The following is a 1,153,433-nucleotide window of genomic DNA, read 5'->3' as shown; positions in this document are numbered from 1 at the left end:
GTAACGCACGGCCCCACCGAGCTGCCATCGTAGAGGCGTACCTTAAAACAGAAGATATCACGCGAACGGAGTGGCCTGCCTGTTCTCCAGACCTAAACCCCATCGAGCACGTCTGGGATGCTCTCGGTCGACGTTTCGCTGCAGGTCTTCAAACCCCTATGATACTTCAGGAGCTCCAACAGACACTGGTGCAAGAATGTGAGGCTATACCCCAAATCCAGAGTATGCCAACCCGTTATGCGGCCTGTGTACGTGTGCATGGTGATCATATTCCATATTGATGTCGGGGTACGTGCGCAGGAAACAGTTTTCTCAAATTATCACCAACACTGTGGACTTACAGATATGTGTCGTGTGTGTTCCCTATGCGCCTATGCTATTAGCGCCAGTTTTGTGTAATGCCACGTTGTGTGGCACCACATTGTGCAATTAACCTTAATTTATGAGCATGAGTGTAAGTAGACGTATTATTTCGAGGAGGGGGATAGGAGTATAGTGGTTGTTGAAATATTGGAAACTCAGAAATACAAGATAAGGTGATAGCGTTTTATGGATGATTTGTTGTATGTTAACAAGTAGCAGTCCTTTTTTTCTTGTCAGTAGTGTGTACAATAATTTTATTTCTGAGCCAGAGTGTATCAGCTTTTCTAATTTTCCTCTATAGCGTATTCTCTTAAGCAGATCAGTGGCAATTAACATTATGCGCTAAAATATCAAACTTCGGAGAAAAGGTACAGTAAAATTTATTCAGTGAACAACATTTGAATATGGTGTTATTCTTCATAAATTCTTGAAAACAAACTTATTCCTGGATGTGAAACCAGAGGAAGAGTCAGCGTGCAGAGTAGTTACTGTGAACCGTTCACTACTTCCTTATGCGACTGTCACTACCGTCACTTATTTACCAGCAGATTTTCCTAGAATGATTTTGGTTGACCACTGTTTTTATGTCGAATTACCTTGTTTCAAATTTCGTGCAGCTCTGAGTTTTTGATGCCATGCTGCAATTACATCTCTTCCGTGCAACAAAATTTTTCTTCCATCTTTTCTCGTAACTCACTGCTTTTTAAAATTCGGAATATTCGTACAGTGAATGAATTTGTGCCTACTGCTAAGTGAGTCTGATGCCTTCGTCTGTACCTCTTCATACATTTGAAAAGGCTTGTGATCGTCTAAACTAGTAATATGAAGAAGAGTACAGTATATCTGCGAAATGGAGAGTTTAATCTCAGTAGGCATCTCATCTAAAAGACTACAATCAGTTTGGCCCTAGAACAAATAAAGGCTGCAGACAAGCAGATCTGTCATTGAGCTCGATAGCGGAGACAAGGCTAGAAAATCAAGAGACCTTCATACTATTTGGCGACTTAGGTAAAGCTTTTTACAATGTAAAATGTGGCCATATGTTTGAAATTATCAGAAAAATAGGTATAAGCTATACTAAAAGACAGATAATATACAATATGTACAAGAAAAAGGTCCCGAGTTCGAGTCCTGGTCCAGCACACAGTTTTAATTTGCCAGGAAGTTTCATATCAGCGCACACTGCAGAGTGAAAATTTCATTCTGGAATATGTAAAAGAACCAATATGAAAGTATATGAATGGAAGACCAAGAGAAAAATGTTCGCATTAAAAGCTGGGTAGCAGTCTCTCTGCTCTACTGTTCAGCCTGTATATCGAAAAAGCAAAGAAAGGATTAACAGAACGTTTCAGAAGCGGAATTAAAGTTCAAAATTGCTACCGAACTATCAGTTTAATAAGTCACAGCTGCAAAATAATAACGCGAATTCTGTACAGACGAATGGAAAAACTAGTAGAAGCCGACCTCGGGGAAGATCAGTTTGGATTCCGTAGAAATATTGGAACACGTAAGGCAATACTGACCTTATGGTATATCTTAGAAGAAAGATTAAGGAAGGGCAAACCTACGTTCCTAGCTTTTGTAGACTTAGAGAAAGCTTTTGACAATGTTGACTGGAATACTCTCTTTCAAATTCTAAAGGTGGCAGGGGTAAAATACAGGGTGCGAAAGGCTATTTACAATTTGTACAGAAACCAGATTGCAGTTATAAGAGTCGACGGGCATGAAAGGGAAGCAGTGGTTGGGAAGGGAGTGAGACAGGGTTGTAGCCTCTCCCCGATGTTATTCAATCTGTATATTGAGCAAGCAGTGAAGGAAACAAAAGAAAAATTCGGAGTAGGTATTAAAATCCATGGAGAAGAAATAAAAACTTTGAGGTTCGCCGATGACATTGTAATTCTGTCAGAGACAGCAAAGGACTTGGAAAAGCAGCTGAACGGAATGGACAGTGTCTTGAAAGGAGGATATAAGATGAACATCAACAAAAAATAAAATGTAGACTGGCATTGGCAAGGAACGCGTTTCTGAAGAAGAGAAATTTGTTAACATCGAGTATAGATTTAAGTGTCAAGAAGTCGTTTCTGGAAGTATTTGTATGGAGTGTAGCCATGTATGGAAGTGAAACATGGACGATAAATAGTTTAGACAAGAAGAGAATAGAAGCTTTCGAAATGTGGTGCTACAGAAGAATGCAGAAGATTAGATGGGTAGATCACATAACTAATGAGGAGGTGTTGAATAGGATTGGGGAGAAGAGAAGTTTGTGGCACAACTTGACTAGAAGAAGGGATCAGTTGGTAGGACATGTTTTGAGGCATCAAGGGATCACAAATTTAGCATTGGAGGGCAGCGTGGAGGGTAAAAATCATAGAGAGAGACCAAGAGATGAATACACTAAGCAGATTCAGAAAGATGTAGACTGCAGTAAGTACTGGGAGATGAAGAATCTTGCACAGGATAGAGTAGCATGGAGAGCTGCATCAAACCAGTCTCAGGACTGAAGACCACAACAACAACAACAGTTTATGTTCAGACATTCTACACTCTGAGAAGCACATCTGCAGAAACTAGTACGGTTTTAGGAAACAGCGGTCATGCGATACACTGCTGGCCCTCTTTGTGCATGATATACAACAGGCTCCATATGCTGGCTCCCAGGTTGATGCCACAATTCTCGACTTTCGAAGGGCGTTCGACTCAGTTCCGCACTGTCGCTTGCTCCAAAAAGTGTGGACTTACGGTCTATTCGATGACACATGCGGTTGGATAGAAAGTTTTCTAACAGACAGCGAGCAGTATGTTGTCTTGAACGGTGCGACTTTAACAGAAACAAGCGCAACTTCAGGTATGGGCCAAGGCAGCGTAATAGGTGCTTTTTACGATTTACATAAACGATCTGGTAGATGGTAATGACAGCGGCATTAGACTGCTTGCCGATGATTCGGTAGTCTACAGGAAAGTAGTATCACACGGAAGTTCTGAACAAATCAATGAGGATTTGCAGAAAATAAATGCGTGGTATAATGACAGGCAGTTATCTCTCAGTACTAGTAAGTGTAACCTACTGCGTGTAACAAGGCGAAAATCCCCATTAATGTACGAGTACAAAATAAATGCCTGGCTTTTGGAAGCGGTAACATCTGTCAAGTATCTTGGGTGTGACTATTCGAAATGATCTCAAATGCAATGATCAGATTACACAAGTAACGGGTAAGGTGAACTCTAGATTGCTGTTATTGGTATAATCCTGAAGCGATGCAGTCCTTCAACAAAGTAAATAGCTTACAATACGTTAGTTCGTCCAGTCTTGGAGTATTGTGCGTCTGTGTGGGACCCTGACCAGTTGGGTCTGATTCAAGAGATTGCGAAGGTCCAAAGAAGAGCGGCAAGATTCGTGACTAGTACATTTAGCCATCGCGAGAGCGTTACAAATCTCATAGAAAGTCTGAACTGGGACACGCTTGCAGATATACGGCGCTCTAAGCGGAAGGGACTGCTCACTAAATTCCGAAATCCGATCTTCACCGAGGATGTAGAGCATATGTTATTACGACCAACTTTCAAATCGCGCAATGATCACCATTCAAAGATAAGGGAAATTAAAGCTCGTACTGAGGCGTTCAAACAGTCGTTTTCCCCTAGCGCGATCCGCGAGTGAAACAGAGGGGGGCAAATATGACTTTGGCGCAAATTGTGCCCTGCGCCACACACCGCTTGGTGGCTAGCGGAATATGTAAATGTAGATGTAGAAATAACAACAGGAGTCTCGCCTCGAGATTCACGTTTGATAAATGTGTAAACATAGAGAATAATTCCCCTCTGCCTGTTTCTGGAGTATTTCATGTTTATTGTCGATACGTCATTCATTTATTTGCAGGGCGCAGTTGTATGCCGACTGACACAAATTCGAAGCTATGTCCCAATCACAGAATGTCACTAACACTTCACATGCAAAGAACTGAGAGAATGGAATTTCTATCAGCGAATGAGATGGAACCTTTCCAAGGAAGTCTACTCGCACAGGACGATCTGTGTTCACTTTCCTACCTAGGTATCGACATTTAAGTTTCTTGTCGTTTTCCTAAATCTGTTCTTTTGGAAACGACAAGAGCTCTTTCCTTCGCTATAGTTGCCCCATCTCAGATTGCGCTGTCTCTAATGACCTCGTTGTCGACGTGGCGTCTAAGCCTGCTGCTCCTCCTCCTCCTGTAGTTGCATAGTCACTGAATTACGGTCTTGGTGCGAGCCATTATCACCGCCCAGTGGTGGTCACAGCAAAGGGCCTGGAAAGAGATAAAAACTCTTTGGCTTCTCGTGTCTGGTGGAGATAGATGGACAGAACAGTTCGAAACTTCAAAGCCTCCTGACATGACGCGTACAGAAGTTACAATCTTGTGAGTTGTCAGGCCGCGTCATATTTCCTCTAAAATAATCGACGTTTCGAGTCCTCTGCTGCAATCTTCTTCAGGATGTTTCGGTGTACACTATTGCTAGAACACTATCAGAGACCAGTGTAGCGTTCCATTATAAAGGGGAGTTTTCCAGCGTTTGTTCTGGGAAAGCAGTTAAAATTCTTGTGGCTACCATTGGTGAGCCATCGTCATAGGCTAATATTCCCGTGCTGATGCAGACAAAGGGGTGTTATTGGCTAAATTCTTGTGGATACTATTGGTGGACCATCGTCATTGGATAAAAAGGCGCTATTCCACACTAAATCTGGAGAAGGGTTATTGGTCGAAATTCCTCCTACTGCTATTGCTTGGTCATCATCATTGGCTATATGCGAAACGGACAGAGCAAGAGAGGGGGAATGTTTACCCATAATATTATTGTCTGCCGAGGTGACTTGCAGGTTGTTGTTTATGTCGCTCGCACACCGCGGCCGCATATTCATTTCCTTAATAGCAGAAAGCCAAGATGCCGGAAGCCTATAGCCGTCCTCTCTATTGAAATTAGACGCATTCTTGGAAATTTCAAACGCTTCTCGGACCTTTCTTCTATAAATATCGATTTCCCTAGCCAGCACATGCACGCTATTAAAATAGATATCAGAGCCACAGTGTTCCGCTAATGTCGATTTTAGACTTTGTCTTAGCCGCGTCTGCCGTTCGTGTTCCTTAATGCAGTACATATGTCGCCGCTAACTGGAACATTTGACTGTTCTCTGGTTGCACCGGCAGGTCCCAACACGTATGGTGCCGAGTCCTCGGGCGTCAAATCCTCGGCCTTGGCTGATATCACGAAGACACTTCCGCGGACCCAACCTGTCTTGCAGTTTGCACCAACAGGTCGCAGTGAGCATGGTATTGCTGTGCTGAGTCATCAGTTCTCCAATTCTACAGCAGCTGCACATGGTGTGGCAGTATACACTTGCAATTACAATTCGCGACAGTTGCAGACTGCTAATGGTCGTATAACAATCCTGGGTATGTATGTGCGTGTGTGTGTTTGTGTTTGTGTGTGTGTGTGTGGGGGGGGGGTGTATAAGAGTGGAGAATGGAGATATGTCCAAAATTCTTTCCAAAAGCCATGCCTCAAATGGTTCAGCTGAAATCATGCCAGGACCAGCTGCGCACAAATACAGCATGCAAGAGGCTAGATTAGCATTATTCGATGAGAGCCTTGTTGCTGCAATGCAGCAACATATGAGCTAAGAGAAGTAGGATAGTTTTACACTGACATTGGTGATGAATGAATGCACTTTCATTGTAATGGTGATTTCAAACAATGACATGAAATGGATGATCCATACACAGCACTCTTCCTTGGTTCTCCAAATGTTTGTTTCCTTTTCATGTAAGGGGCATTCAATGTAAGTAAGACACCATCATCAGTATCACCAAATAGTGTATTTTTTGTCTTTGCAGCATGTAATTCACAAATTATTATGCATCTATAGTAAAATACTATAAATACCTTTTTTAGTAAGAAAGCTCATAGCACCTCCTATGAACTTTATAATTTTTTATATATACTGTTGGTGTGTGTGTTTTGGACAATGCTGTTAGTGAATGAATCATATAGAGCAACATTCAGATTATGAGGGACTGACTTTATTTGGAATAGGGGACATTCCGCTGGTTATTTGGAAGATTTATTTTGTGTAGAGAGGAGAAGGAATATAGGTAAGATATATTGGAGGAACAATGAGGATCCTATTTTGAACTACACTCCTGGAAATGGAAAAAAAGAACACATTGACACCGGTGTGTCAGACCCACCATACTTGCTCCGGACACTGCGAGAGGGCTGTACAAGCAATGATCACACGCACGGCACAGCGGACACACCAGGAACCGCGGTGTTGGCCGTCGAATGGCGCTAGCTGCGCAGCATTTGTGCACCGCCACCGTCAGTGTCAGCCAGTTTGCCGTGGCATACGGAGCTCCATCGCAGTCTTTAACACTGGTAGCATGCCGCGACAGCGTGGACGTGAACCGTATGTGCAGTTGACGGACTTTGAGCGAGGGCGTATAGTGGGCATGCGGGAGGCCGGGTGGACGTACCGCCGAATTGCTCAACACGTGGGGCGTGAGGTCTCCACAGTACATCGATGTTGTCGCCAGTGGTCGGCGGAAGGTGCACGTGCCCGTCGACCTGGGACCGGACCGCAGCGACGCACGGATGCACGCCAAGACCGTAGGATCCTACGCAGTGCCGTAGGGGACCGCACCGCCACTTCCCAGCAAATTAGGGGCACTGTTGCTCCAGGGGTATCGGCGAGGACCATTCGCAACCGTCTCCATGAAGCTGGGCTACGGTCCCGCACACCGTTAGGCCGTCTTCCGCTCACGCCCCAACATCGTGCAGCCCGCCTCCAGTGGTGTCGCGACAGGCGTGAATGGAGGGACGAATGGAGACGTGTCGTCTTCAGTGATGAGAGTCGCTTCTGCCTTGGTGCCAATGATGGTCGTATGCGTGTTTGGCGCCGTGCAGGTGAGCGCCACAATCAGGACTGCATACGACCGAGGCACACAGGGCCAACACCCGGCATCATGGTGTGGGGAGCGATCTCCTACACTGGCCGTACACCACTGGTGATCGTCGAGGGGACACTGAATAGTGCACGGTACATCCAAACCGTCATCGAACCCATCGTTCTACCATTCCTAGACCGGCAAGGGAACTTGCTGTTCAAACAGGACAATGCACGTCCGCATGTATCCCGTGCCACCCAACGTGCTCTAGAAGGTGTAAGTCAACTACCCTGGCCAGCAAGATCTCCGGATCTGTCCCCCATTGAGCATGTTTGGGACTGGATGAAGCGTCGTCTCACGCGGTCTGCACGTCCAGCACGAACGCTGGACCAACTGAGGCGCCAGGTGGAAATGGCATGGCAAGCCGTTCCACAGGACTACATCCAGCATCTCTACGATCGTCTCCATGGGAGAATAGCAGCCTGCATTGCTGCGAAAGGTGGATATACACTGTACTAGTGCCGACATTGTGCATGCTCTGTTGCCTGTGTCTATGTGCCTGTGGTTCTGTCAGTGTGATCATGTGATGTATCTGACCCCAGGAATGTGTCAATAAAGTTTCCCCTTCCTGGGACAATGAATTCACGGTGTTCTTATTTCAATTTCCAGGAGTGTATCAACCGTAACTGAAAAATAAAAATTTCGTTGGTGGTTTTTGTCGTGTGCTCGAATTAACGTAATTGTTACATCATGCTACTATATTGCTTTTTGAAAGTCAGATTCTTCATAAGCATTCCTAATAAAATATTGTACATGTCTGTCAAATTACGTCACTTTTCATGTAATTTTCGTAAACCTAGTTGTCCTATTCTAACAAATTTTGATGCTTTCTGTCACTCAGTGTCTTCAGAATTTGTCTTACAAAAGTGTCTCGATTTTAGCATGTGGTACAGTTACATCAGCTGTTTCCTGCGGCTGTAGACCACAGGGGTATCACAGCCATAGAGAAGCATGTTGCTCAATTTCTGTTCACACATGAATGTTGCTCCGTCAGTTGCCTGTTTAATCGTTATCGGCCAGGCATGCTATACTTGACAAGTGTATTATTTTAGGTATGACAAAGCCAGATGGCTGTTTTTACGATTGTCAATTTTAATTATGACTAAGCCTATTGTCTGCACATCATGATCAGCATGTAAAATGTAAGTTCTGATTTATTTTAATAATTAATGACTTTTGGACTTTTTGAAATGTGTCAGCGCCCATGTTGGCATTTGTCCAGAGTTTCGCACGTGGCCTTTCAGTTTGAATTTATGATAACGAGTGGACTTACTCCATATTGTAATGGCCTCCACTTATGTATGTTGTGTTTCTATAAAGTCCTAATTTTTTAAATGTGCATTTATCTGTATATACCTATTTCTAGGTAATAAGACTTCTGAAGAAGACCCACTAAATTGGATGAAACCTAGGTCAGTAGCTTTTGACTACTACCTTCCGTAACTGGTCGCTATTTTTACTCCATATGTTACTGGTTTCACATTTTTGTAATGTCCAAAATTGTTTCTTACTCTCACAACTCGAAAAAGAGACTTCCAAACTAAGAGCTAAACTGTTTCTTTTGAAAACTTTTCAGAAACTATATGTTTCCACTACACAAATTACAGGACACAGTTTCATTAAACATTGTTTTCTTTACACTTAAACCTAATATTAAGCTCGTTTCACTATGCAGTTCATTACTGTTCACAAGCTTCTTCTTGCAGGCACTTGGTGGTGAAGAACTTCGTCCAATGTTGCTTGTCCTAACCTCATTCTCTGGATGTAAGCTTCCAACAGACCATGTTCTGCGGAATCTATTCATCTAACTTCTTCTCTGATTAAATATACCCTTAGCTACCTTCATATTAAAGAGATAAATATAACTTAACGAGCAATAATTTCAAATAAACACAACAAAAGATTTAATGCGCTCTGTGAAATGTGGATAATACGATGCATTGTGCTACAAACAGGACGTAATATCATTGCAATCAATGTAACCAAAATATGCAGCATGACGTGTTACTATAAATCAACATAAATCGCCGCCTTAGGGAACAAACAGTTCCTGACATCTTTTGTTATAATTGAACAAGTGTTCATGGAACCTGTATGAAATTACTTTTGCAGTAAATTATTTAAAAATAAATTAAAAATACTTACAGATATACAATATCAGCGAAACATATATCACAAAAAAACTCGAATCATCAATTTTCTATAAAAAATAAACATCGACATCTTATACGCACACCACCTTTTGTGCTCCCCTTAAGAGAAAACTCGCGTTCAACGAATAGGAATTCCAAATACATTATATATATTTTATAATCAAACGTTGGCTTTGATCTTTTATAGAGAAATATTGAGTTTTCAGTGCAACTATCTGCTGGTGACAGGAGACACTGGGATGGGAAACTGGACTTGACTTTATTTCGCGTTTTCAGGGCTTGTGGGATATCATTAAGCGTAAAATTCATTTTCACCAAACATGAATTCCTGTTTAGTTTTGTATATTTTATAAGCAAGTGTTGGTTTTTAATTACCTGTAAAGAAATATACTGTCTGCTCGTTCCAACATTCTATGGCGATGACATACAGCATCAAACCAAACTTATCAATGTGACTGGCGAGCCAGTCCTTAAACGAATTTCCGGAAGTCAGCAATGCGAAGGAGGGCTTCTGTAAAGTTTGGAAGGTAGGAGACGAGGTACTAGTAGAAGTAAAGCTGTGAGTACCGGGCGTGAGTCGTGCTTCGGTACCTCAGTTGGTAGAGCACTTGCCCGCGAAAGGCAAAGGTCCCGAGTTCGAGTCTCGGTCGGGCACACAGTTTTAATCTGCCAGGAAGTTTCATATCAGCGCACACTCCGCTGCAGAGTGAAAATCTCATTCTGGAAACATCACCCAGGCTGTGGCTAAGCCATGTCTCCGCAATATCCTTTCTTTCAGGAGTGCTAGTTCTGCAAGGTTCGCAGGAGAGCTTCTGTAAAGTTTGGAAGGTAGGAGACGAGGTACTGGCAGAAGTAAAGCTGTGAGTACCGGGCGTGAGTCGTGCTTCGGTAGCTCAGTTGGTAGAGCACTTGCCCGCGAAAGGCAAAGGTCCCGAGTTCGAGTCTCGGTCGGGCACACAGTTTTAATCTGCCAGGAAGTTTCATATCAGCGCACACTCCGCTGCAGAGTGAAAATCTCATTCTGGAAACATCTCCCAGGCTGTGGCTAAGCCATGTCTCCGCAATATCCTTTCTTTCAGGAGTGCTAGTTCTGCAAGGTTTGCAGGAGAGCTTCTGTAAAGTTTGGGAGGTAGGAGACGAGGTACTGGCAGAAGTAAAGCTGTGAGTACCGGGCGTGAGTCGTGCTTCGGTACCTCAGTTGGTAGAGCACTTGCCCGCGAAAGGCAAAGGTCCCGAGTTCGAGTCTCGGTCGGGCACACAGTTTTAATCTGCCAGGAAGTTTCATTAAACAATGTAAACTGGTTTCACAAGCTGTGACATGGTCGCGAATAAAACAGTGACCCGAATACAGAACAAATTTCCGTTACTTTAAGTCTATGGTCAAAAATGTTGTCATCAGATTACCGGTTTCGGTCTATAATGACCATCTTCAGATCTGTTTTAAAAAACATGTGCTCATGTACTGCAGCCACAGTGGCATCGTTAAATATTAAACAAAAAATTAGCGCCACCATCGTGAAATATGTATAAATAACAGCAGATGCAAAAGTCATCTTGTCAGCAGCACTCATGTGGCTACAGTACATTAGGACATCTTTTTATAATCTGATGACAAGACATTTGTGATCATAGACGTAAAGTAAAGAAAATTTAATGTAAATTGGTGCAAGATATTTGAAATTCTCAGAAAAATAGGTGTAGGCAATAGTAAAAGATCGGCAATATACAATATCTACAAGACCCAAGAAGGAGAAATATGAATGCAAGACCAAGAACGAGGGGCTCGGATTAAAAAGTGTGTAAGACAGAGATAAAGGATATCGGCCCTATCGTTATATGTATACATCGAAGGTGCGTTGTCAGATATGAAAGAAAGATTCAAGAGAGGGAATAAAATTATGGGTGAAAGGATAAAAACGACAATTTTCGCTGATGACACTGCTATCCTGAATGAAATTTTCTCTCTGCAGTGGAGTGTGCACCGATGCGATACTTTCTGACACGTAAAAACTGTGTGCCAGACTGAGACGCGAACTTGCAAACTTTGCCTTTTGCAGCCAAGTGCTCTACCGACTGAACTATCCAAGCACGACTCACTACCCGTCCTCAGGGTGCGGCGGCGCAGTTCTTTCCGTCCTTTTACGAGGAAGCTGCACCTACCTGTGATCACTGTCTCAGCAGATCATCAGTAGGAAAGCCGAGTGAAACCTACTGTACTTCGACGTGAACCAGGCTGCAATTTAAGTCACTAATCTACGTTTCGGGAGAAAGTTTTCACACAAATGAAAGGTTGGAAATTTTGTCCTCAATTAATATATTCTGAAACTTTGGTGAACAAATATTACTGCCAAGCCCGTGCTAGTCTTAACACAGTCATTCACAATCCCTTTCACTCACGTTAGCAAGTTTATGGTGTTGCATTTCCCGAAAACGTAATAGCTACAAAAATACTGATTGTTTTTGATTGAGAATGCTCGCCAAATATTAAGTCTGTCGGTACCAAATGCAGTCACAGTTTTTTAGCCAGCGACCAGCTCAATACGACACGCGGAATATATGTCTTTTCTCGTCACAAAATTCACTTAAAAATTCCGAAATTTCTACACACACATCGGAATAATTATGCCGTCACTTTCCAACACTTTCGATGTATGAAACACTGCTAGATCCGGCAACTTATCATTTCCATCGGAACTACTACTACACACGTCCGAACTGTTTCATGGCTACGTTGCGACTCCTCCCTAGAATACTATAAGTCTTCTCTACCAGCAGAGAAAGGCGCGCAAAGAATATTGCTTTGCCATCGGTCAGTTTACTCAACAGCCAATAGCGAAACAACACTCTACCGCGTCAGTCCGCGCTTTTCATCCATAACCAATCGCTAAATAGTAAACCTAACGACTGCACTTTTTACCGACGTAATTATCTAATATGCTGAAGTTTTGCTTATGCATAAAGTTATTTACTATTGTTATTTATACCTGAATCAACTTTCCCTTTACCATGAACTTACTTTACAAATCTATTCTACAAAATTCCCCTTTGTCCATGTCCATACTTCTTCGAAATGTTCCCACACTAAATCCTACTACATAACTCGTTAAACAATTATCTTTATATTAACCTTAAACCACACTCACGCATCATTCATACTGCTAAAACACATTTATAACATTTTACATACACAAAAAGACATAATAACACTTTATGAAAATACTACAATAGTTTATGAAAAACATTCTATTACTTTAGTGCACTCTAGTGGGCACAATCGAAACTAAAATCATAGTCCCCCTATCCAATATTGTCCTCTATCGGCTGATACATAAACTACATGCGAGTCCAGTCTCGCGTCACCATCTGTCACTATCCAGCTCTGAGACACATCTCCCACTAAAATCATAGTCCCCATATCCAATATTGTCCTCTATCGGCTGATACATAAACTACATGCGAGTCCAGTCTCGCGTCACCATCTGTCACTATCCAGCTCTGAGACACATCTCCCACTTAACCGCCTCCAAGGCAGGATCGTCATACGGCGCTACGCCTCAAGGGCTTTATTTCCATCAGTACCTCGTCTCCTACCTTCCAAACTTCACAGGGGATCTCCTGCGAGACTTGCAAGGCTAGGACTCCTGAAAGAAAGGATCCTTTCCTTCCGGAGAGATAGTCTTGCAAATTTCGAAGGAGGGCTTCTGTAAAGTCTGGAAGGCAGGGAAAAAATTACTGGCGGAAGTAAAGCTGTGAGAACGTCTCGTCAGTCGTTCTTGGGTAACTCAGTCGTTAGGGCACTTGCCGGCAAAAGACAAAGGCCCTGAGTTAGAGTCACTGCTACCCTCTGTTAAAGTGAAAAATTACGAGACCCACTGAAAGGAATGAAAAGACTAATAACCACATAATACAGATTGGGGGTAAATGAAAGAAAGACGAAAGCAATGAGTAGTAATAGAAATCAGTCCGCCCGGCTAGCCGCGCGGCCTAACGCGCTGCTTCCCGAGCGGGAAGGCATGCCAGTCCCCGGTACGAATCTGCCCGGCGGATTAGTGTTGAGGTCGAGTGTGCCGGCCAGTCTGTGGATGCTTTATAAGGCGGTTTTTCATCTACCTCGGTGAATGAGGGCTGGTTCCCTTTTTTCCACCTCAGTTACACTGTGCTGGCGATTGCTGCGCAAACACCGTTTCCACGCACACACACCGCCACCCAAATATTTGGGGCTACACTCGTCTGGTATGAGACGTTTCTGGGGGGGGGGGGGGGGGGGAGGAAGGGGTCCACTGGGGCCCAACCGCACAATGACCCTGGGTTCGGTGTGGGGCGGGGGCGGTGGTGGTCTGGGTGGTCTGCTGTGGACTGTTGTGGGGTTGTGAACCACAGAGGGCTCTGGCAGGACGAAGCCGTCGTTTCTAGGTCCCCGTTTTAATACAATACAATACAGTACAACACAAATCAGTTTACCGATGAACTTAACATTAACATTTCGTGACCGTGAAGCATGTGAATCTTGCTACCTTGAAAACAAAATAACACATTACCATCGAAGTGAGTAGGACATAAAAAGCAGGGAGCACACGCAAAGAGGTCATTCCTGGCCAAAAGGCGGGTACTAGTATCAAACATAGGCCTTAATTTGAGTACGAAATTTCTGAGAACGTACGTTTGCAGCCGAGCATTGTATGGTAGTGAAATATGAACACCGAGCGAGGTGGCGCAGTGGTTAGCACACTGGACTCGCATTCGGGAGGACGACGGTTCAATCCCGCGTCTGGCCATCCTGATTTAGGTTTTCCGTGATTTCCCTAAATCGCTCCAGGCAAATGCCGGGATGGTTCCTCTGAAAGGGCACGGCCGACTTCCTTCCCTAATCCGATGAGACCGATGACCTCGCTGTTTGGTCTCTTCCCCCAAAAACCAACCAACCAATTATGAACACTAGAAAATCATAAAAGAAGAGAATCGCAACGTTTGAAATTTGGTGCTGTACGAAGAAAATTAGGTGGACTGAAAAGATTAGGAATTGAGGAGGTTCTCTGCAGAATCGGCGAGGGAGAAACTGGAGGAGAAAGCTGACACGAAGAAGGTACAAGATAATATGGTATTTGTTAAAACATAAGGCAATAACTTCCATGGTGCTAGAGACAGCTGTGTATGATATAAACTGTGGGGAAAAACAGAGATTAGAATATATCTAACAGACAATTTAGGATGTTGTGTATAAGTGCTGCTCTAAAAATAAAAAGACTGACTGACACAGGATATGATATCGTTGCAGTCCGTCTAAAACCAGTTAGAAGAATGATGACTCAAAAATAGTCTATCTTTAAAGACGTTCGACGCTTTCAATCTAAAAACATACGTCTTGAAAACATTTCTACACTAGAGTTATTTGCTTTCTCCTCAAAATATTCTGAGTTTCTTCCTCATTTCAGTGTGTACGATATTCTCTCTCACTCCTATAATTACTAATCTCTACGTATCCTTATTCCATCAACCAAATAATCTCTGGGAGATTACAGTTACTATCCCGCACAGCAAAACGCTGGTGAAATGACGAGGAATATTAATCTGTAGATGACAGTTACATTCGAAACACGGCACCAGAAACTTATTCACTATTTTTTTTTCTTTATGTTGAGAATATAATTAGATAAAAACATGAAATACTTAAAATGAGGGATGAGGAAAGAAGGCTGTGGCAGACACATCCAGGAGAAGGGACAGATTAGTGTGATAGCTATGAAAATTAAAGGAATACCGCTTTTTTAAAGCTTTATTAAGTTCACACGACCAATTTCGGCCTTTATATTACGCCATTATCAAGAGCGTCTCATAGTTGTGCTACAGAGATGAAACGTCGAGTGATCACTTGACGTTGCTTCTCTACGTTTACAGATACACTTGATAATGGCGTAATATAAGGGCTGGAAACAGTCGTGTGACCCTAACAATGTTCTAAAAAGGCATCTGGAGCGGTTTTCCATTAATTGAACAACAGCTGTAGAATCAGCATCATTCACACATTGAGAAACTGACATCTAGAAATAGTTAGCTTTGCTCTGGTAGCAGCAGTAGAGTGCAAAAACAGTGGCCACAGACAAATAGACAAAGCATATTATAAAGTATATTTCTATATATTTCTTGCGTGCAGTCTAGTTTTTGGCTTTCAGGCCATTATCGAGAACAGTCATCTTAGGCCATTAACGTATTTTGCTATGTACTGTGCAGGATGGCATATTATTTCACACTGTTATCAAGTACAATGTTCTTGGACCATTAACATCATTTTATAGAGTACTGTGCAAGATGACAAGCACACATATCAGCACATTTGCTTAACATGATACATGTTAATATTCAGGAAAAACAGGACATATACATTAGTATGTTCTGCAGAAATGATTAGTACTTCAGTCACCGCGGTTGAGCATGTGTCCTGTTGCCTGGTAGGCACACTTTCCGCCAGGGGCCCCGATAACTTGTTCCATTGGTGATGGCAGCAACGCGTATAAGGCGCGAATGGCATCCTGTGATATACCCATCCATGTTGCATTCAACTGGTTCCGAAGTTCATACGTGGTGGGGTAAAAGCGCTGCATCCGTATTTTCACCGTATCCCACACATTTTCGGTTGGCGACAAGTCTGATCATCTGGAGGGTCAGGGCAAAAGGCTGACATCCTGTGCCACCAGAAGGCAAGTGTTCGTACAGCAACAAGTGATCGTACATTGTCTTGCTGAAAAATGGCATCTGGGGTGTTGCGCAGAAAGGATATGGCTATGGGTTGCAGTTGTGCTATGGAGAAGGAACTTCGAATGATCACTTGCGTTGCTTCTCTACATTTGCAGATACTCTTGATAAAGTCCGAAAACAAACGTGTGAAGTAAGTCACACGGGTCACAGTGTCCTGGACACGAACCAACTGTGATTTGTGGTTGTACGCAGTAGCACCCCACATCACAGGATCTTGAGTTGGAGTTGTATGTCTTGTGAAAATGTAGTCACTGTGATGCCGCCCACCCTATCAGCGGCGAACCAAAATGCTGCCACCATTTTCAAACAAACAGAACCTGGTTCAAATGGCTCTGAGCACTATGCGACTTAACTTCTGAGGTCATCAGTCAACAGAACCTGGATTCGTCCGAAAACACTATCTGATGCCATTCATGTCCCCAATGATGTCGTTCCATACACCATTGTCGTCTTGCATGTTTCTGGACATTCGTCAAAGGTAGGCAGAGAAGTGGAAGACGCGCACCTAACCCATGCTGTAATACTGTCACACCTGATGTGTACACTGTGTTACACTGTTTCAGTGCTGCGCTAGAGCAGAGAAGGACGCAGATCTGTCCCAATGTGCCATTGGGATAAGGCGTCGATCTTCTCTGGGAATGGCCTGTGTGACACACCTCATTTTGTTCTATGGCCTTCCGTGAACCTTCCTGCACAAACCCGCTGCACTGCCGAAACACCTCCTCCCAGACGAACAGCAATTTACCGGATGGATGTACCATATTCCAATAATGAGATCTCCAATCGCACTCATCTGACGGTACGGTTCGCGCATACGTCTGCGAGTCATCTTTCACGTCTGCTCTAGTGTCACTGATCCATTATCTTCGGTTTATAGCGACAAGAACCGCAGGACCATTTTACCAGTAGGTTGTGTTGTGCAGCAATATCGATGATGACATTGAAGTCGAGGGTCGACATGGTTCAAACGCTAATCATTTCTGCAGAACATACTAAAGTGCCTGTTCTATGAGTATGAATGTCCTATCTCTATTCGTTCAAGGCGTTTTATCAGAACATGGATGTAAATGCTACAACATTTACGACTTGAAGGAATGTAGCAGATTATCGTACAAGCACATCATATCTAGGAAAGTCAGGCCCAAGTAGGTAAACACAAGAAAACACGTGCCTTTAAGACTTAACTATGAAAGTCATGCTTCACAGTACGCAACAAAATACGTTAAAGGTGTAAGATTAATGTATTCGATTCTGACGTGAAAGCCGAAACCTAGATTGTACGTAAGAAATATACAGAAACATATAGTTAAACGGCGGTGTATTGTTTCAAAAAATTATGACTGTCGCTCAGCACCATTGAAAATTTTTTATAGATTATAAAACACGATGGGTATAGTATTTAACTACAGATGGAAAAAATTAGCACAAAGTAGAGAATTTTGAGAACAGCATCAAACCTGTCGGAAGACTGATGTGAAATAAACGTGAAACATTGAGTGCTGTATGTAAAAGCCATACTTACAGAAATATGTTTGCGCCGTAAACTTTATTAACAGTGAAAAACTATCGCATGTTATTGGAAAGTTCCGATGCAAACGGCATGCACTGGTATCTCGAAAATGAAACATACAAATTCACACAGATTTCAACAAAAACTAATTAGCGTATTTAACATCTGTGGCGTGGATTGCATTAAAATAAAGTAAAACTTAACGAGCTAATTTTGCTATCAAAGTATATTTAGTAAATGATAACGAGTTTTCAGGAACGTATTCTGGTTGCGGTTGCACTCTAATTGGCCTATCCGACACGAGCGCCAGATAGTGTCATTTTAGTAATGACTTTCGTGTGTTGCAAACAGTATTTGTTTTCAGTTTTCGCAGTGATCTGTTTCAAACAACAACTTGAAATTTGTAGCCGTAGCACTGCAGATATGAAAATTTTTATATCAAATATATTAAAGAATATTTTTCCTATAGTAAATGAGGGAATTTCTCAACTGCATTAAACTACTTGTTGTACTAGAATAGAAGCAGCTACGTGTGTTGAAAGCATTTTATCTGTTTTAATCTTGACCAGATTCGAGCATTTCCTGCTCCTCTTCAGAGATTTACATTCAGTACCGATGTTTTTACGGAAGGTGCACGCTTTGATTACAGTACTTGTGAAAATCGCCTGTATAGGTTTTTCAACTGAACTAATCTCACGTCACGCTTGATATTAGTCGTAAAGTAAACTCCCAAATGTCAGTAAGCACTATTTATAAAGAATGCCAAGCGCCCTGTTCATGCGTTAGAAATATGCATTTTGTGAATGCGTACGCATTAAAACGTTAGGATAACAATATTTTGGCTGCAGCGAGCGGAGAAATTTAATTAACTTGACTGTTTTTCCTGCAAATTAGTCTTTATGCTGCAACACAACCTTGTTGATAAATCATAAACACCATGCCAGTATTGTACTGCGTCACATTCCTTTTGATAAAGGTGCCAGTTTGTTGCGTGGCCCCCGAGAGAACCTTAGGATCCACGTTGCCCCATCATTAATAGAGTTTGGTCAAAGCATAATATATCCGTATCAAAGACAGCTAGAATGTTACAAGTGAGAGGTAGGTGAATCTGTGATCATACAAAGTAAATTTTTAGGGGGCAGTATGTAACGCCTCCTATTTCCATCTATTGCAATGCAATTTTTTTTCCTTATTTTGTTACCTGAATATATAACATTTCTGTGTCTTTGTATATTGTAATTGTTTTGCTATTTCTATATATATGCATTTATGTCGATGTATAATTGGTTTGTTTTGTGAATATTATTTGTATTTATACGCTGGGTCTGGCCTAGGGAAAACTATGCTATCGAACGAATACATCAATAGGTCGTGTGGAAAACCAGAGTGTTTAGGATCTTTGGTAGTGTTAACTCTGTCGCCTGGAGCGCGGGCAGAGGAGAGAGTCTAGCTGGTGTAGGGCAGTGGAGCAGGTGAGGTGTGTGACGCTCCCGCGAGTTGCCGCGCTTTCGGGGTTTGGCAGCATGTAATTGCGCTCGACTTGCTATGTAAGTTTCTGACATGGTGTCGCGGACGGGAAGCGTTAGCTGGCGCACATCAAGAGCCCGTTTCGGCTGGAGACCGTGTCGAGAAGAAGGTGCGCCAACATCCAGCTTCTGCAACAGCGACGGCCGACAATGAGTGACTGTCGCCACCTCCTCGATCGACGACTTCAAACTTTCAATCAACCAGCAAGGAAGACTGGAAGCACGTAAAGATTTAGAACTGCATGGCAGACCTCAGCTTTTCAAACTGTTCAAATCACAAAATTACAGCAACGTAGCATGAACCTTTGTTGCTCATTGTCCCAATTGCATTACCAAGCAGGGTCCCTTCCTTTTCCGGAATGAACCCGAGTGTCGTTGAAATTCAAACGCCAGCATTAAAGTAATATCATTCGATTTCACTGCTTTAATTTCAAAGTTCAGTTAAGGTATTCATAGCTGGCTACAATATTTAAATTACACAAGCACAAATTAAGAGTGCGAGTTTTGTTAGCATATTTTAGCCTACCTGTGACTGCAGCTCAGCTTGGTACGTACTAAATTTTACTATTGTTAATTGTCCAGAATCATTTAATTCAAGTTCAAAGTTAAATATCTTATTTCTAAATTGCGTAGATTCAAGTAGCTTTTGAAATGATTGTTGAGGTAGCCCAAGACTAACATTATTTTACTGAATTTCGTAGTGCTTCAGAAACAAAGCTCACTATTAATTTCAGTCACTAAATTAACTTTCAGTTTTCCGGTTTTATTAAATCTTTTGCTAAATTAAGTCAGAGTGTAGCGAAATTTATTACTTCTAACAAACAATCAGTTTTCACACAACACGTGTCAACCTTCAGTTGCCACGCTTTTAGTACTAATTATATGTGCAATAACCTTTCTTTTTCAGTTATTATAGTAGTTGTCCATAAGACTGGCGACCGTAATTTTCCCCAAATCTCAAATATCTAATTAACACCAATTAATTGTTAACGTAACGACCGCACATTTACTTTCTTTATTAACTTTACCCCTTTTCAAAATTAATTTCCACCAATTTCATTTGCATTTTTCCTTTCATTTAGATGTAACCCTTTCCTCCCTCTTTACCGACAGATTAACTTCGGTGACGATTGCTTTTCCCAAATTTCCGTTAGGTACACGCGGTTTAATTTTTCACTGTCATTAAGGTCGATAAGTGAGGAGGAGGTTACAAGTAGAGACTATAATAAATTAAGAAGGGAAATCGGGGCATATGAGAAGGAGGGGATATTTACAAAGTGACTTGGATGGGTTTATTAGCAGTATCTGCAGTTAGAAGTGCTGAATAATGGAACTGATTGCGATTATTAAAAAAAAATGGTTCAAATGGCTCTGAGCACTATGCGACTCGACTTCTGAGGTCATCAGTCGCCTAGAACTTAGAACTAATTAAACCTAACTAACCTAAGGACTTCACACACATCCATGCCCGAGGCAGGATTCGAACCTGCGACCCTAGCGGTCACGCGGTTCCAGACTGAAGCGCCTTTAACCGCACGGCCACACCGGCCGGCACGACTATTCATACTAAGCTTCGTCACGTAGACATATGTTTATTACTTTACAAATGATGGAGCACAGCAATCAATAGTCCTTTTTTGCAGTTTATATTTGGCAAATCTAGATTTCGGCTAGTGCCTAGCCATTGTCAGTGCACTATTTCAGAGTATCAATGCATGTCAGTTCCCTGTTGTTCTGGCGCCTGTCGCTGCTCTGATATTATGGAATAGTGCATTGATAATGGCTAGGAACTAGCCGAAATCTGGAGTTGCTAAATATAACCTGCAAAACACGGACGACTGATTGTTGTGTTCTATCATTTGTAAAACACATCACAGTCGCTGAGTGCATCCACTTTACTAATGGAAAGCCACTTGATATATTTACTAATTTCCACTATTTCAAGGTAATACGTCTTGCTCCCTTTGTGGATGTTATATATGAATTCATGTTGCACCTTGTAATTGTGGCATTCTTTAAGCAAGCAGTCTGGAAAGGCAGAGTCTTCGTTTCTAAATCTCTAATATCTGTGATGTTTATTCTGCCGAGCGGATATTGCCCTGCCAGACCGATCTATACAGAATTTATAAGTGATTTTGAATGTTCCGCCGAAGCTGATGTGCCGGCCGCTGTGGCCGAGTGGTTCTAGGCGCTTCAGTCTGGAACCGCGCGACCGCTACGGTCGCAGGTTCGAACCCTGCCTCGGGCATGGCTGTGTGTGATGTCCTTAGACTAGTTAGGTTTAAGTAGTTCTAACTTCTAGGGGACTGATGACCTCAGATGTTAAGTCCCATAGTGCTCAGAGCGATTTGAACCATTTTTCAAGCTGGTGTACTGTCTTTACCACTCATAAAAAAAGGACCAGTAGTGTTGCGCACATAAAAATGTGTAAAAGTGCCTAGATTTAAGCTTTCTGACCACATAAAGAGAGGTTGTAGAACATCACCAGTGTCGCCCTTTTTTCAAATCATAAAGCATAAAATATTCTACTATGAATCAACGGAACAGTCATTTAAATGCGGAGAAAGGGATATTGAGGTTTAACGTACCACAAGGCCAAGGTGGTCAGAGACATTAACAATGTCTGACATTAGACATTAGACATCAATATCTGATTACAAAGTTAACAAACAATATCAGATTACTAGGTTAACATCTGAAGCCCATCTGCTGGTTTAGATACCTGGTGGTAACAATATGAACTGAACAGAAAGCTGAGTCCATGTTATGGAACACTGAACACTCAACACTACTGGAATGACTTTGGAGAAGTGTGGTGCATCTGCAAAGCAACTACAAGACACTGGTATGACCAAGTCTAAAAGGCTGGTGCCTTATTTGCAGTACTTACCAAGTGGTAAGACGATACTATTGCCTCAAAGCAGTGTCAAATTGATTTAGAGATGTAGGCTCGAGATTTACTGAGAGCCAGTTCTTCTGCTTCCATCGTATTTCTCGTGTACGTACCGTAAGAAAGAGGGATAAGGTGTGTATGGAAAGACATGCGAACTGTCATTTTTCTATTGCTCCATTCATGAAGGCTTTAGGTAAAATCGTGGCTACCGTTGGCAAAAGGAGCCATCATTCAGCGCAGAGGCTAACGAAGAATATATGTGATACAGGAAACAAGGGCGTGTATCTTAGGGCACCAACCAACAGGCCCTAGACGAAGGGCTCGGTGAAACTATTGAACATCATTTGTTACCAAGTACTCTTTAAAACCATTTATGAAACAACTATACTAGGTTCAACTAAAAAGACATTAAAGATTAAACTTGATTATTCACACTTTAAAGAAAGGCATTAAGTGTGAAACACGAGAAGCGAAACAAATTAGATAGTCTTTCAAGTTTGTTCACAATAATTAGAATTTATCTAAACATTAAATATTAATAATTTACACTGAAAGTTATGCCGATGCGCAAAATGAGCTGGAAACTACAATAAAGTAACTAAGCAGTCCAACTTCAGGTCACGGAACAAATCCACAAACGAAACAACAGATCCCACATATAGACATCAGAATCCAGCCCCTTGGAGAAAACAAGCTGAGAGACGATAGGTAGAGCACTACAACATACAGAGAAAAGCTCTCTTAAACAGTGAACAGTTTAAATAAAACGAAAGCCTTTGCCCTGGCTCTACAAGAAATCCAATAACTAATATTAAGTTAAGCGCCACTGAATGTTATCTCGCTTCATGATGACAGTTAAAGTTAACAGGTTCGACCGAAGTACACACTTGAAGCTAGAATTGCTACCAGTGAAGGATAAAAATTACTAATATCTTAAATGTAGAACCAGTATTACCACAATCTTAATAAATGCAGAAGCAGCATGCAAACTAGAATCCACAACCAAACATACACCAATAGCCTGTTTTTAGCTTAATGATCAAATCAGTTGTCCTCACGGAATTGCTTTATCGAAGTTTACATACAATTTCACAGACGCAAGCGTCATACAAAAAATTCCTTTTATTTTTGTTAATGGTTGTTGAGGTAGAGGAAAGAGAAAACTTCTTGGCTACAGGAAACAAGCTAGTGCCACTAAATGAAGTGGATTTCTTTTCTAAAGACCAACATCGTGAGAAGATGTGACTTATAACTATGTTCAGGCCTCTATGCCTTAAAATTAAATCATCAAAACAACAGTGTACACTTTACTTAAATCTAGGAGCCCAAATTTTTCAAAAAAAAAAAATTTACTCTAGACATAAAACAATTTCCCCATGGGAGAGAGATGAACACCTGTCGCAAACCATCAATTTAAAGGAAAGTAGGAGAGTGCAGCACTACAAAATATTGAAAAACCAAACCGAAGGCCAGCGCCAGTCCGCTTCAGGTACAACCAACAGTAGAAATTGGAGACAAGTCGCTGGGGAACATTCGAATAACACTCAGCATAAACTTAAGGAAGCCAATCAGGACTCTTTCCTCGACCAAGGAATCAGAAGAAGGTGTTGACACGGTGGACAACAAAATCGTATGATGAAGGTGTTCCAGTTGTCTAGTGTATAACGGGACACGATGGTGGACTTCGCCAAATCGCGCCAAATTCTCTGGGAGATACCCACGTACTGCGCAGACTGTTACAGCCAGGGCAGCAGGCCTGTTCTGTATTGTTCGATGGCTCTGTCGCTCAGTTCGGTAGGTGAGTCCACCGAGTGATATTTTTACCAAAACCGAGCCTCCTTGCAATTCCGTAAGCCATTCGGTGGCGAGTCGGTACAGCTACCGAGGAGCAGAGGTGGTTCTGTGAGGCGTTGCCATCTCTCCTCGCGCCAGCCGATCAAAGACAAGTGACCACAGCTGCGCACATAGACTCACCTGACGACTGCACGCCTGGCACGATACAACGCAGTGAGCACAGTACCCCACAGCAAAAGCAGCCAAGCGACACAGTTACCACAAACGCTCTTACTATTATTGTTCTCGAAAACTGTGTTTACAGTGAATAGTTCAAAAATGGTTCAAATGGCTCTAGGCACTATGAGACTTAACATCTGATATCATCAGTCCCCTAGATGTAGAACTATTTAAACCTAAATAACTTAAGGACATCACACACATCCATGCCCGAGGCAGGATTCCAACCTGCGGCCGTAGCAGTATCGCGGCTCCGGACTGAAGTGCCTAGAACCACTCGGCCACAGCGGCCAGCATAGTGAATACTGCTGATCATATAAGATATCAGTGGAGGCGATGGAAGAAAATGAGAAAGTTACAGCCTTCACAAACCAGTGACACTGAAATGACTTCACGCTTAGTCACTGTGTATCTGTTGTTTATGTGTGCTAAATCTGAAGCAAAATCAGTAACCAGGAAGCAGAAAGACAACTATTGACCACTTTCGACCAGTATGTCTCGGAAATGGTGGCGCAAGCAGCTAATACCTGAATGGGTCATACTAAACCTGTTATCCTGCTCTCGAACATTTCAAATAGGTTCCTCTCGTTCCACAGATTATGTTGCCAAATCACGTTGCGCTGCATTTCAGTGAGCTGTCTTTGTCGCTTTTCCCTTCTTCTTAACAATACCACGTGCACGGTGTGTACTTCCATGATTCTTGGCTGAAATCCGTAAAAATGTTTACAATTTTCTGACCTCTGAGAATGTGTGTTTCCATGCAAGCATAATAACATTTTTGAACTCACTTTCCACTCGAATGTGTGCCATTATTCTTCAGTATATACCAATCACTAAATCCAAACCTAAAAATCATTCAATATTTCTAAAATAACAAATTATCTCCGCAGGTGAAGCACATAGAACCGAATGAACGACCTTACCAACACCTCACTACCTGTCAGGACAGTACACGAATAATTGGCAGATGGACCGATCGTTAACAGCCTCAGGAGGTGAACCGAAAATGACATCACTACCGAAGCTAACCTACGAAAACGAGTGATAGGAACGATGCAGACTAAGGCTACACGACCAAGCTGGCCCAGCACGGCACGTCAACAGCCGCACAGCCCTGTGCTGTGCAGAATTCTCACCTCGATTATATTGCAGGTGATTCAATATTTCAGCTTCAACCAGCGCTTGTGAGCACACACAACTTACGTCAACAGCCTCAACGAAATGTCACTCGTCACATCAACATACGTAGACCAACGGGATCAATTTTATGCTTGTCTAGTTTTGAACTTTATCGTTTTATGTAAAGATAAGCCGCCTAACTTTTCGTCTAAAATAACAATATGTTCGTTAATGATGTTTAAAATTTCTCTTCACGTAGGAAGAATAATGACGATGGCCTAAGAAGATTTAATTATTTTATTCAGCGTGTGGCTACATCACAAAATACATTTATAAATTGGTTCAAATGGCTCTGAGCACTATGGGACTCAACTGCTTTGGTCATCAGTCCCCTAGAACTTAGAACTACTTAAACCTAACTAACCTAAGGACATCACACACATCCATGCCCGAGGCAGGATTCGAACCTGCGACCGTAGCAGTTGCACGGTTCCGGACTGCGCAAAATACATTTATAATTGTCTCTAATTACAAAGTAATATCCAAGCCATGAATGATCCCCCCATTACCGCCAGGACCTCTTGGATTGCCGGAAAAAGCTCTCAGAAGACATTCTTGAATTACATGCCGAACAGTCTGCCTTTTAGTGCCACAGTCGCAACATGGAGAAGTTATTTTTTTTACACTTGTACTGAGAGTCGGCACACCTCCAGTGTTAGTTCCCCTGCGGCTAAGAAGCGACCAGATTTTGCGTGGCAATTCAAAGCCAAGTGCTAGGTCGATATACACGGCATCTTTAGTTGTTTCGTAGTAGCACTAATCTGCCATGTGTGTCCCCATCAGTCATTCGTATTCAGCCGTTGTCTGCCAACATTCTTGCGGTTTCCAGGGGTGCATGGGTGCATGACGAGAGCGAAGTGTTTTCACAACTTCATTGAACACCGAGATATCAACCTGAATTATTTAAAGTGAGAGGATGGTATTTTTTGAACCGTATAATAATTCTATACAACATAAATTCAGTGGTATAACTCTCTTGTAAGTTATCGAACAACTTCTTTTTTTTATTTTTTTTACTTACGATTTTTGAGCGGCATTAGTTGTCTGCACCGATGTTTTACTAATGTCCACATAATGCATGTACTTACCTTTGATCTCCAGGTCTTTTTCGTCCCACCATCCGAATTAATATTCATCTGTTTACATACTTCTTGGGTACCACACTCTTTTCAAAAAATGGCTCAAATGGCTCTGAGCACTATGGGACTTAACTTCTGAGGTCATCAGTCCCCTAGAACTTAGAACTACTTAAACCTAACTAACCTAAGAACATCACACACATCCATGCCCGAGGCAGGATTCGAACCTGCGACCGTAGCGGTCGCGCACCACACTCTTTTCCCACAATAAAAACACCCACTACATTACAAATTTAGCAATTGTGAAAAGTTTTTACTAATATGATTTGATGTCATTATACTTGATTCAGTTAATTCATTGTGACTTATTTCCTATCATTTTAGTGATTTTCATTGAACTGACACATAATGTATTGAAATGGATATGGAGCAAGGCACAGTGTGTAGACGGCATTGCTCCAAATTATTAGGATATCTCGAATACAAAATATATGAGACAGGGGAAATATCCTCAGACTTCAGAAAGAATATAATAACCTCACTTCCAAAGAAGACAGATGCTGACAGGTATGAATATAACCGAACCGTCGTTTTAATAAACCGTGATTTTAAAATACGACGAGGAAGCTTTTCACTATGTTGACTGACATAGTCTCTTTGAAAGAAGCTAACAGAGTGAAAGGTTATCTACAACTTGTGCAGAAACCAGACAGTAATTATTCACCAAACTCACAAAATTCATGGGATAGCGACATGCACATTAAGAGATGGCGCTAGTATCGCTTACACAAGTTATACAAGAGCAGTGCATTGGCGGAGCTGTTGTTTGTGCTCAGACTACTCAGGTGATTCGTGTGAAAAGGATCCGTCTTGCATATGGGCGAATGACGGGAATTAGAACGCGGAATGGTAGTTGGATCTAGACGCACGGGGCATTCCATTTTTCTTTTTTTAGTCATCCGTCTTCTGACTGGTTTGATGCGGCCCGCCACCAATTCATCTCCTGTGTCAACATTTTCCTCACAGCGTAGTATTTGCAACCTACGTCCTCAATTATTTGCTGGATGCATTGCAATCTCTGTCATCCTCTACAGTTTTTGCCCTCTACAGCTCCCTCTAGTACCATGGAAGTCACTTCCTCATGGCTTAACATATGTCCTATCATCCTGACCGTTCTCCTTGTCAGTGTTTTCAACATATTCCTTTTCTCTACGATATTGCGCAGAACCTCCTCATCCTCATGGTATCAATCCACCTAATTTTCAACATTCGTCTGTAACATCTTATCACAAATGCTTCTATATTCTTATCTTCCAGTTTTCCCACAGTCCATGTCTCAGTACCATACAATGCTATGTTCCAAAAGTACGTTTTCAGAAATTTCTTCCTCAAATTGATTGAGTTCAGTACTCTGAGATCCACAGTGTCAAGAGTCAAATTTCAGGGATTACATCTCACCACGGAACGCAATGGCCGACGGCCTTCTCTGAACGACCGAGAGTAGTGGCATTTCCACACAGTTGTCACCGCTAACATACAATCAAATTGCGTAACATAGATGTGAGTCGTACGACGAACGTAACCGTTAAAACAGTGGACCAAATTTGGCTTTAATGGTCTATGGCAGCAGATGAAGGAACCGAGTGCCTTTGCTAACAGCACTGCATTGCCTCTCTTAGCAAAGTGACCATATTTGGTCGACCCTAGACAACTGAAAAACTGTGGCAGGTCAGATGAGTCCCGATTTCGGTTGCTAAGAGCTGATCGTAGCGTCTGAGTGAAGCACAGAACCCACGAATGCATGTACCCAAGTTGTTAACAAGGCACTGTGCAAGCTGGTGGTGGCTCTATAATGGTGGTGCTGGAACGGAAATGGTCCTACTGAACCGATCATTGATTGGAAATGATTGCCTCCTGCTATCTGGGCACCATTTTCTGCCATTCATGGGTTTCGTGTTCGCAAACAAAAATGTAATTTTTATGGATGACAATGCACAGTGTCGTCAGACCACAATGGTTCGTGACTTGCCTGAAGAATATTCTGGACAATTCGAGTGTGTGACTTGGCCCGACAAGAATCGCATCGAACATTCATGGGACAAAATCGAGGGGTCAGTTCGTGCACAAAATCCTGCACTGGTAACACTTTCGCTATTATAGACGGCTATAGAGGCAGCATGGCTAAAAATTTCTACAGGCGCCTTCCAACGATTTGTAGAGCCCATGCCACGTCGAATTGCTACTCTACGCCACGCAAAAGGAGGTCAGACATGATATTATGAGGTATCCCACAAGTTTCTGTTGGGAGATTGTGCTATATTACCATAGTCACTGGCAAAGACCCTCGATGATTTAACAGGCCTCCAAATTCTATCAACTCCTCGACTGCTAATTTTTCCATTTTTCATAAGTGTTTTACTTTCTCCCGTAATATTGTTAAATGGCGGCTTCGTTATACTTATGGTCAGAAAGTATCCAATCATCATCTTACAAAAGCTTCGAAATGGCGACCAACAAACATTTAGATAGGTCCATGTCGTCTGTCCCAAAGTTATCTATACCGACGGGCACTGCCGTCTCAAAGTCTATCTTCGGAGCGTGAACAACTCTCCTGTATGAAAAACACCGAGCCTTATCCAATTCATCACCGTTAGTAGTGGCCTTGCAAGTAACCTGATTGGTTCTACTTTCTCGAGAGACGAGTCTTCCGGCAGCGTGGTACTGACGGGAGTTTTCCTGCGATAAAACAATGTCCAAGGTCAATTATAGCGTGATTTTGATATAGGAAATCTAACCCTAACGTTGCACAGCAGCCATTGCCCGTAAGGGCCAAACTTCCGTACGTTCCTGGAAATGTTTTGCACCTACGTCAAAATTCAGTACCACCGATCCTAGCGAAAGCACATGACCACCTATTCATCAGAACTTAATTGCATCTTCGGTATTAAGTCCAACCTTGCCACAGACACGTTGACATGTTTCCAATAAATCCTATGGTTTCTTCAATCCACTAAGCCAACTAAGCGAAATTTACGATGAGCTCGACTACCGTTTTTGGTTATTATTCTTATAGCTCTTTTCTGAAGTTTGAAAACGGTGTTCATATTCTGTGCACTTGTACCCCAAAAAAGAATAACGTAGCTAAGAATTGCGTGTACATATGAATAATATGTAACTAAATGACACTCCGTGTTACACACTGATGATGGGATTCTAAAGGCATAACATACTGATGATATTCTGTTTGCAACTACCTTTGTGTTTTTACAACAGTTCAACTGAGAATCAATATTCATTTCATTCCCAGAAATTTTGCATTTGTTAAACAGTCTATAGAGGTGCCATCTGCATTCAGTTTAACTTTGTCATTTTCCCTCTTCAAACTGAGATTCATGGTATTACTTTTCTTTATGTTCAATGTCACTTTATTGCTTATTGACTAATCGTAAACCCCCTTGAGTGTTTCATTTGTTTTCTCTGCAAGGAATTCTCTTGTTTACTCAGTGACTATAATATTGCTGAATATCACGAATAGTACTGTTCCTAATATGCTACCTTTCGGAACCCTTATATTAAGGTATTTTGGTTCTGATAAGTGTTTTAGTAAATTTTTAGATCTATTTGAAGTATGTATTATCGCTGAGCTTTGTACGCCATCTGCTATGTATGATCGAAACCAGTCTTTAGCTACCCCTCTTATTCCCAATGCTTCCAATTTATTTAATACAATCTGGCGGTCGACTGTATAAAAGGCCTTACAAAGAACCAAAAATATGCCTGTGACACACTCATCTATGCCAAGAGCATCAATATGGCTGACTCTGTATTTCTACCACTTCGGAAACCAAACAGTGATTCATTAATATTCCTTTCATAATTTGTTCTATTACTTTTGAGAACGGTGACAGCAAGGAAATGGGCAGGTAATTTTCTATATCTTCTGCATTACTTTTTTCAAGCAAAGATACAACTCTTGACTTTGAACTTCTCTGGAAATGTCCCTCATGTAAAGGTTTCATTTATTATATTTGCTAAGGGCCCTCATATAATCTCTATGCATTGTTTCAGTACGCACATTGGTACTTCATCTAAGCCTACTGACTTTTATTTTTTAGTTTTTGAACGGTTTTATTGACTTCATTCTCTGTGGTTGGAAGTAACACCATTATATTTAGTGCAACATTATTTACAGGTGTTATATTTGTTTTCGTGAATTTTTCCAGTAATCTCTCTGCAATACTTGAAAAATGCTCATTTATACAGTCTGATAAGTGTTGTGGAACATTAATGACATCATCCCCCTCCCTCAGCAATATGTTATTCTTCATTTGTTTGCCTCTTTCCGTTTCTTTTTTTATAACATCCCAGACTGCTTTGATTTTATTCTCTGCACTGTATATTATTTTGTCATTAAATGACTTTTTTGCTGCAGTCAGCACCTTCCTATAAATCTTTTTGTATTCATGACAGAAATTTAAGAATTCTGGATCATTGCGACTATTTTTCATGGAACTGAGGTATTTAAGTGTTTGGGAGGACTTCTTAATGCCTGCTGTTATCCATCTGTTTTTGTGAGATGTCGTTACAGACATGCATACTTTTGGAAATGCATTTTCAAAGTTCAAATTAAATAATGTGGAGAATTTAGAGAATTTCATATTGAGATTGGTTTTCTTACACACTTCATTCCAGCTTTGTTTTGCTAATTCTTTTAAAAAATCTTTTATTGTGATTTCTGATAGTTGTCGTTAGTAGGCTTGTAGTTTAGGAAATGATTCGATGCCTGATTTTACTGTTGTTATTTGACAGAGATGGTCTGACAGTCCAAGATCTTTTACAGATACTTCACATTTTTCCCTGTCCATATTTGTGGTCACATGGTCAATTACTGATGCAGTCATTGTAGTAACACTTGTGCACTATTAACCAACAGCGATATGCCAGAACTTTTAAGGGTATTTATGAGGGTGCTGCTGGATTTATTTATGATATTAATGTTGATGTCAATGTCCCCACACAGAATTATGTTGACTTTTGTACTTGAGACTTTATCTAGAACTTCAGTTAATTTATTGAAAAAATGTCCACACTACCACTGGGAGATCTGTTAATTTCTTGGTGATATCAAGCCCTGCTAATTTAGTAGCTAATATTTCAAATTGCTGGTCTTCACCTACCATATTGAGGACATCTCTTGATTTGAACTGTGTTCCTTTTCTGATATAAATGTATGATCCTCCACCCACTGAAGCAGTTGTCCATTAAGAGTTTGCCCTTTTATATAATGTTAATACTACATGTGGGATTTGTGTGTCTCTACCTCAGTGCTCAGTAACACAAAGTACCGTGTAGTTCAAAGATTGGAGCTCAACTTCCAATAGTTGTATTTTATTTTTTATTGAATGAATGTTTTGATGGAGGATTGTTAAGTCTGTGAAATGCCCCATGTTTCTCTTTCCAATGGTTTGATTTTCTTTGTGACATCTGGTACGTGTGATATTTGTAGTGTTAAAATATGTCTTGTGAGTGATTGTTTCAGTATTTTTTAAACTGCTGGAGATACTCTTTTGGAAGGGGATTTTGTTTTATCCTAAAGAAGACTTAATTTTCCTACCCATAAACATGTGTGGCCTGAGATCCACCCACTATACTTCCCAGTTCTGTTTAGGCATAGGCCATGCCTAGTGAAACGCCATCCGTTGACTGCCCTGAGAGCCATCCCTAACCCCACATTTATTTGCCTCACAGCACCATCAAGGTGTGGTCGATCATGACTCCAGAACAGCTCAAAAAAGAGTACATTGGTGCCATGAGTCAGGGAAGCCATCTTGTCCAGGTCACCACCTATGTCATATGCCCCATCCCTGTCCAAACTGTTTCCCACCCCACCCACTATCACTACATGTTCCTCTTTTGTAAAGTCCTTAAATAAAGACCTTATGTAGTCTGTCACATGACTTAGCCCTATATTTGACTTGAAGATACTGGTGGCCTGGTAGGCTGCCCTAAACTTTCCTGTAACTGGGGGCCTACACCTCAACCATGGCTACTACCTAACAGCAGCACTTTTTTCTTCCTAACACTCTGTACATTCCTATGCTCCTTGGCCTCAGTTGAAGTGTGCTGCACATTTCCTGCTCCTCGTTCTACCTGATTTTCTTCTCCACTTAACTCTGGCAGTGGTAGATATCTGTTTCTGGTGTTGACGATAGGCCGGCCGAAGTGGCCGTGCGGTTAAAGGCGCTGCAGTCTGGAACCGCAAGACCGCTACGGTCGCAGGTTCGAACCCTGCCTCGGGCATGGATGTTTGTGATGTCCTTAGGTTAGTTAGGTTTAACTAGTTCTAAGTTCTAGGGGACTAATGACCTCAGCAGTTGAGTCCCATAGTGCTCAGAGCCATTTGAACCATTTTTTTGTTGATGATAAAACTATCAGATCTCGTTCTCTTTCTTCCTATCCTACTACCAGCTGCCAGTTTGCAGCTACCCTCCTACCCTCTATCTCCCTTGATCCTTATCAGTTCCTTCCTCGCTTCCCTCAACTGTGCCTGAAGGGCACAGATCTTCCTTTCCTGTTCCCCAATAAAAATGCTCCTACTGCATACTCTGCAGTTCCAGGAGAGAGCCTCTTCCGTTTTCCCAACATTCTCCCCACTGCATCCTCCTCCAATGACAATATTTCCTACAAGATTGGCAACCAATCCCTCTACTCACTACCCTATAACAGCTCCCACATTTCTCACTCATGGTCAGTTTACAAGAATAATTAAATTTAAAGTACGTTTTAAATTTGTCAAGAACGTAAGACTGGCTGTATGTGAACACAATATCTATGTAAATAGGTAACGTTTGACGCCAAGTATTTAAATAGCTGTCGTTTGACGCCAAAGGAAAAAATTCATCTTGTGTTGTGGACTTGGGACATCTCTTGTCTATCTCCTCTAACGCTATGTGTTTCACTTACTATAGAGGGACCTTATTAGTGTTACCACTTATCATCATCCATCAAGCTATACGTATTCACATTAAGCTTCCTAATTTTGTCCACGAAACTCTTGACAGACTCCCTCCGTCTTCTTGATGCGCTGTTCAACTGCTCCCTGTAATACCTACAACTATTCTTCCTCATATAAAGCTGCAAAAAGTTCTTCAGAACTTCAAACCTCTGAGCTTTTCTTAACTTCCCGTGATACCTCACATGGCATATCCCATTAAGTGTAACTTGGACATAGGAAATAATTTGCCTTCCGACCAACAACCCAGCTTACTGGCTCCCAACACATTGTCTATAAACGCAATTACATCCTGTCCAGCTCTGTCCAGAAATGAGATCCCAAGGTAGCGGTACTGGCATGTGGGATTGGTACTAACATAGGTGGTGACTATATCCTCCCTTAATGCATCTACCTGTTCCTGTAAATCATTTTAGCCATTTGTTTGAGCAAAGCCTACACTGCCTCCTGATTTTCTCATTGTAAAGCATGGTTCTACAACAAAAGGAAAAAAAAATATTACAGGAGAAATGCCACAGGGAGAAGTATAACACTAATATCAACATCACATTCGTGACAACAAACACACCTAATCCTTGCGCCTGACTGCTAGCCAAGAACATTTGGCACTATCTCCTGTCCGTCTGTCCCACTGCTCTTTCTTCATCCCTTTCTTACCACTGTCTCCTTCTCTACCACTACCATTGACTCTCTCCCCCACTGCCATTGTCTTTGCCACCATTACTTTCTTTCTCTCTTGCAGTCTGCTATACTTCTCTTCAACCACAGTGTCATCTTAAAATATATATTTTGGGACGGTTTGATTTAGGTGTTGGCCCTAGACTGGGAAATTTTAACACTTGGGTATAGGGGATGTGGAAAACTGGGCTAATTTTTTGTGTTAAAGTTTTCCGAACTGTGGGGTCCAGTCCCTCAGAGTCTATGTGTGGCCTCCACTCATACCTGTTTCTCGATTGTCTCCTCTCTCTCTTTTGCTCCTGCCCCTACTATCTCCATACATCTCTTCTCCTGTTTTAATGCCTGTGTCACTCACTGAGCATCGCTATCTCCTCTATCTTTCACTCCCACTGCTGTTGTCTTACTCCATCTCTCTTTCACTACCTTTTTCTCTCTTTCACTATCACTGTCTCCTCTCTCTCTCTCTTTTACTCGCACTGTCTTCTCTTTCTTCTAGAGTTACTGACTTTCCGCTGCTGTCTTTTAACACAAAAAGCGCGAATTTGTTCACATGCCATAATTTTTGGTGCGGAAGGTGGAATGAAAATGGAAACAGGTGGTTCCCTACTTTCCAGACAGAGCCTTTAAACAGGAGTGTATACGTCTTCTATGTTCTCTGACAGCAGCATTTTTCAGCTGGTTCCCCTCTTTTCCCTCTTATAGCGTGGTGTGCTGCTTATATAAAACGAATATTGTATGTCAATAAAGTTTTGACTATTTATTTACATACTTCGACACTTTTACATAGTTTGACACAAGTATGCACAATATAAGGTTAACACAATATTGTCTTCCATCCAACACAAGTTCACTATACACTACTCTACATAATTATACAAAACATTTTAGGCTATACCTATCGTATACCGAAAAACGCGGTGTTTGATCTGCAGCTACAAAGAATTTCTTACGACAAAATAATTTTCTCAAGGTTCTTACGCCGCCAGGTGGCACCATCGTATAATTTCCGGGTCAAGGCAGTCTCTAGAGCCGGGAAGTGCCCGTTATACAGACACAGCGGGTCATAAACTTTTATTGATGAAAGATGGCAACTAAAATCATGGTTTGGTGACCTCGGAACCCTTTCTATGACCCTAGAACCCTTCCCACGAGTTCAGTGCTTCAGTTAAAGTGCATTTTTGCATCATGTCTGGTATACGTGCATATTTTACTTGCATAAGTCCGGTAAATTCGAACGTCTCAATCCCGGTAACGGGTGCTGATATCGACAACAGTTTCAACTTTCCCCAAGAACATCATCTTAAAACACATGGTAAAAATTTCGACAATTTCCCATGGACAGAAATTACCGAAGAGGCCATCCCCAAATTTGGTATTCTTAGCACCTAAAAATCATGAGTTTTCATCTTGATAACGGATGAAGATTTTCGAAAACGGGAAAAATTATGTTTTAAACAAAAGTGAATCTTTGTGTTATTCTTATTCTGATCAGCACACCCGTTGGAGAAAAGGTGAAGCTCATTCACATCTTCTGTTATATATTTCTGGATATAACGCTACAAAAGTGTACAAACTTCATTTCAACTTTCTTGGCTCCATGTTCATATTGCCTGTAACAGCGCGTGTGCTTACTTTTCACATTATGTATGTTACAAACATTGAGCTGAAATTTTGTTCAAGGAAAAGTTATCCTAAACAGGAATATTTGGTAACTGTAAATTTTGTATGTAGTCAAACTTTTGCACTCACACATTATTTTCATTTTCACTGCATACAGAAACTTCATTAAATTTACTGTGAAATTTATTGGACTTTCTGCAATAAAACATTGACCATACCGTTACAGTTTGTCAGTCTTAACAAGAAGAAACACACGTGAAAGCAGCAGCAGGCCACCAATGTCCCTTTCTTTCAATTAAACACAATTCCATATAGACATTGCAAACGAGGGCACGAGTCAATGAAATGGCTCTCAGCACTATGGGAATTAACTTCTTTTGTCATCAGTCCCCTACAACTTAGAACTACTTAAACCTAACTAACCTAAGGACATCACACACATCCATGCCCCAGGCAGGATTCGAACCTTCGACCGCAGCGGTCGCGCTGTCCCAGACTGTAGCGCCTAGAACCGCATGGCCAATGCGGCCGGCAAGAGTCAATGACTCATGTCCTTTCCATAAGGAGTGAAGGTTTCGAACTACGATTGTGGCGCCATTTGACGGTCAACTACAGTCCTTCTTTAAGGAATTAATCTCGCTACGCTTCATCACCTCGTTCCAAGACGTAACTCATTTTTGTAAAAAAGTAGACTCATGCCCTTTCTTCAATGATGAATTCAATTGGGGATTCAAATGAATGGCCTTACGAAATAAAGTCGCTATTAAATGCACGATTTCTCTTTTAGGCTAAAGGATTTAAAAATTTTCTATGGCACAAGAAGAATCAATAGCGCCTCGCGTTTTAGTTTTATATAATTTTTTGATTGTCTTTATTTAGATAATAAACTATTTTCTTCTGGAAAAATAAAAACTAAGTATATCTTCATTATTAAGTTATCAGATTATGTTACTTTTTGGTTCATAATTAGCGAACTGATTATGTTTTTCACCTTCACCTTCAATTTTAATTATTTTCCGCTATTGGCATATTTCGGCTATTATATCGTTTTCAAGCTGCTCCTGTTCGTATAGTGTAACCCACAGCACGCTAACTTGTGAATCAGGGAGGTGAGCTAGACCAGCACAGAATTCGTGCGGTGACCTTGACAGTGGGCTGGTACACTAGCCGCCTGGGTGTAGCTTTTAGATGGGGTTTCCTCATCCTCGTTTAGCGAAATACTGGGCTAGTCTCCGTCTTCCGCCTCAGAGTATAAGATACGAAGAAGTTAAAATACACACACACACAGAACAAAGTTTACAATAATCTTAGGTAGTCGGTCCTTTAGTTAACTTGACTGCTGTAGCGTCAGGAAGAGCAATTTGGCCACGAAGTTAAATATAACAAAATTTGCCAAATCCTGAAAAGTGTTCCCTGTATTAAAAGGGATATAAAAGGGAAAAGTCGGTGAAGATTGGAGCAGTTGACGTACTCGAAGGTGACATAGCAGCCGGAGATGTTTGATAGTAAAAAAAAAAAAAAAATAATAGTTATTGTTGAAGTGAAAAATGGTATCACTTCAAATTCTTATAGAATACGAGTGTTAACTACTGTTATACTTATATCTGTCATTCCCAGTAGAGTCAAGAACGATCCTTCTGCAGATGCTGGGCAGTTTTTTTTTTTTTTTTTTTTTTTAATGGACTGCCAATAAATCACTTGTACAGATTTACTGGAATATTTCTCAATTCTGTGAAAATTTAAATCAGGTTTAGCTGCCAGAGAATATCAGGCTGAAATGTCGTTAATTCCTCTTCTGTATGATGTTAACTGGATTTAGCCTTTTTAGTCTTAATCAGAACAAAAATACATCGGGTTACACCAAGAGAAAGTGATTGCCCAAACCCTAACCAACAACATACTGTAAAACAAACTGCCAGTACCAGGAATTGTAGGACTAACTGTGGTATGTGACACAGTAGCAACGCAGACCTACCTGTTGGTGCTGCATCATCGAATTCCATCCACATGTCCATCTGTTAAACTTACCTGCCCTTGCAGGTAGTGCACTTCCTAGTAGCTGCACTCCAACATACGAACTTTAATGATGAATTACTCCAAGATAATCGCACTCTGAACAGCCAACAAATCTGGTAAAATGTTAATATACCGTTGAGACCCATTGTCCTCCAGTTTGGTAGGTGCGTATTCATTATATCAGTTGCGCACAGTCAAAAGTTCGTTTACCAGAATTCATGGGGCTCAAGCGACCGTAACTGCTTCTGATCAACACGGCACCAAAGGCCTAAGGAAAACGGTTATACGTATATGAATTTACGATTCTAGGCTGCCCCAACACTGCTGTATTGTGCGCCATAAGATCTATGGTTCAAATGGCTCTGAGCACTATGGGACTTAATATCTGTGGTCATCAGTCCCCTAGAACTTAGAACTACTTAAACCTAACTAACCTAAGGACATCATACACATCCATGCCCAAGACAGGATTCGAACCTGCGACCGTAGCGATCACGCGGTTCCAGACTGAAGCGCCTAGAACCGCACGGCCACACCGGCCGGCTAAGATCTATGCTTTCTTCCTCTCGGGTCTTAAGTTTCTCGAGCTAGGATAGGTTTGGAATTGCTGAAAATTCATGACACGATATTCTATAAACCTGCCATCGCGACCAAGTGATTATCAGCAATGGTATACTCATAGAACTATGATAGTAAGTAGCCAGATAGGCTGCATCGTCCCACTTACAGACCAGAGTCAGAGTTACGGCATACCGCATGGCATAAGGTTTGTTCATTATCTGTTATCGTCGTAGTCTGTGTAGGTCATCACTATTCAAAATGTGCTCTATCAACACCAGTCAAAATCACTGCCTACGTAAGTGTATTTGATTATATGCCGATAATTCGATATGAGCAAAGAAAGCTTACTGTGTCATAGAGGTGGAGCTTCCATTCGTCGCATTTCCAACCTCTTCCAACACCCACGACGTTCTCTCTCATTGCCCCCTTGCTAAACTTTCAGGTCTGCCGTGACGCAGACAATCCACTTTAGGAATATTCATCCTTTCCGTAGTCTAATGGCGTAACGCGACGATTTCAGAGAGACTTTCAGAATGATGTGTGAAACAATTTCTTCTATCACGTATATCTGAGAATACGTAGTCATATGACGGGCTATTTTTTCCTTCCCATTCCGTACCCCTTGGGCTGTTCCACTGTCTTAGCTGAGGAGGTGTCCATCACTGCAAACTATGCCATATCACTTTTGGTACTGCTTGTATTCTTACACCAGCCATCCAGACTCCCCCACGCAAAATTCTGAACTTTAACATCTTAGTTACGTAATCTACTGCTGTTTGTTGTTATGAGCCAATTACAGTACAGGACACTGTGTCACCGTGCATGAAAAACGAAAGAATTTTATTCATGTTTCTCAAATGGTCTTACAACTTCTCATTTCATTACATTCATTGGCTTCGTCAACAAACATATCGATCGGATATAAGGAGGCAGGAGATGCATCTCAAACGTGATTCCGACCGCTAGCGTCATATGACGTCACTCGGTGACGTGAACAATTATAATCTGGCCAACTCACATAACTTTTCTATGAATGTGTCGTTTCGAGTCTCTTCTGGAAGGTTAGACGCCATTCAGTATTACCTATACTAGCATAACGCCGTGCCAGAGCCAACCTGATGATAATGATAACGGAGACAGCTGCCGAAACCTTAAAGATTTCATCGGAAATGACGTGCTTGAAAACCAAGAAGATTTTATTGACAGAGACACCTGGACCTATGACTATACTACCCATCAATTTGTCACTACCATGTTCGTTCTATAAAACAGGAAATATATGTGTATATATTACAACAACATATTACAATCTTTCCTTTTTTTAGTAAAATTATTTAGTATTTACGGCAAATATAACAGTCTGACCAAAAAGTGTGTTATTTGTGATGAAGAAAAGACTCATGTACATGAAACACACAGTCATAACGCATAAAGTCTGGAGTAATCAGTTTAGTAACTAAGTTACGTTTGTAAAGCAGTCTTTAGTCTGACATACTACACTTGTCATTCTTATTTTTACCCTTCCTCGTCCTAGCACAGTAGGATTAAGACGTCTATGTTAATGTAAGTATTAACAGTAGTAAGCACTACATTTATTTCACACAGTGTAATCGTTTGTTATTAACAGCTAACAAACGGCTTGTACAAAGTTTGCTTAGCAGCCATTACGGCTACCTCACTGAGAACGTTAGGAATTGTAATAATTGTTCAGGACGTCCTTGCTATTTAATTTAGGAACTCCGATTTGCGAGTGAGAACAACATTGGCGCACTTAATATATTAGCAGCTGAAACGGTCGCGAAAATAACGTGTAATACTTCGTGCAAACTGAAGACCTATTCATCGCAGATTTAACTCTCCAATAGATTTAAAATATAAAACGTGTGAAGCTTAAACGTTTCGTTTTTCTAGTGCTACGAAAATAGGCTGCTTCGATGAAGTGGTGAATTAAATATCTCTCAAAAAGGCCTCATTTTTCGAAGATTTTGTCAAAAGGAAACGTTGCAAAACATGATCCCTGGAGATTAAACAATAAGCAAAAACTTATGCCGGAGCTACACTGATCCCTTCACAAAACTTTTTCGCTTACATCAAACTCAATGTATCTTCTGTATCGTGTTGCCCTGTAGGCGATGTATACGGTGTGGAGGTTTACTAAAAAAAGCAACTGTCAACAACACATTTCTACTAAGGTGCTCTTGATAGAAATGCTGTCAATAAAATCTCTTTACAAATTCAAAAACTGCATTACACTGACATGTGAACAGGTATATGACATCTATTACAAAATGAGGTATTGTAAGATCGCTACTGTTTTAGGATATTGGACTAACAATTCAATGCTAATAGTTTCTTTCAGCCCTGACTTAGTGACACCGTACGTTCTCATAAACATAGTTCAATAAACAATTTCGTGACGGTATCTGACCTTGAAAATTACTAAGAAATTAGTAGCTCGCTGTTACAATAATTCGTGCATTTAAAAAAGCCAAGCATAGCTTGTTTAATTAAACATCAACCTGTGTACAAATGACTCATAACATCCTGTAAAAGCTATAGCTATAATAGTGACCAATGTATAACTGAACACTGTGAAATTGGGATCTTGAACCCTGCTTGAAATCACAGTGAGGACCTCCTCACTACGGATTAATTGGAATGAAAGTAAATCTAATCTAAACAGTACTCACATACGGAAATGACTAACTGCTGATTATATTTTTCCAAGTTGTCTGAATGATGTCGTAGTTCAAAAGAACTAAATATAGATGAAACAATTAAAGGAGACTGAACTCATCAATACAATGTGTTGTGTAAGTTATCTCGTGAAACATGGACAGGAACAACGTAGAAAATCCATCACAGCAATTCAGAAATCAACAACTGACGACGAAACTTACCTTCACTACCGAAAATTTGCGTACGTAGGAATTTCCTAGTATTAATGGCGTATAACTATGTGAAATATGTGAAATCCTCCGAATTATTTCATGATTTGCAATATTTGGAATCATTAATGGACAAAAAGGGATACTTTTCAAAATGTGTACACAAGATGGCTTCAGACAAAAGCCGGCCTAGAAAGACGCCTAAATATTCAGTAACTGACTTAGAAAGTTGAAATGAGCAACAACAAATGCAATTAAATGATTTATATTGACTTCAGTTTAACTAAACAAAGGCGACAAGCCACTTGGATTTCAAAATACTTGAACATAAATCGCGAATTTCAGTAATCACACAGATTCAGATTTATATGCACGACTTCCAGCAAAGTACACAATGATTCAAATTTGAAGATTGAGTGACGAAACTTAATGTATAATTTATAAATAATAGAGCGCAGCAAAAAGTCGTCATTTTTGGAGGTTTTATTTGGCAAATCCAGCTTTCGGCTAGTGCCTAGCCATTAACAGTGCACTATTTTCTAATCTCGATACATGTCAGTTTCCGATTGTTCGGGCGTCAGTCACAGTTCTTTGAAAACCTACAAAAAATGAACGGCTGATTGCTGCGCTCTATTATTTGTTAAATAATATCATAGTCGCTGAGTGCACCAACTTTCCTAGTCGAAGATAATCTGATTAAATGTATAATGCTCCAAGCGGAATGATCCTGTTATAAGCTTCAAGGTAACGAGTTGCAAAAAGACTGAACTTTCGGAACACCTCGCACATAAATATTGGCTCGCCAACGCAATTCGTAACAAGTTTGCCGCTCAGAATTAGTAAAAAATAAATCATGCGATACGCGATCCACATGAATAAACCGACTGCAACACCTTGCCTAATGCACTCAGAAACTGATATTAGCCTTGCCAGCTGCGTTTATTTATTCTATGCTGCCTTACGCGTTTAGGCCTTACGCCATTCTCAAAGATTCTAGAAGAGAAACTCATTAAAGGATATAATTGAGAAACCTTTGGTACAATTACATGAAACGTACTTCGTAAAAACAGAGGAATTAAGCACACAAAAAAAATGGTTCAAATGGCTCTGAGCACTATGGGACTTAACATCAGCGGTCATCAGTCCCCTAGAACTTAGAGCTACTTAAACCTAACTAACCTAAAGGACATCACACACATCCATGCCCGAGGCAGGATTCGAACCTCCGACCGTAGCGGTCACGCGGTTCCAGACTGGAGCGCCTAGAACCGCACGGCCACACCGGCCGGCAATTAAGCACACAGTGACGAAGAAATGATAGATATGAGGCGCTGAAGGACGACTTACAACAATGCGTATATGAATATCACACGCCACCGAGCTGAAAGCAGTATGGCAGCGACGTAGATTTTTGATCGCTATTGATAAGGCGTCCACGTCGGTAGATAACCAGCGGCGTTCTGCAACTCATCTTTGGAGTACACAAAGTACCTCAGAGGACAGTAGAACGTGATACTATTGGCTGCTTAAGTAAACATTTTAACATTATATTATGTTAAATTTTGACTACGTAACATATAAATTTTTACTTATAAGGAAATCCTTGAGTGCGAGGCAGCACCTTCAGTCTTTAGTAAGGCTCATTTGAAAGTGCTTTTAACAATTACAACAGGAAAAATATTTGGTGCTAATGGCTCACCATGTTTATCAGGAAAGCGACAGAAAATCAGTGTCCGGAAGATGCAAATATCAACCTTCTATGGGATGTATATACACACATCAAAAAATGTTTTGCATCACCTCAGTTCCGAGAGTTCCGGAACCTGTACAGAAAATTGGAATATAGATCAACGTACACATCATTTGCGCCCTTTTTATTGCTCACAAAAACCACACATTGCATGTTGTACCACCATACAGCGAGACTTTCAGAGGTCATGGTCCAGATTGCTGTATACACTGGTTCCTCTAATACCCAGTAGCACGTTCTATTGCATCGATGCATGCCTGTATTTGTCGTGGCATACTAACCACAAGTTCATCAAGGCACTGTTGGTCCAGACTGTCCCACTCCTCAACGGCGATTCGGCGAATATCCCTCAGAGTGGTTGGTGACTCACGTCGTCCATAAACAGCCCTTTTCCAGCGATCCCAGGCATGTTAGATAGGGTTCACTTCTGGAGAACATGTTGGCCACTCTAGTCCAGAGATGTCATTATCCAGAAGGAAGTCATTCACTAGATGTGCACGATGCGGCGCAAATTGTCGTCCATGAAGACGAATGCATCGCCAATATGGTTGCACTATCGGTCGGAGGATGGCATTCCCGTATCGTACAGCCGTTACAGCGCCTTCCATGACCACCAGCGGCGTACGTCGGCCCCACATAATGCCACCCCAAAACAGCAGGGAACCTCCACTTTATTGAACTCGTTGGACAGTGCATCTAAGGCGTTCAGCCAGACCAGGATGCCTCCAAACACGTCTCCGACGATTGTCTGTTTGAAGGCATAAGCGACACTCATCGGTGAAGAGAACTTGATGCCAGTCCTGAACGGTCCATTCGAAATGTTGTAGGGCCCACCTGTACCGCGCTACATGGTGTCGTGGTTGCAAACACAGACCTCGCCATGGACATCGGTAGCGAAGTTACTCATCATGCAGCCTATTGCGCACAGTTTGAGTCGTAACACGACGTCCTGAGGCTGCACGAAAAGCATTATTCAACATGGTGGCGTTGCTGTCAGGGTTTCTCCGAGCCATAATCCGTAGGTAGCGCTCATCCACTGCAATAGTAGCCCTTGGGCGGCCTGAGCGAGGCATGTCATTGACAGTTCTATCTCTCTGTATCTCCTCCATGTCCGAACAACATCGCTTTGGTTCACTCTGAGACGCCTGGACACTTCCCTCGTTGAGAGCCCTTCCTGGCACAAAGTGACAATGCGGACGCGATCGAACGGCGGTATTGACTGTCTAGGCATGGTTGAACTGCAGACAACACGAGCCATGTACCTCCTTCCTGGTGGAATGAATGGAACTGATCGACTGTCAGACCGCCTCCGTCTAATAGACGCTGCTCATGCATGGTTGTTTACACCTTTGGACGGGCTTAGTGACATCTCTGAACAGCCAAAGGGACTGTGTCTGTGATGCAATATAGACAGTGAACGTCTATCATCAGGAGTTCTGGGAACCGGGGTGGTGTAAAACTTTTTTTGACGTATGTATTACACTTCACTAAACGGACATTGAAGAAATGTTCAACATGCACCATGCACACCGAATGAAAAATTGCCCACTACGGTGATTACGAAGTTCACACCATCAAGATCGAAGGCGAACTCCTAGCGAGTTAGAAACCGTGCTGGATGTTCATCTAGGTGACCAATTTTAAAAAATACACATAGAATCAAACTGGAGTAACGGGGTGATGATAACTGATGGAATGTGATGGTATACAATCGAATCAAGAAACAACAAATAACTGGGGACTGAATTTGTCCAGTGGTTCCATGCAGTATGAATTGCCAAGTCAAACACTTTTGAGTAGCGACAGTTTGCTCTAAAGGAGTATTATTTTTATAAGCAGACCATGAATCAAGCAAAGACTAAGTTGTTTTGACCAGCTTTTGGCCAAAAGAAGTGCTCTTTTCGTATTTGTAGTTCTCTTACTCCAAATTTCCCATTCTTGCTTGCTTTGACGTAAATAATCCCTGCGGCTGTTACAAGATCACGCACACTAAATAGGAATTGTACCTGGAAGAGCATCTCCAACTTCTTACAGGACAATAAATAACTGACAAGCCCATTTACCACCCAGATTAACAGTCCGCATAGATACGTTAAGGCACTGATGTTAGCTTATCTTGATACAACTGTCTTGATACCTCTATTTTTCAGGGTTCCTTCCATATACATTTCCTCTTCAGATCCCGATTGGTTGAATTTGAAAACAAATTCCTTACTGAATGATAAGGTAAGATTGTTTACCTCATTTACAAATTTTGGGCTGACTCCGTAGTTTGCTGTGCATCGTCAAGGTAACGCTTTGTTAGAAATTTTGTTATCTTACGTCATCCAATTCTGCAGCACTGTTTGAAGTTATGCAATCATCAGCTGCTTGCTCACTGGGATCTATGTCACGATTTTTTGGTGTGCTTAAGGTTGTAGTCCACTATCGTGCACATCCCGTAAATTGTATTGAGCAGCCTTAAAATGCGCAAACACCGGTTTTTGTGACAAGTGCGCCTTTTCCTCCCTTGACCGTCCGTAATTTTTCTTATGCAATACGGTCTAACTGCTACAGGTTTGTCCGAAATCTCTTCGTAATTATTTTATTATGCTGTGAATGATCTTCCCTATAGGCAATTCTTGGACTACGATTGTCCTTTACTACGGGATTTGTGGCTCTCTGTCCCACAAGGATGATCTTCGTGGATCGATACCTGTTCAGTAGCAGTTTCACCTGTTAATCGCGTATCGTCTTCATTGTACTCCTCATGTACATTGTCCGCACAGTCTAGCGTATACGACAACACACATTCCACTGACTCGTCTTGTAGGAACGCTACTATTTCATTTGCAACTTATTTCTCAACCTGCAAAATTCCTTCTGTTCCTTTCTGACGACATGGCAACTTCGGCAACTGTTATTATAGATATAATGCAACGTTCGTTCTGTTTAACGTTGCCATTTCTGTACTTTGTATCAACTCGACTAGCACTGTAGCACTATTGTGAGTTACTCGTCAACTAAACAGTTAATTAAGGTCCGTAGCCTCATGCTGTGCTCACCATTGGATACCTCCAGTTCAGCCCCCTGTTTCCATTAGCTGCCAACATTGTGTTTCCATGGACACAGTATGTGGGGTGTCGAATGCCGTAAATATCATTGGCCTTTTGCAATCCCGCATTCAAGTTCCTTGTTAGAAACAATTTACGATGACACCCAGCATAGTATTAAGGTTTATATCCACCCTGTATGACACATATCGCATACGTCGCATCCCAGTGGCTAAAAATGACGTACAGTGACAGGCAAGGGCAGGGCTTCTGCTGCGTGACACCGCCATATAGTCAGCAAAAATTAGTTCAGGAAGAACGAGTCAAGTCGACTCAGCAGTCGTCAACGTTATCAAGCGATTCCGAGTCATAATGCTCGCGCGACCTTATCACACTACCTCCACATCCGGCTGCAACGAACCATCGTCCCCGGAGGCAAGTAAAGCTAGTGCCGCTACGGGGGCAATTGTACGTAGGCAACCCGCGTAGCGCGCGCTGCCACATAACGCTCCGTGTTGCGTCACGCGATAGAGCTGCGATTCATAAAATCACACGAAAGTCCCGATGTGCAGCTTGTCAACGTCGGCGGCTGCCCTGTCCTCTGGAGCCCGACAGAGCGCTATCTCGACATCACTCTGGATCCTCAACTTACCTGGCGCCAGCACGTCCAGGAAATGAAATCCAATCTCGAAAATCCTCTAAGCATGCTCTGTCCGCTACTTAACCCGACTTCCACGCGTCCTCCACGTTTCGGTGTCACTCTGTAGAAGACGCTGCTCCACCCTGTCATTGAGTATGCCGCCGTCTCTGGGGAAAGGCAGTTGAAGAACATATTGTAACGACCATTCCTGTTCTGGGTCGCTACGCATCTGATGGGTGAGAGGCAGGTCTACGCCGGGACGCAGAGTCAAATAGTGCTGGTAGTGACAGGAATTTATTCAAACAGCCTTATACTGACCGTCCACACGGCCGCATTGTGCGCTTGCAGACGCAGCTGATCACGGATTACGCTGACGTCACAGTTCGCTGGTGACGTCTGTTGTCCTCAGTTGCAGGCGGCAGCTACTGCGATGCTGAACAGCCTATCAAGAGGCGACGCCGTTCGTGCCCCAGCTTTGAAAAACGAGCGTGGTGCACCCACATTCTCCGGAGGCTTACCGGCTAAGCACCCCTACGCTTACTTGTGGTCCCAAAGTCGTGACCTTAGGTGCAGTAGCCGACACCAATGTCAGTTGCCTAGTAGCAATGCCACAGTCACCCTATGGGGGATCAACGACAACGATTGCCAATGATGTACAGGTTGCTAGGAGGTCGCGAGGGGGCTTTATCCCAGCCTGATCGTAAATAACTTGCAGTTCACGGGCTGAAGTCCCTCAGAGGACAAACGCTGGCTATACTCCATCCCAATATCGGTGATGTTTCATAAGTCTCGCGGCCGCTATGCTACAGGTAGGGTCGCCTCGCCGGAATTCGATGAGTCAGTCATCATGCAGGTAGCCAGCCCATATTCATCAAGGGTGGGCCGCAGTTTCTCTGAAACTCAAAAGCGTGTCATTCTATCCAGTTCACGACGCAGGAGAATGGTGACTGAACTTAATGCTTTGAGCCTCTAAGCTTAATTATTTATAAGCATATAGCTGCTTGTGACGTAGATATACTGGATAGGGATGTGTAACTTTGTTTCCTGTTACTTGTACGGTCATCTTTTCCTAGCTCGGTGTGCCCTGAACACGGATTACTGGGCCCAGTTAAATTTGCAAAATGTGAATTTCTGGTTATCCACGTGCCCGAGTTCAAAAATATTACTTCACTCTTGGTCACTCCATGTTAGATGTATCATGTGTTCGACAGCTGGCCCGTGTCACACTCCACCATCTGCGTGGATTGCTTCATCTACATCTACACATCTACGTGATTACTCTGCTGTTCACAATTAAGTGCCTGGCAGGGGGTTCAATGAACCACCTTCAAGCTGTCTCTCTACCGTTCCACTCTCGAACGGCGCGCTGGAAAAACGATCACTTTAATTTTTCTGTGCGAGCCCTAATTTCTCTTACTTTATCGTGATGATCATTCCTCCATATGTAGGTGGGTGCCAATAGAATGTTTTCGCAATGGGAGGAGAAAACTGATGATTGAAATTTCCTGAGAAGATCCCGTCGTAACGAAAAACGCCTTTGTTTTAGTGATTGCCACTCCAATTCACGTATCATATCTGTGGCACTATCTCCCCTGCTTCGCGATAATACGAAACAAGCTGCCCTTCTTTGTACTTTTTCCATGTCATCCGTCAGTCCCATCTGATGCGGATCCCACACCGCACAGCAGTACTCCAGAATAGGGCGGACAAGAGTGGTGTAAGAAGTCTCTTTAGTAGACCTGTTGCACCGTCTAAGTTTTCTGCCAATAAATCGTAATCTTTGGTTGGCTCTACCCACAACGTTATCTATGTGATCGTTCCAATTTACGGTATTTGTAATTGTAATCCCTAAGTATTTAGCTGAATTTACAGCCTTCATATTTGTGCGACTTATCGCGTAATCGAAATTCAGGGGATTTCTTTTAGTACGTATATGAATAACTTCACGCTTTTCTTTATTCAGGGCCAATTGCCACTTTCCGCACCATACAGATACCTTATCTAAATCATTTTGCAATTCATTTTGGTCATCTGATGACTTTACAAGTCGGTAAATCACAGCAACATCTGCAAACTCTCTAAGACGGCTACTGAGATTGTCTCCTATGTCGTTAATGTAGATCAGTAACAATAGAGGGCCTATAACACTTCCTTGGGGAAAGTCGGATATTATTTCTGTTTTACGCGATGACTTTCCATCTGTTACTATGAACTATGACCTTTCTGACAGGAAAACACGAAACCAAAAGCACAATTGAGGCGATATTCCATAGGCACGCAGTTTGGTTAGAAGACGCTTGTGAGGAACGGTGTCGAAAGCGTTCTGGAAATCTAAAAACATGGAATCAATTTGACATCCCTTGTCGGTAGCAGTCATTACTTCATAAGTATAAAGAACTAGTTGTGTTTGGCAAGAACGATATTTTCTGAATCCATGATGACTACGTGCCAATAAATAGTTTTCTTCGAGGTACTTCATAATGTTCGAATACAGTATATGTTCCAAAACCTTACTGCAAATCGACGTTCCTGATATGGGCCTGTAATTCAACGGATTACTCCTACTTCCCTTTTTTTGGGCGAGCTGTTGTTCATAATTGCTAAATATGGAGCTATTGTATCAGCATACTCTGAGAGGAACCTGACTGGTATAAAATCTGGACCGGAAGCCTTGCATTGATTAAGTGATTTAAGCTGCTTTGCGACACAGAGGATATCTATTTCTGTGTTTCTCATCTTGGGCATTGTTCTTGATTGGAATTCAGGAATATTTACTTCGTCTTCTTTGGTGAAGGAGTTTCGGAAAATCGAGTTTAATAACTCTGCTTTAGTGGCATTGTCATCAGTGACTTTGTAAGTAGGCTGTTTAGGTTTTCTTATTGGCAACGTTACATAGCGCTCTGTATGAAAATCACTGGCTGTGCTGTGTGCAGTCTGTGGCTAGTTTGCATTGTTGTCTGCCATTGTAGTGTTGGGCAGCGGCAGCTGGCTGTTGACAGTGCGTAGCGTTGCGCAGTTGGAGGTGAACCGCCAGCAGTGGTGGATGTGGGGAGAGAAATGGCGGAGTTTTGATATTTGTAAGAATGGATGTTATGAACTCTTACATATATTATGACTTTTTATGACTATTAAGGTAAATACATTGTTTGTTCTCTATCAAAATCTTTCATTTGCTAACTATGCCTATCAGTAGTTAGTGCCTTCAGTAGTTTGAATCTTTTATTTAGCTGGCAGTAGTGGCGCTCGCTGTATTGCAGTAGTTCGAGTAACGAAGATTTTTGGTGAGGTAAGTGATTTGTGAAAGGTATAGGTTAATGTTAGTCAGGGCCATTCTTTTGTAGGAATTTTTGAAAGTCAGATTGCGTTGGGCTAAAAATATTGTGTGTCAGTTTAAGCACAGTCATGTAAAATTGTTCAAAGGGGACGTTTCGTAACTTCACCGTTGTTATCGCGCAGTGAAGGTATTGATTGCGTCTTGCCACTGTTGTGTCTTATGTATGACCAGAATCTCTTTGGTTTTCTGCCAGATTTCGAGACAGAGTTTCGTTGTGCAAATTATTGAAAGCACCTCGCATTGAAGTACACACTATATTTCGAACTTCTGCAAAACTTTACCAGTCTTGAGGATTTTGCGTTCTTTTAAATTTGTCATGCTTTTTTCGCTGCTTCTGCAACAGCAATCTGACCCGTTTTGTGTACCATGGGGCATCAGTACCATCAGTTATTAATTTATGTCGTGTATATCACTCAATTGTTGGGAGGAGTACAGACGGTCTCTTAAAAAGGCGTTCAGAGCATTTTTATCAGCTTTTTTTAAATAGATGATCTTTGAGTTTCTTTTTGATGGTTGTAGGGGTTACGAAATTCAGCCTAGCAGCTGCTGCCTTGTGGTCGCTAATCCCTGTATTCGTCACGATATTCATTATTAGTCCAAGATTATTTGTTGCTAAGAAGTCAAGTATGCTTTCGCAACCATTTACGCTTCGAGTGGACTCAAGGACTAATTGTTCAGAATAATTTTCTGCGAAAGCATTCAGTACAATTTCGGATGACGTTTCATGCCTGCCGCCGGCTTTAAACGTATAATACGAGGGGCGTTCAGAAAGTAAGCTCCGATCGGTCGCGAAATGGAAACGACTATGAAAATCCGATAAAGCTTTGCACAGATGTGTTGGGTAGTGTCTCTAGTATTTCTGTGCGAGCCCTAATTTCTCTTACTTTATCGTGATGATCATTCCTCCATATGTCATTCCTCCATATGTCATTCCTCCATATATGTTAGCATCACGTCGGTCTTCTCATTTCTGAGCTCGCAGTGAGTGCGTAAAGATGTCTAGAAAATAGTGTCTGCCGCCAAGTACGAGGGCCTGGTGAGAAATTTCGCCTGAAGCTATGCAGCTAACATTACATAACTGTCGTGCTGTTTCTTCTTCAAGACAATTCTCAGCCGCATTCTGCAGGGGCAATGAAGATGCTCCTGCATCGTTTTCAAATGGAAATGTTAGATTACCCACAATACAGTCCGCAATTGTCTCCCCCTGAGTTTCATCTCTGGTCACATGAACCGCTGTCTTTGAAGACAACATTTTGACACAGACAACGAGGTGTAGGCCAGCGTGGAGAATTGGCGGAAAGCACTGGCGGCTGCCTTCTATGATGAGGCTATTGAAAAGTTGGTACAACGCTATGACAAAAGTCTAAGTCAGAACGGCGACTACGTAGAGAAGTAGCTGAAAGGTGTAGCTAATTGTTACAAGTAAAACATTTCTGATGTTCACTGTGGTTTCAATTTGGCAATCAATCGGAGCTTACTTTCTGAACAGGCCTCGTATTTCCAGCATATCGAGGGTAGATTAAAGTCACTACCGACTATAATTGTATTAGTCGGGTACCTATTTGAAATAAGACTCAAGTTTCCTTTGAACTGTTCAGCAAATATATCTTCTGAGTTGGAGTATCGGTGAAACGTCCCAATTAATAGATAAGTCCGATTGTCAAGTATAACCTCTACCTATACTATTTCGCAGGAACTGTCTACTTCAATTTGACTACAAGGCCAACTAATTCTGACAGCAATAAATACTCCACCACCAATTGTATTTAATCTATCCTTTCAGAATTCTGTTAGACCGTTAGAAAAAATTTCTGCTGAGCTTATTTCCGGCTTTAGCCAGCTTTCTGTAACTATAACTACTTGAGCTTTAGTGCTTTCTATTAGGGCTTCCAGCTCTGGTTCTTTCTCAACACAGCTACGACAATTTACAGCTACAATACCCGATCGTTTCTACAACTAACTTACTGTGTTTTACCTGCCCTCTTTTAGACGGACGCACTTTCTGTGGTTCCCTGCGGCCCTCGTCGTAATGTCACCAATACCGCCCAGTCGACACGGGTGGCTGGTAACCGAAGGTCTTGCTCCGTGTTATCGTCTCCCGATGTCGTCACCAGGTACAACATCGTAAAACGTATTTGTAACATACTGCTAATTACATTACGTGTTTCCCTCTATTCTGCTGTACTCTGAATTAATTAGTATGGACCGAAGCTGATACCCATCGGTTCGAAACGAGTCATCACTTATTAATAAAAGCGTGTTTTTAAGCGATCAAGACTGTTTTATGTAATATTTTAATTTGTGTGGAGTCTGTTTCACACTATCGCAGTCATGAAAAAGGTGCCTGAAACACGCAAATCTCATGTTATTAAGACTAAAGATAAACACTGAGACAATACTATGGATCTGATGAGGATGTTTCGTCAATTTCCTTTGTTATATGCACACATTTCAAATTTGTAAAGAGAGTTTATTGATACCCTGTACTATAAAACAAAGCTTACTTTACTGATAGTTGACTTAAGTTTCAGTACCAGCATCTAGCCGTTGTTTTCTGCTCCAGATATTTTCTCTGCAGTCGCGAATTAACGGAAACAGAGGTCTGCTCAAACGTATGACCGCGGTGAGGGGCGGTGATCGCAGCACAAACTGAGTTCCCAGTGTTGAAGCGGATTAGCGTGTTCTACCTCGCCGGTCATAAATCACAAACCGCTCTGCGTCACGTTTATTTACAAGATTTTAACTGCGGACTGCGAGTTCAATTTATGTACGTATTTTTTTTTCTTTTTTCGCGATTCCCATGCGAGCAGTGGAAATAACGCATACGAGAATATTTTTTTGTGCTATATCCAAAATATTGCTGCCCCAACGTATCTGACGTGATATCTCACCACAAGCTATAGTTATTAGTACGTGTTGTCTTCTCTCACACAGATGACTCTGACCGACGTTTCGTCCAGGACACGAGAAGCCCAATGTCATGCACTGCTACTTGGATATGGTGTGAACAACTTGCAATAAAAACCTGCTCCTGTTGCTTGCTGTGTCACATTTGGATCAGATCTTTGACGAAATCTTTTACAATAAAATTCATTCATCTTCTTCACTGGCCGGCCGGTGTGACCGGGCGGTTCTAGGCGCTTTAGTCTGGAACCGCGTGACCGCTACGGTCGCAGGTTCGAGTCCTCCCTCGGGCATGGATGTGTGTGATGTCCTTAGGTTAGTTAAATTTAAGTGGTTCTAAGTTCTAGGGGACTGTTGACCACAGAAGTTAAGTCCCATAGTGCTCAGAGCCATTTGAACCATCTTCTTCACTGCAGCGATGTTGCTAGCATGTAAGTACAAGTCCAACTGGTGACCCATGCTGGGAGTCGCACCAAAACGACTGCCTTTTAGGAGTATTAAACCCCCGTGCAGGAACGTCTGAAAGACTCGTGTAGCCGGGAAGTGATGTCAGAATTTGTAAGTGCCCAAGGCCACCCCATGATAGAGCATCGAAGTCTGTTGGTGTATCAACACAGACTGCCATCGTGTCTACAAGAAATCATGTACCACTTGCAGCTATGTACCACAGTGCAGTAACAGTGCTCATAAAAAGAAACTAACCGACAGGGAGCCAACCCAAATGTCAGATCTTGCGAGTGACGAGGTCCGTCTCACCTATCTTCCGAGTGAACATCGAAAAGGGAATTAGATGCAATGGACATTTGAAATCACGTGCCTCACAATAGCATTTGCCCACAGCTCCATTAAAACTGTACGCCTTCAACAGGCCAAACAACACAGTAGCTGCCTGTAAACGTTTAGTGTGGTCTGAGAAGTCGCAATTTTGGCTCTTTTGATAAAAATGTCTTGGATTAGTTGTAACAGTAGGTGAAACGAACCAGTCTACGTCATTGCGATTTTGTAGCTCTGTAGGGCCGAATCACTAACGAGTAGCTACTTCTTTATACGGCATATCTGAAGACACTTATTGACACTCTTCCTCACTGAACTAAGACCGTTATCTCGGCCATAATCAGTTGCAACGTCTGAATAACGTAAAAGTGTGGCTGGCTGTAACAACCTAACAGGTCGCGTGAGAGCTGCAGGTAGACGTGTCCACATCAGTCCCATGCCGCCAAATTTCTGTTTGCTCACCTGGCTCTTGTACAGTGTGTCATTCTCATAGAAGATCTCACATGGTTGTAGTTCTGTTGATGATTTATCTCTGTGAATATGCTACAAGAATGTGTAGATCTACTTCCCAGTGACGACTACAGTACCGCTCATTAATTTCAACAAACCACAAGTGTTATCTCATATTTCTTCTTCTTTCGTTTCACCCTCTTTGGGGTACGCTGGATCAATCATTTCTTTGTGCGTTGTTCTTTTCTTAGGGCCAAGTATTTCTTCATTCTTTCTGATCTTCTCCTCTCTTCTTCCGAGATGAAGGATTTGGACTTTTGTGTGGATTTGTCTTGGAACCTTATGTTTTCATCCTTAGTAATTAATTTAGCAGTTCGATCAATAAGTGAATTTTCTTAAATATTTAATTTCACTAGGTCTTTCTCAGTTTCTTTAAACCAGTTGGGCTTCGTTTTTCGGTTACGGAAGAAGTCAAAGATTTGTTTAGTTAATCTGTTGGAATTCATTCTGAGAAGATGACCATAAAAATTTATTCTCCTTTTTCGCATAGAATCTGAAAGTTTTTCAATTTTCTTGTAGAGAGTTTCATTTTTGATGTATATAATCTTATTGTCTTGAAATTTTGGCCCAATGATTTTTCTTAAAATTTTTCTTTCCTTTACCTCAAGTTTCTCCATTTGGCCTTTGAAATTCATGTTAAGAGTTTCTGCTGCATACAGTGCTTCTGGCTTAATCACTGTCTTGTAATATGTAATTTTGGACCCCCAGGAAAGGGATTTTTTGTTGTACGTATTTTTTGTTAGTTGGAAGGCCAATTCAAGTTTATTTTTTCTGGATTCCATTGCTTTGCTTTCCCCAGCATTCCAAGTAATCCATTCTCCGAGATATTTGAATTCTTTTACTATTTCAATCTTCTGTTCTTGAACTTTGAGGTATTTACATGAGTGCTTGATGTTTGTCAATATCTTAGTTTTTCCAGAGGAGATGTGAAGACCAATTTTAGCTGCTTGTTTCTTTAGTTCAAGGATTTGCTCCCGTGCTTCTTCCATGGTTTCAGCAAACAAGGCCATATCATCTGCAAAAGCAATGCAATCTACTTTAAGGTTCTTCTTTTTGCAACCCAGTCTTATACCACTCTTAATATTTGTGTTCCATTCTCTGACTACTTTCTCAAGCGCACAATTGAACAGCAACGGTGAGAGCCCATCGCCCTGTCGCACTCCCTTTTTTATTTCAAAGGGTTCCGATAGTTCGCCCATAAATTTAACTTTCGAAAATGTATTTGTAAGGGTCGCTTTTATAATATTAGTTGTTTTCTTATCCAAACCCATTTCTTCCAGGACTGATAACAGAGATTCTCTATGAATCGAATCATATGCTTTTTTGAAATCAATGAAGGAGATTACGTATGTCTTTGCCCTTGATTTTTGGTATGCCATAATGTTTTTGAGGTTTAATATTTGTTCCGAACATGATCTACCCTTTCTAAAACCTCCCTGGTATTCCCCGATTTGCGGATCCAATTGCGGCTCTGCCCTGTTCAAACATAAACAAAATTTTATTTCTCCAAAAATATAATTATTTTCACTTAAACATACGTTATGCAAACGGAAAAATTTTATTTTACTTTAATCGAAGTATTCCCCCTTGGATTTAATAATTGCCTCGTAAACTCGAGGCATGCTGTCGATAGTTTTTTGTAAGTATTGCGAGTCTATATGGTACCAAACTTCCTCAAAAGCATTCGAGAGACGTTCCTTGCTTGTGATATGAACTTCCTGGAAACGTCTGTCGACTTCTTCCCAAACTATTTTAGTAGTATTACATCAGGGCTTTGAGATGGCCCCAAAGTATCTTTCAGTAGCGTCTGTTTTTTTCTTTAATGCATAGTACATCTTACACAACATCGACCGGTGATTTGTGTCATTATATTTTTGTAATGTGAACCCCTTTCCCTATTAAGTGCAATCCACATGGTATCGTATAAAGTGAAGTATGCGGAGGTAGTCCTTCTATTCCATAAACGATTCTATTTTCACAGCGTCACGAACTCTATCTCCTGAAAAATACTCCCAAACCATAACAGAACCTACACTTTGTTAAACTTTAGGTAGGATTCATTTCCTAGCCACCCTTTTTCCTTCAGGTCGATGAACAAATGTCCTCCTTCTGGTACGAAAAATCACCAATTTCGATTCATCTATGAATATTTTTCTCTTGCACTATTGATGCGTCTACTTACTAAGTTTTCTAGCCGAATCGAGCCTATTTTTTTATTTACCGGCTACAGAATTAATTTCATCGCTGCCACTTGTCCTTTCAAGCCAGCACCAATGACTCTCCCTTTTACTGGTGCAACAGACATGTCTTTCAAGTTCGTTTCTACCAATTCTGAGTGAATTTATGCAGCAGTTTTGAAACTATTTTGCTAACTAGTAATTCCGATGACTGTGTCATTACTTTTAGATGATATACGAGGTCTTCCTGGCTGTGGTAGGTCGTTATTGCGACCTGTTGTCTTCTGGCGGCAAATGGTGTATTGCACCTCCGCTCTCCAGTAGACACGCCACAACGTTTCGCAATTTGGATCAAGGATAAACCTGCTTCACTGAGTGGTACAATTGTAGCACGTTAGTCCACGTATATCTCCACTCTTGGATCCATAATAACTTTGTGCAAACTGTCAACTGTCGCTAAGGAAATGAAGTGCAGTAACCATATAGTATGTGCACTGACGGATAAACATAGCAACACCAAAATATAACTAATGTAAAGAAATTTCTAGAACACATGTGTCTGGGTAACACATTTAGGTGATTATAACTGCAAGATCACACGTTAATGTGAGCGCGAGATAAGCCTTTGCAAATATGAAATGCTGGAACGTTAATAACCGGTGTAACGGCCAGAATGTTGAGCGCAAGCATGCCAACGTGCACGCATCGTGTTGCACAGGTGCCGGATGTCAGTCTGTAGGGTGGAGTTCCATGCCTGTTACACCTGGTCGTCCGATGATGTCCCATATGTGCCCCATTGGAGACAGTTCTGGTGATCGAGCAGGCCAAACGACAACACTCCGTAAAGCATGTTGGATTACAGCGGTATGTGGGTGAGCGTTATGCTGTTGGAAGACACTCCCTGGAATAGTATTCAGGAATGGCAGCACAAGAGGTCGAATCACCAGACTGACGTACAATTTTGCAGTCAGGATGCGTGGGATAATCAAGAGAGTGCTATTCCCGCCGTACGAAATCGAGCCCCAAAGGTACAAAGTGGTCAGCAAGCAGACAGGTTGGTTGCAGGCACTCAGCTGACGTCCTTCCGATCAACACAGGTCTGTCACTGGCAGCGAGTAAAACATCTGTCATCAGAAAATCCAATAGACCTTGACACTGTCCGCAATCAGCTCTCACTTGACATCACTGAAGTCGCAAACGGTGGTGGTTTGGAGTCAGTGGACTGCACTCTACAGGGTTTCTGGCTCGGAGCTGACCTCGGAGTAACCGACTTACAACAGTTCGTTGTGTCATTTTGGTGCCAACTGCTGCTCATATTGCTGCTACAGATGCAACACGTTGCGACAGAGCCATGCGCTGAACACGATGGTCTTCCCTCTCAGTAGTGCCATGTGGCCGTCTGGAGCCCGGACTTACTGCCACCGTATATTCTCGTCACCACTGCTGCCAGTAATCATGTGCAGTGGCTACATTCCTGCCTAGTCTTTCTACACAATCTCAGAAGGAAAATCCAGCTTCTCGTACCCGCGTTACACCGCGTCGTTCAAACTCAGTGGGCTGTTGATGATGACCTCATTGTCCTCTTAAGGGGCTCCGGAACGCCCTATACTTGCAATATTAAAATAACGCTTATAAATTACATCTTTCCTCACACAGTATTTGAGGTAGGAAGTTGAACTTTTTACAGATTATTTATTGGAATATGGGCTACAACTTAACACAGGGATTTTACTAAATTTTAGTTCAGTTATTAAAGATGATTTTTTTTCAATTGTAACGAAAATTTACAACATTTTTTTGCAATTTTTTATTTATATATTCAAAAATATACAGTTTTTTGGAAAAAGGCTGTGTTAAATTATGCAGAAGGTACTGTGTAACATTTACTGAAAGTTTGAAACAAATATGTTTGGAAGACCCTTAGAAAACATGTAATTAGTATGGGAATCGAGCGACAAAGATTGGATTAACTTTTTAGTGCATTCCAGGTCCATAGGATGGATTATCTTCATCCTCTGCAAACTCCTCCTCCAGCTTCCTCTTGTTCCTCCTCCTGTTTACTCTTGCTTGTATTTCTAGACTCTTTACAGCCCTGTCTGCAGCCCGAAGGCGTTCCTTGTCTAAAGCAAGCATCGCTCGTACCATGTTAGAACCTATCTTCATTCCCATATTTCTAAATACCTTGCACCTTGCAATGTTGCCATCATTGAAAGTCGCAACAGCATCATACACACCAAAGTGAAGTGTTTCTATTCCAACAAATACAGTCTTGGGGATTCTCGACCATATAACACTATTTACACTTTCATTGGGGTTTTGAGTTTTTCCGTGAATACACTTTTTCAACAGTTCAGGTGCTGCTAAGTCTCTGAACATAGGTTTTATCACCTCCATTATTGCATGAGGCAGACTATGCTTATGAGTGTACACTTCACCAGTTAGCAACACTTTGTTATATTTACACCAACTGTCTTCTTCTTTGGGACACAAGCTATGTTGGGGATTTTCATCGTCTTTATTGTTTACAGTAATAACACATACCTTTGGCTTTCCAACATTTCTCCTTTTCTTAAAAGCCTTCAGAGGATTTCTAATAACTTTACTTTTACTCATTATTATACTTCAACAAAACAGAGACTCAAGAAACAGAATTTATTACGAATATTTTCGAGATAACGACAGAGTAAATAAACATGAAACAATCGACAATCACACCAGCGATATATATTGAACCATCACAGGTTAGCCACAACACATACTTTATCTCACATCACTAAAATGTACCTGATGAACACGGACGTTAATAATAACACCATTTGACAGCAGTTTAACAGCGCCACAGTGGGTCACGTCGATGTAGAACACATTTCAAAAAAAATTTAAAAATAGTTGTAGTCTTCGGAATTGAATAAATTATATATCTATTAAAAGGTAATAGTCTGCAGATTCAGAAAACGCAAAAAAGTAAAAATTGAACTTTTCATGATTTTGAGCCTTTCCGGAGCCCCTTAAGGCATTCTTGATTAACATTAATTCACCACGTCCAGTCTCAAAGAAAAATAACGCTCACAAACGTTACAGCGTGTATTTAAGGCAAACTTGTTTTCAATCCTCAAAATGGAGATACTTGTGCCCCTCTTAGGCGACTGGCTCGAAATCTGATCAGACATCATCTTTCAGATGTAGAAGCATGCCTACCAACCTTCATTTATGTCGCGCAACTTCTTCTTGGTGTTGTATTTATTTTTCGTCAGTGTATACGAATTCTTGTAGAACTGATAACCCAAATTTTTTTAGATGTTCAGATTTACAAAAACAGTGGTAAAGAAGGAAAGTAAACACAGAAGTTGAGGATTATAGAGTGAAGCAGAACCAAATGAAAATATAAGGAAAGAGCCATGAAGCGTAATGTCAGTCCAAAATCCAGACTTGTTACAAGGTTAGGAACATCAAGTGTACTTACCGAAACTCGAAAGAATCGTTTTTCAAGCAGAAAACTTTCGCCTATGTCGCACAACTCCTTCTTAGTGTCCTAATTTTTTTTCCGACAGTGTATTATACCACTGCTTGAAGCACACTACGGATATCATTTGCATCTACATCTACAACTGCATGGATACTCTGCAAATCACATTTAAGCGCCTGGCGCAGGGTTCATCGAACCACCTTCACAATTCTCTACTATTCCAATCTCGTATAGCGCGCGGAAAGCACGAACACCTATATTTTTCCGTACGAGCTCTGATTTCACTTATTTTATCGCTTATTTTATCGTGGTGATCGTTTCTCCCTATGTAGATCGGTGACAACAAAATATTTTCGCATTCGGAAGAAAGGTGATGGTTGCAATTTCGTGAAAAGGTTCCGTCGCAACGAAAAACTCCTTTCTTTTAATGATTTCCAACGCAAACCCTGTATCATTTCTGTGACACTCACCCCACACCGCGCAGCAGTATTCTAAAAGAGGACGGACAAGCGTAGTGTACGCAATTTCCTTAGTATAGCTGTTACGTTTTATAAGTGTCCTGGCAATAAAACGTAGTCTTTGGTTAGCCTTCCCCACAACATTTTCTATGTGTTACTTACAATTTGAGTTGTTTTCAATTGTAATACCTAGGTATTTAGTTGAATTTACGGCTTTTAGATTAGACTGATTTATTGTGTAGCCGAAGTTTAACGGATTCCTTTTAACACTCATGTGGATGACCGCACACTTTTCGTTATTTAAGGTCAACTGCCAATTTTCGCACCATTGAGATATCTTTTCTAAATCGTTTTTTATTTGTTTTGATCTTCTGATAACTTTATTAGTCGATAAACGATAACGTCCTTTTGCAAACAACCTCAGACGGCTGCTCAGATTGTATCCCAAATCGTTTATATAGATAAGGCAAAGAAAAGGGCCTACAACACTACCTCGGGGAACGCCATAAATCACTTCCGTTTTACTCGGTGACCTTCCGTCAATTACTACGAACTGTGACCTCTCTGACAGGAAATCACAAATCCAGTCACATAACTGAGACGGTAATCATAAGCACGCAATTTCACTACGAGCCTCTTGTGTGGTACAGTGTCAAAGGCCTTCCGGAAACCCAGAAATACTTAATCAATCTGAAATCCCTTATCAATAGCACTCAACACTTCATGTGAATAAAGAGCTAGTTGTGTTTCACAAGAACTATGTTTTCTAAGGCCATTTTGACTGTGTGTCAATAGACAGTTTTCTTCGAGGTAATTCACAATGTTCGAACACAATATATGTTCCAAAATCCTGCTGCATATCGACGTTAACGCTATGGGCCTGTAATTAAGTGGATTAATCCTACTACCTTTCTTGAATATTGGTGTAACCTGTGCAACTTTCCAGTCTTTGGGTACGGATCTTTCGTCGAGCGAACGGCTGTATATGATTGTTAAGTATGGAGCTAATGCATCAGCATACTCCGAAAGGAACCTAATTGGTACACAGTTTGGACCGAAAGACTTGCTTATATTAAGTCATTTAAGTTGCCTCACTACTCCGAGGTTATTTACTTCTACATTACTCATGTTGGCAGCTGTTCTCCACTCGAATTCTGGAATATTTACTTCGTCTTCTTTTGTGACGGCATTTCGAAAGGCTGTCTTTAGTAACTCTGCTTTGGCAGCACTGTCTTCATTAGTATCTCCATTGCTATCACGCAGAGAAGGCATTGATTGTTTCTTGCCAATAACATACTTCACATACGACCAGAATCTCTTTGAATTTTCTGCCAGGTTTCGAGACAAAGTTTGGTTGTGGGAACTGTTATAAGCATCTCGCATTGAATTCCGCGCTAAATTTTGAGCTTCTGTAAAAGATCACCAATCTTGGGTATTTTGCGCCTGTTGAAAAACAACACTACAGAGAGCAAACAACAGGACAGTATGGAATGGGCATTCATCCGTAACTCAGGTAAATAAACAGACCAGTTCAGGGAACTATTTTGTATGTATACAATACTTCCAGATATTACTACAAGTAAATTAAAACAAACGCATAAACCTGACATATCTGCTAATGTTGTACCACTTGTTTGCTTCTTCAAACGTAGTCATGGCAATGTATGGTATGCACAGTGTATTAGATGGCAGTTGTTTGGCTTATTGAAAGTAACTTTTAAGAGACGATAGGTATCAGTCGATTTAGAAGATGGATCAAATGGCTCTGAGCACTATGGGACTTAACATCTGAGGTCGTCAGTCCCCTAGAACTCCTTAAAACTAACTAACCTAAGGACATCACACACATCCATGCCAGAGGCAGGATTCGAACCTGTGTCCGTAGCACTCGCCCGGTGCCGGACTGGAGCGCCTAAAAACACTCGACCATAGCGGCCGGCAGAAGGGATAGTGGACTCAGTATAAGAAATAGAATGTAAAAGAGCTTTGGAGGACTTAACATCAAATAAGACGGAAGGGATAGATAACATTCCATCAGAATTTCTAAAATCATTGGTGTGTAGATTACATGAGTCTGGCGACATACGATCAGACTTTGGGAAAATATCATCCACATAATTGCGAAGATAGCAAGAGCTGACAAGTGCGAGAATTATCGAATGATCAGCCGAACAATTCATGCCTCCAAGTTGCTGACAAGAATAATACACAGAAGAATGGAAAAGAAAATTGAGGATGTGCTAGATGGAGATCAGTTTGGCTGCAGAAAAGGTAAAGGCACGAGAGAGGCAATTCTCTCGTAGCAGTTGATAATGGAAGCAAGGCTAAAGAAAAATCAAAATACGTTAGTAGGATTTGTCGACCTGTAAAAAACGTTCGACAATGTAAAATGTTGCAAGACGTTCGAAATTGTGAGAAAAATAGGGGTAAGCTATAGGAAGTGACAGCTGACATAGAATATGTACAAGAGCCAAGAAGGAATACTTTTGTGGACGACCAAGAACGAAGTGCTCGGATTAAAAACGGTATAAGACAGGGAGGTAGGCTTTCGCCCCTACTGTTCAATCTGTACATCAAAGAAGCAAGAAGTAAATAAAAGAAAGACTCAGGAGTGGAATTAAAATTCAAAGTAAAAGGATATCAATCATACGATTCGCTGATTGCATTGCTATCCTGAGTGAAAGTGAAGAAGAATTACATGCTCTGCTGAGTGGAATGAACAATCTAACGATTAGAGAATATGAATTGAAATTTGAAGAAAGAGGAATGTAATGAGTAGTAGCAGAAATGGGAACTTAACATCAGGATTGAAAGTCATGAAGCAGATGAATAGGCCTTAATTTGAGGAAGAAATTTTTGAGAATGTGCGTCTGGAGCACTGCATTGTGTGGTAGTGAAACGTCGACATTGGGAAAACCGGAACAGAAGAGAATCGAAGCATTTGAGGTGTGGTACTACAAACGGATGTTGAAAATTAGGTAGACCGATAAAGTAAGGAATGAGGAGGTTCTGCGCAGAATAGGAGAGGAAAGGAATATGTGCAAAACACTGATATGGAGAAGGGACAGTATGATAGGACATTTGTTAAGACATGAGGGAATGTCTTATGGTACTAGAGGGGACTGTAGAGGGCAAGAACTGTAGAGGAAGGCAGAGATTGGAATACACCCAGCAAATAATTGAGGACGCAGGTTGCAACTGTTACTCTGAGATGAAGAGGTTGACAGAGGAGAGGAATTCGTGGCGCACCGCATCAAACCAGTCTGGAAGCAGATGACCCCAAAAAATGCATTTATTCCACTTATTTATCTTTGACGCAAGACTCAACGCAATCACTGATACAATCACAATTCTATCCTCCCACACACTTGCAGTTTCTTGACAGTGAACTATTGTACGATGACACATGCACTATTGCACACTGAAACACACTGAGGTGACAAAAGTCAGGAAACAGCGATATACATATATACAGATGGCTTTAGTGTCGCCTATACAAGGCAGTTCATTGGCGGAGCTGTCACTTGTGCTCAGGTGGTTCATGTGAAAAGATGTCCGACGTGATTATGGCCGCACGGCTTGGATTAACACACTTCGAACGCGGAATGGCGTTTGGAGCTAGATGCATGAGACACTCTATTTCGGAAATCGTTAGGGAATTCAATGTTCCGAGATCTACAATGTCGAGAAAGTGCCGAGAATACCAGATTTCAGACATTACCTCTCACCACGAGCAACGTAGTGGCTGACGGCCTTCTCTTAAAGACCGAGAGCAGTGGCGTTTGGGTAGAGTTGTTAATGCTAACAACAAGCAACACTGCGTGAAATAAATGTAGAAATCAATGTGGCACGTACGACGAACGCATGCGTTAGGAGAGAGCGGCGAAATTTGTCGTTAATCGTCTGTGACAGCAGATGACCGACGTGAGTGCCTTTGTTAACAGCAGGATATCGACTGCAGCGCCTCTCCTCGGTTTGTAACGCCGGAAATGCATATCCTCCTATTTCCATCTATTGTACTATTTTTTTTCCTTGTTTTGTTACCTCAAGATATGACATTTCTGTGTCTTTATATATTGTAATTGTTTTACTATTTGTATATATATATATATATATATATATATATATATATATATATATATATATATATATATATATCGATTTATAATTGGTTTATTTTGTGAATATTATTTGTATTTATACGCTGGGTCTGGCCTAGGGAAAACTATACTATCGAACGAATACATCGATAGGTCGTGTGGAGAACCTAAGTGTTTATGATCTTTGGTAGTGTTAACTCTGTCGCGTGGAGCGCGGGCCGAGCAAGAGAGTCTGGCTGGGGTAGTGCGGTTGAGCAGATGTGTGACGCTCCCGCGAGTTGCCGCGCTTTCGGGGTTTGGCAGCATGTAATTGCGCTCGACTTGCGATGATAGTTTCTGACATGGTGTCGCGGACGGGAAGCATTAGCTGGCTCACATCAAGACCCCGTTTCGTCTGGTGACAGTGTCGAGAAGAAGGCGCGCCAGCATCCAGCTTCTGCAACAGCGACGGCCGACAATGAGTGACTGTCGCCACCTCCTCGATCGACGACTTCAAACCTTCAGTCAACCAACAAGGAAGACTAAAAGCACGTAAAGTTTCAGAACTGTATGGCAGACCTCAGCTTTTCAAACTGTTCCATTTGCCTCGCAAAATTACAGCAACTTAGCATGAACCTTTGTTGCTCATTGTCCCAATTGCATTACCAAGCAGGGTCCCTTCCTTTTCCGAAATGAACCCGAGTGTCGTTGAAATTCAGACGCCAGCATTAAAGTACAATCATTCCATTTCACTGCTTTAATTTCAAAGTTCAGTTTAAGTATTCATAGCTGGCTACAATATTTAGATTACACAAGCACAAATTAAGAGTGCGAGTTTTGTTACCGTATTTTAGCTTACCTGTGACTGCAGCTCAGCTTGGTACGTACTAAATTTTACTATTGTTAATTGTTCAGAATCATTTAATTCAAGTTCAAAGCTAAATCTCTTATTTCTAAATTGCGTAGATTCAAGTAGCTTTTGAAATGATTGTTGAAGTAGTCCAAGACTAACCGTATTTTACTGAATTTCGATGTGCTTAAGAAAGAAAGCTTTTTATTAATTTCAGTCACTAAATTAACTTTCAATTTTCCGGTTTTATTAATTCTTTTGCTAAATTAAGTCAGAGTGCAGCGAAATTTATTACTCTGACAAACTTTCAGTTTTCACACTACACGTGTCAACCTTCAGTTGCCACGCTTCTAGTGCTAATTATATGTGTACTTACCTTTCTTTTTCAGTTACTATAGTAATTGTCCTTAGGACTGCCCACCGTAATTTCCCCCAAATCTCAAATATCTAATTACCGCTAGTTAATTGATAACGTAACGGCCGCACATTTACTTTCTTTATTAACTTTACCCCTTTTCAAAATTAATTTCCACCAGTTTCATTTGCATTTTTCCTTTCATTTAGATGTAACCCTTTCCTCCCTCTTTACCGACAGATTAACTTCGGTGACGATTGCTTTTCCCAAATTTCCATTAGGTACACGCGGTTTAATTTTTTACTGTCATTAAGGTCGATAAGGGAGGGGGAGGTTACAGGTTAGTGCCCATATCGGTCGGACCCTAGATAACTGGAAAACTATTGGATGGTAAGGCGAATCCCGATTTCAGTTGGTAACAGCTGATGGTAAGGTTCGAGTGTAGCGCGTACCCCACGAAGCCATGGACCCAGGATGTCAACAATGCGTTCCGCAAGCTGGTGGTGGCTCCACAGCTGTGTGGGCTGTTTTTACATGGAACGTACTGAGCCCTCGGTTATGTTCGGCTATTTGGAGACAAATTGCAGCCATTAATGGACTTCATGTCCCCAAACAACGATTCAATTTTTGTTGATGACTGTGCCTTGTCACCGGGCCACAATTGTTCACGATTCGTTAGTTCCGGAGAATGGTTTTGCCACCCACTTCGCCCGACATGAATTTCATCGAACATTTATGGAACACTATCGAGAAGTCAGTTTCTGCACAAAATCCTGCATCGGCAACACTTCCGCAATTATGGACTGGTATAGAGGCAGCACGGCTTAATATTTCTGCATGGGACTTCCAAAGACTTGTTGAGATGACAAACTGCCTATTGGCTTCTGTCTCGGGTTCTTCGGCCGACGTTCATCTAATGATTTTTCTGACGTTTCGCCAGCACGAGTGGCTGGCATTGTCAAAGCTTCATCCTCCATTGCCGGTGGTGAACTGGAGCCGAGCTAGCGGCCGCAGACTATATGTACCTGGCGCGCCAATGTCCGAGGGCTTCTCCGCGGTCATTTCCGGTGCGGTTCTCCTCTTGCTACCTGCGACGGTCGTTCGCTGCAGTACGGGAAGCCAGGATCCGTTTACCTTAAGGCTTTCCTCTCTCTTGTTGAAACTGTTCTCGTGTTTTTGTATTTCTACAGCTTCTCTAAACGAGCGCGTGTGATAGTGCTTCTCTACAGCCAGAACTTCCGTGTCGGCGAATTTTATTACGTGGTCGATCTCATTCAGTGCATGCTCTGCCACGGCCGATTTCTCCAACTGCCCCAACCTGCAATGTCGCTTATGCTCTTTGATCCTGGTGTTAATGGATCGTCCAGTCATTCCGACATAAACTTTTCCGCATGTGCATGGTATACGGTATATTCCCGACATTGCAAGTGGGTCTCTTTTCTCCTTCGCCGATCTAAGACACTCTTTGATCTTCCTTGTTGGTTTGAAAATCGTCTTTACGCCATGTTTGCGCAATATACGGCCGATTCTGTCCGTCACTCTGGGAATGTATGGCAGAAAGGCCGTACCCGACATTTTCTGGTTCCTTACTTCGCCGAGTGTTTGGCTCTGTTACACTTCTAATGTAATTTGTGGAGTACCCATTGCTCCTCAGAACAGTTTCCAGGTGTTGCATTTCTCGTTTGAGGTGTTGCGGCTCACATATTCGTCCCGCTCTCGTTACGATCGTACTAATCATGCCTCTTTTCTGGCTCGGGTGGTGGTTTGACAGTTTGTGCAGGTATCGGTCCGTGTGTGTCGGTTTTCGATACACGCTGTGTCCCAGGTTTTCGCCGTCCCTTGTGACCAGCACATCTAGAAATGGCAGTTTCTTGTCTTTTTCTACTTCCATGGTAAATGTTATGTTGGCATGGAGGCTGTTCAAGTGCCTTAGGAACTCACCGAGCTGTTCTTCACCATGGCTCCACACCACGAAAGTATCATCGACGTACCTGTACCACACCTTAGATTTGCAAGTCGCCGAGTCCAGTGCCTGTGCTTCGAATTGTTCCATGAAGAAGTTGGCCACCACTGGCGACGCCTTCCAGCTGTTCGTAGAGTTCACCATTCCACGTGAAATAGCTCGTGGTGAGACATGCATGGAAGAGCTTTTTGATGTCTTGTTGAGTTCATGCCACGTCGAGTTGCTACACTACTTTGGGCAAAATGAGGACCGATACGAAATTAGGAGGTATCCCATGACTTATGTCAACTCAGAGTTTCAGACCATGCAACCATCCAACAACGCGAAATTGAAAACAGCCTTCAAGTGAACACATGGCGTAGCAAGTCATTACAACGCAGTTCTGAGTCTGATTGTGATTAAAAACTTGAGACCAAATTGCGTAAGTCGTGCGTTCCGTATAGAGTACATTCTGTGTAAAAGTCTGACGAAGTGTTCTAAATGTTTGTGTAGCGTATATTTGGGACGGATCATGGGTACCATCTGGGCGTTCACCTAGTGGAATGTGGGGAATCGACCAAAAACTACACCCAGGCTCAGCGGCACACCGATAGGCCGTCGTTAATCCGCCGGAGGATTCGATTTGGGACCGTTAGACCTCCCCCTCTCAGAAGCGGTCGCGCTAACACGCATAGCTACCTGGATGTATCACGACGCAAAAGGGTATACTGTAGTGGTATTTAAGCCATATTCTGAAATATTACAATCGGCACCAAGCCAAGTAGCCATAAAACCCAATTCCTCAAATAACAGAATTCCCTTTCATAAAACTGAATGCTTTACGTATTAAACATTTGACTTTAAGGATAGAAACAATAGAAAACAGGAAAGGTTTGAAATTATACTTAAAATTTGTTGGATATATCGCTAGGTGCTCCCATCATGAAACACTGGACGAATATAGTCTGGGTAACTTTCACTCCATTTTAAGCAAACACAATTTTTCGTGCATTTAAATGTTTATAACGTCATATTTCATTAACTACGTGTCGTACAATGATATAATTTTGATGGAACATTCAGCGGTATTTGTGTTTCGAAAACAATCGGTAGTAAAGAAGTAAAAAATTGAATGAAACGTCATGCCTGATGCTGAAGGGTTACTGCATGAAGCGAAAATGTAGTAAGCGGTAAATTTTTTTCCTTTCATCATTTTGTGTAGCGTGTCAGCGAGAAAAAGTTCCTTAAATGATTGAAATTTTGTGTATAGTTTGTTGGAAGTCACTAACAGCTCTCATTCTCAAATACTGGATGAATGAAGTCCGTCTATTTTCCCACTGTGAGCTACACTGCCTAAAGACAAAGTTTCTAACTGTAAAACTTGTCTTATTGTGTTAAACTTTTAAAATAAGATTGTACATCTTAATGAACAGACTATGATGCCATTTTAAATTTTTGTATTCGGCCAATAATTACTCGAAATATTGAGAATCAAACTTTTGTTGGCCCTGGAATCCGTTAGATAGGCAAACTGTAAACCAATATGTTTCAAATCGCCGGGTTCGAAAACATGATTTTTACGAGCTCGTATCTCGGGTGCCATTGGAGATAGAAGCAGGGTCAAGTTTCCGATAGCCATTAGGCTAGGGACCATTTTTTATATCCATCAGAAGGATTGTATTACTGTAACTATTCTAGTACAGGGTCAAAGTCTGAACACTACACGCTTCCTCCATCTTCGGCAAATGGAGAAGATCGGTTGTTCTTCTTGCATCAGATGCGGTCTGCTGAATGCCTCAAGAGGCTTATGGAAGCACCGTGTAGTTCATGGGCGATTCCTGAGAAAACCAAAAAAATTTTCAAATGTGTGTGAATTCCTAAGGGACCAAACTGCTGAGGTCCTAGCTCCCTAGACTTACACACTACTTAAACTAACTTATGCTAAGAACAACACACACACCGATCCCCAAGGCAGACTCGAACCTCCGACGGGAGGGGCTGTGCAATCCGTGGCATGGCGCCTCAAACAGAGCGGCCATTCCGCGGAGCCCTGAGGAAACCCTAAAAATCCTTTCCAAATCAAAGCAAATTGCTCACATTTTAACGTCATATTCTCAAGACATTTATCTATAAATGCCATCTTCCCGTTTTCAGAAATAGGGGGACATTCAGTAAGTAATGAAACATATTTCTTTCTGGAAGCAGATTGGTTTTATTCAGGATTCCAAGACACCATATTATTTCCCACTCTTTTGGCTGCTAAACCCCGTTTTTCAACATAATCTCCGTGAAATGCATCAGGCTTTCGCCACCTAATTGGATGGCCTGTGTGCCCATAAGGTACGACTGTACTGGTCGACGTCGGAGCCAGCCAACGTCTTTCTGCATCAATAAGCTCCCCATAATTCACGTACTACCTTCCGCGAAGTGCATCCTTCATCGGACCAGACAGATTGAAGTCCGAAAGTGCGAGATCCACGCTGTAGGATGGATGAGGAAGAACAGTCCGATGAAGTTTTGTGAGCTCTTCTCGGGTCGGCAGACTTGTGTGGGATCTTACATTGTCATGGAGAAGGAGAAGTTCGTTTGCATTTTTGTGGCCACGTTCCAACACCGTCACAGCTGTGTGCAGCAGGGCAGCACGCGGGAGATCGGACAGTTTAGTCCTGTCGCGATGATAACAGATGCGTCGCCCAACGACCCACCGTGCTTTTGATCACTGCCAGGTCTCCGTGGACATTCTGCAGGCGCCTATGAATAATTGTGATGCTCTGACTCCCCTCCAAAAGGGCCTCAGTAACAGCACTATGCTTCGGAAACAACTCCGTTGCAGACGTCATTTGTTAGGCTACGCCTCTACATCTACATAGACGTTTATACTCCGCAAGCCACCCAACAGTGTGTGGCGGAGGGCACTTTACGTGCCACTGTCATTACCTCCATTTCCTGTTCCAGTCGTGTATGGTTCGCGAGAAGAACGATTGCCGGAAAGCCTCCGTGCGCGCTCCAATCTCTCTAATTTTACATTCGTGATCTCCTCGGGAGGTATAAGTAGGGGGAAGCAATATATTCGATACCTCATCCGGAAATGCACCCTCTCGAAACCTGGACAGCAAGCTACACCACGATGCAGAGCTCCTCTCTTGCAGAGTCTGCCCGCGAAAGGCAAAGGTCCCGAGTTCGAGTCTCGGTCGGGCACACAGTTTTAATCTGCCAGGAAGTTTCATATCAGCGCACACTCCGCTGCAGAGTGAAAATCTCATTCTGGAAACATCCCCCAGGCTGTGGCTAAGCCATGTCTCCGCAATATCCTTTCTTTCAGGAGTGCTAGTTCTGAAAGGTTCGCAGGGGAGCTTCTGTAAAGTTTGGAAGGTAGGAGACGAGGTACTGGCAGAAGTAAAGCTGTGAGTACCGGGCGTGAGTCGTGCTTCGGTAGCTCAGTTGGTAGAGCACTTGCCCGCGAAAGGCAAAGGTCCCGAGTTCGAGTCTCGGTCGGGCACACAGTTTTAATCTGCCAGGAAGTTTCATATCAGCGCACACTCCGCTGCAGAGTGAAAATCTCATTCTGGAAACATCCCCCAGGCTGTGGCTAAGCCATGTCTCCGCAATATCCTTTCTTTCAGGAGTGCTAGTTCTGAAAGGTTCGCAGGAGAGCTTCTGTAAAGTTTGGAAGGTAGGAGACGAGGTACTGGCAGAAGTAAAGCTGTGAGTACCGGGCGTGAGTCGTGCTTCGGTAGCTCAGTTGGTAGAGCACTTGCCCGCGAAAGGCAAAGGTCCCGAGTTCGAGTCTCGGTCGGGCACACAGTTTTAATCTGCCAGGAAGTTTCATATCAGCGCACACTCCGCTGCAGAGTGAAAATCTCATTCTGCCACTTGAGTTTGCTAAACATCTCCGTAACGCTATCACGCTTACCAAATAACCCTGTGACAAACGCGCCGACCTTCTTTTGATCTTCTCTATCCCCTCTGTCAACCCGACCTGGTACGGATCCCACACTGATGAGCAATACTCAAGCATTGGTCGAACGAGTGTTTTGTAAGCCACCTCCTTTGTTGACGGACTACATTTTCTAAGGACTCCCCCAATGAATCTCAACCTGGCACCCGCCTTACCAACAATTAATTTTATATGATCATTCCACCTCAAATCGTTCCGTACTCATACTCCCAGATATTTTACAGAAGTAACTGCTACCAGTGTTTCTTCCGCTATCATATAATCATACAATATAGGATCCTTCTTTCTATGTATTCGCAATACATTACATTTGTTTATGTTAAGGGTCAGTTGCCACTCTCTGCACCAAGTGCCTATCCGCTGCAGATCTTTCTGCATTTCGCCGTCACACAGCGGAACTTCTTGAAACTACAGGAACCGAAGACGGAGAATTCCACGATGTACCACAAAAATTCCCCACTCTTTCAACCTAAACTGGCCAAGAAAATTTTGTTGCATTAGTCACTGGATGCCCCTCGTATTTACCCGTTATCGAGACACCCCAGAAACATGGTTTTTGGATATTAAAACCGAGCCGCGGATTCAGATACGACAACTGGCGATACCTTTTTACGATATATTCCTAAAATACCGACCCAGAACGTCCTTGAAAATCTTCTTTATGTCTTACTTCGTTTCCGAAATATAGAGGTTCACAGTTACCCTACTTGAACACCCCAAATACGAACGTATATCTAGTGTGAGGCGAAAATGATTTAGGTAAATCACGGGATATCTAAATCTGAATGGCTGGACGTGGATTTGAACCGTCGTCAAATGGTTCAAATGGCTCTGAGCACTATGGGACTCAACATCTTAGGTCATAAGTCCCCTAGAACTTAGAACTACTTAAACCTAACTAACCTAAGGACATCACACACACCCATGCCCGAGGCAGGATTCGAACCTGCGACCGTAGCAGTCCCGCGGTTCCGGACTGCAGCGCCAGAACCGCTAGACCACCGCGGCCGAACCGTCGTCCTCCCGAATGCGAGTCCAGTTTCGTAATCACAGTGCCACTCGCTGTAGCACGAATAAATATGCCGTCAAGTGCGTCCGTTATTATCAGAAGGTTTCGCAGAAGCTCCATGTTGTATTAATTATGCACATGCAAAACTTTTATTCTCGTATAAAAGAGCCAAAGGTGTAAATTTAGTTTTGCGGTATTTGAATTTCACATAAGTAAACTCACAGTTTTTTTTTTTTTTTTTACCCCCATAAAGTTCTTTTCATATGAATGATATGCCTTGCTGTAGCGTCGAATAGAAGGGAACCAGTAGCAAAATTTTCCTATCACAGCAAAGAAAAACAAATATGCTCCCGTTTTATTTGAAGACTCTGAATGAAAAGTAGACTATTAGCTGCTTCATTCTACATTCCTCGGTGCTTTTAAACATTTTTCCAAAATTTTTGGCATGCAAACATATTTGCGCTTTTTTACGCTGAGAGAGAAAGAGACAGTGGCAGTGGGAAAGAGGAGGAGAAGTAATAAACAGTGGAAGGTAGTAGACTGTGGTTGTGACAGAGGAAGAGCGAAAGAGACTCTGCCAGTGTGGGAGAAAGAGATGGACACAGTGAAGTTGAACATAGTTGACAGTGATAAGACAGTGCTAGCAAAAGAATGAAGGTGATAATTTCAGGAAGGGAGGAACAAAGAGAGAGAGAAACTGGAAGTGGGTGAGAGCCATTGCTAAGGAGAGACAAATTATATCATAACGACATCGAAGAAGAGAGAGGCAGTGACAGTGAGAAGAGGCAGCGAAGGTAGGAAGGAACGCATGAGATAGTAGTAGTAAGAGAGAGCAAGAAGGGGATAGTGACAATGAGAGAATGCAGTAGTGGTAGAGCAGAACGAAGGAAACTGTGGCTATAAGACAGGAGACAGTGACAGAGAGCCACAAAGAGATAATGACAATGAGTTGAGCTAATTGAGTGAGGAAAGGCAACTGCGAGTGGATAGGTACGAGCGAATGACAGTGATGGACTATTTGGGGTTAGCGAGTTACAGTTAGAGGAGCTTGCAGGAGTGAGAGATGAATTGCATGTTAAAAAGAACGCAAATATGTTCGCAATACACAATTTTTGGGAAGTTTTTTAAAGGTGCTGAGGAAAGTAAAATGAGGCAGCTGGTACCTCACTTTTAAGTCAGAGTCTTTTAATTAAGCAGGGGCATATTCGCTTTCTTTGTTCTCTAATAGGAGCATTTTTCAGCTGTTAAATATTAACATGAGTTACTCGGCATCTGCGTGAAGTATCCCGAGAGCGACTAATTTTTTGCCTAGGCAGCTTACTCTATGCGGTGCACCAACTGAGATTTTATCTTAGTACATGACAATCAAAAGCACGCACGCTGAACGTGGAACTTACACGACAGTTGTTTAATTATTCGACTGTAATTGTGCAGTATCTGCCAATACATGGTTACTGTTTGAATACGATCATATGACTCTTCCGGAGAACAGACGAAAGAGCAACACAGAAAGATTACAAAGGAAGTTGTGGCGCTCATTCCGAAAAGCGGGTGATTAATCTCTGTAGGGAGGGTATCGTCGCAGATAGGGCGTTCCCAGAAATCTGGGATTAAGCGTTCGGAGCCAATGCGCCGGGTGGAACTCCCTCCCTCCCCCCCCCCCCACTACCACTCCACCCCCCCACGACTAAATGGAACGCTGGCGCTCAGGGATGCGCGGGCCGCTGTTGCAATAAATCTGCCGTTTATCGAGGGAAGATGAAAAAAAAATTCAGCCATAGCATAATATTATCATTACTGCAAGCGGGCGGTACATTTTGAAACAGAGATATCGCGCGACAGATATCGGGCGGTCGGGTGCCACCACACGCACACACACACACACACACACTTCGTTGTGTTGGCACTGTACTCGGGATGAAATCGTGACAAAAAAGGACTCGTTTGGCGCAGGTGTCTGCCGTGTAGCGAACGGGTGTTCGAAGACAAAATGTCTGACGGGACATTTGTGGGTAGAAACAAATGAACGAGCCAACTGGATCTATGATACCTCAAAGTTTTTGAAATTATTCAATGATTTGGAAATTTATTCCTGTGGAGGCGAAACAGCGGTTACAGTCAGATGAAGCGTTACAGGTAGATGCCAAATAGATTTCCGGAAAGCATTCCACACTGTACCCCATTCCAGGCTGTAAACAAAGGTATGAGCATATGGAATGAGTTCACAGATATGTGAGTGGATCGAAGACGTCTTAAATAATAGAACCCAGTATATTGTTATCGACGTAAGTGTTCATCAGAGATAAGGGGATCACCAGGAGTACCCCAGGGAAGTGTGATAGGACTACAGTTGTTCTCTGTATACATAAATGACTTGTCTGACAGGGTGGGCACCAATCTGCAGTTGTTTGCTGATGATGCCGTGGTGTACGGTAAGGTATCGAAGTTGACTGACTGTAGGAAGATACGACTTAGACAAAATTTCCTGCTGGTATGATGAATGGCAGCTAGCCCTAAATCTGAAAAAAATGTAAGCCGGCCGCGGTGGCCGAGCGATTCTATGAGGTTCAGTCTGGAACCGCGCGACTGCTACGGTCGCAGGTTCGAATCCTGCCTCAGGCATGGATGTGTGTGATGTCCATAGGTTAGTTAGGTTTAAGTAGTTCTACGTTCTAGGGGACTGATGACCTCAGATGTTAAGTCGCGTAGTGCTCAGAGCCATTTCAACCATTTTTGGAAAACAATGTAAGTTAATGCGGATGAGTAAGAAGATCAAACCTGTAATGTTCGGATACAGTACTATCAGTGTCCTGCTTGACACAGTCAAGTCGTTTAAATAACTGGGCATAACGTTTCAAAGCCATATGAGATGGAACGAGCATGTGAGAATTATGGTAGGGAAGGCAAATGGTCGACTTTAGTTTATTGGAAGAATATTAGCAAAGAGTGGTTCACCTGTAAAGGAGACCGCATATAGGACGCTGGTGCGACACTTTCTTGAGCACTACTCAGGTGTTTGGGTTCCGTACCAGGTCGGACTGAAGGAAGACATCAAAGCAATTCAGAGGCGGGCTGCTAGATTTGCTGCTGGTAGGTTCAAACAACCGTAAGTGTTACGGAGGTGCTTCGGAAATTCAAATGGGAATTCCTAATGGGAAGGCGATGTTCTTTTCGGGAAACCGCCATTCGAAGCTGACTGCCGAACGATTCTACTGCCGCCAGCATACTTTGGGCGTAAAGACCACGAGCATAAAATACGAGAAATTAGGGCTCATCCGGAGGCATAAAGACAGTCGCTTCTCCATCGGTTTATTTGAGAATGGAACAGCAAAGGAAATGACAAGTAGTGATACAGGGTATTCTCCGCCACGCACCGTACGGTAGCTTGCGGCGTATCTACGTAGATGTAAACTACACGTACGCAGTATGCGGTGGTGCTTGGCTCTGTGATATCCCGTTCGCGCCCTTTACTGTCGAATAGTATGTCATCGTCATATTTCGACTGGCAAGGGCAGACAAGATGGCAGTGAAAAGTTTCTGATCGATAGGCTGTACATGAATGTTTGGATTAAATACCAACTTCCTTTGGTTCACGAAGTCATTAAACAGGGAGCACAAGCCCAGGTTGGGGAAAAATCGGTCCTGTTCTTTTCAAAGGAAGCATTCCGTCATATGCCTTAAGCTATTTAGGAACCCTGACTGAAAGCTAAATCTAGATGCCAAACGAGAAACGGAAGTTTTGTATTTGCTTAAATTTGGTACAGGAATCATATGTTTGTGGGATCCATTCTCGTGACGGCTGGTTAGTGTTTTTCGGCGCTGTTATATTATTATTTCATTAAGTTCCATACAAACTGCATCGCTGAAATTCTCTTCGACAACATTTTCTAATGTCACAGAAAAAAGTTCTTTGCCTGACAAAAATTCTGAAACAACCAGAAGCTGAGGAGGAAGCGCAACTATACAAGTGAGGGGATATTTGACGCTATTTTAGTGTTTGCAAAATTACTCTCCATCAATCCATGTGATCCAACAGTCACATTCAACAACAAAAAATCCTAATAGTTCTGCTTGTTTCATTTCGATCTTCTACATGGTCCACGTTTCATCCCCGTTGAATGCTGTCTTCGAAATATCGCTCTTCATCGGTTCATCCACATCTGGATTCGAATCTTAGCACACCATTTTCCAAGCAGTCCGAAGCCTGTGTTCTGGCTGGGTCGAGCATAAATTCCAAAACTTAAAGCTGTTCCACAATTTTTTTCCCATTTGCCTCTTGGTGTGGATCTCAGTAGTGACACCACTGTGGGAAGCTGGATTCCAAATGGCAGGTGCTAGAAAGATCTTAATATATGTAAGGGACGGGATTTTGTCCTAGTATGGCCTGCCTGTGTAGGACTTCTGACATAAGAAGTTCCGTTGTGCTCCGTTAGATTGCAGGCTGCAGTACGTGACGCTGTATAGCCAAAAAAATTATTCTCATAACCTCACAATCCCCATCCGTAAATAGGTACTCTGTTCAGGTGGGCACTGCCCTACCAGACAGGTGGTCTCCCGCATAAACCTGTCCGGCGCGATCCGTAATCATTGAACTTACATCAGTCCATTACTTCAAACGTACTTTTCCTGTGAAAAGCAACTTTTTTTATTGATGGAATGCAATGAACACTATTCATTGAAAAAAAGCGTGATACTACAATTGTGGAAGAGTTGCTTATAGAGATTCTATTTTCCCTTGTATGACAGATGCAATCCCCACCTTTTTCCCTAGAGGAGAAATGGAGGAAATTTTTCTAAAGATCCTTTAAGGAAAAAAAGAGACTAATGGCCAAGAGGAGATATAGAAACAGAATACACTCCTGGAAATGGAAAGAAGAACACATTGACACCGGTGTGTCAGACCCACCATACTTGCTCCGGACACTGCGAGAGGGCTGAACAAGCAATGATCACACGCACGGCACAGCGGACACGCCAGGAACCGCGGTGTTGGCCGTCGAATGGCGCTAGCTGCGCAGCATTTGTGCACCGCCGCCGTCAGTGTCAGCCAGTTTGCCGTGGCATACGGAGCTCCATCGCAGTCTTTAACACTGGTAGCATGCCGCGACAGCGTGGACGTGAACCGTATGTGCAGTTGACGGACTTTGAGCGAGGGCGTATAGTGGGCATGCGGGAGGCCGGGTCGACGTACCGCCGAATTGCTCAACACGTGGGGCGTGAGGTCTCCACAGTACATCGATGTTGTCGCCAGTGGTCGGCGGAAGGTGCACGTGCCCGTCGACCTGGGACCGGACCGCAGCGACGCACGGATGCACGCCAACACCGTAGGATCCTACGCAGTGCCGTAGGGGACCGCACCGCCACTTCCCAGCAAATTACGGACACTGTTGCTCCTGGGGTATCGGCGAGGACCATTCGCAACCGTCTCCATGAAGCTGGGCTACGGTCCCGCACACCGTTAGGCCGTCTTCCGCTCACGCCCCAACATCGTGCAGCCCGCCTCCAGTGGTGTCGCGACAGGCGTGAATGGAGGGACGAATGGAGACGTGTCGTCTTCAGCGATGAGAGTCGCTTCTGCCTTGGTGCCAATGATGGTCGTATGCGTGTTTGGCGCCGTGCAGGTGAGCGCCACAATCAGGACTGCATACGACCGAGGCACACAGGGCCAACACCCGGCATCATGGTGTGGGGAGCGATCTCCTACACTGGCCGTACACCACTGGTGATCGTCGAGGGGACACTGAATAGTGCACGGTACATCCAAACCGTCATCGAACCCATCGTTCTACAATTCCTAGACCGGCAAGGGAACTTGCTGTTCCAACAGGACAATGCACGTCCGCATGTATCCCGTGCCACCCAACGTGCTCTAGAAGGTGTAAGTCAACTACCCTGGCCAGCAAGATCTCCGGATCTGTCCCCCTTTGTGCATGTTTGGGACTGGATGAAGCGTCGTCTCACGCGGTCTGCACGTCCAGCACGAACGCTGGTCCAACTGAGGCGCCAGGTGGAAATGGCATGGCAAGCCGTTCCACAGGACTACATCCAGCATCTCTACGATCGTCTCCATGGGAGAATAGCAGCCTGCATTGCTGCGAAAGGTGGATATACACTGTACTAGTGCCGACATTGTGCATGCTCTGTTGCCTGTGTCTATGTGCCTGTGGTTCTGTCAGTGTGATCATGTGAAGTATCTGACCCCAGGAATGTGTCAATAAAGTTTCCCCTTCCTGGGACAATGAATTCACGGTGTTCTTATTTCAATTTCCAGGAGTGTAGGTGTAAACAGGGTTACAGACAAGGGGTTAAGACGCTTCACGTGGACTGCTGAAACATAAGCAATTGAAAACACATTCCTTCATTACTCACGACAACATTTAGATACCCTCTGGCGCACATTACTAACCTTTTCTCAGTCCCAGCTGCTTCCACCTAATGGATGAAAAACCTACAACAAATTCCATTAACAGCCTTCCTCACATCAAATCTCATAGAGTTGGCGAACCAATTCACTTTAAATGTGAATTATATCAAGGGTAAATACCAGTAGATCCGACTCGCACAAGTCATTCTTCTTGTCGTTGTTGCACCAATCTTCAATTATAAATTTGTTCAACAATTTCTCATATCTCACTGTCATCAGTACCAAGAGGATAATAGAGACTTATTTGCAAAGTATTACGCGTTAATGATTTGTGAGACAATATTTGTTGAAATCTCAGGTTTTTCGCATTTAATTCAGTTTCCTGTGAGGACTTTTTGACCCGGAATAGCACTATTGATATTGAGACAGATTTTTTTCAAAATATCAGCAACTAGTAGTCTTAATGTAAACAAAAATGAAGTCACGCCATAAATGAAAATTTGTAAGTTACGCATTATACAAAACGTGCACACGTGGCATTCTGTGACCAAAGGGTTAATATATGTAAGTCCATATTTATTCAAGATGATTGCGGAACCTCAGCCATTCAGTATAAAACTTCAAATCTAAATATCTTCCGCCGTCTAAATTTCCGGTTTTATATTATTCGTGCAACCAGTTTCAGCGTTACGTTACACCATCTGCAGATCCCCAGAGAGACGAGCAGGAAAAATTCCACCTTTTTTACGGTCTAAATAGGTGTCAGCAAACAGTTGCTGGTTTTCTTACATTACTTCTTAACACAGCAGTCAGTTCAATTATCACCAGCACGGTGCGCTGTGCTAGCTCACGTCAGCAGGCTTTGGTCCATGTCGTGTGGTGGCGGAAGCATCCTGATACGAACCCCGGACCTCCATCTGACTGGCGGCGTCTAGCACTGGCTCCGTGGCTGTAAGGGCCTCAGTTTCGTCCTCGGCCCTTCACTGCTGCTGCTGGATCCCCTAGGCAGGCGGTCCTGCCAGCGTGACGGTTGAAAGAAGGCAGCTCAAGGTAGAGACCTCCACTATAGCAGATGACACACCAATTCTATGGCTGTCTGTGTTTATTGTTATTTCATCATCCCTCACGTGGAAGCGGTGGGGGAAGGTGGCTGGCGATACAACAACCTGCTCTTCAACCGGTAGACATTAGTCTCTAACTTAGACCCTAAAACAAAAAACAAGGGGACATATTTGTTGTTGTTGTGGTCTTCAGTCCTGAGACTGGTTTGATGCAGCTCTCCATGCTGCACTATCCTGTGCAAGCTTCTTCATCTCCCAGTACATACTGCAACCTACATCCTTCTGAATCTGACGTATCTACCATGAATTTAAAAATATTGTCAAAGGCCGCCGGCCGCGGTGGTCTAGCGGTTCTAGGCGCTCAGTCCGGAACCGCGCGACTGCTACGGTCGCAGGTTCGAATCCTGCCTCGGGTATGGATGTGTGTGATGTCCTTAGGTTAGTTAGGTTTAAGTAGTTCTAAGTTCTAGTGGACTGATGACCACAGATGTTCAGTCCCATAGTGCTCAGAGCCATTTGAACCATTTTTTTTTTTTTTTTGTCAAAGGCCGTGTTTACGGGAGAATGTAAACAAATAATGCTGGCTTCCTGAACTGTTTGAAAACCGTGATAAAAATGTGGACAGAAAGCACAGTTGAACACGCTTTAAGAACGTTAAACACTTGAAAAAACTTGAAAAACACCGAACACGACAGAAGAGACACTGACCGTCAAATATGGAAAGGAACCTACCCTGGGGTCGGAGATTGTTTAGGAAATCAAGCGTGTGTATGGAGGGAGATAGGAGAATGGTGGGTCATGACGACTGAGGGATGGTAAAAGGTGACGACGAGATGGGGATGGCTGTGGGAGACAAGGAGAATTGGGTAGCTTGTATTTGGATCTACAGGGTGTTGCAAAAAGGTATGGCCAAACTTTCAGAAAACATTCCGCACACACAAATAGAGAAAAGATGTTATGTGGACATGTGTCCGGAAACGTTTAATTTCCATGTTAGAGCTCATTTTAGTTACAGATGAGGCTTCAATCCAACGTGATCAAATTGTAAATTTTCACAATCAACATGTGTGGACTGACGAGAATCCTCACGCAATTGTGCAATCACGTCATCAACACAGATTTTCTGTGAACATTTGGGCAGGCATTGTTGATGATGTCTTGATTGGGACCCATGTTGTTCCACGTACGCTCAATGGAGCACGTTATCATGATTTCATACGAGATACTCTACCTGTGTTGCTAGAACATGTGCCTTTACAAGTACGACACAACATGTGGTTCATGCACGATGGCGCTCCAGCACATTTCAGTCGAAGTGTTCGTACGCTTTTCAACAACAGATTCGGTGACCGATGGATTGGTAGAGGCGGACCAATTCCATGGCCTCCACGCTCTCCTGACCTCAACCCTCTTGACTTCCATTTATGGGGGCATTTGAAAGCTCTTGTCTACGCAACCCCGGTACCAAGTGTAAGACTATTCGTGCTCGTATTGTGGACGGCTGTGATACAATACACCATTCTCCAGGGCTGCATCAGCGCATCAGGGATTCCATGCGACGGAGGGTGGATGCATGTATTCTCGCTAACGGAGGACATTTTGAACATTTCCTGTAACAAATTGTTTGAAGTCACGCTCGTACGTTCTGTTACTGTGTGTTTCCATTCCATGATTAATGTGATTTGAAGAGAAGAAATAAAATGAGCTCTAAAATGGAAAGTAAGCGTTTCCGGACACATGTCCACATAACATATTTTCTTTCTTTGTGTGTGAGGGATGTTTCCTGAAAGTTTGGCCGTACCTGTTTGTAACACCCTGTATAACTCTGAGAGGAGAAGGGAGTGGGGGTGGCGAAGCGAAGGGGAACAGGTGGGGGTGTGGTATGGAGAGAAGATAATGGGTGAGCCCTTGAGGGGATGGATAGGATAGGGTGGATTCAGAGTTGCCAGAATTGGTATATATTGGGGCAGAGTTGGTGGTCCAGGTCAAAGTTGAAATTTCTTTGGGAAAGGATGTGGAGAGTGTGCAGGCGGATTGTTGATGGGATGTGTGGGTAGAGGCACGGCAGCACGCTGGGGTTGAAATGGAGAGGCGACAGAATAGAATTGATGGAGTCGAGTTTACATATGGTGTATGCTATATGGAGGCATGCAGTGTGAATAAGGGGAGAAGGGAATTTGATGAGATGGTAAAGGATCCTTGTGGGTGGAAGATAGGCGGACGTGGAAACTGAGGCGGAAAGCATGGCATTCGAGGACCAGGAGGGATTTATTGAACTTGGGAGGGGTGCATACCCATACAACATTTGCATAGCAAAGCACAGGGCAGATCAGGGATTTGTACATGTGAAGGATAGTGGAGTCCCCATGTTCAGCCAGTTAGTAGTTTTAGTCTATTTTTGGCGTTATTTTGGATGGTTAGTAGGTGAAGTTTCCACGTTAGTTACTGGTCGAAGGTTAACCAAGTTATTTTAGTGCGTTAAATAGCTGAATGGGACAGTCGGAAACGGTGGGATAGAAGCTGTGGAGACAGAAGGTGTGGGTGTTGCATCCTGAAATTATTGCCCGGGTTTTGGAGGTGTTAATCTTGAGGAACCAAACAGGACGTAAACTGAAGTGGATTCAGAGAGATCATTGGGATTTCTGGAGCGCAGGATAGAGGTCACTGAGCAACTACTAAATCGAAACTAAAATGAAACTGACCACAACATTACACTTACGTAGGTGGCATTATTTATTTCAAATATAGCGTGAGTTCATATACTTAAATGATTATATAAGTGTTGAATTGAGTTTTCTTCTTTTGTTTATTTATTGTGTTTGATGTTTCACATGACGAAGGCTTTGTGTTGGAATCTATGTTGCGACACAGCGTTGGATATGACACCAGTGCTTACTTGAACTACAAAGTAGGATCAAAGTACACTACTGGCCATTAAAATTACTACACCACGAAGATGACGTGCTACAGACGCGAAATTTAACCGACAGGAAGAAGATGCTATGATATGCAAATGATTAGCTTTTCAGAGCATTCACACAATGTTGGCGCCGGTGGTAACAACTACAACGTGCTGATATGAGGAAAGTTTCCAACCGATTTCTCATACACGAACAGCAGTTGACCGGCGTTGCCTGGTGAAACGTTGTTGTGACGCTTCGTGTAAGGAGGAGAAATGCGTACCATCACGTTTCCGGCTTTGATAAAGGTGCGATCGTAGCCTATCGCGATTGCGGTTTATCGTATCGCGACATTGCTGCTCGCCTTGGTCGAGATCCAATGACTGTTAGCAGAATATGGAATCGGTGGGTTCAGGAGAGTAATACGGAACGCCGTGGTGGATCCCAAAAGCCTCGTATCACGAGCAGTCGAGATGACAAACATCTTATCCGCATGGCTGTAACGGATCGTGCACGCACGTCTCGATCCCTGAGTCAACAGATGGGGACGTTTGCAAGACAACAATCTGCACGAACAGTTCGACGACGTTTGCAACAGCATGGACTATCAGCTTGGAGACCATGGCTGCGGTTACCCTTGACGCTGCGATGGTGTACTCAACGACGAACCTGGGTGCACGAATGGCAAAACGTTATTTTTTCGGATGAATCCAGGTTCTGTGAACAGCATCATGATGGTCGCATCTGTGTTTGGCGACATCGCGGTGAACACACATTGGAAGCGTGTATTCGTCATCCCCATACTGGCGTATCACCCGGCGTGATGGTATGGAGTGCCATTGGTTACACGTCTCGGTCACCTCTTGTTCGCATTGACGGCACTTTGAACAGTGGACGTTACATTTGAGATGTGTTACGACCCGTGGCTCTACCCTTCATTCGATCCCTGCGAAACCCTACATTTCAGCAGGATAATGTACGACCGCATGTTGCAGGTCCTGTAGGGCCTTTCTGGATACAGAAAATGTTACTGCTGCCCTGGCCAGCACATTCTCCAGATCTCTCACCAATTTAAAACGTCTGGTGAATGGTGGCCAAGCAACTGGCTCGTCGCAATACGCTAGTCACTACTCTTGATGAAGTGTGGTATCGTGTTGAAGCTGCATGGGGAGCTGTACCTGTACACGCCATCCAAGCCCTGTTTGACTCAATGCCCAGGCGTATCAAGGCCGTTATTACGGTCAGAGTTGGTTGTTCTGGGTACTGATTTCTCAGTATCCGTGCACCCAAATTGCGTGAAAATGCAATCACATGTCAGTTCTAGTATAATATATTTGTCCAATGAATACCCGTTTATCATCTGCATTTCTTCTTAGTGTAGCAATTTTAATGGCCAGTAGTGTAGTTGCAATTTATGTTGCACACCAAGGTCTAGAGCTCCTTAGTGATCTAAAAAATTTTAGTTTCTAAACAAAGCAATAAAAAGATATGGCCATTTACGTCGCTTTCTTTGATACTCTCAGATTCAGCCTACAGGGTACTTCCCATTGACCTAAGGCCATGAACTTCGGCTAGAACCCGGGTTCACAGTACAAGTAAGGGAAAAATCCAGAGATTACTAATTTGTAATTATTATTATTACACACGTTACAGGCCTTTTATCAGACACGTGGAACATTAATGACAACTTGTTCTTCCTGTTGTTCCAGTACGCTTTCCGTCGTTCACTAAAGGTTCTCTTCCTTTCTTCCGTCCACTTTGGCCTTTGGCCTTCAGGTGCTGTTTTCTCTCATATCTCTTCCCACTTGTACAGCTTGTGTCTATAGACACCTTTGTCCATGAAATCCGCTGAATCCATCTGACGTCTTTCCAGATCAATTTTGACTTGTGTCATCCAGGGTGTAGTGGTCTTGAGTCTCTGGATGTGCCTGAGGATTCTGTTGGTGAGTCTGGTCTGTGAGAGTCTGCTTGTGTGTCCACAAAATTTTAGTCGACTCTTTCTAATGTCCGCTGCGATGTTGGAGAACTTCTCTGTGGTATCCCTGGAGTGAAGCCTATATCCGTCGTCGTCCGTGAGTTTTGGCCCAATAATGTTCGTAATTACACTCCTGGAAATGGAAAAAGGAACACATTGACACCGGTGTGTCAGACCCACCATACTTGCTCCGGACACTGCGAGAGGGCTGTACAAGCAATGATCACACGCACGGCACAGCGGACACACCAGGAACCGCGGTGTTGGCCGTCGAATGGCGCTAGCTGCGCAGCATTTGTGCACCGCCGCCGTCAGTGTCAGCCAGTTTGCCGTGGCATACGGAGCTCCATCGCAGTCTTTAACACTGGTAGCATGCCGCGACAGCGTGGACGTGAACCGTATGTGCAGTTGACGGACTTTGAGCGAGGGCGTATAGTGGGCATGCGGGAGGCCGGGTCGACGTACCGCCGAATTGCTCAACACGTGGGGCGTGAGGTCTCCACAGTACATCGATGTTGTCGCCAGTGGTCGGCGGAAGGTGCACGTGCCCGTCGACCTGGGACCGGACCGCAGCGACGCACGGAAGCACGCCAAGACCGTAGGATCCTACGCAGTGCCGTAGGGGACCGCACCGCCACTTCCCAGCAAATTAGGGACACTGTTGCTCCTGGGGTATCCGCGAGGACCATTCGCAACCGTCTCCATGAAGCTGGGCTACGGTCCCGCACACCGTTAGGCCGTCTTCCGCTCACGCCCCAACATCGTGCAGCCCGCCTCCAGTGGTGTCGCGACAGGCGTGAATGGAGGGACGAATGGAGACGTGTCGTCTTCAGCGATGAGAGTCGCTTCTGCCTTGGTGCCAGTGATGGTCGTATGCGTGTTTGGCGCCGTGCAGGTGAGCGCCACAATCAGGACTGCATACGACCGAGGCACACAGGGCCAACACCCGGCATCATGGTGTGGGGAGCGATCTCCTACACTGGCCGTACACCACTGGTGATCGTCGAGGGGACACTGAATAGTGCACGATACATCCAAACCGTCATCGAACCCATCGTTCTACCATTCCTAGACCGGCAAGGGAACTTGCTGTTCCAACAGGACACTGCACGTCCGCATGCATCCCGTGCCACCCAACGTGCTCTAGAAGGTGTAAGTCAACTACCCTGGCCAGCAAGATCTCCGGATCTGTCCCCCATTGAGCATGTTTGGGACTGGATGAAGCGTCGTCTCACGCGGTCTGCACGTCCAGCACGAACGCTGGTACAACTGAGGCGCCAGGTGGAAATGGCATGGAAAGCCGTTCCACAGGACTACATCCAGCATCTCTACGATCGTCTCCATGCGAGAATAGCAGCCTGCATTGCTGCGAAAGGTGGATATACACTGTACTAGTGCCGACATTGTGCATGCTCTGTTGCCTGTGTCTATGTGCCTGTGGTTCTGTCAGTGTGATCATGTGATGTATCTGACCCCAGGAATGTGTCAAAAAAGTTTCCCCTTCCTGGGACAATGAATTCACGGTGTTCTTATTTCAATTTCCAGGAGTGTATTTTTCTTTCCTGTGTGAGAATGCTCTCAAGGTCGGCCTTTGTGTGTAACATCAGCGCCTCAGTGGCGTATAGCACCACAGGTTTGATTACAGTGTTGTAGTGACGAATTTTGGTGCAGGTGGACAGACATTTCTTGTTGTAAATACCCTGCGATTTGTGTAAGGCTCTCTTCATTTTCAATAACCTAGTGTTGTGGGCAATTTTCTCCTTTCCTGTCTGTTCGAGCACTTCACCTAGGTACTTAAAGTATGTGACCCTGTTGATCTTGCCATACTTTGCGTTCAAATTTGGAATGTTTAATTTCGTGCAGAAGAACTCAATTTTCTGAAAGGAAATCTGTAGCCCTACTTTTTCTGCGCACTCTTTGAGTACTTCTATCTGTCTGACTGTTGTAGTTTCCTTATCTGTGAGTAGTGCCAGATCGTCTGCGAAAGCTAGACAGCCGACCTCCAGCTTGTCCTTGGTTAGTCCAAGTCGCACTAGCTTCCAATGACCTTGTATTTGCAGCTCTTTCTCCCATTCATCGATGACCTTATCCAGCACTAGGCTGAAGAGGAGCGGTGAGAGTCCGTCACCTTGGCGAACGCCTGTCTTGATCTCAAACGTTCGGAGATTTCCCCCTTGAACTTCACCTTAGATGTCGCGTCTGCCCGTGTCCGTTTGATCAGTGGCAGTCTCTCGCCGTCCAAACCTTGTTCATGTATAATGTTGAACAACGACTGGCGGTCGTTGGAATCATATGCCTTCTCGAAGTCAACGAAGGTGCATGTGAGTGGACTGTTCCTGAGGGCTTTGATTTTCAGGATAGTCTTCAGATTGGAAAATTTATTCTGCGCACGAGCGACCAGGGCGGAAGCCCTCCTGGTACTCACCGATCTTATGTTCCTGTTGGTTCCGTGTTCTTTGGAGTGGGCACGCTGAGAGTACTTTGTATGTGAGTTGTATTAGTGAGACGCCCATGTAATTGTTCACATCTGTGGGAGTCACCCTTTTTATGCAGAGAGTGGATCAGTGCGCATTTCCAGTCGTCTGGCAACTTTTCTGACGTCCATATGTATGTGATGATCTGTGTGACTTCTCTGAGTGAGTTTGGTCAGAAGGTTATCGGTAGTTCGGCCACTATGCCGTCTTCACCAGATGTCCTGTGGTTTTTGAGGCTGAGGATATGCCTGTGGACTTCCTCTCGTGTCGGGGGTAGTGCGTCTGTGTGTCTGTCTGTAGGGTCTTCGTCTGGGAATCTCTCTGTGGGTTCTGGGCAATAGAGAAGTTCTGAGAAGTACCCTGCCATCACCTTACAGTTCTCCTTATCCGCCAGTGCCAATTTTCCGTCACTATTTCTAAAGCAGAGGTTTGGTGGTGTGTATCCTCGGATGGGCCCTGCTAACGTCCTGTAGAAGTCCCTTGTATTGTAGTTGCGGAAGTTGTCCTCTATAGAGTCTAACTGTCCCTTTAGGTATTTCCTCTTGGACCGTCTAATAATTTTTGTTGTTGTCTTTCGTGTTTCGTTGAACACCTGTAAATTTTCTGGGGACTTGTTACTGTTGTATTTCTGGTATGCCAATTTCCTGGTGTCGAGTGCATTCTCACAATCAATGTCCCACCACGGGTGCTTGGTATTTTTCTTCAGACGAATGGGGGTTTGTGCTTTTTCTGCGATTTTTTTGCGGTAATTTTGCCGGTCATTTGTATGTTATTCTTCCCAAGCCCCTTTCACTCCAGAATCAGCGATCCTTTTTGTGTCAAATTTCAGTAGAGGAGTTTTCTTACAGAAAATTCTCTTGGGGGTGAACTTGACTTTGATGCGTGTTAGCTAATGGTCAGAAACAACGTTGGCTCCCCTGCGTACCTGTATGTCATGGGTCGTTTTCTGTGCTGGGTATAAGATATCCACATGGTCAGTTTGGAACTGCTGGACTGGTGAACGCCAGGTTTTCTGTTTTCTGGGGTGTTTTCTGAGGGATGTTACATGAGCTTGAGGTTGTGCTGCTGGCAAAGTTCTATGAGTCGTGTGCCATTTTTGTTGGTGAATGTATGTGCGGGACACGACCGCTACGGTCGCAGGTTCGAATCCTGCCTCGGGCATGGATGTGTGTGATGTCTTTAGGTTAGTTAGGTTTAAGTAGTTCTAAGTTCTAGGAGACTAATGACCTCAGATGTTAAGTCCCATAGTACTCAGAACCATTTGAACCATTTTTATGTGCGGGACAATTTCCAACTGTTTTCCTGTACATTTTTTCTCTGCTGATCTGTGCACTGAAATCGCCCATAAGAAGTTTGATGTCATACTTGGGGACTTTGGATAATACTTTCTCAGGGGTTGACCAGAATTTATCTGCGGACTGTGGGCCTCTCTTGTTGCTCTGGTTAGTTGGGGCGTGTGCATTGATCAGTGTGTATTTTTTGTTGGCGCACTGAATGTGCATGGTCATCAGTCGGTTGTTTACTGGTGTGACTTCTCTGATGGATTCGAGTATTATGGACCACGAAGGCCATGTCCAACAGTGGAGCGCCTCTGGTAACTCGCCTATCGGTTTGGCTCTTAAAGATGCGGTACTTTACAGGCTGTATGAGAGTGTTGATGTTGAGGGTGCCTATGTATGTTGATGTCTTGTGTGGGAGTTTGCCAGAGAAATCGGACTTACTCTGTGGTCGTGGAAGTCCGAGTCCCCCAGAATCCGAGTGCCCAGTTGCCGCCTGTCGACGGGTGGATTGGTTACCACCTGGGAATTGCTGTTATTACTTACACGAGTCATAATTGCTTGTAAGAATCGGTATCCAATAGTCACCCACTGGCTTTGTTAGAATGAGGGACTGTCAGTTCCTGAAGCATGTATTGCAGCCGTACTCACTGAGTGAACAGACGCTGACCAGTCGCCGGAGGCTACCACTGCAGACGCGACTTGGATTTGATATACTCCATTAGTCCGGAGTACTGGGCTGCCTCTTCCGCCACCTACGGCGATTTAAAGTCCATCTTCTCCACTATATATGCCGTTGAGGTCTTCATCGTAAACCTGGCAAGGGGCCCTATAACAGGGTATTACCACCCGGAACCAGATGAACCCTGGTTTTTTAACGAGGTTGATACTGCTCCCGCTCGTTTTTCCTCATCACTTGTGAGATGAGACCCCGGGCCTGTGACCGGCAATGGCGGAGTTAATTTGTAATTGTATTACGAAGGAAAAAATTCTTTTATCCTGCTGCTTGTCTGTCTATCTCTTGTGAACGGGTCGACATATCAAGCTGAAATTATGTCACATTCTATGCTTCCTTTGCCAGACTTCGTCATAGATCCTGTCATTCTTTGTTCCCATGCCGCACTATGTTTTGAAACCTGGAGATGTCGTACCGACACTTCTAAAGTTGTGATTTTGATCCGACGTGCAGAGCAGACGGTCTGCCAGTACGTAATGCAGATCCAGATGGGGATCTATTGCGTATGTTCGCCATAATCCAAGAGATGCTGCGACGGATGGATCTTGTAAAAGGTATTAGTTAAATGACCCAGGCGCAGCCAACGGCCATTGCAGAATATTCCAGGTACTGTTGATTCCTGTTGAGATATCGCCACAACTTCTAACCAACGTTGCTATAGAATGCAGATACACCGCGATATACCTCATCAATGGCAAAGATTATATTTCTCGTTTGATTGTTGCAGGAGATTTCAGCATAGATTTTAAAACCAAAAACTAAAATGCACTTTTACTAAATTTCACCTCCAAAGGCATTTTACCATTAATAAACCAAAACAGTATAAGAGCTAACACAATTATCGGCAGCGCTTTTTCCAACATTGATATGCATTGCTGTACTACTCATCCTTTTTTTCAGTCACCGATTACAAATTTGGTTCAAATTTAATACTACATTTTAATTTAATTTTTGATTTACATATGGACTACTAAATCCGTGTTTGACCCGAATCTCAACTGATTACGAGTGAAGATAACGCCAAAGACTCTCCAGACTTAGAAAACCCTTAATCTCGCCTTAAAAATGCTAATGTTTTTCTGCGAAATATTTATTACTGAAATATCTACTTCTAGTTTCCACAGAAATTTAAGTCCCTGCATTAAATTTCGAAATTCCCTGCTGTTCGAAGTGAAGTAGCGGACTTTAGTACCTATTAACAAATTTCTGTAGTAATTACTTTACTTCAATTACTATAATTTAAAAACTTAAATGGTGCCTGAGGGTACAGGATTGCAAAAAATTACAGTTATTGATCTTTAAACTTTGATTCAGGCAGCAGATCATCGCAGATATTACTCAGTACTGAATTTTAAATCATTTCAAATAATTTGTGTTGCTAATTAGCATAACATATTAATGTGACTCCAGAAATAAAAAAAGTAAATGAAAAATTACAATAACAAATGTGAAATAACACTAAAAATTTAAACTTAAAATTGAAACATTCTCGAATGTTCTGGATTTCCTAGGACCGACATCTCACCATTACCTACATCGATGTTGTTGTTGTTGTTGTTTTTGTTGTGGTCTTCAGTCCTGAGACTGGTTTGATGCAGTTCTCCATGCTACTCTATCCTGTTCAAGATTCTTCGTCTCCCAGTACTTACTGCAACCTACATCCTTCTGAATCTGCTTAGTGTATTCATCTCGTGGTCTCCCTCTACGATTTTTAACCTCCACGCTGCCCTCCAATGCTAAATTTGTGATCCCCTGATGCCTCAGAACATGTCCTACCAACCGGTCCCTTCTTCTTGTCAAGTTGTGCCACAAACTCCTCGTCTCCCCAATTCTATTCAATACCTCCTCATTAGTTATGTGATCTACCCATCTAATCTTCAGCATTATTCTGTAGCACCACATTTCTAAAGCTTCTATTCTCTCGATAACAGCGCAAAATCACCGAGATTCTCTATTCCCAGGAAGGTTGAACTGTCTATATACATAATTAAGTTTGTACAGAACCCTCAGATTGCGAGTCCAACTCGAACTTAATTTTTTTACACCAGCTTCGTGTTCTTGTTTGGATTCGTTGTCATCCAACCAACAGCTGCTCAAAACGTGCACCATACCACGGGCAAAGTGTAGTGGCAGCAGTATTATTCTTTGGGGGACACTCGTCTGGCTTCCAGGGCTTATGATGGTAAGCAAATACTCCATGTCAGTTGTGAACATTACTGCGGATCACCTGCATCCCTTCATGCTCGATATTTTCCCTGATGCCAATAGCATCTACCAGCAGCATACCTATGCACGTCGCAGGGCCAAAATCGTGTTACAGTGTTTGAGGAACTAGGTACTGACCTCACGTTGATATCTTGGCCATCAGATTTGCCTGACCGAAATCCTATGGAAGATGTCTGTGACACTACAGGGGGCCAGTTCCGCGCATAAAAACCACCGGCCACTAACTTATGGAAAATGTGTGATCTATGAGTTTAAATCTGGGGTCATATACCTTGTGAAACCTACCAGAGACTTTTCGAATCCATTTCATGCAGAATCGCTGCCGTACTGCTTCCCAGATATGGATCAACTTGCCATTATCCAAGTGGTGATAAAGTTTTGTCTCAGCGGTGTACATACTACGCAAGCCGCTATGGAGACTGATTCAGCTGCCCCTAACGACATCTTTTATGCAACCCGCAATGTTATCCCTGGCCTTCAAAAGCCGCGAGCGAGATTTCCCAATTCTCTCTCTCACTGAATGCAAATTAATAATCCTACAGAAAAAAATTTGTACTGGGATACGTTTCCGCTGGAGGATACAGTTTACGAGTTACTCTAGAAAAACGTACAAAAGTGATCTTCAAACGCACCTCCACCTCCACACTCATCTCTCATCATTCAGGATTTATAATATGTCTATCGTGTCATACACCCCTACCACTGTTCGAAAATTTTCGAATACAAGAACTATTTCCGATGTTCGACCCTTTCTTGGTCTCTGTCCTCTGGGCTGTTACGCCACCAGCATAGTCGCTATTTCGCTAACATTATTAATTTAAACGTACCCGTGAGAATAATGAAAGTAAAACGACGTTTGTAAACTTTACGCAGAAACTAATTACGTTGCCAATTCGATCCAGACTTAACCCTTACAAGCACAGTAGTTTCGTACACAGATGGCCTGCCAAACGCAAAGACGTAATTGTTTATTTTTTGCTGTTTAAGTTCACAAAGATTTTACGTAGAATTTACACAAACGTTAACGGTGTAATAAGGTCAGTCAATGTACACCAAAAAAAAGCGTATGTGGAAAATAACTCTTGCAGTCGGAAATTTTTGTATGGAGGTAGGAGGGAGTGCCATGCAAAACATATTACGAATCCTGACCGGTGGTGACAGTGTGAAAGTTGGTAAGGTCTGGTATTGGTAAGCAGGGTACATGGGCTACTGGAGTGGAATGCTGACCACATTTCAGAATACAAAATTTATTTTCACCTCATTTATTATAAGGGAGCACTAGTAACAACACAATTATTAATTAGTTTTTCCAAATGGCGGTGATCTACACCAATTATTCAATTGTATACAAGCAATGAGAATGATTCAAAACAGTTTAAAATAAAAACAGCGTTACGGCCCCAGCTTTAAATTAATAAAGAAATTAGTTTACACAAATATAGCGTTAACGTAACTACAGATCTGAGCTCATTAGTCAGTTATCAGGCTTTGTGAATATGAAATACAACAATCTGTAAAAGCTATTAGGTTTCAAAAAATACTCAAATCGTAAGATCTCATAAATACGTGAATTAACTGTTATGGAAAAAACTCGGCAATATGATGTGATACCGTGAAAGATCTACACAGCAATCAGCACATTCTCGACGTTTGGCGTTCACATCGGCCGCGCGTCTGAATTCCGTGCTCGAGAGTTCAAGTGACAACAACAGGCGGGAGGAACTGCGCACACCAAAAACGGCTTCTAGTACACACAAACCCAGTGTTAATACACAGTTCACTAAAATACTAAAACCAGTTGCCAAGCACTGGGTGGCGCCAAATGCAGTAAGAGTTGTTAAATGTTACAGTGTGACAACTGCAGTTACTATTAAAGCAATATACAATCTCCAATGACGTGAAATTTATAAACCGCAACGAGTTCGATGTGATCATGAGCAGACAATCAGCACACAACCTTAAATATCAAAGTACCATTTGACGGAACAAAATAGTTACTATTATATTTGCCAACCAAATGGAAGTTGACAATTCCAATTTAAATTGACAGTTTTATACAGAGAATAAATTTTGATTCATAAAATTGACCATTTAAGATATTAACATTAATAATAAAAAAGGAACTGCTGAATATTGGCCACATTTGTAATGCAACAGAACCAGGGCACCGCGCAGTTACGTGGACTTGCAATACGAAGAATCCCGGACCCACGTCCAAGTGGATTAAGGAATGACTAGCGAAAACCAAAGTGGCTACACGGGGCAAAGACATCCAAAAGCTCCACCACAAAATGGCTCACCATTTAAATTTAGTCCAGGAGATCGACGTTAACGTGCACGCCAGGGTAAACTCCCGCGCTCTTCTCGGGATTCGAGATACACACGACTGTTAAATAGAGCCTATGTTGACTGGTGACTGATTTCGCACTCCAGTTCCGCTCGCCACGAGAGCGAAACGCCGGAATGTCAACACCGCGCGTCCTCGCTGTACACCAAGAGCCGAATGACTAATCGCGTTGCTCCGTGCGCTGTCTTCCCTCTGTCACTGCCGCCAACCGACTCCCCACCACTGCCCCGACCCAGTCTCCCCCTCGCGAGCCGCGGCACTCCTAAATAGAGGACGCTACCCAACCTGGAAGCCGCAAAGTGCGTAACTTTGGCAGAAAAACTATCCTGCCAAGAGCATCGCAGGAAGTCACGGTTCAGAAGTGGGTGATTGCGTTTGAAGGTCACTTTTCTACGTTTTTCTTGAATAACTTGAAAACTAAGGCCTCTACAGGGTGAAAAGTATTTAAACCGACAAACTGTGGGAGGTTGTGGGGGACATCAAAACAAATACTTTTCCCTAATGTCATTTTTTCCTATGAGGATTATTTAAACCGTTGGAGGCCGTATTACGATCTTCAGTAGTTAGATGCAGTATTACGCTCTTCAGTTGCAGGCAACTGCTGTCCACCAGTGTAGTAGTGCATTGTCACTGTTTACTAATAGAACGATACACCTGGAGTGAGTACACTGATATCGTTGGTTCGTACTACGTAGCGCACCACAACGGACGAGCTGCACAACGGGTTTATCAACAACAACATCCTATGCCGTATCCCGCATCATACGACCTTTGATGCTGTGTACCAACGTCGTCGTGAGACCGGGCCATTTAGCAGACTACCTGGACAGGGACGCCGTCACACGGTAAGAACGTTGCAATTTGAGGAATCTGTCTTGCAGCAGATGGAGCGGGATCCTTCAATCAGCACTCGTGCAATTGCACGTAACGTGGGGACGAATCAGACGAATGTAAGAACAGTCCTTGGAGAGCAATTGTTACGTCTATTTCACTTACAGCGTGTCCACGACCTGGAACCAGTTGATTATCCACCCAGAGCACAGTTTTCGCAGTGGTACCTGGAACAGTGTGAAATGCGTCCTACATTTCCATCCTCTTGTGTTGTTTACCGATGAAGCAACGTTCGGGCGTGATGGAGTCTTCAACATGCACAATTCGCATGTTTGGAGTGAGGATAACCCACATGCCACAGTTATTAGCGCTCATCAAGTGCGGTTCTTCGTTAATGTGTGGGTCGGTGTTGTTGGAGACTGTTTAATTGGGCCGTATCTGCTACGTAGTTGTTATCTCTTGGTCATAAAAAAACGGAAAAGTGTTTGCTGGTTTAATTAATTTGCCGCCAGAGAAATCTTCCTCTACCGCTTTAAATACTCCTCATAGGAAAAAATGACATCAGGGAAAAATATTTGTTTTTATGTCCCCTACAACCTCCCAGGGTTTGTCGGTTTAAATACTTTTCACCCTGTAGAAATAATGTACCTCAGCACGAAATTAAACTACATTAAATATCCTACGAAGAGCTCCTGTTCATTTTCACTGTAGGCCTGTTTCCGCGTAGTGAGAGAGAGAATATGATTATCTAGCGCGTTGTTTTTGAAGGCCAGACTTAAGATTGCAGGTTGCATAAAACGACATCGGTAGGGGCAGGTGAATCACCTCGCATACCGTGCATGGAGGAAATATATTCTGTTTACAAACCTCCTACTGATTTTATTTTCTATTCCACTCGTGTATTAAGAGAGGAGTAATGAAGCTACTTAAATCACTTAATAAAAGCAAGTCTTCTGGTCCAGACTGTTTACCAGTTAGGTTCCTTTCGGACTATGCTGATGCATTAGCTCCATACTTAACAATCATGTACAACCGTTCGCTCGACGAAAGATCCGTACCCAAAGACTGGAAAGTTGCACAGGTCACACCAATATTCAAGAAAGGTAGTAGGAGTAATCCACTAAATCAGAAGCCTATATCGTTAACGTCGATATTCAGCAGAATTTTGGAACATATATTGTGTTCAGACACTAGGAACTACCTCAAAGAAAACTGTCTATTGATACACAGTCAACATGGGTTTAGAAAATATCATTCCTGTGAAACACAACTAGCTCTTTATCCATATGAAGTGTTGAGTGCTATGGACAAGAGTATTCAGATCGATTCCGTATTTCTGGACTTCCGGAAAACTTTTGACACTGTAGCACAAGGGCGGCTGGTAGTGAAATTGCGTGATTATGGAATATCGCCTCAGTTATGTTACTGGATTTGTGATTTCCTGTCAGAGAGGTCACAGTTCGTAGTAATTGACGGAAAGTCATCGAGTAAAACAGAGGTGACTTCTGGCGTTCCCAAAGGTACTGTTATAGGTTCTTTGCTCTTCCTTATCTGTATAAACGATTTGGGAGATAATCTGAGCAGCCGTATCAAGTTGTTTGCGGTTTGACACTGTCATTTGCCGAAAACAAAGTCAACAGAAAATCAAAACATATTCCAAAACGATTTAGAAAAGATATCTGAATAGTGCGAAAATTGGCAGTTGACCCTAAATAACGAAAAGTGTGAGGTCATCCACATGAGTGATAAAAGAAAGTCATTTAACTTCGGTTACACGAAAAATCAGTCAAATCTAAAAGCCGTAAATTCAACAAAATACCTAGGAATTACAATTACGAGAAACTTAAATTGGAAGTAACACATAGAAAATGTTGTGGGGAAGGCTAAGCAAAGACTGCGTTTTATTGGCAGGACACTTACAAAATGTAACAGATCAGAGACTGCCTTCACTACGCTTGTCCGTCCTCTTTTAGAATACTGCTGCGCGGTGTGGGTTCCTTACAAGATAGCACTGACGGAGTACATCGAAAAATTTCAAAGAAGGGTAGCACGTTTTGTATTATCGGAAAATATGGGAGAGAGTGTCACAGAAATGATACAGGATTTGGGCTGTACATAATTAAAAGAAAGGCGTTTTTCGTTACGACGGAATCTTCTCACGAAATTCCAGTCACCAACTTTCTCCTCCGAATGCGAAAATATTTTGTTGACACCGACCTACATAGGAAGAAACGATCACCACGATAAAATAAGGGAAGTCAGAACTCGTACGGAATGATGTAGGTGTTCGTTCTTTCCACGCGCTGTACGAGATAAGATTAATAGAGAATTCTGGCGGTGGTTCGATGAACCCCTTTACAGCAAAGAGATGTACGGTCCTCTTCCTCTCACTTTCGATGAACCGAAAAAGTACCCTCTGCCACGCCTCACAGCGATTCCCAGAATTTAGATGGTGATAAACGGGAGGTCAAGGCCTTCATCTGTGGAAATCGAAACAGCGTTTCTCGTCCTTCACGCTGATGGAATGTGAAACTTGCTTGAAATTAATATCCTTTTATCAATATTTCCGACATGTTGTGGAATAAGAAGTCTGGTTGTTTACTGACCTACTTCAGTTTTAAAAAAATCTCGCTGTCTAGAATATCGGCAGATAGACTTTTCAGAGCTGAAACCCCCTGTATCCAGGAAATGGTTTCGGCGGCCGCAGTTAAACGGAACATGTAATGACATTATAACAAATTCTGAGGCACGAGACAGCAAACTGGCGCAAGGTGGGCCGGTTTAAAGCCGTTCACAGTTTTTGTGCAAGGCACAGCGCTGCTACAGTTCCTGCAACGTGTTAGCTATTCACCGAACACGTTAAATTTTATGTTCGTTACTCATTAATAATACTGCGTTCCTCTCTTTCGTTGCTCGCGTTTTAACCTCCACCGACCGCACCTTCACGCCCGAGGACTCTGTTGCGCGTGTTAACGTCGAACTTCTCCGTAGAAAGTTCACAACTCTAATATTATTAAAGCGTAATGAGTATCGCTCCACTGAGCTACAATTAACTCCGTTGCAGGTGTTTTAATCAGAGGTTCGCGGCACCGTTTTGTTACGCAGTGTGCCGCCTTCTTGGTTCGGAAACCTGACTGCACACGCGAACTTTTAACTGCTCAAAAACAAACAAAAGCTTAGTGTGACGTACGGTATTACAATTTGATTGAATTTTCTCAATTTGAGAAGAAAGAAGGAGCGACTTATTTTACGTGCTGAAAACATTCTAAAGCCAAGCTCGCATAAATATTTCTTTATTTAAAACAGTCGCTTTCGATGGACTTCCCTGTCATCTTCAGGTCTTAAAACTCCTTTTGTTATGAAACGTGTTCATTTTAAGTTGGACCTCACGCCAAGTTGTCATGCGCTATTTTTTATCCACATGACAACTAGGCCTGAGGCCCAACATACACTCTGGCCATTAAAATTGCTACACCACGAAGATGACGTGCTACTGACGCGAAATTTAACCGACAGGAAGATGGTTCAAATGGCTCTGAGCACTATGGGACTCAACTGCTGAGGTCATTAGTCCCCTAGAACTTAGAACTAGTTAAACCTAACTAACCTAAGGACATCACAAACATCTATGCCCGAGGCAGGATTCGAACCTGCGACCGTAGCGGTCTTGCGGTTCCAGACTGCAGCGGACAGGAAGATGCGGTGATATGCAAATGATTAGCTTTTCAGAGCATTCACACAAGGTTGGCGCCGGTGGCGACACCTACAACGTAGCTGACATGATGAAAATTTTCCAACCGATTTCTCATACACAAAAATCAGTTGACCGGCCTTGCCTAGTGAAACGTTGTTGTGATGCCTCGTGTAAGGAGGAGAAATGCGTACCATCACGTTTCCGACTGTGATAAAGGTCGGATTTAGCCTATCGCGATTGCGGTTCATCGTATCGCGACATTGCTGCTCGCGTTGGTCGTGATCCAATGACTGTTAGCAAAATATGGAATCGGTGGGTTCAGGAGGGTAATACGGAACGCCGTGCTGGATCCCAACGGCCTCGTATCACTAGCAGTCGAGATGACAGGCATCTTATCCGCATGGCTGTAACGAATCGTGCAGCCACGTCTCGATCCCTGAGTCAATAGATGGGGACGTTTGCAAGACAACAACCATCTGCACGAACAGTTCGACGACGTTTGCAGCAGCATGGACTATCAGCTCAGAGACCATGGCTGTGGTTACCCTAGATGCTGCATCACATACAGGAGCGCCTGCGATGGTGTACTCAACGACGAACCTGGGTGCACGAGTGGCAAAACGTCATTCTTTCGGATGAATCCAGGTTCTGTTTACAGCATTATGATGGTCGCATCCGTATTTGGCGACATCGCGGCAAACGCACATTAGAAGCGTGTATTCGTCATCGACATACTAGCGTATCACTCGGAGTGATCGTTTGGGGTGCCACTGGTTACACGTCTCCGGCACCTCCTGTTCGCATTGACGGCACAGTGGACTTTACATTTCAGATGTGTTACGACCCGTGGCTCTACCCTTCATTCGATCCCTGCGAAACACTACATTTCAGCAGGATAATGCACGTCCGCATGTTGCAGGTCCTGTACGGGCCTTTCTGGATACAGAAAATGTTCGACTGCCGCCCTGACCAGCACATTCTCCAGATCTCTCACCAACAGAAAACGTCTGGTCAATGGAGACCGAGCAACTGGCTCGTCACAATACGCCAGTGACTACCCTTGATGAACTGTAGTAACGTGTTGAAACTGCATGGGCAGCTGTACCTCTACACGCCATCCAAGCTCTGTTTGACTCAATGCCCAGGCGTATAACGGCCTGAGGTGGTTGTTCTGCGTACTGATTTCTCAGGATCTGTGCACCCAAATTGCGTGAAAATGTAATCACATGTCAGTTCTAGTCTAATATATTTGTCCAATGAATGTCCGTTTACCATCTGCATTTCTTCTTGGTGTAGCAATTTTAATGGCCAGTAGTGTAAAATGAACACGTGTCATACCAAAAAGATTTTTTAACACCTGAAGACAACTGCAAAGTCTGTCGAAACTGGTTATTTTAATAAAGAAATATTTATGTGATCTTGGCTTTAGAATTGTTTTAGTACGGTACTGGTAATTGTGAACAGTTCGTGAGCAAGAATTAGAACAGATTGAAGACGAGAGACGTTTTTCAATATATATATATATATATATATATATATATATATATATATATATATATCTGTCCAGGAGCATGCGATGAGGCCACATTCGCCCGTTGCGACCGGAAACTCTGTGCATCGCCTTTATCTGTTGACAGCGGTCAGCATCTGTCTGCTCTAGGGGAACGCTAAGAGTTGAGCAGATCATGTGTCCTACAGTAACGGCATCTGCATTAGACTCAGGTACTCGAGGGAACATGGGGAAACGAAATCCTAAGGAACCACCACTGAAGGCAAGTAATTACATGTAAATTCTTAAAATACAGTAAAAACAGCAAGCGGTCTGTTAATAATGCTATTTATTTGGAACAAAAAGGAGCCGTTACCAGTTGAGAACAGAATGATTCGCCATCGAACGTAAGTTTAAAACTACAGTTTGCACTTCATGTGACTTTTAATGATTTTCTTGAAATGTATTCGCAGTTGCGAATATGGACTAGCATCAGTTGTATAAAGGACTCGAATCCGGATTTCCCACTCATCGCGAGCTGTCGACTTACCATTACTCACGGCCACACCCAAACTTCCATATGTCGTCAGGCATATGTCTACAACCTGCACTCGTACATTCATTATATATATTTAATTACACGGGAGAAATTTTAATTGAAAGTCGTTTCCCGGAGTGGGCGGGTAAATAAGATATTGCAGTGCCTGTATTGTTCAGAAGTACGATGCAATGTTTCGTCGCACATACATGCGAATCCAAAGGAACATTGTATGTTTGTTCCATTCCGCACAGGCACTGTATTATCGTATTTATGCGCCGATACCAGGATGCAGATTAAAACTGAAGAAACTGCAAAAAGGTGGGAATTCTAGGAGATGGGACCTGGATAAACTGACAGAACCAGAGGTTATAGAGAGTTTCAGGGTGAACATTAGGAAACGATTGACAGGAATGGGGGAAGAAATACATTAGAAGAACAGTGGGTATATTTGAGAGATCAAATAGTGAAGGCAGCAAAGGATCAAGTAGGTAAAATGGCGAGGGCTAGTAGAAATCCTTAGGTAACGGATGATATATTGAATTTAATTGATGAAAGGAGAAAATATAAAAATGCAGTAAATGAAGCAGGCAAAAAGGAAAATGAGATCGACAGGAAATGCTAAATGGCTGAGCAGGGATGGCTACAGGACAAATGTAAGGACGTAGAGGCATATCTCACTAGGGGTAAGATAGATACTGTCTACAGGGAAATTAAAGAGACCTTTGGAGAAAAGAGAACCACTTGCATGAATATCAAGGGCTCAGATGGGAACCCAGTTCTAAGCAAAGAAGGCAAAGCAGAAAGGTGGAAGGAGTATATACAGGGTCTATAGAATGGCGATGTACTTGAGGACAATATCATGGAAATGAAAGAGGATGTAGATGAAGATGAAATGGAAGGTATGATACTGCGTGCAGAGTTTGACAGAACACTGAAAGACCTAAGTCGAAACAAGGCCCCGGGAGTAGACAACATTCCATTAGATTGACAGCCTTGGGAGAGGCAGCCTTAACAAAACTCTACCATCTGGTGAGCAAGATGTATGAGACAGGCGAAATACCCTCAGACTTCAAGAAGACTATAATAATTCCAATCCCAAAGAAAGCAGGTGTTGACAGATGTCAAAATTCCCGAACCATCAGGTTAATAAGTCAAGGCTGCAAAATAATAACGCGAATTCTTTACAGACGAATGGAAAAACTGGTAGAAACCAGCCTCGGGAAGATCAGTTTGGATTCCGTAGAAATGTTGAAACAGGGGAGGCAATACTGACCCTACGACTTATCTTAGAAGATGGATTAATTAAAGGTAAACCTACGTTTCTAGCATTTGTAGACTTAGAGAAAGCTTTTGAGAACGTTGACTTGAATACTCTCTTTCAAATTCTGTAGGTGGCAGGGGTAAAATACAGGGAGCGAAAGGCTATTTACAATTTGTGAAGAAACCAGATGGCAGTTATAAGTGTCAAGAGGCATGAAAGGGAAGCAGTGGTTGGAAATGGAGTGAGACAGGGTTGTAGCCTATCTCCGATGTTGTTCAATCTGTATATTGAGCAGGCAGTGAAGGAAACAAAAGAATAATTCGGAGTAGGAATTAAAATCCATGGAGAAGAAATAAAAACTTTGAGGCTCGCCGTTGTAATTCTGTCAGAGACAGCAAAGGACTTGGAAGAGCAGTTGAACGGAATGGACAGTGTCTTTAAAGGAGGATATAAGATGAACATCAACAGAAGCAAAACGATGATAATGGAATGTAGTCGAAATAAGTCGGGTGATGCTGAGGAAATTAGACTAGGAAATGAGACACTGAAGGTGGTAGATGACTTTTGCTATTTGGGGAGAAAAATAACTGATGATGGTCGAAGTAGAGAGGATATAAAATGTAGACTGGCAATGGCAAGGAAGAATTTCTGAAGAAGAGAAATTTGTTAACATCGAGTATAGATTTAAGTGTCAGGAAGCCGTTTCTGAAAGTATTTGTATAGAGTGTAACGATGTATGGAAGTGAAACATGGACGATAAATAGTTTGGAAAAGAAGAGAATAGAAGCTTTCGAAATGTGGTGCTACAGAAGAATGCTGAAGATTAGATGGGTAGATCATACAACTAATGAGGGGGTATTGAATAGAATTGGGGAGAAGAGGAGTTTGTAGCACAACTTGACAAGAAGAAGGGACCGGTTGGTAGGACATGTTCTGAGGCATCGGGGGATCGCAAGTTTAACATTGGAGGGCAGCGTGGAGGGTAAAAATCGTAGAAGGGGACCAAGAGATGAATACACTAAGCAGAATCAGAAGGATGTAGATAGCAGTAGGTACTTGGAGATGAAGAAGTTTGCATAGGATAGAGTAGTATGGAGAGCTGCATCAAACCAGTCTCTGGACTGAATACCACAACAGCAACAACCAGGCAGCAACTTGCCTCTAAAATGTCCTCTCCTGGATAGGAATATACGTAATGACTGTACGAGTGGAAGTTGTAGACACATGATTAACGACACTTGGAAGTTTGGGTCGAGAGCGGATTTTATGTGACCAATAGCTGAATTGCGGCGGACGACACGTTTCGTAGCACTGAATTGAAACTCATATCCTGACCTAACCAAAACCTCGTGATGTCCAATGTATCCAAGAAAATGGCGGTCAACCATCTGCAGCAGAACGAAAATCAGGATCGCGTTGTTTACGGCAATTAAAGCTAACGTCTGCGAGTAAACTCAAGACAGGAAAATGTCAGTTTCAATACTAGAAGCAAATTATAATTTTTCTTTGTCATTGGTTACTTGAAACTGTCCTCAGAACAGCCACACGAGCTGCCGCATTATCAACCGACCAGCAGACCTGGTTGGTACTTGGTTGCAAGTTATAGGTGACACTGGCATATTCCAAACAAGAAGAGAATGATAGGAAGAAAAATCAGAGCAATAACAAAAGTCAACACGACGACGAAAATGACTGCGGCGAACTATCAGAAGTAAAGAAAATACATTGAAGGTAGTCAACTTAAGAAAAATGATAATCAGAGTCTTTTTAATAGATTCTATCCCACGCCTTGTCCACGTTGTATTTATAAGCTAAGCACCGCGCTACATCACAACACTGCGTGAAGTGTCATATTTATGACTCTCGTGACCCAGTCGCAACGATGACTTGCAGAATTCTAAGATTCGTCTTCATGCAATGTCGTGCGAAGCTTTCAAATGTAAGTCGATCTCTGTGAATATAATAACTGTATGTGTGACGGTTAGTAGAAGGAGGACATTAGCGTTTAACGCCCCGTCGACAGCGAGGTCATTAGCGACGGAGCACAAGCTCGGATTAGGGAAGGATTGGGAAGGAAATCGCCGTGCCCTGTCGAAGGATTCATCCCGGCATTTGCGTAAAACGATTTAGGGAAATCACGGAAAAACCTAAATTAGGATTGCCGGAGACGGGTTTGGACCGTCGTCTTCCCGAATGCAGTCCATCGTGCTAGCCACTGCACCACCTCGCTCCGCGTGATGGTAAATCGTATCTTCTGCGGAAGGGCCCAGTAGTTTTGGTAAGTGCTGTGTATGAAACGTCGTCTTTCGTTAACTACGTTGTGTGTATGTATTGTTTTTGGCGTAATTATCATATGTCATTAAGTTCGAAATAACAGTGGCAGATGTAGGATTCGAGATCAAAAAACATCAGGAAAGAGCGCCAGACAAGGAACTGGACGTGAACTCGCCAATTGTCGGGCAGTTCCCAAAACGAACGGTTCGGGTGTGACGTTGAACGGTGTGATTGGAGAAAACTAGTTCCGACGAGTGAAGTGTCAACTTACGAGTAATTTCAATCGGACTGGCGGTATTGAGCAACAAACTGCAAGTTCCGCGACCGTGAGAGTGAATTTCCAATTATTCTGCTTTATCAAAATTCAGGAAATTGGTAAAACTTGTCTGGTATTTGGCGAAATTGGCAGTCAACAGAACAATAAAGAGGCGTAGGATTTTTGGCATAAATAACACAAAACTAATTTAGTTCTTATACTGAGAAGCTGAAAACTTTCTATCTGTCGAGAGTCAATAATTTAAAATTTCTAATATCTGCTTGGCAACTGACAGCATCCATTGTAAAGCTTCGTGCCAAGGAGACTAATAGTTGTAAACAAGCTAGTGTTATTACAAATGTAAGTAACTGTTTTGTTTTAAAATCGCAAAACATTCATTTAAAAACTGGATTACCAGTGGGAGATGAACAACAGCTGATAGATACAACTTAAAAAGGAACAGCTTTTCTATTTTTCTTTTCTTTTCAAAATGATGACTTTCTTTCTAATTCAGTGGGTTAAATTTAGCTGGCGTAATTGTAAGCAACATTAACTGGTATCGCAATACTTCATTGTAAATTCAGTGTACCGCTACATAATAAGTTTCATTTTTGCTGAGGTATATCTCCACTCTTTCCACATCCTGAAGCTTCTCCTTCGTGACAGGATAGATGGGTGGATGGATGGCAAGAACTGAGCACTGTTAGTGTGGAACAGCAGTTAAAGGCCTTTCAGGAATCTGAATGGGAGAAACAGAAATCGCTTACAACAGTATGCCAGAAACTGCGTGAAACGAGTTAAAAAATGATTTAAGAAAGTATCTGTAATGTGAACAAGACACTGTGGAATGCAGTCGCGATCTTCCGGAAGAATTTCGTTGCGAGAAAGGAATACTTGCTGACAAGTAAAAAAGCAAAAATGTGAATTTCAAGAAGTCGACGAGAATTCGTCCGGTCAGTTCAAGAATTCAGGACCGGCACTGAGGATACGAAAACAACCTGCAAAGACAAAAAAAAAAAAAACATACCTAATTAAGTTAATTCGGCTGTTGAAGGCGATTTTGATTTTTGTCAGATTCAAGATGCACTCTTACACCGTGTAAATGAGACTTTAGCGTCTACCTGTCCATTACTGCAAGCTGGCTTTGGGGCTGAATATTTGAATACAAATAACAAAACATTCTTCGAAAATACTTACATTTGCTTTACATACCTTCTTCTGTCGGTGCCTAAAGGATGACTGTTTGTTGTAATTACTGACAAAGCTCTTCAGTGTCCAACATTTATCCATCAGTAAAACACATTTTCTGTTCTTCTTTCATCAACATTTACTTATTGTTAAGAACTCGTCCGCGACAGAACTACGACACAATTACGCCCACTTCTACCGTTTCACGATCATAAAGAATACATTCAGCGTTTCACCTACACGTTCTAGTCTTGATTCTTCCTATGAGCGACAACATTCATCAACAGTTTCACGTTTTATACATTATTATTTCCTCATACAATTTTTTCAAGAGAAAAAATAGAATTCAGAGAGATGCGTCCATGTAAATGTTCACATATTTTCAGATAGGTAATTTAACATAAATTACATAAAAATAGATGTATTTTCTTTGACTTCTGTGGCTCCTGCACCAATGCTCCTCCGAGAAGCGTTTCAAGTCCCGCAAATTTTAACTGTTCTGTTCAACAAATAGTAACCAGCCGTAGCGGATTTCAAAAAGCATAAAAACAAATTTGGCCAAAAAAGTTGTTCCGAAGTACTCGAAAGACTGATAATGGATAGACAGCCTTCTTACAATAAAAAATCCTAAATACGAAAATCCTTACAATATAAAAGGCTAAATACGAAATATCATACAAATGCGACTGTGAAAGAAGATAGTGACTAGTAGAGTCAAACGGCCTCCAAATTTTCGGACAGTGCTATCTTCTCGTACCTTGAAAGAGACATACACTCGGTCCGGCACACAGTTTTTATCTGCCAGGAAATTTCACATACACTATGTGATCAAAAGTTTTCGCGCATCTGGCTGAAAATAACTTAAAAGTTCGTGGCGCCCTCCATCGGTAAAGCAGGCATACGTTCGATCAGGTGCTGGAAGGTTTCTTGGGAAATGGCAGCCCATTCTTCACGGAGTTCTGCACTGAGGAGAGGTATCGATGACGGTCGGTGAGGCCTGGCACGAAGTCGGCGTTCCAAAACAACCCATAGGTGTTCTATAGGATTCAGGCCAGGATTCTGTACAGGGCAGCCCATTACAGGTATGTTATTGTCGTGTAACCACTCCGCCACAGGCCATGTATTAGAAACAGATGCCGGCCAGGGTGACCGAGCGGTTCTAGGCGCTACAGTCTGGAACCGCGCGACCTCTACGGTCGCAGGTTCGAATCCTGCTTCGGTCATGGATGTGTGTGATGTCCTTAGGTTAGTTAGGTTTAAGTAATTCTAAGTTCTAGGGGACTGATGATCTCAGAAGTTAAGTCCCATAGTTCTCAGAACCATTTGAACCATTTTTTATGAACAGGTGCTCGACCGAGTTGAAAGATGCAGTCGCCATCCTCGAATCGCTCTTCAACAGTGGGAAGCAAGAAGGTGCTTAAAATAGCAATGTAGGCCTGAGCTGTGTTAGTGCTACACAAAACAATAAGAGGTGCAAACCCCCTCCATGAAAGAAATGACCAGACCATAACACCACCGCCTACGAATTTTACTGTTGTGTGTGAAATCTTATGGGACTTAACTGCTAAGGTCATCAGTCCCTAAGCTTACACACTACTTAACCCCGTGCGACTGCTACGGTCGCAGGTTCGAATCCTGCCTCGGGCATGGATGTTTGTGATGTCCTTAGGTTAGTTAGGTTTAAGTAGTTCTAAGTTCTAGGGGACTTATGACCACAGCAGTTGAGTCCCATAGTGCTCAGAGCCATTTGAACCATTTGAACTACTTAACCTAAATTATCCTAAGGGCAAACACACACACATCTATGCCGGAGGGAGGATTCGAACCTCCGTCGGGACCAGCCGCACGGTCCATGACTGCAGCTCCTTGGACCGCTTGGCTAATCCCGCACGGCGAATTTTACTTTTTTCACTATAGACGCTGGCAGATGACGTTCACCGGGCATTCACTATGCCCACACCCTGCCATCGTATCGCCACATTGTGTACCGTCATTCACCACTCCACATAACGTTTTTCCACTTGAGACCGAACCGCCGAATCCCTCTGTCAGTAAAACAGGTATATTTTCAACCGACTCGGTTGTTTTGCCCCTTTCACTGACAGAATGACCCGCTTCCTAATTCCATATGTATATCACAAATACATACTTGTAGCTATCACGCTGTGTGTATTAACAGTAATTAGTACGGTCCTAATGGTAAGAGATAGTAGCGAATTCAAGTTGTTAATATTTGAATACAGCATAGGTGCCACACTCTCAGTTCACTTTTACTCCGCTACTACCCTCGCCATTGCGCAACATTAACTATGTGCCGCTTGGACCTTGCTAAGCTATTAAATTCACTTGCGTGTACTTTTCGACCGTTACTCGTCAGTATTTACCTAAAGATTAAAGCACACTTCTAGCCAGACTATGACCCAAAGAGCTGTGATGATTGAATGGTTTCGATCCACAGCCTACAGCGCCCTATAGTTCACACGGTAACACTGCCTACCTGACCCACTTAACTTTGTAGTGAACTTAAGTATCCAATCATCACTGCTAGCAGCAGTGGGTAACCCTTCCAGCACGACGAGAGCAGCAGACTTACCGTTGAATCCTCCTAAAAATACTTATAACTACGGTCGCCAGCTCTAAAGGAGCAAAATAATAAATCAATTTTGTGCTCGTTTCAAAGTGAAATGGCATGAGTTAAACTGAAACTTAATTTTGAATATTTCTATTACTGATCAGTCAAGATGAATCAACAAAGCAAATACTCTTTCAATTTCTACGTGTTGACTTGATAATAACTACCATGGAAATTTATACAGCTTGGCTTAACAAAATTCTATCTTTCAAGTTTATGTAATGATTTTGTATATTACTCTTGGAACAGTTAATATAGAATTGTTTAAGAAGCATTGCTTGAAAAGTTACTCAGAAAATTTAAGTTAACTATAAAATGGCGACTAGCAAATTCTTGTGTGACTGTTGTTCTTTTCAACATTCTTATACACTAAAGTTTTCTACAGTAAAAGAAATTGTCAATGTCGATGGTGGCCTCAGTCTGATTTCACTATACTAGGTTGGGGTTGCTACACTTTACCATGAACAACATGCGTCGTATTTTTACTCATATCTGTATTCTGTCCTCTGTACTTGCATAAAAACGCGACTGGTGTTCTCCTTTTACAGTTCTATAAAGTTAGAATTAAACAATTATAAACCGTCTAGCCTTGGGTAGACACGCAGGTGCTGGTGGTGAGAGGTATGTGGAAAATGCAACTCTTCACGCCTCATACTCTCAATGGCGGCTGGAAGTACGAGCCATTACACTCGTATAAGCCAATGCACGTTCGCCATAAAATTTGGTCGCAGGAACTCTTGCAACCCGCCCCAGTAGCGTAGAGACGAATCTGATAAACATTCGTCGCGTTTTATTCCACAAACGGCGACGATATTCACCTCTTCACTGTTGCACAACCACTTTTGCGTAAGCACACCACTGGTCCGATCACCTCAGCACTACCCAAGTTACTCTCTGTGTTAGTGATGGGGAGCTCGTGAATGAGTCGTTCAAATGAACGCTTCACTCCAGTGAAGTGTGAACTATCCACTCAATTTCAATGAACTGGTACTTCAAACTCTTCACAGATAGCACACTCCACACTTTTTTCTAGTTCACTCACTCTCTCCCCCTCTCCGACTCCATCGGCGCTACATCCTCCCTTCACTTCAGTCCTCCCTCTACTGCCTGTCGACGAATCGCGCGGTGTTTGTGGGGAACGATAGGTTTACAAGGGGTTGGGGAGGTGAGGGGCGAAGAGAATGCAGCGTCAGCTGCTTCCTGCAGTGCTGACATCATTACCCGTGACTATTTGTGCAGTTAAACTTCGCGTCTACGGGTAGCCTGCCGTTGGCAGCGCTTGCAGACAAATGAATATTAAAGATACAAACGAAGAGGCTGGCTGTGTGAGCATGCACAGCCAACATGAAAATAAGAGGTTTCTTAATAACACTGAAAGAGGGATTTTACGTGAAATCGTACCAATGACTACAGGTGACAGTTTACGTTTTGAATCTAGAGGGTTATTATTCTCAACAAAAATAAAATCTACAGGAAAACGTCTGAATAATTACTTAACGTAGGTATATAGACTTTGTGACTCATTCTATTTTGGATTAAGTTTTAAAAGGAACGAACCGCGTGACCGCTAAGGTCGCAGGTTCGAATCCTGCCTCGGGCATGGATGTGTGTGGTGTCCTTAGGTTAGTTAGGTTTAAGTAGTTCTAAGTTCTAGGGGACTGATGACCTCAGATGTTGAGTCCCATAGTGCTCAGAGCCATTTGAACCATTTTTTTTATAAAGGAACATAAAATTGGACTGCATTTCGTTGGTAGCCCAAGTTTTCAGTCCATTAATACAACAAATAATGTTTAATTTGGCAGATAAAGACTTTTTTGGGCGCTTCATGAGAAAATGTCGAGCAAGATTAAATGTAATACCTTCTTTATATGTGACAGGCTCCTCTGTTTATCTTTCCTTTGTCCCCCTCGACCATGCTCTATTTAAGTTAACTCAGACGCTGTAAGAGCGTAAAACGTTGCGTGCACGTTACTGCATAGTTCGGCCATCTGTTGGTAAAATTATGAAGTATTACGAAACTTTATTGTACGAGCGAGACGAAGCGAGCGCAGCTGCGGCTGAGCGGCGAACTGGGCAACTTCGCCAGGCCTCCGTATTCATGAATGAACTACACTCCTGGAAATGGAAAAAAGAACACATTGACACCGGTGTGTCAGACCCACCATACTTGCTCCGGACACTGCGAGAGGGCTGTACAAGCAATGATCACACGCACGGCACAGCGGACACACCAGGAACCGCGGTGTTGGCCGTCGAATGGCGCTAGCTGCGCAGCATTTGTGCACCGCCGCCGTCAGTGTCAGCCAGTTTGCCGTGGCATACGGAGCTCCATCGCAGTCTTTAACACTGGTAGCATGCCGCGACAGCGTGGACGTGAACCGTATGTGCAGCTGACGGACTTTGAGCGAGGGCGTATAGTGGGCATGCGGGAGGCCGGGTGGACGTACGTACCGCCGAATTGCTCAACACGTGGGGCGTGAGGTCTCCACAGTACATCGATGTTGTCGCCAGTGGTCGGCGGAAGGTGCACGTGCCCGTCGACCTGGGACCGGACCGCAGCGACGCACGGATGCACGCCAAGACCGTAGGATCCTACGCAGTGCCGTAGGGGACCGCACCGCCACTTCCCAGCAAATTAGGGACACTGTTGCTCCTGGGGTATCGGCGAGGACCATTCGCAACCGTCTCCATGAAGCTGGGCTACGGTCCCGCACACCGTTAGGCCGTCTTCCGCTCACGCCCCAACATCGTGCAGCCCGCCTCCAGTGGTGTCGCGACAGGCGTGAATGGAGGGACGAATGGAGACGTGTCGTCTTCAGCGATGAGAGTCGCTTCTGCCTTGGTGCCAATGATGGTCGTATGCGTGTTTGGCGCCGTGCAGGTGAGCGCCACAATCAGGACTGCATACGACCGAGGCACACAGGGCCAACACCCGGCATCATGGTGTGGGGAGCGATCTCCTACACTGGCCGTACACCACTGGTGATCGTCGAGGGGACACTGAATAGTGCACGGTACATCCAAACCGTCATCGAACCCATCGTTCTACCATTCCTAGACCGGCAAGGGAACTTGCTGTTCCAACAGGACAATGCACGTCCGCATGTATCCCGTGCCACCCAACGTGCTCTAGAAGGTGTAAGTCAACTACCCTGGCCAGCAAGATCTCCGGATCTGTCCCCCATTGAGCATGTTTGGGACTGGATGAAGCGTCGTCTCACGCGGTCTGCACGTCCAGCACGAACGCTGGTCCAACTGAGGCGCCAGGTGGAAATGGCATGGCAAGCCGTTCCACAGGACTACATCCAGCATCTCTACGATCGTCTCCATGGGAGAATAGCAGCCTGCATTGCTGCGAAAGGTGGATATACCCTGCACTAGTGCCGACATTGTGCATGCTCTGTTGCCTGTGTCTATGTGCCTGTGGTTCTGTCAGTGTGATCATGTGATGTATCTGACCCCAGGAATGTATCAATAAAGTTTCCTCTTCCTGGGACAATGAATTCACGGTGTTCTTATTTCAATTTCCAGGAGTGTACTTCATTTGAACGCTTCACGGCAAAGAGTGAAATGAATGAAGTAGTTCACGGGAATGAACGAGCTCGACCCATCTCTACTCTGTGTTCAGTCTGTGCTTCCAGCTACCACGAGCGATGCTCGTCTCCCCAAGAGTGGGGGGTTCCCCTTCCACAAATTTATCAAAATCATTTAGTTTTTAAGTAAATTATATCTATTACCCTGGAGTTAATACCAGTTGTAATGACTCACGAACTAGCGCTTAACAACATTAAATTATACAGTAATAACTTACAATTAAAAACAAAAGGAATACATTTAGCCGGCCGAGGTGGCCGAGCGTTTCTAGGCGCTACAGTCTGGAACCGCGCGACCGCTACTGTCGCAGGTTCGAATCCTGCCTCCGGCATGGATGTGTGTGATGTCCTTAGGTTAGTTAGGTTTAAGTAGTTCTAAGTTCTAGGGGACTGATGACCTCAGAAGTTAAGTCTCATAGTGCTCAGAGCCATTTGAACCATTTTTGAATACATTAAATCTGAGAGCTTAGTGCGCTGGCTGACAGATATCGTGGCGATGCCTTTTCGCGCGTTCTCGCTGGCCTCAGCTCGCACTAATTCCAGGTTTCGCCAAGAGATGGCATCAGGTTGCGCGCCCTGGCCATCTCACGCCAGCGCGCTCGCTTTCGACGTGCGGGACTCCAAATTACTGGCAGCCTGCGATCATTTCCGTTCCGTTACACACTGTTCAATCGTCCAATGTTCACGCTCCTTACACCAAGCGAGGCGTCGTTTGGCGTTTACCAGCGTGATGTGTGGCTTATGAGCAGCTCTCGACCATGAAATCCAAGTTTCCTCGCCCCCCGCCTAACTGTCATAGTATTTGCAGTGGATCCCGATGCATTTGGAATTCCTGTGTGGTGGTCTGGATAGATGTCTGCTTATTACACATTACGACCCTCTTCAACTGTCGGCGGTCTCCGACAGTCAGTAGACGTGGTCAGCCTGTACGCTTTTGTGCTGTACGTGTTCCTTCACGTTTCCACTTCACTATCACATCGGAAACAGTGGACCTACGGATGTTTAGGAGTGTGGAACTCTCGCGTACAGACGTATGACACAAGTGACACCCAATCACCTGACCTCATTCGAGGTCTGTGAGTTCCGCGGTGTGCCACATTCTACTCTCTCACGATTTTTAATGACTACTGAGGTCGCTTATATGGAGTACATGGCAGTATGTGGCAGCACTGTGCGCCTAATATAAGAAACGTGTGTTTCTGGTGGTGTCAGGATACTTTTGATCACATAGCTTACATACAGAGTTAAGCTCAATATAACATGAATGCATTTTTACATAGCAATTATTGTTATTACAATATTAAAATTACGTAGCTGTTGTGTTATAATTTAATGTTAAATAAACAATTCCCTTGTGAATAAATGATAGCAGCAAAATAACATTTCCAAGTTAACAATGCTTCAGCGCACACTTAGAAATTTCAGATACGCGATACAGATCTGACTTTTGTACCGTTTTTTGCACGAAATTAGCGGATCGGGTTGTATTCTAAAATGAGTCTAACGCAATGTTTCACTTCAGCGTTAAGGAAAACTCCACCATGAAAAAACGCTCCACGAAGACGCAACCGCCGTATTTGAGAAATGGAAAACAGAATTAAATATTTCACCGTTGAGCACGACTGTAGACATCTATCTTCTAACAGTATAGAAATTTCATCACTTCGAGTCTTCCGGGCACGTCCAACCAGTCAGTTTTGCTAAACAGTACTGGAGCGCATTTCCGAAACACTGTGACGATTGAATTTACTGTTGGCTATTTACAAAAACAAATACGTAATTACGCCGAGCTGCAAGAGATACTTGAAGCAATGTTGGTCGACGAACCACTGCGTTGTTAAATCAGCATTTTTAATGGCAGAACTACGAGGTGCATTCAAGTTCTAAGGCCTCCGATTTTTTTTTTCTAATTAACTACTCACCCGAAATCGATGAAACTGGCGTTACTTCTCGATGTAATCGCCCTGCAGACGTACACATTTTTCACAACGCCGACGCCATGATTCCATGGCAGCGGCGAAGGCTTCTATAGGAGTCTGTTTTGACCACTGGAAAATCGCTGAGGCAATAGCAGCACGGCTGGTGAATGTGCGGCCACGGAGAGTGTCTTTCATTGTTGGAAAAAGCCAAAAGTCACTAGGAGCCAGGTCAGGTGAGTAGGGAGCATGAGGGATCACTTCAAAGTTGGTATCACGAAGAAACTGTTGCGTAACGTTAGCTCGATGTGCGGGTGCGTTGTTTTGGTGAAACAGCACACGGCGCAGCCCTTCCCGGACGTTTTTGTTGCGGTGCAGGAAGGAATTTGTTCTTCAAAACATTTTCGTAGGATTCACCTGTTACCGTAGTGCCCTTTGGAACGCAATGGGTAATGATTACGCCCTCGCTGTCCCAGAACATGGACACCATCATTTTTCAGCACTGGCGGTTACCCGAAATTTTTTTGGTGGCGGTGAATCTGTGTGCTTCCATTGAGCTGACTGGCGCTTTGTTTCTGGATTGAAAAATGGCATCCACGTCTCATCCATTGTCACAACCGACGAAAAGAAAGTCCCATTCATGCTGTCGTTGCGCGTCGACATTGATTGGCAACATGCCACACGGGCAGCCATGTGGTCGTCCGTCAGCATTTGTGGCACTCACCTGGATGACACTTTTCGCATTTTCAGGTCGTCATGCAGGATTGTGTGCACAGAACCCACAGAAATGCCAACTCTGGAGGCGATCTGTTCAACAGTCATTCGGCGATCCCCCAAAACAATTCTCTCCACTTTCTCGATCACGTCGTCAGACCGGCTTGTGTGAGCCCGAGGTTGTTTCGGTTTGTTGACACACGATGTTCTGCCTTCATTAAACTGTCGCACCCACGAACGCACTTTCGACACATCCATAACTCAATCATCACGTTTCCTTCAACTGTCGATGAATTTCAATTGGTTTCACACCACGCAAATTCAGAAAACGAATGATTGCACGCTGTTCAAGTAAGGAAAACGTCGCCATTTTAAGTATTTAAAACAGTTCTCATTCTCGCCGCTGGCGGTAAAAGTCCATCTGCCGTATGGTGCTGCCATCTCTGGGACGTATTGACAATGAACGCGGCCTCATTTTAAAACAATGCGCATGTTTCTATCTCTTTCCAGTCCGGAAAAAAAAATCAGAGTCCTTAGAACTTGAATGCACCTCGTATAAAAGTGTAGAGGTGGAAAAGTTAAAAATTTGATAAAAAGCTGCTGTGTCCACAAAGTCTACTTATATGATGCTGCTGAAACGAAGAATTTATGGCAAGTACGATTCCAATATGACTAGAAATCGTTCGAGGCTGTTTGCTATTAGACAGAAATGAATCGTACAATAACGAAATAGGACGACTGAATTCATCAATTTGTTGGTTCCTGTCTAATACTGCTGGTACACCCCTTCGGTGTGAGCATGTCCCCCTAACGAAATGCGGTCAATGTCAGACGTCGATCTTGTTCCCATCTACTTACAGTACGTTGAAGTGCCTTCTGTTTAATGATCTGTGTCCTTGAAAATTTTGGCTGTCGGCCTCACTAGTCTCCTCCTTGTTTCACTGTCGTAGGTCGTCTTTTCTTCCGTCGTTACTAACAGATTCGTTTCAGTCTAACAGCAAATATATCCTCTCTGTGTTATGGCATCGTACTTTGCATATTTCTCCCGCGCTATTGCTGGAAATCTTTAAATGTAAATCTCTGGCAATTTTTCGTTCTTGACAGAATCGTCGAGGCAGCTGTAACAATACGAGTCAAGATAGATGTAACGGAACCTGAATAGCGTATTTGCTTCTATTGGTTACGGTAGAGAGATCGATCTTTCGGTCCTGTCTGTATATTTATATATAATATTGCTTGAATTAAGGCTGAGCGAGTGTAAAGCTATCGTTAAAAACGCACGCCGCGTGATTTGTTCGGTCATAATAATAATAACATGCTTTTGAATACAATTGAAATATAACGGCGATACCTGTTTAGTGTTATTGGAAATAATATGTAGTAAATTAATGAATAAGGTAGCCGAGCCTATAAGAAGAGGTAAAATTGGGCATATTGAGGTGTCTTGCTTTATATCGACGAAGCCGATGATACAGCGTCTTTTTTTCGTTTACTCTTAGAAATAAACAAGTAAAGAAGTGCTAATTGTGCGTAGTGAAAAAATATAGGGGCGAATTTTAAATAACTACGGTATACAACCAGAGTAACAAAAGGACATTTAGTTACACGAAATCGCGGATAGCGAAGTGTGATCATTAAATTGAGTACACCTACATGGCGGTCAATTCTGGGATACGTCTATTCGCATCTCACGAGGGACGCGGTATTGAGACCTTTTTTTTTTCCGCGGAGAGCGGGCTCCAATTTATGAAGAGGAGAAAAACTGTATCATTATCATTGACTGTTGGTGTCGAGCAACCAAAACTGTTCATCAAAGGGTTTCGATGGAACTTGGCAGTTAGGGTTCAGGCACTCGCAATATATCCAGAATGAGATTTCCACTCTGCAGCGGAGTGTGCGCTGATATGAAACTTCCTGGCAGATTAAAACTGTGTGCCCGACCGAGACTCGAACTCGGGACCTTTGCCTTTCGGGGGCAAGTGCTCTACCATCTTTGTTTTTATTTTTATTTTTATTTTTTTTAATCTCATTTTGTTCGCTTTTGTACGTTGCATCTGCTCGGGGCGGACGTCGTAAGACAGCCGTTTAGGTTCTTTGTTGATCGATTAACTCAGTTTTTTTTATTACAGAGGCCTGCTAACCCTCTGACCGAACACGCTGAGCTACTGTGCCGGCATCATCTGCGCTATCGGTAGCTCAGATGGTAGAGCACTTGCCCGCGAAAGGCAAAGGTCCCGAGTTCGAGTCTCAGTTGGGCACACAGTTTTAATCTTCCAGGAAGATACATTGAAAGGTGGCTACACTGAGCCACAGCGCCAGAGATTGCTAGAGAGCATTGTTCCGCCGCCTCCACTGGCAGTGATTATTGAGATGTCGTAGTGGGAGTGCTTGTCGAGGAGTCGTGGTAGTCAGTTCGTGTTCAGATGTGCTAGTAGGGAGTGCTTGTTGAGATGTGATACTGAAAAGTTCTTGTTGAGATGTGGTAATAGCGAGTCGGTGTGGAGATATATTGTAATGATTAGAGTGATTTTGGTCAATATATGAAGGTAACGAAACTTGATTTATTTTTCATTATTTCCATGTTTTAAATAATGCGTCATTACAGGTTCAGTCAACAAAGCATCTGGCTTGTGTTCTTGTATTAGAGTGTAATTCTGGTTTTCTTGAGTAATTATGGTATTTTTATTTTCTTTAATTAATTCAGTATAAATGATATTTAAAATTTCTTGTGTTATTGAAGAAGAACCGTGCCAGATGCGTACGTTGAGTCACACTTCCACACACAGAACAGTTACACTTGTGCTTTGGTTTCGTAGGTTTTTATAGTTGCTGGGGACTTAATTAATTAATTGTGTTAATGAAAATTTCCATTTCATTCTTGTTATTGTTCTATGCAGTCAGATAGCGTAATAATACTAGTCAGGGCCAACCGTTTACGAGACTTCGTGATCGGACAGTACAGCGACTGAAAATTAAAATTATTTGCATTCTATTTCAATTAAGCCCCCATGCACGTGGCGACCGCTGCTTCGGATCGTCCCTTGGAATCTTCTGATTGTATAAATAGTAGACAGTAGCATTGTTGTAGTAATTTGTAGTTTAGTAATTATAGTCTATTTTGCATGTGTAGATTTGGTAATTGTCATTCTTATAATGGTATTTTTTCTCTGAATTTGATTTGTTGTCTTGTATACGCGTTTGACGATTTAGTGCAATTATTTCAATTGTTCGTTAATCGTGTTTGAAGGAAACATTTCGTGTAAATGGTATTGTTGGAGATAAAGTGTCATTGTGTGCAATTTTCATATAGTGACGAGTTTTGTATATTCTGTAAATGATTACGCGATCAATGAAAAAGGCAAAAATGATGAATAGTGAGAATGACGAAATTGTTAACATGGCGAACTCGCCAACAGAGGAAAACAGTGTGATCAATAATGAAGTGGAAAACAATGTAATAAGTCGGGAAAATAGTCCGGAACCATTTCAAAATTATTCTCAATCAGAAAATTCACAGAATACGAGATTAACGATAGAAGATTCTGAAATAGTATCGAACACAGATAGCTTTACAGCCATGCAGAAGGAAGTTAGTTTTGCGGGAAATGTTAGGGGCGAAAAGAATTTCGAACCGGCTATTATGGAGCAGTTGATGGGTGCAATATTAAATCTGGGATCACAAATGGGAACAATGGTAACACAGATGGGAACAATGGAAACACGGTTAGACTCACGAATAGGAACAATGGAAACACGAATGGAAACTTTGGGATCTGAATTAAAAAATGATATGGGAACAATGGAAACACAGTTTAGATCTGAATTAAAAACACAGATGGGGACAATGGAAACACGGTTAGGATCTGAATTAAAAACAGTGGCAACACGTTTAGAAACAGAGATGGAAACAATGGAAACACGGTTAGACTCACGAATAGGGACATGTTTCAAAAATATGAAAGATGAGTTAAAGAAAGAAATCAGAGAAGAAGTACAACCGATTTTGAATTCTCACAATAATAGATTAATTGCAGTAGAGATTAGACAAAGAGAACAAGATACAGAACAGGAAGAAAGAGATCGCGTGATAGTACAAAAATTTTCAGAGTTAAATTTACAACGTGCACATGATAAGGAAGAAATATTTGAGAGAATCGAGGAATCCGTACCAAATGACAGAATAAATAACTTAACGCAACAGTGTGAACAGTTAACTACTAAATGTGACAATACTGAAACCCGAGTCGCGACACTTACGGAAGACGTAAATAAACAGAAAGAGCAATTAGGCGACTTATCGGAGAGAGTTGAGGAGATTTCAGATAAATTGACAAGTCTTAGTTTAAATGGGGACAGAGAATCGGATGATACAGCTCCATTACCATTTGCAGAAACCGAAGAGTACCAGAACATAAATAAGCATGTTGAAAATCAGGGAAAATTTAATGAACGTGTTAAAAGGGAAGTTGAGGCATTACGAAAGCAAGTCAAACAAATTGGAGGGGAAATTGTAGGAAAAGACAGCAAAAGAAATTTGGAATCACAGATAGCAGAGGGGTTTGAAGAAAATAATTTGTTTCATTTACGGGACGCAACAAGAGAGCGCCAGGCGCGCGAACTTGACAATAATCGACATTCAAACTGGGACAGAAGCGGTAGGTCTTTGTCGCCACGAGGCGGAAGCTTTGACTGTAAACACTTCTTGACTGTTCGGAAATTTAAGATCTTTTGCAATTCTAGGAATGACATACGTCCATGTTCATGGTTAGATCAATTTACGTACGCACTTCCGCCAAGTTTGCCACAAAGTCACAAACTGGAAATTATGTGCAGCTATTAAAGTCCTCAGGGGATTCACTACACTAAGTGAATATGTGCCGTAGCGTTCACAGGGCCCCGAGCTGTAGTGGTGCTATTTCTCTTTTAGTTTTCTGCGCCGCTGCCTACTCTTTCACTATTCTTTGCATCTAAAAAAAACAACTCTTCTACTATCCATCTATCTAAACAGTAGGTAAAGATTAACTGGATATGACGATTTTACCCAAAAGTGACTTCGGAAATTACCGTTTGGACTTACTATATTTTCAGCAGCGTTCATTCGTAGTTTAAACGAAATTTTACCTGTTTATCTTCGTGACAATATTACTTCATATGTTGACGATATTCTTATTGCTAAACGTTCTTGGAGTGAGCATAACAAAATTTTGGATTACTTATTACGTATTTTTGCAAGAGTTGGCATTACAGTGAACTTGAAAAAATCTGAATTTGGTCGTTCTCAGGTGAAATTTTTCGGTCACATTATTTCTACAGACGGTATTCTTCTTGATCCAGAAAAATTAGACGCTATTCGTAATTACGCTGTTCCTACCACAAAACGTGATGTTCGTAGTTTCCTTGGTGTCTGTAATTTTCTTAGACGCTTTGTTAGATTGGATGATTTGGCCACACCTCGTTTACACATTTCAGTTATGCGCACTTTGGTCCCAGAAAATGCTTTCATAAATTACGAGAAAATTGCTACTTCAGTAATATGGAAAAACGTATTTGATCTGTTCTTGCCAAATGCAAATTATGTCAAAAGGCTAAGCCTCCAACGATTTCTCACAGAGCACCGTTGTTTCCTATCATTCCAGCGAAATTAAAGGAGATTGCTGCAGTCGATTTGTTCGGTCCAGTGGTTCGTTCTACTAATGGTTTTGCGTACATTTTCGTAGCAGTGGAATTAACATCAAAATATGTGTGTTTTACACCTTTACGCAAAGCAACAGCTCGTTCAGTCTCTAATGCTTTCATCAAACATTTTCTTAAAGAAGTTGGTCATGTTGATAAGGTCATATCAGATAATGGATCACAGTTTCGCTCTAAAATTTGGCTTCGTACTCTACGGCGTAGTAAGATTAAACCAATTTTTATTTCACTTTTTCACCCTCAATCTAATGCTTCAGAGAGATGGATGAAGGAAATCAATAAATTGTGCCGTCTTTATTGTCATCAGAATCACAGAACTTGGGATCAGTATCTTCATATTTTTCAAAACATTCTGAATGAACTTCCTAATGACTCAACTTCTTTACCGCCTCTATTGATATTAAAAAATAAAGTACCAACAAATCGCATTTCTGAAATCGTTCCTTTTCAGCCTTCACGGAAACTGCGGCATTCTGAAGTTGTCAACCTGGCTCTACGAAATATTGCATCTGCGGCTGCTAGAAGAGAGAAATCAGCGAATCGTCCTGGTCGTTTAAAAATCTTGTCAGTTGGTCAAAAGGTATTAATTAAGTCTCACCGTTTGTCTCACAAAGGAAAAGGCTTGTGTCGCAAATTTTTTCTGCTTTATAACGGTCCATATAGAGTTCGCAAAATTATTCATGATAACACTGTTGAAGTAGAAACTCTTAAATCTCGGCGCTCTAAGGGAATACATCATATATCGAACGTAAAAATTTTTGTGGAATGACATACTTTTGAGAAACCAACAGTTATACGTAAACAGGTGGAGAATGCAAGGATACCGCGCCGTGTTCCGGCGGCGGCAGGTACTCAAAGCAACAGTGAAGTCTGCGCGCCGCAAAAGGCAGTCGTTGACCGCAAACAATTACTTCATACGTCACGCGCCTACAGCTGATCGAGCGCACAGTGTGAATGCACTGACAGCCGTAAACAAATACTCAGTCTAATTTCTCCGACTAAATTCAGTATAAAGCTATAGTGACTTGATAAATTATGTTATTAACGTTCAGTATTTTTCAGGATACGGTTGTATAAAATATTTAAGACCTTCAGGTAAATTCTATGTGTGTCCGACGTTAAGAGGACTTGCTATGGAGAAAATTTCAGGAAGAATGTAATTTCAAAAAAAAAAAAAATAAATAAAATAAAAACCAAAAAGGTAACGATTAATTGAGTTTATTTTTCAGGTAACATATTTCCACTTAGGTACGTACTTTAGACGTAATTTGCTGCTCGCGATTACGTGACTCATACTTTGTGCTAAATTTCATGTTCTGTGAATTTACTTGTGAAGCGACGTGCTTGCGCACATTAACTGATTTTGACAATGAGTGATTAATGAACCGGGTTGGTACTTGTGTATATTATGCATCACTTGGCTGCTATGCTTTTTCACTGATGTCATATTTTTTAATTATGTGCCTGCTGTGCTTATTTATTTAAATTATAATTGCCACCTGATCAGTTGTGCTGTTATGTATGTAGGTTATACTTGTGATTTATCTGCTTGCGCCTTCATGTTTACTTATTAAGATTACATATAAACATTTATTTGCTTATGCTGATATGATGCTAATGACTTGTTTATCAAGTAAGATATATGTTTGCTGCTGTGCGTATGGATTGCATATTAACACATTTCCTTTTGTTGTCATAACTACTCTTCAATTTAGAATATAGAAATGCTGATGTACAGTGTACGAACATAGAGTTTAGGTTACACTGTGGTATTAATTATAGATTGTTCGCTTGTCAGAGCCTCGTTATAGGGATTGTGCTGCATCTACTTGTTGACATTCTGTTCTCTACTGGTATATTTACTTGCTATTGGATGTTTTGCTTATGCTCAGTGCCTTATACTTTTAAGATAAGAAAATGAACTGCAGTAATTCGACGAACGACATTAGTACTAGAAACTTCATTGAAGTCACATGAGTTGGAGGTTTTATGGAAGCTGTATAAATTTATGCTAATAGGAAGGAAGCTAACGACATGACATACCAAAACTAGGTTTAGACCATTGACAGTTATTACACTGCATTTTTCGTGAGCAATTGAAATAGGAAGTGACACTTGACACAAAAAATACTCCACATGTTTGCTTCTGCTATGATTCTTGAAGCGGTGTACACACTGTGAAATATCATGATCATTCACACTCCGTAATCGTACTTAATTACTGAGAGTTATTCGAACTAAGTCTGTTAGAGGTCATGTATGCATTTCTTTTATTTAATGATGGACAAGGAACCAAAATGTATCTTATAATTTATCATGAGTAGAAAATTTGGGTCAGATGGATTACACAGAGGTTGTGTGTGGACACTGTGTCTTCGGATTGTATGGGATGATGAATTGAAGTTTGCACTAGAATTTTGTCTGTACTTGTTCGAGGAGACTGACTAGAGGAAAGAGTTGTTATGGAGGTAAAATGATATTGGTGCTAAGGTTTATATGTATCGACGTATTGAAGAGGTATTAGTGAAGTATTGAGATTATGCTGATGATTATTGGAGTTTTGGTGGATAAGAGGTAAAGTAAGTGAGGAGCATATTTTTTTTGTTGGTCCATATGGAACAAGGAGGATGAAGATGGCAGACTAGAACACTCAAGTAGAAGGAAGATTGTCTACACACACACTTTGTCAAATCACAAAGCAGTATATACTTTTTTTTGAGAGAGGAAGCATTTGCATATCTTGGTACACTGACAGTTGTTCAGCAACCGTACATTTTGATCTGGCTTGGCAAACATTGGTCTTGGCATGATGACTATGACGTTGACTTAACTATTATTGACTGTTATACATTGCTGCCACTACTACTTGGTACACATGATGAACATCAAATCTTGGACAGAGTTACATTTACACAGTTAACACTATTCAATTACACAGTAGTACTTAATGTGGATGAAAGATGAGTGAGTGTGTTTTGTGTGTTTTCCTTTCCTAATCCTACCCACCTATCTCCTAAATATTATTTTATTTGTTGGTAGTGGCTTGCACTGACACCCATAAATGTTATAGGTTTACTGGTATTTGTGTATTGTAATAGTTCATAGGAAAATTATCTGATATCATTTGTGTGTTTGTTATGATTTGTATGTTTAGTGTAAAAGCATTGTATGTGTATACAAACTATTGTTCATGCCTGAACTGTCTGATTAGTGATGGTGCTGCACTTTTCAACATGATGTGTGACATTTAGTCATGTTTAATTTCTGCTGATGAACTGTGTGATCAGTGATTGTAAAAATTATGGACTGTTACTTGTACCTTTTCTACATGTTTGGTGACACTAGGACATGTTTAATTTCTGCTTATAAACTCTGATGAACAGTGTGATCAGTGATAGTGAATTTTATGGAACTGCTTCTGCTGAGAAATGTGACTTGTTGCTGTGTGTACCTGCTCAACATTTCTGGGTACCACTGATGGACTGCTTCTACTGAAATGGTGTTACTTGTTGATGTCTGCACCTGCTCAACATTGCTGGGTGCCACTGATGGATTGCTTCTACTGAAAAGATGTCACCTGTTGATGTCTGCACCTGCTCAACATTGCTGGTGCCACTAATGGAACTGCTTATACTGAAATGGTGTTACTTGTTGGTGTCGGCACCTGCTCAACATTGCTGGGTGCCACTGATGGACTGCTTCTACTGAAAAGATGTCACCTGTTGCTGTGTGCATCTGCTCAACATTGCTGGTGCCACTAATGGAACTGCTTATACTGAAATGGTGTTACTTGTTGGTGTCTGCACCTGCTCAACATTGCTGGGTGCCACTGATGGACTGCTTCTACTGAAAAGATGTCACCTGTTGCTGTGTGCACCTGCTCAACATTGCTGGTGCCACTAATGGAACTGCTTATACTGAAATGGTGTTACTTGTTGGTGTCTGCACCTATTCAACATTACTGGGTGCCACTGATGGAGTGTTTCTACTAAAAAAAATGTCATTTGTTGGTTTTGCACCTGTTGACCATTGCTGGGTGCTACTGCTGGAACTGTCAACTGCTTATTCTTGAGCTATGGAAAGCGTTTATGTGAATATTTGTATAAACTGATTTTTTGTGTATTACTGGTTGTGAAAAGTTATGAGACTCTTACCTGCACATATTCGTCATTGCTGACGCTATTGATTGAATTGTTTAACCACATAATACTTGTGTAAACTATTATGTAAAGTCACATGTATGAAATAATTTGTATTGCTTACTGTATTCTATATAATAGGTTATTGAAAGGTCAGTGCAAAGCCAAAATTTTATCTAGTTATATGATATTTACGTATTAATATTATCTTTTATTTTTGTCTGTATTTTTTTGACGAATTTGGTGGTATTTTCACCACCAATGCTGGCAAAAATACCATCAAATTCTAGCCGTGGAGGAAGGGCATATGAAAGGTGGCTACACTGAGCCACAGCGCCAGAGATTGCTAGAGAGCATTGTTCCGCCGCCTCCACTGGCAGTGATTATTGAGATGTCGTAGTGGGAGTGCTTGTCGAGGAGTCGTGGTAGTCAGTTCGTGTTCAGATGTGCTAGTAGGGAGTGCTTGTTGAGATGTGATACTGAAAAGTTCTTGTTGAGATGTGGTAATAGCGAGTCGGTGTGGAGATATATTGTAATGATTAGAGTGATTTTGGTCAATATATGAAGGTAACGAAACTTGATTTATTTTTCATTATTTCCATGTTTTAAATAATGCGTCATTACAGGTTCAGTCAACAAAGCATCTGGCTTGTGTTCTTGTATTAGAGTGTAATTCTGGTTTTCTTGAGTAATTATGGTATTTTTATTTTCTTTAATTAATTCAGGGCAACGGCCTTGCCGCAGTGGATACACCGGTTCCCGTGAGATCACCGAAGTTAAGCGCTGTCGGGCGTGGCCGGCGCTTGGATGGGTCACCATCCCGCCGCCATGTGCTGTTGCCATTTTTCGGGGTGCACTCAGCCTCGTGATGCCAATTGAGGAGCTACTCGACCGATTAGTAGCGGCTTCGGTCAAAGAATACCGTCCTAACGGTCGGGAGTGCGGTGTGCTGACCACACGCCCCTCCTTATCCGCATCCTCCTCGGAAGATGACACGGCGGCCGGACGGTCCCGGAAGGGCCACTTGTGGCCTAAAGACGGAGCTTTAATTAATTCAGTATAAATGATATTTAAAATTTCTTGTGTTATTGAAGAAGAACCGTGCCAGATGCGTACGTTGAGTCACACTTCCACACACAGAACAGTTACACTTGTGCTTTGGTTTCGTAGGTTTTTATAGTTGCTGGGGACTTAATTAATTAATTGTGTTAATGAAAATTTCCATTTCATTCTTGTTATTGTTCTATGCAGTCAGATAGCGTAATAATACTAGTCAGGGCCAACCGTTTACGAGACTTCGTGATCGGACAGTACAGCGACTGAAAATTAAAATTATTTGCATTCTATTTCAATTAAGCCCCCATGCAACATATCAGCGCACAGTCCGCTGCAGAGTGAAAATCTCATCTGGAACCATCCCCCAGGCTGTGGCTAAGCCATGTCTCCGCAATATCCTTTCTTTCAGGAGTGCTAGTTCTGCAAGGTTCGCAGGAGAGCTTCTGTAAAGTTTGGAATGTAGGAGACGAGATACTGGCAGAAGTAAAGCTGTGAGTACCGGGCGTGATTCGTGCTTCGGTAGCTCAGATGGTAGAGCACTTGCCCGCGAAAGGCAAAGGTCCCGAGTTCGAGTCTTGGTCGGGCACACAGTTTTAATCTGCCAGGAAGTTTCACTCCAAATATACTCCACATCAGAGTGTGAATGAGTGGTGAATGCGAAATAAAACTGTGAACAAAGTTACGTTAAATAAAACAGATGAAACAAGACAGTTTGGTCGTGTCTGTTATTATTCCATAACCTGTAACATTTCTTATCGTTGTACGAAGCCTTTATAGACGATCGTTATGACAATTTGCTTCGAAGGGATCTCGTTACGAGTTAAGTTTTGGGGACCTGGTCAAGAGGGGGTAGTTGGTAAATCATAACTGCTGCAGCTATTCTGGAATCAGGTGCTACCGTGACCGTTGTGTGTTGTCAATGACTTTAGGTTACCATATCTCATGCTCTAAGATCGACGCGCCTTTCCACTTGGTATAACGGCGCCTCACGGCAACAACAACGCTGACGACGAAGGAAGATACGGTGGACAGGTTCTGTTGTGCCACTGGGCTTCTGAGAAAAAAATGATGGTTTTTGCGACGCTACAATACACTGACTGCGTTAACAATGTTGTTCAACGCTCCACTGGTGATTCTTCGACAAATATTCTTTGAAAAACGTGTCTTGTATCTCGGAGTAATTATGGTATTTCGGAAGCTTTGCTTCTGTAAACAGCCAATAGTAAAATCAATTTTCAGGCATTCGCTCCGACGTTTTGTAAATACGCTCCGAAATTGCTACGCAAACATGACTGCGTTCCTGGATAGTTATAATTGTTTAAATCTTTTTACACCAGGTAAATATCTACTGTAGTGCTCCACGCTGAGACAATTAATTCTGTTTTCCACTCCTCATACAGAACACTCTCCTGTTAGCGGAATTTTGATCTTTTCGGTTATCTGTTTCTTGACTTCTTCCGCCATTGTGAACTTCACATTCTCTGCAACCGTTTCGTATTGTGTTCCAATCCATTCGTCTAACTTGCTACACTTGCCTTCTATGCTTCCACTTCGTTTATTGCATATGTCCTCTTGCCTTCGTACCTTTCCTTGCTCTCAAATTTTGTGCCTTGTTAGTCTAATCGTAATGACCAGTGGTTGCTGACTTTATGAAACTCGTTTTTCTGCTCGCATATTATTTCTCCCACTGCCTACTGCCTTGAGCGTGCCCTGTGAGGTATTACTTCCAAAGACTGTGACTGTTTTCTGCAGTGGCTTTTCTCAAATCTTGGGAACTTTTCTGAATCATTTTTAATTGCCAATCACACTTATCCTGACATACTTTTCTTTACATGTCTTACTGTCTTCATCAGATTTTATGAATAGCCTCAGTTTGCCTTTCCATGTTAATAGCACTTACTAATTGCTACGCGTTGTTATGTAATTGACCTAATATGTTTATTTCACACAATTAATCAACTACATTCTCTTCCTGCATTTTATGTTACTCGGAACAAAAGTATGTGACGACGTATATTATGTAGTCCAATGTTAGCATATGAAGTCTTTGACAAAAATAATTTTACAGTAACATACAGTTAAAAGTCGTGCAATTACGTGTAAGTCTTTAGTAAACATGATCTTACAATTACATACAATAGCTGGTATTGTAAATACGTAGTAATTTTGACTAAGTAATCTCCTTCTGGATAAAGTTAGCTTCAGGTTTGTACATTACAATCACATGCTTTGTTTAGAAAAATATGGTACATTATTTAATCATTTAGAAACTATGAATTTTAAAAGAAAAATAAATTTTAAAAACGTTACTTAAGTACTGAAAAGTAACGCTGATAATGTTTGTGATACAATAATAGATGACTACTGAGTTATCAAATTATTTGCATATAAAAATCGGGAATCGTTATGGGACCAGACAGGTTTGTCATATGGAGTTTCTTTGACCGTATAAATGGGCAGCTCTGTTATATGGTTTAATGATTATGGCATGCTCTAGAGTAAAATATTCCGGAACTAAAAGAGCCCCCATTCGGATCTCCAGCCAGGGGTTTCTAAAATGAGAATACTCTCCAAAAAAAAAAAAAAAAAGTCTTGTATTAAAAAATCTGGCGTTCTATGGGTCAGTACGAAGAAAATTAGATCGTGCAATCGGATAATAGGATAGAGAATGAGAAAAGAGGAATGGAACTTACGTATAGCGATGGTTAGCAAGGGGTTGTGCGTTGAATCTCAGGATTTCTGGTCAGGGTGGTACAGGGTTATCAACAGAAAGCGAATAGGAGTAAAGCAACAGAAAGTCTAACAACAAGTAAGAGAACTGAAATGTTCTCATTATCTAAAAAGACCCACTACAGTAGCACAAGTAGACATGCCTACTACTCTCACAGATGAAGACGAGTTCAAAAAAATATATGATGAGATGAAACAAATTATTCAGTACTTTAAGAGGGACGAAATTTCAATTGTGGTGTTGGACTGGAAATCTGCTGTAGGAAAAGGAAGAGAAGAAAAGTAATTGACATCATGGACTGGCAGAAAGGAATGAATAGTGAAGCTACCTGGTAGAACCTTCCACAGAGCACAATTTAATGATTATTAACGCAATGAAAAAAGTTTTCTTGCTTAAAAGAGACCTCGACACACCGAAAAGTATCAGATAAAATATATAATGGCAAGACGGAAATTTCGAAACACGATTTTAAAGAGCAAAATAATTCCAGGGGCACATGTGGACTCTGATCATAATTTATTGTTTACGTACTGTAGATTACAATGAGGTGAATAAAAAGTCACGGGATAGCGTATGCATATAAACAGACAGCAGTAGTATCGCTTACACATGTTACAAAAAAGGCAATGCATTTGCGGCACTGTCATTTGTACTCAGGTGATTCACGTGAAAAGATTTACGACGTGATTATGACAGCACCACGTGAATTAATTTTACGTATAATGCAAGGGACATTCCATTTCAGAAAAAGTTAAGCAATTCTGTATTACGAGAGCCACTGTGTCAGCAGTGTACCGAGAATATCACATTTCAGGCATCACCTCTCACCAAGGACAACGCAGTGGTCGACGGCCTTCACTTAACGACCGAGAGCAGCAGCGTTTGCGTAGGGTTGTCAGTCTATTAGCATTGACAACTCTACGCAAACACCGCTAACAGACAAACAACACTGCGTGAAGTAGCCACAGAAATCATTGTGCGACGTACAGTGAACGTATCCAAAAGGACAGTGCTGCGAAATTTGGCGTTAATGGACTATGGCAGCGGACCACCGACGCGAGTGTATTTGCGAAAAAACATGTCACAGCCTGAAGCACTTCTCCTGGACTCATTACTATATCGGTTGGACTCTACACCACTCGAAAACCGTGGCCTGGTGAGATGAGTACAAATGTCATCTGGCAAGAGCTGATGGTAGGGTTCGAGTGTGGCGTAGACTTGTCAACAAAGCACTGTGCAAGTTGGTGGTAGCTCAGTAATGGTGTGAGCTGTGTTAATGGAATGGACTGGTCCTATGACTAGAAATGGTTACATTCGCATGCGTGGAGACCTACTCCTAACATCCTTTCAGAAGCGATGACTCCGTCGTTTATTTTCATTCTTATTTTTCCTTGTTGGTTATTACATGTATCGCACATTACCTGACTTTTCCATTGCCTAAACCTACGCTTATGAGAATTTTGCACAACGCACAAAATTACATGTGGTCGAACCCTCGCTTCATCTACACAACTCCTGTGAAGGTGTCTTCATTGTACCTTAATCATTCCTGAAGCCAAACTGTACATCCAACAGAATCACAGTTTGATTCTCCATTCTTATGTAAATTAATCTTGACAGCAGCATTGATGCATGAGTTGTTAACCTGAGTCTACAGTATAAATCGCCTTTCCTATATTCGACATTTTTTGCATGACTTTTTTTCGAATGTCGTATGCTATACTTCCAGTGTCACAAAGCCTACACATAAGCCTGAGTAATTGCTGGCTGCCACATTCACCAAGACTTCAGAAATTTTCAGGGAATGTTAAATATGCTTTCCTCGTTATTTGATCGCAAATCTTCTACATGTCTGATAAGCTGTGACTGTAGTCCTATGTATCGACTCTATCACGTCATCAGAAAGTTCGTCATCCTATCAGATGTCTTCAATGCATTCTTTTCATATCTCCGTTCTGCCTCCGGTGTTCAACAGTGAAAATCCTCTAGCACTCTTTGTTTTGACTTCTTTCGGTATAACTTCGATCAACACTAACAGAGATGAAATCGACTATGTTTCTTCCCATCCAGGGAAAATCTATCACAATATCGTATCATTACTATGACTACCCAACGCAGACTATAAATTTCTGCAAGTATATTTCATCAGAAATGAAGAAATAGAAACTGATTAACGATGCACAAATGTCAGTGCAACCCGTCGTGGCCAGATATCAGAGAACGACTAAGACACAGGCAAGCCCCCACGCATCGACACGACATAATAGCCCGAGTTTTCCGACAAAACATGTGAGATTTATTGAACTCATCACAAAATACAGCATCTTTGGAATCGTTAGATACTGTATGTACACAATCGAATGGCAACAGGGGGACTGCCTCACTCACACATCTACATCCACATCTAGATCTGCGTGATTACCCTGCTATTAATAATAAATTTCCTGGCAGAGGGTTCAATGGACTACCTTCAAGCTGTCTCTCTACCGTTCCACTCTCGAACGGCGCGCGGGAAAAACGAGCACTTAAATTTTTCTGTGCGAGCCCTGATTTCTCTCGTTTTATGGTGATGATCATTCCTCCCTGTGTAGGTGGGTGCCAACAGAATGTTTTCGCAATAGGAGGAGAAAACTGGTGATTGAAATTTCATGAGATCTCATAAGGCTACACAGATCCAAGCTCTATTTCCCTCTCCACAAGAACAACCAGAACTGTACGAAATAATAGTGAAATCATGATTTAAGTACCATGCGGGGCAATAACCCCAATTCACCAAGTATGAGTGATGGATTATGTACAAAAAAATACCCAAAACCATATTTTGATGACACGCAAGCCAGAGTTGGCTGTCCCAAATACAGAAGACGATCATCAAAAACCAGTGGCTTCACAGCAAAAATACAAATACGAGGGATCGACGAACTGGAAATACACAATCAGTGGGTAGTATTATATAACACACCACTTTTCACATTGTTCCAAGCACACATGAACGTAGAATACTGCAATTCAGTGAAATCCATCAGATATGTCTGTAGGTATTTGAACAAAGGCAGTGACACGGCAGTATTTCAAACATCCGAAGACAGCGAACAACAAAATGTTGTGCCAAATGGAAACATGCATCAACGCGAACAAACTGTGCAACATCTAGCAGTACGTTTGCAGAATGGACAGAGAGCTTGCTTCACCACCTCAAAAATCAATTTCCAATCAAATTAGCTTACAGTTTTACAATTAACAAGCCGCTAGGGCAAACTTTAAAATATTGTGGCATCAACTTCAAATACACGTGCTTCTCCGACGATCAACTATACGTTGCTTGTTCTCGAGTTTGAAATTCGAATTCTTTGTTCATATGTACCCCGGATAACAAGTGGAAATTGTTGTTTATAAACAAGTATTGTTAATAGAATACGTTTTCAATACTTTTTTGTACTTATTATACTTTAACAAGTATCGTAAATAGTTAGAATTTTTTTGCCTCGTATGCTTTTAAGTTTATCCTTTTATACCAACTAACAAATACAATCTTGTATCAACTCCCTGAGCGAAGAAGGGAACTGCAGCTAGTTCAAAGCATATCCCCATTTATCAAAGGAAAATGTTTGGTAAAATTTGCATCGTCACAGTTTGCACTTTTGCATTCCAATAATTAGTAATTTTAAAAAGAGATCCAAAACTTATTTACTATAACAGGCCCTTCAATAAAATAAGAATAAGGAGACAGACTACCGCGAACTGATTTATTGCAGATCTTCGTTTGCACTGCAGCCAGAACAGAGTGAAGTTACCCGTTGCAAGGTAAGGATTCTTGTAAGCTCTAAGTCTAAGTGAACATTTTTCACAGAATATTAGAATCAGTTTCCAGTTAGTGAAATTTTCTACAAATTCAGCAGTTGCGTTTTTGAAACGGCACATTCAGATTACGGCACAGCAAGTCATTTTGAGTTTCCTTGTGAATTATTATCTTACGTAACATAATTTACGGACACGCAGATAGTATCAGATAATTTGAAACCACATTTGTAGAAAAGTAATTTTCTCCAGAAATAAGCACATGTTTGAAAGTAGGGTAGCCACCCATCATATTCAAGATCTGGATCTGTAATGGAAATTTTAGAAGTTGGATAGTTTTCAGATTGTTAGCGAGAAATTCAGTTACACATAGTTTCAGCATACAACTGCCAACTACACAGGTTCTTCCAATTTGGACTAAATCCAAAAACACTGCAGATACGTAATACTTGGAACGGTATATTTTGGCACGTATGATACCGATTGATGCTCAATTTCGTGTCACCTTCAAACCATTAACCGATGTTTATATATCTTCTACGGTGTTTGTACGTCTACTGTCTTTCACTGGAGGCCTTATATTCAACAGTTCGACTGACTCGGGGATACTGGCAATTGTGATCTGCTTCCTCGATTGGATCACCGGATCTCCAGGTTTCGTTCACAAATTGTCAGTATTTTGGGTGGTCCTAATAGTGCGTGGTATCTATCTTTCACGGTCCCTGGTGATATCCTTGCAGCTCTTCTTCAAAAAGGAGGAGAGGACTTAATTATATCCTTGTGTAGAATGTTTGTGGTCAGCCTACTAGCAGGAACCATTGCTAATGCTTAGAGGACAGTGAGTGTAGTTTTCATGCCGAGGACGTGAAGAACTGTTGTACCACTGCTGAGGATATGAGAACTGTCAGTCTGACTTATTTTCTTCCAAAGGCGTTAGAAAAACTGGTTAAGTTGCACGTTAGGTAGAACACGTTAACTATAATTTCTCTACACATAAAACCAACTCACGTACCAACGATGTAAATCGCGTAAAACAGCACTTGACCAACTTTATGGAAGGTGGAAAGGGCTCTAGACTTTCAGGAAATAGCTCTCTGGATCATCCTGGATATCGGTTGGACTTTTAGCAGTAAGACCTTCTAATCCATGATTAGAGTGACAGAAGGGCACGGCCATGTGACAGCCATACGCAGAAGGATTAAGAACAAGCTCAGAAGGAGAATTTATATTTCACTATGGTGAATGACGTCCGCCCCTCGTGGTCTCGCGGTAGCGTTCTCGTTTCCGGAGTACGGGGTCCCGTGTTCGATTCCCGGCGGGGTCAGGGATTTTTCCTGCCTCGAGATGACTGGGTGTTGTTGTGTCGTCTTCATCATCATCATTCATCCCCATTACGGTCGGAGGAAGGCAACGGCAAACCACCTCCATTAGGACCTTGCCTCGTAAGGCGGTGCGGATCTCCCGCATCTTTCCCCTACGCTCTGTAAAGAAGCAGGGGACTTCATTTTTTTAATTTCATGGTGAATGACAAAATAGAGACCAACAGAAAACGGGGTCGCGACAAGGAGAGGTTTTGTCCTCACTACTTCTGAAACTAGTAGTGAATAAACTCACTGAAGAGTTAAATACTAGAGGCCGCATTTGCCAAGGATATGCAGATGATTTAGTCATAGTAACACATGGCAGATTTGCTGTGGTTGTTAGAGCAATGATATAAAATATAAACGTTGTGGAAAACACATTGTGGAAAAGTCGAGCATGAAACAGAATCTAAGGATCAATCCCAAGAAAGCTGTTGTAGTACCATATACGAAGGAGTTAATCCAGCACATATACTGGATTCGGAATCTCAAACTCTTCTACGGAACTCTAGCAGCAGAGGACGAAATGAAGAATATAGTGGTTACAGTGGATGCGAACCTTCACGTAAAGAATATATTTTGCAAGGCAAAGAGAACTCTTAAGAGTAAGAGAAGGGAATGTGGTAGTGACAGTGAACAAGCTGACAGAAACGATCACTAAGGCAATGACAAAATCACAGCAACGTCGCTGGATCCGAAGTGAGGAGTTAGAATACTGAGGTACGATCAATAACCGAAAGCATGTCAAGCTAATGATGTCCAAGCTATGTTTCAAGAGAAGTTCAGTGACCCTTAACAGGAAACAAATTTTGTGTAAGGCTCATGACTGGCCATGGGAACCTTAATAAACACCCATACATGCTGAGTATGATGGGAGGAGCCCCCAAGCGCAGGGTATGTGGTGTGGAGGATGAGCTGTACCACATCTGATCTTCCACTGCCATGCTCTCGAGGGCAAAATACAAGATTATTCGGCTCAGTAGAGCCTGAAGAAATCGAGTCTCGTAAGGAAGAAGTAAGTGGTCTTATACTGTTTCGTAAGGGTAATCAAATCAATGCTGCGGAAGTGACTGTAAAGCTGCGCAACTGAGCATAAAGATGTGGCGAAGGTTCTTGCAAATTCTGTCACCGATTGTACGTACAGTACGTGTTTATGATGGTTACACACTATTTGAAACTTTCGTCATATGATGTAAATATTTTGCCTGTACGTAGTTTGCTTATATTGTTTTGCTTTTACTAATTCACTTACGTATACTAAGTAAACTCAACCAGTACTGCAGCACTATTTTGTTTTTCCTGTAACCTTTTCTTGTTCTTCAACATTTCCAGTGTGATGTACAAAGAGTGTATATTTTCCCATCTACATGTTCAGATAGACCCAGTATCCAGAACACGACTTGCTACGTTGATAGGTACTAGATGTAGTGACTTCGCTCTTTCCTGTACCATAAACGATTGTAAATGGACATTATAATTCAGCGTGAGTGTGATAAGCCTTGTGTAACACTGTCACATTCATTGAACACTTAGAAACCAGGAACTACATTTACCAATGATTAATCAAGAGTTGTTAACACTATAGCTCTGTGCTGATAATTTGTGTGAATAATATTGCTGTGGGAGATAGACATAGAAATGTAAGACTATCAAGTATTTGTCGCTAACATTCTTTTACACGGCGACATATAAAGTCAGAAGTTCAAAGATATTTTATTCATTCATTTAGTAATTTATTAAGTTAAAATACTCGTGAGCCGGTGTCCCCATTCACTTTGCAGACACACAACAGTCTCAGCCCTGACTTTCTCTGCCAGCACGTCAAACACGCTCTCCACCTCCAACACGCTCTACGGCGACGAGGAACTGACGGGATGTCCACTTCGTCCACTGTTCTTCGTCCCACGTGAATATATTGTTTAGCTAGTGAGCTGCTCTCCCCATTCACTTTGCATACACACAACCAATCTTAACGATGACTTTCTCTGTCCATCACCTCCAACATTCTCTCCAACGACGAGGCACTGGCGGGATGTCCCCCTCATGAATACGTTTAGTGGGTAGTGAGGCGGTGTACCAAGAAACAGTGTGGGCGCACATCGGTCTTCGCCCCGACTTTCTCCGCCCAGCACCTACGACATCTTCTATGGCTGCGAGGGGTCGGCAGGATGTTCTCGTCATACTCCGTCACAGGCGGCTCATGGATCTCGGCGGTCGTCACAATCATCCAGCCATCGTTTACCTGCACATAAGAGCAATTCTTCGCGTTAAAATACATCAAACATTCATCATGCAACAGTAGCAAATAAATGCCTACAGTGATTGTGTTGGAGGATGCGTGCTGGCCGCGGTGGCCTAGCGGTTCTAGGCGCTTTAGTCTAGAACCGCGCGACCGCTACGGTCGCAGGTTCGAATCCTGCCTCGTGCATGGACGTGGGTGATGTCCTTCGGTTAGTTAGGTTTAAGTACTTCTAAGTTCTAGGGGACTGACGACCTCCGATGTTAAGTCCCATAGTGCTCAGAGCCTGTAACGCCGGAAATGCATATCCTCGTATTTCCATCTATTGTACTATATTTTTTTTCCTTGTTTTGTTACCTCAAGATATGACATTTCTGTGTCTTTATATATTGTAATTGTTTTACTATATATATATATATATATATATATATATATATATATATATGTGTGTGTGTGTGTGTGTGTGTGTGTGTGTGTGTGTCGATTTATAATTGGTTTATTTTGTGAATATTATTTGTATTTATACGCTGGGTCTGGCCTAGGGAAAACTATGCTATCGAACGAATACGTCGATAGGTCGTGTGAAGAACGAAAGTGTGTAGGATCTTTGGTAGTGTTAACTCTGCCGCGTGGAGCGCGGGCAGCGAGAGAGAGTCTGGTTGGAGTAGTGCGATTGAGCAGGTGTGTTGTGTGACGCTCCCGCAAGTTGCCGGGCTTTCGGGGTTTGGCAGCATGTAATTGCGATCGACTGGCTATGGTAGTTTCTAGCACGGTGTCGCGGACTGGAAGCATTAGCTGGCACACATCAAGAGCCCGTTTCGCCTGGTGACCGTGTCGAGAAGAAGGCGCGCCAGCATCCAGCTTCTGCAACAGCGACGGCCGACAATGAGTGACTGTCGCCACCTCCTCGATCGACGACTTCAAACCTTCAATCAACCAACAAGGAAGACTGGAAGCACGTAAAGTTTCAGAACTGTATGGCAGACCTCAGCTTTTAAAATTGTTGCATCACAAAGTTACAGCAACTTAGCATGAACCTTTGTTGCTCATTATCCCAATTGCATTGCCAAGCAGGGTCCCTTCCTTTTCCGAAATGAACCCGAGTGTCGTTGAAATTCAAACGCCAGCATTAAAATAATATAATTCAATTTCACTGCCTTAATTTCAAAGTTCAGTTAAATTATTCATAGCTGGCTACAATATTTAGATTACACGAGCACAAATTAAGAGTGCGAGTTTTGTTAGCATATTTTAGCTTACCTGTGACTGCAGCTCAGCTTGGTACGTACTAAATTTTACTATTGTTAATTGTTCAGAATCATTTAATTCAAGTTCGAAGTTAAATCTCTTATTTCTAAATTGCGTAGATTCAAGTAGCTTTTGAAATGATTGTTGAGGTAGCCCAAGACTAACTGTAATTTGCTGAATTTCAATATGCTTCAGAAACAAAGTTCACTATTAATTTCAGTCACTAAATTAACTTTCAATTTTCTGGTTTTATTAATTCTTTTGCTAAATTAAGTCAGAGTGTAGCGAAATTTATTACTTCTGACAAACTTTCAGTTTTCACACTGCACGTGTCAACCTTCAGTTGCCACGCTTCTAATGCTAATTATATGTGTAATAACCTTTCTTTTTCAGTTACTATAGTAATTGTCCTTAGGACTGGCGACCGTAATTTCCCCCAAATCTCAAATATCTAATTACCGCTGGTTAATTGTTGACGTAACGGCCGCACATTTACTTTCTTTATTAACTTTACCCCTTTTCAAAATTAATTTCCACCAGTTTCATTTGCATTCTTCCTTTCATTTAGATGTAACCCTTTCCTCCCTCTTTACCGACAAATTAACTTCGGTGACGATTGCTTTTCCCAAATTTCCATTAGGTACACGCGGTTTAAATTTTCACTGTCATTAAGGCCGATAAGTGAGGGGGAGGTTACAAGCCATTTGAACCATTTGGAGGATGCGTACATTTAGAGAGCACAACCTTCTATTTCTGTCTGATACAGAAGGAGAGGGAAGAGGCTTCAAACATAATCTTTAACGGTTGCAAAACCATACTTATATTCTTCGGCATTAATTAATCTTCTGCTGCTTTACAGAGGTCTGAAAAACGTTATGTTGAACGCAATCTAATTCATTCACTGCTGGTGAGTTATTAACGAATTAGTGCCTTCAGCGCAGCCTTACCTTGCCGATGACTTTGCCGCGGGCTGCGTCAACAGCAGCAGGCGGTGGCCGGGTCTTCTCCGCCTGCGCTGCCAGCAGCACCAACTCGTCCACGTCTGAGCGCAGCCGCCAACGAGCGGCGCTCATCCTCTGTGGGAGATTTGTTTCCACCGTCACAATTCATTCATCTGTTTGTAATCGCTTATGTTGTACCGTTTATCTTAAATGTAATATTTTCTGGATGTTTATTCTGTCTGAGGTTTGTTTTCCAGGCAGTGTAAGTTGCACAGTAGCAACGAGAGTTTTACTGATGTAAATAGCAGCTCTGCTCTCGTATATGATTTCACTGAATGGAGCGTAAGAGCCGCACATCGAAGCTATCCTACGCTATTCCCGCAGCGATGGCAACCACGTCAGAATACTTTTGTTGTTCCAGTAATGTGCGTTATGCGTTATACGTTTCGGTGATTACATAGTACAGGCTTTCTCACAGAAACGATGTAGCTGTTATAGGAAATTGAATAAATCGTAATTACATTATTCTTCTTTAGCCAGCCACCGATGACGACGCGTGTCTATTACCGAAATACTCAGAAAACATTCCTGAACAACCTCCGAAGTTTTGCCAGTGTAATTGGCGTTTTCTCCCTGTACACATACTAAACATCCGTGAGACATTTCATTTTCTATACAGATCAGGTACACAGGTTAGAGACATAACGATGTGATAGGTGATAGGGAAGGCCCAACTGGCGCCGACTAATCACACAAACGGGTGGACGATGTCACTTGGTGTTATATGTACGATGCCGCCATTAGACGATGGAGTCCTGAAAGAAGGTTCAGTGGTGTGAATGTCCAGGTACTCCACGTGGCACTAAGGGAGTGGGGGGGGGGGCATAATGTGTAGAGAAAGGTGTTGTCCTACCATTAAAAATTCCCTCACAGTGTTGTGACATTCGTTGAAGACCCTGAGGTGACCTTGAACCGTTTTTCTGATTTGAACATGCTCAGTGCTCGAGATATTCTTGTGTTTTTCAAATCATTTCGAGCAATGGTAGTTACCATACAGCAGCAGAAGATTGGAATCTGGTGTGTTCTGTAAAATAATTGGAAAGAAGGAAGCTCAGGATAAAAGTCCCGTCGCTGTCGCGTTCATTGGAGAGGTTCAGATAAGGAGACGTTGAACAAAGATATCGGCCGTGTCCTTCTCTAAGGAAACATGTGGAATCTGAACGGCATGCGATTCCACTGAGTCAACCACCGCTCCACTTTGTTTTTGTTTTTTGTACGCTATCTCCATAAAGCGACGTGATTAGGAACAGAGGTTTACCAACCCAGAACATCAATGTGACCAACTAAATCCTAGTAATTTGCGAAGTCTGTCGAAGTATCCTGTCATACGTCAGTATGACTCGATATAAATAAACAATAATTATACCAGACTTTAGAGGGAACCTTCCCAAGTGATTAGTCGCTGTATTAGCATGTGTTGTACTTGGTGTAAACTGCCCGGCTGCCGACTCTACTACCATCAGAGACTAGTTTCAGGAGACATTTCCTTACATGCTGTAAATTCTTATGGAGTTGTTGTCGTGAGCTCCAAAACTTTCGAAAGACATTATAAGTCAGATAAACCTAGTAACCCTAAGTTATGTTTGACTATTAATGTTCCATATAACCTTTTTTTAAATAAGTGTAATTCCTTCCTGTATGAAAAATTCTCATTAAACGAAGGTGTAGGAAATCCATCAACTGTTCCTTTGATTAGTACTGCAAATGCGTTTACACGAAGGTACAAAAGATGCTGTCTTTCCACGCAATAGTGTTTATAACTTCGAGTAACTAAGATAGATTTGCTAATTCCAGAAGTGGCGTATGGTTAATTATCTTATTGAGTAGAAAATGGCTGCTCCTAACTCATATTATTGTTTTTTCAGTACATTTCGGAATTCCTCACCTCTGGTTTTCCAACTAAATCGGCGTCTATCAGATCTTCGTAAAACTCACCATCTGACTTCCCGCCAGATCGGAGACAGATCAGCCAAAATGCCTCCGGAACATCTCTGAAGAAAAAATTAAAATCACACATCATATGTTGGGTTAATCCAATAGAATTACAGCGTTTCCATTTTGGACTGTTGGGCAGTCAGAAAGTTTGGAAAGAGAATAACCCGAAGGTCCTACGAAGTACTCTTACTGTAACCCGTTTGCACTATGCAGATGAAATCACTAGAAGAGTCAAAATCCCTGATAAGGTAGCACAATTTATAAGCTCTGAGCAGAGTAACGATTTTAGGTACTGAAGTGATACACACAAAATCAGTGACTAGAATCAGTGGCATAGTAGGGACTCATATTGGCGAGTACAAGATGTGCAAAAACTGTTTCCGGGTAAGTGTTGCGCCACGTACATCACCGTGAAAAGTGAGAGATTCCACTGTGCATTCCTAAACATCGAACAACCAACACACGTGATGTCGTGGAACAAAACGCAGTGTTGTAGGTTATCCGCGGGTATCCTTTTCTTTTACTTTTCCGTTACATTTCTGTTCTTCATGTCAGCTGACACCGCAAGGACAACCTATGGTTCACACCAGTTCGTGTTGCTCGATGTACTGTTGTCCTCCTCACACATTTCCACGTGCTCTTCACCTCACCAGTGTAAACATACTTACACATGGAAATGGCCTACAAGCAGTTTGCTCGTAAACCGCTCCCAAAGAAAGAGAGATACCGGTGGATAAGGTACCAAATGTCCGGCAACCCTGCCCCCCTCTTCTTAATGAATAATGACGTACGCAGTAGCGCATATCCTGTACTAATGACGAGGTCCGCCCCCGGTAGCTGAGTGGTCAGCGCGACGGACTGTCAATCCTAAGGGTCCTCTCCGCTCAGGGACTGGGTTTTGTGTTGTCCTAATCATCATCATTTCATCCCCATCGACACGCAAGTCGCCGAAGTGGCGTCAAATCGAAAGACTTGCACCAGGCGAGAGGTCTACACGACGGGAGGCCCTCGTCACACGACATTGTTATTATTATTATTATTATTATTATACTAACGACGAGAAGGAATAGTCGAGTAAGATAGGAGTGTGATATTTGTGCTTTATACGGCTATAGATTTGTTTAGATTACCGATCATCCACATTAATTGATGTTTGTAGTTGCATTACATACAAGAGAAAAACGGAATTTCGCATTTGAAAAGCAAATGGTGGTCTGCTGCCACACAACTGTGCGTATCTATCGCCGATGAGATGCTGCCCATAGTTCCTCCTTTTGTTGTCGGATGGTTTTTCCCGTGAACGTAAGTCCCAAAAAAGTCTAAAGTTCCACCTGGGATGGAATCAGAACACCTGACGTTTAGTAGCATGTATCTTCCGATTCCTGCATCTACGCTGTGGCCTGATGAAACTAATCTCAAATAAAGGAGCATAGATGGCATGTATGGTCACATTGAAGTGTAACTCAACATGCTGTCCCTGACTCTCCTTCTTTGCGTGTCCCATTTGTAACTAACTGTATGTGTTCGTCGTAGCTCCCATTGAGCTCAAACGGGAATAACACTCAGAATCATAGGAATGCACGCGCAACCGCAACCAAGTATGCGGTGGTGATGTCCCCATAAATCACAACATTCCTTAAAAGTTAAAAATGATGGATAAAAGAAGAAAGTGTCATTTACCGTGAGATATATGAAGGAGTATGCAATAAGTTAGTTGCCAGGTGGAGAGCAGCAAAATACATCTGAAATATATCGCACGTCACTGTTGTGTTCTCATTAAAATGTTTGAAATTGACTGGAAAATTTCACACGCACAACAGTACGAACAACAAAATCATTAATTAAATAATAATCAACTTCTAATAGTTCACGTTTTTAATCGGACAAAGAAGTATGAAATAATTTCATGTACGCCCATACAGATTCCTAACTCTACAGAGATAGTCTTGAAAACGTCAGATTGGGAATTATTAATGTACATAAAAAGTCTTGTAAGTTTAAACCAAAAACTATGGAGCATATGGAATATGTAATAATCAGGAGGTGAACTATTCATGCGTCAATTATATATCCCATGCGCTCCACGTTTTTGATTTTAGATCTGACAAGTATTTTCAGAAATGCTATAAAATCGCAATAACAAGTTTTCAAGACTTGTCTGTATGTGGTTAGGTTTCGATATGGGACTACAAAAAATTATTTAATACTTTTTAGTTCGATTTAAAAAACGTAGTAGGTTAAAAACTGATTTTTATTTAATTATTAGTTTCTGCTTATACTCTAGTCCGCGTTGCATTTTTTACTCGATTTCAAACATTTTGATGAGATGAAAACAATGAGGTATGGTTCAGGATTATTTCCGCTTCTCCTCACTTAAGACAACCACTTCATCGTTTACTCCAGCGTGTATCTCGCGATAAAACCGTAAAGGAAAATAAATGGAAATTTCAGGTTGCACGGGGGCTTATTGGTAATCGTCCTTCCCGTGACCCACTCACGACAGGAACAGGAAAGAAATGAGCGAGATAGCAGTGGTACAGAAAGTACCCTGCGCCAGACACCAGATAAGATAGATCGTTAATACTGCATTGTCATCCACTTCTGACCTACACTGGAAGTTTCAGATCTCTATCTCAGGGCGAAAAGGCACTGGTATACAAAGAACCCTCCGTCACACTCCAGACATTGCATTGTCGCAGTTTTGATATACGATGAAACATTCAAACCTCTACTCGTCGGGAAAGACAGTGTTAATCAAAGTACTGTCACAAGAAAAGAGAATCATTATCGCATTGTCGTCCAGTCATTAGCTATGTTGACAGTTTCAAGTCTCTAGCATATGGCTCAGTTAAATTGTAATCAATTGCAAAATCTATACTGAACAGACATACAGACAAGAAAGCTAGCTAACAAAAACGTGGTGAAAAGTGGCGCTCTTCTAGCGATAAGATGTTACAGGAACGTGTTGTGAAACCACGAAGCCAGCACAACTAAGCACCCAGATATTCAGTAATTTTATGCTCATATATTAAATCATGTGTAAGAGTCTGAAGCAACAAAGCGTGTGACAACTATGTACCGCTGACGTATACGAGACCAGATGTGCGCCTGTGTTCAACGAGGCTCTTATTGGCTAAATAAACAACTTGCAGTGTTAGTGCTCCTGGGAAAAATTGTAAAACCGAATATGAAGATTTCATCCTGGAACAAAATGGGTGTACGTGTATGAAATGGAGAAAGAGTGAGTACCGCGAGACGTGCTCGGATGGCTCATTCGGTAGCAGGAGTGTCCGCGAAAGTTACAGCTGAGAGTATTAGTCGATGTTCGCGGGAAATTGCATTGCAGTCAACATGCTCGTACTCCTGCAGATTGAAATAAACGATAGTGAAACATACTCCACTGCATTTTCCTCTTTAGTTGTCTTTTCTTGTGACTTGAATAAACAAGTGAGTAATTCTTAATGTCTACATTTCTGAAATGATATTCCGTGGTGCACATTTAACAGTAGGGAGAAACCTTACTTCCGCAGTTTTTGAACCCTGCTTATACTCTTCTGCGTGCGAACCATGGATTAAGATCCATAGACCGTATTAAGTACTGGCATTTGTGTCTCTTTCATGTTTTGTTTCCTATTCTCCGCAAATTGCGCTAAAGTTCAGTATCTTCTTACTCATTTCATGGTCGGAATATCATTACTTACTTACCTGCGTATACAGGGGTATAAAGCATTCGTCCCTGTTGATCTTTATGCTGTAGGTGGTACTTTGTTTCGAAGCGCTGACTGGGACATGTAAGTAGACGTTCCAAAGATCTGGAAGCTGGCCACATTCTTGTCCCACTGCTGTGTTGTTCTTATTTATTTAGACAACCAGCTCCGTACTTAATTTATATATTTTCCTCTTTGCAAAGAGCTTCAACAGACATGATAAGATTCTTTGGGAAACCTCTTTTTTCTATAATCTGCCAGAGCATTTTGCCTAAAATCTTTTCATAATTTACATAATTATTTCCCCTCTAAGTTAAATTCTTTCCACTTCTCTACCAGTTGTCTTATATTAAAATACACTGTGATTATAGGATGGGCCTTTAGTGAAACGAGCCGGCCGGTGTGGCCGTGCGGTTCTAGGCGCTTCAGTCTGGAACCGCGTGACCGCTACGGTCGCAGGTTCGAATCCTGCCTCGGGCATGGATGTGTGTGATGTCCTTAGGTTAGTTAGGTTTAAGTAGTTCTAAGTTCGAGGGGACTGATGACCACATATGTTAAGTCCCATAGTGCTCAGAGCCATTTGAACCATTTTTAGTGAAACGAAAGGCGTATGTACCAAATCTCTCCGTTAAATAAAATATTAAACAACTCATACAAACCTGAAGATTCATCAGCAGCTGAGACAAACGGTCGTGGAAGCCTCCATTTATCTAGTTACGTAACACATACACAACACGGTAAACAGCATTTATTTACGCTACACTACAAGTGCATACCTCAAATGTGTGGTTGGAAGGGGATGATGGGGTGAGGGGATGAGTGAAATCATATTAGCCTTGCTGTGAAGTTTGAAATGGTGCAGAGATTTCACGACAAATGCCGATAGTCAGCACCCTTTGCTTTCCGTCGCACTGATAGTGAATTATTACGTCTCTCTGGTTGCGAGACAGGGTGTTTGCAAGGGAGAAGAGCTGCCCCGACAGCCCATCTCCTCCCAGGTGGGTACGCCCATGTTCCAGAACCACAAAAACAAATTGAGTACGTATATGTACAGTTGGTGAATCGAGTATGACATAATAAAGTACCTTTATCATTAACACGCTACGCAGTAGTAATATGATACATACTGAAGAGCCAAAGAAACTGGTACACCTGCCTAATATCGCGTAGGGCCCCCGTCAGCACGCGGAAGTGTCGCAGCACGACGTGGCGTGGACTCGGCTAATGTCTGAAGTAGTTCCTGAGGGAACCGACAAATCCTGCAGGGCTGTCCATAAATCCGGGTACTAGGGGGTGGAGATGTCTTCTGAACAGCACGTTGCAGGGCATCCCAGACATGCTCAATAAAGTTCATGTCTGTGGAGTTTGGTGGCCAGAGAAAGTGTTTAAACTCAGAAGAGAGTTTCTGGAGCCACTCTATAGCAATTCTGGACGTGTGGGGTATCGCATTGTCCAGCTGGAATTGCAAAAGTCCTTCGGAACGCACAATGGACATCAATGGATGCAGGTGATGAGACAGGATGCTTACCTTCCTGTCACCTGCCAGTGCTGTATCTACACATATCAGGGATCCCATATCACTCCAGCTGCACACGCCACACACCATTACAGAGCTTCCACAACTTTGAAGATTCCCCTGCTGACGTGCAGTGTCCATAGATTTTACAAAATAGAATAAACCCATTACAGTAGGTGATTTGTCGAAAGTGTGATCGAAAATTTTGTAAAACTTCTCTTGTAGATGGAACACCAACGAGGATCACTGGAAACGATCGTTCTTTTCGGTACAAATGTAACCGGTAAAATTAAAAAGCCAAATAAGGTTAGATACGACCGATTTAATGCGTGACCCACAGCGTTCAGCAGTATCATTTTGCAGTCAAAATCAACAGCAGAGCATGTTAGTATGGGTGAGAGAAGAGCAAGAGAAGATGCTGACGTCACTTACGGTCCCGTACAGCGTCCCACCCAACGCTGGCTTTGTGCGTTCTTCTGTCAGAAGAATGGCCTCGACAAGCAGTTCAGGTATTCAGTTAATTAGCTTGTCTTGCACGAGAATAAACACTATAGCACCAAGGATTGCTGAAGGAAAATCACGCAAACACAGAGAATATGTTTACTTAACACGATTCGCAATCGCATTGTCGCTGCGCAATTGCCCGATTCATTTCGTGCGGTATTTCATTGTTGAAAAATTCGTCTGGTACATCAGCTAAAGAGCGACGACAGCTTTATCAACCGTAAGTAATATGTGAGTGGTCTCTCACGATAATAATATCTCAGAATAACAGCAAAGCAGAAGTAAAACTTTTATAAATATGGAAATTTGTAACTTTCATCTCTGAACGTAAAATCTCACCCTCAGATTAATATTCACGTTTTATGTAATATGAGGGAATAATGTGCAGTAGCAAATGCCTCGAACTGAATCTAATGTTATGAAACGATACAAGTCGATATATGTGAGAGCTGCTACAGGCAGGTACCTGCAGAATTGTATAAGTTTTCTTTAGAATAAACATTGGACTTACACGTATATTCAGATTTGTTCCATTACTACAACATGTTTGTGTGACCAGAGTGGTGCCTTCGATCGTTTTGAAATAAGCTGTGTGGCGATGATGTTGACTGAGAATGAATATGAGCACATTCGAAACATTCGCATCTTGTGTAGTTCGGTTTAAACTGAACTTTTAGATGGACTAAGTATATTTGCATGAGAAACAGACCAAGAGGTTTCGACATTTATGAGCAGATGCACTGAAGGGATTTGTGGTTCATTGTGGTGTGAAAATGTGTATTTCCAGGTATTGAATAAAATTAAGATGGAGCTCGAAAAGAGCAAGCGTCGAAGGAGACTAACAAATAGGTGGAATGGCTTCCAAGGGCCTCTGTAATTCGCGAAGACCACACGTCTAATACGATGGCTAAGTAATTACAAGAGGTGAAGCTGTACTGTGAGACACCGTCGACCTGCGTATGCGGCAGTAAGTACCAGGTTCCCCAAACGATTCTATATTATTCCTAAATACCATGTACACATACGTTTGAACACTTCGAAAGTGGAACATTTAGTCATGGTACGAAAGTGTTACAGACATGCGACTTGGCACACAGTTCCTAGGTTAGTTCCGTAAGTGACATATGCGAAAAACAGGGACAGGTTGTTACAATTTTATTATTAAAAACGGGAAAATATTTTATCACAACTAAAGAAAAAGTTCCATCACTATTCGTGCACCGAAAAGGTAGTCACAATGAATCAAGAATAGTATTGAACATAACGTCAGAAGAGCTATAAGATTTGAGGAAGCCAAATCGTAAGATTTTAGCAATACAACAGTACCCAAAAACTGTAATTATCCACATTCAGAATCCAAAAATACGTTTCTAGAGGAAAAAACCGATTAACTGAAATCCTTCCCGCCACAACACACCTTATAAGTACTGTAGTAGACACACTTATTAATTGTCTTTCACATCTGCCCATTTCCTTTTGAACCATGGTGGTATCCGCCAGTGTAGGGCCCGTGAAACCGCGTCTGCAGTGCCATCTTCTTCTTGTAACGGCTGACGCCGAATCTCAGCACACAGTAACCCAAGTTCCGTACATCGGTATCTGTACCAAATCCGTAAACATGTCGAGTTCTGTGCCTACGAACTACGATTCGCGGACAGCATCCATTTTCTGTTATAATTTGAAGAAAACTGCTGCAAATCGCTTCGAATGCTTGTCGAAACTTTCTGCGAACATGCTCTCGGGAAAACAAAGTCTTTCGAGTGGTTCAAAAAAATCAAAAGTGGTGATTTTGACGTGAGAACCAACAATCGCGGGAAACCACCGAAATAGTTCGAAGACAAGGAATTGTAGGTTTTATTGGATGAAGATGGTACTGAAATGCAACAGGATCTCGCCGAACAATTGAATGTGACGCAGAAAGCGACTTATGCTCGGTTGAAAGCTATATGAAAGGTACAGAAGGGAGAGAATGGGTTCCGTATGAAACAACCGAAAGAGAACTTGTGAAATGGTGTTCGCTAGATAAAAAAGGAAAGTCGTGTCTTCATCGAACAGTGACAGGTGATGAAAAACGGATATATTTTTGGAATCCTAAGCATCGTAAATCATGGATAAATCCAGGCAATTCATTGTCATCTATTGCAAAACCAAATTGCTTTGGAAAGAAGACAGTGCTCTATGTTTGGTGAGATCATAAGAGTGTCATCTATTATGAGCTCCTAAGATCTGATGAAGCCGTTAACACTGATGGCTACCGACAGCAAATGATCGCACATTACGTGTAAAACGACCGGAATATGGAAAAAGGCAAAACAAAGTCATATTGCTCCATCATAACGCCCCATCACACACAGCTAAACAGGTCAGAGAAACGATCGATGTGTTCACTTGCGAAATACTAGGACATGCAGCTTATTCTCCAGACTAGGTTCCGTCTCCGATTATCATCTGTTTGCATCACTGGAACACGCTCTCGCTGAACAACGCTTCAGGTCGTAAGAAAATGTACGAGAATGGCTCGCCAAAGTCGGCTGTACAACTGGGACGAGTGCTAGGAAGTCTCTCTAGACCTGCCGTGCGGCGGCGCTCGGTCTGCAATCACTGATAGTGGCGACATGCGAGTCCGACGTATACAAGCGGACCGCGGCCGATTTAAAGGCTACCAACTAGCAAGTGTGGTGTCTGGCGGTGACACCACAATAAATGTATAAATAGTAATGGAGATTATTTTGAATACAATACTGCGTATGAGTTTCAAACAACAGACGTGTAATTATTGCAACCATATTCTGGTTTCATACATCTACACCCAGTAGGTAACCACAGCCCTGGTTTAAGAAAATACGCTGAAATAAATTATCCATATAATGTTTTCCACAATTTCCCGGAAACATGAACAATTTCAGAAAAACTTTGTTTTCTTTATCATGGACGAAACGTGCGGAATATAGACTCGTTTTTATGTAAAAATTCCACTGAAGCTAAACGTGACGTGCATGATTCGACAATGAAACCTATTGCTTCATAGAAACGATTTTGTAGCAGTTGCGAATTTTTCATCCCTTCTAGCTCTTGCATTCCTGTCTTCGTTGCTCGTGACTTACCGGCTACCGATGTCCGGCACGTAATTGGTCGTCTTCGCTACCCATCATTCACCACGCAGTTACCAACTTCATACCGCGACGGCAGAGCTAGGCACATCGTGACTGCTCTTTTACCTAACAGTGCGTGGATGGTTTATACCTGCACACACACAGGAAGACGCTTTATATGACATATCGTCAGCAAGTTTATCGATAGCTGCACCATGTGCTACATTTAGAAGCACTTTGTGTATGTAAAACCAAGCATACAAACCTGAAGCTGCTAACATATTAAAGCTGTGAACTGGTGACACATTCGAACCCAAATGAGTACAATTGGTGACCAGGCTCTTATTAGCTAACTAAATGTCTTATTGTATTAGCACCCGTGGAAAAAATGTACAAGATCGACGATGAAGTTTTCATTCAGCAACAATACATGTATGAAAAAGAGAGAGAGCCAAAAAGCAGTCTAATAAAACCGTGGTAAAAAGTGGAGACTTTTCTTGTGGCGCATCAGACATATTGAGAGCTGCTCCTTGTTCCGCTATGCCTTGCCAACTGACCCCTTGTGTCGCGATAACTCAGTAAAATCAGGAGCAACACTGAAGTTGTCCAACGCAGCACTGGACGAAAAATTAGAAATGGTAAAGTTTCATAGACGACAGCTATACTACCCAGAAGATTTACCACCAGCGAAGACATCTCATCGTGAGAACATACTGCGCATGCTTAAGAGATGGAATCCATTACTTTACAATTATAGCACTGACGACCAATTTACGTATTTTATTCACTTAAAAGGTCAGTTAAATCAAACTTCACACGTTTTGGATGCTTCAAGTCTGTTCATATTCATCAGTATTAATCAATTCACAGTTCATTAAAAAGTGATTTAAAGTATCGCTCTGACCAAAACGACGTATTTTTGCCATCGACCAAATATGGGCTTGCTATAAGTCGGCCGGCCGGAGTGGCCAAGCGGTTCTAGGCGCTTCAGTCTGGAACGGCGTGACCGCTACGGTCGCAGGTTCGAATCCTGCCTCGGGCATGGATGTGTGTTATGTCCTCAGGTTAGTTAGGTTTAAGTAGTTCTAAGTTCTAGGGGACTGATGACCTCAGTAGTTAAGTACCACAGTACTCAGAGCCATTTGAACCATTTTTTGCTATATAAGTCGACTTCTTGCTTTCAAACCAAACTTATTACACAATTTTGGAAGCACCTGGCTGTAGCTGCTCTCAGATATAATGACTTCTACAACCACACGATCTCCTTACGTTGCTTAATAGGTAAGTGTTAATACGCAGCGATCTTAAATTGTACTACCATATGAAGTAAATAGTAGGAATCTGAGATCGCAAATTTAAATCCATAAGACGGTCGTTAAGGAAATGTAGTCCACCCACGAAAGAAGTGACTTAAAAAACGCTTTTCGGCCGATTCTTGAATATTGTTCTTCACGATGGGGCCCTTACCAGATAGGAATAAATAAAGAGTGGCACTCTTCTTCAAAAGATCCTTAGGTCGGCGCGAGAGCGTTACGAAGATGCTCAGCAAACTCCAGTGGCAGAGGCTACAAGAGAGGCGTTGTGCATCACAGAGGTTTACTGCTGGAATTCCGAGAGAGTGCTTTCCCGTAAGAGCTGGACAATATACATACTTTCTCCCAAGGACGTCACACAAAAAGGCCACAAAGTTAAAATTCGAGAAATTGGAGCTAATGTGGGATTTAACGATATTCATTCTTCCCACGTGACTTTTTCGAATGGAACGGGGATCACATAATTAATTTGTGGTACCAATATCATCCTCTTCCACACACCACCAGATGGCTGGCGGTGTGTTGATGTAGATCTAGGACACATACAGAAAGTGTTAAATACTAAGTACTTACGCTACAGAATATGTGCATACTTCGTTATGTGGTGGCAATGGAGAGAGAAGGTGGGGAGGGGATAGTGGCTGATGTTATTTTAGCAGTGAATGGTGAAACGACACAGAGACTTCACGACACATACCGACTCTGTGTTCCTGTTTACTTCAGACTTATACTACAGTTCTGCGTCTGCCTCGTTGGTGAGGGAGAATGCAGTTCGTGTAGGTAATTTCTTTCTAGGTAAGAAAGCTGCCCCCCCCTTCTATCCCCTTTGGGTACGCCCATGCCATAGAACCATAAAAAGCAATTTCTGTTGTATATTTACAGCCAGTCAGTCTCATAAGACACACTGTCCAACTAACGAAGGCAAATTACGGGGAAATTCGTTGTACGGAGGAAGGAGTGGTTGCAATAATCAACATGCAAAAAAATCATGAGAGTGGGGGTATGAGGTTGAGTTTAAAAGTCAGTTTTTGAAAATGTTTTCCATAACTAAATTAGACTACATTAAATTTGCTACAAATCGAGTGCTGTTATTTTTTTCTCCAGAGCGCTAATAATTTCCGCGTAACAGCGGGTGGAAAAATTGCAAGTTATTAAAAATACAGTTTTAATGGTATAAAATTTATATTTGTCGTTAAATGAAGTGGATTACTTGCATTTATTGAAATGTGTGTACCGCACCTCAATGCACCAGATCCGTATTATGGAATCCATTGTATTTTTGGGGCGTAACGAGATGGAGTACAGTGAATATGTTGGGACGGTAGGTCGCCAGTCATACATGGTCATATATTTCGTATGTTACTCCTCCATAGGTCTGCAAAATGAATGTTAAGCCGGAGATTCCCTACTCTCTCTCTACTCCATAGCGTCACAGGAGGCGGGTACAGCGTCATTCACAAAGTTATACGGCCTTTCCATGGCACGTACACATACACGGGAGATGTTTATTTCCCAAAAACTACGTTAACATTACATGTATTACAAATATGGGTTACTAATAATACTAACACAAGAAACACGTATGGACAGAACCAACATCAGTCTCTACACACTGTTCTATGCTGCTACAGGGGAAATTGATTCTAGGTCACCTTGTACAGTAGTTGTAACTTTCTTCTGGGAAAGGCAAATTGCCCCACCAGGAGCGCTGCTCGCTTCTCATTTTACAGATTTCACCTACACGTCATTCCATGTCTAGTTCTCATGCGTAGGTAGACGAAATAACTACACTGTGCTAATGCTTATATAGCGGTGTTATTTTCAATTAATTATGTGAGAATTTTTCTTGTAATTTTTAAGTGAGCTGTAACGTGGGATACTACACTTCAGAGAATGTCCTAAGTGTAAATTTCTGCCAATGTGCATTCGACAATGTGAGATTCATTGTCCCCACTATCAATGGCTGGAATAATTTTCAGAGTATCAAGGATATCAAATGGATAAAAAAAAACAAACAAACATCAGCCCTCCCAACATCTGAAGAGACCAAAGGGTTGAAATTTGTTCTCTCTGCTACAGACCTAGGTGTTACGGAAGTTCAGATATTTAAACGTACATTAGTCAAGGCTTTACAACACCTTACTGTAGATAACTTGAATTTTATCAGTCCCATTCCATTAGATAAATCCACATCGACCTTACGAGGCATACTGTGGATTTGTGGTCAGTAGCTCCACACAGGTCAGCCCGCTTTACGAGTACTAGCACTTCTTGAAAGAAAGAGCTTTAAGCAGTCTACCAGTAAGACGATTAGTGACGAGAGAATTTCTGTAACTTTCTGTTCATCCATTAATTCACCATTGACTAAAACTTGGTTACACAGCTTTACAATACACTATCAACGGTAAATAGCTGTAAGGTGCCAAGTTTACCAATCCTGTTCTTTCCCCATCAAGACTACAGTGAATAGGCTACTGACGTCACTGTTACAAATTAAACCCTCCTCAGCCACTATTTATAGGAACGTATTGTACACAAAACCTCTATTAACTTCTGCAAATAGGTGCTCACTTAATAAACGCAAAGTAATCCCACTGCATAAACACGAGCCGAGTGAAGCTATTTTCTGTACCAACATAAGACAACCGGACAATAAATGAGGTTAGTTTGTCTGCAGACTGAATAGCTAGCATCGGTCGTGACAGAAGCAGTCACCTTAGCAAGAAGAGCGTCACAATCTGTTGCACAGGATGACTAAAATCCAGTTATCCCTCTAGCAGTGTGGAACAGTGTGCAGCGATTTACGTAGAATCCCTCCATACTCTGTTATTGTTTTGGTGTTATTAGTAACTCGTATATGTAGTGTCAACACACTTTGTGGAAAATAAACACTGCCTTGGTCTTTCTGAATCGCCCTGTAGTTGCTTCTTGTGAAGTAGGAAAGTAGAGGAAGAGACAGTACGATTTTTGTCTGGTCGCTCTCCAGTTAGCAGACCTCTGAACGGGTAAGTGCTTGACCATATTCAGGCTTCCTGTATTCACTCACGCCTGCACCATTCACCCTCTACCCTCTTCCCCACCCTGCCACAGCACCAGAATCAATTCGTCCCTTAAAACCGTTACAGTGCACCTAGATTTGGTGCGTCCATTTAATAATTGTTAATAATCAACTTCATTTGACAATAAACATTAATTTTGTACCATCAATCATTACTGTCAATAAACTGCAATTTTATCCATCCGCTGTATCACTAGGACTATTTGTCCTAAAGGAACATAAATAGCACATTTTTTTTTACGAAATTTAACGTATATTGATTGCGACATATTTGCCTGAAGCCGCAGACTTAGAGTTATTTCAGAAAAACAAGAAATTAAGCTTCAAACCCCACACACCATTTAGCTGACAACCCAGCCATCTGGAATGTGAATCTTATGTTCGTGCCACTCCCTCCTACCAATGTACAAAAATTTGTAACTATTCAAATTTCTTCCCCAATTCGACTGTTTTGGTCTTCGTTTATTGGTGTAAGAGTGAAATAAAGACCCTTGATATTCTACACAACATGTAGAACGTAAAGTTATACAGTCTGCTAATGGTACCTAGCAGAACAACGTCGGAGCACAGCCAATAAATCAGCATGATAGCGCAAACGAAGACCTCATCAGGATTTTTGAACGCTGAGAACACCACAAGGGACGTCGAAATCCAAAACCGTGTCCGCAATTTATTTTTAATTTTTCTTAGTTTGATTCTTACTCGGATCACTGGAAAGGATCGTTTGTGTTTTCGGTAGAATGTAGCTGGCAAGGCTTAAATAATAAATAAATCTATGTACGTCTGATTTACATGTGAGGCCAGCGTATTCAGCAGTGGTAGCTTACAGAAGACATCAACGGCAAAAGGATGTTAGTGTAGATGAGTGGTCACTTACAGTTCCGTACAGCGTCCCACCCAACGCTGGCTTTGTCTGATCTTCTATCTGAAGACCCTTCTCGACAAGCAGTTCATGTATTCAGTTAATGAGCTTGTCTCGCACAAGTATAAGCACTACAGCACAAAGAATCGCTCAAGAAAAACTATGAAAGCACAGACAATATATTTACGCACCACGATTCGCAGTCTCAATGTTGCCACCCAACTGCCCGCGTCATGATGTACTATGTATCATTGTTGACAAGTTGTGGCCAAAGCTAAAGAGCGACGATCGCTTCTGGACTGTATCACAGCACTTTACCAGTCATATTTATTATTACATATGAGAATGTATAAACTAATAACGTTAACATAATAACCCAATCAACAGAGACCAAAGCTAGTCGAAAATGGGAAATAATTTCTGTAGCCAGAAATCTCTGTTCAGTGGTAGGAAAAAGTACCACGAACAAAATACTAGAAATCCTAACTGGTTAGGGGTGAGTGTGGGGACGGAGGTTGCAAGTCACTTCCGTCGAAGCCTAAAGCGAAAACGAAAATCAATACAGAATTTAGCTACATTAAAATTCCTACAAAGAGGTAATGCTCATTTTTTTCTGTGTGGCCAGATATAACATAGCGGTTTGAAAAAACGGCATTGGTAGCGGCAACTCAATCAACCTATTTATTTGTGTTGCTTTACCGTCTCAGGCTGAAGCAGTTGGTTTCATAGGTATATCAATGCAGGTCTGAAGCATTCCGTGTTTACACGAATCTGGTGCTACATTTTGCCCTCAAAGGTGGTTTCTAGTCATCCCTGTAAGCTAGTGCTTTTCAGCCTCTTTGCCTGCCAGAGGGGTTGGTGGGGCACCCCTCCCCTGCCGCCCACCCCATTCCTAGAGGTTCCTCGTCGCCCTTTGCTCATTCTCCCAGCCTGCCTCTATCCTTTTCATGTTTTTATTCTCTTTATTGTTTTTCTTTCTTAGTTTTAACACCTTGACCGATATTTTAGCAACTTGTCTGCGCTGCCTTTTTTCTGTATTTTGTGTGTGTGTGTGTGTGTGTGTGTGTGTGTGTTAGTTACACTTAGGTTTCCCTGGATTTGTCCCCTCCCCCCCTCCTTCTGACGACCACTCATGATTTGACATTTAACGGATGAAGGGCTGATGACCCTTAAGTTCGATCCCTTTTAACTCCAAACAGACCAACCAATTAAACGAAATCGGACAATTACACCACCAAAGCTCTTAATCATTCAGCTCCTCGACATTATCAGTCTTACTGAAACATTTAATGTCTTTCAACAGTCTGTTAGAAGACACAAACTGGTCTGCTGTGTCGAAAAAGTGATGGTTTATAAAAATATTGCATTTTAATACTTCATTAGTGATTAAATTTATGGGGAATTGTCATAAAGCATCGAAAGTTTGGTTGGCAGAATTGCTTCTGTTGATTTGCAGGTACAGAATTCTAGTCCCCTTCAATGTGGTATGCTCTGCAATGCACACACTTTAGACGTCAAGGTTGGAAACGATTCTGGAGTATTTTGCAATGACTGTCTCCATGATACCTTCTTTTGACTAAAAGAGTGTTCCTTTCAGAGACATTTTCAGCTTAGGAAGTAGCCATAAGCTATTCGTGGCCATGTCTAACAACAGGCAGTTTTACGTAAGGGGAAGAGTGAATCAGATGCTCAGAGTAAACGAATGAGATATCAAGATGATACCAAGTTTTTGCTTCCCACAACATGTGAGGCCAACTGCATCGTGTAACATCATGAAGAGGATGCACCATATTATGGGAGTCGGAAGAAACGATCAACAATACCTTGACATCGCTGCGGGTCTTCCGATTCAACGCGTATCCGCACCTCTTTTTCAAGTTGCAGTACTATTATACAATGGTCTTCCATGATGAATTTCCGCACTTGTTCAATGACATTTTGGCTCGTTTGGGAACTGCCTGACCACGGCTCGCTGTCCATTCATGTGCGGCCACCTTTGAAGCGGTTCTACCACTCTTTTATGCTTCAGTTGCTCATGGCATCGTCCCAAAATGCTTGTTGAATCTTGCGAGTAGTCTTCACTCTAAAAATTTGATGGAATGTGGCTGCCCAGTTTGTTCCGTCATTTACAATTTATTGGAATCTGGCGAGCGCTCACTATACATATTCACTCGCCTACATCTACATCTACATGACTACTCCCCTAATTCACACTTAAGTTCCTGGCAGAGGGTTTATCGAATCATCTTCACACTATTTCTCTACCGTTTCAGGAAATACGAATGCTTAAATATTTCCATGCGAACTCTGAGTACTATTATTTTATAGTGACTATAGTGACTCGATGCCTCCGAACATGTCCTACCAACAGATCCCTTCTTCTAATCAACTTGTGCCACAAATCCCTCTTCTCCCCAATTCTCTTCAGTACCTCATCATTAGTTACGTCATCTGCCCATCTAATCTTAAGCATTCTTCTGTAGCACCACCTTAGAAAGCTACTATTCTCTTCCTGTCTAAACTGTTTATCATCTATGTTTCACTTCCATACATGGTTATACTTCATACAAATACTTTCAGAAATGACTTACTGACACATAAATCTATATCCGATTTAACAAATTTCTCTTATTGCCATTGCCAGTCTATATTTTATATCCTCTCTACTTCGACCACCGTCAGTTATTTTGCTCCCCAAATAGCAAAACTCGTCTACTACTCTAAGTGTCTCAGTTCTTAACCTAATTCCCTCAGCATCGCCAAAATTAATTCGGCTACATTCCATTATCCTCGTTTTGCTTATGTTCATGTTCATCTAATATCCTCCTTTCAAGACACTGTCCTTTCCGTTCAACTGCTCTTTCATGTCCTTTGCTGTCTTCGGCAGAATTACAATGTCATCGGCAAACCTCAAAGTTTTTATTTCTTCTCCATAGATTTAAATTCCTACTCCAATTTTTTCTTCTATTTCCTTTACTGATTGCTCAATATACAGATTGAATAACATCGGGGATAGGCTGCAACTCCGTCTCACTACCTTCCCAACCATTGCTACCCTTTCATACACCTCGACTCTCATAACTGCCATCTGGTTTCTGTACGAATTGTAAATAGTTTTTACCTCTGCCACCTTGAGAATTTGAAAGTTTCGAGTCCTCCCTCGGGCATGGGTGTGTGTGTTTGTCCTTAGGATAATTTAGGTTAAGTAGTGTGTAACCTTAGGGACTGATGACCTTAGCAGTTAAGTCCCATAAGATTTCACACACATTCGTACGCATTCGATAAATAGACATATTTTGTCCAGTTAAAAGTTCTGTTATATCGAACGTCATAACATATGGATGCTTAGAGTCTGTTCACATTCATCAGTAAAAATCAATTCATGGTTCATTAAAAAGTGATGCAAAGTGTGGCTCTGACAAAAGAGACGTATTATAGTCATCCGCCAAAAACGGGTATTGCTGTAAGCAGATTTCTTGCTTTTAAAGCAAACATATTACACAGTTTTGGAGGCACCAGGTTGTAGCTGCTCTCAGATATAACGACTCCCACTAGCACAAGATCACCTTACGTTGCTTAATAGGTAAATGTTTATCTACAGCGGCCTTAAGCGCAACGACGACATGAAACAAACAGTAGCAAACTCAGATGCCAGGCTGAGATTCATAGAACGAACCTTAAGGAAATGTAGCTCACCCACGAAACTAGTTGCTTACAATTCACTTTTCGACCAATTCTCGAATATTTTTCATCTCGCTGGGAATAACAGTATTGTTTCGTCGGCGCGAGGGCGTTACCAAGACGCTCAGCAAACTCCAGTGGCAAACGCTACAAGAGAGGCGCTGTGCATCACAGAGAGGTTTAATACTGGAAGTCCGAGAGGGTGCTAGCCTGGAAGAGTTGGACAATACATATGCTTCCTCCAACGGACATATCAAGAAAAGAGCACAAAGGGAAAATTCGCGAAATTACAGCTAATGCAGAGGTTTATCGATAGTCATTTCTCCCTTGCGCCTTTTTCGAATGGAATATGAAACGCGGAATCAATTTACCGTACCAGAAGAACCATCTTCCACCACCACAAGGTGGCTTGCGGAGTGGTGATGTACATCCAGGAGACATATACGAAATGTTAAATACTAAGTATTGACGCTACATACACTACTGGTCACTAAAATTGCTACACCACGAAGATGACTTGCTACAGACGCGAAATTTAACCGACAGGAAAAAGATGCTGTGATATGTAAATCATTAGCTTTTCAGAGCATTCGCACAACGTTGCCGCCGGTGGCGACACCTACAACGTGCTGACACGAGGAAAGTTTCCAACCGATATCTCATACACAAACACCAGTTGACCGGTGTTGCCTGGTGAAACGTTGTTGTGATGCCTCTTGTAAGGAGTAGAAATGCGTACCATCACGTTTCCGACTTTGATAAAGGTCGGATTGTAGCCTATCGCGATTGCGGTCTATCGTATCGCGACATTGTTGCTCGCTTTGGTCGAGATGCAATGACTGTTAGCAGAAAATGGAATCGGTGGGTTTATGAGGGTAATACGGAACGCCGTGCTGGATCCCAACGGCCTCGTATCACTAGCAGTCGAGGTGACAGGCATCTTATCCGCATGGCTGTAACGGATAGTGCAGCCACGTCTCGATCCTTGAGTCAACAGACAGGGACGTTTCCAAGACAACAACCATCTGTACGAACAGTTCGACGACGTTTCAGCATGGACTATCAGCTAGGAGACCATGGCTGCGGTTACCATTGACGTTGCAGCACAGACAGGAGCGCCTGCGATGGTGCACTCTGTGACGAACCTGGGTGCACGAATGGCAAAACGTCATTTTTTCGGATGAATCCAGGTTCTGTTTACAGCATCATGATGGTCGCATCCGTGTTTGGCGACATCGCGGTGAACGCACATTGGAAGCTTGTATTCGCCATCGCCATACTGGCGTATCACCCGGCGTGATGGTATGGGGTGCCACTGGGTACACGTCTCGGTCACCTCTTGTTCGCATTGACGGCACTTTGAACTGTGGTCGTTACATTTCAGATGTGTTACGACCCGTGGTTCTACCCTTCATTCGATCTCTGCGAAACCCCACATTTCAGCAGGTCAATGCACGACCGCATGTTGCAGGTCCTGTACGGGCCGTTCTGGATACAGAAAATGTTCGACTGCTGCCCTGGCCAGCACATTCTCCAGATCTCTCACCAATTGAAAGCGTCTGATCAATGGTGGCCGAGCAACTGGCTCATCACAATACGCCAGTCACTACTCTTAATGAACTGTGGTATCGTGTTGAAGCTGCATTGGCAACTGTACCTGTACACACCATCCAAGCTCTGTTTGAGTCAATGCCCAGGCGTATCAAGGTCGTTATTACGGCCAGAGGTGTTCGTTCCGGGTACTGATTTCTCGGGATCTATGCACCAAAATTGCGTGAAAATGTAATCACATGACAGATCTAGTATAATATATTTTTCCAATGAATACCCGTTTATAGTCTGCATTTCTTCTTGGTGTAGCAATTTTAATGGCCAGTAGTGTAATTTGTGCATATCTTGATGTGTGGTAGGAATGGAGAGAGAAGGGGTCGGGGAGGGGATGGGCAGCTCATGTTAATGTAGCAGTGAAGGGTGAAACGACAGAGATTTCATGACACATACCGATTCCATGTTCCTATTTATTTCAGACTTACACAGCAGTTTTCCGTGTAACTAGTTGGCGATGGAGAATTCAGTTCGTGAAGATAATTTGTTTCTAGGTAGGAAAGCTGCCTCCTTCCTTTCCCCTTTGGCTACGCCTGTGTCACAGAGGTAGAAAAAGCAATTTGTATTCGTATATTTACAGTCAGTGACTCAAATATTGACACACGGTCCAATCATCGAAGGGAAATTAGGGAAAAATTCGTGTAGTCACAAATTTTTGTACAGAGGTAGGAGTATTTGCATTGAACAAAATGCAGAAAAATCCTGACGGGAGGGTGTGAAGCTGAGTTCAAAGGTCAATTTTTTATATTTCATTTTTTATTTTTGTACCGAAAAGGTTTCTCATCACAAAATTAGACCACACTAAATTTCCTATAAAACGAGTGCTGTTACTTTTTTCTCTAGCGCTAATAGTTTCCATGGGGAAGCGGGTGGAAGTATTGCAAGTATTAAGGAATCAACTCTGTTTTGGGGCTGCAACGAGATGGAGCAGAGCGCCGAGGTTGGAAGTTTGAGAGAAGGTAGGTCGCCAGGCATATACGGTCATATATGTCACTCCTTCACATGTCTGCAAAATTAATGGTAAGCAGGCGATTCCCTACTCTCTCTCTACTCCATAGCATCACAAGAGGCGGGTACACGGTTATTCACAAACTTATACCGACCTTTCCGTAGCACAAACACATACCCGGGAGCCGTTTATTTCCCACAAACTGGTTTAACATTAGATGTACTACAAATATGGGTTACTAATAATGCTAACGCAAAAAACTTACGGAACGATCCCACACCAGTCCCTGCACGCTGTTCTATGCTGCTAGAGGGGAAATTGATTCCAGTAGCTATAGCTTTCTTCTGGGAAAGGCAATTTGTCCCAGCAGGACAGCTGTTCGTTCCTCAGTTTACAGATTCTACCTACCCGGCACTGCTTGTCCACTTCTGTTATGTAATTGGACTGAGCCAGTGTTTATATAGCGGTGTTATTTTCGGTTAATTATGTGAGAACTGATTTGCAGTTTTTAAGTGACTTGAAGCACACTGAAGACCCTGTCCCAAGTGTAACTATCTGTCAGTATGCGTTCGACAATATCAGATCCATTGTCCGCTCTTTCAATGGCTGGGATGCTTTTCAGAGTATAAAGTATATCAAAGACATCTTCAAAACCGTACCTCTCCCAACATCTGAGGGGGCCAAAGGGCTGAAATATCTTCTCTATGCAATAGACCTAGGTGTCACGGAATTTCAGATACTTCAACAAAAATCAGGCAAGGCTTTACAACAGCTTATCCAGATCTCCTGAATTTGATCAGTAACATTCCATTAGATATATTCCAACTCACCTTGCAAGGAATGCTGTGGATTGGTGGTAAGTGGCTCCACTCAGCACAGCCCATTTTAAAAGCGCTGGAAATTCCTGACTGAAATGGATTTAGGCAGTCTACCAAAAACACGACTAGTGAAGAGAGAATTGCAAAAACTTTCTGTTCATCCATTAATTCACCATTGACTACGACTTGGTTACACGGCTTGACAGTACGATGTCAACAACAAAACAACAGCAAGGTGCCAAGTTTACCAATCCTATTCTTTCCCCACCAAGACTAAGTAGGCTACGGACAACCTCACATTGCAAATTAAACACTTCTCATCCACTGTTTATAGGAATATATTTTACACAAAACCTGTGTCAATATCTGCAAATAGGTACTTACTTAATAAACATAAAGTAATTGTAACGAATAAACACAAGTGCAATGAAACTACACTATTGACCATTAAAATTGCTACACCAAGAAGAAATGCAGATGATAAACGGGTATTCATTGGAAAAATATATTATACTAGAACTGTCATGTGATTACATTTTCACGCAATTTTGGTGCATAGATCCTGAGAAATCAGTACCCGGAACGAACACCTCTGGCCGTAATAACGACCTTGATACGCCTGGGCATTGACTCAAACAGAGCTTGGATGGTGTGTACAGGTACAGTTGCCAATGCAGCTTCAACACGATACCACAGTTCATTAAGAGTAGTGACTGGCGTATTGTGATGAGCCAGTTGCTCGGCCACCATTGATCAGACGCTTTCAATTAGTGAGAGATCTGGAGAATGTGCTGGCCAGGGCAGCAGTCGAACATTTTCTGTATCCAGAACGGCCCGTACAGGACCTGCAACATGCGGTCGTGCATTAACCTGCTGAAATGTGGGGTTTCGCAGAGATCGAATGAAGGGTAGAACCACGGGTCGTAACACATCTGAAATGTAACGACCACAGTTCAAAGTGCCGTCAATGCGAACAAGAGGTGACCGAGACGTGTACCCAGTGGCACCCCATACCATCACGCCGGGTGATACGCCAGTATGGCGATGGCGAATACAAGCTTCCAATGTGCGTTCACCGCGATGTCGCCAAACACGGATGCGACCATCATGATGCTGTATACAGAACCTGGATTCATCCGAAAAAATGACGTTTTGCCATTCGTGCACCCAGGTTCGTCACAGAGTGCACCATCGCAGGCGCTCCTGTCTGTGCTGCAGCGTCAAGGGTAACCGCAGCCATGGTCTCCTAGCTGATAGTCCATGCTGTTGCAAACGTCGTCGGACTGTTCGTGCAGATGGTTGTTGTCTTGGAAACGTCCCTGTCTGTTGACTCAAGGATCGAGACGTGGCTGCACTATCCGTTACAGCCATGCGGATAAGATGCCTGTCACCTCGACTGCTAGTGATACGAGGCCGTTGGGATCCAGCACGGCGTTCCGTATTACCCTCATAAACCCACCGATTCCATTTTCTGCTAACAGTCATTGGACCTCGACTAACGCGAGCAACAATGTCGCGATACGATAGACCGCAATCGCGATAAGCTATATTCCGACCTTTATCAAAGTCGGAAACGTGATGGAACGCATTTCTCCTCCTTACACGAAGCATCACAACAACGTTTCGCCAGGCAACGCCGGTCAACTAATGTTTGTGTATGAGAAATCGGTTGGAAACTTTCCTCATGTCAGCACGTTGTAGGTGTCGCCACCGGCGCCACCCTTGTGTGAATGCTCTGAAAAGCTAATCTTACGCATATCACAGCATCTTTTTTCTGTCGATTAAATTTCGCGTCTGTAGCACGTCATCTTCGTGGTGTAGCAATTTTAATCGCCAGTAGTGCATTTTCTGTACCAATATAAGACAGCTGGGCAGTAAATGACGGGGAGATTAGTTTGTCTGCAAACTGAATGGCCGGTAGCGGTCGTGGTACAGGCAGTCGCCTTTGCAAAAAGGGCATTATAAACTGTTGTACAGGATGACTAGAAATCAGTTACCCGTCTAGCCGTGTTGAAGGCTGTGCAGAGATTTACGTAGAGTCCCTCCATAGTGTCAACACACTTTGTGGAATAGCTTTTTTTATGAATAAAGCTTCTGCTACCTGTCACAGTTTTTCTTTATTTACTTTTAGCACGACGCGTTTCGGGAAATGATATCCATTTTCAAGTGCGTTTTTTTGTGTGTATTATTCCATTTCTATTGGTGTTGTCAATGTGTGAGATATCGATAGAAATGGCATAATACACACAAAAAAACGCACTTGAAAATGGGGTTATTTCCCGAAACGCGTCATGCTAAAAGTAAATCAAGAAAAATCGTGACTGGTAGGAGAAGATTTATTCATAAACATTCCTATTGTTTGTCACAGTCGCAAGCTTTCAAAAACCGTTTATAATGGATCAAATAACATTTTGTGGAAAATAAACACTGCTATGGGCCTTCTGAATCCTCGTGTAGTTTCTTCTTCTGAACTACAGGGAGAGTGAGTAGGATTATTGTCTGGTACCTCTTCAGTCTTCAAGACCTACGAAGGGGGAGGTGCTTGATCATATGCAGGTACCCTCTTCCCCCACCCTGTCACATCACCAGAAAACAATTCGTCCCGTAAAACAGTTCTAATGCACTTAGATTTGGTATGTCCCCTTAATTCTTGTTCTTAATCAACTTCATTTAACAATAAATGTTAATTTTATACCACCAATCATTTTTTGCAGTAAACTACAGCCATCTTTGTCTGAATCCGTTCAGTTCCCCCACACCGTCTAGGTGACAACCCAAGGACCTGGATTTTAAATCTTATGTTCGTGGCACTCTCTCTTACTTATGTACAATAATTTACAGCTATAGGAATTTTTCCCCGAGTTTGACCCCTCTGAGCTTCGTTTCTTGGGCTCAGAGCGAAACAAAGAACCTTGATATTCTACACAATACATAGAACTTAAGGTTATACAGTTTTCTAATACCTAGCACAACATAGTCGGAGCACCGCGAATCGATCAGCATGATAATCCAAAGGAAAACCCCACCAGCATTTATTGAACTATAAGAACACACCGTGGTACGCCAAAAACCAAAACCATGTCCACAGTTTCTTAAAAAAAAAAAAAAAAAAAAAAAAGTTTAATACCCATCTCGGATCACTGGCAACGATCGCTTTTCTGTTCGGCAGAATGTAGGTGGTACGACTTTTGGCCTTTGGAAACCGGCTAGTATGATTATCGTCCAGTGGTACACGAAAAGATACGGTTCGGAATACCGCCACCGCCCTCCAGAAGTCCTCGCCAGTAAAAAGGATATACGATGTTTAGTTTGTGGGATGCTCAACTGCGTGGTTACCAGTGCCCAAAAAGGGTATAGATGCTGCGTAGAAGGGCACCGTACAAGAAATATAGTATAGTAAACCTCACACGATTATGCGCTTCATTGCTCTCTGTCACGTAAATATTATTACCATATTTCTTCCAGGATTCTCTAAACCTGTTGGAATGCATCCTGTCAAAAATAAGATTAAGGTTCCTCGGTAGTGTCCTACCGTTAATGCACCAGGTAGACGATCTGTGTCTTTTGCTGACGTACTACGTAACACTGCACGTATGTTGTCGGTAATGCCGCACTTCTCCACAGTTGGCTAAATATTCATGTCTTGTTCTTCTGCTGGAGATGATGGAATCTCAGGGACTCACAGCAATTATTCCATGCTTTAAAAAGTTATTGTCACTGCGATTATCAGCCTTTTCGACAGCTGTCAATAGATAAACGTTGAAACTTCCTGGCAGAATAAAACTTTGTGCCAGGCCGAGACTCGAACTCGGGACCTTTGCCTTTCGCGGGCAAGTGCTCTATCAACTGAGGTACGCAAGCACGACTCACGCCCCGTCCTCACAGCTTTACTTCTGCCAGTACCTCGACTCATACCTCCCAAACTTTACAGAAGCTCTCCTGCGAACCTTGCAGAACTAGCACTCCTGAAAGAAAGAATATTGCGGGGACATGGCTTACCCACAGCTTGGGGGATGTTTCCAGAATGATATTTCCACTCTAGCGGAGTGTGCGCTGATATGAAACTTCCTGGCAGATTAAAACTGTGTGCCCGGCCGAGACTCGAACTCGGGATGTTTCTTATCGCCGTGCAACACTTGTTCTTTGTAATCGCCGCGGGGGGTAACCGTGCGGTCTTAGGCTTCTTGTCGCTGTTCGCGCGGCTCCCCCCGTCGGAGGTTCAAGTACTCCCTCGGGCATGGGTGTTTGTGTTGTCCTTAGCATAAGTTAAAGTTTGATTAAATAGCGCGTAAGCCTAGGAACCGATGACCTCAGCAGTTTGGTCCCTAGAATGAACTTCACTATTCGTTCTTTGTGTATTTCAGTTTTTTACCTCAGTCAAGCATGGAAGCTGGTGGTCGGTTTTGTTGTGGAAACGTTATGAAAATATTCTCCCATTCCCTTTTATCTGTTGCAAATAATCAGAACGTCAAACAAACGGTTCATCATCCGCACGAACAAGTACCTCTTTACCATTTCCCTCGACTGTACTACTAATTAAATGTCATTCACCTTTTATCATAGTACTTGAATGATTTACAGGTACCATGGTCACTTTATCTGGAAAACATTCGTGCCTTTTGCTAATAATAAGTACCAACTTGAATTACCAACGCTGCAGTTTCTCTTGTTGTGTGCGTTCTGACTGTTAGGATGTGGAAGGAAACGGTTAAAATCGGCCGTCTCGTGGATAGTGTGTTCCGAATGAACTGTCTGGAGCCGCAAGCAACGGAAGGGATGTAAAGCCGGAATAAGCTCGTGCCTTTTTGTAAGACTAGAAATACCAAGTCACGGAAGTCACTTCTCACCAGAAAGAGAAAAATTATGAAACATAAACAGAAAAATCATGTTTGAAAGGCAATTTCATTGTTGGTTACGGAATAGGTAAACAAAACATTAACGATATAGAAGTATAGATATTGTAAGAAGGATATACTCCGTGCTGTTAATTTAGTCGGTGTATAATATTGCTGTAGGATATAGACATAAAAATGTAACACTGTCGAATATTTGTCGCTATGCAGTCATATATGTAAAGAGAAAGAGGAACACGCAGTTTTGGTTAAAAAAGTATTTTTATTTCAGTATCTTTTTAGTTGTCGTTAGAGTAAGATTAAAGCATATTTAACATTCTATTACTCGGCGACATATAACGTCAGAAGTTCAATGATTAATTTCTTCATTCATTTAGAAATGTCTTCAGTTTAAATATTTGGGACCCAATGTCCCCATTCACTTTGCAGACACACAAGAGTCTCAGCCCTGGGTTCCCCATCCAGCACGTCCAACACCCTCTCCAACGACGAGGCATCGCTGATACGCCCATTTTACCCACTGTCCACAGTCCCTCACGAATACATTCATTTGGCAGTGAGCCAGTGTCCCTGTCCACATTGCACACACGCACACTTATTGGAGTTGAGTAAGATTAAAGCATATTAACCATTCTTTTACATGGCGACGTATAAAGTCTTAAGTTCGAAGATATTTTATTCATTCATTTTGTAATTCATTCAGTTCAAATATTTGTGAGCCCATGTCCCCATTCAGTATGCAGACACACAACAGTTTTAACCCTCACTTTCTCTGTTTAGCACCTGCAACGCCCTCTCCAGCGACAAGACACTGGCGGTATGCCCACTTCGTCCAATGTTCTTGGTTCCACGTGAACACAATTTTTAGCTAATGAGCTGCTCTCCCCATCCACTTTGCACACACATAACAACCTCAGCCCTCACATTCTCTATCCAGGACCTCCAACACACTTTCTAGCCACAAGGCGCTGGTAGGATGTCCTCGTCTTGAATACACTTAGCGCGTAGCGAAGCGGTGTGCCCGGCCACCGTGTGGGCGCACTGCGGTCTTCGCCCCAACTTTCTCCGCCCAGCGCCTATTACACCCTCCGTGGCGGCGAGGCTGCGGTGGGATGTCCTCGTCATACTCCGTCACAGGCGGCTCATGGATCTCGGCAGTCGTCAGAATCATCCAGCCATCGTTCACCTGCACATGAGAATAATTCCTCACGTTGAAATACTTCAAACTTTAATCATCAATAGCAGCAAAAAATGTCTAGAGGGATTGTGTTGGAGGAAACGTACATTTAGAGATCACAGCTTTCTATTTTGAATGTGACAGAAAGAAAGGGAAGAGGCTTCAAGTATAATCATTAACGGTGCCAAGGGTCAGACTTATTATCTTCCAGCGTTAATTAAACTTGTACTACTCTACAGTGGTCTGAATTGGTTATGTTGGATGTAATCTAAGTCATTCATTACTGGCGAGTTATTATAGAAGTTGTGCCCTCAGTGCCGCCTTACCTTCCCGATGACTTTGCCGCAGTCCCCGTCAACAGCAGCAGGCGGTGGCCGGGTCTTCTCCGCCTGCGCTGCCAGCAGCACCAACTCGTCCACGTCTGAGCGCAGCCGCCAACGCGTGGCGCTCATCCTCTGTGTGAGATATGTTTCTAATGTCACAATTTATTCATTTGTTGGTTTTGGTTTGTTTTCTACCGTTCATCTAAAGTCTAGTATTTTCTGGCTGTTTACTCGCGATATAAAATAAAAATTAGTATAATGTCAGTGTTATCAAAGGCGGCAGTCGTGCAATATTCAGCAAGTGGTCGAAAAGGCCTCAGTTTTGACAGCACACCGTTGCATTGTTTTCAGGCGGTCATAAGGTAACACTATCATTGGCAATTTGCTATATGTCTGGATGGAAAATATGTTGTAGTTAGTATAGTATTCAGACGATATACTGTATAAATTAGTATTTCAAGCCAGAGCCTACGGATTCCTAGCGCTGTCATACGTCACTATTACTCGATCAACTTTCTACAATAATTATACCTGAATTTAGAGGGAACCTTCAAACGCTGTATTAGGATGCGTTGTACTTGCTGTAAACTACACGACTGCCGACTAAATTCTCAAGGAGTTGTTGTCGAGAGCTCCAAAATGTACGTAATCCATTACAAGTCAGATAAACCTAGTGCGCTTAAGCTATTTTTGGTTATATATGTTATATGCAATCTTTTTTAAATAAGAATAATTCCTTCCTGTATGAAGAATTCTCATTTAACCAAAGTGTAAGCAGTCCGTCAACAGTTTAAGTTCAAAGTGCTTTTCCACGCTGTTCTGTTTGTAACCACGAATATCTAAGATAGCTTTGATAATTCCTGAAGTGGATACAGTAAACTGTAGTGTATGCTTAATTATCTTATTAAGCAGGAAATTGCCGTCCCTAACTCATATTGTTGTGTTTTCAGTACACTTCGGAATTCCTCACCTCTGGTTTTCCAACTAAATCTGCGTCTATCAGATCTTCGTAAAAGTCGTCATCTGCCTTCCTGCCAGATCGGAGGCAGAACAGGCCAAAAAGCCTCCGGAACATCTGCGAAGCAAAAATCAAAATCACGCATCAAATGTTGAGCTGAGCTAACACATGAATCTAATACAATTACAGTGTGTCAATTGTGGACTTATGGACACTCAGAAAGTTTGGAATAAGAATAGGGCGAAGGTCCCACGAGAACTTCTTATTGTAAACAGTATGCAGTATGCAGCTGAAACAACAAGAAACGTCAAAATCTCTGATAATGTAGCGTACGTTATAAAATCTGACCAGATAACGGTTTTAGGTAGTAAAATAATACACTCAGAGTTAATGACTAAGGCTAAGTGACACTGTGAGGGCCTATATTGACGAATAGAAGAGGCGCAAAAACTGTTTACGGATAATATTTATACCCCATGCATAACTGTGAAGAGTTGTACACTGTGCATTTCCAAACTTCGCACGAACGATACACGTGATTTCATGGAACAAAATGCAGCGTTAGAGGTTATCCACGTTTATGCTTTTCTTTCTCTTTCCCGTTCTTTATTTGTTCATCACGTCAACTAACATCGAATGGACAACCTATAGTTCAGAGCAGCTCAAGCTGCTCTTTGTATTCGTGCCCTCCCCACATATTCCCACACACTCTTCGCCTTACCAGTTAAAACCAACTGCGACATGGAAATTTCATACCAGCAACAGGTCATAAATTGCTCCGAAAGAAAGAGAGACGTCGGTAGCAAAAATATCAAATGTCTTAACAACCTGCCCCCTCTTATTAATGAATAACGACATATGCCTTGGCGCGTAACTTATAATACGGACGAGAATGAAAAATTTAGCGAGATAGAATTGTGTTATTTGTGCTTTATACGGCTATAGATGTGATTATATTAGCGTTCACCCATGTTTATTGATTTTTGTTGTTACATTAGAGAGACCCCATCAGGAGAAAGATGGAAATTTGCATCTGAAAGGAAACGGTGATTTGCTGCCACAGATTTGTCCCATTTTGCCAACAACGAGTTGGTGTCCACAGTTTCTCTTCGTTTTGTCGGATGCTTCCTTCGTGGGCTTAAGTCCCAATAAACTTTTATTCCTTCACGAATCTACCAAAAAGCACTGATCATTTCCGTTGGAGTTCTATTAGGATACAGAGTAATATCTCATTCCACAATTCTACCAATTGGGAAGGAATGAGAAGAAATGACCTTTAGTAGCACGTATCTTTCGATTATTGCATCTACAGTGTGGCCTGATGAAACTACTCTCAAACGAAGTAGCACAGATACAGCGTCTAGCTCACATTGGCATTGAGGTGTAATCAAAATGCTGCCCTTCAATCTCTTTCTATGCGTGTCCCATTTGTAACTGTGTGCGCACATCGCAGCTCTAATTGTATGATACGTGACTTACAGTTAAGGCTACAAAACGAAAACGCGAGTATCTGCCGATAAAATCTTACAGAAACATGCTCTGAAATCACTAAACCAGCATAAGTAAGCACTCAGATACTCTTCAATTTTATTCTTACATGTTAAGTCATGTGTAGGGGTCTGAAACACCTAAACATGTGACACCTATGTTTCGCCAACATATTCGAGAACAGATGTGTGCCTTTGTGCAACAAGGTTCTTTCTTATTAGCTAAATAAGTAACTTGTAGCGTATTTTGGAAAAAAAATATACCGCCGCCGATGAAGATTTCATTATGAAATGAAATCTGTGTAGCGTAAGAGAGACAGAGACAAATAATGAGAAAGAAACACGAGAGACAGAGACAGACAGACAGAGAGACAGAAACAGAGGAAAGAGAGAGAGACAGAGAGAGAAAGGGTGGGAGGGACGGAGGGGGAGAGAGCACTGGACCGCGAGACGTGCTCGGATGGCTCAACTGGAGGCAGGGGTGCCCCGAAAGTCACATCTGAGAGTATTACTCAATGTCTGGCACACGACTCCAGTTTCACTGGAAATCGGAATACAGTCAACATACTCGTACTACTGCAGATTGAAGTACAAGATACTGAAACAATGTTCCACCATCTTTTCCTGTTCAGCTCCATTTTCTGGTACATAGAGAATAACTAGTAATTCATTCTTCATGCCTACATTTCTGAAACGATATTCCCTGGTGCTCCCTTTAACAAAAGGGGGAACCCTATTTGCTCAGCTTTTACCCTGCTCACATCCTTTTGTGTGAGAACAGTGGATTAAGATCCATAGAGCGCATTAAGTACTGACATAATTTAGTAAACTTCATCTGCGTCTCTTTTATCGTTTGTTTTTGTAACATATTTCAAGCTGTTCTGCAGATTGCGTTAAATTTTGGGATCTTGTTACTCATCTTTACTGTCTAAATCTCATCATTTGATAATACAGGGGTATTCGAAACTTTGTCGTTGCGGAGTTTTATACCGTGGGTGATACTTTGTTTCCGAGCCCTGAATAGGACATCTACAAAGAGGTTAAAATATCTGGAGGTAGGCCACATTCTTGTCTTACTGACTGTGATGTTGCTATTGTTTTAGACAAGCAGTTCCCTACTTGGTTTATAGTTTTTCCTCTTTGCAAACAGCTTCAATAGAGATGATTAAAAGTTTCGGGAAGCCTCTTTTTTCATAATCTGCCAGATCATTTTGTCAGAAGCCTTTTGATAATCTACAAAAGTTATGGTATCTCTATGTTAAATTCTTTCCACTTCTCTACCAGGAAGTGGAAAACGGCTAAGTGGGAATGGCTACAGGACAAACGTAAGGAGGTAGAAGCATGAATCGCTAGAGGTAAGATAGATGACACCAACAGAAAAATTAAAGAGAACTTTGGAGATAGCGAACGACCTGTATGAATATAAAGAGCTCAAATGGTATACAAGTCCTAAGAAAAGAAGGGAAGGCCAGAAAGTTGAAGGACTATATAGATGACCTCCACACGGCTGATGTACTTCAGGGCAATATTATGGAAATGGAAGGAGACGTAGATGAAGATGAGATCGGAGACATGATACTGCGTGAAGAATTTGACAGGGCACTAAGAGACCTAATTAGAAACAAGGCTCTGTGAATACACAACATTCTGTTAGGACTACCGATACCTTTAGGAGAGCCATCCTTGACCAAACTCTTCCATCTGGTGGCCAATAAGTATGAGATCGGCGAAATACCTTCAGAATTCAAGAATAATGTAATAATTCTAATTCCAATAAAAGCAGGTGCTGACAGATGCGACAATAACCGAACATCAGTTTAATAAGTCACGATTGCTAAATACTAACACGAAATACTTACAGACGAACGGAAAAACTGGTAGAAGCCAACAACGGGGAAGCTCTGTTTCGATTCTGTAGAAATGTAGGAACATGCGAGGCAATAACCACTCTACGACTTATCTTAGAAACTAGGTTAAGGAATGGCGAACCCACGTTTCTACCATTTGAAGACCAAGAGAAATCTTTTCTTAATGTTGGTTCAAATATTCTCTTTCAAAGTCTGTAGGTGGCAGGGGAAAAATACAGGGATCGAAAGGCTACTTAATTTTTGCACAGAAACCAGAAGGCAGATATAAGAACGGGAAACAGTGGTTGAGAAGGGAGTCAGAGGGGTTGTAGCCTATAACCGATGTTATTCAATATGTACATTGAACAAGCAGTAAAGCAAACCAAAGAAAAATTTCGAGTAGGATTTAAATTCCAGGGAGATGAAATAAAAACCTTGGGGTTTGCCGATGACATTATAATTCTGTCAGAGACAGCACAAGACATGCAAGAACAATACAACGAAATGGACAGAGTCTTGGAAGGAGGATATAAGATGAAGACCAACAAAAGCAACGAGGATAATGGAATTTGGTCGATTTTAATCAGTTGCTGCTGAGGGAATTAGGTTATCACACTTAATAAAAATTAAACATTTAAAGTAGTGGGTGAGTTTTGCTATTTGGGCAGAAAAATAAATGATCATGGTCGAGGTAGAGAGGATATAAAATGTAGACTGGCAATGGCAAGGTAAGCGTTTCTGAAGAAGGGAAATTTGTTAACATCGAGTATACATTTATGTGCCAGGAAGTGGTTCTGAAAATATTTGTGTGGAATGTAGCAATATATGGATGTGAAACATAGACTATAAACAGTTTAGACAAGAACAGGATAGGAGCTTTGGAAATGTGGTGCTACAGAAGAATGTTGAAGATTAGATGCGTAGATCATGTAACTAACGAGGAGGTACTAAATAGAATTGAGGAGAGGAGGAATATGTGGCAGAGGAAGGGATCGGTTAGTAGGACACATTCTGAGGCATCGAGGGATCGCCAAATTAGTACTAGAGGGAAGCGTGGAGAGTAAAAACCGTAGCGAGAGACCGAGAGATGAATACAGTAAGCAGATTTAGAGATGAAGAGGCTTGCACCGGATACAGTAGCATAGATATCTCCATCAAACCAGTCTTCGGGGTGAAGTCCACAGCTACAGCCAGCTGTCTTATACTAAAATATACTGTCATTACAGAATCGACCTTTAGTGAAGCGAAAAGGCCTGATATCAAAACTCTGTGTTAAATAAAATATTAAACAGCTAAGATCTCCAACACTGCTCCGGACGAAACGTCAGAATCAAAGATGTTCCGCGGACCACGATTGGATTGTACAACCGAGAAGATTCATCGATACCTCGCACAGCCTCCAATTTATATTAAGTATTTAGAATCTTCACCCTGAATCTGTGGTAGGAATGTGGTGATGTGGCGAAGCAGTGTAGAGAACTCATATTAGCTTTGCTGTAATATTTGGAATGACGTATAAATTTCATGACACATACCCCTAGCCAGCACTCAATACATGTTCCGCTTTTCTTCACACTCATACTGAATTTTGACGTGTTTCTGGAGTGGCGAGATGGTATGCTAATATCTTTATAGGGAGGACAGCTACCTCGACCTCCCCTCTTCTCCCATATGGGCACATCCATGATCCAGAACCGTCAACATCAATTTGAGAACGTATATGTATAGCTGGTGAATCAAGTATAACATAACGAAGTACTTTTGTAATATACACGTTATGCGGTATGTAACTGATGCAGTATGCTAATATGAAGCAGAACAACGATGATGCGTAGCCACCAAAACCGCTTCATAATGTAGAGAACCACTTACTGGAATTTATAGAATGCAAAAAAAAGAAAAAAAAAAAGATTTATCAAATCCATGTCCAAAGATTTTGTAATACTACTCTCGCAGACTGAACATCAACTACGATCTTTGGAAAGGATCGTTCTTTTCGGAAAATGTAGCTGGTATGTTTAAAAACCCAAATAACGGTAGATACGACCGATCTGATGCGCGAACCATAGCGTTCAGCAGTAATAGTTTGCAGTCAACATGAGCAGAAAAGCATATTAGTATGGGTGCGAGAAGACCAACAGAAGATGCTGACTAGTCACTTACTGTTCTGTACAGCGTTCCACCCAACGCTGGCTTTGTGCACTCTTGAGTTAGAACAGTGTCTTTGACAAGCAATTCAGGTATTCAGTTACTGAGCTTGTTCACACGAGAATAAACACTATTGCTGTTGTGGTCTTCAGTCCTGAGACTGGTTTGATGCAGCTCTCCATGCTACTCTATTCTGTGCAAGCTTCTTCATCTCCCAGTGCCTTCTGCAACCTGCATCCTTCTGAATCTGCTTAGTGTATTCATCTCTTAGTCTCCCTCTGCGATTTTACCCTCCACGCTGCCCTCCAATACTAAATTGCTGATCCCTTGATGCCTCAGAACATGTCCTACCAACCGATCCCTTCTTCTTGTCAAGTTGTGCCACAAACTCCTCTTCTCCCCAATTCTATTCAAAACCTCCTCATTAGTTATGTGATCTACTCATCTTATCTTCAGCATTCTTCTGTAGCACCACATTTCAAAAGCTTCTATTCTATTCTTGTCCAAACTATTTATCTTCCATGTTTCACTTCCATAGATGGCTACACTCCATACAAATGCATTCAGAAACGACTTCCTGGCACTTAAATCTACACTCTATGTTAACAAATTTCTCTTCTTCAGAAACGCTTTCCTTGCCATTGAAAGTCTACATTTTATATCCTCTCTACTTCGACCATCATCAGTTATTTTGCTCCCCAAATAGCAAAACTCCTTTACTACTTTAAGTGTCTCATTTCCTAATCTAATTCCCTCAGTATCACCCGACTTGATTCGACTAAATTCCATTATCCTCGTTTTGCTTTTGTTGATGTTCATCTTATACCCTCCTTTCAAGATAGTGTCCATTCCGTTCAATTGCTATTCCAAGTACTTTACTGTCTCTGACAGAATTACAATGTCATCGGCGAACCTCAAAGTTTTTATTTCTTCTCCATGGATTTTAATACCTACTCCGAATTTTTCTTTTGTTTCCTTTACTGCTTGCTCAATATGAAGATTGAATAGCATCGGGGAGAGGCTACAACCCTGTCTCACTCCCTTCCCAACCACTGCTTCCCTTTCATGTCCCTCGACGCTTATAACTGCCATCTGGTTTCTGTGCAAATTGTCAATAGCCTTTCGCTCCCTGTATTTTACCCCTGCCACCTTCAGAATTTGAAAGAGAGTATTCCAGTCAACATTGTCAAAAGCTTCCTCTAAGTCTACAAATGCTAGAAACGTAGGTTTGCCTTTCCTTAATCTAGCTTCTAAGATAAGTCGTAGGGTCAGTATTGCCTCACGTGTTCCAACATTTCTACGGAATCCAAACTGATCCTCCCCGAGGTCGGCTTCTACCATTTTTTCCATTCGTCTGTAAAGAATTCGCGTTAGTATTTTGCATCCGTGACTTATTAAACTTATTGTTCGGTAACTTTCACATCTGTCAGCACCTGCTTTCTTTCGGATTGGAATTATTATATTCGTCTTGAAGTCTGAGGGTATTTCGCCTGTCTCATACATCTTGCTCACCAGATGGTAGAGTTTTGTCAGGACTGGCTCTCCCAGAGCCATCAGTAGTTCTAATGGAATGTTGTCTACTCCCGGGGCCTTGTTTCGATTCAGGTCTTTCAGTGCTCTGTCAAACTCTTCACGCAGTATCGTATCTCCCATTTCATCTTCATCTACATCCTCTTTCATTTCCATAATATTGTCCTCAAGTACATCGCCCTTGTATAGATCCTCTATATACTCCTTCCACCTTTCTGCTTTCCCTTCTTTAGTTAGAACTGGGTTTCCATCTGAGCTCTTGATATTCATACAGGTTGTTCTGTTTTCTCCAAAGGTCTCTCTAATTTTCCTGTAGGCAGTATCTATCTTACGCCTAGTGAGATAAGTCTCTATATCCTTACATTTGTCCTCTAGCCATCGCTGCTTAGCCATTTTGCACTTCATGTCGATCTCATTTTTGAGACATTTGTATTCCTTTTTGCCTGCTTCATTTACTGCATTTTTACATTTTCTCCTTTAATCAACTAAATTCAATATTTCAATTCAATATTTCTTCTGTTACCCAAGGGTTTCTACTAGCCCTCGTCTTTTTATCTACTTGATCCGCTGCTGCCTTCACTATTTCATTCCTCAAAGCTACCCATTCTTCTTCTACTGTATTTCATTCCCCCATTCCAGTCAATTGTTCCCTTATGCTCTCCCTGAAACCCTGTACAACCTCTGGTTCTTTCAGTTTATCCATTTCTCATCTCCTTAAATTCCCACCTTTTTGCAGTTTCTTCAGTTTTAATCTACTGATCATAACCAATAGATTGTGGTCAGAGTCCACATCTGCTCTTGGAAATGTCTTACAATTTAAAACCTGGTTCCTAAATCTCTGTCTTACCATTATATAATCTATCTGAAACCTGTCAGTATCTCCAGGCTTCTTTCATGTTTACAACCTTCTTTTATGACTCTTGAACCAAGCGCTAGCTATGATTAAGTTGTACTCTGTGCAAAATTCTACCAGGCGGCTTCCTCTTTCATTTCCTAGCCCCAATCCATATTCACCTACTACGTTTCCTTCTCTCCCTTTTCCTACTACCGAATTCCAGTCACCCATGACTATTAAATTTTCGTCTCCCTTCACTATCTGAATAATTTCTTTTATTTCATGATACATTTCTTCAATTTCTTCGTCATCTGCAGAGCTAGTTGGCATATAAACACTATAGCTCAAAGAATTGCTCAGGAAAGGTCACGCAAACGCAGACATTATGTTTCAGTAACACGATTCACAATCGCAATGTCACTAGAAAACTGCCCCTTAATGTCGTGCGTTATTTCATTGTTGAAAAATGCGCCTGAGACGTTAGCTAAAGAGTGGCGATCGCTTCCGATTGTCCCACAGTGCTTTGTCAGCCATACGTGACTGGTTTGTCACAATCATAACATCCCAGAAAAATTGCAGTACGAAAGTGAAACTTCCATCACTGAACATTAATAAAGAATTTATAATTTCACTCTCAGATTTATTATTCACCTTTTAAGTAAGGTTCAGAAATAGTGTAAAGTAGGAAATGTCTCGAAATGAAGCTAATGTTATGATGTGATACAAGTCTATATATGTGAGAGCAGCTATAGGCAAGTAGCTGTTGCTTAGAAGCGAGTAGTGGACTTACACCCATTCCCATATTTGTTCGATGACTACAACGTGTCTCTTTGGCAAGAATGGTACCTTTGATGGTGATGACTGTTTATGAATACGAACAGATTCGAAACATCCGCAACTTGTGAAGTTCTAATAACACTGAACTTTTAGATGGAATAAGTACGTTTGCACAAGACACTGACCAGAATTTTTGCGACTTATAAAGCACTAAGTGGATGTGTGGTTCGTTGGGGTGTGAAAATGTGTCTTTTCAGATCTGAATAAGATTAAGATGGAGCTCTAACATAGCGAGCGTCGAAAGAGAGCAAGAGACAGACTAAACAATTGTTTCAAAGATCCTTTGTAGTTCGCAAAGATAACACATCCAATGCGATGGCGAATTAATTTCAGGGGGTGAAGCTTTATTGTAAGACACCATCGAACTGCGAATGCGGTAGTAAGTACTAGGTCCCCAAAGCGATTTTGTATCATTAGTAATGACCATGTACACACACGTTTGAACACTTCGAACGTGAAACGTTATGTGATGGTACAACAGTGTTACAGACGAGACTTCGCACACAGTTCGTAGGTCAGTGCTGTAAGTGAAATGGGCGAAACACACGGACAGTGTTTTACAAGTTTATTATTAACAAGGGGAAAATATTCGATCACAATTAATAGAAAAATTTCCATCAATGTTTGTGCACACAATAGTGAGTCATAACGAATAGAGTATTGAATAGAACGTCAGAAGAGCTAGAAGACTTGTGGAAGGCCAATCACAAGACATTAGCCATACAACAGTATCCTAAAGCTGCTGTAATCAACAGTCAAAAACCAAAAATAGGTATATAGGGAAAAGAACCGGAAAAACTGTAAATCCTTGCCGCTGCCAGAGAACTTGCAGTAGACACAGTGATCAATTTTCTTTCTCATCTGCCCATTGCCTTTTGCACTGTAATAAAAAAATGAGCATGAGGAAGACGCATTCAGGTCAGCACAACTCTACTTGAAAATATAAATTATCCATATAATATTATCCACTATTTCCTGGAAACATGAGAAATTCCAGAAAAGCTTTCTTTAATATTTACGCACTTGTGGGACAAAACTTGGTTTTGTGTACAAATTCTACTGAAGTAAAACGTCATGTCCATGAGTAGACACTGAGAGTTATTGGTTTTTAGAAATGATTTAGTAGCAGTTTTATTTGCTCGTAACTAATCGGATAACGGCATCTGGACCATAATTCGTCGTCCTCGCCAACCATCGTCACCACGCAGTTATCAGTAATATGACACTACAGAAGAGACAGGGACACCGCAACTACACTTTCACCTAACAAAAAAATGTTTCAAATGGCTCTGAGCACTATGGGACTCAACTGCTGTGGACATCAGTCCCCTAGAACTTAGAACTACTTAAACCTAACTAACCTAAGGACATCACACACATCCATGCCCGAGGCAGGATTCGAACCTGCGACCGTAGCAGTCGCACGGTTCCGGACTGCGCGCCTAGAACAGCGAGACCACCGCGGCCGGCTTTCACCTAACAAAGGGCCAGTAACTTATACCTGCACACACACGTGGACTTTTAACGTAGGACAGATTCTTGTCAAGTTTATCGATACCTGTCCCAGATGCTAGAGTTATAAGCACTGTGTATACATAAAACCAAGCATACGAAACTGAAAGTGGTAAGATGTTAAAGCTGTGAACTGATGACATTTGACGACAAGGCTCTTATTTGTAAAATAAATGCCGTACCTTATTAGCACCGGCGGGAAAAAAAAAATGTACCAGATCGATGATGAAGTTTTCATTCTACAACAATATGTGTGTACATGTATGCAAAACACAGAGAGAGAGGGAGAGAACGTGATGACTGGGTGTTGTGTGATGACCTTAGGTTAGTTAGGTTTAAGAAGTTCTAAGTTCTAGGGGACTGATGACCATAGATGTTAAGTCCCATAGTGCTCAGAGCCATTTGAACCATTTTTTAGAGGGAGAGAAAGAGAAAGAAAGAGAGAGAGGGAGAGAGACAAAGAGAAAGGGGGGAGGGAGAGAGAGAGATGGAGAGCGAGAATAGCGATACAGCCATCTAATAAAACCACGGTAAAGCGTGGAGGATGCATTATAGATATTCAAAGCGACTCCTTGTTCCGCTATGCCTTGCCGACTGACCCCTTGTGTCGCCACAACCCTGCAAACTCAGGAGAGCAACACTGAAGTTGTAATTCCACAACAGATTACCGCATTTGATCTGTTGTATGCAAGAAAATTGTACTGATTTGCGAAAGGACCTGCAGTGGGTTAATGAATGGACAGGGTATTGCAGTTGACTATGAACACAAATACTGTAACATACTGTATAAGCGTAAAATATGGAAGCTGTTCCTTTACAACTACTGATGATAAATTTACATTTTTTGTCCAGCCCACAAGAAACCTGTTACATCAAGCTTCAGAAGAAATGGATGCTTCGTGTTTGCTCATAGTGATCAGTAACAATTAATTCACTGTTCTTTAGAAAATTATGTAAGAGACGTAGTGTAGTCATTGACCTTACTTACTTACTTACTTACTCACTGGTTGTACCGGACTCGAGAGTCCATTACCGCTGCAACGTATTTTCGCCGTCTGTCCCTGTCTTGGGCTATTTCCTTCCATTCACCTTCAATACCTAGGCTCCTCAAATCAGCCTTCACATTGTCCTCCCATCTACGCCTCGGTCTCCCCACAGGACGTTTTCCTTCTAGGTGCCCTACCAGCACTCTGCGCGCTGCCCTGCCCTCATCCATTCGAGCTACGCGACCAGCCCATCGCAGCCTACGTGATTTAATAATACTGATTATGTCAGGGCTTGAATAGAGTTCGTGAACCTCTTCGTTATGCAGTTTTCGCCACTCTCCGCTAATGTCATCCCTTTTTGCTCCAAACATTTTCCTCAAAATTTTGTTTTCAAATACTCGAAACGGCTTTTCATTTTGCACAGTGAGAGATGATGTATTATTGACCTAACATGGGTATTGCTACAAGTCGACTTTTTCTTTTAAAGTTAACTTATTGCACGGTTTTGGAGGCACCTGTTTGCAGCTGCTCTCAGATATAATGACTTCTACTAGGACATGATCGCCTTACTTTGCTTGATACGTAAATATTAATCTGGAGCGACCTTAATTGGAACGACCACATGAAGCAAATAGGGGAAACTCAGATAACAGACTGAGACTCATAGAACGAATCTTAAGGAAATGTTCCTCACCCACGAAAGAAGTGACATACAAAACCCTTTGCGACCGATTCTTGAATATTGTTCATGATCCTGGGACCCTTGCCAGACAGGAATAACAGAAGAGCGGCGCGTTTCGTCACAGGATCGTTTACCCGACGCGAGAGCGTTACGAAGACGCTCAGAAAACTCCAGCGGCAGACGCTACAAGAGAGGCGTTTTGCATCACACAGAGGTTTAATACTGGAATTCCGATAGAGTACTTTCCCGGAAGAGCTGGACCATATACATACTACCTCACATGGACATCTCACGTTAAGGGAAAATTCGAGAAATTAGAGCCTAATGTAGAGGTTTATCGAGTTATTCTCCCCAAACATATTTCGCGAATGGAAAACGCAATCAGTTTGTGGTACCACAATTACCATCTTCCACACACTATCAGGTGGCCTACGGAATGGTGATGTAGATCTAGGACACATACACGATGTATTATATACTAAGTACTGACGCAGAGAATGGTGAAACGTCACAGAGACTTCACGACACATACCGATTACATGTTCCTATTTACTTCAGACTTATACTACAGTTTTGCATCTGTTTGCTGGCGAGAGAGAAATACATTAGTGAAGATAATTTTTTCTAGGTTGGAAAGCTGCCCCCTCCTTTCCCCGCTGGGTACGCCCATGCCACAGAACAAGCAAAAGCAATTAGCATTCGTACATTTACAGTCAGTGTCTCACATATTGACACACTGTCCACTCAATGAAGGGAAATTATGGCATAAATTAGTGTAGTAGCAAATTTTTGTACGGAGGTAGGAGTGACTGCAATGGACAACATGCAAAAAAAATATCCTGATGAGAGGGGTATAAGATTGTGTTTAAAAGTCATTTTTTTAATTAACATTTTTATATTTTTCTACCAAAAGTGTCTCCCATCACAAAAATAGACTACATTAAATTTCCTATAAAACGTTTGCCGTAATTTTTTTGCCTAGCGCTGATAGTTCCCTTGTGGCAGAGGGTGGAAAAATTGCAAGTTATTAAAATTACATTTTTAATGGTATGATATTAATATTAGTTGATAAATGAAGAGGATTATTAAGATTTATGAAATATGCGTACTACACCTGGGTGCATCTGTGCGGTATTAAGGAATCTGTTGTATTTAGGGTGTGTAACGAGATGGAAGTGTGAGGAAACCTAGTTCGCCAGCCATATATGTCATGTATGTGACTCCTTCATACGTCTGCAAAATGAATAGTAAGCAGGCGATTCCATACTCTCTCTCTTTTTCCATAGCGTCACAATAGGGTAGTACAGGGTCTTTCACGAAGTTATACGGACATTTCCATAGCACGTACTCATACCCGGGCGGTGTTTATTCCCAGAAATTGCGTTAATACTACCTACATTACAAATATGGGTTATTAATAATACTAATGCAAAAAACGCATATGGACAGAACCTACGCCAGTCTCTGCAAACTGTTCTATGCTGCTAGAGGGGAAATTGATTCCAGGTCATACTGAACAGTAGTTGTAGCTTTCTTCTGTGACAAGCAACTTGCCCCACCAGCAAATCTGTTCGCTTCTCAGTTGAGATATTTTACCTACTCGTCATTTCATGCCCAGTTCTGTTATGTAGGTAGACGAAATAATTGAACCGAGCTCATATTATACAGCGGTGTTACTTTCGGTTAATTATGAGAGATAGCTTATTTGCAGTTTTTAAGTGAGCTGTTATGCAGTATATCACAGTGAAGAGCCTGTCCTAAGTGTAACTCACTGTCAATAGGCATTCGACAATCCCAGATTCATTGTTCCCGCTATCAGTAGCCTGGAATTTCATTCAGAGTATCAAGGATATTAAATGGATCATCGAAACCTCAGCTCTCCCCACACCTGAAGAGGCCCAAGGGCTGGAATTTATTCTCTACGCAACACATCCGGGTGTTGCGGAACTTAAGATATTTCAGCGTTAGTCAGGCAAAGATTTAAAACAGTTTACTGTACATCACTTGAATATGGTCAGTCCCATTCCATTAGTCATACCCACATCCACCTTGCAAAGCATACTGCGGATTTGTGGTAAGTGGCTCCACTCAGCGCAGCCCCCTCTACAGGCGCTAGCAATTCCTGAGTGAAAGAGATCTAAGCAGTCTACTAGTAATACAAATAGTGATGACAGAATTGCAATAACTTTCCGTTCATCCATTAATTCATCACTGACTGTAGCTTGTTAACACGGCTTTGCAGTTAACAGCAAACAGCAGCAAGGTGCCAAGTTTACAAATCCTATTCTTTCCGCACCAAGACCATATAGCTTACTGATAACGTTACAGTTACACATTAAACTCTTCTCAGTCACTGTTTATAGGAACGTATTTTACACAAGAACTTTGTAAACATCTGCAAATAGGTGGTCGCTTAATAAACAATAAGCATTTCCACCGTATGAACACGAGCCCAGTGAACTTATTTCGTGTACCAACATAAGAGAACTGGACAGTAAATGACGGGGAGGTTAATTTGTCTGCAAACTGAATAATCAGCAGCACTCGAGGTAGGGGAAGTCGCCTTCGGTAGAAGAGTGTTACAAACTGTTGTAGAGGACGACTAAAAACCAGTTATCCGTTTAGCGGTGTGTACAGCGTGCAGAGATTTACGTAGTCCCCCCATATGATTTTAATGCGCTAGTATTATTAGGAAATCAATCGGTATTCTATGTACTGCCAACGACTTTGTGGAGCTTAGGGGCTTTCCGAATCGCCCTGTAGTTGCTTCTTGTGACTTAGTGGGGTAGAGGGAGACAGAGTAGTTAACACACATACGATGGGGGAAGTGCTTGACCATAAGCAGGTGCCCTGTTTGCCCTGTTTCCACTCATGTGTGTACCATTTACCCTCTGCCCTCTTCCCCCAACCTGTCACAGCAACAGAAAACAATTCATCCCCTAAAACAGTTCTATTGCACTTAGATTTGGTACGTCCATTTAATATATGTTCCTAATCAACTTCATGCAACAAGAAATATTACTTTTATACCATTAATCATTATTTTTAATAAACTACAATCTTTCCATCCGCTGCAACACTAACTATTTGCATAGAGAGAATAAATCTGACACTCTTTGTAGGAAACGTAAAGTATTTCGATTGCGTACGGGTAGAAACCTTTGCCTGAAGCCGCGGATTTCAAGTTATTTACGAAAAACCAAAAATTCAACCAACACCATCTAGCTGGATATTTAATCTTACGTTCGAGCCATTCCCTCTTTCCAATGAAAAAAAAAAATTGGAAATATTCGAATATTTCAGCGATTCGACCTGTTTTGGTCTTGTTGCTTGCGGTAACAAGGAAATAAGGAACCTTGATATTTTACACAACAATTAGAACATAAGGTTGTACAGTTTGCTAATAACTAGCAGAACATAGTCTGAGCACAGCCAATAAATTTGCCTAATAAAGCAAACGAAAAGGTTATAAGAACACCGAAAGGTCCGTGTCCTCAGATTTTGTAAAAATATTTTCTTATTTTACGACGTAAATAATAAATCAATCTAAGTATGTCTGATTGACATGGGAGGCCAACGCACTCAGCAATGGTAGCTTACAGAAGACATCAACAGCAAAAGGATGTTAGTGTAGGTGACTGGTCACTTACGGTTCCGTACAGCGTCCCACCCAACGCTGGCTTTGTGCGACGTTCTATCTGAAGACTCTTCTCGACAAGCAGTTCAGGTATTCAGTTAATGAGCTTGTCTCGCACAAGTATAAGCACTATAGCACAAAGAATCGCTCAAGAAAAATCACGTAAGCACAGAGAATATGTTTACGCAATACGATTCGCAATCGCAATGTTGCCACGCAACTGCCCGCGTCATGATGTACGACACATCATTGTTGACAACTTGGGACTAAAGCTACAAAGCGACGACCGCTTCTGACTGTACCACAGCGCCTTACCAACCATACGTAATACGACCGGCCTGTTACATTTTTCATTGTCCAGAATTCCTGATTACAAAGTACAAGTGCAATTAACAAAGGAACAAATGAACCAGCTTTAATCGATGTTAAAAACTTAGTCTCAGATTTATTATTTTCCTGTTAAGTAATAATGTGTAAAGGAGTTATCCCACTTAGGAACGTCTCGGAATGACGCTAACGTCCTGATATAAGTTCTTATATTCAGTGCATATACGTACAATGCTTAAAGAATTGTGGTTATAAGTCGACCTATCGCCTTTCTTATATATTTTGATTACTACAATAAGTTGTTTTGGCTTGCCTCTCTATTACATTAAATCATTTTGTAATGAGCTATGGAGTGATAGTGATGACACCTTATGAATATGAACAGATCTTAAATATACGTATCTTGTAAACATTAGATAACACGGACCTTTTAGTTCGACTACATATGTTAGTACCAAACGATTTCTCCAAAAGTATTGATATTTGTGGACAGATTCAGTGAATGGATCTGTGGTTCAATGCGTTTTGCAGATACTTCACTGAGATGCCGAAAAAAATCAGGGTAGAACACGGATCATTAGGGAATTAAGAGAGACGAAGGAAACAAGGCGATAATTGGAAGGGGCCTCTTTAGTCCTCAATGCCGACGCTCCTAATACGATGGCGAATTAACTAAGGAGGAATTCACGCAGTAGGTGGAGCTCCAGTTCAAATGAGGTTCAAAATGCGTATGCGATAGTACGAAAGTAATTGCTACGTCCCACAATCGAATTAACCTCTCCAGTAAAGCCCATGTGTACACACATTGATCGCTTACAGTGCCAATCATTGTGTCGTGGCACGAAATTATCGAACGTAACAGCCTGAGTCAACTTCCTGGGTCAGTGCCTTATGTGAAATATGCAGCGAACGGTCATTGACGGGGTGTTTACGCATGGTTTATGAAAATTAGTGGAAATGTGCGTTACATTCCGGCTACCACGCGCGTAACGAGGTGAGACTTCACAAACAAATGAAAGTATACTTTTGAACTTCAGAACACCTATAGAATTTATTGAAGTTTAATCATAAGACATTAGCCGCACAACAGTATCCGAATCACGTAATTGCCAATATTCAGAATCCAGAAGTCTCCGACACAGCCGATATCACGTATCGGTGGCATAGTAGCTCTTAGCTACAGGTAATTTTCTGATAGGTGAACATTTGCTCCAACCAGTCGTTATTCTGTTCCAACCTGAAAGTCTGCAAATTTCTGTCCAATGGAACAACTGCCAGACATCGATTGAGTCCGTTCAAAACTGTTCTGCTTTCCGTCATCAACAGTTTATTGTAAGAGAAATTTAACGGTGGCATATCAAGATATAACGGCAAATCTAAAAAAATATTTAGACCAAACGTTCCAGGTCAGTTATCCACGGTTTTCTGAAAACGTGAAGAATTTTTGAAACATCTATGTTTTCATTATTAATGGACAAAAGTCTGTAACAGAAACACGTTTGTATCTATAACTTTCACTAATAAATAACTTGATGCGTGCGAACAAATGCTGAACAATATTTTATATTGGAAATGATTTAGTTAAAAGAAGAGCAGCTCGTTTGGCATTATCGCATAATAAGGTTATGATACTGGAAGTGAATTGGCACTTATTAAAATAAAGGCGTTTCTCGTTGCGGCAGGATCTCTCATGAAATTTCGATCGTTAACTTTCTCCTCCGATCGATAGATATTTTCTTCGCGCCCACCTGCATGGGGAGGAGTGTCCATCATAAAAAATAAGAGAGATCTGAGACTTCCCGTAAAGATTTAAGTGTTCGCTTCACCCGTGGACTTTTCAACTATGGAATGGTAGAGAAAATTCATGAAGGTGGTTATGTGAATGCTCTGTTACGCACTTAAATGTGAATTGCAGAGTAATAATGTCGATATAGATGTGTTTGCAGTTGAGTGTTTTTTACCGTCTTCAGCAATTATCTGCGAAACGAACTGTTCCGCAGTTTCATCTTTTGTGGGCACATATTTGTAACAGTGGATTAGATAGTAATCTCTTTTTTGATTTTTTCCCCAATTCCATTTTTGTAAACAATACTAAAGTTCATTTTGATGTGGGAGTTGACAGTGATGGAAAAATGTCATGTTGAAAGCTTTAGTAACAATAGGTTAAAAAGAACTCCACGTTTGCAAAGGAAGAGGAATCTCTTTAACGCAGGCAGTACTTTGTGGGTAACTTATTTCCATCCTCTTCCTGCAGAATAACTTGTGTTGTATTCGACCTAGTCGCTGTATCAACATCAACATCAAACTGGGCAGTCTTGTTTCAGGAGCTGTATACAAGAGACAGCAGAAAAATTAAGGCAGGAACTTTGCTGATTTCGAGATCAGTATTGTGAATTTCTATTTTTTTTTTTTTTTTTTTTTGCGTACAAACCAACAGGAAATCATCAGGATTTAAACTGCTTCTGATGAAAAAAGAAAAATAAACGTTTTACCTAGAGCTTTTGGCCCACATCAATAAATGAAACTTATTTGGAGAGAGGTATATGTTGCAACTGAACACCGCCTTTGTCTACGAGCTAGTACGACTTCCGGCTAGTGGCATACGAACAGATACCCTTTGCAATACCACTACCTAATTCCAGAAGTTCTCACCATTCATATCGGTATTGTTCCTGCGTAGAAAGGCATCACCATCATAATCATGATCATCGCCATCTCAAAAAAATGGTTCAAATGGCTCTGAGCACTATGGTACTCAACTTCTGAGGTGATTAGTCCCCTAGAACTTAGAACTAGTTAAAACTAACTAACCTAAGGACACCACACACATCCATGCCCGAGGCAGGATTCGAACCTGCGACCGTAGCGGTCTCGCGGTTCCAGACTGCAGCGCCCAGAACCGCACGGCCACTTCGGCCGGCATCACCATCTCAGCCATATCCCACGTCATGTGGGGTCGCCATTGCTTTGCTGGTTCTTTCTCTTCCATAAATGCCTATCCAGTGCTTCTTCTACGAGCCATCCTTTCTCCCGAAGGTCCCATGCTACCCTGTCTTTCCATTTCAGTTTCGGTCTTCCACTTCTCCTTGATCCTACGATTTCTAGGTCTACCTCTCCTCTCCCCACGTAGTACTCCTCTCTTTCTGCACTTGTCCGTACCATCTTAGCCTTCTTTCTATGATCTCCTTACCTATGAGCCCCAGTTTCACTGTTCCCCTGATGTACTCATTCCTTAGTCTATCCTTTCGTGCAACCTCACTAATCCAACTTAACATTCTGATATCTGCCACTTCCACCATTGAGCTTTTGTAATTGGCCAAGTTTCTTCGCTATGCAGCATCGCAGGAGTCATCACAGACTTGTAAAGCTTTCCTTTCATTCCGCAGCTGACCTTCTTATCACACAGTACTCCTCTCAGTTTCTTCAGTTCGTCAAAAAAAAATGGTTCAAATGGCTCTGAGCACTATGGGACTTAACATCTGAGATCCGGAGTACCTCAGACTTTTTTTTTTGTCATCAATCTTCTCACTGGTTTGATGCGGCCCGCCACGAATTCCTTTCCTGTGCTAACATCTTCATCTCAGAGTAGCACTTGCAACCTACGTCCTCAATTATTTGCTTGACGTATTCCAATCTCTGTCTTCCTCTACAGTTTTTGCCCTCTACAGCTCCCTCTAGTACCATGGAAGTCATTCCCTCATGTCTTAGCAGATGTCCTATCATCCTGTCCCTTCTCCTTATCAGTGTTTTCCACATATTCCTTTCCTCTCCGATTCTGCGTAGAACATCCTCATTCCTTACCTTATCGGTCCACCTAATTTTCAACATTCGTCTATAGCACCACATCTCAAATGCTTCGATTCTCTTCTGTTCCGGTTTTCCCACAGTCCATGTTTCACTACCATACAATGCTGTACTCCAGACGTACATCCTCAGAAATTTCTTCCTCAAATTAAGGCCGGTATTTGATATTAGTAGACTTCTCTTGGCCAGAAATGCCTTTTTTGCCATAGCGAGTCTGCTTTTGATGTCCTCCTTGCTCCGTCCGTCATTGGTTATTTTACTGCCTAGGTAGCAGAATTCCTTAACTTCATTGCCTTCGTGACCATCAATTCTGATGTTAAGTTTCTCGCTGTTCTCATTTCTACTACTTCTCATTACCTTCGTCTTTCTCCGATTTACTCTCAAACCATACTGTGTACTCATTAGACTGTTCATCCCGTTCAGCAGATCATTTAATTCTTCTTCACTTTCACTCAGGATAGCAATGTCATCAGCGAATCGTATCATTGATATCCTTTCACCTTGTATTTTAATTCCACTCCTGAACCTTTCTTTTATTTCCATCATTGCTTCCTCAATGTACAGATTGAAGAGCAGGGGCGAAAGGCTACAGCCTTGTCTTACATCCTTCTTAATACGAGCACTTCGTTCTTGATCGTCCACTCTTATTATTCCCTCTTGGTTGTTGTACATATTGTATATGACCCGTCTCTCCCTATAGCTTACCCCTACTTTTTTCAGAATCTCGAACAGCTTGCACCATTTTATATTGTCGAACGCTTTTTCCAGGTCGACAAATCCTATGAAAGTGTCTTGACTTTTCTTTAGCCTTGCTTCCATTATTAGCCGTAACGTCAGAATTGCCTCTCTCGTCCCTTTACTTTTCCTAAAGCCAAACTGATCGTCACCTAGCGCATTCTCAATTTTCTTTTTCATTCTTCTGTATATTATTCTTGTAAGCAGCTTCGATGCATGAGCTGTTTAGCTGATTGTGTGATAATTCTCGCACTTGTCAGCTCTTGCCGTCTTCGGAATTGTGTGGATGATGCTTTTCCGAAAGTCAGATGGTATATCGCCAGACTCATATATTCTACACACCAACGTGAATAGTCGTTTAGTTACCACTTCCCCCAATGATTTTAGAAATTCTAATGGAATGGTATCTAACCCTTCTGCGTTATTTGACCGTAAGTCCTCCAAAGCTCTTTTAAATTCCGATTCTAATACTGGATCCCCTATCTCTTATAAATCGACTCCTGTTTCTTCTTCTATCACATCAGACAAATCTTCACCCTCATAGAGCCTTTCAATGTATTCTTTCCACCTATCTGCTCTCTCCTCTGCATTTAACAGTGGAATTCCCGTTGCACTCTTAATGTTACCACCGTTGGTTTTAATGTCACCAGAGGTTGTTTTGACTTTCCTGTATGCTGAGTCTGTCCTTCCGACAATCATATCTTTTTCGATGTCTTCACATTTTTCCTGCAGCCATTTCGTCTTAGCTTCCCTGCACTTCTTATTTATTTCATTCCTCAGCGACTTGTATTTCTGTATTCCTGATTTTCCCGGAACATGTTTGTACTTCCTCCTTTCATCAATCAACTGAAGTATTTCTTCTGTTACCCATGGTTTCTTCACAGCTACCTTCTTTGTACCTATGTTTTCCTTCCCAACTTCTGTGATGGCCCTTTTTAGAGATGTCCATTCCTCTTCAACTGTACTGCCTACTGCGCTATTCCTTATTGCTGTATCTATAGCGTTAGAAGACTTCATACTTGGAAATCACCAAGAGACTGTAATGAAGAAGTTTGCAGAAATCAAATTGATTTCATACTTATAAACAAGAGGTACAAAAATTCTATTCATGGTGTGAAAACATATCCGGGAGCTGATATATTTTCTGATCATAACCTTTTAGTAGCAAAGTTCCATGTGAAACTGAAAGCCATACAAAAGAAACAAAAGAAGGACTATATAAATACAACTATTCTAAGAGACCCCTTGACTAAACAAAAGACTTCTGAAGAGATTAATAAGGAATTAGTTAGGATAAAGAATAATCAAACAGAAGATATTGATGGCAAATGGGAACTTATAAAAGACACATTAAATAATGCATGTAAAAACACAATGGTGACCAAACACGACAACATGAAAAAGAAGTGGATGACAGAGAAGATATTACAATTGATGGAACAAAGAAGAATACTTAAAAATAGAGATGAAAGTGAGTATAAAAGATTACATGCAGAAATACGAAAAGAAACACGGCGAGCAAAAGAAGAATGGTACAAGGAACAATGCTCTGAAATTGAGAGTTATGAAACAAGACATGATAGTTTCAACTTACACAAAAAAGTTAAAGATTTAGCTGGACTTAATAAAAAGAAAAGTACAAGTTTATTGTTAGATAAAAATGACAAAATAATTCCTGATGTTAAAGGTAAACTGGACAGGTGGACAGAATATGTCAAAGAACTATTTGAAGACACAAGGAAAGATCAAAAATTTTATGATAACATGATTGGAGAACGAGGACCAAGCATATCGAAAGAAGAAATATTACATGTTATCAACAAATCGAAGACAGGAAAAGCCCCTGGACCGGATAAGATACCAAATGACATCCTGAAACTCATAGGAATAGACCATATAGATATATTTGTACAATTGTTTAATGATATTTATAATTCGGGAATTATTCCTAGGGATTGGTTGACATCTACCTTTGTTACATTACCCAAAAAGGCTAATGCCAAAACTTGTAATGATCACCGTACAATAAGCTTAATGAGTCACACCTTAAAGATATTTCTAAAAGTTATACACCAACGAATATACAAAAAAGTAGAAGAAGGTATAAGTGAAACACAATTCGGTTTTAGAAGTTCCCTCGGTACAAGAGAAACATTGTTTGCTTTTAACATATTAGCGCAACGATGTATGGAGGTTAACCAGCCACTATATGTGTGCTTTCTGGATTATAATAAAGCATTTGACAAAGTTCGTCATGATCATCTCATAGGATTGTTAGAAAAGAAAACACTTGATAAGAAAGACATCCGCATTATATACAACCTCTACTACAATCAAACCGCAACCGTGAAGGTAGAAAATGAATTATCGAATGATATAGAAATAAAGAGGGGTGTGAGACAAGGTTGCGTTCTCTCACCCTTATTGTTTAATATGTATTCAGAAGACATAATCCAGGCAGCTCTATCAAATGAAATAGCTGGCATTAAAGTGAATGGGCTAAACATTAACAATGTTAGGTTTGCTGATGACACTGTACTACTAGCTGGAAACCTCAAAGATCTACAATTACTTCTTGACAAAGTCGCAGAAAAAAGTGAAGAATTTGGCTTGACTCTTAACGTAAGCAAGACTAAGTTCATGGTGATATCTAAAACACACCAACAAGAAAATCTTACAAGCAATAGGGAAAGAGTCGATCAAGTACGTAAATTTAAATATCTCGGAACAATTGTAAATGAGGAGATTGAAAGCTCAGAAGAAATTAAATCGAGAATAGGACAGGCCAGAAGTATCTTTAATAAGATGAAAAATGCATTCTGTTCGAGAGACATTTGTTTAAACACAAAAATGAGGTTGCTAAGATGCTATGTATTCTCAAAATTATTATACGGAATGGAAGCGTGGACATTGAAAAAGAAGGACATGAACAGTTTAGAAGCTTTTGAACTGTGGGCATATAGAAGAATACTTAGAATTAGTTGGGTGTCGAGGATTACTAATCAAGATGTCCTAAGAAGAATGGGAAAGGAAAAAGAATTAATTAAAACTATTAAAGTAAGGAAGCTACAATATTTAGGCCATGTTATTAGGGGAGTAAATTACAAAATATTGCGAATAATACTAGAAGGGAAAATTGTGGGAAGAGAACGAGGGGTAGAAGACGGACATCCTGGATTGACAATTTAAAAAATTGGTACAACTGTTCAACGTCAGAACTCCTTAGATCGGCCAAATCAAGATCAGAAATTGCCATGATGACAGCCAACCTTCTTAGAGGAGACGGCACATGAAGAAGAAGATAGCGTTAGAGAACTTTAAACGTATCTCGTCATTCCTTAGTAATTCCGTATCCCACTTCTTTGCGTATTGATTCTTCCTGACTAATGTCTTGAACTTTAGCCTACTCTTCATCACTACTATATTGTGATCTGAGTCTATATCTGCACCTGGGTACGCCTTACAATCCAGTATCTGATTTCGGAATCTCTGCCTGACCATGATGTAATCTAATTGAAATCTTCCCGTATCTCCCAGCCTTTTCCAAGTATACCTCCTCCTCTTGTGATTCTTAAACAGGGTATTCGCTATTACTAGCTGAAACTTGTTACAGAACTCAATTAGTCTTTCTCCTCTTTCATTCCTTGTCCCAAGCCCATATTCTCCTGTAACCTTTTCTTCTACTCCTTCCCCTACAACTGCATTCCAGTCGCCCATGACTATTAGATTTTCGTCCCCCTTTACATACTGCATTACCCTTTCAATATCCTCATACACTTTCTCTATCTGTTCATCTTCAGCTTGCAACGTCGGCATGTATACCTGAACTATCGTTGTCGGTGTTGGTCTGCTGTCGATTCTGATTAGAACAACCCGGTCACTGAACTGTTCACAGTAACACACCCTCTGCCCTACCTTCCTATTCATAACGAATCCTACACCTGTTATACCATTTTCTGCTGCTGTTGATATTACCCGATACTCTTCTGACCAGAAATCCTTGTCTTCCTTCCACTTCACTTCACTGACCTCTATTATATCTAGGTTGAGCTTTGAATTTCCCTCTTCAGATTTTCTAGTTTCCCTACCACGTTCAAGCTTCTGACATTCCATGCCCCGACTCGTAGAACATTATCCTTTCGTTGATTATTCAATCTTTTTCTCATGGTAACCTCCCCCTTGGCAGTCCCCTCCCGGAGATCCGAATGGGGGACTATTCCGGAATCTTTTGCCAATGGAGAGATCATCATGACACTTCTTCAATTACAGGCCACATGTCCTGTGGATTCACGTTACGTGTCTTTAATGCAGTGGTTTCCATTGCCTTCTTCATCCTCATGTCGTTGATCATTGCTGATTCTTCCGCCTTTAGGGGCAATTTCCCACCCCTAGGACAAGAGAGTGCCCTGAACCTCTATCCGCTCCTCCGCCCTCTTTGACAAGGCCGTTGGCAGAATGAGGCTGACTTCTTATGCCGGAAGTCTTCGGCCGCCAATGCTGATTATTTATCAAAATTTAGGCAGTGGCGGGGATCGAACCCGGGACCGAAGACGTTTTGATTATGAATCAAAGACGCCACCCCTTCTTTTTTTTTATTCATTTAATTTTAATGTCCCAAAAGAAAAATCATATATAAAAAAGAAGGGAAAGAAATATAGGGCTGAAGCGACATCCTCGTCACTTCACTGGGAGTAAATCCTATCCCTCGAAACAACGTAAACCCTGGACTCCCCACCACTTCGGGGGGTTATGAAACATGCTGCCTAGAAAGTTCGCAAAATGCGTTTTATATTTAGAGTGGCGTCGGATGATTTCGTGTTGTTCTAGTAGATAATGCCAATAGTCCATGCCCGATATCAAGGTCCGCGAGAGCACGTAGTGCGATGCGTGTCCTCCAATCCATCGGACTGCCGAAGTTTTTTGTGAGGGGAAAAAGACAGCGTCAGGGAAAAATAAAGCGTCCGTCGTGATCTTTGATTCATCGGTGCGTCGGAGGAGGGCCATAATGCGTTGCGTCAGCCGCCAAACATCCTTTGCCCCACCGCACTGCAGAGAATGTTCGTCGGTGTCCTGCATGCTACATATAAGGCAGAGCGGGGAATCTACCATGCGAATGTCGTACAATCGTTGGCGATTGACTGTCTTGCGGTTGATTAGTGTATACCATGACGATCGCGCTGCTGTGGTGAGGAGAGGTGTATGGACAGCTCGCCAAATCTGTCGCCAGTTTCGTGTTGGGTATTTAAGTTCGACAACATTGCTGCCATGATGACGCCGTAAGTATCGATATATCTCACGGGTAGTGGGGATCCTTGTAGAAGGTATCTGTAACTGCGACGTGAGAAAAAGAGGGCGAGATTGTGCCGACCGCCACCGGTGGTTCAAAGGACGCCGGAAGAAGCACATCCAGGATGGCCGACGTGATGGCGTGTTGCCGTTGGATCCAAGTGCGTAGCGTCGCTCGCAGGTATAGAGCTAGAGCCTTGTTCCGCACATCCGTGAGGTTAAGGCCTCCAGAATGGTGTGGGAGAGTTAAAGTCTCGTATTTGATCTTAAACAACATTCCTTGGCTGACATAGTATCCAAAGGCCGCCATTAATCTGTCGGCAATACCATGTGGCATTGGCAGTACCTGTGCCAGGTGCGGCAGTCGCGAGGCCAGGTGAACATTAGTGTAGTCCACCCTTTGGAGCAGGTCGTGCGTTCGGAGTGAATTGTTGCGTATGTGCAGTCGGACGTTCTGGAGGAGACGTCGATAGCTAGCCGCCGCTGATTGCCGTAGCGATCGGGTGAACAATACACCTAAGCATCGCAAGATGTCCACCGTCGTAAACGGACTGTGCAGAGCGTCCAGCCCTCGACCGATGTGCATGATCTTGGTTTTATTCATGTTGACTCTGCTTCCCGCAGCTACTCCATACGTAGTAAGAAGGGTAACCACCTGACTTACTTCGTTCTCCGACCGGACGAGTATCATCAAGTCGTCGGCATATGCACGACACGTGAAGGAGCTCGCACGGAGTCGGACGCCTGTTAGAGTCCGTCTAAGAGTCTGCATCAATGGTTCGAGCGCTATTGTAAACAGTATCATCGACAAGGGACATCCTTGCCTAACGGAGCTGCAAACAGGAATCGTTCCTACCTCCCTACCATTGACTCTCACCGTCGAAGAAGCGCCGCGAAGGAGGCGCATGAGGACTGTAATAAAATCCTGTGGTATCGCCATGCGTCGCATGGTCGAGTCAAGGAAATCATGGTTGATCCTGTCAAAGGCACGATCAAAATCCACCGATACGAACGCCGCTTGCATGCGACAAGCTTCCGTCAGGGAAATTACGTCACGGTATTCGCCGAGGATAGAATGTATGTTGCTCCGAACCCCTAGACAAGCCTGGTCTGGTGGTATTGTCTTGGATATTACAGTCTCGAGCCTTGCCGCCAACATTCGCGCAAAGATCTTATAGTCAGTATTGAGCATCGTGAGAGGTCTAAATTGATGGACGCTGTCACTCGCTGTCGATTTCGGTATTGGTATGAGCAGTCCCGCCATGAACTGCGACGGAACGTCCGTGTCAGGGCTCAGTAACTCATTATACATCAATACCAACTGGGACATCATTAAATCCGCAAATGCGCGATAAAATTCGAGTGTCAACCCATCTGGCCCAGGGGATTTATGCACCGCTCCCTTCGCGAGTGCGCCCCGGATGTCGTCGTCCGTTAGGGGTTCCAATAGCGCCTCTGCATCCGGACCATCCACCTCCGCTTGCATCTGTCGCAAAATTTCTTCTCCTGTCAGATTGTCCGTCGGCGTCCCAGTGAAAAGGAGGCGGTAATGCTCCAGAAACTCAGCAGCAATGTCCTGTTGTGATGTCAAGGGCCGACCATCGTCATCATGGAGCACTGTGATTAGGGATCGGCGATTACGCGCATGTCCCTTGGGCACATGGTGCATGCCAATACGTTCTCCATTTACGTTGTCCAAGCACCGAGCACGGATCGAAAGTCCCTCCAGTCGACGTCTCGCGATCGATAAAATGCAGGCCTGAATGCGATGGACTTCCGCTTGACGCTCGGGCGATGGGGCCCTGGAGGACAGGTCGCGGAGCACCATGTAGTAATAATCAACTGTATCTCGGAGCCATTTCGCTTTTTCCTTGCCATACGTTATGAGAGCTCTTCGTATCGCCGGTTTTGCACACTGCAGCCACCACGAAAGAACCGTACGGTGCAGCGGCAGACGGCGAGTGCAAGTCTGCCATGTTTCTTCGATCCGCTGGCGACATTCGAGATCCACCAATAAGGATGAATTAAGTTTCCAGGAACTACGACTCCGCCAGACCCGCTGCTGTGGGAGGGTTAACGTGCATAAATATGCAAGGTGATCCGTAAAAGCTGTGGGCCAACGTTCAGCAGCCAACACGTGATCTCTTAATCCGTCAGAAACATAAATCCGATCCAGCCTGCTCGCCGAGTGGCTAGTAAAATATGTGTAACCCTCTCGCTGCCCATGGATCTTTTCCCACGTGTCCATAAGTGCCATGTCCCGGCAGATCGTGTTCAATGCGTGGCAGGAGCTGAAATTAGGAGTTTGATCCTTCGGTGTGAGTACACAGTTAAAATCCCCCCCTACCAAGATGTGGTCATACCTCCCACGGAATAGGGGGGCAATCTCCTCCGAGTAGAATCGTGCACGTGCCTGTCGATTGTCAGATCCGGAGGGTGCATAGATATTGACGATACGAATGCCGTTCACGGTCATAGCCAAACCCCGAGCCGAAGGAAGGTAATCGAGGTCACACATCGGAATCCCTTCCCGGACTAGTATCGCTGTGCCACGTCCTCCATCTGGAGTCGGCGCTAGGTAAGTGTTGTATCCGTGCACGTCGGGAAAAGCAGCATTGCAGGTTTCCTGCATCAGCAGAATATCAACGTCTGTGGCGTAAATCATGTCCCGGAGAAGTTGCATCTTTGCTAGCGAACGTGCGGTGTTAATGTTCACGGTGCCCACCTTATATGCTTGGTTCGTTGTCGTTGTCATGCTCGTGTCATGTCATTGAGAACTCCAAAGGCTGTAGTACACTATTCGTGCTCAGAGGGGTGCCCGCCAACGGGCTGCCCTCCTTTGTTGTCGTTCCGTGATGTGCATCCTGTAGGTGAGTGGTCATCATTTGGGGTGGCAATTCCTGTATGTCTTCGACTGGTTCCGCCCAGTCGCAGTGGTCATCCATCCGAGAAACGTCCTCTGGTGTGTTTCGACGTGGCTGCCGGGACATTGGTGTCCCTGACTCCTTCGTCGGCAGCGCTGTGTCAGTCGGTGTCAATGAAGAGTGACCATCTGAAAGGCAGGACATCCGGTCACCATCTGGCGGAATCCTGTCAGCGTCCTCTAAAGGCACGTGTTCTGTGTCAGACAATTCTTCGGCTAGGATACCTTCCGTGTCCCCTGGGCTAGGGGGGGACTTGTCACCGGAACTATGGCGACGCTTTTTGCGACGCTTCGGCGATCGCTGTTTGCGTGCCCTGCCCTCTGCTGCCTCACTGTGGTCGTCGATCGTTCGTTGGTCCGTTGCCAGCGCCACTGTCTCGACCTCTACTTCCACGCCGCGTGCTACATGTGAGTTTTCTGAATGTTCCTCCCTAGACTGACGTGACGTGGGTGTATGGACATTCTCCGAGTCACTTCCATGCTCCCGTAACTCGGTCTGTTCGTGCATAAACACGTCCTTGTCACGCTCCAAACATGGCAACACCTCCAGGCGGGCCACCGACACGTACGTCATCGGCAGCTGCGTGGGAACTTCTCGCTGTGACGCTTCTCCATGTGGCAGTTGCACGACGCGGCGTTGTATGCACTCCGAGCAGATATGTCCTTCTCCACCACAGCCAGAACAGGTGCGTGGCTGGCCATCGTAGATCACAATAGCTCGACATCCGCCAATGTATAAATAAGACGGGATATGTTTAGTAAGGACGATCCGCACCTGTCGCACGCCGTTTAGCACAGGATAGGTACTAAAACTTGCCCAGCGTTCAGGCGTATGACTAAGTACCGTTCCATATGGTCGCAGCGATGCAGTAACCATCGATTCTGGCACCTCAAACGGCAATTCAAAGATCCGAATGACCCTCACACCCAATCCTGAAGGAGTTACTGTTACATCGCTGATATGGCCATCAGAGTGTCGAAATTTAAATCCTCTTTGAGCAGCGGAGAGAGTTCTTTCACACCCAGCTTCATCGGTCATCTTTACGTACATTGTACTGCTTACAATGGACAGGTGTATTCCAATGATGTCTGCAGCAGGTAAACGAACTTCTTCCCTCAAGAAACGCTCTATTTCGAAAGCTTTGGGGCTGGCAAATTCGTTGTCGAACGTAAATTGGAGCGTAGTCTTTCGAAAATTGTGTGCCATGGCGATCGAGTCAGACAACAACACACGCGAGTACCGGTGGTGTAAACACTTCCTCGTCCACGCGCGCCCGCGGCCGGGACAGCAGGTCCGTGCCGCGCCACCGCCTAAAGCAGACTGCCCCTAGACCCCAGACTTATAACAAGTTAAACCTAACTAACCTAAGGACATCGCGCACATCCATGCCCGGGGCACGATTCGGACCTGCGACCATAGCAGCAGCGCGGTTCCAGACTGAAGCACCTAGAACCGCTCCTCCACAGAGTCCGGCTCAGTTCATCGATTTATTATCTATACTGTGCTGCATTTCGACCTCCAGTTCTCCATCACTTCGCATGTAAGAGTCTAGGTATTTAAAGTTATTGACCAGCGTCAGTTGTTCTCCTTGCAGGTTAATGTATAGAACTTTGGCATCCTTTGTACACTTTTGCCCTGTTTTCACACTGCTAATTCTGATTCCCCTTTCCTCTAGAGCTTTTCTCCACTGTTCAAGTTTGTCTTGAAGTGCTTCCTGAGTGGGTTCACATACTACAACATCATCGGCAAACATCATGCTCCAAGGTGCCTCTTTTTTCACATCTTTGACTAGTATATCCATGACGAGGTCTAAGAAATATGGGCTAAGAGCAGACCCATGATGTAGTTCAACTGTCACTGGCAATGCCTTTGTTGCGCCGGCACTGTTCCTGACTTGTGTCATTGCACCTTCATACGTGTCTTCTACCACCCTGATATATTTTTCTATCAGGCATTTACTTCTCAGGATCTTCATATCTCTTGCCTCGTCACTCTGTCATATGCCTTCTCAAGATCGATAAAGGCCATAAACAGTTCGGCTTGTACTTCTCTGTGCCTCTCCATCAGTTGTCTTAGTGCAAATATTGCGTCCGTTTTTCCTCTTCCCGGTATAAACCCAAACTGTTCTTCACATACTTCGGTTTCTAGGCGCAAAAGAAAGGCAGTGTACAATAAATCCATTTATAGTAAACCGTACACAATTATGCGTTTCATTGTTACCTATCACGTAAATATAATAGGCATATTTCGTCCATGATTCTCTAAGATTTTCAGAAAAATTATGTCAAAAATAAAATGAGGGTTGCTCAGTTGTCGTAACATTAATACGATACGTAGGCGATCTGTCGCTTTTGATGCCGTATCACATAATGCTCCACTGGTGGGTAAATATCCATGGCTAGTTCTTCTGCTAGAGTTGATGGAATCTCAGGGACTCCCAGCAATTATTACTTGCATTGAAAAGTTACTATTAATGCGATTATAAACCTTTACAACAGGTGTCAATGGTGTTGGCAGTTTTTCATCGACGTGCAAAACTCGTTCTTTGTAGTACTTTAGTTACATCTTCTGTTTCGGATTCATGAGGCTGATGAATAACAAAACAGTTCCATTTCTCTACAAGGCTTTGTTGTGTGAAAGTTTCCATTGTAATGAGGTTCGCTGTTCTTCCTTAATTGAATTTTAGTTTTTATCTCAATCAACAATCGAAGGTGGTGGTCCGTTTTGTTGTGGAAACGTTCGATAAATACTCTCCAGTTCCCTTTTATCTGTTGCAAATAAATAGAATGTCAAAGAGATGGTGCATCTTCCGCACAAACAAGTATCTCTTTTCCCTTTTCCTTGTCCGTACTACTAATTAAACGTTGCTTATCTTTTATCATGGTGTTTGAAAGATTTGCAGATGGCACGGTCATTTTTTTCTGGACGACGTTCGTGCCTTTTGCCGTATAATAAGTAACATTTGCATTACCAACGCTGCAGTTTCCCTGACTGTTGGTTCTGGAAGAAACCACTTGAAATGAGCCATTTAGTGCATAGCATGTTTCCAATGACTTGACTGGAACCTTACGCAACTAAAGAAACGTAAAGCCGGAATACGCCTCTGCCTTTTTGTAAGACAAGAAGCACCAAGTCACAGATGACACATCTCACCGGAAAGGGAAAATTTTGAAACATTAATTGACAAATCAAGTATGAAAGAGCAATTCAATAGTTTGAAGCATTTTCGACTGTTTTTCGACCGTGACTGTCTCATGAAATATGTAAAGGATTTATTTTTTTAAATTTCCGCTATCAGTCACAAACTTTGTTAACTATTGTATTACTTATTTATTGAGCGCCAGAAGAACAAAGTGAGTGACCGTTACAAAACATTTTCATGCAGACATCAGTCCAGCTTCCAAAGTGACATCGCCTCTTACTAAGTTTTCTCTCCTTCCACAGGATAACCACAGCATTAATGAAAAGACTATGTAACTTGGGTGTGACCTTATTGTAAAATTGTTTTTGTAATGCTATTTAGCCTGAAGAAGAGCATTCCCTCGAAATATGTCGCTAAATAAATAAGACATCAGTTAACAAAGTTTGTGACTGGTAGTGGCAATTAAAAAAAACCTTTACAAATATCATTGTTGATTACAAAATAGGTAAACGAAACTTCAGCATTACAGAAGTACAGATATTCTAAGATAAACGTAAGAGATAATAACAGTGTAAGTTTAGTATTAGGAGTGTAAGTTCATGCAATAACGCTTGTGACAAATCACATAAGATAGGTCGCATCGAAATCTTTGATGATTTTTCGTTCAGTTGCACATCGCATGCTACTGGAAAAAAAGCGCGCGTGTCGGGCAGTCGTACTGAGTGAAATATCTAAAGAATTTCTATCCTGTTTTATGATCCTGCCTGTGCACTACCTACGGCACACAACATGTTCCTGTGTGGACTGACCCAGTGCACTTCTCGGCAAATCCGCTGGCATCGGGGGCCGACGACACATCTCATCGCCGACGCCGACGCCGGCGCCGACGCCGACGGGTCCAACGTGGGCGACACTATGATGCTGTTGCTGGCCTCACCGATGCAGCTGCCATCGTATTTCTCCACCTGCTGCTGGAAAGAAGTGAGCTATGTAAGTCCCGGTGCTATGCACACACATTTCATATGACAATTGTTCAGAGTGCTACCTCCAATGGACATCTCCCCGATAGGGTTTGTAAGTTAAATGTTGAGACCTTGATTTGTTTTGCAACGCTTTCAATCTCTAGCAATTCGGATTCCAGTTTTGTATCCATGCCTGCACAAGCCCTGGGGCGAAGGGACAACAGGAACGGCAAAAAGTCACTGCGGCTGGTATTGCTGTTACATATAACTCCGGCATGATCCAAGAGATACAATACGAAATCTATCTTACCGTACATATGCGTTGGGTAAAGATGCAACGATTAATGAGTTTCTTATTGAAGAAGCTAAACCAAGAGTTATTGACATATTTATATGCAGAATAAATCCTCAGATTGTGTTTGAGGTTGAGATGGCATCCTCATTTCACCTCATAAAGTCGTTACACTCGCTCCGTTGGGGGAGGAAACGGAAAGTTCTGTTTCAGCCGCTGCATGCAGGATAATGCGCAACGCATTTCTGTAAATGGTAGAAACTGCCTGCGGTTTGAAAAACCGAACCTTAAGACTGAGAGCCGTTGTGCTTCTTGTTACACGGAATTTCGTTCAACAGGGCATGCAGCTGATTGCTTCCCTCAAAATCAGAGGCATAGCTTTCGACAGCAAAAAGCGTGGCAAAGTAATAGCCGGATTGAGAAGTCGCAGGGGGGAAACGGAAATACACAGTGGGGAAACGAGTGTGAGGCAGGTAGTGCCACCCAACCTCGCCCCCTACAAGAACAATGAACCCAGTAAGAAATGGATAAATCTGTGAGATGACAACATATTCTTAGACGCAAGCTCAGAGGAAGGACCATAGAAATGTTAATAGTTACAGTATCTCAGATTATTATTTTATTTTTTTCATAATATGACAGGCGTGCGATCAGGCTGCTGTGTTATAACGTAAGTGGTTCAGATGAGGTGATAACCGCTCCTGCCAGTACCTGTCTGGTAGATTTGTTGATTGATGGGAGAAAGTATGACTTCGACATGGAATTGGTGAGGAGACACAGACCGGATTTTGATGGAATTTTGGGATCGATTATAGGGTGCGAAATGTGCAATTCAGTGAGACATTTCACTATTTTGACAGTAACCGTGTCCCTCAGTTGCGGGGAATCTTTAGTGTAAGGATTCCTTCGCAGGCTCTGATAGACCCATATACTAGCACCCTTGTCAGAGTCACTGGAGGTACTGGAAAAGTTCTCTGTATTTATGACAAAACTTTTATACCACCAAGACCAGATTTTCTGATTGATCCAAGTAGCTGAAACGTCGTTGTCGACCAGATGTAAATTAATGTCAAAAGAAGTTTAAGTGAAACAAAAGCAGTATGAAAGAAGACTCAAGTACTAATACGCGTTATTAAATTTTGGTCAGAGAGGTGTTGAGATCCCACGAGGAACTACGAGTGGAGAGTCAGTGGAGAGGAAGCAGCTGAAGAATTGTTCAGTATGAGTAACATTTTAAGCAGTTATTAAGAATCAGTTTCCAGTGCAAAGATGTCGCACACATACGCCATTATTAATTAATCATTTGCAAGAGAAATTAGTGCATTTACTTAAGTCAGAACAAAAAGATTCGTACCCATTTCTGTAGGAATATGTGTGACTATTCAAGGGACGGCTGTATTTGGTACCAACTGACCTCATAAAGTATGAAATTCCCACTGGAGGCACTAAACCGATCGCTCAGAAATTATGCACACTACCATTTCATCCATATTCCGTTGTTGAGAAATTATTCAGCAACAGCTGGATTGCAGGGATAATTCAGTCTGCCCCTGGTCTTTGTGAATCTTCAAGATCACAAAAAAGTAAGTCAGATAAGAGAAAACCTATTATAAACGTGTTGAAATGACAGCAGTAAGTAAGGCAATGACCATTGACATTTACCCTGTATCGACAGAACACTGAACAAATTGGGAAACTACCTGCACTTTACCAAACTTGGCATGTGCTGTAATTACCAACAAAATGCGACTGCACCACAGGATCGACCAAAGCCCGCTTTTATGGTTCCTTCTGTGCTTTGGACTGTATGTTTTTTTTTCGAATACTTTTCGGTCTAAGGACTGTGCCTGCCACTAATCAGATATTTTCTGACTTATTATTGAGATATTTGAAGTCTACTGTAAGTCTTGCGTATTTAGATGATGCAGTATTTTATTCAAGAACATTTGAGGAACATGTGGAGGATATGTGTTCTCCAGGCACCAGAGTGCTCTTTTTAACCTGAATGTTTAGGCTTCAAAGTGCTTATTTAAGCCTGAAGTTAAAAAACTGCAGATTTTTGTCGTCATTGGTAACTTAATACGTTCCCACTGCAGGGTCTTAGCTTTTTCATACTCTCGGTGTCTGTCAGCCTTCCCACAACACGTCACCTGACGTTTTCCTCATAGTCGAAACTGCACTGCTGATTGGACTGTCCCTGTCAGTATAGATTGACTGTTCTGCATTTAGGCATCCAACTTCAATACCTGACCTGTGGCCCTGGAGAAAATAAACATTAATTGCATTGCTCATGCCATATGTAGTTGGAGGTACTAACCGATCTAAAAACATACTACTCCTATTAGTTATGATTATTAAACTGCAAATGAAATAAATATTGAAATAATATCGTTCAGTACACTGTCCTCAGTTATCAATAAGAATATCTGCACTTATTCCCCTAACATCCCGTATATACATTGTGGTTCAGTTACCCCGACCACCAGTGTCAATTTACGCAACTGCCAGTGTTATACGTGCCCTTAAAAAACTACGGACGAGATTTTCATATTCTGTCGCTCGCTATGCGAAAACAATTAGTCCTATAAAGAAAAAAAAGAACAGAATATTTTTGCGGGACATATTATGTAGTTAAACTTCGTAGTGAGATGCGTTTTCGCTAGTAACCTCCAGATGCCCCCAACCTCCTACACTCGGTCTTCTCTGGTCAGGATTTCTATTAAGCTGTTGATGACATTCCCTCCTACCACTGTACAAAAATTTTTGACTGTAGTAATTATTTTCCACATTCGACATTCTTTAGTCCTGATTGACTGGCCGTATTACGCCTCTAGCTTAATGGAGCACTTGAAACTTGTAAAGCTGACGTTGTTTAAATTTCACATAACATTGTTTTGAATTTTAGCAGCCTGAAGCAAACAATAACTTCGTTGTATCCATCAGGCCAAATTACAAGGAAACTACTATGCCTGAAGTATTAAGTTTGGATCGAACTGTCAACGCAATTAGCTGTAGCAAAACGTTTACAAAGATCGATTTCTTTTATTACTACATTTGAAAACGTATAAATTAATGATATTAACATAGCAATCCAATCAACAGAGGCCAAAACTCGTCGAATGTGGGAAACAATTCGTGTAACTGGAAATATTTGATCAGTAGTAGGAGAGAGTGCCACGAACAAAATACTAGAAACTCCGACTGTTTAAGGGTGAGTGTGGGGATGGAGGCATGTTTGAAGGGTGCCAGTTTATTGTGTTTTTCTTGAATGACGAGAAATCCTAGGCTAAAGTGGAACGAATCCCAACACAAAATTTAACTACATTAAAATTGATACAAATAGTTATTCCTCTTTTTTTCCGTGGGACCAGATATTACTTAGCAGTCTGTAAAAAGCTACATTGTCGGGACAGCTCAATCGCTCTGTATATAGTCCTTGAGATTGTGTATTAGAGTTGCTTTACCTTCACAGATTGAACCAAGATGATTTTATAGGTATATCTGTGAATCTCTTAATTATCCTGGGTTGGTTTGGTAAATCTGGTGTTATGTTTTGGCAGCGAAGGTGATTCCTATTCATGCCTGTAAGGTAGGGCTTTTAGACAGCACTGTTCAGAGTGGGAAAGTTCCATAATCTGTCTGGATAATGTCAGCCAATCAGAAGAGTCATCAGTATAGGGGCTGTAGCCTGAATGACTGAACCAATGATTGGCGACACAGCATATACAGTGTACCAAACTCTGGCCATTTAACGTGCATACTGCAGGTGATAGGGAGAAATTTTGGAAGGCTTCTCCTATGTTTCAGCGAACTGAGAGGAATTCTTGGTTGTCATTGTGGCAATAGCTGTGAATCCTCCCCTGCAAGCTGCGGTTTTCCAGGAATGGAGATGGCGCTGCGAGCTGTGAACGTGCGGTCGCATCGAGAGGAAGAGGCGCCTGGCCACAGCCTGATGCAGATTCCGCTGAGTGGATCGAGTAAGTTTCCCTATGTAGCGCCAGTGCTGCCTTTGCTCTGAGCATCACATACTTTGCGAGGTCAGTTCCGTGTTGATTCTTGAGTGTCTTAGCTACATTTACAGTATTTTCGGGCGAATGAGTGTGGATGCCATTGTGGAATTTGTTTCTTTAGTTCTTTTTGTAGAGACAATTTGTTTCTTATTTCAGTTTCAAATGAGTTAATGATAATAGATTCATTCCGAGAATACATCTATCTAATTGTGATTCAATTTGAAGAAATTGGATTGTTGGAGTTAATGATAATAGATTCATTCCGAGAATACATCTATCTAATTGTGATTCAATTTGAAGAAATTGGATTGTTGTTTAAAAGAATAAGTTTGAATTCGCTTTTCTTTGTTCATGCAACAAATTATGTCAGGTGACACACAAATAAGAAATATGACCGATTTCTTTAACACATCCAAATTGTGTATTAACTGTGGAGTAGTTCCAGTGTAAAGCAAGTGCCCAAACACGGGACGGTGTTTGGTAGTAGCATCAGTTAATTCTACTCGACAAACGATAGGTGAGAACTATTCTCACCTATGCAAGTATTTCACTGTTTTGGAATACAGGGAATTTTGTAGGTTACTATGATTACCTATGTGCCGGGTTAAGGCAATAAAAGACTTACACCAGCTAGCATAACGTTTGTTATACTAGTTCATAGAATTGCAATGGTGTTCTACAGACTAAAGCGATCTGCGAAAATTTCGAAATTACAACAAATCGCGAATTCTTGATACGCAGACAGGAACGTGTAACAGCTTCTCCCTCTCTTCCAAACGCATGTCAGTTTCACATACTCCCTTGTGGCGTCAACTGCCAGTAGCGTCCACGATGAGAGCCTTTGTCGTGTGAATAGCTTCTCGTGACTTGCTTCTAACTGTCACACCTGGTCCCCGAACTACCTCCAAGGTTTGTTGGATATACTCCGTTCTCGCCTTTCCTCTACAGTTTTTAAGCACTACATCTTCATCTAGTTCCATACAGGTAACTTCCTGTATTCTTAACGAATACCATATCTTCTTGCTCTTTCTTCTCATCAATGTTTTCCACGTATTTCTGTCCTCGCAGGTTCTACGGAGGATATCTCCGTCCCTTCAATAGCACCACGTATCAGAGCATTCGAATCTCTACATCTCAGCATTTCCCTTAGTCCTTACTTTCATTCCCTAAATTATGTGACCCAGATGTACATTCCCAGAAGTTTCTTTCTCAAATTAAAGCCAATATTTGATGCTGGTAGACTTCTTTTGGCCAGAAACGTACTCTTTGCCTATGCTAGTCTGCATTTTATATCACCCTTGTTTCGTTTGACAAACGTTATTTTGCTACCAACGTACCAGACTTCATTTTCTTCGTCGATTTTGTGGCCCCCAATTTTAATTTTAAGTTTACCTCTGAACTAAATGAAGCTTGTCCTCGTGACTTTTGTCCTACTACGTTTTACTTTTAATTCATACTCTGATATCAGTTGACTGTTCATTGTGTTCAGCATGTTCCGTTGCTCATTCCTATTTTCACTGAAAATAACTGTGTCATCAGCGAATCGTGTCAACAGTGCCTTCCGCCATGAATTTTAATCACACTTCTGTACCTGTCTTCTGTTGTCATCATTTCTTCTTCGATGTACAGGGAACAGTGGGGAGGAAAGCCTGCATCCTACTCTTACATACTTTTTCAAATAATTGCTTCGTCTTTTATTTTCTTTCTTATTGTTCCTTGTTGATTATTAAATATATTCTATATTACCTAAATTTTCTATAGCTTACTTCTATATTTCCGTGAATTTTTAATATCGCGCATAACTACATGTAGTCGAACACTTCTTTCTTCTAGACAACTCTTATGAAGACGTGTTCCACTTTTAAAGTCTTCCTTCCATTGAAATGAAATAAGCGTCTGGTGTCATTGGCCGGGAGGCCCCTTACGGGACAGGTCCGGCCGCCTTGGTGCATGTCTTACTACATTCGATGCCACATTGGGCGACCTGTGCGCCGGATGGGGATGAAATGATGATGAAGAGAACACAACACCCAGTGCCTGAGCGGAGAAAATTCCCGACCCAGCCGGGAATCGAACCCGAGCCCCTAAGGACGGCAGTCCGTGGCGCTGACCGTTCAGCTATCGGGGCGGACTTCCTTCCATTACTAAGCATTTATTTATTAAACATTTATTTATTTATTTATCTATTTACACAAGTTCCTTAGGACCAAATCTCCAAGGTCATTGAACGTCTCAGTATATGAAATTACAACATAAAAGTAATAACACATAAAAACAAAATATTTTTGAACGCGGAGAAAGTAAGTCCACAAGTTTAAGTAAAGGCAATCAACAATACAATAAGAATCTGCTTAAGTTTGCAAGGAACTCCTCGACAGAATAGAAGGAGTGAGGAAACTCTTCAGTTTCGATTTGAAAGCGCTTGGACTACTGCTAAGATTTTTGAATTCGAGTGGTAGCTGATTGAAAATGGATGCAGCAGTATACTGCGCGCCTTTCTGCACAAGAGTTAAGGAAGTCCGATCTAAATGCAGGTTTGATTCCTGCCGAGTATTACCTGAGTGAATGTTGCTTATTCTTGGGAATAAGCTAATATTGTTAACAAGAAATGACAGTAAGGAATGTATATATGGAGAGGCCAATGTCAAAATACCCAGACTCGTGAACAGGAGATTTTCCAGTTGCAACGAGTCGGCCGTGTCAAGGTCGAGGTGGAACCGCTTCGGGCCAAGATGTTCGTGAACTTAACATCACTTACTGCCCGATCCGCCCGTTTCTGAGCCAAAAATATCCTGCGACAGAATTGCTTCTCTGGTATCTTAACCTTTCCGGAGCCAAACTGTTCATCCAACAGAATCTCAGTTTTCTTCTCCATTCTTCTGTGAATTAATCTTGACAGCAACATAGATGCAGAGGCTGTTAACCTGAGTGTACAGTAGTTAAGGCCCTTCGTATATTCGAGATTGTGTGGATGATTTTTCTGGAATGTCGGTGTGTATAGCTCCAGTGTCGTGATGTCTACACATCAATCTGAGTTATTGCTTGCTTGCCATATTCACCAACTATTTCAGAAATTTCCACGGAATGTTAAATATGCTTTCCGCGTTATTTGATCGCAAGTCTTCTAGATTCCTGAATGAAACGTTCTCGGTTTTCAAGCCGCGTCAATTCGAATAAAATCCTCAAGCTTTTGATGACCATCTCCGCCATCGTCGTCAGGAGTTCACTGACTGCTGGGGCTCGCTCGCTCGCTCGCTGTAAGACACTGGCGAAATATGCCAGGTTTAGAGGCAGTGTAAGAGGCTGAGCTGCTGTTCCTGCGTTGAGGTAGGGTGTTGGCAGTGGGATCTATCTCGACGAGCTGTTCTCAGTGAGCGTCTCGTGCTGTAGAGGCGCTCTTTCTATCTTCATCGGGACTGCGGGAGAGAACCACTCTCGCAGTAGGTCGGGCCAAAGTGTTGTCGGCCTGTGGTGGACCTGTTGGCCCAGAACACCCTGGCGATGTGCCGGAAGCGATCCCGCAGGAAAGGGATGCCTGCTTCCTCATCGAGCAGCCTAGCTGGGTAGCGAGGTGGCTTGTGGAGCGCAAGTCGCAGTGCCCTATTTTGGACTCGTTGAAGCGTCGCAATGTGCGTCGCTGCTGCGTTACCCCACACCACGGCCGCGTATTCCAGGACCGGCCGTACCAAGGACAGGTACATGGAGAGGCCGTGGCTTGGAGGTAAAGTAGACGAGGGGTTTAGAAGTGGTTACAGATGACGAAGTCGTCCCATTGCTCGCCCACTGAGATCGGGAAGTGGGGCAGCCACGTCAGGTGCCTGTCCAGTGTGACCCCGAGGTATTTGCTGGTCTGCAACCATGGGATAGCCCCCCCCCCCCCCCCTTAATCGTGACCGCCGGCAGGTGAGGAGGTAGCCTCTTCCTGCTGAAGACGACAGACAGCCTGGCTCTTCGCAGCAGCCGACCGAGATGGGCGAGCGGTTCTAGGCGCTACTATCTGGAACCGAGCGACCGCTACGGTCGCAGGTTCGAATCCGGCCTCGGGCATGGATGTGTGTGATGTTCTTAGCTTAGTTAGGTTTAAGTAGTTCTAAGTTCTACGGGATTGATGACCTCAGATGTTAAGTCCCATAGGGCTCAGAGCCATTTGAACCATTTTCGCGGAATTGTACTTTAGGCGCCACTTCGTAGGCCAGGTGCCCAGGACGTCACATCCGAGCTGCATGCGGAGGCGCATCTCGGCCGCATTCACGCTGCGGGGAACAACGCAGTGTCGTCAGCATAAAGTGCTAAGTCCACGCGTGCCACCCGCGGGGCGTCGGCGGTGTACAGGGAGTACAGCAGGGGGCCGAGAACCGACCCCTGCGGCACCCACGTCTCGAATTTTCCGTTCGGTGGAAGTGCCTCCATCTGCTCGGACGTGGAACGTGCGACCCGACAGATACGAGCGCTGTAATACCACGTGCGACGTCGGTAGACCGTGTACAAAAAGTTTGTACACGTGGCCGTCGAGCCACACGCAGTCGAAGGCTTTGGAGACGTCGAGAAGCACCGCCCCTAAGTACTCCCGCGTCTCCAGCGTACGCATCGCCTGCTCCACGAGGCACAATTGCTGCTGGGTGGTTGAGTGGCCGCTCTGGAACCCGAACTGTTCCTCGGGGATGAGATGCTGCTCCGTCACGTGGCGCAGCAGCCGCTCCACGTACAACCTCTCATAGACTTTTGAGAGGGATGGGAGCAGGCTGATCGGCCGGTAGTTCGCTGCCGCTCTTGGGAATAGCAACCACTTCCGCGTGTTTCCACGCGGAATGGAAGGTCCCAGAGCGGAGGATGCTGTGGAAGATGTCCGCCAGATACTGGTGTACCTCTGGCGGTAGCAATCTCAACAGGCAGTTGGTGACACCATCCGTGCCACCCGCCTTTTTGGGGTTGAGGCGACGGAGCTGCAGATCCACTTCTTCAGTCGTAATCTCCTCGATCGTGCAGCTAGGAAAACGGGCAGGCGGTCCTCCACTAGGCGGACGTGGTCGGCATCGACCACGCCAGCGGCGGGCTGGAAATTTTCCGTGAGCGTGTCCGCGAGGATGCTGGCTTTCGCATCCGGGTCGCAGACAACGTTCGCACCCACGTGGACGGGCGGGACTCGTTGGTGACGGCGAAGGAAGCGCCTGGTCGTCCGCCAAGCACTGCCATCTGTCGTCGTTAGGGTGGCCACAATGCCCGCCCAGTCAGGATTCCGGTGATCATCTATGGCGGCCTGAATCTCGCGCCGCGCCCTGGAGGCGACGCTTCTTCTCGGGCAGCCGCGTGAGCTGCCACTCCCGAAAGAGGCGATTTTTGTGTGTGATCGCCTCTAAGATGTGTGGCCGTCCCAGTCGCCTTGGAGCGGCGCCTCTCCTGCACCGTATGTGTGCCGCGTGAAGAAGGCCAACGCTTCATCAGCTCCTTACACATCCGTATCTGGCACGCCCTCGAGGCGATCTAAGATCTCGGCACTCATCTATACGGCGGAAGTTGCGGCGGTCGGTCGCCATAGAGGCACCGATGACTTCCATGTCGAAGACATGGCGCATCTAACGCTGGCAGACGTAAAGTGCCCGACACCTTTCAGTACGGCGACGTCGAGCACATCTGGCTGGCCGCGATGGGGGAAGACAGTGTGGTCGTAGGGCCCCAGAACTATCGCGCCATGCCGTTGTGTGGCTCGAAGGAGGCGGCGGCCGCTGGCGTTGGTGATGAGAGAGTTCCCTTGCGTGTGCTTGGCGTTCAAGTCGCCCGCAATGAAGACCTTCCCGCGCAACGCCAGCAGGGCGTCGAAGTCAGCCTCCTGGAGCAGTCCCCTCGGCGGCCTGTAGGCCGCAACGAAGGTGATAACCCCCGCCGTAGAGGTGACAGCCACCCCAGTGGCCTCCACCGCGGCGAGGGGCCGTAGCTAGACTTTGTGATGTTTGAGGGACGCCTTCACATAGATGGCCGTCCCGCCACCGTGGGTCAACCTGTCGGTGCGGTAGCACCGATAGTTGGACGCCGTGACATGAATTCCCGGCTTCAGGAAGGTCGCACACGAGAAAAATGTCAATTGCCTCGTCGCGCAAGAACGTCCTGAATTCCCCTTGCTGGGGGATCAAGCTGCTCGCGTTGAAGGCGCAAACGGTGAGGCCATGGATGTGGCGATTATCCATGGCGGGGTGAGGTAGCAGCGCCGGCCTCGAGTGAGCCGAGGGGGCGGTGGGGGCCGCTGGGGCGGCCTCTGCAACTAGGGCAGCTGGTTGCAGCCGCCCCGTAGAAGACGACTGTCGTAGAACATCGGCAGCTGGTCGGAGTGGCGGCGCAGCACGAGTTGTCGACTGCCGCCGCGGCAGAGTGGCGGCGGCAGTCCGAGTGGCAACGGCAGGGGTGGCCCGGTCCGCGCGCCGGCGACGCCTGCGGGGGGCGCCAACCCGCGCGCCAAGCGTGGGTGCGGTGGTTGCCACCGGCACGGGCGAAGCCGCGGTAGGCTCAGTTGGTTGCTGCCTCTTGCCATCGGCCTGCTTCGATCGCTGGGTGGAGGAGACAGACGGTCCGCACTCGGTGGCGGCAGCAAAGCTGGTGGACGGGTGCACCTTACGAGAAGGAGCAGTCCTGCCCCGTTGCTAGTTTCGTTGTACCGGCTGGGTGGGGCAGCAAAGCTGATAGCTGCAGGCGAACACTGCTTGGTGCTGCTCCGGGAGAGGCCCGCGACCGTCTTCAGAGCCTCTGTGGTGGAGGCGCGGGAGGCACTAGATGCCGTCTTCCGCGGCATCGAGGCGTCAGAGGTCAGGGAGGAATTGTCAGAGTCGTCGTGCGTCACAGCATGGCGCTTTCTGGGCGCCCAGGCATCGTCAGGGTCTGCGTCGCGACACTCTGCCTCAGCAGTCGCCTCAGCAAAATTTGCGTCCGGCAGGTCGATGGCTTCCGTCTCGGTGGCCTCTTCAGCTGACTGCGCCCCCGTCCAGACAACGGGGTTTCCCCTAGCGCAGGACTGGGCATCAACAAGCGCAGCCACGGGCTCTTCTTGTGTCTCTGAGGCCAAAGGGGCAACCGGGGTCACATCGACCTCTTGGGTGGTCGAGTCCCGCGGCGCAGCACCCGCCGAGGCCGCCGCCGCCGGGCCCGCAAGGCTCCTAGTGGCACACCCGACTCTTGTTGCCTCGTGTGCGGTAGTGCAGCAGCCTTCCGAATACTGCAGAAGGCGAGTATGGCCGCCTCATCGTCTTCTCGGCCAGGGTATCAGCCCCGTGCCCGAGCTTGTTTATAATAATGAACGCTCGGTCACGAGAGTGTGAGTCAGAAGTAGAAGAGGCATCCTTGTCATAGTCAGGTGTCGGTAACCGGTTCGTCATAGGTGAGGGGCTGGATGGGGCAGCCAGTGGGATCAGCTCAGTGGCCTGAGCTGGCCCCGACGGACGGCGATCCGCCATACCCTTCGCATGGAAAGACACCTCCCTCATCGACATGTCGAACAGCACTGCGTGCGTGCGTGCGTCGTGCGTATCTGACTCATTGCCGGGGCTGCTAGGTTTCTCGCTTATATAGGCATGATGACATCATCAGCAGCCAATCATATAGAACCAGCATGGCGCGCGCGCGTAAGTCGACCCAGGCAGCTAGCGGAGCTTTTGCCCGTACAGCACCGGTGACGATACATTACTGCAGTTCGTCCATCACATGAATGGTGTCCATCCCAACATTAAATTTACTGTCGAGATGGAGAAGCACGGCTAGCTACCATTCTTGGATGTTTTGACTGAGCGGAAGGCAGGAGGCCAGCTTGGTCATTCAGTGTACCGGAAACTAACACACACTGATCGGTACTTGAATGCCAATAGTTTCCACCACCGTGTACACAAGAAAGCGTTCCTGAACACGTTGGGTCATAGGACCAAGATTATCTCTGACGACGACCACCTACCGTCTGAATTGCAGAATTTAAAACGTGTTTTCGGGGAAAATGGATACAGCAAAAGAGACATCGCAAACGCTTTCAATGGCCGAAGCCGAAAGACACGTGGTGAATCAATAGAAGAGGCCAAACGGACTGCATTGCTACCATACTGTGAAGTAACTAGCAGCAAGTTAGGACGTCTGCTGCAGAAACATGTACTAGGACCATTGTTCTGGCCGCCCCAAGATACGAGATATGTTGCGCCCCGTTAAAGACGACATTTCTCTTCGAGTGTCCAGCGTGTATGATGTACCCTGTGAACGTGACAGCATGTTTATCGGACAAACAATTTGCATGGTCATCGAGAGTTTTACTGAGCATAAGCGCCATATAAACTAAAGGGAGCTTGACAAGTTGGCCATAGCGGAGCATTGCCTAGAAGACGGACATAATATACAGTTCGAAAATACAAAAGTGTTGGCTCATGCATATACATATTGGGACTCCGTTATAAAGGAAGCGGCCGAGATTCGCTTAAACAACAACAATTTAACAGAGACCAGGGGTACACACTCAGCAGGGCATGGGGGCGGGCGCTGGACATCGAAAGAAAGCAAAGACAGATGCGCGACGCGGAAGCGGCAGTTCCAAACGTGGCGCCTGCCGCTGTCGCCACCTGACGTCAACGGTGCTGTAAGGGCAATAGCTGCGCTAGCTGCCCGGGTCGACTTACTAGCGCGCGCCACACTGGGTCCATCTGATTGCCTGCTGATTACGTCATCATGCCTATATAAGCGAGAAATCGTAGCAGCCCCAGCAGTCAGTGAACTCCTGACGACGAAGGCGGAGATGGTCATGGAATGCTCAAGGATTTTATTCGACTTGACGCGGCTTGAAAACCGAGAACGTTTTATCCAAGTATGCCGTCGCGAAAGACTCCGAGGAGACTTCTAGATGTCTGTTAAGCTGTGACTTTAGTCATATGTGTTGACTCTATTAGATGATCAGAAAATTCCTCATCCTATCAAATGTTTTCAATGTATTCATTGGAACTCTCCGTTCTACTCTGATGTTTAACTGTGAAAATCCTCTAGACTTCTTTTGGTGTCACTTCGATCAGCACCTACAGAGATGAAACGAATTACGTTTTTCCCTTCCAAGGACAAATCTAACGCAACATAGGACCATTAGTATCACGACCCAACGAAGACCATAAATTTCTTCAAGTATATTTCATCAGAATTGAAGAAACAGAAACTGATCAACGATGCACAATTACCAGTGCAACTCGTCGTCGCCAGATATCAAAAAACAAGATACGGACAAGCCCCCACACATCGACACGCCATGGAAGCCCGAGTTTTCCGATAAAAACAAATGAAATTAATTGAAGTCATCACACAGCACCGCATCTTTGGAGTCGTTAGATGCTGTGTGTGCAGAATCGAATGGCAGCAGAGGGTACTGACTCAAGCACACAATTTCATAGGGCTACACGAAAGAATTCAACTCACGCATGCATCCAAGTTGAATTTCCCTGACCACAAGAAGGTCTGGTAATGTACGACATAGAAGTGAAAAACATGATTTAAGTACCATACTGGCCGCTTAACCCCAACTTACCATTTATGAGTCGTGGGTTATGTACAAAAAATACCCAAAACCATATTTTGACGACACGCAAACCAGAGTTGGCTATCCCGAAAACAGAAGACGATCACCCAAAAACGGGGGCTTCACAGCAAAAATACGAATACGAGGCAGCGACTAACTGGAAATGTGTGATCAGTGGGTAGCATTACATAACACACTGCTTTCCACAATGTTCCAAGCACACATGAACGTACAACATTTCAATTCAGTGAAACAAATGAAATATGTCTGTAGGTATTTGAACAAAGGCAGTGACATGCAAGTATTCCAAATCACCGAAGACAGCGAACGACAAAATAGAAACGAAGAGATTCTTTTGTGTCAAATGGGAACATACATCAACAGTAACGAAGCAGCGTGACAGATTTTCAGTTTCCTCATACACGAACGCGAACCAACTGTGCAACATCTAGCAGTGCATTTGGAGAACGGACAAGAGTTTACTTCACAAAAGACAACGTCTGAAAAACCAATTTCCAGTCAAATCAACCTACAATTTTACAGTTAAAAGGCGCAAGGACAAACTTTGAAATATTGCGGCATCAACTTCGAAGACTCGTGCCTCTCCGACGATCAGCTACACATAGCTTGCTATGGAGTAGGAAATTCGTATTCTTTGTTCATATATAACCTGTGACATTACAGCCTTTATCACTGCGATTTTTAACATGTAAAAGTTTTTTTTCTGTATTCGCGTCAGTATGTGCGAACTTTTAACATATACCAATGAATGTTGTAACCAGATATCTTTGCCGCGCTCCTGAAAAGCGCAGAATATCACGATAGCTATAAACTGTTATACGCTGCTATCGATCAGTAAGAAAACGATGCACCTATGTTTCAAAATAACAATTGCCAATTTTTACTTCTGCAGGGAGCCGCGCCGCTCTCTAGCTGTTCTTCTGTGAATGTGTTGCGAGTCGGACGCAAAAGTATTGTGCTCCATACTGATATAATAATTTTATTGTAAATTTAAGAGTTTAAGTGATTAAAAATATATGTAGCCACAAACAAGTGAGAATGTGTATCATGAAAATTCGCTCCACCGCCACAATGGGTGGCCATGTTAATGTAAGTTTCCGTTTCATAATATAATACTTGAAGCCTTGAAGTTTATTTAATTTCAAAGAAAATTCTCAACCTTATTTTCATTAATTATACTTGTGATAATCTTTTCTGTTTAAAAGATTTATGCAGCTTATGATCCAGCGTGTGTTCTGTCGGAACAGGAGGCTGTCGTGACGACATCGCTATAGTGTTTATTCCAAGTTCTTTCAGTTCCGTTTATATGTTCGTACAAATCAAATTAGTTGGTCCCTTAGGTTTCTTTTATGTAACTTCTGTCTGTTTTCTCCGCGCGATCTTCCTCCGAAAAAAAAAGTCTGTTCATTTTTTAGTAATTTTCGATATCGCGAATGAGAAAAGACAGCCGCCTCCTGCTCCGAACGGAACACCACGACTGTTCTAACGTCGGAGAGTACCGCACGAATTTTCCGCTAAAAGGTAATAGAATTTCTTAAAGCTGGATCAATTACACATGTTGCTGCTGTTCTCCGACAAATCTGGTGTGATTAATAGTAATTTATTCTGTCACGACAAAAAGAACCAATTTTATTTTTACTAAAGCAACAAAGCTTTCAATTAAATTACGGAAAAGAAAATCATACCAGAAACCCGAATAACAAAATAAAAAATTTTGATAATAAAAAGTATTGTAAATAGTTAGAATATGTTTCCAATAAAAACTTTTTACCTCTTATACTTTAACAAGTGTTATAAATAGAATTTTTGTACCTTGTATGCTTTAAAGTTTATTCTTTTATTCCAACTAACACACAATCTCATAACAACTCCCTGAGCGAGGAAGGGTACTGCAGCTAGTTCGTAATTTTTCACAAACCATACCCCCACTGTTCAAAGAAAATGTTCGGTAAATTCGCATCGTCACAGTTTGCGCTTTTGCGTCACAATAATTTGTGATTTTGAAAAGAGAACCAAAACTTATTTACTAAAATAGGTACTTCAATAAAAAAAGAATAAGGAGATAAACTACCGCGCTCTGATTTATTGATGATCGTCATTTGCAGTGCAGCCAGAGAAGAGTGAAGTTACCTGTTTCCTGGTAAGGACTTCTTCTAAGCCCTAAATGAACATTTTTCAGAGACTATTAGGATCAGTTCCCAATTACTGAAATTCATACAAATTTAGCAGATGCGTATTTAAAGTAGGGCACATTCAAATTACGTAACAATAAATCATTCTGAGTTTTCTTGTGATTCATTATAGAAGATATTATCAGATAAATTGAAAACACATCTCTAGAAACGTAATTTTCTCCATAAATAAGCTCATGTTCGAAAATAGGGTTGCTTCGCATATTGTAGATCGGGATCTGTGATAGCAATTATAGAAGTTGGACAATTTTCAGATTGTTAGCGAGAAATTAAGTTACACATAGTTGCAGCATACAACTGCCAACTACATACGCATCTTTCATTAATACTGAACCCAAATATATCCTCACAGTGCGTGGTAGCTTTCTTTCACGATCCCTGATGATGTCCTTCCAGCTCTACTTCAAAAAGTAGGAAAGGATTCAATCAGATTGCTGCGTAGACTGTTTAGGGTCAGCTTAGCAGCAGGAAATAGCTCTCTGGATCATCCTGGATATCGACTGGACTTTTAGCAATAAGACCTTCGAATCCATGATTAGAGCAGCAGAAGAGCACGACAATGAGACCGCTATACGCAGCAGGATTAAGAACATGCTCGGAAGGAGGAGTCTAGATTTCACTGTGGTGAATGAGAAAATAGCGATCAATAGCAAACTGAGGTGCCCACAAGAAGTGGCTTTGTCCTCACTACTGTTGAAACTAGCAGTGAATAATCTCACTGAAGACTTAATTACCAGAGGCTACATTTGCCAAGGATATGCAGATGATTCAGTCTTAGTAACACTTGGCAGATTTGGTATGGTTGTTAGAACTATGACACAAAATATACACATTGTGGAAAACACATTGTGGGAAACTCGAACAGAAAACCTGTAACGTTCCCTGGCATTTTCACAGTTTATTTGTACCATATACGCCGCTCTGGGCAAGTTGTATATACATCGTAATTATTCAACAAGAATATTACTGAATGTGGTATAAAGTACGTTTGTCATTTTTATTATGTTTTATTGTAATATTTCTCTGTATTTAGGATAGGAATTTTTCTGTATTTATTTTGTGAATGTAAAATGTGTCAGTATTTGCTGTATCAGAGATATCGCATTTTGCCAGAAATCAATTTACAAAGAAATGTTAATAGTCGGGAAATGCTATATAAGGACTAAACATTATGTATTCTCTGGTCTTGTCTGATGAGACGCGATTGAGGTTGGACGCTGTGAAGAAGCTTTTAACGAATGTGTAGAAGTCTTTTGTCTCCGTCTGGACTTAGCCGCCATTAGACGATGTGTTACGAATTAATGTGAGTTGAATTGTTGTTTGAGCTAAATATATCAGTATTTATCAAAGGTGTGAATTATTTATGTAAATTAGCTTGCCCACGTCATCTATAAAATTTCATTAAGAATTTTTCAGCATTTTTAGCGGTGTTGCTGGGCTGTGCCGCGACCAACAATCGCAGATCTGAAGAGGCGGCACATTTAAAAAATTATCAAACCCGTAAATCGGGAACAAATGCATAAAAATCAATAGTGAATTAAGGAATTGTTCTTTATTTTCAGTGATCCTGTGGCTGATAAAATTTGAATTAATTATACGTTTGTGCATTCGTAGGCGGATAGTTAATGTTATTTAACACTGAAATTTAAACAGTATGGTTCTTTAAAATAACTCAAATGCATAGTGAAGTAGGTTTGATCAGTGATAAATGTCGGCTTGGCAATAATTACAACATTTTCTGCTGATAGAGATAATCTTGTGTTCTATGGCTATTGCCGGGATAAAATTCAGTAAAAAATATTTAACAAAAAAACCACTGCATCAGGAAAGTGTATGCCAAGGCCGAATGATCTAAAGGACTCAATTCTCAACTAAATATTATTATCCAGTTAATATGAGTGCACGTAATATTTTTCTTTAAATGTACGTAATTCTTAAGAAAGTAAAATTTTTTATTACCACACGAAAATAGGAGAGTGGTTCTACAACAAAGTTCGCACGAAAGAAAATTAACTTAAAAGCAAAAAAAGAAAATTTATTATTCATTCGTTAACGAAATTTAAAATCAATTCAAAATATTTCGACAGATTTCGTTACAAACCGTATCTAAGGAACAGTCCCGAGAAAATTGTTGTAGTACCATATGCGAGGGAGTGAATCCTGCACATATACTGGAATCTCAAACTCTTCTACGAAACTCTAGCAATAAAGGGAAAGTGAAGAATCTAGCGGTTACACTGGATGCGAACATTCACATAAAGAGTATATGTTCCAAGGCAAAAATCTCTTAAGAGCACGAGAAGGGAAAGCGGTAGTGACAGTGAACAAGCTGACAGACTGGTCCTAACGATCACTAAGCCAATGACAAAATCACAGCTGCGTTTGCTGGATGAGAAAGCAGCACTTATAACAGTGAAGTACGATCAACAACCGAAAGCATGGCAAGCTAATGATGTATAAGCTATGTTGCAAGAGAAATTCAGTAATACTTAACTTAACAGAAACCTTTAGTATAATGGGTGAAGAACATAAGTGCAGAATATGTGGTGTGGAGGATAAGCTGCATCACACCTGATCCTCAGTGCGATGCTCTGGAGTGGAAAATACACTGATTATTCTACTCGGTAGAGACTGAAGAAATCGTGTCTAGTAAAGAATAAGTAAAGGGTATTATACTGCTTCGTAAGGGTAATCAAACCAATGCTGCGGAAGAGACAATAAAGCTGTTCTACTGAGGGTAAAGATTTCTCCAAATTCTGTCACCGATTGTACGTACGTGTTTATGATGGATACACACCATTTGAAACATTCGTCATATGATGGAAATATTTTGCCTGCACGTAGTTTGCTCATTCTGTTTTGTCTTTACTAATTCACTTACATACACTACGTATACTGAACCAGTACTGCAAAACTGTTACGTAAGCATAACACTTTCGTTTGTCTGTAAACACGTTTTTGTGCACTTCAACACTTCTAGTGTCATGTACAGAATGTGTATATTTTCCCATCTACATGTTCAGATAGACCCAGTATACAGACTTCGACTTGCTGCGTTGTTACGTACTATATGTGGTGACTTCGCTCTTTCCCGTGCCATAAACGAATGTAAATGGACATTATAAGTCAGCGTATGATAAGCCTTGCGTAACATTGGCAGTTTCATTGAACGTTGTAAGGGAACCCCATTTGTTGTGCCAAACGTGAATTTCTATACAAATAACAAATGTGATTTTTGAAGCTTTTAGGGACACTATAATATCAAAAGATTACCATTAATAATTTCTATGGAATATTAATTTTATTTACGTGCAAAATCATATCACGGAAATACAGAGGAGGGTAAGTGACTATTCACCATATATCTCATAGGATTTCGCCCCTAGCATGTTTCATTCGATGTTTAGATGTTCGTCCTTTGTCTTGAGTTCTAGCGTATTCCTACAAGTGAATGACACATTTTCGAGCATTGCAGCTTCATAATATAGCATGGCTAATTAATTTCCCGCTGGCTCGGGAATACAAGCGTTTACATAAACGTGCTATTGCCCAGAGCACGAATGGAAAGAAGTCATTAAAGGATTAAGGTGAAGGAGATAACTTCTGTATTTGGTAGCTAGTTGTGAAGCAACTGAATTCTAGATTGTTTGTTATTTTACATGTTGAAGAAGGAGGTACTCCGTGCTGATAATTGAGTTAGCCTGTGTATAATATTGCTGTGGGATATAGACATAAAAATGTAACACTGTCAAATATTTATCGCTATTCAGTCATATATGTAAAGAAAAAGAAGAACATGCATTTTTTTAAAGAAGTAATTTTTATTTCAGTATCTTTTTACTTGTGGTTAGAGTAAGGTTAAAGCATATTTAACATTCTTTTACATGCCGGCTTACAAAGTCGGAAGTTCAGAGACAATTTAGTCATTCATTTAGTAATTTATTCAGTTCAAATATTTGTGAGTCGATATCCCCATTCACTTTGCAGACACACAGCAGTCTCAGCCCTGGGTTCCCCATCCAGCACGTCCAACACTCTCTCCAACAACGAGGCATCGGTAGTATGTCCATTTTATCCACTGTCCACAGTCCCTCACGAATACATTCATTTGGTAGTGATCCAGTGTCCCTATCTCAATGCACACACGCACAGTTATTGGAGTTGAGTAAGATTAAAGCATATTTAACATTCTGTTACTCGTCGACATTTAACATCAGAAGTTCAATGATAATTTATTCGTTCATTTAGTAATGTCTTCAGTTTAAATATTTGTTAACCGATGTCCCCATTCACTTTGCAGACATGCAACAGTCTCAGCCTTGATTTTCTCTGCCAGCACATTCCACACCCTCTAAACCGACGAGGCATCGGTGGTATGTCCATTTTATCCACTGTCCACAGTCCCTCACGAATCCATTCATTTGGCAGAGAGCCAGTGTCCCTGTCCACATTGCACACACGCACACTTATTGGAGTTGAGTAAGATTAAAGCATATTTAGCATTCTTTTACATGGCGAGGTATAAAGTCTAAAGTTCAAAGATATATTATTCATTCATTTTGTAATTTATTCAGTGCAAATATTTGTGAGAACATGTTCCCATTCAGTTTGCAGACACACAACAGTTTTAGCCCTCAAATTCTCTGTTCAGCACCAGCAACGTCCTCTCCGGGGACAAGGCACTGCAAGACGCCCCCTTCGTCCAATGTTCTTGGTTCCACGTCAATAAATTTTTCAGCTAATGAGCTGCTCTCCCCATCCTCTTTGCACACACACAAAAATCTTAGCCATGACTTTCTCTGTCCAGCACCTGCAACACCCTCTCCAATTACGAGGGACTGGCGGGATGTCCTCGTCTTGAATGCACTTAGCGCGTAGCGAGGCGGTGTGCCCGGCCACCGTGGGGGCGCACTACGGTCTTCGCCCCGACTTTCTCCGCCCAGCACCTCCGACACCCTCCATGGCGGCGAGGTTGCGGCGGGATGTCCTCGACATACCCCGTCACAGGCGGCTCATGGATCTCGGCGGTCGTCAGAATCATCCAGCCATCGTTCACCTGCACATAAGAACAATTATCCACATTGAAATACTTAAAACTTTAATCATCTATAGTAGCAAAAAATATCTAGAGGAATTGTGTTGGAGGAAGCGTACATTTAGAGAGCACAGCATTCTATTTTGAATGTGACAGAAAGAAAGGGAAGAGGCTTCAAGTATAATCATTAACGGTGCCAAGGGTCAGACTTCTTATCTTCCAGCGTTAATTAAACTTGTACTAATCTACAGTGGTCTGAATTGGTTATGTTGGATGTAATCTAACTCATTCATTACTGGAGAGTTACTATAGAAGTTGTGTCTTCAGTGCCGCCTTACCTTCCCGATGACTTTGCCGCAGTCTCCGTCAACAGCAGCAGGCGGTGGCCGGGTCTTCTCCGCCTGCGATGCCAGCAGCACCAACTCGTCCACGTCTGAGCGCAGCCGCCAACGCGCGGCGCTCATCCTCTGTGGAAGATTTGTTTCTAATGTCACAATTTATTCATTTGTTGGTTTTGGTTTGTTTTCTACCGTTTACCTAAAGTCTAGTATTTTCTGGCTGCTTACTCGCGACATAATATAAAAATTAGTATAATGTCAGTGTTATCAAAGGCGGTAGTCGTGCAATATTCAGCAAGTGGACGAAAAGGCCTCAGTTTTGACAGGACACCGGTGAATTGTCTTCAGGCGGTCATTAGGTAATACTATCGATGGAAATTTGCCTTACATGTGGCGCCAGAGTCCGGAACAGCGCGACTGCTACGGTCGCAGGCTCGAATCCTGCCTCGCGCATGGATGTGTGTGATGTCCTTAGGTTAGTTAGGTTTAGGTAGTTCTAAGTTCTAGGGGACTGATGACCTCAGATGTTAAGTCCCATAGTGCTCAGAGCCATTTGAACCATTGAACCTTATGTGTGGATGGAAAATACTTCGTAATTAGTATAGCTATTCAGCCGATACACTGTATAAATTAGTTTTTCAAGCCAGATCCTACGGACTCTTAGCGGTCATTCGTCATTATGGCTCTATATAATTTGTACAATAATTATACCACAATTTAGAGGGAACCTTCAAACGTTGTATTAGCATGCGTCGTACTTCCTGTAAACTACACTACTGCCGGCCGACTTTACTGCCATCAGAAACCAGTTTAAGGAGACTTTTCCCTACATGCTGTAAATTCTCAAGGAGTTGTAGTGAGCTCCAAAAGTTTCATAAGACATTACAGGTCAGATAAACCTAGTGAGCTTAAGTTATTTCTGACTATTAATGGTCTATGCAATCTTTTTTAAAATAAGAGTTATTCATTCCTGTATGAAGAATTCTCATTAAACGAATGTGTAGGCAATCCCTCAACAGTTCAAGTTCAAGCTGTTTTTCCACGCTGTACTGTTTATAACTACGAGTAATATAGCTTTGCTAATTCCAGAAGTGGTTACAGTAATCAGTGATGTATGGTTAATTATCTTATCAATCATGAAATGGCTGTCCCTAACTGATATTGTTGTGTTTTCAATACATTTCGGAATTCCTCACCTCTGGTTTTCCAACTAAATCGGCGTCTATCAGATCTCCGTAAAAGTCGTCATCTGCCTTCCTGCCAGATCGGAGGCAGAACACGCCAAAAAGCCTCCGGAACATCTGCAAAGCAAAAATCAAAATCACGCATCGAGTGTTGAGCTGAGCTTACACATTAGTTTAATAGAATTACAGTGTGTCCTTTGTGGACTGCTGGCCAATCAGAAAGTTTGGAATGAGGATAGGGCGAGGGTCCTACGAAGACTTCTTACTGTAAACAGTTTGCAGTATGCAGATGAAACCACTAAAATCATCAATATCTATGATAATTTGGGACAGTGTATAACGATTTTAGTTAGTAAAATGATAGACACAGAATCAGTGAGTAGGCTCTGTGGAACTGGTGGGACTCATGTTGGTGAGCAGAAGAGGCACAAAAACTGGTAGCGGACAAGTGTTATGCCACATACATCACTGTGTGAGGATTCCACTGTGCGATTCCGAACTTCGCACGAACAATTCACGTGATGTCATGGAACAAAATCCAGCGTTATAAGTTATCCACGGTATGCTTTTCTTTATCTTTTGCGTTTCTTCTCTGTTCTTCCCGCCAATTGACACCGCAAGGACAAACTATGCTTCACACTAGTTCGTGCTGCTGGATGTATTCGTGCCCTCCCCGCGTTTTACCACACACACTTCACCCTACCAGTTTAAACGCAGTTGCACATGGAAAGGGCCAATCAGTAATTCGCTCGTAAACCGAGCCCAAAGAAAGAGAGACATTGGTGGCTAAAGTAGCAAATATCCGGCAACCCGCCCACCTCTTCTTAATTAACAACGATGTTCGCCGTGGCGCATATCTTGTCCTAAGGACGAGAAGGAATAGTCCAGAAAGACTGGAGTCTGACATTTGTGCTTTATACGGCTATATGTGGATACAGATTATCGTTCATCCATATTAACTGATGGAATTTCGCACATGAAAAGGTTGAAATGGCTCTGATCACTATGGGACTTAACATCCGAAGTCATCAGTCCCCTAGACTTAGAATTACTTAAACCTAACTAACATAAGGACATCACACACATCCATGCCCAAGGCAGGATTAGAAACCTGCTACCGTAGAAGTCGCGCGGCTCCGGACTGAAGCGGCTAGAACCGCTCGGCCACCTAGGCCGGCCTCTGAAAAGGAAATGGTGATCTGCTGCCACATAGTTGTCCGATTCTACCACCGACGAAAATGTGTCCACAGTTTCTCTTTTTGTTGTCGGATGCTTCTTTCCGTGGAAGTAAATCGCAACAAACTGTAAAAGCTCTACTTGGGACTAAACGAGAAGGACTGACGTTTAGCCGCATGTATTTTTCGATTACGGCATCTATGCTACAGCCTGGTAAATATAGTGTCAAATGAAGTAGCATAGGTTGCACTTATTGACATTGGGGTGTAAATCAACATGCTGTCCTTGACTCCCCTTCTAAGCGTGTCCCAATTGTTACTGTGAGTGTTCGTAGTATTTCCCTAAATCGCAATAAACCTTAAACGTTAAGAATGACCAAGAAGAGAAGAAAATGGTATTTCCCGCGAGAAATATGTAGAAGAATCCAATAAATTAGTAGACTTAGGTGAAGAGAAGCCGAAATAAACCTGAAATATACCACTCATCCCCTCTGCGTTCTCATCAGAATGCTTGAAATCGAGTAAAAAATTTGACACACACTAGAGTAAGAACAACAAAACCATTAATTAAATACAATTTAGTGTATAGTATATCATGTTTTTAATCGGACAAACAAGTATAAAATAAATTCTTGTAGGCCCATACAGATTCCTAACACGATGCAGATAGTCTCGAAAACATCTGATAGTGAATTACTAATGTCTATGAAAATTATTGTAAATTCAAAGAAAACATAGGAGCGCATATGTTAGTTAGGAGGTGAACTATTGCATCAGCTATACGCCGCTTGCTCCCCACGTTTTTGATTTTACATCTTACAAGTATTATCACACATATTGTAAAACCGCAATCACAGATTTTGAAGATATCTGTATGTGGTTAGAAATCGATATGGGGCTCCTAGAAATTATTTAATAATTTTTAGTGCGATTTAAAAACGTAGTAGGTTAAAAATTTACTTTCATTTAGCTTATTATTTTCTGCTTATACTCCATTCTGTGTTGCATTTTTCGCTCTATTTCAAACATTTTGATGAGATGACAACAATGAGGTATATTTCAGATTAATTCCGCGTCTGCTCACCTGAGACAATCAGTTTATCGTTTACTCCAGCGTTTATTTCGCGATAAGATCGTGAAGGAGAAAAAATGAGAGATTTCAGGTCACATGGAGGCTAATTGGCAATCGCCCTTCCTGCGACCCACTCACTACAGAAACTCGAAAGAAATGGGGGAGATAGAAGTGGCACACGAAGTACCCTCCGCCAGACACCAGATAAGGTAGCTCGTTAATATTGCATTGTAATCCACTCCTGACCTATACTGAAAGTTTCAGATCTGTAACTTGTCAGCAGCTGTGACCTACGTAGAAAGTTTCAAAACTCTACTGGTCGGGAGAGACAGTGGTAAAGAAAGTACTCACGACATAAAAGAAAGAGATTTCTTATGCCATTGTCATCCAGTTATGAGCTATGATGATAGTTTCAAGTCTCTAGTACATCGGTAAGTTAATTTAGAATCAATTTCAAAATCTATACTGAACAGACATACAGACAAGTAAACTACCTAACAGCAAAGATGAGAAAAGTGGCTCTTTTGTGGCGATAAGATGTTACAGAAACATTCTGTTATACCACGAAACCAGCACAAGTAATTTTATGCCCATATGTTACATGGTGTGTAAGAGTCTGAAACAGATAAACGTGTGACAACTATGTACCGCTGACATGTTTGAGACTAGATGTGTGCCTGTGTGCAACGAGGCTTTTATTGGCTAAATAAATAACTTGCTGTGTTAGTGTTCCTTGGAAAAAATGTAACACCAGGGAGGACGATTTCAGTTTGAAATGAAATCTGGGTAGTGTATGAGTGAGAAAGAGAGAGAGTTAAAGAAAGAGAAAGAGGCACGAAAGACAGAGACAGACAGAGAGAGAGAGACAAAGAGACACACAGAGAGAGAGAGAGGGATGGATGCTGGGAGGGAGAGAGGGGGAGAGCGAATAGACAGAATAAAGCCTTGAACTGGGTCTCGCGATACGTTCTCGGATGGCTCAACCGGATACAGGAGTGTCCCCGTAAGTTACAGCTGGGAGGATTAGTCAATGTCACACGACTTCAGCTTCTGTGGAAATCAGCATAGTCGTACTATTGCAGACTGAAATAAACGGTATTGAAACGTTCTCCACCGTCTTTTCCTGTTTAGCTCTATTTTCCTGGGCATTTAATCAACTAGCAATTCATTCTTAATGTCTGCTCTTCTGAAACGACATTCCCTGGTGCAACCTTTAACAGTAAGAAAAATTATAAGCCCGCATCTTGTACCTTTCTCATGTCCTTTTGCGTTGTAACACTAGATTAAGAGCTATGGAGTGTAGCAAGTACTGCATGACTTAGTAAAATCTGTGTCTCTCTCATGGTTTTGTTGTTGTAGCATATTTCCAATTGTTCCGCAGATTTCGTTACATTTTAGGAACTTGTTACTAATTTCAGTGTCGAAATCGCAGCATTTGATTATCTGCGTATACAGGAGTGTCTATCTTTATGCCTTAGGTCATTCTATGTTTCCGAACCCTGACTAGGACATCTGTGTATAGGTTCCTAAGATCTGGAGGCAGGCCACATTCTTGTCTCACCGCCAATGTTGTCATTTATTTAGAGAACCAGGTCCCTATTTAGTTTGTAAGTTTTCTTCTTTGCAAAGAGCTTCAAGAGATGTGCTTCGAAGCTTTGGGAAGCCCCTTTTACCACAATCTGCCAGAGCATATTGTCAAATGCTTTTTCATAACTGTAAAAGTTATTTCGCCTCTAATTTAAATTTTTTCCACTTCTCTATCAGTTGCCTCATTCTAAAATATGCTCTCATTACAGGATTGACACTTAGTGAAGCGGAAACGCGTATATATCAAAACTCACTGCTAAATAAAATATTAAACAGCTAAGATATCCAACAGAGCTTTGTGCAAAACGTCACAAACAAAGATTGTTTCGCGGGCCACGATCATACAACCCAGAAGAGTCATCAATAGCTGAGACAAACGGTTGTGTAAGCCTCCAATTTGTAATCAATATTTTGAAGGTTCCATTTATTCCAATTACATAACACATACACAACGTTATAAACAGCATGTATATACGATACACAGCAAGTGAGTGCCTCGAATGGGGTGATGAGGGGTGGGGTGAAGCAACTAATATTAGCTTTGCTGTGAAGTTTAGAATGGAGCAGAGATTTCACGTCACATGCCGCTAGTCAGCAGCCCCCCACCTCCCCCACCCCCGTCTCCAACGGTTTTCTTCGCACTGATACTGAATATTTACGTGTCTCTGGTTGGCAAGACAGGATGCCAATATCTTGCAAGGGAGGAGAGCTTCGTCCCACACCCCTCTTTTCACAGTTGGGTACGTCCATGATCCAGAACCAGTAAAAGCAAATTGTCAGATTGTGTACGTATATGTACAACTGATGAATCAAGTATAACATAATAAAGTACGTTTCTAATATACGCTTTACGCAGTACGTAATACGATATTAAGGCCCAGAACAACGTTGCCGCATAGCCATTAAACCCGCTTTATAGCGGAAACAAAAAATTATCCGAATTTATTGAATACAGAAAACCTATCAGGATACATCGTTTATCGAAACCGTGTCCGGAGTATTTGTAAAAATACTCTTGTAGATTGAACATCAACTAGGATCTTTGGAAAGGATGTTCTCTTCGCCAAAATGTAGCTGGTACATTTAAAAAGCCAAATAAGGGTAGATAAGACCGATTTGATGCGTCAGCCACAGCGTTCAACATAAGTAGTTTGCAGTCGACATCAGCAGCAAAGCATGTTAGTATGGGTGAGAGAAGAGCAAGAGAGGTCGCTGACTGGTCACTTACGGTTCCGTACAGCGTCCCACACTACGCTGGCTTTGTGAGTTCTTCTGTCAGAAGAGTGTCCTTGACAAGCGGTTAAGGTATTCAGTTAATGAGCTTGTCTCACACGAAAATAAACACTATAGCACAAAGAATTGCTCAATGAAATTCACGTAAGCACAGACAATATGTTTGCGCAACACGATTCGCAATCGCAATGTTGCTACGCAACTGCCCAGCCCATGTCGGGCGATACTTCATTGTTGAAAAATTCGCCTGGGACATAAGCTAAAGAGCGACGATCGCTTCCGATAGTGCCATAGCACTTTGTGAAACTATTGTAATATGTGACTGGTCAGTCACTATCTTAAAACCCCAGAATAACATCAGTACAAAAGTAAAACTTCCCTAAACAAGGGGATTTGCAACTTTCATCACTGAACGTTAGTATCGAATTTAATATCTCTCGGATTTATTATTCGAGTTTTAAGTAAGATCAAGGAATAATGTGTAGTAGCAAATGCCTCGAACTAAAGCTAATGTTATCATATTATACGTGAGAGCAGCTATGGGCAGGTACTGCAGAATTGTATAACGAGTTTGAATAACACTGAACTTTAATTTGTACTAACAATGTTTGAATCAGAAATTGACCAAAACGTTTCGAGATACGTGAGCTGGACCACTGAGGAGATCTGTGGTTCGTTTGGATCGGACAACGCCTCTTTTCAGATAGTGGAGAAAATTAAGGTGGAGTTCGAAAAGAGTGAGCGTCGAATGAGACTAATAAAGAGATACAATGGTTTCAAAGAGCCTCTGTACTTCGTGAAGGCAACACGTCGAATATGACGGCAAATTAATTCAAATGGTGGAGCTGTACTAGGTTCCATAATGATTTTATATCATTATTAATGTCCATGTACACATACGTTTCAGCATTTTGAATGTGGGACATTTCGTGATGGTGCGAAAGTGTTCCAGACATGAGACTTCGCACATAGTTCCTAGGTCAGTGCCGTAAGCGAAATATGCGAAAAACAGGGAAAATATACGGTTAGAATTAATGGAAAATATCCAACACTTTTCGTGCACCCTAAAGTGAGTCATCATGAAAAGAGACGGTAGAAGAGCTATAAAATTTGGTGAAACCAAATCGCACATATTAGCAATAAAATAGTATCCGAAAGCTGTAATTATCAACATTCAGAATCCAAAAATAGATATCTAGAGTAAAGAACCAGTAAACTGTAAATCATTCCCGCTGCCACAGAACTTATAAATACTGTCGTAGACACACTGTTTACTTCTCTTTCAAAAAAAGGTTCAAATGGCTCTGACCACTATGGGACTTAACATCTGTGGTCATCAGTCCCCTAGAACTTAGAACTACTTAAACCTAACTAACCTAAGGACATCACATACATCCATGCCCGAGCCAGGATTCGAACCTGCGACCGTAGCGGTCCCGCAGCCAGACTGAAGCGCCTAGAACCGCTCGGCCACACCTAACTCTCTTTCACATCGGTCCATTTTCTTTTGTACTGTAATAAAAACAAACATAAGAATGATACTTCTAGATCAGCACAGCCCTACTTAAAAACCGAGCGAGGTGGCGCAGTGGTTAGACACTGGACTCGCATTCGGGAGGACGACGGTTCAATCCCGCGTCCGGCCATCCTAATTTAGGTTTTCCGTGATTTCCCTAAATCACTCCAGGCAAATGCCGGGATGGTGTCTCTGAAAGGGCACGGCCGACTTCCTTCCCCATCCTTACCTAATCCGATGAGACCGATGACCTCGTAGTCTGGTCTCCTTCCCCAAACAACCCAACCCTACTTAAAAAATATTCTGAAATATATTATTGATATAATATTTTTCGTCCGCAGCTCGTGGTCGTGCGGTAGCGTTCTCGCTTCCCGCGCCCGGGTTCCCGGGTTGAATTCCCGGCGGGGTCAGGGATCTTCTCTGCCTCGTGATGACTGGGTGTTGTGTGCTGTCCTTAGGTTAGTTAGGTTTAAGTAGTTCTAAGTTCTAGGGGACTGATGACCATAGATGTTAAGTCCCATAGTGCTCAGAGCCATTTGAACCATTTTTGAATATTTTTCCCAATTTCCATGAAACACAAAAAATTTCAGAAAAACTTTATTTACCTTAATGTGTACAAAATTTGCGGAATGCGGACTCGTATTTACATAGGAGGGTTGTAACTTAAATAGAGACAACAATTTTTTCACAACCGATACAAAAAAGTTACATGTAACTCTTTTGTATCGGTGCTGAATAAATAGTTGCCACTATTTAAGTTCCAACCCTCGTACAAATTCTTCTGAAGCTAATCGAGATGAGCATGATAGATAACTGAAAGTTATTGCTTCTTAGAAATTATTTGGTAGCAGGTGGGAATTTTTCGTTCTGTAGCTCTTACATTCTTGTTTTCGTTGCCCGTAAGTAGTCGGCTACCGACGTCTGGCCCATGATCGGTCGATCCCCGCCATCCATCACTCACCAAGCAGTTACCAACTTCATAACACAAGGGAAGAGCTTGGCACACTGCAACTGCAGTTTTAAGAAACAATGGGCCGATAATTTATACCAGCGCACACACAAACACCCTCTAGCGGAGGACAGATTCTCTTCAACTTGATCGATATGTGTACCACATGCTAGAGTTAAAAGCACTATGTGTGTGTAAGACCAAGTACACGAGGATTAAGCTGCTAACATGTTGAAGCTGTGAACTGCTGACATAATCTAACCCAGAATTGTACATTAGGTGACAAGGCTCTTATTATCTAAATAAATGTCTTGCTGTATTAGCTCCCAAGGTAAAAATTTACAAGATCGACGATGAATTTTTTATTCTGTAACAGCATGTGTGTTGTCGTTGTTGTGGTCTTCAGCCAGAGACTTGTTTGTTGCTACTCTATCCTGTGCAAGTTTCTTCATCTCCAAGTAACTGCTGCAACCTACATCCTTCTGAATCTGCTTGGTGTATTCTTCTCTTGGTCTCCCTCTACGATTTTTACCCTCCACGCTGCCCTTCATCCGCAGCTCGTAGTCTAATGGCTAGCTTTGCCACCATGGCGTCCTGGGTTCGATTCCAAGCTGTTTTGGGGATTTTCTCTGCCCGTGGACTGGTTTTTTGTGTTGTCCTCATAATTTTATCATCATCCTCATCATTCGTGACAGTGGCTAGATTGGAATGTGAAAAAAATTGGGACTTTGTACGGGCACTGATGACAGCGCAGTTGAGGGCCCCACAAAACAAACATCATCCACGCTGCCCTCCAGTATTAAACTGGTGATCCCTCGATGCCTCCGAACATGTCCTACCAACAGATCCCTTCTTCTAATCAAGTTGTGCCACAAATCCCTCTTCTCCCCAATTCTCTTCAGTACCTCATCATTAGTTACGTCATCTGCCCATCTAATATTAAGCATTCTTCTTTAGCACCACCTTTCGAAAGCTACTATTCTCTTCTTGTCAGTTTCACTTCCATACATGGTTATACTCCATACAAATACTTTCAGAAATGACTTTCTGACACATAAATCTATACCCGATTTAACAAATTTCTCTTCTTGCCATTGCCAGTCTGTATTTTATATCCTCTCTACTTCGACCATCGTCAGTTATTTTGTTCCCCTAATAGCAAAACTCGTCCACTACTTTAAGTGTCTCACTTCCTAATATAATTCCCTCAGCATCACCAGATTCGATTCGGCTACATTCCATTATTCTCGTTTTGCTTTTGTTCATGTTCATTTGATATCCTGCTTTCAAGACACTGTCCATTCCGTTCAACTGCTCTTTCATGTCCTGTGCTGTCTTCGGCAGAATTACAATGTCATCGGCAAACCTCAAAGTTTTTATTTCTTCTCCATGGATTTAAATTCTTACTCCAATTTTTTCTTCTATTTCCTTTACTGATTGCTCAATATACAGATTGAATAACACCGTGGATAGGCTACAACCCCGTCTCACTCCCTTCCCAACCATTGCTACCATTTCACTCACATCGACTCTTATAACTGTCATCTGGTTTCTGTACGAACTGTAAATAGTTTTTACCTCTGCCACCCTGAGAATTTGAAAGAGAGTATTCCAGTCAACATTGTCAAAAGCTTTCTCTAAGTCTACAAATGCTAGAAACGTAGATTTACCTCTTCTTAATCTATCTTCAAACACAATTCAAAGGATCAGTATTGCCTCGCGTGTTACAACAATTCTACAGAATCGAAACTTATCTTCCCCAAGGTCGGCTTCTGCCAGTTTTTCCATTCGTCTGTAAAGAAATAGTATTTTGCAGCCTTGACTTATTAAACTGAAAGTTCGGTAATTTCACAGCTGTCAACACCTGCTTTCTTTGGGAGTGGAATTATTATATTCTTCTTGAAGTGTGAGGGTATTTCACCTGTCTCATATATCCTGCTCACCAGATAGTAAAGTTTGGTCAGGGCTGGCTCTCCCAAAGCTATCAGTAGTTATAATGGAATGTTGTCTACTCCCGGGGCCTTGTTTCGACTCAGGTCTTTCAGTGATCTGTCAAACTCTTCACGCAGTATCATATCTCCCACTTCATCTCCAACTTACGTGTATGTAAAAGACAGAGAGGGGGGGGGGGGGGAAGCGATCTAATAAAAAGTGGAGGCTTTTCTTGTGATGCATTAAATATATTCAGAGCTGCTCTTTTTCCGCTATGTCGTGCCAACTGACAACTTGTGTGGCCACGACTCAGAAATATCAGGAACAACACTGAAGTTGTCCAACGCAGCACTCAACGAAAATTAGAAAAGGGAAAGTTCTATAGGCCACGTCCACACTACGCAGAAGATTCACTAGCAAGAAACACATCTCGTCGTGAAAGACTTCATTGTATGATCAAAATTCTGAATGTTCCCTTTATTGTAATTACATAAATTATCGCAGATGATGCTGTTATCTACAAGAAAATTGCACTGTTTTGCGAAAGGATCTGCAGAGAGTTAATGAATGGTACATGGCCTTGCGGTTGACTATGAACACAAATAAATGTAACACATTGCGCATACGTAAGAGATGGAATCAATTACTTTAGAACTGCACCATGGATGATAAATTGACATATTTTTTCCAGTTAAAAATTCTGTTATATCAAACGTCGTAAGATATGAATGCTTCGGGTCTGTTCATACTCATCAGTAAAAATGAGATCATGGTTCATTAAAAAGTGACACAAAGTGTCGCTCTGACAAAAGGGACGTATTGTAGTCATCCACCAAAAATGGGTATTGCTATAAGCAAATTTCTTGTTCTTAAAGCAAACTTATTACACAATTTTGGAGGCATCAGGTTGTAGCTGCTCTCAGATATAACGACTCCCACTAGCACATTTAAATCTATACTCGATGTTAACAAATTTCTCTTCTTCAGAAACGATTTCCTTGCCATTGCCAGTCTCCATTTTATATCCTCTCTACTTCGACCATCATCAATTATTTTTCTCCCCAAATAGCAAAACTCCTTTACTACTTTAAGTGTCTCATTTCCTAATCTAATTCCAGCAGCATCACCCGATTTAATTCGACTACATTCCATTATCCTCGTTTTGCTTTTGTTGATGTTCTTATATCCTCCTTTCAAGACATTGTCCATTCCGTTCAACTGCTCTTCCAGGTCCTTTGCTGTCTCTGACAGAATTACAGTGTCATCGGCAAACCTCAAAGTCTTTATTTCTTCTCCATGGATTTTAATACCTACTCCGTATTTTTCTTTTGTTTCCTTTACTGCTTGCTCAATATACAGATTGAATAACATCGGGGATAAGCTACAACCCTGTCTCACTCCCTTGCCAACCACTGCTTCCCTTTCATGACCCTCGACTCATATAATGGCGTAATACACACAAAAAAACGCACTTGAAAATGGGGATCAATTCCCGAAACGCTTCGTGCTAAAAGTAAATAAAGAAAAATCGTGACTGGTAGGAGAAGATTTATTCATAAACAAACCTATTGTTTTTACAGTCCCAAGCTTTCAAAAACAGTTTATAATGGATCAAATAACAGTTTGTGGAAAATAAACATTGCTATGGGCCTTCTGAATACTCATGTAGTTGCTTCTTCTGAATTAGCAAAGTACAGGGAGAGTGAGTAGGAATATTGTCTGATACCTCTTCAGTCTGCAAGACCCACGAACGGGGAAATGCTTGACTATATGCAGGCGTCCTGTATTCGGTCACGCGTGTACCATTCACCCTCTCCCCTCTTCCCTCACCCTGTCACATCACCAGAAAACAATTCGTCCCGTAAAGCAGTTGTAATGCACTTAGATTTGGTACGTCCCTTCAATTTTTATTCTTAATCAAATTCATTTAACAATAATTGTTAATTTTATACCACCCATCATTATTTTCAGTCAACTACAGTCATCTTTGTCCGAAGCCTTGGATTTCGAGTTATTTAAGAAAAATAAAAAATTCACCTTCAAATCCACCATACCATCTAACTGATAACCCAACGACCTGGATTTTAAATCTTATGTTCGTGGAACTCTCTCCTACTTATGGGCAATAATTTGCAGCTATACGAATTTTTTCTCCAGTTCGTCCCCTTTGGCTTCGTTGCTTGGGCTACGAACGAAATAAAGAACCTTTATATTCTACACAATATATAGAACTTAAGGTTATACAGTTTTCTAATACCTAGCACAACATCGTCGCAGCACCGCGAATAAATCAGCATGATAATGCAAACGAAAACCCCATCAACATTTATTGAACTATAAGAACACATCGTGGTACATCAAAAACCAAAACCATGTCCACAGTTCTGTAAAAATGTTTATTTTTATTTTGATCCCCAACTCAGATCACTGGAAAGGATCACTTTTCTGTTCGGTAGAATGTAGGTGGTACGCCCTTTGGCCTTTGGAAACCAGCTAGTATGATTATCAGCTAGTGGTACACGAAAAGATACGGTTCGGAATACCGCCACCGCACTCCAGAAGTCCTCGCCAATAAAAAGGATATATGATGTTTAGTTTGTGGGGCGCTCAACTGCGTGGTTACCAGTGCCCAAAAATGGTATAGATGCTGCGTAGATGGGCACCGTACAAGAAATCCAAGTATAGTAAACCTCACACAATCATGCGCTTCATTGCTCTCTGTCACTTAAATATTATCACCATATTTCTTCCAGGATTCTCTAAACCTGTTGGAATGCATCCTGTCAAAAATAAGATTAAGGTTCCTCAGTACTGTTCTACCGTTAATGCACCACGTAGGCGAACTGTGTCTTTTGCTGACGTACCACGTAACACGGCACGTATGTTGTCGGTAATGCCGCACTTCTCCACAGTTGGCTAAATATTCTTGTCTTGTTCTTCTGCTGGAGATGACGGAATCTCCGGGACTCACAGCAATCATTCCATGCTTTGAAAAGTTATTGTCACTGCAATTATCAACCTTTTCAACAGCTGTCAATAGAGGAACGTTTTTTATCACCGTGCAACACTTGTTCTTTGTACCGCCGCGCGGGGTAGCCGTGCGGTGTAGGGCGTCTTTTCGTGGTTCGGGCGGCTCCCCCCGTCGGAGGTTCGAGCCCTCCCAAGGGCATTGGTGTGTGTGTCGTCCTTAGCGTAAGTAAGTTGAAGTTAGATTAAGTAGCTCGTAAGCCTAGGGACCGATGACCTCAGCATTGGTACCACAAATTTCCAATTTTTTTTGTAGTCGATACAGCTACATCGTCTGTTCCTGGTTCATGAAGTTGGTGAATGGTAAAAGAAAGTTCCATGTCTCCGTAATAACCATTTTGTGTGAAAGTTTCCACTAGAATGAACTTCACTGTTCTTTCTTTGTGTATTTCAGTTTTTTATCTCAGTCAACCATGGAAGCTGATGGTCCGTTTTGTTGTGGAAACGTTATGAAAATATTCTCCAATTCCCTTTTATCTGTTGCAAATAATCTGAACGTCAAACTGGAACCCTACGCAACAGAAGGCATGTAAAGCCGGAATAATCTCGTGCCCTTTTGTAAGACTAGAAACACCAAGTCACGGAAGTCACTTCTCACCAGAAAGAGAAAAATTATGAAACGTTAATAGAAAAATCATGTATGAAAGGCAATTTCATTGTTGGTTACGGAACAGATAAACCAAACATCAACGATATAGAAGTATAGAAATTGTAAGATAAATTTAGTAAATCATAATATTCTATGTTCAATAATAGTAGTATAAGTTGATTCATTAACATTTATGACAAATTACATAACATAGTTCGCATCGAAAACTTTGATGTTTTCTAGTTCATTTGCAAATCGTATGTTAATGGAAAAACAGTGTGCATGGTGAGCATTCATACTGACTGGAATATCTAAAGAATTTCCATCTTGTTTTATGATACTGTCTGTGCATACCCACGCCACACGCGAAGGTGCAGTGTCGACTGACCCAGTGCACTCCTCGCCAAATCCGCTCGCAACGGGTGCTGATGACATCTCTCGTCATGGCCGCGCTGTCCGATGGGCGTCCCTGACGATGCCGACGCCGACGGGACCATCGTTGGCGACACCACATGCCGTGCTGCTGATCCCATCGATGCCGCTGCCATCGTATTTCTCCACCCGCTGCTGGAAAGAAGTAAGTTATCTAAATCCGGCTGCTATGCTCACTTACTTCGTGTTTCAATTCTTTAAAGAGCCACCGCCGATGGATGTCTTCCTGATAGGGACTGTATGTTCGTTAAATGTTGAGACCTTGATTTCCTTTGTAACATTGTCGGTCTCTAGCAATTTGGGATCCATTTTGTAACCATCCCTGACACAAGCTCCACATCTGCTTATCTACATCTAAATATATACTCCGCTGGCCACCAAGCGGTGAGTGGCGGAGGGCACAAGTCGCGCCAAAGTCATATTCCCCCCCCCCCCCCCACCGATCCACTCGCAGATCGCGCGAGAGAAAAACGACTGTCTAAATGCCTCAGTACGAGCTCTAATTTCTCTTATCTTTGAATAGTGAGCATTGCGCGATTTGAAAGTTGCTGACAATAATATATGCTCTACATCCTCGGCGAAGATCGGATTTCGGAAATTAGTGAGCAGCCCCTTCCGTTTAGCGCGTCGTCTATCTGCAGCTGTGTCCCACTTCAAACTTTCTATGAGATTTGTAACGCTCTCGCGATGGCTAAATGTACCAGACACGAATCTTGCCGCTCTTCTTTGGGCCTTCTCAATCTCTTGCACCAGACGCAACTGCTAAGGGTCCCATACAGGCGAACAATACTCTAAGACTGGACGAACTAACGTATTGTAAGCAATTTTTTTGAAGGACTGTATCGCTTCAGAATTCTACCAATAAACCGCAATCTAGAGTTCGCCTTGCCCGTTATTTGGGTAATCTGATCATTCCGTTTGAGATCATTTCGAATGGTCACACCCAGGTACTTGACGAATGTAACCGCTTCCAAAGACTGGGCATTTATTTTGTACTCGTATATTAATGGGGATTTTCGACTTGTTATACGCAGTAGGTTACACTTACTAATATTGAGAGATAACTGCCAGTCATTACACCACGCATTTATTTTCTGCAAATCCTCATTGATCTGTTCACAACTTTCGTGTGATACAACTTTCCTTTAGATTACAGCATCATCGGCAAACTGTCTAATAACGCTGTCAATATCACCAACCAGATCTTTTTTGCAAATCGTAAAAAGCAGCGGACCTATTACGCTGAAGTCACCCCATTCAAGATGACATACTGCTCTCTGCCTCTTAGAAAACTTCCTATCCAACCGCATATGTCATCGGATAGACCGTAAGCGCGCACTTTTTGGAGCAAGCGACAGTGAGGAACTGAGTCAAACGCCTATCGAAAGTCGAGAAATACGGCATCAACCTGGGAGCCGGTATCTACAGCCTGTTGTATACCATGCACAAAGAGGGCCAGCTGTGTCTTGCATGACCGCAGTTTCCTAAAAACCATGCTGGTTTCTGTAGATGAGCTTCTCAGAGTCTAGGAAAGCCATTAAGTTTGAACACAAAATATGTTCCATGATTCTACAACCAATCGATGTCAGTGAACTTGGATGGTAATTATGTCCATCCGATTTTCTACCCTTTTTATAGATTGCTATGACCTGGGCTTCTTCCAGTCCCGTGGAACTTGCCGCTGTTCCAATGATCTCCGATAGATGATGGATTAGAATGGTGCTATATTTGTAACATTGTTGTTGTTGTTGTTATTGTTGTCTTCAGTCCTGAGACTGGATTGCTGCAGCTCTCCATGCTACTCTATCCTGTGCAAGCTTCTTCATCTCCCAGTACTTACTGCAACCTACATCCTTCTGATTCTGCTAAGTGTATTCATCTCTTGGTCTCCCTCTACGATTATTACCCTCCACGCTGCCCTCCAATGCTAAATTTGTGATCCCCTGATGCTCAGAACATGTCCTACCAACCGGTCCCTTCTTCTTGTCAAGTTGTGCCACAAACTCCTCTTCTCCCCAATTCTATTCAATACCTCCTCATTAGTTATGTGATCTACCCATCTAATTTTCAGCATTCTTCTGTATCACCACATGTCGAAAGCTTCTATTCTCTTCTTGTCCAAATTATTTATCGTCCATTATTTCACTTCCATACATGGCTACACTCCATACAAATACATTCAGAAACGACTTGCTGGCACTTAAATCTATATTCGATGTTAACAAATTTCTCTTCTTCAGAAACGCTTTCCTTGCCATTTCCAGTCTACATTTTATATCCTCTCTACTTCGACCATCATCAGTTAGAACCTCCAAATAAAATATTACTTTCAAATACGTTAAAAGAACCTCTCATCGACCTTTTGCAGCTGCTTTCATTTCGCATAATTTCTGTTTGACAGCGGGGCAGTGACTACCTATAAAACGACTGTGAATTATTCTCTGCTTTCTCAGCAATTTCCTAATATGTTTGTTGTACCAAGGTGGATACTTTCCCTCCCCTATATTTTTGCTAGGCACATACTTCTCTAGCACGTAGTGGACAATACCTTTAAATTCCGAGCAAATATACTCAACATCTTTGTGTCCCGCGGTGTATGCTTGCAGCTGACTATGAAGATATTCATTAATGACACTTCTATTAGCTTTCCCAAACAAGAAAACTCTACGCTGTTTCTTTGGTTTTTTTTGCAACTGCCACTCACATAAAAGCCATAACGACATTGTTGTTGCCGTGGTCTTCAGTCCAGAGACTGGTTTGATGCATCTCTCCATGCTACTCTACTCTGTGCAAGCTTCATAATCTCCCAGTACCTACTGCAACCTACATCCTTCTGAATTTGCTTAGTGTATTCATCTCTTGGTCTCCCTCTACGATTATTACCCTCCACGCTGCCCTCCAATGCTAAATTGGTGATCCCTTGATGCCTCAGAATATGCCCTACCAACAGATCCCTTCTTCTAGTGAAGTTGTGCCATAAATTACTCTTCTCTCTAATTCTATTTAATACCTCCTCATTCGTTATGTGATCTACTCATCTGATCTTCAGCATTCTTGTGCAGCAACACATTTCGAAAGCTTCTATTCTCTTCTTGTCTGAACTATTTATTGTCCACGTTTCACTTCCATACATGGCTGCACTCTATACAAATACTTTCAGAAACGACTTCCCGACACTTAAACCTATACTCGATGTTAACAAATTTCTTTTCTTCAGAAACGCTTTCCTTGCCATTGCCACTCTCAATTTTATATCCTCTCTACTTCGACCATCATCAGTTATTTGGCTCTGCAAGTAGAAAACCTCAAAATGGTTCAAATGGCTCTGAGCACTATGGGACTTAAACTCTGAGGTCATCAGTCCACTAGAACTTAGAACTACTTAAACCTAACTAACCTAAGGGCATCACACACACCCATGCCCGAGGCAGGATGCGAACTTCCGACCGTAGCGGTCGCGCAGTTCCAGACTGTAGCGCCTAGAACCGCTTGGTTACCCAGGCCGGCAGCAAAACTCATTTACTACTTTAAGGGTCTCATTTCCTAATCTAATTCCCGCAGCATCACCCGACTTAATTCGACTACATTCCATTATACTCGTCTTGCATTTGTTGATGTTCATCTTATATGCTACTTTCAAGACACTGTCCATTCCGTTCCGCTGCTCTTTCAGGTCCTTTGCTGTCTCTGACAGAATTACAATGTCATCGACGAACCACAAAGTTTTTATTTCTTCTCCATGGATTTTAATTCCTACTCAGAATTTTTCTTTTGTTTCCTTTACTGCTTGCTCAATATACAGATTGAATAACATCGGGGAGAGGCTACAAACCTGTCTTACTCCCTTCACAACCACTGCTTCTCTTTCATGCCCCTCGACTCTTGTGATTCCCATCTGGTTTCTGTACAAATTGTAAATAGCATTTCGCTCCCTGTATTGTACCCCTGCCACCTCCAGAATTTGAAAGAGAGTAATCTAGTCAACATTGTCAAAAGATTTCTCTAAGTCTACAAATGCTAGAAACGTAGGTTTGCCTCTCCTTAATCTATCTTCTAACACAATTCAAAGGATCCGCATTGCCTCACGTGTTCCAACATTTCTACGGAATCCTAACTGAACTTCCCCGAGGTCTGCTTCCACCAGTTTTTCCATTCGTCTGTAAAGAATTCGTGTTAATATTTTGCAGCAGTGGCTTACTAGACTGATAGTTCGGTAATTTTCATATCTGTCAACACCTACTTTCTTTGGGTTTGGAATTATTGCATTCTTCTTGAAGTCTGAGGGTATTTCGCTTGTCTCATACATCTTGCTCACTAGATGGTAGTGTTTTGTTAGGCCTGGCTCTCCCAAGGCTATCAGTAGTTCTAATGGAATGTTGTCTGTACCCGGGGCCTTGTTTCGACTTAGGTCTTTCAGTGCTCTGTCAAACTCTTCACGCAGTATCATATCTCCTAGTTCCTCTTCATCTACATTCTCTTCCATGTCTATAATATTGTCCTCAAGAACATTACCCTTGTACAGACCTTCTATATACTCATTCTACCTTTCTGCTTTCCCTTCTTTGCTTAGAACTGGGTTTCCATCTGAGCTCTTGATATTCATGCAAGTGGTTCTCTTTTCTCCAAAGGTCTCTTTGAGTTTACTGTAGGCAGTATCTATCTTACCCCTAGTGATATGCGCCTCTACATCCTTACATTTGTCCTCTAGCCATCCCTGCTTAGCCATTTTGCACTTCCTTTCGATCTCATTTTTGAGACGTTTGTATTCCTTTTTGCCTGCTTAATTTACTGCATTTTTATATTTCCTCCTTTCATCAATTAAATTCAATATTTCTTCTGTTACCCAAGGATTTCTACTAGCCCTTGTGTTTTTACTTACTTGATCCTCTACTGCCTTCACTATTTCATCCCTCAAAGCTAGCCATTCTTCTCCTACTGTATTTCTTTCCCCCATTCCTGACAATTGTTCCCTTATGCTCTCCCTGAAACTCTCTACAACCTCTGGTTTAGTCAGTTTACCCAGGTCCCATCCCCTTAAATTCCCACCTTTTTGCAGTTTCTACAGTTCATAATAAATAGATTGTGGTCAGAGTCCACATCTGCCCCTGGAAATGTCTTACAATTTAAAACCTGGTTCCTAAATCTCTGTCTTACCATTATGTAATCTATCTGATACCTTCTAGTATCTCCAGGATTCTTCTACGTATACAACCTTCTTTCAAGATTCTTGAACCAAGTGTTAGCTATGATTAAGTTATGCTCTGTGCAAAATTCTACCAGACGGCTTCGTCTTCCATTTCTTACCCCCAATCCATATTCACCTACTATGTTTCCTTCTCTCCCTTTTCCTACTCTCGAATTGCAATCACCCATGACTATTAAATTTTCGTCTCCCTTCAGCAGCTGAATAATTTCTTTTATCTCATAATACATTTCATCAATTTCTTCATCATCTGCAGAGCTAGTTGGCATATAAACCTGTACTACTGTAGTAGGCGTGGGCTTCGTGTCTATCTTGGTCACAATAATGCGTCCACTATGCTGTTTGTAGTAGCTTACCCGTACTCCTATTTTTTTTATTCATTATTAAACCTACTGCAGCATTACCCCTATTTGGTTTTGTGTTTATAACCCTGTATTCACCTGACGAAAAGTCTTTTTCCTCCTGGCACCGAACTTCACTAATTCCCACTATATCTAACTTTAACCTATCAATTTCCCTTTTTAAATTTTCTAACCTACCTGCCCGATTAAGGGATCTGATATTCCACGCTCCGATCCGTAGAACGCCAGTTTTCTTCCTCCTGATAACGACGTCCTCTTGAGTAGTCCCCACCCGGAGATCCGAATGGGGGACTATTTTACCTCCGGAATATTTTACCCAAGAGGACGCCATGATCATTTAACGATACGGTAAAGCTGCATGCCCTCGGGAGAAATTACGGCTGTAGTTTCCCCTTGCTTTCAGCTGTTCGTAGTACCAGCACAACAAGGCCGTTTTGGTTAGTGTTACAAGGCCAGATCAGTCAATCATCCAGACTGTTGCCCCTGCAACTACTGAAAAGGCTGCTGCCCCTCTTCAGGAACCATACGTTTGTCTGGCCTCTCAACAGATAGCCCTCCGTTGTGGTTGCACCTACGGTACGGCTTTCTGCATCGCTGAGGCACGCAAGCCTCCTCACCAACGGCAAGGTCCATGGTTCATGGGGGGGGGGGGGGGAGGAGGTGGGGGGGGGGAGGTGTGGATAAGGACATTATGGTCGCTAATACCTTCTTCTAGATTAACTTCCTCAAAAAGATCAGGTTTGTTTGCCGCCAAGATATCTAATATGTTCCCATCTCGAGTTGGTTTTCTGGAGGAATGGTCGGAATGGGCTGCAGGAACGGCAAAAGATTTCTGCTGCAGGTATTTCTGAGACATATAATGCCGCACTGATCCAAGAGGTAGAATATGAACAGCAACTTGCCATATATTGACGTTGGGAAAAGATTCCAGGTTAAACGAGTTTCTTTTTGAAGAATCAATTCCATTACTTATGGAATAAGTCCACAGACTGGGACTGAGGTAAGATGGCATTCTGGACCTCACCACATAAATCAGTTCGATTGGCTCTTCTGCGAGAGGTAGCGGAACGATCTGTTTCAGCCCCTGCATGCAGAATGAGCCTCCCTGCGTTTTTTAAACTATAGAAACTGTCAGCGGTGTGAAAAACCAACCCTTATAACTAGGCGCTGCCGTGCTACTTGTCGTACGGAATGTCGTTCGACAGGGCATGCAGCTGATCTCTCCCCGCAAACTCAGAGGCAGAGATTTCCACGACAGAAAGCATAGCGAAGTAACAGGCAGAATGAGAGGTCGCAATGGGGAAACGAAAATCCACAGTGGGAAAAGCAGTGTGAGGCAGGCCCCTACAAGAACAATGAACCCAGTGAAAAATGCAGAAACCAGTGAGGTGGCAAATATTGCCTTAGAAGCAAGTTCAGAGAAGGGACCATTTAAAAGTTAGTAGACAGATGAGCTCAAATCACTACTTTATTTGTTTCACAAAATGATAATGGCGTGCTCAGCCTGCTGTGTTCTAAAGTAAGTGGTTTAGGTGAGAAGTTAAGCATTCCTGCCAGTACTCGTCTGGTAGTTTTGTAGACCGATGGGAGGAAGTATGATTTCAACATGGAGGTGGTGAGGAGACGCAGACCAGATTTTGGTGTCACCTTGGGAACAACTTCCTAAATCGTTTTCAGGCGGTGACTGGTTATAAGATGCGAACTGTGAAATTCAGTGAGACAACTCATTATTGTGACAGTAAGTGTGTGCCTCAATCGCGTGGAATCTGTGGTGTATGGCCTCCTAAGCAGGCTCTGCTAGACCCATATACATGGGTGTTAAAAACCAATACCCCTGTCAGAATCAGTGGAGGTATAGGTAACGTTCTCTGGATATGTCCGAAAGAACAGATACCATCTTAGTATATATATATATATATAGTTAAGGCTCACCGGCCACTTGACCATCTTCTTCTTCTGTGCGGATGCACAAACAGTGCCCGAAATCTTACGGGAATCGGCAACGCGCCGCGAGTAATGAGTATAATGGGCGGGGGCACTACGAATGTAGTGCGGGACAATACGTTGAGAATGTGGATTTCGCGGGAGGCGTGCCAGAGATAAATCCCTGCAGTCGCGCTATCCTGTGCGTCCTCGGTGGCTCAGATACAGTCTGCCGCCGGCAGTGCTGCGAGGCGGTCACGCGCCAGAGCGTTGCGGGCGAGGCGCGCACGGTGTGTTTGTGTTTACTTCGGCCGCCGTAAGTGCCGTTTTCCTTCTAGACCACCATGGCGCACAACTATCGGAAGAAGACATTACGTTTCAACTTTTGTTCCGACTTCGCCCGACCCAAGGCCCTGGAGGTAGAACGATTTATACGCGATGAAGTTAAAATACCACCAACGGATCTAATTGGTATCCACCTGTCCATAGTTAGCAGTACCGTCTACGTCAAAATGATCAACGATGCGGCGTGCGACAAGGTGCTTCAAGAGGCAAAACGTGGACTGCGCTTCTGTCATTCCGACGGCAACGTCGGACCCGTTACCGTCGATCACGCAGGTCTCGGCACACGGACGATAGGGATCTTCGAACTGCCGTTCGAACTACCTGCAGACGTCGTCATCGAGGCGCTCCGTCCCTATGGTAACGTTCTGGAACATGTTGCCGCACGATGGGTACAATTTCAAACCTATCCCGTTTTAAACGGTGTTAGACAGGTCCGCATCGAGTTGCAGAAACACGTGCCTTCCTATCTACGTATCGGAGGCTGCCGTGCCATTATAATGTACGACGGCCAACCTCGGACCTGTTCCGGTTGCGGGAAAGAAGATCACCTACGGTCTGAATGCATTCAACGACGTGTCGCGCAGCTCCCGTTGTCGGAAGCGTCCGTCACACCCACGATGACCGCCCTACCGGTCACTTACGCAGCGGCTCTTGCCACGTCTACAGTTTCGTCCAGTCCGTCGCCCGGTCCTTCCGATCGGCACGTCCCACCGTCCCAGTCACCAACGGACGGTGCAGACGTCCCACCTGACAACCTTGCCGCCGAACAGGCTCCCGCACCGGACGCTGAGGAGACCAGTACATCTTCACAACGCCTGTTTGACAATTTCATTGTACCCACCGACGCCTTCGAACCAGGTCGACGCTCCTCCTTGCCGTCGTCCGACACTGAGGAACACGTGAGCAAACAACGCTCGCCACGTAGGCGCAAACGCCGTCGCCGTTCACCCACGGGCTCTCAGAGCGTTGCCACCCGCGACGACGAAGAAGACACCCAAGCAGCCGACATTTCCACGCAGAGGTCGGCGGACAACTTTCACGATGAACAAGACGTTTCGCAGGACGGGACCACTATGGAGGTCGCCACGCACAATGTAACGATCGGTGCGCCGGTTGAGACGCCTGTCTCCCCGCCGACAACTCCAGATCTCTCTCACCACGACGCAATTCCCATGGACATTGGACAGACCCACGACACAGGAGCATGGGCCGACGACATTGAGGAAGGTACGCCCCCTCCTCCGGATGAGTTGCCTCCGCCGGACGAGGCTGCCTGTTAACATCAAAAGCGAGGCATTGCAGCTGATGGGACGGGACTTCCTGTCGGTGCCCTCCTCTTACTTCCCTTGGTGATGGTAGATGCGCGTCCACCACCACTGAAACAAACGTACCGGTTTGCCACACTGAACATCAACATGATCGGCACTGCACCCAAGCTGCAACTCCTATGTGACATGCTTCGGGCCTCTGACGTCGACGTCGCCCTTCTTCAGGAAGTACGCGTTGCCACGCTACCACCAGTCTACGGCTACGACTCTTACACGTCCACATGTGATGAATCAGGGCGTGGAGTGGCTTTCTACATACGCGAAGGAATCCCACTCACTGACACGACAATCCTTCCCTGTGGAAGAGGCATGGCTGTTACCATCTTCGACACGCGCGTCGTCAATATCTACGCTCCGTCTGGCTCCACGAACCGTCGGCAGCGGTCCACTTTCTTCGGACATGACGTGGCGCCCCTGTCTTCTGGACGCTATGATCGCCTTATCATGGGAGGCGATTTCAACTGTGTCTTCCATCCGCAGGACCAAGTGCCTGGTTATTCGCCATGCCCGGCGCTGCTCACCTTAATCGAACATTTTCATCTAGTGGACGTTTGGGAGAAAATTCATGGCAATACCCCCGGTTTTACCCATTATACAGCACATTCTGCGAGCAGACTGGACCGGTTTTATGTCTCTGCTCACCTCGGCAATGAATTCGCCCAAGCTGAACGATGGCCCCCTTGCATTTTCGGACCATTGCGCCGTCATTTGCTCCCTGGCTCTGCCACCTCAGTCAGTGTGGCGCAGCAGAGGTTACTGGAAGCTTAATACCTCCCTCCTTAATGATCCACACTGCCGACAATGTATTGCCACTACATGGGCATCTTGCGAAAGACGCCTTCCGCAGTACACATCCACGTTCCACTGGTGGCTCAAATGTGCCAAACCTGCGATCAGAAAGGCCCTCATACAATGTGGCAAGGAAGCAGCAGCATGGCATCGAGACACCACAAATTTTCACTACGCCGTCCTCCGTGAGCTCGATGCGCTCCCTCCATCACCTGACACCCACAGGGAACGACAACGTACTAAAGCTCGTCTCCTCTCTCTTCAACGTGCACGACTGTATGGTGTCGTGGTGCGTTCCCGACGACAAGACCTCCTCCACGACAAAACCACATCCACAATCCATGCCGCATCGACCATAGTCGTCGACGTCGGCTTTTCGTCCTCAACATCACGACCTCCGATGGTGTTCACCACACAACACAGGCGGCAGTCGTGTCTGCCTTTGCTGAACATTATCGCCAATTTTATGATGATGAACCGATGGCGACGCCCATTCCTGATGATCTCCGTCCTTCCCCTGATCGGACCCTCACCGTAGCGGAGTCAACGTCCATGATGTCTGCAATCACCGCAGAAGAGGTGGTCGATGCGATCAACAAAGGGGCCAAGAACAAATCACCCGGACCAGATGGTCTCCCAGTGGAGTTTTACCGGGCGTTCACCACGTTAATGCTTCCTCGCTGGACGGAAATGATTCAGGAACTCTTTACTCCGTCCTTCCCAATTCCACCTGAATTCGTCACTGGCATTCTTCTACCTGTGCCTAAACCGAAGGGAGGGTCTCATGTCTCTGCATATCGTCCCCTTACACTACTGAATGCAGACTATAAAATCTATGCACGCCTCTTAGCAGCGCGCATACGCACCGTCTTACTTACGGTCCTTTCACCTGAGCAGACTGCACGTGGTTGTGGGGCCACCTTACAAACAGCCCTAGGAGAATGCCGTGACCTCATTGCACTGGCGTCGGTTTGTCGCCTTCGTGCAGCACTGGTATCCGTCGATTTCACGAGTGCCTTTGATCGCGTTCGACACCCATTCCTCCTCATGGTGGCGACACGTATGGGGTTCCCATTGCTTTTTGTCGATGCCATTCGCCGGTTACTACTTCCCGCGGTCTCGATGGTACAAGTCAATGGGAGGCTTGTAGGACCGATCCCTATACGCCGCTCTGTGCGTCAAGGATGCCCTATGTCTACTTTACTATATGCCATTGCACTTGAGCCCCTCATCACTGGACTTACCTCTAGACTGCAGGGCCTCACTTTGCGTGACCACACCTTTCACTGTAGGGCTTATGCGGACGATTTCCTCTTTCTCACCTGCTCCTCCACAAAACTCAATGACGCCATCCAATGGGTCCACCATTATGGACGTCTTTCTGGTAGCATTCTTAATGTCCGTAAATCGACTATGATGCACATTGGGCGCGGCCTCCCGCCTATGGTGCCGACCCCACTCCCAGTCAGTGCCACCCTTCGTTACTTGGGTATCGAATTTACGAGTTCCACACACCGCACAGTGGCCCTGGCTTACCGGCGGCTTTTGCAGTCGATTCGGCACCATGTCTGCGGTCAAGTGCACCGTAACTTAAACCAACTCCAACGTGTGCCCTATGTCAACATCTATGTCGCCCCTAAACTGGTACACGTCGCCCAGATCCTCCCAACGCCGTTACTCCTTGGCCGCCGCATCCAATCAGCCTTTGGATATTTCGTGTCAGCAGGGGCACTTTTCAAAGTCCGCTACAACACTCTAACACTGCCTCCTGCAAAAGGTGACCTCGGACTCATCAACGTGGGGGCACGCTCTTCTGCACTCTTTGTCCACACTCTGTTGCGGCACTGGCAGGGGCCGGTCCCGTCCTTAACACGCAGTCGCTTAGATATCCTGCGACCAGCTTCTCTCGATCCACCGATCAATGTGGCACCTATTTCTCCATTATTGTACTACGTCGCCAATTGTTTTATAGAACTCAGCTACATTCGGGCCGATCTTCCAGTCACCCGTCCTCCCCGTACAAAAGATTATAATCGTTTGTTTATGCTGTCCAATCCTTGCGACCCCATGGTGCTACAGCATCCTGACATTAACTGGCGCACGGTTTGGGGGTGTGTGCATGCACCCTTTTTACCGTCGTCTGTGTCTGCACTCTGGTATGTTTTAGTCTATGGAAAATTCCCGACTAATAGTCGACTTTATCGCATAGGACTGGCCACCTCCCCACTCTGCCATGACTGTCAGCTCGAAGACACCGACGAGCACCGTCTTACGTGCCCCCTGAAATAAAACGTATGGCTCCTCATCCAACGAATCGTGGGCTTTTACCTCCGTGCCCCGCCAACGACGGTAACCCCGGATTTCCTGTTGTTGCCCCAGACATTTCACTACCCTCTTGCTAAGCACCATACCCTAATCTGGTTTCGAGGACAGGCTTTAGAATATCTCTTTCAGAGTGGTCCGCATACAGTCCTTGACTTCTGGTACAAAGTTGTGACCGCGCATAGCACCCTCACCCGAAAACCATCTTACCGACAAACTTTTGCCGGTTTTCTCCGCAGCGTCTTCCTTGACCCCCCTGAAAGTTGGGGTGTGCCATGCCTACCTGTCACATGATGCAACACCCTTATCCACGTTCTCATGCATCGACCAAAAACAAACACAATTTTTTTTTAAAAAAAAAAGGAAGAAGACAGAATATGTTATATTTTGTTGTATTTAATGTTTTTCTTTTTTAATATTTTTTTTGTTTAACTAACAGTCATTTGTATATTTTTAAATGGTACCTTGAAGAACTCTTGCATAGTGAATATATATGTACTTTTAGTTTGTTCAATACAAATTTTTAAACAAAAACAAAAACAAAAAAAAGAACAAAAAAAAGGAAAACAGGATATGTTCTATTTTGTTGTATTTAATGTTATTCTAATAATTTGTTTACCTAACACTCATTTGTATATGTTTAAAAAAAAAGGTGTTTGGCTGCTAAAGAAAACATCACGAGTTCAAATATTGTTGGATGCTTATTATTTTCTTTATTAAAAAAAAAAAGTTGGTAGAGCACTTGCCCATGAAAGGCAAAGATCCCGAGTTCGAGAAAAAAAAAAAAAAAAAAAAGATGGATAGAGCGTCTGCCATGTAAGCAGGAGATCCCGGTTTCGAGTCCCGGTCGGGGCACACATTTTCATCTGTCCCTATTGACGTATGTCAAAGCCTGTAAGCAACTAAGGGTGTTCATTTCATTGTAAGTTCTCTGGGTTGATGCCAAAACTTAGATATCACCAAGACCAGAATTTATTAATCCAATTAGCCAGAAATTCGTTCTCGACCAGTTGTAAAACCATGTCAAGAGAAGTATAAGTGAAGCGAAAGCAGTATGGAAGAAGAGTCAAGTACTGGGTGTATGTTGTTAGATTTTGGTCAGAGAGATGTGAAGATCCCATGTGGATCTACGAGTGGTGAGGCCAGTGGAGACGAAATAATTGAAAAAGCGGTTCAATATGAGAAGCAGTTCAAGCAGAGTAGGAAGAAGCAGTTCCCAGTGAGAAAAGATCGTGCAATTACAAGAGAAGTTACTGCTTTTACTTGAATCAGATCGGAATGTCTTGTACCCATTTCTGGAGGAGTAGATGCGACTTTTTAAGGAACGGCTGTATTTAACTGCAACTGATCCCGTACTTTATGAAATCCCTACTATTGACACTGGACTAATCGCTCAGAAACCGTACACACTACGATTTCATCCACAGTCTGTTGTTGAGGAAACTATGCAGCTACAACTGGTTGCAGGAATAATTCAACCTTTCGCCAGTCCCTGCTCATCACCAGTCTTCATGGTCCTAAGGAAGTCAGACAAATGAGAGGAAACCTATTATCTACATGTTAAAACGAGAGCAGTAAATAAGGTAATGACCAATGATACTTACCCTCTACCCTGTATCGACGAAACAGTGGATACATTAGTAAACTACCAGCACTTTACCACCCTTGATGTGTGCTCTAATTACCATAAAATTCCGCTTGCACCACAAGATCGACCGAAGCCATCTTTTGTGGTTCCTTTTGTGCTTACTTCCGGACTGTATGTTTTTCTCCTCGTGTCTTTTGTTCTAAGGAGTGTTCCTGCAGCTTGTAAGAGATTCTCTGATTATAACTGAGAGATTTGAAGCCCTCTGTATGTTTTGTGTTTTTAGATGATGCAGTAATTTTTTGAAGAGTAACTGAAGAACATCTGGACCATATGAGTTGTTCAGGCAGTGTAATGACGATTTAAGCCTGAATGTTCAGGCTGCAGAGTGGATATTTAAGCCTGAATATAAAAAAGTGCAGATGTTATGGTGATTGGTCACTTAATATGTTCCCACTTCACTGTGTTACCTTGTTATTTTTTCTCCCCCTCTGCGTGTTACACTCTTCCCACCAACATGCCACCTGTTGTTTTCCGCACAGTCATAACTGCACCACTAATTGGACTATACCTGTCAGTACAGACTGACTGTTCTGCATCTATGCATTCAACTTCAATACCTGACCAGTTGCCCAGGGAAAATATACTTTAATGGCTTGCTCTTTCCACATGTACTAAGCGATTAAAAACATACTACTTCTAGTGGCTATGATCATTAGGCTGCAAATGAAATTAATACTGAAATAATTTCGTTCAGTACACTGTCGCCATTCACCAATAAAAATATCTGCACCTGTTCCCCTAACATCCTGTATACACAGTTTGATTCAGCTGCTTCCTCCAGTGCCAATTTATACAACCTGCAGTGTTATACCTCACCTCAAAAAACCACAGACGATTTTTTCATAGTCTCTTCCTCTCTCCGTGAAAACTATTAGTCCTACAAAAAATGAACAGGGTGTCTTTTCAGAAAATTTAATGTAGTTAAATTTCGTACTGGGAGGCATTTTAGCTAGTGACCTTCAACGCGCTCCAGCTCCCACACTCAGCCTTCACCAGTCAGGATTCCTGGTGTGTTGTTGATGGCACTCACTCCTACAAATGTACCAAAATTTTCGACTGCAGTAATTACTATCCAGATTCGACGTTCTTTAGTCGTCATTGACTGGCCTTATTACGCCACCAGCATAGTAGAGCACTTACCACTTACCACTTGTAAATTTTAGTCATCAGTTTTTTTTTTTTTTTTTTTTTGCTTTTGACAGCCTAAAACAAACAATAACATTGCTGTATCCGTCAGGCCTACTGGCAACGAAAATACTATGCCTGTATGGGGTTAAGTTTGGATCGCAATATTAACATAATTAATTTTAACAAAATGCTTACAAAGATGGATTTCATTCATTATTGCATATGAGAACGTATAAATTAATAATGTTAACGTCATAGCCACATTAACAGGCACCAAAACTCATTGGAGGTGGAAATAATTTGTGTAGCCAGAAATGCTTGTTCAGTGGTAGGAGAGAGGGCCACGAACAAAATACTAGAAAAACTGACTGGTTAGGGGTGAGTGTGAGGATGGAAGTATGTCTGAAGGTAACTTTTGTATGTTTTTGTTAAATAACTCTAAACATTTAGCCTGAAGCGAATAAGAATCTGAATAAAAAAATTAGCTACACTAAAATTCCTAGGTGTTGCTGATTTTTTTTCTTTCGCTTCAGGTACAACACAGCGTTCTGAAAAAAGCGACATTGGTAGGGGTAGCTCAATAACCTTGTATACAGTCCTTGAGACTGTGTGAGAGTGTTGCTTTACCATCTCAGGCTGAAGCTCGATGATTTCATAGGTATATCAATGAAGGACTGAAGCGTTCTGTGCTTAGGTTAATCTGGAGTTACATTTTGCCCACAAAGGTGGCTTCCATTCATCCGTGTAAGGTAGGATTTTTCGGCCTCATTGACTGCCAGAGGAGTTGGTGCGGCACCCCTTCCTGTGCCATTCCCCCCCCCCCCCCCTCCATCCCAGAGGTCCATTGTCAGCCTTTACTCGTTGGTTCAGCATGGCCTATAGCGTTTCCACATTTTACTCTCTTTATTGTTTTTCATTTCTTAGTTTTAATAACTTGTCTTGACTGATCTTTTAACATAATGTCTATTCTATCTTTTTTCTGGACTTTTATCTAGTTTTTCTTTCATTGTGTTAGTTACACATAGACTTTCAAGGATTTGCTTTTTCTTGTCTTGACGACCGCTCATGGTTAACCACTTAATGGATGAAGGGACTGATGACCTAGCAGTTTGATCCCTTTCACTCCAAACCAACCAACCAACCTGTTTCTGTGTGGACGAATTGATAGTTTATAAAAAAAATATTGCCATTTAATAATTCAATAGTAACTAAATTTACGAGGAGTTCTCACAAAGTATCCAAAATTTTGCTGGCAGAATTACTTTTGTTAATTTGAAAGTACTGAATTCTAGTCCTGTTCATCATTGTGTGCTTTCTGACGATCACACTTTAGATGCCATTGTTGGAAATACACAATTTTAAAACTTCTGTCTCCCCCCCCCCCCCCCCCCAACTCCTACAACCTTCATTGTATTTCTGCTTGATTAGTAACTAAGTATTCTACTGTAATCATTTCACAGCTGCTTTTGTCTGTATTCGACTATCACACATACGTGCAGGATACATTCCTGTATCATTCGCATTGAAATCTTCGGTAATGGAGTGGCTTTTGTTTCTAAAATCCAACACTCACTGTCATGCCTCAAACTGGTAAAACACACTGGTAATTATTTTTCTATTCCCTTAAAAGGTTGTACTAAGTGCATTAGAACCGTGCAGACGTTGTAGAACTGAAACAGTAGCTACCATCGTAGGCGTTAGGCTGCGGTTGTGGTGGAGCAGCGCGGTATGGTTAGAGTAGTGTAGTGCTGCGAGCTGGGCAGCGCTGTTGGAGGCTCCTGTGTTTCTTTAGCTGTAGTGCTTCGAAAATGGCAACAGCAGATGCCTTCACAGTAGTTAATTGTTCTTTTCGTCTTTTATGGAACCAGTGAAACAATTATCATCACATCTAATAAGTTTGGGCGACGTATCTGATGAGGTGGTAGCAGTGTTGCAAACTACAAGTACAGAATACATTTCCTTAATCTCTTCTTTCTTTCATCGTCTTACGCGATAATGAAGCTTAACTATCACAGCCGACAAATACATGAAAATCGGGTTTTATTATATGACATATAAAGTTCTCAAAACTGTCTGCTTTGGAGAGCTTCATTTAGAGTTCGTCCTCTCTGGTAAGTGCCTTCTACGGAAATCTAGGTTTCTAACGTATGTTGCGCATCGACACTCGGGGATCTTTATGGTCAATGTCACCATTGTGGAGAACACGTACATTTCACAATATCTTCAGCAAACTCTGGTGAAGTTTGTACTCGCTTCCAAAATACGCTCCACTTAATACTCATTATTCCTAAAGCACATGAGATTAATCTTCTTGGTTAAAAAGGCGTTTGTCAAAATATTCTCTCGCTGTAGCTGAAGCTCATCGACTGTAAGTGTTGAAAGAAATGCCTCAAAAGTGGAGACGCCTCATCTCCAACCAATAGAAAAGGCGACAAACCTGATGTCTTTGGTAGTGTATTCTCTGACGGTATATTAAGCTCCGCTTCTTGCATAAAGCGAAATACTCTAAGAATGAAATATACTATACTCTCTTTCCATCGCAATTCAACCTACATCGATTATAACGAATTTCCCGGGAGGATTTGAAACTACTTTTACGAATTTTAAAAACATTGTAACAGAATTTTATGAGAGTTTTAGATGAATGTTGTTTCTTTCAAAGTCACCGACTGAATATGGAAAGTTCGGTATGTTATGTAAATCATTTACAGTATGCAGAAAATCATCTTCAGAAGGCACTCATTCACGTGTTGTGGCCGGAGACATCCCACAACACTAGTTTACTCTAAATTGTTACAATGGGTACGAGACCTACTGTGAATGTCAGATCCATATCTCGAAATTTTTTTTTGGTTCTCTAGGAACCTGTAACAATTCATGTTTGACCACCTATCGATGACCCTTAAAAACCTACATTATGCCGTTGAAAAAAAATCTTTAGTTACTTGGATATCGTGTTTGATAAGGAAGTTAACCATAGAGACGGTATGGCAACCTATTCTCCTCTTTGCACAGTATCATGCGACAAAATCTTGTTCCGATATCGCAAATAAGACCCAAGGGTGTTATGAATATTCCAGTCTACCTGTATTGTCTGGGCTCGCAGTAGAATGGAGCGCGCTACATATATCCACTTTCTCGAGAATGGAGTATGCTCTAGGACCTACCACAATTTTCTGGAAAAGTTCAATATGTTAACTGTATTTGGTACGAGGGAGCGTAAGATCTAACGTGCACCGAACGCAGATTCATAGGGGATTCTATTTCTCATTGCAAGGAATTCGATTTTTATGCATTAGGCTGCTTAATTTTGAAATATCGCAACAGTTACTGGGAGAAACGAAACGATAAGAATTTCATCATGAAGGTGACGAATAATACGAGGGCTATTCCGAAAGTAAGGTCCGATAGGTCGCGAAATGGAAACCACGGTAAAAATCAAAAATGTTTTATTTGCAACAGTTAGATACACCTTGCAGCTACTTATCTCCATAGTCGCCGACCCGACTTAGACGTGTATCGTAGCGTTGTACAAACTTTCCCATACCCTCGCTATAGAAGGCAGCCGCCAGTGCTCTCCGCCAATTCTCTACGCTGGCCTACGGCTCGTTGTCTTGTGCCGAAATGTTGTCTTCATAACCAGCGGTTCATGTGACCTGAGCTGAAACTCAGAGGGAGACAATTACGGGCTGTAGTGTGGGTAATCTCACATTTCCATTTGAAAACGATGCAGGAGCATCTTCATTGCCCCTGCAGAATGCGGCTGAGAATTGTCTTGAAGACGAAACAGCACGACAGTTATGTAATGTTAGCTGCATAGCTTCAGGGGAAATTTCTCACCAGGCCCCCGTACTTGGCGGCAGACACTATTTTCTAGACATCTTTACGCACTCACTGCGAGCTCAGAAATGAGAAGAGCGACGTGATGCTAACTGGGTTTATACTAGAGACACTACCCAACACATCTGTGCAAAGCTTTATCGGATTTTCATAGTCGTTTCCATTTCGTGAGCGATCGGACCTTACTTTCGGAATAGCCCTCGTACTATGAGATGCACTGGAAGCAATTTTTTTCCGAGTAATTTCTTTAAAATCGTTTGAGAAGGAATGAAGATGGGCCGCGTTGTGCGTTTGCCGACCAGGCAGTCGAGCGAGCCTGCCTGCTGCTGCGCCGCTTCCTGGCCACCTCCACTGTAGCTGGACACAGAGCTGCACTGCGAGAACCGACCGGGGAAGAGTTTCGCTCAGCTCTGTTGCGCCGCTCCACTATAATCTTCAACTCACAAGTAACACTAACCCATAGCCACTCGACGATTCCGATACACTTGCAATATGTTGTAGTCTACGTCTAAATATGAGATACATACTTTTTATACGTGCTTATACGGCCGTCGAAGTGGTGTAAACCATCCCGAAGAAAACGCTGTTGTTATATTTCTGAGCACGTATCGTCGAAACAGTAGGAGATATAACAAAAATGTTGAAACATAATTTCCATGGTTGCTACTGTACTTCACATCTGCGCAATCACAGCTTTCAAGTTTTTGAAATATGTAGAAATTCTCCCCTCACCTCAAAATTTTTGAAACAGTAAAAAATTTATGTGTAGCAAATCTAATAGTACATTTAGCAACAAATTTAACCATCCATGATAAAACTACATCCCGAAGTCGCAGTAGTTAGATATAAGTTGGAAGTACCCCTATATCCGCTACACGCGCGCTCTGTCCGCCGAATGACGCTTGTCATACGCGGCAATAGTGTTGTTTGCAGATTCACGCTCCAACCACAAAAGATGGGCTGCTGGAGGATTTCTTTGAAACAATGTCTCGCTGTCTGTCGAGTTCGGGAGTAACCGATTAGGAGGTGGCGAGAGGCTGTATCTGTTTTGTTTTTTCATGGTCTTTGTTTAATTTTTTGTTGTTCCTTTTGTTTCGTTTCTTTGGCTGCTTCGTTTTGGAAATTACGTTTGACATCTACTTTGTTATTTTACGGTATTTAGGTTATGTTACATTATCTTTGATAGTCAGTGCTGGGGCCAGAGTGGCCGAGTGGTTCTAGGCGCTACAGTCTGGAACCGCGCGACCGCTACGGTTGCAGGTTCGAATCCTGCCTCGGGCACTAGTTCTAAGTTCTAGGGGACTGATGACCTCAGCAGTTAAGTCCCACAGTGCTCAGAGCCATTTGAACCATTTGATAGTCAGTGCAATAATGAGAAGTTTATTGTGTCCACCCGCACCTAAACGACAAGGACTGTACACGATTTTAAAGTATCCTGTCGGTGAGTAATAGCTGTCTGATCTGATATCCAGATGCCACTTCGGCATTCAGTTTCGATCATATTTCCATGATTTATGTCTTTCAAACGGTTTTTTACTATTAGTGTGCACAATAGATAGCACTGAATGCAAACATGAACTAGAAACTTGGTGTAACAGATAAAGGCTCATAGCGGAAACAGTTATATCTTTCCCTGAAAGTGCAGCATTAGCATGAGGGAATCGATCACCAGGAATGTCGTCGACACCTCCCTAGTATGGTACCAGCTATCGATACCGCCCCCATGGGCGTCAAAATTGCCAAAGAAATTGCAAGTTTCCTTCAGACGCTGATAGTGGTCATATGGGATCCAGTGGATACAGTGGCGCACGCCCACTGAGCCGCAGCTCCAGGAACTCCTACCATGAGCGACTTCTGTTGCCGCAGTTTGGACCGACAGTGGCAGCCACACAGGCGCTCCCGCACTTGGGAGCCTCTTCGCTGTGTTACTCTATGCAGCCGCCACCCAGTCCAGACTCTGACACCATCGTTCCTGCTTGGAACTGAGAGCCTCACCCTCGTTGCCCTTGTATCAGTTGGTCTCTGTTTCTTGCTGCATTATTTGCAATGAGTCTTCGTAAGCTGGGAGAAGTTAAATAAGTCTTCAGTTCACTGTGTTAACTTGTTTGCTGACCACTGTTGCTCCTGTTCAACTTTCCTACGACGACAGTTGCCACACAACTCTGTAACCCACCTCTTCTTACCACTGTGTGCGAAGTGGTGGATGCCCTGGCGCTGGAAGATGAGAGTATCACAGCAGATAGCGAAAAAAGTGAAAATCAGTCATCGATCACATTACATCTTGCCCAGTGAATATGGCAAAGGCCGCCACCCTCTGAGTTTTCGATTGCTCACACTCACTCAAAAACAACGCCAAACCAAAGCACATGCTGAAATGTTGCAGTTGTGTCAGGCCAATCCACGTAGCTTTTTTTAGCAGCCTAATGAGCACGGAAGAGTGCCTGCTGTACTGCTACGACACCGCGACAAAGAAATGGGCAAAACAAACAGCGGAAACACGTGGTTTTACTATTGTCGTAAAGGAACAGACCATCACCAGTCAACTTGATGCTACCGTTCAAAAAATGGTCCAAATGGCTCTGAGCACTATGGGACTTAACATCTATGGTCATCAGTCCCCTAGAACTTAGATCTACTTAAACCTAACTAACCTAAGGACATCACACAACACCCAGTCATCACGAGGCAGAGAAAATCCCTGACCCCGCCGGGAATCGAACCCGGGGATGCTACCGTTGATATTGTATGGCGCTACCATATTATGCTCATAAGGAGGAAAGCATCACAGCAGCATACTACTGAAATCTGTTGCCGATGTTAGGCTATCAAGACGAAACTTCCGGGGAAGCTGTTTACGACGACCCCCAGTTCATTCTGCACAGGACATAGTCCAAAGAAGCACCAAGTGTGACTATCAAATTTTGTCCCATCCTCCGCATTATCATGATGTGCCACCTAATGCGTCCTTCCTTGTATGGGGAAACCGTTGCGTGGCAGTCACTTACAGAATACTGATGTGATTTTCGAGGTGGAAGGCGTCCTGAGCAACCAGAATGGAGGCTTTTACTACCAACGTCTCTGCAAAGCCATCCGTAGTTGGGATAAAATAGGCAGGCTGAAGGACAAATCTGTAGAGTATGGTTAGCACCATCACCGCGTTTCACGGCCGCAGCTTGATTTTCTCACGGTGATATTTACAACTTTTGGCTGTTTAAGTTCCTCTGTGCACTATCTAACCTTATCTTCAAGCCCCCTAAGGGAGCAACATGTGGAGGGCTCCAGTACATACTTAGATTCCTCACTAAATTCTGTTCTTGTAACTTAGGAAATAGTCTCTCCTGGGATAGTTAGCATCTATCCTCAAACGTCTGCGAGGTTTTTCGACAAACGAATCTGATGCCCTTTTTTTATACGTTCAGTACCCTCTGTTAGACCCACATGGTATGGATCTCACACACAGAAATATGGGTCGCATGATTGTTTTGTAAGCAATCCCCTTTGCAGTGTAGTGTCCGACACCCATTTGGCCCAACGATGCTCCCAATCGATATTTTCTCTTAAACTTTTAGACAACTGATGCTTTCTTTTGTTTCCGCATTGGCTTGTTTTCTGAAAGAAGAAAAGAGAATTTTTTTTTTGTCTACGATGATGATGGTAGCAGAAGAATTTGTTCTTATTGTACAGATAAAGTGACCCACACTCGATAAAACTAATGTGTGAAAAATGTTAGCAGTATCCCAACTATAAACGCTGCGAGAGATTTCAAGGAGAATTCACCCAATAAACTCCACAAGCAGTATGCATGAAGTGTAAAACTCATAAAATTACAAACTGTTTGTGCCTAAATATGTATAAATCCATATTTTACTCATCATGTCCAGATTGAATTGTTAGGATACTGTAGTAAAGTAATTGCATTATTGCTGTATCTTACCAACGAATCCAATACTGCCACACGTTTTATCTACGAATGAGCTGTTGTGATCATTCCATTTCACATCCCCACAAATTGAAACTCCCAGGAATATTTATACGAGTTGAATGATTCCAGCACTTCATTACAGATAACTTCCTGCGTCTGATAGTTGTTACATTTTTGATAAATCATTAACGTACAACATGAACAGCATGGATCCCGATACACTTCCCTGGCGCACACCTGATGTTTCTTCTACATCTGTCGATGACTATCCATCGAAGTCTACATGTTGCTTCCTCCCTATCAGAAAACACTCATACTCCATATTATCAAGCATTTGTTAATAAGCGCTGGTGTGATAGTGAGTCAGATCCTTTTCGGAGTCTAGAAATGCTGCATCTACCTGACTGCCTTGATCCATTGTTTTTAAGATGTCATGTGACAAAAGCGCGTTCGCATGACCATTGCTTTCGAAATCCGTGCTGACTGACATACCTCATTTCGTTTAAGCTCGTAACGCATTCTGAAATTCTACAACATATGTTTGTGAATATCGGACATCTGGTGGACCAGCGTGGTTTGTACCTGTAAATGGTGGACATGACAATACATACTGTGAAACACTAGTGCCATTTGCAAATCCTCAAAGAGGTCAGTTTCTGACCTAGCCCTTAGGTGTATTGAGTTGCCAATAGATTTGACATCTTTCGAAAATGGGTGGGCTTCCGAACTATCTGTTTCAAGCAGTTCCGGTGTGAACTTACTAAAGTATTATCATCTCAACAATTACTGGAAGTATGAAGCTCTTGCAACGATAGCAGTATGACTAAGGAACACATTTAGTTACGAGCTGAGATTTTATTAACGTTCTTGTTATATCTGACAGTGAGGCTGTTGGCCAACAGAAAGTCACTGTTACAATATTTTGCGATACTTGATATTGAGGCTTGCCCAAACAGTCGCGCTTGTACCTTTAATAATTCCTATCCCGGTTGATGTGAGTTCCTACTCTACCGAGACAACTACACTACCTCTGTTTCCAGTTAACCTCTTCTTGGGTTGTTTGGGGGAAGAGACCAAACAGCGTGGTCATCGGTCTCATCGGATTAGGGAAGGATGGGGAAGGAAGTCGGCCGTGCCCTTTTCAAAGGAACCATCCCTGCATTTGCCTGGAGCGATTTAGGGAAATCACGGAAAACCTAAATCAGGATGGCCGGACGCGGGATTGAACCGTCGTCCTCCCGAATGCGAGTCCAGTGTGCTAACCACTGCGCCACCTCGCTCGGTCTAGTTAACCTCTTCTTTCGTCTTACATTTACATTTACTCCAAAACTCTCACCGCTGTCACTTTAAGGCTTATCCCGCTTCCTGTGAGTTCCTTTGCTTTTTTTAGGATTGTTTCAAACTCTGGTACTCCGTTGTGTGTGTGTGTGTGTGTGTGTGTGTGTGTGTGTGTGTGTGTGTGTGTGTGTGTGTGTGAGTGTTCCAGCAAATATTCAGTTTCGTTTTGGCAATGGGCAGCTGTAGTCAGCCAAAACAAGTACTGCTCATCAAGTCTTTCATGCGATGCGCAGTGCCGACAGAAAGTGTTGGTTTGTTTCCCGTTAGCAGCAAAATGATTTTTAAAGCAAAACTATGTGTGCTCATTCTATCGAGCGGTCCCAGATTAGTCTATTGCGATATCTGTTTTATCGATATGTATTAATAGCGACAGTAAAAGAGAGAAAATTCATTACTCCAACAACAGTTACCGACCAGCGCTGCTGCATGGAGGTTGCAGTCAGTTCGGGCCAGGGTGGTACTGTGGCTGCTAGAGTACCGGTTATTCTTGATGTTTTACTGTCTCTGTTAATACGCAATGGTAAAACAAATATCGCGCTAGAATAATTTCGGACCGCACAATCCAATGGCCACATAAAATTCCGCTGTAAACATCATTTGCGCGTAACAGGAAACAAACCGACGCTTTCTGTCAGCACTGGGCATCGCATGAGAGACTCGATTAGTGGTATTTGTTCGTGCTGACTCCAGCTACACATTGCAAAAACGAAATTGCAGATATCTCCCGAAACATCTGAGCAAACGTCCCTGACGAACTATAGGAGAGACACCCTGTATATGTGTGTACTCTAGACATTCCGCCACTTGGGTAGTAGCCAGTGATATGTATTCGAGACCTGGAAGACAAGGAAGTCGCGTCTTAAATTCTCACAGAACCTTCGGAATACCTAGTTCAAGAATTCCACACGAATAATAACCAATTATGACGAAAGTTCTGCACGCTCCTAGCTTTGTTGAGGGTTCATGAGAAAAACTGATATTTTCAGCCTTCATTGCCAGTCACCAAAATGAGCCAAATATTACCTCAACGTCCATACAAGAGGTATTACTCAGTTGAAGACAGCACCACACACCTTTCGAGTGAAGTACCTTAAATTCTGCGTGAACCCTGATTCTTCTGCACAGAAGAACCAGTTGGTATGCCCCACTCCAGCCCTGTTACAGGCTCAGGCCATCTGAGGCAAGACCACCCATGAAAGCAGCCATATCTTACACCAGCTCTGCTGCGTTCCTGCACGGAATTTTACACAGAATGGGGAATATAGCAAGATCCGATTCCACTCGTCTGCAAAACACTTTATCCTCTGGGCAGCAACAGTTGTCGAAATACATCTTGATAAATAAAGATCCTCAACACCTGTTAAATGATTCTTTATTACAACGACCAGTTTTACAGTTTATAGCTGCGTCCAAGATAGGTAAGAAAGGGGGTGTTGTGACTGACAATTCGCAGTTTCTCACAGCACAATTTTTATTGATGTAAGTTAACAAGGTTGATGACCGAAAATACAAACGAAAGGTAACAACAACGAAAAGAGTCTCCTAATTGAGGCAAACAAATGTTTACTTCTTATTTTCCACAAAGGTTCATGGTAACACACTCACACACTAGCAACAGTCCAATTCCGAGACAAAGACGTAATCTTCGATGGTAGCTGTACACAAGGTTGGCTTCTGGCGTAAACTGAACTTCGGGCCTGGTTCTAGCCCCTAAATAGCTGCCTCCAGCCAATCAGATTTCGGCGTAGTGATACTTCCTGCAGGCCGTGGCTCGAGCCCTCCCTGCAGGAAGTACTGCTCGGAATGTCTGTTTCCATTATCTTGTGTGTAAATAGCCGGTGTTCACCATGGTGCTTTTGGGTACGCCTCTGGGCACAGACAACCTCGTCCTCTGTAGTGTTATATGGGTTGCCGGCCGTCAGGGGCTACCTTGGCTCCGGTATAACAGGAGGAAATATTACAAACAATATTTTCTGTACCCCGTGTTAAAAAGGAATGTAATAAATAAAGGAAAATAATACTCACAATCAATTCATATGAAATCTAACTAGGATTAAATAGACGACCCAACATTATCAGTATAATCAAATTAAAACATCCGTCGAAGGAAAGGTAGTCACGTAATAAAAACAACAGAACGATGGAGTCGACCAGCCCAAACAGCAAATGATCTTATGGTGAAAACCAAGAGACATGATAGGGTCTACAAATCAAAATCTTAGAATGTGGAACTAAAGAAAAGGAAATTAAAAAGAGTGAAATATAATTAAATAAACTCACTGTCGGGAAGCAACATATACTGAGGTGACAAAGGTCATGATTCAAGATTCAAGATTCTTTATTAGCCATTGATCATGCAAGATGAAATAGGCTTCGTCAGTACATAAAATAATATTAATATTCCAGACACTATATATAAGGCATAGATATAATTAGCATATGAGTAACTTACAAATAACCTAAACCTTAAGCAGGTGACTACAATGCTTAATACATATTCTTGTTTCAGATACATACAAAGGTACCAAAAATGAGTTACATTGTAGTAGCAAACACAGTAGTTACGTAACACATCATAACACTGGCAAATAAAGTAGTTACCTAACACAGTTGAAATACAAAGGTATTAGATATGAAATATTTTGTAACAGTATATATAGTAGTTAATTGAGTTAATTATGCAATTACAGGTTTATCTCTGTGCTACTCAGATCATAATATTCTTGCATAGAATAAAATGGATTGTCAGATAACCAATTGTACAAATTTTGTTTAAGAATTTGGGACAGCGATATGCACATATACAGATGGCGATGTGTCGCGTACACAAGGATACTAGACACACACCTACAAAACACAGGCATAATCGAGAAATAACACACACAAATTCTTCCCGACTAAAGCAAACGAAAGTATAAAAAAACACACACATAGGATTCGCAGCATACGCAGCACATACATAGCTAAACTACCCCCTCAGCACAGAATCTGGAAATAGCCCACAGAAACCCCACGAAAATAAGCTGAACAATAAATACAAGGAACACACAAACAGAATCGCAACATACACTGGACCTACGTAGCTCGAACGAAGACAAATACCAGATACACCCACACAAAACAACAGCATTATCGAAAAAGTAACGCAACAATTCCCTCCAGGATAAACGGAAGGAAAATATTAAAAAGAACACGCAAGTGGAATTGCAGTGAACGCTGGACCTATAGAGCTCAAAGGAAGACAACGACACCAGACACCACCTCAAAAATTACCCACATAACCGAGAAATAGCACATATCTCTAAAATATACCAAACAAAAAATGTTAAAGAGGCACAGCTGAAATATAGGACTTAATCGAAAAATAACACACACAAATTCCTCTAGAATAAATAAAAATAAAATATTTTAAAAAACTGGAATCTCGCTATAAACGAAAATTAACAGGTCAGAAATGAAAAGCAAATAACTAATTAATAAATACAAAGACTCTCTAACATAGCCACCTTCTGATTAATTAATTGAAGTTCATAACACTTAAGGAAATTAACTAACTTAATAACAAGTTGTTGTCAGTTTAAGTAAACTTTACGAGACTAACTACTTAACTTTTATAACAAAAATCTCCACCACATTGCAGAAACTGTAGATTGTGGTGATTAAAACACTTCCAGATAGTCCTAAGAACTCAACATGAGAGGATCTTGTGCTTTAAACAGAAGTCAACTCCATAATATCTTGTTGAATGTTTTCTCAAACAGTTTAGTTACACAGACCTTCTGTTACAGAACAACACAACTTGAACTACTTCTTTTCTTCTCACTTTTTTAATTTAACATGCAGCACTACTTACAAGCTTTCTTGACAGTACATGCTTTTTTGGTCTCCTTGTTTACAAAATAGGTTTGTTGAGTTATAATTAGAAAGTTTCATTACAAAATATTCTGTCAGTACAGTTTTAAAGTAAACAAAAGTTAATTTATAATCAGTATTGTTTCAAGTATGGATTCTAAGGTTTCGAGATGAAAAGAAAGTGATAAAATATGGTTAATAATGCTTGACACAAAATAACAGATTTCTTATTCATTACAGAATAACATTTTGTCCTAACGTAAACTGGAGAACTTTACACACTGTGGAATAAGATGAGAAGCTTCACATTGTGTACAAAAACTTTGTTATGTCAGAATCTCAAATAGGACATTTTTTTCATATCAGAAATTCCTAGAAGGAGTAACATAAAATTAATTACAGGCATTCTGAGTCTGTAAACTTTAATAACATGATTCCCTAAGATTCTACATGTGTTTAATTATATCTGTTGGCATGAAACATTTAGAATTGTTAATTTGGCTTTACATGAAATAATCGAATTTTAGTGTTTAATTTGCTGATTAGTTTCAAACAGCAATTAGATGGTAACAAGCATGACATCTTCATTTAATTTTTCAAAAGTTTCCCATAAGTGTTATCAAATTGCTGATACCAAAATAATTCATTCTGGATGATTAAATTTACCTTGCAGGCAGGTAGGTCATTAGTTATATTACACTGATCAGTCAGAACATTATGACCACTGACCTATTTTTGATATAAACACATCCAGGCAATATCAGCATCACCTGGTGAGGAATGGCTGCTAGTCAGACACATGCACAGTTGATGTAATATCAGTGAGTGTGCTGTCCGTGTGTAAAACGGGGAAGGCATGCGATCTATCTGAGTTTGACCAAGGGTAGATTCTGATGACCCGGAGGTTCGGCATGAGCATTTTGGAAACAGCTCGGCTTGTCAGGTGTACGATGAGTACTGTGGTCAGTGTCTTCAACACATGATGAAACCAAGGTGTAGCCATGTCCAGACGTTGTTGGGTGGGTGACCATCCCTCATTACAGGTGGACATCGGAGGCTGAGCAGACTTGTAAAACATGACAGGCAGCAAACTTTGGCGGAACTATCATCAGAGTACAAGTGTGTCTCAACCCACAGTGCACCAAACACTATTAATGATGAACGTCTACAGCCAAAGGCCTATGCCTGTGCCAATGTTAACACCGTAAGATCAACAACTATGAGTGAAATGGGGACATAACCATCAGCACTAGACGTTGCTGCAGTGGCAGAACATTGTGTGATCTTATGAAGCCCAGTACCTTCTTCATCATGCTGATGGGCAGGTGTGAATCTGTCATCTTTCAGGGGAACAGCCCCTTGACACCCGTAATGCGAAATGGGCACAAGATGGCAGTGGCTCCATTATGTTCTAGAGAACATTGACGTTGGCATCCATGAGTCCAGTGGAGATCATGCAAGTCACCTTGACAGACTAGGAGTATTGTATACTGGCTGTAGGCCATGTACACTCCTTCATGACAATCATATTTCCAAGCAGCAGGAGCATTTTCTAACAAGATAATGCACCATGTCAGAACGCCAGAAGTGTGATGGACTGGTGTGAGGAACACAGTGGCAAGCTCCAATTGATGTGCTGGTCCCCCAGCTCATCAGATCTGAACTCAATTGAACACATCTAGGATCTGATTGAATGTCTTGCCTTGGACTTAATGGCAATTAGTAGATCTGTGTGTGCAGATGTGACGCTAACTCCCTCCAGCATCCTATCAAGACCTCATTGCTTCCATGCTATTATGTGTTGCCATTGTTATCTGTGCCAAAGGTGGACATACCGGCTGTTATGTAGGAGGTCATAATGTTCTTTGAATATTGCATTTAGTCATTAATTGTGGGAGTACAACTCAAATTAAATACTATACATCTTTAAGTAACATCAAATTCATTAATTTGATAGGTTGTTATGTTACATATTCTTTCTATGAAAAATTCATTTGATTTATTCATGCATTACTTGCAAGGTTATTCTTATAAAGTGATGCAGTAATGCTGCAGGGAGTCAGTTTTGAAGTTACTTTTGGAAGTCAAAGAGATCAGTGAAGTCTGTCCATGTTTTGTTTACAAGACAAGTGTGCAGTTCGGATGTCAATTAATGTGAATAAATTTTTTGAAGCATGAAAATTTCATATTCATTCATCAATGGACCAGGCAGAAGAAACTTAAGTTATGTAACATTCTACATGAATCATTACATTTGGTGCAGTTGATCAGGGATCGATGTTTGAAATGTGGAAATATGTTTAACAAATGACTGTTTCAGTTGAACAAATGCCAAACATAAATTGTCTTGACAATTTTGTGTTATGGATGCACAGAATGAATGGATGTTGCCACAGGGAAAGAGTTGGTGTGGATAAAAAAGGACCAAATTCCTGGACAGCGCCGTCAACCATCAGATGAGTAACAGTTTATTTTCTTAATTAGTGTGTTTGTGAAAGTGACAAATATTTGTGTGGGAAGTTTTATATTTTTTAATTTACTATGGCTGATAAAGACTATGTGAAAATGAGTGAGAAAAAAGGATTTAGTAGTGAATCTGTAGAAAACATTTCGGACCTAGGAACAAGTATCAGTGAACTATCCAATAGTAGTCAAAGTGTAGAGTGAAGCTTTTGTGGCGAGGGTTCCAGTAAAAATGTCACGAGTACTCCAATAGCACAGGGAAGAGTAGGCAGAGATGATTTGTTAATATTATTAATGAAGCATATGAAAGAAGTGAAGGAACAGATGGGAAATATTAGGCACGATACTAGTAAGATAAGGGAAATCCAGGATGGTTTGGCAGCACTAAAAATTACTGTTGAGACAGGGCAGGGTGAACTCAATACTCACGTAGGAGCAGGCTAGAAATATTAGAAACTAATTTCACGCAAGGGTTGTCAAAAAACGAGGAGACATTCAGAAAACTACATAAGTATGTAGAAGTAGAAAATTCTAAACTTAAAGTGGAGGTTGTTCACACTAGGAGAATCTTAGAAGAAAAACTTACAAAAGGAACTGTAAGTTAAAATTTACAGACATTTCCAGTCAAATAAGTAATGTAGAACTGAAGTGTGATGAAAAAATAGATATGTGTAAGAATAATGTTGTAGATTTAAGGAAGAAAGTTGTAGAATTAGAAGAGGGTGTATCTCAAAGAAATTTTTTTAGCAATATTAATTTTGTATGGGGTGGCATACCTTTAAAATGCTTTCCAGGAGATGGTAAATTGCATCCTGTTGACTTTTTACAGCATTGTCAAGATAATTTTAGTAATGACATGACAGACAATGTGAAAATTAAATTTGGTAAGAGACTTTTGGATGGAGAAGCAATCTCATGGGCCAATCAGAATGTAAATTGTACCATGTCATGTGATGAATTTGAAAGAAAGTTCTTAAATAAGTTTTGGTCAGAATCTGAGCAAGCTAGGATTAAGAGTGAGTTTCTGAATGGTCGAATGTATAGGAAAGGTGATGGTAGCTTGAAGTATTTTTGTGAAAACCAATTGAGGAAATTAGTACACTTAGAAAAACCTTTCGATGAACTAATACAAATAGATGCCTTAAAAAGGAGATTATCGGAAAGAATACAGTGGGAGTTCATTTTTGGACCAGATAACTCTATAGATCAGTTCTTGAGGTATATAGAAAAGTTAGAGAGAGTTTGAGAGAAATGAGAGATTAAGTAATGGCAGATTTGGCAATCAGTCATCTGGGGCCTGGAATCAAGATAGGAGTGACAATGAAAACCAGACTAATAATATCGGTTAGAATAGAAGTGATAATAGATGGATCAGCCATAGAAATGTGAATGGAAATAGAGGATATGACAACAGGAAGAGACCTTGGGAGAATAATAACAGACAATCGGATAATCACCAATCAAGCCCAGGCAACTTAAACTGATGGATGACTCATTGGGAGCCTGTCAGTTTGGGGTGAGAAATAAGTACCAAAATCAGGCTAAACACCACCAGCCTAGAGACATCGAAAATAATAACATAACACAGAGTAATCAAAGATATTGGAGTGGAAATGACAGAGATAATCTAAGAAGAGCACATCAGATTAGTAAATTACAGTTTGACAGTAAATTCTGGAAAAGTATGAATGAAAGTGTTGAAGATGGAAGTAATAGCATCTGTAAGAATGTTGAAGAAGTTCGGTTAGAGGAGGAAACTATTTCAACTCTATACAACCAGTGTGGCGAAGAAGTTTGCAAAGAAAATGTTGGTTCTGATGGTAATCTTGATGAGTTTGGATTAATTAAATTAATGGAGGAAGAGTCTATCACTGTTAAGCACTTAAGTGATGATACTTGTACTGATGTACTTGTCAAGAATTCTGATGATCATTGTAAGGAAGTTATAGAAGTGCCTAGTATTGGAAGTAATATCATGTGTGACAATATTAATAGTGAAAGTGACAGTAGCAACGATGAGTGGGTAGAAGAATTAGACGGCATGGTGTATATGGAGGTTAAAGAAGATTTAATTAATGGTGAAGAAGATGATGTCAGTAGTATTTGTGAAGAATATGAGAATCAGATTGTACCAATGGAAACTGAGAAGTTATCATCCGATATGGAACATGTGGACAGACATTATCATTTAGATGTGATGCCAGAAATTTTATGGGATACTTACAAGGGTTATAGTGACAGCAACAGAGTAAAAAGGGTCATCAAGATTATTTGTGAAGAATTGCATTCCTACTGGGATGGTACAACCAATCAGCAGGCTTACAGTGAGATCAGTTCCAGGAAAAGTAAATAGTGTGTAAAAGAGGGACATGACACAAAGCCATCATCTGATGTAGCTCTAAGTAAAATTAAGACAAGTAAGAGAAATTGTTCAGGCAAGAATGGTCTAAGTGAAAAAGTTGACATTAACAAGGAAGACAATGAAGAAGAATTCAGTGAAAGAAGTATGCTGAATTAGTGGCCACCAAACTAAAGGAAGCTGGAAGTCTGGCTGAAGAACAGACAGATTAATTAGATAGTTTGATGTGGGAGTACAAAGATATGTTTAGTGAGAAACCTAAAAAAGTGAAAAACTATGAATGTAGACTTAATCTAAGAACCCACAAACCATTCCTTATCAAACCATATGGAGAAAGTGTCAAACATGAAGAAAAATTATGATGATGTAAAAGCCCTCAGGATGACACATCTTTGTATCAAGTGTGTGGCGAGCACTAGGTCTCCGAGCTATGTAGCATTCTATTTTCTTCTTTCCATTTTCGGATGCTACATCTTTCACTCATCTATAGACCTGTAATGAAGTTATCTCTTCCTGAAAATACTATCCATTCTCTGTAGCATAAGTTTTCTGTGTGTAATATGACTATTGAGTAATGTCATTTGAGGAATAATTTGAAAATATAACTGTGTACTAAATTTGACTTTCCTACAATAGCGATTGACCAATTATTGTAGTTATACTCTGTAGAGCATGTATTTGATTTGTGGGTGCTTCTTTCAGAATGACAGGCATGGTCATGATTTTATGAATTTGCTAATGAGATGAACAAATGGACAATGGTAAAGATGTACATGCGTTACTAAATGGACAAGTTGCACTGTGACAAAATACATTTTGTAAGAAGTTTGTTATTACAAGATTGTGTGATGATGATCAGTCTGTGAGTTTTTTTGATATGATAAAGAGTTAAATGAGATCTGGGGGTCAAATATACTTTATAGTGGAATATACTGAAATATTAATCAAAAAGAAAGGACACATATATAACTCATTTTTGGCTCATTGACTTTAATTTGTATATAGCTAAATATTTACAGTTTAGAGATGCTTAATTTTGTGTGATTTTGTTTGTAAATATGCTAATAGTATAGAATAATCCACATCTACATCTACATCCATACTCCACAAGCCACCTGACGGTGTGTGGTGGAGGGTACTTTGAGTACCTCTATTGGTTTTCCCTTCTATTCCAGTCTCGTATTGTTCGTGGAAAGAAAGATTGTCGGTATGCCTCTGTGTGGGCTCTAATCTCTCTGATTTTATCCTCATGGTCTCTTCGCGAGATATACGTAGGAGGGAGCAATATACTGATTGACTCCTCGGTGAAGGTATGTTCTCAAAACTTCAACAAAAGCCCGTACCGAGCTACTGAGCGTTTCTCTTGCAGAGCCTTCCACTGGAGTTTATCTATCATCTCAGTAATGCTTTTACAATTACTAAATGACCCTGTAACGAAGCACGCTGCTCTCCATTGGATCTTCTCTGTCCCTCCTATCAACCCTATCTGATACGGATTCCACACCGGTGAGCAGTATTCAAGCAGTGGGCGAACAAGTGTACTGCAACCTACTTCCTTTGTTTTTGGATTGCATTTCCTTAGGATTCTTCCAATGAATCTCAGTTCGGCATCTGCTTTACCGACAATCAACTTTATATGATCATTCCATTTTAAATCACTCCTAATGCCTACTCCCAGATAATTTATGGAATTAACTGCTTCCAGTTGCTGACCTGCTACATTCTATCTAAATGATGAAGGATCTTTCTTTCTATGTATTCACATCAAATTACACTTGTCTACATTGAGATACAATTGCCATCCCTGCACAATGTGTCAATTCATTGCAGATCTTCCTCCATTTCAGAACAATTTTCCACTGTTACAACCTCTCGATATATTACAGCATCATCCGCAAAAAGCCTCAGTGAACTTCTGATGTTATCCACAAGGTCATTTATGTATATTGTGAATAGCAATGGCCCTATGACACTCCCCTGTGGCACACCTGAAATCACTCTTGAAGACTTCTCTCCATTGAGAATGACATGCTGCGTTCTTTTATCTAGGAACTCTTCAATCCAATCACACAATTGGTCTGATAGTCCATATGCTCTTACTTTGTTCATTAAACGACTGTGAGGAACTGTATCAAATGCCTTGCGGAAGTCAAGAAACACAGCATCTACCTGGGAACCCATGTTTATGGTCCTCTGAGTCTCATGGATGAGTAGCACAAGCTGGGTTTCACATGATCGTCTTTTTCGAAACCCATGCTGATTCGTGCAGAGTTGATTTCTAGTCTCCAGAAAAGTCATTATACTCTAACATAATATGTGTTCAAAAATCCTACAACTGATCGATGTTAGAGATATAGGTCTCTAGTTCTGCACACCTGTTCGACGTCCCTTCTTGAAAACAGGGATGACCTGTGCCCTTTTCCAATCCTTTGGAACACTACGTTATTCTAGAGACCTACGGTACACTGCGGCAAGAAGGGGGGCAATACTTATCCTTCTGATATATTCATACCTGTTGTGACCTTAATTGTAACCTACATGAGTACCTTGAGTAATGAGTTCATCCCTGTTCCTACCTAGACAACTGTATCCAAGATCCTTACCTAACGTGGAAGTGAAAATTTAAAAAACTGTGAAACTAATAGTGGACTGTGCTATTGCAGCATAGAGACTGCCAGAAAAAGAAGAATTGCAGACACAAGATGGACAGTGCAAAAAGAACATGATTGTGAGCTGCCAATTCCTTAAGATGTGTAATGTGAACCACTAACTGGAGTGACAGCAAAGAAAAGAAAACTTTTTTGATTTTTTGGATTGCTTATATGTATGTAGCAGCCATTCATACAAGTAATACTTGTAAGAGTGGCTGAGGGTGGGGTGGGGGTGGGGATGGGGTGGGGGGGACAGGGAGGTGTATAACGGTAGAGTCTCTCCCAGGACTCATATGAAATGTCCAATACCACCTTTTTTTATATGCACCTGGATAGTTATCGGACAATTCAGTGCTTCCTAAGGCCTTGTGTGTGTGTGTGTGTGTGTGTGTGTGTGTGTGTGTGTGTGTGTGTGTGTGTGTGTATATATATATATATATATATATATATATATATATATATATATATATATATATATATCATTCTATCCTATTTGATAAAAAACTCGTTATTCAATGTCAATGCGAAGGTGTGTGGAATGTTCAGGAAGGACATGCAATGTCTTAATTATTGGTGGATTGTTGTCAATGATGAAATTATGTATATATACTAAATTAAGTAACTAATCAAGAAATTTAAGTATTAAGTCCTTAGAAATAAATAGCTAGAGACTGCAGAGATGTTAGCATGAGAAATCAATGCTTCTAATTAACAAAATGGAAATCTAGAAGTCCAGTTACAGAAGACCTCACTATCTTGAGAAACAACTTAAAAGTTATTACCAAGTGATGTATTTTAATTTATTATTTATTTTTATATCTTCCTCTATAATTAATATTCTTTGTAATTACATTTCTAATTACCTCTCCAATTGTTTACATCTCACAGTTCTCCAATTTCCAGATTTTGAGGCCTTATTTGTGCATTCTATGTATTTAATTGGATAAGGCATGAGTTCTGTACTACCATTACAAGTTAGTAACCAAGTCAAACCTGTAATTAATTACATAACTAAAATAATACAAAAGACATTATTGTAATTAAAGTTCAGAATGATTTTCTTATGGAAAACTAAAGATAGTACTATAAAAGATTGTCGTTGAATACTGTATTATCAAAGTTGTACAAAATTAATTATGCTGTATTTTGGAAGTTATTCTTATGATTCTACATAAAGCGATGCAGTGAGGCTGTGGGGAGTCAGTTTTGAAGTTACTTTTGGAAATCAAAGAGATCAGTGAAGTCTGTCCGTGTTTTGTTTACAAGACGAGTGTCCAGTTTGGATGTCAATTAATGTGAATAAATTTTGTGAAGTATGGAAATTTTTCACTCATTCATCTATGGACCAGGCAGAAGAAACTTAAGTTAAGTAACATTCTACATGAATCATTACAGCTGCCATTAAAATTTTGTATGTTTTCACCCTGATGGAACTTGTGCCTATTACCACAATTTCTCCTCCCCTGGTTTCTGCCACTGATGTTCCAATCCTATCCTCCATGTGTTGGACCTCCATAATTATTCTGATTAAAATTTGGTCTCTCATTTCTTTTAAAAGCCCTGTCTAGCTTGTCCACATATTTGAGAAATTGTCCGTTAGACTCATTTATCCCATAGACCAGTCCCTCTGAACTCTTTTTGATGATCTACATTTCAATGCATCAATTGTCTTAATTTGTCAAATAGCTTATTAAAATAATTAAATTTGAAGTTGCTTTTCAAATAAAAATTTCATAGTACCATTGCTTTCTCTACATACTGGACCATTCAGAAACTCATATTTAATTTGCACTTACCCTCCATCAGTCCAAATTTTGTTAAGAAGCTCTTTTTGAAATCATTAAATCTCATTTCGGAACTAGTGTACTGGTTGGCCAATGAAAACATAGGTCATGTCATATGGATAGTTTTTCTTACAGTGTCGGATAAAGTCTGCAGCATGCAGTTTAAACTCCCAATGTACCACCACAGCTACTATTGAAACATTTTTGTATTATCCCCTCCTGAAGCTCTATGAATCTTTTGATAAGTTTCTGCACTTTGTTATCAACAACTTTTTGACGTCATTAACATGATACCAAGCACTGTGGGTTTTGAATCTGCATCAGATGGCATGTACCTTGATTACCATTAGAGGTTTCTGCAGCTGTCATGCAGTAAGCCGTGGCTGCACGCGTTGCTGGCCCGTGTATAGTGTGAGGGTGTCACAGTGGAGCACATGGTACTAGCAGCCAATAGCGACATTACCTATCCTGTATTTAAGTGCCTGCCTCTCATTCATCTAGGCAGTCTGCTATTCACGTGAGTCTATCAACATCTTGCCTACAGACAGCATGTTTATGTTACTTTGTTTCCATGTATGAGTGAATGTTGTGGATTTATTAGATTGTCGCTTGTGACCCTATTGCTTCTTGCGCGTTGTTGTTCATAAGGTCTTACTCAGACGTCCATCGTTGTTCATGTCCATCCTTTGCCATTCATTTGTTTGTTCACCGGCCACTCCCGTGTGGTACCACCACGCTTCATTCTCGACAACCCTGCAACCAGAACGGTAATGGTTACAACAATTAACATGATTACTAATTGCCAAAATTTGCTAGTCGGTGTTAGTTTCAAAATTTTTTACTTTCTCAAAAAAACCATTTCATTTGTACTACTTCTACTCTCAACTGAGAATTTTTGTGTTTAACGGAAGTGATAATATTCTCTAATATTTTTATTATTTTCGAAATCTCAAGTGCCAAATTTGACTCCACATCTGCCAATCTACTGTTTCCACACAAGTGCTAAGCTCTTTCCACCCAGGCTCAACTGTGGAATTCAGCACATGTAATTCCTCTATTATCTCCACGACCTGCATGTGGTTTGATTATCTGATCTTTTAGTTCTGAGTTCTTGTCAATCTGATTTTTATTTATTTATTTATTCCTATATTGATTTTTAGTTCACTATCTGCTGCTTCCAAGTAGTGCGTTATCTGTTGCCCTAATTGGTACTTTCAGCTGTAATTTTTTGTAGTTACATTCCAAATCATTTTCTCCAAACTGTGAAAATGTTTCTGCCTGCTTCTATGTGCAGATAATTTATGGCTGCACTTACTCCTACTAACAGATCACTAGTGTCTACAGATGATAATCCTGCAATGAAATTATGACTGAACCCTGAATCTGCATTTACTGACTGATTTTCCTCACTTCCCTGCTTATTCGTTTTGAATACACACACACAACACTCTTTTCAAATGCAAAATACTGTTTCTGATAATATAACAAATAATATGGTATTTCTCTTTGCATAGTGGCTGAGATCTGGAATCAGGTCCCAACAGCTTTTCTGCAGGATCTTACTTCCACTTTTGCAAATAATATTTTTGACAAGCTGCTTTTCTGTCCACTTCTTATTGTTGTTTACCTTCTGTTGGATGCAGCTGATGGACAGAATCCATCTAGTAGTGCAAAGTTTGGTTGGAAAAATTGTACCTGAATCAGCTACATATTAACAACTTATCCACACACATTTATTGTTTATCCCAGCTATCCTCCACACTTCTAACATAGCAATCTTCTGATAACTTAGTTTACAAAATATATTTATCAAATTACATTTAGAAAGTTTAATTACAAAATATTCTGTCAATACAATTTTGAAGCAAGCAAATGTTCGGTTATAATGAATGTACAATGAAACCTCTTTATAGCGTTCCTCCATATAATGCTTTCCTCTATGTTACATCCATTTTTTTTTTTTTTTCTGTCCCGAATAAAAGTCCATATAAACAGTGTTAAATTTTCCTCTTTACTGCGTTTCCTCTATATTACAATTTCCTCCATGTAACGCTCATATTTTTGGAACCCTGGTCAATTATTTACCTCTTTATAATGTTTCAGTGACTGGATGTAGACGCATCATTTTCCAATCTGTGGATTCACAGTTTGCACCGGCTCGGAAAGGCCACGCTCAGCGTGTTTCATATGTCAGCGGCAGAACCTGGTCACGTGACATGTGACGCACATTCTGCTTGCGATCTTTTTGGTGCCATTTCAGTCAATGCTTTGTATTCGTAGCGTGTTGTGTGAGCTGAGCAGCAAACAGTTCGTGTGTCTTCAATATAACAACTGTCATCAGTGGACATGAGAGTAAAGTGGAAGAACATTTCTCTGGAAGAGAAGGTTTCTGTTATTAAAAAAGTGGAGGCATCTCCTGGTGTGAGTTGTGTGAAGCTAGCGAAGCAATTTGAGCTGGCCCCCTCAACACTATTATGAAAAACAGATCGTCGATAAGCCATCGACTTATGACGAAATGGAGTAAGTTTTATTAACTTCATTTCAGCAATCACTTTCTGCAAACATTCCTATAAATGGAATTATTTTGAAGGAGAAGGTGCTTCAAATATCACTGCAATTAGGAATGGAAAATTTTAAGGCATCCAATGGATGGACTGATAAATTTCAACAGCATCATGGTGTTGTATACAAAGCGGAATATGGAGAAAGTAAAAGTGTGGCCGAACCAACTGTAGCTCAGTAAATGCAGACTCTCTCTAATCTGATACATGGCTACAAACTGTGTGACATTTATAACGCTGATGAAACCAACATGTTTTTCAATTAATGCCGGATAAGACATTTACTTTTCATGGGGAAAATTGCCTTGGTGGTAAGAAGAGAAAGGAATATATTACCATTTTGTTGTGTACAAACGTCGATGGCAGTGAAAAACTGAAACCTTTGGTTATCAGGAAGCCAAAAAATCCAAGTTGTTTCTAAAACATTCTGTGCAAATATACAAACAATGCCAAGGCATGGATGACGAGTGATATATTTTTACATTTTCTCAGAGAATTTGATGCCAAAATGGGGAGTGCCACAAGACAAGTGCTGCTGTTTGTGGATAGATGTGCGGCACATCCACCAGACAAATCCTTTTTGAGAAATGTGAAAGTAATTTTCCTGCCACCCAACTGCACCAGCCATCTGCAATCTTTGGACATGGGACCAATACACGCCCTTAAGGTTAAATATAGACACCCCTTGTAAAAAAAGGCCTTCAATTTGATGGACCAAAGAAAACCGGGAAACCAGCAGAGCACACAACTGAAGCTGAATATTTTACGGGCAATGAATTTAATTATGTATTCGTGGAGGGAAGTCAGTGCTGAAACTATTAAAAACTGTTTCACAAAAGCGGGATTCTGTGAGAATGAGATGGCAGCTGCTGTGGAAGATGTTGCAAGTGATTTACAAGAGTTTCAGGAATTAATAGGCAGTGATTCTGTCACTTTTGAGGACTTTGTGGCTGTGGATGACAACATGGCAACCACAAGAGTACAAAGTATTGAGGAGCTGACTGCAGAGAGAAGCTTGGAGAATAATAGTGGTAGAAAAAGTGACAGTGACAAGGAAGATGACCCTGTGCCCTCATACACTAAGGCAACTGAAGCCTTTGAAACATTCAGGAGGTATATGATGGCCCATAGACTTGAGGACAGAACAGTAGTTCAACTTGTTCATTTGGAGCAAGATATGATTGCCATAGAGTCTACGAGAAATAGAAAACAAACATGCTTGCTAGAATATTTTAAAAAATCATGGGTATGTGATTTTCAGATTGCATAGGTTCCTAGAGTTTTGTGTAAATTTAAGTTCCATTTCATAATTTAATTATTAAAGTAATTTTTTTGTAACTAATTCTTTTCTAATCTGTACCATTTACTGTGATTTTATGTAATATGTTCAGTATATCATAAACAAAATTTGGCTCATATTCTATAACTGGGTCAACTGAAGAATGGGATACCACCTGTCAGCCTTGGACAATGATGTCATATCTTAAGAATCTGTTATAACTTTTTACAGTACAAACTGATCCATTTACTTTCACCCATCCACCTACTGAGCCCCATGTTTTAATTACAAAAAACTAATCATTTGATACACTGATCATTTGCAATGAATATCATATGACAGTGTTGTGAAAATTTAAAGTGTCATCTATGGCACCATTTGTCAAAGCTGATTAGTGGTATCCCGATCTTCAGTAATGCCCTATAATTATTATTTGGATTTGGAAGCCTCCCTCTTTATAGTGTTTTCCTCTATACAGTGTTCAGAATTTGTGGTCTCTTGAAAAACGTTATATAGAGGTTTCACTGTACCGGGTGATCAAAAAGTCAGTATAAATTTGAAAATTTAATAAACCACTGAAAAATGTAGATAGAGAGGTAGAAATTGACACACATGCTTGGAATGACATGGGGTTTTATTAGAACAAAAAACAAAAAAAGTATTGCTAGACAAGTGAAAGATCTCTTGTGCGCGTCATTTGGTGATGACCGTGTGCTCAGCCGCCACTTTCGTCATGCTTGGCCTCCCAGGTCCCCAGACCTCAGTCCATGCGATTATTGGCTTTGGGGTTACCTGAAGTCTTAAGTGTATCATGATTGACCAACATTTCTAGGGATGCTGAAAGGCAACACCCGAAGCCAATGCCTCACCATAACTCCGGACATGCTTTACAGTGCTGTTTACGACATTATTCCTCAACTACAGCTATTGTTGAGGAATGATAGTGGACATATTGAGCATTTCCTGTAAAGAACATCATCTTTGCTTTGTCTTACATTCTTATGCTAATTATTTCTATTCTGATCAGATGAAGCGCAATTTGTCGGGCTTTTTTTGAACATTTGTATTTTTTTGGTTCTAACAAAACCCCATGTCATTCCAAGCATGTGTGTCAATTTGTACCTCTCTATCTACATTATTCCGTGATTTATTCAGTTTTCAAATTTATACTGACTTTTTGATCACCCGGTATTTCAAGTATTGGCTTTTAGGTTTTGAGACAAAAATAAAGTAATGAAATGCAGGTAACAATATTTGACACATAATCACAGATTTCTTCTAAATTACTAAATAACTTTTTGTGCTAACACAAATTGGAGAACCTTAGACAATTTGGAATAATATTACAAGCTTCACATTTTGTAGAAAAACTTTGTTTTGTCAGGTAATTTGTTTATATAGGACATTTTCAGAAAATTTAATAACAAAATTAAATACAGACATTCTGAAACTGGCATTTTTAACAACATGATTCCCTAAGATTCTACATGAGTTTAATTATGGCTGATATTGTGAAACATTTTGAATTGTTAATTCAGCTTTACATGAAGTAATCGAATTTGAGTGATTAATTTGTTAATTAGTTACAAGCAGGACTTTGATGCTAACATTACCATGATGTCTTCACTTTTTTAATTTATTTTTTTTTTTTTTCAAAATTTTTCCTTAACCGATATCAAATTGCTGATCCCAAATAATGCATTACTCATAATTACAGATTCTGGCTAATTACTGTCATCTCACAGGTGGTAAGCTAATTAGTTATACTACATCATATACATAATGTATGCACTATCACCTGATCATAAATCTTGAGCCAAAATTACAAACTGTGTTCTGTGCAATGCGAATTGGATGGTATGCCAGAAAGCTGTCTTATGCAGTACTGAACAGTACATAAAGTGTCACTCATTAAGCCCTATTACAGCTTTATCCCATTCAATTTAACTTTTACTACAAATTACAAAGCAAAAACAAACTTCCACTGCATGAGACACCAGCAATGGCTACACAAACCTCTAAGAACAGTCATTTCATATACACAGCATCTACACGACATCACAGAATTATAAATAACATCACTACTCATTTCACTCAAGATCACTTGAGCTATACACTTACGTTTCTGGCTAACCTCAGCCTCAACAAACTTGTCACATTACAAAAAAGGTGAAATAACTGTAAGAAACAACATGATCTTTGTAATCATTCTCTTAAGTTTCTGACTAAACTTACTCTCAGAAATAGTGCCAGATACAGAAAGAAATAGCCAAATATTTGACAGAAAAGAATAAAAATATAATCACTGGTAGTTTACTTACCAATAATTTAAGCTGTGCTCTTGGGTTCCACCCTAACCACACTGTCATACATCATGGTGTATTTGGAATAAGCAGCATAGTTCACAAATATCATAGATTACACTAAATACCAAGACAACTGAAGAAAAAATTTAATAATTTGCAATTGTATCCTCAGTAATGTAAGCTCATGACATCAAACAGAATGTCTTTGGTCAAAGCAGATGCATGAAATCCATGAAATCAGATCATGTACTTGACCCTAGATGTGACCACTAATGAACTGTCCTCACAAATGAATGGCCACCACAAAATTGTGGCCAATAACAGTGCCAGAACATGCAGCAGAGCATGACTTGCTCAATTCCAATTATCACTTCACATCCTGTATCATCTGGGTCCTTATCCTCAGCAGAAACTTTTCTGAACTTTGTAGATGGGAGTTTTGCTTGCAAAACTTCCTTCATTCCTGTAATCCTCCTGGCCTCAATCTCCAATAAGCCCCTGCATCACACCTGCCTCCAACATGCCCCAGAACTCCAATTTGACCCATCCTGCACCCACATCCTCTTCCCCATAGTCACCTTATCATCTGTTCTGTCCACCCTCCCAGTTCACTCCTCTGCAACATTGTCGACATCTGCTGCATGAACTCATTGGGGATAGTGTCCATCATTTCTCTAATCTCTGTCCCATGCACCACACACCTGCATTCTCTCCCTGTGTGTGTGTGTGTGTGTGTGTGTGTGTGTGTGTGTGTGTGATGGTGTTACTGCAATGAACCTTGTTTCTGTTAAAATACCTTTGCAACAGTGAAATGGTCTATAATATGCAATCAATAAAGATGCAAAACACAAAGCACACTGTAGTCCAACAACTTTAAGATGCAGTACTGTGATGTAGTTGCTGTCAGTCTAGGCATAGCTCAGCATTGTGTTGGTGTGCAGCTCTTCCATTGCTTTCACTGAATCCATACACTAGTTTTCATCAGTAAACTTATCCATAATACTGCTGTGTATCATTGTTAACCCAAAATTAACACTGTTCAGAAACAAAATTCTTGGCAGACCTGAGCTGTTCTGAATGCCAGCTTGAGACTAATAGGTTGAAGAGGACATTAATGTTGTCAAAAGCATTTACCATGTAGGAATGAAAACACAACACACAGTGAGTACCACTGACATCTGCACCATTGTGCTGTATTTTTAGTGTAATACTGATACAAAGCTAACTGGGGCAAGGCATCAAATGCAATGCAATAACTGTAACAAGCTGCCAAAGACCATGGTTCCCTTATACCAAAATACTCAGAAGGTATCCACGGAGGTTTGCAGTTATGTATCATTATTTCTGAATCACAAAATTTATTTACATCATTATATCTATGTAATTAACTATGAAACAGTGAAAATTTTATGAAAATAAATGCCTGTTATGGGTGAAAATGTATAGTAACCCAAGACAAAGAAAATAAAAAGGAATAAAACTTAAGGAAGCTAGGTTTGAATTTAATATCCCTAAATGTTGGAGTCACTATGCATATATGAGTTTAGCTACAAACATAGAAGGATTATTTGCATTTTAACAGACACAAAAAACAGAGAAGTCACCTCTAAGACACTGACTAATGAGGACCACCCTAATGATGTTTCAGAGCAGCTACACAGAGTTCTTCCCAAGAGTTAAGTATTTAAACATTTGACAGTGATAAAGTAGTTCATATACAGATGTTTTCAATTTTCCACACTGAAAAATGCACAGTAAATTTCAATGCACTGAACAAAGGATCATTTGAAACCCTCCATCTCATTATGCTATTGCAGGAGATTTTGAACTGCACTCCATTCACATGATGCAGACAGTTAATATCCTTGAAGAAATGCATGCAGTTCAAATAAGAACTAGTATGTAATCACATTTAGCATTTTTGGAATGTTATTTTTGAATGAACTGTGAGTCTCAAATGACCAAAAGGTTTGTGAACATGACATATATGGAGATTTATAGCTCAGCTGTATTATTAAGTTCAATGCATCAAGTCACGGTGTACAGTACACAATGTTATTTAACAAACCATGCCTGAACAGTCTGACAAAACAAATACTCAAAAAATATACATGAAAATCACATTATGAATGCAGTCTTGTGTAACACCATACATGTCATCTTGTGCCTAAGACTGCAGTACTGTTTGTGGCATTTAAAAATAACGTGCACAGAAAAAGATAAGATTCTGCTGTAACAATACTAGGCACTTACATTAGATCCATACAGATACATACAGAAATACAATACATAACAAAAGTGTTGCATCCATACCACCAAAAAAGGTTGTGTATACATTGGAGTTTTTCAAAATGATACATTGACGTAAAGACCAAGTAACGTATGGCTGTTGATGTTGCTATTAGTGTAGCTTTGCACAGAAGATGAGCACAACAAATGTTTATCTGTCATTCATGAAGCACAAAAATACAATTTATATTGCAGCTGTCATGTTCTGTCTAATAATAATTTCAAAAATCTTGTATTTGTAATGTCCCACCGCAGTAGGTTAATATACAAAACCTGAAAATATATTGGAGTCTTATGTTGAGAAGACAGACTTTTCATCAATGGTGTCCCTGCCAGTCCCTGGAGGCAAATTTGGTGGGGAGTTTCCAATGACAAAATGAGTTTCTTTCATTAGATCCTTATTTTTGAGCAGCCTCCTGGAGTCAGAAGTAAAGAAACAAATGTCATAATATGGGAATTAAGTACAGAATAAATATTTTCCACATCTGATTAGATTAAATTAAACAATGAATAAAATAACTTGACTGACAAATAACTGAAACTGTTTTAAAAAGTTTTATGTTCATAAACACATTAGACCCTATAACTAATTTTTAATGAAAAATTTCACTCACCAGCCACGTTCATCAATCACTGTGTGCACTTTTGGGGTGGGAAAGCCACTAAAGGGAGATGCCACTTGTAAATTGTAAGCACCCATATTCTCAAATACCAGCCAGTCACCAATGCTCAGCTCTGGCAGAAAAATGAAGTTTACTACTTTATCTATGTCTTCACAAGTTGGTCCCCAGATAGAACTGGGGTATACTGCATGCTTTGTTCCCTTTAAAAGAAGTATTAAATTAAATTAAGAGCTGCTTAATGCACATTGTTAAATAACAAGTCATAGTATGGCTGCTTTCAAAGTCAATAATAATACATCTGAAGATATTTAAAAAACAAAATTATATCTAGAAAACTGTATTCTGACAATATTGTCCTTTAACATTAATGGTTTGATTGTATGACAGCTGCATTTATTAAATTAAACTGAAATCCAACTTCGTGATTTGTTAGAAACAAAGGAAGTTTGTCAATGATGATGATGCATGCAGTATTCCATAAAGCAGAACTGCAATAAAATACAGTCATCTCTCCAGATTACAACACTTTGTGAAAAATTATACAAATATGCTATTTTAAGAGACAATATTTAAGAAAGGCTGTTGCTTTTCTATTTTACCATGTTTAAGTAATAGCTCCCTCTCCAATGGAAACCAACTTGTCAAAGGAGTGACCATGCAGGCAGGGAGACTTGCATGTTCGCATGAAGCTGTGGGCTATGCCGGCTGTAGCATAGCTACTGGCAGGGTCTCCCATGCTGGAGAGATGTCAGCAGATGAATCATACATAGTACATCCCAGAACACATCCCCAGGTGCCCATTCAAAAGTGTAATGCAATCCATGCTGAGGGGTGCGTGGCACATGGGAAGATGAATCATGAATGGAGTCATGAAGTCATGAATGGAACCTCAGGGATACTGGTCATCCTCCATTAGCCTTGCACCTTGTGGGTCCCCATGGTGTGGACTTAATATATCCCCAATTCACATGGGGCCAAAATGGAAAACACAGAACAAAACCTGAGCGCTTGATGAGATCTAAAACACCCAAGCATCGGGACTGGAACTGATGGATGCTCTACCACAACAGGATTGGGCACTAGACCAGTTCAAGAAGTGGAAATCGTCACTGAGAAATTGGACAGGGTCAAGATCAAAGTCTTAGTTGCAACTCAGAGAAGAAAACTTCTCAGAGAACAAAAGGGAAAGGAAGGCTTCCGAAACATAAATGGAGTGGATTAAGGGTCTCAAACCTAAAACCTCCAAAAAAAGACTATCTCAGAGTGAAGGGATTAAATGTCTGTTTAATCCCTTCCAAGACAGGGAACAAGGGTTGAGTCTAATACTCCCACTTCTCCGAGCAAATGAATTCAGAAAAAGTAAAGGCAAGAAATAGGAAAATAGACCTATAGCACTGCACTCTCAGTTTTCAGGATGGTGGTTACCCAACAGGGCTAATCGCTGGTCAACATCACCTCACAGCAGGTGGAACTTGTTCAGATGGCTCTCTTTGAGAATGTCAAAGGGAGGGGGAGGGTTGCACATCCAGGTCTCAAATTCAGGATGATGTATCTGGACAAGAGAGCTCAAATTTTTTTGGGTGTTTGTGTGTGTGTGTGGGGGGGGGGGGGGAGGGGACAGGAACAGTGAATTGGCTTAAGGAGATGGTGAACAAAATATCATCGTGGGAGGAGGTGAAGCTGCTGGTCAAGACAGCTCCTGAACTCTTAAAGACCACTAAGATATCAGTTTTGGTACCGAAATTTCTTAAGGATACTTACACAAAGACTATGTTCATGAAAGTATGGGTGCAGGACCAGAAGGTCTCAATAGAGGACTAGAGTGTAACTAACCAAAAGGTTATACTGGATGGCCTAATCCTTGAGGTAAAAGTCAGTGAAGAATACCTGAGGGCCATGAAAGAACAGGACCTGAAACGGTGCTTAGGGCTCTCATAGGTTACAATCAGGAATGGTCATGGCTGCAAGTTGGTGGCTACAAGTGTTGCAGATGGACCTGCAGTGCAACAAGGAGGCCACTGCTGTCCTGAGTTGCCTTCTGGGAGGACAGGTCGTGGACATTACACTTATCTAGGAAAAGTTGATTTATGCTAGAAATCTAAAGAACTACAGAACATGCATTTATGTCAACAATGTAATTTCATTCATGCTGATGGTGGACATTTGTGTCAGGGACTTAGTAACTATAAGGATGCTGCAAAAGGAAGGTATCAAGAGGGAAACTGTACTCGCCTTGGGTTATATTCCTTATGAGGACAGTGTTCCTCCTTCCCAGGAAGTGAGGAGACTGGTAGACAGCTGTTCACAGATAAATGAACAGCTGTTGGTTGGTTGTGGTGCCAATGCACGCAACTTGCTGTGGGAAGTAGTGACAGCAAAAGCAGAATTGAGTATCTTCTCGAATATTTACTCTAGAGTGACCTGGAGACCCTGAACAGAGGTAGCAAACCTTCTTTCAGAAACAGAAGAAGAGATGAAGTAACTGAAATAACTTTTTGAATCATCTTAATAGATAGTTGTATCAAACAGTGTCCTGTGGTGGTGGAGCCATCCTTATCTGACTAGATGTATATCAAGTTCTTGATTGAAATAGGTGCTAAACAGACCATGACCAACAGAAATCAAAGGAAAACAGACTAACACTCGTCCTATCTGAAGTCAGAACTACAATACAGAATCCAATAGCTGCTGAAAAGTGTATGTGAATGTTTAGTGCTTATGGACACTCAGCAGGAGGGTTATCAGCACCCTTACATGCATTAAAAGAAACAAATGAGGAAAAAAATTTTAAAACATGATCATACCCACTAAGACAACAGGAACGAATAAAAGGTGCTATAAAGGAGATTAAAACAAAAGTAAAACAAGAAGGGAGCTAAAAGGAAGGCATAGGAAAATGTCAATGGCTGATCACTTACATAAAATGTGGGCAAGCCAGTCACTCAGCAAACATATTAAACCACCTCTCTAAAATCTTGATAAAAAAAATTTGACAATTCAAAAAACTTTAATACTGTAACCACATTCATTTGATCATCACCTAAAATAGATTGCAGATCTGTCAGAAAATCAGCCAAGGCCCACTGGTCAGAAAATAAAATGCAGTCCAATAAAACACGACACGCAATGATCTATACACCTCAAGCGCCACATACTGGAGGGCCCTCTAGCCAGATCAAGAAGCCATGCACCATATGGCTGTGGCCTATGCAAAGTCAAGTGAAAAACCTCATCCTGTGTACGTGGCTGGAAGGAAATACACCACAGCCACGGTGTGGGCTTTACTACATGGAGCTTATAGTCATCACTTCCAGCAACTCATACTCCCACCAATGCAAGAATCTTGAGCTCAACAGCAAGGTGATAGCATGCAGAGGGATAGCACACTGAAATACCTGAGGATCAAGACATGCCTCCTTGGTTGCTAGATCCGCCCTTTCGTTCCCTGCCCTAGTATATAGCATAAAAACACCTCCTTCCCCAGTTGTTGCTGTTGGAGCAGGGCATCCTGGACAGTCTGGACTACATTATCTGCTGGATACAAAAGTTTCCACACATGGAGGGTACTTAGAGAATGTGAACAGAAAAGAAATTTGGCATTAGAAGATCATCTCATCTGCTCCAGTTCACACAATATCACATATAATTCTGTAATGGCTTAAGGCAGTGGGACCTAGAGGCCACAATCCAAGAAAACAACAGAGCAACCACCACAGTTCCTCTGTTTTGATCCATCAGTAAAAATAACTACATAGTTGTGGTGCTCGGATGAATTGTCAGAAAATATCACATTAAAAACAGAAGCAGAAGTGCAATATCTCCTCTACTGCAATAAATCTAAAATTATGCTGGACCTCAGCAGTAACAAGGGTAGCAGATGATGGTTGTTGTTGTGGTCTTCAGTCCTGTGACTGGTTTGATGCAGCTCTCCATCCTACTCTATCCTGTGCAAGCTTCTTCATCTCCCAGTACCTACTGCAACCTACATCCTTCTGAATCTGCTTAGTGTATTCATCTCTTTGTCTCCCTCTATGATTTTTACCCTCCATGCTGCCCTCCAATACTAAATTGGTGATCCCTTAATGCCTCATAACATGTCCTATCAACCTATCCCTTCTTCTAGTCAAGGTGTGCCACAAATTTCTCTTCTCCCTAATTCTATTCAATACCTCCTCTACCCATCTAATCTTCAGCGTTCTTCTATAGCACCATATTCTCTTCTTGTCCAAACTATTTATCATCCATGTTTCATTTCCATACATGGCCACACTCTATACAAATACTTTCAGAAACGAATTCCTAAAACTTAAATCTATACTTGATGTTAACAAATTTCCCATCTTCAGAAATGCTTTCCTTCCCATATCCAGTCTACATTTTATATCCTCTCTACTTTGACCATCATCAGTTATTTTGCTCCTCAAACAGCAAAACTCATTTACTACTTTAAGTGTCTCATTTCCTAATCTAATACCCTCAGCTTCACCCCTAGTGAGATATGCCTTTACATTCTTACATCTGTCCTTTAGCCATCCCTGCTTAGCCATTTTGCACTTCCTGTCGATCTAATTTTTGAGACATTTGTATTCCTTTTTGTCTGCTTCATTTACAGCATTTTGATATTTTCTCCTTTCATCAATTAAATTCAATATATCTTCTGTTACCCAAGATTTCTACTAGCCCTAATCTTTTTACCTACTTGATCCTCTGCTGCCTTCACTATTTCATCCCTCAAAGCTACCCATTCTTCTTCTATTGTATTTCTTTCCCCCATTGCTGTCAATTGTTCCCTTATGCTCTCCTTGAAACTCTGTACAACCTCTGGTTCTGTCAGTTTATCCAGGTCCCATCTCCTTAAATTCCCACCTTTTTTGCAGTTTCTTCAGTTTTAATCTACAGTTCATACACATTAGATTGTGGTCAGAGTCCACATCTGCCCCTGGAAATGTCTTACAATTTAAAACCTGGTTCCTAAATCTCTGTCTTACCATTATATAATCTATCTGAAACCTTTGAGTATCTCCAGGCCTCTTCCATGTATACAATCTTCTTTTATCATTCTTGAACCAAGTGTTAGCTATGATTAAGTTATGCTCTGTGCAAAATTCTACCAGGCGGCTTCCTCTTTCATTCCTTAACCCCAATCCACATTCACCTATTATGTTTCCTTCTCTTCCTTTTCCTACTACTGAATTCCAGTCACCCATGACTATTAAATTTTCATCTCCCTTCGCTACCTGGATAATTTCTTTTACCTCGTCTCTTTGTCATCTGCAGAGCTAGTTGGAATAGAAACTTGTACTACTGTGGTAGGCATGGGCTTCACGTCTATCTTGGCCACAATAATGCGTTCACTATGCTGATTGTAGTAGTTTACCCACACTCCTATTTTTTATTTGTTATTATACATACTCCTGCATTATCCCGATTTGATTTTGTATTTATAACCCTGTATTTACCTGACCAGAAGTCTCGTTCCTCCTGCCACCAAACTTCACTAATTCCCACTATAACTAACTTTAATCTATCCATTTCCCTTTTTAAATTTTCTAACCTACCTGCCCGATTAAGAGATCTGACATTCCACGCTCCAATCCGTAGCACACCAGTTTTCTTTCTGCTGATAAAGATGTCCTCCTGAGTAGTCCCCAGCCGGAGATCCAGATGATGGACTATTTTACCTCCAGAATATTTTACCCAAGAGGACACCATCATCATTTTACCATACAGTAAAGCTGCATGTCCTCAGGAAAAATTACGACTGTAGTTGCCCCTTGCTTACAGCTGTTCACAGTACCAGCACAGAAAGGCCGTTTTGGTTAGTGTCATAAGGCCAGATCAGTCAATCATACACACTGTTGCCCCTGCAACTACTGAAAAGGATGCTGCCCCTCTTCAGAAAACACATGTTTGTCTGGCCTGTCAACGGATGCCCCTCCATTGTGGCTGCACCTATGGTATGGCTATCTGTATCGTTGAGGCAGTCAAGCCTCCCCACCAACAGCAAGGTCCATGGTTCATGTGAGGGGGGGGGGGGGGAGAAGATGGTTAAAACCATGGATTTGGGGTTGTACTCATTCCACAACAAGTGACTCCAGTACATGCTACATGAGAATCCCAAACAGCATTGTGACTCATGGACAGCTGGAGAAAAGGTGTTCCAGAGGCAGACGAGCTACAGTATGGTATGAAAGTGAAGTCAGTGCTGCGAGGAGATTACACGCTTGACACATGATGAGCAACTGCTGCTGGATGGTGACTGGCAGTTCCCCAGCCTCAGCACAGAGACTGGGTATAGGACTGGTCCCATATGCACCTGTGGCCAGCCGAATCGCCTCAAGGTGGACAGTGTTAATGATCTTCAAATAAGAAGTGCTTGTCAATCCACATACTGTGCACCCACAGTCCAGCTGAGAACACATGAAATGCCTATAAAATTGGAGCAGATATGCCCTGTCCACTCCCAAGACCTGTGAATAAGACACTTTAAGATATTCAGAGCCTTCATGGTTCTGGCTTTCAGGTCTCTCAGGTGTGGCAACAATGACAATTATGAAACAAAAATGAGGCGCAGAAATCTCATTGAGTCTCTAAAATGTAGAATGGTGTCTCTCATAGTAAAGACAGGTAAATTAAAAACACACTGAGAACAATTAAAATTAATACACACATACTTATCTGCAGAAAACTGAAAACCTGTCTTTGCAGTACACTCTAACCTCTGCACTGTAAGTTGCAACTGACAGCTAGCTGTTACAAAACTGGAGGAGGAACACAAAATAGTAAAATTGTCACAAAGAAGGAGCACTGTACAGGACTCCATACTGTCGATGCGATACCGTTCATGGCTATGGCAAAGAGGGTAACACTTAAAACCCTGCCCTGAGTGGCGTAATACTCCTGCTCAAATCAATCTGACAGCGAGTCACCAAGTCAGGTCTTAAAAAGCTGCTGAGACAGGAAAGACTGTATGAAGTTGGGGAGATGGTCATGAAAGCCCCTTTGATGCATAATACATAGTCTCCAAATGGTATCATACGCATTACAGACATTGAAGAATATGCCAACACACTGATGTTTTCATATGAAAGTCTACTGAATCGCTGTCTCTAGTAAAGTAAAATTGTTGACAGTGGACCAAAATCTTTGGAATCCATACCAAGAGTGGCTAAAGACTTGCCTGGTCTCTAACAACCTGACCAGATTATGGTTAACCATTTGCTCCAGGGTCTTTCCTACACAACTCTTTAAGGTGGTACTCTGATAATTACTGGGACATGTGTTGCCTTTACCAGTTTTGAGAAGATGTACCAAAATTGCCTCTCTCCAGGAGATTGGGACGTTACTTGTCTGCCACATGAGATTAAAGCATTCAAGGAGGATTCCTTTCGATGCTGCAGGTAAACGTCTAAGAATGGTGTACTAGATCTGATAGTGACTGGGTGCAGCATCACAAGTCTGTGACAGGGGCCAGGGCTCATTTCAGCTCCCACACGGAGAAATGGTAATCTTCCCTCTCTACAGTCACACGGTAGTGACAAAACACTGGATCCTGGCTTGCAAAATTCTCTGCCAGCACCTGAGAGATGTCTCCGGAAGTTGTTTGGTGACACCCTTGTGCCAGCACTTCTGCTGTTGGTTAAAGATTGTGTTTACCAGAAATCCACCTGATGGCTTCCCGTACTTTCATAGAACAAGTGGAATGGCTGATGGAGTCTAGGGGGGCTTGCCATGACCTGTTCTTGCTATCCTTAATCATGCATTGGGCTTTGGCTCGAGTGACTCAGAAGGTTAGGTGGCTGTATGCTGTATGGCAGCTTTTAAATCATCATCCACCCATTCCTGGATGCAGATGCAATGCTCAAACACAGCTAGCTGGCTGAACAGCATCCAGTTAGCCTTGATGACTTTCCATATTGGTGGCTTCCCTTCAGGTAGTGCTCCATCTAGTACATGAAATCGGAGTGGGAAATGGTTAATGGAATGGAGGTCATCAATGACCTCCCACTGAAAAGAGTCTGCAAAGTCTGGAAAAAAGAAAGAGATGTTGATGGCTGAGAATGAATCAGTGACAGTACAGAAATGACTGTGAGTACCTGTGTTGAGGATACACAGCTCATGGGAGGTCATGAGGCTCTCCAAAGCCTGACTGTGAGGAATAGTAGAGGCCAAACCCCACAAAACATGATGGGCATTGAAGCCTCCAGTAGGAGAAATGGTCACACGAGTTGTTCCAAAAGATCTATGAGAGCCTCAGAGACAATCGCATCTTGTGGAGGGAGGTACAGTGAGCAAACAATGACCCTCTGACACCCATGAATTTCGACAAGAACTGCTTGCAGGTCAGCAGCCAGGGGAGAGCAGAGGAGTGATGTATGTTATTGACTAACACAGCAACATCTCCCTTAAATCTGTTCCCAGTCAGGTGATCCTTGCAGTGAAGGGTACAGCCACGAAGCACAGGGGTGTCAGTGGCTTTGAAATGTGTTTCTTGTAAACACAGACACAGGGGGTGTTCCTGCCCTAGCCGTTTCACTTCCTCCACATGTGTCCTGAACCCATTAATGTTCCATTGTAATATGGGTGCCACCTATTAAGGGGGTCGCACTTTCACCCTACCTTTACACCAAGGAGGGAATCCAGTAATAGGTGGGGACTCAGTCTTGGGGCGAGATGATTGGCTCGGTCTTACATCGAGCTCCATTGGTTCTACCAAAGGGTCAAGAGAGGTCAGATGATAAGATGTAGAATCATTTGACCGTTTACTTCCCGATTCCATCAGTGGTTGTTTTTTGGCCTTTGATTTTTTGCCCTGGCTAGGCTTCAGAGCCAAAACCACAGCAGTGGTAGTGGCACTGCTGGACAGTGGACTGCACTGAACCTATGAAGAAGCAGGGAGCTCCATAATGTGAGAGATAACAGACTTGTCTGATGTTTTGGAAGAAAAAGTAGGCTTTGAAAGAACTGCAGTGGCACAAGTGCACTGGCAAACGCAGGTGCTAGTGCTGGTACTAGCAACCTCCATATGGGTAGCAGCTTCAGTTTCCTGAACTGATTGTTTGAGAACAAACATAAAGGAGGTAGCAAACTTTAGGGGCTGCATGGCTTTATAGATCTTTCTGATGTCTCCATGTGAGATACATTTAGTTCTTTTGATTTCCGATACCTTCCTTTCTTCAAGAAAGAAACTGCAGTCCCTACTTCAGACCGGGTGATGGCCAGAGCCAACCAACACCTTCATGACTGGCATTACCATATTTGCTACATGTGGTAGTTCCCTTACAACCTGAGGTGGTGTGCCCAAAGTGCTGGCATGTAAAACAGCCATCGGGTTAGGAAAATAAGGTCACGCACTGAGGCAGAGGAAACCAGCCTTAACGTGCTCTGAAGTTTTGTATTGCCAAAAGTCAGTATAAATGACTCTGATTTCAAGAGATCACCATCCACCCATTACATTATGTTCTGTAAATCAGTGATGCTTCCTGGGACCACTTGGGACCTCTCAGCTTTCAGTCAACCAGATCCCTGCAAGTCACAACACCTTTGTTATAGTTTAAGATGTTGTGAAGTTCACTTTCTATTGCATACTCCAGGAGGCACTGAGCCTTCTGGGTATTATTCACTTGTTGGGCATTGGATGTTTCTACCAACAGAGTACCATTTCAAAAGCACTTGACAGATTTTAAGCTTCCAGTGATTCTCTCTAACCCTTTTTGTAAGTAAATAGGTGAAACTTTCTCAAAGCTCCCTTCTTTCCGTTTAATTACAAGAAACACATTCTGGCCACCAGCAAACGTTCTGTTACTCATTACTTATAGAGTCTGTGTAAAGCCTAAGTCTGGAGGAGTGGCTACATGAGCACCCTTGCTTGAATGGGTGTTGGTACCTACCAGCGGCCCACCATTTCTGCTGGGAGGAGGAAGAAAATATTTTGAAAGATCTATGCTGGCCCTACAAGTAGCTAGGGAAACAAAAGTCAATCTAGGCAGAGGCCCACATGCCTAGCTAAGCCTTATACAACTGAAGTGCGGCAGGTTTCCCAGAGGTTGTCCGCTAACAACTATTCCACCTCAACAGCCATGCATCTCATCAGCACACAGCACCCTTAAGATCGAGAACTTTTTACAGAGGTTTTAGCATCCTCATGATCTGGGAGGTCAAGCCAAGATCCCCATTCCATGTGACACATAACATTCCACAACCACACTGAACGATGGTCACTGAAGCAGGCCCAGAGCTTATGGCAGTGCTTACCAGTCCCCAGCTCAGGAACCCTGGGATCGCCAAGTCCATTCTCAGCAGATGAATGCTCAACCCCTGAGGGAGCTATTGAGGAAATGGTAGATGAAGTGACATCTGTCATTATGATTTCATACTTAGAAAACTGTCCTGCCACCAAGAAGTACACAAACTGGAATGTACCTTGGTGGGATAAGAACCAGGAACTGCAAAGGAGGCAGGCAAGAAGACTGTTTAATGCTGCAAGAAGGAAAAGACAGTGGGCAAAACATCAGGATGCCCTTGGAAAGTACAACCTTCTGACTAAACAAGCAAAACTATCATCCCGGAAGGTATTCTGTGAGAACATGAAAGGAACAGTAACATGTACCAAACTTCACCAATTCCTCACTAGAATTCCAAATAATTCAAGAGGCACTCTAAGAGCAGAGGGTGATTCAATCCCTGGGAGGTACTGATTTGCAGGGAACCAACAGGAGAACTGCCAATCTGCCAGAGAATGTATTGATTACAAAAAAAATCCAGTAGACATTGGGAATATTTTAACCATAAAAGTCACTAGGACCACAGGGAATCTTTCTGCCTGTACTGCAACAAGCAGGAGAGAGATTAATTAGATTGCTGTGCAGACTATTTAGAGTCAGCATAGCAGTGGGAGTCTTTCCTATTGTTTGGAAGGCAGTGAGGGCTACTTTCATTCTGGATACAGGTAGAAGTAATCATACCAGAGCGAAGGATATGAGAGTGATGAGCCTGGCTTCCTTCCTCCTAAGGACTATACAAAGACTGGTTAACGTGCGAGTTAGGGAAGGTAGGTTAACTCAGGTTCTTCACCATACAAACAACGTGCATATCAACTAGCTAGATCATGTGAAACACCACTCCACTAACAGATGGGATGGTGAAAAAACACTCCACTATCAGAAAATTGCTTTGTCTTCCTGAACATCATAAGGGCTTTTGGCACTATGACCTCCAAAGGTGTAGAAGAACATGTCATTAAGACCACCATATGTAGATGGATTAAGACCTTGCTGAGTAAACAGAAGGTAGAAGCCATCATAGTGAATGATAAAATGGTGGCCAATACAACCAGAGGGAGTCTGCAAGGAGAGTTCTGTCCTCACTACATTGAAACATAGCGATGAACAAACTCATCAAAGACTTAAATACTAGAGGTTACTTTTGACAAGGATACATGGCTGACATAGTCATAGCAATACTTGGCAAACTAGAGACTAAACCATCAAAGTTTTCCACTGGAAGGGAGGAGGGGGTACTCAGTGGCAGATAGCTGAAAATACTACTCAGAGGGTATGTTGGAGAGGTCTGAAGTCCTGCAACAAGGGCTCCATGCAGGATCTGATTGAAGGGCTAGGATTAGCCAGCACAGAACATCAGCAGAGTACTGCTAAAGAGTGGATGTGCACCTCCGGTGCAAGGAGGTGTACTTTTGGATCTATTTCTGCACATGTGACTCTACAGAGAGAAGTAGATCCTTTGTGAGGAGGACCCCTCATGGAGCTTGACCCACTGTCTATAAGTTGCAATGTGATGCTCACCAGCAGCCACAGTAATAGGAGACCAAGCCAAGGAGGTATGCTTGTATGCAATGCCTTACCATTCACCTGGTTGCCTGCCCATCAGGCATACTGCCAATATATGACATACCTCCTCTGCAAGAACAGGAGAGAGATGATAGCCAGCCTTAAAGTCAGGGTCAACCTCCATGGTGTCAGCAGGTCCTCTCGGCATGTGTTGGTCCAGACCACACTGGCCTATTTCCATGCAGGTTGACCAGGGAGTAGGCACTGTACAGTTGCCATATGCTTTTCAGTATTTAGGTGGTGATTGAGTGACACCTTCTGGCTTTGCAGTTGATGACTGGAATAAATAAAGTGGCTGAGCTCACATCGGGATCCAACAGCACATGCCTGTGGCAGACTTGGTGCAGATGTTTGTGGCACTACAAACCATCTGAAAGTTGTACTGCCACCACTGCTCAGCTCAATAGTCATGTAACTACCTGCAGAGTCCAACAGCGATCATTTTGGGGGAATCTCAGGACCCAGATGTCACCATGAAGGGAAAAATGGTGCCAGTGACTCCATGAAGGAGGCTTTGTCAGCTGTCAGGCATGCAAAAGAGAGAGGTATGACTGCAGTGGCCACCCATGGATTCGTTCAGCTCAAATGGCGCCCTCCTGCAGGAATGCTTGATAATAGGTCAGGAAGTTGGAGAGTGTGTCAACCAGTGAGTGTTGATGGTAGATCTTCAGCAGTTGATACTTAAATGTTTGGATGAACCATTCTTCCAGATCATTGGAGACAGAGTAAAACAGCACCATGTGGATGAGAGTGATTCCATTGGAAGCACAGAAGGATGTAAGCTCAGTGGACATAAACTGAGGCCAGTTGTCCATGACAAATGTTTTGGGAAGATCTTCAGTCATGAAGATCAATGTCAAGGCTTGGATCACATGCATGGAGGACACAGAAGACATCTGGTAGATGTAGGGAAAGTCAGATTCAACACCAACCACAATGAAACATTAATGACTCAGGAAAGAGTCTGCAAAATCCAGATGGAGTTGTGATGGTGTCAATGCCTCTGGGCATGGGAAATAGTGACACATAGGCCACTTTCTTTATTTGGCAAGATGTAAAGGCTGCCACCATGGTGGAAATGTTGGCATCAGTCCCTTTCCAACACACATGTTGAGGCACCAGGAATTTAGTTAGCACAAAGGTCCAATGACCATTGTGAAGCATGTGTATGATATGGTGTTGGAATGAGAGCATGGGAATGAGCCTAGCCCAGCCATTTTCATCCTGGAGCAGCAGGAAACCACTGAGGGCAAAGAATTTGGCTTGTTATGCCAATAACTTTGAAAGTCTTGGTTCAGCAAGTTCCAGCAATCTAAAGGCCATCACCACTGGACCAGAATGAGGAAGCTTTCAAACATTCTGGTCTTCTGCTGAATGCCAGTCCACCTGTTTGGCATCAATAGAGAGTGAGGCAATAGCTTCTTCATCACTGGCATCCAAGTGGCAGCGAACTTCCAGATCGAGTCAAAAGAGGAGTCCTGACCCACTGACCATTCTGAAAGTAAGTCAGCATTGGCATGGTGATACACATAGTGGCACTGGATATGGCAGGTCTAACTGGCGAGAAACAAAGCCCACTGTTGAAGGCAGTGAGCAAATATTGTGGGAAAATTTGCATCAGATCAAGATAAGGGCAGCAGTGGTTTGTGTTCTGCCCGTAAAGTAAAATGATGCTCATACACATAGTTGTCGAATTTTTTCAAAGCAAAAATAATGGCCAGAGCCTATTTTTCAATCTGTCCATAACTGGACTGACTCGATTGTCAATACTTTCGAGTGACTGGCCATTACATGCCAACGACAATGTGCTAGAGGATAGTTTCTAATCCATTATCAGATGTGTCTCCTGTAACAACCCAGGGACTGAGGGACCATAAGCCATCAGACAGTTCAGCAGTTTTGTGATTTTGGCAGCATGGGGGATGAACTTATGATACTAATTCTGTTGGTCCAATATAGACTGAAGTTCCACATTCTTCAGAGTTGTAAAATTCTGCATAGCTTTGACATATTTTGGGCAGACTGCCAAACAACAATGACGTCATCCAGGTAATTGGCCACACCCAGCAGTTCCAATATATGATGTTCTAAATACCTCTGAAATATTGCTGGGGCGCTCATAGTCGCAAAGGGCAGTTGATTCTAGTGGAAGATACCAAAGGACATGTTGATTACATGCAAGTCCCATGATGCCGCATCCAATGGAAGCTGTAAATATGTGTCCTTGAGATGAATTTTCATGAAGCTTTTTCCCTCAGCTAGCTGAGCAAGAACCTCGTTCACCTTCAATATAGGGTAAGAATTAACTGTGCATTGGTGGTGTTCTTGAAGTCGCCACATTTGTAGAGGGAGTCATCCAGTTAGTTGACCAGCACAGTGGATGATGTCCACTGACTGCTGGAAACAGCCATCGAATGCCAGCATCTTGCAAATGTTGCACCTCTGCCTGTAACTTATGCCAAAGGGCAAATAGGACACTAAGTACCTTGAAAAAACAGAGCATGACCTTCAGTAGGAGGGTGATGTGGGCTTAAAATTCCATGACACCAGTAGTAAAATGAACAATACTTCGAGTGAAGAATTTTCTGTGCTGGGCTGGATGCTATTGGTTGCATCATGCACATCAAGCACCAAAGCATCAAACAGATAAAGTTCCAATAAGTTCATTGGCCCTGGTGTATCAATGACAAGGAGGTACATCATGCATTTTGTAACACCATGCTGAAGAAGAGCTTTGAAATGTCTTTTGACCGCCACTATGTCATTGCTGCAACTGTTTGAAGTGGAGGAGAGCCCAACTGCCGATAGGTGGTCCATGGAAAGATCAGAGAGGTAGAACCAGTGTCCCCTGGAAATTGGCTAGGTGGCCATCGACAAACACCTGCAAGGTCATTTGTCAATCCCACATGGGGAGTACTGTGTGGATGTGGAGGACCTCTGAGCCTACCATGTCAAGTTCCTCTACTGGAAAGAGATGTGTAAGCAGACCTCTACTTTGTGACCTGTTTCATCACACAAGGCACATTTGGCACAGACAATCTGGCACTGGCACACAGGATACATGAAAATAGTGAATGTGAATGCAAGAGGTCAACTGTTATGGTTGGGGAATGCTGGTTTACCAGGATGGGGAAACTTCTACGAGTGGTGGGGGTTACTGAGGTAGTGGTGGGGGAGATGGGGCAGCGCAAGTCAGTTGGACAGTGTAGATGTGAGATGGATTGTGCAGGGATGCTGATGCATGAAGGGACTGCACAAATGATTGGAAGACAGGAGACCAAAATGAAGGCTCTAAACTTCAGTAAGGATGTCTGAAGCCCCTCATTGGGGCACACACCAAAAACATGTACTGAATGAGTGTTGCAGCATACGATTGTTGACAGTTATTGTTTGTGCATTGAAAATGCCATTCCTCAGAGAGATCTTGCAGCATTGTGACCCACTCTCAACTCCACTGCCCCTGTTGCAATTTGTGACACACTGCCACATCATGCACTGGAAGTCAAAGTACTCCTGCAAGTAACATTTCAGTTCCTCATATGGCAAGGTGACAGTTTGTATTCAGACTTTAATTGTTGAAGATGGCAGTAGACCTCTGGTCTGACATAGACAAGGAGGAGTTCCCAATGATGGGCATTACTGGAGACACCAAAAGCCAGAAAATGCTCCTTAGGTGGGCCACATAGTCTGCCAAAGGTTTCACTTTGCTGTCAAAAGCTGAACATGGTGGAGGAACCATGCAGTGGTCTTTAACCATGGAGGCCATTTGAGAAGAAAATTGTGAACCATCAGCAATGCTGCAGTAATGTCCACCATTGTGTTTACAACCCCTCCATGATGCGCTGCAAATCTTGCAGGAACAGTGACATCTGTTGGATAATGTTGACAGGTTCTGGACCAGATGGTTGACCATGGAGAAGCAAGAATATCTCACGTATCTGTTGACTTGGATGGAGTAGAAAAAAGTCATCTATCCCTGTAAAACAACAAAGTGAATTAAGATGGTAGGACATAGAGACTAATCCAGTGAAGTTTCCCACTGGAAGGGAGAAGAGGGTACTCAGCAGCAGCTTCCCATAGACACTTCTTGGAGGTGATGTTGGTGAGGTCTGAAGTCCCACAGCAGTGACTCCATCCATTCTCTGATGGAAGGGCTAGGATTAGCAGGCACTTGATTTGGCCCATAGCATCAGCAGAGAACTGCCAATGAGTGGAGCTGTGCCATTATAAATAGCAGGTATGTGGAGGTATACTTTTGGATCTATTTCCATGCATGTGACTCAGCGGAGGGAGAGGGATCTCTGGTGGTACTTTCCCCCTATCTATTGGTTGTGATATGATGCTCATCAGTAGCCAAAGTCCTGGGAGGTGACACCTTGGAGGTATGCACATACATGATGCCTCTCTGCTTGCCTTGTTGCTGGTCCATCAGGCTTACTTCTGATATATGATATATGATAGAGGTGACAGTGAAGTCTTTGAGGGTAATACTGGATGCAAAGCTACCTTGGACCTCACGCATAAAGAATACATGTTCCAAGATGAAAGGTACTCCTATGTGTTCTCGAAGGGCCTGTGATAAAAACTGTGTTCTTTGCTCCAGGAGTGTGTACTGGATATATACCACAGTAATAAGATCTGTAATAAGTTATGGGGATACAGTATGGTGAAATAAAGAGCAAGAAAAGGTGACTGCTAAGGAGCTTAACAAGGTGCAGAGAGTGGCCTGCTTAGCCATAGCAGGTGGAATTAGCAGCACTTTCACTATAGGGGAGGAGCCCATGCTGGCTATCCCTCCATTGCACTTTTGGGTACAATGGAGGCAGCGGCAGCATCATAAGATTAAAAACTGGAAACAGCTGGAAGCTTTTAGGAAATCCAGACTCCCACACCAATGTAGTGAATGTGGTAAATATATGAGTGGTCAGGGAAATGCTTGCTATCTATACAATGACTTGCAGCTGCTTCAATACAACTTTCACAGTAATAATTAGAAGCAAGGCACTATGGAATAATGAACTGCAATACTGCTCAGGAGACAGTCTGGTTTGCTGACAGGCTGAAAACAGATGAAGATGCTGGGATGGGCTATATGTGGTCTATCCTAGATTAGAGAGGGCAGCCTTCTGGGAAAGCCAGTCACAGTATTCCAGGCAAAAATATCTGCTGTTAGAGTGTATATGAAAGAAAATCTGCAAAAATGCTACAATAATTGTGGCACCAACATTCATTGAGACAGCCCACCAGCTCTAAAATCTCTATCAGCTCCTGCAACAAGATCAAAGATCATTTCAGAATGCCATGAGGCCCTTGTGAGACTAGGGGAAGGCAACACGGGGGTTCCTGTGGGTTCCTGGTCACTCAGGGATCAGTGGCAATGAACAAGCTGATAAGTTGGCAAGGACTGGAACCTGCCCTAACTATCACTAAGGTGTTGGTACGAACAAAACTGTATTGCCAGAGTAGGAGGCAAAACAGACTATTGGACTAAGATCCAGAAACAGAAACATGGCAAGCTAATGATTCTAGAACCACCTTTCCAGAGAAGTTCAATAATTCTGTGCTCATAGTAGGACTTTATGAATCACCTACACGTGATGGATATTGAGAAAGAAGTCCCTAAATGTAGACCATGTGGTAAGGGGAATGAAACAACACCACATATAATCATCTAATGCAAAGTGTTCAAAGCCAAGAGACACAGAATATTCAGGTTATTATTTCCAGAAGAAATTGTGTCTGATGAAAAAGTTATAATGAAAAAGTAGTACTAGCAAACAATGGAAAATCTAGGATGGAATGTAACAATATAATGAAAAGGATAGTTGCTACTCACCATATAGTGGAGACACTGAGTTGCAAGAAGACAGAAAAGAAAGAATGTCAGATAATAAGGTTCTGGCCAACAAGGCCTTTGACAAAGGTCTTGGTTGCTGAAAGCTAACTTTCTGGCAGTCTTTTTGTTGTGCCTTTCTGCGACTCAGCATCTCTGCCATATGGTGAGCAGCAACTATCCTATTCATTATATAGTAGTAGTAATAAGCCTCTTGTAACTCTTTAATGGTATCAGCTGTTTACTAGATTAACAGAGAGAGAAACCATGCAATAAACTCAGTTTTGATATGGTAAATATTGAGCTAAGACCGCTGTTGTTTTGTCTCCCTGTGTAAATTGATCAATCAAGTAATAGCTTTGAATTTTCAACAGCTTAAAACTATTTTGTATCACTTCCTAAATGATCTGTGTTGCCTAATCATCTCATTCATAAAAATTATCACCTTTTTCTGCAGGATGTTCTAAAATAATCTTCACAAACACAATAATGTATGTTTCACAAATGGGGAGCGGTAGAAAGGCGTGACTTGTGGCACATTGCTCACACACACTTGAAGTCTTAGTGGGTATTTAACAGACTTCAGTGTGTGCACCATATGTAGCACACAGGATACCTGAACAATATTTCAGTTCCTCCTATCTCTGGTCTGGCATGTCCTCATTAATGTATGCAATTGCTGTTCTGATGCGAGCTCACAGTTTCTGCAGGTCCTGCATTGGCATCTCAACGATCCTTCATGAAGCCCCAAAAAATTTAATAGGGTTGGGTCTGGATACCTTGGGGACCATGATGTGGGTCCTCATTTGCCAATCTAGTACATTAGAAATGTGTTGTCCAAAGCCTTGCTAATAAACAAGACCCACTCAGTAGGGGTGCCATCCTGCTGTAGCATGATGTCTAGTTGTAGTTCTTTGACCTGTGGAGATGCAAACTGTTCCAGCATGTTCACATAAAATCCCTATCGACACCTCTGCAAAGAAAAACAGTCCCACCACACAGTCATGAAGCAGACCACAACACATGTCTACTTTTGGAATGTCACACACAATTTCCACACTAAAATGGAAGTTTCCACAGCTCCAAATCCTCACATTGTTTTGGTTTACCTTCCAGGACACACGAAAGCATTACTTTTCTGAGAAAACTTCCGTATTTTCTTCTCCATCTCTTACAAAATTTTTCTTGTCTGTTTCAACCTAAAACTTGTAAGCAAAGTCACTTACACCACTGAACACAAAATTCTTTTTCTAACCACACTTTTGCAGTTGACATTTACCATTTCATACTGTTATGAGATTTTGCTCAGCACATTTGTTCACCAACAGCCAGATATTGCTCAAGTGGCATTTTACTACACATTTCATTGAGTTTATTTGCCAGAGGTCTTATTTGAACAACCTGTTACAGACAGAGTCGTTAGCAGAAAGCAAATATCTGTCATCACTGAAGTGAATCAGCTCTCTCATCTTGAGCATCATGCATGAAATAGTTGATTTTTGAGAATCATATTTACACAATGTTGCATTTCTGGATCAGATAAATGTCTTCACTTGCATGTATAAAACAGAATAGTTTCCAAAATCTGTCTATCAGAATGTATGACATGAAAGCATACCTGTTAAATACAGTGTCAGTTAAGTCTTACATAATACTTGTTTCTGACTTTCGCTCTTTAAAAACAGCTGACGTCAGATAAATATATTCTTGGAAAACAGCTGACGAATACTTGCAGCAGAGATATTTGGTAGAATCCCTGGGAACTTATAGAGGAAAATGGAATGCTGAAGTGCTGCTACATTGTGAATCTTCTGTATGGGATATTTACTGCAAATTCAGGTACATCATGTCCATCTATATCCCACAGGTCTTTGAAATTGAGATAGGAAGTTTAGTAAGTTCCCGTGTATATCAGGAGACAAAAAAGACATTCATCTCCAAACAGGTAGTGGCTTGTGCATCACAGGAGATTCCAACCAATCCATGAATGATGATCATGTGCATGTTAGTGTACTTAGCAACGTCAGCTATCAATTTATCATCAAAATAAAGACAGAAAACTTCCATTGCAGACTTTGGTGGCTTATACAAAATTGTGTTGTGGAATTTGGGTCTTCTCCTATGACCAACTGGTTTTATCTGCCATTCAGTCTGCCCATCTTCACTGACATAGCAATTTTCAACAACAAATGACATTGAAATTTATCAGTTGAAGGGTAAACCACATCTGAATCCACACCATGCTCACTTATTTCAAAGTTGTCACTTCTGAACTTTCTTCAGATAGAGACTGTCATCAGTTCATTGCAGCTTTGATGTAATTCCCTCAATTGTGAGAAATGTTGAGATTTTCTGAAAGGACCTGAGAAACAATGTTGGGACATACTATGTAAAGAAGGACACTCCCTGAAACATGCAACTAGTTAGAAAAGTGATAATAACAAATTTACTTAAGAAATGATGCACATAAAATACTGTGATAGTTATTGCCTGTGAATGCTCACATTGTATCACTTCACTAAAATGCTGAGTAACACAGATTGTCATGTTGGATCAAAACACACAGAATAAGTAGATCTCAGGAGACAGCCATTCAATAGAGGAATTAACATAGGGCAGGCTAACTTTATATAAAAAATCAGCAACAAAATATAAAACTCTTGGATCATACTGACCTGGTGTGAGAAGTTTAGGGGCAAAAATAAATATTCAAGCAGTCATGATGAAATTAATAGTAAAAATAATCATATGTTGTTCATATGAATTTTGTAATATAATAAACTGAATATCTAATGAATATTTTAACAGCTGGATTTCCACTGACAGACTTAAACATGGTTCTCTTAGCCACATCATACAAAAAGAGATAAGATATTAGGAAAGGGTTATATACCCAGCTCATTATTGTCAGTAAGATTTGGAGCTCATGCACAATTTATTATATAAATATTTAATACAGTAAAAAACATTATCAGTAGCAAACAATTTTAATTTTAAAAATATTGTCAACTGAGCAGGCTATGTTGACTTTGACACATCGTATACTACAATCAGGAAATCCAGAGTATTTCCATTTGGAATATTTTGTGACTTGCCTAACATTTTTGACTGTGTGAACCATACAAAAGATAGATCTTATAGAATTGTAGACAAAGCAGGTTCATGGTTTTAATCTTATTGGCATGAAAGAAAGCAATATGTGTTAGTTACACTCAGTCACATACAATAGACACAAAAATTTGAAACATTCAGACATGGTGCACAACATGATTCTTTTGGTATCATCTGTTATTTCCCATATAAGCAAATGATCTTCTATATCCACCATCATTTGTCAAAACTTTTGTAATTTTTGCAGATGATAAAAGAACAGAAAAGATAGCTAGTGAAATATTTGAAAATGTCAACCGATCATTCAAGACAAATTGATTATCTTTAACTTTTGACAAGACTCAGTTCAGCAACTCTCATAGTGTGCCACAAGCTACAGGAATACTCTAAAACATATACAAAAGCAGAATTTGTTAAGTTTTGGGACTATAGATATGTTACGGCATTAATTGGAAAATCGACTGCCTAGAATTAATGAAATATGTTAGTTCAGCTATGGCTATGACAGAACCCTTTCAGTTCATGGTGTAGCTGCCACATCAAATTTTGATAAAATTTCAAACTTTTGGTGATTGCCTTCATCATCACCATCATCATCATCATGGACTAAGGCTGACTGTTGTGAACTGGCGAGTCTCCCATTTTTTATACTGCATTGCCACCCTCTATATCCATAGATTTTGTTTGCACTCTCTATTTTGCATTGGTTTGCAGTGCCATCCCTCACATCAGCCACAGAAGTCTTCCTCTGCACTCTTTCCTTATCAAGTTCATGCTTCCATGCATTTCTCAGTGCATAGCGTGTGTCCCTATTGAAGCTGTTTTCACAAAGTCTAATTTCAATTGCTTCCCTGATCACTGAGTCCCAACAGCTTGATGTGTCAGCAAGTATTCTTGTTTGTTCAAACAAAATCTTGCATATATATACCAGGCTGTGCTCTGCCACTGATTTATCCAAATACCTGTATTTAAGGTAATGGTGATACTCAACACAGTAATCAGCAACAATCTGTACAGACCGGTCCACATAACTTTTACCACACTTGCAAGGAATGTTATAAATTCCTGACACTCTCAGGCACAGTTTACCCATCACTGGTCACATTTCTTTAATTTTTCTGGGGGGATGGAAGATTTTTCTGATTCTTTGTCTGAATAGGAGTCTACCTGTCTTGCTAGTTGTTGCTCTGCAGAATGGAAACCACACTATGTGGAAGTCCTTTTGGCTTCTTTGAATTGTATTGTGTCTTGGTTTCTTCAACTGACTAATAGCATGGTCAGATTATAAATTCCTTCTGAACACTGCCATCATATAATTAATCTTAGAGCTCGTATGGTCCTTGTCTGTATAGTAAGATGTTCAGCATAGCTCTCTTATGAACTGGATGGTGAAAGCTATGCCCACTAAGATACAGATCTGTATGTGTACACAGAATGGCTGAGTCATCCATTTGACTTATTTTTGACCAACAAATCTAAAAAAAGGTAACTTCCTGTCTTTGTCCACCTGTTCTGCAAAACTTGTGTTTGGATGTACACCATACAAATGATCAACAAACTGCTGCAGCACCACAATACCATGTGGCAAGATTAAAAATCTGTCATCAACATATCTGAAGAAGCAGGATAGCTGGAAGAGAGCACTGTTCTTCAAAATGCTCCATGAAAAAATTAGCTATGGCTGGTGAAAGTGGTGAACTAGTGGTTTTTGCAGTAATTTCATAATAATTGTTATCACACAGTAAGTAAGTGATCATCAAAGTGTGAAATAATAATTTCAAAATTTCAGGGGAAAAATGAGTGGCCAACAGTTTTAATGTGTCTTCCACTGGTACATTCAAAATAGAGAGGCCATATCAAGGCTCACCATGACTTCTTTATCACCATTATCATGTGGCATATCATTGCCCAAAATTACTTCTCCTTTGATGGCATCACCTACAAACAAATCCATAGAATCGCAAGGAGCAGCCACATGGCATCCTCCTATGTCAATCCATTCAAGGGACACCTAGAGGAATTGTTGTGAGTCGCCGATCTTTCAAAATCCCATCCTTGTCGCCAATTGTTATAAAGTCAAGTTGACCACATATATTTCCAAACGACACAATACATGTAACCACTGAGCAAGTTGACAAAGCAAGACATGTGAACACGGTAACATTCAAATCAGCACTGAGTCTCAACCTGGCAGCCAGTGGCTGCTTGGCCGCTTAGGTGGCGCGGCTGCTGCATGGCTGGTAGACAGTCCCGCATATAAAGGACGTGCGTAGCTGCATGGCGGCACTTTGAAAGATCGGCGAGTCACAATAGGAATCTTTCCTGACCACCCAGAATCCCAAACCCCTCAACTGGTCCAGATTCATTGATGACATCTTCATGATCTGGACTGATGGCGAGGACACCCTATACACATTCCTCCAGTTCCTCAACACCTTCTCCACCATTCCCTTCACCTGGTCTTCCTCAATCCGACAAGCCATCTTCCTCGATGTTGATCTTTACCTCAAGGATGTCTACATCAGTTCCTCTCTCCACATCAAACCTGCTACCCACCAATGACACCTTCACTTCAAGAGCTGCCATCCATTCCATACCAAAAAGTCCCTTCCATACAGCCTAGCCACTTAAGGTTGTTCCATCTGTAGTGACAAGCAGTCCCTGTCACTACCAAGGGTCTCACTAAGCCCACCAGAGATGAAAGTTGCCCTCTCTACCTTGTCCAGAAACAGATCTCCTCTGGCTTGTCTCTTGGGTTGCCTGCCACTACCCACATCCCCAGTGTCCAGCCACAAAGGAGTATTCCTCTTGTGATTCAGTGTCACCCATGACTGGAGAAAGTGAATCTCATTCTCCACCAGATTTAGACCACATCTCGTCATGCCCTGAAATGAGAAATATCCTCCCCACTATCCTCCCCAACCATCCAACGGTGGTATTCTGCTGCCCACCACTTGTCATGATCTGAAATGAGAAATATCATGCCCACTATCCTCCCCATCCCTCTTACAGTGTTATTCTGCTGCACACCAAATCCATGCAATATCCTTGTTGATGAATACTCCACCTCTGCTCCCAATCCATTGCCTCATCCCTCATGGTTTACATCCCGGTAATAGACCTAGATGCAAGACCGGTCATATACATCTTCTCCCTAGCACACACTACCATCTTTTCACATGCACCTCCTACCCGATCAATGATAGGGCTGCCAGTGAAAGTACGCATGTGATCTACAAACTAAGCTGCAACCATTATGTCACTTACCTTGTGGGTAAGACAATTAACAAGCATCTGTCCACATGAGTGGCCACTGCCAAACTGTGGCCAAGAGACACTGGCCACCCAGATGGTGAAAACATGATGTGTTTCACTTCAGTGACTGTTTCACACCCTGTTCTATCTAGATTCTCTCTACCAACACCATCTTTTCTGAACTGCACAAGTGGGAACCCTTCCTACATAATATCCTTCATTTCCATGACATCCCTGGCACCAGCCTTCAAGTCCCTGTCCTCCACCTGCTCTTTTTCTCTCCTCTTCATGTCACCTCTTCCCTCACCCTTTCCCCCTCCCTCAGTACCACCCTTTCGTCGCAGCCTCCTGACACCGCACCTAGCAGCTCTTCCTGTCCCCACAAAGGCCCAGCATACCCCCACAGGCAGCATTACATCTTCCTGCATTTGTACACTGCTAGCCCTGCTTGCCCCATGCCTCCTCCTGTACTCACCACCCACCCCAGAAGGTGTTCATGTCATATACAGCTGCAGTCCACAGTTGGGCCCCAGAGCCTCAGTGGGCATGTGTGTGTGAGCTGTGCTTGTGTAAATTTGTGTGTATTCTCTATTTCAGAAGAAGACCTTTTTTTCCAAAAGTTTAAATTTTTTTCATTGTGGCTGTTGCAACTCAATGCCATCTTTCTGTGGTGAGTAGCAATCTATCTTTTCATATTGTTGTTTTTCTATCCTGGAGTCTCCATTGTTTTTTTTTATTTTATTTTATTTTATTTTATATGTCTAGTTCCATAGGACCAAATTGAGGAGCAAATCTCTGTGGTCATGGACTGTGTTAGTACGTGAAATTACAACATAAAGGTAATAATAGGTAAAATAAAATGTTTATGAATGCAAAAGAAGACAAGCCATAAGTTTAAGTGAATGCAATCAACAATGTAACATAGGAATAAGCTTAATTTTTTGAGGAACTCCTCAACAGAATAGAAGGTATGATGTATGATGAAACTCTTCAGTTTAGATTTGATAGCACATGGATTACTGCTAAGTGTACTGGAAGCTTTTCTGCACAAGAGTCAAGGAAGTGCGATCTAAATGCAGATTGGATTTCTTCCTAGTATTAACTGAGTGAAAGCTGACATTTCTTGGAAATAAGCTGATATTGTAAACAAGAAACAACAGTAAGGAATATGAGAGGCCAATGTCAGAATACACTGACTAGTGAACAATGATCAACAAGAGGTTCACGAACTTATATCACTTATTGCCCGTTCTGCCCATTTCTGAGCCAAAAATATCCTTTGAGAATAGGAAGGGTTACCCCAAAATACAATACCATATGACATAACTAAATGAAACTAAGCAAAGTAGACTACTTTTCATGTTGAACTATCACTTACTTCAGATACTGTTCAAATGGTAAAAATTGCAGCATTAAGTCTTTGAACAAGATCCTGAATGTGGGCTTTCCACAACAGTTTATTATCTATCTAAACACTTAGAAATCTTAACTGTTCAGTTTCACTAATCATATGGCGATTCTGTGAAATGAAAACGTTGGGTTTTGTTGAATTGTGTGTTAACAACTGTAAAACCTGAGTCTTACTGTGATTTAGCATTAGTTTATTTTGTACAAGCCTTGAACTTATTTCATGAACTGCACTATTTGAAACAGAGCCAATGTTGCACACAGCATCCTTTACTACCAAGCTAATGTCATCAGCAAACAGAAATATTTTAGAATTATCTGTAATACTAGAGGGCATATCATTTACATATAAGGAACAGCAGTGGCTTAAGCATTGATCCCTGGTTAACACTCTATTTGACCGTACTCCATTCAGATTCCACTTCACAGCCATTATCAACACTGTGAATCATGACCTTCTGCTGTCCATTGTTAAAGTAAGAGGTGAACAAATTGTGAGCTACTCCCCATATTCCACAATGGTCCAGTTTCTAAGGAAATATTTTGTGATCAAGACAATCACACATCTAAGTTAAATAAAAAAGATGCCTAGCATTCAAAACCTTTTGTTAATCCATCCAGTACCTCACAGAGAAAATAAAATATAGCATATTCAGTTGTTAAACCACTTGTTAAGCCAAATTGTACATTTGATAGCAAATTAAGTGATATAAAATCATCAATTATTCTGACATACACAGCCTTTTCAATAACATTAGTATACACTTATGGCATAGAAATAGGTCTAAAATTGTCTACATTAACCCATTCTCCCTTCTTATAAAATGGCTTTACTACTGAATACTTTGTTTATGGAACTGACCATTTGTAAAGGAAAAATAGCAAATATAGCTATGTACAGGGCTAACATGTGCAGCACAGTGCTTTAATATTCTGCTAGACACTCCATTATATCCATGAGAGTCCCTAGTCTTCAGTGATTTAATTATTGACTCAGTCTCACCCCTGTCATATCACAGAGAAGTACTTCTGACATCAGTCTCAGAAAGACATTTTCCAAGAGAGTTATATGATTCCCTGTAGAAAATAAGTTTTTGTTTAATTCACCAGCAATGCTCAGAAAATGAGTCTTAAACACTGTACATATATCTGAATTATCAGTAACAGAAATATTTTTATTATGAACTGACTTTTTATTGGCCGGCTGGACTGGCCGTGCAGTTCTAGGCACTACAGTCTGGAGCCGAGCGACCGCTATGGTCGCAGGTTCGAATCCTACCTCGGGAATGGATGTGTGTGATGTCCTTAGGTTAGTTAGGTTTAATTAGTTCTAAGTTCTAGGTGACTGATGACCTCAGAAGTTAAGTCGCATAGTGCTCAGAGCCATTTGATTTGACTTTTTATTATCGAACTTGTGCTGCTGACCAGACACTTCCCACACAACTGACCATATGGTTTTAACTTTATCCTGGGAATAAGCTATTCTACTTGCATACCACATACTCTTTGCCTTCCTAATAATAATTTTAATCACCATATAATACTGTTTGAAATGGGCTACTGTAGCTTGATTGTGACTAAGTCTACATTTTTCTATAATTGGTTCAAATGGCTCTGAGCACTATGGGACTTAACATCTATGGTCATCAGTCCCCTAGAATTAGAACTACTTAAACCTAACTAACCTAAGGACATCACACAACACCCAGTCATCACGAGGCAGAGAAAATCCCTGACCCCGACCGGGAATCGAACCCGGGAACCCGGGTGCGGGAAGCGAGAACGCTACTGCACGACCACGAGCTGCAAACATTTTTCTATAATCACCACTTTGTTTTGCATTATATCCTTACCCCACTAGTCAGCCACGCAGGCCATCTTTTACTGCTAGTACCCTGTTCAGAATGTTCTAATGGAAAGCAACTCTCAAAGAGCATGGGAAATGTGTTAAGGAATGCATTATATTTGTCATCTATGTTTTTGGCACTATAAACATCCTGCCACTCCTGTTCCTTAAGGAGGTTTAAAAAAACTCTCTATGGCCATTGGATTAGTTTTTCTACATAATTTGTAATTATATATAACATTTGTTTGAGTACAAAAACCTTTTAGTGTTAAAATTTTTGCATCATGGTCTGAAAGGCCATTCACTTTTTTACAAACAGAATGCCCATCTAGTAATGAAGAATGAATAAAAATGCTGTATATAGCTGTGCTACTGTTCTTCTGCATCCTGGTTGGAAAAAAACACAGTCTGCATCAGACTATTTGAGTTTAGGAGATCTTCCAACATCATATTTCTTGCACAATCACTTACAAAATTAATATTGTAGTCACCACATATAACTAATTTTTGGTACTTCCTATAAAGTGAATCAAGAACCCTCTCTAGCTTGAGTAGAAATGCTCTGAAGACAGAGTTAGGAGACCCATGAACAATAAAAATTAGAAGTTTAGTTTTGCTGAATTCAACTGCCCCTGCTCAACATTCAAAGACCTGTTCAGTGATATGTCTAAGGACTCAAATGGAATACTGTTTTTTACATACATGGTCACTCCCCCACTCCACATAGAACTCCTTGAGAAACAGCCAGCTAATGTATATCCTGGCAAAGGAAGCCTCTCAATTAAATTATTTAAGTGGTGCTCCAATATACCAATAATGTGTGAGTCAACATCTATAGGAAGTGCACTAACTTTATTTCTACTACCTCTTATATTCTGATGAAATATGCTAATTCCCTGTCTACGTGGATACCTGACATCCTCTAAAGGTGATTCCTTTGTTAAGGGGACTTCTTTTAAGCAGGTATACCTATCAGCTGTCTTCAATCTAAGAAAGGTGCAGCTCTAACACCAACTACTACAGGATTTTTTCCGTGAGTGATCCCACCACCACCCATTACACTGTCACTTATAAGCTTTGCCAGCCTTCCCTTCCCACAGCTGTTCAGGTGCAGGCCATGGTTAGTGAAACTTGATCTATTGTTAGGCTCAACTGGCACCAATGCAATGTGAGCCATGCCGTGTGTCATCAGTGCCTTCTCCAGCCCCATGTTATAAATTTCCAGAAGATTGTGATTAACAATTACTAGGAAGACAATGAAAAGGCTTCACTGAGAGGATTGGTAACCACGTTATTGCTCTAAGAGTGAGGCAGAGAAAACTGAGAGGTTGAAAACAGATCATGAAAATACATTGAAAGTGGTGTGTGTCTAATGTCTATGTGGATGATGAGGGAACAGAACATGGTGCAGGTGCTGTAATGAATGAATATAGGCTTAGGCAGTCACCAGTAATTAGACTGTCTAAACAGTAAACCACTGAACTATTTCATCTGTATCAGAAAAGTGTGCCTGTGTGAACAATGATTAGATATTCAGATTGATGGGTGGATATAGCAGTAAATAAGTGAACAGCAGACATCAGTGGAAATAGCTTACTGAGTTCTTAGTAGCAGACTGGATAGCGGTGCAGTATCACTCAGATGTATACTACCAGTACCCTAACATTGCAAACAATTTTAAATATGGTGAAAACTTCTTTCACAATATTTGCTAATTAAATGAAATTAAATAAGCACAATTTTGTAGTTCCAATTCAGTTCATGTATTTTCTTCGCAGTGGAGAGAGCAGTCTTTTGGTTGCATTACATGTTTTTATATGTTTTGTTGTGGCCAATTTTATAGAACTGATAACTCCCAGTACCTCACGGACACAATAAAAGAACCATGAATCTTCTAGACAGAAACAATCCAAGAGCATAACAAAGCTTTTAACATTGACAACCTTTGTCTCATGGGATTTTTAAGGTGAAATGAGGCTAGTGACCCTATTATAGAATATTGGATGAGAAACAAAGAGGATAATACAATGGTATACTTGGATTAAGAATAGTGGAGCAGATCCTCCCTTACAGGAAGTTTTCAATAAAGTTGCACATCTGTTCCAATCTTCTATGTGCATATAATTTGATGTGATTCTTCAGTTTCTCCCAGCATATTTCTTGCTCAAATTGTCCACGGGTGTACTGCCGGTCCATAGTGTCCAACTGGCACAATATTTCAGTGATCAGACATTTTGTCATCATCAGGTGTGCTGATGAACTGAGCTCCTGAGGGTGGGTGGCCATATTAAATCCCCTCCCCTCATGAGGCATTCTCTCAGCAGTCCGCACCCGTGCATCAGCGGTCAATGAGACGCTGGCATTGGCGTCTGTGGTGGCATTGGTGTAATTGCCTTGTCCACCCTAGTCACCTGTTCGTTGCCTTTGCTGAGCATCGTTTTAATTAGACTCAATGCTGGTTCCAGTGCCATGCTGAGATTGTAACCGCAATCTCGGTTGATGAGTCCGTCCCTGGTATGAATTTTGATAGCCCCTCTTATGATGCTGTCACAGTATTTAGATGTCTGTGTCAAGACCCTGGTATGTTGGTAGTCCATCTCATGATTTTCGGACAAACAGTGCTCTGTGACCACCGACTTGTTGGGGTACCCATGTCGAGTGTGCCTCTGATGTTCTCGACAACGATCTTTGATGGTGCACACTGTCTCTCCTATATAAGTCTTCCCACATTGACATGAAATCTGGTATATGATGGCCTTCTGCAAACCGAGATCATCTTATAATATTTCAGTTATTATAATATTACATATAATATATAATCTTCCTTCTGCTTCGGTCGCCATAGTGAATTTGATGTTCAGATGTATGGAAATCAGGTGTGTTGTTGCTTTCTTTCAACCTTTGAACTGCCTTATCCAGCCAGTTATAGGGAGACCTACAGCTGAAAGACTCAGATATCCTGGTGAGTTTTGACGTTGTTTCATTATTTACCAGGGTACCTCTTTGATAGTCAGTTGAGCTTATTAAAACAGAAATTTGACGAGAAGACGACTGACCTTTTCAAGCACGTTCTGACCTCCACGTATTTTCTCTTTAATGGAGAATACTATGAAGAAACAGAAGGCATTGAAATGGGGAGCCCACTCTCACCTGTGGTCACAAATTCCTATATGGCGTACTTCGAGGAGGAAGCTTTGGCATCATCCAAATGGGAACTTACTTGTTTTCTACATTATGTGGATGACACATTTGTGAGCTGGCCCCACGGAAGGGACAAGTTCCTAGACTTCCTTACACACCTGAACTCCATACAACCAAACATCAAATTCACTGAAGCAGAAGGAAGATTACAATTCCTGGACGTCATGGTCAAAAGAAGAGCAGATGGCACACTGTGAAATGGGGTGTACAGGAAGAAAATGCACACCAACCTGTATTTGCAAGTGGATAGCTGCCACCACCCTGTGCAGAGGAATGGGGTGCTAAAAACACTGGTGCACAGGGTGTGCACCATCTCTGACGCACAGAGTCTGCCTCATGAGCTGGAACACCTGAAAACTGTATTCCAGAAAAATGGTTACTTGGAATGCAGAGCAGATATGCTCTCCACCCCACCTCTACAGTACAGTGTGTGGAGATGGAAAAAGTCACGGAGAAAGAGACAGCCACTGCCTATATACCATACACTGGCGCACTATCGGGGAAAATAGGATGAATATTGAGGGAACAACAAGTAGGAACTGTCTGTTGCCCACCAAATAAAACTAGAGCATTATTGGGAAGTGTAAAAGATGATCTTGGTTTGCAGAAGGCCGGCATATACCAGATTCTGTATCACTGTGGAAAGACTTATATTGGACAGACAGTGCGCACCATCGAAGATCGTTGCCGAGAACATCAGAGGTACACTCGACTTGGGTACCCCAACAAGCCAGCGGTCACAGAGCACTGTTTGCCCAAAAATCATGAAATGGACTACCAACATACCAGGGTCTTGGCACAGACATTTAAATACTGGGACAGCGTCATTAGAGAGGCTATTGAAATTTATACCAGGGATGGACTCATCAACTGAGATTGTGGCTACAACCTCAGCAGGGCATGGGAACCAGCATTAAGTCTAATTAAAAAGATGCTCATCAAAGGAAATGAATGGGTGACTAGGGCAGACTGATGCCATCACAGACGCAATCACCAGTGTCTAACTGACCACTGACGCGCGGGCGCGAACCGTCAAGAGAACGCTTCGTGAGGGGAGGGGATTTAAGATGGCTGCCCACCCTCAGGAGATCAGTCTGTCAGCACACCTGAAGATGGCAACATGTCTGATCGCCGAAATATTGTTCCCATTGGACACTAGGGACCGGCAGTACACTCGTGAACTGTTCATGCATATAATTTGTTTAGGTGGCAGAGCAGAACTCTACTAAAAACGTTTTGGAAGTCAAGCAACACAGCATTAATCTGGGTTCCACTAACTGCAGCCTTCTGGGTTTTCTGAATGAACAAAAGAAGGTTTGTTTCAAATCATCAGTAAATTCAGAATCCATAAGAAGTGTTTGGTATCAAGAAAAGTAATCATATATGAGCACAGAGAGTTTATCATAATATTACCAGATATTGACATCAAAGAGATAGGGTGTAATTTCACGCAACTCTTCTGTGACTCCTCTTAAAGGTTGAAATGATGTGCACCTTTTCCCAATTGCAAGTTCTGTTCTATTGTTTTACCAACCTGTGACAGACTGTTGAGGAAATGAGTTTTCCCACTTATATAATATTAAAACTGATTGATCCACCATCTAGTTGACCTTCCTCAAACTGGCATTGTCAGTTGTTTCCTCAGTTCAGTGTTCTTTTATTTATATATCTGTGAATCTTGTATCCACATAACAGTTGAACATAGGAACTGTGTAGTGATAATCTTCAGTGAAGCAATATCAGATCATAGAATTTAGTATTTCAACCTAATTTTATGGCATTCCATTTCAGTGCCCTCATAATCAGTGCATATCTGCACATATGACTGATTTTATGTAGTATTAAAGTTTCACAATATATTGATAACTTGGCATCAGTGTTGAAAAAAAACCTGAGAGAATTAATATTTGGATGGACTGATCACATTGTTCTATTGTAGGTGAAGGTAGGTCATGTTGATTCATTGACGGTATTTGCAAAATAATAGTAAACTGCAGCTGTACAATGAAATAAGTTTCTTATTAACCACTTGTGAGACATACACCAAAACAGTCTTTCACCATATATAAGTATGTTGGGGTCCATTGCAGATTGTAACAGGATATGTAAAGTATCAGATAGTCAGAGAAAAATGCTTATTACCTGTTGAAAAGACACTCAAATAATTTTCAGAAGTCATTCTTTGCAAAGAACTTAGGAATGTCTTGAGACACACTACGTATTACACCCTTGTAAGGATCTTTAAAATAAGATTAGGCTAATTACAGTCCTATATAATGTATTATACTTTTTATACTCTCTCTATGAATGGAACAGCATGAAAATATAATATACAGGGTGAGTTGCTAACTATTGCCACCAAAATTAGCTCCGAAAATATGATAGGAGCTGAAAAGTTTGTGGGACAAAAGTTCCTTGGGACAACGGGGGCCTTGATATGACGCTGGTTTTTCGTTGCTAGGTTGGGTCACTTAAGAGATATCAAGATCAACTTGTTTTTTTTTTTTTTTTTTTTTTTTTTTTTTTAAACGGGATGCTATAGTTTGGTACTCATTTTCTGACAATGGCTATCAGACGAATCCAATGATGTGTAACAGTAAGGTCTTTGTAGGTCAATGAAGGTAACAAAGGTGGCATGAATGTCCATTTACAGAAGGTGTTCGAAGTGGTGACCCTTGGTATCAATGCAGTGCTGCAATTTTCTTATCATGGATTGATTGGTATTCCTTATCACATTGGCACTTATTGAAGCACATGCTCTGACAATTCTCTCTCGCATATCTTTGGGTGTAGTTGTGACCTCTTTATAAACAATGTCTTTTATGAATCTCCACAAGAAAAAATCCAGAGACATTAAGTCTGAACAAGCCAGCCATGACACATCTCCTTCATGTCCAATCCAATGATTTGGGAACTGTCTCTGCAACTGATTTCTAGCCGTCAGCAAAAAATATGCCGGACACCCATCATGTTGATATCACTTTCTGTTCCTTGTTCCTAAAGGTATTTCTTCCAGTAAAAGACCTAATGTTTCTTGGAGGAATGTGGTGTGCTTCCTAGCCTTAAGATTTCCTTCAATGAAATAGGGGCCTATAATTCTGTCCTCCAGAATCCCACACCATACATTCACCAACCACAGTTTTTGGTGTGCAACTTGCTGCAGCCAACATGGATTTTCAGCTGCCCAATAATGCATGTTATGCAGATTAACATTTTCATAGTTTTTGAATGTAACCTCATTGGTAAATAAAATCAGATTAATAAATGTGTCATCCCTATGAATCTGAAGTCGAGCCCATCGGCAAAATTCAATGCGATGCATACAATCCATACCAGTTAATTCTTCATGGAGACCGAAATGGTAAGGATGACATTTATGCAAAACATGAACAAAACTACTCTGGCTCATGCCAGATTCCCTTGCAATTCCCTTGAACTAACACAAGGATCTCAAACCACAGTGGCAAGAGTACCAATTTTAGTTTCCTCATTAGTAGCTTTCCTTTGCCGGATATGTTCCTGATGCATTGTTCTCAATTTATCATACACATATTTGAATGCATGACTTGTAGGGTGAGTATGCTGAGGATATCTTTCAGTGTATAAGTCTCTAGCTCTCACTGAATTTCGTTGGCATTCTCCACAAATGACAAGCATATCGACTTCTTCTTTGAAGGAATACATCATTCACATTCACTTGATTCCATGATACTAGTCTTGCTCTTCCTATTATTGTTGTATTGTGAAACTGTCGAATGGTGTTTACATGTCAATGGCACATTAGATGGATATGCCGTATTCGGCGAATATTTACTATTTGCACGATATACGAGATAGAATTGTCAGAGCATGTGCTTCGATAAGGGCTGAAGTGACAAGGAATACCACTCAATCCATGATAAGAAGAATGAAGCAGTGCAATGATACCAATGGTCATCACTTCAAACACCTTCAGTAAATACATGCTCATGCTACCTTTGTGACCGCTGACCTTCTAAGACCTTACCATTACACATCACTGGATTTGTTTCAATAGCCATTATCAGAAAATAAGTATCAAACTATACCATCCTATTTAAAAAAAGAAAAACAAAGTTGATATTCATATCTCTGATGCCACCCTACTTAGCAACAAAAAACCAAAGTCATATTAATGGCAACATTTGTCCCACAAACTTTACAGCTACTGTCATACTTCCAGAGTTATTCTGGGTGGCAATAGTTAGTGATTCACTCTGTATAGTAGAGAAGAAAAAGTAACCTTTGCTATACATTTTGCAGTGACTTACAGAACGTAAGGTTCCTGGTGAGCTAGAATTAGATTCAGCTGAAGAAACAGAATTATGTGCACTGTCAATAAAAAATTACACTGCATTATAAAGTGAAGGCTTCTGATAATGTTGACCATAATGAATCTGTTGGGCAAGAACTAAGTTGAGTGCTATTTAAGAGTAGTGGACTATGTTACATGTTTTCTCTTCATCACCATCATTATCATCATCAACAACAACAACAACACAACAATAATGATGGCAGCAGCAACAACATATGAAACACAACATTACATTACATGTGCACACATTACAGTACTCTGAACAGTTAGACTTAAGAAACACAGCATGCAAGCTGCTGAAATTGCTTTAACTAGAAATGATTGTTCCAATTACAAGCCATATAGTGCACCAAACCATTAATTACACAAACAAATGTATTTTATAAAGAAGAACACAGTGCATATATATGTGTATAACAGATCTTGAAAAGCAGTAATACTGCCCACAGAATATGGTAAAAGTTTTTACACACTATTTTCCTATAGTGCAATATTATTATTCTTTGGAAAATGCCTGATTGTCAAACTAAGCCCACATTTTCAGTGAGGCATAAATACAATCCCAGTATGATTACAAGATGAAGTAACACAGATGGGACCTCAATTTTCCATTATGACATGCACTGTATTTATTATCTATGCATTTACAAAACCAATAACTAAATGATTCTGGTGTGCATTGAGAACTGAAACAGAAGTAGTACAGATTAAAAGTAATTCCAGATAAAATAGATTTGATCTGAATGATTACATACGTTGTTGCTAAGTGATATATTAATACAATTTAAAGTTAACATAACTAATGTAAATGCATAACTCTGAAACAGACTATTAGCATGGCAAGAAGAAGCTGAAATGAAAGAAGCAGTGAATAATTTTTAAATTACTTAGAACACAGTTTCTTCTCATTCATTTTAATTTGTTTCCTTATTTACAAGCAGCAGCACAGGGAAATTATAAGATGTGATTCGCCCATTTCACATAATATTAATGATAATAATTGTGCAAAAAATGTTTCAAACTTACTTTAAGAGGAATTGGTGTCACTTTTGCAGGTGCATACAATATGAAGTTAAAACTACCATATACTCCATCATTTATATAGTACATGACTGATGTTTTGGATCCATCCTTTACATTACGAAGCTCTCTTTTGGAGTGGACATTTGCAGCAAGTGTGTAAGCAGAAGCAACATAAAAGCGCCCTGGTTCTGCTATAACTTGTGTGCCACAATCAGGAAAGAATTCTTCCAGAGCATTATTCACCACCTGTGCTATCTGTAAAATTGAAAGAAAAATTATATGTTACACAACACTGTGTAGTGAATTTCTTTATATGTGAAAGTTCTACTTCAGAATGAGATTCAATAAAATTGTATGTGTGCTTGAAATATAGCAAACAAAACTGTGTATACAGGAAATATAAAGTAAGCTTTTGCAAGTATTTTGTACTTATTGTAGAGAAAAAATTATGCAATGTTTCTGTAAACCAAGAAGTTCTCTAACAAGTAAGAGACTTATAATATTACCCTGTCTAAAGAGCAACCCTTTTCACCAGGAAAACCACCACCAATATCAATTAGTTTCATGGAGAAACCCAGAAACACCCCATGGTCAAAAACCTTTCGGGATGCTGCAATGGCTTTGTGATAAATAGGTGGATCATCACAGCCAGAACCAACATGGAAACTGACACCCACAATCTCTAGTCCTAATGAGTGTGCCACATTCATTAGATGTGGTGCCTCTCTCTCTGGGTCACAACCAAATTTCTTCCCCAGGCAGCTTTTTGCTATAGCCGCATCACATCGTATCCGTATCACCAGCCTGAAAAATGAAAGACCGAGTAATATATTAAGCTAATTTCTTGATTCTCATTGTCTTACACAGTATTTTCAGAAAATATAGTTATTCAAGCAAACTAAATGTTCTTTCATGTTTTTCTTACAATATTTATTTATTTATTTATGTCAAAAGGAAAATTGATTGAAAAAACTGCAAATTACAGGGAGACAGGATGGTTGGCCACTACATACATTCAGAGGGTGAAATTTTAAGACTGCTAATATACACTCCCAATGAAAGAAAAAGAACAAATTATGCATTGCTTTTGGAAGTGTATGGTCAAACTGGCCCAATGGCTTAGTGGTCAAGTGCCAGACTACAAATCCAAAGGTCTTGGGATCGATCTCTGGTCAGTTATAGGACTTTAACTGCCATTTACAACTTCTTTTACTTCTAGCAATATTGTCTTATGTGAAAAATGCTGAGCTCCACTATGGTTTGGGATCCACATTAAACTGTAGGTATCCCGATAACTGGCTTGATAAGGCACTTCAAAGGTCGAAAGAAGGCAACAACATACTACCTCCAACAGAACCATGCCTGGTAAAGTACACTACTGGCCATTAAAATTGCTACACCATGAAGATGACATGCTACAGATGCAAAATTTAATGGACAGGAAGAAGGTGCTGTGATATGCAAATGATTAGCTTTTCAGAGCATTCACACAAGGTTGGCGCCGGTGGCGACACCTACAATGTGCTGACATGAGGAAAGTTTCCAGCCAATTTCTCATACACAAACAGCAGTTGGACCAGCGTTGCCTGGTGAAACATTGCTGTGATGCCTTGTGTAAGGAGGAGAAATGTGTACCATCACATTTCCGACTTTGATAAAGGTCGGATTTTAGCCTATCACGATTGTGGTTTATCGTATCGCGACATTGCTGCTTGCGTTGGTCAAGATCCAATGACTGTTAGCACAATATGGAATCGGTGGGTAATACGGAACACTGTGCTGGATTCCAATGGCCTCGTATCAATAGCAGTCGAGATGACAGGCATCTTATCCACATGGCTGTAATGGATCGTGCAGCAATCCCTGAGTCAACAGATGGGGACGTTTGCAAGACAACAACCATCTGCATGAACAGTTCCATGACGTTTGCAGCAGCATGGACTATCAGCTTGGAGACCATGGCTGCGGTTACCCTTGACTCTGCATCACAGACAAGAGTGCCTGTGATGGTGTACTCAACGACGAACCTGCATGCACGAATGGCAAAACGTAATTTTTTTGGATGAATCCAGGTTCTGTTTACAGCATCAAGATGGTCGCATCCATGTTTGGTGACATTGTGGTGATCGCACATTGGAAGTTTGTATTCGTCATCGCCATACTGGCATATCACCCGGCGACATTGGTTACACGTCTCAGTCACCTCTTGTTCGCATTGACGGCACTTTGAACAGTGGACATTAAATTTCGGATGTGTTATGACCCACGGCTCTACTCTTCATTCGATCCCTGCGAAATCCTACATGTCAGCAGGATAATCCACGACCACATTTTGCAGGTCCTGTACGGGCCTTTCTGGATACAGAAAATGTTCGACTGCTGCCCTGGCCAGCACATTCTCCAGATCTCTCACAATTGAAAATATCTGTCAATGGTGACCAAGCAACTGGCTCATCACAATACGCCAGTCACTACTCTTGTTGAACTGTGGTATCGTGTTGAAGCTGCATGGGCAGCTGTGCCTGTACACGCCATCCAAGCTCTGTTTGACTCAATGCCCAGGTGTACCAAGGCCATTATTACAGCCAGAGGTGGTTGTTCTAGGTACTGATTTCTCAGGATCTATGCACCCAAATTGCATGAAAATGTAATCACATGTGGGTCTAGTATAATATATTTGTCCAATGAATACCTGTTTATCATCTGCATTTCTTCTTGGTGTAGCAATTTTAATGGCCAGTAGTGTACTTTGGTGTTCAAAATGGTCTTCTTTAGACTGATAACTGCTTTCCTTAAGTCCTTCCTGAAGAAGGAAAGAAAGATAGGTTGGGACAAGCATGAGAGGAGACAAAGATTTGGGGGATTGAGTGGGGGAGGGGGGGGGGGGGGTCAGAGAGAGTGGCTAAAAATAATACACTCAATAGAAAGTTGATAGATGAATGAGCAGGAAGTAAATATGGATAATGAGTAAGAGATGAGTGCAGTGAAGAACTAGTATGAAAGTGGGAAAGGAGACAGGGAAGCACCAAGAGAATGAGAAAGAGAGAGAGAGTAAAAATGCAGCTAAAAACTAAAAAGGGGCATCTTAATGTATATTTAGTACAGAGGTAGGAGGATCCAAAGTCTTGTTGCTTGTTGGTGGGTTTTATATTTAGTGAGGTTTGGATATGAACTTTCATGACATGATGGTCAATGTCAAGGACTTGGAAAAGCACCAGATGAATTGAAGTTTGGGAATTGGAGTTACACTGTTGCAGGAATTAGAGAATTTTTTGCTTACCACATGCTCAGAGCACAAAGATGTTATTGCTAACTCTGTACAAAGCCACAAGGGGAGGGAGGAGCTGCATCTGGATGTTGAGGAGTACTTCTTCCATGCAGCCCAATGAAATGGTGTCATAGGATGGGACCATTCCAGTTCCTGCAGCTACTCCCTAATTTATTTGTAGACAAGGTCCTTAAATGAAAAGTACACTGCGCAAAGGGATTAGCAGAGCATGTTTTCAAAACCTTGTGATATTTTCCAATGTGTGAAATTTGACTCACTCAACAATGAATCTATATCTAATCCCAAAGTTGTGGTGACCTCTTTCAACAATTTCTTTATGAGCATAACTGAAAAACTGGTCCAAAATAATCCGAACACAAATTACCAACTAGCAAACCAAAAATATGACACATGCACAGAGTCAATTTTGATTACCAAAATCACTGAAAATGATGTTTCAAATGCCCTCAGAGAGTTAAAAAATTCATATTCAGTTAGAATTGATGGTATCCCAGCAGCTGTAATCAAAAATTGTGAACACACAATTGCTGAACCATTAACTCACCTCTGTGACTGTTCTTTCCAGGCAGGTATCTTCCCTGAGGCTCTGAAACTTTCTAAAGTAATTCCTGTCTTCGAAAAAGGTGATAATAAAGATATGAATAACTACAGGCCTATCTCAATCTCATCCTGCTTTTCTAAAGTTTTTGAAAAAATAATGTACAAAAAAAATGATGGACTTCATTGAAAAAAAGATTTATTAAGTTTAGCTCAACATGGGTTCAGAAAAAAACAAATCTTATGAAACTGCAGTATATGATTGCATAAATACGCTTTTAGAACTGTTAGATAGAAAACAACCCATAACAGGCATATTTCTGGATCTGTCAAAGGCTTTTGACACTGTTGACCACAAAATATTACTGGAAAAATTAGAACACTATGGTATCAGAGGAATTGCAAACAACTGGATTGCTACATTCCTAACCAATCAGATGCAGAGAGTCAGCATGAAATATACTAATAGACAAAGCAATTCAATAACCGAAATACTATCAAGAAATAAAACTGTAAAGCAAAGTGTTCCACAGGGCTCAGTATTGGGACCCCTAATTTTCCTCCTGTATATTAATGACTTGAGCCTGAATGTTGATACACACAAAACAATAATATTTGCTGATGACACAACTGTACTCCTCAAAGTGGAGAATACAGAGGCTGTGCAAAAAGCTGTGAACTTGGCCACTTAACAACTGAGCAACTGGGCAAAAATCAACAGATTAACTATCAACACCAAAAATACAGCTTCCATGAACTTTCACACAACACAAAATGCAAATTCCTCTCAGCCATTTGTCACTATAAATAACCAGTCAATAGATACCGACACTGTTTTCAAATTCCTGGGTCTGTGGGTTCAAGATAACCTGAAATGGAATACACATGCAGAAAGGTAAATGCCATGCATTGAGTGTTCTGAAAGCATGTGCTAGCCTGAAAACATTAACCAGTGCATACTATGCTTACATACAAGCCCACCTAAAATATGGTGTAATATTCTGGGGAAATTCTCCAACTGCTCTGAGCACATTCAGAATCCAGAAGAGAGCAATGAGGATTATTACTGGGAGCAAATCCAGAGACTCCTGCAAATCCATCTTCAGAAAGCTGGAAATCCTTACACTGCCTTGCCTCTACATTCTGGAGACTCTAAAATTTTTCAGAAACCACATAGTGCCAACTGACCCCAGAGTCGTAAAAAATAATGAAATACATGAACACAACACCAGGAAAAGCGCAAACCTGCATGTTATACATACAAACACTCAACTGTGAGTTTTCCACTTGGGCCTCCAACTGTTCAACAATCTTCCCACTAGTATTAAGCCCATCGAAGACAACATAAAATTTAGCAAAGGCGTGAAGTCATATTTGTTCTGTCACTGTTTTTACGCTGTAAATGAATACTTAGAAGAGTAATCTTGCTGTTTGTGTTAAATTGAAAACATTGAGCAATATAATACATTAGGATACTATAGGCCTATGTTAATATATGTTAACAATGTTAAATGAAATTTTCTGACATCTGCAACACACTGTGTACAATCAGATCACATGGAATAAATAAATAAATAAATCATCTACTATTTTTCCTTCTCTTCCTTTTCGTACATTCAAATTCCAGTGCCCCCTCACAATTAGGAAGCAATTGATAATTACGAAAGATAGGTTTATTCATCATACACTTTTTCTTCTTCTTCTTCTTCTTTAAAATGACAATGGTGGTAGTATTTGGAATTTCATCCCCCAAAACCGACCCTTCAGTTCACCTCCTTGTTATTTTAAACTTATCGGCATTTATTTAATTATTTTGCATGGTGTCATTAAAAAACAGTATTACAATAATTGTACATTTTAAAAATTAATATATTATAAATAGAATTTGGAAGTATGTGCAATATAGTTATAAAAATGACCTCGAAGTCTTGTAACACTAGCATATCTGCTGACATGTGTTGGTCTATATTCTGAAAAAGAAAGAATACACCTTTTTTAAATATAAAAAGAACTTAACTGTAAATTAAAAATAAGACAATAAGCAAAATAAAGGCAATTTGTTTGAAAAAGGACATCTTAAAAATACAATTTGAAACGAAGTAAAGTGAGATAGCTGCTCTTGATCCAACATAACCTCTAATAGGAATATTATTTTTTATTTTCTGCTCTCCTTCCAATAATAAATAGTTCAAACAGAAAAATTTAATTCAAAGAATTACTGTACACTACAGTCACTTTGGCCCTTTGTGGGTAACTTTGATCCACTGGTTGCAAAAAATTTAAAATTGTTTCTCTCACGAAAATTACCTCATTAGCATGGTGCAAACAAGGCATTATGCATTTTAAATGCACACATAATGATCTAAATGGCTATGAGTTCCCTGAAGTAATATCATAGTTTAATATATACAGTCAAGACACTCTCTGGTGCGAAAATTGTTACTGTTTAACAACTGGAGTGAGACTAGCACTTCAAGAAATCAGAAAACAAACATTCATATGCTTTGTATGGATAATGCTTTCTTTATTTAACTATTTCATACTTAATTAATGAAAAGTTGCTATATTTTTGCATTCCATGTGGTAGTAAATTAACAATAGACATGAATTATCTTAAAATACGTGTGAAAACAGCTGGATCACACTGATTCAATGATAGAAGGTACAACTTATTGATGAAGAAACAATTTTGAATATCTATATATTTGCAGCTTATGCTGCTGAAAGCAGGAGAATATAGACACATATTTCATGCATGAGAAGCATATACTTCTGTTGTTGTCTGGTGTTATTATCACAAGCACTTTATTTGACAATTTAAAAAAAATTTATGGGGTCTAATGATTCGCCCATATTTAGACTTAACTCATCTTTCTAACACAGGAATACTTTTGTAAGTGTAATCAGTTTTGCTTCAATAGCAAATGTTTTAAAGATTCTTGCGTTTGTGACTCAGATTTAGCAACAATTGTGGAACTGGTTTCTTCTACATTAGGTCGCCGGTCGCCAAGCACCCCTACGACCACACACCTTCACAGCTTTGGAGGCACCTTCATGCATTGATTGATTACCAAGCTCTATCAGATGCTGCACTGTGGATCTTGTGGATGGTCACACTTCCTTTGGACCTACAGCTATACCTACTATCTCACGTAGTGGACTCTCCCAATGTCTGTCTATGCATGGCCAATCAGGCCTACACAATCATTCGTCACCAACACTGTCTGTCATGGACGGCAATGACTTTGCCTTCAGCTACATCCCCCATCCTCTCCACACCACCTCGCCTCCAAGCTTACCCACTATGCTCATAACATGCAATGTAAGGGAATGCTGCTCGCAACTGTTATGCACCCTGTGCGTACCCACTTCAGGAGCAACGTGGAGGGGTGTCCTTTCACTATCTACTCAGACCATAAACCCCTTGTTGACGCAATGTGCAACTCAGCAAAGGATCTACTGCCACGCCGCTTCCAACACATAGTCTTCATTTGCCAACATTCTTCGGACACTAGTTACATCCATGGTGTGGAAAATGTTGTAGCTGACTATCTGTCTCGTAGCTCGGTGATCTCCATGCCCTTGAATTTAGATGGAGTGGTGTGACTTCAGACTGAGGGTGCAGACATCCAATGACTGGTTTTGGATGATGAGTCTTTGCTTGCCATCAAACCTCTTACTCTCCAAGTGTCATCAACCCCTGTCCTCTGCAACATCTCTACTGGCACCTCCCGCCCCTTAGTGTTGTGCGATCCTTCAGTGTGAGATCTTCAATGCTTTACACAATCTGGGCCACCCCAGGACATGGGCAATGACAAGACTAGTGACTGAACGTTTCATCTGGCCATGTTTGCGGCATGATTGCCGCTCCTGGGCATGCACATGTGACCCTTGTCAACATAGTAAAGTGAGTAGATATGTGCAGCCTTCTTTAGGACAGTTCAACATCCCCAATGGCAACTTACGGCACATGTCCATTTATGTGATCGATCCTCTTCCCCCTTCTGAGGGGTACAAATACATTTTGTCTATAATTGACTGCACAACCCGTTGGGTTAAAGTGGTTCCTCTGGTTGACATTACTGCAAATACCATAGCTTGCACTTTGTTATCGGCATGGGTGGAGAGATTTGGCTGCCCACTTTCACTTACAATGGACCAGGGATGACTACTCGAGTCCTCACTTTTTGCTCAACTGTGTGAGCTGTAAGGAGCAGCCAAATTTCACATGACGGCCTATCATCCGCAGGTGAATGACTTGGTTGAGCGATGGCAGAGAACTCTTAAAGCTTCACTTATGCCCCATGGTGGGCTTTGGGCTGAGGCTCTTCCTTGGGTATTACTTGGCATCCACTCCGCCCACATGTAAGACCTGAATGCTTTGCTGGTGGAGATTTTATATGGAGAACCTCTCATCCTGCCAGCCAAATTCGTCAAGGACACACCCCCACCTGGGAAACTGACCTTTCGGCCCTCACAGAACAAGTGCGTACACACGTTGCTCGCCTTTGCCCACCCCCACCTCTTGCTCATTCCACCCCACCAGTGTTTGTACACAAAGACCTGGTGTCGTGCGAATTCGTCAAACTATGAGACAACTCAGTACGGATGGCCCTGCAACCACCAACTACGGTCCGAACCACATCTTACACCGCGGAGTTAATACAATCGTGATAGTACTCCATGGACGACCGACTATGGTTTCAGTGCACTGATTAAACCCTGTGTTGTCCATCTCTGAGCCATGTTCCACTGCCCCCAGCCAGCCTGCCTTTGCTCACACCTTGCCCGCTGATGCCGCCACCTGAGCAGCTGTACGATGCGGCTTCCAATGTGACCACTTCACGCACCAGACACCGACTTCATCTGCCACACTGGCACGAGGATTTTGTGCTGACATGAGCTTGCTTTGCCCCCATGCTCTGCACTGCTGGGGGGAGGGGGGGGTGGGGGGTGGGAAGAGAGGGGCCTCTGTGGCGCCTCTGGCATGAAGCGCCATGTGTTTCAACTGATGTTCTTTGACTTTACTTTTAGTTCACTTTGTCTATGTCTCACTGTGCACCATGTTCGAAAGCCTCTCTTGTATTTGCTTTGTTCAGGGTTAAAATAAATGTTCATTCAACTGCAAAAATGTGTTCTTATGGTTCTATGCCATGTAATACCCACAGACTCTTTACAGCAGTACACCACCATTCTCATCTCAGCCTCCACTGCACATAATTATCCCACTAGCCTAGTTAAAAAGCAAATTTCTGGGCCCATCACATCCAATCCTGATACTATTGATCCTTCCACAAAACAGCTTCGGAGCACCATTGTTAACTCAGTATTATCCTGGTCTGGAATGTGTTAATCAGCTACAGGGCTGTGATTTCCTAAAATCAAGCTCTGAAATGTGATTTATTCTGTCTAAAATTATGCCCACCACACCTAAAATAGCTTTCCGTTGCCCTCCCAGTCTCTGCAATATTCTTGTCAGGCCCTATGCTCCTTTTGCACCCATCTCCCTACCCTATGGCTCCTACCTCTGTGATGGTCCCTGCTGCAAGACTTGCCCTATGCATCCTCCTACCACCACCTATTTGTAGCCCTGTAACTGGAAAAACATATACTATCAAAGGGGGAGCCACCTGCAAAATGACATGTCATACACCAGCTACACACATCAAAAAAAGTTTTGAATCACCCCAGTTCCCAGAACTCCTAAAGATAGACATTGACTGTGGATATTGTATCACAGACACTGTCCATTTGACTGTTCAGAGATGTCACTAAACCCACCCAAAGATATAAACAACCATCCATGAGCAGTGTCTATCAGATGGAGGGTGTCCAACAGTCAATCAGTTCCTGTCATTCTGCCAGGAAGGGGGTACATGGCTTGTGTTGTCTGTAATTCAACCATGCCTAGACGGTCAATACTGTGGTTTGATTGCATCTGCATTGTTACTTGGTGCCAGGAAGGGCTGTCAACAAGGGAAGTGTCCAGGAATCTCAGACATTCAGACATGAAGGAGATACAGAGAGACAGTAACTGTCAATGACATGTCTCACTCAGGTTGCCCAAGGGCTACAACTGCAGTGAATGACTGCTACCTATGGATTATGGCTTGGAGGAACCCTGACAGCAACGCTACCATGTTGAATAATGCTTTTCATGCAGCAACAGCACCTCATGTTATGACTGAAACTGTGCGCAATAGGCTTTGCAACCATGACACCATGCAGTGTGGTACAGGTGGCCCAACAACATGCTGAATGGACTGCTCAGGATTGGCATCATGTTCTCTTCACCGATGAGTGTTGCATATGCTTTCAACCAGACAATCATCGGAGATGTGTTTGGAGGCAACCCCATCAGGCTGAACACCTTAGACACACTGTCCAGTGAGTACAGCAAGGTGGAGGTTTCCTGCTCTTTCCAGGTGGTATTATGTGGGGCCGAGTTATACCACTGGTGGTCATACAAGGCGCTGTAATGTCTGTACAATACGTGAATGTTATCCTCTGACCGACAGTGTAACCATATCGGCAGCATATTGGTGAGGTATTCATCTTCATGGATGACATCATGCACATCTTGTGAATGACTTCCTCCTGGATAATGACATCACTTGAGTAGGGTGGTCAACATGTTCTCCAGACATGAACCCTATCGAACATGCCTGGGATGGATTGAAAAGGGCTGTTTATGGATGACATGACCCACCAAGCACTCTGAGGGATCTACGCCAAATCGCCATTGAGGAGTAGGACAATCTGGACCAACAGTGCCTTGATGAACTTGTGGATACTATGCCACAATGAATACAGGCATGCATCAGTGCAAGAGGACATGCTGCTGGGTATTGGAGGTACTGGTGTGTACAGCAATCTGGACCACCACCTCTGAAGCTCTGAAGGTCACACTTTATGGTGGTACATCACGCAATGTGTGCTTCTCATGTGTAATAAAAAGGGTGGAAATTGTGCTTATGTTGATCTCTATTTCAATTTTCTGTACAGGTTCCAGAACTCTCGGAACTGAGGTGCAAAACATTTTTTTGTGTGTGTATTATGTAAACATTGTTCAGCTTTCTACATCAGCATGACTACCATCAAATTATCAATTAGGATGAATGTGCATAAGCAAAGGGTATATACTGGCAACTCGCAATATTCTGTTGTAGAGCATCTCGGCACCTGTTTCACCACACGGGCCATCTGGATTCTTCCCCCAGACACCAGTTTCTCAGAGCTCTGCGAGTGGGCACTAGCACTAGAATATGTCCTTGGTTCTTACTACCCAACTGGCCTTAATTAACGTTAATTTCTTCTGTCTCAGCTTTTCTTCACTGTAACTTCTCTTTGCTTCACTCTGTTTTAGTTGTCTACATCTTTCATTGTCTTTCCCATCTATTTTTTCACTGCTCCCTCCCACCTCAATTATGTACAATGTGCTTAGCTTCTCACTCTTATTAACTCTTGCATGATGTTTTAGTAGAAATCTCTGTCTTGAATATTACCCTGTCTTACACCTTTAAGCTCTCAGGTTTTGAAATCTCGTCCGATGTAGCCCCCACAATCAGTCTTTCCTTCCCATCCTGTATGGTAAGCCTTACCTGACCCATCGTTCTGGGTGACTTTTCCAAAATCTACACATTTTCCTAGACCTCTCCAGTCCTTTTCCTTCATCCTTCTTCCTTCCCCTTCAACCCTTCTGCCTGAAGAAGGAGCCACTGTCTCCAAAAGCTTGACGATCACAACAGTCTTTTATGTGTGTGTTCAGCCACTGCTCAGTGAGTAGATTTTTTATCTATCCAATTAAATAATTTTTCAATTAACAATTGTTTTCGTTATTAAATAGTGTAGGTATTACATCCCATGTGCGTTTCTTCCATTCCACTTTCACTGCTTTGGCTGAAAATGTAGTGATCAAAACTGTACTTTCTTCAGTAGATATATGAAGTCTCTCTGCAAAAAGTCAGATCTTATAGTGTTTACCAGCATTTTTTGGTTATTAAAGAAAAACAACATTATTCAGTAAATGTCAGTACATTACAAGAGAATGGTAAATAAATGGTACTGTAATGTACTGTTTTGTATCGCCTAGTATCATTAGGAAACTAAATAGTAGCAAGTGTAGTGCCATTTTTATGCATTGTCAATTTTTATGGCACTACATATACTATCTATTGTAAAAACTATGTTACAAATCAGTATAAACGTTAGTTTCAAACTCATCTTATATGGTATTCAGAAGTATGGCTTGCTGACTACTTGGGATGCTACCATTGCTGCAGGTAACAGAAACAAATTGGAGTATCATGGTTGTTATGTTAGACTGTGGTAATATTGTGTCTGCAGCATTGGACTCAATGTTGATCATAAAGATTTTGACAGCTATTACACCCTTAGTAACTTCTGCCTGAAGAGTTCACTTCTGCCTGAAGGGTTCACATCAGGTAGCTAAAAATACAGTGAGTGTAATTTTGCATTCTGCCAGTACTAAATAAGGTGAGACGCTGTCACTTGTATGACATTCAGTTTGGATAATGCATTTACTGCATCTATAACATGGTACAAATTTTTGAAAATATGAGGTTACCTTAGCCTGGGTCAAAGTAACCCTAAAATGGAGATGAATTGGTGTTAGAATCTGATGGTGATTCTGAAAGTTTTTCTGATGTGCAAGATGATGACCAGCTCCACAAAATTTTGAAATGTAAATTAGCAGTTGGGTAATATGCTAGTTTTGTATAAAAACGTATTCTGGAACTGGGACTGAGGTTATTGACAATATTGCTACAGTGAACTGTATGGGAAAGACAATGTCCTGTTGCAAATGGTCAGAACAAAAAGATACACTATTTTATTCTTCAGAGGATTTGATGAAAAGTGTCAGTCCAACTAGCAAAATATGGGTATTTTCAAGTACTACAGCTTCAGTACTGTAATTTGTATAATAAGTCTCACATCCATACAGTACAGTATTCTTAACATAAGATTCTATCAGCATATAGTTACCATTGGGTAACATGTAAGTCAAAAATTAAATAGTCACTTGATGAAATATACTCCACCTGCTTGTTTACTGTAACACTTTGTGAATGAGTTCAACATTCCCTGTCCCTGTCCCTGTTCGTCATGTGTGTGTGTGTGTGTGTGTGTGTGTGTGTGTGTGTGTGTGTGTGTGTGTGTAGTTTATGGGCACTTAACGGCGAGTTTATGAGTACCCTCACACCCATTAAAAGAAACAAATTTGGATAAAACAGTGAAAATGTCAATGTATGTGCTAATACAATGAAGAAATAGTAAAATGTTCTATACAGGAAGTTAAAACACAAGTAAAATGACAGAGGAGATAAAGAAATGCACAGAAAAATGTGACTGGTTGACCACTTAAAAAAAACATGGATGAGCCAGTCACTTTGTGAACACAGTAAAACCATTTCCCTATAATCTAGAAAAAAGTATTGGACAATTCACAGAATTTTGAAACTCAAACCAAATTCATTTGAACATTACTTAAAATAGAGCACAGACCCAGTGGCAAATCCGCTGTGGCCGACTGGTCGAAAAATAAAATCCAGTCCAATAAAATGTGGCACACAAAGATCTGTACACCAAAAGCGCCACACATTGGAGGGTCCTCTTGCCAGAGCAAGAATCCATGCATCATTGGGCTGTGGCTGGTATGAAGATGAGTTAGAAAGACTTCCTCCCATTGAAATGGCTGGAAGAAGGTATCCCATTGCCAAGTTGTGGGTTTTACTACATGGAGCTTATAGTCAGTCATTTCCAGCCACTCATCTTCCCATCAATGCATGACTTTTTACCTCAACAGTGAGGTGACTGCATGCAGGGGGATGGCACATTGAAAGAACTGAGAATCACAACATGCCTCCTTGGCTGTTACATCTGCACTTCCATTCCCCTCAATACCCATGTGCCTTGGTACCCAGCAGAAATACACCTCCTTCCCCAGTCATTGTAGTTGGAAGAGGGCATACTGGATATTCTGTACTATTTTATTTGCTGGGTTCAAGCTTTGGAGAGAGTGAAGGGCACTCAGAGAATCATAACAGATAAGAAATTTATCACTGGAAGAACATCTCAGCTGCTTCAGTGTCCACAATATCACATATAATTCTCCATCGGAGACAGTAAATTCTTGAGGCAGTCAGACCTTGAGGACAAGATCCAGGAAAATGACAGAGCAACCAATGGAGTCCCCCTGCTTAGCCCCATCCTTAAAGAAAGAAAGTATATCATTAAAAACAGAAGCAGGAGTGCAGTATCTATCCTACTGCACTAAATCTAAAATTATGCTGGGCCCCAGGACGGCAGACAGTGAAAACCATGGATTTTGGATTGTACTTGTTCCACACCAAGTGAGTCCAGTACATGCTACACACAGATCCCAAACAGCTTTGTGGCTTGAGGACAGTTGTAGAAAAGCCATTCCAGAAGCAGACAAGCAACGGTATGGTATATGAGTGAAGTCAAAGCTGTGAGGAGCTTACATGCCTGACACACCACGAAGAGCTACTAGTGGATGGTGAATGGCATTCCCTGGCCTCAGCACAGAGACTGGGTATGAAACTGGTACTATAAGCACCGGTGGCCAGCCGAATCCCTTCATGGTGGACACTGTCAATGATCTTCAAATAAGAAGGCCTTGCCAATCTACACATCGTGCACCCATAGTCCAGATGAGAACAAAAGGCCTATAAAACTGAAGCAGATATGCCCTGTCCACTCCCCAAGACCTGTGGCTAAGACACTTTAAGATATTCAGTGCCTTCAGGATTCTGGCTTTCAGGTCTCTCAGGTGTGGCAACCTTGACAATTGTGAATCAAAACTGAGGCATAAAAATCTCACTGAGTTACTAAAATGTCGAATGGTGTCCCTCATAGTCAAGACAGGTAATTAAAAACATGTCAAGAGTGATTAAAATGAACACATACATAAGCACACATATCTGCAGAAAAACCCATCTTTGGAGCCCACTTCTCTGACCTCCAAACTGGAAGTTGCAACAGATGGCTTGCTGTTGCAACACTGGAAGAGGAACACAAAACAGCAAAATTTTCCACACTTCCCTGAGGGTCACCATACTCCTGCTCAAAACGATCTGACAGTGAGCCACCAAGTTAGGTCCTAAAAGACTGCTGAGACAGGAAAGACCATATGAAGTTGTGGATGTGCCACAAAAGGCACATTGATGCAGTTATGTGTGAATAGAGTGTCTCCAAGTAGCATCAAATGTCTTACTCATATCAAATAATATGCTCATACAGTGATGTTTATTTAGGAAAGCCTGCTGAATAGCTGATTCTTGCAGGGTCAGGATGTTGACAGTGGACCAAAATCTTCGGAATCCACACTGAGAGCAACTAAGGAGTTGCCTGGTCTCTAACAACCAGACCAGATGACGGTTAACCATTTGCTCCATGGTCTTTGTTACACATCTCATTAAGGTGACAGTCCAATAACTACTGGGTCATGTGCAGTCTTTTCCTGGTTTGAGGAGAGGTATAAAAGTGTCTCTCTCCATGAATTGGGGAAGTGACCTGCCTGCCATATAAAATTAAAAGATTTGAGAAGGATTTCTTTTGACACTGGTACATGCAGTACTGGATTTGGCATTACCAGGAGCAGTATCATGAGTCTCAGACAGGGCCGATATCAGTTCCCACATGGAGAAAGTGCAGTTGTAAGACTCAGAATTGGTGGATCTGAAGTCCAATTTCCCCCTCTCTACAGGTCCTTGGTAGCAACGAAATGGTAGAACCTGGCTGGTGTTGGCAGTAGTTTGTGCAAAATTTTTCACCAGCATCTCAGTGATGTCTCCAGGTGCTGTTTGAAGACACCCCTCTTCCAGCAGTGCTGCTATTGGTAAATAACAGCCTTTACAAGAAATCCTCATGATGGCTTTCCATACTTTTATAGACCCAGTGTAATGGTTGCTAGAGTCCAGGAACAGTTGTCATGACCTCCTTAATTACACCTTAATTACAACTGGAATCTTGGCTCTCACAACTTGAAAGGCTATGAGGTTGTCTGTTGTAGGGCAGCATTTAAATCATCAAGAGCTGCACACCAGTCCTGGATAGCTGAGCAGCACTCATCTGTCCATCAAGGTATTGGTTGCCTCATAAGACAACCTGAGGACTTTTGGATTGATAAGTCAGTGGCATTATGGATCACTTGTATGATGTAGTCTACCCATTCCTGGATGCTGTTCTGATGTTCAAACATAGGCAGCTGGCTGAACAGTATCCAGTTAGCCCTGCTGACCTTCCATGTTGGTGGATTCTCTTCAGGTAGTGCTACACCTAGTAGGTGAATGCAGAGTGGGAAGTTGTCACTGGAATGAAGGTGGCCAATGGCCTTCCACTGAATAGAGTCTGCGAGGGCTGGAGAGCAGAGAGAGAGAGAGAGAGGTCGATGACTGATAATGACCCAATAGCAGTGCACAAATGAGTGTGATTATCTGTGTTTAGGATGCACAGCTACTCAAACTGGTGGCACTAATGAACATTTCATGCAACTGTTTCAGCGTCATGATCGGCCTCACCTTAATGCAGCTGTTAGGCACGTTAATATGGGGCTGGGGGGGCACTGATGGCGGAGGGCATGGATCACATCTCAGTGGTGCCAGTTGGGTCTATCAGTAGATGGTGTTTCACTAGGCATGGCCTGCACCTCATTAGGTATGGGAAGGGGAGGCTGGCTAAGCTTATAGGTGACAGTGTAGTGGGTGGTGGTGGTGGTAGTGGTATCACTCATGGAAAAATTCCTGTAGTAGTTGGTGTTAGAGCTGCACCTTTTTTAGACTGAAGTCAGCTGATAGGTATACCTGCTTAAAGGAAGTGCCTCTAACTAAAGGCTCACCTCCAGAGGATGTTTCCAAGTAGAGAAGGAATTAGCATATTTCATAAAAAATATAAGAGGTATTAGAGATAAAGTTAGTGAACTGCTAATAGATGTTAACTCTGAAATTATTGGTATATCAGAGCACCACTTAAATAATTTGATAATTCAGAGGCTTCCTTTACCAGGCTACAGATTAGCTGGCTGTTTCTCAAGGAGTTCCTTGCGGGGTGGGGGAGTGGCTCTGTACGTAAAAAACAGTATTCCATTTGAGTACATAGACGTATCACGACACTGCACTGAACAGATATTTGAAAGTTGTGCAGCATTAGTTGAATTTAGTGAAACTAAACTTCTAATTGCTGTTGTTTATAGGTCCCCTAACTCTGACTTCAGAGCATTTTTGCTTAAGCTAGAGAGGGTTCTTGATTCACTTTGTAGGAAGTACCAGAAAGTAGTTATATGTGGTGACTTCAATATTAATTTTGTACATGATTGTGCAAGAAAAAGGATGTTGGTAGATCTCCTAAATTCATATGATATGATGCAAACTGTGTTTTTTCCAACTAGGGTGCAGGGGAACAGTAGCACAGTCATAGACAATATTTTTATTCATTCTTCATTTCTAGATGGGCATTCTGTTAGTAAAAGGGTCAATGGCCTTTCAGACAATAATGCACAAATTTTAACATTAAAAGGTTTTTGTACTCAAACCAATGTCATATTTAATTACAAACTATGTAGGAAAGTTAATCCAACAGCAATAGAGAGTTTTTCAAAACTTGTCAAGGAACAAGAGTGGCAAGATGTTTATAGTGCCGATAATATAGATGATAAATACAATGCTTTCCATAACACATTTCTCATGCTCTTTGAGAGTTGCTTTCCATTAGAACATTCTAAACAGGGTACTAGCAGTAATGGACAGCCGGGTTGGCTGACTAGTGTGATAAGGATATCATGTAGAACAAAGAGGGAATTATATCAAAATGTTAGTAGTCACAATCAAGCTACAGTAGCCCATTACAAACAGTATTGTAAGGTGCTTAAAATGTTATTAGCAAGGCAAAAAGTATGTGGTATGAAAATAGAATAGCTAATTCGCAGGATAAAATTAAAGCCATATGGTCAGTTGTGAAGGAAGTGTCTGGTCAGCAGCACAAGGTTGATGATATAAAGTCAGTTCGCAGTAATAATATTTCTGTTACTGATAAATCAGATATATGTACAGTATTTAACAACCATTTTCTGAGCATTGCTGGTGAATTAAATAAAAATTTAGTTTCTACAGGAAATCATATAAATTTCTTAGCAAATGCCTTTCCGAGATTGACGTCTGAAATACTCCTCTGTGATACCGACAAGAGGAAGATGGAGTCAATAATTAAATCACTGAAGACTAAGGACTCACATGGTTATGATGGAGTGTCTAGTAGAATATTAAAGTACTGTGCTGCACATGTTAGCCCTGTATTTAGCCATATTTATAATTTTTCCTTTAGGAATGGTCAGTTTCCTGAGCGATTAAAGTACTCAGTAGTAAAGCCGCTTTATAAAAAGGGAGAAAGGGATAATGTAGATAATTTTAGACCTATTTCAATGCCATCAGTATTTGCAAAAGTTATCGTAAAGGCTGTGTATGTAAGGTTAATTTACCATTTTATATCACACGATTTGCTATCAAATGTACAGTTCGGCTTTAGAAGTCGTTTGACAAATGAAAATGCTATATTCTCTTTTCTCTGTGAGGTACTGGATGGGCTAAACAAAAAGTTTCGAACGCTTGGCGTATTTTTTGATTTAACAAAGGCATTTAACTGTGTTGATCTCACAGTATTGCTCCAGAAGTTGGACCATTATGGAATAAGGGGAGTAGTTCACAATTGGTTCACCTCTTACTTTAGCAACAGGCAGCAAAAGATCATTATTCACAATATTGATAATGGCTGTGATGTGGGATCTGAGTGGGGTACTGTCAAGTGGGGGATGCCCCAGGGATCAGTGTTGGGGCCGCTCCTGTTCCTTATTTATATAAATGATATGCCATCTAGTATTATGGGTAACTCTAAAATATTTCTATTTGCTGATGACACTAGCTTGGTAGTAAAGGATGTTGTGTGCAACATTGACTCGGTTTCAAGTAGTGCAGTACATGACCTCAGTTCATGGCTTGTAGAAAATAAACTAATGTTAAATCACAGTAAGACTCAGTTTTTACAGTTTCTAACACACAATTCAACAAAACCTGACGTTTTAATCTCACAGAACGGGCATATGATTAGTGAAACTGAACAGTTCAAATTCATAGGTGTTCAGATAGATAGTAAGCTGTCGTGGAAAGCTCACTTTCAGGATCTCGTTCAAAGACTTAATACTGCCATTTTCACAATTCGAACGGTATCAAAAGTGAGTGATACTTCGACACGTAAATTAGTCTACTTTGCTTATTTTCATTCACTTATGTTGTATGGTATTATGTTTTGGGGTAACTCTTCCCATTCTAGAAGGGTATTTTTGGCTCAAAAACGGGCGTTTCGGGCAATAAGTGGTGTGAGTTCACGAACCTCTTGTCGAGCTCTGTTCACGAGTCTGGGTATTTTGACATTGGCCTCTCAATATGTATATTCCTTATTGTCGTTTCTTGTTACCAATATTAGTTTATTTCCAACAATAAGCAGCTTTCACTCGGTTAATACTCGGCAGAAATCAAACCTCCATTTGGATCTGACTTCCTTAAATCTTGTGCAAAAAGGTGTGCAGTATACTGCTGCATCAATTTTCAATAAGCAGCCACTCGAATTCAAAAATCTTAGCAGTAATCCACATGCTTTCAAATCGAAACTGAAGAGTTTCCTCATGGGTCACTCCTTCTATTCTGTCGAGGAGTTCCTTGAAAAATTAAGCTGATTCTCATTGTATTGCTGATAGCGTTTGCTTAAACTTATGGACTGATTTTCTTTCAGGTTCATGAACATTTATTTTTATCTGTTATTACTTTTATGTTGTAAGTTCATGTACTGACATGTTCCATGACCTTGGAGATTTGCTCCTCAATTTGGTCCTACGGAGCTTGACATGTAAATAAATAAATAAATAAAATGCTCATGAGACATCATGAGGCCCTCCAAAACATGGCCCTGAAGGCAAGTAGAGGTTGAGCCCAACAAGACATGATGGGCATTAAAGTCTCCCAGCAGGAGAAATTGTCATGGGAGGTGTTTCTCAATATCTATGAGAACCCCACATCCTATTGCATCTGGTGGAGATAGATACAATGAGCAAACAGTGATCCTCCAACACCCATGAATTATGACTGCAACAGCTTGCTGGTCAACAGCCAGGGAAAAGCAGAGGAGTGATGCATGTTATTGACAAACACAGCAACAACTCCCTTGGCTCTTTCTCCTGTGATGCCATCCATTCAATGAAGGGTATAGCCCTGTAGCATACAGGGGTCAGTGGCTTTGAAATGTGTTTCTTGTAAACACAGACACTGAGGGAATTCTTGCACTAGTAGTTTCAGTTCCTCCACGTGTGTCCTGAACCCACTAATGTTCCACTGCAATATGGGAGCCATCTATCATGGTTGTTGCACTCTCATCTGTCTTTCCACTATGGAGGGGAGCCTGTAATGAGTGAGGTCTCAGTACTGAGGTGAGATGATTAACCCAGTCTGACACTGAGCTCCATTAGCTCTACCAAAGAGTCAAGAGAGACATCAGATAGTATGACTTCGACATTGTTGGACTGTTTACTTCCTGACTCTGTCAGTGCTGGATGCTTGGCCCTTGATTTTTTGCTGTGGGTAGACTTCAGAGGCAAAACCGTGGCAGTGATAGTGGAACTGCTGGACAGTGGACCAGACAAAACCACTGGAGGAGCAGGAAGCTCTGCAACATTAGTGACAACAGACTAGTCTGAAGTTTTGGGAGAAGAGTAGGCATTGAAGGAATTGCAGAGGCCCAAGTGCACTGGCAGATGCAGGTGATAATGCTGACACTATCAACCTCCATTTGGATAGCAGCATCAGTCTTCTGAACTGGTTGTTTAGTAGCAGATGCAAAGGAGGTAGCAAGCTTTAAGGGGCTGCATGGCCTTATAGATCTTTTTGACCTCACCATACAAGAGACACTTAGTTGTTTTGATCTCCTGTATCTTCCTTTCTTCAAGGAAGACGCTGCAGTCCCTACTCCAGTCAGGGTGATCGCCAGAGCAGTTTACACATTTTGGAGAAGATGAACAACCCAACGCCTTCATGTGTGGCCTTACAACATTTATCACATGTGGCTGCTCCCTTACAATCTGAAGTGGTGTGCCCAAAGTCAGTATAAATTAGTTGTATTTCACAAGTATGCCATCCACTTATTTCATTATGCTCTATGCATCAACAGTGACTTCTTGGGACCACTCAGCTTTCACTTCTTCTCTGGGAATGTTGACCAGATCCCTGCAAGTCACAACACAAGGTGTCATGCAGTTTACTTTCTATTGCATACTCCCCAAGGCACTGAGCTTTCTGGATGTTCTTCACTTGTTAGGAACTGGACGTTTCTACCAACAGGATCCTGTTTCGAAAGTGCTTGACAGATTTTAAGCTTCCAACAATTCCATCTAACCCTTTCTGTATTAAAAACTGGAACTTTCTCAAAGCTCCTCTCTTTCTGTTTAATTATAAGAAAAACATTCTGGCCAGCAGCATGTGTTCTCTTACTCAATACTGAGAGGGTCTGTGTAATGCCCAAGTCTGGGGGACTGGCTATAAGAGCCTTCCTGTTTGATTGGGTGTTGGTACCTACCAGCGGCCCACCATTTCCGCTGGGAGGAAGAAGAGAAGATTTTGAAGGATCAATGCTGGTCCAACAAGCAGCTAAGGAAATAAAAGACCATCTAGACAGAGCCCCGCATGTCTTGGTAAGCCTTATACAACTGAGGTGTGCAAGTTCTCCAGAGTTTGCCTGCTAATGATTGTTCCACTTCAACAGCCACGCATCTCATCGACACACAGCACACCTTAAGACTGAGGCGTTTTTTACAGAGGTTTTCATCATCCTTGTGATCTGGGTGGTCAAGCCAAGATCCCCATCCCTCATGACACACATTTTTCCACCATCGTACTGCATGGTGCTTGCTGAAGCATGCCCAGGGCTCACCGTGACAGGGGACTGGCGGCACTTACCAGTTCCCAGCTCAGGATCCCTGGAGTCACCAAGCCTGTATTCAGCAAATGACGCTGGGCCTGTGAGGGGATTTGTTCCTCATACTTCCAAATGTCTGCTCTAGAAATATTTCATTTAATTTACTTTATTACAATGTTATATTACGAACTTTATATGAAGAAGTGACTGAGTGGGTCCACGTAGCACCAAGTGCAGGTAACATTTGCCACTTCCTTTAATGGTACCGCAGCAAGAGACATGATGCAATTGTTTAATATCTTTTTGTAATTGATGATACATGTCTTTGAGAATACTAGAAAAATGTATTTGAAACCTTCTCTCAGTCACTATCCTTCGGTTTCTTACCACATATAAAAAGATAGGCAAAAACTGAGCCAAAGTAATTCCAGATTATGGTATTCAAAATTTCTAATTCGGAAAACCACATGCCCTTGAAAAATCAACTTTTCTAATAGCTGGCTGTTTTTTGATTGACCTGTCTTACCTGAAAGTTCTGATTTTGTTCCTTACAAAGAACATACATTCTTTCTGAAAACTGTGTATTTCAAAACCTAACACTGAAAAAAATTGTTTTCATCACAAGCATCCCAGAGTTTCTGGATCTTAAAATGTAACCCTTTGAATCCCCAGTGCTCGGCTCACAGCACTAATTTTTCTAATTTCAAAAATTTGTGCTTTTAATAAAATAATATTTTAGTTTACAGAATATTTCAATTAGAATCTGTAAGTTTCTAGACAAATTCTGGTGGCCTGGGATAAAAGTGCTTACCCAAAATGATGCTAAGTAAAATAGAAGCTATTAGGCTTTGTGTTTTAGTTTCAGATCAAATAAACCTAATGCAAGCATTTAGGAATCAAATGATCATTCTACTACTTACGGGTTAGAACCTATCATCAATTCCATTTGGAGGATACTCAAATTATTGTTACACAAAATACTTTCTTCCTCTAAAGTACAGTATGTATGTACTAACTATCACCCCTGCATTTTATTTTTATTTTATCTCATATTATTACTGAATATGTAAATTCACTGTATTCAGACAACCTGTAAGAAACTGAAGCATAACAGTCTTACTGAAACCCACTTAAACACATAAATTTTAACCATAAACAGTAATTTCTGACAAAGAGGTGTATGGAAACATATACTTGTGGAAAAGTTACAAAGAAAATAATTATGGAATCTTAATTACACTAATGTGTAGAAGCTCTGTAAATGAAGGGAACATTTTCCACAGAGAGAAACTCTAGTAATTAATAAAATATGAAAATGCATTATTGTAATTTCGTATTCGAGAAATTATACTCGAATAAAATAACGGACACAAACTAATATAGAATTGTACTTGCTGTTCTGGAGCAAACATGAGTTTATATATGCATTTTCAGTTTTTATATGTTAATTTTAGTTGTTACTTAATTAAAAATCATTTTAAACAATGCCGAGAATTGTTCGGGTTGTTAAGAAAGTATATATAGTTACAGTCATATTGGCATAGGAAGTCAGTCTGGTTTTGGTTTTTGTATTGTAAGTATTATTTGCCTTTGTAATAATACTTTAATTTTGTTTTGAAAGTATAATAAATATACTGAAACACAGTACAAAATTGATTTTTAATTTTAACTTTCATAAAGTTAAAAGTTTTTACATTTTCTGAGAACTTAAGACTTCTGCTGTGAAATATCACCAGCAATGATGAGTATTTTAACTATAATCAAAATTAATTCATAGTAACGTTTTAAGCGGTGGAGGAGCTGGGATGCAGTGTAATTCTGTAAACTATTCTTGTATTTTGTTTCAGAGTTAATTTGTTTATTGAAGTATTCTGGAAGTTCCTTTTTGTGATGATTGGACAACAACCAGAATGAACAACACTATAAAGAAGAACTTAGATTTGCTTATGTAAAACACAATGTGGAAAAACTAACTGTACTACAAAACTTATTTGAATTTTTACTTATGGAAATAGTTTTTCATCTGCATTGTTATTATGGAGGATAATAGGGAGGTTAACAACAATAGGGAAGTTGACAATAATGGGGAGGTTAATGGAAACATGGAAAATAGTGTAGATGTTACTGATAACAATACAAGTATTAATGCAATGAAGCAGGGAATAGATAACATGGGAGAGGATAGTGATCACAGTAGTGAATGTTCACACTTTTGTGGATTTTAATGTAATGCATCAGCATTGAATAGGTTAGTTGAGTTAATGGAAGAATAAAAAAGATCAATGGAAGAACAGAAAAAGACAATTAAAAAATCGTTTAATGACCATAAAACTTTTTTTGATCAAAAGCTTGATTCTATCGGTAAAAAATTAGACAAACATGGAAATCAAATTTGTCAGCCAAAAGAGAGTTTAGAGAGGTGTTGGGAAAAAGTAGACGAGAATACCAGAAATGTGTCGACTATAGAAGGGGAAATTGTTACCTTGAAACAGGGACACCAAAATGTTGAAGAGAGGCTACATTCCGCGGAAAATCGAAGATTCCATTGCGGTGAAATCTTTCTGTAGTTACAATCCATTGTGGAACAATGCCAACATAAAAACATTTTCAGAAGAGGGCAATATACATTCAGTTGATTTCATGTGCTAGATAAAAGATAACTTCAGTGATTAAATGAGTGATAATTTGAAAATTAATTTTTTTAAAAAGTTTTTGAATGGGGAGGCTTTGTCATGGGCGAACCAAGCAATCAAATCCGAAATGTCATTTAATGAGATAGAATATGCTTTCATGAACAAATTCTGGTCAGAAACTAAACAAGCCAGAATTAAGTCAGAATTTTTGAATGGCCCAAATTCCAAGCAGAGTAATGGTGAATTTTGTGAACAACAGTTAAGAACTTTAGTACATCTTGATAAACCACTTGATGAAATGATCCAAATAGATGCTTTAAAACACAGATTGCCACAAACGATACAGTGGAGTCTGGCCTATGGGCCTGACAACACTATTGAAGAATTTTTAAGATTTGTAGACAAATTAGACTTAACCTGGGAAAGAAACGAAATCCATAATGACAGGCAAGATGACAGTAGAAATAGAAACAGAGCCTTCAATTTCAGAAGGGGAAGGGGTAGTACAAATAGGACGTACCAAAATTTTGTACCCAGAACACAACCTAAAGTGAATAGAATGAAGTTTGATAGGGAATTTTGGTAAAATTTTTTCTCTGAAAACTATGATGAACTAAAAGGTAGAAGAAAATCTGAGTTTATATTACGAGAAAACACTTTGACAAATTTCGTTGACAACAGTAATGCAGTTATAGTTTCTGATAGTGATGAGAACATGAGTGTGGTTTAGTGAGAATGTTGAGTGACTGTGAAATGAGTGAAAAAGCTAATACTGGTGCTGTATATGTGGAAGCTGATGTTCATGTGCTTGGCAATGGAGATGAGAATGACAGTGTAATTCCAGATGAAATTCCAGTAGACAACAGTCAGAAAAATGAGGATGTGTTCGAACAGAATGGTCACAGTGTTCAGGTTGTTGAAGAAGTGTGTGAAGAGCTAAATGAGTTTCGTGTTAAAAATAATATCAAGTGCAATGATAATGTTTCTGATGATAATGTTTCTGATGATGATGACAATGATGTTGATGACGATATGTTGCTTACAGAATTGGATGGGATGATACATGTAGAAGTTAAAGTTGATGATTTGATGCTGAATGATTCTGGAAATTCTGACGTGTGTTCAAGTAATGAGTTAGAAACCAGTAGAGCAGTGCCAGATAAATTAATGTTGCCAGTTGATCTCAGTGATGTTGTGTCTGAATATGTTGGTGAAAATGGAAAAAAAGATCTAATTAGTGATAAAGTACTAAGTATAGTTAGTGACTTTAGAAGCAAAAGTCAGTATTGTGATCAAAAGTTTGAAGTCATAAATGAAATTTGTCAAAATGTGCATTTAGGAAAGGAATGTTGTTTTGGAAATTTGGAACAAGTACCTAATAATAATTCAATCAGTGAATGTGTACAAGTAGTGGAGGAAGGGAGTGTGTGTGTTGATATCAGTAGCTTGCAGACATATTTGAGAGAGCTTTGCAAAAACAATTACCTAGTTAATGAAAGTACCACAAAACCGAATAAACAACTAGCAAATAGCAAACTTGTGTGAAGAATGTATACTCTATGCCACTCATACAAATCTGTGTTGTACACATTGTCATGCCACACTATGAATATTCTGACCCAGTAGTAACAAAAACACTAATTGAAAGAAAATTACAAATAATAAAAAGTGCAGTTAATGTTCACTGCTTTCTGCAAATTCAAACACTGAGAAGTGAGAAATTGGATACATTTGAAGCTAATACTGTAAAATATTTTTTGTAGTTTCTATTCATATTTCTTTTATATGTGAATATCTGCATATTTTTACCTGTATTTTGTCTATTCATAGAGTGAGGGTTGAAAAGGGTATATTTTAACATTTGTGTATGCTTGGCATAGATTGGGGGTTGTTTGATTTTTATGTAGGACCATTTGAATTTGTTGTTATATTTACTTAGGAAGATAACACAGCTGAAATTGTGCAGACAACCTTAATCACCCATTTAGCATCATGATATTTGTTCTTTGACATTTGACACATCATTGGAAATTTATTTGTTATGCATCTTACTTTAAACATTCAAGATCATACAGTATAATTTAACAAACTCTACGGTGAGTACTTTAACCCAGTGAAAGTGAAATAACCAATAAGAGGAAATTTATTTTCATTTTTTTCCATTTTTGTTATCACTGAATATTTGAACATTTTTATTGAATTCTCATGTCCATCATAAATTATGAATTAAATAGTGATTTGAGGAGTTGAAATAGTTGAGAATACATTCTGTGCACTGTATAGTCAAGGCAAAATCTGGGGATGAACATCCTCTCAGAAACATTTTGCAGTAGTTTTGTGGTGAAATTTAACAGGTAGGGGATCTGTGGTACTTTCCTAGATACGCCATGTGGCATATGGTACTTTGCCCCAGCCAGTGACTCCATATTTATTTTCTGGAATCACTCCTCTTTTATATCCTATCTTATTAGTAAGAGCAGTTAGGATCCTTCTACAATCCTAGTGTATACAGTGTGCAGTTTGTAAGACACAAGACTATATCTTGACCATACATTTAACTTAGAATGTGAAAGAAGAAAACAACACTAATTTCAATTTTTTTAGAAACCAGTTTTCCCCCAAAAAAAAAAAAAAAAAAAAATCATATTAAGATTCCTCGTGTAGTGATTTGCTACTGTGTACCAGTAAAATATGAAGGAACAGGATTTATTACATGAAATTTTTAATGAAAAAGCAGATGATATGACTGACTGTTTGTGTGGCATCGATATTAAATATCTGACAGATGAAGTTCAAAAATATTGTGTGTTTCTATCAAAGCTATGAATTTTGATGAAACATACAGTGACAAGCATAACAATTGTGTGAGGACAGTAAGAAAAGATGCTATTTCAAATGATGACAACCTCAAATCATTCTAACAAAATTTTCCTCAGGAGGTTGCAAATGCTTTTTGCAATTTCGGGGTGGCGAACCCAAGGCTCTGAGCTACTATGACCCTTTCCTTTTCAAGTGACATCCTCTCTTACTTTTCTCCTTCCACTATTCATGTCCTCCAATTATGCTGTTTGAATGAAAACAGGTAGTCAGAAAATGTGACAATGAAACATATGTATGAATTTAGAGGAGAGTTGGCGTGATATTTACTTATTATATCTGTGCAGTTATAATGAAGCTCTGTTACATTATGTTTTGGGTATAATACTCTCATTGTACTGTTAATGTTATTTTCTCATTGTGCTGATGATTTTGTGAAAAGTTTTCTCAGAAAGAAATTTATTATGTTTGTATTACTTGAACCATTCCATCTGTGGAGCATGAAGAAAATGGAATTTTATGTTGGAGATAGTTATTGGGAAAGAAGTGTTTCTGATTCCCAGGATTTGAGATTCACACAGTCTTATTTTCATGTTATTTATACCCCTTCAATGACCATTATGATCAACCATTGGTAGTCTTATTTAATTATTCTTTTACCATCTTAGTACTATAAGATAGGGATGATGTTTGTTACAGGTCTGGTATCTGTATATGTCATGCTATCTCCTTAATATAGGTACGAGGTGCTCTTTGTCACAATGTTTACACAAATCTGAAAAAACAGCTCAGCTGTCAACTTCATGTGATACAAAATGTTTGAGTTAGGTACTGTTCAATACTGCTGTATGTTACAGCTAGTCAATGCTTTTCAATATAAAAAAATCAATCAGGTTTCTAAGCATTGTAACTTGAGATTTCCATAAATAAATGTTAGCTTACAATCTGATTCTTAATGAAAACTGGTTAAATTTCTTCATTATCTTATTGAAAATACTCTGATGACACTAACGATTCATATGTAATGAGTAGCAAAGGAAAAACGAAAGACTGAGGATTTGTATTCATGATATAGTTATGGTTCTTGCAGACATCTACTTTCAATTGAAGTCTAGGTGATTCAGTAATACGTAAATAATGAGGAAATATACATTTATCATACCTTTAGAATGGCTGAACTGACCATTTTACTCCTAATTTCCACCCATTCATATGTAACCAGTGGTACTTTACCCATTGTCTGTGTTGGAATTTACCTTACCTATGCCCAGTTTTTCGAGCTGTCGGATCTGATGTCATGCATTATGTCAAATGTGGTGATGATCAACAAGAAATCTGCCAAATAGTCGTTGAGCAGTATGTGTTCTGGAAGTAACCTCCTGATACTCAATTTACCAATGTAAATTTAAATCTAGAGTTACATGTGACCATGTTGACTCACAGTTACCACTGAAAAAGGGTTATAATTTGGAACAACTACATCTAAGCTATGAGAACATGATGCCTTTGACAGTTGTGTGGGCAAATCTTTCTATCAGTCCTTGTGGTTTCCTCACCTGAAATGTTCATGTTAATTCAGTTACTCTGAGGTCCAAGTTTAACTTATAAATAAGTAAGGACTTTTGATCCTACAAGTGGTACAGTCATTATGTCTTGATGTATTTCAACTGTTGAAAACTAACATAATTCTTCCATGAAACTGTATGTCTGAAACACTAGCAATTATTGTTTCTTGTAAGTTGTTTGACAACCATTTTCACTTTATACGATGCACGCTACAGTTATTTTGTTTAATCTCATCTATCTATACTTAATACAATGATATACTGTTACATGCAACAAGGTTCTCGGTAACCACTCATTATCAATGCTCTTTTCCTTTAAAGAGAAAAATATTTTCTTTAATTAGATCTATAACTTATGAGAACAAAGTTAGAACTAGCAATGTATTGACATATATTGTACCATGATGTGCTGTCACATGTGACCTAATTCTCTGTAATCATTCATTGTCCAAGAGGTAAACTGCTTTCTTGTGGTATACAGCCTACCCCAGCGATTATTAACAACAATATCATGACTATAATTGATTTTATCACTCTGCTAATGACTGTTTATTTATATGTACTGCCACTTGAAAAACATATATATCTTTTATCTTTGCTTTATATAAAATTTTGTAACATTATAAACACATGAAATATGTCCTTGAACTTAAAGTAAGACTTATATATGCCTTGCCAATTGGAAAGGGAACTTATATGTCACTTGGCTGAGATTCCAGTAACTTTAATTTTATATCTCAGACCTGCCACCTGCTTAATTTTGAAAGTGTAACAAAAATTTCTGTTGTCATTATCACACATGACTTTGTGGTGTTTAGCAAATATATTGATGCAGAAGAAAGTACTTCACATAATGCAAACATTATAACACTTGGATGATCCGTGTGATAATGCAATTGACATTGTTTATTTATTGATATGAGATATGCTGTAATTCAATGCATTTGGCTACCTTATTTTTATGTTTTCATGTTTATGTACTAATTTATGTTTGAGCAGCAACAGATATCAGAGGAACACTGTAATTCTGTACCTCACTTTAGTATTTTCATGTTTATGTCTCAGATATGTCACAGGTTTCAATATTTCATGTTTATGTAATTGATTATGTTTGATCAAACCCAGATACTAGAGGGACTGCTTGTAAGTCAGCTGGTAGTATCTAGCATTTGTTACTTGAATTAACCAATACAGCATTATATATGTCAATTTCTCTGCCCTGCAGAATGCTAATTGTTCAACCTTCATTGATCAGTCAGTAGGGAGCGTTGGGGTTAATTTTCGGGGACTGGGAAGGTGAAGTTGTGACAAGTCCATTCTGCAGGGTATACTGAACACTCTTCTCAATCCAGTGCCACAGTGTGAGGTATTGGAACAGTGGGGGTCCTGCGTAGGGGAGTTTCCTGTCTTTGAGGTCTGCCATCTTTTCTTCTCCAATTCCAACACTCCGAATCTTCTATTTAATTTCTTACTTCTCATTAGAGTACCAAGCTATCCTTCCCTCTGTCCACATCTGTATGTCTCTATTGCTGAGACACTTCTAATTTACCATGTCAGCTTCATTAAGTGGCTAAAGCCTATTTTATAGGAGGATCTGGAGAACAAGCTAGCATTTCTGCATTATTAGATGTAACTATGCTCTTTCATACTATATTATTTATTTATGTCTGATTTTGTTGTATGTTGTCACCCAAATGGTAAACATTTCCTTTGCTATATACCAGCACTCGAATTTGTGAACACTTACTTCTATGCAAACATGCTCTGTTAATATATTTTCATGAGGAATGGCTTGTTTATACTATTTTGTGTCACATAATTATGTTTCATGAGTTAAGCTGTTTTAATCTGTGGGATCTGTCATCTTTCTTTCTTCAATTCCAACACTCCGAATCTTCTATTTCATTTCTTACTTCTCACTAGACTACCAAGCTATCCCTGCCTCTGTGTACATGCATATGTCTCTATTGCTGAGATCCTTCTAATTTACTATGTCAGCTTTATTAAGAGACTGAAGCCTATTTTACAGGAGGATCCAGGAAACAAGCTAACATTTCTGCATTAATAAATGTAACTATACTCTGTCATACTACATTATTTATCTATGTCTGATTTGGTTGTGTATAGTCACCCAAGTGGTGAACATCTACTTATTTAATTTCTTTTTTTCCTTTTTGCTATATACCAGCACTCGAATTGTGAATATTTTCTTATATGCAAGTATGTTCTGAAATGTCTTTAATTATCATGAGGAATGGCTCACTTACTATACTCTGCATCACCATGCATAATGTTTTTTAATTATCATGAGGAATAGCTCACTTACACTACTCTCTACCACATAAATATATTTCTTGACTGTTGTGGGGTATGATACCACTATATGTTAACACTTACTGTGAAGGAAGAGGCAATGAATGCAACTGCATAAATATTCATATTCATAAAAATAATCATTATATGTTCTGTAAAGATGGAAATGAAGCATCAGAAGTGTACTGACAAATGAAAAATGGAAAGATTGGACATTGGTCAGACATTTCATTCTATGCATGTAGGGTGAATTATGCCAAGTATTGAGGAACTATACTACAAGAGTTTAATTGTACTATATGATAATAATATATTTGTTATTCAAAACTATATGTAAATTTCAATATAAATTGCAGAGAATAGTGCCATAGCACTTAAAAATTTTGTACTAATATGATTTTAGTGATACGTCATCAAACAACAAGTTAAGATTGCAATATGAGATTTAAGACAGGAAATGTTTAAGTATGAACAGTTGGAATTTTGCTTAATTGAATTATTCTATTCAAAACAACCAATTACACAATATATCATGGTCATAAGGAGTGGAGTATGAGCCACATTTCAGGTTTTTGCAACGAAGAACTTCTGACGAGCAGAAATCCACAGTGCTCTTCATGGCCCATAGAGGAGACTGAACACTTTGTTATATTATGGTCTAATACTAGGTGTACTTGCCAACGATAGGAGGTGGCTAAATACAAACTATTATGGATTTTGAGTATTGTAGTATCCGATACTTGTTCCACAATGCATTGCCAATACTGAGAAAGAGTTATACACACCAGTGTCTCCATTACACTTAGGAGAATCTGGAGGCTCTAATGACAGACATAAATATACAGAAACAAGGCCAATTCAGCTAACTTCCGACAGATAATTTTCTGATTGAATTAGATTTAGCTCATATTCATGTTGTAATACAAGCTGCAGACAAATTCTGCAAACTAACTTCGAAACTGCAAATTAACAAGGAAACTGTTTCCGAAGAAGAGAAATTTGTTAACATTGAGTATAGAGTTAAGTGTCAGGAAGTCGTTTCTGAAAGTATTTGTATGGAGGGTAGCCATGTGTGGAAGTGAAACATGGACGATAAATAGTTTGGACAAGAAGAGAATAGAAGCTTTCGAAATGTGGTGCTACAGAAGAATGCTGAAGATTAGATGGGTAGATCACATAATTAATGAGGAGGTATTGAACAGAATTGGGGAGAAGAGGAGTTTGTGGCACAACTTGACAAGAGGAAGGGTTCGGTTGGTAGGACATGTTCTGGGGCATCAAGGGATCACCAATTTAGTATTGAAGGGCAGCGTGAAGAGAGGTAGAGGGAGACCAAAAGATGAATACACTAAGCAGATTCAGAAGGATGTAGGTTGCTGTAAGTACTTGGAGATGAAGAAGCTTGCTCAGGATAGAGTAGGATGGAGAGCTGCATCAAACCAGTCACAGGACTGAAGACCACAACAACAACAACAACAACAACAACAACATGTTATTTCTTTGTCCTATTAATTAATATTTTGTTTAATCTAGTTGAATCTGATACAAAATGATTTATGATAATTTTACATATTTGGATAGTCATATCTTTCACAAATTGTTTGTTCATCCAATTGATTGTAAAATGAGTACTGTTACATAGATCTGTCAGAAAATGTTTTGTTCAACATACAGTTGCACAAATCCTTTTGGGGGTTGTTGAAATGTAACAGTCTAATTGAAACCCATTTAAACACGTAAATTTTAACCATAAACAGTAATTTCTGACAAAGAGGTGTATGGAAATATATACTTGTGGAAAAGTTACAAAGAAAATAATTATGGAATCTTAATTACACTAATGTGTAGAAGCTCTGTAAATGAAGGGAACATTTTCCACAGAGAGAAACTCTAGTAATTAATAAAATATGAAAATTCATTATTATAATTTCGTATTCGAGAAGTTATACTCGAATAAAATAATGGACATAAACTAATATAGAATTGTACTTGCTGTTCTGGAGCAAACATGAGTTTATATATGCATTTTCTGTTTTTATATGTTAATTTTAATTGTTACTTAATTAAAAATCATTTTAAACAATGCTGAGGATTGTTTGGGATTGTTAAGAAAGTATATATAGTTACAGCCATATTGGCATAGGAAGTCAGCCTGGTTTTGGTTTTTGAGCAGTGAGCATGTAGCTGATCCTTTTGTATTGTAAGTATTATTTGCCTTTGTAATAATACTTTAATTTTGTTTTGAAAGTATAATAAATATACTGAAACACAGTACAAAATTGATTTTTAATTTTACCTTTCATGAAGTTAAAATTTTTACAGTTTCTGAGAACTTAAGACTTGTGCTGTGACAGATCACCAGCAATGATGAGTATTTTAACTATAATCAAAATTAATTGATAGTAACATTTTAAAATTTACTGCATGTGTCTCCAAATAGGTACTGTACACAAAACTACAGTCACTCACTGAGTTATGTTAATGCAGTCAGTTTTAGATATGCTGTCATTATGTACACTGTGTTACTCAGCTAACATCCCTCATTACACAAGTAAAGTTATTATCTTAGTCAGCTAATACATAAAGTTTCATGTCAGCAGTTTACAACGAGTAGTAGTGTGTATTAAGTCACTGCCATGCTATAATTGTTCACAGTCATTTGTGTAAACTTCAAGTAAACATTAACTGCAATGTATTTATGTAACTGAGACTCACCCTAGAGGATAGCTGTTTAGTGATCTGTATTATTAGAAGTATGAGTTAGATACATAAAAACTGATGACCATCACTATAACTAGTCAAAATAAAATAGCATAAAATTAAAATCTGTTTCAATGTTGTGTACAGTTATTCAAAATTAGTTCAAACTACCAGCAATCAACAATAGGACTTCAGAAAAAGAGGAAAGCTTGTTACAAACCACTCATTAATTCAAGACAGTAAACTTACAAGCTAAGTACAGGTTTGACACGATATGTGATATCAGTTCATTTGATCATAGCCATATAGTGGGTACATGACACATAGGACACCCTGTCACAGTGGTCATGCAGATACTGAGAATCTCACAAGCCAATGCATCAAGGGTGGACCATGAGTAGGTGACCTTCATTCAATGATAACTGTGTGGCCACCAAGAATCAACACCCATGAACAACAAAAATATACTGTTGACAGGCATCAATGTTGTCTACCATGAATTATAACAATTAATACACGTTCACAGTGCAGCATTGGGTGCACAATAATCACAATCACTAAGCAACTAACCATCTGGTTGCACCCTGTATGTCAAGGGCCAAAAGATTCCCAAAATTGCAGGATCTTGGCTGTTTCAAGAATGGAAAAAAGTCACCTGCGCTGCACTGTCATGGTAGAAACTAGTACATATTTATGATACAGTATGAGTGCACAGAAAGACACTGAAAGCAATGTAACCTTCCAGCCCACAGGAAAGTTGTGGAAGTATTCTCATGCATAGATCTTCATAAACTTCAGACTGGTGTATGGCCTCTCAGGTCACCTGATCTCATCATTTAACACATGTGGAATGTTACTGAGTGAAATGTGTGCACCTTAGAAATCACCAGACGTGAATTAGTATGCTTCCCCAAGTCTTTTAGCACTTCATGGAATACACACTTACATTATCAGTACAAAAGATGGTACTACCTATTGTTATGTAAATATCTATAACTTATCTGTCCAGTCTCTTGCCACTTTCCTAAGTCTGACCATATGGCCACAACAGAGTATTTCCCTTGTAACTCAGTACCACCCAGTGTAGGAGCAATTGAATTACATTCTCCACCAGGGTTTCGACTACCACTCACCATGCCCTGAAATGAGAAATGCCCTGGCCACTATCCTTCCCACCCCTCCCACAGTGGTATTCTGCCATCCACTGCACCTACACAATATACTCATCCATCCCTATACAACCCCTACTCCGAACCCCGTACTTCATGGCTCATATCCCTGTGATAGACCTAGAAGCAAATGCAAGACCTGCCCCATACATCCTCTCACCACTACCTACTCCAGTCCGGTCACATACATCACCTGTCTCATCAGAGGCAGAGCTACCTGCGAAACCAGTCATGTGATCTACAAGCTAAACTGCAACCACTCTGCTGCATTCTATGTGGGCATGACAACCATCAAGCTGTCTGTCCACATGAATGACCACCAACAAACTGTGGACAAGAAACAACTGGACCACCCTGTTACTGAGCACACCATTCAACGAGACATTCTTCATTTCAATGACTCCTTCACAGCCTGTGCAAAATAGATCCTTCTCACTAACATCAGCTTTTATAAACTGCGCAGGTGGGAACTCTCCCCGCAATATATCCTGACTTTCTGTAACCCGCCTGGCACTCATCCTCCATTAGTCATTGTCCTCACCCATCCAGCCCCTTCCCTGTTCCCATTCCAGCTCTAGACAGCCATCTATTCCACCAATGCATCCAGTGTTTTTACCTCTCTCCTTTTCTGTTACCCCCTCTCCCCTGCCCCTTCTCTAACCTCCTGACTGCATCTAGCAGCCCTACCCTCTCTCCACTTCATCCCTGCACACTCCCCAGCAGCGCTTCAACATCCTCCACTCCTACCCTGTTATCTCTCACCCTCCCCACCCAACCTCCTCCTTACCCCCACCCAGCTAACTCTCCCATGACGCACTGCCGCTGCAGTACACAGTGTGGCTTCAGCTGCCAGAGACTGCAGTCATATGTGTGTGAGTTGCATTTGCTTGTGTGTGTGTGTGTGTGTGTGTGTGTGTGTGTGTGTGTGTGTGTGTGTGTGTGTGTGTGTGTGTGTTGTCTGTTTTTGACAAAGGCCTTGTTGGCTGAAAGCTTATTTTGTGACAGTCTTTTTGTTGTGCCTATGTGCAACTCAGCATCTCTGGTATATGGTGAGTAGCAACTATCCTTTTCATAATATTGTTATGTTCCATCCTGGATTTTACATTGCTTGATTTTTACCTGATGGCTTTTCTTCCATCCCAAGCCAGTGCTGTTCTCCTTTGTTACTATTTCTAATGCTGTACTAAACTCAGTGTCTGTCCTTCATACTCTCCATTCCTGTGTTTCTCTTGTCAACTTACAAACTTCACTGTGCACTCTACTTACAATCGCACAACAGACTGCTACAAGAGCATGCTGATTGTTGATGTAGCATTGTACATCCCACATTACTCCCGCTGATATCATTAATCCTATACCTTCAAATTGATCACTCTCCCTGCGTCACTCCCCAGTATTTTCATGTGTTATTTCCCACACCTTTCCGTTGCCACACAATCTTGTATCTCATCCTACAAACACCTCACCACTCCCACCCTTTCTCCATTCTATCCCAGTTTGCACCAACTATTTCACCTCATCCAGTCACATCTGTCATCCGCATTCTTCACACTTATCAACCCTCAGACCTGCTACCGACAGTAAAATATTTTTTTTTATTTATTTCTTTTCTTTAATATCATTGTGACTTCACGCCAATTTCAGAGAGTTTTTGCCTTTCACTATTGCCGACTCCCTCAGATTTCATCTTTCTCATCCATTTCATCCTTCTTGTGATTTTTCCCATGTATCTGGGTGCACTTTTGAGAATTTTTTGGTGTGTAATTCTACTTTATTTACATAATTTTTAGGGTTTTTTCCCCAACACCATGGATCCTTGTTCCTTCCATCTGCATCAATACAGAAAAATTTCCTTATCCCTAGCTAGAAGCCCATCCCACATACTGTTTCTGCATTGTTATTTGGCTCATAGAATGCCCTCAAATTGCCTTACCATCAAATTACTCATCTCTGGCTGCCACCCCTCCTTATCACCTCCATCTGTTCAGATTCCACAAATTCTTAGCCCACACCAGCATAGTCCTGCAAAACCATATCAACCAAGCCCAAACCTTCTTTGCAGTACCTTCTTTCCATCTGTAAATTTCTCCTGCTATGTAATACCAAATTCATGGAACCCATTGTATACTTTGAATCTCTTGCCCTCCAGCAACTAGGGCAACATGCACAATGCCACCTAAAAAATCTCTCCATCCTGCTCACTTCCTACTCCCACCTTAGAGTACCACTGTCCGCCTCCTCTACAACAATCTCCAAACCTACCCCATGTCCCCTAATAGCTGACAAACCCTGTCTCGCAGAACTACTACATTTACACCACCCTCCATAACTCCCTCCCACCACCACACAGAATCCAGAACTTAAACAGACCCGAAACACCGTCATCAACCTTTCCTCCAGAAGCCTTAGCCCCACAGAAATACCAGTCCTTTCAAAAGGCTTCACCTTTTGCCCCACTCCCAAATTCAATCACGTAGCAATTATTAGAGACATTCTCTCCTTCTCCCAGTCCCTACAATGGAAAAACTTTTTCACCAGCAACCCTACCAATCAGACTCAACCAGAGACCAACGTTGAAACCTACCTGACTCACTTCACTCCTCCACTCAACAGTGATCCACCCCCACTGCTCCCAAATCATCCCTTGTTGACTTTCCAGAATTTTTTAACCTTGAACCTTGCCTCAACATCATTCCCCAAATCACTGAAGATTCAAATTAACCTTACATATGTGGAAAGAACTGCAGTCCACCATGTAAAAAATTATCCCAACCTTATAATCCTACCTGCGGACAAAGGCTCCACCACTGTTGTTTTGAACCACCAAGATTACCTGGCTGAAGGACTCTGCCAGCCGTCTGATGAGTCCACTTGCAAACCTTGTCACAATGACCCCGTTCCAGAAATCCAGCAGGATCTTCAGTCTCTCCTCAAATCCTTAGACCCATCCCAGAACTTCTTCCTGGGGTTCATTCTTCATTTAAATGTCTGCTTCACAGCCTGCGCCATATAGATCCTACCCACCAACACCAGCTTTTCTGAATTGTGCAGGTGGCAACCCCCTTGCAATATATCCTGGCCTCAGCCTCCATTAGTTGTTGTTCTCACCGATCCAGCCCCTTCCCTATTCTCATTCCAGAGCACTACACACCGCTCTAATCCACCAACACACCCAGTGGTTTTACTTCCCTCTTTTGCCTCTACCCCATCCCTCTCCCCTCCCCTTCGTCTAACCTCCTGGTTGCACTCAGGTGCCCTAACCTGTCCACCTTGTCCCTGCTTGCTCCTCCTCAGTACTTCAATGTCCCCCACTCCTACCCCACTATCCCTCTCCCTCCCTGACCCAGCCTCCTCCTTACCCGCAGCCAGTAGCCTCTTCTATCATGCACTGTTGCTGCAGCTCATGTGTGCATTTGCATGAGTGTGTGTGCATCTGTTATCTATTTTTGACAAAGGCCTTGTTGGCCGAAAGCTTATTTTGTGACAGTGTTTTTGTTGTACCTATCTGTGATTCAGCATCTCTGCTATATGGTGAGTAGCAACTGCCCTTTTCTTGATACTGTTACATTCCATTCTGGGTTTTCCATTGTTTGATTTTTGTCTCTAAGTTTCTCGTAAGTGTATTCAAGCAAAAGTATACTACAGTGACTCAAAATAAACAAGATTGCCCACATTACTAAAGAACTATTTGTTGTGGGATGTTACAGCATGGCTGTTTTCTTATCTTTAGCTGTGTCCTCATTTTGTGCGAAGTTTTATTAAAATTTAGCAACTCAGTGGTAGTATATAATGAAAGCTTTCAGGACCAGATGTCTCCTGGTTGTATGGTCATGGTTCAAGAAAATTTTTGGTGTTTTCTTTTGACACTGTCTTACTCCCAGGTGGCTACAGTGGGATGATCAATTTTATGAGTAAGCCATTTTTGCATGGAAAAATTTGAACAGTCAGCTCCAGAAACAGAAAATAAGAAACCATGACGATGGTATTGATTTGTGGTAGATACATTCATGGTTTGATCACATGGTAAAAAAGCTTTAGAAGAATTCTTTTGTTGCCTAAAAGATATAAATCCAAATATTTAGTTTACCATGGAAATGGAATATTTCTTGGATGTTTTAGGTACGAGATAGATTGATGGATGGTTGAAACATAAGGTGTTTTGGAAAGTTGTGCATACAGACAGATTTTTTCATAAGATCTCCAATCATCATCCTCCACAAAGGAGTGATGTCATTAAAAGTCCTCTTGACAGAGCCAAAATAATTTGCATGCTGAAACATCCAGATGTCAAATTAAAATATTTGAAGCAGGCTTTCGAGAAAAATGGGTATTGTGGCAAAGAACACCATGAACAAATAACAGTAGGCCAAAGGACAATGATAAAACTCAGGTGGTTTCTGTTCCCTTTATCAAAAAGTAACTGACCAACTAAGAAAATATGTCAAGCATTCCGGTCTGTAAACGATAAATGCTCTCCTTTGTTGGCATGTAGGGTGTATAAGGATTCTGAGTACACGTTGGAGCTATTGAGAGAAGCACTGAATGAACATGAAAGTCTCTGTGGACTAGGGAAAACAGAAAAATCTACAGTACCAAAGCAAGCTCTTCAGTCAGGAAGTCATTAAGTGAAAGTCATTAAGTGAAGTTTTCTGAAATTATAATTTTATTGAGAATGATGAACTATTATCCATGGTTTTATAGAGAAGACATTAAAATATATAAGTGAGGGGGTAATTTTAACAGAAAACAGGAACAAATTAAACTTGATGATGTACAGACAATGGCTCTGCAGAACTGATAGCTAAGTTTCTATCACTGAGATGAGACAATCAATAGCTATGCTTTATCTCTGAGAAGGATTATTTCTTCTGATCACGTGTAAAATTGAACATGCCCATTTGACACAATATTTATGTTACTCTCTGGCATCCAAATTGTTATTTGGCAAGACCCACCATCTCCAGCAGCACCCCCAAAATGTCCACTGCAGCTCTGGATGAAATGACAGGAACCAAAAAGTTTCTTTGACCATGGCTATTCAAATCAGAAGACTCTCCAGCAATCAACGGTAGTTGATGACATGTTTACTTTCACTATGATATATGTTCTGCCAGAAGGGGAAGTGCTTCTCCTGCACAAACACACAGAAAAACACATGTAGCAATGCTTTGATCAGTGGTAGGAATGAATATAGAAATAACACACTCAAATTAGTTCTAAGTGCATATATCTGGAAATAACACAAATTTGTTTCATGTACATGTATTTTCTACCACAATGTAAGCATACACCACTATCAAACAGCTTGTTAACCGGCAATAACTTTGCTGAATCAAACACTGGAAAATCCAGGATGGAACGTAACAATATTATGAAAAGGATAGTTGCTACTCACCATATAGCAGAGATGCCGAGTCACAGATAGGCACAACAAAAAGACTGTCACCAATAAGCTTTCGACCAGCAAGGCCTTCGTCAAAAATACCTGTATACAACAGACCACCCCCCCCCCCCCCCACACACACACACACATCATCGCAACTCACACACACATGACTGCAGTCTCAGGCAACTATAGCCACACAGTGTGGCTGAAAGTTAACTTTCTGACAGTCTTTTTGTTGTGCCTTTCTGTGGCTCAGCACCTTCGCTGTACGGTAATTAGTAGCTATCCTTTTCATTATATTATTACATTCCATCATGGGTTTCCCATTGGTTGACTGATACATGAATTTTGTTTTTATTGTACACAATGAGTAACACAGTTTCTGTTTCTATGTCTGTGACCAGTTCATAAATCGTGTATTATGCTTTAATATCTTCACTCATGTTATTGTGCCAGAAGAAGACATGCTGTTCACTGTTGGCTGACACTTGAAAGTTTTTCATTGCTTCTTTTGAAAGTAGCATTTTGTGGCTGGTGAAGACTGCCAAGCTGCTCTACTCACATTTTAAAATTTATATTGGGAATGTTTTTGCAATTATTTAGTGTCATCAAAAATTGAAGTGTGTTAATGAACTGATGTGACAAGTTAGTTACAAAAATCTTTTGAAGTGAAGTTTAACTTTTACTTTATGTAACTATGTAAAACCATTTTTATAATAGAGGGAAACATTCCACATAGGAAAAATATATCTAAAAACAAAGATGATGTGACTTACCAAATGAAAGTGCTGGCAGGTCGACAGACACACAAACAAACACAAACATACACACAAAATTCAAGCTTTCACAACAAACTGTCGCCTCGTCAGGAAAGAGGGAAGGAGAGGGAAAGACGAAAGGATGTGGGTTTTAAGGGAGAGGGTAAGGAGTCATTCCAATCCCGGGAGTGGAAAGACTTACCTTAGGGGGAAAAAGGACGGGTATACACTCGCACACACACACATATCCATCCACACTGTGACAATAATGCATTACAAGTCTTAAAGACCTAATGGTAACATAAGAATCACTGTGTTTGATGTGAAAGCAATAAATGACTGGAAGTATGCATCTTATACACATATTTTTCGTTTCTGAATTATAAACCAGACCATACCACCTAGATGTCATTTATTGTTCAGTGAGCCACATCTTTGCTGGGCAGCAATAAAGAAGCAGGTGCATTGGGAACATGTTTTTCATTCTGTCACCTCTCACAGATATTTTTGATGGTTTACATTAGCAATGGAACAGTTCGAAAAGTGCACTTCAGTTATTAACATTTTTCAGTGTTCCACATCAAGTGGTTATACATTATTACACATTACTGAATGAAGGGTGATCGCAACATCTACTCCTTAAGCTAAGTGAAATATTGGATACAATTCTTACCCACTAAACTACTCACTTTGCAGTAGGAAACACCTTTTTTATTTTGTGAAGCTCTCGTTCACCATCAAAAGTCATTAGATCAACACCTACAGCTGCTGCATGGCGAAGGTGGGATAATGGTTTTGCAGGATGTGCAAAAATTATGCGACTTGGATCCACACCAACAGACAGAACTTTATTGATTTCTGCCTATAACAAACCAATATGACAAAGTTAATCTCCACACACACTGTATTCTGTGAATTTTAAATCAAAGAGAACCTCCATAAACACAAAATGTGTTTTAAAAAAGGTATAAAATATTCCTTGTTGCACTTGTTACCAATAAGGTTGAAAAACACCTTTATGATACACGGAGTTTTTGAGTACAATATTGTCAAATTATGAGGCAGAATTGCTGGCCAGTACTTGTCTTGAGGAGAGAAAATGTGTAGTGCTGTGAAGAGGAACACATAATAATAAAAGTGGCATACTACCTAGCTTTCAGAACTAGTTCCTCCTTTGAGGAGGAGAGAGGAATATGGTGGGGGAGGTTAAAAAGGAAGGTTGGGCTTTCAGTCCCCTGGATGAGAGGGACCTGTCCACAGTTAGGTTGAGCACAGACAAAGATATTTAACATTATTTTTAGCAAGTTTAATTTTTCTGTAATTAGCTTTGAATTTTACAAATTCTCATTTTTGCATTTGTATTTTGTAGAAGGTTGTAATGCTGATAGTTCTACTTTCAATTTATGAATTTTTTGCAAAATTAATGGAATAGGGACATGATAATTTGATGTTACAATTAATAATGGAGTATTCAAATTAAGTCAAAAAAGTTCAGAGTAACTTCACCAGAAAGGTCTTCATTTTTATACTTAAATATGAATCAGTTCTATAACACAACATTTTATTTGTCAACAATACCTATTTTTATTTATGTAAATAGTCTGATAAAGTTATTGCCCCCAAAAAACCTCTTCTTATGTTAAAATTCTTTTTACATCTAGTTACACAATGTACAGGGAGATTGACATAAGTATCCTTCATGAACTATAAAGCACATAATATTTCATTAGATTAATTAACAAATTCTTTTGAACAAATTCATGCAGTTGTAAAATTTCATCTTATCAATAATGTGAATTAACAAATAAAATTCCCACTTATTACAGTTTCAATCATTGCCTGTAATTTTTTGGTTAAAATCATTGTTGAAAGGAAAATATCATGTAAACATTGTTCTAACATTAATGAACAATAATTTGTTTGATTGTCTTTATGCAGTTAAGTGGCCAATCATGGCAATTATACAAACAAAACACCCCACAACTTGACACAATTTGTTATGAGTGGGATTCCATCAACGATTTCATACATTTGGATTATGTTGCATAGTTAAATCAATATTCTCGCAGTAATTCTATCTGTAGCCCTAAAACGATAACTAATAAGTGAAAAACACTTTGATATGTGGGCATTTAATCTAGCTTGTCCCAGGTAATACTTGTTATACCAAAGACTTCAATTACTGTAATAATTAAATTAGCCAAATATACTGGTTTCAGCTGAAGTGTCAAATCTAGATTCCTTTAAATTTCTGCCTATGGCTGGATGCATTAGACATTAGTTTCTTGTGATTTTTAATGAGTAAACTATTAAATTAGCTACACCAAAATTAATTTTTTTGAGGTAGTAAGCTGTACTATGGAAACGTTCTGCAGTAGGATAGTCAACACATGGTACTGTCAGGTACCGTACTGTTAATAATCAAATATAAAGGCCACAGGTTTTAATTTTTGCTCATGTACAGAGAGCACCCATGAATTTTTATTCTAGTAAGTATACTAGATCAGTAAATGTGGACCAATACATGGTAAAAAAGAAAACAGAAATTCAATCTTAAACACTCTTTTTTTCCTCAAAGTACTTTTTTCTACAGCAGATGCTCCAACCACCAACCTCTAATATTTCTGCATAGTTGGCATCATCAAAAAAGTCTTAAGAAGTGTAGTTTGACAAAACAACATTGCTAGACACACTCAAACACCTTCACATACCAGACAAACTTCCATGCACTCATCATTGTTTGGCTGTCATTTTATGGCCATAGCTCCACAATGGTGCATTTTTGACCTACATCATTTGGAAAACTATGTTTGATTTCACTTTCCCTTTTCTGACTTTACTACCAGATTGTTTTTCTGCACCATGTATAAAATTCTAAAGAAAATAGTGATTTTAAGAAACTTTCCTGCTGTAGTTGAACATATCTATCGCAACAATGACATCTACATCCATACAATGGACATTAAACTACTATGTGACACAGAGTATGAGCAAATTAACTATCTGTTATCCAAGTTTCCTTTACAGTGTATCAGAGATTCTTACAATTGTGTCAAGAGAAGGAGAATATCTTGAACATAAATACCTTGAAGACACATGTTTAGTGTGTTTAATACATATGACTAGCTCTAATCAATATTTAAAAGTGCAATACAATAAATGATGCAAAAGTATTGACTGTGTCTTGAGAATGATGAAAACCATGCTCTGCACACAAAAAACGTCTAAGAACAAAGCAAAGTCAATTTCAGGAATTATTAAGCATGTAACACATGAATTTAAGGCACTTCAACTCTCTGATGATAGCATCAGTGAAACACATTAAATCCAAGTCAGTCACACTAAACACAATTTATTCTTCCTAGCAATAATTGGGAAAAGTAACAAAACTTGGGCCATTGCAAGCAGATCTATTAGATTTAGTTAGACAGGTACTGTGTACATCACCAGAAAACTTCAGTCTTGCCAGATCAACTGTTAAAGAGACCAAAAAAATCATTAGATCACTGAAAAACTTTCTCTCTCTCTCTCTCTCTCTCTCTCTCTCTCTCTCACACACACACACACACACACACACACACAGCTTCCATGAGTTATTTTTCTAACCAGTAAACAAGTCAAGATTACTTCCTAAAAGAATTGAAATATGCAGAAGCAATATCCATTTTTTTGCTTCCTCTGTTCTCAAAAACTTTTGGGAAGTAGCATATAAGATAATAATGAACCATTTTTCTGATTGTAACCTTTCAATAAATCATTAGCTTAACTTCTGTAAGGAATCTCTATAGAGAAATCAATGCATTATCATACAAGCCTAGTCCTGTTAGAACTAAATAAGAAGAAAATCCTGCTGACTTTTTTTACAACCTTGGCATGATCATCATTTATGTAGATCACAAAATTTTACTTGTGAAAATTAAACTATATTAGTGTTTAATACATTCTGCCTACATCAATGTAGTTGGTTGGTTGGTTGAACTGGGAGAGGAGACAAAACAGCGAGGTAATTGGTCCCATCGGATTAGGGAAGTATGAGGAAGAATGTTGGCCATGCCCTTTCAATGGAATCATCCTGGCATTAGCCTGAAGCAATTTAAGGAAATCATGGAAAACCTAAACCAGGATGGCTGGACATGGGTTTGAACAGTCATTCTCACGAATGCGAGTCCAGTGTGCTAATCACTGCACCATCTCACTTGGTGTCAGTGTAGTCACATATAAACAGCATATATGACAGGAATTATAGTAAATGAGGAGCAGAAAAATTTGGTGTTCTGCAAAGATCAGTGCTTGACACACTGATGTTCTTGACTTACAAAATATGATGTTTGCTAATAACAAAAATATACTGACAAAGGTCCAAAGACATCCACACCAAACACAGCCAGGAGAATGTTTAAACATTGTGAGAACTGTTTCACAGCAAACTGATAACTCTGAATACAACAAAAACACATCTTATGCATATACAGACAACTAAAGTGACCAACTGACACCAAAAGAAGTGCAATACCACCACTGTTTTTGGGCACTACTGTGGAAGCATAGCAATGTAGCACTACCTAACCTACTGGCAGCCAGTGAGTGCATGGTGTCAGCATGCCAGTTAAGGTAGCAGTGCTGTTTAGACATTACAAGACAGACTAGGCCTACAATGTGGATCAGTAATGATTAGACTTACTGTGTTATAGGTTGCATGGGGTGAGAGACAATGATGTGAGGTCATTAGGGGAAAGTTATCACCAGTGAAGTACTGGTGCAAGATTCATCTGTCTTAAAGTACAAATCAATTGAACTGTGTACAAAAACACTGAAGTTTGATTTGCAGGATACTGTGCTGGAGGACGCAGGAAAGTTACTTTAGATGAATGTGAGAGCAGAGTTTCCTATTGATATGTTGTGCATAACAGAGCCACAAGAGGAAAACCATGTATTGGAAGCATCATGTTCTTTGTTAGTAGAAGCATTGTAGGGAAGTGGAATGGTGAGAAAGTGACATCTTGGATACTTTGCTGCTGATGAAGTAAGCCTAACAAAGAGACCATTAGTAGCAATTTTGATGTCCTGGAGGAGAATGACTGGAAGACATGAAGTATGAAACATGGGCAGCCACATATCACTACTAAAATTGCGTTATGGGAAAAGGGTGGTGTACTTAGGAGGGACAGAAAGGGTAGAGAATGAGAAGTTATTACTTGAGTTCAGGGATTTGTTTTATCCTCTGGGTCCATCACAAGCATTGCCCATAATGCAACACTGAGCTACAACAGGGACTGAAGCACTAGTGTATCACAAACCATATCATATACCTTTGCACATAGAGGCAATTATGGATGATTTCACTAAATAATTAACAGTTAGCTGATGGAATAATAGAGGAGAGCACTAGTCCACATTGTGACCATGACCAAAAAATCAAGAGAATGTTTCAAAAAATATAGATTCTGGTATGACTAATGGCACCTGAATAGTATAACAGTAACCAATGCGTACCCCATATCCTTATCATTGATAACTTACATCAGTGACGGTACGTCTCTACCACAGGTTAAGGAATGGATACCATTAGACCAATGGCAGCATTCACAGTCAGTTGGGGACACTGGCAATTGTGCAGGATGCCATTTTGGTTAAGTAATGGACCACCAATATTTCAGGCTTAAAATTTTGCAAATGTTTGGCATACCTCAGTGACACAGTTGTGTTTCCAAGGCTACAGAAGAACATACCAAAAGTTGAGAGAGGTTTTCAAGAGGTTACAGGCCACAAATACTACACTGAGCATGGAGAAATGCCATTTCACCTAGTAGGAAGTGGGTTACTTGGAGCATCCTCTGCAAGTGTTCTGGCCTTCTCCAGAGCTACAGACACCTCTCATCAGCTGCCACCACTTTCAGAAATGGGTTGCGTGCTGTTAGCTGGCCAGGTGATATTAGAATTCTGGGGTACAATATCACCATCATGTAACTCGTGACCACTCACTGTCTGCCAGCGGCCTCCACACCGCATGAGCCTTCCGTACCACTTGCCAAGAGATATGCTGCAGTCACGCCGTGACATGTGACTGTAGCCACATGAGTTGCAATGAAGTGATAGGCTTTTAATATTGTTTCAATAAGCTATGAATGGTCCTGCATTCCAGCCAGGACCCTTGCATGACCCTTGCCCATTGTCTAGTGCTAAGTGCAAGTAGCTCACACAGCTCTGGGGCTACTTCATCATAGTACAGTGGACTCTCATTAAACGAAACTTCATGCAGCAGCATGATAGTATGACACACTTTTAGTCCCTGGAGTTGCCTTAAAGCTTGCCAGTGCACTGACAACCACCAGTATCACAGTGGCATTGGAGCAAACCATCATACAGGGCACCAAATTCGCAATGTCGCAACTACCACTATGTGATTCAGCAGCCAACATAAGCAAACCAATCTGTCTTTAAGATGCTATTTATATGCAGCCATCCAGCCACCAGAGCATGTATCATTCTGTTCCACACTGCTGATGCTGTATATGGACAACTGACATGCATTGATTGTTTGGCAGAAATTGGGATTGAGCACTTTGGTAAATGTGAAATCAGATCATCCATCTGTTTGGCATCTGCTAGGCAGCTGACACAATTTTCTACTGCCAGTACTAAGTCAAGATTCAGGGCTTGGTGTCACCCAGACTCACTGCTGCCCACAACATTACAATTTCAGACATCAGTATTGTACAGCTCCAAGTCATGGAAGTGTCAGGCAGCTACAACCATTCCATGTCAGCAAACATCTGATGCAGCACTGCCTAAGATACTACCAACTTAACTCTGTTGCCCAGCTGGATCATTGGGTTTCTCACAGTGACTGTCTTCCTGCCGCTGATACGCTCCCAGTGTTTTAGGGGTGAACATCAGCTAATGCTTGCAGGAAGTAGACACCTATTTGGTTTCATCAACATGACGTTAATAACAATTTGACACAACAGCTGGTGTATTGCTGATTGGATATTAACTGCAATAACCACTGTTTGAGCCTGAAATGCCTGGATGAGGAGCAGCCACACCATCCTGACCAACAGAAGAAAAGCTACCTATTAATAAAGTAGTCATTCCACAACATCACAATACAGCCACGTGAAAACCTAGGCATTCAGATGGATAACAAACTGAAGTATCAGCATCATGCAGGTAAGTTAATCAAGAATTTCAGCTTTCCCTGTTCTATATTAAAAAATCTCTCTCCCTGTGCTGACCTGCTGATGGCAGTTTTACAATGATTTACATATTTTTATTCAGTACTTCCCTGTGGCCTCCATCCCCTGAACTGTAGGTGCAATCACAATGGAGGGGTATCTGTTGAGAGGCTAGACAAATGTGTGTTTCCTAAAGGGGGGCAGCAGCATTTTCAGTAGTTGCAGGGGCAACAGCCTGGATGGTTGACTCATCTGGCCTTGTAACATCAACCAAAACAACATCACTGTGCTGGTACTGCTAACAGCTGAAAGCAACCAGAAACTACAGCTGTGATTTCCGCTTGCCTTCAGCCGTTTGCAGTACCAGCACAGAGATGCTGTTTTGGTTGATGTTACAGGGCCAGATAGCTGTAATGTACATCCCTGGTAGCTGAATGGTCAGCATGATGGATTGTCAATCCTCTGGGTCCTGATTCAATTCCGGGCTGGGCAATTTTCTCTGCCCTGGGACTGGGTGCTGTGCTGTCCTCATCATCATCCTGTCGTCCTCATCAACTGCAGGTTGCCAAAGTGGCATCCAATTGAAAGACCGGCACCTGGCAAACAGCCTGCACAGTGGGGGGCCCTAGCCATACAATTAAATAAAACAGCTGTAATTTTTCCTAAGGGCAGGCAGCTTTACTGTATGGTTAAATGATGATGGCATCCTCTTGGGTAAAATATCCCAGGGGTAAAATAATCCCCCATTCTGATCTCTGGGTGGGGACTAGTCAGAAGGACGTCATTATCAGGAGAAACAAAACTGGTGTTTTACGGATTGGAGCATGGAATGTCAGATCCTTTAATGAGGCAGATAGGTTAGAAAATTTAAAAGGGGAAATGGATAGGTTAAAGATAGATATAGTGGGAACTAGTTAAGTTCAGAGGCAGGAGGAACAGGACTTCTGGTCAGGTGAATACAGGGTTATAAATACAAAATCAAATAGGGGTAATGCAGAAGTAGGTTTAATTGTGAATAAGAAAATAGGAATGTGGATAAGCTAGCACAAACAGCATTGTGAATGCGTTATTGTAGCCAAGACACACACAAAGATCATGCCTAGTAGTGCAAGTTTATATGCCAACTAGCTCCGCATATGATGAAGAGATTAAGAAATGTATGATTAGATAAAAGAAATTATTCAGAAAGTTAATGGAGACCAAATTTAATAGTCATGGGGGAATGGAATTCTATAGTATGAAAAGGAAGGGAAGAAAAAACAGTAGGTGAATATGGATTTGGAGGTAAGGAATGAAAGAGGAAGCTGCCAGATAGAATTTTGCACAGAGCATAGCTTAATCATCACTAACACTTGGTTTAAGAATCATGAAAGATGGAAGAGACCTGGAGATGCCAGAAGATTTAAAATGATTACACTAGCTAACAAATTTAAACTTTTTTTCTGCATATGGTTTGTAAATGGGTGGATGTATCCAATTTTGGGGTGCTGAATACACTGGTAAAATCAGTTTTTCTCTATGACATCACATTTACTAGATACACAGCAGAATAGAGAATGGTAATAGTGAAAATTGACACAATTAAGTCAAACAAAATACACATTCAGAATGTCTGAGATCAACTATTTTGTATGTATTATGATGCCAATAAAAGATCCAAATTAGTTCAGAAGATATTTTCACTTTCAATCATCTCTGGTTTTCGAAAAATGCGCCAACGGAGCTCTTCTTTTGTTTGCTGTTTCCTCACTGTCCCAAACAAGACCCAAGCAGTGGTCCCCCATCATCGAAGGGTTCCAATAGCCTTGGTAATGGTGTTCCATGGTAAGAATGTCATGGTGAAAATGTTCACCATGCTCATCACTTATGGCTCCCAAAGTTTCTGGGAAGATATCAAGGTGAGAATGTAAAAAGTAAATTTTAAGTGACACTCTACACCCAATGTTCTATAGTTGTCCAACAGATAATTCACAATGGTAACATAGTTTTTGTCTTTTCTGTCACCCAAAAAGCCCTTCACAATTGCTTTAAAAGAAGACCAAGCAACTAATTGGACATCTGTGAGTTTGGTATCAAAGGTTGGATCTTTCAGTAATTTTCTTATTTGTGGTCCAACAAATATACCATCTTTCAGCTTTGCCTCACTTAATTTGGGAAACTTTTCTTTTAAGTGATTGAAACCCTCACCTCCTTTATCCAGAGCTTTTACAAAATTCTTGATAAGGCCCAACTTGATATGGAGGGGAGGCAAAATGATTTTATCATGTTCAAACAATAGGGTATTGTTCACATTTACGTTTTCAGGAACATCTGACTTCCTTATAGGCCATTCCTTGACTGTGTAGTGGTTCTTGCTGTTACGGCTGTCCCAAAGCCGCAAAAATCAGCAGTATTTCATGAATCCAGCCTGTAAACCTGTAAGGAGTGCAACAACTTTTAAATTACAGCAAAGCTGCCATTTATGTCATATTTGTTTGCCTCTAGCAGCAAGGCCATGGTTTCATAAGTTTCTTTCATGTCTACTGCATAAGCCAAAGGTACTGATGGAAATGCATTGCCATTATGCAGTAGTACTGCTTTCACATTGGTTTTACTGGAGTCAATAAATAGTAGCCACTCCTGTGGATTATGTTATACACCTAGGTACATTGTCAGACCATTGACATCTCTGGATACAAACAATGAATTCTGCATATTGAAATACTGAGCAAAGGAAGCACCTCTTGATCAAACAGGAAATTTTTGTCCCTCAAGCTAGAAGGTTCCGTTGCAGTCTCGACTCCAAGAGTTCAGCTTGCCATTTCAAAAGTTTTAGATAGCGAACCAAATCATTCAGTTCACAGCAAACACTCAATGAGGATTTCTTTCACACCACTGGATTACCACACCAACCACTTACTGACTATTTGTAGATGTTCTAGCTCTTCTCTGCAAATCAAAAACAAACAATTAAACATCAAAACAGAAGAACAGCAAAACGTGAAATACTGAATACAAAAAATAAAAATCCCTTAAAAACTCAAAACTGGTATGTGCTAGAACATTTTGAAAGGTATATTCGGATTCTATACACCAAAATACATACTAGTTGATGTATCACATCCCAGAAGCAAAATAACTGTTGACTAGTGTTATATAATAGTAAGACAGAGATTTAGGAAACAGGATTTAAATCATAAGACAGTTCCACAGCCAGATATGGACTCGGATCACAATTTATTGGTTACGAACTGCAGATCAAAACTGAGGAAACCACAAAAAGTTAAGAATTTAAGGAGATGGGAGCTGGATAAACTGAAAGAACCATAGGTTGTAGAGACTTGCAGAGGGAGCATTAGGGGATGATTGACAAGAACAGGGGAAAGGAATACAGTAGAAGAAGAATGGGTAGCTTTGAGAGATGAAGGTAAAAAGACTATGGCTAGTAGAAATCCTTGGGTAACATAAGAGATATTGAATTTAACTGATGAAGGGAGGAAATATGATAATGCAGTAAATGAAGCAGGCGAAAAGGAATACAAACATCTGTCGGAACAATCCCCAGGAGTAGACAACACTTTGTTAGAACTACTAATAACCTTGGGAGAGCCAGCCATGACAAAACTCTTCCATCTGGTGAGCAAGATACATGAGACAAGTGAATTACCCTCAGACTTCAATAAGAAAATAACAATTCCAATTCCAAAGAAAGCAGATGCTTACAAGTGTTAAAATTAGTGAACTATCAGTTTAATAAGTCACAGTTGCAAAATACTAACACAAATTCTTTACAGACGAATGGAAAAACTGGTAAAAGTTGACCTCAGGGAAGATCTGTTTGGATTCCACAGAAATGTAGAAACAGACAAGGCAATACTGAACCTATGACTTATATTAGAAGACAGATTTAGGAAAGGCAAATCCATGTTTATAGCATTTGTAGACTTAGAGAAAGCTTTTGACAATGTTGACTGGAATACTCTCAAATCCTGAAGGTGATGGAGGTAAAATACAGTGAGTGAAATGCTATTTCCAATTTGTACAGAAACCAGATGGCAGTTATAAGAGTTGAGGGGCACAAGCAGTGGTTGAGAAGAGAGTGAGATAGGGTTGTAGTCTGCCCCGATGTTATTCAATCTGTATACTGTTCAAGCAGTAAAGGAAACAAAAGAAAAATTTGCCGTAGGAAGTAAAATCCAGGAAGAAGAAATAAAATCCTTGAGGTTTCCCAAAGACATTGTAATTCTGTCAAAGACAGCAAAGGACTTGGAAGATCATTTGAAAAGAATGGACAGTGTCTTGGAAGGAGAATATAAGATGAACATCAACAAAAGCAAAATGAGGATAATCAAATGTAGTCAAATTAAATCACATGATGCTGAGGAAATTAGATTAGGAAATGAGACACTTAACATAGCTGATGAGTTCTGATATTTGGGTAGCAAAATAATTGATGACGGTTGAAGCAAAGACAATATAAAATGTAGAATGGCAATGGCAAAATAATGGTTCAAATGGCTCTGAGCACTATGGGACTTAACTTCTGAGGTCATCAGTCCCCTAGGACTTAGAACTACTTAAACCTAACTAACCTAGGGACATCACACACATCCATGCCCGTGGCAGGATTCGAACCTGTGACCACAGCGGTCGCGCAGTTCCAGACTGTAGCGCCTAGAACTTCTCGGCCACTCCGGCCGGCGGCAATGGCAAGGAAAGCATTTCTGATGAAGAGAAATTTGTTAATAACGAGTAAAGATTTAAATACATGGAAGTCTTTCCTGAAAGTATTTGTATGGAGTGTAGCCATGTATGGAAATGAAACATGGATAATAAATGGTCTAGAAAAGAAGAGAATAGAAGTTTTTGAAATGTTATGCAACAGAAAATGCTGAACATTTAATGGACAGATCATTTAATGAATGTTTAACTACTGAATAGAACTGGGGAGACGAGGAAACTGTGGCATAACTTGACTAGAAGAAGGGATCAGTTGGACGGACATGTTCTGAGGCATCAACAGATCACCAATTTAGTACTCAAGGGAAGTGTGGGGGGCAAAAATCATAGAAGGAGACCAAGAGATGAACAAACTAAGCAGATTCAGAAGGATGTAGGGTGCAGTAGTTACTCAGAGATGAAGAAGCTTGCACAGTGGCATGGAGAGCTGCATCAAACCATTCTTTGAACTGAAGACCAGAACAACAGAGAACTGCTCTGTGACATAATCTTATGTCACAGTGTTGCTAACGTTAAAAGAATATCTATTGTACAGAAGTGTGCTACATAAATACTGTTGTCCAATATGGTCTAGGAGTGGTATAATTAAGATATGACACAGTATGGAATGATAATAACTCTTTATTGCTTCAGTATTACATGGTAAGACAAACACAACCGTTCTACCAGAAAGCATAGAACACACTATCTTTGAACATAACCAGGTCAAAGATGTGAAGTAGAATAACTTGTCAGCAGCCTATGTGGTACAGGGTTCTGGTAATAGAATTGTGGTGTGATGACTGGCAGTGGAACTTTGCACTGAGCTCAGGTTGTGGTATGTTGTCCTCATTCTCCACCATTGCTGCTGTAGAGGGTAGTGATGTTCAAGGGATGGTAATGGTCAGAAACCCTTCAGAAGATAGCTGCAATGAGATGGTTGATGTGTCAATGTTGTTAAGCACTGTATAAGAATAGTTGAAATGGTGGCTTTCTCAATCTTGCAACAGGGTTAAAACTTTGTCCACAAGGGAGTTGTCTATAAGTTTGACACCCAGGTCATTGCATTGTAAACCATTGATGTCAAGCTTTACCACAAAGTCAGTGATGAGCGCGACATGCATGGTCACATTGTCATGGAGATCAGCAACAACTGTGTCAGTGATGGATAGATTGTCTTGAAGCACCCATGTCAATTGCAAGTGGTTTATCCATAATGTGCTTGGGTTTGCCATTGAAAAGTTAGTAATAAGTATGAGTGTTGTGTTTTAGCACTTTGTGCAGGCCATATAGTATCCTGCTATGTGGAACATGATGTAGGAGCAATACGCAAGTGCTATATGGATGAAAATCTTGAGGTACTATAAGGTCATGGAGGCAGAATTTTCAGGCGGGCAGTATGTTCTTTAACCCTTATAATGAGTGTGGGAAATTCAGTGGTATCTGCCAAAGTATGAAATCAGTGTGGTGGACGAGTGATTTTCTATGTGAAGATTTTGTTAAGGATTCGTTGAGTTCTTCCTTGTATGTGCTGTGTATGCCTAGAGGCACCCATGGCAATGCTTCTGTCCAGTAATCTCTATGGCATATTAGAGCAGCCTTTAATGTACAATCCCACTGTTCCACCATACCACTGCTTTGAGGCTGGTATGCAGCAGTTAAGTAACAGTGGGTGCTATAGAGAGTGCCAGTGCAAAAACCAATGTGGACTTGAACTGTAGGCCTTAATTGGCGGTAATAGACATAGGCCATCCATAGCGAGCAATCAAGATATTGATGAAAGTTCTGGTTGTTTGTTCTGCCAACATGTTGTGTAGAGAAATAGCTTCTACCCATCGTGTGACGTGGTAAATGATTGGTAGTATATATCAGTAACCCTTGGGTTTGGGAGGGGTCCCAAAAAGTCAGTGTGGACATGATGAAATCACCTTTTGGTATGGTAAATTGTCCAAGTGGTGGTTGTGCATGTCATCTCACTCAGCTTCTCTGACAGGGTATACATGTATATGTCCATTCTCAGCCATGTATCTTGACATGTAGCCATAGAAACTGAACAGTAACAAGTTTCGTTGTTAATCAGATGCTGGGATGTGTTAAGTTGTGCAGTTGGTCAAAAATGAGTTACCAAAATTGTCATGGTACTAGGGGATGAGTTCAATTTTGTGAGATGTGACTCAAGATCTGTCTTGTTTACTTGGTAGGAGATGATTTTCAATCTTCAGGTTCATGATTGTGCCACTGACTAGGTCTTGAATTTGTTTACCTTGCTGTTGTGCTTCCATGAACTAATCATAATCGATTTGTGTGGAGATAGCATTGATGGGTGATAAGTAATCGGTGACAACATTATCTCCTCACTTTAGGTGATGCATGTCCATTGGGAATTGTGCAATATGGTTGAAGTGATGGAAACATCTCAGACATAAGTCTTTTGGTGGGTTGTAGATTGAAGTCAGTACTGGCCAATGGTCTTCGTAGTTAACAAATGATCTGCCTTCAGCATCATCCTTAAACTGGCAAGCTGCCTCATCGACTGTGAGGATTTCATGGCCATAAGCTGACTTGCTTTCTGAAGCAGTGAAGCAGTGAGTTTCTGGGAAAAAAATCGGAGTGGCTTTTGGATGCCTGCTACTTCCTGCTGAAGGACTGCACTGATTGCTAAGTCACTTGCATACACTATTATTGATAACGGTGCATGAAGTAGCAGATGGACCAAGATTGTCACATGGGTAAGGCAGTGCTTTAGTTCTGAAAGCTGTCTGCATGACAGTAGTCCATTTGCCATTGGTGTTTCCATCTTTTAGTACCTCTGTTATAGGGGCATTTAGGGTAGCACCATGCTGTAGGTGGTGCCTGCAAAAATTTATCATCCCCAGGTAAGGATGTAATTCTTGGTTGTCATGGGAAGGAGGGGGCTGATGGATGAGTTCTGTTCAATGAAATGTTGGGTGGTTGCTTGTGGTATTAACTCATGACCCAGGAAGACAACTATGGTTTGTCATAATTTGGTGTCATTATCTGCTGATTAGATGAGAATGTCATCCAGGTAAGTGAAGCAAAATGACAGCTTGAGTAGAATACTGTTTAGAAACCATTGCCACGCCCAGGCTGTATCTTTTGAGGCCATACAGCATAAAAGGATATTCAAACAGTCCAAACAGTGTAATGATTCATGTATTTTGAACATCTTCTGCATCCATCAATATTTCATGATAAGCTTGATTACAGTCCGGAACACTGAGTATAGATGTGCCCACAAGGTAGGGAGTAAAGTTTTGTATATTGAGTGCCAGGTAATAATCAATGACACTGCATGCATTAAAGATTCTGTAGTCACCACATAAGCACAAAGAACCTTCTTTCTTCAGAGCTAGTTTGATGTATGAAGCTCATGGATTGTCTGAGGTAGTGCTTTTAGTAGTTCACTGACTGCTGCTTTCACCATGAGGAGTTTATTGGGTGAAATCCAGCTTTATCTGTGTGAAACCAGGGGATGTGTAAGGATCTGGTGTACAGTATAATTTGTGATGGCACAATGAGCAAAATACACATATAAAAGATTTGTAGGTGACTGCACATGCAGACTGGATGCAGTATGTGTGAGGTGCACTTGTGCGAGGAATGCATTACTAACTTTATTGGTATGCGAAGATTGCATAGACAGTGGTGCTTCCTGCCAGACAGGTAGATATGTGCCACAGCTCTGTTGTGTGTGTGTGTGTGTGTGTGTGTGTGTGTGTGTGTGTGTGTGTGTGTGTGTGTGTGTCATGAAGTAATCATCAATGACTGGAGACGATTGCAGTTTTTGGAGATGGTGTCATGCTGTGGCGATATCATTGAACATATTGTATCATCAGTCGTAGTTTTTCATTATCATCTATGAAGCATAGAGACTCTAACCAGGTTTTGATGTAATGAAACTGGTTTTGTTCAATTTGTTTGATCTTGGGGATGCAGTTGAGGAGATGACAGTAATGTTGATCTGTTTCGACACTCTGTCATTCATCATTTGAAAGTGGTGTGGTTGTGTTGTATTGATTCTGACAAAGGGTGTGGCTGATGATTCCAGAGACTATATGGCTGGTGATACATTGAATTAGTCTGCTGTTGTAATATTCGATGTTGTTGTGGTCTTTAGTTCAGAGACTGGTTTGGTGCTCGGATAAAATGTCAGAAAATATCACATTAAAAATGGAAGCAGGAGTGCAATATCTCCTCTACTGCAATAAATCTAAAATTATGCTGGACCTCAGCAGTAACCAGGGTAGCAGATGGTTGTTGTTGTTGTTGTGGTCTTCAGTCCAGAGACTGGTTTGATGCAGCTCTCCATGCTACTCTATCCTGTGCAAGCTTCTTCATCTCCCAGTACCTACTGCAATCTACATCCTTCTGAATCTGTTTAGTGTATTCATCTCTTGGTCTTAATCTATGATTTTTATCCTCCATGCTGCCCTCCAATACTAAATTGGTGATTCCTTGATGTCTCAGAATATGCCCTACCAACCAGTCACTTCTACTAGTCAAGTTGTGCCACAAATTTCTCTTCTCTCCAATTCTGTTCAATACCTCCTCATTAGTTATGTGATCTACCCATCTAATCTTCAGCATTCTTCTGTAGCACCACATTTCGAAAGCTTCTATTCTCTTCTTGTCTAAACTATTTATCGTCCACGTTTCACTTCCATACATGGCTACACTCCATACAAATACTTTCAGAAATGACTTCCTGACACTTAAATCAATACTCAATGTTAACAAATTTCTCTTCTTCAGAAATGCTTTCCTTGCCATTGCCAATCTACAGTTTATATCCTCTCTACTTCGACCATCATCAGTTACTTTGCTTCCCAAATAGCAAAACTCCTTTACTACTTTAAGTGTCTCATTTCCTAATGTAATTCGCGCAGCATCACCCAGTTTAATTCGACTACATTCCATTATTCTCATTTTGCTTTTGTTGATGTTCATATTATATCCTCCTTTCAAGACCACGTCCATTCCGTTCAGCTGCTCTTCCAAGTCCTTTGCTGTCTCTGACAGAATTACAATGACATCAGTGAACCTCAAAGTTTTTATTTCTTCTCCTTGGATTTTAATTCCTACTCCAAACTTTTCTTTTGTTTCCTTTACTGCTTGCTCACTATACAGATTGAATAACATTGGAGAGAGGCTACAACCCTGTCTCCCTCCCTTCCCAACCACTGCTTCCCTTTCATGCCCCTCGACTCTTATAACTGCCATTTGGTTTCTGTACAAATTGTAAATAGCCTTTCACTCACTGTATTTTACCCCTGCTACCTTCAGAATTTGAAAGAGAGTATTCCAGTCAACACTGTCAAAAGCTTTCCCTAAGTCTACAAATGCTAGAAACGTAGGTTTGCCTTTTCTTAATCTATTTTCTAAGATAAGTTGTAGGGTCAGTATCGTCTCACCTGTTCCAACATTTCTATGGAATCCAAACTGATCTTCCCCAAGGTTGGCTTGAACCAGTTTTTCCATTCATCTGTAAAGAATTCATGTTAGTATTTTGCATCAGTGGCTTATTAAACTGATAGTTCCGTAATTCTCACATCTGTCAACACCTGCCTTCTTTGGGATCGGAATTATTATATTCTTCTTGAAGTCTGAGAGAATTTCGCTTGTCTCATACATCTTACTCACCAGATCGTAGAGTTTTGTTAGGCCTGGCTCTCCCAAGGCTGTCAGTATTTCTAATGGAATGTTGTCTACTCCCAGGGCCTTGTTTTAACTTAGGTGTTTCAGTGCTCTGTCAGACTCTTCACGCAGTATCATATCTCCTATTTCATCTTCATCTACATCCTCTTCCATTTCCAGAATATTGTCCTCAAGTACATCGCCCTTGTGTAGACCCTCTATATACTCCTTCCACCTTACTGCTTTCCCTTCTTTGCTTAGAACTGGGTTTCCATCTGAGCTCTTGATATTCATGCAAGTGGTTCTCTTTTCTCCAGAGGTCTCTTTAATTTTCCTGTAGGCAGTATCTATCTTACCCCTAGTGATATGTGCCTCTACATCCTTACATTTGTCCTCTAGCCATCCCTGCTTAGCCATTTTGCACTTCCTGTCGATCTCATTTTTGAGATGTTAGTATTCCTTTTTGCCTGCTTCTATTACTGCATTTTTATATTTTCTCCTTTTATCAATTAAATTCAATATCTCTTCTGTTACCCAAGGATTTCTACTAGCCCTTGTCTTTTTACCTACTTGATCCTCTGCTACATTCACTATTTTGTCTCTCAAAGCTACCCATTCTTCTTCTACTGTATTTCTTTCCCCCATTCTTGTCAATCATTCCTTAATTCTCTCCCTGAAGCTCTCTACAACCTCTGGTTCTTTCAGTTTATCCAGGTCCCATCTCCTTAAATTCCCACCTTTTTGCAGTTTCTTCAGTTTTAATCGACAGTTCATAACCAATAGATTGTGGTCAGAGTTCACACCTGCCCCTGATATGTCTTACAATTTAAAATCTGGTTCCTAAATCTCTGTCTTACCATTACATAATCTATCTGAAGCCTTTTAGTATCTCCAGGGTTCTTCCATGTATACAACCTTGTTTCATGATTCTTGAACCAAGTGTTAGCTATGATTAAGTTATGCTCTGTGCAAAATTCTACCAGGCGGCTTCCTCTTTCATTTCTTCTCCCCCAATCCATATTCACCTACTACATTTCCTTCTCTCCCTTTTCCTACTATTGAATTCCAGTCACCCATGACTGTTAAATTTTTGTCTCCCTTCACTATCTGTACAATTTCTTTTATCTCATCATACATTTCATCAATCTCTTCATCATCTGCAGAGCTAGTTGGCATATAAACTCCATAATAGCAGATAAATCAACTCCAATGATGGATTTTCTGACCTCCGCAATTTGAAAATTCCATGTCAACATTGTTCCAAACCCCAGGTGTAAGATGCATGTTTCAGTGCCGTAAACAATGACAGTTAATTTGTTCATTGCATTAAGTTAAATGGCTGTTTTGCTGTAGGCTGCTATGGGTGAGTTCAGGGGTGCTGCACTAACTTCTGAACCTGAATTGATTAAGTAATATTGTTGTCTGAGTTGATCCAGGATACAGAGCCTGCCATTATTCCATGATGATGAGCCATGCAGTGAATGGTTGATGCTTGAAACAAAGAGGCTTGCATGGTAACTGCAGCTTGATGCGCCTATAATGAGCTACACAAATCTTTTGGGTGGTCACAGGGTGAGCGATAGTTAAGTGTGGTGTTGCTGAACTGGGAATGATACAAGCAGTATTTCAGGGTGGCAGCATGTGGAGCATGGTTGAAAGAAGGGTTTTTTTGTGCTGCTAGCTGTGCATGGTGGCACTGTTGTCAAGTAAGTTAGTACATTGACTGTGTTGTGTAATGACAAAATTCTATCCACTAAACTGAGTTTATGTTCCATCAGTTACCACTTTTTGGTAATCATGATGACTTGTATCTGGGTTGGAGTTTTGCTACCACAATGTCCACAGTGTGTGATTGGGTATTAACTGTGGGTCAATTGATGTTCATAGTCAGTGTCATAGTTGAGATGGCATTCTATCTGTTAAATGTTCATTGCATATTACTGTCATAATTGCTCTTTGAGCATCCTTGAGAGACACTGCAGGAGTGTTGATTTTTCTGTTTAATATTTATTTTCTCCAGGTGATGCTAAGACAATATTACTGCTCATGCCTGTGCATTGATGAGGAGTTTGACAAATTTAGCTGGATCAATTATGACATTGTGGGCAATAAGAATGCTATCCACAATAGTGAATCATATGAAGTATTGATCCAGTGGATGTCTGGGATGGATGCCAAATCATCATTGGGTGATATTGGTGGTTGCTTGAACCTGTGGCCATGGGAGAATGTGTGGAGATAATGCAGATGAATCTCCAGCTTCTGTATATAGCACAGTTGGTAACATGGGCAAACCATGCTGTTGCATGGGCTATTGTGTGAGCACTAGTTCAAAATTTAGTTCATGTGATGTGGTAAGATTGTTTTTCATATTTGATTGTCACAGGTACAATAAATTGAGTGGTAGAGGTTCAGAATGTACCATGTGTGAAGAAGTAGTGGAATCAAAGTTACACAGTAAGTCTGTGGCAGGACACCATTGTTTAACCGTGACATTGGTTATCAGTTCATTGCATTGTTGAGTGCCACTGCCACTTCTAATCAAAACACTTTGTTGAAAAGCTCATTGTGGAGCACCATATGCCACACTGTTGTGTTCATGAAAGAACATTGCAAATTGTAATGCTCAATGACTACACATCAGCTGCATTGTTGTTGCATAGTAGCCAGTTCATTACATATCCACTGCAATTTGCAGTCACTGTGGGTCACCAATGCAGTCTGATACAGTGCTGGAATGGTATAATTAAGAAACGACATGGTATTGTACAATATTGATTCTTTATCACTGAATATTACACAGTAAGACATGATGTGTTACGTAACTACTGTGTTTGCTACTACAATGTAACTCATTTTTGGTACCTTTGTATGTATCTGAAAAAAGAATATGTATTAAGCATTGTAGTCACCTGCTTAAGGTTTAGGTTATTTGTAAGTTACTCATATGCTAATTATATCTATGCCTTATATATAGTGTCTGGAATATTAATATTATTTTATGTACTGACGAAGCCTATTTCATCTTGCATGATCAATGGCTAATAAAGAATCTTGAATCTTGAATCTTGAATCTTGAATCTTGAATCTTGAATCATAAATCTTCTACCGCAAAGCATAGAACGCACTGTCTGAGTAAACAGCCAGGTAAAAAATCATATTCTGTGAAGCAGAACCCCTTTCAATAGTTATATGTGGCACAGAATTCCCACATGTCTAAAGCAGAAACTACACATTTTCCACATTTTGCATGAATGTTTTCAGGGGCCAATGCATTCTCTCACTAAGAGCAGTTGTAGTTCATGATAAGAATAAGTTTATGATCAATTATGGGATTTGTAACAACAATACTAGAAGTCAAAATAATTGCCATACACTGGTAGCCTTTGTATCCCTGTCTTGAGATTTATACTGTTGTGTAAATGCAGTAGTAGCAATAGTACTGGGTAGTAGTAGTAGTAGAAGTTGTTTTATTCATACTAACAAGATTTGTTTAACAAGGATAGGACAGGTTGCCAGCCACAGCATCAAAGTTGAACCATCCCATTATTTGACTTAAATTATTTAAGTAAACCATAGAAAACTTAAATTACGATTTCCAGAAGGAGACTTGAACTTCCATCCTACTGAATGTCACTTCATTCATTTTATCCCTAATGTGCAATATTGTTTTGTTTAAATATTCTTGCAAAGAAGTTATTTCATAATGCAAAAAGGAGAAGGTAATGGTATGCTATTAATTCACTTATCAGTGACAGTCATTACAGATAATGCACACACTAGACACCACACACTATTTCTTACACTTAACACTGTCAGCTGACATCAGGAGCCTGAGGACAACGTTTGGTTTCCAGCTTGTATGCTGAAACTTTCTATTTGCTTGCCCGAAAAACTGAGCCAGCATCTCTCCATAATGAGTGATACACTGAGCTCACAAGGACAATATGATGTTTGTACAGTAATACCCTGGACTTATGCAGTAGGTGGGGTTGAGTGATAACCATGCAAACAAATTAATTTCAGTTGGGACCAGAGACTGGTCATAGTTTTTTCCAGATACCATTTAAAGTTTTTTGTGAAATAACATTCCAAGGTTGTCTAATAATTCTCATAGCATCTAAAATATTGAATCCATTCCAAAAATCTTTATGAGAGAGCTCATTGTTTTGTCTAAAAATTTCATGTAGATGTGCAAACAATCATCTCATGCAGTAAGCTTTAAAATTTTTAATGACTGAATGGTCGCTCAGTTGAAGCAAGCTGGTGGTATCCAGTGGCAAAAAACATAACTTTCACATATGGGTGGAAATTAATGGAGTAACAGGAGGATGACTTGGTGCTTTGTTGATTAATAGCATCACTTTAAATGGGATTTCCTTTAATTAACAATAACATTTGACCTCAGACATGAAGTGTTGACCAAACCTGTCCTCAAAAAGGGAAGCTGTCACCAAGCTTTAGTATGCTACTTCCAAATCATGGGCAACTTTAGATGCATTTCTAAAGCTCATGAACTTTCCGAGCAATAAACTTAGAGATGTTTCAATTTACATCACCAGCTGCATTCATGCCAATCATCACTGTCACTCCATCTGGAAAAGTTCTCTCTTCACATGTGATAAACGTTCTTTTAGGCATCTGTTTCCAGAACGGACCAGTTTCATCTACAGAATATATGGTATAGACAGTATAGCCACTTTCATTGGCTTGAGATCCCTTGGATTGAGCAATGCAGTCTCTTTATTGGTACTTGCTGCCTCTCCACTTCCTGTAATGCTATGCCAATTACTGTGACTTTTGAATCACTTAAACCAACTGTTACCAGATTTAAACAATTGAGCTGTAGCCACTTTCCCAACTTCTTCTTTTCAATATCTCAAAAATCAACTTAGCCTGAGAGCATACCATGTTCCAATCAATAGGACAATTTTTCACTCTTATTTGAATATCACACCATAATGTTACCATATGAGTATTAACACCTAATACCATGATGTTTATGAATTATACTTGAATTTAGACAGACTGAGCATTTCACAGATTGTTGTGATTGTTGATTCCAGTAGATCAAACTTCTTTGACAATTCACAAATCTTAATTTTTGCATCAAAGTCTGTTTTATTCCTTGGTAGTGAATGCAGTTTTGAGTTTTATGTTTATTCTTTCTTGGTACTTGTAAGTTCAGTATAGATCTTTCTCCTTAGACATGCAGCAATTATCAAAGTTATTACTGATAAGCATAATACTCGTAAATGTGCTCACATGGTGCAGTTAAAATCCTCAATAGTTTCAACAGACCTTTACAATGAGCCTGATTACTATTATTATTCTTATGGCTCTTTTCTGTAGTTTGAAAGCTATGTTAATATTTTGTAGATTTTTCCCTCTTTTTCATTTCATTTATTATCGTCCTTTACATCATTTACATGATATAGGAATTGTCATAATACTGTCCAGAATATGCACAGCAGAATATTACAAATTTCTATCAAACACACAAAAGTAACAATATGTTGAAAATTAAAACATTGAATTAAGACACATAAAATTAACATTATATAATATGTTGAAAATTAAAACATTGAATTAATGTGTTGTTCTTTTACATGCTCCTTTAACATGTACCGTATGTGATGGATTTATATATATTTAGTACATTTTGGAAAACACATATTACACATAATTTTAGAGTTAAAAAGGGTATAAATGAGACATAGAACTGACAATGAGAACATGATATTGACAATACAACTATCAGTTAGTGATTTAAGGATTCAAAATATTCCTCTATGCTATAAAAACATTTATTTATCATAAACTTTTTAAATTCTGACTAAAATTTTCCTTCATCTTTTGTTCCCCTGATGCAGAATGGCAGAGCATTATAAAGCTTTATTCCATAGTGGTTCACATGTTTTTGAGTTTTTGTTTTTCTTGTTCTTTCTACATGCAGATTCTTACAGATACGTGTATTGTAGTCATGAAGATCTCAATTTACATGTAAACTACTCAAGTGTGTGCTTGTATGCAGTATGCTTTTTAATATGTACAAAGATGGTACTGTAAGTATGTTAAGCTGCATGAACAAGGGCTTACAGTATGTTTGTGGGGAGCTGTGTGTAATAATTCTATTGGCCCATTTCTGTAACTTAAAAACCTCTCTCAATTGACATTTAGTTGCACCCCAGAATGTTATTCCATAGGACGTAATAGAATCGAAATAAGCTATATATGCTAATCTTGTACACTCTGCACTGCAAACTCTAGAAATTATTATCAGTGCAAAACATGCTGAATTGAGTTTTTTTGATATGTAGGTGACATGGTCTTTCCAGCTCAAGTGCTGATCAATGTACATGCCCAAAAATTTTGTAGACCAGGCTTCCTCTATTTCATGGTCACTCAATGATAAATGGTGATCATCCTTCTCATTTACTTTACCATACTGTATGTAATTTGTTTTACTTAAATTGAGTGTTAACTTATTAGCATAAAACCACTGTTGCACACTCTTCAGAACCTTTTCAGCTGTTGTGAATAAGGATTTGCTGTCATCACTTATAATTATGCTTGTATCATCTGCAAATAACATAATTTTTGATGATCTGTTGGGCCTTTCAGTGCCATTTATATAGATTAGGAATAATATGGGGCCAAGAACACTACCCTGAGGGACACATACTGCCACTTTCTTAACATCAGAAACCCACTTTATTTTTTGCTTATTCTGAGATGAGGTGAGTTCCACAAACTAAGTTCTATCTTGGAGGTAGGATTCAAACCATTTCCTCCCAATTCCTCTGATGCCTATTGCCTCCAGTTTGTCAAGGAGAATTTGATGATCTACTGTATCGGAGGCCTTGGAAAGATCTAGGTTGATTCCTACCACACATTTGTTATTGTCTAAATTTCTAATAATTTCTTCCATATAGGCCTGTATACCTGTTTCTGTGCTGTAACCAGTACGAAAACCATGTTAATTACAATTTAGAAGATTGAAGGTGTCAAGGTAGCTTATGTGTCTAATTTTCATCAGTTTTTCAAAAATTTTTGATAAAGATGAAAGGAGGGATATAGGTCTATAGTCTTCTACCTTATGTACATCCCCATTTTTGAATAATGGTTTAACCTTAGAAATTTTCAGCCTTTGGGGGAACACACCTTCACTGAAAGATAAATTAGCAATATCTACCAGTGGTTCCAAGATCAGTGTGGTGACTTTTTTTATTATTGTCACTGGCACTTTGTCCAGTCATGCAGACATTCTGGGTTTCCTACTGTTAATTACTTTCAGTATTTCATATTTATTAGTGGAACTTATTATCATGCTATATACTACTTTTGGAGCTGTTGTTTTCTCTTCTTTGGTAAAGCTCTTGCTTAATTTATCAGGTACACTTAGAAAGTAGTTGTTAATGTAACTGGGCAAGACTTCCTTCTTTATTTCAATGTCATCACTAGATTTAAGTACAATATCCTGGTCTTTAGAGCTTTTCACTATTTCTCTTTTAACAATTTCCCATGTGGTCCTTGATTTATTGTCTGACTTCCTTATTAGTCTATCATTACTTAATACTTTTGCTAGATTAATTACCCTTCTCTATACCTTTTTGTAGTTACTAACATCTTTTTTTTAAAATAGGGTCAATATTGGTTTTCATTTCAGAGTTTAGTCTTTTTATAGTCTTGGAAGAGTTTTTAATGCCAGATGTGATCCAAGAATTTGTGTGTCTATGGCTAGATACGTTGATTTTAACTAATCTTTTTGGAAAGCACATTTCAAAATTTGTCATGAAAAGAAAGGAGAAAATAATTTTATGCAGCATCTGTATCAGTTTGTGACAATACTTCTGCCCAGGATTGGTTAGTCAGTGTGATACCAAATTGGTTACAGTTTTCGGGAGAGAATATTCTCTTATACATATGATGTACTGTTTTTGTATGTATTGGAACTGTGAGCACTTTAATAATATGTGCGTTATGATCAGATATTCCTAGGTCAATATCAAAACTTCTGTATCTGGGCTTTCTATATTTGAAAATACATTATCTATAAGACTTTCTGAAATGTTTGTTACCCTTGTACGACTGTTTATATTAGAATATAGGTTGAAGCTGTGTAGAATATTGAGGAATTTAATTTTAAATGGACTATCTATCGACATATTGACATTAAAGTCCCCACATACAATTATTGATGACTTCTCATATAAATGAATTCATATCTAATAATTGACTGTGCATATAAAGGGTATGTAACTAAGAGGCACTGGCTGTTACACACTGATGGCGGAGTTTATGGCCATTACACACTGATGATATTCTGTATGTTTTAGCATATTTCTGTGTTCACTTCAACTGACAACCAACATTCATCCCTATAAATTTTGTGATTGTTATGCAGTCTATAAAGCTATATTATATGTATTAAATTTAACAGTTTCACTTTCCCCACCGAGCGAGGTGGCGCAGTGGTAAGACACTGGACTCGCATTCGGGAGGACGACGGTTCAATCCCGCGTCCGGCCATCCTGATTTAGGTTTTCCGTGATTTCCCTAAATCACTCCAGGCAAATGCCGGGATGGTTCCTCTGAAAGGGCACGGCCGACTTCCTTCCCCATCCTTCCGTAATCCGATGAGACCGATGACCACGCTGTCTGGTCTCCTTCCCCAAAACCAACCAACCAACCATCACTTTCCCTCTTCAAACTAAACTTCATGGGGTTTATCTTCATAATGTTTAATCTAGCTTTACTACATATTCTACAACTGCAAATTTCCTTTAGGTTGCCATTTGCTTTCTCTGCAAGGAATTTTCTCATTTTCTCAATGAATATAAGCACTACAATTCTAATAAAGAATTAAAGAATTGTTAAACATATAGATAAAATAATGGGAAGTCCAGGAAGGAATCACAGTAACATGGGAAGGATAGATCGCTACTCACCACACAGAGAAGGCGATGAGTCCCAAACAGGCACAATGTAAAAGTATGCTAGAACTTTTCAGCTTTCAGACTATGTCCTTCATCAGAAAAAGAAAACACACTCACATAGACACATTTTCATCTATCCAAAGTTGACAATGGCCATGTGTGTGTGAGTTGTGCTTGCATGAATATGTGTGTGTGTGTGTGTGTTTTCTCTTTCTGATGAAGGCATAGTTTGAAAGCTGAACAGTGTTTCCATACTTTTTCATTGTGCCTGTCTGCAACTTGATGCCTTCTCCATATGGTGAGTAGCAATCTACCTTTTCCTGTTGCTGATATAGATAAAATAGTTGGACATACTACAACATGAGTCATTACCCTAAAAAAAAAAAAACAGCTGGAGGGAGCTTAGAAGAAAAATTCTGGGTATAGGCTTAGATGTTAGTAGATACGAGGGCTGTTCAAAAAATTCTGAAACCTTGTTCACAAAATTTTCTGCACTTACTTTTCACTTATTGTGCATGGCCTCCTTTGAAATGCTCTCCTCCACAATTGATATACCTCTCCCATTGCCTTTTGTACTTGCGGTAGCAGTACTGGTACGCCTCCTACTGGATTTCATGAAGCGCCACCTGCAAATTTTCTTTTATCTCATGTATCGTTACGAATATTCATCCTTCCGATGTGTTTTTCAACTTTACAAATTAAAAACGCCAGGTCTGTAGAGTATGGAGGATGACGCAGCACAGTCATTTCATTTTTTGTGCAGTAGTCATGAACCAACAGAGATGAATGTGCACATGCGCTACCATGATGCAAGAGCCATGAATCGTCTCCCCACATTTCAGGCTGTTTCCTTCTCACATTTTCTCCCAAGCATCACAACATATCCTGATAGTATCATCAATTAGCAGTTTGTCCCTGTGCCATGAATTCAAGATGAATTAATTCTTCAAAATCAAAGAAAACTATCACCATGGCTTTGACATTTAACCTGACCTAATAAGCTATTTTTGGTCTTGGAGAACCTTTTCTGACCAATTATGAAGACTTAATCTTAGTCCCAACATTACAAATGTAGACCCGCATCTGATCATGTTATAATTCTCTTAAACAACATCTCATTCTCATTTGCACAATCCAAAAGCTCTTCACAGTTTGCAAGGTGAAGGGCTTTCTGGTCCTGACTCATGAGCTGTGGGATGAACTTGGTGGCAACTCAGTGCATTCCAAGATGCCGTGTTAGGATTTCACAACATGATCCAATTGAAATGTTACATTCTTCTGCAGTCTCTCTGACAGTCAGTCTTGAATTGGTACACATGATTTCTTTGACATTCCTGACATTGTCATCGGTAGACATTGAAGGACATCCAGAGCTAGGGGCATCTTTAACTTCTGTCCAGCTATTTTTAAACCATGTGAACCAATTGTAACACCAAGTACAGCTTAAGCTCTCACCACTGTAGGCTTGCTGCATCATTTGGTGTGTCACTGTAAAGGTTTTCTTGAGTTTCGGGCAAAATTTAATGCAGACTTTTTTGCTCCTCTAACTTTGCCATCTTGAAATTCACAAACTGTGCAACACAACATTCTACTCAATACAGCACTGAACAATAAGTGAGAGGTGTACAACAATAAAACTTCCGGCAGTTACATGTTAAACACAGGCATGTGCAGGGATGCCAAGCGCATTTCGCTCCAACATACCATTGGCATGAAATTACGAATGTTCTGGAAGTTTTTGAACAAACCTCATATAGCAGATCATATGTGATGTGGAATGCAGCAGTTTTGCTGAGATGCAAAACTATTTTCACCCATCATGCAGTCACAAGTGGATGAATAGAATATGTGTGCAAATAAATTTACACTGCACATGAAATTACCATTTGCATCTTGAATTGGTTAATGGTTACTGGCCAATTTCTTTTCTTTAAAGAAAAGGGGGCAGCTAGTTGGAGAACATTCAAAGTATGCACATTCAGAATGTGAGTAAATGCAGGTAGAAGAGGCTAATAGTGCTGGGTCTTCGCATTTAGAACTTTTAAAAAATTAAGTTGAGAAGATTTACCACATCATCATCAGGATTTCCATCCAGCAAACCGGCTAGGAACTTTGTGAACGATATGCCTCCGTTGGTTTCTGTCCTGATATAGCTTTTGCCTCTCAACCACATCCCACATTACTCCTCTCCTCTTGCAATCTTCCTTAACCTGGTCTGTCCATCTCTTTCTAGGCCACCCAATTGGTCTTCTTCCTGGTATGTCCATCTCCAAATACTGGTGTGGAGTTCAAGTTGGGTGCATTCGCTTCACATGACTGAACCACTTCATTCTCAAAGCAATCATTCTCTCCTGTGTAATCAATGTCACCTGCAGGTCTCTCCTTACATAATCATTCCTGATTCTGTCTCTCCTATTTTTTTGTATAGCTGACCTAAGGAACTTCATTTCATATGCTTGTATTTGACTCTCTTCTCTCTTATTTTTGACACAGGCCTCTAGACTATACATCATGATTGGATGGAGACAAGTTTCATTCATGGTCTGTTTGGCTCTTTGAGGGACTTCCTTGTTCCAGATTAGATTTTGTCCACGCCCGGGTTCCCGGGTTCGATTCCCGGCGGGGTCAGGGATTTTCTCTGCCTCGTGATGGCTGGGTGTTGTGTGCTGTCCTTAGGTTAGTTAGGTTTAAGTAGTTCTAAGTTCTAGGGGACTTATGACCACAGCAGTTGAGTCCCATAGTGCTCAGAGCCATTTGAGCCATTAGATTTTGTATGTGGTGGAAGAAGCTAAATCCTTTTGTTATTCTGTTTAAGACTTCTAGTTTGGAACTTCCATCGCATGATATGATGCTACCCAGATAATTGAAGCTTTTCTGACATTCAACTTTCTCCCCCTCCAGTATGATGTGACAAGCTGTGGGTGTCCTGCTCATCTTCATTGCCACTGTCTTGTTCCTACTCACAGTTAACTTGAATTTTTTAAATTTTAGAAACAAAAGGCATTGAAATTTTCATTTTCTTCTTCCTTGATTTCTTTCATGATTGTGTCCATAAGTGTAATGAAGAGTAAAGGGGAGAGTGAACTGCCTTGCTGAACACCTCTCTTTGTCTTGAACCGTTCTGATCTTCCACCTCCTACTTGTACACTGCTCTCACAACCATCATTCAGCATTTGGACTTTTTTAATTAACGAATCAGGAACATTATGTTTTCTCAAGCATTCCCATATTTGATCCCTTGGTACACTTTCACATGCTTTTTCCAAATCCATGAATACTACTGTCAAGTCCTTTCCTTTTTCCCAATATTTCTCCATTAACTGACGGAGGGAGAAAATGAGATCTATTCTACTGCTATTTCTTCTGAACCCATGCTGTTGTTCCTGTAATTGGTGTTCTAGAATTTTCTGCAGTCTTTTTTCTATGACCTTTTCCATTGCATCTACATCTACATGGTTACTCTGCAAATCACACTTAAGTGCCTGGCAGAGGGTTCATCGAACCATTTTCATACTACTTCTCTACCATTCCACTCTCAAATGGTGTGTGGGAAAAAGGAATATCTAAATCTTTCCATTCAAGCTCTGATTTCTCTTATTTTATTATGATGATCATTTCTCCCTATGTAGGTGGGCGTCAACAAAATATTTACGCATTCGGAAAAGAAAGTTGGTGATTGAAATTTCATAAATAGATCTTGCCGCAAAGAAAACTGCCTTTGTTCCAGTGACTGCCACACCAACTTGTGTTTCATATCACTGACACTCTCACACCTATTTCATGATAACATGAAATGAGCTGCCCTTCTTTGCACTTTTTCGATGTCCTCCATCAATCCTACCTGGTAAGGATCCCATACCATGCAGCAATATCCCAGCAGAGGATGGACAATTGTAATGTAGGCTGTCTCTTTAGTGGGTTTGTCGCATCTTCTAAGTGTTCTGCCAACAAAGCGCAGACTTGTGTTTCGCCTACCCCACAATATTATCTCTGTGGTCTTTCCAATTTAAGTTGCTTGTAATTGTAATTGCTATTATTTTAATTGAATTGACAGCCCTTAAACTTGTGAGATTTATCATATACCCAAAATTTATCGGATTTCTTTTAGTACCCATGTGGATGACCTCACACTTTTCTTTGTTTAGTGCTAATTGCCACTTTTCACACCATACAGAAATTCTCTCTAGATCACTTTGTTGATGGAATTGATTGTCTGATGATTTTATGAGATGGTAAATTACAGCATCATCTGCAAACAATCTAAGGGGGTTGCTCAGATTATCACCTAGATCATTTATATAAATGAAGAACAGCAGAGGGCCTATGACACTACCTTGTGGAATGCCAGATAACATATCGGTTCTACTGGATAATTTATCATCTATCACTATGAACTGTGCCCTGTCTGAGAGGAAATCTTGAATCCAGTCACACAACTGAGATTATATTCCATATGCATGCAATTTGATTAATAGTCACTTGTGAGGAATGGTATCAAAAGCATTCTGGAAATCTAGGAATATGGAATCAATCTGAGATCCCATGTCAACAGCACTCACTACTTCATGAGAATAAAGAGCTAGCTGTGTTGCACAAGATCAATATTTTCTTAATCCCTGTTGATTATGTATCAATAAGTCATTTTCTTCAAGGTGAGTCATAATATTCAAGTACAGTATATGCTCCAAAATCCTACTGCAAATTGAAGTCAGTGATATGGGTCTGTAATTCAATGGGTTACTCCTATTTCCCCTCTTGAATATTGGTGTGACCTGTGCTACTTTCCAGTCTTTAGGAACAGACCTTTCGTCAACTGAGCGGTTGTGTATGATTGCTAAAAAAAGGCACTGTTGTGTCTGAATACTCTGAAAGGAACCTGTTTGGTATACCATCTGGACCGGAAGACTTGCCTTTCTTAAGTGATTTGAGTTGTTTCACAACACCTATGATACCTAATTTTATGTCACTCATGCTAACAGCTGTTCTGGTTTGGAATTCTAAAATAGTTACTTCATCCCCTTTCATGAAGGAATTATGGAAAACTGTATTTAGTAACTTTGCTTTAGTGACACCATCATCGGTAACATTTCCATCGCTATCGCGCAGTGACAGTACTGACTGTTTTTTGCCACTGGTGTACTTTATATATGACCAGAATCTCTTTGGGTTTTCTACCATACTTTGAGACAATATTTCATTGTGGAAACTATTAAAAGCATCTCGCATTGACGTCCGCACTAAATTTCGAGCTTCCGCTGGAACTTAGCCAGTCTTTCACTATCTTAAGGCAGTGTGATAACAGTGTGATTCCTCAGTAGTTGGTGCATTTCTTTCTACTAACTTTCTTGAACAATAGTATTATAATTTCTTTTTTCCATTCATCGAGCACTTTGTTTAATTTCCATATCACCCCCAGCACCCGATGTAGCCATTGTATTCCATGGATTCCTGCAGCCTTAATCATATCCGCTGTCAGCTCATTGCCTCCAGCTGCCTTCCCACTTTTCATCTGTTTCAGGGAATTCTCAGTTTCTAACCAAGAGATTGGATCCTGCTCTTCCTCTAATTCAATGACATTGGTGTCACTTTCTTGTGCACCTTCCCCTTTCAGTAAGATTTCAAAATAATTCATCATCTTTTCTCTGATACCTTCTAAGTCCCTGATAATATCCCCATACTCTGTTTCAATCACTTACACGTCTTCTCTATCAGATCTTTTACTTTTCAATAATTCATATACCAGTTTGGCCAAAGTGGAGGAGCCAGACGAAGTGTGTCCCCCGACGACCTATCCTATCCTAAACCTCTACTTCTTCCTTACCATTATTAAACCCTTGCCAGGGATATGGCGAAGTACTTAATGGCAGCTATGGCACAGAAGAACATCTTTGGTATGCCACAGCTGGCAGAGGAGGCACCCTTTCCCTCCTAAGGGCAAATGAGGAGTGGAACCACTGCCTTGCGGTGAAGAGAGATCTTCAAAGGCTGAGGGAGTAAACTCTGAAAGAAAATCCTCAGATGTGTTAGGCTTAGCAGTCCAGCAGATGAGAAAAAGTTGTCATTGCTTTCAATCAAAGAATGAGCCTCAGATTAAAAATACCTAATGTAGACAGCACTTCTTGTTCCCCTGGAATGAATGACAGCTCTTCACAACCTGAAGAAAAACCAAGGAATGCAAGAAGATACACTAAACAAAAACAGAAAACTAGAACCCAACAAAAACAAGTTGAGAGTGGGAACATTAAATGTAACAACCTTGACAGGAAAGACTGAAGAGATTGTAGACATGATGGAGAGGAGAAAGATTCATATCCTTGGATTGAGTGAGACCAAGTGGAAGGGAAAAGACTCTAAATTGCTGAGAGGTGGGTACAAATTACACTGGCAGGGTCACAATAAAGAGGCAAAAAATGGAGTGGGGTTTGTGTTTCACAAAGACATTGAGCCAGTTGCAGATGAGAGCTTTGTAAGTAAAAGGATAATTAGAGCAAGAGTGAACTTGGGAAAGAATAGTTTTACTATACTCCAAGTGTACGCACCTCAGCAATGGTGCAGTGAGGTAAAAAAATATGAAATTCCTTGAAGAACTGCAATACCAAGTAAGAGAAGATAACATTATGATGATTGGGGATCTGAATGCTCAGATTGGCATGGATAGAAATGGATATGAGGAGGTGATAGGCCCTTTTGGATACGGAAGACGAAATGTTGAGGGTGAAGAAATTCTAAATCTGTGCATAAGGAATCATCTTTAGTGAAGAATACATTCTTCAAGAAACAAGATAGCCATATGGTTACTAGATTTGGCTGGAATGGCAAATGTAAAACAATTATAGATTATATATTAACGGAAAATTAATTGGAGGAAAAGTAAGGGACACTAATCTCATACCAAGTGAGCACTTGGATAGCGACCACAGGCTACTAGTAGCTGATCTAAACAAAAATGAAAAGTTTGAATGCTGTACAAAGAATGCCAAAAATTAAGGAGTGGAAGTTGAAAGAAGAAGAAAATAAGAAAAGTTTCCAAAATCTAGTAGCACAAAAATTGCCAAAAAATGAAAGGGGTAGTGCATAGGAAGAGTGGAACCTATTTAAAACATCAGTAATTAACAGTTCTGTACAGGTATGCAGCAAAACAAAGGATAAAGTGAAAGACAAAGAAACCAGTTAGTGGAACAATAGAGTAAAAGATGCATTTAAAAAACATAATACGGAAAAGAAAAACATGGAGTTTGAAAAAAGAAATCAGAACCAGGGGCTGGTACCAAAAGATGAACACAAGGTGACAACACCAAAGAAGGAATACTGACCAAAGGAACTCCAAGCAAAGACAATTGTGAAAGAAGAAAAGGAGAAGAGTTGGGAAATATTCACCCAGAAACTAAAGCAGGATAGCAGAGGGATCCAAAAACTGCTATATGGGTTACTGAAAATATTTACCTCATAATTGTTAAAATAATTGAATAAATTATTTCTAATGGGACTAATTTCAGATGCAGACAGCACAGAAGCTACCATACTTTGAATTCTTTTTTTATCCATTGTGTCATTTGGTATCATATTATATGGGGTAACATCTCATGCCAAACTGAAGTTTCCAGGTCAAAAAGTGTGTAACACTAGTTATATAGTTTATGAAGTAGAGACAGTCCAAAAAGTTGCCCAATATTAGGAATATAAATATTCAGCAATGTACCACTAAGCATAAAAAGTTTTATTAAGAACAAAGTACAGTTTAATAGGAGCCTAACTGTCATGTTGATGGCCGGCTGTTGCTCCATCAATGAGTTTTTTTTATCAGGACCAGCTGATATATATATAAGAGTAATAATAACGAAACAATATGAATGTCATGTACCATTCAACTTTTGTACATCTAAACTGCAGAGATCTGTTTAGTATAAGTAAATGCTGTAACTAATTTAATTTGATGATGTTTGAATGTAATTGCCTAGGACTTATTTACAAGAGTAAGGTACATGTTCTGTGTCATTAGAATTTATGCTATGTTCTGCACCTCTCATTATCAATGTACTATACCCATAAAAACTACATGTCTAATATACTATTCTGACAACACGTAAATTATATGAAATGACCAATTAAAGAATCCACTCATCAACTCACCTTTGAAGCACAATCAAAGCTAGTTCCAAGTTCAGCCAGTACTCTGATCACATTCAGACTGTCATTGCATTTCACTGCTGCAAAAGTAGCAGAGGTTGTTGAAAATTTTGAAACAAACTGTAAATATGTAATTTATTAAAAATTTGGTGCATTGGGTTTTCAAAAATCACTTAGTGTGGGAAAAAACTTTATCCTTTTATACTCTGTAAAAAAACAGATTGAAACATACCATAAAATGGCTGGATTCTGGGCATTTGCACTTTCCAGTCCTCATGTTTCTTTATTACATCACTAATATCACAAACACAGAATGGGTCCTCCTGTAGCTAAAGAAAAAATTCACAATAATAGTATAATTTCATCAAGTCAGTGAATAATGTTTCATGTAATGTGAAATGTAAAATGGAAGCAGTTTGTTTATGAAGAAAAGATAACATTGATTTTCATTTTAAGAGGCATTTACTACATACTCCTGACTCTGTAATGTCCTTTATGATGTTCCACACATTTGTACTGGCATCCATGACATGAATGTGTTCATCATGTTTACTCAGCTGCATGCTAGGTATTGTCTGAACCACTGATGAACAGTATCAACAATAAACCGTAGCTGATCAGACACCAGTTTTGAAGAAACTTGTTAGAACATCTAAACTGAAAGAAGAGATGAGAACAGCAAACATCAGATTCAAAAATATTTTAAGCAAATAATGTATGAGTGATCCTTTATGAAAAATCCCCATCAAGTGCCCTTTTTAGTGAAATATGATGTTTATAAAAGCTTGTACTGTTGAGTAAAATGTGGAAATTCAAAAGTTAGTGTTGTCAGTTGTGGCAAAATTCTCAAACTTACAACAACTGTCGCTGCTGTTGTCATCTGACTACCAAGATAGGCAATGTGTCCACTTTGGGTGTCCACTTTACATGCACAAGGCAGCAGTGTCCAGAGATTAGATTACATTAGATTCAGTTTTTGTTCCATAGACCCAAAAATGAGATGATTCTCATAGGGATGCTTTCATGTGCAATTAGCAGAGGATGCTTCATGACTTGGCAGAATATGCTAACCATTTAATATTTTGTGACAAGTTTTACGCCTTTTTAAATGTAAATATGCTTAAGATTTTGCCTTTTTTGACTGATTCCACATCCACAAGTGCAACTTTACTTGGGATCTGCGCAAGGTACATTACCATATCTGTTCTCATTTTGCAAATATTTATTGTGTATTTTTGTTTCCAGACATGTTCCATATCCCAGAGGATCTCCTCATTATGGAGCAATTGGAATGAAAAATACATGTAATCTAATCTAGCAGCATTTCTTCCCTGCAATAGCATAGTGACTAGTAAAATAGGATGCATTCTTCAGAGATGTTGGTTGAAACTGGTGTTCCAGCCCACTCATGATACATGAAAAGTTGCAAGTTTGTTTTTAGAGAGTCAGGTGTGTACAACATTTATGTAGGGCAAACCGTATGCACAGCTACCAAGCAGTTCTGCTGAACAGAAGCACCATACATCATACAAAACAAAGAGAACTGGACAAGTCAATCAAAAATCGAATCACCAAACAGCAGCAGGAGACAACACATGGAAATGAACAAAATGTGCAATCTTTGAGAGCCAGTGGTTCCTTCTTCCAGTGGAAGGGTTGAAGGGGAAGGAAGAAGGGTTAAGGAAAAGGACTGGGGAGGTTTAGGAAATGAGAGGATAATGGAAAAGTTGCCCAGAACCCCAGGCCAAGAGAGACTTACCCTGTAGAATGATAAGGAAAGACTGATTGCTGCAGATTGCATTGGATGAGATTTGAAAACCTGAGAGCTTAAGTGTTGAAGACAGGATGATAAGCAAGAGAGAGATTATTGATGAACCATCAATCAAGAGTTAATAATACCATGAAGATAAGTTTGTGATACATGGCAAAGGTGAGGGTGGACAGAAAATAAAAGATATAGACAACTTGTAAGGGATCCATGATCCCATGAACATGGATATTAGTATCCAACACACAGGTAAATAGAAGATAGGAGTAAATTGTCAAGCACTGCAGGAAGCAGTGAGATTAGTGTTGAGTGAAAACAGTACTGGAAAAACTGGCAAAAAAATAAAAAAAATGATTGTCGAGCTGAGTAGAGTGTCAATGGTGGATGTGCCGAGTGAGGAGTAAATTGTAAATTCACTGGTGTGACAAATGACCATGTCCCCTTATCATTGTGGGGTTGACCCTCATCAATAAAGAATCATGAGTGATATAAAATCAAAAGTGACAAGTGCTGAATTACGTGTTTCGCGCCAACCGTGTCGGCCAGCAACAACCATGGATTGCAGTGAGGATTGTTGTGAATGTTAACCATCATCATTGTGTGTGATGAAGTACTTAAAGTCAGCAACCAATAAGAGATATAACCATAACTAAACATGTAAGGTGAAGGTGCCTCAGGATTTGTGTGTTAATACACTCCTGGAAATGGAAAAAAGAACACATTGACACCGGTGTGTCAGACCCACCATACTTGCTCCGGACACTGCGAGAGGGCTGTACAAGCAATGATCACACGCACGGCACAGCGGACACACCAGGACCCGCGGTGTTGGCCGTCGAATGGCGCTAGCTGCGCAGCATTTGTGCACCGCTGCCGTCAGTGTCAGCCAGTTTGCCGTGGCATACGGAGCTCCATCGCAGTCTTTAACACTGGTAGCATGCCGCGACAGCGTGGACGTGAACCGTATGTGCAGTTGACGGACTTTGAGCGAGGGCGTATAGTGGGCATGCGGGAGGCCGGGTGGACATACCGCTGAATTGCTCAACACGTGGGGCGTGAGGTCTCCACAGTACATCGATGTGGTCGCCAGTGGTCGGCGGAAGGTGCACGTGTCCGTCGACCTGGGACCGGACCGCAGCGACGCACGGATGCACGCCAAGACCGTAGGATCCTACGCAGTGCCGTAGGGGACCGCACCGCCACTTCCCAGCAAATTAGGGACACTGTTGCTCCTGGGGTATCGGCGAGGACCATTCGCAACCGTCTCCATGAAGCTGGGCTACGGTCCCGCACACCGTTAGGCCGTCTTCCGCTCACGCCCCAACATCGTGCAGCCCGCCTCCAGTGGTGTCGCGACAGGCGTGAATGGAGGGACGAATGGAGACGTGTCGTCTTCAGCGATGAGAGTCGCTTCTGCCTTGGTGCCAATGATGGTCGTATGCGTGTTTGGCGCCGTGCAGGTGAGCGCCACAATCAGGACTGCATACGACCGAGGCACACAGGGCCAACACCCGGCATCATGGTGTGGGGAGCGATCTCCTACACTGGCCGTACACCACTGGTGATCGTCGAGGGGACACTGAATAGTGCACGGTACATCCAAACCGTCATTGAACCCATCGTTCTACCATTCCTAGACCGGCAAGGGAACTTGCTGTTCCAACAGGACAATGCACGTCCGCATGTATCCCGTGCCACCCAACGTGCTCTAGAAGGTGTAAGTCAACTACCCTGGCCAGCAAGATCTCCGGATCTGTCCCCCATTGAGCATGTTTGGGACTGGATGAAGCGTCGTCTCACGCGGTCTGCACGTCCAGCACGAACGCTGGTCCAACTGAGGCGCCAGGTGGAAATGGCATGGCAAGCCGTTCCACAGGACTACATCCAGCATCTCTACGATCGTCTCCATGGGAGAATAGCAGCCTGCATTGCTGCGAAAGGTGGATATACACTGTACTAGTGCCGACATTGTGCATGCTCTGTTGCCTGTGTCTATGTGCCTGTGGTTCTGTCAGTGTGATCATGTGATGTATCTGACCCCAGGAATGTGTCAATAAAGTTTCCCCTTCCTGGGACAATGAATTCACGGTGTTCTTATTTCAATTTCCAGGAGTGTAGAAAATACATATAATTTTGTACATCGCAATCTTTGTGGTCTTTAATAATAGAAAAACTATTCCATCTCAGGACAGCTGCACTCTGTTGAAATACCCCCAAAACCACAGCAGAAAAACTGATGGCCTTTCATCCATTAAGCACACGCTCATATATTCAAAATAATTAACTGTTTGGCGGATTCAGTAAATCACACAAAACCCAATAAAGGGTATAACAGGGATTATCAAACTACAAGGGAGTGAAGAATGGAACAGTTACTGAGAATAAATATTGAGACCAAAGAACTAAATGTAAATTAAAGAGCAGATGGGTGGCTGAGCACCCAGGAAATGTAGTAACGCCAATACCCACCTGCAGATTCTGAGAAACTCCCTTTGATTGTGTATGTTTTGCCAGTTACAGAGCTGGAATAGGTGGTGGCAAGAGGTTTCATAGGGAAAGTCTTACAATGGTGACAGTCACAGGGGTGGGAGCCAGAGGGTAAGGTAGAGAAATGGGTCCAGAAGGATTAGAGAGCAGAGGATCTGGCCAGGATATTGTGCTTTCTGAAGTAGCTGATTAATACAATCAAGACCAGGATAGTACTGAGTGACAAAAAGTGTACTCCTAAGTTGTTTTTTGGAGGAACACCAGTAGAAAGATTGGACCTGAGAAATTTACTTTTTAACTAGGCTGGTGGGGTAATTAGATCCAGTGAAGGCTGAGGTGAGAAAGATTGTGTGTTGCTGTAGAGAGTCTGCATCTGAACAAATATGTTTGTCTCAAATGCCAAGGCTGTATGTATGGAATGTTTGACAAGGAAAGTATGACAACTATCAAAATGTAAGTACTATTGTTCGTTAGCAGGTTTAATGCAAACAGATGTGTGATGTGTGTAGCTGGCCCACAACGAGAATGTCATCACAATTAAGGGAAGTGGCATGAGATATGCAACAGGACCATTTGAAATTTAGTTGGAGGAATTTATTTAGAGATTCCAAAAATTTTATCAGTTCAGCTGCTCCGTGGGTACATATGCCAAAGATGAGATCAGTCTATGTAAACCAAACCAAGAGCTGAAGGCTTATGGATACCAGGAAAGCCCCCCTTCAAGTAACCCATTAAAAGGCTGGCATAGGAAGGAGCCATCCTGTTTCTTGTGGCCATACCCCTGTCTATTTGCCTGTCTGCCCACCAAATGCAAAGTAGTTGTAATTTGATGTAGGTGAGCAGGAAAGACAGAATAGGTTTGCAATCCAGTGGAAGCTGGTTGATGTAGTGTCCAGCAGCAGAGAAACCATGTGCTAGGGGATGGTGCATCTTCCTCCCTAAAAACTGATGATACCATGATTATCTTCCCAACAGGCAAGGGGCCTATCACTGTGGTACCTGACTGATGGAAGTACAAAGCCAGTGTCATGACGGTGATCCCATTAGCACCATTTACAGCCACCTTGTTTGTGGAGCATTTTGAGGACATTAGCCTGGACACAGCTCCTACAAAGCCTAGTTGCTATTATCATTACATCAACAAGACTTTTGTTGTCTGGCCTCATGGACATGAAAAACTGGGAGAACTCCTGGACAACATCAGCAATATCCTAACAACATAACGTTCACGATGGAGGTAGAGACTGATGGTGCCTTGACTTTCCTTGACATTCTCACCCACCTTTAACCAAATGAATGTCTCAGCCACAGTGTTTACCAAAACCCACCCACAAAGACCAATATCTGTGTGCTAACAGGCTACCATGTTTCACAGAAATGTCATGTTCTGAGGACCTTGGTAGACTGAGTGACAGCCGTCTCAAATGCTGAAACCTGCTGAAGGAACCAATCCACTTAAGGAAATTGTTCAAGGAAAATGACTAGAACAATTGCTACATTTTGCAAGCTATCTTTCCAAAAAATGGAAGCGGAAGGACTCTGAGGAGGACTCAAAGGAGCTTGCATTTTCGTCTTTCTTTTTTTTTTTTTAATATTGTTCAGGGATTTTTTCTGAGTATTTTGATACAAGAGACCTTTCATCCCTTGTCGATTGTTACATACTAATTACATTTTGTTTGATTTCTTAACCCGTTTATCTTCGTTGTACTGAAAATATTTGCAAAACAGTGCAAATGTCGATGGCATGAGCTGTCCCTAGTACTAATGTTTAGGCTGACTTGTGTCATTGGCATTGTAGTACCTCATTCAATGGGCAAACTCCACAAATTAAATAGTATCAGATGTAGATGGCATCCACACCCACACAATCCTGCCCAAATTTTAATCAGGATTATTTTCTCGAAAGGATGAGAAGCCACATTTCAATATCCTATTCCCTTCTAGTGATATCGATTTTCCTGGTTTGGGTTTCCTTTTTGTTTCCCCAATTTATTTCAGACAAATTTCAGGGTGGTTGCTACTATAAGGCCATGGCTGACTACCTGTCCCATCCTTGACATTCCCAATTTGGGAGTCTGTTAATGTGAATTACTTTAATTTTGTTGTTCTTAAATTGTAGTACTAAGACATATGAAATATCCTTGTAAAAGGTACCAACAGATAAATAAAACTACTGTGAGTACCACCATTACTAGTAGTATGTATTTGCTTTCCATTATTTTACTGTTCTTTGGGTAACAGACACTGATGTTTGCATATCACTATAACCTGTTGTATGGAGAATGTATATGTAGTTGGATATCAAAATGTATTACTTCTACTCTTATTTCTATGAAGCTGAATTCCTATCCTCATTGTTAGTAGCTGTAGTAATGGTAGGATTAGTTTTAGTTCCCTCTGGATCATTTTTGTGATATATGTATATATAATAGAGGGAAACATTCCACGTGGGAAAAATATATCTAAAAACAAAGATGATGTAACTTACCAAACGAAAGTGTTGGTATGTTGATAGACAAACAAACAGACACAAACACACACACAAAATTCAAGCTTTCACAACCCACGGTTGCTTCATTAGGAAAGAGGGAAGGAGAGGGAAAGATGAAAGGGTGTGGGTTTTAAGGGAGAGGGTAAGGAATCATACCAATCCCGGGAGCGGAAAGACTTACCTTAGGGGGAAAAAGGGACAGGTATACACTTGCACACACACACATATCCATCCGCACATATGCAGACACAAGCAGACATATGTAAAGGCGAAGAGTTTGGGCAGAGATATCAGTCGAGGCGGAAGTTCTGGTTATTTGCTTCTGTACCAGGTCGGGAGGGTAGTTGCGGGATGCGAAAGCTGTTTTCAGGTTGTTGGTGTAATGGTTCAGGGATTCAGGAGTGGAGCAGATTCGTTTGCCACGAAGACCTAGGCTGTAGGGAAGGGACTGTTTGATGTGGAATGGGTGGCAGCTGTCATAATGGAGGTACTGTTGCTTGTTGGTGGGTTTGATGTGGACAGACATGTGAAGCTGGCCATTGGCCAGATGGAGGTCAACGTCAAGGAAAGTGGCATGGGATTTGGAGTAGGACCAGGTGAATCTGATGGAACCAAAGGAGTTGAGGTTGGAGAGGAAATTCTGGAGTTCTTCTTCACTGTGAGTCCAGATCATGAAGATGTCATCAATAAATCTGTACCAAACTTTGGGTTTGCAGGCCTGGGTAACCAAGAAGGCTTCCTCTAAGCGACCCATGAATAGGTTGGCGTACGAGGGGGCCATCCTGCTACCCATGGCTGTTCCCTTTAATTGTTGGTATGTCTGGCCTTCAAAAGTGAAGAAGTTGTGGGTCAGGATGAAGCTGGCTAAGGAAATGAGGAAAGAGGTTTTAGGTAGGGTGGCAGGTGATCGGCATGAAAGGAAGTGCTCCATCGCAGCGAGGCCCTGGACGTGCGGAATATTTGTGTATAAGGAAGTGGCATCAATGGTTACAAGGATGGTTTCCGGGGGTAACAGATTGGGTAAGGATTCCAGGCGTTCGAGAAAGTGGTTGGTGTCTTTGATGAAGGATGGGAGACTTCATGTAATGGTTTGAAGGTGTTGATCTACGTAGGCAGGGATACGCTCTGTGGGGGCTTGGTAACCAGCTACAATGGGACGGCCGGGATGGTTGGGTTTATGAATTTTGGGAAGAAGGTAGAAGGTAGGGGTGCAGAGTGTTGGTGGGGTCAGGAGGTTGATGGAGTCAGGTGAAAGGTTTTGTAGGAGGCCTGAGGTTCTGAGGATTCCTTGAACAGGAAGTGGTTGGTGTCTGCAACAGTTTGTTGTGAAAGCTTGAATTTCGTGTGTATGTTTGTGTGTCTATTGACCTGCCAGCACTTTCGTTCGGTAAGTCACATCATCTGTGTTTTTACATATATTTTTCCCACGTGGAAACAAGCAGACATTTGTGACAAATGTCTGCTTGTGTCTGTGTATGTGCGGATGGATGTGTGTGTGTGTGCGAGTGTATATCTGTCCTTTTTTCCCCCTAAGGTAAGTCATTCCGCTCCCGGGATTGGAATGACTCCTTACCCTCTCCCTTAAAACCCACATCCTTTCGTCTTTCCCTCTCCTTCCTTCCTTCCTGATGAGGCAACAGTTTGTTGCGAAAGCTTGAATTTCGTGTGTATGTTTGTGTGTCTATCGACCTGCCAGCACTTTCGTTCGGTAAGTCACATCATCTGTGTCTTTAGATATATTTTTCCCACGTGGAATGTTTCCCTCTATTATATGTATATATATTGATGCTACCGTTAAAATTTTTGCTCCCTGAATTTATTCCTGCAAGATTCTCTAGGTGATACTTTTGTGATGCATCGTATGGCTCTCTTTTATACTCTTCATACCCTTCGTGTGTGCACATTTGCAGCATTTCCCCAAGCCAGGACGCCATATGAGAGGTGCAAATGGACTAGACCAAAGTACATTGTTTGTAGAGTGTGTCTATTTACTGACTTTGACATTTTTCTCATCAGGAATATGCTTAAACCTATTTTGCTGCGCATGTCATTTATGTGATTCTCCCATGACAATTACCTAACTACTGTTACAGCCATCTATCTCCTTTAGTTCTAGGCCTCCAAGCCTGACTATAATGTTGTCCAAAGTATGTTTTTTGTTTGCATGTATGTGCATACATGTTTTTTTCCCGTTTATAAAGAGATTGTTTTCCCTGACAAAATTGTTTCCTCTTTTCATGTTGAGCAAAACCTTTTCTTGCTGGTCATTTGTTGTACATCTGGTAACAACAAATGAAGTGTCATCTGCATACATGACTACACTATCAGATACTGATTTGGTCATATCATTAACATACGAAATGGAAAGTAGTGGACCAAGGAAAGATCCTTGAGGAACTCCATATTTCACAATTTCAAAATTTGAAAAGACACTTTTAATATAATTTTTCAAATTTTGCTTTATTTCTACACAATGCTTTCTATTTTCCCTCTTTACCACAATGATGAAGCTTTTCTAATAGGATGTCATGACATACATAATAAAATGCTGTAGATAGGTCCAGAACATACCACAGACTTTCTTCTGTTCATCAAGTGTTTTAGTTACATGTGTTACAAATTCAGCTGTTGCTGTTTTGATAGATTTGCCCTTTCTGAATCCATCTTGTTCATTGTTTATAATATTGATATTTGTATAAAATTTAATATTCTGTCTTTTATTGCAGTTTCTATTATTTTAGAGAGTACAGATGTAATAGTTATAGGTCTGTAATTTCCTTGGTCCTTCTGCAGCCTCCTTTATGTATAGGGATTACTTTACTCTTTTTCAGGCACATTGGGAATATTCCTTTTTCTATAGATAAGATTATCACACAGGCTAACGGCTGTACTACCCACTGTAAACAGCATTTAATTAGTTTAGTGGATATACTGTCTAGTCCCTCAGTGTTTTCTGTTTTTAGACTATGTATTATTTTTTCAATTTCTGATTCATTATTTAGGGTTAGGAATAAGCATTTTGTCTCATATGGAATGATTATTGCGTTTATTTTGAGTTATTAATTTGTCCACAACTTCAGTATAATGTTTGTTTAAAGTACTTCTGACATTTTGTGCATCCCTGAATTCCCTCCCATTTACCTCAAATATTATGTTAGCAGTGTTTTTCACACCTACACCTTTCCTCTTTTCATTTATGAGAGACCTTATGATCTTAGTGATATTTGTTCATAACATGTAGCTTTAGTCTCTTTTATCAATTTGGTGTATGTTTTCTTCTTTTCCCTATATGCATCCCTATTCTCTTGGGTTGGCCTTAACTGACAATTTTCACACCTGCTTTTCACTTCTTTCTCCTTCCTTTTTACCTCTACTGTGACCCAATTTTTATTATTCTTCTTATTTATTTCTCTATATACAAATGGATATGCGACATCTATGTAATGGCCTAATGTTTTGCAGAATGATTTCCATCCTTTATCTAGGTTTTCTGTTAAGTATACTTCACTAAAGCCTTCAGTTTCCAATAGCCTTTGTAGCCTATCTATGTTTGCTTGCCTAGTTTGTCTAAACTCTTTAAACATTTTTTCTGGCTTTCCTATGTTGCCTGTTAATTCAATTACTAGTCCATAGTGCTCTGCAATGGTCGTGTTTATGACCTGTATTGTCTGCCTGCTCTGTTGTACATTAGTGATCAAATAATCTATTAATGTCTCTGTATTTTTACAGTATCTTGTGGGACTGTCTACTGCCAAATAAAGTCCATAAGTTTTGATCAGATCTTGAAAACTCCTAGTATAACAGTTGTCTTTTAGTGTGTTAATATCAGGTCACCAGCTACACATAAGAGAATTATATTAGAGAATTCCCTGCTAGCCTTATCTAACAGTACTTCTAAACTCCACCAGTGATACCTCCTCAGGCACCTGTGTTGCTAGCTACCTCCCACAATGAAGTTCCAACTGAAACATTGGAACCTTCCTGAGGTTTGTTCACTTATGCAATGGGGCAGTTATTCCTAAAATTCCCTTCCATTCCCAGTGTCCCCAGATTCCACAAGCAGACTCTCCTGTCAGCATTAAACAAATGACCCAGCAGTTACCCTGCATTTTGCGAAGATCAGTAGCACAGATGGTAAGGCCAGTTCTACACAGAAATGGTCCATAAATGCTCCACCCTTGGAAAAGTCACACAGATGGTCATTCCACATTCAAAATAGGGAGGCTACTATGGCAACTTATCATTCATCTCACATCTATAGTGTGGGATGTTGCTGTGAGTGACAAAGAGTTTTGTTTGTGATTTTAGAAAAGTAGTATGGTTTATGACTCTGTGCTAACAAAATGCTTTTTATGTATCTCTCTTATGTCTTGCTAGCTCAATAAAGTCTTTTGAATTGCACTGTCTTTCATAGTAGGGTAAAGTGAATAACTGCAGGGCCACGTCACTTCAACTTTGTAATACCACACAGGTATGTGGAACAAGACAGGAATAAAAATAATCAGCTGTTGGAAATTTCATTAATAGTTACTGTTAAAATGCTATGAACTCTTTGCACTTACTCAAGCTAAATGTGATTTAGCGAAATTAGGAATGTTCATTTTTATAGATCAGTAACAGTATAAAAATGAATACAGAAGATTTCTGGATTTATTTTTATTCCTGTGTGTAGCTGGTCAACCGAACATAAAAGTTTTCTGGTTAAGCATAAGACTCCATTCCTGCAAAGGGGATCTCATTCATGCCATAGCATTTTAATTTTATATGCAAATGTTTTTGGTCCATGCAATCAAACTACTTAAAAGTGTCAGTGGACACACCAAGAAGATGTTTTTTCTTCTGGTAAACCTTCCGGGATGTAAGGTCGTGGTCCATGAAACTCTTCAGCTCCTAACGTTTCGTCCAGAGCTGCACTGGACATCTTCAGAGGGGTGTTTCTCCTCCGGTGAGTCTTGCCGACTGACGGGTCGGACGTCTGAGAGCGACGTATATATCGTAGAAAGTGGGCAAGACTCACCAGAGGAGAAACACCCCTCTGAAGATGTCCAATGCAGCTCTGGACGAAACGTTAGGAGCTGAAGAGTTTCATGGACCACGACCTTACATCCTGGAAGGTTTACCAGAAGATATGTCATCCGGTCGTGAAAGCCTTCATACTAAGATGTTTTTTGCCATTTAGAATTTAGATCTCCATAAATTAAGTTCTGCTTAACAATTTTATAATTTTGTAATTGTATAAGGGTTGTATTTGAAACTAATGGCTGTGGGTGTAAACATTGTCTGATAGATTGAGTTTTCTGCATCTGTATTGAGTTTTCTTGTTAAAAGCTACTTATAACACTAGTACTATCTCCAAAACGTACCAGTTCTGCTCACTGAATGTTAAGTTTGTTGATTGTTTGATTTGAGGGACAGGGGGGGCGGAAGGGGGGGACCAAACAGTGAGGTCATCATTCCCATCAAACGACAGGGAAACAAAACAGTCATGCTCTTTCAAAGGAACTAACCTGGCATTTAATTGAGGTAATTTAGGGCAATCAAAGAGAACCTAAATCAGGGTGGCCAGATGTAGGTTTGAAGTGTCATCCTCCCAAATGCTAGTCCAGTGTGCTAACCAGTGAACCACCTCACTCACTGAATGTTAAGCGGAAGTGCATTCACATATACAGGGTGTTTCAAAAATGCTTTTACAAACGGGATGGGTTCCTTACACCAAAACAAGAAAACATTTTATACAAACATGTCCAAAAATACTCCATTTTCAAATTATTAATGAAAGTATACAATATGGTGACTAGAGCTTATCAACAGATAAACTCATAATAAATGCTTCAAATGCCTTCCTCTTGCTTCTCAAAATGCTTACACTCATCAAATCATGGACATCATGCTCTTTCCAGTACTCTCTCATGGTTTGGAATGATTTCTCAGACTTCCATGAAAAGTTGATGAAGAGTTTCTGCATATGGATGGCCTCCTGTTAGACAATTGTTTACTGTGCTCCTTAGAGGTAATAATCCAAAGGATTGAGGGTGGGGGGAATGCGCAAACCATGGAACTGGTCCTACTCTACCTATCTTGGCACAGTGTTACACCGTCCGGGTTATCTGGATACTTCCCGCTAACACCAACCTGTCAGAACTCCGGAGATGGGAACTTGCCCTTCAGTATATCCTCTCCTCTTGTTATCCGCCAGGCATCAACGTCCGCTAATTTCAAGTTGCCGCCACGCATACCTCACCTGTCTTTCAACAACATCTTTGCCTCTGTACTTCCCCCTCGACTGACATCTCTGCCCAAACTCTTTGCCTTTACAAATGTCTGCTTCTGTCTGTGTATGTGCAGATGGATATGTGTGTGTGTGCGAATGTATACCTGTCCTTTTTTCCCCCTAAGGTAAGTCTTTCCACTCCCGGGATTGGAATGACTCCTTACCCTCTCCCTTAAAACCCACATCCTTTTGTCTTTCCCTCTACTTCCCTCTTTCCTGATGAAGCAACCATTGGTTGCGAAAGCTTGAATTTTGTGTGTATGTTTGTGTTTGTTTGTGTGTCTATCGACCTGCCAGCACTTTCGTTTGGTAAGTCACATCATCTTTGTTTCTAGATATATCCATATATAATGGTAGACACCATCCAGTGCATCTTGAACACTGAGACTGATATGTGCTGGAGCTCCATCATGCATAAACCATGTTTCTTCATATTTTCAGGGGCACATCTTCTAGTAAGTCTTGGAAGGTGTTCTGAATAAAATTGCTGTAGACATCACCTGTAAGTCATGCTGGGGGAACACATGGCCCTGCTAGAGAATCACCTGCAGTAAACTGATGCTAATATCTAGCCTGTACTGTAGCATGAGGATTGCAATTGTCCATATATGCTGGTGTGAAAATTTGTTATGCAATCTCTTCCACACATTGCCTCATCTGTAAATAAAACTGAAGAGACAAACAATGGTTCAGCAGTTTGTGCAGCAATCAGTCAACAAAAGTTTTCCCATGGTGTGTGGTCGACAGATGTAAGGTCCTGCACATGTTGAAAATTATATGTACATGTAAGTTGCTTATGATACTCCCTGCTAAACTTGGCAATATACCACATGCGAGAGTTACTTGTCTTGTATTGATACCTCACTTCTCTTTGACAGCATGCAGCATGTGCTCTTCCTGGACAAGTGTACAAGCAGCATGTGATCATCCTTGATCAATAGTCTGTGGTGCTACGGATCTTGTCTCGGCAATTGGATGATACACAGTCCCAAAAGTTGAATGAATTGGCTGTCTTTGGTCCAGAAACACTGTCTGCTACAACTCCGAAACCTTGTATTCACTATCATTTGCATGGTCCTGCACAAAAAGCATGTCTGTCTGCTCACGAGATGAATATCCTGCCATGTTTGAACTGAGGACTATGAGTTAACACACTGCCTGTAGTACATGTACATAATGGACATGTTGAAGACATGAATGACAGATGTAAACAAGTCTCCCTGGCAACAAAATTCCATCTAGGATACAACAACTCAAACAGTTTAATAGATAAGTTGTTGGATTGTACCTAGAAAGCCGTTTAATGTCAACTTTGACACATAACTCAAAAACAAAGGATTTTTGTACTATGTTCATATAATTTTTTTCTTGTTTTGGTTTAAGGATCCTGTCTGTAAAAGTACTTTTGAAACACCCTGTATAAGGAATGTAAGTAGAGCCAAAAGTGGGCCGTGTGGGACACCTTTTGTGATTTCTCCCCAGCCGTTAGAATTTTATACACTTCCAACATTGTTTAAATTATTCTTCACAACTTTTTGCATTTTGGTTGCTAAGAATGATTCAGACCAGCTGTCTGTAAAGCCATCAATTCCATAAAACTTGAGTTTTTCTAAGAGCAGGCTTGTAACATGATCTACACAATTGAATGCCTTTGAAAGATCACAAAAAAACAACAGGTGATATTTTATTATTTAAGGCTCATTATATTTGATGTGTGAATGTACAAATAGCATTCTCATTTGAGATATCCTTCTGTAATCCAAGCTGTGATATGCAAGTAAATAGTTTCTACTTAAATGTGAGACTACTCTTGACTACATTATTTTTTCAAATATCTTTGCAAAAAATGTCAGTAATGAAACCGGATTGTACCTATTTAACTCCTTCTCACAATAAACCATCTGAGGACTATGTTTCAATTTCAGTTCTTTGCTCCTTGTTATTTTCTTTTCTTCCAGTTTGCTTTCATCTGTTCACTATGTTTCATCTTTCTGTCTTCAGACGATTTAGAAATAATCATTTTAGCTACTCTGCCTTGGAATCCTTCCACTTTCAATACTTATTCCTGAAAGGCTTCTCTATAGTTCATATATTTTGTTTTTATATGGTTTCTTTTTAACTACATTGACTCAGCTTGTTGACTTCTTACCCCACAAATATTTGAAAATCTTTTTAGTTAATCTACTGTCTTGCATTCAAAATAAATATTCAAAAAACAAAAGTCTTCTTTTTCTCATTATGTTTGAAATATCTTCTGTATTTTGGTATATTTCAGCATTACTTTGTGATTTACAACCTACTGCTGTGTTATGTCGTCATAATATTTTCCTTGTAATTTGCCTTTCTAATACTTCCAGTTTGTCTAAATTATAGTTTAATGCCAGGCAGTCACTTGCATATAGGCATTGTGGCTTCATTACTGTGTTGTAATGCCTTATTCTTACATTTTTGAGTAAGCAATATTTATTGTAGAGATCTTTGGTGATACCATATGCTCTCCCCATTTTCTGCAACCTTTCCTCTATTGCACATTTTTCCAAAGAGTTTTCTTGGATCATCTCTGCTAGTTATCTAAATTTTTTTACCCTTTTTTGGAGCATCCTTAACATTTGTCACAAAGTTTTGTTTCTCTGAAGAAATTCTTAAGCCAGTTCTGCTGGCTATTTCTTCCAGGATATTTATTTGTGTTACAAGAGATGCCACATTTTTGAAAGTATAGCCAAACCATCTACAAATGCAAGACAGTTGATTTTGATCTTTTTGCTTCCTCTTCCTAATCTTATAGGCAAGATGTTTTGTTCCAAATTCTATTTTCTCTAACACACTATTAAAATGAATTGGGGATAGGCCATCACCTTGTTGTACACCTGCTTTTACTTTTAAAGGCTGTGAAATTTCTCCCATAAATTTTACTTTACAGTCTGTATCTGTAAGTGTTTCATGGATCGTGTTTGCCAGTGTAGACTTTATACCAAATTCTCGAATTATTTTATCTATAATTTCTCTGTCAACAGAATCAAAAGCCTTTTTGAATTCCAGAAACATAACTACAACGTCCTTTAATGAAGTGATGTGTGGTGAATTACTGACTTGAAATTAAATATTTGTTCTGAGTGTGACCTTCCTTTCCTAAAACCACCTTCAAATTCACCTAAATGACTGTCTAGTGTTGTTTCTATTCTGCTTACTAAAATCATGGAAAATACTTTAACGTTAATGGCAGTAAAGAGATTCCTCTATAGTTATTTGCATCCTGTTTATTACCTTTTTGTGGAGTGGCTGTATCAAGGCAACATTGCATTCCTCTGGAATTTTTTTGGTTTTTCGGATTTCTTCGAAGAGTAAATTTTGCTCCTTTGCTATATTTGGCAAGAACCACTTCAAAAGTTCAACTTTAATAGAATCTTCTCCACTGGCTTTGTTTTTATGAGGGTCTTAATTACTTCTTCAATTTCTTCTATAGTTTGTGGTAAACCTTCTTTGAAATTTTCATTAATATCTGACAATTCCAATTTATGACTCAGTTCAGGACAGTTCAGGAGCTGATAAAATATCTTGCTAGTTTTTTAGAATTTTTATAACTCTGTTGATTTCAGTGAAGGATGTTGATGCTACTTCTAGTTGCTTAAAGTTTTGTGGAATGACATTTTTAACATAGTATCATGTTGAAGCATTTAATCCCAATTTTATTGCCACATTTAGAAATTGATCGTTAAAAATACTGACAAATTGTGAATTCCTGGTCACAATGTAGTCATTTAGTTTAATTGTTATTGGATCTCATATATTAACCAGCTGTCCTGTCTCCTTTTTGACAATATCACTTAAAGTTTTAATCTTATTATCTGCATTATTGATTTCTTTCAGAACATACATACTTCTTGACACCTTAATGAATTTCTTTAAAATGTTATAGTATGTTTTGTAATGTGCAAGTGACTTCATTTTATTATGTATTACTTTCCTTTGGTTATGTGGTATCTATTAGTGTGACTGGCTTGCCTGAAAACTTCGTTAATTACAAATTACCAGTAATCTAAGGCTTCATTATCACAGTTTATACGTAAATGTATACCCAATTACTAGCTTCTTGATAAATTAGATCAAAAACATGTATAAATAAATAATATATTTTTACAATCAGTGATAATATGTTAGGATTAAAGTGCTTTGGAATGGCTGTATAGTGTGTACTGATAAATGTGTGAACAAAATAAGTTACTTTGATCGTTTAACGAGCTTAAGTTAAACATTTTATGGTGTGTATATGCGGATTAGTAATTGTTCTCGGTGAGTAACTAAAAATACGGCGATCTGTTGAAAGAACAGGGACATATTGTACTTTGAAACTAACTAGTGGACAATGGCCGCGACCAGTTCGGAAAATTTGAATTCTAATTACGAAATAAGTGAGGAAGCGTGGAATAAACCATGTTCCTGTAACAAAACAGCAAGAAAAGGCGTGTGTTGTGTAAAGTGCAACAGGAAATTCCATTACTCGTGTGTAAATTCAACGAATAGAGTGAAAAGCTGGAAATGCAGTGATTGTTTTCGTACTGACGGTGACGATATGGACGAAAGCAAAACAGACCCGTTAAAAACGTGTGTGTGCGAAAAGTTACAGAATGAACTCAGAATAGTAAGAAAGGAACTTAAGTATTCGAAAACAATTATATGTTTGCTAACAAACGAACTACAGAAGCGAGAATCAGGCAAGATAGAAATGTGCAAAAACTACAGATTTGATGCACCCAACACAAATCACGATTCACAACACAGTGTGCATACCACAACACAGAACGCAGTTCAAAAAGTTCAAGAAAACAGCATAAGTAGCAAGAAACATTCGTACAACAGACACAGCACTAACACAAAAAGTTCACCTAAACACAAAAAAAGAATAACAGTGTTTGCAGACAGCCATGGCCGATCAGTTGCAGCTAACTTAATGCATCAAAGTCATAATAATTTCGTAATCCAAGGAAATGTTATACCAGGTGGACCATTAACTTCAATACTTGAAAGCTGTAACAACTTACAAGATCACACAATGAATGACACAGTTATAATCTGGGGTGGCACAAATGATGTAGCCAAAAACGAAGCAGACAAGGCATTAAATGCTATAACATCAGCATTAATTAAGCTTCAGCACACAAATGTAATCATAGTAGGGATACCCCATAGATATGATCTTGAAAGCTGGTCTTGTGTGAACGATGAAACCAGGCGAACAAATAGGAAAATAGCCAAAATAGTGAAATCTTTCCAAAACACTCAGTTTGTAACAGTTCCTGAGAACAGAGAATGGTACACTTCTCACGGACTACACCTAAATGCTAATGGCAAGGAAGAAATGGCCAGAACTCTACTTGCAGCCATCTCTCCAAAAAATCAACTAAAGCCTGCAATATCACTTGAGTGGAAGGATCCAGATGGAACTGAGCAAATAATACCACAGCAAGAAAAAATTACAGTACCAGAAATCAACCACAATGTTGTCAAGAGGACAGTAACGAACAATGGAGTAGGAAGATCAGTTTGCAGGAACAGGATATTCAAAAGTCCAGAAACACATTGTGCTCCTAGAAGATCCTCAAGACCAATAAAACCCAGAGTTCAAAGTGACATGTTTTTGTGGGAAAGTAAAGCAACTAACATATTCCCAGGACTGGGTAAAAACAACTGGCCAAGCCAGCTAGTTAAAACAACAGAAGCTGTTGCATCAACTGCAGACTCTTCAGCATCACGTACTCAATCAAATGTGGTGGAGTATACAACTCCAGTTACTGCAACACCAGGCAGCTCGGCACCTCCTCGGACTGTACTGAGCAAGAAGGCACCTCAGCAGCTACCTTGACAACTAGACAGACAGAAGCCAGGTTGGGTAGTAGATCAAGAAACGCAAGATCGCCAAAGAACAGGAACACTTTTAGTGCCTGGATCCAGAACTTATGTAAGTGAACCAACTCAGTGCATTTAAAAGGAAGATAATCAGAGTGACCAGTTAAAAATACCACTAAGGCTCATGCACCTAAACATACAGTACCTTAGAAATAAGCTTAATATATTACAGGTTTTTGTAAGTGAACAGTCACCTCATATAGTAGTGTTAACTGAGCATGGATTAAAATCTGATGAAATTATTTACTGTAAACTAGAGGGCTACTCCCTAGCAAATAGTTATTGTAGACAGCAACATAAGGGTGGTGGTGTGGCAGTTTACATTAGTGAGAATCTCGAGTACAAGAAAATAAACTATCTAGACCAGTATAACAAAGAAGGCTTGATTGAAGTGACAGGCATTGAAGTCCACACCAAAGAGTGTAGAGAGGTTATGAGAAAACATAAAGTTATTGGGATTTACCATCCACCAAAGGCTGATGTAGTTAGCTTCATAGACATATTTAGTAGAGTAGTGGGACGTTGTGGTCCCAGGGACCTAACTATACTTGGTGATCTGAATATTGAGGAAAAATCTTCCAGTTTGTGTAATATGAGGTTAATAGATACTCTTAACTCATATAATCTCGTAAATGTAGTAAACAGTGATACCAGGGTAACAAAGTCCACATCTAGCAGAATTGATTATGTTATACTATGTAAACATATTAAAGACAGTGTTAGGTGCTGGAATATGGATTTTCACTACTCTGACCACAAATGCCAGCTTGTAGAGTATGTAAACTCAAGCATCCCAAAAATGACAAAAGTTAGCGAAAATAAAAGAATCCTAAAAGAGGGTAACATCCTTGCCTTAAGAAATAAATTAGCTATAGAGGACTGGGATCTGGTTTACCAGACTGAAGGATCTGAAAACAAATGGGCCAAATTCTATGATACTATGCTAAGACACTTTGACAGATGCTGCCCTGTTAAGAAAATACAAAGAGTGTTCACCCATAACCAAAGTGCAAAAACCAACAGACTGATACTTCCAGCAAATATGATAAAACTCAGGCAAAACATCCAGGACTTGGATGTGTTACACAAGTCAACAAACCTGCAGGTTTTTAAGGCCAAGTACAACGAAGCCAAGAAAATCTTTAAGAAAGAGCTTTCAAATCTAAGAAAACAGATATACAGCAGTGAAATAGCTCAATCAGACAATATAGCCAAGACCTCATGGAGAATTGTAAATCAATTTCGCAAAGCCACACCGAAGCCAGAAACTGAATTTTTAATTATAAGACATGAAGGAAACACAATTAAAGATCCTAATAAAGTCTGCAATGTTTTCAATAAATACTTTATATCTGCAGCTGTTAGTCCAATTAATAACACAGTTGTGAGTAGTGAGGTAAAGCTCTGCCCATTTGAAGAGCCGCCTTTTGAATTCAAACAAGTAAGTGAAAAAGAAATAGGCAGGATAATAAATAACCTAAAGAATAAGTTCTCAACTGGATGGGATGGTTTGAGTAGTATCGTGATTAAAAAGTGTAATAAGGAATTAGTTAAAATAATCACCCACCTGGTAAACTGCAGTATCAGAGAACATACATTTCCAAATGTATTGAAATGGAGCAGAGTTAAACTAGTGCATAAAAAAGGATCCAAGGAAGAGGTTTCAAATTTCAGGCCCATATCATTAATACCTGTCTTCAGCAAAGTATTTGAAGTTGTGCTGCTGACACAACTTAGTGACTATTTCTTGAAAAATAAGTTCCTAACAGAGACACAACACGGATTCCGAAAAGATCATAGTACTATGACAGCAATTACGGAATTTCTTCACAAAACGTATGGTGCCCTTGATCAAGGAATGCAAACAGCTGGCATATTTCTAGACCTTACTAAAGCCTTTGACTCGGTAAACCATGAGTTACTTTTAAGTAAACTTGAGTCATACAATGTAAATGCCGCATCCATGCAATTGCTGGCTACATATTTATTTAACCGCATGCAGTGTACAATGCTGACTTACAAAATCAATAATCAGATCATTAATTTTCAGTCCAAATATGAGACAGTCACACAAGGTGTACCCCAGGGCTCAATTTTGGGCCCTTTCGTTTTCCTAGTGTACATAAATGATATAGAGCAACCATTCAACTCCCAATTGGTAACCTATGCAGACGATACCTCACTGTTATTTCTTGGTAAACAAAATGATGAGTTAACGTAGGTAGCCACTGAGGGACTACAGCAAATAACTACTTATTTCCAAGATCAAGGTTTGAAAGTTAATATCAGTAAATCTCAGTTATTGCCATTTAAACTTACAAACTCACACCAAACCTCTATCAGTAACATAGATGGAATTGAAGTAGTGGACACAGAAGGCTGCAGATTTCTAGGTATTCACCTAGATGAAAATCTAAGATGGGTAAACCATATCAAATTTTTATGCAATAAAATCAGCAGTTCATTACATCTAATCAGCCAGTTATCAAAGGTATTTCCACATCAGACATTAAAAACAATTTATTATGGAACCATTTTTCCACAGATTAATTACGGGATAGAGATATGGGGTTGTGCTGCCGACATACATATGAACAGAATATTAACCCTACAGAAAAGAGCAATCAGAATTATCCATGGATTAGGGTATAGAGATTCATGCAGGGAAATCTTTGTCCATCATAAATACCTAACAGTCTACTCACTGTATCTTTACAAATTAATTATATTTTTTGTGACACATCAAAACAAAGAAACAAAGTGCTCTGATATGCATGCCTATAATACAAGAAATAAAGACTGCTACTACAGACAAAGAACAAAATTAAAAACAACAGACCATAGTCCATGCATTAGTGGTCAAATATGGTACAACAGATTACCGAGCTCTATAAGGTGCCACAAAGGGAACTTATTCAAAGTGAAACTGAAACATTTCTTGATTGACAAATGTTTATACTCTTTAAGTGAATATTAATATTAAACTAAAATAAGTTATTGTGTATATATATATATATATATATATATATATATATATATATATATATATATATTTTGTACTAAACTTGTAAAAAAATGCTATGACGTTTGCAAAAGACACCAGTTGGTGTCTCCATGCAAAAAAAAAATACAATAAAAAAATATATATATAAAAAAAAGCAACTCTTGCACTTATTTAATTCCGGAGTAATTAGCATTCTTATGTAAAACATTGTTACTGACATTGAATCATGCATTTTTACCAACTAGTCAGGGTAATTCAATAGAAATTATTGTTGAGTCCACATTCAAATGGATCTTCTTTCATTATTCAGTTACCCAAAAATATAAATCTTCAAGTGTAATTTGTGTAGACTTAGTAAGCAACAATAGTTAAAGCCGGGTTTAATAATTGTAAATTTGTGTAAGAGGGCTGCCAGAACCCATTTGAGTCTGTGGAAGGTTATGAAAAGTGCAAGATCTATTTTCACCGATACAAACAAATGTAATACAAAGGAGTTAGCACAAACCACAAGTCATAAAATGTATCACATTTTATTCAAATTTTTTGTCTAGCATTACTTTTAGCAACTACTTTTCAACCAGATTCGACAGAGGAACAGCAACTGAAGTCATATGTGTACAGGTAAAAACAGTTATGCTTGGGTGTGGACTGCTTTGCAGTGGAAACAATGTGTTAGCAAACTCTGAAAAAATAACATTGAACTATGTGTCATACTTTATGACTATTAATGAACTGCATTCTCCCGAGGCATCAGTATGCTTCGTTTGATGCCAAATCATGTGAGAATTGATCCACTTAGACACAATTTGGACTTACAAAACCTGTGACAAAATAATACACAGTGACTGTGACAGCAATAAGTAACTGACAGCAGACAAGAACAGTAAATACAGCTACATTTTTGTGTGGCATAAATGAACTGAAATTATATCTGGATTGAGGACAAAGAAGTGCACAGACAACTTTTTAAAACAGTAGATTCTGATTGTTTGATGTTGTGAGTGGAAGTGGGTGCCATTGTATAAGAATAGAAGATATGTAGTACTGTCTGATGTCATCAACATCAACTCCTACTTGGATGGCAGCCAATCAACATGTGAGTTCACTACTTGCAACATGGGTTTAGCAAATGTCACACCATGCTTCATACCAGCTGGCTGGATGTAAACAACATGGAAATTACAAATTTCAGCAGTTAGCATATGACACAACAGCAGCCACAACTGGTGCAGAAAATTATCAAGGTAAACTGACATTGGAACTACGCAAAAAAAATATGTGATAGTGAGATTAAAGGCATTGTGTGTAGGGGTATAACACAAGATGTGTCAGTAAATGAGCATCATGAACCAGGCTGGGATTGTTTATTTAAATAACAATCAACTCCTGAGAGTAAATGGACTGTAGTATAGAAATCTGAAAAGGAAATACATAGAGACATAAACAGTTTACTTACAAAAACAGACAAAATGACCACTAACCTTACAAATGAAAAATCAAGTGCAGTAGAAAATTCAGATATGGAGTTAGAGTCTTTTGGGAGTAACAAGTTATCAAATGAAAACGTGATTAAAAACAAATGTAATAAGGGAATGGAAGTTGTTGAATTTTGTCAGGAAGATTTAAATGAGATTCAGACAGCTGTAAAGTTAAGCAAAGTTAACAGTGTTGTTGTAGCTAACAAAAGCATAGTTGGAAGCTTAAGTAAAAGGAGAGTGGGTGCTGTTTCTAGTTTCGGTGAGAAAAACATAGACATGCCACAAAAGAATTATTTGTATGAGGTGGAAGTTGATGTACATGTACAGACAAAAAAATGATTTGGATACAATTTCAGAAAAACTGGACGAAAGAGCTTCACAAACTGAGCAAGTAAATAACATGTTTGTTCCCCTCTGGCTCTCGTGCAATCAGTTATTCTGCTTGGCACTGAATGACAGAGTTATCAGATGCCCTCCTGAGAGATATCATGCAAATTCTGTCCATCTGGTGTGCTAGATGATCAAAATCCCAAGATTGTTGGAGGGCCCTGCCTATAATGTTCCAAATATTCTCTGCTGGGGAGAGATCTGGTGATCTAGCTGGCCAAGGTATGGTTTGGCAAGCAAAAAGACGAGCAGTATCAACTCTTGCCATGTGTGGGAGGGCATTATTGTGCTGAAATGTAAGCCCAGGATGGCTTGCCACAAAAGGCAACAAAATGGTGTGTAGAATATCAACGATGCACTGCTGTGCTGCAAGGGTGCCACAGACAACAACCAAAGGTGTCCTACTGTGAAATGAAATGGCACCTCAAATGCTGGTAGCAGGGCAGTATGGCGGGTGACAGTCAAGTTAGTATCACACCACTATCTGGGACACCTCCCAACACATCTTTGCTGCTCATCAGTTCTCAATTTGAAGCAGCACTCATCACTCAACACAATTTTACTCCAGTCAGCGAAATTCCAGGCTGAATGTGCCAGACACCACTGCAAATGGGCTTGTTGGTTCACAGAGGTCAATGGTAGTCAGCACAAGGAGTGCAGCGAGCTCAGCCCCCTTTGTAGGGGCTGCCTATTAGTGGCCCTTGTGATCACTGAAGCATCAGTTGCATGTCAGATCAAGCTCTGAGTGCCTCTCTGACAACTGCTCGTTCCTTGTTTCTGTCCTCTCTCTATGTCAACTGCTTCCTTCCAGACACAGTGTTCAGCCATGTTTCACCCATTTCTGACAACACTGTCAAGTAGTGGCATCACTCTTATTCAAATATTGTGTGAATCACTAATTATTCCAATCAGTTTCTTTGATCTGAACTACACATTCTTTCTCAAATGCTGACACCTGTCTGTGAGGCATAGTTATTGTCCAACTGAGTATATGAAATGAAATTCATAAAGACTTTATGCCTCGGTAATGACCCATCAGCTGCAAAAGTTTACAATTTTGCATTTTTGGTCGATACCTGTATAAATATCAACTTGTGACCAATATCTATCCTGTGATGACTTTATTTAACAAAAAAGGATGAGTCCATTCAGAAAGAGTTTGTAATGGTAAAAGGGATGAGATCAAAAATCAATTTAAACAGACCAAAACTGATCTGCATTTGTCCAGGAAGGAAACTGTGAAAGTAAATGACAATGTAGTAGATAATTAGTTAAATTTAGAGAGAAAGTAAGTCAGAGAATAAATGATAATGTGTGCACTGTGCCCAATCTACTGGTATCTTATTATCTTCATTGTAAAAATTTAGTGATTTTGAAGAATATGATGAAGCACACCCTGTTGATTTCATTAGACAATTTAGTGATCTGCCAAAAAATTGTAATCAGGACAAAATAATGTCTTTTGTGAGGGAATATCTAAGAGGATATTCATATGATTAGGCTGCTGATATTATTGAATCTTTAGTTCATGGGAATGATTTATTGAATTATTTTTGAAGAAATATTGGTCTAATAAGGAGCAGCACAAGAGAGTAAGTGAATTACAGGAAAGAGGTAAGTATGATCCTAGGACAAGTACCATTAAAGAGTTCTGTCAATACTGGGGTAATAAACTGAAGTGCTTGGATAAGGAACTAGCTAGCTAGTTAGTAATTGTGGGATTAGAGAGCATACTGCCTCAGAAAATAAAAGGACTGCTTCTCCATGCTCCATGACAAATATCAATGACTTCTAGAGCTATGTGAACAAATATAGCAAATAAAACCCAGGTCTGTGGATAGTGGAAGGAGCTTTAGCTCTAGAAGTCAATTTAGAAGTGACTTTCCAGTAAATAAAGTGAGTAGAACAGATGCCAGTAGGAACAAGGGTATTTATACAGGTGATTGGGGAAGCAAGAAAAAAGAGCCACCAATCACCAGAAATAAACCAGATTCTGAAAATATTATGTAAACAGTAGTAATAAGGTAAGAGAGTAGCATAGATCACATCATGTATTAAGTAAAAGTGTTACCAGTAGTGCAAATAATGTAATACATAAAGAAGTAGACATGACAGATCCAGTTAGTGCGATAAGAAGTGTTTAATTGTTCAGTGTATAGATGGTTACAGGAAAGAATATCAGGACACCAATAGAATATACAAACGAGTAAAGAAAACAAAGCAGATGGAATATTTTCCTTTACACTCAAAATTGGTATTAGGTGTAAAGTACGTCAATACTGTTGATATTGAGAAGGTGGAGGTCGTTACAGAGAACGTGTCTGTAAATATTAATACAGGTAAGGATATTGGAATAAAATGTGGGCAGATAGTGGACAAAACTGTTGGAAAAGTAAATGATATCAAGCAGGAAGCTGATGTCAAAGGAGAAGATGAGTCATTGGTGATTAGTAGCAGTGAAAATGAGAAGCCATTAGTTAATACTGGTAAATGTAGTGAGGAAGATGTATGTGACACTGTGAATAAATGTGACACTAGGGTGCGTAGTCTGGTTGAGAAGAAAGTCGCTGATGTGAATGTTGGTGCCATGGTGGATATTGAATCAGAATGTGTTGATGTAATGAGTGGTGGTCTTCACAAAATAGATAATGATGTGAATGAAAGCCAAGTAGAGGAAGAAGCTGAAAGTTGGATAGTTGACAGTAATGTAAATAATTTGTAACGGAGTCATGCTCTAATAGTTATAGTAATGAAACAGTATGTGGAGCAGAGCATGGAAAGCTTTTCAGATGTACCCAGATTTGGGGATTGAGCTAGACACTGTTAATGTGAAAACTGATGCTGTGGCACAATCAATTTGAATTAAATTATAATCTTAGGATAGAATGTGATCTCTATGTGTAGTTGCTGATTTCTTTGGATATTGTTTTATGTTGTTTTATGATGTATGCTTACTATATGTGCCCCAGAGAAAGTATATAATAAATCCAAGAAAGTTCAATATATTTAACAGCATTTATTCAGTGATATTATGTAATATACCTAAAGTCATGACTCTGATACTGAGTGAGTTGCTGTGTTTTCTACATCTTCAAAGTGGCAAAATGTGTACCATCACAAAAAAAAGCTGTGAAGTCAGAGCCTATGCCCACAGCCACAGCTAGCAACACTGTTTCAAGAATTCCTACAAACTCCAATAGGAATTTTAACAATTAAGTTGCCTCCTTTTTGGCCTACAATGGCACAAGTATGGCTTACCCAGATTGAAGCTATTTTTATATAGCATGGCCTCGTGTCAGACCTGGAGCAGTTTACCTTCGGCATTTCACAGTTGGATCTTAATGTAACTGAACAGGTCAATGATGCACAGTCTTTTCATGTGTTTAGAAAGACAGTACTCCAACATTTTGTTTTCACACAAGAAGTTCACTTATGGTAAATCATTGATGGTGACGCGTGTGGAAGTGGTTCCCCATCTCAAATTCTACACTCACTTACACACTCACAGGTAAAAACTGCTAGATGACATTCTATTGAAGATCTTTCACATGCAAAAGCTTTTACAAAGTGTCAGGGCAGTTCTATCGGCTTTTAGTGATATGTCTATTGAAAAACTGGCTAAGAAAGTTAATACAATTGGTGTTGCATGAGTCCACAGTAACAACTGTACCACCGTTAAAGAGGTTATGGATGGCAGCCCGACCTGTGCATTAATGCTACAGGCTGTGCAGATGCATGTGTGTTACAGAAGACACCAACAGAGCCATATATGAAGAGTTTGGTGAACAAACTACCACATCTAAACATCAAGTTCAACAGACGGAATTTTGAGTCTGCTGTTCTTGTAAGAAACAACTTTCAACATACTCACAGGTGGTGTTGGTATCATAAGCAGTTTGGAGTACCAGCAAGGCAGTGTACAAAGCGCTGCTCATACCCAAACTTGACCAATGAGTGCCAACAGTCTTGTGTACTTGTCAATCTCCATTACAATGCCTACAATACTGCTCAAATGCTAGAGCCGCCAATATTACTGGTTCTGCGAGACTGTTCATAAGACAAGTTATTGCAAGCTGTGTACCTGCTTGATGCTGTGTCAGAGATCAGTGTTATTCCTCCAACAGCAAGTGGTTTTAAACTGGTTATTAAAATGCCTATATTAATGACTGCTAATAACTTACCTCGCAAAACCTTTCATTAAAAAAAAGAAGGAAAAAGCAAGAAAGAAATCTTAATACTGGCACTGGAGAATGATTTTTCGTCTACTTGGACTTTTGTTGTTGCTAATATTTCTGGACCTGTTCTGGAGTTGATGTCTTGTGTCATTTTTCTTTGGACTTGGTGAATAAGCATCTTATTAAAGGACCTTCATGTGCTCAACTCCCTAACACATTTGATCATAATTGTGGTGATGTCCATGCCGTGGACCACACAAAGATTATTCTGGGAGGGTAAAGTAATGACTGGAGTTAAATGGTTCACAAGATGAGGGAAGTCTTTCCGAGAAGTTTATATGTTGAACGTATATAACCTCTTGAAGCCACATAATTGGTGAACAATCAGAAGTTCCGCTTTTAGTCAATTGGTGTCTCAACTAAAATTGATTTTCCACTTATTTGTTTTGGAAAGCTAGTGGGAGAAGATTGTTTGCAGGAAGCCAATGCCTGAAGAGGGAGGTTTTTGACAACATAAAGTTAACAGACAGGGGCGAAGTGGGTGTGGTGAGTAAGGATACATACACATATTTGCCTTTATTTTTCTGACTGGCCTAAACTGAGTGGTAGATTCAAAGAAGATATTGTGAAAATTGGTATCAGACAAGTACAATCAAGAAGATGCAAATGTCTTCATTGACTTATTATGAAACGAATGTCGTGTCTTTATGGTCTCTGAAGTTTTCACAGTTTAAAGTTGAAATATAAATCATTCACTGGGCAACACTGATTTCAATGCAGATACTTATAAACGTTTCTAGTTTGAAATTTATCCACAGAATCCAGATTTCAACTCATAAAAGTCCTATCACATCACTTTTCCTCGGTAAGTTATACAAAATATCACTGTTTCATTTGCAAGTGCGCTAGTCGGGCAGAGGCACAGCATTGGATTAAGAAGGAATGACACTGAAGATAATGGAACATTAGCTCAAAAAACATTAAGAGGAGGAGTCTTAATGAGGCATCTGATGTTCTCTTACCTCCTCTCCATATTAAGTTAGGGCTCATGAAACAATTTGTCATGGCCTTGGACAAGGAAGGATATTGCTTCTTGTACATTAGTCAAAAGTTCCAAAGTTTAAGCAATGCAGAAGTGAAAGAAGGTATGTTCACAGGCCCAGATATCAGGAAGCTGCTTCATGATGATACTTTTGAAAGTAAAGTGAATTCTAAAGAGATGTTGGCATGACAATCATTCTGAGATGATGTTAAAAGGTTCTAGGTAATATAAACGATGCAGAGCACAAAATCTTGATAAACAAAATGTTGAATGCATTCACATTTGTAACATGAGTCTCAAGATCAATATGCTACTTCTCACTTGGGCTACTTTCCTGAGAACCTTGGGGACTACAGTGAACAACACAGGGAGGGATTCCACCAAGATATCATGAATTAGAAACAAGATACCAAGGCAAGTGGAACATCACAAGGCTCGCCAATGAAGAGGCACATACCTACAAGTGCTTATGAAATGAGACCAAACAGAAGATGCTTAACATGCAAAAAAACAAGATCACATTGTGAGTACAGTACTGACATTTTACATTTTTACTTACCTAACTTGTGAGTTTTATGAGAAGTAAATTATTTATAAAACCCCATTGCACATTCTGTGACAGGTATGCTACGATGGTTTGATGTACAATTTTCTGATATACAAAATGATGATTTTTGTTTATAGACATATGGCTTCTAACAGATACCTAAAATAGACAATATTTCATTATTTAGTTATTTATAATAGTGAGTAGATTATTATTTACTAAAAACATCATAAAAGGCGTTTTTCTTGAAACCAGTGCATTTGTGGGATCAATTCTAGTGTCCGATACCACCCGTCGGCTTTGACCAATGGCGTAATGGGTGATGTTATTTTGTTTGTGCCGCAGATTGCTGGGGATCTCGTAATTTGTTTCTGGTATCTTTTGTTAATGAAAGTAGTCATGATTTATAAGTGGTCGTGATTTATGAGGTCTTGATTTCTCACGCTGTTCGTTATGGATGAGTCAGTTGTTTTTACTGCAAAAATTCTGGTTCAGAAAATGAGTAACCGTAAATCATCTATAAAATTTTTGTAATCATTGGGTGTCAAGGCTGAATTTTGCAAGTGCAGTGTCTGTGGAAATTATATGGTTTTGACGAAGGTTGAGTTATCACGTACTTCCGACGAATACATGTGGAGGTGCAAGAAAAAAGGAAATGTGGAGATCCATACGCAGGGGGACGTGGTTCGAAAGATCGAGGCTGAATTTAGAAGTAATTGTCATGCCAACCTACTATTTTTGCTATGAATATTCTTGCAAATCTGTCATGCACGAAGCAGGGGTTTTTTGTGGCACTGTAGTTGACTGGTTCTCGTTTTGTAGAGCAGTCTGCGGGGATTTTATAAAGTATAGGGGTCATTTGGGGGGGGGGGGGAAGGGGTTTTAGTTTAAGTAAATGAGTCACACTTTGGAAAAAGAAAGTACGAAAGGGGGCATGAGGTTGTTTGGCTTTGGGTTTTTGGAGTTGTAGTTTCTGGAGGAGATTGTGCTGATGTTGCATTTAGGGTTGTACCAAATCGGACAGAGGAAGTCTTGACATCTTTAGTAGAATATGAGGAAGAAATTTCTGTAGTCATGTCGAATGGGTTTGCTTCGTACGAGGGGTTGGTTGAAAGGGGTTATCATCAATTTGTCGTGAATCTCAATATTCAGTTTAAAGATTATAAGACGGGGGCATGTACTAATACTATCAGGGGGTATTGGGGGGGGGGGGCGTAAAATCTGTTGTCGGGCGGGGAAAGAGAAGGATTTCTGTGTTGCAAGGCCATTTAGATAAATACTGTTGGAGGAAGTGTATTCCTAAAGGTTATAGTTTATTTTTTGTATTTATGAAAGTAGTCAGCAAAATGTAAAGGCTTCGTTTTGTTAGTTAGGTGTTGATGGGTCTGATACTTTTTTCTTGTTTTACGTTGCGTTTTTTTATATTACTGTATTGTGCGAGCGCTACTTTTTGGTTTTCATGGAGGGTTTTTTTGTCGTTTTAATATTTTCTGGTTACAATGCTGGGCCGAGGGGTATTGCTGTGTCTTTGCCGAAGGGTTTGTATGATTAACTCGTGGTTTCTTTTTTTTCTTATTTGAAAATTTTGCGTTTGATTGAGGGCGGGTGGTAGGGAAGAACTGATTTGGGTAGTACCTCATTCGTGCCTTGCAGTTTGTGTTCCTTTTGTTTTTTTCATTAGTTATTCTGGATTTTGCTTCTTTCGTTACAGTTTGACCTAACATTATTATTTCTTGTTATGTCCTTATTTCGTTATTGTCAGCCTCGATCTTTGACTCCTTTGAAGTTTCTTTTTATGTAGCCACTTTTATGTTTTCCTTTTCCATGTTTCTATTACACTTCTCTTATTTTTACTGTCACTCCTGATGTATCGATTTTACTGAGTGTTATTTGTGGCTACTGTAGCTCGTGTGACTTTCGTGTAGTATAGTTATCGGTTGCAATATTTGGCCATTTTTTTCGTTTTATTTCTTTCTGTTGCAATAATGTGTGTAAAGATTTTCATTTTTTGAAAGTCTAGTCGTATTCTGTAGTTCACTAACAACATCATTTTTTAAGCACGTTTCTGATATAAGATTTTTGCGCAACAAACAGTAATATTGCAATCGGTAACTAGAAATGACCTACATAGGTTGCTTCTAGTTACCGATTCCAACTATTCGACGGTTCATAATTTAGATCGTTTTTGCAGTACGTGTGGAAAATGTAATATAATATATGCACTCGTAATTGCTCTCGTGTTCTTATTTATTCCAGTCGTCTTCAACTCGTTTAAATTAAATTCGCGAGTAAATAATAGTCGCGTTAAATGTATTGTTTTATGGCATGCTACATTGGTTTATTCACGAGTATAATCTGTTCCATTCATAGATTGTCCATTGTAGCATCTTTGCCTTACGTTGACGTCATTGGTCAAAGCCGACGGGTGGTATCGGACACTAGAATTTATCCCATTTGTGTATTGAGCGCTACATTGATCTCTGTTTTGCAAAAAAATCCTGACGTGATGCAAGGACACCGTTTGCAAATTCGGATTCAACACCCCTGAAATATATTCATCTCAAAAGTTTGGGCAATGTTCTGACAGTGAAAATTTGTTGCCCATTGCAATTAGTCGGATAGTATACTCTGTTATAGGTTATTGCTCAAAGAAGTAGACTGGACACAGGACATGCATATGTTTTTACATACCAAGGAATACATCTAATTAATTAAAATCTGTGGAATTAAACTGGTTGACGGAAATTGGTGGACTGGGCATTATGTCGATCTTTGCCTTTCAGCTGTGAGTAGGTCACAAATGCACGGATTTCTTCTACGCGAATAAACTGAATGAAAAGCAAGAAGGACACCGATAGATGATGTTGAAAGATGTATGTTACAAAAAATTTCGTCACGAAGCATAAGACTGGAGAACCCACGTGCTTGTACACATAATTGTTAGACAGTAAGAAATATCATTGGGCGATCACGCAAACTGTCAAGATCATTAAGCTCTGGTCAGACTAAAATTTTTCAAAACAAATAATAATAGTGTACACCAGCGAGACATTAACTCTGACAGAGCGCATGGCAAGGGAAAATCTGTAACTGATCTCTGTGAACAAGAACTCAGGAGAAAGGTTTAACAAAGAGACGTTACAAATACCACGAGATGCGTGCAAGACGAACATTGTTGCGGCTTCTCTGGACGCACCACAGAGACAGACAAACCGATAGTTGTGTGCCCAACGACACAGTCGTGGTATCGCGACGTCTTTTCAGACGAGTTCCAGTTCTGTGTGCACTTGTACAGCATCACGATGAACGAATCCACGCGTGGTGGCTCCCTGAAGAAGTTTTGCCAGATTTTATTCATTATCGTCGTACGAGCCTATACTGTGATGATCGTAACACAAACCTGAAGTAAACATTACACCGTGTATTCTTCCGCGTTTGCCGGAAGTTCGGATTTCACATCAAACGGAAGCCAAGTTATCTCAAGTACAGTGAAGTACAATAGCAAGGATACGTTTTATACTGTGCGTTGCTGGCCGCGGTGACCGAGCGGTTCTAGGTGCTTCAGTCCGGAACCGCGCGACTGCTACGGTCGCAGGTTCGAATCCTGCCCCGGGCGTGGATGTGTGTGATGTCCTTAGGTTAGTTAGGTTTAAGTAGTTCGAAGTTCTAGGGGACTGATGACCTCCGATGTTTAGTCCCATAGTGCTCAGAGCCATTTGAACCACTTATGCTGTGCGTTAAGCGCACATCGACTCTGTTGTGACAAAGCTTTGTGCATTAGTCACATTGCGTCTGGGGGATTAAATGTCTTATTTCTCGCGACAAATCCCTTAGCATCACTCCAGTTAAATTCTGTCGGGTACAGATTGCAATGGTTAGCGTGGTAACTGTAAAAATACAGCATTTGTACAGTGTGCCGGTGCCACTGAAAAAATTAAGGTTGTCTATGTTTCTACGACGCTTAGCAGACAGGCTCGTGTGATACAATTTACGTGGTATAAAACAATTCTCATAATTCAAATAAATAGTATTTGTTTTTTTATGTTTCTCCCAAAAATCTGACTGATTAATGTTTCCTTAACTCAGACATTCTTTATTAACAATCTTTTATAAAATATCAATAATTAAGAATTTATGTTTGCAATGAAAACTGATATTTTGTGTACAGAATGTATTTAGAAACAAGAAAACATGCATTTTGCATAAAAATGATGATTAAGTAGCATCATTTAGCATATATTTCACGAATTTCCCATTTAAATGACGTAGGTACCCGAACTGAATGAAAAAGAAACAATGTGACACACAGATTTCTCAACTGCGAATCCTATTGCGCCAGAAGTCTCATGTCCACGAATGGTTCTGTTTAGTACGCGCTCGAAAAACAACAAAGCTGATTTTCTATGTAATGTTGTGAAAAACATTAAGAACAACTTGTGTCTCGCTATTTTCAACGGTGCTCCGCGCGCGTTTCACTACGAAACAGCAACCAATGTCAGCCATTTCGCAGTGTGTATTATTAGCGGGCAGTCAGAGTACAAGTGGCGTTTACAGATAAAGGAACAGTACACGATTTTTGAAATAAAAATTACACAGCCAAAGTATAGATAAGAGGAACGTTTATGGCTGTTAATACATTAGAATATCATGATGTGTCCTTTAGAGTGACACAGTGGAAAGATATCAACAGGTAAGTTGAACCTACTTCCAAGAGCGTAACCACTGCTGACCTATCATCACGTTTGTTTACAATAGGTTTATTCCTATGATGATCGAAGTACAGCACCGTGCACGATGGTACAAGATGCCATTGGATACACAGTACAATCGTTCCTGAATTGCATAGCTGGTAAATTAGACGGCAGCAGTTACTATCCTGACATGTTAAGACCAGTGGCTCTCCCTTACCTTCGAGATCTCCGTGACATTGTCTTTCAACAGGATAGTGCAAGAACGTATGTTGCTCTTGCTGTCCTGGCCTGCCTCTGTACAGTACTGATCGCTCACCCGTTAAATACGTCTGGTTATAGTTTGCAGAAAGACTGGCACGCCACCAATCACTACAATATTGATGAACTCTGCCGCTGAGTTCAAGCAGCATGGAAATAAGTGCCGGTATGCGTTGAGCAACCTCAGTGCCTGCCCAAGTTAGAGCCACTGTTGCTGTCACTGGTGGGAAGACTGTTCTAAATTTCACATCCGCAAGTCACCGACAAATTTTATCATGTATTCCTCCTTCCATAGTATACGTCAGTAAGTGGAATTTCAGCCCGCCCGGTTGGCCGTGCGGTCTAACGCTCGGCTTTCCGGGCGGGAAGGAGCGCCTGGTCCCCGGCACGAATCCGCCCGGCGGATTTGTGTCGAGGTCCGGTGCACCGGCCAGTCTGTGGATGGCTTTTAGGCGGTTTTCCCTCTGCCTCGGCGAATGCGGGCTGGTTCCCCTTATTCCGCCTCAGTTACACTATGTCGGCGATTGCTGCGCAAACAAGTTCTCCACGTACGCGTACACCACCACTACTCTACCACGCAAACATAGGGGTTACACTCGTCTGCTGTGAGACGTTCCCTTGGGGGTCCACCGGGGGCCGAACCGCTCAATAACCCTGGGTTCGGTGTGGGGCGGCGGAGGGGTGAAGTAGACTGCGGTAGTCGACGTGGGGTTGCGGACCACTGCGGCTGCGGCAGGGACGGAGCCTCTCCGTCGTTTCTAGGTCCCCGGTTAACATACAATACAATACAAGTGGAATTTCGCTATTTTCTATTCTTTCTCGTGTTGCAGTATGAATGACCAGCAGTATATACATGTCTATCGATCTACGCAGAGCGCAGTATGAACAGGTTAATGTGTCAAGCAGTGCGAACGGCACAACGGCACCCCAACTTCCCAGCAAGAAACCACCATTCCAACTGAAAGTTACTCAGAGAAAAAAGGTAAGACGGTCGGGGAATAGCAGTGGATTAGAAGTAAGGAAATTCGATACCTGTCACACAGACGTATGATACCAGCTGAGGCTTAAAGTCGTCGTGACGTGTCGTAGAAGTATATCGGCTGCGCGATTATTATTCGTCAGACGTGTTTATCAGCATTTCGTGTTTATTCCGATAACTACAGGGTGAGCACAGTCTTTCCCTGATTATAACAATTTGTTACAGAATAACCGTTTGACATAATAATTTACATTTGATGCCGTTACACAGTTTTTTTTTTTTTTTTTTTTTTTTTTTTTTTTTTTTTTTTTTTTTTTAGACCACTTACGTTAGTAAACCACAAAGTGTGCTCCCTTGGTAGCTCGGAGAATGTCGAGGCGGTATTCCATTTCCCGCCAGGTGTTTCGTAACATGTGTTCTGTCACAGTACCCACAGCAGCTTGTATCCTAGCCTTCAGTTCGTCGACGTCAGCAACTGGTGTGACGAAGACTCTGTCCTAGATATAGCCCCAGAAAAAAAAGTCAAGGGGCGTAATGTCTGGAGAGCGGGGTGGCCCCAGAGTGTTGGACCGTTCCTTCCAATCCACCGAACCGGAAATCACGCACTATCAAAGCCGAGTGGGCAGTGGTGGTGGTCGGGGTGGCGGGGGGGGGGGGGGGGGGGGGTGCTCCCTCTTGCTGGAAAATTATCCGTGGTTGATATTCTTTTAACTGTGGGGCAATGGACACTTGCAAAACGTCTAAGTAAATGTTATCGGTAATGGATTTTTCCGCGAAGAAAAGCGTTCCAAAACCTTGTTATGCATGAAGCCGCACCAAACATTCACTTTTTCGCTGTCTCGCTGTAACTGTACGGTAGCACGTGCAGACTCTGAACCCCATTACGGACATTATGCCTATTTACCATTCCACTGACATGTAAGGTGGACTCATCGATAAAGTATATGCGATTTAAGTAATCTTTAGCGCCATCAATCCTTTTGAGAATCTCAGTTGCAAATTCAGCACGTGTCAGAAAATCATTCGGTTGAAAGGCCTGCACGATTTGCACTTTGTAAGCATGCGACCTAAGCCTTTCATGAAGAATCTTCACCACACCTGCTTGCGGTATTTGAACTTCACTTGATGCTTGACGAGTTGATTTAGACGGACTCCGGTGAAACGATTGCCGAACACGATCAACAGCTGCATCACTCACACGAGGCCTGGCACTTCGAGGACGATCTTCAACGCTGCCTGTTTCGTTAAACTTTGCATACCACCGCTTTATTGATTTAACGTCAGGAGGGCTGCGTCTATAAGAAGCCCGAAATTTACGCTGAACACTGATGATCGATTTCGTTTCGTGAAACCAAAGCACACATTGCGCTTTCTCCTGTTTCGACGCCATTTTGTCAGCAACTAACGTGACCTAACAGACCGCGTTGGTGTTGTGGGGATCTAGTGCCATCTACTTGGTCACAACAACTAGTAACACCAACCTATGTAACGGCATCAAATGTAACTTATTATGCCAAACGGTTATTCTGTTATAAATTTTTATAATCAGGGCAGGACTTTGTGCTCACCCTATATTATTACTGACAGTAACTCGTGATTAATTTGCGCAATTGCGCTAACGGCATCCCACCTTCACAACAAGAAACTGGCACTCCAAATGAAAGGTACACGGAGAGCGAACGGCACCCCTAGCAGGCCTACCTCACCATTCAACACAGCCTGAGCAGACTGGTTATTCGCAACGAGTTCTGAGAGTAAATGAACCAAACTTCAAAATGCATTTGGTAGAAATGATTAGTGAAGTTTTGTACGACAGTGATACTGATGCAGATTACGAGATAGAAAGTTATGACGACACGAATTTAAAATATGAAAGTGAATGATGATGATGAAACAGAGAGCATACAAACAAGTGAAGATTATCTAAGTATACAACAGTCATAGCGCAGTGATTTCTAGTTATATTACAGGGACTACTGCTTCAAACAGAGAAAAGCATAACCATTAACTATAACGTCCGACCAAGGCAACAAAATAACATATTGCACATTCATAGTCTGCGACTTAAGGCTAATAATGTTTTGGGTAGGAATCCTATGCTGGACAAGTGTGGGGTCTACTTCTTACTAAAGACACTTTAGACGAGATTCCACAGCTATCAAACAACAAAATCGGTGAAATACAAGTACTCTCAAGAGTACTTTTTTGCATGTTGTCGTTGCTCTCGAACTGAAAGCTGTTGTGGGCTTACTTGCATTCTGAGCGATCTCCAAATGTGGCGACGAATCTACACTCCTGGAAATTGAAATAAGAACACCGTGAATTCATTGTCCCAGGAAGGGGAAACTTTATTGACACATTCCTGGGGTCAGATACATCACATGATCACACTGACAGAACCACAGGCACATAGACACAGGCAACAGAGCATGCACAATGTCGGCACTAGTACAGTGTATATCCACCTTTCGCAGCAATGCAGGCTGCTATTCTCCCATGGAGACGATCGTAGAGATGCTGGATGTACTCCTGTGGAACGGCTTGCCATGCCATTTCCACCTGGCGCCTCAGTTGGACCAGCGTTCGTGCTGGACGTGCAGACCGCGTGAGACGACGCTTCATCCAGTCCCAAACATGCTCAATGGGGGACAGATCCGGAGATCTTGCTGGCCAGGGTAGTTGACTTACACCTTCTAGAGCACGTTGGGTGGCACGGGATACATGCGGACGTGCATTGTCCTGTTGGAACAGCAAGTTCCCTTGCCGGTCTAGGAATGGTAGAACGATGGGTTCGATGACGGTTTGGATGTACCGTGCACTATTCAGTGTCCCCTCGACGATCACCAGTGGTGTACGGCCAGTGTAGGAGATCGCTCCCCACACCATGATGCCGGGTGTTGGCCCTGTGTGCCTCGGTCGTATGCAGTCCTGATTGTGGCGCTCACCTGCACGGCGCCAAACACGCATACGACCATCATTGGCACCAAGGCAGAAGCGACTCTCATCGCTGAAGACGACACGTCTCCATTCGTCCCTCCATTCACGCCTGTCGCGACACCACTGGAGGCGGGCTGCACGATGTTGGGGCGTGAGCGGAAGACGGCCTAACGGTGTGCGGGACCGTAGCCCAGCTTCATGGAGACGGTTGCGAATGGTCCTCGCCGATAGCCCAGGAGCAACAGTGTCCCTAATTTGCTGGGAAGTGGCGGTGCGGTCCCCTACGGCACTGCGTAGGATCCTATGGTCTTGGCGTGCATCCGTGCGTCGCTGCGGTCCGGTCCCAGGTCGACGGGCACGTGCACCTTCCGCCGACCACTGGCGACAACATCGATGTACTGTGGAGACCTCACGCCCCACGTGTTGAGCAATTCGGCGGTACGTCCACCCGGCCTCCCGCATGCCCAATGCCCACTATACGCCCTCGCTCAAAGTCCGTCAACTGCATATACGGTTCACGTCCACGCTGTCGCGGCATGCTACCAGTGTTAAAGACTGCGATGGAGCTCCGTATGCCGCGGCAAACTGGCTGACACTGACGGCGGCGGTGCACAAATGCTGCGCAGCTAGCGCCATTCGACGGCCAACACCGCGGTTCCTGGTGTGTCCGCTGTGCCGTGGGTGTGATCATTGCTTGTACAGCCCTCTCGCAGTGTCCGGAACAAGTATGGTGGGTCTGACACACCGGTGTCAATGTGTTCTTTTTTCCATTTCCAGGAGTGTATAAATAATCTTTTCTCAGTGGCTGGAACTGGGCGTAATATTTTTCATAATACTATAAAAAAGGCTTTTATTTACATCGAAAGTTCTTTAATTCGAGAACCCATATGAAAAGGGAGAAAGGCAAAAAAGAAGATGCGACTGCAGTACTGTCAAACATATTAACAGATTTACTTGCAAACTGTCGACAGTATTACTCTCCAGCCCGCAGTATATGTACTGACGAAATGCTTGTCCCTTTCCGCGATCGGTGTAGGTTTCGAATGTACGAGCCAAGAAAACCGGTTAAGTATGGGTTAAAGATTGCGTGTGTGACAAAGAAGCCCCAGTATTTATATAACCCCTTAATTACGGCCCCGAAATATTTGAAAAGTAACAGCAAAATGTGAATTTATCGTTGAAGTTTTCCAACAATTTTCTTCCTTTTGTGGCTCTTGGTTGTTTGTAAGAGACTGGCGTGGCATAGGATAATAATTAAAAATGTTATTTCTAGATTTTTGAGAAATGTAGGGAAACCCACTTTTTTAGAACATCACATGCTAGTTTTCTGTACCTAATTCTTGATTATCAATATTTTCCTGTTTTTCGCTTTATGTATTTAACATGCTGAGTTCAATGAACAACTAATAAGTTAAGTTAATGTTGTGTAATTCAGTAATAATGTTCAGGAGACAGACATACACCATGGTAGCATTTACGTGACAAAGTTGTATGATACCAGTCAAGGGTTCACTCGAATACTCGAACTATCACTACTATAGCCGTTGTACTTCACTTGCTGTCATATATTATTTTACCTTCATCGAAGTTAGCCAGTTGAAACAATCAGAGATGACAAATAAGTTAAAAACTCCACACTTACCTTCTGCGTCGTTTGGTGAACTCACTCGTACGACACCCCAACAGCTGACTGGTATTAAGTTGCTGTCTTACGACTGATACGTCGCAATAGCTTCTCAATATCGCGTGCCTGCGAGCCACCGAGCTGTTTCTCAACTGAAAGTCTACCGCCCTATGCACGCATCGTTATCGCTAGCTGTGTGATAGCCGCGGGGCAGTGTTTACCACATACGCATTCGGATCGCTCGTCCTTCTCCTTTAGTCCTCTTGCCGGTATCTCTTACCATCATCCCTGACACCGAGGCCCTCTTCAGGATTCGTCCCAAAACGCTGCAAGTGTCGCAGATGCGACTGAGGGATTTGCTAACTCCAAACTGCCTGGTACGCAGATACAAGGACGTTGCTTCCACGGAACTCGCGAACGATGTTGGAAGGCCTTTTTTTGTCACAGTGTCAGCTAAAGAAAGCCACGGGATCGGAACAAAATAGTGTAAAGGGAGGCAATGTACAAATTATCCGAAATGAAATACACTACTGGCCATAAAAATTGCTACACCACGAAGATGACGTGTTACAAGCGCGAAATTTAACCGACAGGAAGAAGGTGCTGTGATATGAAAAAGATTAGTTTTTCAGAGGATTCACACAACGTTGGCGCCGGTGGCGACACCTACAACGTGCTGACATGAGGAATTTTTCCAACCGATTTCTCATACACAAACAGCAGTTGACAGGCGTTGCCTGGTGAAACGTTGTTGTGATGCCTCGTGTAAGGAGGAGAAACGCGTACCATCAAGTTTCCGACTTTGATAAAGGTCGGATTGTAGCCCATCGCGATTGCAGTTTATCGTATGGCGACACTGGTGCTCGCGTTGGTCAAGATCCAATAACTGTTAGCAGAATATGGAATCGGTGGGTTCAGGAGGGTAATCTACATCTACATCTACATTTATACTCCGCAAGCCACCCAACGGTGTGTGGCGGAGGGCACTTTACGTGCCACTGTCATTACCTCCCTTTTCTGTTCCAGTCGCGTATGGTTTGCGGGAAGAACGACTGTCTGAAAGCCTCCGTGCGCGCTCGAATCTCTCTAATTTTAAATTCGTTATCTCCTCGGGAGGTATAAGTAGGGGGAAGCAATATATTCGATACCTCATCCAGAAACGCACCCTCTTGAAACCTGGCGAGCAAGCTACACCGCGATGCAGAGCGCCTGTCTTGCAGAGTCTGCCACTTGAGTTTGCTAAACATCTCCGTAACGCTATCACGGTTACCAAATAACCCTGTGACGAAACGCGCCGCTCTTCTTTGTATCTTCTCTATCTCCTCCGTCAACCCAATCTGGTACGGATCCCACACTGACGAGCAATATTCAAGTGTAGCTCGAACGAGTGTTTTGTAAGCCACCTCCTTTGTTGATGGACTACATTTTCTAAGGACTCTCCCAATGAATCTCAACCTGGTACCCGCCTTACCAACAATTAATTTTATATGATCATTCCACTTCAAATCGTTCCACACGCATACTTCCAGATATTTTACAGAAGTAACTGCTACGAGTGTTTGTTCCGCTATCATATAATCATACAATAAAGGATCCTTCTTTCTATGTATTCGCAATACATTACATTTGTCTATGTTAAGGGTCAGTTGCCACTCCCTGCACCAAGTGCCTATCCGCTGCAGATCTTCCTGCATTTCGCTACAATTTTCTAATGCTGCAACTTCTCTGTATACTACAGCATCATCCGCGAAAAGCCGCATGGAACTTCCGACACTATCTACTAGGTCATTTATATATATATAGTGAAAAGCAATGGTCCCATAACACTCCCCTGTGGCACGCCAGAGGTTACTTCAACGTCTGTAGACGTCTCTCCATTGATAACTGTGGTGTCACCGCTAGACACCACACTTGCTAGGTGGTAACTTAAATCGGCCGCGGTCCTGTAGTACATGTCGGACCCGCGTGTCGCCACTGTGTGATCGCAAACCTAGCGCCACCACATGGCAGGTCACAAGACACGGAATAGACCTCGCCCCAGTTGTACGGACGACATTGCTTGCGACCAGAAGTACGAAGCTTTCCTCTCATTTGCCGAGAGACAGATTGAATAGCCTTCAGCTTAGTCCATAGCTACTACCTAGCAAGGCGCCATTTGTATCAGTGCTTATAGCTTCCTAATATTCAAGAGAGATGTATTCCAACAAGAGAATAAAAGTTAAGTAACCAACATCTACGTACTTTTCTTCTTATTCATTAATAAGTCTCATGTTCCAGAACTTCAAGCCCGTCTGCGTTAGTTTAGCGTGCACCTAGCTACCTCATTGTGTCTATGCTGCATGAGGTAGACACAACAATAACAACATGCTGTGTTCTGTTTGCTAAAAACTCTTCAATCCAGCCACACAGCTGGTCTGATATAACGTAGGCTCTTACTTTGTTTATCAGGCGACAGTGCGGAACTGTATCGAACGCCTTCCGGAAGTCAAGGAAAATACCATCTGCCTGGGAGCCTGTATCTAATATTTTCTGGATCTCATGAACAAATAAAGCGAGTTGGGTCTCACACGATCGCTGTTTCCGGAATCCATGTTGATTCCTACATAGTAGATTCTGGGTTTCCAAAACGACATGATACTCGAGCAAAAAACCTGTTCTAAAATTCTACAACAGATCGACGTCAGAGATATAGGTTATAGTTTTGCGCATCTGCTCGACGACCCTTCTTGAAGACTCGGACTACCTGTGCTCTTTTCCAATCATTTGGAACCTTCCGTTCCTCTAGAGGCTTGCGGTACACGGCTGTTAGAACGGGGGCAAGTTCTTTCGCGTACTCTGTGTAGAATCGAATTGGTATCCCGTTAGGTCCAGTGGACTTTCCTCTGTTGAGTGATTCCAATTGCTTTTCTATTCCTTGGACACTTATTTCGATGTCAGCCATTTTTTCGTTTGCGCGAGGATTTAGAGAAGGAACTGCAGTGCGGTCTTCCTCTGTGAAACAGCTTTGGAAAAAGGTGTTTAGTATTTCAGCTTTACGCGTGTCATCCTCTGTTTCAATGCCATCATCATCCCGGAGTGCCTGGGTATGCTGTTTCGAGCCACTTACTGATTTAACGTAAGACCAGAACGTCCTAGGATTTTCTGTCAAGTCGGTACATAGAATTTTACTTTCGAATTCACTGAACGCCTCACGCATAGCCCTCCTTACGCTAACTTTCACATCATTTAGCTTCTGTTTGTCTGAGAGGTTTTGGCTGCGTTTTAACTTGGAGTGAAGCTCTCTTTGCTTTCGCAGTAGTTTCCTAACTTTGTTGTTGAACCACGGTGGGTTTTTCCCGTCCCTCACAGTTTTACTCGGCACGTACCTGTCTAAAACGCATTTTACGATTGCCTTAAACTTTTTCCATAAACACTCAACATTGTCAGTGTCGGAACAGAAATTTTCGTTTTGATCTGTTAGGTAGTCTGAAATCTGCCTTCTATTACTCTTGCTAAACAGATAAACCTTCCTCCCTTTTTTTATATTCCTATTAACTTCCATATTCAGGGATGCTGCAACGGCCTTATGGTCACTGATTCCCTGTTCTGCACTTACAGAGTCGGAAAGTTCAGGTCTGTTTATTATCAGTAGGTCCAAGATGTTATCTCCACGAGTCGGTTCTCTGTTTAATTGCTCGAGGTAATTTTCGGATAGTGCACTCAGTATAATGTCACTCGATGCTCTGTCCCTACCACCTGTCCTAAACATCTGAGTGTCCCAGTCTATATCTGGTAAATTGAAATCTCCACCTAAGACTATAACATGCTGAGAAAATTTATGTGAATTGTATTCCAAATTTTCTCTCAGTTGTTCTGCCACTAATGCTGCTGAGTCGGGAGGTCGGTAAAAGGAGCCAATTACTAACCTAGCTCGGTAGTTGAGTGTAACCTCCACCCATAATAATTCACAGGAACTATCCACTGCTACTTCACTACAGGATAAACTACTACTAACAGCGACAAACACGCCACCACCGGTTGCATGCAATCTATCCTTTCTAAACACCGTCTGTGCCTTTATAAAAATTTCGGCAGAATTTATCTCTGGCTTCAGCCAGATTTCTGTACCTATAACGATTTCAGCTTCGGTGCTTTCTATCAGCGCTTGAAGTTCCGGTACTTTACCAATGCAGCTTCGACAGTTTACAATTACAATACCGATTGCTGCTTGGTCCCCGCATGTCCTGACTTTGCCCCGCACCCTTTGAGGCTGTTGCCCTTTCTGTACTTGCCCGAGGCCATCTAACCTAAAAAAACGCCCAGTCCACGCCACACAACCCCTGCTACCCGTGTAGCCGCTTGCTGCGTGTAGTGGACTCCTGACCTATCCAGCGGAACCCGAAACCCCACCACCCTATGGCGCAAGTCGAGGAATCTGCAGCCCACACAGTCGCAGAACCGTCTCAGCCTCTGATTCAGACCCTCCACTCGGCTCTGTACCAAAGGTCCGCAGTCAGTCCTGTCGACGATGCTGCAGATGGTGAGCTCTGCTTTCATCCCGCTAGCGAGACTGGCAGTCTTCACCAAATCAGATAGCCGCCGGAAGCCAGAGAGGATTTCCTCCGATCCATAGCGACACACATCTTTGGTGCCGACATGAGCGACCACCTGCAGATGGGTGCACCCTGTACCCTTCATGGCATCCGGAAGGACCCTTTCCACATCTGGAATGACTCCCCCCGGTATGCACACGGAGTGCACATTGGTTTTCTTCCCCTCTCTTGCTGCCATATCCCTAAGGGGCCCCATTACGCGCCTGACGTTGGAGCTCCCAACTACCAGTAAGCCCACCCTCTGCGACCGCCCGGATCTTGCAGACTGAGGGGCAACCTCTGGAACAGGACAAGCAGCCATGTCCAGCCGAAGATCAGTATCAGCCTGAGACAGAGCCTGAAACCGGTTCGTCAGACAAACTGGAGAGGCCTTCCGTTCAGCCCTCTGGAATGTCTTTCGCTCCCTGGCACACCTCGAGACGACCTCCCACTCTACCACAGGTGAGGGATCAGCCTCAATGTGGGCAGTATCCCGGGCAGCCACAGTCGTAATCCGGTCGGGGGATGCGTGGGACGAGCTGGCCGTCCCTGACAAACCCCCATCCGGACCCCCACAGTGATGCCCATTGGCAACAGCCTCAAGCTGTGTGACCGAAGCCAACACTGCCTGAAGCTAGGAGCAAGGGATGCCAACTCAGCCTGCATCCGAACACAGCAGTTGCACTCCCTATCCATGCTAAAAACTGTTGTGCAAAGAATGTCTGAACTAATCTACAGAGAGCACAAACAAATCGACGCAAAATTTAAACGGTCATTAAAATACAAGATTGCCTAGTAAATGCAGTAATGCTGCTACTTGCGCACTGCTGACACACTGCTCGGCGGCGGAAGGAGATTACGCGATTTTACACTATTCAGGTACTAAAACGCGATGCTACAACTCTCAAATACTATAATACGCCCGAAATTTATGAATTAAACAATGCAAGTACCAAAAACACGCAAAGAAATTAAGAATTAAACTATGTAACAAATGAGTGAGCTGTCGGCCGGTGTGGCCGTGCGGTTCTAGGCGCTTCAGTTTGGAACCGCGTGACCGCTACGGTCGCAGGTTCGAATCCTGCCTCGGGCATGGATGTGTGTGATGTCCTTAGGTTAGTTAGGTTTAATTAGTTCTAAGTTCTAGGGGACTGATGACCACAGATGTTAAGTCCCATAGTGCTCAGAGCCATTTGAACCATTTTTTGAAATGAGTGAGCTGCTGGCAGCTGCTTATCCAACGGCGGCAGGGAGTAATACGGAACGCCGTGCTGGATCCCAATGGCGTCATATCACTAGCAGTCGAGATGACAGGCATCTTATCCGCATGGGTGTAACGGATCGTGCAGCCACTTCTCGATCCCTGAGTCAACAGATGGGGACGTTTGCAAGACAACAACCATCTGCACGAACAGTTCGACGACGTTTGCAGCAGCATGGACTATCAGCTCGGAGACCATGGCTGCGGTTAACCTTGACACTGCATCACAGACAGGAGCGCCTGCGATGTGTACTCGACGACGAGCCTGGGTGCACGAATGGCAAAACATCATTTTTTCGGATGTATCCATGTTCTGTTTACAGCATCATGATGGTCGCATCCGTATTTGGCGACATCGCGGTGAAAGCACATTGGAAGCGTGTATTCGTCATCGCCATACTGACGTATCACCCGGCGTGATCGTATGGGGTGCCATTGGTTACACGTCTCGGTCACCTCTTGTTCACATTGACGGTTCTTTGAAAAGTGGACGTTACATTTCAGATGTGTTACGACCCGTGGCTCTACCCTTCATTCTATCCCTGCGAAACCCTACATTTCAGTAGGATAATGCACGACCGCATGTTGCAGGTCCTGTACTGGCCTTGCTGGATACAGAAAATGTTCGAGTGCTGCCCTGGCCAGCACATTCTCCAGATCTCTCACCAACTGAAAACGCCTGGTCAGTTGGTCAGTAGTGGCCGAGCAACTGGCTCGTCACAATACGCCAGTCACTACTGTTGATGAACTGTGGTATCGTGTTGAAGCTGCATGGGCAGCTGTACCTGTACACGCCGTCCAAGCTCTGTGTGACTCAATGCCCTGGCGTATCAAGGCCGTTATTACGGCCAGAGGTGGTTTTTCTGGGTACTGATTTCTGAGAATCTATGCACCCAAATTGCGTGAAAATGTAATCACATGTCAGTTCTAGTGTAATATATTTTTAGAATGAATACCCGTTTATCATCTGCATTTCTTCTTGGTGTAGCAATTTTAATGGCCAGTAGTGTATTAAGATATGTGGTCATCGAAAAGGAAATCAATTAAAATCGTTCAGCCGAAAGAATCCACCTGGGTCTGATGGGATACATTCACTAGCCTCTGCAGTATGAACTCGAACTTCAGTGACAAAATTTCGGAGTTGACTGACGCACCCAACTGTTTCACTTATAATATTTCGGAGATGGTTCAGTGACATTTTCTGAATATGTTGGTATTATGCACCTGTGGTCTCCGGTCGTTTGTGACTGACTGATTGCAATTCATTTAATTTATTATCCTCATTTATCTCCGTATTGCACTGAAAATATTTGCACAACATCTACTTCTTCGTCGGTAGTCCACAATCTACCGTACTGCACCTGGTGGAGGGTGACTAGCAGTCATTTTCTTTTCTGTTCCACTTTCAAGCAGAATGAGAGGAAAACGAGTCTATATGTATCCATATGAGCCCTAATTTCTCGTTTATTATTTTCATGGTCCCTACGTGCAACGTTATGTTGGAAGCAACATAATACTTCTGAAGTCAGCTATAAATGACGGTTCTCTAAATTTTCTCATTACTTTTCCTCGAAAAGAATTTCACTTTCCCTCCACGGATGCCATTTACCTTCCCGAGGCATCTCTGTAACATCTGCGTGTTGTTCGAACCTACAAGTGACAAATCTAGAAGCCCGTCTCGGAAGTACTTCGATGTCTTCCTTTACTCCGATCTGATACGGATCCCAAACACTCGTGCAGTACTCAAGAATAGGTCGCACTACCGTGCTATATGCGGTCTCCTTTACAGATGAACCACACTTTCCTAGAATTATCCCAGTAAACCGAAGTCGACCATTCACCTTCCCTACCACAATCCTCTCATGCTCGTTCCACCACATATCGCTTTGCAGTGTTGCGCCCAAATACACTCCTGGAAATGGAAAAAAGAACACATTGACACCGGTGTGTCAGACCCACCATACTTGCTCCGGACACTGCGAGAGGGCTGTACAAGCAATGATCACACGCACGGCACAGCGGACACACCAGGAACCGCGGTGTTGGCCGTCGAATGGCGCTAGCTGCGCAGCATTTGTGCACCGCCGCCGTCAGTGTCAGCCAGTTTGCCGTGGCATACGGAGCTCCATCGCAGTCTTTAACACTGGTAGCATGCCGCGACAGCGTGGACGTGAACCGTATGTGCAGTTGACGGACTTTGAGCGAGGGCGTATAGTGGGCATTGGGCATGCGGGAGGCCGGGTGGACGTACCGCCGAATTGCTCAACACGTGGGGCGTGAGGTCTCCACAGTACATCGATGTTGTCGCCAGTGGTCGGCGGAAGGTGCACGTGCCCGTCGACCTGGGACCGGACCGCAGCGACGCACGGATGCACGCCAAGACCGTAGGATCCTACGCAGTGCCGTAGGGGACCGCACCGCCACTTCCCAGCAAATTAGGGACACTGTTGCTCCTGGGGTATCGGCGAGGACCATTCGCAACCGTCTCCATGAAGCTGGGCTACGGTCCCGCACACCGTTAGGCCGTCTTCCGTTCACGCCCCAACATCGTGCAGCCCGCCTCCAGTGGTGTCGCGACAGGCGTGAATGGAGGGACGAATGGAGACGTGTCGTCTTCAGCGATGAGAGTCGCTTCTGCCTTGGTGCCAATGATGGTCGTATGCGTGTTTGGCGCCGTGAAGGTGAGCGCCACAATCAGGACTGCATACGACCGAGGCACACAGGGCCAACACCCGGCATCATGGTGTGGGGAGCGATCTCCTACACTGGCCGTACACCACTGGTGATCGTCGAGGGGACACTGAATAGTGCACGGTACATCCAAACCGTCATTGAACCCATCGTTCTACCATTCCTAGACCGGCAAGGGAACTTGCTGTTCCAACAGGACAATGCACGTCCGCATGTATCCCGTGCCACCCAACGTGCTCTAGAAGGTGTAGGTCAACTACCCTGGCCAGCAAGATCTCATGATCTGTCCCCTATTGAGCATGTTTGGGAATGGATGAAGCGTTGTCTCACGCGGTCTGCACGTCCAGCACGAACGCTGGTCCAACTGAGGCGCCAGGTGGAAATGGCATGGCAAGCCGTTCCACAGGACTACATCCAGCATCTCTACGATCGTCTCCATGGGAGAATAGCAGCCTGCATTGCTGCGAAAGGTGGATATACACTGTACTAGTGCCGACATTGTGCATGCTCTGTTGCCTGTGTCTATGTGCCTGTGGTTCTGTCAGTGTGATCATGTGATGTATCTGACCCCAGGAATGTGTCAATAAAGTTTCCCCTTCCTGGGACAATGAATTCACGGTGTTCTTATTTCAATTTCCAGGAGTGTATTTAAACGCCTTGACTGTGTCGGGCACGACAGTACTAATGCTGCATCCGAACATAACGGGTTCATTTTTCCTACTCATCCGCATTAAGTTACATTTTCTACGTTTAGAGCTAGCTACCACTCATAACACCAACTAAAAATTTTGTCTAAAACATCTTGTATCATCCTAAAGTCACTCAACTTCGACGCCTTACCGTACACCACAGCACCATCATCAAACAACCGTAGACTGCTGCCCACCCTGTCCGTCAAATCATTTACATATGTAGGTAATAATAGGGCTCCTATCACACTTTCCTGGGACTCAACAGCGCAATTGTCGACAGTACAGGCTTCGTGTCGTGACTAGGAACCATCTTGTCCCACTCATTCATGGTGCTCGCTGTTGACAATGGAAATTCATGCCCACACTTCATTTTTCGCCGTCAAGATGAACCGCACCGAGGTGATCCTACGTCCCTGGTAGAAATGCGAGAACTGCTATCCCCCCCCCCCCCCCCCCCCCCCGTCAGCCGCTCATAATTTCCGAACTTCCGTAAAGCTATCTTTCTCCAGTTCTCTCTACTTATATATAGCAAAATTTATGGTTTTATGAGTATGCTTAATTATACGAGATAGTGTGGTAGTTGGAATAGTTAAATTTTTTTATTGAAAACATATCCTAACTATTTAAAATACTTGTTAAAGATTAAGAGGTAAATTTTTTTATTGAAAACATATTATAATTATTTACAACTTATTTATAAGCGACATTTTTCATTTTGTTATTTGGGTATATATATACGTAATAATTTTTCGAACATAGCTGATCACGAGAGAAGCAGGAGTCTTTGAGGCTAATGCCACAATATTTTAAAGTTTGTCCTTGCGCTTTGTTGATTGTAAAACTGTAGGCTAATTTGATTGGAAATTGCAGTCTGTTAAATTGAAATGGCAGTTCAGTGTAGATCAGTGGTATTCTGGGGATAAGTAGTGTGTGTCCTTTGTACTTTCCAGTCATAAGTTCTGCTTCGATGATGTTATTCGATAACTGTTTGACGATCTTCCTTGCCATTACATAGTTCTGGTGAGTTGATATTTCTGAGTAATATGATTGGGATCCAATTTTAAGTCGGAGGAAGTGTAATGGGATTCCTGCTACTTGCAAAGATTTTACAAATTACGTAGGGAAGTTCAAACTTTAATCAACGTTTACCATTATGTCCACAGATCTGTATATTTTCTCTCCAATGGGAATTTTCTTTTGAATGTTAAAGTTGATATCGTCGACAACATTATTTTTAATTCCCAAAATTGCCGTTCCAAATAGCCAGTTGTGAACAATGTTTGGATAAATCTGGTCGATGAATTTGTTTTCAGCAGTGGCTATGTTGCAGAAATCACTGTTGAGCTCAGTGAGGCCGGTCGTCTGGTCAGTAGAATACGTGACTTCGCCTATTTGTAAAAGTTATTGATCAAAATGTAGTGTTGTTTCGTCTGTCGATTATTCAGCTCTTATATTTCGTGTTAGTTGCAGTATTTGTGTGTGTGGCCAGAGACGTGATTTTTAAGCATCTATTGATCTCGTCTGCTGGTGTTGATAACTGGAGATATCTGTAAGTGTTTGTCGAAAATCTACTAAGAGTATGAGTATATCTCCCCCATCACTTCGGACTTTCGTCGCAAGTCTTGTAATGTTGTCCAGGGCCCTGAGTAATTTTTATCTGCCACTGTGCATTCTTCCCAGACGATTATTTTAGCTTGCTTTCGAAGTTCACCTCGTACAGGTGCTCTGGAGATTTTATATACCGGGAATTTTTCTTTGGCTATATTCAACGGTAGTTGTATGGCGGCGTGGGCAGTTAGTCCTCCTTCCCTAAGTGTGGCTGCAATGCGGGATGATGCCAGGTTAAGGGCGATGTGTTGTTTAGCATGTATTTCCGCCAGCAATAATTTATTATAAACGTTTTCCCGATGCCGCCTGTTGCGTCCAAATAAATAGTTCCGTTAGTGTTGTTGTCAATCCGGTCTACGATAAAGTTGTAAATTTCCTTTTGATTGTCACTGAGGAGAGTTTTGTTGTGAGCACTGTACTGAAGTAATTGGTTGACCTTGTAGCGTTTTTCCTTTGTAACTTCGAGGTTTAGCACCTGATAGCATCTTTTCTTCTTGTTTGCATCCCAAGTTATACTAAAGTCCGGTTGTTTATCGCTAAACATTTATCATATAGGCAAGTGTGTGTTTCATTAAGATGTCGTCGTTTAAATCCTTGGTCAGCTTGGGATGAGCTTGTCGAATTTGGTACAGTATGTCATCACTCATACCCTCTTTGAAAGAGTCCCATAGCTGTTTTTGAAGTGAAGGTCATTATTGAGAATGCAATAATTTCACACCAAAAGAAAGAAAACTTGTTATTTGTGTATGGAAACTGCAGAAATTTACAAAAATGCAGAAGATTATTCCTCTGAAATAACCATACAAAATTTCATAGTGACGTAAAAGAGTTTTATGAGACTGCCATTACTTATCCTAAAAATTGTCCCGCAAAATATCGGGTTTTGACATTTTTGAGTGGATGTCTTGGACTAAATTAGTAGATTGGGAAGACATAGAAAGTACATTGGTTTATTTAAATGGAAAAGAAGTAGATATTTGTGAGTCAGCAATGTTTAATCAGTGAGTGCATGTGAAGAATTTTCTAGCTTCAAAAGTTTCAGAGGACAATTGGGAGTCAGTATTACCTCCCCAGAAAAAATGGCAGGAATTTTTCAGAACCACAGAGTTCAGCATTCAGAAGTCAGGATTGCTAAAGGTATGCCAACGTAGAATTCTAATGCTGAGAGAATTTTTTCATTAGGGGGAGCTCAGTGCGCTTAGGGACAACATTGTTTGAATGTTTCAACAACCGAGAGCATCTTACAGTGTACTTATTACTTTCACTGATTTTCTAAAAGCTGTCAAATCATCTGAGAAGTGTCACTGGTCCATAAAGCAATGGGTGTGAAGTCCTTGTATGTCCATCTTTTTAGAAATGGTTGCGGGACTCGGCTGTTCGATAGAGGATGTCAAATTAAACACCTTCCAGCTGTCAAATTTCCAATCTTATTTTATCTGGAAATCTACGCAATCTTCAGCCCCCTGACCGACGTGTAGGAAGAATCTAATTCGCTTGCGATCAAAACAGGGGTCAGCAATACTTGTTCGGCAGGTAATGGTTGAAGTGATCACTGTAGCAAATATCTACTAATACCAGTATTTCTGGCCCTTGTTTTGGTCACAAGCGAGGTAGATTCTTCCTACACGTCGGTTTTTTATTACTATTATTTTGCTCACTTCTGCCAGTTTACAGTCGGAAAGAATACGTCAAACTTTTCATCTACACGTTTTATTCTTCATGCTTCGTATCATCAACTAGCTCCAATGCGCCCTCTCTACGGCATTCACCATCAGTTCAGGTGTAATATGTTATTACTTTTCATACAGTTTTTTCGTCACAACAAATGTCCGTCAAAGAGTTGTGTCGTAGTAAATCATCTAGTGATCTCTGTACGATATAGAGATCACTGAAATAATCACACAATTTCACACAGACAACTTTAGCATACACTGAGGTGACGTATGTCATGTGATAGCCATATGCACATATACAGATGGCAGTCGTATCGCGTACACAAGCTATAAAAAGCTGGCCGGTGTGCCCGAGCTGTTCTAGGCACTTCAGTCTGGAACCGCGCGACCGCTACGGTCGCAGGTTCGTATCCTGCCTCGGGCATGGATGTGTGTGATGTCCTTAGGTTAGTTAGGTTTAAGTAGTTCTAAGTTCTAGGGGACTGATGACCTCAGATGTTAAGTCCCATAGTGCTCAGAGCCATTTGAACCATTTTTGAACCAAGCTATAAAAAGGGAAGCGCATTGGCGGACCTGTCATTTTTACTCAAGTCATTCGCTTGATAAGGTTTCAGACGTGATTATGGCCGCGCGACGGGTACTATCAGACACAGAATGGTAAATAGAGCTAGAGGCATGGGACAGTCCACTTCAGAAATCGTTAGGGTATTCAGTACTCCGAGATTCACAACAAGAGTTTGTAGAGAGTACCAAATTGCGGCATTACCTCTGACCACGGACAACGTAAAAAATGGTTCAAATGGCTTTGAGCACTACGGGACTTAACATATGAGGTCATCAGACCCCTAGAACTTAGAACTACTTAAACATAACTAACCTAAGGACATCACACACATCCATGCCCAAAGCTGGATTCGAACCTGCGACCGTAGCGATCGCGCTATTCCAGACTGAAGCGCCTAGAACCGCTATTTTTTTTTTTTTTCATTTTGTTCGATATTGTTCGCAGCGTTTGGTCTAGGCGAACGTCACAAAACATCCGTTCAAGTTGATCGTTGATTTTTTGACACTTTTCTTTTTTATTGTTGGTACAGAGAGCACGCAGCCCTCTGACCGAACACTGAGCTACCGTGACGGCGATTCGGCCACACCGGCCGGCACGGACAACGCAGTGGCTCACGGCTTTCGCTTAGCGACTGAGAGCAGAGACATTTGCGTAGAGTTTGTCAGTTATAACAGGCAAGCAATACTGCGTGAAGAAACCTCAGAATTAATTGTGGGACGCAGCGTGAACGTATTCGTTAGGACAGTGCGGCGAAATATGGCGTTAATGGGCCGTGGCTGCAGACGACCGACGCGAGTGGCTTTGATAACTGTTCGACGGCGCCTGCAGCGCCTCTCCTAGGCTTGTGACAATACCGATTGGAATCTAAACGGCTAGAAAACCTTGGCCTGGTTAAACGAATCACGATTTCACTTTGCAAGAGCGGATCATGGGCAGACGCCACAAAGCTATGGACCGAAGTTGTCGGAGGATGCTAAGTTCACCCAACCTGGATATGATGTGACGTCATTATGACGTTTATACGCTTTAGTCGATTAACACACCTATCGACTTTTACGAACGTTCGAGATTCTAAACTGTCGTTAGCTAGTGGTTTGTTTTGATACGTGCGATTCTGAAAACAGCTCAGTGTGGCAGCGTATATGTATTTCGCCAAAATAAAAGAGCTGGATACTAATAGAAATATTCGTGACCGTGGCCTTGAAAACACCACGTAAAAAAGTGAAGTCTTCTTATGTCCCGACCAGATTAGATTGTGTGATTGGTGTATTGAATGCTTACGCCGAAAATAATATTTATTTATTATCAACATTTTAGTATGGTTTCATACAATTGGTCTTGTCAGTACATATTAGATTGTAGCAGCATACTCTTGCCGACTTTTTTTCTTAATTTATATAGCTGAAAGAGAACTCATGCAAGTTTGTTAGCTAAGTAATTTATATATCCATCCCAAGATAGTCTTTTATCAACCATAATTCCAAGTAATTTTACACTCGGACCGCAGAGACAGGTACCTTAGTGTCCAGTAATGACTGATGTGTAGAATGACTGAATTTCGAACTTAAAAAGAAAAATATGAGGCATTGTTGAAGAAAAATCGTCAACCGGAGATGAAATACGAGGGGAAGTGGATTTCTCAATGTAATCTTAACCAAAGGTTAGTGTCTAGTACTGACTGACGTATGAAATGATTGAATGCAGTGTCAAAGCATTCCATGGTGGTATGATAGTGTCAAAGCATTCCATGGTGGTAAGGTTTCCTCTCATTAGTCTCTCGAATGCTGAACACATAATTAGAGACGAGCAAACGAAAAACAACGCACAGGACACAAACACAGTACAATACACGATTTAAACGCAAGGAACGCAAAACACATTTAGACGAATGGCGCAGAGCACAGCGCTACCCTGTCACAATCTCTCGAAAGTCCACAAAGGTCGAATAGTCGATATACGGTTTCTATCGTTTTCGATGTAGCGTGTATACGTCATAATGACGTCACATCGTATCCAAGTCCGGTGAACTTAGCATCCTCCGAAGTTGTCAACAAGGCGCTGTGCAGGCTGATGGGTGGTTTCCATAATGGTGTGGGCTGTGTTTATGTGGAACTGACTGGGTCCTCTGGTCCAACTGGACCGATCATTGAATGGAACTGGTTATGTGCGACTACTTGGAGTCCATTTACAGACTTTCATGGGCTTCATGTCCCCAAACAAATGCTGGCCGCTGTGGCCGAGCGTTTCTAGGCGCTTCAGTCCGGAACCGCGCTGCTGCTACGGTCGCAGGTTCGAAACCTGCCTTGGGCATGGATGTGTGTGATGTCCTTAGGTTAGTTAGGTTTAAGTAGTTCTAAGTCTATGGGACTGATGACCTCAGATGTTAAGTCCCATAGTGCTTAGAGCCATTTTTGAATCCCAAACAAATGTCATTTCACAGGGTCACAGTTGTTCGCGATTGGTTTGAAAAACATTCTGGACAATTCGAGCCAATGATATTGCCAGACAGATCGCCTGACATGAATTCCATCGAATATTTATAGGACGCACTCGAGAGGTCAATTCCTCCACAACATCCCTGCACCGGTAACACTTTGGCAATCGTTGACGGCAATATAGAGGCAGCATGGCTGTAGAGGACTTACGACAACTAGTTGAGAGTCCATGCTACGTCGAGTTGCTGCCCTATGCCAGGCAAAAGGAGGTTCAACATGATATTAGGAGGAATCCCATGACGTTTGTCACCTCAATCTAAGTTACATAAACGTTCACTTATTTATTTGACTAAGGTGGTTTCTCCAGCATCACTCTTCCGAGAAATCCTTCCAGCTATGAAAATTTGAATGATTCGGTTCTACAAATAGTAACAAGTCCTAACTTATTCCAACACGAATAAAATCCAAAATTTTAATGCTACTCTACACTGGGTGGTTAAATAAGTTGTTCTGTCTCACATGGAAGTAGAGCGAAGAAATACCGACTGAATATTTCGATAGCTTATACATTGAGGTACCACACACACACACACACACACACACATACTGCTGCAGCAGAAATGCACACGAAGAAGGAGCAACGTCTTAGGAGGGAGTAAGGGCCACGATCAGTAGACGAAGGAGATGTAACAGTCTTATGGTTGTTTACAGTAGCATCACCACAGCCCTGGTAGCGTTCCTCTTGCACAAAGAAGTCCTGGTCTCATGTTAGGTAGTTTTGATCATATGTAGGATAATATAGCAATTTTTTCCTAACACCGCATCTCTCGAGTATAGCCCCCTCCCCCGTCACACTATTAAAGGTGATACGAGGCTTGTCCAAAAAGTAATTTCCGATCAGTCGCGAAACGGAAACTACATTGAAAATCAGAACTGTTTTATTTGCGACAGTTGGCTCCACCTTCCAGCTACTTGTCTACATACTTGTCGCTCAAGCTAGGACATCTGTCGCACCGTTATCCAACTTCCCAATATCCTCGTCATAGAAGGCAGCCGCCTGTGCTTCCCGCCAATTCTCTACACGCATCTATAGCTCGTTGTCTGTGCGAAAATGTTGTCTTCATAGCCAGTAGTTAATGTGAGCAGAGATGAAACACAGAGGGAGCCAATTACCGGCTGCACTGCGGATGATCAAACACTTCCCATCGGAAACGCTGCAGGAGCATTTTCATTGCCCCTGCAGATTGCGACCGAGAATTGTCACGAAGCAGGAACCATATGACATGTAATGTGGGCTGCATAACATCAGGCGAAATCTCTCACCAGGAGCTCATACTTGGCGGGAGACACTATTTTCTACGCATCTTTATGTGCTCATCATCCGCTCAGAACTGAAAAGAGAGAAGTGATGCAACCGACAGGGATACTAGAGACACTGTCCAACACATACGTGCAAAGCTTTATTACATTTTCACAGTGGTTTCCATTTCTTGACAGATCGGAACTTACTTTCCGAATATCCCTCGTATGTCATATCGGTCCACTCTCCTACAGAAACACTCTAGGGAATGGCTTAAGTCTGATAAACGCAATGATTTTTCTGCTTAGTAGTTAAGGAATAACATTGTTTGACTGCATGTGTGAGAACTATCTATATTCGACTGCATGTGTGAGAACTCATTTGTGGATTGGATGCACATGTTTTGTCTGCTTTAATATGGCACCTCTGTGTAATACTTATGTCGCCTTTGTTGGAGTATGTGTTATGAAAACTATCTCTCTCTCTCTTCTCAGCGATCACAGGCCCTGTAGACCACGCGCTGCATCAACGATCTGCTCCCATCGCCTTCTATCTCTCGCAGCCTCTCTCCACCCTGCGGAAATTCCTAATGCTGCGATGTCCTTCTCTATGTCATCTTTCCACCTTGTATGAGGACGGCCGAATGGTCTTGTTGCCTGGAGAGTTCCTTCAAATGCTTTCTTGGTGATTCTGTTGTTTTCCATTCTGGCCACATGTCCAGCCCATTGCAGTCTCCTACTTTTTAATTTCTGGATGATAGTGGGTTGCTTCATTAACTGATAAACTATAGTGAGAACAATTATACGCATTTCGTCGTATTTCCCTCAATTTTACATATTTCCCATCAACTTGTTATAATACCATTTTTTCCTGATTTTTACCGATTTTATGTCTCTTTTCATAGTTTTTATATATTTTTCCGTAGGAATTTGGTCATACTGCCGGCATGCCCCAGCGTTATTTGATTTTATAGGAGAATATTTGCGTGCCCTATACACCTGCCTACTAAAAAATCGCAAGAATTCCCGTCTTCCCGATGATCTCCATGCATGCATTTTGGATAGGAAGGCCATGACTAGTATAGTACCACTCGCCTCATACCTAGATGAGACTCAGCTAGTGGTGCAGACTGGAAACTCGAAATCTGGAAACAAATCCATGCACTGCTACGGCACATCAGAGAGCTTGTCTGCAGTCTAATGTAGTAACTCACTCACTTGATGGAAACTCAGTCTGGCACAGTTCTAATGCTCATCTGACTTCCGCTCTACCGTGTACGGATCTGCAACAGGGCCGGCCGGGAATCGAAACCGGGCCCGCTGGCATGAGAGGTGAGCACGTTACCACCCAGCTAAGCGGGCGGAAAAGCTGGAAAAATTGTACGTTTGAAGTCGGCGGCAGGCATGAAATGTCATCCGAAATTGTACTGAATGCTTTCTCAGAAAATTATTTTGAACAATTAGTTCATGAGCCCACTCTAAGCATAAATGGTTGCGAAAGCATACTTGATCTCTTAGCAACATATAATCCCGAACAAATAGGGAGTATCATGATGAATAGAGGCATTAGCGACCATAAGGCAGTTGCTGCTAGGATGAATACCGTAGCACCTACAACCATCAAAAAACGCAAAGTACATCTATTTTTAAAGAAAAGCTTATAAAAACGCTCTTAACGGCTTTTTAAGAGGCACTCTCCACTCCTTCCGATCTGATCACCTAATCGTAAAAAAGATGTGGAATGTTTTCAAACAGATAGCATTGGCTGCAATTGAGAGATATATACCACATTAATTAATATGTGATGATACTGCTCCCCAATGGTACACATAGCGGGTCAGATCGCTGTTGCAGAAGCAATGAAAAAAGCATGCCAAATTTAAAAGAACGCAAAATCCCCAAGACTGGCAAAGTTTTGAAAAAGTTCGGAATATAGCAAGTAGTTCAATGCGAGATGCTTTTAATAATTTCCACAACGAAACTCTGCCGCAGATTCTTGGCAGAAAATCCAAGGAGATTCTGGTAATACATGAAGCACACCAGTGGCAAGGCGCACCTTCACTGCGCAGTTACAACGGTGAAGCCACTGATGACAGTGCCACTAATGTGGAGTTATTAAACACGATAACAAACTTGATATTAAAGTAGTGGACGGAGACCTAAACGCTCAGGTGGGGAAAGAACAGATTTATAGACTGACAATTGGCCCCCACAGCAAACATGCACCAAGTAATGAGAACGGAAGAAGGCTTATGTTGTTCGCAGCATCTAGAAATAAGGTAATAGGATCAACACTATTCCCACATAGAGACATACATAAGGGAACATGGACCTCGCCGGTTGGAAACACAGTAAACCAGATCGACCATGTGTTGATGGATGTGAGACACAAATCGGACCTATTGGACGTGAGGAGTCTCAGAGGCCAAACATAGATACAGATCATTTTCTGGTGTGGGCACGGGTGAGTGCGAGGATATCTAACGCAGCGAAAGGAGTCCGACCCAGGGCACAGAAATATAATATAACAAGTTTAGAATCAGTGACAGGAGAAGATAATTCCGATTCTGGAAAACGTTGGAGAATATAACAACATCGAAAATCTGTGGAAAGCGATAAAAAAGACGGTGGAGACATCGGCAAGAGAGATGCCTGGAATTGGGACAAGAGAACTAAGACCATCATGGTTTCATACTGAATGCGAAATAGCGACTGAAGAAAAGAACGAATCATATAGAAGGACACTGCGATCACACTGTACGAGGAGGATAGTAGAAGAATACAAAGAAAAACGAAGGACTGAAAAGTGGACTCACCAAAGAAAAAAGAGAGAATGGATGAAAGCAAGTGTCAAAGAAATGGAGCTTATGAGAAGCAAAAATTAAATAAGAAAATTCTATAGAGAGGTGAATGCGGCGCGGAAGCCTTTTGGTAGTAAAACAAGCCTAATAAAAGATGAGACAGGGAATATAGGAAATATGCGAACGATGAAGCAGGTATTTTGATAGTCTCTTCAACCCTAGAATAACTATGTTAGGGAATCCTAGAGAAACGAATGGAGAAGAGGACCTAGACAACAACACTGCCCCACCAAATATAGAACAAGTGAAAACTGCCATGAAGAAACTGAAAAACAACAATGCGGCAGGGACAGTTGGTATTCCAGCTGAACTGTTTAAGAAAGGAGAGAGAGAGCCGGAACGAAGCCTTCTGAAAATGGTCGCCAGAATATGGGAGGAGAAAATGCCCCAGCAATGGAAAGAGGGTTTCATATGTCCCATATATAAGAAACGAGATCAGATGGAGTGTGGCAATTACAAAGGGATCACACTACTTAATTTGGGATATAAAATATTCTCTAATATACTATTCAACAGAATCCTCCCAATCATACAGAGGGACATGGGGCCGTACCAATGCGGATTTCTTCCCGGGAAGTCAACTATAGATCAAATATACACCTTAAGACAAATCCTGGAAAAAACAAACGAATACGGGGTTGGCACGCATCACCTCTTTATAGACTTAAAAGCAGCGTATGATAGCATAAATAGAGAGCAGCTATATCAAACTCTAGATGAACTGGGAATCTCGAGAAAGTTGGTAAGGCTGGTGAGAATGACAATGAGCGAAACACATGGTTTTGAAAGAATAGAAGGAATGATGTCCAATACATTGAGTATTATTAATTATTAATGAACAAAAAACAAAATATATGGCAGCTGGGAAAGCACATAGAGAAAATATGCCAAATTCAATAACAATGGGCAATTATATGTTTGACAGAGTTGAACATTTCAATTACCTGGGCTCGACAGTTAACCATCTAAATGATACCTCCTACGAAATTAAGCAGAGATTAATACTAGCCAACAGAGCCTATTTTGCCCTAACAAGACTTCAGTCATCAAGGCTCCTGACTCGTACCATTAAATTAACTATCTATAAGTCACTTATACGACCAGTGCTTACATATGCCTCTGAAGCCTGGAGATTAACAATTAAAGATATTGAAATACTGGACGCATTTGAAAGGAAGGTACTTAGACGAATTATCGGCCAAATCTGTGAAAGAGGGAGATGGAGGAGGAGATACCACCATGATTTGTATATCGTATACAAGGACCAACCCATCAGAAGGATAGTGAAATCATCCAAACTGAGGTGGGCGAGACATTTGGCTCACACGAATGATACAGAAGTACCAAAAAGAATATTACAAGGAAAGCCAGGAGGGCAGAGAAGAAGTGGTCCACCAAGAGCCAGATAGGAAGATGGAGTAATCGAAGATCTTAGGAAGATGGGCTATAGAAACTGGAGAGTATTGGCAAAGGACCGAGAGAAATGGAAGAAAATTGTAGAAGAGGCAAAGGCTCATCATGAGCTGTAGAGCCAAGGAAGAAGAAGATACAACCACGCGCTCGCAAAAAGCTCGTACCTAAAGACTGGAAAATTGCTCAAGTCACATCAATATCCCAAAAGGTTTAATATGAGTAATTTGCTGAATTACAGGCCCATATCAATAACCTCGAGCTTCAGTAGGGTTTTCTAACATATACTGTGTTCGAACATTATGAATTACCTCGAAGAAAACGATTTATTGACACATAGTCAGCACGGATTCAGAAAACATCGTTCTTATGAAACACAACTAGCTCTTTATACTCATGAAGTAATGAGTTCTAACGACAGGGGATGTCAAATTCATTCCATATTTTTAGATTTCCAGAAGGCTTTCAATACCGTTCCTCACAACCGTCTTCAAACCAAACTGCGTTCCTATGGAATATCGCCCCAGTTGTGCGACTGGATTCATGATTTCCTCTCAGAAAGGTCAGTTCGTAGTAACAGGCGAAAAGTCATCGACTAAGACAGAAGTAATATCTGGCATCCCCAAGGAAGTTTTACAGGCCTTCTATTGTTCCTGATCTATATTAACGAAATAGGAGGCTATGTGAGTAGCATTATTAGATTGTTTGCAGATGATGCTGTCAAGGCGGTAGCCTTGTAAAATCGTCAGGTGACCAAAACGAATTGCTGAATGATATAAAGATCTATATGGTGAGAAAAGTGGAAAATTGACCCGGAATACATAAATGTGTGAAGTTATTCACATGAATGTTAAAGGAAATCCGTTAAATTTCGATTACGCGATAAGTGACACAAAGCTCAAGGCTGTAAATTCAACTAAATACATGGGGATTACAATTAAAAATAACCTAAATTGGAACGATCACGTAGATAATGTTGTGGGTAGAGAAAACGAAAGACTGCGATTCATTAAAAGAACATTTAGAAGGTGCAACCGGTCTACTAAAGAGACTGCTTAGACCACCCTTATCCGCCATATTCTGGAGTTTTGCTATGCGGTGTGGGATCCGCATTAGGTGGGACTGACGGATGACATCGGAAAAGTTCAAAGAAGGGCAGCTCGTTTTGTATTATCGCGAAATAGAGGAGACAGTGCCACAGACATGGTATGTGAATTGGAGGGGCAGTCATTAAAACAAAGGCGATTTTCGTTGCGACGGGATCTTCTCACGAAATTTCAATCACCAGTTTTCCCCTCCGACTGCGAAAACATTCTGTTGGTACCCACCTACAAAGGGAGAAATGGTCATAACGATAAAATAAGAGAAATCAGGGCTTACACAGAAAATTTTAAGTGCTCTTTTTTCCCGCGCGCCACTCGAGATTGGAACGTATAGAGATAGCATGAAGGTGCTTCATTGAACCTTCTGCCAGGCACTTTATTGTGAATAACAGAGTAATCACGTAGATGTAGATGGAGATACTCCAACAATGGCGACATAAGTATAACACAGAGGCGCCATATTAATTCAGGCTAAACATATGCATCCCAACCAATAACAGTGTTTTCACACATGCAGTCGAATATAGAATGCAAAAATCCTTAGGTATTAAGGAGAAGAATCATTGCAGTTATCAGACTTAAGTCATTCCCTAGAGTGTTCTGTATGAGAGTGGACCGATGTCACAAAAATCGCCTTAGATAGGGTGTATTCGAGAGATATGATGTTAGGATGATATTGCTGTATGATTCTTCACATGATCAAAACTACCTAACATGAGACCAGGACTTCTTTGTGCAAGAGGAATGCTACCAGAGCTGCGATGATGCCACTGTAAATAACAATAAGCCTGTTACTTCTCCTTCGTCTACTGCTCGTGCCGCTTACTCCCTAGTAAGAAGTTGCTATTTCTTCATGTGCATTTTCCTGCAGCAGTGTGTGTTTGGTACCTCAATGTATCAGCTATTGAAAATATTCAAGTCGATTTTTCTTCGATTATTTCCTTGTGAAACAGCCGCATCCGTCAAAACCGATACTACTACCACTACAGATGACATGCACTTCTGACATGGGAAGTGTGATTCAGGGTACGTACGTTTGCGACGTAAAAAGACGTATAAAACCATTAATTTCGTAAGAGACAGAATGGTGGATATACACTGACGATGCCTTCCTAGGACACCAGAATAGTGCAGACGGAAGTAGTTTTTATCATTTTAAAGTTTGTCACCGTTGTGGGTGGGGTAAGGAACTCGCTGGATGACTGTATGTCTGATGTTGCACAAATATATACTGCATTAGAACATTAAGATTGTTGCATTCTGCTTGACTAATACTCTTGTAACCATATGGCTTGAACAGTATAGTATTTTTAGGTGCAGAACCGTGTAATCATCGGAGTGTCTGTTTATGTTCTACGATCATTTCTCTCATGCCGATACCTTCCTGGTACTGACTCCAAACATTGGAATAATATTTCAAAATTGATTGTACAGTCGATTTACTTGAAATGTTTCAAACTCCATCCGTCTGAAGCTCCTTCATGTACAAACCACACTTTTCTTCTTATCCGTCTGTTATATCAATGCAACATTCTTACATCTACTGTGTACCGATAGGAGGTGCTACCCTCCTCGACATGCACACATTGGACATATCTTGTGCTTTTGGATGGATGCTGTGGGTAAGACTGGTGTTGCAGCGATGATTCGTCAAGGACTATGTGGGCGGAATCTGTCAATCTCTGACTTTATCCTGCGAATGTGAGAAGATTCTTTGGCTCCCATTCGCGCAGGGAAAGATGGCTAATCGTAATCTTAAATTTTGCACTATGATCGTTGCGCTGGAAGTATGTAGATAACCTAATTGCATCGGTATAGGACGTTGTCTGGTATACTTGAGCGTATATGGTCGAATGGATGTATTGCATAGTCATCTATATGCATTCGCAATACAGGATGGTCCATTGATCGTGACCGGGCCAAATATCTCACGAAATAAGGGTCAAACGAAAAACTACAAAGAATGAAACTTGTCTAGCTGAAAGGGGAAACCAGATGGCGCTATGGTTGGCCCGTTAGATGGCGCTGCCATAGGTCAAACGGATATCAACTGCGTTTTTTTTTAAATAGGAACCCACATTTTTTATTACATATTCATGTAGTACGTAAACAAAATATTAATGTTTTAGTTGGACCACTTTTTTCGCTATGTGATAGATGGCGCTGTAATAGTCACAAACATATGGGTCACAATTTTAGACGAACAGTTGGTAACAGGTAGATTTTTTAAATTAAAATACCGAACGTAGGTACGTTTGAACAGTTTATTTCGGTTGTTCCAGTGTGATACATGTACCTTTGTGAACTTATCATTTCTGAGAACGCATGTTGTTACAGCGTGGTTACCTGTAAATACCACATTAATGGAATAGATGCTCAAAATGATGTCCGTGAACCTCAATGCATTTGGCAATACGTGTAACGACATTCCTCTCAACAGCGAGTAGTTCGCCTTCCGTAATGTTCAGACATTCGTTGAAAATGCGCTAACGCATGTTGTCAGGCGTTGTCGGTGGATCACGATAGCAATTATCCTTCAACTTTCCCCACAGAAAGAAATCCGGGGACGTCAGATACGGTGAACGTGCGTGCCATGGTATGGTGCTTCGACGACCAATCCACCTGTCATGAAATATGCTATCCAATACCGCTGCAACCGCATGCGAGCTATGTGCCGGACATCCATGATGTTGGAAGTACATCGCCATTCTGTCATGCAGTGAAACGTCTTGTAGTAACATCGGTAGAACATTACGAAGAGATCAGCATACATTGCACCATTTAGATTGCCATCGATAAAATGGGGACCAATTATCCTTCCTCCCATAATGCCGCACCATGCATTAACGCGCCAAGGTCGCTGATGTTCCACTTGTCGCAGCCATCGTGGATTTTCCGTTGCCCAATAGTGCATATTATGCCGGTTTACGTTACCGCTGTTGATGAATGACGCTTCGTCGCTGAATAGAACGCATGCAAAAAATCTGTCATCGTCCTGTAATTTCTCTTGTGCCCAGTGGCAAAACTGTACACGACGTTCAAAGTCGTCGCCATGCAATTCCTGGTGCATTGCTAAAATTGATCTCGCTAGCAACAGCAGTGTGTATTAAAGCACATCATCCCATACCAAAGGTGTCTTTCCCTTCCCATCCATCCACTGGTATGCTGTTGACTACAACATAATGATTGACTGACACCACTTGGGTGACATGGAGGGAGCCTTGGCGGAACACGATATCTGTTACTTGTCACTGTGGACCATGGGATTAAATGTAGATGTCATCACCTTCAGACAGTTGTTTGTAAGTGTTCCGCAATGTTGGAGGCTCGTTCTGTTTCCAGATGCTCTGATGAACTCCACATTTTTCAATTCTATTTTTTAATTATTTTTTCACCTATAAGATAATAGTACCTCTTTTTATTTGTACTACCTCGCACGTGTTGCGAACAGCACCTTCCGGCAATGGTCAGCACCAGACCAATAATCATGTACATGACTGCTAAATGAGGAAACAAAGCTCTTCAAAACGGAACGCCGAGCTGTCCACTACCCTGTCGCTGTGGAAGATGAGATTAACTGTACAGGTCATCACCTTTGGATAACTGTTGGAAATGCTCTACACTACCTCAACCTTTACCAGTTTCCATATGTGGCGATTTCTTCCAAACTTTTGTCAATCAGAAGCATCGCCTCTGTGTTTTATTTCTACCAATCTGTGTGTTGTGGGAGCTGCACAGTTTACACCATGCGATGTTCAGATTTCTGTGGGAGCCAAAGGTTCGAAATGTGTTAACGTTGGTTTGGCAGCAGCTGACACAAATCTCGAAGTCATGGTAGAAAAAACAGGTGTATGGCAGCATCAAAAAACAATGTATTAAACTGATTATGAAGGGATAATACAGGAACCCTCTCATGTTATTGATAGTCTGTTGGATATGGTCTTTCTTCAGTACAGACGACAAAACATTGTGCAGATCTGTTCAAACGACTTCGAGCTCTGGCTTCCAGATCCAATAGAGCAGTACGTGCATTAATAATATGCTCGATGACAAGACGCATACGGTATTTGTTTTTCAATATATTGGAAGAGAGGCTCATGGTAAAATCTTATAGGAGGTTCTATTATAAGGAGTGCCATAACCGATTAAAGTTTTGATGCAAATAGTTCTCTCAATAATACACCAATTTTGCTCATACGAGGTGCGGCTAGAAAAAAACCGGACTGATGCTGGAAGAAGCATTTATTTACAATTATTTACAATTTCATGTTATCTCCTTCAATGTACTCCTCCTCGGTCTCTACACCGCTCCATACGAATTTTCCACTGTTCATAGCAATGCTGCAGATCATTTTCGGTAAGTCCATACATTACTTCCGTCGCTTTTTCTTTTACTGCTTCAACAGTCTCAAATCTAGTTCCTTTCAAAGCTGACTTGACTTTAGGGAAAAGAAAAAAGTCACAGGGGGCCAAATCAGGTGAGTAGGGTGGATGATCTACGATGGGAATGTTGTGTTTTGCCAAAAACGTCTTCACTGACAACGCACTGTGAGCTGGGGCATTGTCTTGGTAAAGGATCCATGACTTTTTTCTCCACAAATCGTTCCGTTTTCTCCGTACTCGCTCACGTAGGGTAGCCAGGACGCTAATGTAGTAATGCTGATTCACTGTTTGTCCCTCTGGCACCCAATCAATGTGCACAATCCCTTTGATGTCAAAAAAAAAAAAAAAAAAAAAACAATCATCATTGCCTTGAATTTCGATTTTGACATTCGTGCTTTTTTTGTCGTGGAGAACCAGGAGTTTTCCAATGCATCGATTGGCGTTTAGTTTCGGGATCGTAAGTAAAAAACCACGATTCATCGCAAGTAATAACATTTTGTAAGAAGGTGGGATCACTTTCAATGTTTTCCAGGATGTCAGAACAAATCATTCTTCGGCGTTCCTTCTGTTCAATTGTGAGACACTTTGGAACCATTTTTGAACGCACTTTGTTCATGTTGAAACTTTCATGAAGAATCTGCCTAACACTTTCCTTGTCAACTCCTGTTAACTCAGACACTGCTCTGATTGTTAAACGGCGATCTTGTCGAACAAGTTTACCGATTTTTTCAATGTTTGCATCAGTTTTTGCTGACAATGCTCTGCCAGTGCGAGTGTCATCACTGGTGTCTTCGCGGCCATCTTTAAATCGTTTAAACCACTCAAACACTTGTGTTCGCGATAAACAATCATCGCCGTACACTTGTTGTAACATTACAAACGTTTCACTTGCAGATTTTCCTAGTTTGAAACAAAATTTGATGTTAACACGCTGTTCTTTCTGTACACTCAACATTTTCCGACGCACAGACAAAACGTCAACTACTTAAAACAGACGCCACGGGCAGACTGAGTGCAGGAGGCAGATGAAACTCGAGCAGTAGGCGGAGCGAGAGTCACGTGACAGGCCACGCGACTTTCAGCCTTATTGCATTCGTTTTATTGTTTCACCAGTACTAGTCCGGTTTTTTTCTAGCCACACCTCGTATAAGGGTTAGGAATCGGCTTTATCTATTCTCGTGGAATCATGACTTTTTGTATTCTCGTCACAATTGTGTGTTTAAAAGATAGGTGTTATTTCATACTTCATAAACTTTAATTATAAAGTAGAATGGGCTCAAATGGCTCTGAGCACTATGGGACTTAACATCTGTGGTCATCAGTCCCCTAGAACTTAGAACTACTTAAACGTAACTAACCTAAGGACATCACACACATCCATTCCCGAGGCAGGATTCGAACCTGCGACCGTAGCAGTCGCGCGGTTCCGGACTGAGCGCGTAGAACCGCTAGACCACCGCGGCCGGCAATAAAGTAGACACCACTTGAATTATAGCTGGTTGTGACACCTAAACCCGACATGTGAGTAGATTGCGTGGAACAGGCTGTGACGACCAAACTGCTTACAAAACACGAACGCGAGAATATGCTGCTAAATGATCGAAATCTTACAGAGATGTCGGTGGAGGTGAGTTATGCATCGAAAGTGTCAAATGTAAGCACGCAGACAGTAATCGATTTCAGTGTAACGTAACAGAGAGAAACACTTGGTAAAATCTTATAGATGGTTCTATTACAATACACGCTCTCGTCATTTGTTTTGTAAACGCCAGTTCGTAATGACATCGCATTGGTAAAACGAGACCTGCCACAGTGTTCAAAACATTTATGTCCTCTTGAATTATGGCTTCTTGTTGTTGAACGTAAAATGATTGTGATTTTTTCTGACATGTGAGCAAATGCCGTGAAAGATTGGATTCTCTAATGTTATTTCACGTGTCTAAAATGTTTGTAATACACATGTGCATGACAGTTTATTTACTGACACCTATTTGAAAGCGAGAGACGCTCTGAGGTCGTGTAATTTGTCCATCAAGCTGAAAGATATCGCTTAATACAGATGATATCTATTTGGAATTTCAATTCTCGCTTTTTCTTTACTCCGACGACGGTTTCGAAATAATGAGGACATTCTGCGATGATCGGTAATTTTCGCTGCAAAACAGTGTAATTGTTTTCGTGATTCTACTCCTGGTGGACATATCTATGCAGATTATTTGTGGTCGATGGCTGTGCTTTTTGTAGGATGTCGCAAACTAATGAGATACGAATCGAATTGTATCCTGTAGTCGAACAGAAAAATTATATCGATTTTGCTCATACAGCTAAAAGAAAATTGACTGTGCCTATTTTCGTGAAAAGAGGACACTTACTATCATTGTGTCTGTGTTCTCCTTTTTAATTATGTGCCTGATTCTAAGAGATGGATTGACGTCAAACACAATTGTTCTCCATCGCAGAGCGCGACTGCTGCGGTCGCAGGTTCGAATCCTGCCTCGGGCATGGATGTGTGTGATGTCCTTAGGTGAGTTAGGTTTAAGTAGTTCTAAGTTCTAGGGGACTGATGACCACAGATGTTAAGTCCCATAGTGCTCAGAACCATTTGAACCATCCATCGCAGAACGGCGCGCTGCCGGCGGCATATCTACTGTCGGTGGTCGCTTCACACATCTGTGTGCTCGGCCCACGGTGCAGAGCGGTGCAGCTAAACTTCCCTTTTGTGTTGATGAAGTGCCGTTTCTCAATGCAGGCTGTGTGCCACGACCAACCGTGGAGAATGGCGGGAGGCCTGGCGAGACCAGTGACTGCACAAGGGTGTAGTGGGGCGCAGAAAAACCGCGAGGTGCTCGCGGAACAGCTGGGCGTTTGAAGAAGCGATCTGGAGCGTTCTCCGGAATTTCGTTGTTGTTCCGGAGGGGTTACGGCTTTCCGAGAAACACGTTTAACAGATTTCACGAAGCATTCTTTTCTTACATTTTGTCTATCTGGTACTTATTTCCGCAGATTGGAGACAGTATATCAATGCCACCAGAAGGATCTCTTTGTGGACCACTAGCGGCAAGTCAGAACAGGCCTCTGTCCCTACGTAAGGTGAGGAGAGGGGAGGAGGAAGGGAGGGAGGAATGAGGGTTGGAGGTGGTATGACTGCCTCCAAGTCGGTTAGTTTGTGAGCACTCATCGAGGAGAATGTATGTTCAACTGCCACCCCCTCTGTATTCTTTTGGGACCACAATTGGCCACAGTACATGTGTTGCATTATGACTCGTTCATTATGACTGCTGGTTTTTCAAAACATTTTCGAAGCGTAATTAGAACAATGATGCATATTGCCCATCAACTGTGATAGCAGTCGATTACCGGGGCTGCAGGGTGATTGTGGAGCAGGCATCTGTAGTGATAGATACAGACCTCAGCTGTATGCTTATAGGTAAACACTTATTAAACTCCTCTCTGTCTGACACTAGAATCCGACAGTTGAATATATTTCCCATCAAAAATAAATACATAAATAAAATAAAGGTGGTACCTTACACGCCAGCCTTTTTCCCTTCAGCTTGTAGGTGAATGGTAGAGTTTGAGTGCGCCTGCCACTGCTTTCGATTGGTATTGTGAAATATTTTTGCAGCAGGATAACATCAGCTGTATGGCATCGTCTATTTTTGAGCTGTATTGCGATTTTAGGCCGTTCTCTGGGGGGGGGGGGGGGGATGCTATGCATATAGTTGCGTAACTAGGACAGATCTGTGTGACAAATTACGTAATTAGGACCGACCTTTACTTCAGTTTCCCAACCAAAATAATAATGTATAGTAACCTAACATTCCTCTCCTGCATCTGAGTAGTTTTCATGTGGTAGGGGTGCACTCGCGCTTTCCATCCAGAAGGACCAGGGCTTGAGCCCCAGAAACAGCAACGTCATTTTTAATTTCCCGCCAGCTCCCAGGTGGGAGACGGGATGGCACGGCAGCATAGTCCAGGAATTCCCACCAAAATTCGAAATTCACCCCCAAAATTCGAAATTCCCGCTAAATTTGCAATTCCCGCCAATAGAGTAGGTTGTAATGGTGGTGGCAAGGGAAGGAGTGGGGAGAGGGCTGGAAACCACGTGCAAACTGAGTAAAACACATAACGTCATTCCGAGGTGGGGGTGGGCGTGGTCGGGGGTAATTAATTGATCAATTTAATTAATTTTCATATCATTTTCATATTTAAAATGCACCTACACCTACTACTGACATGAAGCCTCTTTACAATACCACAGTCTAACATAACAGTCGCGACACTTCGCCCCGATTTTGTTGCCTTCAGCGCCAGCATCGCTCCAAGCGGCCGGTAGGTTGAACTGTGAGTTTGACGCGATCGTGAAAGCGAATAGTGATTGTTTATTTTGATTTATACAATGGTTTTTACCATCGGGAGCGTTTGTAGCGCAATAAATTGCAGCAGCAATAGGCAGAAGACACCGCAGCTGTCTTTTTTTTTAGGTTTCCTAAGGATCCTGAGAGGTATATACCATCATGTTACTAAACTGTATCGTCAGGATTCACTTGCAAATGTATGTGTATAAATGATGAATGTTTCTTTTTAGGAGCAAAAAAATGGCTAGTTAATAGCAGACGAGAAGACCTTATGAAGAAAGACCCGGTTTACCTGTATAATAATACTAGGTTTTGTTCGCTACATTTCGAACAAAACCAGTTCATGAACGCAGACAATAACAAACACGCGTGGAATGCAGTACCCACACTGTTTGACATTCCAAATAAGCCACCTCAACTGACGATGAGAAGGAAACTGCCACAAAGATTTGACTGTCAATCTAAAGCTGTAAAACAGTCCAATGACACAGAAGCAGCCAGTTCAACCCTCCATGTATTAGTGCCAGATTCGTGAGAATAGTCAACACAGACCTACATTGACGATGAACTGGGTAGATTAAGTGCAGCTGTTCGTGTCTTACAAAAGCGTGTGAAGTGTCAGAATGTGCAGATCGCTAGACTTCGAGCGAAACTATTATGGGACAAGGAAAGTGCCTACAGACAGATTGTTTGAAAATTATTCAAATATTTGGTTTTTCGTGAAATGTTATGTAATCAGCTCATTATAATGTTTTCAGCATATTTCTCCCACTATTTGTCAGTTGCTTGTCACACTTAGAATAATACAAAGATGGAGGTCGTACTTGTGGCAACAGGTGACAATGACAAACACAGTAGGCCTACAGAACGATAAACGAGCTGTTCATCGCTTTTGCATGTAGAGGTACATGTCTGTGTTTCTTACATGTGAATCTGTGTATTTATATTCTTTTGATATCAACGTGGTAAGCTGCAATTCTGTCCAATGTCACAAGTGTTCTATTCATGGTTTTTGTCCATACTTGCGCTTGTTTTAGAATCATTTTTAGAAACATATATGCCTTCTGATACTATACAAACTCTTGGATGCAAGAAAATAACCCGAATAATTCGGAAATTTCGTAGGAAATGGATGCAAACAAACATTATGCTTACGACGCGTCTGACGTTCACCTTACCCGCCGCTTGGAGCGCTAGTGTCGTTCCATCTGTCAAACGGCAACAACTTTTACAGCAGTGAGTGTCGCGACTGTTATGTTAGACTGTGACAATACCAAACCCTAAATAAGTAATAAGAAACAAAAGCTGCTATGAAGGACGATAACAACTAGTGCTGTCAAATAATCTCTAAATTTTTCAACAATGGTCGCCCATCTGCATTTAAAACTGCATCTGAACAGTTATTCTTAATACAACATGGCAGCTTTACTTTCGCAGCAATTATTATTATTGTATAATTTAAAATAAATATTGTGCTATAATGTTAAATAAACAATTCCGATATGAATGAATGGCAGTGACATTTGTAAGTGAAATATTTTACAGCAATTAGAAATTTCATATAAGCGACCCAAACCTGACTGTTTGAAGCGTGCTCTACGCGAAAGTGATGGATCCGATTTTATACTAAAATGAATATGGTGCAATGTCCGATTTCATTATATTAAGAAAAATTTTGTGAAGAAGAAAATCTAAAAAGGAGCAAGTGGGAAACGGGAAACATTATTATTGTTTCAACGTCGAGCACGGCAGAGAAGGTAGTTACCTTGTAAGAGAACAAAAATTATATCACTTAAGCGTTTCGGTCACGCGTACCCAGCCGTGTTTGCTAAGCAATTTTAGAACGCATTTCCGAAACACTGGGACGAGTGTATGAAGACTGAGTTTATTATTCGCTGTTTACGAAGCAAAGAGTGAGGGGAATCTAGCAATTACGTCGAGCTGCAAGAGACTTCTTGAAACAATATTATTAGAATAACCAGTGGGTCGCTAAATCAGCATTATTAATGTTTCGTTCTCGAGGATCTCAATAGTCGGTTCCATATGCGGCTCTCAGTGTAATTACGGCCATTATTTCTTCTGTCGTTATCGACCGATTAAGTTCCATCTAACAACAGATTCACGCTATGTCGTGCTGTGCTACTCTTACCTGCAGGATTGCTGGAAATTTTTGAATCAAAATTTCACATAATTATTCGTTCTTGACAGGATCTTCCAAGTAGACTTCGTGGCGCCTGTAGTTTCTGAAAATAAAAAAGTCGTTCTAGAACGTACCCTCAGCGTTGACAATGCTAATTCAACGTTTCACTGGTGGTTCTCCGACAAATATTCTTTTGAAAACATTTTGTGGAGCTCAGCGTAATTACGCTATTTCCCGGACGCTTTGCTTCCGTAAATGGCCACCAGTAAAATCAATTTCAGACGATCGTCCCGACGTTTTGTGGAGAAGCTCCGAGACTGCTACGCAAACAGGACTGTTTTCGTGGGCAGTTAGAACTGCTGAAACCTTTATGCTCTTGATTCTTTACTGTAGCGGTCATTATTGAAACGATGAATTATGTTTTCCACTACTTATACAGAACACTCGCTTCTTTGCGGAATTTTGATCCTTACTGTTATGTTTTACTTGACTTCTTCCTTCACTGCTGACTGTACGCTTTGTTCAACGATTTCGTATTCTTTTCCAGTCCTATCGTCTAATTTGCGGCACTTGAACTCTGTACTAACAATTTATTTATTTCCCTACATTTTATGCCTTCGTATGGTTCCTTGTTACTATAACTGAAATGAGCAGTTGTCGCCCTTGTTCCTGAGAAGTTGTCGCCGGCTTTCTCAAATTCACCTTCCTGTTTGCGTATTATTAGTTCAAATGTCTGCTAACTTGCTCGTGCCCTGTACCCATTATTTCCCACGATAGTGACTACTTTCTGTAACGGCTTATCTAAAATCTCGGGCACTTTCTGAACCATTTTTAATTGCGAATCACGTGTGGGTATGAACCTCATCAGGTGCACAGTTTTTTTATTTTTAAACATTTATCGAAATTGCTTCGATCATTATTTTTATTCAATTAATTGATTTTAATGTATATTTTATTTCTATTCCTTTATAATTTGTTTCATTTTTTCTTTGTGTCATTCTTTCCCAATCGGAATTTTTGAGAATATGAATTTAGTTATTCGTATCTATTATAATATTCAGTTATCTGAAAATTCCGATGTATGAGTTAAAAAACAAAAGACGAAATCTACTCATATTTGTACAATGGTGTGAAAAATGTATTTTCATTACCAGATGTGCATTTTTTTACACAGTAACCGTCATACAAACATTCAAAATATAACCTAAATATTTATTGCACCATGGACAAAATAATGAAGATAAAAATTTAAATGAAATACTGGTTTATAAGTAGAATGAAATTCAAGAAAATGAGAAAGAGATACGATGAAGGTAATAATGGGGATGAAAAAAACAGGGTGATGAAAGAAATTAAATCGAAATTAAGACATAAAAATAATTAAAAACACATGAACAAAGCTTTCAAGTGGAGAAAGAATGCGTGGATGAAAAAGGAAAGCAAATGGAGACGTTGATGCTATATAATTATGTGACAAAGGAATGGAATTAAACAATTATATTTAAATTAATTAATTGAATAAAAATAATGATCAAAGTCTTTTCGATGAAGATTTAAAAATAGAGAAGGATACTGCACCTGACGAGGTTTGAAGCCATAACCTGCTGCACGCGAAGTTCTGTCTCTATTTTTTTTATCTCATTTGGCTCGTTATTGCTTGTCGCATTTGTTTGGAGCGGACGTCCCATAACAGCCGTTCAAGTTCATCATTGATCTGTTCACTCAGGGTTCTTTTTCCCCTTTTATGACAGAGAGCAACTGGCCCTCTGACCGAAAATGTTGAGCTACCGTGCTGGTTTCTTACCCGTTACACCACATGAGCAGACTATTTAATGTAACTTTTTTAAAGCTATTGAGTGTCACACAAAATTATGATTTTTTTTTTTTTTTTGTCAGTTATTTACAGAACCGAGGTCCCACCAGAATGAGCGGCTACAGTATGTGATACATGAAATGTTAATCTGTATCACCATATAGATAGTTTCAAAAAGTCGATTGCACTGCTGAGGACCTCTCCCTGTGATCGGAACCTATGGCTGAGACCAGTGGTCTCTATACAGCCTGGATGTAGAAATCGGGTTCTGAGTATAGAACTGCAGTATGTCTGCAGATTCATGTGCTTTGCATCGTCCGCCATGTTGTAGTTTGGCAAACAGATTTCCATCAGCCTGTATGCAATTGCAGAATTGCAGACTGATTTCTTGTTTTGAATTTTCTGTCAACATATGATGTAATAGGCTGATGTCGGAGCGCAATCGAAAAGTATTTTCTTTTTATGTTCTAGTGATGTTTCCCTAGCAACCATGTTGTAAAATGGCTCTGAGCACTATGGGGCTTAACTGTTGAGGTCATCAGTCCCCTAGAACTTAAAACTACTTAAACCTAACTAACCTAAGGACATAAGGACATCACACACAACCATGCCCGAGGCAGGATTCGAACCTGCGACCGTAGCGGTCACGCGGTTCCAGACTGTAGCGCCTAGAACCGCTCAGCCATGCCATGTTGTAGTTTGGCAAGAAACTAAATATGAGCATCTATGAATGGCACAATCAGACAGCTGAAGTTCAGCTTCCAGGTAGTGTAGAGATCACTGAGACAGTGGAAGAAGGTCTCTGAGAGCTCACAGTGCTGTTACCAGCTACCAACTGCGAAGTGTAACGGCTGCGGGAGAGAACCATAGTTGTCTACAGAGCTGTGACAACAATGAGGCATTGCCATACTGACGTTTACAAAATCCCATTGCGTTAATGGCTGAGTTCATTCTGTGAAGCTGCCATGCCCAGCCCACTGCAACTGTCAGGGATCAAATTATGCTGACTCAGCTACAGTACTAGGAAAAGAAGGGAAGGCCGACAAAATTTCGAGGATTGTACTGGGATCTCTTAAAAGTATTTTGTGTAAGGGTCCTGTGGTCTTTCGTGACTCATTAGAACTGCAATAGGTTGATCATCATGGTCCTGTTCCATGAGCAGCTCAGTCACTGGACATGACACCAACATATTTCTTCTTCTGGGGACATAGCGAGATATTGCACAGTGGGTCTCCTATTCATAAACAGTATTTGGGTATTGGTTGGTTGTTATAAGATTGTGCCAGGCCTTTTGTAAGAAGGAGAAACATTTAATTACGTATGTCAGAGTCTGACAGCCACATTATCGTGGCATATCGAAATTGTGGTTCATTGTTCCACAATATTGCTGCTCACGTTTGTCTGGATATTACAAGTGTCATACGAATATGGAATCAAAGGGTTCAGGAGTGTCATACTTGATGCCAGACAGGATCCGATGATTAATGCCTAAGAGGTCATGCAGCCTTGTGCAGTTATGTCACATGTCTTCAGTCATGAAATGAGCTATATTGAAGGACATGCACAATGAGACTGCATCTTGAGAACCATAGACTGTCATCACAGCAATCATTGTTTGGGCTTCCGTCTGAGCAGCAGAGATAATTGCAGCAACAGTGGTCGGCCCAACGACAACGCTGGACACGGAGCGGAGAGTGCCATGTCAAGAGTGCCATGCCAAGACTAGTCCTGGTTCTGTATGTAGCATCACAATAGGTGTACCCTTGGTTGGTTGGTTGTTTCGGGGAAGGAGACCAGACAGCGAGGTCATCGGTCTCATCGGATTAGGGAAGGACAGGGAAGGAAGTCAGCCGTGCCCTTTGAAAGGAACCATCCCGGCATTTGCCTGGAGCGATTTCGGGAAATCACGGGAAACCTAAATCAGGATGGCCGGACGCGGGATTGAACCGTCGTCCTCTCGAATGCGGTGTACCCTTGTGCGGAGGCTCAGAGAAGAATGAATGTTGTCAGATCACATTCATTACAGTGATAGAGGCTCAGCACCAGACATCGACTCTTACATCGAACCTCGTATCGTACAGAGACTTTTGTTTGTTTTGGTTAGTGTAGCTCAGTGTCAGATAGACGTCAGTGACAGAGTACCTTATGTTCCTACTACTAAGAAGGTGAGTACACTGTTCATTTGTTATATATTTTTATGATCTTCCAACAGGAGCAACTTATTTACCAATACCTATGTAGTTACTAGTTTATTTTTGTAATTTCTTGGGTGTTTGAGTGGTTACTAGGCACAACCTTTTATTTTAATAACAGTGTAGCATACAGTACCACCATTGTTATTGACTTTCCTATCATACAGGCTTTTGTTTGTTTTGGTTAGTGTAGCTCAGTGTTAGTTAGTATGGCAGGGAGAGAGCACTTCGAATTCCTGCTGCTAATAAACTGAGTACACTGTTTGTTTGTTACATATTTTTATGGGCTTCAAACAGGACAGACTTCAGTAATGAATAGGAACTGTGATTGCTGTGTACAGATGCAAGCTGAGTTGGTGACCCTTCGCACACAGCTCCATGCTGTGTTGGCTTCTGTCACACACCTTGAGGGTGCTGCCAAGTGGCATCACTGTGGGGGGTCGGACACTGGGATGTGAGGGACGTTGAGCATGTCACACATGTCCCCCGATCGGTCCACTGTTGTGGCTGCCCCACGTACTGCCTGCACTGAGGTTGACCCTCACTCATGGTCGATTGGGAGATCATTCCAGAGTCTGGCAGTCAGCAAAAGACTTTCCGAGGGGCTGATCGTAGGGCCTCCTCAGTTCATTTGACAAACAGGTTTTGGGCATTATATGTGGCTGATGAAGTCTCTATGCCGGATGCAGTCATCCACCCTGTTCCAGGTCTGGGCATCCACAGAGGGTGGGTTCACTGGTAGTTGGGAGCTCCAACATTAGGCTTGTAATGGGGCCCATTAGGAATATGGCTGCCAAGGAGGGGAAGGAAGCCAGTGCGCACTTCGTCTGCATACTGGGGCGAGTCATTCCTTATGTAGGAAGGGTGCATCCAGATGCCGTGAAGAGTATAGGGTGCTGCCAACTGCAGGTGGTGGCTCGTGTCAGTACCAATAATGTGTGCCGCTTTGGATCAGAGGAGATTCTCTCTCGTTTTGAGTGGGCAGCTAGTGGAAACGGTAATGACTGCTGGTCTCGCTTGTGAGATTAAGGCGGAGCTCACCATCTGCAGCATCATCGACTGAACCGACTATGGTCCTTTGGCACAGAGCTGAGTGGAGCGTCTGAATCAGAGGCTCAGGCAGTTTTGTGACTGTGTAGGCTGCAGATCCCTTGACTTGCATCATCGGGTGGTGGGTTTCCGGGTTCCGCTTAATAGGTCAGGAGTTCACTACACACACAAAGTGGCTACACGGATAGCGGGGACTGTGTGTAAGGGACTGGGCGTTTGTTTTTTTTTTTTTTTTTTTTTTTTTTAGGTTAGAGGATCTCAGAAAACCACAGAATGGGCACCTGTCTAAAAGGGGGCAGATAAAACACAATAAGGTAGTTGTAGAAACGATCGGTATTGTGGCTTAAATTGTCATAGCTGTGTTGGAAAAGAACCAGAGCTCCAAGCCCTAATAGACAGCACTGAAGATCAAATAGTTACAGTTACAGAAAACTGGCTAAAGTCAGAAATAAGTTCAGCTGAAATTTTTTCAAACAATCTAACAAAAATTGGAAATTTGTGGTAAGTTCTATGGGACCAAACTGCTGAGGTCATCAGTTCCTAGGCTCACACACTAATTAATAGAACTAACTTACGCCAAGGACAACACACACACCCATGCCCAAGGAAGGACTCGAACCTCCGGTGGGGAGCAGCCGTGCAAACCGTGGCAAGGCACCTTAAACCGCACAGCTACCCAGTGTGGCAACAATTTAACAGTGTTCAGAAAGGATAGATTAAAAACAGTTGGTGGCGGAGTATTTATTGCTGTCAGAAGTTGTTTACCTTGTAGTGAAATTGAAGCAGGTAGTTTCTGCAAAAATAGTATGGGTAGAGGTTATACTTGACAATCGGGCTGAACTATTAATTGTATCGATTTTCTGACCCCCCTGACGCAGAAGATATAGATGCTGAACATTTCAAAGAAAACTTGAGTCTCATTTCGAATAGGTACCTCACTCATACAATTATAGTCGGTGGCGACTTCAATCTACCCTCAATATGCTGGAAAAACTATACTTTTAAGGCCAGTGGTAGGTATAAAACATCATCCGAAATTGTACTAAATGCTTTCTCAGAAAATTATTTTGAACAATTAGTTCCAGAGCCCACTCAAAGCGTAAATGTTTGCAAAAGCATACTTGACCTCTTAGCAACAAATAATCCTGGACAAATACTGTATCCCGTGACAAATACAGGGATTAGCGACCACAAGGCAGTTGATGGTAGGCTAAATATCATAACACCTTCAACCATCATAATGAAATGCAAAGTATATCTGTTTAAAAAATCTGATAAAAATGCTCCTAGAGATTTTTTAAGAGACAGCCTTCACTCCTTCCAATATGAACAAGTAAGCATAGAAAAGACATGGAATTTTTTCAAAGAGATAGTATCAATGGCAATTGGGAGATATAGACCATACAAATTAATTAGGCCAAACAGCATGAAGTGGTATTGGAATAAACTGAGTGGCGTGATAATAGCCATCTTAGGAATGTCTTCCAGTGCCAAGGGAATCTGGTGGTAGGCAAGTTTACAGTCAATAACACTGAAAATTGTGGCGCCCAATAACATAGGAGTGAAGTCATTGATGTTCGGCACTGGGTAATTGTCCATGACGGTATGAGCAATTAAGCATCTGCAGTCACCACACATTTGAAAAGATCCGTGGACGAGGTGGATTGGTGAAGACCAGTTGCTGTCTGAAGGTTGCAGAACACCTGCTGCCAAAAGTTCATTAATCTGCTGCTGGGCCGCGTGCAACTTGATAGGGTTGAGGTGTCGGACCTTATGCCTAATAGGAGGGCCGGCAGTGGTAACTATCTTGTGTGTCATTCCATCAGTGATGGAAGAAACTCAGAACTGCACATAAGATTGGTTAACATCCTGGCGCCGAGTCTTCGGACGAGTAGGGCACATCAAGGCGTAGCCATTAGCACGAGTGGAGAAAGGTAGCACGAAAGTCAGCAGAAAAAGAAACCTCGTAATCATCAAATCTTCTATTTGGTTTGGGCTGCCTTTGTGGTCTTCAGATATTTTTCACTTTATATTCTTGCATAACACATTTTTTATCATCAGTTTCTTTCTCTGATGTGACTGCTTCTTTTGAGATATCATGTAAGTCCTCTCTTAATTCAGTATCAGACTTCTCATTTTCATCATCCCCCACTGAAGTGGTGGTTTCTTCACAATTCTTTATTTCAGTTTCTGCATCACTTGCATTTTCCATTATAGTCGCATCTTGGCTTATCACAATATCATTTGCTTCAGGGTCATAAAGTCTATAGCCTTTTGTAGTACTGCTGTATCCCTCTAATATCATTTCTTTTGCCTTTTTATCCCATTTGATCTCTTGACTTTGTGAATATGCATCATAACCTTGCTTCCAATTATTCAGAGATGATCAATGTTGGGTTTCTTGCCTGTCCATAGTTCATAGTGTGTTTTATTCCCTAAACTTGAACTCACTGACCTGTTTCGCAAGTATACTGCACTATTAACTGCTTCAGCCCAAAATCTTTTTTCAAGTTTGCCATGAAATAGTAGACACTTTGGCTTTTCTACAACAGTTCTATTTAACCTTTCTGCCAAATCATTTTGTTCTGGTGTATAGCTGTTGGATAACTGATGTATAATACCATGTTTTTCCGACAAACTGTCAAAATTCACACAACAGAATTCTTTTCCATTATCTGTTCTTACTGTTTTGATTTTCCTTTCTTACTGGTTCTCCACCATTTTCTGAAATTACTGAATTTTTTCTGAAATCTCATTCTTTGTCTTCAGAAAATACACAAATTCCATTCTGGTGTAATCACCTTCCAAACTGAAAAAATACTTTGCACCACCTAATGACATAACCTCCATTGGTCAACACAGGTCTGCATGTACTTCTTCAAGTGGTTCAGAGGCTCTTATGCCTCCTAGTGGAAAAGGTTGTCTTGTTTGTTTGCCTTCATTGCATACTACATAGTTTTGCTTGCTAATGATGATGCTGATGTCTTCACATACCATTCGTTCTACAGCACCATTTTTCATTTTAATAAGATCCTTTGCATTTAGGTGACCTAATCCTCTACGCCAATCAGATGCTGCGATCATTTCCCAAAAATCACTTCTTCTGTCAATGTTTAGCTTGTACACAACATTAACCAGACCTGCTGTTGCAACTAGTTCCTTGTGCTTGTTACAAATATTGCACTGATCACTATTAAATTTAACAAAATTTCCTTGTTCAATCAACCTGCTCACAGAGAGCAAATCTGTAGTTAGTTCTGGAGTACACATAACATTCCTTACAGTAATATCAAAAAAGGTCTTCCTGACCACCCTTGTTAAATCAACTTCTCCAGAACACAACACTGGGTTTTCTGTCTGATTTGCAGCCATCATCCTTTAAATGTTAACGTCATTCATTTTGTTTTTCAAACATTCTTCATTTGCTGTGAGATGCACACTAGCACCTGAATCAACATACCAGTCATTTCTGTCAAAAGAGCCTCTTATAAATACTGCTCTGAAAACATTTGAAGTTTTGTTTTGTCTTGTATCATTTTCACTGTTAGGGCACTTACTTTTAAAACGTCCTGGTTTCTTGCATTTATAGCAAACACGGTCCTTCCTATTTTGGCTTTCCACTGTATTTCCATTTCGATGTGGAAACTTTGGTTTACTTTGCCAACTTTTGGCCCTAAAAGCACTACCAGTTGTGGTGACCTCTTCTTCCATGTCAAGAAGATTACTTTTGATTGCCTCCATTGTGACTGGAATTCCTGAGTGCTCAATTGCCATTATCATGGGAGAATATTTTTCTGGCATCCCGCTAGCAATAACAAACCAATCAATTCATCATTGATAGAAAAATGTGTTCCATGTAATTTCTGACCATTATCTACTATCTGGTTTACATCTCGTCATTGAATCAGATTTTTCTAGACCTGTTGATATCAGTGTTCTCAATAAATTTATTGTTCTCGCTAAACCAGAGTCATCAAACATTGATTTCAGTTTCTTCCACAGTCCACTGTCATTTTTGCTTCTCTTATGTGCACATATAAAGACGGATCAATCACTAGAATTATCTTAGTTTTTATCTTTGAATCTTCTGATGAAACTACTTCTGAGACACACTTTGCTAATCCTTCGAGAATAAGCACATTTTTGATAGCGAATACTCAATCTCCATAGTTCTCATGTCCTTTTAGCTTTGGCACATTAATTAGATAATTTGTCATCATATTTGTCGACTCAAACAATTTTTCTTTGTGAACAACGGCACACTGGACTTTGAAACATGACATGTGGGTTTTAAACAGTGATATCTGATACTTTTAACGATTGGTTATATATGTATCTAGCCCATAACCTGTTGAGGTTCCATTGATATTGGGAACATGATAAACTTCTGCACATTATATAATTTATTGTAACGGTTCACATTGGTACACTTTGCTACATGTTAGCTTACACACACAAGTAAACGAACTGGGAATGACTGGGAACAGCATGTTGAGACAAAGATGTATAACACAGTCAAAGATACATATACATAGTTAACCACATATTGATATCATTTAAATAGGTTTGACCAGCTTAACAAAAGTCAATGTGGGATCCATGGCAAACTTATCCCTTAGGAAAGTGTGGCGAAATTTGGTGTTAATGGGCTATGGCAACAGATGACCAATGCAAGTGCCTTTGCTAACAGCATGACATCACCTTCGGTACCACTCGTGGGCTCGTGGCCATATTGGTTGGACCCTACATGACTGGAGCATCGTGACCTGGTCAGATGACACCTGATTTCAGTTGGTAAGAGCTGACTGTAGGTTTCTAGTGTTGCGCAGGCTCGATGAAGCCATGGATGCAAGTTTGCAACAATGCAGTCAGCAAGCTGATCCATATCAGTGTGACCTGTGTTTACATGGAATGGACTGGGCCTTCTGATTGAAATGAACCAATCTTTGACTGAAAATGTTTTTCTCAGCTAGTTGGAGGCAATTTGGAGCCATTTGCAATGGAATTTTTATGGATGGCATTGCGCCATGTCATCAGGCCACAATTGTTTGTGACCGATTTGAAGAACATTCATTCTGGACAATTCGCGTGAATGATCTGGTCACTATGATCACCCAAAATGGATCCCATCAACCATTTATGGGATATAATTGAGAGGTGAGTTCATGCACATCATCCTGCACAAGCAACAGTTTCTCAATTATGGATGGCTATAGAGGCAGCATGGCTCAATATTCCTCAAGGGGACTTCCAGTGACTTGTTGAGTCCATGCCACATTGAACTGCTCCACTATGCTGGGCAAAAGAAGGCCTGACATGATATTAGGAGGTATCCCCTGACTTTTGTCACCACAGAATATGTGCACAATAAGTGAAATTTCCTTCTTTTGTGTCTTAATGGAATTGCAATTTTAATGATCAGTAATGTACAAGAACATCTAATATAAATCTAAGTGTCAGCAAGTATTTTCTACAGTTATTTTCTGGGATTGTAGCCTCATATGAAAGTGCAGCTTGTACGATGTAGCAGTGGCTTTTATTACAGTGCAGCTAATGTATTACTGCAGAGCTGATTTACACAGGAAAAAATTAGTTACAATTTTGCCCTACAGGTTGCAAATCTGGCACCATACAGCATCTTGTTGGTGTATCTGGTACTCATATAGAATAAACTGTGCAAACACCAGTTAACAATAATACCAATATTATGACTTTCTCATTTGTGTGACCTTTACTGCCCATGCCCCATCACTAATCCATTACAAATGGAAACATTTCTATATGTCTTTCTTGCATTCAGAGACACAGATTTCCATCTGTTGGCCAAACGTGGCACTAATTTTATTCCAGCATAAATCATTCTGCATTAGTGCATTGGAATGTCTGCCAAGTTTCAGTCTCATACAATAACTATAGCCCAAAGTGGACCTCTGTGAGTAGCTGCACTTTAATTACAACAACCCAGTACTTTTCAGATGAAGAAAATGGAAACTTTTTAAATGTGCTGTTATATTTGAGTATGGAGGATTAGATGAATAGATCTAATTACTAATGAAGAGATATCAACGATCATTGTCTGCTAACTGATGAGAAGTACAAAACAGAGGGTTATTCTCATTCTCTCATATATTAGGGCTTCTTCTCATGACATTTTCTTATACAAGGGATAGTAATATTATTGCAGTTATTACCTTAATTAAAGTTAGATGTTTATTGTTTTTTCTTCTTTGAAAGTACATGTCTGTAGTCTTAGTTCTTATTAAAATTTCTGTGCCACAGTACGGCAGCACTCAGCTAGAAATGCCGAAATAAGTAGCGTGCCACCTTGATAATGTCAGATATTATTTGTTAATTCATTTTCCACATTTGAAGATGAACAACTCTGCAATAGTCCATGCTGAGTTGGTAGAAGTGTACCACAATAATGCACTCTGACATAACATAGTAGGTAGATGATGCAGATGCTTTCAGTGTGGACAAAAAAGGCTGAATGACAAAGAATGTAGAGGTAGACCATCTCTCTGTGTAGAACCAGGAGTTACTAGAGAATTGGAGGCCTTGGCCCATAAAGAGCAGCATATTACAGTTGAGGCAATTGTGGAAAAGGAGAAAATCAGGCATCAACCATATTACAACATCATGCAGAATGACATGACTAAGGTTGCTAAGCACTGGGTTTTGCAACTGCTCATACTCACCCGAAAATACCACCAAATTAAAACAGCTGCAGAAAGGTTGCAGCTATGTCAGCAAGGCAGATTAACCACATTCACCATGGGAGACTGTTGGGTGTACCACTGTGACACCGAGACAAAGAAAAGAGCCAGGCAAGCAGTAGAAATGTGGTTTCACCATTGCCATAAAAGGCAAAGATTGTACCATCGCTGGACAAGGTGTAGCTGTTGCTTATTTTTTATTTTATTTTATTTTATTTTTTTAGTACTGCTGTTATTTGGTGCTAACAGATTATTACCATAAGGAGCAAATCGTCACTGGAGCTAAAATCTCCTGGCAATGTTAGGCTGTGAGGAAGAAACTTCATGGGAAGCTGTTAAAAGGGGTAATAATAATAATAGCTTTATTCAACATCGAATGGTACACTGCACATGTACAAAGAAACAGTAATGATTAAAGTTATTTGTACAATACACAAGACACATTCTTTTGAATACGTCATTAATTTACAACAAAATTACAATAAGGTGTTTACTTATTACTGTTCACATAATTTCACAAAGCATTTGTTGTTCTTCATATAAGTATGGTACTCTTCTAATGTGTAGAAAGGGTGTTTTACTAAAATTTTCTTAAGCTGATGTTTCAGTTTAATTGTAGGAAGAGCCATGACTGCTCTAGGCAGTGCATTAGCTAATTTTATACCTGCATACTGAGGCCCCTTTTCGTAAAGTGCTGTTCTGTGGCTGCCAATGTAAAATCTTTCTTTATTTCTAGTATTGTACTGGTGGAAATCTGAATAAGTGTTTGGGTGCAGTCTTTTCACAAGCAATATGGCTTTTAGAATGTATGTGTTTATAACAGTTAACACCTCTGTTTTGCGACAAGATTCCCTGTATTTTGCTCCACAGATTATTCTCACACCCCTTTTTTGAAGAATGAGTAGCTTATCTAGATTAGCTTTGGTTGTTGCCCCCCAAATTTCAATACCATAGTTCAAGTGAGAGGAGAAAAGAGCATGGTATGCAGTCTTTAGGACTACGGTGTCTCTACAGAACTTGCTAATAGTACTGATTGCAAATATATTTTTTGACAGCTTAGTTGCTAGAGAGTCAATATGTGTGTCTCATTTCAGGTTGCTTTGGATTGTTATGCCAAGGAATTTTACACTAGACTCTTTCTTTACCAATTCGTTGCCCATGTATAATTTAATTTCATTATTCAAACTACTTTTGTTAAACTCCATCAAACATGTTTTACTGGTGCTTACATTTAAGTGGCTTTCATTAAAAAACTGAACAATTTCTTTTGTCACATTATTACACTCGGCCTCTAGTTCATTACATGATTCCTTTTTACATACAATGGACGTGTCATCAGCATACAGAACAATTTTGGAATTTATAGTACAGTATTTAATATCATTTACATAGATCAAGAACAGAAGGGGGCCCAATACCGAGCCCTGGGGCACCCCATATTTTATGCAAGAGATCTCTGATTTGTAGACACCACTTTCCGTTTTAAGTAGAACAAACTGCTTTCTATTGCTCATATAACATTTTATTAGGTCATAAGCAGCACCTCTAATGCCCATGTTCCATAGCTTGTCTAATAGGATGTCAACGTTCACACAATCAAAGGCTTTTTCCAGGTCTAGGTATACACCTGCCACATGTTCCTTGCTTTCGATACCCCGTAACACCTCTTCAATTAGTTGAGCAGCTGCAGTGCTAGTTGATTTACCTTTTACGAATCCATTTTGATTTTCGAACATCAGGTTGTGTTTGTTAAGAAAGTTTGTAATCCTGTTGTATATAACTTTCTCAACTATTTTGGAAAAGACAGGAAGGATTGAGACTGGTCTGTAGTTTTCTATTTTGTTGTTGTCACCTTTCTTAAAAATGGGTGTTACCTGTGCTATTTTGAGTCTGTCTGGAAAGGTGCCTGATTCTATTATATTGTTGACTGCTGCAGACAGAGGTACAGATACATTTTGGCTACAGGCTTTTAAAACATTAGTATTTAGGCCATCATGCCCAGCTGAATTAGAGGGTTTTAGAGAGCTAATGATGCCCATTATTTCTGCACAGTTTGTGGGGGCTAGACATATACTATGGTCACATGTATTACCTTTAAAACTGTAGTGCATGTTTTTATGTTTGTCATTTATGGCTTCCCCTACAGAAGAAAAATATTCATTAAAAATATTTGCAATTTCCATATAGTCTTTTATGAGCATGCTATTGTGGTTAATAGTAAAGTCCATACAGGATTTGTCATTGCCGGTTCTAAAACTGTTTATGACTGCCCAGATGCCAGTAGTTATGTTGTGTGAGTTTTGAAGCTTATTTGCAACATAGTTGCTCCTGGTCTGTGTAAGTAAGTCCTTGTAGTGTGCTTGATATATTTTGAAGGCTTCCTTTAGCTCAGGAATCTCTCTATTATTCAGCATTGTACTGTGGAGTAGTTTTAATTTTTCCCTCACTTCAGTGACATTACTATTTACCCAAATATTTTTGTTTATATTTTTTGTTTGCTCCACAGAAATGCTCCAGTTCATTCTGCACAGGGGTGGTAAAAGGAAGCACCATGTGTGACTAAATAAATTTTGCCTCTTCCTCTCTATTCAGCTGACATGGTATCTACATCTACACCTATACTCTGCAAACTACCTTGAAATGCATGACGGAGAGTATGTCTCATTGTACCAGTTGTTAGGGTTTCTGACCATTCCATTCATGTGTGGAGTGTGGGAAGAATGATTGTTTGAATGCCTCTGTGTGTGCAGTCATTATTCTGATCCCTATGTGAATGATACACATGGGGCCTTTCCTTTTCATGCCATATGGTAAGTCTTCCCTGCCCCGCGGTTCTGGGTGACTTTTCCAAAATCTACCCCTTTTCCTAGACCTCACCAGTCTTTTTCCTTCACTCTTCTTCCTTCCCTTCAACACTTCTGCCTGAAAAAGGCGTCACTGGCTCTGAAAGCTTGACAGTCACAACAATCTTTTATGTGTGTGTTCTGCTGCCACTTGGTGAGTGGATTTTTTATCTATCCAATTAAATAATTTATATCTAAAAACAAAGATGATGTGACTTACCAAACGAAAGCGCTGGCAGGTTGATAGACACACAAACAAACACAAACATACACACAAAATTTAAGCTTTCGTAACCAATGGTTGCTTCATCAGGAAAGAGGGAAGGAGAGGGAAAGACGAAAGGATGTGGGTTTTAAGGGAGAGGATAAGGAGTCATTCCAATCCCGAGAGCGGAAATACTTACCTTAGGGGGAAAAAAGGACAGGTATACACTCGCACACACACCCATATCCAACCGCACATACACAGACACAAGCAGACATTTTGGCTCTGCTTGTAAATGTCTGCTTGTCTCTGTGTATGTGCGGTTGGATATGGGTGTGTGTGCAAGTGTATACCTGTCCTTTTTTCCCCTTAAGGTAAGTCTTTCCACTCCCAAGATTGGGATGACTCCTTACCCTCTCCCTTAAAACCCACATCCTTTCATCTTTCCCTCTCCTTCCCTCTTTCCTGATGAAGCAACCGTTGGTTGCGAAAGCTTGAATTTTGTGTGTATGTTTGTGTGTCTATCGACCTGCCAGCACTTTCGTTTGGTAAGTCACATCATCTTTGTTTTTAGATATATTTTTCCCATGTGGAATGTTTCCCTCTATTATATCCATACAATTAAATAATTTTATCAATAATTGATTCATTGTTATATGGGGTTTGATAAATTCCTAGAGTCATCATTTAAAGCTGCTTCTTAAAACTTCGTTAAAAGACTTTTTTGGGAAAGTTTACACATACCTTTAAGAGTCTGCCAGTTCAGTTTCTTCAGTATCCCTGCGACAATTTCCCGTGGATCAGACAATCTTGTGACCATTTGTGCTGCCGTTCTCTGTATACATTCAATATCACCTGTTACTCCTATTTGGTATGGGCACGCACACTTGAGCAATATTCTAGAATCAGTCACACGAGTCATTTGCAAGCAATCTCCTTTGTAGACTGATTGCACTTTCCTATTATTTTTCCGATAACCTTAGTCTACCATGTGTTTTACCCATGTACTGAGCATATGTAATCATTCCATTTCATGTTCCTACAAAGTGTTACACCCAGATATTTGTAAGAGCTGACACAATTTCAACAGTGACTTGTTGATATTATAGTCATAGGACACTATGTTGTTTTGTTTTGTGAAGTGCATTATTTACATTTGTGAATATTTAAAGCAAGTTTCCAGTCTTTGCATCACTTTGAAATCTTACAAAGATTTGACTGAGCTTCTTCCAGACAGTACTTCATTATGTATACTGTATCATTTGCAGAAAGTCTCAGGTCACTACTAACACTGTCTCTGAGGTCAGTAATGTACATTATGAACAGCAAGGATCCCAACACACTTTCCTGGGCCACACCTGAAGTTATTTCTACATCTGACGACTCTCTATTCAACGTAACATGCTATGTCCTCCCTACCAAAAAGTCCTCAATCCAGTCACAAATTTCACTTGATACCCCACATGATTGTACTTTCGACAATGAACATATGTGTGGTGTTGACTTAAAATGTTTTTTGGAATTCAAGAAAAACTGCTTCTACCTGACAGCCTTGATCCAAAGCTTTCAGTATGTCATATGAGAAAAGTGAAAGTTGCATTTCAGAATCCATGCTGTCGTCTAGTAACTTCTTCCTCTTTCCTCTGATGAAGAAACTATTACATATATGCCGGAACAATGAGGTGATTTGTAAGGTGGAAGGTGTCTTGAACAGCCAGCATGCAGACTTTTATTACCAAAGTCTCTGCCAAGTCATCCATTGTTAGAATAAAAGATTGCACTGAAGGATGAATATGTAGAGGAGGGCTAGCATTATCATGTTTCATGGCTGTATCTTGATTTCATGGAGTTGATAATTGGAGCTTTGGACTGCCTCTCATAAAATGCACGAAGAATGGCTGTTTCAATTCCTTTGTGCACGTCTAAACTTATCTTTGTGGTCCCTATGATAGTGATACATGGGAAGGCTGCAGTATATTCTTAGATTCCTCACTACAAGCTGTTTCTGGGAACTTAGGAAGTAGGCTATCAGGGTATACCTAGCACCTACCTTCAAGTGTATGCAAACAAATCTGTCACCATTTGTGACACTCTTCTTTCTATATGTTCAGTATTACCTGTCTGACATATATAGTATGGGTCTCACACACATAAGCATTTTTCCAGGATGGGTCACATATCTGTCAGTAAGCAATGCACTTTGTAGACTGACTGCATTTTCCCAGTATCTTACCAGTAAATCCAAGTCTGCCACATGCTTTACTTATGACTGAGCCATTGTGATCATCCCATTTCATATCCCCATAAATTACTTCACCCAGGTATTTGTACAATTTCATTGATTCCAGGTCTGAATCATCCATACTATAGTTGGAGGATAGAATGCTCTTGCATTTTTTAAATACACAAATCTTATCAGGATCTGAATATTTATGCAGGTTTATTCAGGCATACTTCATTAGAGATACACTCATATGTGAAAAGTCTGAAGTTACTATTAACATTCTTGCTGAATCATAACGCTCTCATGCACACATTGTTGTTGTTGTGGTCTTCAGTCCTGAGACTGGTTTGATGCAGCTCTCCATGCTACTCTATCCTGTGCAAGCTTCAACCTACATCCTTCTGAATCTGCTTAGTGTATTCATCTCTTGGTCTCCCCCTACGATTTTTACCCTCCATGCTGCCCTCCAATACTAAATTGGTGATCCCTTGATGCCTCAGAACATGTCCTACCAACCGATCCCTTCTTCTGGTCAAGTTGTGCCACAAACTCCTCTTCTCCCCAATCCTATTTAGTACCTCCTCATTAGTTATGTGATCTACCCATCTAATCTTCAGCATTCTTCTGTAGCACCACATTTCGAAAGCTTCTATTCTCTTCTTGTCCAAACTATTTACCGTCCATGTTTCACTTCCATACATGGCTACACTCCATACAAATACTTTCAGAAATGACTTCCTGACACTTAAATCTATACTCGATGTTGCCATTGCCAGTCTACATTTTATATCCTCTCTACTTCGACCATCATCAGTTATTTTGCTCCCCAAATAGCAAAACTCCTTTACTACTTTAAGTGTCTCGTTTCCTAATCTTATACCCTCAACATCACCCGACTTAATTCGACTACATTCCATTATCCTCGTTTTGCTTTTGTTGATGTTCATCTTATATCCTCCCTTCAAGACACCATCGATTCCGTTCAACTGCTCTTCCAAGTCCTTTGCTGTCTCTGACAGAATTACAATGTCATCGGCAAACCTCAAAGTTTTTATTTCTTCTCCATGGATTTTAATACCTACTCCGAATTTTTCTTTTGTTTCCTTTACTGCTTGCTCAATATACAGATTGAATAACATCGGGGAGAGGCTACAACCCTGTCTTACTCCCTTCCCAACCACTGCTTCCCTTTCATGTCCCTCGACTCTTATAACTGCCATCTGGTTTCTGTACAAATTGTAAATAGCCTTTCGCTCCCTGTATTTTACCCCTGCCACCTTTAGAATTTGAAAGAGAGTATTCCAGTTAACATTGTCAAAAGCTTTCTCTAAGTCTACAAATGCTAGAAATGTAGGTTTGCCTTTCCTTAATCTTTCTTCTAAGATAAGTCGTAAGGTCAGTATTGCCTCACGTGTTCCAGTATTTCTACGGAATCCAAACTGATCTTCCCCGAGGTCGGCTTCTACTAGTTTTTCCATTCGTCTGTAAAGAATTCGCGTTAGTATTTTGCAGCCGTGGCTTATTAAACTGTTAGTTCGGTAATTTTCACATCTGTCAACACCTGCTTTCTTTGGTATTGGAATTATTATATTCTTCTTGAAGTCTGAGGGTATTTCGCCTGTTTCATACATCTTGCTCACCAGATGGTAGAGTTTTGTCAGGACTGGCTCTCCCAAGGCCGCCAGTAGTTCTAATGGAATGTTGTCTACTCCGGGGGCCTTGTTTCGATTCAGGTCTTTCAGTGCTCTGTCAAACTCTTCACGCAGTATCGTATCTCCCATTTCATCCTCATCTACATCCTCTTCCATTTCCATAATATTGTCCTCAAGTACATCGCCCTTGTATAGACCCTCTATATACTCCTTCCACCTTTCTGCTTTCCCTTCTTTGCTTAGAACTGGGTTTCCATCTGAGCTCTTGATGTTTATACAAGTGGTTCTATCAAGCCAAAATTGAAAAAAATTTCTGATACATTCTTTGGTGCCATACGACCTGTCTTATGCTGAATTCATCACAGTTTACCCAAAAAAATATTTCAATAGAGCTATAGGGAGGTGTCCTAATATGAAGACAGTGCTTTCTGTTTATATATTAGCTCAGAGGCTATTCTACTTTTGAATGCTAGCAGATCCATATTTTCTTGTTCACTTATCTTCCGAAATACTGGATATAGCTGTTTACTACAGTCACATTTAGCTTGTGACAGAAAATCCTCACATAGCACCTAAGGTTTTGAGTGTCCTTTCCATAGAGAATCCATCAGGTCAACCCCTCCCAAGAGCTTATTATAAATTCCAGTGCATGGGGTCTTTTGATCTCTATCAACTTCTTTTCCTTCAAACTAAACCAAGCAGTAATTGCAGCAGGTTGGCTTCCATCATATGAAGATACAATAATTACAGGTGAATTACAAATCCATATTGTGACAGTAATGATGAGTTTCAACCTCATTTTATTTGTTGTATGAGTAATTGCTTCATTTTTATGAATATCAATGTCAGTATCACTTGTTTATGAGGACATATTACAAATAGCCTATCTGTGATGGGATCCACTTCAAATGATGGGTCACTGTCAGAGCCGTCATCCTACCCAGGTCATCTGACTCAAGACTCCAAAATTTGTATAATTTCTGCTTCGCTTGTAACATGGCAATATTCTTACTTTGTTCTGTATTTGGATGAATTCTACTGTCCTCGAATAACTTGACAGATGAGTGGGGCCTGTTTGTTATCCTAAAGGAATAATATAGAATTACTTACTTTTGAGAAATAAATATGGAAATATTAGTCATTATGTATACATATATGAAAATAATTTTCTGAGGTTTGGCTAAAACCACTACTATGTTTAGTGTATGTCAGAAATAACTACTTTACTGAGTGCTACATATGAAAAAAATACAGTATTATTAAAGTGTAAAGGGGAAGTAAATCGAAATTAAGTATAAACTGAAGACAGTAATGAAAAGCCATCCTGATAGATTAAATCCTCGTATTAGGACACAAGTGATTACTGTATTTTGAAAATCAAAATTTTGTAGTGGCACCTTCTGCCACCAAATGTAACAGCAACACCAAATGTAGCAGGAAGAGGTAGAAGGCACCATGTTAAGACTCATCTGAGCTTTCCAAGAGATTTATTATTTCCAGTTACAGTGCCCCCGTTCCTCTTGGTCTGTGTCACCAGCTCCTGCAATTCTGAGGACACCACTTTGCTGTCTGTGAAATGGCTTGGGGTGGAATGGCTGCCTCAGCGACCCATGCGTGCCCTGCTGTGTGTCGGCCTTGGACGACAGTGGAGTTGCGGTGTCATCAGCTGACTCAGCTGTCTGCATCCCTGCTGACTTGGTGCCTCTTGATGTGAGCTGCAGGTGGCCAGCTGCATGCTTCTCGCCGGTGACAACAAGCGCCCACAATCCAGCGGCCAAATCTGCAGCCCTTGCCTTGCCATGATGCCTCTGCCATGTGTTGGAAGCCAGGACGACTGTCTGCAGTAGTGAGCCATGGAGTGGCCTGCTGCTGGCTGGCTATGGACCCCACATCGGCCTCAGAGGATCGAACCAGTGACCCGCCTTAGACTGGAATGCTGGCACCCCATCTGCTGCTGCATGTAGCTGGTTGTGTGATACGCCCCATCATCCAGGAGAGCATCCACACTTGAATGAATCTCATTAGAAACCCACACCTATTTATACGTGGCTGTGCACCTCTGTTTTACCATATGCGCTGCTTTGCGTCACGTACTCATAACACACTAGGTTGGCCAGTGCCCCTTCTGCCTGTGATTTGCGACATGCAAAACCGCTACATATACTCTTTCAGCAATTTGATGGCCCTGTGGCCTCTATTCTACTTCACAGCTGTTGGCATGTGTAACTCACAGCAATTGCTCAGAATATTGCATAAAACTAACTTTCCCTATCCTAACGGTGGTGCTGCTACAATTTATACAATTCCAATATCAGCAAACCATATCAAATAATCTATATAACCATCAACAAATGTATTACAACCATAACTATGCAAAGACAGCAGTATTGTTCCCACAGATCAATGCAAAACTCTTCCAACACATCTTCGTGGTGACACCAAGAAGGGAATGATGAAACAATGCTTCCCACATGCCAGCCACTTATACTGTCATCTTATGGTCACTGTTGAACTATTATTAGTTCTCATATAAGTTATCTGCACTTTTGTGGTCACCTCAGATTTCAAAGACAAGAGAAATGAGCCAAATTTATGTGTCCTCATCTGAGGACATAATGCATGAGAGGGTTAACATACCCCATGACAACATGGGTCCCAGTACACATCCCTGGGGTATGCCTGACATTCCGTCTACATCTGTTGACAACTCTCCTTCAAGGACTGTATCCTCTCTATCAGGAAACTCACTCCAGTCATAAAATTTATTTCATAGCCCATATGACCATACATTGATATGATAGTGAGTGACGTGTTTTTTGTAGTCCAGAAATGTTGCATCTACCTGACTGCCTTGGTCCATTGCTTTTAGGATTTCATGTGAGAAAAACGTGAGTTGGGTTTCTCATGGCCATTGATTCTGAAATTCATACTAATTGGTATGAAGGAAGCTGTTCTGTTGGTTATATCTCATTATGTTTGAGCTCATAATGTGTTCTAAAATTCTACAACAACTGGATGTAAATGATGTTGGGCATCTAGCAGACCAGTACAGCCTGTACTTGTAAACATTGGGTGTGACAAGACATCCTGTGAAACACTAGTTCCTATATGAAAATCCTCAAAGAGGTCAGCTTGTAACCTCCCTCTCAGGTATATTTGTTACCAGTAGATCTAACACTTTTCCACGATGAGTGAGATTGCAAAAAATCTGTATTAAGAAGTTTCAGAGACAGCTTATGAAACTGTGAGTATGCCATTGGATTGAGGATTATATATCATGCAATCATGGCAGTATACCGAGCGAGGTGGCGCAGTGGTTAGACACTGGACTCGCATTCGGGAGGACGACGGCTCAATCCCGCATCCGGCCATCCTGATTTAGGTTTTCCGTGATTTCCCTAAATCACTCCAGGCAAATACCGGGATGGTTCCTCTGAAAGGGCATGGCCGACTTCCTTCCCCATCCTTCCCTAATCCGATGAGACCGATGACCTCGCTGTCTGGTCTCCTTCCCCAGAAACAACCAACCATGGCAGTATGATTGAGGAACATATGTACCAGTGAGCTAAGTTCTCATTTAGGTTCTTGTAACTTCTGGTGGTAAGTCTGCTGGCCAATACAAAGTCTCTATTATGAGATTTTATGGCTGTTAATGCTGTGGCTTGCCCAAACAATCTCGCACGTAGCTTCTTATTCTATACCAGTGAATTTGAGATCCTTTTCTATTGGGGTGAATACATCACCTCTGTTTCCAATAAATGTTTTCTGTTGATGTACACTTAGATCTATCCACTGCTGCCAATTTAAGGTTTATCCCATTTTCTGTTAGTTCCACTACTTTTTAGGAGTGTTTCAAACTCTGTGACTTTGTTGTGAATGCTTCGGCATTTGTCTACAAGTATTTATTTAGGTCTTACACAAACACTTTGAGATTTCTTCTATATATTGTTATTGGAATAGGTGGGAAAATCACTCAATTAAAATGTGTGTGTGTGTGTGTGTGTGTGTGTGTGTGTGTGTGTTTGCAGCCACCTGTCTATCAGCTTCTGATGTTTATTGCACAACAAACCCATTTAGATGCACACTACAATTCTCAATCCTATGACACAAGACAAGGAACATGCAGCCTAGAGTGTCACACAACTGTCAAAATCTCTGGTTCAAGCCTTCCACTCAAATAAGAACCAGAGTGCTACAGTCAGTTCTGAGTACAGTCAGTTAAACATATTATGAGCTTTGTTGAGGGTCTGTGAGCAAGACTGATATTTTTGATCTTCTCTGCCAGTTCCCAAAATGATCCAAATGTTACTTCAGCGATCATACAACTGATATCATTCATTTGAATGTCTGCCAAATTCTGCTTATGGCTGCTAGAACAGCCTCTTCAGCATGTTGAATGAGGCTCCACACATACACACTGGGCACAGAAACCGATCCTTCATATCCCTTGCTGTCATTTCTGTAAGGGGTACATTTTGACTGGTGATGATTAACAGGACCTTACACTTTTACTTTAGGCTACCCTGACATGAAACACAATAGGCTCCCCTGTTCATGAAGGGTATCGCACAGGTTCAGTTTTAATTTCAATTGGAGACAGCATCTCAAACCTCTTGATAAGGATATAAGTGAAGTACTTTGAATCCTCCCTGAATCATGACTCCTTTGTAAAGGATTCCTTGATCTACCACTCATTGCTCACAATGTAATTCTAGCGAAAAATCCTGTATGTTTTAGAGATAAGACAATATCTGCAGAAGAGAGAAGTACTTGAAGTAACTTTGGAATCTCTGGTAGACCATTCACCCAGCACACTTATCTGCAAGGCTTCCAATAGCTTGACAGCAGTCAGAGCATGTTCCAACTACTTACAAACAGCAAGTACCTTTCATCATTCCTGAGATCAGCAATCATTGTGGAGATTTATTCTGACATGAGGGGGAAAGTACCTGTCTGTTAAGGGCATAGCGACACTTGGCCATAGTGACACATTCAGCATACCGGAGAAGGGAATTATCATCAGTGCAGGTGTGCCATCTGTGTGTGGCCATACTCTGTGGAGGTGATTTTATGGTGTAGAAACCAAGTGTACAGACATATTTTCCGTACATATCCTCATGAAACCCTAATCCTTCCACCACCTCAAAGAAGTAGTTGCAAACAAGCATCCTCAGTCATCACCCAATATATTCCTGGATTGGAACAACTGGACTTATTCTTCACCAGAGCTTTGATTATCAATCATCATGTCTGGAAGGGAGGAACATTCTCCCCACAATCCTTCACACCCCTTCTAAAGTGGTTTTCTGCAACCCACCTAATTTACACAATATCCTGGTACATCCTAGAACCATATCCACTCTCACCCCATTATATATGCATGTAGAAGACCAAGGTGCAAACTCTGTCCAATTCACCCATCTGGCACATCCTATTCCAGGCCAATCACAGTCTTATCTTATCCCATCAGGGGCAGGGCTACCTGTGAAAGTAACCATGTTGTATACCAGCTCTGCTATAATTTCTGCACAGCATTTTATGTAGGCATGACCACCAAACATCCACATGGATGATTGACCACCACTGAACTGTGGCCAATTGCTGAGTTGACCACTCAGTGATGGAACACACTGCTGAGCATGAATTGCTCAATTCGAACTGTTGCTTCACAACCCAAAACATCTGGATCCTTATTTCAACCAACAACTCTTCTGAATTATGTAGATTGTAGTTATACTTGCAATACACCCTATACTCCTGTAAACCTGACCTCAATCTCCAATAAGCCCCTACCCCACGCCCACCTCCATTCTGTCCAAGGGCCTGACCTTCCTCATTCTGCACCCACACCTTCTTCCCCACAGTCACTCCATCCTCTGTTCTGTCTCCTCTCCCAATCCACATCATTGTCATGATGTGCTGCATGAACTCACTGGATCTGGTGCCCTTCCCCCATTCCTATCTTGTACGTATGCTGCCACCCTCCAAGCTGTCAGCCACTTTTCCCCAACCCTTTTTCCAACTCCATCATCTCCCTTCCCTCACCCATTCCACCCAGTACTCTGCTAGGTGGTATTTGTTACCCTTATTCATGAAATTTATACATTCTGCAAGAACTTTGCATACCATGTGTTGTACATGTATCATAAGTTCTGTATCACAAAATTTATTAAAATCATTATCTATACACAATTAACTGTAATGCTGCAAATATTTGATGAAAACAAATTACTTTTATGGACAAAAACATATAGAAATCCAAGAAAAATGAAATAAAAACTAACAAAACAAGGAAAGCTGAGTTATAAGTTAATATCTGTAAATATTGGGTTCATTAAGGATATACAAATGTAGCTGTAAATACAGAAGAGCTACTTTCATTTTAAAAGACACCCAAAAAAGTCACTGTACTAACAAGGATCACCTTGACAATGTTCCAGTTACTCACAGCTCTTTCCAAGAATTGAGTACGTAGTGATCCATACCATTCATAGAAGGTCATGTATCGTGTACATCAAATATAGAGCTCAGAGTAAAGATGTGTGTGATTGCAATTAGTTTGTAAACATCAGGCCACATACTGTGAGAGAGTATTACACAACAGGTGCTGAGTCTACTTACTGAAGGGCATTTGTTGTCTCCTTGGAGAAAGGAGGAATGAAGGAGCTCTGGTGCCATGAAAGATTTCTGGCACCAATTAAGATGAATATGATGTATATAAGCAATTGTTGTTATGTACTATTCACAAAAAGTTAATGAGAAGTCTTTGAGACAGTAATATTAGTTGGTTTCCATGCAACCTTTTATGAAAGTTTAATTGGAAGCAGCCTACATTTTATTTCAGCAGAGAAGCAGTGTTTTGTTTTATAGCCACTTCACTTATAGAAATATGCATGAAAGAAAGAAGTCTGATGCTGAGGACAAACAGGGTACAGCATAGCTGGACCCTGAGATAAATCAAAAGAGTTGAATGGCTGAATATCTACCCAATCTAGTAAGGGTGTGTTAAGGCAGCAGAGTTAGGTGTGGTTGCATGGGGTATTAGGTCTAGAACAGGTATTACTCAAGCAGTAAAAACATTGCCACACTAGCTAAATACAGCAGTCATCAGCCCGTAATAAACACTCCATGTGGTGACTAAATTATTAAAAGTGGAAAGTGGCAGATCAAAAAGAAATTGGAAGGAAGAAGTTCTGTAACAGATCAGAAAAGAGAAGACATGTTGGTCTAAGATTATTCATCTAAACCAATGACACACACAGACATAGACAACCCACCAAAAGAGAGCTTGCAGCCAGTGACATTGAACCAGCATGTAGGATCAACAATTAATCCAATGCCAGCACTTAGTCTACACCACTGGAATACCAGCATGCGGTCTGACAAACTACATCATTATCATGCAATCATTGACGACCAGACCGTCATCAGCTAAGAGTACAACTACCATAAACTACACCAGTATTTCACTTCAAAATTGTTTTTGTGGGAGTAGTACAGTGATTTGGTAATATTTGTAAGTTTGTTCATGCAGGTGATAACAAGAAAAAGTCAACAGAAGTTAATATGGAAGTGTTATTACAAAAACTGGAAGACATACAAAGACAGGCAAATGAAAAGTTTTCACACTTAGGAAATCAGATTAAAGAGCACTTACAAACATAGCCACAGTGATCCCATTCCAGTAATCCAGCAGGATCTCCAGTCACTACTCAAATCCTTAGGCCCATCCCAGAACCTCTCCGGGAGTCCACCTCTCTACTCACCCCTACCACTCCCCGCACTCCTACCTTCTACATGCTTCCTAAAGTCCATAAGCCTAACCACCCATAACCACCCAGGATGCCCCATTGTGGCCGGTTACTGTGCCACATTGAGAGAATCTCTCCTCTCATAGACCAACACCCAGAACCTAACTTCCTACATAAAAGATACCAACCATTTCCTCCACTGGCTCTCCACAGTTCCCATCCCTTTACCACACTGTGCCCTGCTCATCACTATTGATGCCAGCTCGCTGTACCCTAACATTCCTAATGCCCATGGCCTTACTGTTATCGAACGCTACCTTTCCCAACACTCGACGGATTCCAAATCAACAACCTCCTTCCAAGTCACCACGACCAACTATATCCTCGCTCACAATTACTTCTCCTTTGAAGGCATTACCTGCAAACAAATCCACGGTATGGCTATGGGCACCCGCATGGCACCACCCTGTGCAAACCTATTCATGGGCCATCTAGAGGAATCCATACTAAACACCCAGAATCCTAAACCCCTTACTTGGTTCAGATGCATTGTGACATCTTTGCTATCTGGATCGAAGTTGAGGACACCCTATCCACATTCCTCAAGAACCTCAACAACGTCTCCCCCATTTGCTTCACCTGTCCTACTCAACCCAACAAGCCACCTTCCTCAATGTTGATCTCCACCTCGAAGATGGCTACATCAGTACCTCCGTCCACATCAAATTTACTAACCACCAGCAATACATCCAATTCGTCAGCTGCTAACAACCATTCCATACCAAGAAGTCCCTTCTGTACAGCCTAGCCACCCATGGTTGTTGCAGCTGCAGTGACGAGCAGTCCCTCTCGACCATAATTATCCTACCAACCTTGTACAAAAACAAATCTCCCATGCCTTATCTTTCCACTCTCCCTCCACTTCCCAAAGGCCCGCAGTCCAGCCACAGAGGAGCATTCCCCTCGTAACTCAGTACCACCCTGGAGTGGAGCAACAGAATTACATTCTCCGCCAGGATTCTGATTACCTCTCGTCATGCCCTGAAATGAGAAATGTCCTGCCCACCATCCTTCCCACCCCTCCCACAGTGGTATTCCATGTCCACCAAACCTACACAATATACTCATCCATTCTTACACAACCCCTGCTTCCAATCCCTTACCTCATGGCTCATACCCCTGTAATAGACCTAGATGCAAGACCTGGCCTATACATCCTCGCACCACCACCCACTCCAGTCCGATCACTAACATCACCTACCCCATCAAAGGCAGGACTACCTGTGAAACCAGTCATGTGGTCTAAAAGCTAAGCTGCAACCACTGTGCTGCATTCTATGTAGGCATGACAACCAACAAGTTGTCTGTACGCATGAATGGCCACCGACAAACTGTGGCCAAGAAACAAATGGACCACCCCGTTGCTGAACATGCTGCCAAACATGATATCCTTCATTTCAGTGACTGCTTCCCAGCCTGTTCCATATGGATCCTTCCCACCAACACCAGCTTCTCTGAACTGTGCAGGTGGGAACTTTCCCTGCAAAACATTCTATATTTCCATAAGCCTCCTAGTGTCAACCTTCGTCAGTTGCTCTCCTCACCCATCCAGCCCCTTCCCAGCTCCCATTCCAGCACTACACAGTATATAGCCATCATCCCACCACCACACCCAGTCTTTTTATTTATTTCTCTCTATTTTTCGCCTTTTCCACTACTCCCACACCCCCTCCCCATCTCCCCACCTCTCCCCATCCACTGCTCAACTTGCAACACCTCACTGTCCACCATCTCCACCATTTATGTATGTATGTATTGAACTGGGGACCTAGAAAGGACTGAGAGGCTTCGTCCATGCCATAAACCCTCAGTGGTACACAGCCCCACAATGGTTACCTGAGCAGGCTAATCCCCACCATACTATCCCTCCCTCTTCCCGTCCCCGGCTCCTCCTTTCCCCCACCAGTCGCCATTCCCACCATGCAATGGTGCTGCTGCTCACAGTGTGGTTTCAGGTGTCTGAGACTCCAGTCGTGTGTGTGAGTTATGTTTGCATGTATGTGTGTGTGTGTATGTGTGTCTATTGTTGACAAAGGTCGTTGGCCAAAAGTGTTAAGTGTGAAAATCTTTTTGTTGTACCTACCTGAAACTCAGTATCTCTGCTGTATGGTGAGTAGCAACTTTCCTTCTCATAATATTGTTACATTCCATCCTGGATTTTCCATTGTTTGATTTTTGCCTGGCAGCTTTCCTTTGATCCTAACCCAGTGTTGTTCTCCTTTGTTACTACTTTCTTTTGCATCACTATACTCAATGTCCGTCCTCTTTCTCTTCTTTTCTGTGTTTCTCCTGTCGCCCTACAAACCGCACTGCACGCTCTGCTTACAAGCCACACTGTATCAACCATCTCGGCTGTGAACAACAGATGACTACAAAACCACGCTGTTTCAAACTGATCACTATCCCTGGGTTGTACCACACGATATTGTATCTCATCTTAGGAACACCCCCCCACCCCCCACCCACGAAACTTTCTCCATCCTATCCCAGTTTGCACCCACTAATTGCACCATCCATTCACATCTGCTGTCCCCCTTCTTTGCACTTATCCACCCTCAGTCCTGCTGACTACAGTAATATATATTTATTTTTTATAAGTTAGTCTTTACTTTGATCCTTGTGACTTCTTACCAGTTTTAGCGAGTTTTTGTGTTTTGCTATCATTGACTCCCCCAGATTTTATCTTGTTTCCCACTTTTGCATCCATTTCATCCTTTTTGTATATTTGGGAGTATTTTTGCTAAATTTTTCTGAAGTTATTCTACATTATTCACGAAATTTTTTGCATTTTTCCACCACCATGGATCCTTGTTCCTTCCATCTGCGTCAATACATAATAGTCTTCTTATCCCTAGCCAGATCCCAGTCCCACCTACTGTTCCTGCAATGTTGCTTGGCTCATGGAATCCCACCCCGTAATGGCCTCACCATCAAATTAACCGTCTCTGGCTGCCACCCATCCTTCCACAGTGACTTCCACCTGTTCAAATTCCTCCAATCCTGAGCCCTCACTAACATAGTCCTGTAAAACCATATCAACCAAGCCCACATCTCCTTGCGGTACCTTCTCTCCATCCGCAAGATTCTCCTGCTATGTAATACCAAATTCCTGAAACCCATAACACACACTGAAACTCTTGCTCTGCAGGAACTTGAGCAACATGCATGATGCCACCTCAAAAAAGCTCTCCATCCTGCTCACTTCTTCCTCCTGTACTGGAGTGTCACTGTCCACCACCTCTACAACAACCTCCAAACCTGCCCCTAGCACCCTCATAGCTGACAAATCCTGCCTCGCAGACCTACAACACTTACCCCACCCTCCAAACCTCCCTCCCGTCACCACACAGAATCCAGAACTTAAGCAGACCCTCAACACAGTTATGAATCTTTCCTCCAGAAGCCTTAGCCCCACAGAAATATCAATCCTTTCCAAAGGCTTCATCTTGTGCCCCACTCCCAAATTCAATCATGCAAAACTTCTCTCCTTCTCCCAGTCCCTACAGTGGAAACACTTTTTTGCCACCAACCCTACCAATCAGACTCAACCAAAGACCAATATTGAACCTTGCCTAACTCAGTTCACTCCTCCATCCAACCATGATCCACCCCTATGGCCCCAAAACCATCCCCTATTAACTTCCCAGAGTTTCTTAATTTCAAACCTTGCCTCACCGTCATTCCCCAAATCTCTCAACATGCAGACTAACCTTACATCCACAGAAAGAACTGCAGTCCACCATCTAAAAACTGATCCTGATCCCAACATTATAATCCTACCTGCGGACAAGGGCTCCACCACGGTTGTTCTGAACCACAAGGATTAGCTGGTGGAAGGACTTCACCAGCTGTCAGATACTTCCACCTATAAACCTTGCCACTGTGACCCCATTCCAATAATCCAGCAAGCTCTCCAGTCATTACAAAAATCCTTAGGCTCACCCCAGAACCTCTCCCTGGAGTCCATCTCTCTACTCACCCCTACCACTCCCCATACTCGTACATCTACATCTACATGGATACTCTGGAAATCACATTTGAGTGCCTGGCAGAGGGTTCATCAAACCACCTTCACAGTTCTCTATTATTCCAATCTCTTATAGTGCGCAGACAGAACGAACACCTATATCTTTCCGTATGAGCTTTGATTTCCCTTATTTTATCATGGTGATTGTTTTTTCCTATGTAGGTCAGAGTCAGCAAAATATTTTCACAATCGAAGGAGAAAGTTGGTGATTGGAATTTCATGAGAAGATTCCATCACAATGAAAAACACCTTTCTTTTAATGATGTCCATCCCAAATACTGTAAAATTTCAGTGACACTCTCTCCCATATTTTGCGATAATACAAAATGTGCTGCCCTTCTTTGAACTTTTTCAATGTACTTCATCAGGCCCACCTGGTAAGGATCCCACACCACGCAGCAGTATTCTAAATGAGGAGACCTGTTACATTTTCAAAGTGTCCTGCCAATAAAATGCAGTCTTTGGTTAGTCTCCCCCACAATATTTCCTATGTGTTCTTTCCAATTGAAATTCTTCATAATTGTAATTTCTAGGTATTTAGTTAATTTATGGCTTTTAGGTTTGACTGATTTATCATGTAACCGAAGTTAACCAAATTCCTTGTAGCTTTCACGTGGATGACCTCACACTTTTCGTTATTTAGGGTCAACTGCCAATTTTTGCACTATTCATATATCTTTTCTAAATCGTTTTGCAATTTGTTTTGATCTTCTGATGACTTTATTAATCAATAAACAGAAGTGTCACCTGCAAACAACCTAAGACAGCTGCTCAGATTGTCTCCCAAATCATTTAAACAGGTAAGGAACAGCAAAGGGCCTATAACACTACCTCGGGGAACTCCAGAAATCATTTCTGTTTTAATCGATGAATTTCCATCTGTTATTATGAACTATGACCTCTCTGATAGGAAATCATGAATCAAGTCGCATAACTGAGACGATATGCCATAAGCATGCAATTTCACTACAAGCCGCTTGTGTGGTACAGTGTCAAAATCCTTCTGGAAATCCAGAAATATATTGAATCGATCTGAAATTCCTTTTCAATAGCGCTCAGTACTTCATGTGACTGAAGAGCTGTGTTTCACAAGTACAATGTTTTCTAAACCCATGTTGACTGTATGACAATAGACCATTTTCTTCTAGGTAATTCATAATGTTAGAACACAATATAAGTTCCAGAATCCTGTTGCATATCAACATTAATGATATAGGGCTGTAATTAGGTGGATTACTCCTGCTACACTTCTTGAATATTGGTGTGACCTGTGCAACTTTCCAGTCTTTGGGTATGGCTCTTCTGTCGAGCAAATGGTTGTATATGATTGTTAAGTATGGAGCTAATGCATCAGCATACTCTGAAACAAACCTAATTGGTATACAGTCTGGACCAAAAGACTTGCTTTTATTAAATGATTTAAATTGCTACACTTCTTCGTTACTCATGTTGGCAGCTGTTCTTGATTCAAAGTCTGGAGTATTTACTTTGTCTTCTTCTGTGAAGGCATTTCAGAAGGCTGTATTTAGTAACATGCTTTGTAAAGTCCAAGAACCTAACCACCCAGGATGCCCCATTGTGGCTGGTTTCTGTGCCCCCACTGAGAGAATCTTTGCTTGTGTAGACTAACACCTTCAACCTATTACCCGGAACCTACCCTCCCATATAAAAGACACCAACCATTTGCTCCACCGAATCTTCACAGTTTCTGTCCCTTTACCACAAGGTGCCCCACTCATCACTATTGATGCCAGCTCCATGTACACTAACATTCCTAATGCCCATGGCTTACCACTATTGAACACTAACTTTCCCAATGCCTGACGGGTTCCAAACCAACAACCTCCTTCGTAGTCACCATGACCAATTATATCCTCACCCACAATTACTTCTCCTTTGAAGGCATTACCTACAAGCAAATCCAGGGTATGGCTATGGGCACCCACTTGGCACCACCCTATGCCAACCTATTCATGGGCCATCTAGAGGAATCCTTACTAAACACTCAGAATCCTAAACCCCTCACTTGGTTCAGATTCATTGATGACATCTTTGCTATCTGGATCGAAGTTGAGGACACCCTATCCACATTCCTCCAGAACCTCAACAACTTCTCCCCCATTTGCTCCACCTGTACTACCCAACCCAACAAGCCACCTACCTAGATGTCGATCTCCACCTGGAAGATGGCTACATATAGTGAATAGTGAATAGTGTTTTATTCATCTCATAACATACAATTTCTAATCATATGACTAGTGTACAGGAGACACGTCAAAAAAATGGATAACACAACTTAGGCCTAATTGGTACAAAGAATTTTAACATTAATATAAACTTTTATTTTTCTTTCCTCCCTTTTGTGAAGGACAGCTACATTTACACACAAGACTATATGTAAATTTATCCTGCTCAAATGTTCAGTTCATCCTTCATGAACTCCGCAACAGTGCAGTAGCAGTGTTTGACAAGTACATCATATAGCTTTGTTTTCAGTGTCTCTAGGTTCATACTCAGAACATTCTTTCCTTTTAGCTTGTTATGAATTTTCATTGCATATAATGAGGAGACTGTGCATACAGGATTAAGCAATGAGTGGGAAGCATAAAATTGTCTTTGTTTCTCATGTTATACGTGTGATTGAAATAGTTTTTCTTGAGTAACTCTAAATTGCTATGTAGAAAGATGATAATATCATAGACGTATAAGGAGGGAACTGTTAATAACTGTTGTTTTTCAAATAGTGGGCAACATGATGTCCTCGGATGGGCAGTACACGTGTTCCTTATTATTCTTTTCTGTAACTTTAGTATGCGCAATATATTGCTTGAATTTCCCCAAAAAATAATACCAAACCTTACAACTGATTGAAAGTAGCTGTGTTATGCAATTTTCCTTGTATTCATGTCTGTTGCACCAGCTAATATTTGCATAGCAAATGCAAAGCTACATAATTTGTTTAACAGGTAGTCAACATGTTTATTCCAATTTAAATTTTTATCTAGGTTTAACCCTAAAAACTTCACAGAATCTACTTCTTCTATATCCTGATTTTTAAGAGTTATTTTAATTTATTGGGGCTTTGACTGTTTTGTTCTGAACTGGACCATGTGGGTTTTGGGGGTGTTCAATCTTAATCCATTCAGTTGGAACCAAGTTTCTAGTTTATTCATTGTGTTTATTATGTAAAGAGGGATGTTTTCTGGCTACTGGTTTTCAATTAATACAGACGTGTCATCTGCAAATAAAATCGATGGAGCATTTATATTGTTCGGTAAATCATTAACATAGAACAAAAACAAAATAGGTCCTAGAATTGAGCCTTGAGGGACACCTTGGGCTAATGTTTTCCATTTCGAATAGTAATTTTCTGCATTTGATGAGACAATCATTCTTTGTTTCCTATTTGATAAGTGTGAAGTAAGCCAATTTAGAACAACTCCCTTGAAGCACTACTCACAAAAATTCACTCACTAAACAAAAATCTATTAATAAGTGGAGACTTTAATATTGACTTCCTCACACCTGGAAAAAACAAAGATGAATTGTTGAATATTACAAATTCATTCAACCTACCTCCAACTGTAAACACACCAACCAGGATCACAAAAAATTCAAAAACAGCTCTAGATCAGATTTTCATAAACGCAGACAAACTACACCACTCAATTGAAGTCATCAGCACAGGTTACAGTGACCATGAATCCCAAATACTAACAGCGAATTTAAATTACATAGGACGATATCCCACAATAACCAAAATGCAAAGGCAATTTAAATTCATTCAACCTACCTCCAACTGTAAACACACCACCCAGGATCACAAAAAATTCAAAAACAGCTCTAGATCAGATTTTCATAAACGCAGACAAACTACACCACTCAATCGAAGTCATCAGCACAGGTTACAGTGACCATGAATCCCAAATACTAACAGCGAATTTAAATTACATAGGACGATATCCCACAATAACCAAAATGCAAAGGCAATTTAATGATGATAATATAAGGCATTTTAACTATCTGTTAACGGCTGAAAACTGGGCAGAGGTTTATAAAGAAAATGATGTAAACTACATATTTAATTCCTTCCATGAAACATTACTCCACCACTTCAATACTGCATTTCCACTGAAATCCAGGAAAATCGGAAACAAACACACAAACTCATGGGTAACAAAAGGGATAAGGATTTCCAGCCAAAAAAAGCGTGACTTAAAAAATCACATGAAACACCATGACGTCAATGATCATTTTAGGTCATATTGTAAGACCTATTTTGCAATCTACAGAAAAGTTATCCAACAAGGAAAAAAAATTATACAATGATAAATTTATAAAGGAATCTAACAATAAAATGAAAGGCTTGTGGACAGTTGTAAAAAATGAAACAAACAGTAAGCAGCAGGTTATAAACAAAACATTAAAACTAAACCTAAATGATGAAGTCACATCAGATCCCCAAAAAATAGTAAATGGTTTTAATGACTATTTTAGCAAAATAGCAGAAAACCTGATAAAGAACAACTGCTACAGACCAAATACTCAACACCAAACACTAATAGAAACCATACCAGTACAGGCATCAATGTTTCTTCACAAAGTCTCCAATACTGAAGTACTTACAGCTATAAAAGGACTAAAGAATAAGTACTCCAGTGGTAGTGAGAACATTCCTGATTTAATTGTAAAGAAATGAGGAGAATCCATTGTAGAACCCCTAACCCACATAATAAATGCATCCTTTACAAATGGAGTTTTCCCTGACCTACTAAAGACTTCTAAAATTACCCCACTTCACAAAAAGGGCTCTAAAAATGATGTAGCCAATTACAGGCCTATAGCACAACTCAGCTCATTCTCAAAAATATTTGAAAAATTATTTTACACCAGATTGGAAGACTTTACTAATAAACTATTCTTATTGACAAAACACCAGCATGGTTTTAGAAAGCAAAAGACAACCACCACAGCTATTTATGAGTATCTCAACAAAACCTTAAAAGCACTGGATGATAAGGAAATCACTACTGGTATCTTTTTAGATTTATCCAAAGCCTTTGATGTAATTGACCATACCATACTCCTTAAGAAGTTAGCAAATAAAGGTATAAGAGGAATTGCAAACAAATGGTTAGAATGTTACCTGTCAAACAGATTTCAAAAAGTTGAAATTAATTTTGAAAAAAAGAATACAACAACCCATCGATCTACTGTCCACTCCTCTGACACAATGCCCATTAGATATGGTGTGCCACAAGGCTCAATCCTGGGACCCATACTGTTTCTGCTATACATTGATGATATAGGCACGAAGCTTGCTACAGGAGATACCACACTATTTGCTGATGAAACAAGTATACTAATAACGGGTACTGATACAGAGGACCACAACCAAAAAATTAAACCGCTTATGTCGTCACTCAGCAAATGGTTCAACGAGAACAAACTGATTATAAACATACAGAAAACAATGTACATCAACTTCAGACTCTCATCCCAAAAACAAGAAATGCCTGATGTGATTCTAAATAATCAAGAGCTTATGTGTGTGGACACTGTCAAGTTTCTTGACATATGGCTTGAAGGAAATCTTAAGTGGGAGACTCACACAAATTATATCTCAAAAAAGCTCTCAACTGTGTGTTACATTTTAAGGATACTCAAAAAATCAGTCACAAAATCTGTTCTCATACATGTATATTATGCTTACTTCCATTCTACATTACAGTATGGAATCATATTTTGGGGGAACTCATCTGGAGGTAGATATATTTTCAAAATGCAAAAACAGGCAATACGCATAATATGTAATCTAAGACATAACGAATTATGCAGACAACATTTCAAAACAAATGGCATTATGACACTGCCCTCTGCTTACATTTATAATATCGTCTCATTTGTCAAGTCATACCTGTTAAACAATGACTGCACACTAAAATTCAATGGAGATATTCATAACTATGCAACAAGGCAGCAATCTGACCTACATATGATTCAGTCCAGAACTACCTGCTACTAAAAAAGTGTTTTAAATGTTGGGATACAAATGTATAATAATTTACCCAATGAAATCAAAGCAACAAAGAACCCAAGAGCCTTCTCACATAAGTTAAAAAAATATCTCTTGGACCATTGTTTTTATGCAGTTGATCATTTTTAAGGGGTTAAAAACATAAACAATATGATAAATGTTCAATTAGGTTGAAAATTATATACTGTGCATGTCTATGAAATATACTGGATTATTATATACTGTGCATGTCTATGAAATACACTGGACTACTTTACTATTACATTTGTATTGGCTGTTTGTATTTTACCATACAACATTTGTATTTACTCTTTTGTTAAAGATAGCTAACTTCCTCATTGAAAAATAATGTAAAATCAATTTATTAAATATTACTTGTAAATATGCATAGCAGCAGCATTTTCAAAGATTTTTGATAAGACTGGAAGGAGGGAGATGGGACGGTAATTCCCCATATCCTCTCTTGACCCTTTTTTGAGCAACAGTTTTACTTCTGCATACTTCAGCACCTCTGGGACGCTTCCTTGTTCAAAGGATTGGTTTATTAGATAGTGGGTATCCTATTATTTTACACACAAATTTAAGGACTTTTGCTGGTATTCGATCCCAACCTGCAGAATTTTTGTTTTTTAGTTTTAATATAATTTTTTCTGCATCTATTGTTGAAACTGTTTTGAATTTTGTGAGGCATTCAGAATTAATATTTAGTCCAAAGGGACATACATTGTTCTTGTAATATGCTACATTAACCTCTGGTTTCACTACATTAATGAAGAACTCATTGAAGCATTCTGAAATCTGAGCCGGATTTACAATGATCTCATCTTCAAGCTTAATTGTACTAATTCCATGTCTAGAGGCTTTGATACCTAATTCGTGTTTTACAACTGACCACATTGCCTTTGATTTATTCTTATGTTTTAAGATTACTTTATTATTTGTCATTTGTTTTGCTGCTTTGACAACTTTCTCAAGTGTACTTTTGTATCGTTTAACATATTTAATAAATTCAATTTGTTTATTTTGTCTTAGTTCCTTATGTAGCTGCCTTTCTTAGCACTGGAGATTTTTATACCTTTAGTGATCCATTTTACTTTTGTCATTTTATTAAAATAAGTTTTTTGAGGAAACATTTCATTGAAAACTCTTAGAAAATCCCTTAGAAATGCTTCAAAATTTGCTGTGCATGAAATATTTTTATCAAAGTGCCGTTCTGTCTCCTTCAGCTTATCATGGAATAGAGTCAAAGTTTCTTGGTTGAGGATCCTTTTTACATAAGCTTTTTTACATGGGACTTCTCTACCTGCTCTGGGTAGCTCAATGAATAATGCTGAATGATCAGAAATTCCTAGATCTAGACAAAATTTATATCCATCTTCTAATTCGTAATTCATTAAACTATTGTCAATGCATGTAGCTGACTGAGCATTTTCTCTTGTAGATTCAGAAAAATTTAATTTGAAGCCATATTTTTTTTATTAAGTCTGTAAATTTTGATACTTCACATGTTTCATTCAACACATTGATGTTGAAATCACCAGCAACTACAATTTTTTCCCTCTTTTCTTTACTGAGGTATTCTAACAAACTCTGAAATTTACGTAGGAAATGCTCAGTTGTCACCTTCTCTGGGATTCTATAAATTGATATTATAACAACATTTAAGTCCTTTAACTCAACACAGCAACCCTAAAAGATACATCGTTCATTGAAACATTTGAAGTCACATCTTACATGGTAATCTAAATCAGAATGAATGAGTATGCATGAACCTCCTCGTGACTTATTTGTGATACAAATGCTGGTAGTTACCTTGAATTTTCAATTTTATTTGAGATTTTTATGGTATCACTACTAAGCCAGTGTTCATTTCAACAAATTACTTTAACATTTAGAAATTCAGATTAAAAAAAAAAAACTTGTAGCTCATCTAACTTAGAGCTTCTGTCACATGAGTATTCAGCACTTAAACTATTTATATTACAATGCATTATATAGTTACTACTAAGATCATCAATTTTATTTTTTAAAGACCTAATATTTAATAATGAGCCATCCTCACGAAAGGGTAGGTCTGGATTCTTCTGTAGCAGCCCATCAGCTTGCTCACTTGGCTTGTACATTTCTTTGTCACTTTGATATTGTGTACTTACATCCATAGTTACATCCTTGATGGCACTGGATCTGGATGGTGCTGGAGTGATTTCCCTGGTGCCAGCCATAAAAAATCACTGTTCCTCTCTGGAGCTTTCCTTGTTCTGGAAGACACACGTACAGCAGCTTGTTTGTCTTCCAGTATTTTTGGAGCTTGCAAAATTTGTGCTTCATTTCTTTTTGTCTTGAACCATTTCATAATTTGAGTTTGTTTCCCAGCTTGAATGTTACTTTCTAGCCTATTGGTTTTAAACCATTTCGTGATTTGACACTGATTGATGGCTATATTGTTCGCTGCATGAAAAGAATGCTTTGTTACTTGCGATTGATTTCCCCTTGTCCTGGGAACTTCATTGCACCACAAAATACGAGTGAAAATTTTGTCCGTACGTACCTCCTTTCCTAATGCACTCAAATGAAGACCATGAACTGTATGGAGCCTTCACTCCAAACTGTTTATGTCAATAACATCTGCATTTACGAAGTGAGTACATATTTCATTGAAACTCTTGTTTGCGGCATAAATTTCACTGTTTACACACGACCACCTCGTTAAATCATGATGATGCGGGATATTTACAATGAGTACATTCGTGTGAGATAAATTATTGAGGCATTTTCTCAGTTCTGTGCTAGCCTTGAATGACTCATTTCTATATACGTCATTTGATCCTCCCAGCAATACAACAAAGTCATCCTTACACAAACTAGTTACTTCACATAATTTTGTAAGGTTTTTCAGTTCACTTAATGGAGCCCCAGGCTTCACGAAACCGTTTGCCCTGTAATTGTATTTTACTGTTAGCACTGCGGCAATTCCACGGCCGTGGCTATCGCCTAACACACATATTTTTCCGTATTTTACAATGTTAGCAGTCGGAAGTTCATCAAGCAATGGTTTGTTTACTTTTTGTGGTTCATTTTGTAACTTTTCGACTTCAGCTGGTGTATTTATTGAATCTTCAGTAGTGAATATCCCGCAAGGACGTTATACATTCTAGTTTGACAGTTTTTACGCATTAAAGTTTCACTGTTTATACACATTAAAGTTTCACTGCTGCTTTGAGATTGTACTTTCTTAGTGCAGTTTTTATGCATTAAAATTTCACTGTTTATACATACTTAAGTTTCACTGCTATTTTGGGATTGTACTTTCTGAGTGCAGTACCTCTTCCACATCAAACTTACTAACCACCAGTAATACATTCGATTCGACAGCTGTCAACCATTCCATACCAAGAAGTTCCTTCTATAGAGCCTAGCCACCCATGGTCGTTGCAGCTGCAGTGATGAGCAGCCCCTCTCATAATGTACCAAGGGTCTCACTGAAGCCTTCACTCACCATATTTATCCTCCCAACCTTGTACAAAAACAAATCTCCCGTGCCTTATCTTTCCAGTTTCCCACCGCCTCCCAAAGTCCCACAGTCCAGCCACAGAGGAGCATTCCCCTCTTAACTCAGTACCATCTGGAACTGGAGCAACTGAATTATATTTTCCGCCAGGGTTTCGATTACCTCTCGTCATGTCCTGAAATGAGAAATGTCCTAACCACTATCTTTCCCAGCCCTCCTACAGTGGTATTCTACCGTCGACCAAACCTGCACAATATACTCATCCATCCATACAAAACCCCTGCTCCCAACCCCTTACCTCATGGCTCATACCCCTGTAATAGACCTAGATGCAAGACCTGGCCCTTACATCTTCCCACTACCATCTACTCCAGTCCAGTCACTAACATCACCTATACCATCAAAGGCAGGGCTACATGTGAAACCAGTCATGTGGTTTACAAGATAAGCTGCAACAACTGTGCTGCATTCTATGTAGGCATGACAACCAACAAGTTGTCTGTCCGCATGAATGACCACCGACAAACTTTGGTCAAGAAACAAGTGGACCTCCCTGTTGCTTAACGTGCTACCAAACATTATATCCTTCATTTCAATGACTGCTTCCCAGCCTGTACTATATGGATCCTTACCATCAACACCACCTTTTCTGAATTGCACAGGTGGGAACTTTTCCTGCAATACATCCTATGTTCCCATAACCCTCCTGGCCTCAACCTTCATTAATCGCTGTCCTCACTCATCTAGCCCCTTTCCTATTCCCTTCCAGCAGTACACAGTACACAGCCATCATTCCACCACTACACCCAGTCTTTTTATTTATTTATTTTTCTCTATTTCTCTCCTTCCCCCCCCCCTCCCCCCCCCCAACCATCTCCCCACCAGTACCCCATTTGCCACCCAACCCGCAGCTTCACTGTCCACCATCCCCACCATACTACCCCCCCCCCCCCATCTCCCTTTCCCAGCCTCCTCCTTTCCCCCATCCAGTCGCTACTCCCATCATGCACTGTGCACTGGTGCTGCTGCTCACAGTGTGATTTCAGTTGCCTGAGACTGCGGTCATGTGCGTGAGTTGCGTTTGTGAGTGTGTATGTGTTGTGTCTATTTGTGTCTCAGCATCTCTACTATATGGTGAGTAGCAACTTGCCCTCTCATCATATTGTTCAATTCCATCCTGGATGTTCCATTGTTTGACAGTACGATACTAGTGTGATTTGAGGACCTGGATATCACTGAGCTATTGCAATGGATTCTCAACTGCACTCCATTCAAATCCAGTGGTCATTTGGTATCCTTCAAATACTGGAATCAGAATGAAAGAATGCATGTAGTTCAAATAAGAGCTTTATCCAGTTATTTGCAGTATTTTCAAAACAATATTTTTGAATGAACTGTGTTTCCAAAATAATCAGTAGGTTTATGGACATAGGACATATGGAGATTTATGATTCAGTTTTTCAATTAAGTTTCAAGAATCAAGTCGTAATGTACAGTACACAAAATTTTTAACATACAGTGCTTTAGTAGTTGAACAAAACACACATTCAAAATATATACAAAATCAAAATCACATTATGAATTCAGTCTTGTATAATGCTCTGTATGACGTATTATGTCCAGTACTGCAATGTTCAGCATGTCTTTATGGTATTTATGAAAAGCACAATAAAAACATAAGATTCTGCAGTAACAATATTAGAGTATTAGACAAGATCCAAGTAGACACATGCAGATATGCTATATGTGACCAAAGTGTTGTATCCAGGCCATAAAAAATGTTTGTGTATGCATTTGAGTTTTTTGAATATGATGTTAACATGCACCCAAGGGATGTATGGTTGTTGATATAGGTATTAACATGACTTTGCACAGAAGATGAGCACAATAAATGCTTTCTGTCGTTCATGAAGCACACAAATGGCACAATTTAACTTGTATCTGTAATGTTCCACCTCAACAAGAATGTAATAATTCTTGTAATTGTAATGTTCCACCTTAATAGATTAATATACAAAACCTGGAAGCACAGTTGAAGAAAGTATGTCATACTTCACAACCTAACATCAGAAGATAGCTTTGCCAGTAATGATGTCACTGCCAGTCCCCAGAGGCAGGTTTGCTGGCTTGTTTCCAATGACAAAATGACTTTCTGTCATTGGATGCTTGTTTTTGAGTAGTTTCCTGGAGACAGATTTGACTTATAAATAACAGAAACTGTTTGAAAAGCTAGGTATGCACATAAATATATCAGACCCTACAACTAATTTTTTAATGAAAAGTGTTACTCACCAGCCTTGTTCGTCAATCACTGTGTACACCACTGGGATAGGAAAGCCACTAAAAGGAGATGCCACCTGCAAATTATAAGCACCCATATCCTCAAATACCAGCCAATCACCAGTATCCAGCTCGGGCAGCAAAGTTAAGTTTACGATTTTATCCCTGTCATTACAAGTTGGTCCCCAGATAGAACTGGGATATGTTGTGTGCTTAGTCCCCTGTAAAAGAAATATTTAATTACATCAAGAGATTTTTAACCAACATAGTTAAATAAAACATCATCATATGGCTTCTTTCATTGTCAATAGTAAAATGACAGAAGATATTTAAAAGACAACATTATATGTGCAGGTCTATGTTTTGTCACTATTGCCCTTTAACGTTTAGGTTTGATTGTATGATAGCTGTGTTTAATGAATTAGCTTGAGGATTTTCTACTGACAGAAACAAAATCAAGCCAATATCATGCTCTTTTAGAAATGAAGAAACTTTTTCAATGATGATGATGGTGGTGCATCCAGTACTCCATTAAGCAAAACTTTTTTGGTCTCAGAAGAACTATAAGAAAATACAGTTACCTCACCAGATGACAATACTTAACAACACTGTGTGCAAAATCATAAAAATAAGTTATTTCAAGAGTTCATCTTGAAAATAGGCTATTGCTTCTCTATTTTGTAATATCACTGTACATATAGTGGCATAAAACTATTTTGTATCACTTACTAGATGGTTTATATAGTCTAAACCATTTCATTTACAGAAACTATCATTCTTTGTACACTATGAAAAGGGAAGTTACCACTCACCATATAGTGGAGATGCTGAGTCACAGATAGGTATAACAAAAAAACTGCCACAAATAAGCTTTCAGCCAGCAAAACCTTCATCAAAAGTAGACTTCAGACACACACACACACACACACACACACACACAAACACACACACACACACTCACACGCAAACTCAACTCTCACACACATGACTGCAGTCTCTGGCAACTGAAGCCACACTGCCACAACTACAGTCATGCACGTGCGAGTCTCATTTGCATGAATGAGTCTAAGTACATGTCTGTTATCTATTTTTGGCAAAGGCATTGCCAGCCAAAAGGTTATTTGTGACAGTCTTTTTCTTATGCCTATCTGTGACTCAGCTTCTCCGTTATATGGTGAGGAAACTTTCCTTTCCATAATATTGTTACATTACATTCTGGATTTTCCATTGTTTGTTTCTTTGTACATTGATTTGTTAGTATTATATGCTACCATTCACTTCCATTTAAAGTGTAACGTATGTCTTCTGTACACAGGGACTGAAAATAAAGATGTGTGCATAATCTAATAAATGAGAGATAAAGCAACTGCTTTGAAAAGAGCTGCTGCTTGCTTGTTGTTTTTGTAGTCTTCAGTCCAAAGACTGGTTTGAAGCAGTTCTTCATGCTACTATACCCTGTGAAAGCCTCTTCATCTCTGTACAACTATGGCAACCTACATCCTTCTGAATCTGTTTACTGTATTCATCTTTTGGTCTCCCTCTATGTTTTTACCCTCCACACTTCCTTCCAACACTAAATTGGTGACCCCTTGATGAGTCAGAATGTGTCCTAGCAACCAGTCCCTTCTTTTAGTCAAGTTATGCCACAAATTTCTTGTCTCCTCAGTTCTGTTCAATATCTCTTCATTCGTTATTCAATCTACCCACTTAATCTTCAACATTCTTCTGTAGCACCACATTTCAAAAGCTTCTGTTCTTCTCTTGTCTACATTGTCTATTGTCCATGTTTCTCTTACATGGATGGCTACACTCCAGATAAATATCTTCAGAAAAGACTTTCTAACACTTAAGTCTACATTTGGTGTTAACAAACTTCTCTTGTTCAGAAATGCCGTTCTTGCCATTGTCAATCTGGATTTTATATCCTCTCTACTTATGTCACCATCAGTTATTTTGCCACCCAAGTAGCAAAACTCATCTATTACTTTAAGTGTCTCATTTCCTAATCAAACCTCCTCTCAGCATCACCTGATTTAATTCGACTACATCCCATTATCCTTGGTTTGCTTTTGTTGATGTTCATCTCACATACTCCACTGTTCATTCCTTTCAACTACTCTTCCAAGTCCTTAGCTGTCTCTGACAGAATTACAATATCATCAGCAAACCTCAAAGTTTTCATTTATTCTCCCTAAATTTTAATTCCTATTCTAAATTTTCCTTTGGTTTACTTTACTGCTTGCTAAATAGACAAATTGAATAATATTGGGGATAGACTACAAACCTATCTCACTACCTTCTCAATCACTGCTACCTTTCAAGCCCCTTGACACTTATAACTGCCATCTTATTTTTGTGTTCAAGTTGTAAATAGCCTTTTGCTCCCTGTATTTTACCCCCGATACCTTAAGAATCTCAGTGACAGAAGTCCAGTCAACACTGTCAAAAGTTTCTAAGAGAAGTCTTAGGATCACTATTTCCTTACATGTTCATACATTTCTCCTGAATCCAAATTGATCTTCCCTGAGGTCAGGTTCTATCATTTTTTCCATTCTTCTGTAAAGCATTTGCATTAGTCTTTTGCAACTATAACTTATTAAATGATTGTTCAGTAATTTTCACACCTGCCAGCAACTGTTTTCTTTGGAATTTTAACTACTACGTTCTTCTCGAAGTCTGAGGTTATTTCACTTGTCTCATTCCTCTTGAACACCAGATGGAAGAGTTTTTTTTTGTGGCTGTCACTTCCAAGACTATCGGTAGTCCTGACAGCATGTCATCTACTCCCAGGGCCTTGTTTTTACTTAGATCTTTCAGTGCTCTGTCAAATTGTTCTTGTATCTCCCATCTCATCTTCATCTAGATCCTTTTCCACTGCAGTAATATTGGCTTCAAGTTCATCTCCCTTGTATAGACCCTCTATATACTCCTTCCACCTTTCAGCTTTCCCTTCTTTGCTTCAGACTGGTTTTCCACCTGAGATCTTGATATTCATACAGCTGCTTCTCTTTTCTCCAAAGGCCTGTGGTGGTGTCTGTCTTTTCCCTAGTGAAATATGCTTCTAAATCCTTACATTTGTCCTTTAGCCATTCCTTCTTAGCCATTTTACATTTCCTGTCACTTTAATTTTTTTATATCTTTTTATTCCCTTTCAACTCTTTCATTTGCTGCATTTTTAAATATTCTCCTTTCATCAGTTAAGTTCAATATCTCCTGTGTTATACAAGGATTTTTATTAGGCCTTGTATTTTTACCTATTTGATCCTCTCCTACCTTCTTTATTTAATCTCTTAAGGCTACCCATTCATCTTCTACTGTATTTCTCCTCCCTGCCCTAGTCGACTGCTGCCTAATGTTCCCTCTGAAACTTTCAACAACCACTGGTCTTTCGAGTTATCCCCTTAATTTCCTATCTCTTTGCAATTTCTTCAGTTTTTATCCACGATTTGTGACCAATAAATTATGGTCAGAGTCCACATCTGCCCCTGGAAATGTCTTACAATTTTAAATCTGCTTCTGAAATCTCTGTCTTGCATTATATGGTGAATGTGAAACCAGTCTGGTATCTCCAGGTCTCTTCCACATATGCAGCCTTCTCTCGTGATTCTTAAACCAATTGTTTGTGATAATTAAATTATGCTCTGTGCAAAATTCTATCACGAGGCTTCCTCTTTCATTTGTTCCCTCAGTCCATATGGACCTACTACATTTCCTTCCCTTCCTTTTCCTACTACTGAATTCCAGTCCCTCATCAAAATTGAATTTACATTTCCATTAACTACCTGAACAATTTCTTTTATCTCATCATACATTTCTTCAGTCTCTTTACCTGCAGAGCTAGCTGGCAATTAAACATGTGCTGCTGTGGTAAGTGTGGGCTTCATGTCTATCTTGGCTATGATAATGTGTTCACTATGCTTTTCTTAGTCATTTACTCACATTTTTATTTTCTTATTCATTATTAATCCCATTCTTGCAGTATCCCTATTTGACTCTATTTATAACTCTGTATTCACATGACCAGAAGTCCTTTTCCTCCCATCACTGAACTTCACTAATTTCCACTATATCTAACTTCAACCTAACCATTGCCCTTTTTAAATTTTTTAATCTATCTGCCCAATTAAGGGATATAACATTCCATGCTCTGATCCATAGAATGCCAGTTTTGTTTCTACTGATGACAATGTCCTCCTGGGTAGTCCCCATCTGAAGATCCAAATGAAGGACTATATTATCTCCAGAATATTTTATCCAAGAAGATGCCATTACTGTTAACCATACAGTAGAGCTGCATGTCCTTGCAAAAAATTACAGCTGCAGTTTCGCCTTGCTTTCAGCCATTCACAGTACCAGCACAGTACGGCCATTTTGGTTGATGTTACAAGGTCAGATTAGTCAATCATCCAGACTGTTACCCTGCAACTATTGAAAAGACTACTGGCCCTTTTCAGGAACCACATGTTTGTCTGGCCTCTCAAGAGATAATCCTCCACTGTGTTGCACCTATGGTACGACTATCCATATCACTGAGACACATCCCACTGAAAGTAATATCTGTGATTCATGGGGACAGGTCTGCTTGGTTAGTTGTATTAAATAGCTGCTATTTATTTTCACTGGTAGCTTAATATTTACTCGATTACAATAGCACTTTTCACAGAAAACAGTTATAGTTTGCTTGCAACACTCTAAACAAATCCTCAGAGGATTGCATGGAGTGAGGAAACATGCTCTGCCCATCGACTCCCTGCACATAAGCAACTGTGTGAGTAGAGGTGATGCAGGCGAACAAGCCACACTTTCATCATTCAGTGTTGGCACTATAGTTGAGTCAGCATAAGCTGATTCCTGATTGCTGCAGTGGGCTGTGTGTGATAGCTTTACATGCCTACCTCAACCAATAATATAATGTGATTTTGTGAATGTCTCTATGGCAATGGCTCAGTATTGTCACAGATCTGCAGACAGCTACTTTTTTCACCTGCAGCCATTAATACTTCACAGTCGAAAACTGGCAACAGTGCTAAGAACTACCAGGGATCACCTCATACTGTCTCACCTATAGACATGTTCTTATTGGTTTGATACAGCATGCTGCAACAATCACTCCATAAGGCTGTCATACACACAAGCTTGATTGTTTGACTGCCAATGTTATAGGTGTTGGGCACAAAACACTTGCTGCCCAAAGTCAACTGACTGCTACTGGCTTCACCAATCCAGAACGAGGGGACCCTTGTTCATTCATACTCTATTCTGAACATTGCTAGCAGCAGTCTTGAATTCTTGAATCCAGCTAGACAGATAATTTCAGGAGTGGCTAATGAGGTAAGGTTTTTATTTCCTTTTGAACTGCTTGATCCTAGCTGAGAGCTTATTGAATAACTTTGCTCCAGAGTACATAGCTTCAATCTGAACCCTTGACAAGAAACTCGATTTTATGTCTACTTTTGTGGTTTTGAAAATCACAGTTTGGGTGAAACTGATATTTATTATAGCTGTACTCAAGTGCAGCAAAAGTAGAAGTTGGAGCGATGGACAGGGATATCACCATACTCATCTTTGAGTCATAGCAACCTGGAACAGCTGTGCTTGCTCTGACACTTGTCCTCATATAAATACTACTTATTTTACCAGTGTCTGTTGAATTCTATCTCAATGTCTTCAACCAGCATTTGTTTAACAATTTTCCTGATGTTTCACCAGTGTGAGTGGCTGGCATCATCAAAGGACCACCCACCATTGCTGGTGGCAGACTGGAGTCTAGCCCACAACCAAAGATTATGTGACATTACCACACCAATATGTGGGAACTTTTTCCAGTTCATTACCGGTGTGCTACGTGCAGTGAAATGGTTGCTGTTGTGTGGGAATACTGGATCCGTTTATCTTGAGATTTTCTTATTTCTTGTTGAAATTATTGTCATGTTAGTGAATTTTTGTGGTTTCCCTGAACAAGAGGGCATCGTAGCTCTTCTCCATAGTGAGAGCCACCATGTTGACAAATTTTGTTACATGATCAGTCTCAGACAGTGTCTGTTCCTCCATGGCTGATTTCTCCATCTGTTTCAACCTGTAATATTGTTTATATTTGGTGATCCTGGTACTGATAGACCATCCAGTCATTCCAACACAGGCTTTTCCACATGTACATGGTCTCCAGTATCTTTCTGACATACCAAGTCGGTCCCTTGTGTCCTTTGTCAAGGGATAAGCTTTGATCTTCTTGGTCATTTTACAAAAGTTTTTACACAATAGTTGTGCAATATACAACCAGTTCCATCCATCACTCCAAGGACATATGACAGAAAGGCTGTATGTGACATTTCTTCTTCCAATATGTCAGTTCTCCAAGTGTTAGGTTTTATGACATTTCTTATGCAAGTGGTGGAGTACCAATTGATCCTCAGAATTGATTCCTGGTGTTGCATCTCATGTCTGAAGTGCTGTGGCTCATATTTTCATCTCATGTTCCTTATGAGTATATCGATCATTCCTCATTTCTGGCTTGGGTAAGGATTTGATAGTCAGTGCAGGTAATAGACCATGAGTATCAGTTTTTGATGCATGCTGTGGCCCATGTTCATAACCAGCATATCGAGTAGGATGGAGACTGATCAGATATCTTAGGAAGTTACCAATCCGTTCCCACCATAGATCCACATGACAAAGATGTCATTAACATATCCGTACCACTCCTTACGTTTATAAGATGCCAAGCTCAGCACCTGTCTTTCAACATGTGCCATGAAGAAATTGACAATTACTGGACAGTGATGATGTCTTCCAAAAGTGGCGTGAAAACTTATATTCAGCTAAGTGACATGTGAGAAAAAGAAATGTCATTTGTGGCCATTCTCCCATACATCTGTAGGAGATGGGGAGAAGCAGCCATATACTGCCCAAACATGGCATAATTACTGTTTACAAACCAACCAAGAAGGCCAAAGAAAGTGTCTCATACCAGCAAAGAACAAAAGGGTCCCACTTGCAATGTCAGTTTTATTCTGTCTACATGTGGAAAAGTCTATGCTGGAATTACTGAATAGCCCAACAGTGCCAGTATCCATAAATGCTGCAGGTAGCGACTGGTGGGGAAATTGGCCATGGTGGAGCATGAAAGTTCTCACTGTGGAGAAGTGCTATCATGCCGACTTTTTCAGGGAAAGGACAGAAATCTGCAGACATGAAAACAGTTTCCCCAAAAAAGAAGAAACCCTCACAGTAAAAGGATCCCAGATTCTTGTGCTGCAGTGAATATCTGTGCTCTGAGCACTATAGGAATTAACATCTGAGGTCATCAGTCCCTTAGAATGTAGAACTACTTAAACCTAACTAACCTAAAGACATCACACACATCCATGCCCAAGGCAGGATTCAAACCTGCGACTGTAGCGGTCCCATAGTTCCAGACTGAAGTGCCTAGAACCACTCAGCCACACTGGCCAGCTAGCAAAGCAAAAACCACAGCAGTAATTACCAAGGGCAAGCCCTCAGATGTTGGTGTGATAGGTACATGTAACATTAGGCCTTGGGCTTGGCTCCAGTCTATCACCACCAATGGAGGCTGATCCTTTGACAAAGCCAGATACTTTTTATGGTGAAAGAATGAAGAAAACTGTAGCACAAGTACATTAAACATCTAAATTCTTTTTCAAGCTGTAATTTTGTGTCCTTTTTTTCAGCAAATAATTTACATTTGGACAATGACAGTGGTGTAAATATTTTGTGTATGAACATTTTCTTCAAGGGAATATTAAAAACTAAAATTTCAGGAAAATTATGAACACTTAAAAATTTGGCCCTGCTAATAATTGTTTGTGATAAGGTTACCCTACTCCATCTGAAGATCCTGTTTCTGTTTTGTGAAAAGAACATCTTAGATTTTATAAAGTATATAACTGTATAATTAAGGAAGTATTGCAACAAAAATGTTGTTCCATAATGATTCATATTTTAGGATACAAATATTTCAAAAACCTTTTCTTTGTCAAAAACTGTATATTTATACCACAAAAACATGTTAGATAATTAACTATCTCAAACAGAAGAATTTGGATTTTAGAAAATTCTCGGCTGACTTTATCACAAAACTTTCTTTGTCATGTGTGTAGCTTTAAACTGCCACTTTCATATGAGTGAATTCTGTTGGGTTGTAGACCAAGGAAAACATATAGTAATTAGGTTATACTCCATGAAGTCTCTGTACATTGCCGACCTATTTTGTAGAAACAGTGAAACTTCTGGACAACCTTGTCGCTGTAATAGTGGTTATAGACATTAACTTTCTATTAACTGAAACTTAAACACTGACAGTGCTGTCTTGATTATTTTAAATTGTTATAAGTGCATATCAGTTCAAACGCAGGGAAATAATCCATTATCAACACAAGTAAATTCAATAACCAGTGTTTTTATCACACAATGAGGCATGATTTTCGAGTACTATTTTCATATTAAATAAACACAAAAAATTTATAAAATCAAATTGAAACTAATGAAAACACATTAATTAATTAAAAATCATTTTTCATAAAATTAAAATAGGATTATACTAAGAGCTCATATTTAAAAAAAGAAAAACAATATGTATGAAGTAACTCAGTTGAAACAATTTATTTGTTAAGTACCAAACCGAGCAGTATAAGTTAGTTCATAGTCAGTCTCAGTCAACATATTAAGAGTAGGATGCTTAGTATTGTACAATTAGTATTCAGAGTTGCTTATTTCAGTTTGTGAATTAAGATTAAAATTAAGGAATTGGATAGGAAAATATTGTTTTTGTTTTTATGAAAACCCAGCACTGATACATATTTAAAGCAAAATAGCACACATGTAAAGGAAATCAGTGTATAATGTACTTGTACAACAGACAAAAACTTACTAAAGATGAGTTTTTAAAAAATTGTAACTTCTGATTTCTCTTTTAACTAGTTAGAAGACTATAATTAGTCTTTGATAGAATATCATGTAAAAAGAAAATCTAATTTTCAGCTTAATTTCCTCCAATATTAAGGATAACGAACAATCAACTTCTCAGTTCCTTTCTGTCTGATTTCCCAGCCTGTATTGATAATTACTACTGAGCAAGCTGGCATAATGTCTAGCACATTCGACTCACATTTGGGAGGATGACAATTCAATCAGCGTCTGGCCATCCCAATTTAGGTTTTCTATGATTGCCATAAATCACATAAGGCAAATTCTGGGATGGTTCCTTTCAAGGGGCATGGCCAATTTCCTTCCCCATTGTTCCCTAATCTGAGTTATGCTCCATCTTTAATAACCTCATTATCAACTGGACATTAAACTGTAATCTTCCTTCCTTCTTTCCTGGACAGTAATTACTTAAAATAAATCCCCCATACTTCAGGGGTGGCAATTGCAAAACAGGCTGAGGGCAAGGCTTTCCATTGACAACTACAAAATAATAAAGGAACAAATTGGGTGGAAGAAAAAGTCATCACGTAAAGCTGTTTTTTGCACACTTTGTGTGTTACACCATGTGTCATAGCTCATTTCTGCAGTATCCAAAACTTTCCTGTTTTAAAGCATTTCCAAGAACATTATTCCAAAGAAAAGAAGAGAATGGGATGTAAATAATATTTACACATGATAAAATCATTTGTGAGAGAGAAAGTAGCTTCTAATTGCTGGCAATTTAAAAAATAGTGGTAAGAGCTGAGAAACATCACATTTATTTATTTTGCATGATGGATGATTAAATCAATAGAGTGAAGAGGCAATCCCTGACACTACAGAGCACCCACACTGCAAGCAGCTGAGAATTATGGGTGGGCTACTTGGTATTATATGGTCCTTTGGCTGACTATGAATAGCTCTGAGTGACTGTGCCATGACTTCATATACACAAATTAAGTCATCTTGTATACATAAAAAGTATAAAATTTAAACAGTTTTTCTGCTTAATACATACACCAGCATAATATTTGACTGAAAAACTGAGGATTTCATTTTATAATCCAGTTTTCTAAAATATCATGTGAATTTTGTACCATGTATACACATCCTTAGTCCTAAATTTTTGCTGTCCAGAGACTGATAAATTTTCTAGTGGTAGTAACTACAGTTATTAGTCTTGTTACATAACAACTGTATGTACATGTTATATGGCTTAAGTGTCAACAGCAGGGTATAAAAATGTAGTTCTATAAGCTGTGCCATGTTTCTATACTGTTTGCAAACAAACATGGGTTTGAAGTGTTTGAGCTGCTGTAGGATAGTTACTGCTGGGGTGCAGTCCAGCTGTTGTGACTGATGACTTCATTACATGAATGGTAGGAGGAAGGGGGTGGGATATAGCACTGTGGAATACAGTCAATGGGTGAATTAATTAAAATTCTTCGATGGTACTGTAGAGTCTGTGCATTGGATGGAACAATAGTTCAATAGAAGGGAAAAGTTAGAGTCCTTAAAGTGAAGCTTGACAGTGCTATTAAGGGTATGGGAAAATTAAGGGGGAGAATAATCAGAAGTGGAAAGATGTGCCAGGAAACAAAGAACAAATCTGATAGTTTCATCATTGACACAAAAAATACCTTTGCCTTCTGTCTCAGTTAGTTAAGGAAGAAAAGTAGGAAAGAGGAGAAAAGTTCATCTGTTATGTAGTAAACACATAAGACATGTGGGTCAGTTGTTTCAGAAAAAAAAGGAAATGACTTCCATGCCACAAACTTAAAAATTTCTTCAAGACAAGTGTATATCCTTAGCCAAGGATTTTAGAAAGAAGGCTGGTATTGTGGTAGTGTGTGGGCTAGAAAATGGTAGGAATCAGGCCACAGTAATGAAAATATAAGATAACTTCATCTCTGAACCACATCTTGTTGATTTTAATTTTTTTTCACAGTGCTTAACTGCAGTTATCAGAACTGTGAGTTGAGTTAGCATGGAATTAAACTGCTTCTATCACTTATAGTGCTTGGCTTATGTTGATACTATTGGCAGTTAGGGTTCTACATATCATTAAGAAATATGAAATGGCTGGGCTGATAGCAGAATTTTTAACAGGAGACCTACCATTCATGGTGGCTTCCTTTTAGTTACTGATGTAAGGACAACACCTTTTTGTAAGGTAAACTCAGATTTCAGCAAATCAATACTGAAAGAGGTAAATATGACTGAAAATTTTGAGCCTGAAAGTAAACTTAATGCACCCAAACTTAGGGCACTAAGAAATAAAATCAAGAACTTTTATTTATATGGTAATTTTGAGCTAGTGATGGAACAACTTGATACCAACTTGATACCATATAAAACTTGATAATTTACAAACAACACAAGGCAATACTAAGTGGAGATTTTAATTTATTTTTAGATCATTGCCATTTCATGAAATATGACTCCCCTTAAAAATTTTGCAACGTGAATTATAACAGGAACCAGCAACACTTCTATTTACAATATTTATTTGTTTGTTCATATAATCTATTTTTCAGTACATGCATAATACTCAAGACATTGGACAGCAAATCTTTTTATCTGTTGGTTTTACAACTTGTGAGTATTTGTTATTTACATTTTTCAACAAATTGGATTTTTAATACAATTTAGCAGTGAAGGAGACCATTCACTGAGTAACAAAAGTGTTGAGACATCCACCCACACACACACATGTGCAAGCACACATTTTTGTACCCCTGCATTATGCTGGCTGGATACAAGATACTGGGATTGCATTTCAGCAGATGGACTATGTTAGGGTGAGATGGATGTTGTGCTGGGTGAAGGAGAAACAGGCAGGAAGCAGAAAGAGGTGTTGGGGTGGATAGCTTGTGGCTCAGAGAGGGACAGCAGGGTTGGTGGCTAGGTATGTGACTCAGAGGTAATGGAGCCAGTGAGGTGCAGCACACAATGAAGATATGTAGAGGTGTGAATTGGGAGGTAGTGATAGGACAGGAGAAGGGGAAAGTGTTGGATAGAGGGTATCGGGACAGTGGGTTAGTGGATACTGAGGCCAAGAGTCAAAGCCTCTACCACTGTCATGATAAATTGCAGTGACTACCTGTCAGAAGGCTTCCACCAACTGTCTAACTCCTACATTTGAAAGCTCTGCCACAGTGATCCCATTCCAGAAGTCCAGGATAACCTACAATCCTTATTGAAATCCTTGGGCCCATCCCAGAACCTCTCCCCTGAGCCCATCTCCCTCTTCATCCTAACACGTCATGCCTTCCACATGTTCCCCAAAATCCACAGATTCAACCTATTCTACTTGGCTGCTATGGTCCTCATAAAGGAATTTCCACTCTTGTTGAACAACATGTCCAACCTACAGCCCAAAGCCTAGCATCTCACATCAAGGACACTAATGTCCCATTTCTTTCATCTACTCCCCACCTTCTACACCCCTTTATCACCTGAATCCATACTACCTCATTCTTCATACACATTACCAAATATATCTTCACACAAAACTACTTCTCCTTTGAAGGAAGGGCATACAAAAAAATTTGGAGCACAACCATGGCCACTCACATGGTAGCCTCTTATGCCAACCTTTTCATTTATCTTAGAAGAAATATTTCTAGCCTCCAAAAATGTTATGTTCAGGTTCAATGATGATATTTTCATCATCTCGATTCTGGGCCACAATATGCTATCCTCATTCCTAGATAACCTCAACACTTTCCCTCCCGTCTGCTTCCACTGGTCCTCCTCAGCCCTACATGCTGCCTTCTTGGATGGTGACCTCCATCTTTCTGATGGCTCCACCTATATGTTCCTCCATATCTGGCCTACTAACCACCAATAGCACCTGCATTATGATAGCTGTCATCCCTTCCATGTCAAAAACCACTCCCATTCAGTATGGCCACCCATGAACTGACAACTATGCCAAATGAAAAAACACTACCAACGCCCATCTTCTTGTCCTCCTTTTAATACTGTAATTATTGCATTGTGGATCACAAGTGTGTACCACACAATTTGTATAATAGTAAAATTTTATAACTTCTGGCATTTTCTGGTAGTTTGTATCTACACTGATCATTCCATCCATGACTGTCCATTATGGAGATCAGTACAAAAAATAGCAATTTGGCTGGCACAAGTGAGTCCATTCTTACATATTTTATGAAACTGAACAATTTTGAAGCTAGAGTTCTTTATTTATTAGGTAAAAGTTGTGAGGGAGTGTGTGATTTGCAGTTTCACAATGTTCCAACCAATGTTAATCATTTTTCTAATTCTTACAAGAGTCATTTTGGTGTTCCTGTTGTCAATAGTTACAATTATACATGTTCCTTGCAGAGGAATAACAAAATGTTATACTATTTCTGAAGGTTTGTTAAGTTTGTTGAAAGGTCCACCTGCAGTACAAGTTTCAGGACCACCAGGTTTCATAAGGTAAAATGTTCTGGAGACAATAAAAGCAAAACATTTGAATATATATACACTCCTGGAAATTGAAATAAGAACACCGTGAATTCATTGTCCCAGGAAGGGGAAACTTTATTGACACATTCCTCGGGTCAGATACATCACATGATCACACTCACAGAACCACAGGCACATAGACACAGGCAACAGAGCATGCACAATGTCGGCACTAGTACAGTGTATATCCACCTTTCGCAGCAATGCAGGCTGCTATTCTCCCATGGAGACGATCGTAGAGATGCTGGATGTAGTCCTGTGGAACGGCTTGCCATGCCATTTCCACCTGGCGCCTCAGTTGGACCAGTGTTCGTGCTGGAGGTGCAGACCGCGTGAGACGACGCTTCATCCAGTCCCAAACATGCTCAATGGGGGACAGATCCGGAGATCTTGCTGGCCAGGGTAGTTGACTTACACCATCTAGAGCACGTTGGGTGGCACGGGATACATGCGGACGTGCATTGTCCTGTTGGAACAGCAAGTTCCCTTGCCGGTCTAGGAATGGTAGAACGATGGGTTCAATGACGGTTTGGATGTACCGTGCACTATTCAGTGTCCCCTCGACGATCACCAGTGGTGTACGGCCAGTGTAGGAGATCGCTCCCCACACCATGATGCCGGGTGTTGGCCCTGTGTGCCTCGGTCGTATGCAGTCCTGATTGTGGCGCTCACCTGCACGGCGCCAAACACGCATACGACCATCATTGGCACCAAGGCAGAAGCGACTCTCATCGCTGAAGACGACACATCTCCATTCGTCCCTCCATTCACGCCTGTCGCGACACCACTGGAGGCGGGCTGCACGATGTTGGGGCGTGAGCGGAAGACGGCCTAACGGTGTGCGGGCCGTAGCCCGGCTTCATGGAGACGGTTGCGAATGGTCCTCGCTGATACCCCAGGAGCAACGGTGTCCCTAATTTGCTGGGAAGTGGCGGTGCAGTCCCCTACGGCACTGCGTAGGATCCTACGGTCTTGGCGTGCATCCGTGCGTCGCTGCGGTCCGGTCCCAGGTCGACGGGCACGTGCACCTTCCGCCGACCACTGGCGACAACATCGATGTACTGTGGAGACCTCACGCCCCACGTGTTGAGCAATTCGGCGGTACGTCCACCCGGCCTCCCGCATGCCCACTATACGCCCTCGCTCAAAGTCCGTCAACTGCACATACGGTTCACGTCCATGCTGTCGCGGCATGCTACCAGTGTTAAAGACTGCGATGGAGCTCCGTATGCCATGGCAAACTGGCTGACACTGACGGCGGCGGTGCACAAATGCTGCGCAGCTAGCGCCATTCGACGGCCAACACCACGGTTCCTGGTGTGTCCGCTGTGCCGTGCGTGTGATCATTGCTTGTACAGCCCTCTCGCAGTGTCCGGAGCAAGTATGGTGGGTCTGACACACCGGTGTCAATGTGTTCTTTTTTCCATTTCCAGGAGTGTATATATATAAATATATTAAAGGGAACTCAACCATGAAATCCAAGTTTTCTCACCTCCTGCCTGACATATTACTTGCAGTGGATCCTGATGCAGTTTGGAATTCCTGTGTGATGGTCTGGATAGATGTCTGCCTATTACCCATTACGACCCTCTTCAACTGTCAGCGGCCTCTGTCAGTCAACAGACGAGGTCGGCCTGTATGCTTTTGTGCTGTACATGTCCCTTCAAGTTTCCACTTCACTATCACTTCAGAAACAGTGGATCTAGGGATTTTTAGGAGTGTAGAAGTCTCATGTACAGACGTTTGACACAATTGACACCCAATCACCTGACCACATTTGAAGTCCGTGAGTTCTGTGGAGCACCTCATTCTGTTCTCTCACGATATCTAATGACTACTGAGGTCACTGATATGGAGTACCTGGCAGCAGGTGACAGCACAATGCACCTAATATGAAAAACATATGTTTTTGGTGGTGTCTGGATACTTTTTATCACACAGTATACATCTCACAGATATCTGAAATGGAAGTGGGAAGCTTAGTAAGTTACTGCATATACGAGAGTTGCAACTTAAATAGTGGCAACTATTTATTCACAACTGATACAAAATAGTTACAAGTGTGCACCTGTTACTGTCCTTCAAAGTAGTCACCAGCATTGCGTAGAACCCTTTGCTAGTGATGCGGAAAGTGTAGTATACCGTTAGCAGAGCCTGTTCTGTTGATGGTGTGGATGGAGTGGTCTGCCTGTCAAATCTCTGGAACAGTTGTGAAGCGAATGCCACAAAATGGTTCTTTCATCTTCAGATTTAAATGAAAGTCACAAGGACTTAAGCCCAGGAAGTGTGGTGGATGCTACAGTACTTCCCAGTACCATCGATCAAACAGAGCAGCCACAGCTTGCACTGTATGCGCCAGCACATTGTCATCCAAAATGATGGGTGGGTTGCGCAGAAAGTGTCGCCACTTCTTTTGCAAAGCTGGTTGCAGGTGATGCACCAAAAATGGACAGTAACACTGTGCATTGACAGTCTGCCATGAAGGAACATAATGCATTAGGATAACACCATCACAGTTGTACACGAAAATCACCATAACTTTAGACCACTCCATTCACACCATCAACAGAACAGGCTCTGCTAACAGTATACTACACCATCCACATTGCTGGCAATGGGTTCTACACAATGCTGGTGACTACTTTGAAGGAGAGTACCAGGTGCAAACATGTAACTCTTTTGTATCAGTTGTGAATAAATAGTTGTCACTATTTAAGTTCCAACCCACATATTAGGAGACCCAAAAAGGCATTCATGTCCATGCTGTTTGTATCTTGTGTGTCATGAGATCTGTCAGACCATGAATATTCATCATGTGCACAGTAGTGTGAATAACGATGTCATAGATCAGGAAGTACATAATATCCCACTACAACTCAAAGCAGCATACAAATACAGGATTATCAACATATGAAATAGTAAATGGTCATAAATGCCAACACATTCACACCATATTTAAAATGAAGAAATGGAAGACTGGAGAGTCTTGAATTGGCTAGACTGATTAGGGAAATCTGGAATAAAGTAAGGAGGTCAAATACATGAGCACTGGAGAAACCAGAAGAATCAGTGGGCTGTACAGTGAGAATGCCATGGTATAAGTTTGGTCAAAGGGCGATGCTATCAATTTTGTATATGCCAAAGGGAAAGATGAAGTTTTTTGCAAAGTGTCAGAGGCCATACCAAATGGTAGAGACTATGTCAAGATTCAATTGTCAATGAGAATGGCAACTGTGTATGTAGGGCAGTTGAAACCTTTTTAAGCAAGTCTAGAATTTATTCCAGGGATAGGTGATGAAAACTGGAAAGGGAGTGTGAGGAGAAAGGTATTGGAAGATAAACAGGAGGTTGTGAATGAAACAGTAATAAGGAACCCATATTCATTAAAGCTTAGGAGATAGTCATTTAATATTTTTAGGTTAGGTATAGATTTAGTGTAATTAGTATAAGCAGCTGTGGAGCAGCAATGAATTTGAGGGGGAGGAAAGTAATAGGTATTCCTGTCCATAGGCAAGGTGCAAAGAGGGTGAGACGATGCAGTCCATAGTGGGACTACTTATCTTCATTAGAGTGGAAGCATTACAGAACCAGCATCTGGAAAGGGGAGTGCTGTTCACCAAACAGGAAGACATAGTGATCACCAGTCATCACTTGGTGATACAGGTGGTATTCAAAGCATAGGGGATGAGTAACAAGGTGAGAAGATTGGAAGAAGCATTTGACAAATTCCATCAGGGAATGGAAAGGTATGGAATACTCAAAGGAAGCACCAGGGTAAGTGAGAGAGTACATGGAGCATATGAGAAATTAAGGAGTGAGATGACCAAGGTAATAGGGGTTATTCTACATACACAAAGGGAGAGGAGTTGGCCAGCTTATGAAAACAATATTTGACACTGCTTATGAGGAAGACGTTCGAAGGGTGAATGGCACAGCTTATGAAAATAATATTTGACACTGCTGATGAGGAAGATGTTCAAAGGGTGAATGGCACAGTAGAAGAGGTGAAGCAGAGAGCAAAAGGTAGCAAAGGCATGAGTGATTGGCACACTTTGCAGACTGCAAACTTAGGGAAGGATGTATTAAATAACACATGACTATTACAACAACTGACTGGGAAAGTAATGTAGTATGTCAGAGTTACAGAAGAGTCAGTTAATCAGAAAACCAGGGAACTATGAACCAAAGTAGAAGTCTTAGATGAGGATGTAGTAATGACAAATATGGTTGCAGTCTGTTGAAGCTAGGCACTGGGAAGCATGAGGGAAAGTAACATAACTACAAGAGGCTATATAGCACACTGTAAGAGGTCAGTTATGGGTAAAATTGTCGTCACCAGAGCAGTATTTACAGTGTCTACGGAAAGTACCACTGGAGGTGGGGTTGGGTTTAGAACCTGAGGACAAAAATTTACATTTTAATTCAAGTTAGCCACAATATTGGTGAGAACTGATGGAGTGAAAGTTTACATTTCCATATCTATACCAGTAACAGGGAAACAAGCACATTTTGAGTGCTACGAAGTTCATGTATGTCTTGTCAAGTGAGGGATATCACAGAAATTTGTAAAAGTAAAAATGCAGCAACTATTATTATTTGCAAAAAACAAGGGAAGATATATGGAAATGGATGAAGCAAAGTTACATAAATGTTACTGAGAGGAAATCATAGTCTGTCCAAATATGGTAATATGAGAGGGGCAGGATGCCTTCACAGTGAACTTTCTAGTAGGACAAAAGGACCTAAGAGGATGCAATAAAAAAGTGATTCAGCCAGAACTGTACTTTCAGCACATTGGTTGTTCTCTACCTTTGACAAGATTGTAGTTTTGGGTAGTTATTTCAAGCAGGGGAAGCTTGCTCCAGCAAACAGGATAGAATTAAATGTGAGTGATTTGTTATCAAGTGGACCTGTGCGTGATATAATGGGGCCTACTTTCCATTTGCCTGCCATATTTCAGGGATAACTCACCTGAATATATTGCACCCTGTTTGTAATAGCGAGATGAGCACATGGTAATGCTACCTGCATAAAATCTAACCATCTTAAATCAAACCCTAGGACAGGAACAGATGTCTATAAACACACTTCTGAACTAGTAGGAGGGACAATGCTCCCTGGAAACGTTATTGCAGCATGTGAATTTATATTGGGAATATCAGTGCTGGGAAGAGACAACACTGACTAACCACTGTGGTGCTGAGTGTAGTCCTTGTTTTGGTACGTAGAAGGTGAAGCACAAGACTGAGTTCATACCCAGCCATTATTTAGGTTCCAGTGGATTGGAATTGGATATTGCTAGCTTAAAAGCAACAGAAGGAAGATGAACACAAAAAGATGTAGTATAAAGGATAACTGATTCATTTTAGCTTGTAAGGTTGGAATATGAAGCTAGAAATTATTGTGCAAGAAGCCTAGTAATGATATAAGTTCCATAGTGTTTGAGTTAAGGAACAGGGCAAGGGGCTCTGTAGAAATGTGTAAGATTAAGTAACAGGGTTGAGGAAACCAATTGTTAGAATTATTCTTAAGAGTTGAAACAGGGCCAGAAGGACTGGTCGGCAGAAACTCTTATGCAAAGGATAATCTAGTTTGGTTGACACGAGGGACTGGGTCTTGATAAAAATGAGGGCAATGTAGTGTATCCATCGTATTTGGTCAAAAAGTATGCCAGAGCAGAAGTGAGTTGCAACAGTGCCAGCTGCAGGCAGGCAAGAGTTTCATGTGTTGTGAAGTAAAACATGGCTGACAGACATTGGAAAGCAGAGCCAGCTGGGCATGGTATAGCAACTGCTGATGCTGCAATATGCTAGTGGAAGGAGGAAGCCTTTCCTCACTTGCCACCACAAAAATATTCACAATACATGCCTGAAGCCCTAAATGAACATAGTCTGGAGTGTATAAGTAGTCAGTCATTCATATACTAAAATATTCCCATCTTGGTATCACAGTCTACACCACAAGCCTGCGACACCTGCAGGAACATCCTGAAATGCTGGATGGGGTCCACTGTTTGACAAAAGGCTGCCTGCCTGCCCTAATTCATGAGAGAGCTGCCACCAGAGCAGAGAGCTGTCCGCTCACTGGAGGGAGGTCATGGCACCCTTCAAAGTATTGTCAGCTGCACTGCCAAACTGTCATCGCAGTTGCAGCTGGAGACATCGCTGACAGTGGCAGTCTAGTGATTCCACAGTCGGCACCGCTCTTTGTACTGTCAGCAGTTCCAGACATCTATTGTTTCACAAGATAAGCAACAGGTCACCTCCATCAATCTGTTCTTGGTGTACTATGACTAAGGGCCAGGATATAGATGTTAATTAAACAAATCTGCCGTGGGCCTGACATCTTATTTCACCCTCCATCAATGAAAATCCATGAGTCATCTAATATTACAGAATAAAAAAAACTGACCACACTGCCCAGCTGCAAGTAAAGTGTGTGCTCGTATCAACTGATTAGTGTTATTGGTAAGATAATGGAAAACACCAAAACAGTCTTTAATTATATCTGAGTGTGTTGGGGTCCATTACAGATTATCCTAATAGGATATGTAAATTAACAGTTAGTCAAAGGAAAAGGTTTATTACCTCATAAAAACACACTATAAAAACATTTAAAAATCATTTTCAGTTATTAACTTAGGAATAAACTGAGACTTATTGTCTACTATGCATATAACCATAAGGATTTTAAAAATAAGATCAGACTAAATATGATTCCTTGTGATCTGTTATTCTTTTTATACTCTCTCTATGAATGAAAAAGGCATAAAGTGTAATATACACTGAGTTGACAAAAGTCATGGGGTACCTCCAAATATTGTGCTGGACTTGCTTTTGCCCAGCATAGTGCAGCAACTCAGCATGGCATGGACTCAACAAGTTGTTGGTAGTTCCCTGCCGAAATACTGAGCCATGCTGCCTCTATAGCTGTCCATAATTGCAAAAGTGTTGCCAGTGCAGGATTTTGTGCATGAACTGCTCTCAATTATGTCCCATAAATGTTCAATGAGATTTATGTCAGGCAATCTTAGTGGCCAAACCACTCACACGAGTTGTGCAAAATGTTCTTCAAACTGGTCACTAGCAATTGTGACCTGGTGACATGGTGCATTGTCATGCTTAAAAATTCCATTGCAAAGTGCTGCAAATTGCTTCCAAGTAGCTGAACATAACCATTTTCAGTCAACGATTGGTCCTGTTGGATCAGAGGACCTAATACATTCCACGTAAACACAGTCCAAACCATTTTGGAGCCACCACCAACTCCCACAGTGCTTTTTTAACAACCTGGGCCTATGGCTTCGTGGCATTTGTGCCACATGCAAACCCTAGCATCAGCTCTCACCAACTGAAAATGGGGCTCATTTAACAATAACACAGTTCCTCTATGGTCCAACTGATATGGTCATGAGCCCTGGAGAGTTGCTGCAGGCAATGACATTCTGTTAGCAAAGGCATTTGCATCCATTGTCTCCTGCCATAGCCCAATAACTCCAAATTTTACCGCACTATCCTAATGGATACGTTTATTGTACATCCCACATTGATTTCTGTGGTTGTTTCATGAAGTGTTGCTTCTCTGTTAGCAGTGACAAATTTACACAAACACTGCTGCTATTGGTCATTACATGAAGGCTATCAGCCACTGCATTGACCATGATGAGAGGTAACGCCTGAAATTGATTTTCTTGGCACATTCTTGACACTGTGGATCTTGGAATATTGAATTTCCTAAGGACTTCTGAAATTGCATGTCCCATGCATCTAGCTCCAACTAACATTGAGCATTGAAAGTCTTTATTTCCATCATCCAGCCATAATCATGTTGGAAACCTTTTCACATGAATCATCTGAATGTCAGTCATCATTGTCTGTTGTCCACTGTCAAAGAAAATGTTAGCCTGTATGACTGGTGGAACTAGGCCATCAATCTTTTAAACCTGTGCTCTCTGACCATCTCACAAAATGAAGGCTTGTATTGCTCTTGATGGTAATATGTCTGCTGGTCAAGAACAGTAAAGTTGGGTGTTGTTTACAAGGAGTTGGCTACTTTCCCTTTAATTCCTCTTCATCATCAAGAACAACAACAACAACAACAACTGCAGCAGCAGCAGCAAAACAAAGAACACAACTTTGTATGGCATGTGTACTAATTACACTATATTAAACAATACCACTTAAGAAACAGTGTGTGTCTGCTGTAATAATGGGATCAACTAGAAATGGCTGTTCCAGTTATAACCCATATAGTACATCAAACCATTAGCCACACAAACAAATATATTTTATAAAGAAGAATATGATGTATGTTCCTGGTACACTGGTGTGTAAAACTTAAGGATGAAAGTAACTTTCACATGTTTTGCTGACAAGTGATATAGCTTGATGAAACTTGGACCATACATAGAAAGAACTGCTACAGCATAGTACAGAAGGTAACTGAAAGAACTGCACAGTGAGACAAACAGAAATGTCACTTTTATTAAAAGATAAGCATTACACTGAAGTCACTATGATTTAAGATGGCTCCTAAATATTACAAAAGGCAGGACATGGTTCTTAATAGGATGTGTGATTAAGACAGACGGATACTCATTGCCTGCAATGTGCCCTCCTGCTGGCCACAAGGTTGCAAGAAGTTCTTATGGTAGGATGTTTCATTCCTCCACCAGTGCAGTTGACAACTGCTAGATGGTTGTTGTTGCATGTGAACATACTGCTGTAAATCTCCCCAATGCATCCCACAGGTACTTGATGGGATTTAAATCAGGAGAATGAGTACATTGGTCCATCCACCAAACATCCTCTCATTCCAAGAGCTCCTCAACCAGCACTGTTCAATGTGGTCATGCACTGTCATACATAAAAATGAATTCAGCACCAGATACACTGATGTAAAGAAGCACATGTGGAAGTAGTACAGTTTTACAGTAACATTGACCAGTGAGTGTACTGTGTTCAAAGATTTGAGATCAGTACATTCATGCAAGATTATGTCTCCCCACACTATAATACCTGGACTACCAAAACAATCATGTCTGACAGTGTTGCTTGGTGCATTATGTAGCCTCATATGGCGAGAAGTGAGAAGACCCAGGGACATTGTCGAACATGATGGTTTTGGTGGTCCAGGTGTTATACTGTAGGAAGGCATAGTGTTGCATAGGATTGGAGTATTGACCTCCAAATCTTCAGCACAATACACTTGGCAGTCAACAGTATTGTGACACTATTCTTTTTTTCCGCATGTACATTTAGTCTTGACTTCATTTTTATGGATGGCAATGCACAACCTCATCGAACAGTGCTGGTGAAGGATCTCCTGGAACAAGAGGATATTCTGCAGTTGGACTGGTCTACCTGTTCCCCTTTTCTTCCCCCTGCCCCCTCCCCCCACCACTGTCTTTTTAATGTTTTGCAAATGTCATTGATACAATCAGTTGTATGACATGAGTGCAGTTCAAAAATCTTGAATATTAACTGAGGGCTTATCCAACTTAACTTTATTATCCATTATATTTGGTTAATTACAGTCCATTGGTGTGACTAGTTTATAAAAAAAACTGTGCTTATTACAAAATAGGAGTAATTTCAAACTTTGTTATCATTGTTCATATGTGAACATAAACCTAATTGCTAACTGCTTGATCAAGTAGATAAAAAAGTGTTATAAAGGATGGTTACATTTGTGCAGCTACTGTTGAAAATGTATTCACAAACTCTGCCCTCAATTAGTTTCATAATAATAAGCATTCATAGTTAAAACATTGTTACTGAAATAGACTGCCATATTTTGGCAAACTAGACAGTATAATTCAGTAGCAATTATTGTTGTATCTTAAAGTTCTAATTCAGAAGAATCTCCATGTACTGTTCAGTTAATCAGAAATGTAAATCTTTAATTGCAATTTGTAAAAAGCCAGTGACCAGCAATACATAAATGTAGTTCTAATTATTGCAAACTTATAAAAGAAGTTGCTCAGAAGTCATTTTAGTCAGACCGAAGAGAGTTGTAAAAGGAATAACATCTACATCCACCAAAATGAGGAAAAGTACCACATAGATTAGATTAGATTAGATTAGATTAGATTAATACTAGTTCCATGGATCATGAATACGATATTTCGTAATGATGTGGAACGAGTCGAATTTTCCAATACATGACATAATTAGGTTAATTTAACAACATACTTAAGTTAATATAACAACTTTATTTTATTGTGTTTTTTTTTCTTTATTTTTTATTTTTATTTTTTTTTATTTTTTTTAATATTTTTTTTTCTTAATTTATATCTAAAAATTCCTCTATGGAGTAGAAGGAGTTGTCATTCAGAAATTCTTTTAATTTCTTCTTAAATACTTGTTGGTTATCTGTCAGACTTTTGATACTATTTGGTAAGTGACCAAAGACTTTAGTGCCAGTATAATTCACCCCTTTCTGTGCCAAAGTTAGATTTAATCTTGAATAGTGAAGATCATCCTTTCTCCTAGTATTGTAGTTATGCACACTGCTATTACTTTTGAATTGGGTTTGGTTGTTAATAACAAATTTCATAAGAGAGTATATATACTGAGAAGCTACTGTGAATATCCCTAGATCCTTAAATAAATGTCTGCAGGATGATCTTGGGTGGACTCCAGCTATTACTCTGATTACACGCTTTTGTGCAATAAATACTTTATTCCTCAGTGATGAATTACCCCAAAATATGATGCCATATGAAAGCAATGAGTGAAAATAGGCGTAGTAAGCTAATTTACTAAGATGTTTATCACCAAAATTTGCAATGACCCTTATTGCATAAGTAGCTGAACTCAAACGTTTCAGCAGATCATCAAGGTGTTTCTTCCAACTTAATCTCTCATCAATGGACACACCTAAAAATTTGCAATATTCTACCTTAGCTATATGCTTCTGATTAAGGTCTGTATTTATTAATGGCGTCATACCATTCACTGTACGGAACTGTATGTACTGTGTCTTATCAAAATTCAGTGAGAGTCCGTTTACAAGGAACCACTTAGTAATTTTCTGAAAGACATTATTGACAATTTCATCAGTTAATTCTTGTTTGTCAGGTGTGATTACTATACTTGTATCATCAGCAAAGAGAACTAACTTTGCCTCTTCATGAATATAGAATGGCAAGTCATTAATATATAATAAGAACAACAAAGGACCCAAGACTGACCCTTGTGGAACCCCATTCCTGATAGTTCCCCAGTTTGAGGAATGTGCTGATCTTTGCATGTTACGAGAACTACTTATTTCAACTTTCTGCACTCTTCCAGTTAGGTACGAATTAAAACATTTGTGCACTGTCCCACTCATGCCACAATACTTGAGCTTGTCTAGCAGAATTTCATGATTTGGCATTACTTCTTTTGATGATCATTTTTGTAATGATGAACTAGTAATTAATTTAATGAACTGTGTTAATCTTTGATAATGTTTACTGTGACAGCAGGCTCAGACTGTGAAGTGTGTCATTTCCAAAAGACACTTATTGTGCACATCATTTTTGGGTTGATTTGATTGTCAGATTTCTGAGACAGTGATTAAAGAACTTTAATCAGTGACAGTGTTACTTATATTTTTGCCAAATGTAAACTTTTGTGTCACTTTAGTGTTAGGTTACTGCACTCAGACAATAATGCTATAGAGCATCAACAAAATGCAGTTCATGGCTAGCCATTTACCTGTCCATAAATTATGATAGATAAGACATGATCTGGCCATAAACAGTGGGTTATTCAACATCAAAGTGCAATTAAAGTGTTTAAACTGCAAACCTGGTGTAGACATCATTTGAAATAGCCTACTTTTGACAATCACTTTTCAGTCAGATTAAATGGGGGCACAGCTAGACAGAGGCATACTAGTGAAGGTAAATATGGTTACATTACACAACGACCATCCCATAGTTAGCCGTGCTGGTGGATGGATGGAACACCTTACCATAAGAATTCCTTGCCAACCCTGTGGCCAACAAGGGAGCACTATGCAGACCATGCATGGCATTGTGATGATCACACAACCTATTAAGAACCATGTCCCTCCTTTTGTAAAGTCCAGTTGACTATCATCAACAGCAGTGCCTTCAATTAATAATTGTCATTGAATAAAAGTGTTAACTGTGTTCATCTTTTTGAATATTTGTTTCAGGGACCTCACACACTGTACTGTAGAATTACTTTCTATATATGGTTCAAGTTTCAACAAGGTATGCCACTTTGAAGTAACATATCATGCAAAAGCTACACCCATTCTTAAGTTTTGCCCATCAATGTGTGTAGTAAATGTAGAAACATAATAACAATAGACAAATAAGCCACTGAAAGGTCATACACACCATTTTCCTATAGAGCCACATTATGAAACATTGGAGAAAACCTGGTTGTTGAACTAAGCCAACATCTTTTATGAGGCACAAGTACTACTGTAGTGTGACAATAATATAAGGTACCAGAAATGGATTATCAATTCTCCATTATGTTCTATGTTGTATTTATCATCTCCTAGATCTCCTCATTTATAAACTGGACATCATTTTTTAACATTATAACTATGCCATGTCAGTGTGCATTGATCAGCCAATCACTAGACCACAGTAGCGATGCACAATATTTGGTGGTTCTCCATGCAAAGAGCTTTGACTGGCACGAAGGAGGTCAGTTAGAATTTGGGGGCTGAATTGGAAGGAGCACTTGTGGGGCATGAGGCCAGCTTACTTCCAGTGTCTTTAGCCAATGGCAAACAGCTTTTGCGGAGCACAGACCTCATCCTGTGAAGATGGAGTTTTGGATTGGCTGTGGTGGCAATGGGACTCTGAAAATTTTCCTGTGCTGAGCATGTGGAGATTTTGAGTGCCATTTCACTACTGACTCATCAAATATTTTGGTGAGACTCTTTGTGTGGCTTCTCCACCTTGTTTTGTTAAAGCCACAGTGCACCAACTAGCTTCTCCTTCCTGGAAGGTCTGCTGTGTTTGTTGTTTGTAGGGGTTCAGTCTGAAAGAACTAAAGTTTACATTAATGGAAGCAAGTCCGCTTCATTACAGATGTTAGTTGCAACTGTTTGTGAAATGTGTGGAAGTTGTATGGTCTGTGTTACAGAGCTTGTGGAGTTACGTTAATCAGAAATATCTGTTTAAATTGGTCATATTTCTAGTGCATTTTCACTGAAATAATTTTAGTTAAGTATTTGTAAAACATTTTGGTGGGGTTGTTAGTTGACCAGCCCTCAGATTTTATATGATAAATTCTGCTAAAATAAGAATGCACTTCCCCACTCTAGTTTTTTCAGACAACCTAGTAAATCAAGCTTTCATTGCTTAGCCAGTGTCTTACTGCAAAACACGTTAGAAGTTATTGAGTTTGAATATTCTTCCATTTCAAAATATTGTTTAATGACTGTTTCCACTGCATAATTAGTACAAGTAACTGTTTGCCAATTAGTTATGGGGGCAAGTAAGCTTTATTGGTTTTCTTGTTCCTGTAATAAGAGTGCTACCCAGTTTTTAAGTGATTTGTTGCTTGTCACCATATTTGCTGATTGATCAGATGTTTGTTTTTTATTTATTTATGTTTGGCATTTAAATGGTAATATAATGAAATATGTGCTGCCCTGTGTAAACCAGTGCACTGTTACTAGTTTACTAAAGTTAGTTCTTAGTCTGTTGTAGTTAATGTTGTACAGGACCTGCCCCATCCAGCAGCACACCTGAGGGTGGCGAATTCACAATGCCCACCCTGTCTGTTGAGTTATCCCACCTGTTGTCAGGCTGAATTGTATTTGTATATGTTCTCTTGGTCCTGAACTTATGTCACCAATGGACATGATGCATTGATTGTGTGTTACCAAATCTGCTGCTGTCATTTGAGTTTTATATTTAAAAGCCATTTGAAATTTTTTGTAAATAGTGAGGTTTTGATTATTAATATGCAGCTTGGCTCACTTTAGATACCTGCTAATGCATGATAAATTGCTTTTTTTCATAATTGTTTAAAATCTTTTGTTGATGTCAACTGCTAATCTCATTTCCTCATTAATATTTCACAAGTTGTTTAATTTCTTGTTTTTAAAAGCTATTTTACTGATGTCACAAGCTTGTTGAGTTTTATTTAAATAAAAGTTTATACATGTTTTCAACTGTGAACTCTAATTTCTTGCTTTCTGGCGCAGCCCTACCTCTCAACAGCATATTAAGCTGCTTTAGGGTAACTACACCCAGTTCAGAAACATCTCATCACATGATAGCAGGATCCATTAAACTGCAAACATATGTCTATTAACCATGCAGTGGAAAACTATAACTGGTCCTCTCAAGTTCATGTAGGTTGACTTTCTGATGGAGTACACAAATGATGAGTATGTCAGTACTCTTTTGCTGCTAGGTACATCCAACAACCAAGCTGCTGCTACTGCTGCTTGTGTGTATGCTGCATGGTACCCTCAAAGGCACAATCCTGATAAGAATGTTTTTCATCACCTGGAGCAACACCTTTGGGAACTCAGTAATCTTTGTCCACAAGTAATGGACAGAGATCATTCACCAGTCACGCCACTGGAGTGCATATGATATTGCAAGGCAGTTCCAGATATCTCAAAGACTGGTTGTTGAAGTGTTGCATGATACAGAACTGCATCTGTATAATTGCACATTATTTGAATGATTTCTTGAAGTCTTCAGCTGCCATTTTCTTTATTTCCTGTACAATTGTACAATTTCAACCTTAGACCATTTTCAGTATTTTATGGATGATAGCTTTGCAACAATGTCTCAAGAGTTACATGCTCCTAAAATAGCATGACCACCTCGAACTAATTTATGAGCATAACATGATGTCACAGGAGCAATGACATATACGATATAATCTGTTACCAAAAAATCACCCATAAAATACTTGAAAATAAACTGTCACAATGCCCATATAGTACTAGGGATGGAAATTTGGCTGAAACCAGATGTAAACAATAATGAAATTCTAAACTCAGATTGGAATGTATACCACAGAGACAGACTAGACAGTGAAGGGGGATGTGTGTTTATAGTGATAAAAAGTGCAATAGTATCAAAGGAAATTGATGGAGATCCAAAATGTGAAACAATTTGGGTGAAGGTCATGATTAAAGCAGGCTCAAGCATGGTAATTGGATGTCTCTATAGGCCCCTTGGTTCAGCAGCTGTTGTGACAGAACACCTGAAGGAAAATTTGGAAAAATATTTTGAGTCGATTTCCTGACCATGTTATAGTTTTGGGTGGAGATTTTAATTTACCAGATATAGACTGGGAAACTCAAACATTTATAATTGGTGGCAGGGACAAAGAATCCAGTGAAATTTTTTAAAGTGCATTATCTGGAAACTACCTTGAGCAGTTAAACAGAGACCAACTCGTGGCGATAACATGTTACACCTTCTGGTGACAAACAGACCCGAACTATTTGAAACAGTTAATGCAGAATAGGGAATCAGTGATCATAAAGCGGTTACAGCATCAGTGATTTCAGCCATAAATAGAAGTATTAAAACAGGTAGGAAGATTTTTCTGTTTAGCAAAAGTGACAAAAAGCAGATTTCAGAGTACTTGATGGCTCAACACAAAAGTTTTATCTCAAGTACAGACAGAGTTAAGGATCAGAGGACAAAGTTCAAAACCATCATACAATATGCATTAGATGAGTATGTGCCAAGCAAGATCATAAGAGATGGAAAAGAGCCACTGTGGTACAACAACCAAGTTAGAAAACTGCTACGGAAGTAAAGGGAACTTCACAGCAAACATAAACAAGCCAAAGCCTTGCAGACAAACAAAAATTACACAAAGCGAAATGTAGTGTGAGGAGAGCTATGCGAGAGGCATTCAACAAATTCGAAAGCCAAGTTCTGTATACTGACTTGGCAGAAAATCATAAGAAATTTTGGTCTTATGTCAAAGCGGTAGGTGGGTCGAAACAAAATGTCTAGACACTCCGTGACCAAAATGGTACTGAAACATAGGATGACAGACTAAAGGCCGAAATACTAAATGTCTTTTTCCAAAGCTATTTCTCAGAGGAAGACTGCACTGTAGTTCCTTCTATAGTTTGTCACACAGATGACAAAATGGTAGATATCAAGATAGATGACAAAGGGATAGAAAAACAATTAAAATCACTCAAAAGAGGAAAGGCCGCTGGACCTGATGGGATACCAGTTTGATTTTATACAGAGTATGTGGAGGAATTTGCTTCCCTTCCTGCAGCAGTGTACCATAGGTCTCTAGAAGAGCGTAGAATTCCAAAAGATTGGAGAAGGGCACAGGTCACCCCCATTTTCAAGAAGGGCGTAGAACAGATCAGCATAACTATAGACCTATTATCTCTAACGTCGATCAGTTGTAGAATTTTGGAAAACGTATTATGTTCGAGTATAATGACTTTTCTGGAGACTAGAAATCTACTCTGTAGGAATCATTCTCAATGGAGAGAAGTCTTCCGAAGTATGAGTTATTTCAGGTGTGCCACAGGGGAGTGTTGTAGGACCGTTGCTATTCATAATGTATATAAATGACCTTGTGGATAACATTGGAAGTTCACTGAGGCTTTCTGTGGATGATGCTGTAGTATATCGAGAGGTTGTAACAATGGAAAATTGTACTGAAATGCAGGAGGATCTGCAACGAACTGATGCATGGTGCAGCGAATGGCAACTGAATCTCAATGTAGACAAGTGTAATGTACTGCAAATACATAGAAAGAAAGATCCTTTATCATTCAGCTACAACATAGCAGGTCAGCAAATGGAAGCAGCTAATTTCATAAATTATCTCCGAGTAGGCATTAGGAATGATTTAAAATGGAATGACCATATAAAATTAATTGTCAGTAAAGCAGATTCCAGACTGAGATTCATTGGAAGAATTCCAAGGAAATGCAGTCTGAAAACAAAGGAAGTAGGTTATAGTACACTTGTTAACCCACTGTTTGAATACTGCTCACCAGTGGGGGATCTGAACCAGATAGGGTTGATAGAAGAGATAGAGAAGATCCAATCGAGAGCAGCACACTTCATTACATGATCATTTAGTAATTGCAAAAGCGTTACATAGATGATAGATAAACTCCAGTGGAAGACTCTGCAAGAGAGATGCTCAGTAGCTCGGTACGGGCTTTTGTTGAAGTTTCGAGAACATACCTTCTCCAAGGAGTCAAGCAGTATATTGCTCCCTCCTACGTATATCTTGCAAAGAGACCATGAGGATAAAACCAGAGCGATTAGAGCCCACACAGAGGCATACCAACAATCTTTCTTTCCATGAACAGTACAAGACTGGAATAGAAGGGAGAACCGATAGAGTTACTCAAGGTACTCTCTGCCACACACCGTCAGGTGGCTTGCGGAGTACGGATGTAGATTTAGGTGTAGATGTAGAAAATTGCCTAAGGCTGAAACTGTACAATTGTACAGGAAATAAAGAAAATAGCACCTGAAGACTTCAAGAAATCATTCAAAAAATTCATCACAGCTGCGGACCCTATCGCATTGAAAATTGCACATTAATTCAACACCAGTGACCAGAAAGCTGCATTTTATGAGTACAGATTTGTGAACGGTTTTTGCACCAAGTGGAAGATAATGAACATTTTATAAATAATGTGACTGACAAATCTAGTTTTACTTTTGAGCTATTTTCAACTTCCATAACTACCATTAATTATTGTGACATATGGTCGACTACATATGGGAGTTCGGTTCAGGCTGTGAGTCATGCTCTGATAGCCTAATGGTAAGGTGACTGCTGGCGATATGCATAAAATCTGGGTTCATGCCCCAGTCCAGCACAAATTTTCACTGTTGTCATTTCATTATGCAGCTGATGGTTGTCTATTTTCACTCTGCAAATACATTTCATGTACAGCCATTGTTGGTTGGAACACAACCCACAAGTCACACATAAATGTGGCTCCTGGCATACTTTGGCATAAACCTGTGAACTGGAATCATGGGAGGAATGCTTTTGGGCCCTTAACTGTTGCTGGACAAGTTGGATGCACCATTGTATCATAAGTTTCTTTGCAATACATTGCCTGACACATTACAAAATGTTCAACATGGTGTTTGGTGATAGCCATGGTTTCAACATGATAATGCACCTCTACTCTCTGGAATGAATGTGTGCAACAGTTTAAATGAATCATTTCCAGCAAAAGGGATTAGTTGTGGAGGTACATTGTTCTGTCTTCCACACTTCCTGTGCCTTAATCCACTTGACTTTTATTAGTGACGTCACCTAAAGGAAAAAGTTTATAGTACACCACACATGGATGTACACAACCTAACAGCTCACATGGATGCCCCTTCAAGAATGATGGTTGCAAGTGTGTTGCATATGGTCCAGCAAATTATGATCCATGAGTGGAAAAGTGTTTGCAAATACAAGTTGGTCACTTTGAACGTCTTCTCTAAAGTAACATTGCTTGTACATGTTTGTACCATCACTGTAAAGCCTAAATATCAAAGATACATAATGGAATTACTGTGCATAATGTAATGTGCCATCTATTGTATGTTTTGTACCTCACTGGATGCAGACGATGTTACTGTATCCAAAATTATTTTCTGTACAGTTTATTTGTGTCATGGACAAACAAAGTAGTCATTTATGTTTGTAAGAAGTTCATGTTATGTGTAAATGTTTAAATAAAGGTAATGGGGAAAGAAATAACAAGGTACCATATTATAGAGATGTAAATTGTATACAATTTGATGTTTCAACTGAAAAAAAAGTGGTTGATGTGAACGCGACTCAGACATCAGCAAATCTGCATATCCATTCTTCATGGCATTGCCTCATCTACTAAGTTAATGGAACAACTCCAGCACAGTGCAGAGTTCATGCTGCCAATTACAGTTTTTTTACTACATTTTATTATTTTGCAGAAACAGTTCAGGAAAATTTCGTATGTGATTTACCAATTTTTGAGAATACCAGTGAGGAAAATTGCGTAACAACTGCACCAGACTTACTTTAAGAGGAATTGGTCTCACTTCAGCAGGTTCATACAATATGAAGTTAAATGTGCCATACACTCCATCATTTATGTAGTACATGACAGATGTTATGGATCCATCCTTTTCATTCCTAAGCTCCCTTTTGGAGTGGACATTTGCAGCAAGTGTGTACGCAGAAGCAACATAAAAACGTCCAGGTTCTGCAATAACATGTGTCCCACAGTCAGGAAAGAATTCTTCCAGAGCATTATTCACCACCTCTGCTATCTGTAAAATTGGAGGGAAAATGACATATTGTATAACATTGTATTACAGTTATCAGTTTTCTGCACTATTATAGCTTTTGAATTGTTCTTTATCTGTGAAAGTTCTCCTTCTGGATGAGATTAAAAAAATTAGCTTTCAGCAAGAAAAACAAAGTCTGAGGGAAACTTAGATGTTTCCTAACAATTGAGATAAATAATAATGTTACCCTGTCCATAGAGCAGCCCTTGTGGCCAGGAAAACCACCACCAATATCAAGCAGTTTCATGGAAAATCCCAGAAACAACCCATGATCAAAAACCTTACGGGCTGCTGCAATAGCTTTCTGATAAACAGGTGGATCATCACAGCCAGAACCAACATGGAAGCTGACACCAACAATTTCTAATCCTAGTGAATGGGCCAGTGTCATTAGACATGGTGCATCTTTCTCTGGGTTACAACCAAATTTCTTCCCCAGGTAGCATTTTGCTACAGCTGCATCACATCGTATCCGTATCACCAGCCTGTAACATAAAAGACCAATTAACAGATTAAGCTAATCTCTTGGCCCCTATTGTCCTACACAGTATTTCCAGAAAATAAATTCTTCCAAGAATAACAATTTCTTTCATGAGTTTTTGACAGAACATTTATTTTTTTTTACAACAAAAGGAAAGTTGACATTAGAAAACTGAAAGTTGTATGATGAGAGAATGGGTGGCTATAACTTACCTTCAGAGTGTGAAACTCTAAGTTCCAGTGATATACACCATTTAAAGAAAGAGAACTTGAGATTTCAGAGAGAGTTGTTCAAAGATAGCACATTCAAAGGATGACAGACATACAGAACAAGAACTAATTATGGATTAAAGTGAAATAAAGAAGTGCAATTAGGAGCTAGTACAAAAGTGGAAAAGGAGACAGTGTAGAACCAACAGGGGGAGGGAGCGGGAGGAGTGAGTAAAGAAGTTGGAAAAAACAGTAAATGATTGAGCAATTAATGAAAGATAAACAAAAAAGGGGTTTCTTAATGGAGGTTTGTTACAGAGCCAGTAGGATAAAAAGATATCGTGGACAACAAGTTCATGTCTTTGGAGTCAGTACTGTGGGGGGAGGATCCAAATGGACCCTCTAGGACAACAAGCACTTGGGTCCCTTGAGTCATGGAGTACAACATGCTCAGCAGATGGGTACTGGGTGCTCTCTAGGTAGAACATTTTGCTGAGTTCAGTCATGTAGCCACAATTTAGTTCAGCTGCCTGAATGTTCTGTGGATCATGATTACATCACACTTTCATGGATCATTTTCACAATTATAGTGCTCTCTCTCTCTCTCTCTCTCTCTCTCTTTTTCCCCTACCCACCCACCCACCCACCCACCCACAAACACACACACACACACACACACATCACAATTATAGTGCTCTCTCTCTCTCTCTCTCTTTTTCCCCTACTCATCCACCCACACACATACACACAGTAGAAGAAGTTGTCAAGTAGGTATGACTTCAGCATGTGCTTGACATTAATTTTATTAAATTCTTTACATCAATCAGTAGTTGGTCAAAGATTTCTATGGATGGCGACCTCACTCCTTTCTGTACCACACTAAGGATGAGCAGTGAACAGCCATTTGTCCTCCTGGCATTATATTTATGAGTGTTACTGTTTTTTTTTTTCTTCAGACTCGGATTGATTTTTGACAAGAAACTTCAAAATGGAGTAAATATAGTGTGAGATTGTTGTCAGTATGCCCAACTGTTTAATGAAATATCCAAAAGAGGTTCTAGAGTGGACAGCACATATTATTCATATTGTGCTTCTGTGCAATAAACATTTCTTCCTCACTGACAAGTTACTAAGATTATGATGCCATAGGACACTAGTGGATAAAAAAAGAAAATGTATGTCACTTCTTAGGTATTTTTCTCTCCAAAATCTGTTAATATTAACAACGCAAAAGCTGCAGAGGTTAGATGTTTAAGAATATCTCTAACATGTGACTTCCACTTCAGGTTCTTACCAACATAAATACCTAAAATTTTTGAATATTGTGTTTAATTAATTGATTTACTCTTGTTTATTATTTCTATTATGTGGTCAGTCTTTACTGGTACCAAAACAAATGTATTGCGTTTTATCTGATTTCATTAACAGTCCATTTGCATAGAATCAGTTATTTAAGTTTCAATAATATTGTTGCAGATAAAGTTGAGTAGCTCTGTGGTGTGGTGGTTATGATACTAAATTGTTGCAAGGAGTGTCGTGAGTTCAAAACTCACATGGACCGTACAATTTTAATTTCTATATTTGGTTCAAGTACATTCTAGAGGTATCCACAAATGTCAAGAATAATTGTACTGGAATGTTCTGTAGCTGTATATATACTGTATGTGTCCTGGCCAGAGGCAGTTCACTCCACACTCTTGTATGTGCAACTGCTGAATAAACCTTCGTTATGTGAAGGTAGTGTTCATCATTCATCTAATTACACCTTCATCTACATGACATTATTCTGGTGGAGGTTCCAGGTATTGGAACTTGTGATACCACACATTATCGATGACATTGGCTCCCATCAGGCCACGACAGAGCTGCTGTTTACATGGCGAGAAACCCGAGTTTGAGCCATATTCAACAGATCACAATCTATCGGAGACAGAAGAAGAAGAGAATGTTACAATGACAGCAACTGTGTGCCACCACAGGAGACATCCTTCTGGGTTCTCTGGTGACAATGGCCAAGATCCAAACAAGTGGCTGAAGGTATATGAGCGTATAGCCAAATTTAATGAATGGGATGACACCGTGTGTTTGGCTAATGTATTTTTCTACTTGGAGGGCACTGCCAAGCAATGGTATGAGAACAATGAGGAGAAGTTCACAAACTTGCAACTATTCCAGGTGGAAATGCGCAAGTATTTTGGCGACACACAACGACATAAGTGCAAAGCTGAAAATAAATTAAAGTGCAGGACACAGTCTCCAGAAGAAACTACAACATCCTACATTCAAGATGTCTTGAAGCTGTGTAGAATAGTCAATCCCACAATGAAGGAGGAAGATAAGGTTACACATCTCATGAAGGGTGTTGCTGGGGACACGTATCAAGCCCTACTCCTGAAGGAGGTTTCAACAGCAGTATATCAGGACAATGCATCAAAAAAGAATTACACACAAGAAGTTTGAATGGCTTCCAAACATCATATCGATGTCTGTGATGGAGGAAGCAACTGATTTCACAAGTGTTCTTCATCAGAGAGTGAGAGAGGAAGTTGAGAAGGCACTTGGATTGCACAGTGAGCAAAAAACCAAGACACTTCATGAGATCATAAGGGAGGAAGTGGAACAGACATTGAACCCAATTTCTTGACCTTCATTTCCCTTTAAAACAGTAAAAAAGTCGAGAACCAGGCAAAGTTATGTTCCTACAATGCCGCATGAGGAACCTGTTTGGGCACCAAGTTAGACTGACATCTGGAGGAACCAGGATAGCCAACCAGTATGTTTCCACTGTGGCAGCAGATATTTGATGATGCCCATGCCAGAAGACAGCAGACTGATCTTAGCCGACACCAACTCTGGGATGATGAAGATGAACAAGAAGATGTGGGTGCAGGATGACGTAGATCACCATTGCCACAAGCTAGCTGCTGGAGAGTATGCTCCCCAACATGCCAATCAAGGTCTTCATCACTGTTTAGAAGCTCCAGCTGATCGCCTAGCTGCCACAACCTGGAAAACTAAAGGGTGCGACCTTCTTTGGAGGTGAGGCCGCCGAAGAGAAAAATCCTCCACTGTCAATCACTACAAAAATAATAGGAAACTACATCGATATCCTCATGGATGGCCAACCAGCCCAAGCTCTTGTGGACTCTGGAGCATCATATTCAGTCATTTCAGAGAAGTACCATTGCCAGCTGCAGAAAACCGTATTCGTCGACAACAAAACATCTCTGCTGAAGGTGGCTAATGGGAAATATGTAAACCCTACAGGAAGATGTACCATTTATGTGGGTATAAGTGGTCATACACAGTCCTTACAATTCATAATTTTACAAGAGTCTAGTCAATACATCATTCTCATATGGGACTGTTTGAAAGCTTCTCAGGCAATTATAGATTGTGGTCGCTCGAAGATTATGCTAGACGAGATGAGATACTGTGGACAGGAAGATGTGCATCCAAGTGTGTGGAGACCATGTGTGCTGGATGAAGCGATCATTCCTGCAGTCAGCACTAGAAAGGTAACTGTCATGTCTCATGCCATTAATCAACCCATGGATCTTGTAGTTGAATGTAAGAGAAGCATACCACTGAAGAATAACTTGGTCATCCCAGCCTCTGTCGTCTAGTTTAAGAATGGATTCGGTGATTTGTGGATAGTTAACTGTCATCGAGAACCGCAGTTTCTTCCAAGATGCATGTGCGTAGCAAATGCTGAGCTGTTAACTGAAGAACAGCTGAGCATCATAGAAACCTTCAAGGCTGAGTCTGTGTGCAAAATTAGTGCTACCACTATGAGACAAGATCTTCTAGCTCGACTATCACCAGATCTCACTAAGGAACAACAGAAGAAGCTACTTGTCATTCTTCAAGAGTTCTCTGAATGCTTCAATCCACAGTTGAACAAACTGATGGTGAAGCACTGGATTAGCACTGGAGAACATCAACCAAAAAGCCATGAGAAACTACTCAACTACGGAAAAAGAATGTCTTGCTATGATCTGGGCCATGTGCACATTTCGACAGTATCTCTATGAAATGTCATTCACAGTTGTTACAGACCATCATTCACTTTGTTGGTTGACAGGTCTTAAGGATCCAACAGGACGACTTGCTAGGTGGGCATTACATCTTCAAGAGTATGACATTACCATAGTGTACAAAAGTGGAAGAAAACAAGATGCCGACTGTCTCTCAAGAAACCCTGTGCAAGAACATAAAGACTTTGATGAAGATATTGACTGTCTCACTGCTCTCCAGTATCTCTCTGCTGAGCTGAAGAAGGACATCAAGATATCTCAAATTATGCTTGCCTTAAATCAGTCAGAGGATGTGAAAGGACAAGAAAACTTTGATCTGTTTGGAAAGAGGTGGCTACCACTGAGTCCCAAAGACATGCACTTAGATGTTATACAGAAATTCCATGACACACCTGAGGCTGGACGTTTATGATTTATTAAGACCTATGTTAGAATCTGCAAGAGATTTTTCTGGCCAGGTTTATTTAGGGGTGTCCGTCATTATGTGTCGCACTGTCGAGAGTGTCAGATGAGAAAGGCAGTTCCTTAGAAACCACCTGGCTGACTCATACCAATTCCACCAGCCGAAATGCCTTTCCAGCTTGTTGGGATTGACCTCCTCAGATAATTTCCAATGTCGGCTAGTGGCAATAGATGGATTGTTGTTTGCACTGATTATCTGACACGCTGTGCCATTGCAAAAGCTGTGAAAACAGCTGAAGCATCCAAGGCAGCCAAATTCATCATGGAAGACATTGTATTAAAACACGGTGCCCTAAGGTAATTAATTACGGATTGAGGGAAAGTTTTTCGATCGAATCTTGTGACAGAGATAAACCATCAGTGCAACATAACTCATCACATGATGACTGCCTACCATCCACAAACTAACAGCCTTACTGAATGCCTTAATAAGACCTTGGCTGACATGCTATCAATGTTTGTCAATGTTGAACAGAGCAACTGGGATTAGGTGCTACCTTTCGTGACATTTGCTTACAACACTGCCAAATAAGACCAAGACTATGGACACTGTGCTTCCGTTACACCCTGATGACATGGATGATGACTACATTGGCCACGTGTTAACCAGAGCTGAGGAAGCTCAGCAGTTAGCTCGACTCTGCACACTGCAGGCTCAAATAAATGATTGCCAAAAGTATGATGTGGGGCACCACCTTGTTGTCTACCAGCCTGGTGACCTCGTCTGGATCTTCACTCTTGTATGGATGGTTGATCTCTCTGAGAAGCTCCTCAGGCGCTACTTTGGACCTTATAAGGTTGTAAGACAGTTGGCTGATGTTACTCATGAAGTTGAAGATTTTGACCCCGACACAAGATGATGAAAGATCAGAGATACGGTCCACGTCCTTTGAATGAAGCCCTATAAGGATCCAGCAACCCAGGGTAAATTTGAAGCTCCAGTGACAGGCAACAAGCGGAAAGGTGACAAAGAGCATAGCAGCAAAAGAAGTTCTAAGAAGATCACCACCAGGGCGAGGATCAGTCATCAGGAGTCGGAGTATGCAGTACTGATGACTCATTCCTGGACTAGGAGGATGTAACACCAAGATGCTGTTCTCTTAAGGAGGGAGAAATTTTGCAGAAAAGTACATTCTAGAGGTATCCATAAATGTCAAGAATAATTATACTGGAATGTTCTATAGCTGTATATATACTTTATGTGTTCTGGCTGGAGGCTGTTCGCTCTATGCTATTGCATGTGCAAGTGTTGAATAAACCTTTGTTAAGTGAAGTTAGTTAGGCTTGATTACAGTACTTGCATCATCAGCAGATAGAATTATTTCTGCTTCTTGGATATATGAGGCAGTATTATTTCTCTATAATAAGAAAGAATGTAATATCAGTTCCTGCAGTACACCTTTAGTGATCATTCTCCAGATGTTGTTTCATTGTGCACACTCCCTGAGTTTCTTAATGAATTTACAGAGCCCTTCTCATTTTTGTTTCTTTTATTACATTCATTTCCCTTATGTCCAAATTCACTGTGGTTATGGCATTTAAAATGAAGCTGTTTTTCTCTGCCTGAATTGTGCCTATCAATTTTGCTAACATTTGTAAATTTCTTTTCTATTCTAATAACTGATATCATTCCTGTACATATTTTGTGTATATTGCAGGTTTCTTTTTATTCTTTGCATGCTTGTTTTCAGGAGCTGTGACCGTATTTTTCCTTAAGCAGAATTTCAGGTTTCTCATGGATGATGTCTCAATTGTAGTTACAACACAAACATATTATTGTGGCATTGTCAGAAAAAGTTGACACATGACATCAGTTTCTGTAACTGTTGCACCATTCAGTTGAAGATCACATATCAACTTGCAAATTCTAAAAAAAAATGCTCAGTCACTGTAATTTTTGTGGGACTGAAATTCATTTGCAGTAACAATTTACATAGAAGTAACGGGCTAGTGATGCTTTTTCTTTCAAATGTGTCACACAAAGTTTTCTGTGTGTGAAATGCCGTGATACAAGCTTTCACATATTCCAAATGGCTGTTCACAAACCGTTCTTTATTCTTGAACAACACTTTTTATCATGCTTTGACTCTTTCAAGTTGTTTGTCTCTTGCAATTTGTTCCTTTTCCATGTCACTTTGTAGATACCTCACTTTTCCTGTGCATTCTTCCACAATGAAATCCAATAAATCTAATTAGTCTAACATATCTTACAATTGAGATTTTCAGTTTCCAAAATTGCTTCCATCAAAAAGTGGAACATGATATTTGCTTTTATATTTTTCCAAATTTTTTTTCATTCCAAACTCATAAATCAGAAATACAAAACTGCTTGCATCATAGCTGTGTTTTAAATTAAACTTCCAGTTACTGACTTTCCATCTCTGAGCCCATAAGCTGTCAAGAAAGGCATTTGCAGAGGGTGATTACAAGCAAGAGACATTTAATTTGAACTGATTTATTCACTGAAGGAAAAGTAAAGAATGCAATGTCTCACATGCATGAAAGTATCTTTCCATCTCTGAGCCCATAAGCTGTCAAGAAAGGCATTTGCAGAGGGTGATTACAAGCAAGAGACATTTAATTTGAACTGATTTATTCACTGGAGAAAAATAAAGAATGCAATGTCTCACATGCATGCAAGTATACTGTATACTGTACAAGAAAGAAGGGAAATAAGAAAGACTCATTTCTTCTGTGTTCAGGGAATGCAATACACTAACAGTTCATGGTTGCAGATGACTTCACTAAATTTAATGATATAGCTAAAGCTTTAGCTTTGAATAATTCTTTCTATTCTTACAGACTTTTTGGCCATTGTTTGACACTTTTAGAATGTGATAAACTTTAAGTATTGCCATGTGAACATAGCATCTTAGAGCTTGTATATCTGCATTCATGTAATTATTTTTATGTGAATTAGACTGTAAAATGAATAATTAAGTGTGATTTTATTGTAATTATCATCTTCATTCTAAATTCTGCAAATACATTATTATATATCTATGGAACAAGAAATAAAACACATGAATCCTGAAATATTTAATTCCTTATGCTAAGTGAATTTTTACCCACTACACTACTCACTTGGCTGTAGGAAACAGGTTCTTTATTTTATGAAGCTCACATTCACTATCAAAAGTCATTAGACTGACACCTACAGCTGCTGCATGGCGAATGTGGGATAATGGTTTTGCAGGATGTGCAAAAATTATGTGTCTCGGATTGACACCAACAGACAGAACTTTATTGATTTCAGCCTGTGACAAACCAATATGATAAAGTTAGTCTCCATAAAAATTATATTCTGTGAAATCTAAATTAAGATGAACCTTCATTAATAGAAAATGTCTTTAAAAAATATAAAACATTCATTGGTGCACATGTTACTGACAATGTTAAAAAGAAAGGTTGATTTGGTAAACAGGAATATTTGATTTGATTTTTATTAGCCCCTGTCACCATGAAAAAACAGTAATACACACCATATCAAAAAGGTAATTACAGTACCATTAAATTATTTGACAGAATTGTTGGCCAGCACTTATATCCAAGAGACAAACTGTGACATACTGCCTAGCTTTCAGAATTAATAGCTTCTTCCTTGGCAAGATGAGAGGGATAGTTTGGGGAAGTTTAAAGAGGATGAGCAGGCCATTAAGACCCCTCAATGAGGAATACTGACCTATACTGGGGACAAGCACAGACAAAGATGTTCAACATTATTTTTACAAGATTTTTTTGTAATTATCTTTAATGTTACAATCTCTCATTTGTCATTGGTATTTTGATTAAAGCTAACATCTTAGTAGATAGTTCCATTTTCAATTTACAGATTTCTTACAGTATTAATGAAATATGGAATGTGAATATTTTATGTTACGATTTCTGTTAAAGTATCACAATTAACTTAAAAAAGTTTAAAGTAACAGTATTTTTTAAGAAAAATATTTATTTTTCTAGTTTAATAATAGTCTATCATATAACAAAACACTTTGTTTGTTAACTGTAACTAATTTTAATTATGTAAATAATTTGATGATGCTGTTGTCCCGACATAAACTTGTAATACGGCTGAATGGGACCACATGTTCTGACTACATCAATATAACATCAACATGAGAATATGAAGCCATGTTGTGCTTTGTAAACATTATTATCAGCCTATTTTCACATTATTTGGTATCTGTCTGTTACAATACTGATGATAACGATATTATGAAAATGACAGTTGCTATTCATCCTATAGCAGAGATACTGAGTCACAGATAGGCACAATTAAAAAAAACTGTCAGAAAGTGAGATTTTGGCCAACAACACCCATACAGGGATGAGGTGGAGTAAGGATAGGGCAGCAGGTGCAGTTGGTAGGTTCATTGGAGGGGAGGGGTGGGGGAGGTGGATGGGAGGGGGAAAGGATAGGAGAAGTAAAAAGACTGTGGGTGCATTGGCGGAATAGAGGGCTGTGTAGTGCTGGAATGGGAACAATAAAAGGCCTAGGTGGGTAAGGACAATCACTAATGAAGGATGAGGCCATGAGTGTTATGGGAATGTTGGATATATTGCAGGGAGAGTTCCCACCTGCCCAATTCAGAAAAGCTGGTGTTGGTGGGAAGGTCCCAGATGGCACAAGGCTGTGAAGCAGTCACTGAAATTAAGATAGTCACATTGGGTGGTGTGCTCAGCAATGGGGTGGTCCAACTATTTCTTGGTGACATTTGTCTGTGGCCATTCTACAGACTGACAGTTTGTTGGTTATCATGCCCACTTAAAATGCAGCACAGTGTTTGCATCTTAGCTTGTAAATCACATGACTGGTTTCACAGGTAGCCCTGCCTTTGGTGGGATAGGTGATGCTTGTAACCAACTGGCATAGGTGGTTAAGCGAGTATGTATAGGACAGGTCTATTACATTATTATTTAGGTCTATTATTATTTATTTATTATTTATTATTATATACATTATATATTATCTCTGATAATATAATATAATATAATATAAATATAATATAATATTTCTTATTATTTCTTATTTAGGTCTATTCCAGGGATATGAGCCATGGTGCAAGGGGTTGGGAGCTGGAGTTGTCTAGAGATGGATGAGAGTATTGTATAGGTTTGGAAGTGGCAGAATATCACAGTGGGAGGGAAGGGTGGAAGGTATGACAAGAGTTGGTCAAAACCCTGGGAAGAATGTGATTCAGTTGGTTCAGTCTGAGACACAAGGCAAATGACACAAGGCAAATGTGCCTCTGTGGCCAGACAGTGGGACTTTGGGAGGTGGTGGGTGACTGGAGTAATAAGACACGGGGACCTGGTTTTGCTCAAGGTTGGGAAGGTAATTATGGTCTGTGAAGGCCACAGTGAGACCCTCAGTGTATTTTGAGAGGGACTGCTTGTCACTGCAAATGCGACAGTTATGTTTGGCTAGGATGTATGGAAGGGACTTCTTGGTGTGGAGTGGGTGGCAACTGCCGAAGTGAAGATAATGCTGGTGGTTGGTAAGTTTGATATGGACAAATGTGCTAATATAGTCTTCTTTGAGGTGGAGGTCAACATTGAGGAAGATGGATTGTTGTGTTGAATAGGACCAGGTGAGGTGAATGGGGGATAAGGTTTTCATGTTCTGGATGAATGTGGATAGTGTGTCCTCACCCTCAATCCAGATCACTAACATGTTATCAGTGAATCTGAACCAGGTGAGGGGTTTGGGATTCTGGGCATTTAGGAAGGATTCCTCTAGATGGTGTACGAATTGGTTGGCATAGTGTTGTGTCATGTGGGTGTCCATAGTGGTACCCTTGATTTGTTTGTAGAAATGCCTTCCAAGGAGGAATAATGGTGAGTTCATCTTAACACCTAGAAAGTAGGTTGTAGGTTTTGAATCTGTTGGGTGTTAGGAAAGGTAGAGTTCAATAGTGGTTGAAGGTTGTTGTAGAGTTGGTGGTTAGTTGTAGCCAAAGGCAAAAGTAGGAAGTGAATAGGATGGATAGTTTTTTAGGGTGGCATTGTGCATGTTGCTCTAGTTCCTGGAGGGAAAGAGTTTCAGTGTGTGATATGGGATCCAGCAATTTGGGACTGCATAGCAAGAGACTTTTGTGAGTGGAGAGGAGGTATTGCAAGGTGGTTTGAGCATGACTGATACGTTTTTGTAGGACTATGTTGGTAAGGGTTAAGGATTGGCAGAATCTGCAACAGATGGAGGTCATTGTGGAAGGAAGGGTGACAGCCAGAGCTGGGTAATCTGATAGTAAGGCCATCTGGAGGGAATCCATGAGCCAAGCAACAATGCAGGGACTGTATGTGGGACTGGGTTCTGGCTAGGGATAAGGAAACTTTTTTGTACTGACACAGATGGAAGCAACAAGGATCCATGGTGTAGTAATGCATCTTGTACCCAGTGTTCCTCCTTTTTTTCTCTTCTTACCTGGATTTCTCTTGTCATCTTACAAATCACAGTGTATACTCCATTTATGAGCCACACTGCATCAACGGACTTGGCTGCTCGCAACAGACAGCTACAATTGCTGGTGCAGCATCTCATGTCCCACATTACTCCCGCCAATATCATTAATCCTGTACCTTCAAACTGATCACTCTTCCTGCATCACTCTCACATATTTTTGTGTCTTATTTCCAGTACCTTCCAATGCTACATGAACTTGCATCTCATCCTATCAACCCATCCCCAGCCCCATTCCTTCTCCTCTCTATTCCAGTTCGCACATGGTACCTTCACCTAATCTAGTCACTTCTGCCATCCATCTTTTTCACACTCTTCCACCCATAGACGTGCAACCCACATTATAATCTTTTTATTTACTTTTTTTTCTTTGATCTTATTGTGCCTTCAAGCCAATTTCAGTTGGTTTTTTGCCTTTCACTATCACCCTGATCTCTCAGATTTCATCCATTTCATGATTTTTCCCAAGTGTTTGGGTGTGTTTTTACAAATTTTTTGGAATGTGTTTCTTTGTTAGTTACCTATTTTTATGCATTTGTATCCACCACCATGGTGCTCCTTCCATATGCATCAGTACAGAAAAGTTTCCTTATTTCTAGCCAGAACCCAGTCCCCCTTAAACCTTGCCCCAACTCCATTCCTCAAATCCCTCAACATGCAGACTAACCTCTCATCCACAGAAAGAACCACAATCTAATTCTGCCTGCTGACAGAGGCTCTACCACTGTTTCTTTGAACTGTAAGGATTACCTGACAGAAGGACTCTGCCAGCTGCTGGATTCATCGACTTACAAACCCTGCCATAGTGATCCCATTCCAGAAATCTAGCAGTTTGTCCAGTCTCTCCTCAAATTCTTAGGCCCATTCCAGAACCTCTTCCAGGAGTCCATCTTTCTCCTCCCCCATACCATCCTGTGCACCCTTACCTTCTACATGCTTCCTTAAGTCCATAAACCCAACCACTCAGGATGCCCCATTGTGGTTGGTTACTATGCCCCCAATGAGAGAATCTCTGCTCTTGTAGACCAACATCTCCAATCTATTACCTGCAACCTGCCTTCTTTTTTAAAAGATTCTAACCATTTCCTCCACTGACTTTCAACAGTACCTGTTCCTTTACCATATGGTGCCCTGCTCATCACTATTGATACCACCTCCTTTTACACTAATATCCCTAATGCCCACAGCCTTACTGCTGTTGAACACTATCTTTCCCAACACTCAATAGATTCGAAACCTACAACTGCCTTCCTAGTCACCATGACCAATTATATCCTTACCCAAAATTATTTCTCCTTGGAAGACATTACCTACTAACAAATCCAAGGTACCGCAATGGGCACCCACATGGCACCATCCTATACCAACCTGTTCATAGGTCATCTAGAGGAATTCTTCCTATACACCCAGAATCCCAAACACTTCACCTGGTTCAGATTCACTGATGACATGTTTGTGATCTGGATTGAGGGTGAGTACACCCTATCCATGTTCCCCCAGTAAATCAACACCTTCTCCCCCATTGCTTCACCTGGTCCTACTCAACGTGACAAGCCACCTTCCTCGATGTTGACTTCCACCTCAAAGATGGCTACATTAATACCTCCAATCCATATCAGTCATCCCAACTACCAGCAATACCTCCACTTGGACAGTTGCCACCCATTCCACACCAAAAAGTCTCTTCCATACAGCCTAGCCACCCACGGCCATCATATTGGCAGTAACAAGCAGTCCCTCTCAAAATACACCAAGAGTCTCACCGAGGCCTTCACAGACTGTAATTATCCTCCCAGCCTTTTGCAAAAACAGATCTTGTCTTATTACTCCAGTCACCCACCACCTCCCGAAGTCCCACTGTCTGGCCACAGAGGAGCATTCCCCTTGTGCCTCAGACTGGAGCAACTGAATCACATTCTTCCCCAGGGGTATGACTACCTCTCATCATGCCCTGAAATGAGGAATGACCTATCTACAATCCTCCCCAACACATGCAGTAGTATTTTGCAGCCCACCAAACCTACACAATATTTTTGTCCATCCCTAGACAACCCTAGCTCCCAACCCCTTGCTATCCCTGTAATAGACCTAGATGTGAGATCTGGCCCATACATCCTCCCACCAATAGCTACTGCAGTCCAATCACAAGCATCACTTGTCCCATCAAAGGCAGGCCACCTGTGAAACCAGTCATGTGATTTACAAGCTAAGATACAAACATTGTGCTGTATTCCATGTGCACATGATAACCAACAAACTATGTGTCTGCATAAATGGCCACTGACAAACTGTGGCCAAGTAACAGCTGGACAACCTCATTGCTGAGCATGTTGTGCAAATCAGTGTTCTCATTTTAATAACAGTTTTGCAGCCTGTACCATATAATCCTTCCCACTAACACCAGCTATTCTGAATCCTGGCCTCATCCTTTGTTAGTCATTATTCTAACCCATCTATCCCCTTCCCTGTTCCCATTTCAGCACTACACAGCGCTCTATTCCACTAACAGACCCACAGTCTATTTACTTCTATCCTTTCCCATCCCTAACCCCATCCCTCTGTCTAACCTACTGACAGCAGCTTGCTGTCCTAGCCTCTCTCCACCTCATCCCTGTATGCTCCAAGAATCAGCATTTTACCATCCCCAACCCCTACATTACTATCGTTTCCCCTCCCCGCCCCAGCCTCCTCCTTACCCCCGCCACCCGGTTGCCTCTCTCAGTGTTCAAAATGGCTCTCAGCACTATGGGACTCAACTGCTGTGGTCATAAGTCCCCTAGAACTTAGAACTACTTAAACCTAACTAACCTAAGGACATGACACACATCCATGCCCGAGGCAGGATTCGAACCTGCAACCGTAGCAGTCACACGGTTCCGGACTGCGCGCCTAGAACCGCGAGACCACCGCGGCCGGCCTCTCTCAGTGTGTGTGTTTGTGTGTCTGTGTGTGTGTGTGTGTGTGTGTGTGTGTGTGTGTGTGTGTGTTTTCTATTTCTTAGGAAGGACTTGTTGGCTGAAAGCCCATTTTCTGTTGTTGTGCGTATATGTGACTCAGCATTTCCGCCATTTTTGAGACGTTTGTATTCCTTTTTGCCTGCTTCATTTACTGCATTTTTATATTTTCTCCTTTCATCAATTAAATTCAATATTTCTTCTGTTACCCAAGGGGTATAAATATCTTATATCATGAACCATGGACCTTGCCGTTGGTGGGGAGGCTTGCATGCCTCAGCGATACAGATGGCCGTACCGTAGGTGCAACCACAACGGAGGGGTATCTGTTGAGAGGCCGTTTGAGACATGGTATTTCAGACTAAGTGCCAAGGTCTTGTTACACACACACACACACACACACACACACACACACACACAACACAACACAACACAACACAAGCAATATACTCATCTTCCTCCTTCCTGTGTTCTGAAAACTTTTTGATATGGTAGTGTATAAGATAATAATGAACAATTTTTCTGACTACAGGCATTTAAACAAATGCTTATAGGCTTCAGTGAGGAATCTCTGTAAAGTAAGCAAAGTATCACCACATAAACAAGTTCTATTGGAACTAAATAAGAAAGAATATCTCTGGCCTTTTTCATGACCTTTCCATGGCTTCAGAAGCAAATTTCATAGTGTATGTAGCCACGGTCATGGGAAACTTGGTGCCTTCTCAGACATTTGTTCACTTTCAGCCTTGTGCAGCTAGTCACCTGATGCATATGGACTCCATGAACCACGAAATGAAAGAAACAATTTTTCCACAAGTCAGCCCCTTCAACAGATACGATGTTTTACTGATGTCAGCTACATATACAAGTCAAAGGCATCACAGTTTTAATAATCCAAGAGGCAATAATGAAGTGAGTCAGCTGCTTCAACAGACACCACATGTTTTACCAATGTCAGCTACATATACCAGTGAAAGACGTCACATTTTTAACAAGATGCAATAATGAAGCAAATAGTGCCCAGACAGAAACAGTAGCAGTGCTGCAGAGAACTGCATAGGAAGAGAACATTCAGTACCAGATAATGGATGCCAAACAGAGTTCATATAATTCTGATGGGAAACAACCCATATCCACCACAGCACCAATAGCTTCAAGATGGCTTAGAAATTCAGAATGGCTTAATCAAAACAATTTACAGTATAGTAATAAATGTAGTAAGAAGTTAAACAGTAGCCCATATGCAGAATCAAACAACACTGACTAAAAGAGTTCATCACATAATTACTACTGAGCCTGGATCTCAAACATGGCAGGATACGTTAAGAATATAGCATACAATATAGTAATAAATGTACTAAGAAGTTAGACAGTAGGCCACATGCAGAATCAAACAACAATGACATAAAAGAATTCATCACAGAATTACTACTGAGCCTGGATCTCAAACATGACAGGATACGTTAAGAATATAGCATGCTGGAATGCTTATTCCATTAAAAGAAATAAACACAGTTCCTACATTTCTTACACACCAACCAGATATCTGAAACATAGTTGCTGCCGAATGAACCATTTCTGTTTCCTGAGTTTAATGAGATTGAGGCTGTCAGAAATGATGAATATGGGGAGAGTGCACTTCTCATAAACAGAGGGATAACTATATAAAATTCAGTGATATGAGAGACAAAAGATACCATTTCAAACTGCTGCAGCTACACTGTATTCGAACAGCAATGAAATAAATGTAATGACAATTTACAGTTTATATTGTAACTGGTTGGATAAAAAATTTACTCACCAAGTGGTGGCAGGAAAACACATGTATAAAGCTATTAAAGTTTGCAGTCTTTTAGAGCCAATGGTTCCTTCCTTTGGCAGAAAGGTTGAAGGGGAAGGAATAGCAGCAAAGGAAAAGGACTGGTGAGGTGTACAAAAAAGGGGTTAAGTTCAGAAAAGATGCCCAGAACCTCAGGTCAGAGGGGACTAACTGTGCAGGATGAGAAGGAAAGACTTATTGTAGAGTAGGATTACATCCACAGATAGGGACTTTCAATGTTAGGGCTTTGGGAATAACTTCCAGGGACAAGCATATTTCAAGAAACAGAATGTAGAACCTTTGTTATGATAGTGCAAGATCATATTTTCAAAAGGAATAGATGCAATATGTGACGGAATTCACCATTGTAAGAGAGGAGGGTTAGATGTGTAGAGTAGAATTCAGTCTTTCCTTCTCATTGTTTCCTTTAACTCTCCCTTGATATAGGGTTCTGGGCCTGAGACCTCTTTTCCTAAACGTCACCAGTCCTTTATCTTCACTCCTCTTCCTTCCCCTTCAAACATCCTGCCAGAAAAAGAAGCCACTGGCTCTAAAAGCTGGCAAACTTTGATATTTTTATATGTGTGTTCTCCTGCTGCCACTTAATCAGTAGATTTCTGATCTATCCAGTTACACAGATAATATTAGGCAATTTTAATGCTCATCATCTCACTTGGGGCTCAGATCAAGAAAACAGTGTTGGTAAAATGATAGAGATTTTCAATGAAGATAATGTAATCATTTTAAATGATGGTTCCCCAATGAGGATAACTGCACTGAACCAACAACTGAGCACTGTATATATACATTAGGTGTCACATGGGAGATAATTACAGAACCCCCCTGGATCTCATCACCTTCCCGCCATTCTCAGGTGTTACGTAGTGATGATACATGGTGTAATACAGCCAGCCTGCAAGTGGAATAGTCAGAAAGTAGACTGGAACAAGTGCACTAATATGCTTTGAGAAAAGATATAGACATTTCCAGAATGTGGAAAAACATGAACAGACTACATGAATTTTATGTCTTCTGTTGAAGAAGCTGCAATGGTATCTATTGCACAAAATAAAGCCATTCTTCCAAAAACCAAAACATTCCAGTATGGCGGGATGAGAAATACAATAATTGCTGGAATTGTTGGTTGGTTTGTGGGAGTTGAAGGGACCATACTGCAAAGGCCATCAGTCCCGATTGCTGGAATGAAAGGAAGCAATGTAATTATGCAGAAGGCATGCTTCAGAAGAAAATTACATAAACTCCAATTGATTTCAGGTGAAAGTAAAGTGACTATTCAAAAATAAGAAGAAATCTGCATAGATAAACAGTCTTAATGAAGACATACCAAGCTTTACCATCTGGCAACAAATTAAACATGTACATAGAACCTGGAGCAACAATAGTACACCAGTGCTTCCAAACAAGTTAGTGGATCACTTCTTGAAACATTTGGCATCAGACCCAGTTGAACAATACATTGATGAGGCAGGAAACTATTTCCTGAATGAAAGCTTTACTGTTATGAAACTCAACACAGTCCTCTTATTTGGAAAAAGTTGTGCCTCATGAACTGATGGTATAAATTTCTATGCACTCCCTTCTTTAGCACAGAAAGAAAGGAACCATCTTTGTAGCATTTTTAATAACACTTGGAGTAAAGGAACTAATATCTTCAAATGGAACACATCACAAATAGTTTTGAGAATGAAAACATGATCCAAGCAGGCTGTAGAATACAGCCCACTTGGGAGATATTTTCATTCTCAAAACACATTGAGGCTGTGAATCTATGCAAAAATAAAATTTCAGAATTGCAAATAGTGTCAATAGGAAAACACGATAAACTACGTAATGAAGCAACCTCATATAGACCATAACAGTTCTGAGCTGTGTACAAAAAATGCTGGAAAGGATGTAGAAAAATAGACTTGAGAGTTGGTATAACCACCACAACTTATTCCTCAAAACAAATTTTGGTTTTTTGGAGAGGACTTTGCATGAACAGAACAGTAATAAAATTAGTAAATGATATTCAGATAAGTATCAATCACAATGGATATGTCACTGCAGTTTTTACTGGCATAAACAACACATTATAATGTCACCTTATTGATGCTTGCTGCCAAAATGCAGTGGCAAAATGTTCCTAACAGCTTTGTGAGCAAACTTATCCTTGTCATAATGAAACAAGCCTTTGGGAAAAAAAAAATCTCCTTTATCATAAATGAAGAGATTGATACGACACATTATTTTTTTTTTTTTACATAATGACTAAATTTCCAAATTTAGGCAAATAAGGTATACAGAAAAACACTAACAACTTGGTCAGTGCAAGGAGACATAATCCATATTGTAATTAAACCAATTTAATCACACAGTAGAAAATGCCATATCTCTGTGAAATAATTTCTCTACAATTTTTGCATTTATGTTCAAAGGAAACGTAGAATGGGTTCTAACTTTATTTAAATGTTTATTAGTGCATGCAAACTAAAGGCATTTTTGCACAACAGTGTTTATATTTCTAAATCACCTCTATTACACATCAGTTCAAAGATCAATAAATGATCAAATTAAAGACATAAAAATGTCACTTGTTCATATGTTTTCGGTTATCTGCTTTATTAAAACCAAACACTCATATAATTCCAAAATTCAAAGTTACTAAAATAAAATTGTTGAACTGACTAGTAAATGTGGCATTACCACACATAAAAAAGCATCTGTTTTTGTGTACAAAGAAGGATAAAGTGCTTTGTCAGTTGGTAAGAGAGAGACATCAGTGGAGGAAGATAATAGCCTGTTATATGCTGACACTTGGCAATGTTGCACAACAAACTGTGTTTTTTTTAAACTGTGACTGATAAGTCAAATGGAAATCACCTTTTGTACAGTTTAATAATTAAATGACCCACCACCAAACTTTTGAAAATGGCTGGAGGAAGCAGAAGCAGATAGGTGCACCAACCAGATAAGTACCAGAATTTGAATTGTTAAACTGAATGTATTTCTCTTGTCATATAACTGCAAGCTCTGACATGTAAACATATGTATTGTCATTGTTGTCAGAAGAGCACTCTAATACTTTTTATGTATGAGAGGGGTTTACAACTTACATTCCAATTGATCACTGGTAGTAAGAAGTGGAAATCGTTATGAGGGGCTGAAGATGACAAGTAGTAGTGTGTCACAAAAAGCACTAACAGTTTTACAATATGCTTATGACCTGTGTGTATATTCAACAAGTGGTGCCTTTCTTAGTGGCCTGCTGAATACGGATCAAACTATGTCTAGCCTACACACGTAAATGGTGAAAAGTGGTTTGGTGAAAAGTGGTTTGGTTGAAAATGTTTTTGATATACCACTTGGCAAGTCTTCAGTTCTACTCTTCACCAAACTTCATAATACTGCAGCACTGTAGACACAGCACTCAGGCTAATGCCATGTTTCTTGACTTCAAGAAGGCATTTGACCCCATCCAGCAAAGCTGTTTAATTAATGAAAAAAAAAAAACCCTCACAGAATATTGGACCAGATTTGCAGTTGGGTACAAGACACCCCTACAGGTATAACTCAAGACATTACTCTTAACAGAAGGAAATCAATAGATGTAAAGGTAATTTACAGAGTACCGAAAGGAAGTGTGATAGGACTTCTACTGTTTACAATGTAGATAAATTATCTAGAAGGAAGTTTCAGAAGCCCTTTAAGATTGTTTGCAGATGATACAGTTGCCTATAAGAAAACAGTGATGCCAGAAGACAGTATCAATTTACAGAAGACCTGAAAAAGATTTATGAATGGTGCAGGCTCTGGTAATTGGCCTTAAACATAAATAAATCCAATATACTGTGCACACAAAGGAAAAGCAATCCACTACTTTACAACTATGAGGAGCATTCAATAAGTAATGCAACACACTTTTTTGTGAAAGCAGGTTGGTTTTATTCAAAATTCCAATACACCATATTATTTCCCACTCTTTAGGCTACAAAACATTTGTTTTCAACATGATCTCTGTCAATGCGCCAGCTCTACCCACCTTACTGGGAGGGCCTATATGCCATCAAGGTACCATTCTACTGGTCAACAATAGAGCCAATACATTGTTGCATCAATAATCTCTCCATGTACTGCTTACTGTGGAGTGCATCCTTCAATGGGCCAAAGAGATGGAAGCTGGAAAATGCGAGGTCTGAACTATAGGGTGTATGAGGAAGAACAGTCCAATAAAGTTTTATGAGCTCCTCTCAGTTGCACAGAATTGTGTGATAAGTCCCATAAGGTTTCACACATTACAGAATTGTGTGACGCCTTGCATTATCACAGAAAAAGAGAAGTTTGTTTGCGTTTTATGGGTGACAAACACACTGAATTCCACTGCAGGAGTCAGATCTGTGTGCCGGCACACAGGAAAATGGATCAGTTTACATGACCTCTTTGTGATGATGCCAGACACCTCGCTCAATGACTCACTGTGCTTTTTTTCACTTCCAGCTTTCTGTAGACTTTCTGCAAGCACCTACTAATATCTTAAATGCTCTGGTTTTTCATCAAAGGAATTACAATGACAGCTCTCTGCTTGCAATGCACCTTCACTACAGATGCCACTTTGAAGACTACGTATAGCACTGCCACCTATCGGAATTTATGTAACTATAGGGGCAGAAACAGGAATATTCAAGAAATTAGAGCTAATACAGAGGCTTACTGACAATCAATCTTCCCACATTCCGAGTAGAACAGGGAAGGGGGGGGATCATTTAGTGGTAACAAAAATACCCTTCGTCATGCACTATGAGGTGGCTTGTGGCATGCAATGTAGATGTAGATGTAGATGTTTGGTTGAAGCAAATAACCCTCCCCTACATCTATGTCATGAATACCTATGTATGAAATTTTTATTCAAACAGTCACAATTTTGCACAAGACCATTTAGTACATGACATCCATACCTTACAAGGATTGTGTTATGCGTCCAGATACTAGCTCACCAAAGTATTCCTCCTCTTATTGCTGCGTACATGGATACTAGTCAATTTCTCAAATGAAGCGTGTCTGCACAATAATTACTCTGCTCTGGAACAGACTACTGCACCTGTGTATTGGAACCACAAGTTGTTTTTGACATTCACTTTGGCTGTAGTTATCCAGATAAATGCAGTTTGATGGAGTATCTCTCCAAAAATAAGAATACAAGATTCATCTACACCTACGCTTCAAAAAATGAAGATGGATGTGGTTGTGCGTACTGGCATAACAGCTGCCATATTGGAATGAAATCCCAGCTCACTATCAAACTCACAATTATGACAGTGGAGCTTTTGGCTATTCTTTGAGCTCTTTTATATGCCAATAGGTACTTGAGTGCTGAGCTTATTATCCTTTCTGATTCCTGATCACCTCTGGAACTAGTAAGACATCGGCACAGTGGAATATCGAATCATCTAATAGCATATGACATCGGAATCTGATGTTACAGATCACAAGTAGGTTTCAGCAAGTTACCAAGAGCTGGGTAAAAGGGAACTGTGGCATATCTTGCAATAAAACAGTAGACATGTTACACAAATAAGCTGTCTATGGCAGAGTGGGGAGACACACAGAATTATCAGCTCCAGACCTTTGAAACATTATTAAACCAAAAATCAGAGAGTCAAGGAACACAGAATAGGAATTGATCTCCAAATAAGATTATACAAAAGAGAACATGGTGCTGTTTCCTAACTTCAGGTACAAGAAAAATCAATGCTCCAGAAGTCTCACAAACACTATAAGATGCCTCACATTCACCATGGCTGGTTCAGGAACCATCTGTACTGTACTGGTCTGGTTGTATTCCCATTGTGTGACTGTGACAAAGAAGAGGAAGTCAATAACATCTTTTTTTGGCTGCATAAACAGATTCAACAGTACAAGCTACCTCCTACAACATCTGACCACCAGTGATTGCTGCTTGCCGACATGTTTTATGATACAACTCTGCTTGAAAGGCCAGAGAACATATTGCCTTTTATATGCCTTTTTGATGAAAGAGCAGCTCAACTTCTAATATGATATGACTGTAATTTTATGTTTATGATGTTGTGCAAATGTATTAAATGCAATGTGTATGTTGCCCTTCAATGTTTTATCCATTCTATGTATTATGATGGCTGTATGAGTCCTGCTCAGATGCCAAAACAAAAAAATAAATACATAAAAAAGAAAGTAATTTAGGGAAACCATGGAAAACTTAAATCAGGTTTGCCAAATGGAGACTGGAGCTTCCATTCTCCTGAATGCAAACTCATTCAGTTTATCTCTAATGTGTTCTGTTTAAATATTACTGCAAAGGATTTATTTCATAAGGTAAAATTTAGTGCTTCACTACTTGTTCATTACTCAATACCAATCACCACAGACACTACAGTCACTAAATACACATTACTTCATACTCCAACAGCTGACATCAAAAACCTGACACCATGGTTTCAGTACTGTAACTCTGTTTTTGCTTGCTTGATAAACTGAGTCAGCATCCTCCCCTAATGAGTGAGACACTGATCTCAAAAATATGGTAAGGTGTTAGCATATCAACTGCAGAGCTTTGATAAAGGGTTCCAAAGGAAAGAAATGAAAGTAAAAACATTATAGAGTGAAAGTGTGTAGTAAAATGACAGAGATGTTTTATCTTATTTTTATTATTAGTAAATTACTAATGCTATTGGTGTTGTTGTTTTCACTTGTTTTACATTTTCACCAAATTCCTGGTCTGTGTTATCCAAGTCATCCTTTACTGTACAGAATGCACTGCTTGTTCCAGTAATCTGTCTAATCTCCTTGGGAAATTTATTGTACAATTTTATTCCTTGGTAGAAAAGCAGTCCTGAGTTTATACTTATTCTTTCTTGGTATATGTATTGTAAGTCCAGTGTAGATCTAGATCTCTGGTTGTGAACAGAATTATTAATGCAGTCATTACAGAAGTTATTATTGATGAGTATAACATACCTGATACAGCACTCTCACTAGAGTTAAATGATATGAAACCACTCACCTCTGAAGCACAGTCAAAGCAAGTTCCAAGTGCAGCCAGCACTCTGATCACATTCAGACTGTCATTGCATTTCACTGCTGTAAAAGTAGCAGAGATTGTTGAAAATTTCATAAAATATTGTAAAAATGTAAGTTATTAAAATTTTTATATATTGAGTTTAGAGAAATAAAGTAGTCAAAAATTAATCAATGTGTGAAAATATAATCCTTAGGGGAGACATTTTACATTTACTAAGAAACACTCAATTCTCTTATTGAAAAACTGGCTGAAACATACCATAGAATGGCTGGATTCTTGGCAGTTTAATTATCCATTCCTCATGTTTCTTTATTATGTCACTAACATCACAAACACAGAATGGGTCCTCCTGTAGCTGAGGGGAAAAAACATATAGCACAATGTTAGGCAGTCAGTAAATTGTGTTTAATGTAGAGAAATATGAAATGAATGCAGTTTATTTGTGAGGAGAACAATAAAATAAATTTAATAAGTGGAATTTACTACATACTCCTGAGTCTGCAATGTCCTTTATGGTGCTCCAAACATTTGTGCTGGTATCCATGACATGAATAAGTTCATCATTATTACTCAGCTGCATGATACCTATTTTCTGAGCAGCTTATGAGCAGTAGCCAAGATAAACTATGACCAACCAGACACCAATTTTCAGCAAACTTATCAGATGATATAAACTGAAAAAAAGAAATACAGCCAGCAAATATTAGATATAGAAGTATTTTATGCAAAAGATGAATGAGTGATACTTTTATGAAAAATTCACATCAAGTGCTCTTTTTAGTGAAGTATGAAAGGTTTTATCAAATGATTATTTTGTATTATAAATGTTATTAAAAATCTGTAATTAAGTGACCTTTTATATGCACAGCCAAAGAAGACAAACTTAATGCATATCAGTAATTGTGTTAAAATCAACAAAACATTATCTCTTAATTTTTGCAAGTTGTTCATCACTTATTTTGATACTTTTTTTTTCCTTCTGCTTCAGATTGCCTACTCTCTCCTGCCTTAGCCAACATTTATGTAAGCATTTGTAGTTCTTAGTTAATAATACCTGCAATAACTGGAAATGGTGTACACACATTTACTTTAAGAGTAATAATCATCATTTTCACAGCTGAGAAATGGGAGCTCCAGTTTCTGTAAGTACATGTAACACTTTCCAGATAATGGCTTGCTGATGAGAAATTATCTACGTTTTCTACATCTCCAGCAGGTTGCTACTAATAGTAGCAAACTTTTTCAGAGCCTGCAGCTCTTATTTCACTACAAAGTCCAAAGTTCAAGCTTGAATAAAACTGATGCACCTGAAACAATTAAGTGGCTAACCATGTAACAGAAGTGTTAATATCCAATTTGGATCACATAAATAGTGAAATATTAGGTTTACAGGAAACCATCATGGACCTTCCTGAAAAGATAAAAGATTTGTCTGAAAGTCTTAACGCTTGGCAACTAGAGTAAAATAGACTAAAGCTCACAGTGAAGCAAGTAGCATTGTGCATAAAAAGTCTATCAGCTGAGACAGAGAGCGAAATAGAGGAACTTCTAAAAGAATAGGGTAATAAAATTACTGAAAAATTTGAAGTAGAGCTAAGGAAAGTGAAAGATTGGAGTGTCACAGAGGTACATGCTGAATAGTGTACCATAGTGCAAGCTGTCAAGAGATAACTTAGTTTCATGAGGAAAATGTTGATTCAGTATCTGCCCAAATGGCAACATGAGATTCAAGATAAATTAACTGGTCAAATTGATTCTGTGGAAAAGGAATTAAATATCGTAAAAGGTCAAATTGATGATAACACATCACATATAGCTGAAGCAGATGGAGCCTTTGACCACTATCATAGTCCTATATTGCAAAACAATGCATGCATTGATGATGAATGTTCAGATACATCTACATCTACATACTCTGCAAGCCACTGTATGATGTATGGGAGAGCGTACCCTGTATCACAACTGGTCATTTCCTTTCCTGTTCCACTTGCAGATAGGGTGAGGTAAAAGTGATTGTGTACCTCAGTATGAGCCCTAATTTCTTGTATCTTATATTCATGGTCCCTATCTTAAATGCATGTTGGCAGCAGTAGGATCGTTCTGCTGTCAGCTTCAAATGCCAATTCTCTAAACTATCTCAGTAATTTTCTTTGAAATTAATGTCTTATTCTCTCCAGGAATTCCCACTTGAGCTCACAGTGTATATTTGTAACACTTTCATGCTGATCAAACCTACTGGTAACAAACCTAGCAGCTCACCTTTGAATTTCTTCATTGTCTTCTTTCAACCCAACCTGGTGTGGATCCCAAACACTTGAGCAGTACTCAAGAATAGGTTGCACTAGCATACTGTATGCAGTCTCCTTTACAGATGAACCATACTTTCTTAAAATTCTACCAATAAACTGAAGTTCACATGCACCTTCCCTACCACAATCTTCACATGCTTTGCAATGTTACACACAGATATTTAAACACATGGGTGTGTCAAGCAGGACACTATACTGCTGTATCCAAACATTGTGGGTTTGTTTTTCCTACTCAACCACATTTCTGAATTAACAGCCGGCTGCCATTCATCACACCAATTAGAAATGTGGTTTTTTATAAACTTATTTCAGCACTTTCCTGTAAACCACAGTATCATCAATGAACAACCACAGAATGCTGCCCACCCTGCCTGCAAGATCATTTATGTATATAGAAAATGACAATGGTCCTATCACACTTCCCTGGGTCACACCTGATGCTAGCCCTGTCTGCGATGAACACTCACCAAGGAGGACAACAATCTGGTTTACATCACTTAAGAAGTCTTCTAGCCAGTCACATATCTGGGAGCCTATTTCATAAGCACATACCTACATTAACAATCTGCTGTGGGGTACCATGTTGAGTGCTTTCTGAAAATCAAGAAATACAGAATCAGCCTGTTTCCCTTCATCCAAAGTTTGCAGTATATCATGTGAGAAAAGACCAAGACCAAGCTGGGTTTCACATGAGCAATGCTTTTTAAAGCTGTGCTGATTCATAGGTAAGAGCGTTTTGGTCTGTAGGAGATTTATTATATTCAAACTCAGAATATGATCTAGAATTCTGCAGCAAATTGATGTTAAGGATATTTGTCTGTAATTTTGTGGGTCTGTTCTTTTATTCTTATTGTATACAGGAGTCACCTGTGCTTTTTACCAATCACTTGGTACTTTACAATGGTCAAGACATTCACAATAAATGCAAAATAAGTAAGGAGCCAAAGCCATAGAGTACTTTTTGTAAAAAAGAAATTGGGGTTCTGTCTGGACCTGGTGACTTATTTCGTTTCAACCCTTTCATTTGTTTCTCTATGCCAGGGATGCGTATTACTGTGTAATCCATATGAGACTCTGTGCAATGGTCAAATGACAGTATGTTTATATGATTCTCCTGCATTAACCATTTCTTAAACGTGGAATTTCAGTAGACAATTACCACAAAACTATACCAGTAGGAGTTTCGTGTGAGGACCCACCCTTATATCTGTCTTATTGGAGGAAAATCTCCTCAAACATAGACAATTTTAGGTATCATACTAGAAAAGAAAACCATACATTATGTTATTTTTGTTAAATACTTTACAAATATAATCCGTAAAATGGTATCTGACCCACATAAGATTCAGTTCATCACAAGCTTTGTCCAGGATGGGGCTGCCCTATTGGCTATCACAATTGCAGAACATTGTCACACATATGAGAAATTTGAAAATGCCTTTTTGGCAAAGTATTGGTCAAAATGTGCTCAACAAAACTGAGAAAAGAATGCTTTAATCCAGAATTAGATAGTCCTATACTATGAAGCCTAAGGAAGTATTTTGAGAAATATTTTAATAAGAGTTGCAGATAGGATCTGTTATGTTCTGAAAGGCAAGTTGGTGAGTCCCATTTCAGAAAATTTAGTGCAGGTACTTGACTCCGAATTGGAATACTTTTAATGAGCACTCTACTCCACTGATTTAATAAATGAAGTTGGAAGGGCTATTAGCAATGGAAATAGTCATAGGAACGGGAATGGAATGAATCAGGAAGTGCTGACATGTCAGTAGTATGACAAGAATCACGACTGATCAGCTAATGCTCGTACTGGATTTGTTGCCCCACTGCCAATGCCTCAGATGTCTTGTGGTGGTGGGTATGCACATATACAAAGGGATGCATGAATGGTGACAGGTTTTTTTTTTTTTTTTTTTTTTTTTTTTTTTTTTTTTTTTTTTTTTTTTTTTTTTAATTCTTGGGAGAGTGTCACAGAGATATTGAAGGAACTGAATTGGAAGACTCTGGAAGATAGAGGTAAAGTATCCCAAGAAAGTCTATTACCAAAATTTCAAGAACCACCTTTAAATTATTACTCTAGGAATATACTATAACCACCTACGTATTGCTCACATAGGGAGCATGAGGATAAGATTAGAATGATTACTGCATGCACAGAGGCATTTAAACAATTATTCTTTCCACACTCCATATGTGAATGGAACAGGAAGAAACCATGCTAACTAGTACAATGGGATGTACCCTCTAGCATGCACCTCACAGTGGTATGCAGAGTGGAGATGTAGATGTAGATGTAGATTGACTCTCCAAATCACAAGAGAAGGAGAAGGACTGATGATAGGCACCATCCGGGCTATAAAAATAATGGAGTACACCCCCAGAATGCAGATGTAGATGTAGACTGACTCCCCAAATCATAAGAGAAGGTGAAGGACTGGTGATAGGCACCATCTGGGTTATAAAAATAATGGAGCACACCCCTAGAATAATCACAATAACTGTAATCCATGGTATTCCAATGCTACAGTTCAGTACAGCACAAAGTAATTCAAAGAACCAGCCGCATTCCAGTCAGCAAAATCAGATAACACTTATCCACAACAGAATCCTGAAGTAAATCGTGATGTTCACACTCATTGGCATAATCAGTATCCCACTGTGAATGTTGTAAAAGTCAGAAATTAAACTCACCCTGTAGTGGCTATTTCAACAAACTAGTGTCAACCACATTCAAGGCCCCAGTTTTGACAGTAGTATGCAGTGGGTATGTTAAATATATTGTGGCTTACATTACCTACTGGCCTATTGGACTACAAGGAAAATTAAAGGTCTGTATCCTTATCATGACTTGAAGAGATATTTCCAATAACTGAATGCATATATTGACAGAACGTATAAAATAGGGAGAGCATAGGCTTTAATAATGCAACTGTACTAATTACAGTGAGTATAATATTCTGCTCAGTTAATAATGTTAAGAAATTGGGAACAGAAATTACAATGCTCCAATAAGTTTTGGTTATGTAGAGGAAACACCTTGACTGCAAGTACCTCAGACTGTATATCTAACCCATATGCAAATGCTGTTGGTGTGGTAACAGGAGCTAGGGCATAAATGACTAGTCTTCCATTTAAGTGAAAACATGCACTTGATGTGTCACAAGAAAATGTTTGCATAGTGTGGCCACTGTGATCTTATGTTAAGTATTGATAAAGAGCATCAGAATCAAGGGGCATGACCCATTGAGCATGGAAGTAAAAGCAGTTTTGTCATATTCTAGTGGGTAAGAGGGAATGAAAAGTCAATGGTCCTCTACAAGATTTGATTTAACTAATTGTCCAACCAAGTGGGATGGTGCAGTAGTTAGTATACTGGATTGCATTTGGGAGGACAACAGTTTACACACACATCTGGCCATGATTTCCCTACATTGCTTCAGGCAAATGGCAGAATGTTTCCTTTGAAAGGGAATAACCAACTTCCTTCTGCAGCCTTACCTTATCTGATGGGACTAATGACCTAGCTGTTTGGTCCACTCCCCCCAAATCAACCAGCCAACTAACTGATTGTCTGCTGTGTCTGAAATTAATGTCAAACAGGTCTCAGACTCATGAAATTATTCTTTTCCCTTACCAAAGGAGTTATGAGTATAGTGATTTTACTACATATCTCTGATGCTGAGACTTGCCAAACAGTATTGAGTGATTCTGCTCTATTAGGAACAATTTATGATAACACCAGCTGAAAAAAAAATTATGTTTCTGTAAAATGAGAATGAGATATGCAGAAAATCTGTAAATGTGCAAATCATTATGACATGTAAACCATTAAGAACATCAGTAACTGTATTCTAATTGAATTTCTTGTGAGTGAGGCTTTGAAACATGTAGGTAAAACAATGTGCAAATAAGGCAATGCAGAGAGGAATTATGATGGTGTCAGTTTCAAGCAACCGATACAAAAATGCACTTGAAATGCTAACAGGGTAACTGGTAAAGCATAGACCTCTGTAAATAACAGTAATGTTCATTTGCACACATATAATATAGTGTGGTGATCATGAGATAAGTCCTCATCATCCATCCAAGAGACAATTGATGTTATAACAAAAGTTGCAGCTGAAAAGTACATGTGCTAAACTTTACGAGTGTATCATGTTGTTTGGGCACTACAACTGACTAGCAATATGGTGGCATGAGCAACAAACCAGTCTTTGAGGTATTTTAATTCAAGTTGTTGACAATGCCTTAGACATGGAGTCTGCACTCCTGAAGTTTAACTGCGTGAATGAAGATTGCTTTGTAATCTATGGGATGCTATTTTCCTTTTATCTGCTATCAAGTGAATGAACTAGTTCAAGAGCTATATACGATACTTTGTAAACAATATATATGGACAGTGTGAAATGACTGCAATTACCTAATGATAATACAGCCTCTGTTACATTCACGAGAATCACATGCATATCAATCGATATATCAAAAATAAAGTTTAATTCCTAGTATCATTAAAGATAAATAATTCACTAGGGGTATGCGTTTTGTTGCACACACAAGTAACTCACACATAAAATCAGCATAATTCCCATTTATATGTCTCTTCTATGTAAACCACTGCCACATAAGGAAAAAGTTCGAAATTTGTACAGTGATGTTGTGTTAAATATTTGTACTAACAAAAGAAATGATGCTCCATTGAAGAAGAGTGAACATGAAAAATGTGAAACAGTAAACAAAGGCTACCTACAAAGATCTTCTGAACACTTCTCGTGTAATTTAAAAATGGTTAAGAAAAATGACTGTAGTAAGTTGAAAACAAACATGGAAATGAGTCAGCTTACAAATAACAAAAAACAGGTACTGTTACTTTCAGATAGTCATGGTAGGAACTGTGCAAAAGTACTGAACAAAATTTCAACAACCAGCTATAAATTTAATCTTTGATAAAGCCAAATGCTATATTCAAAGAAGCAACATGTAATATACAAAACAAAACATGTAGTCTAGAACAAAATGATTATGTTGTGGTCTTAGCTGGTGCAAACGATATTAATGGATCAAAACGTGGTTTTATGACATCACTAGATGAAACCATCACAAAAACTAGGCACACCCAACTAATTCTATGCACAATACCATATAGATATAACATGCCAAATGAAAACTGCAAAATCTACCAAATGAACAGTTACTTGATGCAGAAGGCATCTTACAGTGAACACATCAGAGTTTTAGATGTAAATAGCTTCCTCCAATGGAAAGACTTCACTAGGCATGGGCTTCATTTACATAAAAATGGGAAAAAGAAACTGTATGTTAATCTGATGAATGCCATCAAAAGTCCACTCATAACAAGAAGTGCCATAAAACGTGTTACACCAGGACATCAAACATATTTGTGGTCAAATGAAGCTAATTTGGTGGACAATCTCAGAAGAATGAGCAATACTGCAGCTAAACCAACAACACCAGGAGCTGAAGAGCCATGAGTAACAACAACAAAAGTGAATATGCAGTCAGAATCATCAAGGAAAACATCAGAAACAGTGTTAGAAAAGAAGAAGGTATCCACAGTCAGCACCAAGTCACCACCAACATCCTATGCAAAAATCTCGTCAAGTGCCAAAATCAGTCAGCCCACGACATCCAAGTGGAAACAGCAAAAAATGTGCAACCACACTCCAAATCAGTACCACTGGAAACTGTGACAAGATCTTCAACATGAAAATGCAGACCTCCAGCCTACAGCCAGGATTTTTTATGGGAAAGAACACCAGTAGCTCCCTGCTAGCAGCAAACCAAAGGTAAACAGATGCAGAGCAAAATCTTCATGAACCAAAACTACAAGAAAACCCGGTGAGTGGTGTCAAAAATCATTCCATTGAAAAACAGTCACTATTATCCTTTAAAATATTACACCATAATGTGCAGTCAATGTTTAATAAGTTACTAGAAATAGATCTCTTCCAAAAAACAAAGTCACACTTAGATGTTCTCTGTATTACTGAACACTGGTTAACAGAAGACAAAATTAAAAAAACACCACTTGGCAAATTTACTCTAACTGGTTATTCTTCTCGGAACAAAAGTAAGGGAGGTGGTACAGCAACCTGTGTAAAAAAAAAAATTGAGCTACAAAAGCCTCACAAAGTACAATAATATGCAAATAGAAACAGACTTTGAATTCTCCTTAATTATCTTAACGGACTATAACTTATTGATACCGAATGTATATAGAGCCCCTGATGGGAACATTCAAACCTTAAATCACTCTCTCAAAGCACTACTCTCAAAAATTCACTCACTAAACAAAAATATATTAATAAGTGGAGATTTTAATGTTGACTTCCTCACACCTGGAAAAAATAAAGATGAATTGTTGAATATTACAAATTCATTCAACCTACCCCTAACTGTAAACACACCAACCAGGATCACAAAAAAATTCAAAAACAGCTTTAGATCAGATTTTCATAAACACAGACAAACTACACCACTCAATTGAAGTCATCAGCAGAGGTTACAGTGACCATGAAGCCCAAATATTGACGGCAAATTTAAATTACATAGGATGATATTCCACAATAACTAAAATGCAAAGGCAATTTAATGATGATAATATAAGGCTTTTTTACTATCTGTTAAGGGCTGAAAACTGGGCAGAGGTCTATAAAGAAAATGATGTAAGCTACATATTTACTTCCTTACATGAAACATTTCTCCGCCACTTCAATACTGCATTTCCACTGAAATCCAGGAAAATCTGAAACAAACACACAAATTCATGGGTAACGAAAGGGATAAGGATTTCCAGCCAAAAAAAGCATGACGTAAAAAATCACATGAAACACCATGAAGTCGATGATCAGTTTAGGTCATATTGTAAGACCTATTTTGCAATCTACAGAAAAGTAATCCAACAAGCAAAAAAATTATACAATGATAAATTTATAAAGGAATCTAACAATAAAATGAAAGGCTTGTAGACAGTTGTAAAAAATGAAACAAACAGTAAGCAGCATGTTATAAACAAAACATTAAAACTAAACCTAAATGATGAAGTCACATCAGATCCCCAAAAAATAGTAAATGGTTTTGATGACTATTTTAGCAAAATAGCAGAAAACCTGGTAAAGAAAAACTGCCACAGACCAAAGACTCGACACCAAACACTAATAGAAACCATACCAGTACGGGCATCAATGTTTCTTCACAAAGTCTCCAATACTGAAGTAATTACAGCTATAAAAGGACTAAAGAATAAGTACTCCAGTGGAAGTGACAACATTCCTGATTTAATTGTAAAGAAATGTGGATAATCCATTGTAGAACATCTAACCCACAAAATAAATGCATCCTTTACAAATGGAGTTTTCCCTGACCTACTAAAGACTTCTAAAATTACCCCACTTCACAAAAGGGCCCTAAAAATGATGTAGCCAATTACAGGCCCATAGCACAACTCAGCTTATTCTCTAAAATACTTGAAAAATTATTTTACACTATCCTTATTAACAAAACACCAGCATGGTTTTAGAAAGCAAAAGACAACTACCACAGCTATTTATGAGTATCTCAACAAAAACTTAAAAGCACTGTATAATAAGAAAATCACTACTGGTATCTTTTTATATTTATCCAAAGCCTTTGATGTAATTGACCATACCATACTCCTTAAGAAGTTAGCAGATAAAGGTATAAGAGGAATTGCAAACAAATGGTTAGAATCTTACCTATCAAATAGATTTCAAAAAAGTTGAAATTAATTTTGAAAAAAAAGAATACAACCACCCATCAATCTGCTGTCAACTCCTCTGACACAATGCCTATTAGATATGGTGTGCCACAAGGCTCAATCCTGGGACCCATACTGTTTCTGCTACACATTGATGACATAAGCACGAAGCTTGCTACAGGACATACCACACTATTTGCTGATGACACGAGTATACTAATAACAGGTACTGATACAGAGGACCACAACCAAAAAATTAAACCACTTATGTCGTCACCCAGCTAATGGTCCAATGAGAACAAACTGATTAAAAATATACAGAAAACAATGTACATCAACTTCAGACTCTCATCCCATAGACAAGAAATGCCCAGTGTGATTCTAAATAACCAAGAGCTTATGTGCGTCAACTCTGTCAAATTTCTTAGTATATGGCTTCAAGAAAATCTTAAGTGGGAGACTCACACAAATTATATCTCAAAAAAGCTATCAACTGTGTGTTAAATTTGATGGATACTCAAAAAATCAACCACAAAATCTGTTCTCAAAAATGGCTCTGAGCACTATGGGACTTAACATCAATGGTCATCAGTCCCCTAGAACTTAGAACTACTTAAACCTAACTAACCTAAAGACATCACACAACACCCAGTCATCACGAGGCAGAGAAAATCCCTGACCCCGCCGGGAATCAAACCCGGGAACCCGGGCGTGGGAAGCGAGAACGCTACCGCACAACCACGAGCTGCGGACGTCTGTTCTCATACATGTATATTATGCTTACTTCCACTCTACATTACAGTATGGAATCATATTTTGGGGGAACTCACCTGGAGGTAGATATATTTTTAAAATGCAAAAAAAGGCAATACACATAATATGTAACCTAAGACATAACGAATCATGCAGATGACATTTCAAAACAAATGGCATTATGACACTGCCCTCTGCTTACATTTATAATATTGTCTTATTTGTCAAGTCATACCTGTTAAATAATGACTGCACATTAAAATTCAATGGAGATATTCATAACTATGCAACAAGGCAGCAATCTGACCTACATATGATTCAGTCCAGAACTAACTGCTACCAAAAAAGTGTTTTAAATGTTGGGATACAAATGTATAATAATTTACCAAATGAAATCAAAGCAACAAAGAACCCAAGAGCCTTCACGCATAAGTTAAAAAAATATCTCTTGGACCATTGCTTTTATGCAGTTGATCATTTTTTGAAAGGGGTTAAAATTGTAAACAATTTTATGATAAATGTTCAATTAGGTCTGAAAATTATATACTGTGCATGTCTATGAAATATACTGGATTATTATATACTGTGCATTTCTATGAAATATACTGGATTATTTTACTATTACATTTGTATTGGCTGTTTGTATTTTACTATACAACATTTGTATTTACTGTTTTGTTAAAGATAGCTAACTTCCTTATTATAAAATAATGTAAAATCAATTTATTAAAAATTACTTGCAGATATGTTCTCTTGACCTGTCCAATATGATATGTACAACCGTACAATTCTATGATTTGTATTAACTGTTTTGTTTAAGATAGATAATTTCCTTGCTACAAAATAACGTAAAAATCAATTTGTAAAAATTACTTGTAAATAGCTCTCTTGACCTGTCCAATATCATATGTACAGCTGTACAATACTATGATAGCCTGGATCAATAAAAATACAGTACAATCAATGAAACTTCCTGGAGTCCTACACAAAGTGACCTGGAAGTATCAAGCCAAATTGTCCTGCAAAGCTTTCCTGGAGATTCCTGGTTCAGATGTAGAAGCATCACCACAATCCAATATGAGTGAACTACATTTTAACTCAAATAAATGATTAAGTACTATTTCTCAATTTTTTTCTCTTTCTAGAAAAATATTTGAAGTAATTTTTTTGCTACTTTCTAATATACGTTAAGTGGACAGACTAAAATTGAGTGAAATGATTGAAGCCTATATCTCATGAGTATAAAAGTGGCTTTAAGTATGAAATACACATCCTACACAGACACTTCAAACAGCCAAAGAAACATTTGATTTCACCAAGTACTTTTATAAAGAAAAATCTTTGCCTCAATCAGATGGGACAGTAAAAGGATATACCAAATGAATCATAAAGCTGTATATATTTTGTGCCACAAATGCTATTAAGAATCTGTAAGTAAATGACATTTAAATGCATAGCCAGAGAAGGCTAACTTAATATATATCAGTAATTGTGGTAAAAATCAAAAAAATGTTCTCCAAAATTTTTAAAGTTGTTCCAGAATGAAACTTTCACACTGCAGCAGAGTGTGTGCTGATATGAAACTTCCTGTAAGATTGCCTGTGACAGGCCAAGGTCTTGAGTTCGAGTCTCAGTCCTGCACACAGTTTTAATCTGCCAAGAAGTTTTGTGCTTGTCACTCGCTTTGATACAGTTTTTCTTTCTGTTTCAGCTAGCCTATTCAATCCTGTCTTGGCCATTGTTTATGTATTTCTTAGTTAATAATAATTGTATTAATTGGAAATGGTGTACATGAGTTTATTTTAAGAGATGTAATCACCAGCTGAGAAACCGATGCTTCCAGTTTCAGCAAGTGCTTGTAACGCTTTCTGGGATAAAGGCTCATGACTAACAATTGTCAATCATTTTCTAGATCTTGTGCAGATTGCTACTAATTGTAGCAAACTTTTTCAGAGCCTGCAGTTACTATTTCACTACCAATTCTGAATACATGTAGTCACAAATTAGAGATTGTGAGTGTGTTATCGTGTCAGTAAAGTATGAGGCTTCATATCATCATTCTAAGATAATTTTCTTTACCAAAGTAACAATGCTTCCAGAATTTCAAGCAAAGCAATTTCCTCAAAGAAGTTCCTTAGATCACAATGAACTACAAGGAATGGGCCAAATGTGAGGTCACGGTACAAGCCTGTGGACGGCACATTTCACTCCGAGGTAAAGCTCGGGACTTGATCCATGGTGACAGGTTTGAAGTTAACATTACTTCAACTAAAACATATGTAAATTCTCACTTAAATAAAGCAGGGATAAAACAACAGTTCATTGGCCCACATCAAAAATCACTGTACTCAAGGCTAGAGCAGAAGCCAACAAGACTAATTAACAGCATCAAAACACAAACATTAATCTCCAAAAAAATTTCAAGTATACCAAACAATGTAAGGTCTCTTTTCATCACACATTGCATCTGATACCAATTACCTCAACCATGAAGAATTGCTCGGCTAAAGAATGTGAGTTAAAAATGCTAACAAGTAAGAAGAACTCCTGTATATCCGAAGGATCACTCAGGCAACTACTAACTAAAACTTGACAAGAATTACAAATCACTAATGCTTCTGCATAAAGGTTTTTATTACCACCTAGGATAGCTCCCTCCTAGTTGTTGTTGTTGTTGTTGTTGTGGTCTTCAGTCCTGAGACTGGTTTGATGCAGCTCTCCATGCTACTCTATCCTGTGCAAGCTTCTTCATCCCCCAGTACCTACTGCAACCTACATCCTTCTGAATCTGCTAAGTGTATTGATCTCTTGGTCTCCCTCTACGAGTTTTACCACCCACGCTGCCCTCCAATGCTAAATTTGTGATCCCTTGATGCCTCAAAACATGTCCTACCAACCGATCCCTTCTTCTAGTCAAGTTGTGCCACAAACTTCTCTTCTCCCCAATCCTATTCAATACCTCCTCATTAGTTACGTGATCTACCCACCTTATCTTCAGCATTCTTCTGTAGCACCACATTTTGAAAGCTTCTATTCTCTTCTTGTCCAAACTGGTTATCGTCCATGTTTCACTTCCATACATGGCTACACTCCATACAAATACTTTCAGAAACGACTTCCTGACACTTAAATCTATACTCGATGTTAACAAATTTCTCTTCTTCAGAAACGATTTCCTTGCCATTGCCAGTCTACATTTTATATCCTCTCTACTTCGACCATCATCAGTTATTTTACTTCCTAAATAGCAAAACTCCTTTACTACTTTAAGTGTCTCATTTCCTAATCTAATCCCCTCAGCAACACCCGATTTAATTTGAATACATTCCATTATCCTCGTTTTGCTTTTGTTGATGTTCATCTTATATCCTCCTTTCAAGACACTGTCCATTCTGTTCAACTGCTCTTCCAAGTCCTTTGCTGTCTCTGACAGAATTACAATGTCATCGGCGAACCTCAAAGTTTTTTCTTCTTCTCCATGAATTTTAATACCTACTCCGAATTTTTCTTTTGTTTCCTTTACTGCTTGCTCAATATACAGATTGAATAACATCGGGGAGAGGCTACAACCCTGTCTCACTCCTTTCCCAACCACTGCTTCCCTTTCATGCCCCTCGACTCTTATAACTGCCATCTGGTTTCTGTACAAATTGTAAATAGCCTTTTGCTCCCTGTATTTTACCCCTGCCACCTTCAGAATTTGAAAGAGAGTATTCCAGTTAACGTTGTCAAAAGCTTTCTCTAAGTCTACAAATGCTAGAAACGTAGGTTTGCCTTTTCTTAATCTTTCTTCTAAGATAAGTCGTAAGGTTAGTATTGCCTCACGTGTTCCAACATTTCTACGGAATCCAAACTGATCTTCCCTGAGGTCCGCTTCTACCAGTTTTTCCATTCGTCTGTAAAGAATTCGCGTAAGTATTTTGCAGCTGTGACTTATTAAACTGATAGTTCGGTAATTTTCACATCTGTCAACACCTGCTTTCTTTGGTATTGGAATTATTATATTCTTCTTGAAGTCTGTGGGTATTTCGCCTGTCTCATACATCTTGCTCACCAGATGGTAGAGTTTTGTCACGACTGGCTCTCCCAAGCCCATCAGTAGTTCTAATGGAATGTTGTCTACTCCCGGGGCCTTGTTTCGACTCAGGTCTTTCAGTGCTCTGTCAAACTCTTCACGCAGTATCTTATCTCCCATTTCATCTTCATCTAGATCCTCTTCCATTTCCATAATACTGTCCTCAAGTACATCGCCCTTGTATAAACCCTCTATATACTCCTTCCACCTTTCTGTCTTCCCTTCTTTGCTTAGAACTGGGTTGCCATCTGAGCTCTTGATATTCATACAAGTGGTTCTCTTCTCTCCAAAGGTCTCTTTAATTTTCCTGTAGGCAGTATCTATCTTACCACTAGTGAGACAAGCCTCTACATCCTTACATTTGTCCTCTAGCTATCCCTGCTTAGCCATTTTGCACTTTCTGTCGATCTCATTTTTGAGACGTTTGTATTCCCTTTTGCCTGCTTCATTTACTGCATTTTTATATTTTCTCCTTTCATCAATTAAATTCAATATTTCTTCTGTTACCCAAGGATTTCTATTAGCCCTCGTCTTTTTACCTACTTGATCGTCTGCTGCCTTCACTACTTCATCCCTCAGAGCTACCCATTCTTCTTCTACTGTATTTCTTTCCCCCATTCCTGTCAATTGTTCCCTTATGCTCTCCCTGAAACTCTCTACAACCTCTGGTTCTTTCAGTTTATCCAGGTCCCATCTCCTTAAATTCCCACCTTTTTGCAGTTTCTTCAGTTTCAATCTGCAGTTCATAACCAATATATTGTGGTCAGAATCCAAATCTGCCGCTGGAAATGTCTTACAATTTAAAACCTGGTTCCTAAATCTCTGTCTTACCATTATATAATCTATCTGATACCTATTAGTATCTCCAGGATTCTTCCAGGTATACAACCTTCTTTTATTATTCTTGAACCAAGTGTTAGCTATGATTAAGTTATGCTCTGTGCAAAATTCTACAAGGCGGCTTCCTCTTTCATTTCTTCCCCCCAATCCATATTCACTTACTATGTTTCCTTCTCTCCCTTTTCCTACTGACGAATTCCAGTCACCCATGACTATTAAATTTTCGTCTCCCTTCACTACCTGAATAATTTCTTTTATCTCGTCATACATTTCATCAATTTCTTCATCATCTGCAGAGCTAGTTGGCATATAAACTTGTACTACCGTAGTAGGCATGGGTTTTGTGCCTATCTTGGCCACAATAATGCGTTCACTATGCTGTTTGTAATAGCTAACCCGCACTCCTATTTTTTTATTCATTATTAAACCTACTCCTGCATTACCCCTATTTGATTTTGTATTTATAACCCTGTAATCACCTGACCAAAAGTCTTGTTCCTCCTGCCACAGAACTTCACTAATTCCCACTATATCTAACTTTAACCTATCCATTTCCCTTTTTAAATTTTCTAACCTACCTGCCCGATTAAGTGATCTGACATTCCACGCTCCGATCCGTAGAATGCCAGTTTTCTTTCTCCTGATAACGACGTCCTCTTGAGTAGTCCCCGCCCGGAGATCCGAATGGGGGAATATTTTACCTCCGGAATATTTTACCCAAGAGGACGCCATCATCATTTAATCATACAGTAAAGCTGCATGTCCTCGGGAAAAATTACGGCTGTAGTTTCCCCTTGCTTTCAGCCGTTCGCAGTACCAGCACAGCAAGGCTGTTTTGGTTAATGTTACAAGGCCAGATCAGTCAATCATCCAGACTGTTGCCCCTGCAACTACTGAAAAGGCTGCTGCCCCTCTTAAGGAACCACATGTTTGTCTGGCCTCTCAACAGATACCCCTCCGTTGTGGTTGCACCTACTGTACGGCCATCTGTATCGCTGAGGCACGCAAGCCTCCCCACCAACGGCAAGGTCCATGGTTCATGGGGGTGTAGTAAAAAAATAAAATAAAATAAAACAACACAACAACACATACAGATTGCAAGACCCTTTAAAGAATAAACACGAATAACCCCAAAAGACTTTAATGTAGACTGATCTCCCTGGAGTATTTTCCCTTTTAGCTTAAGAAGAAGTAGCCATAATAGATCCAGTAGCTTGCCTACAAAGGAGAGAAATAGACATTCGGGGCAGAGGAGAGTTGAGCACTTAGTAGCCAATAATTATTAAGCACCTAGTAGTCAATAATCATTAAACTGGTGCAGCACACATGAGAGCCACCAGCCGAAATGAGTGGTACAGAAATGTCAAAGAACACTCACCATTAAAACAGGTAGTGGCAAATCCCAAGCTCAGTTTTCAATGAAGCATGGCAAACAAGCTGAGCAAATGTTCACTCAAACTACACATTAAATAGCTGGCACACTGCAATAACTGCCACAGAGCTCTATACCAACAGCACTAGCACACAGGACCTGCTGCTGGAACATGTACACACCACAAAAGCTGGTCATGCTCACCTAAAAAAAAAGTAGTCTTTGCTTCATGTGCAATCCTCTCCAAGACTCCACACAAGCCACACAGCTCTCATCCCTGCTGTCCCTTTGCTACAGAACACTAGCTTCCCACATGCCCAAAGATGGTGCTCAAGTTCAGTGGGTATGAGGTATTCACCTTGCCACATAGGTACGAAGTATTTTAATTTGTTACATCATATTAATGAATATATATGGTCATTTATCTCTAATGTAGCATATTTTAGTAAGTAAATCACCATATTGATTATATTTTCATTCTTCTAAGAATTAAAGAACTTTTCTCGTGCAATATCTTGCTTCTGTGTTTTGTTTCTCAGAATTTTATATCTCATTTGGTTTCCTGCCAAAAGACATATATTTACCTTCCTCTTCCACCTTGATTGAATTCACAGTATGGGCTTTGTCCTTGTACAACAGTGAGTTTGTGTAGCGTACTGTCACTCTGTGTGCAGGTAGTTGCTTAATACTTTCCCCATCACGTGTTTAGAGGTGACAACATGGCAGTCAGTGTGTTAGCTCTGGAAATATAAATGTAAACTGAGTGAAAAATGTATGACATACATAAAAATTAATTTTTATTGTTATCTTAAATGCACAGTGTGTAATATCATCAATCAAGTGTCAGGAAAAAGTGTCTAGAAATAGTTAACTACTGGTATGTACACAGATCAAAAAAATGTTTTGCATCACCTCGATTCTGAGAGTTCTGGAACCTGCACAGAAAATTGGAATAGAGGTCAACATAAACATCATTTCCACCCTTTTTATTACTCATGAAAACCACACATTGTATGTTGTACCACCACCCAGTGAGACCTTCAGAGGTGGTGGTCCAGATTGCTGTACACACCAGTACCTCTAACACCCAATAGCACATCCTCTTGCATTGATGCATGCCTGTATTTGTTGACCATACTATCCACAAGTTCATTAAGGCACTGTTGGTCCAGATTGTCCCACTCCTCAATGGCGGTTCAGTGTAGATCCCTCAGAATGGTTGGTGGGTCATGTCATCTATAAACAGCCCTTTTCAATCCATCCCAGGCATTTTCGATAGGGTTCACGTCTGGAGAACATGCTGGCCACTCCAGTCCAGCAATGTCATATCCTGAAGGAAGTCATTCACAAGACGGGCACGAATTGTCACCCATGAAAACAAACGCCTTGCCAATATGCTCCCAATATGGTTGCACTATCAGTCGGAGGATGACATTCGCGTACCGTACAGCCATTATGGCACCTTCCATGAACACCAGTGGTGTATATCGGCCCCACATAATGCCACCCCAAAACATCAAGGGACCTCCACCTTGCTGCACTTGTTGGACAGTGTGTTGAAGGCATCCAGCCTGACCAGGTTACCTCCAGACATGTCTCTGACAATTGTCTACTTGAAGGCATATGTGACACTCATTGGTAAAGAGAACATGATGCCAATCCTGAGCAGTCCATGTGGCATGTTGTTGGGCCCATCTGTACTGCACAGCATGGTGTCATGGTTACAAAAACGGACCTCACCATTTACGTTGGGAGTGAAGTTTCACATCATGCAGCCTATTGCACACTGTTTGAGTCATAACATGACGTCTTGTGGCTGTACAAAAAGCATTATTCAACATGGTGGCATTGCAGTCAGGGCTCCTCTGAGCCATAATCCATAGGTAGTGGTCATCCACTGCATGTAGCGAGGCATGTCATTGACAGCTCCTGTCTCTCTGTATCTACTCCATGTCTGAACAACATCACTTTGGTTCACTCCAAGACACCTGGACACTTCCCTTGTTGAGAGCCCTTCCTGACACAAAGTAACAATGCGGACGTGATCAATCCACGGTATTGACCATCTAGGCACAGTTGAACTTCTGACAACATGAGCCATGTACCTCCTTTCTGGTGGAATGACTGGGAATGGTCGGCTGTTGGACCCCCTCCGTCTAATAGGTGCTGCTCATGCATGTTTGTTTACATCTTTGGGTGGGTTAGTGACATCTCAGAACAGTGAAAGGGACTGTGTCTGTGATACAATATCCACACTAAATGTCTATCTTCAGGAGTTCTGGGAACTGGGGTTATGAAAACCTTTTTTGATGTGGGTGTATGAGCCCAAGAAATGGCTCTAAGTGTGATGTGTGTTATGTCCAAACAGAAATACAGCCATTGCTGTGAAAATATGCCACATATTAAATGTGTAGCTGATACCGAACATTTAAAAGAAAGCATCATAAGTACGTAATCAGCAATTCGTACTTAAAAGAGTGATCTAATGAAACTTCAAAATAAAATACCTAGTGCACCATTATAAACAAAACCTACAAAAACTCTAAACAGTGAGGAAGAAACTCAGAATGAAGGGATTAGAAGCAAAAATACTACACCAACAGTCTCAAGTCTTTGTGTTATGAAGTGTCCTGATAAAAGCAACAGTGTTAATACAAATGAAAACTATGAAAGAAACTGTTGACCAGCACCCCAAAAAATGATACACAGTGAAAACAGGAGTCAGAATGTATTAATTCTTTCCGACAGCCATGGACATCACCGTGCTAAAATTATGAACAGTTTTCAAAACGCAAAACACTACATCTCTTCTGTTATAAAACCTAATACTCTGTTAAAGGTTGTTGTTCGTAACATAGATGGGAGGATGAATGAATACACACACACACACACACACACACACACACACACACACACACACACACAAACAGTGTCATCATTCTAGATGGGGAAAATAATGTCACAAAGAAATTTGAGGATTTCAAATGTGCCCTAACTGAGTCTCTTCAAAAGACAGTCCACACAAAAGTAATCTTGTGCACAGTTCCATACAGTACAACGTGGAAAAATTGAACAACACAAACTATGCTGCAAACAAATTCTCAGTGAGCACTGCAAAAATTACGAGCATGTAATGATAATGGACATCAATATGTTTCTTAGCAGAAGCAATTATAAAAGCATGGACTTCACTTACGAACAGAAGGCAAAGAGAAATTATGTAGACATTTACAGATAGCAGTAGAGACCAATTTGCAAACACCAGCTCTAACAAACATACAATGTGAAGACTTTTCAGCAAATATGGAAGTCAAAACACAAGAAAAATCCACAACAAAAATTGACTTACCCAATTTGACACTGATGAATGAAAGATCAGGAACCACAAGAAAGATCAATACTCCATCTTCACTGCTCAAAGAAGACACAGCAAAACAAAACTATCAAAGACCAAACCAAGATGTGATACCAGCAACAGCATCTAGCCCAAAAATAGCAACTCATCCAAGTTCCACATCCAAAGATGTTCAAAATACAATAAGAAATGTGGAACTACACTCTGGATCAGCATAATTGAAACGGTGACAAGATCTTCTACATGATAATGCAGACATTGAGCCTACAACCAGGATTTTCTGTGGGCAGGAACAACATCAGTTCCCAGCTAGCAGCCCATCAAAATACAAAAGGTACAGAAAATAAACTCCATAAACCTACATTAGAGGAGAACTTGGTGAGTGGTGCCCCAAAACATTAGCTACAGTCTAAAGTACCTAAAAATGTCATCTGTCCCAATGGAAAACAGATGCTCTCAAAATATTACACAATAATGAGCAGTCAATGTTTAGTAAATTGTTAGATATAGATCAATTCCTGAAAACTGATTTACAATTAGACGTTCTCTGAATCACTGAGCATTGGCTAACAAAAGATAAAACTGAATAAAACACCAATTGGAGAATATAGTCTAGCTAGTTACTCATGTTGAAGTCAAACTAAGGTAGATGGTACAGTTATTTATGTTAAAAAGAATGTGAACTGCAAATGCCTCACAAAGCGCAATAATATGCTAGCAGAAAAAGATTTTGAATTTTCCTTAATTGTCTTGAGAGACTCTGACATACTGATAGTGAACTCATTCAGATATCCCACTGGAAATATCCAGACTTTCAGTCACTCCCTTGAAGCACTACTAAATAAATTTTATGCAATTAATAAAATTTTGCTAATATGTGGAGGTTTTAATATCAACTTCCTTAAACATGGAAAAAGCAAAGACCAACTGCTAAACATAACTAATTCATTCCACTTATCCCCAACTCTTGAAACCACAATGAGGATCACTGAAAGCTCAAAATCAGCTCTTGACTAGATCTTTATAAGCTTAGATAGTCAATACTACTCAACTGAAATCATAACACAGGTTAGAGTGACCATGAATGCCAGATGCTAGCAGCGAATTTAAACCGCAGAAAGCAATGTCCCATAAAAGCTAAAGTGAAAAGGCAGTATAATGAAGAAATAATAAGAGTGTTTAATTGTCTTGTAAGGACTGAGAGGTATATAAAAAAATGTTAACAGCATTTTTAATTCCTTTCATAAAACACTTCTTCACTATTTCAGTATTGCTTTTTCATTAAATTCAAGGAGAACTGTAAACAAATGCACAAAGTCATGGGTAACAAAAGGGATAAAAATCTCTAGCCAAAAAGAGCGCTGCCTGAAGGACTACATGAAACAACATGATGTGTTTAGGACATACCGTAAGTCTTACTGTACTGTCTACAAAAGATAAATCCAGCAAACAAAATATTATACAATGATAAATTAATAACAGAATCTAAAAATAAAATGAAAGGCATTTGGAAAGTTGTGAAAAATGAAACTAACAACACGCACCATGCCATAAACAAAATTTTGAAACTGACTCTAAATGACGAGTTGACATCAGAACCAGAAAAAATCATAAATGATTTTAATGACTAATTCAGTACAATAGCTGAAAATCTGATAAGGAAGAACTGCCATAGAGCCACTACTCAATGCCCAACAAATATGAAAAGCAGAAAAGCATCAATGTTTCTCCACAATGCCTCAAACACTGAAGTGCTTGCAGTTACAAAAAGACTAACAAATAAATACTCTAGTGGCAGTGACAACATATCAGAGTGTATTGTAAAGAATTGTGGGTAATACATTAAAGAACCATTAACTGTTATAATTAATGCATTCTTTAGTAATGGACTTTTTCTTGATCCCCTAAGGGTTGCTAAAGTTACTCCACTCCACAAAAAGGAACTAGAAAAATGATGTAGCTAATTTCAGACCAGTAGCACAACTCAGCACATTTTCAAAAATATTTGAGAAATTGTTTTACAGCAGATTATAAAGTTTTATTAATAGATTCTCCTTAATAGTGGAGCACCAACATGGATTTAGAAAAGCTAAAATAACAACCACAGCATATCTCAACACAACCTTAAAATCATTATATAATAAAGAAACTACTACTTGTATTTTTTTAGACTTGTCTAAAGCTTTTGATGTTATTGACCACACTATATTCCATAGAAAGTTTGCTAAAAACATATGAGAGGAACCACAAACCTGTGTTAGAATAATATCTGTCAAACAGAGTGAAAAAAAAATTGAAATAAAATTTGAAAATAAAGAGTACTAATATTCATCAGTGTATTGTACACACCTCTGAGGAAATGCCTGTTAAATATGGTGTATGACACGACTCAATCCTGGGACCCATACTGTTTCTGTTATGTATTGATGACATAGACACGAAGCTTACTTGAGGGCATACTACACTATTTGCAGGTGAAACAAGTATCCTGGTAACAGGTGCAATCAAAGCTGACCATGATCAAAAGCCATTTATGTCATTCCTGAGGGAATAGTTCAATGAGTACAATCTCATCGTAAATGTGCAAAAAACAACCCACATAAGTTTCAACCTCTCATCTCAGAAATGAGAAATCTCCAACTTGCTTCTAAACAACCAAGAGCTCTCCAGTGTGGGAACCATTAAGTTTCTTGGTATATGGCTTGAAGAAAAACTTAAGTGGAACACACATATCATTTATCTCTCAAATAAATCAGTCACCAAATTAGTCCTTATATAAGTATGTTATTCTTACTTTCATTCTATACTGCAGCATGGGATTATATTCTGGGGAGACTCACCCTGCAGCAGAGATATCTTTAAAATGCAAAACAAGGCAATATTTATAATATGCAATATGAGATATAATGACTCATGCAGGAAACATTTCAAGAAACTTCGCATTCTAACACTCAACCTGTTTATACTTATAGTATTATATAATTTATTAAAACCTATCTATTATGCAAAGACAGCCCATTAATATTAAATTAACACATTCATAGCTATGAAACAAGACAGCAGTTTGACCTACTTATGTTTCAGTCCAGAAAAACTTGTTACCAAAAAAAGTTCCTACATACTGGGGTATGGATGGATTATAACCTACTAGGTGAAATTAAAAAAAAAAGACAGGTATAACAAGAGTTTTCACATACAAACTAAAAAAAAAATTCTTTTGGATTGAAGCTTTTACACAGTAAATGATTTTTTTGGAAAAGATAATAAATGTTAACAAATTCCTTAGTAACTGATCACTTAGGCCTGTGGCGTCGATCCACGGATCGATAGGCCAAAACATCATATGTGTATTATGTCTTCGAGTGGATCTTTGCTTTTGCATACTTCCGGGACCTCAGTTCCCGCCTAGTCTTTGACCAGTATGTTTGTCGTGTAATAAAAGTATTGATGATTAGAAGAGAGAACTGTGGTCATTACCTTACCACCTTGATAGCTCCTTCAGTGGTGACCCTGAAGTTCGAATAATCTGTTGAACCGAGTACAAAGCAACTACAACGCCAGCTTCTGCGTTTCGCATGGACCTTTGTCTGCTACACAATGGCCTTCTACAACACGCCGCCGCTGCCTGGTTTTCACCAGCAACAGCAACTAAATTCAAGCACGCCAGCTGTAGTCAGTGCTCGACGTGAATTTCCTCAGTCCTATAGCCTCGAGAACCCAGGGACCTCGTCAGCTGCAATGGTTTTGAACATGAGGCCGGCGATCTCCGACTCCGGCTTTGTTAGCCCTGAAGTCTTCAGTTTTCGCCGCACAGCAGTACAAGAAACCACTGCACACTGATACCGAACTTTAATGCAAGTACTGTAAATAATGAGGAGCATAGTTTTCATAATGTTCCACAACAGGACACCTTTTTGAATGTGCAAGCTCCATGTGTGCATCACTCCATGCCGGTCGCACACTACGTGAATGACATTCGCCAGCCTGTTACTCCGAGTGTTCATCAGTGCAGTAATTTGAGCGCATCAGGTTCCACCAAGCCATCAGTGACTCTGTGATGGACAATTTCGCTGCAGATATGGAGGACCAATTGCATAAAAACCTGTCGAGCAACCGCCGAGACCACTTTGACCTTCCACCGCAACAACCAGTCCCGCTTCGCTCCACGCCGGGCTTCCTGCTAACGGATTTCACTTCCCCTCCAGCTACTATGAATGCAGCTGGCACGTCTGCTTCCTCTCGACCGCCCTCACGACGCAGAGTTAACTTTGACTTCCCTACTCCTGCATCCGTGAGCGGCTGCCTGCCAGTTCATCGAATCTACCGAAACTTCTAGCATTCAAACCTGCCCACCCAGAATTCTGGTTCAACCTGGTTGAGCAAACTTTCAGTGCCTGTGCACTTGATGACAACGCCCATTTCACATGCCTCATGACCACCTCCACGACCGTGTCGACTTAATTTATGACCTGGTGAAGTCACCTCCTCCAAACGAGAAGTATGCTACAGCTAAACAAGCAATACAGGAACGTGTCTCCAAGACAAGAAGAGAAAACGTTCGACAGCTCATCTATGAAGAATGCCTCGGCGACAGATTTCCGTCCCAGCTGTGGCGATGCCTTCGACTTCTCGTCGGTGAATGCGACATGCCAGACGCCACGCTCACCGAGATTTGGACGGAAAAGCTGCCTCTGTCTGTCCAAACGGCCATCTCCGCCTATGAAGACAGACCAAATAGAGAACGCAAAACAAAACAATATCGACCAGCTGAGACTGTGCAAAAAAGATCGACAGGTCCTTATACTTGCCGACAGTCACGGTCGTCAAATTGCAGAAAGAGTGTCTAGCCTTTTGCCAAGCTACAATGTCATGGGTTTCGTGAAACCAGAAGCTTGTTTTTTGGAAGTAACAAAACCAATTGAAAACTCTTGTAAAAACTTTGGACCATCAGACTACGTGGTAATTTTTGGAGGTGCGAACGATGTTGCAAGGGATCAAGCCAACGAAATAAAAATAGCTCTTAAATGTGTACTGAAGCAGACAATCCACACGAATGTGTTAGTTATTAACCAACCACAGAGGCATGACCTACATTCCTGGTCATGTGTGAATCAATTAGTGATTAAGATAAACTCTGACGTATAGGATGTTTGTGGAAAATTTGAGCATGCAAATGTAATAGATGTATGCACTCTTGAAAAATCCATGCACACCAGACATGGACTTCATCTACATTATGCTGGTAAACAATACCTAACAGAGAAAATATATAATTTTGTAATGCATTACACTAGAAAACTTACCAGTACGTTGGATAATTGGCTCATAACAGGTAATGAAAGCTCAAAAAACAAAGCAGAACATGTTAAAGGGGTCCAAATTGACTCACAAGGAAGGATTAAACCCAAGGAAAGAACGAATAGCACAAAAATGGGCCAAAACACATTAGATAAATGGTTGGGAAGAAACACACTCCAAGGGACAGGTAGAGGTTTTTTAGAGTAGCTGAGGGTGCCACAGGGGAATGTGTTACAGAACAAACTTATACATACACTTTAAAAGTTGTTTACCAAAATGTACAGTCTCTACCAAACAAACTTGATGAAATAAATGTACTTCTTAGGAATGAGTGGAAGGAGGTACCAGTTTTATGTTTTTGTGAGCACTGGCTAGAGAAGGACCATTTACAGTATTCAAACATAACCGGTTTCACTCTGGCAAACTACTTTTGCAGATCAATATCAAAGCTTGGAGGAAGCTGCATTTATGTAAAAGAAAACATAGACTATAAGATAATAGACTGTGTACATCACTTAGGAAGCGAAAAACACTTTGAAGCCTCAGCTATTGAAATAACACCAGGAAAAACTTTAATAATGTGTGTTTACAGATCACCCAACAGCAATGTAAACATTTTCTTTAAAAAACTTGACCTTGCACTAGGGAAACTTAAAAATACTTGCAAAACTATAGTTCTGTGTGGCGATTTTAATATTGACCTCTTAACACACAGCCACCAAAGAGAAAAATTCCTTAATATTATTCAAGAATATAACCTGTGCACTAAAATAAACTCCCCTACACACGTAACAAAAACTAGTGCTACACTTATTGATCCGATCTTTGTAAACACTGACATGCACACCTCAGAAAACTTTAATACCGGCTACAGTGCCCACAATGCACAGCTACTTGCCGTATGCGGAAGTGTTGATTTGTCTAGGAATGGAAGTGTTATGTACAAGAGAGAATTCAGCATGCAAAATATTGAGCACTTCAAACATATGCTAAGTACCCACTCGTGGAATAAAATCTTCAACAGTTACAACACAGATGAAAAGCTGGATAATTTCATGGAAATTTACAGACATTGTTTCGAAATTGCATTTCCAAAAAAGAAAATAATTTGTAAAGGCCCCAGCAAACCCAAAACTTGGATTACATCAGGGATCAAAGTAGCATGTAGAAGAAAAAGGGAACTTTTTGCACTATCAAAAACAGATAGCAGCCCTGAATTAGCTCACCACTTCAAAAAATACAAGTTAACTCTGAGTCGTGTAATAAGGGAAGCAAAATTAAGGGAAAATGACAAACTTATTATGGAGTCATCAAACAAAGCTAAGACAATGTGGAATACGGTACAGAGACTTACTGGAAAGGTGGAAACACACAAAAATATTGTATTGTCACAGGCGGGCAGCAAGATCACTGATCCAAAATTAATTGCTAACCACTTCAATTCTTACTACACCAATATTGCTCGTGAGTTAGCGAAGGAACAAATGGGAAAAAACATCAAACAAAATATTACAGGAAATTTCTGGAAATAGTGTAACAAATACATCCATGTTCCTCCGTCCAATAAGTAGGGAAGAACTGTTAAACAGTATAAAGTCATTAAAAAATAAATATTCAGCCGGAGTCGACGATGTGCCAGACTATATTATAAAAGTATCAGCTGAACAGATACTCGCACCACTGCTAGATATATGCAATTCTTCTCTATCAAGTGGTATTTTCCCACAACAGTTAAAAACTGCAAAAGTTGTACCCCTTTACAAAAAGGGCGATCGGCAGCAGATGGTCAACTATAGGCCTGTGTCACTCCTATCAGGTTTTTCAAAAATCATTGAAAAACTAGTTCTGCTACAACTAACTGATTTCTTTAACAAAAAAATATGATTTCAGGATGTCAGCATGGCTTCAGGCCTCAGTGCAGCACTGAAACAGCCACTTTTAGCCTCATAAATCGTATTTTAAATTCAGTGGATAATCACAAAAATGTTTCGGGGATTTTCCTGGATTTAACAAAAGCATTTGATCTAATAGACCATGAAATTCTCCTAAGAAAGTTAGAGTGGTATGGTGTAAGAGGCCTACCACACGAGTGGCTGAAATCCTACCTAGAAAATCGCTCTCAGATAACAGAGGTAAAACACATGGGAAAAAACGAACTCCAAGCTTATCAATCGAAACCTTTCACATTAACCCACGGTGTACCACAAGGCTCAATTTTAGGTCCCTTTCTCTTCCTAATTTTCATAAACGACTTCCCCCTACACGTTCAACACTCCGAACCAGTGCTATTTGCAGATGACACAAGCATATTAATTGAAGGTGAAAATGAAATGGCTCTAAGTTTAAATGATAAAGTCACAAGTGAAAATGTCTCAGAGTGGTTTATGAGGAATAAATTACTGATAAACCCTCAAAAAACAGCCGTCTTACACTTCCATACACAACAGAATAAAAACCCATTAAAACCAAACATGTCAATGGAAAACCAAAGAATTAACAGTGTCACTGAAGCAAAATTTCTTGGCATCTACTTACAAGACAATCTTAAATGGAATTCCCAAATCACTTCATTAAATTCTAAACTATCCAAAATGACTTACGCGATGAGGATTATATGGAACAACACAAGTCCTGAAACAGTTAGAGCAGTATATTACGCTTGCATACACTCCCTATTAAGATATGGCATCATATTCTGGGGAAATTCTCCTCATTGCATAACCACATTCCGGAAACAAAAAAAGATTGTGAGGGTAATGAAAAATGCCAACAGCCGAAAATCATGCAAACCGTTCTTTAAAGAACTGGGGATTCTACCCCTACCATGTATCTATATACTAGAAGTTGTAATGTTCCTAAAAAAAAGCATGCTAAAAAATGGAAATGTATTTATTCAAAATAAATCTGTACATGAACACCATACAAGGGCAAATAGTGACATACACAGACATCATTGTTATACCACACTGTGCAAGAAAGGTGTGTAATATCACTCAGGTTCACATTTGTTTAATAAGCTGCCAAGTAACCTAAAGGCCATAAACAAAATCCATAGCTTTAAAAAATCCGTAACATCATATCTCTTGGAAAACTGTTTTTACTCAGTAACACAGTATCTTGAAAAATAAGTTGGTTGTAACAATATAAAAATGTAAATGTCACAATTAGCAATATAAAAATGTAACAATTTATAAATGTAATGTATACACCAATGTAACAGTATATTAATGTAATATCATTTTGTCCAACATCTAAGGTATAGTATATATACCACAAAGATTCAGGACGTAAATAAATAAATAAATAAATAAATAAAACGCATGCGCGTCGCCGACCGAGCTTACTCCATTCTATTACGTGAACGCTGCGCCCAGCAGTCCGGCAGCTACGCCAGTTTCCAACCACAACCGGGGCCCCAACGTGGACGCCCCATTAAACCTACGTCTGTCAATCTCGCCGCACTACCGGCACCTTCACATCCACACAACAACAGCACATCTGACTCCGCGGAAGATTCTGGGTCACCGCCGTCTGACCACTCGCAGGAGCAGACGTCCGCCCATAAATACTGTTTCTTCCATGCAAAATTCGGGGAAGAAGCACGCAATTGTAAACCGCCGTGTTCCTACCCAAACTTCAACCGCAGGTAGGCAGCAGTGCCACCTCTGCGACGTAAACAACAGGCGCCGTCCCACGATCCATTCAGTGTCCAACACTAATGCCTCGAATGGACGAGTCTACGTCATGGCGTCTTCCTGTCACCAAAACACGAATGAATTAATGTTTCCTGTGGACCGTGAAAGATCAAAAGCGTATTATAACAGTTTATACGGGATGAAACGCATCTCCCGCCACAAGACCTTCTCGGAATTCAATTTCCTATCCTTAGTACGACTGTGTACACAAATGAATGAAGCGCTGTGCGGTCCCATCATAACGATCTCAAGTTCCGATATTCTGACTGCCATGTAGGAGCTGTCGTGGTTGATCATGCTGGTTGTGGCCTCTGCGTGTTGAGGGTTTTCCAGCTCCTGTTTGAGGTGCTGCCAGACACTCTGGTGGCTGCCCTCAAATCTTACAGCAATGTTCTCAGTCATGTTGTTGAAACGTGGAAGAGATTTGAAACTTATAGTATCCTCAGTAGTGTCACTCAGATAAAAAGCAAACTGAGGCATCACATGCCTTCTTACGTTGTTAGTGCAAACTGCTGCACTGTTGTCTTGTACAATGGCCAGCTGCCCACTTGTTCAGGTTGTCGTCAGGAAAGTCATATCTGTCTTGAATGTCTCTGTCGTTGACTTGTTCAGACATAGATTGGAGACCTCACTCCTCCAACGGCACCCACTGTGTTACCTCTATCTTATGTGTCTGTGGCGGGACTGCTTGCTGCACTTGCTCTGAATCAGTTGGCATCGGCGTCAACTCCTCTTGACAGTGCAATGGACATTTTCCCAGTCTCATCTACACTGCCCCAGGAGACAGTACCAACAAACAATAGCCATCAGCAGACATAAGTCATCTGTCCCGACCTCATGGTTGTCGATCGTGGAGTCATACTGATCTCTGATTTTCTGCTGTCTGGCCACATGTTGGATGACAGCCATCAGACACGGAACAACATCTTAGGACGTAACAGTCATCGAGGAAATGAAAGAGACAGAGCTGTACCCGTTCTGATGACTATCTCCATTGGATGTGTGCACAGGATGATGACTCCCCTACAGATAATATGATATCCTCTGATGCCCTCGCACAAGAAGTTGCAATGTCTCTCTCCATCTCCAGTCAGCATCCACCTACGGACACAGCCTTCCCCCACCTGCATCTTTTCCAGTCCCCCTCCCCCTTTCTGTGTCTGATGCAACCTGAACTTCTGATAGTGTTCCACTGAACTGGCCTGATGAAACAACTGTCGCTTGTTCAGACGACATTGATGCTGAGGATAGACATTCTGGAGGCCTTCAGGGCACTGGATCCCCATTAGCTGGGTCAGCTCTCTCCCCCGTCACAATAATGAGCCCTTCCACAGAGATCTCCAAGCTTCATCTGTATTTGCATCACCTGCCCTCCTGATGAGGGCAGCTTTTCAAACTTATCAGATAGCCACGGTCAGTGTCAATACCATTTGCATGGACCATAAACTGGCATTAATCCATGAAATACTGTATGCTGCTGACGTTGAAGTTGCCCTCTTTCAGGAGGAGCATATTCAGTTTTTTTGTGCTCACCATGGTTTTATGGCATGTGTCTCCCACACTTCCCCTATTGGTAGTGGGGTGGTGATCATCTTATGTGACTGTTTCTTCACTGATGCAGTCGCCTATCTCCTGGATGCTGGAGGAATGGTTCTCACATTTGATGGCGTCAGAATCATCAAAGTCTATGTGCCATCTGGTTTGGGTCGCCGCCTCAAATGTTCCACTTTCTTCTCCAAGGCGGTCACGCAAGAAACCGTGATCATGGGAGACGACTTCAACTCCACCAAGGTGCCGAAAGGCCAACTACCACGCCACTTTCCACACACAGTGCTAGCAGCAATTGTCCAGCCACTCAACCTATTGGACTCTTAGGAGCACGTTTATGGTGATCATTTAGCGTTTACGCATTTCACTAGTCATTCTTCCATTCGCATCTATCTTGTTTATATCTCCCGTGATATTGCTGGTGAGGTGCAGGCTGCTGAAGTGTGGCCCACTGTGTTATCTGACCATGACACCTATATCTGTGTCGTCAATATCTCCCATCAAAGGGTGTGGTGCAACTAGGGTTCATGGAAGCTGAACAACATCTGTCTTACTTCACCCGACCGCCAGCAGCCGATCAAGACCACGTAGACAGCCTGTCATCAACATTGCAATGCATATCAGTCTGCCCTGTCTTGGTGGGTCCTCTGTGAAATGCCTACACTCCGCAAGGCCTTGATTAGTTACAGAATGGAGGTTGCGTTGTGGTGGCGATTAATCAAGGATCTTCACTTGATCGTTCTCTGGGAATATACTATGATGCCATATTCACCACAGCATCAGGTGATCCTGAATCATGTCAACGCACAGCCCACTGCCCTCTCTTGACCTCGCTGTCAAGGAGCTATGTTCTGAGTGTGCACACACAATGGGTTAGTGCAGGAGTGTCTGTCTATGTACCGCATGATAGTGGAAAGGTGTCACCATTAGAGGACTTTGAGTGATTTTCTTATGATTGATGATAGGCGATGCTTAGATACCCAATGCAATATAAGGTTTGACCTCCATGTACATTATGTTATGCTCCATATGCACAATGTCACCACCCTGCCAACATTAAGGTGGTCTCTCGACTCTCTATTGGCTCATTTCCTGGGGCTGCAATGGTGGATCTGCTTGTTGAACAGAGAATGAAGTCTTTGATGCTATCCAGGTGGGTTATCAGCCATAGTGGCCTCTCAGTAGAGTTTTATCGAACATTTCGTCCCTTCTGGCGCCAGTGTGGGCGGAAATTTATCGGGATCCTATGTCGCCTACCGTGCTGATCCCAGACGGTTTTCTCAATTGTTTCCTTAGTCTCAACCACAAGTGTCAAGGTACATCACAGATATGCATTTATCACCGCTTGATATTGGTCAACAGCGACACCATGATCTTTACCTGGCTGTTGGCTGCATGGCTTAAATGGATGGCTCAGCACACGGTTTTCCATGATCAACCCTTTGCAGAAGGTGTCAATAACGTCTGCGCTGCCCTCTGTCATTATCGAGACATACTCGCTCTTGCTCACACTCGTCGTATACCTAGACTTTCGACTCCTCTTGACTTCAGCCAGGTGTTCGATCAGGTCAACCCCGACCACCTGGAAGGGGTGCTCCGCAATATGGGATACCCCGATACTACCGTCGACGTCGCAATGTGTCCCCTTCACAGAGTAACGTCCCGTGTACTCTACGATAGCCACCTAAGTCCTTCCATTGCGATCCATCGTTCGGTGTGTCAAGGTTGACTGCTCTCTGCATTGTTGTTTGCTTTCGCCACCGAAACGTTGCTCTGCAGCCTCTGTCGATGCCTGTCTGGGACATCGCTCGGTGGCTGTGTATTTTGCTGTGCTGCTTATGCGTACGATCACGTCCTCGTTCTTAATAGTGGTGCTGAGGTAAGGGAGTCATTGGCATGGGTTACCACCTATAATGAAGCTCCTGCAAGTGCTATAGCTATAGGTGCGGGACTTCCTAAGGACAGCACTGCTCCACTGCTTGTAGCTCCTACTATCTGATGCTTAGGACACGATTTTGTAAGTGATTTGCAGCACACGGTTGTCCTCCAATGCCGGCTCCTACTGTCTCAATTATGAGCAGGGCTGCAATTACGAGCCCTCGATCTCCTGCAATGGACACAGTATGTTAATGTATATCTGGCGTTATGTATGCCTCACATGGCCGGTCACACGCCAGCGGCATTGACTTTGAAGCAGGAACGTGTGGTTTCTCCGCTTACAGTCACTCACGTGCAGTGAACCGGCTTTATCGCCGCGCCCACGCACTATGCTCAAGGGAGAGGCTTGGTAGCAAAAAACGACTAAAGCGGTTTTGGGACAGGGCACATTTATTCTTCCTGCCGTTACAATAAATGACAAATAACATTCGTCGCTAATGTCCGTCCATACAGGCGCGTTGCACTGGCGGCACGGCCCGATCACCGATCCTGGAGGGTGTATACTCCAGTGATAAGCCGTGGCGCGACCGAGTGGACCGACCGAGACAAAAGGCCGCCTCACTGAGTGTTCTGCTCCTGGCGCGACCGGAGGCGCCGTAACGTCCGCGAATGAGCGAAAGTCACTTTAACAGTACGGTGCACACTGCGGAACGGCGACTGCGTTTACGACCGCGCGTACGCATTTACGGCGGAGTCACGTTGACTCGACGCACGTGGTCCGCGGCGGGAGAACTGAGAGACGTGTGTCGCGTCGCGTCGACTAGCTCGCACTGTCCGCCTGCTTTTGTCCCCGTGCGGTCCGGTGTGTCACGCACCGTTGCCGAATCCGGCGTAACGGTACAGCTGCCCCTACCTGTGTCGGCAGTGCCGTAGTTCAGCCCTTCGTGCGTTGGACGGTGCTGCCGCCACAACTTCATATATTTGCCACCGTTTGCTGCTCAAGATAAGGTACGAGACCCTCACTCTCCCACATCGCAGGGGCGGTTTAGGCTTTATCATTTCCCTGACAGCCGGCCGGAGTGGCCGAGCGGTTAAAGGCGCTACAGTCTGGAATCGCACGACCGCTACGGTCGCAGGTTCGAATCCTGCCTCGGGCATGGATGTGTGTGATGTCCTTAGGTTAGTTAGGTTTAAGTAGTTCTAAGTTCTAGGGGACTTATGACCACAGCAGTTGAGTCCCATAGTGCTCAGAGCCATTTGAACCATTTTTGATTTCCCTGACAGAAGCATAGCCAATTTCGTCAGCACTGAAATGGTGCTGTGGTGTCGTTGTCCCACATGTCTTACCAGCCTGTTGCTGAATGCCCTTACATATGCTCTCTCTTAGCCCCTATCCACCTTTTGGACATCCCGTCACCTTTTTGTGATACTGCCAGTGCACTTGATTTCCACGAAGGAGGTCTATTGCTACCTTCAGCAGAATGGGTCACCGAATGTGTTTGAGGGCAGCAAGTGGTGTGTCATCAGGTGATCGATATGTGGTCCTTATCTTGTCATTGACGTCCTGTCTGCGTGGTACCTTACAGTCAATGCGAAGAAAGTATGCTGGTGGCGCCTTCACGCTATTCACATTGCAGACACCCTGTTATTTGTTACCTATGATGTTCTGGACACAGACGAGCATTGCTTGGTGTGTGAATTGGCGATAGGCGTCTGGTACTTGCTGTGACAGATGCTGGCCTTCATTACCCATACGACTCCTCATCAGATATCTCCTCCCCTATTCCTCTTTCCACACTTGGGATATTTCCCACAAACGAAGACGAACTTCGTGAAGTGTTTTGTGGACACGTGATTCATTATTTACTTGCTGATGGCGAGAAAAACGTCCTTGACTTTTGGCACTTCCTTAAAAAACGACATTGTATAGTTGTCCGATATTCCAAATACAGAAATTTTTTCTCTAATTTTCTTTATAGTATCTTTCTTAACCCACCCCGGAGTTGGAGCGTTTCTGCAGTGAGGAGTTGATCCACGCATTTTACACCCTTAGTACCAGTTATTCCTGGCCATTGGACCTTTCTTCTGCGTTGAATCCCACCGAGTGTGACGACCCCCCTCCTGCTCGCGATGTTGGTTTCCTACTACACTCGGTGGTGTTAAATAAATTAAATAAAAGAAGAATAACCTTGTCCCATTGACATCCTTTATACCTCTACTACACGTTCCCTACGTTCCTTTTGTTTCCTGGGGGAGGGGACGGGACATGGTGGCCAGATCTCGGGTTTCAACGCCTGCCCACTTTACCCCCAACCCTCCCTTTGGGTGCCATGAAGGCTCCATTGGGAAAACAAAATGAAGTCTGTAGCCGAGCGTCGCTGGCTCGGTGGCTCAGCGTGTTCGGTCAAACGGTTGATTGCCATCTGTAATCAAATAAACTGAGTAAAGGAATGAATCAACGATGAACCTGAACGGATGTTAACGTGACGTCCGTCCAGACCAAATACAACAAACAATAATGAAAAAAAGCGTGTTAAACGGTTAGTTTCAGGAACATAATGTCCATGGATCGAACATCCCTGCCTTATTTTATATTTTATACGCCTCATTTTATTTATATTATTTTACCTGCATGTGTGGGAAGTATAATGTGGAACTATGGCGCACTATACGACTCAGGATTATCCTGATAATCTAAATGAGGGAAACAATAATTATTGCAATATACAGTATCTGTAATGAACGCCGAATATTTGGATGTGCATGGTTTTTTTCAATGTGTCTATTGCAAAATAAACTTCGGTTACACATGTCTGTTCTTAGAATTATGTGCGATAGTGCTCGCTCACGAAAGTAAGCGCTTACTCGCTTGGCTGTTGAATCCTTGTCACTTTCTAGCGACCATAAGAAGTGCTTAAGCACGCGTAAAATGTTCAGACTCGATTTTATCGAAAATGATTGAGAGTTGCGTCTTGCTATTTACATAAGTTGAAGTCCAAATCGTGCCCTACACAAGCTGTCAATATGATTCAAATCGGTGTGGGGAAGTTCGTACGGTCCCCTGGACAGTACAAAAGTTGAGTGTGTGGTGTCACCGCCAGACACCACACTTGCTAGATGGTAGCCTTTAAATCGGCCGCGGTCCGTTAGTATACGTCGGACCCGCGTGTCGCCAATATCAGTGATTGCAGACCGAGCGCTGCCACACGGCAGGTCTAGAGACACTTCCTAGCACTCGCCCCAGTTGTACAGCCGACTTTGCTAGCGATGGTTCACTGACAAATTACACTCTCGTTTGCCGAGACGATAGTTAGCATAGCCTTCAGCTACGTCATTTGCTACGACCTAGCAAGGCGCCATTACCAGTTACTATTGATGCTGTAAAACATGTACCGTGAAGAGCGATGTTCACCAATTATGGATTAAAGTTAAGTATTCCAGCAGCTACGTACGTTATTGGCTATATTAATTACCTTGTCCTGTTCCAGACCTCACGCCAGCCTGCGTGAGCTTAAACGCGTGCCTTTCGGCTTCCTCATAGTGGCTTGGCTGTCTTGCCAAGCCACAACAGAGTGCATGACCAATACTGTTGTAAAATAGTATTGACAGGGCGAAATGACCGATTCTCAGGATCAGATGGCCTCTAATGAAAATGTATTTATTGAGACTATGGAGGTTGTAAAGCGAAATCATGTGATACAGTATACACAGTTACGAAAGTGCACCACTAGAGAAAGATTGGCGTCTAGAAAATGTTTGATGCTATAGTCCACACTTCGGATGAAAAACATACAAATTTCGTCCAGTGTAAACTGCGAGTTGTGTAGCTTATCACTCATTTCTATAACTTTTTCGAAGGTTGGTGTAAATTTATTTTAGTAATTAGTTAGCAGTTACAGACTGCACTTCATACACGTGTCCTGTTACTGTCGTCACAGACTCGATAACATGTTGAAAGTTTGTGTACGTCGACATGATTGTTAGACATCCTCTGAATAAGAGATTAGTATTAAAATAAATTTACAGTAATGTTCAAAAAGTTTTATAAATTTTATACGTATACACACACACACATTCTATCTACTCTGAGCAACACAATTTAAGGGTCACTTTTGCGAAACTCCGTGACTGTCTCTCAATGCGACGCGTAACTTTACATTTGGCTCAGAGGTGCCTACAACGTTCCTCTGTAATGGTTCAAAAGCTTACGCCCTACTACATCACCCTTGGGCCCGGCGGCGCTTTAATAGCAATGTATAGACACATACGAAAAATGGCCAGAGCTCAGAAGTTCATGTGAGGTGTAAGGTGGGTTAATGATGTCACACTGGCACCAAATTTCACCACAATTCTGCCCAGTCCCACCGCGGACGTGTCACACTATGGGTAGGTCGTCACACCCTCTCTTACCCACTTTTCACCCATTCTGTTATCGCCTCTGCGAGGGTCAGAACAGCGACGCCCACGACTGAAATCATGCAGTTTTCTTATCGGTGGCTGACTAAAATCTTTCAAATACAACGCCGCTGAAATTCTACACGAAAAGACGTCAGAGGGTGGCATAAACGGTTCAATGAAAGCATCCCCTCCCTTGAAGCAGTGATGCTCACATACACTCCTGGAAATGGAAAAAAGAACACATTGACACCGGTGTGTCAGACCCACCATACTTGCTCCGGACACTGCGAGAGGGCTGTACAAGCAATGATCACACACACGGCACAGCGGACACACCAGGAACCGCGGTGTTGGCCGTCGAATGGCGCTAGCTGCGCAGCATTTGTGCACCGCCGCCGTCAGTGTCAGCCAGTTTGCCGTGGCATACGGAGCTCCATCGCAGTCTTTAACACTGGTAGCATGCCGCGACAGCGTGGACGTGAACCGTATGTGCAGTTGACGGACTTTGAGCGAGGGCGTATAGTGGGCATGCGGGAGGCCGGGTGGACGTACCGCCGAATTGCTCAACACGTGGGGCGTGAGGTCTCCACAGTACATCGATGTTGTCGCCAGTGGTCGGCGGAAGGTGCACGTGCCCGTCGACCTGGGACCGGACCGCAGCGACGCACGGATGCACGCCAAGACCGTAGGATCCTACGCAGTGCCGTAGGGGACCGCACCGCCACTTCCCAGCAAATTAGGGACACTGTTGCTCCTGGGGTATCGGCGAGGACCATTCGCAACCGTCTCCATGAAGCTGGGCTACGGTCCCGCACACCGTTAGGCCGTCTTCCGCTCACGCCCCAACATCGTGCAGCCCGCCTCCAGTGGTGTCGCGACAGGCGTGAATGGAGGGACGAATGGAGACGTGTCGTCTTCAGCGATGAGAGTCGCTTCTGCCTTGGTGCCAATGATGGTCGTATGCGTGTTTGGCGCCGTGCAGGTGAGCGCCACAATCAGGACTGCATACGACCGAGGCACACAGGGCCAACACCCGGCATCATGGTGTGGGGAGCGATCTCCTACACTGGCCGTACACCACTGGTGATCGTCGAGGGGACACTGAATAGTGCACGGTACATCCAAACCGTCATCGAACCCATCGTTCTACCATTCCTAGACCGGCAAGGGTTCCAACAGGACAATGCACGTCCGCATGTATCCCGTGCCACCCAACGTGCTCTAGAAGGTGTAAGTCAACTACCCTGGCCAGCAAGATCTCCGGATCTGTCCCCCATTGAGCATGTTTGGGACTGGATGAAGCATCGTCTCACGCGGTCTGCACGTCCAGCACGAACGCTGGTCCAACTGAGGCGCCAGGTGGAAATGGCATGGCAAGCCGTTCCACAGGACTACATCCAGCATCTCTACGATCGTCTCCATGGGAGAATAGCAGCCTGCATTGCTGCGAAAGGTGGATATACACTGTACTAGTGCCGACATTGTGGATGCTCTGTTGCCTGTGTCTATGTGCCTGTGGTTCTGTCAGTGTGATCATGTGATGTATCTGACCCCAGGAATGTGTCAATAAAGTTTCCCCTTCCTGGGACAATGAATTCACGGTGTTCTTATTTCAATTTCCAGGAGTGTATTTCGCTGTCGAAAACGACAGTTCGCCTTGCGATGAGCAGCAGAACGACGTTCTTGACAATTTTTGACACTCCCTGGACGATTTATCTCTTTCCTAAGGACATCGTGGCCCTACAACCGCATTGAGCGTGATTGCAGCCCTTTGGAGGGTAGTGCGAGGGCAACTTTTGTTCCAGTGTACAGGACGGAATGAATAGAGACCGTTCAAAGCCATTCGACGAAATCTGAATATCATACGATGCTGCAAAAGGTTTGTATACTTTTTCAGCCCTCCTGTATCGCAGCATCCTCTGACGCTGACACTGTGAGGTGGCCTGGTATCCTGACCTTCATTTCTTACATATTCCTACCTCACCATCGTATTCTTCGTATCAAGACATTTCATTCCAGCCCAAACTCGATAGGGTAGAGTCCTTTTTACATATTTCCATTTAATCGATATGCAAATCTAATAAATAGATCGCAAGTCTGCACCGAGATTAAAAAAGTCGAGGCTGGTGTACACAAACATTCACGACACAACGGCCACAGGCAACCAACCCGCTGGAAAGTCCATAGGAGAGTGGGTTATCATGCAGCTGCGCTGGCCCGCCGACCGCCCATGGACCAAAACAGTTTTTGCCAGAGAAAAGGGATAATGGCCTGCATTGTCCCCCTTAAAAGCAAAACCCGCTGTATTGTTTGGGAGAGACCCAGCATACGCATTTTTTTATGGACCTAGTGCTCAGTTTCAGAGTTCTCACAAGTGGACAGTAAACGCCTAACGCAGATGCGATATATTTCCGGATTGGTTGGCTTAGCCATTCTCCCGTTTGTAAGAGTAACGCTGTTTGATGGACTATTTCTGACGTAATGAGCCGGAGGAGTGAGGGAAAGACAGCGCATAATATACTCTTTCACGTTTTGCGTGGAGGGAAGTCGTTCTGGTGACGCTCTTGTAGCGGGAACACGTAGCGGGAGAGAGTGCGCTCGTGCGTGTATGCAGAGAGTGAGGAACAAAGTCTCTACTCTGTACTGCACCGAGAGAGCACCTCTGTCGCTAGCGAATCAGTGTGATGATACTCTATTATTGAGTGGCTCGCAGTTAAGCGTTTGTTCACAGTGTTGGCCACGACACTTAATGTGCGGTGTGAACACAGACAGAGTATCTAGGGAAAGAATTCAGGTACAAACACAAGGTCAGCTGTAATTGCGCACTGACGTGGACAAGGTCCAATTGGACATCGTAAACGTTGACAAAAAAAGTGGAACGTTTTACGAAAAAGGCCACTCGAACAGCAATACAAATTCCGGAAGAACAAGCGATTCATAGCGAGGTCGCAAAAGTTGCAATGAAAAAATATGATCAGCGGATCAATAAAATAGAACTTAAAAAAACAAAGATCAGTTTGAAAAGCTTCGAACGGAGTTGATATAAACTATCGAAGAAAAGATCGAAACCGATTACACCTGTAACGAAACAACTGATACGTAAAGCATTAATTCAGTACATGAACACGCGCCGTCTAAGAAAGTTCAAGTAGAACAAACACCAGAACCGAGCGAGGTGGCGCAGTGATTAGACACTGGACTCGCATTCGGGAGGACGACGGTTCAATCCCGCGTCCGACCATCCTGATTTAGGTTTTCCGTGATTTCCCTAAATCGCTCCAGGCAAATGCCGGGATGGTTCCTTTCAAAGGGCACGGCCGACTTCCTTCCCCGTCCTTCCCTAATCCGATGAGACCGATGACCTCGCTGTCTGGTCTCCTTCCCCGAAACAACCAACCAACAAACACCAGAAGTAACACTCGCGCAGAAGTCGAAACAGAAGGCCCCGACTAAAGTGACACATGACACGCCACAGAACCAGGCACAGTATCTAGAAAAACGGGACACATACAGTCAGCCGATACCAATGGAAAGACGGGCGACTGAATCAGTAAACCCGATGACACAATATAACAGCAGCACAGGTACAGTATAGCGAACGACGAGAGTAGAGACAAACGAACAACACTTTTGTTCACCAATGTTACGATATGATGCGAATATGGGTCAGGAAATTGAGAATATGCAGAGAGGCAGTGGATAACCAGAGAATAGGCGAAGGCAATATAAGCAGTGGCAGATTATTTGATGAATCAGCCACAACACGGATTTATACGATACAGATCACTTTTTGACAGCTAGAAAATTCCAACATTTCAAGGAAGAAGGCTGTAGCTTGCATGCACGCACGTTCATCGATCAGTTTCAGGTAGGCTTGTCAAATGATTGGACCTTGGCTCACAAATTTGGCTTTATTTGTGCACACATGTCAGGGACAGTAGTGGAGGCGATGCAAAAGATCACTGCTACCTGTACGTCTTACCTACAGTTCAGAACAGCATTTCTCAAAAGATATTGGTCTAAATTCAGGGGAGAAAAGCGTTTTAAAATTCTTTGACACAATGGACAAAAAGAATCAATGCTTAGATAAACCATACAGTAACGGAGAGCTGATACGTTTATGTAGAATGAAGTTACTGTTAAAATATGAACAGGCGACCGTAGGAAAAAATGGAAATACCAACGAATTCAAAGAGGTGTTAAGGGAGCTAGAATTCATGTTTAAAGAAAACGAGGCCTAAGAAAAATGAAAGTAAAGGGAACAGCAAAAGGAGCGGACTAGGAACGAATATTCTAATAATAATAATCGTAATCCGAATAATAATAATTTCAGGGAATTTAACAGCTCAGGACAGTGGCATACTGGAGGTAATTGGCATAGAAACGGGAACCAGAATAATTGGTACCGAAATAGGAATGGTAATGGACACTCATACAGTGGTGGATATGGATTTAGGAATCAAAATGCCAACGGTCAAGGGTACTTTGAAAGAGGTCACGATGCCAGAAACAGCAACTGGCCAGCCCAGGGCGCGAATAATTAGAGAGGAAATCATGGTCCACAGACACAAGAACAACACAGAAAAGGGAAACCAGAAGTAGAAGTTAGGCCACCGAATCCTGAAAAACGCAAAGATTGATGGTAAAATACGGAAGAGGTTAGGCAAACTAACGTCCACCCATTAACACAATCAAAACAGAACATTCGTTTCTTCGAAGTAGATAAATCAAAATTAGAAAGAAACTGACAATAAGCACAATTCAGAGAAACAGAGATTTACGAAAATTTCCAATAAAGAGTCAGCAGCACATAGTACCACAACTTATCCACAAATTACAGTATTAAAAAATATAGATCCACCAGAAAAAATAAAAGAAATCGTTAAATTTCCAATGATTCCCCGAAAGCAACACAGACAGATCGTCGCTTCTCCCATAAGGAACATTCGCTCAGCAGCAATGAGACGTAAGATCACGCAAGACAAGTCTGCCACAAAAAAACGCTTCACCTTCGGCCAGAAAGTATCCGTAAAGACTCATTACCTTTCACACAAGAGCCAAAATAAATGCCGTACATTTTTTGCAGTCTATAAAGGGCCGATGATAATTTCCAGAACTGCTCACGAAAATGCCTTAGAGCTAACGAACCCGAAAACAGGTAAGATAATTGGCATCTACCACGTGAGTCATTTAAAAGCATGCAAATGAAAAGAACAGTAAAAGAAAAGAAAAGACACAAAGGGGCAAAAGAGATCTCATATCTTATACTAATCACTAAATAAAAGATAATTAAATAATCAGCAAATTAACACATTAATTAAAAGAAAGAAAGAGAGATACAAAAGAGACTAACAATTTTCTTGTTTCATTGAGTACACTGCAGCATGCGCACAAACAATAATGATACACAACTAATAAAAGAATGAAGGAGTGGTAGGCTATAATATATATATATATATATATATATATATATATATATATATATATATATATATATATATATATATATATATATATCTGTGTGTGTGTGTGTGTGCTTTAATTAGATTACCTTTTTGTAACCGTCAAAAATTTTTTTGCATTATGTAGAGTCATAAGTTGTTGCAAATGTCAATAATAAACGCCTGTAAAACAAGAAAAAAATACTTTCAAATAACTTCCGGGAATTCAGCCAGGTAACACTTTCAGCGACCGCCGATATTTCGGCGGGAGAACACCCCGCCATTTTCAAGGCAAACTGCAACGGACAGGCGGCGTGCATGCAAATTTAATACCTCGGTTCTGCGACAGAAGCAGGAAAGATAACACACACACTGAACACTAGTGCCACCAAAGATGACCAAAGTCAGAGCTATCGATAGTGAGACTATGAATTCACAGGTGAGGCAGCATTGACTCTGTTCCTCTGTTTTTTGACAAGGGAGAGAGCCGGATTCCAAACAGAGTTTAAACAGAAACCTCCATCCCTGTTAACGAGGTTGCTCGCTAGTTTAATCTCAACTGCCTCCTTAATGACACTGTCCCAATAGCTGGACGTGCATGCCAATATCTCGGTGTTATTATATAACATGGGGTGACCAGTATCCAAGCAATGTTCGGCAATAGCAGATCTATTTGGCTGCTGTAATCGTGTGTGCCGTTTATGCTCAGTACATCTGTCCTCCACGGTCCTGATAGTTTGACCAATATATGCCATACCGCAGCTACAGGGAATACGATACACACCTGCCTTACGCAATCCAAGATCATCCTTAACGGAACTCAAAAGTGCTCTAATTTTAGATGGAGGTCGGAAAACACATTTCACATCGTATTTCCGTAAAATACGACCGATCTTATTGAACGTGTTTCCTACGTAAGGCAAAAAGGCAGTAGACTTAGGTGTTGACTCAGAAGTATCATCAATCACCCGATGTACAGTTGGTCGATAGCGCAACGCACGTTCAATCTGTCTATCACTATAACCATTTTGACGAAATGTAACTTCAAGATGGGACAGCTCAGCTGGCAAAGTCTCAGCGTCAGAAACGACATGTGCCCTGTGTACCAAGGTACGAAGTACCCCTTCACGCTGAGCCGAATGGTGACAACTATTAGCTTGTAAGTACAAATCGGTGTGAGTACGTTTCCTGTAGACTGCATGTCCCAATGATCCATCATCCTTCCTCCTAACCAACACGTCGAGAAAGGGAAGGCAACCATCCTCTTCCACCTCCATCGTAAAACGAATGTTCGGGTGGATCGAGTTCAGATGTTCTAGAAAGACATTCAAATTCTCCCTACCGTGAGGCCAAACAACGAAGGTATCGTCAACGTATCTAAAGAAACAGGCGGGTTTTAAAGGCGCCGACTCCAATGCACGTTCCTCGAAGTCTTCCATAAATAAATTTGCGATCACAGGAGACAACGGACTACCCATCGCAACTCCATCTGTCTGCTCGTAATACTGGTCATTAAATAAAAAGTAAGTGGATGTCAACACATGCCTAAAGAGATTAGTTAAATCAGTACCAAACCTGGCTTCAATTAACCGCAACGAATCAGACAGAGGAACACGAGTGAAGAGAGAGACCACATCGAAACTCACTAAAATATCAGAGTCATTCAGCCTCAGTCCCTCCAAACGACGTAAAAAATCAGCTGAGTTCCTGATATGATGTTCACACTGTCCTACTTGTGGACTCAACAGAGAAGCAAGATGCTTGGATACACGATATGTCGGAGCGCCGATGTTACTCACTATAGGACGGAAAGGAACCCCTTCCTTATGAACCTTTGGAAGGCCATATAACCTAGGGGGAACGGTACTATAGGTGTTAAGCCTCTTGATTGTGTCCTGCGAAAAACCACTTTTCTTCAGGAGGCTGTTGGTCTTTCTCTCAACACTTTTCGTGGGGTCAGCATCGATTCTGCGATACGCTGAATCAGATAGCAAACGTTGCATCTTTTGTACATAATCAGGTTTATTTAAAACAACGGTGGCATTGCCCTTGTCAGCAGGTAAAATAACAATACTGGGATCAACTTTGAGAGAGCGTAAAGCAGCCCTCTCTGCTGCTGTTACATTACTCTTGGGTGGACGAGCCCTAGTCAAAACACGGCATGCCTCCCTCCTAACTTCCTCTGCAGCGTCAGGAGGTAGTTGTGAAATGTGTTTTCCGACCTCCATCTAAAATTAGAGCACTTTTGAGTTCCGTTAAGGATGATCTTGGATTGCGTAAGGCAGGTGTGTATCGTATTCCCTGTAGCTGCGGTATGGCATATATTGGTCAAACTATCAGGACCGTGGAGGACAGATGTACTGAGCATAAACGGCACACACGATTACAGCAGCCAAATAGATCTGCTATTGCCGAACATTGCTTGGATACTGGTCACCCCATGTTATATAATAACACCGAGATATTGGCATGCACGTCCAGCTATTGGGACAGTGTCATTAAGGAGGCAGTTGAGATTAAACTAGCGAGCAACCTCGTTAACAGGGATGGAGGTTTCTGTTTAAACTCTGTTTGGAATCCGGCTCTCTCCCTTGTCAAAAAACAGAGGAACAGAGTCAATGCTGCCTCACCTGTGAATTCATAGTCTCACTATCGATAGCTCTGACTTTGGTCATCTTTGGTGGCACTAGTGTTCAGTGTGTGTGTTATCTTTCCTGCTTCTGTCGCAGAACCGAGGTATTAAATTTGCATGCACGCCGCCTGTCCGTTGCAGTTTGCCTTGAAAATGGCGGGGTGTTCTCCCGCCGAAATATCGGCGGTCGCTGAAAGTGTTACCTGGCTGAATTCCCGGAAGTTATTTGAAAGTTGTATACGCCAGGAGAAACTCAGGTCTCACAAGAAAAAAATATCTACTCGTCAGAGGGACATCGCCACCAACATCAGTCGCCAGCTCCCTCAACACCACATGCTTCGAGATAGCGACGGAGAGGGTACAGACATGTTGAGAAAGCAGTTAGGGCAATGATCACAACGTGAAGACCAACGCAATACTGGAAATGCAGAGCTACCAAGTTGGACTTCAGGAGGACAACGCGCAGCCCGGACATTTCATATGTCATGACACTACTACTCAATGGACGAGCGTGGGCAGAATCATGATACGACGAGACTACAATGAAGGTACAAGAAATACTAAGATCTACAAACTCATTAAATAATATTTGGGAAAGGCAGTCAGATCCTACAAATCCTATATCTCTCCTACATTAAAATTCACATATTCCTTGCCCAAGAAGAACAGAAGAATGCAAGAAAGAAGAGAAGACCAGAAGATGCAGGATGAAGAAGGGCAGAAGAGAGCAAGATACCTTTCTCTCCTATCCTAAAAATTATTACCAACGTCTTTCCATGAACTTTGAGGCATGGTAACCAAAATATAAATCTTGCATAGTCAAAAGAACGCGAACGAACGTCAAAGAGCATATTAATCTTGTACCAACAAACATTATCAAGAAACGGATTAAGCTAAATGAATATCATTCTCCATACCACATCACCGACAGCACCTCTGTTGTTAGCAAATCGGAGTGATACTCTATATTGAATCGCTCGCGATTAAGCGTTTGCTCACTTTGTTGGCCACGACACTTAATGTGCGGTGTGAACACAGAGTATTAGACAGCGCCTGCGAGCGAACATTGAGTGGCATCGCGATGGACTGGTTATCTGACCTGCGTACCACGCCAATAGTTAGACTAGGGGCAGATAGGAGTCCTTGACTTCATCAAGGCGTAGTGAGAGTTCGATTGGCGAAGGTCGATCCAGATAGAAAGAGACAATTTTGTTATTTTTCAGCGGCGAACGACGCAGGCAGCAGTTCAATATGTGTGTAAAATCTTATGGGACCTAACTGCTGAGGTCATCAGTCCCTAAGCTTACACACTACTTAACCTAAATTATCCTGAGGACAAACAGACACACCCATGCCCGAGGGAGGACTCGAACCTCCTCCGGGACCAGCCGCAGAGTCCATGACTGCAGGGCCTTAGACCGCTCGGCTAGCAGGCAGCAGTCGTTGCAGCTCACGGTATTGTGCGCTACAGTATAGGCGAGCCCCATCTTTCCTCCATTAGAAATAACATACTTCATTCACGCACTCCAATACATTTCTCACGCGACAGCCTCGACCGTACTTAGAAAATTCAATCGGATAATTATTCAAGTTGAGCAGGCGTGGCTCTCAGCCATTCTGAGGAGTAAATAACATTCTTAAAGAAAAGGGATAAAAGAGCTTTCCAACACTTTGTATATAAATGTTGTTAACAGGATTCCTATCCATAAGAAGTAACCTCCTATTCGGAAAAGAACCCGGAAATTTGTGTATCAGTTTATAAATAAATGTTTCACTTGATTTCCTTAAATAAAATTATTATAATAAATAAATAATATTTTCTGTTCGTTTAATGTTTGTCTTACACTAACTAGCAATACTCCAGTACCCAAGTATCCCAGCAGTTACGTAAGGAAATAGAATATTTTTGTGTCTTTTCCTTACAGCAGACGACTCCAGAAGATATTTATTGCTGAAAGTTTTCCAGGCATTTCTTTTTCGTACGTTAGGAGCGTCTGTCTGACTTCTGTAGTAGTGTGGGATGGAAATTGCTTCTTGCAGGAGCCAAAGGGTACTTGTCAGAGCAATCCGTTACGCAACTCGTCAACATAACACCCACACACTGACAACTCATGCGTGAATAAAAGGGGAAAGGATGCCTCTAAGCCGTTCCAGTTCAAGAAACACTCGTTGTCACCTGCCCACCTTTATTGGGCACTTTAAAAGTGTCCCTGCCGGCCGTTGTGGCTGACTGGTTCTAGGCGCTTCAGTCCGGAACCGCGCTGCTGCTACAGTCGCAGGATAGAAACCTGCCTAGGGCATGGATGTGTGTGATGTCCTTAGGTTGGTTAGGTTTAAGTAGTTCTAAGTCTCAGGGATTGATGACCTCAGATGTTAAGTCCCATAGTGCTTAGAGCCATTTTTTGAAAATTGTCCCTGCACAGAACAGCTATTCACTGATTCCTAGATGCCAGAGTGATATGCAACCATTTCGACACACCTCAACTGAGTGGTCCTACTTCGTTGAACTACACTGAGATGACAAGTAATGCGATAGTTATATGCATATGTACAGATGGCGGTAGTGTTGCGTGCACAAGGTATAAAAGGGCAGCGCTCTGGTGGAGCTGTTCCCCACCCTCACCTACCGTGGCCTCACCATTGACTGTCATCTCACCTGGATCCCTCATCTCCGCTCCATCCAATCCAAAGCCCACAACCGCCTCCGATTCCTCAAACTCCTCTCCTGGCTGGACATGGGGGTTGCACCCCTCTAGCATTTTCCACACCTACAAATCCTTAATGCGTCCTATCCTCTATTATGCCAGTGCTGCCTGGATATCTGCACCCACCCTAAATTCTATAAATCCCTCCAGATCCTCGAGCGCCATGCACTCCGCCTCGCCTTCCGCATACGCCTCCCGTCCCCCACGCAGATCCTCTATGAACTCATTCCTTTCCGCCATCTGCTCCTATTCCTCGAACATATCCACATACTCTGAACCTCCAGCCGCCTTGACCCCCCTCACCCCCTGGTTGCTCTTCTCCTCTCCCATCCCCACCCTCTACCACGCCTTCACTGTTGTGTCCCCCCTACCCTCCATCTCTACACTCTTCATCTCCTTTCCCAAGGTGGCTTCTGTCAACTCCCCCTCCTGGATGATGCCTCTCTCCCTCCAATTATCCCTCCTATCAACTCTGATCTTCACCCCCCCTCCTTCCCTCTGTCCCTTCCCTGGGCTCCCTCTTCCCCCCTTCCATCCTGTTTTCTCCCCGCCTAACCTCCCCCTGCCTCCCTTCTCCCCCCCCCTGCCCTGAGTCCTTTTGTATTCCCCTCCTCTGCCTTTCTCCACTCCCTGTCGCATCTGCCCAGCACCCCCCCCCCTCTTATGGGTCCTTTCCCCCCTCCCCCTTCGTTTTTCCTCTCCTTCCCCCCCTTTTCTTTCCCATTATCTGTCCAGGTTCCCCCCGTCTGCCCTCGGCTGTGGTATGTCATATTTGTGCGAACATTTTAGTGCAGTGTTCAAGTGAATGTTCAGTGTTGTTCGTCTTTCCAAATTGTTGCGAACAGAAATCATGCTGCCGCTGGGAGTGAATTTTATGTCTCTTGCGAACAGAAACCAGACTGTTGCGCGTGTGTTTTTAATTATCTGTGTATTATTTTACCTGTCTGCTTCATATGTATTTTATTAGCATCATCAACCCTTTGTTCTATGTTTTAAGTTGCACGATTTTCCGCCATGTTACCATTTATGTCTTCGATTTTATTGCCTGTTTTTATTATTTATTAGCTTCATCTTTTTAAAACAAATTCTGTAGGCTGCAGAGCGGCATACGAAGCTGCTGCCAGCCAAGCCCCTTCGGGGGGAATCGACACTCAATTAAGGGAAAAAAAAGCGGAGCTGTGTTTCATAGTCAGGTTATTCACGTGAAAAGGTTTCCGACGTGATTACAGCCGCATGACGGGAATTAACAGACGCATGGGACATTCCATTTCGGAAATATTTAGGGAGTTCAATATTCCGAGATCCACAGTGCCAAGAGCTTGCCGAGAATACCAAATTTCAGTCATTACCTCTCGCCAACGACAACGCAGTGGCCGACGGCCTTCACTTAACGACCGTATGCGGCGGTGTTTACATGTAGTTGTCAGCGCTAACGGGGAAGCAGCATTGCGTGAAATAGCCGCAAACGTCAATGTGGGAAGTACGAGGAACGTATCCGCTAGGACAGTGCGGCGAAATTTGGCGTTAATGGTCTACGGCAGCAGACGACCGACGCGAGTGCATTTGCTAATAGCACCCTATGACTTTCGTCAGTGACGTCCAGTGTAACGCAGCCTAATTTAAATCTTCTGCAGATATTTACCACTGGAAAACAATCGCTTTGTGTGTTATGAATTCTCACATATGACCCTCAGTATGTGAGTCCATCTCAAGATGCTGACTGGAGCAACATATCTGATTAGTCATGCTCAAGCACCTTGTACCTGCGTAGATAAAACAACTTCTTTTTCATTATACCTGCGAAGAGTTTACTTTTAGACAGTCCTCTTTAAAAGAGTGCTGTCAGCTCCAGTTTGGGTACAATGTGCTGCCGATGTATGCTGTTTCAAATTTGTCATCCTACTGACAGAATGGTTAAAAGGATCATGTCTTTCGATCTCCACTGTTTCTACGATCTGGAGAGGCTGAATTCATGCAACTGACTTATTTTTATTCCATAAAAATAATAGAAATTACCTCAAAAACAAAATAAAAATTGTGCAAATCCCAATTTACCATCAGCTACAAGGCTTGTCCGTCACAATGAATAATTACCGTTGTGAGTGATTCCTAAGGACTTTACAGTGAAGATGAATACAGAGACAGAAAAGACCATTTTGTATGGAAAAATGGCCTACTGGAATTGAATTAGTGACTGTAAAGAAAAGTTAATACTACCGACTGTGCTATGAAACGCAGAAAGAAAGACAGATGGACTCGTTTATATGGCAAATGTTTAGGCCGCAGATCGGAAACAGTAATGGGAAACGCAAAATGTTATCAATAAATGCTGAAGACATTTTTTTAAAAAAAGTTGATGCATATGCACACAAATGTAGAGAAACACCAGTAGTAAAACATATGTTCTCAGCACAAGTTTGTGTAAAGAAACAGTTTCATCTTTACTTTAGAATGAACTAGAATTAATTTACTGAAGTTTCAACCAAATTGAAAACGTGATACAAGTCATCGTGAATCGATAGTGTCCAGAAAGTAATTGGCCGTTCATTACCTTACATTACTTTAAATTTTTGTTCGTCGGAAACTGAATCCTGTGAACACAGCTCTAATAAAAGAAACGAACAGTCCTACATGTTCTTATCTTTTAATATTTTTCCCTTTCAGATAAGATAGTGTGCATTTACTTTACTAAGCTCGTCAACGCGTACTCTGGTGTTAATGTTACTACCAGTAACAATTATTAGGTGCCGATTATTAACAAAGCTTTCACACTGCATATAACAAGAATGAATACCCGTCATATATATACATATAAAGGCACAGCCCAAACCGCTAAGGACAGAAACTTAAAATTAGGGGGGGGGGGGGGGGGGGTAGATCTTATACTGTAGGCGTCGTTCCAGACGGGAAGTTTCGAAATACCATTCCAAAGGGAGTGAAATAGGGGATGAAATATATTTTGAAAATACGTTGCTACTACGGCAATTTTGAAGCTAGATCTACGAAAACTGGTATTCGGTTTCTCGGTCAGTAATAAAGAAATACGTATTTCAATATGTTTGGAAATTTAAACTCTATGAGGTGAAAAAGTGGGCGAAAGTTATTATTGAAAATACACTGATGAGCCGAAGAAACTGGTACATCTGCTTAATATCGTATAGGGCCCCCGCGGACACGCAGAAGTGCCGCAACACGACTTGGCATGGACTTGACTAATGTCTGAAGTACCGTAGTGCTGGAGGGAATTGACACCATGAATCCTGCAGGGCTGTCCATAAATCCATAAGAATACGAGGGGGTATAGATCTCTTCTGAACAGCACGTTGTAAGGCATCCCGGATATGCTCAATAATGTTCATGTCTGGGGAGTTTGATGACCAGCGTAAGTATTTAAACACAGAAGAGTGTTCCTGGAGCTACTCTGTAGAAATTCTGGACTTGCGAGGAGTCGCATTGTCTAGCTGGAATTGCCCAAGTCCGTAGGAGTGCACGATGGACATGAATTGTTGCAGGTGACCAGACAGGATGCTTACGTACATGTCACCTGTCAGAATCGTATCTAGACGTATCATGGGTCCCATATCACTCCAACTGCACACGCCCCACACCAATACAGAGCCTCCACCAGCTTGAACAGTCCCCTGATGATATGCGGGTTTCATGAGGTTGACTCCATACCCGTACACGTCCATCCGCTCGATACAAGTGTGAAACAAGACTCGTCCGACCAAGCAACATTTTTGCAGTCATCAACAGTCCAATGTCGGTGTTGACGGACCCAGGCGGGGCGTAAGCCTTTATGTCGTGCAGTCATCAAGAATACGAGAGTGGGCCTTCGGCTCCGAAAGCCCATATCGATTATATTTCGTTTAATTTTTCAGACACTGACACTTGTTGATGGCCCAGCATTGAAATCTGCAGCAATTTGCGCAAGGGTTTCACTTCTATCATGTTGAACTATTCTCTTTAGTCGTCCCGTTCTTGCAGAATCTTTTTCCGGCCGCAGCGATGTCGGAGATTTGATGTTTTACCGGATTCCTGATATTAACGGTACACTCGTGAAACGGTCATACGGGAAAATCACCGCTTCATCGCTACCTCGGAGATGCTGTGTCCCATCGTTCGAGCGTAAACTACGGCACCACGTTCAATCTCATCTAAATTTTGATAACCTGCCACAGTAGCAGCACTAACCGATCTAACAACTGCGTCGACACTTGTCTTATGTAGGCGTCGCCGACCGCAGCGCCGTATTCTGCCTGTTTACATATCTCTGCATCTGAATATGCATGCGTATACCAGTTTCTTTGGCGCTTCAGTGTATATCGTTACTGAAGAACTTTTGAAGTACTTTTAAAGTTACGCCTACGGAATTTGGCTTCACAGTTACAATAAAAAATCACGTTTCAGTGTTTTTGGAATTTAACCCTTAAGGGGGCGAAATAGGGGATGAAATGCTTCATGAAATATTTACTATGAAAGCATTTTTAAAGCTAAACCTATGAAAATTTCAATTTGGCTTCTCAGTTGGAAGCACAAAAATGGGTTTCACTGTTTTTAGAAACTCAGCCCCAATGGGGATGAAATCGGGGATGAAAGTTTTTATGGAAATATTTCATTACAAAAATATTTTTAAGTTAAATTTATGAAAATTTGTATTTGACTTCTCTGTTAGAAACGAAAACACTATGTGTTTCACTGTTTTTGGAAATCCCACCCCTAAGGGAGTGAAATGGGACCAGACTGATTCATCAACTCATCACCGCCCAGTGTAAACTGCTAAGGATAGAAACTTGAAATTTGGAGAGGAACTCTATCTTTTACTGTAGGTATAGTTTAAGTAGGGATTATTCTAAATTTCACTCCTGATGGATGAAATAGGGCATTAAAAGCTTTTTGAAAATACGTCACTACTAAGACAACTTTGAAGTTAGAACTACGAAAATCAGTATTTGGTTTCTCAGTCAGAAATAAAAAATACGTGATTTAGCGTTTTTGGAAATTCAACCACTAAGGGAGTAAAGTAACGGGTGAAAGATTTTTTGAAACTAAATCATTAATAAAGAACTACTAGAGCACTTTCAAAGATACATCTATGAAAGTCAGTATTTGACTTCTCGGTAAGAAATTAAAAAATATGAGGTTTTTCTTTTTTGGAAATTCAACCCCCTAAGGGAGTGGAATAGGGTCTGAAAAGTTTATGAAATTATTTAATTATGAAAGCGTTTTCTACGTTAAATCTTCGAAAATTTGTATTTGGCTTTTCTGTTAGAAATTAAAAAGCATACATGTTGCACTGTGTTTGGAAATTCAGCTCATAAAGTGGTGAAATAGAGGATGAAAATTCTTTAAAAAAATATTTAGTTGTATTAAATTCTTTTAAATAGATCTATGAAAATTGTTGTTTCACTTGTCGGTTAAATATAAAGAAATATGTGCTAGGGTATGAAAGTTTCTACTGTAATATCACTATAAGAATGCAAAAGGCATGATTAACTACAGCTACCAGAATCGCTATTTGGTCAGAAGTACATTCGGAAAAGACCATGGCCTTAATTAGCATGAAAAGTTTAGAAGGTGTTGCAATTTGTGAACTATATAGAAATGTTATTAAAGAAAAACAAAAACACAATCTGTGCAGACCACACAGTCAATCTGTGTCTGTAGCATCGAGCACAATGTGGCATGGCATACCTCCACTATTTAAAACCTCTGTATTCAAGACTGGAAACATGTAAGAGTCTGATTTGAGCTTTGAAAGTAACTTCGATATGTTAGCCACATTTTTTATGCAGCAATGTACGACTTGAAGTAAAATAGATGTAAAGTAAACAGTAACAACATTTTCAATGCAAACACCACGAATGACTTTTTTTATTTGAAACATCATAATAATTACGTCTGTTACTGGAAAGATTACGAGTCCATTGTCAAGTATCGATGTGAATCTATTAGATTTGAAATAATAAACTTTTTCCCCAAGGTCATTTGAGAAAGATTTGGTTCCCATGGTGCATCAAGAACACATGCACAGTGCAGTGGTTTAGCGCTATGGTGTGGCAGAAAACACAGTCTTCAACCACCGAACGGCAGAAAATTCAGGTGCGATTGCAAACACAGTGATGGTTGTGGCTTGCTTTCCACCACGTCAGTATGGTGATCACCAAAGATCGCAGTGACACGAGCCACAGCTTGTGCGGGTGTTTATGAAGATTTTAGCTATCTTAAATACTTCTTTATGCTTACTGATTCTCACAATATCTCGCTCCATGACCGCCTTAACATAGCTGACACCCATTCTCACTCTCCCTTATGTTGATGACACAGAATACCGATTAAATGAAACTGTCAAAGTTTGATATTATAAAGTTACCTCCCTTACTTGAATTTTTATTTATACACCGAAGTAAAATTTTTCAACGTTGAACCAATTATGCCTCTAGTTTAATCGACGTTTTTGTAATTTAGTAAGGGTGGTACAATATACTAGCAGACAAATACTACTTATATTGCTATGGCTGTCTCGTTGTCTAGGGTGTCTTCTTTGTTTCCGTATAAGGTTTCCAAAATTATTGGTCCAAGGTGTTTTAATGACAAGTCGCTGAAATACTGTTGCTTTATATCGTCATCTACGTTTATTTACAAGATCTTGCAACAATTTTTACGACTGTACTTGTTCATAACCAACATTGTGTAATGGTTCTACGCAAGACAAAGAACGTAATTCCTCAGATTGTTTCATAGACAACCTTAGTAGCCACTGAAATCACACTGGCATGTTTTACGCCTAAAATTTCTATATGTATTACGAACATAGCTTCCATATCCTTCTAGAACAGGAATATTCAATTTAGAATAATTTTGACTGTCTCAACTAAATTTGCTTTTCAGATGTAAAATACATAATGATTTCCTGAAACAATTATTTATGTAAAGATATATGTGCCTAATAGTTAATAACAAAGGCTGCAAATTTTGACAATCGAAAAAATAGCAGCTTGCTGTAATAGTAAGCAATCGACTTTATTATCGATAGTAAAATTGGAAAAATTATAAATGAAAAGAGAAATTTTGATTGCATGAAACTGAAGCATAATATTGTCTGCACTGTAAACTAGGTCTTGGATCATTTAAGTTGACAATTGTGATTATTAATTTTCATGGTTCAAAATCGATGTTGCGAAATGGATCGATATGAAAAATAAAATTATATTATGAGGAAACTAGTGTTTTGGTAATCAAATACATGCAAAAATATCTTCAGATGTAGCGTATATAATTTAAGTATGAAAATTATTTCAAGTCAGGGAAAAATTTGTATTGAATCGAACATTTCAATTGACGTATGAAAATTCTGAGGAGGCAAGATCCATTACAACGTATAGTCTAAAATTAATGAAAAGTCTTTCCAGTCGTTTTTCATTAACTGAACAATAGTTGCAGAATCAGCCTCATCCATACATGGACAAACTAAGAAGTGTACTTTAAAGATCAAAGATGTATGTAACAGATGGAGATAATGTTCGATGAACTATCGTTATCCAGTTGTAAACCCATTATTTCGTGTATGTGTAGGTTTCTCCAGACACTACATCAGACCTAACACCGTTGGATCTACCTCCGAACACTATTCTGGACACATCTAATCTGCCTGTATCTACATATATACTCTGCAATCACCGTGAGGTACATGGCAGAGGGTACACCTCATTGTACCAGTTATTAGAGTTAATTCCTGTTCGAGTATGGAGCGCGGGAGGAATGATTGTTTGAATGATTATTTGCGTGCAGTAATTATTCTGTTCTTATCTTCACGACCTCTATGTGAGCGACATATAGGGGGTTGTAGTATATTCCAGGAGCAATCATTTAAAGCCAGTTCTTGAAACTTTGTTAACAGACTATCTCAGGATAGTTTGTGTCTGTCGTGAAGAGACTTCCAGTTCAGTTCCTTCAATATCTCTGTGACACTCTCCCACGGATTAACAAACCTGTAACCATTCGTGCTGTCCTTCTCTGTATACGTTCAACATCCCCTATTAGCCTATCAGGTACGGGTTCCACACACTTGAGCAATATTCCAGAATCGGTCGTACAAGTTATTTGTAAGTAATCTCCTTTGTAGATTGATTGCACTTCCCCGGTATTCTACCAATACATCAAAGCCTGCCACCTGCTTTACCCACGACTGAACCTATATGATCCTTCCATTTCAAATCCCTACAAAGTGTTATACTCAGGGATACTACAGTTTTTCGTTTTGTGAAGTAGAAAATTTTACATTTCTGAAAATTTACAGCGCCACTTAGAAATCTTATCAAGATCTGACTTAATATTTATGCAGCTTCTTTCAGACATAATGCGGGTGAATCCACCTCCAAACACTATTCCGAACATAGCACTGGTGGATTCACCTCTGAACCCTAACTGTCATCTAATGCGGCTGGATGCACGTCCAGATACAACCCTCGACCTGTCCTGTATTCTGGGTGTCCCCTTACAAACCAACACGTACACAAAAAGTGCAGTTCGGCTAGGTGTTTTCAATTTGATAAAGACAGTTTCTCGAACATTATTTTAATCTGTTGCATACGCCTTGTATCTTTAGAGGGCATACAGGCCTTTGACAGCTGCAGTTCATCAGTATTCTGTGTTAACAATGTATGAGAAAATGGAATGGTTGCCACCTTTGTGAGGTGGTCTTGGAGAGAAATTTTGTAACAATCAATAAGTATAAAACTGTTTTGAAGATAACTAAAGCCTGCTGCTGTGTTGAATTTAACAGTGTTCTGCAGTTTGCCTACTGGGGCAATATGAACGCGTGGAAGTTGAGTGGTCTGCAAATAAATCTTCCAGACAGTCACAAGGAAAGATTATAAACTATGTTCTGCCTGCCTATAGTTATAAATCTTCACCTGTTAACTAAATTGAAGTTTTTAACATTGATTGCAATAAACACAACGCAAGTATTACACACAGTCCTAATATTAAAGCTGGAGAAATATATTTTTCTCAATCCAGGACACTTCTGCACAATACCGTCAAATATGGATATTGCTGAATTATGACTGGCTGTTACAAACAGCGTTATTACACAGGTCTTAAGAAAAATAATCATTGTATTTAAAAAACTTTAAGGGTATACAGAACACCCTGTGCTTACAATGTAAAATTGAGCTAAAAGTTAGGAACATTTTCTCATTTGTTATTTGGACGATACTCTTGATTTTTTCACAGAACGCAGAGATATGTTCTGCTTTTATGCTGAATTATTAATTTTGAAAAAATAATGTATAGTTTTTCAGATATTTTATTTTTTGTAAATGTTAAAAAAGTTATACATTTTAACATGTATTTTAAAATTTACATCCATTAATACAAAATAATTCCACATATCTTTTAATTCAGATATATTAGAAGGTCTTAAGGAACAACTACAGAAAATTTCATCTTTCTACTATAAATAGGCCCTGAGAAAATGTACCTTATACACAAAAAAACTAAAGTTACAGGAAATTAGCTTCAAAGTTTTTACTTCAGTACAAGCCTGCTCCATAGCTTGTATCATCAGAATCATCCAACAGCTTCCTCTTGATGGCTCTGCTATGCTGTCTAGCCATCTTTGAATATACTTTTATGGCATTATCTGAAGACCTGAGCTGTTCCTTGTCCAAACAAAGCATAGCTGCGGCAGTTCATAGTCCTACACAGAGCCCCAACTTCTGCAGAACTTTGCACTTTGTTATATTGCCCTGATTGAATGATGAAACAGCATCATAAACGCCAAAGTGAAGTGTGTTTATACCCACAAACACAGTTTTAGGTAGTATATTCCATATCACATGGTTCACACACTCATTTGGATTTTGAGTCCGGCCATGAAGACATTTCTTTAGTAGACTAATATCTGCGAGGTCTCGGAATATTGGTTTTATTTCATCCATTATGGCAGGTGGCAGGTGATGAGGGTGATTGTATTGTTTCTTAATTACCTTGCCTCTGTTGTACTTGCACCAACTATCGTCTCCTTTTGGACATAGCCCATGTTGGGGATTCTCATTGTTTGAAGCTGTATGAAAAAACAGAGCCCAGACTGCTCTTCTCATTAATTCTGCATCTGCTGTATTCTGTCTTATTGCTAGACCATAGCACTTCTGAATATGATCTATTGAAGCATCTGTCAGTCTATTTTTCCCATCTAAAGTTTTTCCATCGCTCAGTTTCTTGCTTTTCATGCTAGCCTTGAGCCATCAAAGTCTTGATCCCATCCTTTTCTGAACATGGCCAACACACTGCAGTTTGGAAATTTTCACATCGTTACCATAGGGTCTCAATTTCTCAATTTCTTTGAAAGCTTTTGAGTCACCATCTCCAAGATAATTTATGTATCTAACGTTGTACCATTTTACTGAGCGTTGATAAATACTTCTTACACCAGCAACTTCCATACTACCACTTGACCCATAGTAATTTGCCATGCACTCCTCTTCATGTTTATTTTTCATTTTCTCCTTGCATCTGCAATGCTTGGAAAGTATTGCCACATCAACTACCTTACCAGTGTCCACACTTGTAGCTGTTACTACACCATTCAGAGATGTGTGGCCTCTGTTCTGCCATCTTCCATCAAAAGCTATGGACAAGTCTCTGCTATTATTATTTTCTACAACTGCTTCCTCAACAGCATCTTTCATGTTTTCCTGTGCCACATCTTCTACAGCAGAGCCTATTGCAATTATGTGTTTGTTAAATTTTGAAGGTGGAGGAGGGAGGTTCATCACACCACACAACATGGCACCTGCAGCCCTGCCCTTTCCTATACACCGTAATCCACAAACCAGTCTAATGTTTATATCGTATAGTTTACCTGTATCTGCAGTAACATGTGAGGAATTGAAGAAAGTAACAGTGTGTTTGCAATAACTGCACATCAACTCTAATTCACAAGCAAGTCCCACATGTAAGTTTGTTTTCAATGAAACAACACATTTTCCACATTGTTTGCAGCACACATTGTTCTCCAAAACGTCTGATAATAAAGAGACGTTAATTACCTCATATTTTGTAGTCCCAGCATTTAGTTTCTTGTATTCTTCTTCAATTCCAGCTAGTTTTCTTCTTGAAGCACTTTCAGGTGTAGTGGCAGCAACATCACTCAATGTATCACTACCAGTGTTGAGGTTAGTCGCTACTGGGACATCAGATACTTATGAAGATGAATCAGACGAATTTTTAGTACACTTTACTTTCTTGCGCCAATGTACACGCTATCTAAATACCTTCAGACTAGGTCGTGGCATGTTGAAGGAAAGAAAACTCAATGACTTCTCCACATACGACTTTCACAACAATGACATGGATGTACTCACAAAGGAAACAATACAAATGGTGCAGAATCTATTGTCAACTGTCTAGCAGTGTAGCCAACAGAAAAGCTAACTCTCTTGCGCTCAATTATATCTCTGGCAAGGCTATCTATATCAGGTATATTTCGCGTCTCATCTACAAAGTGCGGAACATCGTGTGTCGAAATTATTTTAAAAAATTATTTAAAATAGTTCTATTCACGTCATCCAAATATTTTATACATGGTATTAAACGGAAGAGTCTAAATTTTTCGAAAATGCATTTACCCAAAAATCGATTTTTTCATCGAAAAACTCATTCCGTATACCCTTAAGCATTACCTATTAAAGATTTCGAGTATAAACTCATATGTAGCACTATCATTATAACTTAATTGTTCTACAGCAGCAGAAAAATACACGTGACTCACATATTGGCATTATTAAGCCAGTCAGCATCAGTATGTATACAAAGTTAAGTGTGGTGTATGCAGTCCTTTTGGTAGATCCGGTACATTTTATAAGTGTTCTGATAGTTAAACGTGGTACTGTTGTCACATATAGCGATAGACATTAGTTTATACTATATTTTACACAGAGGCATGCATAGATTTCTAATATTATGTAACCATCTCACCAGCCTTATAAAATATCCTGATACACATCTTCCTGACCAACAAGCACGATATTAAACTGTGATTTATAAATCTATTGTGGTGCTAAGTGTACAAAAAATCCTGATACACATCTTTCTAACTAACGAGCACAGTATTAAACTATGATTTATAAATCTATGGTGGTGCTAGGCATTTATCATACTAACAAGAAGTGACTTCCTCTGTATTCTGTAATGTGCCCACTGAGGTTTTAAGAATACCCCAGCATGCATCTAGAAGCCGAGAAGCAGTTTGCTGAGTTTTGAAAACCTGTGGAACCTTGTAAACCAACGTAGTTAGTTTACGAGGGTGGTTTGATAAGTCTGGTAAAAAAGCAATAAAAATGTTTGTTTCCTAAACAACTTACCTTACTTCGTGGCATAATCTCCTTTGAGGGATATACACTTGGTCGAGCTAACCACCAGCTTTTTCATCCCATTAGAAAAGTAGGGTCTGTCTAACTCTGCAAGATAGTCGTTGACTGCAACTGTCATTTCCTCATTTGGCGAAAAGTTCTTCCCAGCAATTCAAAGTTTAAATTTAGGGAATAGGAAGAAGGCATTTGGGGCCAAGTCTGATGAACAGGGTGGATGAGGAACCAATTCAAAGCCCAATTCATGCACTTTCGCCATAGTTAACGCTGATGTATGGGATGGTGTATTATCCTGTAGAAAAGAGCACTTTTTTACCGTGCCAGCCTTGATCTTCTTTCAGCCAAAGCAAATTTCAGATGATCCAACAATGAAGCATAATGAGGTCCAGTATGGTTCTGCTTTTTACCGAGTAATCTACGAGGATTATTCCTTGGGAATCCAAAAAAAAGGAAAGAAACAGTGATCATGGACCTTACCAGCTGACAAAATGGTTTTTACTTTCTTTGGTACACTTTCAAGATGCCGTTCCAACTCTGGTGTTTAATAATGGATCCAGGTTACACGAACAGTCACAAATTGGCACAAAACGTCTTGCGGATTGCAGTTAAACATCACCATACATTTTGTTGAAATACGCCAGATGCGCTTTTGGTTGACTGTGAGCAATTGCACCACCCACTTCTCACAAAGGTTCATCGTAGCTAATTCTCCGGGCATGATATTATGCACACTCTTAGAAATCTCACAAATTTTTGTTTGGCGGACTTGTGTTACCATATCATCGATTTTGTCAATGTTTCCGTTGTGGTGATCTCAATTGGACTGCCGGAGGACGCTCGGCTTTCGGTGCTTGTACGACCGCGTTTAAATTCTTTAATCCAGTGGTAAATGGTCGTCAAAGATGGTGCACAATCCACTTGAACTTCATCCAGAGCTGTTCTGATTTGCGCTGCAGCCCAAATCTTCAAATGAAAATGTTTAATAACAGCACGAAACTCGGTTTTTCTCCATTTTCAATCGCAGTCGATACACTGACCAATTCAGATGGCTGTCAACAATGAAATGTACTCCATACATTGCTGAAATTGTTACTACGATCCTTGAATTAATCAAGCTTACCATTCATGAAGGTGCAACGAAAATTTTCGACTCTTTCATGGAAATTCACCAGTGTTATCAAAGCACCCTCGTATACGTAAACTGTGTAGAAATTGATTAAATAGACTCCAACGCTATTTACGATTCAGCAGCCATCTTATGGAATATGTAAAGTGCCACGACTAATGACAATAGTATTAAGCTTCGATTTATAACTACAATGTTTGACCCCACACAAAGAAACATTAATAGGGTTGAAAGACATGACAGTTACAGATCTTACGACTGACTGACGTGCGATCACAAACCGGGAGCGTCCAATCCATAGTCTAGCACCTCCTAACACAGTTGTCTGCACTGCTGTCGTTGGGAGATACTAATAGTTGTCATCAGTGCGATGTGTATGCTGACGCCACAGAACTAATGTAGACCTGCCCTACATTTTTTTGAAACCACAGGTATGGTATCGGAAAGTAAACATGGTGCCGTTTCGTATGGTATGTGGTCCAGTAGCCCGCATCTCGTGGTCGTGCGGTAGCGTTCTCGCTTCCCACGCCCGGGTTCCCGGGTTCGATTCCCGGCGGGGTCAGGGATTTTCTCTGCCTCGTGATGGCTGGGTGTTGTGTGCTATCCTTAGGTTAGTTAGGTTTAAGTAGTTCTAAGTTCTAGGGGACTGATGACCGTAGATGTTAAGTCCCATAGTGCTCAGAGCCATTTGAACCATTTTTGTGGTCCAGTAGTAGCTGCCCTGCTAGTGACGATGGTTCCTCTAAATAGGCGTTCAGCCCGCGGCGGCAACCACTCTCTAGTCGGCTGCAGTGACAGCTTTGCGTCTGTGCAGTAATGGATGTTTCGGAAACGATCTTACACGCACAAGGACGAGGGATGTAAACTCCTTACCATAAAACATAAGTATGACATGGATTCAGTGATGGAACTGCTCTCCACTACAAATCGTGAAGTGGTGTATGGGCATCACGCATTTGATTTTCGGTACCGTCCATGTCAGCGTCCTCTGGCAAAAGCTTTAAGACGTTCACGTGCAAAGTTACCTAGTGTAAACAGTGTAGGGACTCCAAGCGTGGGCTACGTGGAGGTTTGCTTCTCTAAGAAGCCATTAGAACACCTCGCCAGTCAGTCACTGATTCCTGTATGAGGTCACAATACTAAAAAAGGTACAATTACATGAAGGTTTTGCTGTAAGTGTCGCTTTACCACGCAGTGGCGCAGTATAGCTTTTAAGCTACAATGTGTCATTTTAATACTTATACACCGCTACATTTACTGCCTAAGTAGGTGTTTTGGGGCATAGAGTAACGATATGTGTACAAAACACACGCAGGCTGCTTATGTTAATATGCAAAGGCTGGTCCTACATGATCGCAGTGCCGGTAGACTTTTTTACACTATCATTAGAAACACTAACTATCTCAAAATAGCTGGAAGTAAGCATCCAGAGCAACCTAGAGCGGAATGACTACGTACGACAGAATATAGGAAAAGCAGATGTTCGGCTAGGAGTTGTAGGACGAATCTTAAGGAAATGTAATTAATCCACGAAAAAAGTCGTTTACAAAACATTAACACAGATCAAATCACGTTACGTGACTGGGTGTGGCCAACCCGCAAAGCAGCCGCATCAGTATCAATGACCCAGTTGATAGTGTCAGAAGATCCATGAGGTCGCTTGGATCATGTCAGGTCATATGCCCCATCGAAAAATGTAAGAGGAAAGGTCTGGGAATTTGCAGCAAAAAGACTAAGTACGTATTTCTCGTGAAACGCTAAGTGGGTAAATTTACAGGAAGTGCATTCAACGAAGACTGTGATACCATTACGCCACCACCGTCGTATATCTGATCATAAGAATAAGATAAGAGAGATTAGGGCATGTACAGAGGCATACAGACAAACAAATTTTTTCTTTGTCAACAAGTCAAAGTGGAAAAGGAGAGAAAATCGATAATACTGTTACGATGTGCCTTGTACTGTGACCTGTAGAGTGTGTGTTTAGGTGTGATGTAGACTGTTTGTGGACAATGCTGTTGTCTTTAAGAAGAAGATTGCCACACCAGAAGGCAGTAGCGAATTGCAGAGGATTGATGATCCGTACAGAGACTGGATGTAGGTAAATATGAGTATAACGTGTTGCACATGGGTAAGAGAAGGAATCCTGTACTGTACAGTTATATTACTGATGGAAATGGTAAAGTAGTAGTCTTAGAGGAAAGATTATTTTTGTTTATTTTTTATTATTAGTGTTACTTTTATTAGACGTTTAATTTAGAATTAAGTTTATTATTTAAATCTTTCTTTGTCGTTAGTTATAGTGCATTAATGTGGTATTGTATACCTCGAGGTATTAAATCAACTTTTCGTCCTATATACATCTACATATATAAACTGGTGTCCAAAATTAAAGCAATAAGCCGCTATTTCGCCGTCCTGTGTCTAATTCCCAATGTAATCGTACCAACTGTCAACAGATGTCCGTACGATCGTGTTCTGTACGGAAGACGGCATTCCGGTCAATGGGTAACCATGCCAGTGATGAGGCCAGGGCACCTATCATATGGGGTAGTGTTTTCCGGTTAGTCTCACACCCACAATCGCTTTGTGCACAGTCAAAGACCGTGTAGTATGGCATAGAGAAGACGCCTACGAGACTCTCTGCGGTAGAAGTACACGGGAAGAATGGAAGCAGAACAGCTGCGAATGGCCGGCCGTTGTGGCCGAGCTGTCACCATTCACAATACGCGTTTTATAAATATTTATGCACCATCTGACACCGGGAACAGGAGGCGAAGAGCTGAATTTTATAAAGATGATATAGTTCCCCTTTTCGGTGGCCGCTACGAGCATATCATTTTTGGAGGTGATTATAATTGTGTGCTGTCTCCAAAAGACCAGGCGCCGCATTTTAATAACTGTGCAGAACTCGGGGCCGTAATTACAGAACTCCGCTTAATTGACACCTGGGAGCTCAAGAACGGTGCATTGCCGGATTTCACTCATATTACGAATCATTCCGCTAGTCGCATCGACAGGATCTATGTAACAGTCGACCTGGAAACGCACGTCCTCCAGACAGAGTTATGGCCCACTATCTTTTCGGATCACGCTGCATACATATGTACCATGAACTTAAAACGGCAAGAAACGTACAGGGGACGAGGCTTGTGGAAGTTGAACGTGGAACATATAAAAGACCCTGAATACCACGAAATATTCAATAACATATGGAACGCGTGCGAGAACAAATTCACTTCATATACCTCGGCACTGGCATGGTGGATGAAATGTGTGAAACCCGCGATAAGAAAATCGCTGATGAATTACTCCCGCGAGAAAAGTGTTTGGCAAAAACGGACGATAGAATATTACTTCCAAGTCCTTCGTGACCTATACCAATCTGATGCGTCCGTAATCGCCAACTACGTGGAAATAAAACGGATTCAGGCTAAACTTCTCGGACTGAAGCGGAAACAGCTGGAAGGTCATCACGTAAGAGCAGGACTTCACGATGCTGTAAAAGGAGAACAAACATCTATGTATCATGTGATTAATGAGAGGAAGGGGCAACGCAGGAAAATAATAACCGAACTAAGATCTTCTGACGGCAGGTTACTGACGCAGCAAAGTGACATCAAGAACGAAATTCACAAGTACTTCGCAGAGTTATTAGGCAAAACGACAATGGATATCCCGGTGGACAATGACATCATGACGGGATTAACACGCGGGATCGACCCGGTAGAAGCAAACAACTTGTTCACTGAAAGTACAGAAGAAGAAGTCGTAGACGCTATAACACGAAGCCCGAAAAATAAGTCTCCTGGGCCTGACGGAATCCCGGCGGAGTTTTATCAAATGTTCAGAAGGTAGTTGATTCCCAAATTAGCGTGTATCTGTAACGAATTAATGAATCCCGCCAATGGCGTCCCACGCGACTTCCTAGAAGGAACCATTGTTCTAATCCCGAAACATCCTGCAGGAAAATCTGTAACAAATTTTAGGCCTATCACTCTTCTAAATTCAGACTACAAAATACGCATCATAAACGAAAGATTAAAATCAGTATTGAACACAGTCACTGGATCATATCAATCGAGCGTAGGAAAAGACAGATCAATTCACCAAACACTGTGCGACTACAGAGATATTATTTCCATTGCCGCAGCCTGTAAAATAAAATGCGCCATCGTATCACTGGACTTTGGGAAAGCGTTCGATAGAGTCGATCATGCTTACCTTTTTCACACCATGCGTGCCATGAACTTTCCGCAAGGTTTTATCAACATTATTACAAATCTTCTGCAGAAGTCAACATCGACAGTTATGGTAAACGGTCAGTCCAGTAGGCCCATTGTAATGAAAAGTTCGGTGGGACAAGGGTGCCCGATGTCTATGTCACTCTTTGCAATAGCAGTCGAGCCATTGCTTTTTCTCCTGAGCCACAACCTACAAGGATTCACTACACGCGGCCGTAGGATTGTCTGCAGGGCATATGCCGATGACGTTGCATTTATTGTCAAAGACATCGACGAGATAGAGAAAGCACTCGACATAATAAACAAATATGAACAAGTATCTGGTGCGAAACTGAATACAAATAAGTCTGGCATAATGAATATTGAAAGCGGATTAGGAGTTCCCATTCATGGGCCAATAAAGGAAATTGTCACCATGACATGTCTTGGGGTGGAGTACACAAGGAATATTCGGCAGACCATCGCAGTTAATTACAGAAGAATCCTCAACACCATCCGTGCCTGTATACGTCAGCACAATCTCCGTACTCTTGATGAGATACAAAGAGTGGCTCTCGTCAACATCTATTTGTTCTCTAAATTAAATTACGTGGCGCAAGCCCTGCCAATGCTGAGGGAAGTGGCGAACAGGATTTTGGCTGCTTTTGGCCATTTCGTCAGCCGCGGCCACATCTTCAAAGTCAAGTACCAAACATTGACTCTACCGACTGGGAATGGTGGATTGAGTCTCACAGACGTGTACAATAAAGTACAAGCATTGTACGTCTGTAAAACATATAAACTGTGGAAGCGGTCAGTCTACAGTGTCACCGCATTCTTGTTAAATGAATTAGCGCCGGCCAGCCAGGACGCCCCAATAGATGTTCACGACATCCCAAATGAACTTTACCACCTAAAACATTTCTTCGTAGAATATAGCTACATTCGACTGGGAACACCCGAGAAAGATGTCATAAAAGTCAAGAAAATATACCAAAACTTAATGAACTTTCAGACCAAGAACATCATAGAACAAAAATACGTCGGTCACTCTTGGCATGATATCTGGAGGAACATACACCACCCGTATTTACCAACAAAAGTGCGGTCATTGTGGTACTACTTTGTGAATAGGAAATTTCCAACGAACTCCAGACTACATTCCATTCACCTGGCTGATTCCCCTTGTAACCTCCCCCTCACTTATCGACCTTAATGACAGTGAAAAATTAAACCACGTGTACCTAATGGAAATTTGGGAAAAGCAATCGTCACCGAAGTTAATCTGTCGGTAAAGAGGGAGGAAAGGGTTACATCTAAATGAAAGGAAAAATGCGAATGAAACTGGTGGAAATTAATTTTGAAAAGGGGTAAAGTTAATAAAGAAAGTAAATGTGCGGCCGTTACGTCAACAATTAACTAGCGGTAATTACATATTTGAGATTTGGGGAAATTACGGTCGCCAGTCCTAAGGACAATTACTATAGTAACTGAAAAAGAAAGGTTATTACACATATATTTAGCACTAGAAGCGTGGCAACTGAATGTTGACACGTGTAGTGTGAAAACTGAAAGTTTGTCAGAAGTAATAAATTTCGCTACACTCTGACTTAATTTAGCAAAATAATTAATAAAACCGTAAAATTGAAAGTTAATTTAGTGACTGAGATTAATAGTGAACTTTGTTTCTGAAGCATATCGAAATTCAGTAAAATACAGTTAGTCTTGGGCTACGTCAACAATCATTTCAAAAGCTACTTGAATCTACGCAATTTAGAAGTAAGAGATTTAACTTCGAACTTGAATTAAATGATTCTGAACAATTAACAATAGTAAAATTTAGTACGTGCCAAGCTGAGCTGCAGTCACAGGTAAGCTAAAATATGCTAACAAAACTCGCACTCTTAATTTGTGCTCGTGTAATCTAAATATTGTAGCCAGCTATGAATACTTTAACTGAACTTTGAAATTAAAGCAGTGAAATCGAATTATATTATTTTAATGCTGGCGTTTGAATTTCAACGACACTCGGGTTCATTTCGGAAAAGGAAGGGACCCTGCTTGGCAATGCAATTGGGACAATGAGCAACAAAGGTTCATGCTAAGTTGCTGTAATTTTGTGATGCAACAATTTTAAAAGCTGAGGTCTGCCATACAGTTCTGAAACTTTACGTGCTTTTAGTCTTCCTTGTTGGTTGATTGAAGGTTTGAAGTCGTCGATCGAGGAGGTGGCGACAGTCATTCATTGTCGGCCGTCGCTGTTGCAGAAGCTGGATGTTGGCGCGCCTTCTTCTCGACTCTCGACACGGTCAACAGGCGAAACGGGCTCTTGATGTGCGCCAGCTAATGCATCCCGTCCGTGACACCGTGTCAGAAACTAACATAGCAAGTCGAGCGCAATTACATGCTGCCAAACCCCGAACGCGCGGCAACTCGCGGGAGCGTCACACAACACACCTGCTCCACTCACTACTCCAGCCAGACTCCTTCTGCTCAGCCTGCGCTCCGGCGGCAGAGTTAACACTACCAAAGATCCTAAACACTTTCGTTCTCCACACGACCTATCGATGTATTCGTTCGATAGCATAGTTTTCCCTAGGCCAGACCCAGCGTATAAATACAAATAATATTAACAAAACAAACCAATTATACATCGACATAAATGCATATATATACAAATAGTAAAACAATTACAATATACAAAGACACAGAAATATTATATCTTCAGGTAACAAAATAAGGAAAAAAAATTGTAGTGCAATAGATGGAAATAGGAGGATATGCATTTCCGGCGTTACACCCTTTGTGTACCACTTGCAACCTGATTGATACAGATGCACATCAATTTGTCTGTGGAAATGCGAACAATATATGGTTGTCAATCAGAAAAAAATTAGCAACTATGCAGAGAAAACCGCCGTATTTGATAACGCCAGCGTGCCTTTTATACCCAGAAGAAGAGCTATACCCCACCTGGAAGAAAAATGCCGTCAACTGGTTGAAGGGACACGCGGTATTTTACCTGCTGTCCAGTAAAGAAAGGAGAGAAGGAGATTTTTGGACGTACATTTCCGACCAGCATCACAAGGTACTACGCATGAATAATTATTATGATACATACGCTAACTTCCTCAGAAGAACAGTCATGTGAACTCCATTTTCGATTATGCGATTCAGAACATGAAGAAACGAGAGACAATTTGATCTTTGAAAAACAAATACGATCAAGTGACGAACATCACTATCTGGTTTAGACTTGGATGTTAAGTCCCATAGTGCTCAGAGCCACAGCTGCAAACTTATGCGTCCTGATGGGTTAATGCAAATCGTTCTATAGTTTCTCGGATGTGGCGACAGTTTGCAGAGACCGAAACTGTATCCCGAAAACCAGGGCAGGGACAATCACGTGTGACATTAGAAAGAGCGGACCGTTATTTGGCTATAAGGGCACGACGATACCACCGTAGTACTGCACGGCAACTGGTATCTGCCTTCACAGCATCAACTGGACGTGTTTTATAGAGGCAAACGGTCTACAGAAGACTTTGGTAGAATGGCCTTTATTGTCAGAGACCTGCTGTATGTGTACCTCTGACGCGTCTTCACAGAAGGGAACGTCTAGAGTGGAGTCCTCAAAAGTGCGCCAATATTCTTTTCACAGATGAGTCCCGCTTTGGTGTGGAGACTGATTCTCGACGGATTCTCATCTGGAGGGCGCGTGGAACACGATTTCGAGATCCAAACATTGTGAAAAGTGATTTCGGGACCCAAACATTGTCAAAAAGAGACTGATATCGAGAAGGATCCCAAACGGTGCGAGCAGGGATTATGTTGACCTCTCGAACACATCTTCATGAAATTGTAAGGGTGAATCAGCAGGGTTTAACTGTTACTAGGTTTCGTGGTGAGACCTTGGTACCTCATGTGCTGTTGTTACGAGGTGCTGTGGGCCCAGACTTCGTATTGATGGAAGATAATTGTAGAATAGTGCTGGATGTTTTTTTGGAAACGGAAGATTTTGCACACGTGGCCTGGCCTGCTCGATCTCCAGATTTGAATCCCATAGCGCATGTCTAGGATGTGCTAGAGAGACGGGTAAGAAGGGGCGTTATTGCCTCAAAATGAGATTCATGACATCATTCACAGCATGCCCCGTAGTTTCCAGGCCTGTACTGCTGCTAGAGGTGGTCACACCCCATTCTGCGCACATTAACCAGTTGTCGCAATGTGTGTGCAGATCCGTTAAGTTGAAAAAAAAGCGAAGAACATTTTTGTCTACCGTTATGCATGTTACAGTTTTTTATGTTCTGTATTTTTACATTGTTTTTCTATCAGCTGTTCGTATTTTTTTGTGGCAAAATAAACCCAATCTTGTGAATTTTCCACTTGCTGGTTTAATCTTGGACACCAGTATACGTACACCATACATCACTGTGCATGGTGGAGGCTACTTTCTAGAGAGTTTAGCTGTTTTTCTGCCCTATACACATACTACACAAAGTAATACTGACTGTCTCCACATGCTCTAATCACTTTTCTAAATCCCTTGGCTTCTATGCGAAATATTCACTGAAGTGACAAAGTCCTGGGATGTCTCCTGATATCGTGTCGGAGCACCTTTTGCCTGACATAGTGCAGCAACTCGAATTAGCATGGACTCAATAAGTCGTTGGAAGTTCCCTGCAGAAATACTGAACCATCTACAATTGCGAAAACATTGCCGATGTATGGTTTTGTGCACGAACTAACCTCTCGATTATGTCCCATAAATGTTCGATGGGATTCATGTCAGGCGATCTGAAAGCCAAATCATTCTCTCAAACTGTCCAGAATATTCTTCAGACCAGTCACTAACAACTGCGGCACGGTGACATGTTTGGGGCCTTGAAGATCATGAACGACTACAAATAGTCTCCAAGTAGCTGAAAATAATCTTTTCCAGTCAATAATCAGACCTGTTGGGCAAAGGGACCCAGACCATTCCATAAAAACACAGTCACATCATTACGAAACAGCCAACAGCTTACACAGTGCCTTGTTGAGAAGCTGAGTCTTCTGCTTTGTGGGGTCTCTCGAACACTACCATCAGCACTTACTAACTGAAATCGGGACTGAGCTGACCAGGTCACGTTTATCCAGTCGTCTAGGGTACAACCCGTTAACGCCAGATGTCGCCGCACTATTCTAAAGGATACGTTCGTCGTACGTCCAACATTGATTTCTGTCGTTATTTCACGCAGTGTTGCTTGTCTAACAGCTCTGACAACTCCACGCAAACGCCGCTACTCTCGCTCACTAACAAGGGGAGGCCGCCAATTGTGAAATTCAGATTAGATTCATACTGCGCATAATAAAAGCTCATGGCCAGAGGTGTAATGTGGCAAAGCACCAAGATGCACTTCTCAGCCGTTGTCGAGAAAATAGACAGTTAAAAGAAACCGTTGCGATGAAATACTCTCTACGATTAATAAATTTCTACAGCGTCGTGGCGCAATCCGAAGGTCGCCGGATCGAATCTCGCGCCGTGCAGCCCTTTTTTTTAGTATTTGTTTTTTGTAATTCAAATATATATAATTCCCGGCAATCAGTTGCAACAATTATGCATATAGTAAGTTGTTGAAAGTCGTTTGTCGTGGAAAAACTGGCGACTTCGAACATCATTATGTTTTCCGCAAACAAAGTTGTATTTCACAAATGTTATTAATTGTCTTCATAATGTTAACCACGTATAGTTAACGGAAGACGTAGAAACGGTATTCCCAAACGAATACGTATAGCGTAAGTCAAACGTTCGAATTAGAATAGAGACCCCACGAACACAAATTTGCTGCGGCAGGTATGAAATATAAACTCCGTTACTCGCTCGTTACACTTGAAGGACAGATGTTCAACGAGCCGCCGCATAACAGCGTAGTTGCCTGCTAACTTCGAAAGAAGGTAGATGCGGTCCCTAGCGCAACTTATAACATCGTTGAAAATCACTGCGGACGGGAGAGCTATGGTACACCCTGTTAAAAAAACGGAAAAATGGAGGAGGTATATATATATATATATATATATATATATATATATATATATTTGAATAACAAAAAACTAATAATAAAAAATAAACTGCATAGCGCGAGATTCGATCCGGCGACCTCCGGATTACGAACCCGAGCGCTTACCGCTGCGCCACGACGCTGTTGGAAATTATTAATCGTAGAGAGTATTTCACTGCAACGGTTTCTTCTAACTGTCGATTTTCTCGACAACGGCTGAGAAGTGCATTTTGGTGCTTTGCCACATTACACCTCGGGCCATGAGCTTTTATTATGCGCAGTATGAATCGAATCTGAATTTCACAATTGGCGGCCTTCCCTTGTAAGCGAAGGTGTCAGCACTGAATTGATCCATGGTGAGAGGTGATGCCTAAAATTTGGTATTCTCGGCACAGTCTTGACACTGTCGTTCGCGGAATACTGGAGTTCCTATCGATTTCCGAAATGGAATGTCCCATGTGTCTAGCTTCAACTACCATTCCGCGTTCAAACTCTGTCAATTGCCGTCGTGCGGTCATAATCACGTTGGGCACATTTCCACGTGAATCACCTGAGTGCAAATAACAGCTCTTCCAATGCACTGCCCCTTTATACCTTGCGTATGCGATATTACCGCCATCTGTATATGTGTATAGCGCTATCTCACGACTTTTGTCACCTCAGGGGATGGTGGTAGTGACAGAGTTGTCATGCATTTTATCTCGAACATCCATTCCTTAAAATTAACCGATATAATTTCGCGAGAATTTCGTTGTCTTTCTTTCATGAAATTGCATTTAAGTTCCTACAAAACACAAGCAGTATGTTTGTTGTAATACATCTACATCCACATTTATACTCCGCAAGCCACCCAACGGTGTATGGCGGAGGGCACTTTACGTGCCACTGTCATTACCTCCCTTTCCTGTTCCAGTCGCGTATGGTTCGCGGGAAGAACGGCTGTCTGAAAGCCTCCGTGCGCGCTCTAATCTCTCTAATTTTACATTCGTGACCTCCTCGGGAGGTATAAGTAGGGAGAAGCAATATATTCGATACCCCATCCAGAAACGCACCCTCTCGAAACCTGGCGAGCAAGCTACACCGCGATGCAGAGCGCCTCTCTTGCAGGGTCTGCCACTTGAGTTTATTAAACATCTCCGTAACGCTATCACGTTTACCAAATAACCCTGTGACGAAACGTGCCACTCTTCTTTGGATCTTCTCTATCTCCTCCGTCAACCCGATCTGGTACGGATCCCACACTGATGAACAATACTCAAGTATAGGTCGAACGAGTGTTTTGTAAGCCACCTCCTTTGTTGATGGACTACATTTTCTAAGCACTCTCCCAATGAATCTCAACCTGGTACCCGCCTTACCAACAATTAATTTTATATGATCATTCCACTTCAAATCGTTCCGCACGCATACTCCCAGATATTTTACAGAAGTAACTGCTACCAGTGTTTGTTCCGCTATCGTATAATCATGCAATAAAGGATCCTTCTTTCTATGTATTCGCAATACATTACATTTGTCTATGTTAAGGGACACTTGCCACTCCCTGCACCAAGTGCCTATCCGCTGCAGATCTTCCTGCATTTCGCTACAATTTTCTAATGCTGCAACTTCTCTGTATACTACAGCATCATCCGCGAAAAGCCGCATGGAACTTCCGACACTATCTACTAGGTCATATATATATAGTGAAAAGCAATGGTCCCATAACACTCCCCTGTGGCACGCCAGAGGTTACTTTAACGTCTGTAGACGTCTCTCCATTGATAACAACATGCTGTGTTCTGTTTGCTAAAAACTCTTCAATCCAGCCACAGAGCTGGTCTGATATTCCGTAGGCTCTTACTTTGTTTATCAGGCGACAGTGCGGAACTGTATCGAACGCCTTCCGGAAGTCAAGAAAAATAGCATCTACGTGGGAGCCTGTATCTAATATTTTCTCGGTCTCATGAACAAATAAAGCGAGTTGGGTCTCACACGATCGTTGTTTCCGGAATCCATGTTGATTCCTACACAGTAGATTCTGGGTTTCCAAAAACGACATGATAATCGAGCAAAAAAACACTTGTGTGATTATAAATGTTTGATCGCTACAATAGTGGTATCATTATAGAAGCATTTCGAAACTTAAACACTGGGTAACCTAGCGCTCTATCATAGGTCCTTGACCGTGGTAGTGGCAATGGTGTCGCTATCAAGTGCGAATCAACTTCTGTAGTGCATAGTGGTCCTTGGGTGTCATTTCTATGCAGAAGTCATGTTACGGAAGAAGTTTCCCATTACAAAAAAATAATGAAGGATGCCAAATTGAAATGTAACAGTCAGAAAGAGAAAGTAAAAAAAGAAATGCTGATGACAATAAGCAAAGTACATTTCAAAATCAGGAAGACGAAATTTGTGTATGCATAAGCTGTGTATATCGAAGACTGTAGTTTTAATGGAACATTTTGTAATTGTGAGGAAACAGGGAAAGGCGATACCTCACAGCAAACTGTAAGAGGAGATTCACAGGGTAATAATGTAATTGCTCCCCATTTTTCTGTGTGTGTAAAAACGTTTTTTAGAAATGCATAATTATTTCTAACTTAAAACATGGGATATTGCAGATTAGGTGTGTTTAGAAAAACTGAATTTTAAAAGAAGTACAGATGACAGTGATCAAAGCCAGAACATTCCTGGCTGCATGGAGTGCCACTATAGCATGTGTCTGGGTACTTTTCATCAGATAATGTATGGAGAATGCAGACTGCACATCGCTAAGATGGAAGCAACTCCACACATGCACACTTTTCGATTAAGTTTTGTAATGGGTACGGTTTTGTTAAACATTATACATCATTTTCAAAGAATCAGTGTTCGCTCAGATACTGCCTCTGGCATGAGGAATAAGAGACGAGTCGTAACTTCTGTTGGGTGGGGTGGTGGCAGATTTATATGTTTATGCTTGTGTGTTGGTGGTAGCTTCCCTAGAGTCACACTGTGCAGGAGTCATTAATTCCACAGCTGATGGGCATGCCATCACTCATACTCCTGTAGCGCGAGGACCACGGCCACAGTGAGTGGTGGCAACAATGAGCAGTACCCAGGTGGCATTGCGGGCTGAGTGGCTGCAGTGCAGAGCGGACTGTGAGACATGCCTTGCCACATGAAATGAAGAAGTTGCTGCTCCTGTCCTACCCTAGTTGTGGAGTATCAGTGTAATTTAGCGATGCCTTGTCTAACCTGCAGTGTGTGTTTTTTAACGCAAATACAAATCTGTGGAAAATTTCTTACTTGCATTTTTTTTTTACTTTACCGCTGCTTTTTCATGTCTACAGTAATGCTGTATTGTCAGACCAATCTGAGGCAGGATGGTATCGATGTCATAGTGTGTCATAAACTATAGCCACTAAGATAAGGATATTTCAGAAAAACTACAGTCATATTGAGTCATAAATTACAGTAGTAAAGATAAAGATGATGTAAATACAGAGGTAAGTATGTGATGTCACAAATCATAGCGATAAAGATGAAAGGACAAATATCTGATGGTCATATTGGATCATAATTTATGCTAGTTAAGATAAGGCTAAATACATAAGACAGATGTTTTTGGATCATAAATTAAAACCTCTAGTCACTTAGGCTGCCATATTAGATAGTGACATGAAAGGGGAGGGGGCGAAATTATGTTAGTTAAAATAGTTAGTTAAAATAAATACAGGTCGGATGAACATCTGTTAACCATCTTGAGTCGTAAATTATATCAAAAAGGACAATAAACAGTTTCGACTAAATAGCAACTCTGCTTCCTAATTATTAACACCCCAGTATCATAAATCAGATCCTCAATAAACACAGTATGACAAAGCAAGTAGCCTCCTGGCCGTAAAAATTATAGCATTATGGCATGCTACATGCTTGCCTCTGCAGTACTGTTGCCCCTGAGGTAGGCAAATTGTTTGACACTGGTCCACTGTGCACCTAGCCCGACTATTACGATACCGTTTAACAGTGTAACTTGTATGTTACATGAGAAGACAACTCACCAGTAGGTAGTAACATCTATTAAAACTTGACATGGAAGCAGTTGAAAACTTACAAACTTGATCGAAACATTTATGTATGCAAAGGAGAACACGAATTTGTATCTGATATGAAAGAAAAAACACACAGCATACTTGAGTTCGATTAATGGTTATAGCACCAATTTAGATTGACGCGCTCGTCACTGAAATGGCATCAGATAAAAATAATATCAACAAGCTGTAAGCCACACAAGATTTGCTGCCTATCTATAAACATTATAATAAAATAATAAAGTAATTATATATATATATATATATATATATATATATATATATAGGGTGTTTCAAAAATGACCGGTATATTTGAAACGGCAATAAAAACTAAACGAGCAGCGATAGAAATACACCGTTTGTTGCAATATGCTTGGGACAACAGTACATTTTCAGGCGGACAAACTTTCGAAATTACAGTAGTTACAATTTTCAACAACAGTTGGCGCTGCGGTCTGGGAAACTCTATAGTACGATATTTTCCACATATCCACCATGCGTAGCAATAATATGGCGTAGTCTCTGAATGAAATTACCCGAAACCTTTGACAACGTGTCTGGCGGAATGGCTTCACATGCAGATGAGATGTACTGCTTCAGCTGTTCAATTGTTTCTGGATTCTGGCGGTACACCTGGTCTTTCAAGTGTCCCCACAGAAAGAAGTCACAGGGGTTCATGTCTGGCGAATAGGGAGGCCAATCCACGCCGCCTCCTGTATGTTTCGGATAGCCCAAAGCAATCACACGATCATCGAAATATTCATTCAGGAAATTAAATACGTCGGCCGTGCGATGTGGCCGGGCACCATCTTGCATAAACCACGAGGTGTTCGCAGTGTCGTCTAAGGCAGTTTGTACTGCCACAAATTCACGAAGAATGTCCAGATAGCGTGATGCAGTAATCGTTTCGGATCTGAAAAATGGGCCAATGATTCCTTTGGAAGAAATGGCGGCCCAGACCAGTACTTTTTGAGGATGCAGGGACGATGGGACTGCAACATGGGGCTTTTCGGTTCCCCATATGCGCCAGTTCTGTTTATTGACGAAGCCATCCAGGTAAAAATAAGCTTCGTCAGTAAACCAAATGCTGCCCACATGCATATCGCCGTCATCAATCCTGTGCACTATATCGTTAGCGAATGTCTCTCGTGCAGCAATGGTAGCGGCGCTGAGGGGTTGCCGCGTTTGAATTTTGTATGGATAGAGGTGTAAACTCTGGCGCATGAGACGATACGTGGACGTTGGCGTCATTTGGACCGCAGCTGCAACACGGCGAACGGAAACCCGAGCCCGCTGTTGGATCACCTGCTGCACTAGCTGCGCGTTGCCCTCTGTGGTTGCCGTACGCGGTCGCCCTACCTTTCCAGCACGTTCATCCGTCACGTTCGCAGTCCGTTGAAATTTTTCAAACAGATCCTTTATTGTATCGCTTTTCGGTCCTTTGGTTACATTAAACCTCCATTGAAAACTTCGTCTTGTTGCAACAACACTGTGTTCTAGGCGGTGGAATTCCAACACCAGAAAAATCCTCTGTTCTAAGGAATAAACCATGTTGTCTACAGCACAGTTGCACGTTGTGAACAGCACATGCTTACAGCAGAAAGACGACGTACAGAATGGCGCACCCACAGACTGCGTTGTCTTCTATATCTTTCACATCACTTGCAGCGCCATCTGTTGTTGAAAATTGTAACTACTGTAATTTCGAAAGTTTGTCCGCCTGAAAATGTACTGTTGTCCCAAGCATATTGCAACAAACGGTGTATTTCTATCGCTGCTCGTTTAGTTTTTATTGCCGTTTCAAATATACCGGTCACTTTTGAAACACCCTGTATATATATATATATATATATATATATATATATATATATATATATATATATATATAGGCAGGTTCATTGATAGTAACCGGGCCAAATATCTCACGAAATAAGCATCAAACGAAAAAACTACAAAGAACGAAACTCGTGTAGCTTGAAGGGGGAAACCAGATGGCGCTATGGTTGGCCCGCTAGATGGCGCTGCCATAGGTCAAACGGATATCAACTGCGTTTTTTTTTTAAGAACCCCCGTTTTTATTACATATTCGTGTAGTACGTAAATAAATATGAATGTTTTAGTTGGACCACTTTTTTCGCTTTGTGATAGATGGCGCTGTAATAGTCACAAACGTATAAGTACGTGGTATCACGGAACATTCCGCCAGTGTGGACGGTATTTGCTTCGTGATACATTACCCGTGAGAAAATGGACCGTTTACCAATTGCGGAAAAGGTCAATATCGTGTTGGTGTATGGCTATTATGATCAAAATGTCCAACTGGCACGTGCTATGTGTGCTGCTCGGTATCCTGGATGACATCATCCAAGTGTCCGGACCGTTCGCCGGATAGTCACGTTATTTAAGGAAACAGGAAGTGTTCAGCCACATGTGAAACGTCAACCACGACCTACAACAAATGATGATGCCCAAGTAGGTGTTTTAGCTGCTGTCGCGGTTAATCCGCACATCAGCAGCACACAAATTGCACGAGAATCGGGAATCTCGAAAACGTCGGTGTTGAGAATGCTACATCAACATTGATTGCACCCGTACCATATTTCTATGCACCAGGAATTGCATGGCGACGACTTTGAACATCGTGTACAGTTCTGCCACAGGGCACAAGAGAAATTACGGGACGATGACAGATTTTTGCGCGCGTTCTATTTAGCGACGAAGCGTCATTCACCAAAAGCGGTAACGTAAACCGGCATAATATGCACTATTGGGCAACGGAAAATCCACGATGGCTGCGACAAGTGGAACATCAGCGACCTTGGAGGGGTTAATGTATGGTGCGGCATTATGGGAGGAAGGATAATTGGCCCCCACTTTATCGATGGCAATCTAAATGGTGCAATCAATGTATGCTGATTTCTTGCGTAATGTTCTACCGATGTTACTACAAGATGTTTCACTGTATGATAGAATGGCGATGTACTTCCAACATAATGGATGTCCGGCACATAGCTCGCGTGCGGTTGAAGCGGTATTGAATAGCATAGGTCGATTGGCACGCACGTTCACCGGATCTGACGTTCCCGGATTTCTTTCTGTGGGGAAAGTTGAAGCATATTTGCTATCGTGATCCACCGACAACGCCTGACAACATGCGTCAGCGCATTGTCAATGCATGTACGAACATTACGGAAGGCGAACTATTCACTGTTGAGAAGAATGTCGTTACACGTATTGCCAAATGCATTGAGGTTGACGGACATCATTTTGAGCATTTATTGCATTAATGTAGTAATTACAGGTAATCACGTTGTAACAGCATGCTTTTTCAGAAATGATAAGTTCACAAAGGTACATGTATCACATTGGAACAACCGAAATAAAATGTTCAAACGTACCTACGTTCTGTATTTTAAATAAAAAAAAACCTACCTGTTACCAACTGTTCGTCTAAAATTGTGCGCCGTATGTTTGTGACTATTACAGCGATATCTACCACAAAGCGAAAAAAAGTGGTCCAACTAAAACATTCATGTATCTTTAAGTACTACACGAATATGTAATAAAAATGGGGATTCCTATTTTAAAAAACGCAGTTGATGTCCGTTTGACCTATGGCAGCGCTATCTAGCGGGCCAACCATAGCGCCATCTGGTGTCCCTCTATAAGCTAGACAAGTTTCGTTCTTTGTAGTTTTTTCGTTTGACGCTTATTTCGTGAGATATTTGGCCCTGTCACGATCAATGGACCATACGGTAGATCACACTTATTCGCGAAAACTGAGAAGTGGAAGTATACGATAACAGGAGCAAAAACCTATCCACAAACGAGTCGTTTGAGAGAGAACTGCGGGTATGTGGTTACGAGCTGCCACTCACTTCAGTGTGAAATATTATCCTAGTTATCATGAATGGGTCTGAAACGAAAACTTTTCGATTAAGTTCCTGTCTAACGAGACTCAAATTTCACCCAAGACCTATCTCACCTTGAGCGACGTTATGGAATGTGGTAAACCCATGATGGGGCACAGATACATTTTGCTGCTAATAAAGTCGACATCTAATGAGCTAATATGGCCGAAGAGGTACAGGCGTGCGCAGCCTTCGATTATAAGGTCCTCTAGCTTTTTTTGTCGGGGTCATCTCAGTACTTAAGAATACAGCGCTCTCGTTGTCACTTTAGAACAATAGGAGCAGCGGCGTATACAGTCGGACAATTTTTTGGAACATCATTCCAAGAAAAACAGCGCTCCTTATAACTTATTTCAATGCACACAGTCGTGATCGCATTTAATTTGTTTATTTTTATTTTTAGGTGATCGGTTTCGATCTTCTAAGAGATCATCTTTAAATTTTATAATCCTTGATGACCGTAGGAACCGTTGGCGTGGAACAGTTCCACACGTGCACGTGTGGAGAACGTTGCAGCAGTATTCTCCACGCCTCCACAGATGGAACTGCTCCACGCCAACGGTTACATGGTCGTCAAAGCATGTAAGCTCTGAAGATGATGTCTTAGGAGATCGAAAGCGTTCATCCAAAAATAAAAAGGAACAACTTAAATCCGATCACGGCTATGTGTATTGAAGTAAGTTATACAGTCTTTTCACTATTTATGGGGGTCATCCTGTGGTGTTTGACTGGATTCGTAACTCGCTGCAGAAACGAGTGTGGTAATTAAATACAAGTGCGACTTTAACAGGTACGATGTACAGTAAACTGCAACATGTAATGTGCCAAAGTAGTATTGAATTTCTTGCTAAGGTAGGCCTTGGGTGAAATCTGAGCCCAGTTACATGGGAACTTAATCAAAAAGTTTACGTTATCAGTACATTTATACTATCTTGGACAATCTTTCATACTGAAGTCAGTGGTGATTCGTAACCATCCTTGTATGTTGTTGTTGTTGTGTTCTTCAGTTCTGAGACTGGTTTGATGCAGCTCTCCATGCTACTCTATCCCGCGCAAGCTTCTTCATCTCCCAGTACCTACGGCAGCCTATATCCTTCTGAATCTGCTTAGTGTACTCATCTCTTGGTCTCCCTCTACGATTTTTACCCTCCACGCTGACATCCAATACTAAATTGGTGATCCCTTGATGTCGCAGAACATGTCCTACCAACCAATCCCTTCTTCTAGTCAAGTTCTGCCACAAGCTCCTCTTCTCGCCAATTCTATTCAATACCTCCTCATTAGTTATGTGATCTACCCATCTAATCTTCAGCATTCTTCTGTAGCACCACAATTCGAAAGCTTCTATTCTCTTCTTGTCTAAACTATTTATCGTCCACGTTTCACTTCCATACATGGCTACACTCCATACAAATACTTTCAGAAACGACTTCCTGACATTTAAATCTATACTCGATGTTAACAAATTTTTCTTCTTCAGAAACGCTTTCCTTCCCATTGCCAGTCTACATTTTATATCCTCTCTACTTCGACCATCATCAGTTATTTTGCTCCTCAAATAGCAAAACTCCTTTACTACTTTAAGGGTCTCATTTCCTAATCTAATTCCCTCAGCATCACCCGACTTAATTCGACTACATTCCATTATCCTCGTTTTGCTTTTGTTGATGTTCATCTTATACCCTCCTTTCAAGACACTGTCCATTCCGTTCAACTGCTCTTCCAAGTCCTTTGCTGTCTCTGACAGAATTACAATGTCATCGGCGAACCTCAAAGTTTTTATTTCTTCTCCATGGATTTTAATTCCTGATCCGAACTTTTCTTTTGTTTCCTTTACTGCTTGCTCAATACACAGATTGAATAACATCGGGGATAGGCTACAACCCTATCTCGCTCCCTTCCCAACCACTGCTTCCCATTCATACTCCTCGAATCTTATAATTGCCATCTGGTTTCTGTACAAATTGTAAATAGCCTTTCGCTCCCTGTATTTTACCCCTGCCACCTTCAGAACTGGAAAGAGAGTATTCCAATCAACATAGTCAAAAGCTTTCTCTAAGTCTACAAATGCTAGAAACGTAGGTTTGCCTTTCCTTATTCTTTCTTCTAAGATAAGTCGTAGGGTCAGTATTGCCTCACGTCTTCCAACATTTCTACGGAATCCAAACAGATCTTCCCCGAGGTCGTCTTCTATCAATTTTTCCATTCGTCTGTAAAGAATTCGCGTTAGTATTTTGCAGCTGTGACTTATTAAACTGATAGTTCGGTAATTTTCACATCTGTCAACACCTGCTTTCTTTGGGATTGGAATTATCATATTTTTCTTGAAGTCTGAGGGTATTTCGCCTGTCTCATAGAACTTGCTCACCAGATGGTAGAGTTTTGTCAGGACTGGCTCTCCCAAGGCTGTCAGTAGTTCTAATGGAATGTTGTCTACTCCGGGGCCTTGTTTCGACTCAGGTCTTTCAGTGCTCTGTCAAACTCTTCACGCAGTATCGTATCTCCCATTTCATCTTCATCTATATCCTCTTCCATTTCCATAATATGGTCTTGAAGTACATCGCCCTTGTATACACCCTCTATATACTCCTTCCTCCTTTCTGCTTTCCCTTCTTTGCTTAGAACTGGGTTTCCATCTGAGCTTTTGATATTCATGCAAGTGGTTCTCTGTTCTCCAAAGGTCTCTTTAATTTTACTGTAGGCAGTATCTATCTTACCCCTAGTGAGATAAGCCTCTACATCCTTACATTTGTCCTCTAGCCATCCCTGCTTAGCCATTTTGCACTTCCTGTCGATCTCATTTTTGAGACGTTTGTATTCCTTTTTGCCTGCTTCTATTACTGCATTCTTATATTTTCTCCTTTCATCAATTAAATTCAATATTTCTTCTGTTACCCAAGGGTTTCGACTAGCCCTCGTCTTTTTACCTATTTGATCCTCTGCTGCCTTCACTATTTCATCCCTGAAAGCTACCCATTCTTCTTCTAATGTATTTCGTCCCCCATTCCTGTCAATTGTTCCCATATGCTCTCCCTGAAACCCTATGCAACCTCCGATTTAGTCAGTTTATCCAGGTCCCATCTCCTTAAATTCCCACCTTTTTGCAGTTTCTTCAGTTTTAATCTACAGTTCATAACCAATACATTGTGGTCAGAGTCCACATCTGCCCCTGGAAATGTCCTACAATTTAAAACCTGGTTCCTAAATCTCTGTCTTACCATTATATAATCTATCTGATATCTTCTAGTATCTCCAGGGTTCTTCCATGTATACAACATTCTTTCATGATTCTTGAACCAAGTGTTAGCTATGATTAAGTTATGCTATGTGCAAAATTCTACCAGGCGGCTTCCTCTTTCATTTCTTAGCACCAATCCATATTCACCTACTATGTTTACTTCTCTCCCTTTTGCTACTCTTGAATTCCAGTCATCCATGACTATTAAATTTTCGTCTCTCTTCACTACCTGAGTAATTTCTTTTATCACATCATACATTTCATCAATTTCTTCGTCATCTGCAGAGCTAGTTGGCACATAAACTTCTACTACTGTAGAAGGCGTGGTCTTCGTGTCTATCTTGTCCACAATAATGCGTTCACTATGCTGTTTGTAGTAGCTTACCCGTACTCCTATTTTTTAATTCATTATTAAACCTACTCGTGCATTACCCCTATTTGATTTTGTATTTATAACCCTGTATTCACCTGACCAAAAGTCTTGTTCCTCCTGCCACCGAACTTCACTAATACCCACTGTATCTAACTTTAACCTATCCATTTCCCTTTTTAACTTTTCTAACCTACCTGCTCGATTAAGGGATCTGACATTCCACGCTCCGATCCGTAGAACGCCAGTTTTCTTTCTCCTGATAACGACGTCCTCTTGAGTAGTCCCCGCCCGGAGATCCGAATGGGGGACTATTTTACCTCCGGAAAATTTTACCCAAGAGGACGCCATCATCATTTAATCATACATCCTTGTATAATGGGAAGTTTTTCCTCCTACTGTAGTATACTTTCACCTGTGTTAGCTTTCGCTGCGAATTATGCTACCCCCTGTACACGTTGCATTTAGACACCTCTAGCGCTTCTCCCATCTCGGTGCCCCAAGCGTTGTTTGAACCCTTAGCCCTGCCAGCATTTGTGGACGTCTATTAGATCGTATACTTAACTATTTACTAACCTGGCGAAGCAGATACCAATCGTCTTCCGTTAAGCTTGTTGCTGAAGTAAACCGACCTCTGTAATATCGAAGGTGTTCGCCCACTTGAAGTGTGACGGCTTTCACCAGCAGGCCATCTGCGATGTGCCTCTCCTGATGTTTACTCTTCCAAAAGAGACCTCACTACCGAAGTCACCACTGGGGGAACGTGACCGAGCGTCGAAAGTTCGGCTAATAGCTGTCGGTAAGCAATTTCCTCTCTCCCGTTGGCTATCTAATCTGACGCCAGCAACGAGGTCAGCAAAAACACGTGTAAAACCGGCTGAGTCCTCAGAACTTGGCGACGAGGAAACATAATTTCGCTGTCATTAGTGATAGTGTCAGTTCCAGAAAGGCTGCAGAACGTTTCAAGTGCCACTAGTTATTTCGTATTGATCCCTACTTGTCAAGTCATACAACAAGTCCCCTAAAGTACAACTAAACAAAGAAACGATTCAAAAGAAACAGACATGTGCACTATAAATTGCTTGCAATGTTGAAAATCTGGAATTGTTCTGGTTGTGATCTTCAGTGCCAAGTCTGTTTTATGTGGTTCTGCCCGTTCGTGGATATAAGCTTTCAGCATATGTAAGTAGGGACAATATCGAGAGAGGAGGAGTTTCCATATATGTGTGAGAAACATAGAAACTAAAAATTTTTGTGTAGAGCAACATATAGAAACACGTGTGTGTGAGCTTGAACTAAATAATGGTACTTTTACAGTTACAGCCATGTATAGGTCCCCACTGGGAAATTTGCAACTATTTTTGAAAAACTTGGATTGTTTGTTGTGCTGTCTGCCAGAGAGAGGGAAGCAAATTATTGTTTGTGGGGAATTTAATACAGATTTCCTGAAAGAGTCCGTTAAAAGCTTGAACTTGAAGTATTACGTGGTTCATTCAATTTGACATCAGTTACTGATTTTCCTACTCGGATGGTTCAGAAAAGCAGCAAACTCATAGATAATGTTTTTATAGACTAAGAATAATATAATAATCCCAATCCCAAAGAAAGCAGCTGTTGACAGATGTGAAAATTACCGAACTATCAGTTTAATAAGCCACGGTTGCAAAACACTAACACGAATTCTTTACAGACGAATGAAAAAACTGGTAGAAGCCGACCTCGGGTAAGATCAGTTTGGATTCCGTAGAAATATTGGAACACGTGAGGCAGTACTGACCCTACGACTTATCTTAGAAAATAGATTAAGGAAAGGCAAACCTATGTATCTAGCAATTGTAGACTTGAAGAAAGTTTTGACGATGTTGATTGGAATATTCTCTTTCAAATTCTAAAGGTGGCAGGGGTAAAATACAGGGAGCGAAAGGCTATTTACAATTTGTACAGAAACCAGTGGCAGTTATAAGAGTCGAGGTGCATGAAAGGGAAGCAGTGGTTGGGAAGGGAGTGAGACAGAGGTGTAGCCTATCCCCGATGTTATTCAATCTGTGTATTGAGCAAGCAGTAAAGGAAACAAAAGAAAAGTTCGGAGTAGGAATTAAAATCCATGGAGAAGAAATAAAAACTTTGAGGTTCGCCGATGACATTGTAATTCTGTCAGAGATAGTAAAGGACCTGGAAGAGCACCTGAACGGAATGGACAGTGTCTTGAAAGGAGGATGTAAGATGAACATCAACAAAAGCAAAACGAGGATAATGGAATGTAGTCGAATTAAATCGGGTGATGCTGCGGGAATTAGGTTAGGAAATGAGACGCTTAACGTAGTAAATGAGTTTTGCTATTTGGGGAGCAAAATAACTGATGATGGTCGAATTATAGAGGATATAGGATGTAGACTGGCAATGGCAAGGAAAGCGTTTCTGAACAAGAGAAATTTGTTAACATCATGTATAGATTTAAGCGTCAGGAAGTCGTTTCTGAAAGTATTTGTATGGAGTGTAGCCATGTATGGAAGTGAAACGTGGACGATAAATAGTTTAGACAAGAAGAGAATAGAAGCTTTCGAAATGTGGTGCTACAGAAGAGTGCTGATGATTAGATGGGTAGATCACATAGCAAATGAGGAGGTGTTGAAGAGGATTGGGGAGAAGAGAAGTTTGTGGCACAACTTGACTAGAAGAAGGGATTGGTTGGTAGGACATGTTCTGAGGCATCAAGGGATCACCAATTTAGTATTGGAGGGCAGCGTGGGTGGTAAAAATCGTAGAGGGAGACCAAGAGACAAATACAAGAAGCAGATTCAGAATGATGTAGGTTGCAGTAGATACTGGGAGATGAAGAAGCTTGCACAGGATAGAGTAGCATGGAGAGCTGCATCAAACCACTCTCTGGACTGAAGACCACAACAACAACAGACCAAGATACACTTATCAAATAAAAACTTTTCCTGTTAAGAATGGTCTGTCTGATCACTGTGCACAGCTAGTTATAGTATATGACACAGCTCCATACAGTAAGGCAAAATGGTCCTCCAAAATGATGCCTTCAGTTAACGATTTAACAACTGAAAACTGTAGATTAAGCTTGCAGCAGTTAGACTGATATGATGTGTACAGGGAATCTGATGCTAATGTAAAATTTAACTTATTTCATGATACCTTCGTAAGTATATTTGAAAACAGTTTTCCTAAGAAAACAGTGAAATATAATTCTAAGAAACCCTCTAAAAACCCATGACTTACTAAAGGAATAAAAATATCTTGTAAACAGAAAAGAGAAATGTATCTTATAGGTAGGAGGAGTGATGATCCAGAAACAGTGAAACAATATAAAAACTACTGCACTGTATTAAGAAAAGTTATGTGCATTATATCTTAGTTTAGCACACACGACAACAAAATTGAAACAATTTGGAATATTGTTGAAAGGGAAACAGGGAACCAGGAGCATAGAAAGACTGAATTTCTATGTATTTCTATCAGCCTCAATGAAAAGTTTGTGAACAAAAAATCAGATGTAGAAGATATTTTTAATAATCGCTTTTTAAGTACTGTAGAGAAAATAGCATTCAGCTATTCATTAAAAAATCCAAGGCAGTATATGGAAGAGGCAAACATATGGAATTCGATAAAATTTAAATGTAACCTACATCTCCTACTGAAATTAGGAAAATAATAAATTCACTCAAAGGTAAATGCTCACATAGAATTGATGGCATTTCCAACAGATTACTAAAAGATTGCTCCCAGCAGATAAGTAGGATTCTCAGCCATGTACCTATCAGCTCACTGAAACAGCACATTTTTCCAGATAGACTGAAATATGCTACTGTTAAACCATTGCATAAAAAAGAGGATAGGTCTGATGCTAACAACTACTGCACAATCTCACTTCTGACAGCTTTGCCCAAAATTTTTGAAAAAGTAATGTATTCAAGAGTAGCATCATATATTTGTAAGAATGAAGTACTAAAAAAATTTCAGTTTGGTTTTTAGAAACGCTTTTCAACAGGAAACGCTATATATGCTTCCACTGATCAAATATTAAATTCTTTGAATAAGCAAACATCATCCATTGTGATATTTTGTGATCCCTCAGAGACGTTTGACCAGGTGAATCATGAAATTTTTCTAGATAAGCTTAAGTGTTGTGGTATGAGTGGGACAGTGCACAAATGGTTTAATTCATACTTAAATGGAAGAATGCAGAAGGTTGAAATTAAGAGTCCTCTAACTGGGGATGTATCAAGAATGGTGTCCCACAGAGTTCAGTCTAGGGTCCCTTATTGTTCTTATTATATATTAATGACTTGCCATTCTATGTTTATGAAAACGCAAAGCTAGTTATTTGTGCTGATGTTACAAGTAGAGTAATCAAACCCAATAAACGAGCATCAGCTGAGCAAATTGAAAATAAGTATTAAGTGCTTCTCTGCAAAAGAACTCTCACTAAATTTTGTGAAAGCACAGTATACACAATTCTGTACAGTAAATGGCATAACGCCATTGATTAATATAGAATATGAACAGAACTCTGTTGCTAAGGCAGAATACTGAAAATTTCTGGGTATGTGCATTGATAAGGATAGATCCCGTGGTCTAGGGGTAGCGTCTTTGATTCATAATCAAAACGTCTTCGGTCCCAGGTTCGATCCCCGCCACTGCCTAAATTTTGATAATAATCAGCATTGGCGGCCGAAGACTTCCGGCATAAGAAGTCAGCCTTGTCAAGGAGGGCGGAGGAGCGGATAGAGGTTCAGGGCACTCTCTTGTCCTAGGGGTGGGAAATTGCCCCTAAAGGCAGAAGAATCAGCAATGATCAACGACATGAGGATGCAGAAGGCAATGGAAACCACTGCATTAAAGACACGTAACGTGTATCCACAGGACATGTGGCCTGTAATTGAAGAAGTGTCATTATGATCTCTCCATTGGCAAAAGATTCCGGAATAGTCCCCCATTCGGATCTCCGGGAGGGGACTTCCAAGGGGGAGGTTACCATGAGAAAAAGATTGAATAATCAACGAAAGGATAACGTTCTACGAGTCGGGGCGTGGAATGTCAGAAGCTTGAACGCGGTAGGGAAACTAGAAAATCTGAAAAGGAAAATGCAAAGGCTCAATCTAGATATAGTAGGGGTCAGTGAAGTGAAGGGGAAGGAATACAAGGATTTCTGGTCAGATGAGTATCGGGTAATATCAACAGCAGCAGAAAATGGTATAACAGGTGTAGGATTCGTTATGAATAGGAAGGTAGGGCAGAGGGTATGTTACTGTGAACAGTTCAGTGACCGGGTTGTTCTAATCAGAATCGACAGCAGACCAACACCGACAACGATAGTTCAGGTATACATGCCGACGTCGCAAGCTGAAGATGAACAGATAGAGAGAGTGTATGAGGATATTGAAAGGGTAATGCAGTATGTAAAGGGGGACGAAAATCTAATAGTCATGGGCGACTGGAATGCAGTTGGAGGGGAAGGAGTAGAAGAAAAGGTTACAGGAGAATATGGGCTTGGGACAAGGAATGAAAGAGGAGAAAGACTAATTGAGTTCTGTAACAAGTTTCAGCTAGTAATAGCGAATAACCTGTTCAAGAATCACAAGAGGAGGGGGTATACTTGGAAAAGGCCGGGAGATACGGGAAGATTTCAATTAGATTACATCATGGTCAGACAGAGATTCCGAAATCAGATACTGGATTGTAAGGCGTACCCAGGAGCAGATATAGACTCAGATCACAATATAGTAGTGATGAAGAGTAGGCTGAAGTTCAAGACATTAGTCAGGAAGAATCAATACGCAAAGAAGTGGGATACGGAAGTACTAAGGAATGACGAGATACGTTTGAAGTTCTCTAACGCTATAGATACAGCAATAAGGAATAGCGCAATAGGCAGTACAGTTGAAGAGGAATGGACATCTCTTAAAAGGGCCATCACAGAAGTTGGGAAGGAAAACATAGGTACAAAGAAGGTAGCTGCGAAGAAACCATGGGTAACAGAAGAAATACTTCAGTTGATTGATGAAAGGAGGAAGTACAAACATATTCCGGGAAAATCAGGAATACAGAAATACAAGCCGCTAAGGAATGAAATAAATAGGAAGTGCAGGGAAGCTAAGACGAAATGGCTGCAGGAAAAATGTGAAGACATCGAAATAGATATGATTGTCGGAAGGACAGACTCAGCATACAGGAAAGTCAAAACAACTTTTGGTGATATTAAAAGCAACGGTGGTAACATTAAGAGTGCAACGGGAATTCCATTGTTAAATGCAGAGGAGAGAGCAGATAGGTGGAAAGAATACATTGAAAGTCTCTATGAGGGTGAAGATTTGTCTGATGTGATAGAAGAAGGAACAGAAGTCGAATTAGAAGAGATAGGGGATCCAGTATTAGAATCGGAATTTAAAAGAGCTTTGGAGGACATACGGTCAAATAAGGCAGAAGGGATAGATAACATTCCATCAGAATTTCTAAAATCATTGGGGGAAGTGGCAAAAAAACGACTATTCACGTTGGTGTGTAGAATATATGAGTCTGGCGACATACCATCTGACTTTCGGAAAAGCATCATCCACACAATTCCGAAGACGGCAAGAGCTGACAAGTGCGAGAATTATCGCACAATCAGCTTAACAGCTCATGCATCGAAGCTGCTTACAAGAATAATATACAGAAGAATGGAAAAGAAAATTGAGAATGCGCTAGGTGACGATCATTTTGGCTTTAGGAAAAGTAAAGGGACGAGAGAGGCAATTCTGACGTTACGGCTGATAATGGAAGCAAGGCTAAAGAAAAATCAGGACACTTTCATAGGATTTGTCGACCTGGAAAAAGCGTTCGACAATATAAAATGGTGCAAGCTGTTCGAGATTCTGAAAAAAGTAGGGGTAAGCTATAGGGAGAGACGGGTCATATACAATGTGTACAACAACCAAGAGGGAATAATAAGAGTGGACGATCAAGAACGAAGTGCTCGTATTAAGAAGGATGTAAGACAAGGCTGTAGCCTTTCGCCCCTACTCTTCAATCTGTACATCGAGGAAGCAATGATGGAAATAAAAGAAAGGTTCAGGAGTGGAATTAAAATACAAGGTGAGAGGATATCAATGATACGATTCGCTGATGACATTGCTATCCTGAGTGAAAGTGAAGAAGAATTAAATGATCTGCTGAACGGAATGAACAGTCTAATGAGTACACAGTATGGTTTGAGAGTAAATCGGAGAAAGACGAAGGTAATGAGAAGTAGTAGGAATGAGAACAGCGAGAAACTTAACATCAGGATTGATGGTCACGAAGTCAATGAAGCTGAGGAATTCTGCTACCTAGGCAGTAAAATAACCAATGACGGACGGAGCAAGGAGGACATCAAAAGCAGACTCACTATGCCAAAAAAGGCATTTCTGGCCAAGAGAAGTCTACTAATATCAAATACCGGCCTTACTTTGAGGAAGAAATTTCTGAGGATGTACGTTTGGAGTACAGCATTGTATGGTAGTGAAACATGGACTGTAAGAAAACCGGAACAGAAGAGAATCGAAGCATTTGAGATGTGGTGCTATAGACGAATGTTGAAAATTAGGTGGACTGATAAGGTAAGGAATGAGGAGGTTCTACGCAGAATTGGAGAGGAAAGGAATATTTGGAAAACACTGATAAGGAGAAGGGACAGGATGATAGGACATCAGCTAAGACATGAGGGAATGACTTCCATGGTACTAGAGGGAGCTGTAGAGGGCAAAAACTGTAGAGGAAGACAGAGATTGAAATACGTCAAGCAACTGTTAGGTTCAGCTACTTCTGCTATTAGAGTTTTTGCACTTTATGGTGATAAACATACCAGTAAATTGGCCTACTATGCCTATTTTCATTCACCGCATTCATATGGCATCATATTTTGGGGTAATTCATCACTAAGAGAAAAGTAACCATTGCACAAAAGCCCATAAACTGAATAATAGCTGGAGCCCACCCAAGATCATCTTGCAGACATTTATCTAAGGAACTCGTGATATTCATAATGCATATAGTCACTTATGAAATTTGTTATTAATAACCCATCCCAGTTCAAAAATAATAGCGAAGTGCTTAGCTACAACATTAGAAGAAAGGATGATCTTCAAAATTCTGGATTATATCGACTTTGGCACAGAAAGGGGTGAATTATGCGGCCACAAAAATCTTTGGTCGTGTGCCAAATAGCATTAAAAGTCTGACAGATAGCCAACCAACATTTAAAAACAAGCTAAAAGAATGTCTGAATGACAAATCTTCTACTCAATAGGCGAATTTTTCGATATGAAGTAGTAAACGTAAAATAGTAAAGAAAACTGATGTTAAAGTGACATGTTCCACATCATTACGAAGAGTCGTATTCATGATCTATGGAACAAGTATAAATGTAAGGTATTGTAATACAATGTGCAGGACTCTTCTTCTGTGCACAACTTCGGCATCTCACATTCATTTAAATCTGCTTAATGCGATTTTGGTGTCCCCACTACAATTTCTACCCCTACCCCCCCCCCTCCCACACACACACACACAACTATTCCCAAATTCAGTATTCCCTGACAACTCAGAGTGTGTTCTCTAAATCGATGTCTTCATTTGGTGCAATCGTGCTAGAAATTCCTTTTCACCTAGTTCGATCCAGTGCCTCATCGCTAGTAGCCCCTATCTACCCATCCATTCTTCAGCTCTGTAGCATCACATTCCAAAAGCTTCTATCCTCTTCTTGTCTGAACTGTTCACCCGTAAAAGGCAACCCTACAGACCAATACCTTCAGAAAAGACTACCTAACGTTTAAATTTATATTACATGTTAATAAATTCTCTCGCTATTGCAAGTCTGTATTTTATATACTGTTAATCTAACGCCCTTAGTTGGTCCTGATTTAATTATATTACATTCCATTACTCTTGATTTACTTTTCCTGATATTCGTGTTATACAGAGGTGACCAAAGATTTGGGATAGCGGTATGCACATATACAGATGGTGGTAGTATCACATACATAAGGTACACAACGGCAGTGCATTGTCATAGCTGTCATTTGTACTCTGGAGAGCCATGTGAAAAGGTTTCAGACCTGATTATGGCTGCACTACAGGAAATAACAGACTTTGATCTTGGAATGGAGGTTGGAGCTGGACGCATGAAACATTCCATTTCAGAATTCAGTATTCCACCATCCACAGTGTCAAGAGGGAGAATCTCAAATTTCAGGCATTACCTCTTATCTCACACGATGGACAATGTAGAGGTCGATGGAATTCACTTAACAACCGAGAGCGGCTGCATTTGCGTAAGAGTTGTCAGTGATAACAGACAAGCAACACTTCCTGAAATAATCTTAGAAGTCAAAGTGGAACGTACGACAGACGTACCCGTTAGGACAGTGTGGCAAAATTTGGCGTTAATGGACTACGGCAGCCACGACCGATACGAGTGCCACTGCTAACAGCACGACATCCTGCCATAGGCCCATGGCTATATCAGTTGGACCCTAGATGACCAGAAAACTGTGGCCTGGCCAGATGAGTCACGATTTCAGTTTGTAAGAGCCGATGGTAGGGTTCAAGTGTGGTTTACACCCCAATATGCCAAGGACCCAAGTTGGCAACAATGCACTGTGCAAACTAGTGGTGACCCAATAATGGTGTGAGTTTTGTTTACATGGAAAAAATTGGGTCCTATGGTTCATCTTACTGAAAATAGTTGTTTTCGGCTACTTGGAGACCATTTGCTGCCGTTCAGCGACGAAATTTTTGTGGATGACAATGCACCATGTCACCTGGCCACAATTGTTTGCGACTGGCTTGAAGACCGATCTGGATAATTTGAGTAATTGATTCAGCCACCAATCAAATATTTGTGGTACATAATCGAGAGGTCAGTTCGTGTACAAAATCCTACACTGGCAACACTTTTGCAATTAAGGACGACTATAGAGGCAGCATTCCTCAATACTTCTGCAGAGGACTTCCAACTACTTGTGGAGTCCATGCCACGTCGACTCGCTGCACTTCGGCGGGCAAAAGGAGGTCCTGCACGATATTAGGAAGTATCCCATTACTTTCGTCAACTCAGTGTACACTCTTTTTCCACGACACTATCTATTCCATTCAACTGCTATTACAAGCCTTTTGCCCTCTTTTATAGAACTACACTGTCATCATCGAACCTCAAACTTTTTATTTCTTCTCCAGGAATTTCAATCCTCATTTGGAGTTTCTTATTGGCTTCCTTTATTGCTTGCTCAATCTTCTGACTGAATAATACTGAGGATAAGCTACAACCATGTCTCACTCCCTACTCAACTACTGATTCCCTTTCATATCAAATGTTCACTTGGGTGTGAATTCCTAACGGACCAAACGGCTGAGGTTGTCGGTCCATAGACTTACACACTACTAAAACTAACTTATGCTAAGGACAACACACACTCATGTCCGAGGCAGGACTCGAACCTCTGGCGGGAGGGGTTGCGCCTTTCATATCCTTAGACTCTTATAAATGCAGTAGGATTTCTGTACAAGTTGTTAGTAATCACTCGCTGCTACCATCAGAATTTCAGAGAATAGAATTCAGTCGCCATTTTCAAAAGCTTTCTCTAAATGTACAAATACTGTAAAGGAGAGTTTCCCTTCTTCAATCTATCGTTTAAGATATGTCGTGGGGTCAAGATATGTCTCCACCAAGGTGGGCTTCTACCAGTTTTTCCACTAATCTGCAAATACTTCGTGTCAGCATTTTGCAACCATGACTTACTAAACTAAAGTTTCGGCAATGCTCAGCACTTGCCGTCTTTTTCTATATTTACATATTAATTTCTATAAAACTTCAATATGCAGCGAATAGGTGTTACAGATAAGACACTGAACTCAGGTCAGGGAGCAGACGTTTAATGTACCCGTCTGGTAATTAGGAATAAGGTTTTCCATGAGTTTCCTAAATCGCCTAAAGCAAATGTCGGTATATTTTTTTGTATCAGATGCGGTGCTCCTGTTCTCCTTACTTAGTACTTCCCTAGTTTGTTCTAAACCTCGAATTACCTCGTCCTCAACAGAGAATTAAGACATAATCAGCCTCAGTCGTTCATTAGAACCTAATATCTAATACTGGGCAATATCTACAGAATTTGAAGATTCTTGAGGCTTTACTCAGTTTATTCAATGAACACATGAGCATGTCGGAGACTATCTTCATATGTATGTGCCAATCATGCAACTGGAATAAGTACTTTCGATGCAAATTGAACCTGTCACTACCAGATGACAAGCGCGTTTTGTATTTTGCATAGCAGTGACTTAGACCATTGTTTTTCTGACGTGGTAGTTTCAGTGCAGATGTGAGCTTTTCAACACGAGCGCAGTTCTCACAAGGCATTTTGACCAGGATTTCTGAAAATAAGCTCGTAGTTAGGTGAGTTCTTACACTCCTGCATTTATCATTCGGAACATGGTTCAGTTTGCATTTTAATCTCAATAATAATTTTCATATTACACAATTCTGTGTATTTGTTTCGAGATACCTTTACCTCTTTCTGCTACATATTAACTGCACATTGCATTGCGTTTGCTCATTACCATTCACTATAAATGGTTTGTAGCTGCTACCTACCATTCAGACTACTAGTAACTTGTAATTGGCTTCGGAAATCGTAGTCAGCTCTCAGAGCTCTGAAATTTGTTGTGACGTCAGTAAAAACCGTTGCGCGGCTCTCATACTCAGCTAACCTAGAACCAAGGAATTTGCTATTCATGTTGGAGGAAATCGTACGTCAAGATTTTCAAATAATAGAAAGGAGCCGAGTAGCATCGAAATATTTGTAAATCACATTCATACTCTCAAGGAAAAGGTCAGTGACTGTTCCTTTTAGAATTTTAAAGTCATTCGGTAATTTACTGATAACTGCGTCATAATAATACGTTTTCCCCTTTGATATCACATTAACTCGAAAGCAACGTTCAGCACTTGAGAACAAACATTAAAAACTGCTTTATGTTCCTTAATTTATAAAGAATCTCTACGGTATGGTGCAACGCCTTGGAGGTATTTTTTCAGGGTTATATATCTTGCATAAAAGGTTTAATAGTTTTCTGATGGTTGGCTATCCCAGAGGATCTCAGTAGTTCTCAGGGAATGTCGGCTGCTCCAGGGGATTTGTTTTGATTTAGGTCTTTCATTGCTCTGTCACATTCATCTCGCAGCATTGGATCTCCCGACACATCTGTATCTACATCTTCTAACCTTTCTACACACATCAAAGAAATTTTTGCAACACCCCTGTTCCCAGAACATCTGAAGACAGACGTTGTGGATATTGTACCACAGACACAGTCCCTCTGACTGTTCAGAGATGTCACTAAACCCGCCCAAAGATGTAAACAACCATCCACGAGCAGCGCCTATTAGACGGAGGGGGTCCAATAGCCGATCAGTTCTAGTCATTCCACCAGGAAGGAGGTACACGGTTCGTGCTGTCTGTAGTTCAACCATGCCTAGACGGTCAATACCGCGGTTCGATCGCATCTTCATTGTTACTTTGTGCCAGGAAGGGAAGTGTCCAGGCGTCTCGGAGTGAAGTTTGCAGGCAACCAGGTCAGGCTGAAAGCCTTAGATACACTGTCAAGCGAGTGCAGCAAGGTGGAGGTTCCCTGCTGTTTTGGGGTGGCATTATGTGGGGCCGAGATACGTCGCTGGTGGTCATGGAAGGCGCCGTAACGGCCGTACGACACTTGAATGCCATCCTCCGACCGATAGTGCAATCGTATCGGCAGCATATTGGCGAGGCATACGTCTTCATGGACGACAATTCGCGGTCACATTTGTGGAATGTGAATGAATTCCTTCAGGATAACGACATCGCTCGACTAGGGTGGCCAGCATGTTTTCCAGACATGAACCCTATCAAACATGCCTGGGATAGATTGTAAAGGGATGTTAATGGACGACGTGACCCACCAACCACTCTGAGCGATCTACGTCGAATCGCAGTTGTGGAATAGGACAATCTGGACAAACAGTGCCTTGATGGACTTGTGGATAATATGCCTCGACGAATACAGTCATGCACCAATGAAAGAGGACGTGCTACTCGGTATTAGAGATACTGGTGTGTACAGCAATCTGGTCCACCACCTCTGAGGGTCTCGCTGTATGGTGATACAACATGCAATGTGTGGTTTTCATGAGCAATAAAAAGGTCGGAAATGATGTTTATGTTGATCTCTATTCCAATTTTCTGTACTGGTTCCGGAACTCTCGGAACCGAGGTGATGCAAAACATTTTTTGATGTGTGTAAAATGTTGTTTTCAAACTCGTTTTCCTTGTAATAGCCTTTTATATATTCCTACGTTTTTCCTTCTTTGCTTCTAACAGCACCATATCTCTCTCCCTCATTCAGGCATCCGCCAGTAGCTTTGACGTTTTTCAGCCTCTGTAAGTCTAATTTTTAAACGTCTGTATTATCTTTTACCTACTTCTATTGGCGCATTTTTGTATTTTCTCCTTTAGTCAGTTAAATTCAGTGTCTCTTGTGTTATCCAAGTATTTCTTGCCGCTATGCCTATTTGATCCTCCGCTGCATTCACTAAATGGTACTTCTTACGCTTCTCTCCTTTACCAAATTGATAATTCCTTGATGTGTCCATACAGTACCATTATTTTACTTTTATTGATGTTCATCTTCAGGACAAGTCCCAGATCATTTTTCCACACAAGTGACATATCATTTAGTGCCCGTCTCTCCCACCCTCAGACATTAATTGAATTTTCTTGGACTTTTATTAATTTTAATTGTGTCACAAATATAACAGTCCTCCGTAACTGATTGGTAGCATTTACGTTTGCACATGGGGGACCTGGGTTCCATTGCAGGTGAGAGCATCAGTTTAAACTGACAAGACTGACGCTGAAATGACATCAGGTGAAAATTTTTGCACTGAGCTATGACTCACACTAAATTTATTTTTTATTTATAGACACATTACCTTATTATGTGCAGAGTGTCCGCAGATGAGTTGTTTGCGAGATAATCTCCATAGTATGGTAACTAGCTCCAGTGAATTCAGAATGAAATACTCTCCTAGTTAGTAGCAGCGTATTTGAAATGTAAACTTTTCGATTGGGTCTTCAATTACTTGAGATCAAATTTCATCCATGAACTACATTACCTTGCTCAACGGTGAGAAGGTGGTACGTGTATGACGAGGCACAGACACATTTATTGTTAGTGTAAGATAATACCCAACGCGACAATATGGTCCAAGTTGGATAGGTCGAACACAGATTGTACCTTGCCCTTCAACATCACCTGACCTCAGTCTTCCACATTTTTCCATCTGAGCTCATCTTAAAAGTGAAGGGTACTGCACTCCCGTTCATGCGGTCGAAGAAGGGAAAAAACGAATTATACAGTTCTGCCGAGATATACGAAATGATATAGGAGTATTTCGGAAAATGCGTAACCTTCTAGACAGACGAGTGCAGTACACGCTTCATTGTCAAAACGACACATGCAACACCTCCTTTGACAGGTGCCACTGTACAGTAAATTGTAACTTGCTGAATCAGAAGTACCTTTCCTGTTGAGGAAAGACATAGGTGAAATTTGAGCCAATTGGATGGGTACTAGAACAAAAATGTTACATTTCAAATACTTTTATACAAACTAGAATAATATTTGATACTGAAGTCAGTGATGGGTCATAGTCACAAATTAACAATTCTGGCAAACAGCTCGTTTGCAGTTCTATGTTTACTGTAACGTTTTCGCTTCTGTTATCATATGTACTTTCACCCGTGTCAGTCTTCGCTACTAATTATTATACATTCTGTATACAAATTTTACATTCTCAAATTGCTGCCCCAAGCAGCTGCTTCTGCCACGTGGGCCTTAAACTTGCCCTGGGTGTGCTTATTCAACTGCAGTAAAACGTTTTTGGAAAATCATCAGTTCTAAAGAAAGTCAGACATATTTCTCAAACATTAGCACAGACGCTTGTAGAAGGGGCGTTCAATAAGTAATGCAACAACTTTTTCTCTGCTAATTTCGGTTGAAAAAATGGGGAATTTGTTATTGGATATCAATGAATATTCCCGCTTCAGCCCCTATAGTTTCATGAAGTTCCGATCGGTGGAGGTGTTGTAAGCAGCCCTCAACATGTCGCCTGCAACAGAGGTGCATTCCAAACAGAGAGTTGTCATTGATTTTCTTTCAGCGCCGGCCGGTGTGGCCGTGCGGTTAAAGGCGCTTCAGTCTGGAACCGCGTGACCGCTACGGTCGCAGGTTCGAATCCTGCCTCGGGCATGGATGTGTGTGATGTCCTTAGGTTAGTTAGGTTTAATTAGTTCTAAGTTCTAGGCGACTGATGACCTCAGAAGTTAAGTCGCATAGTGCTCAGAGCCATTTTTCTTTCAGCGGAAAACCAGCGCATCGCAGACTTTCGTAGGTGCTTGTAGAACATCTACGGAGACCTGGCGGTGAACATGGCGAGTCACTGGCTGAGGCGTCTGTCATCATCGTAACAATATCTCGCAAACCTGTCCGAACTCCCGTATGACAACTGACTTCTGCAATGTTGGAACGTGCGGACACTCCCATTCGATGTGACTGATGGATCACAATCAAACACCTCGCTGCTCAGCTGAACGTCTCCATTGGTAGTGCTGACACACTCGTCCACCAGATAGGGTGCTCAAAGTTGTGTGCTCACTGGGTTCTTTGCCGCCTAAAAGAAGACCGTAAAGAGCAACGAAGGACCGTCTGTGCGGAATTGCTTGTGCGTTAAGAGACTGATCGTGAAAAATTTTTTGTCAACATCGTCACAGGCCATGAACAATCATTAGAAGTAGCTACTTCCATAAAATATCTAAGGACCGATTAGAAGTGGGTCTGCGATTCATTAGAAGAATCCTCATGAAAAGATGTCCGTCAACAAAGGAGGTAGCTTACAAAACGCTCTTTCGACCAATACTTGAATATCGCTCGACAGTCTGTGATTCTTGCCAGATAGGATTGATAGAGGAAATAAGTGTTCTGATGACCTCTCCATTGACAATAGATTCCGGAATAGTCCTCCATTCGGATCTCAGAGACGGGAGAGCCAAGGGTGAGGTAACATGAGAAAAAGATTGAAAAACCAACGGAACGATAACGTTCTACTAGTCGGGGCGTGGAATGTAAGAAATTTGAAATTATGATAGCAGAAAACCAGAAAAAGGAAATGCACAGGCTCAATCTACATACATTGAGGGTCAGTGAAGTGACATGGAAAGCAATCATAAAACAGGTGTAGGAATCGATGTAAATGGGAAGGTAGGCCAGGGAGAGTTTTACTGTGAACCGTTCAGTGATGAGGTCGTTCTCGTCAGAGTCGATAGTAAACCAACACCGACACCAATAGTTCAGGTATACATGCCGACGTCACAAGTTGAAGATGAAGTCGTAGAGAAAGTGTATAAGAATATTGAACGGGAAATTCAGTATGTAAAAGGAGTTGAAAATTTAATAGTCATGGGGAACTGGAAGGCGGTTACAGGGGAAGGAGTATAATAAAGAGTTACCGGAGAATATGGGGTTGGCACTAGGAATGCATGGGCTCCAGCTATTATTCTGATTACGCATCTTTGTGCAATGAATACTTTTTCTCTTAATGATGAATTACCCCAAAATATGATACTGTATGAAAACCGCGAATGAAAATAGACATAGTAGGCTAATCTTCTGACATGATTATCACCAAAATTTGCAATAACCCTAAGACAATAAGTAGATGAACCTAATCGTTTCAGCAGATCATCGATGTGTTTCTTCCAACCCAATTTCTCATCAGTGCACACACCCAGAAAATTTCAATATTCTGCCTTCGCAACAGAATTCTGTTCCAAGTCTATAATTATCAATGGTTTTATGCCATTTACTGTACAGAACTGTACATACTGTGTTTTTTTGTATTTAGTGAGATTCCATTTGCAGAACCACTTCATAATTTTCTGAAAGACGTTACTTACAATTTCTCCTGCTAATTCTTCTTTGTTGGTCGTAATTACTATACTTGTATCATCAGCAAAAAGTACTAGCTTTGCACCTTCAGGAATGTGGTGCGGCAAGTCATTAAGATACATTAAGAACAATAAGGCTTTCAAGACTGAACCCTGTGATATACCAATCTTGACACCTCCCCAGTTAGAGGACTCTGCTGATTTTCCAGACTCTGTGTACAGTTAATTTCAAACTTTTCTTTTAATTTCAAGCTTTTCTAAAGACCAAACTGACATCTTGTTAGTACATCCTTTTTACAATTATGTGGTGCTACTCTTGAATACATCACTTTTTCGAGAATTTTGGATTAAGCTGTCAGAAGTGAGACAGGGTGGTTATTGTTAGTATCAGATCTATTCCTTTTTCTATGCAATTATTGAGCAATAGAATCTTTCAGTTTATCCAGAAAAATGACTGTTTCACTGAGCTGCTACATGCGTGGCTGAGAATCACACTTATCAGTTGAGAACGTTGAAAATGCCATCAATTCTATGTGAGATTCTACTTTTGAGTGAACTTATTATTTTCCTAATTTCAGTATCAGAGGTGGGTTAAAGTTCAATTTTATCAAGCTGCCTCTCCTATATATAGCCTTTCATTTTCTAATGAACAGCTGGATCCTATTTTTTCTACAATACTTAAAAAATGATTATTAAAAATATTTTCTACTTCCAGATTTTTATCAACAAACATTTCTCTGAGTTTTATAGAAATACCTTGTTCCTGTTCTCTAGATTGCCGTTTCCCTTTTAACAATATTCCAAATTGTTTTAATTTTATTATAAGAGGTGCTAGTCTCAGACATAATGCATACATTTCTAGACTTTTTAATAACTCTTCTTCATACACTGAAGTAGCTTTTGTAATGTTGGACTGTTTCTGGATCATTACTCCTAGCCATAAAATATATTTACCTTTTCTGTTTACAAGATATTTTTATCCCTTTAGTAAGTCATGACTTTTTTAGGTAGTGTTCTTACAATTGTTTCACTGTTTTCTTAGGGAAACAGTTTTCAAATATACTCACAAAGGTATCATGAAATATGTTTTAAATTAGCACCAATTGGATTCCCTGTACCCCTCATCCCAGTCCAACTGTTGCAAGCTTTCTCTAAAACTTGCAGTTGTTAAATTGTTCATTGATGCACTACTCTGTAGAACTGTTTTGCATTGCTGTATGGAACTATGTCATATACAGTAGCTAACTGTGCATAATGATCAGAAAGACCAGTCTTCACAGGAGAAGTTTTTATTTGGTTAAACTTATCTTGGTCTATAAAAACATTATCTATAAGTGTGGGGCTTCCCTCGGCTACCAGAGTAGGAACATCAAAGACTGATGTCGAACTGAAAGAACCAAGTAATACTTCAAAGGCATCCTTTCTATCAGACTCTTGCAGAAAATATACATTCAAATTCCCACAAGCAGGAATTTGCTTCCCTCTGTCTGACAGATAGCACAACAAAGAACACAAGTTTTCAAAAATTGCTGCAAATTTATCCAGTGGGGGCCTATACACAGCTGTAGTTATAAAAGTACTATTATTTAGTTTAAGTTCACAGGCATATGCTTCCATATGTTGCTTTACACAAAACTTTTTAATTTCAAAATTTTTCACACAATGATAAATTTTAACATATATGTCAACTCCTCTCTCCATACTGTCTATACTTACATGTATTGAAAGCTTATGTCCACCCACATTTACCTTTTCCATATCTGTGACTGTATGATTTTCAGACATGCATAGTACATGCTATTTCACCATTAGTTTCTAACTCTTCTAAACAAACATGAAGCTTATCTACTTTGGTTTTTAATCCCCTGATATTTTGATGCAATACGCTAACATTATTTTTCAGTACTTTTTTGAGAATCTTGTGATATGCTGGCATTATTCTCTACTGTACTTTTATGAGAATCTTGTTTTAACATCACTAGTACCTACACATCTGAGCTGTTCATTAAGCTTATATCATTCAATGTTGAATCATTGAACACTGATCTTAGCCTAAAAAAGAAGTATTACCATGAATTGCAGTGCTCCCACTTAAAAACTTTGCTATCATCCTGGGCAATTTACCTTGTTGTCTCTGTTTACAGCTCCAAAATTAACTACTTTTAAAGGTGTAACCTATGAAGCCAATGATAGCACATATACAATAGTCATAAAATAGCTATAAAAGTAATATAGAACTACAGCACAGTTTTAACAGGCTGGAACAATGTTCAAAAATGTATTTTCCCTCTTTATTATTTCTCTTTTGGCTGCTCCAATAATTTCCTGAAAAGTTGGTCACATCTTCATATACACAATAGGTAAATAAGATCTGGCACATGCCTTGAAGTTGGCATTGACTTGGTTCAAAATTCATTCATAAATACATGAAGCAAACATAATTATATAAAAGGCAACAATTTGTTACTGCAGTTTCACGTTCCTTCCCTCTTGGATACCAGTAGCAAACAGAAACGATGATACAGTTAGAGGCCGTGTGTATAAAAAACATATATGCACATAGATTTTGCATGATTGCTTATCTCTCATTGCTACGTTTGCTAATGTCATATTCTTACCAAAGAATGACATACTATAAATTTAAGACTTAAACGACTCTAATTGAAAAATAGGGTGGGTAATACAAAGATATCTAAGTGTGTCTTCTGAATGCAAAATTTATTCAATATTACTAATCAGTTTCGACTGCTCACTCCATTTCAAATAAAGTGTCTGTACATGTAGCAGGAACAAATCACACATTATGTGATACAAGAAACAAAACATGAGATAAAACAGAAAGGACGTCAGAATTTCGTAAACCACACTAAAAAGCATACTAGTAATCCAGGTTTCCATGCATGAACATTAGGGCAGATTCACAGTGAAGTAGGCCTACCTGGTATTATGAATCGCGTTGTGATTTTCGGAATGCCAATTTTCCTGTAATATCCTCTCATGAATCATTGTTTCTTATGGCATCGTATATGATATGTTAATGTCATACAAACGAGGAAATAAAAATGGGTATTTGAAATTGAACTAACAGCTGAAACTGGGCAATAGCGTTGAATGAAACATTTTGTTTCAAGTAAATTGATAAAGGGCGAGCTGGCTCACGGTATAGGCTACCTCGCTGAACACAAAAAGCTATACGCTTCTGCGCGCTTTACTCTGCTGAGCACTTTGGGATTATCAGAAGAATTTACTTTGATTAGTCCTGAAAGACCTGAACATCCATTGGCCAGTGCTTGAAGAGCTTTCAGCCATTCATAAACCACTGGAACTAGGAGAATCTCTTTCCCAAATGCATGCCTGTGATCATGGCTGGTCCTCATCGTTAGTTAAACGAACGTAGAGACAACTTCAGGCAGAGAGTGGTTGGAAAGGGTTACCTAAACTCTTGGTCTGCACGCTGCCCAGTACTCAACACCAATAGGAACAGTAGCTGTGTGTATCAGGCGCATCTTTACGGTGTTTGATACCATCAGAGCGGTGCATGGAATCTTATAGAGAATCATACAAAACATGATTCGTCGAGGCTCATTAATAAAAAAGTTGTTGGTCCCCACATCGAACATTTACCCTAAAATAGTGAAGCCACAGATTCGATTGTACTGTAAATTGAACCCTATTGTTTTGTCAATAAAAGTGTTCCAAACTGCAGTATTCTGATATTTCGTGTAACCTACCAAATGCATAGAAAGTACATATTCAAAATTCCATCTGTAGGTTCCTTACTGCAAAACGTTCGGAATTGCAACCGCTATAATCTCTCAAGTTTTTAAAACTTTGTTCTGTAGCACTCTGTACATCCTGTCTTTTTCCTTTTCTTCTGATTGTGCCTCGTGATTTGGGGAAGATATCCATCTGGAATTGTGTTGTGATTATTCCTATTCTTATTTTAAAATTTATTATACTCGTCATCAGAGGTGACAGCTCTATTGACATTGTAAGTGCCTCGTAAATTAACACACTGTTTCAAACATTTCTATTGTCTCTTTGTTTCATTATATGCAATGATATTGCAGCACTTTGTAATTAAACATTCGAAGATCTTGATCCATGGACTCTCCAAACACGTTTAGCAAATGTTCTTCGCCACACCATTCAAATTCATTTTCAATCATGTCCTTTACGATTCTTTCTTCAGTTCATCCTACAGCCTTTTGAAGTTAATATCCGTGACAAATTACAAACTTTCCTTGTGTTACTTGGGCAAGGCTCTTATCGGATTTTCGCTTTCTCTCTTCTGTACTTTACTGTACAGCTGTCTTCTGTGCATCATTCAATTTTACTGTAGGTACTGCCTAAGGGAGTATGGCCACAGGGGCAACCTATTCCAAAGAAACTATATCCATCGATGGTCATCGCCGACATCGAAGTTGTCAAATTATTTTCCGCCATCATTTTGATAAAAACTCTATTTAGCTAACTACTCTATAAGACCATTCTGAATATTAACAGAACCACCTATTGCGAAGAGAGTTCTTGGGATTTCCTTATCTTTGGGTAATTATGACCGATAAAATTACATACAATATTGCAGTGCCCTTGTTGTTCAGAAGTACGACGGCTTCGGACGTGCGTGCATCGAACTTTTGAATTATACAGGCACTTAGTACCACATTTATCAGCCGAAAGCCGCAAGTGACTTTCAATTAAGATATTTCCCTTGTACAGGAATATACATGGTGGATGCATAAGTATAAGTTGCTGTCACATGGCTGGCGACATATGTAAGTTTGGGTGAGGCTTTGAAGTGCGTCTCGCAGGAAATCCGGGTTCATATCCTAGTCCGGCAAAAATATTTACTATCGTCATTCCATTACATATCTGATTGTTGCGATATTCACAACTGCAGTCAGCCTTCAGCGGTGCAGCGGTTCGGACGGTGTTTACGTCCCTGCCACACGTGTGCGCGATAGGTATTTACGTTAAGTGTGTAGCGGTGTGCCGCAGTAACACATAGAACGAATCATGGCCTTGTCGTTCCGCAAATCGACACTCAAAATAAGTTTTGTTGACGAATATGCTCGACCGAGGGCTTACGAGATAGACCGTTATTTACGGGACGAGGTAAAAATCGAACCTGACGTTCTAGCTGGAGCACACTTACCTATAATCAGCAGCGAGGTCTATGTCTACCTCATCAGTGAAGCGGCACGTGACGAACTGCTACTCCGACACCGACAAGGACTTCGCCTCTGCCATTCGGACGGGAATGTTGGAGCGGATACAGTTGAACAGGCCGGCATGAGACTACGGACGAACCGCGCCTTTCAGCTCCCTTTCGAAGTGCCAGAAAAATTAGTGACAGACGCCCTGAGTCCTTAAGGAACGGTCGTATCCCGTGTGGCTGAAAAATGGGCGAGTTTCAAAACTTAGCCAGCCGCTGTGGCCGAACGGTTCTAGGGGCTTCAGTGGGGGACCACGCGACCGCTACGGTCGCAGGTTCGAATCCTGCCTCGGGCATGGATGTGTTTGATGTCCTTCTTAGGTTAGTTAGGTTTAAGTAGTTCTAAGCTCTAGGGGACTGATGACATCAGATGTTATGTCCCATAGTGCTCAGAGCCATTTGAACCTTTTTTTTTTTTTTTCAAAACGTATCATGTCCGCAATGGCGTCAGGCAAACACGCATCGAACTTCGAAAATATGTCCCGTCATATTCGAACATCGCTGGTTGTAGGGCGATTGCCATCTACGACGGACAACCAAGGACGTGCTCTGGGTGTGGGAAGGAGGGACACGTCCGTTCTGAGTGTACTCAACGAGGGTTGTTGCAGCTGCCACGGGACCATCCGCCACCCACACGCGGATCCGACTGTGCTCCCCTTGAGCTATTTCGCCGCATTATACGATTATGTAGGCCGTGTGACAGAAACGTACCGGAACGTATAGACAGATGCAGATAGTGGCGAGCCACTGAAGGACGACGTTGCGCTGGACCGCCTACAGCAGTCACTGGACGCCCTCCCTTCAGTGCCGCTTGCGGCCTCTCCAGATAAGGCACTTACAGACGTCGATAATTCGACAGCGCACGATTCCGACATCCCTCACGAACATCCAGAGGCTATGCTGACATCTGATTCCGAGACTCGGCTACGAAAACAGCGATCATCAAAACGCCGGAAGAAGCGCCCCCTCACGGTGGAGAACGACCAACCAGATCCAGCAGGCAATGCTGAGGCATTTTCAGAGACAGAGCAGACGACCACGGATGCAGAAGAACTGCCTAACGTGGATGCAAGGGTGGCCAGCGGGACGGCGACACGACCTTCCGATGACGATGCTCCAGAAACAGCGGAGGCGTTCGATCAACAGCAACAGGCTACTGAGGAGGCTACGGCGCCTACAACGCACGACAACGATGGGACGCTAGTGGACTGATCAGAAGACCCACCCCCGCGGGGAACAGATGATGCTGGAGGAACTGCTCCCACACACTCTCCCTGTGTAAGACCGGAGGAGTACACGGAATAACGGCAGACCCTGAGGGGACGGCCGGGAGCGTAAGAAAGAAAGCAGTCTGTGTGCGGAAGAATCAGCGACCGCAAGGTGCCCTGTGTACGTTGACGGCCATGCAACAAGCCTATCAGATAAGGTCTGTTTAGGGGCTCCGGAACGCCCTATACTTGCAATGTTAAAATAACGCTTATAAATTACATCTTTCCTCACAAAGTATGTGAGGTAGGAAGTTGAACTTTTTACAGATTATTTATTGGAATATGGGCTACAACTTAACACAGGGATTTTACAAAATTTTAGTTCAGTTATTAAAGATGATTTTTTTTCAATTGTTATGAAAATTCACAACATTTTTTTGCAATTTTTTATTTATATATTCAAAAATATACAGTTTTTTGGAAAAAGGCTGTGTTAAATTATGCAGAAGGTACTGTGTAACATTTACTGAAAGTCTGAAACAAATATGTTTGTAAGATCCTTAGAAAACATGTAATTAGTATGAGAAAATGAAAGTTTTGGGAATCGAGCGACAAAGATTGGATTAACTTTTTAGTGCATTCCAGGTCCATAGGATGGATTATCTACATCCTCTGCAAACTCCTCCTCCAGCTTCCTCTTGTTCCTCCTCCTGTTTACTCTTGCTTGTATTTCTAGACTCTTTACAGCCCTGTCTGCAGCCCGAAGGCGTTCCTTGTCTAAAGCAAGCATCGCTCGTACCATGTTAGAACCTATCTTCATTCCCATATTTCTAAATACCTTTGGCTTTCCAACATTTCTCCTTTTCTTAAAAGCCTTCAGAGGATTTCTAATAACTTTACTTTTACTCATTATTATACTTCAACAAAACAGAGACTCAAGAAACAGAATTAATTACGAATATTTTCGAGATAACGACAGAGTAAATAAACATGAAACAATCGACAATCACACCAGCGATATATATTGAACCATCACAGGTTAGCCACAACACATACTTTATCTCACATCATTAAAATGTACCTGATGAACACGGACGTTAATAATAACACCATTTGACAGCAGTTTAACAGCGCCACAGTGGGTCACGCCCATGTAGAACACATTTCTAAAAAAATTTAAAAATAGTTGTAGTCTTCGGAATTGAATAAATTATATATCTATTAAAAGGTAATAGTCTGCAGATTCAGAAAACGCAAAAAAGTAAAAATTGAACTTTTCATGATTTTGAGCCTTTCCGGAGCCCCTTAACATCATTAGCATTGGGACGCCGGTAATAATCAAGGTGCACAGTGACATGATAAAGGCTGCATATTTTGACACAGCGCTGTTACTTCCCCCTCGGACTTTTAAGGTTACGATATTTACTGTTCCCCGTATGACGAGAGAGGCGTTGGCACTGCGATACTATTGAAGGAAGGGATACGTGCAGACGAAGTAGAGTATTTGTCTTCTGGCCCTGGTACGGCCATGACCATAGGGGGAATACGTTTGATCAATATACACGCGCCACCAGGCTCGGATAGGTGAAGGGACAGAGCAGGTTTTTACGCCCATGAGACTACACCATTGTTCGGGGATGTTACGATGCTTGAATACTCGGCGGAGATTTTAACTGTGTGCTTGACAGAAAGGACCAACATCCTAACTGTATTCCTAGCCAAGAACTTCTGGAGCTGGTCAACTGGATGGAATTAATCGATCTATGTGACCTGAAGTACCGCAACCAACCAGGATATACATTTTTTACGAGCCACTCCGCGAGCCGTTTGCATCGGACCTACGTTTCAAGGGTGTTAGCGATCGTGGACGCAGAAATCTGGCCGACGGCGTTTACAGACAATGAGGCATATATTTGTATCGTTAAACTTGCTAGACAGCAGGTATGGAGACGGAGGGGTAATTGAAAGATGAAGGTCTTCCACCTTCGAGTGAGCGAAGCCAGCTTTACGGAGGTCGTTAATAGGTTATGGGAAGGAAGTTTCTCGATAGAAGCGCACGACCACTTACTTTTACTTTACGGCCCTCCGGGAACTGTTCGCTCAACCACCTACAACAGAACGCCAGACGGCCGACTACCGAGTCAAGGCGAAACTGGTACAACTTGCGACTCTAAAGATGGCGGGTACGATGATACGCACGAGGTCGCAAGGTTCCCTGTCCAACGAAGTACCCTCGATGCATTACGTGCTAAAGCAAAGAAGAAGAAGAAGAAGACGAAGGACGTTAATTCAAGAGATCGATCTCGGCGATGGCGTTCACGAATCATTTTAACAAATTCTATGCTAGCAACGGGGAGGGCCAGAGGGAGCTCGGGAACGTTCCAGAAGAGATCCCAGAAGTGACGAGTGTGAACGGGAAAGCGGACGTGTTATCTGAAATTACGTGTGAGGAGCTGGAGGAAGCGATTACACGAGGTGCCTCCAACAAGCCCCAGGTCCAGACGGATTCCGGACAGAATTTTACCGTGCCTTTGTGTCCATTATGATAACGATGTGGTTATGCATTTTTAATGAGCTTCTGCGGCAAGAAGTACCGGTTCCCATAAAATTCACGGAAGGCCTCATGATCCCGATACCCAAGCCACGTGGTGGCAAATGACCTTGTGATTATCGCCCCTTGATCCTCCTTAGTAGTTGATTGGCGACTCCATGTTGTCTTGTGCACTACGACCAGATAACAGGTATACTTGAAAAAAGAGACAGTATTGGTCGTATATTTTTAACTATTGCAAAATCGATTTTCTGTCACTGAGTGACCATCTTCAGTGCTATATTGTATAACTTAAATTGGGATGCACTGTTGTCACAAAGCTTACGGCGATCACATAGCTTTGTGACAACAGTGCATCCCAATTTAAGTTATACAATATAGCACTGAAGATGGTCACTCAGTGACAGAAAATCGATTTTGCAATAGTAAAAAATATACGACCAATGCTGTCTCTTTTTTCAAGTACTCCTTAGTAGTGACTACAAAATCTTTATGCGCATACTGGGCAGCCATATCAAAATGTTGCTGGCGGATCGAATACATGCCGATCAGACTTGTCTTAGCGGCTTCAGTAATATCCACACAGCCTTGGGAGACTAACGTGATGTCGCCCTCGCGGCTGTATGCTGCCTCCAGGGGGCACTGGTTACTGTAGATTTCGATCATGCTTTTGATCGAGTGAGTCATGTGTACCTCGCGGCGGTGGTGAATAGGATGGATGTCTCGCCATTATTGACCACTGCTGTGATGCGGCTGTTGCACGGCGCCAGATCAGCGACGGTGATCATCGGATGGAGAACAGAGTTGAGATCTTAAGATCAGTCAGATCGTCCCATATGCGATCGCCTTAGGTCAGTGCCTCGCACGCCTTCGCCGCTGTCTTACCGGGATCTCCATGCGGCATCTATCATTCAAATGTAGAGCATACGCGAATAACATTGTGTTCCTCGTTCAGAATGAGGGGGAGACTCGATCAGCACTGGATTGGCACTGGAATGGCAGCTGGCAGCGAGGTCAACTTCCGAAAATCACAGTTCATGCATGTGGGGCGTGGGCTAGAACCAGGAACGGAAGGACCCCAACCTGTAGTGCAAACCCTCCAATGTTTGGGTATCATCTTTCGGACAACTACCGACGGCTGTTGCTGAACGCCCAACGGTTGATGGATATGCTGCAGCGAGTGTCACTCGTCAACCTGTATCTCGCTCCCACGATGCGCCACCTGACACACGCACCTGACACACGCACGATGGCTATGGGGATTCAGGCGGCTTTTGGGTACTATATAAGCGTGGGACAGCTCTTTAAGGTACAGTGCAAGGCGCTTACCCTCCTAGCACGAGAATGGGGCGTTGGTTTAGTGAACGTGCACGAGAAGGCGCGTGGCATGTATATTAATACTATGCTAGACGGTGGCGCACCAGGAATCACTTGCTTACGTGGACGATCATCGCAGAACTAGTACCAACATCGCATCTTCCCACGGTCAGTGTCGGCCATATATCGCCCCCGTTAACGTATGTGCGCACGTTCATCGTTGAACACAATTACGTTCGAGAGCGTTTGTAAGTAGGCTGTTTAGGTTTTTCTGTATGAAAATCACTGGCTGTGCTGTGTGCAGTCTATGGCTAGTTTGCATTGTTGTCTGCCATTGTAGTGTTGGGCAGCTGGATGTTAACAGCGCGTAGCGTTGCGCAGTTCGAGGTGAGTCGCCAGCAGTGGTGGATGTGGGGAGAGAGATGGCGGAGTTTTGAAATTTGTAAGACTGGATGTCATGAACTGCTATATATATTATGACTATTAAGGTAAATACATTGTTTGTTCTCTATTAAAATCTTTCATTTGCTAACTATGCCTATCAGTAGTTAGTGCCTTCCGCAGTTTGAATCTTTTATTTAGCTGGCAGTAGTGGCGCTCGCTGTATTGCAGTAGTTCGAATAACGAAGATTTTTGGTGAGGTAAGTGATTTGTGAAAGGTATAGGTTAATGTTAGTCAGGGCCACTCTTTTGTAGGGATTTTTGAAAGTCAGATTGCGTTGCGCTAAAAATACTGTGTGTCAGTTTAAGCACAGTCATGTATAATTATTCTAAGGGGACGTTTCATATATCGATCCTTAGCCGAGGATACCTCACTGGAATCTTCTGATTTTTTCTTGTGGTTTGTGTAATTAGTGTAGCTTTTGTTCATTGCTAGCGCGTAATTATAGAGAGAATTTCCTTTGTAGTTGTAGTTTTTCATTGTTGTACACAGTTGTGGCATCCATGTAGATTTGCACCAAGTATTTCGCAGCTGCGCTTGCAATTAACTAGACACTATTTTCAATGCTATGTTAATGTGTTTTGTTATTTTGCTTTTCAAATTGTGCTTTTCTGTGTTGTCGTGTGAAATATTGTGACAATAATGGCGTGTGAAAAACGTAATACTAGGCTCCAAAGTAAACTGAGAAATGACAGTGAAGACGAAAGCAGTGTGTTAGCGCCACCGTGTAATGAATTAACTAATGTTCAACATAGTAATTTGGTAATTGTGCATAGGGAAATGAAGCGGGCGGCAAACAATCGCGTAGACAGTGAAACAAATAGTGAACAGGGAAGCATTATCGATCGATCGGTCGGCAACAGCTCGCCTCAGGAATCTGAAATGACAGGACACAATCTTGCAAATACTGCAGATTCAGGTTTTGCGTCCTCACCGTTTTCTCAAATAAGTCAAGACACATTTTCTGCTTTTCAAAATGCGAATGTTGCTGGTGAAAATGCCCTGCCAAAAAGCATAGAGAAACACATTCCAGACACTAATACATTATTATTGCAATTAATGCAACAAATGGAACAAAATCAGAGACAAACACAGCAAAAGCTTCAAAAGTTAGACATCACACTTGAACAAACACGTGAAGATTTAACTACTGAGTTACATAACATTGAATTGAAATGTAAAAAGCCTGTAATGACGTAAAAACACAAATTTGTGAGCATTTTCAACCTATTTTTTGGCGGCATGAAAATGCATTACAGAATCACGAAGCAGCCATAAAAGAACTGCAAATTATTGTTCATGAAAATCATGAGACCTTGCAAGCTAAAATTGACTCAGTTGCATCTACCGATTAGGTTACGCAACTTGCAAAAACTCAGGAGAACTTAAAGGACACAGTAGATACGATTTCAACACAAATGGACACTCTGAAACTTGGTTCAGAAAAACACACAGAGGAAATAATTTCACTAACGGATAAAGTAGCCGAACTTTCAGATCAGTTCACTAACTTATCTACAAAGGTAGATGATGATCTGAATGACACAAGACCTGTAGCCTTCACGGACACTGAAGAGTATGAACAAATTAGAAAATTCAAAGAAAATCAAAATCAAATCAATACACAGTACAAAAGAGAAATCCGGGAAGTACAAGATCAGTTGGCACAAGTAATACAAGAATTACATATTTCAGAGGACACTCGCGCTCCAGTACGGGAAGAGGGACAGAGAAATACGGAACAACCACAAAATAATAACACAGGACACTTAGGAAATTATGAAAGAAATTGGCAAGGCGCATTGGATTTGGAGATGGAACCGCCGAAACGAAGTAACAATGAGCGATATGCGACTCGCTGACACGATGATTTTGACTATAAGCTGTTCATTACTACACGTAAATTTAAAACATTTAAGAATTCTGGCAATGACATTCATCCACAAGCGTGGCTCCATCAATTCTCTCATTGTTTTCCTCCCAACTGGTCATTAGAGCACAGATTAGAATTTATGTGTGGCTATTTAGAGAATGAACCAGCTGTAAGAATGTGATCGGTCATTCACGATTGTCACAGTGAAGGAGAATTTTACCATGCCTTCCTCTCAGCATATTGGTCTCAAGCTACACAAGACCGAGTAAAACATAGCATCATGATGATGAAACACTTTGAACAATCTGAATTTTCCAGTCTTGTCAAATATTTTGAAGACATGTTGCATAAGAATCAATATCTTTCAAACCCATACAGCCCTCAGAACTCATCCGCATTTGCTTAATGAAATTGCCTGAACATTTAAGAAATATTATTTTGTCAGGACGTTGCAAAGACGATATTGAAGCTTTTCAGGGACTCTTACAAGAATTAGAAATTGACACAGACAGTCGCGGGATGCGAAAACAGGAAAACAATCACTGCAGGTCACATCCGTCACAATTCCGTGACGACAGAAACAATAACTGGACACGACAAGTCTATTCTTACAACGCAAATCGTGACCAAAATAGACACCACCCATATGACAACCACTGGCAGAGTAATAATAGTTACAGAGAAAGATCGCATTTCCGTAGTAATGAATATGACAGAGATTACCATAGAAACAGACAATATGGGAACAAAAACAATTATTATCAAGGGAGACAGAATAAATTCAGACGCCACAGTTCAGCGCGCAGTTACGTTTCCAGGAGAAATTCTACACCACATGACTGACAAACAAGAAACTATGTAAACTACCGACAAAACGACAGACCTGAATTCCATCAGAACTGGCGAGCTTCAAACAGGGCAGGGCTCTCTCGACAAGGTGAATTTGTAGAAGTTAGGTCTCCAAATCCTAATAACGACGCGCGCCAATAAAGAGATAGCAGACAATGACTCGCACTGCAGGCAGCCACGTGCGCCGGCTGGCTTAGAGAAAAATAACATAGACGCTAACCTTGAGAAAAATTCCAGTATTCTTTACGGACGTATACCGCATGATAATTGCGTTAAGTTGAAACTCTGAGTACTATGAAGAGTAAAGGATTGGACCACATTTCACATGTAAAACCGTTTATTGAGAGAAAATTTGCTTTTTAACTTAGTCTTTGCTATAAAATTTTTCACTTCACACTACTAGTACAATTTTTCAGACTTAGAATCTGTTAACATGCAACAATGTTTGAAGTTAAATATCCAGTCAAGAACCAAGAGAACTTATTTAAACAGAAATTACGAATGCATTGTTATAGTGAATAGACAACAGTGTTATTGTGTATGTACATTCTTGCTTGTTAGTTGCACGATTACGTAACGACTATAAGGCTCACATACTTAGAACATTTACCAGTACTGCTAATGAGATTTTAATGCAACATTTTGGTTTACTTGAAAATACATTCTGGATTTAAAGTACTTTCTGTGAGATACCAGATGACACAGTGGTTAGTTTATGTGACAGCTACACGATTTTATCATGACGCTACTAATGAGTGACAATTTACAGTGTTGCTTTTGCGGTGTATCTGTTTCATATCTGCACAGTTTTCTGAATTCTTCTGGAAAGTAAAACATGTTTTAGTAGGAACTTTTGTGATATAGCTTGTGATATTATTGGATTTCAGACATTTTGCATATGAGAAAAGGATAGCCACCGAGCTGTGGTTTGTAATGATACTAAGCATGACAACGCGAGAGTAAAGAAATGAAATCTGTTTATAACGTGCGCCTATACCAAGACGCGCGGCCAGCGTTTAAAAGGTACTTTTAAACACTATGACTCGCTGGGCGCCGATATTTAAAATCATTGCCGCAGCGCTTGATAGCAAGAAGCTGCGAAACAGAAGAAAGAACAATTTATCATTTGTTAAGAAAATTCTAGAGTCTTTATAGTTAGTTGTAATTCTGGTCGCCGATATGTTCACATGTACTTCATTAACTTTGATGTTTGGTCGCCGACTTGTTAAGACGTGTTGTGTAGCACCGCTACAAGTTATATTTATTTTAGTGTGAAAAACCACGTTATCACCAAGAAAACAAAAACGCTTTTGTAAACTTTGTGACGATAAAAAATACTTACGCGCACGACAGGACATTTAATTTTTACAAAATATCACACATACAAAAGCAGCGATTGTTGGACTGTTCCACGTATGAGAAAAACATAAAAGTGTAAGTTTTGTATTCATTGTAAATTTGTTAATGTTTATAGTTTAACGCCTTTGTTCTTTGAGAATATATTGATGTTTCACTGTACAGAAAATCTATGCTTATTCTTTTCTTTAAATTGACCACAAATAATGTTTATGTTTAAATGAACTTTGTTACAGGTTCGCTCTTTATCGCGGTGTCTCGATTGTATTTGGGAGACCATTAATGTTTTCAATTTCCGATCTGACAACTTTTTTTACAAAATTTCACTGTTTTGCATTTTTTTTTATTATTCAAATAGGTCCCTTAGGTAATTTCATTGAAGAGTCTGATTGCGTGAAAGAAATCCGGGTTAAGAGGTCATTTGAGAAACTATTTTCACGCAGTCAATCTGTACGTCTCCTGAACACAATCGAGAACCGACGCATCGTCGATCATTCATTAATTTTTCTCTCTTTCCAAGTCGTACCAAAAAAAAAAAAAAAAACGGCCAAGGAGAACTGCCGTGAGTACGCAATCTAGCGTTAAAAGGTTGCATTCTTTATCTTGTCGGCAAACATTGCCATATATTATCATCATCAATGTTATATTTGGTTAAATACGAAAAGCCAAAAAAACCTTTTAACGCTAGATGTGGCGCCCGAACAGGGACTTGACTAAAAAAAACTAATTTGTTCTTTCTATTTTCATGCTACCATCTGGAGAAAATTGGAAGCCAAAGCCAGTGATAAAAAAAAAGACGCATATGCAGAAAATCGCAGTATGAATCCACAACAGCAATAAATAGCAGCGCGCAAGACAACTAATGTGAGTACGATTTTTCATTACGTTTGAAGCTTTGCGTACCGAGCATTCAGTCGGCTCGTGACATTCACTCTCTACGCTTTTTTTCCTTTTCCTCAAGCAATTTAATTTCCAAATTTCTGTTTCCTTTTGCTATTAGATCCGCCTCTATCACATCATTTCGCTTATAATACTTAGAAATAGTTAGCAAGAATTTCCATTGTTGTGTATTTTAGTGAATCACAATGGCCGCTATCTGTGCCAGTTACAGTGCTCTATAAGTGTTTTTCATTTATTTTATCACTCCCGTTGCCATATTGGCATTTTCGTGTGTCAGAGTTTCAATTTTTTATAACGCGCAAGCAATATCTGAGAAATCAGGACGCGAAATCCTTGGCGCACCTAACAAGTGAAAATCATAATTTAAAAAAAAAAATTATCTTTTCTAGCTCGTTTAGTGTAACTACTTTAAATTTACGATGGCTGATGAGCAACCAAGGCAACTTAGACCGCGCGCGGGTGTAAACAAACCTGAATCTCGTAGTGAGGGAATAACAGACGACGAAGCGACACGTGAGCTGTCGGCGCCACAGACCGCGTCGCAGTCACGTGAATGCTCGCTGTCAGATATACTAAAATTGTTTGCTGATATTAAAACCAGTTTAGAAGCAAACATGGGTAATCTTGGAACGCAAATCAGTCAGTTAGCAAACCAAAGTGACAGCAGGTTCAACAGTTTAGAATCAAGGATAGAGGACACTCAAGTGCGAATGAACAATATAAATTCTGTTATTACCGACATCCAAGCACAAATCAAAAATTCGAATGACACCATGGAGGAAAAAATTAAAGCCATTACCACTGCTTACGCAAGCGAGCTAAACGCAAGCGTACACGCAAAAATTGATAGTGTTCTTTCGATGGTGGAATCCGCCGAGACCAATATTGGTAGCAAGTTCATAGATATGCAGGCCCAAATAGATGTGTGTAAATCAACTGCGAGTGACTCTTTGAAACATTACAGTGATGTTTCAAAGAGAGTAAGCCAATTGACAGAAAGTGTCAACCACGTTGGCGAGCGAGTCGAAGACCTTGCTCAGCAAATATCCGATGTCAATATTGACAAAAAGATCGCAGATGTCAACACCGGTATAAGCAATACACTTAATAGGGAATTTGAAGAGTGGATGCAATCCAAAGAACAGTACATTGTCAGCAAGGTACACGCTGAACTAAAGGGTACGGTTAAATCTGCTACAGCAGAAATCTTAACCGCTCCCGGTACTTCTGGTGACACTTTAACCAGTGAATTAGGTGAAATCAGACGAGCATTTAGCCACGATCTTCCGGAATGGAAACGTCAGCTAAGCAATGATATAGATCAACTGAAACGACAAGTTACGGAATTGCAAGGTGACAATCAAAGTGAGTATTCGCTACCGCCAGAACACGATAATCGTCAATATCCCGAGTGTCAAGTACAATTCTCACCAACAGTAAACAATACGCGTGACGAAACTTCCACATCACGTAGTCATGCCGATCAACTAACACTCGTTGAACTAATGCGCGACGAGAGTGTGCTAAAACACAGAGTTTTTCAGCCTTTTATACCTGAAAAACGAAATATACATCCAATGGTATTTCTAAAATCATTCACAGGCGCTTTTCCAGAATCATGGAACGACAGGCAGCGGATACAGTTCATCTTAGGCTATGTACACGGTGAAGGATCAATTTGGGATACAGAAATTATAGACAAATGTCACACCTATGCAGATTTTGAAAAGCATTTTTTGAATAAATTCTGGAGTTCAGGTATACAACAAAGACTCCGAAAGGAGGTTTACAACGCCGAACCTTTCAACACCAAAGGAGGAGGTTTGAGACGTTATTTTGAAAAATATCTACGTAAAATTCAGTATTGGGACACGCCCATTTCAACCAAAGATGTAATAATGATCTTAAAGTCAAAACTTCCTGTGTCAATAAGAGAAAAACTAGTTAATGTGAGTGAAGAAGACCTAGAAGCCTTTCTTACTGTTCTTGACAATTTGGATGTGATCCATGAGGATGTGCGTGCGAGCGCGCAGAATAATTATAATAATGGACCGCCCGCTCCGCAGCAGCACATAACAAATTGCGTCAATGGAATGTCGTACCAACATAACACGGGACAACCAAACGCTCAGCCTTACGGCAATCATAACAGTTTCAACCGCCATAATGGAAAACAATATAACAAATATCCACACCAGAATAGATACAATCCGATTTATCAAAACACACAGCATCAATACGGTAATTCACCGATAAATCACAACGGTAATTACCAGTACCAGAACAACAAGACGAATAATGGAAATCGTCACAAGGGAAAGAAATGGAACAATTGCGAGTCACTTCACTCCCTCTCACCAAATGAATTTTGCACAGCCGAAAAATGTGACATTTTCTCACCAACCCAACCAACAGTTCAGGAACAATAGTCAGGACAATTCGTCGCATGCTTTTCCTGACAAAATGGTTCAAATGGCTCTGAGCACTATGGGACTCAACTGCTAAGGTCATTAGTCCCCTAGAACTTAGAACTAGTTAAACCTAACTAACCTAAGGACATCACAAACATCCATGCCCGAGGCAGGATTCGAACCTGCGACCGTAGCGGTCTTGCGGTTCCAGACTGCAGCGCCTTTAACCGCACGGCCACTTCGGCCGGCGCTTTTCCTGACACCGCCGGTCATAATAGCCAAGGAAATCCGACTATTTTTTACACACAGGCGAACCAAGCACCAAACGCGATGTCAAATAACACGCAATCAAGAGATGCACAAGTCTTATGGGATACGAACGCAAATTTTCGACCTGGTATGTCGCAAAATACTAGTCAAGTAAAAATAACTGACATTTCAGCTCCACCCCAGTCGGAAAACCATTAGCAGCTTCTTTAGGCCTCCACGGGGAAGCTGCGGAACCAATAAGCTCTCATATCTTTAACCACTCATGCCAACCTAAGAAAAAAGGCGCATGACAAACACATTAGCAAAGTCTTATCGTATCGTATAAATGAACGAGTGCTATTAAAGACCCACTTCAAACCATCTTCGATTCATCATAAGAATCGCAAGTGGCAGCACTTGTATGAAGGACCATATATTATCTTAAGAAAGCCGCACATTGGTTGCTATCTATTAGCTGACCCTGTATCTGGACGAATAAAAGGATTGTTTTATCACGCAGACTTGAAGAAATACCGAGTCAGCCATTGAAAATATTTGTTAAGTTAAGCTGCTAAAATAAAATATACACACACTATAATTTGTCATACTGTGTGTGAAGTACCAACGTATGTAAGAGTAATGCACAGGACTAACACCCTGTTGACCTGCCACAACAAGATAAGTAATTTATATGAGCACCTTAAGTAAAACACATTTATTGTAGGAGAGCAAGATTTGCCTTAGATGTAAGTTAGTTTTAAGTTAATTGAGCCATGAACGGCCACAGCCGAAAGAGCTGACAAATAAATATTATAGTAGGGACGTGCTAAGTGCCACCTGCTACCACTAGTTTTAAGTATAGCAAAGCTCTCTCCTCTTGAAAGAAATAAATTAAAATGATCATTCAGACCAGAATGATTGCTCGTAGGTTAAAAAAAAAATTGATTAAGGTCGGTCACTCTAATGACGTAAATGTTATGTTATGCATAAGGAGTGTGTGACAACAAATTTTATGAGACCACCTATGAAACGCAGCAGGCAAAAAGCAGCAGCTTAGCATATAAGAATCAAGTAAGTCAATAACGATCCAGGTAGCAGGAAAGAAGTCCGCAACTCAATTATTTTATTATAATACGGAGAAAACCGTATACTCTCATAACAATTTTACGGCACAGTGCAGCTGAAATACCTACAAAGATCATTTATAAATAAACTAATTTAGTACTAGAAATATCTATATCAGGTCATCGAGATACGACGATTTTGTTTTTTTATTTTTTAGAAAACCAATTTTACGATACATGGAACAGAAGATAGTTAACAGACACAGTTCACTGCTAATGCATGGTTGAAGTAATTTTAGATATGCATAGAAAATTGTTTAGAGAGCTGGATCAGACGACACTGAAACTACTGTATCGATTTAATTATACTATTTGTCATGAAAAACTAAGGTGATAATAATTTATGTTAAGCTCATCATATCATACGTCATTAACACTGTGTCTTCAAATCTCTTCACTCCATAAAAGTCTTTTGTGTTTTCCTCTAACCAGTATCCTTACCATACTACCTTATCCAGTAGAGAAGTGAATTTTACGGGCTGGTTGCATGATTGATACATACAGGCTATACGAATGGATAGTCGTGACACATTGGTTGTCGATGGGCTATGCTTATTCTCCGCAAATTGCGAGTTCAATTAAGATTTGTTATGTGCAATTGCACGACAGGGAACACCAAGCTTCCTAATTTCCCTAATGGTAGTTTGAACACGAACTGTTCATCACGTAAACGAAGCCACATTGATTATGTCTTCAAACTAACGACGTAATAGAGAGAAAATAAAAGAGCTGAACTTCAGAAAAGAGTAACTATTGTAAAAAGAAAAGAATAACAAGATTTCGAACAAAGTGTAAACCTAAAGTGCCTTGGAAGCACAACTACGAACAAGAGACACGCTTTTCGTCCGGCCTTGTAGTCACAGAGACTAAATATTTCTTTGTAAATAATTTTTAGACATGATATGTATACTAAATGTTAACTGTACTTTGTAGTAATAATGCAGTCAGTAATAAATGGACACGTATATGCTGCTGCGTGTGAACCGACAATAGACAAGTAATTAACGGACACGTATAAAAATGGTGCGTGTGAACCTTAACATGACGACCAAATAAATGTGAACACGAATTAATAATAACGTGTGAATTGAAAAGGTGATAACTCCAAGGAAACGTGTGAAATACCGCGTGTGAAGTAATGTTATAAGTACTTGTACCACGAAACCACGATGTAGAAAGCCGAAGAGTGAAAGTGAATGTGTTGTACTTACCACAAACGGTACTGTACGCCTTTCCACGGATACGTTCTTCGAAACAGCTGCGGGAGTCGCCGCATCTGGCTGATTCCGTAATCCAGAGTCGATGAAAAACTGTGTAAAAACTCACACCACTACCACTAGCCACCAAATGCTCTGCTTCTCGCAGAATACTGCTGCTAGCGTTGTGGAACTGTCAAGTTATTATCACGTGATTGTGACCAACGGACGTAACACTGTGTACGCTGAGCGCTCAACAATCAATTTTTCTTTGCACAACGAGCGCGGATGCCAAATGTGTTTGAAATTCATTCAAAATAAAATATGATAAAGCAATGAATTAAGCACTCATGTACCTTGTGAAATTATAAAGACACTAATCGGAAGAGTCGTAAGCTCGATTTTGACAATTGCTACCGAATTTACTGACCAGGTCGAGTAATGACGAAAACGTGTCGAACCAAATTAAACCAGAAAAATAGATAAATATGAGAACTAAGCATTCCTAAGAGAATGACACATTATGTACATAAACAATTGTTATCCTTACCTAATCCAATTTTCTTTTAGACTAAGTTATTAGTAAGGAAGCACATTCTAATACGGATTTTTCTTTCTGTATTTTTCATGTACGAAAACATAAATGGAAGCACGGACATGTGGCAAGTGAAATAGAGACCGCCACCATACGGCTCAACATGTTGCAGAACCAATCTTCCAGTTCCTGACCCACGACGTATTTCCAACGCAACATCACACCCCGACAACTACTCCAACTTCCACAGTGAAAGTGATGCCCTACTTTTCCTCCACTGTGAAAGTGTAATCAATTTCCCCACTCAAGTACAGTGCTATCATATATACGCGAAGTTCTACCACTCCCAGTGCAGCTCATACCTACCCAAGTGTAGTGAAACATTTTTTTTGCAGGTCATGAAAGCCACAAATAAGTAAAGTGCTACGTATTTACTGCGAGAAATCTTCGACGAAACAACGACAAAAATATTCCTGTAACATGTCATTGTAAAACAAGAATGTCAATTTTTTGTAACATATATTTTTCCACGAGTGCACACTGCACCCAGACTTCCTGCGAAGTCAAGTAATTTATTTCTTTGTTATTTTTGAATATTTATTATGCCATGTATAATGTATCTATGTATGTGTATCTTTATTTTAATTTCATTATCTTTTACCGAGAAATGCACATTTGTTATCCTTGTACAACACATTAGAAAGAGCACAGTTCAATTGTCATGTAGTTACACTGTGGACAAATTACTATCAATTTCAGTCGTACGAATATACTTACCTGATACTCTGTATGTTAACCACTTTGCTGATGTAGTGTGTAAAATCTGTTGTAAAGAATTTTTGCAAGTAATAGGCCTACTAACTTGTTTCACGAAAGCAATAATATCACGACTACGCGTGAGTCGCGACGATCCTGACGGAGTCATCGCCCCTCACGCGGGAAGCAATGTGATATTATTGGATTTCAGACATTTTGCATATGAGAAAAGGATAGCCACCGAGCTGTGGTTTGTAATGATACTAAGCATGACAACGCGAGAGTAAAGAAATGAAATCTGTTTATAACGTGCGCCTATACCAAGACGCGCGGCCAGCGTTTAAAAGGTACTTTTAAACACTATGACTCGCTGGGCGCCGATATTTAAAATCATTGCCGCAGCGCTTGATAGCAAGAAGCTGCGAAACAGAAGAAAGAACAATTTATCATTTGTTAAGAAAATTCTAGAGTCTTTATAGTTAGTTGTAATTCTGGTCGCCGATATGTTCACATGTACTTCATTAACTTTGATGTTTGGTCGCCGACTTGTTAAGACGTGTTGTGTAGCACCGCTACAAGTTATATTTATTTTAGTGTGAAAAACCACGTTATCACCAAGAAAACAAAAACGCTTTTGTAAACTTTGTGACGATAAAAAATACTTACGCGCACGACAGGACATTTAATTTTTACAAAATATCACACATACAAAAGCAGCGATTGTTGGACTGTTCCACGTATGAGAAAAACATAAAAGTGTAAGTTTTGTATTCATTGTAAATTTGTTAATGTTTATAGTTTAACGCCTTTGTTCTTTGAGAATATATTGATGTTTCACTGTACAGAAAATCTATGCTTATTCTTTTCTTTAAATTGACCACAAATAATGTTTATGTTTAAATGAACTTTGTTACAGGTTCGCTCTTTATCGCGGTGTCTCGATTGTATTTGGGAGACCATTAATGTTTTCAATTTCCGATCTGACAACTTTTTTTACAAAATTTCACTGTTTTGCATTTTTTTTTATTATTCAAATAGGTCCCTTAGGTAATTTCATTGAAGAGTCTGATTGCGTGAAAGAAATCCGGGTTAAGAGGTCATTTGAGAAACTATTTTCACGCAGTCAATCTGTACGTCTCCTGAACACAATCGAGAACCGACGCATCGTCGATCATTCATTAATTTTTCTCTCTTTCCAAGTCGTACCAAAAAAAAAAAAAAACGGCCGAGGAGAACTGCCGTGAGTACGCAATCTAGCGTTAAAAGGTTGCATTCTTTATCTTGTCGGCAAACATTGCCATATATTATCATCATCAATGTTATATTTGGTTAAATACGAAAAGCCAAAAAAACCTTTTAACGCTAGATGTGGCGCCCGAACAGGGACTTGACTAAAAAAAAACTAATTTGTTCTTTCTATTTTCATGCTACCATCTGGAGAAAATTGGAAGCCAAAGCCAGTGATAAAAAAAAAGACGCATATGCAGAAAATCGCAGTATGAATCCACAACAGCAATAAATAGCAGCGCGCAAGACAACTAATGTGAGTACGATTTTTCATTACGTTTGAAGCTTTGCGTACCGAGCATTCAGTCGGCTCGTGACATTCACTCTCTACGCTTTTTTTCCTTTTCCTCAAGCAATTTAATTTCCAAATTTCTGTTTCCTTTTGCTATTAGATCCGCCTCTATCACATCATTTCGCTTATAATACTTAGAAATAGTTAGCAAGAATTTCCATTGTTGTGTATTTTAGTGAATCACAATGGCCGCTATCTGTGCCAGTTACAGTGCTCTATAAGTGTTTTTCATTTATTTTATCACTCCCATTGCCATATTGGCATTTTCGTGTGTCAGAGTTTCAATTTTTTATAACGCGCAAGCAATATCTGAGAAATCAGGACGCGAAATCCTTGGCGCACCTAACAAGTGAAAATCATAATTTAAAAAAAAAAAAATTATCTTTTCTAGCTCGTTTAGTGTAACTACTTTAAATTTACGATGGCTGATGAGCAACCAAGGCAACTTAGACCGCGCGCGGGTGTAAACAAACCTGAATCTCGTAGTGAGGGAATAACAGACGACGAAGCGACACGTGAGCTGTCGGCGCCACAGACCGCGTCGCAGTCACGTGAATGCTCGCTGTCAGATATACTAAAATTGTTTGCTGATATTAAAACCAGTTTAGAAGCAAACATGGGTAATCTTGGAACGCAAATCAGTCAGTTAGCAAACCAAAGTGACAGCAGGTTCAACAGTTTAGAATCAAGGATAGAGGACACTCAAGTGCGAATGAACAATATAAATTCTGTTATTACCGACATCCAAGCACAAATCAAAAATTCGAATGACACCATGGAGGAAAAAATTAAAGCCATTACCACTGCTTACGCAAGCGAGCTAAACGTTATATTTGGTTAAATACGAAAAGCCAAAAAAACCTTTTAACGCTAGAAGCTACAATGAGACAGCCTTTTCCATAGCACAACAATACGTTACAGCACAGTACTTTCTTCATCACGGCAATAAGTGTAATAACTAAGATATCTATACGCAAAGCATTTCACTTTTGTTTATCATGAGGTAAGTACACTGACTCTGCAGAACTTAGCTTTCGGAGGACGATAACTATGACACTTCCACAGAGATTATCTTACAACAAGGCGCACAGTTTAGCGCTACAGTACATGTATTTGAGTGATTAATTTTGTACTTAAAACATTTATTTTTAAAGATTTTTGAATTACAATGCTACAAAGGTTTTCCGTGATACATTTCATTCCATTGCTGTAATCTGTAACACCTGAGCGTATAATTACGTTGGGAGGTTACACGCTTACTTTGTGTACCATGTGTGTGGCAAGCACAAGGAGCCCTAGCTAATATGGTATTTGCTTATACAACTTTACACATCGGTACCATATTTCTCCAACACAGAATTACACAGCTATCTGATTATTTAACAGAGAAACAAAAAAAATTTTTTATGTCAGTGACACATGTTTACGCAATTACACAGTTGGATAACTTCACACTTACGAAATTGTATTTTGTCTGTACTTAGTGAACTGTTCATATTTTTTCGGAACCATTGTGATATCATGAGAGCTTTGAATGATGTATTTGGTGTGGGATCATGATTTTTAAAGTACGTTTGAGCTAGATGACACTTTTGGCATGAGCAGAGAATTTTTTTTTAGGATGTGAAATTATTAGAGGAAGCTACGACAATTTTGAGATTTGGCTGAGGTTTTATGATGTTATGATGACGATGTGTATTACGCTGTTGCGGCATATTTATTTTCTATAAGCTGATGCTATATGAGGAATTTGATTATGTTACGTATTTATTACGACGAAATATTGAAGAAGTGTCGACGGCTAAGTGTCAGTGTAATAAGGTAAGGAATAATGAGTAGTGGTTAGGGACTCTGACTTGTGAAAAAGGATGATGGAAACCAAGAATCGTACCTTAAAGAGTTATGAAATGTGTGTAAATGTGTGAATGTATCCCAATGCCGATGAAAATTTTTTGGACACTATTATATTTAAAGGATTTTGTTTCTACACATTTGTAACGCAAATTCTCAACTTGTGAAATTTTTTTATATGAGACTGCCACTGTAGCGGAAACTGCTGTCGTAAATATTTCGGTAAGAAAGTTAAGTGACCTTCACGTAATGCGTCATGGGCACCCAGCTGCGTGAAAGTCGCCTGGAAAAAAGCCATTAGTGTGTGCCTTTCAGAGGCACAGGTGGAAAAAAAAGGGGAGGCCATTATCCTCGCTATTGACATTCCTTTGTAGAAAGCATCGCAAATACGACACGCTCAAACTTGAAAACATATGATTATACTGTGGAGCTCTTAATTTATGATATTTACTAACATGCCTAATGAAACGATGAGAAACATTTCATGGCTATTGTCTTGCTAGTTGAGAGAAATGCCATATGGCTTGCTTTATGTATTTATTTACTCAATTTGTTTAATATCTAGATTCTAGCTGCACTGCAGCATTGGTTAAAATAAAATTTTATAGATGTATTAATATAAATATTTTCTGTCTACAGATCGATAAATAATAATTTTTTTCAAAAAAATGAGGGACCCAAAAAGATATTTACCTTCACAGGAACTGCATTCATAATTTTCTTTTCAAGTACTTGGTAATTTATTTTGTAGGATAAGTTGTGGTGCACCACTTTAATTACATAGACATTAAGATGTGAATAGACATTTCCCTTATGTGCATTGCTGTCTTTAGTGTAACATTTTTCTGCTTGAGCTTTGTCATGTTTAGGTATAAGTTATTGAATTTGCTCCTGCTGTTTGCCATGCATTATGTTACTGAATTTGACTTTGTATTACTCTGTTAAGCCAGTTTTACTACTGATTTATTTTTCTTGTTTGCTGCACATTGCCTTATATTAGTTGTAATATTGCAATTGCTTTGCTAATTTATACTTTTTTTGCTGCTTGATTTGACAATTTCCATTTTTTTTCATTGCTGTTTGTATTAATTGTTTTGTGCTGCTGCATTGCTTCGTCCCTTAGTTTAGCATCTGAGCTCAGTAGATTTAAGTTAGCTTAAGAGGGGGGTAGACTATATCAGAAACGAACTATGATGAATTGGAAGAAATGCATCGAGGAGCTATAAGAATATGTTTTGGCCAAAAAAGTAGTGTACAGTGGAGAAAAACTATTTTTGAAAGAGGATGTGAACAGAATACAGAAAGCATGCTTGGATATGATTTTTTTGGGGGGGGAAACAAATGTTGAAATAGGAGCAAAGATCTACAGAATGAAGTTTTGGGTTGGACTGCAGTACCAAATGTTACACTGAAAACAAATCTTGTCCTTTCCTTTATGTGTTATCCCGCTATGTGTTTGTGTACCGTTGTGTATTTGTTTTCTTCCTTTCTCTGTGTACTGTTTCATATAATTTTTTCTCTTCTAATACTAAGCTACATTCACTATGATGAGGAATACTGTTATCCTCAAATATAATTTGCATTAATAATATGTTATTTACTTCGTAAAGATGTTTAGATATTATTTATTCTGTTTTGTTTCAATGTTCATATGGGCAATTAATGTTTCGAAAACTATTCTCATTATTTTATATATTTACTTATGTCATAATTCCTGTAACTCTGATGTATATGTTTATTTCTGTTCTTTTGTAAAGCCTGTGTAACTACAAATGTTATCTGTACTATTATGTTCTTTAATGATGTATTTTGTACCTTTGTTAATGTATTCGTATGTTATAAAATAGTAATTGACATCAGTTCATCAAATTAAGTAACTTGTAAGTTACATTTCACTCTACACGTTTCTGTTGGTCATAATATATGCACAATATGTGATAAGTTGGGACCGTTAGTATTTGCACGTGTGTTGATAATTCAGCAAGGGACTGGTTAACAGCATTGCTGGTTCTCAGGACAATTCCAAAAACTTTGTGAGTACACAAGTGGTGGTTTATGGTCTTGCTATATTCTCCGCAAGACTCTTCGATGGTGATTGTGCACCTGCACAGTCACAACAGATGGCTGCTGGCCATCTCTACAAGGAATACAGTGGGTCTGCATCTTTGACGACCCACCAATACCATTATTACTACAAGGACTACAGTGGGTCTACACCTTTGCTGACTCACCAGTACCATTATTTCTACAAGGACTACAGTGGGTCTGCACCTCTGGTGGCCCACCGGTACCGTAATCTCTACCAGGACTACAGTGGGTCTACTCTGTGATGACCTACCTACCAATATTCTTCAAAACTTCGAATGACTCTGCTGTGGGTTTGCTCTGTTGTGGCCCATTACCTCTCTGCATGTCGAGAGTCAGCACTGTCTTTCCGTTGGAAGGACAACACTACTTCGTCAAGACTGCATGGAAATCCACTACTTCTGTGTGCATTTTCTTTTACTGCTCTGACTTTGAGAAAAAAAAACTGCAATTTTACTGTGATGAATGATCAGGACTGTCTTTATGAACTATGAGAAAATTTTAGCTTTTGACCAACATTGTATCAATAAGTGTGTTCATTAGATTTTTTTGTTATTGTAATTATGAAAACTTTTTTCAATTCTGTATTGGCCACTGCCCTAACAATTTGTAAAATTTTTTGTGGGGAGCATGGGGGCTATGTAAGTAGGCTGTTTAGGTTTTTCTGTATGAAAATCACTGGCTGTGCTGTGTGCAGTCTGTGGCTAGTTTGCATTGTTGTCTGCCATTGTAGTGTTGGGCAGCTGGATGTTAACAGCGCGTAGCGTTGCGCAGTTCGAGGTGAGTCGCCAGCAGTGGTGGATGTGGGGAGAGAGATGGCGGAGTTTTGAAATTTGTAAGACTGGATGTCATGAACTGCTATATATATTATGACTATTAAGGTAAATACATTGTTTGTTCTCTATTAAAATCTTTCATTTGCTAACTATGCCTATCAGTAGTTAGTGCCTTCCGTAGTTTGAATCTTTTATTTAGCTGGCAGTAGTGGCGCTCGCTGTATTGCAGTAGTTCGAATAACGAAGATTTTTGGTGAGGTAAGTGATTTGTGAAAGGTATAGGTTAATGTTAGTCAGGGCCACTCTTTTGTAGGGATTTTTGAAAGTCAGATTGCGTTGCGCTAAAAATACTGTGTGTCAGTTTAAGCACAGTCATGTATAATTGTTCTAAGGGGACGTTTCATACGTTTACCGACGTCTCGACAGTCGACATCAAAGGCCGTGTACCATCTGCTTCTTCGACAGATCGCCCAGAACATGGTGGAATGGAAACATCCTGCCGTTAATTGGCACGTGGTGTGGCGCCCGGTACACCACCCCACCTACCTACAACAGTCTGGTCAACATGGTACATTGTACTGAACCGGAAATAGCCAACGAATGACAAAAAGTACGCAATACATTTGGCGGATTCGCCCATGTGTCAGCAGTGCGGCATGCTGGATACAGACGGCCACCAGCTGGTCTGCAGCGAGGCGTTGGCTGTCTGGACTCTAGCAAGGAAGATAATAGCATTCATGGAGCGCACTATATATACAGCAATATCTTCCGACATAGTATTTTTTTTCCAGAGGAAACGTATTTTCCGCGTCGTAAGTGGCGTGGATCACAGGTATGACAGTCCATTACATACATAGAGACACACGTCTGAAGGTACTGAACGTAATGGATTACTGGCAATACTTGCAAGATGGCCACACAAAACTGTTACGGCTACGAAAGTACAAGGACTGGTATGCAAATTTCCTAGGAACGGTTTTTCGGACCCCCCACCCCCATATACTTGGTGTGTGCCGGGTGGGCACAGACGAGCGGCGGTGCTGCCGTTGTGGAACCGACCAAGTAAAGTGATCAGCTAATGAAAACTACGCGATTATGCGTCCCAGGATGAACTAACACTTGCACAGTAGCAATGGAATGTTACTTCGAATTTTGTTTTAATATCTACAAGTACTTTATTTAAAGGTGCCGGATGTGGCCCCACCTTGACTTTGTTGTTATTTCATGCTGCATTGTAGGACAACAGCGAGGTTTCTTCCAGGATAGTTATAATGTATAAGGATATACTATAGTTTTGTGAATAATAAAGGTTTCTGTTTCTCTTACCTTCCTTAAAAAATAAATAAATGTAAGGCAACTGTTGGCGATAACAGGGAACTCTAGGTTCGAATCCCAGTCCGGCAAAAATATTTACTGTCTTCTTTCCATTAACACATGTTGTCCATATTCACAATTGCGAATTCAATTCATGATAAAATTACAAATTTCGCTTTCTATAAAATACACTCCTGGAAATGGAAAGAAGAACACATTGACACCGGTGTGTCAGACCCACCATACTTGCTCCGGACACTGCGAGAGGGCTGTACAAGCAATGATCACACGCACGGCACAGCGGACACACCAGGAACCGCGGTGTTGGCCGTCGAATGGCGCTAGCTGCGCAGCATTTGTGCACCGCCGCCGTCAGTGTCAGCCAGTTTGCCGTGGCATACGGAGCTCCATCGCAGTCTTTAACACTGGTAGCATGCCGCGACAGCGTGGACGTGAACCGTATGTGCAGTTGACGGACTTTGAGCGAGGGCGTATAGTGGGCATGCGGGAGGCCAGGTGGACGTACCGCCGAATTGCTCAACACGTGGGGCGTGAGGTCTCCACAGTACATCGATGTTGTCGCCAGTGGTCGGCGGAAGGTGCACGTGCCCGTCGACCTGGGACCGGACCGCAGCGACGCACGGATGCACGCCAAGACCGTAGGATCCTACGCAGTGCCGTAGGGGACCGCACCGCCACTTCCCAGCAAATTAGGGACACTGTTGCTCCTGGGGTATCGGCGAGGACCATTCGCAACCGTCTCCATGAAGCTGGCCTACGGTCCCGCACACCGTTAGGCCGTCTTCCGCTCACGCCCCAACATCGTGCAGCCCGCCTCCAGTGGTGTCGCGACAGGCGTGAATGGAGGGACGAATGGAGACGTGTCGTCTTCAGCGATGAGAGTCGCTTCTGCCTTGGTGCCAATGATGGTCGTATGCGTGTTTGGCGCCGTGCAGGTGAGCGCCACAATCAGGACTGCATACGACCGAGGCACACAGGGCCAACACCCGGCATCATGGTGTGGGGAGCGATCTCCTACACTGGCCGTACACCACTGGTGATCGTCGAGGGGACACTGAATAGTGCACGGTACATCCAAACCGTCATCGAACCCATCGTTCTACCATTCCTAGACCGGCAAGGGAACTTGCTGTTCCAACAGGACAATGCACGTCCGCATGTATCCCGTGCCACCCAACGTGCTCTAGAAGGTGTAAGTCAACTACCCTGGCCAGCAAGATCTCCGGATCTGTCCCCCATTGAGCATGTTTGGGACTGGATGAAGCGTCGTCTCACGCGGTCTGCACGTCCAGCACGAACGCTGGTCCAACTGAGGCGCCAGGTGGAAATGGCATGGCAAGCCGTTCCACAGGACTACATCCAGCATCTCTACGATCGTCTCCATGGGAGAATAGCAGCCTGCATTGCTGCGAAAGGTGGATATACACTGTACTAGTGCCGACATTGTGCATGCTCTGTTGCCTGTGTCTATGTGCCTGTGGTTCTGTCAGTGTGATCATGTGATGTATCTGACCCCAGGAATGTGTCAATAAAGTTTCCCCTTCCTGGGACAATGAATTCACGGTGTTCTTATTTCAATTTCCAGAAGTGTATCATAAAGCCAACGTAAGGCTTTAAGACAACTGTTGATTTGCCTGAGCTATGGTTGCATGACGCTAAAATGTAGTTTTACATCAGAAGTCTTGGGATGTCCCTGAGCTACTTTTTCCCGCCATGTCGTTAACCTCATTTCGTCACACTCGCTCGTTATCCTGCACTCGCTGAAAATTTCGTGCTGCCTACTGTTAGATAATTTACTTTTATCACCAGCGCCCTCATTCTAATAACATCGCGTAAAATGCAAAACTCTTCAGTTGCCTTTCTGTATCATAAACTGCAGAATCCGCTGTACGAATTCTTAGGACCTCACTTGAAAGATGTCTCAGAATGTTTTGCTTGTTCAGCTGCCGTTCTGCAAGGTTTTTTTTTTTTTCATCTGACGCCAACTATGAATATTTGCTTCCGTGATACAGAATTTTCTTCTGCAGTACAGAAGCTTTTGGTCTCAGCGTCGTTAATGGAAGTTACGAATACCGTCGTTATAGATCGCAAACTTACGAGGTCCACTATCTCGATCACGCCACTACTTTAATTCACATCTAGCTGCGAAACATCTGTTTAACCAAAGTGCACACTCCAGTTTCGCACCAACTGATCATTGTACGAAGACATTAACCATATCGGTACTCAGCAAGCCAGAACTGATCATTATACGAAAACATTAACCATATCTGTACTCGGCTAGCCAGAACTGATCATTATACGAAAACATTAACCACATCTGTACTCGGCTAGCCAGAACTGATCATTATACGAAAACATTAACCATATCTGTACTCAGCAAGCCAGAACTGATCATTATACGAAAACATTAACCATATCTGTACTCAGCAAGCCAAAACTGATCATTATACGAAAACATTAACCATATCTGTACTCAGCTAGCCAGAACTGATCATTATACGAAAACATTAACCATATCTGTACTCAGCAAGCCAAAACTGATCATTATACGAAAACATTAACCATATCTGTACTCAGCTAGCCAGAACTGATCATTATACGAAAACATTAACCATATCTGTACTCAGCAAGCCAGAACTGATCATTATACGAAAACATTAACCATATCTGTACTCAGCTAGCCAGAACTGATCATTATACGAAAACATTAACCATATCTGTACTCAGCAAGCCAGAACTGATCATTATACGAAAACATTAACCATATTTGTACTCAGCTAGCCAGAACAGATCATTATACGAAAACATTAACCATATCTGTACTCAGCTAGCCAGAACTGATCATTATACGAAAACATTAACCATATCTGTACTCAGCAAGCCAGAACTGATAATTATACGAAAACATTAACCATATCTGTACTCAGCTAGCCAGAACTGATCATTATACGAAAACATTAACCATATCTGTACTCAGCTAGCCAGCTTTCGGCGTTTGACGGAGGATACTTGCCGTATCCGTTGTTTCTTCCCGCTTTTTCTGGTCCAGTCGATGGCTGGTCAGCCTCCGTATAGGCTTGAATGTCTCCAGTTTTATCATTATGGACTTTCCGTCAGATATATGTAGGAGGTAGGAGGGAGCAATACACTGGCTGACTGTTCCAGGAACGTAAGCGCTCAAAAATTTGACAGTAAACTATACCATGATGTTCTTTTTTGTTTCTTTTTTTGAGTCATCAGTCTTCTGACTGGTTTCATGCAGCCTGCCTCAAATTCCTCTCCTGTACCAACCTTTTCCATCTAAGAGAAGCATTTGTATCCGACGTCCTCAGTAGTTTGATGTATTCTAACCTCTGTCTTCCTCTGAAACATTTACTCTCTACATCTTCCTCTAATACCGTGGAAGTTACTCCCTGATGTCTCAACAGACATCATCCTGTCAGTTCTCTCTGTCAGTGTTTTCCACATATTCCTTTCGTCTTGCGATTATGCACAGAACCTCCTCATTCCTTACCTGATCAGTCCACCTAGTTTTCAACATTCGTTTGTAGCACCACTTCTCAAATGCTTCGATTCCCTTCTGTTCCGGTTTTCTCACAGTCCATTTACTTTTATTTATTTACACGTGTAGTTCCGTACGACCAAATTGAGGAGCAAATCTCCAAGGTCATGTTTCACTACCATGCAATGCTGTGCTCCAAATGTACATTTTCAGAAATGGCTTCCTCAGATTATAGCCTATGTTTGACATTAGTAGATTTCTCTTTGCCAGGAATGCCTTTTTTGTCAACGCTAGTCTGCTTTCGATGTTCTCCTTGCTCTGATCGTCAGTTACCTTCTTTGTTCCTATGTTTTTCTTTCCACCTTGCAGACAGTTATTTAAGGAACTCGTGACTTTTACAGTACCTTCGCAATACATATATTCACCTATGACATTTTTTATTAGTAACCCAACCCAATTCAAAAATAATAGCAAAGTACATAGATACAACACTAGAAGAAAGGGTGATCTTCACTACTCAGGGTTAAACCTGACTTCGGCAGAGGAAAGGATGAATTATGCTGCCACAAAAGTCTTTTGTCATGGCATGAAAAGTCTGACAGATAGCCAACCACCATTTAAAAACAAATTAGAACAATTTCTGAATGACAAATCCTTCTATTCGACTGATGCGTTTTTAGATACGAAGTGGTAACTGTAAAAAGAAAGGAGGATAATACACTCCTGGAAATGGAAAAAAGAACACATTGACACCGGTGTGTCAGACCCACCATACTTGCTCCGGACACTGCGAGAGGGCTGTACAAGCAATGATCACACGCACGGCACAGCGGACACACCAGGAACCGCGGTGTTGGCCGTCGAATGGCGCTAGCTGCGCAGCATTTGTGCACCGCCGCCGTCAGTGTCAGCCAGTTTGCCGTGGCATACGGAGCTCCATCGCAGTCTTTAACACTGGTAGCTTGCCGCGACAGCGTGGACGTGAACCGTATGTGCAGTTGACGGACTTTGAGCGAGGGCGTATAGTGGGCATGCGGGAGGCCGGGTGGACGTACCGCCGAATTGCTCAACACGTGGGGCGTGAGGTCTCCACAGTACATCGATGTTGTCGCCAGTGGTCGGCGGAAGGTGCACGTGCCCGTCGACCTGGGACCGGACCGCAGCGACGCACGGATGCACGCCAAGACCGTAGGATCCTACGCAGTGCCGTAGGGGATCGCACCGCCACTTCCCAGCAAATTAGGGACACTGTTGCTCCTGGGGTATCGGCGAGGACCATTCGCAACCGTCTCCATGAAGCTAGGCTACGGTCCCGCACACCGTTAGGCCGTCTTCCGCTCACGCCCCAACATCGTGCAGCCCGCCTCCAGTGGTGTCGCGACAGGCGTGAATGGAGGGACGAATGGAGACGTGTCGTCTTCAGCGATGAGAGTCGCTTCTGCCTTGGTGCCAATGATGGTCGTATGTGTGTTTGGCGCCGTGCAGGTGAGCGCCACAATCAGGACTGCATACGACCGAGGCACACAGGGCCAACACCCGGCATCATGGTGTGGGGAGCGATCTCCTACACTGGCCGTACACCACTGGTGATCGTCGAGGGGACACTGAATAGTGCACGGTATATCCAAACCGTCATCGAACCCATCGTTCTACCATTCCTAGACCGGCAAGGGAACTTGCTGTTCCAACAGGACAATGCACGTCCGCATGTATCCCGTGCCACCCAACGTGCTCTAGAAGGTGTAAGTCGACTACCCTGGCCAGCAAGATCTCCGGATCTGTCCCCCATTGAGCATGTTTGGGACTGGATGAAGCGTCGTCTCACGCGGTCTGCACGTCCAGCACGAACGCTGGTCCAACTGAGGCGCCAGGTGGAAATGACATGGCAAGCCGTTCCACAGGACTACATCCAGCATCTCTACGATCGTCTCCATGGGAGAATAGCAGCCTGCATTGCTGCGAAAGGTGGATATACACTGTACTAGTGCCGACATTGTGCATGCTCTGTTGCCTGTGTCTATGTGCCTGTGGTTCTGTCAGTGTGATCATGTGATGTATCTGACCCCAGGAATGTGTCAATAAAGTTTCCCCTTCCTGGGACAATGAATTCACGGTGTTCTTATTTCAATTTCCAGGAGTGTATAATGCAACGAACACTTACGTTAAACTGAGAAGTTCCACATCATTACGAAATGTTGTAATCATCTATGGAACAAGTATTGATGTAATGTAATAAATTGGAGATAACATGTTTATACACTGAAATGGCATTTCCCGACTTTTATTGCGTCATGTTGCACCGAAAACGATGTGGTTTTGATAGACATTTATGCGCCAGTGGATTTAGGAAAGGGTTTTTCTTAGCACGCAAATTATAATACGGCAGCTACCAAATACGGCACATTAGCTTCGAGGCGATGAAAAGGAAGTTTGTGTTGTCAGTTAGAGCTACAGGTGATCACGCAACAAAACACGCAGAATATGTGTTTGAGCAACTCAAAGAGTGCAGACCATTTCGACCAGACACACTATAGACGCTTTACGAACAGTGTTCATCTACATGGCAGCTTTGCTCGAATGAACCTCGTGAGATATACCTAGCCTGACGCTCAAGTGCACTGGAAAAGTCTTGCTGAAACCACAAACCAGCACGCAATTGTAAGGAAACGTCCTCTAGAGGATCAGGCAAGATGTTCTCCAAAACGTTCAAATACTATGCACCATTCAAATGATCTGGTAAAATTTGTGATCCAATGGGGTGATCTCAAAGAATTCCAGCTCAAAAGTTCACTTAGTATCTCACCTGGTAACATCTTGTGCGGGTAGTGCATGAATTTTCAGTATCCCAATGGTGGGTATTTCGGGAGTTAAAAATACCGTCTCTTGTAACGCTGACTCATCAGTAAACAGCACGAGGTCTGGAAAACAGGAGACAGCAGAGCATTGAAGAAGGAACCACTAAGCATTGTTACCAGGGTTCAGAATCGGGTTGTCCATTAGCTAGAACTGGTTGATCACGAAGTGGATGTAGGTGCGCACCATGCAAATCCCGCCAGACTTAAGTGCACTGCGTGGGCAGTGGCAGGGGTACTTATTTGTTTGGCAGCTGCAAGTTCCATAACCCTCCTCGAGGACTGCTGCCTTACCATGATGAAGAGGTTTGTACATTATGCTTTGACCCAGAGAGCTACGCTGCCGGGAGCTTAAGTTCCTTGCAGGGCAACCCTAGTCAGATAGGTCTCCTGGGCAGACGTTAGACGAATGGCAATCCATAGGGAGACAGCGACGGGGAGGGGGTGGGGGGCTCTGGGCTCTTCGGCATAGTAAAGCCTCTTCTAGAGGAGACAACCTTGATGAAAAACAGAGGAGAGCACACCACAAAACCCGGTGAGATGGATCCAGAGCTGTAAAGGAAGCAGTCATCTAAGGTAGACAAGGGTGGCAGAAAATCAGGCAGGTCGCGACACCTAGATGTGGCAGCCAGCCCCACCATATGACCCTTCTGAACAAGTGACATGGAATTACAGATCGTCTGAGAATAGTTGCACGGAATATAACTAGTATAAGCTACAAAATTAAAAGGTATAGCTTTAGGTATAGCTTTAATAACAGAGGAAAAAAAGAAAATTAGAAAATTAAGGGTTCAAAAGATTTAAGATAATACACGATGACTCACAGTGGAGTCCCACTAGAAATAAGAGCATCAGCAAGAGAAGCAATTTTCATTCGAAACAAAGAGAAAAAGAAGTTACATTCATACTCATGGATGAATAATCGTAGCCGTTAGATTTAAGGTAGAAGACGACATTTAAGGGTCATATGTACATACTCACCAGAAGATGAAAAAATGAGGATTCGGAGAAATTCTATGAGGTCTTTCAAGAGACAGTGAACACCTCAACTCGAAACATGTTTGCTAGAATTGGAAATGCCCCAACTGATAATTCACTGCCAGAAAAAAAACACCCTCAAAGACAAGGTCATTTTACTGACAAATGAGGTGACAGATAGTTCATCATTGAAGGAGTACATGATAACACATTCCAACCAAATGATACACACATGTCACAGTACATTCGCATCAGTACACAACGTACCTCCATGACAGCAATGCAGGGGTGTATTCTGACGTGCAAATGATAATGAAGGTGCGGAATGGTTTCCTGCGATAAAATGTCTCAACGACCTTGCACTTCTTGCTGCAATTCGGCGACGGTTTTTGCAGGCTCTGGAGAATGAGTAAGTTCCCGCTTCACCACATCCGACACGTGTTCAACTGGCGGGCGATCTAGTGGTCTTACTGGCTAGGCAGTAGTTGTACATCACGAGCAGCACGTTATGTCATAGCAGCCGTATATGCACAGCATTGTCCTGCTGAAAGATCACATAATCTTCTTGTCGAAAAAATGGCAGTAGCAAGGGATAACAATCTCTGCAGTGTAGCGGGCACTAGTAACTTTACCCTGCAGAAACACCAAATGTGACCATGAGTTGTAAGTGATGGCTCCCCGCGCCATGAAACCTGGGGTGGGACCTGTATGTCGTGGATGAATGCACTCCGGAATAGGCCGCCATCCGAGTCTACGCAGTACACCTGTACTGTATGTCCAACAATCTCATGCAACCAGAATCTACTCTCATCACTGAAGACAAAAGAGTGCCATTTCTTCTCCAGTCGATTCTTTCACGACACAAGAGAAGTAGCAGTGTCGTGGTGTGAGTGGCTACCTGGCCAGGGGCACACGTGATTTTAATCCTGCTGCAAGCAGGCGGTTCCCAATGGTCCTTGGTGACACAGCAGGTGTAATATGTGGCCAGATTTTTTCCCTGGATGACGTTCAGTCTGCAAGCACTGCACGCACAATACGCCGATCTTGAAGTGCTTCTGTTCCACTCGTATGCCCAGAACTTGGTCTACAAGTGTGGGAATTTTCCACAGATCACAGCTGAAAGCAGTGACACGCAACCGTTACATTATGCCCAAATCTCATCTACATCTGCCGGCCGCGGTGGTCTCGCGGTTCTAGGCGCTCAGTCCGGAACCGCGCGCCTGCTACGGTCGCAGGTTTGAATCCCGCCTCGGGCATGGATGTGTGTGATGTCCTTAGGTTAGTTAGGTTTATGTAGTTCTAAGTTCTAGGGGACTGATGACCACAGATGTTAAGTCCCGTAGTGCTCAGAGCCATTTGAACCATTTCATCTACATCTACGTCTATACTCCGCAAGCCACCGTACGGTGGGTGGCGAAGGGTGTCCTGTACCTCTACTTGCCATTTCCTTTCCTGTTCCACTCGCAAATTGATGATGATGATGTTTGGTTTGTGGGGCGCTCAACTGCGCGGTTATTAGCGCCCGTACAAATTCGTAACCTTTACTCAGTCCAAACTCGCCACATCCATGAATGATGATGAAATGATGAGGACAACACAAACACCCAGTCATTTCGAGGTAGGTAAAAGTCCCTGACCCCACCGGGAATCGAATCCGGGACCCCGTGCTCGGGAAGCGAGAACTCGACCGTAGGACCACGAGCTGCGGACTCGCAAATCAAGCGAGGCGAAAAACAACTATCTACCCGGTGATCAAAAAGTCAGTATAAATTTCAAAACTTAATAAACCACGTAATAATGTAGATAGAGAGGTAAAAATTGACACACATGCTTGGAATGACATGGGGTTTTATTAGAACAAAAAAAGTTCACAAAATGTCCGACAGATGCCGCTGGACAGCAAAACGTCAGTGACTGCGCATGACAATCGTGTATAAAAGGAGCTGTAATGAGAGAATCAGATGATCAAATGGTTCAAAAGGCTCTGGCCACTATGGGACTTAACTTCTGAGGTCAGCAGTCCCTTAACTTAGAACTACTTAAAACTAACTAACCTAAGGACATCACACACATCCATGCCCGAGGCAGAATTCGAACCTGCGACCTTAGCGGTCGCGCGGTTCCAGACTGTAGCGCCTAGAACCGCCCGGCTACTCCGGCCGGCCAGAATCAGATGCGCCAGCAGTCGCAGCATGTTGACGTTACCTGAAAAGGCGCTTTTAGTGAAGCTGTATTATCAGAATGTGGAATGTGCTAGTTCAGTGTTACGATCCTATCGCCATAGGAAGGGGAAGGTCCGTTGACAAATGCAGCTGTGGCGAGAACGATTTCGAAGTTCGAAGCCACGGGTTGTTTACACGATCGAACCCGTAGTGGCCGACCGAGCACAAGGCGTAATGCTGCTGAGACAGATCAGAAAGAAATGCACGGGGAAGTCAGCGCTCGTGCAGTCGCACGTCGCACCGGCATTCCATACACTACTGTTTGGTTGGCACTTAGGCGTACCCTCCGATGCTATCCGTACAAAATCGATCGGCATCATGAACTGTTACCTGGCGATTTAGTGAAGCGGGGACATTTGCGGTGTGGGCGTTTTAAAAGATGGCGGAAGATGACGATTGGCTGAGTAACGTGTTGTGGACCGACGAAGCTCATTTCACGCTCCGAGGGTCTGTCAGTGCCCATAACTGCGGAATTTGGGCTACCGAAAATCCTAGAACTGTCGTGCACGATGAGAAAGTCACGGTATGGGTTGGATTTACCACATCTACTGTTATCGGGCCTTTTTTCTTCGAGGAAATGCGTGATTCTGGTTTTGTAACTGCTACCGTGACAGGTGAGAGTTACGCCGATATTTTACAGAATAGCATCATCCCCAGCCAGGCTGATAAACACCTGCTGGAACGTACGATGTTTATGCAGGATGGCACTCCACCCCATATTGCTAGACGCGTGAAAGATCTGTTGCACGCGTCGTTTGGTGATGATCGTGTGCTCAGCCGACACTTTCGTCATGCTTGGCCTCCCAGGTCCCCAGACCTCAGTCCGAGCGATTATTGGCTTTGGGGTTACCTGAAGTCGCAAGTGCATCGTTATCGACCGACATGTCTAGGGGCGCTGAAAGACAACATCCGACGTCAATGCCTCACCATAACTCCGGACATGCTTTACAGTGCTGTTCACAACATTATTCCTCGACTACAGCTATTGTTGAGGAATGATGGTGGACATATTGAGCATTTCCTGTAAAGAATATCATCTTTGCTTTGTCTTACTTTGTTATTCTAATTATTGCTGTTCTGATCAGATGAAGCGCCATCTGTCGGACATTGTTTGAACTTTTATATTTTTTTGGTTCTAATAAAATCCCAGGTCATTCCAAGCATGTGTGTCAATTTGTACCTCTCTATCTACATTATTCCGTGATTTATTCAGTTTTCAAATTTATACTGACTTTTTGATCACCCGGTATATGCCTCCGTATGAGCCCTAATTTCTCGAATCTTATCTTCCTGGTCCTTAACCGCAATGTATGTTGGTGGCAGTAGAATCGTTCGACAGTCAGCTTCTTTAAATTTTCTCAGTAGTGTTCCTCGAAAAGAACGTAGCCATCCCTCCAAGGTTTCCAATTTGAGTTCTCAAAACATCTCCGTAACACTGACGTGTTATTCGCGACCACCAGTAACAAATATAGCAGCCCGCCTCTGAAATGTTTCGATGTCTTCCTTCAGTCCGACCTGGTTCGGATTCCAAACACTCCAGCAGTACTCAAGAATAGGTAGCACCAGCGTCATATATGCGGTCTCCTTTACAGGTGAACCAGTCTTTTATGAAATTCTTCCAATAAACCGAAGTCGATCAATCATCTTCCCTACCACAGTTGTCACATGCTCGTTCCACCTCTGTGTTTTCCTCGTCATCATCATCATTATCATCATCATCATCATTCGTGACAGTGGGTCGATTGGACTGTGTAAAAAAATTGGACTGTGTAAAACTTGGGACTTTGTACGGGCGCTGATGGGCGCTCAGTTGAGCGCCCCACAAACCAAACATCACAAACCAAACATCACCTCATATCGCTTTGCAACGTTACTGCCAGATATTTAAATGACTTGAACGTGTTAAGGAGGACACTAGTAATGCTGTATCCGAGCATTACAGTTCGATCTTCCTACTCACCCGCGTCAACTTACATTTTTCCACATTTAGGGCTGGCAGCCATTCATTACACCAACTGGAAATTTTGTCTAAGTCGTCTTGTATCTTCTTACAGTCACTCAAATTTGACACCTTACCGTACACCACGGCTTCATCAGCAAACAATCGCATTTTGCTGCCGACCCTGTTTATATATACATAGAACATCAGCGGTCGTATCACACTTCCCTGGCGCGCTCCTGATGATACATTCGCCGTCGAGGGCAACAGGTTGAGTTCTGTTATTAAAGAAGTCTTCGAGCCACTCACATATCTGTGAACTTATTTCATATGCTCGTAACTTCGTTAACAGCCTGCAGAGGGGCAAAGCGCTGAATGAATTCCGGCAATATAGAAATATGGAATCCGCCTGCCCTTCATCCATAGTTCTCAGTATATCATATGAGAAAAGGGCAAGCTGACTTTCGCACGAGCGATGCTTTCTAAAACCATGCTGATTCGTGGACATAAGCATCTCTGTCTAAAGAAAGTGTATTATATTCCAACTGAGAATATGTTCAAGGATTATGCAGCAAACAGAAGTTAGGGATATTGGTCTGTAATTTTGCGGCTCCGTTCTTTTACGCATTTTATACACCGGGGTCACCTGAGATTTTTTCCAATCTCCTGGGACTTTGTCCTAGGCGAGGAATTCACAATAAATGCAAGCTAGGTAAGGGGCCAATGACGTAGACTACACTTTGTAAAAGCGAACTGGGATTCGATCCGGACCTGGTGATTTATTTGCTTTCAAATCTTTCAGTTGTTTCACTACGTCAGGTATGCTTATTGTTCACCTCTAAACTCAGCACAGTTACTGCCTGCAAGCAAAGACAAAGGATGCTTAGATAGCCATCTTGAGCGCCATCTGGTTACCATCTGATGACCATGATAAATGAATACTAATACTACAAATCCTCAATATCCACTTATTATACTCTGATGGCAACGAACACAGTTCTTGAGGTGTTGTACTTTTTCCAGCAGTGTATTAGGGGAAACGATGGAGAGAACTTATAAAATAGGAATGATAAATTGCTGTGAGACTTCTCATGTTTTAATATCTTCCGTAAAATCAATACATTTTTCCGATATAAGGAGATACACAGAATAACCTGGGCTCAAAGAGGACACCAGTCCAAAATAGCTTACATTTTGGCAAATCAGAAAACAACTGTAACATATACTTATGTGAAAGTATATAGTAGGGGGGGGGGGTTGAAATGAAGAGAGACCATTATTTGCTAATAGCAGTGATACAGATTAAAACATCATGGCCGAAGATCAAGGCTTCTAAAAACCATGAGAATAAAAAATGGAAAACATAATGGTTACAAAAATTCCATCAATAAGCTTTATGAGGCGCAACTAAGTAAACTAGTTTATAAAACAGAAGAAGTCAAGATATAGGGAAGGAATGGAAAAATATTAAAATTGTTATAGAGTAGGCAGCTGTCGAGGCTCTAGGACAAAATGGACGAAAATGATAGGCACAAAGAATGAGGAGAGACGACAGTAGATTTAATAGAAATGAAGGAATTAGAAGATGGAATGAATGAAATGAAAAATAGAAAAACAGAGCAGCGATGGAGTTAAAACATAACTGATTAAGTAAGCATCTTCCCACTGAAATACACTTTTTCAGCAATATGAACAGATGGTGGACAAATAAGAGAATTCCAGAGGAATGGAAATTAGCTAGAGTATTTCCCGTTTACAGAAAAGGAGAGAAATAGTTGCGGAAACTATAGGGGAATCTCTCTGCTAAAACGGGCCATAAAATATGTTCTAAAATAGTAACACAGAGACTAGCAATGATTGTTGAAAATATCCTGTTAGAAGATGAAATGGGCTTTAGGATAGGTAGATCATGCAAAGACAATACTTTTACTATTAGACAGATCACCGAGAAAGAGATCAATAGAAAGACACATTTACTGTTCATAGACTAGGTGAAAGCTTTCGATAACATAAACAGAGAAAAGCTACAGGAGATAATGGGCAAGGGAGGAATATCTCTACACATACACTATGTGATCAAAAGTATCCGGACACCTGACTGAAAATGAGTTACAAGTTAGTGACGCCCTCCATCGGTAATGCTGGAATTCAATATGGTGTTGTCCCACCCTTAGCCTTGATGACAGCTTCCGCTCTCGCAGGCATACGTTCAGTCAGGTGCTGGAAGGTTTCTTGGGAAACGGCAGCCCGTTCTTCACGGAATGCTGCATTGAGGAGAGGTACTGATGTCGGTCGATGAGGCCTGGCACGAAGTCGGCGTTCCATAACACCCCAAAGGTGTTCTGTAGGATTCAGGTCAGGACTCTGTGCAGGCCACTCCATTACAGGGATGTTATTGTCGAGCAACCACTCCGCCACAGACCGTGCATTATGAACAGGTGCTCGATCGTGTAGAAAGATGCAATCGGCATCCCCAAATTGTTCGTCAACAGTGGGAAGTATGTAGGTGCTTAAAACATGCTGTGACAGTGCCACGCAAAATAACAAGAGGTGCAAGCCCCCTCCATGAAAAAGACGACCACATCATAACATCACCATCTCCGAATGTTACTGTTGACACTAGCCACGCTGCCAGATGACATTCACCGGGCATTCGCCATACCCACACCCTGCCATCGGATCACCGCATTGTGTACCACCTTCCGCAGCTCGTGGTCTGGTGGCTAGCGTTGCAGCCTCTGGATTATAAGGTCCCGGGTTCAATTCCCGGCCGGCTTGGGGATTTTTCTCTGCCCAAGGACTGGGTATTTGTGTTGTCCTAATCATTTCATCGTCATCAGAATTTGTGACAATGACTGGACCGGAATGGGAATAAAAAATGGACTCTGTAGAAATTGGGACTTTGTACAGGGCCTGATAACCGCGCAGTTGAGCACCCCACAAACCAAAAAATCATCAAGACATTGTGTACCATGATTCGTCACACCACACAAAATTTTCCACTGTTCAGTCGTTCAATGTTTACGCTCCTTACACCAAGCGAGGCATCGTTTCGCATTTACCGGCGTGATGTGAGGCATATGAGCAGTCGCTCGACCATGAAATCCAGTTTTTTCACCTCCCGCCTAACTGTCACAGTACGTTTCCCTTCACGTTTCCACTTCACTATCACATCGGGAACAGTGGACCTAGGTGTGTTTAGGAGCGTGGAAATCTCTGGTACAGATGTATGACACAAGTGACATCCAATCGCCTGACCACGTTAGAAGCCCGTGAGTTCCGCGGAGCGCCCCATTCTGCTCTCTCACGATGTCTAATGACTACTTAAGTCTCTAATATGGACTACCTGGCAGTAGGTGGCAGCACAATGAAGCTAATATGAAAAACGTACGTTTTTGGGGGTGTCCGGATACTTTTGATCACATAGTGTAGTAACGGTAGTGGAAAGCACGTACCAAGGATATAGTACGGCCGGTGCAGGAAATAGAAAACCTAAAACCAAAACAAATTTGGGAGCAAGACAAGAACGTAATTTGTCTTCGAATCTTTTTAATGTCTATACTGACGATATGCTGAAGCAATGCGTGAGTAAATTAAGATATTATATTTATGACTTCGACGAAAGGAATTATTCTGTGACATGACCCTTTGCTGATGGTCAGCTTGTGGTTGCTGATAGCGAGAATACACTCCTAACAACTGCTCAAATTTTATCCATAACAGCTAAGTTGCATAATTGAGGATTATCTTCAAAGAAAGAAGTTATGGCTTTCAGCGGTCACGAGCCGTACAAAAGAAAGGAGAAAGGTTTAACCGAATTGAAGAAACGACCTATAGGACCCTCAGAACTAAAGTAGGGAAGGAAACTCTATTTGCGCCCTACTGGCACTCTCGGGAGCTTGACTATAGTGCAACTGCTTATCAGCATGTTCTTCCATTGTGTAACTACGCTCTACGGAGTCAGAACTTAACTACAGTACGTAAAGCGTGATAAGCAGACAACTGTACACTGACTTACGTGTTTACAGCACAGCGCCAGCTCAAGTAAGTGGTGAACTGAAACATGACAAAAACTAATGAGGAGAACACAGCAAGTGCCATAACCTGATTTCCCAGAAACTCGCTCGGTGGACGAGGAGTCAAAATAAGCGAACAAATGTCTCTGCTTATCCTTACAAGGGAACCTCCCCATCGCACCCCCCTCAGATTTAGTTACAAGTAGGCACAGTGGATAGGCCTTGATAAACTGAACACAGCTCAATTGAGAAAACAAGAAGAAGTTGTATAGAAATGTTAAAAAATAAGCAAAATATACAAACTGAGTAGTCCATGGGCTACATAGGTAACATAATGGACAATCTAAGCACAGGAGCGGCGTGGTCCCGTGGTAGCGTGAGCTGCTGTGGAACGAGAGGTCCTTGGTTCAAGTCTTCCCTCGAATGAAAATTATACTTTCTTTACTTTTGCATAGTTATTATCTGTCCGTTCGTTCATTGACGTCTCTGTTCACTGTAATAAGTTTAGTGTCTGTGTGTTGCGACCGCATCGCAAAACCGTGCGATTAGTAGACGAAAGGACGTGCCTCTCCAATGGGAACCGAAAACATTTGATCGCAAGGTCATACGTCAACCGATTCCTCCACAGGAAAACACATCTGATATATTCTATACGACACTGGTGACGGCATGTGCGTCACATGACAGGAATATGTTGTTGACCCACCTAACTTGTACACTTGGCGAGTGGGTAAAAAGATTCTTCTACCTTGTCCGATTTAGGTTTTCTTGTGGATGTGATAATCACTCCCAAAAAAAGTGATGAAAACATAATAGTTTGTCACATAAACCGAAAATAAAAAATTAAAATTTTCGCACGATGGAAGATTTGAACCAAGGACCTTCCGTTCCGCAGCTACTCACATTACCACGAGACCATGGCGCTCCTGCATTCTCAATATACTTGATATTGCCTATCTTCCCATGAACTACTCAGTTTGTATATTTTGCTTATTTTTTCACAGTTCCACACAACTTCTTCCTGTTTTCTCAATTGATCTGTGTTCAGTTTTTCAAGGCCTATCCACTGTGCCAACTTATAACTAAATCTGAGGGGGGTGCGATGGGGAGGTTCCCTTGTTAGATACTCGACCGTTTCTGAGAACACAACGCTCGAAGTTTTCGAGTCACTATATCCATCTTTTAGGGGGAAGTTCGTTGAGTTGAAGTGGTGGTGTAGTGGCTAGCGTGGCATACTCAGAGTTCTGGATTCAGTTTCGAAACCCGATTATTGCTTTTATTTTTGCTTTTTAGTTATCTATCCATGTCCGCAGAAGATTATTACACGAAAGTTTCCTTTTTCCATTGTATATTGAAAGAACGTTGTCCTTATTCTTCTAGTAATTATATGTCTGGTGAATGACCTCAAAAAGAGGAAAAAAGATTGTAAAATTATTTGAAATAGATTTCGGTGAACTTCCTGTAGTGTGTCTTGTTTCATAATAAATTGTAAACGCCACCTTTCGATAAAGTTATCCATTATGTGTGGTTCTCCGCGAAATTATTGCCAACGAATAAAATCTTCAGCAAAGTTAACGAAGTTTCTTTCCCAAATGATATTCATACGAAGAAATGTCACTGTGCCAAACTTGCATTCGCGAGATGCTTGTAATGTTCGGAATTTCTGTTTCGAATGCTTCTGCGATCATCCAAGGGAATGCACCAAATCTACCTGAAGAATTAATATGAGAATTGATATAAGAATGAAATATAAAAATATCAGAACTTAAAAAGTTTGTAACCTCTGAAAATATGGTACACACATATGTTATATAATAGATTTATGACACTTACTGTGAACCTAGTAGTAATTTTATAATTAATATAAAGCCCTTGTATCCACTAACTTGAAAAGAAACATTCGTATAATATTCTATGGACATGGGTAGATAAATGAAACGAATAAAATAAATAAAAATAGTAATCGGGTTTCGAAAATGGGGCGCGAAAGTAAGAGGCCACTGTGGCCACTGTGCCACCATTTGGGCTGAGATTATCGCGAGCTAAAAGGCATCTAAATTACGTCGAAAACTTTGACCGTCGTTTTCTCACAAACGGTCCAGTATCTACCCATAAGCCGAGACATTTGTTCTTTTATTATTATCATTCCTCTTCCACTGCTTGTGAGTAGAGTTTCTGGGAAATCAGGCTATGGCACTTGCCGTAGTCGACCACAATGTTACTGCACCTGGGAGCGAAGGTGCTTTGGTCGACCTATCGTTCGATATTTCAAGAGAACACTCTGAACGACTAGATAGCACACGCACAACTTTCACGAAATCAGTACGAGTCCGATGCGCTTTCTTTACTCAGCACTGTACTTATTTACAGTAACGTCACCTCATGTTTCCCATAGCGGCCATGGAAGGCCAAGTGGAATAAAATCGTGATCGGGTAATAATGTACTTGTGCGTTTGCAGTCTTCCATCCCCAGCAGTAACATAACTCAATGGATCGGAGGCCAGCTACACAAGTGATAGCTCACACACCTACTGCTGTAGAAACTTTATTTCACATTTCAGGCCATATGTTCCTTGTTGCTAAATGTTACGAATTTCATCCACTAAAATCTCTCAAATTTTGAAAATGTATTACTGTAATACCCGGTATATGTTTTGAATTTCATAGTACTCAGTGCACACCACCTACTTACCCATTCATAGATGGGGACGAGTAATGTAAATGCTGAAAAGATAATGAAAACGAAAGAGCTGAAGAAAGTGTTCTATTGATGAAGATAACAACAAAGGCGACATTAAGTTAGGAAAACAAACACTTATTACTACAAATGACACCGAGCATAATTTATATGATACAAAAAAATTAAAAGTGAAATGAACTGAGTTAGTTTCAAGCTAAACATCAGAATATATAATTTGTAATGAATGCAAGACATCTGGACAACTCACTGTAGAAAATGGTATGAAAAAGAAGTTTTAAAATGGCCAAAAAGGAGTCATGATATTACAGCTGATATACATGATGAACCGCATGCTCAAAAATATGGAAATTGACTGAAGGGAAAGGAGAAAATTGACCAGTGTGGAACATCAGAAGCTAGTGACCATCAGTTAAAGAAGAAAGATACACGTTTCGAAGATGAAAACCCCAATTAGAAAAAGTTGTTTCTTGAATTCTGTCAAACAGTATTTCCATCAAAAAAATACTGACGTGGTACCGAATGGAAAAAAAGAAATAAAGGCAAAGGTAACGAAGACGGATTGCAGTTTAAGGTGTAGATGGCAGTTTAAAACACGACAAACTGAATTTTCTATGAGGTGATAGTGAAACTCATACGCTATAGGTTCAAACTCTCATCTCTACATCTACATCTACATGGATACTCTGTAAATCACATTTAAGTGCCTGGCAGAGGGTTCATCGAACCACCTTCACAATTCTCTATTATTCCATTCTCGTATAGCGCGCGAAAAGAATGAACAGCTATATCTTTCCGTGGGAGCTCTGATTTCCCTTATTTTATGGTGGTGTTCGTTCTTCCCTATGTAGGTCGGTGTCAACAAAATATTTTCGCATTTGGAGGAGAAAGTTAGTGATTGGAATTTCGTGAGAAGGTTCAGTCGCAACGAAAAACTCCTTTCTTTTAATGATGTCTAGCCTAAATCCTGTATCATTTCTGTGACACTCTCTCCCATATTTCGCGATAATACAAAACGTGCTGCCTTCCTTTGAACTTTTTCGATGTACTCCGTCAGTCCTATCTGGTAAAGATCGCACACCGCGCAGTAGTATTCTAAAAGAGGACGGACGAGCTAGTGCAGGCAGTCTCCTTAGTAGGTCTGTTATATTTTCTAAGTGTCCTGCCAATAAAACGCAGTCTTTGTTTAGCCTTCCCCACAACATTTTCTATGTGTTCATTCCAATTTAAGTTTTTCATTTTTGTAATACCTAGGTATTTAGTTGAATTTACGGCTTTTAGATTTGACTGATTAATCGTGTAACCGAAGTTTAACGAGTTCCTTTTAGCACTCATGTGGACGATCCCACGCTTTTCGTTATTTAGGGTCAACTGCCACTTTTCGCATCATTCAGATATCTTTTCTAAATCGTTTTGCAGTTTGTTTTGATCTTCTGGTGATTTTATTAGTCGATAAACGACAGTGTCATCTGCAAACAACCAAAGACGGCTGCTTAGATTGTCTCCCAAATCGTTTATATAGATAAGGAACAGCCAAGGGCCTATAACACTAACTTGTGGAACACCAGAAATTATTTCTGTTTTACTCGATGACTTTCCGTCAATTACCACGAACTGTGGCCTCTCTGGCAGGAAATCAAAAATCCATTCACATGGCTGAGACGATATTCCATAAGCACGCAATTTTACTACGAGCCTCTTGTGTGGTACAGTGTCAAAAACCTTCCGGAAATCCAGGAATACGGAATCGATTTGAAATCCCCTGTCAATAGCACTTAGAAATTCATGTGAATAAAGAGCTAGTTGTGTTTCACAGGAACGATGTTTTCTAAACCCATGTTGATTGTGTGTCAATAGACCGTTTTCTTCGAGGTAATTCATAATGTTCGAACACAATATATGTTCCAAAATCCTGCTGCACATCGACGTTAACGATATGGGCCTGTAATTTAGTGGATTACTCCTACTACCTTTCTTGAATATTGGTGTGACCTGTGCAACTTTCCAGTCTTTGGGTATGGATCTTTCGTCGAGCGAACGGTTGTATATAACTGTTAAGTATGGAGCTAATGCATCAGCATACTCCGAAAGGAATCTAATTGGTATACATTCTGGACGAGAAGACTTACTTTTATGAAGTGATTTAAGTTGCTTCATTACTCCGAGGAAAAAGAGAACAGAAAAAGGCGTATAATAGCAACAAATAACAATAAGTTAGTGAAAAAATGTAAGTCCACTGTGGAGGGTAGAAATACAAAGAATGATATACGTGAAAAATCATTCGTACACAGCAGTACTACGTCTGGATGCTGAGCATATAGAAATGAAGTGTAATGGCTTCCCCGTCAAAGAAAATGCAGAAATCTGAAGATATCTGAAGAACAAAATGAATGTGAAAAGTGAAATTAAAACAACATTGAAGCCTGACAAGCGTACAACAAAACAAAACAGGCGGGTGAGGAAAACGTTTGTTTTCATTGCATGAAGTTTAATCAGAATGGTCTGAGCTGTAAGAGGCATCTTCAGACGATCCTATAAGGACTGGTTTTTGTGCCAGTCATGAGTCAACAGAACGCAAGCACTTCGAATGTCGTGTTACTAGGGATAAGGAACTACGCTGTGCTAAATGCTTCATTTGTTATTGAACAAGGGCATATTGCCAGGCAACGCATAAGAAAACTGCTTCCCAAATGGGTACATGTCAAGCAGATGGTGATGTTACTGCCCTGATGAAATATTGTCAAAATCGTATTAAAGAAGGAAAACAAAAAATAGGAGACATTGGTTAAAAAGGCGTTAAGTGATGACAAAAAACAAACACTGTTTCCTGCTCTCAAATTTTAATTATCTCTGGACTTTATTTTCTTAAAAAAATTTATTTCTGTTTGGTTAAAAAAGCTGTCTTCGGTTACCTACCCTGGCTACTGTCGCGAAGGTCTCTGGTACGATCTCCGCTATTACCTGATCTCAGTTTTTTGCCTCGTATGGCCAAATGAGATTGCTTGATAAGCAGCGAAATTGACAGGCATGCTGAAGAAGACCTGCAGTATGCTGGTAACCACAATGCATTTATTTACATCTCTCTGAAATTGCGCAGATAATAACGAAGTGCTAAACACACGTGACAGTAGGATAATGGTTCTTATTAGCGGGCAGACGTTATTGTTGTCGCGTAAGATACCAAATTTGACTGCCAGAGAACAATACCACGCATCTGACACTGACAAAGCCGTGTCCTACATAACAGTCACTCGATTGCTGAGCTCCGATTTGTTTCGCGCCTACGATGCCTACCTTCATTGAAAGAACAAAACGGCTCGTCATTTCTGACATATCAGAGACAATAAAACAGGTAAATCATCATGGAAAGCGTTGTCTGTACACCTATACGCGTATCTTTCTCTCCACCGTAAATATACATACACGCAAACGTGTGCGGACACGCTCTCCTCATTATTACCAGATAGGTGCCTTCCAGAGAACTATAACCAAGCTGTTTCAGTAAAAACACACACAAGCATCCAACATGTGAAACGAGGGGGAAGGCGGAAGAACAGCCAAAAATGCGGTGTTTCTCCTCACACTTTACACGGTGAGTACTCTTCCTTAGGTCGAAGTGAACCGGCTAGTGAAAGCTTGGCACCTTATGACCTTCCTCTCATTTTACTCGGTGGATCTGGTTATTTTTATTGTTTACGCTGGTACAGTGATTAAACACATACTGCATTAACACCGGTATCTTGGATTTGCGGAGGAACCCACATCATTAACCGGTTTAGAGCCGAAAACAAAATATACCGGCCACTATGATTTTGTGACCGCAAGGTAGAACAAACTCGGTTTACAACTTCATTTTCGAGTATTAAGGTTTTGCCTGTATACGTCCCCCTACTCATAAGAAGAAGGCCTCAGACACGGACACAAGTCACTTGCTTTTGGTACAACCTAAAATTTAAGACTTCATGATATCTTGGCTCAACCCCCCCCCCCCCCCCCCACTTTTCCCTTTCCCAGCCACCCTTTTGACAAAACTACGCCTGAAGGCCATGGCGTGCAGTCAACTCAGAATTGATGGGATCAATATCAACATCAACATGTATGGGTCTGAAATCGCATATTTTCCAAGAAACCGAGGAAAGCAAATGTTTCGACTTGCGCTTATGTATCCATAGGTTGTATGCTGTTAAACGGAAACGCCGCTGGCGTAGGGACCAAGACATCTGGCTCGAAAGCAAAGAACCTGTGTTAGATTCCCAGAAGCATTCTGGGAGAAAAACTAACCCTTGTCGCAGTTGTTACTCTACATAAAATAACGCATTCGTACACGCTGCAGTATTTCTTAAAAGCATCTGGAAAATTGTTGCCTAAAGGTTCCCTGTGATTGTAAGAAACTACTAATTAATTTGGTCCTCAGAGTATGTAGGAGATCAATTGTTTAACCGACTCGTTCTAAAATGGTTTTGTTTTTCACTTGCTCTAAATCCGGGAAACAGAAGTATTCAGTTTACAAAATGTCTTGAAAATATTTTAAAAATATACGTTCCTAATAACTAGCTTTGTCTGACACTGGTTTCCTGGGAGGACAAACCAACACTGCCATGTATGACGCCTGTATATAGATAATGAGGGTCAACCGACTTGCACGGTTGAAGTACTTCCGCCAAACTACACACCTGTGTGACAGCCATGTAATTTTTATTTATGTCACTAAGTTATTTCGAGGCTTCAAAACAACAGTCTGCTTCTGGAAATCCACCGGGAATTGTATAGTTGAATGGATGCCATAACGATTCACAGCATAATTCGGGATTAACTTCCGGCACCGATTTATCAGACAATGTCATCGTATACGTGATATGCATCCAAATTATTTCCCGAGAAAAAATGTTTTAAAAAATAAACCAAGTTTGTTTTCAGCGGGATCTTCGGAAGGAACGATGTTGTTGCAAAGATTCCACTCGGGACTTGTAAACGAATGAGTGAAAAATTGTAAAGCGACCAGTATTAAATTTCTGCTTATTTACTAATCTAAGTCATCTGAAAAATTAATTTGCACGGCTGGTCATTAGTCCCTATTGCTAACGCTCCTATGTGTAACAGTTTCAAAACGGATAAAAATACAAATAGAAAAGTACACAGAATGCAGCTGAGAATCCAGTACAGGTTCGCTGCATCCAAGCGAGACCCCGTGGTTGCTACACCAGTGCAGCTTCGTTGAACTGCTCTTACCTCAAGGGCACATAAGCGACAATCGAAAATGTTTCTTTCCTCGATTTCTAGGAAAATATGTGTTTCAAACCCCCATACATGTTGGTGAAAAATGATCAGCTTTTAATCATCTAACGATCCCGTCAACTCTGAATCGACTATGCGTCACGAACTTTAGAGGTATTTTTCTCAAAAAGGGGATATCTGAGCCAAAATATCTTTGAGTTTTTCATTTTAGGTTGCACATAAGCGACTAGTCAAATATTAGAAGAATCGATTGGCCATGTCTGAGGTCTTGCCCTTGTCAGTGCCTCTGTTGTCTATGATTAGGTTCTGTTTGATCTCTTCGCCTGTTTCTTAGCCTGCTCATTGATCTTTCCCCGATTAGTTGGTGATTCATTATTATTTTAGGCATTCTATTTTCGCTCATCCCTGTGACATGATGTCTCCATTTATTTCCATACTATTTGATCCATTCTTTAATGCTTTTAATCCATAGATCTTGGCCGACTGTTATATTTCTTATCACATCGGACAGTCTACATCCAGTTGCTCTTAAGAACCTCATTTCTCCGGCTTGTAGTCTTCATTTATTTCCAACTGTTGTTTTCCAATCTCAGTGCCTGAAGCAGGTCTATAGATAATATTATAGCCATTGACACTTCCTGTTATATTAAAACTGTGTGCCCGGCCGGTACTCGGAGTCGCCATTGCCATTGCTAGTATTGCTCTTGCGTGTTCAGTTTGGTGCGCAGTCCTTTACGAAACACAAAATTTCGACAGCGCATATTGCTGTCATCTTCTGGTGATACCTGTAGAGTGAGCTCATTCTGTATCTTGTTTTGTAAACGACTGCATCAAGCTAGGAGCCCGAGAGCAATATAAACAGTTTCGCCAGAATAGCTTAATATCACAGTATACTGTCACTGTCTTGTAGACTTCATTAGAGTTTCATTCCTCATATTTTTGTTCAGTGTTCTATACATGATCCCATCAATATGACTGAAATTTTTCAATTTATTTTGGTATTTATTTTCGTTTGTTTAAGAGATAGTACTAATCAAGAAGCTAAATTCATTCACTGCCTCTGTTTTCTGGTCATTTATTTAAGTTTTGCTTGGGATCGAATCGTGACCTTTAAAAGCCATGACTTCTATTTCTTACATCGAGTGCGTTAAATTTCAGCTCTGGAAGATGTATTTTATTTATAAATAGCTTTTCTGAAGAGTGTCAGCTATAAAAAGTCGATCAATGGCAAGGGCTGTTGTCATAAATAGTTTCGTTGGTTAAACTCACGGGTGTACACCACTATTCATTTTAGTTATTATGACTTAAAAGTCACGAAGTGCACATCAGAGTCTAATTTCTAAAATTCAGCAAGTCAGTTTCTTACACACAGTTCATAGTTGCATATTGTTCTTCGAAATTAGTAGATTTGTGTTCATTATTTTAAACTCTAAAAGTAGAGCTTTTGTATGTGAAAAGTAGGCATAAAAGACATAATTTTATTACCAGAGCCTAGTTTTAAGTAATTACATATTTTGTTCCTTTATAATACATAGTTATAAGAAAAACTAAAATGTTGACGAATTACACTGAAAGAACCCTTATCTCAAAGCTTTAAATTAAATATTTTGCGGTGTAATACATATTTCACACAATAATACACAATTTCACATATTTTACTATTATTGCAGATTTACTTCACGTTTTCGTTCCATGGCACGAAAGGAAAAAAATTAAGGTCCATTATAGTCTCAAACTGTCGTCAATCGCGTTACACTCAAAGTAAAATTGCACAAATTCGATGTGACCAAGAAGGACTCCTTTTAAACGCTTTCATTTCTTGTTCCCAAACGGTTCACAATGTGTAACGAGTTAGTTGCAGTTTAAGTTAACCATTTCAACGGTTGCGTCCTCGTTGTCATCAAAGGTGAAACATGAATTTCTATTGACAGTACTTTATCCGCTGATGGAAAAAAGTCCTCTGCCAACCTTGTGATAAACGTGTAGGACGTACGATGAAATCTCTAAACTGAACAACACTTACGAAGCAATCTACATTTTAGGAATAAACGACGCAATTATTCAAAGAAACATCTTCTGTTTGCGCAGTTGTAGGGGCAGACTACACCATCTAATAGTGGATTGCACTGGTTACAGGCAACATATCTCGGAACAAACTTCATGTACCTGATTTAAACATTTCTTACAGAGATACTGCAAACGCAACACTCCCGGGGAGTCCACTCTCAGAAAGATTTACCTACATTTTTGCTACGTTGACATATTACAAAAAATCAGGGCTGATATTGGCAAATCACCTATAAGGATTTTTACTGATGAGACGACGGATGCTGTAGGCAGTTTCGTCGCTAATCCAATTGTGGGCAAGTTTGAGGTTGCATCTTAACTCTGTTTAAGTTACTGTAGACCTTTGGAGGTAACAAATAGTTCAACAATTTTTAGATTCATTAACGATGGACTTAAAGGTACTATGGTCAGCCGGCGTATAAAAAGAGAGTGTGCTACTGATGTACACAGATGCAGCTCCATACATGTTGAAAGTCGGGACGTCGAGACTTAGTGCATGTTACATGTGCAGCTTATGCATTGCAACGAGTGGCAGAGACAGCTAGACATCAATCCCCAAAAGTACATACACTGATGTCAGCTAAAAAGCAGGTTTTCTTGAAATGGCCTTAACGTGTACAATGCTACCTGAAATATCTGACGCTCCAGATCTAGTCATAAAAGGGTGGCAAACAGGCACTGAAGTATTCGGAAGCCGTGAAATCAGTGATGGACAATTTTTCCTCTGATCCTGCAGGTTCTGTGAGTGAGTACTTGTCAGCATTCAAATGTTGGAAAATTTCTCAGTTCAGTTTTACACATCGCTGGTTTCCTGACAGTATCTAGAAGCTGAAAACTTCAAGTATGCCTCTCTAGGAGGCTGTGGGGATAATAATAGAAGATGCAGTTCAGAAGTCAGTGCTGTACCAGGTGAAGTGTTTGGTGTATTTTCCAGAAAACCCTCTGAGAATATTATTTTTAGCACTATCTACCTGTATAAATATACAGCTTCGACGCCTTGCGAAACTGAGCGATGTACCTCTCTTTATGAAAACATATTGTCAGACAGAAGGCAGACTGCATCGCAACAGAACATTTGAAACAGTATATTATAGCTACAGTTAATTGTTATTTTATATTATTGTTATATTGTTATAGTTAACTGTGCAGCCCATTCCAGTGTGACTTAAATGCGTGAATAGGAGACGCTTGTACTTCAGTACCTCGTAGCAGAAGTGAACGAACTGATTAGAAATTAACACAGATATTTGACTAGCCTATCTGAAAATTTAAGTTTGTATGTTGTATGTTAACCGGAGACCTAGAAACGACGGAGAGGCTCCGCCCCGCCGCAGCCGCAGTGGTCCGCAACCCCACGACGACTACCGCAGTCCGCTTCACCCCTCCGCCGCCCCACACCGAACCCAGGGTTATTGTGCGGTTCGGCCCCCGGTGGACCACCCAAGGAACGTCTCACACAAGACGAGTGTAGCCCCTACGTTTGCGTGGTAGAGTAATGGTGGTGTACGTGTACGTGGAGAACTTGTTTGCGCAGCAATCGCCGACATAGTGTAACTGAGGTGCATTAAGGGGAACGAGCCCGCATTCGCCGAGGCAGATGGAAAACAGCCTAAAAACCATCCACGGACTGGCCGGCTCACGGGCTTGACACAAATCCGCCCGGCGAATTCGTGCCGGGGACCAGGCGCTCCTTCCCGCCCAGAAAGCCGGTGCGTTAGATCGCACGGCCAACTGGACGGGCTAAATTTACGTTTTCTAGCAAAAAAAAAAAAAAAAAAAAAAATTGGATTTTAAATTTAATTGCTTCATTGCATGTTTATTTGCATATTTCACCAATTTTGGTTACATATTTATGTAGATCTTAATGTGATATTACATAAACTATTTGCTGTATTTATTACTGTTGTTATGAATCCCGACGTGTGGAGTTTGAGATTAGCTCCATTTTACAACTAGGTTCTTTTCATCCAAATCCCAGTGAACTCTGAAGGAGCCAGAGGTTTTCCAGTTCAGGAAGGGATTACCAGGGCAGGCACTTGCCTTACGAACAAGGAAAATCTTCGGCAAACATTGCTTGGAAGCGGAGTACTGGAACTACTACACATCTCATTCGAAAACATGAACGCCCAGTGTATCTCTATATGTACCTGTACGCGTGTGTAACAGAATAAAGTTACATGTCTGCTCTGGAAGTGCTTTAGGATACCTCACCGTCGTACAATACTCTACTTGTTATATACTGGTAACAGACGATGAATTGTGTAAAGTAGAATATCCATTAAAGGAAAACTGTGAAATATACCAAAAATCATTAGGCATGGTATGAAATGCATCTTATCTTATACTTTGCTAATGTATTTAATAGAATGCAGGTTTCGTTTAACACAAAATGTGAGAGAAACATAAGCATTTTGACAGTTCCAGGATCCATAGACATCACTGTTATAATAGTTTCAGACTAGTTCAGCTGCAGCTGAGATTGCATGTGTGATCGTGAAAATGTTATGGTTGATGATCGTGCAAATGCAATGAGACATAGATTTTTGTAGAGAATTACAGATAATGCAGAGTAATTGTTCAAGGAATAGTGTTTTTCCTGTAGACGATCGCTATAAGAAAATAATAAGGGATATGAATACAGGTATGTGCACAAAGAAGTATTTCTCAGGTCAGCTGCAACTCAGCAATCTACTGGGACTGTATAAGGGTTTGCGAAGCGCATGTGGAAAAAAACAAATGCTATACCCATTGGCATTTGTGTGTAACAGGAAAAGAGGAAAAGTTACTTGCAATTAAAATTTCGTTCAGTCGTGTTTGCTGTACAAATAAATCACAAAATTAGTATGGCTTCGAAGTTCGTAAAAACTGAAAATTTAGATTCAATTAATTTTTATTCTGCTTTTGTAGTAGTTGTTAAAAAGACTGTTTTTCAATGATTTATTACATTTAGTTACTGTTAAAAAACTATTAAAAACACCTACTCCATGATAAGCCAATTTTTAGACATACAATTATGATCATTTTTATGTTTTGATCTAACTTTCATTTACTATTAAAATTTCTAGTTTGAACATGTTATTTCTTTGGAATAGGGTACTTTGTCTGTATCCATTTCGCAGTTTATAAAACACCTAGGCATTTTATATATTTTCTAGGAAAAGATTTAATTAAATCATCCAAAAAAATTCCAGACATTCTACCTATTTTCTAGAGTTGTACACAGCACCTTAATTTAACACTTTACTGGTCGCATTTGTATGATTGTTTGGCATTGTCTCAACAGTATGGTGGTGCATGGTATCATATTTGATTCAACGATTAAAAATATTGTTTTTGCACAATAAATCCAGAAACAGTAAATCCTGAATGAGAAATTACTTTAATACTTCATGATGAATCAGTTCTAATATGTTTGAAGATTTTTAGGTAATTGATCCCACAATTTATTTCAACAAACAAATAGCAAAGAAAATGTTTTCCCACCACAACTTTTTAGTGCTAGTCTAAAGACAGTTTTACATTTTCTTGTTTAAATATATTTATACCAGGAGTACAACATATCAATTATTCTTCAGCAGCCAAACATCTGCTTCATCTCTAGCTCAACTAAGACGTTCTATGTTAAAATATTTGGTTATGCTTGATTAGTTCATTTGAACTCAATGCAATGCTTTTATTTTTTTACATAGCACAATGTTATCAGTAATGCACGTTCTTTTTTGAACATAATTCCAGTATGACATCGGTGGACCAGTATTGATATCACTGTATCGTATTCTATCATAGATCCATTCACATTCAATTAAGGAGACAATGTTCTTTTTCAAACCAATAATTGAGTCTTAATTATGTGAAACGTTATGTAGTAATTTAATTGAAGAGTTATGAACAATTTACATTTATGCATGTCATATATTTCGCAAAATAAATTAAACGTGTAAATGTGGAAAACTTGTAATTGTTATATCAAATTAGTTCATAACGATTAAGATGACTAAGACTCAGGTAATTATCTGAAAACAAACAATGCCTCCAAAATTAGTCACTAGTAAATTTGAATATGAGTACAACAATGAATGAAAATAAAAGCAGTAAAACAACTGTTTCTTCTGTTCATTCTCATAGGCGCAAACAATCAACCAAGAAAAATAAGTCTGAATCAATCGGTCCAGCTATATGCAAGCCATGCTACAGTGTGCCTTAATTGAGCTCTTTAAAATTAAGAACTGACCATTTCTTTTTAAAAACAGAGTTCACTGGTAGCACCAAGTAGAGTTAATTCTTTTTCATGCAATTTGTACAGTTCTGTCTTAGAAATACAGCTACACCATATTTTACAGCGTACAAACGAAAATTTGATTTCACCAACGTAGTCATAGTTGAATGCTTGATTTAAATTGAAGGTAATTCTTGAAGGTGCACGCAAGACCACCGCAAAAGTTAAAGTGTTAGTAAAAACTGATATATGTAGAAGAATTCGGTATCTGCAGTATGTACAATAACTAGGGGCACAGTTGTTATTACTATTTCAGTATTGTAAAAGAATGAAGGACATCCCAAATTATTTGATAAAAATATTATACTATTTGCAGCTGATGTTTAGACACCACGAAGTGGTCCATGTAAAATATTTATATTTAGTCCCTGTTCGTCAGTAAAAAGATGTTCTACAAAATGTGAAATATTGTACATAGCAAAATTTCAGCTGTTTGGTTAAAAATAGTTTATTTCCATTAGTAAGTTTTATATTACAAATGTATTCTTAAAAAACTGAATACCTTGTGTTGCACAAACTGTATCAAGATGCATTCATGGCTTACTCTGAAGTATCTCCCAGTAGACCAAATAAGTCCAATAAAAGATCATTGCAGATAAATGTATTCCTCCTACTGAAATAACCTGAGTCATCACAACGAAAACTATCATGAGACAGGAACATAACACACAATTAGTTTACAAGTAAATGCCTTGTATTCAAGCAAAACTATCGAAATCACTTCCACTTACGTACAAGTTACAAGAAACGGAACTGACAACAATAATGAAACAGTAGTCACACATTCATGCATTAGTGTCAGTACAGTCACGCATCATTAACATTAAAACAAACATTACAATTACAAAGCACCACAATTTTAATAAATGTACTTCCACAACAGTGGTTACCAGTGATTGTGCAATGATGTTGAATTTTATCAAAATAGTTGCTAAGCGCAAGGCAACACAAAATATCTGTACAAATTTTATAAATTTTTCTAGTGAATTTGATAGTCTAGTACATAAGATTCAGCCCGACCGGTTAGCCATGCGGTCTAGCGCACTGCGGGAAGGCATGCCGGTCCCTGACAAGAATCTGCCTGGCGGATTCGTGTCGAGGTCCGGTGTGGCGGCCAGTCTGTGGACGGTTTCTAAGGTGGTTTTCCACCTGCCTCGGCGAAGGCGGGCTGGTTCTCTTTATTCCGCCTCAGTTACACTATGTCGGCGATTGCTACGCCAACACCAACTCCACGTACGCGTACACCATAATTACTCCACCACGCAAACATTAGGGTTACACTCGTTTGGTGTGAGACGTTCCTAGTGGGGACCACTAGGGGCCGAACCACGCAATAACCCTGGGTTCGGCGTGGAGCGGCGGTGGGGTGAGTGGACTGCTGTAGCCTGTTGTGGGGCTTGAACCACTGAGGGCTATGGCGGGGACGAAACCTCTCCGTCGTTTCTAGGTCCCCAGTTCAATACACAATACACACACACAAGATTTAAACCAGGTATGTTTCTCTAGCAGTTCTTCATTTTAAAATGACTCATTTGGACAGAGGAAATATACACTATGTGATCCAAAGTGTCTGAACACCCCCAAAAACATACATTTTTCATATTAGGTGTATTCTGCTGCCACCTACTGCCAGGTACTCCATATCAGCGACCTCAGCAGTCACTAGACATCGTGAGAGAGCAGACGGGGGCGCTCCGCGGAACTCACGGACTTCGAACGTGCTCATGTGATTGGGTGTCACTTGTGTCATACGTCTGTACCAGAGATTTCCACACTCCTAAACATCCCTAGGTTTACTGTTTCCTATGTGACAGTGAATTGGAAACGTGAAGGGACACGTACAGCACAAAACCGTACAGGCTGACCTCGTCTGTCGACTGACAGAGACCGCCGACAGTTGAAGAGGGTTGTAATGTGTAGTAGGCAGACATCTATTCAGACCACCACATAAGGGCTGCAAACTGCAATAGGATCCACTGCAAATACTATGACAGTTAGGCGGGAGGTGAGAAAACTTGGATTTCATGGTGAGTGGCTGCACATAAGCCACACATCACGCCGGTAAATGCGAAACGACGCCTCGCTTGGTGTAGGAGCGTAAACATTGGACGATTGAACAGTGGAGTGACGAACCACGGTACACAATGTGGTGATCCGATGGCAGGGTGGCGAATGCCTGGTGAACGTCATCTGCCAGTGTGTGTAGTGCCAACAGTAAAATTCGGAGGCAGTAGTCTCGGTGTTTTTCATGGAGGAGTCTTGTACCCCTTGTTGTTTTGCGTGGCACTATCACAGCACAGGCCTACATTGATGTTTTAAGCACCTTCTTGCTTCCCACTGTTGAAGATCAAACCGGGAGTGGCGACTGCATCTTTCGACACGATCGAGCTCCTGTTCATAATGCATGGCCTGTGGTGGAGTGGTTACACGTCAATAACATCCCTGTAATGTACTGGCCTGCACAGATTCCTGACCTGAATCCTATAGAACACCTTTGGGATGTTTTGGAACGCCGACTTCGTGCCAGGCCTCACCAACCGACATCGATACCTCTCCTAAGTGCAGCACTCCGTGAAGAATGGTACTTCCAGCACCTGACTGAACGTATGCCTGCGAAGTGGAAGCTGTAATCAAGGCTAAGGATGAGCCAACACCATACTGAATTCCAGCATTACCGAGGGAGGGCACCACGAATTTGTAAGTCATTTTCATCTAGGTGTCCGATTACTTTTGATCACATAGTGTTTTCTGTAATGGGTAAATCATTGACTCGAACACAAGTTTTTATTTAAGTGATTCTTGGTGTGTTATTCTTAGTCACATTTACAATTCAAATCTAAGCCCTGCCTTCGAAACAATGTGGAAACGGCGTATTACCGGAACATCGTGGGGATGAAATTGCAGCCCGCATTCCCAGACCTTCGCTCATTTGCATCCCCATCTTCATCTGGCTGGATCCCTTTCTCTGACCAATGAGCAACTCGATGTGCCCATCACAGTTCTGTCCAATCCAGGTTTTTAGATGACTGACAGCAAGCGAAACCACAGTTCCTCTTCCAATACGAGCGTATCGCAGAAGTCAATGACTTGTCATAAGGATAATACTTTTTTAGCACATTAATAATGACTTTTGGCAACGATAATACTATTTTACTACTTAGTCTACTGTTAGCTATCTAATTATAAACTAAAACATATTCATAGCGAAAAATAGAAAGTGTGATAAACATCATAAACAGATTATGTATGAGAAATTTAGAAATTTATCAATCACATGATTAACAAGGAAAAATTATTGACGTATGTAAGTGTTGTGTTACTGCGTCTGCAGCTGGAATATGATCAGAATTGGTCACTTGAACTAAACGAGCTCGAGACGAAAGGAACTTGTGATGACATGAAACGCTCTTCGTGGAATACTATTTACAGTATTCATCGTACCTAGTAAAGGTCTCAGACGCAAGAGCATTAGTGAAGAATCTGTCGAAGGAGTGTTGTGTAAGCCACTTCTTTCGTCAGCGAATTGTATTTCCTTACAAACGATTATCATCGGTAACAGAACTGAGCGGTCTGATAAACCTGTACCTCTTCATATTGGCCTGAAAGAGAAAGAATATCACTGTCTAGCTCTAAAGCTAACATTAATTAGATCAATTACTAGCTACAACAATATTTGCTTTGCCAATAGCACCTCAAACCGTTTTATTCAAGCAAGACAGCATGCCATTTAGAGCCACTCTGGTTTTGAGTCTCAAACCACTGAATCGCACATCAACTAACCCCATATTCATGGAAGCGCCTGATCATCTAGAGGAAATTATTGATTGACAATTTCGTCCAATTACGCAATTATTAGTCGTCTTGTTCTTATAACAGTTAGAAAACTGAGAGCAAGAGAACAGAGAACAAGAGTGCCCCATATCAGGAGCCTTGTTGATTTATGTTACATAATATCGTTTGTTTTATAAGATTATACTTTTTCAACATTTCAGTACAGCTACAAAATCAAGATGCTTACAACTGTAGTCTATTTCCCTGCACAATGACCTCTGTTTCTCTATAATATATCGTATCTGTCAACGAACTTCAAAATTATCATATCGTAGTCGTCTGCCACTAGTCCACTAAGGAAGTTGTTCAATGCATCCTGCCCCTCGGAATACCTATCAAAAGATTTTCCGCCCACGAACTCTCTGGGCTTCGTGAAAAAGTGGAAATCACTAGAAACAAGGTACGGACTAAATCCCAGGAGACTGACTATTAAAAATTTCCCTGTCAAGGTGATGCGACACCTCTCTGAATGTAGCAGCAGAATGGAGCTAGGCGTTGTGAAGATGCACAATACGAGGTATATTCAAGTTATAACTCCCCCGATTTTTTCCTCACAAACTAATCATACGGAAACTGTGAAACTTGTACCACTTCTCGGCGTAATCACCATGCAGCTGTACACATTTTTCACAATCGATGCCACGATTCCATGGCCGCTGCCATGCTTCTTTAGGTATCTGGTCTGACCACTGGAAAATCGCTAGGTGATAGAGCTCACATGCATCCTTTTCCAATTCTATTTTCACGCTTTACTCGAAGGACATTGCTCTTCAGAACTTCTTTCTCGCATTTACCTGTCACCGTAGTGCCGTTGGGAACCCAATGATTAAGGATTACGCCAGATATCTCCCAGAACATGGCCACCATCATTTCTTCAGCACTGGCGTTTACTCGAAATTTTTTTGGTGGCGGTGACTGTTTGTACTTCAATTAACCCTACACTGCATAATGTAGCATTTTTGCTACATGTAAGTTATTTCCTTGTAAATCTGTAGAATTCCAACAGATGGCAGCAGCGCTTTTGTCAGAGCGTCTCCCTGACTTCTGTGAGCTTACGCGTAGCATTGTTGTTTCTTAAATATCTCAAATCTCTGTTGTATTGTTAGTTGTATCTTTGACAAACGTGTTCTGTGGCGGCTGTGTGTGTAATGGCGGCTGTCTACTGGTAGTGAATTAGTGTGTGCGTTTACGAAGCAAATACGGAATTTTGAAGTGTTCAAAAATTATTTTTCCGCAGAAAAGTTGTGGAATTATAGATATCAATGTTGAATCTGTGTTTTCTTTTTGTTCTAGTGGGGAAAAACTGTCAAAATACGAGTGCAGCGTTTTTGCTACAACATGCAACAAAGGTATTTTTTGGTGTGCGCAGTAATTGCCAGATTCATTTATTTGTAGTTTATTCTTGCTTAGAAAATCGCAATTTGAATGTAAATAAAAGTTTTTATTGCTAATGGATGTAAATTATTTTTATTTTAGAGGTATGGACGTACAATTCATTGGCGACAAAGGTCAGAGTACAAAGTTAGAGGAGAGTGATATTCTTGACATCCTTGTGATGCCTTCTGGAAGTGAAGATGATTTCTCATCTGATGACTCAATTGCTGGCCCAACTGTAAACATAGACACAATAGTTGACAATATTGCCGAGTATTGTCCAACAGATTCTGAATCTGACTGTAATAATGAAACATCACATGTCTCCATAGTTCCAGCACCAGATTCCTTGCCTCATATGCCTAATATGAACGATAAATATGAGTCATCAACGAAAAACCTGAGATTTGATTTTCCAATTGATAAAAAAATATTCAAGGGGAACCTCGATCTACCAGATGACGTTTCTGCTTTGGAAACACCATTTCAGTTCTTCAGATATATGTTTACAGTTGGGTTACTGAACAAACAGTATTATACAGTGTTCAAAAAGACCCAACGAAGATCTTTCAAAATTCATGGGAATCTGTATCATGTCATCAGTCATGACTGCAAGAAACACTAGGCTGTATTTGAATGCAGCCGTGGGGTTATCTGTGACGCGTGAAACAATGTCAGTGAATAAATTTGAGAAATTGAGGCAGTTTTTGCATTTCAATGACAACACCAAGGAAATTCCTCAAGATCTGTCAAATTGTGATACGCTGCATAAAATTCGTCCAGTCACAGAGTCACTAAAGAAGCAGTTTTCCACAATACCACTTGACGAGAATCTTGCAGTGGATTAGCAGATGTGTGCAACAAAATCAAGGCACCATCTAAAGCAATACATGCCTGATAAGCCACACAAATGGGGCTACAAAAGTTTTATGTTGTGTGGCGTATCTGACTTCACTTATTTTGAAATTTATACTGAACAAGAAAATCTTCCAGCACACCGCTTGCAAGATGAACCCGACTTGGGTGCCAGTAGCAATGTTGTTGTCAGATTAGCATGATCTATTCTAAAGCATGTGGGTCATAAGTTGTATTTTGACAACTACTACACATCCTTACCTCTAATGACATACTTAGATTCTTGTCTCTGAGAACTGTTAGGAGAAACAAAATTCCAGATTGTAAACGTCCAAAGGACGATGATTTGCGAAAGGAGTCAAGGGGAATATCTGTGGAGTATGTGACGTGTGGAAAGACAATAAATCTGTCACATTACTGTCAACATATGCAGGGGAACTACCGAGGTGTGCAGTTGAAAGGTACAATCGCAAGAAGAAAGAGGGAAAGAGGGAAGTTATAAGTTTTCCTTAAGTGATACAGGAATGTAAAAAACATGGGGGGATGGGGGGTGGACCTTAATGACAGTCTGCTTGGAAGGTACAAAATTGTAGTGAGGAGCAAAAAATTGTACTTTAGACAATTTTCTCATCTAATAGACATTGCAGCCATCAATGCCTGGATATCTACAAGAGTGTTGCAAAGCAAAAAACAGGTTTAAAAACACTGAAATTGTCTGAATTTCGGATAGACGTTGGGAGAAGTCTCTGCAAAATAGGAGGAACACAACGAAAGCGAGGTAGACCAACACCTTGTCCTCAGAATTAAGTGAAAAGGTCTCCTGTTGCAACTCAGGCAACAATTGATGTACAGAGAGATGGTGTTGGTCACTGGCCAAAAGTGATGGAAAAGCATCAACGCTGTAAGCGTGCCAACTACAAGGCATTAACGGTAGTACAGTGTGAAAAGTGGGAAGTAGCTCTGTGTCTTAAGAACATTGATTGCTTCAAATTTATTACACTAAATAAGAGACATTTCTTACAGTGTCATGTTGTTTCTAAATATTTCATGGTGACTGACAGTTTTGCAAAAATATGACTTTTTCTATATTGTGCTGAATTACATCTTTAAAGCTATGAAATATTGATTGTACAATTTGTTAAATGGTGCTAATCTAACCTATTTCAAGTCACACTGCACGATGTATCATTTTTGCACAATATCATATATTAGTCTCACTGCATAATGTAGCGTTTCCGCACTTTTTTCGTTTTGTACCCAAAAATCCAATAATAAATGAAAATTTAAGGAATCTTAAAAGTTATAATTAATTTTTTCTACTCAAAATTACTGAAATAATTTTTACCACGATTTAATAACTAAAAATAAATTCATACAGTGTAGGGTTAAGGTGTTTGGCGCTTCGTTGCAGGACTGAAAAACGGCGTCCATGTCTCATTCGCTGTCACAGTCAATGAAACAGAAGTTCCACTCATGCCGTCATCACGTGTCAACACTGTCCAGCAATATACCACCTGTGCAGCCTTGTGGTGGCCCGTCAGCATTCGTAGCACCCACCTGGAGGACACTCCTCGCATTTTCAGGTCTTCATGCAGAATTGTGGGCACAGATCCCACAGAAACGCCAACTTTGTAGCCAATGTGTTCCATTCTCATTTGGTGATCCTCCAAAACAACGTTCTCCACTCGCTCGATCATGCCATCAGACCAGTTGATGCGAGGCCTAGGTTGTTTCGGCTTATTGTCACACAGCGCTCTGCATTCTTCGAGCTGTCGCACCCATGAATGTATGTTAGACACATTAATGAAATGAAATGAAATGTCGTGTGACGAGGGCCTCCCGTCGGGTAGACCGCTCGCCTGGTGCAAGTCTTTCGATTTGACGCCACTTCGGCCACTTGCGCGTCGATGGGGATGAAATGATGATGATTAGGACAACACAACACCCAGTCCCTGAGCGGAGAAAATCTCCGACCCAGCCGGGAATCGGACCCGGGCCCTTAGGATTGACAGTCTGTCGCGCTGACCACTCAGCTACTGGGGGCGGAGACACATTAATGACTTCCATCACAACAATCTCACTGAACTGCTTATGAATTACAGTTGTTGTCACAATAAGCGAATGGAGAAAACAAATAATTACACGCTATTCTTTAACGGAAACACCGCCATTTTAAGCATCGAAAATAGTCCTCATTCTTGCCACTGCTGTTAGAGTTCTGTGTGCCATACAGTGCTGCCATCTCAGTTACGCAATCACAATAACTGCACGCGTATTTTAAAACAAACCACATGTTTCTATCTTTTTCGAGTCTTGAAAAAAGAATACGGGAGGTGTTATAACTCGAATGCAGCTCGTACTGTGAGAAAACATCCCAAGCCTACGATTTTGAACTGATCGCCATAATTTTCTTAAGCTAGCAAAAAAAACGATCTGCATTGTTTGAAGTTCCTTTGGCATGAAATTCACTAAAAAATCACCCTTCCGCTCTCCAGAAAACCGTCGGCAGATGGTTTTCTTGTCGACAGAGAGTGTTCGAATTTTCGCCGCTTTTTGAGGTGATGTTTGATGACGTCACTCAATCGGCGCTTACTTTCTGCAGCCAAGTGAAGACACTCTTGTCTCTTCACTACTAATAATTTAATCACAAAGGCTTTTTCAACAGCATTATAACACGCCAAAAATATCAATGTCTTTGCTATTCTCAGTGTTTTGAACTGATTACTTGTAAGCTCCCCCTCACTTATCGACCTTAATGACAGTGAAAAATTAAACCGCGTGTACCTAATGGAAATTTGGGAAAAACAATCGTCACCGAAGTTAATTTGTCGGTAAAGAGGGAGGAAAGGGTTACATCTAAATGAAAGGAAAAATGCAAATGAAACTGGTGGAAATTAATTTTGAAAAGGGGTAAAGTTAATAAAGAAAGTAAATGTGCAGCTGTTACATTAACAATTAACTAGCGGTAATTAGATATTTGAGATTTGGGGGGAAATTACGGTCGCCAGTCCTAAGGACAATTACTATAGTAACTGAAAAAGAAAGGTTACTACACATATAATTAGCACTAGAAGCGTGGCAACTGAAGGTTGACACGTGTAGTGTGAAAACTGAAAGTTTGTCAGAAGTAATAAATTTCGCTACACTCTGACTTAATTTAGCAAAAGAATTAATAAAACCGGAAAATCTAAAGTTAATTTAGTGACCGAAGTTAATAGTGAGCTTTCTTTCTGAACCACATCGAAATTCAGTAAAATACGGTTAGTCTTGGACTACCTCAACAATCATTTCAAAAGCAACTTGAATCTACGCAATTTAGAAATAAGAGATTTAACTTTGAACTTGAATTAAATGATTCTGAACTGTTAACAATAGTAAAATTTAGTACGTACCAAGCTGAGCTGCAGTCACAGGTAAGCTAAAATGCGGTAACAAAACTCGCACTCTTAATTTGTGCTTGTGTAATCTAAATATTGTAGCCAGCTATGAATACCTTAACTGAACTTTGAAATTAAAGCAGCGAAATCGAATGATGCTGGCGTTTGAATTTCAACGACACTCGGGTTCATTCCGGAAAAGGAAGGGACCCTGCTTGGTAATGCAATTGGGACAATGAGCAACAAAGGTTCATGCTACGTTGCTGTCATTTAGTTATGAAAATGGATCATTTTGAAAAGCTGAGGTCTGCCATACAGTTCTAAAACTTTACGTGCTTCCAGTCTTCCTTGTTGCTTGATTGAAGGTTTGAAGCCGTCGATCGAGGAGGTGGCGACAGTCACTCATTGTCGGCCGTCGCTGTTGCAGAAGCTGGATGTTGGCGCGCCTTCTTCTCGACACGGTCACCAGGCGAAACGGGCTCTTGATGTGCGTCAGCTAATGCTTCCCGTCCGCGACACCGTGTCAGAAACTATCATAGCAAGTCGAGCGCAATTACATGCTGCCCAACCCCGAAAGCGCGGCAACTCGCGGGAGCGTCACACAACACACCTGCTCCACTGCACCACCCCAGCCAGACCCTCTCTGCTCTGCCCGCGCTCCACGCGACAGAGTTAACATTACCAAAGATCCTAAACACTTAGGTTCTCCACACGACCTATCGATGCAATGGTTCGATAGCATAGTTTCCCTAGGCCAGACCCAGCGTAAAAATACAAATAATCCTTACACAACAAACCAATTATACATCGACATAAATGCATATATATACAAATAGTAAAACAATTACAATATACAAAGACACAGAAACGTCATATGTTCAGGTAACAACATAAGGAAAAAAATTATAGTACAATAGATGGAAATACGAGGATATGCATTTCCGGCGTTACATACTCACAACTACATCAACGTCTGTGCTCTGAAAACCACAGTGAAGCGCGTGGCATATAGTATTTTCCCTTCTACCACATATTGGGGCTTATTCCCGTTCTATTCATGTGCAGAGCGCAGGAAGAGTGATTAAATCTGTCTGCGCGTGCACCTGTCTTCGCAATCTCTGTCGGAACGATACCTAAGGTGCGTTTACACCTGTGCGCCTTGTGGCTAATCGCCCTGCGGCTGTGCTTGTCAAACACGATAGTAGAGGCACGTGTGTCCCCGTCTGTTGTGGAAAGACTCCAGCGGCCTCGTTCGCACAGTTCACAGGCGTGCGTGACTTGCACCGGCGGATGTGCTTCGTTGCCTCTTCGTGCGACGTTTGTATGCGCCTAGTGCCCACGGGAAGTCGCGCTTTCTTCGGTTCATTACTGTATCTCTTAGTTGACAGTGTAGTTCTGCAACTTTCAAAAAAACGATTAACGTCTGTAACCTCAAATTCGACAGAACCTTGAATCACTTGCAGTACAGTAGAACTTCGCTGATCATTATGTAAAAAAGATCGGATTATGAGAGGAAACTTTTATTGACCCATAACATACAGTGCAGCACAAGTTTAATGTTCAACTGGAAATTCTGTCTGAATTATTGTTCCATGTTAATACAGCAACAACACGAAAAGAAAACCTTCACTCACTAAAAAATCTTACACGAATAAGTAATGTGCAATTGTGCTTCTACTGTAAAATACGTCCGTATCGTACGGTAAGAATGAAAGTTTAATATCTGTACATACCTTCTCACAGGAGTGCACTGACACGCAGCCGACTGAACTTAACTGTTTAAAACATGAGAAATCACATGGTGAAAAATGTTCTATTCTTAAGCAGGACGAAGAAAGTTTGTAACGTACTTTTGCTTAGCAGACGACAACTTTGATTTTGCCGCGTTGTTCCACCGTTACCTCGACCAAAAAATGTCTATTGGTGTAAAAGTAGAGCTTTGTTCAATGTATTGACGTTCAATATCAAACGCATTTTTAGCATCCGTGTGTGATACTAGAGCAGTAGGTTCATTGTCTACGTTGTCGTCATCATCTTTCTCTTTCCCATTGGTTGTTCGAAACACAGCATCAATGAGATGGTTGTCAAGTAATTTTGCTTCCGTTATCCAGTAATCTTCAGCTGTTCTGATACACCTACTCACGTCACTGGGCTTAACGTTCGGTAGCAAAGACAGTGCCACATGTTAACGTTTAGTTGGTGTCACAATTTAGTTTAATACACTTTTGCATGTAACAAGAATGCCGTCACTAATTAATAAAACGAATGTGTGCCAACACTTATCGATCGAGCTCAAAACTTTTATTTCACACTAAAACTGATCGAACTATCGTACACAACGATAGTAAACTGCCTACTGATCCTTATGAAAGACGATGAGTCATCGACAATCCCAGTTCAGACTGTAGCAGCAACCCGTGTAAGTAAAGAAACACCGGAAATGAGATGGTCGGACTAAGCTCGGAGTCGGACCATCCGACGTAGGATCAGCGAGATTCTACTGTATTCACAATAACAACTTGTTTCGACTGACACTCACACAACACTGATACAGGAGTCCAGGCAACCGTTCGATGTGGGCTAGAAGCCCGGTATCAATCTGCGCAGCGAGTATGCGCAATGGTTGCTCCTCCCTGGGAAAACCTCTTATTATTAGACAGACTAGCAGTGGGATCCCCACTACCCCAACTTTTATCAGAAATCCACTGAGACACATCTCAATTCTGGAACAAAACTCTTCACAACTGAATCCGTGGCAAAATATATGGTGCACTGATGAAGGTATTTAGACGATGTGAGTAAGATGTTTTACTTCAGCAGACAACGACGCTTGCCATTCGAATTCAAATAATAAAAATTTGGAATCGCCCAACTCATACAAATACATGGGTAAGGATATGAAATTGAATGATCACATAGGCTCTGTTGTGGCTAAAGCAGGTGGTAGACTTAGGTTTGTTGGTAGAGTACTGGGGAAGTGCATTCAGACTACAAAGGACTTTGCTTACAATTCACTCGTGCGACCGGTTCTAGAATATTTCTCAAGTGTGTGGAACCCGTACCAAATATGACTAACAGGGGATACTGAACGTATACAGAGAAGGGCAACACAAATGGTCACAGATTTGTTTAATCCATGGGAGAGTGTCACAGAAATACTAAAGGAACTGGAAGAGTCCTGAACCTAGACTCAACTATTCCGAGAAAGTCTATTTACAAGGTTTCAAAAACCGGCTCTAAATGATGACTAGGAATATATTACAAGCCCCTACGCACCGCTCACATTGTTATCGTGAAAATAAGATTAGAACAATTACTGTACGCACAGAGGCATTCAAACAGTTATTCTTCCCGTACTCTGTGCGGGAATGGAACGGAAAGAAACTCTAATAACTGGTACAATGGGGCGTATCCTCTGTCACACACCTCACGATGGTTTTCAGAATATTGATGTAGAGGAAAATTTAAAACTTTAATTGTGCGACCGTGCTGTCCCTAGCTAAACACTTACCATACTTGAGAAACACAATTCAAATGGCTCTGAGCACTATGCGACTTAACTTCTGAGGTCATCAGTCGCCTAGAACTTAGAACTAATTAAACCTAACTAACCTAAGGACATCACACACATCCATGCCCAAGGCAGGATTCGAACCTGCGACCGTAGCGGTCACGCGGTTCCAGACTGAAGCGCCTTTAACGGCACGGCCACACCGGCCGGCAAACACTCACAATTAAGCCGAATTATAATTATCTTTCTAAGACTGGAAGATCCTATTTTAATTTAGTCGCGTTCTCGAATTAAATTTAGGTTAAAAAATCTCCACCTTCTGCAAAACAAAAAAGTTTTTGTTTTAGTGATTATTTCCGATATATGTTTCGACAAGTATGTGTCATTTTCTGTGAGCCTCGTTTTAATTACTGAAGATGTGTTAATTTAAGGATTGTATTGTACAAAGTGGTCTGGTGTTACGAATTCTGCCGGCCGCGGTGGTCTAGCGGTTCTGGCGCTGCAGTCCGGAACCGCGGGACTGCTACGGTCGCAGGTTCGAATCCTGCCTCGGGCATGGATGTGTGTGATGTCCTTAGGTTAGTTAGGTTTAAGTAGTTCTAAGTTCTAGGGGACTTATGACCTAAGATGTTGAGTCCCATAGTGCTCAGAGCCATTTGTTACGAATTCTACAACTTCAGAGCATGTCGTGTATTTTGTCATTTGCGCATTCTTAGTGTGCAGAATGGACCGGTCCGCACACACTTTTAATCTGCCAAGAAGCTTTACCATTTGTGTGTTTCGTGAACTGTAATTACAGATAGTGCATTTTCGCACCCTTTACTACTTCACTGTTACCTGGTATCGCAAGACTCATTGCTCAGTGAGTGCGGCGTCATAAGTGTTTCCAAATTTGTTCTGCGAATAAAAACATGCAATACCAGATGACAACGAACTGTTAAAAATTGCGAAAAACGGTTCATATAATTGCACCCCTCAAAACACAGCAAGAATGCAAAATATGATAAAAACATGACATGTTGTGAACTCATTAAATACGTAACAGAAGGGCATCATTTACAATGAAACATCTAAATTAATGCAGATTCCGAAATGAAAACTAGATCCACAGACGATGGCACATAGGAAGCGAAGCATCTAGGGATAAATAACGAAGGAAAAGAAAAACGTTGAGTTGTTTAGAAAATAAATTTTAGTTAAAACGGGCTTGTGTGAGTAAAACTGCGACATAATTGGCAAGTCAGCATGAACGATAGGTGGTAGCAGAGCCACTCTCTCTTGAGTAAGGGAGTAACTCGAATTACTACGCTTGTAAAGGTCCGTCTTGATCAGACAAGTTGCACAATTCACAATTTCCGGTTTCGGCTGTTGCCATCTCCAGATCTGTTATAAACAGAAAAACAACTGCGACAAACTAAGTTCAATTAGCAGAAGCTAAATCTACAAAAAGCCTAGGAATACATAAGAAATAACAAATAAATAATGATATGACCAACAAACATCCTATACCAGCCATACATACCATAAAAATATACTGATATGAGTATCATCGTCAATATATGTACAACTATGTATATACACTGCTGGCCACCGTAAATGCAACACCAAGAAAGACAAGAGGTAGCACAACAAAATTTATTTTGTAGATAACATGTTGACCAAGTATCAAATGATTACGTTTACAGACGTCTGTGACATGTGGTTCCTGCCAGAATCAGTAGCCAGAGTAGCCGCCATTGTTGGAGATCACCGCTGCCACACGTCTCGGTATTGAGTCAAAGAGACGTTTGATGTGTTCCTGGGGTACAGCAGCCCAAGCAGCTTCCACACGTTGCCAAAGATCATCTGGTGTGGCAGCTGGGGATGTAATCTGGGTCATTCGTTGAGCAACCATGGACCACATGTTTTCTATCGGCGAAAGATCCGGAGAGCGAGCCGGCCAGGGAAGCAATTCAATCTGGTTATTGACGAAGAACCTTTGGACAATGCCACGTGTGGTCGTGCATTATCCTGTTGAAATATGGCTGTGGCCGAGCCCTGAAGATAAGGAAGGACAACTGGCTCCAGCACCTCGGATATGTAGCGCCGGCTATTTAAAGTACCGGCAATGCATACTAGAGGCGTGCGAGAGTAATATCCAACATCGCCCCATACCATAATACCCGGTGCAAGACCAATGTGGCGGTGCATAATGCAGCTGTCCAGCATCCTCTCTCCACGGTGTCTCCACACTCGAATCCGACAATCGTGGTGCTGCAGACAGAAGCGTGCCTCGTCAGTAAAGACAACGTCATTCCATTCTGCCGTCCACATCCGTCTGTCATCATACCATGGGCGACGGAGACGTCTGTGGTTCTGCGCCAATGGTAGACGAAGCAATGGACGTCTTGCGGACAGACCACTCTGCTGTAAACGGCATCGAATGGTACGCGCAGACACTGGATGATGCGTTACAGACGCAATGTGCTGTGCTATGGTTCGGGATGTCACTGAGCGATCCGTCACTGCCATGCGCACAATTTGCCTATCAGCACGTGCAGTGGTGCACCGAGGTGAATGCGATCGACCACGTCGGTCCGTCGTACCCTCCTGTATACAACGGTCACATATCCGCATTACAGTTGTTTGGTTTCGTCCAACACGACTAGCGATTTCTCTGTATGATAATCCACAATCTCGGTAAGCCACTATCCTTCCTCTGTCGAACTCGGATACTTGATCAAAAGATGTTCGCTGTTGTCTACGAGGCATAACTGATCGTCTTGTGAAACAACCACAAGGTAAACACACGTGCCGAACGTACACTCGTCGAAATCGCCAAACCTTAAATGGCGCTATGAGGTGGCGCCACAGGCGCGCGTGATGTGCGTCTGCGCTGAAATTCTAATCAGTTGCATACCTCATCGCTGCAAACTCATGGTGTAAATTTCACTCGATTCGGATGCTTCTTTCAGGGTGTTGCATTTACGGTGGCCAGCAGTGTACTTACTATTGGCGATGGCCAGAAGGCATCCTGTATTTATACACTTAACTCTAGCCAGTAAAGGACATGAACGCCGGGGTTGAGGTGTTATCAGTATCGTAAATTCCCGTAGTTAAAATGCAATATGCGTAGTCATTAACCAAAATTATTTCATGTGTGCAAAATAATCATCTGGCAATAAAACATAAACTGACATACAGTATTTGGAAATAATGCTTGGTATCCACATAAAACATGTAAAGGGTAATAACACACTGAAGGGCCAAAGAAACTGTTACACCTGCCTAATATCGTGTAGGGGGCTTGCGAGCGCACAGAAGGGCCACAGCACGACGCGACATAGACTCGACTACTGTCTGAAGTACTGCTGGAGGGAAATGACACCATGAATCCTGCAGGGCTGTCCATATATCCGCAAGAGTACGACGACGTGGAGATCTCTTCTGAACAACACGTTGCAAGGCATCCCAGATATGCACAATGACGTTCATGTCTGGGAAGGTTGGTGGCCAGCGGAAGTGTTTAAACTCAGAAGAGTGTTCCTGGAGCCACTCTGTAGCAGTTCTGGACGTGTGGGGTGTCGCATTGTCCTGCTGGAATTGCCCAAGTCCGTCGGAATGCACAATGGACATGAATGGATGCAGGTGATCAGACAGGATGCTTACGTATGTGTCACCTGTCAGAATCGTATCTAGACGTATCAGGGTTGCCATATCACTCCGACTGTACACGCCCCACACTATTAGCGGGGTAGCCGCGCGGTCTGGGTCGCCTTGCCGCGGTCGAGCGGCTCCCCCCATCGGAGGTTCGAGTCCTCCCCCGGGCATGCGTGTGTGTTGTCCTTAGCGTAAGTTACTTTAAGTTAGTTTAATTAGTGTGTAAGCCTAGGGACCGATGACCTTAACAGTTTGTTCCCATAGAACCTTCCCACCAATTTACAGAGCCTCCACTAACTTCAACAGTCCATTGGTGCCACGCAGGGTCCATGGATTCGTGAGGCTGTTTCCCTACCCGTACACGCCCATCCGCTCGATACAATTTCAAACGAGACTCGTCCGACCAGGCAACAAGTTTCTAGTCATCAACCGTCCAATGTCAGTGTTGACGGGCCCAGACGATGCGTAAAGCTTTGTGACGTGCAATCATCAAGGGTACACGAATGGGCCTTCGGCTCCGAAAGCCCATGTCGATAGTGTTCCATTGAATGGTTCGCACGCTGACACTTGGCCCAGCATTGAAATCCGCAGCAGTCTGCGGCAGGGTTGCACTTCTGTCACATTAAACGATTCCCTTCAGTCCTCAATCGTATCGTTCTTGCAGGATTTTTTTCCGGCCGCAGAGATGTCGGAGATGTGATGTTTTACCTGATTCCTGATATTCACGGTACACTCGTGAATTGGGCGTACGGGAAAATCCCTACTGCACCGCTACCTCGTAGATGCTGTGCCCCGTCGCTCGTGCGCTGACTATAACAAGTTCAAACTCAATTTCTTGATAACCTGCCATTGTAGCAGCAGTAAGCGATCTAACAACTGCGCCAGACACTTGTTGCTTATATAGGCGTTGCCGACCGCAGAGCCGTATTCAACCTGTTTACAGATCTTTGTATCTGAAAACTCATGCCTGTATCAGTTTCTTGGGCGCTTCAGTGTAGAAAGTTCCTAGGCTTGCAAAGTAAATACATCATTCTGTGAAAAAACTGGTTCAAATGGCTCTGAGCACTATGGGACTTAACATCTGAGGTCATCAGTCCCCTAGAACTTAGAACTACTTAAACCTAACTAACCTAATGGCATCACACACATCCATGTCCAACGCAGGATTCGAACCTGCGACCGTAGCGGTCGCGCGGTTCCAGACTGAAGCGCCCAGAACCGCTCGGCCACACCGGCCGGCCATCATTCTGTAGAAGTCAGAATAAAACGTGTAAAAGTAACATCAACTTTATTAATAGAAACCTTTCAGCACTATAAAGCAATTAGACGTAAGTCGGAGATAATTAACAAGGCATCGAATAAGTTATTTATCTTTCGATGCCCAGTAATCCATTCGGTGTGCCATCTCGCAATCAGTGGCGTTACCCGTGCTCTCTCTGTTACGTTTTTGTTTGTGGCGAAGCTCACGACAGAACGCCAGGTCTCCCTGCCGCTGGTGACCGGCACATACAAGAACGCACGCTAAGTTGTGGCGCACGACGCTGCTCAGACTCCCAAGATGCTGAATACATCAAAACAAGCATTCAAGTTAAACTCGCTCTGTTCGTTCAGCAGTAATCCCCATTGCCGTTTCTCATGTAGGAATTTTTCATTTCCTCCATTAGGTTCAATAATTGTCCTTCAGGCGCCTTATGCAACACTTCCATATTACCCTGTACATTTCGTGCCACATGTTTTTCTTTCTTATCCAAATGTGTAGCGAATGCGCTCTTATTTTGCTTATATGCGTCTCTTTTTATATGGTATCTTGAAATTTCTCCCGATGTGACAGATCTATGTAGGGCTTACCCAGTGGTAGGATTTTGGAAGAATTATCTCGAAGAAAATAACTTATTAACAAACAGCCAACAAGAGTTCAGAAAATATCGTTCTTGTCAAACACGACTAGCTCCTTACTCTCACGAAGAAATGAACGCCATTGGCAGAGGACGTCAAATTGATTCCATGTTTTTAGATTTCCAGAAGGCTTTTCACAAGGTACCTCGCAAACGACATCTAATCAAATTGTGTGCCAATGGACCATCGCCCCTGTCGTGCGACAGGATTCCTGACTTCCTGTCAGAATGGTCACAGGTCGTAATAACTGAGGGAATGTCATCGAGTCAAACAGAAGTAATGTCTAGCGTTCCCCTCTGCTTATCTACGTATAGGATTTAGGAAGTAATCTGAGTAGCACTTGTAAGTGGGCTGCTTCTGTGTTGGCAGCGCAGTGTAGTGCTTTGCGTTGGATCTCTGACCGTGCTATCTTTGTAAGAGACTCTGTGGCTGGTTGGACTCGTCGTTGGAAGTTAATCGCCAGTAGTGTTGGGCAGTTGGAAGTTAGTCGCCAGCAGTGATGGAAGTACTATTGGGCAGTTGGGGGCGAACAGCCAGCAGTGATGGATGTTAGATGTGAGAAGTTAGCACTGATGGAGGGTAGAGGTCTGAAGTGTTAGCGTAGGCTAACGATCTAAAAGTATCCGACTTGGAGATCGAAAATTATTATCTTTGTACTGGATGTCACATTATTAAGGTAAACAATACATTTTTTGGTTTGCAACAAAATCTTTCCTTTGATAACTACATGCCTATTAGTAGTTAATGACTTTAGTAGTTACGGTCTTTTAATTAGCTGTCAGTATTGACGTTCGCTGTGTTGCAGTACTTCGCGTAATAAAGATTTTTGTGAGGCGAGTGCTTAATAAAATGTATAGGTTATTGTTAAGGTTTCCTTTTAGTCAGGGCCATTCTTTTGAATTAATTATTTGAACTCAGGTTGCAATTTTTTTGAGCAGTCAGACTGCGTTGCGCTAGAATATTATGAGTCAGTGTTGAAATGATAAGAAAAAGTAAAGAGAAAGTAGACTCAGTACGTTCAGTTTTACTCAGCTGTTTCAGAATCAAATAACGTATACCGTTCATCATCTCAGTCATTCTGCAATTTAAGTACAGATACACACATTTAAATAAAGAAGTTTCACACTCTTAGATTGTTTGCAGATTATGCAATCATTTACCATCTTATAATGTCATCAGATGATCAAAGCAAATTGCAAAACAATTTAGAAAAGATATCTGTATGGTGCAAAAAGTGGCAGTTGTCTCTAAGTAATGAAAAGTGTGAAGTGATCCCCATGAGTACCGAAAGGAATCCGCTAAATTTCGATTACACGATAAATCACACAAACCTAAAGGCTGTAAATTTAACTGAATACTTAACTGAATTTAACTGAATACTTGGAACGTTCACATAGATTGTGCGTAAAGCAAACCGAAGACTACAATTTATTGGCAGAACACCGAGAAAATGCATCAGGTGTACTAAAGAGACTGCCTACACTACACTTGTACGTCCTCTTCTGGAGTACTGCTGTGAGGTATGGGATCCGCACCAGATAGGATCGACGGAGGACATCGAAAAAGTTCAAAAAGAGCAGGTCGTTTTCTACTGTCGCGAAATCCGGGAGAGAGCGCCACGAATATGATATGTGAATTGGTCTGGCAGTCACTAAAACAAAGGCGTTTTTGGTTGCGGTAGGATCTTCTGGTAAAGTTTCAATCACCAACTTACTCCTCAGAAAGTGTAAGTATTTTGTTGTCGCTCACCTGCAGAGGGAGGAATGATCATCGTAATAAATAAGAGAAACCAGAGCTCGCGCAGAAGAGTCTGTTTTCCCGCGCACTGTTTGAGAGTGAAACGGTAGACAAATAGCTTGAAGGTGGTTCGATGAATTCTCTGTCAGGCACTTAATTGTGAATTTCAGAGTAATCATGTAGATGTAAATGTAGATAGATAACTGATTTTGATACTCGTATCTGAAATTTTTATGAATGTATGATTGTTAGCCATGTTATTATTTCTTATTTCTTGTGTATTCCTTGGACATTTGTAGATTTAGTTTCAGTTAAATGAACTTAGTTTGTCGAAACACTGTTTCTCCATTTGTAACAGATTTGAAGACGGCTATAGCGGAAATCGGTAACCGTGAATTGTACAGCTTGTGTAATGAAGACGGACCTTTACAAATAAAGTGCCATAACATGGTTCTCGACTCATTTACAGACTTTATATCTTCAGTTGCTAAGTTTCGACTTATAACTTAAATTTCTTCGTTAGTTCTATGTTGTTTGCTTCATAGTACACCAGAAAACATTAATAATATTTTTGAGTTAGTAATACTGTAAAATGTACCTGTAACCCTAGACGTAGCTCCTGTCAAATAAAATGTTGTGAAACATACTCGAAAATGTGCTTCCTTGTGTAATAATTCCAGTGTTTCACAGCGAAGTCAATTTCAGTGATCAAAATACTCAGCTTAGAATCCTCTGTCAACCACATAATTGTCAGCCTAATGTGCTGGGACACACTAGCTCAAGTCTTGCAACAAATTTTGGATGGCGCTCTCGGTCAGCCAACTTTGTTTATACAATACCCGGTTCAAATGGCTCTGAGCACTGTGGGACTCAACTGCTGAGGTCATTAGTCCCCTAGAACTTAGAACTAGTTAAACCTAACGAACCTAAGGACATCACAAACATCCATGCCCGAGGCAGGATTCGAACCTGCGACCCGAGCGGTCTCGCGGTTCCAGACTGCAGCGCCTTTAACCGCACGGCCACTTCGGCCGGCTACAATACCCGCCTAACTAATGTTAGTTACACTGTATAATTCCACGGAACACAATATTTGCTATCTCAAGCGAAACGAGTTTTCGCCTTAGAGACAGACAAAAATAATCTGTCATGTCGCACCTGGGATTCCACGCAGATAACATATTTCTGCACACTCACAAGACGTTCTTTGAGCCCCGATGTAGAAGTGGTCGTCGACGGGCCACCATATCTGACTGATAAATGGAAAGTCCCACTAATCGTACGACTTGAATTGACACGCTCAGCAGATTTTAATTTTGTAAGTAAGTTTAATATAATTTAATCATTATCGAAAATATTAATTAAATGAACTGTTTTGTCGAAAACTAGGCACAAAACAAAAGAAATGTGGCGTTGTTATATTTAAATTACAATTTATATAAAGCTTCTAGAAACTGTGAAATAAAACAAATAATAAACAAAAATTTGTTTCTGGTAGCGTCTGTATCGTTGGCTACAGTACGATTCATAACAGTAATAAAAAAACAGATTTTATTCGCTCTTCGTAAACTATTAATGGTGCATAAATTGTTAGTTAAAAATACATCAACAAAGACTGTAATTAAGAGTCGAGAAAATGTCCCAGTCGATGAATTATGTTTCTATTCTAATTTTATCTTGCATTTCCTTGCTCTGTGTGAGGTAAACTCATTGATTATATCATTAAAGTCAAGTTTAGCTTATGCGTGGCCTTCTAGCATGATAGGTAAATTTGACGGTCTACTTTCGGCCAGCGGCAACGGCCTTGCCGCAGTGGATACACCGGTTCCCGTCAGATCACCGAAGTTAAGCGCTGTCGGGCGTGGCCGGCACTTGGATGGGTGACCATCTGGGCCGCCATGCTCTGTTGCCATTTTTCGGAGTACACTCAGCCTCGTGATTCCAATTGAGGAGCTACTCGACCGAACAGTAGCGGCTCCGGTCACAGGAAACCATGATAACGACGGGGAGAGCGGTGTGCTGGCCACACGCCCCTACTCTCCGCATCCCCAGCTTAGGATGACACGGCGGTCGGATGATCCTGATGGTCAACTTGTGGCCTGAAAACGGAGTGCTGCTTACTTTGAACCAGTGATTAATCTCCAAAATTTTGAGTGCCGGAACGCACCTCTTCAACCATGCAACACCACCCGTAGCATTCACTGCTTTTCTCGGAAAGGGGTAAGTGGTTGAATACTACAAAAAAAAAATCATCATTATTCTCCTACTGATTCTAATTTTCTGAAACTCTGCTCAAGAATCATGTTGTAATAGGAGTTCGTATCACTATTTGGACATTAAAAATAGTCAGTACTAAAGGGTGAAAATTGAGGTTAAGAAACTCTATATTACGCGTTAATTTGTTCGCTTTCAAGCGCTACTAGGAGGTAAACGAATGCTATGGAGACACAGGTAGCAGGTCAGCTGCTTTACAGGTGTTTCTATTGTATACTATGAATGAACTATATTATTTCACAAGTTGTGGGGGTTAATCCCATTTTTAACCTTTTAAGGCAATAGGCAAGAGGGAATAACAAGAGGGAATAATAAGAGTGGACGACCGAGAACGAAGTGCTCGTATTGAAAATGGTGTAAGACAAGGGTGTAGTCTTTCGCCCCTACTGTTCAATCAGTAGATCGAGGAACCAATGATGGAAATAAGAGTTCAGGAGTGGAATTAAAATTCAAGGTGAAAGGATATCAATGATACGATTCACCAATGACATTGCTATCCTGGAAGTGAATAAGAATTACATGATCTGCTGAATGGAATGAACAGTCTAATGAGTACAGAGTACGGACTGAGATAAATCGAAGAAAGACGAAGGTAATGAGAAGTAGTAGAAATGAGAACAGCGAGAAACTTAATATCAGGATCGATGGTCACGAAGTAGATGAAGTTAAGGAATTCTGCTACTGAGGCAATAAAATAAGCAGTGACGATCGGAGCAAGGAGGACATTAAAAGCAGCCTAGCAATGGTAAAAAGGGCATTTCTGGCCAAAAGAAGTCTACTAATATCAAATATCGGCCTTAATTTGAGGAAGAAATTTCTGAGGATGTACATCTGGAGTACAGAATAGTGCGGTCGTGAAACTTGAACTGTGGGAAAACCGGAACAGAATAGAATCGAAGCTTTTGAGATGTGGTGCTACAGTCGAATGTTGAAAAGTAGGTGGACTGATAAGGTAAGGGATGAGGAGGTTCTCTGAAGAATCGGAGAGGAAAGGAATATGTGGAAAACACTGATAAGGAGAAGGGACAGCATGATAGGACATCTGTTAAGACATGAGGGAATGACTACTATGGTACTAGAGGGAGCTGTAGAGGGCAAAAACTGTAGAGGAAGACAGAGATAGGAATACATGCAGCAAATAACAGAGGACGTAGGTTGCAAGTGCTACTCTGAGATGAAGAGGTTAGGACAGGAGAGGGATTCGTGGCGGGCCACATCAAACCATTCAGAAGACTGATGACCCCAAAAAAAGGCAACTGGAGCATTGTACTTGATTGATATCACGCTTCTTGAGTACAGATGGTGCCATTCTGTATTACAGCTGATGACCGACAACGCGAGTGAGGAAGTACCATAAAGATCAGATGGGGCAAGTCTTGCACACTGCGTATAGGGACAGAAGCGACTCTAACTGGGAAGTGCTAGAGGAGCCATACGCTGGGCACCCGATCGAACACTAGTTATTAATTCTTACCTGGTACTCAGAGCCACAGTATTACTAATTTCATTTCGCATATGAACAAGGCCAATACATTCATTTTTATGAGCGGCAACTTTTTAAATACTAGTGGCCAGAATGTTTAATTAGGCCCTCCTACAAGCAATTGTGACGCTGGGAATATTCGCATCTGTATTGAATATAGAATTTTGTGCGGGGAAGGTAGCAAACGTTGTTGGCGGCAGGGCAGCCGAAAGCGACGAACGGCAAGAATCTTCTCCAAGGCTGCACTCCTTCCACGCTGCCTTCTAGTCGCCGATCAGCTTGCAGTGACAAAAGTCATGCGATACCTCCTAATATCATGTCGAACCTCCTTTTGACCGGCGTAGTGCAGTGTCTCGGCTTGGCATGGACTCAGCAAGTGACTGGAAGACCCCTGAAAAAATTTTGAACCATGCTGCCTCCATAGCCGTCCATAGCTGCGAAAGTGTTGTTGGTGCTGGATTTTATGCACGAACTGATCTGCGGTTATGTCCCACAAATGTTCGGTAGGATTCATGTCGGGCGATCTGGGTAGCCAAATTGTCCTCTCGAACTATCCAGAATATTATTAAAACAGCGAGCAGTTGTGGCCTGATGACATGGCGCGTTATCATCCATAAAAATTCCATCACTGAATGGCTACAGTTGGACTCCAAGTAATCATCGGTTCAGTTGGACGACAGAATTCAGTTCATTCAATCTATACACAACCCACACCATTATGGAGTCACCACCAGCTTGCACTGTCTCTTGTTGATAACTGCGCCAAAGACGAGCCCTACCATCAGCTCACCTGGATCTATGGTTCCGTGAGGACTGCGCCACAGACGAACCCTACCATCGGCTCCTACCATCTGAAATGGGGACTCATCTGACCAGACCACGAATTTCCAGTCGTCTAGGGTCCAACCGATATCGTCACGAAGCCCGGAGAGGCGCTGCAGGCGTGTCGTGCTGTTAGTAAAAGAACTCGCAGCTGCCATCTGCTGCCATAACCCATTAGCACCAAATTCCGCCGCATTGTCCTAACATATAGTTCGTCCCACATTCATTTCTGCTGTTGTATCACGTAGTGTTGCTTGTCTCTCAGGACTGTCAACTCCACGCAACCGCTGCTGCTCTCTGTCGTTAAGCGCCATTGCGTTGTCAGTGGTGAGACATAATGCCTGAAATTTAGTATTTGCATGGGGGCTTAATTAAAAGAATTAATGAATACATGCAATAATTTTAGTAACTGTGTGACCGGTTACGAAGTCTGGTAACCGGTTGGCCTGACTAGTATTACCACGCAATCTGAATGCATAAAATACAAATAAAGAATGACAAGGAATTTCCATTAACACAATTGATTAATTCAGTCCCCTGCAACTATAAAAGCTACGAATCAACAAAGCACAAGTGTAACTGTTCTGTGTGTGGTAGTGTGACTCAACGTACCTGTATCTGGCACGGTTCTTTCTCAACACGACAAATATTTTAAACGCCATTTACAATGAACCAATTGAAAACCAGAAATACTATAATTGCACATAGAAACCAGAATTAGAAATCTAATAAATGAACACGAGCCAGATGCTTTTCGGGAGGACGACGGTTCAATCCCGCGTCCGGCCATCCTGATTTAGGTTTTCCGTGATTTCCCTAGATCACTCCAGGCAAATGCCGGGATGGCTCCTTTGAAAGGGCACGGCCGCCTTCCTTCCCCATCCTTCCCTAATCCGAGCTTGTGCTCCGTCTCTAATGACCTCGTTGTAGACGGGACGTTAAACACCAATATCCTCCTCCTCCTCCTCCAGATGCTTTGTTGACTGTACCTGTGAACAACAGGCATTGTCATTAAAGAAAACTGTAATACCTTATTACCTCATTAAATATTGACGAAAATTTTCCATTACACCAGTATCATAAATCAAAAGCCCATCTCCTTTCTCAAATACACTGTGACAATTGCAACTTCTTCCATCTATACATTACACCAACCGAACAGTATCTACTCTCTCGCCCAACAGAACAACAACTACCCTCGACATCCTCTGAACTACTACTGCACCAGTGGAGGCGACGGAATAATGTTCTTTGGCGCAATCTCTGGCGCTGTGACTCAGTGTAGCCACATTATCGGCACATTCTTGACACTATGAAATACTGAATACCCTAACGATTTACGAAATGAAATGTTCTATGAATCTAGCTCCTACTACCATTCCAGGTTCAAAGTCTGTTAATTTCCATTGTGCGGCCATAATCACGTCGGAAACCTTTTCACATGAATTACCCAAAGACCGCTACGGTCGCAGGTTCGAATCCTGCCTCGGGCATGGATGTTTGTGATGTCCTTAGGTTAGTTAGGTTTAACTAGTTCTAAGTTCTAGGGGACTAATGACCTCAGCAGTTGAGTCCCATAGTGCTCAGAGCCATTTGAACCATTTGAATTACCCACATCATGTAGACGTAGAGACCTGAGTGCAAATGACAGCTCCACCAATGCACTACCCCTTTATACCTTGTGTACGTGATACTGCCACCGTCTGTATACGTGCATTCCACTACACGATACCATGACCTATGTCGCCTCAGCGTAGTGCTGTAAAGGAAGATTCTACAAAATGGGTTTTAGTATAAATCCTAAAACAAAATCAATACCCCAATAATTTTTTGATACTAGGGCATCGTGGATTCGCTTGTCAGTGTAACTTAAACGTCAGCTGAATCGCCAAGGTAATGCTCGCACTCCGGCAATGGAAAGTCAGGAACGTGTCTGCGTACGAGTGTCATCTCAGAACTAAGACAACAAATAATAATTCCTCGACTTCCGGAACCGTTACACGGCTAACCTGTCCTCCGAATCGACGTCACAGTGCGCCCGGTCGTTATGCAACGACAGCGACATCATATGATTTTTATCACCATTCTCACGGCTACTTAACAGTCTTGATGGAAGAGATAGGAGCTCCGTCCATTAATGATCACGTAGACCGAAGGTGACAACGAGTAAAAATAGTGACAATATCATACTGAAGTGTGGTTACCTGTGGAGAGGGGGGAAAAACGTCTGACACGAGTCCATTCTTGGACAAGTAACGCCACTTTCCAGATAAGATTTGTTCCCCACGGCCCTTTCGCACATTCTCCAGAGTATATAAGGGCACCTTTGGACTGGCGAAATCACCAGTGTCCACTTACGGACATCAGGAGGCAGACGCTCTTGGAAGCGAATTCACTTTCGCCCAGCTATAAGACATCTTACGCCGAGACTGCACAGATAACTCTGTGAAGGGTGCGGAGTGGTTTGCCGACCACACTTTTATAACTAGTGATCAGAACACGGGAATCTCACACCAGTTGGCTGGTGTATGGAAATTATAGTGAACGGCCTTAGTGAATGTGTTCAAGAGCTTTGAGTGTGCAACCTGGGCTGCACATAAATGAGGTAAGTCACGTTCAACTTACAGCTCCTGTACACTCCTCCATACAAGCTTACATCTTAATTAACAATGTTCCACTGTAACACGGCACCCTTTGTCAAGAAGTACCGCATATTGCGCTGGTGTCACTGAAGGAGGTTTGTTACATCACCGTACACCCATTCAATATAAAAAAAAAATCCATTCAAAGCTTTCTATTTTTGTTGCTTTGGGTTAATACCTTAACATTTGAAATTTTTCTAAGTGTTTAGAGTTTCCTTTAATAGTGATATTAACATATGTATGGTAACATTACTGTGGAACAGGTAGTGTGTTGTAATGCAGAAAACACATTGGTTTAATGGCGATGATTCCTTCACAGGGTGCTGTAACCTGTGCTCAACTGCGTCAGGGCCCAGCTGCAGGTTTCTTCTTATACAAATCCAGCTGCAGACTGTACCTAAACGGTGAACCGCCTTGGGTACCACTCTTCTGACAGACCAGCAACAATCTCTCATCTTATTTATTCTGCCTTCAAGTACAAATGCACTGAATCTAACTGAGGGCTGCCTTGTAAGTATTTTACCTCACTGCTGAATACTATTACACTATCCCTTTTACTTTGTGTGTTATAGTAATGCTGAACGCACTCCTTGTGAAATTACATGAATTTTTGGTCGGCAGAATACAAATACGTTTTTATTTTCAATGGGACTTGTTTATTTCAAATTAATTATTTCATTACATTGCACTCTACTGATTTTCTCTCTCTTTACAGTTCGCTTATTCCAACCAGCTTTTCTTAAAATCAAATACTGATTGATCATACCTTCTCCCAAGTATCATCTGCCACTGATTCAAACAACATCCATCATGCAGCTGGGTAAACTTGATGAACGTATTCATGTCATGGATGCCAGTTCAAACGTCTGGAGCGTCATAAAGGATATCGCAGAGTCAGGAGTAAGTACAGATGGCTTTTAACTGTCATAAATACCTTGTGATTCAATTAACTTTGATATGTCCATTTCAATAGACATGTCGTTGACTAGATAACTCTTTATGTCAATCCCCTTCTCACACATGGAATAACTTTTGTCTTAGGTCCAAGAGGAAGCATTCTACGTCTGTGACATCGGTGACATAATAAGCAAACACAAGGAATGGAAAATCAAAATGCCAAGAGTCCAGCCATACTATGGTATGTTTCCACTTCTCAGCAACAGTAGCATTAGGATTGTGTATTCTCTAAGTTATGACTGAAATCTATTCTGAGCAGCATTTAATTTTTAAACTATGAGAGATATCACATATATCAAGTACAGCTACCTATGAAAAAGCTGTCTTCTGTTATTACTAAGTATATAATAATTGTGGCTAACACAGTTACTTACTCATATTATTTTTGCAGCGGTGAAATGCAACGATAGCCTCACTGTGATTGAGGTTCTGGCTGCACTTGGAACTTGCTTTGATTGTGCTTCAAAGGTGAGTGTACATTCCTATCATTCCTGTTAAAAAACATGAACTTATTTTGCATTGCTGTGTGTATAGAGGATACAATACAATATATGACAAACATACTAAACAATTTTCAGTAAATTCGTATTACTTTGTTACAGGCGGAAATTGACAGAGTTCTTTCTGTTGGTGTCGACCCAAGCCATATTATTTTTGCAAATCCTGCAAAACCTTCATCGCACATTCGCCACGCAGCGGCTGTAGGTGTTGATCTGATGACTTTTGACAGTGACTGTGAGCTTCACAAAATCAAGACCCTATTTCCTACTGCCAAGTGAGTAAATGAAAATCAGAATCTACTTTCCATATTTATGGATAGATCTGTTTCTTTTATAGCATATTCGGTAACAACATTTTCCTTGTCAACTATGTTTTAGGCTTGTGCTACGTATCCGGTATGATGCTGCCGTCGCTCAGTGCCAGTTGGGGAATAAGTTTGGATGTGACCCAGACTCAGATGCACCACGCCTTATGAAACTGGCTCAGTCATTGGACCTAGACATTGTGGGCATCAGTTTCCACGTCGGCTCTGGCTGTGACGATCCACCAGTATTCTACAAAGCCATTTCTGCCGCTCGAAGACTTTTTGATCTGGGGTCTGCTCTTGGGTTCTCCATGAGTTTGCTTGATCTTGGTGGTGGCTATCCTGGCAACAAGGGTGCCCATTTAGACAAGGTAATGTCAGGAATTCTTATCTGTCTTTTTACGAGGCTTCATAAACTAGCATTTCTGACTCTGTTTTGCAATGTGTAAGCCGTCTAAGCAGCTGAATTATCTTTCATATCTTTTCTTCCCTCAGAAATTTTGAATTTATAACAATAGATACACAAAATACTACTTTAAAGCACCTATATAAATAATGTTATCTTAAAATCATTTATTCTCCTTATTTTTAGTTTCTTTGCTTTCGTAGCTCTTTACAATCAATTACCACAGCTTTAGACTAATTTGTTTTCACACTTTTGGTATGCATTTCTGGATAGTTGAAATGCTTATTCGATTTTCAAGCCGCTTATCACTTTAAGATATATGTTTAGTAAAGTCTGTCATTTTACTACAGATATACGATTTTTGAAAATGGGTTTTCATGGAGAAGTCTGGCACTAGTGTCAGCACTTTGGTAACTCCAATCAAATTAACGCAATTTTAGTACACTGTGAGCATCTTACATCGCTTCCTGGCCACATGCTGCACAATTCATTACACAATTTTCTACCAAAGAAGCTGGTGTTTATTTAGTGAGAAGGAATACTATATGCCTCATCTCAAGGTTATTTCCATATTTTCAGATTGCAGAGGTGGTGAACAGTGCCCTCGGAGAGTTCTTTCCTGAACAAGATGTTCACATAATTGCAGAACCAGGACGTTATTATGTTGCCTCAGCTTATACTCTTGCTACAAATGTTCACTCCAAGAGAGAACTTATCAACCCAAAGGATGGGTCCATCACATCAGTCATGTACTATGTAAATGATGGAGTGTACGGCAGTTTTAATTGCATTCTCTATGACCACATGAAAGTGACACCAGTGCCTCTCAAAGTAAGTCAGACAGTGTCTGTGTATTTTTTCTCATATGCCATACAACACTCACAAAATTAAGAAATGAAAGGAAAAGTGATCATTGCTCTAACACGCGATGTTTCTTTTATAGGCAGCTGGACTTGAAATGCGTCCGTGTTCTGTCTGGGGACCAACTTGTGATGGTCTGGATCAAATAGTTGAGTCTACTTTGCTGCCAGAGTTGGATATAGGAGACTGGTTGATTTTTGAAAATATGGGTGCTTACACACTGCCTGTGGCGTCTCCATTCAATGGCTTCCCTGTTCCCAAAGTGCATACTGTGATTGACGTCCAAGGCTGGTAAGAAAGGTTTTTCTTTTCCAGAATCTGACGGTCGTTGCAAATATTCAAAATATCTAAATACGTTGCAAGATTCATTTGTTATTGTAACCTTACTTATTGTTTCTGTAAATTCATACAGGCTGCTGCTCAAAGACCGACTACCCATGATGGAGAATCATTTTGTCATTGGAAACACACCAGCAAATCTACACCTGGGTCTATCCATAGATGGTCAAGGCAACATTGATGAGTGGGATGAAATTCACATGCCTGTTTCATCTTCTGATGATGAGATTATGGATGATCACATGTCACATTCAACTGTGGGCTCAAGCATCGTATATCCATTCCTTCAGATGGGACAAGTGAATTAGGATCGGATGGAGGCGTCTCTGCACCTCAGTTACCAGAGATCATAACGTACTAGGTTATTTTACTCCTCGTTTGCAGAAAACGGAAAAAATTACCTGTTTTTTTCTGTGGCTTTCTGTTTCTTTTGTATCAAAATCTCACTGCATGTAAGATGATGTATCAAGTGACAGTTTTGTGTACTGCAGCTCAATACCTGAAATTTGTTTAAGGGACTAAAACATGAATCTCAGAATAACTTAAAGTATAAAGGTTTCTCCAAAGTCCTTTCAGGTACTCAGCTGTCTGCCAAGCTATCATTGCAAAAGCCCAAGCAGAAAAGAATGTATGTATACACTCAATACCTGAATAGCATCTGCATTGTTGGAACCAGAGGAAACAAATAAAAATCTGTCACTGCCGTGTATGATGTGATTTATGCAAAACGATAATTTGTTGTTGTAAAATGTGTAATAGTTTCAGTTCAATGAAACTCATCACATGATAACTTGGGTGCAGAGGTAAGAAACAATTCCATGTAAGGATGTTCCTTTAATGACAGTTTCCTTCGAGACAGTTTTTCTGTTTAGCTTGTAATTAGAGGAAATACCACCTTAAGTAGGAGTTTCTAATGTTGAGAACCTTGTCCTAGAAAGATGTTAAGTCTTTGTAAACTGTTATACTATTGTCATATTAATTATGTTCTTCACGACCGAATACTGTAGCAAATATATTTGTCTCTAGTGCTATTTGAGGACGTAAGTTGAGGTATGGATACAGATGAGTTTATTTGGAAAGCGTCTTTGTGGTTGAATAAGTGAAGAGGCAGCATCTTCGCTTGAACTTGTGAATTTTTTATTTATTGTCTTTTATAATAAATCTAATTATTTAAATTAATATTTGTTATATTTTTCATTTACGCCATTATAGCCTAATGGCTACAATACAGAAGTACAACAAAGTAATTATCATAACAAGCGTCATTCTACAATTCTGCTGAGAAAATTTCTCCTCATAAGAAAACCAATAGTGGTAGCAGGTTGCTAACCGAGTGCTGCTGCATTAATGTTAAAATATTAGGGAGACGTATTTACTAGGAGTTCAAAAGAAGCCTTCAGTTGAAAAAGAGTCATTTGGATTGATTTCAGTAACAACACAATGAAATCAAACAATTAATTAAGGGACGGGAAGTGCACAAATGTGGAAAAATGACTAACTCCAGAAGCAATTCGAATTGTATTGTATTTAGCTGGAAGAATGCAGCAGATACAGATGAGTATGGGAAAGGCAAGTCCCACATTGTGAGTGGTACTATCCTTGGTCTCACAACCAGAGATGATATCAAACAACATCGACACTTACATAACGAATATAATAATAGTTAATCTGTAAATCATAGTCACCATCGGATCACTCGCATGCCACCTGATTTCTCCATGTAAGATAACTTCATAAATCAAATTAGATGCATCTTACAGAACAGTAGAATCCTTTGTCACACAATATTCAGAGACGTCACACTGCATTTAAAATTACGTATATGCGTATCACAGATTAGATTAAGATACATGCAAAAACTCAAGGTATGATGTCTGGACTGTAACTGAAACAACTGAATCGTATTGGCACAAAACAGTCTTCCAGCTAAATGCAATACAGTTGAGATGGCTACACTTCCTTGTTATTGAATTAGATGTCAGTTTGTAATGTTAAGTGGATATACATATTCTAAAGTTAAATTTTCATTGTGAAAGTTCTCAAAGATAACATCGTCAGTATCTAATTTCATTTGCTTCTTTTCTTGTTTTTACATTTTGTTAATCATAGGCACTTTGGATTATGATTTTTCAAAAGCTAATACGCTGTAACTATTGTAGTTAGTACAGAAATATGTATTTTTGCTTATTCTGAATTCTAACTGTTAATACCGCAAAGGCTTTCACAGATCATTAGCAACTACTGTTTCCTGCATTGCAACTCCAAAATGCCGCACAACAATCCAAAATGCTACACAACAGTTCACATTGCTATGCAATATTTACATCCTAAACATAACTTGGTACTTGTAACAATACGGTATAACATAACACTCCCTTTTAAGCTCTGTTAAATCAACCCTCCTCTCTGACAAACACTCAACTTCTCCGCCTTGTTTCAAAGTTAGAGAGTAATTTGGAGTGTATTTGCATAAATTCATCAAGAGGCTTGTGGCTCTATCCAGTTAGGTGAGGAGAATGAAGTTGCGGGGTTGTCACATAACTGTCACAAGATTTTATAGGATGCAGCTGCAATGGGCCGATTGTATAAAGCATTTAACCTTAGATTAAGATGGAAAAAGACCTCAGATCAAGCTTAACCTGGAAATCTGCGTTGTGTAAACCTTAATCCTAGATTATATCACCGTTAAGTCGCATCATATCTGAGTGGCGATAATTCGCCGTTCAGAGTCAGGTTAAACTGCAATCGTCAGTTTATGGTGTAGTGGCATTACGAAACATCGCTTTTGTTTTTAGCAAGTACAAATTGAAATAATAAAGAAAGTTGCGGTCAGCACAAGAAAGTGGTAAGTAAATACGTTATGTGACTACACCATTCCCACACCACCCATGGTCGAAACACTATTTTTCGATGTGGAAGGTTAAGTTAAGGATATTACTGGATTCTGTGTGTGCGTAATGATTAATCTCACAAACGTTTGTGGGAGACGACTCGTAATTTATGTGATTAGTTCAGGGGCATTTTATAGACACTTAGCAGCAGAGTGTGTAAGATAAATTCGAAATATTTGAAGTGAACAGTTAAGTATGCGAATTCTGATAGCAGTCAATAACGATTCAGTATCTCTTATACACAGTCAATAAATTTTTTTTGGGTTTGTGACCGCATCGTCAGTGTGCTTACAGTAAACGAAAAAATAAAACGCCATGAAGAAGGTCACTTGCAACAGTGACCGAAATGTCAGTAGTTTTACATATTGACAATGCGGTCACAAACTCAGAAAAATATTACTGACTGTGACAATGGCCACGGAAATGTACGTTTATATCTTTTATGCATATTCTCTCTTGGCTCGAGTAGCAGTAACTATGCAATTCGTATTAAATTTTTAACTACCCAACTAATTTCCTTCAACTGTCATGAAACTCCAACTTACGTTGATGAACAGAACACAAAATAGTTTTTTAGCAATATAACACTACACAAGTAACAACCCTTCAAATATTTCAGTCGCTCAGAGATTGTGTTGTGGACTACAGCGTAAAAAATCTCATGTTCGAACACGTCAGTTCTCGGAAATTCTTTTTTTCCATTTTTACAACTTTCTATATTGTATTGGTCATAAAAATATTGTAACAATACCATACTCCCTGTTGTCCGAGCGTTCTGTACCTCTCCCGGGCAAAATTCTCCAACAAACCTACTTGATGTGAATTACATTGCTTCCTTTCGTTTACTTTACAGATATCTGAGTATGAAGATGTGTCTGCTTAGGACGACGATGAGATCCAACGAGCTCCCCGCATGTTCCATGAAAGGGAATTAAATGATAAATAATTTAAGCTGAGGTTTCGCTTGGACAAAAATACCGTGCAGCAGTTTTAACTAAGGTTGAGAAAGGATCTGCTGAAACCAGCCACTGACTCCAATGTACATGTTGCTTTTAACATTGCTGTTTTATGTTCCAGGAAGCTTTTCAGATGGTGGTTGGCAACTTCTTCAAAACAGACGTAGCAACAACTTGCAGAGCTGACGTGAGGAAAATCCAACAATATTTTTATCAGATAACGCGTTTTCCTCTTGTTTTACGCGCTATTGGCTGCACCCACACTCCCATCAAATCTCCTGGTGGCGAAAGTGCAGAGATATTTAGGAATCGTCAAGGGTGGTCATCCTTAAACGTCCAAGCAATCTCAGACGCTAAGCTACGATGTTCCAGTATTGTGGTTAGACTACCGGGATATGCCCAAGACAGCAACATTTTCGAAAACTCACGCATACATGCTGAGTTGGAATTAGGAGAAATTCCGGCAGGGATATTCCTAGCAGACAGTGGCTATCAGGGTTGCAGGCATTTTGTAAAAATTGTTTTGTTTATTTATAGACACAATCACATGTTTATGACACAGTCATAACCGGTTGCGGCCATACAATGACCATCTTCAGATTCTAAAGGCGGCATACACTGAACCTGTGGTCATTGTATGGCCGAAACCGGTTATGACTGTGTCATAAACATGTGATTGCGTCTATAGATAAACAAAAAAAATTTACAAAATAATCAGTCAGGCACTCCATAGACAAAATGTCGTTTTATCCAAAATTGCAGGTATTTGTTGACGCCGGTACTCCGCGAAGAAATGGCGGCTGAGCGAACCTGTAATGGGCCCACAAGAAAAGCAGATCAGCAGTTGGCAGAATGTTCGGAGTGGCAAAAGACGATTTCTCTGTTTAAATCAAAGTAAATCGCGCAGCAGTTATTATAGTTGCAACATTTGTCTTGCACAATACACACTGAGGGAAAAAAAATCGCAACATAAAGTAGGACTTGCGCGACGTAAACGAAAGTTCTTAAGTGTATTTCTACATTTGAAAGATGATATCTATCAAATTTCGCGCCAGTCGCATAAGATTGGCGCTATTAGCGCCACAATGAGGATGCAAATCAGGTTGCAGTCTCGTTTTCGAACTGATTAAAATTTGCTAAAGTCTTTTATCTGTTGTTCTAATATGTGAACAGGAACTTAATTGCTCATTTACAACCTGTTTGGTAAATCATTACCGCCTCTCATAAGCGAATGAAATATTATACTGGGTTCAGTGCAGAAATATTTTTTGGAGGACGACACTTTTGTCTGTTTGTTACCTTTACTTAAAATAAGCACAAATCTTAATACATCCATACACAGCGTTACAGTATGAGAACTCGTATAGCAAATTGTTCAAACACAATAGGAGTTCGACCAGTGGTAATATTTAATGCTGTTCCCTCCACTGTTTTGCGAAATTGTCAAATTTATACACAGCCATAACTTATTGTTGTGGCCAGCTGTTGTCAGTTGTTTCTTGCGTATCGCTTGCACACGCTCTGCGTGAGCCAAAGCTCGAACAAGCTCGATACTGCACTGAACGCAGAGGCGTATAGGGAAATCTGGAGCCCGTTCGAACGCGTATACCGTTTTCTCAGCCCTAAAAAGAATCCATGCTTGCGTGTTGCGTATCTATGTGTAATTAGTGGTTATTTTTAGTTCAAATTACGCTATTGTGTGCTGTCACAGTTTATTATCTTAGTACAATATCGTTCTTACCAGCTGAGTGAAAATATATTTTCATTTTCATTGCCATCAACGAGAACAATATTTTCATTTGAAGTTACTGTCTCCTCATTTACTGACGTGAAAGAACTACAGCCTTCAGTGTTACTTGAATCTCTGTCGGAACTAGGACGTAACGTACAATATTATAAACTACATTTTAAGCAGCAAATTCGCTTCAAAATATTTACGCGAACGTATTAAAAATGTTTACAGACCACTGTATGTAACTTCTGGATGAAAATCAGCATTGTCATCGAACGGATTAGAGACAGGAAAAAATTTTGGTCTGGGGGCTGCAATGAGTTCTGTCCACTTTCTGTAACCGCAAACCTCACGGATTTACCTGCTCCTGTTCATGCTTTTCAACCTTGAAAAAATTTCACTCCGTGTTTGCTCCAGTTTACACACCACATGGAATTCCATGACGATGAAGTGTGCCGCAATAATTGTAAAGTGAGTCTTACGATTATACCTCGTCATGCACGATTGCTTTCGTGGTCATTTTCTTAAAACACTGAAGCGCCAGAGAAACTGGCATAGGCATGCGTATTCAAATACAGAGATATGTGAACAGGCAGAATACGGCACTGACGCAGTTGTTAGATCGGTTACTGCTGCTACAATGGCACGTTGTCAAGATTTAAGTGAGTTTGAAAGTGGTGTTATAGTAGGCACACGACTGATAGGACACGCCATCTCCGAGGTAGCAATGAAGTGGGGATTTTCCCCGTACGACCATTTCACGAATGTACTGTGAATATTAGGAATCCAGTAAAACATCAAACCTCCGACACTGCTGCGGCCGGAAGAAGATCCTGCAAGGCATGAACCGTCATCTGCGACATTGGACTGTTGATGACTGGAAACATGATGCCCGGTCGGACGAGTCTTGTTTCAAATTGTATTTAGCGGATGGACGTGTACGGGTTTGGACACAACCTCATGAATCCACGTACCCTGCATGTCACCGGGGCTGTTCAAGCTGGTGAAGGCTTTGTAATGGTGTGGCGTGTGTGCAGGTGGAGCGATATGGGACCTCTGACACGTCTAGACACAATTCTAACAGTTGACACGTACGTAATTATCCTGTCTGATCACCAGCATTAATTCGTGTCGGTTGTGTATTCCGACGGACTTGGGGAATTCCAGCAGGACAATATGACACCCCACACGTCCAGAATTGCTACAGAGTGGCTCCAGGAACACTCTTATGAGTTTAAACACTTTGGCTGGCTACCAAACTCCCCAGACTTGAACACCATTGAGCATACCTGGGATGCCTTGCAACATGCTGTTCAGAAGAGATCTCCATCCCGTCGTACTCTTGCCGATTTGTGAACTGCCTTTCAGGTTTCATGGTGTCAGTTCCCTCCAGCACTACTTCAGACATTAGTCGAGTCCATGTCACGTCGTGTTGCGACATTTCTGTGCGCTCGCAGGGGCCCTACACGACGTTAGGCAGATGTACCTGTTTCTTCGGCTTTTTATAAAACTTTTTCAGACACTACCAGTCACAATCTGTTTCAATGTTCTGCGAATTAAAGACAACCGCAGTTTCTTCCCACGCCTGTACCTTGTCGGCTGTAGGCGCTTAATCCGTGTCTTTCTTTTTTGCGTTCCATGGTGTCTTTGGATCGTCCAAAAATGATTTCTAGTAGTAAAACTTTTACGTATTGGGAGAAATTTTACTATACCTCCCTTTTATGTTTACTTCCTTCCATCCTTGTAACACACCTTCGATAGTAAATATTGTATATCTAGAACTTGCTACAATTGCAGTTTATCAAGATTTAAGTGAGTTTGAACGTGGTGTTATAGTCAGCGCAAGAGCGTTGGGACACAGCATCACCGAGGTAGCGATCAAGTGGGGATTTTCCCGAACTACCATTTCACAAGTGTACCCTGAATGTCAGGCATCCGGTAAAACATCAAATCTCCGACATCGCTACGGTCGGAAAAATATCCTGCAACAACGGGACCGCCGGCAGGTGTGGCCGAGCGGTTCTAGGCGCTTCAGTCCGGAACCGCGCGACCGCAACGGTCGCAGGTTCGAATCCTGCCTCGGGCATGGATGTGTGTGATGTCCTTAGGTTAGTTAGGTTTAATTAGTTCTAAGTTCTAGGGGACTGATGACCTCAGCAGTTAAGTCCCATAGTACTCAGAGCCAACAACGGGACCAACAACGACTAAAGAGAATCGTTCAGTGTGGCAGAAGTGCAACCATTCAGCAAATTGCTGCAGATTTCAGTCCTGGGCCATCAACAAGTGTCAGCGTGCGAACTGTTCAACGAAACATCATCTATGTGGGCTTCCGGAGCCGAAGGCCCACTCGTGTACCCTTGATGACTGCACGACACGAAGATTTACGCATCGCCTGGGCCCATCAACACCAACATTGCACTGTTGATGACTGGAAACATGTTGCCTGGTAAAATTGTATCAAGCGGATGGACGTGTACAGGTATGGAGACCACCTCATGAATCCACGTACCCTGCATGTCACCAGGGAATTTTTCAAGCTGGTAGAGGCTCTGTAATGGTGTGCGGCGTGTGCAGTTGAAGTGATATGGGACTTCTGATGCATCTAGATACGATTCTGACAGGTGACACGGACGTAAGCATCCTGTCTGATCACCTGCATCCATTCATGCCCATTGTGCATTCTGACGGACTTGAGCAATTCCAGCAGGAAATTGCAACACTCCACACATCCAGAATTGCTACAGAGTGGCTCCAGATTTAAAAACTTCCGCTGGCCACCAAACTCCCCAGACATGAACATTATTGAGCATTTCTGGGCTGCCTTACAACTTGCTGTTCAGAAGAGATCTCCACCCCATCGTACTCTTGCGGATTTATGGACACCCCTTCAGGTTTCATGGTGTCAGTTCCCTCCAGCACTACTTCAGATATTATTAAAGTCCATGGCACGTCTTGTTGCGGTACTTCTGCGTGCTCGCAGGAGCCCTACATGATATTAGTCAGATGTACCACTTTTTACGGTCTGTCCGAGTATATCAGCGTTGTAATTACAGACAGGGTGAACGTACTCAAAGAGTATGGTCTGGTCTTCCGTATGTTTTTAATTTTAATCAGCGTAATAAATACATATTCGCTTTTGTTTAGTTCCACGGTGATTATTGTGCTTTTCATTTTTAGTAAAAGTTGGCTTAATTAGTCCACTTCTGCCCGATACAAGCATCTGTAACGAATTATATCGTCTTTCTTACGCCCGCAATTGGACCAAATTGCTGTGTGTGAAATCTTTAGCTGTTGTTTCTGCGATTCTCGAGGGACCAATCACCCACGGTACAAGGTAGTCTTAGTGTCACGCTCAGCTTACTCGAAACTAGCTGGTGAACACGTCATTTTGACGTCACTTCCGAGTCTCCGGAGCCGCGCAGGGCTTAGGTTCGTGACCATGCCTTGGATGTTTCATATACACTGGCCCGGGCGACGAACCCGGTTAATGGCGGGCGCACTATTTCAATACATTGGCTGCACTATTCCAGTTAAAGGCAATACAATACATGCTGCAATTTTCTTAACTTTCAGCAGTTCCAGTTCTTTGATTCTTTGTTTGGCATTGTGTTGTCACTATCATTACTCACTACAAACCAACCCGGTTAATGGCTGGCGCACTATTTCAATGTATTGGTTGCATTATTCCAGTTAAAGGCAATACAATACATATTACAATTTTCTTAACTTTCAGCAGTTCGATTTCTTTCATTCTTTGTTTGGCATTGTGTTGTCACTATCATTACTCACTACAAAAATTCTTCAGATCTTAAGGATTCTTTTGAATTAGTAGTAAATAAATCTCCCTAAGTTTTTAACGTTAATACGGAAGCCCTTTTTTAGCTACTTGCTATCATTGTTCTCAGGAATATGTTATGGAATACTGCCTTTTTTAATAACTTTACTTTACTTCCATACATTATCAATTTTCTCAGAATAATTTATAATGCCACTTGTTAATGCTTTTGCTCTACTTCCATACGGTACTCATTAGGTTATAATGGAGTAAAGACAAAATATAACAAATATTTATTTAAATAATAGGATTTATTATAAAATATGGTACATTAAAAATTACAAAATCAAGCAAAGATGCTGCCCCTTCACTTATTCAACCACAGCAACACCTTCCAAATGAAATCAACTGGTTCCATATCTCAAGTTATCTCACCCAAATATCAGTGGAGACAAATGAATTTCCTAGTGCATTTGGTAGTTAAGAAACATTATTGTTTTGTTAAAAGTATAACATTTTACGAAGAATTGAACTAGTTCTAGAACAAAGTTTCCACCATTTGACAATGCTATTATGGTGATATTTCCTCACATAACTAGCTAAGGAAAACTGTCTCTAAGTAAACTGTCGTTAAAGGAACATCTTTACATTGAGTTGTTTCATTCCACTGCACCGAAGTTTTCATGTGAATAGTTTCATTAAACTGAAACTATTATGTAATATGCATAACAAAATAGCATTTGCCATAAATCGTACCATACACCTCAGTAACAGATCTTTGTTTATTTGTTCTGCTTCCAATGGCGCAGATGCTATTCATGTGTTGAGCGTACAACAGAATTCTCTAATTGGACCTAAATAAATACAATTTATGCTTTTGCAGTGAGATATCTACAGACAGGCGAGTGCCCGAAATAGCTTTGGAGAAACCTTGATAGTTTAAATTACTCTGAGATTCATGTTTTAGTCCCTTAACCAAATTTCAGGCACTGAGCTGCAGTACACTAAAGAATTTTAAGAATATCTGCCTTCCCTGTCACACCTAACTTAATAAAATGTAACTTACATAGGTGTTGTGTTGTATCCCTGCCATGACTGACAGTTTGTCACTTGAAACATTGTCTTATACGCAACGAGATGCTGACACAAAAGGAACAGACAATTACAGGAGAAAATCGCTACGTTTTTTCGGTAAGGAAGAAGTAAACTAACTAAACGCATTATCATGTACTGTCACTGAGGTGCAGACGTACTTCCATTCGGTTCTAATTAACTTGTCCCATCTGAAGGAATGGATATATCACACCTGTGCCCAGGGTTGCAGGCGACATGTGTTCATCCGCAACTTCATCATCAGAAGATGAAACAGGCATGTGGACTTCATCCCACTCATCAATGTTGCCTTGACCATCTATGGATAGACCCAGGTGTAGATTTGCTGGTGTGTTTCCAATGACAAAATGATTCTCCGTCATGGGTAGTCGGTCTTTGAGTAGCAGCCTGTATGGATTTACAGAAACAATAAGTAAGGTTACAATAACAAATGCATCTTTCAACCTATTTAGATATTTGAATCTTTGCAACGACCGTCAGATTCTGGAAAAGAAAAACCTTTCTTACCAGCCTTGGACGTCAATCACAGTATGCACTTTGGGAACAGGGAAGCCATTGAATGGAGACGCCACAGGCAGTGTGTAAGCACCCATATTCTCAAAAATCAACCAGTCTCCTATATCCAACTCTGGTAGCAAAGTAGACTCAACTATTTGATCCAGACCATCACAAGTTGGTCCCCAGACAGAACACGGACGCATTTCAAGTCCAGCTGCCTATAAAAGAAACATCGCGTGTTAGAGCAATGATCACTTTTCCTTTCATTTCTTAATTATGTCAATGTTATATAGCATATGAGAAAATAATACACAGACACTGTCTGACTTACTTTGAGAGGTACTGGTGTCACTTTCATGTGGTCATAGAGAATGCAATTAAAACTGCCGTACACTCCATCATTTACATAGTACATGACTGATGTGATGGACCCATCCTTTGGGTTGATAAGTTCTCTCTTGGAGTGAACATTTGTAGCAAGAGTATAAGCTGAGGCAACATAATAACGTCCTGGTTCTGCAATTACGTGAACATCTTGTTCAGGAAAGAACTCTCCGAGGGCGCTGTTCACCACCTCTGCAATCTGGAAATATGGAAATAACCTTGAGATACAGCAAATAGTATTCCTTCTCACTAAACAATCACCAGTTCATTTTGTAGAAAACAGAGTAATGAATTATGCAGCAAGTGGGCAGGAAGCAATATAAGATGATAACAACGTGAGAAGTTTTCATTATTTTGATTGAAGTTACCAAAACAATGACACTAGTGCCAGACTTCCCCATGAAAACCCATTATCAGAAATCGTATATCTGTAGCAGAATGACAGACTTTGCTAAACATATCTCTTAAAGTGATAAGCGGCTTGAAAATGGAATAAGCATTCCAACTATCGAGAAATGTATACCTAAAGTGTAAAAACAAATTAGTCTAAAGCTGTGATAATTGATTGTAAAGAGCTACGAAAGCAAAGAAACTAAAAATAAGGAGAAGAAATGATCTCGAAGATAACATTATTTATATAGGTGCTTTAAAGTAGTATTTTGAGTGTCTGTTGTTATAAATTCAAAAATTCTGAGGGAAGAAAAGAGATGAAAGATAATTCAGCTGCTTAGACGGGTTACCCGTTACAAAACAGAGTCAGAAATGCTAGTTTGAGTTCCGTCGTAAGAAGACAGCTAAGAATTCCTGACATTACCTTGTCTAATTGGGCACCTTTGTTGCCAGGATAGCCACCACCAAGATCAAGCAAACTCATGGAGAACCCAAGAGATGACCCCAGATCAAAAAGTCTTCGAGCGGCAGAAATGGCTTTGTAGAATACTGGTGGATCGTCACAGCCAGATCCGACGTGGAAACTGATGCCCACAATGTCTAGGTCCAATGACTGAGCCAGTTTCATAAGGCGTGGCGCATCTGAGTCTGGGTCACATCCAAACTTGTTCCCCAACTGGCACTGAGCGAAGGCAGCATCATACCGCAGACGTAGCACCAGCCTAAAAAATAGTTGAACAGGGAAAGGTTGTTACCGAATATGTTATGCAAGAGCGAAATCTACGTATCCATAAATATGGAAAGTATATTCTGATTTTCATTTACTCACTTGGCAGTAGGAAATAGGGTCTTGATTTTGTGAAGCTCACAGTCACTGTCGAAAGTCATCAGATCAACACCTACAGCTGCTGCGTGGCGAATGTGCGATGAAGGTTTTGCAGGATTTGCAAAAATAATATAGCTTGGGTCGACTCCAACAGAAAGAACTCTGTCAATTTCCGCCTGTAACAAAGTAATACGAATTTACTGAAAATTGTTTAGTATGTTTGTCATATATTGTATTGTATCCTCTACACACAGCAATGCAAAATAAGTTCATGTGTTTTAACAGGAATGATAGAAATGTACACTCACCTTTGAAGCACAATCAAAGCAAGTTCCAAGTGCAGCCAGTACCTCAATCACAGTGAGGCTATCGTTGCATTTCACCGCTGCAAAAATAATATGAGTAAGTAACTGTGTTAGCCATAATTATTATATACTTAGTAATAACAGAAGACAGCTTTTTCATAGGTAGCTGTACTTGATATATGTGATATCTTTCATATTTTGAAAATTAGATTCTTCACAGGAAATGATTTCAGCGTTGACTTAGCGAATACACAGTCCTGCTGCTACTGTTGCTGAGAAGTAGAAACATACCATAGTATGGCTGGACTCTTGGCATTTTAATTTTCCATTCCTTGTGTTTGCTTATTATGTCACCAATGTCACAGACGTAGAATGCTTCCTCTTGGACCTAAAACAAAAGTTATTCCGTGTGTGAGAAGGAAATTGACATAAAGAGATACCGAGTCAACAACATGTCTATTAAAACCAGCGTATCAAAGTTTATTGAATCACAAGCTATTTAGGACAGTTAAAAGCCATCTGTACGTACTCCTGACTGTGCAATGTCCTTTATGACGCTCCAGGCGTTTGAACTGGCATCCATGACATGAATACGTTCATCAAGTTTACCCAGCTGCATGATGGATGTTGTTTGAATCAGTGGCAGATGATACTTGGGAGAAGGTATGATCAATCAGTATTTGATTTTAAGAAAAGCTGGTTGGAATAAGCGAACTGTAAAGAGAGAGAAAATCAGTAGAGTGCAATGTATTGAAATAATTAATTTGAAAGAAACAAGTCCCATTGAAAATAAAAACGTATTTGTATTCTACCGACCAAAAATTCATGTAATTTCACAAGGAGTGCGTTCAGCATTACTATAACACACAAAGTAAAAGGGATAGTGTAATAGTATTCAGCAGTGAGGTAAAATACTTACAAGGCAGCCCTCAGTTAGATTCAGTCAATTTGTACTTGAAGGCAGAATAAATAAGATGAGAGATTCTTGCTGGTCTGTCAGAAGAGTGGTACCCAAGGCGGTTCACCGTTTAGGTACAGTCTGCAGCTGGATTTGTATAAGAAGAAACCTGCAGCTGGGCCCTGACGCAGTTGAGCACAGGTTACAGCACCCTGCGAAAGAATCATCGCCATTTAACCAGTGTGTTTTCTGCATCACAACACACTACCAGCTCCATAGTAATGTTACCATATGTATGTTAATATCATTGCTAAAGGGAACTCTAAACACTTACAAAAATCTCATGTGTTACGGCATTAACCCAAAGTAACTATGGTAGAGAACTTGAATGGATTGTTGTTGATATAAAACGTATACCGGTATATGGCGATTAAATGTGTGTATTGCGATCTAATATGTCCTTCAGTGGTGCCATCGAAAAATGCAGTACCTCTTGATAAAGCGTGCCTTGTTAGTTGGCACATTGTTCATCAGGATGTAAGCTTTAGCAATGTCTTTATAGTAGCTGAAAGTTTAAGGTCACTTACCTCATTAATGCGCTGCTCAGGATGCACACTCAAAGCTCTTGAGCACATTCACTAAGGCCGTTCACTATACTTTCCATACACCAGCCAACTGGTGTGGATTATGAAATTCAGGTCACTAGTGCTCAAAATGTGGTCGCCAAACCACACTGTGTCCTTCACGGAGTTCTCTTGGACTCTTGGCGTAAGGTGTCTTTTAGGTGTGCGAAAGTAAATTCGCTTCCACAACTTTCCGCTTTTGATGTCCGTATGTGGACACTGGTGACCTCGGAAGACCAAAGGTGGCCTTATATACTCTGGAGAACATGCCAGGGGCCGTGGGGAACAGATCTAATCAGGAACGTGGCGTTACGGGCCAAGAATGGACCCGTGTGACGTTTTTCCCCCTCTCCACAGGTGGCCACACTTCTGTATGATACTGTCACTATTTTTACCCGGTGTCACCTTCCCTCTACGTGATAATTAATGGACGGGATTCCTATCTCTTCCATCAAGAGCGTTAAGTAGTTGATAGGTCGGTGATATACGTTGTCTGATCACGTTACCGTTGCATAACTACTGAAGGGCGCACTGACACCTCGATCCCGAGGTCATTTTAGCCGTGCTACAATCTCCGAAAGAGGAAGAATTTTTAATTACGGGTGCTTGCATCGAAATGTGAAACCTGCTTGTTCAGAACAGTCTAGAGTTATTGCACCTGTAATATGCGTTTTTACTGTCGTTAGGAAGCTGGAACTTCATGTGAACCATTAAGACAGCAAAACGCGGGTGGTACGTAATTGTGTTTACGAATAGCTGTGTGAGATGACGTTTTTCTCGCAACAACTGACAGTATTTCTGCATTGTTGCGCTGCTTGTGGACTGCAGTCTAATATATATTACACGGTGTGCAGACGTTGATTGTAGTATTGTTGTGATTTCTGTGTTCAAGCGTCAAGTCCAGTAAATTATTTTATTCTTACTTGAAACAGTTGCGAATATTTTCGAAATAATATCCACAATGTCAATTCAAACGTACATGCGTCTACGACATTTGTGGAATATATCTAGACCGGAAATGAAAGTGGCAATTACGTCCTATTCTAATCGAATCTTCGCACTCTTTTTATTCTTTCTTTCATCCACAATAAACCTTACAGACAGTCGTGTACATTAATTCGTCAATGCGTTCGCGCACTCATGGTACACAAACAGAATACCTGGGTGCATACTGTATGTAAAACTAAGAATATTCATCAATCATACTGCAGTAATTAAAGTACCTTCAAATGAATTTTGGGTTTACCTGCAAATTACCGTAGGTTTACAGTAACAGAATTTGTACTTTGTTTGAAAGTCTGTTACTTTCCACATAATTTACAAATTGTGTGAAGCAGGGACTCAAGACCTCTCGCGTCTATTAAACAGTGAGAATGGAGAAACGGCTTTTATCTGAATTTGGAAGAATTTTGTAAATTTGTGTAGCACGATTTGTATTGAAGAAATTTATATTCTTACTCTTTGGTTCTGAAAAGTTTCATTTTTGCCTGATATCACGTTGATGAACATTCGTTTTTTTTTAGTTTTTTAAACTTTTCTCATATGTTTACAAATTTCTAGTATCTAGATACAGAACGATGGGAAGGTTGCAGACTTCACAGAGAAGGGTCTGCAGGAGTCCGTTTAGCGAACATACTACTTTTCTTTTATCTGGGTCAAAAAGGTATAATTCATTATTTGTGGACAAAGCAAACATGTATCCACCGAGCGGCAGGAGAAAGGGAGATGCCCTAGAAAAATCACAACACGGCCCACAAAACAGACGGACGTACTGGTATTAATTAAGTACCAGTTTCAAAGAAGCAAGAATAGCTAATGGGTGTTACCTGGTACCAAGTATGCACCCAGAGTCATTTGTTGTTAGATCTAAAATCTAATTCTTTATTCATGACGAAACTAGTAAGAGCCTTTCGTCCTCATCCCTTCCTGGGTACGGTTAAGATATGAAGTAATAAATTTGAGCAGTGTGGAAACTTGTTGCTTTTCTCTGCTTATAGTGCAAGAGTAAGCCCCCCCCCCCCCCCCACCACCACCACCACTCCCACGTACATTCAGCAATATACGTGGATGCAACTTGTACAATGTGTTGCGAATAGAGTTAGTAGTAAAGAAGTAACAAATTAAAACGTCATGCCTGAATAACTGCAGAAATGTAGTAAGCTCTTTTCTTTCATCATTTTGTGGGGCATGTCAGAGAGAAGAAGTTTCGAAAAGGTTTGAAATTTTGTGTAATGTTAGTTGGAAGTTGCTAAGTGTTCTTGTTCTCAAATACTGGGTGAATACAGTCTGGGTAGGGTGGCCGTAACTCTCCTCAACAAAACCGAGACAAGTTCATATTCCGTTTAGCAATTAAATGCAGCGCGTTGTCGATGAAATAAGTAGTACAAATATATTTGGCATTGTTTCGATGTGAAAAGCTTTACAACGCGATTATTTTTATTGCGCCAATTGCACTCTTTCGATTAGTGTAAAGCGTCAAGGTATTTCAATATTTTGTCACTGAAGATTAATCAGGGTCGGCGCAAGGGTAATTGCCGCCCCGTGACAGCTGCAAAATTGCCACCCCACCAATTTTTTTTAAAAAAAAAGGTTTGTGGAATATTCAAATCGGCCCACTTTTTGATATGTGCCCAAACATGACTTGAAAAATTACTTGTATGATTTAAGCAAGTCTGGCTCTTAAAAATAATTTTAATAAACCAAGGGGATTTATGGTTATCATAAATGAACATGTTTTACGGTTGTGTACCGATAACGTATTCCGGGAGAAACGAAATATAATTCCAACTAAATTTAGGATTTACGTGTTAACTTAATTTGAATGATAGTGTATGCAATAGCTTGTTTTGCGTCGAACAAAATAAAATCCAACACAATAATGAGCAACGCAACTGAATATTTAACCAAACATTAGACAAACTGAAGCTTCCTGGCTTTCGCTTGCGCAAACTCTTTCACTCAATCTGCCAATTTAAGCTCTCTGTAGTCTCGAGTACGACATATATAGCTACAAGTTCACTTAAACAAGTTTGGCTCATCGTTGATCTGAGATAAGTTTTTGTCAATTTTAGCTTTGAGAAACTTCTGTCTCCGATCGGAATGGTCACTGGGAGTGTGGAATGCGCCAAATCATCTTCAGCTCGTAAAAAGCGCACCACTTGTTTGTGTCGCCTCAACTTATCATCAATTTTTATGTGCTACAAGAATGAAGAGATTAAGTTGCTTATATAGTTTTCTTATATTTTTGTGTTAATATGTCGTAGAAATGTGACACCTGATGGTGGAGAAAAGCTGTCCCTTATCAAGTCAGCGAGTTTGCAACGCCCAGCCGACTGCTGAAGCGCGTCGTGCGGCAAAGATAACAACTACGATGCAACTGGCCACTACGAACGTTTGCGGGCGATTGTAAAGAAGAAACACTTATTGCTAAAAAGAGAATTAACGTGATATGTTCGTTTGCAGAGAACGTTTCGGCTTCTCCTTTTAGAATTTTAGTAGCAGTATCCGAGTATTGTTCGATTAGTGAGCCTCGAGAGAGATTATTTCAAGGGTGGGATGAGATCGGCTCACACGTACTATACGTGAACCAGTCTGCAACGGAGATAGAACTCAAATATATTCAAAGCAGTTGTAAGTCGTTTAGAAAGGTAATTTGGGACAATTATCGGCGTATGTAGAAAGTGATAATTTTGCCGATTTTGGTAAAGTGTAGACTCACCATCTATAGGAAAAGCTCCAATTTATTGAAGTGCGAGATTAGTTTCTCCGAGTTGTGATCAACGGTGCGTTTTGCTGCTTAATAGCTACGCGATAGCAGGCGGACCTTATTTCAATATTGTGGTGAGATGTTCCGTTGGATGGTGCATGAGAAGAGACCTGTGTGAAGTCCTTTAGTTATTATGTGATTGAGGATTAAAGCACACAGTAAGGGATAGTAACGTTGCATTGTATTATTCTGGCTGTATAGGTGTACGCAAGAACTAAGGAATAGCGATATTTGGTGAGGATTTAATGTGTAACTTCGGACTTAGCGTCGCAATATAGTAAATTCCGGAAATCTCATTCGATGCTCTGAATGTATAGTCTATATTAACAGTCATCCTAAGTAATAGTTATTTATTGAGAAACAATCGTAGTTTATTGATAATTTGATGGCTTTTCCTCTTGTCCCTAAATGAAAGATCAAGAGCCATTTTAAAGAGAACACGCTAATTCTCTCTGAAAGAGATAATCGAGTGTGGTGTTTTGAGTTGTAAACATTGGTGGGTCGCGAAAGTCAATGCCTGAAGTGGTTGAGCTTTGTTTATTTGAAATTCATATAGCGAAAAAGTGTCGGTGACACTCAGGTTTTTCTTTTATTTTTTTTATAGCATTTTCACTTACTGAGATTTCGGCTAGAAGACCAGCAATCGTAAAATAAAATGCTGATTTGTGCCTTTAAATGATTTAATTGTAGGAAATAAAGAAAACGGTTTTAAACTAAAAAAGTTAGTACCCAACTTGTCCTTTATCGCCAAACTGTTACAAGAAAAAATAATCAAAGCCTTATTTGAAAGCAGACTAATCTCTGGAATTTATCATTTCGGACCAAGTAAATACAAATGCCAATAAAGTAAAAGACTGGAATATTGGTAAAAGCAAAGTTCAGAGAAATTAAGGAGCAGGAATTGTATTTATTAATCTTTAGACAGGGAAAGGAAGTTTGCGTGTTATGGAAAAGTGATGAATTATAAATGAAAAGTTATTCCATTTAATTCTGAAAGGTTGGTATTAACGAAATAGTTTATTACGATAAAATGTCAATAGAGTCATGGATATTGTTGTAACAAGGTGCTACTTGTAGAGGTTGCCGTTGATTGACAACGAAACATGAAGAGTATAAAATTATATCTTTGCTTTGTGAACGTATTCTCAGATTTACGTATATATTTATAACGTTCACGCTGATTGGATGTGTATACGATTATTCGTTGAAGCTTTACAAGAGAAGCAACAACAAGAGGCAACGGATCTATACGACGTATTCATCAGTTGTATACGAAAGCTATCGTTTCTGGTACCTACGTTATGGAGAAAGTTTAGTTGTGTCGTCAGAGTACACTGTAGGTTGCTGTTATTGGTGAAGTAAATAACTACATCATTCCTACTCCACGTGGACTCTAACATTTCGTATTTTTTCTGGTGACGGATACTAGCTTTGGTGGTAGTTTATCTTTCGAACCTAGTGAACCCTGATAGATGCGTTGTTGTAATCAATATACAAGTAGTTATCACCAACCCCATTATACCACAAAAAGTGTTATTGTGTCCGTTCCTTCGTACATAGTGAATTCGTAACGAGCTGTAGTGTGATTTATAGCGTGAGAAGCTGAATATCAAATCTTAGGTGACGTCGCTGAGTTAGTACAGACGATTACCTCAAGTAACACAATTTATGTCGTTGAGTTCAGGCAAGGGCTTGTCAGAAAAACTTATTGTAGTATTACAAGAGTGAACTACATTGGGCGACGATGCTTTTCACCTACGTATTGTAGTGCTGACAGAGCTTGTTCATACAGTGTATCTCCGACGAGTTAGTGATAACGAAAGGGGGGCGCAGTACAAGTGCTAGGACAATTCTTAGAGCAATGTTAACACTGCGGGAAGAATTATGTCTTCCTATATACTGATATTTTGTTCAGGGTTTCCCCAACGTTGAAAGCACTTAAAATTCTTCTCTCAGCTCCAGTGCATCAACGTCTCTTGACTCGTTCTCTGGGAAACCGCTGCGAGGTTTCTATACTTTTCGTCCAGGTTACCGATAGGCGTCTTCTTCAGCTTGCCCATGTCGTACAGAAAATCAAAATGCTCGCAAAGAGATGTCAGCTGAGTGAATCTCTCGGCCAAATATGTGGTAACTGCGTTAAGAAAGACAACTGCAGAATCCAATCTTGTAACGTTTCGTTGGATTCTCTAACGTTTCATCCCCTCCTTTGTAAGTTAAGAGTCTTGGCTTCTTGCGGGGAACATTTATCCGCGGTAACGTTAGAAAAAAATGGTTCAGATGGCTCTGAGCACTATGGGACTTAACTTCTAAGGTCATCAGTCCCCTAGAACTTAGAACTACTTAAACCTAACTAACCTAAGGACACCACATACGTCCATGCCCGAGGCATGATTCGAACCTGCGACCGTAGCGGTCGCGCGGTTCCAGACTGTAACGCCTAGAACTGCTCGGCCATAACGTTAGAACTTTTAGCTCTAATTCTGTGTCCAGTTCTTTGAAATCCATCAAGAAAGACGCACTTTCCTTCCGATTTACAGTTCTCGAAATATCCTTTCGTATTTCCAAGCATTTCCTTGGTCTCAGAGACATTTATGTCAATACTTTGAAGGGTCTTATTGACTACACTGATGTGAAGCAGTATGTCGTAACAGATTACCAGAGAAATAAGAAAGGTGTAATTAGAATCGCAAGTGCCGTGGCTTCGTGAGCGGTAATGTCATCGAATTCTTCTCATACATGAATAAGCGCTTGATGAACTCCAATTTGAAACTTCAGGGGAACATGTGCATCGATACGGCTTTTCCTTTTCTGGTGACCAGAATGCTTTCCCTTCATGTTTTCCCTTGGCCGCTCACATTACACAACGAGACTTCCTTTTATCTTCCAAGAACTTGAGTACGACCTGCATCAAAATGGAGCTTGAAGAACCAGTGCATGGGGGCTTAATTATTATAATGTACAAATAATTTTAATTTTTAATAGTTTTAGTAGCTGTCTGTCCGATTACGAAGTCTCGTACCGGTTGGCCCTGACTAGTATTATTACGCTATCTGACTGCATAGAACAATAACAAAGAATGAAATGGAAATTTTCATTAACACAATTAATTAATTAAGTCCCCAGCAACTATAAAACCTACGAAACCAAAGCACAAGTATAACTGTTCTGTGTGTGGAAGTATGACTCAACGTACGCATCTGGCACGGTTCTTCTTCAACAACACAAGAAATTTTAAATATCATTTATACTGAATTAATTAAAGAAAATAAAAATACCATAATTACTCAAGAGAACCAGAATTACACTCTAATCCAAGAACACAAGCCAGATGCTTTGTTGACTGAACCTGTAATGACGCACTATTTAAAACATGGAAATAATGAAAAATAAATCAAGTTTCGTTACCTTCATATATTGACCAAAATCACTCTAATCATTACAATATATCTCCACACCGACTCGCTATTACCACATCTCAACAAGAACTTTTCAGTATCACATCTCAGCAAGCACTCCCTACTAGCACATCTCAACAAACACTCTCTACCACGAGTCCTCGACAAGCACTGCCCACTACGACATCTCAATAATTACTGCCAGTGGAGGCGGAGGAACAATACTCTCTAGCGCGATCTCTGACGCTGTGGCTCAGTGTAGCCACCTTTCATATGCCCTTCCTCCACAGGCTAGAATTTGATGGTATTTTTGCCAGCATTGGTGGTGAAAATACCACCAAATTCGTCAAAAAAATACAGACAAAAATAAAAGAAAATATTAATACGTAAATATCACATACTAGATAAAATTTTGGCTTTGCACTGACCTTTCAATAACCTAATATATAAAATACAGTAAGCAATACAAATTCTTTCATACATGTGACTTTACATAATAGTTTACACAAGTATTATATGGTTAAACAGTTCAATCAATAGCGTCAACAATAACGAATATGTGCAGGTAAGAGTCTCATAACTTTTCACAAACAGTAATACACAAAAAATCAGTTTATACAAATATTCACATAAACTCTTTCCATAGCCCAAGAAACAAGTAGTTGACAGTTCCAGCAGTAGCACCCAGCAATGGTCAACAGGAGCAAATACAAACAAGTGACATCATGTTAGTAGAATCAGTTCCATCAGTGGCACCCAGCAATGTTGAGCAAGTGCAGACATCAACAGGTGACATCTTTTCAGTAGAAGCAGTCCATCAGTGGCACCCAGCAATGTTGAGCAGGTGCAGACACCAACAAGTGACTTCATTTCAGTATAAGCAGTTCCATTAGTGGCACCAGCAATGTTGAACAGGTGCAGACAGCAAGAAGTAACATCATTTCAGTAGAAGCAGTCCATCAGTGGCACCCAGCAATGTTGGGCAGGTGCCGACACCAACAAGTGACATCATTTCGGTAGAAGCAGTCCATCAGTGGCACCCAGCAATGTTGAGCAGGTGCAGACACCAACAAGTGACATCATTTCAGTAGAAGCAGTCCATCAGTGGCACCCAGCAATGTTGAGCAGGTGCAGACATCAACAGGTGACATCTTTTCAGTAGAAGCAGTCCATCAGTGGCACCCAGCAATGTTGAGCAGGTGCAGGCACCAACAAGTAACACCATTTCAGTATAAGCAGTTCCATTAGTGGCACCAGCAATGTTGAACAGGTGCAGATATCAACAGGTGACATCTTTTCAGTAGAAGCAGTCCATCAGTGGCACCCAGCAATGTTGAACAGGTGCTGACCGCAGTCCATAATATTCACTTTCACTAATCACACTGTTCATCAGCAGAAATTAAACATGTCCTAGTGGCACCAATCATGTAGAAAAAGTGCAAGTAACAGTCTATAATATTCCCTATCACTAATCACACAGTTCATCAGCAGAAATTAAACATGACTAAATGTCACACATCATGTTGATAAGTGCAGCACCATCACTAATCAGACAGTTCAGGCATGAACAATAGTTTGAATACACATACAATGCTTTTACACTAAACATACAAATCATAACAAACACACAAATGATATCAGATAATTGTCCTATTAACTATCACAATACACAAATACCAGTAAACCTATAATATTTATGGGTGTCAGTGCAAGCCACAACAAAAAGTAAAATAATATTTAGGAGATAGGTTGGGATCACTTCTCTGGGATTATAAAAGGAAAACACACAAAACACACTCACTCATCTTTCATCCACATTTAGTGCTACTGTGTAGTTGAATAGTGTCAACTGTGTAAATGCAATTCTGTCAAAATTTTATGTTCATCATGTGTATCAAGTAGTAGTGGCAGCAATGTATAACAGTCAATAATAGTTAGTCAACGTCATAGTCATCATGTCAAGACCAATGTTTGCCAAGCCAGATCAAAATGTACAGTTGCTGAACAACTGTCAGTGAGCCAAGATATGCAATTACTTCCTCTCTCCAAAAAAAAAGTATATACTGCTTAGTGATTTAACAAAGTGTGTGTGTAGACAATCTTCCTGCTACTTTAGTGTTCTAGTCTGCCATCTTTATCCTCCTTGTTCCATATAGACCAACGAAAAAAAAAACATATGCTCCTCACTTACTTCACCTCTTATCCACCAAAAATCCAATAATCATCAGCATCACATAATCTCAATACTTCAATAATACCTCTTCAATACGTCGATCATCAATATCATTTACCTTACCTCTTGTCCACGAAAACTCCAATAATCATCAACTTCACATAATCTCAATACCTCAATCATACCTCTTCAATACGTCGATATATATAAACCTCAGCACCAATATCTTTTCACTTCCATAACAACTCTTTCCTCTAGTCAGTCTCCTCGAACAAGTACAGACAAAATCCTAGTGCAAACTTCAATTCAGCATCCCATACAATCCGAAGACACAGTGTCCACACACAACCTCTGTGTAATCCATCTGACCCAAATTTTCTACTCATTATAAATTATAAGATATATTTTGGTTCCTTGTCCATCATTAAATAAAAGAAATGCATACATGACCTCTAACAGCCTTTAGATTGAATAACTTTCAGTAAGTAAGTACGATTACGAAGTGTTAATGATCATAATATTTCACAGTGTGTACACCACTTCAAGAATTATGGCAAACAGAAGCAAACATGTGGAGTATTTCTTGTGTCAAGTGTCACTTCGTATTTCAATTGCTCACGAAGAATGCAGTGTAATAACTGTCAATGGTCTAAACCTAGTGTTGGTATGTCACGTCGTTAGCTTCCTTCCTATTAGCATAAATTTATACAGCTTCCTAAAAACCTCCAGCTCATGTGACTTCTATGCAGTTTCTTGTACCAATGTCGTTCGTAGAATTATAGCAGTTCATTTTCTTATCTTAAAAATACAAGGCACTGAGCGTAAGCAAAACATGCAATAGCGAGTAAATATACCAGTAGAGAACAGAATGTCAACAAATGGATGCAGCACAATCCCTACAACGAGGCTCTGCCAAGCAAACAATCTATAATTAATACCACAGTGTAACCTAAACTCTATGTTCGTACACAGTATATCAGCAAATTAAAGAATAGTTATGACAACAAAACAGAAATGTGTAAATATGCAAACCATACGCAAAGCAGCAAATATATATCTCACACAATAAACAGGTCATTAGCATCATATCAGCATAAGCAAATAAATGTTCATACGTAACCTTAATAAGTAAATATGAAGGCGCAAGCAGATAAATCACAAAGTATATCTTACATACATAACCACAGTCAGCACAATTAATCAGTTGTCAATTACAATTTAAATAAATAAGCACAGCAGGCACATAAAAAAAATATGACATCAGTGAAACAGCAGTGCAGCCTAGCGATGCATAATATATACAAGTACCAACCCGGTTCATTAATCACTCATTGTCAAAATCAGTTAATGTGCGCAAGCACGTCGCTTCACAAGTGAATTCATAGAACATGAAATTTAGCACAAAGTATGAATCACGTAATCGCGAGCAGCAAATTACATCTAAAGTACGTACCTAAGTGGAAATATGTTACCTGAAAAATAAACTCAATTAATAGTTACCCTTTTTTAGTTTATTACTTTTTTCTTCGAAATTACATTCTTCCTGAAATTTTCTCCAAAGCAAGTCGTCTTAACGTTGGACACGCACAGAATTTACCTGAAGGTCTTAAATATTTTATACAACCGTATCCTGAAAAATACTGAACGTTAATAACATAATTTATAAAGTCACCATAGCTTTATACTGAATTTAATCCGAGAAATTAGACTGTGTATTTGTTTACGTCTGTCAGTGCATTCGCACTGAGCCCTCGATCAGCTGTAGACGCGTGACGTAGAAGGTGATCGTTTGCGGTCAACGACAGCCTTGTGCGGCGCGCAGACTGACTGTTGCTTTGAGTATGTGCCGCCGCCAAAACACAGCGCGGTATCCTTGTATTCTCTGCATGTTTACATGTAGCTGTTAGTTTCTCTAAAGTATGTCATTCCACAAAAATTTTAACGTTAGATATGTGATGTATTCCCTTAGAGCGCCGAGATTTAAGAGTTTCTACTTCGACAGTGTTATCATGGATAATTTTGCGAATCCTATATGGACCGTTATAAAGCAGAAAAAATTTGCGACATAAGCCTTTTCCTTTATGAGACAAACGATGAGACTTAATTAACACCTTTTGACCAACTGACAAAATTTTTAAACGACCAGGACGTTTAGCTGATTTCTCTCTTCTAGCAGCCGCCGATGCAATATTTTGTAGAGCCAGATTCACAACTTCAGAATGCCGCAGTTTTCGTGAAGGCGGAAAAGGAACGATTTCAGAAATGCGATTTGTTTTTTAATATCAATAGAGGCGGTAAAGAAATTGAGTCATTAGGAAGTTCATTCAGAATGTTTTGAAAAATATGAAGATACTGATCCCAAGTTATGTGATTCTGATGACAATAAAGACGGCACAATTTATTGATTTCCTTCATCCATCTCTCTGAAGCATTAGATTGAGGGTGAAAAAGTGAAATAAAAATTGGTTTAATCTTACGACGCCGTAGAGTACGAAGCCAAATTTTAGAGCGAAACTGTGATCCATTATGTGATATAACCTTATCAACATGACCAACTTCTTTAAGAAAATGTTTGATGAAAGCATTTGATACTGAACGAGCTGTTGCTTTGCGTAAAGGTGTAAAACACACATATTTTGATGTCAATTCCACTGCTACGAAAATGTACGCAAAACCATTAGTAGAACGAACCACTGGACCGAACAAATCGACTGCAGCCATGTCCTTTAATTTCGCTGGAATGATAGGAAACAACGGTGCTCTGTGAGAAACAGTTGGAGGCTTAGCCTTTTGACATAATTTGCATTTGGCCAGAACGGATCGAATACGTTTTTCCATATTACTGAAGTAACAATTTTCTCGTAATTTATGAAAACATTTTCTGGGACCAAAGTGCGCATAACTAAAATGTGTGTACCAATCAATTTATTGACCCACTCATCAGGAATACAAACTAACCAAACAGAGTTGTCGACCGATTTTCGTTTGAAAAGAATGTCATTGCGAACTAAATAATGCTGTCTAATCGCTACGCTTTCCTTTCTCCTCCACTTCTCCTTAATGTCCTTCCAGATTGGATCCTTATTTTGCTCCTTAGCGATGTCCTGGAGTGAAGACGAAATAAAGTTCTCAAACGCAACACCTTTAATGTACATCAAACAATAATGGTTTTCTTTGCAGTCCTCTTCAGCACATTGTTTCAAACCCATAGGTGCACGTGATAAAGCATCAGCAACAATATTTGACGATCCCTGTATGTAAACAATACTAAAATCAAATTCCTGTAGGTACAACGCCCATCGTGACAATCTGCCATGAGTTAATTTTGTCGACATAAGAAATTCCAAAGCTCGATGATCAGTGTAAACCTTAGTATGTCTACCGAACAAAAATGTGCGAAATTTTGTGAAAGCCCAAACAACAGCCAAAGCTTCAAGTTCCGTAATCGAATAATTCTTTTCGGATTTAGAGAGAACACGACTTCCAAATGCAATAGTCTTCTGTACTACAACGCCGTTTTCTTCTATCTCTTGAAATAAATGTGCACCTAGGCCTTTGTATGATGAGTCCGTCGCCAAACAAAAGTCTTTAGATAAATGCGGATGCGAAAGAAGTGGAGCAGCAACTAAAGCATCACGGAGTTGTTCAAATTCTGACTGAGCTTCCTCATCCCAACACCAATTAGATTTCTTTCCAGATAGTTCACATAAACGAGGTGTGGCCAAATCGTCCAACCTAACAAAGCGTCGAAGAAAATTACAGACACCAAGGAAACTACGAACATCACGTTTTGTGGTAGGAACAGCATAATTACGAATAGCGTCTAATTTTTCTGGATCAGGAAGAATACCTTCTGTAGAAATAATGTGACCGAGAAATTTCACCTGTGAACGACCAAATTCAGATTTTTCCAAGTTCACTGTAATGCCAACTCTTGCAAAAATACGTAATAATGAATCCAAAATTTTGCTGTGCTCACTCCAAGAATGTTTAGCAATAAGAATATCGTCAACATATGAAGTAATATTGTCACGAAGATAAACAGGTAAAATTTCATTTAAACTACGAATGAATGCTGCAGAAGATACAGTAAGTCCAAACGGCAATTTCCGAAACTGGTAACAGTTACCAAAGGCTAAAAATGCAGTGTATTTCCTACAATCAGAGTGGAGTTCTATTTGCCAAAAACTTGCACGCATATCAATCGTGGATAAAACCTTAATTCCATGGAAATGTTGAAGAAGTTCATCTAAATTTTGTGGACGGTCAGTTTCAGGAATGATGATATTATTTATCTGTCTGGAATCCAGAACCAAACGAATTGACCCATCCTTTTTAAGAACAACGTGTAATGGGCTAGTATAAGGACTGACTGCTGGCTCAATAATGCCCTGATCTAACATGTATTGAAGTTCATTCTTAACCTTGTCTCTGTAAGCCAAAGGAATAGCGTACGTTTTCCCGCGAAATAGTGTGTGTTCTTTTACTTTAAATAAATATTGTAAGCCTTGTATAGTTCCTGTGTGATGACTAAACACTGTAGCATGTGAAGTCAAAATATGGTGCAGCTCTTCTCTTGCAACGTCATCTGGCACTTCAGCTTTCTTAACCTTTTCATTAATTAATTCTTCGCTATTAATTATATCATCCATCGCGTCTCCGTATCTATTGTCATTGTCATGAATAAACACACCGTCGTCATAATGCTCAACGAAAACATCAGAAGTAAGAAACCTTAAACATTTTGTATCTGATTCAGATCTTGCTAAACACTCGAAAAATTTCAAACATTTCGGCATTCCGGCAACAGTCAAATTCACACTTCCTTCTTTAAAGTTCAAAATTGCCTTATGTGTGTTAAGAAACTCCATACCTAATATAATCTGTGTACTGAGTAATGGAACAATAATAAAATTAGCAGACAATTCGTATCCTTGACAAATGAAATTTAGGTTGGTCTGTTGTTTAACTTCCACACCTTTTCCAGAAATCGCTCCTCGAATTGTAGTTTTAGAAATAGGTAACACAGGACAGGCAATAGTTCTTTCACATATACGAAAAACTGATTCACTAATGACGTTCAATGGGCTCCCAGAATCTAAAACTGCAGTGAACTTATTCTTACCCACACATACTTCAATAACAGGATGTAAAAATGCGTCTACATTATTTTCCTTTTCGCCTAGCAAAATGTCTCTCATATCTTCCAGGCGTACGTAGTGTAAAGTTGTAGTGTCATTACTTTCTGAACCGTCTATATTGCTGCCAGAAGCCGAAGCTGCAAGTCATGGTCGATTGTTTGCGTCACGTCTTTGATTATTCCCGTCATTTCGCGGATCAATTTCTACTATTTCCACTTGTCTCTCTGAATTTCTGTCACGCGGAGGATGCCAATTAGGTCCTTCCTGTCTGTTAGATGCAAATTCTTGGTTGTGTCTGTTATTAAAATTTCTGTTTTCCTGTCTGTCTGCATAACTACTTCTTGTATAATTTCGACTGTCACTTCTGAAATTATTGTTAGACCTACTACCCTGGTTATTTCTGTAGTAAGAGTTTCTATTATTGTATGAATAATTTCTGTCTTGATGATACCGATTACTGTTTCCGTATGATTGATCATTCCGGTACGAATTACCGTTATTATAATTGTCTGTGTAATTTCTGTTAGAACGTCTGTTATTGTCATAAGGCTGGTATCTATTGTCCTGTCTGTTACGTCTGTCATTCTCAAAATTACCCATATAACGCCCGTTCCGATCACTATCCCTTTTCTCTGAAAATCTATCGTAATTACTGTTACTGAAAAAGTTACAAGAAGTCCCGTCGTCGTTGTCATACTCGGGTTCTTGTAACAAAGTCTTAAAAGTCTCAATGTCGTCTTTACATCTTTCAGCTAAAGCAATTTGTCTTATGGATTGTGGCAGCTTAGTTAAACAAATGCGAATTAATTCAGTCGGGCTATAAGGGTTGGACAGGAACTGATTCTTTCGAATCATGTCTTCAAAGTATTCTGCCGGCGTGCGGAACTCAGACTGTTTAAAATTACGCTGCATAATCAGACTATGTTTGACTCTGTCTTGTGTGTTTTCGGACCAATATGCCGATAGAAATGCATGATAAAAATCATTCAGATTATTACAATCTCTAATGAGTGCACGCATCCGCGTCGCCGGTTCGTTTTCTAAATATCCACACATAAATTCCAGTTTGTGACTTAGTGGCCAATTTGGTGGGAGTGCGTACATAAATTGATCTAACCATGAACATGGATGTATGTCATTCTTAGAATTGCGGAAGATCTTAAATTTCCGAACAGTCAAAAAGTGTTTATAGTCAAAGTTTTCGCCTCGTGGCGACAAAGACCTACCGCGTCTGTCCCAGTCACAATGACGATTATTGTTAAATTCACGCGCCTGGCGCTCTCTTGTTGCATCCCGTAAATGAAACAAATTATTTTCTTCAAACCCCTCTGCTATCTGTGATTCCAAATTTCTTTTGCTGTCTTTTCCTACAATTTCCCCTTCAATTTGTTTGACTTGCTTTCGTAATGCCTCAACTTCCCTTTTAACACGTTCATTAAATTTTCCCAGATTTTCAACATGCTTATTTATGTTCTGGTACTCTTCGGTTTCTGCAAATGGTAATGGAGCTGTATCATCCGACTCTCTGTCCCCATGTAAACTAAGATTTGTCAATTTATCTGAAATCTCCTCAACTCTTTCCGATAAGTCACCTATTTTTTCTTTCTGTTTATTTACGTCTTCCGTAAGTGTCGCGACTCGGGTTTCAGTATTAACACATTTGGTAGTTAACTGTTCATATTGTTGTGTTAGGTTATTTATTCTGTCATTTGGTACGGATTCCTCGATTCTCTCAAATATCTCTTCCTTATCATGTGCACGTTGTAAATTTAACTCTGAAAATTTTTGTACTATCACGCGATCTCTTTCTTCCTGTTCTCTATCCTGTTCCCTTTGTCTAATCTCTACTGCAATTAATCTATTATTGTGAGAATTCAAAATCGGTTGTACTTCTTCTCTAATTTCTTTCTTTAATTCATCTTTCATGTTTTTGAAACATGTCCCTATTCGTGAATCTAACCGTGTTTCCATTGTTTCCATCTCTGTTTCTAAACGTGTTGCCACTGTTTTTAATTCAGATCCTAACCGTGTTTCCATTGTCCCCATCTGTGTTTTTAATTCAGATCTAAACTGTGTTTCCATTGTTCCCATATCAGTTTTTAATTCAGATCCCAAAGTTCCCATCTCGGTTTTAATTGTTCCTATCTCTGTTTTAATTGTTCCTATTTGTGATCCCAGTGTGCCCATCTGTGTTTCCATTGTTCCCATCTGTGTTTTTAATTCAGATCCCAAATTTAATATTACACCCATCAACTGCTCCATATTAAATGGATCAAAATTCTTTTCGCCCCTAACATTTCCCGCAAAACCAGTTTCCTTCGTCATAGCTGTAAAGCTATCTGTGTTCGATACTATTTCAGAATCTTCTGCCGTTAATCTCGGATTCTTTGAATTTTCTGATTGAGAAAAATTTTGAAATGGTTCCGGACTATTTTCCCGACTTATTACATTGTTTTCAACTCCATTATTCATCATACTGTTGTCCTGTGTTGGCGAGTTCGCCATGTCAACAATTTCGTCATTCTCACTGTCCATCATTTTTGTCTTTTTCTTCGACCGCGTAATCATTTACAAAACATACAAAACTCGTCACTATATGAAAATTACACACAATGACACTTTATCTCCAACAATACCATTCACACGAAATGTTTCCCTCAAACACGATTAATCGAACAATTGAAATGATTGCACTAATTGTCAAACCCGTAGACAAGACAACAGAAATGAAATTTTGCAAAAAAAATACCATTAGAAGAATGACAATTACCAAATCTACACATGCAATATAGACTACAATTACTAAACTACAAATTACTACAACAATACCACTGTCTACTATTTTTACAATCAGAACAATTCCAAGGGACGATCCGAAGCAGCGGTCGCCACGTGCATGGGGGCTTAATTAAAATAGAATGCAAATAATTTTAATTTTTTGCTTTAGTAGCTGTCTGTCCGATTACGAAGTCTCGTACCGGTTGGCCCTGACCAGTATTATTACGCTATCTGACTGCATAGAACAATAACAAAGAATGAAATGGAAATTTTCATTAACACAATTAATTAATTAAGTCCCCAGCAACTATAAAACCTACGAAACCAAAGCACAAGTATAACTGTTCTGTGTGTGGAAGTATGACTCAACGTACGCATCTGGCACGGTTCTTCTTCAACAACACAAGAAATTTTAAATATCATTTATACTGAATTAATTAAAGAAAATAAAAATACCATAATTACTCAAGAGAACCAGAATTACACTCTAATCCAAGAACACAAGCCAGATGCTTTGTTGACTGAACCTGTAATGACGCACTATTTAAAACATGGAAATAATGAAAAATAAATCAAGTTTCGTTACCTTCATATATTGACCAAAATCACTCTAATCATTACAATATATCTCCACACCGACTCGCTATTACCACATCTCAACAAGAACTTTTCAGTATCACATCTCAGCAAGCACTCCCTACTAGCACATCTCAACAAACACTCTCTACCACGAGTCCTCGACAAGCACTGCCCACTACGACATCTCAATAATCACTGCCAGTGGAGGCGGCGGAACAATACTCTCTAGCGCGATCTCTGGCGCTGTGGCTCAGTGTAGCCACCTTTCACCAGGCACTGGAAGAAATCTCAGGGAATGCTCGCGAATTGGGACATCGTATACGCCTTCGAATCGTATCTCTTGTACGACGCTTACCACAACTGTCACCTGCTCTACTTCTGAAACCGCTGGTATTCAATCTACGTAGAATGATACTTCATTAATAAAATGTTGTTGCTTATAGATGACCCAGTAAGATGGGTTATTCCGTTCTGAGAGTCTTTTCCAAGGTAATGATGAACTTTGTTCTCCAATTGCTTTGTTCTGTGCAGGTGCCCCATCATCACAGTGTCGACCTTTCCGAATGTTTCAACGAGTTTCAAGAAGTTTCCGTTGTCACGCTGAATGGTTGTATCTGTACTTCCTCTTAAAGGCAGACATTGCTTTCCCAAGAAGTTCAGTATCGTTATAAAATGCTGAGAAACTTTTTCTCCGTTCCGCTTTTAGTCGCCTTTGATGACGGGCATTAACAGTTGGTGAATTTTTCAGTCCTTCAGAAAACACCCGATATACTTTTTGTGCTAATTGACATACTCGTTAGACTCCACATTACTTTTGAGATAAGAAGCAAGGTGACGCAGATGCTTATACCGTTTTTTGCAAGTTTTACTATAGATGATGAAAAAAGTTTGCAACAAAAGCAGAAGACAGCATGCTTGCTCTTTGAGTACACCAAGCAACGTCTATCTGCTTTTTTCTAGACTCTTCGAAGAACAGCTGTAATGCACGGGGTTGAAGCGCCTGTTGTTGCGAGTTTAGGAAAATCTTCAGCTTAAAAATGCAGTCGGGAGGATCTCACATGATCAAAGTCGTTAGAACGCAATCGTTAATCATTTCCGACGATCTTCCAGCATCACAGTCAACTATGTCTTCAAGTTCAGTTTCGCCTTCAGTCCAATCTTCTTTCTATTTTCCAACTCTGGTTGCCTAATTTTAGTTCTGCCCGATGAGTAGTTATCGGAGCTCCATTCATAAACCAGATCTTCAGTCGATTGGACGCCTGTTGAACATCTTGTGGATGGTACACTGTCAGCACTGCTGCTGTCTTCGGTGATCACAGGGATGTTCTCGTCAGTTTTTTGGTGGTGTCCTGAAGATGAAGACGTAGCTTCAGTAGTTGCACTAGTTTCTTCCTTCTGTGGCTCAGCATCCACCTTTCCACCTTCGATTCAGCTAGGTCGTTCGCTCTTCGGCTTGAAATGTCGTTGTAGTGCATCCTTTTGCTTCTTAAGCGCCCGTCTTTTTCTGTACTCACTACCTGGCAGTCTTTTTCTTTCGTCAAACATGTTTCGATCCGATCTGTAAACAAACATTACGTGAAACTAACTGTTGTCGGTGATTGTTTAGTATTTATATTCATTTGGCCTTCCTCTTCTCCGCTTTGCCCATTTCTTAAACTAAAAAATTAAAGACAAGTGGGTCGAATTAAAGGAATTAAAGGTACTTTTCTCGTGGAGCTGAGGAATCCTTTTCTTGTACTGCAATTCATTGAGACTGTTTCGCATTTCATCAAATCTGCAGTATTTCCTTACCGGATTACTAATTAGGCACTCCGAATTTTTGTAGACTGGGTTTCTGGCAATTTTCGGAAATCTTGTTTCTGTATTAAAAATCCTTAAATTCACACATTAACAAATCACATCAGAGTATTATGAAACTTCATGTTGTGAATTATTAATGACGTAATAAGTTGAAATTTATACAAGGAGCGAGTTAAAGTACAGTCAACAAAACAAATAATTTGTTGATTCTGCAATTTAAATTTAAAATTCTACTTAAACAATCTGGTTGTTCAATCTGATTTTAGCATATATTACACCCGCACCTGCAAGGATTTATGTTTTTCAATAAAATACTTTAAAAGAAATATTAAAGCTCTAACAAAAAGGTTCAAATGGCTCTGAGTACTATGGGACTTAACATCAGAGGTCATCAGTCCCATAGAACTTAGAACTACTTAAACCTAACTAACCTAAGAACATCACACACATCCATGCCCGAGGCAGGATTCGAACCTGCGGCCGTAGCGGTCGCGCGGTTCAGACTGAAGCGCCTAGAACGGCTCGGCCACACCGGCCGGCCAAGGTCTAACAAGTTATATTCTTGGTTGATTGGAAATAATCCAACCTATGAAATAATTTATCGTTGGGAAGGTTTTAAAGGTAAATCCACAGAAATGGCTCGATCATTCAGCATCGTTAACAAAACATTTATTTATCATACTCTATACAAACAAAAATAGACTGCCGCATGTGTGAGACATCATCACCTGAGAGCGGCTTGACCAATTTGGTTGATTTTTGTTTCCCTTATATTAGCAACTGGTGTTTTTGGTATGAAAAGAAAATAAAAGCCGCGCTGGGTGGCCGTAAGGTTTGAGGCGCCATGTCACGGATGCGCGGCCCCTCCCGCCGGAGGTCCGTGTAACCCCTCTGGCATGGGTGTGTGTGTTGTTCTTAGCATAAGTTAGTTTAAGTAGTGTGTCAGTCTAGGGACACACACATTTGAACATTTTTTTGAAGAAAATAAAAAGAAATTACATTCAGTTTGACAGTTCTACTGTCACATATTTTCATAACAAAAAAAGTTTTATATGTAATACGTAATAAAGGGTAAGAGCTGTTACCACAAATTTCATTAAATTCTCGACTGACTTACTTCCAATTTTCACACGATACTCTAAGGATGTTTGGACAGACGTAGCCTATATATTTTTGTAATATATTACATATAGAAACATATACCGAATACATAATGGGGAAACATTGTTACTAAAAATCTCGAAAAGTTCTTCACGTATTTACTTCAAATTTTTACACGGTGTTCTACTGAACATTGAAATGGAAATGGACGTAGAAAGGGGACTGGAGGAGATGAACATGAGAGACGCGAGGAGGTTGTGCACAGAAAGGTGGGAGGGGGGGTGGCGGACCCGATGTAAGGGGGACTGAACATTCAGCAAACTGCCGAAACGAATTGTGTATTTTGCAGTGGTAAAGAACGCAACAATAGCTGGAGTGGTTCTCTTAAAAATAAAGACAACAATTGACAAGAATGGCTTCCTTAGGCTAACTCCACACTAGGCCATTCTCTTCGCCGAAGTTGAACGATTTATGTTGCGCTGGATATGTAACTCGTTGTTGCAAACTGAGGGTGCCACACAATGCGCTGTCACTGTCGTACCGTCGACTTTCCGCGCGCGACTGTCGCTGCCGAATGGGCCTGGGCCTATTTTGGGAGTGGCAATAATCGTCGGCATCCCTGTCTCACTGTGCTGTTTTTACAGCCAGTCGCGCAACAGCCACTCAGTTCTGTTTCGGCTGCGTGCGGCAATGTCCGACAACTCTGTAAATGACGTTCCGGTGGATCATTTGGACAGTGAACTGACAAAAAATTGAGGTGGAGAAATATTCCTGTCTCTACAACATAAAATCGCAAGATTTTTAAGATTGTCTGTTGAAGACAGAAGCATGGAAGAAGGTGTGAGCAGATGGTGTTGGGGCTGAGAAGTGGAACTAATTATCACTGGAGGGTCAAAATGCATTAGATAAGATAATGTACGTACTAGCATTTAGGTGCGTGCAAAGTTTGACAGCAATCGGCGTAACTTTCATCTAGTCAGCTACTAAAAAAGTAATGTAATTTTTATTTTGTCTTCTCCATCTAATAGGCTGACATGCAGCAAACCTCTTCCACCAAAACAATTTAACTAATTGTGTTGAAACTTACCACGATTGTGTGTAATGACATTTAGAGATATTTGCAGACTGTTTTCAGTATTTTAAAAAACTCAGGAAAGTAATTACCCTGATTTGATACAAATTTTTCTTACTAGTATCTTAATCCAATATTACCTAAGGTAAAAAGAAAATAATAGTTACGAGGATATAGTTGAAAAAAGGAAATTTTCATGGAATAAGTTATGTTTTTGAGGAATAAAAGTTAAAAGGGTTGTTTGAAAGAACAGTATTCCTGTGAAAGTATTCGTAGCATTACATATTTAAGTCATAAAACAAAAGTGTAACATGACAATGATTGTTTAACATGACAATGATGACATTATCAGCTATTAATAAAATGACACCAATGACATCCTCATCAGCATATATGATGATTTGCCGAAGTCTTTATTTGCATTTTCTGTAACGTGATACGTTTTGTAGGCTATGATGTCTCTGTCGACGAAGCTTTCCAATCCAGACACGTTTGACACTCCTGTACCACCTCGTACGATGGCTACTGTTAACCAGCCATTCCCATGAGAACATGTGTCATTCAAATCGATGCTGCAATTAAGTCTGCAACCACAAAAAACTGATGGTCCATCCAGCAATGCCTGTGCGGCGACTGATTTAATGGTGTTCTTCTTCTTGTCAGCGGCAGATGTTGACATTTCTACATCTTCTATTGTCTTATATATTGTCTGCCTAGCACGACGTCTGCGCCTTCTATATGGCAGCTTGGCAAAGCATTATATATGTCTCCCTCGTCGACAGAGACATCATAGCCTACAAAACTTATCACGTTACAGAAAATGCAAATAAAGACTTCGGCAAATCATCATATATGTCTCCCTCACCCTTTGTCCTGTATACTCGTAAGAGACGATGATGACATTATCAGCTATTAATAAAATGACACCAATGACATCCTCATCAGCAGATGCCTTGTTATCTTTGCTGACAAAGTATACATTTCACCAAGGAACTGATCTTTCCACACAGCAGAAATAGTTGCAAAACGTATCTCTAATGTCACAACCACGGTTGCTACCTCTGAGCCCATAGATCCAGAGAACAGGTTAAAGTATCTTTAAAACGATAGCCATCATACCTCCGCACAAAGTTAAGCAGCGGGTAACAAGTTTTTATAATACTTTCAGCCAAGTTAACATTAACAAAAAAAAAATGGTTCAAATGGATCTGAGCACTATGGGACAACTTCTGAGGTCATCAGTCCCCTAGAACTTAGAACTACTTAAATCCAACTAACCTAAGTACATCACACACATCCATGCCCGAGGCAGGATTCGAACCCCGCGACCGTAGCGGTCACGTGGTTCCAGACTGTAGACCCTAGAACCGCTCGGCCACTCCGGCCGTCTTAACATTAACATCTATGGCCCTGTGGCAAGGATGCCAAATGGACATTCTACTACACCCCTTGTTCTACTCAATCTATAATGAAACAAACTTCTCGAGAACGTGAGTGATTTTCTTGCAAAAAGCTGCATCAAGTGTTTATCAAGATCTTACTTAACCTTCGTCAGCCGCGTGGGGTAGCCGTGCGGTCCAAGGCGTCTAATCACGGTTCGCGCGGCTCCCCCCGTCGGAGGTTCGAGTCCTCTCTCGGGCATGGGTGTATGTGTTGTCCTTAGCGTAATTTAGTTTACGTTAGATTAAGTAGTGCGTAAGCCTAGGGACTGATGACCTCAGCAGTTTGGTCCCATAGTAATTACCACAAATTTCCAATCCCCTTGCCGGCCGCAGTGGCCGAGAGGTTCTAGACGCTTCAGTCCGGAACCGCGCTACTGTTACGGTCGGAGGTTCGAATCATGCCTCGTGTATGAATGTGTGTCATGTCCTCAGGTTTGTTAAGTTTAAGTAGTTTTAAGTCTAGGGGACTGATGACCTCAGATGTTAACTCCCATAGCGCTCAGAGCCATTTGAACCATTTCCAATTTCCTTAACCTTCGTCAACTACAATAAATACGAAAGGCATGTTTTCGTTGTTTGGTTGATTAGTCCAAGTTTGTCGTCAGGGGCGATTCTGGAAGTCGCTCAAAGTGTGTGTGTGTGTGGGGGGGGGGGGGGCTAACTGGGGGGCAGGGGGTTTGGGGGAATGGAATATCGCTTAAAAAAAGGAGAGTTGGGGTCCTCCACCGGCAAATTTTTAAAATTTGGTTTTGCTTAAAGTAGTTTTTGGCAACTGTTTTGGAGCTCAGGGTAAAAAATATGTATTAATAAATAATAAACCACCCATTTTAAATTAAATGATATTTATTGGTTTAGATAGTAAGCTAATTGCCGCTCTTATTCTTTTGTTAAAATTTGTTTGAAATACATTGCAACCTGTATTGCCACATAATTATTAAAAAAATGAATGAATCTGTAGGAGTAATATATCTGCTTATTTCCGAAGCCATTTTATCCATTGTAATATGATACTCCATTGGAAGGGGGGGGGGGGGCTAAAGCCCCCATAGCCCTCCTCCCTTGCCACCGTCCCTGTTTGGCGTCTAATAATGAAACCTTCCCTTATAAAAGGCTCTTCCGAAATTAGTTCCTTTTAAAATATTTGAATCACATTCGTATCCATATGCCCCTATATCAATGTATCGAGAGCAATAGTCACTATCAGCAACTGCCATAAACAATCTACATCTACATCTACATGACTACTCTGCAATTCACATTTAAGTGCTTGGCAGAGGGTTCATCGAACCACAATCATACTATCTCTCTACCATTCCACTCCCGAACAGCGCGCGGGAAAAATGAACACCTAAACCTTTCTGTTCGAGCTCTGATTTCTCTTATTTTATTTTGATGATCATTCCTAAACATGTAGGTTGGGCTCACCAACATATTTTCGCATTCGGAAGAGAAAGTTGGTGACTGAAATTTCGTAAATAGATCCCGCCGCGACGAAAAACGTCTTTGCTTTAATGACTTCCATCCCAACTCGCGTATAATATCTGCCACACTCTCTCACCTATTACGTCATAATACAAAACGAGCTGCCCTTTTTTGCACCCTTTCGATGTCCTCCGTCAATCCCACCTGGTAAGGATCCCACACCGCGCAGCAATATTCTAACAGAGGACGAACGAGTGTAGTGTAAGCTGTCTCTTTAGTGGACTTGTTGCATCTTATAAGTGTCCTGCCAATGAAACGCAACCTTTGGCTCGCCTTCCCCACAATATTATCTATGTGGTCTTTCCAACTGAAGTTGTTCGTAATTCTTACACCCAGGTACTTAGTTGAATTGACAGTCTTGAGAATTGTGCTATTTACCGAGTAATCGAATTCCAACGGATTTCTTTTGGAACTCATGTGGATCACCTCACACTTTTCGTTATTTAGCGTCAACTGCCACCTGCCACACCATACAGCAATCTTTTCTAAATCGCTTTGCAACTGATACTGGTCTTCGGATGACCTTACTAGACGGTAAATTGCAGCATCATCTGCGAACAACCTAAGATAACTGCTCAGATTGTCACCCAGGTCATTTATATAGATCAGGAACAGCAGAGGTCCCAGGACGCTTCCCTGGGGAACACCTGATATCACTTCAGTTTTACTCGATGATTTGCCGTCTGTTACTACGAACTGCGACCTTCCTGACAGGAAATCACGAATCCAGTCGCACAACTGAGACGATACCCCATAGGCCCGCAGCTTGATTAGAAGTCGCTTGTGAGGAACGGTGTCAAAAGCTTTCCGGAAATCTAGAAATATGGAATCAACTTGAGATCCCCTGTCGATAGCGGCCATTACTTCGTGCGAATAAAGAGCTAGCTGCGTTGCACAAGAACGATGTTTTCTGAAACCATGCTGATTACGTATCAATAGATCGTTCCCTTCGAGGTGATTCACAATGTTTGAATACAGTATATGCTCCAAAACCCTACTGCAAACCGACGTCAATGATATAGGTCTGTAGTTCGATGGATTACTCCTACTACCCTTCTTAAACACTGGTGCGACCTGCACAATTTTCCAATCTGTAGGTACAGATCTATGAGTGAGCGAGCGGTTGTATATGATTGCTAAGTAGGGAGCTATTGTATCAGCGTAATCTGAAAGGAACCTAATCGGTATACAATCTGGACCTGAAGACTTGCCCGTATCAAGCGATTTGAGTTGCTTCGCAACCCCTAAGGTTTCTACTTCTAAGAAACTCATACTAGCAACTGTTCGTGTTTCAAATTCTGGAATATTCCATTCGTCTTCCCTGGTGAAGGAATTTCGGAAAACTGTGTTCAATAACTCCGCTTTAGCGGCACAGTCGTCGGTAACAGTACCATCGGCACTGCGCAGCGAAGGTATTGACTGCGTCTTGCCGCTTGTGTACTTTACATACGACCAGAATTTCTTCGGATTTTCTACCAAATACAGAATGGAATTGTATATGACAAAAAAATCTCTTCCAGGGCTTCGCCAGACACACGTGCTTATCGTCAGTGGCACCTACGCAGTGAGGAAAATTTGTAGTTTTCTCAAAATTCAAAGCTACTTCTTGTAAGTGCGCTTTCGTTGGCATTGGCATGGACTTTAACTGTAAGCAGCTCCAAATTTCTCTGCATGTATCTTCAATTACAGAAGCAAAAGTTGAGCGACCAACTAAAAACCGTAGTATAGAGACTTCACGGAGCATCCAATTCCCAAGATACCTGTTATAAATTACTAGAGTATAAAACGGAATATCAGGTTGATGCAAATTAATTTCTGTGAGTAGGCGTAAAAACAATTGTTTATAACGTTCCTACAGGAAAAGAAGTAAAAAAGCGGCGGAAAATATGCGTGATGCATATAGTAGCTGCCTGAAAGAACTGCAAAAAATTAAGAAAAGTGATAACATAATGACAGCAAAAAAAAAAAAAATCTACCGTTGACAGAGGTCTTTCCTGCAAGAAGCCATTAAAAAAAATGGTTCAAATGGCTCTGAGCACTATGGGACTTAACAGCTATGGTCATTAGTCCCCTAGAACTTAGAACTACTTAAACCTAACTAACCTAAGGACATCACACAACACCCAGCCATCACGAGGCAGAGAAAATCCCTGACCCCGCCGGGAATCGAACCCAGGAACCCGGGCGTGGGAAGCGAGAACGCTACCGCACGACCACGAGATGCGGGCGAGAAGCCATTCAATTCAGACAGTAAGTGAAAAGTTTTTCTGCAATTTTGTAACATTTAAATGTATTTCCAGTTGATATGGTAGTTACTTAATACAGACTTACTATATACTTATCACATCACACAAATTTGCACAGTATAAAGTGGTATGTGGGTTTTTCCAAAAATGTTTCTTTTAATTTCAGGACCTCAGGAAATATGAATGATACCTCTGCCCTTGAGGACGATGAAACGGAAAACTGTAATGAAGACAGTGCACCTCCACCTTACACTACTGCAAAGCTTTCCGCTCCTAAAGCAAAAAAATAAACTTCAGGACCCATTTGAAAGAGACTTGATAACAGTTTTGACACAAAGTTCAACTTGTGTCACAACGGCATCCTAATGAGTTGTTTTTGAGATCTCTTTTTCCCTTACTTAAAAGAAGTGACTACCAAGTATAAAGTAGACTTTCAAATAACAACATTAGAGTTAATAAAATCTTACAGCCGAAAGACTGCAGACAGTAGCACTGCTACTGACGTTCACAAATACTGCTCCGTCAGGTACGTCAATACCGACAAGCAAACCAAGTGCAGCAACACTCCTGAGAGTCCAGTCAGTCATTTTACACCAACTGCTCGAGTGGCAGATGAAGACGCGATTTTGTCATTTGAAGATTACAAGTGATTAAGCAGTTGGCATGAACTTGAAACATAACATGAACGAGTAACGTCAACTCTTTTAAATCGACCTATGAGGGCTGCTCAGAAAGTAATGCACCGCTTTTTTTTATTCAAAATTTCTTTATTGAACGTAATTATCTACACAGCCTTTTTTTCCACGTCATGTTCATCCCATTATATGGCCTTCCTCCAGCGCGAAACAAGGGCGTGCATGCCCTGTTGGTACCAATCCTTGTCCTAGTGGCGGAGCCAGTGCTTCGCTGTGTGAATTACCTCCTCAAATGGTTCAAATGGCTCTGAGCACTATGGGACTCAACTGCTGTGGTCATAAGTCCCCTAGAACTTAGAACTACTTAAACCCAACTAACCTACAGACAGCACAAACATCCATGCCCGAGGCAGGATTCGAACCTGCGACCGTAGCGGTCGTGCGGTTCCAGACTGTAACGCCTTTAACCGCTCGGCCACTCCGGCCGGCCAATTACCTCCTCACCATCCTCAAAATGTCTTCCACAAATGGCATCCTTTAATGGCGTTTGTCCTCGCGAATGACAAAATCAACTCGCTGCAACATGTCAGGTGTGACAGCTGTGGATGGTGTCCCCGACCGTTCCAAATTGTGGAGCTCCGCCAAAACGCCTTCTGATGACCGCACCCTCCGTGCCCACCAACTGTACTTTTGTCGGCAGCAGATGTTCCATAGACTTTGCGCAAGCGTTTGTGAATATTCCCCACAGTTTCTTTCTACGCAGTGAGAAATTCAATGATGGCACATTGCTTGTGACGTACATCACCTACAGACGCCATTTTGAAATTGTCCTGCAGCTACGCTATCTGTCAGAAGTGACGGAAACTTGGCGCGCTCACTCAGGAGACCCCCCCAGGGGCTCAGCATTCATTTGCCGAGTACGGGCTTGGCGACCCCGGGGTCCTGAGCTGGGGACTGGTCAGCGCCGCCAGTCTCCTGTCACCGTAAACCCCGGACATGCTTCAGCGACCACCGCATGGCGCGGCGGTGGAATGTTGTGTGCTGAGGGGAATGGTAATCTTGGCTTGACCGCCTGGATTGCGAGGAAGGTAAACCTCTATAAAAACCCCTCAATCTTACGGTGTGCTGCGCACCTATAAGATGCATGGCTGTTGGGGTAGAACAGTCGCAAGCGGGCAACCTCTGGGGCACCTGCCGCACCCCAGTTGTATAGGGCTTACTCAGGCACGCGGGGCTCTGTCTGAGCGGACCTTTAGTTCCCTAGCTGCTCGTGGGACCACAATGGACCCTTCGACCTCTACGTTTCCCCCTACCAGTGGATTGGGTGGGCCACTGGTAGGAAAACACACCCGATCGAAAAAGCGACTTCGTGCTGGCAGTCCTCCAGCGCCTGGTGTTACTAGAGATTTATCAGACTGTCGTAACAGAGCACATGCTAATAACCAGAATGTGTTTTTGATTGTCAAACGGAAGGAAGGTAGCTTTGAGAGAGTTTCTCCCTTTTACATCCACAAGGGTCTTGAGGGAATCGCAGGAACACTGAAATCTGTGAAGCGACTGCGCAATGGGACTCTGTTAGTTGAAACTTCTAGTTCCCGTCAAGTCACTTCTCTTCGGAAAGCAACCTGTCTCGGAGAGTACGCTATCGAGACCGAGCTCCACCCCACTTTGAACTATAGTAAGGGTGTTGTGACATGTAGGGACTTGGTGGATATCCCTAAGGACGAGTTGAAATCTGAGTGGGCTGACGAAGGTATTGTCGACGTGCAGCATATTATGAAACGAGTCGATGGGGACCTAGTCAAATCCGACTCGTTTATTCTCACGTTCAATTGCCCGAGACTCCCAGAGCATGTTAAAGCGGGTTTCTTACATTTGCCAGTACAGCCATATTTCCCCAACCCAATGCGCTGTTTTAAATGTCAGCGCTTTGGGCATACCAAGTCGGGGTGCAATGGGATAGCCACTTGTGGAAAATGTGGTCAGCCTGCCCATGAAGGAGCCGATTGTTCATCGCCTGTGAAGTGCGTGAATTGCTCTGGGAGTCACCCTGTCTGGAGCCGGGTCTGCCCCATCTATCTCGAGGAACGGAAGATACAGGAGATCAAAACATCTAAGCGCATCCCCTATGGTGAGGCCAAGAAGCTCTTTAGGGCCATGCAGCCTCCTGTGTTTACAACATCTTTCGCTTCCACTCTGAAGAAACCGGTACAGTTGGCCACTGTTGCTACACAAACGGAGGTTGCTAGTGTTAGCACTAATACCTGCGTTTGCTAGTGCACTTGTGCTGCTGCGGCTGTTTTGCAACCTGCGGCTCTCCCAACAATGTCGGACAAGGCCGTGGTTGCTCACATTGGGGTACTTCCTGCCCCTCCCCATATGGCACCTTCTGCCCAGGCAAATAAAGCTCCAACTGTTGACAAGGTTCTGCATTCTAAGCCCCCCAAGACGAAGACGCCGAAGGTGAAGGTTTTGCCACCTGAGGAGACTAGTCAGGGTCAGTCCGATGACGATGCCATCGTACTGTCTGACATCTCGCTTGGGTCGCCATCGGAGCTGATGGACATTGATGTCGACCGGGGGCGATATTCTCGCCCCAGGAATAAATCTCCGGCCAGTACGGGCTCTCCTCCAAAGCACAGGAGCAGGGTGAAAATTCAGCCACCCTGATCACTGGCTCTCATATTACAGTGGAACCTGAATGGGTTCAGGAAGCATGTGGCCGAATTACAACTCCTTGTACGAGAGCGCCCCTTGTGCTTATGTCTCCAAGAAACACATTTCCGGGCCGCTCATGCTCCTTCTTTACGGGGCTATACCGTGTATCGAAAAGATGATCTGATGGGGGAAAGGGCAAAGGGTGGTGTTGCGGTTTTTGTCCATGACATGCACCACTCATCTGAGCTCCCTCTCGTTACGGGCTTGCAAGCAGTTGCAGTTGACCTTGTGGGGCAGAGGCTCACAATTGTTCCGTTTACTTACCGCCTCAGGATGCAATAGACTCTGAGGCTCTCACAGACCTTATTATCCAACTCTCCCGCCCATTTCTCCTTCTGGGGGACTTCAATGCTCATAATGCCTTATGGGGCTCTACGACTAATTGCCCCAGGGGTCGCATTCTGGAAAGCCTCATGGCATCCGAAGAACTGTGCATCCTCAACTCTGGAGCTCCCACTCATTTCTGTACTGCTCCTGGGTCGTCGTCAGCTATTGACCTTTCCTTTTGCTCTCCAGCACTCGCGGATTCTGCTCAGTGGGAGGTTGCCGCTGACCTCCATTCTAGTGACCACTTCCCCCTTTCGATTCGCCTCCTGGATGAGACTGTGGCATTACCGGTGCCGCCCAGGTGGAACCTCTGCAGAGCTGACTGGCCACTTTTCAGCGATTTAGCTGTTTTGGAACACCGTGCCAGCGTCCACGAATGGATCGACCATGTTACAGCCGTGATCTCCCATGCTGCTGAATTGTCGATCCCACGGTCCTCAAGTCATCCCAAGAGGCGCCCTGTCCCTTGGTGGACCACTGAGTGCCGCTCAGCCATCCGAGCCCGCCGTGCAGCTCTGCGCCGCTTCAAGTGCCGTCCCTCAGCTGACAATCTTGCGGCCTTTCGGGTGGCTAGGGCCAAGGCGCGGCGAGTGATTAAAGAGAGCAAACGACGGTCATGGCAATCGTTCCTGAACTCCATCTCCCGCTCCACTAGTTCTACAAAAGTATGGGAAGCCATCAGGAGGATTTCCGGGAAACGCAGCCAACTACCTGTCACGGCATTGCTGCATCAGGATTGTCTACTCACGGCGCCGAGAGACATTGCCCAGACACTGGCCATGTATTTTGCCGAATCTACTGCCACTATTAACTGTGATCCAGATTTCTGCCGCTACCGCACTGCCATCGAGAGGGATCACTTGGACTTCCGGTCTCCAAATTCTGAACCCTACAACTGCCCCTTCACAATGTGGGAACTGGATTCGGCGCTGTCTGTGGCTTATGATACTGCGCCAGGTGATGATCAAATCCTGTACAGCATGCTGCAGCACTTGTTGCTGCCATCCAAGGAAGTTCTCCTGAATTGTTTTAATATGGTATGGTCATCCGGCACGTTCCCTGACTCGTGGAGGGAGGCGATTTTGATTCCCCTCCTCAAACCGGGAAAGGACCGAATGCATCCCAGTAGTTATCGGAGTATTGCTTTGACGAGCTGTGTCGGGAAGACATTGGAATGCATGGTCAACTGTCGCCTGGTTTGGCTGCTCGAGACCAGGCAGCTCCTTAGCCACTCTCAGTGTGGCTTTCGGAGATGTCGTTCAACTATAGACAACTTGACCCTGCTTGAGGCGGCCATCCAGCAGGCCTTTCTACGTAACCAGCATTGTCTAGGTGTATTCTTTGACATTAATAAGGCGTATGACACTACTTGGTGCCGCCTTATCCTCAATCAACTCCATCAGTGGGGCTTTCGTGGCCATCTCCCCATCTTCATTCGGTCCTTTCTTTCCCGCCGCCTCTTTCGATATCAGGTTGGTAATGTGCTATCTGATTTGTACGTGCAGGAGAATGGTGTTCCTCAGGGAAGCGTTTTGAGTGTCACCCTCTTTGCCGTCGCCATTAACAGTATCACGTCCACTATCCGGAGTCCTGCCCAGTGCTCCTTGTTTGTGGACGATTTTGCTGTTTTCTGTTCTTCCTCCAGTCTTGTCACTGCTAGTCGGCAGCTGCAGCTTACGATAAAGCGATTAGAGGCATGGACTGCGAAGACGGGTTTTACCTTTTCTGCAGACAAATATGTGTGTGTTCATTTTAATCGTTCTCGACGTGCTTTTACCTCCCCTGAATTGCGTCTGAGGGACACCATTCTTCCTTTTAGAGACACTGTGAGGTTCCTGGGCCTCACTTTTGATTCCAAGTTGTCGTGGTTGCCGCACCTTAAAGACCTCAAGGTGCGGGCCCTGAAGGCGCTGAATATTTTGAAGTGTCTGAGCCATCGGTCCTGGGGAGCAGATCGGGCGTGTCTGCTGCAGTTTTATAGGGCTTTCGTCCGGTCGCGTCTTGACTATTGATGCACTGTGTATGGGTCAGCGAGGCCTTCGTATCTGAAGATTCTTGACGCAGTACACCATGAGGGTATCAGGCTGGCTACTGGTGCCTTCCGTACCAGTTCCATCCTCAGCCTGTGTGCTGAGGCAGGGGAACCGCCGCTCGCCATCCGACGGAAACTCCTCATGGTGCGACGGGTGTGTCAATTCCTTGCCTGTCCTACCTCCCCTGCATACCCTACTGTTGCCCGACCGCCTATGGAACGTCTCTTTTCCAGTCGTCCAAGGGCAACGAGACCATTTGGGATTCGTGCCAAGCATTTGCTTGAGTCCCTTGGTGTGGAGCGTGTGGCACCCCAACTCCAGGGTTTTACCCGCCTGCCTCCCTGGTTGCTCCAGAGGCCCAGCGTCCTTTTAGACTTGTCAGAGTACCGGAGGAGCTGCACTCCTGCGTTTGTTTTTACCTCCTTATTTTACAATATTTTAAACCAGTATGCCGATCATGTACCAGTATTTACGGATGGCTCTAAACAGGGGGACTCTGTTGGTTGTGCTGTTGTTTTCCCTGATCGAGTCGTCAAGTTACGGCTTCCTGCAGCGTTTACCATCTTTGATGCCGAATTTTTTGCGATCTTGCGGGCATTGGAGCAGATGAGATGTGTTCCCAGTCTAAAGTTTCTCATCTGTTCTGACTCCCTGAGTACCCTTCAGACCATGCAGCACTTGTACCCAGCGGATACGGTCGTCCAGAACATTTATGATGCCCTACTCCACCTGCAACGGCAGGGGAAGGAGGTTTCTTTCTGCTGGGTGCCGGGGCACGTGGGTATTATGGGAAACGAACTGCCGGATGTGGCTGCCAAAGATGCATGTTCCCTCCCTCACGTTGTTGAATGTGCCGTCCCCCTCCATGCTGTTACCTCCCTTTTGCGTTTTCGTGTTATGCGTCAATGGGAAGAGGAGTGGCTGGCAGTCGGTGAAAATAAGCTGCGTCTGGTCAAGGCCACCACGCGGCCATGGCGTACGTCCTACCAGTCATGCAGGCGGGATGAGGTTCTCCTCACTCGCCTCCGCATCGGGCACAGTCCCTTAACGCACGGTTTTTTACTCCGGCGGGAGGACCCCCCAATCTGCAGCGCTTGTGGCGTCCAGATTACTGTCCGCCACATTTTACTTGACTGTCCTTTATTCTCTGACCAGAGGGCGGTGGTTTCCTTGCCACCGGATTTGCCCTCTGATTTGCAAGACGACGCAACGACTGTGGTTAAGGTCTTACGGTTTTGTGTCCTGTCCAATTTGTTGCCTCGGATTTTAGGGAGAGGATTTTAATGTGCTGCTGGGTGACTGGCTCACCCAGGCTTTAGGTAAGAGGTCCGCCAGTCACGATTACCTACTTGTTTCACTTCGATTTCTGTTCTCTTTTCCTTGTGTTTCCTTTCCTTTTTTAGTGCGTTTCTTCTCCTCTTGTTTTGCCTCTGTATGTGAGGATTTGTAACTGCGCCAGGTCTGTGTCTTTTAGCCGTTCTCCTTGTTCGCTGTCTGTCTTCGTCCCTTCACTGCATGTGTTCCTGTTTCTATGCGTTTGGGCGCTGATGACCACGCTGTTTAGCGCCCGAAAACCTCAAACCACACACACACACACACACACACTCAGGAGACTTCAAATAATACATACGTAACGTTTCGCATTCGTGGCATTGTTTTCGGCTGCGAAAAAAATGCAGTGCATTATTTTCTGGCAACCCTCGTAGTTTATGTTAATGTTATGTTAAGTGTATGTTCATGTTAATAAATCACTAACTCTATATAAAGTCCTCAGGGTTACTGCAAGTTCTTCTTCTACACCAACACGATCACGTAACTTAGTATCCCTCTTTAGCAGGTTGGTTTTAATATTCGACAGCAGTAAGTCGAAAGATGCTACGGTCATGCGGTAATCATAAGAGGAATTTCTCTTGATAATTCCTAAGTTTCTTGTGTAATAACGGAAACTTTCCTTCACTCGGACGATTCATAATAATTGGATGAATTCGCATTTTTCGTTGGCGACGACAAACTACATATAATGCTACTGTAGCTAAATTTTTAAGTTCTGAATGACAGCCCATCACGCATGGTGTCTCTCGTGGCTGTTTGCAACACAACTGGAGAAGCCACAGATTTTCGTCGCTAGCGCGGCATCCAGTTTTGTCGGCATGACTTCATCCGTCGCTATTATGATCGTTAGAAGTGTGGAGACTTTTTCAGCCGCTATTATTATCGAGGGGAGGAAAACGCCTAGTGTGGCATTAGCCGCGGCCACATAAACTCAACAGTGGCTACTCTCAAAACAAAATAAGAAAGAAACGTGTCCCTTTTCCGCCTCGTCTTGTCCAACAATGGCGGTAAACTTGCCACTGCGCTGTCGCCCCGCAGATGTGGCGACCGTTTTGCCGCACGTTTCGCATGTGCCCTGCGCCGGCCTTGGATTAATGGGCAGAATTCAGAACTGGCATTACCGTATTATACTGGATGTCAAGAATGACCCTAACTGATTCCAAATTTAACTTATTTCTGTCTTCAATCCAGTAAGTATTCATTACTGCATTAACATTATGGCCGGCAGAAGTGGCCGTGCGGTTAAAGGCGCTGCAGTCTGGAACCGCAAGACCGCTACGGTCGCAGGTTCGAATCCTGCCTCGGGCATGGATGTTTGTGATGTCCTTAGGTTAGTTAGGTTTAACTGGTTCTAAGTTCTAGGGGACTAATGACCTCAGCAGTTGAGTCCCATAGTGCTCAGAGCCATTTGAACCATTAACATTATGACCAGGAAGACTACCAGTTCAGAAGGAAGCGGTAACACCGGAAATACGTTGGAAGAGGCGATAATTTTATACGTAGGTACTTCCTTCTTTGATAAAGTAAAATGTAAACGATAGATTTTGAGCGCCAACAATTCAAATTAATCGCAGTTTGAAGACATCGGCCGGGCGTTAAAACTGTATTTCCTTGACATTTTGTTCAAAATCCTGGACTTTCAGTCAGCCAGACGTTATTTATTTACAAAACCCGGTGCAATCCCGGTGTTCTGGGAAATATGGCAACCCAGTTGATGGGTTACATCGAGGAAAGCACTCATGTTCCACCTCTACCACAGAATGTCGAAGACTTGCAGGACTGCACCACATCAGCTATTTTTACCTCCATTCCTAATATACTGTATAGCTAATGGGCAGAAATTGTCAACCGATTAGATGCGTGCCGTGTGACGAATTGTGGACACAAAGAACATTCATAAATACACTCCTGGAAATGGAAAAAAAAACACATTGACACCGGTGTGTCAGACCCACCATACTTGCTCCGGACACTGCGAGAGGGCTGTACAAGCAATGATCACACGCACGGCACAGCGGACACACCAGGAACCGCGGTGTTGGCCGTCGAATGGCGCTAGCTGCGCAGCATTTGTGCACCGCCGCCGTCAGTGTCAGCCAGTTTGCCGTGGCATACGGAGCTCCATCGCAGTCTTTAACACTGGTAGCATGCCGCGACAGCGTGGACGTGAACCGTATGTGCAGTTGACGGACTTTGAGCGAGGGCGTATAGTGGGCATGCGGGAGGCCGGGTGGACGTACCGCCGAATTGCTCAACACGTGGGGCGTGAGGTCTCCACAGTACATCGATGTTGTCGCCAGTGGTCGGCGGAAGGTGCACGTGCCCGTCGACCTGGGACCAGACCGCAGCGACGCACGGATGCACGCCAAGACCGTAGGATCCTACGCAGTGCCGTAGGGGACCGCACCGCCACTTCCCAGCAAATTAGGGACACTGTTGCTCCTGGGGTATCGGCGAGGACCATTCGCAACCGTCTCCATGAAGCTGGGCTACGGTCCCGCACACCGTTAGGCCGTCTTCCGCTCACGCCCCAACATCGTGCAGCCCGCCTCCAGTGGTGTCGCGACAGGCGTGAATGGAGGGACGAATGGAGACGTGTCGTCTTCAGCGATGAGAGTCGCTTCTGCCTTGGTGCCAATGATGGTCGTATGCGTGTTTGGCGCCGTGCAGGTGAGCGCCACAATCAGGACTGCATACGACCGAGGCACACAGGGCCAACATCCGGCATCATGGTGTGGGGAGCGATCTCCTACACTGGCCGTACACCACTGGTGATCGTCGAGGGGACACTGAATAGTGCACGGTAGATCCAAACCGTCATCGAACCCATCGTTCTACCACTCATAGACCGGCAAGGGAACTTGCTGTTCCAACAGGACAATGCACGTCCGCATGTATCCCGTGCCACCCAACGTGCTCTAGAAGGTGTAAGTCAACTACCCTGGCCAGCAAGATCTCCGGATCTGTCCCCCATTGAGCATGTTTGGGACTGGATGAAGCGTCGTCTCACGCGGTCTGCACGTCCAGCACGAACGCTGGTCCAACTGAGGCGCCAGGTGGAAATGGCATGGCAAGCCGTTCCACAGGACTACATCCAGCATCTCTACGATCGTCTCCATGGGAGAATAGCAGCCTGCATTGCTGCGAAAGGTGGATATACACTGTACTAGTGCCGACATTGTGCATGCTCTGTTGCCTGTGTCTATGTGCCTGTGGTTCTGTCAGTGTGATCATGTGATGTATCTGACCCCAGGAAAGTGTCAATAAAGTTTCCCCTTCCTGGGACAATGAATTCACGGTGTTCTTATTTCAATTTCCAGGAGTGTATAAGAACGTAGGCTTCCGCAGCCGGTGTCAAAATTCTTCCGGGTATTATGCCACGTCATTACTAAAAACTAGCAACAATAATAAACTAAAACCGACGTTTCGGCCTAATTACAACGGCCTGCCTCAGGGCACGACTGGTGTTGCATGGGGATAGGTGCTTCTATTTAGTACAGACTATAGATGTCTGACGTCACTGTTGTAAAACTTTTAATGGGCCCTCTAAAATGATTGGCAAGTCATGACGTAAGGAAAGATGGAAGGAAAAAGGCTATTCGGGGATGTCCATGTCGTCAACGATTGGTAGCTGTCCGCCAATCAGCGTTCAGCTTCTGGTCTGCAGGTTTTCGTCCAGGTGTGCGCAGAAGTGGACTGACAGTTGCTCTACAGCTGTTTGTGGAGATACGTCCGTGTCCCGTGTAGCTTCTGCCCCGCGACCGCTGGCGGCCCGTTGGACTGGGATGGCCGGCAGCCAGGGCGCCGGGAGTTTGTAGCCATCTTCTCTGTTGGTGTTGTCAGGCTGCTTAATAATTTTGATCGCCTCCCGTATTTTGCGTTCTCGCATCCACGATTCTTTCGCCAGTACACGAGCTTCCTAGAACCTGATAGGTTGTCCACAGTCACGGCGGTGTTCCGCTATCGCCGATTTATTATGTTGTTTTAATCACGCATAGCGTTCGTGTACTGCTACTCGTAAGCTGATAGGTCTCCCTGTTTCTCCTATGTAGGCAGTAGTTTGTAAACACCTGCAGTGTTAAGATTGTTGACTACATCCTTGGTGGAACCCATCATTTCGTGGATCCTGTGACTGCTTCGAAAAATCGGTTTGAAACCTCGTCGACGGAGGATGTTGCCTAGCCGTTCACTGACACCTTTTACATACGGTAAGTGTACCAGTGGAAGCTTCTCTTCTTTGCCTTCTTCTCATGTTCTGCTCCCTTTGGTTTTAGCTACCTTTCGTATGATGTCACCATAGCCGTTGGCACGAAACGTGTGTTGTAGCTCCTTTAATTCTTCTTTGATCTTATTTTCAATGACCCGGCATAATACCCAGAAGAATTTTAATCACAACATTCATAAAATTTGTAATAAAACTCTGAGAGCTTTTCTTTCACTAACTATATTGTCGCAGAAAAAGCTGAGCAGCGCAGTCGCCGTAATATAGTGCTTATGGTACTAGATTGTAACGTGGAAGGTCGTGAGTTCAAAACTCACCTGAATTAACGTTTTAATTTCTATATTCGGTTCGAGTACATTCTAGAAGTATCCACAAATGGCAAGAATCATTGTGCTGGAATGTTCTGTAGCTGTATATATACTGTATATGTACTGGCCGGAGGCAGTTCGCTCCGCGCTCTTGTATGTGCAAGTGCTGGATAAACCTTCGTTAAGTGAAGTTGTGTTCGTCATTCATCTACTTACACATTCTTCTACGTGGCAATATTACGACCAGGTCCAACTACAATCATCCAGCCACAACTTAGGGGTGTTTCATTGCTCATGGAGATAGCTCACTGTAAATATAACTTGTGAAATATTAGTTCATTTTATTATGTGAATGAATAAAAAGATTTACTTAACTTGATACAGTTCTTCGCCACAGAAGTGCTTGAGCATTTACAACTGTCATTGACTATTAGCGCTTTCACTGATGGACAAAACCACAAACTCATGTCTTGAATTACAATGTTCAGCATTTACAAAAGTACATTTCCGTAAGTATATCGAACTTCAATAACCCTTTAGTCCTACTCGATAACGTTGACTCCTTAAGCTGAGCTCATGAACTGGGCAGATTGCTTCCATGTTCTGCTCTATAATGAGCTCCATGTAAGAGCGCTGCTGCGCTGGGAGAGAGGGCGTGGATTCTTCAGCGTCTCCCACTGGTCGTTGCCGGTTGCAGCGAGACATCGGCAATATCTGTGGAATCAATATGTGTTGTCAACTATTGCGTGGCGCCATGATCTTCAGACGCTACCACAGACAGTTTAATTTGTTACTTTCTTCTTGACCATTTATCTGTTCCTATTTTTTGAAATGTGACACCACAGGCTATACAGTTATATTGTATTTCCTCAGACAAATGGTGCTTACCTCTATTTCGAGAAATCGAACGTCCACATTCCTGTAGATTGTCTTACAATGCACAAGAGTCAACAAAAAGACAATCGATGAATTATTTAAACGGGTACACATGTATGTGATGCTTTCTGATACATGAGTAACAATTCAAACTAAGCTTTACTTACTTGGAATTATGAACAGCAACATCATGTTGTTTCTGTAAGGGTTGGAAAGAATCCAGTCACCCACAGACCTAAACACTACTCGAAAGAGTAGCCTCATCGGGTACAGCAGACTTGCAAAACCTCCTGACTGCAACAGATGAGCACTAATACCAGAGTCAGTAGCATGCATCCACTTTTGGCCATTTAAATCACAATAGCATGAGGGCACCGTGCGACAGATGTCATCTTCAGCATGGGGTATTCTACATGCTTAAGATTGCATGTCACTTGTCATATTTCGATGTAGTCTCCATGCACGTTTTCCACCGCTTCGGTAGTGCATACATACCACAATGAAAGAATTCTTTTGGTCGTGTGTGTAGCCAGTCATGCACCGCGGTTTTCACCTCTTCGTCACTTCTGAAAACCTGCTTCCCATTGGAACTCTTGAGAGCACCGAATAGATGAAGGTCACTAGCATCTAGTGAATAAGGAAGATGTACCAGACATTCAGATTTAATCTCCTGAAAAGTCTCAGTTGTCTTATGGGTCGTATGTGCTCAGGCGTTGTCATGCTGTAGCGATACTCCTGAAGTAAAAAGTCCTCGTTGTTTACTCCTGACTGCAAGGCAAAATTGATTTTTCAGCATGTCTGAATAAGAAGTATTGGTTATCGTCAGTCTCCTAGCCATGTAATACTCCGAAGTTACTCCATTTGCACCCCAGAAGAGAATGAACATGACTTTTCCTGCAGACGGTTGAGTGCAGAAACTCTTTGGTTTTGGCGACGAGCTGTGGCGCTATCCTTTGCTTGACTTTTTCGTATCTGTTTGGTGATAGTAGACCCAAGTCTCATCACTTGTAACAGTTTTTTCCAGAAATTCATCGTTTTCACTGTGGAAACGATGCAAAAGTTCTTCACAGGCATCGACGCAATGGTCTTTCAATTCAGCTTTCAACTGTTATGTCACCCATCTTCTAGACACCTTATTGAAGTACAGTTCATTCTGCACAATATTCTACGCTGAACCAATACTAGTCTTCAAACTTGTCATTATTTAGTTCAGAGTTACCTATCTGTTCTCCTTTACAAGCTACTCCACTAATGCAATGTTCTTGTCCGCAGTGGCGGCCGGTAGGTTTTAGATTAAGGGGGCGACTGAACAGTCACATGCAATATTTTCTCTCTTCAGAAAGTTTCTTGAAGGGGGGAAATATAGCATTTATGTATTAGCAAGTGACGTGATTTAAGCCATCACCTAACACAATTTTTACTCTGATAGTAAAATATAAAAATTGACGCACAAATAAATAGCTTTTAATATTTTCTGCAGGCAAGACGCTGATTTACAGAATAAAATGAAAACGACCTTCTTACCTTAGTTAATAGTTTGTATACGAACTCCATTCTCCTCTCCTTCCCTTCAGCAAAGCGATCAGTTACAAATTCAGTAAAATTATGCACATTCAAAAATGTTTTCTCTATAAAGCATGTAGCTAATACACTGTCTCTCTTCTATCATTGTATATATAGTGAAAGTCTTTATTCTTTTCAGTGTGTAGAAACATCTCTCACTTTCAGATGTTATCATTGGTATTGAACAATTCGGAAGTATTACAGCTCCATTTGAGGTCTGGAAATCACTTCTGCTGTATATCACTGTCAATTCCTGTCGCAGTTCATTTTCGATAGGGCCAAATGATTTAACTGTTGTCTGAAATCCATTGTCTTTGAATAACAGATTGTGTTTTGGAAACAAACATGGCTGGAATAATGTAGCTGCTGACACTTGATTGCTAAATACGAAACGCTCGTCAGTGTTAGCCATAACTTCCTTTGCAACAGTTCTACGTGTGTTTACAAAACAGAAACGTTTTGGATCGGCGATCTCTTCATTGTCATTCCCGTTACCCCTAAGATGATGAAAATGAAGGGAATTTGTCATTAATTGTATGGCTTGAAATCAGAGACATTTTTAAGAGCTTCATGCTATCACCATCTCTACATTGCAGCTGATAAAATGTCGCAGTGAGACAGAAGCTTACTGCAAAACTCAAGCCAAAAGAGAAACTCTTGGACATTGTTGAGAAGTTTCTGAAGTCCAACTGCTTACCTGGTTATCGAGTAATCGCTGCTGTCATCATCCTCAATGATCCCACGGCACTCAGCTATTTCTTTTTTATACTTAAATATGGTGTTCACACATCGCATTTTAAAATTCAATCTTGTATCAGTATTTGTTGGAATACATTTCTTCACAAGATTATCCAGTATGGCAGTTCCATTTACTGACTTTGAGAAGAAAGTAGAGAATCCCTGTAAACTGTTAAAAATATGCGAAGTTCTTTGTGTTGCGTTGCACAGCGCTCTACAATGACGTCATATTGGTAGGCATAATAGTGTACAAAATTGGCTCTTTCATACACTCCCTTTACTCTTGCCTGCACTACATTGTGCCTATCAGTCATAACTAATGCTCCATCATAACTCTAAGCTATTAGCTTTTCTGGACAGACGACAATCTTTAATCTGTTAAGTTCATTTAACACTTCCCTACTTATTCCCGCAGCTGTATGATCTTTGAGTGTTATGAACTTTATGAGTTTATCATATACTTCCCTTTTAATTCAAAGTGAACAAAAATACGAGCTGAGACAAGGTTGCACAATCTGTCGTTTCGTCAACTTCAATTATGACGTAATCCTCTTGCGACATTTCTTTACAGATGAACTCACGGCGATTAGCATAAATAGAGTCAAGCAGCTCATTCTGAACTGTTTTGGAAAGCCCCAAAAATACGTGATTATTGGTCTTTTCAACATGTTCCTTCAATAAGGAATCTCGTTCTGCCATCAGATTGTCCAAACCCTGAAAAATACTAGGATTCTCTGAAGCATCCATTCCGTCATGTCCCCTTAGTGCAAGTTTAAACTTCCCACAGAACTTGATACAGTCGATCAGCTTTCTAAGGATTTAATGATTCTTAGAATCATCTTCATTAAACTTCTTAATCCTCATTCTGTAAGCTGTTTCCAGCTGACATCCTATATCATACTTGCCAAGCATAGCAAACTCGATGCTACTGTTTATGTGAAGTAACTCAATTTATATTTTTTTTAATTTTGTCGACCAAGTGTTTAATGTCTGTTACCCCACCTGTGGTCCAAGCAAGTTCTGCGACATTTATTAGCAGAAACGTGTAACACAAGAAAGCATTTCTTATTTCACATCCACATAGCCAGTCCGTGTGTTTATATGAAGAAGAAGTAAATTTTCTGGTAAAGCAATTTTCGCAGTTGGACACATTTTGAGTATGTACAATGTTTAAATTAGGTCTTGGTGGTCCTATCCTTTTCATTTCCAAATTTCTTTCAAACATAAGATTTTGACAACCAGTAGCTAAAATACTGTTTACGCTATTTACAGCATTCATTTTAAACAAAAAAACTAGCCCATCTGTTAGTCACTAGGTCTCACTTCCAAACAATGTGATTCACAACGAAATAACAAAAGTACTACTGCAGGCGGGGCACTACTCGTTTAATTCCCCTGTTTCGCGAGGACGCCGTCCCAAGCAGGCCTACGCAAAGCGCTGTCCCCACCCAACTCCCAACATCTCCACACGCATCCATTGCATGTCTTTAAACCGCCGGAACGGTTCGCCGGGAGTCCGACAGCCAACCAATTTCAAAAACATCGATCATTCACTTACAGGGGCTGGTAGTCTACCCGTTATGAAAACATTTATCATTTGCATACAAGAGCTAGTGGCATACGAAAATTAAATGAGTCGATTTTTGATTTAAGTTTCGTACATACCGCAATATTTCAAATGATAGATATTACTGGGAGGGCGCCACCATGGAGGCCCCAAGAAACACCTGCCACTGGTTGTCCCTCTCACTACACGGTGAGCCTGGCCTGGTCTGTGGGCATCCTCTGAACAAGTTACACCGATTTTAATCTTCCTACACCGCTTGCAAATTTTCTGCAACGACAAACATGAATCGCCATACTACTCTGTCAGTCTGCGATGAATTTCGATTATTTAGACACCTTCGCTACACAAAAAAACCATCACAAATCGCTGTTCAATGGCAGTGCATGTTAACAGTCTGGCAGCCATCTTGTTGTGGACGCTGCAGCCTTCACCTCCATTGCAGCATCATTCCGCCACCTGTGAGCCACTTTCTGAACCTCAGGAAAGAGTACTGTCACCTATCAACTCCATCACACAACTTTTCGAAATTTTATGGAACTTTTAAGGTTTTTATTTGGCTGACCCTGTTTGTGCATGACGATTGAGTTTATGATTTAGAAATCACATTTGTATGCGAGCTGTTTCTGAGAAAACGAGATAGTTTCGTGTAAGAAGGAAAAATTGATACCAGCACATGCCTGGATTGGACAGCGCCATACCTGGGGTTACCAAGGCTGTGGTTTTTAGTTCTGCGGTATTCCTGCTCCATTTGGTCGTGATACCATGACTGTCATGTGAAATGAGGACCGATTAGTTCAGGAGGGCAATACTCTAAGCTATATAGATTCTCAGCGGACCTCCAAGATTAGTGGCCCGGAGGGCAGACACACTGTTGGCTTTGGCATATAGGTTTACACAGGACTGTCATGTACAGGGGATGGACGAAAGTATGGTAACACTTATACAACACATTTCTATGCCTAATATGGTATAGGAAAACGGTTGGCACACAGAACACCTGCCAGTCGTCTGGGAATGGATCAGTACAAGTCCCATGTGGTTTTGAAAGGAAACTTATACTCCTCTTGCAGCAAAATAGTGGCAAGTTCAGATAACGATGATGGAGATGGATATACACTCCTGGAAATGGAAAAAAGAACACATTGACACCGGTGTGTCAGACCCACCATACTTGCTCCGGACACTGCGAGAGGGCTGTACAAGCAATGATCACACGCACGGCACAGCGGACACACCAGGAACCGCGGTGTTGGCCGTCGAATGGCGCTAGCTGCGCAGCATTTGTGCACCGCCGCCGTCAGTGTCAGCCAGTTTGCTGTGGCATACGGAGCTCCATCGCAGTCTGTAACACTGGTAGCATGCCGCGACAGCGTGGACGTGAACCGTATGTGCAGTTGACGGACTTTGAGCGAGGGCGTATAGTGGGCATGCGGGAGGCCGGGTGGACGTACCGCCGAATTGCTCAACACGTGGGGCGTGAGGTCTCCACAGTACATCGATGTTGTCGCCAGTGGTCGGCGGAAGGTGCACGTGCCCGTCGACCTGGGACCGGACCGCAGCGACGCACGGATGCACGCCAAGACCGTAGGATCCTACGCAGTGCCGTAGGGGACCGCACCGCCACTTCCCAGCAAATTAGGGACACTGTTGCTCCTGGGGTATCGGCGAGGACCATTCGCAACCGTCTCCATGAAGCTGGGCTACGGTCCCGCACACCGTTAGGCCGTCTTCCGCTCACGCTCCAACATCGTGCAGCCCGCCTCCAGTGGTGTCGCGACAGGCGTGAATGGAGGGACGAATGGAGACGTGTCGTCTTCAGCGATGAGAGTCGCTTCTGCCTTGGTGCCAATGATGGTCGTATGCGTGTTTGGCGCCGTGCAGGTGAGCGCCACAGTCAGGACTGCATACGACCGAGGCACACAGGGCCAACACCCGGCATCATGGTGTGGGGAGCGATCTCCTACACTGGCCGTACACCACTGGTGATCGTCGAGGGGACACTGAATAGTGCTCGGTACATCCAAACCGTCATCGAACCCATCGTTCTACCATTCCTAGACCGGCAAGGGAACTTGCTGTTCCAACAGGACAATGCACGTCCGCATGTATCCCGTGCCACCCAACGTGCTCTAGAAGGTGTAAGTCAACTACCCTGGCCAGCAAGATCTCCGGATCTGTCCCCCATTGAGCATGTTTGGGACTGGATGAAGCGTCGTCTCACGCGGTCTGCACGTCCAGCACGAACGCTGGTCCAACTGAGGCGCCAGGTGGAAATGGCATGGCAAGCCGTTCCACAGGACTACATCCAGCATCTCTACGATCGTCTCCATGGGAGAATAGCAGCCTGCATTGCTGCGAAAGGTGGATATACACTGTACTAGTGCCGACATTGTGCATGCTCTGTTGCATGTGTCTATGTGCCTGTGGTTCTGTCAGTGTGATCATGTGATGTATCTGACCCCAGGAATGTGTCAATAAAGTTTCCCCTTCCTGGAACAATGAATTCACGGTGTTCTTATTTCAATTTCCAGGAGTGTAGATCAAGCATCGTTCTTTCCAAAGTAGACCAAAGAGGCTCAGTTATATTGAGGTCTGGTGGCTGTGGACGCCTAGGGACATTCAAAAGTATCATCCTCATTCTTACAAAACCTATTATGAACGAAGTGAGCTGTATGAACAGGTGCCTTGTTGTCTTGGAACATAGCATCACTATTGGGGAACACATGTTGTACCATGGGATGGACCTAAATGAGGCAAAATGGACACATAATCCTTGGCAGTAATGCGTCCATATGAAATAACCATGTCGCCCTTGGAATACTGCAATATGGTTGCCCAGTTCATCACCGAGCCCAAGCCAAGTCCCAGTGTTGTAACAGAAACTCCGCCAGAAGTGAAACAAGACTCATCCGACTAAATCACTTCCACTAAATCACTTCCTTGCAATACCCCATAGACCAGACTGTTGGGCTTTGGCTACGCGTTTCCTTTTACAGGCATTTGTGTCACTGATGAGTGATTTCATAATTCCCACTTGTCCTGCAATTCCCTATTTCTAGAGCTCCCTTCATGTTGTTTTGAGGCTGACTGAGTTCGCGAGTGCGACATTCAGTTGTGCAGTAACTTTTGCCGTTGTATGTCTCTTCAGTGACCATCCGTCACAATCACTCAACACACAATTTTGTTTGTATTGTGGCTTAGGGGGTTGATGGTTTTCCGCTTTCCCTGTATGAGGTACAAATCTTCAGAACGGTGCCTCTAGAAACACTGAACGGTTCAGTTATCTTGCTCGTGGAAGCACGCACCACACAACTATCAACAAATTTTTCGTATTCGAGGTCACTTAGCTCCCACATAATGCACTTATAACTACACAGAGCACTGTTCTGACCATGACTGATACTTTCAGTGTACTGAGGACATTGCGTATGTTAGTGGTCAAATAATAGAGCGCATCCTGCAAGTTTCAGTAGCAGATGCATTTATGTTCAAGCATGTATTCCTCGATGTGCTTCCTTTTTTTTGTCCGACCCCTCGTCCATGATTCAGGAAATCGGCTTGCTAGCTACAAGACAGGTTTCCACGCGGGCAGTGCGGAGATATCTGGAGCACCACGGACTGCTACTATGGTGACTACTGTCGCGGCTTCCTTTGATGCAGCTGCACAGAGAGGCGCGCCGGCAACAGTGCACCCAACGGCAGTACTGGGCACAGGAGCAGTACCAAGCAGGGATGGGACATGGAATGAATCACATCGAGTTTCGATACTATCTAAATTGCCATACTGACTATCGATGCCGATGAGCAGTCGAACAGAAAACGTGGAATTTAGATACGTCAGCGGCAATAATTTAGTTTTAAAATTCAGATCATAACTTATGATTGCGTGTGTTATTTAAAACTGTGAGGTTTCGGTTGTAAGACTTAACAAAAAATTAGGGTAAACCATATCTAATTATACATTCAAAGTAGCGGCGATATCTCCTTGGGCTAGAATAGGCCCGAGGTATTCCTGCCTGTTGTAAGTGGCGACTAAAAGGGGCCTCCCACCTTTTGGGCCTACAAGTTTAGGTCGCATTTTATGATTTGACCTCCCACTTTCCAAATTCTACAGAAGTGCGGGTCATTTGGGGAAGGACGCCTTACTTGATGTGCCAGTTATCCATAGTGCAATTAGACTAAATCTCCTGCACCTCTTCTTGTCATGGCTTTGCATCTCCACCTGCAAATCAACTAACTGGGCAAGGACACCTTCCGTGGTACGTCCTCTTGCGCCTCCATGACAATCTTCGATTTCTTGGCACCCAACATCCAGCACGGAAGCCAGTCCGTTGTGGTGGGGAAGGCCGCTGTGGCCGAGCGGTTCTGAGCGCTTCAGTCTGGAACCGCACTACTGCTACGGTTGCAGTTCGAATCCTGCCTCCGGAATGGATGTGTGTGATGTCCTTAGGTTAGTTAGGTTTAAGTAGTTCTAAGTCTAGGGGACTGATGACCTCAGATGTTAAGTCTCATAGTGCTTAGAGCCATTTGAACTATTTGAACCAGTGTGGTGGGGCCATCATGTACCCACTTGGTGGTAGCCCCCTGACAACACAGGGATTGCACTGCTGATGCCTGAGCTGTGAACTCCCCAAGTATGCCAAGGTGTAGATGACCATCTTCTCAGGGCATCAGGACTCCCGTCAACAGCCATTGTGCCAGGTGACCTTTGCTGTGGCTGGGTGGCGCCCGTGGGGAGAGCTCCTGATCCGAGTGGGTGGCATCATGGCAGATGACCTGCAATGAAGCAGACCAAGTCATCTTTTGCTGAGGACTGAATGGCCCTAGCAGTCTCTAAAAAAGGAAAAGTTGACTTTAATGCTGAGAGGTAGGACCCCAAATCGTTCCCCTCCTTAGCCACATCACTGAATGGACGTAGATCCATGGACAAGAAAGAGCCTTATTCACCAAGGTATTTAGTCTGCAGCAGAACGGATGGAGACTTCTTCCTAGCTATGAAGCTTCAATTTTTTGTTGAATATCTTGAGGAAACGTTTGGGGAAGTGGCTGTGCTGTCAAAAATGAGAAGTGGGGCAGTCATCATACAGACAGCATCCCCCGCTCAGTCCTGTGCGTTACTCGGCTGTGACTGCCTGGATGATATTCCCGTTTGCGTCACCCCCCATAAAAGCCTCTACATGGTCCAGGGGATTATTTTCCATCGTGACCTCCTCCTGCAGTCTGACGACGAACTCCGCGCCAATTTAGAATGGCAGGGTCTTCATTTCATCTGCCACGTTTACAGCAGAGCCAAAGGCAATAGGTTTGTTACTAATGCCTTCATCTTGGCCTTTGATAGTGATTCACTGCCTGAAAATGTCAAGGTCATGGTTTAACACTGTGACATCAAACTCTACGTCCCTCCCCATATGCAGTGCTTTAAGTGCTGGAATTTCGAGTACATGTCTTCCCGCTGCAATTCCAGTGCCACATGTAAAGACTGTGGACGTATACTGCATCCAAATACTCCATGTTTGCCACCTCCCACTTGTGTCAACTATGGAGAGAACCACTCCCCCTGCTCGCCATATTGTACAGTGCTCCAAAATGAGCGGAAAATTATCGAGTACAAGACCCTGGACCAGCTAACTTTCCAAGAGGCTAAAGGTAAATTTGAACGATTGCTCACCATTCGGTTGACATCCACATACGTTTCAATAACGTCGACATCACCCTCTCATGTGCCAGTAGTTCCACACTCCTTGTCACATACAGTGGATCCTCCAGGCCGCCCGAATACATCTGCCCCCTTGGTGGTAGGGGGCGCATCTTCTCCTGTTGCTCCAAAAGCACCTACTTCAGGAGCAATACCCCCCAATCGCCTGGGACATTGGTCTTCTCCCCCCAGCTGGAGATACAACAGTCTTCTCTGGTGCCTCTCGTGAGGAGAGGGTCCCTTGGAACCTTCCCTTCCAAAGTCTCTACTAATGCCACAGTGGACACTCGCCAGTGGCTGAAAGAGCCACAAGCTGCTGGCCAAAGGGCTTCACAGTCTTCCTCTTTTTCTGAAGATACTTCGGAGATGCCCTCCCAGCAAGACCCTACAGAGAAGCGAGAGAGTAAGCAAATGAAGAAGAAGTCTAGTAAGAAATAGGACCCTCCAGTGGTCCAAACACATCTCCTCCCTACCAGATCTGCATCTGAGGATGAGGTGGAGATTTTAGCTTCCCCCAAGGACCTGGCTCTCACCGACACCTCATCTGCAAAGGAGACAAATACAAATGCTCAACCAATGGCGACACATGATGCTACAACACGACCTGTCTCCTTGGTCACTACATGTCTTCCCTGATTCCAGAAAGCGTCATCCTCCAGCGGAACTGTGGCGGTTTTTTCTCCCACCTGACTGAGTTATGTCAACTTTTAAGCGTTACACCTGCTTTTTGCATTGTCCTTCAGAAAACCTGGTATCTTGCAATGCGGACCCCAACCCTTTGTGGCTGTCGGGGGTACTACAAAAACCGTCCTGCCTGTGGAAGACTGTCAGGTGGAGTTTGCATCTTTGTCCTTACCTCTCTCTGTAGCGAACCTGTGCCCCTTGAAACAACTTTAGAAGCTGTGGCCATCAGGGTCAGGACATTACAGGAAATTACCGTATGTAATATCTACCTCCCTCCAGATGGTGATGCACTGCCCCATGTATTGGCTGAACTTATTTTGCAACTCCCTCCACCTATTCTCCTTCTGGGTGTTTTAATGCCCATAACCCTTTGTGGGGAGGAACCAAGGTAACTGATCGTGGCAAAAATGTTGAGGACCTCCTAACTCGACCTTTTCATCCTAAATGCAGGTGCCCCCACACATTTCAGTATGGCATATGGCACATATTCGGCCATTGGTCTCTTGATTTTCAGTCTTGGCCCTCTCCTATATATCCACTGGAGAGCACATGACCACTTGTATGGTAGTGATCACTTTCCATTCTTCCTCTCCCTTCAGCAGCATCCCTCGTCTCTCCACTTTCCCAGGTGGGCTCTTGCGAAGGCTGACTGGGACACTTCCACATCCATCACCATGGTGGAATCTCCATTGCATGCTACCACTGATTTGATGAGTTGATACACACCATCACTAATACCATTATTGCTGCAGCTGAATCGGCACTCTCTTGTTCTTCCAGTTGCCCCCAGTGGAAGTGAGTGCCTTGGTGGTCACCAGAAATCGCTGTGGCCATTTGAGACCATAGGTGGGCTCTCCAACGTCATAAGTGCCAATCATCCCTGGAGAACCTCATTCCCTTCAAATGGCTCCATGCCCTGGTTCGCCTACTCATCAAACGAAGGAAGCAGGAGTGTTGGGAACGCTATGTCCTCACAACTGGAGCACAAACCTCCCCTTCCGAGGTTTGGACAAAGCTCCACCGACTTTGCAACTATCAGACCCATTGTAGGTGTCCCAGGAATTTCCACATATGGAGCTTTATCTGCCGATCCAGACATCATCACGGAGCATCTTGCTGAGCATTATGCTCGCATCACTGCACCTAAGAATTGTTATCCCACCTTTCGTCTCCTCAAACAGAGGGTGGAACGACGCCACCTCTCTTTTGCTCCATGCCGCCCTGAGCCATATAATGCTCCCTTCAGTGCGTGGGAATTTGTCAGTGCTCGTGCCGACTGTCCTGACATACCCCCTGGCCCAGACCGCATCCATTCGCAACTGTTGAAACATCTGTTAGAAGATTTCCAGCGCCACCTCCTTGCCATCTTCCAATGCATCTGGAACGATGGCGAATTCCCGTCGCAATGGCCGGAAAGTGTCATTGTTGCAGTGCTAAAGCCTGGTAAGAACTCACTAGATATTGATAGCTATCATCCTATCAGCCTAACCAACATTAAGCGCAAGCTAGTCAGACACATGATGAGCCGGTGGTTGTGTTGGCTTCTTGAGTCTCAGGGCCTTCTGGCTCCGTCCCAGGGCAGTTTTCGCTAAAGAAGGTCCACCATGGACAGCTTGGTGCACCTTGAATCTGCCATTTGATCAGCCTTTTCACGGCGACAACACCTTATTGCCATCTTTTTCGACCTGATGAAGACCTATACCACTATACCACTTGGCGACACCACATCCTCGCTACTCAGCATGAGACGGATGGAGACTTGTCGCTTTTTGAGACTGCTATTACATGCCCACTTAACTTGGCTTCCCCATCTTCGTCAGCTTAAGGACAAGTGCTGGCAGCACCTTAATATTAATCGATGCCTGAGCCACACCGACTGGAGTGCTGATCGTGGTACACTGCTGCAGCTGTACAAAGCCCTTATACAATCCTGTATTGACTATGGAAGCGTGGTGTATGGTTCAGCATCGCCATCTGCACTGTGTCTGCTGGAGCCTATCCCCCACTGTGGAGTTCGGTTCATGACGGGAGCCTTCCAAATGAACCCTGTGAACAGCCTCCTTATGGAAACTAGCGTTCCGCCACTACGACTCTGGCGGCAACTATTGCTTGCAAATTATACCGCTGACATTCGTAGTTCGCCTCGTCATCCAAATTACCGTCTTCTTTTCCCTAAAACAGTGATCCATCTCCCGCAACGGCGGCCCAGCACTGGTAATCCCCTTGACATCTGTGCCCAGTCGCCTCTTAATGAACTTGATGCTTTCCCCCAACCATCTTTCCTGTGGGCCCACTTCAGTACACCTCCTTGGTCTATACCTCAGCCACGGCTTTGCCTGGACCTATCACAAGGCCCAAAAGGTTCTCTTCCACCCGAGGTCTTCCGCTGGCAATTTCTCTCTCCTCTCAGCGATTTCCAGTGCTCATAAATAGTCTACACCAATGGATCAATGGTCGACAGTCTAATTGGCTTTGCTTACACTCACAATGGATGTACTGAACAGCATTCCTTGCCAGAAGGCTGCAGTGTTTTCACTGCAGAGTTGGTAGCCATTTATCGCACCCTTGAGCATATCCGCTCATGCGTCGGTGAGTCCTTTATCATCTGTAGTCACTCCTTAAGCAGCCTACAAGCTCTCGACCAGTGCTTTCCTCGACATCCTTTAGCAATGACTATCCATGAGTCTCTTTATGCCCTCGAGAACAGTGGACGTTCAGTGACCTTCATCTGGACCCCCGGACAAGTCGGGATACCAGGCAATGAACTTGCTGACCACCCATCCAAACAGGCCACCAGTAAACCAACTCTGGAGATTGGCCTACCGAAACCGATTTGCGATCGGTCTTCTGCCACAAAGTTTTCACGATCTGCGATACTGAATGGTGCACCCTCAGTACACCCAATAAACTCCGTGTTATCGAGGAGACAACAAATGTATGGCGGTCATCCATGTGAGCCACTCGCAGGGAATCTGTTGTCCTTTGCCGGCGCCGCATCTGCCATACATGGCTGACACATGCTCACCTCCTCCGTCACGAGGACCCACCTTGGTGTTGCTGTGGCTCCTCTATGACTGTCGCCCACATCTTGTTGGACTGCCCAGTTTTAGCCGCTGTGCGGCGGACTTTTAACCTTCCCAGTACCTGCCTACGGTGTTTGGCGACAGTGCCCCAACAGCAGATTCAGTTTTCCGCCCTCCCTCTGATTTCACTCTCTGTCATCATTTCTGTGCATTTTGTTTGCCTTGTTCTTCGTCTTTTCGCTACGTGTGTTCATCTCGCCTTGTCTTTTTGCTGGAAATTTCCGTGTGTGTCAGAGTGGCTCGCTCATCTTCTTATACAGTATTATTGTTGTCAGCCAGCCCAGACCATCTGCTCTGTGGTTTTAATACCTTCCTCTACTTTTTACAAATGCACCAGATGTAGCCCTCTGCTCTTACATAACAGTTAGTCCAGTCAGCGAAGGAAAATAGTACGAGTATAAACGACTGGCGGTTTATTACGTTATCGGTAAGCATGCGACAGCATATGCTGTCTAGTATGTTCCAAAACGCGGCGCATAATTAGGGATTTTTGCCGTGCTCATACCTTGAAGGGTTCTGTTAGTGATAGAAAGGTAGGGCCAAGTGTTTTGAATAACCGTTGGACTAAGGACCATTTGTACATCCGTTAGAACAATCGTCTTACTGTAACTATCCTACAGTACAGAGTGAAAGTCTGAATATTACACATTTCCTCCAGTTTAGGCTAATGAAACAAATCAGTTGGTTATTTTTGCATTAGACGTAATCTACGGTGAGGTTTAAGGGACTTACGGAGGCACCAAATATATCATAGACGGTTCCTGAGAAAACCCGAAAAACCTGGTTTTTGGGTACCAAAACGGAGACTCGTATTCCAAGACAGCTATGCACAGCGAAGGTCTATAATTTGTACGATATTTTCCACAGATCCCGTCCCCGAACAACCTTGAAAATGTTCTTGATATCTTCATCCTTTTTCATGGTACAGAGGTTTCACGTTACCAAACTTGCTCAAGTAAAATATGTACGTGAAATCCCTATGAGGCGGAAACTTGGTTTATAATGTGACACAGAACGGAGAAACATACTATGATGTGTGTCTGTTATCATCAGAAGGGTTCTGGCAATCCATGTTGTTATAATACTGAATCATATGCAAAATTTTTGTGTCCGACCAGTAAAATTATATACAAGGGCCATTCAATAATTAAAGAGACAAATTGGTCTGAGGAAAAAACTTTTAGTAGGACAACTTTGATACCTTTATGGCTTTAAGTTGGCATCACTGGGATGAGCCTGATCAGCTGATGTATCAACGTTGTTTTGTTTATAACCTCAAAAATACATTTCAAGATAACGAGTCCGTTTGAAACGTCCACATTAGTTGAACAACGTGCTGTTATTCATTTTTTACAAGATGAAGGCGAGAAACCAGTGGATATATACTGTAGAATGTCTAAAGTTTATGGTGAAGGTTGTATGAAACCCGCAAATTTTTACAAGTAGGTAGAGCAATTCAGAAATGGTCGCTACTCAGTGAGTGACGAACACCGTTCTGGCCGACCAGTTGCAGTTTCAACTCCCTCACTTGAAAGTCGAGTTGATGACATTATTCATGTCGACCGCCGTGTGACCGTGGAAATGATAGCTGATAAGGTTGAAGTTAGTACTGGTATAGTTCATAACATTATCTGTAACAAGCTGGAGTACCCCAAAATATGTGCAAGATGGGTCCCAAAGGAGTTGACGCGTCTACACAAAGAAACAAGGTTAAGAGTGTGCACAGAGGTAAAGGAACGTTATGGAACAGAAGGTGAGCACTTCCTCAACAAAATTTTAACTTGTGATGAAACTTGGGTTCGCTATATGACCCAGAATCAAAAAGACAAGGAATGGAGTGGAAGCACACCAACTGACTTGTGAAGAAAAAATTCAAAACCCAAGCATCAGCAGGACAAGTCTTGTTGACGGTGTTTTGGGATGCTGAAGGTCCAGTTTTTTGTGATTATCTTGAAGAGCAGCGTACAATGAACAGCCAATACTATCGGATTTGCTTTTAAACAAGGTGAAGCCATCCATGAGAGAGAGACGTCATGGATCTCAGAGGAGAGTTGTGATTCTCCAACAAGATAACACACATCCTCATATTGCTCAACTAACCAGTGAAACCATCGACAAACTGGGCTGGGAAGTACTGCCTAGTCCCCCTTACAGTCCTGATTTAGGACCTATTGATTTCCATTTGTTTGGTGCACTGAAGGAGGCATTATGTGGGATGAGGTACCAGGACAATGAGGACGTGAAGAAGTTTGTGGGAAATTGGTTCAAAAACATCAAGGTAAAGAGTTCTTTGTAGCTGGGGTAAAAAGGCTTGTAGCCCGTTGGAACAAGTGCATAAATTTTTAAGGGGATTATGCTGAAAAGTAGAAAAAGTGTTGTTTTGTAAAAATAAACTCTTTTTTTCTCCAGACCAATTAGTCTCTTTAATTACTGAACGACCCTCGTAGTTGTACCGTTACTCTGACTGAAAAATTGGCTACCGGCTGCCTCAGTCTGCCTTCCTCAGCACCTTTAAAAGATTTATTCCAAAACTTTTTACCTGCGAACACTTTAGCGGTATGTTAAGCTGAGAGAGAAGGAGACAGTGGCACTGGGAAAGAGACGGATAAGTAATAAATACTGGAAGGTCGTAGACAATGGTTGCGGTAACGAGAGAGCGAAGGAGACAATTGCAGTGTGAGGGAAAGAGAGGGATACAGTGGCAGAACATTGCTAGGAAAAGAATGAAGGAGACAGTGCCAGTGGGAGAGAAATAAAAAAGAAGGAGAAAATGGAAGTGGGTGGAAGCCAGTTATAATGAGAGACAGAGTCTATGATAATGATATCAAGGGAGAGAGAGAGAGAGAGAAACATTGACAGAGAAGAGAGCCTGTAACACTGGGGAGGAACGAATCAGATAGTAGCAGTAAGAGAGAGCAAGAGGAGACATAGACAGTGAGAGGAGACAGTAGTAGTAGTAGGACAGAACGAAGGGGATGGTGGCTGTGGGCTGGGGTACAGTGTCAGTTAGAGAGAGACAAAGAGGTAATGACAATGAGTTGAGCTGAATGAGTGAGTGAGAATGGGCAAGTGGAAATGGATGGGTACGAGCTACTTAACAGCGACAGACCTAGCGGACGTGATCAAGTTAGTGGAGTTAGTTACATAGAGTCTGTCCCCTGAATAATTTTACAGCAAATCGTAATTATGTGGAACGAGTCATTTTATATTCATATCGCAAATTAAATTGTAAATATGATGCTACGTGTTAACATTTACAAGCATTTTTTAAATACAGGTTTGAGTTAGTATTACCTACCCACCGCCTTTTACGCATTATAATGATAGAAGTTCTTCTGTGGAACAGAATGATTTATCAATTTTCAGTTTGTTTCCAAATTTTAATTTACTGTCTGTCAGACATTTTATGTCATTGGTTAAGTGATGAAAGACTTTAGTTGACACATTGTGCACCCCTCTTTGTGCTGAATACAATCTTGATGTGGAATAATGAATGTCATTTTTCTTTCTGGTATTGTAATTCTGTACATTACTGTTCGTTTTTAGCTGCAGTGGATTATTTACAACAAACCTCGTGAGGGTATAAATATGCTGTGAAGCTTGGTCAGAATGCCCAACTACTTAACCAGCTGAAACTTCATGGCAGATTAAAACTGTGTGCCGGACCGAGACTCGAAATCGGGACCTTTGCCTTTTGCGGGCAAGTGCTCTACCGACTGAGCTACCCAAGCACGACTCACGACACGTCCCCACAGCTTCAATTCTGCCAATACCTCTACTTAAACATATGTCTGCAAGATGATTGTGGGTTGGCACTACATATTCCAACACGTTTTTGAGCAATGGAGATTTTCTTTCTTAAAGATGGATTAGCCCAGAACATTATTCCATATGACATTATTGACTGAAAATGTCTGCCGACATCAGCTTTTTGAGTTGTCTCTCCCCAAGATTTGCAATGGTTCTATGCGCAATTGTGGCTGAACTACGTTGTTTTAGGAGTTCCAAAAGTGCTTTTTTTGGTTTAAATTCTCATCAGTAAGGATACCTTACAGTTACAGTTATCATTGGTGTACTACCCCTAGATGTGCAGAGCTGAATATGCTATGTCTTTTTAATGCTGAGGGTGAGATCATTCACAGAAAACCAGTCAATGATACTTTTAAGAACAATGCTTGCCATTTCTTCTGTTTTTGTATGTATGTTTGGCCAGATTACAATACTAGAGTCATCTAGAGTTGTATATTAGACGGGGGTTGGTTTATATATGTGAGGAACAGTAGTGGAGCTAAGATCAAGCCTTAGGGATCCCCATATGTGATTTCTCCCCAGTCAGAATGATGTCCCCAGACTATATTGGTTGAATTACTAAGCATAACTTTCTGCATTCTTTTAGTTAGATATGTTATTCATTGTTTGAGTGTACTATCAATCTCACATAACTTAAATTTATTTAGACGAATAGTGTAATTCATGCAGTCAAATGCCTTTGATAGGTCACAGAAAATACCAACTGGCCCTATTTTATTATCTAATGTTTGTAAAATTGTTGACTTAACATGGCATTCTCAACAGAACAACCCTTCTGAAATCCAAACTGTGATTTGCTGATGACATTACTGTTTCTCAGGTGAGATACTATTCTAGAACACATCACTTCCTCAAAAATTTGGAAAATAATGTCTGCAGTGAAACAGGTGGGTAGTTATTGATATCTCTCCATCACCTTTCTTAAACAGCGGTTGACAAAGGCAAATTTCAGTCTCTCTGGAAAAATGCCTTGACTTAATGATGCCGTGCGTATTTGAGACATGACTGTGTTTATGATATGGAAACAAATATTCAGTACCCTATTGGAAACACCACTAAAACCATAAGAACTTTTATTTTTGAGAGAATTAATACTTTTCTTAATCTTAGAAGAAGAAGTTGGTGATATATTCTTATGACTGAATTTTATGAGAGCTATGTTTTCAACACACGCTGTGATTTTTCTATTGAACTGTTCGTCGGTATACTCTCCACTGTATTTAAGAAAGAATTATTAATTATATCTGCTGTGTAACTCTTATTTTTTGTAAGCCTTCATTCAGATCAATAGTAGTGCTATCTTGTTCTGCAGCTGGTTGGCCTGTCTCTTGTTTCAGTAAATTCCATATAGCCTTAAGTGCTGTTGTTGGAATTACTGATTTCTGACATTAAGTGATTGTTCTTGACTTTTTAATAACTTTTCTTAGTAAGTTTGAGTGGATTTTGTAGTGTGCAACTACTGTAGGATCCCTAATTGTTTTCGCCAACAGATACTATACATTTCCCTTTTGCTTTCACAAATACTTCAATCCCTCTGGTGACCAATGGCTTTTTGCATGGCTGTGTAGCTTCCCTTCTAATTATCTTCTTATACAGAAAGTTATTTTCACATAATGATATGAAATAATGACATGAATTCATCATGAAATAGAGAAAATTTTATGTTATCATCTGATTCACTGTAAATTTCATTCCAGGCCATCTCTTGTAAACGATTCTCAGAAACATTTGTCAGAGAGTCATTAATTATTCTAACTACATTATCTACACTGTAAGGTACAATGTTATTTATCCTAACTAATTGTGCATCATGATCAGAGAGAGCATGTGTTACTGGGTATACAGTTATTTTTTTGCTTTGAGTTTCAGCAAATAAAACATTATCAATTGGGGTCCAGGTTTCTTCTGTCTTTGTGCACACGTTTTCTGGGAATGAGAAGTGAGCTGCATGTTAAATAGAGTGCGAACACGTTTGTATACTAAAAAATTCGGAAATTTTTTTAAAGATGCTAAAGGTAACTGGTACCTCACTTTTCAGTCAGAGACTATTGATAAACAGGAGCATATCCACTTTTTTGTGGTCCAATTGGAGAATTTTTCCACTGGAAAATTAATAGATATAAATATACTGAACCAGTAGAATATAAATAATCGATTCTCTTACTTGAAAATTGGGACGTTTAGCGTCTCAAGTGGGTTATTGAAACAGCGGTAGCCACACTGCCACAAGGCATATACACATTTGCCAACTTGTAACGTACCATCTCTCCGTTATTGTTTTTGTTATTTTGTTATTGTTTTTTGTTATTGTAGTTGCAGAGATGTGAAATTATTGTAGCGGTTTGCTTAGTCAGCCGTACTTTGGAATTTTTTGACATTAAATGGAGCCTGAAACTTGCGTAATAAATACTTCGCGTGAAGTGCGATTTGCGGCATAAACAAAAATTAATTGCGGAGATGCAATCCACAGAATATTAACAGAAAAACTTTAGAACAATGCGCACGACTGACTAGACACATTCAGAGGGTACGTACATTCGCGTACGAGTGGTTGCGATCTGATGAGAAAGCTCTATCTTAATTTTTTTTGTGTAAAATAATTACATCGAACACACTCGGAGATTGCGAACGTACAATCAGGGTAGAGGCACGTACTTTCTATCATTCCCCGTGGCCTGGGTAAAAGAATTGCAATTACTTAAATTTAAGAATATTTCTTTTTCAATCGGACTCCTATTTTTATACGAAAAGGAAGATTGCAGATTCCGAATGTCTCGGTAAAAACACATCGAATTTAATCTTAGCGGCCACCAAAGGGAAGTAGTGAGCACAATCACGTACCTCTATTGTTGAGCAGCACCGTCGTAAAGATCGTCGCCTCCATCTAAAATTCGCCTTCTCGAATTAACAGAATAATTTGTACTCCATTGGTATGGGATTTAGGCTTGATCATGACAGACATTATAAAACACATTTTTCATCATGTAATACCTTCATTTAACACACACATAGACATGAAACTATACAGTACGTCTTTACGCCAGCACATCAGAACAAAAAGGGTAGTTAATACTAGAAGTAATAAAAGAATATCGAAATTAGTCCTTTGTCTCTCAATGATAAAAAAGTTTTTTAGAGTATTCCTCTGGTATGACAGTCGAACAAATTTTCTTCTTGTATCTTTGAGATTAAATTACAACATTTTTTAGTTCCTTTTCAACCTGTAATAGTTGATATATTGTATAAGACTTTTGACGTAAGATTTCATATATATATATATATATATATATATATATATATATATATATATATATATATATATATATATATATATATATATATCAAGTCAGCGTCTATTTTTCTCGACACATAGGGATCGTACAGGGATGAATGAGGTATGGTTAGAAAGGTTTTTTAAACGGCTCCTGGCATTGCGTACCAATTTTGCGTTAAAACATTAATCTCATAGAAAATTTTAACATAAAAGAGACTTTTATCATAGGCAAAATGACGTCATATCTACATTTTACGAAGCTAACTTGCTGCTCATGGATAAGAGACTCCCTTTTCGAATTATCTTATTACAAATACAATTTTGTTTTAAATTACTAATTAAGTGGATAATTTGTATACAGCATTGTCATAGGTAATACCCATGATCACAGCAGTAGTTCATTATCTCTACCTGTTGTACAAGTTGACTTTTCTAAAAGAATATGCCTTCCAAAACGACACACATATTTGCCATTGTCGCCATCGCCCCTATGCCAACGACTATGCTTATTCCAAATATTGTCATTCTTTACAACTATTAATTTACGCAAGTTTCTCATGAGTCCCCTGTTTGCAATGAATGCTCAGCTGATTCAGACTGGGAAAACTGTTGAAGTAACACAGATAAATTTTAACACCTTCTGATCCAAGCATACCTTCCAATAGCATATTAAAATTGCATTTGCGATCACTATAAACAAGACGCAAGGACAAACCTCTCAAAGAGCAGGATTGTGTTTACCAATTCCCGTCTTCACTCACAGACTGGGAAAGCTGTTGTAATACCACAGATAAGTTTTAACACCTTCCGATCCAAGCATACCTTCCAATAGCATATTAAAATTGCATTTACGATCACTATAAACAAGTCGCAGGGACAAACCCCTCAAAGAGCAGGACTGTATTTAGCAAATCCCGTCTTCACTCACAGACAGATGTATGTAGTCTTTTCAAGGTTAAATAAGTCAGCTAACATGTTTGTATCCATTAAAGAAAATTAAAAACTAAAAGGATACAAAGAATACTTTCTTACGTCAAATGTCGTTTACATCAATATGTTGTAATGCTCTGTGAAGAATTTTGTTCAAAATTAAGTGCAAGGAAATGTATGTACAAGGCTGTATCATAAATTCATGATTATTTTTACCCGTTGTTCGGTTCGTTTTTAAAGATGGTTTCACTTCATTTCCACAGCTACCCTTATCCCAACGACTACTTGGGTCCCCTGGTACTTGAGTTATTGTGTTAAAACTTTTAACATTTGATAATAGCTGTTAATGAGTAGAATATAACATTTTTAATTCGTTCAGTAACTACAACGATAGAAAAAAATCGCAACACTAACAAATAATTAATGTTGAGTAATGAAATTTCAGGAATACATTTGTCTAGGTAACATATTTAAGTGACTGACATCGCAAACCCCCAGGTTTAAGTAACCGTGAGATAAGCCATTGCAGATATGAAATGCTGGCACATTCACAACCGGAGTAATCGTCAGAATGTTCAATGCAAAAATGCAAAATTGCATGCATTGTATTGTACATGTGCTGGATGTCAGTTTGTGGGGTTGAGATCCATGCCTGTTGCGCGTCGTCGGTCAGTACGGGGATGGTTAATGCAGTTAGATGATGCCGTCCGATGATGTCTCATATGTGCTCGATTGGAGACGGATATGGTGATCGAGCAGGCCAAGGCAACGTGTTGATACTCTGCAGGGCATGTTGGATCACAAAATCAGTACGTGGGCGAGTGTTATCCTGTTCGAAAACTCCCCCTAGAATACTGTTCATGAATGGCATCTCAACAGGTCGAATCACTAGACTGACTATAAATTTGCAAACAGGGTACGTGAGAAACCATGAAAGTGCTCCTGCTGACTTATGAAATCCCACCCCATACCGTAAGTCCAGTTGCAGTACAAGCATGTCTAGCATGCAGACAGGTTGGTTGCTGGCCCTCAACTGACCTCCTAACCAACATACGTCCATCACTGCACCGAGCCAGAACCACATTCATTAGAAAACCCAACAGACCTCCACTCTGCTCTCCAATGAGCTTTCGCTTGACCCACTTATGTCGCGAGTGGCGGTGGTTCGGGGTCGGTGGAATGCACGCTACAAGGCGTCTGGCTTGAAACTGTCCTTGATGTAACTGATCTGTGTCATTTCGTTATGTCATTGTGGTGCCAACTGCTGCTCAAATCGCTGTTGCATACGCACTACGATGCGCCACAGGCATACGCCAAACACGATTGTCTCTCTTCTCGGTAGTGTTACGGGACCGTACGGATCTCTTTAGAACGCCAGGTGTTGCGTGGGCCTTCCCATTCATTAGTTGATACAGAGACAGTTCTACAATCTGACTGAAGCACTACCGGTGAGTATGCAAAAATGTTATCTGTGTGGATTCCCAGCTCTAGAGTGGCATGTTATTTTTGTCCGTTTCTAAAGAAAAAACTCGCTCTGTCTCAGACTTTTTTGTCTTTCAAGGAATGCAGAGAGATAACCGCTGCGCTAAGATTTCGCTGTGGTAAGTGTGATAACTTCAGTAGTAAGTCCAATGTTAATTTGAAGGTGTAGTTCTCTATAATAGTACAATCATGTCGTAGTTAAAAATGCAGGTACATATTTTCTACTTTGTCACCGAAAGCATGCGAAGAATCGAGAGTGGTGAGAGAGTATTAAAACAGTAAACACTAATAATAAGCGCTTCCTTTCGGAACGTTAGGCTTCATCGAATGTTGTACATCAGTCTCCCGATAGACCATGGGACGAGACCTGTTATGTATCTCTCTGTAGTAGGGATGATATCTTCAGCTGTGTATAGCGCTTTTTTATTTGCAATCGATTTCAGTGTTAACTTACACTATCTACAGGTGCGTTTATAGTAATGGATGATCGTGAGAATGCCAGATAATCATCATTATACTATCTGATCAAAAGTATCCTTACAACTATTAGTGGACATTAATATGGGGTGTGTCCACCTTTCACCTTTCTGATGGCTTGAGCACTGCTGCGGACACATTCAGTCATGTGTCTGAATGTCTGTGGAGAAACAGCAGCCCATTTTCCTCAAGAGTCGATAGGAACTCTGAGCATGAATGTAACTGTCCAAAAATCATTAGCTGACCATACACGAGCGGACTTTCGCGACGGACCAGAAACGCGAGCCAGTTCCGAGGGATATCTCTGACAGATCTGGCCAGCCGATCTGAGGTCCGTCGTTTCCCACTAATGTTCAGTCCCCGCCTGTCAGATCTAGCTCTGTTATTTACCTGCACACCGGGTCCTTTCGTGTGCGGGGGAAAATCGCGGGTTTTCGTGATTTATCCGCAGACCCAGGACCGCCATGGATGCATAATAGGCCAGAGGCCGATTTCAGGAGATTTCACTGTGTCTAAAGCAAGTACGTTTTATAGGCATTTTGTCTATTGTAGTACATTTTCGCACTTTGTGAGTTGTTATATCTTCGAGAGAAAGTGTGGTGGACGTTAAGAGGAGAACTGTGGCCGTCACCGTTTCGGCCTTTGTCAAGTATATTAATTCGTAATACCTGTAGAATAACAGATATAACACAGTTATTTGTAACAGCCTACAGTAATGAACAAAGTACAAGAAACATACACTCCTGGAAATGGAAAAAAGAACACATTGACACCGGTGTGTCAGACCCACCATACTTGCTCCGGACACTGCGAGAGGGCTGTACAAGCAATGATCACACGCACGGCACAGCGGACACACCAGGAACCGCGGTGTTGGCCGTCGAATGGCGCTAGCTGCGCAGCATTTGTGCACCGCCGCCGTCAGTGTCAGCCAGTTTGCCGTGGCATACGGAGCTCCATCGCAGTCTTTAACACTGGTAGCATGCCGCGACAGCGTGGACGTGAACCGTATGTGCAGTTGACGGACTTTGAGCGAGGGCGTATAGTGGGCATGCGGGAGGCCGGGTGGACGTACCGCCGAATTGCTCAACACGTGGGGCGTGAGGTCTCCACAGTACATCGATGTTGTCGCCAGTGGTCGGCGGAAGGTGCACGTGCCCGTCGACCTGGGACCGGACCGCAGCGACGCACGGATGCACGCCAAGACCGTAGGATCCTACGCAGTGCCGTAGGCGACCGCACCGCCGCTTCCCAGCAAATTAGGGACACTGTTGCTCCTGGGGTATCGGCGAGGACCATTCGCAACCGTCTCCATGAAGCTGGGCTACGGTCCCGCACACCGTTAGGCCGTCTTCCGCTCACGCCCCAACATCGTGCAGCCCGCCTCCAGTGGTGTCGCGACAGGCGTGAATGGAGGGACGAATGGAGACGTGTCGTCTTCAGCGATGAGAGTCGCTTCTGCCTTGGTGCCAATTATGGTCGTATGCGTGTTTGGCGCCGTGCAAGTGAGCGCCACAATCAGGACTGCATACGACCGAGGCACACAGGGCCAACACCCGGCATCATGGTGTGGGGAGCGATCTCCTACACTGGCCGTACACCACTGGTGATCGTCGAGGGGACACTGAATAGTGCACGGTACATCCAAACCGTCATCGAACCCATCGTTCTACCATTCCTAGACCGGCAAGGGAACTTGCTGTTCCAACGGGACAATGCACGTCCGCATGTATCCCGTGCCACCCAACGTGCTCTAGAAGGTGTAAGTCAACTACCCTGGCCAGCAAGATCTCCGGATCTGTCCCCCATTGAGCATGTTTGGGACTGGATGAAGCGTCGTCTCACGCGGTCTGCACGTCCAGCACGAACGCTGGTCCAACTGAGGCGCCAGGTGGAAATGGCATGGCAAGCCGTTCCACAGGACTACATCCAGCATCTCTACGATCGTCTCCATGGGAGAATAGCAGCCTGCATTGCTGCGAAAGGTGGATATACACTGTACTAGTGCCGACATTGTGCATGCTCTGTTGCCTGTGTCTATGTGCCTGTGGTTCTGTCAGTGTGATCATGTGATGTATCTGACCCCAGGAGTGTGTCAATAAAGTTTCCCCTTCCTGGGACAATGAATTCACGGTGTTCTTATTTCAATTTCCAGGAGTGTATTAACGGCGCTCAATACAGTGTTGCTTTCTACAGCTATTCCCCCCCCCCCCCCTCCACGTATCTTTCAAAGACTTACACCTTTCTGGCTTTACACTTACAAGAAAATGCGTATTTTTGTCACCAAACGCGTTTAGTTTTATTGAAATACAGAATAATCAATAGTCTGTAATTAAACATTTTTAGAACCTGGCTTGCTTTCTGCATCTAAAAACAGTTCGTTACAAAATATGTTTATGTTACTTACGATATACTATGTGCGATTTGCATAAACATCAGGAAATGGTGACTGCTTGCATGTTTTTGACTAATGCTCATGTGTCAGTTTTCACAAACCGAGCGGTCTGAGGCCTCTTGTCACAATCCGCGCCTCCCCCCCCCCCCCCGTCAGAGAGGTACTCCCTCAGGCAGGGGTGTGTGTGTTGTCCTTAGTGTAAGTTAGTTTAAGTTAGATCAAGCAATGCTTAAGCTTAGGAGCTTAGGGACCGATGACCTCAGCAGTTTGGTCCCATAAGCCATTACCACAAATTTCCAAAATTTTCATGGTACAGTTCTACCAGGTTTTCAATGTGGTCATTTTTACTTCATTTGTAGCAACTAAAACTTGTTGTAACCTGAAAACCACACACTCATCAGTGGTGAATTTCGAGTATCGCCAAGATTTTTCTTGTCGCCATGTTAAAATTTGTTTCTTTTGTCCGAGCAAAGCGAAGTCTACACCCTGTCACCTCGTTAACGTCCTATTGAAGTTGCAAATCTGACAGAAACCTGAAACAGTTGTTTATTAAAAGAGGAAATGAGGAAAAATCAGGTCAGAAGCTTATGAAAAAGCACATTCTCGGTACAAATATAAAGTGTAATTGCTTCACATAGCCTGATCCAAAGCCATACTAGTCCTCATTTCACCAGCTACCGATGACTCGTAAAAAATTATAACAGTCCATTGCAAAAGTCTGCAGCTACTCCTATATCGTGGTAGATAAGAAAGTTCCGCTTGTCAACCATATGCAAAAATACGCTTTTCTTTCCGTGCTGTCATTTGCCAAAATCTCGTTTCGATATCTCAGACCGTTTCTGAGCTATGAGGAGAGTTATGAGTATTTCATTCTAGCTACACTGCTGGCGCGTGCAATCGCAAATGAGTATGATACATAACATCAATTTTCCCGAGATCGGTGATAGATAGAGACCTCCTCTCAAGTCTAAAGAAAAATTCCGTAAGTCAGCTAAATTTCACACGCAGCATTATAAGGTCTAATATGCATCGAACGCAAAATCGTAGCGACCTCTATTTTTCACAGCAAATTTTTCGAATTTTATGTAGTGTGTTATTTATATGTGAAATACACTACTGACCATTAAACTTGCTACACCACGAAGATGACGTGCTACAGATGCGAAATTTAACCGACAGGAAGAAGATGCTCCAATGTGCAAATGATTAGCTTTTCAGAGCATTCACACAAGGTTGGCGCCGGTGGCGACACCTACAACGTGCTGACATGAGGAAAGTTTCCAACCGATTTCTCATACACAAGCAGTTGACCGGCGCTGCCTGCTGAAACGCCGGCCGGAGTGGCCGTGCGGTTATAGGCGCTACAATCTGGAACCGCGTCACCGCTGCGGTCGCAGGTTCGAATCCTGCCTCGGGCATGGATGTGTGTGATGTCCTTAGGTTAGTTAGGTTTAAGTAGTTCTAAGTTGTAGGGGACTGATGACCACAGCAGTTAAGTCCCATAGTCCTCAGAGACATTTTGAACCTGCTGAAACATTATTGTGATGCCTCGTGTAAGGAGGAGAAATGCGTACCATCGCGTTCAGACCTTGATAAACGTCAGATTATACCCTATCGCGATTGCGGTTTATCGTATCGCGACATTGCTGCTCGCGTTGGTCGAGATCTAGAGATTGTTAGCAGAATATGAAATCGGTGGGTTCAGGAGGGTAATACGGAACGCCGTGCTGGATCCCAACGGCCTCGTATCGCTAGCAGTCGAGATGACAGGCATTTTATCCGCATGGCTGTTCAAAATGGTTCAAATGGCTCTGAGCACTATGGAACTTAACATCTATGGTAATCAGTCCCCTAGAACTTAGAACTACTTAAACCTAACTAACCTAAGGACATCACACAACACCCAGGCATCACGAGGCAGAGAAAATCCCTGACCCCGCCGGGAATCGAACCCGGGAACCCGGGCGTGGGAAGCGAGAACGCTACCGCACGACCACGAGCTGCGGACCGCGTGGCTGTAACGGATCGTCCAGCCACGTCTCGATCCCTGAGTCAACAGATGGGGACGTTTGCAAGACAACAACCATCTGCACGAACAGTTCGACGACGTTTGCAGCAGCATGGATTATCAGCTCGGAGACCATGGCTACGGTTACCCTTGACGCTGCATCACAGACAGGAGCGCCTGCGATGGTGTACTCAACGACGAACATGGGTGCACGAATGGCAAAACGTCATTTTTTCGGATGAATCCAGGTCCTGTTTACAGCATCATGATTGTCGCATCCGTGATTGGCGACATCGCGGTGAACGCACATTGGAAGCGTGTATTCGCCATCGCCATACTGGCGTATCACTTGGCATGATGGTATGGGGTGCCATTGGTTACACTTTTCAGTCACCTCTTGTTCACATTGAAGGCACTTTGAACAGTGGACGTTACATTTCAGATGTGTTACGACACGTGGCTCTACCCACCATTCGATCCGTGCGAAACCCTACATTTCAGCAGGATAATGCACGATCGCATGTTGCAGGTCCTGCACGGGCCTTTCTGGATACAAAAAGCACATTCTCCAGATCTCTCATCAATTGAAAACGTCTGGTGAATGGTGGCCGAGCAACTGGTTCGTCACAATACGCCAGTCACTACTCTCGATGAACTGTGGTATCGTGTTGAAGCTGCATGGGCAGTTGTACCTGTACACGCCATCCAAGCTCTGTTTGACTCAATGCCCAGGCGTATCAAGGCCGTTATTACGGCCAGAGGTGGTTGTTCTGGGTACTAATTTCTCAGGATCTATGCACCTAAATTGCGCGAAAATGTAATCACATGTCAGTTCTAGTATAATATATTTGTCCAATGAATACCCCTTTATCATCTGCATTTCTTCTTGGTGTAGCAATTTTAATGACCAGTAGTGTATGACAATAACTACGACCATTAGAGAAATGATAGGCACTTCATCACGAAGCTGACATATAAAGCTATAACCAAGGTAAATATCATTTGAGAAAGATTGCGGGGTAGCCGATGTGAGCGTGCCGTTCTGCAGCAGTTGCGCATCAGCCACCGGCACGCCGAAAACTGACGGACTTAGACGAACGAGGCCAGTCGCAGAAATCCGTTCGTGTATAAACCTACTGAGAAGCCGGTTTGGCAGTTCCCAGAAGTGCGAGTAACATTCTGCTGAAGGTCGTGTATTCACTAACAACACGGGCGAGAACTGCAGGTATTCAAGAATCCGCCTGAAATATCCGTGGCCTATCGCAGAAATGTGTAGGGCTACATTGGCGTCATAGATGTTGCTTTATTACAGGGTGCATTGTCTTGCTGACACAAACAATTATCGTCTCCGAATTGTTCCTTTACTGTACGCAGTACACAATGCAATAAAATGTGTTAATATGCTTCTGCATTTGCCGTTTTCTTAAGCGCAGTAGGTGCACCACAAACTCACCACGATAAACATCCTCACACTGTAACACCAGCTCCTCAGTGCTTCACTGTAGGCACTACACGTGAACCCTTCCATCAGATTACCACTGGGTATAGCGTGATTCGTCACTCTAAATCATTTGTTTCCGGTCATCCATTGTTCATTTCTACACCAACTCAAGCATCGCTTAGCATCAACTAAGCAAATGTGTAGCTTCAGAGGAGCTGCTTGACCATTCTGCTTGACCATTGTACCTCATTCTTCCTGACTCCCTACCCACAGTCGTTGTGCTACTGGGGCGCTGGTAGCGCTTTGGCACTCACGAGTGATCCCATCCACTGATTTCGTGAGATTTTGTACCACCATCCTCCAAAAGGCAGGATCAGTCAGTACATGAGGTCTGGCTGGTATTGTTTCAGTTGCGGTTGTTTCTTCGTGTTTCCACTTCACAATCGCATTACCAGCAGTCAACGTGAGTAACTTTAGAAGTGTTGAAATGGTTCTGATGGATTTGGTATTGAAGTGACATCCACTGACTAACTCACGTTCGAAGTCACTGAGTCCTCCTAATCGATCCATTTTGCTGTTACTGCTTCTCGGCCGGCCGCTGTGGCCGAGCTGATCTAGACGTTTTAGTCCGGAACCGTGCTGCTGCTACGGTCGCAGGTTCGAATCCTGGCTCGGGCATGGATGTGTGTGATGTCCTTACGTTAGTTAGGTTTAAGTAGTTCTACGTTCTAGGGGACGGATGACCTCGGCAGTTAAGTCCCATAGTGCTTAGAGCCGTTTGATCCATTTGAATTGCTTCTCGACTGACAACGCAAAATCCCCCGCCTCGTTTCACACTTGCGGGTTGGCCTCTCATGACGTCTAGTGGTCAGTTCCGCATAACGTAGGAGTGTCCAGATACTGTTGATCCGGTAGTTTACGTCTCATAGAGGGTACAAAGAATATATGTCCGCTACAATAAGCCTTCTTTCGTGTTTAAGATGTGAACAGCAGCAGCATGTTAACTTCATTTGAGAGTCACGCACATCTCCCGCCCACATCACTCTTCGCCCTAATGCGGAAATGGTTCTTTGAAAAATGGTAGAAACTGTGCAGATCATGGGTATCACACAGCTCACAAGTTTGACTGGAAAACTGCACAGAAATAAATAAGTCGAAAATACTTGTTTTCAGACCTGCTTTTGGTTAATGAAAATAAGCCAGCAGCAGCTGAGGTAGTAGTATTCTCAAACCGAAAGTTAGTTTGAACCCTGTAGTGTTTCACTGGACATGGAGGTGGCATAACTTTATGTTCCTTCGATCTTAAAACTGACTTTTCCGTCCAGTCAGAGAAGTATAAGTGTCTTAGTACACAAAGTCTGCTAAATCCAAATGTAGTTGGTTAAATATCCCATTATACTGAAGTGAATGCTGCCACTGAGTACATTGTCCCTTAAAATAATCTGGAGTAATGTAGGAAAAAGACCTCAAGGCTAAACAAACGAAGTAGCATGACTGGTTTCCTCGTCGTAGAGATGAATTTAACGACAACTGATATTGTAATGTTTGCACGATGAGTGGGCCACCATTGGAACTATAGCACATTCCTGAAAATAAAACATCGTGCAAACAGTAGTTACATCATATACATCTACTTGTGTATGCAAGGGGCGGAAATCTAGACGACATAAAGAAATAATGGTTCTTAAATTGTAACCCTACAAGGAAGGAAATGGGATAATACAAGCGAGAGATGACCTGTCTCATAAAACCTAGACAACATGAAACAATAAGGTACCAAGAATCTTTGCGTACAGAAACGTTTCTGTACTTTTAATGCGATCGTCATTGAAAGACAGTTGTATTACCCGGGTTGAGGTTGTGATGAATGTTTTTATTTAAAATGGATGGCATACAGAATAAGTCAATAATATAAACTGTTCCATTACATTACCTTCTACAGTTGTACAGTATTGTCCGAAAGTGCTGCTGCCCACCTCTTCTTTGGTCATGATCTTTATATACTTATTTATTTATTTCGAACATGTGACAGCAGATTTGTGACAAACGTTGATATTTTACGTACCAACTTGTTTAGTGATCCAGAACATTAGTATGGGCACCGCCATTGTCGCGGCACAAAATGATGCAGCGCCAGGTCCTCCTTTGGATTTAATGACTGCCTCACAAGCTCGAGGCTAGCGGTCAATCAGTTTTTGAAGGTATTGTGAATCTATATGATTCCACACATCCTTAACAATATTCCAGATATGTTCCTTGCTGGATATATTAACTTTCCTGATACATCTGTCCACTTCATCCCGTACCACACCAATGGGATTACAATCGGGGCTTTGGGACGGCCATACCATATAATTCAGTACTCTATGTTTTTTCTTTGATGCAATGTAGTTCGTACAGTATGCCGTCCTATGCTTTGGGTGATTATCCTGTTGTAAGGTGAACTCTTTCCCTATTAAGCGCAATCTACTTCATATTGCATTATACTGAAGTATGCGGTGGTACTGCTTCTGATTCACACATCCTTCTATTTTCACAATGTCGCCAACTCCATCCCCGGCAAAACATCTCCGAACCATAATAGAGCCTCCACCGTGTTTAACTGTAGGTAGAACACACTGCTGAGTTACCCTTTCCCCCACAAATCGACGAGCAAATATTCTCCTTCTGGTTCCAAAAATCTCGAACTTCGATTCATCGGTGAATAACACCTTCGTCCATTCTTCCGATGTCCAATTACGATGTTTTCTAGCCAATTCAAGTCTCTTCTGTTTATTTATGGACCTTAGAAGGAGCTTTCTTGCTGTCACACATCCTTTCAACCCGGCTTCAGTCAGTCTCCTTTTTACTGTTGCAACAGACATTGTTGTCGTCTTCATTTCTACCAATTCTGCACGAGTTTGGGGCGCTGTTTTGAATCTGTTTCTCTTACTGGTAATTCTGATATATTTATCATCACTTTTAGTTGTTTTACGAGGTCGTCCTGGTCGTGGTATGTCCTTATTGCTACCTGTTGTCTTCTGGCTGTGAAGGGTGTATTGCATTTCCCCTATAGACACACTACACTGTTTCAAAATTTAGCCAATAGATAAACCTGCTTGGCTAAGTGCTACAATTGCAGCACGTTTTTCTATGGAGATCTCCACTCGTAGAGCCATACTAGCGATGTGCACACTTCAAAGTCACGAAGGAACTGACGTGCAGGAACCACATGTTATGTATCATAGCAATGTTTGCCGTTCGCTGCGGACATCACATAAATAAAGGGAACAACACAGGTGCATCAAATGCGGCGACCGTCAGCATATAGGAAACAAACATATAGAAAGTACATAACGTTCATGTACACAATATTGTTTCTTGGATACTATTGTATCTCGATGACCACAAACAAAAAACATGAGATGTGTACAACTATATCACTATTCCTTTGCTCCCTCAAGTTTGAGAACTTATCTACAGAGAACTAGATGTCATTTATTGGGTGTATTGAAATTAATGAGCGGTAGTGTACGATGACAGTCCTTCGGACATGCATGCATGACATTGTGGCGACTATAGCCGTTATGAAATACATGCAATATATCTGCAGTTGCGAATATTTATTTATTTATTACTTATTTAGTCTTACCAGTTTAGGGCCTTAAGGGCCTCTCATACATCTGACCAGGATCAAAGATTTTCCAAACAGGTTCACTGTAATAGTAGTCATGATAATATTAATAACAATAATAGTAATAATTGACACTAATAATAATAATAAATTAATAATAATAATAGTGAATGGCATGAGGAATTGTATCAATTATTTTAGTACATTTGAGTCTACGATTAGAGTTATTAGGAGCGAAAAGAATATAGATGAAGGAGAAGATTGAAATGACAATGACTGTAGACGATAGGAAACCATAAAATACGAATAGAGTACTCTGCTGACAAGAGGGACGATTGGGGGGGGGGGGGGGAGTCGTGGGTTACAGGGAATTTGCAAGACTAATCTGCGGATCTGAGTATGGGTTAGGTGGCTGTTGTGATAGAAGGTGGGCCATTAGCTGTCTTTTGAAGCTTGGAACGGCTTTCGTACCTCCGACATTTTGTGGGAGGTTGTTCCAGAGTCGGGTTCCTGATACAGAGAATGATTTAGAGAATACAACAGTGTTATTTGCTGGTACAGAGAGGATTTTACTGTGTTGAGAGCGGGTGTTTCTGTTCAGATAGTAGTGCAAAAGTTGACAGTAAAAAGAGGAAGTGCAGTGATTGAAGACGATGGGGCAAGCATAGGGTATGATAGTCTCTACGCTTTTTGGCATGTAGCCATGATAATTGTTTGTAGATAGGAGTGACATGGTCGAAAAAGCAAATGTCACAAATATATCACACACAAGCATTCATCGCCAGTTCCAACCTGTGAGAGCTTTCCTATGAAGGTCCTTGGACAATAGCATCGTCACAGTTGAGTACAGGGAGTATAAGTGATTCTACAAGATTCTTTTTAAACTTCAAAGGAAACAAAAAAAATGGTTCAAATGGCTCTGAGCACTATGGGACTTAACTTCTGAGGTCATCAGACCCCTAGAACTTTGAACTACTTAAACCTAACTAAGCTAAGGACATCACACACATCCATGCCCGAGGCAGGATTCGAACCAGCGACCGTAGCGGTCACGCTGTTCCAGTCTGTAGCGCCTAAAACCGCACGGCCACTCCGGCCGGCCAAAGGAAACCCTTTTTTGCATTTCTGTAGTGAGTGAAATGAGGCTGACATCCTACAGACAGCATTTATGTGTTCAGTCCAGTCTAGGTGATGGCCCAGAATTATTTCCAACTTCTTTTCAGAACAAGAAAAGGTTATTTCTGTGCCGTTTAGGATTAATGGTGGTAGAGATTCCTTGTATTGAGGGGTAATGAGTCTTTTATGGGCGACTAAGATTGTCAATGTTTTAGATGGGTTAAGTCTCAAATCTAATTTTTGCATCCTGTCTGACAAAACAAGTAAATCAGTGTTTACATGCTGGATGGCTGTGCCCAAGTTTGTTGGGTTTCCATTTAGATGTAGCTGGAGATCATCAGCATATAAGTGATATGTACAGTGGGAGAGAACAGATTAACATCATTAACATATAACGAGAATAGTACTGGGCCCAATACTGATCCTTGAGGAACTCCTGGTACTACATTACTCCATTGTGATTGTTCCAAACATTACACATTGCTGGCGTGATGCAAGGTATGAGTGAAACCATTCCAGAGCACTTGAAGAAAAGTTTAGGCATTTGAGTTTAGCAAGGAAAATGTCAAAGTCCACAGTGTCAAATGCTTCACTGAAATCTGAAAAGCACTTAATAGTCACCTGCTGTTTTTCCATGGCTTGTTTTAAATCATCGGTCATGTTTATAAGAGCAGTTGTCATGCTTCAGTTTTGCTGGAAACCAGACTGAAATTCATCTAAAATGTTATGCAACGTTAAATAATTAGTGAGCTGTCTGTGAACTATATATACTAAAGCTTTGGATACTGCTGGCAGATGCAAATTGGTCTGTAGCTGGAGGGTTCTTTGGCAGATTCCTTCTTTGGTAATGGCTTCATGAGTCTCTGCTTCCAGTCTGAATAGGTAAAAGAATTGTTGGAAACGTCCAATATTGTGGGCAGCAGAGGATCGACGAGCAAACTGATCATTTTCACTGTAATATTATCGTGTCCTGCAGCTGCAGAACGAATTCGCGCAATTGAGTTCCTCACCGTGTCAGGACTTACAGTCTGCCGAGAAAATTTCTCGTATCCACTAACGACTGATGCATTAAGGCAATCGATAGTTTGTGTCCTTGTGTGTTGGTCAAGTATAGACGTCAGTGTTGCGAAATACTCATTTAGGTCTTGAATAGCAAGTAGAGGTTCAGCAGCTGATTTATGTTTGCTTATTCCTAGGCCTCGTAGATTTTTCCAAAGTACTGCACGTCTGTGAAAGCCTTCAGTTAGCGAGTTGGCATACCTGAGTTTTACAGTCCTGAAGGACTGACTTACTCGGTTGCGTTGCTGCTTGTATATGATGTGATTATGAGGTGTTGGGTGCCGCTTGAATTTCCTGTATGCTGCGTCTCTGACACTCATGATGTTTTTGAGATGATATGTGAGCCATGACGCAAGGACAGCTCTATAATGGAATAATGAGAATGAAAATTTGTGCTGGACCAGAACTCGAATCTGGATTTCCAACATACCGTCAGCAGACGCCTTATCATTTTTCTTTTTGTCGTTAAATTCTTTATATCATAAAATACAGAAATCAGAGGTTTATTTTTAATTTTGTAACATTATGGTCACACCCCCACAGCTGTATACGATTTTTAAATTTTTATTTGTTTATTTATTATGGGTATACATCAATGTTATTTTGAACAATTGGTTCCTTGAGGTAAGAAAACATGTAACACATTGTGCAGTAATGAAAAATGGAAAAGGAAAGACCTCTCTTCCTGCGTAACAAACAAAAAGGCCCCATACCCACTGTGGCTGTATGCAAATGGTTGTAAGTTGATACTCATGTCCCGCAGATGACATACGGGCACTTCCTCCCGTAAAAAAATTGCTGTATGTACCTGTCACTGTTCCTGTGAAGAGAATTAGACATTCACTATGAAGTTATCTTCTCATACCTGAAACTTCTCAGCTTTGGGGAGTATCCAAGAAACCATTGCTCAAAAAATTGGCATAGTATTTTCGTTAGCACGGATGGTGCTGAAGACGAGTAAAACGTTCATGTAGAGAAGCCCAAAAATCAAGAATGCTCTTGTAGCTATCGTGGAGCAGATAAGATATCAGCTTCCCTTTGATCCACGTAACAGTATTAGCCTTAGGATCACAGTATGTGGTGTGAAGAAGGGCAAGCATTTTCTTTACCAACTGCCACACCTCCTCAGAATTATTACGCCATCTAGGCACACTTCATGGCCAGACCCAAACTTCCACATGTCGTCAGCATGCTCGGATAGCATAATGATAAAGCAGACGCTCGTGATAACGGAAAATCCGGGTTTAAGTTCTGGACTAGCATAAAGTTTCGGACTAGCATAAATTTTCATTGCCATTATTCAATTATACGGCTGATAGTAGTCTGCATTCGCAACTGTGAATGCATTTCATGTCAGCCACATAAATGTTCGTCAGCATGCTTTTAATGTTTTTGGCCTCTGCATGTGTCAGGTATGCACTGGCTTTTTCTTAACCCTATGATGTATTGCATGACGCAATACATATGATGGTTAAGTTGACGAAATACATCCTGGCTGATAGTTCACAGATTGAGTTACGGGGGTCACAACCGACTGAATTGTTCGGAGCGTCTTGAGAAAGCTTGTTGGTCTTCATGAAGATAACGAATTGCTTATGTTCCAATATTGAGGACTGCTTTTGGTCTCGCGCGAGCTGAGTCGAAGAAACGCCGGGAATGTTGTGCTCTCTGAACGCCTATATGAAACAAATGTACGAAAAAACAACCGGTGTGAGTAAAATGACGGACACGCTTTTAAAGAATTTGTTTTGAATGCAACAATTTTTTCAAATACTTCTAAAGATATTATGCACAGAAATAAATTTTCGTGTGTTAGTATGTTTTTGATGCAGAATTTATAGTGTGAGAAATACCAAGTTTCTTCTCTTATTTTTTAGTCGCCCTACATCGAACAGAAATACACATGTATTGGTATACCGAACTATTTGTGTTAGTAACCTATGATTTTTGTAATGCTGGGCAGGAAACCATATAATACAATATCTAAGGACACCGGTAAACTAATTACGCCTGTTTCTTGCTTCATTCTGAGAATGTAAGCGTAATAATTAGTTAGGAAGTTCTCAAAACATATACAGTAGAGGAGAGTGTTGTACCTTGGAATGCTTTTCAGACATTCATCTCTAGCCAGGCGTGTAATAGGAGTTTATTATATTTTCGTATCCATTTTAAAGTGATAGCATTCACTTTATTTGTGCGATTGCTAGGTGAAAATATTTTAAAATTATTTCATTTATTTTTAGTCTATATTTTACCGAACTAAACTGTAGATTAAAACTGAAGAAACTGCAAAATGGTGGTAACTTAAGGAGATGGGACCTGGTTAAACTGAAAGAACCAGAGGTTGTACAGAGTTTCAGGGAGAGCATAAGGGAACAGTTGACAAGAATGGGGGAAAGAAATACAGTAGAAGAAGAATGGGTAGCTTTGAGGGATGAAGTAGTGAAGGCAGCAGAGGATCAAGTAGGTAAAAAGACGAGGGCTAGTAGAAATCCTTGGGTAACAGAAGAAATATTGAATTTAATTGATGAAAGGAGAAAATATAAAAATGCAGTAAATAAAGCAGGCAAAAAGGAATACAGACGTCTCAAAAATGAGATCGACAGGAAGTGCAAAATGGCTAAGCAGGCATGGCTAGAGGACAAATCTAAGGATGTAGAGGCTTATCTCACTAGGGGTAATATAGATACTGCCTAAAGGAAAATTAAAGAGAAATTTGGAGGAAAGAGAACCACTTGTATGAATATCAAGAGCTCAGATGGAAACCCAGTTCTAAGCAAACAAGGGAAAGCAGAAAGGTGGAAGGAGTATGTAGAGGGTCTATACGAGGGCGATGTACTTGAGGGCAGTGTTATAGAAATGGAAGAGGATGTAGATGAAGATCAAATGGGAGATATGATACTGCACGAAGAGTTTGACAGAGCACTGAAAGACCTAAGTCGAAACAAGGCCTCAGGAGTAGACAACATTCCATTAGAACTACTGACACCCTTGGGAGAGCGAGTCCTGACAAAACTCTAACATCTGTTGAGCAAAATGTATGAGACAGGCGAAATACCCTCAGACTTCAAGAAGAATATAATAATTCCAATCCCAAAGAAAGCAGGCGTTAACAGATGTGAAAATTACCGAACTATCAGTTTAATAAGTCACGGCTGCAAAATACTAACACAAATTCTTTACAGACGAATGGAAAAACTGGTAGAAGCCGACCTCGGGGAAGATCAGTTTGGATTCCATAGAAATATTGGAACACGTGAGGCAATACTGACCCTACTACTTAATTTAGAAGCTACATTAAGAAAAGGCAAACGTACGTTTCTAGCATTTGTAGACTTAGAGAAAGCTTTTGACAATGTTGATTGGAATACTCTCTTTCAAATTCTGAAGGTGGCAGGGGTAAAATACAGGGAGCGAAAGGCTATTTACAATTTACAGAAACCAGATGGCAGTTATAAGACTTGAGGGACATGAAAGGGAAGCAGTTGTTGGGAAGGGAATGAGACAGGGTTGTAGCCTCTCCCCAGTGTAATTCAATCTGTATATGGAGCAAGCAGCAGAGGAAACAAAAGAAAAGTTTGGAGTATGTATTAAAATCCATGGAGAAGAAATAAAAACTTTGAGGTTCGCCGATGACATTGTAATTCTGTCAAAGACAGCAAAGGACTTGGAAGAGCAGTTGAACGGAATGGACAGTGTCTTGAAAGGAGGATATAAGATGAACATCAACAAAAGCAAAACGAGGATAATGGAATGTAGTCGAATTAAGTCAGATGATGCTGAGGGTATTAGATTAGGAAATGAGACACTTAAAGTAGTAAATGAATTTTGCTATTTGGGGAGCAAAATGACTGATGATGGTCGAAGTAGAGAGGATATAAAATGTAGACTGGCAATGGGAAGGAAAGCGTTTCTGGAGTACAGAAATTTGTTAACATCGAGTATAGATTTAAGTGTCAGGAAGTCGTTTCTGAAAGTATTTGTATGGAGTGTAGCCATGTATGGAAGTGAAACATGGACGATAAATAGTTTAGACAAGAAGAGAATAGAAGCTTTCGAAATGTGGTGCTACAGAAGAATGTTGAAGATTAGATGGGTAGATCACATAACTAAAGAGGAGGTACTGAATAGGATTGGGGAGAAGAGGAGTTTTTGGCACGACTTGACTAGAAGAAGGGATCGGTTGGTAGGACATGATCCGAGGCATCAAGGGATCACCAATTTAGTATTGGAGGGCAGCGTGGAGAGTAAATATCGTAGAGGGAGACCAAGAGATGAATACACTAAGCAGATTCAGAAGGATGTAGGCTGCAGTACGTACTGGGAGATGAAGAAACTTGCACAGGGTAGAATAGCATGGAGAGCTGCATCAAACCAGTCTCAGGACTGAAGACCACAACAACAACAACATTTTACCGAAATTCATAGATTTCAATAAGTGTTACCAGTGTGCTAAAGTTGTTATTATTGACATACATGAAAAGATGGTAGAAGTGTAAAAGGAAATGTCACTTTGCTACATGTATCGGTAGTCTGTCGTAACCAATAATTGATTGACACTGACGCCAACAACAGGTCAAAGTTACTTGCTGAGAGCCAATGTACTTACGTTTTGAAGTTCTGAAGGCAGTTCTGAGACCATAAATATAATGGTATTCTGTGAAATACTTTCCCCACAGGTGTAGGGATTTCATGCAGACGGGATGTTCAGAGCTGAAAAAAGGGATATAACTTCGATGATGATTTATTGCCATTGTTTGCAGTTTTGGCGCCTAAAAGGGCTCTTTAAAACAAAGAGACAGGAAAAAACTTCCTCTCTTTTACCTCTTATGCCAAAATTGATAGGATTACTCTCTCTAGATTAGTGATTATCAACCTTACTAAGACCATTCTCCTGCAGTGCCATCAATTATTCAATGCTTATTTCTAACATTTCCTTGTAGAATGATGAAGCAATTTGTAGTGCATCACAGTTGCTACCTACAAGTTCTCAGAAAGGAAAGCTAAATAGCTACGTTGAGGGTGGACAGTTGTTACAAAACATGTTTCTTTGTATCACTCTTCCACTTAGCAGCACTTGCTTCACCCACATCCTGCACACCTATCTAAAATCAAATTAAAATTTGTGTACTATACATATGTCTATTGACTGTAAATCACTTGATTACTGGACTCCATGCTTATGAACTGGCAGAAATTGGAACACTTCAGGCCATCACAGTTTCGTGTCTTAACACTGACACTAATAATAATAACAATAATAATAATGGTAATATTTACAGATATTATTATTATTGTTATTAGAGTGTAGGACGTACAGTTTTAGTACCCATTACATAGTTACTGTTGTGTTGTCTGTGAATTAGTTCATTCATTGTTGCAAAATCAATAATGAATTAATTTTTACTCTATTCCAGGAACTACCACCAATTGGGAGTAGTCAGTTTCATGAGAGACATAGGCATATGTGACGAATGTGTCTCACTTTTAATGTACAAGGTACTCACATGTATGTAATGGGTGTCCTACGTTAGGAAGACGAGTGGTAACAGTACAGAATGATTTAGATTCGTGACCAAAACGAAACAGAATCCCTTTGTTTTTCCCCTCGGAAAATTACGTTTTACCCCTCAGCAGGTAATTACCCCAAGGTTAGGAACCACTGCTCTAGATGATGATATGCTGCTACAACAAATGCTGTAAAATACATCAAAATATTAAGAGATGTTCAGAAATGGACATATTTTGGGGAACATACTCAACATAAGAACTTTATTTGGCGAGAGGGAATTCCCACCCCTAACAGCGTTTGTGCTCTCATTTTTATGCCTTCCACATTCAAATGCTGATTGCGAAAGGGATTTTAGTAAGGTGTCTCTTGCAAAAGCGGAAAATAGAATGGGCTCATTATTTCCACAATGAATGGATGCTTGATTGCCAGACAGTGAATGAAGAACAGGACCTCATGCAAAAATTTTGTTCCTACTAATATGAGCTCAGTAGCATGAAGAAATCGGGGCTATATTCGCAGCCATCCACTTCCAGTTCTTCTGTTTCTGACCCTCCAAAGGAGGAAGAAGAAGAAGAAGAAGATGATGATGCATTCCATTTTTAATTTTTCTTTCAAGCTAAGCAAATAACGATGAAATTTTATGAACCATATCTAAATTTTATAAATTGTTTCCTAGTTAAAAAAATTAAAAATCAGTAGCGTTAAGATGGATTATTGGACACATCAATTTTTTTGTGGTACCATTCTAACGACTGAGGCAGGCCACGATTTCTTCCCAGTAGACTGCCACAATCACAACAGCTCTATAATTCCATTATTCTTCGCCATAGACATCTAAGTGCGAAAAAGTTTAGAGAAGCATTGAAATTACGCTTAAAGTTTGTTGGAAGTCACTAAGTGTCTACGTTATGAAATATTGGATCATCAGAGAGTAGCTAATTTGTGCTCCATTTTCAGCAGAACCGCGTTTTTTATGTATATCATTATTTCTAATGGTTATATTCATTCTGAATATTAACGTCATTGTTTATATAGTTTTCAGTGTCTCACACACTGAATAATTGTGTCTCAGCAGGATCTACTTTTTTCTGTATTGCATATTCATTGACATAAATGTGTACCACATCTTATGGTTAATGATTTCATGATATCTGTTTTTTTTTTTCAATCCTTTCCTGCTGTTTACACTACAGAAATTGAGGACTTTGAAGTGAAAACGGCGTTTATTTTGGTAATACTGCGACAAAGGCATTATCTTGTTTGGCAGCAGCCATTGTTTTCACTACCACTGGCTGCGTATCCACTTCAACTCAGGCAACTAGAGAACTTTACAAGGTATTTTAGTTAGGCCCATTTCGATTGTTTCATGTTGCATCATATTCACTTGTTTCCGACAACAATGGCAAAGAAGGAACAATATTTAAGGAGTGTGTGCGTCTTCTTTTGGAATCTTTTAAGAACAAATTTCAAAAAGTTTCCTGTTTAATCTCTACCAGAAAAAAAATACATACTAATATTTATACTGTTCCGATTTACCACGTGGTTGGCAGTCGTTTCTCCCACTAGGATGAGGTTACATTATGCAAATATTTTGCATGACATTTTTTGATGTCATATCTCGTGAACTATTTGCTGTACACTGATATTATGTTGTAGGTGTATTCAGTGATATACACAGATGGTATATGCAAAATGTATTGTGAGCGGCATTAGTAGTACAGAAGTGACAAATTAAAACGTCATGCTTAATGTTGAAGTTTCACTGTATGCCAATGTATGCAGAAGCTAGTTTTTGACACTTCTATGTGTGTATCACGTCATACCCCCATGAACTATGTGCCATACAGTGATATAATTTTGCAGGTGCATTCGGCAATGTATGTAGATAACGTCTGCAAAGTGTGTTGCAAATAGAGTTAGTAGTAAAGCTGGAAAAAAATTAAAACATCACAGCAGGTGCTGAAGCTTGACCACATGAACAGCGAAAGTATAGTAGCAATGAACGTTTTTCCTTCTATCATTTTGTGGAAGCTTTCAACGAGGAAAATGTTACATAAAAGTTTGAAGTTTGTTGGAAGTCATTAAGTGTTATCATTTACGAGTAAAGGATGAATGAATTTGGAGTATTTGAGTGCTATCAGCTTCAAGACAAATACTGTACTTAGTTTCCAGTTGTAATGCTAACCGAACTTACTCTTAATGAGTAGATTAAAATAGCATGTTAAATTTTTAAATTCAGTCAATAATTACGTGAAATATTGAAAATGAACTTTCTATTGTCCATGGTAGCCATTACAAAGGCCATCTGCAACAAAAAGGCAAGGACAGACACCCAGAAATGGATATCACAATGTACATTATAGATACCATGGTAAGGAGAGCTTCTGTTTCAAGGTGAAAGATGATACACGATTAGTGGTCGGTTTCTGGCCGAAGCCAAAGCCGATTAAAAGGCTATTGCCCTAACCTTTAGCCAAAGCCGAAGCTGAAGGTGTAATAGTCCCAAAAAATTCTGTTCAAGATTAGCAAAATGTAAATAAAATAATGATTTATTAAATATAATGTAAACAATTTAATGAGATGATTCAAATTACCTTGCGACCTGTCATAAATAACAATACTTTGATATAAAATCAATTATAATGTTTATTTACTTAAAAATAGTATTTGAACAATTACAGTTGGAATAACACATAATAATAGCCAAATGAATCTTAAATTTCTGTTAGTGTTTTGATAATTATCAATGAAAAAAATTAATATTCGAAGTTAAACAGTCTTATGTTGTAAGCTAAAACTAATAATTTGTCCACATTTTCACCAATCATGTTAGATCGCCTGTCTGCATATATCTGTCCCACTGCGCTGAGCAGTTGCTCACTAGGAACACTAGTAAGAGGAGCAAAGTGCAATTGGATGTAGATAAGTATATGTGCTAGAAGCCCAATTTTCATAAATGTCAGCATTTGCCAGAAGCAAAAGTTCTTTCAAAAAACATGTTAGATGTTCTTCAAAACGAGGACAGTATGTTCCAACCCAAGCACTATTTATTTTATGATATCTATTCTTAATGTCACGATTTTAGAGATAAATGTCACTATGCTTTGTACAGTTTTTCTGGTTCCCTTAGCTCCTTCAGTTTTTTTCTGAGCTTGTCAGTAGAATCCAGAATGTTCCGTAGCTATAGGCACTGCTGTAACGAAAGCGATTTACAGTGTGCAGCACTATAATGAACAGACATTCAGTGTGTAGTGGCAGGTAGTATCTGCGATTGGCTTGTTAATGGTTATATCCATTCTGAGTATTAAAATCATTGTTTATATAGTTTTCAGTGTCTCACACATTGAATAATTGTGTCTCAGCGGAATCTACCTTTTTTCTGTATTGCATATTCATTGACATAAATGTGTACCACATCTTATGGTTAATGATTTCATGATACCTGTTTATTTTCTCAATCCTTTCATGCTGTTTACACTACAGCAATTGATGTCTTTGAAGTGCAAACGAGGTGTATTTTGGTAATACTGCGAGGAAGCCATTCTTTTGTTAGTCAGCGCCCATTGTTTTCGCTACCACTGGCCACGTATCCACTTCAACTCAGGGAACTAGAGAACTTTACAAGGTATTTTCGTTATGCCCATTTCGATTGTTTCAAGTTGCATCATATTCACTTGTTTCCGACAACAATGGCAAAGAAGGAGCAATATTTAAGGAGTGTGTGCGTCTTCTTTTGGGAATCTTTTAAGAACAAATCTCAAAAAGTTTCCTGTTTAACCTCTACCGGAAAAAAATACATACTTATATTTATACTGTTCCGATTTACCACGTGGTTGGCAGTCGTTCCTCTCGCTAGGATGAGGTTACATTACGCAAATATTTTGCGCGACATTTTTTGTTTTAATTTTCGATGAAACTAATCTCAAAAAGGACCCTGCCTAGCCTGTTCAAGTGGCTCTGAGCACTATGGGACTTAACATCTTAGGTCATCAGTCCCCTAGAACTTAGAACTACTTAAACCTAACTAACCTAAGGACATCACACACATCCATGCCCGAGGCAGGATTCGAACCTGCGACCGTACCAGCCCCGCGGTTCCGGACTGCACCGCTAGAACCGCACGGCCACCGCGGCCGGCTGCCTAGCCTGTACCAGGAAGTATACGTATCAGTATTCTAAATGATACAATTTTTTGCATGGCCGGCGCTCGTGGTTCACAATCGATATTCACAGGTCTTCGAGATATATCGCATGCAGAGGGCGACGCACTGGCTCACTTGGACACCAGAATTACTCATACTCATTTTTATTTGCATTTCATTACTTAGTTGTTTTTCAAATTAAGGTCAAAGATATTTATGCTTTGCTGTTGGACCTGACACTAAAGGAACAACGATTTGGGCCGCTTTTTGGAACCATAATTTTCGATTTCTTGCGACATATGTTCATCATTGTTCTGCAATAGTCAGTAGGCACTATATTCTATTTAACTTCTGAAAATAAATGCATTTTTATGTAAGGGCTGCTCAAAATATTCTCATATGTGTCCCTTTACATTTATATATTGGAAAGTTAGAATCTTTTGTCATTGTTCCCTTTAGGAATCAAGAGTTTTAAAATCCTATCTTGACTAGTCATCCGCAGACTAACGGAAAAAATTGTTAATTTTAAACTAAAGAGCATTTATTTCGTTAGAAGGGGGCTTGTATCTGAGAAATACGTGTCGTGTTATGTATTCTACTCCTCTGTATACTTGAAGAACCAAAATACGAAGTTCCACTGTTCTTCGTCTTTTACATATTTCTATGTTAAAGTCAGTCGATGCTCTAATGTTACACCTTCTTATTAAGTCAGATCTTTTAAACAGTATGTGAAATGGCATATTTGTTCACCTCATATATTTTATTTTTGAAAAAAATGTGTATTGTGTTTCAACATCATTGGCTGCTGTTTGCAAGAATTTTAGGATGAACAATAAATTCGCAAGACATGTAGGCACCTCCTGCCACAACAGGCTGTCCAGGAAAGTAATAATAATAAAAATGATATTACTAATAATAATAAATTAACTTTTCACATCTCCATGAAATCTGTAATTTAAAAAAAGTTGAAACAACACAAAAGATTTCCTACTTTTTGTTCTAGAAAGAATAACTTCGCCGTGGCGAATTTCCTTGCCTTTATTAATCTGTATTTTAGTGTAAAACTTGATAAAAAAAGTTGTGCAATATCCGTTTCGTAGAACACATTCATTGATGCGAAGGGAACACACGGAAACCTCTGTAATCGACCAGTATGGACAGAAGCACTGTGACCACCCAAACACCTGACGATATGGTTTGATGTCTGTCAAAAATAATCTGGTGACAGATGTCATTTACACAGTAACCGTATCCTTATATGTGTGTGGATTTCTGTGTAACTAATCTAAACTTCATATTCATGTCTCTCTGGTCTAGCGGTTTACATTCTGAACTACTAAGTTACAGGTTCAAATCCCGTGGGTAAATGTGGGTGTGATGAGCATAAACATTTATATCATAGCATGGATTTTTCCGTGTACATAAGTATGTTTATTACGATGCCTAGTCGCCCTAGTGCAAGCTTTGGCTTAGTTTGGGGCTAGAGATGGTTGGTGTGATTGTTGAAAGATGTATTTGTTTATTATCCTTTCTTTCAGGTACATAATGGCTCTGTGAGGCTAAAGTCCATCTGGAAATATTTTTGGAAAAACAGTGATAAAACAACTTGTAAATTATGTAGTAAATCACCGTCTCTTGGTAGTGCCTATTCAAAAAAACAGACCATTACAAATACTAAAAATCATTTGGCAAAACTTCATAAAAGTGAGTGGGCAGTTTATTGTATGACAAATGAAAACACCATAGTTTGATCAAAAAAGAACCAGAGACATTTAACTCTTCACACGCGAAAAAAATATAGTCAAACAATTTACTTTATGGGATAGAACTGAAAAAAGTAGTTCCACCATTGCCTGATAATCATCTGATATTGTTGCTATTCGCTAAAAGTATTAGGGATCTCATTATCGTTGACATGCTGCCATACAAAGTTCTTAAAGGAGATGCATTCATAGGCTCAGTTCGAATGACCCTGACACTCCATCTAGGTACAGGAAAAAGTCTGAGAAATACTTTAGAATGACTTTAATGCCAGCGACATACGAAAATGTAAAAGGAAAAGTCACACTTATTTTAGAAAAGGCTGACTGGGTCACCTTTACCACAGACATATGGAACAATCCAGGAAAGACGTGCAAATCACTGAGCTGCACAGCCCACTTCATTAAAGGCCCAAAAGGGAAACATATACTGGCAGCCAGTGTCTTCGAAAAAGATCACACATGACAGAATATTTCAGAGAAATTTGACCAAATTAAAGCCGAATTTAAATTAAGAAGTGAAATCCACATGGGTATCTGTGACAATGCTTTTAATGTGCAAGCAGCCATGCATTTGGAAACTTTGTCATAGAGGATGCGTAGTTGATATACTGCACCTAGTTATTCATGGTGTTATATACAAAGATGCTGATGTAATGGATATAATAAAAAAACGTTGTAAAATTGTAGGACACCGTAAAAGAAGTGAAAAAGCTTCCTGATATATATACACATTTCAAGAAATATGGTACAGCACTTATTTAATGTTGGAAAGAGTCATTGAAGCTGCTATCAATTTTTACATGGCAAAGGTGGTGGGATAATAGTCCCAACTGCAGAAGAATAGGTGCAAATAAGCTATTGTATAACAATACTTAAGTGCTTTCATCTAGCAGCACTTGATATTTCAAACGATTCTTCATCAGCATTTTTAATAATTCCATTGATTGTCATGCTTAATTCAAAATTCACCATAAAAGATGAAGATCCTGAAAAAGTGAAACTGTTGAACATCCAGTTGTGCGAGTCTGTCAACAGGAGATTTTTCTTACGCGAGAAATATTCCACATTTATTTATTGCAACTCTAATAGAGCTCTTGTTTAAAAAGAAAGTATTTGACTAGCAATGAAACAGATAACACAAACACTAAAATATTATTACTTCTATGGCAGAAAGACTTATTCAAGTCAAATAGCTCATATGGATGTAGATGTTGATTGGCCTAGACCTTCCTGTTCAATGTCAGATGCGGATATCAAAAATGCATCCTCAAAAAATGATGATGATTTATGGGAATCACATGATAAGCTTGCATTACCTGACACAAGTGCTAATGAACTGGAGTTGGAACATCACTGTCCTCGTTTTGAAGAACATCTAACATGTATTTTAAAAGAACTTTTGCTTCTGGCAAATGCTGACATTTACGAAAATTGGGCTTCTAGCCCATATACTTATCTACATCCAATTGCACTTTGCTCCTCTTACTAGTGTTCCTAGTGAGCAACTGCTCAGCGCAGTGGGACAGATATATGCAGACAGGCGATCTAACATGATTGGTGAAAATGTGGACAAATTATTAGTTTTAGCTTACAACATAAGACTGTTTAACTTCGAATATTAATTTTTTTCATTGATAATTATCAAAACACTAACAGAAATTTAAGATTCATTTGGCTATTATTATGTGTTATTCCAACTGTAATTGTTCAAATACTATTTTTAAGTAAATAAACATTATAATTGATTTTATATCAAAGTATTGTTATTTATGACAGGTCGCAAGGTAATTTGAATCATCTCATTAAATTGTTTACATTATATTTAATAAATCATTATTTTATTTACATTTTGCTAATCTTGAACAGAATTTTTTGGGACTATTACACCTTCAGCTTCGGCTTTGGCTAAAGGTTAGGGCAATAGCCTTTTAATCGGCTTTGGCTTCGGCCAGAAACCGACCACTAATCGTGTATCATCTTTCACCTTGAAACAGAAGCTCTCCTTACCATGGTATCTATAATGTACATTGTGATATCCATTTCTGGGTGTCTGTCCTTGCCTTTTTGTTGCAGATGGCCTTTGTAATGGCTACCATGGACAATAGAAAGTTCATTTTCAATATTTCACGTAATTATTGACTGAATTTAAAAATTTAACATGCTATTTTAATCTACTCATTAAGAGTAAGTTCGGTTAGCATTACAACTGGAAACTAAGTACAGTATTTGTCTTGAAGCTGATAGCACTCAAATACTCCAAATTCATTCATCCTTTACTCGTAAATGATAACACTTAATGACTTCCAACAAACTTCAAACTTTTATGTAACATTTTCCTCGTTGAAAGCTTCCACAAAATGATAGAAGGAAAAACGTTCATTGCTACTATACTTTCGCTGTTCATGTGGTCAAGCTTCAGCACCTGCTGTGATGTTTTAATTTTTTTCCAGCTTTACTACTAACTCTATTTGCAACACACTTTGCAGACGTTATCTACATACATTGCCGAATGCACCTGCAAAATTATATCACTGTATGGCACATAGTTCATGGGGGTATGACGTGATACACACATAGAAGTGTCAAAAACTAGCTTCTGCATACATTGGCATACAGTGAAACTTCAACATTAAGCATGACGTTTTAATTTGTCACTTCTGTACTACTAATGCCGCTCACAATACATTTTGCATATACCATCTGTGTATATCACTGAATACACCTACAACATAATATCAGTGTACAGCAAATAGTTCATGAGATATGACATCAAAAAATGTCATGCAAAATATTTGCATAATGTAACCTCATCCTAGCGGGAGAAACGACTGCCAACCACGTGGTAAATCGGAACAGTATAAATATTAGTATGTATTTTTTTCTGGTAGAGATTAAACAGGAAACTTTTTTGAAATTTGTTCTTAAAAGATTCCAAAAGAAGACGCACACACTCCTTAAATATTGTTCCTTCTTTGCCATTGTTGTCGGAAACAAGTGAATATGATGCAACATGAAACAATCGAAATGGGCCTAACTAAAATACCTTGTAAAGTTCTCTAGTTGCCTGAGTTGAAGTGGATACGCAGCCAGTGGTAGTGAAAACAATGGCTGCTGCCAAACAAGAAAATGCCTTTGTCACAGTATTACCAAAATAAACGCCGTTTTCACTTCAAAGTCCACAATTGCTGTAGTGTAAACAGCAGGAAAGGATTGAAAAAAAAAACAGATATCATGAAATCATTAACCATAAGATGTGGTACACATTTATGTCAATCAATATGCAATACAGAAAAAAGTAGATCCTGCTGAGACACAATTATTCAATGTGTGAGACACTGACAACCATATAAACAATGACTTTAATACTCAGAATGGATATAACCATTAACAAGTCAATCGCAGTCACTACCTGTCCACTATGCACTGAATGTCTGTTCATTATAGTGCTGCTCACTGAAAATCGCTTTCATTACAGCAGTGCCTATAGCTACGGAACATTCTGGATTCTACTGACAAGCTCAGAAAAGAACTGAAGGAGCTAAGGGAACCAGAAAAACTTTACAAAGCAAAGTGACATTTGTCTCTAAAATCGTAACTTTAAGAATAGATATCATAAAATAAACAGTGCTTGAAGTACTTTTGAGAAGTAAATAAATTAATAAATATTGTAAAAACAATACTTATGTTTTTTGGTTTTTATGTGCTTTTCATAAACTCAATCTTTTCTTCTTTTCGATTACATTAAAATTTTCACAATCATATGCTAAAACACCACAGTAGAAAATCTAATTTGCGTACGACCTTGTAGGCATATTTACTGCCAATGGCAGCCAACCGACGCAGCATTGTTGTTGTTGTGGTCTTCAGACCTGAGACTGGTTTGATGCAGCTCTCCATGCTACTCTATCCTGAGCAAGCTTCTTCATCTCCCAGTACCTACTGCAGCCTACATCCTTCTGAATCTGCTTAGTGTATTCATCTCCTGGTCTCCCTCTACGATTTTTACTCTCCACGCTGCCCTCCAACACTAAATTGGTGAACCCTTGATGCCTCAGAACATGTCCTACCAACCGATCCCTTCTTCTAGTCAAGTTGTGCAACAAGCGCCTCTTCTCCCGAATTCTATTCAATACCTCCTCATTAGTTATGTGATCTACCCATCTAATCTTCAGCATTCTTCTGTAGCACCGTATTGCTAAAGCTTCTATTCTCTTCTTGACCAAACAATTTACCGTCCACGCTTCACTTCCTTACATAGCTACACTCGATACAAATACTTTCAGAAACGAATTCCTGACATTTAAATCTATACTCGATGTTAACAAATTTTTCTTCTTCAGAAACGCTTTCCTTGCCATTGACAGTCTACATTTTATACCCTCGCTACTTTGACCATCATCAGTTATTTTGCTCCCTAAATAGCAAAACTCCTTTACTACTTTAAGTGTCTCATTTCCTAATCTAATTCCCTCAGCATCACCCGACTTAATTCAACTACATTCCATTATCCTCGTTTTGCTTTTGTTGATGTTCATTTTGTATCCTCCTTTCAAGACACTGTCCATTCCGTTCAACTGCTCTTCCAAGTCCTTGGCTGCCTCTGACAGAATTACAATGTCATCGGCGAACATCAAAGTTTTTATTTCTTCTCCATGGATGATACATGCCAAGTATGCGAAAGCTTCGCAACGGTTGCAGTTTAAGCGTCCAGTGCCTACCGCGCATGTGCAGTTCTGTCAGTTCAATTTCGGCACTTGCTATAAACCTTCGGCTTCGGCCAAAACTTCGACATATTTTGTCCAAAGCCGAGTATTCGGTCGGACACTATACACGACTGACGAAGTATGAAATAAAGTATACAGGTTGTGTAACAAGTTTAAAAATTAAAGGGTTAATAATATTCTCAAAATAGCTATAATATATTACACAGAACTTAAATATGTAGACTTCATAATGTTTACAAACGCTGCACAAAACACAACCTCATGCCCCACGATACCAAAAACAGTAGAAAATGCGGGTTATGGGCGAACTCTAGTGTACATTCCTCCATTAATTTTTAAAAAATTGGTTTCGAAACCCGATCAGTAAGCAACATGTATTGAAGGTACACAATACTCCTGGTACAACCGTGGGTTACGAGACTGTATTTCGCAGGCAATGGCACAACACTTTCCAGTACACTTTACTGAAAGTACGTAGATACTTGTATATAAACCCTATGCATGAACCTTGTAGTAGGCCTACGCCTGAGTTGCATAATTACAGGACACATAACCAAAGGACTGTGCATTTTGTATCTGCATATCCCTACGTTTAATTATTGAAAAATTGCTTAATTTTGATTGGTGAATCATGACCTTAAGATTTTTTTTGCAAAACTGTTCACCTTCTTAGTTAAAACAATGCACAAACTTCATCGATTGTGATATTGTCTGTTCCACAACCCTCATTTTCGTGTATTCGTAGTGAACAGAATGAATTAGATACATGTTAATTAACTATAAGTGAGCTCAATATCATATTGAAAATGCGGAACAGATGTATGGTGAGTGCTTTAGAATGAAACGAGAAAGCTCCAAGCTACGAAATTCAGTGATCGCAACGAACACAATTTAACAGCACGAAGTGAAAAGTTACCCACTCCACAACAATGCTTTTGCTGCAAAATAAACAGGTGCACTCGAAGCTACGGACGATATGACAGCAGTTGAAATTTTCACCAGCAGTGTTGCCAATTTAGGGGAAAGTCGCTAAATATGGGGTATTTTACAAACTCGACAGTGATTAAAATTCATGCTTAGGATTGGCGACATGTTTGGGCCTGCCTGTGAATATTATGAAAAATTTGAAGATTTTTTTTTACTACCATAACTCACAAATTATATTGTACATTCAAGTACTTATATAATTGCAAAAACGTGGAGAGGACTGTGGAGAAAACATGTACACCAAACACTTCTCTAGCGATTGTGAGTTCTTTGGTGTGTGAGTGGAAAGAAAGAATTTGCTTTCAAATATAATAGGTGAGTAAGCCTTATTTCAGCGTATTCATTACGCTAGCACTCATCTTACATACCTACAATAATCAGTAAGAGCTTTGCTGAGTAAATGAACATGATTCCTTCCTGTATTGCACCACCTATGATAGAACGGTAACTTGACATGTGAACTTCCTCGTTCTAACCTAAAGAACAAAACATGCACTTATTGTTACAACAATGAGTCTCGCCGAATGCAGTGTACTGTTACTAACCAGCAAGTTGCTGGTGAAACACTGGAAATGTATAGGCGTATCAGAAACAGTCATTGTGTGTCACAGCAAAACATATTAACTGAACACAACTTGAATGTCCACCAGTTGGTGTTACTTATTACGTCACGTTTATGCGTTGTACAAACTAATGTCCCTGGCAGTGGACTTAACGCTATTGCAGTGACGCTTATACAGCTCAAACAGGCATTTTAATGGGTTAACATTTCCATTTAAAGGTTCTAGCGTCTATACAAGAAAATTATTGCACATCAGATATGACTGTGATATCATAGAATCATTACAAACAAATAAAATGAAACTGTTTTTTTTTTTTTTTTATAACAATGGTGAAGCTACAAGAAAGAAGCCTCAGTTTTTTGGGCGATGATGCATAACGCCTGCCCACATCATAATGCCTAGGCCATACCGATGACGTCCATGGAGTGCAACATGTTCCTGCCTCACTCTACACTAAATGGTGGTCAGAATCATTTGTTGTGAGGTGGGATCTGTCAGAGAATGTTGCTTTGGACCACTGCTGTGGACTCCACCAGACATGCTGCCTAAACCAGTGATCTCTTTCTTGACAAAGGCGTAGTTGAAGTGGGATGCATTTAACCAGATTCCAAGCATATAAACCAGCCTGATTTTTTTATCACTGTGAAATGGTTTCGGCAGAGACATGTATATTGGTATTGGTTGCAAGGTCTTCAGCAATCTGCCTAGGAGTGAGATGTCTGTTCCTTTTCACCACTAGGGCTATGCATCAATCTTCTTACAGTGTGGTGGTCCATATAGAACCACCAGCATGTTTTCCGTAGCATTTCCACCTTCAGAGACTTTTTAATCATGAGATGACTCTTTTGGTCACAACCATTACTGTGCCCAAAGTAGTGACACTTTGACTGGTTATGAGCTGTCCAACTGCCAGTCCACGATTGTATGCACTCAGATGATGCCTTGCAGGCATGTTGCCTTACACACAGAATGTTGCACCAATCAGTCTCACAACAACATTCATCAAACACCATAATGCATGGACTGTCACAATGCATACAGAGCATTTGTACATAGGTTTGCTGCGGTTAACACACCCAAACCTCCACATTTTCTTTTACTGTCATTTGTCAGGTGTTCCATAGTAACTGTCTGTTGTTTTGTAGCAATCGGTAGTTTTTCCATAGCAGTTATCAAGTAGTGTAGAGTATACTGATATCTTAAATGTGTTTCAGGGCAGAACTTGTCAAAAAGAAAAAATCACCGAGTTCAAATTTGGGATGATATGAGCCTGGGTATCCTACTAGAGAGCTTTTCAAGTATTACTGAGACCAGGTAAACTGTTAGGAATCTTACTGTGAAGTGTAAGTTCATGGGAAACATTCAGTCTGTCATTCTGCTGCTCTTCAGAAATTAACTAATATCACTCTTCAAACTAAGACTGTTGTGTGATTCAGTAAATTGGACATCAGGCATCCATATCATCAGTTGCAGTGGATTTACACTGGAGCTCAGATACAAAACACAGTGAGAGGTTCATGACTGTGCTGCTTTCAATAAGCCACTGAGCCAGCCGGGTTGGCCGAGCGGTTCTAGGCGCTACAGTCTGGAACTGCGCGACCACTACGGTCGCAGGTTCGAATCCTGCCTCGGGCATGGATGTGTGTGATGTCCTTAGGTTAGTTAGGTTTAAGTAGTTCTAAGTTCTAGGGGACTGATGACCTTAGAAGTTAAGTCCCATAGTGCTCAGAGCCATTTTTGAATAAGCCACTGAAAACAAGAACAAACACTTGTAGCTAATTAAATTTGTACAAACAGTAATGTCAGTAGCCTGTGAAGCAATGAAAGGAAGTCATATTGAATTATTAGTGTCACTATATAAAGGAGAGAAACATTAAGGTGCAATGTCATGTTGCAAAGACATCATTACAGACAGGACAGAGGGTCAGGTTAGGGAAGGGCAGGAGTAGAATTTGACCATGTACTTTTCAGACATTTCCTAGCATTTGCTTTAAGCAATTTAGGGAAAAAAACCACAGAAAAAATCTAGATGGCTGCCTGGTTATGTAAACTGGTCTTCTAAAGAATGTGAATCCAATTTCTTAACTGTTAGAAGAAGGATCACTTAGATGGATATCTGTGGACAAGGCAGATTCCAGGCAAATAGTATTTACCTCAATGGACTATGGCAACAGCAAACTACCTTAAATGTAGTGAGACTGCTCTTCATATTTTTAATTCAGTTTATTAATTGTTGTTTATGTCTTTTTCAAAGGAAGTGTGCCATTATTTGCCTGGGAAACCACAGGAGACCTAAATCTGATGGTTGGACAAGGGCTCAAATCTCTTTCCTCACAAATGCGAGTTAGTTTAACTGACTGTTTCACCTTGCTAGCTGTTGGAAATTATTTTAGTGTAGTTTTGATCCTTAATGAATCTGCTTCCCGCAGTATATAATACATTGTTTCAGAACAGCATGTATTTTCCTTGAATGATGTGAATTTTTCTTAGAGTTTTAGTACAATTACCAATATAAATAGTAAATCTGGTTTTCCACAGAAAGGTTTGCTTTTGGTAGATTCTGTGTGAAAATGCAGTTTATATGTTTCATGAAAGTTTATCTCGATACACACAGAAACGTTGTTAATCACCATAAATTTCATACATGTTGTCTCATTTATTTTCCAGAGTCCTTTTTTTCCTGCATAGCAAAACACATTTGGTCTTAATAAGACTGTCATTCAAGTTGTGAAAGACATTATTTGACCTGTACAACTTGCATAAATTCCATGTTAGAGTGTCTCTGGTATTGGAGAAAATTTTCTTGCTTTTGGTAGTTATTAATGTTGTTGCCTTTCCACTTTCATTGCTCTTTATTTTGTCATCACTTCATCAGGATTGACTGCAGCTGTAGACAGATGAACAAACATGAATCAGAACCAGTTCAAAGATTCATTTCAACTAACCACAATCATTATTAATTGATAAGTATTGAAAAGCATACAAACATGATGTAAACACAGTTTTTATGAAGTGATCTACACATATTGTAACTATCACAGTGTGTTCTGTTTGGTTTCTCCATTCAAGAATATTGTATATTGCTTGCATACCAGATATTTTCAAGATTTTTGGTGGGCATAGCCATGACAATAGACACAGAGTTCCTTCAGGGTATCACTCAATTTGATCCTTGTTTTTGTCACATCATTAGCACCAAATAATTTTTCTTGGTTGTTAAAAGCACCATCTCTTAAACAGAACCTGTAATTGCCTTGTGCATTCCACACACATGTCTGAAGGACTCTTCCTACATGTTGAAGAAGCTGTTCCGGCAGCCACTGAGGGAACAAGATGCAACACATTGTGGATGATGGTGTACATGAAACTGAATTACATTTGTTGCCTGGGCTCTGAACCATAACTTGACAGTGACTGACAGGGAACATTGAGACAACCCTACTCAGAGAATTTCAGCAGTGTTTTCAAACTGCAGCATTATCTGCAGAAATGATTCTGCCCCCAAGTTTCTCAGTCAATTGGACAGCTTGAACCAGAGACTTTGAAGGTGATGTGAGAAGCTAGGCAGCAACATCCTACATTCCTACATATGCATCACAGGGTTGAGGACTGTAAGGTGCCCCTAAATGATGCACTCGTGCCCTACACATGAGAGGCTGCTACCCAGATAACTTATGGTGTTTGAGGTAGTACACAAGTGTTTTTAGATTAGGTAGCTGTCCACCCGCTCCTCATACATGTACAGCCCCTCCCATAGTATTGATGGACGAAGTTAAAAAAGATGAGACTTTTAAAATCCAAGTAATCAACAGCCAACAGTGCCTCATAATTTGAAGTGCTCCTAAGAAGTAATGGAGCTCATCTATGTCTACATTCAGTCACACTCTGCAAACCAAAGTGAAATTCATGGCAGAAGGTCTTTTCGTTATACCATATTAATATTTCTTCTCATTCCATTATCATCTCAAGTGCAGGAAAAATTGGCTGTTTAAATACATCTGCACACATTGTAATTCATGTAATTATGTCTTTGTGGTTATTACGGGAGCAAGAACATGTGATTTAGTTTATCAAGGGTGGCCATAAAATATAATTAGGTCCTTTTATTTGGCACTTGCAAATGTTACGAAAAACTTTAAAGAAAACCATAGCACTTTAATATATATGTTTGCCAATTATACTATAGTTTCTGGAGGAGAACTGCGCTATCCAACACTTGACTGGTGTACTTACAGTTTTGTAAGTAATGGGCTTGACAAGCCATATTGCATAATAATGCTCTCTGAATTTTACACGGAACAGATAGTTCAGAAGTGCACTTACGAGGAAAATATTAGACCTAATAGAAAAAAATTGGCAAAGAATAGGAAGTCTTGCACTCAAGCTGAAATCAGTGACTATGGGGAAGTTTCTTTAATTATGATTACTGAAGTACAAAGGCCAACTACAACAAGCAGAAGGTTTTACATGTTCTGTAAACTAGATAAAGAGGCAGTTGTGTCATAGCTCAAGGAGGGAGTAGAAACATTTATCTTCTGAAAATTTGCTGGGGCAGTACTCCTAGAACTTCCTTTGTGAAGGACCATTTGAAAATGGAGATCAGCAGTTTGTGCTTTTACACTGCAAATCTCACTTCTGGTTTTTGTGCCACCCATGAGAATCTTGACACTAGCTTTGGTGCCCCAAACAGCCTTAAAGACCTTTCACCTGGCCCTTTCTAGGGGCCCCTCCTATCATTAACTGTTTTACCACATATATTCCCAAAACATTGGTTTTATGAAATTCTGGCTCACGTGACATACTGAAAACAGTGAATAAGGCTGTCAGGTAGTTGACATGTTTCTTGATATTAGAAAGTTGCAACACATATAATTATTAAGAAAACTTTGATCTTATGTGGTATCTAATAATGGTATCTAACAATCCCTCCACCTCAAAAAACTATCCAATCTCCTGGTTTCCCACCTCCGGAAAGGCAAATCACTCACCCTCCACAACCTTTCCAACAAACCTCAACCTCCTCTCATTGCACACAGACCCAGTCTCTCCCATCTACTCAATCTCCCACTTCCAGCTCCACTCCCCCCAACACCTCAAAATTCTAGCCAACACAATGTGGAACCACAACACCCCAATTCAGTAGTTAACCTTTCCTCCAAACCTCTCTCCCAATCCGAAACCTCTGTCCTATCCAAAGGCCTCACCTTCAGCCCCACTCCCAGATTCAACCAAACTGCCCTTGTCAAAGATTTACTGACCTACACTCGTAGTCTCTGCTGGAAATATTACTTTGCCATGAAGAAAAATAATCCTGATCCAACTCCTAATGATCCAACTCCCCAAGACACTATCCAGATTGAACCCTGCCTGGAACAGTTCCGTCCTCAATCACAGCGGGACCCACCTCCTCTTCCTCAAAATCACCCTCTCCAAACCTTCCAGGAGTTCCTCACTTCCAGCCTTGCCTCTCAATCTTTCTTGAAAAACCTTAATCCTACTCCCAACATTACCACAGCCGAAGCCCAGGCTATCCGTGATCTGAAAGCTGACCGATCCATCATCATTCTTCCGGCTGACAAGGGTTCCACGACCGTGGTACTTGATCGTCGGGAGTATGTGGCTGGGGGACTGCGTCAGCTTTCAGACAACACTACATACAAAGTTTGCCAAGGTAAGCCAATTCCTGATGTCCAGGCGGAGCTTCAAGGAATCCTCAGAACCTTAGGCCCCCTACAAAACCTTTCACCTGACTCCATCAACCTCCTGACCCCACAGACACCTCGCACCCCTACCTTCTACCTACTTCCTAAAATTCACAAACCCAAACATCCCGGCCGCCCCATTGTAGCTGGTTACCAAGCCCCCACAGAACGTATCTCTGCCTACGTAGATCAACACCTTCAACCCATTACGTGCAGTCTCCCATCATCAAAGACACCAACCACTTTCTCGAACGCCTGGAATCCTTACCCAATCTGTTACCTCCGGAAACCATCCTTGTAACCATTGATGCCACTTCCCTATACACAAATATCCCGCACGTCCAGGGCCTCGCTGCAATGGAGCACTTCCTTTCACGCCGATCACCTGCCACCCTACCTAAAACCTCTTTCCTCATCACCTTAGCCAGCTTCATCCTGACTCACAACTTCTTCACTTTTGAAGGCCAGACATACCAACAATTAAAGGGAACAGCCATGGGTACCAGGATGGCCCCCTCGTATGCCAACCTATTTATGGGTCGCTTAGAGGAAGCCTTCTTGGTTACCCAAGCCTGCCAACCCAAAGTTTGGTACAGATTTATTGATGACATCTTCATGATCTGGACTCACAGTGAAGAAGAATTCCAGAACTTCCTCTCCAACCTTGACTCCTTTGATTCCATCAGATTCACCTGGTCCTACTCCAAATCCCATTCCACTTTCCTTGACGTTGACCTCCATCTGTCCAATGGCCAGCTTCACACATCCGTCCACATCAAACCCACCAACAAGCAACAGTACCTCCATTATGACAGCTACCACCCATTCCATATCAAACGGTCCCTTCCCTACAGCCTAGGCCTTTGTGGCAAACGAATCTGCTCCAGTCCTGAATCCCTGAACCATTACACCAACAACCTGAAAACAGCTTTCGCATCCCGCAACTACCCTCCCGACCTGGTACAGAAGCAAATAACCAGAGCCACTTCCTCATCCCCTCAAACCCAGAACCTCCCACAGAAGAACCCCAAAAGTGCCCCACTTGTGACAGGATACTTCCCGGGACTGGATCAGACTCTGAATGTGGCTCTCCAGCAGGGATACAACTTCCTCAAATCCTGCCCCGAAATGAGATCCATCCTTCATGAAATCCTCCCCACCCCACCAAGAGTGTCTTTCCGCCATCCACCTAACCTTCGTAACCTCTTGGTTCATCCCTATGAAATCCCCAAACCACCTTCCCTACCCTCTGGCTCCTACCCTTGTAACCGCCCCCGGTGTAAAACCTGTCCCATGCACCCTCCCACCACCACCTACTCCAGTCCTGTAACCCGGAAGGTGTACACGATCAAAGGCAGAGCCACGTGTGAAAGCACCCACGTGATTTACCAACTGACCTGCCTACACAGTGACGCTTTCTATGTGGGAATGACCAGCAACAAACTGTCCATTTGCATGAATGGACACAGGCAGACAGTGTTTGTTGGTAATGAGGATCACCCTGTGGCTAAACATGCCTTGGTGCATGGCCAGCACATCTTGGCTCAGTGTTACACCGTCCAGGTTATCTGGATACTTCCCACTAACATCAACCTATCCGAACTCCGGAGATGGGAACTTGCCCTTCAATATATCCTCTCTTCCCGTTATCCACCAGGTCTCAATCTCCGCTAATTTCAAGTTGCCGCCACTCATACCTCACCTGTCATTCAACAACATCTTTGCCTCTGCACATCTGCCTCGACTGACATCTCTGCCCAAACTCTTTGTCTTTAAATTTGTCTGCTTGTGTCTGTATATCTGTGGATGGATATATGTGTGTGTGCGAGTGTATACCTGTCCTTTTTTCCCCCTGAGGTAAGTCTTTCCGCTCCCGGGATTGGAATGACTCCTTATCCTCTCCCTTAAAACCCACATCCTTTCATCTTTCCCTCTCCTTCCCTCTTTCCTGACGAAGCAACCGGGGGTTGCGAAAGCTCAAAATTTTGTATGTGTGTTTGTGTGTTTTTTATTGTGCCTACCTACCAGCGCTTTCCCGTTTGGTAAGTCATGGAATCTTTGTTTTTAATATTCTTTAATGGGTAGAGGATGTCTCTACAGTGGGACACAGCATGTAATATTGGTAGGACAGTCATCAGCAGATGCAGAAGCAACTTCAGATGCATAAGGACTCTTACTGTTCATGCTGTTTACTAATAACCTGGCAGATGATAGTAATAGTAACTTCAGATTGTTTGCAGATGATAAAGTTATCTTTAATGAAGTACTGTCTGGAAAAAGCTGCACAGATGGTTAATCAGAATTTTATAAGATTTCTGTGTGGTGCAGAGACGCAAATTTTCAGAAGTATGAAACTGTGCACTTCGCAAAACAAAAATGAAGCATCCATTGACTACAGTATTAAGGAGTCACAATTGGAGTCTGTCAAGTTATACAGGTAATTATATATAAAAATTTAGCAGGATATGAAATGGAATGATCCCATCGGCTCAGTCACAAGGGCCAGTCAAATAGTGTGTGTGTGTGTGTGGGGGGGGGGGGGTTTAGAAGTACCCTCTATTGGGAATTAGGAAGGAACATCATGAACTTTCACTGCTATGCTGCCTGTTTGTTAGACGTGTTTGTCATGAGGTCAGCATGTCATGGGTGCATTGGACTTCACTATTCACTATGGAGGCCAGGAAAGATGAAAAATGAAGTGTATTGCAGTTTATGAGTGTGGAAGGAGTGTCAGGAAGTGAAATTCATGTTCAAACTTCTGCTGTGTACAGCATATGCAATCTGTTATGTGCACATGTGTTTGCATTTAGTAAATGATTACGAGAAGGTCACACACGTAATTGATGACATGGTTGCTCAGGACGGGCTCGTTGTGTCATTATCCTTCTGTCGTTGCTGTAATGGATACTGTTGCCAGAAATGACTGATGGCAGACAGTGGAAGGCATTTGGCTTATGTTGGGCATCAGTCACAGTACCACTCACACTATCAAACAAAGTGTCTGAAGTTCTGGAAAATATGTGTAGTGGGTTCTCCACATCTCGACTGAGAATCAAAAATTGAGCAGCATGTTGACGTCACTGCAGCACAAGGAACATTATCATGAAGAAGAATATCATGTCCTGTCCAATATTGTGATAGGAGATTAAACAGTATTATCACTTTGTGCCAGAGAGCAAGTGTCAGAGCCAGTAATGGAAGCACTTAAATTCATTCCCCTGAAAAAATCTAAAGCCATGCACATCTACTCTGGGGCAGACACCTATGACTGCAAGGCCCTGTTGCTCATTCTGGAACATGGCACCACAATTAACACAAAGTGGTACGTGGACACTGTGCAAAAACTGAAGCACTACATCGAGTCCAAGTGCCTAGGGATGTTGATAGATGGTGTCATTTTGCTGCAGGATAAAACATGTGCCCTCATATTGCCAAGGTTGTTTTGACTAGACTGCAGAAATTTTGCTGGGAAGCCCTGACATGTCCTCAATCTCTCGCCATGTGTCTTCCATATTTTTGGAGCCCTGAAGAAAGATATTCATGCACATCAATTTGCTTGAGACAAAGAGGTGCATGCCTGGGTACAGTCATGGTTCCATAAGCAAGTGCAAACATTTTTTCATGAAGGCACAGACTGTCTCGAACCACATTGTGTTAAATGTATTAATGGTTATGGTGATTACTTTTGAAAAAATAAACAGTTTACTTACATTTTTCCATCTCTCATTTTCATTTGAGTGCCCCTTATACGTAAAGGGGATGGCAGATTTGAGTTCATTGGTCGCATTATTTGAAAATACAGAGGCACACACCTTAAAATAAAATGTCAGCTATCGTGAAAAATCTCCATTACAAATTTTGAAGTACCAGTATTGAGTGAAGAATATAGAAATATACTATAACTCAGTAGTTTGATAAGTGTGGCTGTGTATTTTAGCGAATTTCTGTAAGCCATTAATACACTAATGGCCATAAAAATTGCTACACCATGAAGATGGCATGCTACAGACGTGAAATTTAACCGACATGAAGAAGATGCTGTGATATGCAAATGATTAGCTTTTCAGAGCATTCACTTAAGTTTGGCACCGGTGGCGACACCTACAAAGTGCTGACATGAGGAAAGTTTCCAACCAATTTCTCATACACAAACAGCAGTTGACCGGAGTTGCCTAGTGAAACGTTGTTGTGATGCATCATGTAAGGAGGAGAATTGCGTACCATCATGTTTACGACTTTGATAAAGGTCGGATTGTAGCCTTTCACGATTGCGCTTTATCGTATCGCAACATTGCTGCTCGCGTTGGTCGAGATCCAATGACTGTTAGCAGAATATGGAATCGGTGGGTTCAGGAGGGTAATACGGAACACAGTGCTGGATCCCAACGGCCTCGTATCGCTAGCACTCGAGATGACAGGCATCTTATCCGCATGGCTGTAACGGATCGTGCAGCCACGTATCGATCCCTGAGTCAACAGATGGGGTCATTTGCAAGACAACAACCATGTGCACGAACAGTTCGACAACCTTAGCAGCAGCATGGACTATCAGCTCGGAGACCATGGCTGTGGTTGTCCTTGACGCTGCATCACAGACAGGAGCGTGTGCGATGGTGTACTCAACGACGAACCTGGGTGCACGAATGGCAAAATGTCATTTTTTCAGATGAATCCAGGTTCTGTTTACAGCATCATGATGGTCGCATCCGTGTTTGGTGACATCGCGGTGGACGCTCATTGGAAGCGTGTATTCGTCATCGCCATACTGGCATACCAGCGTGATGGTATGGGGTGCCATTGGTTACACGTCTCGGTCACCTCTTGTTCGCATTGATGGCACTTTGAACAGTGGACGTTACATTTTAGATGTGTTACGGCTCGTGGCTCTACCCTTCATTCGATCCCTGCGAAACCCTACATTTCAGCAGGATAATGCATGACCGCATGTTGCAGGTCCTGTACGGGCCTTTCTGGATACAGAAAATGTTCGACTGCTGCCCTGGCCAGCACATTCTCCAGATCTCTCACCAATTGAAAAGTCTGGTCAATGGTGGCCGAGCAAGTAGCTTGTCACAAGACACCAGTCACTACTCTTGATGAACTGTGGTATCGTGTTGAAGCTGCATGGGCAGCTGTACCTGTACACACCATCCAAGCTCTGTTTGACTCAGTGCCCAGCCGTTTCAAGGCCGTTATTGCGGCCAGAGGTGGTTGTTCTGGGTACTGATTTCTCAGGATCTTTGCAGCCAAATTGCGTGAAAATGTAATCACATGTCAGTTCTAGTATAATGTATTTGTCCAATGAATACCCGTTTATCATCTGCATTTCTTCTTGATGTGGCAGTTTTAATGGCCAGTAGTGTAGTAAATTCCCAGAATATTCATGATAGAGTTTCTAGGCTGGGGCAAATATCAGGACTCTTTCCTTTATGTTGGTCGATTTTTTTATAAAAATATTGTTACATTATCAACATCTCTAACAGCACCAGGAGGTCCTGCAAAATGTCAGCAGTAAGCAGAGAAATACAACTTGTAAAACAAGCTTTATTGTGGCAAAAGCCAATTGTATCTGTATACATAGTGTTGACTGGCTCAAAGTTCAGATGTTAAAAAAAGTTTTCTGAGTTTCTTGTGAACTTTGAAAACTAAAGAATTTGGTACAGAGAACCATGGAATAAAATTTGGTACCCTGTAGTTGAGGAAATGACTTGATGGTTTTAACTGAGTTTTGATAGTGAACGTTGTGATTTAACATTCAGATAACAGCATTGTGTTGGGTTGTCAGCTAAATAGAAAGCAGCAAATGGTTTTTAGAGTGAGCAAGGGTGCTGACTGCATTCTATTTTTAAAAATGGAAGTAAGATGTCTTGTCTCCGTGGAAGCAATATATTTCCTGTGACTCTTGACTCCTAAGACTTCCTTTTCCAAAATTTGAGCTTTTGCAGGGATTTACATGGCATGTTAAGTGGTAAATGCTAGAGGCAAGTAATTTGTGGTCCATTAGTCCAACCAAGTGTTTTCTGGCCGTGATAGTCAGGTAGACATGGCCAAAATTAATGGCATAGGAGTTGTGACTAATTATTCCTGCGTTGTAAGAAATAATCAAGGATCACCAATAAAAAGGTTACCTTGTTGGTACTGGAGCAACACCATGAAACAGACCTGCATGCTGTACACTCATCTAAGTAATGGCAATGAACATTGTTTCAACTTTTCAAATGCAGCATGATTTCCACAGCTAAATCTTTACTTAATTGTTATATGATGCATCTGATGTATGTCTCATTATTTTTTAGAGTGATATTTTCTTCAATCAGTTAAAATATTAACTATATATTCAAAAGCTTTCCCATTGCCCTTATTCCCAGATAAACCTATTTTCTTTCGTTTCAGTTGTTGCATCATCAACATTCTCTATGCCAGTGTATTTTTTCCCTTTCTTTTACATGCTGTACTGATTCGTCAGTTTCCCCTCATTATTGTGGTTACCAGAAGTAGCTCGTATATTAGTACTGCAGTTTCAATTGAGTGTACATTTCCTAGTCTAAAATGAAATAATTATTTTTATCAGTATCATTTCTGTGTAATTGTTTGTAATAAGAGATAACAAATATCCCTGGAGTTGGATGCACAAGTGTAATGAAAGTAACAATGCTGTCGTATTCTTTTCCACCAGCGGACAGGTGGGCAAGAGTTAACCTAAATGATAAATACACCAAACACCAAAAACAAACTCTACAGTTTCAGTCCTGATCTGCTGATTGATACACATTGTTTACTTATAACTACTGGCAGGACAGATTAACATTTTTTTCTAAACTGCAGTTCACCAGTACTAACTTGGTAACAGATACACAGGGGGTCTATAAATGATGCGTTCATTTTCAAAGCACTGTATTTTCCAAAGGATTAGATGTACAGATATGACCGATCCATCAACAGAACTGTAATCTCATCAAGTTCTCATTTTGCACTCGACTTATGTTCTACAAGTGCCCTCTGTTCACTCATCCAAGCAGTACTAAAGTTCATACCATACCTTATATAGGAACAATCTCTCAATGGTCATCACAGCAGTATTGATGCATTTTCTGAGCTGTTCCAGTAATCTTTGCAGTGTGGGTATGTAAATAGAGTCCTTAATGTACTCACAAAGGAAAATGTCACAAGGCATTAGGTCATAGGGGGCTGAGTGAATAGAGCCACATCATCTTCACCAATCCAGTGATGCTGAAGTTTGTCATTTAGGTGGCCATAAAAATCAATGCTCCAATGTGGGGGAGCCCCATCTTGTTGGAAGATGAAATTCTCGAAATCAGCAGTCAGTTGTGGAAACTACTCAAGGTAAGCAACAAATCAAGGTAAGAGGTACCAATCATAGTCTTCTCATAGAAGAAAAACAGTCCATACAGCTTTGTCTCTGACATTAACTTTCACCAAATCTTATTCATGCGCCACAGTTTTATGAATAATTTTAGTGCAGTACACACTCACATTGCTGTGATTAACCTTTCCAGTTAGCCTAAGTGGAAGGTTACTCCATTACTGAATGTCAACCTAGCGGCGAAATGTTCATCCTCAAGTGCTTCCTGCACAGTGGTGAATGTGCCAGCCATAATCTTCTGGTTTTAATTGTTGCATGAGCTGCAGACAGTATGGTTTGAAATGTAACTGTTGCAATATCTTCCACACCGTTTGTCATGGTATTGCTAGTTCATGGCTTGTGTGCACCATTGATTTTTTCTTAACTGCATATGAAACTTTCCCTCACCTTCTCCATTGTTGCGTCAGGCGTGCTGTATTGACCAGTACTGTTCTGTTTCTAAATTGTTGAAACCAATGCACAGTGCTCTGTTCCATATTTCCTTCTGATTAGAAGGATTAATGGAACAGATAAACATTTCGCATACGAGGTCTGTTCAAAAAATCCTGGAACTTTGTCCACAAAATTTCTCTACACTTACCTTCTACACTTCATGGTCTCCTTCAAAATATTCTCCTCCACAACTGATACACCATTCCCACTTCTGGAAGCAGTCGTGGTGCGCCTCTTGCTGGATCACATGAAGCCCCATCTGTGAATGTTCTTTCATCTCATTTACCATTGCAAATCTTCATCCTTTAGAAATAAAAAAAATGTCCACATGGGCCAGGTCTGGAGAGTATGGAGAATGAGGCAGCACAGTGATTTCATTTTTTGTGCAATAGTCATGCACCAACAGGGATGAATGTGTGGGTGCATTATCATGATGCAAGAGGCATGAATTGTCTCACCACATTTCAGTCCGTTTCCTCCTCAAATTGTCTCGCAGGCATTGCAATACAGCCCAGTAATACCACTGCATAACAGTTTGTCCCTGTGGCATGAATTCATGATGTGCTAATCCTTCAAAGTCAAAGAAAAATACCAGCATGGCTTTGACATTCGACCTGACCTGACGTGATGGGCTTTTTTGTTCTTCTAGAACCTTTCCCAATCCATTGTGAAGATTGAACCTAGATCTCAGCATAATAATTGAAAGACTCACATCTCATCACCAGTCATAATTCTCTTAAGGAACATCTCGTTCTCATTTGCGCAATCCAAAATCTCTTCACACATTGTGAGACGAAGGTCTTTCTGGTCTTGACTCATGAGCTGTGAGACCAACTTGGTGGCAACACGATGCATTCCAAGATGCTGTGTCAGGATTTCATGATGTGATCCAACTGAACTGTTACATTCTTCTGCAATCTCTTGTGTTACGGCATAAAGTCAAGCATTGGCATGCCAATCAGGAATGACAGGGAAGAGAAGGCTGTGAGAAGAGGTCAGCCAATAACACGCTGACCGCCCCCTTCCGTGATGACAATGCAACAGAAGCAGCCACTATGTGAAGAGGACATAAGCACCTTGCTCGACAGGTGGCACTCCAGTTTGATTGTAGCTTCAAGATTAGCGACTTGGATAGGAGCACTTCAACAGCAGTTCAGGAAAGGCTTTTGTCAGTTAAGAGATCAGCAGTCACTGCAAAGACTGATTGTTTCGTGTGTCGCCCTTTGCTCGTGACACATCTGTGTAATTGCCAAAGTTAAGTATTGTATATGATTAATTGTAAAGAAACTCATTAATATGAGTTGTTTGAATGCTTGCCTAGTGAAACGAGTATGCAGGATTCCTAGATGCAACATCTTGGACAGCCAGTCTTCAATGCACACTTTCGGTGATGTTCCTGACATGAGCGTCATCGGTTGGTGTTGAAGGGCGTCCTGAACGAGGGTCATCTTTAACTTCCATCTGGCCATTTTTAAACTGTGAACCATTTGTAACACCAAGTATGTCTTAAGTACTCATCACCACAGGCTTCCTGCATCATTTGATGTGTCTCTGTAAAGGTTTTCTTGAGTTTTCACGCAAAATATAATGCAGACGCAATGCTCCCCTAACTCTGCCATCTTGAAATTCGAAAACTGCATGACACAACATTCTACTCGAGATAACACTGAACAATAACTAACAAACATACAACAATAAAACTTTCAGCAGTTACACATTAAAAAGGCATGTGTTACACATTAAACAGAGGCGTGTGCAGAGATGCCAATTGCATTTCGGCCCAACACGCCATTGGCACAAAATTATGGATGTTCTGGAATTTTTTGAACAGACCTTGTATTCTAACACACGAAGACTCATTTCTCACTTTTCGCAATTTTGTCAAGGTGCTGCACTGCTAATGCCAATTGGTTGACATAATGCAAACTCTTCAAGTTTAAGGTTCTATTCATGCATAAATCATTCTTGGGCATGTAAAATTTTAGAAAGTATAGAACTTTGAGAACAAATGAATCGTGTATATTGGCCCTGTATAATATTTGATTTCTCTCTGACATGCAAAAATTCTTTTTTAGCCCAGTGATACAAAAATATGGTTTTTAGGAATTTTAATTGTAAAGAGCATGCAAATGTAGAGAGGATCGTCAGAACTGAAGAACTCGATAACAAATATAAGAGATGGAGATATCCAATTCAGCAATATTTGATAATTATTAAAATGAAAATAAATAAATAAAGTAAAATAAATTATTTCATTTGCTGAACAGGCCTATCATCCTTCGTTGACCTATTTTGGTAATAACTTGAATGTCTGTATAGTGGAATGAAGTAATAAACACTGCCAAACGTTCAAGCAGCAAGTCTTAAATGAATCTCAATCAATTTTTAGCCATGGTTTACCTTTTTTCTGGGAGTGTCTACTAGATCTGGAGACAGTGCCAGAGCCTAAAAATCCAAGAACTGCCAATGCAGTTTCATTGTATTAACAGACACTAAGCACTGACAATGACTTCAGATCTCATTCCATCAATTTTTGTGGCTACATAATTCTGAACATCACTCTGTCTACCTATTAATAAATTTCTGCATCAGCTACTTTCCCCAAAAATTATTAAATATCTTCATTTGTTAAAGTGTACTCTTCTCAGTTTAGTGACTCAGTGGATAACAGCTTCTTCCTATCCTATGACTAACTTTATGTATATTCAGACTGAAACTTTAAGCTCCAACACAACAAACTAACATAAAATGGTATTTAATGTGTAATCTTTATACCTAGTGGATTGTGAAAGCAATGTTAATTTCACCCATCTACATGACAGTTTTATTTGAATTTCCTATTTATGAAAAGTTCTTTACATAACTGTTAAACTAACTATGATAATGCAAAGTCCTTAGTGGGTTATCAGTAATTGAAGAAGTAAAAGTGACAACTCACTGTATTGTTGAGGTGCTGAGTCTCGATACATGCATAAACAAGACTGAGAACATTTCTAGCTTTTGGATGAAACCTCCACTGTAGCTAATATAATAAATGTACACTCACATTCACCTGCACTGCTACTTTTCCCTGGCTGGCCACATAGTGTCCACACTGCAGCTCGACTGTGGTGAGGGGTTGTCAGGTAGGATGCATGAGGGGAGACAAGGGACTGATAGCTTGATGACGAAGAAGAAGAAGAAGTGTGGCATAGGAATGAACCACCAGTGAGCTTATTCTGACTGTAAGCAGGAAGAATTGTATGCAACATACAATAACCTGGAGGAGTGAATTGGGATGGAGAGAGATAATGGAGAGGTAGGTGTGAGTATTGGATGACTAAAGTTAGCAGGGGCTAGTGGAGATGGAGGCCAGGAGGAGGCATCACTTCCAGAACAGCTAATACGAACCTTCAGAATTACTGAACAAAGTGAGTGGGGAGATGATGATGTGATAAAAATTTGAAACTTTTTTGTTTATATTGTGCATTTCTTACCATGTGAAGCTTCTCTGTCTGTTGGTCTCTGCAAACTGTGTATCTAAAATCTCAACAGTGGATGTGCATTTGGATTTCAAGTTTTAGGTATGTTAAAAGGAAAGAAACAGGGACACACAACATTGTTATCTATGGACAGTTTATTTCCACAAAACACGTTCTTTGAGGATACCAGATGCTCTTCACAAACAGTGACTTGAAATACATACACTGTAATAATATACTGTCTTGTTACATACATGTGCACAGTTAACATGTTGACAGCCACACGCTTTGTGATGGCTGATTCACTGCCAAGCCAGACACACAGCATTAGGCTCCGCTATGTCAGCAGATGGCCCCTTGGCCTTTGGTCGAGATGTGGCCACCAGCGGCTACAAAGCAGCCAGTGTGTTAAGATTTAGTAGATTAATCGCCCACCATTGTCATCACATGAACACAAGTCTGACAATACCCCTGTACTGCACATTACGCAAAGGCTTTCAGCATTAACATACTCCTTGCTCTCACGTATTCACAGTTTGGCTCACTGCTCCGGACTAATGTCCTCTAATCTCGCCCTTTGGCAGAGATCTCTCATTTCATAGTTTTTATTGGTTGAAAAGAAAATGTGACAACAATTAAGGTGACAAAAGAAAAAAATTATAGAGTTAACCTTCCCGTATTTTAGAACCATTTAATTCATGTATCCAAAGTTTTGTATCCTTGTGTTTTACAGGAAAAAAAAAAAAAAAAAAAAAAAACAAGGCAGTACTTGTTCGTACTTTACTGATACTGTAACTTTCATATTCAATAAAATTCCCCAACTTCTGGGAGACCCGCCATCTAATGTATTCAGTAAAAGTTTCTATTGTATTTCTTCTAAAAATAAAAATATCTTAAGTCTAAAACAACATAGAATTTGGAAATTTTCAGATTAGAGTTTAGAAATTATTGCAAGGTATGGGAATGGTTGGTGTCTCGAGATCGTAAATTAATTAATTAATTAATAACTTCTGAATTATGAACATTTATCCTGAACTAATTGTTTTCTCAGAATCATGGACAGTTGCCCTATAAAGTTAACTTTGTTATTTGTTCTTATATTTAAAGTTTGATACAAGTAGTTTTGTATGGTGATGACATTATAGTATCTTCATATCTGGACATATCCTGAATGTATAACTGAGTGAAAAAGATTCCACCGCAGGGTCCCTGGCTCGATACAGTATATCTGCAATAATAAGAATATTATCATTTATCAAATGAGAAAGTTGAGTAATTCGTGTACATTTATGGTGCAGTCATGATTCTATATTTGTTATTTATTTATTTATTTATTTATTTGATTGGGATTAAACATGTTTTGTTTCTAATTCATTTCAATTTCCAGTATTAACTGTAAGAATGGAGAAGGAAAGCTAACTGCTGACAAACTCTGATTACTTATATTTCCAAAAATTTGTTTTGGATTGATTTACCATATTCACACAGAAATGACTGACTACAGCAGCTACAAGAAAGCTGACTATTTTACATATGTTCCAGTTTTTAAGGAATTATCTATTTTAATTAAATATTGCAGATAATAGGCCTGTGTGGCGAGTTCAGTATTAGTGAGACTCAGTCAGCCATCCATCCTAGTTATATCCATAATACCTGTTTGTATCTTTTGCAACTTATATGAAACATTCTCATCAATACAGGAGATCAACATAAAATAATATCCACAATTACCTTTAAGGTAGGGCTTAATTTGGGCTGTGATGCACCAGAAACAGTTCCGGCACCTCCCAGGTGCTCACTGGAACATGTCAGCACCAAAGATCTGAAGTAGTACATGTGTATTAAATCATCACGACATGACTAATTTGCTGCTATGTTGGCACCAATGAACATGATACAGGGTGACTAACATGATGTGATGGGCAGGGTTGTGGGGTGAGGTGTACAGAGAGAGAATGTCCGTTTATTGTAATGATCACAGTAGGCGAGAGCATATCAAGCACATCTAAAACGAAGTGCTGAACAGTACACGGAAGAAAGTGTGACAGCCTCACCCTTTCATTTTTATTTTGTTTTTGCAATAATTCAATGCCACACACACATGCTATACAACAGTAGCTCAACAGAAACAGTTATCATATACCAAGTATAGATATACACTTGGAAGAACGTGATTTGCTTTAAGACATTTGTTCAATGGAACGACATTACCCAATACTGGAGAGAATGAATGCAATCTGATTTAAGATAGGGGGAAGTGAAGGAAGAAACTTCAGATTATGTTTTCTGTGCCTTGAATCTTTAAAATTATATGAAAAACCACAGGGAAAAAGTAACTGGGGGAAATTGAGGCAACAGAATAGTTTCAAAATTAATGCTTCATTAAATCAAACTTACCTATCTACCCTCCCCCCTCCAAATGACACCTAAAACTGCAACACAAAGCAACTGGCCCTCTCAAAGTTCGAAAGCTAAGCTATGGCCACAATCCTTGTACATGCCTATCCTCTGCACTGCATTGTTTCTATGGAGCTAATGATCTTATCAAGCTTTTGATAATTACATCAGATCTATTGATAGGGTATAACTGCACACACAGATGTTTCAAAAACTAGCTATAGACATTAAGAATGTGATGTGAAAGAGCCACGGGAACGGAATGCTGTCAATAGGAAGGAAGACATTCCACACACGTCAAATAGTCTATCTTCAAATTAGCAGGCAGGAGAAGGAAATGATTAGCAAGCTAGTTTCTTGATAAATATTACTTTTCTGTCAATTTGATTACTTTGTTCACATAAAATACCTCAGACATTCTGAACTAGTACACAGAAATGTGTAATTTATGCATATTAGCTATTCGATCTTAATTATCTTACATTATTCATTTTTCTATTAGATACTTTCACATTTTACTACCTTGGGCAACTCGTACAGAACTCTCCTGTTGTCTTGCCTTTTGGCCATCACAGAATGAAGCTACCTCACGTATGATTATTGAACCAACACTTTCAGCTTGCCTTTTTCCTAGAGAAATAATTTGAAATTGCCAGCATCATTGTCATTCAGATCATGATACATAGACTACTTAAACCTTGTTGCAGACCCAAATTGCTGCATTTAAGGAGGAAGATTGGGGTTTAGCATACCATATATGAGAGAGATACCTCAAGCTCAGATTGAACCAGGATTTCAAGTATATCTTTCTCAAAGGAAATGCTGGCACTATCACTGTAATTTTTTTCTACATCAATGAAACTTAAATCTGAATGGTCTTTTGTAGTCCCTCAGAGTCCAAGCTCCAATTACAACCTTACTTCATGCATTTCAGACACTGCGGGTTATCAGAATCTGTCCAATGAACAGAACAAATGAGAAGTAATATATTTCTACAGAAATTACATTAACACACTCACAGACTTCAGTGAAGGCATACCATTTTTCAAATCCCAATACACTGTATGTGATAAGTTCACATGTATACTTGTATCACAGGCTAGTGCTGTTTGGTGAGGCAGCCTACCTTAAATAACAATCAAATTGGTATTTTGATATCTTCCAAGACAGCAGTGCAAGTGGGATGGACTGGGCTGAGGACGATGCTTTCCTACCTTTCATCATCTGCGTGTTGGTTGTGGCAGATATGGCATGTTCGCAGTGTCACCACCACATGCAAATACTACAGCTGTTAAGAGTGAAGTTACCAAAGTCTACAGTTCTTATGTTAATGTCTTTGCTATGTAGTTTAACAAAGGATTAAGTTGCATATCCTAATTTTACAAGACGACAGGTTTCATTAGCTTTACATACTGTCCAGTACAGAAAAAGTTACATTTTCCTGCCATGCATAATTTTAAGCCATACTTCATATCAACATAATTCTCCATTTTATTGATTATTTTTCTGAAATCACTGTATGCTTAATATGTTGACATTAATTTGAATTTTGACGGCAAGTCCAATTGAATTTAACCGACCAAAAGGCCACAAATTATCGTTCAATGCATTCACTACCCCTAAGGCTGGCAGTAGCAACACAGAGCCTTGTGCTCGACACTGATGCCAATGCTTGGACTGGTGATGAAATGTCAGTCACTATCTATGCAGCAGACCGTGTGCTGAAGTAGGCTGCTCCATTAAATATCCCTAGTCTATGGCACAAGTGTACTGATGAGATTCTGTGTATCGAGATTTTAAATGCGGGCTGTCTGTTTTATTCTAAAAATGTATCGTGATTACTGTATAAATATTACTTCTCATTTGTTCCATTTATCTGACAGATTCTGAAGATGGCTGTGCATGAAATGTATTCAGACATACCTTTTAAAAAAATGAAAGTGTAAGTAGTTATCGAGATGGACAGTTATAACAGGTGTTTAGAAATGAATATTTGGGTCTTAAGCATTTATTACGTTGAACCTAAAAATTATGAACAGTACTTCAGATAAAATAGCTGTTTTTCTTTTGTGTGTTCAGTGCGAACACCATTCGTCACATGGCACAAATCGAGACAATAAGTTAGTTTTTTCCAAACCTTGATCAGTGTGTTGCAACAACTGCTTCAATCCTGATTCTAGAGTCGTGTAAATGAGCTGGTAGTGGAAGTATGTACACAGTACCCGTTACGAATACCTCAAAGGTAAAAATTGCATGTCATCAGATCTGGTGAATGTGGAGGCCATGAAAACAAGCTCTATAATTTAGCCCCTTGGGGCCAGTCCAGCAACTGGGTACGACATTGTTAACTAGTTGGGTACTGAGCTATGCCAATGATGCTACACACGATCTTGCTGCCAAATAAAGTTCTGTGATTCAGTTTATAACAGATCTTTTATGTTGGGATAAATTTATTTTATTTTTTGTTAGATGTTTTCGTTAAATAACTGAATAAATTGTAATTAGGAATAATTTAATTAAGCAGAGTAGAGAAGATCAAGTCAAAGAGGTGTTCATTGGGTGGACATTGTCGTAATGTAACGTCATTGCATTGCTCGGTTGTTAAAACAAGTTGTTTGTGTTCCATTCTGCTGTTAGGTCGTGCGCGTATCTGAAAGGAATTAATTCAGGGACTAGAATAAACTTTCACATAATAGTTAAGATTCGATGTTCCGACAAAAGGGGTTAATGTCAGTGTTGATTTGGATTGTGGGTGACAGGATTAGTTTTGACAGATACGTGAAAACGGACGTAACAAAAGTTGTTCGCATATCATCCTTGAACGTGACTTATTTAATTAACGACTGCGGGCCCATTAAAAGCTATTATCTCATGATTAGGATCAATCCCTCTTTCCTCTTAGATAGTGATCATTCATTAACATTTACATCATGAGAAAAAGGATTATTAATAAAAGTGATGTTAAATGACAATTACGTGTTATTCCGTTAGTGTGGAACTGACGTAAAATCTCTGAAATGGCGTTGATATATAATTTGTGTTAAATACTGAACTGAGATAGGAAGTAAATTGAAATTAGTGAACATTTGATACTGAGACTATAGAAGCAGAAGTGCTCAAGGTTTCTCTTCTCTAAAATGGCAAAATAGGTACGAACTTTAACACAGTAGTTGACATTATATATTGCAAAGACATTAGCATTTCATACTTATTTTGACAACGTGCTGTCAAACGAAGGAACGTTGAGTCTCTGTACGAGTAATAAAATTAAATCTAAACATAATTAATAACGGCGAACTCCGCTTTAACAAACTGTATTGCGTGTCGTCATAGGGCAATAACTGCTCAACCCTGGAGACTTGTGTGGTGAAATTAGAAGTCGGGCATATAAAACAAACTTAAAAATCCATTCAAGCTACAGTGGAGTCGGCACAACACGACGTGGGCAGTTATAAGTTTCTTCCAATAGTGAAAGAGAATCCTTAGGTCTAGCACATGAAGATGATGAATACCATTTCTAGTTGCTTCACCAAAAAAGACAGTCCCTTAGACTTTCTGCCAGGATATGGCACAAAAAGATGTGCAATTTAGAGCACTGTCATTTGAACTGTACCATCTCATGGGGATTTGCTGACTCCCAGTTTACACACATTGTGCATGTTCACATTTCCACTTAGATATAATGTTGATTAATCAAAGACGACAATCCAGAAAAATCTTCATTATGCAAAAACGTTTTGTTTGGAAAGGTATTACATAAACCATTCGATACAGTGCATGTACGTAAGTGTACAAACAAAACTGTTTGCGTTGCTCTTTCACCTGATATGTCAATCATAATGTAAGTTGAATGTAGTGAAAGATCAAAAGTCAATGTGAAACATCTGTTTGTGACTAGTGACATGATGTAGTACTAAAATTTTATGTACATCTGCTTGAGAAAATGCACTGGACATTAAGAAAAGAGAAAAATATTCAGTTTCAAATTGATGCACGTCATGTGACCATTTGCAATTATGTATCAGCATGTTGAAAAATGCACTTATTTGGAAAAGGGAATGCAAACAAAAACAAACATGTCAGATTAAATAAAGCAAATTTATTGCTCAAGGCAATACATTAGTATTATCATGTTTCCATGCGAAAAAGCTGCCTCTTCGCTTATTCAAACCTATTACATCTTTCTGATAATCAAATGACTTTCCACCACAGTTTTGGCTTGCATCCTCCCAAACATCGCTGGAGACAAATGCATTTGCTTACATAACTTGAAATGACCTAACATTTCAGATAGTTAATGATAAAAAGTTACAGGTTGTTTAAAATTAGTAACTTAACAGTACATAAGAAATGAGTTTTAATTCGCTACGTCTGTCACCCAATTATATCCAAGCTTCGATCCTATAAAGAGTTTCTAAAGAAGTTTCTTAATAAAATAATATAAAACTTATACAGAACCAGTCAATTTAACATAAAAAAGGTGAAATACGTTCAAATAGTTAAAAATAAATGCATCAATACAATATGCTAATAAAGATTTGTATTGGTAAAGGATAGTAATGAATTTGCGTGTAAGAAATTGTTTTCACCATGTGCTATTGAAATGTATCTGAAACCTATACCTTTTTCATATTAACAATTTTGAAATGGACTGACAATTCAAACAGTTTGAAATGTAGGGCTATTACACTTTTTCCACACTTCCGAGCTTATGATTAGATACAGACTTCGAAAAAATTAAAACTATCTTAAATTTTCCTATTGTAGCAAATCAACATTTGAGACACCACATCATGTGCATCAGCAAATGACTTCCGACTTGTGCTGGTTTCAAAAACACCTATAGACTTGACAGAAGTAACATTGTGAATGAATAGATTACTGTAAATGGCTGTGTTGTATTCTTGTAGAGTTGTGGAATGTAACCATATACCTGAACACCCAAGCAGACCCTTCCATAAGTTAATATTTTGAGATTCAAATAATATTTTCCTCAAAATCTTAGGTATCAGGATACAGCACTATAACCCTGTCATATGAAGTGTCACCTCTCTAGGTTGTTGCATCTCCATTTTGAGGTAGATGTTTGTAACATTGAAATTGTCCCCCTACAATATTTAACACCATGGGATACTTCCCAGATTTGGTCTCTGTCACCTGTGGAATGCTGTCATGGAACAATAGAATGTCACGATAATAATACTATACAGATATCTATTAACAATGTGCTCTGAATAGTTTTGAGACTGTCATCACTGCTACATATAGCAACTAGTCAATATTTTTGGTATGCACACATTCAGTCTTTCTTGAAATAAAACAGCCACAGGAGAAGATGGAATGAATGGCTGTATATATAAATGTCAAAAAGATTTGCTATTGAAGAGAATAAAGTACCAGCACATTTCAAATGTCATTGCTTAATCTCACAGATGCCACCTTCAAAGACCTAACTGACAGGTCCAACCTCAACTAACTCATATAAAAATGCTGGTCCTGCAGATGCAGGTGGAACAGGATTATTTGCAACAACATCAGGAGCTGCAAGAGGCATGGCAACTTCCTCCCATTCATCTATGTTGCCACGCCCATCTATGTCAAGCCCCAGGTGGAGATTTGCTGGTGTGCTGCCGATCACGAAATGCTCTTCTGTCATTGGGTGCAGGTCTTTCAGCAGCAACCTGTACAGAGGTGCAGCAAAATGTTTGAAACATAACATAAAAATGCTGTTATATACTTAAAACACACAAATTTTAAGTTTTCAATAAGGTGTACAAATGTCTGTGCTCACCAATTGTGATCGTCAATGACAGTGTGCACCTTGGGCACTGGGAATCCATTGAATGGAGATGCCACAGGTAGTGTATATGCACCCATGTTTTCAAATACAATCCAGTCTCCCACTTCCAGCTCTGGCAATAAGGTGCGTTCAACTATTTGATCCAGACCATCACATGTTGGTCCCCACACAGAACACTGACGTATTTTCCGCCCAGCAGCCTACATAAAAATGAAGCTGTGGTTCATACACTATCTTTCAACATGTAAATAAACATTTTTACAACTAATTCCTATGGCTTGCTTATTGATGAAAGCATAATCAAGTACTACTGTGAATAAGAAAAACTATAGTAAAAGACAATATTTTTGTACACTTTTTAAATGGTTAAATACCACTTTTGATTATGTCAAGAAGTGAACTGGAAAGGAACTAATTACTACATTTTCAACTGAGTTTTTCGTAACAGGTTAGGGCAAAAAAATACTGAAACATTCATTCATACACTGTCCTGGTAGAAGCATCTGTCAACAGATGTATTGTTATCAAGTTATGTACTGTTATCAACTTACATTAAGAGGTATTGGTGTTACTTCCATATGGTCATACAGCAGGCAATTAAAACTGCCATAAACACCATCATTAACATAGTACATGACTGATGTGATGGATCTGTCCTCATGATTAATAAGTTCTCTCTTGGAATGGACATTTGTGGCAAGTGTGTACGCTGATGCAACATAGTAACGTCCTGGTTCTGCTATAATGTGAACTTCAGGATCAGGAAAGAATTCTTCCAGAGCATTATTTATCACTTCTGCAATCTAAAATGAAGCGAAAACAATTTTTTTTTCAATACTCTGTTATACCATTAGAAAGTGTATTAAGCATAGTACTGTTACTTTTTAAAAAAGATGATCATTACTGTAGCACTAGTTACTTATAGACTATTAAAAATAATGCTCTCCATCAACTTTCTTTGAAATTGTATGAAAATTCTCTGTGGCTTAGTGCAAGCACACATTTATTGAGCTGATTGGAGAGAAGAACAGTAGTAATGAAATGAAATGAAAATTAGTAGCTTTAATACTCTTTCAAATCACATTTACCAGTCTTAGTCTAAATATAAATAACAACGAGACATAATGCCACTATTTCCAAAGCAGAAGCTCAGTAAAATTAAAAACCAGTTCAAGAATAGCTTCACATGTAACTGACAAAGAAGTGATTTTGTATGATCTCACCTTGTCTATGTAGGAACCCTTGATGCCAGGATAACCACCACCGAGATCCAGCAAATTCATGGAGAAACCTAAAGTTGCACCGAGCTCAAAAAGGTTGCGGGCAGCAGCAATAGCTCTGCGAAAAACAGGTGGATCTTGACATCCAGAACCAACATGGAAACTGACTCCCACAATTTCTAATCCCAGCAAGTGTGCAATCTGCATCAGACGAGGTGCATCAGCTTCTGGATCACAACCAAACTTCATACCCAGTTGACACTGAGCAACAGTTGCATCACATCTGATGCGTATCACCAATCTGAAATAATGGAACACACACTTTATGAACAGGCTTTTATTTATAGCTGTCATTTATTTTTCCATAATGACCAAGAAAAGGCAAGAAACCTGCATGAACTGAGGCACAGATGAGCTGAAATGAGAAAAAATTCACTCCAAATTTGGCATTGACATTGCCACTCAGTTTTTGATTCCATATGAAGTACTACGCCAGTTATGCTACTGGTCAAACACATCACTGTCTTGTTTGTTTCATTGCACATTACTGACAAAAATATATTAGATTTATAGTGAAAGGGTGGAACAGATGTTAATCATGATTTGTACATTTTTATCTGCAAATGACACCGCTAAGACTTCTTTATGTAGCTGCACATACGCTACAAAAATGCGAAAGCATAGCATTCTTGCACAGCATAGCTTTATCATACAACAGTTGGGTACTTCCTTGTATTATGACATGCATTAGACAAATTCTATTTATGGATACTGTATCTCTATTTGGCCATGCATATGTGACAAAATGTAAGTGTTCAAAAGCTTGCAGTGTTTAAAAAATAAACAGAAAATTCAATTTGGAAAATGTTTTGATTTACAAAGTCACAAATCAAATGTGCATGGTGCAATCTGTTGGTTTGATCATTAAGTTCTGCAACTAAACCTCTCTTTTACTTCTGGGAATGACCAGTTAATATGAAAAATGTGAAATTGCACCATGGTTCACAATCCACATGAAGCTATTGCCTCTGGCTAAGTGGCAGGATAAGTCAGTTGAAAGGTCATATATCGTGTACCAAACACTAGAGGACAATGCTTAATGAAGCATGGAAGTGTTTAAACCAACCATGTTAATCTTTATTTTACCACAAGGCAACCACCTTCCTTTCTTGTTACATTACAGTAGACATGTTACACTAAGTTTTGAGATACCAGCACCCACTCCCCCCTCCTCCCCCTCCCAACAACCCTACCTCCATCCCCTCAAAAAACTAATAAGATCCTATTTTATCCTTGAAGAAAATATCTGGTTCTGGAAGTTAGGGGTGCCATTATCTAATTATATGGGTTCACATCAGCACTACTTGGAGTTTCACTTTCTGTAGGTTGCTGCTGGCTATTCCATATTCATTTTTAACAAAATATCATTTACAGCCACTAAAGCTCTATCCAACAGATTCATTTTAATGTAAGACCAAATATATTCTCTTCTAGAACTACTTATGTAGCCTATTATTCAGTAAATTACAAGTTAAATTCATTAAACTGTTTTTAAATGAATCTTGATCTAACAAATGACACCATTTCGACAATTTTATTACACCATGAGCTGGAAATTACCAGTGTGTAACAAAAGAATGCACTACCCTAATTTAGATGAATGTCAAGAAACGTACATATCATACACTGGTCAGTATTATTATTGTGAAGTACGTTCCTTACATTATCGAAACAGTGAAATTCTGAAGTAGGAAAAATGAATTCTGTCAAATGTGTGCCTCATTGTTAATTTGCAGTCTTACAATACATCTCAACAAGAAGAAACTTGATTTAATTGCAAACAGAATACTCACTTTGCTGTGGGAAACAGGCTTTTTATCTTGTGGAGTTCACATTCATTGTCAAAGGTCATAAGATCAACACCTACAGCTGCTGCATGTCTAATGTGAGAGGCTGGTTTTGCTGGATTTGCAAAGATTATGCGGCTCGGATCCACACCAATGGACAGAACCTTGTTAATTTCAGCCTGTAAAAAACACCAATGAACATTTTGCTACACCTGACGTCTCTCTCAAATGGAAATGGTTTTTAACATCAAATCATGTGACAATGATTCCACTCACCTTTGAAGCACAATCAAAGGAAGTACCAAGTGCAGCCAGCACTTCCAGTATAGTCAGACTGTCGTTGCACTTCACCGCTGAAAGACAAAAATGGAATCAGATTACCTTTGGCAAAGAAAACCAGACTGAAAAGATACTTCACTAATTATGACATTGGTACTAAATAGGCAAAATTGTTACAATATGCATTATACCATAGTATGGCTGAACTCTTGGCATTTTAAGTTTCCATTCTTTGTGTTTCTTCATTATATCTCCTATGTCACAGACATAAAATGCTTCCTCCTGGACCTAGAACAAGAAGTAGTTTGCAAAATTAGAGGCAACAGATTTAATTTTAATAAAATGTATTAAAATGCAGTTAAAACAATAACATACTCCTGATTCAGCGATGTCTTTGATGATGTTCCAGACATTTGCACCTGCATCCATAACATGGATTCGTTCATCAAGGTTGCTCAGCTTCATGATTGCTGTTGGTTACAATTGGTGGACGATATTTGGGAGAAACTGTGGTCGACTGGACCTTGATTTTCAGAAAAACTGGTTGGAATAAGCAAACTGAAAAGGAAGAAGAATTTTAGCCAAGGTAACACACAAATACCCCATTTTTAAACTGAATGTTGATCTCATGCAATACTAAAATGAATTTACACATGTGTAATTGTGACCTAAATGAAATATATGAAGCAAGTAACACAAGTTATTGAATGAAATATTGCAAAATACTTACGAGGCAGCCTTCGTTCAGTTTTGGGCAGCTTGTACGGAAGGCAATTTAAATAAGGTTAGATATTTTTGTCAAGCTGTCAGCAATGTGCTACCCAAGGTGGTTCACCGTTCAAAGACAGTCTCCAGTTAGACTTGTACAGGCAGAAACCTGCCGTCGGGCTCTGAACCAGCCGACCAGAGGTATCACTACCCTGTAGGTAAAGGAATTAGATGTGAATCAGAAACATTATTCATAGCAATTTGAATGTTTGGTTATGGTGCGTACCAAACTGCTAACATAACAGTAAAATTTAAATGACAGAGTAATACTCGTAAATCTTAAGTATAACCCAAAAGAAGCAGGTTTTATGGGACCAATGCAGCTGACACTAAACATTATAGTATAGTATATAGTCATAGTTATTTAAAACTAAATAAAATTTTACAGCATAACCTGTAATTCAAATTTTGGTCTTTATTAGCTTTAAGCTAATTTATTACTAGTATAAAGTGCGAACGAAATACCCTCACACAAATATAACAAAATCAAAATGGAACGAAAAAAAGGAAGTTACTATTCTTGTATGACTACAACTTGACCGAACTTTAGATTCAGTAAATGTAGATATACTCACCCAATTAATGTGCAGACCAAGTTGCACAATCAAAGCTTGTGAACGCATTCACTAAGGCCTTTCAAAATTACTTTCTGTGCACCAGCCGGCTGGCAGGTAACTATGCTGTGCCGTTGAGCCTGTGTTGATGCCGTTTTGTGGCTAATACTGAGCGAACTCCGGACCACGCAAGTACCCTGCCTCCTCGTCAGCGTCCTCTGCAAACACTGTGCGTCGGATTCTGCCGGCCGGGCGAAAGTAATTTGTGGCTCAAGAGAGCGCTTCGCTTTTGACACCCATTCGTGGTTCTGGCGACACTGTGTGATGTGGCTGACCGAGCTGCCTTTATATAGATAGGAAGCAGTGTGAGGGGTGGGGTACAGGACCTTATCTAGCCAGTGGTGTTGCAGGGCCAAGGAACAGAGTCCTCTTCAATGCTCTTCCCCTCCCCAGACAAGTAGATTGAACCTTAACATCTGACTCCAGTATTATCACTTATCAGTTGCCACTATCAGCTCTCAGTTCACTCTTCACATGATCACACAGTCAAAGGCCCTATACTTGTTAGAACACCATGAAGAGTTGGACAAGGTCATTTCCCATTTTCAGTATTTGACTATTTTGTATGAGAAATCAATGATGATGCTCTGAAAATAAGTCTATGCATACCCCTAGCGTGTGTTATATTACTCACAAAAACAACCCTTGTACACAAAAGTCAGAATTCCAAAATATTGTAATAAAAAGCAGTAAGTCCTGCAAATGAACAACAGCTGGTGCAGGTACTGACAGACTCTTTAAGTAAATAAATGTAGCATTTTGCCCTTAAACAGACGATTGATCTATTATTGTTCAGCAACAGAAAAAGTGACCGATCTCTGGAAATGATAATGGCCATGAAACTTGTACAGAGTTACCTAAGATAAAATGGTTACACGAAACTATGGACAGAAAAATCAGATAAACAGCTTCATTGGAGCAATTCTAAAGAAACGTTATTCAATCATGATTGAGGTTTCTTATAAAACTCTTTCTCAGAAGACTTCTGATTCCTGCTTGTTGACATGGGACACTGACCAGGTGTGTGTGTGTGTGTGTGTGTGTGTGTGTGTGTGTGTGTGTGTGTGTGTGTGTGAGAGAGAGAGAGAGAGAGAGAGAGAGAGAGAGAATTTCATGAATGCGAGAGCTTCACTGAGATGCTTGTGTAACTCCAGTATCAGGTGCTACAAGATAAGGTTTGTGCATCAAGGAGGATTCTACTGATAAATTTCCGAGAGCGTATTTTCGAAGGACAGCAATGCAATACATAGCGTCCTGCGAAATCTCGCCGATCATGACTTAAATATGAAAAAAAAAAAAAAAAAAAAAATTGTTCTCGCGCGCTGTGCCTTGAAGTACCTTGCGCCACTCACTGTAATTGGGGGGGGGGGGGGTGCGCAGAGTATTTCGGCAAAGATGTCATCCTGAATTCTTGTCACAACTTTCGTAAAATAAGGCGAACTTTCAACTGAGGCGAAGTTTGCCCGGTATGTGACAATCTATATTTAGAGATCTTACCCACTTCCACGCAGTGTCGTATTTTTCTAAGATGCACTTTAACAGTCAATAGGACGTATAGATGAAAGAGATAGTGTAATGCGATTGGAACCGGTGTTACAACACTGTAATAGTCTTTGTGTGCTGACCTCAAACATAGAAAGCGTCACAAATAACGTGACTGCTAACGAAAAACGAGGCAACAGATTGAAAACGTCAAGCACACTAATTGACAGGCAGAACATCGGAGTGGATTTCCAGGGGGACACACTGGCCTTGCCCGACAATTGACGAGAACCGTTAATCACTTTGAGCCTATCACGCAACATCCGGCCACAGGCAGGCAGCAAGCGCGGGAGTTTAGCCACGCAAGTCTACTAACGGACAACTAAATGATTGCTCCTCCAATTTGTCAAGCCGGCTGCTGTGAAACACGTGCATCTGCACAATGCACCAAGGACTTGCGCGCTGCTGCAGGTCGACTAAAACCTGCTAACCGAATGTCTTGTAGGAATTTGTTTTACCTAAAGCTACGTGCGGGATTTAATTCTGGCGATAGGAACCAAACTTTAGGCTGAGCAGCGTCGCAACAGACTGTCACGCCTTGTAAGCAAATTAGCAGTTAAAACTGTATTTCACGTAGTATGGGCATCACTAAGAGTCACTTTTAGCCAGCCAGTCAGCCACCAGGTTTCTGAATGTCACCCACCCAGCCGTCGATGGCAGCTACTTTGCAGTCGTGACCTTTGTCGACGGAACCACGCTTGACGCGAAGTCTTATTTTTAGAGCGGAGAAGGGTTAAGTAAACTCCCACAGGCCATTCACAATTTCCTCCGGTTCAAAGATTTTGAATTCAAGGTTATCCCTGTACTGATTGCTATTTAACGACCGACATGTTCGTTTTTATGTTAGCAAAGTAGTCCATTGCATGCTCAGAAGAGTGAGTGTGGATCACACTATAGTTCAATGTGCACATGAAATGTCAGAGGACATTGCCTTTTAAAGGTTTTCGAGTAAACTAGATGTTACAGCCGACACCAGCCTCGGACGGCTTAATGTAGAATGGGAAACGGCCTAACAAAACAAGTCAGAATCTAATGGTTTACAAAACAGCCTATAATTATCTTTTTCAGCAGCTGTTGTCTGTGTTTACATGTTTTAACGTGTAATCGAAACTGTGAAGACGTACAGAATTCTATTGAGATGAGCATGACGTTTCAATATAGATGCGACATGCAATCCTGCCAACTGTTTCTGTAAATGGAAATGTTACTTCAAGAAATTTAATGAAGACATGATTCGATACAGAGGATTTCTCTATCTCTATACATTTAATCTTCCTCAGGAAGACGTTTGACTTCTGCTATTCGATAACGGTTGCCTTTGCTTCCAAGGCACGTAGGTACATGTTACGTTTCTTCGACTGGTTCAAGAAGCACAGAACAGAACATCGGTATCATTGTGGCTCTCGTTACCATTCGTAAACAGTTTTTCATCAATTTTAATGATTCCATGCGTCTGAGTTCCGAAGAATCTGTATGGGATACTTAAAAAGTAGTAGCAACAGCAGCAATGATTCTTCTTTTGCTAGTAATACGTGCTAGTAACATGACTAAGCCACACAGTGATGACACGTAGCTGTTGAACACTGGGATGCTCGGGAAGTTTCCTGACATTTTCCTATCCTGTGTTAATGTTCGATCACATTAGCACAGTGGAGCAATAACGGAAAGTCGACGACGAGTAACGGAAAGTCGACGACGAGTAACGGAAAGTCGACGACGAGTAATGGAAACCGTCCACGTCGCATAGTTACTTCTTGTAATGTACATTTTCTGTGTTTTATGAAAAACCACTAATGCCGTCGTCGCCGCCGCCGCCGCCGCCGCCGCCGCCGCCCTAGCCGCTAAAGTAGTAGCAGTAACTCGCCATTTTATCTGAAACGGTGATGGACCCGCTGCCTTCGATTGAAATGGCATAAATGTTTGGTCCTTATTTCCAGAGCCTGTTTCACCAGCCCCTAAGGGGCTGAATGTAACGAGTGAATGAACATACGGATGTCCATGTAACATTGAGTATATTTTTGAGATTTCCTGAAGTAAGGTCAATATCAGTTTATTTTATGCGTCCCAACAATGGGCCAGTGACATGCTACGTTATCACTCCTCTGTAGATACGCCTATTTGTACGCATCTTGTATACAAAAATTACTATGTACGTTGTTGAAACCTACTGCCTTTACATTTTATGAGAGTTTCTCCAGGGTAAGTAGTAGAATGAAATATTCTCTTTCACATTTTACAACACCAGATGGCTAAAAACATGCTACGTGGACTTACAATTGTAAGTTTGAAGAGAACTAGAGCTCTGAAGTCAGTGAAGATGATGACTAAAAATTGGTGATTATTCAATGCAATATAGATGAAATAATGTGTGACGAAGACGCTGGAGAAAATGCACTGAACAATTACTGTATTGTATACCATTTACCATGTACTTTAGAACTTTTAACCAGAAGGTATGAAGATGAAGTTACAGATTTTGCTCCAGAAGCTAAGCATTAGGACATGGACTGGAAAAATCAACTAAAAACCCTAAGAGTGGTAGAAATGCCAACAAACACACACTAATGAACTCGGTAATGGAAAATGAAAATCATGTTGCTCAATGTCTAGCAGCCAAGCGTTCGAGGAATTTTTTCTTGAGCAACTAGTGAATGCTATTACAGAATGAAGTAGAATGTATGTTTGCCAACAGAATAAATTTTCTTTTAGCCAAAGAAAAGCTAAAATTTTTTATAGGTGTAATAGTTCTGAGCAGATAATGTAAGCTTCCCCATGAGGGTATGTACCGGGAATGTGGTTTTATTTTTTCCATCACATTTCTTATAGTCTTCAGTACTGACATTAAAACTGTGCATTTTGATAGCTAATTATGCCAATGTTCCAAAAATAGTACAGTATAGTTTTCGTACTAATATACCGATTTTTTATAGAACGTTGTCTCATTTGTCACTCAGGGCATCTCAGTGACAAAAACGGTAGAAAAACTAAGGTTTTGGCAAGTAATGGACTAATACAGCGACATTACCCGTGCCAAAATCGCTCTTTGTCTTATCTCCAGTGTAAAGTTTCAACGTCCCGTCGGCATTACAGTTGGAGAACACAATCGGGAAGAGCAAGGACATGAAAGGTAATCGCTTGGGGGGAAATCTCGAAACATAGCTCAGTGTCGCAGATTACGAGTCCGCTAACTTGTGGCAAAGTCAACTTTTGTCTCGCTGTTTGAGGTTATATATCGATATTTACAATTAAACATACAAAATGATTTTTGTATGCTGGTAAAGTTTTTACGCTAATTTTTGTCTTGGCCAGTCTACAGTAGCTACTGGTCCCGAATCCATACTACGAATTTATTTTTATGACGTGCAAATTACAACAGCAATGACGCATTACTTATTCCCTCTGGCTCCATCCTTGCCCACCAATAAATTCAGGAAACTCTCAGAGCTGTGAAGTCAGCTCTATCGTTTAACATGGGTTTCGACCCACAGTTCAAAATGATATTTTTCGGATTAACAAACCATTGTTAGAGTTTAGGTCTGAATCCTGGAACGTTGTCTGACACCCCCGAAGTATACTAAAACGTGAAAGGCGCATTGAACTACGGATGGGGAAAAAAACACGCGTGCGCTTTAAGACAGTCTTCCGCCACACTGCGCGTAAGCCAGACTTGTTACATAACACATCCCGGAAATGGCTTAGCTGGGCACGGCAACGACAGCAAAAAGACCGTCTGATAAGAGGCTATGTGACATCGGCTGGCGACCGTGAACAGCATCTGTAGCAGACCCAGCATCGAGTGTCGACGCTGGCCCGGATATCGATCTGTGGCGGTAAGGTGCGTCCCCACCACTGACGCAGTTTGGCGGTGCTACTGAGGAATCAAATGTTAATACTGGCGTTCGCGCAGAGGGCCAAGAGTTTACGGCTGTAAGTGGAGCCCAATTCGCTTTATAGAAGAATTCTGTCGAACTCAACAAGAAAAGAAGAGGCAACATTAGCCCTAATTGATCAAGATCTTCGTGTACAACATCGAGCATAGAAACATTCGAGAATACGGCCATAGTACTTTAGAAGTGACTGAACATTTGTTTCCTTCGCCATGTACAATTGGGCAGAGAGTGTAGCTTCATGACCTGGCTTAATTTTACACGCTGTTGGGGCAGTTGAGAGTACGTTTGGAACAGGTATTCGAGATATTAAGTGTTCGCGTGAATCTACTACGATGTAATCCTACGCATCAAAGCCAGGAAATAAAAGACTGCGCCTAGATGGGAACGTTACTGGATGGGATCCATTACTATTGATTATTTCACTGTAAGCTTCGCAAATCGTAGAAGGAAAATCTGCATTAGTGTCCCCTCGACGACGCGGTCACTAGAGACTGAGTTTACCTCGGTTTGGGGGAAAATGTGGAAGGTAAGCTACCGTGTCCTTTTTCAGAGAAATCATGCCGTCCATTGGCTTAATCGATTTAGAGCAACTACGGAAAACGCCGATGGTGCAACTACGTGGATGGTTGGACAGTGATCTGAACCCGGTCCCTTCGAAGTCCAGCCATCTAGCTCCGTTCCCTTACAGAGCCCCTTCTTCCAAATGCAAGCACAGGGTCTGACGCTACTGTGAATTATGCCTCTGAAAACGTCGCCGAAAATTCTGTATAAATAAAAGATACAGCGAAAATCGAAGCGCCGTTCCGTTGCTGCGGATACAACCGAACGGACATTCCAATTGCCGGTCGCGATGTCCACTTTACACGCAGTTCACTCAGAACTACGTAATTAATGTCCAAATTACTTCTGCATCTGAACAAATGTAATAGTTAACCACACAGTTACTTGAACGCTGCTTCGCCAACAACTGTGAGTATGGAACTGCGCTGTTTACTGCTCAAACTATTTCGGAATACGTATGGGAAGTTGCAGATTTAATTAGACATTACGTGCTAATTTCTGAGGTATATGCGCACATTTATCACTAACATGGCCACAGGGACCGATATCGATTGTCTAAGTAGTATAGATTTTTGTCTATTACAGCAGGAGGAGAAATGATTCAACATATATGTACTGAATATGCACCACAGTTCCGAGAAATTAACCGAAACGGTAAGAGTTTAAATTCACTAAAAGCTAGTAGAACTGCATTGCAACCTATCGCCTATATTAAAAGACAGGCTCGAGAAAACGCTCATGTCAGTGCAGTGACTCTCAAGCTCGTCCGGTTACTCTTCCGAGCCAGTCAGTCATCCCAGATCTAGTCAGCAACTATTATATTTCCAGTTAACCTTTTCAAAGTATGTCGAAAATTTTTTCCCCTCCCAGCATTTGTGGAAAACATGATACTTCTATACAACAGTGTTGTTGTTAAGGTGTTTCACCTTTTGCAATATTTCCTCAAGTTGGCACCCTCTCCCAACCCTCCTATGAAATAAGGTAGCAACCCACTATTAAACAATTGACACCACCACAACGCTAGTGTGATCACGTCCTCTAATTGTCGATTTTAAAAAAAGTCCGTCTCAGTGTACCCAATGCTGTAGCCCAGACTACCTTGCCAGGAGCAAGAATGCCCTGCGTTAAGATGTCCGCAAATGAGAGCTAGCGGGGCAGTCAAGGCTACTTCGGCCTTCAGGCGCAACACGCGCGAACGTCATAGGTCTTACCTGCATCGGCTGCTACCGAGCAAGTTGTGTCGCTGCGGCGAAACACCACAAATTCATTGCAGGCTACTATACTAACTCGTGTTTCAGACGATACTGTAACAATTACCCACGTTCGTCCTGGAGCGAGGAGGACTTATGACTGTCTACTAATAATTGCTATTTACGTTGGGGGCTCCTAATTTGTTTATCACATTTTCATTTCATCTCATGCTTTGAGAAATTCGAAGTAGAAACAGCTGATAAGTGAGTTAACTCTCACTGAGGTGGTAATACGCGATGCTGGAAACCATAAACATCCTCAAAGTAGCCCTTTTCAATTAAAAACCGTACACTCCCACGCGCCGACATCAAATGCAAAGCTTAAATGACGTAGGTGGTGGAACTTCACAATGTACACGAAGCCCATTGCCCCCTTAACGGCTAAAATTTCAGTGTTTTTCTGTTAATATGTAAAGGTATGACCATGGAAATCTTACTGGCACTTATTGGAAAGGGCGGCCTTGAAATGCGCTATCACAAGGATAGCGATAATAGTACGAACTTACGAAATGCGTACGCGGCCTTGCACTATACAATGGAAGTTTCGTGCCCTGTTCGCTACAAGCATACACCTGAGGCGAAGGTCAAGAAATTTAACACCCTCTCTTCCATGCATCTGGCCCGACTTTATCAAGGGACGTAAATTGTCTAGGGGGCAGTTAAGTTTTCCTGTCCAACAGATCTAAATCTTACCTTGCTTTTGACTAAAAAATTGAAATTGGTGTCCAACTGAAATTACATTACTTAGTGTCATGTACGAAAAAAGTTGTCAGTACCAAATGACTGCACGTGAAATGATCTCTAAGTATTCAGCCAAGGATGTATCTTACTACACATTAGTAGATAAAATATTAAGTGGATACAAAGCTCAGCAGCAGGGTTGCTTCCTAATGCTGCATCAGTGCGGCAGATTTTTTAAAACTCATTAGGAAACTACTTAAAAACCACGTAAGGCCTTCACCGTACATTGCTTGAAGAATAGCTCAATTCGCTGAAAGTATAATCGTGAAATCCTAAGGAAAGAGGTCGTAAAGTGATTGGACAACCGCTCGTCAGAAAAACAGATTAAACGCTGGCCAGTCCTGTTACAGTTTGCAAGCTACTTTTTCTCGCTGACGTACCGAAATAACACTGTAGTAAACAACAGCTTCACGTAGAAACTAACTGACAAATGCATTGGAGCTGCATAATGGCATGTCGCCGAAACGGAAATGACCAGTATCTGCGAGGAAAGAGTGAACTGTGATGGATATTGTGTGTCATTGCCTAAGTTCCCTCCTCTAAGTGCGGAAAATTTAAGACGAAACCGAAACAGGTCTAAGCTGAAATTCACTCGCCAAATTTATGACTAACGCATGTTGCATTTTTTATGATATTAAAAAAGCCTTGCATGCAGGACTTACAATTGCTTTTGTCTAATATCAGATGCAAGTTCTTTGCCAAACGCATAATTTTGGAAACCTGTCACGTAATCCTGACGAACTATAATCCTCCTCTGGCGAATGTCGTGCACACTGATCGCATAGTCATCGAAATCTATCAACAGTGGTTACTTCAGATTAAAAATGCTGCTGTATATAGGACAATCAGATTGAAAATATTTAGACCTTAATAGAAGAGTTAAGTCTTCTTCAGTCTAGTATCTCGCATTGCGATAAATAACAAATCGCCGCCCCCCCGCTTTATGTAATGGGGAACGTAGAAGCAGCAGTATGCGGTCGAGTTCGCAGACTGTCGCATGACCTTGCAGGGCCTGGCGACAGGACCTCAGGAATGCACCCAAAATAAGTCCGTACTTGCCCACTCAGGGGTCTGCCACTATTCACGTGATACACTTCTTTGGAGCAGGATTTCCCAGACCAATCACAAGTCACTTTGCGGCAAAGCAGTTGGAAATTTCTTATTCATATTTATTTAATGTTATTTTTGAACCGGTTAAACGATTGCTACGCAGACAGTCAGTCGCCTTAATACTATTACATTCTTGTACCAAAACAATGTAGTTACTCTGGGCAAGACGTATTGAATTACAGCTCTTGAAAATTCATTGTCAAGAGTTAAAGATTTGGTAGTACTTAATCTTCCACTAATTTCTCACGTCAAAGTTCTTCTTTTGAAAAAATTGCAGAAGAGTAAAGTCGTTGCTCTGTTGTATAAAGGAGTCTCAGTTACAAGTGCACTCAAGTGAAACGCACATTTGTATCATCTATATTTAGGTTTTGTACAAATTTAAAGCCCCGTGCAATTATTTTGTACTATTCGACAAACAGCAAACAGTGGTGCAGGATTGGCATTCTGCACATAGTACCGCTTCACATTTTCGAATTACGATGACCTAGTGTTTGATGATGTATGGTCCTCCTTCGGAAGAGGACTGACTGTTCTGTTAGTCTAGGCCCATGACGCACACGCCCACAGAAAACTGTGGCCCGTCACCCACTTCCAAGTTGCCCGTGAGACGTCTTGTGCGACAGGGGAAGGGGGTTACTTACAAACGTAAGTGTTGTATTGTTCGGAAAAAAAAATGGAAAATCTAGCTGCTGCCTGTCAAGACGACGCTTAAGCAACGGAGCAAATCCTACGAGCCAGCTACCGTCACAGGCCGGTGAGATCCAGTTTGAAGCGGAGAAACGCGCCTGCGCACCAAGTTTGCAAGCACAACACTCCAGCCACGTCAATCGATAGAGACCTGCAGCTCCTGTTTACGACTTCCCTGGCCTGCTCCTGGAGCATTTACTGTTTGCAGTAGAGACACCAAGGAAAACATTACCGATATATGTACTGTTTTACAAGTTTTCAATCGATAACAGGAGTAAAATGTGCACAAAGAAGTATCTATAATGACAAAAATATTGGTCACTGCAGTTTGGTGCTTTAATGCAGTTAATGAATCTTACTATTGTCCCATCTTACTTCCCTCAGATTAAACTGAACCCTTTAGACCTGCTATGCGTACATCTATGGGAACAAGTAATACTTCTTTGCAGAACACTACGAAACAGTATACGTAACAGCAAACTGAGAACAGGGATTGTAATTACACCACCACGGACGGTATCACCTTTTTCTCCAACGGAAAACCACCAAAGCTACAACATTGTTATTCGATTGGTCAAAAATTCCCCAGATTTGTGTGTTAGTATACTAAAATGTTTTACTGCTTGCCTAATAGGGATGGGTGGCTACTATTACGGCGCTCTTAAAATGGAGCAGCCTTTCTTGCGCAAGTGTCCTCCATCTGGATACCTGTTAAGAGGCCGTCTTAGCTGTTAGTACATTGCGGAAGCGTTTGTTTAAACTAGATATGAGGCATATTGTGGCTAATTATGCTGTTTTGCTTATACTCCCCTTTGGATTTTTTAAAATTCGTTTTGTTTCTTTAAAAACCATCAAAACGAATGGTTTTACGAAAACATTAATAGTTGACAGCTTAACATTTGTTACTGCTATGTGTTATTCCTGGCATGGTTATTGGGATGCAGTCAAAATCGACACAAAGTCGTCTGAATTACGTAGAGAACTAGATCTAGTTCTACAGATTTTCAGCGTAATACAGCTAGCACTCTCCACTTTCGTTACAAAATTTGGGTTCATTATGCTGTGCAACAGAATAAATTCCGCCAACAAGTACTAAAACAAGTTCTAGTCACTCTTCACGGTAAAAAATTTAACTTAAAGAGACTTCACTAGGAAGCTCAGTAGGTCTTCCCACTCGTCAGGGATCACATGACAAATAAATGCATGCAGATAAGCGTTTCAATGTACGGGAAACCTAACACAATCGCTTTGATGACGTTTTGAATTTCACAACCTATTGAAATAAAGTACATCGTTCTGTGACATCACAAGTAACTAATCAAATCTAGAACTACAGCTTTTAACTGCAAACACTACTACTAAAATTTAACCACGTTAGATTCACGTATCTGTCATAATATTCGAGAACAGCAGAAAGGCCACAGCTGAGGTTCTGCTCACTCGCAAATACAACAAAAAGATACTCAAAATATAGACAATATGTGCTTACCTGAACCGAAGCTAGCCACCCTTTGGGCAGGCGCCTAATTGATGACGGAATGGTGGATGATTTTTAATCACTTTTGAAGTAATAAGTTAATAACTTTACGAAGAGCTGCGAGGTGGACTGTCGCGCGACCACGACTAAGCCTCCATTACAACAAGAGAGCGCTCTAGTGGCTGAATTTCGAACTACGTCCCACCTGGCTTGCTAGTGTCTCTGACCTATTCCAACATACAGATCTTTGGAACAAACGCAAGTAACGTTGTGCCAACTTGACACAGTGGAGTCCTTACGTGGGCAAGCAAAAGCTAAGTGAAACAGGAATCTTATTTTACGCGCTTCTTTCATGGAAGCAACTGTGCATAAAATTTTGATTCGCGTATTAGTCCGATTCCGCGCACTACGTCCTTTGCTTTCTCCTTTAGGTGTCGTATCGAAAGGCAAGAGCATTAGTTAAAACCAATATATTCGATACCTTCTGACTTTGCACACTCAATTATTTCAGTATATGAGGAAGTGACTGCGAGTCCCAACAAATATTGAAAGCTTTACGCAGGAGACACTTGTCCTATTCATTCATTCGCAATTTTTATTGTAGTGTTACGGATCGCTCAACCTACAGTTTGTAACGCTCAATAGTGTGTTCCATTCACGAAGTTGGTAACAGAATATGCGTGTGTAGTTATGCATTATAGTAACTGCGTAGAAGACTACGACCGCAGCAGAACGCGTACTGTGTTTAATGTCCTCTCATTGTAGACTTGCGCTGCAAAAAGACATTTAAGCTACCACGGCAAGGGCGCCCATACCCGAGGTGCCCATACCCCCCCCCCCCCCCACCTCCCCATAGCTCTCTGCGAAAGGAAAAACTACAATGCAGTCAGCGACGTTTTCTATTAAGAAAGTGATTTAAATTACCCAGATTTTTTAGCGGGGTCAGAACTATAACTTTTATATGGCAACTTAACGAGCCTCACAGGACATACAGTGCTCCATATTCCAGGTCTATCCCCTCATTGATCCCACGTACACATGGCAGCCACGGGATCCCTACCAACGCGAGCAGCAGTATCGGGGAACGAAAACCGCAGTCGCGATAGAGCACGATACTGCCGCTGTCGAATTCCGGCAAGTGCTTGTAGACGTATCTCATTCGAGCGAAATCAGTGGCGATGAGTCAAAAATGTGAGCCAGACCGGGATTCGAACCCGGCATCTCGTGCTTCCTAGGCAGCTGCGTTAACCACTGCGCCATCCGGATATTAGGTTTATCGCTAATGCACGGACTGTCTTGGGACGCTCTCCAGCCGACACATACGTATAACACAACTGTGTAGTGAGCAGTCAAGTCCCGGGTTCAAGTCCGATTCGGCACACATCTTTTTCGCACAAAGTCCCGATGCTTTTCTTCCCCTTATCCTCCCCTTCTCCTTCAATTTACATAATATGTTTCTCATTCTTACACGAGCTATATTTCGAACTTCTGCAGAACTTTGCCAATCTTGGGGATTTTGTGTTCTTTTAGTTTTGGCTTTTTTTTTTTTTTTTTTTGCTCCTGCAACAGCGATCTACCCATTTTGTGTACCATGGTGGATCAGTACCATCACTTCTTAATTTATGTGGTATATATCTCTCAATTGCCGTCGATACTATCTCTTTGAAATCATTCCACATCTTTTCTATGCTTACATGATCAGATCGGAAGGAGTAAAGGTTGTCTCTTAAAAAGGCGTTAAGAGCATTTGTATCAGCTGTTTTAAATAGATGTACTTTCCGTTTCTTTTTTATGGTTGTGGGTGTTACGGTATTCAGCCTATCAGTAACTGCCTTGTGGTCGCTAATCCCTGTATCTGTCATGATACTCCATATTTGTCCATGATTATGTGTTGCTTTCGCAACCATTTACGTTCCAAGTGGGCTCATGAACTAATTGTTCTAAATAATTTTCTGAGAATGCATTTAGTAAAATTTCGGATGACGTTTTATGCCTGCCGCCGGCTTTAAACGTATAATTCTTCCAGCATATCGAGGGTAGATTGAAGCCACCACCGACTATAATTGTATAACTGGGGTATCTATTTGAAATTAGACTCAAGTTTTCTTTGAACCGCTCAGCAACTATATCTTCTGAGTCGGGAGGTCGGTAAAACCATGCAATTAATAGTTTAGTCTAATTGTCAAGTATAACCTCTGCCCATACCATTTCGCAGTAACTATCTACTTCAGGTCCACTGCAAGGTGACAGCAATAAATGCTCCACCACCAACTGTATTTTATCTATCCTTTCTGAACACTGTTAGATCGTTAGAAAAAATTTCGGCTGAATTTTATCCCGCATTAGGCAGCTTTCTGTACCTATAACTGTCCGAGCTTCAGTGCTATCTATTAGGGCTTGGAGCTGTGGTTCTTTCCCAACATAGGTACGACATTTTAGAACTACAATACCGATTGTTGCTACAACTACCTTCCACCACTCGATGGCGCAAGTCAAGAAATCTGCAGCCTACACGGTCACAGAACTGCCTGAGCCTCTGATTCAGACCCTCCACTCGGCTCTTCACCACAGTCGGTTCTATCGATGACGCTATAGATGGTGAGCTCTGCCTTGATCTCGCAAGCAAGACTGCCAGTCTTCACCATTTGCGCTAGTCGCCCGATACCAGAGAGAATCCCTTCCGAACCAAAGCGACACACGTCACTGGTACCGGCATGAGACACCACCTGCAGTTGGCTGCACCCTGTACTCTTCATGACGTCCGGAAGCACCCTTTCCAAATCCGGAATGACTCCTCCTGGTATGCACACGGAGTGCAAACTGGCTTCCTTCCCCTCCTTGGCAGCCATGTTCCTAAGGAGCCCCATTACACGCCTAACGTTGGAGCTCACAAGTACCAGCAAACCCGCCGTCTGTGAATGCCCAGACTTTGCGGGCAGAGAAGCTTCCTCTGGAACAGAGTGGATGACTGCATCCGGCTTAGATAGCCACAGATAACGCCCGAAACCTATTCGTCAAACGAACTGGGGAGGCCCCACGATCGGCCCCTCGGAAAGTCCTTCGCTGCCTGCCAGACTTTGGAACGATCTCCCACTCGACCACAGGTGAGAGGTGAGCCTCGATGCAGACAGTACCCGGGGCGACCACAGCAGTGGACCGATCGGGGTTACACATGGGACGTACCCGACGTCCCTCGCATCGCCGCGACTTAACCGCACCCCCACCCCCCCCCCCCCCCCCCGCCCACAGTTATGCCCCTTGGCAGCAGCCTCAAGCTGTGTGACGGAAGGCAACACTGCCTGGAACTGTGAGTGAAGGGTCACCAACGCAGCTCGCATCTGCACACAACAATCACTGTTCTTACCCATTACCGAAGTCGTTCGTGTTTGAAGCTCGTAAAAATATGTAACAAACGAACGGCGTACTCGGCTTATTAGCAACAGGAACTCGAGGTGCTCTGTCACTGACTAGAAAAGAGAACGCGCAGATGATGGCAGGAAAAGGTTAGTAAAGATTCGTGGGTCTGTGGAAAAGTCTGTGCACGAAGCGTATTACTACCGCCGCCATACATTAGCAAAACATATGGCCGAGAATTCGAGAAAACTCTGGTCAAATGTACAATCGCTAAGCAGGTCTAAGGCTTCCATCCAGTTACTCGTTGACCAGTGTGGCGTGAAAGTAAAATATAGTAAAACGAAAGGCGAGGTTTTAATTTCGCATTTAAGAAATCGTTAACGCAGGAGAATCTTACAAACATACGTGAACATCGCACAGCATCCCGTATGGATGACAGTAATAAGCATCCCTGTTGTAGAGAAATAATTGAAAGATTCGAAAACTGTTTAGTCCCCAAGTGCGGTTGATTGGTTGGTTGATTTGGGGGAAGGGACCAAACAGCGAGGCTATCCCGGACTTTTGCCGAAGCGATTTAGCGAAATCACGGGAAACCAAAATCAGGAGGACCGAACGCGGGTTTGAACTGTCATCCTCCCGAAAGCGAGTCCAGGTCCGGATGGAATCTCATTCGGTTTTACGAAGAATACTCTGCGGCATTGGGACCGTACTTAGCTTACATTTATGGCGAACCTCTGGCCTATCGCAAAGTCCCAAGCGGCTGGAAAAAAAGCACAGGTGATTCCTGTATATAAGAAAGCTAAAAGAAGGGACCTGCAAAATTACAGATCAATACCCTTAACGTCGGTTTGCTGCAGAATTCTAGAACATGTTCTGAGTTCGTATGTAATAAATTTCCTAGAGACCGAAAAGCTGATGTCCATAAATCAGCACGATTTTAGAAACCATCGCTTATGTGAAACTTAGCTTGTCCTTTTCTCACAGTATATATTACAAATTGTGGATGAAAGGCGTCAGGTAGATTTCATATTTCTAGATTTCCAAAACGCACCTGACACGGTATCCCACTGCAGACTGTTAACGAACGTACGAGCATACGGAACAGGTTCCCAGACGTGTGAGTGGCACAACGACTCCATAAATAATTGTATGGTCCTCAATGGCGAATTTTCGTCAGAGACAAGGGTGTCGTCAGGAGTGTCCCAGGGAAGAGTGACAGGGCCTCTATTGTTTTCTATGTACATAAATGATCTGGTGGACAGGACTGTGGTGTACGGGAAGGTGTCGGAGTCGAGTGATTCTACGAGGATAAAAATGACTTAGATAAAATTTCTAGTTTGTGTGTTGAGTTAGTTAACTGTAAAAGTAGACAAATTTAAGTTAATGCGAATTAGTAGGAAAAACAAACGTATAATGTTCGGATACAGCATTAGTCCTGTCCTGCTTGACTATTGACGTCGTTCAAATATCTGGGCGTAACGTTGCAAAGCGGTATGAAATGGATCGAGCATGTGATGATTGTGGTAGTGAAAGCAAATGGCCGACTTCGGTTTATTGGGAGGCTTTTGGGAAAGTGTGGTTCACGTGTTGGGCGCTAGTGCGATCTACTATTGAGTACTGTTCGAGTATTTAGGATCCGCACGACGTCTACAGGAAGATATCGAAGACGTTCAGTGGCGTGCTGCTGTATTTGTTATTGGTAGGTTCGAACAACAGACGGAAGTGTTAGATGATTCTTCGGGAACTCAAATGGGAATCCCTTGAATGAAGGCGATTTTCTTCTCGAGGAACACTACTTAGAAAATTTACAGAATCGGCATTTGATGCTGCGTGCAGCACGATTCTACTACCGCCAGCATACATTTCTCGTAAGGACAACAAAGATACCAAAATTTGGGTTATGTGGAGGCTCATAGATAGTCTTTTTTTCCCTCGCTCTGTTTACAAGTGGAACAGGAAAGGAAATGACTACTCTGTTAATCATAAATATAAACCTGACGTAAACAAACAAAAGCGAGATTGGTCAGCAGCCGTAGCACACGTACACTGGTGGTGCTCCTGGAAGTGGTCCTACTTATGTATTAGATATCATATTAGTATAGTATGTTAAAAGAAACTTTAAGATATTGTAATATGTTAACAACCACTAACGTTTTTCTAAATCATACTGTACTTTAGCTATGCGGATTTTATTTCAAAAATCGTGTACAGTCGCAGTTTCTGTACTGTTGTGCTCTGATTGTTGCTCTGTTAATACGCAGTGCGAATATGACAGACGCTGCTTTCTTGTCCGCAGTGAAATTCGTGCGTGGAACAGAATAAAAAAGTGACGAGAACAGATTGTTGTTAATGTTTTTTTACAAGTTAACTGGAAAACCAGCTTAGAACTATTCCGAAGAACTGTTTGAACTAAAGTACTGGCTTTTTGAATACGGAAAGCGTAGCTGAAGCGTTAAAAATGGTACTCCAGCTGAATCCACGGATTGAAGGTTCAAATCTCGCTTTGGTCGTTCATTTTTTCGTTCAGCTCGAATCATTTAAATATAAAATTCATCAATTGTATGTTAATTCACACGTCTCATTTTAATGAAAAATGCACATGTTCTTGTTTTTAATTACGCATTGAACGCAAAATTCTGGTTTTCATTGCAAATACAAATTCTCAGATATCAATATTTTATAAAAGATTGTTAATAAAGATTGTTTAAAATAAGGAAATTATTTTTAGGACATGAATGAAAGGTCAAATACTCTTTACTCTGACTATATTCATTGTTTTATATCACAGATGTGTTCTCACGCGAGCCAGAATGGTAAGCGTTCTGGAAACATGGACAACAATTTTCATAACGTTGAGCACCCCATAAAAAGGCTGCATTTTTACAGTTGCCACGGTAACACTGCCTTATGAACCGAACAGAAGTGATCTGGAGCCAAGTTAAGGGATTTGTCACGAGAAATAGCGAGACATGTAAGCTGCCAGACGTACTGGAACTACACGAAGCTCAGTCACACGCTAACTGTGGATTGCTGGTGACATACAGAAAGGCGCGTTATAATAGAGGAGGAGGAGGAGAAAATGTGGTGCTTGAATGTTTTTTTGCGTTCTGTTGTTGATCCGCTTGACAGTTTCTGAAATTTATTTCTCAGATTCTGATATGAAAGGAATTGAGGGATTACCAGATAACTGATTGAAGGTAATACCTTCAGTGGCATCGATGTTTAAGCAGTCGGTGAAATCCCTGCAACACGCTTTTGCGTCACACGCATCTCTTAATTACAATAGTGTGTTACCCAAGAACATGAGCATGTTTTGCTTTCCGTCTGTTATCATAAGGAGCTTGAGATATTGCTGGAGTTTTGCCGAATATTTCATTCTGTTTAAAAATCAAATGACATACGAATCTATATTGCTTCTCTTCTGCTCGTCTCTTTTTCACGTCGTCACTTCAGCTGGTCACATCACTGCAGATTAGTTTGACCAGCTGGCTGCAGTCCCGTATTATTGCTTAGTCAGATGCGCGTAACGGACAGCAAAAAAGTATTCTTATTGTCGTATTTGACCTTACTCTAGACAGCTTAGCTTCCTCTCCACGTGAAACGAAACCCAGTGAGATTCCAGCAAACGCGGAAAAATACATGGTCTAATGTTTGCAAGAGGTTTATTCTTATGATGAACGCAGTATAGCTGTTGTTCAGGATAACCTCCGCCACGCACTGTACGGTTGCATGCTGAGTGTGTATGTAGATGCAGATGTAGGAAGGCAGGTATATGAATATTCCCTGTGAGGGAGGTAGAGGCAGAGGGTGGGGGGAGGGGGGAGGTAGCGAGTTCTTACGTCTGTCGGTGGCATAGAATTTCTGTGTTGTGGCCACGCGTCTCGCCTGCTTGTGTGGCTGAGAAAGCGCTCTCCCCACGTGGAGACAGCTCGCCGCGCAGTTCCTGCTGATTGGTGACCCTCGCTGCCGACCCAGCATGACGCATCACCCCCATCTATCGCGGCGTCCTTCCTCCGTCCGCGATTGCTCAACCGCCGGCAGGACGCGTGCGGTAATAGGGAGTATTCTTCGGATTCAACCAGATCGTCGTGACGTTATAGTGTTTGTTTACTACGGTGGGCACTCAACGCCACGTCGTCCTGCTTACGTCAGTGAACCACCTTGCTTTCTGAGAGGCTGACCTGAAAACAGTTTGCGAAAGGAGCCTCGAAAACGCCGACTCCGCATCTGCCAGAGTCACCGGGAAAAGAAGTAAAGAAACGTGAGGTGCCAGTGCTTGTTTATTTATTTTCTAGTTTTCTCGGCATTATCGTTCTTTGGGTCCGCACAAAAATACACTTTTCCTATGATGGATGAAGCTCTTGTTTTGTAGCCGAATGTCCCCCTTGTCCAGTACGTGACGATGAGGAATGTTGCGTGTTTCACATTCAAATGAAGTCTTCGACGTCATGAAATGCATTTGTTTCTACAACATAAAATACATGTGCTACACTGTCTTAACAATCCACAGCACAATTTCACACATACTGGTGGCAACTGACTGCCACTTTTGATCGGGTTGTTATCTCACAGCTTAAGCCCATTTTACACGCGGACGTGTGACACGAACAAGAAACTCGTCGTCTACTGCAGCCGTAGAGTATCTGTGGAGTGAGTGTAGGCTAATGCGCAGGTTTTCAACTTCAAACCTGGCTGGTCACGTAATTTTGGATCGACGCTGTATGTCTACAGTTTGCGGTAATAGCGAAACTTGAATATTACATGTATTCGCTTTGTTTTATACCCGTTTCTGCCCGTTTGAGTTTCGGTAACAGCAATGGTTCACTGTTGTCGTTGCTACGGATGTAAATAGAAGTATGTGAAAGGAGAACCAGTTACTTTTCATAGGTATGTGCAACTATTATATAATTGTAAACGTCATATTTGTATGAGGTATTTTGTATGTTTAAAAATATCGAGACACGGCAATGTATTGTAAGAGATGATTTCTGCGATTTTATGGCCGTGTGTTTAGGAGACAAGGGCTAGATAAATTTGTAAGTGTGTTTGAGTAAACTGCCAGTCGGTGTATACAGGGTGTTTCAAAAATGACCGGTATATTTGAAACGGCAATAAAAACTAAACGAGCAGCGATAGAAATACACCGTTTGTTGCAATATGCTTGGGACAACAGTACATTTTCAGGCAGACAAACTTTCGAAATTACAGTAGTTACAATTTTCAACAACAGATGGCGCTGCGGTCTGGGAAACTCTATAGTACGATATTTTCCACATATCCACCATGCGTAGCAATAATATGGCGTAGTCTCTGAATGCAATTACCCGAAACCTTTGACAACGTGTCTGGCGGAATGGCTTCACATGCAGATGAAATATACTGCTTCAGCTGTTCAATTGTTTCTGGATTCTGGCGGTACACCTGGTCTTTCAAGTGTCCCCACAGAAAGAAGTCACAGGGGTTCATGTCTGGCGAATAGGGAGGCCAATCCACGCCGCCTCCTGTATGTTTCGGATAGCCCAAAGCTATCACACGATCATCGAAATATTCATTCAGGAAATTAAAGACGTCGGCCGTGCGATGTGGCCGGGCACCATCTTGCATAAACCACGAGGTGTTCGCAATGTCGTCTAAGGCAGTTTGTACCGCCACAAATTCACGAAGAATGTCCAGATAGCGTGATGCAGTAATCGTTTCGGATCTGAAAAATGGGCCAATGATTCCTTTGGAAGAAATGGCGGCCCAGACCAGTACTTTTTGAGGATGCAGGGACGATGGGACTGCAACATGGGGCTTTTCGGTTCCCCATATGCGCCAGTTCTGTTTATTGACGAAGCCGTCCAGGTAAAAATAAGCTTCGTCAGTAAACCAAATGCTGCCCACATGCATACCGCCGTCATCAATCCTGTTCACTATATCGTTAGCGAATGTCTCTCGTGCAGCAATGGTAGCGGCGCTGAGGGGTTGCCGCGTTTGAATTTTGTATGGATAGAGGTGTAAACTCTGGCGCATGAGACGATACGTGGACGTTGGCGTCATTTGGACCGCAGCTGCAACACGGCGAACGGAAACCCGAGGCCGCTGTTGGATCACCTGCTGCACTAGCTGCACGTTGCCCTCTGTGGTTGCCGTACGCGGTCGCCCTACCTTTCCAGCACGTTCATCCGTCACGTTCCCAGTCCGTTGAAATTTTTCAAACAGATCCTTTAATGTATCGCTTTTCGGTCCTTTGGTTACATTAAACCTCCGTTGAAAACTTCGTCTTGTTGCAACAACACTGTGTTCTAGGCGGTGGAATTCCAACACCAGAAAAATCCTCTGTTCTAAGGAATAAACCATGTTGTCTACAGCACACTTGCACGTTGTGAACAGCACACGCTTACAGCAGAAAGACGACGTACAGAATGGCGCACCCACAGACTGCGTTGTCTTCTATATCTTTCACATCACTTGCAGTGCCATCTGTTGTTGAAAATTGTAACTACTGTAATTTCGAAAGTTTGTCCTCCTGAAAATGTACTGTTGTCCCAAGCATATTGCAACAAACGGTGTATTTCTATCGCTGCTCGTTTAGGTTTTATTGCCGTTTCAAATATACCGGTCATTTTTGAAACACCCTGTACATGTTGGTGATACGTTCACATGCAGATAAAATTTATACGTGACGGTCTAATTAATTTCCTCCAGTTTGTGCAGGTTCTCAAACTGCGCATGTATCTAAGTCTTTCTGGATGAAACAGTTTCCTATACAGTGACATAACACAATTAATTACAACGGATTCGACAACGTGAATCAGTGCAATAGGAAAACTGAATTTTTTAATGGCTTCCACTTCTTTTATTACTCCAAAATTTGAACGTCGATCTTGAATTTTTTATTTTCTTTGCCTACTGAATGGTTTCATTTTATTGGTGGGATGTCGATAAAATGATAGATTGTTACTTGTCTATAAAAAGTGGAAGGGCAAATAATGAGAAACTGAAAATAATAATGGAAAAGCGGATGATGCATATCGCTTACTGTATCAATTTCATAGATCCAAATGCATTGCTTTTTCGTGACATTTTGACGCTGTCTACAGTGTCATTCTAACGTTATTAATTAGAAGAGAGATACGACAATATGAGTAAGTGCAATAGAAAACAACAAAAAAAAATGTTGTCGGTCGCTTCTTTTCCTGTTACTGAAAAAACAGAAATAATGTGCAATCTTAATTATGCTACTGTGGCGAAAAAGCCTAATATCTTTGGCCCTCTGATCTTTAAGCCAACTTCAATACCTGGTATCAAAATTGTTAAGATGTCTGAAGACGCAATAAAAGTCTCACGGTACTTCTGAAAGTGATCTATGTGTACCAAGGAAGGAACGACACCCAAAATACATTAAGCGTTATACAGATTAAAATGCGCAGTGCCAAAATAACGTGATTTGAGCTGCAGGAGATTTTGCCGACAGAGTTCTCGTTCTGCGCATCCAAATACTCATTCCATAGATATTAATACTCTTGACTGCAGCGCTCCACGGCATAGACCAGGGCGGCCAAGATTACGGCTCGCGGGCCGTGCCCAGGCACTAGTGCGAAAGCGCTCAGCGTCGCTTCACATTTCCCCCACCGCCACGCTAGGCTGTCTGAACAAGAGGAGGGGGGAGTATGGGAAAGCTGCGAACTCGCGGCATTTAAATTGCAGTGCAGTCGCTCCGCGTAAGACCTCGTTTTATATTTCACATTTTTGAACAATGTAGGTCACAACCAAAACAAATTTTCAGTATTATTTTTGTCGCACTGATCACACAATATAATTTCTATTTGGTACAGACTGTCAGCATACGGACAGCTGCAGACAATTTCTTATAGTTTTGGACTCAAGTTACCACGTAGTCATGATTTATTTCATTTCATAATCGAAAAAAGGCCTTTCATATGAATATGTCGATCGAAATACTGTAACCGTTTTGCAACCTAACTATGGAGACTTGTAAACACTACCTGAGGAGAGCAATGTAGACGTGCTGAACTGTTTTAATGTAAAAAGGTTTGTCTTTAATACTGAAATTACGTTGCAGGTCAGTCAATTACATCTTCAAGCTACAATTAATTCTTCAAACCTCCAATTTTCTTCAACACCAGTGAGCTCAGTCTTTGCCAGAATGTGTCCGTTGCACAACGCGATTTTCTTTTAAATGCAATCAGAAAGAAGTTACCTTGCAATGTCTTACTATGGGCAGTGTACAGTCAAGTTCACTTAAAATGTGGAGCTTGCAGTTCATTCTGGATGTTCTAATTTTCGTTCCTGCACTCTTTTTTTCCTTCATAAATTCAATCGTAGTGAGTTTTAAATCGAAAAATCGTCCTGGCATGCCTCTTGACTTAACCAACGTACTTTGCATATATGAAGTCTCAACACTCTTTGTTCAATTCCATTGAAAATGGTTGCAGCTGACAGTGGAATAGTGTGTGCAACTTCAGAGATTTTACTATTGTACAATCAATTTCTTCACGTGTTCCAGGCCTGAAAATTTAGACCAGAGTACTGTTTTATGTACAGAGCAATAAATTCAATCTGTCCATCATTGTGATTTTTTGCTCTTTCATTGTCAACTATATCTTTAAATTCCTTCTGCAATGTATTGTAATGTCGTTTTATGGCAGTCGTTATTTGAATTGAGAAGTCTCATCCCTCTCTTCTGTCATTCCCATTCATTTTGAAGTATTGCGACGATAGATCGCTGGATTGCCTCTTTTTGTGCAGCCATTGGACCTGCGAACATCGTTCACGCCACGAAGTTTAAACGGCTTGTTTTCATGGAGTGTCTGTCAAACTGAGTCGCTCATGTGTAAACGACCTCATTATAAACTCCCGGAAATCGTGGATGAACTAACAGGCATGTTGCTTTTCCATTGCCAGCGTTAATTTACGAAATTAAGAAAGGCACATTCTGCCTCACCTCTAATTACGTCATGAATGCACATACAATTTAACCGGAACGTATTTTTTGTGAGTACCGGTAGTACCATATACACTGAAGCGCCAAAGAAACTGGTATAGGCATGCATATTCAAATACAGAGTTGTGGAAACAGGCAGAATATGGTGCTGCGGTCGGCAACGCTCATATAAGACAACTATTGTCTGGCGCAGTTGTTACATCGGTTACTGCTGCTACAATGGCAGGTTAACAAAATTTAAATGAGTTTGAGCGTGGTGTTATAGTCAACGCACGAGCGATGGGACAAAATACCTCCGAGGTAGCGATAAAGTGGGGATTTCCCCGTACAGCAGTTTTACGAGTGTACCGTATCAGGGACCCGGTAAAACAATAAATCTCTGACATAGCTGCAGTCGGAAAAACAACCTGCAAGAAAGAGACCAACGGCAACTGAAGAGAACCGTTCAACGTGACAGGAGTGCAACCCTTCCGCAAACTGTTGCAGATTTCAGTACTGGGCCACTCCTTTCAAATTGTATTGAGCGGATGGATGTGTACGGATATGGAGACAACCTCATGAATCCATGGACCCTGCATGTCAGCAGGGGATTGTTCAAGCTGGTGGAGGCTTCTAAAGGTGTGGGGCGTGTGCAGTTGGAGTGATATGATAACCCTGATTCTTCTAGATACGACTCTGACAGGTGATACGTACGTAAGCATCCTGTCTGATCACCTGCATCCATTCATGTCCATTTTGCGTTCCGACGGGTTGTGGCAATCCCAGCAGGGCAGTGCGACACCCCACACGTCCAGAATTGCTGCTACAGACTGGCTCCAGGAACATTCTTCTGAGTTTAAAAGATTTCCGTTGGCCACCGAACTCCCCAGACATGGACACTGACTATATCTGGTATGCTTTGGAAGGTGCTGTTCAGAAGAGATCTCAACCCCCTCATACTCTTACTGATTTTTGTACAGCCCTGCAGGATTCTTGGTGTCAATTCCCTCCAGCACTACTTCAGACATTAGTCGAGTCCATACCTCGTCGTGTTGCGGCACTTCTGCGTGCTCGTGGGGACCCTACACGATATTAGGCAGGTGTATTTGGCTCTTCGGTGTAGATCCGATCGCTTAATTAAAAATGGCTCTGAGCACTATGAGACTTAACTTCTGAGGTCATCAGTCCCCTAGAACTTAGAACTATTTAAACCTAACTAACATAAGGACATCACACACATCCATGCCCGAGGCAGGATTCGAACCTGCGACCGTAGCGGTCGCGCTGTTCCAGTCTGTAGCGCGTAGAACCGCTCGGCTACTCCGGCCGGCTCGCTGAATTACTTCGATTTCCTCGCACGAGCGTCGTATCATTTAAATTCCAACGAGTGTTTACAGCAGATGTTTCACCTGTTAACTATTTATGAGATGAGTAGACCACAACGTTTCGATGAGGAGGAGATTGCTGTCCATAGTTCAGTATTCGTTTGCGCAAGCGGGAAGCACCATACACGTGAGAGGAAGATCCATTCTGGCCCCACTTCAAGGGATCGTACATCTTGGTCTCACGATTCGTATGTGAGCGATGGGTGGAGGGTTGTAGTATGTTGGTAGAATCGTCATTTAAAACCGGTTCTTGAAACTGTTAGTACGCGTGGATCTTCTGCGAACAGACGGTAGATGCCATCGTAACCGGTGCCTCATGGGTAATCTTGCAAGCTCACACGTCCCGTGCAGAACAGGTTGTAGCGTATCTTCGGCTACTATAGGCTTGTGATGATGTATTGATTCATTCGTTTATTAATTTTAGTTGGAGACCGTCTGCCAAGGCTTAAGAATTAATAAGCTTGCCATTGTAGCCATGTGTTATTCATGTTGCGATGTACATATAAAATGTTATACATTAATACAGCGTGTACATAAAGTCCGGGAACCCTTTCAATTATTTATTGCACAACAACGAAACATTGTACAGATATAATACATATGTCATTTTGAAGAGAAACCCTGTAAGTTTTTATTGATGTATACCTCCAAGGCGTAGTTTGGAAATTTGCCGATAGTCAGCGCTAGTCGCAAACATGACTAGTTCAGGTGCGGAGCGAGCTGTTTCATGAAATGGCCTCCCCGATCACCAAACGTCACTCCGTGTGACTTTCTTCTGTGGGGACACATTAAAGATCAGGTGTATTTACGGCCTCTACCACGTGATGTATCAGAGCTCCGGGTGAAAATACGGGAAGCGACTTCCACAGTCGACGATGCGATGCTGGGACGGGTATGGCAAGAATTCGATTACCGTATTGACGTCTGCCGGGTCACTCATGGTTCGCATATCGAATGTTGGTAAAAAAAAAAAATCAGTTTCTCTTGAAAATGCGGTGTGTGTGACATCTGTACAATGTTGAGTTCTTCTGCAATAAATAATTGCAAGTGTTCACGGACTTTATGTACACCCTGTATTTTAATTCCGCGAGTTAATATCGCGCTCTCCGTCCAACTATGTCGCGCATGCGGCATGCGGTGATCTCATGAGATACTCTAGCGATCGACCATCTACACTCTACCAGAAACCAAGCCGAGAGCAGGAAGGAGATCGGCCGAAGGTGGAAGAAGGGAGGGAATGCAACACCATACGATTGTGAAGTCAGCTTCTTCGGACAACCATCAAAGAATACAACGACTTTGCGTCCAAATGAGATGGATAGCTCATCGTCAATATCCTCACGTGACGTCACTCCGCATCCCCGAGATGCCTAAACCACATCTCCCTGCCCATATCCTGTAGTGCGCTAATGACACCGTCTTCCTAACCCTTTACTTAGCTGTTTAGAAATAGGCGCAGTCTCTCCACGCCAGTCACAATTAGATCATTTCTTCATCTACATGTACACACATACTCCGCAAGACTCCGTATGGGCCGGCCGCGGTGGTCTAGCGGTTCTAGGCACTCAGTCCGGAACCGCGAGACTGCTACGGTCGCAGGTTCGAATCCTGCCTTGGGCATGGATGTGTGTGATGTCCTTAGGTTAGTTAGGTTTAAGTAGTTCTAAGTTCTAGGGGACTGATGACCACAGATGTTAAGTCCCATAGTGCTCAGAGCCATTTGAACCATTTGAACACCGTATGACGCTTGGCGGAGGGTACTACATACCACTGCTAGTCATTTCCTCTCTTGTTCTATTCGCAAACAGAGCGAGGGAAAAAACGACTGTGCGTAAGCCTTCGTATGAGCCCCAATTTCTCTCGTCTTATCCTCGTGGTCCTTACACAAAATGTACGTTTGTGGCAGTAGAATCGGTTCACAGCCAGCCTGAAATGCTGGTTCAGTAAATTTCCTCAGTAGTGCCTCGCGTAAAAAGAGCCTCGTCTTCCCAGCAGGGATTCCCATATGAGTTCACGAAGCATCTCCGTAATACTTGCGTACTGATCGAACCTACCGGTAAATAGATTTAGCAGCACGCCTCTAACTTTTTTCGATGTATTTCTTTAATCCGATCTGGTGGGGATCCCAAACACTGGAGCGGTTCTCAAAAACAGATTGTACTAGTGTTATATATGCCGTCTTCCTTAAAGATGAGCTACTATGATGATGAGGTCCCATACTCCGAACAGCGTAGGAGACGATGCGTGAGACCCGCACCGCCGACTACGCTAGGTCCTAGCGGAGGTGGTTTGCCATTGCTTTCCTTCGACCGTAATGGTGATGAATGATGATGATGAAGACGACACAACAGCACCCAGTGATCTCGAGGCAAGGAAAATCCCGGGACCCCGTGCGCGGAAAGCGAGAACGCCACCTCAAGACCACGAGCTGCGGACAAAAAAATGAGCTACACTTTCCCAAAATTTTCCCAATAAAACTAAGTCTAGCATTCTCCTTCCCTACTATCAACCTCACGTGCTCATTCCTTTCTATACCGCTCAGCAACGTTAGCCTAGGTATTTAATCGGTATGACAGCGTCAAGCAGCTCACTACTAACGCTGTATTTGAACAGGATTGTTTTTCCAACTCATCCGCGATATTGTATTGTATTGTACTGTATTGTATTGAACGGGAGACTAGAAACGACGCAGAGGCTTCGTCCCCGCCGCAGCCCTCAGTTGTTCACAACCCCACAACAGGCTACAGCAGTCCACCCACCCCACCGCCGCCCCACACCGAACCCAGGGATATTGTGTGGTTTGGCCTCCAGTGGACCCCCTCGGGAACGTCTCACACCAGACGAGTGTAACCCCAAATGTTTGCGTGGTGTACACGTACGTGGAGACAGTGTTTGCGCAGCAATCGCCGACGTAGTGTAACTGAGGCGGAATAAGGGGAACCAGCCCGCATTCACCGAGGCAGATGGAAAATCTGCCTTAAAAACCATCCACAGACTGACCGGACACTGGCGGATTCGTGCCGGGGACCGGCACGCCTTCCCGCCCAGAAAGCAGTGCGTTAGACCGTACGGCTAACCGGGCATCGCGGTAGCTTGCATTTTTCAACATTTAGAGCAAGCTACCATTCATCACACCAATTAGAAATTTTGTCTAAGACACCTTGTATCCTCCTATAGCCACTCAACGACATAATCTCCCGTACTCCACAGCGTCATCAGCAAACATCTGTAAATTTCTGTTCAGCCTGTCTGTCAGACCGATTATGTATACTATATAGAGAATAAGGGGGTCAAATCACCCTTTCCCTGGGGAAATCCTGACGATACGCTTGTCTCTGATAAACACTCGCCGTCGAGTACAACATACTTTTTCTGTTACTTAAGAAGTCTGCGATCCCCTCACGTATCTGGGAATTTAATCCGGATGCAGTCTGCAGTAAGGGTATCGTGTCGAACGCTTTCCTGGAATCTGGGAATATGGGATCCACCTGTTGCCCTCCGTCCTTCGTTTGTACGATATCATGTGAGAAAAGGGCAAGTTGAGTTTCGCAAGAGCGATACTTTCCGAATCCGTATTGTTCAAATGTGTGTGAAATCTTATGGGACTTTACTGCTAAGGTCATCAGTCCCTAAGCTTACTCACTACTTAACCTAAATTATCCTAAGGCCAAACACACACACACACACACACACACACACACACACACACACACACACACACACCGCTCGGCTAATCCCGCGCGGCCGAATCCGTATTGATTTGGACAGAAGCTGTTCCGGCTTAAGGAAATTTGTTACATCCAAGAATACGTTCAAGAGCTCTGTTTCATTGTTAAGGATATTGGTCTGTAATTATGCGGGTCCCTTCTTTTACCTTTCTTATATACAGGAATCAGCTGCTCTTTTTCCAGTCGCTTGCGACTTTGCGATGGGTGAGATGACTCCACTAGTACCAAATTGAGATTAGGCCTGATTTTGTTCTTCTCCTAATCCGTAATATTCTGAATAACATCACGATCTCTTGTAACTAGAAGTTTTGTATTACAAGATGGCCGTTTCTTCCTTGGATGACACAAACAACTGTGCTTTAGTGTGTCTGTGTCTGAAGAGTCCTCGGCAGGCTGGCCCCTTTCGGCATAATTATACATTCTGCAGGGGCACCGGTTTTGGAGTCTGTTTCATCAGGTAAATATCCTAACACTTCCACTCCCACGACTGAGTTTGTATAATAATGCTGTCAATCATTATTATTTTGTTGTTAAATATAATTTCCACACGCATTTTTCACAGAGAAAACTTTTCAAAAGCTCGTACAGATTAGTTACGAAACATGTACAGCAAGGTTACATGGACGCTGTAATACTTACTTCTATCGAATTGATGACAATATGTAGCCACAGACCGTTCAACATTTACTCTGTACTAGATCTCAATACTGAATTTACATCGGTAAGAACTCCCTTGACAGAGTGGACGCGGAAAAAAAAGCGTCAGAATGATCCGAGTGTACTTTAATGCGGTTTACAATTTAGTTACAAAACGCATTTGTCGATTATTAGGAAAGATACCCCGTCGTAGTACAGTATGTACCCTATATTGTATCTAGACCAGTTTACAGCCATGCAGAAAATAATGTATCAGTTTTCACTAAAACTCCAAAGGATATAGTAGTACGAAAAATTCACTCCTTAGATTATTGAGGAGAATGTGGTACGACAGTTAAAGAGCGGTGAGACAGGACGATCCATCTAGAGTGAAGTGGGTGCAGAAAGCTACGAATGGATGTTAAAACAGAAAAAATATGAAAGGCTAATGATGAGTATCTGGAATCAGGGATGTTTTCATTGGTGGCTACGTTGAACACGCTTTAACGTCTCCTATATACACACAACTGATGGTGTTGTGTGTAAAGTTACATAAATGCTTACTTTAGATTGTTAGCCAAAAATAGCAGTTGAATAATTTAAGATGAGAAGCGATGACTTTTTTTTTTTTTTTTTTTTTTTTTGAAGTAGCTGCATTTTTGCTAATCTGCAAGTAATTTCCAATGTGAAGAGGTTAACACTAGTAACTGGTAGTTAGGATCATTTACAAAAATAGCTTGCGTCGGCCGCTTCTGCAGACTGAGGCATAATTTGACTAGTTCCAGATCCCGGAAGGCTCGTCTCCATGATGGGATTTTTGGAACACGATCAGTGGGTGAATAAAGTGTCACAAAGACGGCAGCTTTATTGACTTTTTTTTCCTCTTTCATTTCACCTATCTCCCATGACGGCTGCCGTGGTGCAATGCCTGTCTTCATCCGAGCGTGTTTATGAAGTATACAGCCATAGGTTTATAAAAAAAATGACAAAATATGTACGTGTTTTTAAAATTGTTAAAAAACGTACGTTTTTACTTTATACATTTTTAAGGAAAAGATCATTGTTTCCTAAAGTTCTTAAAATTGGCTGAGTAACGATTTTTTGATGGACTTCATATTCGTCTTTGACTGTAGAAATAATTTATTTCACAATCGCAATTTTACCCTTTGGGCCATTTTCAAGAGGTACTGCAAAAGATCTTACTTCAGCGCATGTCAGACTTTGTAATTCTATGACATGTATCGTCGTCGAAAATAGACGTTTTCACTGTATAAATACAGAACATCAGACGAGTGCGAAGCTCTGTACATCGTAAAATGATGTAAATTACTTGAAATATTACCAATGTTAACATAACTCACGTAAATTGCTACAAGTCATTGTTTTAGTACACTGTAAACTAAGGCCGCTGGTGCGAATAATTGACGGAGTACAAAGGACGAGGGACAGTAAATATGGATACGAGAACCTCGAACCTAGCTTTTGGAGGAAAGTGAAGGGAAAAGTCGTGATATGGAGAAGAAAAGCAGATGGGTAGATCTCCTGGTGAGTCTCATAGGTAACTACTTAATGTTTTGTTAGGATAGGGCGTAAAGTGTGTAAATGTAAGCTGGTGTGGGGGAGTTGGGATGTATTGGAACGAGTGAGGCAAAGTGTGATGGTTGATAACCAAGGACGAAATGATCGGGTGGTTGGTGCTAAGTTTGCGGGAGGTGTAGGGAACCCGAATGTGTTCCGTATGGGAGAGGAGAGGGGGGTGGGGATCAACAAATTTCTACAGAATTTGTGTGCGGAAGTCACAGCAGAGCGCATGTCGTTCGAAGGCTGGAGAAAGTGGCAAAATTTTTGTGAAGCTGAACACAGATGACACTGGCATAGGAGAGAGTTGGTGGGATTAAGAATTCGTGGGTGTGGTGTTTGGTGTAAGGATACGATTCCAGTGTTCGTCTGGTTATTAGTTTTAGTGTACTGAGGGCATTTTGTTATGTGGTTAGTAGGTACTATTCGCATGTTAGTTTACGGTCGAGGGTACAATTATGGCATTTTAGCGTTTTAGTTTCTTGGACAGCACGGTTGTAAACGGTTAGGTAGAAGTCATGAGACGCGAGCTGTGGTTGTGTAATTATTCTCTGGGTCTCGGAAGTGTTAAGTGGTGGGATGCAGAGCACTGTTGACTGCCATCGACTCGTTTTCAGAGTCCAGACAGAAGTGTTAGGGAACTTAAGTGGGACAGATCAGTAGGGCAGAGATTGGAGGACGTAGGCACAGCTTGTGGACCGCGGAGCACAGAACGAGGCGAGGCTGGTGGGGGTCCTTCCGCGAGTTTGCTCACATGTTAGTCGGCCAAGGCCGTCAGACTGATAACTCGTGCGCTTCTACAACACACTGTGGATTTCCAATGGTTGTAGGTGTACTCTTTGGACATTTCTGTGATGACGACAACGAGTCACCGTTACTGCGTAATTAACGAACATTATCGTTCCCCTACGCTCTGTAAAGAAGCATGGGACTTAATTTCATTTTCATTTCATATTATACAAACAGACGAATGATTCTGAAACTTTCTATACTGCTATGCTTTGCTTAAATCTTCACACTGTTAAAAACAGACAATTTACATGAGTAACTAAGTAACTGGAGCATATAGTTTAGATGGTTCAAATGGCTCTGAGCACTATGGGACTTAACATCTGAGGTCATCAGTCCCTAGAACTTAGAACCAATTAAACCTAACTAACCTAAGGACATCACACATCCATGCCCGAGGCAGGATTCGAACCTGCGACCGTAGCGCCTAGAACCGCTCGGCCACCACGGCCGGCGGAGTGTATAGTTCCTCAATTATTTTGTTTACTCGAATTCAAAGGATTTAGGACACGTTCGGCGTGGAGCGTAGCAGTTTGCAACCTTCAGTTCTGAATGACGCTACAACAGCAAACGATGCTTCTCTTCTTCCTTAACAGCTGATACGAATTTCCTTGTGTATCACATCTGCCACGAAACGCTTTACTAAAAGAAGGGAAACATGCTCTTTCTGGTCGTTAGTTTCAAAACAGAAGGGAAGTCTGCTCGTTAAAGCTAGCGCATCCTAATATTAAGTAAGTGATATTTCTTTTATTTCAGTAAATCACCATATTTATTTTATATGATGACGAAACATATCATTTCAAACTCATGACTGCTCTATAGCGGGCAAACGGCTTTACCGCAGTGGTAACATCGGTTCCTGTCGATCACGGAAGGTAAGCTCTATCGGGCTTGATTAGCACTGGGATGGGTGACCGTCTGGAGCTACCAGTGTGCCGACGACATGCCCGCATGGAGTGCCTCGAGTGACACCTGCCGACTGAGGCCTTCCGAAGAATCTTGTATTAAGAGGCAGGAAATATAGAAAAATGTGTTCTTGTGGCGATAGTAATTTCCAAGTGCGTGTGTCTCAGAGAATAAAAGACAGACAGTACATACGTTTTCATACCTACGTACTTTTGTAAGGGATGTCCAAAGCAGTAATTAGCAATCCGAATTTCATGTTTACCAAACTGTCATATAATAAGGCACAACATGCTTAAGTTTAAATTACTATCCTTTTTTACATTTGTAAACTTTTATCAGAAAAGACATGAAAAGTGTTGCAATCAATAATTCTTAAAAGTTAAGTATTTCTGATTTTTTTCTCGAGAAAAGTATGTCACACTAGATGTTTTTCACTGAGATAGTATCCAATTTCTGACTTAGTTGTACTGGGATTAAATTATATAATTATAAAGTAAAAAATGATCATCCAGTGAAAACTGATTGCTTTATTGTTGTAAGATATATCAAAATACGATCAAAAGAAGATTATTTGAAGAATCTTTCATTACATATCAATGATAAAAAACATAAAAATGAGATAATAGGAATAACTTACATTCTTCTTCCTTCCTGTCTCACTCTCAGTGTCAAGAACTGTTGTTGACAAAGATATGTATGGAAACTCCTTTTTCAAGCAAAAAGATAAGAAAATATATAAATGATGACTTAAAATGAAGGTGTTTCCTATAGTTTTAATACGAAGTCCATCATTCTTAGTTTTACACACAGCCATCAGGTGATGGAAGAGACGAGGGAGGTACAAACACTATACACTGACTTCTCCTGCTGTTCTCCTACACGGCATAGACGTGATTCATCAGAGTCTGTCGAGTATTTTTCTCATGAAGTTCCGAACTGTCCATGCCCTAACGTGCTTCGCTCCATTTACGACTGGGAACACTCCAATGTCGACACTTCCGTTCTCTCAGTGTATTGCTGCTTTCCATGTGCGAACGCTGCTGTTACCGCGGTAGAAGTGGATAACAGGCGTGTCTTCTACTGGGTAAAAGGATCGAAGGACTGCCAAAATACACTCCTGGAAATTGAAATAAGAACACCGTGAATTCATTGTCCCAGGAAGGGGAAACTTTATTGACACATTACTGGGGTCAGATACATCACACTGACAGAACCACAGGCACATAGACACAGGCAACAGAGCATGCACAATGTCGGCACTAGTACAGTGTATATCCACCTTTCGCAGCAATGCAGGCTGCTATTCTCCCATGGAGACGATCGTAGAGATGCTGGATGTAGTCCTGTGGAACGGCTTGCCATGCCATTTCCACCTGGCGCCTCAGTTGGACCAGCGTTCGTGCTGGACGTGCAGACCGCGTGAGACGACGCTTCATCCAGTCCCAAACATGCTCAATGGGGGACAGATCCGGAGATCTTGCTGGCCAGGGTAGTTGACTTACACCTTCTAGAGCACGTTGGGTGGCACGGGATACATGCGGACGTGCATTGTCCTGTTGGAACAGCAAGTTCCCTTGCCGGTCTAGGAATGGTAGAACGATGGGTTCGATGACGGTTTGGATGTACCGTGCACTATTCAGTGTCACCTCGACGATCACCAGTGGTGTACGGCCAGTGTAGGAGATCGCTCCCCACACCATGATGCTGGGTGTTGGCCCTTTGTGCCTCGGTCGTATGCAGTCCTGATTGTGGCGCTCACCTGCACGGCGCCAAACACGCATACGACCATCATTGGCACCAAGGCAGAAGCGACTCATCGCTGAAGACGACACGTCTCCATTCGTCCCTCCATTCACGCCTGTCGCGACACCACTGGAGGCGGGCTGCACGATGTTGGGGCGTGAGCGGAAGACGTCCTAACGGTGTGCGGGACCGTAGCCCAGCTTCATGGAGACGGTTGCGAATGGTCCTCGCCGATACCCCAGGAGCAACAGTGTCCCTAATTTGCTGGGAAGTGGCGGTGCGGTCCCCTACGGCACTGCGTAGGATCCTACGGTCTTGGCGTGCATCCGTGCGTCGCTGCGGTCCGGTCCCAGGTCGACGGGCACGTGCACCTTCCGCCGACCACTGGCGACAACATCGATGTACTGTGGAGACCTCACGCCCCACGTGTTGAGCAATTCGGCGGTACGTCCACCCGGCCTCCCGCATGCCCACTATACGCCCTCGCTCAAAGTCCGTCAACTGCACATACGGTTCACGTCCACGCTGTCGCGGCATGCTACCAGTGTTAAAGACTGCGATGGAGCTCCGTATGCCACGGCAAACTGGCTGACACTGACGGCGGCGGTGCACAAATGCTGCGGAGCTAGCGCCATTCGACGGCCAACACCGCGGTTCCTGGTGTGTCCGCTGTGCCGTGCGTGTGATCATTGCTTGTACAGCCCTCTCGCAGTGTCCGGAGCAAGTATGGTGGGTCTGACACACCGGTGTCAATGTGTTCTTTTTTCCATTTCCAGGAGGGTACATTCTTACAAAACGTAAGTATTTTTCTTAGGGTCCACCCTGGATGAAAACTTCAACCAGTTTTTCCACTTTGCCTGCAATCATTCAAGCCCACACACATCGGAGCTTGTCCTTCCCCTTTGTGCTATAACAACAATTCCCGGCGACCATCACTAAATACAACTGCCTTGTTCGCATAATTAAATCTTTTTTGTCGGGCTGTACCACTAAGCGACAGAGACCCTTGCCAGCTGGGACAAAAAAGTGGAGACTGAACGCTACGCACACTTCTCGATGATGACATGCAGTGGTTCGTTTATTACAGGCTCGCGGTGATCGAATTAAGCAGCGTGATCGTGGCAGTAATAGCACTCAACGGATATAACGGGAATTCTGACCACTTATGTAACTGTCAGGAACAGATAGACGCTGGGTTTCTATAATGGTTCGATCTTGGTTCCTAGTAGATTCTACATGCCTTTCCGCTTCTGGCGAGAACGAAGACCCTCTTCGCCCTCCTCTTGATAATTATCTTCCTACCCGCGCTTCCGCAGTTAGCTCTAAGACAGTTGCATCAGGGGTACTTGCGAAAGGATTCTCACGCACTGACTGTGCGGCCTCTAATTACGTAAGAAATGTACCGCTCAAAAAGAACTCGTCCCGTTATTCATTTCCTCCTCTTTATATAGCTGTTGACGCAACTCTCACGTAATGGTTCAAATGGCTCTGAGCACTATGGGACTCAACTGCTGAGGTCATTAGTCCCCTAGAACTTAGAACTAGTTAAACCTAACTAACCTAAGGACATCACAAACATCCATGCCCGAGGCAGGATTCGAACCTGCGACCGTAGCGGCCTTGCGGTTCCAGACTGCAGCGCCTTTAACTGCGCGGCCACTTCGGCCGGCCACACGTAATGCTTGAGGAAATGTCTCGCTACAGCGCCGGAAGCAACGAACACTCTTAGGTGGCGTTTATTGAGAAATCCGAGCAGGAAGAAAGCCTGTAGACAGTTGTGATCTTATGCAGTTATCTCTGAAAAATACTTTTGATCGTGACTGTACCGTTATTCAGATTTTTATATCCTTAAATGACAAATACTTAATGATTACCGAGCAAGTTTAATCATTATGGTGTTCTTCGAAATGCGGGGAATGTGAGAAAAAGAGCGTATCGTAATTTTTTGTTTTCCGCCGTTCCTTCGTTGCTTTTCTGTTCTTACGGGTATGAAACCTAATTGTAGGCTGTATGCATTGGGCCACACGCGTTTCACTTTTTTTTGTGAACCATCTTCAGTGGTCTGTAATGCACGTACCTTTTATGTGTCTAATAATTTCGTTACATAATAATTACATATATGTTACTACATCAGTTTTTTATTGTCTCAGGTTAGAAACAAATTTTTTAAGCACAAGCTTAGTGAGGTTAAATTACTGTTTGGTTTTACTTACAATTCTTGATTTTATTAGTCCACATTTGCCGTCCTGGTGTTGTACTTAATTTGTCTATATACAGCAGGATGTACGATTTTCACTTTCGCTGTTCACCTTGTTTCGTTTTGGTGTGTTTACCAGATGTATTGTAGTTAACTGTGGCTGAGTTCACTTGTTGTTTGTGTTGTGGTGTCTTTATGTAGTTCACTTTCTAAGATTAAGTTATTGTTTGGTATGGTTAAACCCTGTAACTCTGTGCGGTGTTATTTTTGTGGATAGCATGATGAGTGAGTTGTTACTTGTGTTGGTTTGATCATTTATTACTTTCTTGTTCATTGTAAGGGCTCTTTGTATGTGAACATGTTTCTATAATGATAGGAATGTTTTGCTGTGAATTCTTATTGTGATTGTTTTCATACCCAGATCCATGTTGGTTGTATTAGACATTCCCACACCTCTAAGGAAAAATATCATGTATTCTGTTCTGTATTCCTGTAGTGTAATGGCTACAATAGTAGTTTTCTTTCCGATCGAGGTGGCGCAGTGTTTAGCACATTGGACTCGCATTCGGGAGGAAGCCGGTTCAAACCTGCGCCCGACCATTCTGACGTAGGTTTTCCGTGACATCCCTAATCGCTTCAGGCAAATGCCAGGATGGTTTCTTCCACTGGACACGGCCTATTTCCTTCCCCATCCCTCAGTTAATCAGATCTTCTGCTGCTCCTCTGATGACCTCGATGTCCACGGAACGTTAAACGGTCATTTTCCTTCCTTTTAGTGATTTCCTTAACCAATAGAAAGTCACTGACATACATACTGACACACTGTGACATACACTACTGGCCATTAAAATTGCTACACCAAGAGGAAATGCAGATGATAAACGGGTTTTCATTGGACAAACATATTATACTAGAACTGACATGTGATTACATTTTCACGCAATTTGGGTGCATAGATTCTGAGAAATCAGTACCCAGAACAACCACCTCTGGCCGTAATAACGGCCTTGATACGCCTGGGCATTGAGTCAAACAGAACTTGGATGGCGTGTACAGGTACAGCTGCCCATGCAGCTTCCACACGACACCACAGTTCATCAAGAGTAGTGACTGGCGTATTGTGACGAGACAGTTGCGCGGCCACCATTGACCAGACGTTTTCAGTTGGTGAGAGATCTGGACAATGTGCTGGCCAGGGCAGCAGTCGAACATTTTCTGTATCCAGAAATGCCCGTACAGGACCTGGAACATGCGGTCATGCATTATCCTGCAGAAATGTAGGGTTTCGCAGGGATCGAATGAGGGGTAGAGCCACGGGTAGTAACACATCTGAAATGTAACGTCCACTGTTGAAGGTGCCGTCAATGCAAACAAGAGGTGACAGAGACGTGTAACCAATGGCACCACATACCATCACAACGGGTGATACGCCAGTATGGCGATGACGAATACACGCTTCCAATGTGCGTTCACCGCGATATTGCCAAACACGGATGCGACCATCATGATACTGTAAACAGAACCTGGATTCATCCGAAAAAATGACGTTCTGCCATTCGTGCACCCAGGTTCGTCGTTGAGTACAGTATCGCAGGCGCTCCTGTCTCTGAAGCAGCGTCAAGGGTAACCTCAGCCATGGTCTCCGAGCTGATAGTCCATGCTACTGCAAACGTCGTCGAACTGTTCGTGCAGATGGTGGTTTGCAAACATCACCATCTGTTGACTCAGGGATCGAGACGTGGTTGCACGATCCGTTACAGCCATGCGGATAAGATGCCTGTCATCTCGACTGCTAGTGATATGAGGCCGTTGGAACCCAGCAAGGCGTTCCGTATTACCCTCCTGAACCCACCTATTCCATATTCTGCTAACAGTCATTGGATCTCGACCAACGCGAGCAGCAGTGTCGCGCGATACGATAAACCGCAATCGTAATAGGCTACAATCCGACCTTTATCAAAGTCGGAAACGTGATGTTGCGCATTTCTTCTCCTTACACGAGGCATCACGACAACGTTTCACGAGGCAACGCCGGTCAACTGCTGTTTGTGTATGAGAAATCGATTGGAAACTTTCCTCATGTCAACACGTTGTAGGTGTCGCCACCGGCGCCAACCTTGTGTGAATGTTCTGAAAAGCTAATCATTTGCATATCACAGCATCTTCTTCCTGTCGGTTAAATTTCGCGTCTGTAGCCGGGGTAGCCGCACGGTCGAGGCGCCTTGTCATGGTCAGTGCGGCTCCCCTTATCGGAGGTTCGAGTCCTCCCTTTGGCATCGGTGTGTGTGTTGTCCTAAGTGTATGTTAGATTACGTAGTGTGGACCGATGACCTCAGCAGTTTGTCCGATAAGACCTGACCACAAATTTCCAAAATTTGCAATACTATTTCCCTTAATTGATACAGAATCTCAGAGCTAAATTCGATGTCATCTACACGCAAGCCTGATGTAAGTGCCACATTAGTTTCCTTTTGCAACCGAGTGCGGCTGTGAAGTGATTACCACACTGGCCTCGTATTGCATTTTGTTGTTCATTTAAAACAAAATGTTCAGTTAAGTGGAAGTATGCATCTATCAAAATCGAATGTTACGTTGACTATAAGATACAAGGAAATGGTGATAGCCTTTCACACTATTAGACCAGTATATCAGACATAGAATACACGACAGATGCATAGTTTCCTTTAATGATGTCGGTCTCTCCGTGAACTTGAAACCTCATCTGTACACATTCTTTGCCCTGTGGCTCCATCCCCTCTCCCCCTCCCCTTAAAAGAGGAGGTGTGCAACACATGCTGTCAAAATTAGAAGTGAACTAAGGTTCTACAGATAGTGCTTATATGGGACTGACCATAAAATAATGTTCGCCATGAATGTGTATTACTTACTGTGTATTATAAAGTATTTCATTTAAATATTTTTTAAATTTTTCGAATAGTTTCTTTCATAAGAACTTAATGTATTGATAAAAAACGTTATTTTTGTGTCATCAGTGTCTTAACTTCTGCAGTTCGACGCCACTTCCTCGTCTTAGACAGCCTCGTCATCTCAGAGTAGCAATTGCATCCTAGTTCCCCAAATAGTTGTTTTACATAAGAGGAGTCAAACAACAACGAGACAGGCGGAAAGCAAATAAGTAAACTGTTTGTTATTTCAAAAGTAACCTCCATAACTGTTAATACGTTTAACCCACTGTGAGACAAGACGTTGATATGGAAAAAGTTCTTCGTCCAAAGCAAATAGACGGCCACTAATATCTTCAGGGCTCCAAACATATGGAAATCCCATGGGAAGAGATCGGGACTGTATGGAGGATGTCGAAAGGTTACCCAGCGAAATTTCTGCAGCGTACTCGAAACAACATTGGCAACTTATGGGCGGGCATTTTGTTGCAGGTTGTTTCGACAACGCTACAAAAATTTTACTGGGAAGCCCCTGCACTTCCTCCATACAGTGTCGATCTGTGCCCACATGATTTTCAGATTGTTGGAGTCCTGAAAAAAGACGTTCGTAGAAGTCGATTTGCTTTGGGCGAAGAGATGCACGCATCGTTACAGTCATGGTTCCATAGACAAACGCAAACATTTTTTTCTCAGGCACTGAACGTCTTGACAGTTATGGCGAATATTTATGAAATATTAAATTGCGTACTTGCTTTCCCCATCTGACTCGTTTTCATTTTACTGTCCCTTATATATTGCAATCTTCGCTTTCGCCTTCGACTTCTGCACGCTGCGGCTGCCTCTGGTACATTGGAAGTTATTCCCTGATGTCTTACCATTTAGCTCATCTCTGATTATTCCTTCGCTTCTACTAGTTAGCTGTTTTTGAGAGATTCTCAGTCGATTCTGCGGAGAACTTCCACATTCCTTATGTTATCAGTCTATGTAAATTTCAGCATCGCGCTGTAGCAGCATCCCAAATACTTCGATGCTCTTTCTTTGCCGTTTATCTACTGTCCATTATTCACTGATGTAAAATGCTGTATGCCAGACGCTATTCTCAGAAAATCTTGTCTCAAATTAAGATCCATGTTTGATACTAATCGATTTACTATGGATAGTAACGCTCTATTTGCTTGTGATAGGCTGCTTCTGATGCTCTGCTTGCTTCGTTAATCACAGTTGCAGATAATCTTAGTTCCAGAAATAAACTAACACTAGTGCCATATTGGAGCTGTCAGAGACACTGCTGACTCAACCACAAAATAGTCAGGCTCCAATACTAACGATAGCACAATACGCAGAATTGGTCAACCGAGGCGATGCTTCTGTGTCAAACAGAATGGGCTTTTAATGTATACCGACACGTGTGAAGACGATGGTTCCATGGGGGCTTTAAACTTTTGATCAAAATAGAATTTTCGTTAACATGTGAAGAAAGTAGACACAAAACTTAACGACACAATGCGCTGCATTACTGGTTCCATCAAATCAACCCCACGCCTCTGGTTACCTGCACTGAGTCACATCCCTCCACCTCACTTAAGGCGGAAACAAGCTCTACTGAGGGAGGCCAGGAAAATCTCTGCATCACCTTCTCTACCACTGTACCAGGAATTCTGTCATCCGCCACAACAACGATTGCGATCAGCAAGTATTACTGCAGAACATCTCATCGCAGATGGTTTTGATCTAAATGAAAGCTGGAAGCATGAATGGTCAACAAAAACATTGGGAACAAGAGCCCATCACCTTGATCCCACAAAGAAGCCAAAAGGTTTTGACCTATCGAGGAAACTTTGGTGCTGCCTCAACAGGTTAAGGACTGGACATGGTTGTTGTAGCTATTTCAGGTACAAATGAGGCTGAATCAGTTCACAAATATGTGAATGTAATCAAGAAGAGCAGACAACTGAACATTTAGTCCAACGCTGTCCACTTCATTCATACCCCGGAATTCCCGATGACTTGTTCACTCTCACACCCAGCTTAATTAACTGGTTGAAAAACACGGAATTTAAGGTTAAAGTTATCTTATATGTATATTGTATAAAATCATTTGCCTTATATCAGCTGTATATTGTATAAAATCATCATGCGATTAAAAAAATAAATATGCGCTATAGACTTGTCAACCACTTTCATGCGCGTTGACATTTCTGCAGTGATCACATTTTCATTTTAACATGCGCATGCAACAATACACACTTTAACACTTACATGCAAACACCGTCAAGAACATGTTGACTGAACCGAAAATAAAAACAAGACGCACGCACTATCGTAGCAGGAATTTACTTACACACACATTGTTGGGTATGTGCGTCACGAAGTACAGTTTCTGTTTACAGAGTCTTTCATAGTCAACCGTATGCATTACGAAATAGTTGACGAATAAACTAAATAGGTCTGGTCACGTTACGTGACAGCATTCGTGCTAATGCCTACTAGAAGTAGTCGTTATATGGGTCTGACCATTAAATAATGTTAGATAATATTGCGTTATATGCTGAATAATGTAAAACTTTCATGTCACTACTAATTGAATCATGCCGTGATAGGACGTATCGTAAGACGTTGGGAGTCAACATAAGTTCCAACCCGGGGTTTTTACATTTACTTCAGGGGAGTCCTCGGTTTGGTTGAAGATCTGCCCACCATCCTCTCCGATGTTGACACCAGTACCACATATGGGTTTTGAAATATGGTTCACTGTCGGGCCTAATCCCTGAAGTGCTGAGGAGGGGAGGTGGACTTGAATGCAGTATGAACAACTTCGCCAGTGGCAAAAACGTTCGTTCCCTCCCATGAGAATGGTATGCTGACTCTTCGTGAGGGCGCTGATGACCATGCTGTTGAGCGCCCCACGTCCAAATTAATATAATAATAACAAATCCATAAACAGTAACGGCAGTTTACTCTGGCGCCGTGCACACTTTTACACTGAAGAGCCAAAGAAACTGATATACCTGCTTAATATCGTGTAGGGCCCCGGCGAGCACGCAGAAGTACCCGGACTTTACTAATGTCTTTAGTAGTGCCGGAGGAATTAACAGCGTGGCTGTCCATAAATCCGAAACAGTACGAGGGGGTAGAGATCTCTACTGAACAGTAAGTGCCAAGGTATGACAGATATGCTCAATAATGTACGTATATAGGGAGTTTGGTGGACAGCCGAGATGTTTAAACTAGGCAGAGTTATCCTGGAGCCGCTCTGTAGCAATTCTGGACGTGTGGGGTGTCGGAATGTCCTGCTGGAATTGCCGAAGTCCATCGGAATGCACAATGGACATGAATGGATGCAGGTGATCAGACAGGATGCTTACGTACGTGTCACCTGTCAGAGTCGTATCTCGACTATCAGGAGTCTCATAGCACTCCAACTGCACATTCCCACACCATTACAGAGCCTCCACCAGCTTGAACAATCCCCTGCTGACTTGCAGGTACCATGGATTCATGAGGCTGTCTCCATACCCGATCACATCCATCCGCTCGATACACTTTGAAACGAGACTCGTCCGACCAGACAACATATTTCCAGTCATCAACAGTCCAATGGCAGCGTTGACGACCCCAGTCGATGTGTAAAGCTTTGTGTCGTGCAGACATCATGGGTACATAAGTGGCCGAAGGCCCTTATCGATCATGTTTCGTCGAATGGTTCGCACACTGACACTTGCTGATGGCCCAGCATTGAAATCCGCAGCATTTTGCGGAAGGGTTGCACTTCTGTCACGTTGGACGATTCTCTCCAGTCGTCATTGGTCCCGTTCTTGCAGGATTTTTTCCGGCGCAGCGACGTTGGAGATTTGATGTTTTACCGGATTCCTGATGTTGACAGTACACTCGTGAAATGGTCCTACGGGAAAATCCCCACTTCATCGCTGCCTCGAAGATGCTGTGTCCTATCACACGTGCGCCGACTGTTACACCACGTTCAAACTCACTCAAACCTTGATAACTTGCCATTGTAGCAGCAGTAACAGATTTAACAACTGCGCCAGGCACTTGTTGTCCTGTATAGCCACTGCCGACCGCAGCGTCGTATCCTGCTGCTTTACATACACTATGTGATCAAAAGTATCCGAACAGTGCCAAAAACATACGTTTTTCAAGTTAGGTGCATCCTGCTGCCACCTACTGCCAGGTACACCATGTCAGCGACATCGTGAGGGAGCTAAATGGGGGTTGTCCGCGGAACTCAGGGACTTCGAACATGGTCAGGTGATTGGGTGTTACTTGTGTCATACGTCTGTACGCGAGATTTCCACTCTCCTAAACATCCCTGTGATAGTGAAGTGGAAACGTGAAGGGACACATACAGCACAAAAGTGTACAGACCGACCTCGCCTGTTGACTGACAGAGACCGCCGACAGTTGAACATGGTCGTTATGTGTAATAGGCAGACATCTATCCAGACCATCACACAGGAATTCCAAATTGCATCAGGTTCCAGTGCAAGTACTATGACAGCTAGGCGGGAGGTGAGAAAACTTTGATTTCATGGTCGACCGGTTGCTCATAAGCCACACATCATTACTGTAAATGCCAAACGACACCTCGCTTGGTGTAAGGAGCGTAAACATTGGAATATTGAACAGTGGAAAAACGTTGTGTGTAGTGACGAATCACGGTACACGATGGGAGATCCGATGGCAGGGTGTGGATGTGGCGAATGCCCGGTGAACGTTATCTGTCAGCGTTTGTAGTGTCAACAGTAAAATTCGTAGGCGATGATGTTATGGTGTGGGCTTGTACCCCTTGTTGTTTTGCGTGGCACTATCACAGCACAGGCCTACATTGATGTTTTAAGGACCTTCTTCCTTCCCACTGTAGAACAGCAATTCGGGGATGGCGATTGAATCTTCCGATACGATCGAGCACCTGTTCATAATGGACGGCCTGTGGCGGAGTGGTTACACGACAATAACATCCCGGTAATGGACTGGCCTGCACAGAGTCCTGACCTGAAACATATGGAACACGTTTGGGATGTTTTGGAACGCAGACTTCGTGCCAGGCCTCACCGACCGACATTGGTACCTCTCTTCAGTGCAGCACTCCGTGAAGACTGGGCTGCCATTCCCCCAAGAAACCTTCCAGCACCTGATTGAACGCATGCTTGCGAGAGTGGAATCTGTCATCAAGGCTAGGGCTGGGCCAGCACCATATTCAATTCGAGCATTACCGATGGAGGGCGCCACGAACTTTTAAATCATTTTCAGCTAGGTGTCCGGATAGTTTTGGCCACATAGTGTATCTCTGTATTTGAATACGCATGTCCATACCAGTTTCTTTGGCACTTCAATGTATACCGTCTACGGCATGGTGCGGCGTTATCCCAGTCAGTTGAGTCATAGACATCCGCTTTTAGCTTGCTATTGGTCAATTCTGTCAATTCTGACGATGAACGATGGGACTTGGCACTAAGCAATTATTTCGGCACGCCATGGCTGTTCAAAGAAACATCATCAGTTCTAGCAGATGCATACATATTATTTCCTAGAGGTGATGCGTCTACGAAGTATTTTCAGGTACCCATGAATTTTCTTTTCGGGCATTCGTGCAAAATGGGCTAGCGTTCTTACCGATGTTCCTCAGTAGCAGTGGCCATCATTGATGATTTCCAATTTGTGTAGCGGTGCGTTGGTCACGGAGTGACCAGTTATGATATTTTTGAGGAAATTCCGTATTTCTCTTGGTTGGTTCGCACTCTAGGGAGTTGGACGGTCGAATCTTTGGTACATAACTTCTTACGACCATGGAAGGACGTGCACTGATTTCTCCATCCATCTCGTAGATTATGCCTTTCTGGGGAGAACTGGCCACTTCTACCCGGACCGGTTATCTAGATTTTAATCGAGTATGCGGTAAGTTATTCAATGTTTCATGAACAGGTAAGTTTCCGGATTTTTTTTTTTAAGTTTCTTGCATTCATGTGTTACTCCTTGATGTCGCCGGAGATTTCTAGGGTCAATATTGGCGTGTACTGAGAGCCTTCACGTTGGTGTTGGTTTAAGTGTTCCTGTCACGATCCTCATCGCATCATTCAAGTGGAGGTGTACACTGACGAAAAAATCGCAACACTAAGTACCTTGTGTCGAATATCGCTGAGACAAATGACATTGGTAGTGAGGTGAAAGCTAGAATAGCAGCAGGTAACAGATGCTACTTTGCCGCATTACCCATGCTTAGGAGTTCGCTTCTATCACGAAAATCCAAAATCCTCATTTACAAAACAATTATAAGACCAGTTGTTATTTATGGTGCGCCGGCCGGAGTGGCCGAGCGGTTCGAGGCGTTTCAGTCTGGAACCGCGTGACCGCTACGGTCGCAGGTTCGAATCCTGCCTCGGGCATGGATGTGTGTGATGCCCTTAGGTTAGTTAGGTTTAAGTAGTTCTAAGTTCTAGGGGACTGATGACCTCCGATGTTAAGTCCCATAGTGCTCAGAGCCATTTGAACCATTTTTATGTATGGTGCTGGAACGTGGACCATGACTGTAACTGAGGAAAGGATCCTTAGCTTATGGGAGAGAAAGGTGCTACGTAAAATAAATGGCCCAATATATGTTTAAGAAGGTTGGCGCATTCGTGCGAATGCAGATCTACAACACCTTTTTGAAGAACCTGACATTGTCACTACCATTAAAATAAGAAGACTGTGGTGGGGAGTGCACGAATGGAAGAAGACAGTATGTAAGAGGATTTTTGATGGCGAGGCTGGAGGCATACAGCGGAGGGGACGCCCCAGAAAGAGATGGGTGGATGGAGTTGAAGAAGACATGAAAAAGCTGGGTGTCAGAGGATGGAGACGGAAAGCCATGGATCGGATAGAATGGCAGGATATTGTGATGCAGGCTAAGGCCCTTCAAGGGCTGTAGAGCCGAGGAGTAAAGTAATAAAGGAAAAAAATAATTAAGAAGGAGTAATTAAAGTTCGTGTACTTGTGTAAATAATGCATATAAGTACTTAACGTTGCAAGACCACAGGTGAATGTAAGTGGGACGTAAGCTGTTGCAAATCAGAAATGCTGGTACGTGAATAATCAATGCAACCGCCAAAATGTTGAATGCAAGAATGCATGCACTATGCTGTACAGGTGCTGGATGTCAGTTTGTGGGATGGAGTTCCATGCTTGCTGCACTTGGTCTGTTGATACAGAGACGGTTAATGCCACTTGTGAATGTCGCTGTAGTCATCCGATGATGTCTCACATGTACTCGATTGGAGATAGACCTGGTGATCGAGCATGTTGGATTGCAACAGCGGTATGTGGGCGTGCATTGCCCTATTGGAAAATACCCCATGGAATGCTGTTCATGAGTGTCAACGTAACGGGTTGGATCACCAGACCGACACCAGACCAACACCAGACCGACACCAGACCGACACCAGACCGACACCAGACCGACGTGCAAATTTGTCGTCAGGGAGCATGGGATAATCACGAGAGTGCTCCTGTTCATACGAAATCACACACCAGATCGTAACTCGAGGTGTAGGTCCATTGTGTCTAGCACACTGACAGGTTGGTTGCAGACCCTCAACTGACTCACTGGCTCCGAGGCAGAACCATCAGGAAACACAACAGACATCCACTGTGGCCTCCACTGAGCATTCGCTTGCCACCATCGAAGTAGCAAAGGGCGGTGGTATAGGGTCAGTGAAATGCGCGCTACAGGGAGTCTGGCTCGGATCTGACCTTGGAGTAACTGATTTGTATCAGTTCGTTGTGTAACTGTGGTGCCAAATGCTGCTCAGATTGCTGCTGCTGAAGCAGTACGTTTGCGCCAGAGCCTTACGCTGAAGACGATGGTCTTCGCTTTCGGTAGTGCCACGTGGTCGTCCGGTGTCCAGTTTCATTGGCTCAGTACATTCACGTAACCATCGCTGCCAGCAAACATGTACAGTCGCTACATTACTGTCAAGTGTTTCTGCAGTATCGAGAAGGAACATCCAACTTCTCGTAGCCCTGGTACACGATCACGTTCAGATTTAGTGAGGTGTTGATAATTGCGTCTTTGTCGCATTAAAGGCGCCACTCTTATGCTGCTGGCGCGAAATTTGAATAGGCATCATCTTTCAGATGTAGGAACACGCCTGCCAACTTTCGTTTATGTCGCAAAACTCCTTCTTGGTGTTGCTACTCTTTTGCCATCAGCCATATTTTGTAGGTATGGCTACTTCTGAATTAGAGTGAGATTGCAGACTTGACTGCAGTAAGAAGGTTCAAGTGGAAGCAGGTTGCAGTAATTATGCAGTGGTGAAGAGGCCTGCACAGGACAGGCTACGTGGAGAGTTACATAGAACTATCTTCGGACTGAAGACCACAACAATAGAAGAAACTCGCAGATAAAAATTAGAACTCTGTAAGATGTATGAATACAGTTTCATTTTACGTGACTTGCTGCATCAATTTTTATGCTGCCTTCCTTTAGAAAGTGAACTATGCTTAAACTAGAGGAAAAATGAAACGACTTTTTCAGCTACTAAGCTTTTAACGCTATCACCGGTGCGCGGCATTAGGAGTTGACATTGGCGCTAATCATGGCCGACAGCAGAACAAATAACAACAGCGGAGAACGGGTATGTCTTTGTTCAACTGGCATCCACCACTGTGCCTTCTTCTGTGTGCTACAGTATATGTTAGAGTGTGCTAGCAGTAAGACGACAGTAAATTTGTTATCTGTGTTTGTTCTTCCGCTATGATATTTTATCGCAAGAACGCAAACAGAGGACAATTAGTTTAGGAGCGTCGCCTACATGTTTCTCAGGTTTGTAGAGCGCTGATATGTGAGTTTAGTAGAACAAGATATTGGTATCGACATTACAGCGGCGGATATCACGGTCGCTTGTCTAAATCATTGTGAACTGGAAGTGCCGGCCGCGGTGGTCTCGCGGTTCTAGGCGCGCAGTCCGGAACCGTGCGACTGCTACGGTCGCAGGTTCGAATCCTGCCTCGGGCATGGATGTGTGTGATGTCCTTAGGTTAGTTAGGTTTAAGTAGTTCTAAGTTCTAGGGGACTGATGACCACAGCAGTTGAGTCCCATAGTGCTCAGAGCCATTTGAACTGGAAGTAAAATATTTGTGATCTCTTCTGTGAGAATATGATCTGACTTGTATTTGGCGACAGGGTACGAGCACATTATTCTAATTGAAGATACCAATGTAAATGCATTGCGCAACGTTGATTCTGCGTCAAATCTGGGACGCTTCGCTTGTTACACTAAATTTATGAGTATCTGGACGTCTACAGAGCGTTTAACTTGTTACGGATATAATTACACAGAAAAAAGACAAAGTTAAAATTCTGTTGAATTATCATCTCTGCGGGGAATACGGAAATGATTCATCGACTACTAGAATATATATATATGAGAGAGAGAGAGAGAGAGAGAGAGAGAACCATATGTAACTCGTCAATACATTTCAAGGTCGCAATCAGCAATGGCTAAGCCGTTCCGCCAAAACAATCTATCACGTCTTCTTCTTATTGGGCACAATAGCCTCAAATTCAAAGAAAGACGTAAACATTTCCACACTGGCTTTTTGGTCGAAGAAAATATTGTATCTATTTTTGCTGCCTAACTATTACGAGTATGTGCCCAAATTCGTCTGCGCGCATGAAAATGACCTGAAGTTAGCAATGCAGCTGAATGAAGTGTTTATTTCAACTGGAAGGCAAATGTGGAAATGTTTACTGAATCCGTTAAAAAGCAAAGTAGGTTGTGTGTGTGGAAAGAACAAGTTACTGGTTTTTTCCAGTACATTGTTGAATTAAAATGTGTTGTAAATGACTGCATTATTATTTCACACATTCTGTACTTTGATATTATGAGAATAAAAGTGTAACCTGTGCCGAATCTTTTATAGGTAAGGCTGACCTGTCGATTACACATTCGTTGCATACGAATACCAGTCAAGATAAGAGCTAATAACATGTACTGGTTGATAAAAGGTGACAATTATTGAACTATATGAAATAAAATCGTAACTTCTGAACAGTTTGCACTAGGACGTTCGAACTGCACGGTTGGCAGCGGGGCATGATGGAAATTACTATGTGCTGTATGGTTTGGTTTAGCGACGGAGCCCACTTCCATTTGGATGTGTTCGTCAACAAGCAAAATTGACGCATTCGATGGACTGAGACTCCGCATTTTGCGATCGAGAAGTCTCTTCACCCTGAAAGGTTGACTGTGTCGTGTGTACTGTCCAGTCACGTGATTATCAGTGCGATATTCCTAGATGGCACGGCGACTACCGAACGGTACGTGAAGGTTTTGGAAGATGATTTCATCCCTGTTATCTAAAGTGACCCTGATTTCGACAAGGTGGGGTTCATGCAAGACAGAGCTCGACCCCATCGAAGCAGGAGAATGTATGATGTTCTGGAGGAGCACTCTGGGGACCGCATTCTGGCTGTGATGTACACAGAGGCCACTGGCATGGGCCTCGATTGGCCGCCATATTCTCCGGATCCGAACTCATTCGACTCCTTCTTGTGGGGATATATTAAAGACAAGATGTACACCAACAACCCCAAAACCATTTCCGAGCTGAAAACAGCCATTCAGGAGGTCATCGACATCATAGATATTCCGACACTTCAGTGGGTCATGTAGAATTTCTCTATTCGTCTGCGCCACCTCATTGCCAATGATGGCAGGCATATCGAACATGTCATAACCTAAATCCGGATATCTCTAGTGACGTCTACATGTTGAATAAACTGTGTGCACGCCGTAGCTTGTAACTAACTTATGTTTTTTTTTTCCATATAAGCGCAATGTTATAGCTGGTCTTCATAAATCACGCGCGAGATTTTCGTATTACCTCATTCGATACGCACGAACTATTAGTCCGACAGAAAAAATGAAGAGGACCTTTTTGTAGGAAATTTAATGTAGTTAAATGTTGTACTGCTATACGTTTTCGCTGGAGGCCACGGTTTTCGAGTTATTCAAGAAAAACGTACAAAAGTGACCTTCAAACGCATCTATACCTCACTTCTCCCTCACCATTTAGGATATCTAGTATATTATTCGCGGGTCTCTCTTCCACGACTGTACAAAAATTTCCGACTATACGAACTATTCTCCGTATTCGACATTTTTGCTCTTTGTTGATTGGACTGTTACGCCACCAGCATATTGGCTATTTCATTACCATTAATTTAAACGTGCCAGTGAGGGTCACGAAGGAAAGAAGACTTTTGTAAACGTTACATCAAAGCTAATTACGTTGAAAATTCGATTCGAACTTAACATTTACAAGCGCAGTAGTTTAGTGGTAAGGAAGCCTTACAAATATAACTATGTGAGTGTTTATTTTATACTATTAAAACTCAAAAAACTGTTAGGTAAAATTTACACAAATGCCAATTTTACAATTTTTAAGTGCTCGACAAAGCCGATAGCTTAATAATGCCAGTCAGTGAAAACCAACATATGTCGAACGTGGGAAATAATTCGTGCAGTCGAACATATTTGTACACTGCTACGAGGGAATACCGTGAACAACATACTAGAAATCGTGATCGGTGCGGGCTGAGCGTGGGAGAAGGGGTGCATTTAAAGGTATCGTTTTAAGTTTTTCGTGAAAAACGTAACAACTACTGCCTCTAGCGAAAACTTACCCCAGTACAAAACTTAACTACATTAAATTCCTACAAAAAGGCCTTGTTCATTTCTTCTGTAGGACTAACAGGTTGCGCTAAGCGAGCGAGAGAATATGAAAATCTCGCGTGTGGTTTATGAAGGACAGCCATAATACTGCAGGTAGCATAAAACGCCGTCAGTAGGGACAGCTGAATCACCTTCTATGCATCACACACGAACCTCTCGTGAGCAGTCTGTCGTAATAAGGCATATTAATGATGAGCCTCTAACCCACGGGTAGAGAACCTTTTTTACCTGCCGGCCACTTCTGTATCTTTTTTTAGTAGTAGTAGTAGTAGTAGTAGTAGTAGTAGTAGTATTTTTTGGACAGTAATTGTGATTTGTAAAGTAGACAACTAACAGTTACTGTACGAAGTTTCTAAAGCGAAGTTATAGCACGTAATAATAATTTCTTATCAAATACTTTGTCAAAATTTTCTGAAAACCTAATGAATGTGTCTGTAAAAGACTACCGCCTACTGCACACCATAAAAGCCGCAACGCCAACTTGTGGGCGGTGGAGCAGTGACTACTCATCGTCTACACATTTTCTAGGGTCTACCAGTAGAGGAGAGTATGTGTAAGAATCAGTGTAAGGTCGCAGGTCTCAATGTGACTTACATTTAGTCAGGATGGAAACGAATGATACGTTTAGATATCATGCGTGTATGGGTATTCCATGAACCACGATTGGTGTACAATTCTGGTTTGGCATATAAGGCTGATCTCTGGTTTAATACCAATTTATTATGCCATTCTGAATTTTGTACAATATTAGTAAAATATACACATTTTCGTATTCTTCAGCATTCATGCCCAAGTGAAACAAATTATTATCTGTCAATTTAACGCTCTGCAAGCCGTACGGGACTGTAACATTAAATCAACTAAGTGATGCCCGCATCTCGTGGTCGTGCGGTAGCGTTCTCGCTTCCCACGCCCGGGTTCCCGGGTTCGATTCCCGGCGGGGTCAGGGATTTTCTCTGCCTCGTGATGGCTGGGTGTTGTGTGCTGTCCTTAGGTTAGTTAGGTTTAAGTAGTTCTAAGTTCTAGGGGACTTATGACCACAGCAGTTGAGTCCCATAGTGCTCAGAGCCATTTGACCCATTTTGAACTAAGTGATTCGTATAGAAAAAATAAACGGGTAAAAAATTTAGCAGAGGCGTTACACGTGCAGTCCATATGTTCTGTCCTGGTAGAGATGAGAAACGGTTACGAGTTACTGCAGCTACAGTTGCTTTTCTGTATAAGATACTTTTAACGGTTATTGATAGCTATCATTATAGATAGCAGTCCGAGTAGACGCCAAAATGTCTTTCACAACCCTTGAAGTTGTGTCCCGTATTTGGTGGTTTTGTAGTATGATCTACGTGCAACCAAAAATGTAGTCTTTACTCACAGGAACGTTAAGGATTCTTTAGAAACAATTTGTACAATTTTTCGTATGTAATGCTGAAAAATTGGATGTCGTATTAACATTTTTAAACGAGCGGCAGGTGATGATCACAGTGTACAAGGTGATACGATCGACCGCACACGGTTCATCTCGCAGGTGAATGTCTTTGAAAGCCCACTTAGCGAGTAGACCGACCCGTTTGATGTCCCAGCCTTCAGAGACTTTTGAGATGTTCCTCGGAAGCGTGATGCATTTTGCAATCCTCTTTCCCAAAAATTCACTCAGCTGACCTGAATTTGACCATAAAACGTCATCATTTCCTGTGCACCGTTTTTTTTTTTTTTTTTTTTTTTTTTTTTTGGCTCGGTGAGCATCAATAGATATAAGCTCCGCCCCCGGTAGCTGAGCGGTCAGCGCGACAGACTTAATCCAAAGGGCCCGGGTTCGATTCCCGGCTGGGTCGGAGATTTTCTTCGCTCAGGGACTGGGTGCTGTGTTGTCCTAATCATCATCATTTCATCCCCATCGACGCGCAAGTCGCCGAAGTGGCGTCAAATCGAAAGACTTGCACCAGGCGAACGGTCTACCCGACGGGAGGCCCTCGTCACACGACATTTCAGCAGATATAAGGATTCTCTGGTGCCGATAGTATTGGAACTCTTTTAGCACCATCCGCAGAATACAGACAGGCGCTGTCAACAGCACTGAAGCCTGACCTGTTGACACACTCACACCAAGATTGACTTGCCGATTCACGCCAAATCAGACTGTACACATTAGTATACAGACGCTGCGAAACGCTCAAACTTGGTGGCTGTCTAGCTTGTGATCAGGACACGCTCTCTAACGAGTTAAAAAATCGAAGGAAACCTGAACAGTGAGGTCAAGCAGGCTTCGTTCTCGACGACATCGGCAGCACAGAAGAACTCCGTGAAAATGTAGACAGTATAAATGAACGAGGGATGATTTATGACAAGCTAACACGATAGCTGCACAGCTCAAGATACCCTATATATCGACCACTCATCCAAGTTTTGAGGAACAGCCTATGCACTGGTCCGAACTGAGCACAACGCAGACTAGCGCCCTACGTCAACCACGATTGCGGTGCTATACTAAAAGTAAAAAAGGCAACTAAAATAAATAGAAGTATTTACATGTTCCATAAGTTACATAAATAGGTCAGTTTCATAACCCAAGGAGGAAATAAAAACATTTAATCGCAGGTGGGAGCATCTATACTTACAGAGAAACTGTTTCTCAAATTTAGAAAAATAATAAAACAAACATGTCGTTAGCGGCAGAAATATACCAGTCGGAAGTGTCGTTTCTTTGTATGTCCATCCTTGTAATCGATGGTAGTCATCGGTTCTTGAAGGAAGGGATAGCCTTGTGTAAACCAGAGATTTACGGATACGTGTTATTTAATATTCGCTCTTGTTATGACTACGCACGAGATTGGATTCCTCCCAATTTAGGTTGTCAAGGGGACGTGAAGATAGTGCAATGCAACACCGAAACTGATTGCGAAAATAGATTAAATGCAAAATAGACGGCTGCAGGTGTTTTAATTTTCATTTCATTCGGAAGTGCCATTGGTTGTAACATATGAACTATCTGTCTCTTCGTGATCTTTGCATAAGCTAGGATATAAACATCCAAATATTTTTGGCAAGGAAGAATATGAATGTTACTGCTCCGCGTTTCACCTGCAGCACTTTGAACTGTCGTCTTAGGATCCTGCCTAACCACACACTCAGTCTGCCACATACACGGAAATAAACAGCCAAATATTTATTTCATCCTTCGTTTTCTAATAGATAGAAATGTAAATAACATCGAATATTGCAAAACATACTTGTGTTACATTCGTAAGAAAGCCCTAGAATGTGTTAACAACGCTAAGCTGTAAAAAAAATTAACATATAGCTGGACGCAATCCTACATCCTTCGAGTCCATAATCCATGACATTATCCATTGCGGTAGGACCGAGTCGTGAAGTTTTTGTCTCCGAACTCTTGTCACAGTATGTTTTGAAGGCTTATTTCGTTGTTGCGTTATTAACCGATATTTTATGATAAGAGTAATGTGGCTGTCGTAAATTTTCAATGCGCCATTGCCTTGAAATGGCATACTGCAGGTTATAACACAAAAGAGCTAAATTCGACAAAATGAATATTGCGCCTGACGCATCGAGTCAAAGCTAGTACCAACACGGTGTAATAGTCTCTGGCCCTAAACGGAAGTGGTATAATTCTGCCGTTAACGTACACGGAAGCAAGCGCTGGAAACATGTGTACCAAGTAGAACAGTTTATGATGGGAGGGACCCTACCTAGTACATAGTTTCTGTGAAGAAATTTGTAAAGAGTGTGTGTGTGTGTGTGTGTGTGAGTGAGAGAGAGAGAGAGATGCTATTGAATGTAACGCTATGTGTGATCGAAAAGAAAGTGCGCGAAGCTTTCAACGATTATCGTGTCGTAGAAGAAAAAGATATTCTGATCGTATATTAATGCCGTCAGTCGCACCGAGCGTATCATCCAGATACTTACGGATGACACCTAAGCCAAATTTAAGAGTAACAATGCGAAAACAGAAACGATGAACTCCGTTTTCAAATGTTTATTCGTAAAGGAAGACCCAAGAGTACTGAGCCCACGGCTCCAGTAGAGACAGCGAAGACAAGATATGACTAATTACAGTACTTTTACAGGCATTTAAGCATGCATTCTTTCCGCACTCCATACGTGAATGGAACAAGAAGAAACAATACGTACTATGGCGGTAAGTACCCTTTGCTATGCCCCTCTCAGTGGTTTGCGGATGTAGACTAACTACTACGTTATCTACTTTGAGAATTCACAGGAAATATGGAAGAGTTCGTGATGGCAACATACGGTTACTTTTCATTGTAATAGAACTAAGATTCCAGTTTTGTAAAATTCTAATGAAAGGTTCGTAAGATGTGTATTTGCGTTTGTTTACGGCGTGATACTAATCCCAGTCCGGCACGAATTTTTAATTTGTCAGATAATTATAAAAATATGTTCTGCCTTCTCGCGACTACTTTCTGTGCTAGCGTCATTTTTGCTGCCTTTAGTGCGACTAGTGTTCAGTGACACCTGTTTCTGTCATACACGGTGCTAATAAGTTCCAAAAATCCGCGCGCGAAAATATGATTTTTCAGGATGTTATATCTCGGGTAGTGTTGACCACAGAGATAAGAAATGAAGTGTTTTGGTTCAAAAAATGGTTCAAATGGCTCTGAGCACTATGGGACTTAACATCTGAGGTCATCAGTCCCCTAGAACTTAGAACTACTTAAACCTAACTAACCTAAGGACATCACACACATCAATGCCCTAGGCAGGATTCGAACCGGCGACCGTAGCAGTCGCGCGGTTCCAGACTGAAGCGCCTAGAACCGCTCTGCCACTGCGGCCGGCGAAGTGTTTTGGCCCAGCGACCATTTGTATACCTATCGGAAGAACGGCTATGCTGTAGTTATGTTACAAAGAAACGTCGTAATTTAAATATTACACACTTCCTTCAGCCCACGGAAATTTAACAAATTTGTTGGTTTTTTGCTTTAGGTGTGATCTAGAGTTGATCTTAGGGGGCTTACAAAAGCACCATTTGTTTATGGGCGATTCCTGAGAAAGCCGGAAGTACCAAGGTTTTGGGGTACGAGAAGCACCAATCGTGGGGATGGCTACTTTCTGCAATCTCTGTTCATGGCAGAGGGTCGAAATTTGTACCGTATGTTCATAAGTTTATATTCTGAGAGAACCTTGAAACCGTTTTCGATTTCATTATCCGTTACTAAGAGCTAGCGGTTCAAAGTTACAGTACCTACACATTTAAAATATGCACGTAATACCCGGCCCGAGGTGCAAATCTCGTTTTACTGACGTAGTGGATACATGAAAAGGGTTCTAGGGTCATCAGAAAGGTTCTGAGACCAACACACTATGTTTTTAGTCAGCGTTTTTGCGGCTTAAACTTTTTGATGCACGGTATAATGGGCACTTCACGCCTATACAAATATGCGCAAAGTGGAACTGCAGTGACAAAAAATGGGCTACAAAAGGTCTTAACATGTCTTATAAGAACTTAAAATGATTTTCAAATATTGTGTAAAACTGGAAAGACTGTAAATTCAGCAAAATATTTGTAATAACATTTGTCATAATCCGGGCGGTTTCAAGAATTGCGATCGATGAGCAAGTATCGCGAAAAAATGTAAATTAAACGATTTTGTGGCAACCTTATATGATGCATACTTATTCGTTGCTTATATGTGTCAAAGTATGTAATTGTGTAGAAATATGTAAATAAACTCTCAAAAAATTACTGAACTATGCAATTCGTTTTATATACAAGGCCACCCTCTTGCAACAGGGAAAAGAAGGGAACCAGCTGAAAAATGCTTCAGTCGGAGTACAAAAACATGCGAATATACTGCTCTTTTAAAGACTGTCACAAAAAAGTGGAGAACAAGCTGCCGCAAATCTCTTTCTGCCTTCATCAACAAAAATTTTGGCATGCGAAATATTCGCACTTTTTTGTGCTGAGAGAAAGTAGTAGAGACACAGTGACAGTGGAAGAGAGAGGAGATACTGCTGGACAGTGAGAGAGAGTGGCAGTAAAAGAGAAAGAGAGACAATGGAAATAAAAAGCGCAGATGAACGGAGACTGCACATAGGCTTTGGGTGCAGATCCTGAACATCCAAGACCGGCGAACTTTAAAATTCAGGCACATGAGAGGGTGCATTTTGTAGCGCAATTTAAACACTTGCCTGTAGGAGGAGATAGAAACTTTATCTGGAATTTTTTAGCTGCATAGGTATGGTGGGGACAGTAGCAGTGGGAAAGAAGACAAAAGTAGGTAGTGTAAGTGAGAGAGGAACAGTGGCACTGGGGCGGTGGGATATGCTGGAAATCAATGGGAGAAAAAGAAGAAAATGGGAGAGAGACGTACCTAGACAGTGGCAGTGAGACGGAGGTGCTGAGTATGAACTGTTAACTACAAAGATAGACTAAGCAAAAGGATTTTCTAATGTTATGTGTTAAAAAAAAGAGTGCGAATATATCCGATTTCTAAAATATTTCGTGAGGAAGGCGGAATGATGACTCAGCCAGCTGGTTCCGCATCTTTCTGTCAGAGTCTTTTAAGGGGGGCATTTCATATTTTTGTGCTCCGACATGCGCATTTCTGCGCTGTTTTGTTATGATCATCTCTCTGTCTACGCCTGTTCAGAAGAACTCGATGCCATATTGTCTATTGGTACTGTCAGCAACGGGAAACAAAAGGAGGTCACTGTGATAAGATATTACCCTTCAGCGAGACATACTTTGAGAACGATATCGCACGCGTCGCTCCACCGATAAGCCCTCGCATGTCCATCTTATATACGATAGAAACTTCATTTAAAGTTCCGATGTGGTTCGTTGTTCAGCAAAGAAGAAGTCAGCAAAGAATACTTGTGCGACAAGTGTCAATGATTCGTAGTTAACAAATTCAGACTATGTCAACTTGGACTGGAGTCTGGTCAACGTAAACGTCAGCACCATCTGTTGTTCGCACAGTAAGGTGACTAAAGGGAAATTGCGAAGAAAGAGGGAATGTGGACCTGAACCTATCGTGTATTGTTCAGAGCTTCGGGATAAAACACCATGTGGGACTAACAAAAATGATGACATTTGCTCAAGTAGAAATCTTGTTTCGGGGCGCATCAGGGGCTCATTGGTAACATACTGTACAGTTATACCCATTGCGTGTTTATGTATAGAAGTTTGTTCGACATGGTCAGCGAATAAGGTAGCGCAGGTATTCAGGAGAAACAGCGGTACAGATCTCCCCATCCTAATTTAGATTTTCGGTGATACCGCAGAATCGTTTCAAGTGATTACAGGAATGGTTCCTTTGGAAGGGGGCGACTGACTTCTTCCCCACTTTGGGCCTGTGCTCCGTCTCTAAGGACCTGGACAATGAAGGAACGTTGATCTCTAATTTTCATTTCTTCATTTCGACATGATTGTTCTCTTTTTCACTTCTCTCCACATTCGCTACCACAGCTTGATTGACTGTCACAATTTTCGTATCCCAGGCGGCCTGAATGAAAAGAGCTTGCCCAGTTAGTGGGCGAGATAAATATTGATAGGCAATCGGGCTCTCATATTAATATTGTACCCAGTGTCAGACAGCAGGAAAGCACTGACCACGACCTTACTTGTAGGGAGCTACTTATTTGAATCTATATTGGGGGAAGATGGTAGAAATCGCAACACAAGTAAAACATTTAGAGACTAGCACATAGACGTATATTCTGAAATTAGCACGGAAAAACGTACTCTTGACCAAGGGCAGCCTCCACTGACAGACACATTCACAGGATAACATACGTAAATAGTATTCTCAATAGCTACACAAGTTTAACTGAAAATGCCTCGGAGAAAGAATACTGAAGCATGAGAACTAGGTTTAGACAGCAAAAAGGAAGAGGGGGAGGGGAGAGAGGAGGGGGCTGGCAGAATTCTGTGAAGCTTACCGCATGGCTGACGCTGCTGCTCTCCCGTAGTATCACGAAACACTCGCGATCGCCAAACGACCGAGGCGGCTATTGAATTTGTGCATCAAAGTGAGTCCGAAGTCACGAGCAGTTACGTCTTACCGTCGCATGGCGCGGCGTCTCGTACACAATAGGCAGTCGCGGACGAGATGGCAGCTGGTGGACCTTCCAAGAAGACGTCCCAGAATGGGCCGGAGTGGCGATGCTCATAGGTTTTGCTAGCTGGCCGGCACCTCGGACTAGTGCGCCTACTGCTGAAAGAAGTAGTGGACAATCGGCTAGCTGTCGCCTGGCAGGCCATATAATAAACCGCTTCCTTTTTGCACCAGAGGTTTCCTAACCTGGCAGATCCTCCGCCGCAAGGACGGCGTGCCTTTCTGTGTTGGTGCGCACCTCAAAGACCAAGAAGGTGCTCCGTTTGAACTTTAATCATTTTAACGGCTGCCGCGATATTGGACAATTTATTAAATTCTCTCAAAATGACATCAGCCGAAATCTGTTTATAGATTTCTTACAGATTTCGGTTCCTCTGTATGTAAGAACTTGTTATTACAGTGTTTCTTTGGTTACTTGCAGTTATTTAGATGCTTTAATTCGCGACTGAATCTCTGGATACTTCGACATAAAACTGATATACATATTGTGTATAGAGCAAGTATTTGTTCGCCATCGAGGGGACCCAGATCTGTCACCTGATTTCCTTAATCACTTCTGGATTCATTATTTCCGGCCTTGCCCAGCCGCCCACGCGCTCGTCACTGCACTTCGCGTCCTTGGGAGCGCTCTTAACACTACGAGCTATAAACGGTATGAAATTATCTGCAAGGTATTTCCGCGATGATGTTACAAACTTTCAATGAAGTTCGAGACGGCCAAATGTATCAACTTGAGATAAGGAACAGTGATGTGGGCCCTACTGCGTTGGAGGTTACGAGGCCAAAGGTGTCGTGTGATAACTCTGTCATCTGAATACGAGAGCCTACAAACTGTATTATGTAATAAATCTATTTGTTACGTGCGTAGTTGTTAACATTGTACAGTAGGTGTTCTCTGAAAGGTGCGTAGGGCTGCTGGTGCTATTTCATGGGCAACAAGTGCATATGATCTCATAGCTCTCTGTGATATGTTTCGGATAGCAGTATGGTTGCTCGAAAGGGTGCGAAAGAAGTTTATGGGACGATTTCAGACCTGCATAGTATCGCGGGGAACGAAGTTTTGACTTACCACTGTGAATGTGTCCACCTCCGTAGCTCAGTGTGCCGGCACGGTAACTCAGCGTGTTCGGTCAGAGGATTAAGTGCCCTTTGTAATAATAATAATAGTAATAATAATAATAATAATAACAACAACTGAGTAAACGGATCAACGATGAACGTGCACAGGTGTCATGGGATGTCCGCCCCGTACAAAAGTAACGAACAAAATGAGATAAAGTGATTAGCGTGACTGACTACCACGTGGAGGACCCTGGTTCGATTCCCGGTATTTCCAGGGATTTTTTCGTTGGTAGGAGGACTGGAACGGGTGCACTCAGCCTCGCGATGCCATCTGAGGAGCTACTTGACCGAGTAGTAGTGGCTACAGGTCGCGAAAACCGGGCGAGAGAGCGGTGTAGTGACCTCTCACCCCTCCATACAGCGTCCAATGACCACTGGCGGAGGAAGACACAGCGGTCGGTCGGTACCGATGGGCCCTCCAGGGCCTGTGGACGGAGATTAACAGTGCAAACTGTGCGAAAACATAAAATTATTGTAAGAATGGGTCTGCTTGCATTTTTATCGTCGCCAGCAGTTCAACAGTAAATTAGAAAATTTCTCATTTACTAATGATTTTCCACTGTTTCTTACGGTAAGAAGGAAGATTACGGTTTAATAGCCCATCGATGACGAGGTCAATAGAGTGGGTACACATTCTCGGATTGAAGGAGAATGGGGAGGGAAATCGAGCGTGCCCTTATAAAGGAATAATCTGGAAAACTGGAAATTTGTCGTAAGGTCTTATGGGATCAAACTACTGAGGTCATCGGTCCCTAAGCTTATGCACTACTTTATCCAACTTAAACAAACTTACACTAAGAACAACACACACACCCATGCCCGAGGGAGGACTCGAACCTCCGACGCGGGAGGGGGGGGAGGGGGAGGGGGAGCCGCGCGGACAAGGTGCCCTAGACGACGCGGCTACCGCGCGCCGCGAATAATCCTGGCATTCGCCTTTAACGACTTAGAGAAATCACAGAAAACCTAAATTAGGGTAGCCAAAGGGAGATATGGACCAGGGTACTTCCAAATACGAGTCCAATGTCTGACCACTCTTCCCTCTCAGTGACTCACTGATTTCCAGAGCACGGTTCCCCATCTCAGGTTGATACAATTGACTTTCTCCAAGATTCCTGAAAATTCGAATGTAACGTTCTTTTGGGTCTCAGTTACAGTTAGTTTTGCATCAGGCGATTTCCCTTAATTAAGAATGACGTGTTGAATTCTAAAGTTGACTGTTACGTCGCCACTTTCAATGCAAGGTGGGTCACGAGGTTTTCCGCCCGTTGTTGGAGATTATTCCTTAGGTTATTTGGAACAAAACATGTAGATACAGTAATGTAATCAGATCCATAAATAAGAAGCTACAACAGAGTTCCGAAACATGCCACGGTATATGGAGCGCAACTCTTGTGTTCTCAGGACACACGATCAGTCTCGGGTAGCCAAGTTGTGCAAGTGGACTACGGTCGCAGGTTCGAATCCTGCCTCGGGCATGGATGTGTGTGTTGTCCTTAGGTTAGTTAGGTTTAAGTAGTTCTAAGTTCTAGGGGACTTACGACCTCAGCAGTTGAGTCCCATAGTGCTCAGAGCCATTTTTTTTTGTGCAAGTGGTACGTTTGCATAAAAACCACGTTGTTGATACTGCACTCATTGTATACTGTTATTGTCTCCTGTGTACAGTACACTTTGCGATGCCGTAAAAGTTTTCGTCGCAGGAGTATGGTGAGATGGTGTACTTTTTGGGCTTCTGAGATGGTAATGCGAAAGCTTCTGTTGCCTAATACCACCGTCGGTATACTCATCGTAGGATTCTTCTGAGTGCCAAACCATTTAGTGGAACATATCGAACATTGCTAGAAACTAGTACTCTTGCCTATTCGTATTCACTCCGAAAGACATCGTGGCGTTCAAGAAGAGGAAAACATTCTTAATTCAGTAGAGCGCAGTCGTCGTTCAAGTTCAAGACGCCTAGCTACCCGATTGAACGTTTCACAATCTGAGGTATGTAGGATTCTTCATGAGAATGGACTGTATCTTTTTCATGTGCAGAAAGTCCACCATTTAGGGCCACATGATTGTGCCAACCGATTGCAATTTTGTAACTGGTTAAATGGGAATCGGCAGCTCTATCGCTTCATAATGTTCAGTGATGAAGCAACCTGTACAAGAGATGGCATCAACAACATGCGTAACACGCATGTCTGGCCAGACGAAAATCCCCATGCCACGGTAGTATCTTAATTTCAACGCATATTCAGTTCAAATGGTTCAAATGGCTCTGAGCACTATGGGACTCAACATCTTAGGTCATCAGTCCCCTAGAACTTAGAACTACCTAAACCTAACTAACCTAAGGACATCACACACATCCATTCCCGAGGCAGGATTCGAACCTGCGACCGTAGCAGCCCCGCGGTTCCGGTCTGCAGCGCTAGAACCGCACGGCCACCGCGGCCGGCGCATATTCAGTGTCGACGTCTGGTATGGTGTTGTATGTGACCAGTTACTGGGGCCGTTTATTCTCCCGGGAAATTTAAATGGCCAGTTGTACGCTAACTTTTTACAAGAAGACTTACCGCAGCCTCTTGAAGATATTCCTCTGGAAACAAGACGCCATATGTACGTCCAACATGACGGGCACCTGCACACTTTCACCATTTGGTAACAGTTTATCTTAATCGGCAGTTCCCACATCGCGGGGGCCCTATCAACTGGCCTGGCAGATCGCCAGATTAACACCCCTAGATTACTGCATCTGGGGGTGGATGAAAGCCATCGTGTACGAAATTAAGGTGAAAACACGAGAATTGATACACTGCGTTTTCGACGCCGCAACGTCAATAAGGAACGAGCATGTGAAATTACGAAACGCTACACGAGCGGTTTACTCGCGTGCGAATCTTTACCTTCAAATGCAGGGAGGGAATTTTGAACTCTTCCTTTAAATCCACTCTGAATACAAGAGACTGCTACAGAATTGTTTAAATTAATTAGTAGGTGCATTTTTTATAGTGAAATCCTACAATAAAAGTTTTTTCTGCCATTTTCCTGTTTTTCAGTTACTGTACCTCCATAATTATGGATCTGATCCCATCACTGTCTTTACATTTATTGTTCCAAATAACCTAAGGAATACCCTCCAGAAACCGGGGGGGAAACGTCGTGACTCGCCCTGTATTTAGTTTGTTATGTTTACAAATACATTAGTTTGGAGTCTGGCGTAATAGTCGCTGCAGCCTTACCTAGTATCGATTCCGAACGATTTACTTACCTTTGCGTAACCGTTGAGGCATCGAGAAAGGACTCAAGACTTCCGGATGAACGGACTCATCAGATCACTGCCCACCGCCCTGAGAATCCTATGGCACGAGTTCAACGTCGGCACTTTTGTGTTGGGCCGTGTTAAGGAAGGTCGTGTTCGCTGTCGAATATCTCTTGTTACTGGTCCGTGAATGGTGAGGTGATGAGATGTTGCTTGGCTACATGTAGGAAGTGCATACTTGCAATACGATTTTGTTAATCACTAACGACGAACCTATGGTTCAAGCTTAACTACTTTCTTGATTCGCATCTCGAAGTTGCCGCAGCTTTCATGTGCTGGACATGGGTCCCACATTTGGATTTCGGCTCTTTGCGAGGCGAGTTGTTTCGAGCCTCTGTACAGAATCTGTTTGCGATCCGAATGGTACATGCTTTGCGATTTATATAGATCATACTTCCTTTGATTTTCCTACATTTTGGAAGTGTGTGACATGTTTTTTTTTTTCTTGGCACCAGTGTTACATCTGCCTTAGTGATTTAATCATTTTTGTGAAGTCAGTCATACGAATTTACATTTTAATATGGTTTCCAATAAAATTCCATGCCACTCGTTCGTCCGTTTAAAATAATTTGGCAGACTTGAACTCAGCAGTTGGAATATGATAACCAGATGCAAAACGTTATATTTTGGTCATCGCAATAGGTATACTTCTAACGAATGTTATACTTTTCGTTACTGTGCATGCTTTTCAGCAGAAAATATAGGTTTTGGATGGGCCTCAGGTGGCAGAGTGTGCTTGATTCTACAAAATGTGTGTTTATTCGAAGCCATCTATTTGAATATTATTATAACAAATTGGGTCCACAAGCCCCGTTGCCTAAACACCTTTGTGCTTGGTGAGATATGTGGTACGACTGCTCATTTTCACTTCAGTTCTTTTGATTTGCCCACTGAAAACTGTTGAGCTAATCAAGTAAGCTTTTTTTGTTATGGTTTTAGTGAAGAGTAAAAAACAATGTTAGATCAGCAGCAATGGGAGATAAAAAGGAGGGAGACTAAGAACGGAAGGAAGTCTTAGAAAACTACTATTGAAGGGGGGAGGGTTGTCGTCCTCAAAAAAGGAGCTTCAGATGACCGATGTCATCTTACTGAAACGGATAAACTCAAGGACGCGATCGGCTGAGCGCGTGTCATCTGCTAAAGGGGAAGATATGTCAGGCGGCAGCTCTAATTGGGCGCGTAGCGGCTTAAAATAGGGGCACTGAAGTAAAAGGTGTCTACCGCCCACGATTGAGAGCAGTGGGGACAAAGCGGACGAGCATGTCGATGGCTAAAAAGACAGTTCCCTCTCCGGTGTCTAGTTATAATTACATCCTCCCGACGACGAGGCCGGGAGGAAGAGGTCCAAGCACACGGAAGAGGTTTTACGTCCCGTAATTTATTATCGAGAAGCTTAGACCAATGTGTGTGCCATGAAAGAGCAACGCGACGACATAAAATGCTCTGTAGATCGGCTAAAGGAACCATGCGAACAGCGGGCCGAGGGAGAGAGACTGCCGCCTTTGCCGCTATATCGGCTGCCTCGTTTCCGTGGATTCCAAGGTGCCCTGGGGTCCAGAGGAATGCCACAGGGACGCCTCCCCCCCCCCCCTCCCCCACTCTCAAGTGGAGCAAGTGGTGGAATGAAACCGGTGGACCAGAGGGTGGACGGGATAAAGAGCTTGGAGGTTGAGGAGAGAGCTGAGCGAATACAAGCATATAATATACTGTAGCCGCTTATGGTGACCAATGTATTTGACAGCCTGGAGAACGGCGTGAAGCTCCGCAGTAAAAACCGAACACTGGTCGGGAAGCCGAAATCTATTAGGGGTGTCGCGAGCAATATAGGCACTCCCAACACTAAATGTGGTTTTTGAGCCGTCAGTGTAAATAAATGTGGCATCCTCCAGTTATACGCACAGAGCAGCAAGCCCATGCCCGACGATAAACTATAGGGGGGGGGGGGGGGTTACTATCCTTGGGAAGCTGACAAAGGTCACGGAGTAGGCAGGTCCGGGGACGAAGCGAAGGTGGCGCTGTACGCCCATTTGTCAAGAAAGTTTTAGGAAAGTGGAAGGAAAGAGAACGTAGCAGTTGACGGAAGCGGACTCCAGGTGGTAGTGGAGAGGAAGGTTGGGCTGCATAGCCCATTTCCAAGCAGGCGTCGAAAAAAAAAAAAGGGCGTAATAAAGAGAGCGTTGAAAGTCTAGCTAATTTCTACGAACTCCGTTAATCGAATGCCGATGGTAAATTTGAGTTAGGAGTGGAAACTTTGTATATGAGGCGGCATATTTCTCAAATCAGGGCATACCCGGATTTTCACAGGTTTTCTTAAAAAAAATAAAAAATAGCAGGCAACTTAGAAGTTGTGTCTGCTACGAATTCATAGTTCCAATCGTAATCTGGTATTTTGTTCACAATGTATCAGTGTGCAACTATATCGAATCCATTCCGGAAATCACAAACATAGAAACAACGTAGGCTTCGGTATCTACTGTCTACTGGATTTCAGAGTGGTCCATAAGAATGCAGATTGCAGATCCATGTTGATTTCTTAAGAAGAAAGTCTCCGAAAAGGTCAAAAATGAAAACAACAAATTGATGTTCACGATACAAGCTTATTCTTTGTCCAACGACCTCTCTTCGAAACAGGCGCGACTTGCCCCTTTTTCTAATTCCTTGGTGCCTTTCGTTGCTCCGGCGGTTCACAATATATTGCCGCTAGAAAAAGAACATGGTTTATCTCACAATGTATCGCTTGTCTCAGTATTTGTCATTTCGACGTTCGGGCGATGACTGACAGGAGAAACCGTGTTACAGTGTTCCGCAGTGAAATAACGTCGGGATATTGGTTTCAATATTTTGGCATTCTCAGCGTCTCATTATTTAGGTGTTAGTATGATCAGTGATCGATTGCGCACATGATTTTTATTCGTTTACTCGTTTTACGTAAGACCAAAACTTATTTTTTGCCAGATAGTTAAAAGTTTACTTTTACAGTTTCTTGAATGTTTTTCGCTCTTCCATCGCCCCACATACATATCTCAAGCGTACTTTACAACAGTGTTGAATTTTATTCACTGATATTTTTACCTTCGGCTCCAGAGATGAACCTTTGATTTTCATTTAAGTTCATCGTCTTTCGGATCGTGTCCATTCAGCCATCTCAATAGTAATATAAAGAATGACGATACGAAAGTAAGGACAACACAACACCCAGTTTCAGAGCGGAGAAAATATCCGAGCCGGTCGGGAATCAAACCTGGGCGTTTTCGCTTAGCAATCCGCCGCGCTGACCGCATCTACCTAGGCGGACTAATGTTTGATGTTGACTTCTGAGATAATCTACAGTCTCCATCATCGCTTATCCCAAAATTGTTTCTCTCAATTTTTATCAACTGTTGTGTTTATGCATGTATGAATTTTTAAGAGTTATTATCGTTTAGTGATCGTCTCATTCACGTAACATTTTAGTCTATAGTAGGACTCTATAATACGTACATTCCTGCTCCATATTGTATCAGTGGGACAATGGTGGATGGTCAGAATTTAGTGTTCACGCACTGAAACAATGTTAACTTCTCTTCAGAGGAGGAAATATAATTCGCTAAATAAGGTGATATACTGTTAAGCATCTTATGACTACAGTTGTTTTGATCACACGAAACTCTTTTCAGGATGACACAGAAAAAAGGCACCAAGGAAAGCAAGAGACGAAGGTTACTAGGCTTCCATAGTGTTAAGTTGCAAGACCATAAAATAAGGTGAAAAATAATTCCGTTTTGATTAGTCACTATATTATCAATATTCAGCATTAGATGCTGAATAATGACTGAAAAAGAAAAAGGCGTCAAAATCTACTGTTCAAGTAGTAAGGTCTTGCAGTCAGTAACTGAGCAACGCAACCTCAAAAGCAATATTCCTCGCAAAAGGAATTTGTACCGTAACATTTCCCCTCTCAGCAAATATCAGACATTTGAATGTTGCGATGTACGTGTTTATGTATAATGCTAATAGACATTGTTTCAAGACTGAAAAACTAGGTAAGTAGTTAATTCACAATTATCAGATTCTGATAGTGATAATTTATTATTACGGTGGTAATGAAATGGTTTGCGTGGCACTGCCTCGAGCACGTCGTTCTGTGGATGCTATGGAACAATCTAAGCTATGTGCGAGCTTTTGGGGACGAATGTTAGAAGGAGTAACTGCTCACTTTGGATAATGAATCTACATTGATTTGAATCTGCGACTCACAGATGTGTCTTTGGACGTGTTTGCCCTAATCAGCGAGAAATGAGTTGTCGGCTAAGGCTCACGGTGCTTGCTGAATATTATGGTAAGAGTGAGATAGGCTCACGTGAGTGTTACGAACTTTCCTGTTACACCTGGTGTCCTTCCAGTAGCAATAAGTGGGAAAGAATGATAGGAATAATCACTCAAGAGGCAGCATTTATCGGAGGAGTGCTATCAGCGGAAGAAACATGGGAATAGCCGAGTTTCAATTAAAAGCCCATCATTCTGGAACTCACTTCCAGGCACGATTTGTTGAAAGACCTCAACGCTTAAGAGCACTTTAGAGAAGTGGATGGTGCTCGCCAAGTGTTGATGTCGATTGGGCAGCACTTCTGTGATGTTTGTAAAAGTTGTTCGTACATTCGTATCTGAAGTCGTTAGTGTCGATAAAATTATTATTCCAGAACAGAAACTTATGAGATTTCCACAATTTTTGTTAGCGAAAGTAGCGTTTGCGCACTTTTGTTTGGTCGTCAGAGACATTGTATAATAGCGGTCAGTTATTACCCAACTGAACGTTGTGTCTGTTGAAGTGACACACTTGCAAGGTGTAATTAAAGAAAGTAAGCTCTACTTGTTTCCGTAGAAACAATGTGTTTTGATTTGGTCTCGTTGAACTATGTAGCTCTGAGTTGTTATAGCTACTGTTTTGCCTTTGTAAAGATCCTGATGCAGCTGGAACGAGTAATTTGAAGATGATGCGTTGAGTGTTTGCGGCGTACGTTTTCCATGTGTGTGTAGAACCTTGAAATCTTTCCGAGTGCGATTATTGCAAGGCCTTATCGCTAACGTAAGAGTGGTGACTATTTTAACCCTATATCGCAGGCTGACACTATCTTTATCATTACTGTTTTACAAATAGCAGTACCGAGAACTGATTCGGCTCGATAAACGTTACGTTATCAGTGATGTAATGTGCCACACTATTTCGTTCGCATGCCTCACATGCACAGGCACTGTGGTGAAACTCCACGGAGGACGGAGGAAGGAACGTTCGGCAACAAGTGGAAATACACGTTATTTCTTTAATGTTGTAAACAGTAATGTTCGAACAGTTAACCGCTTAGAATCCATTATGATCAATTTCAAACCAGTCTCTGAAATGTATTTAATGTTATAACTTGGAGGGACGCAGAGAAAATTAAAGTTAAAAACGAAGGCATATTACACCAAAATTAATGAAAAGACTTGTACCCCGGGTGGTGAGCGGAGTCGGCGCGTGGAGCACGAACCACAGACACAAAGGCACAAACGTCGACTGCTGAATAGCGTAAACGCGCTATGGATTAAATAGGAGAAGCTCCGCCCAATGTCTCCCTCATGACGTCGATAGGAGCCAATGAGGCGAAACGTAAGGTAAAAACGTGCAAACAGTATTAGAATTATAGATCTGAGTATAAAAAAGCAGAAATTATGCATTATTCTACATCGCTATTAACTACTATGAGCAATAGTTAATCAATGAAACAATAATAATATCTAAACACAAAAATCAGTAATAACCTGCTACGGGAACGACAGCTGCCCTCTGTGCGCAGCACGAAGAAGTACAAAACAAATCGTAGGTACACAACCGCAGCAAAGATAACTAAAAGTGATGCCATCGATTGTCATTGAGACGGCGTGAGGAGTATCGATGTGGTACGTCCGCAGGAAGCAGGCGATAAACCAAAGATGTTATGGCGACAGGCGGGAGCTATCGATCGCTATGAAGATGAAGATTCGGTGAACCGCTTTTGTGTCGAAAAACCGACGCCGTCAGCTATTATTGAGACGTATACATTCGATGAGCCGCCACGAACTGACGAGAGAAAAAGTCGTGATCCGTGGCACCTCTGTGCTAATGCAGACGTCGCTAAAGTTGGAAAAATTTAAAAAAGAAATAGCTTTTCTGAAACAGGTTGCTAGGGTCAACAATTCTAATGCTGATGACGTTGATGTTTTGTTCAATAAATTACGAAAACCAACATGTTCTGTTGGGACCATCAGCATAAGTTACTAAAACGACCTACATGGATAGCGTTTCTGACAAATAAACTGTTCAAAAATACTTGCATGAATATAACTTTCTCTACCAATAACCTTCTGCAGAACAGGCTCAGACATACGAGTAAGATTGGCAGTCACAATAACAAGTACCCCATTTCTGGTGTTTACAAAGTTCTCTGTGACGACTGCGACAAATAGTACATCGGGCAAACTGGCCGCAATTTCCTTATCTGTTTTAGAGGACACTGCTTGTAGTAAATCATTATTTGGCCAACACCTTACGCAGTGTAACCATTCTGAAGGCTCTATCCAAAATAACTTAAAAGTTCTGCATAATGCCCCTAAAGAGCACTTGCTAAATGTCCTTGAGGAAATAGGGATTTATCCATTCTACGAAAAGTAGCCATCTTCTTCACCAAATGAGCAACCGGACTTCAGAGTAAAACGTTTTTACGATGTTTTCGATGACTCGGGCTCTTTTTTCTCTTTTTATCCTAGTTTCTCTCTGTCGTAGCATATATTTTTATATTTTTTTACCTACTGATTTTAAGCTCGTTTTATTCTTCAGCCACATAATCCATACTTTGTATACACTTCCTCAAATTATAGTTAGTTTCCAGTGCAAGTTCATTTTGATCAATTTTGGACAGTTGTGTATTTTTTTACTCCCAAGTTCCAGGCCAACTATTTTCTAGACAGCATATTGTGGCCGCTGATATATTTTTTCTGCATTCAGATTCCAGGCCAACCACTTTTTAAGGCTGCATATTTCGGTCTGGTCACTGTTCGTCGCAGCGAGATCTATTTACGAAATTTCAGTCACCAACTTTCTCTTCCGAATGCGAAAATATATTGTTCAGCCCAACCTACATAGGTAGGAATGATCATCAAAATAAAATAAGAGAAATCAGAGCTCGAACAGAAAGGTTTAGGTGTTCGTTTTTCCCGCGCGCTGTTCGGGAGTGGAATGGTAGGGACATAGTATGATTGTGGTTCGATGAACCCTCTGCCAAGCACTTAATTGTGAATTGCAGAGTAATCATGTAGATGTAGATCTTCAAATCTCTATCGCGCGCAGTGGCTATTCGTCGCCACTACAACAATGGCGCGACGTTCGCTTTACCACAGAGGCGTTGCAGATCAGGACCTTTTCTCTCATCAGTTCCTGGCGGCTTATCGAATGTATGTGTACATCTCCATGGCGACCGACGGCGTCCTCTTTTCGAGACATCAGCGGTTCTCCGAAGTTTCGTCTCCATAGCGACCGACAGTTCCCGCCTCTCACCATTACATTTTCGGTTTATCGTCTGTTTACTGCGGGCGTACCGTCCAGATGCTCTTTACGCTGTTTCCGTAACAACGGACGACACCACTTGTAATTACCTTTGCTGCGATCGTGATCCTACGATCTGTTTTGTGCTGTCCACAGAGAGCAGCTGTTGTTCCCATAACCGACCGTTATTTGTTTCTGTACTTACTTTTTATCGTTGTTTTACTGATTAACTTCTGCTCGTAGTAGTTAACGCTGGTGTGATCTAATGTGTCATTCCTGTTTCTTTTGTACTCAGACATGTAATTTTAATATTTTTACACTATTTACCTTACGTTTCGGCTCATTGACTCCTACTGATGTCATGCGGTAGGCATTGGGCGGAGCTTCTGCTATTTGACCTGTAGCGTATTCACGCTATACAGCAATCGACGTTTGTGCCTTTGCTTGTATAGTTCGTGTTGCGCCCACCGCCCCCGCTCACCACCTGGGGTACACGTCTTTTACCTGGGGTACACGTCTTTTCATTAACTTTGTTTGACCTTGCAGGTCTTAGTATTTAATTTGCACTGTATCTGTGTCCAAAGTTGTAACATTGTTGTATTTCAGAGACTGGTTTGAAGATGATCATAACTGATTGCAACCGATTACCATTTCAATGTGTACTTTATGCGATCAAGTCTGTTAAAAAGTTCAGTTTTATACAGATCGTATGTTTCATGTACATATAATTTATGTTTTCCTAAATATACGTGGTGTTCTTATTTCTTCATGACATTAACAGTTTATGTATAAAAGCATATTTCGTAGGAGTTAATGTAAACCATCTAACACCACACAGGCACGGGAGACGACGCGATACTGACAGATCCCCCTATCAGCCAGCCTCTGCACTTCAGAAGTGACAAAATGCCCGCCAGAAATTTATCAGCAATCTCATTTACTACAGGTGCGGTATCAGAGTGAGTTAAATGCCGAGCCTTACGTAACGAGCAGTATCTATCTTGATACCATAAATGTTCTTACACGTGTGACAGTAATTAGTTTGGAAAAAATGGAAGGGTCTAGGTCTCGCTCACAGGTGGCGTTGACGTTGACGAACTTCTGTTTTGTTATCGCAGCGCGTGTTACCTAATAACGGCCTTCTGGCTGCCGGGAATGGACAAAACTATGGAAACGCCAATAACACAAAACATTACAATGCGTAATAGTGTGTAGGCAAACCGTCGGCCTTCCGCCTCGGAATGAATAAATACAGATCCTGATTTGTTTTCGAGGGAGTCTTAGTGGCGAATTCAGGTAAAGGTTCAAATGGTTCAAATGGCTCTGAGCACTATGGGACTCAACTGCTGAGGTCATTAGTCCCCTAGAACTTAGAACTAGTTAAACCTAACTAACCTAACGACATCACAAACATCCATGCCCGAGGCAGGATTCGAACCTGCGACCGTAGCGGTCTTGCGGTTCCAGACTGCAGCGCCTTTAACCGCACGGCCACTTCGGCCGGCCCAGGTAAAGGTGATGGAGGTGGGTAGTGATAACGCACCCTTGTTTCCAAAGCAGACCACAAAGGGATCAATAATATTAAGATGCGACCAGTCGTCCTATTGCTCCCAAAACCAGTGCTGGATGATTCGGTCTGTGTGAACAGGTACTCGTCGTTTTGGAACACAGGATCACCATAGGAGAACAAACACTGTACTGTGGGATGAACCTGATTAGCGAGAATAGTCATATAACCCTCGGCAGTAATGCGACCAAGCAGTATACCCATGAGACCCATGGAATATCATGATATGAGTGCCCAAATCATCACCTCCCCCCCCCCCTCTCCCCACACCCCCAACGTTCCAGCGTTGGGACGTAAACTCGGCAGAAGTTTTAGAAAGTGTGACTTTCTTGCATTGCTCCATAGTGCAGTTTGTGGCTATTGCACCAAGTTTTCCTGTACGGGCATTTGCATCACTGATGCGTTGTTTTGTCCCACCTAGCCCCGGAATTCGCAGCTTATGGTGCTCCCCTTCGCATTGTTTTGGTGCTGACAGGATTCGCAAGTTCGACATTCAGTTCGGCAGTGATTTTTGCAGCTGTCGTCCTCTTATTTTTCGTCACAATCCTCTTCAGTGGCCTCCCGTCACTCAACACCTACTGTCGTCCAAATTGTGACCAAGCCGATGATGGACAGCCACCTTCCGTGTATGCACTTAGTGCCTCTTGAAACACCAAACTCTTCGGCTCCATTGGTTACAGAAACACCAGGTATTTGGCCACGTTAGAAGTCACGTATCTCGGACATAATGCACTCACAACTACACAGAACATTGATTTGATCACGACTGAATCGTACAAGCTTTGAGGACATTGCATAGGTGCCGTTCGTGGTGACACACAACAGTCCATCCTGCAGGCGTGGGTTGCATTTATGTTCAAGCATGCATTTTTCGCGGTGTTTCCGCGTTTTTATCCAACCTCTGAACAGTTATTGCGTGTATTCCGCGCTAATAATAAAACTGCAAAACCGCACATTTAGAAAATTCTTTATGACACACCGTTCACACCAATGAAAATTCATAGCTTCTCAGATGTTAATAAATGAATTCAAAGACTGCTCTAACTCTCTTGAAATGATAAATGTAAAGGTCAGCTCAAAAGTGCATCACAAATGGAAACATCGATAAAACACACAATGTGAAACGGAATGTTCGGTAGGGGAAGGAGCAGAAAATATCTCACGCCGTATGCATTGCAGCCGACTGAACGCCGGTCGCAAAATTCGAGTGCTAACCTCACCTTTCATCGCGCTTTTACTAGCTCAGCTCTGGATCACTTACATAGAGACAGCAGAATTTCCACTGTCGGCAGATTTCGGTAACGTGGGGCTCATACGTCCTCCAGTACTGACACCTATCCACACTATCAGTTTGCTGCCATGACACTGGAAGTTTTCATGTGGAGTCGTTTCCTGTGGCCGGTATCACATGTCAACACTCTGGTTGTCAGGATGATGTTCCTTGGTACCTTAACAGGATATAATTAATATATCTGTGTGGTAGAAGCCTAATGCTGACAACTCAGGTAGGTATTCTGCGTCCTGTAGCAGTTTGAAAGTTTTGGCTGCATTGTCCCACCAGCTCCGGATGGATACCACTTAAATATCATTTGCAAGTAATTGCTCGCGGACGACCTTGCTCTAATCTTCGGAAGGGAGATTAAAGTTTAACGTTCCGCTGACGACGGTGTCATCAGAACCAAAGCATAAACTTAGACTGCTGAAATAATTCGGTCGTGTCCTTTTCAAAGGAACCACTCAGGTATTTGCATTAAGCCATTTTGTAAAATCATGGAAAACCTAAATGTGGATGGCCATGTGAGGATTTGACCTGCCGTCGTGCCGAATACGAGACGAGGGTCTTAACTATTACACCATCTCGCTCGATCTGCTCTTCGAATATCTTGTGTGCTATGAAAATGGAGCAGTTTTCTACTGGGCGCAGTGACTGAATAGTTATTGTCGTGCCAGCAGCTCCTCATACATAGATTAACCTAAATCATCTTTTTATCACGATGTGAAACATTTATTCGTTGGGAAGTGGACTATTAGGGAGCACCATTGCTTTAAGACCTCATCAATACCCCACTGATTTCAACTCTGAAACTGAAATGGCTACACTAGCGGAACAGCCTGTTTCCATAGTGAAAAGACCTGTTGTTCTGCCAGAGGTAGCTATACTCCAGACTGTCCTAAATCTGCGTATTCCTCAGTAGATTCCCCTTAAGATTCAACAGACAGCAACATTATAGTGGGAATTAGTGAAGTTCGGTGGCAGGAGGAACAAGACTTTTGGTCAGGTGATTACAGGGTTATAAATACAAAATCAAATAGGGATAATGCCGGAGTAGGTTTAATAATGAATAAAAAAATAGGAGTGCGGGTTAGCTACTACAAACAGCATAGTGAACGCATTATTGTGGCCAAGATAGACACAAAGCCCATGCCTACTACAGTAGTACAAGTTTATATGCCAACTAGCTCTGCAGATGATGAAGAAATTGATGAAATGTATGACGAGATAAAAGAAATTATTCAGGTAGTGAAGGGAGACGAAAATTTAATATTCATGGGTGACTGGAATTCGTCAGTAGGAAAAGGGAGAGAAGGAAACATAGTAGGTGAATATGGATTGGGGGGAAGAAATGAAAGAGGAAGCCGCCTTGTAGAATTTTGCACAGAGCATAACTTAGTCATAGCTAACACTTGGTTCAAGAATGATAAAAGAAGGTTGTATACCTGGAAGAATCCTGGAGATACTAAAAGGTATCAGATAGATTATATAATGGTAAGACAGAGATTTAGGAACCAGGTTTTAAATTGTAAGACATTTCCAGGGGCAGATGTGGATTCTGACCACAAACTTGGTTATGAACTGCAGATTGAAACTGAAGAAACTGCAAAAAGGTGGGAATTCAAGGAGATGGGACCTGGATAAACTGAAAGAACAAGAGGTTGTAGAGAGTTTCAGGGAGAACATAAGGGAACAATTTACAGGAATGGGGGAAAGAAATACAGTAGAAGAAGAATGGGTAGCTCTGAGGGATGAAGTAGTGAAGGCAGCAGAGGATCAAGTAGGTAAAAAGACGAGGGCTAATAGAAATCCTTGGGTAACAGAAGAAATATTGAATTTAATTCATGAAAGGAGAAAATATAAAAATGCAGTAAATGAAGCAGGCAAAAGGGAATACAAACATCTCAAAAATGAGATCGAAAGGAAGTGCAAAATGGCTAAGCAGGGATGGCTAGAGGATAAATGTAAGGATGTAGTGGCTTGTGTCACTTGGGGTAAGATAGATACTGCCTACAGGAAAATTAAAGAGACCTTTGGAGAGAAGAGAACCACTTGTATGAATATCAAGAGCTCAGATGGCAACCCAGTTCTAAGCAAAGAAGGGAAGGCAGAGAGGTGGAAGGAGTATATAGAGGGTTTATACAAGGGCGATGTACTTGAGGACAATATTATGGAAATGGAAGAGGATGTAGATGAAGATGAAATGGGAGATAAGATACTGCGTGAAGAGTTTGACAGAGCACTGAAAGACCTAAGTCGAAACAAGGCCCCGGGAGTAGACAACATTCCATTAGAACTACTGATGGCCTTGGGAGAGCCAGTCGTGACAAAACTCTACCATCTGGTGAGCAAGATGTATGAGACAGGCGAAATACCCACAGACTTCAAGAAGAATATAATAATTCCAATCCCAAAGAAAGCAGGTGTTGACAGATGTGAAAATTACCGGACTACCAGTTTAATAAGTCACAGCTGCAAAATACTAACGCGAATTCTTTACAGACGAATGGAAAAACTGGTAGAAGCGGACCTCGGGGAAGATCAGTTTGGATTCCGTAGAAATGTTGGAACACGTGAGGCAATACTAACCTTACGACTTATCTTAGAAGAAAGATTAAGAAAAGGCAAACCTACGTTTCTAGCATTTGTAGACTTAGAGAAAGCTTTTGACAACGTTAACTGGAATACTCTCTTTCAAATTCTGAAGGTGGCAGGGGTAAAATAGAAGGAGCGAAAGGCTATTTACAATTTGTACAGAAACCAGATGGCAGTTATAAGAGTCGAGGGGCATGAAAGGGAAGCAGTGGTTGGGAAAGGAGTGAGACAGGGTTGTAGCCTCTCCCCGATGTTATTCAATCTGTATATTGAGCAAGCAGTAAAGGAAACAAAAGAAAAATTCGGAGTAGGTATTAAAATTCATGGAGAAGAAGTAAAAACTTTGAGGTTCGCCGATGACATTGTAATTCTGTCAGAGACAGCAAAGGACTTGTAAGAGCAGTTGAACGGAATGGACAGTGTCTTGAAAGGAAGATATAAGATGAACATCAACAAAAGCAAAACGAGGATAATGGAATGTAGTCAAATTAAATCGGGTGATGCTGAGGGGATTAGATTAGGAAATGAGACACTTAAAGTAGTAAAGGAGTTTTGCTATTTAGGGAGCAAAATGCCTGATGATGGTCGAAGTAGAGAGGATATAAAATGTAGACTGGCAATGGCAAGGAAAGCGTTTCTGAAGAAGAGAAATTTGTTAACATCGAGTATAGATTTAAGTGTCAGGAAGTCGTTTCTGAAAGTATTTGTATGGAGTGTAGCCATGTATGGAAGTGAAACATGGACGATAACCAGTTTGGACAAGAAGAGAATAGAAGCTTTCTAAATGTGGTGCTACAGAAGAATGCTGAAGATAGGGTGGGTAGATCACGTAACTAATGAGGAGGTATTGAATAGGATTGGGCAGAAGAGAAGTTTGTGGCACAACTTGACTAGAAGAAGGGATCGGTTGGTAGGACATGTTTTGAGGCATCAAGGGATCACAAATTTAGCATTTGAGGGCAGCGTGGAGGGTAAAAATCGTAGAGGGAGACCAAGAGATCAATACACTAAGCAGATTCAGAAGGATGTAGGTTGCAGTAGGTACTGGGAGATGAAGAAGCTTGCACAGGATAGAGTAGCATGGAGAGCTGCATCAAACCAGTCTCAGGACTGAGGACCACAACAACAACAACAACATTCAACAGGAAATCTTAAGTGGCCCTCCTAATTGTTTTCTTGTGGAAAGGACACAGTCGATTTCCTTCTCCATATTTTCCCAATCTGAGCTTGTTCTGAAACTTTAATGACCTAGCTGTCAAAGGTATGTTAAATCTTAATACGTCTTCATTCCTAATTGTTTTGACCAGATATCAGGTCACTACATGGAATTATTGCCAGTTGAGCCGTGCGAGGCTTGTGTTCATGCCGTTTATTGCTTGGCATCTTGACATTGCGGTTGTGCCATCTCGTTTCTTATTCGATTTACTAGCGTCACTAAGTTGCTGGCTTGCCTGCCCGTGAGTGGCAGCAGCAGCGCTTATCGATACGGGCACGGTGGTAATATCTTTCGAGCGACCGCTAGCATTTCCGGATCGCGTTGTGTGGAGTGGGTGAGTTTCGAAAGGACATCAGGTCGGATGGGGGTGCATCAGCATCAGCGAGCAGGTCCGTGCAGCGCGAGGGCAAGCCGGGGCCGCTGGCGGATCTAGGAGGTATAGCTGCGAGAGCAACGACTTCGTTGCACGCCAAACCCTGGACGTTTGAGTGAAGAGTTAACTGCTAATGTAACCTCGACTATTCTGAGATTCGCCTTTGGTCGGCGGGTTGTTACTCCCAAGGCCACTGAGCCTGACGGCAACGAGTGAAGTGTTTCGAGGTGGTGGAATATTGCAACCGTTTGTGATTTGAAGTTGTCTGTGGCCTTCAGCAGAGCAATAATTTCACTTCTTTCATAATAAGGCCATCAGCCGTGTTACAGTAAGTTTTTTTAAAACAAACTTGTTTTAAAAGCAAGGTATTTGTTGAGATGTAGACTATTTGGAATTGTTTTTCTGACTTCTAATTCAGGTCTTCAGCGGTCTTCAGCTGTTTGTTGTTTGAGGTTATTGTCGGTGGCTTTCGATCCTAAAATTGTGGAATTTTTTATGATAAGGCCATCAGCCGTCATACAGTCAATTGTGTTTTTTTAAGAGATTGTTTTAAAATTTTAATTTCTGTAAATAAAATTTACGTCTTTGTTGTGCAACCGAGAGTAACTGATTACAGCCCCATCCACAATCGTAACCTTATCCTTCCCCATCCTGAGAAACCAGTTCTCACCAGTATGGACTATCTTTACCGACAGGAAGTATTGGAACAGTATCGCACTACTTGTGAAGAGCAAGGAGTGGGAGAAACAAGTCTTTGCGCTAGCGACACTTTCGGTTCGTAAATGGTGCTCGTCTTCATTGCATAACGTGCTGCATTTGTTCGTTAAATTCATTGACGAAGAAAGATCGGAACACCAAGAAGGAGTTGGGCAACATAAACAAAAGTTGATTGCCGTGTTTCTACAACTGAAAGATAATGCATACTCATCTTTCACGCCAGTCGCATAAGAGTGACGCTAGTATCGCCACTATGAGGATGCAAATCAGGTTTGTTTTAAATACACGCTGTAATCGTCGTGAGCGTTAGTTACCTTTGAGACCAGACGTGTTGGGCTGAGGTTAGTCAAGAATACTTTTAAGGCGACAAAGACGACGTTATCGACACCCAGTGAGTCCAGCGCAGCGAGGTTCTGTAATAGGTTTACGAGAAACTGGATGTTCCTTCTGCGATATTGCAGAAATGCTTCACAGTAGTGTAGCCACTGCACATGGTTGCTGGCATCGGTGGCCACGAGAATGTACGGAGGTAATAACACCAGGTTCCGGACGGTCACGTGGTACCACCGAGACTGACCGTAGGGTTCGGCATATGGCTGTGGCGCATCGTACTGTTTCTGCAGCGGCTATTTGTGCAGCAGTTGGCACCGCTGCGACACAACGAACTATTACAAATCGATAACATTAAGGTTAGCTCCGAGTCAGACACCTTGTAGCATGCATTCAACTGACCCAAAACCACTACCCTTTGCGATTTATTTGAGCCAAGCGAGACCTCATTGGAGGGCAGGATGGAGGTCCGTTGCCTTTTCTGAAGAAAGATGGTTCTACCTCGGTGCCACTGATGACCGTGTCTTATTTAGGAGGAGACTATTTGAGGGCTAGACACAGTGGACCTATGCCTGGAGTTATGGTCTGGTATGAGATTTCGTATGATAGTAGGAGCACTCTCGTGGTTATCCCATTTACCCTGACTGCAAATAATACGTCCGTCTGTTGATTCGACCTATTTTGATGCCACACGTGGTGGCCGAGCAGTTCTAGGCGTTTCAGTCTGGAACCGCGCGACCGCTACGGTCGCAGGTTCGAATCCTGCCTCGGGCATGGATGTGTGTGATGTCCTTAGGTTAGTTAGGTTTAAGTAGTTCTAAGTTCTAGGGGACTGATGACCTCAGATGTCAAGTCCCGTAGTGCTCAGAGCCATTTGAAGAACATTCCAGAGGTTGTTTTCCAACAGGAAAACGCTCGCCCACATACCACTATTGTAAACTAGCCTGCTGTACAGAGTGTCGACCTGTTGGTCTGCTCGATCACAAGATCTGTCTCCAAGCGAGGATAATGGTACATCATCGGACGACGACTTTTAGCGTCATCCACAACCAGCATTAACAGTCCCTATACTCACCGAATAAATGCAACAGGCATGGAACTTCATCTCACAAATTGGCATCCGATATCTGCACAGTTCAATGCATGCACGTTTCTATGCTTGCATTCAACAGTCTGGCGGTTATACATTTTCAAAGGCTTGTCTCACTTTTACATTAACCTGTGACTTTGCGATGTTAATCACTTAAATATGCTACCTCGACAAACGTTTTCCTGACGTTTCATCACTCTACATTAATTATTTTTTTGGTATTGCCATTATTTTTCCGTCAGTGTAGGTAGTATGGGTACATACCCGAAGAAATCGCCGCAAGTGACACCATCTCAGAGGAGTAAAGTCGTACATATTTTGAACTCCTATTAGGAAGAAGAAAAGGAGGGCCTCACTATTCTCTCACAGACAGCTGATAAGATAAATAGCACGAATTACATTAATTTGTTGTACAAATATTTGAACGCCAATTTTTCGATTAAATACATTTAGTGCTTGATAATTTTCCCAGAAAATAATCTCGAATCCTTGTTTTTTACAACGAAAATATATTGTTGTTATATCACAGTAACAGAAGACGGGACCAAGCGAGAACTGGTAGAAATTGTTACGGCACGTAAACTGAACCTTCCGTTCACTGTGGATAGATTATAAGAAAGAAAAAGGAGTTTTATGTTACCGATTACTTTCCTTCTGTTGCAAACTAACTGCAATCTAACTCATGTGGAACAGTATCAAACAAAAAAGAACCTTAATAATTAACAATGACATTTCTTTGAAAATGTCTAAGGGAGTAACAGAACCGGCGTAAAAGAAGTAATTGTAGATGACTGGAGATTATACAAATGCGTATGCCCACGTTAAAAATGATGAAAAGAAATGTTAGTGACGTCATGCTTTAAAGAGCAGGAACTATAATTTAGTTACGAGGAAAAAATATCTAGGGCAGCACCATTGTCTCATCTAGCTGGTTGTAAGGCAACTAGAGAAATACACCAACAGTCTATTGATACAAATGATAAAATCAGAATTTGTAAATTTTACAACACAATTTACTACTGTGCACAGTACTCAACATGATATATTACTGCAATAAGTACGTTACTTATTACGAATTACATGCATGTAATATGCACGCTTATATTTTCTGAGTGTCAGTAATATTTTGAAATGCCGTTAGGATCACAGAACAGAGATTTGATCCTGCTCTCACCGAATGCTAATCCAACACCTCATCTCTGTAATAAGACATCGGAAGAAAAATAAGAGAAAAGATAAACTAGTCAGAGACAGTGGTTAAGAAATTTGGAGTAAAACTTCTAAAGTATTTGATTTTTTTCAACTAACTATAATTTATTTCCTCTTTTACGGAGGCCATTGTGAAGCAGACGGCTTACATTTCTTAAGTGAGGTGGCAGAGCGGGACTTATTAGCTGCCTATACTTCAGTGTTTAGTACTTAATGCACTGCTGTATGATTTCATTGCACAGGCGTAGAAGGCATATGCTGGCTTGTCCCGCGGACTGGTATTATCTTCCCGTGACAGACATTAAATTAAGAGTGCCACGAGAGTAAGCACTGTGTCTCAACTATTTCCAGATATTCTGGGATTTTTTAAGCTTCTTTCAATAGTTATTAAAATCTGGAAATGCCAGAAGATAAGCAAAGCCGCTGAGATATTCCGTAAAACCCAACGATGCAGTTTCAATTAAAAGTTGATTACAGTTAATGTCACTGAATGCGTAGGTGAAAATCTGCCTGAAATAGATTGGCATGATATGTCATATACGCCTATCATGCATTAGGCTAAGATCTTGCTGTCTTCAGAATCTGACATTTACGTCGAAACGACGGCGTGTAGTAGTTTGTGTTTAAGATTTGCAACATAATCAGGGAAATTGATATCGCAGTGCAGCTTATCTTACAAAATGAGAAGATGATGTATGAACATGATAGAACCCGCACGCTTTCTGTGGTTCTAAGCGAGGGTGAGCACATGTTTAGGTCCTTCCTTATGAGTCGACGAAAGGAGGAATGTCGTGAGATTTTGTACGGAAAGGATGTTCGACATTTAACCAATGACGACAGCATTAAAGATAAAACACGCGTTCGTTTACGGGAGGATAGGCTTAGGAATAAAAGCTACGTATCCGCACAACTCTATGGCATTTGAAGTGTGTGATGCTGGCGACCAACCTCGACTTCGCGGGGTACCACTTGTGAATTGTGTGATAATGGCGGCCCGCCTTGGCTTCACGGGGGTACCACTAACTGTCTGCGGCCGCACGACTTGTCTGGCGGTGTGGCCGTCAATTACATACACACACACCTTCCTCGCGAATCAATCTGTCTGTTAGTGAAAACCGTATCTAAGCTCCTACAGCAGTTCGTGAGATCATCGTTCACGTACAGAAACGTGGTGGAGAACTTCAGTTTAGTAATACACTCAAAAGAGGAAAAAGTAAAATACAATTTCAGAAACACTGGATCATTTATTCAAAAGAAAGAGCCTCGAAAATTGAGAAAGTAAAGTCAATAACGCGTTGTTTCACCTCTGGTCCTTATGCAAGCAGTTATTCGCCTCGTAATTTATTGATAGACTTGTCGGATATCCTCCTGAGGCATTTCGTGCCAAATTATGCCCAACTGGCACGTTAGATCGTCAAAATAACGAGGTGGTTGAAGGGCCCTGCCCATAAAGCTGCAAGATCCGGCGACGTTGCTGGACAAGACAGAGTTTGGAGAGCACGAAGGCAAGCGGTAGGAACTCTCGCTTTGTGCGGGCGGGCATTATATTGTTGAAATACACTCCTGGAAATTGAAATAAGAACACCGTGAATTCATTGTCCCAGGAAGGGGAAACTTTATTGACACATTCCTGGGGTCAGATACATCACATGATCACACTGACAGAACCACAGGCACATAGACACAGGCAACAGAGCATGCACAATGTCGGCACTAGTACAGTGTATATCCACCTTTCGCAGCAATGCAGGCTGCTATTCTCCCATGGAGACGATCGTAGAGATGCTGGATGTAGTCCTGTGGAACGGCTTGCCATGCCATTTCCACCTGGCGCCTCAATTGGACCAGCGTTCGTGCTGGACGTGCAGACCGCGTGAGACGACGCTTCTTCCAGTCCCAAACCTCAATGGGGCACAGATCCGGAGATCTTGCTGGCCAGGGTAGTTGACTTACACCTTCTAGAGCACGTTGGGTGGCACGGGATACATGCGGACGTGCATTGTCCTGTTGGAACAGCACGTTCCCTTGCCGGTCTAGGAATGGTAGAACGATGGGTTCGATGACGGTTTGGATGTACCGTGCACTATTCAGTGTCCCCTCGACGATCACCAGTGGTGTACGGCCAGTGTAGGAGATCGCTCCCCACACCATGATGCCGGGTGTTGGCCCTGTGTGCCTCGGTCGTATGCAGTCCTGATTGTGGCGCTCACCTGCACGGCGCCAAACACGCATACGACCATCATTGGCACCAAGGCAGAAGCGACTCTCATCGCTGAAGACGACACGTCTCCATTCGTCCCTCCATTCACGCCTGTCGCGACACCACTGGAGGCGGGCTGCACGATGTTGGGGCGTGAGCGGAAGACGGCCTAACGGTGTGCGGGACCGTAGCCCAGCTTCATGGAGACGGTTCCGAATGGTCCTCGCCGATACCCCAGGAGCAACAGCGTCCCTAATTTGCTGGGAAGTGGCGGTGCGGTCCCCTACCGCACTGCGTAGGATCCTACGGTCTTGGCGTGCATCCGTGCGTCGCTGCGGTCCGGTCCCAGGTCGACGGGCACGTGCACCTTCCGCCGACCACTGGCGACAACATCGATGTACTGTGGAGACCTCACGCCCCACGTGTTGAGCAATTCGGCGGTACGTCCACCCGGCCTCCCGCATGCCCACTATACGCCCTCGCTCAAAGTCCGTCAACTGCACATACGGTTCACGTCCACGCTGTCGCGGCATGCTACCAGTGTTAAAAACTGCGATGGAGCTCCGTATGCCACGGCAAACTGGCTGACACTGACGGCGGCGGTGCACAAATGCTGCGCAGCTAGCGCCATTCGACGGCCAACACCGCGGTTCCTGGTGTGTCCGCTGTGCCGTGCGTGTGATCATTGCTTGTACAGCCCTCTCGCAGTGTCCGGAGCAAGTATGGTGGGTCTGACACACCGGTGTCAATGTGTTCTTTTTTCCATTTCCAGGAGTGTATAAGCCCAGGATGGTTTGTCATGGACGGTAACAGCCGGCCGGTGTGGCCGTGCGGTTCTAGGCGCTTCAGTCTGGAACCGCGTGACCGCTACGGTCGCAGGTTCGAATCCTGCCTCGGGCATGGATGTGTGTGATGTCCTTAGGTTAGTTAGGTTTAACTAGTTCTAAGTTCTAGGGGACTGATGACCTTAGAAGTTAAGTCCCATAGTGCTCAGAGCCATTTGAACCCATTTCGACGGCAACAAAACGGGGCGTAGAATATCTTCGACGTACCGCTGTGCTGTAGGGGTGCAGCGGATGACAACCAAAGGGGTGCTTCTATGAAATGCCACCCCAGACCAGCTCTCATGGTTGTCGGGCAGTATGGTGGGCGACAGTCAGTTTGATATCCCACCGCTCTCTGGGGTGTCTCCAGATGCGGTTTCGCCTGTCAAAGGGACTCAGTTCGAAGCGGAACTCATCGATGAGGAAAATTCTACTCTTGTGAATGAGATTCCAAGCGGAATGTGTCCGACACCACTGCAAATGGCTTTGTTGGCGTACAGAGGACAATTGTAGTCAATTGCACGTCGGACTGATGGTAATGATGAATCCTGGGTTCTGAGTACCTCTCTGACGATTGCTATATGTCCTCTTGTTCTGTCGTCTCTCTAGGTCGACGGCTTCGTTTTTGACGATGTGTTCGACCGTTTCTTTCAGCCATTACGAATAGTGCCATCGCTCCTATTTAAATGTCGAGCGATCCACTAACTCCTCCAGATGCATTCTTTGAGCCCAGCTACACGTCCTGTCGCAAATGCTGACATCTGGTATACTGTTCACGCACCACACACCCACATCGAGTACACGGAATGGAATTCCCGAAGACTTTATGCGCTGGAATTATGTCCCATTTTTACTCTCCTTGTCAGCTGCATTGTGACATTGCGCTGCGGCGTCACATATTCATCCATTGGCCGCCAAAGTTTATTTTCATCGATACCTGCATGTAATCATTTTGTGACCAATTAGCACAACGGCTCCGTGGTGCGTTCTTTTTTCTTTTTTTTTTTCGTCTCAGAGTGTGTATGGAGCGATTTGGAAGCAACAGTAAACCTCAATCACGATGGCCGGACGAGAGTGTAAACTGTATTCTTCCCAAGAAAATCGCGATGGGGAGGGGCAGGAAGCGGCGGGATTGTAACGGATCTCCATTGTTGGGGCCGGAAAGCAGTCGATTTTATAAAACGCGGCGCGCAGTTTCGACGTGAATCCATCAAATGTTACGGTTACAAAACTGATGACAAATTGCCACGGAATTTCCACAATACGGAGCCCGTAATATAAGTGCATCGAAGCTATTTCAGTCATGTTTGGTAATGACGTGACATTTTCTGGAAGATTGCGGGTTTTCCTATTGTTTTATATGGTTGTAAAATCTGGGGCTTGACAGCAGATTAATATCTTATATAGCCTAAAATTTTACTTAATAAGACCCTCAGAATTATTAAAGATGCTCCTTGCTTCGATTCAAATACGTTCATGAGTTGGGAATATAACGTCGCCCTCCACACATAAGTACTGAAATGAACTGCCAACATTCCAAATAAACCGTTACCCGTCACCTGTCGTTTTATGTAATTGTACACATTTAAAACTTTATGTTCAAATGGTTCAAATGGCTCTGAGCACTATGGGACTCAACTGCTGTGGTCATAAGTCCCCTAGAACTTAGAACTACTTAAACCTAACTAACCTAAGGACAGCACACAACACCCAGCCATCACGAGGCAGAGAAAATCCCTGACCCCGCCGGGAATCGAACCCGGGAACCCGGGTGTGGGAAGCGAGAACGCTACCGCTAAAACTTTATGTACATGACAACAATAATTATATGTGATTTCATACTCCTTTACTTCGAAAGCCCCTAGTTAACTATAGAAAGGAGGAAAATAATCCACCGCTCCTTCGAATCTACATCGGTGCAAGTGTAAAGATACTGTCTCGTCCTGTTTACACCAAAATTTTAGGAAGATCTCCGCTAGAGTAAGGAAAATGCTGTCAAGTTCTGTCTCAAATGCTAGCACTTGCGAACGGCCTTATCCCTTTTGCTGCCATTCGGTCGACGAAAAGAACCGATCTTTACAATAGACCGAGATATAAGACAGCCTGGACCGGGAATGTAAGTGCTTTTTGTGTTAGATGCGCCTGAAGATGTGTACTAGGGAAGCTGTAAAAACATCCTGTAAAATGACATTAACTCATTTGCAAAATCGTAAAACCCAGTAATTTAGAAATTCTCGTCTTTTTTGATAATCTCATACCCTGCTGTAGGATAGCGTCGGCTGTTTGAGTTCCGGCGCTTTGCGGAGACCGTTTTCTTTCTTTCTTTCTTTTTTTCATTAACTACCACCTATCTAGGGATAGAACAGGTAGGGTTCCCAATGAAAGCATTTGAGCGGGAAGGAATTCCAGTTCCGGCATTTGCCATGCTGCCAATAGGAGAAACTCTTGGAAACGTTGGTCAGAATTAGAGGATTGCAACTATCTGTTTTAATGTTTTCTGGAACATTATATACCATCCAAAAATATGAAGAGTGGTGTAAGTATACACTAGCGAGTGTAACAGTGTGATGTTGGCGTATATATATATATATATATATATATATATATATATATATATATATATATATATCAAACAGGATATATTTCGAAATTTATTATAGATTCGAATTTTGACCTCTGCTGCTGGATAAAGGTGTCCTACACATTTTTCCACACATTACGGCCTTCTACTATACAAGTTGGTGATACTCTTGTATGTATCCCAATATAATCAACCCATTATTCATCAGCTCATAATCTTGGTTTTTTCTTATCTCTTGGTGACCAGTAAAGAGCTACTTTCTTCCATCTGCCATCCATTCGTCAGGCTAATTTTATTTTCATTGCGGTCATAATAACATTTTACACTCCAGTCTGTTCGCTGACCATTAGCTTGTTTCACTTTCCCAACATGTAGCTCCACAATGCTCGCTGTGCAATCCTTACTCTTTGGATGGTTTTCGCATTAGTCCGTGCTCACTTCCACAAATCAGAGAACATAATACACACTAATTGTAGACTTTTCATACTTTGGAAGCTTAATCCTGAAACCAGAATCATTCAATATCATTTTTAACTCCCTGTTTATTTCTTTTCCTGTCTGGCCAGTCATTGTATTTAACTGATTTTAAGATTCTACTGTTAATTTCTACAGTTCTCTTTTCAGCATATTAGTTATACATTATTTTGGTCTTGGTTTTAAGCCTACTTGCAGAATTGTTATATTCACTGTTAAAGTTTACCTGCGCTAGAAGCAAACTGCTAAACGTTATCAGCAAAGCAAAAGTGCTTCAGATATTTTCTATTAATGCGTATCCTTTGCTCGTTTTCCAAGTTAAAGAACGTAGGATTCGTGACACAAGTTTCGGTGATGTGGAATCTTTCTTCCTTAGTCCCGTTCCTATTCTAAGTTTCTCACTATCCTGATGGTCGACATTTACACTTAAGTGTTTGCCACAGGGCACTATCATACTATTTCACCATTCTCGAATAGAACGTCGAACAAAGGAGAAAGTTGGTGGTTGAAATTTCGTGAATGATCTCGACGCAACGAAAAACTCCCTTCTTTTTTTAAATGATTGCCACATCAACTTACTTATCGTATCCGTGACACTATCTCCGCTATTTCGCGGTAATAGAAAACAGGCTACCCTTCTTTGAACTTTTTCCATGTCCTCCGTCAGACTTGTCGGTTATGGATCCCATAGCGCACAGCAGTACTCCAGAAGTGGACGGTATAGCGTTGTGTAGGTATTGTCTTTAGTACATCTGTTACACCTTTTAAGTGTTCTGCCTATAAAAAGCAGTCTTTGGTTCGCCTCTCCCACAACATTTTCCATGGGATGGTTCCACTTTAAGTTGTTCGTAACTGCAATATCCAGGTATTACGTTGGATCGACAACTTCCAAACCGAAATTTAACGGATTATTTTTCGTACTCTTGTGGGCGATCTCACACTTTTTATTGTTTAGGGTCAGTTACCACTTTTGGAACCATCCGTCTGTCTTATATAAATCTTTTGCAATTTGTTTCGATCTTCTGATAACTTCACTAGACTGTAAATGACGGTGTCGTTTCCATACAATCTAAGAGGACTGCCCACCCTGCAGCGTAAATCTTTCACGTGTATTAAGAAGAGAAGTTTCTTGTGGAACCCCACATACATCACTTCTGTTTCAGTCGATGACTTTCCGTCAGTTGTTATCAGCTGTTATCTTTCTGACAGTAAATTACCAACCGAGTCGCACAACAGAGCCCATAATCGCATAGGCACGCAACTTGATTGTTAGCCGCTTGTGAAGAACGGTGTCTGCAGCCTTGTGGAAGCTATGGAAGCTGTAGCAATGACGCATGTCTTCTTTAGTACAGTGGCGTAAGTGGAATCAGTGCCTATTTTCTCAACTGCTGTCACTATAGATTTTCTTAAAACTGAGTTAACAGCTTTCTGAAAATCAACGAATCCCATGCAAAGTGGCATTTAATATTCGTTGTTATTTTTTACAATTTCTTTCAAAACTTTTAAACTGGCCGTTATGTTAGATCCACTGGTAAAGACAGCTTGTTCCTCTACATGGTTAAAATCTAAACGTTTGTTTTGTATGGTTAGTGATAATTTTTGTAAGTATCTTGTACATACGGACAGGAGAATATGAGACGAAGAATCGAAGAATTGGTGAGCATTAGATAAACATGCCATAGACGTCGAGTTCATAATGACAAAGCGCAAGTTCAAGTTGGAACAGAATGTTGAGAGCAATTGATCGTACCCTTTTTCAAATTAACCATCGTGCAGTTCATCACAAATGGCTAAGTACGCCACGGAAAGTGAAACAGGTTGACTGAACTGGCATTTGAACCTGACTACTCCTGAAAACCGGTCGAGTCTTTCACATACGAAGAATTAAGCTTACAAAAGACAACTTGGACATGTGTTGAGAGTATCAAATGTTAAAACACCAACGTACTTAATAGAAATTTTGGGAATGAGATTTAAAGATGATGCCACAGGACGTGCAAGATTGATAAAGTTTTCCTTAGCTAAGTTATTTTTAAAAAGTATACGCAAAAACAAAAGACAGAATGGTAGAAGAATGAAGTCTGTGGCTGACCCTGCCTTGTCTGCCAGCAATGTTTCTTAAGCGTATTACTATTGATAACATGTCGTCTGCGAATCTTTATCTCTAACAAACATTCCACGGTAAGAAAAACAAGAGGCCGAGTAGTGATCTGTGCATTGATGATCAATCAGTAATTTAAGCTTTATCTGTATTAATTATACTTAAAACAATCGCAGCTGTCTTTCGCCGGATGTCGAGCAAAAGAGAATTACTGATTTACTGGATGTTATTCGAAAGTTACGTCAGTCTGGTGAGAGGAAGAATTATTACGTTCAGCAGCTGTCACTTTCAGGTAAGAGAACAAAGTAAGTGGTCGTTGAACTTTTCGCAGAAATTTTTTTATCACCACGTATGCTGGTCAGGTGGATTTAATTGATTTCGGTGTTTTGAAAGTATTGGGAAACTGCCGAGATGTCAGTATGAAAATAAGAAAAAAGTATGCTGTGCCCACATGTAAGTGTCTGCTCCACATACACGTGTTTCATTTTGGAATGCTGAAGCTACTAGTATACGATTAGGAAAATTAAATATTTATTAAAGATATGTGCCAACGACTAGCAGTGGAAGATAGGGTTAGAAGCATGTGGGAGGAAATCGATAGAAGATAAAAGACGAAACATTTTCAGAAAATAAAGCTGGTGGAGGGAACGCTGCGTAAAGTAGTTAAATTCTCTTTTGTTGGTCGCCAACTAAGAATTTTTTCAACTGAGTTTTGGCAGATTAGTTATTGATCAGAAGTGAATGTAATATCCCTATACTGATAAATTCTCTTTTGACAGTGGCGCTAAAGTAAGTGCAATGCAAGTGTCTAGCGACCTAACGAGGATTTTTGTTCAACACCTATCTCGTAACTGTAGAAGGAAATCTCAATTTGTTCTGAAATTTATAATAACCATAATAGTCTTTCGTATAGAAAACCGTATTGGGTAAGTTGGCAAAGTACTGGAGCAAACAAACTACAGAAACGAATCATATGACTTGTACATCACCTTCAGCTGGAGCGCAAGCTCTAAGAGAGGTTGAAAGGAACAAAGAAAAAGAAACAATGACTGGATACGTTTTTCAAGTTTTCTGAATCGTCAGTAAAGAGTCACGGATACGATATGCAAGCAACAGTATATCTACATTAAAATTTCTGGAAAGCTCTCACACTGAATAAACAGAGCCTCGACAAATAACGAAGCTCCGTATTAACTTTCTTTAACTGTACCGCCCTTACAATTTCGGATAGACGTCTGTCAGTATAAAGAAGGTTCCAAGGGCAGTCAGGCCCTAAACAGGAACTGGTAACAAAGCTGCACTGCGTGTGACAGATGTGCTTTCCGAAATACAAACTGCTTGTTGCTAAGGATGCATTCCATCGATACTATGCGGCCGGAATCAAAGTTTGCTGCGACATGCTTGATATATTCTTCTCTGGAGTCAGAAGTGATCGCACAGTAGTCTCATAAAAAGGGAGGAAAGCAAAGCAGTAGAAGAAGGTGCAGCTCCCAGCTGTTACAACCGACAAAGGAAAGAAATAGGCAAGAGAGAAGTCGGGGATTGTTGATGCTTTACTTTTTAAGTAAGCAAAATGGTTTCGAAAATTGACCGTGAACTGAGACCCACCCTTTTGAGAACTTCGCTAGAACGTCGTAAAACGACTTCGAATATCTTGGAAATGTAACAGGTTGAAGAATTGCTGAGGTTGAAACCACTACGAGAGACTGTTGTCTGGTTGCAACCAGATTTGTCACTACCGGTGAGTGAAACAGAAGTATTATGTATCATTTTTTTGTAGTACACGTCTCATTGATCAGCCTTTTGGCAGCAGAAGTTTGCAACGTAGTGGTCGAAGAAGTAAATGAGTATGAGTAACTTTTCAAAGACGTTCAAATCTTAAGCCAGCCGCTGTGGTTAAGCGGTTCTAGGCGCTTCAGTCCGGAACCGCGCGGCCGCTACGGTCGGAGGTTCGAATCCTGCTTCGGGCATGGATGTGTGTGATGTCCTTAGGTTAGCTAGGTTTAAGTAGTTCTAAGTTCTAGGGGGCTGATGACCTCAGATGTTAAATCCCGTAGTTCTCAGAGCCATTTGAAACATTTTCAAATCTTAATGCTAGATCGAAAAGTCACCGTGGTAACACGAAAGCTCAGTAGCTTCACCATAAGGTTAAGGGTATGAGATTCTAAAATTGCCTGTTTTTGTTTAATTAATTTGGCGAGTTTTAAAACCTGTCTTGTTCCAAGAAGTACGCAGACCTTTTGTACGCCAAACGATTGATAGTATTCACTCGGTATTTTTAAGGTAGAGTACTTTTATACATAAACAGTAACCATATTTCAATAACGCAAATATCATAGTTTTATGGTATTAATATGTATAACGACGCCACCTGTCTGATTCAACGATCAGAAATTACATTTTCGTATCATTAAATATGGGATATTCAAAAAGTTAAAAAAAAGCAACAGAAAATATTCTGGTACAATGTTTCAAATTTTTAAGTAGATGGTTAGAGAATTGTGGTTTGTTACGCACATCAGGTGGTCTCATGATTCATACAACATAGATTTCTCGGTTGCCGTCGCAGTGTTGTATAGGTTTGGTTATTTGACGTTGTGGTAGCAACTCAGACATATATGTCACATGGATGTTAAGTCCACCTGATGTACGCAGCAAACCACAATTGTATAATACATTAAATTATCTACTTAAAAATTTGAAATATTGTGCCAATCCATTTACTTTTCACAGATAACCTGAAGATGGCAATCAAACCGAAATAGGTCTATAGTTATAAACAACATAATCAAACACAGCAGCACCCTTCGTCTCATGAGAAAATACACGTATTTACAAAAAATTTGTCGTATTCCCATTAAGTTAGGTAGAAACTGAAAATTAAAAGAAAATCCGAACTAGAAAAACGTCTGAACGATTGAGAAAATCCTGTTGCATATCAACAAAGCTAATCAACAAAAAATGAGAGGTTAATACACCTCGAAGAGAAGAAACAGAAAATAAACTTTAAAAAAAGGCTTATTCAACTCAGATGCCGCCTGCAGTTCACAATTCTTTATAAAACTTAGCGTTTGTGTACGTTAATGGACTTAATGCTTTATATTAAAGCATTTGTATTTTTTTATGTTCGCTGGCATAAGTAAAATTGTAGAAAACGCGTTTCGCAAGAGATACTTTTTCGGCTGGTTAGCTAACGTGTAGCCTTGATCCATTATATGAATTCGGGATAACTCCCAAAACTACAGACCTAACAGTCGAAGACTGACTCCTCGATTCTTCAGTATGTGACCGTTATTGTGCGGTCATGCCAACCGGACTGCAGAACTGTGAGCACTTTGACAGTTGTCTTCCAGAAGTGCTAGTTCCGCAAGGTATGCAGGAGAACTTCTGTGAAGGTTGGATAATGGCAGGTGAAGTACTGGCGAAAGTAAAACTGTGATAGCGGGTCTTGGATGGTGGCTGAATAACCCAGTCGGTGGACCACTTGCCCGCAAAGGCCAAAGGTCCCATGATCGAGTTTTAATCTGCCAGGAAGCTTCAATGCTGTAATGAAAGAAAAATAATGTACCCAGATTTCAAGAGGGGCCAAGTGCCTCCTGATGTCCCCCTCCCTCTCCTCCCTCACTCTCGCTCTCCCTCCCCCTCACACCCCTCCCCCCTCCAGCAATTGTAGAGCCCTATAGGTGTACAAGTCGTCTTCTAAAATACCAGTTGTAGCTAAAGTTGTCAAACGTTTTCCTTCGTTATTCATCTGATTTTTTTGCAACGCTGTTTTGGGGCAATGGAGCATAAGAAATTTCCACTGTAAGGTAACGCTTCGAACAAAGCTGTATACAGAAGTTAATGCAAGTGTATTCAAGTCCGTATACGCAGACGCAGTGGATGAACCGTACGGAATACAGAAAAATACAATAAATAAAGAAAGACAAGAAAATGTGAATGATTTCTGGAGAGGACCAAGGAGGTCAAGTTAAGCATTACAAGACACAAGACTGACGATAAGTTTCTGCAATAATACAAATGCCGCAGTGGTTACAGCACTGAAGTCCAAATCGGAAGTACTGTTCAGATACCTCTGCCAAATTATGGATTTTTGGGGCTTCCCTCTACCGTTAAAGGAGACTGCCAAGGTGGTTACTTCGAAAAGGACATGGCGGATTGTCATCCCTCCGTGCAGTCGGTGCACGTGCTCCGTGTCTGACAATCTCGCCGTCAACAGAACGTTAAATTCAAACCTTACTTTACTTCCGGTGTAGTGCTTATCAACATAAATAGTTGAAACGCCGGAGTGGCAGTTGAAGATAGCACAGGGAAAGCCGAAGTTTTAAGGGGATACGGAATCGGATTTTGGGTTAAAAAATCGAATTTTTTTTTATTGGCGTATTATATTCTGCCATGTTTCCTCTTTAAAATGACGTATCATACATAGCTCTACTACAATTATAACTATTTTATTTTTATATATTTGTGAGATCGGGTATTGCGCTTTAGTTATACACGTCTCTCGTGGCTGACCATGAACTTTTTGGCAGTACCTTTAAAGTGACATGAATTCAAATATCCCGGTTTCCAGCGACTATTTATACACTAGTTGCCCGAAAATGTTTCTCTCTGGTTTCCTCAAGTTACTCTTTGACTTTGTGGCGGGACTGTTTTGTAAACAGTGTGATATAAGAAAGTAGTTGTTGTTGAGTTATTTCGTATTTAGTGCTTCATTTTTCGCAGTGAAAATGCCTAGAGCTAAAGCAAAAGTATTTAAAAAGCGTGTGAACTGGCAAAAGAAAAGAAATAATGATTCATTAGCAAAGCAAAGCAGTTCATCATCATCACTGTTGGAAAATGTGAATCCACTTATTACTGATTTGCCGAACGAACTTACACCAAATGAAAACAGTGCTTCTCATAAAAAACTAAGAGATTTGGAAGAGAAATATAATTTACTTGATAGAGGGAATGAAGTTTTTGAACTCATTGATACGAATATATTGTGTGAAGCTCTTGAAAACAGTTTGTGCTGCAAAAAATGTCATGGAAACGTTTCTCTGAAAGTAGAATCCCATGTTGGCCTGGCTGCCCAGTTTAATTTAATATGCAGTGTTTGTAAATACAGCTGTAAGTTTCCAAGTTCGGTTTCAGTAACTGTAAATAATGGATACAAGAAAACTGAACTTTATAGTGTAAATATTAGGTTAGTTTATGGATTGCGAGCAATTGGTAAGGGCAAAGCAGCTGGTGATATGCTATGTGGTGTTCTAAATCTTCCAAGTGCACCTTCAAAGTTTGAAGCTTACAATTATGTACTAGGATCTGCAGTTGAAGATGTAGCACAGAAGTCAATGCAGGTTGCTGTGGAAGAAGCAGTGGAAGAAAATGACGGCAGTCGTGACCTCACAGTGGCGTTTGATGGCACGTGGCAGAAAAGGGGCCACACCTCCAACAATGGTGTTGTAACAGCAACTAGTGTTGATACTGGCAAGGTTATTGATGTTGCAATAATGTCTAAATACTGTAGGTGCACAGGCAGGCTGAAAAATGAACACAGTGATGACTGTATTGCTAATTATTATGGTAGTAGTGGTGGCATGGAGGTTGCTGGGGGTGAAGAAAATTTTTCATCGCTCTTCACAGTGGTATAATGTTCGCTATGTCAAATATCTGGGAGATGGTGACTCTAAAGCATTCAAAGAAGTTTTGGAAAGCAAACCATATGGGAACAGTGTAAATATAAGCAAACTTGAATGTATAGGACATGTGCAGAAGAGAATGGGTGCCAGGCTGAGAAGGTTAAAATCAGTTATGAAAGGGAAAAAACTAGATGATGGGAAAACCTTGGATGGCAGAGGAAGATTGACTGATTCCATAATAGACCACATTCAGAACTGCTATGACCTTGCAATCAGGCAAAATACAGGCAATCTTGAAGAAATGAGGAGAGCTATATGGGCTTTATATTTCCACACCGCATCCACGGATGAGCATCCACAACATGGTTTGTGCCCCAAAGGTGAAAACAGCTGGTGTAAATACAATAGGGGACTAACAACAGGAGAGAAATACATTCACCACCACAGTCTACCATCAGCCATCATGGCAGAAATAAAGCCCATTTTCAGAGATCTGGCTGACAGAAGTCTTCTGATGAAATGTCTTCACGGAAAAACGCAGAACCCCAACGAGTGCTTGAATAGTGTGATATGGCATCGTCTCCCAAAAACAGTGTTTGTCGGAATTAATACACTACATTTTGGTGTGTATGATGCTGTGGCAACCTTCAATCTTGGAAATATAACTAAATGCCAGGTCCTTCAAAAGTTGGGTATGTGTGTTGGTTCCCGTACGGTACGTGCTATGTTCTTTTTAGATCAGCACAGACTAAGGCATGCTGATAATATAATCAAGACATTAGTGAAAAAAGCAAGACAGGTGCAGAGGGGTGCCAAAAGAAGACTTGAAGATGATTATGAAGACTGTGAAGGGGGTATTAGCTACGGATCAGGAATGTTTTAATCTTCTTTCTCCGTTTCCCGTAAGTTTACTTTTTACTTCATCTAGGAACATTATCTCAGGTACTGGTCAACCTAGAAGTCTGAAATTTTTATGACGTAGTGACATAGGTCCCTATTACATACTGAAACAACGATTTTTTAATTACTTGATTTACAAAAGACTTAGGGGTGATAGTCTAGTAAAAAGCGATGGAAAAAATTTACTTAAAAATAAATGTACAATATCTCTGTAAGAAAATACTTTGACAATAAACTGTTGTTTCAGTATTGTTGTAACATATGAATGCACATACAGTAAAATTTTTACCCCTCTGTCTCCAGTAGTTTGTGAGAAAATGTTCCCTATAGTAGGCATATATTAACATTGCGGGGATAGGTGATTCCGTATCTCCTTAAAGTCCGCGTTTAAAAAATCTTTGACGTAGGAGAATGGTACGAACATATCTTCATTGGACCATTGCACAGAGTCCCGTATGGACGATATTGTAACAAGCATCCCTGGCCCAGAGAAACAACTGAAAGAGTTGAAAACAAATACGACGCCAGATCCAGATGGAATCCCACTTCGGTTTTACAAAGGGTACTCTACGACATTGGCCCCTTTTACCGCGAATCCCTTGCCCGTCGCAGAGTTCCAAGAGACTGGAAAAAAGCACAGGTGACTCCTGTTGAGTACGAGAACAAGACTCGCGAAGTTACAGCCCGATATTCTTGCTGCATAATTCTAGAACATATTGTGAGTTTAAATTTAATAAATTTCCTAGAGACCGAAAAGCTCATGTCTACGAATCAGCACGGTTTTAGAAAGAAACGCTCGTGTGAAAATCAGCCTGTGTTTTTCTCACATGATATACTGCGAACTATGGACGACGGGCAACAGGCAGATTCTATATTTCTAGGTTTCGGAAAATCATTTGACGCGGTGCGCCGCTGCATACTGTTAACGAAGGTACGAGCATACGGAATAGGTTCCCAGATATGTGAGTGACTCCAAGGTTTCTTAAGTAATAGAACCCAGAATGAGATTTTCACTCTGCAGCGGAGTGTGCGCTGATATGAATCTTCCTGGCAGATTACAACTGTGTGCCGGGCCGAGACTCGAACTTGGGACCCGCAGTATCCTTTCTTCCAGGAGTGCTAGGTCTGCAGGAGAGCTTCTGTGCAGTTTGGAAGGTAGGAGACGAGATACTGGCGGAATTAAAGCTGTGAGGACGGTTCATTAGTCGTGCTTGGGTAGCTCAGATGGTAGGGCACTTGCCCGCGAAAGGCAAAGGTCCCGAGTTTGAGTCTCGGTCCGGCACACAGTTTTAATCTGCCAGGAAGTTTTAATAGAACCCAGTTTGTTGCCATCGATGGCGACTGTTCATCCGAGTCAAGGGTATTGTCAGGTGTGCCCCAGGGACGTGTGGCAGGACCACTATTGTTTTCTATACACGTAAATGATCTGGCGGAAAGGGTGGACAGCAATCTGCAGATTTTTGCGGATGATGCTGTGGTGTGCGGGAAGGCGTTGAAGATGAGTGGCTGTAGGATGATACGAGATGACTTAGACAACATTTCTATTTGGTGTGATGAATGACAGGTGCCTCTAAATGTAGAAAAATATAAATTAATGCGGATGAGTAGGAAAAACAAACCCGTAACGTTCGGATAACTCATTAGTAGTGTCGTGCTTGACACAATTACATCGTTTAAATATTTGGGCGTGATGATGCAAAGCGATTGAAATGGAACGAGCATGTGAGTGTATGGTAGGGTATTCGAATGGTCAACATCGGGTTATTGGGAGAATTTTGGGAATGTATGGTTTATATATGAAGGAGTCTGCTTATAGGACGCTAGTGCGAACTATTCTCGAGTACTGCTTCAGGGTGTGGGATCCGCATGAGGTCGGGTTAAAAGGGATACGTCGAAACAACTCGCAACCGGCCTGCTACAATTGTTACCAGTATGTTGGAAAAACACGTGTGTTACAGAGATGTTTCGGACGCTCAAATCGGAGTCCGCGGAGGGAAGGCGACATTATTTTGGAGGAACACTACTTAGAAAATTTAGAGAACCAGCACTTGAAGCTGGCTGTAGAACGGCCCTACTGGCGCCGACATACATTTCGCGCAAGGATCACGACGGTCAGACACGAGAAATTGGGGCTCATGGGGAGGTATATAGACACTCGGTTTTCCCTCGCTCTGTCTGCAAGTGCAAGTGAAAGAGGAAAGGAAACACCTAGTAATGGTGCAGCGTACCTTCCGCCACGCACCATACGGAGGCTTGCGGAATAAGGCTGTAGATATAGATGTTGTGGAACAGGAGAAATGCGGAGATGATCAGCAACCTAGATTTTGTTGAACAGGAAACATATGGAGCTGATCAACAAAGCTACTTAATATTTATTCGGATCGAAAATAGTGGAGTATATTTCCTTCAGAAATAATTGTAAATAAAACGTCTCATTAACGGCATAAATTGCTGTCACAGTAGTTCCGAGCTATGGTGATAAACTCCCAAAAATCAATATTTATTTTAGACGAATTTCATAAGAAGCATAGACAAACAAACATATAGACAGGGGAGGGGGGGGGGAGTGAAAATCAGAAAAATCGTGAGTCATATTCTTGATTGGATGTTATCGTTCAGATATCTTGCATGTGATAACGCGTACCGCCATAATCATGATGCATGACTACGTCGTAGGGTAAGAAGTCCACAACACCTAGAGCCACGACCCATTGTCATTGTTGCGTTGCTCACTAATATCCAGGAATAAGTCTTACCGAAGCAGCTCCTGTACTATTCAGTATCTGGGAAAACTGGGCTCTCTGAGAACAACACTCAAGGATCCAGGCGAGCGCGATTAACGATTGTATTTCTGGATAATGCTTTAGCGATATAAGAGTGGAATAAAACAATATATCGTATTAGAACTGAATATATTATCTGTTACTGAACAGATTTTGAATTACGGAGAGAACTAGGAAGATCCCGCCAGCAGATAGGAATACCTTGAGTTTCTGAAGGTCATTCTAATGCACAGTTTCGGAGAGAGGTTTAGTGTTATTAACGAAACCATTAGTCTTTAGCTTGAGAAGAATATTAAAACAAACTCTTCACCAGTGGACCAGCTATTACATAAAAAATGGCCGAGAAGTGTCGAGACACCTCATTTACGAGCTTTACGAAATGGTCAGCTGCGTGCAGCATGTTATTTGCAGACCGGATATTCAGTGTTTCACTACTGAATGGAATTTACCAGTTGTCTAGGAGCCTTGGTGTTGGTAACTTATCGGTTAACTTAGCCGCAAATTTAAAAGTGCAAGACTTACCAGCTGTGGCGCCCTCTCTTCTTTCTAGTTTCAGAAGCAGTTGAGGGTGACTCGCTTGGTTGAGGGGGGAAATTTTTGCTTAAGGCCCTCATAAACGAGAAAAGCTGTTTGTCAAATGAGCCGTTGTCTAGCTAGGGATTTTTTTAAACAAACCCATACACGCACAAAGTAAGTCTGTCAGCTTAACCTCGCTTTGAGGCAGACTCTGTTCGCCGACGTGAGTATTTTGACAGTAGTGAGAATGGCCACAAATACAGTCAAAGCAGGCGTAAAAGAGGACACCTGCTGTCAAATTTGCTCTTACCTAACCGCAACCCCGTACACGTACCAAGGAAGCTTGTCAACCTTGGATTTGAAGCAGACGCTTTTCGTTTATGCTGTATTTTGACACTAGTGGGAATGAACCATTTCCACTCGTGCACGTAAAGCATTTCTAACATTGGCACTGTGTTTAAAGAAGGAAACAAGACGCTGGTCCAGGGAATGGTTTAAAATGAGAGGGGAATTTACAAATGAAAACTGTTAATTGAAGTTTTACACTCGAAACGTGATGATTACGTGAACTTTCTGCGGATGAACACTGAAATGTTTAATGACTTGTTTAAAGTTCCTACGCCCTCACACTGAAAAAGAAGACACATTTATGTGAAAATTTATTCTCTTCTACTTGTCCCTATAATGACAGTTCATTAAAATACCGCAACATGTAGTCCACACCGTCCGTGGAAGACTTGGAGAATTTCGATTTCTTTTATTTAATTCCTCTCCCGCTTGTCCGTTATGCGTAAGATAGTGATTTAGTTCATAACCCCTTTCCGCGTAATACATGACTGGGAAACTTGTGATATCTCTACTATTTTGGTACTTTTCAGTGCTATTTTGTTTTTATCCTTCCACAGTTGTGGAAACTCATGATAGAGTGCCATAAATTGTAATAAAACAATTTTTCACTAAGCATATGCGGCTAATCATCGACACAAACAACGTCCGCCATTTGCCAAACTTTCCGTCAATCAAAATTTCTCGCAGACACGTCAGATACGCTCTGTTCTTGACAAGCAAATCAAACGGCACCGTACACGGTCAATTATTTGGCAAGCATAGTTAAGTTTGACAAAATGTTTAATCGTTTACGGGGGCCTTAACGTAACGTTAAGTCCGTCTGAATTGAAACAAATATAGAAAAGTGTTTGAATCGAACGTGCGTGATACAGTGTGCGCCATGCTGTGTGGAACTAGTCTAAGTAAACCTTCAATTGCAGCTTGTTTAGTTTTTAAGTTTCCGTTGTTCCAGAGTTGTATTTTTAAGAAACCGTTTTATTGCAGTTAAGAGTAGAGACTAGTGGAAGACAAAAAGCTGTTTCGTCTACTAATGTTAATTGCTATAGATTTATGCCAGGCCGTCAGAAGACATGAGGTACTAGATTAGATTAAAACAGTGTGTTTGGTATTCAGAACCAGTCATCAAGACATCCATTATAATACAGCACAAGAATCGATGTGATGAAGTTTTGAAATCATCTAACTGTTCAGTACAATGACTTCATAATCAGTTAAATAAATTTTGACTGTTTATATACAAGGCTACCTCTACAAAATGGCTCTGAGCACTATGGGACTTAACATCTATGGTTATCAGTCCCCTAGAACTTAGAACTACTTAAACCTAATTAACCTAAGGACAGCACACAACACCCAGCCATCACGAGGCAGAGAAAATCCCTGACCCCGCCGGGAATCGAACCCGGGAACCCGGGCGTGGGAAGCGAGAACGCTACCGCACGACCACGAGATGCGGGCGCTACCTCTACAATAGGTGCCTATACGTAAGGGTATGTTCAACATCACTCCTACACCAATACAACAGGAAAAGTCTGCTTATCGTCACATAATGTACCCTAACGTATTCACTGGCCCTACCCTATTTTCTTCGTCCTACTGTCTAGAAACCAACAAACTGTATAGAATTTTGCTTCTGATGCGTGTCACATAAACTATTTTTGAATAAATACGTATAAGTAATTTTCTGTAATTACAAATATTACTTTTGGGGCACTTTTCCAACCTGTAGCAGTTGCAGGGAATTTATACTGGGTCGATCTGGGGAGCGTGTCTGGAAAGCGGAAGTGGTTAACCGACCGCTCGCGATACGCGGGAGATCCGGGTTCGATCACGGTCCGGCACAAATTTACATGTCACGAATAAAATATGGTTGACGTCAAACTGTATTCGCAGTTTGCGAATCCATTTCAAAATATTTACAACAGCTATGTATGTCTGAAGGACATGGTAATGTAGGATACAGGCACTTTTAAACACAGGCATCGTGTAAATCATATCGTATAATAGTCTTCACACACTCGGAGACATGAAAACGTTTGTTAAGGATATGGCCTATATACTAATCTACATCGTTATTCTCCAAAATAAATGAACTGAAAACTGCGGCGTGTATTTCAGTATAACTGTTATGTAATTTTACATGTTCGCTGAATATAGCAGCCAGGCTAGAATGATAGTGACACAAAGTGAAATCTTGGTAGAGGTCAGTCATCTGTAGTGTAGCCCGAGGCCGAGTTTAGTAGGTTGAAAGATGACAATTTGGGAGTGAGTTGGTGAAATCAACGAATATGAATGGAAAATGAAGGTCGTGGTAACACATTTACCTATACCTTTTTCCGATCTTTACGTTCGGCCATATTCAACGCACTTTCCGTCGTACAAAAAACAATGAGAGGTAAATCTGCAACGAGTATTTTGTTAGTGAAAACCGCAGGGAAACGGGGGGAGGGGGGGGGGAGGTGGTTAGGGAGTGCAGTGAGCACTACGTAAATCTTAAAAAGGGACCCTGAAAAAAAAAAACTTAGAAAAGAGTTTGTAATACAGAGACTACTAGAGACCGCTGGTACGTCCATAGCTGTAAAATAAGTTCTGCTCCGAAAGACAAAATAGTGATAAAACGGTAATTAGTAAGATATGATACGGTGTTACGGTTTATTCTCATTCAAAACTGTGCTGATTGTACTAGGAATAAATGTTGTACAAGAAATAGAGCTATTGGGGTATACTTCTTGGGCTGGTATTTCGTAGAACCACGATATCAGTGCAGGTTTCGCATCTTCAGAATCGCGGGTACAGTTCCGTGGTCACATAATCGTTGTGGAAATAATCGCAGGCACTTACAGAACCATATAAACAGAACAAAAGTTTGCATAAGAAGGTGTCGTGAGTTCTCTTACCGCAGGAAAAAGCACAGTCTTCATTCACTTCAGAGGTAGTGGTACCCGGAACCGCCACCACACGTGGGGAATCTTGTTAACCTCAGGCTGGAAACGACGAAGACAGTGCAGCTGAACCTCAGCGGAGTAACTGGAATCGCTCTGTAGGAAGAGGACGCATTTGTCAGGGTCACAGAGTGCACAAAGAGTGTTGCAACCGCGCGTACCGGTTGTTTGTTATTGGTCGTTAATGGCAAACACTGGCATTCCCCGAGGTGAGAGGCGGAAGCAGCATGAATCATGGTGATGCATGATTCACTTCTGTGGAACTAGATCTGCTACGGGGATCGCAGAGGATGCATACGCTAATGGACGGCTGTTAGGGAACACACACACACACACACACACACACACACACACACACACATGCGCGGGCGCGCACGCGCGCATCAAGCAGCTGCAAGCGACGTGGAAAATTACAGTAGGTCTGTCAGAGCTGTGGCCGTTATTGTCTACACATGAGAGAAACAGCTGACAGATTCAACGTTTGCATCTTCTAAAGAAAACTAAACATGTGCCGTAGAATGTGACAGAGCGAGGAAAGACGACACTGTTGGGAGTGCCGCAGGCTGTTCGGAAAGTGCTGTGCAGTTACAACACAAAGTGGAAGTGACGTCCACGGACGGCTATACAATTGTGATCCCGCTTAATTTTATTGGGAAAACACTTTCTGTAGACTTGATTGTGATATGCTTCTCGTGTAAGCAGATTTTGAAGTCACAAAGCGTGCCAGGGCGACTGCGAAACAGTACAGATTTTGCTGCTCCCCAAAGAAAAAACTCTGGTGGAGTTAATGTCCGGAGAGCTAGGGCCATGAGTTTTTTGTGATAGAGATGGCACATTCCCCAAAAAAATCTCTTCCAGAAAACGGATAGCTGTGTTCACAGTCACAGCTGTTGTTGTGGTCTTCAGTCCTGAGACTGGTTTGATTCAGCTCTCCATGCTACCCTATCCTGTCCAAGCTTCTTCATCTCCAAGTACCTACTGCAACCTACACCCTTCTGAATATGCTTAGTATATTCATCTCTTGGTCTCCCTCTACGATTTTTGCCCTTCACGCTGCCCTCCAATGCTAAATTTGTGATCCCTTGATGCCTCAGAACATGTCCTAGCAACCGGTCCCTTCTTCTAGTCAAGTTGTGCCACAAACTCCTCTTCTCCCCAATTCTGTTCAATACCTCCTCATTAGTTATGTGATCTACCCATATAATCTTCAGCATTCTTCTGTAGCACCACATTTCGAAAGCTTCTATTCTCTTCTTGTCCAAACTGTTTATCGTCCATGTTTCACTTCCATACATGGCTACACTCCATACAAATACTTTCAGAAACGACTTCCTGACACTTAAATCTATACTCGATGTTATCAAATTTCTCTTCTTCAGAAAGAAGAAATTAAAATAACAGAGAAAGAAATATGAGAAGGAGAAAATTTCGGAGCAAAAGTAAACAGTTTCAAGGAGAAAAAGGAGGAAAAGACCAGCGCAACGAAAGAAATAACAGAACAGCATAAGAAAAGACTGAAAAACTACTGGAAAGAAAGAAAGAAGACGTCCGTTATTTACTGTTATCCTCAGTAGGCCAAACTAATGAAAAAAATTGTTAAACGTCTTAGTTTTACAATCCTCACACGATTTCCCGTTGCTTCATATTCATCCACCAGATACCTGTCCCTATGACACAAGCGGTAACACGTTCCGTGCATCTTGTGTGTGTGTGTGTGTTCAAAAAATGGTTCAAACGGCTCTGAGCACTATGGGACAACATCTTAGGTCATCAGTCCCCTAGAACTTAGAACTACTTAAACCTAACTAACCTAAGGACATCACACACATCCATACCCGAGGCAGGATTCGAACCTGCGACCGTAGCAGTCGCGCGGTTCCGGACTGAGCGCCTAGAACCGCGAGACCACCGCGGCCGGCTGTGTGTGTGTGTGTGTGTTTAGGTAGAATATCGGTTTTGTTTTCTGATTCGAAAAAGTTATTCTGCCTGTACGAATCTTCTGCTACTTCAAGTGAAACTTTTGAATTCCTTTGCATGTCGAAACAATATGACCTTAAGAATTTAATTCTTTAAGGGAACTGCAGATGCCATGTAGAGTGTTATTAACACTTATGAGCCAATACGTTACACTCAGGTGACAGAAGTCATGGGATACCTTTTGCCCGGCGTATGGATCTGAAGTTCCCTGCAGAAATATTGAATCGCGCTGCCTCTATAGCCGTCCATAATTGCGAAAGTGTTTCAGGTGCATGGTTTTGAGGACAAACTGACCTCTAGATTACGTCTCATAAATGTTTGATGAGATTTATGTAGGGATATCTGGGTGGCCAATATGTTCTTCAAACCAGTCGCGAACAACTGTGGCGTGGTGTCTTGGCGCATTGTCATCTATAAAAATTCCATTGTTGCTTGGGAATATGAAGGCCATGAATGCCTGCAAATGGTCTCCAAGTAGCTGCACGTTGGCCCAGCGGATCCACTCCATTACATGCAAAATAAGCCCACACAATTATCGAACCACCACCAGTTTGCACAGTGCCTAGTTGACAACGTGTTTCCATTGCTTCGTGGATTCTGCGCCACAGTTGAATACTACCATCAGCTCTTACTAACTGAAATCGGAACTCATCTGACCAGTCCAAGGTCCATCTACACTACTGGCCATTAAAATTTCTACACCAAGAAGAAATGCAGATGATAAACGAGTATTCGTTGGACAAATATATTATACTACAACTGACTTGTGATTATATTTTCACGCAATTTGGTTGCATAGATCCTGTGAAATCAGTAACCAGAACAACCACCTCTGGCCATAATAACGGCCTTGATACGCCTGGGCATTAAGTCAAACACAGTTTGGATGGCGTGTACAGGTACAGCTGCCCATGCAGCTTCAACACGATACCACAGTTCATCAAGAGTAGTGACTGGCGTATTGTGACAAGCCAGTTGCTCGGCCACCATTGACCAGACGTTTCCAATTGGTTAGAGATCTGGAGAATGTGCTGGCCAGGGCAGCAGTCGAACATTTTGTGTATACAGAAGAGCCCGTACAGAACCTGCAACATGCGGTCGTGCATTATCCTGCCGAAATGCAGGGTTTTGCAGGGATCGAATGAAGGGTAGAGCCACGACTCGTAACACATCTGAAATGTAACGTCCACTGTTCGAAGTGCCGTCAATGCGAGCAAGAGGTGACCGAGACGCGTAACCAATGGCACCCCATACCATCACGCCGGGTGATACGCCAGTATGGCGATGACGAATACACGCTTCCAATGTGCGTTTATCGCGTTGTCGCCAAACACGGATGCGACCATCATGATGCTGTAAACAGAACCTGGTTTCATCCGAAAAATGTCGTTTTGCCATTCGTGCACCCAGGTTCGTCGTTGAGTACACCATCGCCGGCGCTCCTGTCTGTGATGCAGCGTCAAGGTTAACCGCAGCCATGGTCTCCGAGCTCATACTCCATGCTGCTACAGACTTCGTCGAACTGTTCGTGCAGATGGTTGTTGTCTTGCAAACGTCCCCATCTGTTGACTCAGGGATCGAGACGTGGCTGCACGATCCGTTACAGCCATGCGGATAAGATACCTATTATCTCGACTGCTAGTGATACGAGGCCGTTGGGGTCCAACAGGGCGTTCCGTATTACCCTCCCGAACCCACCGATTCCATATTCTGCCAACAGTCATTGGATCTCGACCAACGCGAGCAGCAGTGTCGCGATACGATAAACCGCAATCGCGATAGGCTACAATCCGACCTTTATCAAAGTCGCATTTCTCCTCCTTACACGAAGCATCACAACAACGTTTCACGAGGCAACACCGGTCAACTGTTGTTTGTGTATGAGAAATGGGTTGGAAACTTTCCTCATGTCAGCACGTTGTAGGTGTCGCCACCGGTGCTAACCTTGTGTGAATGCTCTGAAAAGCTACTCATTTGCATATCACAGCATCTTCTTCCAGTCGGTTAAATTTCGCGTCTGTAGCACGTCATCTTCATGGTGCAGCAATTTTAATGGCCAGTAGTGTAATATGGTCACGAGCCAATGAGAGGCGCTGCAAGTGATGTGCTACTAGCAAAGCCACTCGCGTCGGTTGTCTACTGCCATGGCCCATTAACACCAAATTTCCCTGCAGTTGCCTAAAGGATACGTTAGTCGTTCGTCCCACACTGTTTTCTGCGGTTATTTCACTCAGTGTTGATTGTCTGTTAGCACTGACAACTCTGCGCAAACCCCTTGCTCTCGGTCGTTAAGTGAAGACTATCGGCCACCGCACTGCGTTGTCTGTGGCCAGAGGTAAATGCCTGAAATGTGGTATTCTCGGTGCACTCTTGACATTGTGGATCTCGGAATGTTGAAGCCCCTAAGAATTTACGAAATGGAATGTCCCACGCGTCTAGCTCCAACCAACATCCTGCGTTAAAGTCTGTTAATTTCCGTTGTGCGGCCATAATCAAATCGAAATACCTGGGTATAAATGTTAGCGCCACCAACGCACTGTCCTTTTACACCCTGTGAACGTGATAACCCCGCCATCTGTATATGTGTATATCGCCATCCCATAACTTTTGTCACCTCAGTGTATGGTCACCTGCTTAATAGTGTGTTGATCAACATTTGGAACGCAGTACATGTTGGTGGTCTAAAGGTGCGATGCTGACGAACAGTAGCGCCCTATACATGGCCGAGATATCAGCATGAGTCCACTGTCCTCATACCACTGAAGTACAATTCTGGCATTATCATCCGCGTCGGGGAGACGTTAAGTGTGATCTTATGGTCCTCAGTAATGTTCACGTAGTCCACAGCTGTTGTGGAGCCTTACATTATTATCATGGGTCCCGTGTTGATATACTTTATAGCATAATACTGGCCCCATCGACCTGGGTCCGTAAATGTTCCTTACAGCCTTTCGCCTTGATGACAGAGTATCTGGACATGACCAGACCTTGCCTTACTAGAAACGTGATTCATCTGACCAGGCGACGCGTTGCCATTGATCCACAGTCCAATCTCGATACACCCTATCGCATTACAGTCGTAAATACCGAAGCCGTCAGGTCAATATGAGAAGCTTTGGAGCGCCATGTTCAACTATGTGCGCTGATCGGTGTCCTCGGAAACTTCTGTGCCTGCGCTAGCACTGCAGTTTGCATACGTGTCACAGTCTGCTGTCGATCGTGCTTTACAGAGCTGCCAATCTTCGGGCTTCCACCGTGTGCGACGAGGTCTGGATCTTCAACTCCTTGTCCCCTATTTGTAATTTTACAACCCTTCAGACACTTTCCATTGGTACCCACGACAGAAGGACGCAAACAACAGATCACTTTCACCGTTTCCGAGATCGTCGTTTCCAGAAGTAGTGCCATAACAAATTGGCTCTTGTCATAGTCGCTTATGCTATTCGATTTCAGTATCGCCGTGAAGAAAGCAAAAAAGAAATGATTGTCGAAAGGACTGGCTCAGCATATAGAAAAGTCAAAGCAACATTCGGTGAAATTAAAAGCAAGAGCCGTAATGTTAAGAGTGGAGTGGGAAATCCACTGTTAAATGCGAAGGAGAGAGCAGATTGATGAAACAGTACATGACGGCCTCTGTGAGGGGAGGATTTACCTGATGACGTGATAGAATGAGAAACAGGATTCTATAGGGAAAATATAGGGGACCCACTATTAGAAACAGAATTTAGAATAGTCTTGGAAGACTCAAAATAAAATAAGGCAGTAAAGGTAGATAACGATTCCCCAGAATATCTAAAATCAGTGGGGGAAGTGGCAACAAAACTATTACTCACGTAGGTGTGTACAATGTATGAGACAGGCGATATACCATCTGACTTCTGAAAAACATCATCCACACAATTTCCAAGATTGCAAGAGCCGATTATTGCGAGAATTACTACACAATCAGCTTAGCAGCTTATACATCCAAGTTGCCGACAAGAATAATATGCAGAAGAATGGAAAGGAAAATACAGGATCTGCTAGATGATAATCAGTTTGACTTTAGGAAAGGTAAAGGCCCAGAGAAGCAGTTATGACATTGCAGTTGATAATGGAAGTACGAGGGTCACTCCAAAAGAAATGCACACCAATTTTGTAAAAATACAGTTTTCATTCTGCATGTGTGAAAGTTTTACAGTGTGTGGATGCATCCTTCCCGCTTGTTTTTAAACTTAGTTCAACCTGTTCCCGTGAGTGGCGCGGTCACAGCATGTCTTCAAGATCGCTGCTACACTTGACGTTCGTCAGAAGCAACGTGCTGTTATAGAATTCCTGTGCTGTGAAAACGAGACAGTGGGAAACATCCACAAGAGGTTGAAAAAGGTGTACGGAGATGCTGCTGTCGATCGCAGTACAGTTAGTCGGTGGCCAAGCAGGTTACGTGATGAAAGAGGGCACGGCAATATTGAGGATTGTCCTCGCAGCGGCAGGCCTCGTACTGCACACACTCCAGACAATGTGCAGAGAGTTAACGAATTGGTGACTGCTGACAGACGCATCACAGTGGACGAATTGCATGCTACATTGGGATAGGGGAAGGAAGTGTTTGCAGAATACTGAAAGTGTTGGCGTTAAAAAAGGTTTGTGCCAGGTGGGTTCCCAGGATGTTGACAGTGGCTCACAAAGAAACAAGAAAAACGGTATGCAGCGAAATTTTGGAACAGTACGAGAATGGTGGAGATGAATTTCTTGGAAGAACTGTGACAGGTGATGAAACATGCCTCCATCATTTTTCACCAGAGACGAAGAGGCAATCAGTGGAGTGGCATCATGCAAATTCACCCAAGAAAGAAAAATTCAAAACCACACCCTCTGCTGGAAAAGTTATGGCTACAGTGTTTTTCGATTCCGAAGGACTCTTGCTTGTGGACATCATGCCAAGTGGAACCACCATAAATTCTGATGCATATGTGACGACACTGAAGAAACTTCTAGCTCGACTGAGTCGTGTTCGACCACATTGGCAAAAGTAGGATGTTTTGCTGTTGCACGACAATGCACGGCCACATCAGTCAAAAATCCATGGAAGCGATCACAAAACTCAGTTGGACAACACTGAAACACCCGCCTTACAGTCCTGACCTGGCTCCATGTGACTATCATCTCTTTGGGAAACTGAAAGACTTTCTTCGTGGAACAAGGTTTGAAGATGATGACTCCCTTGTGGACGCTGCCAAACAGTGGCTCCAACAGGTTGGTCCATAATTTTACCGTGCGGGTATACAGGCGCTGGTTCCAAGATGGCGTAAGGCAGTTGAGAGGGATGGACATTATGTGGAGAAATGAAAATATTGTTCCTAAAGGATGTTTCAAACATGTAGAATAAAAGATGGATGTTTTTTTAAAAAAGGTGTGCATTTCTTTTGGAGTGACCCTCATAAGACTGAAGAAAAATCTAGACACGTTCATAGGATTTGTCGAATTGGAAAAAGCATTCGACGATGTCAGGTGGTGCAAGATGCTGGAAATCCTGAGAAAAATAGGGCTAAGCTGTAGTGCAAGACTGTTATCCCCTTGCTGCTGCAATTTGTACGACAGGAAGGAGATATTCGTTTGCTGCATGACAGTGCATGACCACACACGGCAGCTGCGGCGCATTGCGTTCTTCGTGGTTGCGCCCTCACTAGCAACATCACCAGATCTCTCGCCAGTTCATCAGTATGGGTCAAGATGAAGCGGAAACTTACTCGTTCACCAGGGTCTGCAAGAGCCATTGTCGAATTTCATCAAAAAACGCAGCCGCGCGGATTGGCCGCGCGGTTTGAGGCGTCATTTCACGGATTGCGCGGCCCCTCCGCCGGAGGTTCGAGTCCTCCCTCGGGCATGGGTGTGTGTTGTTCTTAGCATAAGTTAGTTTAAGTAGTGTGTCAGTCTAGGAACCGATGAACTCAGCAGTTTGGTCCCTTAGGAGTTAACACACATTTGAACAAAAAACTCAAGATGCTTGGGACAGTCTCTCACAGGATGCCATTCGGCACCTTAATGATCCTTTATATGCGAGGACAGACGCTTGCGTTGTTGGCAGAAAGGGTGTAAACTGTGTAATGAGCGACTGTTTGGGCATGCTATACCGTGACGTGTGTGTTTCATTTGGTCTGAAATTGTTATCGTATCCTACAATGCTGAACTTACTGTCACCTCGTTTGCCAATAAAATAACCTTGTCCTTGAGCTTGTTTCATTTGTTTCTTTCAGTGTATGTACTTCGTAAGCCACTGTACAATGGTTGGGGGGGGGGGGGGGGGGATTACTTCGCACCAGTAGTAGCGATTTTTTGACCTATACCATTACCATTTTGAGGAAAGGAAAAATGACTGCCTATATGCACCTGTACACACCCTAATCTTTTTTCTCTCATCCCTATAGGAGATATGCAATGGATGTAACAGAATTGTCACAGATTCGTCGATTACCGGCTTTCTATGTTTATCAAAGAGGATAACGGGAGAACAGCATGGTCCTTCATCCGAAGATTTCTGTTTAAATTCCCACAAAATCTTTGTTACACATTGTATCCTAGCAGTGCGTCTTTCGAAGTCTGCGGAGATGTGCTTGACAAGGACTCCAATACACTGGAATTCGTCGCACTAGTGTATAGTATTCGACTTCCTTTATAGACGTACTACACATTCCTCACAATCCTTCCAAGAAATCTGTCTTCCATTCGCCTTACCTAATAATAATTTTGTGACATCGTTCTACCCCGTGTGGACGTTCTATTACATAAACCCATAAAACGCTAAACGATGTGACTTGAGCAAAATGTTCTTCAGTATTCTTGTTATCGGATACTACACTGTTCTAAACACAGTGACGTTATGGAACTGTACATTTTAACACCAGAGCACTTTTAGTAATACACGGAAGCTTACTGAATACGTCTCTCGTTCGTTGTCCACTGGAAAATCACTGATTACATTACCACTGGATGTTACTGTAGTGATACTCATGCGATGTACATCATATTTACTGTGGGTGTAGCTAGTCTTGAGACCATCAGAAGGAGCTACGAACTGGTGTTACGACACTCAGAAAGGCAGCAACACGAAAACACGGGGAACGTTTCGTGTGAACTTTGGAGAAAATCAGGCAACTCATATATAAACACCGTCGATGTTGTGGATGCACAGAAGGAGCTTTCAGGGGAAAACAGCGTAAATAATTCGTTGCTAAACAGGTGACGTGCCGTTTGCGACTGCCTCAGTAGCACATTTTCCCAACACTTCAGAGAAAGCGACGTTCACGATAGACGTACTGAGCCATCGATCAATACGGAGGACAACCATAACGTTAGTGACTCAGGTCCCCACATGAATTCTTCATTGTTGACCTGCTTGTAGTCAGCGCGATGATAGTCACATTCGCCGCTGTTCTCCTGTGGTTCTGGCCGTTGTCCCACAGTTACTGTTTCACTTATTCAGCCGGCAGCGTGAAGCAATGCTAGCCAACGTTGTGCTGTGCCACACGCATGCGTATAAATTGCTATTCAGGGCGGACTCAATCGTCGGTTTCAGGTGACCCTAAAATTGTGCCTGGAACCGCTCTGTAGTGACTCCAGTTCATACATTAACGATAACTTACGTTGAAGAAAGGTGCATGAAATAAAAAAAAAAACTCTTGAGACTTTGTTCTACAAGTATTTGCTGTAAATATCATTTGTTAAATGACACACTTCCACTCAACAGTCGAGTTCTTCATACGGATATGTGTTGAGTAATTGATGGAACATCTGCTTATCGTTCTCAAGTCGAATAGGTGAAATGGTAACAGAATCATTCGTTTTTTTAACAATTCCTGGAGAAAGAAATCGCATATTACGAATTCGGATGAACATTGAAGCAACTGTAAACAAACCATGTCTTCCGTTCCCTTGCTCGTGGTCCGGCAGTTGAGAGAAAGATGGGAACTCTCACGTGAAAATTGTGAAAAATTGTTTATCATAGTTGGTTTGTAGTAGCTTATCTTTCTTTCTATTAATTTTTAAATAAACGCACAAAAATAAAATATTGTGTGAAAACAAATATACTGGTATGTATTTATCGATTGTGCATTGTTTGTGACTGTACAGTCTTCATACTGTGAATTAATGAAAAACTTAACCGTTTGAATGTAGTCAGATGCGGATTCCGATGTCAACCATTTGTAAGAATTATTGTTTTTAATGAGTGAGATTGCTGTGGACGCACATTTCATCCGCATAAACAGACTGCTTTACAAAATCAAAATTCAAATAGCTCTGAGCACTATGGGACTTAACATCTGAGGTTATCAGTCCCCTAGAACTTAGAACTACTTAAACCTAACTAACCTAAGGACATCACACACATCAATGCCCGAGGCAGGATTCGAACCTGCGACCGTAGCGGTCGCGCGGTTCCAGACTGTAGTGCCTAGAACCGCTCTGGGACACCGGCCGGCATTTTACAAAATTAATTTGACCTGTTTAAAATAACCCAGATATTCGTTTTTGTCTTTGCTTTTGCTGAAGGCGGTGCTGATTGCCTTTGGTCAGCAACCAAAACTGAAAAAATGCATTACCTTTTGGCACAAAGCTAGCTCATAGTTATCTACCCATTTAAAATATACCAAACAACTTCTTCTGGGATATCTATGCCGTGAGCTGGTTTATACCTATTTTTTTATCGTTGATTGTACTTCACCTTGTTGACAAGTTGTAACCACCACAACAGGTGTAATATATATGATGTAAAAGGAAAGGACAATGAAATGTGCGTGAGCGGCCTGCTTCACAACCTCCCTGCAGTTCACTGTGATGACGAATCTGTGGACGTAACTTTCATAAGTAAATGCGAACAGTAATTTGGCGAATTTGGGTATTTTCGCTATCTTGGCACACTATCGGTTGCAACGAGCTAGTTGTTCTTATGAAAATGCAGTCAGTAAGTTATGCAAGGAGCCAGAGGGGCCGGTGGAACATTGTCATCTTCAGTCATGTACATCACCTTCAATTACTGCGTAAGAGCAATGACTTAGATAGGCTGTAGAATCGTATGGTAATCCTAACCAATGCTCTATTTGATGTCAATCCAGTTGACTTCATGACTGTAGTTTGTGGAAACTTTGTTATTTTCCGAATACAGTATTACATTGGGTAAGATTCTGCTCCTGTTTCTTAATTGTTTTCCGAGTACCAGTAGGAGAATATGTTGCAAATAAGTACTGCATGAACGAAACTTTCGTCTTATTTACACTTTTGTCAGTCGTATGAAGTCATTTTCATCGAAAGACTTGGTTCAGTAACATCAAAGACTTTCAGTTTAAATATTATTTCAGTGATTAATTAACATTTCAGTAAAACTTCTGGTGACCACAGATTAATGAGATGTCTAATAAACATTGATAATGGAAGACAATGTGCACTTAAAACGGTACTTTTAATTTCTGTTTGATGCGACTGCTTTTTCCTTGTGTTTTGATCCAATGACAGCAATCCGCCGAAGCGTTCAATGTATGTGGATAAACGAAGTTCGATCCAGGCAGCTAATTTTGGATGTATAACATATTAACTAAGTCGACCCAAACTATTTAGCCACAGATGAAGATCGACTGACTCGAAGAATTTAGTTGTAAATTAGAAAATTTATAGAATCAAGTTAAGAACAGAATTCAAAGCATTAAAATATTTAGAAACTATACAGGGTGGTCTGTTGATCTTGACCGGGGCAAATATCTCATGAAATAAGTGTCAAACGAAAAAACTACAAAGACGAAACCTGTCTAGCTTGAAGGGGGGAACCATATGGCGCTATGGTTGGCCCACTAGATGGCGCTGCCATAGGTCAAACGGATATCAACTGCGTTTTATAAATAGGAATCCCTATTTTTTATTACATATTCGTGTAGTAAGTAAAGAAAGATGAATTTTTTAGTTGGACCACTTTTTTCGCTTTGTGATAGATGGCGCTGTAATAGTCACAAATATGTGGCTCACAATTTTAGAAATGGCTCTGAGCACTATGGGACTCAACTGCTGTGGTCATTAGTCCCCTAGAACTTAGAACTACTTAAACCTAACTAACCTAAGGACATCACACACATCCATGCCCGAGGCAGGATTCGAACCTGCGACCGTAGCAGTCGCACGGTTCCGGACTGCGCGCCTAGAACCGCGAGACCACCGCGGCCGGCACAATTTTAGACGAACAGTTGGTAACAGTTAGGTTTTTTAAATTAAAATACAGAACGTAGGTACGTTTGAATATTTTATTTCGGTTGTTCCAATGTGATACATGTAACGTTGTGAGCTTATCATTTCTGAGAACGCCTGCTGTTACAGCTTGATTACCAGTAAATACCACATTAATGCAATAAATGCTCAAAATGATGTCCGTCAACCTCAATGCATTTGGCAAAACGTGTAACGACATTCCTCTCAACAGCGAGTAGTTCGGTCTTCCGTAATGTTCGCACATGCATTGACAATGCGCTGACGCATGTTGTTGTCAGGCGTTGTCGGTGGATCACGATAGCAAATATCCTTCAACTTTCCCCACAGAAAGAAATCCGGGGACGTCAGATCCGGTGAACGTGCGGGCTATGGTATGGTGCTTCGACGACCAATCCACCTGTCGTGAAATCTGCTATTCAATACCGCTTCAACCGCACGCGAGCTATGTGCCGGACATCCATCATGTTGGAAGTACATCGCCATTCTTTCATGCAGTGAAACATCTACGTATATCTCGCGAAGAGACCATGAGGATAAAATTAGAGAGATTAGAGCCCACACAGAGGCAAACCGACAATCCCTTCCACGAACAATACGAGATTGGAATAGAAGGGAGAACAGATAGAGGTACTCAAGGTACCCTCCGCCACACACCGTCAGGTGGCTTGCGGAGTATGGATGTAGATGTAGATGTAGATCTTGTAGTAACATCGGTAGAACAGTACGTAGGAAATCAGCATACATTGCACCATTTAGATTGCCTTCGATAAAATGGGAGCTAATTATCCTTCCTCCCATAATGTCGCACCATACATTAACCCGCCAAGGTCGCTGATGTTCCACTTGTCGCAGCCATCGTGGATTTTCCGTTGCCAAATAGTTCATATTATGCCGGTTTACGTTACCGCTGTTGGTGAATAACGCTTCGTCGCTAAATAGAACGCGTACAAATAATCTGTCATCGTCCCGTAAATTCTCTTGTGCCCAGTGACAAAACTGTACACGACGTTCATAGTCATCGCCATGCAATTCATGGTGCATGGAAATATGGGACGGGTGCAATCGATGTTGATGTAGCATTCTCAACACCGACGTTTTTGAGATTCCCGATTCTCGCGCAATTTGTCTGCTACTGTTTGCTTAAATAACGCAACTATCCGGCGAACGGTCCGGACACTTGGATGATGTCGTCCAGGATACCGAGCAGCATACATAGCATACTTCGGTTGGGAATTTCGATCACAATAGCCATACATCGATATCGACCTTTTCCACAATTGGTAAACGGTCCATTTTAACATGGGTAATGTATCAGGAAGCAAATATCGTCCTCACTGGCGGAATGTTACGTGACACCATGTACATATACGTTTGTGACTATTACAGCGCCATCTATCACAAAGCGAAGAAAGTGGTCCAACTAAAACATTCATATTTCTTTAAGCACTACACGAATATGTAATAAAAAATGGGGGTTCCTATTTTTAAAAAAACGCAGTTGATAACCATTTGACCTATGGCAGCGCCATCTAGCGGGCCAACCATAGCGCCATCTGGTATCCCCCTTCAAGCTAAACGAGTTTCGTTCTTTGTAGTTTTTTCGTTTGATGCTTATTTCGTGAGATATTTGACCCGGTCACTATCAATGGACCACCCTGTATATCTCAGTTATTAAAGGGCTAAGATTTGAAAACTGGCATGAAAACTAATATTCTTCGATGAAGTGTTCTAGACATCACAAGAACCAGCATGATCCGCAACAAAACCAAGTTTTGTACGAAATAGGAGAGTTGACGAGGAGCAGAAGTGAATTAAGAGTAAACAGTATAAGGAGTGGTACAGAATTCATGAGGCTTGACCAGAGTTTGAAGAAACGTTGATGAGAAAATGCCATGTCGTACAAGGATTGATAATAAGCAAGATAAGGGGCAAGATATGAAACAACAAGAAAAGGAAATAGCTACTTAGGCTGCGTAGGTGCCTCATCCCAATGATTAAGACCCTGAACGGAACCGTTAGATCCAAGAGGAAGGTGTTCGCAGATTTTGTTAATGTTCTGTAGGTCACCCAACGATATGGGAACGAAGGTAGTGCACTGCAAGAACGAATCCAAAATACATTCATGAGCGATTTAATTAGATCAAACTGCTATGTTTGAGAGAGTGCTGGGTTGTGGTCGTACCTTGTACTGATCGTCTGCGTGACGTTTGAGCGCAGTGAGTGCAAGACGCGGGATGTTAGCACATTTTGTCGTGGCGCACTTCATCTCTGGGGTTGTGCACGCACTGAGGTATCCACGTGACATCGTGTCAATGGTGTACCGTAGAAATATCAAAGGGTCAAGTGTTTTGACAACAGGAGTTGCCATGGACTGCATATGATTCTTACAAGAGATAGACAGGGAACATCACAGTAAATCACTGGCTATTTCGATGCCGAACAAGATGTGAGCTACCACTCCATTTAGAATTACCTCCCAGTTAGGGGGAATAGAAGCCACCGCCCAAAACGGGTATCACCGTTTCCCACAAGTTACAGGGCACTGCCTTGAGAACTCAACAATTAGACGCTATGGAAGAAAGGATGCCTGATCTGATGAGACGTGGTACATGTTGGCACTGAGGTATGACAGTGTACGAGTACGTCGAAACACATTTTTAATGATGCATCGTACGTATCAACAGAGTACCATTCAGAAAAACACAGGCCGGCCAGAATGGCCGAGCGGTTCTAGGCGCTACAGTCTGGAACCGCGTGATCGATACGGTCGGAGATTCGAATCCTGCCTCGGGCATGGATGTGTGTGATGTCCTTAGGTTAGTTAGGTTTAAGTGTTTCTAAGTTCTAGGGGACTGATGACCTCAGATGTTAAGTCCCATAGTGCTCAGAGCCATTTGAACCATTTGAGGAAAAACACTGTCGTGATCCTATTAACTTCCAGGAACTCTGTTCACTGCAATAAGCGCATACGGCTCACAGGTGCGGGCAATGATCACGGTCGTATTTCCTGTTACAACTTGCGCATGATGGTAGCTACCGTCAGACTATTTTTCGGCATACCTCTATTTGAAGATGAAAAACACCGTTGCTGTGGCACAGAACGCACTGCAGCTACTTCTGCTATTTCTTCAAACTGTTGATTGGCGACCTGTGGTACTTCGAATGCTTGCAGTATGGCAAGAACTTCCTCTGCTGTAGGATCTCTTAATGGTAATGATTCTTGCCACACCTCTCTGGAGCAGGTGTCACGCTTTAAGAAGACTGTGTGGGACTGTTGACAGTTTTTGACAAACGTAGTACTGTTGACGGTTTAAACAGACGAATTTATGAAACCTGAGTATATCCCGGGATATAAAATGTCCAGACAACCAAGGGGAATGCAGGCGGATGGCATATTCGACAACTGCCGATATTTCGACAGGTGAACGCTCCGTCATTTTCAAGGCACTAATGCGAGAGAACACTTTTGCAAGGAAATTTAAACCCTCGGTAGGAGGGGATACTTCAGCCAGAAAACAAAAGCCGTCGTATGCAGAAAGACGACACGCACCGTAAACAACTAGCGCCACTACACAAGCAAAGATGACCAAGTCAGAAGTTTTCGATAGTGAATATTAATTATCATCATATGGCTAAGTAAGTTTAATTCTCTGCCTTTGTAATTTGACCAAGGAGAGAAAAGGATTCCATGCAGAATTTAAGCTGTATTTATAAGGTCACTTTCTCATTTAAGCTCGACTGCTTCCATAACGCTGTCCCAATAGCTGGAAGTACACGCCAGAATATCGGTGTGTTATACTCCATGGGATGACTGATACCAAACCAACGTTCTGCAGTAGCAGATTTGGACGGCAATTTTAAGCGTGTGTGACGTTTAGGTTTTGTATACCGGTGCTCCACGTTTCTGATGGGTTTGATGACATGCGACAGCTCCAATCGATACTGTGGACACACGCCTTACGCTGAGTAACAAAGGAATGGCCGAAACCTACCTTAAAAGTTTTTAAACAGGTGAATACACCGGAAGAAATGCACTGTCGGAATCTTAGCTGTTAAGGCGCACTCCAGGTTTTTTTTTATTTTTTTTATGTCTAAGTTACTCATTTTTGAACCGCGAAGAACCGTTTATAACAGAGGATGGTACAACTCTTCCTGCCTAGCTCTCGAATCGGCAAAGAAGCAGATGCAGCCGTGACAAGAAGACGTAGCGCAAAGTCCAGAACGCACATACGTGAATTTTAAGCACTTAAACCATACCGAAAATATATTACTTCATTAATTTCTTGAATAACTTGCAGATCATATCTACAGTTAAACTGTTGCAGATGTAATTGTTACTTAACTGACTAGCAAGGAAAGAAAATCAAGGCACCGGCCGGTGTGGCCGTGCGGTTCTAGGCGCTTCAGTTTGGAACCGCGTGACCGCTACGGTCGCAGGTTCGAATCCTGGCTCTAGCTCTGAGCACTATGGGACTCAACTGCTGAGGTTATTAGTCCCCTAGAACTTAGAACTAGTTAAACCTAACTAACCTAAGGACATCACAAACATCCATGCCCGAGGCAGGATTCGAACCTGCGACCGTAACGGTCTTGCGGTTCCAGACTGCAGCGCCTTTAACCGCACGGCCACTTCGGCCGGCGGTTCGAATCCTGCCTCGGGCATGGATGTGTGTGGTGTCCTTAGATTAGTAAGGTTTAAGTAGTTCTAAGTTCTAGGGGACTGATGACCACAGATGTTAAGTCCCATAGTGCTCAGAGCCATTTGAGCCAAAATCAAGGCAGTGTATGACGTTACTTTACAGACGACTTCCATCATTCGGGACTGTAATTTGTTGACATTAAATATTTTATTGCTATTCCCGTACCACAATTCTTACGACAATTGGTGAATATGTATATTCTGCTAACAATGAAACAGTTCCTTGTTTATTGCCTGCAGCTGCCATATAAATGCGAAGTTTCTATTGGATGACGAAAACATATATTTTCCTTTACCAGGCGCATCTGATAAAAGAAAAATTAACGCATTCAGGCACTTCACAGAAACTTATAATTTTTTTTTTTTTTTTGCTGAACTGGAAAGGAGCAAAAAATGGTCTGCCGTTGTTCTGCACATTGTGCTGCGTACCACACATACTTGATCAAATTCGTAAAATGATTTAGACAAGACATCTGTATCGTGTGAGAAGTGGCAATTGAGCCTAAACAGTAAAAAGTGAAAAGCGTTCCAGATGAGTACTAAACAATCCGTTAAATTGCGATTGCACGCTAAACAACAAAACTTTGCAGTTGTTCGATTCAATTATATACCTAAGGGCTACAGTTATGAATTGCTTAAATTGGAGCTATCGCACAGAAGGCAAAACCAAAGCCTGCAATTTAGTGGCAGTAGAGCAAGAAATACAGTAAAGAGGCTGACCACACATTGCCTGTCCTTCCTCTTATTTCCACGCACTGTGGAATTCTTGCCAACGGCCTTGCCGCAATGTTAACATCGGTTCCCTGCAGATCACCGAAGTTTAGCGCTGCCGGGCTTGGATAGAACTTGGATGGGTGACCACCAGGTCTGCCGAGGGCTGTTGGCAAGCGGGTTGCACTCAACCCTTGTGAGGCAAATTGCGGAGCTACTTGATTGAGAAATAAGGCTCCGATCACGAAAGTGTTAACGGCCGGGAGAGCGGCGTGCTTGACTACACGCCCCTCCGTATCCGCATCCAGTGACGTCTGTAGACTGAGGATGACACGACGGTCGGTCAGTACCGTTAGGGTCTTCCGAGACCTGTTCGGACGGAGTAGGAGATGGAATTCGTACCAGATAGGATTGACAGAAGACACCGAAGTGGTTCAAAGAACGCCAACTCGTTTCGTATTATCACGAAATAGGGGAGATGGTGTCCCGGATATGATAAGCATGTTAAGGTGGCGGTCAAGGACGTTTCATGCTGCGACGAGATCTTTTCACGGAATTTCAATCATCAATTTACCTCTCTGAATGCCAAAACATCTGTTGACACCCACCTACAGGGAGAAATGCCCGTCGTAATACAGTAAGAGCAATCGAGCTCGTTTTTGCGACGGGCTATTGTAGAGTGGAACAGTCTAGAAATAGTCTGAAAGTGGTTCTATGAATCCTCTGTCAAACATTTAATGTGAATTGGAGAGTAGTCATATGGAGCTGTAGATATAACAATGCCGACTCCATTATTTGCTTAATACTAGGAAAAGAAACCTCGTTGCCAGTGTAATTTCCACCTATTTCATTGATACAGACTGACACACAGTTAAACCCAATTAATTTAAAGTAAAACGCAGTAGGCATGGAGTCGAATTCTCATCATGCAGACTTGTTAAGATAAAGTTTTCGTTCATGGTTCAAATGGCTCTGAGCACTATGGGACTTAACAGCTATGGTCATCAGTCCCCTAGAACTTAGAACTACTTAAACCTAACTAACCTAAGGACATCACACAACACCCAGTCATCACGAGGCAGAGAAAATCCCTGACCCCGCCGGGAATCGAACCCGGGAACCCGGGCGTGGGAAGCGAGAACGCTACCGCACTTTCGTTCATGTCCCAACGCTATCGTGGACAGGACCTATAGAAACTAAGCTGCCGCACAATGCCAAGTCGTCCCGTTACGGGAAGAATGTTACCACCTTTAACAAATACCCACCCTTTGCTGATAAGTGGCTTGACAGTAAACATTCAGTTTGACGAGGTAGGTGACTCATTCCATCCGGCAGCACAATACCTACAACAAACACAGAGCAAGTTGGTAGCATTGGAAAGTAGACGGTGAACTCTGAACTGCAGGCCGTATGATAAGCGTGCGGTCGGAACGTTCAGCGCAAAAGCGGGAAGAATGTTAACATCTTTAACAAATACCCATCCTTTGCTGATTAGTAGATCGTCAGTAAACATTCAGTTTGACGTACTAGGTGATTCATTCTACCCAACATTACAATACGTACAACAAGGAAGAAGGAAGTTGGCAGCGTTGGAAAGCTGGCTCTCCTTGGAGCCGCATGATAAACAAGCGATAGGAACGTTCGGCGCAAAAGTGAAAAACAACTCTACTATTACAGAGTTGCAGACAGCAAGGATATGTTCAAATGGCTCTGAGCACTATGCGACTTAACTTCTGCGGTCATGAGTCGCCTAGAACTTAGAACTAATTAAACCTAACTAACCTAAGGACATCACACACATCCATGCCCGAGGCAGGATTCGAACCTGCGACCGTAGCGGCCGCGCGGTTCCAGACTGTAGCGCCTTTAACCGCTTGGCCACCACGGCCGGCAAGGATATGTTCAAAATGGTTCAAATGGCTCCGAGCACTATGGGACTCAACTGCTGTGGTCATTAGTCCCCTAGAACTTAGAACTACTTAAACCTAACTAACCTAAGGACATCACAAACATCCATGCCCGAGGCAGGATTCGAACCTGCGACCGTAGCAGTCGCACGGTTCCGGACTGCGCGCCTAGAACCGCGAGACCACCGCGGCCGGCAGCAAGGATATGTGATGCTCTTTATAATGAAAGACTCGCTGCCTTTTGCATTCAGCTCTGGTTACGAAGCGCTGAATCAACAGCCCAAATTCTTCTCTCAGCATAGAGGGTCACATTTATCATCCAACTCCTATTGTCGTCTTCCAGCTGACAACATCACCGTGGCCAACATCGATCAAAATATACACATACGGCTGCTCCCTTACTTTTGTAAGAATGCACAATCGTGGGCTACTTTTAAACTTGCATTGGGAGCCAGCGTCTTCACTGATAAAATTCTTATAATTCTTTAGATATGCAGCAAATCGGTTTAACGACATCCTTATTGTTATGAATTCACGGAGCGCCCTCGAAAACCTAGAAATTAAAGAATGGGACGTCAAAAGTAACCGCCAAGTGCTTGATGTATTTAAATTAATATGCCAATGTGAAAGTCAACATAAACGTATCATATTATTATGGTTAAAGGGTGACTCTGGTATCTCATGTATTGAGTTCATGGGCCATCAGGGGAAACGTAATATGATTTATGGCCAACTTCACTACATCTGTCTGCCGCATACGGACTTTCTCTTTTTGACATTTTATATCGACCGCTCCATATGGGCGGGCAGGGGGGGGGGGTGTTGGTACAGCCAATCCCCTCTTCAGCCAGTTGTCAAGAAAATCTAAATGAGATGAAAGAGTAATAAACAGAAAAGTGAGACATTTACAGTGTATTTCAAACTTTTAAAGGTAAAAATAAAATGAAAGTTTTTTTTTGTATAAGAGACAGTACTTCCTTCGCTTTTGGTCAAAAACAGTGGTAATAAAAGGTAAATATCAGACACACAATAAGATTACATTTAAAAAGAATTAAAAAATTTCACGTGGAACACTAATGTTAAAAAGAAGCACTCCACTGGCACTATAGCTGGAAGGACCTAGTCTGGGATTAGTAGTCTGTTGCTGGAGGGAAAGAGTAGTCACTGAGGAGGGTGGAGGACTGGTGCGGATGTATCGATGGGGTGGGTGTGGCTGTTGGGATACAAGAGAGGTTGGAGTAAATGGTTATTAGGGAGCTAAAATTTGATTTGGAAAAAGGGGGTAGGGAAAGAAGGGTGGTAAAGGAAAAAAAGGGCATGGGAAAATAGGAGGAGAGAGGGAGGGAGAGCTCTGACGATGTTGAAACAGGTGGGTGTGTTTAAAGTTGATAGGAGGGGTAAATGTCGGGACGGAGCTCATGATCTTGGAGGAGGAGAAGGTTGAAGTTCCTTTGGGAGATTATGTGGAGGGTGTGTACGTGTGATGTGATAGTAGAGGCGCGGCAGTGTGATGGGGTTGGAAAGTAGAGGAGAAACTATACGATTATTGGAGTCGACTTTGCGGAAGATGTAGATCGTTGGGAGACATTCAGTGTGAGTGAGGAGAGGTGGGAATTTGAAGAGGTGGTAAAGGATCCGTGTGGGGGAAGGTAGGCGGATGGGGAAGACAAGGCCGAGTGCATGGCGTTCAAGGATCTGGAGGAACTTACAGAGCTCTGGGAGGGTGCGGCAGGTATCCATGCAGCATTCGCATAGCAAAGGCTGGTTCGGATCAAGGTTTTGTAGGAGTGGAGGACAGTGCTGGGGTCAGTCCCCAAGTTCGGCCAGTTAATAGTTTTAATCTGTTGTGGGCTCTCTCTTGGTTGGTCAGTAGATGAGGTTTCAACGTTAGTTGCCCGTTGATTGTTAGTCCAACACATTTTAGTGTGTTAGTTGACTGGATAAGAATGGTGAGGTAGAAGTCATGGAGACGGAAGATGCGAGTGGTGCGTCCTATAAGTATCGCCTGAGTTTTGGAAGAACTTACCTTGAGGAGTCATTGGTTACACCAGAAGATAAAATGAGTTGGGTTTGGAGGGACCATTGAAATTTCTGGAGTGTAGGATAAAGGGCCAGGAAAGTGGTCTCTTCAGCATACTGAAAGAAAGTGGTGGACTGGTGGAGGTGGCTTGGACATATCAGCCAAAGGACTGAAGGAAGCAAGTCTTTCAGCAACGAACCCAGATGTGGAAGACCTCACTACAGTTGAAAGTAAGAGATTACGCTTCAGTACAGCCAAGCATTCCGCCAGAAACCTGGGTTTCACAGATAAAACTGTCTGGGCGACGTACAAGTAATATAACACACATCAGGCTGGATCACGTCTGTTATTCTTCGCACCTATCTGGAATGTAAGTTCAGCCATCTCTGTACCGCGCAGAACATCCAGATGTCATCACAGATGTCGCAATATGAAAGACTTGTTAAGAACAACAATTATCCGGTTTCTGAAAGAAGCTGATATTATGATATAATGCAGACGCAGAGGTAGAGACAAAGAGGTCTCCATACTCTGCAGTGCGTCTGATAAATTCTGGCCTCGTCAGTTGGAATCCAGCGGAGATGTCTCATGTGCACTATCGAAGAATCAGTGGTAAGCAAGACGGATATCGGCGAGGTACATCCTTGATGTCGTCGGATGAGCAGTTTACCTGTCGGTGCATTGTCCATGGATCTTCATATGTTCAACGCATCCAAACGCGACGTATTCAGAGGACTGTCTACAGCACCTGTAAACATTTATTCCTTACTTTTATTGTTACAGTCCAAGGGGCGAAATAAAATAATGGCTTTCATTTTTTACGAAGTGTGTCATGGTATTTAAATTGTATTAATATAATTTAAATTACTTGTGTTGTGTATATAATATTGTTTAACAGTTTGTAAATACACATGTCCGCAGCTCGTGGTCGTGCGGTAGCGTTCTCGCTTCCCGCGCCCAGGTTCCCGGGTTCCCGGGTTCGATTCCCGGCGGGGTCAGGGATTTTCTCTGCCTCGTGATGACTGGGTGTTGTGTGCTGTCCTTAGGTTAGTTAGGTTTAAGTAGTTCTAAGTTCTAGGGGACTGCTGACCACAGATGTCAAGTCCCATAGTGCTCAGAGCCATTTGAGCCATTTATAAATACACACTTCCCTGGACAAATAGCTAAAGCCAAACATCAGCTGTAGCACTGAGGACCATAAGGGCCTAAAGCACATCATCGTCGATTGTGAGACCGTGGTATTTATTCATACTTCTGACATCTGTTAATCTAATCGTGAGTTGGGTTTGTCTGTGCGGTAGACCTGCATTGGATATATGAGCATTTACGAAAGCTGTCTCTCCTATATTCACTTAAATGTGGACTCGACGACAAGCTGCCTTAGGCCATGATGGTTCTCAGCGCCTCAGTGAAATGAATTTACCCCGAGGCAGTTGATAGAAAAACCTTACGAATTCCATCCAAACCGACATTTCACGACATTTAATCTGTGAAAAACGCACCAAATGTTATAAGGGAAGCATGTAAACAGTCTGAAGATGAATCATAACGACTCGAAACCGGTAACGGTACCCTTTGAATAAAGGAACTGAAAGTACATTTGTGACTGGTTTGCTGTCCCAACACGTCAACATTTGTCTTCAAAAAACAGCCACGGTCTCCAATCATGTCATCATATTACAAAATTGCCCAAGGGAATGGCCAAGGACGCGTTGAAAGGATCGAGTGCTAATAATCCTTGAACAGGAGAAGCCGACAGGGGTGGAAGATGAAGCCAGCGACCGGCAACGATGGACTAAGATCTGTGTCGATATCTCTTCTGCTGCGACTGATCTACTTCTTTATTGTGCGTTTTCTAAAGTGTTCTTTTATAATTTTTATAGTGTGTTATTTTTTCCTTTTGTAGCGTGCTTATTTATTTTGTTTTTCTGATGTAGACCTTAAAGGCCCGTTAATGCAGTAAATGTTATGACAATCATTAAATGAAAATTGACAACTTTTTTGTGGGCAAGAACATGATTTCCCGGCCTACCAGGAAGCCAGAAGCATCTAGACCAAAAATTGACATGATTCTAAACATTTTCCTCTTTCAGATCAATGCGCCATGTCCAGCATTTTTGCAGTTAGTGGTCTGCATCCATAAAGTGCAGTTCTGGATATCCATAATCCATAAGTGTTCTCCAGACACAATTTTCTTTAAGCTGTTGAAATAAATGAAAGTCAAAGGATGTCAAATCAATTGAATAGCGCGGATCTTCTAACAATTCGTGCATCGGATTTCTCTGTTTGTTCATTTACAAAGTGCTCTAGTTAAAAATGTACATTGTCATCATGAAATAGATTTTTTCCAAATATGGGTTCCTTTCACGTAATTTTTCATTTAAATAGTCGAGAAGCTTATGTAATGACCGCCAGCTACTGTTCTCCTCTGGTTGTTTGACCGAAAGGGGTAATGTCTCCTACACATATAAACATCTCTAGCCTTAACCTTTCCGGTAGATGACATAGATTCGTCTTCTTTCGAGGTGCACCACGACCTTCCAGCATTTCTTTGATTCCTGTGCCATTTATGCCGCTTAACAGTCGCCCCATGTCACATGCACAGAAGCAAAGTGGTGTACGAAACGAAATCAGCTGAACCTGTTTTAAAATGATAGAAATACCAGATTTCAGATTTGGATGAATTTCTTTGTTTTAGGAGTCGAACTGTGTTATTTACAAATAAAATTCTCATCAAGACGCAACAACAACTTTGAATATTCTGCTATATTAGCTATTGATCGTGGTTTAAATTTTTAGGTGGTGTTACACCCTTTGATCTGTAGTATAAAACAAGCTGTGCTAGTACTTGTGTATTAAATGAACGATCCGTCAGTGTACAGGATGGTCCATCGACCGTGACCGGGCCAAATATGTCACGAAATAAGCGTCAAACGAAAAAAACTACAAAGAACGAAACTTGTCTAGCCTGAAGGGGGAAACAAGATGGCGTTATTGTTGGCCCGCTAGATGGCGCTACTATAGGTCAAACGAATATCAACAGCGTTTTTTAAAATATGAGTCTTTTAGTTGGACCACTTTTTTCGCTTTGTGATAGATGGCGCTGTAATAGTCACTAACATGTTGCTCACAATTTTAGACAAACAGTTGGTAACAGGTAGGTTTCTTGAATTAAAATACAGAACGTAGGTTCATTTGAACATTTTATTTCGGTTGTTCCAATGTGATACATGTACCTTTGTGAACTTATCATTTCTGAGAACGCATGCTGTTACAGCGTCATTACCTGTAAATACCACATTAATGCAATAAATGCTCAAAATGATGTCCGTCAACCTCAGATTCCCGATTCTCGCGCAATTTGTCTGCTACTGATGTGCGGATTAGCAGCTAAAACACTACTTGGGCCTCATCATTTGTTGCAGGTCGTGGTTGACGTTTCGCATGTGGCTGAACACTTCCTGTTTCCTTAAAAAACGTAACTATCCGGCGAACGGTCCGGACACTTGGATGATGTCGTCCAGGATACCAAGCAGCATACATAGCACACGCCCGTTGGGCATTTTGATCGCAATAACCATACATCAACACGATATCGACCTTTTCCACAATTGGTAAACGGTCCATTTTAACACTGGTAATGTATCTCGAAGCAAATACCGTCCACACTGGCGGAAAGTTACGTAATACCACGTACTTATACGTTTGTGACTATTACAAAGCGAAAAAAGTAGTCAACTAAAACATTCCTATTTCTTTACGTACTACACGAATATGTAATAAAAATGGGGGTTCCTGTTTTAAAAAACGCAGTTGATATCTGTTTGACCTATGGCAGCGCCATCTAGAGGGCCAACCATAGCGCCATCTGGTTTCCCCCTTCAAGCTAGACGAGTTTCGTTCTTTGTAGTTTTTTCGTTTGATGCTTATTGCGTGAGATATTTGGCCCGGTCACTATCAATGGACCACCCTGTATACAGGAAAGCATAGTGGACCTAAGACTGAACCTCTTACAACTCAGTTATGATTCATCCCATCCCCCGTCTTTCTGTCCCCTCAGTAAACTTATCCGTTTCCGCAGCATTATAGTTATGCGAAGTACGAACTGAGTCATTTGTTAGCGACAACGCTAGTTTAATAACACAGGAGTTTTTATGACAAAATACCGCCACCGTCTCACGTCCACAGATCTAGAAGATCGTTCAAATTCATACCACTGCTTTTGCGATCCGAGAAAAAGCTCTTGCTTTAGAACCATTTAAATACAGTGAAAACTAGATTTCTCAGGACTAAATTTAACAACAATAATAAGATAAAAGCATCTGAAAATGAAAGTTGGCTTCACACACTCTAATTTGTGAAATGCTTTCTGGCAATAAATTACTTTGTATTCCTGATTGGGAGACCTTTAGGCAAATTTAGCCTCTCGCACAGTGCATTTTATATCTTTAGTATTACCACTGCAGCAATAATCTGCCTACGTACGTCTGGACATAAAGCTGCTTTGGACATCCTGAGCATTATTAATAGATTGTTTCAAATGCAGGGGGTATACTGTCACCAATAGAGCAAGGCATTTGGCTAAGAACACATTCACTCGCTAAGAGGTAGCGTACCACTGGCGCAGCAGTGGTTTTCCCATCCGATATTAATAAACTCCTTTAAAGAATGAAGGCCATCTGACTGGAATGAATCGGCTGATTTGATCATCTTCATATAGATAACACTGCGGGAATGTTATGAAACCTCAGTGGCCTACGTATTCAGCGTGGTATGGTCAGGTACAAATGGTGGAAAAGTGAGTTGCTGATATTGTCTCTTGTCTACTCTTTTATCTCTTCGTAATCTGTATGTTCGTTCTGGGACGGGTAAGGCAAGGAAAATGTCTACGTCCGGCAATCAGCATCTAAGGAATCTTTACTAGATATACCTGAAAGGTTCAGAAACTTCTCAAATGTAATTGGTTTGTACAACCTAAAGCAATGGTTTATCAGCTTCCATTCCCTTTTCTTTCCTCTCTTGTTTCCATCGGCAATCTTTTCGGACAGGAATAACTCTCGGAATCGTCGAGAATTTCTTTCGTAAATTTCTGTTGTTCCGTGGTATTTTCGTATGTCGTTCTTACACAGCGCTGTACCAACTTTCCATTACCCTCATCGTAGAAGACAGCCACCAGTGCTTTCCGCCAATTCTCTACGCCGGCCTACAGCTCGTTGTCTGTGCCAAAATGTTGTCTTCATCGCCAGCGGTTGTAACCTCCCCACAGGTAATTTTGTTAAATGAAAATGTAAATGGAACCATACGTAACCTCGCCACAAAATTTAAGGAATGATGGTTGATCATAAACCCACAATAATATTAATTAAATAATGAACCATGAACCGTATGTAACATCTCAACACAAATGATTAAACCTGATAAATTGCATAAGGACAGCAGCGCTGAACTTCGGCCCTGTGAAGTAATTAAACCTGATAAATTTTATAAGGACAGCAGCGCTGACTTTCGGCCCTGTATTCTGAATAAAAAAAGCAAAAATTCTTACCTCAGTAAAACTGCATCTATATCTGCTCTTATGTTGCAATTTTTTGACACAGCTTCGTGCAATGCTGGCGTATATATTATTTGGATTACTGGAAGGAGTGATGATGCATTGAAAATGTTCTTTAAATTGAAATGACTGCTTTTCTTTAAAAGAGTTGCTTTATATTATGAAATTATTATTGGGGGATTTCTTTGAACAAATTAAATTACAATTAACATACATTATTAGGTATGCGCAATGCTGCTTCTTTACCTTCTATAACAATACTCATCCTCCAGAATCGTGACCAGAGTCGCGGGCAGAACACACCGCGGACGCATGCCGACTCGCTACACACTACTGCACCAGACTGACTACTACTACTACAGACAGAGTACAACTGAACTCTCGCGCGGTCAAGCGCAGACTAGCAACAGCTAACGATAAACTACTCTCTGGTCAGAGATTCTGTCATGCTTCGCCCATCGCCGGCGAAGCATACGCCTTACACGGTTCATGTGAGCAGAGATGAAACTCAGTGGGAAACAATTACGGGCTGTATTGTGGGTAATCAAACATTTCCAACTCAAAACTATGCGGGAGCATCTGCATTGCCCCTGCAGAGGGTTGTCTAGAAAGTATGTTCCGATCGGTCGCTGAATGGAAATCGCTAAATGGAAACCACAGTGAAAATCCGATGAAGTTTTGGACACGTTTGTTGGGCAGTGTCTCTAGCATGCCCGTCGATCGCGTTACGTCGTTCTTTTTAGTTCTGAGGACACAGGGAGCACATAAAGATATCTAGAACAATAGTGTGTCCCGCCAAGGCCTGGTGAGAAATTTCGCCTGAGCTATGTAGCCAACATTACTTAATTGTCGTGCGTTTTCTTCTTCAAGACAATTCTCAGCCGCATTCTGCAGCGACAGTGCAGATGCACCTACATTGTTTTTAATTGGAAATGTTTGATTACCCACAATACAGCCCGTAATTGTCTCCCTCTGAGTTTCATCTCTGCTCACATGAACTACGAAGACAACATTTTGGCACAGACAACGAGCTGTAGGCCAGCGTAGAGAATTGGTGGAAAGCACTGGCGGCTGCCTTTTATGACGAGGGTATTGGAAAGTACTACGACAAATGTGTAAGTAGGAACGGCGACTATATAGAGAAGTATCTGGAAAGTGTAGCTAACTTTTGTAAATAAAATGTTTCTGCTTTTCAGTGTGGTTTCCATTTAGCGACCGATCGGAACTTACTTTCTGGACAACCCTCGTAGTTTTCTTACTGATCTCACAGGACTTCAATAGGATAGTTGAAAGTTCATCATTTAAAAAGAAATCAGGCATTGGGATTCAATATTAATAAAACTATACTCGTCAGGCATAAAGGACGTTTCCTTGTGCTTATACTCCGATAACGACGAGTACTTGTTAATTTGACGTATCTAAACCACCTCTTTTGTATTCGGGTTGCATTTACTGAACCGTGGCGCCAACAACTTAGAACACATGCAAGGTCATCCACATGCAAATACTATTGAAAAGAGACTCTATTTGGGCCGTGATTCTTCTGAACAGGGTGTTGCTGTCCGCCAGGACGTCCTCATCTGAATCAATCTGTTAGCATACCCGTGTTTCCCTTGCGAAGAAATTAACGGTACCTTTTGACGATGGGCTCAGCCCCGAATCTAGGAGCTGCACAATAAAATCATTTCTAAAAAGAAAATTGTCGTGGCTAATTGCAGTATTTCCTACAGTGTAATACACAAATATTGTACAGATAACTCTACAACTCTGTGAAGAACTCGAGGAAAAAAACGTACAGGGTGGTCCATCTGAAGTTTCTAAAACTATACATCGGGCAAAAGTAGTGGGTAAGACAAGTTCGTAAGCTCAAAGGGGGACATCAAATGATACTACAAAAATGATACTACACGTGACCTCCAGCTCCAGCCCACTTGGGTGGGGCGGGGAGGACAGCCACCAGATCTTAAATGGAAACACCCATTTTTATTGCATATTCGGATTCTCTATAAAAGTAATCATTAATTAAGCACCCCAAATTGTGAGGGGCAAGGTGACTCACACTAATGAAGCACCCCACGGGATCGTCATTCTACTAAGTCCACGTAGTTGTTCCTTGGTAACGCCAAAAGTAGAATACAGTACATTTTGTACAAACATAGCTTAATTTGGCGTAACGAAAGCACTGGTGCACTTTTGTATCGATTTGATGCGTCTTTCTCGGATAATTCTAAATAAATCAGCGTTCTTCCCCAATTTTACTTTTTTCTCGATTTCAGTGCCATCTGTCAGTGGTTTAAAAAAATGTTTCAGACAAAATTTGGTTACTTTTTTTATGAAGAATCCGAATCTGCAATAAAAATGGGGGTTTCCATTTAAGATTTAAAAGTTGCATCCCCCCCGCCCCGCTCCACCCACAAGGGGACGGTTGCTGGAGTTCACGTGTAGTATCATTTGATGTCCCCCTTTGAGCTTACGAACTTGCCTTACTCACTATTTTTACCCGATGTATAGTTTTCGAGATAATCTCATCCGAAACTTCAGATGGACCACCGTGTGTATTTCTCGAAAGTCGGGTGCCAACTTCACATGAGTGCCGTGTGCGCTACTTTGCACCTTGCAGAAGCTTAGAGGATGGACGAACGGAACATATTGTATTTGGTACCAGATTACGAACGTTCTGATAACCTCTTTTTCGCCGTTTTCATTAAACCAAAACAGCTGATTTATAGACATTGTTCGTGTAAAAAAAGTGTCTGATGCTTTCGCCACCAGCGGGGCAATAAAATTTACGACGCAAGTAGCGCGGGGCAACGCTGAGATGCAGTCCACGACTGGCGTTGCAATCGGGCACGCTGCCCAGTGGGACACCGGAGGACACGTCATGCCGCCGGGGGAATACAGCAGCGGCGTGCCGACTGCAGCAGACCTCTACACAGCTGCAGCAGCAGCAACACGGCACTACGCCACACTGTGAAATGCGGGTGCCCACAATCACTGGTGTACGTTTACTGGAGATGTTCTGAGCATGTTCTAAGCTAGAGTATTGTGATCAAAGTTTGTTGGGTAACGACAGTAGGCCATTATGTGTTCGGGTTATGTGGAATGTAAGCAGTCATTGTCTACAGCTGGGAATGCCACCCTTGACATATATACACTGACGGGAAAATTGTCGCAACTCCAAGAAGGATGTTAGTCACAATGCCTTTAAGACAGGGAGCAGTATGTCGTCCTGAACGGGATGACTTCAACAGAAACAAGCGTAACTTCAGGTGTGCCCCAGGGCAGCGTAATAGGTCCTCTGCTTTTTACGATTTGCATAAACGATCTGGTTGATGGTATTGACAGCGGCCTTACACTGTTTGCCGATGATGCTGTAGTCTACAGGAAAGTGGTATCACACGAAAGTTGTGAACAAATCAATGAGGATTTGCTGAAAATAAATGCGTGGTGTAATGACTGGCAGGTATCTCTCAATATTAGTAAGTGTAACCTACTGCATATAACAAGGCGGAGATCCCTATTAATGTACGAGTACAAAATAAATGCCCAGTCTTTGGAAGCGGTAACGTCCGTCAAGTATCTGGGAGTGACTATTCGAAATGATCTCAAATGGAATTATCAGATTACACAAGCAACGGGTAAGGCGAACTCTAGATTGCGGTTTATTGGTAGAATCCTGGAATCCTGAAGCGAAGCAGTCCTTCAACAAAGGAAATAGCTTACAATACGTTAGTTCGTCCAGTCTTGGACTATTGTTCGTCTATACGGGACCCTTACCAGTTGTTCAAAAATGTTCAAATGTGTGTGAAATCTTATGGGACTTAACTGCTAAGGTCATCAGCCCCTAAGCTTACAAACTACTTAACCTAAATTATTCTAAGGACAAATACACATACCCATGCCCGAGGGAGGACTCGAACCTCCGCCGGAACCAGCCGCACAGTCCATGACTGCAGCGCCTCAGACCGCTCAGCTAATCCCGCGCGGCCCTTACCAGTTGGATCTGATTCAAGAGATTGAGAAGGTTCAAAGAAGAGCGACAAGATTCGTGACTGGTACATTTAGCCATCGCGAGAGCGTTACAAATCTCAGAGAAAGTTTGAAGTGGGACACACTTGCAGATACACTGCGCGCTAAACAGAAGGGGCTGCTCACTAAATTCCGAAATCCGATCTTCACCGAGGATGTAGAGCATACATTATTACCATCAACTTTCAAATCGCGCAATGATCACCATTCAAAGATAAGGGAAATAAGAGCTCGTACTGAGGCGTTCAGGCAGTCGTTTTTCCCTCGCGCGATCCGCGAGTGGAAAAGAAGGGGGGAGATATGACTTTGGCGCGAATTGTGCCCTCCACCACACACCGCTTGGTGGCTAGCGGAGTATATATGTAGATGTAGAAAGACGCTTATATCAACACCTCACCTCAGTTGGAACTTGGTCATTTAATAGGACTACAAGAACCGGGGTATTCCTTCTGCTACATTGCAGAAAGACTTGGCAGCAATGTAGCCAATTACTGTACGTGACTGCTGGCAGCGTTGGTCATGGCAATGTACGATTGCTTCGGATGGCCACGTGGCACTACCAAAATGGAAGACCATCGTTTTCGGCGTGGGGTTCTGGCGAATCGTACTGCATCTGCAGCAGCAATTTGAGCAGCAGCTGGCAACACACTGACACAACAAACTGTTACAAATCGGTTGCTTCAAAGACACCTTTGAGCCAGACGCCCTGTAACGTGCGTTCAACTGACTCCAAACCACCACCGTTTGCGACTTCAATGGTGTCAAGCGAGAGCTCATTGGAGGTCAGAGTGGAGGCCTGTTGTGTGTTCTGATGAAAGCTGGTTCTGCCTCGGTGCCAATGATGGCCGTGTATTGGTTAGGGGGAGTCCAGTTGAGTGCCTACAACCAACCTGTGTGCTACACACACTGGACATACTCCTGGTATTATGATCAGGGGTGCGATTTCGTATGACAACAGGAGCATTCTCGTGGTCATCCCACGCTCCCTGGCTGCAAATTTGCACGTCAACCTGGCGATTCGATCAGTTATGCTGACAATCATGAACAACATTTCTATGGATGTTTTCCAACAGGATAAAGCTCTCCCATGTACCGCTGTTGCAATCCAACATACTCTAAAGAGTGTCGACTTGTTGCCTTGCTCTGCTCGATCACCAGGTCTCTCTCAATAGAGCACATATGGGACATAATAGGGCGGTAACTCCAGCGTCATATACTGAGCTACCAAGTGCTACAAGCATAAAACTTCATCCCACAAACTGATATCCGGTCCCTGTACAACACAATGCATGCACGTTTGCATGTTTGCATTGAACATTCTGGTGGTTACACCGGTTGTTAATGAACCAGCATGTCACATGTGCAATGGCTTATTTTGCTCTGACATTATCGACTGATCTTGTAATGTTAATCACTTAAATACATTACGTAGCCAGATGATTCCAGAAATTTCATTGCTTTACATTAATTATTGTTTGGTGCGATTTTTTTCTGTCTGTGTGTTAGTTGGCAAACGCCCAATGCGCTGAATTTTTCAGTGACTGTGTCCTGTGCTCCAGCTCTCTAGAGCAGGAGTCTCCAAACTTTTTAATCTGCGGGCCACATTGACTCCTCCAGGAAGTCATAAGGGCCAAGATCTACCTAGTGGGATTAAAGCACCCTAGCACTCCATGATCACCGTAATGTAAGGCTAAAGGAAAGATGAAATCGCAAAAATCTAAGGTTTTGGGGATAGATAGCACTGAAACGAACTACGATTTTTATTTAATTACATAATTTTGATTGGTGGACGTAGCTGACCGAAATTCTGGCGTCTATTATTCTGGCGAATTTCACCGACAAAAAAGTATGTCACTGCACATTCTTAACGAAAGCGTCCTGCAAAGTTAACGAAATCTCAAAATCATTGTTAGCAACACTATTACTACAAGACGTAACAGAGGTAGAGTATGTCAACGCATTGTTATTTCAAGCGGTGCAACAATAAGTTTAGTTATGTAGTCTTGTAGCGAGTAGCAGAGCCAATGTCGCGGTGTATTGGTCGCGATAGGCCTCGAAACTCAATTGTTGACAGTATAGGTACCATCTCAAATATTTGGCGGGCCGGATACCGCGGATGTCCGGCCAGGTAACGCGGGCCGGTTTGCTGGCCCTCGCGGGCCGGTTTCGGCCCGCGGGCCGTAGTTTGGAGACCCCTGCTCTAGAGGGTTCCGAGTTGTTTCGGCGGTAACCTGTCTGAAGTCTCAGTCTCTTCAGTATATGCTATTTTTTGGATAGATCACTATGGGCTCCGGAGAAATTTAGGAACACATAAGGCAATATTGACTCAACGAGTTTAGTTAGTAGATAGGTTAAAGAAAGGCAAACTTGCGTTTATAGCAGTTGTATATTTAGAGAAAGCTTTCGACAATATTAACTGCAATATATTATTTGAAATTCTGAAGGTAGTCGGGATAAAATAACAAGCACGAAAGGTAATTCACAATTTTTACAGATATAAGACAGCAGTTGTCGGAGTCGAAGGCAAGAAAATGAAACAGAAGTTGACAAGGGAGTGAGACACGGTTGTAGTCTTTCTGTAATGTTGTTCAGTCTGTACATTGAGCAAGTAATAAAGGAAATAACCAGAAATCTGGAAATTGAATTAAAGTTCTGGGAGAAGAAATAAAACTATGAGGTTTGTCGATGACTATGTTATTCTGTCAGAGGCAGCATGGACTTGAATTTATTCAAGTAGCGCATGCATGTCATCACGTCACACAAGGTTAACTTTCTTTTTTTAGCAGCACATATTCACACATGTAAGACACAGACAAGGAAGTCGTGATTGTAAGTTGACTGGATTTACATTATTTACAACGCACAGAAGGTCACAGGCTTGTATCCAACTGCTAAACATACATAACTGATGCCTTAGTTGCTAACAGGAACTCGTTTGGATCGACAGAAAAGGATCGATTTGGGCACGTACTTACGACGCGTTGAACAGTTTGTCGTTCTGCACCACGTTCACAAAAAAAAAAAAAAAAAAAAAATTTCAAACGGCTCTGAGCACTATGGGACTCAACATCTGAGGTCATCAGTCCCCTAGACTTAGGACTAATTAAACCTAACTAACCTCGGGGCATCACACACATCCATGCCCGAGGCAGGATTCGAACCTGCGACCGTTGCAGTAAGGTGGCTCCGGACTGAAGCGCCTAGAACCGCTCGGCCACAGCGGCCGGCACCATGTTCAGAGCTGTTGTTAATCCCTTTTTGTTACACTGAGTCAGCACATCTTCCACTGTTTGCCCTTATTATACTGAGTGCAGACCATATCTTGCAATGCTGTTCAAGCCTTGGTGGCCTGGTCAAGATGCAGGGCGCCGTCAGCTTTTCTGGGTAGCGTTGCTCTGCCATATTTCTGTCCGTCGGTCAGCTGTTGTTGCTCCGTTATCCACCTGAGGTTTTGCGCCTTATAGAGGTGTGTGGCGGGAGCGAAGTTTGTTTTTACTGAGTACACGAACGTCCTTATTAGTAGGGAGTTAAGGATCACCAGTTATTTTTGTTAACTCCCGCTTGAGAGCAGCCTCACGGGACAAAAATGGGGCAGCTATACGGCTGAGAATACGCAGCCAGAAAGTTGGAGTATTTCTGATTGTTCCTGTGATTATGCGCATGGTCTGGTTGAGCTGCGTATCGGCGAGTCTAGTATATGGACTGTTGATTCAGACTGCAGCGCAATATTCTGCAACAGGGTACAGCATTCCAATAGCAAATGTCCTTAGTGTTAGATCTGATGATCCCCATGAAAGGACTTGGAAGAGCACCTGAATGGAATTGATGGTGTCTTGGAGAGAGATTATAAAATGCACATCAACAAAATCAAAACAAAGGCAATAAAATGTAGTCTAATTAAATTAGGTGATGCTAAGGGAATTATTAGGAAACAAGGCATTAAAAGAAGTATGTGAGTTTTGCTATTTGGACAGCAAAATAACTGAAGTAGGCCTCCACGAGTGGCCGCGCGGTTTGAGGCGCCATGTCACGAATTGCGCGGCCCCTCCCGCCGGAGGTTCGAGTCCTCCCTCGGGCATGGGTGTGTGTGTTGTTCTTAGCATAAGCTAGTTTAACTTCGTTGAAGTAGTGTGTAAGTCTAGGGACCGATGACCTCAGCAGTTTGGTCCAGTAGGAATACACACACGTTTGAACATTTGAACTGAAGTAGACAGTGTATAAAATACAGACTGGCTGTAACAGGAAAAGCATTTCTGAAAAGAGGAATTTGTTAAACTCGAATATAATTTCAGTGTTAGGAAGTGTTATCTGAAAAAGAAGAATGCTGAAAATTAGATGAGTAGATCGAGTAACTAATGAGAAGGTACTTAACCGAATAACGGCAAAAGAAAATTTATGGCACAACATGATTAAATGAAGGGATCGGTTGTGAGGACGGATACATCCTGACGCGACAAGGACTCGTCAGTTTTCTAACGGAAGTAAGTTTGGAAGGGGATGGGGAGTTAAAGTCGTATAAAGAGACCAAGAGATGAATACCGTAAGTAGGTTCGATTGGATGTAGGCTGCAGTAGTTTTGTGACACGAGGAGGCTTGCAAAAGATAGACTAGCATGGAAAGCTGCACCAAACCAGTGTTCAGATTTGAGATCACAACAACAACAACAACAACAACAACACCAACAGCAGCAGCAACAACAACAACATGTATTTATTTCTTGACGGGAGGGGAGTTGTTTCCTGTTCGTCTATATTAATATGTAATGTCCATTGCTGGGTTGATTGTCAGGTCTGGTCTGTGAGTGGCGCGTTTTTCCATTACCTGTTTCGTGAATTTCATGACTGAATTTCTTTACGATATAGGCGGTTCATACGTTATCTAAGGTTATTTGTTTTATCGTATTCCTGTCCACCACGATAGCTGAGTGGATGCCGGCACGGTAGCTCAGCGTGCTTGCTCAGATCGGTAGCTGCCCTCTATAATAAGAAACTGACTGAACGGATTAACGATGAACTTTAACAGGTGTCCTGGGACATCCGCCCCTAACATATCCAACGAACAATTACGAACCAAATGAGATCAGCAGGAAAAAAGAAAGTGGTCAGCGTGATGGACTGTCATGCCAAGAGGCCCGGGTTCGATTCCCGCCTGGGTTGGACATTTTCTCTGCTCAGGGACTGGGTGCTGTGGTGTCATCGTCATCATCATCTCATTCCCATCGATACACAAGTCGGCGAAGTGGTGTCTGGACCGGGCGACCGGTCTACCCGACGGGAGGCCCTAGTCATACGACATTTCCATTATATTCCTGCTTTTGTATTCTTTTTAATCTGTGAAATATGTGTCCGAAAACTGCTTTTTTGTGGGTTACTGGGTAGTTTAACTTATGGCATATGGTTGTGAGTTCTTGGCGTTCTGTAAGATCACACCTTTGTCCCCAGAAAAACAGTTCACCGTCTTCATTTGCTGTCCCTGTAATGGCCCCTAGCCACTACCCAAGAAACACAGAGACGAACTAGTAATACTTAAATCCAGCCACAAGCTATACCAAAAATGCACGATGGAAGAAAATTTCTGCATACTGAGGCCAGCAGCATAAAGGGTAATAAGCTCTAATTAAGCCATTTTACCTTGAAATTCCTTCAGTGTTTGTATAAAAACAGTGATATGTGATAGTGGATCAGCCTTGACGGAAAACGCTTTAGTTTTTTATTTATTTATTGCCAAACTAGTTTCAGCGACAATATCGCCATCATCAGTGGATTCTTTAATTCTAAAATGTGCAAAAAACAGTGAAGTTATAAACATTATAATTATTATTATATGTGTACTGTTTGGTTCCAACTAATGTGTTCTGTAAATAGTTTCACAGCACTTTATTTACTTTAAGTCACAGCACGATTCTTACGTTTCTTTCCGCTGTTTCTGTCGTATTTTATGTGTTTTTATTGGCCTTTCTGCGGCATACAGCATGTCATCTGCAATTGTATGACTGGCTGTTAGTAAACAGATATGAAAAAGTGAACTGAGGTACGTTAGCGTGTAACCTCCCCACAAAATAGTATAAAAATAATAATAATAATAAATATTAATATGAATAATGAATGTGATTCTAATTTAGTGTAACCTCAGAACAAAATTAGTTCCCATTTATAATCTCCGTGCAGAAATGCATTCACATTTAATGTACCCACAAAATTCCTTTCTCATTTAATGTAAGCTCGAAACAGAAAAATTCCTAAACCTCGTAATAAAAAATAAATTCAGTAACCTGGTAAATTTTGGACGACAGCAGTGCTGCGTCATGGCCCTGTAAGATCATTCTGAATAAAAAAAAGCAAAAATTCTTGCCTCAATAAAAACGGCGAATATATCTGCTCTTACCTAAAAATTTTTCCGGCACAGATCTGTGCAATGCTGGCCTATACATTTGTGATTTGTGAAAGGAAGCAACTGATTTTTCTTTTGCAACAATCGGAGTAATCATGGATTGGAGAAATTAGTAAATTCTTTATATCACAAAGAATATTATTAGGACATTTTTTAAAAGATTTACATGGGAATTCACATACATTACTAGATATGCGCGAGACTGCTTTTTACCTTATACAATAATACTCAGGCTCCGGACTCCCGACCAGAGCAGACTGCAGACAACCGCAGACTAGCGACAAGCAACAACTTACTGCTACAGCTACACAGTTCGTACTCAGTCAACACTACTCTCTGGTCAGCGATTCTCTTATACCTTGCATATCGCACGCAGCGCATACCTCTTACATAACCCTCCACTGGGGGGGGGGGGGGGGGGGGCAAAAATTTGGCAGCGATGGTGAGTCAATTGGACTTGCTATGAGCAACAAATTTTTCTTAATTAACTAAGTTTACAGTCACAGAATATATACATATATATAAGCGCAGAACATGAAATGAAATATAGTGCACATGCACTGAGTACAGAACATATCAAGCAATGACAAAATGTATGTATCAATTTGGTAGTACATTAAGTACACCAAACAGTGGGACCATAATAACATCTCCATCGCTCAAGGTGGTGGACAGCATGATGTGTCATCACCACACCCTTGCAGAATCCATACTCTTTCACCAACGTAGAATTAGTGCAAAAACCAAGTATGGTGCTCTATGATCATAAGGATGGACAGGACAAACGGATATTGCAGTAATTTCTGGTAATTAGGTCAGAAGGTGAAGGACATTAAGTCGTATGCTAGTCATCATTGAGAATTACACTAGTCTATCAACTGATCTGAGTAATTGGTGGCACTCATCGCCTAGTTACTGAACATTTCTGTACTATGTATGAAGTATTACAGAATAATGTTCATAAGTCATCTGATTACAGAGAACATTGGCACTCATTGACCAGTTACAAACCATCAGAAGTCATCATTCAAAACAGGAGCTAATGAGTGTAGCATCAAGCTACTGGTATTCATATATAACAGCATGTAAGTGACATAATACAAATTTAAAATATAAGAAACAGTGGCATTCATTGGCCAGTTACTAAAGATATAGCAAGTATTGAATATTACAAAACATTTTTCATCATTCAAGTGACATACGACATATTTAAAATAATTATTGGTACTCATTGGCCAGTTACAAACCATCAGAAGTCATCATTCAAAACAGGAGCTAATGAGTGTAGCATCAAGCTACTGGTATTAATATATAATAGCATGTAAGTGACATAATACAAATTGAAAATATAAGAAACAGTGGCATTCATTGGCCAGTTACTAAACATGTATTGAATATTACAAAACATTTTTCATCATTCAAGTGGCATACAACATATTTAAAATAATTATTGGCACTCATTGGCCAGTTACAAACCATCAGAAGTCATCATTCAAAATGAGAGTTAATTATTAGCATAGCATTTATGGAGTATAACAAAAATATTATTTACAGAAATTATTGGCATAGCATATATGCATTATTACAAAATATCATTCATTATTACTCAGAACTCAACATTCAAGTGACATATGACATATTTAAAATGTAACACTCTGTAACTATTACTCAAAGTCTGTGATTAGAAAACATCATTCAGTATTACTCAGAACTCTCTTAAACTATTAGCATTATTTGGGACTGGTAATACATTTTTTTTGTGCTAGCAATTCATTGCGTTGGGATCGATAATTAAATGCTGGGGCATAACAATATTTGCTTTTGACTTATTGCTGCAAATGAGGATAGGTAACGTCATTTGTCATGAGTCAGTTGTAGCTAGGTTATGAAACAAGTAGAGTATATGTGATCACATTCATGAATGACACACACAAATGGGTAAAAAAAGTGCAAGTACTAGAACAGGTTTAATAATTAACTGCTTATAGCACATTACTTTCATAAATAGCTTCTCCTGGAAACAACACAAAATTGATTATTGAGCTGAAAGATGAAACGCATATTATGCTGAAAAGTAGTGAACTTCGAATTAACAGGTAATGAAACGTATACTCAATATGTATGTACTCTAGCTGTCCTTTCCAAAATATTCAGTCATTATACTATGCGCCGTAGACATACTGTCAAAACGAACTGCAACAAATACTTAAATAACTACATAGCATTTCATAACTTAAAGTAAATATATAAACTTCATCATTATTCTCATCTGCAAAGAAAAACTTAAAAGTGGTGCGTTAAGTGGCCATATAAAATTTATCACTATCATCACCTGCAAAGAAAAACTTCATTATTTATATTAGCATATTCTTCATTACTATTCATCATCATTCATTATCATCTGCAAAAAAGACACTTCATTATTCATTATTCAAATTACCATTTACTTCATACAACTATTCATAGTATAGAGTTTCTTATTTCTAGCACATTTCATCACTAAAACTAAGATGTGTAATTCTGTCTGACAGCCTGCATCAATCGCCTCGTATTCTGAAAGAAAAATAATTAGTTAAGACTGCTATCATACGATGTGTATGGTATATTCTTGTTAGTATTAGTTAATTCTGATCCATTTACTCTTCGTGACGAGGTATTGCATCTTCTTTCGTTCATTCCGAAGGTGAAATTCCCATTTCATAGTAATCCACTGTGGTTTGTTTAATTTATTTCTTTTATATGTTATTGCTTTCTGAAAATGATGAATAAGGATTAATATCTTGCATTTAAATCATGTACCCATTAAATAAAAACTGGTTCCTAGTGATATAATTAAGCATACAGCATAGCATGTCAAAAACATAGACAGTGTTCAGGTGGAAAAGTGTACACAGAATATCATAGTGTAGTAGCAAAAAAAAAAAAAATGTAAAATAGTCACGATGTTGAGATATCATAACGCAAAATGTCAAAGTCAACTGGTGTTTGTTACATCTTAAACATTTCATAGTGCATACAAACAAAACAGGAAAACAATCATACATACATGAAAAATGGAAAATGTGCACGGTCTGATGTGTAACGACCTGCTAACCTTACCTTGCCGGGCACTTGCCAAGAAAAAATATGATAATCATCAGTAAGTACTCACATAGATATAATTGCATTGTTTTTGTTATTGTGGTCTTCAGTCCTGAGACTGGTTTGATGCAGCTCTCCATGCTGCTCTATCCTGTGCAAGCTTCTTCATCTCCCAGTACCTACTGCAACCTACATCCTTCTGAATCTGCTTAGTATATTGATCTCTTGGTCTCCCTCTACGATTTTTACCCTCCACGCTGCCCTCCAATGCTAAATTTGTGATCCCTTGATGCCTCAAAACATGTCCTACCAACCGATCCCTTATTCTAGTCAAGTTGTGCCACAAACTTCTCTTCTCCCCAATCCTATTCAATACCTCCTCATTAGTTACGTGATCTACCCACCTTATCTTCAGCATTCTTCTGTAGCACCACATTTCAAAAGCTTCTATTCTCTTCTTGTCCAAACTGGTTATCGTCCATGTTTCACTTCCATACATGGCTACACTCCATACAAATACTTTCAGAAACGACTTCCTTGCACTTAAATCTATACTCGATGTTAACAAATTTCTCTTCTTCAGAAACGATTTCCTTGCCATTGCCAGTCCACATTTTATATCCTCTCTACTTCGATCATAATCAGTTATTTTGCTCCCTAAATAGCAAAACTCCTTTACTACTTTAAGTGTCTCATTTCCTAATCTAATCCCCTCAGCATCACCCGATTTAATGTGACTACATTCCATTATCCTCGTTTTGCTTTTGTTGATGTTCATCTTATATCCTCCTTCCAAGACACTGTCCATTCCGTTCAACTGCTCTTCCAAGCCCTTTGCTGTCTCTGACAGAATTACAATGTCATCGGCGAACCTCAAAGTTTTTACTTCTTCTCCATGAATTTTAATACCTACTCCGAATTTTTCTTTTGTTTCCTTTACTGCTTGCTCAATATACAGATTGAATAACATCGGGGAGAGGCTACAACCCTGTCTCACTCCTTCCCCAACCACTGCTTCCCTTTCATGCCCCTCGACTCTTATAACTGCCATCTGGTTTCTGTACAAATTGTAAATAGCCTTTCGCTCCCTGTATTTTACCCCTGCCACCTTCAGAATTTGAAAGAGAGTATTCCAGTTAACGTTGTCAAAAGCTTTCTCTAAGTCTACAAATGCTAGAAACGTAGGTTTGCCTTTTCTTAATCTTTCTTCTAAGATAAATCGTTAGGTCAGTATTGCCTCACGTGTTCCAGTATTTCTACGGAATCCAAACTGATCTTCCCCGAGGTCGGCTTCTACTAGTTTTTCCATTCGTCTGTAAAGAATTCGCGTTAGTATTTTGCAGCTGTGACTTATTAAACTGATAGTTCGGTAATTTTCACATCTGTCAACACCTGCTTTCTTTGGGATTGGGATTATTATATTCTTCTTGAAGTCTGTGGGTATTTCGCCTGTCTCATACATCTTGCTCACCAGATGGGAGAGTTTTGTCATGACTGGCTCTCCCAAGGCCATCAGTAGTTCTAATGGAATGTTGTCTACTCCCGGCGCCTTGTTTCGACTCAGGTCTTTCAGTGCTCTGTCAAACTCTTCACGCAGTATCTTATCTCCCATTTCATCTTCATCTACATCCTCTTCCATTTCCATAATATTGTCCTCAAGTACATCGCCCTTGTATAAACCCTCTATATACTCCTTCCACCTTTCTGCCTTCCCTTCTTTGCTTAGAACTGGGTTACCATCTGAGCTCTTGATATTCATACAAGTGGTTCTCTTCCCTCCAAAGGTCTCTTTAATTTTCCTCTAGCCATCCCTGCTTAGCCATTTTGCACTTCCTATCGATCTCATTTTTGAGACGTTTGTATTCCTTTTTGCCTGCTTCATTTACTGCATTTTTATATTTTCTCCTTTCATCAATTAAATTCAATATTTCTTCTGTTACCCAAGGATTTCTATTAGCCCTCGTCTTTTTACCTACTTGATCCTCTGCTGCCTTCACTACTTCATCCCTCAGAGCAACCCATTCTTCTTCTACTGTATTTCTTTCCCCCATTCCTGTCATTTGTTCCCTTATGCTCTCCCTGAAATTCTCTACAACCTCTGGTTCTTTCAGTTTATCCAGGTCCCATCTCCTTAAATTCCCACCTTTTTGCAGTTTCTTCAGTTTCAATCTGCAGTTCATAACCAATAGATTGTGGTCGGAATCCACATCTGCCCCTGGACATGTCTTACAATTTAAAACCTGGTTCCTAAATCTCTGTCTTACCATTATATAATCTATCAGATACCTTTTAGTATCTCCAGGATTCTTCCAGGTATACAACCTTCTTTTATGATTCTTGAACCAAGTGTTAGCTATGATTAAGTTATGCTCTGTGCAAAATTCTACAAGGCGGCTTCCTCTTTCATTTCTTCCCCCCAATCCATATTCACCTACTATGTTTCCTTCTCTCCATTTTCCTACTGACGAATTCCAGTCACCCATGACTATTAAATTTTCGTCTCCCTTCACTACCTGAATAATTTCTTTTAACTCGTCATACATTTCATCAATTTCTTCATCATCTGCAGAGCTAGTTGGCATATAAACTTGTACTACTGTAGTAGGCATGGGCTTTGTGTCTATCTTGGCCACAATAATGCGTTCACTATGCTGTTTGTAGTAGCTAACCCGCACTCCTATTGTTTTATTCATTATTAAACCTACTCCTGCATTACCCCTATTTGATTTTGTATTTATAACCCTGTAATCACCTGACCAAAAGTCTTCTTCCTCCTGCCACCGAACTTCACTAATTCCCACTATATCTAACTTTAACCTATCCATTTCCCTTTTTAAATTTTCTAACCTACCTGCCCGATTAAGGGATCTGACATTCCACGCTCCGATCCGTAGAATGCCAGTTTTCTTTCTCCTGATAACGACGTCCTCTTGAGTAGTCCCCGCCCGGAGATCCGAATGGGGGCTATTTTACCTCCGGAATATTTTACCCAAGAGGACGCCATCATCATTTAATCATACAGTAAAGCTGCATGTCCTCGGGAAAAATTACGGCTGTAGTTTCCCCTTGCTTTCAGCCGTTCGCAGTACCAGCACAGCAAGGCCGTTTTGGTTAATGTTACAAGGCCAGATCAGTCAATCATCCAGACTGTTGCCCCTGCAACTACTGAAAAGGCTGCTGCCCCTCTTCAGGAACCACATGTTTGTCTGGCCTCTCAACAGATACCCCTCCGTTGTGGTTGCACCTACGGTACGGCCATCTGTATCGCTGAGGCACGCAAGCCTCCCCACCAACGGCAAGGTCCATGGTTCATGGGCATAAGTGGTCATAAAATGTGTAACTTTATCTGGAAAAATGTGCACAGTCTGATGTGTAACGACAAGAAAAGCGACCTGCTAACCTTACCTTGCCGGGCACTTGCCAAGAAAAATGTGATAATCATCAGTAAGTAGTCACATAAATATAATTGCATAATTGGTCATATAAAAATCAGAAAATAGCATTACAGTGTGATAAATCATAAAGTATGTTCATTCAATAAAGGGTTTAATATTGGAGACATGGTGATTGCCTTTACTTTTTCTGGTTCTCAGAGTTTCGACGTGTACTACATTGGGGTGAGGAATGCTGCGAATTCGATATGGACCTGCATATAGAAGCTCAAATTTACTGTATCTACTCTTTCCTCTGTTAGATAAATAATGTGTGCGTACTAATATCTTCTGTCCAATGTGAAAGTCATGGCGTGTACAAACCTGTTTTTGCTGTCTTCTTCGGCGCTCTGCGGCACGTTTGATGTTGTTGAGTGCAATGTCAATTATTTCATGGTGTCGTAGTCGACGAGAGGTAGGAAAGGATACTAATTCTTTAATTTTGTTAGGTGGTTCAACATTTTTCATTATAACAGTCCGAGATAGCATAGTAGATTCATTTGGTATGGAATTAATTACATCCTGGAATGAGAGTATGTGTGTGTCCCAATCAATATGTTTTTTATGGCAGTATATTCTACACAGTTTACCAATTTCTTTCATTAGTCGTTCACAAGGGTTCGAAGAAGCATGGTACCTGGATATATAGATCGGAGAAATGTTTCTAGCTCGTAACATACGTGTCCATATAGCAGATCGAAACTGTGATCCATTGTCGAAAATTACTTTCAATACATGCCCTACATGAAATAAAAAATGTTTTACAAATGCTTTCGAAATAGTTTTAGCAGTAGCTTTGCGTAACGGAGTGAAGGTAACAAATTTCGAAGTGAGTTCAACAGCGACAAAGATGTAGCAAAAACCTCTATTAGTTCTCGGAATCGGACCAAAAATGTCTACAGCGGCTATGTGTCTCAATTTAACAGGTACAATGGGATGTAATGGAGGAATATGTGAAGCCGTATCTGACTTAGCTTTCTGGCAAATCTAATGTGGAATAAATAGCAGTACCATGAAATTTCCGTAGAAGTTCTTCTAGTGTCTGTGGGCGATCTGTTTCATTAATAATAATGTCGTTGATGTGACGCGAATCAAGTACGAGCCGAAGTGAGCCATCCTTTTTCTTAACAATATGGAGCGGGTTTATGTACGGACTAACTGCCGGTTCAATAATTCCTTGGTCAAGCATAGCTTGCAATTCTTTCTTAACTTGTTCTCTGTGAATATAAGGAATGGGATAATGTTTGGCTTTTAATGTGTCGTGCTGTTTAACTTGAAATTCATACATAAAACCGGACATGGTACCAGGCACGTTGTCCAAAACTGGAGCTTGCTGTAAAAGAATTTTGTGTAGTTGCGTGCGTTCGTAGTCTGTATTTGCACTGCTCTGTTTAACTTTATCAGAAATCATTTGCATAACGTCATAGTCGCCTTCGTCTGGTGTGTTGTAGTTGTGAACATATGTATCTGTGAACAATGTGGAATGACAGTCTATGTTACGTGATGCGGAAATGACCTCTGTACGATTAATTGTTTGTTCTTCTGCAGATAAAGAGTGCTGAAATTCTAAAGCCAGTTGTATATTTTCATCCTTTAACATTAAATAGTAATTTCGAAAGTCAATAATTGCGTCGTGTTGTACTAGAAAATTCGTATGTAAAATAACGTCTGTTGTCAATAAGGGAACAATCCAAAAAATTGAGTGAAATGTATGACCTGCAATACAAAATGATAAATGTGTCTGTAATTTTACATCTACTCCTTTACCCGATACTGCTCCTTTTACTTTAGTTTGCCTAATGGTAATGTAGGATAGGTATTCTCTTTGTTACATTCGTTGAAAGTTTCCTCATTTATAACTGACATAGGTGATCCAGAATCGATTACTGCTGAAAATTTGGATGATCCAATTTTTACTTCAATGACAGGGTGTGAAATGGTTTTTTGAATAACTGATCTTTCCTGCAAAAGAGTGTCTCGGATGTCGTCAAAAGTAATAACATTTTCGTGAACAAGTTTCTGCGTGTCAAAAGTATTGCTTGCATTGATGGAAGATGCAACCTGTACTGTATCTAGTCGAATTCTATCTGACGTGCTATTATTTTCTGGAGGATGCTGTGGCATTTCGACTATTTGAACTGTTCTGTTATTTCGTCCTGACGTATTACGTTCGGGATGATATCTACTGTCCGGTTCATTCATGATAATCTGTTGTTGCGGATGATTTTGCTGCGGGTAAGACCGACTGTTATTAAACGTACGCTGAAAATTGTGCTCATTACTTTTACGTGTGTCATGGTAGTCATTTCTATAAGGTGCATTGCGATATGAGTTGAAATGGTGTGTTTTCTGTACGTACTGATTTCCTTGTTGCTGTGCGTTGCTATTTGGTGGAGCCGACGCTATACGCGTAGGCGGCGAAACATTAAAGTTTGGTTGACCTTGTACATTATATTGTTGGTTAGGTATGCTAACGGGCTGGCTTTGATGCTATTGCGGTGAAAAACCTCTATTGTTACCAAAATGTGTTTGCGACTGCTGAAAACTTTGTACATACTGATTATTACATTTTTGTCTGGTATTAAAGTTCTCGTGGTTGTCATTTATGGAGCGTCTAATGAAAACTTGTCACTTTCGGTAAAACTTGTCGTATCAGGTTTTCTTTACTAATTCTTTATCCTAGATAGATCGATAGTTGAAGAGGTGTTTTGATAGATATAAAGGATAGTAGAAGAGAAGGCAGCAGTGCAGAAAACTAAAGATGAAATAGCACTACTACGGCTCGGGTCCCTGTGCACGCTACGGCACATATTCATCGAAGTGTAATGAATCCCCTGAGGTCACTTACGCACTGTAAATAAATTTTAGTTTCTGCGTTACAGGCAATGCTGTTGAAAATAGAAAAGCAAATTGTTGTATCCAGTCCAATTCTATTTTCTGCATTACAGGCAATGCTGATGAAAATAGAAAGGCAAATTGTCGTATCCAGTCCAAAGCGTGACTCTGTGTTCTGTCATTATTAAATACCTTAGATTTTTTTACGGATAAAAATTGCTTATAATCAACGTTATCGTCTCTGAATGTGTGAACAGGTTCAGGTTTGTGTAACAATCTGTTTGTCTGTGACTGTTCGGAATCTAACTCATGTACTCTCTGTAAATTACTTAAGTTATACTGGCTGTGTGAGTCTGACAAATGTTCGCAAAGTGGCGTATGTTGTGCCGTGTTAGAGGCTGAAACATTTTTCATTTCTGTCACTTTAATACGTTCGTCAGTTTGGCTGATCTGTTGTTCAAATTTCTTATCGACTTCCGTATCCAGAGTGCGTGAAACTTCTGCTGACATTAATTAAAACTCGTCGCGTATCTGTGTTGCGCTTTCTGAACATTGTTCAGTAACTGCATTAATTTCATCTCTAAGTGATTCTGTTGTGGCTACATGTGTATTATTTAATTCTTGTGCAACAGATCTAATTTCTCCACTACTGTTTCTAGCACAAGCCTCAATTTCGTCACGTAATTGTTCTTTAGTATCATGACGTTGCACGGTAACGGCTGTAATCTGTTCACAAAGTTGTTTGTTCTGTTTTGAGAAGGTCGTCTTGTTCTTTTTGATTTGTAGTAATAATGCTACAACTTGATCCCAGCCAAAATTAGCGGCTCTATTCTCTGTACTGTGTGATGGCGTATCTGCATGTGTCACGCTTTGTGTAACCATTTGGTTATTCTGTGATTCTTGAAAATGTTTACTAATAGGATGTGCACTGTTGGTCACTACACCGGAATCAAATATAACTGACGTATTCTGACTACACTGTTCATTTTCGTTAGAAACATTTATCTGTTCGTTACGTAAATTTTGCAAACCTGGTGTGTCAAACTGGGCTGCGTTCGTTGTATCGGAACGTGCCGCGTCATCAATTGTCGTTGAATTAACAGAGGACACAATTGAATTTGTTTGCTCATCATTAGCATTAAAATCATTACTAGTGGTCGGTACGCACCGATTGTCTGTAAATGCAGGATTATCATAAAGACACTGAGTGTCGCTAATACTATCGGTCAAATTATTCGAATCGGCTATTTCACTCATTGCACATCGCGATGTACTGTTAACAGTTTTTCGCGGCATTTTCCACAAATCAAAATCAAGCACAGAAATGAAACAAAGACAAAGCAAAAATGGAACAAACAAGTACAACAAAAAGCAATAAATTGCCGATGATCTGTGAAAGAAAGAGTGACAAATTAGTAAATGCGTTGCGCCAGATGAAAACTACATTTAAGTAAATAAGAGCAGATATATGACTACCTCTCAGAAATTCACAAAGAAATACGATCCTGGCCGGTTGTCGCCAAGTGTAACCTCCCCACAAAATAGTATAAAAAATAATAATAATAAATATTAATATGAATAATGAATGTGATTCTAATTTAGTGTAACCTCAGAACAAAATTAGTTCCCATTTATAATCTCCGTGCAGAAATGCATTCACATTTAATGTACCCACAAAATTCCTTTCTCATTTAATGTAAGCTCGAAACAGAAAAATTCCTAAACCTCGTAATAAAAAATAAATTCAGTAACCTGGTAAATTTTGGACGACAGCAGTGCTGCGTCATGGCCCTGTAAGATCATTCTGAATAAAAAAAAGCAAAAATTCTTACCTCAATAAAAACGGCGAATATATCTGCTCTTACCTAAAAAATTTTCCGGCACAGCTCTGTACAATACTGGCCTATACATTTGTGATTTGTGAAAGGAAGCAACTGATTTTTCTTTTGCAACAATCGGAGTAATCATGGATTGGAGAAATTAGTAAATTCTTTAAATTCTTTATATCACAAAGAATATTATTAGGACATTTTTTAAAAGATTTACATGGGAATTCACATACATTACTAGATATGCGCGAGGCTGCTTTTTACCTTATACAATAATACCCAGGCTCCGGACTCCCGACCAGAGCAGACTGCAGACAACCGCAGACTAGCGACAAGCAACAACTTACTGCTACAGCTACACAGTTTGTACTCAGTCAACACTGCTCTCTGGTCAGCGAGTCTCTTATATCTTGCATATCGCAGGCAGCGCATACATCTTACAAGCGTTATGCTATTCCGATTGCAGCAGTGTCTGTGGATAGAGTTTTGGTGAGCACTAGGTTGTTACCTAGTTTGCTATGTATTGTCATGTAATCACGTTCGCAGCTGCTTTTAAACACAGAAAAACGTAACTTTTGCACGTTGTTCGTAATTCAAAACATTACGCAATCTTGATGTTGGCGTGTGTCGTGAGAATGCATCTCATATTGCGGAAGGTACGGAAAATGCAACGGAGATCCAACGACTTCTGTTACTTATTTGTGTCTCTATGTGTGATGGGGGAGTGGTTTTGTGTGTGTGTTTTCGTGTTGTCCGTGTTCTGTGTCTTGTGGCAGTTCTCTTAGAGTGGTAAGGAATGTTTGTTGCGAAGTGTTGTGTTATCGTTTATTAGGTTTTTCCCTTCCATTATAGCCTTCTGTATGTTACAGTTTTCTTCTGTTTTAGTTTTCGGTATAAACTGCTGCTGTGTTTCGGGATATGTAGATTAGTTTCGATATTAGTGAGGTGATGGTTTTCATTCAGTATGTGTTCTGCGGAAGTGGAATGTGTGCTGCACTCTTCATAGCTCTCTTGTCCTTTGTGTACCTTGTTCAGAAGTTTCAGTTTGTTTGCCCTATCTATTGGGTTTGACAGGAGGTACATGTGAGATGGTATATTCCTGCATTGCTGAATTTGTCTGATCGTAGTCTTTGTTGAACTGTGTTGTTTTTTCTGGATTTCATTGGGTCTCTTGTATGTTTCCGTGTGCTGTTTTATTGTTGTATGCATGACACTACGTAGTGGTTCACTGTGCAGCACTGTAAAACAACACGGACCGACAGAAGAGTGGCTGGGGGTGAGGGGAAGATCTTTCTTTCTCTCTCTCTCTCTCTCTCTCTCTCTCTCTCACACACACACACACACACAGAGAGAGAGAGAGAGAGAGAGAGAGAGAGAGGGATGGAGAGAGGAGGAGGAGGGGAGGCCATTCAAATGCCATGCCAGGCACCGGTAGCAACTAGTCGGATATCAGCAACAGCCGCACGCTTAGTACGACCATAATGACTTTGTTTTATTGATTCAGTGTCGAACGGATTAGTGACACTGATAAATCACTTGAAAATTGTCTTTGTGACTGCTTTCACGTGAATATCATGTGAATAAAGAAAAGACAGCAAAAAAGATGTGAGCACTTGCTGAAAAAGACCTAAAAAGAAAACTTTCGAAGCTGGAATAGTTACGTTTATTAAAATTGTCTTAGACATTATGCGGTTGGCCGGTGGACTTTCTTGAGAAACTCAACGTGACGTCCCCGTCTGTGGTAGACATCTTCAGCATGCGTTGTAGCTTGTGTACATCTTCCAATCACACAGTGACTTCGTAGTGAGTGAAGCCAAAGAAAGATGTTTTCGCTTATCTTGACTCAGAGACATAACGTAACTTGTTTTTCATTTTCGAGTTCAGTTACGCCATTGTCGGATGTTGCCAAAACTACCCATAACGTCCAACACCGGAAGACTGGTCTTCGTCATAAGCAAGAACCACGTTTCTCTATTTACCCTCCTCTTTCCGGTTAGAGTTAGTGGCGTGTGTAGTAAACTCTGTCACCGTTATGTATACACTCCTGGAAATGGAAAAAAGAACACATTGACACCGGTGTGTCAGACCCACCATACTTGCTCCGGACACTGCGAGAGGGCTGTACAAGCAATGATCACACGCACGGCACAGCGGACACACCAGGAACCGCGGTGTTGGCCGTCGAATGGCGCTAGCTGCGCAGCATTTGTGCACCGCCGCCGTCAGTGTCAGCCAGTTTGCCGTGGCATACGGAGCTCCATCGCAGTCTTTAACACTGGTAGCATGCCGCGACAGCGTGGACGTGAACCGTATGTGCAGTTGACGGACTTTGAGCGAGGGCGTATAGTGGGCATGCGGGAGGCCGGGTGGACGTACCGCCGAATTGCTCAACACGTGGGGCGTGAGGTCTCCACAGTACATCGATGTTGTCGCCAGTGGTCGGCGGAAGGTGCACGTGCCCGTCGACCTGGGACCGGACCGCAGCGACGCACGGATGCACGCCAAGACCGTAGGATCCTACGCAGTGCCGTAGGGGACCGCACCGCCACTTCCCAGCAAATTAGGGACACTGTTGCTCCTGGGGTATCGGCGAGGACCATTCGCAACCGTCTCCATGAAGCTGGGCTACGGTCCCGCACACCGTTAGGCCGTCTTCCGCTCACGCCCCAACATCGTGCAGCCCGCCTCCAGTGGTGTCGCGACAGGCGTGAATGGAGGGACGAATGGAGACGTGTCGTCTTCAGCGACGAGAGTCGCTTCTGCCTTGGTGCCAGGGTTGAAACTTAGTACACAGTGCTGATGCCTCTCAATCAACAATGACTCTAACCTGATTCAACATCGAGTCCAGCTGAGCTTGACGACAGGTATGTGTACCTCATTCCATGCTGTTCCAGCTCAGTGCCTAAGTTCATGGATAGTAGTGGCATAGCGAGTGATTACGTTCCAATTTATCAGCTGGTGATCGTCGAGGGGACACTGAATAGTGCACGGTACATCCAAACCGTCATCGAACCCATCGTTATACCATTGCTAGACCGGCAAGGGAACTTGCTGTTCCAACAGGACAATGCACGTCCGCATGTATCCCGTGCCACCCAACGTGCTCTAGAAGGTGTAAGTCAACTACCCTGGCCAGCAAGATCTCCGGATCTGTCCCCCATTGAGCATGTTTGGGACTGGATGAAGCGTCGTGTCACGCGGTCTGCACGTCCAGCACGAACGCTGGTCCAACTGAGGCGCCAGGTGGAAATGGCATGGCAAGCCGTTCCACAGGACTACATCCAGCATCTCTACGATCGTCTCCATGGGAGAATAGCAGCCTGCATTGCTGCGAAAGGTGGATATACACTGTACTAGTGCCGACATTGTGCATGCTCTGTTGCCTGTGTCTATGTGCCTGTGGTTCTGTCAGTGTGATCATGTGATGTATCTGACCCCAGGAATGTGTCAATAAAGTTTCCCCTTCCTGGGACAATGAATTCACGGTGTTCTTATTTCAATTTCCAGGAGTGTAACTTACCCTGGAATCCGCTCATGGCTGCCAAGACCTGTGTTTCCCCGTCTGAAAAGAAATCTTGCTACAGCTGAATTAACCATTTCCTCGCTTCGACAGTTGCCTTTATGCGTCTGTATTTTTTTCATCGATACTACAACGGATGCGGTGCCTTCTTACTGATGTATGTAACTGTACCTTTGGCTGTTCTAAATGCTGAACGTTTATTTTTATCTAGCTAAAAATTATAAAGAAGTATTTACGTTCTGAAGTGTGCCAGGAACAGTTATATGATTTGCCGATACTTGCAATATAAAGGGAAAGAGCATGAAGGATTGATTTTGTAAAGTTACAGTTTGACAAATGCAAAAAGAGGAAAAACTATTTAAGCAAGACAAAAATTTAGGTCACTAAACATGTTCAGTATTACGGCACACGTTTATGAACCAAGACCTTACACTTTAATGAAGACGTTTGTGATCTTTATCAAGAATTACAACGTTTGTAATCGAAAGCAATTCGTACTGAACGATATTAATGGGTGAGTTTATTGAGAAACTGGGGATTCTTCGGCAACTTCAGATTCGATACCGGGAACTTTAGAGAGACATAATACTGGAGTTCCTTCAGAAGAACGTAGTGTAGGTTCTAAATACATTTTTCAAGGACAACATTGGCACTAAATGGACATGAAAAAGACTAAAACAAATTGAAAATGGGATTGGCTAGCTGCTGGAAAACAACAAACGAATCGTGCAGGATAATTCGCTCTGGACCCAGATCGGGATCTCTACTAACTATATGGTGGTAAGGTAAAAACAGAGCTGGACACTAGGTTAGAAAGAACTAAACCCATTAAGAACACATCTAATGTAAATGATTCAAAAAACTGTCTATAAAAGAGAAAGAATACCAATTAAAATTAACAAAGAAGTATATTGCTCTCGAGAAAGAAAAAACACTGTAGATTTAAATGCGAAAAATGACGCTTTAACAAATCTTATGACTTGTGTTAACTAAAAAACTGTATCGAATGTGGAGTGGTGAAACGGCGCAATAGTTCATTTTAGATATTGTCAAGATTATTAATGTAAGTCACAGGGATAGCGTGTTAGACTGAGGGAAGATTAGTGACTTATATGGAATCAAATTGTAAAAATGAGATTTATGTCTAGCAATACATCCCTTTGTGTGCAGCGAAATGGCGAATTATTTTTTAACTTGATTTTATTGGCTTTTTGCTAGAAACAAGTGTTTTAAAGTGATTCTTAAGGTTAGTTAATACATATATCTACAACCGCCGATATATGATGTGTCCGACATATATGTTGCGTCTTTCGACAACTTGGTAATAGGTTACATAATTAATTTTGATATTATCCTGACTCAAAAAGTTTTTGGTTTTAAGTATGGCAGGAGAACTCACATTAATATATAATTTCCCCATGATAGATTTTGAAGCGGAGCACGTTTGGTGAACCTGAACAGGACATGCATCATACCTCTGCCTCCTGTTGTATGTTCACTATCCGATGGAGAGTCCCACGCCCATCGTACAGAGAAACAGGCACGCCCTACCTATAATGAGATTTTCACTCTGCAACGGAGTGTGCGCTGATATGAAACTTCCTTGCAGATTAAAATTGTGTGCCGGACCGAGACTCGAACTCGGACCTTTACCTTTTGCGGACAAGTGCTCTACCACTTTTTTTTTTAATCTTATTTTGTTCGTTTTCGTTCGTTTCATCTGCTCGGGGCGGACGTCGCAAGACACCCGCTTCAGTTCGTCGTTGATCCATTAACTCAGGTTTTTTTTATTTTTTTTATTACAGAGAGCAGCTAACCCTCTGACCGAACACGCTGAGCTACCTTGCCAGCACCACTGAGCTACTCAAGCGTGACTCACGGTCCGTCCTCATAGCTTCACTTCTGCCAATACCTCGTCGTAGAGCACTTGCCCGCGAAAGGCAAAGGTCCTGAGTTAGAGTCTCGGCCCGGCCCTCAGTTTTAATCTGCCAGGAAGTTTCACGCCCTAGCTATATTCGGATGAATAATGCAGCGTATCTCCATAGAAGATTCTTCTGGCTGCGGTTTTATTTTTATGTTGCGCTGGACTGACACGAGCGTTAACGCTTTTTCCTCCTACCATGTCTTCCGCTGCTTTTCGGTTGCTGGTATACCTCTTTCCTTGAAATTACGGGAACTATATAAGTTGTGGTTTCCTTTCTTTAAACGTAACTTTCTCAAAGCCATCTGATAGTTCGTTGTACTGAATACCTGCATGCTCCTGTAGCCACATTAAATGGATACATTTTCTATCTTGATTTTTTTTATTAATTTCACCCGTCAAAAATGTGACAGTTAAGGTGAGATATTCAGTTCCTGTGCTCTAATTCTACCTAGCTCTTGAGGAGTCTGCAAGAATAAGTGTTTTGCTCAATTTCTGGGCATAAAACAGGTACTGCTTACTTATGGCAACGAAAATTTTGCAAAGCTGGACAATAATATACGGAATTCCGTTTGTTTTAGACCGATTTACGTCTACATAAATAATCCATAAGCCACCGCACGACTGATAGCGGAGGGTATCTTGCACTACTGCCAGTCATTTCCTTTCCTGTTCCACTCGCAAATGTATGTTGGCGGCAGTAGAATTGATCTGCAGTCAGCTTCAAATGCTGGTTCTCTAAATTTTCTCAATAGTGTTCCTCGAAAAGAACGTCTCCTTCCCTCCACGGATTCCCATTTTAGTTCTCGAAGTATCTGCCTAACTCTTGCATCTTGTTCAAACCTACCGGTAATAAATCTAGCAGCCTGTCTCTGAAGTACTTCGATGTCTTCCTTCAAATTCGACCTGGTCCGGATCCCAAACACTCGCACAGTACTCAAGAACAGATCGCACCAGCAACCTATATGCGGTCTCCTTTACACTTTCCTAAAATTGTCCCAATAAACCGAAGTCAACCATTCGCATGCCCGTTCCATTTCACATCGGTTTGCAGACTTACGTCCAGATTTTTAAACGACGTGATTGTGTCAAGCAGGAGAATACTAATACTGTATCCGAACAGTATGTGTTTGTTTTTCCTACTCATCCGCATTAACTTACATCTTTTTATATTTAGAATTAGCTGCCATTTATTACACCAAAGAGAAATTTTGTCCAAGTCGTCTTTTATCCTCCTACAGCCACTCAACATCGACAACTTAACGTACACCAGAGCATCATCAACAAAAAACCGTAGATTGATTCTCACCCAGTCCGCCAAATTATTTGTGTATATACAAAACAACTGTGTCAACTGGGTTCCTATCACAGTTCCCTGGAGGGCTCCAGACAATATTCTTGCCTCTGATGAACACTCGCCGTCGACGACAACATACTGGATTTTATAAATTAAGAAGTCTTCGAGCCACTCACGTATCTGTGAACCTATTCCATACGATCGTACCGTACTTTAATTAACAGCCTGCAATGGGGCACCATGTTAAATGCTTTCCGGAAACCTAGAAATACGGAATTTGCCTGTTGCTCTTCATCCATAGTTCGGAGTATATCATGTGAGAAAAGGACAAGCTGAGTTTTGCACGAGTGATTCTTTCTAAAACCGTGCTGATTCGTGGACACAAGCTTTTCGGTCTCAAGAAAATTTATTGTTTTCGAACTGAGACTATGTTCAAGGATTCTGCAGCAAACCGATGATCACTATAAATGTGCTGGGAGACTGGTCATATAGTTGTCAGGTAATTAGTTACACTATTATTGGTAGTTAGGCTGACTTGTAGGTACAAGACTCTAGGGTGCCCCCGTCGGAGGTTCGAGACCTCTCTCGGGCATAGACGCGTGTGTGTTGTCGTTAGCGTAAGTTAGTTTAAGTTAGATTAAGTAGTGTGTAAGCCTAGGGACCGATGACTTCAATAGTTTGATCCCATAATCCTTACCACAAATTTCCAAAAAACACCAGGGTGGCAGGCTGTAATTTCAAAATATTTGCAAAATACGGATAAAATTTGCTCGTGACTGGGGGAGCCCTATACTAACAGTGGCGTTCGTTTGTTTGTGGAAGTTTTTCACTAATAAAGGTGTTCGTGTGGTTTTTATTCTGGATATCCACTTTCTTGTAGAAGTACGCTGCAAGACGTTAAAAGTGCGGCATCATGGAGGCGGTCTGCACCAAACATCAAATTGGTATGTAGTGTCCTAGGTACCTGAATGCTCTAATGATCACCATTTATGTATAATCATACAATGTTGTCTGGAGCAACGTCGTTTGCATTTTGTATATAAGGTAACATTGCGCCGTCGGTTTCTCATTCAGAAATCGCGAATCGCGTTTGAATGTTGTTGCTAGTGAGAAAATCGTGTTATGAATCGTGTAGGAAGCACATCGCCAACTAGAATTTGTAAAGCATCTTTTACACGATCGACTTACTTCTTCAATTGTCTACTCATGACAAGTGGGTCTACTGCAGGGCCCCTGGCGTTTTATTCCTGTACCGAGGGCCGACTGCACCACTTCCATTAAGAAGCAAGGTAACCGAGGGTCCTGTGATCACAGTTGAAGCTTAATCGCGATTAAGTTGTCTCTGCGCTATACCAACGTTAAATGCCGGTTAGCAAAACGCGTTCAACTAACTGGGAACTGGAGAGCGGTTGTCTCCGTGTGTTACAAAGGAAAACGCCAATTATACATGCAAAGAGAATGATAATCGCTGTCTGTTGTACTTAACGCTGGCTTTTCAGTTTGTTATCGTAACGTGGGTGTTGTTACTGCGCTATGGTGAGCAAGAAAAGGAGGCCTAATTTCTCAACATTTTGACTGTTGTCCTTTTTCGAGCTCTTCGTCTGTAACGCAAAAATTTTAGACTAAAAGTAAAGGGACGAGTGTAGTGTGCAGAAGGTATTCGTTTACCCAGTTGACTCTTCATCCCATTTTCGGTTTTAAATTGAATATAGTTTAACTATAGCGTCAGTTTGCATATCCACGATATCCATATTCCCGATGCTGAATTGACTACCATCACTCTGAAGTTACGTACTTAATCACTTCAGCACATAGATTTCTGGATCGCGATTAGTCTCATAATTTCATTTGAGTGGAAGAGAGGATTTTTTCGAAGCGGCTCGTCGTCACTGAAAAGGATTTTTACCGACAACACACAAACATGATAGAGTCCATAAAACCAATATTTATAATAAACAACATCGAATACTGTATGTAATACTTGTATTAAATTGAGAAGAAAGACGCAGAATACTTTAGAAAACAAAAGGTGAGAAAAAAAATTGAAGGAGGTCGATGCGATCCTGCTACTTATCTCTTCGCAGCTCACAGTGCTACCTCTTTTTTAAATTAAAAAAAAAAAAAAAAAAAAAGACTGCGACTTCAGTAGCGCAGCCATTTTCCGAATCTGTATACATTGTATGAAGACCGTATCTGCAAATGTTATTATTCGATATTTAACCATGACAAACTGTATCGAAAAGATGCGCTTTTGATAGATCATGCCGGCCGCGGTGGTCTCGCGGTTAAGGCGCTCAGTCCGGAACCGCGCGACTGCTACGGTCGCAGGTTCGAATCCTGCCTCGGGCTTGGATGTGTGTGATGTCCTTAGGTTAGTTAGGTTTAAGTAGTTCTAAGTTCTAGGGGACTGATGACCACAGAAGTTAAGTCCCATAGTGCTCAGAGCCATTTGAACCATTTGATAGATCATAACTGTGGCGCAGCGTTGAAATTCACTGTACTAATGACTCCAGGAAATCCATCCAGTACACTGAACTCTTCATCACGAAGTGTAATCTGCTCGAAAATGCAACTTCATGTATTGCGGACATATTGATGTTATGATCCCCGATACAGCATTGATAATTTTTTGCACTGTTGTGCTACGTAGGTTAGCACTGTCGCCAATAAGTATACGAAATGCACCAGTCTCATATGTCCTTAATGTCATTGATAGTCTGTTCGTGGGCGAGACAGGGTTATTCCGATAATTAGGAAATTTCATCTTCTCATTCATCTGACTTAATAGCCGCCACACTGAATCTTTTGAAAGATGAACCCTCTCTTCAAATTTTCGGTTCCTGTAATATACTAAAGGATTTCCCCTTTCCACAAGTACACCAGTAGTGTTGTGGTGACGATTTGCATGGTCTAGCTATAACATTTCTTCATCTTCTGTGTCATTAAAATACCAAAATTTGCTGCCATCTTAATACGGTATATACTCGTATTTAGTTCATTTGAACCGCAAACAATTCAACCTAAACGAGCCTCCACCGTCGCTCAATTTTAACGGCGATCAACTGCGTCGTTTAACTTGAAACGAGGTTGCTACAGTCGAATTTTGCGTTGACCAGAGTTAAATGCCGATTTAACCGCGGTTAACTTTGAATCGACGTTGTTGCCGTCGGCCATGAGTCTCGTTTTGTTCCGAGTGGTCATTTTCGTTTTAACATCAGCGCCAAAGTTGCATGTGTGGTGAGAGCTGAATACTCTGCATTTCAGCATCTGAATGGTGAAAGTGAAGCTATGAGGGACTATCTCTTATCAATTTGTTGTTTATTTATTTGTACGGTTCACATACTTACCAAAAATGTATGTATATGAACAAAATGTAGTAACAAGCAAAGGTAATAGTTCATTAATGACCAAAGCAAAATTAATACTGGATCTTCTCGTCAAAGGTCGAGTGGTAAACTGACACACGTGAGAAATGAAAGAACAGGATGAGTGTCGTCCAAAGATTTCAAAATATAAAAACTTTTTTTGCTCGAGAAAATATATACTTGTAAACACATCAAGTAAATAAAGCCTTTTTTTACTTTATCCCATGTGTATTATTTTATTGTTAAGTGTCTGATAGCATCGAAACTCATTTCTCTCTGACTTCCGTAATAATTTTCATTAAAACACATTTATATATCTACGTTCTTGTTTAACCACAGTGTACGCTTTTTCTCTTTGAAACGTAAGTTCCTTTTTGCTTTATGTTGTTCCGTCTCTCTTGTTGGAGAACACTAGTAGAAAAAATACCAAGACGCTTTCACTGTATCACGAAAACAAGGCAAGCAACACAGTAAAGATCAAGAAGGCACGAAAGCAGAAAATACATTTCCGTAACAGGAAGTTTGGCCAGAATAGGTTAACTTCCGATGTTAACAGGTAAGGGCAGTCTTCTGTTTCTGCGCACGCGCGGTGTGCAGCATACTCGGAAATTTTAAATATCCACACTGCCAACAATCAACTCTGTGGATCATAGAGACACAATCGACGTGGTCGGCTACTAATTTATACGTAGCCACGATAGGCGCGCACTTCGAGTAGCCGATTTTCACCAGATAGTCAAAAATGACTCTGAGCACTATGGACTTAACATCTGAGGTCATCAGTCCCCAAGAACTACTTAAACCTAACTAACCTAAGCACATCACACACATCCATGCCCGAGGCAGGATTCGAACCTGCGGCCGTAGCGGTCGCGCGGTTCCAGACTGTAGCGCCTAGAACCGCTCGGCCACCTCGGCCAGCTCACCAGATAGTCGCTCGTGTAAAACGTACTTAAAACTTCTGCACTAGCTCTGTAGTAGTGTTTCGAGATTGCGGTTTCTCTTTCCCCTGTATTTCTGCTCTTGTTGATAGAGATCCCACGACCGTGATGTGAATATGAATTCGATGGGTTCCGGAAGATGTTACTAAACACCATACAGCACCTTAACGAGCACCCACGAATAGCGCCCAAAAACAGACACATTTTTCACTCGGCTGTGCAGGATCGTACAGCAACTTCTCGTCCCTTGACTAAAAATGAGTTGTTTTTTTTCCTTGCTATAGCGGCCGGGAACACAACGGACTGCTAACATGCCGACTATTGTTACGGCTTCCAAGTGCAGAGATATGGCGTTAGTGGTGGGCCCAACAATACTTGACATATGTGTGACATCACTATTTGTGGGTGGGGTCTCCGAATAGAACGAATGTTGCCACGCTGTATTCATCATCCTCATAAAGGCAGCACCTTGCATGACACCTTGACACCTTGAGATGCCGTTCGCGTTGTCACCAATTTGCACAGCTACCGCCATGCCTCTGGCGTATTAGGACCAATGGTGGTTCGCTATCTTCGAGGTCTCCGGGACTTTACATGTAGTGTCCCAGGAAAAATAGTCAGTATACAGACAGGAACGATCATTTGAAGGGAAATAACTTCATATGGTTTCCAAGATAGAACGTATTTAATGTACTTTCTTATTAATTTAGTGTATTATTCAATACATTGTCAGATTTACACAAGTACACATGTACAACTGCTAGTAAATGTTATAAAATACAAAGTATCAATTGAAAAATAAATATTTTTAAAACTTTCACCTCTCAACATTATCGTACACGTCACCTTACGGATGTTTTACAGTGCACAATAAATGTTCGAATATCCCACGGTCAACTTCAGAACAATTCATCTCACAATTCGCCTTTCGTTTGTACGCCTCAGGCTTTTTCCAACCCCTGAAACAAACGTATAATGTCGTAAGGTCTGGAGACCTTGATGGCCAGCTAATTGTACTGGCATGACGAGTCCAGCGATTAGTTTAGGTGCGGTTGAGATGTTCTCTCCCTTGTCTCGTAAGATGTGTAGGGGCTCCATCATGTTGCGAGTATATAGCAATCTGCGTGGCCAAAGGAACCCCACGAAGGAATTATCCGAATGGAACGGAAGTCGGTAGATGTGACAACAAGTACAGACAAACAAATGATTACAATTTCAGAGAAAGAAGATAATTTATCCAAGATAAAGAGTTTCACAAATTGAGGAAGTCAATAACGAGTTGTTCCACCTCTTGCCCTTATGCAAGCTGTTATTCAGCTTGGCATTGATTGACAAAGTTTTTGGACGTCCACCTGTGGGATATTGTGCCGTCCTGTTGGTGGCTTAGATCGTCAAAATCTCGATATGGTTGGAGAGCCCTGCCCATAATATTCCAAACGTTCTCAGTTGGGAAGAGACCTGGCGACCGTGATGACCAAGGTAGGGTTTGGCAAGCACGAAAACAAACAGTGGAAACTGACACCGTGCGCGGGCGGGCATTGTTTTGCTGAAAAGTAAGAAGTAAGACCAGGATGGCTTGAAACGAAGGGCAACGAAACGGGGCATAGAATATCGTCGACGTACAGCTGTGCTGTCAGAGTGCCGTGGATGACTACCATAGGGGAACTGTTATGGAATGAAATGGCTTGCACAGATCATCCCACTTGGCTGTCAGGCCGTATGGCAGGCCACAGTCAGGCTGGTATCCCACCACTGTCTGCGGCGTCTCCAGACATGTCTTTGCTGGTGATCGAGGCTCAGTTCGAAGCGGAACTCGTCACTAAAGACAACTGTACTCCAGTCAATGAGATTCCAGGTCTAAGACGTGTCTGGAGATCTCCCAGACAGCGGTGAAATCCCAAAACGACTGCCGCCTGCCACACGGTCCGACAAACAGGAGTGATGGTTTGGGGTGCCATTTCTTTTGACCGTGTCATCCTAACCAGTTACCCAAAGGTTATTCGACTGTTAGCTTGTCCAGCACTTTCTTTAGATCTTTCAACTTTTGCAAACGCCTGATTATGGGCTGCTGATAAACTGGAACGTAATCACTCGCTATGCCACTACTATCCATGAACTTAGGCACTGAGCTGGAACAGCATGGAATGAGGTACACATACCTGTCGTCAAGCTCAGCTGGTCTCGATGTTGAATCAGGTTAGAGTCATTGTTGCTTGAGAGGCATCAGCACTGTGTACTAAGTTTCAACCCTGCACACCTCCAAACCAACTTCGAATTTAAATACTTATTCTTCCTATTGTACTGTATTCACACAACAGATAATCTTGTTATTTGAAACTTCCTGGCTGATTAAAACTGTGTGCCGGACCGAAACTCGAACTCGGGACCTTTGCCTTTCGCGGGCAAGTGCTCTACCAACTGAGCTACCCAAGCACGACTCACGCCCCGTCCTCACAGCTTTACTTCTGCAGTACCTCGTCTCCTACCTTCCAAACTTTACAGAAGCTCTCCTGCGAACCTTGCAGAACTAGCACTCCTGAAAGAAAGGATATTGCGGAGACATGGCTTAGCCACAGCCTGGGGGATGTTTCCAGAATGAGATTTTCTCTCTGCAGCGGAGTGTGCGCTGATATGAAACTTCCTGGCAGATTAAAACTGTGTGCCGGACTGAGACTCGAACTCGGGATCTTTGCCTTTCGCGGGCAAGTGCTCTACCAACTGAGGAGGAGAGCTTCTGTAAAGTTTGGAAGGTAGGAGACGAGGTACTGGCAGAAGTAAAGCTATGAGGACGGGGCGTGAGTCGTGCTTGGGTAGCTCAGGTGGTAGTGCACTTGCCTGCGAAAGGCAAAGGTCCCGAGTTCGAGTCTCGGTCCGGCACACAGTTTTAATCTGCCAGGAAGTTTCATATCAGCGCACACTCCGCTGCAGAGTGAAATTCTCATTCTGGAATCTTGTTATTTGTTGTTCATTCTGGTGTTGCAAATCTAATGGCCAGCAGTGTATATGAAGATCGTGGGACGATTCATACAACTGCAGTGGGAACAGCATCGTGAAAAGCAGCAGTTAGGATGAATCGAGCTGCATGTTGACCAGCAGTAATGAGCGCGTCGCGTGACTCGTTGCTCATTTGCAAATCGCGTTCCCTGGCCGTGGGCCAAGACGACCTCCTTGCCCACAACATAAGGGAGCGTGGCAGGTGAGTCAGGTTTACAATTGATTGTAAGGCGTAGTAAATTGAACAGCTGACACAAAGTCTTTCCAGGCTACTCGCTAACTACTGTACTACACTAAATACACTTAACCTTTTCTCAGTATTTTCTGCAGCTGTCGTTGTTTCGGTGATCGACATATAAGGACACTTTGTCTTCGACGTTGATATTCTTTTAACACATATGAGTGTAACTTATACGTTTCGGCTATGTTGAGACCTTTGGGCAGAGCGTGTGTCAAGGGAAACACAGCAGCAAGTGTGCACGGAGCCCGATTAGCACAGTAAAAGTCACACTGCGTTGGCGAATTGTGAAGCATCAAGTAAGAAAAATATTGCTAGTTTTGTAATTGGGGATTACTGCAGATAGCTTTCAACTATTCCATGGAAAGACATTTATACCTAGAATATGTAGCTTTTCAGTAAAGTTTGTGGTTATGAAAGTAATTTTAATGAACTGCAACCAGCATTAATTAAACTATATACAGACTGATAGCTGTTGTTATCACAAAAATCTGAAATGAATAATCAAATCAACTTTAGAGGTATTACTGAAATCCATGTGAATCTTATTTCAAATTGTCCTACGTGAGTGAATGTAGACTATAATTAACTGCTACATCTGATTGTCTGATTGGTTTCAGTAGAGAAACTATTATCTTCCTGTTTTGAACTAAAAATAAAAATTATTATAATATTTGCAGCAATTTTCATTTATCAAGATCATTTAGGTAGTTTATAAATATTGGTGATATTGTTAGGAAGATGGGTGACGGTTAGAAGATTCAGTAAAAGTGGTGACTAAATGTTTTCATTGGCTAGAGTTACTTTATTTCATATCTCTGAAGCTAATGTCTTAAATCTAGGATCATAGAAGAAACAGCTCTTTTTTTAAAAAAAATCATATTCGCAAACAGTAATAATAACCACTTGTACCAGATCAAACTATAATCTGGCCTCGAAACTGAGCACATGGCATTTACGTGGAGTGCCCTTCCAATTAAGCCACTGGAGTACATGGTCTTTTGGTCGCCTCTGGCTCCTCTTGGTTCCTTTCAAACACAAAATCTCTCACGATTCTGTTGAACCAGCACTGCTGGCAAAAGTGTTGTGGTGAAGAGTTCACCATGCCAGAGATTCAAAATTGTAGCTGAGACGAAAGTTTGTCCCTTTTGTGGCAGTATACGCCCTATATCTGCTTTCGAGCCTCGTTAGCAGCTTACACTTTCATCCCACCAGAAATTATCTTCGCTGTTTGTTCTTTCCAAAGAGTAACATGACTTCATCTCGACAACTTTCGATGCTTGAAAGCTAGCTTGTTCGTCATTGTAGATTCTCTCCCATAAAGGAGAGGGTATTAAGAACTAGGTACTGGTAAATAGCATTGCAAGATGATGGCTCTTACGTGATAATTCCAAATAAGTTTTGATCGAGAGTTTTTACCAGGTATTTTAGTTTTTTGTAAGTTTTCTGGTATGGATTTGAATAGTTAGGTGGAGATCACGCGAAAGCAAAGCTTGGGTGCTTTCTCCAACATTTATGAGCTGGGTTGTTCAAAGATTGATTGGAAGGAAATACTGATAAAATTGATGAAGCACTTGCACTAAAACGGGAAGGCCTTCAAAATGACACGATAAGTTGGGAAAGAAGGCATTAAATGGTTCTAGTGGTGTAAGGTGTGGGGTATCAGTGGAGCAGTAAGGTTGGTATTTGGGAGCTGGGAAAGGATCATACAGAGGTGGGTTTTATTTATTCGTGTCAGAAGAAAGTTACATATTATAATGTATATATCATTCACACATAAAACATATACAAAGAAACACATCGTAGAATTGTAGATATAAAACTATGTAAAGATTACAGTACCTGGAATACAAAACTAGGAAATACGTATCGTGATTTTAAGTTAGAGCTAAACCTTTCTTGCCCAGAAATGGGCGACGTCAATTGCGTTTGGTTTGCTGCCATATGGTCCTCTTAGTAAATCTGTCAGGGCACAGCGAACAGTTATACGTAGGAAGTATGGTTTGTGTTACTCCATACTCGCAGAGGTTAGAGTCTACTGGAAACGCAATTTATTGAGAGTATCTCTCGATCTTGTGGTGCCTTTACGTAGTCAGTGTAGTGCCTTCCGGTTCCCCAGTTATCATCACGCCCTGTTTCGACTCCATCCAGTGTTGGTTTGACGTCTTCCTCCAAACGACCCCTGTAGTTTAGGGTTTTTCATAACCTAACGTTGATCTCAGCTAACTTGGTCTTGATTTTAATCGGTGTTGAGCCGGTTGGAGACCGTAGAGGAGGTGGCGTTCCGCTTCTGCTGATTTAAACCATTCTTTAAATTCTACTGCCTCTCTGTGGAAGTTTGGAGAGGCGATGCCAGCTGGGCGGCGGATCTGATTGGTAGGTATGGGCTTTGACACCCGGTGAGGATTCAGTTTGTCTCGTTGAGGGCGACATCTACTTGTTTTGCCTGTGCTGCTCTGTACCATACCGGACACGCATACTTACTAGCAGAGGGCGAATGCTGAGGTTTTGAGGACTCTCGATTTGACTCCCCATTTAGTGTTTATCAGCTTCTGAATGATATTAATTCTTCTGAAAACTTTTAGTTTAGTGTTAAGAAAGTGCTGTTTGTATGTTAGGGCCCTAACAAGTGCTACGCTCGGGTATTCATGGATGGGGCAGTGCTCTAATAGTACCCCTTTCTATTCGACCTGTAGTTTTCTGTTGGCTTGCTTTTTCCGAAGATGATAGGCACACACTTGTGGATTCATTGGATTTGGCTTCAATTGGTTATTTCGGTAAACAGATCTAGCTCTACTGGGGCCTTACTCAGACATTCTTCCACCTCCTCGAATGTTTTCCCTTGTGCTGTAATTGCCCTATCATCTGCTTGTACAAAGCTATTTCTAACCGCAGGGAGGGGCTGTTCACTGGTGTAGATGTTGAAGAGTAATGGTGCCAACACACTTCCTTGTGGAAGACCATTTTACTGCTTTCTCCAACTCTTCGTTTTCCCTGAAACTCCACAAGGGACCTCCGATTGTGGAGCAGGTTTCTGATGATGCTTGTAAGATTATTGTCTTCAGTTGTAGCATATACTTTCTGCATCAGGATTCGGAAATTGATGGTGTATTTAGCCGTAAGTTCAATGAAAACGGAACCCATTACATAGCCCCCTTGGAAACCATCCTCGATGTTCTGAGTTATATGAACCTTTGTGCGGTACAGCTTTTTTCTGGACAGAATCCAGCTCTTTGCGCTATGAGAATAGGTTCCATGGCCAGTGTGACGCGTTTTTGTATTAGTATTTCGAAAGTGTTATATGTGGGGCATAACAAGGAGATTGGGCGGTAGTTCTTTGGATTGCTGGCTTCTTTAGTCGGTTTAAGAATAACTATGATTTTGGTTTTTCACCAGATGCTAGGAATTTTACAGTGTCGTAGACAGGCGTTGAACATGTCCAGCTAGTGTTTAGCTGTCGGTCCAAAATGTTTGATCTCCTCAGTCGGGATGTCGCCTAGTGCAGCAGCACTCGATAGTTTGCATCTCTTTATAGCATTGTTTAGCTCTTGTGTGATAAAAGCGGAAAACAGTTGCGTTGTTTCATTGACCGCTATTTGGGTACTATTGGTATCGTCTTTAATGGGTATTTGATCTGGCTTGCCATTCTTTATACGTGCTGAATGGCTATTTGGTCTGTAGTTATGTTGATACGTTGATATAGGCTCTTGAGTTGGGTCCCTGTTTAGGCGTTTCAGTAGTCTCCATGCTTTGCGAGTGCTCTTACTCATATCGAGTTCTTCCATTAGTTTAATCCAGTTTTCTTTCATATCCTCTGATAAAGAAATTGCCCACTTCTATTATGTCTCCTCTCAGGGCATTGGCGTCTAAGAGAGTCAGCTAGTTTCACAATTGAGCCTTCGTCGTTATTGTTAGACGTTTGATGTAGTTAGTGTTGTAGCCTCTGAGAATGGAGAGTCTTGAGCATTTTTTTAACGATTTCCGCAAATCTGTTTATATGAGGTTGGAATGGGAATAAGGGTATCCACAGCATTATCCAGTAACTTCTGCAACTTGGGCGAGTCGGTTTTTTGAAAGTTATAACTGCGTCTGAAGGGGATGCCATGGTGTTTGGCTATAGCAGTAAAGCGACACATAACAGGCCAGTGTTTGGTGTTTGGAATTGTGAGCATACTCCCTTGACACCATGGTGAGTTTTCCAGTCGCTCACAAATGTCAGATCTTGGCTATAACCTCTGTGCTATCTAGCACTCTTGGAGGAGATGTAACATCTTAGCCCGCATCTCGTGGTCGTGCGGTAGCGTTCTCGCTTCCCACGCCCGGGTTCCCGGGTTCGATTCCCGGCGGGGTCAGGGATTTTCTCTGCCCCGTGATGGCTGGGTGTTGTGTGCTGTCCTTAGGTTAGTTAGGTTTAAGTAGTTCTAGGGGACTCATGACCATAGATGTTAAGTCCCATAGTGCTCAGAGCCATTTTTGTAACATCTTATCGTGCAAGAGAAATAGACCTGTGCCCACTGGATCACCACATCCCAATTCTTGTCGTCGTTGGTGTACCGCCAGAGACTGCTGTGGCTGTTGAAATTCCCAACCAAGAGATGTATCTTTTCAGTGTCAAGTTAGCAGAACTTAATTTCAGTGTGTGGTGGTTTATACACAGAGGTAACAGTACAGTTGTTCTGTTGTGCTATTAATATTTCGGTTTCAGTTTTCCTTGGCTATATTAGTAGCCTGGACTTGGATGTCGGGCTTAAAGAAAACTGCGCTTCCATATTGTCGATAAGGTCTTTCAGCAGTAACTCGCTTGCCTTGACTGCTGGGTCTCTCGTGGTAACTATCTCTATCGGTCTCCTGTGTGCATGGGGCATCACAGTCGTATTATTGACATAGGTCTTGCAACAGCTCTTCCTTGCAGACAGATATACCCTCGATATTTAGAGTGATAATAGTCATCTTTGGACCTGAAAAGATAGGGTAAACTGGTACGAACGCAAGGCGGAATGTGTGGCGTTCAAGCATTTGCGGAGAACGACAGAATTTACGTGAAATGAATATCGAGGTTGCATTGACATAGTAGAGAATGGGGTGGATCAAGCCTCTGTATGTCTAGAGTACTGTGGAAGGATGTAATATTCAGCCAGTTAATAGTTTTTGTAGCCGGCCGGTGTGACGAGCGGTTCTAGGCGCTTCAGTCTGGAACCGCGCGACCGCTACGGTCGCAGGTTCGAATCCTGCCTCGGGCATGTGTGTGTGTGATGTCCTTAGGTTAGTTAGGTTTAAGTAGTTCTAAGTTCTAGGGGACTGATGACCTCAGATGTTATGTCCCGTAGTGCTCAGAGCCAATAGTTTTTGTACATTGTGGCCAATCTGATGGATGGTGGGATTTCGATATTTGTTGGCAGTCGAATTTCAGTCTGAGGTATTGATTGGTTAGGAAGGCGCTGTCATCGGAGTTCTGAAGAAGCTGGACAGGATCTGGTGGCTTAGATGTGTCAGCAACATAAAGTATGTATAGGAGTGCGTAGAGGATGGAGCTGAAGGGTAGTCTAGCAGTAAGGTGGATTATATGGGAACTAGTGTTGTTTATGGTGGCAAAGGATGAAAGATTCGATAGAAATATGTAAATGTGTGGAATAATTAATTGGAAGGTCTTAGGTCTTGAGTTGGGGAGACTACTGGAATGCCATACATGATCACAGGCATTTTTCGGTAAAGGGATACAAAAATGACAGATTTTTGTTGTTGCACTGATGATGTAGGGGATAGTTGCGGTACATGAATTGGTCGTCAGTCGGGAAGTTGGGAGTAAATCAATTCAAAGACCTTGCTACTCACCAAGGTGAGGCTGAGGAATCGGTAGAAGTATGCATGAGTGGTGGATTAGAAGTTTTCCTGAATTTTAAACTGTAACCTCAGTGAACGATAACATTACAGAGGAGGGCAAGGATTACTAGGAAGGAATGGGAGAATTCTTTCGGGTGTCTATAGGTGATACGGTCATGACTGGAAGAAGTGATGGTTTTTTGTGAAGTATCTGTTTTGTGTCGTATGTTTGAACTGACGTGTTAAGTTTTGCTTGTCTAGGTGTTGGAACCTGGAGCATGAGTTAAGGCAGGGGTAGGTACAGTCATTGAGTGTCAGGAGTGAGGGTTAATCATGCTGCGGGACTTCTGGGTTGTAAAGATATCAGAGAGTAGGATGCAATATTTGAATAAGTTGTCAGGCAGTCAGTGGTTGTTATGTAGCAGTGAGTAGTAGGTAGTAGGAAGCAGTGTTGTTACTGAGTAGATGGTGGAAAATTTTCGAATAGATTCAGGAGTTTACAGGTAATGTTAGAGTTCGAGCATGTTTGGCTCCAGTCCCAGCTTTTCTTTGCATTTAGTAAATTTCTGGTGTGTCTGCATTTGCTGGTGGCGTGTGAATATGTAGCGGTCATGCGTTTAGTGAAAGGAGCAGCATTAGCGACAGTAGCAGAGCTCACAGAGGGAATGTGGGCCATGTGTGTAGATTGATTTAATTTGGATGCAGGAAGGAAACAACGTGGCGGATATCACTGGAGTGTTGGAAGGTTAAAGGAGGGCTTCTGGTTTGGGTACTTTCGAATTCACAATAGGCATTCCAGTTGATGCAAGGAGTAGCCTTGGATAAGTTTTGACAGCCATTAGAGATGGGTGTGGACCGAGTAGAAGTGGAAGATGATCACTTATATTTGGGTTGAGGAATTCTACAAAAATGGCTCAAGGAGAAAAATAGATGCTAAGATAACATATGAGGCTTTCAGGACGGGGATGCTGTGGGAGGGCTATTTAATCTTGAAGGGAGTCGGGAAAGTGACGTCACCGCTGGGTTTCAGCAGAGAATCTTGTGCATGTAGGTCAGTGGCAACAATGTATGTGGAGAAGGCTATGGATGAAGAATTTATAGATAATGGGATGAAGTGGTTGAATGTCTATAGTCGCAAAATGAATTTTATGGTTTTAAAAAGAAGTGTAAGAATGAAGTGCTCAGTAAAAGTATTGTACAAGGGTTCTTGCCAAAGGGGGATATTCTTTAGGTACCCAACAGCAACTCTGCCTCAGGCCATGAGAAGTGGATTATCTGTACTGTAGAGTCTTGTACCATAGGAATCAAGGGAGAAGGTGTTGTTTGGTGGCCCGTTTCCTCTTTCTAGAGCACAACTGCACACGTGTATTAACAGGCTTCTTTATTTACATAATCAGGAAGCAACTCAATTTTAAGAGTCCATTGTTGTGGAACACAGGACTGTTTATCGGGTTAAGGAATTCCATTCCATTAACAAAAGTGGTACAATATAACATTCATAAATGTCCATGCACCGACTGAAAGCCGGCCGTTGTGGCCGAGCGGTTCTAGGCTCTTCAGTTCGGAACCGCGCTGCTGCTACGGTTGCAGGTTCGAATCCTGCCTCGGGTATGGATGTGTGTGATGTCCTTAGGTTAGTTAGGTTTAAGTAGTTCTAAGTCTAGGGGACTGATGACCTCAGATGTTAAGTCCCATAGTGCTCAGAGCCATTTGAACCACTTGAACCGACTGAAGATTCAACTGAGGATGAGAAAGATTAGTACTATGAAGTATTAGAAAGAGTAGTGAAAGTATTCCAACAAGAAATATGAGAATTGTCCTAGGGGACTTTAATGGTAAAATAGGTAAAGAGGATATGTTCATCCCCACAATAGGAAAACATGGCAAGCACTCGACCACAAACGAAAATGGATTAAAAATGATCAATTTTGCACTGTCAGAGAATATGAGAATTTGCTCGACGATGTACCCTCACAAAGATATACACAAAGGTACATGGTGCTCTCCAGATGACAAAACAGTAAATCAGATTGACCAAGTTATGACAGATCAACGTTGCACTTCATTTATAAGAGATGTCAGGGCGTACAGAGGAGCTGAAAATGGCTCAGATCATTTCCTAGTGGTAGGAAAGATGAAAATCAAGATGATTTTGAATCAACAACAAAAAGCCACACCAAAACGTAATTTAGACATCGAAGGACTGAAGGAACTGTCTCTTAAAGAAACCTCTGCGATTGAAATAAGTAACCGATTTACAGCATTGCAAGAAGCTGAGGGGGTAAATAATGTCGAGAAGGCTTGGGAAAGAATAAAGACAGTAGTAACAGATGCAGCAGAAAAAACAATGGGCAGGAAAAAGAAAACGAAGAAACAGAGATGATTCAACGAAAAGTGTCAGAGCAGTGGAAAAGAGGAAAGAAGCCAGGATGCTGTGGCTGCATAATAAGGAGAGTGAGGACAGGAGAGAGACCTTCAAGGCGATTAGAAGAGAAACAGCAAGAGTTCTACGAACAGAGAAAAGGAAGTATCTAACTGGAGTCTTAGAATCTATAGAAGTGGATAGCAGGAATGGAAACTCAAAGAAATTGTTTCAGTGTACAAAGAAAAGTAAGAGAGGTTATCAAAGTGAAAACCTATTCATAAAAGATAAAAATCAAAATATGCTAACACAGCTGGAAGATATTCTCGAAAGATGGAAAGAGTATTTCTCAGAAATGTTAAATTCCACTGATCCGCACATAACCTTCAGTTACGCAATGTCTGAGAGTGACAGCATTAATAACGACGAATGTAGAATCAGAGAACAGGAAGTGATCGACACCATTCAAAAGCTGAAAATCAACAGGACAGCAGGCGAGGACCAGATATCAGCAGAGATGTTAAAAGAAGGCGGAAGCAAACTACACAAAGAAATTTATAACATTATCACAATGATATGGAAAACTGAAACACTACCTGAAAATTGGAAAACTGCAATAATTTGTCCCGCCCACAAGAAAGGAAATAGAAAGGAATGTGGAAATTACAGAGGAATCAGTTTTCTGATCATAACATACGAAATCCTGTCAATGATCATTCTGGAAAAACTTAAACCTTACGCAGAAACATTATTCAAGATTACCAGGCTGGATTTCGAACAAACCGTTCCATAACTGATAATATGTTTACTATACGACAGATCTTTGAGAAATCCTGAGAATTCAACAAAAACATCCACTGTCTCTTCATTGACTTCCAGCTTGCCTATGACAGCCTCCACAGAAGTAGTCTCTATAACACGTTACGAGAATTTAGTATACCCAGTAAAATCATTATGATGATACAACTGTGCGTGGATGGCTCCCAGAGGATCCATATCCCCCACCTTTCCAATTAAAACAGGCTTACGACGAGGAGACGCTCTTTCTTATGTCCTTTTCAATCTTGCATTAAAGAAAGTTGTTCGGGAGAGTAATTTACATCTATACAATGGTCTTCGATTCGAACACAGTGAAGTAAAACTCCTGGCTTATGCAGATGATATAGTGTTACTGAGTGAAATTGAAGAAGAACTGAAATACATGTACAGATCTCTCAGGCACAGTGCCAGCAAAACGGGGCTTTTGATTAACCAAGAGAAAACAGAATATATCGAAAGAGATAGAGTCATAAACCCATATAAACGAAAGAATAACCTCAGGGTCAAGATGTCTGTAGTCACTAAGTAACCCACTCAAAAGTAAAGCTTTGTCAGTCACCATCAAGATGAAGATATACAACACTATTAGGTCTGCAACTTTGCTTCCGCCGTTTTGCCATAGACGGCAGTAGCGGCAAGTGGGGTTCCGGTGGTTCGTCATAGGTGTAATGCAATAAGCTTAGGCCTCTGTAAACATAATGCCATAAAAATATTAGTCGATTTGTGATTGCATCATAAGATTATTGTCGATTAAGTACGTCAACTTACCTACCCATTTCTCGCCATTTGCGGGAAGTTTTAATTTCCTGCTTTAACATGAATAAATCTGCGGCTGTGGCTCTAAAAATGCTGGGTAAGATCAATGGTGAGGGAACTATTAATGGAAGAACGTGCAGAGAATGTTTTCAACGCCTTAAGAACGGTGATTTTGATGTCAAGACCGGCCTGGCGGGGGAAGACAGAACATTTTCGTAGCTACTGAAACAGACGAAGACAGTCACGGGACATCATTATCGAAAGCAATTGATGCGTTCGAGTCCAGAAGCGAAACACAAGCGGCCACAATACAACGATAGACACGCATAAGTAATTTTGCAGCAGGTCTGTGTTCAACCACATGTCGCAAAACCCATATACATGGAAACGATGAAATGAGAAGTCCTATCCCTCCCGCCGTATCCTCCATCCGTTGTTTTCTCTGACTACCACCTTCTTTGATCTGTGGCATACAGTCTGGCTGACCAGCACTTCCGATCATATGAACAAATGCAAAATTGAATCGATTCATGGATCCCCGCAAAAGACGCCCAGTTCTTCCGCCACGGGATTCGTTGCTATCCGAAAGATGGGAGAATGTAGCGACCAGCGATGGGAAATACTATGAATCATAATTTTTTTGTAAGTTTTTCTCAATAAAGCCCCGAACTTGGAGAAGAAACGGCGGAAGCAAAGTTGTAGACCTAGTATCATCTGCTTCATAGTACTGTACGCTTCAGAAAGCTGGACGCTTACAAAGAATGAAAGAGGAAACCTGAATGTTTTCGAAAGAAAAGTAATGAGAAAAATCTGGGGACCTATGTTGGAGAATGGCGTATGGAGAATTCGAAAGAACAATGAAATTTATCAGCTAATGAAGCAACCCACTATCACCCAGAAATTAAAAAGTAGGAGACTGCAATGGGCTGGACATGTGGCTAGAATGGAAAACAACAGAATTACCAAAAAAGCATTTGAAGGAACTCTCCAGGCAACAAGACCATTGGGCCGACCTTGTACAAGGTGGAAAGATGACATAGAGAAGGATATCGCAGCATTAGGAATTTCCGCAGGGTGGAGAGAGACTGAGAGAGATAGAAGACGGTGGAAGCAGATAGTTGATGCAGTGTGTGATCTACAGGGCCTTTGATCGCTGAGGAGAAGAAGAAGATGTGTTGTGGTAAAAGCTCTTCACTAATAGTCCACGTTAGCTTCACTGCTCGTGAAGTACAAGTTCCGCTAAGCAATGAATGACAGACGCCAAACTAGTAAGAGAATTAGTGTGCTAGTGACTGAGCGACTGCGCTAGTGACGGAGACTGACTGAGTGAGACTGAGATTGGCTGAGACTGAGCCCTCCAGTCAGCGGCGGCGATCTAAATACTTGCAGTCGAGAGGGCGTTGGCGGTGCGTTGCTTGCGAGTCTGTCTTTGGTCTCTTTCCTGATAGGCTCGCTTGATCCAGCGCTTACTACAGATCTTTTGCTACATCTTTGCCGACCCGTATGCTGGCCACAGCTTACGCTAGCACATTCCTCCCCCCCCCTCCCGCCCCCCCCCCCCCGAAATGCCTCACTGTTGTCATGTAGGGAAGATGCGAATGAGAATGAGAAGGGAGGCAGGACGCTGGAAGTAGAAATGAGCCAGGAGTTGTGACTGTGGAGGACGGCGTACTCCCGACTGTGCCCTGCCATCTGGCTTGCGAGGCAACAGGAACATCCTCCGGAAAACTGCTGCCAGGGCACACGTCCCATCCTGAGGGCGAGTCTTGGGGCGATGACGGCGACGGCGATGGCGATGGCGGGTCCGGCTCCATCGGGTCGGCGAGCGATGACGGCGGGGACGAGGACGTATCGCCCATCCGCTACTCCCGTAGTGCCATGGTGGCACCAGCGGGTGGCTGCAAAGGCCGCGCGGTCCCGTGAGGTCGTATATCTGGAGGAAGAAAATCAGCAGAATCATGGGGCAAATGACACGCACGAATGTGATTCTGGAGGCGGCGCTGCAAACCATCGGGACCTGCAATCAAGTACGTAAAAGAGCCAATGCGTTCCTGGATCACGCCTTTTTCCCAGCGGACACGGTTGCTATAAACCCTGAAAAGAACAAGATCGCGTGGCGCAAAGCTATACTTGCGGACCATTGGCGGCGCCGGATGCTGCGGTGGATGTAGCAAGTGTAGCAGCGTCCGATAGCGGCGGCCATGCAGACGTTCCGCCGGTGACGGTCCGTCTCGTGGGTGGGAGCGATAGGAGGCGAGAAAGAGTTTCAGCGCCTGTTCCCGTGTGTGGGTGGTGCGAAACTTGGCCATCTGTTGCTTAAAAGTGCGTACAATGGGTTCTGCTTCTCCAGTTGACTGTGGGTGAAACGGAGCACGTGTTAGATGACAAATGCCATTTCGTTCACAAAACTGGTCATGTAAGGTGCAGAAGATAGGGCAAAGTTTTTTAGTGTGATTGTTTTAAAGGAAGATTTCATTAGACGAATGGAATATTCCAGAATTTGAAACACGAACAGCTGCTAGCATGAGTTTCTTAGAATTAGATACCTTAGGGGTTGCGAAGCAACTCAAATCGCTTGATACCGGCAAGTCTTCAGGTCCAGATTGTATACCGATTAGGTTCCTTTCAGATTACGCTGATACAATAGCTCCCTACTTAGCAATCATATACAACCGCTCGCTCACCCATAGATCTGTACCTACAGATTGGAAAATTGCGCAGGTTGCACCAGTGTTTAAGAAGGGTAGTAGGAGTAATCCATCGAACTACAGATCTATATCATTGACGTCGGTTTGCAGTAGGGTTTTGGAGCATATACTGTATTCAGACATTATGAATCACCTCGAAGGGAACAATCTATTCAAAAAATGGTTCAAATGGCTCTGGGCACTATGGGACTTAACATCTATGGTCATCAGTCCCCTAGAACTTTGAACTACTTAAACCTAACTAACCTAAGGACATCACACAACACCCAGTCATCACGAGGCAGAGAAAATCCCTAACCCCGCCGGGAATCGAACCCGGGAACCGAGAACGCTACCGCACGACCACGAGCTGCGGACGGAACGATCTATTGATACGTAATCAGCATGGCTTCAGAAAACATCGTTCTTGTGCAACACAGCTAGCTCTTTATTCGCACGAAGTAATGGCCGCTATCGACAGGGGATCTCAAGTTGATTCCATATTTCTAGATTTCCGGAAAGCTTTTGACACCGTTCCTCACAAGCGACTTCTAATCAAGCTGCGGCCCTATGGGGTATCGTCTCAGTTGTGCGACTGGATTCGTGATTTCCTGTCAGGAAGGTCGCAGTTCGTAGTAATAGACGGCAAATCATCGAATAAAACTGAAGTGATATCAGGTGTTCCCCAGGGAAGCGTCCTGAGGTCTCTGCTGTTCCTGATCTGTATAAATGCCCTGGGTGACAATCTGAACAGTTCTCTTAGGTTGTTCGCAGATGATGCTGTAATTTAACGTCTAGTAAGGTCATCCGAAGACCAGTATCAGTTGCAAAGCGATTTAGAAAAGATTGCTGTATGGTGTGGCAGGTGGCAGTTGACGCTAAATAACGAGAAGTGTGAGGTGATCCACTTGAGTTCCAAAAGAAATCCGTTGGAATTCGATTACTCGATAAATAGTACAATTCTCAAGGCTGTCAATTCAACTAAGTACCTGGGTGTAAGAATTACGAACAACTTCAGTTGGAAAGACCACGTAGATAATATTGTGGGGAAGGCGAGCCGAAGGTTGCGTTTCATTGGCAGGACACTTAGAAGATGCAACAAGTCCACTAAAGAGACAGCTTACACTACACTCGTTCGTCCTCTGTTAGAATATTGCTGCGCGGTGTGGGATCCTTACCAGGTGGGATTGACGGAGGACATCGAAAGGGTGCAAAAAAAGGGCAGCTCGTTTTGTATTATCACGTACAGTGTGGCAGATATGATACGCGAGTTGGGATGGAAGTCATTAAAGCAAAGACGTTTTTCGTCGCGGCGAGATCTATTTACGAAATTTCAGTCACCAACTTTCTCTTCCGAATGCGAAAATATTTTGTTGAGCCCAACCTACATAAGTAGGAATGATCATAAAAATAAAATAAGAGAAATCAGAGCTCGAACAGAAAGGTTTAGGTGTTCGTTTTTCCCGCGCGCTGTTCGGGAGTGGAATGGTAGGGAGGTAGTATGATTGTGGTTCGATAAACCCTCTGCCAAGCACTTAAATGTGAATTGCAGAATAATCATGTAGATGTAGATGTAGTATAAAGGCATGATTTCGTCCTAGGCGAGGATGTAAAAATATAAGGATTTGTTCACTGAGAAGCAATAGATATTGTACTGCTGTTGCGCCATGATGAAGGTATTTGGTTGTGAGAACAGGCGGCTTTGGTGTTGGCGTGGGATAAGATATATACTGTCAGGAAAATTTGCTGGAAAGTGTGTGATCATTACAATGGATTCGTGCGATGTAAAATGATGGTAAAGGATCCTCTACTGTCTTTGGCAATATGAGGTGGGCAGAGAAACTTTTTGGGTGGCGGTGGTACACCAGGGCTCCTTTTGTGATTAAGTCATCGATCGCCGAATCAAATTCTGTGAAATGTTCGGATGAGGAAGGCGGGGCAAGAGTTGTTATTTATTGGAAGAGCTTTATGGATTTCTGTACCGGGATTGTTATTTAGTTCGGATTACAACCTGTTGATTCCAGCAATAACGGCGGGACGATGGCTGGGAGATTGAGGTAGGTTTTGACCAGGGGGTCGGGTGTGAGAGAAGCTGAGGAGGCATGAGGACTGAAGGTAGTACAGGGATTTTGTGAAGGGTGTTTGAGTGGGAGTTGCGACTAGGACTATTAATAAGTACAGAGTCTTTTTAAAGTGTGATTGCTTTATGGAGAGGTGTAAGATGTAAATTGTTCTCGAGTTTTAAGGACTTCAGGGTTAAAGCATTCTGGCCTTGAGTGAGATACTACGCAGATGTGAAGATTAGCTTGAGATGAATGGTGCGTTAGGGTATTTGGGAGATTTCTTCGAGTCTCTAAGAAGAAAGGTTGTTATGGTTCAAATGGCTCTGAGCACTATGGGACTCAACTGCTGTGGTCATAAGTCCCCTAGAACTTAGAACTACTTAAACCTAACTAACCTAAGGACATCACACACATCCATGCCCGAGGCAGGATTCGAACCTGCGACTGTAGCGGTCGTGCGGTTCCAGACTGTAGCGCCTTTAACCGCTCGGCCACTCCGGCCGGCCAAAGATTGTTATGTAATGGCTGCTGGTAGAATATGTGTTTTCTACATGTTACTGGATTTTATTTATTATTTTTTTTTTGGTGGAGTAATTGATGTTGTTGTCGAGAGTAATCTGGTTGCGAAATTTGAGAAGGACGATAGGTAAAGGAAATGACAGCAGATGGGGAATCGATTGTGGGAAGGGGTGTATAGATGAAGGGCGATGGGTGAGAGAAAATGCTCCATTTAGTGATGGAGCAGAATGTGTAATGGTGTAAAAACTAGTAAGGGGAGTTGGAAGCGGGAAAATGGAGATGAGGCGTAGTACTTAGTGACAAGCTGAAGAAAACACTGAACGGCAAAAGACTGCCGGTGATGCGAGATATAACGCAAATGTCACAGTGCCAGTCACGATGACCAGAAAGTTGAAATGAGTGATGCAGGCTGTGTCGAGGCGAGGACAGCAAAAGACGAAGACGGAGTCGACGTCGACGACGGCAACAGACAGAGGCAGGATGGAGGTAGCAGAGTCCCGGCAACTGCGACGACGTTCGATGAAACCGGCGCCGACGGGCACACGATGGAGATAAGGAACAAAATGGGAAACACGGCAGTAAACACAGAGTAGCGACGTCAAAGTACAGGGTGATTCAAAAAGAATACCACAACTTTAAAAATGTGTATTTAATGAAAGAAACATAATATAACCTTCTGTTATACATCATTACAAAGAGTATTTAAAAAGGTTTTTTTTTCACTCAAAAACAAGTTCAGAGATGTTCAATATGGCCCCCTCCAGGCACTCGAGCAATATCAACCCGATACTCCAACTCGTTCCACACTCTCTGTAGCATATCAGGCGTAACAGTTTGGATAGCTGCTGTTATTTATCGTTTCAAATCATCAATGGTGGCTGGGAGAGGTGGCCGAAACACCATATCCTTAAGATACCCCCATAAGAAAAAATCGCAGGGTGTAAGATCAGGGCTTCTTGGAGGCCAGTGATGAAGTGCTCTGTCACGGGCTGCCTGGCGGCCGATCCATCGCCTCGGGTAGTTGACGTTCAGGTAGTTACGGACAGATAAGTGCCAATGTGGTGGCGCTCCATCCTGCTGAAATATGAATTTGCAGCTCTCTGCTAGCTCTGCGAGTCGATTTTCCTGGGCTGCGAACAAATGCTTGCTGGATGCGTGCTACATTTTCATCACTCGTTCTCGGCCGTCCAGAACTTTTCCCTTTGCACAAACACCCATTCTCTGTAAACTGTTTATACCAACGTTTAATACACCACCTATCAGGAGGTTTAACACCATACTTCGTTCGAAATGCACGCTGAACAACTGTCGTCGATTCACTTCTGCCGTACTCAATAACACAAAAAGCTTTCTGTTGAGCGGTCGCCATCTTAGCATCAACTGACGCTGGCGCCTAGTCAGCAGCGCCTCAAGCGAACAAATGTACAACTAAATGAAACTTTATAGCTCCCTTAATTCGCCGACAGATAGTGCTTAGCTCTGCCTTTTGTCGTTGCAGAGTTTTAAATTCCTAAAGTTGTGGTATTCTTTTTGAATCACCCTGTATTTTGTTTGTGAACTACAGTCCCAGTATATAGTTCTACCGACACTACAGATGTCAGCTAAGGGACTCCAACCACCACCGAGCGAGGTGGTGCAGTGGGTAGCACACACGACTCGCATTCGGGAGGACGACGGTTCAGTCCCGCGTCTGGACATCCTGATTTAGGTTTTCTCTGATTTTACTTAATCGCTTCAGGTAAATGCCGGATAGTTGCTTTGAAAGGGCACGGCTGACTTCCTTCCCCATCCTTATCGAGTCCTATGGGACCGGTGACATTGTCTGGTCCCCTCCTTCAAATGAACCAACCAAGTCCAAACACCGCCGTGTATTATGTATTTAATCAGTATCTATACAGAAGAGTGCCCTTTTGGTTGTTGGTAATTCATACAAATCTACAGTTTTGTTCCGATCTTGACGAAATTTTGCGCGATTCCTTCAAGACTAGAAGATCACTGTCTATATAACATTTCTTAATCTGATTTGTTACATATATGTATATGATATAGAAAGGGGAAAGGTTGTCACTAAAAATCCCTTTGAGTTCTTGGCCGATTTACTTAAAATTTGTACACGATCCGCTAGTGAACATTTGGGCAGATACAGATTATATATCTTTTTAACATACACAATATATATATATATATATATATATATATATATATATATATATATATATATGTGTGTGTGTGTGTGTGTGTGTGTGTGTAAGAAAGGTTGTTACCAGACATCTCGAAAAGCGAAAAGAACCTGACCGATTTACTTCAAAGTTCTTGGGCGATTTACTTCAGATTTCTGCATTCAGGTGAATCAATGAAGAAAATTAATGAAAAATTAAATGTCTAACAAACGAAATATATACTGGTAAACTAACTGTAGTTTGTATTGCTAGAATAGGTTACAGCGGCAGTATCTCTCTCTCTCTCTCTCTCTCTCTCTCTCTCTCTCTCTCTCTCTGTGTGTGTGTGTGTGTGTGTGTGTGTGAAATCTTGTGGGACTTAAGCTCGAGAACTTGACCGAAAAATGATTGGAAAACTCTTATTTATTGATTACGTGCCGTTGTTACATGTGACTACCCTAGTAGGTATTTTATTCCGTATTTCACAGGGAAAATAGTGGTAGGTAGGTGAAATACACTCCTGGAAATGGAAAAAAGAACACATTGACACCGGTGTGTCAGACCCACCATACTTGCTCCGGACACTGCGAGAGGGCTGTACAAGCAATGATCACACGCACGGCACAGCGGACACACCAGGAACCGTGGTGTTGGCCGTCGAATGGCGCTAGCTGCGCAGCATTTGTGCACCGCCGCCGTCAGTGTCAGCCAGTTTGCCGTGTCATACAGAGCTCCATCGCAGTCTTTAACACTGGTAGCATGCCGCGACAGCGTGGACGTGAACCGTATGTGCAGTTGACGGACTTTGAGCGAGGGCGTATAGTGGGCATGCGGGAGGCCGGGTGGACGTACCGCCGAATTGCTCAACACGTGGGGCGTGAGGTCTCCACAGTACATCGATGTTGTCGCCAGTGGTCGGCGGAAGGTGCACGTGCCCGTCGACCTGGGACCGGACCGCAGCGACACACGGATGCACGTCAAGACCGTAGGATCCTACGCAGTGCCGTACGGGATCGCACCGCCACTTCCCAACAAATTAGGGACACTGTTGCTCCTGGGGTATCGGCGAGGACCATTCGCAACCGTCTCCATGAAGCTGGGCTACGGTCCCGCACACCGTTAGGCCGTCTTCCGCTCACGCCCCAACATCGTGCAGCCCGCCTCCAGTGGTGTCGCGACAGGCGTGAATGGAGCGACGAATGGAGACGTGTCGTCTTCAGCGATGAGAGTCGCTTCTGCCTTGGTGCCAATGATGGTCGTATGCGTGTTTGGCGCCGTGCAGGTGAGCGCCACAATCAGGACTGCATACGACCGAGGCACACAGGGCCAACACCCGGCATCATGGTGTGGGGAGCGATCTCTTACACTGGCCGTACACCACTGGTGATCGTCGAGGGGACACTGAATAGTGCACGGTACATCCAAACCGTCATCGAACCCATCGTTCTACCATTCCTAGACCGGCAAGGGAACTTGCTGTTCCAACAGGACAATGCACGTCCGCATGTATCCCGTGCCACCCAACGTGCTCTAGAAGGTGTAAGTCAACTACCCTGGCCAGCAAGATCTCCGGATCTGTCCCCCATTGAGCATGTTTGGGACTGGATGAAGCGTCGTCTCACGCGGTCTGCACGTCCAGCACGAACGCTGGTCCAACTGAGGCGCCAGGTGGAAATGGCATGACAAGCCGTACCACAGGACTACATCCAGCATCTCTACGATCGTCTCCATGGGAGAATAGCAGCCTGCATTGCTGCGAAAGGTGGATATACACTGTACTAGTGCCGACATTGTGCATGCTCTGTTGCCTGTGTCTATGTGCCTGTGGTTCTGTCAGTGTGATCATGTGATGTATCTGACCCCAGGAATGTGTCAATAAAGTTTCCCCTTCCTAGGACAATGAATTCACGGTGTTCTTATTTCAATTTCCAGGAGTGTATTTATTCATTAAGCAGCTGCACATATTTTTAGAGCCAACATAATTTTTTGCAGAAAATTAAGTTCACAGTCGGATTTGAGGTACGTCAGGCATTACAAATGTATCACTTTAGTTTGCAATTTAAAGAGGAATCAAAGGGTGATCTATGATGTAATTGTTATTACTAAAATTTTGGTTTGAAAATGGTATATATATGCAAAAGCCAGACCTGAAAGCCTAGAACCTGATTATCCGTTGACACCGAGTGATTCAAATATGCCCTTCGATTTAAAGCGATTGCAGTTTCGTATGCGGCGTGCATTCGCTATGAATATCAAGGCACAAGGCCAGTCGCTTTGTGAGGCAAATACTAAACGTCCTGGGAAACGACGGGCACTGTATCTAATAATAGGATAAACGTAAAACACGAAGTAAAGCTAATATAATCAATTAAACGTGCTGTAGTCGACCTAGAAGCTGTGTCAGAGTTCCTCTGGCTATAGGGCAAGTGCCGTGATTCCTAATCCCTTTCCCTCCCTGACCGTCTTGAAACTTTTATTTCAAAACTAAAGAAAGGCCAAACAGAAGTAACCAAGTAACTATGGCACCAAACAGCCCTACGCTCTTTTTCTGTGTCCCCTCTCCTCCTCTGAAAAGACAATAAAACATGAAATAAACGAATAACGGATCCTTGTATCACAAATTCACAATGTCCTAAGAAGTTTTTGAAAATGGAACAGTGGCAACTGTTGAAGTCATTGTTATAGACGAGCACCGTGTGAGCTCGGGCCTTCATGTCTTTGTACCACATACCTCCGAGAGACGACGGTGCGGCCCATGAAGTACATTGAAGCGCCAGAGAAACATAGGCGGTTGGCAACGCCTATGTAAGACGGTCTGGAGCGGTTGTCAGATCGGTTACTGGTACTACAATGGCAGGTTATTAAGATTTAAGTGAGTTTGAACGTGGTGTTATAGTCGGCGCATGAGCGATGGGACACAGCATCTCCGAGGTAGTGACGAAGTGGGGATTTTCCCGTACGACCACTTCACTCGTTTACCGTGAATATCAAGAATCCGGTGAAACATCAAATCTCCGACATAGCAGCGGCCGGAAAAAGATCCTACAAGAACGGGACCAACGATGACTGAAGAGAATCGTTCGACGTGACAGAAGTGCAACCCTTGCGCAAGTTGCAGCAGATTTCAATGCTGGGCCATCAACAAATTTCAGCGTGCGAACCATTCAACAAAACATCATCGATATGCGCTTTCGAAGCCGAAGATTTACTCGTGTACCCTTGATGACTGCAGGACACATAGCTTTCGCCTCGCCTGCACCCGTCAACAGCGACATTGGACTGTTGATGACTGGAAACATGTTGCCTGGTCGGACAAGTCTCGCTTCAAATTATATCGAGCGGATGAACTTGTATGGGTATGGAGACAACCTCATGAATCCATGGACTCTGCATGTCAGCAGGGGACAGTTCAAGCTGGTGGAAGCTATGTTATGGTGTGGGGCGTATGCCGTTGGAGTGATATGGGGCCCCTTACAGTCTAGATACGACTCTCATAGATGACACTTACGTAAGCATCCTGTCTGATTACCTATAATCATTCATGTCCATTGTGCTTTCAGACAGACTTGCGCAGTTCCAGCAGGACAATGCGACATCCACACGTCCAAAATTCCTACAGAGTGACTCCAGAAACACTCTTGTGAGTTTAAACACTTTCGCTGGCAACCAAACACCCCAGGTATGAAGATTATTGAGCAAATCTGGAATGTCTTGCAACGTGCTGCTCAGAAGAGATCTGCAGCCACTCGTACTGTTACAGATTTATGGACAGGCGTGACGCATTCATGGTGTCAGTTCCCTCCAGCACTACTTCAGACATTATACAATAATCGATAAAGTAAAAGGGCTAGATAATTTCAACGCACGTGTTGTCATCGCTTATCGGACATTTCAGATTTGTGAAGTTTACAACAGAGATAAGGGTTCATCGTATTACATGTCGACTATGCCTTTGGTTCTCAGGACCAGGAGTCATCCTAAAATAAATGAATCTGAATCTGTCTCAGTGTGGGAGAAAGGTGTTGACAACTGTAAAAACATCGTACTCGTTGGTGATCTGACTCATTATTATAGAAATTAATTCTTGGGCAGTCTCGTCGGGGATGCGGTGACGTTCTTTGCGACCTTCATATTAGCCTTCTGGATAGCTTATCATGGGGTTTCATCTATGGAACCAAACTTATACGGAGCAGAAACAGTTCATGTTAATTTTAAGAACAACAATTTTGTTGTATTTAGCGGCAGATCGTGCTTAATATTAGATGTGCACTGGAAGTTTTTGAGAATGACAACGTGGTCCAAGTAGGCTGTATTCTTTTTATTATCTGTGCCATCGGCCAGTTCCAACCTTATGTCCCAGACTTACATTAGTCGAGTCCATGCCACGTTGGGTTGCGGCACTTCTGCGCGCTAGCGGGAACCCTACAGGATATGAGGCACGTGTACCAATTTCTTTGGCTCTCCAGTGTATAAGTTGCCGTAATACAGTGTCACAGCTGAAATCACATCACATCTCTATCGGTATGTCCACTATCTGCTTCAGCCACGTGTTTCAAGCAAGTAAAAAAATTTAGAAATTGTTTCTTATTGAGATCTGATTATTGCGCCAAAGCCTCAAGCTTAGTGGGTGTGGATTAATCATGATCTCTAAATTGTTCTACAGGAAGAAATTTCATTAGCTGAGATTCGATGACGTTGGTGGCAAAGCCAATGGCGTGGAAATAGTCCCATTGAATGGCTCCAAGACGGTATATCCGTACAGGAAACGGGGAACTTTCACAGACCACTGAAGTTTTTCAGAGCCTTGCATGAACCTGTCCGTTTCGAGTGATTCAGTCAAATTATGATGGTAACACAAGTCCGTGTAATGTATCAGCGGTAATTCACTGTGTTCTGTATAAAATTGAGTGAAGTGATATCTCATCTTAGTAGTTTTGCCCAAGAAATAGTTCTCTGACGCCTGCACGACAATTTCTTGTGCACCCGTAAACCACAAATACACACGTGATAGTTCTTTGTTCCCATTCCCATATTTACTGTGAGGAAATCCAAATGGAAACGTGCTTTGTCAGGAAACCGTATGCGGTTTCGTCGACATTGTACTCCTCAGTTAATTCATAAACTGCAGTCGCATCGACCTGAAGCTGTTGCTGCATTTGAATTCTGTGTGCCAACATTTCATTTTATACACTTGCCGTCGTAATCAGTAACGGTCTAAGGCGCTGCAGTCATGGACTGTACGGCTGGTCCCGGCGGAGGTTCGAGTCCTCCCTCGGGCGTGGGTGTGTGTGTTTATCCTTAGGATAATTTAGGTTAAGTAGTGTGTAGGCTTAGGGACCGATGAGTTTAGCAGTTAAGTCCCATAAGATTTCACACACATTTGAACATTTGTAATCAGTGAACAAACGGCGTCACTTTTCTTGGGCAGTCTCGTCGGGGATGCGGTGACGTTCTTTGCGACCTTCATATTAGCCTTCTGGATAGCTTATCATGGGGTTTCATCTATGGAACCAAACTTATACGGAGCAGAAACATTTCATGTTAATTTTACAAACAACGGTTATGCTGTATTTAGCCGCGGATCGTGCTTAATATTAGGTGTGCACTGGAAGTTTCTGAGAATGACAACATGGTCCAAGTAGGCTGTATTCTTTTTATTATCTGTGCCATCGGCCAGTTCCAACCTTACGTCGTTTTCAAGCACGTATCGTATCCTTCCATTTTCAGTCTCAAAACACGTTGAGCTGTGGACACCACAAAACCAAAATTGTAAAATGGGAGTTTTTTTTCTCACCGCTGTTGTATACTAATCTTGTCGGTGGTTTTGTGGTAAAATAAATATTCTTCAGTTCTTGATACTTGGCTGCTACTAGGTAAAATAAATAAGTTAATAAATGTCACTAAGTTCCCAGCCTGGTCCAAGATTTGCGATCTGACGGAACGACTGCAGCTTATGTGTCAGTTTCGTTGCATATTTTATCAGGTAGTTTTTCATTTAGCCTCATGAGCCTGAATGGAGCAGTTCCACATACTTCCGGCATACAAGCATCGCATGAGATGTTGATTAGTGAATATAGGACTCAACGACTCGGTAGCCAACAACGTTAAACAGTTTACCACGATAGCTGCCTTGCTGTTACAGGACAAGCGTCCACTAGCATACTGCCTCTGCGTTTCTAGCATGTTGAAATGTCTGACTTCAGCTCAAGCCTCTTGTACCACGAAAGTGTACTGCAGCGCTATCTGTTGGTGAGTTTTGGTACTGACACTGCAGATTCTTAAACGCTTGACTTCACTCAAACGTTATCTACAAGAGTAGCTTTAAGAATTGTCAACAGTGAAAAGTAAAACGTGCTTCTCTCCAGTACTAAACTGAAAACATTAATGTGCTGGCCGTTGTGGCCGAGCGGTTCTAGGCGCTTCAGTCCCGAACCGCGCTGCTGCTACGCTCGCAGGTTCGAATCCTGCCTGCATGGATGTGTGATGTCCTTAGGTTAGTTAGGTTTAAGTAGTTGTAAGTCTAGGGGACTGATGAACTCAGATGTTAAGTCCCATAGTGCTTAGAGCCATTTGGAAACATGAATGTTCTTTAATTTTTTCTTTATTGTTATTTCATCTCCTTCGCCCCACACGGGCCGGATATGGGCTTTCAGCGATTCCAGTTTTCCGCTCTTGAGCTAAAATATTTTAAAAATTTAAAACAAGGTGATTTTTTTAATTGGCGTTAAAAAATTAATTATTTTTCATGAAAAATTAATACGGAAGGTAAGACGCATAGGTTAAAAGATCAATGGATTATTTCTTTAATTCTAAAATGTTTACGTAGAATAATGACCTTGTGGAGACTTCCAGGGTTATGGGTATTATAGGACCTGTAAGTTTTTTGGTGGGCTGTGCAATGGGATTTATGTATGTAGACCTATGGTTGAGGAATGTTGGAGGATGACGAGGGAGAGTTTCCGAACCAAGCTTAAGGGTGTGGCTGGAGGAAGTGGTGAAGGCGAGAGCCCTGCCAACGGGGGAAGTGTGAATTCTGCTACAGCTGGTAGCACGGGTATATATGTGGGCAGATTTCGTGGAGACTACGCAACTTGTAGAATACGTAGGGCTTGACGGAATTATGGAGGAACAGAAATCAATGCTCCATTTTCATAGCAGAGAACGGGTCGGATCTAGAATTTATTTAGTCTATTGTAGGCTTTCTGTGAATGGTTAGTATGTGACGTTTCCATATTAGTTGGCTAACAAGCGGTAGTTCGATATACTGTAGCGTGTGAAAACTAGAAAATGAAGAGCCACTTACATGTATTGAATTTCAATCATCATCATCATCATATTCATTTCAAGCATTAGCCCTATTTTGTTTTGCTGTTACGGGACCCGTCGCTTCCTCGGTCTTCCTTGAATACTTCTCGCAGCTGGCTTAAATCTTCTTATCTGGAAAGGTAGTCTTGCTCCATCCATTCCTTCAAGATGTTCATATAATTTTTCCTATTTTCTCATACTTTATATAACCTCCATCGCTAGTATTGCCGTCTGTGAATGCACGTTGACGTCGAACAGAGACAGGGGTCATATTAATGTGTATTTCTAGCTTGTCTGTTTTGTAATTCAGCCCTGGGCTTTTACCTGAGTACAGTAATCATGCAATGTGTGGATGACTTTTGTGACACGTGAAGCTGCTGATTAATTTAATTTTAATTGTAGAAGCGGTTTCAGTCAGAGACCATTTTCCGGTACCGTTACGGATAAAGGAATATTTCCATGATTCACATGTTTATTAATTTGTCAATTTTAAGATTTATCGTAGGTACGGAACACAAACAACAAAAACTATTTTAAAGTCATCATGGTTTCACTACCGAGTTGATTTGCCTTTTTTATTTTAAATATTTTTTGTTAGTCCGTATGCCATTTCCTTTTGTGTATTATTCCAGTTATGCAAGACTTTTCTAACTTGGTCTCTCTAATTATCTCTCCTAGTTTCTTGAAGTTTTTGACCCTTTGTATTTGGCCAATGTGTTTGCAAATATTCTGGTACATTTGGTTTTCTCTGCGGAGATTCTTAAACCTGCTCTACTAGCTGCCTTTTCAAATATATTTTATTGTGAAACAGTCGCACATACTAAAATTCGAATCTGAACCAAGCTGATGAAATCTGTTTTGCAACGATTCTGCATCTTGATTTATAGCTCAGTATATATTGTTTAAATGCTTTTTAAAAGTGCTAGTAAAACATTTATCTAATGATTTATGAACTGTTTAACTTAGCGCGAATGCATATATAAACAGACCACCACTGCAGCCCTACGAAAATGATCGTCCTAGCTAATTGGTCAAAGCGTAAAGCGAACGGTCTGTTAACATAAAGGTTGCATAAGTTAGTTAGTTGAATCGTTTTATCTTTTTGACAGACTGTATGATCTGTAAGAATAGTACCGTCAGTATTGCTTAAAGACTTTCTCTGTATTATTCCATGTTACATTTTACAACTCTAGCCGTCTTGAGACACAAAACCAAAATTTTCGTAATGAAGTTCAGTTTTAATGTAATAAATCATTGGACGAAGAGGGGAATTTCTTCCTTAATTGTTTTACTATGTATTTTATGTATAAAATCCCAAGTTTGTGTCTGAAGAAGGCAAACACCGAAACAAAATCCTTAAGCCAATTACACTTTATACACAGTGGTCACTATGATCACGGATTCTTATGAAGAATTTATTTCCTTTATTAATAAACTTCATGATAATTTATAAATAGGACAAAATTACTTCGAAACATTACCTTGAAACTGATCGCTCATTAATTACGCAGAAAAATGCGCTAGTTCATTGCTGAAGTGTTCCAAAGTGAGTTATATCAACTTCCATGGAGATAAAGAAGACATGGCTTTACACACAGTTTTTGCAAGCGATTGGAGGTCGCAAGGAAGTCAAACTCATTGCGCCAGTATGCGTATCTGCCAGACATTCTGACTTGAAAAGATAGAGAGAGAGAGGGGGGGGGGGGAAGAGAGAGGGAGAGTACTACAGTGATATGACTAATAATATTTTAACTAGTGGGAATTCCAGGAAGCAGTGAGGGCGACGTAAGGTAAGAAAGATGGTATCGGTGTTGTCACGGACAGTGGGTGTGCCACTTGCGTGACGGAGATATAGACGGTCGAAATCGTATCAGGTGGTCCATGAGTCATGGCCAAACGTTATCACTTGAACGAGAATAGTATCAGGTAATGGATCAGTGTGAATCTTTCATTTCGATCTACAGCCTGCATTATCTGTCTGCTGCGAAGAGCTGCTGAGAGTAGGAATTCCCTGAGTGCGACCAGCGGCCACACCTGTTTGATTGGTTATGAGAGCTTCAGGGTCACCTTGGCTAAACGTGTCGTTGTTATCAGTAACCGGCGGTAGAGTTAAGCTCCTTTCTTTGACCTTCGGGCGATACTTGTAATGAGTTTAGTCCTTCTTCCTTGACCTTGAGGCAACATCCGTGTGGCTGGTGGGAACAGCCTGTCCTCCTGTACCCCCTCAAACACACGAAATTCCGCCGCCAGAACTTTGTTTCCAGCAAAAACGTATCCCAACACCTCACGTTATGTTCCATCCCCGATAAAACTTACCAGCAACCACGTCGCTGTCATCACGTTCCACTTCGCTTACAACTCCAGACACTCCATTTCCAGGGTAACTTCAGTCACCGACCTCTCCCAGGCCACGAAATCATTCTGGAGATCTAACGGTTTTATCGACTATAACATATGCTGCATCCTCTGTTTCAAGTAAGTCTCCATCCCACCCTTTCTCTGCCTAACTGCACTTCTATCCATCTCCTACCATTTGTCTATTCACCTTTAACAGAGCACATCCCACATTTTTTCTTCTATCACATCCTGTCCAATCCCATCTGCATCCAAATGTCTCATCCAGCTACTGTTACCAGGAGATTTCAGCACCGTCACTCTTACAGATTACGACACTGCTCCTACCACCTCATCAAGTTAAAGTTCATCGTTATTATTCCTACGTCTGTTTCTTTATTAGTGCTTCATCCCTCTCACATCGTGTGGATGTAAGTGGGCTGTCAGTACTGTAAGCACTCCGTTCTTTAAAAAAGGGATTTCTATATACATACAGCTCAAATAGTGTAATTGAAAAAGGCGAAACATTTACATATAATCCTTTTTGATTAAAGGAGACCACTAACTGAAAACAGAAGTGTTGAATTATTGATACACACACACACAAAAAGAAAGAAAACTTATTAGTTTTTGGAGGAATCCTTTCTAGAGCTGGAGAGTAAATACACATGCACACACACACATACTAACACACATTCATACAAGTACACACAGCTATGCTCCTACATAATGTCAGTTGGATGCACAATGCTAGTACTGCGTTTCGGTGTATGGATTAGGTTGTGGCGAGGGCAGTGTTGGATGGGATGGATGGTGGAAGAGAGAAGTGTGCGAAGCACTGGTGTCAGAGATGGTGGGGAGCAGTACATACTGAAGGTGACATGGGAATGTGAATTGGGAGAATGTGGCAGGAAGCAAGATGGGGTAACTGTTGGCTGGAGAATGTGGGCATAGTGGGTTACTTGAAATTGAGGACAGGATTATTATGGGAGTGAAAGATGTGTTGCAAGGACAATTCCTATCTGCCTAGTTCAGAGAAGCTGATTGTGGGGGAAGGAGCCTGATGGCCCAGATTGTCAAACAGCCATTGAAATTGAGCATGTTATGTTCAGGTCACTGGCAAACCAGCTGCCTCCCTCTGAGCCACCAGCCACTCAAACTAGCCCCTATCCCTGCTTCCTGTCTCTCTCTCTACCCACTCCAGCTGACAGAACCTCAACTACAGTATAGCCCACCTGCCAAAATGCAGCAATGACGATATGTGTCAAACTGGCATCATGCAGGCCATGGTGTGTGTGTGTGTGTTTTCTGTGTGTGTTTATACTCTAGCTCGAAACATGATTACTCTGAAAGATTTCTTTCTCTTTGTACATGCCTATCAAAGACTCAGTGCATCACCTTTCCAGTCAGTGGCCTCCTTTAATCGAAAAGTGTTTACATTCTACCGGAACTTTGTTGCATTTACAAATGTTTTTAAGATTATTAAAATGATCGTTATCATTATGTTATAAAAAAAGTCAAATTAGTAAATTTCATCCTTTTCAATTAAAACGAAAAGTAAGGTAAGGGTATATTCTGGAAAAGGATAGTTAATATGAGGGAAATTAGGCAGTCTACAGGGTTGTATGTTGTGGACCTAAATAAAGGGGGCTCTGGTTGGTAGTAACTATAGATATGAGCGTAAGTATTGGGGTGAATGGTAGGAAACAGAAATAGTTTACGATATTGGGGTGTGGCTCAGTTTAAAGTTAGGGGTGAAGTGGGTCAGCCGGCCGTAGTGGCCGAGCGGTTCTAGGCGCTACAGTCTGGAGCCGCGCGACCGCTACGGTCGCAGGTTTCAATCCTGCCTCGGGCATGGATGTATGTGATGTCCTTAGGTTAGTTAGGTTTAAGTAGTTCTAAGTTCTAGGGGACTGATGACAACAGAAGTTAAGTCCCATAGTGCTCAGAGCCATTTTTTCTAAGTGGGTTAGCTAATGAGAAGTAGGGTAGGGGGATCAAGGAGGTGGGGGAGGGGAGGAAGAGATGGTAGTAGACAGGGATGGGAAGGATTTGATGGAATGGATGATTTGGTGTTTACTGGGGAGGATGTAATTGTCTGAGACAGGTCGTTGGCCGAAATTTCGCTGTGAGAAGACTTGGGGCGTGTGCAGGTGTAGGGTTGGTTGGTGGGATGTGTTAGATAGCAACATACCAGGATTCGAAATTAGGAGGAAAACAATTGACGTTTTGGAGTCATGTTTACAGATGGTGAAAATTTTACAGAGATGTTCACCATGAGTGATGGTAGATAGGACTTTGTTGAGATGCCAACGTATACGTGTGAGAGAAGGTACAGATGCGGAAGACAGAGTGGGCTAGTCGAAGAAAGGATAGGTTGGATCAATATTTTATAGGTGTGGAGGATAGTGGATGGACGTAACCCCTTCTTAGCAATCTATTTTTTTATATTTATTGTTTTCTCAAAGATTGAAGAGCGACGACATAGCCGCTGTCAGCCCAAATTTCTATTTAAGGGAATATAAATAAAGCATAAATACAAAAGAAGCGCTGTCTGTAATCACCTGCGTCCTCCACTACAGGGAAAGATGGATTCAGATCTAAAATGCTTTAGCATTCGAACGTGAGGCCCGTAAATGAAGTGTTTTATATTGTTGGGAAAGGCAAACATCTGCATTTACCCGCTAAAGAAGACTTAAAAAAGGATCATACTAAGTAATGCTTTATCACCAGTAAAACAGTTCAGATACTTCTCATGAAGTAACATCTACTAACTTTAAAATTGTGAACTATTGCAGCCTCTTGCTCTACTCTGGAAATAACAGCGTATTTTGCCGACAGGTGGCAGTGCTGTAGTGATTGAGACTGTGGTCTATGCAGTGGGGTAAGTGCTCAAATATGTCTTTGTACGTTGCTCATTCCTGTGTGAGAGCAACAATAAGTTGAGATAATGGAGCCTCTGTTTTCGAAGTGTTAAAGGTGTACACACTCGTGCGAGACGAGCATTTCATGAACCACTAGTGAACCTGTTGCTCAGAAGTGTGTATACACTTTTACATTATGACTGCTGCTATTAATTTCAGACTTTTACTAATTCTTAACAACAAACTTAATAAGGTAGTAAATGTATTTTGAGGCTTTTGTAAGGCAGTATGACGTTCTATAACGGACATCAGATATCATTATAGCATGTCTCTGTGCAGTAAATGCTTTATTTCCTAATGTGAAACTAAGTCTCCCACTCCAATCTCTCTTTGATCCATATATATATTTTCTGGTTTCTCCAAGCAAATCTAAAATGTGCTTCTTCCATTACTCACTTAGTGGCCTCAATTTTTTACTGGTTCTTCGTATTCACAGTCGACGGTGAAAACTGGTGATAAGCAATGATTGTAAACTTTCCTTTTAAGATACAATCGAAGCTCCTTTCCATTTCAGCAAAAGTAAACATGCAAGGACGGAACAGACCTTCTTGGACAATGATTGTTCCGATTTTAGACATGCCCCATCCATCTAAAATTCTTTTCCAGTCGAATCAGAACAGCTGCAAGGCGTTTCCTACTTAGTACAACGGAATAAGGTACTGGGTCACTTCCCTTTGTGTGAAGAAGTGATACGCTCCTGATGGAAGCGGTCCGGCTCGGCCACGTGGGACACAACATGGTTGCAAGCCAAATGGGTTCAAATGGCTCTGAGCACTATGGGACTTAACATCTGAGGTCATCAGTCCCCTAGAACTTAGAACTACTTAAACCTAACTAACGTAAGGACATCACACACATCCATGCCCGAGGCAGGATTCGAACCCGCGACCGTAGCGGTCGCGCGGTTCCAAACTGCAGCGTCTAGAACCGCTCGGCCACACTGGCCGGCTGCAAGCCAAATACTTGTAAAAGTTGTGTTGCCCTGGATATCGTGTTTTTGTAACAATTTTATATTACTAAGTCTTGTAGACGTTTTATATTACTTTTTTGTTCCAAAAACGTAGCAAAGGTAATGTGTGACGGTGGTAAATGTCGATATCGTTCGATGTGTATGAGCTTCTGAGCCTCACACTGTGTGTGTAGTTGACGTGCGGAGATGAGTGCAAAAGATGTTTTCATCGCATATGAAGAATGTTGTTGAGAAAGTGGAGGAGCGTGAGCGGAAGATTTTGAGGAACTGCATGTGAGCTGAATAGTGAACCAATGACTTAAGTCATTGTCACACAAGACGAGGCAGCTAATGTCGATGTGGGCACGGATGGGAAATCCGACCGCATGAGAGGCAGTGCCGTCAGCACATGGAACGAGCTGATTAACGCTATCCAGCGGCACTTGTTGGCTTTATTTAGCCGGCAGGCCACACAGTTTGTTTACGAAAATGCTCGCCATAAAATTCCTACGTTTGTTAAAACGCAGATTTCCTCCCTTGTCCATATGCTAGACATATGGTTCTGTCTGTAGTATACAAAAATAAAAAACTTCAATATCGATGAACTTGAAAAAAGACAATTGGAAAGAAACATATACAGTCAGTAAGGACGTCACCTAATAAAAGTTCACAAAATCGAACAAACTCTCTTCTGACAGAGAGCGCGTACATTTGCAACATCAAATGTTACAGAAATTATTTCTATTAATTTAATAGGCCCCACAATATTTTAGAAAACGCGAAGGTGAAGAAAAATGGATACACCAGGATGCGAACCCACTACCCTCTGTTTCGTGACGTGGCGCTCCTGACAACTACGTAACGCTGAACTTGTGCGAGGACACACCTTGTTTTTTATGTTATAGTCTTCTGAAGGCTGTAACCGCCGATAAGTTATTAAATAGCATTTAATTATAACAATATCTGTGTGAATATCCAATGTGTCATTGCTTTAAATCGGGATACTTTCCATAACATGCGAATTATAACACGAAAATAATTAATACGAAAATTCTTTAGTCACCAGCCCAAGAAATCGCACCAATAGCGGCAAATTCTTGAAAGATACAGTGTGATGGTGCTTAGAAACAGCATATCTTCGTAGGAACATAAAACCCACCCACCAACTTCATCTGAATGCACCAAATATATGGTGTTTCGCAAGTTGTGGTTGTGACTTAGAGGGTTCTTGCTTCTTAATGCTTCAATTTTTCATGGCTCCTAGCCGAAATATCACAGATCTTGTTTTGTGTTTCATGAGATGAAATAGCTCTTCGACGTCAAACAGCAGAATGTGACGCCACAAAACCCATAGAGCGCTGCGCCAACGTTAGGTATCTCGTCCCGTGTGGCGACGGCTTGAAGCTGTCGTCACATGTGACGTAAAAGCCAATGTGGACATGGACTTGGATATGATTTCCATCCTCATTGCTAAGCAGACTGTGAAAGGCATCAGGCTTTGTGCATCTGACTTTCATTTGTATTTAATTTTTTTATTATTTAGCTCATATAGTGTTTTTAATAATTTGTTTGTCGTTAGGCTGCAATGGCACCGTTTAATATATTCGATCAGCAAATGGATAATAACTTCTTCTTTCTGTGTCTAATAATAACTGGTGGTGGCGAAGACTGAATGTCCTTGCATGTGAGTTGTGTGGATGGAGGCTTGGCTGGTGTTGCCTGCCGTGGAGGGAAACAGAAAGGAAACAGAAATCTTGGACACGGCCGCTTCGCACCGAGCGAGGTGGCACACTGGACTCGCATTCGAGAGGACGACGGCCATCCTGATTTGGATTTTTCGTGATTTCCCTAAATCGCTTCAGGCAAATGCCGGGATGATTCCTTTGAAAAGGCGCGACCGACTTCCTTCCTCGTCGTTCCCTAACCCGATGGGACCGATGACCTCGCTCTTTGGTCCCCTTCCCCAAAATCAATCAACAGCCACTTTGCGGAAGGAACTGAGCAGGGGCGAGTAGATCCCCAGGACCCAAAATGCATTGTTTCGGCATGTTGTGTGCGGAGCTCGTTAGGCGATTTCACGGCGACAGGCCAAGGTGACCCAACAAGGAGGCTTTTAGAAAGCTGCGCAGCTAAACTCGCTAAGGGAAAAAAGCATAGAGATTGCTGCAAATGGTCGTGTAGCCTCTGGCCCGGTGCATTGATTTCTCTAAATCAGCGCCTGGATGAGAGGCCAAAACGTTGAACGTACACAAGGGAGTCAGTGGCGCAAAGCTTGTGACATCAATGTTTTCAGTTCGGGCGGCCTTAATTTTGGTTCTGAGGCACGTTATTTTGGTATAATTGGATTTGGAAAGAAACGTGCACGTTTTGACAGGAAGCTGTGTCAAAGGGTAATCTCTTCATTGATTGGAATCAAACGCCAAAAACCGCTGTCGGTATGTGAACCGATTTGACGTGGAAATATTGAAAGGAGGAAAGAAGAAGCAGATTTTTAAGAGTGAGTAATCAGGGAGCCTGTGTAAGGAGATGGTGTTGCGAAGTTTGCGTGCGGTAGCGACGTAGTTGTGAGTACTGGAGACGGTTTGTTTGAGATTCCTGCGTCAACGTTACAATCAGCATATTTTGCGTGTAAATGATAGTGACTGTGGAAGTCAATGGTATGGTGACATACTGTGCACACGTAAGCTAGGAATATAGAGTCCGGGGGCATGACTGCGAATTCTTATTTGAAAGTGAGCATCCAAGTCCATGGTGCGAGTGTGTGCATTGCAGTTGTATGCATCTCACAGAGTTTGTCAGCGCTCCAACAGCGGAGGTGGATCAGTTTCACCAGCGCATCAGCAGCAGCATCTTGTAGGCAACAGATCACGGTAAAGTGACGCAGCCCTGTGCTAATTTGTTAATGTGAGAAGTTCACGCACACCAAAGAGCAGATGAGTAGCTCCAGCTCTGGTGCTACGCTGTCTAAGAGTGTGTGTGTGTCTATGATCTAATGTGTTCATTCAGTGATCTAAACGGCAGTTCGATAACGATTATGTGATACTCGGCCATTTTAGTTCGAGTAAACCAACTCCGTATCCAAATATACACAGTTAATGTCCATTTTGTCTGTATTATTAGGAATTATATGTGGATCCGATTGTTTTCTAATGTATATTGTTTGAAATAAATGTCCTAGTTACATTCGGCAATCTGTTTTGCATTATGTCCTATCATCATCAGAGTTAACCAGCATGACGGACCAGTTACTTGTATTTTGGAATACTTTGTTGAGATATGACTACGTCAAGTGAAATTCCTTTCACAGCGAATGAGCTGTGTGATGCATTACTGGTTAGTACGAGGGGAAGTCGAAAAGTTTCTAGCCTAACAAATAGCGAATGACAGAAATTTCATAATACCAATTTATTTTTCAATGCAATACTCGTGTCCACTAATACACTTGCGGGCACGCTCAGATAACTTCTGCGAACCATTGAAATGAAAGGTCGTCGATTTTGAGTCCAACCAAGCGTTCACAGCATCAATCACTGCATCGTCATTATCAAATCGTTATTTGACGTCTTTTTTTAGGTTTTGGTAAAGAAAAATGTCTGATGGAGCCAAATCTGGAGAATATGGCGGATGAGGTAACAATTCGAACCCGCAGTCACTCAAAGTTCCTAGTGTTGCGAGGACGTTGTGCGACGATGCGTTGTCCGGAGGCAAGCTCCGCTCGCCAATTTTACGCGTCTTTTTTTCTTATCTCTTCTCTCAAACGGCGCAGGAGGGTGCAGCACTATGATTCATTTGTAGTTACGCCCTTTTGCAAGTAATCGACCATAAGTACCCCCTCTGCATCCCGGGAGACCGATGCCATCACCTTACTGGCTGACTTCTGCATCCGGAATTTTTTTGGGGTAGGGGATGAAGGCTGTTTCCATAGTTGTGACTGATGTTTTGCCTCAGGATCAATGTGGCGAACCCACGTTTCGTCCATTGTCACATACCTTGCAAGAAAGCCGTCTTCATCCGCCTCAGATTGGCGGACAATTTAGTCACAACACTGCAAACGCTCCCGTCTCTGATCTGCGTTCCAGTCTTTCGGGACCCAAGGAGATGAAACTTTTTGCACTCCCAAAATATCCGCAACAATGTCATGAGCACGCCCATGGGAGATTCAAAATGTGGTTTCAATGTGCTGCAACGTTGTCCGACGATCCTGCAAAATCGTATCGTGAATTGCAGTCACTGTTTGATCAGTGGCAACGGCGATAGACCTTCCACTCCTTGGCTCATCTTCCACTCTCGTTCTTTCACGTTTTCACTGTTGCGTAATATGAAGCACTGTCCTTAAGTGTATTCCACATATGCTCCGCAATTTCCTTGTGCGTCATTCCCTTCAAATGAAGATTTTTAATCACAGCACGGTTCTTGATTCTCTCAATATTCGCCATTTTGCTTATACTACGGTACACAACGCATCCTAGCGGCAAAACTAACGAAGCTGGAGCTGCGAAATTTGGCTTACGTACCCACAGAGGGTACCACAAAAGTAGGTGGTGTTGTTTGTGCGAGACGTTACCGTAACTATCTCGGGTTAGAAACCTTTTGACTGCCCCTCGTGTTCTGGAGATAGACCTTCCACTCCTTGGCTCATCTTCCACTCTCGTTCTTTCACGTTTTCAGTTGCGTAATACGAAGCACTGTGCTAGTCTTTGGGGTAGTTAAAATATACACGCTCATAGTTTAAATCCCTGGTTCGTCAACTACGAGATTTTTAGGTGAGAGGGGGGACAACGTTTCTCAATTTAAAGTAATGTTAGTGATCGCAACAACAACCACATTTAATATCATTTAGCGTTATCCACAACTTTGTGCACACAACCGATCATGGTTCATTCAGTATGTAAAAGAGTAAATTTTCATGTCATTGGGCTTATTTTTAACAAACATTGACAGTTTAAGGAAAGTAGATAGTTGAGTACTTTACCATTTATAGCGGATTTTGGCAGAAGAAGAAATAACTACCACAATACAAGTAGGTGGGAAAACAGATAATCATTCGCATCATCATTATCTTTCTCTCTCCGTTATTTTGTAAATGTAAATTCATAGCCTTAAAATAATCCAATAACCCCCACATTGCTTACGAATAGCTGTACACCTCCCATATTGGTGAAACCTGCCGTTGATTCGTTCAAGTGGCATTTTCTGACACTGAAGTCAGAATACGTCAGTATTTTTTTTCTGTTCATTGTTTCACACCGAGAGATTGAATTTCCTATTGATTTGTATAGTAATTATCTTATGTCTACCCGCTGATAGGCAGTACAGATATCAGTTTTCATCGGCTGTTTTTAGAAGTGAAAGTTAAAGGCTAATTACACAGAGGTATAGGATATTCAGTGACTCAACTAGTAATTAAGAATGAGGTGGCAAGTAGTATCTGCTGGTCCATTTTTTATTCTTATTATTTTATTTATTTTGCCCTTGTACGTAAGGCTGTTTGAGGGATCTGCTCCACGTTTTCTGTTATGATAATTACTAGTCGTAAACTGCACTACAAAATTTGTCGGCATCGTTGTGTGACGTGATGCAGACATGTGTAATGGGAAGCACTGAGGAGACTGGAATGTGAATCGGAATGCACACGAAGCTTATAACAGAGGCTGGAATGGAAGAAAGAATGATGATTATGGACAACAAAATGGCGGGTGGGGAACCGTGACCCAGGTTTAACAACCATGTCGTGTTTGAATGTATCAACAGTGGAGGAAACGGCAATGAAAACTGAGCAGAGGAGATTGAGTTTAAGGGGCCGAACCAAGGACAAGGGAAGGAAACAACAACGAACGCTAGTGACTAGCCTTGAATGCAGGAGAGCTGCAAAAGGAATCTGCAACTGACATCGGAGATAGCCTCATTAAGTCATTAGATACGATGACCTTGAGGAGACATTATTGGAAAAAAGAGGCAACCATTCACATCGATCTGCACGTGATCGTAATGGTAACCATGGAAGCAGAGGAACCTCAAGCAGTACTTGACAGTGGGAGTGAGATATCCGCAATTGCAGAAGAGACGTGAACACTGCAAAGGACAACAGGACTGGGCAGAACTCGTGGTAGAGAAGATAAGAATAAAGAAGATGAGAGCCATTAATAATTTCCAGTAAGCGTTCCATGTCATAGAGCATCGGAAGTTCTTCGTGCCACCGTTCTCTGTCCTCCTCGCATACAGTGAGGAAGTCTGGGAAAAATATGGAGGTTGCTACAAGAAGGGGTTATTAAAAGAGCTGTGTTCACTTATAATAACCTGTCGCGAGTGGTGGAAAAGTAGAATGGGTCGATATGTCTGGAGCCTGATTCAAGACAAATTAACACAATAATCAAAAAGAAACGGACCGTCTGGAGCTCGAAGTTCTCTTACAGAGATTCCATGGTGTTAAGGTGTTGTCATCAGTTTTTGGCAGGTAGAATTACATCCATCATGTTGCCAGTACACGGCAACCCTAGTTGGAGGGCGTTGCTACCAGTTTCGGCGATTGCCATTTGCTCTCAATATATTGTCTGCAGCGTTCATTAGGAAACTGGACAGAAATTTAACAGAGAATTTAAAGAACGGCATCATGTGCTATGTTGATAATATCCTGACCACAAAGGCAGATTGGCGAGAACACAACAGGCTGTTAGGGGAACTTCACGGTGCATTAAGGAGACACAGTGTCACAATTAACCTCAAGTAATCTTGTTTTGAATCGCGGAAAGTGATTCTTAGGCACGTGATCTATGCAGAAAGGATTGCACCTAACCAGAAAAAAATGGACGCTATGGCACAATTGCTGGCCGGAGTGGCCGTGCGGTTCTAGGCGCTGCAGTCTGGAACCGAGCGACCGCTACAGTCGCAGGCTCGAATCCTACCTCGGGCATGGATGTGTGTGATGTCCTTAGGTTAGTTAGGTTTAATTAGTTCTAAGTTCTAGGTGACTGATGACCTCAGAAGTTAAGTCGCATAGTGCTCAGAGCCATTTTTTATAGCACAATTCCCGAGACCAGTGACCAGGAAGGACCTAAGAGGATCCCTTGGACTCGTAGATTTTTACAAGAGATTTATTAAGACAAAGAAGATGTAGCACCATGGCTATGTATCTTAACCAGAAAAAGACACCATGTACATAGGACGAGGCTGCTGATGTGAATTCAATGCACTGGTCGCATTTCAGGAAGTCATGGAAGAAGAGACTTTGGTGAATAAGATAATAGCATCTGGTAACTGCATGCTCATAAAATTTGTACGTAATTATTCAGTTACGTAGTTGGAGGCCTTGGTAATCATTTGCTCTTTCATAAAGCTCAAAAATTTCCTGTTCGGACACAAGAGTCGTGTTTACGTAGACCATCAGCCCTTGAATTTTTGCTGTCGACAAAATTAATACACGACAGGCTGACATGCTGGGTTCTTTTATTGCAACAGTTCGACTAAGGCACCACACAAATACCTCAAGAAACGAATGTGATCCCGGATGCCCTTTCGCATTCACTCATTGGCAGAGAAGCTGCAAAGATTGAAGATGTCGAGGACAGAAACTTCAGTCTCTTCTGCTTGCGAGAAGTAGCATTCGGGAACTTCATTGCGGCACCGTTGCAAGATATAAAAAGGTAGCAGGAAGCAGGACGAAGGACCGGAATTAAAGTGATTGAGGGGGATTTGGCGTAACCGCCAGGAAGGCTACAAATGGATGTTCTATCTTGTGAGAAAGAGGATCATGTTACATAGGTGGAATATAACCAGCACGGTGTGGAGTCTTTGCATATCAGAAGAGTTAGTCGGTAAGTTAATTTGGTACATCCACTTTAATTACTTCCTTACATCGAAGGACTTGTGCCATTTGAAGCAAATGGAGAAACTGATTTGGAAGATATTATCTGTATAGCAAGACCTGTCAGAGGGCAAAACCTGATAACCAAACAATGAAGGCACCACTCTGTCCAGTTGTACCGTACAAACTGCAACACACGGCGGCAGCGGACTTAATGGGACCACTACCCATCACTTGGCGAGATTCTGTTATATTTTGGTGGTGGTTGACATCGAAATTTGCTATGGTTTCACCTTTACGGTGAACCATGACAGTCAGTGATTCCAAAGCTCTGACCAAAGGTTTCCTGACACAATTAGGTAGAGTGGATAAAATCATCACAGATAGCGGGGCTCAGTCAGGTCTCAGTGATGGAAGGAGAGTCTGGAGAGACGTAGGATGGTACCTGTTTACATATCGGGACAGCATCCAAGTTCTAATCCTTCGGCACGATGGATGAAAGACCTTAGCAATTTTTGCCGCACCTACTGCCACGAACAGCACAGCTCCTGGGACGTGATGTTGCGGGATTTCCAAAAGGTAGTGAACGAATTCCCACATGGTTCAGCTCTCCTGGCACCACGAACTGTGTTGAGGAACAGAGAACTGCCAGAGAAAGTGCAAAAAATGGTAGACTTTCCCCACGGTAGATGGATTCCACACCGAAAATTAACTGAGCTGGGACTACAGAGGATACGGGAAGCTGGAAGGAGAAGGAAGGAACGAGAACAAGGCTCGGAACCGCGAACTGCACATAGGGGAAAAGATTCTGGTCAAATCGTTTAGAATTTCCAACAAACAGAAGAAGCAACGCTGTAAATTTTTGAAAGTGTATAATGGACGGCTTCGGAATGCGCCATATAGCTCAAATAAACGCAGGTAAGGCTGAATTTTTCATATCCGAATGGTCAGCAGATGTGCATCACATATCGCACATTAAACTGTTTGTTGAATAACGTTCAAGACTGAGAACCACATCAGTTTTCAATAAGAGTGAAAGTGGAGCAGAGAGAAAAAACTTGGCCAGATGCGAGAATATCTCGCGAAGCGAAGGTTCCGTTCAAACATAATTATGTATGTAGACAGTTCATCCATTCCGGGAATCGAGGATATCTGCGATGTTTTGCCTGTTATCGACATTCATATGAGCAAGATGTCCGTCCGAGGGATTGCCAGACTTTCGGGACTGTTTTAATTTCAGGTCGGTAGTTGGAGAACAAATGACAAAGACAAATTATGTTTTTCTTCTGATATAACTGCAAATTAAAAATTTCCCTTTTGCTGTACTGTGAATCTTATCTTCTTGCCAAAATTCATGATTGTAGACCAACGGAAAGTACTCTATAGGTTTTGGTGCGCGAGTTTGCGAAGGTCAAAATATGTGACATATATGGCCATGTCATTTGTTTGCATTGGTTTGGAAGCTAAAGTTCGTTATACCGCCAACGGGCCATAGTTTTTGGTGTGTGACACGGATTTCTTCATACATTCACCAGTTCCTGACAAAAACGAGGCTTAACATATGGACGGGCAGGCAGGCAGTCTGGTAACAACGCCAAAAATTTTTTTTTGTATGAAATAATTACAAATTCATGTTGTCGGATTTTTCCTTCACTTTTACAGTGAAATTTTGCTTCTTGCCAAATTTCATTATTTTAGACCAATGGAAAATACCCTACAGGTTTTGATCAGTGAGTTCTCGAGTATCAAAATATGTGACATTAATGGCCGTATCTTTTGATTGCGTTGACTTAGAAGCTTAGAATTTTTACACTGCCAATGGACCACATAGACCTTGATATGTGACATAATTTTGATTTTGATACGACAACATGTTCAAGAGAAAAAGAGGTCTTAACAGACGTACCGACAGGCAGAAAATCAGATGATAAATGACAAGAAAAGGTTTTCTTCGCGGGATATAATTACAGATTCACAGTTGCCCGATTTTTACCTTTCCTTGTACTGTGATACCTTGCTTCTTGCTAAATTTCATGATTTTAGGTCAACGGGAAGTAGCCTGTATCTTTTGATGAGTGAGTTTTCGAGTATCAAAATATGTGACGTAAATGGCCTATCTTTTAATTACATTGACTTAGAAGCTCATATTTACTACACCACCAGGTGACCACCGATTTTGGTATATGACGTAAATTGGAACTTGATACGTCTACCCGTTACTGAGAAAATGGGGGGCGAACAGACGGATGGACAGGCAGACCATCAGATAATAAATGACAAAAAAAGGTTTTTTTCGTGGGATTTAACTACAGATACACAGTTGTCGGATTTTTACCTTTCCTTGTACTCAGAAACCTTGCTTCTTGCCAAATTTCATGATTCTAGTCCAGGGGAGTACCATGCAGGTTTTGATGTGCAGTTTGCGGGTATCAAAATATGTGACTTAAAAGGTCGTACCCTTTGATTGCATTGAGTTAGAAGTCAACGTCTGTTATACCGCCAAGTGACCACAAACTTTAGTACATGACATAAATTTCAACTTGAGATATCTACCTATTCCTGAGGTAAAGGGATCTAAACAGACGGACGGGCAGATAGATTATCTTTATAACAAATGATAAACTTTTTTCGTGTGATGTAATTATAAATTCACAATTTTCGATTTTTTCCCCTTTGGCTGTAGTGTGAAACCTTGTTGTTAAATTTCATGACTCTTGGTCAACGGAAAATACCCTATGGGTTTTTGATAAGTGAGTTTGGTGGGATTCAGAATATGTTACATTAATGGTCATATCTTATTACTGCATTGACGTAGAACCTAGCGTTTATTATACAGCCAAGGGACCATAGACCTTAATCTGTGACATACATTTGAACTTCATACTTCCACCCGCGAGAAAACAGTCGGAGAGACAGACAGACAACAAAGTGATCCTGTAAGGGTTCAGTTTTTACCAACTGAGGTACAGAACGCTAAAAGGGTTTAGTGCAGAGTCACTAAGAACTGGCGCAATAATGTAAAGAGAAGGAATGAACGAATGCAGTGAGATGAGAATATCTGTATGTACATACACTATGTGATTAAAAGTATCCGGACACCTAGCGGAAAATGACTTACAAGTTCGTGGCGCCCTCCATCGGTAATGCTCAAATTACATATGGTGTTGGCCCACCCTTAGCTCTGATGACAGCTTTCACTCTCGCAGGCATACGTTCAGTCAGGTACTGGAAGGTTTCTTAGGGAATGGCCGCCCATTCTTCACGGAGTGCTGCACAGAGGAGAGGTAATCGATGTCTGTCGGTGAGGCCTGGCACGAAGTCGGCTTTCCAAAACATCCCAAAGGTGCTATACAGGATTCAGGTCAGGACTCTGTGTAGGACAGTCCATTACAGGGATGATATTGTCGTGTAACCACTCCGCCACAGGCCGTGCATTATGAAGAGGTGCTCGATCGTGTTGAATGATGCAGTCGCCATCCCCGAATTGCTCTTCAACAGTGGAAAGCAAGAAGGTGCTTTAAACATCAATGTAGGCCTGTGATGTGATAGTGCCACGCAAAAGAACAAGGGTTGCAAGCCCCTTCCATGAAAAATACCACCATACCATAACATCACCGCAAATAACGTGTTAAAAACTGGAGTACAGAAAATCTTATCTTGGTAAAATTCGTACTTATTTTCGTCTACCAAACTCAACGTAATTAACTATGTTAGCTTTAAGACTTTATGTAACCTTTCTCGTGTGAGCACCGCACAGGAGCAGAATGCAGCCTTGCTAAAGGCCACGCGAGCCACGCCATGAAGAGAGGCTGGCAGTGACGCTGGGGTGGAGACGGCGAGCGAGGGCAGCCTGTCAGCAGTATGGGGTAGTCAGCTATGATGGCGGGACGGCACAAGGACTGTTGATGTACCTTTTTTTGTTTAAAAAAAAACCACGGGTATCAGTATATCGATATTTAAAAAGATATCGTTACTGGCTGCCGGTGTATCGACGAATAAAATATCGACGTACCAGGCTACAAAAATGTCGGCTGCAAGTTGTAAATATGCTGCTGGTTTCAGAGTTGTATATTTAAGTATCGATTTATTATTAGATATTCTGTTCATCAATAAACTAGCAACCTGCCTGTCCACCTTAGAGAAAGAATTCAAAGGAAGACGGCGCACGTTCACACTTGGAGATAACCACTTTGCTAACTGCATATAAGTGGCGCAATAAAAGGTGTCAGATGAGTCCGTCGTTCGGTTTCGTCACGTACTGGATTTCTCCGGAACACTTCATGTCGACTTCCCTCTCTTCCTTTACTTCTGCCAACGCCAGCGACCTAGGAGTTGTAGTGTCAAAATTGCGTGGTGAAGCTAAACGTTGCAGTTTCTGTTGATTTCGCCGAACGCCGGTTACGTCAGCATTTCCCCTCACACGTGTCCGCCCACCGCAAAGACCAGTCTCGTCATTTAGACGCTTGTTAATCATTTTCGGTAACTGTTTTTCAAGACTGAGGATGTGAAGAAATAGCACACTGGTTACGTTAAATATTGTTTTCTAACGCAACTGCTGAGCTATTTCTTCACATCAGGAATCTTGTTTTTCCATTCACACCGCAAACACCCAGTACAATCGGACTTCTTCTTTTGTGCCATATATACTTGCTTCACACAGTCAGAGACAAGGATTGTACGCGATGAAAGCTCAAAAAGTAGTAAGACTCTTTCACACAGTGAAAGTAAAATTATGTTCTACTGCAATTTCAAAAGAACAGCTTCAAATATTTACCGATAACTGTGAAAAATTAATACATATAACAAAAATATGGGCACTCGATACTATAAATTTGAAATCGATACATCGCTGTTAAAAATATCACCGATGTACATCGATAGACTGCGAGAAAAAAATCGACGGCACCACTGCGGGTATTCGGGACCACGGCTGGCCTGGATTTGTACAAGCGGTGTAGGCTGATGCTGTGATGTGCAATGGGGCTCACAGTATGTCTCCAGGGATAGCGAGGTCGGCGACCTCATGGCGTGCGTGCCGGCTGAGAGAGGACGGCCACAATAGTGTGGTCAACCTACAACGAACCAGGGACTTCCATATGGACGGCCGCATAGAGACTGGTATGCTGGTGACTGTTACCAATGGTCATCTACTGCCTGAAGAGGGCTGGATGGAGGAAAGCATTATGCTGTGTCTAGTGGACAACTTTTTGCTTGCTCCATTGAGAGACTTCTTAGATAGCGAATCTGTGACCAAGCCGCATGTGCTAAGGAACCCCTTACTGTCTTATCTGAATTCTTTCTGCTAGAGGGAATCCCAACAGATATCGATTTTTGATTGATCGGCGTGATAGTGGAGACAGTCGCAACCACTCGTAACTTAGAATATTACGTATTAGCTTGCAAAAGTCGTAGCAGCTCACTGTGTCACCACAGTTCAGTTAACAGCCAGAACCAGTATCAGCCGCAACAATGCAAGGGAGAAGAACTTACGCAACGGTTGCCTGGCAGCTGCATTGACCAAGGTCGTTGGAAGAAAGGGGTGACTACGTCAGGGAGCCTGTGAGCGAGGCCATAGGTCGCGCTGCACACCCAACTTGTTCAAATGGTTCAAATGACTGAGCACCATGGGACTTAACATCTGAGGTCATCAGTCCCCTAGAACGTAGAACTACTTAAACCTAACTAACCTAAGGACATCACACACATCCATGCCCGAAGCAGGATTCGAACCTGCGACCGTAGCGGCCGGGTGCGGTTCCAGACTGAAGCCCCTAGAACCGCTCGTCCACACCGGCCGGCACACCCAACTTGTAAAGAGAGCCGCGTTGATGACCCTCTAGCAGCGTACAGTCTACCCCACCACACAGGATTTTAGAAGTTGCCTTTTCCATTTGAGTAAAGACATAAAACCACCCCAACAGAGACTACTGTGTAATGAAAAGTAAATTGACGCACATAGGTCCCTTGTTCAATGACTTCAAAGTAAATTCTCACAGAATAGCTGCGGCATGTTCATTATGTTTGTATTGTTAATTGTATTATTATTGCTATAACATTTGTTATAAATTTTTGTAAAATATTATTTGATATTACAGATGACATATTCTATGCGTAAGGCGACAAGGGAACACAGAGGGAGTCTGTTACGCTGTCATCTCAGTCTTACACGCACCGTGTTTACACACACCTTTAATCTGTATTCCTTGTGTGCACTGTACACACTTAGTAGCATAGGAAAGCGGAAAACGCGGATAATTAGTAGAGACTTGTAGCTTCGCCGTACCGAGATAAATTGACACCATTATTGAGAGCAATCTGTTGTCATCCTTGTAACGTTGATATCTTTTTTCCACACTTTCATATAATTTGACAAATGGTTTTAAGTTCATTGAACTGAGGTGGCCATTGGTAGGGGCATTTCTTACGTTTCATTGATATTACATATGCTAGTAGAACCCAAATAATGTTTAAATGCGTCAAGCAGTAGAAATGGAGGATGTGTGTGGGCACCTCAAGTCAATATGTATTTCAAATGCTGATTGGGCAAGGAACCCTGATAGGAAACTGCGACAGGCAGATCTAAAACATTTTCCAAACTTTTAAATTCTGTCGTTTGTTACCGAATATTTACTTTTACTTAGGTGGTTCATTTGGTGTTCATATTTGTTGTATTGTTTCTTAGAAGCTAAAACCTTCTACTTGTACCAGCTTTTAACATTAACTGTTAGGAGGATTCATGGTTATGAGCGAAAATAAATTTGGTTATAGACTTATAAGCACAAGAAAGGTAGAATTGGTTGAAAGAAATGTTCTGTGAGTAATAATTTATGGAGTAATAAGGTCCTTGATTTTCGCTGACTGAAAGTCGATGAGGTGGCCAACATTTTGCTTGTGGCTGTTCCACTAACCTTTTTCAGCAGGTGGTCTACCGTACATTTGCAATAGAAGGGAAGAGTAGTGAAAGAAGCCAGGTTTTTGTCAGCTGACTTTCATACTTTATTTAATATTTTTTATTATTTCGTTCGCCGTCATCGGACTGCAGTTACAGCGATGTATATATCGGATACTGTGTCTGATACTAAGTGGTGGAGGCACTGTCTGTATTTCCTTGAATGTCAGTTGTGTGGATGGAGGCTTGGCTGGTGCTCTCTGTCGTGGAAGGAAGCAGAAATCTTGCTGGCAGCTGCTTAGTGGAGAGACCCGAGCAGGTAGCGTAGTGCTGTTCCAACGAGGAGCCAGACGATCTGCAGGGAACTGAAATGCACTGTTCCGGCCTGTTGTGTGCAGAGCTGGCTTGGCGAATTCATGGCGCCAGGCTGAAGTGACACAGCAGGACGGCTTTTGGGAAGCTGAGCAGGTGAACTAATGGGAGGAAATACCATGAAGATGGCTGCAAACGACTATGTAGTCGCGGACCGTGCTTTGATCTCTGTACACGAGGGCCTGGATGAGAGGATCAAACATTGAACGAATGCGAAGGAGTCACTGGTGCATGGCTTGTGACGTCAGTGTCTTCAGTGCGGATAGCCTTAATTTTGATTATGGAGGATGATATTTTGGTATGGCTGGATTTGGGAAGACACATGCACTTTTCCCACAAAGTTGTGCCGGAGAGAAATCTCCTGATTGGTTGGAATCAAACGCCTAATACCGCTATTGGCAAGAGAACCGAGGTGGCATGGAAATTCAAATAGCCAGTTTGGGTTTAGGAAAAATCTATCAACATGTGATGCTGTTGTGAGCTACGTATGTAACTGTCTTGAAGCAAAAGAAGAAAAATTTATTGTAAGTACAAAGTTTTTTGATTTATCAAAAGCATTTGACACTGTGTGCCACAACACTCTGCTGCTGAAATTAAAAACTGTAGGTTTCTCAGTCTCTGATGTTAAAATTATTCAGTCATACTTATCTAATAGATCTCAAACTGTTTACTTCAATAACCGTTAACCATGGTGTTCTTGAAGGGTCAATCTTGGGCCCTCTTTTGTTCATATTATATATGAATGATGTACCTAGCAATGTAATAGATGATACTACAAACTGTTACTTGTATGCAGATGATATCAGTTTAAGTGTTATAGTGCCTACGAACAATAACATAAGTAACTCTACCTCACTCAAGGTAGATATACTTTCTGACTGGTGCAATGCCAATAGCCTGTCTATGAACATAAATAAAACACAGGAATTAAACATTTCTTATAACAATAGAATCACCTTAGAGACAGTTCCTGTAAAGTTTCTTGGCATTGTTTTGCAAAATAATTTAGGCTGGCAGGCACATGTGAATTACTTAACACCAAAAATTTCTAAAGGAATATTTATGCTCAGAAAATTACAAGCATCAGTAGATGAGAAAAGTTTGCTTTCTGTGTATTATAGTTATATTCAGTCTCATCTGACGTATGGGACAATCTTGTGGGGAAATAATTGCTACTCAAAATGCTTATTTACAGCCCAGAAAAAAGCTGTCAGACTGATATGTAAAGTACCACCTAGAACTCACTGTAGAGAATTATTTATTAAACTTAATATTATGACCTTGCCATGTATATACATATTTCAGTGTCTCTTGTACGTTAAAAAGAACTTGCCTAGTTTTGATCTGAATTCTGATGTACATAGTTATAACACACGACACTGGAATGACGTGAGAAAAGACTACTGCTCATATACCAAAACTCTAAACAGCTTCACACATCTGTAAAGCTATTTAATAAACTACCAGAGTCTGTTAAAGGTCTGGAACTGAAAAAATTTAAGATATTTGTAAGAACTTTATTAATTCAAAATTGTTTTTATACAATGAAAGATTTCTGTGAGCATAATTTCTAACATAGATTAATTATTTGTGTATTTATTGTCATTGTTGTTTGTACATTTATTGACGTTGCTTATACAAGCTTTACATCCCTGTAAATGTTTTGTTTTTGGGTAATAAAAATCAATCAATCAATCAATCAATCAATCGAAAGGAGGAAAGAAGACGCAGATTTTTAAGAGTGAGGAGTCAGGGAGTCAGCGCAAGGAGAAGCGATTGCGAAGCCTACGTGCAGCGGAGACATGTCTGTGAGCACTGGATATGAGACAAGTGCTTTTATGCAATACTCGAGATCCTGCGTGTCTTTGGAGGGCGAGTACTGCTATTTTGATACTAGTGGTTTGATTCCTGTGGGAACAGCATAGCCGTCCGTTGTGGCCGATCGGTTCTGGGCGCTACAGTCTGGAACCGCGCGACCTCTACGGTGGCAGGTTCGAATCCTGACTCGGGCATGGGTGTGTGTGATGTCCTTAGGTTAGTTAGGTTTAAGTAGTTCTAAGTTCTAGGGGACTGATGACCTCAGATGTTAAGTCCCATAGTGCTCAGAGCCATTTGAACCATTTTTGAACAGCATAATTTGTAAATTTTGTGTGTAACTGATGTTGAGTGTGAAAGCCAGTGATGTTGTGCGTTACTGTACACACGCTAGCTAGGAAGATAGAGTGTGGGGGATCAAACAACCTCGAGAAATTTAAATCAGGATTAGTGATCGTAGCAGGAACCACGTTTAATGACATTTAGCGTTATCCATAACCTTGCATATACAATAATTAGGGTTCATTCAGTATGGGAAAGTATGGTTTTCGGCGTCATTCGGCATATTTTTTAACAAACAACGACAGTATTTTACCATTTACAATGTCAAAACAAATAATCATTAGCATCATTATTATCTCTCTCTATCCCTTATTCTGGAAACGTAAATTCATACCTTTGAAATAACTATACCGTTCTTGCTTTCTTGTGCCCTTTCAACCTCAGCATCATCAATCTGCTATTTATTTATTCCACCTTCAGTATCATAGTTTTTACCTTCTTCTTTACCATGATGGCTAGTCCATTCACTCCGTTTTTTTCCTCACCTGAATAAAGTAGTTTGTAGTCATCACTTTATAACATATCCCCAAAAAGTTTTGGGGAAAATTCGGAACTATGTAGTATAACAGAGAAAAAAGATCAGAGGTGGATGTAGGAGTGACATACGATGTAGGGGATCAGGATTTGGTGACACAAACTGGACAGTTGTACGTAGATTGCGACAGCACACATCCTGAGGAATACACTTCGCTGCCTACAGAAGTGAAAGAAGATTCGACAATGGAGGACGTGAATATGCAACAAAAACAGTACGAGACTCCGTGCCAGTTCTTACAGGAAAAAACACCTACCACAAAGATGTAAACAATAAAACAAACCGCAACAGTTCCGCGACAGATTTACGAAAGCATAGAGAAGGCTATGCAACTTACTAGACTGGAAAAGCCAATGACGCTTTCTATAGCGTTAAGACATCTAGTAAGATATAAGAATCGAAAAGGGGAGTATATTACTTTTCCTGTACCTGATTTCGTATATAGAATCCGTGTCAGAGTGAACAATCTGCCAACAGAAGTGGAAAAACGAGAAGTTACTGAAGCAGGTTTCTGCCAGAAAAAAATGAATCATTCTCTTCGGATACGCTGTACAAGCACTTCGCTATGACGCATGGTCGTACAGCAAGTGATTACAGGCGAGAAGGGCAAGATTCTGTAATATATACCCATCGTCTTTGCCTAACATATACACATCATCCATAAGGAAGATAAATATAGGACAACTACTGCTATGAGAAGTATCAGCGTATTGCCTGAGACTAGAAGAATGTCAGAAGAATTGCAGTTAGCTGTATTGTGTCTCCAAGAACCGTATTCGAACGCAGGAAAGATCCCCAGTCTGTCTATAACTGTCTAGATAGCACACATGGGCAACCTCCTATGGCAGCAGTAATATTATTTAACAAGGCCATAACAGTGAGAAAAATATCACAGTACTGTTAAGAAACACGTAATCTATGCACCATGTTAACTGCTACCTGGTTTCCTTGTATTTTCAATATAGTGATGAGATCGGTGAGTATCTGGTAAGACTGAAGGATATTAGTCACCTAGGACGTACTAAGCCTCTTGTGTACTGCACTGATCCAAATGCGAAGTCAGTATTGTGGCATAGCTGCCTGACTGTTGACTGTGGAAGACAATTTGAAGCCATTATGGACCTTAACCTGCAGGTATTGAATGCACCTCGCAATCCGCCAACCTACGAATAGAGGACCGGAGCAATGTCAAATATTGACGCCACTTTAGCAAATACTGCAGCGGTACGCCGCGTGAAAGGCTGGAAGGTTGAGAGTGAAATGACAGCGAGTGACCATACACACTGTACCATCGCTGGGAGAACAGAAAACATGCGCATAAGGCCCAAATACAACATCAAAGACGCTAACTGGGAACAACTAAGACAAGGCATGTCCGTCGCTGGGTGATAACGTAGATTTTAAAGCGCAAGTGGCTATACATAGGGCAGTGGAAATATTGATACCTGTCAGCAGAGGTCATTCTAAAGGAGTACTAAGGCGAAGCAGAAATAAAGATGTGAAACAAGTAGAGTCAGGAAGCTATACCAGAGCAGCATGACCCAAGGAAAAAAAAGAGTCTGAAGGTTGCTTACATACAGGTATGTTAAACAACGTTTTAGGGAAGAGTTATGGAAAACAAAAATGGAACGATGGAAGCAATTTCTGGAGTCTAACTGAAAAACCCATTCTTGGGGTGTACCATCTAATGTATAAAATAGTATGCAAGAAAATACGATCACCAACAGTCTTATTCACGCTCAGAAGGTGTGATGGGGCGGTGAGTTAGGAACATTCGGCTGCTTTGTTAATGTAAACTGTACTTCTTGATGATGGAAAAGAAGGCGTGACAGATGATGAGCATAGGTTACGAAAAATGTTATGGGAAGACTAAAGGAACAATAAACTTGTGTACCCCTTCGCACAAGAAGAAATTAGGGAAATAATTTTAAGACTGAAAAAGAAAAAAATCCCCAGGACTGGACGGGATCCCTGCCGATGTAATACAAGCCCTATGTTAAGTAGTTCCTTGCGCGAACTGTACTACAAGTGTCTCTTGCAAGGAAGGATCCCTGCATCGTGGCAGAACGCTGAAGTGGTACTAATTAGTAAAGGGCAAGAGAAGGATCCAATGATACCCAAAGCCTACAGACAAATTCGTCTTTTGAACGTTCTCGGCAAGTTATTTGAAAAACTATGATGGCAAAAGATTGTAAGATTATAGATTGCTACATGGAAAGAGCCCTCATCAGTACGGGTTTAGAAGAGGCAAGTCAATTGGATACACAATTAATAAGGCGATTTCGCTAGCAACAGATACACTTCGAGGCATACTCTAGCGAAGATGATTGATATTGTTGTCGCTTTCGATACCTACGTCTACATCTATATGGTGGCCGTCTTTCTTTGGTTTCCTTAGGGATTTGGAGTGTCCAGAAGCGCCGTGCAACTGCCTGAGAAAATATTGCCACGGGTGACATGGTAAGTTAACATGGCCAGGAAAGAAAATAACGAAGACAATAGCAGGAGGCTGTCCGCAGGGATCAGTGCGTGATCCAAAATTTTGGGATGTAACATTGGAGGCCATACTACAGACGTGACATAAGCGGACTGGTAGCATATGCACATGACGTGCTGTTCGTTCTAAGTGGTGGCTCCAGAAGAATTATAGAAGACAAATGTAATGCGGCGCTCCACGAACTTGAGGGCTGTTGTCGAAGTGTTAAAATGCCACTAGCGCGTCACAAAACAACGTACCTCCTGCTGAAAGGGAACCTAGTAAGAAACCCTAAACTAAAATGAAATGATGTAACGATTAGATGAAGCGCAGTAATGAGATATCTAGGCGTATTTCTGGACGAACGTCGTAACTTTGCACATCATATCGAGGAAGCAAGCAGAAAAGGTACAAACGTTATGAATAAAATTATAACCATTGCAAATAGGCGATTTCGGCTTCCCTTGAAAACAATCAGAGTATACCACCAATCTATATTAGCATCAGTCGTAGGATATGGTGGGAGCGTTTGCGCTCATAGATTGTAGTTAGTACAGTGAGAAGAGTCCAAGGAGGAGTGCTACTAAGATTAACGGGCGCCTTCTGCGCTACCCCGAATGATGCTTTGTTAGTAATTCTAGGAATATGCGCACTGGATTTGGAAATTAGGAGAAGGGGAGCCTTTTTACTGGTTAAAGAAAGGCAGTCAAATGGAAGTACGAATAATGTTTGGAACTGAGGCCACTTCGAGAAAGAGAATTAAAGATCGCATATTACAACTGTGGTCAAATGAATGGGACGCTCCTGGCACAGGCAGGAGCATATACGAATTTCTCCCTAACATCAGGTAGAGATTAAAAATGAGATTTCTTAACCCGACGAGTGGACTGACTGGTCATGGCCGATATGCTATGTATCTACACAAAATCAAAAGACAGACGAATGATAGCTGCGCCTTCGGCACTGTGGGCACACCAAAGCACACATTGTGGGACTGCGCGCTCTTATGAAGATGCGATGGGTAATGGACGTAGAGTATTAAAGATGTCAGATCCCAAAGCAGCACTAAGGAGCGAGTCGACCTGGCGCATCTTGGATGATACTGCAGCCACAGTATTTAGGAAAGCATTCAACCGTAAGTCAGCATGCTGCTATCCCACTCAGACAACACGCTCTGCAGATGGAGAGAAGATGACTGAGGTTGGCGACCACGCTATGAATTAGTGCCCGAAGAATCTACATTGTGTTGGTGAAAGTGATCATGGAAGTGTGGACTGTGACGAGTGCCAATACATGCTATAGTCGACACGCTGCTGACGTGCTGTCCGAGGCAGAGGAATCCAGCTGATAGTGGTTGTTGGCCGGTGTAGTATGAGGGCGGATCTAGTAGCGGAAACAACCACCTACAAATAAAATGAACCAAAATAAATGAACAAAAAGAGAACAGATTCTGTATGGGTAGTGTTAGGGGTTGGGTAAGGATTTATTGTAGTTTTGTGGTAATACAAGAAGTAGTAGTATTTTAAAAAATTAATATCAGAAATAAGTAGTTACTATATAATTTATTGTAATTCAAAAATGTGATTTGTATGACCTACACCACTGGCCATCAAAATTGCTACACCACGAAGATGACGTGCTACAGACGCGAAAATTTAACCGACAGGAAGAAGATGCTGTCATATGCAAATGATTAGCTTTTCAGAGCATTCACATGAGGAAAGTTTCCAACCGATTTCTCATACGCAAACAGCAGTTGACCGGCGTTGCCTGGTGAAACGTTGTTGTGATGCCTCGTGTAAGGACGAGAAATGCCTACCATCACGTTTCCGACTTTGATAAAGGTCGGATTGTAGCGTATCTCGATTACGGTTTATCGTATCGCGACATTGCTGCTTGCGTTGGTCGAGACCCAATGACTGTTAGCAGAATATGGAATCGGTGGGTTCAGGAGGGTAATACGGAACGCCTTGCTGGATCCCAACGGCCTCGTATCACTAGCAGTCGAGATGACAGGCATCTTATCCGCATGGCTGTAACGGTTCGTGCAGCCACGTCTCGATCCGTGAGTCAACAGATGGGGACGTTTGCAAGACAACAACCATCTGCACGAACAGTTCGACGATGTTTGTAGCAGCATGGACTATCAGCTCGGAGACCATGGCTGCGGTTACCCTTGACGCTGCCTCACAGACAGGAGCGCCTGCGATGATGTACTCAACGACCACGACCAGGGTGCACGAATGGCAAAACATCATTTTTTCAGATGAATCCATGTTCTGTTTGCAGCATCATGATGGTCGCATCCGTGTTTGGCGACATCGCGGTGGACGCACATTGGAAGCGTGTATTCGTCATCGCCATACTGGCGTATCACCTGGCGTGATGGTATGGGGTGCCATTGGTTGCACGTCTCGGTCACCTCTTACTCGCATTGACGGCACTTTGAACAGTGGACGTTACATTTCAGATGTGTTACGACCCGTGGCCCTACCCTTCATTCGATGCCTGCGAAACCGTACATTTCAGCAGGATAATGCACGACCGCATGTTGCAGGTCCTGCACGGACCTTTCTGGATACAGAAAATGTTGACTGCTGCCCTGGCCAGCACTTTCTCCAGATCTCTCGCCAATTGAAAACGTCTGATCAATGGTGGCCGAGCAACTGGCTCGTCACAATGCGCCGTTATTGCGGCCAGAGGTGGTTGTTCTGGGTACTGATTTCTCAGGATCTATGCACCAAATTGCGTGAAAATGTAATCACATGTCAGTTCTAGTATAATATATTTGTCCAATGAATACCCGTTTATTATCTGCATTTCTTCTTGGTGTAGCAATTTTAATGGCCAGCAGTGTATTTTAGCTTCTCAGATAATTGGCTGTAATTGTGAAGAATAAACAAAAAGTAATAAATATATAAACACCCACTAACATTATCTTCCGACATTGCTTACAAATAACAATACACCTTCGAATAAGAAAAAATCATATGGGACATGCTTGCCAACACGATCTGTGACCACCACGTTTTCTAGTGACAGTCTTTTTCTACATCTGGCGCTTCAACCACAGTGATTTTTTAATTATGTCTTGGTTGCCTCCAACCTGCCAAGTTAACTACAAATAAAGGTTTCATTTATACATCCCGCAAGTAGCCGAAGTGGCGTCAAATCGAAAGACTTGCACCCGGCGAACGGTCTACCCGACGGGTGGCCCTAGTCACTCGACATTTATATATGATTAGCGAAGATCCGTAAAACACTTGGTGACGTTTATAGTCCCATTCTATACCTTTGCACGTGGGGGTATGGTAACACTTTTAACCAATTACGTATCATTTCCTTATATTTTATTACAGTTAATCTTACCAAAATTGAGAATTTTTTGAGATATGTGTAATGTTCCTTTGACTTAAACTCTTATTTTTCATAGTTACAAAGTTCTAATATAAAAAAATATAAGCATTGAAACCTTCACAACGAGAAATTTCAAGTTGTGGCGTCAGGAAACACGTCCTGTTCTAGGATCACGTTAGCTTGCATGTACCATACCAAGACGGCTCTACAGAAAGTCCTTTGAAGTTGCAGTGGCTACGTGGTGGTTGCAGTGCAGCGGATGTGGGCAAGTAATGATAGTGGGAACAGAAGAGTATCTCCTTGAGGAAACAAGTTGAAGGCCAGTCTATATTACTACCCAATTAACCCAGTTCATGGTTTAAAAATTTTTAAATGCTGCCATGACTGCTCATTAAGAGGTATCATCTCACGTTAACAGTTTAATATAGCAAGACAAGTGTTAGAAGCTGTGTATTGTCTTGATGCAGCGTAGCTCACCAAGCGCAAATTACACCGGAAATTTATCCAGTATTTGCGAATGGGAGCATTAAGCGACTTCCAACACACTTTAAACATAATTTCAAACCTTCATGAAACTTTTTCTGGTTGACACCGCTGCAAAATTATGAAAGGGATCAAGTTTGTCACTTACTACATATTCGCTGTTCTTGCAGTAAAACGTCAGCACCACGCACGATCTTTTATTTATTCTTTGCTGATGGCAGCTACATATACCACTCAATGTACATGTCAAATTACATCATTATATGACCCATAGTTCAGGAGCTATGACATCGTCAATATTACGGTACGTGAAAAAGTAGCACTTGCTTAAAATTAGCCGCAAATTAGTCAGACTACATTCATTCAGCATTTCATTATGGGAGCACAGCGAATTCGAATAAATCTGAAACATAATTTTAAACCGTTTCTAAATTTTTTCTCACATGCATCCTTAAAGTCAAATATTTACGCTTTAGCTCAGCTGTAAGTACTCAGCCGTTTGAACCTGTTTTATATGTGGGAGTTCGATTTTTCAAAGAATCGGAGGTTTACTGGTGGTAACGAAAAGGTGTACTGGCTGCAAGGGAAGGGGGCGGCATTTGCGATCACCTATCTTCTTAAAACTCACGAACGGTAGTAACCTCGAGGACTTCTGAGCAGGAATGGCGTTTTTCGAGTGTTCGTTTCTTTTTTTTCGTTTTTGTGCTTAAGCGCAGAAAGTTCTCAACTTATCAGAGGAGAAAGTTGTTGTTGTTGTGGTCTTCAGTCCTGAGACTGGTTTGATGCAGCTCTCCATGCTACTCTATCCTGTGCAAGCTTCTTCATCTCCCAGAACCTACTGAAACCTACATCCTTCTGAATTTGCTTAGTGTATTCATCTCTTGGTCTCCCTCTACGATATTTACCCTCCACACTGCCCTCCAATACTAAATTGGTGATCCCTTGATGCCTCAACACATGTCCTACCAACCGATCCCTTCTTCTGGTCAAGTTGTGCCACAAACTTCTCTTCTCCCCAATCCTATTCAATACTTCCTCATTAGTTATGTGATCTACCCATCTAATCTTCAGCATTCTTCTGTAGCACCACATTACAAAAGCTTCTATTCTCTTCTTGTCCAAACTATTTATCGTCCGTGTTTCACTTCCATACATGGCTACACTTCATACAAATACTTTCAGAAATGACTTCCTGACACTTAAATCTATACTCGATGTTAACAAATTTCTCTTCTTCAGAAACGCTTTCCTTGGAAGAGCAGTTGAATGGAATGGATAGTGTCTTGAAAGGAGGGTAAAAGATGAACATCAACAAAAGCAAAACGAGGATAATGGAATGTAGTCGAATTAAGTCGGGTGATGCTGAGGGAATTAGATTAGGAAATGAGACACTTAAAGTAGTAAAGGAATTTTGCTATTTGGGGAGCAAAATAACTGTTGATGGTCGAAGTAGAGAGGAGAAAGTAACATTGCGATTTTTTCTGGTCGTTCTCGCTTAATATGACGTAGCAACGAAAGTTATGCGCCTTTCTCGATCTGTAAAACAGATCTGATAATTGTGATTAACGTTATCGAAACGGTACTGTACAGTAAATAAAATGCTTGTGTTATCAGCGTTACATCACCCAAGTACTTAACATATTTGCAAAAGAGATGCTTGCAGCTGATCTGCACTTCCTTTGGTGCCCAAATAATAAAACACTTGACATGGGAGTGCCTACATACAGCTTTTTTGACGAAGATTATTATCACGTATTTCAATCATACGGAATAGGGTACTATTTTTTGTCTGTCCATACTCAAGCAATTGATCAAATTGTGATAATGATTTTACATTATACGGTGGCCCTCTGCGAACAATTAGTCTGTCTCTGTGCTAATGAAATCCCCAGTTTGCTCCGGATACTGAAAGCAACACATAATATCACCAATAGTTCATACGATTCCCGGGGCAATGTGATCATAAACTCAAGTACTGGCTTCTAAAACATGCAAGTCATTATGTGAAAAACATTTGAGAAAAGGTAATGCAATATTGTGTTCCATTAATTTCAGTAACTTACTGGCACTGACGTGGATGGAAATCTAAATAGAAGGACCTAACAGCGAGTGTAAAAAGTGAGAATCATTGAATATTACATTTCTCCATCTCAGAGAAATGAAGGTAGCTGTTATATCTTGTGAGCACAGCTGTCAGCTCGTTTCAGCTTAGATATTCCAAGTTAGTCAACGATGGCCAAGTGTCAAAAGTCGGCTACTAGTGAGTAGGAAATAGGATATCAGAAATCTGAAATGTTGCCTTTTCCCCGAGTTCTTTAAAAAATATGTACTTTGTTAACTGTGAAATATATACGAAGGAATGCTGGAAAAAGTAAAGCGTCCGAATTTGTTACGTGAAATCACTGGCAGCTTTTTAAATGAAACAAACATTACTAACATTCTACATCTTCATTCTTCAGGTTTCTCAATATAGTCACTCTGGCGACGAATATATTCCTCCCACCGAGAAACCATTGTGTTTATACCGATACTGTAGAATGAGACGTTATTAACAGAACCACAACCTCACATCTGCTTGCATCGCTTCACCATTATCAAAATATAGTCGTCGGAGAAGTTTTGGAAACAAATGAAAATCTATTGGTGCCAAATGGGGACTGTATGCGGGTGGATCGAGGAAATTGAACGCAAGGCGTCATATTGTTGCAGGTATCACGACGCTCGTGAGTGATCCAGCATTCTCGTGCCGCAGTAGAGGGTGCTCTAACTGTAGACGAAATCTAGAGTTTGAAACTCGATTACAGCACGCTGTTTCTCTCCCACAGACGTACATTAACAGCAAAAAAAAAAAAAAAAATATCGCAACACCAAGCTGGAGTTGTGCGACATAAACGATAGTTGATAGGCCTGTTTCTACATCTGAAAGACATGTCTGTTCAGCATTCGCGCCATTCGCATGTGAGTTGTGCTAGTAGTGCCCTATGTTCTTTTAAACACACGCTGTAACGGTCGTGAGCGTTAGTTACCTTTGACGTTGGACGTGTTGAGATGATGTCAGTCAAGAATACCTATAGGCGACAAAGACGACATTATCGACACCTCACTGAATGTGAACGAGGTTGTGTAATAGGTCTACGAGAAGCTGGGTGTAACTTCTGCGATCTTGCGGAAAGACTTGACTGGAATGTAGCCACTACATGTGATTGCTGGCAGTGGTGATCACGAGACTGCACAGTCGCAAGAAGACCGGGCTCCAGATGGCCATGTGGCACTACCGAGAGAGAAGACCGTCATGACGGGCGTATGGCAGTAATCTGAGCAGCAGTTGGCACCAAGGTGACACAAAGAACTGTTTATTTTATTTTTCCTCTTGAGTCATTAGTCTTCTGACTTGCTTAATTCCTCTTCTGTGCCAACTTCTTCTTCGCAGAGTAACACTTGCAACCTCACTTATTTCCTCTATGTATTCTCATCTCTGTTGTCCTCTGTAGTTTCTACCCTCAACAGCTCCCTCTAATATCCTGATGTCTTAAGAGATGTCCTACCATCCAGTCCCTTCTTGTTGTCAGTGTTTACCATCTCTGTACAGGATGGGCGTATGGGAAGGCGGTGGGCGTGATTAATTCATCAGGATAATATTTAGACAAAGGCCATTTATTGGCGAAAACATGATAAAAAGGGGTCACATAGTCAGGCCTAGGGAGGTAAGGGTGAGCCAGAAAGTAAAGTATGGCGAAGGTAGGTGTCCGTGAAAACTAAGTCCACAGAGCCGCAGCACCGGGAGAAAGGGAAGATGTTCACTGCTACAGGGCGTGCGTCCGACTTGCAGGAGAGCACGAAAAACAAGAGAGCGGGCCCAGCGAGGGGTGGCTGGATATATTCGATGCATCACGCTGCTTCCTCCGCCTTGATTGGTCGGGATCGAGGAAACCGTGCAGGCGGCATGGAACTTTCCAGAGCACATAGCATACCCTCGTCAGCACACGAGGGAGGCGCGTGGCCAAGGTGCCCTTCCTCGGTGCTGACTTCCTGTTGCTAGATCGTGGGACGAAAGAATTTACAGGCAGCTGACACTGCCGGCCGTGGCTTGGCCGTAATGGAAGAATGAAGTTACCTTTGGGAGCTAATTAAATAAATTAAAATTTTCCTACCGACTGGCTCATCCTTGACAATTCCTTTCCTCACCGATTTTCCGGAGAAACTCCTCTTTCCGTATCTTATCAGTCAATCCAATTTTCACCATTCTTTTGTAGAACCAGATTTCAAATGCTTCGATTCTCTTCCCGTTTTCCCATGGCCCATGTTTACCATAGAATGCAGTGCTTTTTAAGGCATTTGTTTGATACTAGTAGACTTCTCTTGATCAGGAATACCCTTTTTGTCATTGGTAGTCTGCTTTTTATGTTCTCCTTGTTACGTCCGTCATGGGTTATTTTCTGCCTAAGTAGCAGATTTGCTTAACTTCACTCACTTCGTGGCCACCAGTCCGTATGTTAAGCTTCTCGCTGTTCTTATTCCTGCTGCTTCTCATTACTTTCATATTTCTTTGATTTATTTGCAATTCATTGTCTGTACACATTAGACTATTCATTCCATTCAGCAGATCATGTAATTCTTCTTCACTTTCACTCAGGATAGCAATGTCATCAGCAAATCGTATCATTGATATCCTTTCACCTTGAGTTTTAATTCCACTCCTAAATCTTTCTTTTATTTCCATCAATGCTTCTTCGATGAACAGATTGAACAGTAGAGGCGAAAGACTATTCCTTGTCTTATACTCTTTTTCATCCGAGCACTTCGTTCTTCCTCGTCAACTCTTATTATTCCCTCTTGGCTCTTGTACATAATGTATATTGCCTGTCTCTCCCTTCATGTTACCCCTACTTTTCTCAGAATTACGAACATCTTGCACCATTTTACAGTGTCGAAAGCTTTTTCCTGGTCGACAAATCCCTATGAACGTGTCTTCATTTTTCTTTAGTCTTGCTTCCATTACACTGGGCAACAACCAAAAAAACGTCATGGGTTTCTCAGCTGATTTAGACTAATTTTGGTGTTCTGAGTCCGAATATCACATTGATTTTGCTCTATCAGGTCAACTTTTTGAGATACAGCCATAGGCCTACATGACCATTTTTCCCTGAAACGTAAGCCTTTTTATAGGCTTCAATATGCTAATATTAGGGGTTTTAAGGGGATTATTCAGGACATATGAAAACAAAAGAAGCCTTTAAGATTGTAACAGTTAATCATTCCAATAGATGCCTTTTTTTCTTACTATAGTATAAAATTTATTCTAATTTTTATTGTCTGACAGTCAACTGCATATTTCTATTACTATTTCAGATTGATATGGCTTCTGCGCGACGTTCATGCATGAATAATCCAGACGTTTTCTGCTACATCTGCGGAGAATACACGCTTTCAGTGGACAGGAAGAACATCACTGGATTTGTGAAGAAGGCCTACCAGGCTTATTTTCAAGTCAAGCTGGGTGACCAAGATAAGCCCTGGGCACCGCACACGGTCTGTAAGAAGTGCGTGGAATACCTCCGGCGGTGGACGAAGGGCACGAAAACTTCACTGAAGTTTGGGATTCCGATGGTTTGGAGGGAGCCCTTTGACCATGCATCGGATTGTTACTTCTGCGCCATCAATACTACTGGCATCAACCGGAAGAATCGGCACAGCCTCCAGTACCCCGACCTTCCATCTGCCCGCCGTCCAGTTGCTAACTGCGAAGAAATTCCTGTACCAGCGTTCACAGAGCTTCCTAACATCGACGATGAGGCCACCACTGCAGACGAGGGAGGATATATAGCAGACGAGGAGTATGAAGCACAAGATGGTCGGCAGCTCTTTTCACAATGTGAGCTTAATGATCTTGTTCGGGATCTCAGCTTGTCGAAGACTTCATCCGAGCTGTTGGCCTCCAGACTCAAAGAGAAAAATCTACTTGGCGAGGACGCGCGTATCACTTTCTTTCGTAGAAGGCATGAGGACTACATGGGCTACTTCTGCCAGGAGGAAGACCTAGTGTACTGCCGAGATGTCGCCGGTCTTCTTGTTAAACTCGCGGCCCCTACATACGATCTGAGAGATTGGCGACTCTTTATTGACAGCTGCAAGCGCTCTTTGAAGTGTGTGCTCCTCCACAACGGGAACGAGTTCGCCTCAATCCCTCTTGCTCACTCCACAACTCTCGTAGAGAAATATGAAGCAGTGAAGTACGTGCTCGACAAAATCCAATATGAGCAGTACCAATCGATCATCTGCGTCGACTTCAAGATGGTGAACTTTCTACTTGGTCAGCAGTCCGGGTTCACGAAATACCCATGCTTTATATGTATGTGGGACAGTCGAGACAGAGCCCAGCACTATGTAAAGAAAGTGTGGCCGCCACGAGAGCAGTTAGTACCTGGTGCGAGAAACATCATAAACGAACCTCTTGTTGACCGGGAGAAGATATTGATCCCACCGCTACACATGAAGCTTGGGTTAATGAAACAGTTCACGCGTGTTCTGGACAAGGATGGGAGGTGCTTCCACTACCTGTGCCGAGCCTTTCCGCGACTGACCATTGAGAAGCTGAAGGCCGGCATTTTCGATGGGCCACAGATACGGCAGCTCATAAAGGACTCCATGAACACGTTAGAGTGCGCCGCGTGGAAATCATTTGTGCAGGTGGTGAACAACTTCCTGGGGAACACGAAGGCAGCAAACCACACCAGACTCATCAGCAGCATGATAGAGGCCTTTCAAAAGCTCGGGTGTTTGATGAGTATAAAGATGCACTTCCTGTACTCACACATGGAGAAGTTTCCTGAAAACCTTGGGGCGATGAGCGACGAGCAGGGAGAAAGGTTCCATCAGGACATGCGCCAAATGGAGGATAGGTACCAGGGGAGGTGGGACGCAGTCATGATGGCGGACTACTGCTGGATGCTGAAGAGAGACAACCCAGCAGCTGCTCACAAACGGGAATCGAAGAAACGCCGATTCATGCCGTGAACTCTGAACTTTTGTGTCACGTAACGCTCATTGTTATACTAATATTATGATAAATATGCTTATTTACTTTGATGGAGTAAATAAAAACTTAATGAATTTGCATACGTTGACTTTTATTTCTTGAGGAAAACGGAAAAAATCTTCCGGGGTTTCTCAGCAGATGATACAAAGAAATTTGTTTTTTTACGAAAAATCGATTTTTAAAAATTTCTGTAGCAAAAAATCCTGACCTGATAGAACAAAACCAAGGTCATTTTCGGACTCAGGGCATCAAAATTAGTCTAATTCAGCGGGAAAACCCTAGACTTTTTTAAAAAAATCTTTTTTTGTTGCCCAGTGTTATCAAATGCAACTTCAGAATTGCCTCTCTCGTGCCTTTACCTCTCCTGAAGCCAAACTGAACGTCATCTTGCACATCCTCAATTTTCTTTTCCATTCTTCTGTATATTATTCTTGTCAACAATTTGGAAACTTGAGCTGGTATAAGCTGATTGTGCGAGAATTCTCGCATTTAGCAGTTCTTGCAGTCTTCGGAATTGTGTGGATGATTTTTCTGCGGAAGTCAGATGGTATGTCGCCAGACTCACACATTCTACACACCAACGTGAATAGTCGATTTGTGCCACTTTCCCCAATGACTTCGGATGGAATGTCATCTATCCCTTCTGCCTTATTTGATCTTAAGTCCTCCAAAGCTCTTTTCAATCTGATTCTAATACTGGATTCCCTATCTCTTCTAAATCGCCTCCTGTTTTTTTTTTTCTGTTGCATCAGACAAATCTTCCCCCTCATAGAGCTTTGAATGTATTCTTTCCATCTATCCGCTCTCTCCTCTGCATTTAACAGTGGAATTCCCGTTGCACTCTTGATGTTACCACCCTTGCATTTAAGTCACCTAAGGTTGTTTCGACTTTCCTGTACGCTGAGTGTGTCTTTCCGACAATCATTTCTTTTTTAGATTTCTTCACATTTTTCATGCAACCATTTCGTCTTAGCTTCCCTGTAATTCCTATTTATTTCATTCCTCAGCGACTTGTGTTTCTGTATTCCTGAGTTTCCCGGAATATTTTTGTACTTCCTCCTCTCATCGATCAACTGAAGTATATCTTCTGTTAGCCACGGTTTCTTCATAGTTATCTTTTTTTGCACCTATTTTTCGTTCCAACTTCTGTGTAGCTTATCGCACCCCAGGCGTCTCGGACGAATGCAGTCTGAGAAATAGATCTCGTCAGGTCTACTTAGTACACATATACGATCATTACTTGCGCGCAGGCAAAATCTGCTTTCTTCACCTCAGCGCGCCATTCCATCTTCTAAGTGATCCTCCGATGGCCGTGCGTGTCGATGCTGTGACGTGAATGGAAGACAGGCTAGAGGTGTGCGTGCCCATAGTCCCGTTGCTAATAACCGGTTTCCAACAGCTCGTGTTGACACATCTGGGCTCACAAGCCCTCTTATCTCTGCAGCAGTAGCTGCACAGTCTGCCACTGCTGCCCTTACAATACGACAATCCTGTGGCGTCTGTGCTGCGTGGATGCCCAGAACCTCGTCTGTGGGTGTGAGAATGTTCACAAGGCCAATGATACCAGCATATTTGCACAGTTGATGCAGCACGTCCAACTTGTGTGACAGTTCTACGAAAGGAGCATCCACCCACTCGGAAGGTCACAATCTGACCCCTTTCAAACTCGCTCAACTGGCTACAAGAAGCACGAGTGCGTTTCCGTGGCATGGTTGCGTGCTTGCTGCTTCACACGTTTCCACCACGCTGAGATTTCTGGCTGTCAGCATTCCCTCCCTATTAAAGGACAGTTAAGCCACTACGCTACGTATTGCCGGACGACACTGAAACCATTATCAGCGCATCTACTATCCCCCAGGTTGCATATGCCGTCATCTGGTCAAAATCATCGTCTCTTTCCAGGTTTACTAATATTTTTGCTGGCAGTGTATAATACTAGGGGAGACATTTTAATTGAAACTGAAAGTGAATCTGCCCGGTATCGGCATGCATGCATGTCCGAAGGAACAGGCACTGTGGGGGCTACAGCCGTTATGAAATGCATGAAATGTATCAGCAGATGCGAATAAGGACAACGATCTACCTCTAAATGGATACTCTGCAAATCACATTTAAGTGCCTGGCAGAGGGTTCATCGAACCACCTTCACAATTCTCTATTATTCCAATCTCGTATAGCACGCGGAAAGAATGAACACCTGTATCTTTCCGTACGAGCTCTGATTTCCCTTGTTTTATCATGGTGATCAGTCCGCCCTATGTAGGTCGGTGTCAACAAAATATTTTCGCATTCGGAGGAGAAAGTTGGTGATTGGAATTTCGTGAGAAGATTCAGTCACAACGAAAAACGCCTTTCTTTTAATGATTTCCAGCCCAAATCCTGTATCATTTCTGTGACACTCTCTCCCATATTTCGCGATAATACAAAACGCGCTGCCTTTCTTTGAACTTTTTCGATGTACTTCGTCAGTCCTACCTGGTAAGAATCCCACACTGCGCAGCAGTATTCTAAAACAGAACGGACAAGCGTAGTGTAGGCAGTCTCCTTAGTAGGTCTGTTACATTTCCTAAGTGTCCTGTCAATAAAACGCAGCCTTTGGTTAGCCTTCTCCGCAACATTTGCTACGTGTTATTTTCAATTTAAGTTGTTCGTAATTGTAATACCTAGGTATTTAGTTGAATTTACGGCTTTTAGATTAGACTGATTTATCGTGTAACCGAAGTTTAACAAGTTCCTTTAGTACTCATGTGGATACCATCACACTTTTCGTTATTTAGGGTCAACTGCCACTTTTCGCACCATTCAGATATTTTTTCTAAATCGTTTTGCAGTTTGTTTTGATCTTCTGATGACTTTATTAGTCGATAAACGATAGTGTCATCTGAAAACAACCGAAGACGGCTGCCCAGATTGTCTCCGAAATCGTTTATATAGATAAGGAACAGCAAAGGGCCTATAACACTACCTTGGGGAACGCCTGAAATCACTTCTATTTTACTCGATGACTTTCCGTCAATTACTACGAACTGTGATCTCTCTGACAGGAAGTCGCAAATCCAGTCACATAACTGAGACGATATTCCATAAGCACGCAATTTTACTACGAGCTGCTTGTGTGGTACAGTGTCAAAAGCCTTCCGTAAATCCAGGAATACGGAAACGATCTGAAATCCCTTGTCAATAGCACTCAGCACTTAATGTGAATAAAGAGCTAGTTGTGTTTCACAGGAACGATGTTTTCTAAACCCATGTTGACTGTGCGTCAATAGACCGTTTCCTTCGAGGTAATTCATAATGTTCGAACACAATATATGTTCTAAAATCCAGACGCATATCGACCTTAACGATATGGGCCTGTAATTTAGTGGATTACTCCTACTACCTTTCTTGAATATTGGTGTGACCTGTGCAACTTTCAAGTCTTTGGGTACTGATCTTTCTTGGAGCGAACGGTAGTGTATGATTGTTAAGTATGGAGCTAATGCATCAGCATACTCCGAAAGGAACCTAATTGGTATACAGTCTGGACCAGAAGACTTGCTTTTATTAAGTGATTTAAGTCAGCTGTATAATGGTATGAAGACAATGAAAATTTGTACCGGCTGAGGACTTGAAACCGGATTTCCCGCTTTTTGCGAGCTCTTATCTTACAATTAGGCCATCCGACCACGCTTCACAGCCTGATCCAAACTTCCATTGTCAGCGTATTAATACGGTATTCCAATGTCTGTGTTGTTGAGGAATACAACATATGGAAGTTTGGGTCCGTTATGCACTTGATGGTTGTCCATACTGGCAACATTTCATGACTTTCCATAGATGGTCACGACACACATGTGCACAGCCGATCAGCTTCGCCGTTTCCGTGATGGCCGTTCCCAGGCACTTACAATCAGCCCTTTGTCACAGTCGCTTATATCGGTGTATTTCCCATTTCTTACCCGTACCGTCGCTAGAATGATTCTCCAGTGGCCTCTGTCACGCTTATATATTTTTCTTGCCACGTCACGTGTGTACAACGCCACCAGACGGCATGCACTCTCTCGCCGCGGTCAGTGGTCAGTATGTTTTGGATCGTCAGTGCGCATTGTCCCTCGTTTAAATGGTGCTCAGATGCTGCCACTAGTTTACCCACAACTGCTGCCACTCATTTCTTCTCCTAATTCAAACAGGTACTCTGAGCCTTGCGTGTGCTTGAATTTTACCATGGCGATACTATTTTCTACCCGTTCCTGAACTCCGAGTTGCCTCGCGGTGCCTTGAGATCTCATTGGGCGAGATGTGGCAGGTTTCCAAGTTTTGATGCGCATTACGGGGAACAGCGGTTCAAATTGCTGTTTGAGATGGCAAGTTTAGATTTCTCCTGATTTCCCAAAGTTTGCTGAGACCAGTTCATGTGATAAAGCAACGGGAAAATTCCCGTCCTCTCTCCTACCTTCCCCTGTCTCTTCCCAATCCGAACTTGCATTCCTTCACTAGTGACCTAGTCGTCGAGGGAGCATTAAACCTTAACCTTCCTACCGATTTCCTTTAAATCGTTACTAGCATCACCTGAACAATGTCTTCGCCTAACTAGTTATCTCTAGCAGTCAGTTTCGGGACTCGAACGCGAATTTTCGCAGGGTTTAGCGCGCCTCCAGGTCTCATTGAAACATTCTTAGGCAATGATGTTTCGACCTACGATTTATGAACCTGACAACCAGAGGTTCTCCCAAGAGGTATGTGATTATAGAGCCACTGGGGAACAGACTCCATGGACTTCATCATCGTAGATTCAGTCATTCATTCCATTTCAGAGAATTTGTTCCAAATGCCATACGTCCCTTGTGATGGAGTAAGTCATGTTTCTTCTCCAGATGCATTCTCTGCAGTTGAGTTGTTTGCGCACATCCCGTGGAAAAATCTTCGACTGTAGTTTGGAAATTATATTCACAAAAAATGTCACTGAGATTGAAAGTCTAAGTGAAGCCTGGAGGCGTACTCAGGTATCCTGATGGCTAAGGCAACTGATCACAAAATCGGGAAATACGGGTTTGACTTCCGATGTAGCACAGATTTTCATAAATGACAACATATTCACTATTTAGTAGTACACTCACACTTCCCTTAATACCAATAATACAATACAAAATCACAGAAAGAAACATATCTCATCTGGAAATTATAGCTGAATTCCTTTGTCACACAAACACACGAAGCATGAATTTTAATCCTTTCAGTGAAGTAGCTAAGAAGTAAAACTGTCATGAACAACACACTGAACTGAGGGTGGTATGTACTTGTTTTCCTCCAATCTTTGAACTGAGTCACCAAGCCTGTTATAGTGGGATGCACAATATGTGGACTCAGAACCACGTCATTTTTCACATTAACAAACATGCCACAGGTAAAAATGACATACAATTAACCCAGGACTGACATTAGTTCGAATCATAGATCTCTGAACCCACAATTTGACCTAGAGCAGCCTCAGTAACACACCAATAGACTAAAAACAATAGTAGCGGCTATAGTCTCATTCAGATGAGAAGTCACAACAACGTTCCCTGTGAGAAGGTCAAACATTACGAGCCAGAGTCACAACTAATGTTATCGACCGTGGGAACTGTGTGCACTGCCTGTGGATTCATGATAGCTGCAGTGCGTTGTCCTCTTCCCAGACGCATGCGTGTAACTAGGGACGAGTAATGACGCCGAGAAGTGTATCTACCAACCGCGCACTCCAAGCAGACACTCGGCACTGGAAGAGAATTAACGAAAGTCGCACTTCGGTCCGACATTCACTAGTTTCAGGTCGCTGCAAACATTAGCCGAGCATGTAATGCAACGTACTTTTGATTGTTGTCGCCATTCTATGTTGTCTCCCCTGGATTTTGCTTAGTATGTTGTTAACTTCATGTGTACTAAAGTAGATGACATGCCAAACTTAGTGTTGTCTGGCAATGAAGTAAGGCTAGGTTTGCAGTAAGGGTTAGCCCTCTCAGCGCTGGCCGACGAACTTCGATATGTATAGGCCACCATCCCAAGCGAAATATAGTCTTAAAAGTGGAGCCCGGCAGTTGACGGTTTGGACGAAATATCACATAATCGTTCCCCGAAAAAAAATCGATACTTACTTCGACTCTTACGTCAACACTCCATAGTTTTTGATAGAATCGATATAGAAATTTTCTGTATTTCGTGAGTCCTGTGGGCTGAAATCAATGGCGATCAGGTGTGAACACGACAAGCGCAATGCCCACTTGCCGATTTCGGTGGAATTTTTTCTTATGTAAATTATAAATTTTCCACAAAAATCATTTCAGTTTGGTAAACAGTTTTATTAATTTTGTATGTAAGAATGTTTACTAACATAACATTTTACTTTCACTACCAGTTTATATATTTTATGACCATACTAGCTTAGCGCCCTCTGCTTCGGTCCCGTAGCCCTTATGGTCTGCACAGAACTTTTTTTTTGTTTTTGTTTTTTGCATTTCTTTAATCGAATTACTATGGTGTTCACAATTTGCCTAATTTGCAACTTTTCTGAATGTACTTCTGAGCAAAATGCGATTCTGGTTGTCAGAGTCCGAGGTGTTTGTTAATCATGAGGTGATATTTCCATAGGTATTTCATCCTCTAACAGATATTTATTTATATCTAACCGAGAAGTGAAATACCAGTTTCCATAGATTTAGCTTTAAATTTTTTAATATATATATATATATATATATATATATATATATATATATATATATATATATATATATTTTAAATATTGATATATTTACTGACCTCCCCCCATGAACCATGGACCTTGCCGTTGGTGGGGAAGATTGCGTGCCTCAGCGATACAGATAGCCGTACCGTAGGTGCAAGACATTTCCAGGGGCAGATGTGGACTCTGACCACAATCTATTGGTTATGACCTGTAGATAAAAACTGAAGAAACAGCAAAAAGGTGGAAATTTAAGGAGATGGGACCTGGATAAACTAAAAGAACCAGAGGTTGTACAGAGTTTCAGGGAGAGCATAAGGGAGCAATTGACAGGTATGGGGGAACGAAATACAGTAGAAGAAGAATGGGTAGCTTTGAGGGATGAAGGCAGCAGAGGATCAAGTAGGTAAAAAGACGAGGGCTAGTAGAACTCCTTGGGTAACAGAAGAAATATTGAATTTAATTGATGAAAGGAGAAAATATAAAAATGCAGTAAATGAAACAGGCGAAAAGGAATACAGACGTCTCAAAAATGAGATCGACAGGAAGTGCAAAATGGCTAAGCAGGGATGGCTAGAGGACAAATGTAGGGATTTAGAGGCTTATCTCACTAGGGGTAAGATAGATACTGCCTACATAACATATTTTGAGAGGGGTCCTCATCGTTCGACAAATATTACAATGCAAAAACTGTAACTTCTAACTCGTCAAAGGCAACTGATCAGTTGTAGCAAAACATACCAGCCAAACACGCTGAGAATTATCAAGCACTACACACTTTAGAGAAGCGCTAGAAAACGGTCGCCTTGGAGGAAACATAAATATTAATCCATAGCCAGAAACTGAAAAATGAAATTCTAAATGGAAAAATGTATTTAAAAAACAGTGTTTTAATTCAGTACTGTTAAAATAGGACGTCCATAAGAATCAGTGGTATGTATTTTTCTTTATTCCATTTAATTTTAGAGCAATTATGTGTTTATCTGTAGAAATAAAGTATAATTTATATTTTCTCTGACTGTCGCAGTACGTCTAATAACACCAAAGATACGTTGCACAGCCCGCATTTCGTGGTCGTGCGGTAGCGTTCTCGCTTCCCACGCCCGGGTTCCCGGGTTCGATTCCCGGCGGGGTCAGGGATTTTCTCTGCCTCGTGATGGCTGGGTGTTGTGTGCTGTCCTTAGGTTAGTTAGGTTTAAGTAGTTCTAAGTTCTAGGGGACTTATGACCACAGCAGTTGAGTCCCATAGTGCTCAGAGCCATTTTGAAGCCATACGTTGCACAAGAGTTCAGAAGACGTTGCAAAGTAACAGATATCACTAACATCTACACACTGATAATGAAATCGAACCAAGCTTTATTTTGATGGCCATACTGTATCAAGAGCGCAGTGATATAAAAACGAAAAGCGCGTTGTTAGAGTGTCTGACGACGTTAAAGACAGTGGATGACAAAATCCAGAGAATCACCGCGTTGGAAGATGGGCAGTATGCCCCAGTGCTGATGAACGTAGCTGTCCATAGCAAAAACTACTGCTGAAAAATCTTTGTATATTTGAGCGAAATGTTGTTCTGTTGTAAAATTTGTCTAACGATGAGGTCATGGTTCAAAACATGTTGCAGAAATACAATAATTTAAGCAAGAAAAAAAAATATTGAGTGGTGGCTTTCTCTGTGAATCCTGTTTATTGTGCACATTTTATTCCATCATTACTAAAAAAGACGAATTTTTGTAACATAATATACTTAAGATGTATCATTCCACAACATTAACCTATTTTAGCATGCATTTGGATGAGCTTGTCGAAGATTATCAAGTGTCTGTAGTCATTAAGATTTACGGAGACGTTTGCTACTTCATTATCTCTGCGATATATACTGACACCACTAAGTGTGCAAAATTTGTGGGTGCACCACGGATCTGGAGAACAGTGATGTTAGGTGAGTTTGTGGTTTTTTTAAGTAGTGACCATAATGTAACGGCGAGTGTTGTACCTTGGGTATAGTGTACTTACCAACACATGATGTTTCCTGGTTCGCTCTTCATTCCAGTGACCGATTTCACAATCACACCGAGACTGCCGTAAACATTTTCCGGTATTTTGTTGTTGTTGTTGTTGTTGTGGTACATGAGAATAAGCTTTGTGCAGCGCTTGTGAATATTAGGAGCTATAAGTGTTTAAGTGCTGTATTATATACTAGTGTTATAGCGACGTGAAGGATATTGTTAATTCTTCAATTACATGGTTTTATGGAGAGGGAAATTCATTTTTAGAACTAGTTACATAGCGTGTGGATGGTTATGTCATGCTTCGTCACTCAAGCACAATTTTGTATCTTAAAATGGTAGGTATTCTAGCATGGAACACATTATATTTACAAATGAAGTGATTTTCGTTTATGTCTTCTACTATTTTGCCTGTCTTGAAGATGGAACATTGTGTTAGATGCCTACAGATTCTATTTCAAAAAGTTTTAAACTTATAGATGGTTTTTGGTAATACCTCTTAATTTTATTTCTCTTACTGATATTGGTGTGTAGTAAATTAATAACGTAACAAATAGGCCATGCATTAATAACAGGGGCTCGATCGTGTTGAAAGATGCAATGGCCATCCCCGAATTGCTCTTCAACAGTGGGAAGCAAGAAGGTGCTTAAAACATCAATGTAGGCCTGTGCAGTGATAGTGCCGCGCAAAACAACAAGGGGTGCAAACACCCTACATGAAAAACACCACCACACCATAACACCACCGCCTCCGAATTTTACTGTTTGCACTGCACACGCTGGCAGATGAAGTTCAGCGGGCATTCGCCATACCCACACCCTGCCATCGGATTGCCACATTGTGAACCGTGATTCGTCACTCCACACAACGTTTTTCCACTGTGCAATCGTCAATATTTACGCTCCTTACACCAAGCGAGGCGTCGTTTGGCATTTACCGGCGTGATGTGAGGCTGATGAGCAGCCGCTCGACCACGAAATCCAAGCTTTCTCACCTCCCACCTAATTGTCATAGTACTTGCAATGGGTCCTGATGCAGTTTGGAATTCCTGGGTGATGGTTTGGATATATGTCTGCCTATTACACATTACGGCCCTCTTCAACTGTCGGCTGTCTCTGTCAGTCGCCGGCCGCGGTGGTCTAGCGGTTCTAGGCGCTCAGTCCGGAACCGCGCGACTGCTACGGTCGTAGGTTCGAATCCTGCCTCGGGCATTGGTGTGTGTGATGTCCTTACGCTAGTTAGGTTTAAGTAGTTCTAAGTTCTAGGGGACTGATGACCACAGAAGTTAAGTCCCATAGTGCTCAGAGCCATTTTTCTCTGTCAGTCAACAGACGAGGTCGGCCTGTACGTGTCCTTTCACGTGTCCTTTCACGTTTCCACTTCACTATCACATCGGAAACAGTGGACCTAGGGATGTTTACGAGTGTGGAAATCTCGCGTGCAGATGTATGACACAAGTGACACTCAATCACCTGACCACGTTCGAAGTCCATGAGTTCCGCGGAGCGCCCCATTATACTCTCTAACGATGTCTAATGACTACTGAAGACGCTGATATGGAGTACTTGCCAGTAGGTGGCAGTACCTAATACGAAAAAACTATGTTTTTGGGGGCGTCCTGTTACTTTTGATCACATAGTGTACAACCCTATCCTCTACATCCAGTGTGTAACACTATAGACATTGTATATACAGGTTCGTTAAAGATTTCTAGTCGAATCTTATGACCTCAAGTGAATGTAGATCTTGCCACTTAATCTGTTCATAAGATATTTCTGTAGATAACATGAATATGAACTTCATAATAGATATATTCAGGAAATATAATATCTGTTAAATAAGAACTTACTGGTTATCGAATACTGTCATCAACGTATGCTTACAACCAAATTTGTAAATACGCAGCTATTCAGAAAGCATACATTATGAAACAAGCAAAGCACATACTACATTTATTGAAGTCTGTGAGTGTTAACAACATGAAAATAACCATTTTCATCCCAATAACAGACCAAATGATGAAAGTTACTAATTGTGAAATTACACTCCTGGAAATGGAAAAAAGAACACATTGACACCGGTGTGTCAGACCCACCATACTTGCTCCGGACACTGCGAGAGGGCTGTACAAGCAATGATCACACGCACGGCACAGCGGACACACCAGGAACCGCGGTGTTGGCCGTCGAATGGCGCTAGCTGCGCAGCATTTGTGCACCGCCGCCGTCAGTGTCAGCCAGTTTGCCGTGGCATACGGAGCTCCATCGCAGTCTTTAACACTGGTAGCATGCCGCGACAGCGTGGACGTGAACCGTATGTGCAGTTGACGGACTTTGAGCGAGGGCGTATAGTGGGCATGCGGGAGGCCGGGTGGACGTACCGCCGAATTGCTCAACACGTGGGGCGTGAGGTCTCCACAGTACATCGATGTTGTCGCCAGTGGTCGGCGGAAGGTGCACGTGCCCGTCGACCTGAGACCGGACCGCAGCGACGCACGGATGCACGCCAAGACCGTAGGATCCTACGCAGTGCCGCAGGGGACCGCACCGCCACTTCCCAGCAAATTAGGGACACTGTTGCTCCTGGGGTATCGGCGAGGACCATTCGCAACCGTCTCCATGAAGCTGGGCTACGGTCCCGCACACCGTTAGGCCGTCTTCCGCTCACGCCCCAACATCGTGCAGCCCGCCTCCAGTGGTGTCGCGACAGGCGTGAATGGAGGGACGAATGGAGACGTGTCGTCTTCAGCGATGAGAGTCGCTTCTGCCTTGGTGCCAATGATGGTCGTATGCGTGTTTGGCGCCGTGCAGGTGAGCGCCACAATCAGGACTGCATACGACTGAGGCACACAGGGCCAACACCCGGCATCATGGTGTGGGGAGCGATCTCCTACACTGGCCGTACACCACTGGTGATCGTCGAGGGGACACTGAATAGTGCACGGTACATCCAAACCGTCATCGAACCCATCGTTCTACCATTCCTAGACCGGCAAGGGAACTTGCTGTTCCAACAGGACAATGCACGTCCGCATGTATCCCGTGCCACCCAACGTGCTCTAGAAGGTGTAAGTCAACTACCCTGGCCAGCAAGATCTCCGGATCTGTCCCCCATTGAGCATGTTTGGGACTGGATGAAGCGTCGTCTCACGCGGTCTGCACGTCCAGCACGAACGCTGGTCCAACTGAGGCGCCAGGTGGAAATGGCATGGCAAGCCGTTCCACAGGACTACATCCAGCATCTCTACGATCGTCTCCATGGGAGAATAGCAGCCTGCATTGCTGCGAAAGGTGGATATACACTGTACTAGTGCCGACATTGTGCATGCTCTGTTGCCTGTGTCTATGTGCCTGTGGTTCTGTCAGTGTGATCATGTGATGTATCTGACCCCAGGAATGTCTCGATAAAGTTTCCCCTTCCTGGGACAATGAATTCACGGTGTTCTTATTTCAATTTCCAGGAGTGTATGTTAAATTATTAATTCAATTACATTTAGGAACTTTCTAGCACATCAGAAAGGTTAGGAGACAGAGACAATGAAACGCTATGTAGTTTTCATCAAGTCAATCCAAAATAGAAAATATACTATTTTGAAATGTGGAAATTGCATTGTAATTTTTGGATTCCGAAACGTATTAAATTCACGAAACTATTCACATCAAAATTCCTTTTATAATTTGTCATTCCTTATACTGAGCACTAAACATATGTAACTTATTCTCGAAAATTACAAAACTGCAAAACACCGGGTTGATGAACAGATTGAAAACACACGCCAGTCATATTAAGCATACCATTGTCAACAAAACATCGCAATGCTCATTCTCATAAATGAGTACCAATAAAGACTGTAAGCTATATTCACTACCTGTGTAGTTTGTGTTGTACTACTTTTATAACCTTATGAACTTGTTACAAAAACGTGTAAACAAAATCTAGAGTAATATATCCAGCTTAAACCTGGAGATATTTTAAGACTGTTGATTGCACAAAGCAAACGAGGCACTTTATTTTCATGAATGCTAGGAAGCAAGTTTTTAAGCTCGTTCTATGATCTACTACATCATCATAATTATATACGAAGTTCTCTGTCAACTGTGAATGTGAAAGTGTACCGAAATATCAGCTAAATCACATGTTAAAATTACATCTTTGCCAACACTGTTTGTTTAAAGAGAACATCAAACATCAGCCTGCTACCAGAACCTACTTTTTACAAGTTTCCACAAGAAGAAGCAGTCTGGGAGATTATCATCAAGACATGGACTTCATCAAGTTAAATGTAATTATTCCAGCTACTCTTTCTCACTGTGTCCACTTTTAGGTACTTGGGGGTAGACGATGAGTTTAGCCATTTTTGTCAGACCCTAAAGTGCTACAACAAGTGAACGAACTGCGCTTAGAAGTGGTTTGCATACTTCCTGAGACAATCATCCTGGAACAAGATAAGACGACTTCAAATACTCCGAAAAAAGATAGGAAACTAATTAAACATTAGATTATAAATAATTAATATTCCTCTTGTAAACTGGCAAATGATTTTTAATACAAGGGATGATCAAAAATGTTTATTGGAGGGCAGTGCTGCAGTGCCTATAACCAATGTAGTGAGACTCTAATGACGGTATTTAAGCACTGACATGTAGGCAAGGGATCAGTGTGACATTCATGTATTTCCAATTTGCTTGCGGTAAATGCAAAAAACGTGAACTATGGTGATAGTGTCACCAAATGCGTCCCAACAGGACCAACGTTCTCTTATACGTTTCTTGGCTGCTGAAGGACACACACTGGTAGACATCCATCTGAGAACGAAGAATATGTATGGGGCAGCATATCTGTCGAAAATCATCGTTGTGGGATCGTGCGCCAAGTTCCGTCCTGGTCTTGGTTCGACACAAGACGCCGGTCGATCTCGGAGGCCAGCCTCATCCATTATGGGCAATTGCGAGACACTCGAGTACCCGTCCTTTAATTCTAATCTCTCACCATGCAATTATTACGCCTTCAGTCCCTTAGAAAGGGCCTTTAAGTATTGAATATTCATGTCGGATCAGCAACAGACTTCTCTACGCAGCAGGAAACGATGTTTCATCAAACAGGTTATCTTAAACCTGGTGCATCGGTAGCATGATTGCCTTAATGCACACGGTGACTGATTTTGCCTGATTGGCTTACCGAGCGAGACGATGCAGTGGTTAGTACACTGGACTCGCATTCTGGAGGACAGTGGTTCAAACCAGCGTCTGGCCATCCAGATTTGGGTTTTTTTGTGATATGCTTAAATCGCTTCAGCAAAACGCCACGATGGTTCCTTTGAAACGGCACGGCCGATTTCCTCCCCCATGCTTCCTTAATCTGAGATTGTGCTCCTCTCTAACGACCTCGTTGTCGACGGGACGTTAAAAACTAATCTCCTCCCCTGCTCCTGATTGACTTACTTTTTGATCGCCCCTTTACTTAGTTAATGATCACACAACTGAAACTCAAATGTTTTCTACGTTTTCCACCGCATCAAGAAATATTGCTTCAATGAGGTGTTTGGTTCTGCTTATGTCTAACAATACCTTTTTATACTACCACTGCATGTCATAAATAATGTGTAAAGTTGATTGAGTTACTTTTGTTTTCATTGCTGCCATAGTCGTAGGTATAATGTGCGGCTGCTCCCGGCGGAGGTTCGAGTCCTCCCTCGGGCCCGGGTGTGTGTGTTTGTCCTTAGGATAATTTAGGTTAAGTAGTGTGTAAGTTTAGGGACTGAAGACCTTAGCAGTTAAGTCCCATAAGATTTCACACACATTTGAACATTTTCGTAGGTATACGTTCACTTCTGTAAGTCGCTTAGGGAACCGTCATTCTTAAGAGTTTTTTCCAATAATAATAGCTATTAATCACCGACCTTCCATAAAATGACAGCAGTTATGTTTCAAGGAAATATATTGGGAGTTTGTTGTCTTTTAGAGGTCTAAGAAAATGTGCTGCATGAATTTCACTATCTGCAAAGATTATTTCATTGACAGAAACTGGTTAGGACCTAGGTAGTTACTTGTCCACTTTCCGTATCAGAAAAATAGTTTCTCCCAGAATTTATTAATGATGACGAGTTGTAACTACTAAGACTGAACCCACAGCAAAAGAAATAAATAATGTGGTAAAAATTGTCTCGGCTTTACTTGATAAAATGAATAAAATTTCAAAATGATGCTTTTGTTGTGTATGAAACTGGACGTTTACAAACAGTTCGTGTTAACAAATTTTTACTTACGACAGTCAAACCAGACTTTTTAACACGAAAAAATTATTCGAAAGTTTAGGCTAGCTCAGAGATGAGAAGAGAGATGCATATTGAAAATTACAGGGAGAGACAGAAGAGAAAGTAAAAGGTTTGAGAACAGACTAGAGTGAAAAACGTGACTATGATAGAGATTTGAAACAAGTGGAGGTAGGCTGGCCAGTGGCCAAGAAAATAGATAGTAGATGGCCAAAGGAAGTTCTCTTCCGGATTCCTAGAAACAACAGAAGACTGAGAAGTCAAAGTAAGGAAAGGTAGGTAGATGACAATAGAAAATAAGCAGGACCAAGAGGGATTCGTATTGCCCAAGATCGCAAAGCATCGAAATATCTAGAGAAGGCTTTTATTCAGCAGTAGATATCAAATGTCTGATGAATATGATGATTCATTACATATTAGAGTCTATCATAATAATGATAATACTGATTACTTAAAAATTTTGTCACTAAGTCATCATTGAATTCATTACAGTTTTACCCCTTAGAAATTTCCATTTTGCCCCTCAGGAGTAATTACCCACATGCTAGACACCATTCCTGTGTATGAAGGAGGGATGTGTGCAGACGGAACCAAAATTTTCGTTTTTCGATTTTGCTTCCATTCAGTAGTAAAATTTCCTGACGGTTATTTCCCAAAGTTTCATTTCCGAAATCCTGTGGGAAGTGATGAAAAAATCTGCGCTGTTCAATATCTTCCGGCCACGTTCCCTTTTGCAATTGTCTGCGGAATAACAATTCCAACACCGGCAAAAAGGGCACTCCTGAATGTGTAAAGAACGCTACCAAACGTACATTTAGGTTCCCGTCAAATCCTGACATACTAAGGAAGTGTGTTCACGGCAAAACTCAAAATTCAAATAAATCATTGAATGCGCATATATCGTAACGTTGATCCAGAGAAGATTTTAGTTATCCACAGTTGTAAAACTTGCAACATGAATACTGTAATTGGTTTTAATCATGAAAACGTAGGGGGAGTGAAAGTCCTACAGAGTTTGGGCTTCACGACTGGTGTATTTACTCTACCAATTCTTGAGAAAATTGATCGTCGACGTGCGTCTAGAGCTGAAATGGCTATTAAGGACTTAGCAAAGAAAACAAGACAGAAGAAAATGAGTCACAAGTCAAAATTCCTTCTGAAGCTAAGATCGCCAAATATTATTTATTTCACCATGACTGGTTTCGACAGAGACTTGCTATCATCATCTGATATTGGAAAACTTCAAGTGCATCCTATCACTACATAGTGGGAACACATTCCACTCACAATAAAGCGGAAGCACATTGGTTTTTCAGTGATAAGAGGATGATACTGTAAAATGCACATTGCGCCAAATGTGTCTGCTGAAGTGACATGGCTTAGGTGTAAAATTTAACAATGAACCAACTACTCTTCGTCTTATTACCGACAAACCAATGTATTATGAGTGGAACGTGTTCCCGCTGTGTGACTGATACTTTAAATTTCCGCAGATCAGGTGATGACAGCAAGCCTTTGTCGGCACCGGTCATCGTGGAATCTTGGCTCCAGAAGAAATTTCTTATCATTAAGAAAGTCCTGAAGCCAGAGAACCGTCATTTTCGACTTCAGTTATGTCAAGCGAGAGTTGATTGGAGGGCAGAATAGAGGCCTGTTGTGCTTTCTGATGAAAGCTGGTTCTACCTCTGTGCCACTGACAGCCATGTGTAGGTTACAATGAGGCCAGTTGAGTGTCTGCAACCAACCTGTCTGCGTGCTAGGCACACCGGAGCTGTGGTCTGGGGTGCGATTTCGTTTGACAGCAGGAGCACTGATTGCAAATTTGTACGTCATTCAGGTGATTCGAGCCGTTGTGCTGCCGTTCTGCTACAGCATTCGGGGGGTATTTTCCAATCGTATATCGCTCGCTCACATACCGCTGTTGTAACCCTACATGCTCTATCGAGTGTCGACATGTCGCCTTGGCCTGCTCGATCACCACATCTGTCTCCAATCGAGCACATATGGAACACCAACAGACGACAACTCTTAACACCATCCGCAACAAGCATTAACGGTCCCTGTATTGATCGACCACGTGCGACAGGCATGGAACTCCCATCACTCAAACAGACACTCGATACCTGTACAATACAATGGGTGTACGTCTGCATGCTTGTATTCAACATTCTGGGGGTTACACTGGTTATTAATGTACCAGAATTTCACCTTTGCAACACCTTATCTCGCGCTTCCATTAACCTGTGATCTTGCAGTATTAATCACTTGTGTTACCTACACAAATGTATTCCGAAATTTCATTACTCTACGTTAATTACTTTCCGTTGTTCCCATTTTTTCCCGCCAGTGTGTAAGCGTAATTTTTAAATTTCATTTTTCTGTGAACTATATTTTATGACATTTATGTGTGTTTATCTCAAAATCTTGGTATAATCCTTTGGTTTGGGGCCACACATTTCTCACAGTGCAACAGACAAACACAGAGAGACAAATTTTTAGGTATTTTGTTCAAGATGAGATATGTAGATAAAGATGTGATGAAATTCCTACATCGATTCTTACCAAAAAGATGTGGAGCGTTGTTGGTGTTGTTGTTGTTGTGGTCTCCTGAATCTGTTTAGTGTATTCATCTATTGGTCTCCCTCTACGATTTTTACCCTCCACGCTGCCCTCCAATACTAAATTGGTGATCCCTTGATGCCTCAGAACATGTCCTACCAACCGATCCCTTCTTCTAGTCAAGTTGTGCCACAAACTCCTCTTCTCTCCAATTCTATTCAATACCTCCTCATTAGTTATGAGATCTACCCATCTAATCTTCAGCATTCTTCTGTAGCACCACATTTCGAAAGCTTCTATTCTCTTCTTGTCTAAACTATTTATCGTCCACGTTTCACTTCCATACATGGCTACACTCTTTACAAATACTATCAGAAACGACTTCCTGACATTTAAATCTATACTCGATGTTAACAAATTTCTCTTCTTCAGAAACGATTTCCTTGCCATTGCCAGTCTACATTTTATATCCTCTCTACTTCGACCATCATGTTATTTTGCTCCCCAAATAGCAAAACTCCTTTACTACTTTAAGTGTCTCATTTCCTAATCTAATTCCCTCAGCATCACCCGACTTAATTCGACTACATTCCATTATCCTCGTTTTGCTTTTGTTGATGTTCATCTTATACCCACCTTTCAAGACACTGTCCATTCCGTTCAGCTGCTCTTCCAAGTCCTTTGGTGTCTCTGACAGAATTACAATGTCATCGGCGAACCTCAAAGTTTTTATTTCTTCTCCGTGGATTTTAATTCCTACTCCGAATTTTTCTTTTATTTCCTTTACTGCTTTTTCAATATACAGACTGAGTAACATCGGGGAGAGGCTACAACCCTGTCTCACTCCCTTCCAAACCACTGCTTCCCTTTCATGCCCCTAGACTCTTATAACTGCCGTCTGGTTTCTGTACAAATTGTAAATAGCCTTTCGCTCCCTGTATTTTACCCCTGTCACCTTCAGAATTTGAAGGAGAGTATTCCAGTCAGCATTGTCAAAAGCTTTCTCTAAGTCTACAAATGCTGCAAACGTAGGTTTGCCTTTCCTTAATCTATTTTCTAAGATAAGTCGTAAGGTCAGTATTGCCTCACGTGTTCCAACATTTCTACTGAATCCAAACTGATCTTCCCCGAGGTGGGCTTCTACCAGTTTTTCCATTCGTCTGTAAAGAATTCGCGTAACTATTTTGCAGCCGTGGCTTATTAAACTGATAGTTCGGTAATTTTCACATCTGTCAACACCTGCTTTCTTTGGGATTGGGATTATTATATTCTTCTTGAAGTCTATTTCGCCTGTCTCATACTTTTTGCTTACTAGATGATAGAGTTTTGTTAGGCCTGGCTCTCCCAAGGCTGTCAGTAGTTATAATGGAATGTTGTCTACTCCCGGGGCTTTTTACGACTCAGGTCTTTGTGCTCTGTCAAACTCTTCACGCAGTATCATATCTCCTATTTCATCTTCATCTACGTTCTCTTCCATTTCTATAATATTGTCCTCAAGAACTTCGCCCTTGTATAGACCCGCTATATACTCCTTCCACCTTTCTGCTTTCCCTCCTTTGCTTGGAACTGGGTTTCCATCTGAGCTCTTGATATTCATGCAAGTGGTTCTCTTTTCTCCAAAGGTCTCTTTAATTTTCCTGCAGGCAGTATCTATCATACCTCTAGTGATAAGCGCCTCTACATCCTTACATTTGTCCTGTAGCCATCCCTGCTTAGCCATTTTGCACTTCCTGTCGATCTCATTTTTGAGACGTTTGTATTCCTTTTCGCCTGCTTCATTTACTGCATATTTATATTTTCTCCTTTCATCAATTAAATTCAATATCTCTTCTGCTACCCAAGGATTTCTATTAGCCCTCGTCTTTTTACCTACTTCATTCTCTGCTACCTTCACTATTTCGTCTCTCAAAGCTATACATTTTTTTTTCTACTGTAGTTCTTTCCCCCATTCTTCTCAATCGTTTCCTAATGCTCTCCATGAAGCTCTCTACAACCTCTGGTTCTTTCAGTTTATCCAGGTCCCATCTCCTCAGATTCCCACCTTTTTGCAGTTTCTTCAGTTTTAATCTACAGTTCATAACCAATAGATCGTGGTCAGAGCCCACATCTGCCCCTGGAAATGTCTTTCAAATTAAAACCTGGTTCCTGAATCTCTGTCTTACCATAATATAGTCTATCTGAGACCTTCCAGTATCTCCAGGTTTCTTCCATGTATACAACCTTCTTTTATGATTCTTGAACCAAGTGTTAGCTATGATTAAGTTATGCTCTGTGCAAAATTGTACCAGGCGGCTTCCTCTTTCATTCCTTACTCCCATTCCATATTCACCTACTACGTTTCATTTTCTTCCTTTTCCTACTATCGAGTTCCAGTCAGCCATGACTATTAAATTTTTGTCTCCATTCACTATCTGAATAATTTCTTTTACCTCATCATACATTTCATCAATCTCTTCGTCATCTGCAGAGCTAGTTGGGATATAAACTTGTAGTACTCTAGTAGGCGTGGGCTTCGTATCTATCTTGGCCACAATAATGCGTTCACTATGCTGTTTGTAATAGCTTACCCGCATTCCTATTTTCCTATTCATTATTAAACCTACTCCAGCATTACCCCTATTTGATTTTGTATTTATAGCCCTGTATTCATCTGACCAGAAGTCTTGTTCCTCCTGCCACCGAACTTCACTAATTCCCACTATATCTAACTTTAACCTATCCATTTCCGTTTTTACATTTTCTAACGTACCTGCCCGATTAAGGGATCTGATATTCCACGCTCCGATCCGTAGGACACCAGTTTTCTTTCTCCTGATAACAACGTCCTCCTGAGTAGTCCATGCGCAGAGATCCGACTGGGGGACTATTTTACCGCCGCAATATTTTACAAAAGAGGGCGCAATCATCATGTAACCATACAGTAAAGCTGCATGCCCTCCGGAAAAATTACGTCTGTAGTTTCCTCTTGCGTTCAGCCGTTCGCAGTACCAGCACAGCAGGCCGTTTTGGTTAGTGTTACAAAGCCAGATCAGTCAATCATCCAGACTGTTGCCTCTGCAACTACTGGAAAGGCTGCTGCCCCTCTTCAGGAACCACACGTTTGTCTGGCCTCGCAACAGATACCCCTCCGTTGTGGTTGCACCTACGGTACGCCTATCTGTATCGAGGAGCGTTATAAAATCTATTTTAGCAAAGATATTCAAAGCTGTTTAAGTATAATTGTGTAATGGATGTAGACGTAACACAGCTGTGGCAGTGATGGGATTAAAACGTTAAGAGGAAAAGGGACATTAATAACTGCAGATGTATTAAATTGATGTTTTTATAATTGTTGTGTCGATTCCCTAAGGTCTCGACACAATGAGTGGCTAGGTGCACGCGAAACTAACGCAGACGGGCGTAAATTCTGAAACAGGAGACTGGATGAAAACTATAAAGAAAAGAAGAGAGATTTTAATATACTTAACTTTAATGTAGTCTTGTTCTTGTTGAAATACATCTCTTGCATAGTAGTAAGCAATTAGCAATGATACACATGGCGCCTTGCTAGGTAGTAGCGCTGGACTAGCTGAAGGCTATTTAATCTGTCTCTCGGCAAATGAGAGGAATACTTGGTAGGTCTAGTCGCAAGCTATGTCGTCCGTACAACTGGGGCGAGGTCAAGTCCGTGTCTTGTCACCTGCCCTGTGGTGGCGCTACGTTTGCGAATACACAGTGGCGACACGCGGGTCCGACATGTACTACAGGACCGCGGCCGATTTAAGTTACCACCTAGCAAGTGTGGTGTCTAGCGGTGACACCACAATAATAATTTCTAAATTTGAAGAAAAATTTGGAAACTGAACACAAAGTTGCAGTATACTATTACCAAGTCCCACATAAAATTTTACTTTTTCATCTTTAATATTTGAGGCATATTTTTCGATAATATGAGAATATATGCTTCACGGATGTCCCCTTTTAACTACGTAACTGTACAGCATTATTACGTGTGTTGCAGGTTACCGAGCGGGGGAGTGATGACCGGCGCCGCATATTTCCTTAATAACACTTCCGATTATCGCCGGTCGTGGAAAACCTACCAGCCAACGGCCATCTCACAGGAAAAGATGGCGCTGGACTCATCTGTCTCGTTGATATTTAATTATTGTACGTTCTTACAGGAAAAATAAGTATATTATTCTAAGTGGATGATACAACGTGAAACTGTAAATCTATAAGCATCTGACGAACTGTAAAATCTGTTTTATCTGCCAAGGTCTTAACGGGACTGTACCTGTTACATTTGGTTATGGTAGAATGTTTGGTTACATACTATGTGTGATTTCTTGTGAAGGGTATAATAATGTTGATTCACAAGATTTTTACTACATCCTATGAGTGAAAGAAGTGTTTGAAAGTATTTAAAAAAGAATCGGAGGAAGACACTTGTGTGTGGAGAATTGATTTTACGTTAACTGACATGACCACTGATATAATTTTACAGTGATTAAAACAATTTTAGGTGAAGGCAGGAAGTGAATAGTTCAGGCCAAACATTCGTACCAGTTTAATTTTACAAAGTCACAGAATATAATTTGAAACGAAATTTATGAACGATGAAATCATTTTAATATCCACCATAGGCTGACAGTTCTTTGTACAAGACGATTTATGGTATCACGCAACACATTACATTACTGGTCAGTTTCGGCCTGTGCATATAAAACAAAAATCACCAACACAACTGCATTTGAAAATGGTCACAGGCCGAGACGGGATTTACGTAACTTGTTGATGGTGTCTTCAGTCCGAAGACGTTAGATACAGCTCTTCGAGACACTATCCTGTGGAATCCTCTTCACCTCCGAATAACTACTCTAACCTACATCCTTCTCAATATGTCAATCTGCTTGCTGTATTCATCTCTTGTTCTCCCTCTACGATTCCCCCCCCCCCCCCCCCCCCCACACACACACACACTACCATCCAGTTCTAAACTGGTGACCTCTTGATGCCCCAGACTGTGTGGAACCAAACGATCCCATCGCCTAGTCAGGTTGCGACACGAATTTCTTTTCTCCCCAATTTTGTTCAGTACATTCTTATTAGTTACGTGATCGACCCATCTAATCTTCAGCATTCTTCTGTAGCATCACATTTCAGAAGCTCCCGTTCTCTTCTGGTCTAAACTGTTTATCGTTTATGTTTCACTTTCATAACTACACTACATAACTTCAGAAAAGACTTCCTTACACTTAAATTTATATTCGATGTTAACACATTTCTCTTATTTAGAAACGTTTTTCTTTCCATTGCCAGTCTAGTTTTTATATCCTCTCTACTTCGGCCATCATTAGTTATTTTGCTGCCCAAATAGCAAAACTCATCTACTACTTTAAGTGTCTCGTTTCCTAAACTAATTCCCTCATCATCACCTGTGTACATGATGTACTAAGTGTCATAGCCGCGCGGAGTGGCCACGCGGTTTGAGGCGCCATGTAGGGATTGCGCGGCCCCTCCCTCCGGAGGTGTGTGTTGTTCTTAGCATAATTTAGTTTAAGTAGTGTATAAGTCTAGGGACCGATGACCTCAGCAGTATGGTCCCTTAGGAATTAACACACATTTTAAAGGTCACATTGCACAAAGAATTTGAGAGCCTACGGTGGGTATTTAAAATTATTTTATCATTCTGAAATTATGTGGAGACTGTGGATCCATCCATAAAGAAACTAATGGAACAAAATTTGTATAAGTGAACATTCAATAATAACACGAACGGCTGTACTATGTGATCTACTGAATATATTTGGAGCAGCAAAGTCAGAGCATCGCTGTAAGTTTGCATAGCAACAAGAAACTCATTAAGACATAAATAAAATTTTAAACGACAAGACCTTGTTTCTTCCTATTTGCTTAATTCTTCCAGAGCCTAAGAAAAACTTATGTTGATAGTTGCAGATAATAGATCAACATATAGCTATGAAGGGAATTTATGAAAAAACATCTTTAAATAATGTCCACTTTGATTATTGTAGTGAACACGCAACGAAGAATTGCCATCCACTGTCACTACATTTACCCGTTTGTTGTTACTGCATTGCGGCGGTATCTGATAGCAAACTAGAACGCAACACTACGGCCAACCTACTTAAGGTTCTTTGTAGACGTAAACAACAATTTACGCAGGCCTTATTTATGCCAAAGACGTCAACCGGCAACCACCAGGAAAAACAGTGTCCTAATTATCTCCCATTTAAGTAATCTACAACTGGTGTTTTTGTGATTTCAGCCGGCCGCGGTGGTCTAGCGGTTCTGGCGCTGCAGTCCGGAACCGCGGGACTGCTACGGTCGCAGGTTCGAATCCTGCCTCGGGCATGGGTGTGTGTGATGTCCTTAGGTTAGTTAGGTTTAAGTAGTTCTAAGTTCTCGGGGACTTATGACCTCAGATGTTGAGTCCCATAGTGCTCAGAGCCATTTGAACCATTTTTTTTTGTGATTTCAGAGTGCTGTTCTAACAAAAACTGTGGGAACATGGCATGTACACCTTTACGACGTGAAATGCCGATAAGATACATCCGTGGTACATGCTCGTATTTTGACATCGCTTTATCAGTTCTAGACCATTCGAGAGCTACAGAATGACAGTGAACTGGGTCTTAGCGTGTCCGTTGGCTTTATTAATACTTTAAATTGCTCAGAGTTATGGTAAACGGTACGTACTACATTACAAATAAACTCTTTCAAAGAGAATTGTAAAAAAAAAAAAAAAAAAAACCAGCATACTGCATAAATATTTGTAAACGTAGGTTACGGGTGCAGTCATAAGACTGGTGGTTTTTAGGGCACAGTATCTTCTTAAGATATTTCGTCAGACGTTATTCAGTGGAGGATATGTGTGCGTGTAGATTTATGACAATCTGTTGCTTTTGTTGTGGAAAACGAGGGTCATACTTGACACAGAAGCCTAATCTTCCGTTACAAAACTCACATAGTACATAAACTGCAGGCATCCAAAATAACGTTCCTGTAAAGTTAATATACGAGTATTCTTGCGAAATGAAGTGCTAATCCATGATACACAAGTTGACGGACGGTCAGTATGTCCAAACCGTTAACGTTTAAAAAAGATCGTAACTGATCGTAATTTGAGTATTCTGAGAGAAGGAACCAATGATTGGAAACGAATATTTCGGGTGGTGCTATATCTTAAATGACCATTACATGAATGAAGCGTTTTTGTGAAACGATTCTGTTTCATAGCAAACGTCTGTCTGCCGCATTGGTTAGATATGTGCCGTCACGGTACTTAGGGACTGCAGCAATTGTTGTCCCCGAGATTATGTGCTTTCAACATGGCAGTGCACCATTCCACTTCGATAACAATGTCCGGGACCACATGCAGATCAGATACTCTGGATTGTAAGTAGAGGTGCTGTGTTATGGGCGGCACGACTGCCGGATTGAATGGATTTTTTCTTTAGGTTTACGTGAAGTCGTCACTGTATGATGCCCCAATAATATCTGAAGGGGACTGGCTGTCAGAATGTAGAGTACAAAACATATATATCTAAGAGAGAGAGTGGAAAAATATTATAAGTCATTCTGATGTATACATTGAGACTGCTCGTCGTTACTTTATACAGTTGCTGTTAGATGAAGTATTTTTGTCAGTAAAGAACTAAATATTCATGTGAGGTAATTTTTCTTTCTGGAAGCTCACTTGCTTTGATAATAAATATATTTCGGAAAATTTTGTCGTGAGAAGACCACTATTTATTGTATTCGGTGACATTTGAATATCATCATTTAAGTTTTTCTTCATTTCTCTCAACAGCACATGTTATTGGTCATGTTACAGTTCTGTTATAAATGCAGCTCATTGAGTTTCCACGTGGGAACAACCAAAATTGCACTCAGCAGACTTTACGGAAACATCAGACGTGTTGAAGAAGATAGACAACGACATGAACAGCGTATGCAGTTATGGAAAATGTAGGGAAACTCACTGGTCATGGTAAACATCACCAGAAAGTGTATGACACCAGACAATACGAAGAAATTTTGTTTTGCTCAGTTTTATTATAGACATTGATTTCTGACCATCATATACTAATCTTAAAATACACAGTTTAGCGTCACCTCCCCTGTGTATAATTTTCATGCTAGTGGTTTGGAACTATCTGTATAAGTGGATATGTTCATCGCCTATTTAGCTCTTTCTTTCTCTCCGCTCAAAGATTCACAGAGAGATTCATAACGATCATTTTTAACATTTTATTGTTAGGATGGGGTGGGGGTTGGGGATGTGCAAACCTGGAACTCAGTTTAACAATAATTTATTTAGAATCAAAAACATCAATTAAAAAAACAGACAGCACTTGCAGTAAAAAAATATAATTCTCTGTATTCCAAAAGAAAGTACGTAGGGCTAGAATAATCAAACACAAAATATCCCTTTACATCAACAGTAGAAGGTAAATCTGGTCCTACAGCGAGCAGTCAGGTAACAAAATAACGATTTAAAATGTCGGTCACTCTGCCCTCATCGTTGATGACAGCTGAAAGACTGAGAAGTCAGGTAATATTTATACTTACTTAGAATGAAAGATATTGGTTTTAACTACTCCCTACGCTAATATTACTACTAACATCCTGAAACTAAGACACCTGCTACCAACAACGCTACCGAAGTACCCACACTTAAATACAGGGCGATTAAGAAAAACGCTCACTAGCTGACGTACAATAAGGGTCGGCAATCACACTGGAACCGGGGTATCACAAACGCCACTGGAGGACAGTACGACCGCCAGAGGGCTTTGCTATACAAGCACGGGTGGAGCGCATTGAGATCGTCGCCGTTCACGCACTGGAACCTTTGGGAGTAACATGGCTAGCTACACGTGTCGCAAAATGGCTGAGATACATTTGATTTATTGCGTGGCCAACTGCATGGACAAGGAGCCGTGCGATTTATCATGCGGAATATCACTACAGGAAGGTGTCGTGCCACACATTATTCACCACCCTGCATCACAGACTATGCGAAAGCGGCTCACACAAGCGGAATGATGGTCGCCAACGAGCTACACGGACAGCTGCGGCGGAAGGAAGTGTTCTCGTAAGGGTGCAGCGTACGCCGTCAACAATTACACGAGGTGTATCCCGCGCCACCGATATCCCCCAGCCCGCCGTCTGGCACATTGTACACGACGATGGACTGCATCCGTTTCGTTTCCAACTCGCCAAGGCATTGCCACTGGGGGATGATTTCTGCAGGAATCCGCTGCCGACCGAAGGTTCACAGCGAGTGTCCTCTTCACCGATGAGGGTGCGTTCTCATTCGAGGGTGTGAAGAACGTTCACAACCTGCTTACATGGGCGAATATGAACCAATATGTTGCAGGTGCACATGCCTAATAACGCGAATTTAGCCCTGTGTGGGCTGGTGTCGTTGGGGAATGTTTAATTGGGCCATACATTCTCCAAGACTGACCTGACGGTCGCACGTATTTCGCATTCATGTGAGAGATTGTGCTGGAACTGCTATTCGTCGTCGCATTAGATTTCAGCACATCGAAGCCCCCGCGAATTCAAGCAGACAAATGACGCCCCAGCCAACGGCCTTGCCGCAGTGGGAACACCGGTTCCCGTCAGAACACCGAAGTTAAGCGCTGTCGGGCTGGGCTAGCACTTGGATGGGTGACCATCCAGTCTGCCGAGTGCTGTTGGCAAGCGGGGTGCACTCAGCCCTTGTGAGGCAAATTGAGGAGCTACTTCATTGTGAAGTAGCGTCTCCGGTCTCGGACACTGACATACGGCCGGGAGAGCGGTGTACTGACCCCATGCCTCTCCATATCCGCATCCAGTGAAGCCTGTGGTCTGAGGATGACACGGCGGCCGGTCGTTACCGTTGGCCCTTCGTGACCTGTTCGGGAGGAGTTTAGTTTAGTTCAAATGACCCGACGATCTGCAGGCAACCTTTCCCGGCAGCTGGATTGCTCGCGGTGGGCCATCGCTTGGCCACCATGATCACCAACTCCCTCCCCAATAGATTTTTCCCTGCGGGAGTATCTGAAGTGCCTTGAATATGAAATATATGTTACACCGTCTGAGGACCTAGTGAACAGGACTGTTGCGGCAGCAAGACGTCTTCAAGATAAACCAGGTATCTTTGAGATTGTGTGCCGTTCAATGCAGTGTCTATGGTGTGTGTCGATGCATTTGGACAAAACTTTCAGCACCTCCTGTAGTTGGTGCCCGTTTGTAGCACGTAGCTAAGTAACTACAACGCCATTTAGTAACCCTGGATGGCCTCTGCGACCCGCAGTTTCAATGTGATTACTGATCATTGTTGTATGCCAGAAATTCCCTGTCAGTTTGTAAACGTTTTTTTTAATTACCCTTTAGATGTCGTGTCAGTTCTTTCGGGAATAACCAAAATAACAGATTCCATCGCTGATCCTGCAGCCTTGTATGACAATCAAAGGATTAAAGATATTAGCTACTAGTGGGTATAGAAAATTAATGCCGGACTGGGACTTGAACCCAAACTTCCTGGTTGTCGCCTGAGCCATCAGGGTACGGTCCCTAACTGACCCGAGTTTCCAACTAATTCACACACTACTGATGTAGTGTCCTTGGCCATTAGCCTCACTACCTGAAGCGTTCGCTGTTTTCAGAGGAGTTTGGTCTTGATTGTGCATCTTCACTGAAAGGATCATTCACAGTCTTGCCCTAGTTACATACAGTACATGTGGTATCTGCTACCTTGACCGCCTTCTGGCCATTATCCTCACTACATATAGTGACCGTTAATCCCCGTAAGAGCTCGAGCTTGTTTGTGCATCTGCACTGAAAAGATTCTTGGCTGTCTCACCCTAGTTATATACACGTGTTGTCTGTTTTTTGGACATGTCCTAACGAACAGATTCCATCGTTGATCCTGCAGCCCTGTGTGACAATTAATCAAAGGAATAGCGACATTAGCAGCTAGAGGTCACTAAAATAAATCAAAGGTTGTTGTTGTTGTTGTTGTGGTCTTCAGTCCTGAGACTGGTTTGATGCAGCTCTCCATGCTACTCTATCCTGTGCAAGCTTCTTCATCTCCCAGTACCTACTGCAACCTACATCCTTCTGAATCTGCTTAGTGTATTCATCTCTTGGTCTCCCTCTACGATTTTTACCCTCCACGCTGCCCTCCAATACTAAATTTGTGATCCCTTGATGCCTCAAAACATGTCCTACCAACAAATCAAAGGTAAAAAAGTTGAAATTTGTGCCAAACAGGGATTCGCCATGCACAGAAATCCCTAATTCCCATAGGAGTTCGGGCTTTTTTGTGCATCTGCAGTGAAAGGATCATTGGCTGTCTCATCCTAGTTGTATACAGGTGGTGTCTGTTCTTCTACACATGTTGATCGCTATCAGTAGTGACGATAATGACCAGGGGCACTGTATCGTTAGTGTGTGAAGTAGTTGGAAACTTAGGTCGGTCAGTGACAGTATACTCATGGCCGAGGCGTCAAATTGTTCCCAGGAAACGCAAAATCTGGGCTCGAGTCCTGGTTTGGGATTAATTTTCAACTTTCACCATTGAACCATTTCAGTGATCTATAGCAGCTGATGTCGTCATTCCTTTGACCATTTGTCTTCTCAAAACTATGGGAATTAGCAGTTGCTTCGAGTAGTGAAGATAATGGTCAGGACCACTACATCAGTAGTGTGTGGATTACTTGGAAACTTGGGTTGGTCAGGGAGTTGTCAAGATGGCTCAGGTGGTCAAGGCGACCTTCGATGTCGCCGGCACGGTAGCTCAGCGTGTTCGGTCAGAGGGTTACGTGCCCTCTGTAATAAAAAAAACTGAGTTAATCGATCATTAACGAAGTTAAACGGATGTCTTACGACGTCCGCCCCAAGCAGACGCAACGAAAAAAGCGAACCGAATGAGATGAAAAAAAAAAAAAAATTGAACCGAAATTCCGTGTTCGAGTCCTGGTCTGGCACAAATTTCCAACATAACCCATTGATTTATTTCAGTGCCCACTAGCAACAAATGTCGTTATTTCTTTAATACCCAGAGTACAACACGAAATCTCAGTACAATGCGTGAACCACTAGTTCAATCTCAAGAATTCAGTATACAACCAATTTTTAAAACCAATGATTTAACAGTTGGTTCACAGTCGTATCGAAAAATAATTTACGATTATTTAAATACCTTAATCGCCTCTCTGGCCTGTACTGACATAACTAGCCCTACTGTATCAGAGACGCACACTTTTGCTTGCCCCACATGCGATGAACACAAACAAGTCGTTACACAGTACTTTACACAGGCCTGTTCAGGGAGGTATTTACGAGTGGCTACAATTAATGCACGTTCAAACGTGACATTTGGTGCCCACAAAGCCACTCCAAACGCACTCACGTTGTGTTCCTTATTATCTATCAACGCTGTCCCTCGCCCCCACTGCAATACCATGCATTTGGCTGGGAAAGTCAGCAAACACACCACCAGGTTGTCATCCTGCCAGTGGTGACCATTGACTCTACCATCAATCCTCTAGCTGCAGCACAGGTTCCTTCGCAGCACTTATGTGTCTGACAGTGCCTAGTCGCCCTTTGGTGATGCCAAGGCTACACACTAATAGTCATGATCTCTGACGCCAGGGAAAATAGCTGTGCCATTCACCACTGTATGATATTATTTCTTTTTATGGCTTATTGCAATGGTACATTTAGTCATGCAGTAATTAAATACACCTCTACTTTAAGAAAGTAACAATTAAATTTCAATCAATATAAACTCTAGTTTGGAATATCAACACTGTTAGGAAAAGGACTGATTGCTGTTCACTGTTAAGATTACCCATTGAGTTGCAGACAGGCATAACGAAAAGGCTGTTACACATTATAGTTTTTGGTCCTAACCTTCTTCAGCCAAGAAAACACACACATACATTCACTTGAGCAAGCACAGCTCGTGTGTGCATGACTGCTACCATCGGCAGCTCTTACCGGAATGCAACTGTTATGTAAATAGCTATCTGGAATGGAACAGGGAAATGGGAGGGATAGCAGGGTATGGGTAATGGGAAAGAAGAGCGCTGTCTGGAGGGGCATGCAGGGACTAGATAGCGGCCTTACAAGACTGTCAGGTGCAGCGTCAGAAGGTGGGATGTGGGGGAGAAAAATGGGGAGTGGAAATGGTGAGAAGCAGGGAAGCGGACACGACAGGGCGGTACATTGTCAGAAAGCACACAGTGAGGGTGAGGGGACATGAAAAGGGAGGATGTGATGGGATATGGGGGACAGAAACTTTTGGGTGGATGGTGTGAGGACAGTAGGTTACGATATGTTGAGGCCAGGTTTACTCTGGGAGTGGAGACTATGTTATACGGATAACTCCCGTCTTCACAGTTCAGAAAAGCTGGTGGTGGAGTTGAGGATTGAGTTGGCCCAGGTTGTGAAGCACCCATGAAGTCAAGCATGTTATATTCACCTGCATGTTATGCTAGAGGTTGGTCCACTTAACTCATGTCACAGTTTGGCAGTGGCTGTTCATCCTGGTGGACAGCTGGTTGGTAGTCTTACCAATATAAAAAGTTGTGCAATGGTTGCATCAGATCTGATACATGACATAGCTGCTTTCATATGTGGCCTGTCATTTGATGGGGGAAGATAAGCCTGTGTCAGGACTTGAATAGGAAGCGCTAGGTCGGTGAACTAGACAGGTGTTGCACTGGTGGCTTCACAGAGATATGATTCCTTTGGCAAGGGACTGGAATTAGGAGTGGCATAGGAATGGACAAGAATGTTATGGAGATTGGATGGGCGATGGAACATCAATTTAGGAGGGATGGGAAGGATCTTGGCTAGGATTAATTAAATATTATGAATATTAACAATAAAATAAGGAGTGGGAAATGTAACCGTTGTGAAGAACAATACCACTATTTACCCGTGCTTGTAGTGTGTACGCAGTCATATAGTATACAGCAATAACTACAGAGTGCGCCACACATATGGCGCTTAGAAACTGCCACCTATTTAGACTTCTGGCAGGAGACCTTCAAACAGTCTGCTCCCTCCACCTGCAGTTATGTCTCCCATCACAGAGGGCACTGATGCCTGTAATCACACTCCTCTTCTGGAAAATTACGAATGGACATCATTCTGCAGATTATGAATCAGTTACAGTTTGCACTTCATCAGTTCCACAGTCACTTTCAACAGTTCATCAATTTTATTTCCAGTTCGCCATCAACAGCTGCAGTCTACAGTTACCATCAGCTGGTGCAGATGGTCAGTTGGCGTCATTATAGGCAGCCGAGTGATGGTGGTATAGTAGTTTCCGGTTGTCTATGTGATATTCCAATGAGAGACAGACTTGTAAACTCTTAGATACAGCCGTCTTTTAGTGTGTTGTGATAGATCAGTGTGTAGGACCCCAATTACAGAGCCCCACATCACTCACCGTTCAAAGCTGAATATTTCATTCTGTGTATACCTTTTAATAAATGTTTATTACTTGTTTATATTTGCGTTGTACATATTACTTGTTTGGGATATAACACCCCCATGATAACATCTGTTGTTGTAGAACAATAATTTTACTATAGTGAGGGGTTCGCATCCTGCTGCCATGGATGTTGGGCATTAGACTTGTTTTGATGAATACTGATGTGTTGGTAGCTGAGAGGGCCAATAAAAGACAGACATCTACAAAAAGATAACATATTACTAAGATTATTATCACATGTACACTTAATAATTGAGATATACATAACTTTGTATAGCTGTAGATTTTTCTGTGGTGTTTAGTTATATACAGTGAGAGTAATGGTCTTGATAGTAACAAATAGTCTCGAAAGCTGATACACTGGGATAAGTCAGTGAGATGTAGTTATGTTTAGTAGCGTCGTCCTATGCCGATGTACTATCCTCACTGCAGTCCTCCATACTAGTCTTGATGAGTATGTAAGTTCAGTAAGCCTCGGGGTCAAAGGTCTGAGTGTGGCTGATTAAAAAGGCGTTCCGGCCAGTCAGAGTCTCAGGCAGTGCGGTCATGTCAATTTGGCGTCCCCTGGTCTCGCGTATGCGTGACGCCACCCATTGGAGAACAGCGAGCGATGGCGGAGCATGCTCTCCTGCGGTGCGTGACGGGACGTTTAAAAGTACTGTCCGTCTCCTTT

The 1,153,433-nt window shown here is 41.4% G+C and overlaps 4 protein-coding genes, 3 long non-coding RNA genes and 2 pseudogenes across 7 annotated transcripts; 5 read left to right on the top strand and 4 right to left on the bottom strand.

The window, feature by feature from the left end:
- Positions 1 to 282,589: 282,589 nt before the first annotated feature.
- On the bottom strand, positions 282,590 to 770,717 carry LOC126195492 (ornithine decarboxylase 2-like). Its single transcript, XM_049934120.1, has 9 exons — positions 770,531 to 770,717; positions 770,141 to 770,325; positions 769,903 to 769,999; positions 769,615 to 769,691; positions 360,626 to 360,798; positions 319,282 to 319,579; positions 318,779 to 319,030; positions 282,912 to 283,120; positions 282,590 to 282,713 (listed from the first exon to the last, which is right to left on the bottom strand). The coding sequence occupies exons 2-9, from the start codon at positions 770,228 to 770,230 to the stop codon at positions 282,590 to 282,592; spliced, it is 1,320 nt and encodes a 439-aa protein (XP_049790077.1). The 5' UTR covers positions 770,231 to 770,325; positions 770,531 to 770,717.
- LOC126194681 (ornithine decarboxylase 1-like) lies at positions 509,547 to 566,765 on the bottom strand. The gene is made up of 8 exons (XM_049932888.1): positions 566,637 to 566,765; positions 566,405 to 566,501; positions 566,129 to 566,205; positions 550,941 to 551,113; positions 542,855 to 543,152; positions 542,398 to 542,649; positions 509,994 to 510,202; positions 509,547 to 509,885 (listed from the first exon to the last, which is right to left on the bottom strand). The coding sequence occupies exons 1-8, from the start codon at positions 566,724 to 566,726 to the stop codon at positions 509,768 to 509,770; spliced, it is 1,314 nt and encodes a 437-aa protein (XP_049788845.1). The 5' UTR covers positions 566,727 to 566,765; the 3' UTR covers positions 509,547 to 509,767.
- On the bottom strand, positions 575,177 to 650,228 carry LOC126194682 (uncharacterized). The gene is made up of 3 exons (XR_007538495.1): positions 650,095 to 650,228; positions 583,815 to 583,970; positions 575,177 to 575,218 (listed from the first exon to the last, which is right to left on the bottom strand). It is a non-coding gene; the product is annotated as an uncharacterized LOC126194682 (long non-coding RNA).
- On the top strand, positions 747,947 to 748,064 carry LOC126195855 (5S ribosomal RNA; annotated as a pseudogene).
- On the top strand, positions 753,091 to 757,866 carry LOC126194680 (ornithine decarboxylase 1-like). The gene is made up of 10 exons (XM_049932887.1): positions 753,091 to 753,336; positions 753,693 to 753,883; positions 754,089 to 754,273; positions 754,415 to 754,511; positions 754,722 to 754,798; positions 754,933 to 755,105; positions 755,209 to 755,506; positions 756,121 to 756,372; positions 756,485 to 756,693; positions 756,815 to 757,866. The coding sequence occupies exons 3-10, from the start codon at positions 754,184 to 754,186 to the stop codon at positions 757,047 to 757,049; spliced, it is 1,431 nt and encodes a 476-aa protein (XP_049788844.1). The 5' UTR covers positions 753,091 to 753,336; positions 753,693 to 753,883; positions 754,089 to 754,183; the 3' UTR covers positions 757,050 to 757,866.
- Positions 770,718 to 862,838: 92,121 nt separating the features above from the next.
- Positions 862,839 to 871,306, top strand: LOC126195371 (uncharacterized). Its single transcript, XR_007538597.1, has 3 exons — positions 862,839 to 862,936; positions 864,399 to 864,498; positions 871,215 to 871,306. It is a non-coding gene; the product is annotated as an uncharacterized LOC126195371 (long non-coding RNA).
- A 15,333-nt stretch (positions 871,307 to 886,639) lies between these two features.
- On the bottom strand, positions 886,640 to 892,219 carry LOC126195369 (ornithine decarboxylase 1-like). The gene is made up of 8 exons (XM_049933945.1): positions 892,082 to 892,219; positions 891,898 to 891,994; positions 891,704 to 891,780; positions 891,434 to 891,606; positions 889,584 to 889,881; positions 888,912 to 889,163; positions 888,352 to 888,560; positions 886,640 to 888,241 (listed from the first exon to the last, which is right to left on the bottom strand). The coding sequence occupies exons 1-8, from the start codon at positions 892,169 to 892,171 to the stop codon at positions 888,010 to 888,012; spliced, it is 1,428 nt and encodes a 475-aa protein (XP_049789902.1). The 5' UTR covers positions 892,172 to 892,219; the 3' UTR covers positions 886,640 to 888,009.
- LOC126195370 (uncharacterized) lies at positions 892,158 to 1,144,080 on the top strand. The gene is made up of 3 exons (XR_007538596.1): positions 892,158 to 892,292; positions 1,088,580 to 1,088,622; positions 1,142,255 to 1,144,080. It is a non-coding gene; the product is annotated as an uncharacterized LOC126195370 (long non-coding RNA).
- Positions 1,144,081 to 1,147,852: 3,772 nt separating this feature from the next.
- Positions 1,147,853 to 1,147,970, top strand: LOC126196080 (5S ribosomal RNA; annotated as a pseudogene).
- The last annotated feature ends 5,463 nt before the right edge of the window (positions 1,147,971 to 1,153,433 follow it).

Source organism: Schistocerca nitens, chromosome 7 (assembly GCF_023898315.1).
Source record: "Schistocerca nitens isolate TAMUIC-IGC-003100 chromosome 7, iqSchNite1.1, whole genome shotgun sequence".
NCBI classification, from domain to species: domain Eukaryota; kingdom Metazoa; phylum Arthropoda; class Insecta; order Orthoptera; family Acrididae; genus Schistocerca; species Schistocerca nitens.
The sequence above is the reverse complement of the archived record's forward strand: the minus strand, read 5'-3'. Positions and strand labels throughout refer to the sequence as shown.

Excerpts from the sequence above, each read along its gene's own strand:
- LOC126194681 (XM_049932888.1), bottom strand. The coding sequence starts at position 566,726 with ATGCAGCTGAGTAATAATGATGAACTTATTCATGTCATGGATACCAGC. Across the intron at positions 542,650-542,854 it reads AGGGCTGCTCTATGGACAGG|ATAGCAGAGGTGGTGAATAA; the intron begins GTAACATTATTA and ends CCAATTTTACAG. Across the intron at positions 509,886-509,993 it reads GTGATTGACGAACAAGGCTG|GAAACTACTCAAAAACAAGC; the intron begins GTGAGTAACACT and ends ATCTGTCTCCAG.
- LOC126195492 (XM_049934120.1), bottom strand. The coding sequence starts at position 770,230 with ATGCAGCTGGGTAAACTTGATGAACGTATTCATGTCATGGATGCCAGT. Across the intron at positions 770,000-770,140 it reads AGGACATTGCACAGTCAGGA|GTCCAAGAGGAAGCATTCTA; the intron begins GTACGTACAGAT and ends CTTTTGTTTTAG. Across the intron at positions 360,799-769,614 it reads GCTTTGATTGTGCTTCAAAG|GCAGAAATCAATAAAGTTCT; the intron begins GTGAGTGTACAT and ends GGTTTGTTATAG.
- LOC126195369 (XM_049933945.1), bottom strand. The coding sequence starts at position 892,171 with ATGAAGCTGAGCAACCTTGATGAACGAATCCATGTTATGGATGCAGGT. Across the intron at positions 891,995-892,081 it reads AAGACATCGCTGAATCAGGA|GTCCAGGAGGAAGCATTTTA; the intron begins GTATGTTATTGT and ends TTCTTGTTCTAG. Across the intron at positions 889,164-889,583 it reads AGGGTTCCTACATAGACAAG|ATTGCAGAAGTGATAAATAA; the intron begins GTGAGATCATAC and ends GCTTCATTTTAG.
- LOC126194680 (XM_049932887.1), top strand. The coding sequence starts at position 754,184 with ATGCAGCTGGGTAAACTTGATGAACGTATTCATGTCATGGATGCCAGT. Across the intron at positions 754,274-754,414 it reads AGGATATCGCAGAGTCAGGA|GTCCAAGAGGAAGCATTCTA; the intron begins GTAAGTACAGAT and ends CTTTTGTCTTAG. Across the intron at positions 756,373-756,484 it reads TGACACCAGTGCCTCTCAAA|GCAGCTGGACTTGAAATGCG; the intron begins GTAAGTCAGACA and ends TTTCTTTTATAG.